The sequence below is a fragment of the Choloepus didactylus genome, chromosome 3 (assembly GCF_015220235.1).
Source record: "Choloepus didactylus isolate mChoDid1 chromosome 3, mChoDid1.pri, whole genome shotgun sequence".
Classification (NCBI taxonomy): Eukaryota; Metazoa; Chordata; class Mammalia; order Pilosa; family Megalonychidae; genus Choloepus; species Choloepus didactylus.
This window is the reverse complement of record NC_051309.1, coordinates 219,470,457-220,623,889: the sequence shown is the minus strand read 5'-3', so window position 1 is coordinate 220,623,889 and position 1,153,433 is coordinate 219,470,457. Positions and strand designations below refer to the sequence as shown.

General features: G+C 38.1%; 2 protein-coding genes, 1 long non-coding RNA gene, 1 other non-coding gene and 3 pseudogenes across 10 annotated transcripts; 3 read left to right on the top strand and 4 right to left on the bottom strand.

The window, feature by feature from the left end:
* Positions 1 to 112,774: 112,774 nt before the first annotated feature.
* On the bottom strand, positions 112,775 to 113,488 carry LOC119528997 (annotated as a pseudogene).
* Positions 113,489 to 186,255: 72,767 nt separating this feature from the next.
* On the top strand, positions 186,256 to 187,485 carry LOC119530652 (annotated as a pseudogene).
* Positions 187,486 to 242,710: 55,225 nt separating this feature from the next.
* Positions 242,711 to 779,501, bottom strand: UNC5D (unc-5 netrin receptor D). 7 transcript variants are annotated; one of them, XM_037831350.1, is made up of 17 exons: positions 779,157 to 779,501; positions 477,658 to 477,876; positions 463,444 to 463,587; positions 436,454 to 436,557; positions 352,357 to 352,537; positions 351,365 to 351,532; positions 349,439 to 349,603; positions 327,731 to 327,763; positions 312,226 to 312,411; positions 309,150 to 309,527; positions 304,654 to 304,738; positions 285,145 to 285,313; positions 283,333 to 283,560; positions 275,726 to 275,875; positions 268,875 to 269,039; positions 262,121 to 262,299; positions 242,711 to 248,795 (listed from the first exon to the last, which is right to left on the bottom strand). In XM_037831350.1, the coding sequence occupies exons 1-17, from the start codon at positions 779,257 to 779,259 to the stop codon at positions 248,591 to 248,593; spliced, it is 2,862 nt and encodes a 953-aa protein (XP_037687278.1). In that variant the 5' UTR covers positions 779,260 to 779,501; the 3' UTR covers positions 242,711 to 248,590. The 7 variants fall into 7 exon arrangements, with proteins under 7 accessions (XP_037687278.1, XP_037687281.1, XP_037687285.1 ...); XM_037831353.1 differs by having other exon boundaries at positions 312,265 to 312,411; XM_037831357.1 differs by lacking the exon at positions 779,157 to 779,501 and adding an exon at positions 522,989 to 523,070.
* Positions 290,710 to 349,958, top strand: LOC119530158. Its single transcript, XR_005216045.1, has 3 exons — positions 290,710 to 290,801; positions 327,993 to 328,086; positions 349,398 to 349,958. It is a non-coding gene; the product is annotated as an uncharacterized LOC119530158 (long non-coding RNA).
* Positions 384,950 to 385,056, top strand: LOC119530759. The gene has a single exon (XR_005216139.1). It is a non-coding gene; the product is annotated as a U6 spliceosomal RNA (small nuclear RNA).
* A 20,907-nt stretch (positions 779,502 to 800,408) lies between the features above and the next one.
* LOC119530651 (proteasome subunit alpha type-5-like) lies at positions 800,409 to 818,158 on the bottom strand. Its single transcript, XM_037831538.1, has 3 exons — positions 818,135 to 818,158; positions 817,865 to 817,962; positions 800,409 to 801,335 (listed from the first exon to the last, which is right to left on the bottom strand). The coding sequence occupies exons 1-3, from the start codon at positions 818,156 to 818,158 to the stop codon at positions 800,576 to 800,578; spliced, it is 882 nt and encodes a 293-aa protein (XP_037687466.1). The 3' UTR covers positions 800,409 to 800,575.
* Positions 818,159 to 857,778: 39,620 nt separating this feature from the next.
* LOC119530650 lies at positions 857,779 to 858,984 on the bottom strand (annotated as a pseudogene).
* Between the last annotated feature and the right edge of the window lie 294,449 nt (positions 858,985 to 1,153,433).

The window sequence follows — 1,153,433 nt, the reverse complement described above, 5'->3', positions numbered from 1 at the left end:
TTTTATACTCAACCTGCATCCTCTCCACCAATTCCCTAAACATGTATTTTTAAAAACAATCTGAGACTATAGAACAAGAGTATAGGTAATAAAAGCCATTCACATTATGTATCTTCTTTATCAAAAAGTATTTCTGGTATTGCAAATTTTATTTTTACATATTTACAATAATTATTTAGTCTTAGTTTCAAGGTTCAACACCAGCTTTTGTATTCTTTGTTTTTATTTGTCTCTAATTTATCCAGAAAACATATTTAAATATTTTCCCCACAGGAAAAAAAAACAGATTTAATAGTGTACTGTTGGGGGTGTATATGGCAAATCTCCCTCTTGCTTTCAGGTGAACTATGATTGACATCTTCTGATGCTCATGTTTGTCTGTGAAAAACCTTAGGTCAGCGTAATCTTTGCTCCTTTATATTTAAAATTCCCTCTGCATATATGCATGCAGAATTTTAATTTATCTTGCCCAGATGGAAGCTTGATTTGCTCGAAAACAGAGCTGTCCAACAGAGCTTTCTGTGATGGAAAAATGTCCTCTATCTGTGCTGTCTGGTAAAGTAGCTACAAGCCACATGTGGCTACTGAGCACTTGAAATGTGGCTACTGCAAACTAACTTTTATTCATGTTAATGAATTAGTTAATTAATTTTAACACCTGCATGTAGGTGGTGGCTAACCAAATTGGATCGCAAAGCTCTAGCATGTTCCAGGGTGGCAAGGAAGAAGCGGAGTTCTGTTCTATGTAATCTCTCCACTTGTTTTCATCTTCCCAATCAACTCTCCCTTGCTTCAAGAAATCGGATTTTCCTGACTAGAGTGTAGATCTGGAATGTTATTGCTTTTCACCACTTCTCCTTTCAGACATCTTCCAGCAGTCTTTGATCTGTTCTATCTTTTTCCACCACCAATGGAATTCCCACTTTGGTTTCACTTTTTATTCTCCTCCTTCCCAGCTGTCCCTTTCTCAGACCATACGATTGTACCTATGTTTCACCACCTTTTTTTTTTAATGGAAGGTTTGTAATTACCTTAAAATGAAATCATTGGGATTTGGGACCTTAAATATTGGAGAAAGAGGGTCTTCCTCCTTGTTCAATGGTTTCTTTTAGAGGGCTTCCTCACTCTTCTTCCTAACTTCATCCTTTGTGGAGAGGCTGAACTCTCAGACTGCTACCACTCACTTCCAGTCCTTGCCTACTCAGGTTTCTGGGTTCCTTGCTATGCCTGAGTGTCTCTCAACACCATCTTCCTGGTCTTGGCTACTTCAGCAGATATTGCCATTTCTCTAGCTCCATTTTTAGCTGCTTTTCTACTGCTGGTGCCTTTGCAGCCAAATCAGTAGATTTTCCCCCACAACACTCACACTGTTCTTTCCAGATAAAGGCAGCTCAGCAGGACTGGAAGGCACTAGGAATACAGGAATCAGGTGTACTCTGTAAGTCAGATTCCCTTCGCGTCTGGGACAGGGGTGGGACCCTGTACAGAAGTCTAAAATCATACATGCAGTAATAATCTCATGAATCCCATGACTGATTTTTCCAAATATGGTACTGCTCTTTGTAGGGGCCTCCGTGGCTGATTATTCCACATCTTGACAGCACCCATTACCAGGTGCTCCTCACAGATGCCACCGTCCAGCTCACGCTGCAACCGCTTTTTCCTGATGAGCCGTCCTGATATCGGTTGCATCATGAGGGGCACAGTACCTAATTTTGAAGCTGTCACCATGCCTGAAAGGTGGGAGTATCAAAGCTTTCTTCAGAGTCACAGGTCCTACAGGTCTGGGTTTAACAAAATCCCAATTTCCGTCTTGGACATAAAATGCTCTCCCCTACATTATACCTGAGCTTGATTAGCAACTCAAATTTGCCTGTATCCTCATGATCCTTTGAGGTTCAAGGCCCTGAGCAGGGACTCTAGGTTGTCACACTCCCCGGGACTAAACCCTTTCTGCTCCTCCGGCTTCCTGGTTCATGACGTCAATGCAGAGCTTCGTGAAGTTCCCTATGGCCTCCTGAACCAGTGATCCTTTCAGAGCCACCACGCAGCTTCCGCTGGGCAGGCGACCTGGGCCGGAAGTGCAGGGGTGGGGCACGCTCCACTGACGTCATCATGCCTGGCCGCGAACCCAGATGGTGGGGGTAGGACAAAGGAGAGGTATGCCAATTCCAGAAAGGTTCTCAACTTTGGGTCTCCTTCTCCTCCTCCTCTTCTTCATTATTTTTCAAGGTCTCCCCATTAGCAGAAGGTAAGGTAAGGCAAAGGAAGTGGATATGTGAATCTAACGATAATAACAGGTGAGTCTGGGAGTGCAAAAACTGGTGAGGAAGGGGAGTGGCAAGTTTTTTTTTTTTTTTTTTTTTATTTAAGTTCAACATTTTTACAAGGGTGTGTTTACCCATGCATCTCATTTTGTTCATTTTACTGTGTAGCCATTTGCATTTTAAAATTTGTCTCTCTTCAACTTGAGAAACTTTTCTTTGATTGTGCCTTTATTTTATTTCTTTGATTCCTTATATTCTGGTCTCTTCTTGTAAGATATCAATTATCTGCACCTTTAATCTCCAACCTATGTCTTCCATGTGTATTATATTCTTTCTTACTGTTTTCTTTTTCTCCACATTCTGGGAGAATGTCTTTATTATGTCATCTACAATTCAGTATAAACCAGTGTTGATTCTGCTCTTTGCTTCAATTAACGTTGATTTAATTATCCTATTGCATTTTTAGGTTCATTGTAGTCTTGCCTTATCTCTTTCTGTTCTCTTTTTATTTCTGCCTGTCTCTCAGCAAGCACCTTTTAAACTGCAGTTTGCTCTTTTATTTTTAGCCTGTTTTCATGAATTCTTGAGACTATAGAGCACATACTTTGTAAAATGTACTTCATTTCTAGTTATAAGTCATTTTCAGAAGTATGTTTTTCTCCTCCAGCTTAAATTCTTCTATTTATTGCCATTATGTTGCAGAATATTTTTATAGACCCTGTGCCAATTTGAATGTATTATGTCCCCCAGAAAAAGCCATATTCTTTGATGTAATCTTGTGTGGGCAGACACTATCAGTGTTGGTTAGATTGTAATTCTTTGAGTGTTTGCATGGAAATACGCCCCACCCAACTGTAGGTGATAACTCTGATTAGCTATTTCCATGGAGGCATGGCCCCACCCATTCAGGGTGGGCCTTGATCTGTGGAGCTATATAAATGAGCTGACAGGCACAGGGAACTCAGTGCAGCTGTGAGGGCCATTTTGAAGAGGAGCTACAGCCAAGAGGGACACTTTGAAGAAAGCATGGAGCTGCAGATGAGAGACAGTTTGAAGATGGTCACTGAAAGCAGAGTCTTGCTCCAGAGAAGCTAAGACAGGACAAACACCCCAAGAGCAACTAAGAGTGATATTTTTGAGGAACTGCAGCCTAGAGAGGAACATCCTAGGAGAAAGCCATTTTGAAACCAGAACTTTGGAGCAGATTCCAGCCACATGCCTTCCCAGCTGTTAGAGGTTTTCTGGACACCATTGGCCATCCTCCAGTGAAGGTACCTGATTGCTGATGTGTTACCTTGGATACTTTATGGCCTTAAGACTGTAACTGTGTAACCAAGTAAACCCCCTTTATAAAAATGACTTATAACTAGAAATGAAGTACATTTTATGAAGTATGTGCATTATAAAATTTGTGTTATAATGCAGAAAGTAAATTGTGAGCTATGCAACAGAGGGCAGAGGGGACTAATTTAGATGAGTTAGAGAAACCTTTTCTGTTTAAATTGAGAAGAACCAGAAACTAGTTTTGTGAAGTGGTGTAAGAATGACAGTTTATTTCCTAGGCAGAATGGCTAATGGAAGTGTCCAAGGTGGAATCAGGGTAATGGCTGGAGAGTAGTGGGAACGGAGCTGGAGTATGAGGTTTGGGGAGGTAGGTGCAGACAATAATGTGCAGCTTTCAAAGGTAAGGAATATGGAATATGTTTCAGTTTGCTAAAGCTGGCAGAATGCAGTACACCAGAAATGGACTGGCTTTTAACAATGGGGATTTGTTAACTTCCAAGTTTACAGTTCTAAGGCAATGGAAATGCCCAAATTAAGGCATCAACAGAACAATACCGTAAAGACAGGCTGCTGGCGATCCTTACCTCCTCTGCTCCTCTTCTGGTCCTTCTCTCCCAGTTTCATTGCCTTCATCTAGATTTTCTCTCTCAGCTTCTCTGGGGCTTTTTTCTGTGTCTTCTCTCTGTCTTTTATCCTCTTATAAAGGACTTCTGTAAGTGGATTAAGACCCACCTTGAATGGGGTGAGCCACATCTCAATTGAAACAACCTAATCAAAGGGTCCCACCCACAATAGGCCTACACCCACAGGAATGGATCAAAAGAACATGATCTTTTTCGTGGTACATACAGCTTCAAACCATCATGGATGTATTTTAGCTATTGTGAGAAGCCACTGAAGAAGTGTAAAATAAGGAGTAATATGACATTTATATTTCAAAACTATAACTCTGGAATTGGAAATGGATTGGGATATGCAGCAAGAGTAGAAATAGGAAGATCACTTAAGTTATTACAGTATCCACAACAGAAATGGACAGATTTCACATATATTTCAGAGGTAGAATCAGCAGGGCTTGCCACTAGTTTGAATGCAGTATAAAAAGTACAAGATAACAATCTGGGATGCTTTTAGGTTATTGCTTGAGCAACTGAGTGGATTTCAATATCTTTTACTGAGATGTGGAAGATTAGAAGAGGAACAAAAATACAGGGGAACAAGAAATCGAGAATTCAGGTTTAGACATGATGCTTTTGAGAAGTCTTTGAGTCCAGCATGTAATTGAACTTATGTGTCTGGAGTTCATTATGGACATATGGACTGCTAGAGATAAAATTTGGAGAGCCATGGGCAATAAAGACATATTAATGAAACATATCACCTAAGAAGAGAGGGTACAGATGTAAAGACAGCTCTCAGCAGCTTCAACATTTAGAAATTGTGTGGAAGAGAAAGAGCCAGCAGAGGAGACTAAAAGGAAGAAACCAATGAGATGTAAGGAAAACTAGCATATTATAGTGTAGTTATATGGAAACCAAGAGAAGAAAGTTTTTAGGAAGGAGGAAACAGTCATTTGTATTGAAGCTGCCGAAAGGTTGAGGAAAATGAGGCCATGTCTTTGGAATTTGTAAGTATGAAGGTTATTAGTGATCCTATAAGTGCCATTTTATTTGAATTGTGGGGGGTGGTGGAGGGTGAAAGGGAAGGGAAGAATGAGTGTCATTTAAAATTGATAAAATGAAGAGGGATAAAATAGGGAATGGCAGTTGAGAAAGCAGAGACAGCATTTACACATCATAGTTTCAAGAGCATTGGTTCTGAAGGGGTTAAAGAAAAGGGATAATAATTGGAGGAAGAGAGGAGATCCAAGGAGGTGGTGTTTTGTTTTGTTTATTTATTTATATATTCATTTGTTTTTAATGGGAGATTCTAGAGCATGTTCATCTACTGATCAGAGTGATTCAGTGGGGATAAAAGAGACTAATTTTGGCAGTCCAATGAGGGACTGTATGAACAAGTAATATCCTTGGGAAGTCAAGATGGGCTGGGATCCAGAACACCAACAAGGGATTGGATTTCGGTAATGGAAGGAGACCCTTAGCTGTTGTAACAGGGGGAAAAAAGAATGAATGCTAGTCAGTTTCTAGTTTTATTGGTCAATTCTAGATTTCAGCAAACCCTCCTTATCTGTTAGCAGTTCAACCATCGGAAGAGTGATCGTGTCCTAATTCTGCAGAAGTGAAATAACTGAGTCAATCAAAGATACTCACTAAACCCAGCAGATTTCTCCTTGTTACCTGATTAGCACATCTTGAGATTCTAGCTTTTCTAGCTGCTCTCTGGAGGTCAGAAGCCAGATATTGAATGACAGAGCAGTGGTTGTAGTAAAAGATAAGTTCTCTTCAGTGTTTGGAATAGCTCTGTCTGCATTTACCCACACTGGTATTGCCATTTTTATTTTAAAATGTCTAGAAGTAGAGGAGTCCACATACACAGACAAGGAGAGGGATGCAATACTTCTTTGAATACAGAACCCCTGCACCAAAATACTGAAGAACAAGACAATAGCATGTCTTGGAAGTCATCTTTGGTATGCTTTTTAAATGTTTTTTACATTATTTCAATTCTGTTCCTTGGGATTTTGAGCCATGACTGGTCAAGCTAGCTGACACTGACATATTCCTTTTCAGATACATTTGACAACCTGCAGCTCTCTAGAGAGCCAGCTTAGATATTATTTATGGACACTTTTGAATCTCAATCACACAGCAAGTGAGACATATGGAAGAAGAAAAACAATTAATGCTGTTAACTAACACCTCCTTTTTTCCATATTTCTGGGGCATGAAGTCAAGCTTTAAATGCACATATTAAGGGAAAAATGCCTGTATTAGGGAAGAAAGAACTGTATTATAGTTAAAGGAGAATTTCAAGAAACATCACACAGTAGAGGATTTTCTCTCCCCTGTATGAAGTGTCATTTTAGGTTTCCTCCACTTACATATGTCAATTTAATTATAAAACAGATTTGATAACTCAGAAACAATAATGGGGTGCTGGGTGAGTGTGAGAGTGTGTGTGTGTGTGTGTGTGTGTGTGTGTGTGTGTGTGTGTGTGTGAGTACTTGCATGTATAATTTTTAAATAGTCAGTGTACAGATTTTACACTCCAGAGATTAATCAAACTCTCAGGCTCAAGACCAAAAACTGCAAAGCACACACAGTGGTATGTCATGGTAACTTAGCAACCAGAGCTGAAGAGGTTAAGACACAAATTGCTATCATTTTCTTATATTTAGGATTTTCTACCTTATACTCCCCCTGCTCTTCCCACTCCCTCCCCACCCCCCACTATACATTCTAATTCCTCCAGGTGGCAGTTCACAGGATCACATCTTTTATATATTTTAATGATCTTGTTTATAACAATTTCTGTATGTGGAGAATAATAGGAATCACCTGCTGAGTACTGAATTTCAGAGCATCTGTGGATACTTCATTGATCAAGACTGTAAGTCTTTAGTTTATAAAATCAGTGTTACCAACTGGACTCATAATTTCCCATCAAATCATGAAACACACATAGGTCATGAGCAAGTCCTGTTAGTAAGTACAGAACCAGAGGGAAATAACCAGTTCCATAATAGATCTGTTCTGGTGCTGAATGGGCAGCCATCCCTGTCAGGATAGCAGGTGAGCAGCTACCCTTGAATAGGCACTGCCATAGAACCTTCATATGGTAGGTTAAGTCCTCTGGGTCAAGAAAATTCTGGTTATATTACAGTACAGTTAAAATACTGAGGCTTGAGCAAGGAGCAAAAATGAAGTATTTGAAAAAAGTAAGCATTATTAGGGTATTCAAAATGCTGACATATTTAACAGTTTCCATAATGCCTTTAATTAGTGAGAGGACAAAGGGAATTTCTTATCCCATTACTCTCAAACAATGGACTGTCATATGGAGCACTCTTTGTACCAGACTCTTGTAATAAGGAAAAGAGGCTTATTTGGGGTAGCATCAGACAAAGGTAAAGGGGACTCAATTTTCTATCCCCCCTTCTCCCATGCTGACCCTATGACAGATTGCCTGTAAGAGCCAAGTGTTTCCTTTCATATAGATGTGGCTAGTAGTGTATTCAAGATTAGTAAATCCCTCTTAGGTAGTAGTGTGATTGTGCTGGGTTTCTAGTAAGACATTAAAAAAAAAAGTCAAAATTTCAAGGCAGTGTGAGAACAACAAGTATGTGATGATGCCAGCCACAGTAGTCCTATCTTCTAACTAAGGCTCAGGACTCAGGGTTCCAGCCCTGCTCCTGGTCCATCCAGAATAATGCATGCTTCTCTGGACCATCTTCTCCAAGATTGTTAACACAAAAGCAGGATCTGGATATCCATTGACTTATTTACTCTTAAGACAATCAGGAACTTAATTACTGGTTCATTTGCTTTGCCTTAATTAAGAAGACACAAGTTGATACTAGAAATAAAAATATTTAGAGGCCTGGATTTACTGGAAATAACAAGGCAATTACTTAGGATTTTTGGCTTCCTATTGTTTTGTTAAGTCATAGTTCTTGCAGTTCATAAAGAGGATCCATTTAAAATATTTTCCTCATTTCTATGCAAGATGGTCTCAAAAAGGCAGGGAAGATAGGCAGATATACAGAAAAACAGAAGAAAATTGTGGGACTTCTTTCTTGTCCCTGACACTGATTTGTATTTTTCCTTTTATGGGACCTCAAAAGTTGCTGGCTGCAGATACCTTCCTGCTATTTCTGCTTGTATCTAAAATTCAATTATCATCATACCAGATTTTACTACCCTTACATGAAATGGGTTTGTTGTTTTTTCTATCATTGATGAGGCTATTTCACACCTTTTTTCTCTGTGATTATGTATTTGTTAATTTAGGAATTATTTATTGACCTCCTTTTGGGCAAGATTCTCCAGCCTCAGAGAAGGCTAAGACGTTTTCCTTACCCTCAAAGAAATCAAAATAGGAATACTATTGTATATGGAATTGTTTTCTTAATTTTCTCTACAGATTATTCATTGCTAGTATACAGAAACAAAATTGATTTCCCTGAGATCTGCTGCTTAAAGAACTCCATCCTTGATCTAAGAGCACACGGGTTGCCTTGTTGGTCACATGGATCTGTGATGCCCCAAATAGAGGTGTGCATATCTCCGTTTATGGAAGATGATCCACTGGAATGTAAGAAGAAAATATTAGAACTTTCTTTCATATTTTTATGCAGAGAAAGGGAAGAAATTATGTATCAACTCACATTAATGCACTTTTTCATTTTCTTCCAACTGCTAGGGGTTCATGTGTCACATAGCCTTTGAGGTTCCCAGAGGAAAGTGTAGGGGTTTTACCACACAGATGTCTTAACAGTGGCACCCTCATTTGCTTTTAGAGTGTTGCCAAATCTAGCAGATGACATTTTCCAAGTTAAGTAGATTTCAGTTGAACTGTCTAGTTTTAACTAAGCTAACCCACAAAAGTGTACATCTGGCTTAACATAATCGTGAATAAAATCACCACAGATGAAAGATGATAATAAAAATGCAAGTGCAAAAATTGATGGAAATGACAATCTACTATTCCTTCATAATCTCTGTGAGTTTTACATGGGAAAAACGATGGCAATATAATGAGCGCTTACAAGAAGTTACCAGATTTTTTAGAAATTTTCAAGACAGTCATTTGGAATATAGATTTATAAATACTATCAATAGATAGCATTTAGCTGTGCTGTGTAATAAAGTCTAGCTTAAGTGAATTTTGGTCCTTATGATATTAGCTAATTCCAGCATTATATGGGTATGACTTATTAATAAAAAATATATGCATTTATTAGCATGCATACTCAAAAAAAAAAATCAATTACATGGGTCCGAGATCAAAAAGTTTGGAGGATACAACTCTTAACCATCATGCTGTAGCTCCTTTCTGGTTTACTGACTGTTTCCAGTACATTGGCTCTGTCTGTCCCTCAAACCAGTATTGATCTGCTTTCCATCAAGTTCATGTCTCCCCCCTGACTACAGCAGATTATGTATCAAATCCTGAAGAAAACCTCTTGATTTAGTACAAAGAATCACTCAGTAGGGCCTCATAGAATACTCCCTCCTCCTAAATTTGAAATATACCTTTTCTCTATGAGGTTTCCCTATTTTTGCCTCAACAGGCTGTCGGCCATAGTTTTGGTCTTAATTGTGGCTGGATCGTTCTTTTTTTTCACAAATATTTATTGACCACCAGCTGCATATACCATGTACTGGATGAGGTGCGAGTCATATGATGTTGAGTAAAAAGTATTGTCTTTATTCTCTTTCAACGTGCAATTTAGTGAAGGAGTAACACAATATATAAAGGAACTAGCAAATAAAATAATTTAACATTGTTTTAAGCCAGGGCTTCTCAACCTATGCACTATTGGCATTTTGTGCTGGGGGCTCTGCTATGTGTTTTAGGATGTTTGGCAGTGTCATTGGCCTCTACTCACAAGATGGCAGTCGTACCTTCTCCCCTGCCCATTTGTGACATCCAAAAATGCCTTCAGCCATTGCCAAATGAACTGTGGGAAGGCAAAACTGCCGTTGATGAGACATGCTGCTTTAAGAGCTGAACAGGGAAAGTAACAGGTTTCCATGGTAGGGAGAAGGAGGAAGGGAGAGATTTGTATAGGCTTTCTGAGAATGCTACTTTGAGGAGGTTGTACATATGCTAACACCTGAAGAATGAGAAGCAGACACTCTCTTAAGTGGATGAGGCAGAGCTTTCTGGGTTGCAGGAATAGCATGTGCCCAGGTCCTGAGCATTGGGTTCCATGGACTGCAGACTGGTATAAAGCTGGGCTTGCTAGAGTACAGTGGTAAGGTATGAGGTTGGTGATACAGGCAAAGCCATGGTCACACAGGGCCTTGAAGACTGTGAGGTGAGTACACGGGGAAAATCCTAATCCTGCAGCTACTCTATGCTCATTGGGTGGGTTGTGCAGCTTTTATAGGAATGGTTAGAATTCTAGATGAGTTCATAGTTCTGATAATTGAAGAATTTTGCCTTTGGAGCCTGAGTTAGGGGACTAGTGAGATGCACACATGCACACAGAAGTAGGTATAAAATTTCTTTATTGGGGGGTAGGTTTTTGCAATAAAAGATTTGTTTTTGAAATATATAATTCTCAGTAAACAGAAATAAATAGTTTAGAATTAGGTATTGAGGTATTAAAGAATATTCAGGTGGTGTTGCTAGAAATGAATAGGTAGTGATGGGAGAAAATTTTGTTGTTATTTTACAAATTAGGAAATGTATTTGCCACTTTCTCTAAGAAAATAGTTGAGAAATTAAGCCACCATTCAAATTTGCATAATTAACTTTGCCCAACCCTAGATCTCTATATTTGCTCAAAGTGGCTCTGCAGCTTTAGCTTTTGGGGCTTCAGTTTATCATGCTATAAAATGTTAGGGTTTTTAAGGTCTAGTCCATATCTAAAATACTTTAATTCTCTGGTATATTTTGACCCCCTAAAGCAAATGTAATTTATTTTTTAGTGAAATATTGGCATAGCTATGTGGAATAAGTGAAAAATGTTCCCCATGGTCTGCCTTGTACGGCTCACCTAGATATGAGTCTGAGATAATACACAAAACCACAATATCTTCCATAATTCAGTTTCTTTATCAAAACCTAAGGTCAAACTGGTAGGTGTCTTTGGTCCAGCATCCAACCAAAGATATATCCAGCAACAATCTGCTGAAAAGAAATAAGAAACTTTCTCTGCTCCCAAACTTCCTTATGCCTGATTCTCATGAAAGCTATTTCTACAGGGGAAAACAATGTTTGTAAACAGAGATACAAGGAGCAACAGCTGCCTTTGTTCAAGTTCTCATTACATGTGACCTAATTTTTCAGTCCTCTGTTATGTCTGGACCCTTGTTTCCCACCCAGAGCCAAAGCAAACTGCTTTCAAGAGTCTCCATCTCTGTCTGTTTGCAAACTGTAGCCAGTGTGCCCATTTGGCAGACATCTGGCATGGGGACCATGGCACAGCTTCCTCATGGAGCCTCAGTCTGAGTCAGGGGCCAAGCTGCATTCTATCAGAACTCATCTGAAGATGCAGAGGTCAGTGTTGAGTAGGATAAATGGACTTGTTTCTGACACCAGGACTAAACAAAACATTTTGAGGACAATGGGTGGCCTAAGGCTGATACTGTTTTCTGGAAAAGAAGGGCAAAGGGTGCAGTACTCTATCCAGTGCCCTTGGAAAGACTTGCAAGGGGGAAGAGTGACTGTGTGTGTATGTGCTAGAGAGAGAAAGAATATGACTATGTAATTGATAACTGAATGTTATAGACTATTGCCATATCCTTCTGCAATAATTCTTCTACTCCAAATCTTTCTAAAAACTTCTCTAAAAGAGCTATGTTGGCAAGAAACAAGATGGAATTCCAGTTTAGTTTTGCTATTACTATCTGCTCTTTGTTGTAGTTTATCAAAGTTACTCCCTAATATTTTGGACAAAACCAGTGCTTTCAGAGCCAAATTAAAAATTTTGTACAAGGATGCTGCTATGCTCTGGAAAAGAAAATTGTTCAAATCTCCTGTGTGTTTGGGACAATTATGAATGCTGGAGGTGTTTAAACTTAATGTAAGGTCCTTGATAGTTTAAGCACACTAGTAAAATTACTACCTGAATCAGTTTCTTACTGCTGCATAACAGATGATCCTAAAACTTAGTGCATTTAAACAACATCCTTATATTTATTTAGTTCATGTTTCTCTAGGATGGGGATTGTTCTGGTTTGCCAAAGCTGCCATTATGCAAAATATCAGAAATGGGCTGGCTTTTACAAAGGGGGCTTATTAGGTTACAAATTTACAGTCATAAGGCCATAAAAGTGTCCAAACTAAGTCATCAACAAGAGGATACCTTCACTGAAGAAAGGCCGATGCCATCCAGAACACCTCTGTCAACTGGGAAGGCACGTGGCTGGTATCTGTTGGTCCTTTGCTCTGAAGTTCTGGTTTCAAAATGGCTTTCTTCGAAATGTCTCTGGGCTTCTGTCTCTTTTAGTTTCTCTCAGCAATTGTGCATCCTTGCTTGTTCTCCCAGGCTGTTTCTCTCTGTGTCTGGGGGTCCTCTCTTATTTTTACTGGGTCAAACTCTGGGCTTCATCTCTTAGCTTAGCATTTCCAAATGTCTTTTTGTCTGCGTCTCCAAGTGTCTTGGTCTGTGTCAGCCCCTGAGCTCTCTTAAGGACTCCAGTAAACTAATCAAGACTTTGGATGGGCGGGGTCACACCTCCATGGAAATGATCGAATCAAAAGGTCTCACCCACAGTTGGATGGGTCACATCGCCGTGGAAATAACCTAATCAAAAGGTCCCAACCAAAATAAGTCTCCTCCCACAAGATTGCATGAAAGAGCATAGTCTTTCCTGGGGTACATAACAGTTTCAAAACTGGCACAGGGATTTAGGCTTGTTTCAGCTGGTGGTTCTTCTGGCCTTGCCTGTGCTCCCTATGAGTCAAATGTGGTCATCCAAGCAGGTCTGCTCCTAGGGGTTTGTCTGGTTGTTGGATGGAGTGATGGTGGTGACTAGGCTGCATTTCTCTCTTCTGGAAGTCTAGCCAAGGCATTTCCACCTGTCATGAGAGTCCAAGAAAGCAGAATTGGTGCAATACCTATTAGCCCAAAGCAAGTCACAAGCCTTTTTACTACACTCTGAGGGTCTGATGGAAGAAGCTGCAAAGTTACACTGCAAAGGGTGTGTGCCAGTTTGAATGTATTGTGTCCCCCAAATGCCATTATCTTTGTGGTCTTGTGGGACAGACGTTTTGGTGCTGGTTAGATTTGCTTGGAATGTGCCCCACCCAGCTGTGGGTGGTGACTTTGGTGGGATACTCCCATGGAGGCGTGACCCCACCCATTCAGGGTGGGCCTTGATCAGTGGAGCCGTATAAATGAGCTGGCTCAAGGAGAGGAAATGGAGTGCAGCTGTGAGTGACGTTTTGAAGAGGAGCAAGCTTGCTAGAGAGGAACGTCCTGGGAGAAAGCCATTTTGAAACCAGAACTTTGGAGCAGACGCCAACCACGTGCCTTCCCAGCTAACAGAGGTTTTCCGGATGCCATTGGCCATCTTCCGGTGAAGGTACCCGATTGCTGATGTGTTACCTTGGACGTTTTGTGGCCTTAAGCTGTAACTGTGTAGCGAAATAAACCCCCGTTTTATAAAAGCCTATCCATCTCTGGTGTTTTGCATTCCGCAGCATTAGCAAACTAGAACAGGGTGTGAATACAAAGAGGAGCCGTTTTTGGAATCTACCTCACTAATCAATATACTATATGTTAGGTAATATATCGACACTAATTTTTCCACGAACCCCATAAGTTAAGTATCATTTTCCCATTTAGAGTTGAAGATACTGAGGCTTAGAGAGATTAAATAATTTTCCCAAGTTCATAAATAAGAAGTATACAAGCTCTTTGTTGGACCAGAATTTCTGTAACTTTAAAATCTTTAATATTTTTACTCTAATTTTATATATTTCCCTGTTTTCATAGTTATCAAATTCTGTTAAATTCTGATGAAAAATTCTTTTATCAAATTCTGGCATCTTTATTCCTTCATCTCTGTTCAAAATCTCATTTTTTATTGCCTGTTTGATTTATTCTAGTTTTTTCCAATTAAAGAAAATTTGAGAGTTGCTGAATTTGGACAAAATTAAAATGAAACATTTTAGTCTTCTTAAATAAATGTAAATAGTAATCTATACCATGAATATATTTCATATTGAAAATGTTTATTGTCTATTATACAATATTCACAAACATACTAGTGACTTGGGTGGATTGAGAGGAAGGGGTGAGGGAGTACAAAAGACAGGTCCATATAATTAGGAGGATCAGAGCAAAGAGATAGTGTTCTAGAATAGGTGTGTAATTTTAGAGGTTCCTTATATCTTGATCCTCCTCTGAGCAGACCTTCTGGGGTGAGTGCCTTGCACATAATATAGATGAAAGAACCCTGTTCTGGAAATTAAGACTAGTTGTACCTTAAATGACTAAATAGTTGTTTGTAGTGGGTATATCACTTCATTTCTCTAAACCTCAATTTCTTTGCCTATAAACTGAGGGTGCTAGAGTTGTAAGCAACCTTGTATATAAAATATTCCAACATACTGTGAGTCAGATTCACTGCACAGGACACCAGGAGAAGGGGCCTACAGGGTGGGAAATTCAACCAGCCCGTGGTGGTGGGCTCTCCCTGCTGGAGAGTTCGCTACCTTTTTCAAACTTTTCAGAGTCTGTGTTCAATAGAATATGAAAGATCTGTGTGCCCACCAAGAAGCGTGCCTTTTTACATTTTCATAAAGTCACCATAGGGCTAGTCTTGGTCCTGTCCTTATTGGTCTCTGCTCACCATCTCTAGTAAAATGGGAGTGAGACCTGAGCAAGTTTTATGCTCTCCCCTTGAACCGTGGAATAACACAATTATCATTTCCTTCTAATTGAGTACAAGCTCATGATGACAGCAGCAATGCCTCATCCTCATAAAAGCATCACCTAATGTTCCCTAATTATTAGTGACACTCTCCCCTATTATATCTGATGTCTGGGATTAACTTCCTCTTGCTTGGAAGTAACAAGCCAAGGGAAGGCAGGGGGCGTGGGGGGAGGATGTTTAGAGAAACATAGGTCAGACAAGTTTTGCTCTAGACTTCAGGAGAAGCACCTTTTGCCTTGGGTTACGTTTTTGTGCTTGCTTTCATTACCAGAGGAGTAACACCTTAGCATTCCAGTTGAAAGTATGAGCTTGATAGTAAGTCTGTGGAGCTTTCTTTTAGGCAGGGGCTTTAGATCAGCTAGGCAGAAAGAGTCCTCATGTCCAGCAGATGCCCAGCCAGGGACATCAGGATTGGGCTGCACAAGTGGTTGGAACCTGAGAATCAATATTTAATAAGAGGATCCACGTGTTGGCTTTGTGTGCTCTGCAGATCCTGCTCAGGAACCTGAGGCATAAGCAGACACCTAGAAGGTTCGCAGTGCCAGATTCTGATCAGTTCAGACCCAAGCAATAGAAATAAATGCTCAGAGAGCACTGCCTGAATAAAATATGTTTGGGTAAACTCTTCCCATGGCACTGATCCCTGCTAATAATGAACTTTGCCACCTCCTTGGGCTAAGGATTTCCATTATTTTAATTTGCTTTTACCATATCAAGTTACTCTTTTTCTAACAGAGATAATCTGTTAAAATACCAATACAGAGTTGGGGGGGGGTGGTGAGGGACATTGTAAGATGTTTAGCAACATCCCTGGCTTCTACCCACTAGATGCCAATGACACCCCTCCACCCTTCCACCCAGTAGTGATGACCAAAATTCTCTCCAGATATTATCAGATGTCCCCTGTGGGACAAGATTGCCCTGAGCAAGAACCAATGTCTAAAGCTAATCTTTACCACAACTCTGCAAGTTAACTTTTAATATTCCTGCTTCATAGAAGACACTGAGATTAAGAGAAGTTAAATGATTAGGCAAAGTCACACAGCCACTAAGTGACAGAGCAAGAACTTAAACCTTAGTTATTTTCCTATGACATTAAGTAACTCATTAATGGCTACCCTACGTATCTTCGCCTTCACCATTATCTCTGACCCTCTTAACCCTGTCTCTGAAATGTAGGGCTCAGAATAATCAGTAACTCACATGTGATGATGCTATTTTTTTAAGTCTCTTTGTGAAAGTCCAAACCATACCTTGATTGTACCTTTCCCAAACATTGACCTAAAGAATATTGCAAATTGTCAGTTTAACATTACACTAACATTAACCTTTAAAATGGTCATTAATAATCAAGAACTAGTCTGGAGTGTTATTTTTAGGCCCTGGCCCCTCACCCCACCCCCGCCCTTAGGAATTTTGCGATAGATCCACCGCCCCTCACCCTGCCCTGGGAACTCTGGGGGTCTGCAATAAGCCACCAACCACACCCTTAGGAATCCTGAATGTTAAAATTTTAAACTTTCCCTCTTCCAAGACCCCACTTTCAAACTGGTCAATGGATACTTGCCAGCTAACCCTTTTCCCCAAAGTAGCCACTGAGAAACTACATACCTAGACCTGCCAGCCTCCCCTTCCCTGGACAAAGAACCTTCCACCAATCATGCTTTATAAGCCCTGCTGTCCCTTGGTTCGGGGCTGTCACCACTTTCTTAGGCTTCAGCCCACCTGCACATGACTGGACAATAAAACTCCTTTTGATCGCATTTTTGTCTCTTCTCGACTGAAAAACCTAACTTGGAGAAAACACTTCAAGAACAATAAATTATAAATTTTATCTTAATCTAACCATCCATCCACTCCTAAAATCCATGATGCCCCAATTTTAAAGATGAAAAAGCCATCAGAGAAGATCAATTGGGATATCGCCTTTGACTACAAAAAGCATTAGGGACAAAGTTAAGACTTAAGTTCTGCCTTGTGAGAAATCATTTAAAAATGAAAAATTCTTGGATAACGCACCTCAGAAAATATAACAACTTCAGAATGATGTTCATTTTTTCTTGATAACCTATGTGTTCATCAAATGTTGCCTAAACTTCTACTAACCTGCAGAGAGGAAAAAAAATCTAAATGATTCTGTGCTGCTGTGTTCTGAGAGAGATCCCTTCCTAACTCCTGAGAGGTAATCTTTGCTTTCCCACCATGAAGCACAAGACTTGATTAACTTTATCTTAGCATGCCAATAAATGTTGTATTGGTCGTAAAAACAGTCATCTCTGGTATAAATCCAACCCCAGTATTTAATTCCTTGATCTTCCATGTCAGAGAGTCCCACAAGCAAGCTGCATGCTCCATGAAGTGTCTCCTTTTTATTAGCTCTAAATTTACTGTCTGATCACTTTGTAGCTCCTACACTCCTCATGCTATGAGACAACATAAAAAATAAAAAAAGGACTGTTCTGAGAACTTCATATTTTGGAACATCTTAATCTATCCTTCTCTGGCTATTCCCTCTGTCCCAACTCTTCCATATGGTAATGAATCTCCTGAGGAAGGTGTGATTTTTACTCAGAATTGAAGCAAATGAAAAAATCTTTATTTCAATTGAGAATGATACCAAGCTGAATCTGCTGGAATATTGTTTCTGCTTTATCCATTACTTTATTACAAACATAACTTACCTTAGAAGATTTCCCCATGGTTCATGTTACAATGTTTTAAGAATGAATTTTGGAGGTACATATTTTTAAAAAAATAATAATTCTACCTAGAGAATGCTAGTAGAGCCATTGTTTATTCATAAGGGGTATATTTTAAATAGTATGAGGAAGCTACCCGTCCTTATCCTTCTCCTTCTTGGAAAGAATTCTCCTTTTACTGTTTTGAAATTTTCATTTCCATTTTATCACACTGGCTTTTCAAAAAATTATAAATTTTCCAGGGAAAGTGGGACATACTGGCCATCCTTTCCTGGGAGTGTTTGCACCTGTGATTCTTAACCAGCACATGTCAGAATCATTCCTGAGTTTTTTCCAAATCATTCCCCACAATTCTTCTTCATGCAGAGATGCAGATACCTTCTGATATGCATGAATTACAGTGTTACTGTTACAAATGATAGTGCATTGTATCTCTCAGGTGTGTCAGGACTATAAAATTGAGAACTATTGGTCTGTGTATTAAGGAAAATGTATTTTGATGAGTGGGGGTTATTAGAAGATAGAATTTTAGATTTTTTTTTTCATGACTACCTTATCGTTTTCAGTATATAATCTTACACATGCTGTTCACTCATACTGAATTATTCTTTTCTGTTTTTCCTATTCAACTTGAAGTGCCTAGCTTAGTTATCTCCTCTCTGGGATGCCTACCCCAGGCTACCAGCAGGTTTAGTTGCACCTGCCTCTGTGCTCTCATAGCACCTTGAAATTACCTCTTGCTACCTGGGATGGTTAATTTCATGTGTTAACTTGGGTAAGTTATGGTGTCTGGTTATTTGGTCAAGCAAGCACTGGCCTGATTGTTACTGTGATAGTGTTTCCTAGTTAAATTCACATCATTAGCCAGTTGATTGCATCTACAGTTGTTTGCACCTCCAGTCATCAAAGGAGATTGCCCTCAGCAATGAGGGGAGTCTCCTCCTACCATCGAATTTCAGAAGTCAGAAAGAAGAATTTCTGCCTATGTTGAGCCAGCCTGCTGCTTCTCCTGAGGAATACAACTTCAATTTCATTTGAGTCTCCTGTTGGTAGCCTGCCCTACAGAATATAAACACATCAGGCTTCAGAATCACCCAAGTTTCCAGCTTGTGGCCTCCCCTACCAAATTTGGACTTGCCAGTCCACACAGCATGTGTGAGCCAATTCCTATAATCTTCCTTTCCTCCCATCTTTAAATATATATATATGTATGTATATATGTAAATAATATATATACATACTCCTATCAGTTCTGTTTCTCTGGAGAACCCTAATACCATACTTCTTACATAATTGTTTCAGTCTGTCTTTCCTTTCATTAGACCTTCAGGTCTTCACAGTTAGCAGCTTCACCTAATCATCTTTAAATCCCTACTACCAGGAAGCATGCCTGGCACATAGTGGGGGCTCCAAAAATGTCTACGAAAACATGCAAATAGGCACTCCAGGGAGAAGACAGGTGAAGTTTAATGGGCAGTGAGGAGCAGGTTGTGGGGAGAAGTGTGAGCAACTCAAAGAACCGGAGGGCCCTCAATATGGCTGAGGCAAGTGGCTCTAGGAAGAAGGCCAAATATAGCCTTACCTATGCCATAGATCTGTCTCTAGCCAGTTAGAAGAGACAGCAGACAGAGAAAGAGAAAAAAAAAAGTTTTACTTTAAATGTCAAGGACTGAATTAATTGCTTCTTTAACCTCCCAGTGTCCAGAAGGCTGTCCTTCCTAATTTTTGGTGAGAGAGTGAATGGTCAGATTATACCCTATCTGCAAATACTTGCTCTGGCCTCAACATGACAGACCAGAGGAGACGCCACTGGCAGTGGCTTAAAATAATAAAGATATTCTGAAAATTTGATGAAAGCTTCAGGGTAAATGTTATTTTAACATCCAAGGCTGCAAGAACACAACCAAATCCTTGAACTTATGAAAAAAAAAAAAATGAAAAGGATTTGAGAGTGTTGTTGTTTCTAATAACATAAACAGAATAATGTTGTCATTTAAATCAGTCGAAACTGAAACAGTCTGACAGACACCATAAAAAGCAGAGTCCCAAGAGCAGAGACTTTCTTTGCTTTGCACAGGGTGTCAGAGGAAAAAGGTGTTTCCTCCTTTAGTTTTAAAAAAGAAGTAAATGCCACAGTGAGCTGCAGAGCCCTATAGCAAGAAGAAAAAGACTAACATGTTTGAAACTTATTTGGCTTAGTAGATAATCTCTTGCCCAGGTGCCCAAGGTTAGTGACAATTAAAATGATCCTAGCCTATGGCTAAGACAAGGTAGTTCCTCCTAAAAATTTTTAAAAAATGCATGTGAACTTTCCCCCTCTGGTTTGCTAGCCTATTTGTTATCTGCGTACCCTACTTTCAATTTTTGAGTCCCAGAGCTCTCTAAAAGCCAGTGAAAAGGAAACACAAAGTTGGCCAAGTCACAGAGTAGAAGAAAGTCCTGTATAGAGAAAGCCCTGGGTAAAAGTACACACAACTACATGAGGCTAGAAACTGGAAAGCAGGTGACATCACACAGGGAGGAAAGTATGGTTTTAGAGGAATGCTGAGAACGTAGAAACTCAGGAGAGTGAGAGATGCTGTGAGCAGGATCCCTGGGGCTACATTTTTGTGTTCCCTGCACTTCCCTGGAAGAAAGTCGTATTTGGAGGTTGAAATGGCAAAGTGGACATTTCCTTCTCTCACAGACTGAGCTCCTGCCCACAAATCACAGAGCTAGAATTTGCTAGAATTTGTGTTAAATCATTATCATCAAACTTAATAGAGTAATGACAAACTCATGACATTGAGGTGTCCCTGTCAGCCTTCAAATTCTCAGATGTGGTCAAAGCTCATTTTGCTTCTCTGTTATCTGGCTGTTTCTTAAATCCTCTTGAGAGAAGCCGTGACTTTCAGAATGACTTGGTGGATGGTGAAATAAATAGAATTTATGGATATGTCTTTTCTTCTAGGGATGTTCCCCTATGCTGAGGAATTGAACAAAATCAGTCTTAACTTGTGCCTAGAAATGACTACAAGCAAAAATGGAGTCTCATGTTGAAAAGCACCCAAACATTGTGGCAAGCCTTATGATCTTTCCTGATTGTGGCCAAGACTGCCATGTGCTCACCAAAACTGGTTTCATTTTCCTCGTGGGCACAAGCTATATTTGCCAGCCTCTCTTGCTGTTAAGTGTGGCCATGCTACTGAGCTCTGGCCAACAGAATGTGTGTGGAAATGATGTGTGCCACTTCCAGGCCTACCCCATAAACACGAGCTTTCTCTTTCTTCATCTACTGGTTGAAGGAAGAAGACTTCATGGACATCACCTAGAGAAGGAAGCAACCACAAAATGTAAGGAAACCGAATCCCTGAATGGCCACTTAGAAGTCCTTTCCTTTATCACAAACATAAACTTTGGACTCTGCATGAGTGTGAAATTTTTATTTGTTAAGCCATTTGGATTTTGGAGTTTGTTAGAGCAGGTTGCATCACATACCCAACCAAGTAGGCTGAGTACTCTTATACAGGTTGAACCTCTTGGCTTCTGTTTTCTCATCTGTAAAATAAGCCTACTACCCGCCTTTCTCTTTAGCATAGTTTTGAGAACTATTAAATGAAAGCATTTGTGGTAGTTTGAAGTTGTATATATCCCAGAAAAGGTCATTTTCTTTTAATATATTCCTGTGGGTCTAGACCTATTGTAGGTGAGACCTTTTGATTAGGTTATTCCAATTGAGATGTGACCATCCCATTCAAGATGGGTCTTAATCCTCTTACTGGAATCCTTTACAAGAGGATAAAAAACAAACAGAAACTAAGAGAAGAAATTAAGGAAAACTCACAGAAAAGCCTCAGAGAAGCTGAGAGACAAGGACATACCCACCGCTGAGGGAAGAAGCCACTAAAGCAAGAAGCTACAAGCAACAAAACCCAGGAGAGAAGGACCAGCAGATGTCACCATGTGCCTGGTCATGTGACAGAGGAGTCCTGATTGCCAACAGCCTCTTCAGAGAAGGTTGATGCCTTAATTTGGACATTTTTCATGGCCTTAGAATTGTAAACTTTTAAGCTAATAAATCCCCATTGTTAAAAGGAGATATATACCCATTTCTGGTATATTGTATTTTGTCAGCCCTAGCAAACCAAAACACATAATAAATAGCCAGATTTTGAAGTGCACAAAGTACAAGTTGTGATTGCTTTGATACTTGAGGTACCCTGCCACAATCTCCTATTATCCCAAACTTTTGCTATTCCTGTGTGCCTCAGGCACAGCCCGGGCATCCTGTCTGTAATAGGAGTAACTGGTTCCCAAACCCAGCTAGGGGGTAGATATCCCTGCTGGGGATTTTTAGAGAGAGTGGTGACCCAATGGTGAATGAATTTATCAGATTTACTCCTGAGAGAAGGGTTTTGCTTTTGTTTTCAACTTTGTGTTTTGCAGAGAAGAAAAGAAAGCAGGAGATTACACCGGATGGCAAACAAGGGCACTAATGTTGACCAAGAAACACTTCTAAAACAGTTTTCCCAGGGATGAGAGTAGTCATCCCCTCTATTGAATTTGGGACTGCTGCTGGGGACTTTGGAATAGGCAGAGTGAATGCTCCAACTACTTATTCTTTTATTAAGAACAGGCATCCAAGAGAAACAAAAGCAGAGCCAGCCCCTGCAGTGAGAGGAATAAGTGGAAACCTATGTGGTTTGGATGAGGGAATGCTGATGAGTCTGCCTAAGCTTCTAATGTGTTTGTTAAGTTGGCACCAAAACATAGGAAATTATCTAATTATCTAATATGTGGGGTGTTGACTCCACAAGTCCCTTGTTGAAATGCATAGGTTGCCTTTGGGAGTTGTCATGCTCTACCTACAGACTACTAAGTCTGAAGGCTCTCAGAAGTTAGCTAGTTCATTTTTTTTTTTTTTTCCATTTTACCTAGGTGGCCCAAGAGGAGAGATGACTTGTGCAATGTCAGACAGCAGTTGGCGCCAGAATCCAGATCTCTTGAATTCCTTTCCAGAATTCTTTCCACCTCAGCACACTTTTCACCCCTATCCAGAATTAGTGATATTCTAAAAAGCAAGGATTCTTTATCCTTTGCCTTGAAGATGTTGCTTCTGTGCCTACAGATACTAATACATTGCCTATACTCTTGAACGTAACATATATCATTTTATATACTTTTTTTTTATGGGGGGTGGTGGTTAGAGTAGCAGTAAGACACAGGAGATGCCATATCTTCTCTCCCATGTTCAATAAATCTAAACGTTAGTGAACAAACTTTCCTTACATTGTATGAAAGCAATAAAACTCATTATGTTGTAGTAGTAACCACATAAAAAAAAAAATCAAGGTACAAACATCAGATTTATTTGAAAATAATTAAGTCTTTTCCATCACCATGGAGAAGGAGTTGGTATAGAGTGATGGTTTGGTAAACTTTAAGTTATACCATTGATGGGTAGATGCAGCACTCTTGAACATATAATGATCAAAAGACACAGTAAATCAACTTGCCTCTTGACTTTGGCTGCTGCATGCTAGCTGAAGTTCCAGAAATATGGCTACATCACCATAGATGCATTTCTGTAACAGAAGTGAGTATGTACCCTGAAGTTTGGCATGCACTCACCTGAGTGCCTTCCTTCCTTCCCAAACTTCCAAACATGCTCTACCAACCATTTTCCCCATCTCTGCTAATGCCAAACAGCAAAATTCCTCAAAAACAGTTAGTTTAGAATTGCCTTCAACTCTTCTCTTTATCTTACACTTCACATCTGGTTAATCAGCATATCTTGTCTGCTCTACCTTCAAAATATGTCCAAAATATGACTAGTTCTTATCATCTCTACCACAATCCAAACCACCATCATCTCTTGATTGGATTATTACTACTAGTTTCCTCATTGATCCTCAGGTTCTACTTTTGTCTTCGTTAGTCTATTATCCCCAGCTGGAATGATCTTGTTAGAACATGGGTCAGATCTCCTCGCTTCTTTCTGCCCAAACCCTCCAGTACCTTCCTATCTCTCTTGGAGCAAAAGCCAAAGTTCTTAAAATAGCCTGCAAAGCAACACACAGGATCTGGTCCCTCATGTCTCACTAACTTCATCTCCTCCTCCTCCACCCCTCCTCACTCAGCTCCTTTAACACTGGCCTTCTTACTTCTGTACAGTCTTGACAGTCAATCCTTTGTCTTCAGACATTGTGCCTTTGCCATTCTTTCCATCTGGTATACTTTCTCCCACCCATCTACTCTGTTGTCTTCTAAGTCACCTTCCCATTGAGGTCTTCTCTAAAGACTACATCTAAAATTGAAACCTTTCCTGCACTATCTGCCCCCTGAATTCCATATCTACCTTTTTATCACCACCTAACATGTTTTGTTAAGCACCTGTCAAGCCTCTCTAGAATGTAAGCTCCATGAGGGCAGGGATTTTTATCTATATTGTTTATGGTGGTATCACCAATACTTAGAATAGTACCTGGCCCAGAGTAAACAATAAATAGGTGTTGAATGAATGAATGAGAAATTAATGAGTAGTGGAAAGTTTAGTGGAACTTTGGGATTTTAGCAAGACCTTATTTTTCAGCTGCTCTTTAAGATCAGCTCTAGATAATAGGTTGCACACTAGCCATCTCCAAATTGAAAAGGTCAGCAGAACTGTTTTCTTTTGTAGCACATAATTGTTTTGTTGTTTCCTTTGAATTTCAATGGATGGAATTCACAGATGCTACCTTTTACCACTGAACCTGCCCTCATGTGTCTTATGTTTGGGTGATTTACACATTCACCTTACCTACCTGGCTGAAATTTGAAGGCATATGAGTTTAAGACCTTGTTAACAACACCTTAAAGATTGCTTTGCCTCTCATGTCTCATATTTTCCCCAAAATATTCCTCCTATTTTCCCATCTTAACAAATACAGATTTCTCTCTACATCAAAGGAAGTTGTGGGGAATTAATATTGACTGCTAGTTCTCCAGTGGTACACCATTTCCCCTTTCCCTTCCCTCAATATCTTGGGACCAATAGGAGGCATTAGCATTCTCCTGGTTCTCCTGTGGTGCTTTTAGAATTTATTTTTTCACTTTTGTTTAATCCTCCCTCCTTTGAAGTTAACTCATCCACTACAAGCCACAAGTAGCTTCCAAGTATACCTAGAAAGAATTTAAGTTCCTTATCATGGACAATAATGACCAAAAGAGCTGACCCACACTTCTTCTCTGACCTTGCTCCTGTCAGTCCCTGCCTTATTCATTACATTTCAGCTGGAATGGTCTTCTCCTTTCTCAGATACTTTAAACACTTTCCTGTCTTATGGAATTTTATACACATTTTATTTCTGCATAGAATGTTTCTCCCCAGATCTTAGTATGGCTGCCTCCTCTTGATTCAGCAGATGTCCTTAAAAAGTGTTCCCTGGGGATGGTGGCATAGAGAGGAGTCGAAGCTAGTTAGTCCCCCTGGACCAACAAATAAACAACCAGGTACAAGTAGCAAATAATCTGGAATAACTGGGGGGGGAGGGAACAAATGTGACTGTCCACACATCATACACCAACCTGGATTAGGAGGAATGCCTGAGATTGCAGTGTAAAATCTGTAAGTAAAAACTGTGGATCCAAGATGAGAGTCCCCTCCTCCCACAGCAGCCCAAACTGCAAAGCCTCACTGTGATAGAGAACAGCACCCTCTGAGCAAGCAAATATACCTCAGTCCAGCTCCAGCTGGGGTTTTAATTAACAAACGTGGACTGCTCAATACAATCTATGAATCCCCAAAAAGCAGACAGGGGATTTTGGTGACAAGTGACCTTGGAGAGCTGAAGGACCCCTCTGGGAGGGAAGGGAAACCCAGAGGACCAAGTGCTATCTCTGAACTGACAGGTGAAACTGAGGGTGGCTGCAGACTAGCCCTGAAGGAGGATTTCTGTCCCTTTTTTGGCTCAGTGGAGAAAGCCCCAGCTATTTTCAATTGCCAGTGCTCTGACCCAGACAAGGGTGGAGACAGCGGAGTCAGAGAGACTATTCAAATGCAAATGATATCTCACCAGGGGGCCTATCTTCCCTAAGAGGAAAGAGGTGGTGCCAAGCTCTACTACCCACCTTCCATTCAGAACCAGACCCCAGAGCCTGGAGGAAAACAGCCATGGGCCACACCTCCTTTCACTAGTGTGGAGGTACGGGCTAACAGGCACCACCTGCTGGGCAGAAAAGCACAATGACTTGAGGCCTCAAAGGGTGCATCAATGTTCTAAGACACCCTCAGGGAAACTGAATACTATTCCCTCCTTCCAAGACCTGAGCCCATTCTGGTCTGGGAAAACCTGATTGGGGTAGCCAAGGAAACCAGTTGCCTAGACAACAGAAAACTACAACCTACACTAAGAAAAATGAACTTATGGCCCAGTCACAGGAACAAACATACACTTCAACTGAGATATAGGAATTTAAACAGATAATGCTAAGTCAATTCAAAAAGTTTAGGGAAGATATGGCAAAAGAAGTGAAGCGTATGATGAAAACACTGAGTGTATATAGGGTAGAATCAAAAGCTTAAAAAAAAATTGGCAGAATCTGTGGAAATGAATGGCACAACACAAGAGATGAAAGACACAATGGAGACATACAACAGCAGATCTCAAGAGGCAGAAGAAAATACTTAGGAACTGGAAAACAAGATACCTGAAAGCCTACAGACAACAGATAGAGAAAAAAATGGAAAAATATGAGCAATGTCTCTGGGAAATGAATGACAACATGAAATGCAGGAATGTATATGTCATCGGTATCCCATAAGGAGAAGAGAAGGGAAGGGGGGCAGAAGCAATAATAGAGAAAATAATCAATGAAAATTCCCTGTCTCTCATGAAAGACATAAAATTATGGATCCAAGAAGTGCAGCATACCCCAAACAGAATAGATCTCTATAGGTCTATGCCAAGACACTTAATAATCAGATTATCAAACATCAAAGACGAAGAGAGAATCCTGAAAGCAGGAGGAGAAAAGCGATCCATCGCATACAAAGGAAGCTTGATAAGATTATGTGTGGATTTCTCGGTAGAAACCATGGAGGGAAGGAGGAGGTGCAGTGACATATTTAAGATACTGAAAGAGAAAAACCACCAACCAAGAATCCTATATCTAGCAAAACTGTCCTTCAAATACGAGGGAAAGCTGAAAATATTCTCTGACAAACAGACAATGACAGAGTTTGTGAACAAGATACCTGCTCTACAGGAAACACTAAAGGAGGCACTGTAGACAGAAAGGAAAAGATAGGAGTGAGAGGTTTGGAACACAATTTTGGGAGATAGTAGCACAGCAATGTAAGTACACTGAAAAAAGATGACTGTGAGTACAGTTGAAAGAGGAAGTTTAGGAACATATGGGACAGCAGAAGGAAAGAGGAAAGATAAAGACTGGGACTGTATAACTCAGAGAAACCTAGGGTGCTCAACTATTGTGATAAAAGATACAAATATCTTTTTACATGAGGTAGAACAAATGAATGTCAACATTGCAAGGTGCTAAAAATAGGGTGGAATTGGGGGTAAAATACAATCAATGCAAACTAGAGACTACAATTAACAGAAACATTGTATTATGCTTCCTTTAATATAACAAAGGCAATACACCAAAGCTAAATGTATATGCGGGGGCATAGGAGAGGGGCTTGGGGCTCTTGGCATTGGTTATGTCATCTGACTCTATTCTACTTCAGTTTAATGCTGTCTTTCCTACTGTTGCTTCCCAGCTGTCATGTTTTTTCTCTCTCTCTCTCTCTTTTTTCTTTTTCTTTGTCTCTCTACCTTCTTGACTCTTCCTCCTTCTTTGTGGAAGAAATGGAGATCTCCTTATATAAATAGTGAAGATGGTGGTGAATACATAAATATGTGTCTATGCAGGGAACCATCAATTGTGTACTGTTCTAGTTTGCTAATGCTGCCAGAATGCAAAACATGAGAGATGGATTGGCTTTTATAAAAGGGGGGTTATTTGGTTATACAGTTACAGTCTTAAGGCCATAAAGTGTCCAAGGTAACACATCAGTGATCAGGTACCTTCACTGGAGATGGCCAATGGTGTCCAGAAAAACATCTGTTAGCTGGGAAGGCACGTAGCTGGCGTCTGCTCCAAAGTTCTGGTTTTCAAATGGCTTTCTCCCAGGACATTCCTCTCTAGGCTGCAGTTCCTCAAAAATGTCACTCTTAGTTGCTCTTGGGGTGTTTGTCCTCTCTCAGCTTCTCTGGAGCAAAAGTGTGCTTTCAAAGGCTATCTCCAAAATGTCTCTGTAAACTGCAGCTTCTCTCTCAGCTCCTATGTGTTCTTCAAAGGGTCCCTCTTGGCTGTAGTAAGCTTGCTCCTTCTGTCTGAGCTTATATAGATTTCCAGTGAACTAATCAAGGCCCATGCTGAATGGGTGGGGCCACTCTTCCATGGAAATTATCTAATCAGAGTTATCACCTACAGTTGGGTGGGTCACATCTCCGTGGAAACACTCAAAGACTTACAATCTAATTAACACATAACATCTTCCCCCACAAGATTACTTCAAAGACCATGGTGTTTTGGGGGACATAATACATCGAAACCAGCACATGTGCTTAGGATGGAATGCATGGTGTGTGAACAAAATCGTCTTAAAAAAATGGGTTGATGAAGAAACTTTGAGGGCACTATATTGAGTGAAATAAGACAGACACATAAGGACAAATATTTCAGGGTCTCACTGATATGAACTAATTATAATATGTAAACTCATAGACATGAAATGTAAGTTACCAGAATATAGAACAAGGCTAAAGAATGGGGAGCAGCTGCTTATTATGAGCAGAATGTTCAACTAGGGTGAACTTAAAACATTTGGAAATGGGCAGAGGTGATGATAGCACATTTTGAGCATAACTAACAGTGCTGAATGGTGTGTGAATGTGGTGGAGAGTGTAAGCTCAGAGTCAAATATGTTGCCAGAAGGAAAGTTGGAGGTTAAAAGATGGGAAAGTATAAAACAGTGAATCTTGTGGTGGATAATGCCCATAATTAACTTTACAAATATTAGAAATCTCTCTCATGAGCTAGAACAAATGTATGACACTGTAACTAAAAGTTAATAATAGAGGGGCATATAGGAAAGAAATATACCTATTGCAAACTATATACTACAGTTAACAGCATTTTAGCATTCTTTCATCAATAGTTACAAACATAGTATACCAATACTATGAGTCAATAATAGAGGTGTGGGGTGGTTAGGGGTATGGGAGGATTTGAGTTTCCTTTTTTTTGTCTTTATTTCTTTTGTGGAGTAATGAATATGTTCTAAAAATTGAAAAAAAATAATTGTGGTGATGAATGCACAGCTGTATGATGGTACCGTGGACAACTGATTGTACACTTTGGATCTTTGGATACTTGTATGGCATATGAACAATCTCAATTTAAAAAAAAAAAAAAACTAAAGTGAAATGTGTTCCCTGGACATCTTTTCTATGTCCCTCAGCTAGTCACCCTTTATTCTATTACCTTGCTTTATTTTTATAGCTGTTATCATTCTCTTAAAATACATTGCTCATTTATTTACTTGTTTAATACTAAAATGTAAGCTCTCATTTACCTCCTATTCCAGTGCCTGAAGCATGGACAGGTACATGAGTAAATGCACTTTCTCCCTGTCCTCCTGCTCCTGTCTATCAACTTCCAGATCACTCATTGTTTTCCTAGTCCTCTGTGTGTTCCAGATCACACTAACTGCCTGTTTAATGCCCTACATACAATTCCTCAAGTCCGTCTCCTTAAATGAATTTCACCTTCACTCCACCTCAATGAGTCATTCTCAGAACAATACTTTAACATCATCTCAAACTTCTAAAATCGTCCTCCCATAGGCCACAATGACGTATCTTCCTAATACTGCCCTTTCTCAATTCCTACTGAATCCTTCTTTAAACTTCATATGGATGTAAAGACTGTGGTCTTGAAATTTTGCCCCCCAGTTTGGACCGTTCTTGGTCTTGGTCTGCATTCTGGTAGGTGTGGACCCATTGTAAATAGGATCTCTTCAGGGTGTCACTTCAGTTAAGGTGTGGCCCAATTGAAGCAGTTCGGGCTTTAATCCAGATTGCTGGAGTCCTTTATAAGCAAAGAGAAAGTCAGACAGTGAGAGGTCACAGAGAGACTGAAGGTCTCCAGAAGCTGGAGGTCAGTGGAACCTTGAAGAGAAAGAAGACACTGCCATATTCATTGCCATGTGATGGAAAAGCCAAGGACCAAGGTTCACCAGCAGCCAGCCACAGAATGCCATAGTCTTCTGGAACAAGCATCACCTTGCTGACACCTCAGTTTTGGGCTTCATCTTGACTCAAAATCTTCATGTTTAAGCCAAACCATTGTATAGTATTTGTTTTAGCAGCTGGGAAATTCAAACAAAGACTCTTGAGTCCTTTTTTTTTTGAATTCACTTTTCTCTTTCATCTACTCAGAGCTCATGACCAAACAGTTCAATGAAACTCTCCCAAGCATTTAAAAAATTTATTTGCACTGGACTTACAATGTCAATGTAATGGACTTAAAATAACAGTGTTCTTTTCTCTCATCCTATTCCAGGATAGAGAGCACAGCTGGAATCTCAGCTATGCTTAGTAATCCTTTAATTCACCCCTAATGAGCTCTGTCTCATTCTTCAAAACAGATTCTCTTCTTTGCTCTAGCCTCCAACTATATCCTTATCACCCTTATACTCAACATAAGAGCACATCTTTTATAATGAAAATAGATTTCATCATACATGCATTCTTTTAGTATCCCACCTCATTACTTTCAAGCTTATCCAAAGTATCCCATCCTTGTTTTCTTCCACCTATCTCAGAATGTGAAGTGTAAAATTTACTTTTTTTGTGTTCAATCCCTAGGCACTTTCCAGTAGGCATTTTGATTGAATAAATGAAGTAACAGTGAATGGACGTTGAAAGCTGTATTAGCATAAATTGGAATACTTTAATATTCTGAAAACTACCACATATGTGCTCAGACAGATCTGTGGTCTGGAATAGAACAAAGCTAAATACTAAATCCTTTTGACTTGGTAAAATTAGCATTTAGAGAACTTAGCCTCACTGTCACTCTAGGTCCTACATTTCTGCATGGTTTAACAATATTGCATTGGCTGTGGAGTCAGGAGACATAATTTCCAATCTTGACTTTCCTACTAGCTGTCACTGGCCCTCTAAACTTCAATAACCACACCTGAAAATGAGGGGGCTGACAATCTTTAACTTCCTTTCTGGCTCTGAAAGTCCATGATTCTTTTATTCCCTTGTCACTGTATCAAGTTGGCAACTAAAAATAAGGACTTCATTATAGAGCAAGTGAAACCAAGTGAAAGGAAAAATATCTAACGTGGGATTCTGGAAGGAGAGAGAGCACCCAAGATATACTGAGTTTACTTAATTGTTTCATCCAGGCCTGCTTGTAACAGGAGACATGAAACCTTGAGACCTAAACCTTTGTAATTATTTCATAAAGCAGCAGTAGAGAGAAGGATTCAAGTAGGGATGTACCTTGTACACCATGCAAAAGATCTTGTCCTATTTGTTTTGAAGGAAAGGGAAAACTCTGAAGAGTTTAAAGCAATGACTTAGATTTTCATTTTAGATTTTATAGATATAGTCCATGGTGAATACAGGGAGACCAATTAATTTCCCAGTGATTTTTAAATGGACTATATAATAGAGTTAATTATTGATTTTGAATGTGAAAGTTATTAAGTTTCTATGTAATCACGTTTTAGTTATGGTCAAGAAGGATGAGGGAAAGGAGTAAGAATGGGTTAAGTCATTGCTCCTATTTGTCTGAGAGTATTAATTGGTGTTTTCACCCACCACAGACACAAAAGATATGATTTTAATTATTACTTGCAAAACTCATTATATTTTACATTTCTTTTCTGTAACTTGGTTCCAGCCCTGATGCTTCATAGTAAGCCGAAGAGAAATATATGTATAGCTGTGCATATAGTATTACTGACAAGATCCACTGGGACCAAGAGGATACAAATAGACAAAACTATATTTTACCCCCTTCTCAAGCAAATTGTGTCTTTCTGTGTATTGCTGAGGCTGGGAAGTAAACTCAAATGACAATGTCAGCAAGAAAGTAGGTATTTCTGATAAGATATTATTTACATCATCTGTGTGTGTGTGTACAGTATACTGTGCATTCTTTATTCAAAAATACAAATGTATAGACTTTTAGTAAAATACCCTGCAAAATGTTAGGCACCATAGTAGGAAAAGAAGAAGGATGCATCGGAGTACCACCCTGACTGTTTATTGATTCAGAACATGTTGTTAGTGAGACCAAAGTGGTGTACTCCGTTTCCATCTGCGGTAGTCTCTTTTAGAGGGAGAAAATTTCTACTTCAGACACTTAGCTATCAGCACTGTCGTCTGTGTTTTCACAGGGAAGATTAGGCAAGAATGGTTGAGTACATACTATTCCCACAGGAAGCAGGGACACATCTTATGAACATAGCAGTGGCATCTTTATATAAAGTATAAGGACTTTTTTGCTTATGTGTCTACCTGCCATTTTATCAGTTGGTTTGTGCTATTACTGGTTCCTGAAATTGATGGATTCTTTATAAGCAGGGGCTAAGGGAAGTGAATTACACCACAGTTGAAAGAAAGATGGGCTTAGCAAATAGTTTTTGTTTTTTAATGATCCAGAGTCACTTTCAGTTGAATTTAGTCTGTATTTGCTTAGTAACCATGGGGTGCCTGGCATTCTGAAAATGACACAGCACCTTCCCTCACGATGCAAATGGTCAAATGTGGCTAGAGATGCAGCCAGGTAGTTTCATATACTGACAAAATATACTTAAGTAAGTATTACATAGGTCGAACACAACTTGGGTTAACTCTAGCTAAAAGTGGTGAAAATCAGAGCAGATGCAGGTTAACAACAACAACAAAAAAAGGCAATGTAGTTGCCCTTTAACTTCCCCCAGACTATCATTAAAAATGATGTAACATGGATTTTTCCATTGTTTACTTGCAGGAACTTCTGCATCACCATCCTCATCAAGTTTGTATAAACCATATAATTTTAAATGCATTTAAAATTACCCAATCCAGTCTCTTCAGTCCCATGGTATCTGAAATACTATATGAAAAGAAAAACAATTTCCAGTTTCTTCTTTTCCCTAACAAGCAGGAAAACATATTTTAATACCTGAATATTCAGTGGTAATGTGTGTAGTTTTGTAGCCCTGTTGTAAAGAATATTTTTCCTCTTTGTACAAAGACATAACAGATGCAATTAGAGGATATTATATTGTCATATGCATCAGAGGAATAGCGTCGGTATTAAATCTTCCACATGGCACTCAGGCACGAAGGCATCCAAAAAGGAAAATGGCATTCCTCAGAACCCCTTTTCACCTTTCAACCCCAGGGGGCCTCGTTATATCTGAGGAAAGGTATTTGCAAAAGTCAGTTGCAGAATGGGCTATAAATTGTCACGAAGAGTGGAGGGGAAGGAAGGAATTCTCATCATGTGTGTGAAGCCGCACCGTCTCAAGGACCAGGCAACGTGCTGCTTTTACATGCTTTGTTGATCCTCCATCTACCGAGAGTGTGGGAAGGGGAGCTGTGATAGATGAGACAGCCCGTTTAAGATCGCAGGCAATGGAAGGCGATGGCGGTGAATAATAATGACTAGAGAACAGTTAACACACCATCACTCGCACATCCTGATTACTGACAAGACACCAACAAATGACTCTTTGAGATCTGGAGGTACCAGAATCCATGATTTATTAGCAACTTGGAGCAGACTCTGTAGGGCCATCAACTGCCAATCTTCATTGTATTAATATTCTAGGTTTCATATTCATTGAGATGAAAAAGTAATGAAACTTCAAAACAGTGTAATCATATCACAGTATGTCTAAGCCTAACTTCTAAAGCAACACTGCACATTAGATAATGCTTTGTGTCATTCAACAAGACATGTTTTTTATGCTGCATTACACCAAAAAAAAAAAAAAAAAAAAAAAACCCAGGAAATAATAATGCCTATGAAATGAAACTTTTCAGAAGGATGTGTCTCAAAATCCTAAAATACATTCTTCTTACATAGGAATTTCCTCCCTATAAATGGGAAAAGAAACAGATTTGGAAGGAAGTTGACTAAGTGATTCCTAACTTTGAATTTGCACATATCCCAAAATGTATTTTTAAACTTACTAAGCACCTACTATATGCTATATATTTTTTAATGTTATTTATTCATTTAACTAATATCTGGTAAGTATCAGATATTGTTCAAAGAAATAATGATATTGCAATAAACAAGGCAGAAAAGCCTCCTTTCCTCATGGAATTCACCTTCTTTTTGTGGAAGGCAACAAATGAACAAGTAAAGAAATAAATTAATAAAGACAAATACAAATTGTGATAGGTACTATAAAGGAAGTAGAGAACACCAGACGTTTATTGAGCATCTGTCATACAAAACGATATACTATTTGTTTTCAGAACATAGAGAAGCATGAAAAAGTATAGTTCTTGCATTTGAGGAGCTTACAGATGTGTGGGAAAAACATCCTCAATCCTTTGGTTGCCTCTGATCTTTGTGTTGAGAAGTCAGGGCCCTTATCACAGAGGTAAACACACAAACACTCACACACCTGGCCCAGGAGTCAGAGAAGCTGAAGGAGCATGCATGGGAAAGTACAGTAATTGTAGGCCCAGCTGCTACTTCATGTCAACAAGGTGAGTTAGCAGATCAGCAATTGGTGTAAGCTACAAAAAAGCTGCTGCTTCCCTTCTACCTTCCAAATCTCCCAAGAATTTGCCTTGCTTCCACTATAATAGGAAACATACAATAAAGGTAATTCTGCAAAATGTAATTCAGCCCATCCAAATCGACACATCACAAAGCCATCACAGGCACTGTGCTGTTTGGGGAGACTATTATCAAGACTGGGACCTATTTTCCTTTGCATAACTGACAATTTTCATAGCAGATAGCTGGTTTAAAGGTAAAGGTATATACAGGTGTTAAGGGAACTAGAGGGGCTTTTCTCCCAGCCTGGGAGTGCAGAAAAGGATTTCTAGACTATGTTCAGTTTTAAATAACTTGTGTGGAATAAGGAGACAAAAAAAATGATAGGAGTGGAGTTGCAGACAAAGAGAGCATCAAACTAAAGACACAGAGGGTATAAAAATCAGCTTTCCTTGGATTATGCCAGAACAAATAATTTTAAAATCTTAACAGAAGTTGTTTTTGGTTGGTTTTGCTTTTTGTTCACTGTAATGCCCATTAGAGTTGGCTGCATCTCTCTTTTGCATCTTCTTCATTCCAAGACCCAGGCTGAAAATACAGTCCTCAGCCAAGACATACCTGACTCAAGGTGGTGGGAAGTTAGGGGAATAAATAGCCAAATGACATGACTCCTAAGCTGCTTGGGAAAATTACAGAATTCATTTTTTTTTCATATTTCATTGACCATATTTCCTTGTCACATGGTCAAGCCTGACTTCAATGAAAGAGAAAAGTATAATCCTCCTACAAGGAAGGACAACAAATTTTTCAAACAAAGAAAGTACCAGTGTCTTAGTCACAAATATTCACTTTGCTCCTTTATATACAATAAGTTCACATATTCTCCCTCTCTTCAAAAGAAACAACCCAAAAAGTCTCCTCCATGCTCAAAATCTAGGATCTCTTAGTAGTTGTTGTAGTTTGCTAATGCTGTCAGAATGCAAAACACCAGAGATGGATTGGCTTTTATAAAAAGGGGTTTATTTGGTTACACAGTTACAGTCTCAAGACCATAAAGCATCCAAGGCAACACATCAGCAATTGGGTACCTTCACTGGAGGATGGCCAATGGGGTCCGGAAATCCTCTGTTAGCTGGGAAGGCACGTGGCTGGTGTCTGCTCCAAAGTTCTGGTTTCAAAATTACTTTCTCCCAGGACATTCCTCTCTAGGCTGCAGTTCCTCAGAAATGTCACTCTTAGTTTCACTTGGGATGTTTGTCCTCTCTTAGCTTCTCTGGAGCAAGAGTCTGCTTTCAACGGCAATCTTCAAACTGTCTCTCATCTGCAGCTCTTGTGCTTTCTTCAAAGTGTCCCTCTTGGCCGTAGCTCCTCTTCAAAAGTTCACTCTCAGCTGCACTGCACTGAGTTCCTTCTGTTTGTCAGCCCATTTATATGGCTCCACTGATCAAGGCCCACCCTGAATGGATGGGGCCACACCTCCATGGAAATATCTCATGAGATTTATCACCTACAGTTGGGTGGGGCACATTTCCATGCAACTCTAATCAGCACCAAACGTCTGCCCCACAAGACTGCATCAAAGACTATGGCTTTTTCTGGGAGACATAATACATTCAAACTGGCACAGTAGTCCTTATTTCAGATCTGGATCAGAACTGGATCTTATTGATCCAGTTACCTGTGAACTAAAAAGCTAAATTATCTTTCCACTCATATCTAATATATAATAGTGTAACAGGGATAATAGAACTAAAACAAATCCTCCCATTTGGAAAGGAAGGAAAGGAGACACTCATCAGTCACTTGTCAATAGCAATCCAGGAAACTCACTGGGCAGATGTTGAAAAGTGGTCCCTATTGGGCAGAGAAAACAAATGTATATGCAGGGCATCTCTGAGGAGCTGGGGGGAGTTGCAGAGATGTTGGGCTTTGTCACCTGGATTGTTGTTGATGTTCTCACAAACATTGAGAACAGATGGTTTGATGTACTGAGCCCTCTATCATGGGACTTGCCCTTATGAGGCTCATTACTGCAAAGGAGAAGCTAAACTTGCTTATAATTGTGCCTAAGAGTCTCCCCCTGAGTACCTTTTTGTTGCTCAGATGTGGCCCTCTCTCTCTAGCTAAGCCAACTCAGTGGGTGAACTCGCTGCCTTCCCCCCTACATGGGACCTGACTCCCAGGGGTGTAAGTCTCCCTGGCAATGTGGGATATGGTTCCCAGGGATGAATCTGGACCTGGCATTGTGGGATTGAGAACATCTTCTTGACCAAAAGGGGGATTCGAAATGAAATGAAATACAGCTTTACTGGCTGAGAGATTTCAAATGGAGTTGAGAGGTCACTCTGGGGGACATTCTTACACACTGTATAGATAACACTTTTTGGGTTTTAATGTATTGGAATAGCTAGAAGTAAATACCTGAAACTACCAAACTCCAACCCAGTAGCCTTGACTCTTGAATATGAGTGTTTAAAACGCAGCTTACAAGGGGTGACAGTGTGATTGTGAAAACCCTGTGGATCACACTCCCTTTATCCAGTGTGTGGATGGATAGTAGAAAAATAGGGACAAAAACCAAATGAAAAATAGGGTGGGATGTGGGGGGGGATGATTTGGGTGTTCTTTTTTATTTTTATTTTTTATTCTTATTCTGATTCTTTCTGGTATAAGGAAAATGTTCAAAAATAGATTGGGGTGATGAATGCACAACTATATGATGATACTGTGAGCAGACTGTACACTGTGGATGATTGTATGGTATGTGAATATATCTCAATAAAATTTCATAATAATAATTTAAAAAAAAAAGATGGTCCCTAAGCTGGAGATCTGGAATGTTTCCTGATTGGGTCCCCGTTCTACAGCCTAGCAGTAGTTCTGAAGTCCAGCATTCTCTATGACCTTTGGCCCCACTCCTTGGAAGGCCCTTTCTCTCCCTTTTATCATCCTTGGCCACAGCAGAAGATGACACTGGCAGATGTGCCAGTCATAGAGGCTTAATAGCATTCTAAGCCTGCTTCATGTCTATAAAATCTTTGGTACTCAAAATTGATTGGGTTCTCCATATCTGTGATGATTAGATTGATGTGTCAACTTGGCCAGGTCATGGTGCCCAGGTGTCTGGTCAAGCAACCACTGGCCTAACCATTATTGCAAGGACATTTGTGGCTGGTTAATAAACTGGAAGGCTGGTTTATTAAATCATCAGTCAGTTGGCTATAGCTGAGACTGATTGCATCAATGAAGGGCATGTCTTCCACAAAGAGAGAATGCAATCAGTTGGATTTAATCCAATCAGTTGAAGACTTTTAAGTGAGACAGAGGACCTTCACTTCTTCAGCTGACCAGTGAAGCATTTCCTGAGGAGTTTGTTGAAGTTGCCAGTTCGTTTCCTGAGGAGTTCACCAAACATCTTCTTTGGAGTTGCCAGTCTGCTGCCTGCCCTATGAATTTGGACTAGTGCATACACACAGTTGCGTGAGACACTTTTATAAAATCTTTTATTTAGATATCTCTTGTTGATTCTGTTTCCCTTGAGAACCCTAACTAATACAATATCATTCAAGAAAATTCAACAAAAAGTTTGGTGGCCATGCCCTTGATTTGGGCTGCGCCATGAGAGTGAAATTCCACTGGCTTTTAGTATTATAAACCTTCTGGATTTTATATTTTACTAGTTGGGAATGACAATCAGTTGCATCTTCAAACTCAGCAAATCTCAGAACTTCTGGATGTTCTACATTCCTTTCAATTCTGAGAAGATAAACTGGTTCTTAAGAGCTCATCTTTTTCTTTCAGTATTTTGTCGAATTCAACTAATAGCAACCATGGTATCACAGCTTATTTCTGCCTCTTTATTTACTGAAAACCACAAGTGCATCAAGTACATTATCTACCTTCAGAGTTATCACACAGGTGTTGGTTTTACAAGCTGGAAGCTGGAAGACTATTGGCTAAACATGTTTCCTCAGTTTCACAAAACCCCACTATCTGACTCAGAAGCCAAAGCCACATAATTTAAGTTATTCTTTGGAAGTATCCAAATTTATATTAATAGCTTTCATTAGATTGTGCTACAATAACTTGACCACCACAAAATTTTAGTGGTTTACAACAAAAAAAAAATTTATTTCTCTCTCACATTAATCATCCATCATTAACTGGCTGTGGCTATATTCCACATCCTTGTTATTTTTAGCCCTGAACTGGAAGAGAAACCCCTATCTTGGACATGCCAGTGCCATGGCAGAGAAGGAAGGAGTAAATGGTTAAACAGTGCAATGAGTCTTAACAATTCCAGTGTGAAGTAGCAATTGTCCCTTTTACAGATGTTTTCTTGGTCAAAGAAAGTCACTTGAACAAGACTGACATAATGAAGTGGAGAGGTATTATCTTTCCACAGAGACAGGCCACAAATATTTTGAACCTACACTGCAGTTTCCCACCAAAGTGAAGTTCAAGGATGGGGTTCAGTAGCATGATAACAGGTCAGGAATAGCAGAGGTAAGGCGAGAGAATGAAAGAGAGAGACATTTATTCAGGAAGCCCTGTATACCATGCTAAAATCGTGTTCTTTTGTTTTAGAAACAAGCATTAATTGTTGATAGTCTTCACCAGTGACTTAGTGAGAATTTTTAGTTTATATGCAGTATGACAGCAATGGTAGGTACAAGGAGACCAGTTAGGACGTTATTCCCATGGTTCTGGTAGGAGTAGAAGATGGAGATATTTTGTGTTCTCTTTTAGTAGATAAAATATTCATAAGCAGAAGGAAAACATAAGAATGGAAAGAAGTTTTAATATATTAAAGAGAAAGGATAATTAGTGGTCTTAGGGGACATGGTAGGTGATCATTACAGTTAAGGATTCATTTTGTACATGGTGGAAGAAGCAGAAAGCTTCAACTTTCTGCATGAAATATGTTTCCTTAGATTAAAGGGTATGGGAGTTGGATAGGGGCCTTGAAAAGAATGCCAAAGACCTCAAATCTCTGAAGGGAGTGGTAGAAAGAATAAATAAATGTTAGGACTTTCAGGTAATTGGGAGCCTTCCCAACTATGAGTTTATAATGGTTTTAAAGGGCACGGTTGATAAATTTCCCCTTCAGTGCTAAGCAGCCTAAGGGAAGGAGGTTAGAAGTCAGGACATAAAATAAATACAAGGTTGGGGTCTCCAAGGAAAATACAGTGGAAATATTGGGGTTCAAGAAAATTGAGGATGTTGGTGATAACATGATTGAGCTGATAAACTCTATGGTCTAGGCTAGTGAGGGAGATTAGTGAGCCAAAAGTTAGTAAATAATGTGAGAGAAAACGGGGCAGTCATGGGGCCGGTAAGAGTAGACGTAGTTGGAGTGAGGACGCGAAGGACTTGATGGAGGAGAGGTTGAGGTGAGAAAGTGGGATATTTGCATTTAAGGTTCTGATTTGGTACAGCTCTGATTTCTGGCTAATGATGAAGATTAGAACTAGGGAAGTATACAGTTTGAGTCGTGCTCAGAGGAAGCTCTTTATTGTTGAATAAATGAAATAAATAGGAGGATAGTATGTTGGTGTAGTTGTAGAAATGGACATTGAAGTCAGTCTCAGTGATGTGAAGGGTAGAAATAATTTATATGGCTTCCTGGTGAGGGAAAAGCACAGCAAGGCAAGGCAGGAAAGAATAAGAAAGTTGTTTGAGCTTGTTGGTTCCTACTTGTTAGGCAACCCCCGATAAACCTCCCTTGAATGTGAGTGCAGCCTATAATTTGCTTCTGATCAATAGAATATGGCATAGGTGATGGGATATCATTCCATTATGTGCTGATATATAGTAAAGTGAAGGGATTTTGTAGATGTAGTGAAAATCTCTATAATCAGTTGACTTTAAGTTAACCCAAAGGGAGATTATCCTACCAAGTGGATAGGAGATTAATCCTACCATTAATCAAGGAGATTATCCTACCAAGTGGATAGGAGATTAATCCTACCATTAATCAAGGAGATTATCCTACCAAGTGGATAGGAGATTAATCCTACCATTAATCAAGGATTTAGAGGTCAGAGACAGAAGAATTCAGAGATGCTGGGCTTGAAGAAGCAAATAGCCTTGTTGCAAAATGCTAAAGAAGAGAGAGATGTAGCCTCTAGGAGCTGAAGGCCTCAGTCCTACAACCACAAGGAAATGAATTCTGCCAACCTCTCTGTAAGCTTGGAACAGAATCACAAGTTGCAGCTGAACCTGCATCCCAGCTGACTCCTTGATCACAGTCTTGTGAGATCCCGAGCAGGTGACCCAGCCAAGCCATGCCTGGAATCCTGAGTCAAGGACACTGTGAGATAAGGGTAAGTTGTTATGCAGCTGTAGAAAACTAGTAGACTACTTAAGAGACAAAAGTGTTTCCATAAACCTTGCATAACATTCTAGCTTAAAAGTTTTCAAATATTTCTTTTTGCCTTAAACTTTTGTTCACAGAGACAAATAGGAGATAATTTCTAAATTAAGACTGTAGATTAGAGCATGGGAAGCAAGCTGTGCAGTAGATGGATATAGAACAATGAGACGGATCTCACTCTTACTTCTCATCACTCCTACTCCTTTTTAGTCAACTTGTCTGCATGGAGCAGAAACAAAAGGAACAGGTGTGTCCAGTCAGAGAGGCTGGTTCTGCTGACAATCAACACCTCAGAAAGGAAGCTGGGATAGGAAGGGCACAAGAAGATACGGAGTTTGTGGAGAAAGCTGAGGCTGAGAACAAAAAAGAAGGTGCTAGGAAGGGAAGCAGAGAAAAGGGGAGGAGAGAATCAGCTCAGGGCTGCTTTTATAGGCAGGCATGATTTCATGATGGCTTCTGGCCTTTTCCCTCTTCCCTAAAATACTTCATTGTTCCAACCCATATGGGAGAGCTTACCTAGCTAACAGGTAATGACTGTCCAATTCTCTTCACATTCTGCCTTCTATCTCTGTGAAGTTATTAACAATAACATTCAGTCATTCTGGGACACCGAATAGGTTTGTCTAAAAGCATCATCTGTTCTTTTTATTCCATTGTATCTATAGGCTTCATTATAAATGAGCAGGAAATGGCTTAATATCTGTTGGCTACAACAAAAATTAATGGCCATGAGGGAAGAAAGCATTAACAGTTAAGTAGAAAGAAGTGTAAAAATGTTTACTATTATATGGATTCACATCACTTCTACTTACACAAAACACATTTAACATCTCGGTTTGTTCCAAAGTTTCACTTTAGAGTCAGAACGTAAACTTTATGAAATTGATAAGTGTTTCAGGCTGAATTATGTATAATCTTTTGGGATGGTTAAAGAGTCATTAAAGACACTACAGAGCAAATTAAAGTGTGCAATGGTTCAGTAAGGTATGGGGGATACAGTAGGAGTCTTTGATTCATTATTTATAGAATCACACTTGAGCTACCATCATAGAGTGATTTTTCAATAGTATGCATAAATTTTGACTCCTGTGGCTCAAGATTATGTGTGGAGGGAAGGCAGGATTGATTACCAATTCAAGATGGCAAACTTATCTTTATTGAACTCAAAATGCTCTGGTGACCCAATGAGAAAAATCAGGAATTAGGACAATAGTCAATAGTTTGTCGCCATTGTATGTGATTTGAGGGTTATTTGTGTTTTTAAGACACTACTTTTAAAACAAGTCAATTCATTCATTCATTTATTCATTCATTCAACAAATGTTATAGTGCACCCTTAATTCAGAGTGATCTTGATATATCTTTTATTCAAATAGATAAATTAATTCCTTCCTTTCCCCATTTATAAAAGCTATTTGACTAATTACACTGTATAATGGTCTTGTCAAAAGACCTTTACCTAGATAAGAATTCAATTATGTGTGGTAGGCAGAATTAATCATTAATAATTTTATAGCCTGTGTATCTACCTCCTTCGCAAGAGTTGTCAGAAAGGAAATTTAGCAGGCCAGCATGTTAAATGTACTTCTTTTGCAAGTCTGTGGTACATAAAATGAAGGAGGTTGATGTTCAGAAAGGTATGATTTGGACAAAGAGTACACATGAAGAATTTCAGATTATCATACTTTATAAATCAATATCAGATATTGTACACCCAACATATTAAGTAGAAAAACATAGTCCTCCAAGCAGGATTAGGAAAAAAAAAAAAAAAATCACCCCAGTTAATAAGCCCCTGATAAGGAAAAGGAATAAGTATCTGGGGAAACTGAATGAAGACTGCAATTAAGAGTAAAAAGTTAATTGTGGAAATGGCTCAGTTATTACAAGCCCTGCCTCTGAGACCAGCGATTTTCAAAGAACAATAAGGAAAAAAAATATGTCCTTCTCCATCTCTTTGGCATTTTTCCACCTTTGAAGAACTTTCATATCAGTAAGCACATCTTTGTTGTGCTCTAAATCATTTATCTCTTATAACATCTCCATGAGCTGCACAACTTCTCAGTCTCTTCTTATGGTTCTTTCCCTTCACAGGAAAATTATTTTAAAGAACTTCCTAGCTCCCATCTTCTTCAGAGTAAGAATGCCAATCCCTTTAGACTTTTCTAAGAACTATTATTTTTCCTACCCTTTAATCATCTTTCTTGATTTTCTCTCCGACTCCATCCAATTTCTTGACATCTCTTTTAATATACTGAAATTAAAATTTGGTACAATATTCTGTTAAGATATTGGCTAGTTTGAATAGCACCTATATTTCCGTGTCTTATTAAAACTTCAGAGTTAGTGAAGTGAGTCCATTTTCACATTCAAGGTCAATGTAACCTGACTCAGCCTTCCAAAAATCAGAATAATGCAAGTTAAAACAATGTATCTGTGCTCACTGACCAAAATAAGTTGCCATGGGTTCTTAGAGCGACTGTAGGTCTCTCTAGACATCACTGACATTGTTAGTTCATAGGCAAAGCACTTTAAGCTGTGTTTATTTATAGGCTCTCCATCATTGAAGTGACATGAGGCTCCCAAATGCTGCTCAAATCACTATATGATGAACTGCACATTAGATGATCTTATGGCACTTCTGATATTAACTCCCAAGAATCACATTAGACATGTGTATTGCCTTTCTCCAAACTGTGGATAAATCAAAGGATGGTTGTTTGATTTCACAGGATTTAGAGCTGATCTACAAATGGGATTTTGTTCCTTGTGGACATATTCAGCAGCTGGAATTTTTTCTGGCAAAGTAATTAAGCTGCAGAGGAATACAGCATTCATAGCCTAAAGGGGAAAAGAGATCCCAGTTAGAGAGGTCTTTTACATTTATTTTTACTTATCCCTAATGGGCATGTGTGTGCATTTCACATGGCCATATTAAAATATAAGTTTCTGTTCCTTTATGATGTTCTGACTGTGGAATTGCAAAGAATCCTTGATTTAAATATCATGCAAGTATTAAATGTTTTAATGTTTTAAAGGGGGATTACAGATGGGATTTGTATCCAAGCTGTTTTCCCCAAACAGGTTCTCAGCTGCAGTCCACTTAAGTGCAGTTAATTCATTAGAATAAGAAGAACTTGAGTTAAATACATTAGCGAGGAACTGTTCCTCTGTAATAAGGCTGACTCATGCTGGTAATTTCTTGCATAGTTATTATACAACATGTACTCTGGAGTCCTGGCAGAAGGAGAGGAAAACAATGAGAAATGCAACCTGTCTTCTAGTAACTGGATTTGAGAATGTTCTTTCATGGTATTGGCCTAATTTGAGCCTCCCAGTGTAAACACTGAGTAGACAGGTCACAGTAAGAGTAGGTTCAGCACATTTCTGTATTACTGGACCAACCTGGGAAGGCTGGAGGCCCAGAAAATTTAGGGATCAATATTAGAGGATGAGTATGTTTTCAAAAGCTCATGTCTTCAACTCTGGGCCTTGAAATTGCCCCTTTACAACAAAGCAAAGTCTTTGCAGAGCCAGTGACTACCAGCAGTCCCTTACTCTCTGAGCAAATGAATTAATTTGGCAGCTGCTATTCCTCTCCCCAGACCAGCCATATGCCCTAATTGCCTATTTCCTCCTTCCTGGTTTGGAATGAAATGCCTTCCTATTACTTCCCATATGAAATCCAAGCATTGTCAGCATCTGGTGGCCTCTAACAAATGTCCCATGTATCCTACTCACCCCCATCTCCACCTCCCCACCCCCAACATACCACACCTGTCATCCTAGGGAAGTGGACTCAAACCCTTTTGCCCCCTCTCCCATGCCCTATCTAGAGATTCAGAATTTCCAAGATCAGTCCTCCAAATCTCATCATTCCTTCTTAGGTATTATGCCCACAAAACTCAAACTTATAAAATGAGAACCAACAACCCCAGTATTGGTCCCTTTGTAAAACAAATCTCCATAATTTTTCCTTTAAAATCAGTGTTTTCCCTGCTTCCAGTTTTATAAGCCTCTTGAAATCTCTCCAGTAATCAATCAGCATACATTGTACTACACAGTGTTAATCTCTAATTTTACGGGAATCTTACCATTTCTCCTAAAATGTAACTTTAAGAAAGCACTTATGTAAGAGGTATTTAAGAATGGGAATCTAAACAACATAGGCACAATGAATTTAACCATGTTTTGAAAGAGGCAGCATACTACAGTGCAGCCGAGACAAACCATGACTCAGTTTCTTAATGCAATCTGGGGTTGCAAAGCACCCCGATCTACAAAAGCAGAATCTTTGGGGCTAAAACCAGGGAATCTGGTTTTAAGCTCTCAGTTAACTATTTTATTTGTTCTCTGTCTTCACCTTTTGGTGTCTAAGTTCCACAGGGACAGGGATTTTTGTCTGTTTTGTTCACTGCTGATTTGCAATGCCTAAATCAGTGGCTGCCACATATTAATGGCTCGGTATTTACTGGTTGAATGAATAAACTCTCATCTGAAACCAAGTTTGGATTTGGTTTGGTGAATGGAATTTTGGAGCCAGATAACACTGGATTTGAGTCTCAACTCTGACGATTCGCTATGTAACCTTGGACCAGTCAGGCATCTTTTTGAGCTTTAGTTTCCTTGCTTTTAAAATGGAGATAGTAAATTCTAAAATAAGTATTTTTTGATGAATGAAACAATCAGGTCAATGTCAGGATTGCAGTTATATGTTCAAAACAATGCCTAATTCAATAAATGATATTCATTGATAGTATTTGGACATGGAGACAGAGAAGGCTAGCAAGCCAGGGGCTCATTTCTATGAAGATCTAAGGAACCTCACGGGAAAACCAACTAGACACAAGGAGGCTAATGGCTGTCACTAAGATCTGAGATGCTCTGTTCATTCTTGTCATCTAAAAGAACCAAACTTTCAGGTTTTCTCTACTGATGGGAGTTTAGTGTAAAGCCACATGGGAAGTAAAAAAAAAAAAAAAAAAAAAGGATGGTGTTTTAGTTTCCTTGGCTGCTCAAGCAAATACCATGCAATGGGCTGGCTTAAACTGTGGGAATTTCTTAGCTCACAGTCCTGAGACCAGGAGAAAATCCAAATCAAGCATCATCAAGGCAGTGCCAGTGATCGTTGGTCATTGGCTACTCTGACATATGGCAATGCACTTGGTGGCCTTTCCTGGCCTCTCCCTTCTTTTCCAGGTTCCATTGATTCCTGCTTCTGGCTGCTCCCTCTGTGTTTTTCTCTCTACCTGTTTCAGATTCATTCTGTTTGTAAATGACTCCAGTAATAGGATTAAGACTCATGCTGGGCCACACCTTAACTGAAGTAACCTTATCAAAAGGTCCTACTTACAACAGGTTCACACCCACAGGACTGGACTAAGTTTAAGAACATTGTTTTTAGGGGGTAAGTATATAGCTTCAAACTGCTGCAGACGGAAAGCAGTCTATTAGTAGTGCAATAATGTCTTATAAAGAATTGGAGCTTACTTTTCCAACACCCCTTGGAATTCCAGTATTCCACAGAGCTTAATAATCCATCTGTCCCCTGACTCTTCTCTCTCTTCTCTGCCTTTACTCTGCAGTTGTAAAGTGCTTTTCTGAATTATCCACAGTTCCTTTTTGATTCTCTCTGAATCTGTGTTTTTCTTTGATACTCTATCATCTTTTTCTGTGTTCCAGAATTAACTGAGAAAATTATATCATTCTTAGAGACAATGTAGTCATGGTCCAATACAGACCATCCATAATAAATAGACTTTTCATGATGAGCTACCTCATAGACTTCTGGGCCATCTCTATGGGTAATTGTGTGTGTGTGTGTGTATGTGTGTGCATGTCTGAATGTCAACTCCTAGCATAATCCTTTTTGACCAGGGAGGCAAAGTCATATGGCCCTAAATTTTGGAATGTGAGTATAAGGTCACATTTGGTCATTTTGCCTGTGAGAATTAAGAGGTTGCCAATTTGCTCTTTTTGCTAGGAGACTGCATTAAAGAGGTATCCATAGAACTTTGAACACCTTTTGGTCATAGTTCCTATGGAGAAAGGACATTTTGTATCATTATAAATAACCATTAATGAAGATACTAAACTTTACCTACCTATGAAGAGATCACCTAGTAAGATAATTGAGACCACATCACTATACATTTATCAAGTTCTTAAACTTTAAAAAGCTATCCTTACCATCATAGTCACATTGTTGTACATACATGAAACTTGTGGGTAAGTTGGATTACTCAGGAGGAGGCAACATACAGATACCTGACCTGGGGCTGTGGTTGGTAGTCAGAGAGCAGACAGGATACTGAGTGCTTCCGGGCATGTCGCCTTTCAGATTCATTTCCAGCCTTGCCCTTCAGGAACAACGTGTGCCAGCCTCCTAGGGAAGAAGGGGCTGAAATCTAAAGCAGGCAAATAAAACAGTGACATTCTTAGAGGCCAGATTAGAAATGAAATATGCAAAAGAGGTTCTCTTCTATGACTTTAATGACAGACTGTGGCACAGGTGAGGAGGAAACAGAAACTTTCTTCTGCTCAGCTTGATGAGAATTGGCATGAGATAAGAGAGTTACTTTGACAGTAGCATATGGGGTGTGGCACAGAATGAGGCCTCCCAGGACCAGAAGAGGAAAGCCAGACAGAAGCATGGAGAGGAGTGTCATTCATGAACCCGGGCATTCTGCCCTCTATTCCTGGATCCCACACACCTACCACTAACCCCTTGAATCAGAAAGAATTGAAGGACTAGGAGTCGAGTGATATTGCTGGAGAGCAAATGCCCCTTGCACTGGTTATCTATCACCACATAACAATTTGCCCCCAAACTTTGTGGAATAAAACAGCACCTGTTATCCAACCATTTCTGTGGATAATGAAGTTGAGTGGTTCTAGTTCAGGGTCTCCCATAAGGTGACAATCAAAATGTTGTCTGGGGCTCCAGTCATCTGAAGTCATGACTGGAGCTGGAGGATCTGTTTCTGAGCACAGCCAGTGATCTGGGGCTGGGGGCCTCTGCCACTCCACCTGAGTATCCTCATGATATGGCAGTTGGATTTCCCAAGGGAAGTGATACAAGAGAGAGTAAAAGGAGGAGTCTGCAGTGCCTTCAATGGCCTCATCTCAGAAGTCACGGTCACTTCAACCACACTCTATTCATTAGAAACAAGTCACCAAGTCCAGCCCCTCTTCAAGGCAAGAGAATTAAGCTCTCTTTGCTGAAAAAAGAAGCACCAAAGAATTCACGGACATGTGTTAAAACAACACCAGTTTTTTGTTTGTTTGTTTGCTTGCTTGCTTGCTTGTTTTTCTGGCCACAATTTATTTATATTTCTCCCTGTGATGTTCTGGAGACCTTATGGACCCCAGAAAATTATGTTCTTAAAGTTAATCCATCCCTGTGGGTGTGAATCTATTGTAGGTGAGATTTTAGAATTAGATTACTCCAGTTGGGGCATGGTCCAGGATGGCTCTTAATCCTTTTACTGTAGTCCTTTATAAATGGATAAATGTGGAGAGAAGGACACAGTGAGAAAGCCACAGAAGCTGAGAGAGGAAGCCTTAAAAGCTGGAAGCTGCAAGAAAGGAAACCCGAAAAGAAGGGAGAAACCAGCAGTGCCACCATGTGCCTTGCCATATGACAGAGGAGTCCAGGATCACTGGCAGCCTGTCTTCAGGAAGAAGGTATCATCTTGATGATATCTTAGTTTGGATATTTTCACACCTCAGAACTGTAAGCTTGTAAACCAATAAATTCCCATTGTTAAAAGTCAGCCCATTTCTAGTATTTTGCATTTCAACAGCCTAGCAAACTAGAACACTCTCAGGTGCAAAATACATTTGTCCCCTTCTCCAAACCTCAATATAACATTAACTTGAAATCCAGGATGTAGTCATGTAGATGAGATCCAGGTGTGAAGAAGCAGTCAGATATAATTCCTTAAGCCCCTCAAGTATAGTTCTTCTTCATCTGAAGAACTGTAAACTGAAGAGGCAAGTTATTGCCCCCTTCCTATACTCTATGTTCATTGATGGAATAGGCACAAGATAACTGCTACAGACACTCTTGTTAAAAAATGACAAACATGGAAGACACACAGGAAACACTGCTCTATAGCAACTCTGAAATCCAATCAGGCACAGGTTGGCAGTTTCTTGATTGGGACTCAAGGTCTGGGAATACTCTCCAAGGCTCTTGGCCCAATCTTGCTTTTGCAAGAAGTGAGTCATCCTTCCTTTTCATGAAACATAGCATATATTTTAGCTGAGTGGTTTTCTGAGCCTGCTTCCTCTCTGTAGAATTTGGGGGTCCAAAGTCTGCTTTTCATCTAGGATTCTCCCTGTCCCTTTCAGTCCAAGCTGGCCATGTTTTTGCTGATGTAATTATTTTAAAAACTGTGTGGGTCTCCTGTGAATATTATTGAGGCCCACTTCATTAGACAAAATCTATACCTAGCGTTAAGCTCTTCTATATTTTTAGTTTCTGCTGATGGAAAATATCCTTAAGTTCCTTAAACATCTTGTTCAATCAGTAGGAGCTGTGAGACACACAGATGTTTTGGAGGCCTTTTTTATTTTCCCCTAACTGTATGGTATTCTGAGGCATCACCATTGACCTTCCTTAGGTCTTAATAAAGGATTTTATCGCCACACCCTCAGCTTTAATATTAGACCTGGAAGCACCCTTGATCTGATATTTTCCCATGAGCTGTTTCTTAATTTTAGCATTTTTTGCCATCTGGAGATACTGGGAATTTTTTAACCAGTAGCACTAGCTCCTTTTTGTTCAGCAGACCTTCTATAAGCTTCTCTCTCTCCTCTCACATTTTACTATAAGCAGCAAGAAGAAACCAAGCAATACCTTCAATATTCCATCTAGAAATCAACTTAGCAAGTTCACCCAGTTCATTAGGCACATTTGACATAGTTGATTACTATCTCCTTCTTTGACATCCAGGATATCATAACTTCCTAGTTTTCCTACTGCTTATAAGTAGGTGTTTCTTTCCAATAACATGTACCACAGTCTCTTCATTTTTCCAACCTCTAAAACATTGGCATGACCTGGAGTTCATGCTGTGAAATGCTTTGCTATCTACACTCAGTCCCTTTCTGACTTCAAGCAATCCTATGGCATTAATACAGTGTGGACTTGTAACTGCCAAATTTATATCTCCCTTGTGTAACTCTTCCCTCAACTCTACCAAACCACATCTCCATTTGAATATGTAATAGGTATCAACAAATATGAGCACTTGACCACAATCTTCCTCATTTCAGTTAGTGGTAATTCCATCCTTCCATTCCCTGCCCCCCTCCTCTCTCCCCTTCACTCTCCCCCCTTCCTCCTTTTTTCTCTCTCTTCTGTCCTCCCTCCCTCTCTTCCTCTCTCTCTCCCTCTCTCCGTACTTTTAATCTATCAACAAAATCTGTTAGCTCCACCTGCAAAATAAATTCAGAATTTGACCACTTTTCACCAACTCCCTAGCTTCCACCACGGTCCAAGTTACCATCTTCTCTCACCTGGATTATTGCAACAGCTTTCTAATTTTCCACTTATAGTCCTCTTCCACCATTGTACCCATTCTCAGCACATCATCCAGAATGATCCAGTTAACATGAACCAGTCCAAATGTCTCCTCCATTTTAAGTCTCAACACCTCCCCATCTCATTCAGAGGAAAACCCAAGTCCTTAAAATAGCCCATGTGGCCCTACACTCTCTGCACTTTGTCACTTCTCTGACCTCATCTACAGTTCTCCCCTTTGTTCATCCTGCTCCAACCATATTTCCCTGCTCAGTCTTGTAGCGTACCAGGTGTGACTGTGCCTCAGCTCCCGATTCTCCTGCCTGAATAAATCTCCATGTGATTTCCTCTCTTACTTTCTTCAGATCTCTGCTCAAATGTGAATGTTGACTCAAACGTTCTAAATGAGACCCACCCTAATTACCTTATTTAAAGTTGCTCTCCCAATAGTCCCAAATCACCTTTCTTGTTTTACTTTCCCCATAGCACTTACATCATTGCTTATTTTTAGAGAATGTAAACTATGAGGGAATTGGGTTTTTTAATGTTTAATTCACTGCTGTGTTGTTAGCACCTTGGACTGGTTTGGGCACATAGCCAGCACTCAGTAAATGTTTTGTGAATGAATAAATGAACCGTACACTGGTTTCTTCATCCTCATCTTCCAGGATTGCTCTTCTTTCTCTCCTCAGACTATCCAAAATCCTGAATTAACTCCACAGCCTGGCCAGTGGAGACTTGACTCTTCCAAGAGCCTTTTCCTCACTAATCCAGTCTTGTGATAATTTTCCTCACTTTGACTTTCTTCGGCTCTCATTGCCGCAGCCCAGGACACATTATTATATACTTGTTTGTGTACTCCATTTTTTCCCTCCATCTTGCTCATCTATTCATATTTTGCTCCCTTAAGTAGATCCTTGGAAAAACATATTCATTGCATTTTTCAAACCACTCCCTTGCCCTCTTGCAATTCTACAACATGCAATTTATAAACTCCTATTTCATAAGCAACTGTTAACCCACTAAAATGAACTTCCTAACCCCACACAGCTGTTGGAAGATGCTTTTAGGACAATACAATATTTTTGTAAAATGCATACAACCATTTTTGAATTGTACAGTAATAAGCTCTGGGAAAATCCAGCTGAGCTACACAAGCAACTCTGTTCTAATACTCACATAGTTATTATATTCTCTTTAGGAAATGAAATCCACTTTTCCACATGGACTGGAAATCCTAGATGTTAAAAAAAAAATTGTTAAAGCTCCAGTGAGATTTAGCTTCTTGCCGTTATACTCTAACTTATTTCAGCATTGTGTAAGGCATTATAAAACACTGTCATTTATATGCTCCTGAGCAAGTACATCTCAAAGTGTTTGCCAATTAGTTCATTTCTGAACCTGCTCCTGATATCCCCAAAGGTAAGTGAAAAAAATTTCCTTCATATGAAATAGCATAAGACAATATCAAAATCAGTTTTGTCAGCTAAATATTGTTATAAGAGCAGATCTAAATTTTCTGATATTTTGAAATATTAGAGAAGCTCATCAAATGATTATATAAAGAATTATGCACATAGATTTTTCCTTCTAAAACATTAACATAATCCTCTACTCTTTTTTTCTAAGTTAATCTCCTTATTTTATCATGATTCAGATTCTGCCAAGAAGGGATAGCTTGAAACTGTCTCAATCTTTATCTCCCGCCTCGCCTTTAAGACAAGGCATGCCCATTTTGGTTCCAGTCAACCTTAGGTTGTTAAGATACACAGGCACACAAAAATCCTAAATACTGTATCAGAACTGTTAGAGCTTGTGACTAACTCTTCTTGGGGCAAGCCAGTATTTTCAAAAGGAAAATAGCAGGTTTCTCAACTATGCCATGTGTTGAATTGCAATTGTCATTTAATGGCTCCTGCCTCTAGTCTAGAATTTGTTTTTCTAATTCTTAAATAAAAGCAACTGGATACTTCTTTTTTAATCACAAGAAAAACTCGTCAACCTGTATCTTTATGTTGAAACCTCTGCTTGCTTAATGTTTTAAACAATTTTGGAGAATATATGCAATAATATGACAAATAGTGAACCTGTACATCAATTTAAGCTTATTGTAAGTTCCTGACATTGTCTCACAGATATAATTGGGATCTGTTGCTGTTGTTTTGTTAGAGTCATTAGCGGAGCATCATCTTAATGGATAACTGTTAAGGCAGGAATGTATCATTGTAGCTATTATATACGCATCATATATGAATATGTTTATGATTTCAAAACTATGAGACCCTCAGAAGTTGTCTAGTCCATGAATTTATGACCTTTCTTTCACCCCAGCATACCTGAGAGATACAATATACATCATCAACAGAAACTCACTATGGCAGTATATTAAATTCCTATCACTGCTGTAACAAGATACCACAAACTTAATGGCGTAAAACAACACAAATCCATTATCTTATAATTCTGTATGTCAGATGTTAAGGCTTACAATGTACAAGCTTCCTATTTGGAGTGATGGAAAGGTTTTGGTAATGGATGGTGGTGATTATGTTAATTATGCTCACAAGATTGTGAACATAATTAACAGCACTGAAATATATATCTGAATGTGGTTAAAGGGTGAAATGTTAGACTGTATTTATGGTAAAAGAATAAAAATTAAAAAAAAAAAAAATCCATGCAGCTACACTACGCAGTGAACCCTGTGTTAAACCATGGACTCTAGTTAGTAGTACAATTATAAAAATGTGCTATCAGCAATTATAAGAAATGTTCCACACCGATGCAAAGTGTTAATAATAGGGTGATTTATGGGAATTCTGTATTTTACGCATAATTGTTCTGTAAACCCACAACTTTAATAAAGAAAAAAGAAGTCTGAAATGAGTCTTGAGGGGTCAGCCAGACCGGGTTCCTTCTGGAAGCCCTAGGGGAGAACCTGTCCCTTGCTTTTTCCAGCTTCTAGAAGCCATCAGCCTTCCTCGGCTTGTGCTCCCCTTCACTCTGACCTCCGCTTCCATCATCACATCTCTTTCTCTGAGTCTCACACTCCCGCCTCCTGCTTATGAGAAACCTTGTGATTACACTGGGCCCACCTGCATAGTCCAGGATAATCTCAGCTCAGTATTCTTAATTTAGCCACATTTGCAAAGTCCCTTTTGCCATGAAAAGGTAACAACCTCACAGGTTTCATGGATTAGGACTTGGACTTATTTGGGGGGTCGTTATTCTGCCACAGGTAGCAATTCTCAGGTAAGGGGGCAGAGTGTTGTAGCATGTGTTGTTTGAAAAAAAAGGCAATATCCTATTGCATTGAGGACCCCGGATTCTAGAGCCAGATGGTCTGACTTCAAATCCCAGTTTCACCACTCAGTAGCTGTCAAATCTTAAACAAATTGTGGAAACTCTGTGCCTCAGTTTTATAATCTGTAAAGCCAGGAATGGTAATATGAGTACCTACCTCCTATCATTGATTTAAAGATTTAATGAGAACATACTAGTAAAAGCACTTAGAACAGTTCCTGGCACTTAGTTAATGCTCAGTAAATTTTTACTATTGTGATATGCACCTGTTGTCTGAGAATGATTAATCTAATCCAAACTTCTCTTACAGATGGAAAAAGCAAATAGGTCTTTGAGAAGTTCAATTATTCACACAAAATAGTATGGTGGTATTAAATTAGAAAACTTGTCACATTGAGATTATTCCATATTATCAAACTGGCATCTGATAAATCTGTTTTCAGTGGGGTCAGAATTGAAAAAGTACCTGTTTTCTTATTACTAATAATTCTTAATTAACCTAGTGATGTTGTCGATAGCACACTTCATGCTCACTTTAGTAATGGGAATCCTGTAAACACATTTTTCATTCCTTCCTTAACTTTCTGTAGTTTGATAGGGCTATAATATGTCCTGTAAAGGGTAAGATATTTTGACAAAGTGACAAGAATTTGAGAACACCCAAAGGCCTAGCATTTCACAAGATGAATTTGTCCTTGGCTTTTTTATATCTTGATAATAGTGCATATTGCCATTCATATCTTTAGATGACCTTAAACCTCCATTCAAACTATGCTCAAAATTTACTTATATTTATAGATTTCATGTTCTCAAATCTATTGATTAGTTCTGCAATGCAATCAATCAATCAGTCAGCAATCAATCCACATACCAAACTTGCCATAAGAATATCCAAGTTAACAGACCATTCAAAATATTTAGTTTTAATTTCAATTATGTGGAAACTCTTGTTGGTTCTTGGTTTTGAAACATGCCTAAGAATCTTTCCAATCTAGGATTAGGATTCTGAGAAATGATATTATACCTTCGATGTTTATGATCCTTCCACCCCTAACTGGCCTGAAAGGAATTTTTTTCAAATCTGTTTTTCGTGATATGCTAAGCATAGAGTACAAAGAGAAAACTGTTTTATGTGCAGAATTACTAAGTCATGGACATGTTATTTTATCTTTCTGATAAAATAGAAATGTCCTACTAAAAGTTAAAGTCTCCCTTTCCCCCCTTAACTAACAAATTGAATAGAATCATGAAATTTGTGAGCTGGAAAAGAACGTAGAAATTATTTGGTCAAAAGCCTTCATTTTGTAGAGAACGAAGGTTATAGAGAAAAAAACTAAAACTGAGCAACTTAATTGTAGGCATCTGAAAAAATCCAGTCACAGGATATTTTCTGGCTCTAGGCCCAAAACATTTCATTTGATTGTGAATAAGATACATTTCATTCACTTTTTCAAAAGCTCTTTGCTCTCACCGCTCTGTTCTTCAGGAGGAGGAAACGTGTTAATCACCATACAGGCCTTGAAGCTTTTGCACCCTCTTTCTAAATGATTTTTGCTGTTGTTTTGCTGCCAGTCAAAGATGGCCTGTGCTCTTAACATATTTTCCATGACTGTTCTACAAGAAATGTTTATACTTTCCTCAATGTTGGTACTTATTTAGCTGTCAGCCTCAGTTTTGCATTCTCCTCCTTCTAATGCCTTTTTGAAAAAAACAGTTCTGAAAAAGAAAAGTGCAAGCCCTTCCTAGAGCCTGCAACCAACTCTACTGTATTTTAAACTGGGTGACCTTGATTAAGTAATTTAAACACTTTGGCTTTCCTCATCCGTAAAATGAGGACAACACATACGAAATGGGATTAATCTGTAATTATAAAATGAAGTGAGGCTGCATATATAACAATTAGTTGTCATTACTGTTATTTCTTATTGCAAATTAGAAATATTTCCTTTGGGATTGCAATGTCTTATGCTCCCTGTGAACCTGTCCCCGTCCAGTTCTCCCTACTTCACTGACTGCCCACATGCACATGTATTCTGCCCATCCTCTTGGAAATACATACTCCCAAGCTTTTCTGTCCCTCTCTTTATTTTTTAGGTCTCCTAAGTTTTGAGCTTATTCTCTCCTTATTATTTCTTTTTTAACACAGGCATGGCCAGACTTGCCTCACCCCACATGTATTCAACTTTGTTGGGTACCTGCTTGGTGCCAGGCGATGTCACATATGTCATGTCCTTTAATCCTCAAATAAACCTGTGAAGGAGATGCTATTATGTTTTATAGATGATGACCAAGGCTCACTGACATTAAGTGGCTTACCCAAGATAATTCAAATATAGGTGACAGGGCCAGAATTAGAGCCTAGTTTCCTCAGAGTCCTGAGGACAATTACTGCTTTGGGCTGAGGCTGTTGATCTGTCAGGACCAACACTTTTATCACCTTTGACCCTATTTCTAACAGTCATAGGATAACATCATTGTGCCTTCTGGAATAATCTAAAGTTTTTTCCCTAACCAACTAGTTCATATACCTCATTCTCACTTTAAGATGAGATCAGACAGATTATCATAGTTTGTCTATACCAGAAACAACTAAAATATAATATATCCAGGCCATGGAAAATTACATTAACTCATATGATGATTACAAACAGTGGGTGCTTCAGTTTGCTAAAGCTGCCACAATGCAATATACCAGAAATGGATTGGCTTTTACAATGGGAGTTTATTAACTTAAAGTTTACAGTTCTGAGGCCATGAAAATGTCCCAATTGAGGCATCAACAGGATGATACCTGGACTCTGAAGACAGGCCACTAGCATCCAAGACACCTCTGTCACATGCGAAGGCACAGGGGCAGCGTCTGCTGGTCCTTCTCTCCCAGGTTTCATTGCTTCCAGCTTGAAGCTATTGCACCCTCTTTCTAAATGATTTTTTCTGTTGTTTTGCTGCCAGCCAAAGATGGCCTCAGTGGCTTCCTTTCAGTTTCTCTGAGCTTTCTGGGCTTTTTCTATGTGTCCTTTATCCTGTTATAAAGGCCTCCAATCAAGGGATTAAGACTCACCTTGAATGGGCTGGCTCACATCTCAGTTGAAACAACCTAATCAAAGGGTTCCACCCACAATCAGTCTATACCCACAGGAATGGATTAAAAGAATATGGCCTTTTCTGGGGTACATATCAGCTTTAAACAACTGCACTCCACACTCTGGACCCCCCAAAAGACATGTTCTTTCCATATGCAAAATAAATTCATTCTATAACAATATCACAAAAGGCTTAAATCATTTCAGTAACAATATTAAGTACAAGGTCTCATAAGAATCTGTTACAGTCTTGGTCTGTCCTGGGGCAAAATTCCCCTCTGGCTGCAGACCTTGAAATTTAGAACAAGTTATCTGTTTCCAGTATGCAAAGGAGGGACAGTCATAGAGTGAACGTTTCCATTCTCACAGGGAGAAACTGGGAGGAAAACGGGTCACTGGACCCAAACCTTTCCGAAAACCTGTAGGGCATACTTCATTAGATTTTACAGTCTGAGAGTCATCTACAAAAAGAAATGTTATCCTCAGGGCTTGAGATAGTAGCAGCCCCACCCTTTCCAAGGGCTCACACAGCAGCCCTGCTTGCTCTAAACACTGGGATGAGGGCTCCAGCATCTCTAAGCATCAGGAAGAAGGCCATGCTCTCAGCCCCACCATCCTCAAGAAAGGGGGTGGCAGCCTAAATCTAGGCCCCACCCTTCTCAAGCATTTGGGTGGTGGCCAGGCTCTCCCCAGTCCCTGGGGAATGTGGTCCACCCTTCTCTGAAGCCTGGGATGGTAACACGCTTTCTAAACAACTAGGTGGAAGGCCTGCCCTCTGCAAGCTCCAGGGCAAACTCACTCTCTCCACATGGGTCCGCTCCCCTGGGCCAAGGCATCTTTGCTCCAGACCTTAGCTTCCATGGTTCTGCCTTTGAAGTCATTTTTTCCTTCAATCTGTCCCATTTAGTCCCTTTAGATTCCATTCATACAGATCTTGCAAAAAATACAACTTATGCCATCTGATAAGTGGATAAGATGGGAAAGAAAACAAAGATATTTGCTTCATGTACGTATACAAACATATGCATAACAAAACAAGGAGGAAATATTTATACCATTACAGTCCTCATTTCTGTCACTGGTCATGTGGTCATAGATCTTATTTATCACTACATGCCTCATGATTAAAGTCAATGGAAAACTCCAACAACCCAATCCGGGCTCTACCAATGGCTCAGAAAATTCAGGAATGAAGGTTTAGGTCACCCCACCAAGCAAAGAGCCACAGCCAGCTGAGGTGCTTGCTTAGAGCAAAGGGAACATGGACTGGGTAGTGGAAGAAGGCAGTGATAAAAATGAACTACGACCATGTGACCAGTCATGGAAACATATTATTGAAAGACACAGGGCTCCAGCCCTTGGACCTCTTCACTTTATAATGTCAGCCATTCTCCTGGGCACATCACCCAGTATCATGGCTATAAATGTAATCTACACACAGATAATTCCCCAATTGATATCTCTAGCCCCATTCTGGTTCCTGAACTTCAAACAGACATTTCCTATTACCTGCTCAACATCTTCATTTGGATTGTTTCTGGGTATCTCAAACTTAACAAGTCCTAACCCAAGCTCTTGATCTCCCCTAGCCCAAACCTACAATCCCACATACTGACCCCCTACCCACCCCAGATAATGGCACCCTCAATGAATTAGACCAAGAAATTGATTCTTTGACTCCTCTTTTTCTAACAGCCTACATCCCATCCAGAAGCAAATACTATTGGTGAAACCTCAAAATATATCTAGAATCCAAACACTTCTCACCTCCTCCCCTGCTGCCATACTGATCTTTGCACCATTAACAATTACTGATATTATTGCATTAGCCTCCTGATCTCCCTGCTTTGTCCTTAACCCGTTTCCATCTATTATCAACAAAGTCACCAACATTATCCTGTTAAAATGTCGGTTGGGTATTGTCACTCCTCTGCTTACAATACTCCAATGGTTTCATATCTCACTTAGAGTAAAATTAAAAGAACTGGCATGGCCTACAGGGTCCTATACTATCAACATCCTGCCCCGCCACTACCCCTAACTTCTCTCCCCCTACCCTCCTCCACATTCACTTCCTCCAGCCACATTGGCTTTCTTACTGTTCCTTAAACATGGCAGGCCTTCTCCCATCTGAGGGTCTCCACCCAGAATACTCCTCTCCCAGGTATCCATACAGCACACTCCTCACCTCTTATTTAGATCTTTGTAATTTTGCCGACTTCCGTAAGGCATTCCTAGGCAACCTTTATAAATTTGAAATCCTCACCCCCCAAAATTTGCTATCTCTTCTCTCATTGATTTTTCTCCATAGCACGTGTTGCCATCTAGCATATGATGCATGCTTAATATTTTTGCATATCAAGTTCTACTCCCTTGAGAATGTGTAAGCTCCGGTTGGGATGGGGATATTTGTTACTTTATTCACTTGTATTCCAGCAACTAGCATAGTGCCAGGTACATAATAGGTACCCATTATATTGTTGATTATTGATTATGGGACAACTTTTTACCATGATCTGTCAGGAGCCATATATTTTACAGATATCCATGTTCTGCTTTTTACTATTGAATATGATTTTATTCACTTATTCATTCAACATATGCTTTAAGTGCCTGCTGTGTGCTAAACACACTACAAGATGCCAGAGATACATTGGTGAGCAAAAAAGAGACAGTTTTGCATCGATGGAGCTAACAAGACACAGAGAGGGACAGACATTAATCAGATAACCTCATACAAACTATTGTTTAATTATGAACTGAGCTAAGTGCCTTGTAGGGAAGAAGATGGCTTTATAGAACACTTAAAAAAACTTGCAGACACTTGAGGGAGGCAAAATGTAAAGAAATGTCATTTGAGTTAAGATCAGAGAATGAATAATGAAGAAGACTTTAAGATGCAGGAAACAGTTCATGCAAAGGCCCCATAGTGGGAAGAGCACAGAAATAAAAGATGACCTGTGTAGCTCAAACAGAGCACAGACACCAAGAGAAAGAAGAGGGCGATAATAGGAAAGAGAGATCTGCAGGTGCCTTATAGGCCATTTTAAGGATTTGGTCTTTATCCTAAGAGCAATGGAGAAGCCATTGAAAGCATTTAAGCAGGGGAAGAGCTCATTAGATTTGTGTCTTAAGAAAGTCACTCTGTGATATGATAAAGGATTGAAGGAGATCCAGACTGGATACATGGAGACTGTTGCAAAAGTTAGTATTTCCATATGGGAATGCCTTCCCACATTTCTCCAGAAATTTGTGTTTCGAAATGCCCCCCAAAATCAGGCACAAACACAGGAAAACAGGAAAAAGCAACATAAACCTAATGCGAGAATGAAAGCTTAACAATTGACGTAGAGACTTGACAATTTGAAGGAAGAACTGACATCAGTTGAAGCCAGAGCAGGAAACACTGACATTCAGAGTTGAAGGTTAAGGTCTACTTTTCTAGGAACAGGGACAGGTGCACGTGGGAGAGAAGTAGTCACCATCTAATCAGTCAGCACTGCTTGTAGCTGTTGTCAAAATTCGAGTATGTTTCTGTGGCTTTGCCTTCTGCTCAGGGCGAACTGTTCTTGCAAAAAAGAATCTAGTAATATATTTATAGACATATTTTAGTCAGATCCTAAGTGTGGTGTTCTAAAAATAAGTTTTGGAAGTAAATACCTTAAATTGGCAATTTTGACAAGTGATTCTGAGTAGTATTATGAAGCCTGCTAGGGGATCCAAATGTTATGTTACTCAAATACTACCCAATAAATTGTTGTCTAACATTTTCCAGTATTTGAATATTCATTATTAACTACAATTCACTGTAAACACTATTACCAAGAAAATACAGAAAAGAAGAGGATGTTGTTATGGAATAAAACAGAAACTGATCTAAAATCTGAATTAGTAAAAGCAATATCAATTTTATGGCAAAACCAAAATCAGAGCAAGCAGACAGAATACATTCATCAATAAAAAAGAATATGAGCTTATATAAAGCAATAGGTATTCTACTACCTAACTTGAAAATGCTGCTGTATGTGCTCTCAAAAATTTGAACACCAGTGAACAATGTAAGAAATTTCCCTGCAGCTGCAATATTTGTCAAGAAACAGAGATCAAGACTATTAGGGTAATTAATTCTTTATGTGTTTTAGAATTTCATTTTAAGGATAACTTTTAAATATTAAAGATTTGTGGTTTTATATTTCAATTTTTAAATGATTTTTATTTGGAATTCATTTTGTATTAATGTTTCCTTTATTTAATGCCTTCTGTTACAAAATGTCTTTATCAGGCAGGGATCATTTTACATGTCATTGAAATATATTACCTTGTCACAATATGTTGCTTCACAATAATAATAAAGCATGCATTTATTATTAGATTTTTAGAGAAAACTTCTGAAACTTTTAGTATAATCCTGTCACATAAAAATTATACACTATTTATTATTATAGCTACTCATTATTAAATACATGTAAATAGTGTTAAAATATTAATACCCACCAAAAAACCACATGAATAAATTATTATAAAAATACAGAATGGCCTATGATTTGGGGATTTCCAAAGAATTCCCAGGAATTCTGATTTCCATTCCCAGATTCTGAATATTAACATCTGTCAGGAATTTGTAAACACAAGCAGGGGTGCAGGAAAGAGATAGTAGTATCTTAAACTATGGTGTAGCAATGGGGATGGAGAGAAGTACACAAATTCAAGAAATATCCTGGAAGTAAAACTCACAGAAGCTGTAGAGGAAACTGAACATAGAAAACGAGATAGAGAAGAGTGTCAAGAATAATTTCAGGGGTGACATCATCAATGTGGTGACGTAAACAGCTACTGAAAACTCCTCTCCGGAGAGTCAATGAGAAAAAGGACAATTCTGAATTGTTTGAAGCTCTGGAGGAGGATATAGACTGGAGAATGGCCCTGCAGATGCCAAATTGAGGAAAGAGAAGAAATATCAGGTAGGAATCTTCCATCCCAGACCAGCTTGTCCTCTCTCCTTCCCCTCACTCGGTCTCTGTGTGGGAAAGCCACAAAATCAACAGATGAGGACCTTCCCACCAGAGACACAGATTTTAAAATTTCTTACAGCAATGAGACATACCCCCCCCCCCCTCTTTGAAGACCCAGGGGACAGGGGGGGACACTTCAAGGCCCAAGTCAGTGAGGGACAAAGAGACTGAGAAAACGTGGACAGAGACTGTGTTTCCATCCCGGGGACTGAAAGCCCTTCCCCCACCTTTGAGGGAAGCAGCAGCCAGTGGCCTTTTCCTTGCCTTGGGGACGGCTGGAGTGCTGGCTCAGAAGAGGGAGTACTTTGCAACAGGTGGAGGCCCACATTGAACCAGATTTGGGCCAGCAAAGTGATGGCATAGGAATCCCACAGTATCAATTCACCTGTGTCCCTGCATGGGACATTTTTCCCAGGGGTGTACATCTCCATGGCAACAGGGGACATGACTCCTGGGGATGAACCTGGACCCAGCATCATGGGATTGAGAAGGCCTTCTGGACCATAAGGGGAAAGAGAAATGAAACAAAATAAGGTTTCAGTGGCTGAGAGATTTCAACTAGTGTCAAGAGGTCATTCTGGAGATTATTCTTAAGCATTATATAGATATCCCTTTTTAGTTTTTAATGTATTGGAATAGTTAGAGGGAAATATCTGAAACTGTTGAACTGTAACCCAGTAGCCTTGACTCTTGAAGACAATTGCATAACTATCTAGCTTACACTGTGTGACTGTGTGATTGTGAAAACCTTGTGGCTCCAACTTCCTTTATTCAGTTATGTAGACAGATGAGTAGAAAAATGGGGACAAAATTTAAATGAATAATAGGGAGGGATGAGGGGTATGGGATGTTTGTGTGTTCTTTTTTTACTTTGATTTTTATTCTTATTCTTTTTTGTGTGAGGTAATAAAAATGTTCAAAATTGTGATGAATGCACAACTATATAATGTCACTGTGAACAACTGATTGTACACTGTGGGTGATTGTATGGTTTGTGAATATATCTTAATAAAACAAATTAAAAAAAGAATAACTTAACAATTTCTGATTTTTGTGATGGTGGATGCTATTCATTAAGATAGAGAACATTACTAGATGACCAGAATATGAATCAGGATAGGCTGAACTGTGTTGCATAAACAAGCATCCCTCAAATAGAATCGATGTGGAAGAATAGTGGTTCAGAAAACTAAAGTGAATTAGTGACTGCTTGAAGCTGTGGTGTGGGTACAGGGGCAGTGAGAGTGGTGAATGCCTGCTAATGTGTAAGGAGTTTCTTTGGGGAGATATTAAAAATGTTCTGAAATTAGATTGTGGTGATGGTTTCACAACACTGTACTAAAAACCGCTGAACTAATTTATGGTATGTGAAATACAGTATCTTAATAAAGGTGTAAAAAATGGTGCTTTATTTCTTATTCACACTGCATGTCCACGTCATGTCTCTGTTCCATGGCTTACCCAATTAAATAATTAGGCTAATGGTGTTTCCACAGTTGGAAATGTTGTAGATTACATTGGAAGGGTAGGGAGGGAATGTGGCAAATTTAACAGAATCTCTTAAAGGCTCATACTTGGAAGTGCTGTATGTCACATCTGCTTATATCCCATTGACCAAAGTCATGTGCCCACACCAAACTTAAAGGGGCAGAGAAATACAATGTCACCAGAAAGAGGAGATTCAGAAACAGCTCTTGTGACTACAACCACTGGGCCTGTGTGGGTAGGGGATCAAGAGTTCAATTCCAGACATGTTGTGTTAGAGATGCTTTTGGAACATCCAAAGTAATGTGTTAAATAGGCAAGCCACTAACTGAGGCTAGGAATTCAGAGGAGAAGTATGGGCTGGTGATCCAAGTCAGGCGGTCACTGGGATATAGGGAAGTATTTCAAACCATGGGCACGGAAGAGATTGCAAAAGTAGACATCACCTATAGATGTTCTGTAAGATTCAGCATTTCACACACACACACACACACACACACACTCACATACATATACACACATCACATTCCACAATGACTTCTCATGAACCACCTGGAATTATAATTATTAAGAAAAATGGAGTGTGGGTCAGACTCTCTATGGTGTCTTGAAGGTGGCTGAAAAGCAATTGTCATATTTGAAAGGCCACCTGCTCAAAGAAAACCTCCTATCCCTGTATATAATATATGCTTTCTTTACCTTTCAAATTCCATAGTGCTTTGTTTAGTTCTCTTTTATAATATATCTCACACACTGCTCTATTTTTAAAGTATGTGCTTGTTTTATGCCTCCCAATAGTCCACACACCTCTTGAGTTGAGAGGTCTGTGTTTTCATCTTTTTTTTTTTGACTACCATAATACCTAAAACCTGGCTTGCTTTATAGAAGTGCAATTAAAGGAAAAAAAAAAAAAAAAAGATTTTGCATCAGCCCAAAGCTCATTTCCACAGATAAACTATAAGTTCTGTAAGGACAGAGGATGTGATATTTACTTCTTTGTATTTTCCTTCCCACCTAGCATAGTGATTCCACACAGTTGGCATTAAATAAATATATTGGTTTACATACTAATTCAGAGAAAAATTAAAACCATTGACATATTATTTTTAGAGATTATTGGCATTGCTTCTGAGTGATGATATATGTATGAAAACACCTGATGCATTCCCTTCATTTTTTTTTAACTTTAAAACTATATATTTTATTTATTTTTAATTGGTGTAAAATGTACATAAAAATCATTTTAACTATTTTTTTTCAATTTTTAGAACATTTACATTACTCCAGCAAAGAAATAAAGACAAAAGAGGAAACCCAAATCCTCCCTTACCCCTAACCACCCCCCCATTATTGATTCATTGTATTGCTATAGTACATTTGTTACTGTTGATGAAAAAATGTTAAAACACTACTAACTGTAGTATATAGTTTGCAATGGGTGTATTTTTTCCTATATGCCCCTCTAATATTAACTTCTAGTTATAGTGTCATATATTTGTTCTAGTTCATGAGAGAGATTTCTAATATTTGTACGGTTAATCACAGACATTGTCCACCACAAGATCCGCTATTCAATACACTCCCATCTTTTAACCTCCAACTTTCCTTCTGGTGACATACATGACTCTGAGCTTACCCTTTCCACCACCTTCACACACCATTCAGCATGTTAGTTATTCTCACAACGTGCTACCATCACCTCTGTCCATTTCCAAACGTTTAAGTTCACCCTAGTTGAACATTCTGCTCATAATAAGCAACCGCTCCCCACTCTTTAGCCTTGTTCTAAATCTTGGTAACTTATATTTCATGTCTATGAGTTTACATACTATAATTAGTTCATATCAGTGAGACCCTGCAATATTTGTCCTTATGTGTCTGTCTTATTTCACTTAATAAAGTGCCCTCAAAGTTTCTTCATCAACCCATGTTTTTAAGACAGTTTTGTTCATACACCATATATTCGGTCCTAAGTAAACAATTGATGGTTCCCTGTATAGCCACATATTTATGTATTCACCACCATCACCACTATCTATATAAGGACATCTCCATTTTTTCCACAAAGAAGGAGGAAGAGTCAAAGAAGTTAGAGAGATAAAAGGAAAAGAAAAAAAGGAAAAAGAAAAAAAATGACAGCTAGAAAGCAACAAAAGGAAAGATAGCATTAAGCTAAAGTAGAATAAAGAGTGAGACAACATCACCAATGCCAAGAGTCCAATACCCCTCTCTTATGCCCCCCCACCATATGCATTTAGCTGTGGTGTATTGCCTTTGTTACATTAAAGGATGCATAATACAATGTTTCTATTAATTATAGTCTCTAGTTTGCATTGATTGTATTTTCCTTCCAATCCCACCATATTTTTAACACCTTGCAATGCTGACATTCATTTGTTCTCCCTCATGCAAAAACATCTTTGTACTTTTTATCACAATCGTTGAGCACCTAGGTTTCACTAAGTTACACAGTCCCAGTTTTTATCTTTCCTCTTTCCTTCTGGTGTCCCACGTGCTCCTAACCTTCCTCTTTTAACCATACTCACAGTCATCTTTGTTCAGTGTACTTACATTGCTGTACTACTATCTCCCAAAATTGTGTTCTCAGCCTCTCACTGCTGTCTCTTCCTTTTTGTCAGTAGTGCTCCCTTTAGTGTTTCCTATAGAGCAGGTATCTTGTTCACAAACCCTGTCATTGTCTGTCAGATAATATTTTAAGCTCTCCCTCATATTTGAAGGACAGTTTTGCTGGATACAGGATTCTTGGTTGGTGGTTTTTCTCTTTCAGTATCTTAAATATATCACTCCACTTCCTTCTTGTCTACATGGTTTCTACTGAGAAATCCACACATAGTCTTATCAAGTTGCCTTTGTATGTGATGGATCACTTTTCTCTTGCTGCTTTCAGGATTCTCTCCTTGTCTTTGACATTTGATAATCTGATTATTAAATCTCTTGGCATAGGGCTATTCAGATCTATTCTGTTTGGGGAATACTGTGCTTCTTGGATCTGTAATTTTATGTCTTTCATAAGAGATGGGAAATTTTCATTCTTTCCTCTATTATTGCTTCTGCCCCTTTTCCCTTCTCTTCTCCTTCTGGGACACCCATGACACATACATTCCCATGTTTTGTTTTGTCCTTAAGTTCCTGGAGATGTTGCTCATATTTTTCCATTCTTTTCTCTACCTGTTCTTTTGTGCATAGGCTTTTAGGTGTCTTGTTCTCCAGTTCCTGAGTGTTTTCTTCTGCCTTTTGAGATCTGCTATTGTATGTCTCCATTGTGTCTTTCATCTCTTGTGTTTTTCCTTTCATTTCCATAGATTCTGTCAGTTGTTTTTTCAAACTTGTGATTTCTACCTGATGTACACCCAGTGTTTTCATTATACACTTCATCTCTTTTGCCGTATCTTCTATAAAGTTTTTGAATTGATTTAGCATTAGTTGTTTCAATTCCTATGTCTCAGTTGAAGTGAAAGTTTTAACTTTGACTGGGCAATAAGTTCATTTTTCTTAGTGTAGGTTGTAGTTTTCTATTGTCTAGGCATCTGGCTACTTTGGTTACCCCAATCAGGTTTTCCCAGACCAGAATGGCCTCAGATCTCAGAAGGAGGCAATATTCAGTATCAAGTTTCCCTGAGGGTGGCTTAGAAGATTGATACACCCTTTGAGGCCTCAAGCCACTGTGCTTTTCTACCCAGCAGGTGGTGCCTGTTAGCCTGTATCTCCAGACTGGTATAAGGAGATGTGGCCTTTGGCTGTTTTCCCCCAGGCTCTGGGGTCTGTTTCTGAATGGAAGGCGGGTAGTAGAGCTTGGCACCATCTCTCTCCTCTTAGGGAAGACACACCCCCTGGGGAGATATCATTTTTATTTGAGTAGTCTCTCTGAATCTGCTATCTCCACCCTTGTCTGGGTCAGAGAGCTGGGAACTGAAAATGGCTGAGGCTTTCTCCACTGAGCCAAAAAAGGGACAGAAAGCCCTCCTTCAGGGCCAGTCCAAGGCCACCCTCACTTTCACCCATTGGCCAGAGGTAGCACCTGGTCCTCTGGGCTCCCCCTCCCTCCCAGAGAGGTCCCCTGGCTCTACAGTGTCAGTTGTCACCAAAATCCTCTGCCTGCTTGTTGGGGATTCATAGCTTGTATTGAGCAGTCAACATTCGTTAATCAAAACGTCAGTTGGAGCTGGGCTGAGGTATATTTGCTTGTTTGGAGAGTGCTGCTCTCTATCACAGCAAGGCTTTGCAGTTTGGGCTGCCATGGGAGAAGGGGGCTCTCAGCTTGGTCTGCAGTTTTTACTTACAGATTTTATGCTGCAATCTTGGGCATTCCTCCCAATCCAGGTTGGTGTATGATGCGTGAACAGTCATGTTTGTCCCCAGCAGTTATTCCAGATTATTTACTAGTTGTTCCTGGTTGTTTATTAATTGTTCCAGGGGGACTAACTAGCTTCCACTCCTCTCTCTGCTGCCATCTTCTGCCTCTTCCCCTTCACTTTTTAACAATACTAGGTACGGACTAGTTCCCAAACAGATTCTAGCTCAGCATTTGCTGCTGAAGGAAAATAATTTCCAATTATCAACAATGTCTAAAGATTATTAGGCATACCACAAACTCACACAGGCATACATGGAACAGACAGATACACACAAATGCCATAGAGCCAAATCTTGGCAATGGATCCTTACAATGTATTAGAAAAACAGGGTTAACATTGACAATTTCAGATTCAAATGCCTTCATTTCATTCAGTAAAGGCATTTTAAGAAATGCTTTTCCTTGTTCTGCCTCCTTCTCCCAATCATCATCCCCTAGATTTCCACCATCTTCACAGAGATCTTGAGGGTAGCCAAAGTTAATCCCTGATAATTGATTATGTTTTCTTACTAGGAAGCAGTAATGAGAAATTTAGATTTGAAGTGAACATGAGCAAGAAATAAATCACTGAGCCTCAATTGCCTCATCTTTGAACATGGATATAATAATTCCTAAAGGTAGAGGTTATAAAGGAGGAGTCAAATAACCAAAGAAATATTTTTAAAAGAAATGGCTGTGACAGGCTGCTGCGACAAGATTCCCACAGAGTTGTATTGTTGTGACAATTATTACAAAGTCCTGCTTTCAGTCTCCAACTTGCTCAGCAATATGATTTATCAGCTTAAGGAAAATGACTCAGTCTTTCCCAGTGAGGCTTCACATTAGCCATGCACACAGAGAATGAGGCATAACTTTTGAAGAACTTGGCTTAATTTAAAATGAAAAATAAAACTACCAAGAGACTCTAGAGCTTTCTGGCCGACAGATTACGTTGCTGAAGGCAGGTTCCATGGGAAACTAGATTATTATTAGTAGGATACTCTGAAAATGCAGAACATTGAATTATCTGATTTAAGGAATTTGAGTGTCACATACTCAGATGGACTTATAACAAGCTTACATAAGCCTTAAGGACTGGCTACGTCAAAATATTGGACAGTTTCTTTCAAGGGTAATATCTTTGTGGCCAACAACAAAGGTGTCCTATATGATGCAGTGGCCAAATCCCACTATAAGTTCTTAATAAATTCAGTCTACTTGATTTTTTTTTTAAATTGCAATCAAGTCTTGCTACCTGGAAACATTTACGACTCTGAATGAGGATTTTGCCTACCTTCATTTTTATCTGTTCTATGCTGATTTAAAGATACTTCTCTGATGAATATCATATTTCCAAGTTCTGCACATGCTTGTGGGATTTAGAATGGTGGAGGGGGATGAAATCTAGATGGACAGAGAATTTCATTGACTTAGTATTGAGATTATATAAAATATATGAAAAGCACTACAGAAATATAAGTCAGGAATACTGTTGTTTTGGGGCATGTACTCTGGGACAAATAGGCATGTGTGTGTTTATGCATTTTTGTTTTGTTTCGTTTTTTATTTTTAGGGTTTTATTTTTAATTGACATACAACAAACTGTACATATATACAATATACAATATGATGTTTAGGCATATGTTTACATCCATGAAACTATCACCACAAACAAGATAATAAACTTTTTCATCACACTCCCCAACCAAATTTCCTAGTGCTCCTTTATAAACTCTCCCTCCTATGTTTTCTTCTAGAAAATTTTATAATTTGGGGTTGTATGTATAGGTTCTTGATTCTTTAATTTATTATATTTAATATAATAAATAAATATTTAATTTATAATTAATTTGTGGTCTAGTGAGAGGTATGGGTCAAAGATTGTTTTGTTTTGTTTTTGAATATGGATATCCAGTTGTTTTGACATCATATGTTAAAAAGACTCTCCTTTCTCCACTGAATTGCTTTTATACCTTGTTGAAAATAATTTATGCATGTACGTGTGGGTCTATTTCTGAATTCTCTATTCTGTTCCATTAATCTATGCATCTATCGTTATATCAATACCACCATGTTTACATTACTGTAGCATTAAAATAAGTATTGAAATAAAACAGTGTTAATCCTCCACTTTTGTTCTTCTTTCTCAGAGTTATTTTCCCAATTCTAAATCCTTTTCAGTTCCATATGAGTTTTAAAACCTAGATATTACTACTGTGATTGATTTCTATTTTAATGCTTTTTTTTTGGTCAGAGAGCATATGTTGTATGATCAATCATTTTAAATTTCTTGAGATATGTTTTATCTCCCAAAATACAGTCTGCCTTGATAAATGTTCATGTGTACTAGAAAATAGTGTTTTCTCCTGTGTAGAAAGTTCTATAAAGTTGTTTGATGGTGTTCAAATCTACATTATGTACTGATTATTTTGTCTACTATTTCTATAAGTTATCAAGAGAGGAGTATTAGAATCTCCTACTATAATTGTGAGTTTTTCTATTTCTTCTTGCAGTTGTATCAGTTTTTGCTCCATACATTTTTTTTTTAGCTCTGTTATTAGATGCATAATGTCCTCTTCATGAATTGACCCGCTTTATCATTATGAAATAGCATTCTTTGTCCCTGGTACTATTCTTTGCTCTGAAATCTACTTTGCCTGATATTAATAGAGCCACTCCAACTTTTAAAATAATAAAATATATTTTTCTATCTCTTTAAAGTTTTATTCACATACCGTACAATCCATGGCTCTCAGTATAATCTCAGTACAATCAGTGGCTCTCAGTATAATCACAGAATTGTGCATCTACCTTTATTTTTAACCTATTTACATCTTTTTTCATGAAGTACATTTCTTCTAGGCACCATGTAATTGACTCTCACATTTTTATCAAGTCTGACAATCTGTGTCTTATATTTTGATTATTTAGACCATTTATATTTACTGTGATTACCTACATGCATGAGTTTAAATCTATCATGTTTTATTTGATTTTTATTCATCCTATCAGTTCTTTGTTTATTTTTTCCACTTTTTTCTATTTTCTTTTGCATAAATTGGATTCTTTTTAATCTCAATAGTTAGCTTATTAACTCTAGCTTGTTGTTTTGTTATTTTAGTGATTGCTTTAGGGTTTATAATATACATCTTTGATGTTGCACAGTCTACCTTTAACTGATATTATAAAACTTCACCCACAGTATAAGAATTTTACAATTGCTTACTTTCATTTCTCACTTCCCAACTTTTACACTATTGTTGTCATACATTTTAATTTTACATAATTTATAAATCCCACATTATATTGTTATTAATTTTTTAAATGGTTTAAAGTCATCTTTAAAAATAATTAAATATTAATAACAATATTTTATATTTACCCATGTATTTATCATTTCCAATGTCCTTCATTCCTTTGTGTAAATCCCATATTTCCATCACCTTTCACTTTCCTTTTGCCTGGAGGATTTCCCTTAAAATATTAGGGAAATTTATTAGTTTATTGGTGATCAATCTTTTCAGGTTTTATATAACTAAAACATTTTTTTGTTCTGCCTTTGTTTTGAAAGAAAATTTTTCTGCGTATAGAATTCTATGTTAAAAGTTTCTTTATTTCTGTCTTTCTTTATTTCCCTTTCTTTCTTTCTCTCTCTCTCTCTCGACGTTAAGGAAGTTGCTTCACTGTCCTTTCCCTTGCATTGTTCCAATGATAAATCTGCAGTCATCCTTTTTTTATTCTTTAAATAATATCTTTTTTCACTAGCTTTTTTTTTAGTATTTTTCTCTTTATCACAGGTGTTGAGCTCTTTGTGTTCTGTCTTGGTGTAGTTTTATTTGTCTCGTGTGTGTGTCGTTCATTAAACTACTTGGATCTGTGATTCTACAATTTTCATTAAATTTGGAAAATTTTGGCCATTGCTTATTCAGTTATTTTTCTACTGCCCTCCCCCCACCTACCCTCTCCTTGGGGTTTTTCAATTGTACTTCAGGTTGTCTCACAACGCATTGGTGCTATGTTTACTATATTTTCTATTATTTTCTTGCTGTATGTTTAATTTTGAATAATTTCTGTTGTGTCTTCACATTTACTAATCTTTTCTTCTGCAATTTCTAATTTGCCTTCAATTCTATCCTGTGTATTTTTCATCACACACATTGAAGTTTTCATCTCTAGAAATTCAGTTTGGGTGTTTATTGTTAATCTTCCCTGGATCTACCTATTTGAACATGTAGAATATAATTAGAATAACTGTTTTAATGTTCTTTTCTCTAATTCTAATGTCTATTTCTCTTTTGGGTTGGTTTTGATTGTTTTATTTGTCTCCTTATACAGTTTATATTTTCCTTCTTCTTTGCGTACCTGGTAACATTTTATTGGAAACCAGACACCATGCATTTTAACATGTTACATGCTAGATGTTTGTGTATTCCTGTAGATATTCTCACACTTTACTCCAAAATATATTTAGTTTACATGGAATCAGTGTGATTCTTTCAATCTCACTTTTAAGATTTGTTAGGCTGGACCAGAGCAGCTGCATTATAGATTTAATTTTGTTCCATTATTGGGATCAGTTCCTTTTCTGTAGTCTCCTCAATGAATATGAGGTTTTCCTACCAGATTATGGGAGACAGTCACTATTTCCGGTTCTATATGAGTGCTGGGCACTGTTACTGCTAATCATTCCAGATGGAGGGATCATTCCCTAGACTTGAGTAGTTTTCTCACATACATACTTTTATTAGCAAGCTACCAAGTATTCAAGTGGAACCCTCTGCAGTTCCCTGGAATTATTTTTCTATGCATTTGTCTTTTCTTTCTGCCCTATCCTGTGAACTCTGGTCTTCCCAGATTCTGAGCTGTGTCTTCAACCTTGGGATACTTCCAGGCTCTTCCTGAAAAACCACCTCTTCCCACATGCACACCTAGTACCTCAGCCTGGAAATTCTCTCAAGAAAATAATCTGGGAAAAATGTAAGGTTCACCTCATTTGCTTCCTGTCTCTCAGACATCACTCGCATTTTTGCCTGATGTCCAGTGTCTCAAAAGCTATTTTTTTTCATATATTTTGTTCATCTTTTGATTGTTTCAAGTATACAGATTCTTGTTACTCCATCTTGGTTAGAAGCAGAAATCTTAGGCATCTGTTTTTTTTTTTTTTTTTTAGTATTGTGTATTTATTTTATTCTTTATAGCCAGAAAATGCAGTAAAAGAAGCTGAAGGTTTCCTTTACTGTGTACAGTTGCTGCAATTTTTGTCCATGGTTTGAACTTTTCTAGATCCCTGACTTTCTTAACCAGTATAGATAAGCCCTGGAGCTAATGTACATGCTGTTGTATATTAAGCCAACAATTTAGACAATACAGGCATTCTCTGTCAGTACATTTTGAAATTAATTAACTTAATTCACCATAAATATTTGATTACTACATTGCTTGAGTAAGATGGAGATGTCATTAATTCTGTAAAAAGATGCGTTCTTCTCTACTTTCTTGAACAAAGTATGCATTTGGAGAGAGTCTAGGAAAGATAACTAGGCTTTGGAGGTCACTGGCTTGTCCTTCCCTTGTCTCCTCTCCATCACAGAAGAGGAACCCTTTTGTCTGGCAGGAAGCCTGTGTGTGAACATATAGCGTTTGCATTTCTTCAGCCTCCGTCTGCAGAGATGCTGAAAAAAGAGCACATCAAGTGCCAAAGGACCATAAAGAGGACAAGCGCAGCCAGAGGCAATGAGTAGGCAGAACACATAGCAAACTGACCTTGACTTCAAGGGAACATGGCATTTGTGATCTCTGCTGTAGCTATAAATAGATCATGAACAATTTAAAAATGTTAGTGTCATTCATATTATTAATTTTCCATGTACCATGGGCCCCAGAGATAAAGCTAATTTATAGAAAATCAGATGTGGGTAGCAAACATGAAAAAGTTCCTTGATAGTTTCCTTCCTTCCTTTAATAATTACAGACAGGCTTTTCCTTGTTTTCTCCCAAAAAGAAGTCAATGTCACAACCATTTTAGAAGGTTCACACATGGTGCTCTGAATGGCTCTGATGGAGTTTAAAATATTTTTCATCACAGCTTAAGAAAAGCAGTCAGTTCTGAGAAGTATCTAAGTTGAAATTGCAACTCATTCTTTGAACTTTCCAGGAGGCAAAAAGAAAGCATTATTTTACCAAGCAAATTAATTTTAGGGCCTACCGAACGTATTAAGGCATTTATAGAACTTAAAATGTTACCAGAATTTGATGCTGACTGTTCTCCTGGAAGTTAGTTGTGATAAATATGAATCTATCCATTCTCTTTTGGAAAACATTCTTTGAGTAAATTCTATGTGTATAGTACTTTTTCATATAGTCTTTTAACTTTCAAAATAACCCTGCTATTATTATCCTTAATTCACAGATAAGGAAAGTGAAGGTTGGAAAAGATAAGCAAATATCCCAGTGTCATATAGCTAGACAGTGCCAGTATTAGGTTTTATTCTAGATCTGTCTAACTTCAAAGTTCTTGATCTCTCTGCTGTATCATACTGCCTCTGAGAAGAACATTGTCTTGTCTCAAATCAGATGTTTCATTACTTGACGTCTATTCTGTCATTTGGAACAGGCCTGGACATTTCATCCAACGTATGTGTTTTATACCAAATAATTACAGCTTTTCTTAATATGATTAATTGAAGTCCTTGTATTGTTCAGAAATCATCTTGACAGTGATTTTTTAAAGTTGGTTGGCTCTTTGTTATGTCTGTTGAAACTTATGAAAAAAAGATTTCCATGGCTTTGGTGACAGCTCATGATCCTGACACATGCAAGAAACAACTAAAATTTTAGTGCTGATATCCATAGAAAACTCAGCAATCTAGGAAGTAATGTCCTGCCCATGTGAGTGAGTCTATTTGAATAATACAAATTTGGGTACATGGGAGAAGGATATTTTCAACACTCTTAAAGATTAATAAAACATCAAATCTGGGTAAAGTAAGAAAAGCGAGATATCTTAATGTGGTATGAGTGTTTCATAAACTAAACAAAGTGTAACATATATATGCATATAAATCTATGTATACATAATGTAAAACTCTGTATTCTTCTCTAAAAGCAAACCAAATTATGTAGATGGAAAGAAAGTCTAAAAATCCACATTGAATTGAGACACTGCTTTTCACAAATGTATGAGCTTGGAAAAATCAACTCACCTGGTTGAATTATTTCATTTCAGTGAGGAAAATTAGGATCAGGGAGGTTAAATGGTCTCTTCTAACATTATAATTCTGGGCTTTTAAAGTAAAATAAAAATCTTTCAGCATATAAATCCAAGAAATCAATCTTGATGACATCACTTTTCAAGGGGTGTCAAAACAGGCCATTTAGTTAGAGAATCTATTCAGTTCCAGCATAAGGGCAATTTCTATTTGCTTATCAGTAATATGTAGAAGTTTCTTTACTCCACATTCTGTGGTCAAGTTATCTATTAAAGAGAATCTAAGCATCATAATCAGAAGACATGTTGCTCAGTAATAACAATACAGGAAACAAACAGGCTATCAACTATATATGACAGAATTAATAAAAAGTCACTGGACTTATTCTAAGTCATTGTAATATTCTGATACATTCCTGTAACAGTCCTTACTTTCCTGTATCCCTTCAAATACAGTGATTCATAATTTCCATGGCCAAGAAGGATTCATGGCAATTGTATAATCTTGGTTCTTAGGTAGAATATACACTATCTAAACATCATATATACAAATGGCAAACACATGTTGAAATGCTCTATCTTATCTTTGAAAATCTCTTTGCCAAACACTGGCTAATCTCTGCTCTCTACTCATCAACTAAGAAGGAGACTGGAAAAACAAGCAAACAAACCAAAAACTCCAACAAAAAGCCATTTAAAAACCAACAAGAAAATAAATCCCACAAGTAGTGTATTATTATGAAAAACAAGATAAAGTAAGTACAGCATTCAGGTTAGTTTTTCCAAGAACAGGCAAATCCCCTCCAGTCCTTGCTCATAAGCACCATTCTTTATTTCTGTTCAAGACTGTACTGAGTAACTGCTGCATGGGAGGTATTGTGCTCTGTTCAGGGAAAGAACTATGTTCCCAGGTCCTAAGGAACTTACCATGTAACTGGAGGGATAACAATTAACATATATTATAAACAAAACAGTATGTAATGGAGGAAAATGGCAAAAGGTATATCTGGTATATGATGTCTGTGCTGTTTTGGAGGTGTTATGTACCCCAGAAAAGGCCATGTTCTTTTAATCCATTCTTGTGGATACAGACCTAATGTAGGCAGGACATTTTGATTAGATTGTTTCAATTGAGATATGACTCAATCCACTCAAGATGGGTCTTAATCCTTTACTAGAGGATAAAACACAGAGACATTTGGAGAGAGCTTACAGAAACACTCCAGAGATGCTAGAAGAGAACCCATGGACAATCAGAGAGAAGGCCACTGGAATCAGAAGCTGAGAGCAGCGAAACTTGGGAGCAAAGGACCAGCAGACACCAGCCGTGTACCTGGCTATGTAACAGAGGAACTCAGATGCCAGCAGCCTCTCTTCAGAGAAGATATCCTCTTGATGCCTTAATTTGGACCTTTTTACAGACTTAGACTTGTAACTTAATAAATCCCCAGTGTTAAAAACCAACCCATTTTTGGTATATTGCATTCTGTCAGCTTTAGCGAACCAAAACAATGACTTTATGGACATGATAAAAACTTGAGCCACATGCATGCAATAATTTTTCAATAAATCAGTGGTTTGAGATTATAGCAGTACATTAGAAATACTTGTGGCACTTATTAAAAATATCAGTGTCTGGGCCAAAAACTTACAGTTTCTGATTCAATTAGACTGGGGTGGAGCCAAGGCACTAAGATTTTTAAAGACATCTGAGGTTATTTTTATATGCATTAAACATCCTATTGATCACTACCACACACCAGATGCTCTATATCCCAACACCTGGCAAAGTTGAATCAGATCTGATCCCTGCTTTAAAGGTAATCAAAATGTACTGGGGATGCTTGTGCAGTTGTTAGATATGAAATTCTTAGATATGAAACCAAAAGCATGAGCAACAAAAGAAAAAATAGATAATTTGACTTCATCAAGATTAAAAATTTCTGTGCATCAAAGGACTTTATCTAAAAGTGAAAAGACAACCTGCAGAATGGAAGGGAATATTTGGAGATCATATATCTGGTAATGTTATTGGAGCTCCATTCTTGTCAAGGAAGATGTTGCTGGAGTTCCATTCCAGGCTGACCATCTCATTGCAAGAAAGAATCCAAGGATGAGACAAGAAGATACAAGCAAGTAATAAAGTTTATTAACAAGTGAATACATGCTCAAGGGTTGAGTGAAGGCATGTTTAAGAGAGATATGAGCACCAGTTGTTTGGCACATGGATTTTTAACAGCTCAAACAAAAGGAGGTGGGATTTGAGATGCTGGTATATTGTAATTGGTTAGTAAGCATTCAAATTAAGTATTGCAAGTAGGCTATTATGATTGGTTGTCTATACATTCTTGATTGGTTAGTAAACATGTAAATGAAGGTTTATAGGTAAGTTATTGCAATAGGCTGAATAAACAATTCAAATTAAGGATTGTGAAAGGGTTATTGTGATTGGTCTGTGCTACGTGGTTGAATAATGTATCCTGCTTTATTCATCCTCCTTGGGTTTCAATAAGAGTTTTAAATCTAGACTATATGAACGAAGATAACTACTCAACAACATCAACAACAAAAAGACAAATAACACAAATTATGGGCAAAGGGCTTGAATAGACATTTGTCCAAAGAAGATATATAAATGACCAATAAACACGTGAAAAGGTGCTCAACATCACTAGCTATTAGGGAAATGCAAATCAAAACCACAATGGGATACCATTTAACACCCATTAGAATGGCTGTTATTTAAAAAACGGAAAAGCTCAAGTGGTGGAGAGGATGTGGAGAAATAGGAACACTCGTTCATTGCTGGTAGCAACATAAAATAGTGCAGCTGCTATGGAAACAGTTCGGTGGTTCCTCAGAAAGCTAAGTATAGAACTATCATATGACCCAACAATCCCACTACTTTTAAACTATTTGTAATGTACAATTCAGTGGCATTAATTACAGTTACAGTGTTGTCCTATCATCAAAACCATCTATTACTAAATCTTTTTCACCATCCCAAACAGAAACTCTGTACCCATTAAGCAATAATTCCCCATTCCCCTTCACTCCAGCCCCTGGTAACCTCTAATTTAATTTCAGCCTCTATGAATTTGCCCATTCTAGATATTTCATATAAGTGGAATCAATCACACAATATCTGTCCTTTTGTGTCTGGTTTATTTTGCTCAGCATAATGCTTTCAAGGTTCATCCATGTTCTAGCTAGTATCACAACTCCATTCCTTTTTAGGGCTGACTGACATTTCCTGGGTGTATATACAACATTTATCCTTCATCTGTTGACAGACCCTTGGGTTGTAGTCACCTTTTGCCTATTGTGAATAAAGATGCTATGCATATTGGTGTGTAAATATCTGTTTGCATCCTGTTTTTAATTTGGGGGGGTGGTATATATCTGGAAATGGATTTGCTAGGTTATATGATAATTCTGTTTCACTTTTTGAGGAACCGCTAGACTGTTTTCCACAGTCACACCATTTTACATTCCTGCCAGCAGTACACAAGGATTCCAAATTCTCCACATCCTTGCCAATACTTGTTATTTTCTGTTTTATTAACAATAGCCATCCTAGTGCATGTGAAGTGGTATGTTATTATGGGTTTTTTGTTTGTTTACTTGTGTTTTTTGTTTTGTTTTGTTTTGGTTTTGGTTTTATTAGAGAAGTTGTGAGTTTACAGAACAACTATGAATAAAACATAGGATTCCCATACCCCACCTCACACCTAACACGTTGTATTGGTATGGAACATTTGTTAAAATTGTTAATAGGACTAGTATATGTCACTGTGCTCATGAAATCTACTTAATGAGAATTCTTCCTGGTTTGTTTGGTTTTTTTTTTTTTTACACCTAAAATGTTAAAACACTTTTCTTTTAGTTTTATCTGTTTAGAAAAATCTAGCCTAGAAGTGCTTAAGAAAACAGAAACATATTAGAAAACAAACAAATTAGAACTATCCTTAATATCTCTCATTGATATTAAGGTGTAGGGTTAATACATATTATGGGATTTTCTTTTCAGAGTGATACAGATGTGGTAGACAGTATCAGTTCAAAAGAAATATGACACTGGAAAAACTATATTTCTGGAATAATAATGAAACCTTGGAAACATGCTTCCCTTTGGACTGTACTAACCAGAAAGTTGCATATTAGGAAAATGTGTCCCATGAGTTGTAGGGAGGGAATATTTCAAATGTCTATGTTATTAGGTGGAATATGAATTTGCCACTTTTCATAGGTCAAATAGTTGAGTACAATCAATTCCATATAATTTGACCTAATACTATAATTATTTACATATGCATTTTCTATAAGTTTTATTATTAAATATGGCAAATATATAAAAGGGGGAATATAATAATGAACACCCAGGTACCTACCACTTAGATATTTCAAATAATAACATAATATATTTGCTTTTGATAATTTTAAATAACTAGAAAAATACAGATGAAGCCCCTGTGTGCTCTCTCCCCAATTCCAACTTCATCTGGTAAGCTGTAGAAAATATTTTTGAAACATTTTAGTGCTTCCTAAATGGACAAAAGTTATTTTTTTCTATGAAAAAATCAACGTGTATTTTATTTTTTTGTTCATTGTGCCACTCAGTTTGTTCTCATCCGAAATATCTTCCAGAGGTTTATTTAATCAGATACAATTCAGAAAACTGAACAGCTTTTGAAAATTAAAAAAAAATAAGCTAATGATTGTACATAATTGTATCATCTTCTTATTTATATATGATGAATATATATGATGAAGAAAGGGATAAAACTACTCTTGAAAGGTTTTCAAAATTATATGATCTGATTGGGTATTTATACTGGTCCAAACCACTCCACTATCTTTTGGCAGAAAGTCTTGAAATCTTTGTGAAAGCAGAATGTTTAAAAATAGAATGAGAATGTTCCTTTTTAAATAAGATGATACAATTGATCTACACTCATTAGCCTGCTTTTTATTATTATTATTTTTTTTTTTTTCATTATAAGTAGAGTGTTTGTGTAGACTTTTCCCCCTTTTTCTCTCTCTTACCTGCTCAGGACTCAGTACATATTTGTGATTGTCTGTCCTTGGCAATGCCATGCCATTTGGGTCCCTTCCTAGAAGATCCACATTACTTGCTCAATGCAAATGGAAAAATTAGCCATGAACATTAAGGAAAAGCACTCACAGTTTTCTGAAAAAAGTTAAGCTGTTGTAATTTAGCTGATTATATCCAGAATAGAGCTATTCATATACATATGTCTGCAGGCTTATGCAAATTCAGATCCAGAATTATAGGTAGAATTTAAAAAATAAAAGTCTTCTTTACTGTAGGAAATATCTACCCCTAGGGAAGGAGTAGTTCAAATATTCTTTTCAGTCTCTAATTTTGATTAAAGTTCACATCATTGCCTTCTATCTGTGGGCAAGTATCCATTTCATTCTAAATTATTCTGGCAGCCTTCAAAATTTAGTGGAGGATAGCAAGTTTCTTCTGGAAATGAATGAAAAATTGAAGTTCCTAACGAGTGATATGCTAGTTGGAGTTTAAAAGTCTGCAAACTTTTATTTGGCATTGGAAGTCTACAAACTTCTGTGCCTTTTTCAAAGCTTTCCCTGCCAAGGAACCCCTATGCGTCAATTGTGATAAAAGAATGTCATAGGCCAGAAAGTAAGAGAATTGGATTTTTGATGCATAGATAGGCAAGGTAGAATATTTGATTACTTGTGTTTTAATATCCACTTTTTAACTAGATTTGGAGGGAAAAAAACAGTTATAGCTGCTTCTGATGCAAAAAAAAAAAAATTTATTCCCACTGAGATAATTTGAAAACTGCTGAACTAGTTATCGCCAAACTTCTCAATGTAATTTGTCTCCAGCATTGTAGCAAAAATGATTGCAGCCTTCACACCCTTAAGATTGCATAGGTGGGTGTGTTTACATGCATACAATTCTGATAGAGTTGTACACTGGTATAAGTAGAAAAGCTGTCATTTGGCAAGTCATTTTGTACACATTGAAACTTTATGATTGAGTGATATGCAATCTTTAGAATAAATGGTCATAAGTAAGGATCTCAGAATGAAGCGCTCCAAAATCTCAATTATGATCACCCTACTCTCCAAATGCCACCACCTTTTGTTTTTACTAGCTCATTCACTCTTGTTCACTGACCAAACAATTGTTGACCTTTTAGGAGCTATAACCCATTGATCCTATTACCTTTCATTCAATGTGCCCTGCTTTCCTTCCTTACCCATCTAAATTCCATGGTCTCTCATAGCTCTCTTGATCCTCTCTAGTTTCATCTTTCTGTTGTTGTGCACAGCCCTTTAGGACAGAGACATTCATTAGTACAGCTTCCATGACCATTGGTTGCTCTTAGCTCACAACCGAGTCCCTCCCCTGGAATTGCCCTCCACCAAAGGGAGCTAACCTGGCCCAATGTATCACCTCCTCCCCAGGGGCAGCTTATATCTAACGACTGTCAGTGTATGGGTACAAAAGCCCAGTCTTGATTAGGGACATCTCTGAGAGATTGTCCCAGCTTCTGATCTCCAAGTGGAATTACATAAAGCCTCTGCTCTGTTGCCGCTGCATTGCATTTTAACTTCTCCCTCTGCCCAATCCTGCTCTCCATACTCCCATGCAATTTTATTACTCAGATAGCTGCCAAATAAAATGCCTGAGTCTCAGAGCCTGTTTAGCAGAGAATGAGATTTAAAACAGTTTGTACCAGGAGTGGTCCTAGAGAGAAGTTTCTAAAGTTGTATTTTGGAATTGGATCACCTATCTGAAAGCTGGCAATGATGACAGCATCACTGGTGGGAGGCAAAGTTATGATATCTCCTCTGGTGTGGCAGGGATACAATTGTTAAAATTTTCCAAGTGGTAAACGGAGATGTTGTGTCTATGGAAGAGAACATACTAACAGGTACAGTATCTCAGGCATTTGAGAAATTCAGGAAAATGCTAATTATAAGAACTACAAATTAAAATAAAAAGAAGGTAATTTAGGTAAGTTTAAAGAAGGGACTATTGGCAAAAGTGTGAACAGGATTGAAGGAAACCAAAAAGGATGGTACAATGTGCTGGAGTCAGGAGCAGTGGAGAGTTGTTATTATCACTATATCTGAAGGAACAATCAAATACCAGAATGCAAAGAGAGCACTTATAGGACAAAGATGCCCAACATGTTTTATGGCCTTCGATAGAAGGATTCAGCCAATCAGAGGTGACCCATCACAAATGAGCCTCGAAGATAAATACTGAAGTATCAGTCACCTCTTGCCCTCTGTCTTCAGTAGATGCCTCCCATTGGCCAAACCCAACTAAAAGTCAGAGGACAAGGAAACCTCCTAATACGGTCCCTACCAGCCAGCCACCCAAACACTAAGCAGGTTAGGAAAGGATTAGAGGTGAACCTGGAGAGGCAAATGGAAAGTGTCCCATGCATCTGCTTTTACCCTCTCTCACTTAACAGTTTCTTATGCATTAAGAGAGAACAAGATTATTATTTTAAAATTAGCATACATTTGCTATAGAAGATATATTTTATTTGTGCTAGAAACTTTGTATCTGTAGCACACTTTTCCCATTGCCTAATTATCACTCATCTCTTCCCTTCTAAAATAAAAATATTCAATCCTTAGAATGTTTGGATTTTTCTTTCCTTTACGTTAAATCAGTACAGTTCAGATTGTTTTTCCTAAATAAAATACTAACCTTTAAAGGACTGTCTGAAAGCTACATTGTCTGGCTTGTTCTTTGTGGATGACTAGGAAGTAATAGCATTGAAATTTGCTAAAGGCGTCTTTGGAAATTTTTTGAAATGAGTCTTTTTTTTTTTTTTAAACAAATGGAAGCAAACTAAAATAAAAGGAACTGAAGCAAAAGCCCTGCAGAGGAAAGATAAAACTCAGCCTTGGCTAAAAATAGCACCCATAACTGCTGATCAGAGAGCAGCACATCTGGTAGAAAGAATGCATTTATCAGGTGACAATTTGTGAAAGTGCCTAAAGTATTTAGGACATATAATCATTTGAATGTGAAAATACCTCTACGAGTAGAAAATGGACAAAGGTTTAACATTACTCATAATGTTTAAGGTATAATGTAAATGGTTTTAGAATTTCTGTGCTGCTGGAATGGGACTTTCTAATTGTAAAAGAGGTTTCTGCTGTCTTCATAAGGCCTTACTTTAAAAAAAAAATTTTTTTTTTAAATTACCCAAAAAGAAAGGGTAATAGATGCCTCAACATGGGGATTAAAGGAGAAGAATCAGTCACTGGTGAGACTTCAGCCCAATTTTTCAGTCTCAAATGTGAGTTTTGTGGACCTAGGGGATGATGACCTAATACAGAATTGGGTAATGATTACTAGACAATTCTAGAGTGACTCTGGGGGCTTTTGAATTTGGTGGTGCTGCTTGTATGCCCTGATAGACTTGCATTTGCTATGGAAATGCTGGGATGATGGTTTTATTTTTCTTTTGATTTTTGTTGCTCTGCAAAGTCACTCTCTTTTATATACTGAGCTCTTACCCAAGAGAAATGAGGACATAGATCCACAAAATACTTGGATAAGAATGTTCACAAGAGCTTAATTCATAATTCCAAAATCTGCAGAAGACCCAGTGTCCATCAATAGGAGAATGGATAAGTAACTGTAGTATACTGATACAATAGAATATGACAACTCTACCATGTTGATGTTCTCCCTATACTACAGATTAAAATCCTTAAATTCAAACAAGTTATTATTCAGGATTATACCATGGGTACATGGAGGAAACATAAAATGAAACTATTTATCTAATTTGGTGCTTCCAGTCCTCCTTGCTCTGCAAGGAAGGCACAAACTATTAATGCAAACACCAATGTTGTTTCATTTCAACACTGTGAGATTGAAAGAATCCTTACACAACAGAGTACATACTTTATTAGTCCATCTGTATAGAGTTCCAGAACTGGGAAAGTTGCTCTGTACAGGAAAGATCAAAACAGTGATTGTCTGGGTATGAGAGTAATGAGTGCCTGAGAAATGAGGCAAGCACTTCCTGGGGTGATGGAGATGTCCTATATCTTGTGAGAAGGTTGTGATACAAAGGTTGATGCATTAGTTAAAACTTACCAAGTGGTACACTTACATGTGTGCATTTCATTTTAGATAAATTCTACCTAAAGTAAAAGAAACAAGTACTGACCTGTAGTTCATACTGAATGGGTAGCGTATTGTCACCTGCCACTCACTCAGAAATGCATCAAAGTGAAGGAATCCATGGATAGATATGTGAAAAGGCAAGAATAGTGAGATGTTAATTTTAGAATCCACATGGTGAATATATAGCTGTTCACTCTAAAATTCTGTACATTTAAAATTTTTCAAAATAAAGTCAAAGTTATGTCAGTACCAAAATCTTTTGGGAGCTCTGAAAACCCTTCCTCCCCTTCATTATACCACTCACACACTCCTCTCTCTCTCTCTCCAATAAACAAACCCATCAGTTACAACTTTAAGTAATTTTTATTTTATTTTATGTTTGTTATGGAGTTTGTGCCAGTTTGGATGGACATAATAATGTCCCCCAAATGCTTTGTTCTTTAATGCAATCTTGTGGGGGCAGATGTATTAGTGTTGATTAGGTTGGAACCTTTTGATTGTTTCCATGGAGATGTGACTAGTAACACCTTTGATTGGGATGTGACCAGTTGATGGGATTGTTTCCATGGAGGTGTGGCCCTGCCCATTCAGCTTGGGTCTTGATTTAATTACTGGAGCCTATAAAAGCTCAGAAACAGAAGGACTTTAGAGAAGCTGCAACTTAGAGAGAAATTTTGCAGACGGCCATTGAAAGCTGACATTTTGGAGAACACCGTTTTGAACACAACCTGGGAGCAAACAGATTGCAGCCATGTGCCTTCCCAGCTAACAGAGATTTTCTGGATGCCAATGGACTTTCTCCAGTGAAGGGACCATGGTGTTGATGCCTTACCTTGGACACTTTATGACCTTAAGACTGTACCTTTGTAACCAAATAAACCCCCTTTATAAAAGCCAATCCGTTTCTGGTGTTTTGCAAAACAGCAGCATTAGCAAACTGGAACAGTATTATTCATACTTGTTTCATATTTCTGATGGAGACAATTCAAATCATTGATACTATTTAGTATATTTCAAAGCATGAAATTTGGGATCAGCCAAACAATACAAGATTTAAATTTAAAATCCAGTCTTCCATTGGCTTATTAGTATGGGATTTTAGCCAAGTTACTTTGCTGGTCTTAGTTTCAAAATCTATAATCTTGATGATGATGGTGATGATGATGATGATGATGATGATGATGAAACTTTCTTTATAAAACCAATGTGGCAAATTGACATATTTTAAGGTACCTGTCCTGTCTATATCCTTGTTTAAGATGTTGAACCCTACTACATTGTCTTTGTTGTCCCAAGCAGACATGTATTGTACCACATGGCAGTTTACTGTGATGCCACCACCCTTTTCAACACACATAGCAGCACAACTGATTGGATAAGCTTTAGACCAGTAACAATGACTTGCCAGCGCCTTCTGGCTTATGAATTGGCTCAAAAAGATGTGCTAGAACCATACATAAATATATCTTTCAGGAATACAAACCAAGGATACAGAGAGCAAAGGCAGTTGATAATGGGTTCTGAGTATGAAAATCATGCAGAGATAAAAGAAGGGTGGAAGAATTATCCCCACTTGTGCCCTATTTATGATTAGTAAGTAAATAAAATTGAGGGAGAGAAGGAAAAGAAGGATGTAAATAGAGAGAAGCAGAAATTTGAGAGGTTGTGCATTCCTAAGATATGAATGAAAGAGCCTTGGTTTCTGATGAAGCCCACTTGTTCTTGGTTCTAATCTAACATATGCCTAAAATTCCCTGTTAAGTCTTTCCTGAACTCCCTTTTATTTGAATGAGGTTGAATGGATGTCTGTCAGTCAAGATGAACTAGAATATGCCACTAGTACACACACACACACACACACACACACACACACACACACACACATCTTAGTGGCTTATAATAACAAACTTTTCTAGTTCTCACTCATGCTACATGTCCATGTCAAGCTAGCTGAGGCTCTGTTCACAGTGTCTGAGGTTTGGGCTAAAGGAGGAGTTAATTTTGAAACATTATCAACCATCAGTCACATGCAAACCACCATGATCCAACTCCTGAAACTACACTGAAATCACACGTGTTATTTCTGCTCCAATTGGCGAAAGAAGTCACATGACCACACCTGAGTTCCACAGGTCAGGGATGTCTGCCCTCAGGGAGGGGCATGGAAAATAGGTGAATACTAAAACAATCTATCACAAGATCTCTGACTTTATTTTTCATATAAAAATAGCACTAAGTAAGAGACAATCTATAGAAAATGACTGATACTTAATAGGTAATGAATCAGTGACGTTCATCCTTGTGAAAGTCTTTGCCCATTGAAGGTCTATTTCAAAGTGTTAGAAAGTGTTTTTATTCATTCATTCTTCAATTATATGAATGCCTGCTATATGCCAAGCAGGGCACTAAGTGCCATAAATAAAATGAAGAACAAGATATACATGGATCCTGCACAAATGGAGCAGAGCAAATAACAGATAATATGACCAACAAACAGGCAATTACAGTGCCTATTATAATGCCTATGATAAGATAAGTAATGGGTGCCTGAAAACATGGGGGGGAGGAAATCTAATTTAGATCTGGTGCACGCAAAACGTTTCTTACAGGAAGTGACAACAGCTGAGTCAAATGAATGGGCAGGAATTAGCCAGCCAAAGGGCAAGAGGAAAAGAGAGAGTGTCCTTCATAAAGGGCTCAACAGAGTGTCAGACCTAAGGGTGAAGAGGTAATGAAACAATCAAGGAGCTTCAAGAAGGCAACAAAGATGGACAAGCCGTTGTAACTGTGCTGAGGGAGTTGAACTTTATCCTAAGGGCAGTGGGGAACCATTAAAGGGTTTTAAGTAGGAAGGAACTTTATCACATTTGTGTTTTAGAAAGAACACTAAGGATACAGTAAGTTTCTAGGGTCTACTTTTGTAGTAGTATATCCTACTCTGTAGTAGGTCTCCACTGGCTTACTGTTGAAGCCATGTATGTACTGTCAAATCTTCACTCCCTACACATACACTTGGCCTTATAAAAGAAAAATGAGTTGGACTCTTACTCCAACTACCCTATGTGTTTTCTCCATTTCTCATTATAACTTTCGTGTGTGACATGCAGTTACCCAGTATGATGTAGTGGGAGCAAAATTACTGAAATAGAAATCAGATAATCATGTTCAAGAACCAGCTTTGCCACACCCACAAAATGTGATTTGGGGCAAATCACTTAACTACTCTGAAAAATAGTGATAAGAGTCTAAGTTTATGGTTTTGAAAACTAAATCTATTTAACATGGGTACCATTATTGGTAGGTTTTGAAACTCATTGACCTATTATTAGTTAAAAAATAAATCTTTGAAGTAATTTTTTGTGTTTTGGAACAAACTAAATTAGCATGCAATATTTTACTTGTATCATGTGTGTAGATCTTTTCAATAATCTCTTTGGCAAATGAGATCCTAAAATAGTCCTCTTTAGATATTATTCAGATGTATTATTTGAAATTTTCCTTTACTTTATGGGTGAGAGTGAAACAAAAGTCCTTGGGAGACTTGGTTAGCCTAACCCAGGAGCCATTTCTGAATCCTGAACTTAGCTGATCTACACTCATTGTCCTTTTGTAGTTTGGGTTGGGCTTTTCAATTTGCATTTGAAATTCAAAATGTCAGGCCTGATATTCCTGCCGCATCCCTGAGAGCGTGACATGGCCTTTATAAGCTAAATGTTAAAACATAATTCGATGCCTGATAGTTGCAATTCTATTTTCCAATCCTTGGTGCTGTCAAAGAAGCTGTGAAGTATGCTGTCAAGTCAGGTTGGTCAACCTGCACAGAATGTAGCCTCCTTTCTGAATGCACAGCCACTGCCCTTATCTCTCAGCATATCAGCTATACCTAGGAATCATTTTCTTTCTCTTCTGTTAAGAAAATTTACCAGAGAAATCCATTTCGACAATCCAAAGAGCCACGCAGCACAGAAGTTGCTATAATTATTTATTTTTTTAATTTGCCTGTTGAACAATTCATTTCCCTTTTTGTATGAGGCTGTTGTTCAAGGGGAAACTGTCCTGCCACCAGTTAGATTCAGGCAATTGTCAGAGATGGCCTTCCACGGTCTGGAATGGCCTTTCTGGCTGGGAGCACTGACACAGTTACGGTGATCCAGGCTAAAGGCAGCTTAGAGATGTGGAGAACCAGATTTTTCAAAGGACTTTGAACAAGAGATGCCCATGTAGAAGCTAGAACCAAAACTACTGATCAGCTCAATCAATTGTCTCATGATAGGGATTATCAAAAAAGCCACCTCCTAAAGGGGCTGAATAAAGACTGCCAAAAATATTTTGACAACAGACTAAACAGCCTAGTGAAACAAAAAAACACAATGAAAGTTATGGATTCCCTTAAAGGGAATAGTGGAAAGTGGGGGGGAAAGTAGAATAAAGTAGAAAAAAAAAAAAGGAACAGGGTCCTAACATGACAATGAAGCTTAAATAAATGAGGACATTTATGAAAATGAAAATAAAATAATGAGGAATTTTCGTTTCTTTTAATGGAGGTATTTGTTGCAAAAAAAATTCTCCAACTAGAGAAAAACTAGAAAACTGGGCAATTTTATATATGAATCTGTATATGTTTGAAGGTATTGTGGTGTTAACATGACAACCAGAATCTGAAGGCTTGTGATTCTAGAGAGAAGACTATTGAGACAAGTTTTTCTCCCCTCAAGGCATTTGTCAAGTGTCCAGAACCAAAAGACAAAGAAGCTCCGGGGACAGCTATGGCTAAGAGGTGGGAAACTTAGGAGAACTTTTGGAAATGTCAAGAGAATAGGGTGACAAAAACACAGTTCAGGACCTACCAAGTTGGAGGAGCCCTAGTAAACCTCAGACTTCTAGTTTGGATTCAGAAGAGCTACAGCTTAGGGGAACGAACAACCAGAAATAGACCTGGTGTTGCCAAATTCTAAAACCCAAACTTGAAACAGTGCAGTCTCGGACACTAATTGCCTGCCCCCAAACAAAAGTAGATCTTTCCTGGAGAGTGACAACATGAGATAGAACCCCAAATATCTATTCAAGTTTTCATAATAATGTCTGAATTCAATAAAAATTATTAGGTATGGCAGGAGAAAATACCAAATGACTGAAAAAAAAATCATACAAGCAGATTCTTAGATGATCCAGATATATAGTACAAGGTACAAAATTACTATTCTTAATATGTTCAAGATAATAGAAGGTGAGGTAGAGAATTTCACCAGAAAACTGGAATTTATCAAAGGAAGCAAATGGAAATGAAGATCTGAAAAAGACTATAATTAAAATAAAGAACTAATAAAATAGATTAGACAGCAGAAATGAAGCGTGAACTCAAGATAGGACAAGAGAAGCACCTAGGAAAAAAGGAAAGAGGGTAAGAGACACAGGAAAAACCGTGATGTGTAACTGGAAAGGAAAGGACAGAGAACGGGAGAAAAGTAATGATTTTTTCAAAACTCATTTAAAAAAAAAAAAAAAATCAGGCCACAAAAATAAGAAGATCTCTCTACCCCAAACAGGTTAATTACAAAGAAAACCACACTTAGGTATATCAGAGTACAACTCCTGGGAACAAAAGACAAAAGGGAAACCTTATAAGTAACCAAAACAAACAAAACATATATCCTTTAAAAAAACAACAGTAAGATGGAAGACAGGAGGCAATGAAAAGGAGTATTTAAAAGGATGGAAGGGAAAATAACTGCCAACATAGAATTCTATATCTAGTGAAAATACACTTCCAGAATGAATCAAAATAAAAATGATACAAATAAGGCCAACTGATTCTTTTTTTTACCAGTAGATTTGCTCTAAAAGAACTATTAAAGAGAATAATTCAGGTCAAAGGAAAATGGTTCCACATGGAAGCATTGAAATGCAGTAAAAATGAACAACAACTGAAAGAGTAAATATGTGATTAAATCTTCATAAATACTGATTGCATGAAATAACAATTATGTCTTTGAGGGTAGAATGTAGGTGGAATGCAAAACATGGCAAAATTGCACAAATGGATAAGAAGAATCAAGTGTTCTTAATTCCTTTTGCTGTCCAGAAAGTGGTAAATACTCCAATACATACCAGATGCTAATAAGTCAGGAATTCATTAGTGATCTCTAGAATAAGACAATATGAAGAATAAGAAATGCATAACTAACAAAGTACTAGAATGGGGAAACTGAATAGTAAAAGAAATACTGATCTCTCCATAAAAAGAGTCAAGAAGGAGAGGGAAAGGAATAGAATAAGTGGGATAAAAAGATAATAAATAGTAGGTTGGTAGATTTAAAACCAAACATTATCAGTAATTATATTAAATGTAAATAGAATAACTATTCTAAATTAAAAAATAAGATTACCAGACCAGATTAAAAAATTCAATCATATGCTACTTACAGAAAGATTGTAACATTGACCAAAGGAAAACTAAAGAAGATCAATAGTATAAAAAATAGACTTTAAAGCAAAGAGCATTGCTAAAGGTAATGTAATTAATGATAAAAGTGGCAGTTCACCCAGATGATAAATTATTCATGAATATAGAATACAGTGAGATTAAGCTCCTGTCAAGCTGTCTCAAGACCTACTTGCAAAGTTATAATTTATTAAACATTTGTTTAATTTAACATTTATTAAACAGTTTATGACCTGTCTCTCTAATCATGTTATATATTTTCTAAGGGTAAAAATTCCATTTATTACTGTATAAGCATATAGGGAGGAGCACATAATAGGAACTTAATAAATATTTTTAAATTGAATAATGGATGGATGGATGTCTGGGCCACAGAGAAGCAGTATTTTGTTTGCATAAAAAAATAAGATTACACTGTTTCTGGACAGTGATTCCAGAACTTGCAGATTTTTAAGTCTAACAATAGAGTTTGGTAATGTTGTAAGGAAATACCCAGGTCATCTGAGTTACAAAAATGAAATAAGAGCTTTTAATAATTATAATTCCTTAATGAGTATGGCATGTGACAACGTTCTGATTGCTATAAACTAATTAAACTTGCCCCCTCACCCTCCATTTATCTCATTTGCTATTAGTGTTTTGTATTCACCTTATTAGGATCTTCATGGGAAGAGGGTTGTTGGAAGGCAAGTCTGGACACCCCTGGGCCCTTTAGCCAACTGTCATCGATTTCCCACAATTACCTCTAACAGTCACTTCAGCTAAACTTATCAGTTCTGCATGATTTTTCCCCCTGCCAGCTGCTCCATCTTATTTCTTATATTATTTAGATCCTAGGTACCTGGATGAAAAGGTGGCTAAACACAAATGGTGTATGAAACTATGATTCTCTTTCAATGGGAACCACAGTCCTCTAATTCAATCATTCCCTATTGTTTTATTGCAAATAATGTACCTTATTACCACTTCTTACTCTATTCCACTGACTGTCCATGTCTCTGAAACAAGTTGTTAAAAAGCAAGAAATCCAAAGATTCTGTAAGGAAATACATCCACATAATACTGTGGTCTCTAGAACATTTAAAATCTGTAAGCATCTGCTCGGTTTTAGTTTTTGCACAGAAGAGTACCTGCTTCATAGTCATAAATACACTGCACCTTCCTGCAGACCTATAATTGAGTTAATTTGGTTTCCTTAGCAACCACCACAATTAATTAGAATACTTGAGCATGGTAAGTTTATAGATGCAGAAAATATTTCATGTATAAATAGTGCAATCTGTTTATGCTCAAAGGAATTCTCCCCCTTAGTTGAGAAATGGGGTTACTTTTTTTTTTCTTTTTGTGTGGATGAATCATATTTTCTTCCCCATAAACTCTGTAAGTAATATTCAAAGATTAATGTTGACTGAACTCTTACAGCAAAATATGCCAGCACTGCTACTCTGAGTAATTTTTGGCCCGAGTCCTCAGCCGCTGCTCAGTGAGGCTCGATTGTGTCTACACTATATTTAGTGACAAAGCTATATTTACTATATTTAGTGATAAAAGCACCGACCCTGTGGCATCCTCTGAGTCCTACAGAAGTCCCTGTTCTTTTTGTAAATTCCTTTATGATACAAATAACCAGGTGTGAGAGCAGTTGTGTAGAAATTGTTTTTTGTGTGGATTAATCTTGCACAAAATCAAAATGAGCTCATCAGTTTGTTAAAAAATATCTTTCAGGCGATTAATATTTGTTTGACATTTGTAAAGGAGATACATGTGCTAATATTTATTGAATGTCTAATCTAAGAGTCAGTCGTTTTTTCCAGGGTTTCACATATGCTATTTCATTGAACCTTCCCAGTATTCCTATGATTTTGGTACTATGAAGCTCATTTTAGAGGTGTGCAAGCTGAGGCCTTGACTAGTTAAGCAAATGGCTCAGAGTCACTCACTAATACTAAATTTGGAGTTAGAATTTATGGAGACTTATCTATACTAAAAGCTTAGGCATTTTACACATCTGCTCCATTGTCACAGTTTTTCATCAGAAAAAGACATGGAAGATGGAATAGGAAACATTATAACTTTACATCAAAAGAGGGCCCCCTCAATCTCTTGGTGCACAGAATCCACCTTCCACTCTTCTTCTTACACAAATGAAATGGGGTGCACTTGTGATATGTCAAAAAAGTCTTTTGCTGAGCCACAGTTGGCCCCAAACTGACTTTCTTCAGCCATCTGTAACTGGATTTTAAGTTAGCTCTCAAGAAATAGTTTTCTACTTATGTAAGTCTTGTGCAACTAGGCTGTGGGGGTGCAAGGTAGAAGGAAAAGGTACTGAAGTGACACTATGGAGTTTTGTCACTAACTAGCTGTTTATTCTAGGGATGTACACTTGCTCAGTGCTAAAATAAATTATACAACATACTACCACTTAGAACGTTAGAGCTGGTAGAGGCTCTAAGAATTGCTCATAGAGATAACAATATGAACTCCTTCTACTTAGTCTATCTAGAAAATACCCTTGGGGTTGTCTCATTTTCTTCCAAAGGCTAGGTACAATGTTAAATGCAGAAATTCACCTTCCTCAGCTCTTGGTTAAGTTTATTATAGCCTTGGGAAACAATGGAGAGTCTTGGTTATTGTCTCAATAATTTACATATTGGAACTGGCACAAAGTTCCAATGGTTAATTAATAGTACTATCTCTGCTCATTTCCCTATTTTGCTTTCTCTCTTGTGTTTATAATTTTTTTCAGTTCATCATGTAAGAATATCTAGTAAAAAAGCTGGTCCAATATTATTAAATTCCAATATACATTGTCCTGAGACCTCCTGGAACTTAAGTGGGATTCAGAAAGTTTCCTAGTTTTACCAGAAATAGCCATTGAACATCATTTTATGTTTGCTAGTCTCAGTTGTAAACACACATTTCCTGCCTTCATAGTTTACACTTGAAAATGCATTCATAACACTTTAGAATCTAATTGAAGTGTCCCAACACTGTCAATATTTCATGTTCATGACATTAGATTACTTTTCCGATTTAGATGGATACTCAATTTTAGGGTTGCCATCTATACTGACTTTTGTTAAAAGCATATAAATATCTTGAAAGTTTTCCTCATTAAATATGACCTATTGACACCCAAAATGTGTACAATGCACAGAATATCTAACTTGTCTCTTTCCTCCCTCCCTCCTTTCTTTCTTTCATAACTTCATTCCTTTGTTCTTTCTTTTTGCTATGAAAAGGAACTGCTTCTCTTACCCTCTCCTTCCCGTATCTCAACTCCCCTAGTCTCACCCATTCCAGTTGGAATACAGCTAAACTGACACACTTTGAGCAGCAACTATAGCAACTCAGGTTCAGAGGCTGGAAAGCCTTCCTAATGTGATGTTGAAAACATTTCTGGGAAAGTGGACTTGTAGTTGGATATAAAGCATTTAATTAAATTTGTCTCTGAAGCCTATCACTTCAGCTTTGTATTGCTAGATTTCATGAGGGAAAATTAGAGAGCCCATACAATGGGAGAAAACAAAACAAAACACAGTTCTGAGGACTTGCAGTCATTTTATGGATTCAAAGACTATGAGTTTTCTGAAATCCCCAGAACCTAGCATAAGATTGGAAGATGCTAAGGGGTCCATAATGTTTGCTGAATTGAAAATATGACACTTTTAAATACACTGTGAAACTTAGAGTCAGATTTGAGGGCTTAAACAATTGAACCAATGTAACCAATTTATTTATGCCCAACTTTACGGGGCTTTGGTTTTTTTGTGACAAACTTGACACACATAAACCTAATTCTTTTGCTATTTGAAAGAATATGATCAAGTTCATATATTATTAAAATGGTGCTGAAAGAATGTTGTCAAGCAAGGACTTGCTGCCCAGTGCACACAGGAGTCAATTCTATGACATGAGAATTTTGAGAAAAGAAAGAGCTTTATTGCCAGGTCAACCAGCAAAGAGACGGGAGGCAAGGCTCAAATCTGTCTTCTAAATTTGAGGGCTAAGGTAGATTTTATTGGGGTAGGAGGTGTGTGTTGCTATGGGGACTATTGACTTAGCAAAGTTTTATTGGCTAGGCGTAGATTTGTCCATTCAGGTTAAGGCAGCCCCAGACTGGGATTTCCTTGTTGAATGACCTCTCACATTGGATTTGCTTCTGATGTCTCTTGATTTATGCAAGTCTGGTGCTGAGGGGGATGATTTTTTGTTCCCGGTGTCTGAGGGGTCATCTAGGAATTGCAGTCCATGTTTCTATGCATGCTCAGATTATATAACTTTCAGTTGGCTGCCTGTAAAACAAGCTCCCAAAGAAGAGTTACAGATGGGAAAAGTTACAAAAGATACAGAGAAGCAAAGTTGCTACTAACTGGTTCTGGGAGGTTTCATTCCCTCCTTGAGTTTTGATCATTCCCCAATCTTGGGAGATTTGGGACAATGACTCTGGTTACTTTATGCTGGTTAGGGGAGTGGGTCAGAGTTTGAGGAATGGAATTGTTTAGCTTGAAGTTAAAGTTATTTTCGAGTTCCTGGTTGTTGTTCCTGTAAGGGCTGGTATCTTTGGGTTTCTGGGTTTAGTTGACATAGGAACAATCCTGAGAACTTGAGTCTCTGAGAAATAAACTTAATTAGTAAATTAAAAATAATAGGTCCTAACAGAAGAGAAAGGAGAAGAATGATGAGGGGGCTTTTTAGTGCATATAGCCATGTTTTATTAGGAAGACAGATTTTTATGGATCCCCAGGGAGATTCTGCAGAAGGGTTGTTGATCCTATGTAGCCATGTGTTCTGTGTATAGATTTTCTGGACATTTTGTTCTATTTGACCTGAGTTATTAACCCATATACAACAGAATGTATTGGTTCCTGTGCGAACTCCTTCCTGCTCAGCAAGAAGATAATCTAAGGCCAAACGATTGTCCATGACCACATTGCCAATGAGTCTGTGGATTTTCAAGTGGCTGCAAAGCCTGTTGCAGTAGCATTCACTAGAGGCTGTAAGGTTTTCTAATGCAGCCTCATGATATGTAAGCCGTCCCTAAGGAGGTAATAGTCTAAGGGTGGGCCCAATGTCTGCAAATGTTATCCCAGGGTTCTTTTTTCTCTAGGATGGTTCATGGGCTTGTACATAGATATGTCAGATTTTAAATATCCTGGAGTACATTGGCCCCTCATCCAAACATTATTTAACTAATTGAACATTTTGACTTGGGTACTAAAGTTACCACTTTCAAATCCTTTAATGGGTAATTAGCTTTTGGTGTCTTCACAGATGAATACATAGGCTCTGGGGTGCTTCAAGTTCCCCAATTAGAAGAATTTTGCAAAATTTTAATTCATTGAGATATTTTTAAACTGTCCTGGTTCATGCTGGGGGTCACGACAGAGGGCTTATAAAGGGCCCATATGTAGGGGTGGTCTAACCTACAGCCCTTATGGAGTTGCGAGTTCTGATCCACATTGGAATTTTCACAGAACTTTTTCCACTTTCCCCATTTGTTTGGGTTCTCATATACTAGTCCCCAATTCCAGTCCACCTTGGGCCTCCAACATGTATAATGGGTGAAAGGAACTCCTCCGGTAATTTTGATTCCTTTTGTAAGGTCCTGGAAATTGCTGTATTATTCAGTAACCCATTTGCCATGTAGTTGCATGTTGTTCAGTTGCAGTTATCTGCTGGGGTTCGGGTTGGACCAGATTTGTCACCCAATAGGGGTTCAAAAGTCTGGGGTGGTTGAAGGGAGGAACTTAGATGTACATGACCACTGTTTGCCTCATAGTGGATTATAAAGTTGTATTTGAATGTGAGGTCAAGCAAGTGAAGGGGCCAAAGGTGATTAAGTGCCCTTTTATGGGTAAGAGGTCATAGGAAGGAAGTCTGGGTCATTTTCCCCGATACTCCAGTGATAACTGATTCTGTGAGAAAGAGGATCCTATCTTTGATTTAGAATGGAAAAGGTTGATCTGGTGTCTACCAAAAAATCAATGAGCTTTTTTCCCACCATCATAGTTACCCAGGGCTCCTCATGAGAGCTGCTGATGGGGCTGGTTAGGTTGTGAGGTACCCCTGGGCTCTGTTATTCCTGGTCACTTTCAGTAAGCTGAGACATTTGGCAAATGGGTTTGTGGAAGTGTTTTGATTCTCCGCCTCTTTTGGGTGATAGGGGCACTTTTGCTTCTAATGACCCTCCCATTTACAACAGGCACATTTCCATGGCTCTATTTGAGAGTAATTTATTTGATTGAGTTCCAGGGTCCCCAAGGATCTTACCCATGATTGCTTGTCCACAGCAGATGATGTCCTCCTTGCATCTGGTCAATTGGGGCCTAAAGCACTAGCCAGTAGAGCAGCTTGAGATCTCATATCTTGGTGCTTTTGTTTCTCCTGAGCCTGATCTCAGTTATTGTAGACCCTAAAGAAATCTCAGCCAGTTGATACATGGGCATACCTAGACCGCTTTCTAGCCTTTGTAATTTCTTTCTGATATAAGGAGTACTTTGACCAATAGAAGTCATATTGACTAGTCTCATATTGTCTGAGTGTTCTAGATCTGAATCAGAATATTTTCTGCATGCCTCAAGTACTCTCTCGAGAAAAATACACAGGTTTTCTTTTAGCCCTTGTACTTTGTGGATCTCTTTCAAACTCTTTGGCCTTGGAACTCTCTTCTGCCCCCCTGTTATGATATATATCCTTTGCTATTGCTTAACTTGTTCTGGTCCACAGCATCATTCGGGTCTCAGCCTGGTTCTGACCTTGGGACTGCTGGTGCCATTGGCATTCAGATTAGATTGTTGGGTTGCAATTCATGCAGCCTGTCGGCTTCCTGATGAGCCTTCTCTAAAATCATTCTGTGCTCCTTGGGCATGAGGAGGGTATTCATGAGGCTCTGAGTAGAAAGATGGAAGCAAAGAGATTCTCCATCCTTTTAGGGTCATCTTGATAAGAGTACATATTATTCTTCCAATTATACAGGTCAGAAGTGGAGATGGGAGAATGCAGATTTATAACCCCCCTGGGGTTGCTTTGATCATCTAGTCCTGCAGATGATCTGAGTGAAAATTGCCCTGTCTGTGTTTGAGTATTCCCCAGGCCAAATTAAGTACCCTGTCAGGTATGTGAAGGAGAGACTATATTTTCCTGTCTGAATGGTGGCCTCAGGAAGGTTAGCAGGGCTTCCCCCATTTCCAACATGTGGCAGGGGTGCCAAGGAAGATACCTAGTGGGGTCTGCTTAAGTCATTGTCCAGTTCAGAGTCTGGGAACACAGATTTATCAAAGGTTTAGCTGAGTCTGGTAACAGTGGATTCCTGGCTTTTCCTGAGTCCCTTCCTTCTGGATCCTAATTTTGTATTTGTTTTGCAAGTTCTTGTATTGATACAGAGACATAAAGAACTGAACATATGGGATCTCATCCCATTTCTCTTGCTTTTTTGCAAAACAAATCTAATTGCAGTATGCTGTTATAATTTATGGATCCATACTCTGCCCAGTGTTCCTTTGACTCTAATTTATATCGGGGCCAGGCTGTATTACAAAAGAAGACCATTCTTTTCTTTCTCATAGGTTCACAGCTAACTATAAACCAATTTTGTTGAAGATGTTCCAGAAGACTGCAGTCAGATAGACAATTAGCATTACCCACGGTGATAAGTCTGTTTGTGAGCAATAAAAAACCTTACACCCTAAGAGGTTCATTTCAGAGTTCTGGCCAGTGTGTTTTTTTTACAGTGTGCCTTTAACAGGATACTTGTTTTACCTAGGAGACAGCCAGTGCTTTAGATGTACAACCCACAAACAGGTATCCATAGTTGCATGGAAATTGTCTTAAGGGTGGCAGGCGACCTATTGTTAATTTTGCCTGTCTGTGCCCACCTTATCCATACACAGGAGACTTGCTCTTAAGAAGCCAAGGCTTCTCATCCAAAGGTGATAGGCAGTCCAGGAGCATTTAACTGCCCAACCCGTGCCCACTGATAGTGCATCTCCATTGCTCAAAGCCAGAGTAGAACCTTTATTCTAAACTACTGTTGAAACTTCCAATTGAGCACTACTTCTTAATTTAGTAACCTGGATCCCTGTGAGTACCTCCATGGCTACATTCTCCAATATTGTCTTTTGTTCTTAGGATTCAAACCCAACCAAAGATCTTGTCTAATTCTTAATAGTAGGACTCAAACCCCCAAAGATGGACTTTACCCAAAAGACTGGGACTCGAACCCACAATCCTATTGGGCAATTACTAGATAAAAGAGAATAGGTGCTCAGATGAGGTTACTTACCCAAGAGATGTCTGCTGCTGGGGCCATTCCTTTTCTCAGAATTAAATGTAGCACTGAAGGGTCTGAAGCTCTGGGTCAGGGCAGAGAAAACCCCAGTCATCAAGCCTCTAGACAAACTGGTCTGGGTGGCTACTCAGAGTGGATGAAGAGGGCCGCTGGGGCTGCAGTGCAAGGGGCAGATGGTCATGGGACCTGGAGTCCTTCGTGATTGCCAAGATTTGTTGCCATGCAAGGGCCCACTGCCTGATGTGCACAGAAGTCAATTCTATGACATGGGGATTTTGAAAAAAGAAAGAGCTTTGTTGTCAGGTGGACCAGCAAGAAGATGAGGCAAGGCTCAAATCTGTCTCCGCAATTTGAGGACTAAGGTAGATTTTATTGGAGTAGGAGGTGGGTGTTGCTATGGGGACAGTTGATTTAGTGAGGTTTGATTGGCTAGGCATAGATTTGTCCATATATACTAGGCAAGCTCCAGACTGGGTTTTCCTTGTTGAAGAACATCTCTCATTGGTTTGCTTCCAACAACTCTTGATTTACGCAACTTTGATTCCAAGGGGGTTGATTTTTGTTCTTGGTACCTTGGGGTTCATCTGAGGATGTCAGTCCACATTTCTATGCATGCTCAGATTTTATAACTTTCTGTTGGCTGCCTGTAAAACAAGCTCCAAAAGAAAAGTTACAGACAGGAAAAGTTACAGAAGTTACAGAAAAAAGTTGTTACTAACTTTTCCAAAACATGCTCACCGTACATGGCATCAACCTCAGAAGGTAAGGCTATCCCCATATCATAAGCTTCCACACTAACTCATTTCTTCAAAAAATTCAAAATGTATTTTCAAAACTGGCAAAAATAACAATGGCTAAAAGCTCTATAAAGAGTTCAATGAATCATTTATTACTTCCTTTGTCAAGATGCTAATGAAACATTTATTGTTTATTTTAACTATTAAATGAAGTCTTCTAATTCATTTAACCTAAACTTTGGTAAACATTGTCCCTCTTATCTATGAGCTTCACTTTCTCTTAGATATGATATCTCCCTTCGCCTTTGGTGTCTGTAGTTTAAACACCTCATCATTGACTCCTTTCACATGACAGCCCCAAACCTAAATTTTTTTGGACATTCCAGATTCTCCTACTAATTTTTCTCTATATCGTGAATCTATAGGCTTTGATTCCAGAGATGGGAATAAGTTTGTCCTAGGACTCAGGAAATTAATCCAACAGAGGTACTTATCGGCATACCTGAGTAATGCCCAAAAGGGAAAGGAAGGTTCCAGGTAGCCAAAAACTGGTGCTGATAGTAACTTCCTGTCTCCTGAGCAGTAGGATTCACCGTACAGCAGATCCTTCTTCATCATATGGGTGGTGGAATCATGGCTCTCAGTACAATACAAGTTCTCTTGGCACAAAGCCTCCAAATGCCTAATAGTGCATCTGTCCCCTTTGCTGAGCATCATTAGGTATTTTTTTCTGATGGTCTTCAAAGTAATAACTCACATGTGCACAAAGACCAAAAGACCAATCGTTTGGCTACAGGAACACATGACATGCACCCTTTTCTCCATTTTCTACTCTGGCTCCCACTTTCCACATCTCATGAAATCTTCTGCTCCCACTGCTGAGAGTGACTATCAACACAACTTCAATACATGAGCCAGGGTGCACTCTCCAAAAGTCTCAAAGCTGCCATTTCTCAGGGATCCAAAGCAGAGCCAGATACTGTGCAGACATGAGGAGGCCATCTTTCTTTCTATTCTGAGCCATATTTTGTCACCTGGGACCAAAAACAGCTTTGCTTAAGACTAGAGACCAACAGATTTTCTCAAAAATGGTTTTACAATTAATAGACTTCACCTCTTACCCATAGAGTTCCCAACTCAATATAATGGACCAGAAAGAAAACTGGAGTTTTGTGTCCAATTTCCTACTTATCTTTCAGTTTACATTACTAACCCTCTCCTAAAGGAGCATGATTTCCCCCAGATACCAATTTTCTCTCTCTCCTTTAGGGTCAGAATCATTAACACCACTACTTTAGCAAAGAGTCTTTGTATGGGGGAAATCTGCCATAAATAAGCCTTTTAGTTATACAGAGAAAAATTCAAACTTCCACATTTAAAGAAGCAGAAAACTCTCTTGTAGCTTTAAAACAACAAAATCATGAATTCAAGAAAAATATTAGAATCCAGAACACCTTGATATATGGAAAATTCTTTGAATGAAGCTGGATCCCCTACCCTGAGCAGTATCTACCTTTTGTGAAGAGGGACAGAGAGGAGCCAAGTCAAGACTGGCTGGACTCCAGCCACTCAAGGGAGCCGGTGGACAGCAAGCATCCAAGACAGAACCCAGGCACACAGACTAGATGACTCCTGGGGGGAGGGTGGGGAGAAGGAAGGACCACATGTGGGGAGGTTCAGCCCAGGCAACAGGTCAATCAGAGCCCATTGTAACAGGATTCCAGGCTTGGCACTTAGACTCACCCTTTGGGCTGGGCCAAGACTGCAGATTTCCAATCCTCCTCTCTGACAGCTGGTCCAACTGAGGCAGGCAAGCATTGACACTCCAGCTGTGTCATTTCTTCTTTGACATGTAGCAACCAGATTTCACATCAACACAGGTGAGAAAAAACCCTCTCCAACCCCAATAGGTTGGTTCAAAATAGCAGCATTTGCTTTTTGGGTTTGGGCACCATTCATGGTTCAATTGATCCCCTATTGGCCTGTAAATTCATGTTTTTATTCCAGGGTCATTAGCTCTATAACATCTCAAAGTGACCCACAGCTGAGGGTCTGATACTGTTTTCAAGAAGTTATAAAGTTTATATTAAGATTTAAATAATAGTAGTATTAAAGTAAAACTACCTTTTATTGAGTTCCTACTTTGTGCTGGTCAATGTTGGAAGCATTAGGTAAAGAGCATTGAGATCAAGCAGTTCACATAAATGCTCATGGGAAGGGGTTATTTCTTCTTCAGGACTCTTTCCATGAGCATCACCCATACCTGAAGTTAAGTTCTCACCTGTCATGTGAATCTGCACTCCTCAAGCCCCATGGATAATAGCTACCCTGTAAAATGCAATCCAGGTTACAAAGCTGTGCCAGTTTGAATATATATTGTCCCCCAGAAAAAGCCATGTTCTTTGATGCAATCTTGTGGGGCAGATGTTTTAGTGCTGATTAGATTGGAATCCTTTGAGTATTTCCATGGAGATGTGACACATCCAACTGTAGGTGATAACTCTGATGAGATAATTTCCATGGAGGCATGGCCCCATCCATTCAGTGAGGACCTTGATTACTGGAGTAGTATATAAGCTCAGACAGAAGGAGGACACTTGCTATAGCCAAGAGGGACACTTTGAAGAACACACTGGAACTGAGAGAGAAGCTTCACCTTACAGAGACATTTTGGAGACAGCCTTTGAAAAGCAGACTTTTGCTACTCTGGAGAAGCTAAGAGAGGACAAATGCCACAAGAGCAACTAATAGTGACATTTTTGAGGAGCTGAAGCCTAGAGAGGAATGTCCTGTGAGAAAGCCGTTTTGAAACCAGAGCTTGGAGCAGACACCAGCCATGTGCCTTCCCAGCTAACAGAAGTTTTCCAGATGCCATTGGCCATCCTCCAGTGAAGGTACCTGATTGTTGATGTGTTACCTTGGACACTTGTGGCCTTAAGACTGTAACTGTGTAACCATATATACCCCCTTTTATAAAAGCCAATCCATTTCTGGTGTTTTGCATTCCAGCAGCATTTGCAAACTAGAACAAAAGGCCTTAGACAAAAAGCATCTTTCTTGATACAACAACTCTCAGAAGTATATAAGACAACCTTTTTCTTTAATCCTTCTCCCTCATTTATTTTTTTTTTTAAAGAAGAGGGAACTGGCTGGACTTCCAGAAGATGGCAGCTAGGAGAGACAGGGCAAAAAAACACCTCCATGAAAAATACTAGATAAAAGCCAGAAGTGACCCAGAACATGAGTACCAGCGATGCACCAGCTGGACAAGGTCTGCTAAATCTTCAGGGACCGTGCACTTGGTGAAACTGGGAGTCTCTGTTCTGAAACAAGTGAGTAAGCCTACTGAATATCCAGTAACCATGCTGCGGTGTGGGGAAACCATGGGTTGGCGTTTGGAGGCAAACTAGTTATTTTTTAAAAAACCCAACAGTGGCTGTGGACATGGCAGTGAGAACCACACAGTGAAGCGCGGCAGGAATGGGCCGTGCCAGTGCCTCAATATCTGGCATGGAAGATAGCCTTTTGCACACCTGCTGCTAATTGTCTCAGAGCGAGGAAGGCAGAAGGGAACCAAAAGGGGAAAGTAACCATGCCCCTTACAGCCATCTTCCTGGTGGGCTGGGAATGCTCCTGCCCAGCACTGGCACCACAGCCCAGAGCCACACCAAAAAACCCAGTGTGACAGGAAGTGTTTCCAGCAACACACACATGCCACAATATTGGGCATGAACAATAGCTCTTCTTGCACCCACAGCTAATTTCCCTGGAGCTAGTAAGGCAGAGCTGTGTGAAAAGGGGGAAATTAACACACCCCATTCAGCCATCCTTACTGCAGGCTGGGAATGCCCCTACACAGCCGGTGGCCCAGAACTTCCCTTGTGGGACAGCGCTCACCTTTGACATAGCACAGCCTTCCCTCAGCAGAGGCCCTAGGAAGGCATGGCTTGGAAGCGGGACCCATGTGGAAATCCCAGGGACTATACGCCAATACCAAGGACTTGTGGGTCAGCGCCAGATACAATCTGTGGTGAGACTGAACTCTTGCAACAGCCTTAAATCTCCAGGAACACCTGGGAGATTTGATTATTAAAGCTGCCCTCCCTCCCTATCTGCTCAGACACACGCCCCACATTCAGGGCGGACAGCACCAACAGTACACCCAAACTTGGTGCACCAATTGGAACCCCACAAGAATCAGACTGCCACACACTACAAAGACAAAGTTGGGGAGAACTGGCTTGAGGGGAATAGGTGGCTCACGGACACCACCTGCTGGTTAGTTAGGGAAAGTGTATGCCACCAAGCTGTAGTTCTGACAAATTAGAATTTAGTCTTTGAATTGGCCTACATATCTTAAAAGAACCCTATCAAGTTAAGCAAATGCCAAGAGGCCAAAAATAACAGAAAATTTTAAAGCATATGAAAAAACCAGACTATATGGATAACCCAAACCCAAACACCCAAATCACAAGATCAGAGGAGACGCGGCACTTGGAGCAATTAATCAAAGACCTGAAGACAAACAATGAGAGCATGGCACAGGATATAAAGGACATGAAGAAGACCCTAGAAGAGCATAAAGAAGAAGTTGCAAAAGTAAATAAAATAACAGATGATCTTATGGAAATAAAATAAATTGTTAACCAAATTAAAAAGATTCTAGATACTCATAGTACAAGACTAGAGGAAGCTGAACAATGAATCAGTGACCTACAGGAGGACAAAATGGAAAATGAAAGAACAAAAGAAAGAATGGAGAAAAAATCAAAAAAATTGAAATGGACCTCAGGGGCATGAAAGATAAAATAAAACATCCAAATATAAGACTCATTGGTGTCCCAGAAGGAGAAGAGAAGGGTAAAGGTCTAGAAAGAGTATTCAAAGAAATTGTTGGGGAAAACTTCCCAAACCTTCTACACAATATAAATACACAAAGCATAAATGCCCAGTGAACTCCAAATAGAATAAATCCAAATAAACCCACCCCAAGACATATTCTGATCAGACTGTCAAATACTAAAGAGAAGGAGCAAGTTCTGAAAGCAGCAAGAGAAAAACAATTCACCACATACAAAGGAAACAACATAAGACTAAGTAGTGACTACTCAGTGGCCACCATGGAGGTGAGAAGGCTGTGGCATGACATATTTAAAATTATGAGAGAGAAAAATTTCCAACCAAGATTCTTTATCCAGCAAAGCTCTCCTTCAAATTTAAGGGAGAGCTTAAATTTTTCATAGACAAACAAATGCTAAGAGATTTTGCTAACAAAAGACCTCCCCTACTTGAGATACTAAAGGGAGCCCTACTGACAGAGAAACAAAAAAAGGAGAGAGAGATATGGAGAAAGGTTCAGTAATATATTGTTGGATTCAATTTGCTAATATTTTGTTGAGAATTTTAGCATCTATATTCATAAGAGATATTTGTTTGTAGTTTTCCTTTCTTGTAATATCTTTATCTGGTTTTATCATCAGTGTAATGCTGGAACTTGTGTAACTTCTCCCCTTCAGTCTCATCAAATATATAATTGGGTTTAAACAATAGGTGCCACCTCATTAGGTTATTATGCAGGTTAAACCACTGAATACATGTAAAGCACCTACGACAGAGCCTAGTACATAATAAGTACTAAACATATACTTTTTAAAGTATTGTTTTCTTGGAAGTAAATTCTACATGGTTACAGTTCAGTATTCAATTACCATGTTGTTAGATTTCACTTGTTAAATGTTTGTTTATGACTTTTTCTTTGGTGTTTGCAAAGTGATTTGCTTATCATCTTCTTTATATATCCTGTTCTTGTCCACCTTTGGTATCAGGGTTTGGCTAACTTCCAAAAATGAGGTGAATAGCCATCCATCTTTTTCTATGCTCAGGAAGTATTTACATAATATAGAAAATCATCTGGGCCTGGGACCTATTTTTATATTAGTTATATATTGCTGTGTAACAAATTACCCCCAAAACTTGATGGTTTAAAACAACAAACATTTATTACCTCATAATTTCTGTAGGTCAAGAAACTAAGCATGAGTCTCTCACAGGCTGCAATCAAGGTGTTGGCTGGGATTTCAGTCATCTTAGGGCTATCTAGGGGGAGGATACATTTCCAACCTCACTCACATGGCTGTTGGCAAGATGCAGTTTCCTGTGAGTTGTCTGACTGAAGACCTCAGTTCTTCATGGGCTGTTGGCCAGAGGCCCCCTCAGTTCCTTGACACATGGAACTCTCCCCAGGGCAGCTCACAACTTGGCAACTGGCTTCACTAAGGGAGAGAGTCACGTAGCAAAACAGGAGTGACTGTCTGTTTTGTAACCTAACCTTGAAAGTAATATCCCATCACCTTTGCTGCAGTCTATTGGCTAGAAGAAGTGAGTTGCTAGTCCAGCCACCCTCAAAGGGAGGAGATTACACAAGGGTGTGAATACCAGTAAGTGCTATTATGGGCCATTTTAGAGGCTGCCTGAAACAAATTTTAAAGGTAGATCTTTGACTACCTTCCACTTTGTTCTATGGCTATTGGTCCATACTAGTCCTATAACTTTTCTTACACAATTTTGATAATTTATCATTGCCTACCAAATAATTGTTTCTGTTTTGAAAATTTATTTGTTAAAAAATCTAATCTGGAGCTGAAGCTTATTCCTATCATTATTTATGTCTCCCCTCTCTTTTTCTTTATCAGAAAGAACATCTGTCTAATTTGTTGGTCATTGCAAAGAAGCAGTTTTTTGTGTATTGCTCAACTCTATTTTTTGTATTTTCTTTCAATGATTTCTGACTTTATTAATTACTTCCTTTTACTTTTATTTGAGCTTATTTTGTGTGCTTTCACCTAGATTCTTGAAAGCTTGGTTTCTTTGTTTTCAATTTTGATTTCTAATAAATGCATTTAAGGCCAAAAAAAAAAAAAAGAAAGAAGGCAATGAAGGACTGATACATGCAATGGCATGGATGAACTTTGATAACATTATGCTAAGTTAAAGAAGCCAGTCACAAAAGACCACATATTATATGATTCCACTTATAGAAATGTCCAGAATATACAAAGCTGGAGAGACAGAAAGTGGTTTAGTGATAACTTAGGGCTGGGGGGGTAGGGGGAGGAATGGGGTGATGGTGGTGGTTAAACGGTACAGGATTTCTTTTTGAGGTGATAGAATGTTGGAAAATTGTGGTGATTGCACATAACTGAATACACTAAAATCCACTGAGCTGTACATTTTAAATGGGTGAATAGTATGGATGTGAATTTTCTATTTCAATAAAGCTGTTAAAAAATAAATAAATAAAAGAAAAAAAATAAAGAAGAGGGAACTAAGACTTAAAGAGTGAGGTCATGTCACACAATAAGAGTGGAAGCTGTGACCAGAATCCATGCCTTTCCTTGCATGGTCCTCACCTCACTCTTCCTTGTTCCTTTCTCATGCTCCTGCCTTTTTAAGAGGGCATTCTTTAGTGGGTACCAAGCGGGAATGGATGGGGGCTTCCAATCATCCTGATAGGAATAGACAATTCCTTCTATTTCCTTTTTTTTTTTAATTTCCTTTTTAAACACAGTGTCTTTGAAGGTTCAAAATAAACCCTCTGTTCGCAGAGTTTTGTATTTTATGCCTTGTTTTGTTATCTCTTGCTCTGTGTAAGATAAGCAGCTGGCACTCAATATACATTTGCCAGTGAATTGATTGGCCAGCTGTAGAGATGCAGAAAGTTTGTGCAGATGGATCAGTTTTCTAGGGCACATCCTTGGAGGAGCTGCCTGGTTCCTGCTTGCCAGCTTTCTGTATTATTTTCTCCATTATTTGCCTTAAATTACTCAAGCACCCCTGCATCAGCTCCCATTTTTGGTTACTGTTGCTATATGTTTATTTATCATAGTTGTTATCAAAGCAAAGAGCAAAAATAAACTACCTAGTAAATACCTTCTGAATCTAACACAACCATTGATTCAGCAGTGCAGAAGCAGATGCTCATTTACTCTCTGAAAGCCTCTGAATACAAAGTTCAGGTATGCTATGGTAGAGGGATGAAGAAGAGTACAGGGATGGGGTGTCATGTTATGTCGTATTGGGCCCACATACCCATCACAGGTAATCAAGTAATTCCCACCCACCTGGCAACAGGACAGGTGCTGCTGCTTTCTCCATATCACTGCAGGTGCCTGGGATGATGGAGCCTAAAATGCACACACCCACAGCCACAGCAGGCTGTGACTCAGCAGCACTGCAGAGAGGAAAGAGGTAAATTGAAGCCTCCTCACACCTTTCCAGTGGGCCACTCTGGGTCATCTACACACCTTCAGACATAGCCCCAATGCCCCCACACCTATGTGAGTGAACATGCACACACACATGCACATACACACACATACACAATTGCATGAGCATATTCTTGATAGATATCTGCCAGCTTACTAAAAGGAGGGTATAGAGCGGTAAATTTCATGCCTACAATTCAATGGCTCTTCCTTCAACTTACACCATGAAAAGATGATTCAAAAGGCTTTTATAGTCTGCACAGGGATGGTTGGTGTAGGACAGGTGGCAGGAAGCAGGCCATTTCCAGCGACTAAACTCAGGCCTCAGAGCATCTGTCAGGAGGGAGAAAATTAAAACACAGCAACCGTCAAGATCAGTAGCCCAAACCAGTGAACAAAATAGTCATCTTCCTGCAATCACTTACAAAGAGGAAATCTTACATCACAGTTCCTTGGAGGTGCTTAATATGGTTGCATGTGAGATATTCTACAAATTGCTCTAGCTATTTAATATCACCTCACTGTAGATTGAGATGAATTCTTGACATTCATTAGTGTACACAGACTCATTTATCTTTGTCCCTTTCTTGCTTCAGGAACCAACCTTGCATTGCAAAAAAAAAAAGAAAAGAAAAGAAAAATGTACACAGAGCCCATAAAGACCTGCTGATAGAGTGATAGATCTTTTTTAAACACTGGGGCATTACAGGATTTTATGAAGCAGTAAAACTTTCTCCAGGCATGAGAAGTGCAGACTGACAAAGAACATTTTATCTATAAGCATTAAAATATAAGTGCTACATCAGACAAGCATAATAGAAGAGAAAAAAAACAATAATTTCAGGAAAGACAGCCAACTCCTCAAGCAAAAAGTGTCAGACTAGGAGGTACCTAATGAGCTTCAAAAAAACAGAGAAGGGCTAGCCTGCAAGGATCCTTAGTTTTCCAATCAGAGGGACATTTATTGCCCACCCTACCAGCCATCACATTGCAAAAAGCAGCAGAAAATAGTAGTAATTCCCAAAGAGCCTTTTCTGAAATAGTGAAGACACTAAGAAAATAGGATCCTATTTTCTCAACCCGTCCTACATCCTTTTCCCATTAGCAACTCTGTGTTTAGTTTTATTTTCCCATAAATATTTATTGAGCCCCTGCTATGTACAAAATATTAACATCCTGGAGAGGAGATGGAAGGTCCCTGCACTCATGGAACATATACTTTTTTTTTAATTTTTAAGTTTTTTAATTAGAGAAGCTGTGGGTTTACAGAACAATCATGCATAAAATACAAAAGCTTTCCCGTATACCACCCCACCACTAAACACCTTGCATTTGTGTGGAACATTTGTTACAATTGATGATAGCACTTTTTATAACTGTACTTTTTTAACAGTAGTTACCTTTGTTATAATTCATGAAAGATTATAAAAATCCTACTATTATCTATAATCCATAATGTCCATAAGGTGTATTTTTCCCATATACCACCTGTGCCAGCTTGGATGTATTATGGCCCCCAAAATGACATGTTCTTTAATGCAGTCTTGTGGAGGCAGACATGTTAGTGTTGATTACGATGGAATCATTGGATTAAGTTGTTTCCATGGAGATGTGACCCACCCAACTGTAGGTAATAGCTCTGATTGGATTATTTCCATGGAAGTGTGGCCTCACCCATTCAACATGGGTCTAGATTAAATCACTGGAGCCCTATAAGTGCTCAGATAGAAGGAGCTCAGTGCTGCAGCTTAGAGAGACATCTTAAAGATGGCCTTGGAAAGCAGACTTTTGCTGACACTTTGGGGATGCTAGCCCAGAGTTTGCTCTGGAGAAGCTGAGAGAGGACAAAATGCACCAAGAGCAACATTTTGAAGAATGCACGGGAGATGAAAGAGGAGCTGGAACACAACCTGGGATCAGCAGATACCAGCCACGTGCCTTCTGAGCTAACGGAGGTTTTCCAGATGCCACTGGCCTTCCTTTGGTGAAGGTATACTTGTGTTGAAGCCTTAATTTGGACACTTTTATGGCCTTAGAACTATAACTTTGTAATGAAATAAACCCCCTTATAAAAGCCAATCCATTTATAGTATTTTGCATAACTGCAGCATTAGCAAACCAGTGCACCATCCTATTATTAACACCTTATATTAGTGTCCTACGTTTATTATAATTCATGAAAGAATATTCTTGTACTATTGACTATTATCCATCATCTACAGTAGGATTCATTGTTGGACAGTTCTATGTTTTATCTTTTAATTTTTTTTCTAGTAATATATACATCCTAAAGTTTCCCCTTTTAACCATATTCACCTCTATTGTTCAGAGCTGTTGTTTACATTCACAATAACATGCTGCTATCACCGTCATCCATTTCTCAACCTTTACCGTCAACATAAATAGAAATTCTGTATAAGTTAAGTTCAACTCTCCATTCTCTAACCCCAATCTATCTCCCCATAACAGGTAATGTGGATTCTAAGTCTCTGAGTTTACTTATTATAATTAGTTCATATCAGGGAGATCATACAATATTTGTCCTTTTGTGCCTGGCTTATTTCACTCAACCTAATATCCTCAAGGTTCATCCATGTTATTGCATGCATCAGGACTCCATTCCTTTTTATGGTGAATAATGTTCCATTGAATGTATATGCCCCATTTTGTGTATACTTTTCATCAATTGTTGGGTACTTGTGTTGCTTCAATCTTTTGGCAATTGTGCATAATGCTACAGTGAACCTCAGTGGGTAATTATCTGTTCAGTTTCTGTTTTCTGTTCTTCTGGGTATTATTTCTGTGGAAGTAGCAGTATTTGCCAGATCAAATTGTAAGTCCATACTTAGCTTCCTGAGAAACTGCTAAACTGTCTTCCACAGTGATGACACCATATTACATTCCCATTAGCAATGAAGGAGTGTTCCTATTTCTCACAACCTCTGCAACATTTTTAGTTTTCTGCTTTTTAAATAGCGCCCATTCTAGTGGGTGTGAAATAATATCTCACTGTGGTTTTGATTTGCATTTTCCTAATATCTAGGGATGTTGAGCATCTTTTCATGAACTTTTTGCCCATTTGTATTTCCTCTTTGGAAAAATACCTATTCAAGTCTTTTGCCCATGTTTTAATTGGGCTATTTGTCTTTTTTATTGTTAGCTGAAAGATTCCTTTATATGTTCTGGATATGAAACCCTTTTTGGATATATGGTTTCCTAATATTTTCTCCCATTGAGTAGGTTGCCTTTTCACTTTTGTGAGAAAGTCTGATACAGATTTTCTTTTTTTTTTTTTTAATTTTGAGGAGGTCCCAGTTATTTTTTTTTTTTTTTTTCCTTTCTTTGCTTCTGCTTTGGGTGTAAAGTCTAAGAAACCATAGCCTACTACTAGATCTTGAAGATGCTCCTCTATGTTTCCTTCTAGTAGTTTTATAGTCCTGTTTCTTATATTTAGGCCTTTGATCCATTTTGAGTTAATTTTTATATGGTATGAGATAGGGGTCCTCTTTCATTTCTTTGCATACAGATATCCAGTTCTCTCAAAACCATTTTTTTGATAAATAATACTTTTATTTGACGTCCAGATTTCAATCTCACATGTATTTGCATAAAATTTTTTTTTCTAATGAGTAACTGTTCAGAATTACATGTTAGTTCCACTGATCCTCTTTTCATTTTCTATTTACAATCTAAACCTCACACTGTCCTTTCATAATCAAAGTTGTTAGCACCAAGAAGAAAACAGCTGCTCATCCCTGTCCTTACAGCAAAATAGGGACTGTGTGTACATAAAACATGTTGGGCAGGTTCATGTTTAAATCGCTGTTTGTATGTCAACATTTGGCATGTAATGAAAAGCGTCCCATTTTAAAAGAAACTTGAATATATTGAATGGGCCAGGTTGTTTACCTGGCTGTGTCAGTAACCAGGTGCATTATCTGCCTTATGACTGCAAAGTGCCGGAATTTACAATTTGAGTGTGGGAAGGCTCCTCAGATACATTAGTCCAACTCCTTCCCTTCCATTTTACAGATGAGGAAAGGGGTTCAGGGAACCTAGGTGAATGGCAGGACTAAGAGAAAACACAAGCTCTTGGCACTGGGCTCTTTATTACACTATGTTCCCTTATCCCCAAAGACTGTCAAACTGTATTTGAATAAAATTGTGCTATATGAGCCAAATTTTTTTCAGTCTGAGGAGCCAGAAAAAAAATATTTTTTTCTGCTTAAATGTCTTCTGCACAACTTTTTTATTCTAGGTTTTAATTAAGATGGGGGCAATTTTCATCTGTCATTCCATTAAAGTTTAGGACATTTACTTCAAGTTCAGTTTGGGGATTAATATATGAGCAGGATGGGCTTCAAGAATTATTTATCTTTCACATCATTTCTCTCTTCACCTAAAACTTACATAATTACCTGTTCTCAAATTTAATGTCTTGATTTATTTTGTAAAAGATAATACCAGATGCAGTAACAGGCCAGAGTGAAATAGTGTCGTTTTAACATCCCAATCTGGAAGGAATTTTTTTTCCAGGAAAAGATGATATAAATTTTATAGAGAAATACAATAGTAAAAGACATTCCAAAGTTGCCCTTATTGTTAAAAGCATTTAAGGACTATCAGCAGGGGCAAGTGATGTGCTAAACCCCAAGGAGTTTTATCAGCTTCAAAATTAAAAACCATTTTCTACGATAAAAGGAATGATTAATAACACAATAAAGAATAATCAGTCCTGGATCTTATAATGGAATGATTCACATGAGTTTCCAAATGAAAACAATAGAGCTTATTTACTTTCCTAACAAATAATGATTTTGCCTTACTCTAAAACTCAGATCTGTCATTTATAATGTGGCCTGGATTATCTGAACTAGTGGGCTTCCTGTGGAAGTGTAGATTCCCATAAACCAAGGTGAACTGATCTTACGGAGCAATAAAGTGTTGGCAATGAGGTCGGGTGGAGGCACACCTATGGATACCAATTGATGGATTAGTCTTTGGTGGCTGTGGGCCAAAGGAGCGGCTGATCAGTGTCCACAGTCAGTACCCCAGATCCATCGTAGGTATTAGAAGTACTGACCAGTATTCCAAAACCAAGCACATGATTGGTGAGGTTCCACTTTAGTCCTACTGTGGTAACCTGATTGCAAAGCTGTCCAACAGGTAAAAGGCCACACCAGTCACCTTCAGTTCCAGTGTTTACATGCAACTTGTGCTTTCCTGGTTGGAGTAGGTAGATGAGAGATTTCTCTTGGATTAATTATAATTGGCAAAGTAGCAGTATCAGTCACTTGAAACAGGGTGCTCAGAGATGCCATAATCTGGTCAAAATGTACACCAAGTCCTCCCAATGTCACAATCACATCAACCTGTAGGTCTTTTTCTTCTGTCTTCTTTTGGGGCACTTGGTAAAGACAGTGTGGTCTTGATCAGGAGTTGAAATCAGCTCACAATCCTTAATACTGTAGCACATGGGCCTAATAGAATCAAAATCTCCATTGATGAATTCAGGCAAAAAGCTTTCCCCCTCTCTTTTGGTGATATCGTATAAACAGTTGGCACCTCCATCAGCACAGGCTTTAAAAATAGCTTTGCTCCAAAGATGATGAAAACAGTCATCCAGAGGCTGGTTCAGAATAAAAAGTCAATACTTCAAATTCCCAGTGAGAAACAGGGGTTCCAACAGAGTAAAGACATGCTCCATATTGGAATATTGGCCTATAATGGCGGGTGGCACCACCAGCAAAAGGAGTGCCTGCTGTAGGAGCAAGGGCAGTTGACAGCTCAGCTCTCAGCTGAGGAGCCTCTGGACTCAACAGCATTTTTTGAAGACAGTATTCATTCCCAGTTGAGTTGACTTGACAGTTTTGTCAAAAATCAATTGGACATAGATATGAGAGTCTATTTCTCAACTCTCAGTTTGATTCCATTGGTCAAAATATCTCTCTTTATGCAAGTACCATGTCATTTTTTCTCTTTTTTTAATTCAATTTTATTGACATATATTTACATACCATACAGTCATCCAAAGTGTGAAGCATTTGTTCATAGTACCATCATATTGTTGTGCATTCATCACTACAAATAATTTATGAATATTTATGTTATTCCAAAAAAATAAAAATAAGAACAAAAATAAAAGTAAAAAGACCACCCAAAACATACAATCCACCTGATCCCCCCTATTATTCATTTAATTTTGTCCCCATTTTTCTATTCATCTGTCCATACACTAGATAAAGGGAAGTTGAGCCACAAGGTTTTCACAATCACAAGTCACACTGTGTAAGCTGTACAGTTATACAATCCTCTTCAAGAATCAAGGCTACTGGGTTGCAGTTCAACAGTTTCAGGTATTCCCTTCTAAATATTCCAATACACTAAAAACTGAAAAGGGATATCTATAAAACACATAAGAATAATCTCCAGAATGACCTCTCGACTCCATTTGAAATCTCTCAGCCACTGAAACTTTATTTTCATTTATTTGCCTCATTTTGGGCAAGAAGTCTTTCTCAATCCCATGATGCTGGGTCCAGGCTCATCCCCACAGTCATGTCCCACATTGCCAGGAAGATTTACACCCCTGGGGGTCATGTCCCACATAGGGTAGAGGGCAGTGAGTTTACTTGCAGAGTTGGCTTAGAGAAAGAGATCATATCTGAGCAAAAAAAACGAGGTCCTCTGGGGGTGACAAGTGGATAAACAAACTGTGATATATACATATGATGGATATTATGCAGCTGTAAGACAGAATAATGTCACAGAGCACATAACAATGTGGATGAAACTTGAGGATGTTATGTTGAGCAAAATTAGCCAGAAACAAAAGGACAAATACTGTATGGTCTCACTAATATGAACTAACATGAATGAGCAAACTTTGAGAGTTATTGCTGAAAAAACAGGTTATCAGGAAACTAAAAAAAAAAAAAAAATGAGTAGAGATTGGGCATTTGATGCTGAAGGAGTATAAAATGTTCAAAAGGATTGATAATATAGACCCAGAAATAGATAGCATAACACTGTGTGACGATAGCACAATATTGGAAGTACACTAAACAAAGATGACTGTGAGTACAATTGAAAGAGGGAGGCTAGGGCATGTATGACACCAGAAGGAAAGGTAGAAGATAAAGACTAGGACTCTATAACTTAGTGAAACCTACAGTGGTCAATGATGGTGATTAAATACACAAATACAAGAATGTTTTTACATGAGAGAGAACAAATGGATGTCAACTTTGCAAGGTGTTGAAAATGGTACAGTATTGGGGAAAAATACCATCAATGCAAGCTAGAGTCTATAGTTAACAGTAACCATTGTAATATGCTTCTGTTAATTGTAATAAAGACAATATACGAAAGCTAAATGTCTATAAGAGGGGATATAAAGGAGGGGTATGGGATTCTTTGTAGTGGTTTTGCTTTCTGACCATGCTGTTTTGAACACTGTAGCTTTGTAATATGCTTTAAAGTCAGGAAGTTAAGTCCTCCAACTTTGTTCTTTTTCAAGATACTTTTGACTATTTGGGCCCACTTACCCTTCCAAATAAATATGATACATGGCTTTTCCATTTCTGGAACTTAGGCTGTTGGAATTTTGATTGGGATTGTGTTGTATCTGTGAATCAATTTGGGTAGAATTCACATCTTAATGATATTTAGTCTTCCAATCCATGAGTGCAGAATGTCCTTCCATTTATTTAGGTTTTCTTTGATTTCTTTTAGCAATGTTTTGTAGCTTTCTGTGTAGAAAAGCTTTACATCCTTGTTTAAACTTATTTCTAGATATTTGATTTGTTTTCTTACTATTGTAAATGGAATTTTTTTCTTGATTTCCTCCTCAGATTGCTCATTACTAGTGTATAGAAACACTACTGATTTTTGCATGTTGATCTTTCCTGTCACATTGCTGAACTTGTTTATTAGCTCCAGAAGCTTTGTTGTAGATTTTCTGGACTTTCTATTTATAGGATCATGTCATCTGCAAATAGTGAAAGTTTTACTTCTTCCTTTCCAATTTAGATGCCTTTTACTTCTTTTTCTTGCCAAACTACCTTTTCTAGAACTCCTAGCATAATGCTGAATAATGTGGTGACAGTGGTCATCCTTGTCTTCTTCCAGATCTTAGAGGGAATGCCTTCAGTCTTTTGCCATTCAGTATGAATTTAGCTGTGGGTTTTTCCTATATGTCCTTTATATGATGAGGAAGTTTCTTTTTAACCCTATCCTTTGAAGTGTTTTTATCAAGAAAGGATGTTGGATTGTGTCAAATGCCTTTTCTGAATCAATCGAGATGAACATGTGGTTTCTGCCTTCGTTTTGTTAATGTGGTTTATTACATTAATTGATTTTCTTCATTTCATTATGATCAGAGAAAGTGATTTGTATAATTTCAAACTTTTTAAAGTTATTGAGACCTTTTTTGTGACCCAACATGTGGACTATCCTGGAGAATGATCCATGCACACTTGAGAAGAATGTATATCCTGCTGTTTTGGTGTGCAATGTTTGGTATATGTCTCTTAGGCTGAGTTCATGTTATTCAAGTTCTCTGTTTCCTTATGTTCTATCTACTGATGAGAGTGGTATACTGAAGTCTCCAAATACAACTGTAGAGGCCGCTATTTCCCCCTTCAGAGTTGCCTCATGTATTTTGTGACACCATGGTTAGGTGTACAAAAGCTTATGATTGTTATTTCTTTTGGTGGATTGCCCTATTTGTTAATATATAGTGTTCTTCTTTGTTTCTTTTAACTGCTTTTGCCTTAAAGTCTATTTTGTCTGATATTAGTATAGCTATTCCAGCTATTTTTTGGTTATTTCTATGGAATATCTTTTTCTAACTTTTCATTTTCAATCTATGTGTCTTTTGGTCTAATTTGGGTCTCTTGTAAACAGCATATAGTTGAGTCATACTTTTTTTTCTAATTAAATTCAGTTTTATTGAGATATATTCACATACCGTACAGTCATCCATGGTGTACAATCAACTGTTCACAGTACTATCATATAGTTGTGCATTCATCATCCCAATCTATTCTTGAACATTTTCCTTATACTAGAAAGAATCAGAATCAGAATAAGAAATAATCATAAAAGAGAACACCCAAGTCATTCCCCCCATCCCACCCTATTTTTCATTTAGTTTTTGTCACCATTTTTCTACTCATCCATCCATACACTGGATAAAGGGAGTGTGATCCACAAGGTTTTCACAATCACACTCTCCCCTTGTAAGGTACATTGTTATACAATCGTCTTCAAGGGTCAAGGCTACTGGGTTGCAGTTTGATAGTTTCAAGTATTTACTTCTAGCTATTCCAATAAGTAAAACCTAAAGAGGGTTATCTATATAGTGTGTAAGAATGACCACCAGATTGATCTCTCGACTCCATTTGAAATCTCTCAGCCACTGAAGCTTTACTTCATTTCATGTCATGTCCCGCTTTTGGTAAAGAAGATATTCTCAATCCCACGATTCTGGGTCCAGATTTATCCCCGGAAGTCATATCCTACATTGCCAGGGAGATTTATGCCTCTGGGAGTCAGGTCCCACATATGGGGGAGGGCAGTGAGGTCACCTGCTGAGGTGGCTCAGCTAGAGAGAGGGCCACATCTGAGCAACAAAGAGGCACTCAGAGGGAGAGTCTTAGGCACAATTATAAGCAGGTTTAGTCTCTCCTTTGCAGTAATGAGCTTCACAAGGGCAGGCCCAAAGGTAGAGGGCTCAGCATAACAAGCCATCAGTCCTCAACATTGTGAGAACACCAGAAACAATCCAGGTGGGGAAGTCTAACACTTCTGAATTTTCCCCCAGCTCCTCAGGGAAGCCCTGCATATATATGTTTATTCTCCACCCAAACTACTTTGGAATATGTTGCTGTTTCACTCTAACCTGTACAAATCTACCATATCTCACTTCCTATTCAAAGTTCAATGTAATTGTGGTGTTCAAACAAACTGACTGTAGAAGTTATATTATTTAGAAAATATAGATCCCACACCAAATAGACATCTCTTCCCTTGGTCTCACATGGAAGTTGAAGTTTTAACACAGTCAGTTTCAACCTTTACCCTTTGGCCCAATTTGCCGTAGTCTTAACCAGATCTGCCTCATTCATATCTCTGATTGAAGTCTGGTCTCTTTTTCAGCTTTTTTTTTTTTTTTTTAAGAGTTGCTATAGGCATTAATACTGACATTCATATCTGCCAAGCTCTAGCTCTGAGTTTCAGGTGTCACATAGATACCCAATGTTCCAGAGACCTATCAAATTATACACAAAGGGGTCAGCTTCACAGAGTTTGGAGATAGCCATTATAATTCAGGAATAGATTTGACTGTGGTAAGAGCTTACAATCTAGGGACCATTGCACTAATCATTTCCATTAGGCTGTGCTCTAAGATTCACTTCTGAGTTTACACATTGTAGTTAGTCCATATTGGTGAGGTATTATAGTGTTTGCCTTTGTTTCTGGTGTACTTCACTCAAAATGCTGTCTACAGGATCCATTCACCTCACTGGGTGTCTGACAGCTTCACTCCCTCTCACAGTTGCTCAGTATTCCATTGTATGCATACACCACAGTTCACCATTCTGTTTCTCAGTCGGTGTACCCTTAGCTCACCTCCACCCACTGCAAATCATGAATACTGCCTCCATGAACACCAGTGTGCAAATGTCCATTCTTGTCTCTGTTCTCAGATCTTCTGAGTACATACCCCATAATGCAGGACCTCATGGCCCCCACATACTTAGCTTCTTCTGGAACCACCACACTGACCTCCAGAAAGGCGACAGCATTCTGCCTCTTCACCAGTAGTAAATAGGTACATCCCTCTCTCTGTGTTTTCTCCAGGACTGTCACACCTATTTATATTTTTTCCTGCAATTTTATAGAGATAGATTCACATACCATACAATTATCCACAGTGTACAGTCAGTTGTTCATGGTAACATCATATAGGTGTACATTTATCACCACAGTCAGCACTTGAACATATTGATTACTATAAAAAAAAGGTGTGTTTTTTGGTGAATAATAAAAAAGATAATAAAAAGAAAAATACAATGTCATACAATACAATATAATAATAGGGACAAAAAATAACACCACTACCAAGAATTCCATATCCCTCCCTTATATCCCCCTCCCATACACATTTAGCTTTGGTATATTGCCTTTGTTACATTTAATGGAAACATATTACTATATTACTGTTGACCATAGACTCCAGTTTGCCTTGATTATGTTCTTTCTCAAATACCATCCCTTTTTCAACACTCTGCATGGTTGACATTCATTTGTTGTCCCACATGTGAAAACATTTATATTTGTACATTTAGTCACAGTCATTGCCCCTGAAGTTTTTGCCAAGTTTTACAGTCCCAGTCTTTACCATCTATCTTTACCTCTGGTGTCATACATTCCCCTATCCTACTTCTTCCAGCTTTACTCACAGACAACTTTGTTCAGTGAAATTACAATATTTGCTACATTCACACAGTATTATGCTATTTCTGGATCTATACAATCAATCCTGTGGAGCATTCTGTAGTCCTTCAGCATCAAATGCCCGATCTCTACCCTCTTTCTATCTCCTGATAGACTCTGTTATCAGCTTTTAACTCTCAAAGGTTACTCATTAATGTTAGTTCATGTTAGTGAGATCATACACTATTTGTCCTTTTGTTTCTGGCTAACTTCACTCAGCATAATGTCCTCAAGGTTCATCCATGTTATTATATGTTCCATGTCTTTGTTTTGTCTTACAGCTGCATAATATTCCATCATGTGTATATACCATAGTTTGTTTATCCATTCATCTGCTGATGGACATTTAGGCTGCTCCCATCTCTTGGCATTTGTGAATAATGCTGCAATAAACATCAGTTTGCAAATGTCCGTTTGTGTCTTAACTTTCAGTTCCTTTGCATATATACCTAGCAATGGCATAGCTGGGTCACATGGCAAATCTGTACTTAGCTTCCTGAGGAACCTCCACACTGTCTACCATAGTGGTTGCACCATTCTACATTCCCACCAACAATGAATAAGTGCCTCCTTCTCTACATTCTCTCCAGCACTTGTAATTTTCTGTTTTGGATAATGGATATTCTGGTAGGTGTGAGATGATATTTCATTGTAGTTTTACTTTGCATTTCCCTAATAGCCAGTGAAGTTGAGCATTTTTCATATGTTTTTGAGCCATTTGCATTTCTTCTTCAGAAAAGTGTCTGTCCATGTCTTTTGCCCGTTTTTTAACTGGATTGTTTGTCTTTCTGTTGTTGAGTTGTAGTTTCACTTTATGTATTCAGGATATTAAACCCTTATCTGATATGTGGTTTCCAAATATTGTCTCCCACTGTGTAGGCTGCCTTTTTACTTTTCTAATAAAGTCCTTTGATGTACAAAAGTGTTTGATTTTGAGGAGATCTCATTTGTCTATTTGTTCTTTGGTTGCTCGTGCTTTGGGTATAAGGTCTAGGAAACCACCTCCTATCACAAGATCTTTAAGATATTACCCTACATTTTATTCTAAGAGTTTTATGCTCTTAGTGCTTATGTTTAGGTATTTGATCCATTTGGAGTTACTTTTTGTATAAGGTGTGAGACAGGGGTCCTCTTTCATTCTTTTGGAAATGGATATCCAGTTCTCCAAACACCATTTATTGAAGAGGCTGCTCTATCCCAGTTGCTTTGGCTTGACTGCCTTATCAAAGATCAATTTTCTGTATATGTGAGAGTCTATTTCTGAACACTCAATTTGATTCCATTGGCTGGTGTCTCTGGCCTTACGCCAGTACCATGCTCTTTTGAGCACTGTAGCTTTGTAATATGCTTCTGAGTCAGGTAGTAGGAATCCTCCCACTTTGTTCCTCTTTCTCAAGATATTTTTGGCTATTCAGGGCACCTTGCCCTTCCAAACAAATTTGGTCATTGGTTTTTCAATTTCTGCAAGGTAAATTATTGGGATTTTAATTGGTATTGCATAGAATCTATAAATCAGTTTAGACATATTTGACATCTTAATTATATTTAGTCTTCCAATCCATGAACACGGTATGTTCTTCCATTTTTTTTAGGTCCTGTTAGATTTCTTTTAGCAGTTTCTTGTAGTTTTCTTTGTATAGGTCTTTTGTGGCCTTTGTTAAGTTTATTCCTAAATACTTGATGCTTTTGGTTGCTACTGTAAATGGAATTTTTTTCTTCCTCTTGTTGCACACTACTTGTGTATAAGAACACTACAGATTTTTGCATGTTGATCTTGTAACCTGCCACTTTGCTGTATTCATTGATTAGCTCTAATAGCTTTGCTGTAGATTTTTCTGGATTTTCTACATATAGAATCATGTCATCTGCAAAGAGTGAAAGTTTTACTTCTTCTTCTCCAATTTGGATGCCTTTTATTTCTTTCTTTGCCTAATTGCTCTAGCTAGAACTTCCAGCATAATGTTGAATAACAATGGTGACAGTGGGCATCCCTGTCTTGTTCCTGATCTTAGAGGGAAAGCTTTCAGTCACTCTCCATTGAGTACAATGTTAGCTGTGGGTTTTTCATATATTGTCTTTATCATATTGAGAAAGTTCCCTTCTATTCCTATCCTTTGAAGTGTTTTCCTCAAGAAAGGATGTTGAATTTTGTCAAATGCCTCTTCTGCATTGATCAAGATGATCATGTGGTTCTTTTGCTTTGATTTATTGATGCGGTGTATTACATTAATTGATTTTCTTGTGTTTAACCAGCCTTGCATACCTGGAATAAACCCTACTTGGTTGTGGTGTATAATTCTTTTAATGTGTTGTTGGATTGGATTTGCAAGTATTTTGCTGAGGATTTTTGCATCTATATTCATTAAAGAGATTGGTCTATATATTTTTTTTTTTGTAGTATCTTTGTCTGATTTTGTTATTAGGGTGATGTTGGCTTCATAGAATGAGTTGGGTAGCTTTTGCTCCAAGATCAATTTTTTTGAAGAGTTTGAGCAGGATTGGTATTAATTCTTTTTTGAATGCTTGGTAGAATTCACATATGAAGCCATCTGATGCTGGGCTTTTCTCTTTTAGGAGTTTTTTGATGACTGACTCAATTTCTTTACTTGTGATTGGTTTGTTGAGGTCATCTAATTCTTCTCAGGTCAATGTTGGTTGTTTATGCTTTTCTAGGAAATTGTCAATTTTGTGTAAGTTATCCAGTTTGTTAGCATATAGTTGCTCATAGTATCTTCTCATTATCTCCTTTATTTCTGCAGGATCAGTAGTTATGTTTCCTTTCCCATTTCTGATTGCAATAATTTGCATCCACTCTTTTTTTGTTTTTTTTTTAGCCTAGCTAGGGGGTCCATCAATTTTGTTGATTTTCTCAAAGAACCAGCTTCTGGTTTTGTTGATTTTCTCTATTGTTTTCCTCTTCTCAGTTTCATTTATTTCTGCTCTAATCTTTGTTATTTCTTTCCTTCTGTTTGCTTTGGGGTTAGTTTGCTGTTCTTTCTCTAGTTCCTCCAGATGGACAGTTAATTCCTCAATTTTAGCTCTCTCTTCTCTTTTAAAAAAGCATTTAGTGCAGTAAATTTTCCTCTCAGCACTGCCTTTGCTGTATCCCATAAGTTTTGATATGTTGTTTTCATTGTCATTTGCCTCAAGGTATTTACTAATTTCCCTTTTAATTTCTTCCCTTACCCACTGGTTTTCTAAGAGTGTGTTGTTCAGTCTCCATGTATTTGTGAGTTTTATAATCTTCTGCCTGTTATTTCTTTTCAACTTCATTCCATTATGATCCAAGATAGTGTTTTTTATATTATCAATAATTTTAAATTTGTTGAGACTTGCTTTGTGACCCAGCATGTGGTCTATCCTAGAGAATGTTCCATGAACACTTGAGAAAAATATGCTGCTGTTGTGGGGTGTAGTGTTCTATAAATGTCTGTCAAGTCTTGTTCATTTATCACACAATTCAACATCTCCATTTCCTTATTGATCCTCTGTCTAAATGCTCTAGCCATTGATGAGAATGGTGTATTGAAATCTCCAGCTCTTATTGTAGAGTTATCTACTTCTCCTTTCAGTGTTCTCAGTGTTTGTATCATGAATTTGGGGTACTCTGGCTTGCTGCATAAATATTTACGACTGTTATGTTTTCTTGATGAGTTGACCCTTTTATTAATATGTAGTATACTTCTTTGTCTCTTTTAATTGTTTTACTTTTGAAGTCTATTTTGACTGATATTAATATAACTACTCCCGCTTTTTTTCTGGTTACTGTTTGCATGAAATATCTTTTTCCAACCTTTCACTTTCAGCCTATTTTTGTCCTGGTGTCTAAAGTGAGTTCCTTGTAGACAGCACTCTGTGTCTTTTTATTGGGGAGTTTAATCCATTAACATTTAGTTTTGTTACTGAAGGGCAGTACTTTCTTCTACCATTTTGTCTTTCAAATTTTATATGTCATGTCTTATTTTTTCCTTTCTCTTTTCATCCTTCCTGATAATCTTCATTTCTACACTCTTCTCCAAACTTCTTTCTCCTGTCTTTTCCTATCAGACTGTAGTAATCCCTTTAGTATTTTTTTGTAGCACCAGTCTCTTATACACAAACTCTCTCATGTTTGTTTGTCTGAAAATATTTTAATCTCTCCCTCATTTTTGAAGGACAGTTTTGCTGGATATAGAATTCTTGGTTGGCAGTTCTTCTCTTTCAGTATCTTAAATATATCATACCACTGTCTTCTTGCCTCATGATTTCTGTGGAGAAATCTGTACATCATCTTATCAAGCTTTCCTTGTATGTGATGGATTGCTTTTCTCTTGCTGCTTTCAGAATTCTGTCTTTGTCTCAGATATTTGACAATCTGATCAATAGTGCCTTGGAGTACATCTATTGGGGTCTATTCTGCTTGAAGTGGGCTGTACTTCTTGAATCTCTAATTTTCTGTCTTTCATAAGAGTTGGGAAATTTTCAGTGAGTATTTCTTCTATTATTCTTTCTGCTCCTTTTCCCCTCTCTTCTCCCTCTGGGACACCCATAACATGTATATTTGTGCGTTTCAGGTTGTCACTCAGCTCCCTAAGATGCTGCTCATATTTTTCCAATCTTTTCACCATCTGTTCTTTTGTGTGTGTGAATTCAGATGTCTGGTCTTCCAATTCACTGATACTTTCTTCTACCTGTTAAAATCTACTATCCCTCCATTGTCTTTTTCATCTTCTCCATTATGCCCTTTGTTCCCATAAGTTCTGCCATTTATTTTTTCAGGTTTATGAATTCTTCCTTATGGTCATTCAGTGTCTTCCTTATATCCTTCATTTCTTTTTCTATGTCTTCCCTCAGTTTATTGACTTGATTTTTGAATTGATTTAGATTTGTTTGCATCTCTCCTATTAGTTCTTCCTTCAGTTCATTGAATTGATTTACCAATAATTGCTTCAACTCCTGTATCTCGGTTGAACTATTAGTTTGTTCCTTTGGCTGGTCCATATTTTCATGTTTCCCAGTATGGCTCATTATTTTGAGCTGTCTAGGCATCTGACTTTCTTGATTAGATTATTCTGGAGCTTGTTTTCTCACTTTTACCTAGGGCTTTCTTATTGGTTAGCTTTGTTCTCTAACCTCTGGTGTTTAGTTCAACTTATTCTATGCCTCTAAGTTAGGTTCTGTTTAGTTGATCAGAGTTTTTCATCTCTTTTTTTTCTGTTTCTTGCCCTGCCTCTATATAGGCTTTTTGTGTAAGGGTCTCCTCAGATATGGTCAACCCCAGTCAGGTTTTCCCAGCCCAGAGAGGTCCAGGTCTCAGGAGGAGGGTAGGGTTTCCTTGAGAATGAGGCCTTCCTGTTAGGCCTCTAGACTCAATGTTTTTCGTATGCTGTCTAGTAGGTGGTAACTGCCAGCCCACAGCTCTGCCTCTAGTGACCCTGACCCTGTTGGGAGCATGGCTGACTGAAGCTTGTTTCAGAATCCCAGCCCCTGGGGTCTGAGTTCCCAAAAGAATGGCTACCACTGGAGCTGGGCCACACCCCCCTTTTCTTGGGAAGTTATGGTGTATAGTGGATTTTCTCCACCACTAAACTTATTGCTTTGTCTCTCAGAGCTATCTTAGCTCTGCTGTTGCCTGGGCCCAAATTACAAGTCTTTGAGGCTTTCTGTAATGGGCTTCTTTGAATAATTATTTAAAGAAAAAGGAAAATATTTAAGTGGAAGGAAGGAAGGAAGGGAGGGAGGGAGGGAGGGAGAGAGGGCGGGCCCAGTATGGACTATTTACACCCCTTGCAGTTCTGATGGGCTATTGAAATGCTAAAAGATAACGAGTTGAGGTTCATTAAGGAACAATAGAGAAAGCAGAGAAACCAGCTTTTCAGACAAGGGCCCTGGATTTGCATATGTGCCTGATTCTGTTGGAGCCCAGCCCTTCTCTGTATTGTGTTCACCCCAACTCAACTCAGAAAAAGTCTCTGTTTTTATTTTTGTTTTGTTTTGCTGTTTTTGCTAGCCCTATTTCCTCTCCACCAGGCTGACTGCTCCCAGGTTCTCCAGTGTCTGGTTTCAGTTTGTCTATGGTTGGAGTTTTTGTTCAGCAGTCATCAGTGCTGCAACTGCAGTTCTCCCTCCTGGTTCCCAGCATGGATGGCCCCTCCTCCCTCAGGATTGTGCCTGGCAGGGAGGGGCGTGGGCCCCCTGGCCACAAGAACTTACAGATTTCACTGAGCTCAGCTGCTCCATGTGTTTGTGGGTGTTGTATGAAGTATGTCCAAACTTAAATTCCTCTGCGGTGTCAGGTTCATGCAGTTCCTGGCTTTCTACCAACTTCCCCAGAGGAGTAACTAGAACCCACACCTCACCACTCTGCCATCTTGCTCCACCCCCCTGGGTCATGTATTTTTATTCATTCTGTCAATCTGTGTCATTTGATGGGGAGTTCAATTCATTACTGTAAAGGCAGTACTTCAGCCCTATTGTCTGTTGGTTTTGTACGTCATATCTCTTGTTTTTTCTCTTTTTTTGGCTCTTTTAGTTACCCTTTCTCCTAATCTCTTCTTCACACTACTCCATCCACTCTCTCCTGTCTTTTACTTTCAACCTTTGGAGCTCCCTTTAGTAATTCTTGTAAGGTAGATCTCTTGTTGACAAACACTCTCAGTTTCTGTTTATTTGTAAATATTTTAATCTCTCCTTCATTTTTAAAGGTCACTTTTGCCAGATAATGAATGTTGGGCTGGCAGTCTTTCTCTTCTAATACCTTAAATATATTATACCACTCCCTTCTTGCTCCATGATTTCTGATGAGAAATCAGACTTGGTCTTATTGCAGACCATTTGTATATGATGTATTCCTTTTCTCTTGCTGCTTTCAGGATTCTCTTTATCTTTGACATCTGGCATTCTGATTAGTATGTGTCTTGGGGTAAGTCTATTAGGGTTGATTCTGTTTGGAATATTTTGCACTTCTAGGACATGCATATTTATGTCTTACATAAGAGTTTGGAAATTTTTAGCCATTATCTCCTCAAATATTTTTCTACTTGTTTTCCCTTCTCTTCTACTTGGACATTCTCAATGCATATGTTTGTGTACTTTGTGCTGTCACTGAAATCCCTGAGACACTGATTAGTTTTTTCTATTCTTTTTTCCATCTGCTTTCTGTCTATAAGATTTTGATTGTCCTGTCTTCTAGTTTCCTGATTCTTTCTTCCAACTGTTCAAATCTGCTCTTTTATGCCCCTAGTGTATTTTTGTCTCTCCTATTGTGTCTTTTATCCCCATAATTTCTGTTATTTTTCTGTTTATTCTTTCAAATTCTTCTTTATGCCCACAGTGCCTTCTTAATATCCTATAAATCTTTATCCATCTTTTCCTTCATCTCCTTGAATTGATTTAGGTTTATTTGAACTTCTTTGATTAGTTTTTCAAAATTCTGTTTCTCCTCTAAACTTTTAATTTGTTTCCTTGGCTGGGCCATATCTTTCTGTTTCTTAGGGTGGCTTTTAATCATTTGCTGATGTCTAGGCATCGCTTATCTTGATGTGTTTACTCTGAATGTCAGTTTCTCTGTCTTGCCTAGTGTTTTATTGTTGATTGCCTCTGTATTAAGGCTCTACTTTGATGCTTAGTCCACTGTATTCTAGACATTTAAAACATCCTCTGTTTAACTGATCAGATTTTTTTCAGCTCTTCTTTATCTGATTTCTGCCCTGGATATACAGTACAATTTTTGAGATTGCACTTCTTGTGCAATTGTTTCACCTACAAGAGAAAGCTTCCTTTCCTCAGTTCCTACTCTGGGAATCTTGACCAATTCTGTTTGCTTTTTGTGCAGAATTTTCTACCCAGCTCCAAGATTTGTTTAAATTCTCTCCCTTACTCAGTGCCCATTTTTCCTTGCACTTTTCAGTTCTGGGAACCTCTTGTCTTACAGCAATTCAATTTAGACACTCCCCTTTTTTTCTTCTCTCCCTGAGTCTTTTCTGCCTCCAATTTCTTACCCATTAGAGTATCCTGCCCCATCAAACCAGGTAGGGTCCATGCAGAAAAATGGGTTACTCCAGAAAAGCCTGTTTTGCATTTAAGTGGTCCAGCCAACAGAAATTGGATTGAGTGAGTGTACCGCTTTCTATCTGAAGCTTCTGCCCCCTCCAGGGAGGCCCCTTATGCTTGTGGCACTCCCAAGGCACTTTTGTTCAATCTTGGGTCTCTGCAGACTTGGGACCTGGTGCCTAGATATGTGTGGTGTTCTAGGATGCCCCTGCACATGGCTCTAAAGTCTGTGACTGTGGTGGGAGGGAGGGATCCTGGACTTCCTTGTTTTGTGTGACTGAATGAGGGGAGGTAGTGGCAGTGACATTCTGGGATGGCAGTTTCCTTCCTGGTATTTTTCTTTTTCTTCATTTGTGGAGTCCTTCTCCAGTCACTACCATCCCCCAGAGTTATAAGCTAGTGGGATTTGTCCTTTTATTCACTGAATCTCTTACAAGGTTTTCTCAGGGGATGTCTTACATCACCATGTTGATGACATCAACAGCATACATTTGTATAGGGGAAGAGGCCCTGTACTAATAACCAAACAAACTAAACAAGAAAATTTCAGATTGGCCATAATAGCTATGAAAGAAAGAAGGATGATACAATAGACTGACAAAAGGAATAAAGACAGAGAATATTTTAGATTATGTGATCTGAGAAGAAATATTTTAAGAAGTAACTATAATACATGCTTTACCTCATTACCTCATTCCCTAGTCTCATAAGATCCCATTTCTGGAAGGAATCTCCAAAGAGTCTCTGATTCATTCCACTTCTCTGTCTTTAGGCAGCATGGCTAATAAACAGTGCAATTAGAGAGATGTCTGCCCTATTTTAAAGGAATTGTGTTCCAAATACTATTCTTTTAACATTCTAGCATTCTAAATGCCTTTAGTCCTGACATTTCACTTTGATCCAGCTTCCTGCATTAATTTAAGCATTTATCTAACTTGAGCATCTTTTTCGACTTTTAGTAGAGAACCTAAGAACTATTATTATCTCAAGAGCAAGGCTTCCATTCTTCAGATAGATATGTTTTATTTCTTTATTTAACCTTTAAACATAGATTTTATTTCCCAAGCTTTGATTTTTCTAAATTGACCTCTTCTGGGACCTCTCAAATATTCTGTCTTACTATATAAAAGAACCCCATTTGGACAAAGTAAGCAAAAGTACTTCTTAATTCAAACTATGTACACAAGGCTCAGCCACCTAGAGATGGACTCAAATGACTGACACATCCAAAGAAACAGATCCTATCAAGACTGCCTTTACCAGAATTATTCCCTATTATTCATTTAATCTGTGTACCTCCCTTGTTATGACACAGACTTAGTTTGAGATGGGGAAGTGATTCATTAAAATTGTAGCTTTATCCTTTCACTTCACTGCTCAAAAATAGCCAAAGGCCACCCATAGCCTAAGGCACTGTGTTCCGAGCTCCAAGTAGCCATCAGTCTTTTCTTAATTACAGAGCTTACTTCAGGCTGTGTCCCCAGGTACACTTCTCTTTCTCTCACTCTCTATCAGCCTGTTTCTCTGTACCTTTCCTCTTCCACGTAGCCATTCCTGTTTGTTTCAGACCATATTGTTCTCCTTTTTTTTTCTGATTCACTATTGTAGTTATTATCCAAACTTCTTTTTTGGTACATTTCAGAAATAGCCACCTAAATTCTGTTATGTAACTGGAGATTACCCAGTGATCTTCCACCCAGAAGACCCACCAAACACACAAACACCGTACATTCAGAATTTAAGTACCTAGATACGAAATGCACTGAAATACAAGTTTGGGTTATTATCTAAATATTTAATTAGATGTATTATATTATGCATTATCTATTATATGTTGACATCATGTATTACATATTACTCTCCTCAACATAGTGCTTGTTAACAGTAAGTATTCATCAAATACTAATTGAATGACAAAGATCTTCAACATTTTACCTTATTTTGAGTCCTTTGTTGTGTTGGATTTAAGCAAATTGAGTACAAATGTATTTATAGATGAATTTTTCCTGCTTGAAATTATTTTCATATAAATCAATTTGTAAAGGTTAGACAAGCAAACTGCATTTGATTGCAGATTTATGGGGAAGGATATTACATAATATCTGCACTTCTGAAAAAAAATCTAGCTGATATGGCACCAGAGGAACAGCTTTGTCTGACTATAAAACCTGTTTGATAACCCATTTGATAAGTGGAAGGTATTTAAATGTCACTGAATTAAATACATAACTTTCACCTATCCTGGACTCTGGCTAGACATTTCAAGGTAGCTTTTCTTCTGATGAGACCAGTTTATGAGTCACAGGATTCCAAGTCTGCTTGACTGTGATATCTGCCCAAGGTGAATCCCTCCCCATCCCAAACAGAACACCCTTAATTATGCCAGTCCCAGGTGATAGAAAACAATGTGGCCATCCTCCAGAGTAAATTTTAATTTTTTCTAGCATTTTTGCAGATCCCCATATCATTTAGCCATTGTATTCATCATTCCATAGTCAAACACACCAGGGAATCCTAAATGGTGTGTAAAGTGAACATCTGTCCTCTGCAAGATGGACACATCTGCACCCATTAATTTTTCATCATTTCCCCAAATCAGGGGTCAGATGTTCACAATGTGCTAACGTCCTGGCAAACCTCTCCCAAGGATTTCATGCCTCTGAAGCAGAGATTGCAATTATTAGAAAATGGGGTCACTTAAGCCGGGAGTATATAGTTTTGGAGAGTCTCCCTCCTTCCCACCATTGGTAGGAAAAAAAACTATTTTAAAAGATTAAATCTTCAAAGAGGATGGAAAGCAGGAATCAACTGTGGCTTATTAAACATTGGATAATCATCTTTATTTCCTACATGCTTGTTTGGAATTAAATAAGCATGGTTTGCTTGCTTGAGAGCTCCCTCTTTTGTATTTTGTTCCTAAATGTAATGGCCCATAACATTGTCTTATTTTTCCTTCACTTTTTATCGGAACAGTTTCCAACCATTTTTTCTTTCATCCTTCTATGTATTTCTGTCGTCTGTACTTTATTTCACTTTTAACTTTTTTTATTCTAACAAAAGAAGGCAGTGATCTGGTTCTTCCTGACAACGTCTCTTAGTCCAAATGCTCAGGTTTTTTTTTGTTTATTTTTTTCTCTTTCTTTCTGTCATACTGGGTTGGGTACAATACAGGGAAACAATTTGCAGCAAGACAGATAATCATGGCTTATAACAATATGGTGGTCAGGGGTAAAAGTGTGTAATGAGTGATCAAACATTTGCTTTAAGGAGGGGAATCCTCATGCAAATATCTCTGTCATATTCTGTAGAAACAAGTCATTCTCAGAAACACTGCCTTGGTTAATTACCAACCTCACTGTGTGTTAAATATCTAAAAATAGATATTGAATGTCCTTCTTTGCAGAGAGTTGAAATCACAGCAAGAGGCCACAAGATAAAAGATTTTTTTTATAAACTTGGATGGCTTCCCAGGATTTTTTTGTTTTTCTTCCCTTTTTTTTTTTTTTTTTTTCTTTTTGCAGTTTTCCACTTCCAAAAATACAAGGTAGCTTCGCGATTTCCCAAGCTGTCACAAGTTTTGGAGAGAACATGTGGCATGTTCATTGCCCCTTAGGAAACAAGGCTATCTGTTTTCTTCCCTGCTCTGCAGTCTATGTAGGCATTTTGTTAACAGCAAGTTAGCTGTTCCAAATTCACAGTTCCTATCAACATATACCTAGTTATCAAGGGTAAGAAAATGCTTTTTTGTGAGCCTGGTTTTCTTGAAATTTCCCTTTTGTTAGAAACCACAGCCATTGCTGCTTCTGTGACTATATCCAACAACACTCCTTCCTTAAATAAAATTGTCTGACTCTATTCCAGGTTTTTCACAATGACTCTTAAACCACTTCCCAGCAGGCACTAGGAACCTCACCATAATTACCCAGTGTTCAGAGTTAGTGCAGGCCTTTTCTTTTATTGCAAAAAAAAAAAAAATTTATATATATAATAGTTTGGCATTCTGGCATCAACTGGAATATTTGAGTACTTACTTTCTGTACTCATCATCCATCAACCTCTAGAGACTTTCTGTTTGTTTCTGAGGCACTAACTTTGCTCCAAGTGTTATGGGTACAAAAGGAAAGATAATAGCAATGGCAGTTTACATATACATGGCACTCTGAATTTTACAAAACATGTTTAGAAATGCCCTGTTTTCTTTCCAACTATCCCCATAAAGCAAATGGATACAGTAACAATATATGTTGGGAGACAGGACTTTTATACATGTTCATTTTTTATTTTAATTGGGAAAGAAACCAATATATAGGTAAGGTTGTACCAGGCATTGTAGTATATTTTTATATATATTGTCTTATTTAATCCTTTCAATAACTTTGCAAGATAGATATCACTGCCCAAATCAGCCTCACAGAGATGAAGTTGTCCAAAGTCACATACATAAATCTAGCTCCAACACCCACAGTCCTTCCACAAAGTCCGACTATTATTTTAGACTAAAATCTTCTGCAAGCACAACCAAAGAAACTGCATTTCTGCTCAGTTCAGTGCCCCAAGTTATCAGAATTTCAGTGCCTCTCCTGTTTAGTGATATCAGAGACCTCAACAATGGAGAAGCCAGGTAGGATTTTATGGGCTGGGGGATTTGTTGGGTCCTTAGCCCAGGTTCTGATGCTCAGCGTCATTATATGACTGAGTGTAGATGAAATCCTGTGCTGATCCCTGTGCTCAGCTTCCTGATTTGTGGAAATAGGTTGAAGTTCCTAATTCACCCATGGCTCGGCCAGCTTGACTTAGAGAACAATTTAGGTATCTCACAGAAGACTGTTAGGTCCTGACCAATGTTTGATAACACACAACCCTGCACTTGAATCTTTCTTTTGTCTTCAGTCCCATAAGCACTAATTCCTAGAACGAGGCACTGTTGAATTTAGAAAGAAATTGGTTCTGTTCTGCCTGCTAATTTACCCAGAAAGGAATTGTATGGGCTACAAAGTGAGTTTAGCTCATCCTGATATAAAACAGTGCATAAATAAAAAGAGCTTCCTGATTGCCAGAAAATGGGCACTCACTAATACTGCTTATGGGAGTCTAAATAGTAAGGTTTATTTGAAGGGCAATTTACAATATTTGTCCTCTGGGAATGTAGTGGAAAAGTTCTGAAAGAATAATTTTTGAATAAGTCTTTTCATCACTTATTCAACACAGTGTTTTCATATCAAATTACAGAGTTTCTATTCTACTACTTTATTGAGGTATTATTTATGTACAATAAATAACATAGTGAAGTGTACAATTCCATGAGTTTTGGTTTATGTTTTCACCCATGAAACAATCAGAAAAATCAAGATACATAACATTTCCATCACCTCCAAAAGTTTCCTCATGCCCCTCTGGAATCTCTCTCTCCCTCCACCCTATCTTTAGGCAACCACCATCACTATGGGAGAGTTTATATCCTATAGGATTTTATATAAATGGAATAATACAGCACATATTATTTTGTCTTGGGATTCATTCACTCTGCACAATTATTTTGAGATTCATCCATGTTGTATGGATCACTAGTTATTTCCTTTTTTGTTGTGGAGTAGTATTGTGTTGTATGAATGTGACACATTTTCGATTATTTATTCATCCAGTGATTGACATTTGGGTCATTTTAAGCTTGGGGATATTTCAAATAAAGCTACTATGAATATTTGTGTATAAGTCTTTCTTTGGACAGATGTTTCATTTCCCTTGGGTAAATATCTAAGTAGTAGGTGGTAGGTATATGTTTAATTAATTAAGTGAAAATTTTAAAACCACCTAAATGAATAAATGATGTTATCTCCAAATGGAACATTATGTAATCATTTATAATTTAAAAATTATGATTCTGAGGAATAGTAATGCTATGAGAAAATGTTCATAATAAATTAAGTAAAAAAAACAGTGTCTAAAATAATATGTATGGTCTTTAGAAAAAAAAAAACTTGAAGCATGTACAATAATATCAACAATGGTTATCTTTTAAGGGTGATTTTCATTTCCTCTAGCTGCCTTTCCTTTCTAAATGTTCTGAGACAGAAATGTGTTTTTCAGAAAAAAATGCTGCAGTAAATACATACGTATTTTTAAGTCTTCTCAAAGGCACATCTACCCTCTGAAGGAAGTTTTCTAGCATGGGAGCTCTGAGGAGAGATGGAAGAATCGGAATAAATATTTAAAGGTAGTAGAAGGGTTGCTTTGCTTCTAGCCAAAGGGCAGATGACCAGAAGTTAATAGAAATATAAATAATAGTCTTTACCTTCTTTCTGGAGCAAAACTTAGAATGAATAAATAAACAAATTCTTAAATTTGTCTACCATTTTATTGTTGACAAAGTGTTTTTCACATCTATTAACTCTGGTTAATCCTTACAAAAATCCTGGTAAGTGGTTCCAAGGGAGTTTATTGCTAGAGTAAGTCTATAAATTGTGTGTTTAAAGTTGCTAGCAGATAAAGCTCCCTCTGCAAGTGTTTTTTTTCCCAAAAGAATAAACATTAAAAATCACTTTTCATAGTTTGCTTTGCACATTCCACATGTATGGGTGCTAGAGGAGAAAAGCCATCATGATGTATGCCAATGAACAGAATATTCTGAGATGACTTTGTGTTGCTATGAGAAATCATCGAGATTTAAGGAGGAATCTAGTTTCTGGGTCTCTCTCTGTCTATAAATTTAGGTACATTCCTAGATCCTTACATAAGAAGATGAAGAATGTTTTTCTTCATATACCTCCTCTTTGCCTTAAATCCATCATCTTTAACAGTCCCCATTTCTCAACAGGGTTTTGCTCAATGAAGAATGATTGATCCCAACTCTGAGACCTAAGTTGGGTAAGTCCAGCTCGTTGCCATGAAAGCTTGATGGCATTAGTAAATCCTGTAGTGAATGCTTTCTCAGGGGTCTGCTCTAACTTTATTCAGCAAGAGGCTTGCCTGTTAACTTTCCATTGGAAACTTGCAGACTAACTAGGGATATGGGACTCACACATGTGAGGCCACGTGTATTAATTAGGGTTCTCTGGGGAAACAGAATGAACAGGAGATATCTGTAAATACAGTATTTATAAAAGTGTCTCATGCTACTGTGGAGATGCAGAGTCCAAATTCTGTAGGGCAGGATGCATGAGTCCAAATTCTGTAGGGGAGGCCATGAGCTGGCTACTCCGATGACAATCTTCAATGAACTCCCCAGGAGAGGCTGGCTGGATGAAGAAGAAATGAAAATTCTCTCTTCTCCCTTAAAAGTCTTCAACTGATTAGATTAAATCCAACTGATTGTATTGTCCCATTGTGGAAGACACTCCCTTAGTTGATCATAGATGTAATCAGCCACAGATGCAATGAATTGACTGATGATTTAATAAACCAGCCTTCTGGTTTTTTAACGAGCCACAAAATGTCCTTGCAGTAATGATTAGGCTAGTGTTTGATTGACCAGAAAACTGGGCACCATCACCTAGCCAAGTTGGCACATGAACCTAACAATCACACCATACTAAAACAAAGCAAACTTAACCTATCTTCCTTCTTCTAAAATTTTTAACCTTTCATTATTTCCACCTTTATATCACATGTATTTTATAGTATTTGTTTTACTTATTTATTCTAACTTGTATTGTGATTTTATACAAATTTCTTCTAACCAAATTATAAGCTGTATCTTATTTCTCATTTTATTAATTGCTGGATCATTTGCAGAGTCTAGCACACTGCTTTGTACCTAGTAGGTGTTCAATATGTTAGTTGAATTGAATTTGTTTCATTGATTAACAGTCTGTCTCACAAACACTATCAGATTGATATACCTAACAAAATGTCTTCATCATGCTTTTTCTGCCACAAATATGTTCATGAGCTCCCTAATATCAGGGAATGTCAATCCCTTTAGTGCCAGTCCAAGGCAGATCATGGGCTTTCTTTATGCTCCAAATTGTCCCCAAAATTCCTATTCCTCCCACCCTACCTGCCAAGGTCTCAGTGTCAACAGGATCTTCAGTATGATCAATTCTATTTCTAGTACTGACATGTGACTATTCTGAGAAGTATCAAGAATAATGAAATTTTACTCTACTTGCAACCTAACAGGCTAGCCTGCCATAATTTCATGGATGCTTGTAGAAGGCACAAGACTCCTGTGACAGAGACAAAGAGTATTTATTTCTCATAGCACTGGTATGAGCCAGAGATTGATATAAGCCCTAGTTACCTGGGCCCAAATTCCAACATGATGACACAAAGAGGACCAGATGAAACCTTTACTTGCAGGAGGTTTCATTACAAGAGAGGAACCCCGAGCTTAGGGAACCTGAATATTTTATAGTGGGCAATAAGCATGCATACTTTTCTGCTCTGGAAGGCAAGAGTATTTCCATCATCCAAGGCTGTAATAAACCTTCCCTTTGCTTTGGGGGGAAACACTACTTCTGCCTTCTAAGGCAGATTGCCATGCAAATCTAGAACAAAAGGGCAGCTAGTCTCTTGCTTCACAAGTTGTGAAGCAAATGCAAGGGATTGATGGAGAATTGTCTCCCAAAAATATCCATCACTTATTTCTATATCATCTTGGCTTCTGGAAAATTTTTCAATGAGTATGCATTCTGTTAGCTACTCTGACTAATATGACCAACAGATTTGTCTCATACATCACTTAATAAAGGCTACTATCAACAGGACCCCATGCTGCCTGATGAGGCTATCATGAAGTGGTGACCTCAACCATGTCTTTCAGGATCTTAGATCCAGTCAGCTGAACAAACCCTAAGGAGCCATCAAAATGTCTACTTTAGAAAGCCAAGTGGGTTTCTCATCAAGTTGCTGTGTTGATTTTTCCACTTGATCAGAGGCATTAATTCAGGTACAGTAGGATATATTAACATTTGCACACACTCTGTGCCTTGACCCATAAGGAAGAAGGCAAGGGTAATTTTATCATCCAGAAAAACCCTTGCCAGTGAATGGGGGCTAAATTAAATGCCTTTTAGGTCCAAGTTGGTGTCATTGATAACTTCAGTTAATCTCTGGGTCAAATTTCACACCAATTTCTAATTGGATGACTCCCATCTTATGGGAAGCTGTCTGCAAGGTAAATATGAAGAACAAGTCAGTTATCCCTCCAGGAAGTTCCTCCAAGTATCCAAGGGTAATCTTACACTGGAGAGATCTTATAGGTATCTGAAAGCTACATGATCTACTGGTTGTGTTTCCTTAAACACCTGAAGGACTCTTATGATCTCTTGTAAGGTGCAAATTACCACATTTTGGGAGGGACACAAATTAATGAATGTGTGATTCTTCACAAGAAGTGAAGTGCTAAGTATGTACATGGGACCAGAACAGGAAATATTATATGCAGTTGTCAGGGCCTGCCAAATGGAGCCTACATCAGTCTGATGGGCAGAGATTAACTGCTTCCCATGTGGCTTCTCAGTTAGATGGTGAAGATTAGGTTTCCCAGTTCAGTTTGAATAACTGAGTCTAGTCCTTGTTTTTGAAGGGGCTTCTAAATGGTAGTCAGTCCAATTTGTCATGTTTGTCCAATCACCTGCTGGGTGGCATTCATATGTCCTATGGAGTGACTGAAAACAAGGAGGGGAAGACATCAGGAGGTTATGACAGGGAGATACAGAAGATGATGCCATTCCCCACTTTTCTGATAGAACTGTCAGTCAGTAAGATTAAGAGAAAAGGGCATCAAATCACAGTCAAAAGTGGCCAGTCAGGAATGGCAGACCCAGCACTCAGTTAATTTAAGGCACTTGGAACAGTTTTGGAAAACTGCAACAGTGTTTTCCTTTATGAGGATGGCTGCAGGGGGGGATCATTTATTTCCCTCCCTTCCTTCTATACCTCTCAGGGGCCGAGGTGGTCATTCTCCCTCTACTACCACAAAACATGGCTCATTCTTACATGCATCCAGAATTTTTATCCAGGAAAGTCATTGCCAGAGGTACATGATCAATTATAAATTTTATAATTCTTACTGAGACCCATTATGCACCCCCTCCTTCCCATCTCACAGCTGTGGCTTGTGGGGGCCTCTACGGATGGACTCTACAAGCAACTAGGGGGTTTGTTAAATTTATGGTCTTGGAGCATGTGATGTGTGTCAACTTGGCCAGGTGATGGTGCCCAGGTGTCTGGTCAAGCAAGTGCTGGCCTAACCATTACTACAAGGACATTTGTGGCTGGTTAATAAACCAGAAGGCTGGTTTATTAAATCATCAGTCAATTGACTGCACCTGTGACTGATTACATCAATGAAGGGCATGTCTTCTGCAATGAGAGAATTCAATCAGCTGGATTTAATCCAATCAGTTGAAGACTTCTAAGGGAGAAGAAGAGAGGGCCTTCATTTCTTCTTCTGCTAGCCAGTGAAGCATTTCCTGAGGAGCTCATTGAACACCTTCATCAGAGTTACCAGTTTGCTGCCTGCCCTACAGAATTTGGACTTATGCATCCCCACAGTTGCATGAGAAACTTTTATAAAATCCAATATTTACAAATATTTCTTGTTGATTCTGTTTCCCTAGAGAACCCTAATACAGAGCCTAAACCAGAATCCACATGGAACTGCCTGTGCCCCTTTGGGCTGGGCTGTCACTCAGGAGCAATGCCAACCAGGCTGGCCAGGGATTGCTGTTAGGGAAAAGAAAAAGGGCATCAGGTCCAAGAATGATCAAGGGGGATCTCCAAATTTTCAAATTAGGTCTATATACCACCACCACCCCACCCCTTTTTGTCCTAATCAACTAAAGAAGATGATTGCTTTCTGGAGAGGGCTACAATTACTTACCATACTGTTTTACTAAGGTGAGGGGTACAGGAATAGATCATGGAGATAGAGTAAGAATTTTTTTTTAATTAAATTCAGTTTTATTGAGATATATTCACATACTATGTATACAATCATCTATGGTGTACAATCAACTGTTCACAGCACCAACATACAATTATGCATTCATCACCCCAATCTATCTTTGAACACTTTCCTTACACCAGAAAGAATCAGAATAAGAATAAAAGATAAAAGTAAAAAAGAACACCCAAATCACCCCCCTCATCCCACCCTATTTTTCATTTAGTTTTTGTCCCCATTTTTCTACTCATCCATCCATACACTGGATAAAGGCAGTGCTATCCACAAGGTTTTCACAGTCACACTGTCACCCCTTGTAAGCTACATCGTGATACAATTGTCTTCAAGAGTCCAGACTACTGGGTTGAAGTTTGATAGTTTCAGGTATTTACTTTTAGCTGTTCCAGTACATTAAAACCTAAGAGGTGTTATCTATATAGTGCATAAGAGTGTCCATCAGAGTGACCTCTCAACTCCATTTGGAATCTCTCAGCCAGTGAAGCTTTATTTCGTTTCACCTTGCATCCCTCTTTTGGTCAAGAGGATGTTCTCAATCCCGTGATGTCAGGTCCAGATTCATCACTGGGAGTCATATCCTGCATTGCCAGGGAGATTTACATCCCTGGGTGTCAGGTCCCATGTAGGGGGTAGGGCAGTGAGATTACCTGCAAAGGTGGCTTAGCTAGAGAGGGCCACATCTGAGCAACAAAGAGGCACTCGGGGAGACTCTTAGGCACAATTATAAGCAGGTTTAGCCTCTTACTTGCAGTAACAAGCTTCATAAGGGCAAGGCCCAAGATAGAGGGCTTAGCACACGAAGCCATCAGTCCTCAATGTTTGTGAGAACATCAGCAACAATCCATTTTAGGAAGTCCAACACTTCTACATTTAGAAGTATTTTTGAGTTGATCTTCAAAGATGCCATTCCAAGTTCAACAATAGCAGATACCTGTGGAAGGCAAAGAACACAGGTATTTCGTTGAATATCTTTACTATCACCCCACTGTTGAGAGGCTGTTATAATAAAAGGTGCACCAGCACCACTGCACTACATTTTCAGTCTAAATATTATCTGGGAAGCTGAAATCAAGACATGATTAGTTTCAAAGACCACAGTGGTGTAGCTGGAGTCAGCTGACTGCAACCTGGAAAGCTGGGTAGCTGGCTGTAGCTGTGTGTACTTTGTCCCCTGTCCGTGATGGTGCCTGAATTGCTATGTTTGGTCTGAGATGCACCCAGGCTCTTCTGCAGAGATTTCTGTAGTGCAGACTCAATCTACAGCTTGACTACAGTTGGTCTTATCAGAGGACAAGCCCGTACCACAGGTATCTACATGAGTGACACAGATGGTTCAATCAGCAGTCCCAGAGTGTCTTTAATCTGCCCCAAGGTGTCTTCAGTCTACTGGTCTCTGGTTTTTCAAGGGGCAGATCAAAAAACAGGGTCATTGGCAACAGCTGAAGAATTAGTAAAGATGTAGCAAAGATCAAGAAGGGGGATATTGGCCAGAATTACAAGGGCAGCCTTGTGCTCTACCTACTCCGTGGAGCAATCACATGCATTTTCCATTTCATGTCACTTTAGTAAGGATGAACACAGCACTTTGATCACCATCCACCATCAGGTTTCAGCTCCTCCAAACCATCTGCTAACCAGACCTAGGCATGTAGGAAAATCTCTGAAATCAACAGCCCTATTGAGCCAGTGGCTTTGCTATGGTAGTGGACTGGGGGTTGAAGGTCCACCTGAAATGGAGAGCTACTATTTTTCTCATGTAAAAGTAAGATATTCCTGGGACCAGGCCCTCTACATAATTGAATATGCTGTTTCTAATGACAAGTGAGACTTATTGGGGCCCTCCCACATTGCTGGTCAGTGAATACAAGTTGTCAAATGCCAAAATAGAAATATTACATGACTTAATATCAAAACTTCCATGAATTATGAGTTCAGTTTTGAAAAAAAAGCCAATAGCAAGCTACTAACTGCTTTTCAAAAGACAGGTGATGAATCTAAAATCCCAACAGGCACTTCCAGGTGAAGTCTGCCTATCTGTGCACCAATTGGCAAACTTTGGAGGCAGAGACATTTGTAGTTCAAAGTGAAATATAGGGTTAACAGATCCCAAAGTTACAGGCCCTCTCTACATGCAGCTCTTCTAGATGAGGGTAATCCCCTCTGGCATATATAGAACAGAGAAATACAAGTATATTACACACCAATTCCTTTTATAGCTTCTCTGTAGCAGCAACAATATCACTACACTGAATCAATCTAAAGGGCTTGTATTAGACAGGGTTCTCAGTAGGGCAGGCCACAAGCTGGAGACACTGATAAATGTCATGCCAAAGTCTTTAGTCTGGATTCCCCAAGGAAGGCTGGCTGGCTGAAAATTCCAGCAAGAACCAATGTTGAAGTTGACTCCATATTTCTTTTCTGACCTTTGAATACCTCACTTCTGGCTTTTAAGACCTCCAACTGATTCCATAAAGAGACATTGCTGAGGCCAATCTCCTTTGTTGATCGTAGATGCAGTCAACTGATTATAGATGCAAATCCCATCTTGAAATACACTCACAGTAACAAGCAGGCCAGTGCATGACCAAACAACTGGACACCATAACCTGGACAAGTTGACATATGAAATAACTATCACAGAGCCCCAATCACAAGGTCACTTTTCCTTTCCCTTCCCACTACGTATCTTGCCTAAACCCTCCATAGAATGGGGTAGGATGGTGACTTGCTTCCTGAATCCAATGGAGCCATAAGAGTTTAAGTCCTTCCCCTCTCCAGAGTTTCCCAGCATATTCAGACAGGTGTGGATGGTTTTTGATCTTCTTTGGGGACAGGGAGACCTCATCCCCAATTCAAGTCATTTTTCTCCATAAAGAGTTGGAGACTGGAGAAGAGGTGGAGGGAGGGATCAGGCAGCAACAGTAGGAAGGCACGTGTTCTTACAGTTTTGAGCAACATAGGTGGCTGCTTGTGGTTCAGCCAAGCTTCCCATGTTTTTAGTCCACCCATGTCCCTTTATCAGGCAGCAAGATCATCATTACCAACATTCTCTATTTCAGCTTTGGGGACCCCTTGACTCAGCAGCTAGGGCCATACTGCTATCTAACAGGACGAAAGGGTTTTTATCTTTTGGTGGAACTTAGCTTGAATTGCAGAGTAGCAACTCTTTTTTTAAATTATAAATTGGATATAAAGATTTATTAAGCAATTTCATTATGTATGGCTACTGCATATTTTTTTCACTTTTTAAAGTGATGTAATTGTTGTCATTTTTAAAACAGCTTTCAGATATAGTTCACATACTACACAATCCACCCACATAAAGTGTGCAGTTCAATGGTTTTTAGTATATTCACAAAGTTGTGCAACCTTCACCTCTGCCAATTTCAGAACATTTTCATCACCCCAGAAAAAAGTCACTCATACACATTAGCAGTCACCCCCCCCACCCCACTCCTCCCAGCCCTTGGCAACCATTTACATATTTTCTCCTGGATTTGTTTTGTTGTTGTAGTTGTTGTTTTTGATATTTCATATATATGGAATCGTATAATGCGTGATCTTTTATGTCTGGCTTCTTTCACTTACCATAATGCTTTAGAGGTTCATCCATGTTTTTATTTGTAAATTTTTTTTGAGATGCAATTCACACAACATACAATTCACCATTTTAAAGTGTATAATTCAAGTGTTTTTAGTATATTCACAATGGTGTGCATTTATCACCACTATGTAATTCCAGAAAATTGTCATCACTGCATACAAGAAAACCTCATACCTGTGAGAAGTAACTCCTAATTCTCCCCTCAACCTACCATCTCCTGGCAAGGTTCTTCCATGTTTTACAATGCCTAAATATTTAGTTCTTTTTATGGACAGATAATATTCTGGTATATTGATATGGCACATAAAGTTTATCCATTTGATCTGGGACATCTGGGCTGTTTCAATTTTTTCTACTATGAATAATGTGTCTCTGTACACCTATGTACAAGATTTGTGTGGACATATGTTCCCATTTCTCTTGGGTGTACACCTAGGAATTGATAATGTGGTAACTCTATGTTTAACTTGTTGAGGAACTGCCAAACTGTTTTCCAAAGTGGTTTCAGCATTTTACATTCCCACCAAAAATGTATAAGGGTTCTGGTTTTTCCATACCCTTTCCAACATTTATCATCTGTCTTTTTCATTATAGCTATCTCAGTGAGTGTAAGTGTATCTCATTATTGTTTTAATTTGCATGTCTCTAGTGCCTAATGATGTTGACTATCTTTTCATGTGCTTATGGCCTCTTATATATCTTTCTTGGAGAAATGTCTATTCAAGTTCTTTGTTCATTTTTTAATTGGTTTGTCTTTTGGTTGTTGAGTTGTAAGTGTTCTTTATATATTCCAGATACTAGTTCCATATCAGATATTTGATTTCCAACTATTTTTTCCTTTCTGTTGGTTTTTCTTTTCACTAATTTGACAGTATACTTTGAAGCAAAAAAAAACAAAAAGAGGGTTATAATTTTATTGAAATACAATTTAGCCATTTTTTTCTTTTGTTGCTTATACTTTTGGTATCATATTTAAGAAACCTAACCCAAGATTACAAAGAATTACTCATATGTTTTCTCCAAAGAATTTTGTAGTTTTCTTTATCTTAAATTTATGCTTATGATCCATTTGGAGTTATTTTTTGTGTGTGGTGTGACATAGTGGTTCAAATTCAGGTTTTACATGTTGTTCCAGCACAATTTGCTGTAAAAACTATTCTTTCTCCCATTGAATTGTCTTGGCATCCTTGTCAAAAACCAATTGACCATAAGTCTTTGATGCTATTTCTGAATTCTCAATCATATTCCATTAATCCATAAGTCTATCTTATGTCACATTAGCACATTTTTTTAAGGAGTGCACCTTAATCCCAAGCATTTGCTGCTCATTGTCATGAAAATAACTCTTACATTTGTGCCATATTTTAACATAATACGTAAGGTAGTTTTCCATGACAATGGGGTTGATCGCAAGAAATTACCAACATTCAATTGGGACAGTTCCTTATTCTACAGTTGGACAGTTTAGCCATCATTGAAACCCTTCTGTGACAGTAAGAGCCCAAGTATCATTTACTGCCTTATCTATGGTTTTCCAGAGGAGTTTGTCTCTCTCAGGGAAATTTCCTCAAGTGGGCTAACCTCCCTTATAGCTGCCAGCTTCCACTGCAGAAAAACCCTGAGTCCTTTTACTGTCATCTCCAAATGGATCAAAATTTGCAGAATAGACTTTAGGAAAGGCTGAGTCATTCAACAGTCCAGATGTTTCCTTTCTTCTTCCATAAACACTACATGCTCTACACCAGCCCCCTAGTGAATCAGCCAAAGTTCTAACAATTTGCCTGGATTCTGACTAGAGTGATTGTGAATTTTCCCTCTTTCATGCTTGTATAGACGCACATCTCTATATTGCGAAGGGTCTGAAATTGTACTTGCAAACTAACAAGTTAGCTTGCTGCAGTAGCAGTTCATGGATGCTGGCTGAAGCCATGAAACTACTAAATCAGAGACAAAGGACATTTTATTAATCACAGCAATCACACCACTCTAGTTATCAGCATTTTTTCAAACTTTAAATCCCATAGAATGATATGAAGAAGGACAACACCACCTTCACGTGTGTAGAAGGTAGATCTTACCTTTGCTCTGGAGGGAAACACTATCTTTACCTTCTAATATGGTAAACAAACCTGCGTTTTGCTCTATCGTCCAAGGTATTAAAAGATAATATAAATGCAAAGCACTCTATATGTCACTTTGCAAGATGTGCAGAATTTGAGAGACCCATAAAGAATTGTCTCCCAACATGTAGCCACTTCCAAAGTTCAGACTCTTTTTTATTCTGCTGATGGAATCCTTCTCAAGCTCTTATTGTAAAAATATCAAAGATACCTCTCAACAGAATAGTAATAGAATGTGGAGCCAGGCATCCTACTTTGTTGTCCCTTTTAATTATAAGTTTCTCTAATAAAGCCTATTTAAGGCATCCCAGGTATTTGCCTTCACCCATTGTTACACACTTTCCTCCTGATTTTCCTGGTTAGATATGACCTCACTTCCCTCCTCCCTTTTGTATCCTTTCTTTTCCAAAGATCATCATTACTGACACCATCTCTTTCAGCTATTCCATCTATTTTAGAGAACTTAATGAAGACTTTTCAGATGATAACCCAACTTCTATTATCTTTCAGTTCCCAAACTCCTATGCTCCTATTTTCTTTACTGTACGTCTGAAACTTTTTGATAGATTACCTCAATTTTTAGTTGTTTTTATTGCCCTATTCAACTTTGTCTTGTTTATTAATTTCTCTTTGTTTCCCAGCCAGAAAACCAGACTATGAAGACAATAGGGGCAAGGTCTCAGTATTTTGTATTTCAATAGTGCTTGGCACAGGCTGGTGATATGGTAGGCATTCAGTAAGCCCATACTGGTTGGTAAATAATGTAAGCTCATTTTTGGTTAGGAAAGGAGAAAAACCTGTGAAGCAAAGCAAAGTCATCAAGTCAATGTGAGCTATATAAGCGGACATGTTCTTATGCACCAAAGACAAACAAATAAACCCATCTTGCCTGTTTCCATGCTTTGGCCTAACTCACCTTGTTCATACCTTTACCTTTCTGCAGGAGTGTCCAGATTCAGGTAGTGGGCTAGTGGGAAAAGCCAAGTCTTTGAAGTTAGCTGGCCCTGAGTTCAATTACCATCTCTACCACTTTATTGGCAAGCAGGTTATTAGAAGCAAATTGTATACCCTCTGGCCTTGTTTGCACATCTGTAAAACAGGTGATAGTAATAATGATCCCAGGAGATTGTTGTGAGGGTTACATGTTAAGCTGGCAGCAGAGCCCTGTGGTCAAGTACCGAGTTTGAATCTGTGACTTGGGGCAAGTTATTTAAGTTCTTCAGCTTCAGGCCTTCATCTGTTAAGAGAGGGATGTTGACAGTACTTACTTCAGAGAGTCGATGTGAAGATGAAATGGATTAACATGTAAAACCAGTTGGGACAGTGTCTGACACATCATAACACCTCAGTAAGTTTCAGTTTGACCATGATGAGGTATCTAAATCACAGTGCCTTGCAAATAATAGGTACTCATTAAATGGCAGCTGTTATTGCCTCGTTATTTAATAATTATTTATTAAAAGATCATTGTTGCTGGAGTCTTTAGGGAGCAAAAAATATTTCTTTCCCTTCTTCTCAGCAGTGGAAAGGATCTCACATCAGTGACCAGGAAACTGTGATTCTAATATCCACACGTCTTTAACCATGACCTTGGCCATGAACTCACTTCTCTGGGCCTCAGTTTATTTCAGCTGTAAAATGAAGTTTTTAGGAAATGATCCCAAAGGTTGATTGCAGCTGAAAATTTCTGTGGTCCCGGATAAGAGTACGTGTTTGCTGATTTTCACCTCATGGAATAGGCCTGGGTGAGCTCAGGGCTAGAACAATAGTTCTCAAAGTGCATCCCTGGGTCAGCAGCATCATCAGCATCAGCCTCACCTGGGAACTTGTTAGAAATGCAAATTTGGTGACTCCTCTCCTGACTTGTTGAGCCAAAACCTCAGGATGGGGCCCAACAGTCCATGTGTGAATAAGCCCTCCATAGATTATTCTGATGCACTCTAAAATTTGAGCAATACTGAGCTAGGAGAAGAAAAGAGAGGAAATGAGGAAGAGAATTTTAGAGTCCACCCATACTCTATCTGTGCAAACCAGGCTGTACATTGCAACCACCCAGGACAAAAGTCAAATGCCAATATCCTGGCTTCAGCTCCGAAAATTACCATAGATTTTGTCTGGGATGAGGTTCCAACATTAGCATTGTCTTTAAAAATCCTGAGGTGATTCCTATTGAGACTCACTGATCATTAAGCAACATTATTATGCAAATGAAAAAACAGACTCTGGGAAATTCAATGACATACCAAGGTCACAGAGCTAATTTGGATTCTAATCCAGGTGACTTAATATGTAAGCCAGTCTAAATCATGTTTATTTCACCATGAGCATTTTGTTAATCAACTTCTGCAATCACCCCCTCTTGAAAAAATCAGAGTGAAAATATCCCAAATAATTAATTAGTTGCCTAATATGTCTGCCCAAGGAACATCCAAATGTTTCCAGATCCGGAGGTTACTGAGGTTTTGCATGTTCAGTTTTTCAGTGGTTGTCCAAATGCCTCCTACACAACATAGAGTTCCAGTTTCCTAAGTAAACATGGATATGTGGGCTTGCTTGCAAATATTCTCAAACACCTCCATTATAAATTAGCATTTAACAGGATTATAGAAAAGTAAAATTGAAAAGAGCAATCATTCTGCTGGCAAATTTCCAAATAGGGTGTCTGGACTAGAAACATGATAGAATGTATGACCAGTGTTTCCTGGGCATCTAATAGGTATATAACTCATTGATGACTTCTGGAGTCACTTACCTAACCAGAGTAATTTTTTAAAGTAAACAGAAATAATAACTCTGAAATTAATTTACATTTGAAGAACTATAGCAATACATTTTTTATACGGTTAGCAAGTTAAATGAGTATAGCTTCTACCACACAAAACATGCTCATTGAAATGAACCAGAGCAGTGACCTTCAGATTGTGTCCTTAGAGGCATTTCATAAGTCTCACAAATGATTCAAATCTCATTTTTAAAAAAGTTGTTTTAAACTATTTTAAAACTTGAAATTAAAAGAAAATAGGCACACTTAAATTGTTTTTCTAAACAAGTAACACAATGAAAATAACAATTGCAATAACTTGAGCACTTACTGATCAGCTTTATAAGTAAATGTTATAAATTTGAATTTATACAATATTTGTAAGTATAAAATATTTATACTATTAAAATATGCTTTTATCCTTTAAATATTGGGGTTTGTGTAGCATTTATTACAAAATATGATGTTACGTCTGCACATTTTGAGAAAGATAAATAAGAGTTCTAAGAAGCACCAGCCCTCCAGGCCAACATCAAAATAAAATAGCCTCCTGGAAAGAAAATATATTTAGGAGGCTCAGGCATACTGATATCTATCTGGATGGATTATTAGATTAATTTTAGGTTTGTGTATGCACGTGTATCAGAGATTTAATAAAACATATTCAGGAATAGTTCTCAATTAGAATCAAAATCCTGTAGATAATTTTCTCTTTTCTTTTTCATAGGATCCTGAGTTGGTGATATTTTTTCCCCCTATAGTGGTGTATAAGTGAAGGGTCAGTTAAACTTGGTGAGGAAAAAAAGAAATGATCCCTTCATAAAATTTATTTTATCAGATGTAATCCATATCCAAGGATTGAAAAAAGAAATGTCATGAATCCATAATGGAGTAGTTATGAATATTTAAGAAATGCTCCTAGTCTCTTATTTATTGTATCAGAGATTTCCACAGATGATTCAGAGACATAGTCTCTGCCTAAATGAACCAAGATTTGCTTTAATATGACTAAATCCCATATCAGAGGTAAATTAAACACTGCTGATATCATCTCAGTTCTTGTGCTTACCTCCTGCTCTGCCAGGACCACATTATAAGGTCTGTAAATTTTACCTCCAGGTTTCCATAATGGTGCCAATGAAAAAGGATTTGCTAAAGGGGAATGGTCCCTGTTTCGGTTTGCTAATGCTGCCTTTTTGCAAAATACCAGAAATGGATTGGCTTTTATAAAAGGGGGTTTATTTGGTTACACAGTTACAGTCTGAAGGCATAAAGCGTCCAAGATAATGCATCAGCAATGGGTTAACTTCACTGGAGAATGGCCATTGGTATCCAGAAAACCTCTGTTAGCTGGGAAGGCACGTGGCTGGCTTCTGCTCTGGAATTCTGGTTTTCAAAATGACTTTCTCGCAGTATGCTCCTCCCTAGGCTTCAGCTCCTCAAAAATGTCACTCTTAGTTACTCTTGGGGCATTTGTCCTCTCTTAGCTTCTCCGTAGCAAGAGTATGCTTTCAAGGGCAGTCTCCAAAATGTCTCTGTAAGATGAAGCTCCTCTCTCAGGTCCCTGTGCATTCTTCAAAGTTTCCCTCTTGGCTGTAGCAAGCTCAGGCCTTCTGTCTGAGCTTATATAGTACTCTAGTAAACCAATCAAGGCCCACGCCGAATGGGCGGGGCCATGCCTCCATGGAAACTATCCAGTCAGAGTTATCACCCACAGTTGGGTGGGGCGCATCTCCATGGAAACAACCCAATCCAAACGTTCCAACCGAATAAACACCAATATGTCTGCCCCCACAAGACTGCATCAAAGAACATGACTTTTTCTGGGGGACACAATACATACAAATTGGCACAGTCCCTAGTAGAAAACCCCTTTCCAGTGCCCCTGTATTAGCTGTGAAAGATACTGGGCAAGAGAAATTATTCCAAAGAACAAAACTGGGGGTGGCTTTTCCTAGAAAGCAGGATATGGTACTAGGTGACAAAGGTAATAATGATAAGGGATATAAAGAAAATAAAATAGGATGATATGGTTAAAAATGAGATGTGTGGGGTTGTGCATTCCCCTTTCCTACATGGAGTTCTTATTGTCATGATCCTATTTTTCCATGCCGTTTAAATCGGGGCTATTAAAGGTGGTTACAATTTTTAGTTAGCCTGAATTTTGCAGAATCGTAAGGAATGCCTCTGGACCTGATTAAATTTGAAGATGAATGCAGTGTTTGGATATGGTTTTGGTTTTTCTCTTGTAGGTGAGATTAGAGTCTGTGCTTATATATATAAAGCAGTTTTGAAATTGTATATGTATGAAGGAGAGTATATAAATGTGTCTTCATGCTGTACATATGCACTGAACAACTTAGAGATACAATGTGGTAGACATAAATTGGGGTGGCAACTGGTTCCCAAAATTTCCACAATGGTGGTTGTTCCCATACCTCTTCCCTCTTCTCCTGATAACAGACCATACCCCCTGGCCATAATATTTAGTATAGCGATGGGTACATGGACAAAACCTATACATTAGGGATTCTTCTCCAGTATTTTTAAGGCAAGAACTGCTGTATTCTTTGGTCATAGAACCACAAAGATTCAAAGCTGCCATCTTTATAATTTACAATCTAGTTTTAGGAAAGTCACACTCGTTATTCCCTCTGGAATACTCTTTCCTTGATTTTTGCATGGCTGGCTGCTGCTTATCCTTTAGTTCCCAGATGAAATATCAACTCCTCAGAGAAGCCTGTTTTAATTTATGCAAATCACAAGCTGTCTGCCTCATCACCCAATACCACACTGTACCACTCTTTTCAATTACATCATCCTATTTTACTTTCTTTATCACCTTCATCATTATTATAAAATATGTAATTGTATCATTCTCAGCTTTTTCCTATGTAGGTCTGTTCCCTCCAACTCTGGGCTGTGATAAAACCTCCTGGCTCTCATGCTCATAACCACGACTGTGTCTCTAGTTACTATTTCAACATCAGCTTCTTTTTCTCCTGCCATTATTCCATAGATTAAGTTCCTAAAATAATTTGGTTGTCTGTACTTTTTTTCTGAGGCTAAGTCAGATGGAAGTAATCGGCTTGAGGGTAGTCTAACATCCTGAGGGCAGACACACACCCCTGTGTTATGGGGCTTGATTCCTTCCCCTGATTTCATTTACCCAAGTGGCTGGTTTTCCACCAGAAAAGTGCTTCTCAATATGTGCTCCCTGGCTGAGAAGCATCAGCATCGCCTGGGAACTTGTTAGAAATACAAATCTGCAGACCTACGAATCAGAAACTCCAGGAGTGTTTTAATAATCTGTGTTTTAATCTGTGTTTTAATAAGCCCTCTAGGATTCCAGATAGCTGAAGACAATATTGCTTCTCCTCTCCCAAAATTTCCTCCCGAAAAAAATAGAGAGTAATAAAAAGGGAAAGTTATATCTACCCAAAAATCATGCCCTTAGCATAAATTGAAGACAGAGAATGCCGAAAAAAACTATAAGTAAAATAGGAAAAATGACAAAACCTCATATACAACTTCTCAGGCCCTTGCCCTACCCCTGCTCCACAGTGAGGCTTTGTGGTAAAGACAGATGGAGAAAAACTGCTGGGGATACAGAAGAGGGAGTCAGTCGATCAAAAAAAAACACTTCCAGAAAGACTAAGTTTAGTCCAAGTCTAAAAACACTTTATTTGGATACAAATAAAAGTATCCAAGTAGATCAGAACACAGCCTGCAGGTAAGGAACTTAAAAGTATAGGTAAATTTGAAAGATCAGTCTTCAAATGCTTAGATTCTGAAGGAGAAAAAAACAGCAAAAAGCAGCATTTGAAGCAGTGAACAGATTAAACCTCATATCACGAAACACTTTTATCAGTAAGATGAGCATAAGAAACTAGGAAAAGATGCAATAAACCAAAAGAAAGCACAAAGAAGTAAAAATAAAGGAGAAATTAATGATGTAGAGAATAATATAACAGTAGACCTAATCAATAAATCAAAATCCTGGGATTTTTTAAATAAAATAATAAACAAACTACAACCTAATTGGAGAAAAAAAGAAGTAATCATAATTATGAAAAATAAGAAAGGAAATGAGGACACAATTACAATAATTTAAAAATAAAATCATAAACTACTACTTTACAGACAGCTACACAAATAAAATGTGAAAACCTAGATGAAATAGTTTCCTAGGAAAATACAGGTAACCAAAAATTAATCCTATTTGGAAAATACAGGTAACCAAAACTGAACACATTAGAATTTGGAGGAGTAACCAGACCAATTTCCATGAAAGAAATAGAGAATTGTATTAAGGAACTACTCACACACACACACACACACACACACACACACACTCACACAAAACCAAAAACAACAACAACAAAAAACAAACCAAAAAAAACCCACCAGGTATAGATTATTCACATTGGAATTCTATCAAGTCTTCAAGAAGTAGATACTTCTGGTGCACTATATATGGCTTAAGAATATTCAAACTGAAAGAATACACTCTAATTATTCTTATGAAGCAAGTATAATACTGATATATAAATCTGATCTAGACAGTACAAAAAAGATACAAACCAGTATCACTTGTGAACATGAATGTGAAACTGCTAAATAATGTATTAGCCAACAATAATGTAATGTATTCAACAGCATGACCCACTGAGATTTATTCCAGAAATTCAATATAGGTTTAGTATTAGGAAATTCATTTATATCATAATAAACATACCTAAAAACAATGATGATTATCTCCATAGATATTGAAAAGGCTTTAATAACATTTGACAACTAGGCATGATAAAAACAAAAGAAAATACTTAAGAATTACTTAAGTAATTACTTAAGAAAATAGTAAATGAAGGATACTTTCATGAGATGGTTGTATATATATCATCCTAAAGCCAGAATCTTACTTAATTAGGGGCATTTTCACTAGGATCAGAAACAAGTAAAGGATGTTCACTATCTCTGCTACCAATCAACTTTTTATTAGGGATATTGCCAGTACAATTGGACAAGAGTACAAATGACATAATGGGAGGGTAAAGAAGCAAATCTGTCTTTATTTGAATTTTGAGGAATAGTCTCTAAAGTACCTAGCCAGTACTTTTCAAAAGTGTCAAGGTCATGAAAAACAAAGAGAATGCCATAGATTCAAGGAGGCTAAGAAGAATAAGAATTAAAAGCTATATGAGATACTAGATTGGATCCTTGACCAGAGAGAAAAAAAGAGAAAACATTGGGAAAACTGGTGAAATTTGATTAAGTTTTGTAGATAAGTTAATATTACTGAACCTCTGAAAATTGTCTGGTTTTGGTCATTGCAACTTGATTAGGCGAAGCTGAGTGAAGAGTTTATGGGAACTCTGTGTAGTATTTTTTGCAACTTTTTGTATGTCTAAAATTATTTCAAAATTAAAAGCTAAAAAAAAGTGATTAGAACAACCCCTGATGCATGTTAATTATTGAGAATAACAGTCCCGACTCCTGCCAACCTTGTTATTTCCCCCAATAGAAGTAACATGCATTTGTCTATATTTCTCAGATGGCACTGTAAGTAGCAGTTGTTTGTCCCATTTTTCTTTTCTCTCCACACTGGATCTGTGAGTGGTCTTGCTCTGTAGAATCAAATTTTCACTCAGGTTGGCTTTCCCAAATTCTAGACTTTGGGTCAAGGATGAGAGTAAAATGTTAGAAAGACATTTTGACCAAAGATCTAGAGCCACATTTTGCATTGCCTTATTAATAATAAAGCTAAAATCTGCCTTTTTCCTGCTTCTTCTTATCCAGTGGTTTTGAACTTGGGAAGGGAAGCAAGGGTTACTTATTAACCTTCGTAAAACCCCAACACCTTAATCCAATCAGCTATAGCCAAGGAAAATGAGGTCACAGGGTCTTTCTAGGACTTTTCCTTCAGTGTAGACAGTGGGAAGGGCAGATTTCCTAAAATAATCCCTGAGCACAGACAGGAAGGTACACCTAGCAAACCTAACAAAGGATATTAAATTGTTATTTAAAATAGATTGGGGAATAGATCCAAAATCATTGAGAGATGTTTGTAAAATTTCATATGAAAAAAACATGATATAAAACTGTACACATCTTTTCCACTTTTATTTTTATCCTTATTATAATTTTTTGGAGTAATGAAAATGTTCAAAAATTGTGGTGATGCACACACAACTATATTATGGTACTATGAAGAATTGTGCACTTTGGATGATTGTATGGGATGTGAATATATTTCAATATAATTGACTTAAAGAAAAAAACTGTACACAAGTTCCAAGACAACTCAATGGAAAAAGAATAAAAAATGGGTACTGGAACAACTGGATATCTACATGGAAAAGGATGAATTTTTCTTAAACCATACACAAAATTTGACTCAAAGTAAATCATAGACTTACATGTAAAAACTAAAATTATGAACTCCTGGAAGAAAACACAAGACCTTGGGTTATATAAACCATCTTAGAAATGACACCAAAAACACAAACAAAAAAATGAAGATAATCACATATCATCAAAATTCAAATTTTGTACCTCAAAGTACACCATAAATAAATTAGAAGACAATCCACAGAATGGGAAAAAAAAAAAATATTTGTAAGTCATCTATCTAATAAGGAAACTTATCCAGAATATATTTTTTAAAATCTACAACTCAGTACTAAAAGGGTAAGTAACCCAATTAAAAAACTGGAAAAGGACCTGAATGGACATTTCTCCAAAGAAGATACACAAATGGTCAATACGCACATGAAATGATATTCAACATCATTAGTCATTACGGAACCACAAATCAAAACCACAGTGAGAGACCGCGTCACACCGTTTAGGATGACTATAACCAAAAAGACAGAAAATAACAAGTGGCCCTCATGCAAGGCACTTGTACATGAAAACAGTTTGGCAGCTTCCCAAAAAGTTAAGCATAGAGTTACCCTAAGACCCTGTAATTCCACTCATAGGTATTATATACCAAGAGAATTGAAAATATACATTCACACACATTCTTTTACACAAATGTTCATAGCAACATTATTCATAATAGTGAAAATGTGGAAATAACCCAGATTTCCATCAACTGACGAATGGATAAATATAATGTGATATATCCATACAATGGGATATTATTTCAGACCCTTCACAATATAGAGATGTGCAGTCCCTGTACACTCAGAATCAGCATCACCAGTGAACCTGCTACAAATGTCAATTCTCAAACTTTAAAACCCCATCCCTACTTAATCAGAAACTCGAGGAGTGGCATCCAGCAATCTGTGCTTTGGTAAGCCTTCCCGGTGACTCTGATGCATGCTAGAGTTTGAAAACTACTGATCAGTACTTTTTAAAGGCTTCTGGAGGAAAATCGTCAATCAGCCCTTGGGGAGCTCTTTCCAAATCATGTTTCCCCAAACTACATTCTTAAATGCCCCTAAGGACTTTCATATCTCCTCCGCCCTCCTACACACACATACACACATGATTTTTGAATTGCTGCCATAGTGAATCACTGTTATTCCTGTGTCCAAGGAGAGACAAACTGTTGAGAACCTCCATACCAACTGCCTCGATTTTCTTTCAACTCCAGAATGCTGTGTCCAGCAGAGTGGAAGGGGCCATCCCACTGAGCTGAAATAGCCAACAGTAGTAATTTCTGGTGGGGGCCAGAAGACATCTTTTGGGTTGGGAAGACATTTTAACATCCCTCAATTCACACCCACTTCTATTTGGAAATACCCCCTATTGGATATATTCCACTTTACCTTTCACTGTGGCCATTTCTTTTTCCACAATATTTTTCATTTTTTATATTTAACTCAAGACTTCTTCAAAAACTTCTGACTGACAGATTAAAAATGTTCCTACCTGCTACCTCCTTTCTCATCCAGCTCTCCTTCCTGGTGATTCTGGAAGGCCAAAATCTAGCTGCGATTTTGCGAGCAGTCGTGAGCCACTTAAAACTGGCTGGAGGGCTGTGTGCAGGGCATCAGGTGGGAGTTAATTCCTGAACATAACATTCAATTAAAACACATATGCACACATCTACACACCCACTGTGTACAAATGCACCTAAAGACACAAGGTGCTTAGAAGGCAAAAATTCCAAAACAAAGCCTTTTTGCCCGTATGATCGGATCTAAACTTGTTTATTCATTTGTTTGCTTCTTTGTTTTTAATCACTCTTCGCCTCTGAGAGGCCCCATTTATTTACCTTGTGCATTTTCTAATGCCTGGGACCCTTGGTAAAGGCTTGCCCAGAGAACTACACAGAAAAGGTTTGCAGGTTGAACGAGGATCTCAGGTGAAATAGTTTCTCTCACCTTCAGAAAACAGCAGAAATAAGCAGATGCAATTTGTTATACTAACATCATTGACGAGATTACCATGAGTGCTACAGGCAAACAGAGCCGCGGAAAGCTTACTTCATCTGCCAACTGTTCTATGTCTTAGGGGAATGTGTTGATTCACGGAATGACTGAACTAAGCCGTTTTGCAGAACATACGAATCTTGCCTCTGATCGCGGCTCTTAATGACTCTGTCACGAACTCTGTTCTCCATGTCAGACACAATCCGTAACATGATAACAGCACTGTTTCCTTCCCCCCATTTCTCTCCTTATTTTCCTAAAGGTAAGGAGAAAAATGCAGTCACTTGTCACTAATACTTGGCTTTTTCACCTAGTTTCTGCAACTCAACCTAGAATCGGTCGTGTAGGCTTTAAATAATTTATCATGCTCAGATAATTTTATTATAATGATGAGGTGGTGTTTGTTTATTTGTTCACTTCTGTCAGGCTCTGGAAGTGTGCCCATAATACGTACTAAATCATCTGGGAAAGGCAGTGGCATTCGTTCAAACACATTTGTTTTGTTCTCTGAACAAGGAATGAAATGTGAAGTAAGTTTGTATTTGAAGTCCTTTCACTGCCCTTAGTAGAGCGTCTTCTCTGTCTAGTGTCCCTGATGGAACTATTTGGGTGCCTCAACTTGATCCCAGTTCCTTGCTTGCTTCTGAAATGTTTTAACACCCCCTGTGGATATTTTTACATTCTCTCTGGCCCTAAAGCCCTATAGAACCAAAGGACTAAAAGAATAAGTATGGAACTACATGGGGGAATTTGAAGCCCTACCCTGTTCCCACAAATCAACCCATCAGCAATAAGTTGCTTTGAAAGACTGGCCTGTTCTTCTCTTCATTTGACTATTTAATTATCTGTCTGTCTTGAGAATTCTGGCCTGGTGTCCTGGAACATTGGTGGTTTTACAAGTTGCCAAGGAATATCACCCTGGATTTGGTGCCCTTCTCTTCATATTTGCTGTAGATTGTATCTACATTTTTCACTCCATACACAATCCCAACAGTAATGAAGATATTGAGATGGCTCTTTCCACTGGTGTGCTGGGTGATCATTGTGTAACTCAGTGTTGCAAATGAAACAACACTCTGGCTTCACATCTAAGCTCTGCAATATGTAAGCTGTATGATCTTAAACAAATCACTGAGCCTTTCTAAGCCTTAGTTTCTCCTTATCTGTAAGATACTGATGATAATATCAGCTCTCAGGTATTGCTGTAAGAATTAATTTGTATTATAAAATGTGCCATGCAGTGTATTCAATATATAACAGTTCTCTCCTTTTTTTCCTCCCCCAATTTTTATCATTAGTAAATATATTTAAAGCCAAGGGTATAAATAAATAACTGACCCTGCTGGAAATGTTTTAGAACCCATATTTTGCATTTGACACCACTGGTATGAATATCAAAATACACAGGCTACAGAGGTGATTAAGGTAATTAAGATCTCAGATAATTTTTAAAATCTCTGTAATCCAAAAATTGGACTCTTCCTTAGCATATTTATTCTCTGACATTTAACCAATCATGGGCTAAAGTGTTTTCCATGACTGATTCTCGAGGCCAGAACCTTTTCTCAGAGTATCTGCATGGCTATATTTATGTCCCATGTACAGCTAATCAAGGGAAATGTCACATTGAGGACACGAGTTCTTGTCAGAGCTAATGACCAACGACATTACCGCCTAACCCAACTTTGACATTTATTTAGTCGGATTAAGTGTAATACTGAAGACCAACTAAGAACTCTATCTGTCAGGCTACAAAACCTACTTATTTGGTTTTTCACATAGACTTGCATATTCCACTATAGTTTGTCCCACACTTACATTAGTGGGGTCACATGAAACTTAAAATTAAGGCACCACTTTTGGGAAGTGCTGTGATTGCAGAAACACCACTTCAGAGCCACCAGCTTCTTTAAAATCACAGAGAACAGTGTGGAAAAGGCCCCCCAGGATATCATCTCTAGCCTGTACCAACTAGCCTTCTCCTCTGTGGTTATTTGCCGCAAGAGAGAGAACTTGTTGATGTTCATGAATCCTGAAAAGCAAAAGAAGAAAAAAATCACAAAGCAATGAACACTGTTTACTTGATTCAGCTCCCATTTGTCAAGCTTTGAAAATGTCACCTCACATCCCAACAGTCAAGGTTTATTTTTTCCGATCCAATTTATAAGCCCAGCAGATTGATTTTCTCAGTGAATTATTATTTCTCTGAAATCAGCTTTTTTAAAAAATATAGCATACATAAAAGTTCAGGCTATTTGTGGCTAAAGCAGAACAGAGAACTATTGTCAGGTCTTCTGAGTAGACACTTGTGATGATCACACAAATGCTCCACCTGACATCTTCCTTCCGAAAGAAGTTGTATGCATGAGAGAACAGGTAGCATAAAATCATTCACCTAGAAGAAAAGCTTGGATTGTAATGAAAGCTACAACTTGTCTTGGAAAGGAAGGAAAGGAGGGAGGAAGACAGAGAGAGAAAAGAAAGGAAAGAGGGAAGGAAGGAAGGAAGGAAGGAAGGAAGGAAGGAAGGAAGGAAGGAAGGAAAAGGGATAGATAGCAGAAAGGAGGGAGGGAGGAAAGAAAAAAAGAGAAAATAATTTCTTTCTGGTTGTATTCCACTAGGTTTTTAGGTATCAGAACTGACAGCCCTGCACAACATTTAACTCAACCCTCTTCTAAAATTCTGAGCCTATGTTGATGAAATTAATGCTCTGTAATCAGTCCTTTGAATGTAGAGGGATTTCCAGTGCTGAGTTCAGCAGAACTATTAGGAAAGTTGGGGGGCTCTAAGCTATACTTACTGGCTTTTCTTTATTTAGTGGCTGAATGATAACAATTTTTCTTTTATTTCCAGAGCTGATGGATTATTCAAATTATAAATGCAGAAGTACAGTTTAGATTTTAACTAAATGCTAATGTTTTGTCTACAAGGTAATTCCAAAGGGGTAATGTTAATGGGCATTCCATTTCCTAATCTGATCAAGTGAGGACTCTTTGAATCTCTCTGGAGACCCAGTAACATTTTATACCTGCTTCATCATCATTCATCTATATTCATAGACACAGCTATAATTTTCCAGATACCAGACAGGGCCCTTTTGGTGCTGCAGAATAAACAGTCACAGTAAGGGCATTATGAAGAAGGAAGTTAAGTGTGGCCCTGGGGAGCTTCTGTTCCTGCCCACAGTCACCTGATCTGTGACTCCCCTCAGTTGTGCAGTGCCTTCCCTTGGCCCACTGTTACCCAGAGTCCTCCATCACTCCTGACTCATTCTGCTTCCCTTCTTCTCTATTCCCCAAACATCTTGCTACAATGCTAAAGTGATTGTAATAATCTAATTTGCATGCATGTGTTAATGGTTTTATAAGACTTTAATGTGTTCTCCCTCCCAGGCAACATGCTTACGTATTTGCATTTTTGCTTAAGCATCCATGGCTTTAATCTAAAGAAGAAACCTAACATTCTTAAGACAGAATTTGCTGATTTTAGTAGAGCCCAGGGATAACAGACGGTCTCATATCCAGGCTTTGCTCTTGCAGAAAGAGCAAATCCTCATTCCACTACTTCTTTCCTGAAATATGAGAAATCAATACCCAGCTTCTTAAAATGATTCTGCAATGGCGAGTCTTCCCTGAGTAGCAGAAGCATGCCATTCAGGTGACAGTCTCTGGATAGAGACATCAACCCCTGGTAGCACAACTGGCAGAAGTCTAGATGTATTTGTCACTCTGACAGCACTGTCATGCCACCATATCTGATGAAAGGTGCAGACAAGCCTGCCCAAACATGGAAAAGCAACTTCAGTGGTTATTGATTCCAGGTAAGGGGGATTCAGAGAAGTGTGTACTCACTGTGCCTTGAATCAAATATGGCAGGTACCCACCAGGTGCCTATCAAATATTGGTAAGGTTAAGAATAGATACATCTCCAGATGTCCCTTGGCCCTGCCCTGACCCTCCTCACTTTGCAAACTTCTTGGCACTACCCACTCTGACCCACTCTTAACAGTGTCACAAGTGTAGGCTCCATTTTAAAAATGATAGCTAAGAAATGTATCCTTCCTTGTCACACAGAGTAATGTCTTGCTGATTTAATTGTTTGTCACAGAAAGAAATAATCTGCAACTACTTGGGAAGCTATTCTTTTAAGTCCCCTAACTTCGGATGTCTAATATTTGGTGGGCAGGGTTTTGTACAGAGGCACCATTATGTCAAAATTTGTCACTTCTCAGGTAACTGTGGAACCATCTGGCACACAATAAACAGGCTTATGCATTAACTAAACCTAGCAGTTAGCAATTAATTTTATCCCTGAATAATGCAGTGGAAATGATAATCGATGGGACAAAAATGGACAGCATTGGAAGCAAGGCTGGAAAACTCTGCATGTCTACAAATGTAAAGGCTCCTATGGATTCTCTCAGATCAGAAATCAAATCAATGTCAGATTATCTTGTAGTTTATGGATCCTGTTTGGTTGCATAAATGGCAGCCCCACTGATCATAAATTCCACACAGTCTTCCCTTAATGACCTTAATGGGTTTCCATTATTTTACTGTGCTATCACTCAAAAAGAAGCCCATCTGGTATTCATAAATACGTGCAGAGGGGGGTGGACTCTGACAGTTACAAATGCAACCAGAGAATATCTTCAGTTCAGGTGGCATCAGGAGCTCCTCTGGTAAGCTTCTCTCAGTGAGTTTCCATGATTCCTTTGATAAATGTAAAACATTTAGTAAAATTAACCCAAATGCCTGATATTCAGGTTCTTTTACATGACAGATTATTATTTTAAAATAGGTTTACTTAAATTCAAATATTATGAAACAGATTTAAGTGACAAAAAACACATGTAAACTGCATATGCACCATAATCTCTGCTATCTAATGAAACTGCAGAGACCTGCTCTTGCTAATTTTGACTCTTCTGGTGTCAGTTTCCTCGACCCTATAATGAGAGGTCTCCTAGTTTGAGTTCCTCCAGAGAACACCCTTATCAAGGAATTGGGTACAGGTGGCTTTTTAGGGAAATGACCCCAGGAAGCACAGTGAAGAATGGAAGCGAGATAGAGAAAAGAAATAAGCTAATAGAGTGTTAGTAAATTAGTTAACCCTATGGAACTGGAGAGCAGTCCTGCTGAAACACCACTTCTCAGCATTGCCCACCAGGGTATTTGCGCAATTCCTTTCCCTTATTGCTTGCCAGTGCTCCTGGGAAACATTAGGTCTACCCCTTATGGACCAAGCGTGCTTCCATGGCCAGAGCACAGCTGCAGGCAGAATGCTGCAGGAAATCATCAGTGTGTGGAACTGCCTATAGAGTGGGCCTTCAGGACAGCACATGGGGATATAGGCAGGGTATAGACAGCATCTTCTAGAAAAGGTTGAATTAGCTGACCTCTAACACACCTTCAATCCCTGGAAGCATGTTTAGCAGACAGGGATGATGCTAAATGATCCTGTACTAATCTTTAGAAGTTTCTACCTAAGCTTTAGAAGACAGAAGCATGTAGGTGCTGGAAAGTTGGTAAATGCTGCTTGGGTTTGGGTTCTTCCAGAAGCAGACCCTAAGTCAAGTATTCAAGGTCAAGTTGTTTATTGGGGAGGTTATTCCAGGAAAAAACAGAGGGGTATGGGGAAGTGATTCAGATAAGGGAGAAATCCAATAAAGGATGTGTGATTAAGTGTGTTATCACAGTTGTAGACTAGCCCTCAATCCCACTGGAAAATTCTGGAAGATGGTGTGGGTTATGCCCAAGAGATACTCTGTCTGACAGTCAAGGGCATGGAGGTGTTTATCCTCCAAATCCAAGCAGCCGTTTGTTGAACATTGATTCCTGGGCATTAACTTCCCAGTATTTCTACCTAAGCCCTGGGTGAGAGCAGACGTGGCAGGCCCGAGAACATCCTGAGGCCAAGAGTTGCAGGTGCTTGGTTTGTATGTCAGCCAGCTTGCACAGAAATGGTGAGGACAAGGGGTTGAGTGCAGCACCATCAGCATCTGCTGCAGTCAGTTGATTAGTTAAGCCCTTATGGTATGAACCGGGGCACTTGAGGACCCTTTGATGTGTTGTGCACACATCCGGTAGCCTGGCACTTGAATCTAGGGAGACCGAGACCACTGTGGTGGAGCTCAGGTTAGGGGTAGAGGGACCCTGAACTCTTCAAAATCAACTCAAACCTACTGCCTCCATCAAGGCTTTTCATGAAGAAGCTTAGCTTCTTCCCCTTCACATTCTCCCCATTGCAGTGTGGTCTCTACCACCCATTCGGAACTTACTGTATCTTTTTTGGTTGTACATACAATTGTACTTGTCTTTCTAAGTATACAGTGAGTTTCTACAGAACAGTGCATCTGTCTTACTATTCTATCCATTCTCAGAAACCAGCACATAGCAACGTTTCATAAACACGTTGGTTTCAAAAAATTAAGTATAGAAAAAACTAAAAGGAAATATCCTTCCCCAAAATGGTATCTATAGCTGGTGGAATTGTTTTCTAGTTTTCTTTTTTTTTTTCCTTTTGCTTTCTTTAACTTTTTTTTTTTTTTTTAAGAAAAACAATATATGTGCTTGTAGAGAATTTGGAAAGTATAAGGAAATATATATAAAGTATCTACTTTCCTTACTATAGTAAAAGCAGGAGAACAGACTGCTTCTTAAAATGAAATTTATCCCCATAACCATGACTGAATCTATATAATATCAGAAGTTGCAACTTTCAGACCACTGAGTGATTGGTTAAGTGATACTTATTTTTATATGCCCACCTCAAATATCGATGCCATTTTTCAACAAAAAAAAGAACTGGTAAGACTGAACAGATGACATAAATAACCCATTCATATTAATTTCCAGTCTCTCAGAAGTCCTTCAGTTTGTTGTTTTTTGACCTCTCCAAATAATAAAGAACACCTCCAGGTACAAAGCTTGCCTGGTTTAATTTATAAACCTAAATACACTTTAATGTAGTGTTAGGCTTGATAATAAGCTTTTTTTTTTAACTATGTTGATCCTTCTTAATTTAAATATATCATTCGAAAAGCCAATTTAATTTCTCATGTTTTAAAGAAACCTAGGTTTCAATCAGCACATTATTAACAATTAATGGCAAGATTTAGGATAGGATATTCTAATTTTAATAAAAGACTTCACAAGAAAGGTCAGTGAACTCTATAAAATCAATCATTTATAAGCAGTCTTTGGTTTTCCCTGAAATATTTATGAATGATAAAATTATTTTGACAAGGCAAAGTTCAATATGGAGGCCATTTCTGACAACATGACAGAGTTTCATAAAAAATTCCTGGGTAAAATTAAAATAAGGCAAGACGTTAAACCAGAGGAAATGGGAAATTCCATTTTTAACTCTCCAAGAACAACAATTATCTGGTGTGAACATGCACATGATCATATATGCATCATGTTCTCAGGATCAGACCAAAACAGGCAGCCAAGAATAAAGCTGGAAATAAATATATAAGAAAATAAAACATCTTAGCAAGCAGATGTTTGGGTTTTCCTACAATGTAAGAATGACATTCAGTTAAAAAGCTGGTTACAGACATGAAGAATCAGGTTAACATTATTTTTTGCAATATAGAATTGCCTACTCCTCCCATGATGACCAAACTGATACAGCAGAAACTGACTACAAGATGTTATTCAATACGACTGCAGCAGAAATCATGATGGTTAAATTGAGAATATGCACATGATTGGCATGGTGAATTGGTGCAATTACCTTGGGGTTTGCTGGAAGAAAGACCTGCTTTCCAGCTCCTTTATATGACACATGTATAAAATTAGCCCATATATATAGCCTGGCAGCATTGCCAAACAAAAGGGTGTTCCTCTTTTTCTCAGTCTGGCTGCTTTGATGTTTATTTTTACCTAATTTCATATACATGAAAACAGGAATCCTGAAGGAAGCCCTTCACAAATGGGGTGAGCTCACAGTGTGATTAAAGGGCCCATACCTCCACAGGCCCCGTGGTACACCAAAACTACAGGGCAGTAGTGTGCAGCGGGAACTGCTTTCTATGGGGGACAGAATCAGGTATGGAGAAATGCATTAAGCAATCTTAACGGTAGGCAATTATTCTAGTTTGCTAATGCTGCCGGAATGCAAAACATCAGAAATGGACTGGCTTTCATAAAACAGGTTTTATTTGGTTACGCAGTTACAGTCTTGAGGACATAAAGCATCCATCAACAAAGGGTACCTTCACTGGAGAAAGGCCATTGGCATCCGGAAAACCTCTGTTAGCTGGGAAGGCATGTGGCTGGCGTCTGCTTGCTCCCAGGTTGTGTTTCAAAATGGCGCTCTCGAAAATGTCTGCATCAGCTTCAAACGGCCATCTTAAAAATATATGTCTCAGCTCCAGCTAGCTTTGAGCCTCTTCTGTCTGAGCTTATATAGTGCTCCAGTAAACTAAACAAGGCCCATGCTGAATGGGCAGGGCCACACCTCCATAGAAATTATCCAGAGTTATACTACAGTTGGGTGGGGTGCATCTCCATGGACACTGAACCAATAGCTTCCAACCCAATCCACACTAATACATCTGCCCCCACAAGAATGCATTAAAGAATATGACTTTTTCTGGCAGACATAAATATATAAAAACCGGCACAGCAATTTAAACAGCTTGGTTTACTCGCTTTCCATACTCTCCCATAATATAAACCATGTTATGCAATTTGGAGTAAGTTAAAACTTTATGGAAATAGTCTAATCTTGTTTAAATGTGCTTAACTTTGTTTAAACATCAGGATCCTTGAGTATGTGGAAGGTTAGGTGAAATAAAAATATTTTATGGATTTAATATATAGATTTGCCATGTAGGTAAACACATTAATTTAGATTAATTAGGCAGGAGTGAAATATCCAAAATATAAAAATTGTAACATTATTTTAAGCACATATATAATGCATTATATAATTAAACCATTTCTAAAGGGAGGCTGTGAAACAGTCTATTTGTAATATTAATGAAACTTTTATATTTTTAACATTAATCATATTCCAGCGACTGTTGTTCAAGTGGTTTCAGAATACATGAAAACAATTAATTTCCTTGAGATTTGGGGGACAATGCTTGGCCTGCTTGTATTAATAACCTGCTTAGGGAATCATTATTTCCTAAAGATGGTACAGAATTTCCAACTACTAGACCCTTCAAGTGGTCACAGATTTGAAATTAATTAAACTAATTCATTCCGTATCCAAGATGATCTGTTTCTGAAGGAACAGAGTCCAATTTTCATCAAGACAAGTACAAATATAAGAGTTAACTTTCTGAACCTGTGATAAATGGGTTTGGAAATTTGGGTGCCTGTAAAACCTATGGTGTTTCTGTGAACCTACAATGAGCTCCACCTACATTTATCCTCCTTCTCATCTCCAGCGCATCTAAGATTTCTCATTTTCAACCTCTATCCCATCAGTTTGGTCTCTTGTCTGTCCCATGAACAATACCCACCTCCTCCAAACCAGTCTGGATATTCCCCAAACACAGTTCTGATTGCTGTTTCCCTATTCAGAAATCTTCAATGGTCCCATGGCCTGAAATATAAAGTCCAAATTCTTGAAAGGAATGTTGACACAAACTGAATAATAAAGTTATATAGTTATATTAGTAATTAAAAAAAAAATTGCCCTTGGTTCCATGACTTTTCTGTGTCTTAATGTTCTCATCTGTTTGAAAGAGGATTCTGACATTACCTGAATTTCAAATTAATGGGGAACATCAATTACAGATATGGAAGTAAAAGTGCTCTGAAGTGTAAAATTCTAAACACACGGAGGTTCTCATTATAATTATTTCTGTTGGCTTCTTTGTTCAGCAAAGTTCTAAAAGAACCAGGTTTTTCAGGTTATCAAATATAATGTGAAGTGACATATACTTCCTTTCATTGGCCATTAATTTCTGTTCTGCCACGTAGGTAAATAAGCTAAAGTCAGACACACTTAGCCCCTTACTGTGAAAACCATTATTATTCTTTTGTGTAATCATTATGCTTACAGATTTTGTAATTCTTCCCTTGCATTTGACATTTTACTTGTTACTCTGTATCCAATTTTTGTGCAAATCAATTCAATTTAATCTGACATCAGCCTCTTGAAACAACAGTTCAAAACACCAGGATTCAAAGTCTCTCTCCCTCCCTCCTCTGTCTCTTCACTTGGTATTTCCAACATTCATATGCTCTCCTTGGAGATCATTACATAAAAGAAAGAATGCAAAAGGCCATAAGGAAACATCCCAAGATGCCTGTAAACCTAATTTTCTGGGTCTTTACTAAGAGTCACATCTATAAAATGTACTCTAACAATAACCCAGTTACCTATTATATTGCATTAAACTTAATCCTCTGTGGACTGTTCTATTAGACTGAACTCCAATTTGGTTAGGCATAGGAGATCCCAAGATATTAAAGTTGCCTAAAATGGATGGACATACATACATGCATATATGCACACACACACAAAATCTGGCTATTTGAAAATTTTGCAATGAGAATTCTGGTAAAGTTTTCTCAAGGTTTGAACTTAGTGGTTTTATCTGCTGCATTTACGTGGATTTTCTTGTGACTGATAGTTTCATTGTATTTTATGTTTTCCCATTCAAGAAGAAAAGATGGAATGGAAGGAAGAAGGAAAGAAGAAAGGAAAGAGAGAGAAAGGCAGGGAAGGTGGGAGGGAGGGAGGACAAGAAAAGACAAGGAGAAAGGTATGAAAGAAAATGGCCAATTAATAATAAAAATATTCAAAAGAGTGAATTTAGGGTAAAGAAAATATCCCTTTGAAGGATCACCTCTAAACCATCCTGTCCATCTCCCACAAAAGGGATGGCTTAAATAGTCTCATTTCATGGGTCCACTCCCACTCTGATTTTCAGTCCTACTGCAAAGAAGTACCCTCTCCACAGCTTAAAAATATAGTAATAATAACAGGAAAAATAAAATGTTGTTCACCCATGTATTTGTGAATTAGCATAAGCTCAGAGCAGAACATTCAGGTTTAAAATGTACTGAAAGGCATACATTTAACCTTTTATTCCTTCCATCCCCCATCCATGTACAGTTGTTTGATGGTAAGGCCAGAAACACCAACATGTGTGTAGATGCTCTAATATTCTCTTTCTGTTTAGTTTCTGTTGGCACTTTACATTGCATTAGAAAGTAATAGTAAAATATGAGTTTAAGAGCCTTGAGAGAGGACATGAAGTGTAATTTTCAAAAGAAGGAAGGAATTGGGATCTTCTTTACTGTTTTAAAAAGACCTGAGTGGGTGCATTAAAATATGTATGTATTAACTTCCAGGGAAATGGTGGAGTTAGGGGCTGCAGAGTTCACTCCTCCTCTAAAAATATTGGATGGGCAGAAACTGTCTGAAACAACTGTTCTGGGGTTATGGAGGCCACAGAAGAAAATGTGCAGCATCCAGAGAAGAGCAGGAGGAAGAGGCTGAGGCACCACAGTAAAAACCTCAGTGGCAACTGCTGGCACCCATCCCCTAGTTTCAAGGCTGGCCATCTGGGGTCCGGTTCCTAGCTGTCTCCTGCAGACAAGAGGACTTAGAAGGCCTCTTCCCCAAGAACGGGGTGGGGGCAGGGGCAAGGTGGACAACTGATCATGGCTCTTGGTTGGTGAGTTTAGATTGCTGGGTTGAGTCTCTTTCAACCTGCCCCAGACACAGATGGCTGCACCATTGTTTCAACCCTGCCTTCAATAGTTGGGGTAAAGACAGTGGAGAGTCAAAGAAGCATGGCCTACATAGGACTGTGGGGAAAAGTATGCTGAAAAGTGAATAGACCAGGAAGTGCATCTTCAGAGAGCTGTCAAAAAGGCTTTTTGGCATTTTTCCTGACCCTTTCCCGAGGGATCTTGAAATTGGTGTGTGCCCCTTTGTGGATCATTTTTGCCTGGGAAATACTGACTTTGAAAGCCCTCACCATGGTGGCCCTTCTCCCACACATTGCCCTCCAGGCAAAAGCAGCTAGAGGCATGAGAAGAGAGTAAACAAAAATAGAGAGGCAAAACAAACAGGAACAGAACAGATAAAGATTCCTGGGGAAGGAACAAAGGAAATGGAGCTTACCTTAGAGTTGAAACAATTACACAAAGAGTACAATCATAAAATTCTACCACATACCCAGGCAAGAAACAGATGAAGAAGATTAGAAAGAACCTGATCAGTCAAACATGGACAATTCTAAAGGTCTAAAGTAATTTGAATCAAGCCTCAAAGAACAGCCTCAACAAAAAGCAAATCAACAATAAAAGCCTAGACAAGAGAGAGAAGCTGAACTTTCAGAGTAAACTCATCAAGATTATCAGATGCATACACATTAGCAAAAAAATTAGAAGCCATACTGATAAACAGGAATATGGCCTAGTGAAAGGAACAGATCAAAACTTTGGAGAGGACAAGAATAAGGAAAAAATAATCAAAGATCTTAAAACAGGTCTCCTAAATCAATACAAAGAAATGAAGAAAAATATGGCTAAAGAGATAAAGGATATTAAGAAGACACTGGATGAGCATAAAGAAAAATTTGAAATGATGAATAGAAAACTAACAAAACTTATGGGAATAAAAGGCACAATAGAAGAGATTAAAAATACACTGGAGGCAAACAACAGCAGATTTGAACAGACAGAAGAAAGAATCAGTGAACTGGAAGAGAAGAAAGTTGAAATCTCACATACAGAAGAAGAGAGAGAGAGAAGAATGGGAAAAATTGAGCAAGGTCTCAGGGAATTGAATGATGGCACAAAACACAAAAACATATGCAGTATGGGTGTCCCAGAAGGAGAAGAGAAGAGAAAAGGGGCAGAAAGAATATTTTAGGAAATAATGGCCCCAAATTTCCCATTTCTTATGAAATACATAAATATTTATGTCCAAGTGGCAGAGCATATTCCAAATAGAATAAATGCAATTGGCTTCCTCTAAGACATATATTAATCGAATTTTCAAATGACAAGGATAAAGAGAGAATTCTGAAAGCAGCAAGAGAAAAGTGATTCATCACATACAAGGGGACAGTAATAAGATCAAGTACCAACTTCTCATCAGACACCATGGAGGTGAGAAGGCAGTGGAATGATATATTTAAGGTACTGAAAGAGAAAAAACTGCCACCCAAGGATTCTTTATCTGGCAAAACTGTCCTACAAAACTGATGGGGGGTTTTAAAATATTCACAAATAAGCAGAAACAGAGAGTGTGTCAATAATAAACATACCCTACAATAAATGCTAAAGGGAATTCTGCAGACCTAAAGGAAAGTGCAGGAGAGAGAGTCTTAGAGGAGAATGTAGAAATGAAGATTATCAGTAAGGGTAACTAAAAGGGTAAAAAGAGAGAAAAAATGAGATGTGAAATATAAAAAACCAAAGGATAAAATGTTTGAAGTAGGTACTGCCTCTATGGTAATAACACTGAATGTTAATGATTTCGACTCCCCAATCAAAAGACATAGACTGACAGAATGGATAAAAAAAGTAGTATCCATCTAAATGCTGTCTACAAGAGACTCACCCTATACCCAAGGGCATAAATAGGTTGAAGGTAAAAGGTTGGAAAAATTTATTGCATGCAAACAGTAACCAAAAACAAGCTAGGGTAGCTATACTAATATTAAACAAAATAGACTTTAAACCCAAGACTGTTATGAGACAAAGAAGGACACTATATATTAATAAGAGGGTCCATCCACCAAGAAGAGATAACAAACAGAAATATTCATGCATCCAATGAGGGAACCCAAAATATATAGAGCAAACACTGGCAAAACTGAAGGGAGAAAAAGACATCTACACAATAATAGTTAGTTCAATAAACCACTCTCATCAATAGAAAGAACTAGACAGAGGATCAATAAGAAAACAAAGAACATGAACAACATAATGAATGATCTAGAACTAAAAGACATATACAGAACATTGCACCCCCAAAAAAGAAGAACATACATTCTTCTCAAGTGCTCATGGATCATTCTCCGGAATAGAACATTTGCGGCATCACAAGGCTCAATAAATTTTACAAGATTGAAATTATACAGAGTACTTTCTTGGAACATAATGGAATGATCCTGGAAATCAATAACGAGAAGAACTGGAAAATTCACAAACATATGTAAGTTAAACAGCACACTCTTAAACAATCAATGGGTCAAAGAAGAAATTGCAAGAAAAATCAGTAAATATCTACTGAAAATGAAAATGAGAACATAACATAACAAAAATTTTGGGATGCAGTCAAAGCAGTGCTGAGAGGGAAATTTATATCTACAGTAAGAAAGAAGAAAGAGCTAAAATAAAGGCCTACTGGCACACCTTAGAAACTAGGTAAAAAAAAAAAAAAAAGCAAACTAATCCTAGAGCAAACAGAAGGAAAGAAATAACAAAGTTTAGAGCAGAAATAAATGAAGTTGAGAGTAGTGACAACAACAACAACAACAATGAAAACAATAGAGGATCAGTAAAACTGACAAACCCTTAACTAGACTGACAAAGAAAAAGAGAAAGAAGATGCAAATAAAATCAGATATGAAAGAGGGGACATTAGTACTGACCCCACAGTAATAAAAAGGATCATAAGAGGATACTCTGAACAAATGTATGCTAAAAAATTAGACAATTTTAATGAAATGGACAAATTCCTGAAAACATGTTAACAGCCTACACTGGCCCTAGGAGAAAAAGAATATGTCAGCAGATCAATCACAAGTAAAGAGATTGAATCAGTCATCAGAAACATCCCAATAAAGAAAAGCTCAGGCCCATATGGCTTCACAGGTGAATTCTAACAATCATTCCAAGAAGAATTAATGCCAATCCTGCCCAAACTCTTCCCAAATTTGAAGAACAGGGTATACTACCTAATTTATTCTATGAAGCCAAATCACCCTGATACCAAAGCCATATAGAGATTCTACAAGAAAAGAAAAATACAGAACAAGTCTTCTAATTAATATAAATGCAAAATTCCTCAACAAAATACTTGCAAATAGAATCCAGCAGCACATTAAAAGAATGATATACCATGATCAAGGGGGTTTTCTCCCAGGTGTACAAGGGTGGTACAGCATAGAAAATCAATTAAAGCAATACACTACATTAACAAATTGAAGGAGTAAAACCACATGATCTTCTTGATTGATACAGAAAGGGCATTTGACAAAATCCAACATCCTTTCTTGATAAAATGCTTTGAAAAATAGGAATAGAAGGAAACCTCCTCAACATGATAAAGGGCATATAGGAAAAACCATACCTAACATCATACTCAATGGGGAAAGACTAAAAGCTTTCTATCTAAGATCTGGAACAAGATCTATCACCACTATTATTTAATATTGTGCTGGAAGTTCTAGCTAGAGCAATTAGACAAGGGAAAAAGTAAAAGGCATCCACATTGGAAAGGAAGAAGTTTAACTTTCAGTATTTGCATATGACATGATACAATATGTAGAAAGTCCCCAAAAATCTTCAAGAAGGTCCCAGATCTAATAAATGTGTTCAGCAAAATGGTGGGATACAAGTCCACATGCAAAAATCACTAGTGTGCATGCTACTAGAATGAACGTTTGAAGATAAAACATGACTGTATACCACAGTAAATACTATTGTGGAAGATAGACTGTGGTTAGTAGTACAAATATAAGAATGTTCTTTCATGAATTATAATAAATGTACAACACTATTACAAGGGGTTAATAATAAGGTGGTGAGATCATTAGGTTTATGCGTCAACTTAGACAGGTGATGGTGCCCAGCTGTCTGGTCAAGCAAGCACTGGCCTAACTGTTGCTGCAAAGACATTTCATAGGCTTAAATCATCAGTTTGTTGATTGCATCTGTGGCTAATTACATCTGCAGACGGCTAAGAGGAGTATCTTCAATGGAAGGCTTTTAAGGGGGACGTGATAGCTTCAGCAGGCAGAAGAAAGAACTTTCTTCTCTACTTCAAAGCCAAGCAACTCTCCTGAGGAATTCATTGAAGACCCTCATCAGAGTGTTAGCTTGCAGCCTGCCCTATGGAATTTGGACTTGTGCATTCCCACAGTTGTGTGAGATACTTTTTTAAAATCTCATACTATTTACAGATATCTCCTGTTTATTCTGTTTCCCTAGAGAACGCTGACTAATACAGGTGGCATATGGGGGAAAATACACCTAAAGTAAATTACAGACTGCAGTTAGTAATATTTTAATATTCTTTCAGCAATTGTAACAAAGGAATCACACAAATGCAAAGTGTCAATAACAGGAGGCCCTATGGGAGTATTGTATTTTTCATGTGACTTTTCTGTAAATCTACAATATCTTTAATTACAAAAAAAAAATAATAATCTAAAAAAACACATGCTAAGTACAAGAAACCAGACACCCAAAGTATTAAGTGTTGTATGAGTACATTTGTATAAAATGTAAATATAAATAAATTTATAGAGATAGAATTAGATTAGTGGTTATGTAGGGCTGGGGGAGGATAGAGGGTTGGAGAGGCGACTGCTAAGGGGTATTGGGTTCTTCTTTATGGAGTAATGAAAGTGTTCTAAAATAGATTGTGATGATGAATGCACAAGTCTGTGATTATATTAAAAGCCACTGATTGTACACATTGGATGGACAGAATGGTATGTGAATATATCTCAATAATACTGCTTTTAAATATACATATATCATTAATTTTTTTGGTCTTTGCATTTGATGATACATTAAAAGGGAGACATAATTACAAATTATTAATAAGGAAAATATGTTTCTTTCCCTAAAAGATTATCAAAACTTACCCTCATTTATTGCTCACCTGAATGACACTATGAACAAAGGAAACTGAAATTAGTGAACAAAGCAAGAATAGTAAAAGCCCACAGAGTTGCATTATAAAACATAATGTACATCACAACAGGAACCCATTAATTTAGAAGAAAATTAGCAAGATTCTGTTAACAGAATAATGAATAGTTTCAAAGGTTTACCATACCAAAGAGCCCTAATTGTGTTTATTAATTTCCAACCAAACATTATTGCAGGAAAAATAAATGTGAGCAAAGCAATAATTTAATTCATATTCTCAGGATCCAGTAAAATGCTTGCTCTCCACTGCCTTTAAGAGCAACCTATCTTAATTACTGTGGAAAATCCAATGAACACAACAGCCTTTGAAGATGATGAGGGAACACACTGATTTGAAATATGGTCTTCAAGGGTTGTGTCGGGAGAGGTTGAGAAGAAGACATATGATCTTGTAGGTCAAGATAGTTACAGAGAAAACAATGAGGGAGTGAAATTGTAGAATTTTCACCATACAATACAGATTTAAATCTGGCATACCCCACGTAAGAACAAGAATCCAGATCCCTGAGAAGAACTGAAGTCATACAATTCAGTGGGGAAACAAAACCTGTCAAATTGGTAATTTAGGAATGTGTAGACTAAATATCCAGATCAGTGATGTTTTCTCAAACTGTTTTTTTTTTTTTGTTATTTTTGTTTTTTTTTTTGTTTTTGGCAATGCAAGAGTCAGTATTGATGTCTGTATTCCAGGGGAAGTAAGTTGCTCTGTTGCAATTTTTCACTTTTAATATTATTAGTTCAAATTTCTCTAGTGCCTTTTTATGCCATTAACTCAAAGTAGTTTTCAAACCACTAATGAATTATATTTCCTGACATTCCAGCAAGGCAGAAAGCATCCCATCCATTTTCATAGCAAAATGCTTCACTTCTAGCATCAGCAGCCATTAGAGAGTATCCACAATTAAATATATATATATAATCATTTCCTCACTTCATGTTTTATCTCTTGCTTCAAAGCAAAATCTGAAGCATTAAGAGGTTTAACAAGATCATCCAAAAAGGGAAGACCAGACCCCATTACTTTCATCTGACTCACATCTTGATTATCCAAAAGAAATTGATCCACCAGAGTTTCCAAAACTCTCAGTGGGGGGACCAAGAATAAAGGAGAAATGTCCTAACTCTGGTGTTGTATCACAGGGCATCTCCATTATTATTTTTTTTCAGTATTCATGAGCTTGAAACATAAAGCATCAAAGCAAATGAGTTAGGTGACAAAAGTTATTTCCCCAAACCGACTGAATCACTGACAACATCATCCATTATACTGAGCGAGAAAGTAATTGCCAAAGACAGCAGCGTTAATTTCAGGTCCATTTAAATTCCAAGCCACTTCTTTATCAAAAGCTATCCTGAGTGGGTCCTTTTGGGTTTATAAACAAACAGATGAGATGAAATGAGAGCCCCTGAATGAGTCCATTTGTTCCCACTTTAAACAATAGAGTATAAAAAATTCTACAATTTTCATTTCTGGGATTTTTGTTTTTCAAACTTTTCACCAGGGAAAAAGTATGACTTTTATCTGCTCTCTGCCTACTATACTGAACATATGTAAAATATAAAATAACTTTTTAAAGTTACCTAGAATTTACCTCCACCAATTACTGCATTTGGGACCTTAATAACAGATTTCCATCACTAGAAAACTAGACACTTTGTTCTTTTTCGAGCACATAGTCCTTTTTTCCCTCTATGCAAAAAGGAGTTGAAAGGTCCCTCATGACACAAATGACACAACTGGGGCTCCATGAACCTACACGTGGCAGAGTTCCACAGGCAAGAGTGGGGTGGGAGGAGGACTTTATATCGAACCCAGAGGTCACGATGTTTCTGCTTTGCGTGAAGTGGAACAGAAGAGAAAAGCTGGGCAAGAGGATTCAGTAAGGAAATGGAACAACCTGCTAGAGTCATCTGAGTCAGAACTTTGTCTAGTATTGTAGAACTTTGTTATAAAATCTCAAATTATCAGATATAGCCATAGTCAAATAGTAGTTCAAACAAATTCTGAGGTCAAGTATAAATCCTATAAAAATTACAGCTACATAACTGCTCCCTGCTTGTACACATAAAGAAGAGCTGATTATGCAGCCTGTCTGGATGTGTTTGGCAGTGTGTGGTTCCAAACATGCTAGAAAGCAGAATGAGGAGGGGAAAAATACATTTCCTAGGCTTCTACATAAACTCGTACTCTCCACTAACACCAGATAGTCTTCCATAGCCATAGTTCAAATATTCAGAATGCTGCAAAACAACAAAAACCCTAAATATATGTGCATTATAAACATTTTTAACATGATCATATCAGCTGAATTTAAAGCTATTGAAAAGCAGAGACAACCTATATTAATTTTTCTGAAGAGCTCATTATTTTTATTCATTGATGTAGTTCTACAATTCTACATTGAGATCCATGCCAATTTCCCTTGGAAATACAAAAACAATGGCTATTTTTCTTTCTACATGACAAATGGGCATCAATGAGATACATAAAAATTAAGTCCATGGCTAGAAAAGTCAGTGGAGAAAACAGCCAAGAATTAAGGGTGAAAGGAATCATGTGGACCTCGGAAACCTAAGAAGAAATTGGCTAAAATGTAAAGCAATGAAGTCACCATATTATTTGTGAAATCCACCCTTCAAAGAAAGTTCAGTCTCAAACCAAGCAAAATATGTTAGCATCCTAGAATAAAACATACCTTACATTTTTTATTCTTATACTGCCATCCCCTCCTTTTTATGTCAAGTGTTCTTTAACGCTGGAGTATACATACTTGTGATACTTTGCTCAAGACTTTGTGAGCACAAGTAACTGCTCTATTTCCGTTATCCTTCAGCTTAGAAAGATCTTCAGTTCCTCAGGTTCTTCTGCTGAGCCTATTGCCAGCCATGCCACAGTTGCCCACTCAATTGAGTGCTTCAGAAAGGCGGGCGCGATATCTTTCCTGTATCTTTATCTCCCTCGCAATGTGTTCTGAATCCAGTCTGGGATCAGGGACTAATGGTAAATGGCCACATTTGGTTGTGTTAAATTTACTTCTTGGATTTTTACATTAAACCAAGAAAAACTCTTTTCTTCTTTAGATATTTGACACAGTATAAAGCAGAAAGTAGCTCTGGAAAGTGTATGGATAAGATTCACCAATTGACAAAAACCAGTTCATTCCCCCATCAGGGATCTGGGTTCTGGTTTGATGTCAGAGTACCATGTCCAAAGACAGGCTTTGCTGTGGCCTCAGAGCATGGAAAAAGCTAAGAGATGGGCTAGAAACCAACCCAGAAGTCACAGGGGTACAAGAAGAAGATTCTGGGGCCCCTATAAAAGATATATAGATAGAGATAGCTACATATATGCATACAAATATATACATACCTTTATATGCATATGTGTGTGTGTGTATATATATGTGTGTGTGTGTGTATCTATGTATATGTATCTTTAAAAGCTCAGGAAAATTCCTTATTGACCTGACTTTTCCACTTCAGTGCATACCCCACTTCCTGAAGACAAGCTACTCAGCTTAACTATGATGAATTCCTTTTGTGCGTCTTCTTTACCTGGAAAAGCTTGGAAGGTGATGGAATAAAAACAGGATTTAGAGAAAGGGGAGAAAGGGCCTTACCAGTTGCTCCTTTGTTCTCCTTATTCTCTGCAGGTAAAAACAAGTTCCTTTCCCCTCAGGTCCCTAAATAAAGGAAGGAGTGGGGTTGTAGCAGTGGTCATGCTGAAGAGCTATTGCTTATGCAAGTAACAAAGAAGAGGAAATTTTATGATGCATTGATTGATTGATTGATTGGTGGCAGATGCTGAATTTTAAAATATTCTAGCTAAGTTTCTCTTTAACATGTTTTGGCCTATAGCTCAAAGAAAGAGAGGTCCTGAATGCCTGTAAGTTTTATTTAGAAACCATGGACCCAGATTTGAATTCTTGCTCTACCATCTACTACTACTTCATTGTGGTTCTTCTTATATGCAATTTTATTGAAATATATTCACATACCAAACAGTCATCCAAAGCGTACAATAATTGTTCACAGTATCATCATATAATTGTGCATTTATCACCACAATTTTTGAACATTTTCATTGCTCTGAATAAATGAAAATAAATATAAGAATAAAAATAAAAGTAAAAAAGAACACTCAAAATATACCATACCCTTCCTTCCTCCTCCCCTATTACTCATTTACTTTTTGTCCCCATTTTTCTACTCATTTGTCCATACACTGGGTAAAGGGAGTGTAAGCCATAAGATTTTCACAATCACATAGTCATACCATAAGCTATATAGTTATACAATCGTCTTCAAGAATCAAGGATATTGGATTGCAATTCAACAGTTTCAAATATTTCCTTCTAGCCAATAAACTAAAAACTAAAAAGGGATCTGTAAGTCACCCCCAGAATGACCTCTTGACTCCACTTGAAATCTCTAACTCACTGAAGTTTTGTTTCTGTGATCAAAGTTAAAAAATGGTAAAAACTAGCAATATCACTTCTTAACAACAGAAACTCACAACTTAAAAAGTGGTTTTGCAAAACAGAATAGCATTAAATATTCCAACTGCCACCCAAAGCAGTACTTCTGTTCTAATTAATATTCAGTGTTGTATGTATGTGCCTAATAATTCACAAAACATAAACATTCCTCATGCTTCTGCAAGCTCCTCATGCTACTGTCTCTCACTGTTTTACTATCAACCCTGCCACTCTCCTTCCACTTCTTCTATCCTACTTCTCATCTCTTCTAGGTTCATTCTGGAACCTTGTTTCTTACAATTTCTAATGTAGTTTATTCGCAGAACTGCTCAAGCGGTGACAAACCAAGTGGTCGATGACATACTGCTCCTCCAACAAACACACCCTTGCCAACCACTACCCCAAAGTGAAATATAGTGTGCTGGTTTGGATGTATTATGTCCCCCCAAATGCCATTATCTTTGATGCAGTCTTGTGTGGGCAGGAAACCAATTGGTGTTGATTGGGTTGGAGACTTTTGATTGGATGTTTCCATGGAGATGTGATCACTTGACTGTGGGCAAGATCTTTCATTGGATAATTTCCATGGAGGTGTGTCCCCACTCATTCAGCATGGGCCTTGATTAGCTTACTGGAGCACTATATAAGCTCAAACAGAAGGAGCGAACTTGCTACAGCCAAGAGGGACACTTTGAAGAATGCACAGGAGCTGAAAGAGGAACTGCAGTTTACAGAAACATTTTGGAGATGGCCTTCAAAAGCAGACTTTTGGAGGGAGAAGCTAAGAGAGGACAAATGCCCCAAGAGCAACTGAGAGTGACATTTTGGAGAGAAGCTGAAGCCTAGAGAGGAACCTCCTGGGAGAAAGCCATTTTGAAACCAAAACTCTGGAGCAGACACCAGCCACATGTCTTCCCAGCCAACAGAGGTTTTCTGGACACCATTGGTCATCCTCCAGTGAAGGTACCCGGTTGTTGATGCATTAGCTTGGACACTTTATGGCCTTAAGACTATAACTGTGTAACTAAATAAACCCCCTTTTATAAAAGCCAATCCATCTCTGGTGTTTTGCATCCTGGCAGCATTAGCAAACTAAAACACATAGGGACTACTCTACACCCCCACCAGCAGGAAGCAGATACAAAACAGATCTTCACCCTCAGCACCCCTAGAAAATAAAAGAAAAAGCCTGGACTGTTAGGCAAAACTCCCCACGACCAACACATACACAACACACCCTTAGAAGCTCTCTCACAACAGACGTGACTGTTTACATAAAACCCACTCTTAACTAATGCAACAATCTGAGCAAGGACAAAAACAAAAATTGTCCATAACATAATAACCTCCCTGACATCAACTCTTTATTTTACCCTGATGTCAACTCTTTATCCTATCCTGAGCAAACCAATCCCCTAACTCAACTCTTTTCTTCTCTATCTTACCCACCAACAATTATTCTCCAAACCCCCTTCCCAAAAAGCTATAAAACTGTGCTCCCACCTTAGTTCAGAGCTGTTGTCACTCTTAGGCTTCAGCCTGCCTGTGCATGGCTAGAATAGAACTTTCTCCAATTGAACTTTGATCTCTTCCATTCCTGGTCAAAGAAACCTAACAGTGATGTCTCTTGGTTCTGGTTTTAAAGGCTGTCTCAAAATGTCTCTGAGCATTTCTCCCTCAGCTCTCTGGGCTTTTACTGTTTTTTATTCTCTTCACAAAAGACTCCAGTAAAGAATTAAGACCCACCTTGAATGTGTTGGGTCACATTTCAATTGAAATAGCCTAACCAAAAGGTCCCACCCTGAAAAGGTCTGCTCCCAAAGAATGGACTAAAAGGAAATGGTCTTTTCTGGGGTACATAACAGATTCAAACCAGCACAACATCATCAGTTAAATTTACTCCTAGATATTTTATTTTTTTAGTTGCTATTTTAAATGCAATTTTTTTCTTGATTTTCTCCTCAGACTGCTCATTACCAGTGTATAGAAACACTGATTTTTTGCATGATTTTATATCCTGCCACTGTGATAAACTCATTTTAGCCCTAGAAACTTAGTTATAGATTTTTGGGGGGACTTTATATAGGATCATGCCATTGGTAAACAATGAAAGTTTTACTTCTTCCTTTCCAATTTTAATTCCTTTTATTTCTTTTTCTTTCCTAACTATTCTGGCTAGATCTTCCAACCCAATGTTGAATAACAGTGGTGACAGTAGACATCCTTGTCATGTCCCAGATCTTAGAGGGAAAGCTTTCAGTCTTTCACCATCAAGTACAATGTTAGCTGTGTGTTTTTCATATATGCCCTTTATCATGGTAAGGAAGTTTCTTTCTCTTCTTATTTTTTAAATTGTGTGAATCAAGAAAGTATGTGAATTTTCTCAAAAGCCTTTTCTACTTCAATGGAGATGAACATTTTTTGTTTGTTTGTTTGCTTTTTGTTTGTTTGTTTATTTGTTTTCCCCCCTTCAATTTGTTAATGTGGTATATTACATTGGTTTATTTTCTTATGCTGAACCAAACTTCCATACTTGGGATAAAACCCACTCGATCATGGTGTATAATTCTTTTAGTGTGCTGTTGGATTTAATTTGCAAGCATTTTGTTGAGGATTTTTACATCTATATTCATTAGAAAAAATGGTCTGTAATATTCTTTTCTGGTGGTATCCTTATCTGGCTTTAGTATTAGGGTAGTGTTGGCATGACAAAATGAGTTACGTATTGATTCCTCTTCTTTGATTTTTTTGGAAGAGTTTGAGCAGAATTGTTATTAATTCTTCTTGAAGTATTGGTAGAATTCAGCTGTGAAGCCATCTGGTCCTGGGCTTTCCTTATTTGGGAGGTTTTGATGAATGATTCATTCTATTTATCTGTGATTGTTCTGTTAATGTCTCCTATTTCTTTTAGAGTCAGTATAGGCTGTGTGTTTCTATGAATTTGTCCATTTCATCTAAGTTGTGTAATTTGTTGGCACACATTTGTTCATGGTATCCTCTTATGATCCTTTTTATTTCTGTGGAGTCATTTCTAATTTGAAACTCTGTCTGGATGTTCTAGCTATTAATGAGAATGTGTATTGAAGTCTCCGACTCTTATTGTAGAAACATCTATTTCTCCCTTCAGTTTTGCCAATGCTTGCCTCATGTATTTGGGGGCACCATACTTAAGTGCAAAAAAATTTATGATTATTACTTCTTCTTGGTGGATTGCCCCTTTTATTAAAACGTAGTGTTCTCTTTTGTCTCTTATAACAGCTTTATATTTAAAGTCTATTTTTTCTGATGTAATTGCAGCTACCCCAGCTCTTTTTTGGTTACTGTTTGCATGGAATATCCTTTCCAACCTCTCACTTTCAATCTACTTGTATCCTTGGGTCTAAGGTGAGTCTCTTATAAACAGCTTATAGAGGGTTCATACATTTTATTTATTTTGCCAATCTGTGTCTTTTGATTGGGGGAGTTTAATCCATTAATATTCAGTTTTATTATGTAAAGGCAGTGTCTACACAAAACATTTTGTCCTTTGGTTTTTATAATCCATATCTTTTATTATTTTTGTCTGTATTTTTACCCTTTTAGTTACCATTACTGATTTTCTTCATTTTTACTCTCTACCTCAAACCTATCTTTCCTGTCTTTTCCTCTCAGTCTGCAGAACTCCCTTTATATTTATTGTAGGGCTGATCTCTTGTTGAGAAATTCTCACACTTTCTGTTCATGCGTCATATTTTAAACTCTCCCTGAATTATTAAGGACAGTTTTGCCAGACAAAGAATTCTTGTCTGGCAGTTTTTCTCTTTCAGAGCCTTAAATATATCACACCACTGCTCTCTCACCTCCATGCTTTCTGATGAGAATTTGGCACTTAATCTTATTATTGTTCCATTGTATGTGATGAATTGTTTTTCTCTTGCTGCTTTCAGGGTTCTGTCTTTAACTTTGGCATTTGACATTCAGTTTAGTATGTGTCTCAAAATAAGTCTATTAGGTTTATTCTATTTGGAATATCTTGGAATTCTTGGACATGTATATTTATGTCCTTCAGAAGAGTTGGGAAATTTTCAGCCATTATTTTCTCAAATACTCTTTCTGCCCCTTTCCCCTTCTCTTCTTCTTCTGGGACACCCATGACACATATGTTTGTGCCATTTGTGCTGTCATTCAATTCCCTATGACCATGCTCATTTTTTCCTTTCTTTTCTCTACCCAGTCTTCTGTCTGTGATATTTTGATTGTCCTCTCTTCTAGTTTGCTGATTCTTTCTTCTGTCCATTAGAATCTGCTGTTTTATGCCTGTAGCATCTCTTAATCCCTTCTATTGTACCTTTCATTCTCATCATTTCTGTTATGTTTCTTTTCATACTTTCAAATTCTTACTTATTTTCACACAGTATCTTCCTAATATCCTTTATCTCTTTAGCCATATTTTCCTTCAGTTCCTTGTATTGATTTAGGAGATTTGTTTGAACTTCTTTGATTAATTCTTCCAACTTACATGTCTCCTTTGACGTTTTTATTTGTTCCTTTGATGGGCCTTGTCCACTTGTTTCTTAGTATGGCTTGTAATTTTTGTTGATGACTAGGCTTCTGCCTGTCTTGATGAGTGCGTTTTCTCTGGAGGTCAGTTTCTCTCTCTTGCATAGGTGTGTTTGTGTGTGTGTGTGTGTGTGTCAATTGAATGTTTATTAAGGCTCTTTTTTGATGCTTAGTCCACCTTATTCTACACTTTTAGGATAGCCTGTTTTTAACTGATCGGATTTTTTTTTCAGCTCTTCTTCATCCGATTCTTGCCCTGGATGTACGGTATAATTTTTTAGTTTGCACTATTTGTGCAATTGTTTCTCTCCCAGGAGTAAACTTCCTTTCTTCTGTTCCTTCTTTCATAATGTTGATATGTTCTGTTTTTTTTTTAATGCTTTTTTTTAATTTTTATTGAGATTGTTCATATACCATACAATTATCCAAAGATCCAAAGTGTACAGTCAATTGCTCCCAGTACCCTCATATGGCTGTGCATCCATCACCACACTTAATTTTTGTTCAATTGTTAGAACATTTTCATTACTCCAGACAAGAAACAGAGTGAAAGAAGAAAAAAAAAAAACAAGAAAGAAAGAAAAAAAGAAAAAGAAACTCAAATCCTCCCATATCCCTAACCAGCCTCCTCCATTGTTGACTCATAGTGTTGGTATAGTACATTTGTTACTATTTATGAAAGAACATTGAATTACTACTAACTGTAGTATATAGTTTGCAATAGGCATTTATTTTTTCCCCTATATGCCTCTGTATTATTAACTTCTAGTTGTATTGTCATACATTTGTTCTGGTTCATGGAAGAGTTGTCTAATATTTGTACAGTTAATCATGGACATTGCCCACCAGAGGATTCAGTTTTATACATTCCCATCTTTTGACCTCCAACTTTCCTTCTGGTGACATATATGACTCTGGCTTCCCCTTTCCACCTCATCACAAGCCATTCAGCACTGTTAGTTATTTTCACATCTTGCTACTGACACCTCTGTTCATTTCCAAACATTTAAGTTCATCCTAGTTGAACATTCTGCTCATACTAAGCAACCACTCCCCATTCTTTAGCCTCATTCTATATCTTGATACCTTATATTTCATGTCTATGAGTTTACATATTATAATTAGTTCCTATCAGTGAGACCCTGAAGTATTTGTCCTTATGTGTCTGGCTTATTTCACTCAGTATATTGCTGTCAAGGTTTCATCATCAACCCATTTTTTTTTAGATGGTTTTGTTCACATGCCATACATTCCACCTAAGTAAACAATCGATGGTCCCTTGTATAGTGACATATTTATGTGTTCACCACCCTCACCACTATCTATATAAGGGCATCTACATTTCTTCCACATGGCAGGAGGGAGAGTCAAAGAAGGTAGAGAGGCAAAAGAAAAAGAAAAAGAAAGAGGAAGAAAAAAATGACAGCTAGGAAGCAGCAAAAGGAAATATAATCTTAAAGTAGAATAAAGAGTCAGATAACACCACCAATGTCAGCTGTCTCACACCCCTCCCTTATACCCCCTCTTATCTGCATTTACCTTGGTATATTGCCTTTGTTATATTAAAGGAAACATAATACAATGATTCTGTTAATTACAGTCTCTAGTTTATGTTGACTGCATCCCTCCCCCAATGCCTCCCCATTTTTAACACCTTGCAAGGTTGACATTTGCTTGTTCTCCCTCATGAAAGAACATATTTGTATATTTTATCACAATTGTTGGACACTCTAGATTTCACTGAGTTGCACAGTTCCAGTCTTTATTGTTCCTCCTTTCTTCTGGTGTCTCACATGCTCCCAACCTTCCTCTCTCAACCATATTCACAGTTATCTTTGTTCCATGTACAAACCTTTCTGTGCTACCATCTCCCAAAATTGTGCTCCAAACCTCTCACTCCTGTCTTCTCTATCACTCTGTAGTGCTTCCTTTAGTACTTCCTGTAGGGTGCGTGTCTTGTTCACAAGGTCTCTCATTGTTCTGTTTGTTGGAAAATATTTTGAGCTCTCCCTCATATTTGAAGGACAGTTTTGCTGGATATAGGATTCTTGGTTGGTGGTTTTTCTCTTTCAGTATCTTAAATACATCACACCACTTCCTTCTTGCCTCCATGGTTTCTGCTGAGAGATCTGCACAAAGTCTTATTAAGCTTCCTTTGTATGTGATGGATCCATTTTCTCTTGCTGCTTCCGGTATTCTCTCTCTGTCTTTGACATTAGATAATCTGATTATTAAGTGTCTTGGCATAGGACTATTCAGATCTGTTCTGTTTGGGGTGTACAGCATACTTCTTGGATCTGTAATTTTATGTCTTTCATAAGAAATGGGAAATTTTCATTGATTATTTCCTCTATTATTGCTTCTGCCCCTTTTCCCTTCTCTTCTCCTTCTGGAACACCAATGATATGTACATTCTTGTATTTCATTTCATCCTTAAGTTCCCAAAACTGTTGCTCATATTTTTTGCCATATCTTCTCTAAAATTTTTGAATTGATTTAGCATTGGTTGTTTAAATTCCCATATCTCAGTTGAAGTGTAAGTTTGTTCCTTTGACTGGGCCATAACTTCGTTTTTCCTGGTGTAGGTTGTAGTTTTCTGTTGTCTAGGCATCTGACCTCCTAGGCCACCTGTGCTGGTTTGAATGTATTATATCCCCCAAACACCATTATCTTTGATGTAATCTTGTGTGGGCAGATGTCATCAGTGTTGATTAGATTGTAATTCTTTGAGTGTTTCTTTGGAATGCGCCCCACCCAACTGTGGGTGATGACTCTGATTGGATAATTTCCATGGAGGTGTTGTTCCGCCCATTCAGGTGGGTCTAAGTTGAGTCAGTGGAGCCATATAAATGAGCTGACAGACAGAGGGAACTCAGTGCAACTGAGAGTATTGTTTTGAAGAGGAGCTACAGCCAAGGGGGACACTTGGAAGAAAGCACAGGAGTTGCAGATGAGAGATAGTTTGAAGACGGCCGTTGAAAGCAGACTCTTGCTCCGGAGAAGCTGAGAGAGGACAAATATCCCAAGTGCAACTACAAGTGACATTTTTTATGAACTGCAGCCTAGAGAGGAACATCCTGGGAGAAAGCCATTTTGAAACCAGAACTTTGGAGCAGACGCCAGCCACGTGCCTTCGCAGCTAACAGAGGTTTTCTGGGCACCATTAGCCATCCTCCACTGAAGGTACCTGATTGCTGATGTGTTACCTTGCACACTTTATAGCCTTAAGACTGTAACTGTGTAACCAAATAAACCCCCTTTTATAAAAGCCAATCCATCTCTGGTGTTTTGCATTCTGGCAGCACTAGTAAACTAGAACACCACCCTAATCAGGTTTTCCCAGAGGAGAACAGGCTCAGGTCACAGAAGGGGGAACTATTCAGTGTCTGGTTTCCCTGAGAGTTTTTCTTAGAGGATTGACACACCCTGTGTTTTTCTGACCAGCAGGTGCACCTGTCAGCCTGTCATGGGCTGGTATAAGGGGGTGTGGCCCACAGCTCTCCTCCCCCAGGCTTTGGGTTCTGGTTCTGGTAAGGCAGGCAGTAGAGCGGGGCCCCTTCTCATTTCTCTTGGGGAGCTATGCCCCCTCCAGAGAGGTTATTTGTATATAAATAGATTCTTTGTTTCTCTGACTGCTGGTCAGAGTGCTGTGATTTTAAAATGGCTGAGGCTTTCTCTACTGTGAAGAGCTGTGAGCTGAAAACATCTGAGGCTTTCTCCACTGAGCTGCCCAGGTTGACAGAGAGAGAAAGGGACAGAAAGCTCCCAGATTCACCTTTCAGCTAGAGATAGCACCCAATCCTCTGGGCTCCCTGCCCTGAGACAGATATGTCCCCTGACCCTCCCAAGGTCAGTTGTCACCAAAAGCTTCTGTCTGCTTGTTGGGGATTCTCTGTCTGTATTGAGCAGTTAACATTAAAACCCCAGTTGGAGCTGGGCTGAGGCACACTTGCTTGTTTGGAGAGTGCTGCTCTCTAGCACTGCGAGGTTTCCGTGAGGGAGGGGCTCTTGGCTCTCGGCTCTCAGCACGGGTCTGCAGTTTTTACTTACAGATTTTATGCTGCGATCTCAGGCATTCCTCCCAATTCAGGTTGGTGGATGATAAGTGGACAGTCACGTTTGTCACCCTGCAGTTATTCCAGGTTATTTACTAGTTTTTTAGTCATTTATGAATTGTTCCAGGGAGACTAACTGTCTTCCACTCCTCTCTATGCCACCATCTTAGCTCCTCTCTGTTTTTTTTTGAATTGACTATATAGTTTTTTAACACTCCTCTCTTTGTCTCTAACTGCTTTCCCTTGAGAGCAAATAATGGGAGGAGGATCATCCCAGAGCGAACTTTCCCAAATTAGTATTTCCCAGTCAAAACAGGGCAGGTGCCCATGAAAGGGGTATAGATCGGTTTAAAAGTTCCCTGGGGAGGAGATCAAGAAGTACACCATACATTACTTTGATGGCTCCCGAAATCTGTTCTTTCTTGGCCTGCCCAGCAGAAAGTGCCCTTCAGGAAACTGTTCCCTGCAGTGCCAAGGAGGTCCTGTCCCTTTAAGTCTCCTCTTGGGGACAGGGTTGAAACAGAGGCTGCAACCACTTTTGTCCAAGATGGGTTGATACTGGACCTCAGACCCAGGACCCAGAGATCTGAATTAGCTAATCAAAAGCTGTGATCAGTGTCCACCTGTGCTCCCCGACTCTTCCTGGGGATGAGCTGCATTTCAGCAAACTGTTCCCTGCAGCCCTAAGAAGGCACTGTGACTTTAAGTATCCCCTGCTTCCCCCCTGTAGGGGACAGGGTTAAAACAGCAGCCTGTGTCTGGGGTGGGTTGAAACAGTAGCTTCCCTCAGAGCCAGAACCCAGAGATCCAAGTTTACTATTCAAAAGCCATGATCAGTGCTTAGTCATGCCCCCTCCCAGCCCGTTCTTGGGGAAGATGACTTTTAAGTCCCTTTCTGACAGGAGCAGCTAGCTAGGAGCTAGATCTCGAGGCACCCCACCACTAGAGTGTGTTTTGGGCACCAGCTGCCACAGCACAGAGGATGCTAAGCACAGTCTTCACCACGGTTTATTGGTCTCTTCTTCCCGCTCTTCCCTGGATGCTGTGCAGTGCTTTTCTGGCCTCTGGAGCCCCAAAACAGCTGTTTCCAACAGTTTCTGGCTGTTTACTAGATGCCCCGGAGGAAGGACTGAGTCCTGCAGCTCCCTACTCCACCGTCTTTCCTGGAGGTCCTGTGAATGAGATTTTTACATATAAAGGATTTTATACCATACATGGAATACAGTAAGTGCTAAATAAATGTTGACTTTTCTTTTTTTATAATTTCCTATGAATGGGATTTCCCACATTTTGGCCAATATTTACTTATAAACTCCACTAAGTAATTTAGAAAATATTTTTCTTCATCCTTTTTAGTATCTTATCTTAAAAATAAGCAGATTTAGGAAGTTTCCTGCTGTCCTCAGTGGTGCAGGTAAAACCAGTCTCTGTGGGTTTCCAGACTGCAGAGGAACTCCTGGAGATGAAACCCTCTGAACTCAGCAAAGAAGTTGGGATATCTAAAGAGGAAACCTTAGAAACTCTAAAGATTATATGAGGAGAGTGTCTCTTAAACATACCAAGACATGCTGGTACATATGAGTCAGGCAAGAAGTGTACAGCACTGTAACTTCCTGAGCAGGAGCATACCCAGGGCTTCATAATTACCTTCTGTTCAGCACTAGATAATATTCTTGGGGATGGAGTACCCTTAACCAAAACACCAGAAATCTGTGGTGCACCTGGTGTTGGAAGAACACAATTATGTATGCAATTGGTAGTAGATGTACAGATACCAGAATGTTTTGGAGGAGTGGCAGGTGAAGTCATTTTTATTGAAATGGAGGGAAGTTTTGTGGTTGAAAGAGTGGTAGACCTTGCTACTGTCTGCATTCAACACCTTCATCTTATAGCAGGAACACATGGGAGAGGAGCACCAAAAGTCTTTGGAAGACTTTACTCTCAAAAATTTTCTATCCCATATTTATTACTTTTGTTGTCATGATTACACAGAACTTTGGGCACTAGTTTATCTTCCTCCAGACTTCTTTTCAGAACACTCAAAGGTTCGATTAGTGGATGGTATTGCTTTTCCTTTTCATCATGACCTAGAGGACTTATCACTTGGTGCTTGGTTACTAAATGGCCTAGCCCAGCAAATGATCAGTCTTGCAAATAACCACAGATTAGCTGTAATTTTTACCAACCAGATGACAACAAAGTTTGATGGAACTCAGGTCTCACTGTTTCCTGCTTTAGGGGAGAGTTGGGGACATGCTGCTACAACATGGTTAATCTTTCACTGGGACTGAAAGCAGAGGTTGGCAACATTGTATAAATCACCAAGCCGGAAGGAAGCTAAGGTATTGTTTCACATCACATCTCAGGGACTTAGAGATGCTGTTCTTGCTACTGCATGTTCATTGCCAGTAGAAGCTTCCTTGAGTTCCCAAAAACAGTCATGAAAATCAAAAGAAGAACAGTAATCCAAAGACTAATTTCAAAATGTGCAAATGTATTGATGCTTTGGGATCGAGTGTGTATAACTCGTTACTTTAAAATATAAACACATACTATGGTATGAATGAAATCAGAAATACCCTGTGGTGAATGGGAAAAATAATTAAGGAATATGATTCTTTGAAAAAGTTCTTTTAAAGCACCGTTCTACAATTATATTTTGCTCTGTTTTCATTTTCTGTAACCTTCAGTAGCGATAAGTATTGTGCTTCACAAATATGGAAAGCTGATCTCATGTGCCAATCTGAATTTATCATTCAGAGTGTCCCCTCCCTTTCTTTGACAATTGCCTAGAAAATCTTTGGTTCTCTGTTTTAAATGTAACTTTGATAACTCTTAAAAATGCAGCTTTTAAGGAAGGAAGGAAGGAAGGAAGGAAAGAGAAAGAAAGGTACTGCAAAGGTAGCAAAATGTAAAATTGGTAGATGTGGATATCTTGGGGTGGGGGGGTGTTGGAGTTCTCTGTATGGGGTTTGTATTGTATTTGCAACTGTCCTGTATGTTTGAAATTATTTCAAAATAAAAATTTTAAAAAAAGCAGCTTTTATTGTTTTAAGGAAGAGGTACCACTGTGAGTCAATATATCGTTATATACTGGGGAAGATATAAATCTCAACTGACCAAACTGATTTTAGTATCCTCTGTCAGAAAATCTCAGCTATTTGTTTAATTTTCTGTTGTTTTATAATGTTAAAGAAAGGGCTTTGAAGGTATTATCTCACAGAGAAATTGTCTGGAACATAAATCTTCAAGAATAGGTTGATAAAGTCACAATTATTTATTTCTACATTTTTGAAACCTAATATGACCCATTTTAGAATTCTAGGTGTAATAATATTTTCCTTTGAATAACCTTGACCTTATTTGAAAAGATAACAAGTTTTCATTCTTGAGTGTTTTCAAAATCATTTAAAGATATTTCAACACCTGATTGTTCTTGGTTCTCTCAATTCATTAACAAAATTTCCTTTGATTCCCAATATTAAATAATTGAATATTTTATATACTGTGGCAACCACATTTTCCAGATTTTGGTGACAGGTGTTATTTCAAATTTATGAAATTTGTTCAACTTAACTATTCTGCAACTGATTACACAGAATAACCGTAGTTAACCAGGGCTTTGGAGTAAAAGGGTGCACTGCTAACAACTCATGTCAGGACAATGGGCATAACCCAGAATTGCCCAAGGCAGATCAGAGATATGGTCATGCTAAATATATAAGCCTAATTTCAAATGACTACTTCAATATAGGACAACTGATTGCAACCCTCTTACTTTTGAAGACGTTAACGCATGTGTTATTACACTGATACTGTCATTAAAAAATTACTTATCATTTCATACTCCATCTACCCCAATCACAAAATCAAGAGTTGTGAGGGGGTTGTCAATAATAAAAATCACCGTTACCAGGTGTCAGATAATGTAGAATCTCTTATTAAACATAATACTGTACTTTAGAAGAACTATAGGGCCCTGAATATCCAAAGCCAAGTACATTTCTTCTTGTTTCCCACTTTTTTTAAAATAAAATTTTATATCAAAGCCTTTTCAAAATTAAAAAAAGAAAAAGGCAAAAAGAAAGAGGGAATTAACTGGTCAGCAGAGGATTGAAGTCCAAACATTTTTTATTTCTTAACCAAGAACTCATTTTACAAAGACCCTTTAAAAAGATCTTCCTTTCCTTCATTTTTCCTTCCTTTCCTGTCTTCCCTTTCTTTTTCTTTCCTCCCTTCCTTCCTCCTTCCTTCCATCTTCTTTCCCTTCTTTATTTCTGATTCTCTTTTTTATGCAAAAGTCCTTTTATTCACTCCTAATTCTCTATTACCCTACAGTTCCTCCAGAATCTGTTGTCTCACATCAGAAACAAAAGAACAAAATCAAAGTCTCCACCAGGTTTTTAAAGTGAAATGTGACTATTAGTGTGTGCATATGTTTCTTGCTAAGGAGTGGAATTGCTGAGCCAAAGAGTAGATGTATCTTCAACTTTTCTAGTTATGCCAAACTTGTTCAAAGTGGCTTTAATACTGTTTACTCCTGCCAGCACCGTGTGAGAATTCTTGATTGAGGCCAACAATGATGGCTTTATTCAATTTGTTCATTTTTGCCAGTCTAGTGGATGTACAATGGTATCTGATCATTAAATTTGCATCACCCTGATTCTTAAGGTGTTTCAGCTCTCTTTTAAATATATACTGACTTTTGAATTTCCTCTTGTGTAAAGTGCTTATTTAAGTCCCATGGCCATTTTCTACAGCATAGTTCTATTTTTATTTTTGATACAAGCCTTTTGGCAGATACTTGTGTGGCAAAAATATTTTCCTATTCTATGGCTTGTCTTTCCATTTTCTTTATTGTGTCTTTTTTATGAATAGAAGTTTCTAATTTTAATGTCATCATTTTATTAACCATTTCCTTTATGGTTATTGTTTTTTACCTCTTTTAAAAGAAATTCTGCTCTATCCTGATTTAATCAGTTCAATTCTCCTCTCTTCTCTGTTTTCAAAGGAGATTGAATTTACCAGGTGCTTGAAAGCTGCTGATTCAGCCTTGATTCAACAATGCTAAACTATACTTTGGACAATACTTTCCCATTAAACGGAAACTACTTCAGTGACAGAAATAATATTTTATCCTTTTATTGGTACGATGGCATTGTAAAACATTCTCATTTCTTGTAGACCTATAGATTTGCTGGTTAAAGACAAAACTCTCCATACAAAATTGTCCGTAAAAGATATATTCCTCCTGATAGCTTGATTTTAGAGAAAATGCTACAGAAAATATTGGTTCTTCACAAGATGAAGTGCTTAAAAAAAAAAAAAAAAATGGAAATAGTAAGATCCTTAAAGTATCAGTAAGTGTGCTTTACTTTTATATAAGAAATGAGATTTTCCTCTTTGCTAATGAAGAAATTAAAAACAATTGCTACCATTTTAGCTCTAAAAAGATTTTTTTTTAAAGATAAGCTAGCAAAATCTATAGGAGATGGTTAAAATCTCATGATGTCTTTCAGCTTCTCTATCCCTGATCTAAGTCACTATGACTTTCAGTTTCAGTAAACACAGTCAAGACCTACTTCTCAAAAGACACGCTCCACTTATGCACCAAGGAGATGTTCCATGCCCCACGCGGAATCACGCCACCCTTATGACATGATTATTTAGCCCTGGGCTCAAAATGCCCATTCAGAAAGCCAAGGCTTATGGGCACAAATCAGGAAAATACAACCACAAATCACTCTCCCCAAAAAAAAAGGCTAACTAGTATTAGATTAGTTCATTTACAGAACTCATTGAAATTAGCAGCATGTTCTTAAATTGCTTCTTGATTGAGGACATTTGCCTCATTAATTCTAAATGACCTGAGAAGACTATTAAAGTCTCACAGAAGAAAAATGGACAAAAGGACAAGATGCGCAATACACTTCCTTAGGGGTGAACAGTAAATCCCAGAAAATATATACCCTAAGAGGAGAAATCCAAAACAAGGGAGTTTAACATTCACATTCACCCCAAGAAGTCATCCTTTTTTTTTTTTTTTTTTCCATTTATTTGTGCTTTAACTTTTCCAGCCAGAAAGAACTTTCTGAAACACAAATCCAGTTCAGATAATTCTCTCTTTCAGTGGCTCCCCTTTGACCTATGGATAAGGCCCCTGACGATATAGCTTCTTCTTTCCCTCTACCTTCCCTTTCAGTCTCTACCATAACAGACCCTTTTCTATTCACTCAGTTTGTCGTGCTCTGGCTCACCGAGGGGCTGTTCATATGCCTTCCCTCTGCTTCTTTAACCTCGGCTAATTTCCACTCGTCTTTCAGGACTTAACTCAAGTACCCCTTTCTTGGGAAGCCTTCTCTGTATCCACAAGACTGTCCTAAGTGCTCCTCTTCTGAGTTACCCTTTTCATAGTACTTATCACACTAACATTTGCCTGCCAATTTTTCTCTGTCACCCACTTAAATGTGAATTTTTATTTTTATTTTCATTTCTATCACAGTTGCTTGGGCCTTGGTAGGTGCCCAGTAATACTTCCGGAGTGAATCAACAAACGGATGAATGGATGAGCTCAATGCTTGTGAAGCATCTCCTCTGTGCAAAGCCAGGTTCCTGTGGAGGACATGTTAATGTCAGTATACTGGAAACTATCCTCTATGTGTTTTACTGGAGAAGAGTCAGAATACAAATGACTCAAGTATATAGCGCCAAAAGTTTCTAATAAGGAGAGTTCTCAGGAGGGCGCTATTATTTTCCTTGGGGGCATCATTCTGGTTTGGAGGGAGGTAAGCAACATGATACATTTCATTTGAATATCAGCAGATAATATGTAGGATTTGGATAAGAAAAGAGGGGTCGGGGAAGTGTATTCCAATTAAAGGGAAGGGACAATATGAGCAAAGTTCCAAAGAAAGAACATCATTCATTCATTTATTAATCACTCATCAAAACTTTATGGAATACCTCCCTACTATAGGTCAGACACTGTGATAGACATTATATATTCAGTAACGAATTAAATAAACTCATTCCTTGCTCCATAACACTTTTATTAAGAGGCAAGACAAACATTAAATGGATAATTTATAGTTATTATCTACTTATAATTGTAAAAGTAGTATAGGAAAGAGAAAAGTCATGCTTATCAGTAGAGTGGGATTGAGGAAGGGTATTTTTATAATGGGTGAAATGTAAGCATGTTTTAATCCTGATAGCAGGAACCTAGAAGATATGGAGAGCTTAAGGCAGGGATGAAAGAGCAAGTAAGCAATTAGGTAATGTCTCTTGAAAGGAGAAGAGGATGGTATCCAAAGAACACGAATGACCTCAGACAAAAAACCAGAGATGCAGGAGAAGACGGGTGCAAGTATAGGGTTTGGTGGTTGGGGAGTGGTAAGTTGAGGCAGCACCGATGGTTCTGTTTTCTCTGTGAAATCCGAGGCCAGATCATCTCCTGATGGCAAAAAAGAAGTTAGAGAAAAGGAATTCTGTCAGGGATTTGAACGAAGAGCATGGAAATGGGCATTTGTGGAAAGAAAAAAGCTGTTCAGTTGACTCAGGGTTTCAGTTGTGTGAAAACATTGGGAGTGAAGATCAGAGCTAAGTTGTGGTGGGCATTGGTTATAAAGCTCAGCACCCCTGCCCTTCAGCTTCTGGCTGCCTTATTGGGAAAGTGGGAGAAAGGAACATGTATCTAACTGCTATGTATTTTTTTTTTTTTTACTTGAATAGAGCAAACTTCTTTTTGGTTTTTCTAGGGGAGAGGAAAAGGTTTTTCCTTCTTTGCGCTGCTTCTGAACTGACAAAAGAACAAATCCTTGAAAGAAAGAAAATCACAGCATACCTCTTGCTGAAAAAATACACAGAACACCTCATACTCTCTGCATAGTGGTGGACAGAATTGGCCATTATCAATTACACCATCACAACAGAGAGCCGGAACAGAACTTAGAGACCTTTTCATTCGTTTTCTTCATATCACAGTTCACAGGAGTGCTGTTGGGAAGCAAAAACACACTGCACCGTGGATCATGAGTCCAGGGTTCTTCTATAAGATACTAGGAAGATCACTTAAATCTTCTCTTTTGCCGCTTGTACGAAGGAATGCTTTGATTTGTCCAATCCTTGAGTATTTTAGAATATAAATGTTGCTAATTCATTGCTTCCATCCCCTGACCAGCTCCAGTCAGTCATGTTTTAACCATGTTATGTAGAACAAAGAATTTTAGTTGGCCATCATATGGCAGCTCCTTAATCTTCCTAATCAATTTGGTTCCCGTCCCTTAATCTTATCAAGAGGTTGTATCTACTTTGATACATAACTAAGGACACCATCCAATACTGGAAATGTAAACATTTGAGGGAAAAGTAGGATATTTTTCTACTTTGATTCTAATCTTCTTCAGTGATGCCTAGGATTGTGATCATCTTTCAGTCTACAAAATAACTATAAGCTAGTATCTTCAGGAACCAATCAGTAATGTTTCCCAGGTATTCTCTTCTGGCTTATTCCCTGGTCATTATATGACATTTAGCTTGGGTAGTTTTCCCTGGGAACATTCCCTTGAACATGCCGACATTTAATAATATAGATAAATATCCCACCGTATCTTTAACCTGACTTTGAGAAATTATCTCAGCATCCTGGTCCTGGAATCCAAAGAAAGGAAGGAAAAGCACAGACATGGTCCCAGTCAGCATTTTGCTCCACTCCTGAGCTTTATCTAGATCCCAGCTTGCACTGACTTTGGAGACATCATGATACGTCTGCTTGCACATATACACACTCGGATCATCTCTAAGGATCCTACCAGCACAAAGAAATTCTCTAGATCAAAATCTGAGGGCACTTTCTGGGGACAGTTTGGATAAGGATGTCCCACCCCCACCTTTCTGCTTACCCCCCTCCAAGGTGTTACTCTCCCAATGGAATGGTCTTGAACGTTATTTTCTACTATCATACCTGGAGATCCTTTCATGTCAAACTATGTGGTGTCAATCCTAGAGGGGGCTGACGGTATGTACTCAGGTTGAGTTCTTAATTTAGTTCCAAATTTCAATTTCAGACAGCCTGAGGCTAGCCTCCCTAGTTACCAGTACTGTCATCATCCCACAGCCCTTTGTACCCCCTATAACTCTTGGCTACCTCATTACCCTTTGTGCATAACTCCGAGCATTGAGTAAATGAGTTTGAGAGAAAATGGAGCAAAGCAATATATAAGACAGCATGGAGGGGGTTCTCTACTCTGTCACCCCCAACTTGCTGACAAACCGGTCAGCCTAACGTGAGTGCCAAGTTAATTAGTGGGGATGCTCTTTATGGCTGCACAGTTTCCAGCACATCTTGAAAAAATTTCTCCCCCTGACACTGTGTTCCAAGGTTACTTTTTAATGAGCTGGTATGTGTGAAATATTAATCCTGACACATGAAAATGGAATTGCTGCTGACAGGGAAGCCCAGTGTGGTTTTTAAACTCTTATTTTATTATTTTTAACTCTTAGATTTAAATGCATATTATATCATATTGAGACATGCAGGATGCCAGCAGACTTCAAAAGTACAAATTCAAAATGGTCAGGCTGATTAAATGAGTTACATTTCATGTCATGGTTTCATCACAGCAGGATTCTATGCATCCATGGATTAAAAATCTAAAAATCCCTTCCTTTTTGAGAACAACATCCTCCTGCTGTCCCATAATTTCCATAATTTTCTTTGTAAAAAAAAAAAATGGGAATTCATATAAAATATCTGAGGGAATCCCATCTACAGCTGATATATTTTTTAATTTGCATGAATCAGGCATGTTATTTACCCAATCTGCAATTGTGAAAGACAGTTGAAAGGAAACACTGAAAAAAAAAAAAAAAGACTATAAAGAACTCTTCTGAATTAATTTATACAATCCAAACTTATGCGGATATTTCACTTACAAATACTTCTGGCTGTAAGTAACAGAATCCATGTCTAAGAGTGAAATAAACAATGTGTATGTATTTATTATCTCATTTAACTAGATGAGTTGTAGACACACTGGGCGGTCTCCAATGCCACTGGGGCCATTCTCATCCTTGAACTTCTGGCCTCCTGATTGCGAAATAGCTGCCAAATGTTTCCCATACTAAAGTTGAAGCAGGAAGGTGCAGTGGGAAGGGGTATGTTCCTAGCGAGGGTCTTTTTATTCACACACACACATGCACACTCATTGCTCCCTTTATGTCTCATTTGGGCAGAACTGGATCATAAGTCCACTGCTAGGACATTCACTGGCATAGAGGCTGGGTACAGGGACAGCATCTGCTGAGTTGTAGGGTCTCTCTACCTCAAAGAAAGGGGTCCATCAGCAGGGAAGGAGAGGAAGTAGCTGATGGGTAGGCAATTAATCATGTCTATTGCATGGAGCAATTGGATTGTTAGGGCGTTCTGTCTTCCATCGACAACCGGTTTGCTTCTAAGTACCTTCGCCCATTAGCTTCATCTCATGGTTAGGCCTAGAAGATCCTGGGGCCTTAGAAACAGGGGCCCCCTTCTCCAAATCCACTGCACTTTTGAGTGCTTAGTGTTCTGCATCAACTGTCTCCTCACAAAATCCAGGAGCATCCATTTCTGAGTTTTTTCATAAGCATTATTTCATTTTACCATTTAAAGAAAGAAATTGCAAATTAGGGAAGGCCTACTTGAAATTCTGGGTGGGGAGATGAAGAGGGAGCCAGCTGGCTTGCCTAGGGTTGCACAGCCATTCTGCTGCAGAGGAAAAGCTTACCCAGAGATCTTCTGATGCCTTTTTCTTTGCTACTACTGAACTGCTCTACCCGTGACCATTGCTACTGCAGCTACTACATCCACCACTGGAACTACTGCTGCCTGCTCTGACCACCATTCCTAGCACCTACATTGTCTCTATATAATCCTCTCCACCATGTCTTCTAAGATAGATATAACGAGCTTCATTTTTCAAGTGAAGACAATGAGGAACAGGAGTCACTTAATCAAGTTGACCAAAGTTATAATAAGTGTCAGCTGGGAGGTTAAAACTCAAGCCTGTGTCCTTCCAAATTTTACCCTCTTTCTAGCATACTGACTCTCGATCACTTGTTGTCCCAAGTGAAGGAAAAGGGTAACAGAGAGGAAAGGAGAATTAAAATGCTATTTTTTTTCTCATAGCATTAATGTGAATTCTCTAAAAAGCAACTAATCTAACCTACCTACCATCTTGAGGTTGGCAGACTGGGCATATGGTGATCTGGGAGAAAGAGCAAATGAAGTTTCCTTATAACTGATTGTCCTAACTGGAATATTTCTGAAAGTGGAAGAAGGCTCTATTAAATAGTATGTTGGAACAACAGGTATAAACAAGGATTGCCCTAGAAAAACTCAGACATAAGATTGCCTGAACTATAAACCACAAAAATAAAAGTTTACAGAAAACAAAACCTAGGGGGAACAAAATCAAGCAATGTCTAATGTGTGGTTCTAGCATCAATGTTCACTCTTTGTGCTCCAATTCTATCTCCAAGAAACTATTTTCACTATGCTCCATGTACAAAGTGCATCTTGTTGCTTTTATAAAGGGTAATTCTCCTTGTAAGATTTAAGTCAGGGGTGTTTGGGCTTTTTTGTTCCAGCAAATCTTGTTTATCTGCCTTCCCCATCTCCCCAGCCTCATTCTCTAAGCCAAGCTTTTAGGGAGGGAGGTTCCAGGAGAGCCACGCTATGAAAAGAGCTTGATCTGCTAAAAATGCAGGGACCAGTGCATCATGGTTCTGGAAGAGATTTTAAGGGTTTTGTTTGTGCTGGTTTTCCTTCATTGCCCTCTAGGGAAAATTCTTTGGGAGAAAAATTGGCACTTGAGCCTAACAGGTAGTGGGAAAATCTTTGTTCAACTTTATAGAGGATGCTGAACCATTTTGGGGCTTTAAGGAAATCCAGCTGGAAGGGAGAGAGCCAGGAGTCCCTGTCAGTAGGAAGCTAGAACTTTTTTTTTCCAACTCTCACTGATTTTCAAAATGAAGTGAAAGCTTTCCACCATCTGCTTCCAGGGAAAATGGGAATTGGGGAGAGGGAATGCTATCCCATTTTGTCTGACTTCTGGGAATGCTGGAGGAAATCACCTAGCTGGGGCCTAAGACAACTTCGAATTAGACTGTTCCTGATGGAGATTGTCTTGGGGAGAAGTGCATGCCCCAAAGGCAGAGTATGATTTGCCTGCCTGCTCATTTTCACCCTGGCCAAACCACAGTGGCATCTTCTATTCACACACTCTGACCCCAGAGTTGGGATGTGTTGATTGGAACGGTTCAAGTCATTCACTTATCCAGCGGGGATGGAAAAACAAATTTAGAGCTCTGACCAAGACTGCCTGATCCTCCATATGGTGCTTCCCTGCTACTCAGCTCCTGATGGATGAGAGAAGGTGGTTACAGGAAGCAGGAGGGCGATGCTTCATGTGCTCCAAATTAGGGATAATTCAGCTTATTAGCCTAATGAAGTCAAAAAGTTAATTTGTAGCTGCCAGCTGTTGAAAGGAAAGTTATAAAGCTCCACAGTCCTACACAGCACAGCTGGGAGAAGGCTGCAGCTACCTGGAGTGGAATATGCAGAGGACATTGAATAAACACTGTGAAGTGTCAGTTGAGAATAGCTTGGCAGTGGCCAGGTGGCCTCATGGAAGAAAAGATAATGGAACTAATGATGGTAGGTGGCCAGGTTTCCACTGGGGAGGGAAGGGAATGTTTCCTTGCCCTGGCATTGGCTCTAATCCCTGGCTTACAGCATGCTGTTGTTAGTTGGTGCCAGGCTTAGAGGCTCCTGTTATTACATGGATAACACAGTGAGTGTCAGTTCTTGGTTTCCAGATTTTCAGTTCCCTCATCCTCCCTCTCTTTTTCTTTTTTAATCTACCAACTAGACTCTTTAAAAATAAATAAATAAATAAAAGCTGGGTCATCCCCTGCATTGACTCTTTAAGGAAATATGCATTTTAAGATAAAAGCAACATTTCAGTTGTCATATGCAGAGAGAGCCATTCTCTCCTTACTTGACTTAGCTCCTATCCACATGTAAGGAGTACTGAGCATCAGAAGGGACTCTACCTTAAGGTAATTATCCACGTAATTTTGACCCTAGAGAAAAATAGAAGAGATCTAGGAAGGTAAGTGCATCATGCTTCAAAAAGTGTACAGGTTAAAAAAAAGAGAGAGAAGAAAAGAAAGCAAGAAAATTTGCTTTGTAGAGATTTATTTTGAATCCAGAGATAGAACTACTCCCCATTTAATAGATAACTGTAATGCTGCACATCTCATGCTGTATCGAGTTCCTTGTTGTATGTACATTGTTCTCGAGGGAGTGCCAAGTGCCTGGAAAGAAAAATAGGTCTGAATAAATATCTACTCAAGGAATTAAAACCTACTCTTTAGAGGGACGCCATCACCATCAACCCCAATTCTCATTTTTACTGTTGTCAGATATGGAAAGCTGTTGAACACTTCATTCACGAAAGTTTTTAATTTTAAATGCTTTCTCTACTCCTCTGCCTTGAACATTTCTCCTTAAGCATGTTGCACTGAGTTTGAATGCAAAATTTAACTGGTCGGCTATCTCTGGTTTGAGTTAGGGTCTTAAGCTTAGAAAAGAAAAATGCTTCTATTATATCAGGGTCTAGTCATATGCAAAAAAAAAAAATAGATTTTATCCCCTTGCTTGTTGGAAAGATATATGGTGTTGTGGTTGTAAAATTGGGTCTTAATATCTGGCTGGTGATTAAGTCTATAATTACCCACTCAGTGTAGTGATTCAGGAACTCGGTTAACAAACTGTTGAGGCTGTTTAGGCTTCGTCGCTGGGGCTAGAAGCACTAGCAGCTGCTCTGTTTGTAAAGGCAACTAAGAATTTGGTAACGTGGGGACTTGGCCCAGCACTTGTCCTGGATCAGTTCATTAAATCCTCACCACAACTGTGCAATGCAGATTTTCTCATGTGAGCAATGAGGATAATAATCATTTTGCTAATAAGGAAAATGAGGTTCAGAAAGGTTAAGCGAATTTCCCACATTTTCATAGCTTGTAAATTTGTGAAGCTATCATTTGAGCCCAGGACCATCTAGAATCTAAAACCCATTATATCTGTGTTTTCTTAAACCGGGGCATGGGACTCCTATGCATTTGGGCCAGTGAGGTCTCTAAGAGAATCGTCATCTTATAATCACATATTTTCATGTCATTTGAAAGTCTGAGTTTATATTTAAGAGCCTGTTACTTCTAAGTGATAACCAAATAATGACACAGGAACGTCACACACAATTGTTTTACTTTGATAAAAACAGAGAAAAGGAGTAAGAGATTGGAGCTGCCACATGGTCCAGAACCTTGCACAGTGGAAACTGCGAGCTGGTGAGGCCATGGGCAGGTGGGAGCTGGGGTCCTTCCCCCAGAGATCCCCATCTCGAGCCTAACAGCACAGGAAGAGGGAGGTAGTCAGAAAAAGGAAGCAAAGATATTTGCATTCCTAATGCTAGCAAAAAAAATGGACTGTTTAAAGCAGATTTCAATAATGCTGCAATGCTAAGGTTACAGTGCCTTTAACTGAATAATGATACAGAATGAAACTCCACTAAAATCTGCAATCATGAATTGATCGATGGCACTTTTGATTAAATATGTGGTCTGATTAACATGAACTAGCCAACAGTGCCTTAAAGATACTAATATATTTTCTAAAATTCAATTACAAATTAACATTTCCTGTGTTACTGAAGTAAAGAGAATAAAAGAGATTAAACATGGGCCCAAACTTGAGGTTCTATCTTTCAATCATTAAACCAAACATTATTAGTAAGTTACTTTAATCAAAATAGCATCATGCATCCTATTAAATAAATGTTATTAATTTGAAAGTTCTTGATTTGACAGTGTTGTTTTCATAGGTAATTTATATACTTGCTTTGGTTTTACATAAGAGCTATAAACATAGGAACTTACATTTAGTTATATATTAATATACATTGAGTAGCATTACAACAAAATAACAAAAATAAATGCTCTGAGTTTACAATAATTTTACTTTTGTTTTAAAATGGTCCCAAAATACTCAAGATAAACACACTGTTTCCTTTAGAAAAAAAAGTACAAATATTGAAATCTCAACTTGAGAACTAAGAAAACTGGAGAAAGCTTTGGGTAAAATATTTTATATAGCAGATCAATACCCTAGTTAGAGAAGCTGAATTTTTGTTATTTTTAATGAATCCCATGATAGAAACAGCACATGTTGAACAACCCATTTTATGCACATTATAAACGTAAGCACACAGGCGTAAAGAGATGCAAGGATGGCTATAAGAAAGCTGATGGTGCTATCTCAGGTGGTAAGAAGTCAACATTTCTTATTTTCTTTTTTGTATTTTATGTACCGTTCATTCAATTTTAAATAAATGTGTATTAAATAATCAGAAAAAAGTCGTTTTCATTGTGGAAGCCAAAATGTAAAATAAAAATAGAAACTATGTTATTTTCATAATTTTAAAATTGTATCAACATATAAACAATGCTTGGAAGGAGCATCAAGTATTGAAGTCCGTTTAATAGGATGAGGAGGTGAAAATTGTGTTTGAGTTTTAAAATTTTCCCTTCCTATTAATTTTTCTGTGCAAATTCAAAAACAAACACTTATTTCAAGAGCTAAGAAATGAAGAAAGGAGTGACAAAAGGAGGGAGGGAGGGAAGGAAGGAAAGATGGAAAAGATGAAGCACACGGCGTGTTCCAGCCCAGGGTTCCTAACTCTAAGCCCAGGGTGCTTTTTGCAAATATCTAATATTCATTCAATAAGTATTTATCAAGCACCTAAGCTATTTGGGTGTTAGCAACAGGCAATACACCAATTTAAAAATCAGACAAAAATCTCTGCCTTTATGGAGCTCACATTCTAGTAGGAAGAGAATAAGCAATAAATAAAAATCTTATAGCATGTTAGAATGTGGTGTTATATGAAATAAACTAGAGATGGGAAAGTGGGATTGGGAATGAGGAGGGGGGAGAATATAAAATTGTAAATGGGGTGGTCGTAGCATGCCTGGTAGACTTTTGGGCGGTGAGAGAGCAGGCCTTGTGGATATTTGGCAGGGATTTCTTGCAGGGAGAAAAGACTGTGCAAAGCCCTGAGACAGGAGCAGGCCTGGTGTGTTCCAGCCACAGTGAGGACGCTAATGATCCCAGAGTGGAATAAAGGGAGAACAGGACAAAATGAAGTGTGAGGGGTAATGGGGTCAGATTGTGGCGCCCCTCACTGGCCACTGGAAGAACTTCGGCTTTTAATCTGAGAGAAATACTAGCCACTGGAGTTTTTGAGCAGAGAAGTGGCATGACCTGTTATTACCAGTTTTAGCAGAATCATTCTAGCTGCTTTGCTAAAAATAGGTTAAGCACAAGTTAGGGTAGGTGCAGGGCAGCGGTGGAGACAAGGAGATGTGTTAAGAGGTCATTGCTATAGTCTAAGTTAGGATCCCACAGGAAACAGCTGGCTGGCTCAAGCTGGGTGACTTGAAAGCATTTTAATGAAAGGACGATTACAAAACCAAAGGCAGGATGTCGGGAAACTATAGGCATAGCGTTTCCTGTTACTACCCCTAGCATGCAGGGCTGAGGGAGAAAGTTGCTGCAGGAATCCAGAGGCGCAGCTGTGTGTGGAGTAGGCTGCCTGGAAGGAGCTGAGATCTTTGCTTGAGGGATGTGGAGGGATGTTGTGACCCTACAGACACTTTAGAAGGAAATCCCCTTGACTTCACTACTCTCTCTCCTGCTCATTTTCTGCTGATGTTCCCCACTGACCAAACCCAAGTGGAGTCCACAGGGCTGGGGAAATCCTTGGTGAAGTCCGAAGTTTGGCAAACCATGGCCCATGGGCCAGATCCCACCACTGCCTGCTGGCCCGTTTTTGTAACTAGGTTTTCCTTGGAATGCAGCCATGCTCATTTGCTTTCATTTTATCGATGGCTGCTTCTATCTCACAGTCGCAGAGTTGAGTATTTGTGACAGTGACTGTATGGACCACAAAGTCCAAAATATTAATCACCTGGCCCTCTACAGAAAAAAGCTTGCCCATCCCTGATATGATCCATGCCAGTTTGCCTCCAGGGCTCAGGTCAGGCAGAATGGGGATAGTGTACCAGGCGGGACAAACCAAGATGCCTAGCATAACAGGTATGAGGCTATGGTGGTTGGGGAGCATTTTGTGTCCCAGCAGATAGCTTTTCTTGGTAAGTGTTTCAGGTACAATCAAAACACATTGCACAGTCTGTTGTTTGGCGAATTTTATGAACAACAACTAGGACAAGTTGGTTGGCAGTGAAGGGAATTGTTAATAAGTGACTAGATTCTGGAATTCTTTAGAAGACAGAGCCCAAGGGGTTGCAAATGAGCTGGAGATGGAGTTTGAGAGAAAGAGAGGAGTTTAGGATGCCTCCCACAATTGGGCCTGAAGGATGGGCTTGCAGGATATAAAAGGATGGTGAAAGGGTGGACATAAGGAACTCAGTTCTGCATATAAGCTTTAGGCATCTGTTAGACATTCCAGAGAGGTCTAAGGGACAGTTCAATACACCAGTCTAGAGTTCAGGGGTTCCCCCTGATTTCCTACTTCTCCATGTAATCCTTATTAAGACTCACCCCCCATTCAGTTCACCAGAACTTAATTAAAATAATGTCTTCCAAAGGTCCTATTTACAGTGGGTTCACACCCACATAACATAGATTATGTACAGTCTATACTGGGATACCTAATCCAATCTACCACAAACAGTAAGAATTTTTTTGGTGGTCCCAATGATGCTGTGCCACCATCAATATAAATTTATATGATTGCTTATACTAGTCTAGCTAATCAATTTATATACAAGGTTTACAATATATAGCTAGTTAAATATTGTGGTTTGATTGTAATTCTGGAAGAGTTGGCCCTGGGTCCCTCCAGCCAGAGTGAATAAATTAAAGTCTAGTCTCACACAAGATTATAGAGTTTCTACAGGAAAACCCGATTGACTGATAGCCTCTCTGCCAGGAATGTAAATTACTGCATGTGTAGGGCTCCCGTCATGTTGCTTTGCACCAGTGTTCCCCAATAAGCATAGGCCTGTTGCAATAAAAGAAAGTCAGCCAAACTCTGGCACCTCCACTGCTAAGATATATGAAGACTTCCTCCTCCTGGTCATCAATTCACACTCAGCAAGCTTGTAAGACACTGTCCACAGCTCTCACTCCCAGAGTCTGGGTGGGAGAAAATGATTGTCATGTATTCACCTGTGCCCACCTTGCCAGCCTTATGGCATGGGGAGAAGTCAGCAAAACGACTCTGAGTCCAGCTGCTTGGGCTGGGGTTGAAAAATGTTGAATAATCAAATTGCCCGTTTCTGCGCAATTGCTCTAATTTATTATCCTAGGCATTCTGAATGCTAATGAATACTACCTATCATGCCGGTCCATGTCACTACTTCCTGATCTTATTACAATCTCTGCATTTCTTAGCCCAGTGATGACGCCTGGAGAGAGGGGAAGCTGTCTTCCAGATCTGGTGTGGTTCCCACACCATCCCTGTCACTGCTAACAGGGGAATGATTTAGGCAAAATGAGCAGTCTTGGAATGATATTTTATTCTCATGACAGGATTATATAACTTAGAGAAAGGCCATTAGTGAATACAAAGGAATAAGCAGGAGGGGGGAGCAGGTGAAAAATGGGCAAATAAATCTATGGATCTGACTCTGCATAATAAAATGCCCTTCACGTTCAGGTTTAATGAGCTGGTTATCTCGCCAAAAGGGAAGGGGGAAGCTGTAGCCCAAGCTTCCTAGTTTTTCTCAAGATGTAGCCAGTGACAGAGGGGAGTTCAGGCATATTCAGTATGCAGTGGGCTCCTGGTGCTTCTGAGTGCCCTGGGCATTTCAGCCAGAAAGCAGCCCTCCGATGGCCAAGTGTGTGACTGGGAAGGAAACCCAGGAGTTCATGTGTTGCAACCCTAACATGATACAAAGTTAATGAAATGTTAGTTGTTTAGACTTTTAATGTATCTCTCATTTTCTTGTGTGTCCTCTCCTCTTCATTGAAATGGAAATAATTCTATTTCTCTAGCATCATATGGCAGGGACTATTTGACAGAGAGGCCTAAAATCATATCCCCTCTGGGGGGAAGGGGAGGCAAACCAGAACCCTCCATCTCAATATTGTTATTTAAAGCTAACTATGAAACTCATACGACAGAAAACCTTGTCTGAGAGAGAGGATCTCTCCCAGTCTCCATTCAAGAATTACATTCATTTGGTTTCCTTTGGACACAATTAGTTGGGCAAAGAAAAATAATATATTTGATGTTTATATTTAGCTATTACCCTTTCTCAGATTTCTAGTTTTTAAGTTGTAGAGCAAACACGAGCTTTTCTTTTAGGTGAGGTGCGTATAAAAGCGGTGTGGTTTTTATTTTATGTGACATGTATGTAATATGTATATATATTTATGTGTGTATATATGCATGGGGTTTTCATTAGGGAGCTGATGTCCCCTAAGCTCACAGCTCATCATAGATTCTAAGTCAGATTCCTGTTGTTGTCAGACCCTGCAACCGAAGTATTGATAATCTCCACCTGCCAAATGGCTGGAGCACATTGTAGTGCTCCTGGTGTTCCCAAGAGAGATGTAAAAAGTGATGGCATTTCCTTTACATTTACTTTGGGGCCTAGACCACACCTCTGCCTTTCAGTGCTCGTCTGAGTCGATGCCACCTACATCTACTCAAACTACATGGGCCAATCTTCTTTTTTTTAAAGTGAAATTTTATTGAGATATATTCACCCACCATAAAATCCATCCAAAGTGTACAATCCATAGCTCACAGTGTCATCACAGAGTTGTGCACTCATCACCACAATCAATTTTAGAATGTTTTCATTACTCCAAAAAGAAAATTAAAAAAAATGAAAGTATAAAAGAAAACCCAAATCATCCTCCACCCCTTATATCTCTAATATTGACCCCTAGTTTAGGTGTGGTACACTTGTTACTGTTGATGAAAGAATATTAAGATATTACTGTTAGCTACAGTCCATAATTTGCAATAGGTACATTTTCCCCATATGTCACTCTTTTATTAACTCCTTGTAAAAGTGTCATATATTTGTTCTGGTCCATGAAAGAGGTTATTCATATTTTTAAATTTAATCACAATCATTGTCCACCACAAGATTCACTGTGTTATACATTCCCATATTTTAACCTCTAGCTTTCCTTCTGGTAGCATACACTAAACTATCCTTTTCAACCACACTCACATACAATTTAGCACTATTAATTATATGCACAATAATGTGCTACCATCAGTTCTACCCGTTTCCAAACATTTAAGTTCAACTTCGTTAAAAATTCTGCACATATTAAGCAACAGCTTCCCGTTCTCTAGTCTTATTCTATCTCCTAACAATCTACAATCTAGATTTTATGATGATGTATTTATATATTATAATTAGTTCATGTCCTAGTTTGCTAATGCTGCAGAATGCAAAACACCAGAGATGGATAGGCTTTTATAAAACGGGGGTTTATTTCACTACACAATTACAGTCTTAAGGCCACAAAGCATCCAAGGTAACACATCAGCAATCGGGTACCCTCACCGGAGGATGGCCAATGGCCTCCGGAAAACCTCTGTTAGCTAGGAAAGCAGCTGGCATCTGCTCCAAAGCTCCGGCCTCAAAACGGCTTTCTCCCAGGGCGTTCCTATCTAGCAAGCTTGCTCCTCTTCAAAACATCACTCCCAGCTACACTCTCTTTTCTCTCTTTGAGTCAGCTCATTTACATAGCTCCACCAATCAAGGCCCACCCCGAATGGGTGGGGCCACGCCTCCATGGGAACATCTCATCAAAATTATCTCCGACAGCTGGGTGGGGCACATTCCAAGCAAATCCAACCAGCACCCAAGGGTCTGCCCCACACAAGACCACAAAGATAATGGCATTTGGGGGTCACAATACATTCAAACCGGCACAGTTCATATTAGTGGAATCATGCAATATTTTTCCTTTTGTGTCTGACATTTCATTCAGTGTTATATCTCCAATGTTCATCCATGTTGTCATGTGCTTCAGGACCTCTTTCCTTCTTACTGCTGAGTAATATTCCATTGTATGTATATACTACATTTTATTTATACATTCAATGGTTGATGGACACTTGGGTTGTTTCCATCTTTTGGCAATTGTAAATAATGCCACTGTGAACACTGGTGTGCAAGGGCTGTTTGCATCCCTGCTTTCAGCTTTTCTGAGTATATAGCAAATAGTGGGATTGCCAGATTGTAAGCCAACTTTATGTATAGTTTTCTAAGGAAATGCCAAACTGTCTTCCACAGCAGCTATACCATTTTACATTCCTACCAGCAGTGAATAAGTGTTCCTATTTCTTCACATCCTCTCCAACACTTGCAGTTTCCTGTTTGTTTAGTTGCAACCATTCCAGTGGGTATGAAATGATATCTCATTGTGGTTTTGATTTGCATTTCCCTAATGGCTAGCCAAGATAAGCATCTTTTCATGTGCTTTTTTAGCCATTTGTATTTCCTCTTTGGAAAAGTGTCTATTTGTGTCTTTTGTTCATTTATAATTGGGTTGTTTCTCTTTTTATTATTGAGTCATAGGATGTCTATATATTCTAGATATCAAATCCTTATTAGATATCTGGTTTCCAAATATTTTCTAACATTGAGTTGACTGCCATTTCACCCTTTTGACAAATGCCTTTGATGCACTTAAGTATTCAGTTTTGAGGAGGTCCCATTTATCTATTTTTTCTTTCATTGTTTGTGCTTTGGGTGTTAGGTCTAAGAAACCACTTCCTATCACTAGGTCTTGAAGATGTTTCCCTATATTTTCTTCTAGGAGTTTTATGGTACTGGATGTTATGTTTAGGTTTTTGATCCACTTTGAGTTAATTTTTGTATAGGGTTTGAGATAAGGGTCCTCTTTCATTCTTTTAGATATGAATATCCAGTTATCCAAACACTATTTATTGAAGACACTGTTCTGTCCCAGTTGAGTGGATTTGGTAGCCTTGTCAAAAATCAATTGACCATATAGCACATTATTGTGAGAATAACTAAAGTGCTGAATGGTGTGTAAATGTGGTGGAAAGGGGAAGCTTAGAGTCACATGTCACCAGAAGGAAAGTTGGAAGTTAAAAGATGGGAATGTATAAAGCAGTGAATCTTGTGGTGGACAATATCCATGATTAACTGTACAAATATTAGAAATCCCTTTCATGAACTACAACAAATGTATGACACTATAACTAGAAGTTAACAATATAGGGGTATATAGGGAAAAATATACCTATTGCAAACTATGTACAACAGTTAGTAGTATTTTAACATTCTTTCATCAACAGTAACAAATATACCAAACCAATACTATGAGTCAATAATGGGGGGGGGGGGCTGGTTAGGAGTATGGGAGGAGTTGAATTTTCTTTTTTTGTCTTTATCTCTTTTGTGGAGTAATGAAAATGTTCTAAAAATTGAAAAAAAAAAACTAATTGTGGGGATGGATGCACAGCTGTGTGATGGTACCGTTGGCAATTGATTGTACATTTTGGATCTTTGGATAATTGTATGGTATGTGAACAATCTCAATAAAATTAAATTTAAAAAAATCAATTGACCATATATTTGAGGGTCTATATCTGAACTTGCAATTTGATTTCATTGATCAATATGTCAATTTTTGTGCCAATACCATGCTGTTTTGACCACTCTGTATTTATAATGTGCTTAAAGTCAGGAAGCATCAGTCCTCCCACTTCATTCTTCTCTTTCAAGATGTTTTTGGCTACTTGGGACCCATTCCCATCCAAATTAATTTGATAACTACCTTTTCCATTTCTACAGAGTAGGCTGTTGGAATTTTGATCATTATTGCATTGAATCTTTATATCAACTTGGGTAGAATTGACATCTTAATGACATTTAGCCTTCTGATCCATGAACACAGAATGTCTTTCCATTTACGTTGGTCTTCTTTGATTTCTTTTAGCAATGTTTTGTAGTTTTCTATGTACAGATCTTTTACACCCTTGGCTAAGTTTATTCCTAGATATTTGACTCTTTTAGTTGCTATTGTGAATGGAATTTTTTCTTGATTATGTCATCAGATAGCTCATTACTAGTTTATAGAAACATTACTGATTTTTGTTTGTTGATCTTGTATCCTGCCACTTTGCTGAATTCATTTATTAGCTCAAGGAACTTTGTCATAGTTTTTGGGGGGGGTTTCTAAATGTAGGATCATGTCATCTACAAATAGTGAGATTTTTACTTCTTCCTTTCCAGTTGGATGCCCTTTATTTCTTTTTCTGCCTAATTGCTCTAGCTAGAACTTCTAGCACAGTATTGAATAACAGTGGTGACAATGGGCATCCTTTCCTTGTTCCTTATCTTAGAGGGAACACTTTCATTCTTTCGCCATTGAGTATATTAGCTGTGGGTTTTTCATATACACTCTTTATCATGTTAAGGAAGTTTCCTTAAATTCCTACCTTTAGAAATATTTTTATCAAGAAACGATGCTGAACTTTTTCAAATGCATTTTCTGTGTCAATCAAGATGTTCATGTGGTTTTTCCCTTTTGATTTGTTAATGTAGTGTATTTCATCAAATTATTTTCTTGTGTTGAACCACCCTCGCATACCTGGGATAAAGTCCACTTGGTCATGGTGTTTAATTCTTTTAATGCACCATTATTTTGATTTGCAAGTATTTTGCTTAGGATTTTTACATCTATATTCATTACAGAGATTGGCCTGTAGTTTTCTTTTCTTGTAGTATCTTTATCAGGCTTTGGTATTTTGGTTACGTTGACTTCATAGGATGAGTTAAGAAGTGTTCCCTCTTCTTCAAATTTTTGGAAGAGTTTGAGCAAGAATTACATCTGTTCTTGAAATGTTTGATAAAATTCATCTGTGAAGTCATCTGGTCCTGGGCTTTTCTGTTTTGGGTAGTTTTTGAGGACTGATTTAATCTCTATACTTGTGATTAGTTTGTTGATGTCTTCTATTTCTTCTTGAGTTAGTGTAGCTTTTTTGTGTGTTTCTAAGAAATTTTCCATTTCATCTAAGTTGTCTAGTTTCTTTGTCTAGTTGTCTACTTTCTAATTGTTCGTGGTTTCCTCTCATGATCCCTTTTATTTCTTTGGGGTCTGTGGTAATGATCCCCCTCTCATTTCTGATTTTAATTAATTGTATATTCTCTCTTTTTGTCTTTTTCTGTATAGGTAAGGGTTTGCCGATTTCATTGATCTTTTAAAAGAATCAACTTTTGGTTTTATTGATTCTCTTTTTTGTTCTCCATTTCATTTATTTCCACTCTAATCTTTATTTCATTCCTTCTGCTTGCTTTGGGATTAGTTTGCTATTCTTTTTATATTTCGCTAGTTGTTCAGTTAGGTCTTTATATTTAGCTCATTCTTCTTTTTAATGTAGGTGTTTAGGGCTTTATACTTCTCTCTCATCATTGTCTTCACTGCATCCCATAAATTTTGGTATGCTATGTTCTCCTTTTCATTTGTCTTGAGATATTTGCTGATTTCTCTTGCAGTTTCTTCTTTGACACACTTATTATTTAAGAGAGCATTGTTTAAACTGCATATATTTGTGAAATTTCCAGTTCTCCAGTTGTTATTGTTTTCCAGCTTCCTTCCATTATGATCAATGTTACTACTATAAAAGCCATCTTACTTTGACTGTTTTATCTTTTGACTTTTATTTGTCAGATCTAATATTTTTCTCCCTTTTTATTCTTTTAGTTACCCTTAGTGATAATCATAATTTCTGTACTCCCCTCCAAATCTCTCTTTCACGTCTTTTGTGTTTGTTTTGTTTTTCAGCTAGCAGAAATCCCTTTAGCATTTTCTGCAGGGCTGGTCTCTTTCAACAAACTCTCTCAGCTTTTGTTTATGTGTGAATATTTTAAACTCTCTGTCACTTTTGAAGGACAGCTTTATTTGACAAAGAATTCTTGGCTGGCATTTTTTTTTCCTTTTTCAGTATCTTAAATATATTGTACCACTGCCTTCTTATCCCCATGGTGTTTGATGAGAAATCAATACTTAGCCTATCTGTCTTTCCCTGTACGTAGTGAGTCACCTTTCTCTTGCTGCTTTCAGGATCCTCTCCTCTTTGGCATTTGACAGTCTGATTAGTATGTGTCTTAGAGTAGATCTATTCTGATTTATTCTACTTGGAGTACATTGGCCTCCTTTGGTTTACATATTTATGTGTTTTATAAGGGTTGGGAAATTTTCAGCCATTATGTCCTCAAATATACTTCCTGGCCTTTTACTCTTCTCTTCTCCTTCTGGGACACTTACGTTGTGTATATTTATGGGCTTTATGTTGTCAATCATTTGCCTGAGACCCAGTTCAATTTTTTTCTCCATTTGTTCTTCTGTGTGTTTGAATTTGGTTGTTTTGTCCTCTAGTTCACTGATCCTTTCTTCTGCCTTTTCAAATCTGCTGTTGTGTGTATCTAGTATATTTTTAATTTCATCTATAGTATCTTTCACTTCCATAAGATCTGCTGTTTTACTATGCATTATTTCAAATTCTTCTTTGTGCTCTTCTAGTGTCTTTATCTTTGTAACCATCTCATTGAAATTATTTAGGAGATTTGCTTGAACATCTTTGATTAGATGTTCCAAATTCTGTGTCTCCTCCAACTTTTTAATACAATAATTTGGTGTGGCCATACCTTCTTGTTTCTTGATGTGCCTTGTGATATTTTTCTAGTTTCTGGGCATCTGATTATCTTCAAAAGATTATTTTGAAATTTGATTTCTCTCTCTTATCTAAGATTTTGTTGTTTCTTCGGTTCATGTTGAAGGTCTTTGGCATTTGGCTTGTCAGTATTTCCCAGCCAAACCAAGGCCAGATTCTCATGCAGGGTGTGCAGACCTGTTCCAAAGGGCCTTACAGGGAGAGGAATAGTAGGAAAGTATCTTGCCAGACTGCACTTTCCCAGTGTTCTCAGCAGATGGCGCTCTTCAGCAACCTATTTCCCACAGTCACATCTTTCCCAGACTGCACAGTCTACCAGGCAGAGTCCAGGCCAATCTGAAGCTGCCAGCCTCTGGTGTGGGTGGTGGGTACTGGGAGCAATGGTGGAGCTCCCTCACTCACTGCAGCTTCTGTGTTTGTAGAGATAATTGGGCCACAAATACCCTGGTTTCCTGCATGGAAACTGAGGATTCACCTTTGCCAGCCAATTGATAGATCAGGACTGTTCTGTGTCCCCCTCTTTTCCTGAATGGAGGGCCTCCCTGTCTATCCCAGACCACTGCAGCCAGCTGTGTAAAAACTCAGCTGACACAAAGCTACCAGCCTCAGGGGTGGGGAATGGGCCCTGGGAACCATGGTGGAGATCAGTCTCTTGCCACAGTCTCTCTGTTTGTGGAACTAGTGGAGCTGCTGACTCTTGGGCTTCTATGTGGAAAGGTTCTAGGCTGTAGGACTGTGAGGGTTAATTTAACTGGCTAACAGTTGACCAGGACTATGCCATATCTCACCAGGTGGGTGAGAACCCAGCTTATGCACAGCTGCCAGCCTTATGGGTAGAGGATGGGCAAGGTTGAGTTCACTCACCACAATTTCTCATAGTTTCTCCTGTTTTTTTTTTGTTTTTGTTTTTGTTTTTTTTTTTAATCCAGTTCATCTTTATATGTTGCAGTGGTCCTTCCCTGGTATCCAGAGACCCTGAACTGCTACTTTGGACAGTTTCTTCTGTTCTCTAGTTGTTTTTGGTGGAGGAGTGAGTTCTGCCTTTCCTTAGTCAACCATCTTCCCAGAAGTCTAACTGACTTTTATCATCCTCTTTTACCTTCCATCCCTCCACCCTCACACCCTTTACACAGCTTTTATGCTCAACTTTTCTGCTTCTTGGAATTCACCACTCCTCTCCAGATGTCTGATATGCATTCTTCTCTGGCTTTTAAGGAAACTTTCTCTTTTCTTGCATCATAGTTTTTATTGAGGGGACAAGAAACAGTTATGGGGTAGGGCATTTCTCAGCACAGGTGCTTGCCACCATTCCAAGGAATAGCAAACCTCTCCTCCCCAAGGAGCAGTCATCCTCAGGAGCTAAATTGGAATGCACTCAAACGTATCCTAACTATAATTAAAAATACCATTCCTTCCATCTGAGGCCGTATTCTTGGGCCAGGCATCTTCCTACTTTATGGTGATATTTTTTCCTTAAAACACTGTAGTCCTTCACTCAACTCTGGCTTCTATCAGGGTCTATCCAATTCCTCATACATATATGCAGTTCTCTGAATCCCAATAGTTTCCAGTGTTCATGTTCTTACATACCAGCTCCTGGGTCTTGGGAAAATCATAGAATGTGGCTATTCCTGTTCTAGGATAATAGTTAATAAGATGTTTTCTTTTCCCCACACTCTTACCTATCCTAGATTGAGTTGTACCCAGTCAGGAAGAGGAAGAGATAAAAGAGAATGAGAGTGAGCAAGTAAAAGTCTGGAACTGGCTAGTGGTGAGATTTGCTGATGTATCTGGACATTCACAAAATAATGTATTCAGTTCCAAGCTAAACAAGAGGAAATAGTATACCTGTTAGTCATGCTTATTCAAATGATTGTGCCCATCTCAGCCATGGAGATTTTACAATCTCAAATGTGTTAGACATTTAACCAAAAATTTTGACTAAGTGAAATCCTGGTTTTCTATTTTAAACATCACCTGCAGTTCAAACTTTGTCTTTTATGAAGCTGAAGATTCCTATGTGGATGCCAGAAAAGCAAAACCATTTTAGACTCTGCTTTCTTCATTCTACTCACTCACTACTGGAAACAACACTGACACAGAAGGAGAACAATGGGATGCAGTGTGAGTTCCTACTTAACAGGCCACACAAAAAGCCCATTATTCCATTTATTTAAACTCTGCTCTGGCTTTCGGTGTGTAGAGGCATGTTTGTGTGTGCATGTGTGTGTATGTGCATGTATGAGTCATCATTGCCATTCACCTGTGAAGAGAAATCTTTGGAGAGCACTAGGCTAATAATAGTGGCCTTTAAAAGCAAGACTCATGTTTTGTGCATTCCAGGAGATGCTGCCATAAATATTACTGCCTCAAACCTGACTAACATTCCCTCTTTTGCTTGGTGTTTCAACCAATGATAGAGCTTCACTGGGCAGAGTGAATCTGTGAAATAAGAGGAGCTAGCTTCTTCACCATTGCTATTTGCCTTCTTCTCGTCTTTTCCTTTAATCACCATCCATTAGTCATAAAATGGGATATGCAAGATCTGGTCACACTTCCATGTTAGTTGCTCAAAGTGTTCCTTTTGCCAAAAGTGAGGACATCTTCAGAGAAGGTCCTCATGAGAACGCAATAACTAATAGAAAGAAATGAAGTATTGAAAACAACATCAAAAATCTCAATAAAGACAATGGGGATAGACATTTAAAGGAGAATAGAAGGAGACATACTATGATTCCTCAAATTGCACTGTATTGTCAGTCACCTCCTTTGCCAACATGAAAATGTTTCATGGAACAAATGGAACTGATAGACTAACTGTGAGTTTGACCATATTGAGGAAAGGTTTTCTGTTTTAGCAAAGAGAGCTTGGAGATATATCTGTGAACATATGTTTTAAAACTAAACTTCACAAAGGGAAAAAAATGAGGCAATTGTTAACTGTAGAGAAAGCAAAAAGTGATACAAGAAGACAATGTACCTATACTGCCCCAATTGGCTCTGCTGTAAAAAGGGACTACTTATTTAAAAACATACTGGGGAGTGACATCATCAACATGGCAATGTAAGTCATCCCTTGGAAAAATGTTTCCTCAGAATCAACAAGTAAAAGGACAAATTCCACTTGTTTAGAACTCTGGAGGAAGATAGAGACTGGAGAAGAACTCCACAAATTCAGGATCAAAGAAAAAGAAAAATAATCTCCAAGACAGGTAGGAAATTTCTATCCTGGACCTATCAGTGCAGACCACTCCCCCTCACTTCATCCCACAGAGTTTGGGAGTTGCTTAGAGGCAGCATGGCCAGGGCACTTCTGCCGCAGATGCAGACTATAGGATCACTCAGAGCAGTGAGTTAGAACCTTACACATATCCAGGCACAGGGACCCAAGTCCACAGTGACCCAAGGCTGAGCACAAGACACTGAGGCAAGTTGTACACAAAAGGGCTCCCAGGAGAAAAAGGAAAAAAAAATAAAATAAAAAACGTAGACCACGGAAGAACTATTGGAAAGAGCTGTACATATTCAGTCCAGTTTCTGTTGGCTTTACAGACCACCTAAATGCAAAACAGACTTTTCTGGACTGGCCCACCTTTATGAATTGAACCCTTCTGTATCCCCAGGGCAGGATACCCTAATGAGGAAGAAACTGGAGGCAGAAGAGTTTCACAGAATTTAAAAAGTGGGGGAAAACTAACTGTTGTAAGACAGGACAGGTCCCAGAACTGGAAAGTATAAGGAAAAGGGGGCACTGAGTAAGGGAGAGAATTTAAATAAACCATAGGAGCTGGGGAGAAAATTCTGCACAAAAACAACCAGAACAGATCAAGATTCCTAGAGAAAGAAGAGGAGAAAGTAAACTTTCTCCTGGAGTTGAAACAATTGAACAAAAACTGCAGTCTTAAAAATTGTACTGCATATCTATGGTAAGAATCAGATGAAGAAGAGATGAGTAAATACAAATAATCATGAGCTACTGTAAAGGTTCAGAATAAATTGGAGCAAGCATCAGACAAGAGCTTAACACATAACCATTCAACAATGAAACCCTAGACAAGACGGAGAAATGGAGCTTCAGAGATAATCAGATGGCCAGATATCAGCAAAAAATTACAAGCCATCCTAAGCAACAGGAAGATATGACTCAGTCAAGGGAACAAATTCAAACTTCAAGGAGATGCAGAATTTGAAAACATCTGTTCAAAGAAGTCCAAACAAATCTCTTAAATGAATTCAAGAAGTTGAAGCAAAATATGGATATAGAGCTAAAGGATATTAAGAAAACAATATGTGAGCATAAATAAGAATTTGCAAGTATAAAATGAAACAAAACAGAAATTATGGGGATAAAAGGCACAATAATGGGGATTAAAAATACACTGGAAGCATACGACAGCAGATTTGAACAGGCGGAGGAAATAATCCACAAACTAGAAGACAGAACAATCAAAATCATAGAGTCAGAAGAACAGATAGAGCAAAGAATATAAAAAATTGAGCAATATCTCAGGGATTTCAGTGACAGCATAAGGTTCAAAAACGTATGTGCCATGGCTGTCCTGGAAGGAGAAGAGAAAGGAAAAGGGGCAGAAAGAATATTTGAGGAAATGGACAAAAATTTCCCAACTCTTACGATGGACATAAATATATATATACAAGAAGCATAATGTAATCTAAACAGAATAAATCCTAATAAATTCGTTGTGAGACACATACTAATCAGAATGTCAAATGCCAAAGATAAAGAAAGAATTCTGAAAGCTGCAGAAGTGATTCATAACATACAAGGGATCCTCAATAAGACTAAGTGCTGAGCTCTCATCAGAAACCATGGAGGTAAGAAGGCAGTGGTATGATACATTTAAGGTTCTGATAGAGAATGACTCCAAGCCAAATTTCTTTATCTGACAAAACTGTCCTTCAAGTATGAGGGAGAGTTTAAAATAGTCACAAACAAAAAGAAACTGAGAGAGTTATCAACAAGAGACCTGCCCTGCAAGAATTACTAAAGGAAGTTCTACAGACTGAAAGGATAAGACAGAAGAGAGTGGCTTGGAGTAGTGTGAATAAATGAAGACCATTGGTAAGTACAACTAAAGGATAAATGAAAAACACAGTTCTACTGTATCCTCAATAAATAGCACTACTCTTTAATTCCTGTGACAGAATAAAATTGAACAAGAAAAAGACATTTTTCTTGATAATGTACATACAAAATATAAAGAGGAAATATAGGACAAAAACAACATAAAGAGAGAAAACAGAGTGATATGGGAGCAGAAAATGTGTATGCTATCGAAGCTAAGTTGATATTCTTTCAAATTAGTAGGTTATAGAGATAGGGAGTATGATACAAACTCCTGTGTAATCACAAAGAAATGAGAAAGGGATCACTCAGATACATCACAAAAGATCAACTACACAGGAAAGGAAGTTGCAATAAAAGAGAGCCAAAAAAAAAGAAAAAGATGACGTATAAAAACCAAAGGACAAAATGGCTGAAGTAAGTGCTGACATTACAGTAATAACACTGAATATTGATGGATTAAACTCCCCGATCAAAAGATGTAGATTTGCAGAATGGGAAAAATACCATGATCCAACAATGTGTTGCTTACAAGAGACTCAGACACAAAGGCACAAATAGGTTGAAAGTTAAAGATTGGAAAAAGATACTCCATGCAAATAGTAAACAAACAAGAGCTAGGGTAGTTACACTAATATACTAATACTAATACAAAGAAGGATACTTTGTCTCTTATAAATTAATAAAAGAGGTAATACAACAAGAAGAAATAAGAATCATAAATATTTATGCACCTAACCACAGTGCTCCAAATACATAATGCAAACACCAGCAAAACTGAAGGGAGAAATAGACACCTCTAGACTAATGGTTGGAGACTTCAATATAATATTCTCATCATTAAATAAAACATCTAGAGAGAAGATCAATAAGAAAACAGAGAACTTGTATAATGTGACAAATGAACTAGACCTAACAACATGTATGGAATATTGCACCCCCAACCAGCATTCTTACCTGCACATGTCTTACCTGCACATGGATTGTTTTCCAGGAGAAACCACATATAGGGTCATAAAACGAGTCTCAATAAATTTTAAAAAAATGATTGAAATTATACAAAGCATCTTCTCTCATCATAATAGAATGAAGCTGGAAATCAGTAACAGGCAGAGAACTGGAAAATCCACAAATATATGGATATTAAATAATACGCTCTTACGTAATCAATGAGTCAAAGAAGAAATGACAAGGCAAATCAGTAAATATCTTGAAACAAATGAAAACGAGAAGGCAACATTTAAAAACTAATTGGATGCAGTGAAGGCAGTACTGAGAGGGAAATCTGTAGCCTTTAAAAGCTTACATTTAAAAAGAAAAAGATGTAAAATCAAAGACCTAACTGCACAGCTGGAAGAACTAAAGAAATCAGAAAAGTAAACCGAAAGCAAGCAGAATGAAAGAAATATCAAAGATTGGAGCAGAAACAAATTAAACTTGGAATAGAAAAATGCAATAGAGAGAATTACCAAAACCAAAAGTTGGTTTTTCCAAAAGATCAATAAAATTGGCAAATCCTTAGCTAGATAAAGGAGAAAAGAGAGAAGACTCATATAAAAAGACTCATATAAATAATATCAGAAATGAGAGAGGAAACATTCCTAATGACTCCACGGGTATAAAAAGGATCATAAGATGATATAACTGTAGGCAAACAAGACAACCAAGATGAAATGGACAAATTCCTAGAAACACATGAACATCCTACACTGACTCTGAAGAAACAGAATATCTCAACAGACCAATTATAGGAAAAGTGATTGAATCAGTCATCAAAAACCTCCCAAAAAGAGAAGCCAAGGACCAGATGGCTTCACAGGTGAATTCTACCAATCATTCCAAGAAAATTTAATACCATTCTTGCTGAAACTCTTCCAAGAAATTGAACAGGGGAGAACAGTGCCCAACTCATTCTTTGAGGCCAACATTTCCCTCATAAGAAAGCCAGATAAAGATACTACAAGAAAAGAAAATTAGACTAATTTCTCCTATGAATATGGATACAAAAATCCTCAATAAAATACTGGGAAATTGAATCCAACAGCACATTGAAAGAATTATACACCATGATCAAGATGGTTTTATCCAAGTCATGTAAGGGTGGTTCAACATAAGAAAATCATCTAATGTAATATGCCACATTAACAAAACAAAGGGGGGGAGCAGAAATCATCTCCATTGAGAATGAAAAGCCATTTGACAGAATCCAGCATCCTTTCTTGGCAAAGACACTTCAAAAAAGTAGGAATAGAGGAAAACTTCCTCAATATGATAAAGGGAATATATGAAAAACCCACAGCTAAAGTCATACTTAACAGTGAAAGACTGAACTCTTTCCCTTTAAGGTCTGGAACAAAACAAGGATGTCCACTGTCACCACTGTTACTCATCATTGTACTGGAAAATATACCAGAACAGTTAGGCAAGAAAAAGGATTAAAAATGCATCCAAATTGGAAAGCAAGACATAAACTTTCACTATTGGCAGATGATATAATCCTATGTATAGAAAGTCCAGAAAAATTTACAACAAAGCTACTAGCGCTAATAAACAAATTCAGCAAAATAGTGGGGTAGAAGTTGGTGGTAGTTTGGAGCTGTTATGTACTGCAGAAAAGACCATGTTCTTTTTCTCCACTCTTCTGGGTATAGACCTTTTGGGGGAAGGGGGCATTTTAATTAGGTTGTTTCAATGGAGATGTGACTCAGCCCATTCAAGGTGGGGCTTAATCCTTTATTGGAGTCCTTTATGAGAGGATAAAAGGCAGAGACATTTTAGTGGAGTCCTTTATGAGAGGATAAAAGGCAGAGACATTTAGAGAGAGCTTAGAGAAATGCCCCAGAGATGCCAAGAGAGAACCCACAGATGCTCAGAGAGAAGACCACTGGAATCAGAAGCTGAGTGCAGCAAAACCTGGGAGCAAAGGACCAGCAGACACCAGCTGTGTACCTGGCTATCTAACAGAGGAACTCGAATGCCAGCAGCCTCTCTTCAGAGATGACATCCTCTTGATGCCTTCATTTGGACATTTTCATGGCCTTAGAATTATAATTTGTAGCTTAATAAATCCCCATTGTTAAAAGCCAACCCGTTTCTGATATAGTGCATTCTGGCAGCTTTAGCAAACCTAAACAATGATTAACACACAAAAAACCATAGTGTTTATGTTCACTACTAATGAGCAAACTGAGGAGGAAATCAAGAAAAAATCCATTTATAACAGGAATTAAAAGAATCAAATATTTAGGAATAAATTTAACCAAGAATGTAAAGGGAGTAGATACAGAAACAACAAAACTTTGAGAAAAGAAATAAAAAATGATCTAAATAAATGGAAAGATATTCCATCCTCATGGATTAGAAGACTAAATATTGTTAAGATGTCCATTCTACCCAAATTGAGTTACAGATTAAATGCAATACCAATCAAAATTCCAACAGCCTACTTTGCAGAATTGGAAACACCAAACATTGTATAAATTTGAAAGGTAAGAGGCCTCAAATAGCCAAAAACATTTTGCAAAGGAAGAACAAAGTTGGAGGACTCATACTCCTGACATTAAAACTTATAACAAAGCTATAGTGGTCAAAACATTGTGGTACTGACAAGGATAGATATATAGAGAGACTGATGGAATCAAATTAAGAGTTCAGAAATAGACCCTCACATCTATGGCTAATTGATTTTTGACAAGGTTGCCAATCCACACAGTTTGGAAAGAATAGTCCCTTTAATAAATGATGCTGAAAAATCCAGTTGCAAAAGAATGAGGGGGTACTGCATTCTCACACCAGAATATAAGAATGATGACTATAAAACTCTTTGGTGGTTTGAAGCTTTATGTACCAAGGAAAGATCATGTTCAGAAAAGATCAGCTAATCCATTCCTGTGGGTGTAGACCTATTGTGGGTAGGACCTTTTGATTATGTTATTTCAGTTGAGGCATGACCCCTGTGAGTTTTAATCCTCTTACTGGAGTCCTTTATAAGAAGATAAAAGAGACAGAGAAAAGACTGAGAGAAGCTAAGAGATGAAATTCAGGGAAGTACACAGAGGAGGTAAAAGACAGAAAACTGAGAGAACCCGAGAGAGAAAGACACACAGAAGCTAAGAGAGAGAGTAACTAAAAGAGAGAAACAAGCAAAAGCTCAGAGAGGAATCCAGAAGCTGGAGATGATGGAACCCAAGAGAGACCAGCAGATGTCACCACGTGCCTTCCCATGTTACAGAGGTGTCACACATCACTAACAGCCTTGCTTCAGGAAGAAAGCCTTGCCTATTGATGTCTTGAGTGGGACATTTTTCGCAACATAAGAACTGCAAGCTTATAAGTTAGTAAATTCCCATTGGAAAAGCCAACCCATTTCTGGTATATTGCAATCCATTAGCTTTAGCAATCTAAAACAATCTCCTAGAAGAAAATGTGTGGAAGCATCTTCAGGATCTTGTGTTAGGCAATGGTTTCTTAGACCTTATACCTGAAGCATAAACAACAAAATAAAAAAAAAAAAAAGATAAATGGGATTTCATCAAATTAAAAAAACATTTGAGCCTCAAAGGACTTTGTCATGAAAGTGAAGACACTCTACTCAACTGGAGAAAATATTTGGAAGCCACATATTAAATAAGAGTTTAATATCTAGAATATGCAAAGAAACCCTACAACTCAACAATAAAAAGACAACCCAATTTAAAAATGGGCAAAAGACTTAAATGGGCATTTTTCCAAAGAGGATATACATATGACTAACAAGCATATAACAAGATGCTCAACATCGTTAGCTATTAAGGAAATGCAAATCAAAACCATAATAAGATACCATTTCACACCCACTAGAATGGCTACTATTAAAATAACATAAAATTACAAGTCTTGGAGAGGATGTAGAGAAACAGGAGCACTCATTGCTGGTGGGATTATAAAATGGTGCAGCCACTGTGGAAGACACTTTAGTGGTTCCTTATAAATCTAACTATAGAATTGCCATATTATCCAGCCATCCTGTTACTAGGTATTTACCCAAAAGAATTGAAAGCAGGGACTTGAACAGATATTTGCACACACATAATAATGCATAGCAGCATTATTCACAATTGCCAAAAGTTGGAAACATCCCAAGTGTCTATTAACTGATGAATGGTTAAACAAAATGTGGTATATACATACAACGGAATATTATTTAACCATAAAAAGGAACAAAGTCCTGAAACATACAATAATATCGATGAACCTTGAAGACATCATCTTGAATGAAATATGCCAGACACAAAAGTACAAATATTATATGATCTCAATGACATGAAGTAATTAGAATAAGCAACCTTATAGATTAATAATTTAGAATATACGTTACCAGTGTCTAGGTTGGTGGTAGGGAATGGTAATTGATCTTGATTACTACAGAATTTCTATTTAGCTTGATTTTAAAGTTTTGGAAATGGATGATGATGATGGTAGAACAATATTGTGAGTGTAATTAACAGCAAGGAATTATATATGTGAATGTGGTCAAAAGGGGAAGTTTTAGGCCTTATTTATGTTATTAGATTAAAAAGTAAAAGATAAAGAACTGTAGAACACAGTTCTAGTGTAAATGATGGACTATAGTTAATAGTAAAATTATGAAAATGTTCTTTCATGAATTACAACAAATATAGCACACTAATACAAAGTATTGATAAGAGGGTGGCATACAGGAAAAAATGTACCCTAATGTAAAGTATGGATTATAGTTAATAGTAGGGTTTTAATATTCCTATATCAGTTGTAACAAAGGTACTACATTAATGCCAAATGTTAACAATAGGAGGGTATATGGGAATGCTGTATTTTTTACATGATTTTTCTGTAACTCTACATGTTCTTTAATTTAAAAAAAATTAAAATCATTAAAAATAAAATAAAAATAAATCGTGATGGCAGCGGTAAATACAATATGTCACACAATAAAGCAAACTCGAAATTTCTAAGAATATATTTGGAGAATGGCAGAGATGGAAGAATTTATGTGAGAGTTTTAGTGTAAGAGTTTAATTAATCTCACCTTTCATCAAGGAAATTGAAAAATAAAACTAAACATTTAAAGAATGTCAATATTATATACAAAGGTAGAGGTAAATAGCAGAGGAAAATCACCAAAAGATTGAACGCTGCTACGTCTGCTCTGTCAGTTGGGTGAGGATCAGTGGTCAAGGAACTGCTATTCATCATTGTAAGTCTTATAGATCATTTATCTTCTTAAGTATGTCATGTATTACTTTGGGAAAAAAAAAAAAAAAAAAAAAAACTAAATTAAAAAGTTAAAAACAAAGCCCCTCCAGACAGGGAAAGCTGGGGTTTCTGAGCCCCTGTCCAGCCATGGAAAGGCCGAGTAGGAAGTTTCTACTGTTTAGGGTAGGCTCCCAGGCAAACTCTCTGTTGTGTTCATCATTTCCTGGTTCTTTTTATGACCACTTCTGAGCTCCTAGGTTCTCTAAAAGCTGGAGGAATTTTCCCTCTAACAGATTCCTTAGCATTAAGGACTCCATTGAGTCTCCAGGGGAGATGATGACAACCATATGTAGTGAGAATGCTCATCTAATAAACGTGGCATTGTCCCTGAAATTCACCACATTGGAGTGACTTCGCCAGGTGCCAGAGCTTCAGAAGAGGAAAGGAGCAGCTGAACATAGGCTGCTGTAGGTGCAATAAAGATAATTTAGTGTAGGTTCCAAGGGAAGGAATAGTGGCTAAGAGAGCAGGGTGAGGCATCTGTAGGCCTCTGTTCAAATGTTACAATAGATTTCTGCAAAATCCATGGCGATTTGGGTTTCTCACTCCAGCCTGAGTTTAAGATTGCTAAGCCAGTCAAAGCAGTAAGGCTTGACCCCCTCAAGAAACAAGGCTGGGAGCATTCTAATGGGCATTCTGATCTGTTCAATTTATTAAAACATTGCTATGGTTGTGTGCTGTCAGAGTTTTATTAAGTAGTATCCAAGCTGCTGAACCCAGGATATGGATTTAAATAACAGGTTAAACTTACCTCTGTGTTGCTCTGCCATGTGTCCTATTTCATCTGCATAGGCCTGCTGGACACCAGTAGAAGGTAGAAGGCTACCACTTAGAAGCGATGGAAAACCAAAACAGAACTTTCTCCTAAAGGATAGTCCAGAGAAAGACAGCAGCACGGTTGTTTTAATCAGTGACACCATTAGGATGTCATTCTGTTTTGCAATCCTTGGTTCCTGGCTTGATCCTCAGGCTAGCTCCCTCATGCTTGCAAGATAACTAACTGCTGCAGAGCCAGGAATCCAGACCCAACAGTGACCAATGGAATCAAAGGGAATGTTTTCCCTATGCGTCTCTTTAAGAATGAGGAGCCCTCTTCTAGAAGATGCCCTCATTATCATGGAGTCTAGAACTGGGTCAGATACCCACCATGAAATCAATCACTGGCAAAGAAATGGAAAAGCATGATTAACTTAGACTAATCAGGGTTTACCTCTGGGGCATGTAGGAGATGGAGGAAGAAAATCTAAACAAAATTGAGGCGCTGCCAGTAAGGAAGAACAGAACAGAGCCAGTTGGGTCATCAACCAAAAGTGTCTGTTGCCAAGCAAGTAGTTTTATAAGACGTATCCTTCATTGCCACTTCCTTTTTTTTTTTAATTTAAATCAGTGGAAGAATAGTGGAAGGATAAAGGAGTAATGCATAAAGACACATTTGGAACCTTATAATTGTGAGCATATCAGGATTTGATGTTTATGGGCCTAAACATGAAAGATGAACGCCAACACTTCCTCTTTTGGGCTAAGTGTTTATCAGGTGTGTTAGTTTTTACAAAAGGCATCTACTTTGTTGGTTATATGTCTGTTATCAGTACATACAGTTCAACAGAGTGCTGTGATTCTGACAATAACTAATGTTGGTTCACCAACTGCCTGAGGTATTCAAAGAACATGTGAACTACATATCTGTGATACATACCAGATGATCTCACTTCTTATAAACCATATACTTCATGATAGTCCTTTGCCAGAGGCCATGCTTCCTAAGGGCCAGGCCTGCCCAGTAAGGCTGTGCATTCACTTCCTAGTTTATGCAGGGCACAGCCAATGCAGCTTTGCCCAGCAGCCCCTGTGAAGACCATGCTTTAGAGACTCAAACATAGCCAAAGAGCACTAAGTTAAGGGCATGGCTGACAGCTACTCAATACCAGGTAGAATCTTGATCATAGGCTCAAGGTTGGGTAGCTTCAGTCTTGGGAGCTTAATATACATCCTGCTTCTTGGCTCCAAGTATTTGCTAGCTCTTGAACAAGTAATTTGATACTCTAATCCTCAGTTTTCTCATTTGTAAGATCAGAGGAAAAAAAAATTCCCATACTTACAGAGTTGTTGTGGTGATCAAATTCTATAATTAATGTAAAATTTGTATCATGATACCTAGAACATAATTATCATCTAATAAATGTTTACCATTTATTATATTATTTTTATCGCAGGGGCTTTCAAGACTGAGTGCATAGTGCATGCACATATTCAACATTCTGCCTGAAAAAAAGTATCAGAATCACTGCTGACCAACCAGGGGTCTTCATTTACGAATACACAGTGTGAATGGTTCTGCCTGGAGTTGGCCAACTCAATGGTCCTGCATAGGTGGATACCATCTGTCTTCACAAAGGCCGAGTGAGTGGTCTTCCCCTTACTTCTTATGCACGTATTTCTTGGGATGCCAACTGTCATTAACTTTTTCAAGGAGGCCTTGAAGTTCATTGCCCTAGTTTACCAGGCTGCTGTACCAAAGTACCAAGACTGGTTGGCTTATACAACAGAAGTGTATCATCTCACAGGTCTGGAGATTAGAAGTCCAAAATCAAGGTGATGGTGGGGCCATGCTTCCCCTTGAAGGGGGGTCCATTCTATGCCTCTCCCCTGGTGTCTGGTGGGTGGCTGGAGATCCATGGGTATTCCTTGGCTTCACACATAACTTGGTCTCTGCCTCCATCACATAAATCTGTCTGTCCCTGTCCTACTAACTGTGTCCCAATTTCCTCTGTTTATGAAGACACCAGTCATTTTGGATTAATCCAGTAATTTTGGATTAGTTAATTAGGGTGAGACCACCCTAATCCAATTTGGCCTCATCTCTAATAACATCTTCAAAGATCCTATTTACAAATAAGTGTACATTCGCAGGTCCTGTAGTTAGGGCTTGAACAGGGCTTTTGGGGGGAATGTAGCTCAGTTTACAATGCTCACTTAAAATAGATTACACACTCTTGTTAGAATGGGAAAGAGGGCCCCCGATAGAATTTTCTCCTGAGACTGCTAGCCCAGGAATAATTATGGATTTTAATTTCCCTAGGAAAAGCCTTGATGGACTGAATTGCCCTCAGATGTAGAAACCTTAGGTGGAGAAGAACCAAGAAAATCATCTCATGTAATATCGATATCAATAAAAAGAAAAAAATCTCCAGGTAACAAATACCCCACTTATCAAGAGGTCAGATTTCAGGCCACATCAACCATCTATAACAGAAGCGTAACATTTTTATGAGAAAAGAGGAATGCAAAGAAACTCTAAAAATAATACCTTGTGTAAGTAACTCTGTTTTAATAGGCCTGTAGGGTTGCCCCTTTCATTATATTATAATTCAAAAGTGACCTGAGCTGTGCAGGTTCCATGATGGTTTATAAATTTGGTTTATAAAAAACTAACATTTAACAAACAGGAATTAACTTCTGAGTATTTATTAAGTAGCTGTGTAAATCAAATATGAGTATGTTTTATCTGAGGGCTAAAACCCAATTACTGGGGTGGGCTGTCAGGGGCATTGTATCAAAAAGTGTTCTAAGTCCCAATATCAATGTTTTCATTGGTACCCAATGTAGAAAGTTGCTTTTTTTTTTTGCTAAATCTGATCTAATGATAACTCCTAGTTGAAGACAGAGACCAAGATATGATCAGTTGATAATGTCCTTACCCTAATCCAGGCAACAATTTGCTATTTTAACATATTTAATTACATATCTGATGAAAGAATGATGAGTTTCCTCATTTAGTTTTGACTTCCACCCTTTACAATAAATTTCAGTGGTCTGATTCGAGGCAAATTGATGGAAAGTACAAATCTCCACTGAATATTTCAATAATAACAGTTTTATCTTAATACCTCTCCTCCAAATGTTCCAGTATAATATAGGACTAGGAAACTAAATGCAGTGTTAAAAGGGGACAAGGATACCAAACATTGCTTTGAAGATTCAAACTAATGGAGTGCCTGGGTAATTAGTATGGACAGGAACTGAAAGAGTTGATGGAGTAAGAAAAGTGTTTACACTTTCATTCTTTACATTTGGTAGAGAAGATAGTAGGTAAGCTGTCAGGAGGGCCAGCTTCTAAGTCAAATGGAGGTAGGTCTGCACACTCCACAGGCTCATCCAGAGATACGGTTCATGTGAAATTCACTGATTAACTTATTCATTCAGTCTGCAAATATTTAAATAAATTTAATGTCCAGGAAATTGACACCTTTAGTGCTTCCTGTTAATGTTTTCAGTTATCTGCCACTGGGATTGAGTCATCATGAGTCCTGTCTCTAGCTCTAATCTCAATAACAAAACAAAACAATAATAATAATGGCAGTTAATATGGACCATTTACTGTGCCAGGCACTGGGCTAAGTGTTTCAAATACTATTAATCCAATCCAACTTCAATCTGCCTCATATCTCCGAGGTGGTAATGATGTCGATTTTACCATTAAATTCTGACTTTTTGAATAGGTGCTGATGTAGTATATTAGTTACATTTCCACTTTCATAGCACATTAATGTGTTAAGTCGACCCCCCAAAGCCCAAGTTAGATGACCATTACTATTCCCAACTTAACTATGAGAAACCTGAGGCACTGCAGGTTTCAGTTACTCCTAAGTTCCCAGAGCTGGGAAGTGCTCCAAGTCCATGTTTTTAAAGTAACACTCTAATTTTAGGGGCCTTAATGTCTGAATCCTCTTTTGAATGTTCTTTCTGTCTTCATGGTCTACTACACCAATGATGCTGGTCATGCCGTCAATGTATCTAAATGTCTTACTGTGGGAAAGGTGGTAGCCCTTCCACCCACAGGCTCATTTTTTATACATCAGCTTAATATTTACCATACTCAGGTTACTTTTTAATCCATTGTTATTCTTAAATCTGCGAAACAGTCCTCAGGCAAGGAGGGATTTTTGTAGTTCCCATTATGCCGATGGGGAATAGGTCGATTTTATAAGATTAACTGGTTGACAGGGGCATGGGTGTGACAGTAATAGTCATTTCTGTCTCTAGCCACAGAATCTTGCTTGGAACAAATGTGATCTTTCCATACAATAGAAGTATCAGGACAAAATTTTTCCCAATCTTAGCCCTAACTTCACTCCCGAAATGATGTTTCATTCTACATCATTAAAAACATAATTCTGTTAGAAAGCTCTGCCTATAAATCACAGGCATGCTGCTGTCTTTAAATTATATTTAAGGATCCACAAAGCAGGAGGAGGACAACCAGAGTATAATTTCTGTGTACTTCCCAGTTCCCATAATAATAGCAACGAATAACATTTAGTGAGCGTTTGCTATGTGTTACTCACTGTGTATACATTTTCTTATTCAGCCTGATAAACACAAAAATCCCAATGAGGTATGTACAATTATTTTCCCTGAGTTACAGAAAAGAAATATGACTCTTAGAAAGGTTAAACACCTTGCCCAAGTCATACCTCTAATAAGCTGGGGAGAATGGACTTCAGATCCAACTTTCTCTAATTCCAACACCCAGGATCTTGGGACAACAAGTTTCTAGTTCTCCCCATCCATTTCCATAACCAGCCTTTCCTCTAAAAATGGTATTTAGACTGAATAGACTGATAGTCTTTCTGAACTTAGTCTTGATCTCACTTAGTTGAGACACAGACATAGAATCACTGTGGAACACAAAATGTAAGGAAAACACAGGTTGGTGGTATTGATGACCGTCCAGCTCCAGCCCACTCTCCAGGATCTCAGCACTTCTGCATTTACATTGACTTTACCTGGCTCTGATCTACTCCTGTTAAGCCTTTCTACCATGAAGAGGGACCCACTCATGCCACTTCTTTCCAGCCCTCAGAAGAGATGTTTGAAGCCATTTTATTTTAACACTTGACTAATCCTTGCAAATATCGTATAAAAGTGGGTGTGAGACAACTTTGGGAATGTGATGACTATCACTGAATTATATGCTTGGGAGTGGTTGACATGTAAAATTTTAAGTCTTATGTAAATTACCACAACTTACATAAATTAAAAAAAAAAAAAGAAAATGAGAAAGACTAAAGAGATAATGACAATTAAATGTGATACAATACTGGATCCAGGACTGAATCTAATAATGGAGGAGAAAATGCCTAAAAGAATGTTATTGGGACAATTGAAAAAAATTGAAATATACTTGATATCAACATTAAATTTCTTGAACTTATAATTATATTTAATGCACTTAAATGAATATCCTTGTTCTTAGGAAATGTGCATGGAAGAATTAAGTGGTAGAGGAGCATCATGTGTGCAAACTACTCTCAAATGTTTAGAACATGATAGATATTTACGTATGTAGGTAAATAAGATGAAATAACTTGTGCCAAAAACTTAAAAATTGGTACATCTGGATATTTGGGTAAAGGGTACATTGAAATTCCCTGCATTATTTCTGTATTATTTTTGCAAATTTTATGTAAGTTTGAAACTATTTCAAAATAAAAAGTTAAAAAATATTATGAAAGAGGGCAGAAGACTTCTGAATGTGTATTTATAGACTAGTGTCAGATTAATAGAAATTAATCTTTATTTATTTTAGCTACAACCACAATTGTAACTACGTACAGCTGCTGTAAAAGAGTGGCATGCAGAATCAAAGAACAAGTTGATTGAAATGCTTAAGAGAAAGGCGTAACTCATTTTCTCGTGCCTCAGTTTATTGTACTTTGCAGATATTGTGTTTTTTACAAATTGAAGGTTTGTGGCAACACTGCCTTGAACAAGTCTATTGGCACCATGTTTTTTTCAACAGCATGGGTTCATTTCATGTCTCTATGTCACATTTTGGTAATGCTCTCAATGTTTAAAACTTTTTCATTATTAAATCTGTTACAGAGATCTGTGATCAGTGATCTTTGAGGTCACTATTGTAATTGTTTTCCAGTGTCAGGAACTGCACCCACATAACACAGCAAACTTAGTTGATAAATGAGTGTGCTCTGACTGCTCCAATGACCAGCCATTCCCCCATCTTGCTCTCTCTCTTTGGGCCTCTCTATTGCCTGGGACACAACAATATTGAAGTTAGGCCAGTTTAATAACCCTACAGTAGCCTCTAAGCATTCATGTAAAAGGAAGAGTCACATGTTTGTCAGTTTAAATCAAAAGCTAGAAATGATCAAGCTTAGTAAGGAAGGAATATTGAAAGCCAAGATAGGCTGAAAGCTAGGCTTCTTGCACCAAACAGTTAGCCAAGTTTTAAATGCAAAGGAAAAGTTTATGAAGGAAATTAAAAGTAAACACATGAATGATAAGAAAGTGAAACAGCCTTATTGCTAATATGAAGGAAGTTTTAGTTGTCTGGATAGAAGACCAAACCAGCCACAGCATTTCCTCAAACCAAAGCCTAATCCAGAGCAGGGCCCTTACAACAACTTAGTTAATAAAGCAGGGCACTGGGAAGTTGACACAGGCATGGCCTCCCAAAGGAAAAGCTAAAGGAAGGAAAGGGAAATACACTCACATTCTAGAGTAAATTGACAAAAAGAAAACATGATACACTCAACTCTGCCCACTTTCCCATCTGTACCACCCCCTGCCTAATGCACAATGTGATAAAGAATTGCTTCCAACTTGAGCTTCTAAACTACAAATAGTTCAATATTCTTTCTGCAACCAGCCCAAATTTCCATCCATTCCTCAAGGCCTTGCTCAAGACCACTTTCCCTGTGAATCCTCTTTGTCTCTAGCTCCGTTGCCTTGATCTCTGTACCATACAAGTTTGCCTTTAGTTTTGGATATCCTTTACTCATTGTAAGAGTTTCCAAATCCTCTCTTTAAATTTCATGTTTTCTAGTTATAGCTTCTCCAATAGTTTGAATGCTTCTTCATAAGCAGGGACCATATCTTATATTCCCTTTGTGTCTTTATTCCAGTTTGCTAATGCTGCTGTTTTGCAAAAAACCAGAAGTGGATTGGCTTTTATAAAAGGGGTTTATTTGGTTACAAAGTTACAGTCTTAAGGCTGTAAAGTGTCCAAGGTAAGGCATCAACACTAGGGTACCTTCACTGAAGGATGGCACATTGGCATCCAGAAAACCTCTGTTAGCTGGGAAGGCACATGGCTGGCGTCTGCTTGCTCCCAGGTTGCGTTTCAAAATGGTGTTTCCCAAAATGTTGCTCTTGGGGCATTTTGTCCTCCCTTAGCTGCAGCTCCTCTTCAAAATGTCACTCTCAGTTGCTCTCATGTCCCTCTGTTTGTGAGCTCTTTTTATAGGACTCCAGTGAACTAAGCAAGTCTCACCCTGAATGGGCGGAGCCACATTTCCGTGGAAACATTCAGTCAAGAGGTCACACTCTAATCAAAGGTGTCACTCACAGTTGGGTAGCTCACATCTCCATGGAAACACTTAATCAGAAGATTCCAACCTAACCCACACTAATACATCTGCCCCCACAAGACTGCATTAACGAATATGGCTTTTTCTGGGGGACATAATATATACAAACCAGCACAGTCTTCTAAAGATGTAATTCTGCTGAATGATCTACTTCCCTTCATAATTCCTGCCTCTTGATCACACTGTCCTGGACATTCACTTTCTGGGGCTTGAAAAACATTTTTTTTTTTTTTAATTATTAGAGAAATTTTAGAACAGAGAGATTTTTGACATCTGATGGGGTATAAGATAGTTTACATTTCTGGTTTACAGCTTTGTGTGACTTTAGGCAATTCCTCTTTCTTGCTGCTACTTCCTGCCTGACCTGTCTCGGCTCCCATGGCCTGAAGTAATGTTATGTCATTGATCTGGCTTGGATTGAATCTTCCATGTGTCAAAAAAAGGAATCTGCCCATTGTATACTTTTCAAGCAGGCTTAATTCACTAAACAATCCCTAAGTACACCATGTCAGTTGAGAATATTCTGACTTTAATTGCATCTGTAAAAGCATGCTTGGCAATGAAAGTAGTGGAAAAGCTGTGTTCAGCCTTAGAGCAAAGATGATCATGTAGTTAACCTTTGGCCATATGCTAGTTTCTGCTTCACTCAGTCAGGACTTTTATTGTATTGACATTTATGATTGTTGGAATTTCTTTTTTTTCTCTTCTTCTGCTAAAATGAGCAAACAGATGCTAGGGGCATTGTGCTTCAGTTAGGCTCTTATTCTTTCCCTTTACCATGAATTGCAGTCACCATAGAAATCTTTTTCATTTCATGAAAATGTCTCATTGTCTGTTCATGTACTAGTTTCTTTTTTTCCTTTCTTTATCAGAGTAAAATATAAATGTACATTTTAAAAAGGCAAATGGTACTTCTAAGCTTATGCTAAAAAATAGCTGTTTTCTTCTCCATCCTATTCACTCTTAATTCTTGCTCCCCTGTGGCAGCCACTTTCAACTTCTTAGCTGATTCTTTTATATTTACTTCTGTACTTCTAAAGAGCATTTTTATGCCACTCTTTCTGAAAATTTTTTTAGTTTTATATATTCCCTATTGAATTCCTACTAAGGCATAGGAGAAGTTCTCTTAAACACATAACAACACATTTATGTGCACGTACACAAACATATAAACACAGCATAGCCACTCATTCATAAATAACCTCTCAAAATACTCTCTTCTTCCAATGTAGCTTTGACCATTTTTTATCTGATCAATATTCTATGCTTATATTATTAAGACTATGAAAAATTAGTCACAGGTAAGCTGGGTAATATATCACAGTGGCATTTTCTTTCTTGCACAATGTCCAGATCTTCCTGAGGTCACGTATTACCACCTTTTAATTTGCTTACTTGTATCTGTAACAATCACACATTTATCTTCAAACTCCCTAAAAGATTTAAAGATGTCCTGTGAATATATTCAAACACATCAGGCATTTTATCTTGTGTATTTTCTTCCTGGAGATGCTGCTTCTAGATTCCTTTTGATTTCTTGCTCTCTAAATGTGAAACAAGCAGTTATCCTGGAACTACCCTTTAACATTATCTCAGGAATCACTTTCACTTCTCTTCTATGTTGGATCTATTTCCTGTTTTCCAGGTTTTTCTCTGCTAGTTTTCTCTCATATTCATGAGCATATCCTCCAGAAGTTCCCCAATACAAGACAGTTTTGAGACATTTCCTGTCTGAAAATATCTTTATTGTACCCTCCTACTTTAATGATAAGTTGGTTGAGTATAGAATTCCAGGTTGTAAATCATGTCCTTCAGAACAGAGAAGTATAAGGACTTACTTTCTCATGTCCCTTTGCTTTTTTACTTTGGAAAATTAGGAAATTCTCTCTATCGTAGGGGTTCTGCAATTTCAAAATAATATGTCTTGTTGTGGTTTTTTTTAATATGTCTTGTGGTTTTTATTCAGTAGGCCAGATATTTAATAGATCTCTTCAATTTTGTCATGTTTTGAGATTTGAAAATTTTCTGTATTCTTTTTGAAATTTCTTTTCTCTGTTTTCTCTATTTTATCTGGAGCTCTTATTATTTGAATACTAATCTCCAAGTCTGATTCTTTAATTTTCTTTTATTTTCTCACCCACTTTCATAACATTTATTCAACTTTCTTGGAGGTTTTCCCAACTATAAAGTTGAAACTACAAATATTTCTATGGAATTATTTTAAATTTCGATATATTTTTAGGTTACCAGAGCTGTTTTATGTTGACATTTTCTAGCGTCTTTTTCATGGTTTATAGATGCATTTCTTATCCCTTTAAGAGTATTAATTATAGATGCTTTTATGGCCCTTTTTCTTTTTAGATTTAGTTTAAATGCTCTTCTCCTTATATTGTCTTTTAGCCCTCAGTTCCTTTTACTCTTTTTTCTATTTTGGTTTCTTTGTTTTATCTTAGAGGCTTTCCTCACATGCCTGGTCATTATTGGCTGTCCATTCATGTTTAAAAATGAGGCACACACACAAAAACTATTCAAAGCTGTCTGAATAACAAAGCTTGTCATTTGGTGGGCTTCATGGTTGGGTAAGCAGGTTGGCCCTGCCTGTCACATGTGAAGGCCTCCAAATGTCAGTGTCCTGTGGTCTTTTCTCTTGGGCTTTTGGTTTCTTCACAGAGGAAGCCACCAGTTTCCAGCTTGAGTGATAGAAGCCTGGTTGCTCACATTGTAGGAGCCAAGCAGGATGGGAATATGTGTGGTGTCGTTGTTCAGTATAATGGCTGTCAATCCCACAGTCCTAAATATGGCCCATACTGCTGCCTGTAACGGTACCTGAACTTTTTATCTAAAACCAGTCTATTTCAATATCTCCAAGTGAACAACCTCTGTTTGGTGGGCACAGGGGAGCCCCCTGCTGTGATGAAGAAAAAGATCTGGGAATCTACCCACAACTTTGAAAGCCTTTCAGTCAATCCTGCTTGCTGACTGATCCTGAATCCCCACCTTCACTATTTGTTCACTGAATATCCCCACTCCTAGAATAGCACTTGCACACTAGATGCTCAATGAATATTTGTTGGACGAATGAATAGATAACTTTGTAAATAACCTTTTCATCTTATTTCTGAGTATTTTAAAATGTTTTATTGTAGTCTCATCCCTGATAGGGTCAGGGTTCAGCTTTCTCAGATATGCTACCTCGGTTACCACTCCTCCATCCAGATTAATTTCTTCTCACTGCCTTTTGATCCTTTCCTATTTTCTTGACTTTGTGGGTTTATGGTCTATTTATTCTCTGGCTATCATTTTTTTTTAGACATTGGAATGGGGGAGATTGAGATTAAACATGTATTTAATCTGCAACATATCTATAAGATTTTCTGCTTCAATTTTGTCATAATTATACATTTTTAAAAATGGAATATTTTAAGCATCAAAATAGCATAGATGCCTGGTGGTGGTAGTGGTGGTGTCTGACCTTATTATTATATTTTATTTTATTTTTATTTTTTCTTTTATCTTTTTTATTCTTTTAAAAAATTTTGGGGGTAACGAATATGTTCAGGTGCTGACTGTGGTGATGAATGTACAACTATAAAATTAAAAAAACATAAAAAATAAAAAAGAATCTATGCATCCACACATGCTTTGACAACAGTCTTATCATTTTAGCCACCTTCGTTTCAGATTCCTCTCCATCATATTTTTAAAGAACAAAAATATTCCAGATGCATAGTTAAGCTTGTTTAACATTCCCCAATTCCATCCTTTCCCCTCATTCCTCAGATGTAATTACTATACCTTCCTTAGGTATGTTTTATTCCTATCCATATTTATATCTTAATGTACATGTATGTACCCTAAATACTTTGTGGTTTTATTTTGCACATTTTGAAATCCTATATAAAGTGTCCTATCGCTCTGCAACTTTTTTCACTCTATATTGCGTTGTGGACATGTATCCACGTTGATGATTCATTTTCACAGCTCTAAGGCATTCCAGACACAGATTCTGTATCCTTTACTTTTCTCTGTTTTAGATTAGAAACTATCACAGAACACAAACCAGGCCCTCAAAGCTCATTACTTGCTACTGCTACAAAGAAGTGGCACGGTTTTACGAACCTGGATTCTAGTGTTAGGTAGCTCTAGATTCAAATCTAGAGTCTTTCATTCACTAGCTGTGTAATTTAGAACAAGTCATTTAACCTCTGTAGGACTTGGTATCATTATTATAATATTTATATACAAAGAATATAGACCTTGGGGTTGTGAAGATTAAATGAGATAAGTGTGTCGCCTTTCAGCATAGTATTTGGCAATAGTAAATAGTAAAAAAAATGGAGCTGTTATTGTCATATGAGATGATGACCAACTGTTCACTGACACAGAATCCTAGATCTGGCAGTTTGCTTATTTTAGGGAATTTGAATTGTTGTTAACAAAATCCTCTTAAGGCATGGTCTAGCCTCTGCCTGAATACCTTCAGGGACTGGCAGTTCTTAAAGAGAGCTCATTCCAGTTTTGGACAGCTCTGTGAAAATTATGCACTCTATTAAGGAAAAAAAAAGTCTCCCTTATATTTTGTACAATTGCTGCAAGCTCTACTACTTGAAACCATGCAGAACAAGACTAAGCCTTCTTCAATATGAAGGACATTCAAGTGTTTGAAGATAACTATCAAGTTCCCTGGAGTCTAATTATATTGAAAATGGAAAAAAAAAAATAGGAAAGAAAGAAGAGGAGGGGAATCGGTACGTCAGTGATGGATGAAGCCTCATATATTGAAACAAACAGGTGAAAACAGAGATGAATACCTTAGTACATCCCCTTCTACTAGCTCCTCCAAAATGAAAAGCTGTCAAGAAACTCCCTTTGAGGAAATCTTGCAAGCGCTGTTGATTTTTTGTCACTATCTTTGGGGATCCGTCTTGATGGTATTAACATAAATGCTACCAAATGGACTGGGAAATAATCTTTAAACTTATCTTATAAAAAGAGTCTTTATTGTAGTCTATTACACTTTAAGCCCAAATGGGTAATAATAGAAGGGGATGTTCTGGTTTTACAAGGCAATAATCTGGTTTCTGAGCAGTCAAAATTTATTCCTGTGAGGCAGACTGAGGAGTGGTTTATTCCCAAGAAGCTCTCTCTGAGAATCATACAACTGCTAACACTTTAGAGGCGTGATCAGTTTCGGAAAGAGTTTAGTTAACATAAATAGTTCTGCTTCCTACTTCCCTATCTGAGTTTCTGAACTCACTTTTACTCTGGATATTATGTTCAAAACATACACACTTATCATCATCAACTTTCAATTGAAACTTATTTCTTAAACTGCCTGCTTAGACAACAGCGTTAAGCTATGAAGTCTTCTGATTGAACACCAGAATCTTTTTCTGGACCACAGTAGACTCTCAACTTGCAGATTCTCCAATGAGATGTCATTGAATTTTACTGTGTTCTTTCAACAACTTGTTCCTCCTTGGGGGCTATAATTAGAGCAGAAGTCAGCAAACTATGAGGTCCAGCCTGCCACTTGGTACTAAGGATAGTTTTTACAGTTTTAAATGGTCGGAAAAATATTCTCAAGAATAATAATATGTGAAACATAAAAATTATATGAAAATCAAATTTCAGAGTCCATAAATAAAGTCTTATTGCAACACAGCCACACCCATTTTCTCCCCACGTTATCTGTGACTGCTTTCATGTTACAATGGCAGAGTTGAATAGTTTTAGCAGAGACACTGGGGAATGCAAAGCCTAATATATTTACTTTCTGGCCTTACTGAAACAGTCTGCCCACCCATGGACTAGAGGAGGCAGACCTGCAAAGTGGGAGAAACCAAGAATCTCAATCTGAAGGAAAAGAGAGAAAGATCTGAAAGAGGGCTTGGGAGGGAATGATTCATCAAAGAACTGAAAAAAAAAAAAGTGTTCACAAATACAGTTTGACACTATTTGCTTTTTAATGAAATCTATGAATCACAATTACAAGATGATTTTAATATTCCTTAAAAGGTCATCTCATATTTGGTCAACTCTGTGAAAATTATGCTTAAAACAAAGGAGGAAAAAGAAGGTCTCCCGGGTGTTTCTGTGCAGTTGGTCCTATTTCTATCACTTGGGGCCACGCAGAAGAAATCTAATCCCTCCTCTGTATGACAGATATTCACATCTTTGAAGACAAATATTAAATTCCCCTGGGTCTATTTATATTGAATATCGGGAAAAATAGAAAAGAAAGAAAAAGAGGGGTATTGTGGGCATGTCAGTGATGAAAGAAGATTCACATATTGAAAGACGTTTTACCCATCCTGGCCAGCCACTTTACAGTATCTATGAAAAACTATCCTCAGACAAGTTCAGCATTGGCAGATTTTTAGATTTAGACACAAGGGTGAAGATAGTAGAAGAGGCCAACAACTTCTGTGTTCCCTTAGTGGCTTCAGAAGGTGAGTTACTTATGTTGATGGCAAAGAAATAGAATGAGCTTGCAAGTTTGAAGGTAGCAGAGAGAAAAAGTAATCCACAGAAGAGACTTGGAGAGTTGAGAGTTGAGAGATGGATGATGCACAAATGAAAATCTTCCAACAGATTTCCAACTGTCTTTCAACACTAAGTATTACCATGAAAAAAATTGTCAAAAACTTGAACGCGGGCAAAAGAGTGTACTGAGTGTCTTTACAGTGCTGGGTTTTGTGTAGCTAACCCTTTATGGATGATCTAATTCCATGGGGGTGGGGGTGTTCCTTTGACTTCTATTGACTAGGCTACATTACAGCTCTGAAGGGGGTAGGGAGTAGAAGTTAAAGAAAACTGGATGAAAAAATGCTTTTCCATAACAATACAAGTGATATTTGTCCACATACAATGTACTTCCATTCTAAATTCCTTGGATTTTGACTCTCCAATGAGTTTATCCTTTACTTCTCCTTAGCCACTCAGTCTCATCAACATATTATCAACAGGGGTTCTCAACTGAGAACAATTTAGGACCCCAGGGGTCACTTGGTATGTCTGCAGACATTTTTGGTTGTGTGATGGCCCTCTTATAGGCCTTGTTGTCAATGATAAATAAACCACTTCATAAAATCAGGTTTAAGCATTTCACTTGCTGAGATGCTTAAAATAAACCTCTCCTCCCTTTATAACAAAGCTCCTCAAAAGAACTGGTTGTTCTGACTGTCCCCTTTTCCTCTCTTCCCATTTTTTCTTGAATCCACTTCAAACTGGCTCCCCTCCAACATTTTCAATCTAAATAGTCTTGTCATGATGACAAATGATGTCCACATTGTGAAATTCAAAGGCCAATTATTAATATTCATCTTACTTGAGCTATCATCAGCATTTGACACAAATGCTCATGCACTCTTCCTTGCCACACTTTCTTGACTTGCTTCCTGGGCATCCTTCTTACGCTTTTCCTTTTACCTCAGTAGCCATTCTTTCCAAGTGTCCTTTTCTGAATCCTTCACATCTCCTGCAGGTCTTAATGTTCAAGTGCCCCAGGGCTTGGTGCAGTCTCATGGTTTTAAATACCATTTATATATTGACAACTTCCACATATATACCCCTCCCCTGAACTCCAGATGGTTATATCCAACTGTGTATTCTAAATTTCTACTTGGATGTCTGACAGAGGTTTTGAACTGAACACATACAAAATAGAGGCCCTGGTCTCACCCCTCCCTGTAATCTGTACTTTCTACTGTATTTCCATCCCAGATGGTGCCACCTCCATACTTCTAGGTGCTCATACTGAAAATCTTGGAGGCATAATCAATTCTTCCCTTCCTATTACAACATCCATCCATTTCATCAGGAAATTCTGCCAGCTCTACTTTTGAATCCATAATTCAAATACCTCTCATCACCTCCACTGTAACCACTCTGAACCAAGCCACAATTATTTCTTCCCTAGATTATTGCAATAGCATTCTCCCTGCTTCATCCCTTCCCTTGACTACAGCATACTTTCAAAAGAGCCACCAAAGTGATCATTGCCACACTGTGCTCAAATTCTTTCAATATCTTCCCATTTCACAGAGAGTAAAAGTCAAAGTCTTGTAAGATCATATGTCATCTGCCCCCCTTTACCTTATCTCCACTACACTTTCACTTTTGCTCCAGCCACACCGACCTCTTCGTTGTTCCTTTTATATACATGGCATCACCATAATTCTCCTTCAGGTCTTCCTCAAATTCCCTTCCTCCAGGTGCCTTCTTGATTCACATTTTACCCCCTTCAGGTCTTTAGTCAAAATCACCTCAGTGAGACCTTGTATGACAACTGTACTTAAAAATACAGTCCTAATCACACCCACAGAAAACCCAATCCTCTTTCCACTTTTTACTTTTTGTCTCCACCCAAAAGAATGGATCTCTGTGAGAGTGGGAATATTAGTTGTTTTGTTCAATGCCATATTCCCATTGCCTAAAATGGTGTCTCTCCTATAGTAGACATTCAATAACTATTTTTGAATAAATAAACTCAACAGCTGGATAAAGAAATTAGACAATAGAATGCAGAATTGAATGGTGGGTTGTACCTCCTTGTTTGCCTAGATTTTAAAGATAAGAAATGGTAGTATGGGCCCATAAAAGCCCCAGAATGGAAGTGTTAACTCTTACCTCTTTCAGGTGATGATAACAAATACATAATTGACTTTTAGGGTTTTATACAATTTTTCACTTATGACATTGTCAAGAACACATGCATATTGATGATCTTTCTCAAGGGATTTAAAATTTTAGGGATATGATACTAGAAGAGACCACCTCTGCTTCCATGGGTATTTTAACCAAATTATTGAACTTAGCTCTCATAAAATAAAAGAACAAGTCATGGGTCATTTAAAAATTTTCTCTGTATTTCTATCAATTAATTTGGTCCGGAAGTATTAATTTCTGATTGTTCGTTTACCCATTGACAAAGTACAGTTCCAACTCTATTACAACAACTGCATAGCACTTCCTAGAATACAAAGCTTTTTTCATGCACAAGATTTCATTTGATCTCTGCTGTACTCAAATATGGGAGGTGCACAAGATATTCATGATGCTGATTTTATCAGTGCGGAAATTGAGACTCAAAAAGTTAAATGGTTTGTCTGGGATTCATCTGGTAGACATGAGGGCTAAAATTAGAACACCTGCCTTCTAATTCCTAGTCTGGGCTCTGTTTAACCATTTAACCACACAGCATTAATCCATGGCTGAAGACCCAACATTCACTCTTTGGAAAGGAAGGATACAGTGAACTTTGCTCTGGTCTTTTAGAGAGCAAGTTTACATGATGTAACTGCTTGTCAACATGCCTCCAGCTTTTTAAAGAAGTAGTCTTTATAAGGTTGAGCAGAATATTTACAACTCATTCCCATCAGAATTAAGGATGTATTTCTAATGATTTAAAGAGGAGCATGGTTAAATAAAGCATATACAGGCAAGAATTAAAATGCTAAAAAGTTTTCCCTGGGCTTCTCATAATTTAGAGATATGAATTCTGCAAAGTGGAAAGGAATGGATGGAAAGATGAGACGAAAGAAATAGAGGAAAATCTGGACTGAATTTAGGATAGAGGATTCATCTCTTATACATCTTTAGAAAAGTGAATCCTGAAATGTGAACTGTGAGATGTTACTACACAATCATGGGAAAAGAGTCATTTGGTGATAAACATTTGGAAAATGCTGCAAACAGCAGCCTTGTCTGGATAATTAAAAATGCACATTAGCATAAATTTTCCTTACTATCCCCTACTTTCCCCATTTATGCAACTGAGTAATAATAGAACTGACTTTATATATTTGGTAGGGGATTAAATTAGTGAATCCAGGTGAAGTGCCTGGCACACTGAAAGTATTCAAATTATTGACTATGTTCATAATGTTAAAACTTTTGAGAAGTATCCCCATTAAGAAACCTCTGTAAATGTGATTAACTCAGCTTTTCCCAAACGTGGTTAAACATAGGATATTCTGTGTATTAACATGGCAGAGAAGTGTGGGAAGTTCTGCTGTAGTAGTACAGAAGGTAAGGAGTGGATGCAAGAAAAGCCATAGGGAGTCTTTCCTAAATAAGATGCTATTAATATATTGATCAGCACCAGTCTTTCTGTTTGAATGTTCTTCCTCTACTTTCCTCTGACAAATTCTTACTCATCTATGGTAGAGAGATCAAAGCCCCTCCTTGTATCTAAACCATTTGCAATGTTATTTTGCAGCAGTTCCCATCAGGAAGTGAATTCCATTTCCCTGTATTTTAAACCTGGGCTGCTCTTATGAGTTACTTTGGCCATTAGATTTCACAGGAATGATGGTAATTCAAGACTAGGCTTCAAAAGCCTTTGCATACTAAGGAGAAGCTAAACCTGCTTGTAGTTGTGCCTGAGAGTCTCCCCGAGTGCCTCTTTGTTGGCCCTCTCTCTCTCTAGCTAAGCCAACTTGGCAGGTGAACTCACTGCCCTCCCCACTACGTGGGACCTGACTCCCAGGGGTATAAATCTCCCTGGCAACACACGATATGACTCCCAGGGATGAATCTGGACCCGACATTGAGAATATCTTCTTGACCTCAAGGGGGATGCAAAATGAAGCAAAATTAAGTTACAGTGGCTGAGAGATTTCAAATGGAGTTGAGAGGTCACTCTGGGCATTCTTACGCACAATACAAATAATGTTTTTTAGGTTTTAATGCATTGGAATAGCTAGAAGTAAACACCTGAAATTGTCAAACTGCAACCCTTGACTCTTGAAGACGATTGTGTAACAATGTAGCTTACAAGGAGTGACAGTGTGATTGTGAAAGCCTTGTAGATCACACTCCCTTTATCCAGTGTATGGATGGATGAGTAGAAAAATGGGGACAAAAACTAAATGAAAAATAGGGTGGGATGGGGGGGGAAGGTTTGGGTGTTCTTTTTTACTTTTATTTTTTATTCTTATTTTTGCTTTTTCTGGTATAAGGAAAATGTTCAAAAAATAGATTAGGGTGATGAATGCACAACTATATGATGGTTCTGTGAACAGCTGATTGTACACCACAGATGACTGCATGAGATGTAAATACGTCTCAATAAAAATGAATTAAAAAAATAAGAAAAGGCTTTGCATACTGCTCTCCCTCTGCCTTTAATATGAGAACATGCCCAGCTTACCCCCGGACACATGGAGCAGAGTTTAATGAGTCCTTTTGTGGAGCCAAGCCCCAGGTTGGTGAGGGAGCCTAGGCTGGCCCAGAAGTCTAGCTCCACCCCACCTTGAGCTGACGAAGATACATGGAAGCTCAGCTGAGATAAGCCAAGTCAGGCTCAGGTGATTAGGATCTTATGTTTCATTTTACTCCATAGCTTACCAAACATAATTTAATAAAATCAAATATCTTTCTGTGAAACAGTATTTTGTTTAAAAAAAAAAAAGAAAAGTAACAACAAAAAACTGCTTTGGAATCCTGGCTTAAACAAATGTTTGACTTCCTTTTATACTATAACCAGCTAGTTTAAATAATCAGACCCATTTTTGAGTAGATCATAGAGTTCAAACCGGTCTGACCCTCTCTAAGAAGTTATGATGAAATTCTTGAGCGCTTTCAGCATTTTCAAAAGCCATTTAAAACAGATTCATTCAGTCAAGATGTTTTTGAAATGTACAGCATTGTACTTATTTTCTTAAACAATTGTCATGGAGAGGCAGAAAATGTTCCATACCCTCTACAAAAATCACCCAAGCATTTTGAGTAATAAGCTGAATGCTGTCACTATTATGGTATGGCTCTGCTTATCTAAGGGTATATGAAAATATATCTTAAGGGAAGGTGAGTTTCCATGCATGTGAGCATGTGTGCTTTTTTGGGAGGAATGGGAATGTTAGGAGAACGTAATTTTGTATTTGTTTCTCGTAGCCTCAGAATGTCTCACTCATGACATCAGAGTGAGGAGTTAAGTTCAATATGTTAATATTTATTTGAAAAGTGTCCTTGTTGTAGCATCCCAGCTCCTGCTAGGATATGGAAGGAGGTGTGTAGAGTGGGACCTCATTTGGGATTTCAAAGTTCACTCATGGAGTGTCCTAAAATGTCAATAAAAGACTCTTTATTCATAAATAACAGATATGCATTAATTTACGCCTGTACATTTATCTTGAAAAGTCTGTAACCATCCAGTGTTTTTTGCAAACTCTACATAAAACATCCAAACTGTCCATTTTGTTCAATACAATATAACACAGATGTTTGGCAATACCAAATATATATGTATATATATTTATAGATATGTACATGTGCTGAAAAAGAAGCCAGTGCAGCCTTTTCTAAGAAGTCCATCCAAATATTTACTGTACAACATTCAGAATTTACATTGATAATACAAGGCACAAAAAGTGTGGTATGAAGCCAAGGCCATGCTTTATTCAAATTCTCTCCTCTGGCTTGCTCACTCCATCAGCTTCATGTCAAATTAAGTGTTCAGCCCTGCTTTTTTTTTTTTTTGGCTTTGAACACATCAAATAAAAGTTGAAAGTGGGATGGGTCTGAGATATGAATCACTTGAAAGAGCCTGCCCCCCAACACACCTTCCAAAAATAAACAGAAAAAAATGAAATCTGTTTTAAAATTATTTCATGCAGAAATGGAGGTAATCAATTACTCATAGTGTTTGAGTCTTGGTCAGGAGAATAAGTCAGTTTTCATCTAAACGCTTATTTTTGCAACATTTCTTGATCGAGCCTTACTGTGCCAATCAGATACGATTATGAAGAATGGGAAACTTTAATTAGGAGTCTTTGTTCCAATTTTTAAAAGAAGAAAATTGTTTTCCTGACTAGAAAATTCCCACAGACTGAGTTTTTCCCACCCTCATACAGAGAACTTTTGAAAGGGAGCAGCCTATGTAAGCTGGGACTAGTTTTGGGAAGTGTTTTTTAATGGAAATTTTTAGTCATACTCTGAAGAGACTTAGATTGACACCTCCTAGTAAAGCATGACTTCCCCTGAGCATCATTGGGGCTCATTAATAGAGAGATTTAGAATTATTAGAACTATTTCTGAAATTGTCATGGAAATGTTTCAGTAATGGGATCATAAGGCAACATATTCTTCCTACAAACTCCCCTCAAAAATCCTCTTTCCTTTTCATGATTTCAACAGAACCTCTGTTAAATCTTCACCCATTTCATCTGTCACATTTTAATGGAATTGTATAATTTGCCCAACTTGGGAACTTGTACATAAATAATGCCTGAAATAAGTGAAATATTTTTTAGGGTTAGCAAAATTTGAGGCAAAAGGCCAATTCCATTGTGGTGAAGCCTTTTGTGAGAGTTTTGGACACTTATTACCATTCATGCAAAGAACTGCATTTCCAAATTTCAAGAGATATTTTATAATTCAAAAGTATAACTTTTGGGGAAAAAAGGTGTACCCCCCACTGAATTCAAAATTAAGGGGTGAGGGAATAAGGATTTAAGCTCAGGCCTAAACATGAAGCTTACTGTCTTTTTTAATCTTTGGGTTCACATGGAGGGTGGGTTCTAGGACATGAAGAGTAATGTCACTCACTGTCTTAGGCCCACCTCGTGAGGATGTTCCAAATCCATGATCTTCACAGCAGAAAGAAAAAGCGATGAGTAGCTGCTTCAAAAACCACAATTATTCTATGTGAGTTAAATTTCCTACTTCAGATCACAGCACTACACACTAGTGACTAATGGGCCAGGTCTGATTTCCATCCCCTTTGATCTTTTGGGAAAAAGACAGCATACACATTGCCGTTTTAATTTGGTTAATGGCCCTGCATTGGGGATGTGAGGAGTTCAAAGTTGACACTGGCTCTCCTAGAATTGCTTTTGCAAAAACACCACATGCAGCCAATACAGCCAAACAGCTCTAGAACTGCAGCTTTTGAAAGACTTTGGAAAGTAAAAATGCAAAATATGCAACACATCTAAGATTAGTAACATTTTCACTGTTGTGACATTTGACAAAATACATTTTTGCTTGTAGTTCAGGAAAATTCTATGCAGACAGAACAGTGGAAACGGCAGAAACAGTGGCCATTCATCTTTTGGCTAAAGCATCAATTTTCAAATACAGCTCTATGGCAACTAACACCAATGGGCTAATAAAATTTTGTCACTATCTTTTAGGACAACATTTTGCTCTCCCATTTGTTGTAGATGTCGCCTCTCATCCAGCCAATGGGAGCTACTAAGGAGTCAGAACTTCACGATATTTCAGGAGGAAAAATAATTAAAATGGGCCACAGGATGGCTGGAGAGGCACAATTCTCAGCTCTTTCAGTTTCTCTGAACTTCTAAGAGCTGGAACATATATTTCTGGGAGAACATTTCAACACATCTAACAGCTGTATTTTTCAACACATTTAAAGTGGACAGAGGGACTAAGAGATTGAAGGGAAATGGCTAAAAGGGAGAACAAAAGCACACTGAAAAATTATGTAACCTTTTGAAATTCACAGGTAAATCTGCCGGAAGTTTGGCAGGTGGAGACTACTATCCAAAACCAAACGATTACATCATTTTAATATTCTACCTTTGCTTCTTAATCCACGTATTGAGAATTTCTGTCAAGGAAAATAGTTGCAATAGATCCAGAACCTTAAACCAAAGAGAACCCCTGTTATAGTGATTTGACTTAATATCCCCTCAAAGCCAACTGAAAGAAAAATATGCGGACTATGGAAAAGGATAACAGCTGCAGTTGGAGATTTTTTTTTTTTTTTTTTAAAGTTCTCCTCTTTAAGGAAAACTGTGTCAATTTCTTGCCATCTCTTAAAAAAAAGGCCAATAAAATTTTTGTGATGGTACATCTGAGTTTTATGTGACTTCCTGCACCGGTAAATGAAGTTTGCATTTAAATCCATAGAGCAAGCTTCCTTTCAACTTAAAGGATATAATGTAAACCAGTAAGACTGCACAAGCAATGTTGTAAAAACTATAAATTAACTTTATGATTCTGCAGTCTGGTGAAGCTGTGAAGTGCACCATTTTGGTGGCATAGATTTAAGTCATGTTTAAAGCATGACTATTAGACTTAAATGCCTATGAGGACTGAGAGATTTGGTGTTATGTGGGATATTTTATAAAACTTTTAAGTAGCTCACCAAGTACTAAAGGCCCCTTTAAAATTTTTGGTTCATTTCACACTAGGACAACAAGACTTTCAAAGTAAGGCCATAGACCGACAAGTAAATCTCTTTTGAAAAGGGCATTTGTGGTGGGCTAGTATCAAAACAGAACAAAGGGGTCACAGTGAGTAACCAGTTCATTGTGAATTAAACCCCTTGGTCCATAAGTATCACGAAAACGGGTTCTCTTTGGAATTCTACTGTAAATACTGCACAATCTTGACATACAACGGCCACATAATTTCATATGCTTCTGTACAAATCCTATGTATTATTCTAGCAGAAACAATGAATAGAGAAATATAAATAAGGAACAAAATGGACTGCAAGATGGATTTGAACCTTGGGCTGAAATCAGAGGTAAATCATGTTAAGTTGTTTCCTTTGTCCGTCTATATGATATGATGTCCAAGTGCATCTTGAAATCTTAGGCCCAAAAATATCCATGGGAAGAAATTCCATTCAGGGTGTAGCAATAATTTCATCTCATCTTAAAATAATCTAAATGGATTTTTGGGTAATTATTTAAAATTTTGGTCTGCTATAAAATATTTTAAAAATATATCAAAAATTGAAACACTACCTGTGTGGAATCAAAGAATGGATAAAACACTGATAAGGCCAATTAGTAGGAAGATCAAAAACAGGGTAAAATGTTTAAAAAAAAAAAAGCCCTCAAAGACGGATACTAACAAAGGATCAGTAATATGTTTTCTATAATTTATTACTCAATAGTTAATGCAGATTACTTTGTCATACCACCCATGCCAACCACCTTAGTTTGTTTAGGGTGATTGATCATCAACTTCTACCTCTTTCTCGCTCAGAAATTATATCAGGGTTGTCAAATGAATTAATTTTCATGTTTTCTTTCTTGTCCCCTAGAGGGAATAAACAAGTTGAGCATACTAGCAAAAGGGTCTATTCCTGATCTAGATATGTATTTTGAAAATATGCTTTACAGTTCTAAAAGGATTTGCTTGTTCTATACAATAAACCTTTGGTTCCTGAGAAAAGTCAAGATGTTTTTGAATTTCACATAGCAAAGCCTTCTATTACAGGGCACTGCATATACCACATATTAGTTAGAGAAAATGGCCAACACATTCAAGAGTTCTTCAATGTCTTATCCATAAATTCAACCTGTTTTTAGGTCTTTTTCACTTGGCTAGAGGTTTATAACATTTTTTTTACAAGGGATCTATGAAAATTTGTTTAAAAAATTTTGATCATAACCCCACTGCCAAGTATTCCCCACCTCTCCGACTTCCTGCTTCCCTTTATTTTATTCTAATGTAGCCAAGCTCTAAGTGGCTGATTAGCTGCCTTATGGTAATCTAGATCTTTGAGTCTGGCTGTCCTGACTGAGGACAGCTAGTTAGAACATCCACCAGAGGATGAGCAGGAGCAGATCTGTCCATCTTTAGTCTACCAAGACATCTTGTCAAAAACGATCTAATAGGACAAAATTCTGGAATAAAGATGAAAGTTGTGACTTATCTGTGGATTGCAATTCTCCATGATAGCAGTCCCTCCTATTAAAAAAAAATCATAAAACAATAGCCAAATTTTAATGGTTCTATAGAGAATGCGTATTGGTGAGGTTGCATAATCAGCGATGGAATGTTCACTGAGAAATGTATCCGGTTTTCTGAACATTCTGGTAGAGGAATTCCTCTGCTTTATTTTCTTGAATATCAGTTAGAGCAAATACTGTCTGCTCTTCTCTCAAGATATGTAAGGAGGGTGACCTGTAGCCCTGCTGAGAGATTCTGTGATTACGATAGTACCAAAAGGCTATAAAATGTCAGGAACCTGGATTTAAAGGTATATTAAAATCTCTCATCTCCTATGACAACAATTTTGGGGAACCAGATCAACACCACCTGCCTCCTAAAATTACAGCTTATTTGAAGCAAGTGACATCTACAGTTCCTATGTTTCCTTGGACCTGATTTGATCTCTTTTGTCTCTAATCCATGCAATAAGCTGTGTTATAACAGTGTTCTAAGCCATTTGAGGGGCTTAGCTGGGAATAGAGCTGGTCCTAATTGTTGAGTTAGAAGAAATACATTTCCATAATGAAAAGTCTAAATATGCTCCTGGAAACCTCTCCTTTATGTCATAATGGGCAAGGAGGGGAAGGAAATAATGGGGGGAGATCTGTCTCTAGGAGAAAATGATGAAGGTGGGGCACACTGCAAGAACTAGTTTGGGATCTGTCTTACTGCTTGATCTTGTATCCATTCAAAGGCTAGAACAGATAGGGAACTGGTGCTGGTGTGACATACTCAGATTCTAAGTTCTAAATGCTCTCATTTTCTCCTTGGCATTGTTGAAGTAGTACAAATGGGTTGGCAACCCTGATTCACTTCTAAAAGCCAGTTTTAGGATAATTCCCAACATCACAGATGCCAGGTGGTAGAAAATGCTAACAATCTGGTACCAGAATCAGCTGGTCCTTTGGGGCACATCATTAAAAACCTGTTTCAAAACATGCACTTACTCAATCTCTGTTTCCCAGGTTTTTTATAGCTAACCTTTCCCCACAGCTCCTTCTATCTAGATGTGCCCCTGTCTGTCATCCTTGCCACTTCAAATATAAGGAGCTTATCCATCGTTAGCCAAGGTGTGGATTTGGAGGGGACGGCGAGGCCCTCTAACACCTAAGGGAGCAAGTCCATTTCCCCCGTAACATGTTTACTTATATAAAACTCAGTTTCTTCAATCAGGGATTCTCACTGATTGTAAATGAAGGCTGAATTCCCCAAATGCCACTGGGCAGAAAGCTGCCACCTTCTTTCCCATGTAAAGCAAATGTCCCGAAGCTGGCCGTCGCGCTGCCTCATGAGAGAAAGTGGACTAGAGTCCGTTTTGTCTGCTGTAGCTGAAGTCGGCTTCATCGAGCTGGGGTTCCGTAATGTGTGAGAGTTTCGTGTGTGTCCTCCCAATCTCTTCAAGGGCACAGGCCAGGGAGTCAAGGTCACCGTCTTGCTGATGACGAGCTTCCCACAGGTTCAAAATGACAGCGGATGGGCTACTTTGTGTAGCAAAATAAGATAAATTCCTAGATAAAGTCAAATAAACAAACAAAAAGAACAAAAATAAAAGAAGAAATAAAAATCATCAGGAGGGAGTTAAAAATGAATTTTAATGGATATTATTGCAATAGAGGTAGAAAGCTATGCCGAGGCAGATCTGAGGCAGTTCAGTTTTTGTCTCAACATGCAACCGAAGTTGTACTTTGTGATGTAACCAATGACCATATCCTCCAAATCTTCATTTGGTTCTCATCTTCTTTAAGGTCACAGTGTGTGTGCATGTGTGTGTGTGTGAGAGAGAGAAGAGGGGGAGGGGGCCTGCACCCTCCTGAAAAGCTCTATTTCATTAGCTTACATGATGAAGTAACTTATTCCTATTTTTCCAAAATATCAACCCTCATCATCTCTCCCTTGGTAAATGTAAGGGATATCAAGGTTTTGTCTTTGATTTCTTGTTCTTCCTTTCCTTCCACAGTGGGCAAATATATTAGGTGGCGTGGTTTCTAACTCCAAGTTGACACTCTAAATCTGTACCTCCAACCTTAGAGGTAAATGGGAGCTAGTTACAGATTTCCAAATGACCGTGGCATTGCTCAAATTAGATGTCCCTCCACCACCTCAAACTCAGTGCATCCACAGTCGATATCTCCATGAATCCTAACTGGCTCCCCTTCTAACTCTAACAGGTATCCCAGTAATTTTACAACTATTCTTCTAATCTCTCACATAAGGACATATTTTTAACTCTTCCCTTTATGTTGTTTCTTCCTTTTTTGAAATACTCATCAGATTCACCCTATCCTCTCCATTCATAATACTTATATGTAATTTACAATCTTAACACTTTATAGCCTAACTGATAGCAAAATCCTTGGAGATCTTTATGCTCTCAACTCTCTAAGTTCCTCACACTCTACTTCCATAGTCAGAAGCTATCTACTAGATTGCTTTTCAATGTCTTCCTTGGCCTGATCTTAACCTAGCTAGGACAATACAGATATCTGTACTAAGTCTTCTTTAACCCTTTGAGCAATCTATTCTGACTTAGATAATAATATACTTCTTGCTTTCACTCAATTTATCCTTTCCTATCCTATAATAACCACTAGGAATGCCTACTTCCTCACATTACCTTCTGTTTCTCAATATCCTACACTCCTTCAATGCCTACTTTGATTTTCGTCTCCTCTTTGTTCAAAATAATTTGTCTTCTCTGACTGGTTTTTATGCTTCTGCTTAAACTTTCATTTGAGTAAAATGCTTATATATTTCATGCACGTGAACTCTGCCTTCCTGTAAGACTACAAACTCCAGGAGGGGAAGGATGATATATAAAAATTTCCTGAATCCACTAAAGTACTTATAATACTAGTCATATATGACATGTGTTTAGTCAATATCCACCAGCTGAGTGATTATTAAGAGCTTTTTTTCAGATGATATGGCATCTTCAGTGAAAAAAAAATGCTAACCTCAGACAAGTTTGCTATGATGAAACTTAGTTTTCATCATAGCAAAAAATATGAAAGCTTAAAGATCACTAGTTTTCACAGGCACTTTTACAGCAGGGATAGAAAATATCATTCTAGTAAAATTCAGATGAGCTGAAAAGATTTTTCCAGAGCCAACCAAGAATTGCCTATTTTGAGGATGGTACTACTTTCCATCATCAACCCAACATACAATCACGTAGTGGACTCATGTAGAGAAAAGCATTTGGAAAGAAAAGCAAGCTTATAAGGGAATGTTACCTTTTATAAGCAACACCTATACATGTACAAACACACACACACAGGTAACAATTATGAGTGAATGAACTGCTATTTTATTCATAGGCCTTAAGAGGCTGTTTAACCAGCGGTACTACATATACTTTCTCTTTACTAGAGAGAGAAAGAAGATCAGCTTTACAAATGTTCTTTCCAGTTTCTTTTTCTTTCTTCACTTCGTTCCTGTCTTCCTCCTTTTCTCCCTTCCTTCCTATTTTACCTTGGAATCAAATATGGTTTTCCACTTCTACACTAATAGAAGTGTTGTTGTAAACCTTGCTGAGTAGTTGAAGGAATCCTAGTTCCTCTTACTGAAGAACTTGGTTTTGAGTATTGCCATTTCTTCCTGGCCATGTGGAGATGTCTGCAGGGAAGCTGCTATATCTTGAGGTCTATGAATAAATTGGTACCCCCCAACCCACATCCAGGCAGACACAAACTGTAGGAATTGCTGGGAGACAGGCAAACTGGGAGGGCTCTGGTGATTCATGTGACAATCTCTTTTAATGTCCATTATTAAATTAATAACTAGGGATATATTTTATTTCTACCATGGGTAAATAATTTTTTCATGATCTCATTGTTGTTTCAAAAATAAAAATAGCAGCAGCGACCACAGTGGTAAAAGCAAGAGTAGCTTTCCCATAATTTCACTGAGGGTTTGTATTTTGCATTTGTCCTTGGACAGTGGACTAGTGTCCTGAGGGGTGACTGGAGTCCTTGTGATCCTCTAAGCCCAAAAGTCATACTTTATTCTATACTAGGAGTTGGCAAGCTATTTCTCCAAAGGGTCAGATAGTAAATATTTTTGGCTTTGTGGACTCTATCTGGCCTCTGTTGCAGCTACTAAATCTATCAACTGTAACAAGAAAGCAGCCATAGATAATTCATAAATGAACGAGTGTGGCTATGTTTCAATAAAACTTTATTTAGAGAGACACCAAAATGTCATACAGTTTCATGAGTCATGCAGTATTATTATTCCTTTGATTTTTTTTTTTTTTGATCATTTAAAAATGCAAAAGAACCTTCTTAGCACATGGGCTGTAGAAAGGAGGTGGTGTGCTAATCCCTGTTCTATATCATCTTTTTACACAAATTAAGTTCCCACAGCTAATGGCTACTTGAGAGAAAATTAGACTAAACTTTCTGCTTTGTGCTCCATCTGAAAGTAAGCCCCTAGAAGGCCAAAGTTGCTGAATCTCCAAGGGATATGTCCTTGCTTCAAGCACTCTGAGAGTTTTAGACTCGGTAAATGTTTGGGGTCTTTCACATTTCAGGGCATGGCAGGAAGACCTGGGCACAAAATGCAACAATACTACTGTAAGAGAGTCATAAAGAATATATGCTTTGAACGGTGTGATGAATCTTTGTCCCAAAATAAGAGTAAACATATCATGAATCCATGGGGTGTGGGAGGATGTCACAAGCTCTACCTGACTAGAGGAAGAGAGGCAGATCCAGAAAATGTCTCCTGCCAGTCACTCAGTTCCAAAAAGGCTGCCCATGTACTGATCTATAGAACAGACACCCAGGGCCCAAGGAAGCTAAGTGATCAAAAGAAGCAGAAATACAACCCTTACTTGGCACAGGTCTCTGAACAGATTGTAGTAAATGAAATGTGCTCCCCAAAGCAAGTTTTAGATTTATTCTTTGAGCTTACAGAAGCACACTCAGTGTAACACATACAAATCTCAAGTCTCATTTAATTGTAGGAGATACATATAGAATCAGATCAACCGTATTAAAAATGATACAACCAGCTATCTGATTATCAGGCATCCTATAACACTACATTTACCTGTTTCTATGCCTGAAAAATTAATATATAAAAGACCCTGAATTTGCTGTTCTTCAAAGATAAGTTACTTTTATGTGTATGTGTATACACATGAATTATGAGTTTTTGAAAATTGATATGTGATATATCTACTTGGTTCTCTCTATACCTCCCTTTTGAAATTGTTTGTGCCTGCTAATCTTATTAGTGATGCCCCTCCTACCTTCTTTTTTGAAGCAGGTTGCAGATCCCAATCTATGTGACCCACTTCTGTTCATAATAATGCTAGTGGATGTGGGCACCAGCAAGTAAATGCACACATAGGGAACATTTGTTAATACTACAAAACGGAAGTCACAGCAATATTTGATTTTAAGCAACTTCCTAGTATCTCTGTTTTTTTTTTTTTTTTTTTTAAATGAAACCAGAACATCAGTAAAAGCAATGGTGGGCACTGTAAAATAAAATTTTATTTTTAAATATCTCTTTGAAAGATGTTTAAAGAAGTGAATGCATATTAGGCATGCAAATCCTTCAAATCATTATGTTTTTAAATTCATTAAACTTCAGAGACTCTTCTCTCATAGCCTTCTCAAATTCTGATTGAGGAGGTAAGTCTGAAAAGTAAGATTTATTTTTTGATGGTGTCATGAAGATGTTGCCTACTCTGCAAATAAGATTATCTAATCTCTAAATCTATGAATTTACATTAGAATCATTCTCTATCCCCAGTGCAGGCTCATTGGCCTCAAGCCTCTGGAACACTCTCTAAAGAATGCAGATAAACAGACAGGTACAAGCAACTGAAATTTTTTGCTAAGACAATTGGGTAAATTTTATCCAAGGGAGTTTATTGACTAGTAATGGTTTACTAAATTTAATTGTGTTTTGTTGAGACTAAATGCTTTCTATGTACCTGAGTTCTGGGGGTGAGGAGGGAGCAGGTTTTATTACCATGATTAATTTCATCTTTATGAAACTTCTCCATCCCCATCCTCTGGACCCAATTAAAATGCCCTGCTTCATTTGGAAGCCAGGGCAGAATTGGGAACATTAGCAATTTCCCTAGAAAAACACAGGTCAATTTATAATGGAGCATGTGGGTCAAAAGCTGAATTTTATATAAGCTATCAGTTTTCAAAATATAACTCTAACTAATAATCATGCTAAAACTAACAACGGAACTTAGCTTAGACTTGAGGAGTTTTGGAAGTAGTTATTGTGCTGTTTTCTTTTGGGGGCACAAAGAGGAAGAAGGAACTGAGGCACCATGATAAAATTCTGCCACGTAGAGTTTTCATAACCTTTGCAATAGAGGGCTAATTTTACAAAGAAGAAAAGTAGCTCTAAGCCCATTTAAGTCTGAATTTAGAGACACCACCCATCCCTTAGTACTCTGAAAGCTTTTAGGTTTTGCAGAATTTCCACAGTATTCAAATGAAGATGTCTTTGTGGATAGTTAACATCTAAATCCTCCATCAGTTAAGAGAAATTAGATAACAGTAAAGGAGAGGAAGGCACACGTCTGAGGCTCTAAACCCAGGGGAAATGCACTAAAAAGCTATCAAGGACACACTGGACTGTCTCGAGCCTGCCTTGCTCAGCGTTCTTTCCTCAACACAGGGTTCTGTCAAACTGCAGGCGGCCTATAGAGACCTCCTTCGTTTTGAATTCCAGATAACAAAGATTTTATTTCAGTTACTGAGAACCACGCTTTCGGGGCTGCAATAAAACTAAAACAAGCCATGAGTTCTTCCTGTTACTGACTGTGAGACCCGCAGTCTAACATCCTTACCACAGAATATACTTCATAGAAGGCAGACGCCATGTTTCCATTCAGAACTTCGGGTGCTCACCCAATACTTTGCAAGTAAAAAGAAGCACCTATATACTTGTCACTATAACATTGTGGTGGCGATTTTATTCATTTATAGTCTAGAAACTGTTGCCATTTATATCTAACTCAATTTATTTTTTAACCTTAAAAAGCATGTTTTAAAAACATGTTCTTTCTGCAAAGTTCAGAATCATGGAAAGTGAAAACTAAGTTAAGTTGCCTATAATAAATTGGGAAATATCATTACAAGAGCAGTGCATAATCCTACTGCATAGTACCAAACAGGGAACTGGAACACAGTCATAATGAAAAAATATTAATATCCCTGCTATCATCCTAATTGTCTCATTTAATGAAAGCCTCTTATGTGACCAAAACCAACCCTCCATATGGTTCTTTAAATGCAAATAGAAGAGAAAAGTCATTTAAACTGAACAGAAGTAATTGGAGACACCATAAGCATTTCTATTCATCAAGATTTCATCCCAAAATTCAATCGCATTGGGTACTCAATGAACAGCACAGTAGCCTTCAGGTTAAAACAAGCTAGTGCTTCATTTTCTGAAGAATGAGCATGAAATGCATACCATAATATAAACCCTGCCTGTTGCCCCACTGTGTCTTCAAGTGAAAGAGAGCTGGCCAGAGAACTCAGAAGGAAAGTGTGCGGGCAATGAGAAACATCAAATCCTACTCTGCCTTGCCCCAGCAGTGGTGCACGAATTCTCTTAAGCCAATTAACTTGGTAATAAAATTCTCCTCTTACTTATCCTTGTGTCTATTTCACTATTTGGTTCTTAAAAGTGAATAGTAAGGATTCCTTCTTTGGAAGATGTATTGTAACCCTGGAGTCTTGAAGACTGCTGTGAGTTGACAAATGAACACAAGGCCAGTTACAGACCGTTTTCTAGTTTCAGTGTCATCCCTCACTGGACAAGCCTATGCCTGTTTCTCAAACTGGAAAATGAAAAGCAATGAAAACTACCAACTCGGATCTACTTTTATATGGATTGGGATGTATCATGGGAAAATGTCTCATTTAAATAAATCTTCCTCTTCAATCACCCATAGACGTTTCCAAGAATCCTGAATGTGAAGTGGAAAGAGTGCCATTTATTCCTCAAGACAAAAGACCACGTGCTAATCTGAATGAGGGAAGAATGAGAAATGTATACCTCTCACTTTGTAAAATATTTAGTTTGTATTTCAATAACACTTTACAAATGATCAAAAATAAATGGCCACTACCTTGGCAGGTGATCTCACTGCTCTCCCCCCATGTGGACCTTACTCTCTGGGGTGTAAATCTCCCTGGCAATGCAGGATATGACTCCTGGGGATGACTCTGGACCCGGCATCATGGGATTGAGAACATCTTCTTGACTAAAAGGGGAATGCGAAATGAAACAAAAAGTTTCAGTGGCTGAGAGATTCCAAATGGAGTCGAGAGATCACTCTGGTGGATGTACTATATAGATAAAACTTTTTAGGTTTCAGTGTATTGGAATAGCTAGAAGTAAATACCTGAAACTACCAAACTCCAACTCAGTAGCCTTGACTCTTGAAGACGATTGTATAACAATGTAGCTTACAAGGGGTGACAATGTGATTGTGAAAACCCTGTGGATCGCACTCCCTTTATCCAGTGTATGGATGGATAAGTAGAAAAATGGGGCCCAAAAGTAAATGAAAACTAGGGTGGGATGGGGGGGATGATTTAGATGTTCTTTTTTACTTTTATTTTTTATTCTTATTCTGATTCTATTTGGTGTAAGGAAAATGATCAAAAATAGACTGGCGTGATGAATACACACCTATATGATGGTACTGTGAACAGTTGATTGTACACCATGGATGACTGCAAGGTATGTGAATATATCTCAATAAAACAAAACAAAATAAATGGCCACTGAATGGATACTGTAGTAAAAGAGGTAAAATACTTTCTATAACCACTTTCTCTAATTATGAAAGCACTGCATTTGGATATACTGATGTTGTCAGCTTTTCCACTACTGTTTGAGACAGTATTTGTGAATGGGGATTATTTAGTCTCTAAAGGGGCTTTGGCATGTCCCTCTTTCCTGAAAACTACATGAGCTTAAAGGAGGGAAAGCTATTCCTTCCCACTTGTCTGACCCCTTCCTTGTAGGAATGCAATGCCCTTGTCACCATCTACCATCTCCTGCAGCTCACAGCCTGACTTTGCTTCTCTTGGCAGAAGATAGAACGCTTCTTTCCCCTATGGCCTTTAGGATGGACACCTGCCACTTGCAAGCCATATACAGCTTGTTCATGGCTAAACTTGTCCCAGAGCTGTTTTCAGCTTTATTTTAGCGGGCAGTTTCATGACTCATTGACTCCAGTGGAATCAAGCCCAAACGTCCTCCACTTTGCTGTGTGGGGTCCCTCTGGCTTCTGCTGTACGGGTTCTTCAAATTTCAAATAAGTCTTCTGGGCCAGAACTAGAAAATGCGATTTGGGATTTATCATATTTTGCCTCCAAGAGCCTATGTAATCCTATCCCCTATGTATTAATTCTCCTTAAAAGTGTCACAAAGGTGGTTCTTTGGAAATGACAGCCTCACATCCATTTTCATTATTTAAAGGTTAGGCTGTGTTTTCTAGGCTCCAGCCTGCAGGGCCCAGAATGCTTATTTTGGTGTAATCATAGCAAATCAGGAAACACAGGAATAAAAAAACGTAGTCTCAGCAGGCACCCAGGCACCGCTCTTAGTGTTCTCCTGTGAAGCAGGCATTCTGTATTCAGGATGTACTCATCATCTACTCTCTCTTTTCTCCTCCTTTCTTCCTTTACCCCCAAAGAAAACTGGCACTGGGGTTTTTTCACCTGTCGTGAATTTTCAACAGTTATTCAGAGAGAGATTAATTAGCTGCCTTGCCACTGTCCTCTGCCCTTCAAGGACATGTTTAAAAGATTTGGTGGAAAAAACAAGTTTTAATCCCATGGAGTTTTAAGGAATTTTGTGTGTTCACGATTTTTATACCATCACCCATTAACACTAATATCCGAAGTAAATGTGAACTATTTTTACTAGATGACAATAAGAAATATATTTCCCTGCAAGTGCTTACAAATTTTCAAACAAGTTTACCACGAGGGAGGGTCTTGGGCAAAACTGTTAGATGTCATTTATCTGCTACTTTCCTTCTTGGTATCCTTTCTTCCATTTGGCTGCATCTCATCTACCCTCCCTTCCGTATCTCATGGACTTTATCCAACATCTGTTCCCATGGCAACTTGGTCAAGCTGGCTGTGTTTTCTCAAGGGTTTCTGGAATGTGAAAATCATGAGGCTTTAAAGAAGAATTATCTAGTGGTGCAATTTCTGGTACTATGTGAGACCTGAGGGAGAAGGCAGGAATCTTCCAAAAGTCAGCCATCTAGCCTGTTTTCTTTTAAGATCAATGTTCAAATCCTCACTGACACTTGTTCAAATCAATTCTATTCATTAGGAGGCAAGTTTTTAGGGCCAAGGGTACTATTCTAGGAAACTGTTCATGTCATTCATTCAAGAAATATTTATTCAATTTCCCTTAGTAGATGTCACTATCTAGGTGCTATTTACCTGTAATTTAAAAAATAAAGAAGGACTGTATAAATATACCTGCTATGGAAATTTAGATATGGGGAAATACTTGTAGCTGAAGCAGTTAGTTTCTGATGTTATTCAATTTGTTTAGTCCTCAGCATTTATTGCTACCATTTAGCCTACTGTGCCAGTTTGAATGTATTATGTCCCCCAAACACCATTATCTTTGATGTAATCTTGTGTGGGCAGACCTATCAGTGTTAATTAGATTGAAATTCTTTGAGTGCTTCTGTGGAGATGTGCCCCACCCAGCTGTGGGTTATGACTCTGATTGGATAATTTCCATGGAGGTGTTGCTCCGCCCATTCAGGGTGGGTCTAAGTTGAGTCACTGGAGCCATATAAATGAGCTGACAGACAGAGGGAACTCAGTGCAGCTGTGAGTGACATTTTGAAGAGGAGCTACAGCCAAGAGGGACACTTTGAAGAAAGCACAGGAGTTGCAGATAAGAGACAGTTTGCAGATTGCCATTGAAAGCCGACTCTTGCTCTGGAGAAGCTAAGAGAGGACAAATACCCCAAGTGCAACTAAGAGTGACATTTTTGAGGAACTGCAGCCTAAAGAGGAACATCCTGGGAGAAAGCCATTTTGAAACCAGAACTTTGGAGCAGACGCCAGCCATGTGCCTTCCCAGCTAACAGAGGTTTTCCGGACGCCATTGGCCATCCTCCAGTGAAGGTACCCGATTGCTGATGTGTTACCTTGGACACTTTATGGCCTTAAGACTGTAACTGTGTAACCAAATAAACCCCCTTTTATAAAAGCCAATCCATCTCTGGTGTTTTGCATTCCAGCAGCATTAGCAAACTAGAACACCTACCTATTCCAGTTCTTTGTTTCTCAGCCTCACCCACCTACTTAGCACATGTGGCCAAAAGCATTGAAATAGAGTTACTACAGCTAAACATATAGAATCGATTTACAGTCTCACTTAGGAATGCAGTAAGTATGGAATCTGAGTAATAGTCAAAGTTTGTTTACAGAATCCATAATTTTAACTGTTATCTGTGACAGTCAATTCTATGCTCTGTAGCTTATTTAGAATCATCAATATGCCAGGGAAGTTGCAAGGTCATTTGTGTTGCCATCCTTATGGCACACACCATTCACATTTTTCACATTCTCATGGATTGCTAAGTTTTAAACTTTATATTCCCTGTCTTTTCTTTCCCATTCATGTCTTGGTGGAAGCTTGTTGGACAAAAAAAGAAAGATTATCATCAGTGACATTTGCATTTACTAAAAAGAGAGTAAGAGAACACTTTCACTGGCAATAAAATAAAAGCCAATGTTTCCCTCCATTCCCTTTGGAAACTAATTTTTGCATGATCTGAGGGCTCTTTCTTTACTAGCTTTTTAACACTTTTGGAAATTGAAAGGAGGGTAAGAGTCAGGGAAAAATGCTATCATGAGCTCAAGGTCGAGAATTCTCTGTGGAAAGACTTCACTGTGTGCTCAGGGAGCATCTTTCTGTTTTGATCCCAGAGTCAATGACATCTCAAGCTATGGAATAGCTGTCTTACCCAATAATGTCAGCATAGTGACAATTTTCAATTTCTATGTTTTCATACACATTTACAATTAGTTCCCCCACGATATTATTTTTAACCATAAGAGAGCAAAAACAGAGATTTGGATTATACAACAGGAAGTTGTATGGGATGCATCTGAAAATCCCCCTTAGACCTGTCACATATGTTTCTTTCCCTGAGTGGGGAGTCATATTTTTGTAAAGTAATGAAAACATAGGAGGAATTTAATGATTTTTGCTAATTTTATGAGAGTTGGCTAACATGGTGCAAGGTGGTTTTCATTGGCCTTTCTCTTACTGGTTCTCCAAATAGCTTGATGGCAATCTCTGCTGGAATGAGACCAACCTCCAAAAAAAGACCCTATGTTGGCCCACTCCTGAAGAGGCTAAGATGCTGAGCTGAATGAGGTTCCACAGCTCCACTTGTTACCCTGACTGAATCCATAACATCCTATAGAAGTGTCAGGGAATGGGGATAGACAAGTATAAATCAGAGGACAGCAAACTACAGACCCAAGGCCAAATCTGGAATGTTGCCTGTTTTCATAAATAAAGTTAACTGAAACACAGGCATGCCCATCTGTTTACGTATTTTCTATGGCTGCTTTCACCCTACAACAGCAGAGTTGAATAGTTATTGAGTCATTGTGACAGAAACTGTATGGCTTACACTATTTACTATCTGGTCCTTTACAGAAAAAGTTTGTGGACCTCTGGTTCAAATCATTCTCACTCTACAGCTAGGCCATTTTTGGAGAATAAAGCTAGAGAATAAAGAAGAAGGTAGGAAATTCCACTCACTGAAGTTAAATGTGCTAACTAAATAAGATTTAAATTTAGAGGAAAGTTACATGTATTCATGCTTTTCTAGTTTATGGCAAATGTCAAGTTTGGCAAGTAATGCTTATTGAGAATCTGCGATACTCTGGGGACTGTGTTAGAAATTTTTCATAAATTATGGCATTTGTATTACTTATGTCGAGCAAATTTAGGCTTTTCTGGAGATGTGGTTTTAGGGGAAAACAAACAAAAATAAAAACAAGCAAACAGGTGCACCAAGCACTCAAGTTTCGTGATACGGGAAATTGAAGGGGCATTCTGCTTCAGCAAAGTCATTTACTGGTCATAAGTGCCCAGACCCCAAAATTTATTGAACTTTGATTCTCAGTTCTAAATGCATTTTCACCTATCTGAGTCCACAAGCTGATGACTTTGGAGGCATTTTATTTTTCTTACATACACTGCAAACAGAGAATAAAATGGACAAAACAGGACTGTGCACACACTCACTCAGCAAATGAATGACAGCACCCAAGGGTGCAGAGAAAATCTGTGGCAATTTTTTTTTCTAAATGATGACTTAAAAATAATATACTTTTAGAGCTAGATGGATTGTAGAGTTAATATAGTTCAACTTCCTTGAATTGTATTTGAAGAAAAAGAAACAGGATTGTACATGATTTGTTTAGGCACATTGGTACTTTATAGCAAATCCGGGGCTGCCATACATGCGTGAGTCTCTGCTTCATGCTCTTTTTCACCAAAGGATGGTCTCTGGGTTAGTTTTTCATTTCTGTGCCAAACTTGACCCGAAAGTGAACTTGACTTAGTCATGGTGTTCACAGGTTTCAAAGGAGACAGCTTTTCCTTCATCAAAGTTGCTGGGAAATATTCCAACTAATTTATTTCCCATATATTCATACATTTTTGAAGCTTTAATTTTCAATATATGCCTTTTCAAGAATTTGCCTACTCTTTTGGGTCCTGCCTCTGCAAATTCAGTTTTCTCTTGCAGCAGTATCTCCTCTCTTGATTTTCCTCTCTGTGCCTGACTGTTTTCTACTGCCCCTTCATTCTTGAATTCTGGATCCCTTTTAAGACAGGGAGTGGCACTCTATTCTTTCTTGGCAGACATCTACCTCCCTTTCCATGAAGAAAGAGTCAAGTAGGAAGTCTGATAATGACAGAGCAAGCCAAAAACTAAGAAAAAAAGGCTTTGCCTCAAAAGAAAAAAAGCTAATACCAAAGGAAAAGGGAATAAATAAGTTATGGCAAAAACAGGGGAGGGGGTCAAGGGGTGGGAGAAAAGATTGTGTCTGTCAATGCCTTCTCCCTGCTAGCCACCCCTCAAGCTGAGCCCACAGCTGATGCCCTGGAGAGCCTCATCCCTGCTTTTTCTCAGAAAAAGTAGTAAAGCCCATTATGAAGCTCTCCATTCTACTCTCAACTCAAACATCAGCACAGCAAAGAGTACTGTCAGTTTGAGCAGCACACTAAGTTGCAGTGCCTTGGCACCCTTTTGCTTATTTAATGTCCTCTGGCTTCAGCTCTGAGGGTTATTATCATCAAACTTCTTTTTATTTTATATTCAGGAACTCACTTTTGCAGGTTGTATATGTTCCCATTATGGTTAAGGTACCTGATTTTGGGGGGGAGGGCAGGGTGGGTATTGTGCGAGAGAGATTTGCTTCTTTGATTCTGTACCACTGGCTTGAACGTATCTGTGGTCTGATTGCTCAAAAGTGCCAAGATGCACCGTGTGAGGCCCGATTTGGGTAGCCCAATTAGTGACCTTGGACATGGGACAAGGATCAAAGAGGGAATTTTCCATAACATCTCCAAAGGCAGAGTGGGGTGGCGGGAAATGCCACACACAGCGTTTCATTCCTGCTCTCCCACTTACTTAGCACAAACACACATGCAATATGGCCAGAGGAGTCCATAAAGGTATCAGGGCTCAGAAACCACATGGTTACAGGCTGCCCACTTAATTTCTTTTCCAAGGTCTCTTCATAAACTCCTTCAACGTTGTCCCAGTTACCTGTTGATGCTGTTTTTCTGCGCTAGCATCTGCCAGTCCTTGCCTTTGGCATTTGGGGTGTCAAATGTAGCACAAATCCGCTGTCGGATGGAGTAGGGGATTTTGAAGGCTTTGGGGCCAGTCTGTGCAGGGAAAGTGCTGTCCTCTTGTGCAAAGAAGGCGATGGTTTCTCTTTCACTCTGTAAACAAAATGAAGAAATCATGATCAGATCCAACTGAAAACATTACTGATCAACGCTTTTATAAAAGAAAAGAAATCCACAGAACGCATGCCTGTTGTGGTAGACTCTATAAAATATAACGACAAGTTCCCCTCTCTCCTAAAATACTAAAGAAATTTTCTAGGAGCCTAATAAATCTTGTGTTCCTGGAGATTAAAACAGTCTCTTCCACTCAGGGGAGTCAAAATCGCTTGCTTCCAATATCCCAAAGGCTGTCAGGTGAGAGCTGGCCTAGACTTTTTCTGTTTGGCTCTCAGGGATAGATCTAGAATCAGTAGGAAGATGTTACCAAATGACATATTTCAGTGAAGTATAAGGAATCACTCATCATAGCTGACCAGAGTTGCATGAGCTTGACCAAAGAAGCTGACTGGTAACCAGCTGGTCGGAAAGTTGTAAAGGAGAGCTACCTGTCTGCTGAACATCTTAAAGTAGTTGTTTTTTTCTCTAGTCCTAAAGTTGCATGATTCTTGGTATTTTTTCAGAATTAAATTACTGTGATAAAGTAGAGCCAGGAATAAGGCAGAGATAACATGCAGACTAGCCTGAGGAATGGTGTCTACCTGATTTGAATTTAGAGCTGTCAAGCGAGGTTGTGTTATTTCAGTACATCATAGCAATTAGATCATCAAACTCAACATGGAATCATGCAAAAAAAATGGTCAGACTGGAGTGGCTAAGGTTGTTGGTAAGTGTATGTAGACTAAGAGAACTTTAAGACCTTAAAAATATCACATTGAATCAGTCCTTTGACTTTGACATGTTATATGGGAAAAGGGATTGGGTGATGTGATTGAAGTGTCTAATCTGTTAACTTTAAATTAATCAAGGGAGATATTATCACGTTAGCCATTAAGAGACAGGAGGCATCTCTCCTGCTGGCCTGGGAGAGAGCAAACAGCCATGCTCTGAGCTGCTTATGGAGGAAGCCTTGGGGCCAGGACCTGAGGCAGCCTCTAGTTGCTGAAAGAAGCCCCTGGCTAGTAGCCAGCAAGAAAACAGGGACCTCTGTCCTAGAGCTGCAAGGAACTAAATTCTGTCAACAGCCTGAATAAGCTTGGAGAAGGATGCAGAGCTCCAGACCAGACAGCCCGGGCCAACACCTGGGTTTCAGCTTTGCAAGACCCTGAACAGAGAATCTAGTTATGCTGTTCCTGGGTTTCTGGCTGACAAATGCTGTGAGTTAATAGATGGGTGTTGTTTTAAGCTGCTAAATGTGCGATGACATGTTATGCAGCAATAGGAAACTAAACAAAGGGAAATCCAAGCATCAGACTTGATGTTGGGTGAGGGAACTAGTTAGGACTGTTTGAACCCCAAGATGCTATCATTCCCTCCAGGAACTAGAACCTTTGCCCTCCTTTGATCCATGACCTGATGTCTCTTCCAATTTCATGTCTTCCTAATACACAAATCTCAATCATTGTGGCCCTTCTCCGGCAGTGCCCCAGGTCCACACAGCTGTAAGCTAAAAGCCTTAGTGGGTCTCACAGAATCAGAAAAACCTTGCTCTGGAGTCTGAATCTTCCTATGGCTTAGTTTCCTTGGATGGTACATGACCTGTAGCAGCCTCAATTTCCCAGTCAGTCTTTTGGCATGGTTGTAGGCACCAGAAAGGTTACAGAAATTGGTAAAAGCCGCCCAGGTAGACTGTGACACAACTGAAACTAGAATTCTGATATGCAATTACCTAAACCAATACTGATTTCACTATGCTGCCCTGCTTCAAAACAAGTATAGAGAAACCCTCAGGGCAGAGGGGTTAAGGAAAATGCTCTCTGAGTGCCTTCAGGCTTCATGGAGGAAATATGTGAGTTGGCCTTGAAGGACAGGTAGCAGTGACTGAATAAAAATTGGGTGGATAGATGGTTATTCTACGCAGAGGGGACAATTCTGTACCAGTATGTTGGATAGTTATAAAATAAACCAACTCAGGCTTGCTACTGCATAAAACAGGTTACAAGCGGCATCATTTTTTATCATAGTTTGTAAAATTTCTCCTAGCCTCTAAAAATGCAAATCAGGTTAGAACTGCTTCCTCAAATAACTCCTGGCTCGAGAGTATGGTCAAGCCTAGGAGGGGTGAGGGGATTCTTTCCACAGTAATATGGCAGGTGTCTTTGTGAAATGCCACCAAAGTGAGTTAACCAGAGAAAAAGTGGCTTGCCAATGAAACTGGAAACACTGAATGTGTTCGTGCCAGAGGATCTCAGGAGACTAGTTGGCTCCTGAAAGCCCTCATGGCAGCTGTGAATTGTCCACCTAGCCTTGTCTTTCCTGCTGGCAGAAGAAAAAAACCACCTCGATGCAAGACACTTTCAGAAAAGGTGGGACAAAGTGATCTTATTTGAAGGTGAATAAAATATTATGTGAAACTGAGTCTAAAAATAAGTATTTTTTTCTATGTACTATACTTTAATAAATGGGCTCCCATTTCACTCATAAAATTTCTAAATTTAAATAATTGCTATGCATAAGAATGACACTTTATGTAACATTTATGATGCATTCTAAAAGACATCTGGGCCAAGCAATAAGAATCTTGTAGATACATCACATTTTTGGATTTTGGATTGTTTAAATTAAACTTGCAGAGGAACAGGAGATTTTCATGCTCTGCACATCCAAGATAAGCGGCTGCTACCTGGTTAGTTTAGAAGCTGTAAATCAATGAGAAACTCCAAGTATTCTGTCTATTTTGTAACAGACAGATTACAGCACGCCCCCCTCACCCCAACTTCCACTACTTTTGGAAGAAAGATAAGAGAATTGCTTGAAGGGAAAATTATAACATGTGAGATTCCCATTTAAGTAGCTTCTGCCGAAAAGGATTCTTGCATAATATTACATTAATAAGGAATGATGAAATAAATTACTTGAAAGAATTTCCCGTTCTTTTCAGAATTAACAAAATTGTTTTTCTCAGTCTCTATTTTTAGACAATTGATATTGCTATATAGAAGATCAACTGGTATTAATGATTGAGTAATTTAGTTGGGTCCAATTTAAGGCAACTCAACCTACTTCTAAGGATTGACATAATAATGGTCACTGTAAGAACAAGGATCGGTATATTACCTTGATTGCTGATATAATTTGTAAACGTGAGGGAGAGATGAATGATTGTATTTTATTTGGAAAACCATTTAGACAAGAGGCTTGAAGGGAAATGATAGATGTGATGCCAAACATAATTAATTGCCTTCAATCAGGATAGTAACTGTATTGATTTAAGAATTTACAATCAATATCATAATGTGTTAAAAATATGAAGACTTTATACTTCTCATGGTTCTACTGTTAAATTTGTGAACCACTGGCACTAATACAATCCATCAAATTAAGGATAGGCAGTGGGACTTCTGAGACTAAATGTGCAGGTGTGGGTGTGTTTGTGTGTGTGTGTGTGTTTTGGAAGAGATATAAACAAAACATAACAAAAAAAGAAACTTTTCAAAGATGTCTTTTGAAAGCTAAGTTTTAGTGCCATATTATTAATATTGTTGATTTTAATCAATGAAGCTGTTATTAACTTATTCAAGCCACCTAAAGGCAGTGACTTTCAGTCTAGTGGCCATGAAGTGTGAGGCACTTTAATATTTTAATTTAACTATTATTCCCAACTCATTGATTGATATTAAGCCACCTCTAGAAGGTATTCTGCCTTCTTCCCAGATAACAGAACTTTCTCAGAGCTTTCTGTATCCTCATTGTAGCTTGAACTATCAACCATGAAAACCAACCAAGTCATTTTTTGGGGAGAAGACGGTGATTTTATTCATCGGATTTCTCACCAGATGTATGGTTTTCCTAGGAGTCAGATAATCCTGGGGTTGGAAGGATCTTGAGTGATCATTCAATCAAGGCATCCATTTGTAGGCAGATCTACAGGTAGGAAATCTATTCTATTCTTGGAAATATATAGAATAATGTGTTCTAGTCTATCACACAAATGATTACCTCCAAAATCCTTCCGCAGTTTTGAAGAAAGAGCTTCCCAATTTTCACAGACCTTCATGTACTCAATGACAAAACTGTTGGTGCCACTGTACTGTTGGTCACTGGTAACTATATCCTCAAAGAGAAGACATTTCATGGGCAAGGCCTACAGTTAAGACTCTGATGAATTAAACTGCCTTAATTGGGATCCTGAGGCATTTTAGTAGGGACAGTCAAGACTTTGGTCTTGGAGTTAGGTATCTTGGTTTGAACTCTGGATCCCATCTGAGTAGCTCTAGGATCTTGGGTAAGAAGGTTGACTTCTTTGGGACTGCACTCTTATGTACAGTTGTGATAGTAATAATGCTGAATCCACAGAGCTGTGATAGCTAAAATACAAACGTGAACACATGTGGGATGGTACCTAAAATATAGTGGTTTTTAAAGGTTACTAGCATTCTTCTGATACAGAAAATGATAAAAAGTAGAATTGTTTAAGAAAAGCAGTTTATTACAAAGCAGTGGAGACACACTGTGCTTAATTTCTGCAGTTAACACTCAAAGCAATTAATAAAATGATCTTGACAGGATCAGAAGGGTTGACGAAGCTTCTAAAATGCAGTTGCCTAAGAATTGGTTGAATGTAGCCCAACATTGAATATCTAAATATTATTTCGATTCTTGTGTCCATTATCAAGAGATACTATGATGCCAGTTTCTTTGAGGTATTTCCAAGTGACTTTAAAACTGTGAAGTATTAGGAAAGGAATTGGAGAGTTAAGGCTAAGTCTTACTAAACTTCCCCTCATGCACTTCAAGAATTTATTTAAGCAAGGAGCAAAAGTACCAGGGTATACTAACTTTATCACATTCCTCTTTACATAAGTATCCTTTAATAGCAAGTAAGTTGCTCTCCAATATCTGGATACCAAAAAAAAAAAAAAAAAAAAAGGCTTTTTAAACCTAGAATTCTTCTGTTGACCTGTTAACAGACATTTAAGGGCCATTTGCATCAGAGACAAACAACCTTCTTTTCATGCTTGCTTCTGAATAACAGCTCTTCTTAGATTTTCCTTTTGTTTTTATTTTAAAACCTATCTACAACTTTTATTTTACTTTGAAATGTATTGTATTAAATATGCCATGGCTGTTCAAGAAAGAGGCTCTAAAAATACCCCGCTCTAGGCTTCAGAATCTACCTTCACTATCAAAACTACTTAAGCAAATAATGCTAATTGGCAAAATAATGAATGCAAATACTGTATAAACATGTCAGCTAAGACAGCCATCAATTTTGAGACACAATCCTATGCAAAGCCATCCACTCTTTAAAAAAACTATCTGGGGAATTAGCAATACCCATTTTGCATAAACAATGAATTCAAATGAGAACAGTGAGAAGAGATAATGCTATAAGGTTACAAGTTTGAGAACACATACTGAAACTGAGTTGTATGTATATGCATGTGTTAATCCTTCCACCAAGACTAACTTAACATGAAATATCTATCTATCCACCCATCTATCTGTACAGGTGAGCAATACACTGCGTTTTCCTGTATTCAGCAGGGATTATCTCAAAATTGCTAAACAAAAGCATGGTACCAGTCCACTGACTCTACCCCTCTGCTTCTGTCTCCCTCTACCCCCAAACAACCATTGAGAAGGGATTACCATTGTCTGCTCTATAAACGCAAGTCGAAAGTCATGAAGTCATTTGGTGATTTAGGGAAAATGAAAGCCATGTCAGAGATTAGGTGTTGTATTAGTCAGGGTTCTCTAGGGAAACAGAACCAACAGGAGACATCTGTAAATAGCATGAGATTTTATAAAGATGTCACATGAACCTAACCGCTGCAGGTGACTTTTTACAAAGTTCCTGAGTGCACTGTCCTATGGCTCCCCTTTTAACTCTGCCCTTCTATATAGCAGTGTGATCTTGGACAAGCCCCTTCCTATCCCTGCACTTCCATTTCTTTATGTTGGTAGAATGAGATTCATATCTACCCTGACCATCTTATACAGGTTTAAACCATTTCGGTTTAACGGAAATGTGGATGTATCGAACACTGAGCCTGAGGCTATGAGAAATTATAATATAGCAAGGAGCCAAGGACCTGAAGACCACAAAATACAAATGGGCAACTGCCTCCTGGAAAACTAGTCAGATCCAGCAGAAAAACAGACTGATGGTAACCTTGTGCCTGTTTCTGGGATGTAACAGCTGAATTCAGTCAATAAGGAACCTTAGCTGATAGTCAAGCCTACAATGGGCTATGGGGCTGTTTGTGGCTTATGTATAAAAGCCCTACGCAAGCTGTTTCCCTGAAGGTCCATCCACAGAGCCTCAGCTCTCTGATGGGTTGTTTTGCTGCCCAGCAGGAAGCTCAACTCAAGGCTCAGTTAGCCTCAGGAAAAGCTTTTAGTTTTCCTTATCAGTAAAGAGGATTAAAAGAATTTAATATGTGTGTGTGTGTGTGTTGTTGTTTGTAGCTCTTTTGGAACCTGTATGGCATAACTGAGATAGGTATAGTGTGGTCATTCTTACTGTCCTTTAGAAGCAGTTTCAAATGACCTGTGCACCAAGGACTCACCTCTAGGATTGATGTCTGCACTTGGAGGATCTGTTCATGGCCTTTGAGCTGCCGGATGCAGATTTTGCAGGACAGCTGGGTGGTGGTGGGCGTGTAGCGCTCCAAGGAGAAGGCACAGTGGAGGGGCTGCCGGTTACTGCACCACACGCGGGAGAACGGGACCTCCTGCAGGGGAGATGCGGGAGAGAAGAAAGGAGTGGGGGGCAGAGCCCAGCCGAGATGAGCAGAGAACGGGAGCGACTTAATAGCAATAATTACGATGACGGTGATCGCAGCAGAGATAATTGCCTAAGCAACTTTGGTGGAATTGTAGAAATAATGTCCCAGCGTATGCCAAGTAGCACAGAAGTAATTAATGTCAATTCCAATTGATAACATTTGCATTCCAAACCACACTGCAAGGGCTCAGATTTCACTTGGCGACACACACAACTGGGAAGAATACCATCAAAAATTAATCATCATTTTGTCCAGTAAAAAATATTTCTCCTGTAGAAGATTCCGACGGTCCGTCCTTCTTTCTAAAGCCTTGAGTAAGATGATATCTTCTCACTTAAATGAAAATTATGCTAAGGAACTGACTGACCAGAACTTATCACCATACTACAAACTCATGAAGAAAATTCATAAAATATTGCTAATATATGAAGCAAAACGATCTGTATTTACTGCAAAATCACATGCACATACGCATACCCCAGAGAGAGAAACAAACACACTAGGTGACCCCCAGAGGAGTCTTGTTTGCCAGCTTCTCATTCATTCAGTTCAACCATTCCATATTTATGTATATGGTACCTGCTAATGGCCAGATGCTGTACTAGGTGCTAGATGAACAATACAAAATTAGGTTCGGCCCCCACCTCAAGGTCATTACAGATAATTAACAAAAGTAATTTTTACTCAGTGGGGAAAAAAGGAATTATGAAATCTGCACAGATCACCCTTTTCCCAATACAAGCCAGTGCCTGCCACCACCGATTGGGCTGTGATCAGTGCTAAGAAGACAGTCACCAATTTACTACTACATGTAGTAAAAAGTCTCTCCTTCCTGTTCAAATCTGGCTGGGGCCCTTGGCAACAACCATGAATGCTCAGCCCCTAGTGATCCTCATCCTTATGTTTTTTCTCTTTTTCTCAGCTCATTAATTTGCTCCTTGATCTGTTGCTATAAATATAATTTTCTCAATGACTAAAACTGGAAGGTAGCAAAGGACATATCCAGGCTAAACGTTTGGTGCTCTGAAGTGTGACTAGTGATGAAGCCAACATGTGTTATACGACCAAGGGCCATGATTAAAATTCAGTCTATTTGCTTTGAGAAACTATGAGATATCCAGTTGTTCCCCAGCTCTAATTTTCACATTTATTTGCATGCATTGCTTCCTAATTTTCTTTATAGAAAGTCTTACAGATCCTGAGTTTGGATACTTCCCAGGGAGATCCAGCTAGAAGTGATGGGTTTTAGGTTGTTGCAGGCTTGCAGAGAGGAGAGCCGGGTTCAGAGGGAATGAGGACAATATAAAATATTCCCCCATAGCATGCATCTCAGGGACTTAATCCTGGACCAAAGGGAAGACAGTGGACCTTTGTCTCAGGAAGTAGAGAAAAGAACTCAGAGAAGGCCTGAATATGTGATGCTATGTAGCATTTCAATGACTTTATTCCTGTGCAAGACAGGGTGTGCTCGTTTTCAACGCTATCTCTGCCATTCTGGGTTCTCCCCTATGTGGCAGGGGCTGGAAGCCTAAAGACTACATTTCACAGACTCAATCACCAGCAGGTTCAAGTTTCAGTTCTGCCTACAAAAGGCACTCATGAAGGTGGAGGACAGGTGACAGCCATCACTACTCCTCTCACATCGGCAGTCCAGTCAAAGGCATTGGCAGACAGTACATGTGAGGTTCACAGGCACTTCTAAACATTCTTCTGAGAACCATCTGCTTCAGCTGTCACAGCTTCCTGAAATTCCTGAGCTTGCTGATTTCCCATTATCATTCAAGGCTTTCTCTGACTTGGCTCTCTCAGTGCCTCCAAAGATTTTGTTAATACATAAACCCCTTGATTAGATCTCTCCTGGTTGAAACATCTTGAGTGGTTTCAGTGATCTTGACCCAATCAAGGAAATTCTAGTGGATTTGAAGAAGTTCTCTTAAAAACTGATATGAAGTGGGTAACAAAGTTACCACTAGTGGTTTCCACAGAGAGGCTGTCATCTAGGGGAAATCCTGGGAGAAGCGCTAAGCTAATGGTCATCAAATAAGCTTTTGGGTGAAGCCCAATTGTTCATGCAACTAGCAAGACAGCACAGTTGCATTTTATGGTACCCCTATATACACAGTTTTCCTTAGAATCTCCTCTGTTTCCCTCCAACCAGAAGACACCAAATCAAAGGGCAGTTCTGATTGTTGGGGACTCCCAGCAAACTTTAGAGGAAGTAATTTTCTCTAAAATACTCAGGCATTCCTTTTCACTTGCACCAAGTTCGACAACCATAGTTAATTACTCATTGGTCTTCCTACCATCAATCTCTACTATACAGAACTATCAAAGGGGGTTGGAGATTGGAGCTGGAGAGAGAAACCAAGAGCAGTTGGTTGATATTCTTCAGAGCCTAGCATGATTGTTTCGCATTTACCTTTCATCATGGGCAGGCGACACTGAAGTGACTAGATCTCTTAGGAACTTCTGCTTTCATCACATAATTCCTTTACTCAGGGACAGAATGGCCCTGCTGCTTTCCACGTTAAACATAGCCCCCTGCCTGGCTTTCAATGGTTTCTATCATCTGTTGCTCTGTCCTCACTCTACATTCTTGTTTTTTTTTTTTTTTTTTTTTCTTTAAAGCCCTCAAGTGAACTCTCATCTCCAAACCAGTAAAATTTTGTAGAAAACGTTGCACCATCCCCTTCACTGCAAGTAACTATCATATAGGGCTCTGTAGTTAAAGAGTGCCTTTACCTAACTAAGCTTGAAGATTTTGTTTTCTACAACTGAATGTTGGGTCATTACACTGTAATGCAAGTTCTCGGACTTCAGAGCCAGAAAGAGCTGAGGTCAAGGTCCAACTCGTAAACACTGGATTTGAATCCAGTTAATGCTTACTTTCCTAAAAACATGGCACTGACCACTTATTTAAAAGCATTTTCTCTAGTATCTCTTGCTAAATTCTCCACATTTTTTCTGGAAATAACTGGAAGAATGGGAAGAGATTAATGCCCACTACTAAGATAATTTTTCTTTGCAGAAAGACATGAGATTCAGCACCAAATTCCTCTCTCTTCTCTTTCCAATCCACTACACACAATCAAACATTTTAAAAATGGGTTCTTAAGATAGTATCAAAGGAGTATTTTTCATTGTTGACTTGAGTAGCAGCTGCAATAGTGCTCAACAAAACATTTAAAAATAATAGAAATAAAAGCAATGCGATTAGTGTGTTTTCAGAGCAATCATCTTTGCTTTCATTTATTAAAAAAAAAAAAAAACAGAACAAAAGAAGATGCTCACTGAGCTGAGAGGATTTATGTAGAAACTAATATAGTAGGACAAAGTGTAGCAAAGTTATGGGTATTTAAAGAATTCCGGAAATGTTTTCATTTTGATTCCATTATAATTAGGTTCCTAGCAGATGGAGAGAATGTAAATCATATCCTAGCAGGAGACAGACACTGGGTCCTCCAAGAATCATAGCCTGCTAAAAGAGACAGCTGCTTTATCCTAGGATGGTGACAGTCTGACTTTATGCTTTGTTATATTTAAAAAAATAAATTAATATTTTATTGTATACTGTTTATTACAGCTTCTCCACCCTACAGTCAGCAAGGAATAAAGGGAAATGTGGTTAAGTAGCACTCACGCCAGTAACCTATTGAGAGCACAGATATATTCCTCTGAGAGGTTTGCTAACTCCAAGGAGGGGACAGTAGCATATTCCTAAATGTGAAAGGTAGACTCTTAAAGCCGGAGAAGAAAATAGGGAATAGTTAATTATTTAGGGAGAGGGGGTGGAGGGCTAGAATTGTAGGATTCCATTTTTCTTTGAATCAGTTAGTGGGTACTATTTTAACCAGATGTCCTAAGAAATCACATTGCATTTCCTGTCCTCTCATCCACCGTTATCTAGTTTTGTAAGCAATCAAGATTGCAGCATAGTATTCCACAAGTTGTCACACTCCAGAACCTCACCAACAGGCTTTAAGGTCCACTGGATCCTCCTGTGATGTAGGCTTTCATTACAAAACTTTGAATCCAAACTTGAAGTCGCACAACTCTAAAACATATCTCATATAATTTGTTAGAGGCTGTGAGGGAAAATATTCTACAGACTGGTTACCTCCCAGGCCTGCACCTTCCTGGGGAATTCCACATTTCCCAAAGGAAAACAGGAAGATTTCCTAGGAGGGTAGAGTTTGGGTATCAACTGGAATATATCAGTTCCCAGAATCCTTATTTGAAGTGAGAAAGGGACAGGAGAATGAGAAGACAAAGGGCACCAGAGGTCTTCTATGCAATGAGTTGGAAGGTTACATGGAGAATTACCAGGTGAAAGGGACATCGAAAAATGAAGCCAGGACCAGTGTGATTTTCTGTCTCCACAATGGTCTCTGAGAGAACAAGAAAAGGCTCAGTTAGTTCTCCATTATCCATGCTGAATGTGCCAGTACATTTATGTTCTACATGAGGGTCATACTGGGTGAAAACTACAACTCCCCAAAGAGCTTCTATCTAATACCCAAAGCAAACCCAACATGGCCACTAAGCCAAGCACTATATGCATTCACACAAATGGGGGCATTTCAGTGATGATAGAGGCAAGGGTTGGTGGTAGGAGTGGTGAAGAGGAAGGAGGCACTGAGCGGAAAGCTGTTTGTGGGTAAGAAAAATGCAGCGGAAATGAGAACTCAGTGGCAAGCCTCCTGGTGCAGAGAAAATTAAATTGTTTCTCAGCCTTCCGAGACTCTTGCAAATTATACTCAATGACAAAAGGCAAATATCTGTACATGTTGACAACCTCCATGCAATGCAACCCATCCAAGCAGTTAAGCTTGTTGGGTTTCCTTGTGAGCCAATGTCCTTTGGCTTTGACTGCCCCTGTTACACCCTCTGTGGTTGGCAAGTCCTTAGCCCTCCAAACCTTTTCCGCTCAGGGCTCTCTTTGGAATCCCTGATGTCGGAATTACCGTGTAAGTGCTTCTGCAAGGTAATGGTTCTTTCATCAGATTTTTTTTATCTCTAAGCAATAAACTTAATAGTTACTCTGGACTGAGTCACTCGCATTACATCCAGTGAAGTGAGGCCCTTATAACCTATAAAGATTAATACGGAGGAATTTGCATGACTATCAAGACTTTTTTAACAATACCCTTAAGTTCAATTTGGACTTGAAACTCTGAATAGTGCTTACTGGAAAACTCAGACACCTAGGTCTTGAAGATCATAAATACATTTATTCATAGAAAATTTCTCTCTGTAAGGAAATGTGCTGAATGTGCCAAAAAAAAAAAAAAAAAAAAAAAAATTATTCAAGGCCGTGAGAGATATTCTTACTCCTTGCTGCTCTGAATGCACTAAAATGGTACAGAGAGGGGCAATTCTCCAAGGTAATGAAAAGTCTGAAAGTGGAAATAGAAAAATGTAACCTTGCCCAACTTAGATATTCTAAAGTTTAGAAGTTGAAAGGGTTAATGGTTTACCTTCCTTCTAACTCTCTCGGTGCAGTCAAGGTTTACTCTTTGTAATTTGGCTGGTTCCCATTCTGACAGGCTGGTATACCTTGTGTATCATGTGTGTGTGTGTGAGAGAGTGAGTGAGTGTGTGTGTGTGTGAAATGAGTACTGCAAGGATGGAAAGTCTAAAAAAAGAAACAAACAAACAAAAAAAACACACCATAGGGCCCTGCACGTTATGCTGATGGGCAGAACAAAGAAGTTTGAAATCTTCCTGTGATTCCAGATCAATATACGTCCACCAGGAGCTTTTCCAGTTACAGAAACACCCTGTCCTTGAAGCACAGATGCTCCTAGTTTAAAAAAAACTCTGGTAGATTAACTTGCTGTTTAGAATGACAATACTTATCACTGGGAATTTTCATAGAATTCAGAGGCAGAGTCACAAGTTGAAAAGAAATCTCTTCATGCCAAGCAAGTAATGAGAACTTCCTAAAAATGATCCAAAGAAACTCTAAATCACCTAGCAATGTTTAAAAAAAAACAAAAAACAAAAACCAAAAACCTCCATAAGAAGTATGTAACCAGTAACAGATAAATTACCTTTATATATTTATAAAAGAGTTCTAAACAGGCATTCTGCTTTCTTTACTTCTCAATTTGTATTTTCTTTTTCCCATCTTGCCCAATTCATTGGGCAGCAAGCACTTCACATAGGAAGGATAAAATCTCTTATTTCCACCCGGCCATAGCTCTTCTATCACAAAATCATCCCTTTTAAAAAATTTCTCACTGACGTCCAGTTCATTTATTCCTGAATATCATTAAAGCAATGTCTCATACTGAACTGATTTTAATTAAAACACACACACACACACACCAAGAAACCAACCTTGTTCTAAGATGTTAATTTGCCATCTTAGACCTACATCGAGCAACAATTCAAACAGGAAAGAGGAGAAGCATCACGTTACCTGACTTACCAGCACCTTTTTCCCCACCTGGATTTGTGACAATATGTTTCATTCCTGTGCACAACCCAAACTGCTATATTTCTGTGACTGTTTTGAAATTAAATCCATACTTTTTGAGGAGGAAATCAAGAAGACCCTCACTAGTGGTTGTGACAAGTTTGCTGGTAAAAGCAAAACTGTTTCTGTTAGAAACCCATTTGGCCAGTACCTGGCATGCAGTGAATGGTTTAATTCTCCAGAGGAATGGGGGGATATCAAGGACAGAGATCTGAAGACTAAAGGTATTCCCTTTGAAATGCAGCAACTTTGGTTCTTCCAGGAGCTGTCCGCCTTGATGCCTTTCATCAGAAACCACCTCCTACAGGGGAAAGAAAAGCAAAAGGGAGCAATGGTGAAGCATCCAGTTTCTGATAACAGTTTCCATCTATGGATATATATGCTCCCTGCCATGTATCTCCCAGAAATGGACAAGCAGCCTAATGGACCCAATTGTTTTACATCTCCAAATCCTTGCAAAAGTCAGGACTAGGGACTAAAAACTGAGCATGGGTTTTCTCAGAAAGAAGTAATTGTTCTTTATTATTTCTGTTGCTCAGACATGTAAGCATCCTGTGCCTTTCTTTGAAGTGAAAAGATCTTCCCATCCCTAAGCAAATTGTAATATAGTTGAAGTTCCCCAACGGTGTGAATTTCCTTCAGCTATGATCACAATCAAAGGCGGTGTGGATATGTAACCTGACACATCGTCATATTTCACAGTAAAAGGAGACACACTCCCTTCCACTCTGGCTCGATTGTCCTTTGCTAACATAGGCATTACCCACTAGGTGTTCTTTTGGCCCAAAATAAATGTGACAGGGTGCATGCATCATGTTTATTTGTAGTAATGCTCATGAAAGTGATTATACCAAAAGGCCAAGAAAATGTAAGTTGTTTATCAGGTTGGTTTTAAGTCAGAAAACAGAAATCGAATATCTGCTGTAAACAGTCCAATACCCAAAGTCTTTCACTGAGAAGTCTTTATATCTAAGGCAAACATAATTCACAAACATAATTCACATACATTCCATTGAGTAAACCATTTGATTGGTTCCAAATTTGTGGTGTTCCAGACGATACTGGAGAGCTTCATAAAACTTATGATATGATAGAACAGATATGTATTCTATAAAATGTTAAACTACAGCAGTGAGACTTTTAGTGGTAAATCCATTTTTTAAATCACCATTAATTGACTTAAAATTTCCTTGCAGAGCTAGGATAAATAAGAAAACTGAAATCCTTTAATCATGTCCTATAATCTTCCCAGGTTCTAAAAAAAGACTGTAAGACAAAAGATAAACAGGTTTATAAATACAATAAAATTTAAGTTTCAAAAAGCAGCTTTGGAGGTTATCTAATCCAGCTCTTGGCTATATATAGAATTATATTAATAAAACATTTCTGACTAAGAAGAAGCTGCTCAGCTTTTACCCTTCATGTAACATAAACTGTTACTAGTGTCTTTTAGGATCAAATGATTCATTTCTAATATCATTTTCTCCAATTAGCGGGAACATTCCAACAGAACTTTCTGTGAGGATGGAAATGTCCTGTTTCTGCACCATCCAATATGGTACTACTAGCCACAATTTATTAAGGCTATTAAGCACTTGACCTGTGGCCAGACTGACTAAGGAATTTAATTTTTCATTGCAATTAAAATATAAATATCTGCCTGCAGCTAGCAATGACTATACCGAGGAGCACAGCTCTAGGTAATCCAGGACTCTGTGGCTCTAGGAGTTGGGCGAAATAATATGGTAGCCGGTGTCTGATGGGGGCTGCCAACAATGGAAAGAAAGTGGCAAGGTGGAGAGAAAAGAGAATTAAATTGGAATGCCTACTTGGGAAAGTCATTGGGCCTTTTGCAGACACTGTTCACTGGGTCCTTCTTTTGCTATTTAATGAGTACACTCCAGAGCTTTGATGCTTGACTAAGATGCTGAGTGTATAAAATGGAACAATCTCTGCCCCAGAGAGCTCACCATCAAGTGAGGAGATCAGAAAAGTAGATGTATGGTTATAAGATAGTGTACTAAGTTTTATAGGAGATGCATGTCTGGGAAGCAAAGGCAGGAGAGAGGGCACCTAATCCAGATGGAGAAGAGGCCAGGAAGGGAGGCAAGTAATGTTTAAAGTAAATATAGGGGTGGGCCAGGCAAAAAGGAGGGAAAGGACACTCCAGACACCACAAAGCGTGTGTATAAAGGCATAGCAGCCACACAGAGCTGGGATATAAAGTTAGGCTGGGAAGCCTGTGACTAGGGATGATGAAAATGCATGTCAGGGACCAAATCATGAACTCTTGACTTGCCATGCTAAGGACTTTGTATTTCACTTGAGAGTAATAGTCCTCAGGTTTGAGGGTGCATAAGAATCTCCTGCGGACTGCAGAAAATTCAGAGTTCTAATCTTAGAAACTGACGATGGAGTAAAGTTCTAATCACATTTCTACATGGTCTTGGGCAAGGTATTTATTTTCTTTTGGCCTAATACTTTGCCTGGGTTTATTCAAAGCCAGGCAAAACAATAGGAATAATTAATACATTAAACTCTTTCTGCAGTGATGGTGCATGGTTAGAAAAAGGTACAAATAAAGAAACGTCATGCTTGTTCAACCACATTAAAGATAGAGTCTAATAACATGTTGACTCTTCTAAGTATATTTGAATTAGGCTCTGTAAAGTATACGCCTTTCTTTAAATCTAACTTGCCCTTAATGTACAAAGTAAACTGAGATCAGGAGATTATGTGACTTTTTCAAAGTTATGTGGTTATTTATTTTAGAATCATGCTCTTTTAGAGTTTAGAAACTACACAGAATTGCTGCACTAGGATGAACTTAATGAAGTTTTACATCAAGTACCTTATTTACAGATGAGAACATGGAAATAGTCACAAAGCAACTGATTTGCCTAAAGCCACAGATAGTGGTAGAGACAAGAATTCAGCAGAACAACTTAATTTCAAAGGTTGGTGTTTTTTCTACCAGATTATCCTGCCTTTTCTGACACTAGGCTCACTTTTTTTTAAAAGATCATTTCAAGGTTATACTGCTATTAACTCTGCCCCAGAAATAATTTTTCATTGGTGCAAAATGTTTGTATAAGATGACATTTGTCAGTCTGTACTTGCCCCACAGTAATATGTACTGATTAAGTGGCCCCTGAAATGCAGAATGGAGAATAACAGGATATTTTTAAATGAATTTCTCCTTCTAATGATCGCAAAGCAAAAGGGTACCTTTACAAAATTTCTGCTCTAGGAACCCAAACTTAAATATAACCATGACTTATTTTTGCTTTTTCAGCTTGCTTACTTTAATCTGTGCATATTGAACCAACTGAAAATGATTAACAGCATCTCATCAACTTACAAAACATATTAAGCAATTAGTTATTCTGCAACAAAACAATTAACTATTGAAATGAAAAAGCACAATAATGAACTAATCATTGCATTTATATATTTGTAAAGGCACAAATGGCTTCAGGATTGAAGAAATCAGCTCATGAGAACAAGCTTTAAAAAAGGACATGCCTGAACACAGACTTCTCAGTCATATCTGTCCCCTATTGAATTATCTCAGGGGCTGGGCCTGGGCATCTGTATTTTTAATCACTCTTCAGATGATTTTATGCCCAGCTAGGTTTCTGCTGAGATAGTTCCGAATTACTCACATTGATACATCACCCCAAGATTGACGCCTGATTCTCACTTGATTTTTTCTTCTCTGCCTCCTATGAAAAAGGACATCCGGCTAAATCTCTAGTTCCATTGCCATACTGATATCTGAGTTAATTACAGGGTCTGGCCAGTTTCTGGTATGTAACACGGATCTAAAAGCTCTGGATGGTGGTTTTCCTAGTCTCGCTCTCCTTCATTTCACCTGGGGGCCACTAATCATCTAGTTCCAGAAGCTGTGGCCAGGAGAAACTTGTGCTTTGAGTCTCACTCAGCTCTTTACATTGATTTAATGAGACAGACAGCAGTATTCAGGTGTGCTTCAGGAATACTCAAGCAGGCAGGCTGAATTTACATATTTATGAGACAAAACTGTTTGAACTTAAATACACACACACACACACACACACACACACACACACACACACACACACGAATTATGTCGCTGTGGTGTTTTCCTTTAAATGCTTTACATGAACAATATTTCCCCAAGTTGCATTATTGATAAACACAAGAACTACATCTGGAGGAAATCCTTTGAAATTAGATTCTAAATCCACATTAAGGACTAAGAAAGGAGTGAGTACCGAGAGGTACTTAATAGGAGTGCCGGGAACCATGAAGAAAAACTAGTTGATTTTTTCTTTATTTTTTATTCCTTTCTAAGATAGGGCAAGTGCTTAATTCCTTGCTTTCCATATGCCAAGGTTTGTTTGAGCTCTGTGTGTGTGTGAGTGTGTGTGTATGTGCAAGCAATAAAACACAGTAACGAAAAACAAGGTCTTAAAATGTTACTGCTTTGAACATGTATCAGCATTTTTCAACCTTTGGTTTAAATTCATCAAAGGAGGTGATGTCAAACACACCGGCATGAAATGGCAGCTCTAATTATTACAAAAACATAGAAGCAGAAAGGACAAGAAGACATTCGGTCCTTCTCGTTCAGGTTTTTTTTTTTAAGCATATCTGAACTGATTTAATTTTCCAGAGAGACAGTTTTAGATGTACTTATCAGAACAAATCTCCAAGAATCTGAAATTAAATTAATTATGACTTAAGCAAGGTATGTGAAGTGCTGTTTTTGTCATTCAAAGAAACAGCTACTGTTATTCAGATTAAAAAAAAAAAAACCTGAGCAAATGAGAATAAAGGTGTTCTAGCTCTGTAGGAGGTACAGGGGAAGGAGGGCATGGCTGAAAACAATCTTTCTGTGTAATTACTGAAATTTCTCTAAAGGAGTATTTTTGATGGGGCCACTGTATTGCATGGGAAGATGCAGTTCTGAGGGGATAGGTCAAGTTGGGGTTGGAGACTGTCCCTCTTGCAAGGTCTCCCAGTGAGAGAGTGGGATGTAATTTCCCAGTGAGATATGAATGAAATGAAAGATGCAGGCTTCCTTCATGGTTAAGAGCACAGTTCTGCTTGGGCTCATATTCTTGATCATTTTTTTGAGATAAAGAAGATGCACCACAGTAAACAAAGCAGCTGTCAACCATGCTTGCATCTATTTCCAAGTCATTACAAACACCTCAGGATAGTGATAGTTGAGGTAATTCCAGGATAGACAATTTCTGCAGTAACGCTCCATGAAAAAAATGCATACTAATTTTGATTAAGAAGCCATGGTTCTATCAGAATTACAGAAAATGAGCTGCCACTATGTACTATAATTTCAGTACACACCACACAAATTGGGGGAGATAATACCAATCTGCAAAATCTATTAGAGGTTCAAAAAGTGATCTGTTGACCAGGCTTTCTTAAAGTAGAACTGTTTTAATGGGTTAGTAACTATATAAGTTTCCCTTATACCTAAATACCATACCTGGAGCCATGGAACAAATTCCCTTGTTGATTTGCTACATTAAGCTGGTCGAAATCAACCTGGGCAGCAAGTCCTGAACCCATCCACTGAGCAAGGTAAAAATCAATAAAGCAGGATCCTTTCAGAAGCAAAATCTAGAGGCTAATTCTGGGGAGTACCTAGTTGTTTCCTGAGCTAGGAGGTTTCCGTTCAGAAAACCTACAATTAGGTTTTAATCCAAGGATGGGACAGAGCAATTATTCAAGCAAGGCTGATGGTCTCTCAGAACCCCAGGGGGAAAGCATGGCCTTCACCACTCATGACAGCTGTCACATACATCCTGTCAACAACAAATACAACCAAATCCAAGCTTAAAATAATCAGCTTTATTTGACATCATAGGAGAAGGGAAAAACCTGTAGATTATGATGAAAGGGGACAAATGCATTTCCACTGAAAAACATTTCTTTATAGCAAACTTGAAGGGTTGTGCCAATTGAAGAACTATATCTAAATGATGAAATAAAGACATTTGGATTCATTTGGTGGGGGTGGATATCATCATATCATCTTCCTTGGTATTGACTAAGAAGGGTATATTACTACCAGGAATCGGATAGCTATTTGAAAAGTTATACTGAAGGTCTAAGTTTCATGACTTCCACTACTGTTCATTCTCAACTGCAAAAAGTTGAGCTGCCCTCTGATAACAATCAACAGGAATGACAACAGATTATCCAAAAGCCCCTGAGAATGAATTCTGTAGACAACTGGCTACCCTTCTGGCATATACGTCGGCAGTGCTTCTGTTGTTCAGAGAACATTCCAAACCGGATATGAGGAACCAGATACCAAAGAAGCTGTGGGAACCAGCCTCTGACAGTCAGTGTCATCGATGGTGGACTGCCCAGAAGAGCAGGACATGGGAAATCCTCTGCGGTCCTCTATGTTTGCTTCAGTGTACTAGGTCTTTAAAATTTGTTACTCACCATCCAACTTGAGTCATTCTGCATTTTGCAACTGCTTACTGGTGGTAGTGTCCTGAGCATGAACCTCTCTGTTTAGGTATCCCCTTTATACTTTTACTTCTTGAATGTGTGTTATGTATTCTCTCTTGGAGAACATCTTTGATCAGGGGTGGGGAGGGCAGAGAAGACCAGAAGTGGAAATCGTAGGATGGGGTTTAACTATTTCACTAAATTTCTTTACAAAATAGCACTCCTATTAAAGAAGCCTGTCTTTGGAACAGCCAAAGTTTACGTGCACCCTTCCTGATGATGTGTGCCACTCCCGAGGCAGGCAGGGCAGGGCTGAGTGCATAGGCTGGCTCCATGTCATCTTGACTGGCTCACGGTTGCGATTCAGATCACCATATCCTTTTGTTGGTAAACATGAGTTTTCCAGCTCAGTGTCTTAAAGCCTAGTTACCGAGGAAATGCACTGCATAATGGACTTAATGACCCAGGAGTGGAATAGCAGAGACCTGGAATGAGCTGTGTCGGGAGAGCTATGCTATTTATAGATGGGCAGCACTTACAGGCACCTCTGCATTAGCCTGGCAGCTATTAATAACTTCACACTCTTTGTGAGTAGCTAATTTAAAATGAATTTTACATGATTAGAAGTACCCAAAATGGAAAAGAACCTTGAACCATCTCTGCCCTCCTAGACCTGATAATTAATAGATGATATAATTATATCCAGGATATAATGTGAGTGCTTGGTGATAGGTGTGATTTATAATTATTGTCCCCTAATGCCACCTTCGGTTGATTCAAGCAATTTTCTCAGTGTCCCCTGCATATCAATAGTAACTCTTTTTGTTTCCATGGCCCATGCCCTTTTCCTTTCTTGACATGGTATTTGTTTCTTTTTTGCTCCGAAATCTTATCTATCCATCAAGATTTGCAAGGGGTCTTCTAAAACTCTTTTCTAATTCCTCTATCCTATTTGGGTCTTATTTGCTGAACTCATCTACTTATAGTTGGTTTCACAATTTAGCACATGAAGTTCTCTATATGTGTTTATTTAGCCGTTCTCTCTTTCTGAGGGTCAAGTACCTCATCGTCAACCCCCAACCCTCAGAACTTGGCACAGTGTTGGATACACAGTACCCCAGCCCTTGCTTCAAGAGGGGGATCCCAGTCAATCCAGTGGCTTGGGTTCATTTTCCAGAACCTCAGCCATACAATTCTCTCTTGCTACGGATCTTTAGGAATCCCCACGCTTTCAGGACACCAAACAAAGAATTAGAGAGAAAAAAAAAAACAAACAAAAAAGCTGACCTGAAAGGCACAAGGAGTATTGTCCACACAATAAACTCTCAAGTTGTAATCCAGGGAGTCACAGGACATGCAGCCAAACACCGCCACCTTGAGTTGCTTGACGGCACAGTCCGTGATTGGCTCCCCAGTGAGGGCGTAGGTTCCAAAGCTGTCAAGGAGCACGTGGCAGGCAAACGGGTCCAAGAGGCAGTAACAGGAAGTGGACTCATCCTCCACTGACATCACTTCCTGTTGGGGAAAGGTGATTACATAAGATGGGAGTTCACAATTACTTTGCAAGAAATACATCCATCCATACATCTGTCAAAATAACCACTTAAATCAGCAATTCAAGACATGGTTATACTCAGTGTGTTGGAATTCTGTTTAATACATTATAATTAACATCACTGAATATTCTATTTCTAGTTAATTTGCTCAATTTTGAGTTTAAAAATGTCTGGAACATCAACATCAATAAACACACTTTTCTTTCTTTTTTTAACAGAGGCCTTTTTCTGAAACTTCTTCCAGTATCCTTAAGGCAATGTTTATTTTCATTCAAACATTTTATACCCTTTCATTCTACCATTCACAGGGGACCATTAAATAAATGGTTCGGAAAATATGTACTATAATATATCACCCTCCCTGATAAGAACTTCAGTGTGTGTGACTGATTCAATAGAAAATATAACACCATCTGGATGTAAAAGATTGTGAGGAGGTGCTGAGTAGAAAAACTAAAGTGTAAGAATCAAGGCAAAGCAAAATATAATGGGAAGGAGACTAAAATATGGCCTCTTTATGAAACCCATGGAACTTCATGCCCCAGGAAATTTGCCTATGGTTGTACTAGGAACGAATAAATAGCAAGAATACATTCTGGAACAAAGAAAGTAGACTAGTTTTAAGACATAGCTGGGCAGGTAAATGTAATCCATTGTAGCAACTGGGAATTTTCTTCTCCTAAAGAAACACGGTTTTCCTTTTACTCTTTCTGCCTGAAGCACCTCCTGGGAGGCAAGAGCTCAAGGCTAGCTGGAACAGGTCATTGTGTTCCAACAAGATAATTCACCTGCTTTCATGCAAACTGACTTCAGATGGACATAAAAGGAATCCCTATCAGACAGAAAAATCAGAGCAGAGCTTTCACTTAAAATAGTAATGCAACTGCACTCTTTCTTTGCTGTGCCTCTCTCCTTCTTGTTAACCTCTTATTGTGTATGCTCATTTTCTTTTCTTGCCTCACTTTTGTTCTCATCTTGTACTATATCTCTTTTGCATGTTCTCATAGGCACAGAGAAACAGACATTCAGAATAATTTTCAATGCATTCATTAATTCACTAAACGTTTATTAAACACCCACTGTGTTTCTGAATACGTAATCCTAGGTGCGTTATAATCTACATGATGAAGAAAAAACAACAACAACACATAAAGTGATTTCTTTTCTGCTAACAGTCTGCCTGCCTGAGCCTCCTTCCTAACTCCATGGAAGGCCCAGATTAAAGAAAGGGATGTGGTCTTATTGGAAATGAGGGGAGTCGGCAAGACATGGCCATGAGTGGACCTGTCTGTGTGGGTAATTATAACGGCATTTTAAAAGCAAACCAAAAAGCTCTGGATTATCTCTTGCCTCTCTTTTCCATTGTCATGGAAAAGAAGTAATCGTTTCCTTGAGGATATTGTAAAACCCATGCCACCAACCCTCTGGAAAACAAAAGTGCTCAAAAACCTCACAGCTGATTCATTGTGTCAATAGGTCAAGTTAAATCTATCCCATAGGTGGAACCCAGGTCCCATTTATTAAAGGAAGACTAGGGTCTCACCTCCCACTTTCCCTGCTGCGTCCTCTTCTTTAAATGGATATTCCAGTGCTCAGAACTGACATCTGCACAGTGTGGTATGGTCAGTGCAAACGGCGTGGTGACAATCATGTCTGGTGGCCCACAGGTGACCTCAGGACTTAGGAGAACCTCAGCTCCGTCTGACAGGAGGCTTTTCAGTTGAGAGAAGGAGAAGAGGAAGAAGGATGTAAAGAGGTGGAATGAGAATTTAGGTACAGGCTAGGGTTTTTCTCAGGCTGAGCAAAATCCCTTCCCAAGGTCCCATTCTGGATGGCCCTGCACAGGCCATCTCGTCTGGACTTGGCTCTGGAAAGGCAGGAGGAATCCTGAACTGCTCCAGCAGACAGACTGAGCTCAAGCCAAGTTTTCAAATCTAGGATTTGGCAAACCAACCAACCAAATGACAAATGCTTCTTCAGCCATACAGGGCAGAACTGGGGAAAGCAAAGTTCTGGTTGGTGGGTCATCCACCAGCTGCTGAATCCATGCCCTTGTTGATAGCATATCGAAAACCAAAAGTCAAAAACTTCACAGAAATCACTGATTTGTTAATCTCGCCATCAGATTCCATCTTCCCAATAACACATTGTACAAGATTCTCAATGCCAGTAAGTGATAAAACAAATTATTATGGAATAAAACAGCACTTTCAACATACCTAGATTGAGGATGTCTATTCTGGTTTTGAAAACATTTGTTTTCTACCAATGGACAAATACATAGGTTATATAGTGACAGCACAGTAGACAGTTATAAAATGTGCATAATCAAATATATATATATATATTTCAACTCTTTCCTATTTTAGATCTAAATTTAAAATCATCCCACCCAAACCTCGTGATCAGATTTTTCTGTACTGCAAATTATTTGCAATGGGAATGCAGAATCATGAAACAGATAAGAGAAAATCAAACTTAGCCAAAGGAAAAATAATGCCACCTGTTTGAATGCCTCTCTCTTTCATTTTCTTGTCTTTTGTTTTTAATCTCTGTCCCCAAACAGTAAGGAGAGGTAGTTTATAAGATGACAATCAGTGAGAAGAACCCAGAAGTCTAGTCATTTTCTTCCAACTGCTTATGTGATTTTGGAGAAGCTATTTGATCTTTCTTTTGCTGCATTTTCATTTATAAGTGATATAACGATACAGAATATACTCAATAAAGCAATTTAGGACTTTGAGATGAACGATGCTACAGGTGAGCTTGGCTTAGTAATAATACCAAAGCTTTCATTCATGCTACCTAGAAAGGACATTTAAATATTTTATCCCTGAGCCAAGAAACAACCCCTTTGGCAGCATAAAGATGAAATTTAGTTTTAAATCATATCACTTTTTTTTCCATGATCTCACATAAGCAAACAGGTTTCCATGAGTGCATCTAACATGTTATTAATTTCTGAAATACTTTTGCTGACCTCTCTTACACTGTCTCAATTTAGTAATGGTCAATCAATATCATTATCTATAATTTGCTGCAGGAATAAACCCAAGGCATACAACTGAGCAGGGGCATCTAATGCCTATTGTATCCAAACAGACCTGAATGCTTTCACACCTTCTTCAACCGCTACCCCGAAGGCACCTGCGATGCCTTCAAAAAAATTCAACCTTGTCCACAGTTAACCTTAGTCCCAAGTTGACAACTCTTCCTATACAAGGAAAGCATAGGTTAAGCTGCAAACATGCACTTATTTGCCTTTAAGGAAAGCAAGCAGGAGAAGGGGGAATTGGATCAGTATATTAGCAGTAGCGAACGCTCTATGAAAGGCCTAGAACAATATACTCGAGGTTTGGAAAAAAACTGTGAAATGCAAATGTGCACTATAACCAGCACGAAGTGGCAGCCACATGTGCATGCCTGCCACTGGCCATTCGAGAGGGTTAAGTGCTTTCCATGTAATTGCTGTCTGCATTCATCACGGTCAGGAAGAGCAAGGATGCTTATGAGTGACCGATGACAAGCTCTCCTAAAAGAACAATTTAATTGCTTTCAGAGAATCCTCCCCTTTGCTGAACATATTGTTCAAACATATGGGAATCTGGGGAATTATTTAATGCCAAATGAACTGAAATTGGCTAATGAGATGAACTCGCACACTCATCGTGATGAGCCCGACTCCTTTTGGAATAACTTAAACAGCATTAGGAGTCAGAGGCAGTGTAGTCTGAGTAGTGGACAGAGCATGGAGTGGAAGCTTTGCATTAAGCAGCCATTGGGTGTTTCCATAAGACTGAAATAAGAAATCAAGATTAATATCGAATCCTCCTACCATGAAAATAGTGCAAGTGGGAGTAGGGTCTCCAATGAAGGATCAAAACTTAAATCTGTTTTCCCCCATGATTAACAATACTCTGCCCTTTCCTACCATCCTCTAACTGTGGAAATCAGGGAACTTTACAAATATTAATGGAGGCTCTTCACACACCTGTGGAGGCAGGTGTTACCAGCCTAAGTTTGCAGAGAAATCAGATTGTGGGGAGCAAAATAATCCTAAATTTCTGGCTCACCAGCTCTATGGCCAAACTGTACTTTGCTTCTCTGCCACCACTAGGAGATTTGTGGCCCAATTGTTGGCTTGTGTGACATCCCAAGGAAAGATGGCGGGGGTCGGGGGGGAGGTGGGGTTGTGTAGTACAAGTGTAGTGACGGCTACGGATTCAGAACAGTTGAGGGCAGAGGGCTGGGGAGAGAAGGCTTTAATTGGGCATGGGCTAAAACGAAGATCTGTAAAGAAAGCATAGATGGCATTTAAGTTTACCCGCATCATATAGTGCATGACAAAATAAGCATTCATGTCCCTGCTGGAAGGAAAAAAGGAAAGACAACACATTTTTCTAAAGTTGCTCTGAGCTAATAATAGTTGTGAACTAGTAACAGCAGTGATTTCAGGACCAAAACATGCACCATCTCAGAGCATCACTCACCCTAGTATGGTTTGGAGACTGAAAAGTCTGGTTGCATGGGAGTTTTGCAACTTATCCTTCTTTATTTTTTTGTAGTGCTCTCTGTCTCTCTTTACACACAGACACCTTGAATGCTGTACATAATATGGATGTGAAAATATCAATTATGTAAGAGCAAGGTCAGTGCAACCTGGTGGCTTGTTCAGCAACAGCATGGAGACATAATGATTCTGAATTCAAATTTCTGGTCACAGTGTGGCCGAGGGTTCTGGGGAAAACTCTGTGGGCTCTGCAGCTTTGACACCCCAGGTGATAGGGGAGGGTGCACATAAAGGCCATAGGAGCGTCACACCTGGTAAGACAGAAAGACCTACCTGGCTGACCCTGATCAGCTACCAGAAATAGAAACCAATATCATCTCCAGAGATCTGTGAAGTGGGCAGAATAACACCCTAATACTCTCACTTCTGTCCTCGCTGTGCTCTCCACGACATCGTCCCAGTGCCACCACCCTCGTCTGACCTTCTGTCGTGAAAATCTGACAGGGCAGCAGAGAGGCAGTTGATGGCCTTGGACCCAGATAGCTCTGGGTTTGAATCCTGCCTCCACTGTACCTGGCGTGGCTGGCAGTGATTCAAAATAGTACCTATTCTAGGATTATTTCAAGAGTTAGAAGTTGTTAAGCACAAAAGGCAGCTAATAGGTGACATATGTGAGATGGCTAATGTATCCAATAAATTGTCACTGTATCCATTATATGATCTGATAAAGTTTCCAGTGCCTTAGGAATGTGCACTCCAGATACTGAAGGTATCTCGGCGATACTGCTGGTCCCCTGCAGTCCATTTTTGCCTCCTACAGTCTGTCCTCAACCCAGCAGCCAGAGCAGTCCTACTAATCGTGCTAGCTGGTCCCCACCTCAAGGAGCTCCTGCTGCTCTGGAGTGGTCTGTGGTGCCTGGAAGAGTTTTCAACTCCGACATGCATGCGACTAGCTCCTCGTGCCCTTCAGGTCTTAGCTCACGTGACAACTAATAATGAGGTCTCCCTGCCCACATCCCCTTCCCAATAGCTGACCTTAGTTTTTTCCTCTGCAACCCTATCACCTTCTAATATGTGATACCATTTGCTTATTCAATTTGTTTATTTTTTGTCTCCCATCAAGTAGAATGTAAGCTCCATGAGGGCAGATATTTCTTTGTTTTGTTCATCATTTTATTCTCGGTATTTAATATATGCCAGTTTTAAGCACTACAAAATATTTGTTGAAAAGGACACTGGAGCTAGCTTGAAACAGTTCCCATTGATCTGATCAAATCTGGGACATTTTTAACATCAAAATAAATAAGGGTAGTAAAAAATTAGACTCTGTTGAATAACATACTTATGCTGATATAAAGGAATGAATGAATGGATGGGAAGGAAAAACTCCTTATAGTAGAAAGTTAACTAACAAACGTAGGAGGACTGATGGAATGAGAAAATGTTCATTTGGCATCCAACCATATTAATACTTCATTCTGTCAATAATCATCAATAAACGTGAATGTATTGGGTAAAAGTTTGAAGAGTAACAGGAGACTATCTACATCGTCTCAAAGTATCTTCCCACAAGGTACTTATTAATTACAAAGGATAGAATACTAGTTTATAGTGGAGAACCTGGCAGACACTACCTAAGTCAAGTTACCAAGTTCACATTGCCAGACTAAGTGGCAGAACATACCTCCTGGTATGAAACACTGAAAACAACTCAGCATCACTTCTTTGATATTCCTGCAAAAGGATATGGGCCAATTCTGATCACAAGGAAACACCACACAAAACTAAATTGAGAAACATTTTTAAAAATAACTGATTTGCATTCTTAAAAAATATCAATGTCATGAAACACAAGGAAAGACTCGCAAACTGTTTCAGATTAGAGGAGACTAAAGACAAATGAAAACTGAACGTAATCAATGGACTTGGATTTTCATTTGCTATAAGGACATTCCAATAAGGTCTGCGTAATAGATAACAGTATTGCATCCATGTTAATTTCTTTATTTTGATAATTGTGCTGTAGTTGTGAAAATTATTTGTAGTTTTTAGGATATACACACTGAAGTGTCTAGTGATGAAGAGGGATCTTGTCAGTGCCTTAAACACATGCACACACACAAACACACACACACGGTAGAGGGAAAGAGGGAATGTGGGAGGAAGAGAAAGAAGAGAGAAAATAGTAGCATATGTAGCAAAATGTCAATATTTGTGAATCTGGGTATTGGATATTTGGGAATTCTTTCCACTATTCTTGCAACTTTCCTTTAAGTTTGAAATTGAGTAAAAATTTAAAAAGAATAATTTCTGAATGAATGAAGATAGAAGGGCCAAGGAGACTTTTCCTAGAATTCTTGCAATGAAATCTACAGGGTCCCTGCTATTGTATAAACCATGTGGTGAAGGGTGATGGAGATGCTGCAGCTGGTGGTGGTGACAAGGTCCACAATTCTGCAGCACCTACCTGCACGCCAAGGTCAGCAGAAGGTCATGCTGAAGAAGGACAGCTACAAGGAGGCAAGTGCTAAGCGTGGCAGGTCTGGAGACAGTGCAAATTTTGCTTCTGCTTTCAATACTTCTTGACCTGGTGCTAGGCTTGTAAGTTGTCACTTTCTTCAAGCAAAACAACTGGCTCCAATTTCAAGATGAGGTTTTTGTTGTTGCTGTCGTCTGCCATGCTGCGTTTGGTAATTATCCTTCCCTCTTTTCCTCCTTATGGGCTATATTATAGATTAATGTAGGTTTGAGCACCTTTACCCAGAATATCACTCAGGAATCCAGGCAGGAGAGTAATGATAGTTTTACTATGTCAGACCCTGGGTCGATACATAATTAAATCATATTTTAATGGAATAGACATAAAAGGCTGATAGATGGAAGCTGTACTTAGTCTTAAAATCAGAGCTCAGAAAGGAAGGCAGCTCCAATCTCCTGCTGTTTTCTACCCAACAAGACACATAGTTTGAACTATCATTATTCTCTTTTTATTCTTTCATTAAACCCCTCATATTTTGACCTAGGTTACTAAAATTACTTTGGGTAAATATCAAGATATTTGGGTTTATTATTTCTATGGTTTTCTTTGGGCCATCTACCTGTCTCACTTTCAGATTCTGGCTAGAGATTTCAGATCAGCCCCAGGAAAATGTCATCATAGAATTTCCTGGAGAGATGGGGCACTTAAAGCCAGAGTGGTTCATTAGTTAACTCCAGTGCCATGACTAGATCTCCTGAGAATTTTAATTGCTGTATCGGCTATACCTGACGTAAGAAAATAGACTCCCAGAAAGGGAGACTAGGAAATGAGGATTAGAATGGAGGAAAAAGAGTGTAGTTGAGCAGAATCTTCCCTTTTTTAGTCTTTAAGTGGTTCTAAAACTATAAGGTGTTTCAGAAGTCCTACCAAATTATAAATTTGGTAGTTCTGGGATAGGGCCAAGGAACCTGCATTTTTACATGCATTTCTTATATGCAAGGTGGTCCTGGCACTAAAGTATGAGAAAATGTGTGTAGTTCTTGAGAAAATATCTAAAGCAACACCTCATGCACCAGGGGTTGGGACTTCGTTAAATTTAGGGTGGGTTTCCAAAATGGAATATTGATGCTAGTCAAGTTTAAATGCTCAATATTAAAGCCTTGGCTGAAGTCACTATGTTTGAAAATTCAATGGCACAGGGGCTGTGCCTACAACCCCTTTTCCTAGAATGTGTATTAATAAGCAAGAATGTCACGTTGGGGGTTGATCACCAGTAACTGGAAATAATAACTCACCAAGCCATTATATTCCATTAGTTGGGGCAGAGAAAGGAGCAGTTAGAACAGTGGATTACCAGTGGCAACAAGTGCATTTCACTGAGCATAGAAGCATATGTCTCTACTATGAAAGGTTTTCAAGATCTGTGTCACCCACGCAACATTATTCGAAATAGGATCATAGGAAAGGAGATGGCACAATGGGGGTTGGAGTGGGAGAGGAATCACATACACACTGGATGGCATATCAGAGTTAGCTGAAATTTGAGCAACACTGCATTGAGAGATTAAAATGTTTGCAAATGCTACATGGCTTTAGTTTGCACACACATTGATGGGGTGTTTACCAATTAATATGCTAAAGGAATCACATATCATGTGAAAATCCCCAGTTCCTAGATGCAGTTTAAGCCTCAGCTTTCATGCACTGTCTGGTTTGCACTTAGCTTGTTTTCTAGAAAAAATAAGATGATGGCTCAATGGAAGTGCTGTACAATGAGGGGTAAGGGGGAAGAATGGATCTATGCAAAATACTGCTGTGACATTTTATATCTACTAAGTTGTTTGCTTATTTACATTTTGAATGGGGAATACAGCCTTCTCTGGAGGAAATCTGAGTCCTGTTTCATTTAATTGTTTAATTTTAGGCTGGGGAAGGACCTACGAGTCATCAGGCTCAATATCTTCCTGTTTACATGTGGAAAAAGAGGGCTTGGCAAGGGGGTAGACTGATGTGGCCAAAGTCACATCTCTTGCAAAAGGCAGAGCTGGGCCTAGAACCTCCTGCCAGATTAGTGTTGATCGTAGTGGTGGGGTGGGATGGGGTTGGGTTTGGGGGCAACAACAGCTGTAAGAGATGCTCCCTGGGACATATTCTCCAAATGAAGGATTTTTAAGGTACAATGCTGGCATGAGAATTGCCAAGGTTATGTTCGTGGACACTGGAGAAAACTTTAGGAAAACAGGAGATGCATAGAGTAGTCAAAGCAGACACTTGTTTGTTAGTATCTTATTGCCATGGTAACCAATTACCACAGATTTACTGGCTTAAAATAACACACATTTATTATTTTAGAGTGCTGTAGGTCAGAAGTCTCACTGGGCTAAAATCAAAATGTCAGCAGGACTGTGTTCCTTTTGGAAGCTCTAGCAGAAAATCTCTCTCCTTGCCTTTTCTGGCTTCTAGGGACCACTGGCATTACTTGGCTTGTAGCCCCTTCCTCCATCTTCAAAGCCAGTGGCATAACATCTTTAAATCTTTCTCTCTGACTCTGACACTCTGCTTCCCTGTCGTAAAGGACTCTGACATTGGGTCACCCAGATATTCCAGGATAATTCTCTGTCCCCAGGCCCTTAGCCATAAACACATCTGCAAAGTTCCTTTTGCCATGGAAGGTAACATATTCCAAGGTTACAGGACATCTTTCGGAGAGAGTTATTCTGCCTCCTCCCAGGCTTTTTATGGCTTGTTCACATTGATATTAGTGATGAAAGACTCATCACTGGTATCTCCCAGACACCACACACTGTGCCCAAGATGCCTGTTTGCCTGCAAGCTATCTTTACTGCTTCAGCTTTTTTCCCCTCTGATTTCCAGAGGGAAGCTCCATATTTGCATACAACTTTATGGAATCCTAGGAAGTTGTTATGATTTATCTTAAAGATTATACCCAAGGGAGTCAAAAGGTTGATTGTCCATGTTCTCAAAAGCCTGTGTGGATTGTCTTAGAAAATAAAGAGGGCACACCATGTGGGCTGGTGTCTCCTCCAGGCATTTTTATTAGGCTATAACCAAGTGAAGTGGAAAGGATAATATATATTAAATACCTTAATAGGATGGGTTATTTCTACTTCCAGCATGGGCAATAAAAGAGATGACACATACAAATAAAAATAATTACAGTATGTGGTGTTTCTTTACAATGTGCAATCAAACTCATGAACCAATGACTTTCCCCTTATTGAAATAAGGTTCACCTTCCCTTCAAATATATTAACGACATTCACAAACCATTGTTATCTTGTCAATGGCATCTTTAATTAAAGACTTCCCTAGACCTCTCTAATCACGTTACATTGTGAGCTCACATGGGTTTCAAATGCACATTGATTCAAATGATGGCAATTTTATTCATTTATGCTTGTTTGTGGACCAAGGTAGTGTGGGGGCAGAGTAAGGTGGAAGGAAAAGTAAAGTACATCGAATGGGGAAATTCTTCTCTCCAAAAAGATAATAAAAGAAGATAATATATCTAAAGTGAGAGTTCTTTTATCCCCTCTTTTCTTTCTCCCTCTTTCTCCATTTTTTTTCTCTTCCTCACCTCACTTTTGGAGGAGAATGGTATTATATTCTAACCTAAATTGACTTTGTGAAGAAATTGCCATGATTTTACTGAAGAAAAGAGTACAATCTTCAGCTAAATGTGCATTAACCCTTCCAGGCCATTAAGACACCATTTGATAAATTGCCCCTTTTATTTTGCCGCATGGAACTGGTAGCCTGAGAGAATTAAAGCATTTCCCAAATGGTGGCAATTTACTCCCCTGGAACTAGGCGGAAAGAGTAAGCCCCTTCACTTGCTATTTAGGAAGCACCTTTTCTCAGCAGTTCCCTAGCACATTATAGAGGTTAATTAATGCCAGATTTCTTCAAAGGGATGGGTAAATGCCATCAATTCTATTCTTCTTGTAAATGCCTAAAATGGATTTGATGCAACAAACCAGATTCAAATACATGACCAATCATTGAACAGAAATGGTGACAGGACCGTTCACTCATTTCCATCCATTACTGTCCAGCCAGAAAAGTCTGGTGAAGTAGACAGGATCAATTGTTGAAGGTGGCACCAGGACACCTGCCCAGTCTAACTGGACATTTTGCTCCTAATCTAAACACCAGTCCACCTGGACTCCATTGTTCGGACTCATATGCTGTACCTTAAAGTATAAACCATAGTCTGTGGTGTAATAAGAAATAGAGGGAGACTCGAAGGATTTGATTCAGGGAGACCTTCATATCTTTCTCAAGCTCTTGATTTTAGAGGAACAGTTATGTTTGTTAGGACTGAATTAAACTTTCCTCTTAGTCTAGGGATGTGGTAAGCAGTAAAAACAGAAGGACATGGCATCACTGAGGCAGAATTAAAGGGAATTCCATGAGCTTTAGAGAACTACTGTTATTTATGTAATAAAAAATTAAGGATGGACTTAAAGAAATAATAATAATATCTAAAGTTAACATTTATATGGCACTTTACTGTTTGCACATCACTTCTTTTATATGAAGTTATTTGATTGCCTTTACCAAAATGCTGGAATGCAATCCATAATATACAAAATTTATGGATGATGTAACTGAGGCCCAGAGAAAATGAATGCCATACACCCTGTACGTGACAAGAAGGGCTGGACCCTAGGTCTTTCCAAAGGCTTGCATTCCTCCTCACTTTCTATAATTCTCTATTTCTCACGCAATTCTAATAGTTAAGTCTGCTCTGCTTCGCTGACGACTTATGTACCTTACTCACCGAGTTCAAGGATGGGCCAGTTCTGAGATGGGGAAGCAGAAACAAAGGGACGGCAGATTTCACCCTGCCTGAACCAGTTGAGAATATTCTATGCCCCAGGTCATGACACCTTACTAGTAAGCATGCAAGACTGCAGTCACATACTCTGGCCAAAAGCTGGGTTCTGGATTTTGAATCCACAGTTGTTTTGGTTCTTGGTTATAAATATTATTTTTGCCTTTTATTTATTTTTTGTCTGGTCCTTTTTTTCCCTTTCCTTTTCCTTGTAAGTCAAAGAGCTGTGTGCTTTCCCTGGAAAGAGAGCCAAAGTTGCTCCCAGAGCAACTCTTACCAGAAACTCTCAAGTGACCTTCAGGTGGCAAATCTGTCTCTACTAATTAATCACTGGTGCCCAAGCCAGAATTCTGGGAATTAGCTTCAACTCCTTCATCCCCTTTACCCCAAATGTACCCCTCTCTCTCTCTCTCTCTCTCTTTCTCTCTCTCTCTCTCTCTCCCTCTCTCTCTCTCTCTTTTTCTCAGACACACATGATCTTGCCATATTCCCCTCTAAGTTTCTCTCAAATCTCCTTGCTGACAGCAATATGGAGATTAGAAAATAGATTTACAACGTTCAAACTAGTAGAGACAAGGACACTCAAAAGTAGGGTGACTTTGATTTATTGTCTAAATCCAGGTACTTTTGAAGCTAAAAAGGGGGCAGTATTGATAATTGCACCAGGCTAAACAAGACATAGTGTCTCTCTATTCATAACAACAGTGCTTGTACAATGAGGACTTGAAGAGTGACAGTGGAGATGGAGCAGAAGATAATATATCTAAGAAGTATATATCACCATGTCTCCCAAATCATAAGCCTTATCAGTCCCTACCCACCAGATAACTTAACTTTCCTCCAGGTAGTAAACAAGACCTTACATCATCTAGTCCTTACTTAATATTTAGCCTCATGCCTTGTCACTCGTCCTTTTCGTTCTCGGTTCCACCAATATGATTTGCTTAGTTTCCCATATAAGTAATGCTACTTGGTAACTCCATGCCTTTGCACGTATTATCAGCTGTGCCTGGAATGCCTTGTACTCTGTCTTTCAGTTTATGTCTTGGCCTCTTTGCCCCACATTGCAGTGGTTCTTGGCAAACTTGCCATTTTCAGTCTCACTCACCCTCCATGGCCCCCAACCATGGCTGGGGATCATCTTCTCTACTTCCAGAGGATGTGAGGACCTGGAATTATGCAAGTGCTCTTAATCCCTCTCTCCTTGGCTTTACCACCATGCCCTCTCTTCGCAAAGAATTTTTTCTGTTCCCTGATAGGCATGGAGCAAGTCATCAAACTGATAAACAATGAGAAAATTAGGTATCAGTGTTCACATTCTGCCACTGACTCAAATTTTTGAGCAGTTCACTTAGGGCATCCTTTCTTTGGCTTTGGGTGGGGAGGGAATAGCCAAGTTTGATACTGACATTCCTCCGAAATGTGACTTCTCATTTTCTCTCTCCAAGTCCTGTTCTTATATCCATAGGGAGGAAGGCCATGGAGGATGTGAGTGTGTGAGGGAAGCAGTGCCCATTCTGATGAAGCAGTGCCTCAAAGCAGGTTCTGCAGGGAGGTGAAATGCTAGTCTTGTCCTCATAGCTGGCAAATCTCTGAAATTAGCATGTTGTGGTATTTAGTGCTTTTTTTTTTTTTTTTTTCCTAATCAAATCTGAGCTTTATTTGTCAATTCCAGGAAAATGGAGAAATTCCACTGGGCCCCAAACACCACCTTGCTACTTCTGTACAACTTCCCTCTTTCCCACTCTCCCCTTCACCCCCGCCAGCAATAAACTCTGTAAGCATAATGTATCATGTTGATCTTAATCCACAATACTTAATACATTTGGAACCTAATAAATGGTTATTAAGCTGAACTGAGCTCCTAATAATCAACTGTGAAAACTATTCCAGAGTACCAGAACTCTTTTCAACGAGAAGTTGTTGGTTTCCTGCTGAGATGTAGCATGGCTTTCAAATGAACCTAGTGGGTAAGCCCTCCAAGCTTGAGAAGGCAAACAGAGAATCAAGTCAACCCAAAGGTTTTAACCAGGCCTCTCTCCCCTGCAGCAAAGTCCAACATCTGACTAGTCACCTGGTGTCAGGGTAGAGCTCAAAGCAGGTGCTCTCATTTGGAGCTCAAGAGGCACATTTCTGACCAGGGACCCCTGAACCAATTGCAGTAGGCCTGGTGACAGGAACTTCTTAGCATCTGAGAAATCGGAGCCATCAAAGTGCCCAGGAAGAGTGTATACAGTTTCCCGTTTTACTGGGGATGAGAGGTTTGAGAATGGCCTCAAATATTCAGTTGGACATAAAGAATAGTTTACTATAAACAGATTCATTTCATATAAACTCCGTTTTTCTGAGTAGAATGGCCAGCTGATCAGTCTTTTAATCTCATTGACAAAAATGAACCCATATGTGTCTTCTTTTTACTCTTCTATGAGGTCCTCCCAAACAGTCTAAGGACATTTTTGAGTACTATGTCCTCCGTTAGGCATGACATGTAAGAGATATGTGGGTATGTGTCTTTAGACTTTCGTTATTTTTATTTGTGTTGTTCATGCTACTGTGAAAGAAAAGCCATGTAAAACCATTCCACAGTCATTACCTTTACCCTAAGCCCATTACAGGGAAAGAAATTCTATCCCCTCTTCTCCGTTTCCTAAAGCTAATCTTTTATGTCTTCATAGTCTTGTATTTGGTCTTATTTCATGCTTTGCTATTAAAATCAGTATACCATACAACTACCCTAAAAAAATATAATGTCTTCTAGCACCAACGTCTCCACCTTCCCAACGCTCACTCACTCCAACGTCCACACACGGGTCAGACCTTCTACAGCATTCTCTAGCAAAAAGAAAAAACAGGGTAGTTGAAATACCCATCTGTATTGAGCCCAAATTTGAAAATATGTGTCCTTTTGTAAATTCCTCAATAAGATTTCCTACAGCATTTCTGATTCTAGCCTAAGCATTTGGTCAGGAATATCCACATGGCAGTTTAATTGGAAAAAGAAATGAATGTTTGCTTTTGGTTTCATTTTATTGCTTCTCAGAGGAAAGCTCCATGTAATAATTTTCTGGTCCAGTTCTCTGCTATCCAACTAAGCAGTGAGGAGAAATACAAAGGGGAGAGCTGATGAGGAGGATGAGTGTGCTACGTCTATATCATTATCTTATTTTAATATATGTTGGAAGAGTGTTGGAAATGAGACAGTTGGTTTTTTTAATCCCCTTGTTTGAACATCTTAATTTATTTTAATAAAACACAATCAAAGCCTGTTAAAGTTGATAGTATGAAATTCATCCCTCACCCTGATGTTCCTGAGGAAATGGGAAAAAAAACAACCCCAAATCTTTCAAATTAAAGCTTCAGAACTGAGACAGCCTTTTTTTTTTTCCCCAATGATCACTGCTGGTTTCCTCCCTTCCAAATGGGCTTGTGATAAAGGAGGCTGGATCTAGCATTGAGCTAGCTGCCTAAATAATCTTGATCCAGGAAGGGCCCAAGAGCTTCTCCCAGCAAATACTCTGGGCAGCCCCCATTCATGCCATCACTCAACTTCCTGTTCCTGGATGTCTTTGTGTGTCCCCTATGTCATGAATGGGGAAGGATAAGAAACCTCACTCTTCCTTCTGTCTGTGTCTAGCAAGGCCAGGAATAGAGGAGGAAGGAAGCTGCTTAAAGGGATGTTCTGGTGTCAGAGTGACTTCAAAGCAGGAGAGAAATGTCTGGATTTAGCCACTCTCGAGGACTTTCCTCTCCCCCTTCCACCACCACTACTCCATTCAGGGCTACTGGAAAATGTGTCCTGGGGGCTGAAAATCATTGCATGATAGCGCTTATGCCTTTCTTTGTCTTACTAATTCCTACCCACCTTGTAAGACCAGCTCAAATGACATTTATAGGAATCACACTCCGTACTGCCTCTCTCTCTAAGTCTGCTCCTAGAATGGAGTAAGGGCCTTCCTCTATTTTTCCATTGTTTTCTGTGAAATCCCCTCCTGTAGAGGTGATCACATTGTATCATGAAATTATCATTTTCTTCCGAAATCTGGGCCCTCCCCATGCAGTTCATGGTCTATTTACATTTTTAGGTATAGCTCCTGTTTCTCATCAGCCTCTCCAGAGCACATCACACAAAACTTGAGAATAATATTGCTATTTATGCCTTAAGGCAGGGAATTTGATGTAGTCTAAAGAATACATTACTTGTTAGAACATCTTACTTTCATATCCAGCCCTTCCACTGCCTACCTGCAAAACCTAAGGCAAACCTGAGAAACTTGCAATCTCAAACCTGTGAAATCGGGAGTATTATATATTTATATTGTGATTATTATTAGTTACCACTCAGGATGGATGAAAAGATTCAAAGTTTTTAACTTATCAAATATAAATGTATCAATTAAGTTTTCTTTTTTATCATCTCTGAGACTGCTATATATCTGTACTGTTGTTTGTCATCAGTAAGTATGTGTGTCATCGTGGTTAGGTTATTGTGTCTACTTGTTAGTTCAAGCAAGCACTGGCTTTATTGTTACTGTGAATAAATTTTGTGGATTTAAATCATTGGTCAGTTGATCGTGTCTATGGCTGACTACATCTACAAATCAGCAAAAGAGATCACCTTCGGCAATGAGAGAAGTCTCATCCAATCAATTGAAGGCCTGAAAGGGAGAAGTGATGATCTGGGGAGTCAGAAAAAAGAATTTCTTTCTCTACTTAAGCCAGCCAGCTTCCCCTGGGGAATTCATTGAACCCTTCATGATATCATGGTAGTTCTCAACTTGCAGCCTGCCCTGAATTCAGACTCATCAATTCCCATGTTCACAAGAACCAATTCATATAATAAAACTCACAATGTTTACACACACACACACACACACACACACCATGTTGGTTCTGTTTCCTTGTAGAACCCTGACACATTGTATCTCATGTAATCCCACAGCATCCCTCATAAGGTAGTGTGCCGGTTTGGATATACTATGTCGTCTACAAGCATCATGATCTTTTAACCCAATCTTGATTGAGTGTTTCCATGGAGATATGACTCACCCAACTGTGGGTGATATCTTTGATTAAGTTATTTCCATGGAGGTGTGGACCCTGCCCACTCAGAGTAGCTCTTCATGGGTTCACTAGATTACTTAAGGGAACTCAAGAGCTGGCACAGATGCTTGCTGATGCTTAGAGACACTTGGAGAAGCAGACAGAAAGACTTTTGGAAATGCTAAGCTAAGAGATGAAGCCCAGAGTTTTCCCCAGAGAAGCTAAGAGAAGACCCCCAGATGCTTAGAGAGAAATGCCTTTGGAGAACAAGCAAGGATGCACAGGAGCTGCGAGACAGAAGCCCAGAGACATTTTGGAGAAGGACATTTTGAAACCAGAATCTGGAAGCAAAGGACCAGCAGATGCCAGCCATGTGTGTTTCCAGCTGACAGAGGTGTTCCAGACGCCATTGGCCTCTCTTCAGTGAAGGTATCCTCTTGTGGATGCCTTAGTTTGGACACTTTTATGACCTCAGACTATAAACTTGTAACCAAATAAAGCCCCTTTATAAAAGCCAACCCATTCCTGGTGTTTTGCATAATGGCAGCATTAGAAAACCAGAACAGGTAGGTACCTCCTCTTATTTTTCAGATGAGGAAACAAGGGCACAAAGAGTTTCGTTAACTTATCTAAAGTCACATGGACAGCAGTGAAGCTGAGACTTGGACCCACAGCCTCAAAGGTCTGAGCCCACACTCCTAATTGCCACTGAGGTCCTATGTTTCTGAATGTGGTGTCTACTAAGATTCAGCACTGGACTGAGACATGTTTCCAGTCTTTCTCCTCTCGGTTCTACAATATGTGAAATATAGCAATTTATCCACATTGGCCTCTAGAAAACACCCAGCAGGCACTCTGACCCTGCCTTGCCCAACTTTCGGTGGCCCTACCATGTTATTCTGGAGGTTACCTCCTCATAAGTACCAAGATTTGGAAGGCAACTTCAGAAACCTGTTCCCTTAAAGCCTCCTACCTCGAGGAAAGGTGGAATCATTTTGTATGTGAGCACTGGAACTGCAGTTAGATCCCTTGAGTTTAAATCCCAGCTTTGCCATTAAGTAACATGTCTTTGGGAGAGTGTCTTAGAGACTTGGATCCTTAGTTTTTCTGTTTCTTTTTTTGTTGGTACAAAATCCCCTTCCTCAAAACATTATTGTGAAATAATATGAGCCATATGCATGTGAACATACTCTGTAAATTATATCAATATAGAAGTGAATATTACTTTTCCAAGGAAGCAAACCCTTTTCATCTAACTATTTAATGCATATGTATGTACAAAAAGCCAACAGAGATGATTTCCTAAGCATTATGGTTACTAAAGGTTCAGACTGCCAGAGAATAAAGAAAAAAATTCATTAAGACGGTTATTCAAGTATGAAAATATAGATGGAGAAAAGGATGATGGAAAAAGAAAGTGATATTGTTTCACCGGATGGAAAGGACAGAGTGTCCTTTTCTGAGGCTTGCCAGGAACACAACTGGGCTCTCCAGGGACAGACAGGGTACATTCAGTCCAGACATTGAACAACCCACTTAAAGCTCACTAAAATCAAAGTACAACCATCTGAGACTATGTGAATATAGGGTGTTGTTTGGAGTCTTTATTCATTTCACACAGCGATGTCCTCAGGAATCTGGTACAGCACTTGGATCAATTCTATCAGTTACAGTTCTACGAAATCATCACTCTGCTAATAACCTCGGATGTATTAGCAGAGTGGGGCAGCAGAAATGGATCATCCATAGGAAAATGGAACAGACCTTCACTTAAATGCAGCAAAAGATGTTGTTTGGAAGACCCTACTATATTCTGTGTGTGTGGCAGTGATGGAGAAGCAGTAAATCCAACTTTCACACCTATGAGCTTAAAGGGAAGGAGCAATGCTGGCCCCAGAGGCAAAGATGAAAGAAACTGGGTGGAGCTGTTCCAGCTCTACAGACTTTAGGAAAATGGGCCTCATTTTTAGCACAAGTTCAGGATGACAGAACCTACAGAATAAAATGAAAATGGGTTTTCAAGTGACATTACAAAGAAAGGATGACACAGAATAGCTATATTAAGGGGCTTTTCCTGATTAATCACAGGATTAAAAACTGAGGAACTCAGATCCTGGCAGCCTCCAGGCAGGGGTGGAAAAAATTCACCCCAACTTAAAAGAACAAAGTAGGAGCAGTAGCAGAAAGGCATTTGCTATTTTTAGTGCTCTTCTTTTTGTTATTGGTTTGAAGCTACTCAAAAGGGAGTAAGGATTGCCAAAGTAGCTAAATAGAAACTGGTCATTTCCTTCGGAGATGAGAACATCTGGGAAGGTTTCAGCAGTATGAGAAAAGAGTACGTGCTTCCTACAATTTTGTTTTATTCTCAGTTTGATAGGAAAATGCACACTGCATAGATCTCAAGTCTGGATAAACTGCTTCTGTTTCCTTCCACCATCCTAAACAGTGGTAATGAACTCACACCTTAGACACAGAGGAACAAATTGAGTTGGTTAGCATGGGACACACAAAGCTAGAGATAATACAGGACCTGGCCAATTAGGCCAGACCTGTCTTTCAAAGTCTGTGGGCTTTGTTGAGTGCTTAGGTATTTCTTCTTGTTATTTTACAATTGTAGGATGTCCCAAATGATCATTCCTTTCTGCTATTTTGAGTCATTTTATTTAAGTCCTTGTAGGTTAGATGCCTTTTTGCACATTCTGGCTCAGACCTAAGGAAAAGAAGCTTCTAGTAAGAGACAGCGATTGACATAAACTGTATATGAGGAGCTTTTGAAAAGTGAAAGAGAGCTAGGTTGGGTCTCACATACTGAGGTGGAAGACACTGGAGATGGGTTTAAAAGAAGGAAGCTAAATGAAGAGTCACTGGCAATTGCAGTGAAGGGTGGTCAGGGGTGGGGGTGGTTTCCAGGTCGCCATGGCAAGGAAGGCTGACTGGCTTCTGCCTCGTGCTTGCTATTTGCAGGAAGATGTGCCTAAAAGCATATGCATAAGGGACCATGACCTCAGTTTCAAAAAGATGCAGTTTCTCCTGTAAATAAACCAAAGGGATAACAGAGGTGACTGTTTTGGGGTCTAACTGACTTATCTGGGATTTTGAGTAGACTCTTCAAACCTCTCTGAGTCATAATTTCTTCCTTTTGCCATATGGAGCTATTCAGACATCACCCTCTTTTCGGGTCCATCATGAGAACCTAGCTCTGTTGAACAAAGGAAATGACATGAGGGCCCAACATAACACACCCTACAAATCCTCCAAGAGCATCTCCAATAACTGAGTGGCAGAGCCTTCCCTTCCAGTCCTCTCAAACCCCATAGAGGGTAAAGTGAAAACCATGGGGCACCAACAAATTCTTTTATAGAAATAGCTATCAAAACCTGTTAAAACCATCTGTTCTCTGGCTGCTTCTCCTTCCAGTGTTTTTCCTTCACGTGTTCTTTGCTAACAACAACAAAAAAGTCCATTCTAAAATAACCAAGATGCTGTGACTAAAAATGCCAGAGGTATATATCCAGTTTATGAGAGAAACTGCTTTCTAAAGAGGAGTTAGGTTTATCTTATGTGGAGGAAGGCGACATTTCCACAAATATTATAGTTGTGCTAAGAAAATAACCAACTCCTTTCATTAAAAAAGTATGTGACAAGATTTGTATTTGTTCGTGTAATTGAATTTAATGCTGCTGCTATTTGTCAGACCCGAAAGCTATTGATGCTTAGACATATTTTTACATCGAGGGAAACTGCCTAAAAAATTGTCTCTCCATCCACTGCAGGTCTTTGGATGATTTTAAAGGGGTCATAGGTTAATCAACCTATGTGTTTACATAATGCCTATCACCAGAGGGTGCCCTCAGGAGTGATTTTATTTTTCTTTGTTTGAGGGGAAGACTATGTGAAACAGTCAACTCTTATGGAGGGCCCTGGCTATGGCTTGCCTAACAGTTCCCTGCTTTACACTGGTGTCTGTTCTTTAGATTCTAGTGGCCTAAAAAGTGTGGAGGTTTGCATGTTTTATTTTAGCTGATAATTATGAAAGTGGGTTTTCCTTCTACATAGTCAAGTAGCTTCCTAAGAGCTACTATGCCTCATATCTTAATAACAGAAGATTTTCTGCAGAGGTTCCAATCCATATTTAAGATGTTATTAACATCTTTCTCTCTCTCACCTGGGTTCCCCTTGGTTGATGGACATGTAAATCTCCCAAGAATTTTCCTCAGGGATGGCACCATGTGGTATGAGTAAACTCACCCCTAAAACAGAAAAAGCCAAGAGGTTAGTCAAAGCTTTTCCAGTTATCTTGAAGCACCTCAAAATATTACAGATGCTCACTACAAAGGAACTTCTCATAGTTATTTATGAAATCTCATTCCTTAGAAAGGTTATAAAGTCCAAAATAGTAAACAGAAAAGCATTGTTCTATAAAAGTGACATAAAGAGGGGCATTTGTGAGTATTCAGATAAGCATTTTTGCACACCTTTTCAGTGTTTTTAAATTCTTTTAAAAGACTGAGTGCTCAAAGACCAGGCACTATCAAAATAGCTGAGGATATACAAGTTATCAATGCATCAGTTAATCTGCTCCAAATTTTAAAAATGCATTTCTCTATCTTGTCTCTATCCATTCATTTCCTGAAAAGATACCTGGGATGACGGGTGAGCCATTTAACACTTTGCAAAAACCCGGATGAAAGAGTCTTACAAATTGTGCACCTGAGAGTAAATTTAGTGAGGTACTCAATGAAGCACTGCAATTTTTCAAGGAAACTGGAGGGAAAAAATAAAAATAAAAAAATCCAATAAGCTTAGGAACCTTATAAGTTGTTGTGCAGACAGTATTTGGTCCTAAATTTGGAAACAGAAACTAGAAAGGGCTAAAGATAGAGGTGACTTAACCATATTCGTGTCAATGTCAAATTGCAAAATCCAGTAACCTTTGTTCAGTAAAATCATACACTGCAGGGAAGGAAGGCACATCAAACCAAAGCCCACTGCATTTAAAGTAGCCCCTCTCTCATCTTGAATGCTGTGAAGTAAATATTTCACTCTGGGCAAGAGAGAAGATTCTAGAGAGGGCAGGGATTCTCTGTATGCAGTGTCTTGTTCATAAAAAGAAATGAAACAGGGACCCAGTAGGATCTTTACAAAATAAAATCTCAGAACATCCTCCTATTCTTTGAATAATGAAGCTCTCACCTTTTCTCCTTTCATTAGAGCTAATGTAATTGCACCAAAAGCTTCCAGGTTGCTGATGATAATTTAAATCTAGAGGTGGCAGGCTTTACCGATATCCTTCTGTGTGCCTGTTAGCTGCTGTAGAGTCAGAGAATTCAAGATGCATTGCAAAACAAGTTATTTGTGATTCACGTTTATGAGCATTATTCAGTAACATGCTAGTTATCGTCCGTATCTCTCACTAGCACTAAGAATCTGTGTACAGCTTTTGAGCAAGGAGATCCATTTAGATTCTGGACCTTACTATCAATTACAGGAGAACTGCAATTGCCATACTCAGGGGTCTTTAATCAGGCTCCTCCTTCCATTTCCTATTCTTCCTTAAATGTAGTTGCCAAATACAGTGGCCTCTATTCCATCCTTCCTTGCTTTTGAGCATAAGTTGTAACACACAGGGCATTCAGTGGGTTTGGATGACACCCTAAAGACATGTTATTGCATGGTGCCATAGCATTCTTCTTTGCTGTTTCTCTTTTAGTCTTAGTTTGCCATAGCATTCCTCTTTGCTGTTTCTCTTTCAGGCTACCATTAAGAAACAAGGCATTCATTCCCCATTGTTCAGAGACAGAAGCACAGGAGCCTATCATCAAGTAACATATTACATCAACAACATGAAGCCTATGACGTAGAATAGGCACTCAATAAACATACCATGAATATAAGAATAAATGAATAGGATTCAAAATTCTTAGTAAAAAGCCAGGCTCTGAAACATGCTTTCTTGTGTAGATCATCAAGACCTGATGGTCAACTCCCAGATCAAACTGGAATAGACATGTGTGTGGATATTTGAGAAAGAACTGTTTGTGATGTATATTACATTTCATTCTTTTCAAGTCAGCTTAATTCCTTATTGAATTAGACTGAAACATTATTCATAACATGTATTACCCATATATTATTCATATTTACTTCTCATATTATAATACTCTTAGATTCAGCCTGATTCTACAGGATCATTGGAGTTTTAAATTATCTTTCCTTCAGTCAGAAATTGTATTATTGTCCTTCAGACACGCCCTCCACCTCCCACCCAAACATGCAACCTGTATGTGGAGACTAAAGATAGTCAAACATAGAGGCAGAGATCTTGAAGGAAGGGTAGTGGTGGCAGGAAGTTATGTTTTATGAAGAATGAGAGGTACTATGGGAAAGTTTTATGCCTATGAGCCCCTAAAGAAGTACGCATTTTCAATATGTCACTCACCAGTTATCTCTGATTAAAGGAAAATACACTCTCTCCAAACTCCACCTGCTACCCTGACAGCCTTTTATTTGATATGACAACAGAACCACCTGTCTGAGTTTCCTGTTTCCTATTTAGCATAATAAGTGATTTCTGGAGTGTGGAGATCATCCCATCCTCTTTGAGAAATCATTGCCAGGCACCATGCAATAACATTGGATGGATGGCATTAGAACAATCATTTCCATGCCTTGCTTTTTTACACTTTAGCTCCCTAGGGCATCTTTTGCATTTATGGTCTGCAAGTAACACAGAATATGTTTCAATCCCACACTCTATTTTTCCTCAAACTCATTCCAAGTGAACAGTTTCAATCTTGTCCAGGGCTCTTTGTGAGGAGCTTTGAAAAATGCCCCTTTCACAATGATTTTGGGCATCACTGACAACCTATCAGAACCTTTAGCTTTCCGCCTGGATACTTCTGAAGTCAGAGGGGAGGAAAAGGAAAAATCTCTCTTTTGTCCTGACCTCATCTCCTCATTTTCTTTGATTAACATTAACCAAACATAGCCAATGACAATGAATCGGTTGATTCTGGCACTCCTACCACATGTATACACACACACGCACACACACACACACACACACACCCTGAAAAATGAGGATGGGAAGAGAGAGAGGACATGCTGGCTGAGTTATTCAACTGATAAGTACTCACAGCCTCCTAAATGTCAGGCACTGAGCTTGAAATTAGGGAAGAGAGAAATGTGCAATAACACAAAGTACAGCTTTATATAATAATTCTGTTTTGTGTATCCAATTCTATTTGAGAAGGCAGGGGCTGTGACTTTTACTTTTCTTTTTCCATAGCCCCTGGTCCCAGTATATGGATTTTCACAGAGAAGGTACTTGGTAAATATAGCTGGCTGACTCATTCTGCAAAATCTCCCACCTTCCTCTGCCAATTATCACAAGGGAGGCTTTCGACACACACAGATACTCATACACGTTTAAATCAAGAACCTTACTGTGTCTAAAACACTGGCCAAGAAAGATTTATAGGACCAGATGGTTAAAAAAACAAAATCATTATTAGGGCTATATTTGGAGTGCCATTTGCCTGAAATGGAGTTTTTTTAAGGAAGCAGTTGGTCTAGGAGAGCAAGACAATATTCACCGGAAAACAATTTCTGTTTCAAATCACCAAGCTTACAGAGGGCTCAGTTAGTTGAAGAGTAACATCAGACTAGCCCTATTACAGATTTCATTTTATAAGATGAGATGTTTGATTTGGACAGGTTGGTTAGCATCACCCTAGAGAGCAATCTGCCACAGACTATGACCCCAATGGCTCTGCATTGATGCTACCTGTTGTTTAATAACACCCGAAAATCCAGCAGACTCTTTTTGCTCTCAGCAGTCACTACAGCAGTGACTCAGCTCTTTACCTAATTCTCGTTGCTCAGAAATCAGAGCTCGACCCCCTCTGCCATCCAGTTAGGTCTTAGACAGCAACTTTGAAGACAAATCCATTGAAAAAAGGTCATTTCAAAAGTGATTTGGCCTGCACATCTTAAGTATCCTCCCAAAACATACAAAAAATCACCTCTCGTCTGACCAAAAGGAGGGAAAAAATACTCGAGAATTAACTGTGCTTATTGACATTGCCCTGGAACTGAAGTTTGAATTCAAAACAGCAAGCAGCAACAGCACAATGATCTCTCATCATTACCCACTTTGAAGTGGCATTATGGGAAAATCTGTGGAGACTGACCAAGTTTATTAGGTCAGCTTCTGATGAAATTGGACTCTGAGTGTCATTTCACTAAATTATCTACCAGTGCATAAACGGTGCTTGTGTATAAACATTGTAGTTGTCAGTCCTGACCGTGGTCTATGTTAACGAATGTTTTCAGTGCTTCTTTATCATGTTCTAGGGGATTCATTTTAAATAGATTTAAACTCTAGGGACTACCCAAACCTTTTGAACAAATATGGCTATCAATTCTAACAGGGCATCAAATGGAGTGTTCAGTCCATGCTGAGATGGAGAATGCAAAAGCTGATCTCAGCATCGCTTCTGGTTTGCTGTGTCAACCAAGTAGATTGATGGAGCACCGTGTTTGCTGTAGCTCTGATGAGGGAAAGGCCACCAGCATTGCATGAATCTGATGGGACGTAACTGTGCAAGAATAAAATGTTTGCACGAGTGTGAAATACACAAACACACACTTACCACCCACCTGTATTTGGCATCACTAAGCGCCCCCCTAAATGGCCAAAGACACCAGTTGTCCTCAGTTCTGTCCTTGTGGGGAGTGATGATAGATTTTGGATGTAGGGTGTTTTATTTCTGGGATGTATTGTACTAAAGCCACGGTTGTTTCCGTGGGGAAATGTCCCGGAATGATTCTTGCCGTGGTACTCGGCTCTCTCAGACACTCCCAAGGAAACCATGAAGGAGCTCTGGACTTTGACTTTGATATCTGACAAAGGGTTGAAGAGTGAAGACTCTGTCATGAGTTCCTTGTCCAGAGGGTCCTGGAGACAGATGGGTCCGCTGTACGTGCGGCTCACTGTCAGGTCTGGTTGCATGGAGGAATTCAGGAGCAGGGAGTTACCTGGAAAAAGAAAAATGATCTGTCACTCAGAAACTAAAAGGCACCTCCATTACCGCTTACATCTAGTCACTGCACAACAAACTCTAAGGTTGTTAGTTGCTTGCATCTGAGTGAGCTCTTCTAGTTTACCCTTCAGTAACTAGGGCAGGTATAATCGGCTGTTCCTTAGGGTCTGAGATCCAAGGATCAGGATCCCTGCTTTTCACAGTGAATTCTCTAAGTGCCCCTGATCAAAATCATCATGTTTTCCAGATTTCCTCCCATGCTCTCATTTCAAAACAAGTATTTCTGGCATTCTGTCAGGCAACTAACTCAGGTACTACTGTTCATGTGATTTTTTTGTTTTAACTGGCAAAGAGAAGAGCATAAAAGAAAAAAATAGCACACACAAAAAAGAAAGATGTTTTGCAATCCTGTTTGGAGCAAAAATAACATCTGTTCATTTTAAATGGCAAGAGATGATGGGACATGATGACGAGGCACTGTTGTTTAAAACCTGAGCCATATCGGCTCCAGCTCATGGCACGAGGGAATGTGAGTGGTTGCTAGGGCTGGGGGAGGACATGGTGTGTCCTCAGATCAGAAGGGCCAGGGGACCCCACAGATTGCTCCATGTCCGAGTGGCCAGTATGCACTAATAATGCATATGTCACTCCGAGAGGGGAAAGACACCCCACCGAGGGATGCTGAGGGACTCAGATTCCACGTGGGGAACAGCTCAGAATGGCTTCCTTTCTCTCTCAAAACAAATGAAACAGGAAGATTTGCAAAAACATGAGAAATTGGACTTTGCCATCTGTTGGGGCTCACCAATTTTTTAAAGCCAAACATTAAAAAGAAATGTTGTGATAATTTCTTGGGATGAAGCAATCTCATTTATTAGTAAATAACCAAATAACCCTCAGTCCCAAACCTCCCACCCATATCAGTCCATCAATGTGACATCGCAAATTGAAGCCCAAACTGTATTAAACAATTTTCCTTTGGGCCTGATAAAAAAAAAAAATGTTCAAAATATGATAATTTTGGAAATGTTGCAATTCTAGGCCACACTGTATTTCATCAGCCTCTATTGTTTTTCATTTTCATAATCTGTAGCAATGCCAGCAGGAAATCTATAACCTTGACTTTTCCCACCTCTTGTTCTGATGTGCTAAGAATCCAGAATCAGACGATGAGGCTCAAAATGAGATGAAATAACATGGCAGATCTAAAGGCTCCTTGATGGTGCATTTTTTCCTGCTGGAGGCTACCGTGCCAAGGCAGGTCAAATTGAGCGGCCGTGCTTTTTAATAGAACGGCACTGAGTTCTACAGTTCTACAGCCCTGCTCTTGTTTAAGGTCTTGTCAGGCAAGGAGTGGGTTTGATGAACCATCCCCCATCCTAAAAGAGTTTTTGGCACAGGGGCTTCCACTGAGACCTGAAAACTCACAGCCTAGAATCTCCTGGCTATTTTATCTCAAGCCCTCACTGTCTGAAATTTAATTTTTGGCTACTCTTAAAAGACTCTCCTACCATCTCTTGTACTACAACATTTTGTCTGTTTTCAAGTCTTCTAGTCTAAGATATTGATGTCTTATTATTTCATGGAAATATATTTCTAGTTTCCTATGTAGCATCAAATCAGTTCTTTGCTGGATTTATTCCTAATTAAATCATAATGCTAAATTATAGACCCAAATATATGTGATGTATCCCTATCTGCAGGTGAGTAGAAACTTGACGATTAGATTCCCATAGCTGGTGAGGTGTAAAACCCTGTGTTCCTTCCAGCCATCTCCCAATTTGTTTTTCTAGCACGCTTGAGATACCACTTCTGGGCTTTGTCTCTACTCAGTCACTACTGAGCAGTAAGACTTCTGCTTGTCTTTGCTACAGGCACCGCTGACGCACAATGGATAGAAATAAAGGTGATGACACTGATGACGAGGGTCAAAGTGGAAAAGTTTATCCTCTGAAGTGAGATGGTTTCATTTTTTTTCTAAATGCAGGCTGCGTGTGTCTCATCCCCACATTGCAACCAAGAATAGATTTGGTTCATAGAAGAGGATTAAATGACTCTGTTTCGAAAATGAGTATTACTATTGTTTGACATGATAGATTTCCTTTCCCTCATAACAAAAGATTGCTTGGACCTGCCAACAGCTGAGAGTCAATTTAGGGCTGGGAATTACATTTTTTCCCTAGCTAACTGACTGATCATATATCCTCTAAAGTCCTTTGACTTATTTAAAACAGGAGTCACAAAAAGAACCCCACCTAATAAATAGTATGGTGACTATACTTGGGAGGTTGTGAGGTAGTAGGTGTCCTCCAGTCTTGCATAATCAGTATTTAGTTTAATTAAATTAAATATTCACATTTAAGGTGGACTTCTTAAAAGAGAAAGCTGTATCACCTGAGATAAAATGGCTAGCGATGTCACCCGCACGTCAAAGGTGAAATGCCCCATATCTAAGCTGGAAATGCTTCTTTACAATGTTCCTAATGGTGAATTGAGTTCCATTAGTCCTTGCAGTACTTGTGGACTTCAACAGACCACTTCTTGGAGGCTGGGTCTCCCATGAGGTGAGGACAATTTGGCAGCAGCTCCCAGGACCACGAGCTACCTTCACACAGGGTCAGGGAGAGTGCTGGCCCTGTGTGAGCGTAGTCGAGGGTCCTGGGGACGGGCTGTGGTGGGGTCTAGCTGCTGACCTTGATGGACTGTTTTGAAGTGGAAGGTCTGGAAGCCACCTGTCAAAGCAGAAGAGTCGATGACGTCCACGCCATAGTCACTCTGGCTCCGTCTGTAAAAGGTGACGCCGATGACGAGGACAGCCACCGCCACGACCGCAGCACCCAAACCCGAGTACAGAGCAATGTCGCTGGCACTGTCAATGCCTGAAAGAAAGAAGAGAAATCCTAAGTGACCATTGGGGGCACAACATCAAAGAGCCACCCTGGCATACTGAAGGAAAGGCTACTGGATTTGGGGAATTTCAGAGAAAATGGCATATGTGGTTAACTACAAGTTGTACTCCCTTTTGCTCAATAATCACATTTCTAAGATGCTTTGAATATATCAAAGGGATGCCAGTCAAATATCTTAATTGCTTTAAGATAACTTACCATTTACTAGATTCTTGAAGGGAATCAATTTTGCAAAGAAAATATTTCTAGTTAAAAAAAAAAGACAGCTCCTTAATTTACCTATTTTAGGAAGTCCCTTTTATGTGCAAAGTACTTAGTTTACTTTTATTTGAGGGGGACATGAGACCCACACACAACGACAAGAGATGGGTGAGCAGCCCTGCTTATATATGGCCTGGGCACATGCATTTGCAGAGAGCAGTCTAGGGCGAGAAGATAACAGATGGTCTATGAGTTAAGGGACTGCAGACCAGAGCTCACAAAAGTGAAGTTTAGCATTGGCATGGACCATTCTGTTTGAGAGAACATGGACAACCTCAGTTTAGGGTTTCCAGTCATCAGGAGAGCATTTTTATTGTAAAATAGGCAGAACCACGGTGCAGGGTTCTGTTATCTCTAGAGCAAATGTCTTCTAGCAGCAGTTCAATGCTAGACTCTAATACTTCTTTGCGGAAGAGCACTGGACTCTGGGGGGTACATGCTGTTTCTCCCATACCTCTCCTACTCCATCCTATTGAATGCATGGGCAAAGCAAAAATAAAAGCGTTAGTTTGAATAGAGAATTTGGGTGTCTCCCCATTCCCCAAGACATGCTGTAGCTGCTTTCCAGCTCTTCTTCTACATGGACATTGGGCATGTTTCTTTCATTCCTGATGCGGATTCACAATGGCTAAGGCAATGCAGAATAAGAGATTTCTCCGAGACCACATAATCCTAAAACAGGTGTAATCTTGGAAGTGTGGGGAAATAGAAGGTGGCAAGTGCTAAACTACATAATTAGTCCTCTTACAGATTATGTGGTCAGTACACTTAATAGGTCCCAACGTAATTACTATGTCATCCTGTGTTGGGCTTAGGGGATAAAATAAACCCATCATATTTTTCCTTGTAATTGCACGGCACTTACTATGCATTCACTGCACCCTAATACGGTACTTATGATATCAAATGAGGAATACTAACCACGCAAGTAAAGTGAATTTATTTTCAACAAAGTTAGTGGACTGTAAAATAAGGTGCTACTGAATTAAAGAGTGAACAAGGAGATCAAGCAGAACCAGTTCAGTAATAGGGCAGTAAACACATAAAAGTAATTTGCAAGGGAGAACGCAGCCATCAAAAAGAACAGTATCTCAGAGGTCTTAGGCTTATCAGACACTTTTAACAACCAGGACAGCCTGTTGGATATTGGGAAATGCTGTGATTAGACTTTAGTTCCAGCTTCCTGATGGTGCAAACACAAGCGGAACAGGGATGAAGGCATATTTCACAGGCCCCTAGAAACATGGGTGTGGAACTGATGCCAACCTCAGGGTTTCAGGGTTCCAATGTCTTCCCAGGTCACGGGGGGGAGGGTAGGGGATGAGGAGCCCCCACCCACCATCTGCTCTATTCATCCCAAGTTAAGCTCCTTGGATAGAAGAATTACACCCAAAGCAGCGGGAGGACGGAGAACACGTCAGATGCACCATGCCGAGGTTCCACGAGCATCAAGGACACTTTGGATGGAAACCAATTAGCTTTTTTTGTTTCCTTTCCCTGCAGTTCCTTGGGCACCACGGACTGATGACATTCTCACCTCCAAAAGATGCATCTGGGGAGAACACACCTGCTCAGCAACTGCACACATACAGAGAAACAGCCTGACGGTTTACTGAAAGCAGCTGCTCTGTTGCTGAGTTGGCAGAGAAGAGACAAAGACATCCTCAGCTTCCCGTGTACTAAAATAGGAAGGACCAGCAGCCAAGAGGACGACCGGGGCGCAGTGCCTCTGCTGAAAATGAACATCACTGGACATGATCACCCTGAGACAAAAACCTACTGAGCAGCAGGGACACGCTGTCTTTGCTTCTCTGGATTCCCAAATTGTCCTTTATGTTCCCAGGTAACCAGAATTCTGATTCTCCCTCCAGATGCCAACACTGCCTCCTTGTTCCTTCAGACTGAGGTATAAAGGTTTCGTATGGCTCAATGGGTTTCCCCTTCCAGGAATATCTGCAGAATCTATTTGACCTTAGCCAAGGGAATGACATACTAAATTACAGAATTTTTGAAAATGAGTAAAGGGACTTTGGGGAGTGGAGGAAGGCTGAAGGAAGACCAGAAAGAACTAGATGGAGAGCAGTGACTCCTTCGAAGGCTCACCCCGATACTTCGGGGGGTGGGGCAGTCTGATGAAAAGTGAGGAGTGGGTGGAGAGAGATTCCTATAGAAAGCTAATCAAAGCTGTCTTTATTTTATAGGAACAATCTGCCCTGGGAATTAAAAGATTCAGGATATAATAATTTCATTAATTCCAAAAACATTTGTTAAGGGCCACACATGTGATTGGAATGAGGATGCATGGCTGAATTAACCGAGGATATAACATATCCTTTTTCATTTCCTGCCTAAAAGTAGTGAGAGTCAAGTCAGTGATGAGATTCTGGAATTCCAGGGGCAGGTGCAGAGGTTTGCACAAGTACTCAAAGCCACGTGTTTATGTCTCAAGAGACTTAATCAGATATCCTTACCTAGAGCTCAAACTCTTCTAAAGTTGGATCACTGTGCTTCTTTCTTCTTTCTGTTCTTTAGTTTTTTCTTTTGGTTTCTGTCTTCTCTCCTTTATCTACCTGTGTTTACTTTGCCTCTCTTTCTTTCTCCCTTCATTCCTTCCTTCCTTCATTTCTTTCTCTCTCTCTCTCTCTCTCTTTCCTTCTTTCTTTCTTTCTTTCTTTCTTTCTCCTCTGCTCTGGCCTTTTCTAAACTTTCTTTTGAAGGAGCTAGTGTTGGTTTTCCCTTTGAGTGTATCTGTGTGTTTAGGAAAGCTGTAGTGTACTCTCTCTCTGTGTCTGGCCCCAGGACTACCTGAGGTTGAGTTCTGCATTTCCCAGCACAGTTTCAAGGGAGAAGGAACAAAGTTGCATGTAGTGTGTGTGAGCACATGTGCAATAGGAGGGGCACTGCAAAGCCAGTGCATACATGTGTGTGGGCATCCGTGAACACAAACACACACTCAACTCTTATCAAAAGAACTCTGCAAGCTACCATAGCTCCTTCCCAGGAGAGTCACTCTAGCAAGATGACCACATGCACAGTCACCTCCCAGGGCCTGGCAGCTTTCTCTATCTCCATTCTCATGCTAATAATGCCCCTTTGCTACATTGCCAAACACCACAAATTCAGTTTTAGCTAATTTACTTGCTAAGTGGACGCCCTGTGTATTGGCCATTGTAATACCACCCCCTCACCAGGTATCCAGCCCTTTCCATGTCTACCCATCTATGGTGCCAGCCCAAGCCCCCTGCCCTCCCCCCCACCAAGAAAGTGACTCTGCCCTGAGCCACCCAGCCAAGCCTGCCAACCTTACATCTCCTGAACTCCTATATCACTTACGGTCTTTAAAACTCCACTTGGAATAGTACCTTTTATTGTTAATTATCTGAGTGCCAGTGAGTTGGTGTGTTCTCCCTAACTGCTTTAAGCTCTTCAAAACCGTAATCTCTCTATCACGTCCTGCAGAAATGTGCAAAATCATTGGGCACAACTATTTATTGATTATTTGCCTGACCTCAAACTGTGAAAAGAGAAATATCAAAGGACCCACAGTCTCAGGTTGATTTTAAAATACTTGCTGCAGGGATGCTCTTTCTGTTAACATTCATATATATATATATTGTTTTTTTTCTAACTTATCCACTTTCTTACATACACATAGTGTTGCTGGTTTGTCAGCTGAAAGCGATTTTGAGCAAAAACGTTGATACCCCACTGAGCAAGAGGTTCTGCTTTCTTGTGGACGCAGGGTACTTCCCTCTAACTTTGTTTTATAAACAGTTCTGCCTGTAAATGTGTTACTGCTGTCCTTTCCATTTTCCTCATCCCTCTTTTCCTCTAACTAAAAGCCTCAACAGCATTAGGCAAAGCTGGGAAGGACTCAACGAGGGGGAGAAAAGATTGTTGCATATAATCTACAGTTTAAAACACACACACATGCAGAAAATTGAGAAATCTCTTGTACTGAATATTAGTCAGAATGGATAGGAGAAATGTGCTCATTGCAGAGAGGGGGGTGGAACTTCTGCAGAGAGTCTGCAAATAAAGCAAATAAAGAGATCTGCAAATAAATAAACCAGGGCCCTCTAGAGGAAATGTTTCTAGGTTCATTTGACCTGGAGATAAGAGCTGTAAACTGACTTTGTGGTGATCTTTAATGCAGAAAGGGTTGTTGTAAGAAGGGATTGGGCCCCAGTAGGTATTCAATGGCTGTTCATTTATGATGAAGCTAGTAACCAACACTTTCTCCTCTCTAACAAGGACATGGTCTTTTAATATAGCAATTGGGACTCTGGATAGATATTAAAATGACCTTTTCTACAATGAGGGTTGTTAAAAACCGGACAGTATTTCGGAGGGAGATGGTGAAATCTACTTTCAAGAAAGTCTCTAAAAAACGGCATGACTTTACAATAGTCTGTGGTTATTTTATTTGATTTTATTGGTCAAAACTGGTGAGTAGGACTCAATGACCTTTCAAAGCCACTTCGAACTTCATTTGGAGGAAGTTCTAGGAACAGGTATTAATGGCTTTGATGGCTTTATGAATTATAATTACTGCTAGTCATTTAGAGCAACCGATATCCCCAAAGGCCTAAACAGAAGGGCTGTTTACCTGGTTTTCCTTTCTGTCTTTACCTGCCCCTCACCACTTAAAGACATATTAATGCCACTTATTAAAGGAAAATTAACTCCATTCCCGTGTTGTGAGCTTAACTGTGTATCAGATTAGACTCTACCTTACAGCTTTAGAATATGGTACCCAGAATAAACAAAATGGCATGGCAAGTGCCTTTCAAAACAGAAGACATTCTGTTTTATTTCTTATTAGATGTCACAGAATGACCACTGCTCCCATTTTAAGTGGGGGTAAGGGGGACTTGAATGGGTGTATATGAGAGACTGTGAATTCCTAAGGAATACACATGATAAATATTCACAAAGTGAGGCTTTGAGAGGCAACACAAACAGAAGACTCAATAGCCAGCTATCGCACTGGACTCCATGGTAGGTCAAGCAACAGCCATCCAATCAACCATCTCAGCACAAGCAGTGCTGCTGATACACAATGTCCAGGTCAAAATATGTCATTGCATGCTGAAGTATGATAAAATAGGATACAATATAGTTATTGTTGGAGTTGTTTAGACTTGTTCTCCCCAAGAAGAAAAACTTGTTTTGTTTAATTCAACCCTTCAGAATAGCTTTTAAATGGTCCACCATGGTCAGCAATTTCAATTAATCTGCCTGGCTTGGAATCTCACATCCCATTCTCCAATCTCATCTCTGCCTCTCTAATTTCCCACCCTGGGAAACTTCATCATTGTTTTTGTGGTGGTGGTTGTTTTATTGTTATAATTAATGACAATAGCAAACTCTTAAATGGCACCTACTGTATACCAGGCACTGTTCTGGTATACTGTACATTTACTAACTCATTTTAATCCTTCCATAACCCTATGACAGTTTCCCCATGGAGCTGTGCAAACTGAGGCAGAGAAATTACTTACCTGGCCCCAGGTCTCATGATTGGTAAGTGGAACATTTAGGATTCAATCCCAGGTGGTCTGGCTCCAGAATCTATGTTTTTGGCCACTCCTTCTCCAGCCTGTTAACCTCCCGCCCTCCCAATATCCTGCTTGAGTGCCTTTTATAGGAGGAACCCTAACTGAGACGTTTAGATGTGATCTTGTCCTCATCCTCCAACAAAATCTTTAAGGAATATTTCTCATTTTAAATATGTCTCATTTTATAGACAATAACATATAAAGTTTAGTTAAGATAGAAACTTACTCAGAGCTTTGTGTTAGAAAAGGGCAGAGCCAGATTTGAACACACATCTGTTTTCATTCCCAACCCACTTAACCATCACACTGTGTTACTTTCCTCTCCTCTCTGCTCTCTCTGTGCCCGTACCTAGGGTAACTCGCCCTGCTGGAGGAAGTCACAGAGGATATGGGCCAATATCGTCAAAAGACTGATACCCGCCACCTCACCTGGGCCTTCCTTGCAGCTCAGTGATTTTTATATTCATTTCCTGGGGCCAAATAATATTTGGCATCACAATGGCTACCCTCAACTCCGCTCACTTCCTTCAAGACCCCAACTTCTCATCTGCCCCTCTTTGTTATGGAAAAAAAAAAAAATTGGAGGCCATCCTATATGAACTCTCTCCTGAGAGATGAAGGAGAGGGCCCCTCACACATTTTTCCTTCTCCCCTAAAGAGCTGCTCCTCTTCTGTGTCAGGCCAGCTCTGCTTCAGCCCTCTCCCGCCTCAGCAGGGACCTGCCTGGCCTCATTCACTATTCCCTTTTGGTCTTGAATCTTCAAACTCTTTCTCCACACCTGAGCATGGCACTCTGCCTGAAAACATAGTCTATTCTCTCTAATCTTCTCTCCCCAAAGCCTTCCCTCAGCTTAGTCTCTGATAAACTTCTCAAAGATGCACTCTTCTCCATGTCTACGAATGCTTTGCTCTTTGTTGAAAAGAACGTTAAACATTTTTTTAACATTAAACATTTCCTAATACATGTGCCATAATTCCTGTAACCAGTTAAAACCTTTCCTGGTTGAAATTTTAAGAAAGAATAAATAGAAGGAATACTTGTATATGTTTAGAAAATGTCTTATAAAACATGAAAGTTACAAGATGAAGAGAAAGCTTTCCCCTCAACTACCCTTTCTCCAAAAGTAAACACTCTTAATGCTAACTTGAGATTCCTTTCAGAAAAAAAAAAACTAAATGTCCTTTATACTTTTTTTTCCCTTTTCTTTTTGTACACTAAATGCTCAATACTATATTTTCTTTTCTGCAATTTGCTTTTTTTTTTTTAACTTACGATATCTTGTACACCTTTCCTTATCAGAACATACAGGCCTATTTCATTTCTTTTTACATGCACCTAGCCCATCACAAGGCTATATGATAATGCATTTAACTAAGTCTCCTATTGCTAGATCTTGGTTGCTTCCTTAGCCCTTTAAGGTCTATCTCTTGCCCAAATCACTGCTACTTCCTCAAGGACATTTGAAACCACTCTATCAGCACCACTGTTCTTTGTCTTATTCTTTACCACTGCTCTGCAGCAGTAGACAAGTACAGCCAAGTCTCCTTCTAGAAAAACCTGTCCTTTAAATTGGATTCACCTACCTGTCCCTAGTTCTATATATAGGATTTAAAGTCAAGTTCTTGGTCAAAATTCATCTTCTGGTTTATGGATTCATCATTCTTATCTTGTCAAATATTTTCTTTTCCTTAATTCCCTTTATCCGGGATGGATATCTCTAGTATCCAGGCCTGAGATGAGAGTCATCTTTGATTTTTTCTATCATCCACAGGACTTACTGATTTTATCTCCAGTGTCTCTCACATTTCAGTTTCTAAGAGCACACAGCCCAGTTGGCACCCACCTCGTACAGTCCCCCTCTTTCCTGGCACATATGCCCCCAGGCTCTGATCACTCTACACCACATTACAAGCAGATTCATCTTACAAAACACAGTTTTGGCACTGCCACTTGCAATACCTTTCAAAGACTCTGTAGTAGTTATGGAGTGTACTCAAGGTACTTATTTTACTGCTCAAGATGGTTTATGCTCTGGCCCCACCCCTTATTTCAACTCCTTTCACCCACTTCTTATCTATATGGATCCTATAGTCTGGCCAAATGTGATCACTCACGTGTTTTTTTAGTAGATTTTGTACTTCTGCAGACTTTTTTTTTTTTGCTCATATTTTTGTTTTTCCTAAGAGACTCTCCATTATATCTGCTTCAATTCTAACCATTTTTCCATGGCTGGCAATAGGAGTCATCTATTTAATAAAATATGTCTTGATAGTACACATCTGGACATGTTTTTTTTCCTCCTTTTAACAAGGTTGCCATATTTAGCAAATGAAAATAAAAGTCCTACCCAGTTAAATGTGAATTTCAGATAAACAATGAATATTTTAGTATAAGTATGCTCCATACTTGGAACATTTGGGACATACTTACACTAAAAATTTATTCCTTATCAGAAATTCAAATTCAACTGGACATTCTGTATTTTATCTGACAGTTCTATCTTTGAAATGCCAAAGACAGGTTTGTCCATCTGACAAGGAAGACAGAATAGAAAATAGTCTAAAAGGGCAGGATTTGAACTCCAGGCCTTGAGTAAACTGCTTTAATTTTCTATTCTGATAATTGAGCATATAAGCTCTCTAAACTCTGAATACGCTAACAGGTATAGGGCTGTGCTAGTTTGGATGTATTATGTCCCCCAAAGCGAAGCGCCATGTTCTTTGATGTAATCTTGTGGGGGCAGACATTATTAGCGTTGATTAGATTGTAAGTCTTTGAGTGTTTCCATGGAGATGAGGCCCACCCAACAGTAGGTGATAACTGATTAGATAATTTCCATGGAGGTATGGCCCCGCCCATTCAGCATGGGCCTTGATTAGTTTACTGGAGCACTATATAAGCTCAGACAGAAGGAGTGAGCTTGCCACAGCCATGAGGGACACTTTGACGAATGCACAGGAGCTGAGAGAGTAGCTGCAGATGAGGGACAGTTTGAAGATGGTCATTGAAAGCAGACTCTTGCTCCGGAGAAGCTAAGAGAGGACAAACACCCCAAGAGCAAATAAGAGTGACATTTTTGAGGAACTGCAGCCTAGAGACGAGCATCCTGGGAGAAAGCCATTTTGAAACCAGAACTCTGGAGCAGACGCCAGCCACATGCCTTCCCAGCTAACAGAGGTTTTCCGGACACCATTGGCCACCCTCCAGTGAAGGTACCCGATTGTTGATGCATTACCTTGAATATTTTATGGCCTTAAGATTGTAACTGTGTAACCAAATAAACCCCCTTTATAAAAACCAATCCATTTCTGGTGTTTTGCATCCCAGCAGCATTAGCAAACTAGAACAAGGGGTATGGCCTGTGAATCCATATTTTTTACAAGTACTCTGGGTTATTCTGATGCAAAAACATATTGACCTATCATCTATTTTCTGTGCTGTGTTTTGACATATTTGAACAAAATTCCATCAAGTCTATTAAGGGCAGAGTCAGTGACAGCATGACGATGATATCAAAATTAGACAATAAAAAAACTGAAAGCAAAAGAACACTACAAATGTTGTACATAGGTATGGGTTGAACTGACTCATAGTAGGAATGATTCAGAAGGACAAAGCAAGTCATGTAATTTGTGGAAAGTGCTGTATTTATGTAATTGAAAATAATCAGCAGGAAATGGGGTAAATGAGTGACACAATAAGGAAAAAATGTGTTTTAGGATGTGGCTAGAGGATCAGAATCAAGGCCATTACCCTAATGCCATTATCCAACAGCCCAGAAGTCTGTTGAGAATTAACAGGTTTTTGCCAAAGCCACAGTCTAAGGTCCTATTCAAGTCTACACAGCCTGAAAGAGAATGTCCAATAGACAGTGCAGACCTTATATCTTTCAAGGAGTTCCCTAACTTTGTGACGATGATAAAGGATAGGGATAGCCAGGCTCAAATGATTCCACTATGGATGAAGCCAGTGTCATTTGGGAAAAGATACAGAAAGAAATGCAAATTAGTGAGAAGAGGCCACATCCAGTTCTCAGACCTCAAGGACACAGTCAGACCATTCTGTGGGGGACATGATTTCAGAAGCATCCATTTTGGGCTTTAACTGAGTGCCTGTCACCGAGTGGGTGATTATTGATTGTTTCCTCACCTCTTTTCTCAAATCACTTTCCACTGTCTATCTTGTATTGAAGTTGTGTGGAAGAAATTATTTTCCCTTCACATCTCACTGGGCCAACTCTAGGGCTTTGTATAGATGAGTTGTGCAATAAGTATCTACTGGGTGAATGAGTACAAATGAATATATGGAAGCAAAATCCTTAATTGCCTCCTTGAAAATAAAAGACCCAGAGCAGAGTTCGTAGGAATACATAAAACCTTAATTCAACAAATATTTACTGGACATTTTTATACATACCATGAACAGTGATAAATGCTAAAGGTATAGTGATAAATAAGACTACACAAGGTACACAAGATAGCAGGGACTGTGTCTATCAGGTGGAGAATCCACACCAGGATACAGGCAACGAAAATATAGTGTAGAGATGGGGGAAGAGTTGGATATTAGGGCAAATTACAGGGACAATTAACCCAGACTTGGGGGAGGGGGTGAGGAGGAGACGTTTGAAAGCCTTACTGAAGACATGGCATCTAAGCTGAAATCTCAAGGAAGAATAAATTAAAATGGTTAAGGATGAGTTGGAGAGAACGAGTTTTTAGGTGGAAGTAACAGAATGTATAAGGCACCATAAGCCAAAATGGGAATGGGATATTCACAGAACTATGACACCTGTTTGGCTAAAGAATATAGCAACTGGTGGGAGGGCAGAAACAATTAAGCTGATATAGAGAAGCTGATATGATTAAGTAAAATAAGCTGGAAACAGATTATTTACATACCAAGGGTTTTGCCCTTCATCTTAAGAACAATAGTGACCTATTGAAGAGGTATATATAGGAAGGAGCTATGAAAAGAATTACATTTTAGAAAGATCAAATAAAATGATGTAGGGCAAGATTAGATACAGGGAGGCAAGTGTTGAAATCCTTCAGGGCTCAATCCTCAGATCTCTTCTCTTCTCTAAAGGCACTCATTATCTGGTGATCTCATTCAACTCAATGGTTTTAAATATCATTTGGACACTGACAAGACTGAAATTTATGTCACCAGTCAGGCCACCCTCATGACCTCCAGACTCATATATTCAACTTTCTACTGAACCTCTCCATTTAGACGATTAATAGGCATCTCAAACTTAGCATTTATTACACTAAACTCCTGATTCACCCTCTAGATTTACTCTACCAAGTATTCTCCACATCAGAAATCACAATCTTCTCCTTCTAGGTGCATAGCCAAATTTCGGAGTCATCCATAACACTTTAATTTATCTCTAACTTTATATCCAATCCATCAGCAAATCCTTTGGACTCTGCCTTCAAATGCTTTAAAATGACACTCAGGAAGTGACCCATTTTTGCCATTTTCTTTGCTATCAGCGTGGCTCAAGCCACAATCCTCTTGAACCTAGATTACTGCAATAGCCTCCTAACAGGTTTCCATGCTTCCTGCTCTGGCTTCCTGTAAGTTTATATTCAACACAGCAGTTAGAATTTATCCTTGAAATTAAAAAGTCATGTTCCTCTGTGTAAGAACCCTTAATGGATTCCCAGCTCACTCAGAGAAAAGGTCAAAGTCCTCACAGTGGCCCATAACACACTTCAGGGTTTGCTCCTGCTCCAGTACTTCCCTGACCCTATCTTTTAGCATGCTTATCTTTACCACTCTGTTCCAGCCATCCTTTGGCCCTCTTGCTGTTTCACAAACACTCCAAGCCAGTTCCTACCTCATAACTTTTACATCCTGCTGTTCCCTCTGGCTGGAGAGCTCTTCCCCCAGATACCCAGAGTGTCTGTTTTCTTGCTTTGCTTCAGGTATCTTCTCAAACATAATTTTATTACAAAGACCTTCTCTGAACACCTTACCCAAAAGACTACACTCTCTCCAACCCTGCCTAAGGCCCCCTTACCCTTCTTTTTTATTTCCCTCCAGAGCTCTTATCACTATCTCTAAGGCAATTACATTCTGTATTTTCTGTTTTGGTTGTTTATTTGTATCACCCCCCCCCCCCCACGCACTTAAATTGTGAGCTTCATAGAAGTAAGAACTTTATCGGTTTTGCTCACTGCTCGTTCTCTGCCACCTAGAACATCTCCTAGCCCAGGGTAGGTTCTTGATTCAGCTGCTGAATCAATGGAAGGGTGGGCTTGGGTCGAGTGGAAATGGGGAGAAGCTGATGAACTTGAGATCTATTTAAGTGGTATAATAGTCATATTTTGATGATTTACGGGTATTGAGCAGAAGGGAGATGAAAGAGATCGAGGGGTCAGGGAGGCTGTCCAGGTTTCTGATCTAGTTGACTGAGATGATGGTGTATTATTCACTAAAATAGAGAACATGGGAAGAGGCCTGATTGGGGACAGGGAGGGAGAAGGATAAATTCCATTTTGAAGAAGTTGAGATTAAGTTTATTGGGAGATATTCAAGTACAGAAGTACTAGAAGTAGCTGTCCTACAGAGTTATTACTTGGATTCATGTTTAGCACTCATCTCTGTGAGGTACAAAACAACTATGTGGAGGAGAGATGGACAGAGAATGAATGGCACTGAGTTATTTTGTAGGGAGAAGCTAAATCCTTTTCATTCCTAAGGTGAATTTGCTGAACTAGCCACACCTCGGGAGCTCACAGACTTTCAGAAAGCCACATTCCCCACTCTTGCAAAGAGTCTCATCGTCTGAATGCAACCATTTTTTAGTCTGACACTGAGGGTGCGTGTTTGCCATTCAGAACCTACGATATTTTACTGAACCTCCTGACATTGTTACACAACATTTATTGAAAGCACATTTGATGGTAATGAAGTTTCTATTAACTATGATTAAATCTCATAAAGCACCTGAAGATAATTTAAGATGTGCAGAAGCAGAAAATGAAACATTCGGTTTAGTACATTAGGAAATGTAATTGATTAAATTATCTCATTTACAATAAGTGCTTTCGTGAGCTATGCAGTGCACATATTTTCCCCAGTTTGTCATTATGATTTGCCAACGGATATCTTAAGACTTCACTTTCTTTTTACACTTCCCTGCGACTCAAAACTAGCTCCTCTGCCCCTCCTGCTCGTGGAGGGCTACGTGTGAGGTTCTGAGTGATGTTTTCTATCCATCAGGCTGCGTGTAGGATCATGTGCACCGCTATATATAGGAACAGGTTGTTTCTCAATTATCTTCATAATTGACTTTGATTTTGCATCCGCGACGATTCATGTCGTCTTAAACTAAGCCCCTCTCTCACTGAACAACCACGGCCTGAATTTGTATAATGCGCTCCTAACCATGCAGCTTGCAGAACCCCGATTGGATTCCTCTGGGAGCCTTTTGCAATCACGTTGATTCTGTTAAGGTTTTATTTTTAGGACATCACAAATTAAAGCAGTTTAAGCAATTTAGTTGCAGTATCCAGCAATTAAGCCTGGTGCTCAGGAGTGAGAACCCCAAGCAAGAACTAATTCAGCCATCCCCAAGGACTAGAGATAGCTACTGTGGGGTTTATTGCTGGAAGTACAGATGTAACCAAATTAGAATGGCACAGAACTCACAAACTAAGCATGAAATTAATTTTAAAAACACACACATACATTTCTGAATAATTTTCCCAATGGCCACCACAGGGATATCCCTGTTCCTGCATGTACCACATACAGTAACCAGCAGATAGAATGTGCTCAATGGCCAGGAGGAAGCAGACAGCTCACCAACTCTAGCTGTCACCCCGAGGTGACACAGGCACAGGCCAAATATTCAGGGACCTTGCTTTCTCTCCCCTCCACATGCACATCCACGTACGCACAGACACACACACATACATACCCAGGTCTCCCCACTCCCAATCTTCCTACAGGGTCCAAATCAAACATGCATTCTATCAGAGGACCGCCAAGTACCAGTGGCTCCTTTATGGGCAGCAGACAGCAGGAAATGAAGTTAAGAAGGTTTGTTCCTTTTCTTTCACTAAGTCCTCACACTCTGGAAGTAATAGCATCCTTGTATCTACAGCCTGCCTGAAGAAACATAAGCAAGGGTGAACAGACTGGCTTTACCAGATCTTTCCCTCATCTCTCCTGACCCCTCTGCCAAGGCACCTGTTTACTATCTGTTCTTTCAAAGGAGCTGTATAAAAGAACTGTTAACTCTCCTGAGCCATTTGAATTTTATTAAGCTAGGACTTAAAATATTACAAGTCATTCATTTTATACTAGAATGAGAGATCTTGGGCAGGAGCATCTTCCGCAAGCTTTATAAAACAAACCAACCCTGCAGCTGTTTAACACTCCTATTGCTAAGAGCTGTATGGTGGCGTCTTTATATCTTGGGGTTTCCAGAAGATGCTTCATGTATTTCTGGGTGCATGAGGATTGCCTGGGAAAAATATTAGCCTGTAGATTCCCAAATGCTCTCTCTGTATCAGGGATTCTAAATTCATGGGTTCTGTTCTGGGGTGGAGCATATTTTACAAGTCCCCACCGCACCCCAAGATTCAGGTGCATGTGGTCTGTGAACCATCTTTTGAGAAACAGTTTTTCTGACATTAGTTCTCAACCTGGGCTGCACATGGAAGTCACCTGAGGAGTTTTTTAAAAACGGAGATTCCTGTGTGCTAAGTTCCCCAAATTCTGATTTAGCTGATCCAGGGTACAGCTGGGGAATTGGGATTTCTAGAAAGGCCTCAGGTTTGATTCTAAAATGCAGCCAAGGCTGAGAGCCAGAGGGTCGAGTGTCAAATTACCACAGAATTAGGCTGTGAGCCTTTCTCCAAATCTAAGGATATATCCATGGAGATTATGCAAAGGCCTCTACAGGATGTAGATCTGTATATCGGGAGCTCCAGCCAGCAACAACACAGACATTTTCAGTTCATAGTTGCTTCACGGTGGAATACTGGGTCCTAATCTACCCAGTTGCCATGGATTCCATGGGAGGTAAGATTCCCCACCTGTATTCTCAGCCCCCTCACACCTCCGACCCAAACCCCATCCCACATGCAGAGGGTCACAGTCAGGTTTTTGCCAAAGGCTGCTCTCCTGAAATTGTGCACTGACAAATATTTATTACTTTTAATGCTATAAATCTTCTCAGAAATAAGAATCTGGATGTTTGCAGGGAAATGGACTTTGAGGCAGAAAGAATCAAGAGGAGAGATTTACTCTGAGGGAGGAGAGAGGAGTGTGCATTTCTTTTCAATTTAAACCCTCTGAAATGTGATTGAACTCACAGGAGAAGAAGCCCAGAAAGGCCTGGCACTTTCATAGGAGCTCAGCTCTGTTCGGCTCCTAAACAAATACAGCAGTAAAGCAGCAAATATGAGAATAAATTATATCCACAAGAGGAAAAATAACTTACTTTGGGGTTTTATTTCATGAAGAGGTTTTTTATCTAAAAGAAAGAAAGAGAAAAGAAAGTTGCATTTAATAAATTTACATGGAGCAGATATATTTCCTATATTATTTTAGGTCTATCTCTAGAAATGAAACATTTCTTTCCATTTTTGCAGACAAGATGGATTATGTTGTCCACATTTTTTTTCCACTCTAATTTTTATATTTTTCCCTTTCCAAATATTCTTCTAGGATGATTGCCTCATTCCTTTTTTATTTTCCCCCAGGTTTACTGGAGTTTCTCTCTGTTGCATTTACTTGATTCTTTATCAGCTTGATAAGAGCAGTGAACTTTCAGCCTGTCCCTTTTTGTACACTCAGGTAAGGGATGCCATTTCACTCTATATGATGATAGAAAAATGAACCAGTGAATAAATATTTAAAAGGAATCCTGCCATGGTTTGCGATAATCATGGCCTGGATAAATAGTTCCAGACTCTGCCTGCTTAACCATTCTTGTTGGTTTGGGGGTGGTATTTTGAGCCTGCTGGTGCTTTGATTTTAAGAAATCACTCTATTTTGTTTCACATCTCCATTATCTGTTAAAATCTGTACCGTCTCTCTCGATGGAAAAGGTGTCATTTGATAATCATGGTGTTTAGCAGCACACAGATCCAAAGAGGTAGGTAAAGAGGAAAGACTTCCAGCTTTATAGTTAAGCCAGACCCCAGGAGGTAGAGCTCAGGTGAGATACTGTTTGAACTCTGTCCACACCCCTCTCCTTCTTTACCTCCATTCACCAAGAAATCCCACTTTGCAAATCACTTTGCGACTTGGCACCTATCGCTAATTTTCCATGTTATACTGCAGTCACTCTCCTAGGACAACACAACCACACCCCCATGCAGAATCCTGTCAAGACCACAGCTCAGACACCCCAAGAGTCCCGAGGCTTTGCATGGTGGCTCATCCATCTCATTAGTCCCTTGCAACTGGTGATGTTCCAAGTCAGTCACAGAATCACCTTGAAAGGTCAGCTGTGGCCATCCCCTTCCTCTGTTTGCCTGAAGGCAAGCCAAGTGGGGAGAGACTCTGTCATTTTGGATTATGCTTTAAACTGAATCAAATCTAGCACAGTACACATTTGAGAACTTCTTAAATATTATCTGACTGACTGCACTGTAACCCTCCCCAGGCAGACAGACACAGCTAAATTCAGAGTCCCCCATGGAGTATCTCTTACCTTAACCTACTCCTGCCTTTAGTACTGACTTTGACAGAAATCCTTCGCAATACACAAATGGACTGTGCCTTCAACATGGGTCTAGAATATTTTGCTTTCTGATTTGTTGTGGAAGTAGCCTTTAAGAGTCGGGTGGAAATCACACTCTTGCAAATGGGCCACTTTTTTTTTTTTTTAATCTAAAGGGAAGTTAGCTGGTACAGTGTAATTTTTAGCAAATTTTATGAAAAATTCTCAGAAAACTTAAGAACTCATTCCAGCTGACATGACCATATTCAGATTTCTACAAAGTCAGGTATGTTAAAACAGAGAAGACTTGCATTCTCTTTAATGTCCAGATTCATGGCCATTAGTTTTCCTGAGAGCAGGTGGCACCTCCCGAAGTCCAGATGCTCATGCACTCAAGAATTAGAATAAAATGACTGTTGGCTTTGACCTGACTTCAGTTTCTGCTTATTGCATGGTATCTGAAAGCATCTGACATAGCACAGCGATGCCGGAGGCCACAGCTAAGATGTGGGAAAGGGATGCACGTAGGAAAGTGATGCATTGCTAAGAGCTACACAAGGAGACATGTGGAACATCTGTTTAGAACTCTGGCTGAGCTTAACAGGGATGAAGATTATGCCAGGTAGCAAAATGAAACTGCATTAAAAACAGGTGAGATATAGAACAACTATCCAGAAAAATAAATCGAATACAGCCTGGCTGTGAAGAAAATGGGGTGGTAGGGTTCTACTGGGGAGATCTCTCAGGGAGGAAAAAAGAGTGAGTGGGGTTGAAAAGCCCAGGGATAAAATCCCAAGAACATGGGATCTTCCCTCCTTCCTTCCTTTCTTCCTTCCTCCCTCCCTTCCTCTATTCTTCCCTTCTTTTCTTTTAAACATAATTTTATTGAGATATAGTCACATACCATACAATCCTTCCAAAGTGTACAATCAATGGTTCACAGAATCATCACATATTTGTGTATTCATCACCATAATCATTTTTAGAACATTTGCATTACTCCAAAAAAGAAATAAAAAGAAAAAAGACCCCAAACATCCCATACCCCTTACCCTTCCCTCTTATTGATCACTAGTATCACACTGTACCCAATTTTAAGACTTGCAATAGAGGTAGGTTAACTAAGACAGTGTAGTATTATCAAAGACAAATATATCGATCAGTGGAAGAGAACAAAACATCCAGAAGTAGATCCATACAAAATGGGAAATTGACTTTTTTTCTTTTGCTGTATAGTTACATGCTCATTATCAAAGACCAAGGCTCAGAACTGGATTTAAGTCTTGAATTGTGTGGCTTCAGTATTCTCAAGCGTAAAATGGGACTACTAATATCCTCACGTCTAGGTACTGATAAATGCAAAGTGACCAAGACAGGGCTAGTATGTTTGGCGTCCAGAAATGGTAACTAATGAAATAATATAATTTCAACATGCTACAGCCAGAATCAGATCATCCCTCATTGGAGACAAGTTACGATCCCAAATCAGAAATCCTAGGGACTCCTCAGGAGTACCTGAATGGAGGTTGGGAAACTGTGTCTAGTCCTGGCTGTGCCATATGAGACAAGTCAAGATTTGTTTCCTGTTAGGTGAAAAGAAGGGTAGACCCTGCTGGCTGTCCAGATTTAGCACCCTGTAAATCTGTGGAATAACAACCAAAGACATTCCCACACATCATTTGAAATGATCCCCTAAAGCCGTGTAAAAACTACTAAGGATTATGCCCTACCATGGGATACCATACGTAAGCCCAGGGTATCTTGCATGTCTGTGGGTGTCCTCTTATGGAAAAGGCAGGGAGCTTCTGGTGCCCACGTGATCTTTAATGGCAACATCAGCATTCTGCTGGGTTCTGCTGGATTTTGTGGGACACCAGTACCTTGAAAGCAAGCTGCTGCCATAGAGCATTTTTCTATGCACCCCCATGGCTACCCACAGATGGCACCATATTTTGCAAGAAAACCCTGCAAACCCCCACCCTCCCATTTCATGCTCTTTTACTCTGTTTGCATAATCATTGTCTCAAAAGGCTCAGGGCCACATGTCCACTTGGCCTTGGTCTACCAAGTTCTCTATGCTTTAGTTTTACCTCTCTCCAAAGGCTGTGTTCAAAAGATCCCTTAGTAAATTAATCCATTAGGGCTGTGGTTCTCGATGCTGGCTGCACATTAGAATGACCCAGGGAGCTTTAAACAAACACCCATGACTGGGCCCAACTTCGAGAGATCCTGATTAATTGGGTTTGTGTTTTTGTGATTCCTGAGGGAGATTACTTCCTGGCAACATCTGTGGGGCCTTTCTGAGGTCAACTTCAGTTAGTCTCGGCCTCTTAAAGAGGCCTTGGGCTAGCTATACTATATAGATGGGCCCAGAAGGGACCCTCCTATATCTTGAGCCGGGGGCAACCGAGCTGTAGTTTGGGAGAATCACAACAATTTTCCTAGAGTCTAATTCGTGCCTTGAGAGATACTGTCTGAGTTAAATGGGAATTGATGATAAGTAATTACAACTCATTCTTATAATCATTCTCTGAATTTATAAGTTAAAGATGCAAAAGTTTTTTTAATTAATGTAATGTTAATAGTGTTTTAAATTGTCATACTTTCTTCGAAAATAATTATTTGTTATTTGCACAGCTATTCCACAGTTATTCTATCCAAAATAAAAAAATACAAATACAGACAAGTGTTTTGAAAAAAAATCGATTCCACCACCAAGAGGAAATCACTGTTACTGTGAAGGAATATACATACATAAAGTCTAAGCTTTTTTTTCTATGATAAGATAAGATTCTATATACTTACATGCTTATACATATATACTAGCACAAAACCACATGGAATTGTCAATAATTGATCATTTTTACCTACAGAAATGTGGAATTTCTTTTAAATATTGTTCTATAATCTGCTTTTCTTGTTTCATACTGAGAAGCAAATATTGGTTTGTGTCCAAGTGTGTGTATGGGAAGGTTAGATATCTTTGTGTTAGAAGAAAGAGATGTAGAGAGATAGATAGACAGACAAAATAATCTACATTTTTATTTTTGGTGATGATTCATTTCTTTTCTACTCTTCTTTAATTCTGGCTTTCTTTGTTATCTGCAATGCTCCAAAACCATTTCCATGGTTTCCATTGTTCTCAGGAGCTGTTCATAGCTGTACCCCTACCCACCCACCTACCCCACACCCACACCCAGCCTTATCCTTTCTCTACCAGGGAAAAAATGTGGCCAGCTGCTTGCAGCCCACACCCTGGGAGCGGGAGAGTGGGCCCCAGCAAAGGCAGCACATGTGGACGGGTAAGTTCAATCTCTGACCCACAGAGTGGGGCAGGGGAGCTACTCCTCAAAAGCTTCGGGTTTCATTTGAAATCTGCTCCCGTCGGTTTTGAATACTGCACAGATACGTTTGATTCTGGGGTCTGTTGTTTTTGAGATCCATGCATATGCATTAGATGTAGACCAAATATCCACCAGGACAGAAAGCCAGGGGACGAGACTCTTCTCAAGCAGCACCATGACAGCAAATGTTTATCCTTCTTTTATTTCCAAACCAATTCTCTCGCACATTTTCATCTCTAAAGACTACTTTTATTTCCCTCTTCCCAAATTATATGCTTTTAAACCCTCTTCTACTCAAGAAAGATGTCTTTTATCTTCCACTTTCCTTGAAACCTTAAATTATTGAAGAGTTGATTCTGAAGTCTAAGGAACAGTCTTCTTTTCTGTTCATTCTTCAGCTATCTTCCTGTTCAATGGGATATCTCTCCAGCATCATCAATCAAGACTCTCCCATGATTCCACATGGCCTCCAAGTCAGCCCAACTGCTCTGCCTACCTTTGTAGCCTTCTGTTAACTGGTCCCACCACGCCAATCTGACCTGGTTCCTGCTGTACCCCAACAGAAACCCAATCAATGCTCTAGTCAGATGAGCCTATTCATTACCCAGGCTGGTCTCGTTGGTTTGCCCATGTGCTGCCTCTCCTTGGGAGGCCCTTTTACCTCCAAACCACCAATACAAAAATTTCCTGCCTTCACAGCACAGCTCAGTTTTGGCTTCCTTCACAAAATCTTTCATCATTATTCTGTTCACATGGGATTTCTCTCTTTTTGAGACAATTTATCTTACTTAGAGTCACCAAAATACAATGTGGATTTTTTTGCAAAAATTATTTCATAAGTGTTAATTTGATTTATTTTATACTTTTTTAATTGCTTTCAGTCCTAATTTAAATGATTGGTTCATGAATAATTGGCACTGCTACCAGAGAATCAGAGCAAGAAAAATGGGGGGAAATGAAATTAAAAGTTATTTGCTTGATTATTTGCTAACTGATAGGACAAAAAGAAATGGAAGTTATTGATTATCAGTATGTTTCATTTATTCATGCTTTCCCTTTCCCCCATTATGAGAAATAATTAAGAGCTGATGTTACACCCTCTGAATGCTAGCCAAGGCTGCAGGAAATCCCAGGCCTTGGCAGATCTTCCTTGTATTAGCACTGGAGGATAATTAGATAAACACCAGGCCGGCTTTGCATCGGCAACATCACTGTGCTTGATATATGTCAGGCAGACACTGAAGATGAGAAGTGGGGTTCTATTTTCTGCTGGATGTTAAAATGGAAAGTTCATTCAGGCAACAGAACATGTAGAACCACAACCACTTGCTCTTGTCTGCACCTAAAACTCTTCCAATATCAAAAACTCTGAAAAATCGAAACATCATAAAGTATAGCCCATCTCTACTTTTCACTGTTCTTAAAATTTTCTCCTTGTATTTTTTCTTCCCAGTATATATTTTAAGATCCCGTTCAGAAATTACTCTTGAGAGAACATATTTATCCCATCTTTTTTTTCTGGGTTAGTTCAATTTTTGCTTGTTCACCACCTCCCACCCATCCCACTTCCCAGCCTGTACAGACTTCACAAGATCTATTACCCTCTTTTAAAATGTGATCTGAGTGAGTCTGTGGGGGATAAGTACAGAGAATATGAAGTTTTTAGAGATTCCTCTCAGGGTTCTCCAGTTGGTAATATCTGTTATAGAAATCACTGGTTTCCCCCAAGATATCTGAGTAACTAGTGAAATTCTAGGGCTGGATGGAAAAACACCCACCTGAATAAAAATTCATAAGGTCTAAGATGTACATTAGTAAATTAAAAACAGCTCTATTGACATCTGCCACTTACAAAGTGCTTTGGATCCCATCACATTAATTAGGTGAAGACAGAAGGGTACCACACCAGATGGCCAGTTGATGTCACTTCTGATGACAATGACCTTCCAGAATTCCCACTTAGCCAAAGAACATGGTTACTGTGCATTCAGGAAATACGGTCTGCCCCACCCCACCTCCCTTTTTTTTTTTTTTCAAATTTGGGGTCACTCTATAGGGAATGCCCTTTGCATTTCCAAATTCACTCAAATCTGTCCACCATGACCATGTTCGCATGGGACATTTGCATAGTTTATTTTTGAGCTAAATCATAGAAATTTACAGATTTTATACCATCGTTTTTATTATGCTATTCTATCCATTCCCACTGATTCTGCATGTGTCCGTGTTTCTGTCATGAGTATAGAGACTAAAAAACGATGGAGCCAGGGCAAACATTTTCACTCACATGTCTACAAAAGCTTTCTTAACAGAAATTGGCCTCAAAGTAATAAGTGCAGTGTTTCCAACTCTGCACCAAGGAAAGATGCATATGAAAATTCCTTTTCTATCCTATTATTTTTTTGTTTTGAGTCTCTCCTTTCCATCACCCAAAAGAAATATTCAAAACTGAACAGAAATGTCCAGAGTCTATAATTCAAGCTTAAGGAATCAATTATTGGTTAATGATTGGAGAAGAATGCTAGAGAGACCTTATTTGATGATTTAGTCCTTATGTGATACTGGAAACCTATTTTGATGGGGGAGGGCAGGGAATTACTTTTGTTTCGTATCTAAAATCTGCCTCCCTCACTCTGAGTAATAATTGCTCCAACGGTTAATTTTAAGTACAAGTGGATTAGAATAAATTTCTTCTCAAAACTGTTTAAAGGACTGACATGATTTTTCATACGTATTTCACATATATATATTTGATTTAAGGTATAAAATTATAATGAGTTCAAGTCTTAAAGCTGGGATGAAACTTAGAGGTCATCTTGTCCAACCTCCTTATTTTGGAAATATGGACCCAAGGTACAGGATTGTGGGAGATTTGCCCAAAGTCATGTGCTAGTTAGTAAAACATCTGAACTAGGGCCTAGGACTCCTGATTCCTAGTTCAGATCTCTTTTCAGTACCCCATGATCGCTCTCCGAATGATCATGGCAATTTTGCATTCCACTGAACAGGTGCTTTGCCCTGTACCAAACACATATATGCAAGGCCAAGTCTTATAATACTGAACTTAATTGGAGAAAGGGGAAGGCCTAGGTGAATGGAGCGCATGATAACGTCTACTGATGATGCTAATACCATCTTCATTTATGTATCACCTTTCTCAACGGCCTTGAAGAGACATGTATTTAATTTGTAATTTAAGGAGAAAAGTTAGAATCAAAACAAAAAGGTTTCCTCTATCTCTATTAATTCACCTTGTTCAGCATACTCCAGAGGCCACTGGATTCTTTACAGGAGTAGATTGCTCAGTTTTAAATCACTTCTCTGATTGGGTTCTTGCCATTTCTTTTATAGCCAGACCACTTCATGATCTCAGATATTAAATCTCTCTCTGATACAGACTAATATTTCTTACCCAGGGTTTTGTACTGTTGAATCCTGATTAAATACACTCCATATGTAGACTTTGGGATTCACAGAACTGATGAAATGGAAGATTGTTTGTTTTCTCTGACTGGATACCTTGAATTTTGAAAGCTTCCAGATTAGGGGGGATGCTTTGGATGTCAACTAGTTACTGACAGCTAAAACTATTAACCATTTTTAAAAAAAGAAAAGGGAAATACCAGCCATGTAACACATTTCATTGTTCCAGAATGGTTGGCAACAGAAAAGTAATCCTGGGATCTGCAGGTTGCTATAGGAATTATTCTATCACAAAGTGAATGTGTGTGTGTTTTTTTTTTCCTTCCAATGAGGAAGGAATTCTGAATTTATGCTAACAAATTAGGATCTGCTTTATAAAAAATATTTTCTCTCAAGGTTGTTAGGACATGTAAATTTCACAACATGAGGGAGATGTGTTTATCCCATTTTCAGTAGTGTGAGGCCTGATTTTCTCACTTGTGGGTCATCCTGGCCCCCTGATTTTCTTCTTTCCCTCTCTTGGGCTTTCCCTTTGAGTTATTTTTAACTACTTGTAAGAATCATAGAATTTTAGAACTGGATGGGACCTTAGAGATCCCCTGGTCTCTCTTTTCCTCAGGACCAAATCCCAGTTGTTGGTCCAAGGAAGGTTGGAAAATTGAGAGCTGTCCATTCAGCTACTTATCAGAAGTTCTAGGTATGGATATTGACACGCTTATTTGATGGAAGTTTAAAAATCCTTGTGAGTTTTTAGGATCCTACTAAACCCTATTTTCCTACAAGTGGCAGTATGTCTCAAATTATTGCTCAGAATTGGTTTGTATAAAGAACATAATTTGTGTCTATTGTAGACTTTAACAAGTACAATTTAATTCATTAGAAACACTGTTAATCAGATGTATTAGGAAATGTATTACAAAAGATCAAAAGTTTCATGCTGTCAATATTTTTAAGAACATGGAACACATACTTAAATTGAACACATAGACACACACACACAGATATGTACACCAATTATTATTCACACAAATGTAATGCTTACTATTGATGCTAAGTGCTTTATATGGATTAGCCCATTTCTTCTTTAAAAGGAACTCTTCATAATAGATACTATTACAATTTTTATTTTATATGGAGAGAACACTTAGGCTTAAAGAAATTAAGAGACTTGTTCAAGTTGTCCCTGCTCATAGCATTGCAATCACAATCAGAATTCAAGCTCAAGCAACTGAGTTGGACTCCAGAGCCTCTGACCCCAGCTCTCTGATTCTTAAACTTGTCCTTTATCTATAGGCTGAGGTGATTCAAGTCCAGTGTTAAATCCATTCATTTATCCTAATTCTCGGTTCATGCCCACCTCCAATCTTTCAAAAACCATATAGACTTCTAACTGGTTTCAACTCAGAATCACAGAGGACCTCAAAAGCTGTTCAGGCTTTGCTCTGAAAGCCACATCTACTCAAGCTCATCCTGGAATGGCATCATGGAAACTCCACTTCTGTGCCTTTGAACTTCCCCTAGTTCTGAGCAGCTGTGTTCCCTGTGCTTCCTGGGATATCCGCTACAAAATCTTTCTCTTTTCTTTATAATGGATTTGCGTCCCTATCCAGTTCTTCGGCTAAAATTTCAACTTCCTTAAATAATGATTTTAAGCTTTCTAATGGGTGTCTCTCTCCAGTTTATATCATCACAGGGACTTGTTCTTATTTTTTGTTTCATTTATGTGGGGTTTGTTTTATTTTATTTTGCTTTTGCCTTTTTCCTTTTTCTGTAAGTAATGTGATCTGAAAGTACATGTATTCTACTCGCCAGCTGCCCAAATTTAGTTTTGGAGTTCTTCCTATTTACGGTGGAGGTGCTTTATTTCAAATCCTCTCATAAAATGAACAAAGTTAAGATCGGCCTGAAATAAACAACCTTCCAGAGATTATGTTTCTGAAGCACAAAACGGCACTTACAGTCCAGTTCTGCAAAAGAATGTAAGCATAGTGGGAAAAGCATATATTGAAATATGTTGGGGTGGCAGGAAAAGGTGGATAGTAGGAAAGGAAGAGAGAGAATGGGAGATTAATTGCCTTGATTTCTTTTACCTGAGAATGCAATTATTATCAAGGTTAGTCTGTCTTGACTGTGTGGGTATAGCACAGGTCCACAAGGAAATAAAGAGAAGACGGTGTCTTTTGCATTACAAAAGGCATGTTAAGAGTTTCAGAGCTAGTTGATGAAAAAGGTCACAGATTTTAATGGCTTATAAAATATACATCAATCATGAACAAATGGATGAAGGCCAGTTCTCATTGGGAAAGGGGATTATGTTGAAAAAACAATCAGATGACTTTATCTTTTTTCTACAAAGCATACAACCAAAAAGTCTTTAGTGAATGGTTAAGAATGGGAGAAGCCTTATGGGAATTTGTTGTATGTGGTTTATTCTTTTTACTCTTTTACACTCAGTTCCACTAAGGTATTGCTCTCATGTGCAAGTCGTCTTGTCACGAGACACAAAACTGGCAGCTTTAGTTCTGTAGCACTAAAAAAGACATATGAGTATTAATGTATCTCTGCTTTGTTTTCATTTTTAATTAAAGCACAGTGGAAACTTTAGTCCTGAGCCACTCTATTCTGTCTCACTAAAGCTTGTTACTCACTGATCTTCTTATTGGGTCCTATAATGGAAAAATGTTTATTGGAGCATGGGGGAGAGATTGTTGCTAAGCCGCTAATGATACCATAAGCGTCCAAATCTACATCTTTGTTACTTCTGTGGTTCTACAATATTATACTATCTACACATTTGCTATGCAGACTACACGAAGGCAACTCCCTGAATTAATCCATGGCTTTTTATGCAGAAAGGCAGCTAGTGAGTATATCTAAGAAAAATATTTAGGTAAAAAAAGAGTACTTACTATGTATTACAAATGGAACGGAGATGAGTTTTTAATATTAAAACCACTTGAGAGAATTAGCAAGCAGAAGGAAACTTCCTGACCACATGAGAATGCACTGTGACATATTATCTGGCTGATGTCATTTTCTTTCTTTCTTTCTTTCTTTCTTTCTTTCTTTCTTTCTTTCTTTCTTTCTTTCTTTCTTTTTCTTTCCTTTTTTTTCGGCTTTATAAAGTTTAACTATGATTAAGCAATTGAGCAGTGTCAATGGTTCTGAAATATGAACTCATCCAATACAAAGTTTAAGAATGAGTCAAGTAGGATTCACGACTCTTTGCTTTAGCAAAGAAACTATGGGTCTTGTTTTGGTAAAAGGACACCCATCCATTATAATTCTATAAATACAGTAGGCACTCTGCAAACCACTCACAAAAGAATAAATTAGTTGTTTCAGAGGCACGGAGCTATTTCCAGGTTAAAAACTCTCTTATTCAGTGTCCTAGGAAATACAGGAAAGGAACCCAGGTAATTACCATAATGGATAAAAATGATACTTAGAATGGTCCAAGAGAAAATGCTTAACAAGGCAGCCATTACTTTGATGTAATTACAGGCTCACCTTTTCCAGTACTTCCTTAGGTCATATAAGTGGAACATTCAATAGTCAGTGTGGTTAGATTATTAGATTCAGCTTGGAGATCTTCTTTTGCACCTGCTATAGTATAGCTCTCTTAGTTCTTGGTACAGTTTCCAAACTGTCAATTCAAACTTTTCCATCAGTGTGCCCAACAGAAATGAAAACAAATCACCTTTTAACTGATATTTCAGTGTTTTGAACTGTCAATGTTGAACTGACCTATTTATATTCTGGCAAGAAGGATAGAGTAGCTATCAGGTAGCTCAGATCTTGAAAATTTCCTCTTTCAGGCTCCACTGGCATTTCTCTGGCTTCATTCTCACCACACCTCTGAGCACTAACCCCCGGTAAAGCAGATCTATTTGATTTTCTCAAGCCAAAGCCTTGGTCTCATATCTGCTGGAATAGAGAGGGAAGGAGCTGTTTTTCCTCTTCTTCGGTATCAAACTAAACAGCCCTCCATTTTGATCATTGTGTTCCTATCAATAAGGCTATTTTCCTCTGGCTGAAATTCTCAGAGCATAGTAGTAGCTGTGATCAGCAGGTAGGAAGGACAATGGTCAGAAAACTGCCTGATTCTGTTGTCCCAACTCAGACAGTTGTCTGACTGTCCTGTTTCTTGACAATTGCATCACATAATTATTTTTTCTTTCCTCTAGGAAAGCCATGTTCTAGCCTATAAGCATTGGATGTTTAGTTTATGCTTGCAGTTTGCATCCTTGGACTAAGTCCTATTGGCAAAAATCCCCTAACCTTACTCTCACCATTCTTGGGGCATTTATTTTCTTGTTGAGACCATTTAGGTGTGGCCATCTGTGATAGCATAACACTAAGGTTCTGTGCTCCAGTCACAAATGACCAAGCAGCAATCACACCAAAATATTAATGTAATCGTTCAGAGCTGGCAGCTCCATCTCTCAGAGGAATGCAGCCCTCCGGAAATCCAGATGCCTTGTTGAGAGCTAAATAAAATCAAAGCATTATAGGTCATGCAGAGCCAAGCAATGTTGTTGTTCACCCTCCAAAAGAAGTTGGGGACTGAGAAATAGCTTTAGGGCCAAGTTTGGCATAAAGGGGAAAAAAAATAGGATGAAGGAAATTCCCAAATTGTAACATGACCTAGATCCACCCACAAAGCTACTGTTCCATAAAGCTGTTGCCAAATGCTATTTTAATCAAACCCAGCCTTCACTGGAGCTTGAGTCTCAGAGCACAGCTAGTTGCACCAACAGGGCTCTGACAAAGGAACAGCCAGAAGCAGAGTGAGGAGAGGATCGTGACTGTTTCCAGCATCATTTCACTAGATGGCTGTTCATTGCTTCCTGCAGAGGTAGTGAAATATTATTCCTTCTGTTGACATTGGTAGCCACTCTACTAAAAAAGGCAGAATACATCCTTGTGTTGGACTCTAGTAAACATGCCTCTTTCTCATTGATAGGCACATATATCTCACTCATCTGTGACTTCACAGGCTTTCCCCTCACTCCCTCAACTTTAGGGCTTAGGCACTGTAGCCCCAAAGTGTCTATAATCATGTTCGACAGACACCCTAATATGCATACTATGGAAGCAAAGGATGCTAGAAGAAACATGCTTTAGTAAAAAAGAGAATGGATAGATTGAAAAAAAAAATGCTTATATGGCATTCTCTACTCAGGGGAGGATACTGAGAACTTACCTCCAATGCTGAACATACTGCAAAGCCTCTTTGTCTTTCTAGCTATTCTATTGCAACTACAGGAAAATAGAAACAGAATGCTCACGAATATCTGTTGTTAAAACCAATCATAGCCAAGGTCCATGGAAAGGGTTCATTCAATAAACTAATGAAATGCTTAAAGCAATTACCTGCATTATGGCCATGAGTGGCTCAGGAAAGAACTACACTGTTTTTGCATGTATCTTAGATTTTAGAATTGGGATCCAGGCTTGCCAGTGCACCCTCAGTGCTGACAACAACTTTCAGCACTAAACAGAACTCTTATACAAATGACAAAAGATTGTATGTTGCAAGTACAAATAAATAATATTTGTGCACTTGTAACAATTCTTTCTTACATTAGGGGCTACCCATTGTCTGTCTTCAATCAGTAGCTCTTACAATGTCTCATTCTGATGGTTGAAGCTTGATAGTCATAGAATTTCGCCTAGAGCTAGTCCAATTGGTGGTTGATAGGGAAGATTATTACTGTGATTATCTAAAATTCAACCACAGTTCTTTAGAAGACATATGAGATTCATAGTCTTAACTGTATCAGTTTAAAGCAGGGCCACATGTAAAAATAACCATGTATGTTTCAGAAAAATCTGATAGTGGTCAAGGGTGATCAGAAATACATTTCCTTAAAACTCTTGCTTCTGAGTTTGTGTTCAGTTTCCTCACATTTAGGAAGAGGGAAGGAATCTTCAAGAAGGCAAATGGGTGGAATATATTTATTGGAAAGCATGGCTCTATCATCTCTGAGGCTGATGTCTGCTGAGATGGCTGTCTGCTGTTATAACCCCTTGCATTGAATTGGACACACCCATGGTTCTCAGTTCTCTTACTATCAAATAAAGGCACTATGGGTTATTTGTAAGTGCTGGTTTCATTTTATTAACCATTTGATAATAGATTTGTTTTGACACTAGAATAGTTAGCTTGTTTGCATATGCTTACTTTCAAGGATACCCAGTCATTTAGATGCAGAAAAGTAAATCCAACTTGCATATTTCCTCCATGCTGTCATCTGCCCAAGTAAAAAGCAATACGTTTTCTTGAAAACATCACAAACTAATGAGCTATGTGATTTTTGCTGCATATTTTCCAAGGACTTTTCCAAGAAGTCAACCTAGTTCTAGAGAATTTGAATGTCTTGAATCTCATGTTTTTAAGGACTCAAGCAAAATCAGTACACCTTAGCTCATCAAAGAGGACGAGTAGAGAAAGGTTTAATATTAACGGAGAACATATATGTGTCATGAAATGTTCAAATATGTTTTTTTAATCATTTAGACTTAGCGATAACCAAAAACATAGATTCTTCTTATTAGAGCAGTTGTAGGTTTACAGAAACATCATGCAGTAAGTAAAGAGTTCCCATATACTCCCCTCACATGCAGTTTTCACTATTAATATTTTGCATTGGCAAGCTACCTTTGTTACAATTCATGAAACAGTATTATTTTAATTCTGTTAGCTTTAGCCTACTGTTTACATTAGGATTTACTCTGTGTGTTATGCATTTCTATGGTTTTTCTGAGTGTTGGGGGTAAGATATACAACTTAAATTTTCTTCTTTATCCATTTTCAAATATATAATTAAGTGGTGTTAATTACATACCTAAAGGTATATCTCCATCCCCATTACGCATTACTAATACTTTTCGGAAACATCACCACAAACAGACTCTCCATACCAATTAAATATTAACCCCCCATTCCCTTCCCCAAATTGGCTACTAGTAACTTGTATGCTAGATTTCTTTTACTTCACGAATATGAATATGCATATTCTGCTTATTTCATATAAGTGAGATCATATGGTATTTGTCCCTTTGTGTCTGGCTTATTTCAGTCAATATGATGTCTTCAAGGTTCATCCATGTTGTAGCATGTATAAGGACTTCAGTCATTTTATGGCCGAAAAATATTCCACTGTGTGTATATACCACATTTTGTTTATGCATTCATCTGTTGATGGATGTCTATGTTGCTTCCATTTTTTGGCAATTGCTGCTATGAACATTGGTGTACAAATGTCTGAGTCCCAGGTATCAGTTCTTTGGGGAATATACCCAGAAGTAGGATTTCTGGGTCATATTGTAATTCTATACTCAACTTTCTGAAGAACCACCAAATTATTTTCCATAGTGGCTGTTCAATTTTACATTCCCACCAAGAATATATGTGTTCCTATTTCTCCACAGCCTGTTCAACAATTTTTTTTTTTTTTAGCAGTAGCCATTCTAGTGGGTGTGAAATAGTATCTCATTGTGGTTCTGATTTTCATTTCCTTAATGGCTAATGATGCTAGCAACTTTTTATGTGTTTATTGCCATTTGTATTTCTTCTTTGGAGAAATGTCTATTCAGGTTTTTTTCCCATTTTTAAATTTGGCCATATGTCTTGTTGTCTTTATATATTCTGGATATTAAACCCTTATCATATATATGGTTTACAAGTATTTTCTCCCATTCAATGGGTTGTCTTTTTACTTTTTTGACATAGAATTTTCATGCACAAAAGATTTTAATTTTGATGAAGTCCAATTTATCTATTTTTTTTTCCTTTTGTTGCTTTTATATTTGGTGTAAAGTCGAAGAAACCCCTGTATAACACAAGGACCTGTAGATGTTTCCCTGTTTTCTTCTAGGAGTTTTATAGCTTTAGTTCTTCTATTTAGGTCTTTTAATCCTCTTTTGAGTTAGTTTTTGTTTATGGTGTAAGGTAGGGGTCCACCTTCATTATTTTGCATATGGCTATCTGGTTGTCCTAGCACCATTTGTTGAGACTATTTTTTCCCTGCTGAGTGGACTTGGCATCTTTGTCAAAGATGAGTTGACCTAAGGCGTATTTATTTCTGAAATCTCAATTTGATTCTATTGATATATAGCTGTGTCCTAGTGCCAATACTATGCTGTTCTGATTACTGAAGATTTGTAATAAGTTTTAAAATCAGGAAGTGTGAGTTTTCCAACTTTGTTTTCCAAGATGGTTTTCACTGTTTGGGGCTGCTTACCCTTCCATATGAATTTGATGATTGGTTTTTCCACTTCTGTGAAGAAGTCTATTGGAATTTTGAGTAGGTTTGCATTAAATGTGCTTTATTGCTTTGGGTAGAATTGACATCTTAACAATATTTAGTCTTCCAATCCATGAACATGGAATGTGCTCCCATTTATTTACGTCTTTTTAAATTTCTTTTAGCAATGTTTTGAGTTTTCTATGTACAAGTCCTTTACATCCTTGATTAGATTTATTCCTAGATACTTGATTCTTTAGTTGCTGTTTTAAATACATTTTTTTCCTCGTTATTTGCTCTTCAGGTTGTACGCTATTATTGTATATAAACACTACTGATTTTTGCATGTTGATCTTGTACGTTGCCACTTTGCTGAATTATTGTGTTAGCTCTGGTAGCTTTGCTGTGTATTTTGAAATATTTTCTATGTATAGTATTATATCCTCTGCAAATAGAAAGAATGTTACTTCCTCCTTTCCTATATGAAAGCCTCATTTCTTTTTCTTAATCCAATTGCTGTGGCTACAACTTCCAGTACAATGTTGAATAATAGTGACAGTGGGCTTCCCTGTCTTGTTCCTGATATTATGGGTAACAATTTCAGTCTTTTACCATTGAGTATGATGCTAGCTGTGGGTTTTTCATATTGCCTTTTATCATGTTATGAATATTTCCTTCTATTCCTAGTTTCTAAGTGTTTTTATTCAGGAAGGATTGCTGAATTTTGGCAAATGACTTCTCCATCAGTTGAGATAATCATGTTTTTCAGTCCTTCATTCTATTAATGTGTTTTAGTACATTGTTTGATGTTCTTATGTTGAGCCACCCTTGCATAACTAGGATAAATCCCATTTGATCATGGTGTATAATTCCTTTAAATGTACTATTGGGGTTGGTTTGCTAGTATTTTGTTGAGAATTTTTGCATCTATATTCATGAGGGCTATTGGTCCGTAGTTTTCTTTTCTTGTGATATCTATCTGGCTTTTGTATTAGGGTGTTGTTGGATTCATAGAATGATTTGGGAAGTGTTTCCTCCTCTTCATTGTCTCAAAGAGTTTGAACAGGATCAGTGCTAATTCTTTGAAAGTTTGGTCCCGAGCTTTTCCTTGTTGGGAGATCTTTGATTACTTATTCAATCTCTTTACTTCTTATTGATCTGTTGAGAAATTCTATTGCTTCTAGACTCAGTGTAGGTAGTTTTTATTCTTCAAAGAATTTGTCCATTCCATCTAGGCTATCTAATTTGTTCCCATGCAGTTGTTCATAGTCTCCTCATGATCCTTTTTAATTCTTTGGGGTCAGTAGTAATGTTTCGTCTTTCATTCCTGAGTTTAGTTATTTGCATCTTCTCTTCCTTTTTGTCAGGCTAGCCAATGGTTTGCCGATGTTATTGATCTTTTGAAAGAACCATCTTTTGGTTTTATTAATTCTCTCTATGGATTTTTAAATTTGTATTTCATTTATTTCTGCTCTAATATTTATTTCTTTCCTTCTACTCACTTTGGGTCTAGTTTGCTGTTCTTTTTCTAGTTCCTCCAGGTATGTGGGTATTTTTCTGTGCTTTTTCTTCTTTTTTAATATAAGCATTTAGGATACAGATCTCCCCCTGAACACTACCTTTGCCACGTCCTGTAAGTTTTGATATGTTATGTTCACCTTTTCATTTGTTTCTCAAGATACTTTTCACTTCCCTGTGATTTCTTCTTTGACTCATTATTGTTTAAGAATGTGTTATTTAACGTCCATGTATCTGTGGATTTTCTACTTTTCCCTCTGTTACTGATTTCTAGCTTCATCCCATTGTGTTAGGAGAAGATGCTTTGTATTATTTAAATATTTTTAAATTCATTGAGACTTGTTTTGTGCCCTAGCATGTGGTCTATCCTGGAGAATAATTCATGTACACTTGAGAATAATGTGTAGTTTGCTGTTTGAGGGTGCAGTGTCCTCTATATTGCTGTTAGGTCCTGTTTATTTACTGCATTGTTCAAGTTCTCCATTTCCATATTGATCTTCTGGTACATGTTCTATCCATTGATGAAGTGGTATATTAGTCTCCACCAATTAATGCAGAGGTGTCTATTTCTCCCTTTAGTTATGCCAGTGGGTGCCTTATGTATTTTGGAGCACTGTGGTTAGGTGTATAAATGTTTATGATTGTTATTTCTTCTTCATGTATTGAAACTTTTATTAATATAGTGTCCTTCTTTGTCTTTGTAACAGTTTTTGATTTAAAGTCTATTTTGTTGGATATTAGTATAGCTACTCTAGCTCTTTTTTGATTACTATTTGCATGGATTATCTTTCTCCATACTTTCACTTTCAACCTTCTTGTGTCTTTAGGTCTAAGGTGAGTCTCTTTTAAACAACACAGAGTTGGATTGTGCTTTTTTTCATTGGGCCAATCAGGCTTTTGATTGGGGAGTTTAATGCAGTTACTGACAAGGCAAGACCTACTTCAGCCGTCTTGTCTTTAATTTCTTATTTCATAAATTTTATTTCCCTGATTTCCTTTATTTCAATCTTGTTTTGCATAAAGTTTTTTCTTTTGTGATGTAACTGACTGATCCCTTTCTCATTTCCATTTCTGTATTTATTTTAAGTATTTTCTTTATGGTTATCCTGGAGTTTGTAGAAACAACGTAGTCTATAACCTACTAACTTGAAAAGATATCAGCTAAACTTCAATATCATCTGAAGTTTTTCCTCCTATACCCCTCCATTTCCTTTCGTTATGTTGTTTTTGCCACACATTACCTCTTTATATTTTGCATGCCCATTACAAGGAAATATGATTATTTCTTATTTGTTTGTATTCTAAATCTTTTAGGAAACAAAGAGTAGAGTTATATAATGAGGATTCAATGCTATTAAGGTTTGCATTTACCTATGTAATTATTTCTTCATACTGCTCCAAGCTACTCTCTCCTGTCCTTTCCTTTCAGGCTGAAGAACTACCTTTAGCATTTCATTTGGTGAAATAACTCCCTTAGTCTTAGTTTATCCATGAATGTCATAAACTATTCCTCATTTTTGAAGGACAATTTTGCTAGATAAATAATTTTTGTCTGGCAGTTTTTATCTTTCAGTACCTTAAGAATGTCATACTACTGCCTTCAGCATTCTATGGTTTCTCATGAGAAATTGGAACTTAGTGTTATAGATGATCTCTTGTATGTGAAGAATTGCTTTACTCTTACTGGTTTCAGAATTCTCTTTTTATCTTCGGCATTTGACATTTTCATTAGCCTGTGTCTTAGAGTGTATTTATTAAGGTTTATTCTGTCTGGAATCTGTTGAGCTTCTTGAACATGTATGTTTATGTCTTTCCTATGAGTTGGGGAATTTTCTGCCAATCATTCCAGAAATATTTTTTCTGTCCCCTTTTCCTTCTTTTCTCCTTCTATAAGTCCCATAATGCATATGATGTTGATATGCTTCATGTTGTTTCATAGGTTCCTTAGGCTCTGCTCCCTTTTTAAAAATTCTTTTCTCTATCTGCTCTTCTGACTGATTTTCAATATCTTGTATTCTAGTTCTTGATTCTTTCTTTTGCCTGTTCAAATCTGCTGTTGAATGCCTCTAGTGTATTTTTAATCTCCATTATTGTTTTTCATCCCTCTAAGTTCTGTTACGTTCCTTTTAAACTCTCTAGTTTTTCTTTTTGTTCATACATTGTCTTCTTAATATCCTTTAGCTCTATCCCCATATTTAGTTTATTTCTATCCTTATTGTACTTTAGTTCCTTGAATTCATTTAGGAGATTTGATTGAACATCTCTGGTTAATTTTTATAATATCTGTGTTTCCTGTGAAGGTTTAAATTTTTGCCTTGAATGAGCCATTTCTTCCTCTTTCCTTGTATGGTTTGTGATCTTTAGTTGATGTCTGAGTATTTGATTATTTTGATATGCTAACTCCAGAAGTCAGTGTCTTCTTCCTGTTTAGGGTTTTATCAGAGATTGGCTTGTTCCAGTTTATACCGATCCTTTAGAACAGCCCATATTTACCAGTTCAGATTTTCTTAAGTCTTTCTGTTTCTGCCTTTTACAATGGGTGTGTGTAGCAACTATTATATGTAAATGCTTCCCCTCCATGAGAGGATTTCCTTTCCTCTGTTCCTCCTCTGGAAATCCTGGGATATTCTCTTTGTTTTCATGTAAATTTAATCCCTTCCCTGGCAGCTATGATTTCCTTTTCTGCTCTCCCATGCTCAGGGTGATCTTTTTCTACCCTGCCTTATGATGATTCAGTTTTCTCCTTTTCTGGGTGGTTTTTCTGTTTCCAGTGATTTCCACATTAAGAGGTCCCCACCCCATGGAACCTGACCACTTTTCAGAAACACTCAATTTTATCTTTTCATGCACTGTCATTAGGGACCGAGCTGGGAGGGTGCACAGCTTACCAATAGTTCTGCCTTGGGTCACTTTTGTTTCTGAATGATTGCTTTGTATGTGCATATTCCCTGACCAGCAGGGCCCCACACTGGGTCTGTGTCTCTGTGGTCTGGACAAGCAACTCTTGTTCCTTTTGTTTTAGTATTGTTGGTTATTGTCTTTATTTCATTTGACAGCACTTGTGTAGTCTTTAATCCAGTCTCTATCATCTTTTAGACTTCCATGTGAGTGAAATCTGCCCTTTTATTTACCTGTCTTTAAGGGGAAATATTCCCAGGGAAGTCTTAAGCCACTATTTTGATGACCTCACTCTAAACTATATTCTATTTCTGGTATTTGCACTCAGAGAAGTTAAGCAGTTAAGTAACTCACCAGTGGTTACAAAGCTAATAAGGGATGGCACCAAATTAAAACCTATCTCTATTTGACTCTATTTAATACTTCGTTCTTTCTAACCCAGGAAGACAGTGGCTTGGAGATGGTAGCAGTATAAACTGAGGAATAAAGAGAAGGCTTGGGGTTTTGAAATCAACACTCTATTTCATATTCTTTCAGACAAATCTGAGAAAAAGACACCCACTTCCTCAGGTGTCATTTTTTTTCCCCATTTGTAAGATAATAGTCACAACATGCGTGCCATGCCACGCAACTATTGTCTTTGAGGATTTATTAAATACTTTAGAGTGCTGTAAAACTATTTGCAGAGAAATATAAGTATAGAATGATCTGTATCAGAATTTTACCAAATTTAAATATGGTGGATCCTCAAAGGAATAGTGAGAGTTGCTGAGCTAAACACCCTAAAACATTTGTTAAATTATTTCCCTTATAATGCCATCTGATTAGATTAATAAGTATACACATTTATGGAACTCACAGTGATAAAATATTTTAAATTGCCATTTCTACTAAATATGCATCTGTCTATTTTTCCATACCTTATTTCCTTTTTGTTCTTGGCAATCTGACTTTATATTATTTGACCAAATTAATAATCTGATGAGTTTTGTTTTGTTTTTTTAGACTACAGACAAACACTGAAGATGTTAAACAGAAGGTGTTACCTAGAATGCAGAGACCATCTGTGCAGTTTTCGGATTCCTGGCTTATACCCTCACAGAATTTGCCCCCGTTTCTTGGGGGAGGTGCAGTGCACTCTCGGATCCTCAGATGCTCACACTCCGGACTGCAGACTGACCATCCACTCCACACTTCCCAGCTGCCATCCACTTCGAAGAGAAACAACAGAAACCACCATTAGGATGAACCAGGCAGCTCTCAGTTCACTCACCCCAGGACTGCTGCTGTTCTTGGAGCTAGATTTTAAAGAAATCACCACCACAACAAAAACACAATGATATGTCAATTTATCTTCTCTCCATGGTTTCTTTCCTAAAGAGGTATCCTAACAAAAACATTGATATAATTCCTTTGCTATTTCAGGGTGAGGCCAATTGCTGAATTTACGCAAGTAACCAATGCCCTTGGGTTGGTTAATAAAGTCATTGTCCATTCTTCCCCAGTCTTTTGTGCACAACTGTATCTTAGATGGACAGATACTACACACAGTAACCGCTGGTAATCAGCCGCTTCCTTGTGGGTTAATAGCTTAGAATAGAGAGTAGTATGAACTATCTTTATGCCCTAGAAGCCCCTAAACAATAAAAAGTTAAACCCAAATATATTGATAGTATTAAACTAAAACAGGTCGGTCAAACCCCAGGACACCAGGACTTACATAAATAGAATTTCTGGGGACATGGATTCCTGGTATATACAGAAATGCATACACTGAATTTATTTCCAGTAAAAATCAACCCTAGACTTGAGATTATGGCAAGTGTTTGCAGCAATTGTACAATTACCTCCTAGGAATAGTCCAGCCATGCTTATGAGGGTTAAGGTATTGTAATTTTTAATCTAAAGCATTTAGTAAAGAATAGACTAATAAAAAAAGTATTGAACTTGCAGTTAAATATCTGAGCCCTTATCTTGATTCTGCCAGCTTACTGACTGAGCAAGCCTGGGAAATTCATATAGCCTCACTTTACCATTTCTGACAACTGGGGATAATAAAACTCACAACACACAGTTTAATGATGTTACAAGTATAAAAGTATCTTGCACAGTACCTGGCACATAGTAAGCACTCAATAAATATTTGTTGAATATGAATATAAAATTAAATTCCAAGAACATGGCACTGGTGAGAGCCTTTGAGTGAAACTAAATTTCAAATTTTAAAGAAATAAGGCTCTAGTCCAGTGTCCTTGTAGTTAACATTCTGTAGTGCATGTGAGACCTAGGATCAATTGATTTCTCAGTGGGAGAATATACTTTACTTAAATAAAGTCATCTTCCATCTCATCTATTTCTAATCATATAAATTGGGTTAGAGCCACTAAGAAATCAGCAAAGTACCTTATAAAAGCAATCTTTTGTACATGAAGTATTTTTCTATTCAGAAAGGAAGACAAGCATGGAATACATATAAAATACAGACTGTTGTGATGATGTACAATCTTTGCCAATTGTGATGTAACAAAATACAAAGCTACAACTGATAAAGTATCTGTGATAGGCAAATATTTGCAACCTGCTATTCTATGCTTGCAGAAAATTCACCTAATCCCTCTTAGCTATTAAGCAACTGCACTCCACAAAATGGGAGAAGCCAAGGAGAGAAGGGGATGGCTTAGCCCAATCAAATACTGGTAGTATAAAAATACGTCAAAGCATTTGGCTTACTGTTGGTGAGTATCCAGTGTCAATTGAACATTAAAAAAATCATGCCCCAAAACATTCCACAGAGTTCTTTCACTCATTCTTTTGCCATTACAATGAGCTCCCCATTAGCACCTTGGATAAAGGTGTCATTCTAAAAATTTGGGAGAGGGTAACTCTGGAAAGGAAGCTTATATTGACTGCTTCACACCAGCTTAAAAGTGTCGGTGGATCAGAAGGGAAAATGGAATCTTCAGATATCTCACCAGGACAAAGAGAAGTGCAGGTTATTTTCTGCACTGACATTCCCTCACAAAAGGCTCCACCATTGAGAGGAGCTGGGTTGGTGCAGGTCCGGGAGCGTTTCTGCCATCCTCTACCACAGCGAACATTGCAGGCTGACCACTCTGTCCAGGAAGACCAGCCTCCATTCACTGAGAGAGAAAAGTGGGGAGAGGAGAAAAAAAAGGAGAGAGGTTTTTACTGATTGCCTACTATGTGCAAGCCACTGTGCCAAGTGTTGTGAGTCGGGCAGCTGGCGGTCAAGAGACTGTGCAGATGCAACTTGCTCGTCTTACTCCATCTCTGACCTTCAGCCTCCTCATCTGTAATACGAGGGCGTCACAAAATTTGCTTGGCCAGGAAATTATTGAAAATACAAAAAACTCATCAAAATATCTCTAAAGCACTTGAAAATCCACAGCATAAAAAAGGAAAGTTCAGCATTTGAATTTCTATCACTGGAAGTGCTTCAAAAATGGTAGAAGGGGATGCCTTCATTTAATAGCTAGGAACGTCTATACAATGCCTGAGATATTCAGTAAACAGTCATGTTTGTTTTGGGTGGATTTCATCTGCTCGGAAAAGAAATGACTGACCGCATCTCTGGGGAGAAGAGTGGATGTTGGGTTGGAGAGGAATTGGAAAGCAGTAGTTGCCCACCTCAATTCCTTTTGAATATAAACACAATGGTAGAAAACAAACAACTTTTTATTATTTTGGAAGGAGAGATACTGGAAATGTCACGCACGGATACCGTGTGAAGTCCCATTTTGGGTGAAATGGCAAACACATTATTTGCAATAGAAAGGATGTTTTCTCACCTGCCAAAGAGGGGAGGCAGGACAGAGTGCTGCACTGGAGGGCCTCCCAGGTCCTTTTGGCTCTGAACATTGAAAGTTTTAATAAAAGACAGAATCCCTCCACTTCTCTGCTCCCCACCCACCCCATCCACTCCTGGCCTTTGGGCTGATCTTACCGTAAACCACCACCGTGGCTGACAAGCTCCTCCTCTTGGCCACGATGTTAGCTGCCATGCAAGTGTAATTCCCCGAGTCTGAGAGCCGAGCCTGCCTGATGATGAGGTTGTGATCAGCCCTGGTGTCGATGTTCTCATCTTGTTCAGAGTCAATGGGCTCCTCATTCTTCAGCCATTCCACCTGGAAGAAGAAAGGAAATGTTTGTTTAACAAAGCATTAAAAATTAAGGAATCTTTTCTGGAACTGGAGATGGAATATTCTGTTTGGTAGGAGAGAGATGTGCCCAAAACATGGAGCGATGGGCATGAATTGCTTTTCCTCATTTTCAGGTCCCATTCCTTTTGTTTAATAAATTTGGTCTATTCAGGAAACAAATACTCAAACTAGTAAAGTGGAAGCATGAAAAGAACACCAATCTCCCACTGACTTTTACCACTTTCTAAAAATGCATTGGAAGAGAGAAAAAGAAGTGACTGCAATTAGGCCATTTCATTTTATTACAACTCTGATGATGATGTTTCAATAATTGGTCCAAAATGGAGCTCAGAAAATCAACAAATTTAAGCAGAACCTATACTTTGGGATAAGAGGATATTATATTATCAGGCAAGATAACTTCAGTATGCTTGCATGGAAACAAGGTTTATTAAAGGCGTGAGAATATATAAAAACTAAAGTAACACAGACAAAAAACTTAAATTTAAATTAAATTAAAGCTTGGTGCTCTCTAGTTTTGGAGAGCGTATGTTCATTTGGTGATCATTCATGTTACTTCTTCAGTGATCCAACAGACATTTTGTATGATGATCCAACCTTATAATGCAAAGTATGGGTTAGATACTCTGACTCATTTAAAGCCCATACTTCCTTCCTCAAGAGCTCTGACCACAAACTATTCCCATCTCAGATTCATTTTCTCCCAGTTTGCTCTTGGAGAATCTATTTTCTTCTTTCTGGTTCCACTCTAATTCCATCTATGATGGTCTGGTGTTTTATGGACCCCAGTAAAGCCATGTTCTTGAGTTAATCCATTCTTGTTGGGGCAGACCCGTTGTGGGCAGGATCTTTTGATTAGGTTATTTCAACTGAGATGTGACCCACCTCATTCAAGATAGGCCTTAATCCTCGTATTGAAGTCCTTTATAAGAAGATAGAAGCCACAGAAAAGCTAAGATATGAAATTCAGAGAAGCTCACAGAGGAAAGCTCCAGAGAAGCTAAGAGGGATGTGCTGGTTTGGAGCTATTATATACCCCAGAAAAGCCACGTTCTTTTAATCTATTCTTGTGGGAGCAGAACTATTGTAGGTGGGAACTTTTGATTGGGTTGCTACCATGGAGATGTGACCCAGCCCATTCAAGGTGGGTCTTAATCCCCTTGCTGGAGTCCTCTATGGGAGGATAAAAGGGCAGATGAAACTTAGAGAGTACAGAGAGACATTTTGGAGACAGCCATTGAAACCAGAATCAGGAGAAACACTAAGAGATGAAATCCAAGATTTTGCCCTGGAGAAGCTAAGAAAGGACCCAAGGCACTTAGAGAGAAAATGCCTCAGGAGAAGCAAGAAGGACACACCATTGAAACCAGAGCCCAGGAGAGAAGGACCAGCAGACATCACCATGTACCTTCCTATGTGATACAGGAACCCCGGATGCCAGCAGCCTTTCCTCAAGGAAGGTAACCCCTTGCTGATGCCTTAGTTTTGCCATTTTCATGGCCTCAGAATTGTAATTTGTAACTTAATAAATCCCCATTGTTAAAAGGCAACCCATTCCCAGTATATTACATTCTGGCAGCTTCAGCAAACCGAAACAACAGGACCCATAGAAAACAGGAGGAAGTCACAGACAGAGAAGCCGGAAGTTGAAGCAATGAAACCCAGGAGAGAAGGACTAGCAGATGTCACCATGTGCCTTCCCATGTGACAAAGGAGCCCAAGATTACTGGTATCTGGTCTTCAGAGAAGGTATCATCCTTTTGATGCCTTCATTGGGACATTTTCATGGCCTTAGAACTGTAAATTTGTAAACTAATAAATCCCCATTGTTAAAAGCCAGTCCATTTCTGGTATATTGCATTTCATCAGTTTTAGCAAACTAAAATACCATCCCTGGCCAAACTGCTCTTTCCTTGAATACCTGAGGAAGACTTCTCAGGTATTCTACTTCATGATGTGAACCAGTTTCTCTCTGAAACAACCTCTTTCTTTCCATGTTTGTCCCCTGCTTATACTTCTAAGCAACATCTCCATTCTTTAGGGCCATCTTGGCAGTACTAGACATATCTCTTGTTTGACAATAACTATTTAGTTGTAGTCAATAGCATGTGTAAAACACAGTAATTTAAGAAACACATAAAATTGTAATTTAACACAGAAAGCAACAGCAGTGACTACACCAAGGAGACATCAAACAGAAGCATATGCATTGGGGCATTTCCTTATAGTCCGCCTGCCACTGGCATAGACAATTGAAAGCTGGTTTTAGAATAAGATGCCTCATCTCATTTGGGATTTAAATCTAAAGAATTCTAATTTATCACCAATAAACAGGTGGCATCTGTTGCTTAATACTTTGGTTTAATCACAATTTGCTGATAAAGGATTTACTTATCAGAAGAAAACCTATAATGATCCATAAGTATTCACCCCAACTATCAGCTCATTATTGAGAGTTGAGAGTACTAAAAATTATCACCGTACAAAATTTACCCCAGAAGAGGTCAACCTGAGGCAATAAAATGATACCACACAGCTGGAAGAAGAGATCTGGGAACTACTTTAAGACATAAAGTAGGCTACAGAAGTACAGTGAGGTAGGGCCATTAAATAAAGATGCAAACCCACCACTATTTCCAGGAGTCCTGAAGGCATCTTCATGTTACAGCCTGGATTTGTAAGTACTAACAAAGACCCAGACTCCAAAAACACTCCTCTAGTTAACAAGACAGGTCAATGGAACCAATTTAAAACACATCTGACTGCCGGTCTGTGAAACAGTGTTCCCCATTTCCCACTAAAGTTGCATATTTCAGTCATTCATTGATTCATGACAAATACTCAAACGTTTATTGAATGTCAGAGTTTGTATGAAGAGCTGGGAAAAGCAAGTGAACAAAAGTAACATGGCCCCTGTTCTTTCATGGCTCTTACACTTAAAATATGAGTAAGACAGAAAATAAACAAGTAAATCACATCTCTAGCAAAGTGGAAGAGCCGGGGGTAACACTGTTACCAACATTTGGGATGAAACACTCTGAAACAAATAGAATTCAGTTTTTAAAATTATCCTCACTGCTACATCCTTGGAAAGAACCCATTTTTCCGCTCCAGGTCTGGAGAGCTTTATTCCACTCCCCAGTTTCCTCTGGGTAGGGAATTCAGAGTGCAAACTGCCTGGTTTCCGTTTCCTGATTGGTAGCTCCCTAGTCTTGCTATTTGAAGCAATTAGAAAGCTGTCTTCTTTTTGCAAAGGTTCCCCAAATAAGTTGATCAGGAAGCAGGGAAGGTCTGGCACTGGTACATAAGTAAATCATTTGTAGTGAGTTGTTAGCCAAAAAAAGCCCTTGGGGCAGTGCTGCTGGAAATCTAAGGAAAACGAGTCCCAGCAACCTGGAAATCAAAGGAAACGTCCTTAAATGCATCTTGGCACACAAATAAATTAAAACCACATTCACCAACTAGAGCTTTGCCTTCACATTGAACACTTAAATAAAAATAAATTATAAGCAAAAATAAATGGCTAAAAATCTATGGAAAATATTTGACACAAATCTGATAGATAAAAGGTTAATAATATGAATAATATAAATAATACTACAAATAAGTCAAACTCTCATATAAGTTGATGATAAAAATCCAACCAAGTAAATACAGCATACAGATGCATTTATAATTCATTGAAAAGATAAATATTTTGCAATTAAACATCTGAAAAAACATCTAACACCAGTAACAAAAAAAGTTGAACAACATAAGATTTTCCCTACTATATAACAAAAATTAAAATTACACATGCATACACGCACACACAATTTTTGTTTTTCCTGAGTGTGCAGAGCATGGGCATTTCAATTATTTCTGCTCTACCATTATCACTTTTCTGGTGCTTTTTTAACAGCCTCTAAACTAATTTCTCTTCTGCTTCCATTCTTGCTTCTACAAGTTGATTCTCCACAAAGCAATCCGATCATGTCACTCTCTAGCTTGAAATCCTTCGTGGTCTTGAATCCCAGTTAGCACAAAATCCCAAGACCTTGACTGAGGCTAACCAAGTCCTTCCGTAGTCTGGCCGCCAATCAGTTCTCCACCTCAGATCCTCCAACTAAGCCACTGATCACTCTACTCCAGCCACACTGAACTCCTTCCTGTCCCCAGAAAGTCCAAAGCCAGTTCCAACCTCAAAGCCTTCATACTTGCTGGTTTCTTTGCCTGGAAGTTCTCTGCCATGGGCTCAATTCCATTTTTGCATTCAGATCTCAAGGAGGGAAAATAGCAAACTCCCTTCACTTCCCCCACCCTGCTTTAATTTTCTTCATAATACTTATCTCCATCTGATAGTCTTAAAAAATGATAATGCCTTTTTTTGTAATTATGATCCTAAGAATTTACCAAAGGAAAGATTAGAGGAACAAACAAGGATTTAATCACAATAAATTATTTTGGGTAGCATACACCCACACCTACAACTACACACATACACAAAGCATGCCAAAGTACATGCCAAATAATGGAGCTTTGTTTAAATAAACTGTGACTCAACAATATGACTTAGTATAATGTAGTTATGAAGAGTCATTATTTCAACTAGCGGAAATGCAGAAAACATTGAACATGTGAGTCAAAATACAAAGTTGTATATTTAGTGTTAATATAAATGTTAAACCAAAAAAGTCCCAAATACATATATGCTTAAAAAACGACTGGAAGAAAATACATATTTTAAGAGAATACTAGGGGTGACAATTCTTCTCTTTCTGCTAGTTAATTGTGGCACATTCAAGGAAATGTTTTATTAATCTGGAAAAATTACTTTGGGTTAAAAAATCTTTTTCTTATCATGTAGAACAGTGATTTCAAATTTATATTAAAGCATAGCATGCTTCTTCAATTCAAAGCTTATCTGAAAGGCCAAAATGAAAAAGTGCTAAACAAGGGGAGGTTTTTTGACTGTTGCAGATGTGAGGGACACTAAACTGTATCCAGGGTCAGTTTTTGGATAGCTTCAGTGGGGAGCATTTCCATCCTTGAATCATGTGAATCATGCCCCAGAGAGATGTCCAGTGCACAACCTGTGCAACCAGGTGATGTGGTCCTGCTATAAAGTCTGTACTACAGACATACACCATGATGTTCTATTGCTGGGTCTTCCCAAATCATAGTCTAAAAAACATCAACATAGCATAAATGAAATGTCATAGGCTGTATATGGGTGTGTGTGTGTGTGTGTGTGTGTTCTGGTATCTTTAGTGTTTATGGTGTCATGACTGAAGTCTATCAATCCAATTATGGTTGTAAACAATCAGTACATTAGTAGACTTCTTAACTGTGGGGCTATTTTTTTTTTTTGTAACCTAATAGTTTATCCATTTAATGGGTGATGGGATCTTAATGAGGAAATCAGTTTGGTATTTTCTGGTCTTATAAAAGTGACAAATTGCACTTGGATTTATGCATTTGTCACTTAGAGAAGTTTTAAAGCATTTTTGATGAGCTAAGAGCTCCTAATGTAGAGAAGTTTAATAAATAAGATAAGAAAAAGCATTCTCTACACCAGCAATTGCAAACTCAAATGTTCCTGGGGACCAGGGAGGTAACATAAATTAGTGAAGTGGTGCTGGGTGCAAGACACAGAAGGGCATTGCTTGAATATTAAAGACAAGGGATTGTTCTTTATTTCCATGATGAAATGAGCTCATTCTCATTTTTCTTTAAAATGTAGCACTTTGTCTCCTTTTCTTTTTCCACTTCAGATAAAGACATGGGTGTAGAGAAATATTTGCCTATTAAAGAGAAATAATTATAGTGCAATGAAAAATGACAATGAACTAATTTTTCCTTAAAAATGTCTTTTGCTTTTAATTTATCATGGTGGTCTTCAAATTTATATTTAGCCATGGATGATTTAGCCTGAGAATCAGGTAGTCTGGGGAAGTGATGGTGATCATGGCAAAAAGTATACCATACAACCTGTGCAAATATGCAGCCACTTTTCAAGTTCAGACTATTCTGACCAAAACAAGCCCAGTGTTGTCAGACCTTCCATTTTTCATGAGAAGCTAGCAACATGTATTTTATGTAATATGTCTTGATTTGCACATGATGGCTCAAATATTACAAAATATATTGTGACGGTCAAATGAAAACATATCCATGAACTAGATGTAGATTTGCCCCCTTTTCTCTGCAGAAAGTAGGAACAACAGCTTTTTGACCCCTATTGAATCACAAAATAGAGATCAATGCCCTTCACCAGTTAATTCTTCTTTGTTAAATCTGCTTTTCCCATCATCCCAGATGGTTATAGTTCATACGTGTTCTTGTCACTATCAAGTCTTTTTGTGGAAATAACTTGGACCTTTATATAATGTCCAGCAAGTACCATAAGGAATTGCATGTATGCTGGGTTCAGAAAGTATTTTAGAGGAGGTGGCCACACTGAGGAGCCCTAATTATGCTGTTAGCAAAAGCAATACAAATTTTTAAATTAGCATTATAGGATCAATACATTGATTACCTCGAGGCTAGCAGACATTTGTATCGCTGATCCAAATATCTCAGACCAACAGATCATCTCTTTGACCAAGAGGCTTAACATTCCTGAGGTTGTTGGAGACATTCCCCCCACAGAGAAATACTTCTTCACCCTATTCCTCCCTATTTGGTTTAGATGGATGATCCCAGTTAGGAACTTGTGAAGAGGCTAGTTACTTAGAGTTAATGAGCTTATAGATCTGCCCAATGTCAGCATTCATTAGCACAGTGTTTATACAGATGGTCTGCAATTTGTAGATTTTTCCAGTATTTAAACAAATCTGGAAAATCAGACCATCAAAGACAATTATATCTCATGCCAGATAGCAGGCTCCTGATCAGTTACTCTGGATAGCTGGGGACAGAAGGTTTATAAATCAAAAAGCCTATGGATTTCTCACCAACAGGCAGCATGGTATAATCAGATGGGGCACCTCCTTTTGAACAGTGATGGATAGGTGTTTTGTGGGAGAATATCTTACCTGAGACCTAGGTTATGTCTGAATATGTTGGCATGAGTCAAAACATTTCACTCATTCTGACCTTTCATCAAAGACCTCAATATATGTATATAAAGAAATCTTACATTTAAATATCCATTTTCATCAGAATTTGCCAGAATTCTCATGCTCCCATTCTTGTTCTTAATGTTCCAAGAGAATAAAAAAGCAAATGATATTAGTCACTCTTTGTAAATGAAGAAACTGTCCACAAAGAGGGAAAAAAGTCGCTGTAATTAGTCAACTTTCCTCCCATGCAGAAACCCAAGCCTCCTGTCCTTTGAGTTCTAGACAGTCCCAACCTGGAAAGACTCCCTTCATCGCATACAAAAGATGCCAGTGAGGACCCTTCATTGTTATCTACCAATGCTCCTATCTCCTAATTGCAGTGCTAGCTCTTGGGATTTGCTAGACTCAATATAAAATGGAGTTGCTCATATGTATTATAGATGGAATCTCAGTTTTATGACTTTCGAAGCTTCTTTATTCATCTAGTCATTGTCTATGATCATATTCTTTCTTTCCTTCTAGTTTGCAAGTCTCTTAAGAACATGAACAATATTTTAACTATTCTTACACCTTGCATAGAATCTGCAAGTGTCTGGTAGCACCTGTTGAATAAATTTTCTAGCCCAAATTGTTGTCCATGCAAATCTAGGGAATGATGTGATATACATACACATACATGATAAAACTTGTAACTGTATTTAAAGGGTAGGGTTAAGGAAGCTGGATATTATTCTTTGTTTTAGTTCATGGGGTTGAGCATAGATCTAGAAGAAAGACATTTCTAATGTAATGGTTCTTAAATATATTTTGGGAGCCACTAATGGTCCATAATGGGTACATATGATTTTGTGTTAAATGTCCTGTATTCTTTCATGGTATGAGCTACATAAGAGTAATGAATGCCCACCCCTCCCCCCGCCCCCACTAGCAGCAAGGATGGTTTGAAGGAACAGCCTTGTCTATTGGGACAGTTTCCTTCAAGAGGAGCTCTGGGCAGGTGGGATAGGACTACACTAGGGTGTGTGACAAGCAGAGTCAGAAGAAATCCTGGAAGACTACAGCAGTTCCCAATGTGGTTACTCCCCACTTAAGGTCTTGAGCTTTTTGTGAAGTTACCATCCTATAGTATGACAACCGTGATTGGAGATCTACGAGAGAACAGAGAAAAGGCTGAGGTCTGCCTTCTAGCTGGTGAGTGGTTAACCTGACTTGGTACACAAGGATACAGGAATGGGGACAGAATGCACCAGGAAACAGTAAAGATGGGGTTCCATAGGAACCCTGCAGATAGCTGAGCTTTCACTACTAGGATGTTGGTGTGACCAATACATGTCTCATTCAGTTTCAGTTGCATCAGGAGTTTTGAGCAAATGGGTATTTCCCAGCCTAATAACAAGAAGATCAAATATTTCTTGAGTGCTTACTATGTGCTAAGTACACTTATCAGCACTATATATATGTAAATTAGTTTGATCCTTGCAATATGTCTGTGAAGTAGATACCATTTTTATCACCCCCAGTTTACAGAGAAAGACAGAGATGTTCACCAACTTGTCCAAAGTCATAGGTCAATGGAATATATAGTTAATGGCAGCCAGACTTGGAATTCAAGCTGAGTTCAAATTTTGTTCTTTGTGACCATGCTCAGTCATCTAAGTCATTCACCAGATTTGGCTAGAATGAACATAGGCTATTTACAAAATTATTTCAAAATATAGAGGTCTTTCTCCATTGAAGATAATTTTGAAAATGTACTACAGGCTTTTATGTTCATTCCTAAGGAAGAATTGCAAATCTTTTCTTGACAGTGGTAATGTTGTTAGAATGAGTGAATTGTCTCCCAAGTGGATGACTATAGGACAGCTCTCATTTGAATGTACACATTTTATTTATATCAAAATAAATGTCAGTACTTTCAGAAAGTGACCGGATTGATTTCTGACCTCAAAAATTACTCAATATTTGTCCACGTATAGCTCATGAAAAATTACACAGCCCTCTCAAAGTTATCTGATGTTTAATTTTGCTTATTGCTAATGAGTAGAAATGACCAGAGCAAGGAGTCCATGAGATCCTGCATTGATGATACAGCCTGCAGTCTCAAAATATTTAATAAGACCAATTTTGTTTGCATAATCAGTCTGCTGGGTGAGTTATGGGAAACTTTTGCTTTGCTGAAGGAAGGGAAAGCTCTTGCTGACTCTTTACCTGTCTTGGGCATGAACGTGATTCTGCAGACAAAACAGCCATCTAATGACCATGTGAAAAGACAAAGAGGACTGAAGAATTAGTGTCCACTGTCCCTATACACTCACAAGTGTGTGATACAGATAGCATCCATCTCCTGCCTGCAAGGAGTGACGTTGCCCCTGCCCTCCTCCTCAGACATTCCTTCCCATAACACCTTGGAAACATGCTGAGCTTTGGCTGCTGTAACCTCGAGCACAGTCCACCCAAACACATCTTGTTTTAAGAAAAGAGCACATACAAAGATGTTTTCCCAACACTTGCATGCAAGCCCCTGACACTTAGCCCCTTTGTTCCTCAACCATATACAACCTGAAAAGTGGTTGCCATAGCCGTGGGCATACTCAAGTGAACTTCTTGCCATCTGGCTGTCCATTGTGAGGTAGGTGCAGCTCTCTGTAAGTTCCTCTAATAAATGCTTTTGGACTGATCACCTTGGTGCTTAGTGCCTTGTTCTCTGGAACTGCATCCAACCCCACTGCAGGGAGCTTTGGGGCAGTCCTGACTGGGTCTTCCCCTACTTCTGTCAGGGGTGTCCTATGGATGGTTCAGTGGGGCACCCACAGCAATTGAATGCATCCCTATCCAATAATTACCTCATCTGATCTTCCCCACAGCCTTTAGTAGGCACAGAAGGTCTTATTCTTCCCATTTTACAGATTAAATGATTTGTCTAATGCCCTATGCTTGGGAAATGGTAGAAAAAGAACTAGAACCTTTCAAATAATTTTCTACCACAAGACCTTAGCCATTTTCTTATTACTATGAAGTGCTACTCCTTGACATTTTCCCAAATTGTGACTTGGCGTTCTAGAATAAGTCTTAACTGGGACTTAACCACAGCACAGGGCGACACCCCTCCACCCATAACGGAGCATCATTTCTTCTAATGATAATTGAGACCATTACCTGCTTTGTCATGCTAAGGTTACGTCATCTGCCCTCTCCTCTCTCTGTGATAATATTTCCTTCAAGTTATTTATAACAGTACTATTATGTTTCCCCTTTTGTCTCACTTTTATTTCCATAGTGTACAGATTGATTTTAAAGCCACCTACACTGCAGCTCCTTCAATTTAGCTCCACTTATCTGATTATGCATCACAAAAGAAGCAGAAATTCAGCTTAATTGTAAAACCACAGCAGCAGAACCAGGCAAATGACAGAAACCTAATGATCATGGATGGCATCACAATCACCGACGTTCAATCAAATGAGAGACATGAGTAGCTCTATAGAAGCCTGAATTCTGATTGTGGAACTTTAGGTTCTGACACCGTATGCCTCTTGTCAGATGAATGTTGCCCTTTAACTTCTCAGTTCAGTTACAAAATCCAGGTGCTGCCTCATGGTATTTTTTTAATTCATTTTGATCTCTGGGAAAGTGAACACGCTGATCCATTATTTACTGAAACGTAACTTTGTCAGGATGGGAGAATGAAACATGTTTACATTCATGCAAAGCATTTAATAGAATGGTGATCAGAGGAAAAGAACATTAAACAGATGAAACATAAATAAAAGAACGGGAAGAGATATGCAGGTGAAAGATGATTTGTAAGGGGTGGCATGTGGGGCCACTTGCTTTTCAGCTGTGCTTTCAAATAGTATAGTATCTCACTCTTTTCTAATTCTACTTTTGCTTATTCCCATCTGCTAGGGGAAAAATAATTCTGCTTTTGAATCTCTGATGATGCACTGTACAGGAAATGTTTCCAAAGCTTGACATCCTGGGGAGTGCACTAAAACATAGCACAATGTGCTGTTTCTTTCTAAGGGACAATTTTAGGGTGTGTGTGTAAAGGGGTAGTTTTCTAACAAGATTATAAAGAGTTGGCTGTCAGAGAACTTAAAACTGTTTCTGTATTCATACCCCCCACCCCAAATCTCTGGTAGGTAAATAAGGTTTTAAGGTGAGAGGTATTAATTAACATTTCCCTTGTTCTGTTCTTTGCTACCACGTAACATATACTTAAGTGCTGAGAAACTATCCATTTTAGTAAGGATTAAAACATTAAAGATTCTAAATGTTCATAACTTAAACTGGTTTAAAACTCTAATATCTGGGTTACATACAATTAGATGAAGATACACGTACATATTCCATTTGAGAAATCAAGTGTGTTCAGAATAAAAATGCCTCCATTAGCCATAGGAAAAGGCTAATCATGTAATGATCTTCAAAGGAAACGCAGGGACAGATATGGATTAGCTCAGCTTCCAGATACTGGGTGGCTAAGAATGAATTTGAATAATCATAAATTTGCTCCAATTACAGAAGGCAATTATCAGAGACCAGCTTCTAGCATTATCAAAATGAAATCAGCCAAGTGCATCTACATCCCAGGTAGATACCATTGGGTTAATGGTGCTTTAAAAAAAAAAAAGACTTCATTTTTCTTTCTTTCATCCTGTTGATTACTGTATGATTCACAGCAAGTTTCCTTTCAGCTGATAGATTCAAAGCCACCATGAAAGAAGAAAAAATACACACCATAAGGAATAAAAATCAGGCTTAATATAATAACGCAAGTGTAAAAATAACCAAATTCAAACTGCAAAGTCTTGTATGGGTAATTTTTCTAGATAAGTGGTATAGACGGTGTTTTAAAATTTTAGACAGGAATTCACATCACCTCTTATGTTGTCTCCAAAACACTGACTAGTAATAAATTAAATAAAACTGATCAAGCCTGTCATTACCTGCCCTAAACAAAAGTCCTTTGTGTAGATCCATAATGCTGTTTTGCAAAGGAACCCTATTGCTATTCGTTTCATCTGCATTTTGCCTGTTTTCAGAAACCTGTTGCCTTGTTAACCGTCGTCAGCCTGGAAAGCACAAGATAGCCAAACATTTTGTAAAGGAGGCAAATTTTACAGCTGAAGGGGCAATTCAGTTTAATTAGTTAAGATCATACATATATATCAGGAAGTACCCAGCAGTTAAGGAAACAAACATTAAAGAGACACTCAAGATATTAATTTCATCACAGAATAATAAGAAATACAAAAATTTATTTCTATTGTCAATAAATGGGATACATTTTGCCATCGCAAAGGATGGTGTGCCCAAGGCAGTCGGAGTAAGGAAAGGGGTTGGGGAGAAGAGGGACGTGAACCTAACATTGAACTTACACTGAGGGTTTGCTACACGCCACGAACTCTATTCCAGTGTCTTTCACATCTCAGCCCACTTGGCAAGGTGGACGTCGTAACTAGATTTTTACAGTGAAAACAAAACAAAACACAACCAAAAACTTAACATCAGAAAATTCAAGCATTCAAACATGCTCAAAATTCTGCCATCTTAAAATGAACAACTAAACAAACAAAACATCCCTCTCTCCCCCTTCATAGTCATTTCTCTTGAATTCTTTACCAACTATTCCCTCCTCATCATCACATTTCAATCTGGCTTCCACCCCATCAATTCACTGAAACTGCTCTTGCTAAGGTCATGGATGATCTCCAAGTTGTCACAGTCTGAGTTGATTCTTCATTCTTACTTCACTGACTTTTGGCCATAGTGGTGACCACGGTTTTTTAAATACTCCCGTTGGATTTTAAAATACCACATGTTTTCTCCTCCCACCGCCCTGGCCACTTTTTCTCTGTCTCTTTTGCTGGGTTCTCCTTCTCTGTTCAAACATTAAGTGCTGTATTTCCCCATGGGTCAGGGCTGGGCTCTTTGCCACTCCTTACCACACACAATCTCCCCATAGGATCTCAACCAGATTCATGTGTCATTTATGATCACACATTGGACATTCTCAAAGGGTTATATCAGCTCACTGACCCTCCTGAGCCACAGCCTCTTACGGTCAATTGCTTACTCAGCATCACCTTTCGTATGCTTCAAAGGTATTTCAAACCCAACATGTTGAATTGCATTTTAATTTTTTTTTCTTTTCCTTGCAGAAATAAGAATGAGAGAGACAACCACTGTATCTGTTGGACATTGAAATATTTGAGCTTTATCATCTGAGGAATGGGGGATTCATTGAAAGAATTTGGGGGTGATGGCAAAAAAAGTTCACATTGGAATGATCACCCTTGTTATATGCTAGAGTATATATGGGATGGGATGTGTGGGGCAGGCAAATCTAGCATCAGAGAGATCGCTAGGGGACTGTGGTGATAATTCAGGGGAGAGGCTGTGGTGACTTGAACTGGAAGTATTACGGTGAGTAAACTACCTTGAGGAAAATTTAGGGAAAAAACAAGAATGAACAAAAATTTGTGACTGACTTGATGTAGGACCAAAGAAGAGGGGCACCAAAATTTTGTATCCATATTCCTGACTTTGATAAGTGACATAGGGAACGTTAGAGGAAAAGGTCAGTTATGGATTATGTTCTGGCAAGTACTGACTGAATATCAGCTTGGTCCCTAATATGCAAAGAGTACCCTGAAATCAATAGGAAAAAAGGAAAAACAAACAACAAAACATCCCAACAGACAATTGGCTAAGAACTTGAATAGTTAATTCAGAGATATATATAGTTAAGTTTAAGATGCACTTGAGGCATTGAAATAAATATTTCTCTCTTGAACTCTACGTAGTCAACTACTTTTGGGGAATATTTATTCTAGAATCTTCAGCATAGATTGTAACCTTGGCTATAGAAATATATGAAATCATGCAGAAAGAGTGAGATGAAAAAAGGTGTTTAGGACATAACCCTGAAGAAGCACAGCATTTTAAGGTTTGGAAAGGGAAGAGGAAGCTGCAGAAAAAAGTTGCTGATCATGACATAAGAGAGAAAATAGAAGTACGTATGTCATGGAAAGCAAGACAGAAAAGCATTTTAAGTACTGAAAAACCAGTATAGGTAAAGTTCCAGGCTCCATTTCAGCTTAATCCTTCTACAGTAAGTTAATTAAAATTAGTTTAAATGATTCCATTCTTGCTTTTGTTTTTAACGCAAACCATCATCATCATCGACTCTACTTTCCTCTTCTGTTCCCATTTCTCAACAGCTGCTAAAACTTTCCCAAAGTCCAGTGGCCACTTGAAAACCAAAGTGGTATCTCTATCTCCTTTCTCACACCAAAACATATCCCAGGCACATAATATATTGAAAACATAATAAATGAAGCCATTAAATTACTGATAAGAAATAGCATGGATGAATATTTTTGTATCTTAGAGTGGGGAAGAGTTTCCTGGTAGATATGAAAGCCAAATGACAAAAAGATTGACTATTAAAATTTAAAAGTTCAATACAGCTAAAAGATGCCACAAACAAGGCTAAATATAAAAAAATTAAAATGTTTCCAACATATGACAAAGTGTTATTATACCTAAATCAGGGGAGATATTAAATATATTTTGCAATTGTATAGCATGAGAACCAGCAGTCAGAGCAGAAACCCATCCAATAAAGATGGATGCCAGGCTATAGGCTGTAGCAGTATGTACTAACTCAATATCAGCCCAGATCTTAATATACAAAGAACCCTCTAAAGTCAATAGGAAACGAATGTTGAAACTGAAAAGTGGACCAGGTACTTGAATAGACAATTTAGAGGAAAAGCATAGAAATGGGGAACTAACATATGTCAAGTTGCTCAACCTCACCAATGAAAATGAAAATGAGATATTACTTTTAACCTATCATCATGGCAAATATTGAAAGTATTATAACTACCTAGTACTGGCAAAGGTGTAAGTAAATAGATGTTTGCACTCACTTTTTGTGATAATCTAAATTAGTGCATCCCTTTTGTAGGACAATCTTGTAATTTTTACCAGAATTGAAAATGTTGATATAATTTAATGTAAAGTTCCACTGGTTCCAGTGGAATAATAATCAGTAAAAACTCAGAGATGTGCGTTAAGATGTTAGTCACAATCTTGTTTATAATATGGAAGGAATTGGAAACAACCTAAATGCTCAGTAATAGATTAGATCAATCATGGCAAGTGGATTTTTGCATATCTGCACACATTGTAGCCCATGGTTAATGAGTCATTGTGTCAAAACTAAAGCCTCTGAATCCATGCAGGGAAATTTGAATTAAATTACCTTGCTTTTACATGTCACACTTACTTCAGTTGACCATACAATTTCATTAACAAAATTGAGTTTTCCATTTCTGTTTTTATTTATTAAATAACACACATAGTTTCATGGGTTACAAACATTCCAAGAGGAACCAAAAAAGAAGTGACTTTTCATATCCAACATTTTCTCGTTTGGGGAGGGTGTTTACGTTTCTTATTTTAATCAACCTGGTCAATTAAATTGGATGGTTTCCTATTTGTTTCTATCCAGTTTATCCTTCTCTTCTTTGCATTTTGGTTTTTATGAACTTGCTCAAAGCTGCTTTTTGGGCTTCACAACACTACAGGGAATGTTTAAAAAATAAACTAAATTGCCTTCATGACTTTTTTTTTAACTTGCTGAAATGAGATTTTTCAAGAGCCTCCAATCCACAACCCCCTCCTTCCTTCTTAATTTAAAATTTGATACTAAAATGAGCTTACAATATTCCATTAATATCACTAGGGGAGACACTTATTTCCTATGCAATGTACAATTCTCTTCCCTTTCTTCCCTGTTATGTGACTTTACACCTGCCTGTATAAAAAGCATTCATCAATTCATTGCCTTAATCCATTTGTCCATATCACCTCTTATGTCAAGGGCACATTTTGACAAGAAAACTAAATAAAATCACCATTCAGCTCTCAGTCCATCACAAACTGTTGTGTGGAAGAGGGTGAGGTTATAGATGTGTTGCCGGGAACTTGAATAGTCAATTCCCAATGATTCATTCAAGAAAGGAAAGCAATGATCAAAACTGTCAAAACCAGAAATATGTAACTACCTTTGGAATTAAATATTTGATTACTTGATTTGGAAAAACAAGTGCACATAAGGATATGTTAAACAGGTATATATTTCATGAGGAATTTACTGAAAATAGGGTTAAAAAATCCAGTAGTACACTAGAGCATAAAGGCATGCATTGTAGTTTCCCCATAGATGGAGGATTTACATAATTTATCTATAGCTGGGGCTGTGGAGTTCTCCTATACTTCATCTATAAAATGAAGAAAGTGAACTTATTCTCTTCTCTACCTCATAGAGGTCTTAGGAGTTTGAAAATGCAAGTGTGGATGAACGGATTTTTGTAAAAGTGTAAAGTGATAAAATAATGTAATGTAGCAGATTCCAAGAACACATGGTCTTGTGTGGCTTTACTCAGGGCACAAATTCAAGACTTGGAGGAAATGAGGAGACCAGAACAACAGCAGCACATTGCAATAGGTTCTACAGGCCACTCAACAAACCAGAACTCAACCGTGAAAGCACTGTGGAGCCATCAAATAATTTTTTTTTTCAGTTTGCCATTTTAACCATTTTTTAGTGTGCCATTTAGTGGCACTGATTACATTTAAATGTTGTGCACTCATCACCACTATCCACTATCAAGACTTTTCCATCACCCTAAATAGAAATTCTTTCTTCATTATACAATAACTCTCCATTCTCCCCCACCTCAGGCTCCTGTCAAGCTCTAATCTACTCACTGTCTTGCTGAATTTGATTACTGTAGATATTTCCTATAAGTGGAATCATGTAATATTTGTCCTTTTGCATCTGGCTTGTTTCAATTAGTATAATGTCTTCAAGGTTCATTCATGTTGTAGCATGTATCCAAACTTCATTACTTTTCATGGCTTAGTCATATTCTATCGTACGTATATACCACATTTGTTTATCCATTTATCGGTCGATGGCCACTTGGGTTGCCTTCCACCTTTTGGCAACTGTGAATAATGCTGCTATGAACTTCCATGTGCAGTTATCTCTTTGAGTCCCTGTTTTCAAATGTTGGGGGGTGTACACCTAGAATTAGGACTGCCAGGTCACATGGTAATTCTATGCTTAAATTTTTGAGGAACCGCCAAACTGCTTGCCATAGAGGCTGTGCCATTCATTGCAAAATTTTAACCAAAGGAGTAACCAAAGAATTTTTGATTAAGAAAAATCATTCTGGCAGCAATGTGGAAGGTGACAGGTGGCAGGAGATACTAGAAAGGCCAGATAGGGAGCCATTACTCCATTAAGAGAAAGAAATGATGAAGGCATAGAAAAAGGCAGTGCACTAAAGATGAAGACAATATATGATGAGTAGAAACTATAAAGTAGTGATAATTGAAAATGAGGGAAAGGGAGAGTGTAGGAACTTGATGACATGTGCACAACTCAAAATTTCCTCTCTTAGGCAACTGAAGCAATGTGGTACTCCTTGACTAAAATAAGGGGACCAGATTTTCACAGTCAAGTATCTTTTCTATGTGTGTCATCTTTGAGATGCTGTGGGACACTTTCAAGATCTGACCACTGACTAAGGCAACTACACCCAACAGAGCTCACGGCTGACATGCAAGGAACGGGCAGCAAACCATGTTTCCGGTTTTGGAATACCGTACATTTTACACCAGGATTTGTACAGTAGTAATCGATGAAAACAATGCTTGTTTGTAGGCTTCCAATTGATAGTGATAGATTTATAGGTCCAACCACAAAATAACTTCATAGTTCTTGAGTTAAGATGAAGCTACTCTGCCCTTTAAATACATCTGACTTTTAATTATGGTCAATAATGCAGTGCACAAACATCAGAAGTAACACATCCAGAATGTCAGGACTCCTTGAAGACAGCAATCAATTGTATTCTGGATGCAAGATAAAATTATAACCCATTTGATACAAAAAATGTCAACATTTGGCTGGTGCTCATAACCTATTTTCTTATAGAATGTTCTTTTTTGTTAATAAACTAGGTTTTGATAAAAAAAAAATCAGTAGAAGATGTTTTACCATCTCTTTATTTTCAAAACTGTTCTTTCCCAACAATATTTCACCTATATTTTCTAACGTAAGTAGGGCACATCAAAATAAACAACCACCCAACAACAATTCTTTTAATGATTTTCCAAAGTAGATAGTATGTGGGATGGAAAGGACAGTGTATTTGAGAATAGTAATGATCACATTTTCCCCCCGTTTTGAAAATATATTTTGCCTCTCTGTCTTTCTCTCTCTCTCCCACATGTACACATACTCATTCTAACTACCACACACCATTCTTAACAGCACCACTTGCACCACCAGAGTGTGCAGGGCAGACTTACAGACACTAATTACTGACATATATTTTTAGTTTGTCATCAATATTTATGTTACCTTTAGTCCAAAAGGCTCAACCCATAAGGTGTGCCAGAGCTCCCTTGCAATCCAGGATATCAAGCTGTCTAGTGTCCATGACCAGAGGAAAATGTGAGCTGACTGGAGCTATCTTTTGAATGCAATGAACTGGAGTAAGGACAGGAAGGTTGCTTGACCAGGAGGTGCTAAAAAGACCAGGCACTCATTTTCTACTAGGCTCTGGACCACATAAGGACTAAGAATGTGCCAGCTGCTTTTCCTCAGCTCCGGACAATGTATCTGGCCGTAGCAATAACCGCTTCAGTCCATTCACCCATTGGTGCATCTGTACACACTAGATGTTAATAAGTAAAGCCCCTTCACAATGCCCGAGAGGAAATGCATTGTAAAAGCCTCCCCTAGCCAAAGCAGATGGACCATTTATGACTTTTCTTTCTTAGAGCTATTCATTTGTAGCCTGGATTTGCTTGTATAAAAATGTTATCGGGGGTGGGACGAATTATGTAGGGAGGACTTGGTGTCACCTGCTCTGGGCTCTGCCTCCTCCCCTCTCCCCAGGACCCTGGAGTTATTTGACCCTTTCTCTTTCATTGCAAGCATTTTGCTTTAAACCAAGACTCAACACTTAGAAGCTCTTCTCTTTATTTCCACAGACTCAAATCACAGACTGAATGTAATTGTTCACTTTCTCATCCACACATCTGCCGTCCCTATCACTTAGCAGTAAGGCAATATCACCAGAGGGTATCATCTGCTTTATGAACTACTGCAACTTCAATAAAGCACAGGGCATGACTTTACTATACCAGTCTTGTCTGTAATTCTAACTGCAGATGGGGTGGCCAGACCGCATCTTATTACAGAACCAGATTTCACTTATGTCAGTCTGAACTACAGTGGGCAGTATTTTAAAGCTTTGGTTTTGTTCCCTTCTGGCTTTGCTAAATGCAAGAAGTACAAAGAAGTGTGCTTCCTAAGCAGTTCATAGAGAGAAAGGATGGAATTGAAAAACGTTTATGAGAGTAATCAGTCCTGGCAGCAGAAAATGTGTTTTGCAACCCATTGTCCTTTTTTCCTATGAGAAGATAATGTTGGTAGAAGGATGCCAGCTCCTTAGCCACAGAGTCTAGAGAGGCAGGAGGGTAGTACCACGGCACAGGAAATGAATGAAATGTACTCAGTCGGTGTGCCAGTTTGAATGTATTGTGTCCCCCAAATGCCATTATCTTTGTGGTCTTGTGTGGGGCAGACGTTTTTGGTGCTGGTTAGATTTGCTTGGAGTGTGCCCCACCCAGCTGTGGGAGATAATTTTGATGAGATGTTCCCATGGAGGTGTGGCCCCATCCATTCGGGGTGGGCCTTGATTGGTGGAGCTATATAAATGAGCTGACTCAAAGAGAGAGAAGTGAGTGCAGCTGGGAGTGATGTTTTGAAGAGAAGCAAGCTTGCTAGAAAGGAACGTCCTGGGAGAAAGCCGTTTTGAGGCCGGAGCTTTGGAGCAGATGCCAGCTGCCTTCCCAGCTAACAGAGGTTTTCCGGACGCCATTGGCCATCCTCCAGTGAAGGTACCCGATTGCTGAGGTGTTACCTAGGATGCTTTGTGGCCTTAAGACTGTAACTGTGTAATGAAATAAACCCCCATTTTATGAAAGCCTATCCATCTCTGGTGTTTTGCATTCTGCAGCATTAGCAAACTAGGACAGATTTTGGTACCGAGAGTGGGGTGCTTTTGCTGCTGAGTTTGCAAATACCAAACATGTTGGAACGGCTTTTTAAATGGATAAGGGGAAGTTTCTGGAAGAGTTGTGAGGAGCTTGATAGAGAAGGCCAAAACTGCTTTAAAGAGACTGTTTGTGGAAATATGGACTCTAAAGATACTTCTGATGAGGACTTGAGCAGAAATGATGAATGTGTTGTTGTAAACTGGAAGAAAGGTGATCCTTGTTTTAAAGTGGCACAGAATTTGGCAAAATTGAGTCCTGGTGTCAGATGGAAGGAAGAATCTGGAAGCAACAACCTGGAATACTTAGCTGAGGAGATCTCCAGACTACGTGTGGAGGACATATGCTGGCTTCTCCTTGCAGCTTATAGTAAAATGCGAGCAGAGAGAGATAAACTTAGAACTGAACTCTTGGGTTCAAAGAAACCAGAAGTTGATGGCTTGGAAAATTACAGGCTTCCAGGGGGTGGAATCCCAGAAGCTACAGCCCAACGTGAGGATGGAACCAAACATGGAAGCCAGCCGCCATTTCAGTACAAGCCAAGATTGGAAAAGGAGTTAAGCAGAAAGGATTTGTGGAAAGTCCTATTGTCTGATGGCTTTGACCCTTGCGTGCTTCATGCAAAGCCAACAGAATTTTTGCGAGATCTTTATAGACAGAGCCATTGCTGGTCTGGACTGGAGGAGACAGACAAGGAAAAAATTAAAGGAAAAATCTCTTCAAAGACAGAGCTATGGAGGTTGAGGTCTGGAGTCAGGAGGTCTTGGGCTGGGAGAGCAGAGCAGCCCACATGCATGGAAAGGGTGAGTTTGCCCTGGAGGTCGAGGGCGGGCTTTCAGCCTCGATGCTCTGGAAGAGTTTTGCCACCTCAGGTCCCAAAGAGGGTGGAGCACATTTCCAGGGAATTGAGGAGAGCCTGGCTGCCACCCCACTGTTCTGAAGGGGTTGAGCATGTGCCCCGGAGATGGAAGGGAATCCGGGAGCTGCCCCGAGGTTTGAGGAGGGTGGAGCCGAGAAGGTGGTCTCCCCAATGTGTGGGTATGTTGGAGCACTCACCCAAGCGTTTGGAGAGGAACGGGCTGCCGAAAAGGCCCTTGGGAAGGGTTAGGCTCCCGCTCTCTCAAGCCCCAAGGATGCAACATTGTTCTGTAAATGACTCTTGGACTTTGAAATCTAATGGAGTTTGTCCTGCGGGTTTTAAGAACTGTTTTGCTCCCGTTAACCCTGTTTTCCTTACTGTTTCTCCTTATGGCAATGGAAATGTTTATCCTATGAATGTCTCTCCTTTGTATATTGGAAGCACATAACTTGTTCTAGGTTCACAGATCCACAGCTAAAGGAAAATTATGCCTTAGGACTGACCACGTCTAAATTGATTTTGATGGGATTTTGTACTTAATTTTTGTTACTGAAATAAGTTTTTGTGATGTTGTGATGAAATGAATGTATTTTGTATTTGGAAAGATAATGTCATTTTGGGTTCCAGGGGGTGGAATGTGCCAGTTTGAATGTATTGTGTCCCCCAAATGCCATTATCTTTGTGGTCTTGTGTGGGGCAGACGTTTTTGGTACTGGTTAGATTTGCTTGGAGTGTGCCCCACCCAGCTGTGGGAGATAATTTTGATGAGATGTTCCCATGGAGGTGTGGCCCCACCCATTCGGGGTGGGCCTTGATTGGTGGAGCTATATAAATGAGCTGACTCAAAGAGAGAGAAGTGAGTGCAGCTGGGAGTGATGTTTTGAAGAGAAGCAAGCTTGCTAGAAAGGAACGTCCTGGGAGAAAGCCGTTTTGAGGCCGGAGCTTTGGAGCAGACGCCAGCTGCCTTCCTAGCTAGCAGAGGTTTTCCGGACGCCATTGGCCATCCTCTGGTGAAGGTACCCGATTGCTGATGTGTTACCTTGGATGCTTTGTGGCCTTAAGACTGTAACTGTGTAGTGAAATAAACCCCCGTTTTATGAAAGCCTATCCATCTCTGGTGTTTTGCATTCTGCAGCATTAGCAAACTAGGACAGTCGGAATAAGTCTCAGATTCCATTGATAGGGTTCACTAAGAAGTCCCAGAAAAGAAGCCCATAGAGTGAGAAAATGATAACATAATGAAATAGATACACTTGTTTGATTATTTGTTTCTTAATTGAGATGTACTTTACCTATAACCGAGGTTGGTTATAGGACACTGGTAAAGTGTGGTAACACAGGGACAGATAACTGGATATAAGTTCCACTCAGGGCTGGCAGGGTGGCTGTGCATAGCTAATAGATTGGCCCAGGACACCTCAGATTTCCTGATCTACAGAGGATTGTTCTAGAATCTTAGGCATGAATCAACCTAGAAAAAGGGGGTATGCAACCAGAGCATTAGGTTTGCAGAAATATAAGGGAAGCAAGGAAAGCTAATCATTGCAGATCGTAAATGTTAAATTAAATTAACAGATTTCTCTTCTTCCACAAACTCATTCCTTCAAATTCTTCCAATACAGGACCCATTTCCCAGCCCTTCCTACCCATAAATCTCCCTCAAGAATGCCAACCTCAAATAAACCGGAAACAAGAAAGGGGTGAGAACTTAATTGCCTCATCCAAAGCTTGAATTCAAGGTTACCTCAAGTTTTGTCTATTTGAAGCAAAGGTGGCCTCATTATTTCAACCATTACAAATGAGCAGTATGCCTGTATCTTTCAAACAAGCTTCTCTCTACATCAGTGCATCTCACAAACAATTGCTTGAAGCAACTCAGTGTGTATAACACTATATCCTACAGTATTTAACCTGAAAGAAAGTTCCAGAGGAACTTACAAGTTTTCTTACTGTGCATATTTACCTAGGACACGCAGCATGTGGGCAGAGCTCTTAAATATTCACCTTAGGCCTGGAGATTTGAGGGACAGGGAGAAGAGTGGCTTGCTATAAGCTCATTTCATGAAATAAGAGAAATCAGAACCCAGCCAGCATCCAGCCTTAGGTGGCTGGTTGTTGTCAGCCACAATTTGCAGTAAAGAGATAGCCCCATGGGAAGAGAATCCATCTCTTCCCATACCCCCTCCCTGGTTTTCTGGTCCCATGGCGTTATTTTATCTTGATAGATTACTATACGTATGCAACTCTGCTCCCCACTGGCTCCCTCTTCTCCCGTTTTCCCCGTTTTACAGCATCAACTAACTCCCCGCAGAATCAGTGATGAAGAGGTGTCTTTGGTTTTGCATACATTACTAGCATCAAAACTAAATGCTGGGTGATAAACAATCCCAGAGAGCACGGAATGTACTCCAGGAGAAAATGATCTTTAATGGAGTTGCTCTTAAAAATATCTGCATGTGGCCACGCTAAATACCGTGAAGTCTCGGTTACAGATCACTGACCTCAGACACATTAGTATTAAAAAAGAAAGCTGCCGTGGAGCAACCTAATGAGGATGTAGAAACATACTAAAAGAAAACCATATTCATCGAAGTTACTTCCTTTCGGTGCAGTCAGCTCTAGGCAAAACCATAATATAGATGAACTCTTATCTTCTAGATTCGTTGTTTCACCCTTTCTCGTCCTTGTCCCCATGCTCCTTAATTATTCCATTTCTCAAATGTGCTGCCCACAGAGCTAGAATCTGAAAATAATTATTTGGCGAGTAGATACATGACATATCCTTCAGATGGTTGCATTTTAAGTGGAGCAAAACCTTAATCTCCAATAGTGGAATTTCAGGGAATTATGGGAAAATGAAGGCTAGGTAAAGCAGATGGAAGTTTCGGGAAACAAAATCTTTAAATCACACCCCATAAATGATTTTCTTCAATAGTAGCAGCTCTTTCCCTCAGGGCTGACTGCTACTCTCACTCTGTTTTTTTTCTTTTCCATTCCAAGAAAGGGGAGGAGGATTGATGCACATAGTTCAGGTATATCAAGCTTTTCAAATGTTGGCCCTGTAAAAATCCAGTTACCACTGATGCCTGTGGCAATATTCTCTCTACTACTCCAGCACTGACATCAAGCAATGTGGGAGGTGTCAGTTAGAGGCCAGGCATGTTGAACATGCCACTTGCTGCTGGGGAAATGCCTATTTAAATTACTGTCACCTTCAAGATGGAACACGAGCTCAAGCCACTGGGCACACGTGTGTATTGTATGTACGTATGTGCACACATATGCAAATGCATTGGCTTCCACAGAAGTTACCTGGAAGATTCAAGTTCAAGAATAAACAGAGGAACATGAATGAATTGCTGCTGGGAAGTCAGCAGTTACCATGAAAGGTAACATAGGCAATTAGTCTAAACAAACCTCCACAATACCCACCACACATCACTTGGTTTGCTAGTTCCATCTTGTTCAAGTTTGCTTCTGTGATTATATTGTTATGTCATCCAAATAAAAAAAGACATAAATCTTCATTCCACAGAATTGATCACAAACCTATGAGAAGGAGGAGGTCACTTTACCTGCTGCATTGTCTAAACAAATCCATTGAGGGATCTTGTGTTGTTTAATCATGGTGCTGTCATTTGGTTTGGGGAAGCATATTTTCCCTTCATTAGATTTAATACATAATCTCATTAAAGAAATCTGACACTCTGCACTGACTCTCAACTCATAAATCAACCTCTACACTATTCCTGAGGCCCAAGGAAGGGAAACACATGCTATGAAGTAGGCTAAAAATGCATAGCCTAAACATTTTAGTCATTCAGATTATGCTACCATGCTATTCAAATTCTTGTTCTCATTGTCGATTTATCCTAGTCCCATTATCACATGGACTACCATTTGTTTTGTGCAATCATTCATGGATTCACTCATGGATCTTTTCAAAAGGTCACTTCCAAATGTTTCCCAATTAATAACATTAGTTATTCTTTTTTACAACATCATGCAACATCTGGGTACTCTCAGACCACTAGCATATCTATTTATAGAACATCTACAACATATCCTCTATTTTGTCAGGGGTGGAAAAAGACAAGAAGACCCAGAAGATGCTACAATTCAGGTGGAGAGAAAAGACCATAATTTTAATCAAACTAAGGAGGTTTTCAGTGTTGGTATGTACATGCTGACATATCCATGATGTGCAGATATACTGGGGGAAAAAACTATTTGCTGACATAATATAATTCTACCTAAAATAAATAGAAATATTTGAAATTAATTTCTTATACAGACAAAATGAAGCTGCTTTTCCATTTTGTAAAACTTTGACCCATATTATTATTGAGACCATATAATATATATTTCAGCTCCAAATAGGAACAAAATCAACCAAAGATGTGATTTCTAGTAAGGATTAAAAAATATATTAAAAAACACATTTGTTAACTTACAAGTAATATTTTGATTTCTTCCTGTGTAAAACATATAATCATTATGTCTGATGGTAACAAGTTACACATTTCTCTAACTACCCAACTTTTCCAAGATTCATTGAAATTTTCATTTTTTCTTAAGAAGTTATAATAGTGTCTCTGGTCAGCCAAATAATTATTTAAAGGTTAAAATATCCCCCCTCTTTTGATCTCAAATTTAGTAGAAGTTCTGAAACTATGAAAATACCATGAAATAATCATATTTTCAAGCAAAACGTTGGTAAATGTTTAAGAATTATAATTTATAACTGGAACTTAGCCCTTTGGGACTCTTCAACATGGGAGCCATAAATCTCAATTCTGCTTTCTTTTGGATACAGAGATTACTGTAGGGACACTACTGTACTTAAGAATCTGACCAGTCCCAAAGTGCAAACAACGAACCAACAAACCACCTCAATAACAAACACCCCTGCAGTTTCAGACTTTCAGCCAGGTTTTCATGTAGACAGAAGGTAGCCTTTAAGAATCAACTGGCTCTATTATTCAAAAAAAAAAAAAATTATAAGAACTACTGAAAGCAGTTCTAGGCTACTGAATATTTGTTTTGAGGTGTGTGTGTGTGTGTGTATGTGTGTATATATATAAGTGTATATTATTCAAAAGATTCTAGAAGACAGGAATAATGAGAAGGTATATCTGCAGTTAACTCTTCTACAGAGATTGACAAACTAGAGTGCCAAATTCCTCCCTGAGCTGTCCTCCTAAAGCTTCCCTGAATAATTTTGAATTTGCGAAATGTACATACTTTGCAGATATTTATGGTTCAGCTCCAGACCACCACAATAAAGCAGAAATCACAATATAGTCATATGAATTTTTTGGTTTCCTAGTGCATATAAAAGTTATGTTTACAGTAAACTCTAGTCTATTAAGTGTATAATAGCATGATATCTAAAATAACAATGTATATACCCATTTTTATACTGAAAAAATGCTAACCATCATCTGAGCCTTCAGTGAGTAATGTTTCTGCTGGTGGAGGGTCTTGCCTCAATGCTGATGGCTGCTGACTGCTCAGGGTGGTGGCTTCTGAAGATTGGGGTGGCAGTGGCAATTTCTTAAAGTAAGACAACAGTGAAGTTAGCCACATCAATTGAATCTTCTTTTCATGAAAGATTTCTTTATAGCACGCAATGCTGTTTGATAACATTTTGCCCACAGTAGAACTTCTTCCACAAATTGGAATCAATCCTCTCAAACCCTGTTGCTGCCTTACCAACTAAATTGATTTAAGAGTCTTAATCTTTTGTTGTTATTTCAACAATGTTCACAGTATCTTCAACAGGAGTAGATTCCATCTCAAGAAACCACTTTCTTTGCTCATCCATAAGAAGCAACTCATTATCCACCTTATTTATTTCTTAAATGATAAGAATTGAAAGTCAAAATCACTCCTTGATCCACGGGCTGCAGAATGGATGTTGTGTTAGCAGGCATGAATATATCATTAGTCTTGTCATAAATCTCCATCAGAGCTCATTGCCAATAAGCAGTAATATTTTGAAGGGAATCTTCTTTTTCTGAGTAGCAGGTCTCAACAATGGGCTGCAAATATTCAGTAAACCATGCTGCAAAGAGATGCGCTGTCATCCAGGCTGTGTTGTTCCATTTACCGACCACAGCATGAGTAGATTTAGCATAATGCTTAAGGGCCCTAGGATTTTTGGAACAGTATATGAGCATTGGATTAAAATTAAATTCGCCAGCTGCCTTAGCTCCCAATAAAAGGGTCAACCTGTCCTTTGAAACCTTGAAGCTAGGCATTGACTTCTCCTCTCAAGTTATAAAAGTCCTAGAAGTCATCTTCAAACATCAATCTGTTTTGTCTGCCTTGAAAATCTGTTGTTTAGTGTAGCTGCCTTCATCATTTATCCTACCTAGATCTTGGATAGATCTGGATAACTTGCTGCAATTTCTACATCAGCACTTGCTGCTTCACTTTACAGTTTTATGTTATAAAGATGGCATATCTCCTTAAACCTCATGAAACAACCTCTGTTAACTTTGAACTTTTCTCCTACGTCTTCTTCACCCCTTTCAGCCATCATAGAATTAAAAGAGTTAGGGCTTTGCTGGCTCAGGCTTTGACTTGAAGATATGTTGTGGCTGTTTTGATCTTCTATCCACACCACTCAAACTTTCACCATATCTACAATAAGGCTGTTCTGCTTTTTTATCATTCGTTTGTTCACTGGAGAAGCACTAGTCATTTTCTTCAGGAATTTTTCCTCTACATGCATGCACAACTTGGCTAACTGTTTGGTACAAGAGACCTAGCTTTCAGCCTATCTTGGCATTTGATGTGGCTTCCACAGCAAGCTTAATCCTTTCTAGCTTTTGATTTAAAAGTGAAAGATTGTGACTCTTCCTTCCACTTGAACTCTTAGAGGCCACTGTAGAGTTATTAATTGGCCTAAATTCAATATTGCTGTTTCTCAGGGTATAGGGAGGCCCAAGGAGGGGGAGAGAGGGAGGGGTATGGCCTATCAGTAAAGCAGTCAGAACACACACAACATTTTTTGAGTTCACCGTCTTATATGAGTATGGTTCATGGCACCCCCGAAACAATTACAATAGTAATAGATCACCATAACAGATATAATAATTTGCAATATTGTGAGAATTACCAAAACATGACGCAGAGACAGAAAGTGAGCACATGCTGTTGGAAAAATGGCACTGATAGACTTGCTCAACCCAGGATTGCCAAAAATCTTAGATTTGTAAATATTGCAATATCTGTGAAGCTCAATAAAATGAGGTATACCTGTACTGCAATGGGTTCTATGTCCCTGGGATTGCAGGAGTAAGGGGAAGGAGACAGAATGTGGATTGACAAAACCCTGTGGTGAGGGGCGAAGCTCCCCACAGAGGTTCAAGTTGTAGGTTGTGAAGGTTCAAAGGAAGTGACTCAGTCTATGATCTGGTCTGAGGACAGGGAGGATGGAGAACAAGGAAAGATAGGAAGTAGGTTGAGTTCAAGAGCAGAGATCCTGTGGAGTGTTTAAATCTTTATGATTTGCCCTCGAATGATGGGAAAATTCATATTTAACTTACAGGATTCACTTTTTTGCTTTCTATACTAGAATTTACTTTTTGCTAATCTTCATCTTCTCAGTACCCCTGACATAGCATTGTGTGGTTATACTCGGAAGAGTAAAGCTTGGAGAAAATGGAATGAAGTGTGTCTGGCTAAGCACACACCTCTTACATTATGGTGAACTGCGATGCAGCAGATTCAGAGGGAGCCAGGAACAGAGCAAGCAATGATCTGTGCTGAAGGAAGGGATGGTGAGAAGGAGACCATGACACCCCTAAATCAGCTGAGAGGTAGTTGACTCAGGAGTGAATGTGAAGCACATTCTGTTTTTCCCAAATAAAGAAGGAAAAGGTGACCTTTGAATGCGAGGGTGGTGTTTGGATCACAAATTTGAAAACTGAAGCAGAAAAAACATCTTCTTTCTGCTGAACAAAGAAGGATTTAATATCAGGAGTATCTAAATTGAGTGCTATTCTCATGCAAAATCAGATAACATTTTACGTAAATATATGACTGAAGTTTGGCCCAGCTTTACATTACTCAAATGTGGAATATAAAGTTGCATCCAACAAAACTGAAGGATTTCTAGACAGAAGCCTGCACATGGTAATTGTTTATTATAATTGAGTGATTCACACCTTTCCCTCTTTTGCTTGTACCCTCCATCTGCATGGCATATCCTCCTCGTGATTTGCCTCTATCAGACTGTGTTACCTTCATACTCGAAATTTCTAGAGCATTTACTGTTGGTACCCCAAATCTGGGACTTAGTGTCTTCTACCTTATATTATTAATTACTTTTTCATTAATGTGTTCTGTTGCCTCAACTAAATTGGGCACCCTTTTAAAAGCAGTGAAATTTATCTCTGAGGATTCCTGATACTTAGCTATGTTTGCTCACAATAATGCTTATTATGAAATGCCTATTATTAAAATGATGATAATATTTCTTATTCTTATGAATAAATGCAGACATGAATGATGCCACCCTGATAGAGAAGCTGAAATACAAAAGAAGTTAGAGCAATAGTTAAAAAGACCATTATTTCGATGTATGACTCCTTAGATATCAATTAAATATCCTAAAGAAATGCGTATTCACCCAGTGTCACTGAATGAGAAGACAAATTACATGAATACTTACCATATAACCAGAAGCTTTTTTACCTCTATAAGAGAATATGGCAATATTTTTGGCTAATATCCAGGTGATAATTGGCTAAAACCAGATAATAAGAGAAACTTAATTATAGAGAGAATGACAGCTTGAGTATTTCAGGTTATTTGTGAAACGATTTGATAATCCAATGAATCCTAAAAAATTTCCTGTATGAAGCAGGTTGGATGCAAGTTCTGCAATACTATTGTCATTTTTCATATTAGGATGAAGAAAAACTGAGTGGTTGAATTTTATAAGCAAGTGTGTCATATATGGTCACTCATTTCTGTTGCATTTCTAGACCATTTAGTACTTTATCTTCCACCTTAGAAAGCAGATCTTGTATATCATGTTTACCACCCTTGAGTCATAACATTTTAGAAGAAGAAGGGAATTAAGAGTCCAACTAGCCATCTAGCTCAATTCCCTTGCTTTTGAGCTGAGAAAATAGGGCAAGAGGAGTGAAGCAAGTTACTTGAGACCACACAACTGATCAGTAATTTCTGACCTAATATATTTCTTTAAGTTATGGAAAAAATATGCCATGTTCTTTCCCCTGCACCTCCCACCCCACCCCAAGAAAAAGATCACTAGGAATGCTGTCCTGGAACTATGGCAGAGTAGATGTGCATGGAAACTCTTCCTGATACAGAATAACTAAAAATGCTAGGCAGCATGTGAAATACAAATTAATGGTAAAGTGAGACAATTAGAGGTCACACATCTGCAGAAAGTTTGATTCCTGGGTAAGTGGGTACAGGAGCAGCTATTTCCCACTGCCACGCCTTCCAGTCTCCCATACGGAGAGGATGAACACAGGACGGGAGACAAGCCTGAGGCCCCAGTAGAGAGCTGAGGTCAGCAGCCCAGGCATAAAGCAGATTCCATCAAAGGGCATTCACTCACAGGGAATGAGCTAGAAAATAACACAATCCACAGAAAACTTGCCATTTCATGGAGTTGACATTAAATGGAGTAGGGAAATCAAAATGTCTCTCTTGAGAGTTCCTCACCCAAGTCCACTTTCAAAACAATGAGGCCAGTCGAGAGATCACTCTAGTGGGCACCGTTATGCACTATATAGATAATCCTTTTTAGGTTTTCATGTACTGGAATAGCTAGAAGTAAATACCTGAAACTATCAAATTGCAACCCAGTAGTCTCGACTCTTGAAGACGATTGTATAACAGTGTATCTTACAAGGGTGACAGTGTGATTGTGAAAACCCTGTGGATCACAGTCCCTTTATCCAGTGTATGGATGGATGAGCAGAAAAATAGGGACAAAAACTAAATGAAAAATAGGGTGAGATGCGGGGGATGATTTGGGTGTGTTCTTTTTTACTTTTTTTTTATTCTTATTTTCACTTTTTCTGGTACAAGAAAAATGTTCAAAAATTGACTGTGGTGATGAATGCATAACTATATGATGGTACTGTAAATAATTGATTGTACACTTTGGATGACTGTATGGTATGTGAATATATCTCAATAAAATTGAATTAAAAAAATAATAATGAGGCCAGAATTTGCATGGTTTAAAAAAATCTCAGAGAAAAATTAAAAGTGGTATCAAATGAGCAGTATCCCTATGTACCTAGCAAAAACAATTACAAATCCTCTCTAGAGAAACACTCTCTAAGAATAGGCCTCACTAAACCTACTTATAATTGTGCCTAAGAGTCACCCTAGAGAACCTCTTTGTTGCTCAGATGTAGTCTCTCTCTAAGCCCACTTGGCAGATGAACTCACAGCCACCTCCCTCCAACCCCCCCACGTGGGACCTGACTCCCAGGGGTGTAAATCTCCCTGGCAATGTGGGATATGACTCCCAGGTATGAGCCTGGACCCAACATTGTGGGACTGAGAAAGCCTTCCTGACCAAAAGTAGGATGAGAAATTAAACCAAATAAAGCTTCAGTGGCTTAGAGATCTCAAATAGAGTCAAGGTCATTCTGGAGGTTGTTCTTATGCTTTATGTAAATAACTCTTTTTAGTTTTTAGTGTATTGGAATAAATAGCAACCCAATAGCCTTGATTCTTGAAGATGACTGTGTAACTATATAGCATATATGGTGTGACTGTGTGATTGTGAAAAACTTGTGGCTCACACCCCTTTATTCTGTGTAAGGACAGATAAGTAGAAAAAAGAGGGACAAAAAGTAAATGAATAATTGGGGTGGGAAGGAGTATGAGAGTTTTTCATGTTCTTTTTTACTTTTTTTTTTATTATTTTTTGGAGTAATGAAAATGTTCAAAAAATTCATTGTGGTGATGAATGCACAACTATATGATGATACTGTGAACAACTGATTGTACACTTTGGATGATTGTATGGTATGTAACTATAGCTCAATAAAATTGCATTTTAAAAAAAGAATTGGCCTCAAAAAATTCCTGCAGATAAATTTCAATGAACACGAGCTGACTATCCAAAATATCATTATGTATTTAACTCAAGAGGACACATGAGTGAGCGGGCAGAAACAGCAAAGTGTTAGATTTGCAAAAACTTATGATATTGTAATTACCAAATATAAAATATAAAATAGTCTTAATATATTTAAATAAAAGAATACATAAAAATGTAACACATGAAAAGGAGACTCTTAAAATTGACCAGGAGTGCTCGCTTCGGCAGCACATATACTAAAATTGGAACAATACAGAGAAGATTAGCATGACCCCTGTGCAAGGATGACGAGCAAATTCGTGAAGCATTCCATATTTAAAAAGAAAAAAAATTGACCAGGAAAGTATGAATTAGATCCAGATCAAACATATTAGATAAAATTGAAGAGAAAGTTTGTGAAATGAAACATAAATATGAAGAAATTAGACCCAATTTAGCACTGAGATTAAATATATATATGTGCAAGTGGTTAAAGGACTTGGGAAAATTGTGCAGGAAAGTCTAATAAAGTACGGTCCAAGTGTGTTCCAGAGGCCAATAGAATCAGATTTAGCATATGATCAATCCACAACCTAGACCTACCATATAGTAAGAACCTCTGCTTTAACAAGTCTTCCACAAGGTTTTTATGTAGGCTAACATTTGAGAAGCACTGGTCAAAAATATTTTTAATATGAATTCTACCACAGAATATAGAGAATCCTAGAGAAGCAACATTGAAAAAATAATAATTAGGAATTTATTAAAATTAACAAAAGATACCAGTCCTCAGACTCAAGAAGTTTACTGAATCTCAAGTTGGATTTACAAAAGAAATCCTCACTTATAGTGAAACTGAAGAATACCAAAGACAATGATAAAATCTTAGGAAACAGCCAGAAAAGAAATTCAGGTTCAGAGTTCCCAAAAATGCAGCTGTGAAGCAAGCCTAGAAAGAAATGAATCTATATAAAAGCAGGTGAGGAGGCGGGGCAAGATGGCAGACTGGTGAGCTGTATGTTTTAGTTACTCCTCCAGGAAAGTAGGTAAAAAGCCAGGAACTGCGTGGACTGGACACCACAGAGCAATCTGTCTTTGGGCATACTTCATACAACACTCATGAAAACGTGGAACTGCTGAGATCAGCGAAATCTGTAAGTTTTTGCGGCCAGGGGACCCGCGCCCCTCCCTGCCAGGCTCAGTCCCGGGGGAGGAGGGGCTGTCAGCTCCAGGAAGGAGAAGGGAGAATTGCAGTGGCTGCTCTTATCGAAAACTCATTCTACTGATTCAAACTCCAACCATAGATAGACTGAGACCAGACACCAGAGACTCTGAGAGCAGCCAGCCCAGCATAGAGGAGACAGGCATAGAAAAAAAACAACACGAAAAACTCCAAAATAAAAGCAGAGGATTTTTGGAGTTCTGGTGAACACAGAGAGGGGAAGGGCGGAGATCAGGCCTTGAGGCGCATATGCAAATCCCGAAGCAAAGCTGATCTCTCTGCCCTGTGCACCTTTCCTTAATGGCCCTGGTTGCTTTGTCTATTAGCATTTCAATAACCCATTAGATCTCTGAGGAGGGCCGTTTTGTTTTTTTTTTTTTTTTTTTTTTTAAATCCTTTTTGCTTTTTCTAAAACAATTACTCTAAGAAGCTCAATACAGAAAGCTTCAAAGAATTGAAATTTGGGCACGTCAAGTCAAGAGCAGAACTAAGAGAGCTCTGAGACAAAAGGCAATAATCCAGTGGCTGAGAAAATTCACTAAACAACACAACTTCCCAAGAAAAGGGGGGTGTCCGCTCACAGCCACCATCCTGGTGGACAGGAAACACTCCTGCCCATCGCCAGCCCCATAGCCCAGAGCTGCCCCAGACAACCCAGTGTGACGGAAGTGCTTCAAATAACAGGCACACACCACAAAACTGGGCGTGGACATTAGCCTTCCCTGCAACCTCAGCTGAATGTCCCAGAGCTGGGAAGGGGGAGCAGTGTGAATTAACAGAGCCCCATTCAGCCATCATTTGAGCAGACTGGGAGCCTCCCAACACAGCCCAGCAGCCCAGAACTGCCCTGGGGGGACGGCACTCACCTGTGACATAGCACAGTCATCCCTCAACAGAGGACCCGGGGTGCACAGCCTGGAAGAGGGGCCCACTTGCAAGTCTCAGGAGCCATACGCCAATACCAAAGACTTGTGGGTCAGTGGCAGAGACAAACTGTGGCAGGACTGAACTGAAGGATTAGACTATTGCAGTAGCTTTAAAACTCTAGGATCATCAGGGAGATTTGATTGTTAGGGCCACCCCCCCTCCCCGACTGCCCAGAAACACGCCCCACATACAGGGCAGGCAACGCCAACTACACACGCAAGCTTGGTACACCAATTGGGCCCCACAAGACTCACTCCCCCACTCACCAAAAAGGCTAAGCAGGGGAGATCTGGCTTGTGGAGAACAGGTGGCTCGTGGACGCCACCTGCTGGTTAGTTAGAGAAAGTGTACTCCACGAAGCTGTAGATCTGATAAATTAGAGATAAGGACTTCAACTGGTCTACAAACCCTAAAAGAACCCTATCAAGTTCAGCAAATGCCACGAGGCCAAAAACAACAGAAAATTATAAAGCATATGAAAAAACCAGATGATATGGATAACCCAAGCCCAAGCACCCAAATCAAAAGACCAGAAGAGACACACCTAGAGCAGCTACTCAAAGAACTAAAGATGAACAATGAGACCATAGTACGGGATATGAAGGAAATCAAGAAGACCCTAGAAGAGCATAAAGAAGACATTGCAAGACTAAATAAAAAAATGGATGATCTTATGGAAATTAAAGAAACTGTTGACCAAATTAAAAAGATTCTGGACACTCATAGTACAAGACTAGAGGAAGTTGAACAACGAATCAGTGACCTGGAAGATGACAGAATGGAAAATGAAAGCATAAAAGAAAGAATGGGGAAAAAAATTGAAAAACTCGAAATGGACCTCAGGGATATGATAGATAATATGAAACGTCCGAATATAAGACTCATTGGTGTCCCAGAAGGGGAAGAAAAGGGTAAAGGTCTAGGAAGAGTATTCAAAGACATTGTTGGGGAAAACTTCCCAAATCTTCTAAACAACATAAATACACAAATCATAAATGCTCAGCGAACTCCAAATAGAATAAATCCAAAAAAACCCACTCCGAGACATATACTGATCACACTGTCAAACATAGAAGAGAAGGAGCAAGTTCTGAAAGCAGCAAGAGAAAAGCAATTCACCACATACAAAGGAAACAGCATAAGACTAAGTAGTGACTACTCAGCAGCCACCATGGAGGCGAGAAGGCAGTGGCACGATATATTTAAAATTCTGAGTGAGAGGAATTTCCAGCCAAGAATACTTTATCCAGCAAAGCTCTCCTTCAAATTTGAGGGAGAGCTTAAATTTTTCACAGACAAAGAAATGCTGAGAGAATTTGCTAACAAGAGACCTGCCCTACTGGAGATACTAAAGGGAGCCCTACAGACAGAGAAACAAAGACAGGACAGAGAGACTTGGAGAAAGGTTCAGTACTAAAGAGATTCGGTATGGGTACAATAAAGGTTATTAATAGAGAGAGGGAAAAATATGGCAAACATAATCCAAAGGATAAGATGGCCGATTCAAGAAATGCCTTCACGGTTTTAACGTTGAATGTAAATGGATTAAACTCCCCAATTAAAAGATATAGATTCGCAGAATGGATCAAAAAAAATGAACCATCAATATGTTGCATACAAGAGACTCATCTTAGACACAGGGACACAAAGAAACTGAAAGTGAAAGGATGGAAAAAAATATTTCATGCAAGCTACAGCCAAAAGAAAGCAGGTGTAGCAATATTAATCTCAGATAAAATAGACTTCAAATGCAGGGATGTTTTGAGAGACAAAGAAGGCCACTACATACTAATAAAAGGGGCAATTCAGCAAGAAGAAATAACAATCGTAAATGTCTATGCACCCAATAAAGGTGCCACAAAATACATGAGAGAAACATTGGCAAAACTAAAGGAAGCAATTGATGTTTCCACAATAATTGTGGGAGACTTCAACACATCACTCTCTCCTATAGATAGATCAACCAGACAGAAGACCGATAAGGAAATTGAAAACCTAAACAATCTGATAAATGAATTAGATTTAACAGACATATACAGGACATTACATCCCAAATCACCAGGATACACATACTTTTCTAGTGCTCACGGAACTTTCTCCAGAATAGATCATATGCTGGGACATAAAACAAGCCTCAATAAATTTAAAAAGATTGAAATTATTCAAAGCACATTCTCTGACCACAATGGAATACAATTAGAAGTCAATAACCATCAGAGACTTAGAAAATTCACAAATACCTGGAGGTTAAACAACACACTCCTAAACAATCAGTGGGTTAAAGAAGAAATAGCAAGAGAAATTGCTAAATATATAGAGACGAATGAAAATGAGAACACAACATACCAAAACCTATGGGATGCAGCAAAAGCAGTGCTAAGGGGGAAATTTATAGCACTAAACGCATATATTAAAAAGGAAGAAAGAGCCAAAATCAAAGAATTAATGGATCAACTGAAGAAGCTAGAAAATGAACAGCAAACCAATCCTAAACCAAGTAGAAGAAAAGAAATAACAAGGATTAAAGCAGAAATAAATGACATAGAGAACAAAAAAACAATAGAAAGGATAAATATCACCAAAAGTTGGTTCTTTGAGAAGATCAACAAGATTGACAAGCCCCTAGCTAGACTGACAAAATCAAAAAGAGAGAAGACCCATATAAACAAAATAATGAATGAAAAAGGTGACATAACTGCAGATCCTGAAGAAATTAAAAAAATTATAAGAGGATATTATGAACAACTGTATGGCAACAAACTGGATAATGTAGAAGAAATGGACAATTTCCTGGAAACATATGAACCACCTAGACTGACCAGAGAAGAAATAGAAGACCTCAACCAACCCATCACAAGCAAAGAGATCCAATCAGTCATCAAAAATCTTCCCACAAATAAATGCCCAGGGCCAGATGGCTTCACAGGGGAATTCTACCAAACTTTCCAGAAAGAACTGACACCAATCTTACTCAAACTCTTTCAAAACATTGAAAAAAATGGAACACTACCTAACTCATTTTATGAAGCTAACATCAATCTAATACCAAAACCAGGCAAAGATGCTACAAAAAAGGAAAACTACCGGCCAATCTCCCTAATGAATATAGATGCAAAAATCCTCAACAAAATACTTGCAAATCGAATCCAAAGACACATTAAAAAAATCATACACCATGACCAAGTGGGGTTCATTCCAGGCATGCAAGGATGGTTCAACATAAGAAAAACAATCAATGTATTACAACACATTAAAAACTCAAAAGGGAAAAATCAATTGATCATCTCAATAGATGCTGAAAAAGCATTTGACAAAATCCAACATCCCTTTTTGATAAAAACACTTCAAAAGGTAGGAATTGAAGGAAACTTCCTCAACATGATAAAGAGCATATATGAAAAACCCACAGCCAGCATAGTACTCAATGGTGAGAGACGGAAAGCCTTCCCTCTAAGATCAGGAACAAGACAAGGATGCCCGCTGTCACCACTGTTATTCAACATTGTGCTGGAAGTGCTAGCCAGGGCAATCCGGCAAGACAAAGAAATAAAAGGCATCCAAATTGGAAAAGAAGAAGTAAAACTGTCATTGTTTGCAGATGATATGATCTTATATCTAGAAAACCCTGAGAAATCAACGATACACCTACTAGAGCTAATAAACAAATTTAGCAAAGTAGCGGGATACAAGATTAATGCACATAAGTCAGTAATGTTTCTATATGCTAGAAATGAACAAACTGAAGAGACACTCAAGAAAAAGATACCATTTTCAATAGCAACGAAAAAAATCAAGTACCTAGGAATAAACTTAACCAAAGATGTAAAAGACCTATACAAAGAAAACTACATAACTCTACTAAAAGAAATAGAAGGGGACCTTAAAAGATGAAAAAATAATCCATGTTCATGGATAGGAAGGCTAAATGTCATTAAGATGTCAATTCTACCCAAACTCATCTACAGATTCAATGCAATCCCAATCAAAATTCCAACAACCTACTTTGCAGACTTGGAAAAGCTAGTTATCAAATTTATTTGGAAAGGGAAGATGCCTCGAATTGCTAAAGACACTCTAAAAAAGAAAAACGAAGTGGGAGGACTTACACTCCCTGACTTTGAAGCTTATTATAAAGCCACAGTTGCCAAAACAGCATGGTACTGGCACAAAGATAGACATATAGATCAATGGAATCGAATTGAGAATTCAGAGATAGACCCTCAGATCTATGGCCGACTGATCTTTGATAAGGCCCCCAAAGGCACCGAACTGAGCCATAATGGTCTTTTCAACAGATGGGGCTGGGAGAGTTGGATATCCATATCCAAAAGAATGAAAGAGGACCCCTACCTCACCCCCTACACAAAAATTAACTCAAAATGGACCAAAGATCTCAATATAAAAGAAAGTACCATAAAACTCCTAGAAGATAATGTAGGAAAACATCTTCAAGACCTTGTATTAGGAGGCCACTTCCTAGACTTTACACCCAAAGCACAAGCAACAAAAGAGAAAATAGATAAATGGGAACTCCTCAAGCTTAGAAGTTTCTGCACCTCAAAGGAATTTCTCAAAAAGGTAAAGAGGCAGCCAACTCAATGGGAAAAAATTTTTGGAAACCATGTATCTGACAAAAGACTGATATCTTGCATATACAAAGAAATCCTACAACTCAATGACAATAGTACAGACAGCCCAATTATAAAATGGGCAAAAGATATGAAAAGACAGTTCTCTGAAGAGGAAATACAAATGGCCAAGAAACACATGAAAAAATGTTCAGCTTCACTAGCTATTAGAGAGATGCAAATTAAGACCACAATGAGATACCATCTAACACCGGTTAGAATGGCTGCCATTAAACAAACAGGAAACTACAAATGCTGGAGGGGATGTGGAGAAATTGGAACTCTTATTCATTGTTGGTGGGACTGTATAATGGTTCAGCCACTCTGGAAGTCAGTCTGGCAGTTCCTTAGAAAACTAGATATAGAGCTACCATTCGATCCGGTGATTGCACTTCTCGGTATATACCCGGAAGATCGGAAAGCAGTGACACGAACAGATATCTGCACGCCAATGTTCATAGCAGCATTATTCACAATTGCCAAGAGATGGAAACAACCCAAATGTCCTTCAACAGATGAGTGGATAAATAAAATGTGGTATATACACACGATGGAATACTACGCGGCAGTAAGAAGGAACGATCTGGTGAAACATATGACAACATGGATGAACCTTGAAGACATAATGCTGAGCGAAATAAGCCAGGCACAAAAAGAGAAATATTATATGCTACCACTAATGTGAACTTTGAAAAATGTAAAACAAATGGTTTATAATGTAGAATGTAGGGGAACTAGCAGTAGAGAGCAATTAAGGAAGGGGGAACAATAATCCAAGAAGAACAGATAAGCTATTTAACGTTCTGGGGATGCCCAGAAATGACTATGGTCTGTTTATTTCTGATGGATGTAGTAGGAACAAGTTCACTGAAATGTTGCTATATTATGTAACTTTCTTGGGGTAAAGTAGGAACATGTTGGAAGTTAAGCAGTTATCTTAGGTTAGTTGTCTTTTTCTTACTCCCTTGCTATGGTCTCTTTGAAATGTTCTTTTACTGTATGTTTGTTTTCTTTTTAACTTTTTTTTTCATACAGTTGATTTGAAAAAAGAAGGGAAAGTTAAAAAAAAAAAAAAAAAGAAAAAAGACAAACAAGGAAAAAAAAAAAAAAAAAGATGTAGTGCCCCCTTGAGGAGCCTGTGGAGAATGCAGGGGTATTCGCCTACCCCACCTCCATGGTTGCTAACATGACCACAGACATAGGGGACTGGTGGTTTGATGGGTTGAGCCCTCTACCATAAGTTTTACCCTTGGGAAGACGGTTGCTGCAAAGGAGAGGCTAGGCCTCCCTGTATTTGTGCCTAAGAGTCTCCTCCTGAATGCCTCTTTGTTGCTCAGATGTGGCCCTCTCTCTCTGGCTAAGCCAACTTGAAAGGTGAAATCACTGCCCTCCCCCCTACGTGGGATCAGACACCCAGGGAAGTGAATCTCCCTGGCAACGTGGAATATGACTCCCGGGGAGGAATGTAGACCCGGCATCGTGGGATGGAGAACATCTTCTTGACCAAAAGGGGGATGTGAAAGGAAATGAAATAAGCTTCAGTGGCAGAGAGATTCCAAAACGAGCCGAGAGATCACTCTGGTGGGCACTCTTACGCACACTTTAGACAACCTTTTTTAGGTTCTAAAGAATTGGGGTAGCTGGTGGTGGATACCTGAAACTATCAAACTACAACCCAGAACCCATGAATCTCGAAGACAGTTGTATAAAAATGTAGCTTATGAGGGGTGACAGTGGGATTGGGAATGCCATAAGGACCAAACTCCACTTTGTCTAGTTTATGGATGGATGTGTAGAAAAGTAGGGGAAGCAAACAAACAGACAAAGGTACCTAGTGTTCTTTTTTACTTCAATTGCTCTTTTTCACTCTAATTATTATTCTTGTTATTTTTGTGTGTGTGCTAATGAAGGTGTCAGGGATTGATTTAGGTGATGAATGTACAACTATGTAATGGTACTGTAAACAATCGAAAGTACAATTTGTTTTGTATGACTGCGTGGTATGTGAATATATCTCAATAAAATGATGATTAAAAAAAAATAAGAAAAAAAATAAAAAGGAGAGAGAATAAAAAAAAAAAAAAAAAAAAAAAGAAGGTGAGAGGACAATGATAAATATTTATACAAGATGATAAAAATCCAGTGTACAATAATGCCTAATGTTTGAACATATAAAAAGATTTTCATCCCTAGAAAAAAGTTTAGATGTTGAATTAGTGATAGCCATATAGCAAACTAAGAAAAGTGAAAAAAAAAAATCTAATGACTCTCCAGGGAAAACAAAGTATTGCATTGTAAAAGTAATTATGCTACACTCTGACCATCTGTGAAATGCTTTTATAAAGTCATGCCAACATAAATATGATAATGATCTAACAAAAAGTATAACATACTGGGAAGATGGGGGACTGGGTATTATGCATGGATAGAGTAAAAGTCATGCCCCTGAGGCACAAGGAATATCAGTTTTTACCTTGTTATCAAACCTACTGAACTAGTTGACTCTTTAAATACAAGCATGAATAACTATAATAAACTATCAGATCATCTTCACTGGCAAAAATTGGAAAAGTCTAAAAATATCCAGTGTTGCTGATTATGTACGACAACAGGGATCAGTCAGTGATGATAAGAGTTTGCTTTGCTATAACAACTTTGGAAAATGATGTGTATTGCATTGTAAAGTTGGATGTGCACAAATTGTACTATCCAGTTTTTCCCTATGTGTGCACCCTAGAGAAACTCCTGCACATCTGCATCAGGACATGTGGATAAGGATGTCAATAGCAGCACACTGTTTTTACAGACCTAAAGCCTGAAAACAATACTAAGGTCTTAAGCAGGAGAATGACTACATCAAATAGTGGAACAGTATACATGAGCATGAATGAACTAGAATAAATACATCAACTTAGGTGAATCTCAAACATTTAAACTTGCACAATAAGCAAGACACAAGTACCATTTTACATAAAGTTCCAAACAAGACAAAACCAAGTAAGTTATATTGTTTTGGGATATATCCTATATGGTAAAACAGAAAAATATATTACAGAGAAATAAAGGAATGACTAGAACAAATTTCAAACTAGAGTTATCTTCTAGTGGGGATGGAGGTTCTACACGAGGAGAGGGTCAAACGCAAAGATATACTTCTTAAACTGTTTGTTGAGTTCACAGGTACTCAATTTTTTATTCATTTTTACACTGAAAATTTAAGTTATATATACTCTTTTGTATTTCCTATTTTACAAGAAAATAAAGCATAATAAAGCATTAACAAAGAAAGAAAGCATAATAAAGCAAAATAAAGCATAATAAAGCTCATGCCAAATATCCAGAATTTGATTTCTCAAAGTGTCTGAACTCACCCTTTATTAACTATGTACCTAGCTGTGTTCTCTTGAACCTGTTCATTCTTTCACTCCCTATCCATTTATTTGCTACATTCTCTCTTTCACCTTTCTACCTTTTTGTGGTGACTTTTCTAACGTCAACTCTTCCAGCTACGTCTTTCTTCTTCTTTGACTCGCTGTGTTCACACAAAACCTGCCTGGCTTGGCCTGGCCTTTAGGACCTCCTTATCACATATACTGTTTCCAAGGAAAGCTTGCTACCTGGTTTGACCCATCTTATTTATGGATCTCAGAAAATAGATGCCACATGGCTGCATGTCTTTACTCCCCACCCAGGGTAGTTTACTCTACCCAACTCGGACTCTGCTGTGTCAGCAGTATAAAGGGGATCACTATCCCTGATAGATAAGGCAACATCTCCTGCGAGCAGAGCCAGCCATGTATCCAAAGAGCCAAACGCCTGTCAGGCTTTAGAAAACCAAGACCTTGAAGGGGTTTAAGAGGGCTGATTAAACAATGCCTAATTCTTGGAAAGAATTATCTCATTCTCATTGCAAATCAACACAATCTGCAAAGATGCTCCTGAGTACTGCCAATGCTAATTCTAGCTCTGGCTTCTCCACTGCCACTGCTGGCCCAGCACTGCATCCCAAGGACAGCCTTCTTCAGTGCCCTCACCTTGTAATCCAGGGCAGTGATCATTAAAGAAGAGTAAAACACTCCTGCTCAGAACAATCTGTCATATCAGAAACGGCTTCAGGCTTAATGGAGGCTCCTGACACCCACAGCAAGTTAATATGACCTCAGAGAGGAGGAGATGAATATAGGCTGCGGCCCATAAGGTCCATATCCAGTCAATGATGAACTGAGGCCAGAGTCTCAAACATCAACCACTCTCCATTCTAAATTCACAGTGCTATAGAAGTATTTCTTGGATATGGGCTTAGCTGATGCTTTTCTTCATCTCCGCATAATAGCTCCCCTATTTTATTTTCAGAAATCTACTAATTCCAGAAACATTCTTATCCAAAATTTCTAAAAATCTGATTTACAAATGTGCTCATGGAAATGAAACAAGATTCCTTTCATTTTTTTCTTTCTCTAGAACATAATCTCAAACACAAGCTGACTCTTCACATGTGACAAAAATGCAGTGTCACCTCTTTCTGATTATTTTTGTTCACGGCATTGCATTGCCTCACTAGGTCCTATACAGTTGCTTGCACTTTGAAAGCATGCCTATACCAGTATCACGTATTTCAGATTTTAATCTCTTGGCTGTAGGGGAAATATTACCTTGACCAATAGACTTCCTTAGCAGAATATCAGGTCAAATATAATGAATCCTCTTTCTCAACGATATGAGTTTTCATTATCAGCTCCCAAGTTGAATATCGCCAAGAGTTTAGCTCTCGTTCTCTACAACTTCTCTCACCGTTGATTTTATAACGAGCTGGGGAATCTCTAATTTTTTTGAGGATTCAAGCCTCTGCGGACACTGTGGGGGCAGGTACTCTTGTCCCATTTGCTAACAGTATTCAAAAATAATACGATGAATGCTGCTGCAAAGTATAGGGTTCAGTTTCTAGATTCAAGCCACATCATTATATGGTGATTTAGGACTTCAAAGAGGAAACGGAATGGGTAATGGAAGTCCACATTCTGTAAAGATGAGCTATTGGCTTTTTTCTTTTTTCCTGTTTTAATTGGAACGCCCACTCCTTCTCTCCTTCCTGCAGATGCTGCACTATGAGTCACCGTTTGCATAAAATGCTCCAGATTGTGCAGGAGGTATATGTGGTACACGTTTAAGTGATGCACGGCACAAGGATCAGCTAACTAGAATTATTTTCTAATAGGAAAAAATAGCTAACCTGGCTGTTGCTGGAACTTTGGATCCCTTGACTATAGTTCATGGGAATGAGAAAGAAAATGATCTGAGTTGTCCCTGGAATACTACTTTATCTTGCTAACTCAGGAAGTGATGTTGTAGAGAAACACTCATGCTTGCTTTTTACACTGCTTATCGAAGCAGATTTCTCTAATCTAGATCAAACATAAAAAGAAGTTCACGACCGTTGTCTATATTTCTTTCTAGTCTGTCTTCATTTATAATTAACCAGGAAGTGCCTATACACTGCCAACAGATAAACCATGCAAAAGGACAATTATAGTTAAGAATATGGGTGATTGTATTTTTGTAAAACCTACTAAGAGAGCATTTGTCTATACAGCACTCATTTCAAAGATCAGAATCTGAACAATAATCATAGAAAACTAATGCTATAAACCAGGAAACTTTGCCTTGCATAACTCTTATCCCATAACATGAACATTAATCATTAAAAACAATGAATAAAATATAGGAACAAACAGTGATTCTTATATTACTTTAGGGTTCCTAAAGGCATCATGTACATGTTTGAATGTACACAAACACATGAGTGTGTGTTCTCTCTCTCTTTTACACACACAGAGGAGTTCAAAACCAGAATTTTTAATGATAACAAAGCACCTTGATAAATGTATCATGACATGAAGAAATAAAAAAATAGTTTTCCATTGCTGTACTGTTTGGTCCTTATTCTTGATTATAGCAGCAACTTGAATGTGCTTACATGTGTAAAAGCAACAGAGTTTAGGGGTGATTATGTTCCATTATAGCTAACCAGGAAGGCTAAGCTATAACACATTTTCTCTTAATAAACAGTTGCTTTCAACGAATACATTCTGGGGGTTTGTTTGTACAATGCAGGTGAAGTCAGACTGATGGAAGCATCATTAACTACTGCTAATGAATCATCCTCTCTTTGCACGGGGAATAAGTGTTTGAACTCAATGCTGTATCAGTGTTTGAAGAAACACAATTGTTGGTTAACAAATGCATTACATTTAGGTGGTATGGCTGGATGAATACTAACTACAAGCAAACACTGGATCTGTTATGCTAGAAAAATACAGTGCATCAGTGGCAACATTCCATTTTCACCTGTGCAAATACACATTTATATTGTTATGTTAAATATATATGACAAGTCAGAGTTATTCTTTTAAAATTAATACTGCTCTTCTCCACTAACACATTTATTGTAAAAAATATGGGAAATAAAAAATGAATAATCACCCTCAATGATCCCATCCTTCAACATTAACTACTGTTATAATTTCGGTGTCTATACTGTCTGTCTTTTATTGTAGATAACACAGAGTCACTTATATGTACTCACACACCCGTATTTGGAGCTGAGGAAGAGTTATGTGTATATACAGAAGTATTCGTCTTTAAAAACTATAATACTGTCATTTGATTTTCCCTCCCATGGCATGCTGACAAATATCAACCATGGCATAGCTGCCCGTGTGATTCTACAATCCTCGGCTTCTCAGTGACTGGCTTGAAGCAGATCAGTGATAATGAAGTCTCAACTGAAGCTGACATCAGGGGGAAACAGAGAGAGTTGGTGGTGAGCTGATTTTAACAGGCATATGATCACCTCTCAATGATCTTTACTCCACAGGCTTTCTTGATTTAAACTGCTTCTGAAATCTCACCACATTTGTACAGCATGTTTTAACCCTGTAGAAGAAATTGTAGTATGTTCCCTTTGGATTCCTTCATGTGTACCTAGGTAACTCCTGTGTCTCCATTTCTTCTACTCCCTAGTAATCTGCAAGTTTAAGGCATATATTTTCTGTCTTCCTCACACATAGTGAGTGCTCAGAAAGTGGTAAATTTGCTAAAGTGCGTTCCAATGCCTTCATTAAATAAAAACTTAGGCCAGGCTGCTGTTTTGGGCTCCCCCCAAAACCAAATAAGGGCTCTGTCACCCAGCTGGAGGAAATTCCTCTACGCTTCTAGCTCAGGGAAGTTTGTATAAAGGATCCTAAGATGCGTGAAAGAGACGCTTATATGAAGAGCAAAATCAGATCTGTGCAGCAAGAAGAGATTGCAATGCATGTGTGTATACCTTCAAAATTCTGAGGACTCCTTCTCAGGATGTTATAAATAACTAGAGTGATGGAGGCAGTGGGGCTGTTGAATCAGGACAAACTTCTTGGTCCCACATTGACAGATTCGAGATATTAATTGCACTAATGAGAAACAGGGCTTCCTTTAATGGCTCAAAGCACAGCCATAGGCGAGGTTGTACTTGTCCCATAAAAATGGAGAATTCCCACTCCCTAATTCCTGGTTATCATCTCAATCCCTTCCTCCAACTCTTACTAAAAAAGGATCAAGAGTTTTAAAAAAACAAAACAAAACAAAAAACCCAGACTCCATAAAAGTCTCAATTTGAACCCAGCATAGTTAGATGTTGACTTGTTTGTTAGGAATTACAAATGCTATGTTTGGGATTGAATCCTATTCACAAAAGGCATGTTCAGGTCCTAAAGCCTTGCCCTGTGTGTATGAACCCATTTGTAAATAGAACATTTGAAAATGGTAATAATTAAGTAGTAGCCACACTTGATTAGGGTGGGCCTTAATCCAATAGGGCTGAAGTCCTCATAAGCAAAGAAAATTGGACATGGGGAGAATTGCCACAGGAAATAGCCAGAAGCTGGCAGCCAACAGGATCTGGAAGAGAAGAGAGGGGATGCCATCATGTGCCTTGTCAGTGACAGAAAACTCAAGGACCAAGGATTGTGGGCAGCCAGCCCCAGAAGGGCACAGTCTTCGGGGAAAAAGTATGACCCTGCTGACACTTTAATTCTGGACTTCTCCTAGCCTCAAAATCATGAGTTAATAAATTCCCATGGTTTAAGCCAATCCATTGGGTTGTATTTGTTTTAGCAGCTAGGAAGCTAAACAGTCCAAAATACAGAGTAATTTATAATTCTGTGGAGGGAAACATTTGGTATGTGCATAATGAAATTGTGGGCAGGGGTGATGAGCAGCTGGTTCAAGTTATGAGAAACAGAGCCACGGCCCAACACCTCTGTTCCAGTTGGCTAATGCTGCTGGAATGCAAAACACCAGAAATGGATTGGCTTTTATAAAAGGAGGTTTATTTGGCTACACAGTTACAGTCTTAAGGCCATAGAATGTCCAAGGTAACATCAACAATCGGGTACCTTCACTGGAGGATGGCCAATGGCATCCGGAAAACCTCTGTTAGCTGGGAAGGCATGTGGCTGTCATCTGCTCCAAGTTCTGGTTTCAAAATGGCTTTCTCCCAGGACACTCCTCTCCAGGCCGCAGCTCCTCTTTAAAACGTCACTCTCAGTTGCTCCTAGGGCATTTGTCCTCTTTTAGCTTCTCCAAAGCAAAAGTCTGCTTTCAAAGGCCATCTCCAAAATGTCTCTGTAAGCTTCAGCTCCTGTCTCAGCTCCTGTGTGTTCTTCAAAGTGTCCCTCTTGGCTGGAGCAAGCTTGTTCCTTCTGTCTGAGCTTATATAGTGCTCCAGTAAATAATCAAGGCCAATGCTGAACGGGCTGGGCCACACCTCCATGGAAATTACCCAATGAAACATCTTGCCCACAGTTGAGTGATCACATCTCCACGGAAACATCCAAGCAAAAGTCTCCAACCCAATCAACACCAATACATTTCCTGCCCACACAAGACTGCATCAAAGATAATGGCATTTTGGGGGACATAATACATCCAAACCAGCATATTCCACCCCCTGAACCCCAAAATAACATGATATTTCCATATACAAAATACATTCATCCCATCACAATATCACAAAAACTTAAACCATTTCAGTAACGATAGTTAACTACAAGATTCCACTAAATCAGTTACAGGCATGGTTTGTCCTAAGGCATAATTCCCCTCTAGCTGTGGACCTGTGAAACTTAGAACAAGTTATGTACTTCCAATATACAAAGGAGGGACAGTCATAAAGTAAACATTCCCACTGCCATAAGGAGAAACTGAAAGGAAAACAGGGTTAACAGGACCAAAACAGTTTCTAAAACCCACAGGGCAAACTCCATTAGATTTCAAAGTCTGAGAGTCATTTACAGAATGATGTTGCATCCTTGGGGCTTGAGAGAGCAGTAATCTAACCCTTCCTAAGGGCCTTTGTGGCAGCCCTTTCCTCTCCAAATGCAAGGGTGAGTGCTACAAGATATCCACACACTGGGAGACCACCTTCTTGGCTGCACCCTCCTCAAACATTGGGGCAGCTCCCGGATTCCCTTCCATCTCTGGGGCACACACTTATGATGGTTAGGTTCATGTGTCAACTTGGCCAGGTGATAGTACCCAGCTGTCTGGTCAAGCAAGCACTGGCCTAACAATTGCTGTGAGGACTTTTGTGGCTGGTTAATAAACCAACAGGCTGGGTTATTAAATCATCAGTCAATTGACTGCAGCTGTGATGGATGACTCACCTAAGGGTGTGTCTTCCACAAGGAGAGAATGCAATTGACTGGATTTAATCCAATTAATCAGTTGAAGACTTATAAGTGAGACAGATAGAGGACCTTCACTTCTTTGGCTGCCCAGCGAAGCGTTTCCTGAGGAGTTCGTCGAAGTTGCTGGTTCATTTCCTGAGGAGTTCATTGGACATCTTCCTTGGAGTTGACAGTTTGCTGACTTCCCTACAGAATTTGGACTCGTGCATACCCACGGTTGCATGAGTCACTTTTATAAATTTTATAGTCATAGATACCTCTTATTGATTCTGTTTCCCTAGATAACCCTAACTAATACACATACTCAACCCCTTCAGAACAGTGGGGTGGTGGCCAGGCTCTCCGCAGTACCCTGGGAATGTGCTCCACCCTCCCTGAGGCCTGAGGTGGCAACACCTTTCCTGAACATCGAGGTAGAAGGCCCACCCTCGACCGCTGGGGCTAACTCACCCTTTCCATGTATGTAGGCCACTCCACTCTCCCAGCCCAAGACCTCTTGACTCCAGACCTCAACCTTCATTGCTGTGTCTTTGAAGAAATTTCTCCTTCAACTTGTTCCTTGTCTGTCTCCTCCAGTCCAGACTGTCAGCAGCTCCATCTATAAAGATCTCACAAAAATTCTGTTGGTTTCACATGAAGCACACAGGGTTCAAAGCCATCAGACAATAGGACATTCCACAAATCCTTTCTGGATAACTCCGTCTCCAATCCTGGCTTGTACTGAAATGGCGGCTGGGTTCCATGTTTGGTTAAATCCTCACGTGGGGCTAAAGCCTCTGGGGTTCCATTCCCTGGAAGCCCGGAATTTTCAAAATGATCAGTTTCTGGTTTCTTTGAACTCAAGAGGTCGGTTCTAAATTTCTCTCTCTCCATTTGCATTTTACTACAAGCTGCAAGGAGACGCCATGCCATATCCACAACTTTTAGTTTTGAAATCTCATCAGCCAAACATCGCAGCTCATCGTTCTCAAATTCTTCCTTCCATCCAACACCAGAACTCAATTTTGCCAAATTCTCTGCCACTTTAAAACAAGGTTTGTCTTTCTTCCAGTTGGCAATGACACATTCATCATTTCTGCTCAAGGCCTCATCAGAAGTATCTTTACAGTCCTTATTTCCACAGTCTCTTCAAAGCAGTCTAGGCCTTTTCCATCAAGCTCCTCACAGTTCTTCCACAATAATCCCCTTATCCATTTAAAAAGCCACTCCAACATGTTTGGTATTTGCAAACTCAGCAGCACCAGCACCCCACTCCTGGTACCAAAATCTGTTTTAGTTTGCTAATGCTGCCAGAATGCAAAATGCCAGAAACGGATTGGCTTTTATAAAAGGGGGTCTATTTGGTTATGCAGTTAAAGTCTTAAGGCCATAAAGTGTCCAAGGTAACATATCAACAATCGGGTACCTTCACTGGAGAATGGCCAATGGTATCGGAAAACCTCTGTTAGTTGGGAACGTATGTGGATGGTGTCTGCTCCAAGTTCTAGTTTCAAAATGGCTTTTTCTCAGGACATTCCTCTCTAGGCTGCAGCTCCTCTTCAAAATGTCACTCTCAGTTGCTCTTGGGGTGTTTGTCCTTTCTTAGCTTCTCCGGAGCAAAAGTCTGCTTTCGAAGGCCATCTCCAAAATGTTTCTGTAAGCTTCAGCTCCTGTCTCAGCTCCTGTGCTTTCTTCAAAGTGTCCTTGGCTGTAGCAAGCTCGCTCATTCTGTCATAGCTTATATAGCGTTCCAGTAGACTAATCAAGGCCCATGCTGAATGGGCGGGGCCATGCCTCCATGGAAATTATCCAATGAAAGATCTTGCCCACAGTTGAATGATCACATCTCCAATATGTTTCCTGCCCACACAAGACTGCATCAAAGACACTGGCTGTTTTGGGGGGCATAATACATCCAAACCAGCACAACCTCCAACAGCATTATCATTCTCTACTCATTATCCTGTAGGTGTTATGGGGAAAACAACTGGATGCATTCAATGTTGGGTCTGAAGAATATCAGTGGTTTGTTCTCTACTCATATTTCAGTTTTGCTGATACAATTTAATGAAAATGGTAAAATAAACTCTCCAGATTTCATTCTCTGTTCCATTTTCCTTCCTGAACTCCTAGAATTCCAAACCATTTTAGACATTTAGAAGCCACTAAATGATTTTGGAATCTTGTAAGGATCTATCTGCTTTTAAATCAGAGATGGACTGCAGGGAGAAGGAGAGTCAGGAGGTGAAGAGAGAATTAGGGCAGGGGTTCCCAGCTGAGGGAGATTCTCACTACCCCCACCCCAAGTCAATGTTTGGAGACATTCTGAGTTGTCACAACTAAAGGGATGCCAGTAGCAACTACTGGATTGAGGTCATGGAGTCTGCTAAACATCCTACCATGCACATGACAGTCTCCCTCAACAGAGGATTATCTGTCCCAAAATGTCAATAGTGCTGAGTTTGAGAAAACTTGAGTTAGAGAGACTAATAACTCCCACTTTCTCCTATCGAAGAATTCACAAGATGATCAGAAGTTCCTGTGTCCCTTTCCTCAATGATGTCTACATAGCATTTTCTAAGCCTGAGAGATTTGACCACTTGGTAGGAGTTAATACTATTTGACAAAAGATACATATTTTACCAGATTTGGAGTGGGGCAGGGAGAAGGGGAACACAATTCCTTGTAAAAAAAACACAAGTACTTTGTAATTATGCAAAATGTATCTACTGTGTACTTAGTGCATCATTAAAATGTCTTATAGGTGCTTAATGTCTCATTAAAATTAAATCTGTATTTGCAAAAAACAAAAAAAAAACAAAAAAAAACAGTACTTTCAAGGAATCTTTGGAGTATGTACTAATTAAATTTAGCAAATGCCTAAAGATTAGCCAGGCACCCAGCTAAGAAAGCAATCTGTTGATATGCCTCTTGTCCCGATGGACTGGATGAGTAGACTGAACTGATTTGGATTTCACAGGGTCCATAAAAGCACTGTTAGCCATTGCTACTTGGTATCAGGTAAAGTATAAACCCATTTGTTAGAAATCCTTGCAGAATCTGAGTGTAAATGTAGATGCAACTCTCATTTGTCCAGTGCAAGACTTGGGTAAAAAGAAGAGACAAAAATCTCTGATATATATATATTGTCTTGTGTTGTTGCTATTACTTTGGTGATGACAGGCCTGTAAAACTCAGGAATGTGATATAAAATGTACTACAGTAAAATATGGCCAGAGAGAGAAGGCACACTAGAAGAAAGATCTCTTTATCCCAGGATCTGGGTTCTAGCCACTGCTTTCATGAACACCAAGGTCCCACAGATAACGTGGTTCCTCAACAGCTATAAAATGAGGTTGCAGGCAGCAGACTTCCTGATGATTCTTATTATACTGCATTAAGATTTGCCATTTCTGTAGATTGGCAAGATAAAAGTAAATTCTAGGAGTAGGGTCAGAGCCTTGCCCACAGGAAGGAGTTATCCCTGATGTCAATGAGCCAAGAGAGAGTTACAGGTCGTAGACTGGAAATGGAAAACGAATGCAATGGGCTTTACAGAGAAAGCCCAGCTCCTTGTCGTTCACAGTAGGTCTTAGGGTGTTGGAGAGAATTTTCAGAGTTGTAAATGGTGATTAAATGAGATGGAGCCTCCATAAGCATCCAGGCAAAGATCTGGAGAGAGAAGGTCACTATGAAATCCTGCCAGCCATTTACACTTCAATACACAAGTCTTAGAGGCAGTGCTCAGAATTGGGATACGGGAGTCTTGCATTTGTGATAAATATGTTGTTTTTAAGGTCTATCTACTTACAGAACCTGAGCTCCCATTTTCCCAAGACACCTTGAAATAGCAGTGTTTAGTGTTTTTGCAAACTGAGCAGAGCCCAAGAATTTGAGCTCCAGCTTCTCCTTTCCATTCTTTCTATCCAGGACATGATACAGAAAGAGTTATTCTAACTGTCATGAAATATTATAAACTGTAGGATGTGACTCAGTCTTTAAGGAAGGTTAACAATACTTTTAAAACAAACGCTCTTTGTGATATCCCTGAGGGAAAGATAATTATGCCCCTATAGGCCACCAATTTAAGCAGTTGGCAAAGATCTGATTAGGACTCCATGCCAATGCCCTCTGACTTCTCAAAAACTGAAGATTCTTTTTGTTGCTGCTGTTTATTTTTTGGCAGTAAAGTGTGTCATTCAGCCCCAGAGCTGCTGGCCAGAAACTGAAAAGAGACTCCATGGCTAGAAGCTTTTGGCAGCGATAAAATATGTCTCAATAAGTTCTTTGCCTTCAATCAATGAGTAGATGAATAAGAACACGAGAAAAATCTTGTTCATTAGTCACATTCACATAAATACAACTTCCTGAAGTGTATGATTCTTGTCTCTTCGAGAAACCTTCCAAACCTAGCCTATATTTCGTAAATGTCTATATTAAACAACTTATAGATTTAAGCTTTGATTGAGCAAAAATCTAATCCAATTCCATATCTGAAAAAGGCCATGTTTTATAAGTGGAGAGGAACTAAGAGAAAGCACATACTCTAAGGGGTTAAAGTTACATTTCAGAGAATTATTAGAGATGAGAGAGAGAGAAAAGGGGAGGGAGGGAGAGAGAAAGAGGGAGAGAGAGAGGGAGAAGTGGATAGAGTTAGATTCAAAGGACTAAGAAAAGAAAACTAACAGGAAAAATTATTTTTCTAAAAAAATTATTCCAAGGAAAAGATTCCTTTTCTTAATTTGGTGGTTTTGGGCATATTTTTAAATATATAATTCATTAAATAAGAACTGTTAAACAGATGAGACTCCAAGGGACATGTAAGTTAAGATCCCAACTGTGAAAACATCTCTGAGCTTTCAGGAATTTTTAGATTTTGGAAGAAATGATTATTTGGAATCAAAGCAGAATTTATTCAACCTTAAGTGCAATATCTTTCTAGATTATCTTTCCCAAGGCAGGTCTGTGAGTGTGGGAGATTCTAAGATTCTTAACACTGGATCTTCCTGCTCTGCTAGGGCAGAGAATCAGGAACACAACAAACAGGCATGATCTATCACACTGTATGTTGCTCTGCACATGGGGACTACAAAGCAGGGTCAGCAAGTCTCATGGCTCAAAAACCAGATCTTGAATAATATCAGAGGGTAAGTGTCCATTAAAAGCATCCGTATTACCAGGCAATAATGAAGAAGCCCGCTCCTGGGAAATCAGAGCGCACCATATTTTTATCTTGGATTTAAACCTGTGAAAAATTCCAATTAGCACCAAGGGATTCCAATGCCTACAGAGTAGGCTGGTTTCTCTGGTTACGATATTATCACCGTGTGCTCATTTCCTCATCGGGACTTAATATACAGGTGCTGCCGAATCCTCGACCACCTTCACACCAAGCAGAGAGGGCTCTGAATATATGAACTCTAATCCCATCTCTTAAGTCTATCCCTAAAAGGAGCTCATTATCACTGGCTCTCTCTCAACTTTACAGGTGGATTATAATGATAAAAGGGCTACTCTACAAGTGCTTTGGGGATTTTAGATGAAAGGTGAAATAGGACCACATAGAAACTGATTTATTCTGTGTCTTCAGAAAGCTTTGCTTTCATATGACACCTAAATAAGGTCATTAATATTTTTGATCAGTTTGATAATTGAACCTAAGTTGAGCTAGAGTATCTTTGTGCTCCGGTCATGAAGAAAAGGCATGATTAAAAAAAAAAAATAAGACCAAAGGGGTAAATTCTTTCAGAGTACAGATCTGTTTGTGAACTTGACATAGAAACAAGGAGTCTTTCCCCTTAGTAATAACTTGAGGAAACTCCTGAATGTACCTCCACTTGGAATAGCGATGAATTGTACTCTGTGCATAGTCATAATCATATTGCCATTCAATATTCTATTTTTCAAACACGTCTTCCTTATGTGTGGAACTAGAGAGGGTTGTATTCGAATTTCTCTTTGGGAAGGAAGAATGAGCGTAGGAAAAGATCTCCAACAGATGAGAGGCTTGGTCCCACAGGGGCACAAAAAGTGAAAGTGGCTTTTGGTTTGCCCACTTTCAGAGTAAACACTCAGGAATATTGTTGGGGTTATTTTGAATGTTACTGGAGTTACTCGCATCTGTGGAGCTACCAGGAATGCAGCCAGATTCTCTGAAGTATTGGGATGGCAAGATACGAGAACAGGAGAAATGGGCATGCTGTCAGAGGCTTCTAGAGATATCCCCACACCTACCAGGCACTGTCCTTGGCAGGTGGGTTTCCTCACCTGGAATGTGAGGGCCAGGGAAGGATCCTATCTCTTCACCTGGGAGGCAGTCTGCATGCAGGTAAGTTCTCATACTCTTTAACACATCAGTGATTCTAATCAGGGTCATTTTGCCCTGTGTGGGAAATTTGACAAAGTTTGGAGACATTTTTGATTGGGGTGGGGAAGGTTCTATCAGTATAGAGTAGGTAGAAGCCAGGGATAGTGTTAAACAGCCTACATTGCACAAGACAGCCCTGCATGACAAATAATTATCTGGCCCCAAATGCCACTGTTGCTGAGAGTGAGAAAACTTGACCTACATTAAAGGAATGCATCCCTTTTACTCTCTTAATTTCAGGTCATTCACCATCTTTGTGAGATACACACAGTTGCTAAAAATTATTATTGGTTGGACACTGCTTGCTTTTTTTTTCCCCCTTTCTCCTCTATGACACTGATTTACACAAATGGGAGTAGAACAAATCAATGGCTCCTGCATAATCCTGCAAGGCAAGTGTAATATAGAATTAGGCAATAGGTAATCAGGTATCTAAATGATTAGGGGAAATATAATCACTATGTACTTCTGCTTACTCACGGATGTCCTCCTCTACCACATCTCAGCCAAAAAATAATATCTCCCAAGATTTCTACTTTCTTCTTCCTAAGTACAGTTTCCTCCATTCCCTCCCATGTATTTTTTCTTGTTTTATTCCTGAGACGGATAAATTGAATGTCTTCTCCTCAGGACCCCTCAGTGAGTCTGAGAGAGAAGGCTGAAAACATACTCTTCTTCTATGGGCTTGATGAGGAGGAAAAAAATACAAACATAACTCTTTGCCTTCCTTCTCTCCATATGATTTTTGATCTTCAATTTCTACATACATAACAATCTTATTGTATATGCGTCTTTTATTGTTAGCCAGCTCAAATACTTTTGTGAAAGTAGGCAGGGTATAAATTAGAAATAAATAAATGCCATGCGGAAAAACCCTTTACTACATGAACCAAGTGCTATTTATAGCAGGTCTCACACAGCCTTCATCAATGACCTGCCACCAGTCGGCATTGTTAAAATGATTTCTTACAACTAAGGAGCATTATCATGTTTTCCAAGCAGGCAAGGCTATGAGTTATTATAACTTCTGCTCAACTTCTTATTAAGAGCCAGACTGCCTGAGAGTCAGGTGTGGGTTTCAGTAGTAGGTAAGTAGATCTTCACTGAGCATCAGGAAAAGAGCAAGAGTGATGCTTGCGGGTTAAGATAAAATGCACATCCCTTTCAAAGTCAAAAGGTTTTGTCTATCGATGTGTGGGGTGACAGCAAATGTCAACAAAGTTATCACTGTGCCACAAAGGAGACACTCTGCTGCAAGTGCTCAAATGCAAGTGCTCAAGCTGAGATACTTGCAACTGATACAGGGCAGGGTGAGGCAGGAGAGAGAAGAGAATGGGGGGTACATTCTCCCTAAATGACAATGCGCATTATGGTGCCAGTGAAAAAAATTGTGGACTCTTTCTCAGTCAATTATATGTGCATGCATGTTACAGCAGCAATATCCACAATAGCCAACAGGTAGAAACAGACAAATGACCATCAACAAAAGAATGGATAAACAAAATGTTGTATATCCATATGGTGGAATATTATTCAGTCATAAAAAGTAGTAAGGTGTTGATCCATGCTATGACAGGGATGAACCTCTAAAATATTATGCTAAGTGAAAAAAGTCAGACAAAAAAGGTCATGTATTGTATGATTCCCTGATATGAAATATCCAGAATGGATAAATCCATGGAGACAGTACACAGATTGGTACTTGCCTTGCCAGGAGCTGTGGGGAGGGAGAGATGGGGAGAAACTGCTTAATAGGTGAGGGATTTTATTTTAGAGCTATGGGAGTGTTTTGGAACCAGTAGAAGTGGTGGTTGCACAGCATTGTAAATGTATTAAATGCCACTGGATTGTTTCCGTTAAACTGGTTAATTTTATATTATGTGAATTCCACCTCAATAAATTACTTTAAAAAATAGTGGACTCTTCCAGAAGTCAGCTTCTGTTTTGTGCAACTTTAGAGAAAAATGCATAGGGAGAAAAACAACCATAAGAGTTGTAGCCTTATTTACCTTACAAATTCACAAAAGCACTTCAAAATCAACATGTACCATCATCTCATCTGTTTTTTTCCCTGCACAGGGAAAAAACCTTTCAAAATGACGTAACTTGTCTCTACATACCCTGCAACTCAGTATATGTCTTCCAAATGCTCTTAATTCTATCAAACAGATCCAATTAGGTTGCTGGAGGCCCAAGAAACAAATTCACATAATTCTAACCGGAGCTATTTACTTGGAAGCCAGAGGACCTTGAGACGCAAATCTTTCCCATTTTAACACTCCCATTAGCAGATATATGTATTACTAATGTCGTTCCTTTGCTACTCCTTTGTGTACTGCCATATTTAGCTTACAATTTAATCCAGAAGTAAAGGCATACTAGAGTTCTGGTTCTTGAGAAAATGAGTGCCATATTCACTCGCCTTAATTCAATGGAATTCTATGGAGTTCGGAAAAAAATACTTAAGAGCTCAATGCAAATAAAATGGCTAATATCTTCATCTCATGAGTCTTCAAAGCATTTTCCAAATAATCCCTATTTTCAAAGTCAAAAAAAAAAAAAAAAACCTAGGGAGCTAGACATTATTATTCTCTAGGCTGAGATTCAGAAACCTTAAGATCTCACAGGGCAGTAACTGGTAGACTGAAAATCAAATGCCAGTCTTTTGACTACAAATGTTATGCTCATCTCTGTAAACTTTAATGGATGATTGGTTTGGACCAACTACCTCACTTTGAGTTGGTGCCTTGCCCTGATTTGACTTTTCACATTACCCTCCTTAACCCTACATTCTTTGACCTATGTCATGCCCATGCCATGCCTAGTCCAGGCTCTGTGACACCATCTCTGAGCTCTGAGCCTCCGTGTGACTGGAGAGTCATATCGAACCCTGGAACCTGCAAGGCTAGCCATTGACCAGGTATTTAAGAGGCTGAACATGGGAGCCAAACAGAAATTTCTCAGGGCACAAAAAGAGGTTAATACAATTGTTTGATATTGGACTGGAAGGTGGAAGTGGGTCTAGCCCCTGCTCCAATCAGTCTTCTCTATGTCTCAGCTACTGATGCCAGTTTCTTTGGAGCCCCTACAATTATTGGTTGAGGCTAATGAAATGTCTTTTCGCAAGTCAGAAAACGATGGGACATAAGAGAACACTTACAAGGGAGAATTCAGCTTTTTAACTGGTAGCAAGTTAACAGGCATGTGAAGATACACTCTTGACTTACCAGAACATTGTGGGGCTGCAATCCCTACTTGGTCATGCCGAGTTGTATCCCATGGGGAGCAGAGAACATCGAAGCTTCCCGCAACACTGCAGGCAGCAGAGTCCCAGGCTCTCCCACCAGTGGTGTCTGTGCACTACTGGAAGGGAGGCAGAGAGCCTTCCAGAGAGAAGCTCAAGTACACCAATTTCAACAGACCTACCAGGGAGTCACACTATTAGAAGGGCAAGTTGGTGCTTGAGAACCAGCTTCTCTACCATGAGGAGGGAGCTGCTTATTAAAGCTGGAGCCCAATCAAAGGAGATGAGGGTGTACGGGGAAACTGTTTATAGACATGGGAAGTCAGGGGATGGTTTTGGTCTGGGGAATGGGCTCCAAAGAAACTGGCATCAGTAGCTGAGACACAAAGAAGACTGATTTGAGCAGGGGCTAGACCCCATACACTGTCATGGTAGAGGAGTGAGTTGACTTAGACTTTTCCCCTTGTCTGAGCCCCTTTGGCCGTAAAGTGGTAATAAATGGGCAGAGCTCAATGCCCCTATAAGCCTGGGTACACAAGAGCAAACTCAAGGTGTGCCCATGAGCTGAAGATATGCCCTGTCCTACAGGACATGACCAAGGAAAGAGGGGACAGCCCTGACTTCAGGGGTGTGACCTGCAGAGAATCCTGTGTCACCTCTTATCTCTGGATGCAGCAGGCCCCTGCTGTGTGAACTTTCTCTTACTCCCTCAGGTAAGAAGGGTCTTGTACAACCAGTTGAATTTGAGGTCAAATGACACAGGCTTCACGAGTCCCAGGCCCTTCCTAACCGCTGTGGCCATCTGGATGCTGCTAAATCGGGGACTTAATATTAAGCCTAATCCCATCGAAGACATAGAAGAGATTTCTATGTTATCATGTAATACAAGAAAAAAAGAAAAAAGTGGCTGGCCTTTCAGTTCCAGGTTACAGAAGGGATTAATGCCATAATAAAGAGATGTGTTTTCCAAATACTGCAGGATCTCCTCGCTTACTACTTGACAAGGACACACGAGTGAAAATAGGAAAAATGCAAACTTTTCTACCCAGAATGAATTCAGATTCAGTGACAGCAGGGTTACAAATCTGCCACTGGTTTCATCTCACATATGCAGATATCAGAGTAAACAGTGCAGTTATAGCTAGTTTTGGGTCTTAAGGGCGAAGAGGCTCTGATTGCTCTGTGGGATGACAGCAGATTTCTGTGTTTGAGCCTGGGAAGATTGGCGAAGTTTGTACAATGAGCATGACGGATGGTGAGCGGAGCCTGCTGCATGCAGAGTGAAATGCCTATAAGGACCCTGGTTAAAAATCCATCTTGTCATTTGGGTATTGGTAAAAATGAAGCAACAGGACTTGTTTCTCTGGCTATTATAAAAATCACATTATATAAGGAAATAAGTGCATCAAAGCCATGTTAAAACAGGCTCTGAAAAAAAAGCAATAGAGATGGAATGCAGATTCCAAAGCTCCAGAACTATCCACAATCCCTGTACAAAATCAAATAATGTCAGGCCTAAAAACTAACATGGTCCATGCTCTCATACTACAGCTGAAGAGACTGAGTCCCAGGGAGACAAAATATATTGCACTGGAGATAGAAGCAGAATCAGAATAAGTTCCTTACTCACCTACTCTGTTCAAACTATTTGCTGTAGGAGTGAACATCTTAAACACTTTTCTGCTTCAATAGACTCTAATTTTAGTCTGTGCATATGTCTTTGTAGTGACAAGGACAAATGAGGCTTGACACCTCATGATCTCAGGGAAAAGGTCAACAACTTCCTAATAATGGAAGGTGGGGCGGTGTACAATGCATGGTGCCATTGAAAGTAAATTAAACTGAGGCCAAAAGTACATTAAACAGTGGTCAGCCGTGTGACTTTGGGTAAAGCATGAGGTCTCTCTGGATCTCATATTAACCTTCTATAAAATGGGCTCAAATGATTGCTAAGGACCCTTCTAGCTCAAACATTCTGTACTTCCACAAAACATCCTGCATTCCCACAGACCCACCATTGACAGAATTTACTTTCATTCACAAATGGTGATCTCTGTGCACAGACATTAATGTTCTGCCTTGACTCTTTGGGTCCCAAATTATGCTCTTGGAAGAATCCTGGTTTTAATTAGGGCTGAAATGTGGCAACATCATGGCAGATTTTTCCCCCTGTTAAATCATTCTGGATCTGAATTAATCACAAAAGCTTTGGCTGAACCAGATGTGGAAGACTTAACTAGCCAATATTTTTCCCCTAGGAATCACTAGACAAGAGAGGGGAATTTAATCAGATGATACAGTATAAAAATTCCAGAGAACTTCCTGGGAAATAATCTAAGACAAGAATTTCCAGTGTGGTCCCTAGAGAGAGCCAGGCTGTCTGTTGTCAAACAGGTTCCACTATAATACTCGAGGCTTGGTATCACATAGAAATTAAAGGGGGCACTGTTGCTGCTTGGGTGCCAATAAGACGTTAGCTTGGCCTTTTTCTTCTACCCCAGATACAACCAGCCTGAGAACCTCAGTCAATATCAGAGAAGCATTGCACTGTCGAAGAAGTAAGCCTCATTTCCTGAGATCGGAGCAGCTCAGAATTTACATACATGCCCACTAATCCCTGATGTTATACTGATCATACTAAGCAATTTCAAGCAGGGGAAAAAAGTTGTAGTTCAATGGATAAAAGACTGTTTATAAATATGGTCCAAGTTGCTGAAATATAATCTTCACCAACTAATCCCCCATCATAAAATTTTCTATAAAAAGTAGATAAAGTTCAGTGTATAAAGCCCAAAACCTATCTGTTGTCATGGCAGCACTTTATTGAACATATGTCATTGGATTAGTCAACTTCAGTCCCGAAAACCAAAGAGCAACATAAAGCCTCTTCCACACGTAAATATCCTTAAAATAATTATTTTTTCAAGGTAAAATAAGAAAGAGGTTGCCAGGCAAGATAGGACTCTAAACAAATGACTCAATTTAAAAAAAAAAAAAAAAAGAAGAAGAAGAAAATGACAAATCAGGGAAAACAAAATTCTTCTAGTCACCACAAAACTACAATACAACTATGGGTCTAGAACCATAGAATTTCTTCATTTATAACAACCTCAACACTTTCATGACTGGGGGTAATTTAAGAATGTAATAAATAGAATACACATTGAACAGAGAGGTTATGTCCGTGTTAGAATTTGTACTAATTTTTGTCAACTGGAAGTATACTTCTTTTTAGTTATAGGGAAACTGAGCTATCTTAAATGTAGTAAAATGTCTGTGTTTAAATAGCTTTCTACTACTTTGAACTTAAAACCCAAAACACTGCTGCCATCCTGTAGCAAGAAAAGGGTTTTCTACTGAGACACTACTTGGAGTTTGGAAGAAAAAAATCGAAAATGAGAAAGGCAAGGGGTTGGGCATATGCATACACATTTATTTGAAACTGTACCACAATTCCCTTCCTGTCCCCTTCACCAAAAGTAGCATGGGAATATCCACACAAAGGAAAGAGCACTAGGCCTCTGACGCACTTATCCTTCTGAGATTGACTTCCTCATCTTTATAATGAAGGAGTCGAACAAGTCTAGATAATTACGATGATTCTGTCCAGATCTGACCATCTCTAATTCCATGGGATACACAGATATTTTCCTTAAGGGGGACACACTTTGGGAAATCTCTCATTATTATTATATGATCAAGAGTAAATTTCAGACCATGACATTGAGTTAAGCCAACTCCTTGTGCTCCCAGACAACCTTGTTCATTACCCCCTTCATAAACCTACCTTGTTTTTGAACTTACAAAATCTATCACTCTAGGGATATGTGGCGCCTAATCATGTCAATATCTAAACCATTTCTGAAAACAGAAAAATTCAGAGTATTTTTTAGAAGACAACTGTTTGTAGAGTTGCAAAATTTCTAAGTTTCAATACAAGGAAAAGGAAAGAAAGAAAATCGATAGAAAAGACTAAATCAACACATATTTCTTTGATTCTAAAAAATGCATGTACTCTTTTCACATTAACATCTATAAAATCAGGATATGTTTTACCACTAATAACACCTTCAAAATAAAAAGCATCTCTTTTTTTGGGGGGGTGGTACATAAAATAGTCGTTCTTCTTACATTTGATGTCATCTTAAAGACTATGACATATGGTAACATACTTTCACCTGCAGATCAGTGCACACCTTGCTTCCAAAAAAAAAAAAAAAAAACCCAAAACAACAGACAGTAGTAGATACAAAAGGAGAGTAGATGATTTGGTTTTTATGTTTGTTCGATTTTGTTTTAAATAAAGCACTTTCAACTGGAGAATGGCATGTAGAATAGTTTGCAATGATGAATATTTAAAAATCATGAGTTATTTTTCCCAGAAACGAAAGGGCTGAATTTGGTGAGTAAAGATGGCTGTGTTCTCAGGCAGAAGACAGCTCACATACTATAAATTGTTCACCAAGGCGTAAGACTGCATGGCAGCAATGAAGGGGATGGTGACTAATTAATACAATAAAGATACCCTGAGTATGCTAGGAGCTTGCAGCACTCCCTGCTCCTTTCTCACTGCAAGATGATGAATCAAACAAATTAAGGCAGAGGTTACTAGAATAATTAAGCCACATGAGTATGTCTGAACATTACTGTTCAAAACTCATAACTCTACCTTCAAGTTCACTGGGTTTTACTCTATGGAACCTATGGAAAACATTTTTTTTTCATTTGTTCCTACTTCAGTTGAAAAAATGCCTGCAAAAGTTTTATTCCCATCTGTAGTCAATTCAGAAAGATCAACGAGATGGTTGTTTGACCAGTTCTTAGGTAGGTGTTCTGGTTTGCTAATGCTGCCATTGTGCAAAATACCAGAAATGGATTGCCTTTTATAAAGGGGATTTATTTGGTTACATATTTATAGTCTGAAGGCCATGAAAATGTCCAAATTAAGGCATCGACATGAGTATACCTTCAACATAGGAAGGCCAATGGTGCCCGGAAAACTTCTGTTAGCTGGGAAGGAACATGGCAGGTGTCTGCCGACCCTGGGTTGTGTTCCAGCTCCTCTCTCAGCTCCTGTGTATTCTTCAAAATGTTGCTCTTGGGGCATTTTGTCCTCTCTTAGCTTTTCCAGAGCAAACTGTCAGCAAAACTCTGCTTTCAATGGCCATCTCCAAAATATCTCTCTTGGCTGTAGCAAAAAATGTCACTCTCATCTGCTCTGAGCTCCTTCTGTCTGTGGATTCTTTTGTATGACTTCAGTGATTTCATAAAGACCCATCCTAAATGGGTGGAGTAACACCTCCATGGAAATTATCTAATCAAAGGTCTCACCCACAGTTGCATGAGTCACATCACCGTGGAAACAATCAAAGAATTCCAACCTAATCAACAGGAGTACATCTGCCCTCAGAAGATTTCATTAAAGAACATGGCATTTTGGGGGACAAAATACATCCAAACTGGCACAGTGGGTGTTGAGCAGTAGATGGGAGTGGATGATCCATTTCTATGGATGTATAGTTGTATGTACTGAGTTATAAGTACTGATGGTTAACCAGAGTGCTAGTTAGAGAAACATCACCTCTTAGAAGCAATAGCTACCTTACAGAAGGTACCTGACAGAAGAATCAGAGACTGTCCACAGATTTTACTAAGAACTGAATCTATCTCCAGTTCTACCAAATCAGTGAAAACACAAGCAATTGCAAACCAGCAAGACAGTTTTATACATAGATTCAGACCCTACCTGAATGGGTATACAGGTTTGCCTGGTAGCATTATCCAGAAAATGTCTGAAGTCATACAAAGAAAATATGAAGCATCTCTTCTGCTAGAGCACTGAGGATACCTGGATGATACATATCTTTAGCCTGCACTCTAGGCGAAGTAATAGCAACATAGCAAATGGAAACTGTACCTTGCTAGCTCTGCTTTAATCATTTTCAAGCACTCATCTCTTTCAGATGGCTTTCAGCCCAAATGAGCTGAAGGCTACGTGTGCCCGGCTATAAAAGCAACACCTTACAGAATCTAATTAATAATTTTTATTCATTTCTAGCCCAGGAGCATGGTTTCCATGGTTTACCAAGCTCCATAATCATATATAGACATATCAGGGAGTTAAATTCCAAGGAGAGGCTACATTTAATCTTCTGATTATAATTACAATTTGAAACTAAGTCCTAAATGAAATACAGACACATATATTTATGATGTCTAAGATATCATTATTGTTATTTTAGCATTTGTTAGATAATCTAACAGGCTTAAGAGTGCTGTAATGACTATAAATTGAGACTTCCTTACACATTGAGATTCCTTCTCTCTCTCTCTTTTTTAATGTGAGCAGCCCAAGGGAGAAAAATCCAGGTGGCATTTTGCAGACCCAGTGGAACAAGGGGTCAGTTGCCTCTTATGGTATATGGTTCCCATTAGTGATAATGAGAATGCTACGCATACAACAAAAGGAAAAAGGGACCCCTTTGGTTTGGTTCTAAACCAAAGCTGAAAGACAGCTCTGCAATCTGCCAAGGAACAATTTAATTAAACTCCTATTTATTGCTACTCACTCCAGTTTCATGGATTTCAGAGAGCAGCAGCAGCTCCCGTGTCTGCTTATTACAAAACCAGCCCTGCTTACTTTCAACAGGGTTTTTAGATCAATAATCATTGAGACATATATTGCACTGACTTGAGAACTGAAGCCAGTATGTCTTAAATGAAAAATGAAACACACTTATTGTATTTGTAACTAATGTTCCCTAAAAGTAAAGCAAATATTGATATTCCTGGCACACATAAAAACCAAGATCTAAAACTAAGTGTGTAAAATGCACACTGCATGCATTTAATAATCATACTCCATTTTCAATAACGGGAAACAAGGTACAATGACTGCTATAATTCAGCAGCCTCTTTTTTTTTTTGCTCAGCAAGCACCACATTGTTTTATTACAATATAGCAATCCCACCACATTATATTTTACAGTATGTGTACAAGAACCATAAATATACCAGCCCATCTAAAATACACAGCAACGACTCTCCCAACTTTAGAGATACTTGCAACTTTGCATTTTATGTGAATTTCACATTTTGTTGATGTGTTTGCAATGAAATCAGTACTGCCCAGAAGAGAAATTATTTTACATTTCCATTAAAAGCTACAGTAGTAAATAAACCATCAGGGTTTATGTAGATATCCACCAGAACATCGAGGGGAGCCCATTAACGTGTCAAACCCTGTGTTAAAAGTTTGATGAAAGAGTACCTATAAGGCACATTTCTAATTTTTTTTCAACTGGTAGAGTTTTAAAGACATTTTATAATACTGTACCAACCTCTGCAGAACACTCAAAGATCGACTGAAGTTTATGTCTGTCAGTAAAGCAGCTGTACAGCTAGCTCATTGCAACCAAATGCCGTCAGGGCCGAAAATGAAACGGTGATATTGAAAACGAAATAAAAGGCGGCTACCAGAGACTACCTCAGTTCATAGACTGCTGCATTAAAACACACACACACACACACACACACACACTCAAAATAAGCAAGTAGAAGATTACAACAATTAAGGGAGAATAAATAATAATTAACATCCCATAATTGGAAAGGCCTTATTTCACAGAATAAATTAGCAAGGAGGTTTATGTAGTCAAAAGCTTCTGTGGAATGTGACTCAATACAGCTGGCAGACTGTGAAGTGGGAAGAACCTTGGCAATTTGTTAATTTAAAGAGAGACTGAATGGCTTGGGGATGCCCCATTTAAGTTTTCCCATGAAAAATGGGGTTGCCATTAAATGAATAGGAATAAAGGATTGCATTTGTATCCCACAAGACTATGTGCCAAGCAGTGCATCAGCCAAGCTTACACACTTCATTTCATTCAAGTCTTAGAACAATCCAGTGAGGTGGGCATTGCCATTGCTTTCATTTTTTAAAATGAGAAAATAATCTTAGAGGGAGTCACGTGCCCAAGATCCCACAGACAATTGTCAGAGGTAGGATTTGAATTCCTGCCTGTTGACGCCAAAGCTCAGGTCTTTTGTGCATGAATGTACAAGTGAAATATGCTTTACCAAAGGTAATCTTGAAAATTAGAACAATGCGTAGGAATTGATTAAAGACCAAAGAGATCTTCAATTGCTGCTTTCACTATAGAAGCCAAATAGCAGTTGTTATTTCTACTCTATTCTGCTAGTGTTACAAGAGTGAAGATAATTGGTCCTTAAAATTGATGCTATGTATCATTCATTCACAAAATGCCCCATCAATGGTGATTTTTTTAGTTTCCTAGAGAAATGAGAAAAGTGAGAATATAATGAATTTGTAATAAAGCTAAATTTATTTAAATTTCTAATTCCAAGATTATATGTGGCTGTTAAATGCCCTTTTCTAAATGAAATAATGGTTATAGGAAATGGCTGTTATTACAGCTTAATGTCCTTCCTTGGGAAAAAAAAAAAACAAGTTGGCAACACTAGGCCAGTCACTTCTTTTAGGGAAGGAGGAAAGAGTAGTTTTACTGGTCTGAGAATCCAGAAGTCTGGGAACCATTCACTGCCTTGAAGAAGAGATGCCAAGCAGTGGCACAAACTCACTTCTGTGCAGTTGGAATAAATAAATAGACACACCAAAGAAGAGGACGCTGAGAAAAGAAGAAGGGAGAATAACAATTTTGGCAAAAACTCAGGCATAAGGGAATAATGAAGTCATCACAAAAAATAATAAAAATAAAATAAAATGTACACCTTGGGTGTTCACAGCACATTCCCCATTCCTGAGCCCAAAGTAATAGAGAATTTACTCAGCCAAAGCAAGTAATAAGAGGAACAAACAAACATAAAAATGACTCAGAGCTTGACACACTGGATGTATTGACCAAGCGCTTCCCAGCTTATGGCTTGTGGTCTGTTTGACAGCTGCTATGGAGAACACCACGATGACTATCACAGATCAGACAGCGAGAAGAAATTACCATTCAAGAGGTGTGGGGAGTGTGATAATTTATCCTTTTTGCTGACTCTATCACTTGGCGGTAGGATCCATCAGTCATATTGATTCCGGATCTTCCACCTCGACTGGTACAGAGCACTTCCAATGACAAAATCAAGTTGTTCGCATCTTTCATTGTTTTACTTTGAAAGTAAATGGATTTGTCTCTGAGAAAACGTGACTTCAACATTTGCTACATCTCTAAACGAGTGTTTGGGAAGAGCACATTCACCCTGACTGGAATGTGATACACCTTCACAGGTGAAGGAAGGCAGGGATTAAGTTGGACCAAATCATTTTAGGAAGAAAAGACAATGGATGCAAACCTCACCATAAGCTCATTTAGACAACATATTACAAAGTGAGCAGAACACACAGGCAGAACTATTTCTTCAAACATGCCAATGGAATTCTATAGACATGTAGTCAAATAGAGGTAAAGTGTGAATGGAGTTTATTTTCTACCTAATACTGCTACAAATAACAACAAGCAATTATTGTTTACTATGTGCTAGGAACTAACAGGTGATAAGGATGTTATCTCATTTAAATTAATCGTTATAGCATCCTTATGAGGGCTTATGACCAATTTTGCAGATGAGAACACTGAAGTTCATTCAGAAGGGTTACATAACTACCCTACACTCTCATAGCTAATGAAAGGAGCTGGGATTGAACCTCACCTGCCTGATTTAGGAATCTAAGAGTCACACTCTTAAATGATATGCATATAAAACCTCCCTTGGTTCAAAAATAGATTGGGGTGATGAATGCACAACTATAAGATGGTACTGTGAACAGTTGATTGTACACCATGGATGATTGTATGGTATGTGAATATATCTCAATAAAGCTGAATCTATTAAAAAAAAAAAAAACAAAAAAAAAAACTTCCCTTGGATTTTAAGGGGCCGCCAAGGGACTATCTTTCCCAGCCTCTTGCCTTTCTAGTAGAAAAGGTGATGACCCCAGAGGGATTTTAACTTTCCCAGTTGGTGAGGTTGAGGAAGTTGCTCTGGAACACAGGTCTCCTGCCTCCAGGGGTTCCGGCCTTGAACATGTCATATTATCTCTACTAAGTGGCAACTGAGGCTCCTCTCAAGGAATATGCTGTAGCACCGCTGTATACCATTTGGTGTTCTGATGGTTCATTGTTCAGCAGATCCTCTACCTTCAGTGATGTCACCTGCAGGTTACTGTAGCCTGATGCAACTCACCAAGTGGTGCATTCTTGACACACCATTTAAGGCCAGGAATTCAGTCTATAGTTGTGCGATGTGCCTTTTTCATGCAAATCCGATTGGGCCATCCAGGCAGGAGCAGCAGCATATAAACAAGGACTCCTCTGCTGCAGCTGGCAGGATGTGTCCCATGGTTAGGAGAATACAACATACACCTCTTGACTCATCATGTTACTCATACTGATTTCTTCAGCTACAATCACTCTCGAATGTTCTCTTCTTATTCAGATCCATCTCTTCCTAAACAGCCCACGTCATGCCCACCCAATCCATGAAACTCCTTGATTAATCAGCAAAATCTAACATAATCTCTTTGATTTTAACTCCTTGCCTACTCTTTTTTTTAAGCGCTCCATCTGAATGGAACACTATGGCAAGCCAGGCACTCGACTTAGGTCTGACAGTAAGAGAGGAACACGGCATGATATTCCCTGCCAACAATGTGATCCCAGACTAGGGGAAAGCTATTATCAACTGTCTGTTGATTCTGGGCTCAATTCAATGAACAAGTAATGAGCACCTGCTCTCTGCCAGCCACTGTATATGGCCCCATATATAGCATCTTAAAGAGATTATAAACACTCCTAGGAAAAAGACTCTACCTCAGGGATTCTCAACCAGGGGTGACATTTGGGAACGTCTAGAGACACTTTTGGTTGTCTCAGTTTTGGGGGCTGGTGACACTAGCATTTCATGAGTAGAAGCTAGGGATGCTGAACATCCTACAGTGCACAGGACAGGCCCCCACAAGAAAGAACTACCCAGCCCAAAATGTCAATAGTGTTGAAGTTGAGAATGCCTACATACTCTGTCTAATGCTTCTTTAAGTAAAAGTGAGTTTGAAGTGTTGACTGACTAGGGACAGAAAGGGGAAGGGGACTATATTTGATGAATAAACTATCTTCCATTTCCTCCATGGTATATAGTTGCTTTTGGAAGCCAGGGAACTCAGGGAAGAAAGCTCAGTAATAAGAGCATGATTAGGCCCACGTACAGAGTGAATTAGAGCCACATTTCAGACTTTAAAGCAGGCAAATGAAAGGAATAATGGTCCCAGCATTTTAAATGCAGGAGAAAAGGTAAGCCATAATAGCACAAGGGAGTCTTGATTGAATAAGCTCAATGGAACAAATGTATACGAGGTAAAAGCAGATGCAAACGGTAATTGAGACAATGGAGCAAAGGTACTGTGGGGGGGGGGAGTCACTTCCCACAATGAGTGGCAGAGGCAATCCGAGTGAAGACAAAATCCTTCCAGACTGCAGAACCAAAGGACCTTGAATATGTACATTACCTGGATGAAAAGATCCTGGCTCACTGAGAAAAATAATGACAACATTCCACTGGCTTTTGTCTGCCCTGAACCCAGGCTTCAGTGAAATACCCTAACAATGTGGGATGGCTGGAAGAGCTGGAGCTTCACACATCCCTCTAATGGGGTCAAAGTCACTGGTAATTAGAAGGATCTCAGCACATTTTAAGGACAATGTGGAGTAAGTAAAGGAAACCTTCAAAAGCTTTGTCAAATAGTCCTGGAAGTCCATGCTGAATACAGAGGTGAAGGGGTGGTGTGATGAGGGGGAATCTAATGATATACAGCTCTTTGACCCTCTCTTCAGTTGCTACTTTTTCCTGAGTCGGGGATAAGGGGTACGGCCATTGGATGAGTGAACGGAGTTGTGGCCAGGCAGGTGCATTAAGTCTGGTTCTGGGCCATGGTGCCATAGGTCAGGAACATGAGGCAGCTGCACTGTCTCTGAACAGCATCCTGGGATGGTGCAGCAGAAAATTCCAGAGAGCATGGAGACACAGGCTTGCTACTTGGCAGGCCCATGGAGGGGGTCAGTGGTCACAGCACATGGCAGGATGCTATTGGTGCAGGCTTCTGCTGTGGGCTTCACAATTCTCATTCATGAGACTTATTTTATGCAAGTTTGAAATTATTTAAAAATAAATAGTTTTTTAAACATTAAAAAAAAGTGGGAAAAAATGTGGAAATATTAAACTTTCCCACCTAGGGAATTCCTGATATTCTCGCAAGCATTGGATACTATGAATTTAATAGACCAAGCCCTCAGTCTTGGGGCTTGCCCTTATGAAACTTATTCTTGCAAAGGAGAAGTTAAGCCTACTTAAAATGGTGCTTAAAAAGAGTCACCCCCAGGGAACCTCTTTTGTTGCTCAGATGTGGCCTCTTTCTAAGCTGACTCTGCAGGTAAACTCATTGCCCTCCCCGCTACGTGGGACATGACTCCCAGGGATGTAACTCTCCCTGGTAATGTGGGACATGATTCCTGGGGATGAGCTTGACCCTGGCGTCATGGGATTGAAAAAGACTTCCTGACCAAAAGGGGGATGAGAAATGAAACAAAATATAGTTTCAGTGGCTGTGAGAGATTTCAAATAGAATCAACAGTTCATTTTGGAGGTTATTTTTATGCATTACATAGATATTCCTTTTAAGTTTTTAGTATATTGGAATAACTAGAAGGAAATACCTGAAACTGTTGAACTGTAATCTAGTAGCTTTGATTCTTGAAGATGACTGTGTAACTATATAGCTTTAACAGTGTGAACCATGTGATTGTGAAAACCTTGTGAATGACACTCCCTTTATCCATGAATGAAGAGATGAGTAAGAAAGTAAAGACAGAAACTAAAAAAATAATGGGAGAGATAGGGAGTATGGGATGTTTTAGGTGTTATTTTTTATTTTGATTTATTTATTTACTTTTGGAGTAATGAAAATATTCCAAAAATGATTGTGGTGATGAATGCACAACTGTATGATGATACCATGAACCACTGATTGTACACTCTGGATGATTATTTGGTATGTGAACATATCTTGGTAACATTGCATTAAAAAAGAAGTTAGTTTTATCACTGGTAAAGAGACATGCACACATATTTAAAACTTCCTACAGGTCTCTCAGCTGCAATCTAACTCTTGGGTCCTTGAACTAAAAAGACAATATGGACATTGGAAAACAAAACAAAACATAAAACTAACAAAAATCTAAACAAGCCTGACATGTCACTTATCTGTTTCATATTCTTCAGTGACTCCCCACAAATTGTAAGCCAGAAATCTGTTTCTCAGGATGGCAGACAAGGCTTTTTGGCACCTGGCTCCTGTCTGCCTCCTATAGTCTCAACTCCAATGATTCTCCCCCTTATCCTTGAGCTGAATCAAAACAAAACTAACTGTATTTCCTGCCCCAATGACATTTCTTTTCTGCATGTTTTTAACCATGCTGACCTTGCTCCCTGAGCTGATCTGTGTAGCTTTCCACCACAATGATCTCTTATTCATCCTTTAAAAAACCTGTTTAGGAATTATATTCTGTGAAGCTTTGGTTCACTACTCATGGAATTAACCATGTTCCCTTCTATTTATTGTTGCTGTTATATATTGCACACTGTGTTTTATATGTTTATTTATACGTGATTTCATTCAGATGCCTGAGCTTGTCAGGAAAATGGGCCACGTCCCATTCATTGATGTATCTCTAGAAGCAAAGAAGCTGTTTATTAAATGAATGGAAATCGGTAGTAAGAGATTAAAGCCGCATTAGACAGACTGCCCACGAATCGTCTCTGAACCAAATCCTTAGACAGAAAGCTTTTATACTAGGCACAACAAAGTTGACCCAGCACTGATGGGGTGACAGTGATATACAATAGAAAGGTGTTTGACGTTGGTTTCAAATACACCACTGTTGGAATCTCTACTTCCTCACTTACCAACTGTGTGACATATAAATAACAAGAGACAGTGTAGGGTTTTGTCAAGAGTTTGGTCTTTGAAATCAGAGAGAACTGGGTCAATGTACTGTCTGAACCACTTCAGGGAACTCACTTAACCTCAGCCTCAGTTTCCACATCTATAAATTGAAAACGATAACTCTACCTAATGCAATTGAGAGGATAAAAAAGGATGACATATGTCAAGTGCTTAACAGAGTCTAGCATGTGGTCCTTAATATATGGTTATTAAAATGATGATCATCAAGAGGATTCTAGCATCTTGGCAGATCAAAATATTGGATGAAATGACATATAACCAAAAATCCAGCACTTGTCAGCTCCCATCTCGCTTTGAAGTCTTTTCTCCCCATTGGCTTTGTTTTCAGTTTTCCTTGTCTTTGTCCATCTCTGAAATTATCCCTCGATGGCACCAATTCATGTTCCCTATTATTTGAATGACAATTAAAAATGAGAATGTGAGTTATCAGAAGGAGACAGACTTTTCCAAGGAAATGCACAGTGTTCATTACCACCTAATACTCGACTCCTTCTAAACATGCCCAGATATATAACTAACACATTTCAAGCAGTCCGTAGATTGCAATGTTGAGATTAAAGACATTCAACTGACTACCCATGTCCTTAAATAACTGCCACACCAGAGTGGCTGCTCTTTCCAAATTATGGCGGTAATAAACAGACATGATCTTTTGTCTCCCTGTAGTGGCAAGTGTAACCTTACTAGCACTGCCACTGGTGTTGCCTCTGAAAGGGAATCTCCAAATGATACAGTTTGAGCCAGCACATGAATTGTTAATCTGATACCTTCTGTGCACAGAAATCAAGGTTTAAGCTGTCACTTTTAAATAGCAGAGGCCAGTGCTGGCAGTCCAGCAAAGACGAAGTATATTGTGCACAATTAATAAATACACCTACAGGGAGAATCTGTTGGGAGGACTGACAGCCAGATCTGTAAGCCAATACTAAATCAACAATTAAAAGAACAGTTCCAATTCAGCTAAGCCAGAGCCAAAAGTGACTAAGTTATATTTAAATAAAAATTCACCCCAGCAGGGGATTATCAGCTGTTCAGCTCTGAAGGCTAGATTTTCTTTTTTTTTTTCTTAGTTTGTTTTGGGGGGGCAGGGGGTGGAGCAAGCTTAACTGATCTAACCAAGTGAATCTGAGTTGTGTGGGGACTGGAGCCTTGCAGCTGCTAAAGCAAGGAGCATGTGTGGATAATCTGTGGGGTGGAAGCTACAGCAACTTAACAAAAACCAAAGCTCTGGGAGTTTCGATGTCACTCTTTTGCTCAATGTACTTACAATGCTGAATCTAAGGTACTCCATGGCAAGATCACAGCCCTGTAAGTTATTACAAAGAAGAGGAGCTTGAGAGCTGTGCAGCACAAAGGAAGAGGCCACCTAGGATTCTTTCGGCAGGCAAATATTCAGTAACTGAAGCTAAATTGCAATAAGATCAGCTGGGTGTTCCTCAGTAGTAACTGTAGGCATGTGCTTATTCTGCAGATCTCTAAACTACCCCGTGAAGGAGAAATGGGCACGCTCTATTTTACCAGCAAAATAGAAAAACTGTGCAATGTGCTACTCCATCGTCTACCTTCCCACAGTTAACAAATGCAAAAGGCATTACAGGAGGTGCTATTTCCTCCCAAGCAGAGGATAAATAGAGGAATTAGGATTTGGGGATGATGGCAAAGGTTTATTAGGAAAAGTTATTGTAGTTGGGGGTGAGGTGGTATTTGGTTGGTTATTTCTGCTTTAATAAGTTCTGTTTAAAAAACAAAAGCAGTCTATGCTTGCTAAGTGAATCAGGCTGGAGTGCAGCGGGTTTCATAGAAACATTAAATCGGTGCTGTCTCAGCGGGAATGGGATGGAGTTCCTGATTCATGCCCATGGAGCATTACTGCTGAATTACAGAACTGCAGCTCTTTTTGTGGAGGCCTCCCAGACTGCCTTTACTTCTGCATAATTCAAGATATAAAGACCGTTTATTGCCGCTAAATTGTGTAAGAAGGCAAAAGACAGAGAAGTAGCTCTGTGCCTTCATTATGTTAATTGAGAAATCATGCACTTCCTTTTCTTGTATTTTCTTCTGTTAATCAATTGATTGAGTGACTGATTGCTGGTCTGATTTTTCCTTCAAGCCACCTTCCCTCTTGCTCCATTTTCTTCTCCTGACTTGAGAAATGTTAAGCATAACATGCAAATTTTATTTTATTTTAAAAAGTGCTACAATGGTACAGGATAAAGCTTGTAATTTTGTGACAGGAAAAAAAAATGGGAGAGGAGAGAGAATGGATAGAGATATTTTGCCTATAGTGTTTCACTGTCCCATCAAAGTCTACTCAGAGTCGTCATTGGCACTGAGCAACTTGGCCAAGCCATCTCTAGAATTTGAAACAATGCAGATTCTCATGCCACAAAATTAGGGTGTTAAATTGTAATTTGGAGAGCAGTAAGACTCAGACCTGGAATCACAGAAATGAGCAAAAAAGTGGAGGAAAGTCAGTGGACTTGTGTATGTTCACAGACACATTCATATACGGCCTTATCTTACCTTAATACTCTCAGTTATATATGTGTGAATTAAAATGCTGAATTTGTTAAGGATTGGCTAGTTATCTGACTCAGCTCGTGCTTAGCATGCAACGCCCAACACATAAAGAAGCTTCACAGTGGAGGGTTGAAGAGAATAAGCTCTTAAGTCAGACTGTCTGGGTTCAAATATTGGCTCAATCCCTCAGTAACTATGCCCCTGGTTGGGCTGCTTCACCTCTCTGTGCCTCAGTTTACATATTTTTAAAACTGGTATATTATTAGTACATATTAGGAGGGTTAAGTGAACAATGCCTGGGTGAAAGCACACAAAAAATGTTTACTATATAGTGATTTCTTATATATATATATATATGTATATATATATATACACACATTTCTATAAAAGAGACTGCAATATATCCCTACCTACAAATGGTAGCTCTAAGGATAAAATGAGTCAATATATGTGAAAATCTTTGTAAATTTCAAAGTGATATACAATTATTATGTGACCATAATAAAAAGCAGTTGTGTAAATAGTCACCCACTGAGTCATGTTTACTTCTCAGATATCTACCATGCTCCCGGGAGAATCTGTTATCTGCTGAGGGGTTGGGAACAGATAATAAGAAGTATAATTTGCATATCTTTGCTGAATGGGACTGCCTGGTGAAAAAATTAGACACAGGCATGAAAAAAGTTAAATACAGAAGTAGAAAGGAAAAAAAGAAAACAAAATATGTCGAAAGCAATTTGCTAAAAATTTTTTAGACGGCACAAGAAATTGCTGGCCTTACCTGAATAGTCTAGCTATCAGTTAATTAGGTATTTCTAAGAAAGAGTGGTGAGTGTGAGCTGGGATGGCCAGGGAAGAATTCAGAGACTGGTGGAGTTATAGCAGATCCTCCAACACAGACAGAGGAGGCCAGAACATTCCACACAAGGAGAAGTGAGCACACAGAGGAAGGAGTCTAAAAAGTACAGGCACAGAGTGTTTGGAAAGAAAGAAGGCTGATAGTGTGGAGCTGACCCAGGCAAAGGGCAGAGGAAAAGGGAAGAGAAAGCAATGGCAAGCAACAACAATGACCTTTGTATTCTCATGTTGGGCCTCTCTACCCTTGCCTTTGAAGAATGCAATTCTAACTTCCACGCTTTATGCCCTCTAGGAATACAGACCAAGGAGGAGAAGAAAAATAAAAACAAGTCAAGGCTCCCAGGGGTGTAAATCTCCCTGGCAACATAGGATATGACTCCCGGGGGGGATGAATCTGGACCCAGCATCGTAGGATTGAAAGGAAATGAAATAAAGCCTCATTGGCTGAGAGATTTCAAATGGAGTCGAGAGGTCACTCTCGTGGACATTTTTATGCACTATATAGATAACACTTTTTAGGTTTTAATGTAATGGAGTAGCTAGAGGTAAATACCTGAAACTACCAAACTGCAACCCAGTAGCCTTGACTCTTGAAGACGATTGTATAACAATGTAGCTTACAAGGGATGACAATGTGATTGTGAAAACCTTGTGGATCACACTCCCTTTATCCATTGTATGGATGGATGAGTAGAAAAATGGGGACAAAACTAAATGAAAAATAGGGTGGGATGGGGGGGTGATTTGGGTGATCTTTTTTACTTTTATTTTTTATTCTGATTCTGATTCTTTGTGGTGTAAGGAAAATGTTCGAAAATAGATTGGGGTGATGAATGCACAACTATATGATGGTACTGTGAACAGCTGATTGTACACCATGGATTACTGTATGGTATATGAATATATCTCAATAAAATTGAACTTAAAGAGGAAAAAAAAAAAAAATACAAGTCAAGGGCTTTAGATGTCTTCCATCCTTTCTTCAGCAGTACAGAAACAGAGCTTTCCAGCCAAGGATATGGCAAAAGTCAGCACATTAATAGGTTTTATTTAAGGATCCCTATTAATAATGAGGGTTTTCGGGCTGTCGACATCCACTTTTTAAATAACTTACATTAACCTCATTTTCCCATCTGTTTTATGATAACAAATTTTTTGCAGGAATGTTTTCAGAGTAGTAATTTACTGGCACTTAATTACTAGTATTTAACCAATTCAACGTTCTCTTTTCTTTAGAGTCCATTAGGTTTCTACTGCAATATTATACATTCTAATCAAATGTGGCTTTCTGCAAAGGTCCTTATTGTCAGTCTCCTCAATGCAAAGTTCATCTGGACTATTAGACATTCTCTCTGCTTTGGCTGCACCAAATTAGAGAAATTATTTATTACCTGAGGCCCATTGCTTTAGAATTTTGGCACCTCACTTAACATTTCTCTAGTGAATTACTAAGAACCTTATTTTTCAAATGAAATCCTCACTTCACAGTCTGTTTGACTGAGGTTAAATACAGTAGTCTAGTGGTTCTCATATTAAATAGTCCAATGTCATGAGATTCTCTTCCAGGTTTTATGCCAATGAGCACACTCAAAACAAATGAACCTTTCATTAAGAATAGCCCCACAAGGGAGAAGGGCAAAAGGCTTCTGACTTGAAAACTCTCTGGCACCAATCTGGGCAGAATTATTAAAACCATGGGCAAGCTGTAGATAGAAGGCAGACTCTACTGTTTATACATTGGGAATAATTAGAAATATGAAAGGGAACTTAGGGAATTTCTAGTCCCCCCCTCTTTATCTTAGAGATGAAGACAGAAAGTGTAACATACCACAAATAGGCTTTAGCTCATTGTGATTTGCTTTGTTCCAATGGGCACTTTCAGATATTTGTCAAAGGCGTCCTTAAAATAGCAAGGCCTGGCATATGTACTGTGATGGTCAGGGTTCTTCCCTGAAAAGAACAAAAGCTGCTCTGACTAGTTTATGAAGACGAGCACTTTATTAAAGAATATTAGTAGTGTCCAGAGCCTCCCAAAGGGTGAAGAAGCCAGGCTAGACTGCTGTGCAGTCAAGAACAATGTCCAACCACAGTGCAGGGATGGCTCTAGCAAAATGCCATGGTGGCAGCCACTGGACAACACCACAGTTCAAAAGCCACTGCACAGCTCGCAAGAAGGAGACCCATTATTCCAGCTGCATCTCAAGCACCATCCCATCCAGAGCAGGACTTCCACACAAACAGCACCCCAAATTGCTCACATCTCAATCCCATCTGGAGCAAGGACACCAGACTGGTGGGATCTAACCACAAAGAAGGCTAGGAAAGTCAGTGAGACTCATAAGAAAATTACCCAAACATCACAAAACAGGACAAATGTCTCCAAGCCCACAAAGCGTAATAGGGTTAACTTAAAAATTATTGATTAGCACTTAGAAGTGACACAATCCTCCCCAACCCCCCAATAATTTTGCTTCCAACATTTCGATGGATCTGACATACTTTACCAAGCAGAACATATATTCCTGAACTTTCACTTGTTATACAAGCATGACAACCTAGTGATCAGTCAATGACAAAACTGATTTGGTGCTATGCAGAAAGAAGGAAACCTTCTCCTTACCCATGCTGCATTGGCTAAGGCCCTTGACCTTCTTGGAATTTCTAATTGCAGCACATTCTTGACTCCTTGGTGAGTTAAAAACAAGAATAGTGCCCGGTAGGCAGTAGCTCAAGGCTAGAATGTGTCAGTGACTTGGCTTTGGGTTTTAGCTCTCAAAGACATGGAATTATTTTGAGCAGGCTGTTTACCTCGATGTGAGCAGAATTAGCCTAAGACACTAAGCCTTTATGGCAAGCTTTATTGTCCAAGGCAAATATAACCTGTTAAGATTTACAGGCTTTATTAACAGCAATAACCATTTTACAGCCAACATCAGTAAATCAGGGTTTATTGAGAACTCTACAATTTTAATCTGTGGAAAACCATTAAAATGTCGGATTTTCATTGGACATAATTTCTAACTTTTATGAAAGATAGATTTTCTATTTAATTGGGGAGTATAAAAAAGTGCAGTGTGGGATAATGAATTGTTTGGAAAAGAGCAAATCGGTTTTAGCTAAACAAGTGTCAAACATTAAAATTGCTGTCTTTAGTTAGAACTGCCCCAAGGTTAAAGCTAAAAGTAACTGGAGTGACAAGGATGTTCTAATACCCCCAGATATATGTTCTTCATGGAGCTTGGAAGAGCCTGAATTATTATCATCCATCCACGCTTCAGGTATTTGGAGAAAAGTATACGTGACCTATAATTTCATCCAAACCAGTGTCTGGTGAGAATCTTCAAGATCACATAATATTTTTCAAAAGGGGTTTTTAGTAGCAATCCCATTCATAAAACTCTCCAATGGTGGTAAATAATGTGAACAAAATATTTGTAGGCACCAGCCGCTGTCAAGAGTCATTTATTTCCCCTGTGTGGTAGATTATGAGAGAGGGAGGTAGGGCACTTTTGGTGAGTATCTTGGTATTCTGATGAGCTTGAAGGCAAGGCACAGGATGGCAGAGGCAGAGCTGATGGGCAGCTCCCCCTTCATAGGGCTGAGAGCTAGTTAGATAATTCAAGAAGGAGTTTTGGGTTTTATCTGGTCCCCCAACCATAATGGGTCCCCCCATCCTTCCATGAGAATTAAAGATTCATGACGATTTTGAAAAGAAGAGGAAGAAGAATAAAAAATACCATAGTCTCTACCATTTATTTAGTATTAGAAACTGAGCCAGATGTTTTGCATAATCTTATTTTCTTCTTCACCTTAGGGCAATCCTACAAGTTCCCCTTTTCAAATGAGGACCCTGAGGTTCAGGGTGGCTGGTGAATTGCCATAGGTCATAGGGTAAGGAGAGCTAATCAGGGTTTGAACCTGGGTCTGTTGGACTTCACAGTTTTACTTTTTCCCATTGTGCTACACTGACAACCTTTCTACTATTTTCATATCCACTAATGTCGAGTTGGAGAAACATCCCTGTGTCTGTGTGATACAGACAGCAGTATGCACCTAAAGTAAAGCTGGGATGTGTTTTGACATTAAGATTTGTCAGGGCCAAATGTTGGAAAAATCATAATGGGAATAAAGATTACCCTTGGACTTCTCACTTCCCTTATCATATATCCCATTTTCTTCTCCTCCATGGCCTCCTCCCTGTAACTTTAAGTATCTAATACCTTCATAACTCCTGCAAATCACCCAACCCAGGCTTCTTTCCCTTGGGAGGGCAGAGGCACCCAAGATGTCTTGCCCAATTCCTTGATCCCTTAGGATCCCAAAGCCTCCACTCTCTCTGCACTCTGTTCTCAGTTCAGTCACCAGATCACCTACCTCAAACGAAAGGACACAGAACGTACAGCAGCTTTAGGGTTAGAATATTTGCTAGAAGGACAGGGGTTTAATCCAGAAAAACTATGCCTCTAAGGGTAGAGTTCCACGCAGCATAGCAGCATAGCACACAGATATGTGATCATGGAAAAGGGACTCCCATGCTTCAAAAAGGCTCAGGGCAACTAACTAAAGCCAAGGTCTCACTAAGAACAAACAAACAAAAGCCCTTGGAGAAAGGAAAGACTGAGCTATCAAGACAGACTGGCATAGATATGAGTCTCTGCTCTTGATGCTTTCTAGCTTTCTGAGAACCTGGTGAGTTGTGATAAGATGGACATGATAACACCTATAGCCTTTTGCACCTCATTAAATTGAATTAAATAATGTATGAGAAAACCATTTAACCCAGCACCTGAGACCTGGGGGCATTCCATATATGGGAGTACTTTCTATTCTTATACATACTGCTTTCTCCAGTCATATGGATGAATTATTTCTCAGGAAAGTTCTATCTTTCAGAGGGAATACAATAACACAACTTGTGAAAATAAGTTTTGGGCATGACTTAAGAGACTCCCATTCCACTCTTATTCCACTGTGGAACAAATCCATGTAGAACACCCAGGTCCTCCTCTGGTGATGATTCCATGGACTCCACAGGAGGTGGGCAAGAAGTGCACCAAGTGGTCAGGTGTAGAGGGTATAAAGTGGCTCACACAGGGAAGTTAAACTCTGGCCAATGATATTTAACAGGGATGATTGTCTCACTCGTCAATTCCCAAGTGTAGTTCCCAGTTCCTGCCATAATGAAGAACCATGAGCTGTCAGATGCTCTCATCACCATGTGAGTTTAAGAAACACAATGAGGTCTCCTTAGTCATCTGAGGACCACACAGCAAATGGTGGCAGACATCTCCACACTGCTGGAGACGCCAACTGTGCAAAGGTGTGAAGATTTTCCCTTTCCTTCCCCACCTTTGTTCTTCTCTCCCTCAGCTTTGTTCTCTAATTCCTCCTTCCCTTCAATAAAAACACAGATGGTAGCAGTGATAACTACTGGGTGAGCCATTACTGAAAGTAAGGTACCTGTAAACACTGATGTAGAAATACTGATAATATCCACCTCACAAAGAAGTGGAATCCCAAATAATTAAAGAATTTGGAACCAGAGAAGTTCTCCTACATTAAGGTGATGCTGTAAATATTTGTTGGGGTCCCATAATTCCCTGTTTAACCCATAATGTAGTGGAAAGGTTCTCCTTCTAGGATGTAAAATGTAGAAAACAAAGATTTTTCCCCTTCCCACTTGACTTAGAATTTCTGTTTTAAACCATCCTCCAGCCCCAGCTGTACCTTAGAATGGATTGCTACTTAATTTCAACTGGCCTGGCTCTGAAATTTCTTTCATAATGAAATATACACGATTAAAATAAAAGAGTGAGAAGGTGTCAAAAGGAAAGTGAGAAGTGACTACCTACCCACAGTGTAGACATTTGGGAAGAAGGTAGATGCCCATTGTATTTTTTTTAAACTGACATTGGTTTGTGCTTCTACAGAAGTTTTTTCACATCCTATTCCACTCCTTACAGCTAGCCATACCTGAAAGGGGCCATCAGGCACAAATAAAGAAAGAAAATGGATTGCACTAATAGGTAGAACTCATGTGCCTTCAAGATTAGGGTATCAGGGCCTAGGACATGGAGAGGGATGCCAAGAGCTGCTTCCAGGCCTCAACTATGATCAACCTTTCCCATGCTGTTAAACAGAGAGGGAAGCTGCTGATTTCCTAGGGCTTAGCCCTTTCTTCTATAGCAATCACCTCAACCAACAGGACTGAAGGGCCTCAGAGTCTGTGTAAGTCAAAGATCCCCCACATTCTCTAAGAGGAATCTTTACTCTGTAGGTAGGTGTGTGTGTGCACGTGTTTGCCTAAACACACATGCACACATTTATAGACCAAGGTATAGTTTTCATTTTGGCCATTACCTTACCACACTGTACATCCTTTATCCTTCTCTTCAGTTCCCTCCTTTTTATTTATATCTTCATAAAGGAGGTAGAGAATGTCTTGCTAGGACCCAGCACCGGGAGTAAAGCAAAATTCTTATGGATTTCACACTTTTTTGGGGGGGTTGGTCTTGGCATTGCTTCAAACATTCATCAATATAGTGAAAAAAAAAAAACTAGTTTTCTTTCATATCCAACAAATACTTATTGAGCACTTGTGATGCGAGAAACACTGTTTTCTATTCTAGGAACACAGTAAGGAGAAAAATGAACAAAAATTTCCCTCATGGTGTTTAAATTCCAGTGGGATAGACAGACAACAGGCAAGATAAATACCATGTGTTCATGATAAGAGCTAAGGAGAACATGTAATGGAGAAACAGGACTTGGGAAGTATAGGTGTGGGGTTTGGAATTGACAGGTGCAACAGAACCCTCACTGAGCAGGTGACAGCTGAGTAAGCCCTGAAGGAAGGGAACAGGTGATGTAATAGTTGGGAAGAATGTTCCAGCAGAGGGACCATCACAGTCAGAGGCCCCTGGGAAAGAGCAAGGCTGGCAGGGCTGATTGGAGTTGGGTGCAGAGTGGCAGAAGATGAGGTCACAGGTAACAGCAGACCAGATTACGTTAGTCCTAATAAGAATTACAGGAACACAGACTTTCACCCAGAGTGCCTGGGGAGCTTTTTAGGATTTTGAACAGACATAGACTTTAAATCATGTCATATTGTGCATGGAGTATTCACTTTAATTTTCCAGTCTGTTTACTTCATTTCTATGAACCATCTGAGCTTTGCATGGTGTCCACCTAGCGCGCTTTCTCTCTAAATATGCAAGTGTGTTTTTATTTTTTTCATCCCCTTTATTTTCTAGCCTTCTTTGTCTTTCCAATTACAAAATCCCACAGAAATTTTAGCTCAAGTGAGAGGCAAAGAAAGGTTCCTGGTTTTTTGTAACTCTACATATCAGTGAATAAGCAATTTATCCAAGGACAGTTACTAGCTTCCCATAGAACTACAACTGGTCTACCTACTGCCAAACTTATAAATAAATAATTACATTAGCATGCTTCTAAGCTTGCCTTGTAGTTCTTGTTTTTCCCCAGATACTACCTAAATAACTATATTGCTAGTCTATCAGAAGATCTTTTAATAGTGACTAAAAGATTTAAGGAAGTCTTGCCTAGTACAGTAGTGCACAATTAGTGACAATTATATTCTAATGGTATGGTAGAAATTCTAGAAAACATGTAAGCCTGCAAGAAGCAAAAAGCATGGTGACTCTACATCCCAGATATATCACTGTGAAGGAAGTATAACAAATCAGAGGCCTGTGGTTTCATCACTTTTTTATATACCTAATACCAGCACAATGAAGAAAACAGGGAAGATGCTCCATGAAAGTTTGCTAAATGAATAAATGGAGAATGCATGAGTACAAATGCGAGTGAAACTCAGAACCAGGGGCTCCCCTCCTTTCCTGGGCACACAAAGTCTTCTTTCCCATTTCACTTTGCCTGATACTGCAGAAGTTCAGGTGTGATCATAAGCTCTGCCCAAGGGGACCAAGGAAATGGGGCATGGCATCTGCAAATTCTGAGGTCACCAAAAGCTAGAACTCAGACCAAATTCTACCCAGCCTTGCCGAACAAGAGCTTTGCATCAGCAAGAAAGTACAAGGGGACAATTGGCCTTTGCTAACTTATTTCCTTGACAATTTCTTCATCATCTTTTGGAGGTGGGTCCAGACAGCAAGGACACCTGACCCGGGCTCTTTTGCCTTCTTGTGTGCCATGCAGGGCACCAGCCTGCCTCCTCCTGGTTGGTCCAAGAGTCTGTCTTACCTCGGCCGCGGGGACGCCCTCCGGGGGTCGGCAATGCAGGACAATCATGCCTTCTATAGGAACCTCCCTTCCTTGTGGATCTTGTTCAAAGTTTTTCCGTAAATCTGCAAAGAAGTGTGAGAGATATGATACTGGGTCGAGAGCCAGGACTAGTCACATTTGCCCCAAATACAAGAAAACAGTGAGGTGAACATGCCACAAGCCAGGGACATGCAAAAAAATTTACTTGTTTCAGGAGTTCCAGAGTAAGAGAATCATTTTTCCAAAATATCCAGAAACACATATGAAGCAAGTCTTAAGAAAATTGTTCCTGATGCTCTGTATTTATATGAAGGATAAAAGAATTACTGGGGGAGTAGGGAAAATAAAACACACTCATCATTTCACAAGTCTTTACCAGCATTATCTGTTCCGCATCCGACGAAATTACCTTCCACAGTTACTAGGCAGTTGAGATGCAGGTGATTTTTTTTTTTAATTAACTAAAAAATGCATTATTAATTTAATCTCTGCCATTCTTTTAACCCTCTAGGGGGGGCTAGGAGATGGTAATAGAGTGAGATTATCTATTAGTCTTTTTATTTGTAACCAGGGAGAAGGAGCAACATTCAATCAGCACAAAATCTATAACCTAACTAACCAAACATATAGTTAAAAATACACCACCCTCCAGTCAAACAGCAGTGGTGAGTATTTGTACAGGGTCTTCATGGAAGGCTCCAGGTACTCTGCAAACAAGCTGCACAATTAACCTTTTACACATGAAAGAGTGAAGCTTGGCGAGGTTAATTGACTTTCCATTGGCTACAGAGAGCATCAACACCAGTGACGGGGAAAAACCCACTAAGTCTCCTGACGCCCTCTCTAGGACTGCTAACTAGCAAAACCTTTTCATGGAAAAGGACACACACAGACTGCCTGAAACAGCTTCATCTGCATTGCTTTCCACTTGAGCAAATGCTTCATTAAAAAAAAGGTGGGGAGTTGGCTTTTGCTTCTTTTGAGGAATCATAACAATACTTTGATAATTTTAAAGCACAAAGATAATTCTTGCAGTGACTTGAAAGTATGGGATAGGAGAGCAAAGACAGGTTGTTTACAAGTCTTCCTGAAAGTAAAAGATTTTGCCCTCCCTCTCTGACAATGTATTTTTCTTCAAATTGAGTATCTCAAATTATGGGCTGTGGATTTATTGATTTAATTTTCTTCAGTGCTTACAATTACATGAAATATGTTCCCTGTAAGGAGCAGAGCTCCAGAATCAGTTATATCTTTATAAATTGTATAAATACATTAAACTGGCTTTTAGCAAGTCAAAAACACTCAATGAATAACATGTACAGTAATCCAAGTTTTCACTTCCTTCTGAATTTTACTTGTTATGTTTTCCCTCCCAGAGGCAACCAATGTCTTTTGCCAATAGTGCTATATATTCGGAGGTCTTCCTTAGAATATTTGAGGCAGAAGATCTTAAAAGGATTTGCACTATAGACAGGTGATACGATCCATGTTCTCATTTTCTCACCTGTTTATCAAGTTGCAAGGCAAGCTACCTTCTACTTGAGAGCCACAAATTGTTAGAGCCCTTATGATCTGGAACTTCTTATTCCACATGTGATGAAGGCCATGCAACTGATAAAGAAACTGTAAGTGGACCCCAGAAGAGAAATCTCACATCTCCTGCACTATCTGACCACAAATTCTCTGCCATCACCTAAAGAATCTTCAAGTCAAAAATCCCTCCTCCATAGACTTCTTTATTCACCAGTACTATATCAAAATTAGATCACCCTAGAAAAAAAGTGACCAAAACAAGGGAAATCCATTTGTATTGGAAAGGGTTGCATTTCTGTGTCTTATTCTGTTAAGTTTGCTTGTCCTTTTTTTTTTTTTTTTTCCTTAATTGGCTTTGTGTTCCAAAGGAAGTCTCATTCAGCGCTGATAGGTGATGACCGTAGTTTGGAAAACACCAAATAATTTGTATTCCACCAGATGAAGCGATGAAGACCAATGGTGGAAACTTCTATTTTACCTTCCTCTTCTATTTCTTTCCTTTGTTCAATGGAAATGAAAAAGCTAACAAATGCATAGTTCACCGTTACCGTGACAATCCATAATTACATTCATCGAGAAAAGCAACTTAATTGAAGTCATTTTCCCTCCCTGTTCCTAGCCTCTCAATGAAATAGATAATTGAACATGTATATAAAAGGAAAACAAAACAGGTATTGACACCAGGACCTATGGAAGAGTGTTATTTATAAACAGGAGACTCTGAGAAATTTCTAGCAGCTCCCACACAGGCAAGATCAGATTAAAGGAAATCCCAACCTAATCTGATGCCTTTCCCAACAAACCTTTAAAGTCAGTGGAAGAATCCCAACAAGAAGCACTTTAACACTCCCCAGTGTGGACATACAAAGACCAAAGAGAGCTAGGGTATCAGGGAGCCAAAGGGTCACCATATATCTGGTTCCAGTAGGGATACTGGACAGCAGACCAGACACCAAAGATGACACCAACTTTAAGCACACATAGTCCTAAGACCTGGCCAGGGAAAGGACAGGGACACTGGCATTTCTGACTCTTAAGGAGGGTCACGTGCCAAGCAACTTCCAGCTGGCTACCTGTTCCAGTTTGCTAATGCTGCTGGAATGCAAAACACCAGAAATGGACTGGCTTTTCTAAAGGGGATTTATTTGGTTACACAGTTACAGTCTTAAGGCTATAAAGTGTCCATCAACAAAGGCTCCCTTCACTGTAGAGAGGCCATTGGCATCCGGAAAACCTCTGTTAGCTGGGAAAGCACGTGGCTGGTGTCCGCTTGCTCCCAAGTTGCATTTCAAAGTAGTATTCTCCAAAATGTCTACATCAGCTTCCAATGGCCATCTTCAAAATGTCTGTCTCAGCTACAGCTCCTCTCTCAGCTCCTGTGCGATCTTTAAAGTGTCCTTCTTGGCTGTAGCAAGCTTGTTCCTTCTGTCTGAGCTTATATAGTGCTCCAGTAAACTAATCAAGGCCCATGCTGAATGGGCGGAGTCACACCTCCATGGAAATCTTCAGTCAGAGTTATCACCTACAGTTGGGTGGGTCACATCTCCATGGAAACACTCAATCAAAGAATTACAATCTAACCAACACTAATATGTCTGCTCACACAAGATTGCATCAAAGATAATGACGTTTTCGGGGACATAATACATTCAAACTGGCACACTACTGAATATACCCAGACATATGAAAATAAACTCTGACACAGAGGTAAAGGCTTTCAGCTCTACCTGTGACTCTTGCCATTGGTTCCCCAACCTAATTAGCCTCTGAATTGGCAATCTAAATACTTTTATCATCTATGTTACTTCCTAGGCTTGACAGATTCACACACAAACCTATGCAACTTCTACTAGTAGGGAAAACATCCTCAGCCCTATAAAAATGATACAACAAAAGAAGGAGACAAATTGCAGAACTCAAATGTCTTCCACTAAAAAGACAAGAAATGAGGCATTTTTAGATAATTTCTAACTAAGTTCTTAAAAGTCAAAAGGAACTAGCAACTGAGAATCTAGAATAGGGAGTTATAAATAAAAAAAAAATACTGAATTTGGAATACATAAATACCAGGGAAAGAGTAAGCAGTATATTGAATATTGCAAAATATTGAACCAGTGACACAGAGGATAAGAATATCAGTCAGGATCCAGGAAGGAAAACAGATAGTGGGATGGTTGTTTTAACAGAAAGTATTAATACAAGGAATTGGAAGACTAAAAAGCAAAAGGGGGAGCTGCTGGAAGCAGATCCTGCCCCTAGGGATGGAGAACAAGGGAAGAGGTTAGGGTTACTAGAACTGAGGCTTAGCAGGGCTCTGTGGAGTTGGAAACCAAACCCCTTAGGAGAGGACACCAGGCAGTTACAGGAGTGACCCAGAGGACCTGCTCTGGAGAGCGGGTATGTGAAGGCCAGGTGCTGGGATCTCTGGGATTCATAAGGAAACTGGATCTGCAAGTATTTGAAAAAGTCAGCTGAGAAGAACAATCAACTACCACTTCCAGTTGAAGAAACTCTGCTGGACTGATGCTGGCATGGACAGAAAATAAAGAGAAAGAAGATTTCTTTTTCCCTCTTCTCCCCACCTGGTCTCCCCTGGCACCGTCTACTGATGGAACCTCACATGGAGGAAGCAGCTGCCAAAGAAGCCTGAGGTCCAGCTTCAAGAATTACAGACAGGTTGATTTGAATCTGGGAGACATTAGCTTGGTAACCAGTACAACCCAGCTTAAGAAATTTCCTCTTGTATTGCAACATCTGACACAGGGAAGGTACTTAAGAAATATATGCTAAATATATGGGCTAAGATGAAATTGACAAAATAATAAAGAGTTTGCCAGAAAGGGATAAAAAAAAATGAAAATAAATAATGTGGAGATAGTCCAAAAAATATAATATGAAATATAATAGGCATTTTAGAAGTGGGCAAGCTGAAAGAAGACAGTAACCAATTTAATAATGATAATAGTGGCTCTCTGAACTGAGAAATTAACTAATGGAAAATGGCTCAAAGCAATGAATTAAGTATTTGGAAATTGTGGTTTAAAGAAAAAAACTTGCAGTGAGCAGCGAAACCACTTAAAATGTTTAAACCTAAATACTTTCTTTAATACAGCCCAAAATACTCATACAGTTATCAAAAAATTCTGGAAGGAGAAATGCATATTATATCATAAACATGTGTAATAAATAAGGGTCTAGATTTAAACTATTGGATCATATATGTTCCACAACTCCACTTGGTGGTACTACATGCTGGTAAAGAAGGCTAAGGCTGGAGCCTTAGTATCTGTCTGAATTCTGGGTGTGCCACTAGCTAGCACCTTGGCTCAAATAAGTGTCTTAATCTGTAAACTAAGGATAGTAAGTCCTATTTCACATAGTTTTTGTAAGAGTATATGAATACAAATGAATATATAGTGCTTTTAAGAACACCAATTGCATAACATGGCTTTAAAAAGGCCACAGAGTATTGCTAAATTCTATCATAAATCCATGTGATTAAAACAAGGTGGCTTTGTCATAAATCAGACATACAAATTAATAAACAAGAACATTTTTCAAAGACTCACAAATAAATAAAAGTTGTTTTATGATAAAATTGACATATGAATTAAGGAGGAAAAGGCATTAGGGTAAGTGGTTGCCCTTTTGGAGAAAAAAATAAAATAAAACTAGATCTGTGTCTGACTTTATAACAACATATAATTCATATTAATAAAAAGATTTTTACATTAAACATCAGAAATAATAAAAGAAAATATTTACTGGAGCTTAGGATGGGGAAGGCCTTTCTAAATAAAAACCTGAAGGAAGAACCTTAAGGAAATGATTGGTAGGTGTTTTATTAAAAATTAAAAATTAAAAATTATTTTTATTTAAAACATCATAAGCAAAATCATATGCAGAGAGCTAACAGATTTAATATATAAATGACCCAAAATGAGAAAGATAAATATACCAAAAAAAAAATGGAGAAGGAACATGAAGACAGAATTTACAAGAGACATATGTGGCTAATGATATTTAAAGGGCCTAAGATAACTAGTTATCAAAGAAATGCCAATTTCAAAAGCACCAATATGTGTCTTTTTCCTTCCAAATAGATTTAGTTTTGCTTGTTTGTTTTGAATAATTCCCAGTGTCGGAAAGAATACGGAGCTCTAGATACCTTTAAACATTGCTAGAAGAAGTGAGAATGGGTGCACATGAAGAACAAGCATCTTTATGTATCAAAATTAATGTTCATTTCTATGTCAATCAACTGATTAATGGATGAATAACATGAGTTATATCATTCATTGCAGTATTATTTGGCAATAAAATGGAATGAAGTACTGATAGCATGCTGCAACGTGGATGAAACTTGAAAACATTCTGGTAAGTGAAAGAAGCCAGATACAAGAGAACACATACTGTGTAACTCCATGTATATGAAACGTCCAGAACAGACAAATCCATGAAGCAGAAAGTAGATTAGTTGTTGTCGAGGGCTGCAGTGGATGAGTGACAAAAACGGGAGTAAGTGCTAATGGGAACACTTTTTTTTTTTTGATACGATGAAAATGTCCCCAAACTGAGTATAGCGAAGGTTACACAACTCTATGAATACACTAAAACATACTAAATTGTACATTTTAAATAGGTGAATTGTATGGTCTGTGAATTATATCTTGATGAAGCTGTTATTAAAAAGAGTTCATTTATATGATTCAACTAATTCCACTTCTAAAGTTCTATAAGAGAAGTATTAGAGAGCTACATAGAAAAAGAATATGCTGAATGATTTGCTCAAAGCTTTATTTATAATGCTGAACAACTGGTAACAACCTGAATATTTAATTATAGAGGAATGGTTAATATTTTCATTGCATTTATATAATGAAATACTATCCAGTCATCAAAGATCATGAGCTCAAAGGATACTTAAGATTGCAGGTAAATGTTTCTAATAACTCCTAAACAAATAAATAAGAGAGTATTTGAATGATCTCTATTTTTTATGTGTATGAACCATTCTCCCCTAAATGCAGTTAATTGCATTGTTTAAAAATGTATGTACTCACAAACAAAAGTGGGTATGCCTGCATTAAAAAATTGTTTTGGTAGGTAGCCCTTCTTTTAATTTCTGAAAATCTAAATCCTTTAGGTTTTCAGTAGAAGTGCAGTCGCCTCCTTCATTCACACACTGTGGACCAGCCAAAGGGGTAAATTACTCAACACGACCTAGGCCCCTCCCACAGCAGCTGCTCTAACGGAGGATCGACAATAGCCATGTGATTCGGGAGCACAGGATGTGTGATGAGTTAGAGAAGTAGAAAGTTCCACACGCATGTGTCACCGTATTACCTATATTAATCTAGTGATTCTAGGAAATTTCTCAGAGAAAGCTACATCTAAGCTGAGGCAGCCTACATAATATATTACACCTCACTTAAAATTTTACTGGCTTAAATTGATCATTGTTGCATGTATAGGCTCTCTTTTTTCTTTCTTGCAAGTCTCTGCAAAACCCTTGTGTAGATACTGGTCTTTTCATAAGTTATTACATTACATAAGGACACTCTTATTAGACTTGGTCTTCTATCTATATATATTGAAAGAGTGGAGCATAACTAGATTGCCACACTGTGATCTCACTTATCAACATGATCACATGGTCCAGGGGAAGAAGGAAAATAAGATTTGTCACATTATTTTGTATAAGAGAATGGAATTGTATACATATACATAAAGACACATTTAAAATTTGATTTAAAAATATAAAACCTGGTATCTTAAAATAGCAACTGGTGTGGGATTATTATATGTTATAGGAAAAAGCCTTAAGAAATCTCTCATTTCAAAAAATTGCCAGTGGGTGATTATGGGTATGTTAATTACCTTTTTCATGTGTTTTTGCAGTTTATAAAATTTCTATGCCAAACATGGATTACTTTTATAACCAGAAAAGATAATATTTTTTCCTATGAGTTGTCAAGATTCTCTATACTAGACTGAACGGAATCAGAAGTCATGGGGAGAAGTACATTTTGTTTCATTTTATTGTACCAAGTTTCACTCCTACAATGTCTATTAAAAAAAGAAGCAAGTCAGACATATTCTTAGAGTTTTAGTGTACTCTCAAACATTCTTCTTTAACTTGATTTTAGGCCTGGGCATCTTTACACAGGAGGGCAAAGCTTCTCATGAGTTTTGTTTATCTACATACCTCTGACACCTGGAAGGACAGAGAGTAGCCACTTTATAAATATTTCTTGAAGGAATGAATGAATCTGAGTTTCCATTTCAACTTATCTAAATAATTATTATGAACTAATATTTAACTAAGTTCCCAAACTTAAGATGGCTAGGAAATGCAAAGACATGAATAGATAAATATATTGATAAATAGATAAAATAACATACTTATTCATTCCCTTCCTCAGTTGTGTGTGTGTGTGTGTGTGTGTGTGTGTGTGTGTGTGTGTGTGTGTGTGTAGGAATGATAATAACAAGCACCAGCACTGACCAATTCAGAGTATTTCTCTACCTACTTCTGTTCCTTTTTCACCCTGTCGCCCTGTTCCGCTCTGCAGCAGAATGTCAATAAAGCCCAAAGTGACTGGAAACAAAGAGAGCAGAAGGGAAGAAGAGGGAGAGGTGATGCAGCCAGGTACTTGGCAAACCTGTAAATCATATAATCAGCAGCAGAATCATCCAGAGTCAGCAGAACCTGCCAATAAGTAGTACATCTGGGGTGGGTCATGGGAAGCCGCAGCCTCCCCTTCCCCTGCCCATGCCCTGTTTGGCCTTTTTCTCATTTTCCTTTCATGCTACTATGTTAGAAAGTCATTGTAGCACAAGAAAATCAATAAAAATTCAATTCCAAATAATAGTTCTTTGCAGCTCAGCAACACCAGGGAGTTATCAGCTCATTCAGTGTTCTGGCAGTTAGTGCAATGAAATAAAAATAATTTACTCATTCAAAACAAATCAGCCAGTGAAAAATCATAGTCATTTTTTGGATAGTCACAGTCATAGTCATTTGTTAAGATTGCAGGAGGATGGTACAATGTCCCATTAGTTGTCCAACTACACTAGTATTCAAATCTGCATTGAATCTTCCCCACCCATATTCTTCCAAAGGAACAACAAACCACATTTGTCATAGGTGAAAGGAATTTGTAGCTTAGCCAAATACAGATCATTTGTTATAATAAAAGGGCTGGTTCAAATGCAGAACAGACGCACACCAGCAAAACGGAAGTCAAGGCTTGGTGCCTCCATTTGGTTTGCCTCAATTCCCTGCCCTGGATGGCGATGGTCATAGAAACCAGCTACTGACTCCAATTTCTAAGGGAAACACATAAAAGGCTTCTGGTCAGGTCAGTTCTTTCCCTGTTGTGATAGTCTCCTTTATTTTACACATCATCTATGCTTCTCTTGCCATCTCTGCCTTGTTTATATCCATGGATTCTGCACATTCCTTGATCCACTTATTTGTATTGATGCCAGGCTGTCCCATCCTTCACTTCATGTTTTTGCTTTGGATCTTCTAGTTCTGATTTCAGCTTTGTCTCCTTGAGTGACAACTGGCACTAAAGCCTGATTCTAAAGGTGGATTCCATTTTGTTTCCTAATATTCTTGAATATTACAGCCATAACTCTTTCTGAGCCAATCTTGCAGTAATAGTGAAGAAAGGCAAACTTGGGTCAAAGCAGAATGGCCACGGTGCTCTCAGTGGTCCTGCTCCTTGGTGCCATGTAATAGCCAGGCTCTGCTTATTGGGACAGCAAGGCCTTTGGATGATGTCAGCAGTCCCAGAATGCAGAGGCTCCTCAAGGTTGGGGTTTCCAGGGTCACAGAAAATCTTTGGGGCTTCTTGAGATCTCATGTGCTCTACTGCAGCTCCTCTGCTCGTAAGTTGATGCTGTGGTAAATCTTTTTTTTTTTTTTTTTAATAATTTGTATTGTGTATCATTATCTCTTTGACAATAAGTAGCATAGTTTTCCAGGCATCAGTGGTGTCACATAGGCAGTAGCTAAGTTTGTGCCAACAATAGGAGGGACACATTATAGTGTGTAGAGACAGCTGCAGTTTTCCAAAATGCTTTGAGAACTAATTGAACCTGTTCCCTATTGAGCTATGCCCAACTCAATACATTCCATTGTGTTTGGACTCTTCTGTTTACAAGAACAAAACAAAAATCATTCAGATTCCACCAAGAGATTGAGGGTTTATTGAAAATTAGGAAGACAAAAATCTTAATTAATAAGCACAGGACTGATTGGAAACAAACACAGACCACAAGACCAGGTTTGAAATAAAGAATAAGAATCACAATAAAACTGGGTCTTAAGTAGACTGTGATGTTGCTGCACAAGAGGATAGAGAGTTCTAATTTAATTCTATCAACTGGATTTATTTTATAGTCCTCTTAGCACAGAAGTTGCTTTTGCCACTCCTGCCACTCCTAACTAACAGCTTTTCCCTCTTCTCTGTCCTTATGGCCTCTTCTTAGCCATTGTTTGCTCTTAATCATGGCTTGTGATGTCTCACGGCCAATGCTGCTTCTTTCTCTTTTTTTGTCACCTTCTGTTGTCACTACTAAGGCTACTTGTTTTTCAAGATCAGTTCATACTCAGAAAAGTGAGAATCAACAAGTACATAATCACTCTTGAGTGAATCTCTTAAACTGGGTCAACTCCTATGCAGCTAACTTGCTACTGAGTGGCTGCCTTTGGACCATGTGCATATTCTTGGTCCAACGGCCATGACAGTGGGCACAGGTGGAGGGCACCATGGCTATCTATGCTCCTTTGACAAGGGTCTATGACTGGGATCTCATGAAGGACGTCTAAGGTTCACTTCATCCCATAGTTCCATAAAAGAAACTTTCTGCATATTGACTGTATTGATTTTCTGTGTCAATATTTCAAGGAGAGCTGAATTTTGACTTGAATAGCAGATCTCTACAATCTTTAATGGGAAGAGTTATTAGGAGAAAATACAGAAAATTCTCTGCCCCTTGTTTTTAAGGCATGAAATAAAAATTAAAAAAAAAAAAGCTCATCATTCACATTTTGTGTCTTTACATCATGTTCCACCCAAACTATGGTGACAAAATACCTCCAGGTTCCAGGTACTGGACGTTTAAGAGGAACTATTTCTCTACATGTTATGCTAATTCAAAACTGAGTCCCAGGTGAATGCACAAAAGCCACTCAACCATAGTGCTTTTGTTGGGGTACTTAAAAAAAAAAAAGTGTACTCCAGGAATCACTGAATATTTTAGGTTGTTCCTTTCCCATGAGGTATATCAAGAGGTTATGCTTTCTACTGCCAGGATTTGCTATTTATGATGTTGCTTTAATGCCAAATCTCCTGAAACAGTACTGGAGATCATTGTAGTTCAGCATCCTGATGAACACTCAAATGTAAAACGAACACCGTGGTGAAGCTAAAGTTTTAAGAACAATATAATTATGAAGACTCATCCCTGACTTTCCACAGTGCCCTCTTAGCCCTCCACAGGGAATTAGAAGGATATAGACTAGCAATGAGTTTTAAAAGAAATAACCTGAAAATAACCTTAAGCTTTCAATACTCTCCACCCTATTATAATTCAGTACCTGTACTGCAGAGGGATGGAAGGTGGGGGGAAGAGCCAAAATGTAAAAGTCAACCTAGCAGCAAGAAGAAATATACCTTTTTTTAACTGCATTGTTATTTTGTTATTTTCCCTTCACCCCGGGTCTCCCTGCAGATCAGAAAGGTCAATCAAGACAAAAGTTGGCCAGTATTGTTGGTATGTAAACATTGGATTATGCCCCCAAATATCCAGCACCCCTATATTCTGCTTGGCCCCTTACAGCTGCTGAGTGGTGGGAAGGTAAACTTCTTTACACTGAACCAATGTTTCCAGAACAGGTAGGATTTAAGATACTACTTTACCCAGAAAATGTTCACTTTTGAGTAGAAAAACCCATCTTATATTAAATCTCATTAAGTGCCCTAGCAAAATATGTGAGCAGAACGAGAGGTGACAAGAAGGCGCCAACAACTTGGAAATAGGAGAATGTGTTCTAGGTCCAAAAATGGCAAAAGGTGGGGAGAACTTAAGATGGCAGCTAGGAGAGACAGGGCAAAAAAATACCTCCATGAAAAATCTAGATAAAAGCCAGAAAGTGATGCAGAACACCAGTTCCAATGATGCACCAGCTGGACAAGTTCTGCTAAAACCACAGGGACTGTGCACTTGGTGAAACTGGGAATCTGTGTTCTGAAACGAGTGAGTGAGCCTACTGAAAGTCCAGCGGCCATGCTGCAGTGTGGGGAAACTGTGGGTTAGCGTTTGGAGGTGGACTGGTTCTTTTTTAAAAAACCCAAAAGCAGCTGCAGATATGGCAGCGAGAACCACACAGTGAAGCGCGGCAGGAATGGGCTGTGTGAACACCTCAATATCTGGCATGGAAGATAGCCTTTCACACACCCGCTGCTAATTGTCTTGGAGTGAGGAAGGCAGAGGTTAGCCAAAAGCGGAAAAAAAAAACACACCCCTTGCAGCCATCTTCCTGGTGGGCTGGGAATGCTTCTGCCCAGCGCAGGCGCCACAGCCCAGAGCCACACTGAAAAACCAGTGTCACAGGAAGTGTTTCCAGAAACACACACACACGCCACAATATTGGGCGTGGACAATAGCCTTTTGCACACCCACAGCTAATTGTCCCAGAGCTGTGAAGGCAGAGCTGTGCAAAAAGGGGGAAATTAACACCCCCATTCAGCCATCCTTACAGCAGGCTGGGAATGCACTTACACGACCCAGCGGCCCAGAAGTTTCCTTGAGGGATGGTGTGCACTTGTGATGTAGCACAACCTTCCCTCAACAGAGGCCATAGAAGGGCAAAGCTTGGAAGAGGGACCCACTCAGAAATCCCAGGGACCATACACCAGTACCAAGGACTTGTGGGTCAGTGGCAGAGACAATCTGTGGTGAGACTGAAATGAAGGTTTAGACTCTTTCAACAGCCTTAAATGTCCAGGAACACCTGGGAGGTTTGATTATTAAAGCTGCCCTCACTCCCTACCCTGCCCTCCCTGCCCTGCCACTCAGACACATGCCCCACATTCAGGATACACAGCACCAACAACACACCCAAACTTGGTGCACCAATTGGACCCCACAAGAATCAGACCCCCACACATGACAAAGACAAAGTTGGGGAGAAATGACTTGAGGGGAATAGGTGACTTGTAGACGCCGTCTGCTGGTTAGAGAAAGTGTACGCCACCAAGTTGTAGATCTGACAAATTATAGATAAGTCTGTGAATAGTCCTACATATACTAAAAGAACCCTATCAAGTAAAGCAAATGCCGAGAGGCCAAAAACAACAGAAAATTTTAAAGCATATGAAAAAAACAGGCAATATGGATAACCCAAACCCAAACACCCAAATCAAAATATCAGAGGAGACACAGTATTGGAGCAATTAATCAAAGAACTAAAGAGAAACAATGAGAGCATGGCACAGGATATAAAGGACATAAGAAGAGCATGGCACAGGATATAAAGGATATGAAGAAGACCCTGGAAGAGCATAAAGAAGAAATTGGAAGAGTAAATAAAAAAAAATAGATGATCTTATGGAAGTAAAAGAAACTGTTAACCAAATTAAAAAGATTATGGATACTCATAGTACAAGACTAGAGGAAGCTGAACAATGAGTCACCAACCTCGAGGACCACAGAGTGGAAAGTGAAAGAACAAAAGAAAGAATGGAGAAAAAATTGAAAAAATCGAAAAGGACCTCAGGGATATGACAGATAAAATAAAACATCAAAATTTAAGACTCATTGGTGTCCCAGAAGGGGAAGAGAAGGGTAAAGGTCTAGAAAGAGTATTCAAAGAATTGTTGGGGAAAACTTCCAAAACCTTCTACACAATATAAATACACAAAGCATAAATGCCCAGCGAACTCCAAATAGAAAAAATCCAAATAAACACACTCCAAGACATAGTCTGATCAGACTGACAAATACTGTAGAGGAGGAGCAAGTTCTAAAAGCAGCCAGAGAAAAGCAATTCACCATATACAAAGGAAATAACATAAGACTAAGTAGTGACTACTCAGCAGCCACCATGGAGGCGAGAAGGCAGTGGCATGACATATTTAAAATTCTGAGAGAGAAAAATTTCCAACCAAGAATACTTTATCCAGCAAACCTCTCCTTCCAGTTTGAGGGAGAGCTTAAATTTTTCACAGACCAACAAATGCTGAGAGATTTTGCTAATAAAAGACCTTCCCTACTTCAGATACTAAAGGGAGCCCTATCTACAGAGAAACAAAGAAAGGAGAGAGAGGTATAGAGAGAGGTTCAGTACTAAAGACTTTGAATATTGGTCCATTAAAGGACAATAAGAAAGAGAGGGGAAAAAATATATATCTGACAACCGTAAACCAAAGGATAGGATGGCTGATTCAAGAAATGCCTTCACAGTAATAATGTTGAATGTAAATGGATCAAACTCCCCAATTAAAAGATATAGATTGGCAGAATGGATCAAAAAATAGGAACTATCAATACATTGCATGCAAGAGACTCATTGTAGACACAGGGACACAAAGAAATTGAAAGTGAAAGGATGGAAAAAAATATTTCATGCAACCTACAGCCAAAAGAAAGCAGGAGTAGCAATATTAATCTCAGATAAAATAGACTTTAAATGCAAGGATGTTAGGAGAGACAAAGAAGGCCACTACATACTAATAAAAGGGGCAATTCAACAAGAAGAAATAGCAATCATAAATGTTTATGCACCCAATCATGGTGCCACAAAATACATGAGACAAACACTGGCAAAACTAAAGGAAGCAATGGATGGTTCCACAATAATTGTGGGAGACTTCAACACATCACTCTCTCCTATAGATAGATCAACCAGACAGAAGACCAATAAGGAAATTGAAAACCTAAACAAGCTGATAAATGAATTGAATTTAACAGACATATATAGAACATTACATCCCAAATCACTAGGATACACATTCTTCTCTAGTGATCACGAAACTTTCTTCAGAATAGACCATATGCTGGAACATAAAACAAGCCTCAATAAATTTAAAAAAACTGAAATTATTCAAAGTACATTCTCTGACCACAACGGAATACAGTTAGAAGTCAATAACCATCAGAGACTTAGAAAATTCATAAACACCTGAAGGTTAAAAATGATGGGGAGATGAAAACATTCCTGGATAATCAAAAACTGAGGGACTTCATCACCAGCAGATCAGTCCTATTAGAAATGCTAAAGGGTGCAGGTTGAAAGGAAGGGACACTAAACAATTGACTGAAACTACATGAAGAAATAAAGATTTCCAGTAAAGATCACATGGTAAATATAAATACCAATACTACTATATTTTTGATTTGTAACTCCACAATTTACTTCCTACAGGATCTAAAATACATAAAGTGTAGTGATAAATCAGTGGTTCTGGACTCACTATAAAATATGTAATTTTTGACAAGAACTACATAAAGGTGGGAGAATGGAGGAGTATAGGAACATAGTTTATGTGTCCTATTGAAGTTAAGTTGGTATCAAAGAAAACAAGACTGTTATAGATTTAGGATGTTAAATTTAAGCCCCATGGTAAACACAAAGAAAGTATCAGAGAATATGACCATAGAGATGAAAAGTAGAGTATGGCTTACGAGAAGTGGGGGAAGGGGCAATGGGGAGTTAATAAGAAATGAGTGTAGGGTTTTTGTTTGGGGTGAAGGGAAATTTCTAGTAATGGATGGTGGGAAGGTGATAGCATTGCAACATTGTGAATGTGATTAATCCCACTAAATGGAATGCTAGGAAGGGGTTGGAATGGAAAGATTTATGCTGTATATGCTTCCACAAATGAAAAAAAAAGTCTAAATAGATAATAACAATTAAATGCCATAGATGATCCTGGAGGAGATCAAACAATAGAGGAGAAAAGGCTTAAAAGGACACAACTGGGACATAAGAAAAAAATGAAATATAGAATGTAAGCTTTATATCAATGTTAGATCTCTTGAACTTCTTAACTACACTTAATGTGATTACATAAATGAATATTCTTGTGCATAGGAAATGTATATGTGAATCATATTGTTTGTTTAAGGATGTGTGAAACTTGCTCTCATATGTTCAGAAGACAGCAATACATGATGGATAATAGACAGGGAGGGAGGGAAAGAAAGAAATGGTAAAGTGACAAAATATTAAAGTTGGTAGATCTGGGTATCGGTGGAGGGGGGTTGGGGTATGCTGGAGTTTTGTGTGTGGGGTTTGTATTGTTTTTGCAACTGTCCTGTAAGTTTGAATTTATTTCAAAATAAAAAGTAAAAAAAAAAAAAAAAAATGGCAAAAGGTGAACAGGAACAATCACGGTGAATGTGAGGAAGGAAAGGAGTCACCATGGCTTTGGCTCTAGCTCTTCTCTTTTCAGTCAAATTTTTGGAAAGAGTTGTCTATATCATCTCATATTTCTCATCTATTTATTCCTAGATCCACTACCATCTCATATTACCCTCTCGAATTCCACTGTAATGCCCAAGTCAGTGGAGGTTTCTATGTTCTCCGAATAAACTGACAGGTCTCACTTCTTATCTTAACCTTTTGACCACATTGACACTGTTGAACTTATTCCTTCATAAAAACCTCTACTTCTTCTTGGACATCCCAGTACCTCTTCAACTTTTTGTTCTCAGTCTCCTTCTCAGGCTCCTTCTCCTCCGTCTGCCAGTTAACCATTCACAGGCTTTCATTCATGGTCTGCTGCTCTTTCCAAACCAGCAATTTCGGAGATGAGTGGTGGGGTAGTGGGTGTATAGCATGCAAAATCATCTCAGGTTTCTGATTAAAAAAAAAAAAATCTGCTCCTTCTATCTTACTGATTGGCATCCACACTCCAAACTGCCACCAGCTTGCCAAAGACTCTCATTTCTGTATGTTTGATCCTGCTCTCACATCTTTGGGCTTCAGACTTATAAGTGCAATTGCATGCAGAAAATGGTCCATTGAATATTCCACACAATGTGACAAAAAACTGAAATCAATATGTGACTTTCCTAACTAGATTCTTCTACACTATTCTTAATCTCACTTAATGGAATTGGCATCAACTTGATCACTTGAGCCAAAAATATAGAAAACCCCAAACCTAGAGGAGCCTGTAAACTTCTCCCTTACTTTCTCTCAACCCCCACATCTAAGTAGCCACAAACTTGTTAATTATATCTCCCTGGGTCCTCGAATTTGCCCCTTCCTCTTTAACCCATACTACCCTGCAGAAGTTCAAGTCTCATCAGCAGTCTCATCGATTGGAGCAAAGTCTCCTTGCCTTGAATCTTGTGTACCTTACGTCTCTCTGGATGTGGTGGATGGATGGGTGGGTGTTTCTGAAAGTATGACAACATCACTGCCCCCTGCTTTAGACCCGTCAATGGCTCCATAGTGCACCCCAGAAGAACCTAAACTCTTCCCAGAGAATCCAAACACCTTTCATAATCTGATCCATCTACTTCTCCATGGTAGCCACATCTCCTGCCACCTTATAATTTATCCATTAGTAGTACTGTTTCACTTGTTTTCCCAATGGGCCATACTGATTGTTCTTTCTGTGTTTTTACACAAGCTCTTTCCTTAACCTTCAGTGTGTGTCTTTTAAATTGTTAACCCTCCTTCTTCCTCAGGAATTAAGTCAGATATCAACTCAGGAGGTATAGCTAAGATCCCGAGTTTCAGCAAATTTCCTCCACTTAGTGTTCCCAGAATATATTCTGCTTATCACTAACCACACTCCATTTAAAATACTTGTTTATAAGTTTATATCCCTCATTACAATGCATACTCTTATGTAGCAAGGATGGTATTTTATTATTGTGCTGCCAAAACCATGCTAGATAATCATTCATGGATGGCTGCCTGCCATACCTTAGTTACTCTGTCACTTAGCAAATTTCTAGGATGCACCGCCTGGTCCTTATCTAGTTGTGTATTCTAAGAAAATATCACCAGACTCAAAGATTCATCAAAAATTAACAAAGATACAATTTTTTTCTTTATTACTTATCAGCTATTTGTATTATTTGTAGTAAAGTGTGCTTTTTCCTAAGTGCGAAACATGAGAGATGAATTGAGGTACAATCTGTATCCTTCTCCCTGATAAACTTCCATTGAGGTTTTTATAGAAATAACCATTTCCGGGGGAATTTAAGGCAAATTTCACCACAAAATGGCAAATTGAATTAATCTATGATTTCCTAAAATGGTGGTGGCCATAATTCTGTAAAGTCTTCTTGGAAAAATAATACTGGGTAATAAATAGTAATGAGGCATATTATTTGGGGAAATTTTCTTTTTCACAATCCATAGTAGCATATCTCAGGAAGTGATGTGCTTCTGCCTTAGTAGTTTCCCTTATTTAAGGTTCGTGCCCTCAACTGGGAAGGTGTTAAGCAAAATAGCACAGTTTATATCAATTCCATATAAATCACTCTATTCACTTCATAGAATCACAGTCACTTATAGTTCTGTGTTTCTCACACTTTTCTTAAGCACCCCTAGCAGCAGGAAAAAATAAATCCATATTCCCAAGGCATCTGGGGTGGAGCCCAAAACAGCTGTGGCATTCAGGAAGTGACTTTGAAGTTTCAAGTGGCATCTTTAACATCCATGCACATTTTGCATTCCACTCATTCTGTATGCATGTTTATTTTTACTTACCCAACAGGGGATATAATTGATGCTTCAGAAAGATGGGCCTTATCTATCTTTTGGCTTCTCATACACCTAGACTACTGCAGCAGTGTTCAACATGCAGAGAGCATTCTGAGAAATGTATGTAGCCAATAAGACCTATTATATAAAATGTTCCTCAATTTAGGTTTGCCCAATGTTTTACCACGATTAAATTTAGATAATGTATTTCTGGAAAGCATATATGGAAGAGATGTAGTCTACTCATTGCATGATATCAGGAGACACAAACTGTTGATTTGCCCCATTACTGGTGGTGTTAACCCAGATCACTTGAGTGAGGTGGTGTCTGCCAGGTTTTTACATTGAAAAGGTGATGGTTGCCCCTTTCTAATTAACACGCTTATTGTGGAGAGATACTTGAGACTATATAAACATCATGTTATTATTGAGATAACCACCCACTAATTTTAGCCTCCATGTTGATACCTGGCTGAATGAATTAATATTATGATGGTTGCCAAATGGTGATTTTCTATATTAACTTCTGCATTTATTGGTTTATTATACTGTAAGGAAGAGGTATATCCTTTCTATTATCCATGTATTCATTTATTTTGTAAAATACCAGTGTGACTTCATGGATTCTTACTTAATGAGCTACAATCCTTTACTGTCATTTATTTTGATGCCAAATTGTCCCAGATTTGGTCAGTGGGAGCCCTTGTAGGTGGCTTCCGTGTCCTTTTCACATGTTCAAATTGAGGGACATTATATAAAATAACTGTCTTTTACTCTTCAAACCACAATGTCACGAATGTCATGAAGTCTGAGGAATTATTCAGATTAAAAAAGACTAACAAGAACTATAGATTAGGAAATAGTACTGGATCAGGGTTAACTTCTTGTTATTTGTACTATGGCTACATCAAAGAATGTCCTTGTGGAAAAAAATGCACACAGAGGCACTTCAACTGCTACAGAGTGAGGCTTCTGTTATCAGTCCACTCTGGGTGGTTCAATCATTCATTTTTTTCCACAAAGATCTATGGAGGACTTCTGGGAAGATGACAGAATAGGAGAGGTGGAGCAAACTTCTCCTCAGTGAAAAAATTAGAGAAAAGGCTGAAAACACCTGGGACAGCAGTTCCAGGGTATGAGCAGCCAGAGGAGGACCGCTACAATATAGAGTGGGGACTTGGATAAAAAAGCAGAGAAATTACCTCTGAAAGGACGGGTGAGTTTATTCAACCAGACTGCTGCTGGGGGCTGGCAGTTGTGAGCTGGCCACCGAGAAGGGGAGGGCACAGTTCTCCACTCCCGTGCACCCATCTCAGCAATTAGCAGGAAGATAATCCTTCTCAGCCCCACAGCCAAGAGCCCCCATGAGGAAACTTGGGAAACAGCAGACCTGCGTTGACAGTGCACAGAAAACCTGGTACATTTACTCTTCCACCATGGAAGCCTGTGATGTGCACAGGCGGGAGGCAGGGATAAGTGAGAGAGCCACATGAAGTACCAGGAGCCCCTCCAACACCCAAGAGGCGCGTGGGAGCACAGGAGGCAGGGACCAGGGCACATACAGGCTGAAGGGTGAGACAAGCAACCTGACAGCCCAAAAGTGATCCACTTGGAGGCCAGGAACCACCAGAGCCACTGTGCCATAAGGCAGACTCCCGCTGAACTGCTCAGGGCCCACCCTATACCCCCAGGGCTGGCAGCCCCCAGTGCCCACCTAGTTTGAACCCCACCCAGAGCTCAGCTGCAGTTAGGTTGAGAAGCTGGCTTGAGGGTAAGAGGTGGCTCAAGAGCACCATCCGCTGAGAAGACAGGGAAAGTGCACTCTAGCAAGCTGTGGATCTGTGAAATTCTATAAAAGTGAACAAAATATAAATATAAAAGTGTGCATTTCACAAAAACATTTATCAAGCTAAGCAAATGCCCCAAAGTCAACATAAAATCACAAAGCACACAAAGACCAAAGAAGATATGGACAAGCCAAATGACCAAATAAATTAGCAGAGGAGACACAGAACTTGGAGCAATTTAATCAAAGAAGAACATACAAATCTCCAAAACAACTTCAGTGGGTTGGCTAAAGACATAAAGGACATAAAGAAGACTCTAGAAGACTCTAACAGAGAATTTCAAAGAGCAAATAACAAAAACATATCTTTTAGAAATAAAAGATATGGTAAAGGAAATGAAAATATACTAGAGACACACAACAGCAGATTTGAAGAGTAAGAAGAGCAAATAAGTAGACTAAAGGACAGTGCAATTGAATGGAATACACAAAAGAACAAATGGTGAAAAATTCAAAAAATTCTTTGAAATTTACTAACTACTTGTTAAATTATACATTCTAAGTTATCATTTTTCTCTCTATATATTATATTTCATAATAAAAAATATTTTAAAAATGCACACAGATGTATTTAAGGGAAAGGGGGCATCATGACTGCAATTTAATATCAATTAATTCAGAAAATAATATAATTGTGTCAATATAAATACGTGTATAGATCGACTCAGAGAGAGAGAGAGAATGCTAAAGTAAACACTGCAATATGTTAACATTTGATGTTTCTCAGTAAAGGGAATTATTTTTACTACCATTGGCACTTTTTGGAAAGTCTGAAATTATGTTAAAAACATAATCATGTCACCTAATGCTATAATTCCTTCTACAGTATCTGTCCCAGCATGCAACCCTTGCTTGTCTGTGTATAGCTTTCAAGGAGTTAAGGCCACAAGAGGAATATTTCATCACTGGCCATTTCAGGATGTTAGCTCAATGCCAAATCTTCCCCCTTAAAGTTTTCATCCTGCGATGCTACCTCTGGCTGTGGTACAAAACAGAATAATCCTGTCCCCAATTCTGCATGGAGACAGTTTGAATATGTCTCCAGCTTTTCTAGGCCCACAACTCCCTTTCTATATAATCATTATATTTGTGAAGTGATTTCTTGAATCACCGCTATTACTGCCACTCGGGCTGGCTTCATGGACGTGTGGCCTCTGAGGTTGCACAGGGCCCTGCTCTACTACTGACATCTTGACATTCTTGACAACTTTTTAACAAGGACTCTACATTTCCATTTTTCCCTGGGTCCCACAAATTATGTACTCAGTCCTACTGCCATGAGCCTACGTGGTGCCTTTGTGTAAGTGGGACACACCTGAGGGCAAGACGTGGCTAGAAGACGGCACCTGTGAGCCAAGAAAAAGCAGATCCTTCCTTCAGGTGGAAGCAATCACATTCCAGGGTGCCCAAGTTCAGATTGCATGCCGTCCACAAATCTACCTGGAGGCCCAGACTCCGATCCTTCAGTATTTCTCCACAAATTAATATCGGTCTAAAGGAAAGTATTGACCTCTGGCAGAGTAGTATCACACTGTCCCTTGGTTTTGGCCTCATCCTTCTGTGGGCAGGGGAAGGAGACTTTAAAGCTTTTGGAAATTTATACCAAGTGTTAAGAATTGATATTAATATTGTTTTCCGTAACCTAGGAGTATATTCCGTGCTCTGAACAGGGAGGAAGGGAGTCACGCAGGTAGAGTTGGTAGCCTAGGGTACTTTCAAAGGACATGCAATATTGACCATCACAGAGCCAAGAGGCTATAATGATTCATCTACTTCCAGTTCCCTTTAGACCTCTTCCTCATTGCCGTACAGGTTATTAGGGGCAGAGTACAGGCTAGGGATGACAAAGATGCTCCTCATGTGTCCTTGTGAGCTATGGATTCTCTAAGAAGCCAGACCCTACAGAGGCTCCATGACACACAGCCAATAAATACCTTTCACGGAGGCATGACCAGCATTTTAGGGCTGCTTTTCAGTTCAAACAAACATTTATGGTGTACTGGTGATGTGCACAGCTCTGTACTAGACTGACAATGAGGGTAAAAGCAGGTTGAGTCTTAAAGCAGGTTACAACTGAACAGGGGAAGTAAGTCTACAAGTCACTTCAAAATAACTATGATCCAGAACATATTATGGCAAGTATCATGGAAGAGGTATAAAGAAGTGCTATGAGAACTCAAGATTGGGGCATTTAGATTTCATGGAATTTAGAAGCTGGGGATGTTAGAGAGAATCCTTCCAATGGCTTTGGTTTGCATGTGAGGCTGTCGAGGTTAAGAAGTGTTAAGGGATTGGCTAAACCAGGTTTTGAGAAGGAGATAGTATGTAAGATGGGCCTTGGGAATAGGAGTTAGGTAGAAACATGTAAGAGGGGGAGATGGGGGCTGGGAATATGCTCCAGGAAGGATAATAAGGAACACAATAGGCAAATAAGGAGGGGAAAGCGAGTCCCATGTCCCAGAATCTAAGCCACCCCACACAGGTGTAACACAGTGCACTTCTAAGCAGGTAAATGGAGATGAGACTGGAAACATAGGTTAAGGCTAAATTTGAACATCAGGCATATATATAAAACAACTTTTTTTTTCAGGCAGGAGGGTGCCATTGAATGTTTCTGAGCAGTGTTTACCTAGAAGTATTACTCAAAACCAAAAGGTAAAGATTCATAATTGGGGTTTGATTGGTTGTCTCTCTTCCCAAACTTTCAAAAAAGACAACACCCTCAAAAAAGCAAAATGAAAATAATTTTATTTTTATTACAGCCCTGTGAAAGGTGAGGCATTTCATAGCTCTTTAAATGACACTCTCCTCCAAGCTCTTCTGTCTTGGCATGATTCCATAGACATTCTAGGGGTGTCTTAAATAAGCTGCATATTTGAATTATATTCAGGATTTATTGTATTTCATAGATTTTCTTAAAAATCAACAAAAACAGTGGTTGCCTGCTGTATTTTATTCAAGTGGCAAACTTGGTATGTTACTATAACAGGCAACTGTTTCCTTCTTTCTCCCGAACCCTCAGTCCTATATCGGAGTAAGGTCCAAGTGTCAGCAGAGATTTGGCCAACTAAGGGTTAATGGTCCAGACACACCATTTTGTAAGCAGATGAGGAAGAGGGAGAAAAACAGGGAAGAAAAGCAAGGGCTAAGCAGCCAAATGTTCACACGTGAAAATAAACAACTACGAATAATTGAATATTTCCAGTTTTGACAACCATCCAGCAGCAGAAGGAACAGATGCCACAGCGTGCCCGTCTACCTCCAGCTCGAATGAACGATACAAACGAGAGGGACTGTGGGAGTCGTTCCCTGGAGATGGACCTCAGCCAGCTGTGTGTGTGTGTGCGGGGGTGTGGGTTGGCTTATTTATTTATTTTTCCCTTTCTAAAATCACTTTTGGAAATGGGCCTCAGCTTTTTCCAGCCCCAGGCAAGTTGGATGGGCAACCAGTATCTCCCAGACACAGTGTGGAATTATTAAGGCAAAAAAAAAAAAAAAACAAAAAAACAAAACAGTTTAAGCTGATAGGGTACTCTGGCTCCTAAGGCAAATCTCATAGTGTTTGTTTGGCTACTAAGGCAGAAATGTGTCATGACAGATATATATCATGGAAGGAAATGTCATGGACCATCAGGGAGGATGTGATTTACTTGTAGACAGAATAGGAAAGCAATCACTGGTTTCCTCAAGTAAACAGTCAAGCACACAAGGTTTTCTTTTCTTTGTTTGATGGTTCTCGAACTCACAACACATGTCTTGGCAAGAGCACACAGGTCGGAATGAATGGACATAATATCTGGTTCCATGTCCACCATCAGCTGTGGGACCACCGGGCAAGTTTTCCGAACATCATTTTCCGAGTCATTCAATGAAGACGTTGGAGGATGAGTTAAATCAACATTTCCCAACTACAGGTTCAGAAAGGTATTCTAAGGTCCTGTTACTCAAAGTGTGGTCCACAGACTGGTAGCATCAGCGCCACCCAAGAGCCCATTAGAAAACCAGATTCTCACAATGTGGCTCAGACTTTCTGAATCATTTTAACAAAATCATTTTAACAGAATTCTATGTATTTTAAACGGATCGCCATTTGATTCTGTTTGCATGTTAAAGTTTGTGAAACATTGTTCCTGGGCAAGATTCTCAGAGTTGCCTGATCATAGAGTCACATGGATAACTTGTTAAAAACAGAGCTTCCTTGGACCGTCCTCTCGTGTCTGATCCCACAGGTTGGGGGTGGGAACCAGGAATCTGTATATTTAACTCTTGTCCCAGGTAGATTTATTTCAATGGATATATGAGCTGTTTCCATCTAAAACTGAATAATCTCTAAGTGGATATCATCCTTGCATGATTCGTGAGGTGTTCTAAAGAGATAAGCTAAGTATCACATCCAGACAATCCAGTCAATAAATCTCCAGCTGATTGTCCCATTTGCCGTAGAGGTTTTGACTTCTGCAGCTTCAAAAACTGCTAAACTCATAATGGATTGTTGGTTAAATGGAGAGAGCATAGGGAACTGTGATACTGAACTACAACAATTTAAGGAAAAATATAAAAATGATAACAAATTTGCAAAGTTCCCTTCAGACGATTGTCATCAGATTCATAAGCTACATTCATCTATCAAAGTCCTTATTTGGCATATTAGGAGGTCTCTAGTACTTCAAAAACCAATCTTAAAAAGAAGAAACATACTGACAATCTATCCAATTTGGTTTTTCATTTATTGGGAATAAAGACTATCCTCATGTGCAATGTGTTATTTGCTGGGAAGTGCTTGCAAATAGCAGCCAGAAATCTTATTACAAAATTTATACAAAAAAATGAAAATTAATTTTTAAGCAGATTCTTTTGCTTACAAACAAATCAAGAGAATTCCAAGCAGGTCCTAAAGGTAGTTGTTTTTCCTACTTTTTATGCCAATACACATACTTAAATTTCAATTTACATTTTAATGTACACTGGTCCCCAAGTCAAATGCAATATTTAATGACAAATCATGCCTAGACTTGCATAAATAATTTTAAACAAATTAAATACTGCTGCTTGCTACATGGAAAGAAATTTGAAATATGCATAAATATTATTAGAGAGTACATTAAGTGAACTGCATAATATAGGATTTAATGATATCCTGACGCATTTTTTTTTCTTAAATATCACATCTGTATCATATGTAGGAATGACAAAATAATTTTTCTAATACCCTAAGAGATTTGTGAGATTGTTACCAGAACATGTTTCATGACTCAAAAATAGCGGGAAATGATGAAATAGAAAGTGCTTTTCAATTTTTAACATTTTTTGATGCTGTGATGTCTTGGAGAGTTGGGTACCTAGGGCTGATCTAGAATGGAGGAGGTGGGGGTGGTGGGAGGGGGACAGATCAAAAGATGCTTTATAATCGCTCAGAGAATAGATCATGCAGGCCTAGAGAAGTAAAGGAAGAAGAGAAAGGGGATAAGTGAGGATGAGAAGAAAAAGATTGAGGCCCGCCCTATTGAAATCCCTTGCACTGTTTTGCCTCACCTTTTCTTGAGAGCACAGAAGCTGTGTGCTTTGGCTTGTGCAGGGTCAAATGCCCAGGATGGCCTGACCAAGGCCATGCAGGGAGCACAAGACCTGTATTCCTTAAGGGAGGGTACATCCAAACACATTCCCTATCTTGGCTGACCTGTTACTTTAAAGGCAAAACATGTCACCCATGGAGAGCACAGCTGACGAGGTGACCTCTTCTCCCTGGCCCATTACAGTCCAGGCCTCCAGGAGAGGGCCTCCCAGAGCACCAGAACAGTGAAAGTAAAATGCATATTTTAAGAGGAAGGTTTCATTTACCAAAAAACATGCATGTTTCTGCAAATAGCAATTCACTCCTATTTTTAATCCCCAAACCACAGACATCTGCTAAGGAGAATTCCTTGAGTCCTCCAGTAAATCCCTCTTTTCCCGTATTCTTTATGGCTCTCTCAAAAGGAAGCATTTGGTTAAAACAACAATAACCATCCTGCCCTCCATATCCCAATTTCTTTCTGGGGGGGCTTTTACACTCTTGGGTACACAAAGAAGGTTGTATGAGGCTCCATGGGCATAGGTTGATGGGGGTGGGAAGGATGAAAAAGTTGTAAAGGAGAAGAGAATTTTTGTATTTATAAATCTTTTTGAGTTTATAAAAGAAAAACAGATTCTGAAATATCATAAAGAAATCTTGGACTCTCCTGTAAAGCAATTTCCCTTCCTCACCCCCTCCCTCCCTCCCTTTCTCCTTCCCTCCCTCCCTCCCTCCCTCCATCCCTTCCAATCTTTCTCACTTTCAAGTACCTATTTTTTCAGTCCTATTTGGGTCAAACAAATGCAGTTTTAAAACCCATTTCTATGTTTTAAGTAAGATTCATAGGGAAGAGTTTTAACAGTAGGCTATAAAAACCTCTTAATGTCTCTGATGTCTTATTTTTTCAGATTTGCTGAAAGTACAGTAAACAGACATTGCTCAGCTCTGCTCATTGTGCCCCATGACCTCTGTCACTGACGGTGAACAGCCAAATGCATTTGCATGGGGTTCTTTCTCCCAGGAACAGTTTTCCTGGCATTGTTGAGACACCTGCGCTCCAAACATCTAGGCAGAAGCTCTTAGCCAAACTGGTTTGCTGATTGGACTCCAGAGGAAATTATCAGGCATTTAAAATACAATTTTAAAAGAGTAAATTTAGTAGAGGTCCAGACTACTTTAATAGTCTCTTGCTGTCAACTAATTTATATTTTACAGAAGCATCTTGCATTCCTAAGCCTCCCCTGAGGCTCTGTTTAACTCTTGCCTGGGACCCTACAGGACAAGGAGGTACTTACAGGCTATGCGTACAGAGGCCTTTCTGCTCTTGGAGGTGCCCAGGTGGCTCCAGGCCACACACTGGCACCAGTAGTCCTCCGGGCCATGGAAGTCCTCCACCTGTTGCCTGGTAACGTTGATGAACACTTCCCGGACCTTCAAACCTGTCCGGGGAAGACAGAGATGAGTCAGCGGAGGCTGGGGTCTCTCAAACAGAACATTAAGGTTAGACAAACCTTTTCTTTTTAATTAAACCATTCTGTTTAATCAAGGCAAGGTTTTAATTACCTTGACAATAATACATTACTTCTAATTAAATTTCAACAGCTGAGTAGGCTGGAACCCACAAGTGTAAAATATTACCAACCATTGTGGCTACAATATAATATAGTCGTTTCCAAAGAACCTCAACTGGGTGGTTTTTTCTTTGTCTGTCTTTGTGTAAAATCTACTGTGAGGACAATGCAGTAGCAAAGCCCATTGGTATCACACAAACAAGTCTGGGATTCTAGAAGCTAAAGAGGCCTTCATGGATCACCCCTCAAAACACAGTTCCATATTGTGCCCAATGCCCCCACCCCGGGCATGGCTGTGGGAGAGGATCCCCCAATACTGTGGCTTAGAAAAAAGAAGGGCCAGTGAACACGTGTGGGGTGGGATGAGCTGAGAATCCAAGGAAGGGCCAAGGAGTCAGCTTCCAATGCTCGGGGGAACAGAGAAAATGGGATTGGAAGGGAAGGGTGGGCAAATAGGCAGCAGACAAGTTGAAGTCAACTGGTCTGAGAAAGCTCTGGGAAGATAACCCAGCAACCCTGACACAATTGTTTGCAAAGATAAGGACAAAGGAGGCTTTTGCAGAAAGAGGAGCTGGGCTGCATCTGTGGACTGGGACACAGCTATTAAGACTTTGCTTGACCATGTGATTTTTTTTTTATTATTATTGCCTTGTATTTGCTTTCTAAAAATAAGAAAATTCACTCAATGCTTGCACTAGGGAGTGTAGCTTCTTCCATACCTCCAAGAACTATCTGCCTTTCTTTGGGAAGAATAGTCACCTCCACTAGTCACCATAGCTAAATCATCAGCAAACAGGGCAGCAGCTGTTTCAGCCAGCCGCCTCCATCAGCAAACATTCACGGAGGTTGTGCCTTGCTCTAGGACACGAGAGGTAGTGTGAAAGGAAAAGGCAATACTTACTGAATTCCACTAGGTATCTAGCATTATGAAAGCTCTTAATTTGTTTGCTCATTATGTTTCCATAACACACCAAAGCAGTAGGTACTACCATATCCCCACTTTGCAGATTAGAGACACTAAGTCATTTGTTTACCTAGTTAATAAATGGAGGACCCAGGGTTCGAAGTTGGTTCTGCCTCTCACCAAAGCCAGTTCTGCGTTTAGATACTTCTCAACAATTCAATTCTGCCCCCTTACTTTAAATGTTTTTATTAATTATGGAAATTGAACAACATGACACATTTAAAGAATAACTAGGTGCATGACTATGCTATTTCCTTTAAATAGAAAAGGAATTCAGAGAACAGAAGCTTCAATACAATCTAAAGGAGGCAGGAACTGTTGGAGGAGGAGATGGAAGATGATTATACCATGGAGGTGGTGGGATTTAAAGAACAAGAACGGAGGTGTAGCACTACTTAGGCTGCGGAAACCATCCCTTCTACCTAATCAGTAACAAGTTACTTACAGTGTGTGATGAGAGAGAGGTATGGCCACATAAATCACTGTGTATAATTTGAGTTTTACTTTCTACATTTGTAGGAGGTACCTACGTCCTAAAAATCATCTTGAGGACAACTGATTGAAAGTTCATGTTTTTTTTTTTCCTTAAATTCAGTTTTATTGAAATACATTCACACACCATACAATCATCCATGATATACAATCCACTGTCCACAGTATGATAACATAGTTATGCGTTCATCACCACAATCTATCTCTGAACATTTTCCTTACATCAGGAAGAACCAGAACAAGAATAAAAAATAAAAGTGAAAAAAGAACACCCGAATCATCCCCCCATCCCACCCCATTTGTCCTTTAGTTTTTATCCCCATTTTTCTACTTATCCATACACTAGATAAAGGGGGTGTGATCCACAAGGTCTTCACAATCACACTGTCACCCCTTGTAATCTACATTATTATATAATCATCTTCAGGAGTCCAGACTGCTGGGTTGGAGTTTGGTAGTTTCAGGTATTTACTTCTAGCTATTCCAATACATTAAAACCTAAGAGGTGTTATCTATATAGTGCATAAGAATGTCCACCAGAGTGACCCCTCGACTCCATTTGGAATCTCTCAGCCACTGAAACTATTTCATCTCATTTTGCATCCCCCTTTTGGTCAAGAAGATACTCTCAGTCCCACGATGCCGGGTCCACATTCATCCCCGGGAGTCATACTCTGCGTTGCCAGGGAGATCCACAACCCTGGGAGTCGGGTCCCACGTAGGGGGGAGGGCAGCGAGTTCACCTGTCGAGATGGCTCAGTTAGAGAGAGAGAGGGCCACATCTGAGCAACAAAGAGGTACTCAGGGGGAGACTCTTAGGCACAATTATATGCAAGTTTAGCCTCTCCTTTGCAGTAACAAGCTTCATAAGGGCAAGTCCCATGATCGAGGGCTCAGAAGTTCATGTTTTTTTGCAAACAGTTAGTGGAAATTGTAAAACTGTTCCTTTTTTTCTCTCTCAGAGATGCAATAGGAGTCTTGAAAGGCATTCCCTATATCTTACAGGAGAAAAGTAGTCTTGGAGGCATTTTTGTTGTTGTTTTTTGCTGCTTTATGTTTCTTTCTTTTTTTAACTTTGCACTTAAATAAAAGAAGTATGAGTAGAGGGAAGAGGATAAGTAGAAGAAAGCGTTGGCAGGAAAAGAGAATAGAGGAGAATATTACAGAAAGGAAGAATAGAATGGGGGAAAAAGGTTTGTTAGAAAAGAAAGCAGATGTGCAGGACTGGAATAGAAGGACATACTGGAAATTAGAAAAAAAGGCTGAATAGGCAAAAATAAGAGCTCAGCTGTGGAAAGGAGGGCTGTTTTATATTTCCCTCTTTGATCTGTGGCAAACATTAGATGACATACTTTGAAAAGAAAAAGGGGAGAGTTAGAACCCCAAATCAATGCATCCAGATAGGAGGCAGAGCAATTTACACATGCTAGAGATTCCTTGTTGCAGGACAAGGAGGGCAATGGAGACAGAATGGGACCCTATGAGATAAACTTGAAAGATCAGAAATGTGTTTAAACTAATGGGGAACACTTTCATTTTTGTTGCCATCTTATAAAAATTTCTAAGCTATCAATTATCCTCTAGGTTGCAAATGAAGACAGGCACCATTTCAAAATAGTTCAGGATTATCAGGTTTATAAAGCAGAGCTTTTCCACACTCAAACTTCCAATCTTGGCTTTGATTTAATGTAGGCAACCCTTTAAAGTATTGTGCAAATTATAACCATTAACCTTTGTTATGGAGCAGAGTCTTACAGAATATAAGTTGGACAGACAGTGGACAATGTGCTTTTGAAAAGCACAAACAGTAGACCCAGATCCCCTTCCATAAGAGTAATAAGTGATCTTACACCATTCTTGTGTGGAAGTTTGCACCTCCCTCATTCAGGATAGCCACAATGGGGTGGAAAATGTTGAAGTCACAATTTCAACTTTACAATTGCTCAACATGTGGCTTAATTATGAGTCCTTTGCTGGGGGTACTCATGGGACTGGAAAAGCAAAGTGAATATAAAAACCAACTGCCTAGAGACAGTACATTTTCCCTATAGATAGCATCAGGGTGGCAGGCTTCTCTAAAAGGTCAAAGGGACATCACCATCCTCCCAAAAGTATATCATTTCCCTGTATATTGCATTCTTTTTCTAAATGCGAAATCTTTGGTCTTGATGAACAATCTGCCTGAGGAGACCCTTGGAAAGTCGTGATGAATATTTTATATCTACTAATATTTCTCAGCCACAATAAGAAATACTCTACTGATAAAATTAAAAAAAAATAATATAATACCTTCTTTCTGAAATCTTCACTGGAAGACGCATATCACATATATATATCATATATTACATACATATATCTACATGTGAGAAATATCCACAGAAAACATCTTTATTTGAGGAGCTCCCTGCCCCCATCTCCTCCAAGACGTTCATTCAATTGTGTTGTAGAAATAACCGCCTACTTGTCATCTCTGGAGATGGTAGCTAACTTGTTCCTGGGAAATGGTACAGGGGAGCCAAAATTCCAGACAAATGAAAGATGGCATCTTATAAAGAAGAGTAGCATTGTACCTGATAACTTGTATAATTCTAATATGCATGGAAAAGTCCAACCCTTTAAAGCATTGTGCAAATTATAACCATCGGCCTTTGTTATGGAGTAGAGTCTTACAGAATATAAAAATATGACTATGGTACTGATATGCTAATAAGCTTTCTATGCTGTTGGATGGTTTAGTTGTAGATAGACTCATGTTGGCAGCAGATGAATAATTGCTCTGCATGTACTAACATAACGGAGCAGCTCAGAACTTCATCATTTGTCAGCTTTATTTGTTTAAATGAGAAAAATGCTGACAGCGGTTATTGTTGTAATCCCCTTATTTATCAGATAGAAAACACTAGTTACTCTTAGCAGGTCTAATCCTTTTGGGATACTACAAGTTAGAGAATTTTCAAACTAATTGAAGGTATCTTCTTCACTGTTCAAAGAAGATAAATGTAAAAATGAAGAGAAAAGAAATGGAGAGGGAAAAAGTGTTCAAATAATTTATTTCTGGATCAACTTTTAATAAAAGGGATATAGTTTTAGTATAAGATCATGACTGGTTCTGTAGAAAATGAAGAATTCTGGAGTAGTATTTAACATTCAGCATTCACAGCAACTCCAGCCCAGGGCCTACTAGCAGCTGTCCCCAAGCTTTTTATCTACAGCTCATTATCACACTTGCACAAAGCCCAGCAGCAGTGCCCTGCTGAGGACATTTTTGCCAACCACTTCTCAAATACACCAGATGATGGGTACTTGGGGAGGCATTTGAAACAGTTCTCCAATGCTCACCTCCCCTCACAGCTTTATATTCTTCAATCATCTGGAAGTTCTCTGTAGTAGGATGCTTGGCTTATCAAACTGAATAAGATTCAAGAAGGGAGGTGAGGAGCCCTCTTCCCTCTTAAGATGGTTTTCTTATCCTAAACCACATGGAAACAGTAAGAGACCTAGTAGACTAGGTCTTGGTGAATTGTTTTCTCATCTCAGTTTCCTTGGGCCATAAACACCATGTGTTTCACCCACATTGTAACATTTCATGCTTGTTTGGTGCACTAACCAAGATAATGAATATACAGCTTTCCATAGACAAAGCTCCAAAGAACGATTCCAATGCAATTCCACAGGTAGCGTGGGGCCTTGCTCAATTCTCTGTGAGAGAAAACCATTTAAATTCCCCATGAAAAGCAACAGTCTCTTGTATCCTCTCCCTAAGTATCTCAGCCCTCTCCTGCTTACATGTGGCTCAGATAGCCCCTCCTTACTCCACTGTATCCTGAGCAGACAGAAAACAGCCTATTCAGCTGAAATGAGTCAGTTTGCCACTTATACAAGGGACTGTTTTTCATGTGTCTCTTAGTAGTCCAGGATTTAGGTACTAGAAAACATGCTTGAACCATTAGAGAAGTTACCCCATATTTTAAAAAATATATTATAATTACTATAACATTTTATATGCCTCTACTTTTATTAATGTCACCACATGCATTATCTTATTTAATCTTAACCACACCATATTATGATGATTTCTGCTTCTATTATTCGAATTTTGCACAGGTCCCATGCCTAGGAAGAAGATTAAGGATGTTATAAGGTTTGTGACACAGATTTATTGAAAAAAAATATATTGAGTGTTTCATAGGTACATACCACTATGTTGGTGCAAGAATACTGTGCAAAAGAGATGTTCAAGACCCCCACCCTTAAGGGGTTTACAGGCTAGAGGGGGCAGTGCTGACCTGCCCCAACAATGCAATGTGAAAATTGCTATGGTCTGAAAAGCCCAGACTGCAACAAGACCTCCCAAGAAGAGCTTCTGATTTCCCCATGAGGTAAGGAAAATCTTCAGGGGTAGGTGTCATTCTACCTGAGCCTTTGAAGTCTCTGTCCTCATCTAATATTTAGCTTGATCTCAAGAGCAAGGCTCTGAGGCCCTGGTAAGGGCAATGAATCAGAAACATATTTGAAGTTTCAGAACTCTGAGATTTTGGAAGAATTGACAAAAAACTGTGGGTCCATTTCTTGCAGAAGCTTAGATGTTTTCAGGCCAACATGCTACCCAAAATAATAAATTAAATATAGGTAATTAAAAGGTGGGACCATATTTCATTTTTACTGGCAGATGATTAACTAGGGCTACATGTCTTTTGCCACTTTATCTAGCAACAAGATTAAATTGTATTTTGATTTAAAAAATGACAGGGCATTGTACACCATGTCTAATGAATCCTCTTTAGTTTCCCCTGGTAATAACCACTCCATGCATTCCTCAGAAGCACCATACATTGAATCTTAAGTAAGGAAACTAAGAATACACCCTAGCTCCCCAGTTTCTTCTCCACAGACATTAGAATTAATCAGCAAAGAGATGTCTGTTAGAGGAAAGCAAATTAACTTGATACTGTTGTCTGATAATGGAAAGAGGGGAAACTTAAGAGGCAGAAGTGGACAAAGTAGGGTTATTTAGAAGACAGCACCCTGTGAACAACTCACTTACATGTCATACTCAGAGCTGCATGGGAAACACGGCCAGGACTCTCAATCCTGCTGCCCCAAGTGATGTCTTCCCATTTCTGCAGTGTCTGAATTCACCTCCGAATATTGGATCATGACCCGAGGTTAGGGCATGTATCGTACAACCTGAATCTCCCACAGTGCTGCCACCGGCTCCAAGAATATCACAAATGAAATGCAAACTGAATGCATCTCACACAAGTAAAAAAACAATACATGTTCTGAATGACAAATATTAACCTGTTAATAACATTGGCCCATTTATCCTTTTTGAATTGTAAAAGTCCATAATTAAGTATTTGGTTTTGGAAGCATAATCACCAGTCGCATGTCTCATTCAAAAACATAATAAAAGCAGCAATTTTATATTTATCATTTTAAGTAGGCTAAATTTGATTGAGTACTTGCTATACGCTAGGCCCTGGGATAAGCATGTCATTTGTTTCGGTTCAATAATCCTCAAAATGGTACTATGTGGTAGATGAAATTATTACCAGCATTTTGCACATGGGAAATGGGTTAAAGGAAGGGAAGTGATGTGTCTACCCAAAAGAGTTGGTAAATAAGAGCCAAATTTCAAAAAAGGCACCATCTGACACCAATACCCAAAGCTCTTAACAGTAGGTTATCTACATTAAAAACAAATCTTCATGATTTCCATTTCAAATAAACAAACATACTTCTGAACATTGTATGAACAGAAAAGACTGAAAAAACCTCCAAAGACATCAGTCAAGAATTTGGGATTTGAGACAAAAATTTCTGATCAATACCAGGAATTATTATTAAACTGAAGTGTTTTGCTATTAGCTATCACTGGTAATGATGGAATGAGAGCAAATGGTCTCCAAACTTCTGTAGGAAGGATTAAGTAGGCACAAGAGATAAGGTTCTTCATATTCTGCCACAGATTATGGAGGGAATTCATAAAATCTTCTGCCAAAACTTTTAAGAATATGTCACTCCTATATCTTTTTCTCCTATACAAGAAACAAAGTGCTGAACAAGATGAGCTCTGGGGTGTGGGGAAGTAACGCTGCTGTAAAAGTGAGTTTTAAACTCACAAATTGTCAATGGAAAACTGGAGAGACGGATCGTTTCTGTGTTACTTGGTTTAAAATACATCTTTCCCAAAGGTACCTTGGTGATTTCTGAATCATTGAAGGTAACTTCAAATTAATGAATTTCTGGAAGATACTACTCAAATCCCCATCACCAAAATAGCAAAGTTCTTAGATGTCAACTTTAAAGATTTAATAAATATTTATTTCTACTCATCTCCCTTTCCTCAACATAATCCATTAACCTTTTATCCCCAGAGAGTGACTCCAGTTGTTTAAAAAGGAAATCACACACAATGAAATCCCTAAAATGACATTCTTTGAAAAGAAAAATATTAGTTTACCAGAGTTGAGACTTTTCCCGTAACATGTTGGAATGCGCATTATTTTTCTCATTAGAGTTCAGTATCTCATAGGTAGAATAAGATTAGAGGCATAGAGGGTTGTTAAGGGATCACCTGTCTTTATTGAACATTAAAGAAGTGGTTTCATTTATTGATAACTCAAGCTTCCCACAGGCAATATTATCTGGATTGCCAAGATGTGTTTGGCTTGCTTGTTGTTTGTTGTTGTTTTGTGCCTGCATGGTGTTTGCCTGCCTGTTGTACTGAAGCTCTTAATATCTGTGTTACTGAAAAGCCCACACTTCTCTCAGGGACATGATTCCTGGGTTGGGATTACCCTCAGCTCTTTAGCTTCCAGATGTTAACAGTAGAGAATACAAGGAAGAAGTCCCATATTTCCAAATGAAATGAGGCAGAACAAATGAAAGAAGATCTCTTGGCTTGTGCAGAGCACTGAAAGTGTACATTACTAAGAGGTATAGCCATGTCTGTGCAGATGCAGTAACTCACGTCAAATAAATTGTACTGTTTGCAGGAAAGAACTCTCGCTTTGGGTTTTCCAAGCTAGATTGCATGGAAACACACAATCCTTTTTCTCATTTGAACTGTTAGATGACGGGGCCAAATTACCAGAAAGACCAAAGGCAGTTTGCAGCCTTTAACTACTGAAAAGATTCACTGCTTCCAGTTTGAACATACAAAAGATTCTGTGTCACTCCACGCACTCTCAGAGCCCAAGCACTTCCCACTACTTCTGTGAAGAAAGACAACCTGTAAGTGAAAAGAATGTAAACATCCTCTTGGATTTCAGAAAGGGAGAATATGTTGTCCACAGATGAATAAGGTGTTATGTCCAAAGGGGTTTAGAATTGCAGGGCAATTCTCTCTGGTCAAATGTGGTCCTACTCTCCTTGTCCTCTCAGTGTCATCCACTCCTTCTGGAATGGAAGGAGTTATTTTACAGACCCAATCAAAACCCATTATGTCTGTAAAGCCCTTTCTCCTGCTTTGCCCCAAAGAAACCTAGGGAAATAACGCATCTATTTTTTTATACCTGAAGCCACTTTATTTCCAACTTTAATTGCACTTATGTATTGGTTTTGCATATAATATCATCACTCATCTTGTTCCAGTTTCCACTATTCCACTATTAATACAGAGTTTACGAAACATAATTGCAATGCGCAGTAGACAGTGATTTTTATTAACGTCATAGAAGAAAACTGTTTAGAGAGAGGCATTTCTTTCCTATGGATTCAATCAAAATACTTGGAAGAAAAGGTTGTGCTTATTAAATCCTTTTCAAACAAGTAACTGCTGAAATTTGAATTCTTTAACAATAGTATTTTTGGAAAAAAAAATGGCATATAATCTCTTCAAGATTTTGTCATTTATGAATTTTTGTTCTGCCCAGTTACTTTGAAATATGTGACTATTATCGGCTTTTTGTTTTTTGGTTTTTTAAGGAAGTAGAGATGAGACTTTTACATGGAGGCAGAGAATGCAATCAACAAAATATGAAGTTACCTTTCAATGCCCGGGGAATTACAAGGGGAAGCAATAACAGAATGTTGTGAAATTACAAGAAGGTGCAGTGTTATATTGGTCTCCTATACTTATCAGGAGCACTTTAAATGGGAACAGATACAGGATTTGCTAGCAGTGGTATAAAAATGACTGATCATTTTCCAATGTTCTTCCTATCTTTCATTTGGAGCAGTTTACCCAATGGGATTCTGCTATTTTGAGTTCATTATCAGGCAAAATCTAGGGCAGATTCATCTATGGAAATGATTTACAGCCCCACTGAGCCACTGGTATTTGAGTATTTTCCAGTTAGACTAATTAAGCACAAGATACAGAAAACTTCCATACCCCACCATTGTTTTGTGGCTATTTCTCATATGGTAGATACTGTTCATTTTGTGCCCTCTTCCAGATTTTAAAATCTTCCTTTGATTTTTCTCATGCCAACATGGGCAAGATGGCGATTGTCCTTAACTCCATCTCTCTCAACACCAGCTCCATCCATCTTCTAGAAATCCTAGGTCCCATCCTTGTGAGCACAGAATCAGAAACTTGACTGACACAAAGATTTGATTTGTCTTCTTCTTTTCCCTTCGTTATGCAAAACCCTTCTTTCAAAAGGAAAACAACACCTGCCATCCAGGAAATCTCTTTTATCTTTTGTTGTCATTCATGTGTTGTACCAGACATGACATAGGGAAAGCCCTTACAGAGACGGCAAAAAAAAGTCAGGAATATAGAAATTCCAATGGACTATGTGCCGGATTATACACTTGTGAAAGTCAAGCACTGAACAGATTCATGACGGAAAATGATGAGCTGTGTGCTGAAACTCATCTATATGTCAGAAAGAAAATGTGTCAATATTTTGATTGAGACAGAAAGCAAAGGAATCTGTAGATAAGGAAATATGCCCTAACTGGAAGTTAAGTTTTCTGGGTTCTAGAAACAGCCATGCCAATGTGCTGGTTTGAATCCATTATGAACGCTATCTTGTGGGGAGCAGACCAATTGTAGGTGGGATCTTTTGATTAGGTTGTTTCCATGGAGATGTGACCCACCCAACTGTGGGTAAGACATTTTGGTCAGATTATTTCCATGGAGATATTACCCTGCCCCATCCAAGTGAGTCTTGATTAGTTTACTGGAGTACTCTTAAGAGGTCAGAACTGACACAGACACAGACACTTGAAGATGCAGATGCAAAGACGTCTGGAGATGCTAAAGTAAGAGATGAAGCGCAGAGTTCACCCCAGAGAAGCTAAGAGAGGACCCCTAGACACTTACAGAGAAATGACCTGGGAGAGCAAGCAAGGATGCACAGGAGCTGAGAGAGAGAAGCTAAGAGAGACAAAAGCCCAGAGGCATTTTGGAGAAAGCCGTTTTGAAATCAGAACTGGGAGCAAAGAACCAGTAGATGCCAGTTATGTGCCTTCCCAGCTGACAGAGGTGTTCTGGACGCCACTGGCTATTCTTCAGTGAAGATATCATCATATTGATGTCTTACTTTGGACACTTTTATGGCCTTAGAATTGTAAATTTGTAACGTGATAAATCTCCTTTATTATAAAAGCCAATCCATTCCTGGTACTTTTCATAACAACAGTTTTAGCATACCAGAACAGCCAAGAACTAGTTAGTTATACTTCTTGGATCTTAAAATTTTTAATTTGTAAAATAAGGGATTAGATTATCACTAAGATCTCTTGCACCTCTCGTGTTCACATTCAAGATTCCAAGCATGTTTTTATTCTCAAGAACCACATCGCTTAAACACAGGCATACATTTCTTCCTCCTACTAGTTCCAATCTGGAAAGTAAAGGAAAATGTGACAGGGTTTCAGGTGTTTCCCTACTATTGGGGATTGAATCATGTCCCCCCAAAAGACAAGTTCAGGTCCCAACCCCTGGTCCTCTGGGTGTGGACCCACTGTAAATAGGGTCTCTTGCAGCTGTTACCTCCATTCAGGTGTGGCTTAACGGAATCAGTTCGTACTTTAATCTAGATTACCGGAGTTCTTTATAAACAGAACAAAATTCAGCTATATATAGAGAATCGTGGGGAGCAGCCAGAAGCCGGAAGTTAGTGTAACCCCGGAGGAGAAAGGAAAACATGCTTCCATGTGCATTGCCATGTGACAGAAAAGCCAGGACCCTCAAAGATTGCTGGCCAGTCTGAAGATCGTGAACCCATAAATTCCTGTTGTCAGGCCACCCAATTTTATGGTACTGTATTTGTTTTAGCAGCAAAGACACCTACATTTTGAATTTATGCATTTATACTAAATCTCAAATTATTTCAGAACAGTATGATGTTTGGCACTGTTTTTGGATATAGTGTTTAGTTCTTTGCTCTCTTCTTCACTGATTCATAGGCAGATACAGAGTATCACCCGAAAACCGTTTTGAAGTAATTTGCTTTGGAACACAGTGCACTCTGCTTACCTTGCTGGCTGTGTTCCTTTTCCTTATTCCTAAAGAATTCTGTCACCAGATCCCTTTCCTTCTCATATTACCCATTCTCGACAACTTACCCATCCCTATCATCCACTTCATTTTTTACTGATGGTTACCAAGCCTACTTTTCTCTATCTGAATTCTATAAAATTCCATACCTAGATCTCTTTGTTATGTCCCATAAGCACTTCAAATTCAACTTTCCAAAAAGTGGCCTCAGATTTTTCTCCTTGCTGGAGTAACTATTTATATCAATTGCATTATCAAATTCTCAATTAATTTCTCAATTAAGATCTCAATTACTTTTTATGCCATCTTCTTCTCAATTAATTCAATCAGTTATTAAGTACTGTTTATGGAAATGCTCCCTAAGTCAAGCATCTAGTCTTATTTCTGTGGCCACCACTATAGACTCATACCTCATTGTCTCTGAACTGGATCACTCAGCAGTCTCCTAACTTCCCCAGGCTGCCTTCTCCTTACTATTCCATACACTTATACCAGGCTCATCCTTCCAAGCAGAATTCCAGCCATTGCACTCCCATACCTCAATGGTCCCCATCAATCCCCAAATATCCACAAAATTAAGTAAAGAAATTCTCATTCTGCCGTTTGAGGCCTTCCAGCTCTCTGCTGCTACTCTCCGATATTAATTTTATATTTCAACCAAATCAAACTTCTCGCTGAACACTGACTAAGCTTTCTCTCATTTGCTAATGTTGTGTTTGTGCCACTGATACTTCTCTCTCCCTTCCTATGAGTCAGTGCTAGGTCCAAGAAAACAGTGTCTGTATCTTACCCATCTTTGAATACACTGAAAGGCTTAGCCTAGTGTGATTCAACTCATTGTGTATAGATATTGTGTCTTAAGCCAGTTGACTTGAAACTTGCTAATTATACTGAGAATTTCTGATTTATTCAGAGTCTCATTCATATCTAGTCAGTTGACAGAGCCGGGACTGGAAACTGGGTCTGCTGACTGCCAGCCCAGAGTTCTGCCCACTGCATCGCAATCTCTATTTGTTTTAACTTCCTTGAATATTTCTGAGACCTGATCAAAGGAATAGGGAGGGAGGGCACATTCTACCCATCTTCTGAGGGGACATAAAATCAATTATCTAGGATCAGAATGAGGCTAAATTAGCAGGTGGTCCAGAGATTCCAGAGACTCCAAACTATGAAAGAATATACTGTTTCTGTTGCACACTCAAATATAAAAAGCCATAAATTTTGAAGGTTTTGAGACAAATAACCTTGCTTTGTGATTCAGCACAAGCCTTGGTTTCCTTATTTATAAGAAAAGAAAAGAAAACAGTAATAACACTACCTACCCCAGAGGGCTGTTGTAAAGATTGACTGAGATAATGCTTGCCAAATGCTTACATGAGGCTTGGTACATAGTAAGTGCTCAAAAGACTTTGGCTGGAATGATCATTATCATCATCATCACCACTTGTCATCCAAACACTGCTGTAGCTAATGAAATAAAGAAGGCCCTGAAACTCTTTCATAATGGAAGAAATACTGTTAAAATTTGGTAATCTAATTTGGGCACTGTCATTAAACAGTAATCCAGAGACCCTAAAGAGGACTCAGAAGCCACCAACGTGGAAAATAAAATGCAAGAGAATAACATCTAGGGGGATAGATTAAAGAAGCTGAAATTCTTCTGCTTAAAAAGGATTTTAGTGAAAGACTTAGTATTTGTTTTCAAATATATTTAGAATGCAGAAAATGAAAACAGTGACTGCCTGGTTTTATTTGCAATAAGGATATTAACTACTATAGAAGACTAAGTGTTAAAGTTATGTAGAGGAAGAAAAAAATGTTCCCATACTATATGGGAAAAGACCACTAAAGGAGCTATGGAGTCATTTAAAGCTAAGTTTGTGTCTTATGTCTGGGATAATGTAAATATGACATCATTCAGATAAGGCGATGGCGAATGGCTTCCATGGTCTTTCCCAGCCATACAGCAAGGTGAGTTTCTAAGGAGCCACCATGGCTGCTTCTGATTGTTTTACCCTCTTACCTGAACTCTCATCCAGACTCTCTTCAGAGACATGCTCATTTTGATGGACCCACTCTCCATTGCACTTGAAGAATATCTGCATGGCAGGCCTTGCTTTGCACCTCAGGGCAATAGGGTTGCTCTTGATGATGTAAGCATCATCTGGCTCCTCTATGAAATGAGGCAGTGTCCCAGGAGCTGATGGGATGGATTCAGGAAGGACTTCACCATTGTTGTTCCCTGCAGAATGGAAGAAGACATCAGAACACAGCACGTAAGTCAGGATGCAAAGCACAACCACATCAGTTCTAAGAATCTGTGTTGGAAAAGCTTTCTTCATCATATTACAGCATGCTTCTAAGACCTGTGTTGATAAACTATCTTCTAGAAGCTGGACTAGCATAAACTGCTACCTCTAGCTTGCCATCCTTCAGTGTTATTGAATAAGTGAAAATAATAAATTGCTCTCCCCTGAAACTGCACTTTGGAACCTGAGTGTCTTTGCTAAACCACCAGAAATAAATATCTGTGGGGTGAGGGACTGAATTTCAAGATTCAGTCTGGCTTGTGCTAACCTAAGAGGGTTCAATGAAGTCCCTAAGCTGCCTCCAAACTTTGAAAAAATGGGTGGGAATAGATTTTGTTCTCCCACAAAGGTTTGTGCATAATGGCAATGTTAGCGGAGAGTACTCAGTTATAGATTGTCCAAAAAATTCAAACTTTCCTTTGTCTATGAAACTGTGATGATTGCCTGGTATTCCACCTTGGATAGGATTTCCATCAACTTACTACCTGCTTCTAAAATGAGTGTAAGTTCATTCTGCTTGTCTTTGGCCATGGCTCTCCGCCAGTGACCCTGGACACTCCTACCCCTGTATACCATGAATCATACTATCAAGACTGAGAACTAAAGCAAGTCACTAAAATAACCATGAGCGTGTAGTTTTAGACCTATAATTACATCTGCGCAAAGGAAGAAATAGACATGAATCTCCCCTAACTATAGGGAACTGATAAGCAGAGAGAAATAACTTTTAAGGAGTAAAACTGTGGTCAACACTTTGCCTCCTTATCTAGGATCAGAATGAAATAAAGAAGACTTAAAGCCCAGGAAACAACCACAATCTCACGGGCAGGACGGTGTGACTGCCGAGCAACGTGGAGGTGAACGAGAAGACAACTGTCTTGTCTTGGAAAAGTCCCATTGGGACCAAACCAGTCTTTAGGACAAAGTTGGGGAAAAGGGGTTAATGAAATCACCGAAAGAAGAACAATCTCATCATATCTAACCCCCTAGAGAAAGCCTTGGTGAAACCTATGACCTGCCCTTTCTGTATGCCACCAGTGCGGTTCTGAACCAATATTTCTCACACTCAAGTCAACAACCCAATCAGTAAGCGTTGTCAAAGTTAACCATAATTCATAAGATTACAGGTCATTTTCTGTTTTAAGAACCTTTAGGGGCCTTTTTATATATGAAAAAAAAAATGGGGAGGGTGAGCTAGGACTTCAAGAAATACAACTGCCTTTTGTGTAGGGAAAAAATTAAAAGGAAAAGAAAAACCACTGAGTACGAAAAAGACTCTTTGCCACGGAGAACATGTAAGCACTGTTCCCTACTGCAATGAATTAAGCATAACAATAGCTTGATTCTTGCAAGCTAGATTTTTTCCCTTGAAATATATCAACCTAAGAAAGAAAAAAAAAAGCTTTACATAACAAAGAGTTTAAGATACTACAAGTCTTAAAATGCATTTGTAATGGAAAAACTCAAGTGTAGGTAATTGGCAGTACCCAAAAATCGCCATAAAGTAAATATTAGAAATAGTAAGAAAACAAACAGTTTCTGTTGTAAAAGTACAATGAAATCACTCAGAAAATAAAATGTGTACAGAATATAAGTTAGAGGGGGTTTCAAGATAGATCTCAGTTTGGCTTTTTTTCTTAACGTTCTCAATTATATTTACAATGGACTTCATAAAATGTATCATATATTAATTCATTTTGTTGCTGACTGTTTTTGCCAATTTCCATCTTCAATAAATACCAAGTCCCTGCAGGCTTTCATAAATCCATGCATTAGAGGAAATGACAAAGGTATTAAAAGATTTTATGTGGACATCAAAAGCTCATGCTCCCTCCCATCAGGGGCTTGAGTTCTGTCCAAAGCAATTCATTGTTGCATAAAAGGGTCACCTGATAAAAGACTATATAGTCAACCATTTGGTGGTAGCCAACCCTTCCGTGAACAGTCCCATTTGAATGATACATTTTTGTTCAATTAGTAACAATACATGACCTTCTTGAAGGAACTATAAGAAACAGAGGCAGGAGGGAGAGGTTATAAATAATGATCTCTGAGTAAATAGTGAAACTGCATTTATCCAACCTAAAGAAAATGCCAAATGAACAAATAAAGGTCTTCAATCATTAGATAAATCAAGTTTTAACTCTCCAACACACAAACTACAGAGAGATCTAAAAGCAATTGGGTTACTCTGCTGCCATTTTAATAAATGCCCTATAGATAAAATGACAGAATCGGTCCTGAGCCGACACATAGCACAGGAGAGAGGCACAGAAAAGTCTGAGGATAAGTGTGCTTGCTATATCAAAGACCTCCGTTAAGAATCAATCAGAGGAGGGGAAAAAACAAACAAACAAACAAACAAACAAAAAACCAGACTATAACACTTTCTTAACTATTTCTGCAGCAGTGTCAAAATCATGTTTGCATATGGAAAGGACTACAATCCGTGTAAACAAGGCAAAAATGAAAACGACTGATCCATTAGAGAGACTGTAGGTATAGATTTACGTATGTATTACTGATTATTTGCATCTTTCCAACAAACAAGTGAGACGGTTGCAAAGTTGCAAGCAGGACTATGATATGCTGTTGTCCTTTTGTTGCTTTGTATAATGATGTGTTGGCAGGGCGTTGACTTACCACCACCTACCCACCCTCACCTGCCCCGTCCCCATCCCCAACCCCCTCTTTCTACTCTGGCTCTAATTCCTGATGCAGAGCTGCCCAGCCCCAGGATGGCTTCCCACAGCAGGGAGGCGCTGATTCCTCACCCCGGCAGGCTGTCACCCCCTGGGGTGCCCACCTCATGGAGTCCCTTTGTCCTAGCCCCACGTGGATGCCTAACGTGCTGGGTTCCATCTAATGGCGTTGGGCTGAACTGTTCAAGAATTTCTCAAAGGATTCTTCAAAGAAAGGAAAGGGAAGGGGAAGGATGAGGGGAGCAGGGATGGGAGAAAGATAAAGAACTGAAGTAAGTGGGAACTTTTAAGGAGCTTAGAAGTTGCCTGTTCTTTGGGGTTGGGTGGGAGGAGTGTATTTTAATAAATGGTTTTATGGAAGGTTGTGTGGATCCTTTTTTTTTTTTTTTTTTGCCTTTGCTTCAAGGTAAAAATACTTATAATCTCAACAAATGCACACATTTTATAACTGAGAGAAAAAAATTAAGACCTGATGTGATAAGAGCAGTCAATAGTCTGACCCAGCCATCTGTTTGCTTCCAGACCACATTTACAGTAAAGATTGGTTTACTTTCTTGCAGGTAGAGATGGTCACATGACACTGATCTGGTCAATGAGTCATGAGCAGAAGTTTCTGAGAAAGCATTTATTTTCCTGATAAATGGAGTAGGTGTGGCTAGTACTATTCCTTCCGGATTTTGTTCCTACCCTAAACTCCTCCGTAATACCTGAACCTAGGAAAAATCGTGAGAAATCACAAACGAACATGAAAATCATTAAGAGACTGAAGTAAAAGGAGCCATCCAATTCCAGATAATGTGAGACGATTAAAAATAATAAGTACTCTTATTTTTTGAAGTTACTGATAGTCAGATTTTTCTGTTATCTCTGGCCAAAAACACTCCTCATCAATATGGTTGGATCTTCCTTCTTAAACAAAGCCAGCACTCCAAGCTTATTTAATTAAACCCAATTTTGCATGCTGCCAAGAAAAGAAGTTTGGTAAACTAAAAAAAGTGGAAAGTATGTTGACCAAAAATGAAAATAAGAGCTGGCATTTATTAAGTCATAATGGGTTATGGTATTAAGTGTTCCACATGGATTAAGTCATTGAGTTTTCAAAACTCTCTGACGTAGGTACCAAAAGCATCCCATTTTGCATTTCAGGAAATGCTTCAGTAATGTGTCTTGCCTCAGGCTATACAGTAAAGCTAGTAAACATAGACTTAGAATTTGAACACAGGTCTCTGACACCAAGAGCATGTTCTGAACCGTCTTAGAATTCCATTTTAGTCCAGACAAACAGCCCCTTTGGAATCTGGGACTGTCATTTAGTGAATGCCTGCCTTATTGCAAGAATGCATAAAACCAAAAGATGATATAAAGCAACACAATATTTGGGTGGCGCCAATATGATTTTTATCTTAAAGATCACTCAGCTATCCTGTAAGCCAGCCGGCAATTCCAGGTCAGGATGGCTGTATTATGGACTCATTCCAGAGAAGTTCTTGAGAAAACATTTTTTGAGAGAAGAGGAAGTCTCAATCGAGTATGTCCAACTGACAAGGTGTCCTCAAGAAATTCAGATACACAATAAGTCAAAAAATGAGCATTGTTTGAGGTTCATAAATGCAACAAAGAGAAGGACTTCTGAATGTTTCATTTGGAAATATGTTCCTCTCTTTTTAAATAAGAATATTTGAAACTAAATTCGAATTAAAACTCAAGGTGTACAATAGGAGGCAGTGAACCTCAGCAAGAAAAAACGGACTGAGGACCCAGCCATTGTCATTAAGTTTTAACTGTACAAAACCACCAATATTGACCATTTGGATCTGGTTAATTTGTAACTGAATTGGGCACACTGGAGGCCAAGGTCACTCCACATTGGGAATTCACAAAACCCTGGACCACCAGCAAAGGATGCTGGAAATCATGAGGATAGAGTGTAAGTGAGGTTGAGCTTAATAAAAATCTTTTTTATTAAGATTTATTCACACACCATATAATCATCCAAAGTATACAACCAATTGTTCACATTACCATCATACAGTTGTGCATTCATCACCCTGATCTACTTTTTGAACATTATCCTTGTAACAGAAAAAATGAAAATAAGAATAAAAAATAGTAATCAGAAAAAGAACACCCAAATCGTCCCTCCCTCCCACCCTGTTTTTCCTTTAGTTTTTGTCCCCATTTTTCTGCTCGTCCATCCATACACTAGATAAAGGGAGTGTGATCCACAAGGCTTTCACAATCACATTGTCACCCCTTGTACTCTACATTGTTATACAATTGTCTTCCAGCTTCAAAGCTACTGGGTTGTAGTTTGATAGTTTCAGGTATTTGCTTCTAGCTATTCCAATACATTAAAACCTAAAAAGTTATCTATATGGTGTGTAAGAATGCCCACCAGAGTGACCTCTCGACTCCATTTGGAATCTCTCAGCCAGTGAAACTTTATTTCATTTCCCTTCACATCCCCCTTTTGGTCAAGAAGATGTTCTCCATCCCACGATGCCGCGTCTACATTCCTCCCCGGGAGTCGTATTGCACGTTGCCAGGGAGATTTACTCCCCTGGGTGTCAGATCCCATGTAGGGGGGAGGGCAGTGATTTCACCTGCCAAGTTGGCTTAGCTATAGAGAGAGGGCCACATCTGAGCAACAAAGAGGCATTTGGGAGGAGACTCAGGCATGATTATAAGCAGGTGCAGCCTCTCCTTTGCGGTAACGAGCTTCTTAAAGGCAAGTCTCGTGATAGAGGGTTCAGCACATCAAACTGTCAGTCCTCAATGAGGTTTTGAGAAATTTTAAATTATTTTCATACAATTTTTTTTATCCTGAAAGGATAGTATTTTAAAATATATTTCCTTTTTTCCCACTTCCATCTCCAAAATACACTTGGCCTTTTGACGATATTGTTAATTGTTCAAAGTGCAACCAATGACCCTGTCATAGAGCCAAAACTAAATCTGACAAAATGAAAGTACTTTAGATTAGAATCAGATAACCTGACCTAAAATCTTGGTGGTTAACTCTGTGATCTTGGGGAGTATCTTAACTCAGAGTTTCCATTTTTCTCATCCATAACAATTGGGGTTAAAATTTATTAGTCAGTGTTCTGTGATGTTAAAATGAGATAATATATGTTAAAAAAAATTAAATGCCAGTGCTGCCACCACCACCATTTTCATTACCACCATCATCATTGCTTGAATAAAGAACAGTATAAAAAGGGAAGAAAATTATAATTACTATCCCTAACATATTCATCCCCAAACTTATATTATTTGTATTGCATTTTGTGATTACTGTTATTACCATCTCAGAGCCCTTATGGAATGAATTGTTGCTAACAATGTTTCTAAACTATGTGCTACCCCTATGTATGTTGGTAAAATTCTATTAGGTTGAAAGGAAGAGATGTTTATTTAGTGGAATGTCGATACTTTCTGTAGCATGCTATGTAATTTAGCCTGTACAGTTAGTTTATTCAAACACCAACATTATTTGGAACCTTGAATAGGGAGTGAGATCCAGTTTATTTGTACAGGTTAGTGTGAAGCCCCAATATATCACAGAGTAATTGGGCAGAGAATAGAGTCTCCTCCAGAGAACCTCTTTTGTTGCTCAGATGTGGCTTCTCTCTCTCTAACCCAACTCTGCAGGTGAACTCACTGCCCTCCCCCCTACTTGACTTCCAGGAGTGTAAATCTCCCTGGCAATGTAGGATATGATTCTTGGGGATGAGCCTGGCCCTGGCATCATGATATTGAGAAAGCCTTCTTGACCAAAAGGGGGAAGCAAAATGAAACAAAATAAAGTTGCAGGGGCTAAGAGATTTCAAACATTGTCAAGAGATCATTCTGGAGGTTATTCTTATGTGTTATATAGATATCCCTTTTTAGATTTTAGTTTATTAGAAAAGCTAGAAGGAAATACCTGAAACTGTTAAACTGCAATCCAGTTGATTCTTGAAGACAATTCTATAACTATATAGCTTCCACAGTGTGACCACGTGATTGTGAAAACCTTGTGGCTCACACTCCCTTTATCCAGTGTATGGACAGAAGGGTAGAAAAATGGGGACAAAAATTAAATGAATAATAGGGGGAATGGGGGGATGGGATGTTTTGGGTGCTGTTTTACTTTTATTTTTATTTTTATTTATTTGTTTTTTTTTTTTTGGAGTAATGAAAATCTAAATTGATTGTGGTGATGAATGCACAACTATATGATGGTACTGTGAACAACTGATTGTACACTGTGGATGACTATATGGTATGTGACTATATCTCAAATTGCAGAAAAAAAATTTTAAAAATTAAAAAAAATCTATTGGGTCAAAATTTTTGAAAACATGCTGTGAAGTACTTATTTATTCAATAAACAAATAGCGAAAGGTTACATCATACACCAGGCACTTGGGTGTCTTGCAAAGTCGTGTGAGACTACACAATGAAATTCCTGTTGGCCAGATCCCAAACCCATTGGCTTTAAAAGGCTAGTAGTTATTAAATGAAAGAGATTCTATAATATTCCAGAGCACCTCTCTCTGCAATATTTAAATGAAGTTAGGCACCTCAGAAAGAGCTCTTAAATTACACTCATTGTCTGTAAGCATATTGGTCCACGGCAATATGCACATCAGAATAGAAAGCCAGACCAGGAAACCAAGTTATATAATTTCAAAGACAACACAATAGAGCTGGGTTCTCTGCTTTTGTTTTGTCTCCATATGGTTACTTAATTAGATAGGGGATGCACTATACCCATTTAATGAAGAACAACAGCCAGAATTTTGCATACCAAATATTTGATGCAATTTATGAAACACAGACTCTTTCTCTCAGCCCCAATAAAAGTTTTGTGTTTTTTTTTAAACTCAGAAACTATTCTGCCTTCTTCACAACCCCTAATAAAAATGGAAATGTTTTATATCACCGCATTTGCCTAGTGCACCTCACCTGTGTCACTCCCACAAATTGTCAACCTAAGATACTATTCCACTGAGCAGATCTTAAATTCCACAGCATGAAAGATGGTGTTCTAGTTTGCTAATGCTGCTGGAATGCAAAACATCAGAAATGGACTGGCTTTTATAAAGGGGGTTTATTTGGTTACACAGTTTCAGTCTTAAGGCCATAAAATGTCCAAGGTAACGCATCAACAATCAGGTACCTTCACTGGAAGACGGCCAATTGTGTCCGGAAAGCTTGTTATCTGGGAAGGCACATGGCTGGCGTCTGTTCCAAATTCTGGTTTCAAAATGGCTTTCTCCCGGGACATTCCTCTCTAGGCCACAGCTCCTCTTCAAAATGTCACTCTCAGTTGCTCTTGGGGCATTTGTCCCCTCTTAGCTTCTCCCGAGCAAGAGTCTGCTTTCAACGGTCGTCTTCAAACTGTCTCTCATCTGAAGCTCCTCCCTCAGCTTCTGTGTGTTCTTCAGAGTGCCCCTCCTGGCTGTAGCAAGCTTGCTCCTTCTGTCTGAGCTCATACAGTGCACCAGTAAACCAATCAAGGCCCATGCTGAATGGGCGGGGCCACACCTCCATGGAAATTATCCAATCAGAGTTATCACCCACAGTTGGGTGGGGCGCATTTCCATGGAAACAACCTAATCCAAACATCCCAACTTAATCCCCACTAATTTGTCTGCCCCACAAAATTATACCAAAGATAATGGTGTTTGGGGGGATATAATAAATTCAAACTGGCACAGATGGTAAATAATACTTACAGCACAAACAAATCTGAAGAGCCATTCTTAGTCCCTGAAACAAGGAACTTCAGAGTTCAGAAGTGCTTAGAAAAGCACAACCATTATTCCACAAATCATCACAATGTACCTCAATGTATTCATTTTTTTAAAAATGATATTTGCAGGCATGCTTACTAAGTTCATACAGTGTTCTAGGTACTGGGGATGTAAGTATGACTAAGGTGCAGCTACTTTCCTCAAGGAGCTCACAGACTACAAACAGGCAAATAATTACAGAACAATGGCACGCAGGCTAATAGAGAATATAGAAAGCATCACTGGAGCACAGAGGGGAGCCCAACTTTCCTTGGGAGGGGGTTTATGGCCAGCATCACAGGAAAGATAACATTTCAGCAGTTTGGATGTATGAAATGACCAGGTAGACAAATGGGAGAGGGCATTCCAGCTGAGGGCATGGGGAGGGCGTTAGAGGCAGGAAGGTGGTGGGGCATGACAAGGAATTGTGCTCCAGCTGAAATACAATGCGGAATCGAATGGAAGTTGAAAAGGTAGGTAGAGCTAAACATCATCCTCATTAGAATACCTATTTTTAAATAGCTTGCTATTTGTAATAAACCTTTGGCCATATTTAGCTCCAACATTTCTCATTTCTATAGGCCTCGCACTACGAACTCTGAGAGACATACACACAGAGTAAATACCAAATTATAGCACGGCCCCTAAGGCCAGTTTAAAGTGAAATCCATGAACATTCTTGAATGAGAGAGAAATCATGTTTATTCTAAGACATGGTTCAGAGTTTTCCTTTCAGCCAGCCCAGCACAGGTGACATATCTTCCCAGGTGGTCACAAGAAGTTTTTTCTTTAGGTTTGATTTGCTTTTTTAAACTGAAACGACAGTTTTCGCCCTTACTTAAGTCATCTCCAAAATTGGCCTGTAAAGTTGGGTCTAAGCCAGAGATCTTGCTCTGGATCTGACAACTGGTATGGCCTTGTCTCTTAGTAAAAACAAGCAGTCAACAATAAGACAGCATGAGGCCTAATACCATAACAGTTTCTCTGCAGGGAATTTCAAGTAAGATGTCAAAATTTTAGTCCAGTGGTTATCTCTGGGTGAGGGGATGGCTGGTGATTTAAATTTTCATTAAATTTTTTGCTTTTCCTGTATTTAAATTTTTTTTACTAAATTTAAGCACTTTTATAATCAGAAAAAATATATATGAACAATTTTCTGTTCCAGTGGAGGAACAAAAGGGTCTGTACACTTATTACAATTTCATTTAGATTTTACTTTATGGCATCTAACTTCTAGTATATTGAAATCCATGAATTAGGGAAAAACCAAATAATAATGTTGTTAGCAAAAACTAGAAAATAATTAAATTCAAAGATTTATAGAAATTCTTCATTTTAAAATGTAAAAAACAAATGTAACATTTTGCTGGGAACAGTGGATAAGGTAGAGTTTATCAGTTGTTTCCCAATTTTGTTCTCCAACAATAGATGCGTTTGTGTATGAATGTGCAACACCGGCTAGTCTTAAAATTCATCTGAAAACCCAGTGGGATTTGGGAAAGGTTTTGCTTTCCAAGTGTTATCGCTTTTCATTTGTAACTGACAGTTTTCAAGAATGAGGCCATTCATAGTTATGGAAAAATGGTTGTTTAAATGCAATGTTGAATGACAGAAAACCAAACAATCAAACACCATCCTCGTATTTTTCATTCTTGGAAAATAACCTTTCAGGAAGAGCCTGGTGTTTTATGTTCTGCACCCTAATACAGCAGGGACTTTCAATCTTTTCGTGACAAAAAAAGAAGCAACAAAAGGAGGGAAAAAAACATAAGGAACAAACAGTAAGTTCCCTTTGAAATAAATACACTTTTATTAGATACAAGGTCACATTTTAAAAACTTAGAGTGTGACGAGTTTAGCCATATATATCAAAATTTAAATATGGGCTAAGTTGACCAGAACATGATTTGATACAATTTTTCACATGTGATCTGATACAGGTGAAATAGAGTGGTGGTCACTTTAGATGAAATCTGACCCAGTTCTGTTATCTGAGGAGTCACCCAGGACTTCAAAGGTTAAGCAACTCGTTAAAGATTTCTAAGGAGTAGACTGGGTTAAAACATGTATTGATGTCTAGAACATTACTTTACACCACTTCTGTTTTTGTGGAAAAGAAAACATTAAAGTTCACAACTAAATTTCACAGTATTGTCTACTGAGAAATTTTACCCAGAAAACAATCTTGTAAAATCTCTTTTAAGATGACCTTCTACTTGCAAACATTCTTGGAAAATCAAATAAAACTAAAAGTATAGTCTTTAACATTTTATGATATATTTTCTACTACAAATTATGGGATATTATAAAAACTAAATTGCTAACCATTGTCACCAAATTCCCAAAGACTAATATTAGTCTTTCGTTCTGTTTTTCTTTTACAGATTTAACAGTTAAGCTTTCTGTGCACTAGATCCATGTACTTTTGTATTACTAACTTTTCAGAAAACTAATTCTTAATGATTGCAACAGAGTAGGTGTCAGTGTTAGCCATTCCCTTACTATATAACATTGACTCCCATATTATAGCTTTATATTCATATTATAATTCTCCAGTTACCATCTATATCCTGAATCTCTATCTTCAGCCAGTTGTCTCTCTGGAACATACATTGAATTGTGCGTTAAATTGCCCCTAGATACATTCACCTAAATGTGCCAAAGACTGCCACAAAGTTCATATGCCTAAAACAAAACTGACTCTCTTACTCCTCAAATCTATTCTTTGGCCTAGACACCCTAAATCAACAAATGGCCCCCGAAGTTCCTTCCGTTCCCCAAGCTGGAACCCAGGCATCACCTCCTTTTCTTTGCTCAGCCCCCACGCTGATGGTCAGTAAGCCCTACTGATTCTGTTTCCCAAATACCTTTCAAGTTCATTCCCTACCCTGGTGTTCACTGCTCTAAATACCTACAATTGTTCCTAAATCAACCCCTGCCCACATTCTTGCCCCCCTCGAATCCATTCTTTACATTGCAAGCAGAGGGAGCTGGCCAAGATGCAAATTAGACCATGCTATTCTTTCTTAGGATCCGTCAATCCTTTGGATAACGTGACTTCCAAGGCCTTTATGAACTGGTTCTTTATTACCAGCATGCTATAGGCGCTATCTCTCAAGTCTTCCAGGGATTCAAGTGCTTTCTTCACCTGAGGCCTTCACACACATTTTTCCTTCTGCACGTAATAGTATTTTTCTCTTCTGCTTGTTGCCCATTCTTATCCTTTAGCTTCATCTTAGTTGACACTGTTTCTGTGAAGACCTCCCTCACCCCCAAATTCTGAGCTACATTCCCCTTTTTTATCCTTCCATAATATTTTGTAGTACCATATAATTCTTCATGAATAAATGCACTTTCTTGTAGATAGTAAGCTCCTTGAAAACAGAGAATATAGGAATCTGTTCATTATTTTTATTCCCAGTGAGTTAACAGCTCTAAGCCTCAATACATCTGTTGGATAAATACATGCACACACGCGCACACACACACACACGGGAAGCTGTGATAAAATTCCTTGCTCATTACCTTTGCAATAAATATGTATCAAGTGCCTGAGGTATACTTCCAAGTTTATTTTCAAAAGGACTATGCAAACTCACACAGCCCCCAGCATTATATGAGTTTACCCATTTTCTTCATCCTTATCAGTATTAAACATTACTTTTTATACATATATACATATATTTGTTAGCTAATGGGTAAAAAGAATATTACTTGTTTAACACACTCTCCCTGATTACTAGCAAAGTTGAATATTAAAACTTGTTTAATAAACTAGTTTCATTTACATCTTTACAATTGCTTATTCATTTTAATTTCATTTTCAGTTTTAAGAAGGCTATAACTGTATAATATCTAAATATAAGTGAAACAAAACTTGAATGAATAGGTTCTATTGTTTTAGCATGATGTACTTAAATGATATCATTAATGCCTTGTTATTTTTGTTATTTCTTCCAATAGAAATTGGAAGAAAATTCATCACCACATTTAAAAAAATAATTTGGGGTTACAGTTGTCAGGAGATCAATTTCACTATTCTAAACACAAGAGAACTTTGACCAGAACAGTTAGCCCTAGATAAACAGGTCTTCTACAAGAAGGAAACTATGCCTTTAAAAAAAAAAAAATCAATATTTTATGAGGAAGATTCATAAAGAAAGGCAAAGGAACAGGATTTGCTTTCCATTTCTTAATGAGATGACCTCCTTTGCACAACAAAGTCTTTTTCTGGAAATCACCTAAAATGTTGATATGAGGATAAAGTTTTTTGATGCTCGTGAAATCCTTTAATTCTTTTGTTATTTTTCCTAATACACAGATTTAGTTGAGTCTGCTAGGATGTGGTATTTAGTAAAGACTGACAATGCACCACATGGCACTACTGTCCAGCAATGGAAGCTACATCCTGGTTTGATTTGACATTTATCCGATTGGGATGTGGAACCTGTACAACAGAGGGGCTTAATTTCCTTATCCTCCTGAGATAAGATACTAGACACCATCAGAAACAGATTTATACCAAGATGCATTTGAAGCACAAAGCATCAGGATGTAATTGTGGGCTTTGGAGTTATACAGAGAGAGATTCAAATCCAGGCTCTCTTACTAATGAGTTGTGTGATCTTGGGCAAGATATCTAACCAACCGCAGTCTCCATTTTCTTCCACATGGAAAGAGAAAAATATAGTATTTTAAGGCTATTCAAGTAAATGAATACTAAGTAACTAGGATATTATATGACATATAGTAGGCATTTGATATATAACTGAAATTATTATTCATATATTATTAATTATTAAAGGGAAATTAAGGGATATTTAGACATTTAAACATAAAGGTGGGTTTGCATCCTGTAGATTACTTTGTTTGTTTGTTTGTGAGAGAGAACTTGCTAGGAAAAGAAAACAGTCTACTCAACAGCACTTCAGGAAATGTCTGAAAATTTTACATACTTTTTCCTTGTAAGACAATATCTAATACCGCAACCCAGATACCAAGTCTGAGGACCAGGATGTTCTTAGAGGATTAAAAAAGCACTCACCTTTTCTATAATGAGCAAAGAGCTTTATGTATATCATTTGAAGACCTGCAGTTGTACCTCAAGAATTTGGCATTTGTGTTATGGAGTTTAAAAAAAAAAAAGAAAAGCAAGAGTTAAAAAAAAAAAAAAAACCTACATACCTTAGAGGCTTAATATACCTGATCAACCTAATTGCAAGAGGGTGATGCCTGGGATGCATACCAGCAAGAAGAATGGGAGAAAAAGGACATTCTAAAAGAGTAAGTTTAATTGCATTATGTGATTTAATTATTTAGCTATCTCAGCACCCTACCTCCATGTACAAAAATGAGGAGGAATCAGATATTCATGTGCATATTGCTAGGCCAGAAAACACATTCCAGTTTGCTATTTATCGTCAATATGCTGCTCGCTTGCAGGTATCTATAGCTTATAGCAAGCACTTAATTTTGCTGGCACCCAGGGTCTGGGTCAGGAGAATGGTAATGGCCCGTGTTACCACTGAACAGGTTTTGAAATTAAAAGAAACAACCAACACTAGTTGTTACTTTGGGGAAGGATATTAAACCATCAGTCAAATGGGTCAATGTGCCAGAGGAGGAATGAAACATTCCCTAAAATTTAGAGGTGCTTTCCAGAGAAAATACATGAGAAGGCCAGAGAACATGGAAAATTTTCTGGTTTGGTAGGTGGGATAGGAAGAAAAAAGGTAAGACTGGACGATGATAGAACTGTACTATGATTTTTTTTTTCCTTCTGTCCCTCAGAGAATATTTTCAGTAGAAAAGTGAGCATCAAAACAAGTTTAACTACAGTGCCATTCTGGTCAAACACAGTTTCTCTTGACATTCCAAATATTAAATCAGAAAACAGTGACAATGCAAAATCCCAGAAAGGAAATATTTTCTGTTATCATTTTTTATAAATGGGATCATACACTTTTCAGATATGGTTTTACCTAAACAAGTCAATTTCTACTACTAACAATGCTCTTTAAATAAATCTAGAATCATCAACCCAAGGTTTTCTCAAACAGGAGGCCCATGAAGGTACACTCACAGTTACCGTCACATTATGGTTAAGATTCAGCATCATAACTGAAAATTTAAAATAACATACATTTAGCATCTATATGTTAAGGCAGAATAATAATGCACAACACTGAAAGTGAATGTTAAGACAGTCTCATAAATTGACAGTAGGACCAGCGTAATGACACAATGATGCTTGAGTAAACTGATGAGAATGACATTACAAGTAGCTCATTGGCGAAAGACACAGATGTATACATGTGACATTCCCATTTCATCCCTATGATACAACTTCTAGGATGGAAAATTGAGAAAGCAAACTGAGGCTTAGGAATGATTTTTTTCACTGCATGAGTTCTAATATATTGACTACAGTAATATCCAGTTGATTCCAGAAGTCACAGCAAAATTGATCAGGAGTTGTTCAACTTTTAAGAAGGAGGCTAGAGTTCAGTGGTTATTATTACATACAAGGAATTCAAATCAAAATAATACTTTTTTTTTCACCTGCTATATTTGATGCTACTGACAAGATGAAGTAATAGCTCTGGGATGTCTTTGAGGTAAAAGAATAAGGGAAGAGCCCAAAAGTATCAATTTGGAACAAAGAAAAAAGTAACCAAGGAGCCTACAACCGATTACTACTCAAAATGTCAGAATGCAACTTACAAAGTGCATTGTTTGCCAGGGCTGCTATGACAAATACCACATGCTGATTGGCTTAAGCAATAGAAATTTATTGTCTCATGGTTTTAGAGGCTAGAAGTCCAAAATCAAGATCTTAACAGGTCATGTTTTCTCCTGGCATCTGTAGTGTTCTGGTGCTGGCTTGTCATGATCCACGGAGCTCCTTGGCTTGCATCTCTGCCACCATCACATGGTGATCTGCTCCATTCTCTGGCTTCTTCTGAATTCTGGCTTCTACTGGTCCCTGGCTTCTTCCAACTGACTGAATTTCCTCTCTTTATAAGGCCTCCAGTCATCCAGGCTAAGCCCTACCCTGATTCACTTTAGATCTCCCAACCTTAACTGATGATAACATCTTCAAAGGTCATATTCACAAATGAGTTCAGACACACAGGAATGTGTGTTAAGACCTGAACATGTCATTTGTAGGGTCCATGATTCAATATTCAACATAAGGCTTTTGCTTCATAATTTTTTTCCAGGTGCTTCTCCATTAAAGAATGGAACCAATAATAAAATGTGGTGAAAGCAGAAGTGAAGGTGCACAAAGTCTTGACCCATGATGGATACAAATCACCATTTGCTCATTTTTTATTTCATCAGCCAGGGTCTGGGAGAAGGCCTGGGTGCCCACCCACATGGCTGAAGCAGAAGGAGCCAAGGAGGTACTGGAAGGTAGGATATATTAATGTGTAATGCATAGGGGAGCAAACTGGGCATTTCCCACACATTTTTGTGTGTTAATTTTAGGGTACATAGAGAAAACCAGTATGTATGAGATAAGTTTGTATTCCTCCTGGTGAATCCTTTTTTCTAGAATGCTGGAAAGTAGAAAGGTTTTCTTCATATGAGAAAAAAATTAATCCTTCACCTCTCTATTTTTAAAGTTCTTAGAAATAATTCTGTAGAAATTCAAATGTTAACATTATTTAAAAAAAAAATCTCTTGTCTTCCATTTTATCCTTCATCTGCAATTCCCATCCCCACCCTGGACAAAACAAGCATAACAACCACAACAATGCAGGCCTAACAGTCAAACAGTCTAGGAGTGTAGGCTTTCATTTATTGAATACTTCTGAGGCTGTGTCCAGGTGAGATTGATGAGGCGAGACCCTGCTCTTATTATAACTCCAGTGTCCAAGGACTCCAGAAGCCACTTTCTGAAGAATGTGCTGTTCTTCCGATGACTGCAGGGAACAACACAGACTTCCAAGATAAATGTCGACTCTGGGTTTGGTTGAAGGTCTGGGCCTGTCGCAAATGCAGATTACTAGTTTTCTATTACAAGGTGGAAAACACTAGACTTCAGCTAGATTAATTTTACATCAAAGCAATGTTCCCAATTGACCATGACAGACTTGAAGTTAAAACTGCTAGAACAGAATTACATGTTTCTCCTTTTATTCATGGGGAGCTATTTCACTGCTGGCCCACTGTCACACTGCAGTGATTCACAGAAAAATGTAATGCTTAATGAGCCAAATATGAAGATAATTATGCTGGTTATATTTGGGATACACGCAAAATAACAGACCATATTTGTAGACTCTTTACAACACTCCAGGGCAGAGAGAAAAGAAGATTTTCCTTTTTAATAGCTGAACTGGATTGTTCTCTGACTAAATTCCTTTGAAGTAACACATTGCTTTTCTGCCCAATTAAAATAAAAGAGTTGGAGGCAAAAGAGTTCATTTCTAAGTTCAGAGGATCCAAATGGAATAATAAGCTGCTGTGAAACTCCAACTACAGTTTATCCATGTGACCCTCAAAGTGAATAGTCGGGTGTCATTTATTGAAAATTGTCTATCGATAACAATAGTATCTCCTCAAACTTGATTCTTTATTGTGAATGAATGTTCCAGAAAAGTCAGCCCAACAGTGTCATTTAATTCTGAGTAAAAATAGGTAGTAAATTGCAAACCATTAGAAGAAAGAAGTATGTCTAGACCCATTTAGTATACTTCATTATGTCAAGCTGGTAGCTATAAAAGGTAATCATTAATTGGTAAATACTGTTAATCAATTAACAGTCAATCAAAGGAGGATGCAAGTCAAAATTATGTTGGGCTTTGAAATAATGATTAAGAAAGTATTTTAGATGGACATTTAGAATGCCTTCTGGAAATGGCAGAAAGGAACAGTGGTTCAAATCTACTTTTGGAATCACTGTAAGTAAAAGCTAGAAGCTACTGAAGGGATCGTCCAATTGAACTCTTTTCAAACAGGAAAACTGCCAATCGATATTAGGGGAACGAGAGTTGACATTAGGAGACTAGAAACACATTTCTTAATAGATTTCTCTCCACCGGATAATACCGTGATCCAGCGGAAAAACCTGACATTTAAACCCAAAGTTGCTTCAAACTCTTTCTTCCCTTCTAAATGAAACTTCTGCTTTGCATAAACAGCTTTCGGGGTAAAAATATCCCACAGCATTTCAGGAATTGGTTTGAAATCACAAAGCTCATTGTAATCACCTTCGCTAGCTCATGGAGTTCTCTGAGGGCTCCACTGATCAGCAAAAGGGCAAGTGCAGCATCTATCTTTGAGGGAATTTAGATTTGGCTCCACATGAGAGCTCATCAAAGACTAGGAGAATTGAGTTTGGATCCGATTACTGCCAAGTGGGTGCACAATTGATGAGCAAAGTGATTCCTAGAATCAGCTCTTAGACATCCAAGAATGACACCAGTTATCTAAAGCATTGACACAGAATTCATGCCAAAAGTCTCTCAGCAAAATTAATTGTTTTAAATGTTAATTTTAAAATTAGCAGATATTATATGAGGATTGCAGGACTAGTAGGGGGTGTTGTGTGTGCTATCTGGGAGGGGGGCATGGTGTCATGAATTCTAAGCTTTGGGATTTGTTCCTTAAGGATCTGAAGTTTAATATCTGAGGGAAGTGAATGAAGCCTGATAGCTGATATCTGCTCTAATTTTTTTTTTTTTTTAACATGTTGATTAAGGCTGGGTTATACAGAAGTTGTTCATTAAGGGGGTGATGAGACCCAATTTAGATAAGCAGCTGATTAAAATACCATGCAACTTCTCTAGATTTAAGAAGTTGGCATAAAAAGACAGAAGGAAGACATAAAAGAGGTCAGGAGGGACACTTCAAATGGAAGAATAATCTTGTAACCCAGGGATGCTTCTGTGTTAAGATTCAAAATAAATTTCAATTGGAATAGTCAACAATCAAACCACCAAATCATGGGGATTAGGATCAACTGCTCCTAATCTCAAAAAGAAGTTTGCGGGGGCAGACACTAGAACACTGAGCATTTTCTTAGCTCCACGTCCCCCCGCCTTAAGTAATAGGTCTACTGATTGTCATTTGTACCATTTCTCTTCTGCAAAATATCAACTAGTCCTAGAACATGATTTCCACCCCCCCCAAAAAAAGTAAAAGCAAACAAAACATCCCATCTTACTTATATAAAGTCATTGTTGGATAACAGGGTTTATTTAATGTCCCGACAGCTGGAAGGCATTTATATTTCAGGAAAACATGATTAAATTGGATATTGAATCTTCATTTTTCATAAAAATAATTTGGCCAATTCACCCTGTAATTTTGTCATTCTCTCTCACTTCTTGCCCTCATTTATTTCCTCCTCTGCCTACTCCTTCTGAAAGAAGGCTGGGGTGGGGGGAGACATTTTTTGGGGGGAAAATGCATTCCCTCCGTTTTCTAATACAAAGCAATTCAGATTTGCAAATCTCAAATCTCATTAATGTCTGGCTAAAACAAGGGACCATCTCCACCTGATCTTAGCCTTTGTCCCTCCCTACCAGTCTCTCCAAAGGCAGAAGAAGAATATAAAGAGATACTGTCTCACTAATATAGAGTATTCTATAGTCTTTAAAATAAAGATAGAGAAGGCTGCATTCAGACTCTTTATTATAAAGAATTTTATGCATATAAAATTTTTACTAATAAACATTTGATTAAAAAGATAGGTAATTTGTACATTAGAAATGAAGCATGACACATAAAGGAACCCACCACTCAACCTAAGAAAATAGGACTTCCCAAACATCGTTGCTGTTTGCTATGTAATGATCCTAATATAAGCCTCTTTCTGTAACTCACTGATAATCTACTCTATGCTGGAATATCTTTTCTTTCTTTTTCTTTTTCTTTTTTTTATCATCCCTTCTAGCATGCTTATGCTTTTATCATAGAAGTTTACAACCCTAGAGAATATATTGTTTAGTTGATTGTTTTTGAACTTGATAAAAATGTAGGAGAGTATATGCATTCTTCTGATTTTTTTTATGAAAAACACCTTTATTGAGACATAATTCACACACCATAAAATTCACACATTTAAAGGATGCAATTCAGTGACTTTTTATATTCACACAATTGTGCAACCATTACTGCAATTTAAGTTTAGAACATTTTTATCACTCCAAGAAAGAAATCCTGCACTCATTAGCAGTCAACTCTCCCTTAGCTCCTGTACCCAGACCCTAGTAACCATTAATTATTCTCTCTATATATGTATTTCCCTATTAGTACATTTCATATAAATGGGATCATATGATATGCAACCTTTTGTGACTAGTTTCTCTTAATTAGCATATTTCCAAGATTCATCCATGTAGTAGCATGCCTTCCATTGCTTCATTTCTTTTTATTGTCAAATAATATTCTATTGTATAGATATACGTAACATTTTATTTATGCTTTACATCAGTTGATGGATATTGGGGTTGCTTCTACTTTTTGACAATTGCAAATTATGATTCTACGAACACTTGTGAACAAGTTTTTGCATGGACATATGGTTTCATTTGTCTTGGGTATAATGGTGGGTCATATGGTAACTCCATGTTTAACTTTTGGAGTACTGTCAAACTGTTTGCCAAAGAGGCTGCACCATTTTACATTCCCAACAGAAAAGTCTGAGGGTACCAATTTCTCCACATCCCCCCTCAACAATTGTTATTAACTGTCTTTTTGATTATAGCCATCCTAGTGGGTGTGAAGTGGTATCTCATTGTGGCTTTTTTGCATTTTCTAATAACTAATGCTGTTGAGCATCTTTTCATATGCCGGATGGCCATTTGCAACTTCTGATAGCTTTTTGTACCCAATATTCTTTTGAAAATTCACCTTTTCCAATGTCATTGGTATTGGAATTCCAATGAATTCCAATTCGTGGGTGGAATTCATGCATTTTCATTGTTAGGTAGTATTTCATTACATGGCTGTATCATGATTTTCTTATCCATCCTCCTGTCAAAAGATATGTAGGTTGTTAGGTCAAATATTATAATGAGTCTTCTATAAAACAATATATAATCACCCTCTATTTTCAACTAAATAAATGTCTAAATAGAAAAAAATACATTTTTATAACATATCAAAAGGCATAAATGATCGCCTTAGTAGACCACATAACTCTAAGCCAGCCAAGCAGTATTCTATGTGGGGTGTGTGTGCGTGTGTGTGTGTGTGTGTGTGTGTGATAAATGCATGACAACTACTAAGCAGAAGAGACACAATATATATTTCCTGAATAAGCGTACAGAAATATGTGTGTGTTACAGAATACATATGGAAAAATCATAGATTAAAAATGTCAAGTAATCCTATCAACCTTGATCAGGCCATTATGGAGTCATAGTTTCCAGTTTCCACTCCCCCGAACTAAACAAGGATGCGTAAATATGAAAGAGCCTTGATTAGTACCATACAACTGATTCGGGGGGAAAGAAACCCTACGATCAAGTCCAGATAAACTGGACTTATTCTGCCTAAAGGGAAAAAATAACTTTAAATAATCATTTCAGAATAGGGTTGCTTTAGGAGTTCAGGTAAGTAGCTGTTGTTCCTTACCTCTGGAGAAAGCAAGAGGGAACGGGGTTTCAATTATACAAGTAGGATTTTTGATCAAACATTGTGAAAAACTTCCCACCTCCAGTGTACTGAGACACTAAAATATGGAACCAAAGAGATCTGTGGACTCCTGCTCTGGGATTTTTCCAAGGGTGGAGTAGAGATAAATTATCTTAACTTAAATTAAGCCCTGTTCATAGGCAGAGAGGTGGACTGAATTAATGACATCCAATTCCTTGGACCATTTCTTTCTTTGCAGTTCATGTTTTAAAGGATTCCTCCTACCAAACATTATTCAAATAATAATTATTATCCCCCAATGCTTTTTAATAATTAGATACATGCAGAAATTCTGTCCAGGACATGAGCCCAAGAAAGCATGCACAAAGATGTTATAGATGTTTTCTAGAGAAAATTAAAAATAAACATGCCCACTAATAGTAGAATTAAGAAATCAAACAGGGCATATTCAGAGAATAGAATATTGTACAGCAGTACGAAGGGATGATGGAGCTATCCCAATCTCAAAAATGTACGTTACACAAAGAAAAGCATGTTGCAGAAGGATATAATTTGTATGATTCCAAGTTTTTATAAATCATAGTAATAAGTGAATGAAATATATATTACTTAGTACATATATATGTTAAAATATAGAAATAAAATGGAAAGATATTAAATTACTTAGAGGAGTTGCTTTGGGGAAGATGGAGAAAGGAAAGAAAGTGGGAAGAGGCATGGAAGGAAAAAAAAGGCACCTAATGTTATCCATACTTTTCATTTCTCTTATTAAAAATACATCAAGCAGCTTTGGAAAATAATGCCACTTAATAATTTATAATAACAACCATCTATAATCCTCAAGATTAAAGATTGGTACACACGTGTTCTTTTTTCTGTATTATATTCTTACAGACAGTAAATAATCAGAATCTCTGATTAACCTATCATTATCAATATAATACTATTCAATTTCAAAAGTTCCAGTCAAAATTGAAGAAACACATTGTGAGTAACTTGCACATTTTCCATTATGCTCTTTGAAATACTGAAAATATTGCAAATGTCCTGATTGCTCTGAAGACACATGGTGTCCCAGGACCTGAGGTTAAAATCAAAAGAAAAACAGTCTTTCACTTAAATCTCTCCCAGCTCTAGAAAAGCACAATTGTGCATACTAACAAGCAAATGACACCCTCCCAAATGGATCCATTTCCCAATCACTGATCCCCAACCTTTAAACATGAAGCAAGAATAAAGCAAAAATATTGCAGGTTTTCATTTGCACCCCAACTTAAGGCTTGTTTTATTATAGAACTGCTATCCCAACCAGCAAGAACTGATTGGTACCTTGTTCCCACTCTTTTCTATCCATACATTGGTTCTCAGATTATTTGAACAAGAATACATGTCATTCTAGACACTGGCTAAATTTTCCAGCTACTTTGGTCAGGGAAGCCAAAGTGAAGCACAGTTCTGGAGATGGGACAATAGAGGGGAGATCATGGAGAGGAAGGCAAAACAAGGGGACGAAATCTATCAACCATACCGCTTTGCCCCAATCAAGATGGCAGAATGAAAAGCTTCAGGGCTCCATCCCCCCAACAAAAGCTTAGAACAACAAGCAAGAACAGGCAGAAACATCTTTCTCAAAGCTCCAGAAAACAGTTAAAAGGACTGCAATGATAAGGCAAGCACTGAATCAAGAAAAAGGATATTTAGAAGTGGTAGGATCTCCTGTTGCTCTCAGTGGCCTCTCCTCCACCCCTCACCAAGCTCTGCTAGGAGCCAATGATGACCTCAGTATAGACTCATGGTTCCAGTTCCAGAGGGAACAGGATAACCCTTGTGTACATCCTGGGAGCATGGATGTGTAGCCCAATCTGTCTGGTGTTGGCCCAGTGGGACAGGGTGTCCCAGAACTGTCCTGTGTGTAGAAAGCAGCAACAGAGTTCTCCTTCAGAACCTTGTGAGAGAGCAGTCGAATAGCTGCCTGGGGCAAGGGATTAGTAGCTGTAAGACTGATGGTGCAGTGACTGGGACCATGGGGGAACTATTTCCTGAGGAATAGAGGAAATTAAAGGGAGAAATTCTTAGGGCTAAATGCATACACACCCAAGACAAGCCTCATGCACAGAAAGGACCAGAGAGTGTCCACACATTGGCCTGAAGCTATTCTCTAAACTCTTTGTATAGATAAACTCCAAAGGAAAGCACTGGCATAGGTCAATCTCTAAAGATTTGGAAGGTGTTCTTTTATTCTTTGTGGTGGTTGTTGTTGTTAGCTCTTGGCATTCAAGGAAAGCTCTGTCGTAACATTAGCTAGATATAAGTTTAAGGAACAGCTGTTTCAGAGTCTAAATTCAAGTGATAACATATTATAATAGCAAAATGACCAGGTTTCAACAAAAGATGACAGAATATTTAAAGAAAGAGGAAGTGATGGCCCAAGCAAAGGAGAAGATTAATTTATTAGAAATCATGAATGAGGAGGATCAGACCTGGGACATTTCAGAGAAAGACTTTAAAACATGGTCCTAAAAATGCTCGATGAGTTAAAGGAAAACATGGACAATGAACTGAAGAAAACAGTAAAACAATAGATAAATACAAAGAGAATGTAAAGAGTTGGAAATTATGAAAAGGAAACAAAACAGAGCTGAACACCTCATTAAAAGAAATTAAAAATTCCCTAGAGTGGTTCAACAGCTGATTAGAGCTGGCAGAAGAAAGAGTCAGTGAACTTGAAGATCAGATAGTTGAAGTCATTCAGTCTGAGGAATATGAGGAAGAAATGAAAAAACATGAACAGAGCCTGAGGGACCTGTGGGATACCATCAGTTATACCAATATATGCATTTTGGGAATCCCAGAGGGAGAAGAAAGAGAGAAAGGAACTGGAGAGAATATTCAAAGAAATAATGGTTGAAAACCTTACAAATATAACAAAAGAAATGAATATATGCATCCAAGATGCTCAACAGACTTCAAAACAGTATAAACCCAAACATACCCATGTCATGTCATATTGTAATCAAACTGAAGAATGCCAAAGGTAAAGAGAGAATTGTGAAAGCTACAAGAGAAAAGCAACATATCACATACAAGGGAGCCTCAATAAGATTAAGTGCCAATTTCTCACTGGAAACCATGAAAGCAAGAAGGCAGTGGGAGGAAATATTTAAAGTGCTGAAAGCAGAAAGTTGCCAACTAAGAATTCTATATCTGGAAAAGCTGTCTTTCAAAAATGAGAGTGAGATTAAGACATTCCCAGATAAACACAAGCTGAGGAACTTTATTACCACTAGACTAACCCTACAAGAAATGCTAAAGGGTGTTCTGCAGGTTGAAAGGGGGACATGAGAGAACTGTCTGCAGCCACTTAAAGAAATAATGATTTTCAGTAAAGAAAATGACATGGGTAAATATAAATGCAAATACCATTGTATTTTTGGTTTGCGACTCCACTTTTTACTTTCTACAGGATCTGAAAGGCAAATGCATAAAATGTAATGATAAATCAATGGCTTCTTACTCCTATGGTATAAATAAGTAGTCTATGACAAGAACCACATAAAGGTAGAGGGATGGAGGGGTATGGGAACATAGGGTGTTACTGAAGCTAAGCTGGTATCAAAGGGAACAAGATTGGTTGATTTTTGGGTGTTAATTTATGCCCTATGGTAACCACAAAAAAAATATCAGAGAAGAGGTAAAATCATAGAGACAGGAAGTAGAGTTCAGGTTACCAGGGTGTGGCGGGCAGGATAATGGGAAGTTAAAGCAAAATGATTGTAGGGTTTCTGCTTGGGTGAAGGGAAAATTCTAGTGATGGATGGTGGCGAGGGCACTGCAACACTGTGAATGTGGTTGATTCCATGGAATGGTGTGCTTGGGCGGGACTGGGATGGGAATATTTACATTGCATGTTTCCACAAGTCCAAAAAAAAAAAGAAAGAGAAACTAAAGAGATAATGACAATTAAATACAATACATAATAACAGATGGGATCTAAGAATGGAGAAAAAGCTCAAAAGGACATTATTGGAACAGAATGAAAAATAGAATATAAGAATGCAAGTTTTATAGTAATGTTAAATTTCTTGAACTTGATAGCTGCACTTAGGTGATTATGTAAATGAATATCCTTGTTCGCAGGAAATGCACATGGAAGTAATACGTGTTCAAGCAGTATCTGTGCAACCTGTTCTCAAACATTCAGGCAGTTAGCTAGATAAATAAATGGAGAGGGAGGGGGAGACTGGTTCAGCAAAGGTGGCAAATTATTAAAAGTGGTAGATCTGGGCATCTCAGAGAGGGTGGGGTATGCTAGAATTTCTGTATGGGGTGTGTCTTGTTTTTGTAACTACCCTGTAAGTTTGAAATTATTTCAAAATAAAAAGTTATGAAAAAATCTATCAAGTACAAAAACACCAGATAACATCAAAAACTGAAATCAATGTTGTTTCTATTTGGACTAAAATAATCTTGTGGGCACAGAAGAGTGAGTGCAGATCTCTCAAGAGCATTAAAGAGGATGACATCCTGGCCACAAACAAGAAATTTCTCTGGTATCATCTATTTCCTCTGAAAATTCAGGCCAATTTTGCCTTTTGCTTTATGATATATCTAGTCAATAACAACACAGAAAAATGGCCACATATTTTCAAGTACAATTAACAGTCCATAAAGATGTGGCAGGTTTGACCTGGGATTCTTCATATATTTGCACATTGCTGTCTGCCTAAGACACTGAGCTCTTTTTAGGAAGTGCGGAATGAGTGTACAAGGGTATGTTCAGGGCCTCTACCTGGATAGAGGAGGGAAAGAAGGAGCCCAGAGGCTGAGCCTGCAGGGGAAGGTTCAGGTAGGTTCATCTTGGAGAAGCAGCATAGAAAGTTAGGAGGAAAGTTGAGGGATTTCCCATCAGCGTTCCTAGTCTATGTCTTGGTCCCATCCAGTGTGAATGTTGTTTAGCTTCCAACAGTTGATGAACTGATGTAGCAAAGATTATGATTGACACAGTGGCTTCTAGTAGACTCTTGCAGCCCCCAACGCACTGTAGTGGCTCTGCTACTGGAGGACCATCGGCAAACGATAAGCCAGGTAACACTTACAGATGGTACAGAGAGCAAATACGCAGTGCTAAACATAGTGGATTTTCAGAAGCAGAATTGGCATTTCCGTTTGGAGTCAGGCTGCCATCCCTTCCACATTAACAGCCATGAGATAGTGTTCTTCATGACAGAATCTGTCTCATTCCAGATTTGTTTACAACTGATGGGAATAAAAAACATGACATGAAAATTTCCCTAAAGGATGTCTATGAAGTGGTCCGTAAGTCCAGAAACTAAGGCATTATTTCTAGCTGCATGTTTCATGGAAGGCTTTTGGCAGGGAATATAATTCGAGTTGGGCCAGTGAAGGGTAAGGCAAAATTTAAATTTGATACATAAGTAGGATGGGGAACAGCATGACCCAAAGTATGGGAATTGTGATAATTGCAAGGAATATGTAGTAGACAGCAACAGTTCAGTCTGACTGATTGGAGGGTAAATGGGAGAGTGGGATACAAGACAGAAAAGCCAAGTTAGGGTCTCATTGTCCAGGGACACTAATGCTGGCCCCAAAAATGTAGACCTTCCTCTGAGGCAACTGAAGATTCCTGATATGGCACAGTAAGATCTATGCTTCAGAAAAATGCTTCTGCCAGAAGCAATTTTATTATTACTTACGATGTCCATAAAGCATCAGAAAAAAACAAGGGAAAAACAGTTTTATATTTATTCTGACAGTTTAAAAGGTTGCTGCCATTATGCATAGATGTTTGAAATCTGTTCTTTGTTGATTGGACTGACTGTGCTAGCTCTACTATATACCTAACAAACTCCAGAGGAATAAAAAACTCAGTGGAGACAGTAAACGACTTGAACCTGGAATCAAATGACAATTTCATCTATACCCATGCACCAGCACTTCTTTTTTGGCTCCATTTGCCAGGAGGATGAACAAAAATAATTTCAGGTAATTAATTCTGCAGATCTTTGTCAAGGCCATAAGGGTTTTGCTGAACACAAGAATACAGTTACAACATAAAGGATGAAAAATGTCATTTTTCATGCTGTGTGTGCATATATGTGTGCGTGATTGAAGCTTGTCTTTCAGAAATTGCCCTAGCTACCAGAAATACAGCTGTAGCTTCATTGACACTTTAGCAAGTTGGGCTCTGATATTAGGGTAGTAGTTTCATTAGACCCTCTTACTTCCAAAGGATCCACAGTATAAACTTTCAGAGCCAGCAACATAATCCTTCTCATCAAATATTTGGGCGACAGGTGGAAAATTGTTCTGCCAGCTGAAGAAGAAAAAATCCATTCCTTCTGGCAATTTTCTGCAATGAAAACCCCAGAAATGAATGTGCAATAACTTGTGGAAATAAATTTCAAATATTATCACACAAGAGCAGTGTGCTCAAAATCTCTAACTGTAAACTAACTCCTGCTTATCTGAATTTTAAAATGTTGATTTCTCTTTGTGTTTGAATTGTCACGAAAGAAACAAAAAAATATTTTCAGACATAAAAACCCAGAGAAACGCTACATTCAAACAAAGTAAAGCAATGCTGAAAGCTTTACTTGGATAGTTACATCTTTCAGGTCAGGTTACAATGACCATAAGACAATTTTCTACCATTACCTCATTCCCGGACACCATAAGATTATGCCGTTAGATCAAAATGCTGTATACAAGCCAGCCTGTAAATGTGCATTGGGCTTTTTTTTCTTCGTGATCGGTCACAGTGATGTCCATCTGCTCTCTGATGCAAAGATGGCTCACTCTTGCAATCCTGATAATGGTTCTTTAAAAGGTTTCTCTCAACAGCCCTCATCTGCATACTCCATAACAGTGTAAGGGTCTGGCAGATGGGTACATGACGGCATGAATTGGCTAGAAGAGTTTGCAGCAACTTAGTGATAGAGTACTGCTCGCCAGCAATCTGAGTCTGCCGTCTCATGCGTGTTCTCAACCGTTCTTTCCTGCATGACTTCCACATGCCAGGGAGTTCCTGTGGTTGCTGAGAGGTATAAGGTATCCAGTAGAGGGACATGCAGGGACTAAGTATTCAGCTATTGAAACATCATATTGGATAACTTAATTAAATCTATTTCCTTTCAGGTGGAGGATTTTTTTCCCCTCCTTTCACCTGCAGTTTTCTTCTGTGGCTTTACGTTTATAATAACACCAAATTAATTCTGATTTACTTGGTGGAAATTTACAAAACCTATTGCTGAGGTACGTCTTTGCAATAGTTTAAAAATGTTAGGCAAATAAATGATGTAAATGAAATCACCAGTTTAATGCATTATCCAGTTTTAAAAAGCAAACTCTTCATGAATTCCAAAAGAACCTATGTAACAGGTAAACAACCATTATGCCTATGCTATTCATTTATTAGACAATTATTTCTTTGGTGCATTCTCTGTGTCAAGCAGTGTGTAGGAGATGGGAATATTCAGAGAACAATATTCAGAAAACAAAATCCCTGCCCCTCAAGTAGCTGCCATTCTTGGGGACAGATAGAAAATATATACATTTTTTTAAGTAAAATATGTAACATGTTAGAGGGTAATAAGTATAGAGGAAAATAAGGCAGAAAGACGGATAAGCAGTTTTAGGTAAGAGGGAAATTGCCTGTATAATAGTGTGGTTAAAAAGGGCCAAGCAGTATATCCCAAATAATTGGAAACAGGGACTTGAAAAGATATTTGCACACCAATGTTCATAGGATTATTGACAATAGTCCTCATCATTGTGAGTAGGAAACTAAAATAATTTATTTTTCCAGTGTTGTTTTTCAAGCAAGCATCCATCAACAGATACATGGATAAACAAAAAGTGGTATTGATGGTACACTTTGGATGGATTACATGGTGTGTGAGTCTCTCTCAAAAAAATTGCATTTAAAAGTACTGAATTTGAACAGTATTCATAACACGTTAGAAACAGAGTACCAAGGGAGATGTTTTCAGACAATGAGAAAGTAGCATTTTCCCCAGTTGAGATACTCCTCGCCTACTGACTCTTCTTGGGAATTGGCACGTTCTCCCTCCTCTTCTTGCCTCCCAGGGGAAGGGGACTGATGACCTGATACAGTGGGAAATTATTCAGCCATAAAAAGGTAGGCAGGCTGATACATGTTACAACACAGATGGAAGATGTCACGTTGAACAAAATAAGCCAGACACAAAAGGACAAATGGTGTTTGATTACACTTATATGGAATACCTAGAATATCCAAATTCATCGAGATCAATTATGGGTTACAGGGGTGGAGGAAGGGAGTTCCTGCTTAATGGGTACAGAGTATCCATCTGGGGTGATGGAAAAGTTTGGACACCAGATGCATGTGATGGAAGCACCACGCGGCAAATATAATATCCCTGAACTGCACACATAAAAGTGGTTAAAATGGGCAATTGCGTTGTACATCAGATACCAAAATAAAATTAAAAAAATAAAAAGGAGGGCCAAGGGAGTTAAAGGACAAAGGTGGTGAGGAACAAGTCATACGAGTATTTAGGGAGGGACATTTCAAGCCCAAGAGAGAGAAGGGTGAAGGCCCTGGGTCAGGAGTGTGCCCGCCATGCCTGAGGATGCCCAGGAAGCTAGAAAGTGTGGAATTGAATGCTTATGGGGTGGGGAGATGGGGACGCACAGAGAGGAGGAGGAGAGGAGAATAAAAGGAAGAGGAGGAGGAATTGCACATGTACAGCTTTGCGGACCACTGGACATTGAGTCTCAGTGAGACGATGAACCGTGGCAGCTCTAGACAGACGGGTATGCTCTCACCTCCTTCCCATCTGCTCAGACATCACCTCTCCATGGAGGCCACCCTGATCACCCAGTTCAGTGCCACAACCTGTGCTGTGAGTCCCCCTCCACTCCTCATTCTTCATATCCTGATCTACCTTATTTTCATAGCAATTTTCACCTAACTTTCTAGCGCTTTTACTCATTTATAATGCATACATACATTATTCCCTATCTCCCTACTGGAGTGTTGGTGTACAGAGCAGAGCTTTGCTTGGGTTTGCTCACTGATGACTCCTGGCACCCTGGGTCTCTGGTACTTCCTACGTGCTCAAACCAGAACTTTGGAGCTGACACCAGCCACGTGCCTCCCCAGCTAACAGAGGTTTTCAGATGCCATCGGCCATGCTCCAGTGAAGGTACCCGATTGCTGATGTGTTACCTTGGACACTTTATGGCCTTAGGACTGTAACTGTGTAACCAAATAAACCCCTTTTATAAAAGCCAATCCATTTCTGGTGTTTTGCATGCCGGCAGCATTAGCAAACCAGAACAGATTTTATCGAGGTTTTACATCAGATTTTTAAAATGCTAAGAACCATTTCAAAACAGCTGTAGGAAGCATCTATATTTAGAATGAAAAAGGGGAATTTTGGAGAAGTGAGTCCTGAAAATGCAGTTATCCCTTCCACATCGTGGGAGTTAGGGTCAGGGCACCCCCACAATCTGGAAAATCCATGTAGATCAGTTTTTTTTTCAGGGTTTCAAGAAACTCCTTAACTGCGTCTTGATGGGCAGACACTGCCTCTCCCATTACTTTTACATTGCAAGGCTACAGCTTTTTTTTTTAATTTTCAAACCAGCCTTTGCTGGCCTGAAAATCCGGAGGGGGACCCTTCACCTTCATTTTTCTTTAGAGAATCACGTCAGGACTAGCATTTTCTTGTTTGATGTCAGGGTCTACTAGAATGCCGCTTTTATAAAATCCTGCAAATTTCTAGCCTTTGTGTGTTGTCTACAGGCCTTTGTGTGTCTTCTGTGACTTCCACAAAACTCCCCCAAAATTACCATTGAATTTCTTATGCCAATCTGCAATGTATCGGATGGGGAAAGTCACAATGTGGAAGGGATAACTGTAAAGAGTGGCTCTTTATCACCCATGTTTGAGAGGCAGGAAAGGAGAAGCGGGGAATGAGGCTGAAAGTCCTCACCCTGAGTGAGCCACCCTGAGAAGGAAACAAAAACAAATTACTTACTTCTGATTCCCTTCAAGATTCAACCCCCTCCAAAGTTCAAGAAATTGCACTTAGTCGGCATATAAAATTCCTACTTCAGAAATTCCAAGGGAAGAAGTGTAACTTAAATTCTCCTTAGTAAATATAATTAGTTTTTTTTCATAATAGTGAGACTGTCCAGGAACCAAAGAGAATGCAACCAAATAATGACGTAAATAAGGAGATGACTTCAGGCCTGAATATTCTTTTTATGTATAAGAGGTGGCAAGATAGACCTTTTCTCGTTAATTGTTTCTATGTAAGCACATGTCTTTGGTAATGTTCCTTGAAATATGTGGTAAATTGAGGTATAGCGCCACACAGACAAATCTAAAATCTTGCCTAAAATTCAATAATTTAATAGACATATACATTTTTATAACAAAACTGCCATGATTTATACCCCGCTAATTAGAAATCATGATACCTTAGATTAGGCTGATAGAACTCTGAACTGTCAATTAAAAGGAAAATCATCAAGTAAATTGAAAATGTAACAAGACTGAGTGGGGAAGAGAGGGCTGTTGAAGCTAAAGACCCCAGTGTTTCAAAGACCTCAAAAGCCTCTGTTCTTACTGGAGTCTAACGATCTCCAGAACACAATTTTAGTTGCGTGAGTATTGCAATGGGAAAAGAATCAAACACCTCTCTCTCTTTTTTTTTTTTTCATTTAAACTTTAGAGTTTTAATTTGTTTTACCACATTAAGACCTCTTTATTTGCTATGCTGAGAGATTGGCATGTTTTGGTTGGTGTGTATTCTGGTTAGAATCACAGAATTGCAACAGTTGGAACAAAATTTAAATATAGCCTGATTTCAACACCCTGTACATTTTTGAGTCCCTGCTAACATATTGCCCAGACTTTGCTGGACTATCTCTGATAGTGAGATACTCACTGATTCTCAGGACGGTCCCTTCCAGTAGCCAGTTGCCCAAAAGGGTCTTACGTTAACTAAATCAGCTTTGGAGTGCCTTGGGTTCAGATCCCTCTTGCTACCACTTACTTGTGTGAGACCCTTCCTAATTTACTTAACCCCTCTGAATCTGTTTTCTTAAATCTAAAATGGAGATAAATGAAGAACTTCCTTCCTAGGGTGGTTGTGAAGGCTAAGACAAACCAAATAAAGTGTTTATCTTAGTATTTATTACACAGGTAACTATTATTGTTTTTATAACTACTGTTACTATTTACAGGCTACTAAGGCATGGCCAGAAATCATGTTCATTGTACTGACCCAAGTCTTTATTTCAGCATTTTCTTGACATCTCAGGGTTTTGCAGAACTACATGGTGCTAGGTGGTGAAAGAAGAGCTGCTTTTGTATCCACCCTAAAGTATAATCTAGACATCACTTTTGAAAGGGAAAGTCCTTGAAAGCTGGATTTTACTAAGAGTTGTAAATTCTCTTATGCATGAGAGAAGATTAAAAAAAATGATTAATTACAGGCTTATTAGTTGGATTCCAGTTAATGGAGGCTTTACTATGTAATTGGCCTTTCCCTCAATTAGCCCAAATTAGTAAATTTTACTGTGCATTTGTTTCTGTCAAGAGTGAATTAATAATTTAGGTGTGACATTAAATAAATTCCAGACTGATTTATATGTGTCATCTTCAGTAACATCAATTTTCCTAAGCCCTTGGCAGTGGCAAGAGTGTGGAGCAGACAGGGTGATCAAAAGGAACTTTTGCTCTAACTGTATGAAACACCAAGAAAAAAAAACTGTGAGAAATTAACTCCTTAGAAAAAAGAGGAGGTTGATTCTAACTGATAGGCTATGATTCTGTCTTGTCTTCCCAAGCTGAGATGCTGAGCAAATCTGATAGTCTGTAATGAACCCCTCATGGATCCTGGGCTTAATGGTGGGGATTTGGTGGGGAATCCCATTTTTTTTGTGTTCTGGTCAAACTCACGGGACAGAGAAGGCAAATGGTCTTGTGTCACAACCTGAACAATAAAGCCTTATTTCCCCTAAAAAAAATCACAGTCAGCATGTGATCCCTGGTCACAGGTATGAAAACATGAATTCACTCAAATGGTGATGCCTATTTCAATATAGGAAATGAGGAAAAAGGATGGGGTGGGGGATTAACTAGTGCAGGGGAAGAATCCAAGGGAAGAAGTACAGATGTGATATATCTGTATGTCTAAGATCTCCAAGAACCAAGTTTGCGCTGATTAAAATAGATAGAATGATAGATAGATAGATAGATATAGATAGAGTGCCAGTTTGAATGTATTATGTCTGCCAAAATGCAATTATCTTTGATGTAATCTTGTGTGGGCAGACGTATCAGTGTTGATTAGATTGTAATTCTTTGAGTGTTTCCATGGAGATGTGCCCCACCCAACTGTGGGTGATGACTCTGATTGGATAATTTCCACAGAGGTGTAACCTCATCCATTCAGGGTGGGTTTAAATTAAATCACTGGAGCCATATAAATGAGCTGACAAACAGAAGGAACCCAGGGCAGCTGTGAGTGACATTCTGAAGAGCAACTTTGAGTGACATTTTAGAGAGAAGTTGAAGCCTGGAGAGGAACGTCCTGGGAGAAAGCCATTTTGAAACCAGAACTCTGGAGCAGACACCAGCCACGTGCCTTCCCAGCTAACAGAGGTTTTCCAGACACCATTGGCCATCCTCCAGTGAAGGTACCTGATTGTTGATGTGTTACCTTGGACACTATGGCCTTAAGACTGTAACTTTATAACCAAATAAATCCCCTTTATAAAAGCCAATCCATTTCTGGTGTTTTGCATTCCAGCAGCATTAGCAAACTAGAATAGAAAGATAGATAGACAGACAGATAGATAGATGATAGATATTGTCTCCCCCAAACAAGGCAGAAAAGATAAAATCTTTACTGGGCCTAGTATATTCAGCCCCGTGGTCCCTTCCTGAGGACAGAATCCTAATCATTTATACTCTATCCTGGGCCTCCCTTCCTACTTGTCAGCCTGGTGTATCACCCCACTTTCATGAAGGGCTGAGCCCAGGCCATTTGCCTTTATCCACACTATCTTGAAGCAATGATGCCTGTATTTTCCTTCATTAATTTCTCTCGTGATTGATGCACAGAAGATGAAGAATTTCAGCCTGTGATTCTGATATCCCCTCCTACCTGTGCTCCTGCCCCACCATTCACTATTTCCCTATGTTTACATAACTTTTGAGCAAAGACCTATATCCTGTGATAGAACAGAAAACAGTGGGGAAAGGGCATCCTTGGTAGCCAGACATACATGGATGTGCACAAGGTAAGTTCCTTAGCTTCCTGAGCCTCCACATCTACCAAGATGGAGTGGTGCAAGCATCACAGAAAACAGCTAACTCATTTTGCATTTTCATTAGCTATTACCTAGCATTATTATTAAATTCAAACTATTATTCTTTTAAATTTTGAACATATGCACACTAAACCCAAACTTAGGCATGCACACTGCTAAATTCCATTTTCTGAAGATGCCAGAATTCTGCCAAATGCTTCCAGTTCATTTCTAGACTGCAAATGAAGTTCTACATCTTTATTTTGCAATGTTTTCCCCTCTCAGCGCTGCCGAAGCTTATCAAAAGTGTGTGTAATTAAAGGGGCTTAGTGCTTAGCTGGCGCTCAGAGAGGCACAGCCCCTGCCCTGGAGCCACCTGCCAATCTATCAGAATTTGTTTTCTGCCATTCTGACATTGCTCTCACTGAAATCCTCTTTTCAAGGAGGAAGCTGGAGGAGATGTGAAACCAGTTCCTACTTCCTAGCATTACTTTAAAAAAATGTGCAATTTGTCTTTTTGGAATGTTCACTCTTGACTTACCTGTTTAGTAATCACAAGAGGAGCCTCCAAGGTGGTAGGTTGGTGCAAGCTCTCCCTTCTCTGAAGAGTCTTTCTCATTAGAAAACTCCTGGTGCTCTCTGATAAAGTCAACATGTCGTGCCCTCAGCAGATCAGGATAATTAAAAAAAAAAAAAAACTGAAATGATCTAGACCTAGGTCAAACTTTCAAGGTTTCTTCCCAGCTGCATCTGAAATCACCATTAACTTTAAACAGAACAAACAAAAGGTCCTCCACAATCACTGTACTGGGAACACACCTAAGCCCAAACAGTGATGAAAGAGAGTATCAGGGTGCCAGGAAGTTCCCAATGGAATTTTAGAACTTCCCAAGCCCCTCCAGCATGTATGAACTCATTCACAACAACCCCAGGGAGTTACCATGTAACAACCCCAAGGAGTTAGCATTTCTAACCCCATTCTATGGAGGAGGTAAATTTAAATGTCTATTTTGCCATCTTAGGACAAGTGAGTGACAGAGTGAAGGCCTCTGAGTTCAGGTCCAGGGCTTTTCCGTTTGACCGCAGCCCTTGAACCTACTCGGCTCCAACCACACAAGGCTTCTCTCTACGATCATTTTCTTCTCGGCTCCTCTTTTGTCAATAACCGAGACATATGACAAGCCTCACCCCGCCAACTGCCAGACTATGTTTGTCATTGTCCTTCAGCACCTTCACCTTGAAGCCACTCTTAATTACACAGACTCAAGGACAAACTGCCTCTGATGGCATCAGTAAGTGCAGTATTTCACCCACCGAGAGGGTCTGTCCAGAGTGACCGATGAGTAAGGAAGCACTGATGGAGATGTGCCCAACAGGCTCACCCCTAAGAAAACACCTTCACAGGGATGAACTGATCTGACAAACATGACTGAAAAGCCAGGGCATTCAATAAATCAACGAAAGCAATATGGTCAACTACGTCCACCTGGAAGTCGACAACCCCTTCCCAAAGCCCTCATCCACTCCAACCACAGTCCTTGATGGCCACGGCCACTAGCCCGTGCTGGACAGCAGCTGTCCTGTCCTGAACCCTTCCTGATATATGAATTCATATTCATAGCCCATGCCATGATATAGTGTTCTCGGATTCCTAAATAGACATGTGGTCTACTCAAAGCAAACAGGTCTATGAGTCATGTTGTAAGGTACAGACTTTTTAAATGATGAGCTTTAGAGTCACGAACACTGCAGTTCAAAAACTGGGTCATCATTTTCCAACTGTGTAACTTCAGGCAACTTTAATTTCCTGAACCTCGGATTCCTTGTCTCTGACACTGAATGGTTCTACCTACACCGCTAATGGATACTATTGTTGGCTAACTTGTTCCTCCTTTTGAAGAAAACCCCTATCTAGTACTCCTTTACAGGGACTTGCAATTCCTTATGTCAATCAGGACAATTTAAATTCCATTTTCCTTACCAATGATAGGCATAGGAAGGAATTTTAGCCATTGCGTTGTGGACAACAGTATGCTGGGGGACTTTGGGACTTAAAAAGATGTACCTAAGAAAAGAGGGCCCTCTTTTCTTCTGCTGGACACTGTTGTGTCTGAATGTGACCGATGGATCCACTGCAGCTCTCTTGCCACCATGAGCAGAGACAGCCTGAGAGTACAAATTCAACACACAGGACCACACAGTAAAAAGATGTATAAAGATCGAAAGTACCTAGGTTTCTGATATCTTCATTGATCTGCTAAATTAATAACCTATGTTACAGCAAATAACAAATACCCTTATCATTTAGGCCATCTGAGTCAGGGCATTTTTTCCTACCACTTTAAGCTAAAGCACATTAATTTAAAATATTGACAATAGCTAACGTTTTTTGAGAAATTTCTCCATGGCAAGTGTCACTCTAAATATTTCAGTATATGAACTTATTATTTTTGGAATCCTTATATCATTCTCAAGTAATTCTACCCAAATCATCCTGAACACAGAAAGTTTTTGTTCTGTCTCCTAATAAGTCCAACACTCTGATAGCTTTTCTTCTTTGGCTGCACGTAAGTGTCTGTCCTAGCTGTTCTTCCAGATGCAAAGGGAAAAGCTGAGTGGAGACAGGAGATGATGGATTCTGTTTTCCTATGAGGGAAGAAGTGCTGTCATAGATCCATCATCACCTGATAAGGGGCCATATATGTATGTTTAGCAGTTCCCCAGATGATTCTCTTGCACACTAAAATCTGGGAATCTCTATCAAAACATCCAGAACAAATATAGGAACCAGGAACGTAGATCTGAGTGGCACCTGAGCACCTTCATTGGGCATTTAAGACTGGGGTCAAGTTACATTCCCCCTCCCCTCCTCCTGTGTTCTATTACAACCAAGGCACCACATCTCACTTCATCACCTTTCCACCTGTCACAACTAGGTCATGAGCTCCATAGTTTTATAGGGACTCCCATACTTCTTGATATCCCCAAAGTGCCTTGAAAACCAAGAGCTAGCACTCATATAGCGTGACATGCTCGGCAATGCCTAGTACTTATATCAGCTCTCAACCAGCCTCTCGATGCTATGGGGCTGTTATTTTTCCATATTACAGAGGTCAAAACAGAAAGGGTCAACACCTTGCCCAAGATCATGTACCTCATCATGGCTGATCCAACATTTGTCTCCCTCTAGGATCAGTGCTCTTTGACAAGAGTTGTAAGACCCGAACTAAGTGAGGGTTTATGAAGTTATTGCTTCACTGTTGCGGGATGTTCCTAGAATACATGATACTCCTTCCCTATAAATGTTTTCTCTTACCTCCCCCTGCCTAGAATACTCTCACATCTGTGTTATCTTCCTACCTCTGTGGTAGACTGAATCACACCTCCACAAAGGTATGCTCAAGTCTTAACCCCGACTGTGGGTGTGAATGTGTTTGTGAAAGGGATGTCTGAAGATGGCATTAGTTAAAGTGAGGCCAAACAGAATACGGCTGGAGTACTTGTAAGCAAATTAAATTTGGACATGAAAGCAGAAGCCACAGTGGAAGACAGACAGACACACATCCCCATGTGACAGACACAGAGAATGACTGCCAACTAACTACCACCAAAACATTACAGATATGATGAGAACATGGTCTACCAAAACCTTGATTTTGGACTTGCAGCCTCCAAATTGCAAGCCACAAATTCCTCTTGTTTAAGCTAACCAATTTCTGGTATTTTGTGGTAGAAGCCCTGGCAGACTAAGACAACCCCTTATCCTTCCTTCAGGGTCCATGGCTGACTGAGGTCAGCCAAACCTGGCAACCATTTCACGTGTTAAAGGCATGGGATGTAAGATTTCTTACCCTATAGGTTCATTTTGTGAAGATTAAATCACATATATCAAACGCCAATAGGCACTGTACTGGGCACTTAGCTAGTACGCAATAACAAGTTGCTATTTTTAATTTTCTTTTCATTGTCCCATGGTGGTCTTTCTTTAGACCTTAAGATAACACCAGACACAAGAAGATGTTTTGATACCCACTCGTTGCTGATGGTGATTCAGAGGGTGTTACAGCAGGAGCGGGAGTGGGAATTTACATACCAATTCCTTTTCTATTAACGAAACTTCCAGCACAGATTTTCAAGCATTCTAATTAACAAAAACTCATGATACTCATTATTCTTAATGTCTCCAAAGGAAAACGCAGAATATAATGAATGGAGAGAGTGAACTATACAAAGCCCTAAGTGTAGGGTTCAAATTCAATCTCGGACATTTGCCAAGTACATGCTCTTGGGCAACTCAATTTACCCAGGTGTAGGTTTTGGTGCTGCTACACCTGACTGGGTTGTGACTTTGCCATGTTATTTATTAGTTGTGTGATCTTGGGCAATGCTTCAAATCACCAGGGATGTTGTTAAAATGCAGGTTCTGATTTAGTTGTTCCAGGGAGAGGCGTGTGATTTTGACGATTCAATTTCAAAGTAATGCCAATGCTTGTGGCCTATGGACAACATTTTGAATAACAAGGAGCTTCAGCACAATTTCCTTGTCTGTTAAAAAAATTAAAAAGGAAAATAGCAGTATCTATATCTCAGTGGCTTTTTTTTTTTGAGGATTAAATGAGATAATATATATAAAGCACTTAGTACAATGTCTTAGAAAGCGCTAGGTGCCTCTGCAATACCATACGTAAAAGAAGGTTAGTTGTAAACTTCAGGAGGAGCTGCAGCTCAAGAAGCTTTCATTTCATCCAGGACACCCAGTGGTAAGGGCAGCCCTGAAATTTGAAACTGCTCACACACGTGTGAAAATCCTCAAAATAGTACCTATTCTTTAAATAAGGATTTTGCCCTTGTAGAAAGGATAAACTATAGGGACAGCTCTCATCTCTAAATTCACCCCACCCTCACCCAGGATAGTTTATCCAATCACCTGTGTGTTCTGGTTAAGGACATTTAACCCTTTAGACACTGCAGAAATTAAGAAGGGGTAACTTCCATAAAATGTGCTTATAATTGGGTGTGGGAGATTAACACATTTGTCTCTACCAATGAGTATAAATAGGCTCGTAAAACACTAGTAGTCGTACTCTCTTGCCAGCTCAAAACAATGTGTCATCCCATTGCAGTCTCTTTTGAATTTTAATATATACACACACAGAAATTAAATTTTAATACATATGTACACACACACAAAATGCTCAAATTTAAATATTAAGTGAAATGTAAGTGATCTCAAATAATCTCTCCTACATTTACTTAATGGTGATGTTAAAAAAGGAAACCGCATTCAATAAACCAGTTCCTAAAAAATACACACAGTTTTACTTGTTAATACATCCAATAAAGCATATCAAGAAAATATTTGCTTGTAAGTAAAACAGCCTTGCAGGAGAGGTCTGAGAAGCCCATGGGAAGGCTGGACTCATCAAAAACAGTCTAATGATGGTGAGATTGGAGTCATATTATACAAATCCTTTTTCTGAATCCCGAATGATAAGAGACATGATTTTTTCAACTTTTGTTTCTTCCGCCCAACCTTCTTTCTTCTTTCTTTCTTTTTTTTTTTAAAAAATGCAAACTCCTCAGAACTAGGGAGGGTCCCTGCATATTTGTTTTGCAACATCTGCCCTTCTGCCCTTGCACAGAGAGACTTCAAACACCAAGACAGACTCAGTTGAGCTGGGGCATTCCCCGAAAAAGGAACTTATTTCTATCTCCCTCACAGCAAGCCACATTCTCCTTTCAGCTTCAGCCCATTGTGATCTGCATTTGAAAGCTCCCTCTAACCCCACTTCTTTAAAGATCCCAAGTACAGAAGCCTAAATGTAAGCAGCCCTTAGCACAAAAGCAACACCTAGGGGACAAACGCTTAGCAGGCAAGCCAGTGAGGGTACTATTTGCTTGTAAACTTGGTCAGGCCACACCTGGAAGGGATGGAGTTCTTAGGAGAATTTATTTCTGACACTAAGCCTCTCTATAGAGATGGGCTTATTTCAACTGCCTCAATAATCACATTTCGTAAACTGTGCTAACTTTTCCACCAAGCAGTTTCATGTCTGCCTGCCTGTCTTTGTCAGTTAGACTCATATCGAGAACCTACTAAATGTCAGGTGCTTTGCAAGATGCAGGTGAACAAATCACACCTGTTTCCTGACATCTTCAAGCCCATGGAAGGGCACCCAGAGGGTTACTCAGAGGACTTCTGCTACTCTAAATGCATAAAGAAATATTTCATGCTGCTTTTTAATTTCCCATTTATTTTATAATTTTAGCAAACAGCTTTCTGAATCACTATCAAAGGGATATTTTCCTACTAACCTTTTTTTTTTTTTTTAAAACTCATTTACCCACTCTATACCCCCAAAATAGACCGTTGTCAGGTGAATTCACAATGAACTGGCCTGACCATTTTCTTTAATTCCTTCATTTATGCATGCATTCAGTCATTCACCAAGCATAGTATTCAGCAGTTTGGTGTGCAAGGCTTTGGGCTAGTTATCCCTCAAGACGCTCATAGTCTAGTGAGGAAGGTTATAACACAATGGAATATAATTAAGGTTTGCACAAACTGCTAGAGGGATTCAGGAAAGAGAGGCAAGGAAAGAGATGCCAAGTTTGGCTACAAGAGAGGGAGATATTTCAGTTATTGGTTCCTACAAATAAGTAGGTGTTCCAATAATCACAACTTGACTAGGAACTGTTGGGGGGGGGAGGAGTGATGGAATGGAAGCATTTAATATCTTAATGTTGTCTATAACAGAGGTTAAGACAAATCTCCTTGAAAATTAAATAGTACTGGCTTAAAGCAATTAAAAAAAAGCAAGGTGATGGTGTTCATTAGTTTTTGTTATTGCTTAATGCTGTCTTCAGTTTGAGTGGTGCAAGATAATGTTTACCCATTTTCAATTTGATATTTTCACTTGCACAAAATCCAATTAGCATATCAGATGCTTTGCATTTCTAGCACAAATATTAATGAAACATTGGGGTGGGGGGACAAGAAAATGAGATGTTGCATCTGCATGATTCACGGATATGTCTCAATATTCATGCAAAGCACCAACTAATGAGCAACAGCTGAAAAGCAATATAGGGTAATAACTATTACATATTATTAATGCCCTGCTTGGCAGTGAAGACAGGTCTTTTACTTGCTGCTTATAAACAGCTTATATTGCCCCCACAATTTCCTCCCAAGCTACTCTTCTCAATAGCTTTTCAACACTAAAACCAAAACTTTCAAAGAGAAATGAAATGGGCTCCACAAAAAAATGCTTCCTCTGGCTAAATGATACCAGAATAGATACAATTATAATACATTTACAGTGTTTGTTTAAAAGTCTTCACCCCAGAGAACAAAGTTTTCCCCACAACTGAACTTGATGAAATCCCTGAATCATACTTGGTTTGTTTGGTGGGGCAATTTCTGTCATATGGTCAGCTAAGTTAGGATAAATCAAAGAGATAAACTTCCATGCGGGAGAACTAAGGGGTGGCATGGCTAACACTCAATCATCCACAAAGGAAGACTGCAATCAAGTTTCCTCCCAAGTGCAATTACTGACTTCATGTAGGTGCTTATCAGGACGTGGGTCTGAATTGTTTGCTAATGCATGCACCTGCAAACAGGCAAAAGGACAGTAATAAATGAAACAGAATTCTGGCTTGATCATAATTGCACCTATGGTGTGGTGCTTATTCTTAGCTAGGGAAGCATTTCATTTACTGAAGCTATTGCTCTGAACCAATCCCCAAGATCTTCCCCCAACTTGATTTGCAGATCAATTGTCATGATTAAAGTTAAGGGATTCAAAGGAGCTGCTGATTCAAATGTTAGCTGTTTTTACTGCAGTGCTATTCACATCCTGCTTTAGACAAAGTAGGTTGAGTTCCTGTTTCCAGGCAAGCAAGCTTCAAAAAATTGGTGAATGTTTGGAAGCAACTCTTGGGGAAAGAAGAACATAGGAGTGAAAGGAATGAAAATATATAAGGTAAGTTGTGACAAATGAAAGTGTTGTCAACTGTAATGGGATGCACCCATTTCCTTCAGTATTCACAAATTTCATGCTAATGAAACTATGGGTTGGCTATCCTATCTAATGACTGAACTCAGCCAACCTCCTTTAAAGGATCAGGCCAACATATCAGTGCCAATGTGTCAACAGGTTGCAAACACAAGTCCTATCATCAAACATAAATCTACGTACATACCCACCCCCCCATCCCTTCATTTACCTTCTCAGTATCTGGGAATTCCTCCAAGTACACCCTGCATCCTATTCTTCCCACTTTTCCAAGGAGCTCACACCTATCACATTTGCCTTTTCTGTCCTGTATACAGTTCTCCAGTTTCCCTGTACTTATCCTTCTGGCCAAAATTTAGCTATGTTAAAATCTCTACCATATTTTTCATGAAAGCATTCAAATCTACGTCCCACTCCATTTTCTTTCTTCTCCTTCACGCAAGGGTGCCCTGCTCTCGTAATGCCTCTCTCTCTTACCACACATTCTTTAATCGACTCCAATCTAGAATCACTCAACCAGCAGAGCTCTCACCAATGTCACCAATGGCTTCCATAACACAAACTTCAGTGGAAGTTTTCAGCCCACAATTCAATTGACATATCTGCATCATTTAACATATTTAACAACTCCTCTTTCTTGGAATATTCTCTTCTCTTTGCTCCTGCTTTCCTCTTATCCTAGCAAACACTTCTTCTCTGTTTCCTTCAAATCCATCCTTTATTCAACCATTAAAATGTTGGGAGATCTCCAAAGCCCCATCCTAGACCACACTCAGAGCTCCAATTGCCATTGCCAAATTAGACATTTCCTTTGGATATCTAAAAAGCACCTCACACTCAACATGCTCAAAACCTAACTCATAATCTCCCATTCCTGTCTGCCAACACTCTCTCTCAAAGAGGAGAAAGCAATTGGAAATACACAGTAGAAAAAAATACAAAACCTATGTTTCTAAGGCTCTTCTTGGGACTTTTAAAATGAAAAGCTTAAAAAAAAAAGTAAGAGAATACATTTAAAATGGGGCAAGGGAAATCCATTTTTACAAAACAGAAATAAAATACTTGAAAGATGAAGAATTAAAATCACAAAAATAACTGACAAATTTTAATGTTATGGATGGGGACAAAATTCTCATCTGTCAAAATTATTCTGAAGAATTGCACTTGAATGCATATCCCAAATAACTGACTCACAAATTATGCAAGGCACAGCTTTACAAATTAGAATTCTGCCAGAGTATACTAATGGTTTGAATAGCAAATAGTTGAATGGGGAGTCCTGCTTTCCATCATGGTCACTCTCTGTAATTCTTAGGAAATCAATTCTTTCTGTAGATTATTGATTTTCCATCTGTAAAATGAATATAATAATACTTGACTTTCTCATAGGATATTTTGAAAACTAACAAAAATATTGTAGAATAAGCAAAGGTTCTGGGAGTTCTAGGAAAGACATACTATCACAATATCACACTCCTGTCATTAGGGTAAACAATCCTAGTCCATCAATAAATGTTTATTAAAATGCAAAATATTGTTAATTAGAGAATAATAGCATGTTCAATAAACTGTTTCTTTTTTTAAGAAACATTTTGAACTAAATGCTCAGGAATTGTACTAAGGAAATGCCAAAGTTTAAGGAACAACACAATTTTATATTTAACTTTTAATGATACTAAGCGATAATAATCTCACAAAGAAGATACCTTGTATATTTATTTATAGTTCTGGAAAAAGAAAACCAGCCAAAGGGAAACTGTATATATGTAGAAAATATAAGGGAGACAGAAAAAACAAGAATGGTCATTCAGAGAACTTGACTCATCAGTGGGCTCTCACTTTATCAAAGATATCAAACTACTAATTAAAGGTTACTTAGTATATCCAAATGATAGTTATTTGAAAACAAAATAACTAGAAGCCAAAATAACTTCAAAGTATTTTCAACTGTTCCCTTTGCTTAAGAGAAACATTCATCTATCACTTTTAATAACTTTCTCCCTCATATATTCTAGTAAAACTTAGAAATGCAGGATCTTTTGTTCACAGAAATTTGGGCATAGTTTAATTTTCAAAGAAAGAAAACATAGAGTATCCAATAAACCCATTATAAGTATTCAACAAAACAAACTTAGCATGGAAAAACTCAATAACATTCTGTTTATTTTTCTTTCATATTTGTAGTAACAATAATGCTATTTGGTTTAATGCCACTTGTGAGTTTGCATTTGCTGTTTATCTGTTTGTCTTTTTTTTTGTTTTGTGAGCCACACAACCTAAAATCACCTTTAAATTTTTCTCCAACTGGAAAAACAGATTTATAAATTATAAACACAGAACCCAAAACAGAAGATGTTACTGAGTTTTAAAGCAATTGGCTTTCAGACCCACTTTGACACAGCATTTCATAACACACACAACCCAGACACTTCCTCACAGTAAGATGGATAGCAAGCTTCCTGTTTTCAAGACCAAAAACAGATGCCTAACTACAAAGCAAATTGATTTTTGTCACAGGCTTCACTGAAGCAAATCTTAATTGTTAATTAAATTAAAGTGTGGGATAAGAACAAATGTTCAGTTTCAACATGCACTCACAACAGCTTCAGGGCACAGGGATGGACTCCGAGTTCTCAACTAGTGATGGACAACTCTAGCTTCTTGTTGAAGGGTAAAAATGCTGGTAGTGAACTTCCTATCTCCCTCCTCTGCCCTATAACAGAAGCGGCACACTCCACTGACAAAGTGTGGGGTGTGTGTGGGTGTGTGTGTGCATGCTTATCTGACCTACATCTTGTCATGATTAGAATAACAAGAAAACAAACAAAAGAAGAGAAAAATAAATACCCTAGCTCTGAGGGAAGACGTACTAGCATGGTTATGTTTCATTTGAAATATGTTTCATTTCATTCTTTGCTTAAGGAAATAATGGCAATTATATACAGACTCATGTTTAGGCCCTAGGAAAGGAGCAAAAAAGAGAGAGAGAGAGAAAATAGTGCAGCAGTCAGGAAACAATGACAGATAAAGTAAATTAGGTAATGAAATATTTGAGACTATTTAATAAACATGTATCAACTACTTGCTTCACGTAATTCCATCTACAAAAGGGAGTGTGTTAGAAATTGTAAAAAGTGTAATGTGTAGATCAAACAAACATGAACCATAAGCAGATAGCTGCCTTGCATATTAGCAGGTGCCGGTCTGTCTACAAGGGAATGAGGACTGAAGATACATATAACAAAGGAAGTCACTGAAGCCTAACAGAGTGCCCGGGGGGTTCAGTAATATTTAACAGATCACTTGTACCTCTGCCAGGGGGTAAGATCCCCCTCTGCAGACGTGCTGGTGAAACTAAGATAAGGAAGTCTTGTGATCGTCCTGAGGAATTAGCCATTCCTTGAGATGTGTAGCAAAGCACTTCTGTTCCTGGACAATCCGCCATAAATACCAGCCCAGGTCTCAGAGAAGGTTGGAGGTCTCACCCAGGAGGGGACGCTCTGCCTGGGACCGTGTGCCAACTGGGACACTGATAGGCTGGAGACTGGGACTTCCCCAGCCCATAGTATCAGATGTGGGGGCTTCCCCTGGTTTGTTGAGTTTTTCTTTTCCTTTCCTTTGTCTGCTGGACAGACCACTTTACTTTAAACTGTCGCATCATTAATGATAAATGTTTGTAGTCTTGTAATTCAATAAATTTTCTTCTGTAAAGTTACACTATTACAGTTTGTGTCTCTTCCTTCCTCCCACAATTCACCTCACACAACAGGGAGTTGACCGAGACTCTTGTCATCTTAGAGGGTTACAAGGGTGATAAGAAGGCAATGAGTAAAAAAAAAAAAAAAGGCTAAGGAAATAGAGATCCAATTAATAAATATTCCTACAAAAGCTAATGGCAGAATTGCACATGGACAGGTATGATAGATGGTCAGTTTCTGGCAAATAGAGATCTGAGTGTAGAATAAATAAGGAAACACAGTTTAAAACACTAGACTTATAAGGCAGGCTAGGTAAAAAGAAAATCAAGCCAAAGACACGTCATGTCACAAAGTACCACGTTGTCAATTCCTAAAGACCAATCCTGGAAGCTGCAAAAGTAGTAAGTATTTCAAGTGGTAGATCTCATCCCGCAAGGAAACATTTTCTCAAGTTTTTACTTTCTAGAGTATATTCTAAATATGCTATCTTATTAGCCACCAAGAACACGAAAGCTCGGCTTCCTTATTTTATGGAAATGAATATATAAAAACTTTGGTTTTCAAAAATTAGTCAAAATTGAAGGAAAACATGATACAAGGATCTAGAATTGGAGTTTCTTTGAATAATGGTGTCTCTTGTATAAGTCAAGTAGATAATCTAATTTATCAAACACAGGCCTATTATTTAAACTCAAGTCTATCTTGTTAATCATCATGTCAGTAGCAAAATCTCCCTGAATCAGTTTAAAGTATGTATTGAAAAAATACATATGGTAAATAAAAATACATGAAATAAGTTCTCTAAGTGAACTTTCAGAAAGCTGTGGAGATCATGAAGAACTACCTTTTGGAAAGAGATCCTTGCTTGATGATACCTATCACAGAAGTACTTTACCTGAAGTTCATTCAGCCTCTTCAACTATCTGTAAACAAGCAAATGGCAAGCTTTCGTAATTGTTACGCAGTCTGTACCCCTGGTTCTGGGCTGTAGCCATCTTTGGCTTCACCCCACCTGCGCACAGCCAGACAATAAAGCTCCATTGATGGAGTTTTTGTCTCTTCCTTCCCGATCGGAAAACCTAAAAGTAATCTTCTAATCAGGATGATGCTAATGCTGCAAAATTCATGCCTTCAAAATCAGGCCTATAGTCACAGCCTAGCTGTACTTAATTTGCGAGCAATAGTAACTGCTCCATTGTGTAAGCATAGGATGATTTTTTTAAATGCAAGTAAGGAACAATGAGTGGGTGAAAAGGAAGGAGAAGAAAGCTAAAAAGGGTTAAGGACGCTTTGATTATCAAAAAAGAAAAACAAAAAGCAAAAAAACAGTGCTCAGTGCTCACTTTAACAACTCCCGAGGGACCCTCTTTATTAAATTCCCTAGGGCAATGATGTTCATAATGAAGACTCTGAATCACCAAAAATATTCAATGCATGTCCACTCTATCTGATATATAAGCTGAAGTATTACACAAAGCACTTGAAACATTTCGCTCCAATATCATTGACTATTTGTTTCAGTTTGGGTTCTTAAAGGATACCTTGGTATCTGAAAATTTTTCTTCCACGAGTCTCCAAAATCCTTAACAAAACAAAACAAATATTTAACATCTTTATACTCACATTTCCAGTGGCTGCCAAAAGAGATTAAGTCAAATTGCTAAACAAGGAAATCTCTGGTCATAAATAACAACCAATTCACAATTTTAAGAATAAAACAGACTATAGTAATTATGCCATGTTTAAATGATACCAATCCACTGTATTATATTTAAGTGAAGTCAAGGTTTGTAAATATCAAACACCGTTCTTTCTACTAAGCAATGTTAATTAACTCTAGAAATTAAAAAATCATATTCACAAATACACATAAAAACAATAAAGCTGAATGTAATTGTAACTGAGAATACATCTTCAATGGTTCTGTCTAGTATCACGTCTCACAAATTTAGAGTAGGTAGAATAACCTATGCTGCAAAGTTTACTTTACAGTTGCAATGACATAAAAATCATGTTTCTGGAAATGGACATCACCAATTCAGCTGACTCTGGTAAATGAACAGTTCAAAAGAAACAACTGGAAACTTTTGCCAAGTATCATCTCAATTCCAAAAGGCATATTCATTGGGCAAAATGCCATGAGGTTCCAAAGTGTCTAATGATCTTTGCCTTCTAAGAGGTAGAGTAGGTAGATGAAATTGCTTAGACTTCAAAAATAGCAAAAATCACCCACTAAATCTTCGTTACAACGTTGTGACCAGTGGTTGGATGATAAGGCCTGGGATTGTGCCACTGTCCAGTACAAGAACCTTATCAAGGGTCTCAAAATTCAGTCCAATCTCATGAGCAGTTAGTTTTATGACCTGGGGACAGTTACTTCATATCTCTGAGCCTGGGTTTTCTTAACTGCTCAATTGAAGGAGGAGGGGAGGCCTTAGAAAGTAAGGTCCTTTAATCCCTAAAATGCTAATGCCCCAGGTAGCCTCTCCCACTATTTCAGGTAATCATCATTGAGTTGAAAATGGGAAATGTGTGATACTTCCAAATGGGCAATAATGATATTTAATTCACTGAAGTGGCTACTTACTTTGCATTTTTCCCAGCTTTAGAGATGGACATAACCACATTTATTTACCCAATTTCCTCGTGACAAATCACAGACATTCTGACCACCACTAACTTTAATCTCATGGCTCAAACCAGTCAGGGATGAGGATCAAAATACAATCAAGTCATCGTAAGAGTAATTTTTTTATTATACTTTGACTCCAAGAGTTTTTTTTTTAGATTCAAATCCTCATAAATTTCCCATGAAGCAGGAAAGATGAAAGATCATTTTCACATATATCAGAAGGAGAAGCTCAGGCTGAGATTTAAAATGTCTTTCTTTGGGTCCTACTTTGAATCGACTTTGGTACTCAGACCAAACTTTGTTTGGCTCAGTGTTATAACTCTATGAGTTTAGTGTTGGTTCCCATTAGATAGCAAGTGCTGGATGAATCACTACTGTAGAGGGAATTTAGCCATTCGTACACAAAACAGGAATTAGATCGTGCCTCCCAGAGCCTGGCAAATGGCTTTTATACCTACTCATGCTAATTAGGAAATTACTGAAAATATTTCCCATATTTAAAACAGCAGCACTCCTCATTGATATGCCACTCTCTCCTTATATGGCAGCCCTGCTATGAATCAAAGCTGAATAATAATCCATTACTGTCAAAGGTAAATTACTGCCTAGAAAAAAATAAAAGCGGTATGACATTTAAAGCATTGAGAAATAGTCAGTTAGTCCCCCTGTGCAATTCCCACACTGCAAAAAAGCCACGGTGACCTCGGTTCCATGGAGAAGCCACTCTACAAGATGCCCTGTGCAAATGACACCGGAGACATCAAGGCAAACAATGGGGACCGGGATGGGGTTGATCTCCAGCTTGATGTCCTCTCCTGTGTCTAGCATGGTTTTATATTGGCTATTTCATATTGGTTCTCATCATAACAACTCTGGGGCTCTGATCATCTCCATTTTATAGACCAGAAAACCAAACCTCAGCAAAAGTTTACACTTGTGCTTAGGATCTCATTGGTAGCAGAAGGAGAAACCAAGACTGACAATCAAAGTCTGTCAGACTTCAAAGCCCATGTTATTCTCACTCTCCATGCTGTTCCTGTGATTTGGGAGACAGAAGGTATTTTGGTGGACAGTTCCAAGAGGCAGCAGGGTAAGTGGGATAACACACTGGGTAATAATCTGAGCTCTGGTATATAAAATTACATAAAGCCTTCTAGTTCCCACTTGGCACCACCAGAAAGCGTAGTAGTAATTACCTACTTAATAGTGTTCAATCCGTAGAGCTACTTCTCACATCATGTCATAATGTATAGCACATAGTAAGGATGTGATAAGCCAGAAGATAAAGTCCTGCATTTTTTTTTTCCCTCTCACTCTAAAGTCTGAAAACATTAAAACATCTAGGATAAATATATACAAATCATGTTTTCCATCCTTCAGTAAAGGTATACTGAAGGTATTCCAGAAACAAATATTGGGATGTAGGAGCCACTATTATTGTTATGTTCATCACCAAAAGGGCAAACTTGAAGCCAAATTGTTAAGTGGGTGGGCTCCATCCTTAGTGGCCTCGCCACTACCCATCTTCCCACCCACACTGCTTTCTGTGCATTTTGCTTCTCAGAGTTTGTCTCTCTTGAGCTTATTTCTTATTTCTCCTGTCATGGAGGGAAGTAACCCAGTGATATTATATAAAATATTATTTTGGTAATTTAGAGCATTACTATCACATCTTTGCCTCGGTAAGAAATAAAACAATTTTATTTGAAGCAAATATATTTATTGGGGTCGTTAAGAGATTGAAAACTGGAGACAGACCACCTGGCTCTGCTAGCTGGCAGGTAAGCAAGTTGTGTCACCTCTGCCAGCCTAAGCTTCTTCCATTGAAGATGGTGATAATAAAATAATATCAGCCCCAAAGGACTGTTACAGGAATGAAATGAGGGATGGAAAGTGCTTGGCCTGGTGACAGGCACACAGTGTGTCCCTGATACATTTTAGCTCTTGTTGGAATAAGCTCATGGCAATTAAGCCATAGAGAGACTTTGAGAGCACTGGGATGACCTTTTGCCCAAATCGCACCACACTGGCGCTACCTATCCAGAGACTGGCCAAACACGGAGGACATGTGTATCTGCAAAAGAATCTATCCAAGGATACTGCCATAGATTCTGAGGTAGGATACAGTACTGCCCTGCTTTCTCATAGAAGCATTCCATTAAATTAGTTCTATCTGGCTCCATCTGTCAATAAGAGCACAAAAAATCTCTACTCCTGACTTAGTCTTTCAATAAATATTTACTGAACACTCACTGTGTTCAGGCACTGGGCTAGGTGCTTTGGGGAAACACCACTGAACAAGACAGACATGGTCCCTGATATCACAAAATGTAGGTTCTAGTGTGGGAGAACAACCAAAAGAAGAGTAGATAAACAAAAAGAAAATGATTTGTTGATGATAAATTATGTAAAGGGAGCAAACAAACAGAAAGATGCAAACAAGGTAGAGAATGGCAGGAAGACCCATTTTGATACCAGGGCTCAGGAATGCCTCAAAATAAAGTGACATTCCATTGAAATCTGAAAGACAGAGGAAGAGAGAGTTATGCAGAGTCCAGAGAAGAATATTCCAAACAGACCAAAGGACATTTGCTATGATCCTTAGGCAGGAGGGAGAGAGGTGTGTTCAAGGAACTAACAGAGAGTACTCTTGGACTGATAAGCAAAGAGTAAAATTACTCAACAACCAGCCAGATGAGTAGTAGGAGTCGAATCATGCAGGGCCTCGAAAGATGTGGTATGCATTCCACTGCAAGTTCAGTGGGAAGCCTTCACAGCACCTAAGCAGGGGAGTGATGTGTTCCAGTTTCCCTTTGAAGAAGTCTGCTTTTCTGTGATGTGAAGAGTGACCTTCCACAGTGCCAGCATGAGAGCTGGGAAACCAGTTAGGAAGCTGCTGCAGTCACAGGAAGTTGAGATGGTGCCTACAAGAAAGGTTTGGTAGTGGGATGGAGAAAATAAAGGGACTGCAGATATCTTTTGGAAGATAAGTGATGCAACTTACTGATAGATTGGGGCAGAGTACAGAAAAGGGAGAAAATAAGAATAACTCTTGAGATTCTGGCTGGAGTAACTGGCCAGCCTCAGTGGCAGCCTATTCAGAGAGCTCAGCTAACACCAGGCTGTGGATTTTTTGGGGGGTTCTGACAAAAATACAATAGAGAAGTTCTTTGGGGTTGCAGTTGTTGTTTTCCTTCATTTTTTTTCTTTCATTTTTCCCCCCTTAATAGGCATCTGACAGGGAGCTTGACACTGATGTCTTGGTGATTGATGATAACCATGCTTATTTCATACAAGTGGAGGTAAAGGAACTTAGCTTTCCCTCAAGGGTCATTTTCTAGATATGATTATATTGTAAATTGGAGCCAGGTCTCTGGAGGCAGCAATCATGATTGGCCAGTTCACAAGTCCCTCCTACGTCACCGCATAAGGATATAGTATAATTTCCTGCCTAGAATTACTACCCCAGCAGCCCCTGACTTAACCATTCTCTGTACTTCTGATGTCAGAAAAGCAGTCTAACTGAATGCCTAAAGGGGAAAAAAAAATTCAGATGTTTCATCCATTCTTGTGAATCATCCTAAGTTAACGTAACTGCTGCTTCTGTGATAATATATGCCACTGATTCAACCACTGCTTCTGTGAGTGGTTTTTTGAACCACTATCTCCTAGGCCCTGTGGATACTGGGGGAGGGTAAAGAAACACTTCCCCTCCCCCTCTCTTTCAGGCCTCCACACGTATCTGTCACCCTAAACGAAAGGAGATACGCGTTTGCGTTGTTCTGTTAACAAGGAATCCAGCACTGACGGAAGGAGCATCTAGACATTCGGGGGGTGAAATATATTCAGACACTCTGTTTTCAGGCATCAGCTTCCACCTTTCAAGTCAAATTCCCCCAATGAATTCTACCCTGGTGAGAGACCCAACCTTAACTGTGGCAGCAGTGGCTGAAATATAGAGACTAGAATTGACCTGTCACATGGACACCTTCTGCATTGATTGGGGAGGTACAAAGCTTTAACATGCTGAGCACTTAATGCCAGAAAACTTAGCAGGGAGACACATTCATCTAACACTGCCACCACCATTGTACAGTAGTAGGAGGTGGCTGTGTGATCTCACTCTCACTTTCAGAAAGGAAGACTCTTTCAGGACTAATTTGTTCACAGTGGAGGACTTTCTGTATCACCTTGTGCCATCAATGCACAAATCTGACATTTACAGGCCCGCCTACCAAGATTCAAAAACCTCAATGACCAACACATGATTCTCTTAATTCATGTGAGATTGAATACAGCACCATTAAAAACCTGGAAATATCTCTTAAATCACCCACTGAAATAAGCACTTTTTTGTGTGCTTATCATTTGTCTTCATTTTTAGATTTATTTGTTAATATTCACATTTGTGATATCGCCTAAGTTCCATGAGGTCAGTATCCGCATCTGTTTTACTCATTATTATTTTTCTAGCACCTAGTTTTGAATCTAGAACAAAGTACTTAAAAAACTACTGGTCAAATTAATGAATTTTTCTTTGTTAGGCCTCATTTAGACAAGTGTTTCCATTCTATAGTCCGTATTTAAGAGGAATTTTGGTATGTCCAATACAGGCTGGTCATGTTGGCAAAGGGACTAGAGAGTTTGTTATATTAGCAAAAGAGTAAGTCAATGAATCTAGAAATGGTCAAATCCCATTGTTTAGAAAAACCTTTTAGATGTCTTCTTAAGATATACCTAACATCATGCGTAAAGGGATAAAAGGCTAATCATAAGGGCCTTAACACTGGTTATCTTGGAAAGTGGAAGGGATTGAAGTGGAGATATTTTAAAACAAAACACAACCCAAAAAAAAAACCAAAAGACAAAAAATTCACATGTTATAATGTTAAATGAAAATGTAGAGCATACGAGTCTATCCAGAATCATTGCAAAATCCAATTATTAAATATGCATATGGTCAATAGTTGAAGGTAACATTTTTAAAATGAAATAATTGTGATGATGGGATAGTGAGCAATGTTAGTCTTAAATATCTGTTGTTTTAACTTTTTTCAATAATATCACACTTTTTATAAGACTAATTTCTTGATTTTTACCTGAATTCAGGGGTTGACAAGGATGTATAGTCAGTGAAGAGTTTAGCATATTTATCCTAGAGTTTAATGCTATGCAATACAGAAAAAAAAAATACATCATTTACTGTTAAGCCTGTGGGGGTTGGAGAGCTGGCACCAATCTAAGGTAGAAGGTTGCTTGTTTTGTTATGTTTTTTTTTTTTTTAATGTTTGTTTGTGGTTGTTTTCCATTTGTCTAATACACACTGCCTCAGCTCTGATAAGAACAACCATAATTTCACCCCTCTGCCTCTGCTCCATCGGATGGGCCATGGGCATTTTATTCAATGTTAAAGATCAATCTCCTAGGTACGATATCTTTGCCTGATAAAATATGTGCAGAGCTTTACACGCTTATAAGCAAATAAATTCACTTGGCTTCAGCAAAGATTATTTCAACCATGGAATCAGACGCCTTGCTGCAAAGATCCTTTGCAAGAATCTATTAACTTCTGAGGTTCTCAGTTAGTCCACAGATTACAGATGTTTAGATACAGTTCCATATGTCCACCTGGCACCTCTATACTTGGAAGTCTAATCGTCGTTTTAAACGACACATATCCAAAACTGAGCCCCTAAGACCCCACACCATTCAAACCTGCTCTCGGAGCTCTGCCCTCACTCAAGTAACTTTATTCTTCTAGGTAGCCAGACCAAGGTGTCTGGATTCATCCCTGACCCACTCCCTTTTTCAAACCAATTTGTCAAGAAATCCTGTTGGCCTTCTCTTCCGAATATACCCAAATTCCACTGCAACTGCCCTGATTCAAGTAATGATATTTTGCTTGATAAGTAAGTATAAGAACCTCATAATTAATCTCACTACTTTGCCTCTTAGGCTCCAGCAATTGTCCTGAATACAGCAGCCAGAAGAATGTTTTTAAAAGATAATTCAGATCATTCATTCTTTGCTGAACCCCTCAAATTTACTCCCCGTTTCCCCCCTACTTGTCCCCCTAGTGCCTGTGTATTCTACAACCCATGGGCATCTCCCATTGCAGAGCTTTTAATTCTGCTTGGACTCTGACTCCAGATTTCTACCTGACTGACTCCTGCCTTTGTTTCAAAAGATATCTTCTCAGTAAGAACCACTCCAACCCCTCCATATAAATGGCAACCCTCCTGATTTCCTTTATCTTGCTCTATCTTTTCCCATAGCACTTATCACCTTCAGACCTTCTCTATAATTGACTTGATAGGAAGTTTATTGTATATTTTCTGCCCCATCCCTTCTAGAATGTCAGCCCCATGGGAACTGAGAGCTGCACCTGTCTATTCACTGATGTATCCCAGGAAGCTAGAACACATCCTCACCTACATTAGGCACTAAAAAAATATACTGTTTTGATTTACATAACAGCCAGGACTGAACAATGAAAAATAGTTTGTCTTTCTCTTTCCCTGTCAGAAAACCTCTTCAGGACTCCTCAGGAACCCCACCAAAGAAAAAGGATCAAATCACTATAATGCTAAAACAAAATAATCCTTGAAATCCAGAGTGAGTTCTTAATCTCATTGACAACTCTCCTAACAAAACAAGGCCTTTCTTCTTCTAGTTATTCCAAATGTTTCAGGGTTGATTACTTTTTTTGTTGTTGCTGTTCGGTTTTATTTTACTTAGTGGAGTTTTCATTTATTTTTAAGTGACAATAGTGTGCATTGCAGTTTACAACTTTACTGTTCTCATTCTTTAGAAGAATAATGCTATGATAATATGACCATATACTACCAAGGGCAAATACAGGGAAATGTATTATCTATAAGGACTATGCATCGAATATTCTAGACCTAAATCACTAATCTATTAACTGGGATACAACACAATAAAATACTGAGGTCTGAAAGTATCCTGAATATATTTTAACATTTCACTGAAAATGCAGAAGGAGAATGCACCTAATTTTTAGAGATCACAATTGGAAACATATGATGGAAGTTTGTTAGCTAATAATCCAGTCCAGAAGGTAGAATGATGGACTCACCACACTTTAACCCGTATTTTAGTAATAGAGATCCCAGAAGTGGTAAGACTGACACTTTTGCCCCAGTAACCATATATGGAGAACACCAATCACTGATTCCTGAGTTCTTTGCATTTCTTCGCTAATATATTATTAGCGAAGAAATAGGATTGGAGCTTCCCAAAGTCTGACAAATAATTTATTAGAAATTCCAGGTGACTTTTGGTCTCAGGTTGGAAGCAAAGCAGGCTTCCTGGCTCTGTGTGTGTTCACCATAGGGCAGGAATGATGTTCTCCAAAGCCTCAAGGAGCAATTGTTAGACACAGAACATGCAGCAGTCTAGTACTGATGATGTTTCTATAAACTACATTCATGTGTCTGAACGCAAGACAAATAAAACCTAAGTCATTCTAAAAAGACATCATGCTGTCTGAAGCATTGCCCTTTATTCTCACTCAGAAAATTTCCTAAAACCCTCCTTTGCAATGTCTCATTTGAAATATAATTTAAATAAACTAAATAGCTAAGACTGAGGAGCTGCAGCATAATTCAGCCAACAGAGCCTTAAATTCCTAATGATCTAATTAAAATCAGGGTAAAGAATGTTGTACTTGACTTTTTGCTTCCTCGGATACCTCACACTTGATCAAAAAGCACAGAATCTTTAATATTATTAACACATTTCAGTACCATCAGTTTCAGATCTGATATTCAAAAGCATTTAAAGAAAAACCCAAATTAGGGCTCAGAACTCAATGTTGATTTCTCCTATCAAAGATAGGTATACTGTAGGTAAAGCTTGGTCTTATGCTTGCAATTTGGTTCCCTCAGGATCAAATAACTTGAGCACCAGGCAGTGAGGTCTGGGGGAACACAGGATTTTGAAATAAAAGTCTTAGAAAGAACAGATATTGAAAGCTAAGTTTGCTTATATAATTTCATTCAACATATTAAATACAGTGGCATATTTTTTTTTAATGACAAATCACTTTTTGTAGAAGCTGCTTAAGGAAACAGTTTTATTAAGTGTTCCTCTAACTGATGGACAATTGATATTAAGTTAAAGGCTGTGTCATCACCAACTGGAAGAGCCAAGTTGATATTCTCATTATTTAAACCAAAGCCACTGTGTTGGCTTTTTCACAGGTGCCCACTTAATTTTTTTTTTTTTTTTTTTTTTTTTTTTAAAATTGTGAAAGAAGCTAGATGAAAATTCAAAGAAAAAGTGAAGAGGGAAACCCATCCAGGTTTATTAGTCTGGATTTTCATCCAATTTTATGATAGAAATACTGAAAGTTGACCAAATGTATGTCAATACCTAATGGCAATGAATAACTGGCAATGTATGAATTATGAACCTACATATACTGATCTGTTTGTGAACATAAAGCCTTCTACCTATCTTCATTGGTGATGTTATCTCCCTGACATGGAATTCAAAATTCCTTGTGAATATTGACCAATGACCAGGCTCAAAGATTATCTTCCTATTACACCACTAGTTTTTGGCAATAAATATATAAATAGAGACTCAATAAAAACAGTAATTGCTTTGCCTGTTATGATCACCAGCAAGCATTCAAGACATAAAGTTAGGTGTTTTTACAAGTTGCACTGTGTATCCAGATATCACCACTGAGTGTTAATAAATGGGTATCTATTAAAAGACTCAGAATAATAAAGCAATACCAAGTTATTAGGTAATGAGACCCTGGGTGTAATTTTTTTATTTTTTTTTTTAACATTTTAATGTTCTTTCCTTTCCATGTTTCTTAACAACCATACACAACTGTTTTGAGCACCAAAGAGCCTGTTCATAGAAACTTCAAATATTCTGCACACACTTAAATCCAAGAAAAATTATTTCTGGTATAAGAAATAAAACCATTAGCAGTTGTATCCTTCAATAAGGATCATAAAAATTATTCTGTGAAGAAAGTGAAAAGAGGCCAATTTTCAATGATTTGACACAGACTTTTACATGTAAAAGTAACTATGGAGGTAAATTATGCAGGTAAATACCAAAATGATGTAATGGATGAGAAAGAGAACACTAAAAAAAAAAAAAAATAAGACTAGTAAGAAGATAAAATATCACAGGTCTCAGGCTTACAGAAGCAACACATACAAGAGGAATAATTATGGAAAAATGAAAGAAAATTTTTTAAACTAATCAAAGACTGAGGGTGAAAGAAAAGGGCTCCATACTAAGGTATGAACACATTAAAATTAGGCCCTGGAATAATTTGAAGTTTCAGTGAAATGAATCACAAAAGCAGGCAAATGTTTTTTGAAGTATAAAGAAAATTACCCAAGAAGATTAGAAGAAGTGTCTTTTCAAGTGCAACACAGCAGATAAACCAGGTGGACCCACAGGAGGGTAGCCTGGGAAATGCAAGACACATTGCTAAACATTCAAATGAATGCCTTGCTATAATGATCACAGAAAGAATGAGATTCAGACACAGGATATAGGGGCCTAATTCCAGGAGCAGGGAAAAAAAAAAAAAAAAAAAAAAAAAGAAGAAGAACAAAAGAAAGGAGAAGACGACCAGAAATCAATATTAATGTAGGAATGGGTGATCAAAGCATCACAACTGAACGTCCAGACCCTGGGCTGTGAAGCTTGAAAAAATGAAAAGATACATATGCATGAGCCTCCATTTATTTTTCCAGCCTGAGCTCTGAGGGGAAAAATAAACAGGAAAGAAATGCTGTAGATGGAGCTGCCTTAATTTTCAGGAGAGGTCTGAATTTCACTAGAGGCTAATCTAGGTGAGTGACCTTGCAGAAGGGCAGGAGATAACCAAGAGAAGGGAATTCGGCTTGGAAATTAAAGATCAGAAGATGCTTGTCAGTGGCAAAGTTGAGGGCAGACACCTACTGCCTTGACCCAGTGTCGTCAGGTTCAGAGTTTAAGGTCAGAGAGTATTTGTGGTCTATGCCATGGGAGATACATAATTTCTTTCTCCTGATCTGTCCTCATTTTCAACAACACAAAACACTTTCCTGGGGAAACACCAAGACGGAAGATGAGATAATCAGAGATCCATCCCATTTCAGAGTTAGAAGTAAACATAGCTCCAGATGTGGTGGGATGCCTTTATAGACAGAAGAATAAACAGAGATGTGAAGTAGCTGGCTGATTTTCACAGCAAAGCCAGGACCAGAACGAGGTCTCCAGGCTTCTAGGCTGCTATGTTGCCTGCTACAGTATGCTCATGAAGGACCATGGCCCAGCTCGGTGGTTCCCAATCTTTTGTTTGCAGTGGAGTCGTTTGGAGGCCTGTTAACAGGTGAATCCGGTGGCACTGGCCTTAACCCAACAATAAGAGACAGTCAGCATTCCCCAGCCAACGAAAGGAGTGCCTCGAACTCTCCCACAGCACCACCACCTTAAATCCAAACCAAGAGGCATTAACTGAGCTCTTTCTGCATGCAAGATGCTGGCAGGTGAGGAAGAGTAAATGATGACAAAACACGGTCCTCCAAGATCTTTCAGTCTAGTAACTGGCTACTTATTTCAGTCTAAACACTGAGTGGGTATTTCAGCATTAGTTGAAAATGATGATGCTGGAATGTGCCAACTGGTTCTTAAAATTTGAAGAACATTTTAATAGATGTTCAGTAGCAGAAAGAAATGATACCTCTCTATATATAATGTGGGCTACAAAGTCCCAGCAGATGCCCAGAATTCAAACAAGAAAGAGTGATTATGGTCACAAGTAAATGTCAATAGCCTGTAATCTACACTGTGATTTGTTGCAACTAAAACAAAACCAGACCAACTTGGCATCACCTCCTCGATGAAACAAAATGCACAACAATCTGAAGATTTTCCGGACAAATGGTTCTGGAAGAAGGTAGTCCAAATCTGCTTCCCTCCCCCTTCTCAAACCACGCATCGTTTCAGGCCCACAAAAAACAGCCAGTGCTATGGCTGAGCTCCCTTACAGAATGTCTGGGAAAGGTCTGGTAAAAGCTAAAAGCACAAGGTAAGCCTGAGTGCTTTAGAAAGCTGGAAGCCGTTCACGCCAAGGACAGAAGCACAGGGAAGCCAAAGTCCGAGTCTGGGAACAGAGCCAGCACAGGCCCTGTGGTGGCTGCTTTTAAGTCACCTTTTGCAGGTGACCGTGTCAGCCAAAAGAGGTCAGCACGTGGAGAGAAATAGACGCACAAAAGATCCAGCTTCGGCCGTTATTCTTCTCAATGTCCCACTGAGGTGTCCTCATTTTGATTTTCACTAATAGCACCAAATCTTCAGTCCTGAAGAAAGCTCCTTCTTGCTTATTTTTTGTTCAGGTGTAGGTAAGATGAAAGCAAGGAAGACCCAACCAACACCTAACTAGCCAACCAAACACTCTTCCCCTTGATTCTCCTGGATATTTTTTCCTATTCCCCCCAAAATGCTAAAAGCCCAGATTAAGCATCCCAGACTTCTCTGAAGAGGAACACTGAATTTAGTCTCTGTTTTCTCTCCCCAAGATTAGTCCCGTGTACCAGTGAACTCTGGGGTGGAAGATGACAGTGATTAATAGTACAAATATAAAAATGTTCTCTCATGAACTAGAACAAATGTATGTTACTACTACTACAGGGAGTTAGTAACAGAGTGGTATATGGTGAAAAATGCACCAGCTGCAGACTATGGACTATAGTTAACAGTAATATTTTAAATATTCTTTCATCAACAATAACAAATGAACCACACCAATTATAGTGGGGATTAAGTGGTATGGGATGTTTTGGTCTTTTAATGAAAATACCCTAAAATTGATTGTGGTGATGAATGCAAAACTGTGTGATGATACTGTGAACCACTGGTTGTATACTTTGGATGACTGTATAGTATGTGAATATATTGCGATAAAACTGCTTGAAAAGTTTAGCCCCCTGCAACTTAAGTGATTCACATAATAAATGATGGTCACCTACTCAGGCTCAGATGATCAACTCCACCCACACTTTTATGGGTTCACTGGTGAGCCTCCTTTCCACCACTGCAGGTGTTCACTAAGCCTTATGAAAGGATAAAGTCAGGGTAATGTATTTTAGCTACTGCAACAAGCAAAGGAATCTCAGTGGCCTAACAGAATGAAGAGTTATGTGTTATTGCTTGTGCACATCCAGGACTCAGGGACCCATAACCCTCTCATCTTATGATGTCACCATCTCTACATGTGGCCCAAGTTTGCTGAAGCAGGGAAACAGAGAGAGGAGGTATCGTGGGGGCTTTTAACATGTGCCTCTGCCACACTTCTGTCCACTGGCCAGAGCCAGTCCCATGGCTCCTAACTGCAGTTAGAAAAATTAAAAAATAAAAGTAAAAATAGGGATGCTCATGGCACATTTAATGCACAAAATCTGTCACTGTAGCAATGATTACTTACAGATGATAATAATTATACATATATCATAGCTGGAAGGATCTTTTTCCCATATTCCCATTGTCCACCCCTAAACAGTTATCATCCTTGTTTGGAGGCCTAGAGAACATTTTCTTTTGGTGTTCTAACAAGGCAACTGAATCTGCAGAAAGCCATTAAAGAAATCAAACAAAACAAAATAGTGTCAAACAAAAAACAGCATCATTCTTTCTCCTTTACACATATTAAGGATCATAAAGTAGACACGATTAAGAATGAAATGTGGTAAATAATCAAGAAAGGGGTATAGAGAATAAAGGGGGAAGAAAGCACAATACTCTAATGAGCACATCACAGGGCCCTGTATCTGAATATAAACATCCTATAAGTACAAGTACACATGCATATACACACACCAAAAGTAGCCAAAAATATCGTTATTATAATATCAGTTACGTGCACATATGACAGGTTCTTACTTAGCGCCTTAAAGCACATGGAATCTAATCCTTTTTCCTGGTGGTTTCTACCTTCCACCATTCGGTGCTTTCAGTTGAGAATGCTGACTTAAAAAGAAGGTGAAAGATTTGATGTGTAACACATCATCCTTAGAGTCACAGGTGGCTCTTGGGCCTGCACAGGGAATTTGTTCAATTTAAAGGAAAAAAATTGGCTTCCTAAGATGCATCATTCAATTCTGGGTGGGAAAATGTAAGTGTCTGCAGGAATTGCTCATCCATCCAACCATTCAACAAATATTTATTGTAATAATTATAATTACTGTAATATTTATAGTGTCAGGAATTATTCTGAATATCAGTGATAGAGAGGTGAAGACAACTTACAAAAATCCCTGTCCTCATGAAACTTACCTTCTAGAATAAATCTGGACTTGTTAATTTGTATATACTTTTCTAGTTGGCTGTTTTCATCATATTGTTTTTTCTCTGCCCTCCCCAGATGACCTCCATAGACTGTTTCCAGATACTAAAATAAGATTGACCTTCTCTCATTCCTCTCACATTGTCAACTGAGGTTGACACCTTACTTATAATCGAGGTCAGCAGCTCACTCTTGTTCAGAAGTTCTGTCATCTACTGTCAGTTCAATCACATTTAAAGAAATACTACGTTCTACAACTGGCAGCTTGAATATTATTTTCACATTCTGTTCCACTGGGGTCACTACTCGGTCAGCCCAGTAACACCACAACTCTAGTCTACCTTCATGATTTGCTTTGTTTATTCCCACACCAGTGCCACTGAACCTTTGAGAAAAGTAGGCTTCCAACACTACACCTTTATGTCTTCCATCCCAATATCTTCATTTCCATCTTTCATTCTTTCCCTCTACTCATAATGCTAGGGAAAGCAAGACAGGTATCATGGACAGGTCCAGAGGGACAAGAAACCTGGCTTCTGTACTCATCTTGGCAACTAAATATTCCTGTGACTTTAAGCAAGTCATTTCTCCTTTTTGTGCTTCCAGAGGATTCTCTATTCAGACTCTTCTTACCAAAGAGTTTTTTCTCTTTCATTTACCAAGCAGTTTTATGACCATAGAGAGGACAAGCCCTGTTTTTATTTTTATTTCCCAGAATGGTCTGCATTTACATAACTATACTATCATTCTTGTCAGATTGTAACTTAGTTTCCATTCAAAAAGAAAGATTACAGTTTATCTGACTGCTAACTAGGGCATTTTGCATTAGACTCAAAGTCTCACTTTTCTCAAAATCTTTCTAAGTAGTTCCTTTTCTAGCTTCCTCTCATGTCACCATCATCTCAGGGCAAAACTGAGTGATTTCCTGCTCATTCTGCTAACCAACTCATGACTCCAGGACTCACTCATATTCTTCATGTGGGCTACTCATCCAAGCCTCTCCCTCTTTCTAATGCAGTTTCTAAAACACCACTGCTCATTCCTTCCTTGGCATAATTCCCATGAGCCCTCCTCTAGCCCCTTCCCCCAATACATCCACTCTGCTTCAACAGGAAGCTTTTGCTGACCAAGGAAACAAGGAAATCTCCTTGCCTAAATTCACAAACCTCAAGATTCCTTTTGCTTTCTTCTAATAGAGATTTGAGCCCTAGTTTCTGCAATAGTGGAAAATTTCATTTAAACACTATGCACTGGAGGTCTGTCTTAATATCTCTTTTCACTTAATTTTTGTTGATTTCACTCCTAAAAGACAGGGCATAAGAAGATCCAACTGAGCTTCCTATCCAGTACTGAATAACAAAGAAAAAGCAGAAGTGTTTGTTGGTTTTGTTTTGTTTTAATTTATATAGCTATTACATGTTTTGGCAGTAATTCACAATAAAGCATCAATATATTTCATTGCAGTGGCAGCTTCCTCTTTTAATAACTCAATGGATCTTTAAATACTCCCCAAACATCACATTCTACAATAGCCATCAGGCAAAAGATGTCTCTACCAGAGTGTGTTTGCTTAATTCATTACGAAAAGCATAAAAATGTGGCTGTGGTCTATTGCATCACAATAACATTGCTGGATCCCTGAGTGTTAATTAAGTCTTAACCATGAAGGAGGAAAAGGACAAGCATATATACTACACCAAGAAAATGATGTTATAGGGTGGAATGTGTTCAAGAAAAATCCAGGTGCCTTCACAGCTTTTCTGTTGGTATTAATTGCTGTGAGGGCCACTGGGAGACTCAAATTAACCCACTAACAATTATTTAATGATTTTCCAATATTATATATGTTGGTTTGTGAGGCTTTGTAATTCATTTTAATTATAAGAGCTTTCACAGAATGTTCTAGCTAAAATATGACACACTTGATACAGTTCTTTCGAGTTGCAGGGATGGGGAGGGTAAGGAGGTGATTTGCCTAATTCCCCTATTCCCTATTCCTCGTGAAAACTCTTAATCAAACTTTTTACAACATAAAACACATTTATGTGTGAAATCTGCTGTAATGGGTACTGGGGCCCTAAAAACAATGTCAGATCAGGATTTTAGTGGCTAAAAATTATCTGTCACATCTAGATGCAGGGAAAGGTCATAAAATATTCTTTCTCAAGCACCAGCTCAGTACCGGAGTAAGGGGTTGGGAAGATAGCTGGTATCTAGGGAATGAGCTCCATGGAACTAGAAACAGAAAATCCAGGTTCAAGTGCTGGAAGCCTTAACAGCTTGTCAGCTTGTCAAGATTGGCCTTTAAACGTCTTTGGGTCAGTTTTGGTAGTTACAAAATAGAACCCTAACCTCAAACTGCTCTTACAAGGACTGAGAGAGATAACTTATGTGAAAGTGAGTTTTAATGACACACTCAATATGAAAGCAAGATCTTGGTGGTGGTGGTAGTGGTTGGTATCCTCACCCAATGCTGCTAAGTTATGCTTTACTAGCCAATGTCAAACCAACCCTACATGAATTCTTTGAATTAAATATAAATGTATATGTCTTTCTTCCCCAGTGAGACAATAATCTCCTTAATGGCAGAATTCATGATCAATTTTTCACAGGCCAATGTAACCTAGTCAGAAGAAAACATGTTCAATAAATGTTTGTTATTTAATGAATAAGTTATGTTATGCCATGGCTACAAAGGCTGTGGCACTTCCTACCCATTGTATGTAGACCTACATTAGTACACATCTTAATTAACTGTAATTGTTTGCATGTATGTTTTCTCTCTCAACCAGCAGCTGTATTTATTTACTTTTTTATCCTGAACTCTTGGATGAATGTTTTCTCATGTTTCTATTTAATATTCTGCTGGAAAATCAAATCCAAAGGAAATCAACTGAACAAAGAAAAGAAAGGAGAGGACATCGCCATGTGATGCAAGACAGGGTTACAAGCTAAGGAGCCACAAGGATTGCCAACGGCCAACACCAGAAGTTACAGACACAGGGCAGAAGGAAAGGAATAGCCCTGCTGACATCTTGAATTTGGACTTCCTTTAGCCTCAAGACCTCCATACTGTGTGTGGGCTGCAGTCACCTGAAGGTTTGATGGGGACTGGGGGATCTTCTTCCAAGCTGATTTTGTCATATGGCTGTTGGTAAAAGACCTCAATTTCTAGCCACATGGAACTTGGCTCAACTAGCTAAGTCATCCCCAAATACTTGATCCATAAATACCTTGAGATAATAACTGTTTGTTATTTTAGATGCTTAAAAAAAATCAAACTCAAAAAGTTCTGAGACCAGGGATATGTTCAGCACAATGTTTACAATATCCTTCATCAATGATACCCAGAAGACAAGAGTGGCTTAGCAATTATGCAATAGTGCATCATACACCCAAAGGCACAAAAGCAGAGTGAGTTCCAAGAGACTTTCCTTCATTCCCAGACCTCAAGAAAATGCCTCTGCCATATACCTAAATCTCCACTATCATATTTTGAGGTTTCTATCTCTCTTAAGGTGCAAAAGCTGTGATGGATGTCAGGCACAAGTGTAATAGTGGGGTCAGGAGATCTGATTTTGAGCTAGAAACCTCATAACGATCATTCAGGTCTCCTTGGGAAAACACAATATAGTTTCCTTCAAACACCCTTCTTTGGTCAAATGGAAATATTATGCAGATTCATCACATCTACCCTTCTGGCTTCTCTGTGAGATAAGTGTGTAGCTAGTGCTATCAAATTCCTGGAAAGGTAGGGACATTAAGGCATAAAAATGATATTCGGTAGGTATTCCAAAGCAAAGCTATGTATTAAATCAGGGCTGCACAGTTCCTCTCCCCCAAAGCATCCCTTTCCCCAAAAAATGTAGGCACTCAATATGCTGATCTGAGCTGTTCCAACAAAAGGTGACAATGTTTTTGATCATCTGTGTGTTCCTTAGCTTTGGTTCTTAAGATACTATTTACTTATTGAGTACTCCCCACATGACAGATACTAGGCTAAGTGCTTTCTGTGCATTATTCCATTTCGTTTAACCTGCAAGACAATGCTATTAGGCAAGCGTTGTTCCATTTTAAAGGTGAAGAAAATGAGCCTCAGAGAGGCTGAATGAATTGCCTGTTTAAGTAAAATATATTTGGCTCCACATTTTTAACCCATCAGTATGTGTCCTCTTGATAATTAGAAACTTTTACCTATGCTGGTGTGATAAATGGATGTTGTTCATAAAACTTGCTTTCTCTTTTATCAGAATCATCTAATTGCTCCTGTCACATCACAGGAACATTTTTAACTTGCTGAGGAAGATGCAATAGATTATTTCTATCATCAGCTACCACCCTCCCCAACTCCCACTTCCCACACGACATGAATATTTTCTTTAATTTCTCTCTGCACAGGCTTCTCTGACCACTTTTTTCCCACTCTTAACTCCAATTACCAAGGGTTCTCCCATTTACCTAGCACACCCCCACTCTCTCTTTTCTTTTAATCCACCTGTTAATGCAACATGCTGAAGAGAAAGATCCTAATTAAAAAGTTATCCACACTGTTCCATGGAAAAAAACACCTTCTTTGCTGGGAAGTGTATTACATGACATCATGTGTTGCTATTCAGGAATGACAGCAAAATGTGACTCCAATATCTTTGTAAGGTTAAAAGTGAAAATTGCTGTCATTGGCCAAGTGATAAGTCAGTTAATGCCGGAGACCATTCTGGGTTGTGACATAAATTTAAACAACGGAGAATCTTGACCTCCATGCTCTCACATAAATACAATCCCTCAAGGAGGCAGAGACCACAGACAGCCTGGGATCACACTTGGGCAAAGGATGGAACTGCCTTCAATATCCACTTCTCCTTCATGATAGGGAAAAAAAGAGAGTGCTGAAATCCAGCTTCCACCACAATGAGTTATTTTACCCACTATGAAGGATGACTTTGGCTCCTGAAGAGTGCCACCAAAACAGGAAGTACTGACTGGCAAAAAGAGCTAGTGCTCTTTGTCTCTGCGACTTGTCTAAAGCACTTTTCCCTCTCCATTTATCGGAGCATTTGTTTTCACACGTTCTCAATTATTATTCTTCCCTTGAATATTGGGTAAGCCCTATACCACTGGCAAGTTTCCAGGTTAAGTTGATTTCATCAGATATTGCATGCTGAGTGCTATTTTGATTCTGATGTTGAGGGAGTTATATGACTAAACTAAACTGCTGGTGAATGCTTAATAATAATTTAAACTTGGGTTGTTATCATCAAGGAATAAATTAGCACATTTCTGGATTTCTTTTAAAGAAACTTTACAAAGAATTCTTAAAGTGTATGTGTTTATGTGTTTTTGACACCATGAAAGAATTTTGGATTTGGGTAGGAAAATATACAAAGGTCACCCAATACCATTTCCCACCCAACCTTTCACTCAAAGGTGATCATTCAGACTGTCGGTGAAAGCCTTGGTTTATCAGAAGCAATGTTCAATATTGCACAGCTCTTGTTGTAAGATAAGGCTTTCTGATATTGAATAACCTCCACCACCCCCCACCCAACCTCTGCCTATAGCTTTTAATTTTGCCCAATAATGCCACACCAAATGAGATGATTGTCTTCCTTCTTTAGCTGAAAGTTCTTTAAATATTTGGAGATAGTTACTGGTAGTTGATTCAAACAAGCCTGAATTTTTTGCATGTCATAGTTTCATTATGGCTGGATGCTTTCAGATATAAAATAAAGGCCCTGGATTACTCTGAAAATTAGAACTACAACACCTAAGGGGATACATCCGTTAATCTCATATATTTCAGCTGAATTCAAATTATCTTCCACCCTGCCTGCATAGCTTAACTACTGTTTTCAAACTGTCATTTCACCCACTTTGAAACCAACGCATTGCGTCCACATACCTCCCACAATTCCGCTTCTCATCTTCCCAGAACACATATCTTCATGAAGAATCTGGCATTGGGAAGACAAGAACCAGTAGTTTCTGCTGAGTTCTCAAGAATGGGTACTAGAAATTGAAAACTAGGCATTGATTGCTTAACGTACAGACAATTGGCACTTGAGATAGGGCATTTTTTTAAAGAAGGCATCTTAAAGAAGGATTGGTGAGAGCATAAGAATCTCTGAAATTAAACATTCAAAGCCAGTCAGAGGAAGCTTTGGAAGACGCCATAAATGCCTTCACATGATAATTTCACAGTCATGTATGTTCTCATAACCAGGAATTTCATCCCTTGTCAGAGTCTCCAGAAGAGAGCATCCTTGATTTTAATTTTTATTCCGATATAAAAAGTGAAATTAAATTGCAGCCAGCTAGATAATTTTCCCATTTTCTCCTGACTCCTTTCTAAAGGGAAAGTATTTTAAAGTACTTTATAATACAACCATGCTCAATGAAACACAATCCATCATTGGCCTATTTTGCACTTGTGAGGGTGCAGTTATGTTGATTACAAAAGTCCTATGAGGCAAAGATATATATTTTTATTTTATTATATGTGTATACTAACCTTTATTTTAAAATGGTCAAAGAAATGTTCATTACATAAAATATGGAAAAAGTCTTAATTTATGATTGCGAATACAAGATTGTTGGAATCCTTTTTCTCATTTTCAATGGAAAATAATTAGACTTCCATTGTTGAAAGGGGTGGAAGAGAAATGGTATGGTATAGCATGGAAATCACTTTTTAGAGGAAATATCTCCATCTTGTGGGCATTCAGGACTCTTATGGTTAGCACCATTTCCAATATGTTGCATTTTTACAATTTGAATCAAAAAGCATCAGCTTGAATACAAAACTTTTATCTTAGAAACTTTGAGGGGATTCAAAGGTAAATAATAAAAGGATCCTGTGTTCTGGGCACTCACAATCCAAGGTTAGACATATTCACACGTAGTCACACATAGCTATCTACTAAAACATAGAAAGTACTGATGCAGGGCACAAAATGTGGTAGGGAGTGGGAGGGATGTATTTGACTTCAAGGATGTAGGACAGCAGACCTTGAAGTCTTTATCAGACTTCAGAAAATGGGCAAGAAGGAGCAGCTTATTTCCAACATTATGAGCAGCTTGAGTGAAAGTAGGAATGTGGGTGTATTAGCTTTCTACTTCTGCTGCAACAAATTACCACTGACTTGGAGGCTTAATATGCACACTTATTCTCTTACAATTCTGTAGTTTAGAAGTCTGATATGGAGTATCATTGGGCTAAAATCAGTATCTGCAGGACTGCATTCCTTTCTGGAGGCTCTAGAAGAAAATCTGTTTCCTTGCCTTTTCCAGGTTCTAGAAGCTACCCACATTCCTTGGTCCATAGCCCCATTCCTTCCCAGTCAAAGCCAGCAAGAGGGGGTAGAGTCCTTCTCACATTGCACCACACTGATCGTCTGCCATAGTCCCATTTCCCTCCAACTCCTTTCTGTCTTTCGCTTCTGCCTTTAAGGACCTTTGGAATTATACTGGGTCCACCTGAAAAATCCAGGTTACCCTCCCTAGTTTAAGGTCAGCTGACTGGCAACCTTAATTCCATCTGCAACTTAATTCCCCTCAGCTATTTAACATAACATAACATATTTACAGGTTCTGGGGATTAGAACATGGCCATCTTTGGGAGGGCCATTATTCTGCCTACAACAGTTGGATAGAAACAAAGTAAAAGACTGGTGAGTCGGTTGAGTTTCATATAAAGAAGCACAAGACACATAACAGGAGATACAACTGGAGATGAGAGAACTGAGTCTCCTTACAGGCTTTGGAATATGGAGAAATATTATATGATCCTGAAATGATTACTATACCTCTGGCAGCAGTACGGAAGATGGTTTGGAGGAGGCAGTTACTGGAGATAGGGAGATCAAGTAGAAGACCATTAGAGATTCGAGGTTGTTACTGATGAGTTTCTGAACTCTCATCATGAGAGTGTGAGGGCAAAGAGAGGTGTACAAAACACCATAAAGGAAGAATAGACAAGATTTTTGCCACTACCAGGATTCTGCAGGGGGAATGGAGGATTCTAAGTTCACTCAAATTTGAAATATAAGAAAAATATTATGCCATTAAAGTGTGGGAACACAATGGATATTATACAACTGAAAGGTCTATGACTTGAGATATGATCAAGGATAAGACAAAGGTAGGTTTACCTGAAGTGGTAGTAGTCAATAAGATCAGCCATGAAGACTATATGAAATATGAAAATAAACAGTCAAGGATTACCAAAAGAAAAGAAAATTACAGACCAGTATCTTTTATGGATATAGATTCAAAAATCCTCAACAAAATACTAACAAACTTAATCCATGGGCACATTCAAATAATTATACATCATGATCAAGTGAGATTTATCCAAGTTATGCAAGAGCAGTCCAACTTAATAAAATCAATTAATGTCATATACCACATTTGCAGAATGAAGGAAGAAAAAAAAGACATTATCATCTCAACTGATGCAGAAAAAGCATTTGACAAAATCTGGCACCACTTTTGATAAAAACACTTAGAAAGTAAATCTCTCAACATGATTAAGGTCATGTATGAAAAACCCACAGCTAACATCATACTCAATGGTGAAAGACTGACAGCTTTCCCTCTGAGATTAGGAACAAGACAAGGATGCCCACTGTCAGACACTACTACTCAACATTGTACTGGAAGTTCCAGCTACAGCAATTAGGCAAAAGGAAAAGACACTCAAATTGGAAAGGAAGAAGATAAACTTTCCCTTTTTATTGAAGATGACATGATCCTATATAGAGATGATCCTGAAACATCCACAACAAAGTTCCTAGAGCTAGTAAATGGATTAAGCAAAGTGGTGAAGTACAAGATCAACAACCAAAAATCAGTAGTGTTTCTATGCACTAGTAATGAATAATCAGAACAAGGAATCGACAAAAAATTCCATTACAACAGCAACTAAAAGAATCACATATCTAGGACCAAATCTAACCAAAGATACAGAATACTTGCAAACAGAAAACTACAAACCACTGCTAAAAGAAATAAAATTAGACCTAAATAAATGGAAGGACATTCCATGTTCATGGATTGGAAGACTAAATATTGTTAAGCTGTCAATTCAACCCAAAATGATTTACAGATCCAACATGATCCCAACCAAAATTTCAAAAACCTTCTTTGCAGAAACAGAAAAGCCAATCATCAACATATGGAAAGGTAAGGGGCCCTGAATAGCCAAAGCCATCCTGAAAAGGAAGGATGAAGTTGGGGTACTCTCACTCCCTGATTTTATAACTTATTACAAATCTACAGTAATCAAAACAGCCTGGTACTAGTGAAAGGACAGATATACAGACCAATGGAATCAAATTGAGAGTTCAGAAATAAACCCTCACATCTACGCAAATTGATTTTTTTTATCATTATAAATCATGAACCTTGAAGACATCATTCCAAGTGAAATAAGTCAGACACAAAAGGACATATATAGTGTGATCTCAATGATATGAAACAATTAGAATAAGCAAACTCATATAGTCAGAATCTATAACATAGGCTACCAGGGTAGATGTAGGGAATGGGGAGTTAATTCTTAAAATATAGAGTTTCTTTTTGGGATGATGGAAAAGTTTTGGTAATGGATGGTGGTGATAGTAGCACAAGATTGGGAATGTAATTAACAGCACTGGTTAAAAGAGGAAATTTTAGGTTGCATATATGATACTAGAATAAAATTTTTAAAAAATATCCATGGAACTACACAGCAGAAACAGTGAATCCTAAATGAAACCATGACCTATAGTTAATAGTACTATTATAAAAATGTGCTTTCATCAATTTTAACAAATATACTACATCAATGCAAGGTGTTAATAATAGGGTGGTATTTGGGTATTTGGGAACCCTATATTTTATGCATGATGTTTCTGTAAACCCTAATAAAAGAAAAAAAAAGAGTCAGGGATTGACGTTCAGAGATTTACTCTATTTAAAAGGCAGGAAAAGGGGGAAAAAAAAGAGGGAAAAAGCCTAAGAGAGAATCAATGAACACAAGGCACAATTGAGCTAAAATAAATAAATAAATAAATAAGTGAAAAATGAAAGCTGAAGAAATGCTAAGCATGGTGAAAAAGGAGCCCTACAAACCAGCAAATGACCAATAACTTGGGCTCCCCAGTGTTGAAGCTTTACCAAGTTTCTTTTTTAGGTGAAAGTACTAACACATTTCATAAATAGGATAAAACTAGGTTTAAAGCTTCTGGCATGGGAATCATTAGTCAACTATTCTCCAATTAATCAGTACAAGATTAGCAATCTGTGAGTGACTGTGGGCAAGTTGTCACCAAATCATAATAGCCAACTTTTACTGGGCATTTTCTACACGCAAGTCACTGTGTTATGGACTTTATATTTAATTTAATACAATAAACAAAGATTTATTGAGCATTTACCATATCCAGGAGCTATTTTAGGTACTGGGGGTATACCAATGACCAGACAGACAGAAGTAGTTGCCTTTAAGGTGTCTAGATTAAATACAGTAGAATGGAAACAACAATCCTGTAAGGCAAGTCTTACTATGATCATTTTATAGATGAGTTAACTGAAGTAGGAGTGATTGCACATTTAGGCTCTATCGACTATTTGCCCAAGGTCACATAGCTGCAAGAGGTGTACTGGGAGGCAAAGCCACTTAATCTGGCTTCTGCATCCTCAGCCTAATCACTGCACGTACTGCCTCTCATGATATAATCAGGCCCCTGTTTGAAAAAGCACTGGATTCACTTTTTAAATATTTTTTCAAGCTTTATTGACTTCCCAGATTTCTATATGTACTCATATTTGCCTTTCTCTCTTAAATATATATATGTATGTATATATACATACATACATACATATATATATATATATATATATATTAAGCTTGATAAGTCTAGCAGTAGAAGCAAGCACATCCTGGGACTCAGAGAGCAGCAGTATAGAGGAACAGGTATGCTATGTGGTAGAAATGGGACGTCCCTTCAGTATGAGGAATTTTACCCAGGCAAGGCCATGACAGACATGCACATCCAATTGGAAACCCTTTCAATATCTCCCTATACAAATCATAGTCTTGGCTGTACCAAGTACACATCTAATGTCTACTTGATCCAAAGAGGTACTGGAAATATTGTCAGGGGATGAAGTTCCAGAGGGGAAGACATTCCATATCTTAAGAAAATGCAATAAATGAAAAATAAGCCCGTGTTAGCTACATCCCTAGAGATGGTCACAACCGTGTGAGGAGAGACCAACAAATTAAGTTCTCATGTTACTTAAGCCTGGAGATGGGGCTATGAGACCAACCCCCTTTTTAAGTTCTGGAGTCCCAACTTTTTTGCAACTATCAATAGGGCAGTATGTTTGGTAAGAATCATGCTTGTTCTAGCCTATTCTTCTGGGTCAAAAACTCACCTATGCTAGGATAGGGACCTCATCTTCCTTATTATGACATTTTCTATCCCTTACCCAGTTAAAGTGTCATTTAATCCCAGGGAAATTTAGAATTACATACAGAAATAATGAAGTAAATTAGTCACAGTATATTACTATGTTTTTTTTTGTTAAATTTAAAAATATTCTGCATATAATTGGTGCTTTAAATACATCATTTTATTGTTTAAGAAAATCTGACATGGTAGAGTATCTAAGACATCATTTATGATTCATGCTTAAAATTATGCACAAGTGAGTATTTTAAATTTAGAATTTTAAGTTGATAGGGGCAAACAATTTTTTCAAAGTTTGTAAAATGTATTATAACATGCTGAAAAATTAATATCCACCATATTTATAACTTTAATTATGAGATTTACAAGCATTATTTAAGTTCGTGGGTGTTTATTTCTTAGTCACACAACTGAAGTACTTAAAAAAGGAAATTGAATATATTAAATTTGTAAGTGCAGTTTAAAATATTTAAGCAATTTAATTAAGTAGGTTGTAAAAAGAAACCCTTTTAAAGTGACTGCTAAAGTTGCTAGATTTAGTAAAGGAATAATTAGATTTGTAAATTGAATTTGAAGTCTTAAGAAATAGCTGAGTTTTTGAATTTGCAATTCTAATACATGAATATTAATATTCAAAACCAAAGTAGCCCTTACATAATCTTTCCTAAGCACTGAAGCCACAGTTAAGGACACCTGAAAGCTCACACCAATATCATGCAACTACCAAAGTGGTTCCCACTCATCTGTTATGAAACACTTGGATTACAGAACCTCTAAAATCCCTTTCAGATTCTTCTAAAACATCTGCAGGTCTAAGTCCAGCCTTCTGGAAAGAGTTTGTTAGTTTATTCATTTTCCCATCATATTTACAGTCTTCTACAAAGGGCAGTCAGGTCTAATCACAATTCTTACCACAAAGCTATGGTTGTGACCATAAGCAAATTGTTTCCCACATACTGTTACCTGCCCTCTCCCCCGAGAAGCAGGCTCCCCAACACCTGCTCACTGAGGTGCCTGGAGAACTAATGAAGCAGTGTTTATAAACTGTATCTCAGCAAGATGTGCTTGTAGCAATTTCCTGTTCTACGATGCTAAAAGCTATGCGTGAACAATGTTCAAAGGGTGGGATGGATGCACCACTTCTCCAGCTGGAGTGGAATTGCTATTATTACATGTAACCATCCATTGATGGTCTTGTAAATTGGATTTTTTTCAGCTCCTCCAGGTGATGAATGGGCTCTCCACCACTGCACACAGCTCTGCTTTGCTTCTGTTTATGGAACTTTTCCAGTTGCAAATCTGAGCATTCCTCTTTTGATAAGAGCATAGAAGCAGGAGATTCTGAATGTAAGCAGAATCAGGAATTAAGAGGCCCCAGCTCCTCTACAGAAATAATGGAAGTATGGAATCTGTCAACAAATAACCTTCCTTAGATGTCCATTCTCTATCCAACTCACCCCTCACTGCTCCTGTCAAAGATGATAACACACTATAATTGTCTACTAACTACCTAGGCAACTGACTCCCCATGTCTACGATACTGTAGCCTGCATTTAGGAGTCTGTTCTCAGGATCACATCTCATGTTCAAAACACATGTCACATACATAAAGCCCAAGCAGAACAGTGAGAAAATAAAAAGATAAAAAATCTGCTCATGAGCTGATAAGGAAAATCATTCTGGTCATATTTAAACATATCTGATTTGCTTTCCAAACAAATAGACCACCAAATGGACGAAGTTAGAAAAATAGAGTGAGTCACTATTGCTGATGGAGAGGACACGTGGGTCTTCTAAATATGATGAAATAAAGGGCAGGGTGATCCAAATTCGCCAAAAGGCATACGCACAGAAGAGAGCAAGAAAAAAGCCAGGAAGAAAAAGGTAAGGAAAACTCTCCAATATGTAAGAAAAGGCTTTAGGCTGCTTGCAAACCTTTAAAAAATTCTGTCCCTCACTCTGAACAAAGGGGAGAAAATCATGCAGGTGTGATAAATAAAGCATACTTCCAAAAATCAATGAATAAAAATTAATTGGCATTGTGGTTTAGCACTGTAGTAATTGCATTCCCTTGGTATAAACCTTACCTACCCAGGAGATTTTGAGTAATTTGATGAAGCCATGTGTATTTCAGGGGTTTTGTGGTCCTGGAATCATTCTGACTTAAAAAATTTAGACTTTGCATTTCATGTTGCAGCATTTGGAATATTTCCTGGTGTGGAGTTTGTTTGAAGCTACATTTCCATGAGGAATATTGAGTTCCATGTTGGCGTCTCTTACATTGTCAAGAACATCTTCCTGGGGAGATTATAGCCTCTTCTGGGGAGAGCAAGCCTCAGTAATGTTTAGAAAAGGGAACTGCTTCCCTCTGCCACTCAGTAAACAAGGGAGCCCTTACTCACTGTCTCACTGCCCAATTAAGAGTCTTAACTTTTCTGGGAGTACATGAAATTTGATAATCCAAGTTTTCCAATCAAATATTTGTGGATGGAAAGGAGAGCTTTTCTTTCCTTTACATTCCTCTCATGCTTCCAAATCATTTAGGAACTGGCTTTCTTGCTCAGATGGGCTGGCTGACACCCGCTGGTTGCTCCTGCCGCTTCCACGGTTGAAGAATTATGGAGCTGAATCCCAGAAGATTCCAATTTAGTTGCACTTGTCTAAAAGGCTACACAGACCTAAAAATACCTAGTGAGGAATGTTCATGCAAATGTTTGTCAGTTATAGAAGGGTTGTCCAATGGCATAAAAGCAGGCTAAAAATATATGCAACATGCTAGAAATCTATACAGAAGGCTCATTAGTGCAACAGGTCCAGGTTTGAAATAAGATGCTTTCCCGTTTGACGGTTAGCCCCCTCCCCTATAACTAAGCCCCATAAGCCCCATTTAATAAAAGCGAGAAAGATAACATTTCCTTCACCTAATCGGATGACTAATGCATTGGTGATGGTGACAGGTTTGTAAAGACCATGCTAGAGATTGTGGTGGCTATACATCTTCTTAATTCTTCCCTGTCTAATACATGCCATGACCTTCAGCTTTGTGATTTGAACATTTGGCCTCAAATGTCAAAAGGTTTGTGCAGTCAGCCCAACAAATTCAGTTATGTGTGATTGGATTCAGCACAAATTTCAGAACTAATGTGTGTTCAACAAGCAGTTATACTTCAATAACATTCCAGCATGAAAGAAAAATGGGGCCAAGAATTTAAAAATTTAAATGTCATTAGCCTGCTTTTCCTTCTTATTGGCAAAACTATCATTTCTGGTTAGAAGCTTAGGATTGCTGCTTGGAATTCTCCAGCCACACCTAGTTAAGATGCCCTCAATGAATGAATGCAACAGGCTTTCTTCTGCACTAAGGAACTACATGGTGTCATCCATCGAGAACCACGTCTATTTGTGAAATCAGATGGATCTGTTATCCTCCCTCTCCTCTACACTCTGCAAAACAGCTAGGAGAAAGGAGCTATTAATACATTAGTCAATGACTTCAAATGAAATAACCTACTAGCTCATGGATCTTCTAAAATGTTTTTTCCCACACATGTATGGGATACAGGCAAAAGAAAAAAGAAAAAAGAAAAAAAAAAGAGGCACAGAAAACAACAAAAAGAAAAAAAACAAGGAGAGAAAAATGGTCTTATACTTAGATAATAACAAGGTTACTTTTTGGATAAAAATAAGAAATCACAGGAAAACCCAATAAAATCTAAAGCATGAATATGGTACCTTGGCCTAAAACAGCTACATATATTGTTTTTTTTGTTGTTGTTTTTTTTTTGGAGCATCTCTCTGACCTGGATGGGTACCAACCATTTCCCATATGGGCTCTGCTTTTGGTGCACCTGTTTTCATCCATCTGGAAGCAACTTGTTATTTAAGATAGACATCTTGGTTTCCTTAGTGGCGTAAGTGAGGGCTTTCCATGACAGCCTTGTCCTCTTATTTATTTTCCTTTAGATGCTTTAATTAAAGATTCTATATTGGAGCGAGGAGGGATTGAGTCGCTTGGCCAACAGGTAGTGTTGGTGGCCTCAGGAAATGGCAGCACTATTCCTACCACCAGTCATGGTGGGCCCTCAGCAGCAAGCAACTGACAGGGTCAATAACCACCATTAGCAGCCCTCCTTTGTGTAGCATATCCTGGCGATCATTCATGCTAAATTACAGAACTCGCTGCTTGGCTCATTACAAGGCAGGGTAAGGTACCGTTAGGCATTTCTGTGCCAGAAAACTCCGTATGAGGGGAGTTTCCTGGTCTGTACAATGAGGAGTGCTCTCCAAGGTCCTGCCCTAGCATTCAGTTCTGTACAAGTGGAGGCTCTGTAGGAGCCACACTACTGTGTCTGTACCGCAGTTAAAAACGTTCTTTGGCGACCGCTGCAAGGATCAACTGCAGGCCGGCTATAGAGTTTATCAGCTAATAAAGCTGCCCAGTGTCTTTACAAGCTGTTCGATGCTTTACTACCAATTTCAAAAGGTCTTCAGAAAAATTGCTTGGCAACCTTTCATGAGATTCTTGGATCATTTGGGATTGTGTAGAAATTCCAAGGACACAGTGCTATTTTAATAAACTTCTTCATTCAAAAATAAGCTTCATACGATTTTATAACAATGTAGATTACAAGGGGTGACCGTGTGATTGTGAAAACCTCGTGGATTGCACTCCCTTTAGCCAGTGTATGGATGGATGAGTGGAAAAATGGGGACAAAAACTAAATGAAAAACAGGGTGGGAAGAGGGGGATGATTTGGGTGTTCTTTTTTATTTTTATTTTTTATTATTATTTTTTCTTATTCTAATTCTTTCTGGTGTTCAAAAATAAATTGGGGTGATGAATGAACAACTATATGATGGCACTATGAACAGTTGATTGTACACCATGGATGACTGTATGGCACGTGAACATATCTCAATAAAACTGAATTTAAAAAAATGATTAAAAAAGCTTGATGATTGTGAATGTAATTAATACTGCTGAACTGTGTACTTGAATGTGGTTAAAATAGGGAATTTTGAGTTGTATATTTGTTATTACAATAAAAAGTTTGTGTGTGTGTGTGTGTGTGTGTTTTAAAGCAGCCCTTAGTGTGTGAACACTGAGCAAAGCACTAGGAATAAGAGAATAAATAAGACTCGGTCAGTGTCTTCAAACAGATTCTTCCATTGGTTCCCTAAGGGACTCAGGGGCTGAGTACCCTGGAAACATATAAAATTGTCCTGAGACATATCCCTTTCCCATGGATTCGGGGCATTAAAGCAACATTCCTATCGTTCTCCAACTTTGCGACTTAGAACCGGGCTCCATATCTCTCCATGCTTGAAAGGAAGGGCATTATTTCACCCAATTTAAATGACTCATTCAAAGTGGGAACACTAGGTCATATCACATTAGAAATGACAAGTTATGTGTACCTCTCAGAACTGTAAAGTCAGACTCAGAATTATCTTGGGAATAATAAATGGTGTGATTAAGAACCAATGGTAGCTGTCAAAATTTAGACCATGGCCATTGGCATTTTGTTGAGATGGAGAAGGGAAGAGGAGAAAGGAACTACGGGGTTAAACTTTGACGTTTACCAGTCTTTAAACTGGGAGGTCTGTGCAACGTGAGGCTTGGAGAAAACTTTGAAATGTCATAAGGCCAAAAATCTTTCCAGTTATGTCTGGAATCAGGAACGTCAACTAATTAATTTGTTTAATCTTAAGCAAATAAAATAGAGAGAAACAGAAAAGGAAGTATTAAGTCTCTATTGCCCGCCAAGCACTTTACAAGCTCTCTGATTTAACATTCAAAACGACCCTAATTAGAAGTAGATATCATTATCCCTTTTTAACAGAGGAAGAAATAGAGACTCAGTCAGAAAAAAATAAGGAATTTGCTCAAGGACAAACATTAATAACTTTCCAAGCCAAGAACCCAAAGACTTGTCTAAATTCATTAAAAGTAAAGTAGGTAGAAGAGTTTCATGTATTGCATAGATTATAGCTGCTGAGAAAGTTAAAAGAGAGATCCTGTGATCATCTCTCCTTCTCTCTCCTCAAAGAGTGGTCCGATATCCACCCCATAATCATGTTTCACATTCTTTCACTAACAAGCCAGAGAACATCGATAAGGAGTGCAGGGTTAAGGCCCAAATTTCTAAGAAATGAAGCAAGGTGCTATTGGATTTCACAACTCCTGTCTTTGAACAAATATTCTGACATATAAGGTCAACTACATCAATGACTCTTTCTCCCACAGCCCATTTTGTGGTCAGGATGGTCCTGCCTCACCTAGCACATTTTTTTTTTTTTAAGCAGAGTGATGCTGTGACAAGCCACACTTTGAAATAAAAGCTTTCGGGGGAGCATTACTCCTCCATTCTTATAGTGCTTCAAGGGTGCAATGCCAAATGTTAGAGGTTATGATCTGCAACTGAATGCTAAACCACTTGGGAGCTAATTTCACCCAAATCAATATAACTGTTGTGACTTGTGTCCTAGATGGGTGGTAACCAAAATGTGACCCCTTGACCAACAGCATTAGTAACAGCCCAGAAACTCGTTAGAAATGCAAATTCTTGGCTACACCTAAGGAATCAGAAATTCTGGGGGCAGCACCCAGCAATCTGTTTTAACAAGGTGATTTTAATATACACTGAACTATGCTAAGTAATGTTCCATTGAAAATCCCTTCCAGATACACAGAATCAGAAATATGCTTGCCTCTTTTGATGACTGGATTCTCTTTCTTAAAAAAAAAATCTGAATTATGCTAGAAGTATATGCTCTGCCTGGCTCTTCTGTGTATTTGTTTCACAACTCACATCCTGTTCTTTTCATATGATATAGAATATCCATTTCAAGTTAACAAATTTAATTGTATTAAGTAAAATAAAATGGCCATCTGCATTGGGCATTGCTGAGAGGGACCCTTTCTGACAAAAGATTTTCCAGAAGACAAAAACTGTTGACCTATGGCTTTCCGAGAAAATAGTACACACCCTGGGGAGTGAGTTGCTACAAGGGTGCATACTGGGAACACAGGGTCAGGGCAGAACAGAAACTTTCAGCAAATGAGTCCAGAAAGTGCAAACAATCTTCTTGCCACTTACAGAAAACAGAGAGTCCAAAAGTGCAGGGGACGTGCCATCACAGCTGGTCTGCAAGGGTGGCCAAAAACTGCTCAGGTCATTGTTGAAAGATGGCAGCCCAGTACACCCCATTTCATGCTGGAGAAGAGAAGCCAAGCTATACTGTTTTAGTGTGGTTTTGATCCAACTGGAGTGCGGAGGGCCCTGCCACTGAGACTTCCTGTTCTGATAAGCTAGTTCCTGACCAGGCCTTTAGGTTAGATTTAACATCTCCCCCAGGTTGTGGAAAAGCACACAATAGAAAGGGAGGTGGTGGCAGCTGAAGCCTGAAGATAGCTGCTTAGTGTGGCTTCCTAATTCCCCCAGAGAAGGAGGAAGGGGTAGATGAGTGCTTGGTGCTTACCACTTAACAGGCGTCCGTGATTTCTCTAACATACCCTACAGAATTGCAGCTAAGCAATACCTGGTAACTAAAACATTTCAGTCCATAGAGATAACTTATTGTACCATACTAATCAATTCTCCACTCTAAGACCTCCCTATGTAAAATGAACATGTAACATCAGCCAATCAGAGCATTTCCTCTCTTCCTTCCAAGTTTGCCATATATAAGCTTCTCCTCTCCCCTCCCTCAGTGAAGCTCTTTCAGTTTGGTGCTGGTTGATTTGTGAATCATATTTTGCCCAAATAAATTTTAACAAAATGTTTAAATGCTTCAGTTTATCTTTGACACTTCAGATGAATATTATGGTTAACAAGGTCAAATGATTATTAATACTTTATAAAATATTGTTATTTAATATCTGAAAGTAGGTAAATGTAAGTGGATAGATGATTGATTCACAAAGAGAAAGAGGAAGGGAGGGAGGGAAGGAAGAAGGAAGGAAGGAGGGAAGGAAGAAGGAAGGAAGGAAGAAAGGAAGGAAGAAGGGAAGGAAGGAAGGAAGGGAAGGAAGGAAGAGAGGAGGGAAGGGAGGGAAGGAAGAAGGAAGGAAGGAAGGAAGGAAGGAGGGAAGGAAGGAAAGGAGGAGGGAGGGAAGGAAGGGAGGGAAGGAAGAAGGAAGGAGGGAGGGAAGGAAGGAGAAAAGGAAGGAAGGAAGGAAGGAAGGGAGGGAAGGAAGAAGGAAGGCAGAGGGAGGAGTATGGAAATAGATATCATGGAACTGTCTAAATATCCACATAGCAATTTTCACTGGAGCAAATCTCAAGTCTCTATAGACCCTAAAAATTTGCCTCTACTACATTGCCAACTACTTGAGAGGAAGTAAGCTTTTTCATGAAAGTGCTCATGAATATTTGTTGGATGAAAGAATGAAATCCATGATGAGGTATTTTTCACTTGAGACCCAGATGTATAAATGAGCTCCAGTGACGTTTTCCCAAGAGTCAGAAAAGGGAAGCTGCTAAATGGCAAACTACACTTCTCCGGAAACTCCTGAATCTCTGAGTTAGGTAAACGGAATGCTTCTACCCACTGGTTCTCTTCTCCTGGTGTGTTCCTGTGTGTGGCCTCTTTAGAGAGCCAGGACCACCCAGCAGTCATGCCTACAAGTTATCTTTCCCTTTCCACTTCTATTCTACTCCATCTAGCATGAAGAAACTGAGGCAAAAGAAAGTCTGTCGGGTTGACAAATGATAAAGTATATGATAGGTCATAAGCCCAGGACTCCAAGATCCAAGTTTACCATGCAATTATATGAGCTATTCAATTAAAAGAAAACAGGTCCAGGATTACCGTTTTTCTAATAAGCCTTCATCTACCTCCCCAATTCTGTATTTCTCTGCCATTAGGAAAAATAGGAAAAAAAAAAAAAAAAAAGGGAAAGAAACAGAAAGAAAAAGACAGCTTAGGAAAAAACCAAAGCCATCCCCTCCTTCTGAGTGTGGGCAGGGAGTTAATTTTACACTCCAGCTCCGAGGAATGTCCTGGCAGGCAGGCAGGGTGGGTGGCTGGCAGATGTCTTACTCTGCCTTTTAGAAACACACTTTAGAAAGTGGAGTCCTGAATATGCTACCCCCTTGAGATGCAAAGCAGCAAGGAGGGAACACAGACAAAAAAAGAACTAGGCCAAACACCAATTAGGAGAAGAAATTAACTGAGAAAATGCCAGAGGACTTACTTCATCATCTCTTTTTCCTGTTCCCCTGATACAAATGTTAACACTAAATGTTAAAGAAACAGAATTATTATCATATTCGATTTGCTCTTCTCTTAACTGTTTTTAGGACTTGGTAGCCAAAGTGGGCCAGTTTATGCCTTAAATTGTACTCATTTAGATTGCTGAGGCCAAGGATTGCCATGAGTTTGAACTTTCATATGCAGTGCCACAGACTTTCCAGTTAACTCTGCCTTACATTATCCTGTTTAGCACACCCCGCTTTCAAGTCTCTCAAAACAAAAATCACAAATCACCATTTTGATGGGAATGAATGCCACTGGCAAAGATGAACACAGAACTTTGGGATACTGGGATGACAATTAACTGATCTCAGTTCTAGAAAATGCTATTGGAAATATGGACAGAGACTCATATGAAAATGCATCTTCACCCTATGTCGCTCATTGAGGTCAATAATTAAATAGATTCCCTCACTTCTCAATGAAGACATAGGTATTCAAAAAAGGGGTTGTGGGTATTCTGATTTTGCATATGTGTGAGAGCCAGAAGTCTGCAGGACAAATGTGTTGGTTAATTTTCCACTATCACACACTAAACAGCTTTTTTGGACTCTAGACATCAATTTGTTCCAATAGTAAAGGCCCTGGTGGTAAAAAGATATGAAAATATTCAAAGTAAACTAATGCCTCCTGAAACGCTGGGATCAGAATACTAATGCCTCCATCTGAAGAGGCCGTAAGTCTGTAAGTCTGTTATCTTTCCATTAGAAATCTTTCACGTAAGTCCATTTGAACAATAAATACCTGCAGCTCATGTACCAGGAGTCAGTACTATCCATTTATTTTTCTATGTAATAATCTTCTATGTCTGCATGTCTTATGCAAATTCATCAGCAGCCCTGTATTTTATACATATCATATATATTTTATATATATCATAAGGAATTCAAAGACAGCTACAACCTTGTCTCTTATTAGCTAACTTTGGGTGGTAACCAGGATGGCAACCTATGTGATTAGGAGTTTGATAGAAGTTCGTTCGTGATGAAAATCAGAATTTTCCCTTTTATGCACACGCACACACAAGCTCATCGAATCCTAAGTAATTTAGTTAACAAGTTTGTATGGTGTGTTTGCGACTCAAAATATCGATTCACATACTAATCAATCCAATATTTATTAAGTGGTTACTGTGTGCTCACACTGAGCATTGGGGATTGGATAGTCACTGCCCTGTCCATAAAGAGCTTACCATATAGAGAGAAGTAATTCATGTAACTCTTGAATTAAACATACACCCTAAATTACAGCTCATTGCATGGGGGTTCGGGTGGAGGAGGTGGGTTCACAGGAAGTGTTAGGGGCAGCACAAAAAAGGATCTACTTTAGGAGGCTCCCAGAAGGAAGAGGCTTTCCCACCAAGGGAACTTCACATCTCTTCTCCCAGTATCAGTGTCCAGAACAATGAATTTGGGCAGAGAACTCAGCTACCAGAAAGACCAAAGTCACATAGGCCTCAAGTGATGGAGTAGAGACTTTGAGTGATAAGCAAAGACTAACCATTATCTCCATTCAGTAACAGGAGTAAAAAGGTAGCACAGCAGGACCCAGACACTTTGGGACACAAAGTGAAGAAAGAAAGACAACCCAGGATGCTGTTTAAGAGTGTGAAGGGATTAAAACTCCAGGGCAAGTCTACTTGGGCTGGAATCTTCACTCAACCACCTACTTGCTATGTGACCCTGGGCAAGTTACCTAACCTCTCTGTGCTTCTGTTTCTTCCTTCATAAAATGGAGATAATAATAGTGCCTACCACATTGGAGTGTTTTGAGAACTAAATGTCATAATATGTATTAAGACCTAAAAAACAGTGCCTGGCACAGAGTGTTTTGTAAGTATTGCAAGTAAACTGTTCATTTAGTCACCTAGGTTATAAATGTTAGTACTAGTTTCTAATTGAGGAAAACACAAATTGCCTGCAGAAACTACTGTAGTTAAATCTTCATTTGCTTGTAAATATATTTTATAATCAATATATCAATTTCCTCATAGACATCGAGTGTTATTATTTTATCATCAGACAATGTCAAAAAGCATCTTTTGCCTTCCTAAAGTTCTGAGCTTAAGAACCAGTTGAGATATTAGTATAAATAGACATCAATATTAAGAATAGAAAAGATAGAAGATTCTGGTCCCCAGAATATGGTAACCCAGGTGAGCACATGGTTGTCTGTCTTAATGAGGATTATTTTCTATACTGGTAGTCGACATAATTAACCTACTCTGCACAAGACACAGGACCCATAAACTAATAGTCATAAGAAGTGACAAAGATGGGATTTTAGTGAGTCAGTAAAGTGTGCATTTCACCGAGCCAGATTCACTCAGCGCTTAACTACAAGATTTCTTACAGAGTGCTAAACACATTACATGTGCATTTATTGCCTTCAAGGAGCTTAAAATTGGGCTGAGGCATCATGCCTAGTATGATATAAGCTGAACAAAAAAGTGTCACAAAATAGCTCTAGAGTAACACAAATTAATGTCCAGACTCGTGTATTTCTTAAGAAATGGATCCATATGGGTCAGAATGGTCTAAAAAGGCTTTGTGGGGGACAAAGATGACTGGGAACTGACTTTTGAAAGGCAGGGATGCATAGGATAATTGCAAAGGAAGACAGGACATGCTAGACAGATCAACAATGTAAGCAAAAGGCAAAACAAAGACCGAGAAGTGTGACACATAGTGATGAATGCTAGAGGTCAGCTTAGTTACAAGGAAGAGATGTCCTTGATTGCACTACAAAGTATTACACAGCTAATATGTGCAAACAGTAGGTCAGGTGCCAGAGGTGGTGGGCTAGAAGTGAGGTCATGGTGATAAATTATACACAATCCTTAATCTCATGGAGCTTTCCATACAATAAGGTACAAAACAACAAGCAAAATTACTAGTATATGATGTATAATGAGTTACATCATATAAGAGAAATTCCAGTTGCCGAACACTTAATATATAGGCTCCATGAGGGCAGGAACCAAGTCTGTTTTGCTTGCCATTTTGGCAAAGAAAGTACTCAATAAATATCTGTTTAATGAATGAACCCCAAAAAGATATGACATATTCTAAATAGATGTGGGAAGGCAGGTCAATAGGGTTGAAGGGGAGTTAGGGAGTCAGGAATTCTTCACAAATAAGCTGACATCTTCATTGAGCCATAGACAGTGGATAGGATGTTAAGAACAAAAAAGAGTGGAGAAGACATGTGCCAGCAGAAAGGTCCAATGATGAGGGAAAAAAGGAGAAAAAGAAAACACAGTGAAATGCAGTGTTTTCCAGGCATGGTGGGAAGTAGTTTGACTTTGCTGGTGCTAACTTGGAAAGAAGAAAACCTTGAGGCTCAATACTAGCACATTCACTAATCACTGGGCAGGTTTGTTAGAACCTCAGTCCTAGCCCCACATGTAGATATTCTGCAGAGGAAGGAGGGAGTTTGGCTGAGAATTTGAATTTCTTGTAGCTCCCAGGTGCTGCTATTGCTGCCTGGTCCCATGGCACACTTCAAATAGCCCTGATCTGAAGAGCATGAACTTGAACAAAAAGTCCGGGACAAGTCATGACTATATAGCAAAGTAAACAGGGCTGCAGGGAAAAATACTATTGATTAGAAGAACATTATTTGAGGCATCATTTTTAAATCACTCTCCCCAAAATCATCAAGACCATCATCATAATCAAAACAATTAGAATAATTCCTCATTTAAATCTTTTCCTTAAGACAGTCTTAAAAACACTCCCTAATACAATAACTAACAGATTGGAGCCCCCAAACTTCACTGATCAAAAAGCACATGAAACAACTTTCAGGCTGAAATCTTTAGGGGTGGGAGTAGCACAGGTATGGGGGAAGAGTCTGAACAGAACTTCTCCTTAGCAATTTTTTTTTTATTCTAGGCCATCCAGTTCATTAAAGGGGATTAATTTCAAATTGATCACAAAGCATGTTACTGAAGATAAAATGTTCTTCAATGGGCAAAGCAGGGTGGTGGTGACAGAGATTTTGGAGAATGCTAGAAAAGCAAAACTGAGAAGACTGATTGCTCTGGTTTGCTAATGCTGTCCTTATGCAAAATACCAGAAATGTATTGGCTTTTATGAAGTGGATTTATTATGTTACAAATTTACAGTTCTAAAGCCATAGTAGTGTCCAAACTAAGGCATCAACAAGAGGATACCTTCACTGAAGAATGGCCAATGGCTTCCAGAACACTTCTGTCAGCTGGGAAGGCATGTGGCTGGTGTCTGCTGGTCTTTTGCTCCAAGGTTCTAGTTTCAAAATGGCTTTCTCCAAAATGTCTCCGGGCTTCTGTCTCTCTCTGCTTCTCTCAGCTCTCTGCTTGGTTCTCCTGAGGCATTTCTCTCTAAGTGTCTGGGGGGTCCTCTCTTAGCTTCTCCGGGGCTAACTCTGGGCTTCATCTCTTAGCTTAGCACCTCCAAACATCCTTCTGTCTGCATCTCCAAATGTCTGAGTTTGTGTAAGCTCTTAGCTTCTCCCAGGGGCAGAGGCTGGATTACATATCTTAGCTTCTCTCAAAATTTTCTCCCTCAGCACACTGAACTTCTCCTCTCTGTGAGCTCTCTTACAGGACTCCAGTGACCTGGAGGGTGTGGTCACATCTCCATGGAAACACTCAATCAAAGGGATTCAATCAAGGTTTTAAAGCTTGGACTCTCTCTGCAGTGCTCTCCTACACCAATCTTTTGTGTAGCTAAAAGAGAATGTTGTAATCAGAACCTCTGGGTTGGTTGTTGCAGCCTTCTTACAAACAACTAGTGATTCATTTACTTAGCTCCTCTGCACATCATATTCTTCATATGTAAAGTGGGATTTCATAAATCAATAATCAATTAGTAGATATGTAATAGAACCAGTGATACGAATTGAGCAGATATTTACATCCACTAAACACACAGCTCTTCTACTTCCTTGCTGTGTAACCTTAGGCAATCTTCTCCACCTCCATGCCATGAAAAATAGGAGTATCTACATAGTAGAGTTTTTAAAGGAATTAAATAAACTATTACAGAGAGAATACTTAGAACAGCCTGGCACAAAGGAATCAGACAATAATGCCCATTGTTAGCTCTGCAGATGATGGTGATGATGGTGATGATGGTAATGATGATGATGACAACCACAAAGATGCTGCTGGTAATGATATTCTCTGTGCTAAGGTTTTGATACTAGCCCCCAAACCTCAGAATGTCTGTTTAAAGATTAAAGGGAGGCATGTTTGTGAAAGCATAAACTAAACAGGTACACAGATATTAGTTCCCAATATTCCACAGGGTGAGGCTCACAGGAGATTGGGATTCTGCCAGAGGAGTAATGTTTTGGCCGAAATGGACTTCCCACTGTCATTATCTTGGGCAAGAAGCCATTAGATATGGGAGCAAACAGGGTTTTCTCTGTGAGGCAAACAGTATTTAGACCCATTGCAGTTAGTACCCCACCTCAGAATTCACAAAGTTAGAGAATGGGGTCAATAAATAGAATTTCTTATTAAAAGGACAAGAAATTCCTGAGATTCAGTGAGCTCTAATAAAACTCATGTTATTGCATTATGTGAATGCAAGCAAATTATAGAATTGTAAGCATAATAGTTTTACCAATTAGATTTCATTTTATGAATTTCTGTAGTTTGCAAATTTTATAAACTATTATTAAATAAATGTTGCACAAGTATTAAGGCTTTTTTTTTAAAGAGAAGTAAAAAAGAAATGAGAGACGAAATCAGTGAAAGAGGATAAGAGAGATCGCATAATGTAGCACAGTGGTTCTCAAACTTTAAGGAGCATGAAAATTACCCAGAGGGCTTGTTGCTGGGCCCACCCAGACAGTTTCCAATTCAGCATGTTTCCAGCTGATGTCCTGGGGGACCCCACTCAAACTACAGGGAGCTAGATAAGATCATGGACCCATGAGCCAGACTGTCTAGGGTTACATTCCTGCTCTAACACTTTCCATTCTGGATCCTGACCTTGGACAAGTTACTCAGTTTTCTTCTCTATGAAATGAAGATAATGAGAGTGCACGATAGCACCTACCACGTAGGATTATCATGAGATTCAAACGAATTAATATTTGCAAAGTACTCAGAAGGGAGCATATGACAGAAAAAAGTATATGCATTATTTTAGCAAGGAGAGGCAAGTCCAGCTTCATTCATAATTCAGTAAAGATGTCAGATAAAAGTTTTAAGATTTCTAGCACATTTTGTAACTTGCTTATATTTGTTCATTTCTTAACTCCTTTAAAACTCTTTTGTAATTACATGCAGTAAAGTCCTTTAGAACCCTCAAAAGGACAACTTATTGACTGAAGGACAGTGAGTGGATGTGATGGAAGTACTGAGGGCTGGCTTCAGGGATAAGGAGCTGCTGAGTTAGTTACCCTCTGAAGCAAACAAAAGGAATGTGCAAGGGGTGACGTATATACCACTCGTTAGGGTAAGATATTTTGCATTTAAATGATAAAATTTGACTCTAGGATGAAAATATCATGGCCCAAAGCTAGAGAGAGTTTGTAATTTATCTCTTCTTCAAACTCAGACACGTTGTGAAAGGAGGAGCTATTCATAATTGCAGTGGGTCAAGGGAATACAAGACTGCTCTATCCAAACCCCTTTTTCCTTTTTTCTTCACATCAAAATAACTTAACAAAAATACCTTATTCTTTTCCTATAACCAACAAGAATAATTCTTATGAGGTTTGTATTTATGGGCACAAGGGAACTGAAAGAACACAGAATTAGGCATCAGAGTCCTGGGTTCAGAGCAGAAGAGGCCAGAAATTTCCATTCTGTATTCACATATTTTCTAAATTTTGCTGCCATTGATCTTCCTGAGGGTAGGCTTGCTTAAGATAATTTGATTTCAGAAGATGAATGAATTTGAGAAAAGTATGCATGTGTTTGTGCATGTGTGTGTGGAGGGAGTGTATGCAATCATAAATATGCATGCACACTCATACACACACATACACACATATACACACACTCCTTCCATATAATACTTGACAGGGTTATCAGTGAGGCCCTGCCATACAGACCTAAAATCAACCACAGCAACAACAGCAAACTAGTGCAATCAACCGATTGCTTTCTGGGAGGTAAACAGGCTCTAAATATTTACAATAAGCTCAGATTGCATGTGCTTCCAAACTGAAGTTAGCCAAATCCCCCAAAGAGCTTATCACTTGGTTCACTAAGAAGACCCAGTAGAATGTGCAAAGGGTATAAAATCAAGTATAAATAGCCAAGTCCTGAAGCCCATCCATGCTTCAGTGGTGCAGAAAGGTGAATGGGAAAGCCAATGTTCTTCTAATGGTGACCACAAACAAAGATTTGTCTGGAGGATGAATATTCAGAGATGGAAAGCCAAGAGTGGGGACATCTTTTTCCTATATGTGAATAAAAAGGTGTCCTTACTTTATGGCAAACATCAGTCCTCAACGGAATAATGTAGGAAAGCACCAGTTCATTAAAAAATGTCTCATACTTGTAACCACTATTTGTTAAGAAGAGAATTCTTTCTAGTCTAAAGATATCACTAACAGCAAGCAAAAATATGAAGCAGAAATAATGAAGTGCCCTCCTTCTGGACTAGAACTAAGTATTCACCAGATTTCCAATGGAAATCATCATCTATCTTTTGAAAATCACCAAAAAAACTAAAACCACCAATGTCATTTACCCCAAGTGCTATTAAATCCTTCCATGTGTGCTTTTCTGTAACACAGCCATCATTTCAAAGGACCATGGTGACGCCGGAGAAGGGGCACGAGAAGGATTTGTTTATTTAGTTACTGTTCTTTTGAGTAGCTATTCTATAGCCAGACACTTTTTTTTTTTTTTTTTTTTGGTCCTGAACTTTTAGTGTTTTCTATAACCTGAAAGAGTTACTTGACTATTTTGATTTTCAGCTGGGATAGGACTTTAAGCATCATTAAGAAAGGGCTGGGGTCTTTGACACAGTACTTATTTTCCATCTATTTACTTTACAAATAAGGAGAAAAACCCTACAACATGCTCACATGGGGAACCAACTTGGAGGAAATAGTATTTTGTTCTGAGAAAGAAATAAACATATGCCATACTTAATATATTATTATCCATTTTTTTTCTTCAGAATACAATTCTGCATATATATTGAATGACTTCACCAAATGCCAAAACTTTTCGTTCATGTAAATCTTGGTGAGATAGGAAGTGTGAACTATGAAAGAACTAATTTTTTCCTCTACATTTGGCTCTATCTTAAGTTGAGACTTGTAACCAAAGGGTATCACTTCCAAGCAACATGGCCAAAAAGTACTGAGAGACTCTTTTGTTGATATGGGAAATCCTTGAACTTAATTTTGCCATTTTTTTATGTAACCTATTTTTCCATGAGCAGCTCCAATTCTGCCATATTACCAGAGAAAAAAACACAAGTCTGGTGAGGAGAACAACATATTAACTACTGTCTTCCTCTCTAGGCAGAGAGAGTTGGTTTGCACTGGGTTGTAAAATTCTGAATGATTATTTTTTGTCCTCCTTATTCAAATTTATGCCTGAAGAACAAATTTAGAAAAAAATGGATGTGGCAGCCTCTGGACTGAACAGAACAGGCCTGCGGACCTTGGTGCACAGCAGTCTGCATGATCTAGGCAGCTAACATTTAACCTATCATCTTTGTAAGCCAGTAAAGGGAAAAGGGAAAATTAACCTTAAAATGTAACTTTAAAACATGAAACAGGAAGTAAGCAGAAAGTGAGAAACTCTTGATCTCAGAAAAGAGCAAAATGTAAATGTAAAGTCTTGCACCCAGATTTGAATAAGCATCCATCTGTGGTCCCCAGACCTCTCGCTGTCAAATGTTATTCTAGTCTACCTGCTTCCTGGCTCCCCAATGTTAACACCCTTGTGGTTATCTATAGATAACTCCCCATCCCCCAGTCAAGACTCTTCCCCTGTGCTTACACCCTTAGGAATGTCTTTGTCTCAAACCCTGTAACTGGCTTGCCATCCTCTTTAAGTGTGAGGTCAACTTCCCTGCAAATGTGATGCCTGCCTGGCCTAAGAGAGTCGTCATGATCTCCTCGCAACTTCTCACCCTGTTAGTAAGTCCTGAATAAAAGTTCACGTATCAGAAAATGCCCGGTGTCTTCTTTGGCCTCTGGATTGGCAAATCCCTCATGGGCCGCGACAATGGACGATGTCTCAAACTGTAGGACCTTAAGCCATATCTGCTGCATCAAGAAAATCAGAACAAGCCTCTTCTGTTCAACATTGTGCTCTGATTTTATTCTCCCATCTCATCTTGCTTTTCTCATTTATTCCAGTTCTAGTCACACCAACTTCTGGGCCAGGTTTCCCCTGCAACAGTGATTCATCAATATGTTGAGATTATGACTCCTGCTGAATCATCCAAGCTCCTGCCCTAGATCCTGTATCTCATTGGTAAACCAAGTGACCAGACTCTCCCAACACTCCAAACTCTGTCCCCCAAGGCAGCACAGAAGGCACATATTTTACAGGTGCTCAGAATATCCTTCTTATTTAGGATTGCATCTTTCTTAGTAAAGTCAACAGGGTCTCTTGGGTTCTAACACTCTGTATAGAATAAGCTTCAGGGTGCATGAGGTGGTAGAAGGAATAGACATACATATGGAGACCAAAATCCTAGGACCAGTTCTCTCCTCTCCCTATTCTTAGTTGTAAGTGTAGAGACAATCTGCTTAACTTCCCTGAGCCTAAGGGTCCTCTCATCTATAAAATGGTGTAAAGTGTCTAATTCACCTTAAAAACTTCAGCATGGTGGTGGTGGCAGCAGCAGCAGTGGCAGCGTTTCCATGTGCATCTATGCATGAATATGTGAGAAACAGTTTTCTTATTGTTATTATTGTTTACTGACCGTGTTGTATGACTGCACGCTTTCTTGCTAGTAAATGTTTGTACATGTAGCAAGATTTGGTACAAAATACACTTTTATATACGGCAGCAAGGTTGTGGGGTAAGAAGCATGGAACCCTCACCTCCCTCTAACTGTAGATTACTGCTATCAAGCACAAAACAACCAAAAAAAGAAAAAGCTAATAATTATAAATAGCCACATTTGGACATTTGGTTAAAACAATTTGCTCCACTCTGGTGATGAATGCACAACTATATGATGATAGTGTGAACAACTGATTGTACACTTTTGATGATTGTATGGTTACATGACTATATCTCAATAAAACTGCAAAGGTAAAAAACAATTTGCAACATATGGGAGGAGAAATAAATTTTAAAAAGTAACTTTATATTTTACAAGGACATATGCAGGATTTTGTGAGAACCAACAGTTGATATTGTGTGCCTGGTACACAGAAGCTACAAAAATGAGCTTATTGTACTTATGTAAATCAAACAGGTTCTGGCATTAGAATTTTATTGGTACATGGCTAGGTCCCTCCATAAAGAGTTTGAAGAATTTCTGCCTCTTCTTAGTTGCTCCAATTCTTCATTTATGTGAGTGATTCATGATCAGACATGGAACTCGGTTGCATATGGCCCTCTCTGTCTTCTCTCACCAATAGGATCTGGTAGAGACACTTCAATCAGTATCGTCTCATTAACTTACTCCATATCCCCGCTGGCTCAAAGGGCACTCTATTTTATTCTTCAGTATAATTATACCAAAATCAAAGAGTTCCCAGTCTATAGGTACCATTCTGAAAGGTGATGAGCCATGTCTAACATTCTCAGTTTCTGAACTAACTCCCTGACCTACGTCTGCTCTAGTATATTCTGATGTTCACAATTCAAAGTACCACCAGGGGTAAAAAAAAAAAAAAAAAGATTGAAGTATTTTGCCCCCTGAGTGTCTCTGCTTCCTGGCTACATTACAGTGAAGAGTAATTACCATAATTAACAATAATCATCAATCCAGCCTTAAAGAGTTTCAGGTCAAGGTCTGCTGTTGTAGGAAAATCTAATGCTTGTGGCACACATTGGTGGATCACTCAAGCAACAGGAGATTGAATGGCCTCGAGACCTGCAATCTAACATCAATCAAAGTCTTAGAAAACATCTACAATACAGACTCTTACTAAACATTCCTTAAGGGACCAGGTTTTTTCTGGTCCCAGCCCTCATCTCTGAACATTTACAGTCTAGTCAGGGAGATAAGATCACCATGTATGGATCACCCAACAATGGATGTGAAAACACATGAATCAAGAACAATCTTAGGAAGACAAAAATAGCACTCATTAATCAATAAACATAAACAAATTAACTTGTGACAAATGTTTTATGTGGCAGTTGTTTGGGAAAGATAAAAACTGGCAATGGCAACTAACATTTGCATAGGACTTCCTCGTGCATTAATATTCCATGTCTTTAATAAGGGCAAGAATAGCAGAGGAAGGCTTTGTCAAGAAGGTGAGATTAAAATGGCTTCTAAGTTAGATGTGGGGCGAGTTGAAAAAAGGACTAAAGACGTCAAGAGGTCACTAACGGATGCAGGCACTGATTTTTTTGCTTGGTTGGATACAAGCTCAGAGTTTCAAAAACATTACAGCAGATACCATGCAAAAAATTAAAATTCACTCCCGCCCCACCCCCAAGGCAGATTTCGAGGAAAGCTGCAACTAGTGGATGTATTTTCCAAGAGACATGAGCTGACTGACTTTGGAAGAATGCACTCAGTAGCAGTGATTTGTGTTCCAGTGACATGCTCCAATGGTGCACTGGGGACTTTACAACGAGACTATCAACTCACATTCAGAGGGCTTTTAGGATCTCAGGGAAGTCCAGCTGGTAAAGCTTAGTTTCTTACCTCTGAAGAAACATTTCTGCAAAACAAAAGGACGCAGTTAGCTCGAACCACCAGGGGCCTATTGCTACTACTTGACAATATGGGTCACCAGAGTGAACAAGCTGAACTTGTGGATACCTGTGGTCAGAAAACAGTGAGGACTGGTGAGGAGGATGGGGAAAATAAAACACCGAATATGAAAAAACCTGCTTTGTGCAATTGGATATATCCTCTCACAGCTAAAAATAATTTCCCTGCCTCCTTTAGTTTATCTTTATAAGTGAGTTATGCCAGCCTGAGAGTTTATACTTTCATTCAGTAAGGAATTTAGTTAAGGTTTGGATTTTTTTCTTAAGAACAAGAAAGAATCCTGGGGAAAAAAAAAACTTCACATTCCTACAACATGGCTCTCTTCCTGGGAATCACAGGGAGACAGGATACACTTTTATCTACTCGCTCCTTTCTGCAGGCAGAGAAAATGAAGCCTGGGAAATTAGGGAGTCGCTTTCCCTGGTCTGAAGAGAGACTTCAACATTCATTATATCACAGAAACAAAGTTCTAAACCAGACGTTTGTTCTTAAACTTGCCCAAGTAGTTACACACTCGCAATTTGTTGACTTGGAAAGAATCCCATGAAATATTGATACTGCTTGTTCACTTGATTTGTCGTCTGTTGCCACTCGCTGGCAGACAAGCAGGAGTAAACACCAAAGGGTGAAAACAGCAATCTAAGAGAAATCGTTGATTGAGAGTATTTTGACTGAATTTGGGTTCCGTAGCAATTAAGAAAAGGCTACTCCCATGTTATATTCTTAAGACTCAGACACTGGATCTGCTTGCAGAATGCAGCTATTGTCCTGGGAGACGATAATTACATTTATTTGGGGGTTACTGGTCACCGGTCCTGTTTTAACTACTTTCCAAATCTTTACAGCAATTTGATAGTTAGGTTATCATTAGCCACATGGTAAGATTTGGAAGTAGGGGCTCAGATAGTTTAAATAACTTGCCCAAGGTCACTCGGCTTGGCAAAATCAATATGTGAAGCAGAGCTAATTTATCAGGCTGCACTTCTACCCCTGCATTCCTTTCTCCCAGAATAGAGGTCATTCTAGCCCTACTTCCAGGCTTAGACTTGCTGTCACTACGGCAGGACCTGATCTCAGAAATACATGACATTTGACAATAACCTTATGCCCTACTTCTGGTAAGGGGGATCCTGATAAATGTTCCCTGATCTTGGCTAAGCTGATAGCCCAAATTCTCTAGCTCTGGGTCCTGCCTTGCATGTTCTTAGTCATTAACTAGAGTTTTACTTTCAGCTCCCACCTTCTATCTGTAGTCTTGCTATCTGCTGCAGACTTGGCCAAAGCAAATTATTTGAATGCCAGAATCAACACAAATGGTTGACTTGTACTAATGGTGGTTGGCTTGTCCTATGTTACATTTTCTCAGATAGACAGATAGACAGACAGACAGATAGATACAGATAGACAGATAGATGATAGCGTATGTGAATAAAAAGGCATATATAGTTTTCTACATACAAAAAAACCCCATATCTCTGCCTAGCACAGACCTGGTTTTCATCTTTGCATAATTATTAACAATGTCCATTTTCATTCTTGAAACAGTCTCAGAATGAATAAAAAATTTTAAGGTTATGGTAGTTATGCACTATTGAGGCACTGTAAAAATAAACTGTATTATTCGTCTTTTAATTTTCACATGACTTTGAAAATGTGGCTAACATTATTCCCATTATACAAATGAATTAAATAAAAATAAGAGAGGATAAAATGCTGGATTCAAAGTTGCATGATGACTAAATAGAGGGAAAATTCAAAGGCTGGTCAGCCTGGACTCCAACCTCATGCAGACTTCTTATTTTATCCTATTGCTTTCAAGCATGGTTTTCCTAATAGCCTCTACAACATCTGCTTGTCTGTCTTTTCAACAATCAATGTATTTTTCGTCTCTTCCAAAAGGGATATAAGATGGTTTACAATTATATATGAAATGTACTAAGACAACATAAATCTGAAGAAATAAAATTAAAAATACTGACAAAATAAGAATTAAAATGGACCCAGATATAACAGTAAAATCAAATTATTTACCACACAATCAAATATTCTTGCTTCACATGAGAGAAAGCCATCAAGTAGTCATCAGAAAAAAAAATCAACTGCTTAGAAGAAACAACTATTCCTTATCCTAAGTCCAGAAAGCAGCAAAGCATTTCTCCTTAAGGATAATTAAAAAAAGGGATATTGTGTAATCTAATAACAAAGAACACTGTTACAGTAGACCTGACAACTTTTGATAGGTCTCTTTTCTGTAGCATCCTTTGATACTGGCTGATGGCACCACTCCAAAGCATAATTCAAAAGAGGGAGAGAAACAGGAAGATGGAGGGGTGGGGAGAAGCCTGGAGAGAATGATATTGCAGGAAGCCAGTAAAATGCCACTCATGTATATGAATGTTGGGTGGGGGTTAAACCTGAGGTAAATATTAACAAATTTAATAGTTTAGAGTATTTAATGGGTATTCACCAAGCAACCATTTATGGATTGTGTTTCATTCAGCTCAACATAGATTAATACTGAGAACTCACTTTCTAATGCCAGTAAAGAAATTTGCCATATAGAGCAAAAGGATTTTTTTTCTCAATACATCTTTGTCTTACAGGTATACCAGATGTACCACATACTCATCCCATGTTGGAGAGGAAATTTAATACCCTGTCAAACCAAGAAGTAAACAATATGGGCAAAATATGATGGTTTTCAGGAAAACACCTAAGATTCATGCCTTATATTTAGACTTTTATAATGAGAATGGTACATGTAATAACCATCCTGAGAATACAAGGACATATTTTATCACCTCAGAACAACCAAATATGAGAAACAAGATTTTTTAAAAATAATGTGCCATTATAGGAAATTACAGGAATAACTGAACAACATTCAAATATTGCTATTAAACATGCATTTAAAATAGTTTCTACACATGTTCTTTTTTCCCAGTATAGAATCACACACCAATTAGAAAGGAATATTTCATGAAAAAAGGCTCTAGCCTTTTTTTTTTTAACTGAAAAATAGTGGGGATGCAAATCTGACACTAAGTCATCACTTTAAAGTTGTAGTCCCTCAAGAGTTTGAGAGTTATGGGAAATCTTTGCCTCCCCATTTACGGATCACATTCTGATTCCCTCCCATTAGGACTGAATGTGGAGTTTGGGGCTACTATTTATGGAGATGTTTAATCTCAGTACTAATGACTTCAGATGAGTTCATGAGTCAACTCAGTTGAATGCCAGTTAAAAACACCAGCTGTCTTCTCAGCCTCTGGTTTGTGGTGCCCTCAAAAGTAGTTTTCGCATGAAGAAAAGGCTATTCAGAGATTCCTTTAGCTTCTATAATAATATTCCATTTTTTAAAAAAAATATAAGCCCCAAAACCCAGTTCTGCCTTAAATTTGCGTATACTAATGAACCTTATTTATTGTATTTATAAATCTAATAAACTTAAAAACTAATTTTTAAAGGGGCTTTGATAATGTTTGTTTTTTTATTGCAAATTTAGTTAAACATCTTCAAACATCTGAACTGTATTTATACATTTAATATTTGGAGGTACTTCAATAGCCTTCTTAATAATGTTAGATTAATTAAATAGCTGTTAGAATCAAATATATATATATATAAAATAAAGTGAAGAAATATAAAATTTGTAAATGAAATACTCCCATAATGTTTACAATCTTAGTAAGATTCAACTTAAAAATCACAATTCTAACTTTATTACTTAAATTACAAATTGGAGTCACAGGCTCATCTATTTTTCTTGGTTAAAATATTCTTAATTTGTAAGTATATAAAATAAGAAGTTTTTACAAATCCCTTAACGCAAATATTAATACAATGGAATTAATGCCCTCTTTATTTCATATTAAAACTTTCCAACAGTTTTAAAAATGCTTATTCCAAAGGAACTAATTATTTATGGCCCTATAGTGTAATTTTCCAGTGTAATTTTGGGGTTTATTTCTGAGTGTTTTTCAGCTCAAAAAATGACGAGAGATCCAAGCTAAGAGATTGACTGCATTCTTGACGATTACTCTGAGGAAAAACTAACGCTATTTATAGTGGCCATGTCAATGATTCTGAAACTCAAATGAGGTAGATTCCAAAACCTGAGACACAAGTGTTACAGTGCATAACCCCCTACACCCCCCCTCCCAACACACTGTACCTTGGGTACGTCTTTTGATGGGATTTTACCCTTCTTTTTGACTCGTAGCCTCCCCTCTGTTATTCCTAAAGCAAAATGCAATCCCTAATATCTGCAATAGTGACTGGAGTACATTTAACCATTTATAAATATTCTTGAATTAATCTATTTATAGTGCTTGAGATATGCAAAACAAAATTAAACATCCACCGTATCGGTGGTCATATATAAAGTACAAATAAAATGATTTGAAGAGACCTCTCATAACCAACAAAAGAGGATTTTTTAATCCCAAATCTTTGAATGCCTACAGGCAAATAATAATCTGTAGTCTTTCCAGTTTTAAAGGCCATTAGCAATTTTTTCAAAGTTTAGTGCAAACTAATGTAAAAAGATTTGTGAAATGCACAGATAGAGATGCAGCCTGAAAAACAAAACAAAACTCACACACACCCCCCACACACACACACACCTTGCACAATAACACACCAGGGATGCTGAAATTCCATCCTTTCCTGAGTAAGTGGTAGCACCATTGTTCTGAGTCTGTCATTTGCTGAAAAAGTCTTACTCAAAACATAAATTGCAGGTTGTTTTTGTACTGGAATGTGATCTAAAGAAGAACTTTTGTCAAAGTGTTCAGGTACCTTCCTAGCTTTTGAATTTTGGTGTATCATTAAAAATACACGTTAATGTCTCCTAATGAATGGTATGTGAGCCACTTTTAATTTAAATTGTGCAACTGTTTCAGATAATCACTACAGATTTAGAGCAAGTATAAATAGGCTAGGAGGAAGGGGAGGAGAAGTTGAAGAGGAGGAAGAAGATAAAACATTCATTTAACTTATTTCTAAGAAACAATGTTTTTTTAATTTTATAATTACTTTATTTATCAAATAAAAAATTCCAAACAAAACATAGCAAAGCAATGGGAAAAACAAATATCCTCAAATGACTTCATTCTTAACAACAAAATTCTTAACAAAAAAGCTAATATTGTGCAAAATAGTTGAAAGCAAATGTTCTATGTTTCCAGGTTAGAAGGTGAAAATAGATTACTTCTGTGGTTAGAGAGTTATTAAATAAAATCAAAATAATTTAATTTCCAATACACCCTCTTCCAAAAAGGAAAACTTATTTTTATTTTGGAGAGTCTATAAGGCAATTGATTCATTTTTGAACCACTGATTCTCATTAATGGAACCTGGCACATTTTCACTAAAATTTAATACCAAATTTAATTCCATGCTTTAGTTTTGTGGATGAGGTAATACATGAACTTGACTAAATTTAATTTACTGTCATTTCTAGTCTAAGGTTTCATAGACTTTTTCAGGCTTTTTCATGAAGCTTAAATTCTTTGTTTACCAAATCAAGTAATAGATTTTAGTGTTTTACCTGAAGACTTATCATCACCAGGAGGCATAAAAGTATATATTGATAAAGACATGGTTTAATTGGTAAAATTTAATAACATTAATTAGAATATAATGTGATTATTAGTGAAAATGTTTCTCCTCATTGTCATTAAGCTAAGAATTATTTTACATTATAATATCTTAAAATGGTATGTTCCTTATTCTTATGGCCTTTTCATACTGATGGTTTGTAAACCAATTAAAATATAAGAATTAAATTAAATATAAATGTACTGTTCAATAATATTCTATTAATTCCTGTTCATTTTCAACTATTTTAAAAGTAGCCTTCACAAAAGAATTGAGTAACATTTTATGATTCTGCTTTTGTTGGGGGGATTGATGGAAATTAGTCCATTTAAACTTGCATAAATTTCTATTTCTTTCCTTAGGAGCTTATTAGTGAATTTTTATTCTTATCTGTCATTCTAAGCATAAACAAAGGAAGAAATTTTAGAAACTCCAGATAGAGAATGTCTTACATAATTTGTGACTCAGTATTACACCCTAACAAATGGACCAAGGATCCATGTATTTGGGAATAAAAGGAGAGATTTCCAGTTATCTGTGATATTGATGAGGTGGGTAGATCCTACCTTGGGTCTCCACCAATTCATTAAATTATCTATCCTACAATTTGATTACTGTTCTTGGTAGAGAAATTTGGCATAGCAACAGGAATTTATCATTCAAGTCTCCATGCAAAGATGATAGTTAATGAAGACAAATGCTGGCTTCTAGACTGAGTCTTGGCAATCAGGTAAATTTTCAATCCAATTACATAAGGATTTATGTGCCTAATTTGTGCCAGCACTATTAATTGTAAAGGAAATGATAAAGTATAAGATATGGACACTGACTTCCAGAAGTCACACAAATAATTGGAGGAATACTATTTTTGTTTGATTGTGTCTTTAGCTGCAAACTCACTATTTATCTGTGTAACCAAATGAGTCATTTTTTATTAGGGTTTCAAGAAATTAATTGTTCCTGGTGCTAGACAAAGCTGCGTTGGTCCTGAAAGCAATTTCAGATCAAAAATACTCAAGTAGGACAGCTTACTATTTGGCAAAGTGAACTGAAAAACTGGAATCCTTTACTCTCAAACAAATATGAAAAATACACATGTGATTTCAATGCAAGTAAGATAAGAGATGGTTTGTTATTTAACTGACACATGACCCCTTTTCGCAAGCCTTTTCACCATCAAATACTTCCCCCCTGCTTTTCCACCAGAGAACAGACAGCAACATTAATTTCATAGCATTATACACTGTCCCCAGTATGCTCTAACAGTTAAAATATTCCGTATAATGGAAATACTAACAGTACAATGAGACTGTGCTTTGTTCAGCACCGTAGACAGTACCACAGAACCAGAAGGGGAAGTGTTTCATAAAATAAGAAAATGAAATTTAGATATCACCCAGCTGAGCACTTCTAAAGATTTTCTCATTTATAAAACCTTGTCACAATAACACATTATGTCATGAAAGTGCCTAATGATATTTTAAATGCTGTATGTGGATAAACATTTAAACCTTATAATAACTCTATGATGTAAGTAGCATTACTCTCCCTACTTTATAGGTAAACAGAGGTTAAATAAATTGGCCAGCATCACTCAGCCAGTACAGAGCTGACTCAGGATTTGGAGCCAGACACTGTGACTTGAGAACGCATTTCTTAATCATTCTTCAAAGATAAGATAACAAGAAAGTTCACAGAAATCAGTATGTTTTTAAGTATCATGGCATCCATTTTACTTTAATATTCTATATAATGTTAATCGTAACTCACATAGAAAATTGGCTATTTTCCATCAATTATTAAGTGGCTCCTGTTGTTTATTTATTTCAAAATCATTTATTTTTTTTTCTATTATTATTTGAGATGAAGCACAATTTACAATTTTTTAAAATTAAATTATTATATCATATTAGGTTTGGAAACCAAGCATACAGTAACAAAATGCAGATTGAAATTTAACTATGTGATATGGTACCAAAAATAGTACAAAATTGTTTTCATTATCTAATGTTTAGAATTCTTGCACTTTGTTCTTAAAAAATATCATGTGGTGTATATTCACAAGCTCGTGTTAGTTATATCTCTAAGTGATGGCATAAGAGATGTTTTACAGTGTTATTTTCAAGCTCTTTTACACAAATAAGCTACCAAATTTGCAGTCTTTATACACCCCAATGAAAATCCAAACCGAATATAAAATTTACTCTATTTTTCTCTCTAGTATTTTTTTTTTTTTTAAGTTCTAGAAACATTTTTTATTTCACTCACATAATGGGCCTTGAAAATATGGCAAGGATCATTCTGAGATAAATTTATAGAGCTATGATTGTAGTGTGTAACAAATACCTTATTCTAAGCATATTATGGATTTAAATCAAGTAATAAATGATTAAGCATAAAATTCGTTATAAAATCATGTACTAGTGAAACCACCATTGCAGGTGGTGATGTTCAGCTGAGTGATAAACTGAGCGTGACAGGAATCTTGAGCATCTTCAAATGAATTTCACTCATCATCATGGACTACTACCTTTCTACACTTATGGCCTCTCCTTTAAAGGGAAATATTTAAATAATTATTTTATTGATTGATTTTTGAATATACAAATTGAAGCAGATGCCAACAGAGATTCCTGATTTATCTTTTTAACTAGCAGTTTACAAACAATTGAGTAGCAAATAATTATTTACCCTAAACCTTCCATTGTGTCTATAGGAATAAGGATACCTAAAGTGGTTAAGTGACCGGTCCAAAATCACAGGGTGGTTAATGATGATAATACATATTCTCAAAATTTTTCATATCATACACTCACTACAATATTCAATATTCCATAAGAGCACAATCATTGTTAAAAAATAGAATTTAATATTTTTCGCCAAAGTACTGCTTCCATCATCTGTCATTCTGCTAATGTTGCAATTGGACGCTAATCTTAAATCTGTTGAGGAAAAAAGAAAGAGCCAAAAAGTCTAAAGAAGCATTAAGGATATGGTGAGGAAATACTGCTGTTTGCCAAACGCCAAAATACCAAGTCTTGAAATCTTGAAAGGTAGCTTTAGGGGAAATTAAAACAAAATATTAAATTCTAATGTGACAAAACACTACCACATAAACAAAACCCAAGATCCTTTTGGCTGTTAGGAGCTGTGGCAAGGGCAGTTATGGACCACAAAAGGGACACTAAGAAATTTTTGGAGTTGATGGAATGTCCTGTATCTTAATTGTGATGGTGCCAAAACTCAGCAAAGAGTACACTTTAATGAATGTAGATCACTATATGTAAATTACTACAACGATGTTGATGAAGGGGTAAAAATTATCATTTTACACCTTGTAGAGTAAGTTGATGAAACTCATATCCCCAAGTATTTTTAGACTGGAAGTCTAAATACTAAATAATAATAATAATAATAAGTATAATAAATTCAAGAATGATTTTTATTTAAGAAGTTAGGGATACTCTGGCATCATCTAAAATTTTGAAATTGATATTATAAATAATAAATGGAGCTGAATGAATCTAACTCTGTCTCCACTGCCAGAGAAAACAGTGATGCTCTGATAAGTCACTGAATATTCATATGGATAGAACAGGTTACATAAAGAAAAATGTAATTAATAGATTACTTCATAATCTCATTTCACTGCTAGCTCAAATGAAAAACATATAATTCAAAATTTGCTCAACACTGACTGACTTCTAAAAGGTAGTACCCCTTTCCCCTTCCCTTTCTCAGTTCTGCGTTATCAAAAAAGAAGGGATACAAAGAACGAAATTGCTGCTTCTGAACAAAAAAGACACAGTCTATATTCATGCTGAAAATAATCTATGATGTGTGTTTCATACAATGTAAATGAAGCATAAAATAGCCAACAGATTTCACTTTCATTGCCACCATATTTTCCATTTAACCAGCAAACTGGGGCAAAAGCTTTTAAGAGACGGATTTATTCCAGCATAGCAACATCTCCCATTTTCTCAATAACTAATTCATTAGTATGTTAGATTTCTTTGTAAGTTGACTACTTTATTTCCAGCAATTATTTGCTGTTTATATGAAGGTGTTAAACCCTTTGCCAGAAATGTGAAAATGGTCAGGGGAGCAGCCACTATCCCCACAGAGATGGCTGGTTTTTGTTTCTGTTACCATTACTCATCTTTCTCTTTGTTCCTACTTTATGTATATATTGGCACCAGGTAAGCTATTTTAGAAAACCCTGATGGATAAGCACTTGCTGTTTAAGAGTTCAATACTAAATTGGTAATTATTCTCAGATATTCATTATGATATATGGATTCCAATGAGATTTATAGGGTGGTGTGTATGTGTGCACACCAGTTGTGCACACCATTAGGGTCCCTATGTTGCACAAAGCTAACAGTTTTGCACACCAGTAGGGTCTCTATGTTGTACAAGAGACAGTATCCTAATAAGGGGTAGAAGAGAACCAGGAAGGTGCACAAGGTTAACTGGGAAGGCAGAAGTCGAAGAAGTCACTTGAATGCCTTGGGATTCTGGGCAATCCATCCTCAGTTCAACCATCGATTGAACTGTTCATTCATCAATTTGCAGTATTAAGCTTCCACAAAAGTTCTAGTTTGAAAACAAAAATGCTGCTGAAAAGTGTTTGTACACTACCACTCTATGATACCCTCACCAGATGCAATGCAACACTGAGTTTTCGGTGCATAAACTCTGTTTCCCTAATGCAAAGGGGCATGAAGTTTTCACTAGCAGGAAGGGAACAATATATCCCAGAAGCTTGTAACTCATGAATGAGCATTCCAGAGAACACCTTAGTGTTCTGATACTGGAAATTATCAGTGAGGGAAAAACTGGCAAAGAGAATCAAGGATAAGTTCCTCCAGCTTGGTCGGTGTACAAGATAGGGCAGAGATTAAAAAAAGACTCTATTGCCAGCATGGAAGAATGATCTGAACTAAAATAGTCTGTGATAAACAATATCTCTCTACTTTACCCACATTTCATATCACTGAATCTAATATTCCTATTTAGTCTTCAAAGAACATTGTAAATCCTTTTGTCTCTTAGGGCTAGTGTTGGACAAAGATATACAGCTCTGTTTGGCATCCATCCTGCTTTAAAACACATGGGAACTTCTTTCATGATAAAAGCAGTTCACTAAGTAGAATTTCATAGAGCAGCAGTTTGAAAAGCCATGGGCTTGTCATTCTACATTCCCATATGAAAGGGTGCTGCCCACAGTAGTCAGAAGTGGGTTGGTGAGGGTCAGTGCTCACCTGTGCACATACATGAGTATACATGTGCCTGTGTGCACACCTACATGTGTGTGTGTGAACATTCACTGGAAGAAGAAGAGAAAGAAAGGGCTTAGGTAAGCAGAAGTGAAAACTGGCATCAAACATCGAGCACGTCAGTATCTATTTATTAGGTGATTTCACCCAGCAGGTTTGACAGAATAATTTAAAAAAATAATGAAAGATATAAAAAAACTGAATTCTACACCTGTATCCACTTTGAGGTGGATATCCTCCAAGTCTACCAAGCGTTGTTTTGCCAATGCAAGAGGAATAAATCAAGAAGATGTATTTCACCTTAGTGGAGCCCAAGCATTGGCAATAGAATCAACTCATTCATCATCTTCCATCCGTGAGAAATTTTAGTAATAGCAACAGAATTAGGAGTCAATAAATGTGTTTAAATAATCCTTGGCTTTTACATGCTGTTGCTTTTAATTTGGTAAGTAAATGTTTTCCACTGGGCATGCAAGTTGGAGCCCAGACAATGGGCTGGATTGAGTGTTTGTTAGCGCTGCAAAGCTGAATGCATCTTACAGGTCTAGCTGGCTATAATGCTCCTGGAACATTCAGCCTAAATCTCCTTACTGTTTAATCTCACACATTAAAAAGGGGCATGTGGGGGCAAAAACTCTGATGTTAAAAACATAACCATTTTAATAGTTTTAAGTCTGCTAACTGTACCGAGAGATATGTGGCTTCAAGTTAAGAAATACCAGTATAAAGATGCCTTCATGAGACAAGTGCAAGTTATTTCACAAAAAACAATAATAAATTATCCTCAAGCAACTATCTTAATATAGTATTGGAAAGAAATAATTTGGCACTAAGGCAAGATATCCACTTTCCTCTGACCTGATCACCTAAGTATGCAGAAGGTGGATTGTATGATTTGTTATGAAAATCATAAATGCTTGTGGTTATTTGGAGGAGAAAAGAGAGCCTTTCTTACTTTATCTCTCCTCCCATCTTTTATTAATCTGTGCTGGTCAGATTATATTTAGAGCATCACAGTTCGTGCACTCAAAGGAGAGTAAGGACTTAAACTTAGAAGCCATAGTCTTTGAGGAAACAGGTGAAAGAGCACAGAATTATTCAGGTCTAAAGAAGAAAAGCCACAAGGAATATAATAGGAGGTCAGAGGAGGTCGTAACTGAGGGTCTTATTTTCAGATATTTGAAGGGTTGTCATGTTTAGTTGTTCTTTGTGGCTCCAAATGGTAGACGTTAGAGGGAAAAAATATTTTGGTTCAATTAAAGGGAAAAAAATTCTTCTGGGAGGTTGAGCAGTGTAATCCTGAAACTGATGACCAATAGACAGTGGTGAAATTCTTATCACTGGTGGTGGTAAAAAATAAACTGAAGGTTAAATGCCAGAATATTAAAAAGGAGATTCAAGAATCTTATTAGGAATTCAACTAGGTGGTTTTTAGTTTTCTTTCAATCCTGAGAGTGTTAGAAAAGGGGTCATTGTTCCTTAACCAAAAAGTAAACTTCACAAACTCAAAACCTGCCAAGGTAGTTCCTCAAAGTGCAGAGCAGTGGCATAGGTGGTAGGAAAGAAATCCAGTGGACTCAGAGCAGCAGTATACAGAGAAAGTCAATTGGTTGGGAGGAAGGAAAATCAGAGCTCTTGAGAAACATATTGTCCTTGAGCAAGTCCATTTGACCTTCTAAAATACAGCTTTGTTTGAATTTCTGTAAACACTTACTTAACTTACGAAGATGCCGCGGTGCTTCCTATAATCCTAAAGTGACACGGTATATTGAGCACAGCAGTGTTTTCACCTGGGGGTCACAGAGGGTGGAGACATCAACATTTACCACATTTTGTGGCTGGATAAACAGAAGCACCAAGAAGATAAAAGGATAGCAAAGAGAATAATGCATTTAGCCAACGGCTGAAATGGAACCATCCCAGATTTCCGCCTTTGTACTGTTTCCACACAGGCAGTTAACAAATAACAGGTATTTGAGTGAGACAAAAAACAAAGAGTGAGGGCAACTCTTGTACTTGACAGCTTCCCTAACAGCCCCATTTTCTAGAAGAAGGACACTTTTAACTCTGTATTTGACTACTCATACTCTGACAAATATCCTCACTACTGTTCCAAACTATGGGTTTGTCAAAGAGAACAAATGAGGTGTCCTTAGAACTCACATTGTTTAAGCTTTGGTTTGCTAGCGTGCAGTCCTTACCTGTATAAAGGACAAGTTTGTTATAGTGCAGAGTTACTTCCTAAAAAGTAGAGCAGTTTAAATCGGAGAAGCGACAATCAGCAAAGGTCTCCGGATTTCTGTTCTTTTTCCTATTTTCCAGGGCTAAGCCCACCCTAGGGAGGCTAAAAATGGGGTCACTCAGAATCATCTAGAAAACTTTATTAACACAAATGCTCCTCCCAGACTTATTGAGTCAAAACCTCTAGACACGGGGTCTATCTAGCAAACCATAATGTTTAAAGCTCTGCAGATGACTCTGTGGCTCACACAAGAATAACAGGGATTGCAGCTCATTTCTTTTTTTTTTTAAATGCAATTTTATTGAGATATATTCACATAATGTACAATCCTTCAAAGTGTAGCTCATTTCTAGACTGATACTCTGGATCTGCCTTGTCAAATAGGGTTACTGATACTTGGAACGTGGCTGATCCAAACTAAAATATGCTATAGGTTACCAAGGTACACACTGGATTCCCAAGATTTATCCTAAAAAGAGAAGGCAAACATTGATCATATGCTGAAATGGCAATATTTAGATCTATTGTTTTAATACATTCTTTTAATAAATTTCACTTGTGCTTTTGTTTTAACATGGCAACTAGAAAATTTTAAATTACATATGTGGCTCACACTCAAGGCTCTGATTATATTTCTATTGGACAGTGCTGCTTTAAAGGTATAAAAGTAACCCAGTAGTAGCTTGGACACCACTTTAATAACTCTGATTTTGTATTAATTACCTTCTTCCATTTCTATACTTTCATATTTCCAAAGTGTATGTTTTCCCATAACTGTCCCTATTTATCTCATCACTCACATAAAACTTCAGCAGAAGGAAATCAAGCTCATTAGAGCTTAATGCTATTCATTAACCTCTCCCAGTGTATAAATCCTTTACTGTTATCTTGGGACTCAACTTGCTTATTCCAATTTCATTTTAAACCCTTTGGTTTCACTGCAAGTCAACAGTAATCACCCTTCATACTTCTGTAAAATGATGCTACCTTACCTTTCCATTCTTCAGGATATATTTTTTTCCCAATGACTTCTCTTTAAAACATGGTACCTATTAAAAAGGATAGTCATAATGACAAATCAACAGTCAAGCATTACTCGACGAAAGCGAATTAGATCAAGTATTTGCCACCTTGCATATTTATTATACCTAATCATTGAAAATGTCAGTGACTTTCCATGTCCAGGTGTCTATTAATCAATTGAGGGAAGACAAAAAAATATGGTTATATGGTTTTTAAGTTAAAGAAAGTTTCCTTAGGGAAAAAGACTACTGCTCATGTGTGTAAGAGACGATTTACTATAATCTGGAGTAGGAACGTCCTTCTAGACAGGAAGGGAGAAGAAATGTCAAGAGTGAAAGTCAGGAACTGCTGTAAGCAAAGCATCTGTAAGGCAGGGCATGGCAAGCCTGGCTCCTTCGAGAAGATGCTCAAAGACACACGTGGTGATAAGGGCTTATGGTGTGTGTGTGTGGGGGGGGTCTGTAAACCCTGAGGGGGACCCTGCTTGATACATTCACCTATTATGCACCTCTCACCATTAGATCTTGAAGCACTATTCTCCCTTCAAATGGGATCATGATTATCTCACACTACATGCAGTAATTAACCACCTGGGAAGTTACAACTACAAAAGCAAAGGGATCACTTTCCCTTGGCAGGGGGTTGGTACTGGAGTTTGAAGTAACAAAAACCTGGATCCCAGCACTGCTCTTCAGAGGGTAAGTATATAAACTGAGGCAAGTCACGAAAATATTCAGAGCTTTGTTTCTCATCTGTGGGGACACTTACTTGAGAAGTCTCCAGTAAGACATATGCAAAAATACTTGCCAATTTAATTTATTGTGATCATAGCCTGGTAGACTAGAAGGAGCATGGACTTTGGAGACAGACTATTCAATGAACATGTATCGATCCCAGTTTCCAAATGTGTATAAGTGAGAAAACAACATATACCACATATGGTTGATATAAAAAAGTAAGTGTGATTCCAGTTTGCTAATGCTGCTGTTATGCAAAATACCAGAAACGGATTGGCTTTTGTAAGGGGGATTTATTAGGTTACAAAGTCACAGTTCTAGGGCCATAGTATAGTCCAGACTAAGGCATCAACAAGAGGATACCGTCACTGAAGAATGGCCAATGGCTTCCAGAACACTTCTGTCACCTGGGAAGGCAAGTGGCTTGAACCTGCTGGTCCTTTGCTCCCAGGTTGTGTTTCAAAATGGCTTTCTCCAAAATGTCTCTGGGCTTGTCTCTCTTAGCTTCTCCAGCAAACTCTGGGCTAGCATCTCCAAATGTCTCCAAGTATCTGCTTTCAATGGCCATCTCCAAAATGTCTCCATCAGCTGCTCTTGTGACGTTTTGTCCTCTTTTAGCTCCTATGCGTCCTTAGCTTAGCAACTCCAAACATCCTTCTTTACACAAGTCCAAGATCTCTAAGCATCTCTAAGCATCAGCAAGCACCTGGGTCTCCTGGCTTAGCATATCCCAGGGCATTTTCATCTCTTCTCTCTGTATGAACTCTCTTTAAAGGACTCCAGTAAACTAATCTAGACCTACCCTGAATGGGAGGGATGGAAACATTCAATCAAGAGGTCACACCCTAATCAAAAAGACTAATAACTCTGCCCCAAGAAGACTGGATTAAAACATGGCTTTTGGGGGGACATAATATACCTAAACTAGCACAGCACACAATAAATGATAGGGCATGTCTCCTGATTATTATTATTCAAACAATGTCAAACCACATCTCAGTTTTCATGCACTCAAAATCAGCATTGGTTTTGGTCCAATAAGAAAAAAAATAACTCTCTGTGTATATAGCTATTGACATTCACAAGGAAATAGAACGTTAGCATTCACAGGAAGACATCATCATTGGCCATTTTCTGTTGTGAAAGCCATTCTCCTGCTCATTTGTGCTGGAATCTAATGAATGGTCTTCTACCAGGAGCAGTAACGAAGTTTCTAGACCTTCACTGACAAGAGATGGATACTGTTTCTTGAGAGGACAGTCCAACCCTCTCTAGAGCCAGGAGTGTTTCAAACATAGTCTGCTCAGCAAAACAGAGTAACTGAGAGAAACACAGTTCTCTTCAACGTCTTCCTCAGCATCACCCATTTTTTATTAGCAAATTCTTCTGTTTTGTGGTTTCCTTAGAGTCCCATTAACAATAGTCCAACTGCTGTCATTTCTGTGCAACATAAGCTCACAGGCAAAGGGCCATATTGTGCCATATTGTGATCTGCCACAAATGGCAGCAACTTAGAGAGCATAAGGGGTGGGTCTCTCTCTACTTGAAATAGCTACAACTCCTAGTGCTTGTCTATGCAGTACCACATACAAACAGTCACTTCAGATCAAAAATGGCCAAAAAGTAATTTTTAATAAATGTTTCCTTAATGGACATGAAAAAAGCAGAAGGTATCCAAGTTGAGTTTTTATCTTTGCCTTGAAAGATATCAATGAAACTTTATTTATTCAGAAAGGGGATCTTCCCTTTGTTGACAGTTAGATAAGCTTTGTTTGGGTTTTCTTTTCCACTATTTTTTAAAGGTAAATGATGATACTGGGAAAAGATTAGACTAGTCAAGGGTAAACTAAACCTGAAAGGGGCAATGTTATTTGGGCTTACTATTTTGTGTGTGTGTGTGTGTGTGTGTGTGTGTGTGTTTTCTTTTCAGAAATGGGGTGTGTGTGTATGAATATTATGTACATATGTATATATCTATGTATATATGCATGTATACTTATAGATATGGTTAGAAGTATATACATGCAACCCATATGTCTATAAAAATACATGCTCTTAGTGATAAAGAAAACAATGTAAACAATACTGAAGTTTATGAACTATGATACCAATTTGTATGCAATGCTGGAGCCAAAAAATGAATGAGTAAATGGCAAACACTTTCCATTATAAAAATATAATTTAAGAGTCTCTTAAAAAAATGAAACACCCTTACGCCCTCAATCTCTTCAGTAGGGATTTGATATGTCTTTGTCAATAACATAAGTGCTTTCATTCCTAGATAGTGCTTATCCCCAAATACGTTAACTCAGACTAACAATTCTCATCTCCACTCATCCATACAGTTATTAGGTCAAGTCTTGGGGCAGATGCTACAGCTGACTCCAGGCAGAGTTGGCAGAACTGGAGCAAGTCTGCTCTCCAAGTAGAGAGGGTGGAGGAGATGGCTCCCCACCCATGGCATTTCAGGTGTACCAGTAAGCTGGGTTTGCTCCCCAAATGCCAGAGCTCCCTCCCCTATTCTGAGTGTGCTTCTGAGAGAAGAAAACCACTGAAGCACATTCAGATTAAGATCAATCACATCCTTTGTGAAGCATTGACTCTGATGCATAGTGGAGGAGGAAGAACTCTGGGGCAGAGTCCCTAGAAGGCGAGGGGGAGAGGGAGGTGACGGGAGAGGGAAGCAACAAAGAGAAGAAAAAGGGGACACTTTGTGTCTTCCTCATTTAGCCTAAGGCCACACTTTCAAAAAAGGTAGCAGGGACCAACTACAACTTAAGTCAAAGATTCTGGTAATATCAGAACAAAGTAGACACACATCACTTCTGACCTGTATCCTACTTGACTTGTCAGACACTTTACATAATAGCAATTTTTATAGATCTCCCAGGTCTTTAGATACTGAGGTATGAGAGTAACATACACACTCCCTTCCAATGTACTGGAACAATAATCTCTCCTGAAAACCTTAAAATGCCATTAATGTCATTTAATCAATATGTCATTGGTATGATTTTCCCCCTCACTTACATCCTAAACGTAGGCTATTAAGGGAGAAAGGGAAAGACAAGAGGCACAACTGGCTCCCTAAGGGGAAACAGGTGTCTTCACAAATGCATCTGCTAGTCTATTCTTGAATTGTGGCTTCCACAGGCTCCAGACAAATTGTATCCAAATTAATGGAGATAATGGGCACTTCATCCTGGGTTCCACTTTCGTACCTTTTTTCAAGATACGTCATAAGGCAGCTTCTATAGTCCCACACTGGCAACTCCCACTATAAACAGCCAAAAAAGCATCAGTGGAGGGGAAATGAAAAGGAAAACACTGTTAGTTGAGTCTAATGAGAAGTTTCCTAGGAAGTAAGAGCTTGTCCCTCAATTTCTAATGAAGAGTGTGCGTAAGAGCTATTCTCCAAACGTGTGAACGCTAATATATGTGTGTACATATATGCGTGTGTGTGTGTATATATATATTTTTTTTTCAAACTGTGCAGCTTTTACCAAGAGTTCTTTAATCTTATTAAAAAGAAATGAAAGGGAAAGGAAGGGGGGGGGGAGAGAAAGGGGAAGGGAAGGGAAAGGAAAAGAAAAGGAAAAGTAATCACTCAAATGATTCTTCATTAGCTAGCCACAAAGATGAAAAAGATTCTTCCCCTTGGGAAGTCCAGTCAGCTGTTTAATTGGCATGACTTGTGTTGCTAGAGCATTCTCACTAAACAGAAATTCACATGTGATTTGTATCATACTTTAAGGAAGCGATACCACTTAAGTGCAGTGGCTTAGATGTAGGTGCTAAAGAGCCAGTTTGTTGTGACACCAAAGACTGTGTTTACAGAACCTAGGGAACCAAGTAGAGCTGTGAATTCTTCTACTAATAAGTGATTCTTGAAGGTTTCTGGCTGCTTCTGCTGCACACCCTAACAGACTTTGGAAGTTTCAATGCTTAGCAGAAGCAGTGACTGTGCTACAGGCTCTCCAGCTGTCTGCACACATAATGAAACACTCATGTATTATACCCACACTACCACCTCATCCTCCCAGTGCTCAATACACTTCACTGACTCAACAGTGAGGGTTCCAAGAATTTGTGCTGAACAATTTTTAAAAAACTGTGGAAACAGAGGGAAGAGTTGGATGTGCCAGAGTGTGCAGGAGAGGATAAGCCTGTTGCACCATGTTATATGCGTAGCATGATACTATTTACGAGAGATGGAATGGCAAGAGGGGAATGGCTTTCCCCTTTTGTTGTGGTTGTTGTTGTTGTTGTTGTTGTTGTTGTTGTTGTTGTTGTTTGCTATCAGGAACCCAGATCAGACCCTGAATGGCATGGCATTGTGACATATATTTTGAAGACCGGAAATCAAAATGTTAAATCCCAATTCAGTGGCGACCCTTCTTTATTCAATCAGCCAGTAACAGGAGCTTATGTCATATGGAAAAGATTGGCTGCAATGAGGGTTTTAAAATCATCGTTAATGTACATTTGGATTAACAACAATATGCCCCAAATTCCTTCATATGTCAAGTGTGAAGCAAGCTTCTGGCACCCGCAGATGGAACTAAAATGAAATGAAATGCTGGCAAGCAATTCTATAGATCCGGAAGGGAACAGGTTGAGACTGATAACAGTGTTCCCTAGAGGCTGTGAAATTGCTGTTAGCAAACCAAAGGATGCAGGGGTTGCCCTAATAAGGTGCTGAGACTATTTTTGAACACTACAGACATCAGCCCTGGGTAGTAAGAGGCAAAAAAGAACAGGGCAGACAGTTAAAGGAAAGTTACATAGAAGCAATATTTAAAACCAATTAGTTCCAAGGTAGTTCTACCCTGTATTTCCATTTCCAAGACTCAGCACTCACCAACTCTGCAGCTGGATCAGGTTCTAGAAAGAGGATAGCACATGTCTTCCAATGAGAAAGGAATGCACTCACCTGATTGAAACTAGCTCACCTAAGCTGCCCTGTGCACTGGAGTTGAAAATGAGCATAGTTAAAATCCAGAAACCAGAGTCAGAAGAAGTCCCATTATCTTCACTCCACCGATTCAGTGTGTGACACAACTACTGTGCCTTAGATGCTCTCACATCTGTGAATCTGGGATAATGATTCTTTTGTTGGTTTGATTAAAAATATGGAAGCAGAACTATGACATGCCCAGCGTATCTCTTTGACAATCACTTTTAAAACAATGAGACAATTTCCACGTCATCGGGGAAATTTGAGAACTGAAAGGTAAATACATGCCATAATAAATAAGCACATGAAAAGTCATTAACATATTTAAAGGTGATAACTTATTTGTGTAACATCCATGTCATTAAAAAAAATGTAGATGTTTGACTTAGTTAAGCAAAATGAAAACAGAGTGCTGTACCAGCTGATTCATTCCATGTTGTATTGGTTTTCTGTACTTTTTCAAATGGGTCTGCTGGAGAAAATAAATCATTTGTACAGCTCACTCCTTAGCCACAACAATCCTACTTAAAATGAATCTCCAAACCCAATACAAGTTCCCGATCTCATCTTTCCCATTGAATCTGATGTGAAAATCAGTTAGAAAATCCTTCCTCAACAAAGAAGTCTGAATGTGAACTCCAAATTGTAGATCCCACATCCAAAAGGTTCATTTTAAAGACTGTCCAAAAAGCAAAATACCATTTCAGTGATGACTGAGTTTGCTGTCAAATAACGGATATTAAAAATTATACAATTATCTGCATATATTTATCTGCTGTCCTTCAGATGTAAGTTTGTCTCCAACTGTGGCAAAACTGTATGTGGCATGTTATCATTAATAAATCAAGGTATTGCACAATTTCTTCTCTCCCAGTTGGAAAATCTCAACAGTTACTTCTGACTTCATCCTTATTATGAGAAAGGAAATGCCATAAGCTCAAACACACTAAAACACAACAAAGGAAAAGACACTCGGGTCACTTGTATTTTCACCACACATTCATCCAATTAGATAATTCTAGGGTCACTTTCAACTTCATTTCTTATGATTCACCAACCATTTTTGATATTTACATTGCCCAGGGCTTTGCAAGTCAAGTCATTTATGAAACACTGATTAAAACATACTGCAGATTTAAGTGTATTCTCAGTCATTTTTTTTTTCCCAGATTAAAGGAGTTCACTTCTATTTTTAGTTTGCAAGCGATTTTAACATGAATGAGTGAATTTTATGAAAAACTTTTCTTGCATCTGTTGAGGTGATCATGTTTTTCTCTTCATTCAGATTACATGGGATTTATATTAATGGAATTTCATATTTATCTTGCATTTCTAGTTTAAACTCAGCTCAGCCATGATGTACTTTTAAAAAATCTGATATTGAAGTTGACTTGCTGATATTCTGTTTAGGATATGTCCATCTATATTATTAGTGAGATTAATTGATCTATAGTTTGCCATTCTAAATGTTCTGGTTTGCTTTTGGTATTAAAGTTATACCAATCATATAAAATTAATTGTAGAGCATTCTTTCTTTTTCTAAACTCTGGAAAGTCTACATAAAATTAGAATTACCCATTCTCTGATTCTCTGCCAGAAAAGTCCTGTAAAATCATCTCTGTCTATCTTTTCTGGGGGGGCAAGGGGTTGGTAAATTCTTCAAAAACAATTAGTAAAAAACAAAATTGGTGCTGTACAATGTACAATATAACCTGACTTACTGTCTTTTGCAAAGCTAACTGCTTCTCTTTACATTTTTCCCTGTATTTCCTTTCTGAGCCTAAAATCTCATTCCCCTTTTCTAGTTTCAGTGATTGATCTAGCAATGTAGCTGGCAGGTGTGATCTCTAGACCAAGCCTGTCCCCCATTGGTCATCCCTGGCCCTTACTGATACCTGGGAATCTTTCATCCTAGCATCTTGTAGCAGAAATAACAGAAGTTTGCTTTGCTTAGTAAACCTTAGTTTGCAAAGTACATTCCCAGAAGAAATCTGTACAATCCTAGAAGAAACCAAGTCTTTTGGATACAAATTCAGTCATCTTTCTACTCTGTTGCAATTCATTTTCATGATCCATAAAATAATTCCAAATTTTATGTAGCTTACATGATTGAGGACAGATAAATAGGGAGAATGAAGAGAGGTTATCATGGCTTTAGTGTGTACTTTTGATAACAGTTGTGATATCTTCTGAAAAACTTAATGTCAAAAACAGGATAACTAAAAGTGGACATAAGAATTAGAGAAGTAGTGGAAAAAGTTGATCATTGGAAATTCAAAATTAGCTACCTGGATAATTTCCTCCTAGCAAATCAGGGCACACTACATGTGTGTGTGCATAAAATTAGAATTCAATGCATTTGAAAAAGGAGCCAGATGGAAAACATTCAGGAAAGAAAGGGTGGCTGCTTAGGGAGATGGGGACAAACTAAGCGGCGAGGATGCAGGAGAGAGAAGGAGACTTTCTCATCCCCATGTAACCTTGAGTAGATTTTTAGTAATATTTGATAAGCAACTATTACTTATTTAATCCATAAATAAATACAACTAAAAAAATAATGAAGAATCCAGATGAATTACATTGTGGAAGAAAATTCAGTTTTCAATCCAGACTGCACATCAGAGTAACCTATTCACATCGAGTCATTTGACAGTCTCTTTAGGAAAACAAAAACAAAAACAAAAACAAAACACTAATTTAGATCCTGAGGTTTTTCAGACCATGCACACAATTATGTTGACATCAGTTACAGATTTAGAAACAATAACAAACTATAAAACTATTGGAGGGGTGAGAGGAAGATGGCAGCTTAGAGAGGAGTGGAAGCTAGTTTGTCCCCCTGGAACAACTAATAAACAACCAGGAGCAACTAGTAAATAATCTGGAATAACTGCGGGGGTACAAACATGACACTAACCTGAATTGGGAGGAATGCCCAAGATCACAGCATAAAATCTGTAAGTAAAAACTATGGATCCAAGCTGGGAGCCTCCTCCCTCCACAGCCCGAACTGCAAAGCCTCGTGGTGCTAGAGAGCAGCACTCTCCAAGCAAGTGAATATAGCTCAGCTGAGCACCAACTGAGGTTTTAATTAGTAAACATGGACTGCTCAATACAAGCTATGGATCCCCAACAAGCTGACAGAGGCTTTGGGTGACGATCGACCTTGGAGATCCAGAGGGTGGCCACAGACTGGCCCTGAAGGGGGCTTTCTGTCCTTTTTTCGGCTCAGTGGAGAAAGCCTCAGCCATTTTCAGTTCCCAGCACTCTGACCCAGACAAGGGTGGAGCTAGCACAGGCAGAGACTACTCAAATGTAAATGACCTCTCCATAGGGGGTGTATTTTCCCTAAGATGAAGAAGGTGGTGCCAAGCAATACTACCCACTTTCCATTCAGAACCAGACCTCAGAGCCTGGGGGAAAACAGCCATGGATCACACCTCCTTACACCAGTCTCAAGCTACAGGCTGACAGGCGCCACCTGCTGGGTGGAAAAGCACAGTGACCTGAAGCCTCACAGGGTGTACCAATCTTTTAAGACACGCTCAGGGAAACTGATATTATGCCCTCCTTCCAAGACCTGAGCCCGTTCTGGTCTGGGAAAACCTGATTGGGGTAACCGAGGAAACCAGATGCCTAGACAACAGAAAACTACAACCCACACTAATAAAAACAAAGTAATGGCGCAGACAAAGGAACAAACTTACACTTCAACTGAGATATAGGAATTTAAACAACTAATACTAAACAATTCAAAAAGTTTAGGGAAGATATGCCAAAAGAGATGAAGCATATAATGAAAACACTGAGGGTACATAAAGTAGAAATTGAAAGTTCAGAAAAAAAACTGGCAGAATCTATGGAAATAAAAGGCACAACACAAGAGATGAAAGACACAATGGAAACATACAACAGCAGATCTCAAGAGGCAGAAGTAAACACTTAGGAAATGGAAAACAAGGCACCTGAAAGCCTACACACAAAAGAAGAGATAGAGAAAAGAATGGAAAAATATGAGCAACGTCTCTGGGAACTTAAGGACAAAACAAAATGCATGTGCATGTCATTGGTGTCCCAGAAGGAGAAGAGAAGGGAAAAGGGGCAGAAGCAATAATAGAGGAAATAATCAATGAAAATTTCCCATCTCTTATGAAAGACATAAAATTACAGATCCAAGAAGTGCAGTGTACCCCAAACAGAATAGATCCAAATAGGCCTATGCCAAGACACTTAATAATCAGATTATCAAACGTCAAAGATGAGATAATCCTGAAAGCCGCAAGAGAAAAGCGATCTATAACATACAAAGGAAGCTTGATAAGACTATGTGTGGATTTCTCAATAGAAGCCACGGCGGCAAGAAGGAAGTGGTATGATATATTTAAGATACTGAAAGAGAAAAATCACCAACCAAGAATCCTATATCTGGCAAAACTGTCCTTCAGATATGAGGGAGAGCTTAAAATATTCTCTGACAGACAATCACAGAGTTGGTGAACAAGATACCTGCTCTACAAGAAATACTAAAGGAAGCACTGCAGACAGAAAGGAAAAGACAGGAGTGAGAGGTTTTGAAAACAAATTTGGGAGATAGCAGCACAGCAACGTAAGTACACTGAACAAAGATGACTGTGAGCATGGTTGAAAGAGGAAGGATAGGACCATGTGGGACACCAGAATGAAAGATGAAATAAAGACTGGGACTGTATAACTCAGTGAAACCTAGGGTGCTCAATGATTGTAATAAAAGGTATACATATGTTTTTACATGAGGTAGAACAAATGAATGTCAACCTTGCAAGGTGTTAAAAATAGAGTGGGAATGGGGGAAAATGCAATCAATGCAAACTAGAGACCGTAATTAACAGAAAAAAATATATTGGAAGAAAATCTATAATGGTTTTTTTTTGTAATAATCTTGAATGAGGCAAAATTTTCTAAGCCTAATTTCCAGGATTGTTTTGTTTTGCTTTGCTATGAAATACAGCTGTTTATGTCTTCCTCCTCCCCAAGCAAAATTCTTATCTAAGAAGAGTTCTAAGCATTTGTGCCTTAAGGAAGGTCACTGGATAATTTTATTTGCACTTCTAGTTAAATTCCAGTAGATACTATGACATTTATTAGAAAATGGTTTCTACTAAATGAAAATAGAAATGAGTCTTCCTATTTGGGATCCACTGCATATTCCCAAGTTCATTACTGCGGTTGAGGAATTGACCAAGATTATTATGATTTGGAAAAGCAATACTTTAAGAGTTGAAGGAAAACAGTGGGAATAAATGACAAACCATTTTGTCGGACAAGAAAATGTCTTCCAACGTCAGCTCAGTCAGAGCAAGGTTTGCGTCAGTCCATGGTAAAATGTGACAAACAAATCAAAATATTACTTTTCAAGAAGCTCAATTTCCTCTGAAATTTTCCTCATTTTTTCATCTGAAGCTATGTGTTTTTTAATGTTTGGTTTTGTAAATATTTTTTATAAAAATGAAATTACCTTGATAGCAGATCATAGTCTTTGGTTTTTACTCTTATGTTTAACTTGTAAATAAGGCATTGGAAAACTTGTATCAGACTACAACCAGGCAAGGAGAAATTTTTTCTTTTAAAAAGTGAGACAAATTAAGGCTATAAGAAGAGTATATCAGAGGTTAAAAAAAAAACAAAAAAAACAAAAGAAAGCTGAAGCTTGAGAATAGATGCAGATGAGAGAGAGACTTTGTGTTCAACTTCCTGACCACAAAGTATTCACCATAAACTTTAAACTTCAATAACTAGAGTCCTGCACTAAGGGAGGACAACACCAAAGAGGACCCAAAGATGGCATTAGAAGAACCCAAATATGGCTGCCTTTGGGTTACTTATAATTACGATTTCACCAGAGCATCTTGGATCTTTTTTTTTTTTTTTTTTTGGATTTCAATGGTACATGATCTTGACCTTGATCTACACACGTTCAGGTGAGATTAGTAGACCTGGGGAGAAATCAAAGAGGTGGGATCAAGTAATGCTACAACAAGTGGCTCTCAACACTAGCTATATTTTAAAAGGACCTGGGGAACTTTAAAAACAAAGGAATAGCCCACTTATAATTGGGTTCCATTCCAATCACCAATCTGAGAAAGGCTCTAGGACCTAGGCAATTTTAAAAGCTCTTGAGATGATTCTAATGTGCAGCCACTGTCAAGACCCACTAACGTGGTCTCCGTACTCTAGAGAAGGCTGTACTACAGAATATTTGTAGAAAAAATAAAAAATAAAAAGCCCTCTCTGCTACCAATTTAGGAGATGGATTGAAGTAGTGCCTCTTTCCTCCACTTCTTGTGATTTCTTAGGCTAGCTTCACTCACTCCTTTCACAAGGTATTTGTAAAGATCATAATCATTCTTTAAGTTGAATGGATGATTGGAGGAATTTGGCTTTGCACACTATTACAAGTTCCCTGGGTAGAGAGGGCCTTTCATCAAGATCGATTTATCTATTTTTACATTTTTTCAAAGGGCAATCATCATCATCATCACTATCATCCTTCTTGTCCTCATCAGCCCATTTAATGAGTGCCTGTCAGCAGGGACAAAGTGTTAGTTGCTATTTTTACATTTTAGAATGGTGTAGAAAAGGGCTTTTGGTAGCATTGGGTTTCTGGCTGTATTTTTAATGAGTTTAAGAAGGGGGAGAACAAACAGCTGAATGGCTGTTTTGTTTAGTTTTGTTTTCCCAAAGTCTGTTAGAACTCTACAGATGTCCATCTCCAATTTGCTGTAGACTGCAAAGAAGTGGGGGAGGCTAATTAGGATAACCTGAGAGGGTTAGCTTCAGAAATCTAAGAAGCAGGCAAGGAACACAGCTAATGTAGATTATTTTTACATTGATTACATGGGGTTATTCATGGTTGCCCCTGGAAGCAAACAGACCGGTACTGGCAAACTTTGTATGCAGCTCTAGCATTATTCCACTCTATGCTGCATTCGCAGCTGCTCAGTGTAAACAAGAAACTACCTTGACAGTGAAATTCAATAGAACCAGGTCATTTTATATGCTGAAAAGGAATTCAGTGAGATCCCACTGTTGTTATGAAGCTCTCTGTAGTCTGCATACCTGCCTTTCTCAAAGGAGTTTTCTGCAGTCCTCAGTGGAATCCGTTTGGTTCACATTCTAGATGACTAGTCTTGGGAGATGGAACAAACACTAACTAGTTGTGCATGATAGATAAGACAGGAGACTACCAGCACAGTTTCCCATACCTGATAACAAACATTCTACTCAGTAGGAAAGGATCACTAGAAAAATGAACAGAATGGCAAATCTACCATTGTCTCATCCCATGTGACAACTTTCTAAAAGACTCAGGATGCTTTAGTCACGTATGCTGGTTTATTTTTTAAACCTTCTACTCCTAAAAGGCAGACACCATAGCGGTAATATTGCAGAACATAAAACCAAAGCAGGGTAAGGTTAAGTGCTCTGCCTGAGCTCTTAAGGACCTGCTGGTAGTTGGGAATAGAATTCCAATCTTTCTGATTGTGGATCTGTGTTTTTTTTCCTGTCATTGCCAACAAAAAGCAAGGAGCCCAGGCAGCATTGTAAAAAGTGAGCATTAGCCCAAGTGAATATATCTAAAGTCTCTGTCAAATAATTTGTTTTTACTGAATGCCATAGTGCTTATATTTTTAGCATAAGATCAGACCAGAAGAGCAAATAGCACCAATCTCAGTAGAACATTTTATCCCCATTAGTGTCAGCGTGGACAATTTAAGTATATATCTAATTGGTGCCCACTGGAGTGCTCTAAAAATAGGGTAGCAGGAGCTCAGGGAACCCACCAGCCAAAACTGCATTGAAGATATACTTGAAATATTTATAGTGAAGTAGATGTAAACTAGAAAACCAGAGGTGGCTAGTCACCAATAAAGGAAGAGAGTGATATAAAACACAAAGGGAAAACAAGGAGGTAAGTAACAGCAGACACAAAATGGTTTTTGATAAAGGACGTTCTGCTGGTTGTGGGAGACCACTTCCTTCCTTTACTTTAATATTTACTTTACACAGATTAAGGCAACATATAATCTTTCATTTTGAGCAGAATCATTCAAAAACAGGTAAGAATTGCATTCATTCCATCAAGCAACACCTCCTGAACACCTTTTATTACAATGCACCAAGGACCACCTTATGCACTGAGAATATTCATCGTAAACATCCCCTCCTGGAGATTACATTCTAGAGGGGGGAGAGAGAAAGAAAACAAATAAATATGGATGCAAAGCCAATGCTAATCATGAGCTATGAAGAAGATCAAGTTGGCTAAGGGACCCAAGAGTGGAAAGTGGAAGGGCTGTATGTACAGCTAAAGTGGCCAGGGTGGGCTTCGCTAAAGTGGTAACATTAGGGTTGAGATCTAAATGAGACCTAAAATTTATCTTCACCCACTCACCCAGTTAATGAAAAATCTGATCAGTCTCTGTTATGGGTACTGAATGTACAATAGTCAGCAATCTGTCCAAAGTCCCTGCTCCATAACAAACATTTAGGTGGTGGAGAAAGATACTACTACTATTCTGAAATGAAGAACCATATTTGTAATATGTATATGAGACTCATACATGATTTGCAAAGACAAAAAAATCCTAATTTATGCATTTAAGGAAATACAAATGCAATAATTTTAAGCAGTATGATTTGCAGACCTCAGGGTAGTCTTTCATCTATTCCACTGTCAGGAAACACTTTTCTTCCAAAGCAAATACAAAAGAACAAAGAATCAAACCGTTGAAGCCATGAAGCACTACACGTCACTGGGTCCCAGCTGGAAATGCACTTTCCTGTATCTATACCCAAACTAACCTGCCACCTTGTTTCCAGTGGCCTGTCTATCATATCTGTCAGTAGTCTCCATCTCAATTATGAGAATAGCACAAAATAATAAAATACTGATAGTGGAAATTTAGCTACCAATAAGGGTTTCTTTTTATGGGGGAGGGGTCTCTAAGTAATATCGAAACTAGGCTAAAGTCCAGTCACAGTTCTCACTGTAGCATACAGAGGAAATAAAAACACAGTTCCCATAGAAACATATAATCCAGCTTGAGGAAAATCTGAAAAGGCAGTCATGTGGACATTCGTCCTAAGAATCAGAAGATGGATACTCTATTTCTGCTTCTGCACCAATTTCCTGTACAACCTTGTTAAGTTACAGAATCTCTTTGAGGCTCAGTTTTCTCATCTTTGAAGTAATGATGTGAGGACTTCAACTATCTCTGCAGAGTCCAGGTTTTCCTGAACAATATGCTGTTATCTGTTTTGATTCGGTAATATTTCATTTGAAAACATGTGCCCTGATGAAAACACAGTTTGATAATCACTAGAAAAGTGAAGCCATTTTCTACTCCACAACAGCAAGATTCCTGCAAGGAACCAAGAACTACCTCTCAGACTCGGGGCTGTGAGAGGACAGGAGGGGGTGAGGGAGAACTTTTCTGAAAAAACAAACTCTGTACCCTGCCTTACCAAATCACTTGCTAAGTTTTCCTTGTCAAAGAAGAAACAGGCCCTTCCATGGTTCTGCCAGAGAACTGCATTGTGGCAACTAAATTCAGTAACCATTGCAGTAAGTGCCCTTAAAGCCTTCTTTATCTTTTATTGTTATGAAAAGAAATATGTAGTTTATTTCACCTGTGATGGTTTCTCTTGCTGAAAGTATATTAGGAGAAAAAAAAATCAATAGTTTATTTGCTATGCGATTGCTTTATCCAATAAATATTTATTGAGTACTTACTATATACCAGGCACTAGTTGCTGTTGGGAGTTACTAGATTTTCTCAAGTTAGACAGTATTCCCCAATGTTCTCTAAATGTCCAATTAAATATAAATATGAGACCCAAAGAAATGGAGAATTAGCATGTTTATGAAATGGAAGACAATGTTGATAAGAGACCATTTCTCCCCAATTTTATATGAGATTCCACTCACTCCCAATCAAAAGCTCAGCAAGTGTTTTCACAGATACTGACAAGCTACTATAAAATGTCTATGGAAAGGCAAAGGAAATAAATAACCAACAATTTTGAAGAACAACAACCAAGTTGGAAGAGGCCCACTACCCAATTTCAAGACAATATAAAATGACAGTAATCAAGAGAATGTGGTATTTATTGGTGAAAAGATAGACATATAGATCAATGGAACACAAAGAAAACCAAGAAACAGAACCACACAAATTCAGTCAACTGATTTTTGACAAAGCTACAAAAGTTATTCGATGGAGAATGGAAAGTTTTTTGTTTGTTTTAACAAATGGTACTGAAACAACTGGATATCCTCTATAAAATAAATAAATAAACCTATATATATGTCTCATATTTTATAAAAATAACTTAAAATGAATTATAAAAGTACATGTAAAACACAAAAGTGTAATATTTCTAGGAGAAAACCTGGGCCACATTCTGATGCAGACTTTATAATGTTGAGTTTAGATACAACACTGAAATCAAGATCATAAAATAAAAAATTGTAAATTGGGCTTTACCAAAATTAAGAACAGCCTCTGCAAAAGACACTGTTTAAGAGAATGAAAAGACAAGCAATAGACTTAGAGAAATGTTTTCAAATCACATTTCCAATAAAGGAATTTTATTTGGAATTATAAAGAACTCTCAAAACTCAACAATAAGAAAACAAACAACCCAATTTAAAAATGGGCAAAATATTTGAACAGACACATCAACAAGGATGATATACATATGTCAAATAAACATATGAAAAGATGGTCAACATCATGGGTCATTAGGAAGGTATAAATTAAAACCACAATATGATACCAGTGTCTATCTATTCAAAAGGCTAAAATTAATACAAACTAAAACTTCAGTGATAATAATAAAATCCACAGCAATACCAAGGATGTGGAGGAGCAGAACGCCCCATACACTGCTAGTGTGAATGTGAAATGGAAAATGATATAGCCACTTTGGAAAACAGTTTGGACAATTCTTATATGGTTGAACATATGACTCAGCATTCCCATGCCTAGATATATACTCAAGAGAAATGAAAAGTTACAGCCACACAAAACCCTACGCTTGAAATTTAAAGCTGCTTTATCCACAATTGCTCCAAACTTGAAACAACTCACAGGTCTTTCAACTGGTGGATAGATAAACAAACGGTGTTACATCCACACAATGGATTGCTACTAAACAATTTAAAGTAATTTACTGTTGACATGCGTCAACATGGATAAAACGCAAAGACTTGTGCTAAGTGAAAGAAGCTAGACTTAAAAGTCTATATACTGTGTGATTCTAGTAATACGATGTTCTGCAAAATGCAGAACTATAGGAACAAAGAAAAGATAACTTGTTATTAGTAGTTAAGAGTGGAAGGAGTTTCAGTACAAAGTAATAGTGTGAGGGAGATTTTTGAGGGATGGCTTTCTCTCACTGCATTTGTCAAAATTCATATAAGTATTCACTTTATGTTTACATTTAAAATATATTGCAAGAAAACTAAATATATGTGCATATGTCATAAAATTTAGACATATCTAACTCCAGACAGAAAGACATATATCTTACCTCTATCTTTATCTCTATTTATCTACGTTTCTAAATGTGTGACTACATTGTGAGATTTTTCTGAAACTCTAAATGGCTGAATATGAGTGTTAAATCTGGTGATGCTGAAGTGTTCAACAGTTATTCACACACTTCAGTTTAACACAGGAAACATTCATTATGGCTTCCTTTTCCCCTACCTGTTAAATAACACATTTTAGCCACACTCTGACAGCTGTGTAAATGAGCAGCTAAACATTTGCAGAAAGAAATACCACTGAGGCTAACTGTCCAGATTTGACTCCCCGTGTAATTGTGGTTTAAAGCAATGTGAAAAAATCACACACACAAGAAGGTGGTTTCTCTAATGGACTTTTACCCACCCAAATCACATTCTGTCCTTTTATGTCCCGAGGATGTGAATTCAGACTCTATCATTATTAAAATAAGGATGTTTATTCCTGGATTGTCATCTCTACACCATTATTTTAAGCAAAAAAAGAAACATTTTAGGAGCACAAGCAATTATAAAGAGGGAAAGAGAATGAAATCACCCTTTAATGTTTTAACTGCTGACTGAACTTAAATAGATCATTGAAATCAAATCATTACATTTGAACATGTTGAAAATAGATCCTGTTGGCTTCTTTTCAAATATTATTTTCTAAGTATTTTCATAAAAAGTACCTGTTGGAAAATGATGTGAATGATCACACACACTCCTGGGCATAGAGCAGATTCTAAGTAATCTAAAAGTAGAGAAATAATTAGTTTTGTCTCCCATTCTGAAACCTGTTTTTATATAGTGTGGCCTTTGAGAATTTTCTAAGAAAGTGATCAAATCCCATGGCATCCATCATGCATGAGTGCATGTGTGTGTGTGTGTTTGTCTAAAGGTATATTACTGAACAATTAAAAATGGTTTTTGCCAAAAAAAATTATTGTGAAGTAGTTTTTTACTTGTACCAATATACCATACTGTGCCGGTCTGGATGTATTATGTTCCCCAAAATACCATGTTCTTTGATGCAATCTTGTGGGGGCAGACTTATTAGTGTTGATTAAGTTGGAATCTTTGGATTGTTTCCATGGAGATGTGACCCACCCAACTGTGGGTAATAACTTTGGTTAGATTATTTCCATGGAGGTGTGGCCCTGCCCATTCAGTGTGGGTCTTAATTAAATCACTGGAGTCCTATAAGAGCACACAGACAGAAAAAGCTTGCTGCTACAGCCAAGAGAGACAGTTTGAAGACAGCTGCTGAAATCAGACTTTTGCTGAGACTTTGGAGATGCTAGCCCAGAGTTTGCTCTGAGAAGCTAAGGGAGGACCAAATGCCCCAAGAGCAACATTTTGAAGAATGCACAGGAGCTGGAAGTGGAGTTGGAACACAACCTGGGATCAGCAGATACCAGCCACGTGCCTTTCCAGCTAACAGAGGTTTTCCGGATGCCATCAGCCTTCCTTCAGTGAAGGTATACTCATGTTGATACCTTAATTTAGACATTTTCTTGACCTTCACACTGTAAATCTGTAACCAAATAAACCCCCTTTATAAAAGCCAATCCTTTCTGGTATTTTGTATAATGGCAGCATTAGCAAACCGGAACATATATATACTTGTAGTAACATATATATATATGACATACATACACATACACATATGTATATATTTGGTAATTCTTCTGGATGTGCAAGTCCATGCTGTAATGAAAATAATACTGGAATATAAGATTAATAGTTTAAGAGACTACAATCTTAACTCTGCCACTAACTAGCTATGGTGCCTTGGACCTTTAACCTTTATTTTCCTAAATTTTGAAAGTCATTTAAAGTTCTACAATTTGATGGAGTCCTGAGGAGACCCTTAAAAGGAGCCTAAGTGTTTTCCGTTTACTTCCTCCACCTGGTCACTCTCGTGCCTCACTCAGTGTCAGACTGTCTTTGGGAAATGCAATCTGTAAAGCTGAAGCTGGTGGTGTCTTTTGCTTCAAAACTTCTTTAGATCTCATCACTCTACACAAATCCTTCATGACCAGCCCAAAATGAATGGGATAAAGTACAGTCTTGTACGATTGAGGTAGCTAAATTTTATCATGGTGTGAGAAAATTGGCAATATTTGCTACCACCACCAAAGAAACATGGTAAAACCATAGAAAAATTCATGCTCATCAACAATAACTTTCAGGAAATGGTCTCCTTGATAAGTAATATTACTCATAATTCCTAAAAATATGTGCCATTTATCAATACCTAAATATGCAAAAGAATTAACCATTAAGATTGACCAGTTATTGTCATCCTTTGGTCTGGCATTTGACATACATCACTGGAGAAGTTACACTTACTGATTTTTTCAAAGAAATAAAGGATATGATCATGCTCTGAAGGATTAAAGTTCGTAACCCCCAGTGTATCCTTTTTGAGGCATTACTTTACCATCAAGCCTGAAATATGATAAAATGGAAGATGTGAAAGAAAAGAACCTCACTACCAAACCAAATTATATGTACTCATTAATTAATCTAAATAATACTATATTAATGTATTTAGAATGTTCAGGCAGCATTTAATTTTGTATTTCCCTTCTTTTCTGTCCACAAATGTGCAAAGTTATAATACAGCTAAAACTATGAGTTACATATGTCAGGAGTCTAAACTCAGGGAATTATATTCATACAGATATTATTTTTACATACTCCAGTTCAGTGCACCATAGGGGAGCATATAATCATGTGTAATAATATTTTCCTTCAGGAAAGAAGTGTTAAAGGCTGGTCAGAGCTGTAAACTAGAAATGAAGATGAAAATTAGAAAATGATTTCACTGTGATAATGTGATTTCAGTCGTGAATGGAGAATGTCAACTCCTGGCAACAGTTTAACATTTGAAGAACCTTCACTGCCAAATGAATACCCACCTTTATGGAAATAAAAAATGTGGAGTGGGAGAAGTGTTTTACACTTCTTTCATCTATTAGTGGACATTTAAAAATATTTCCAATTATCATCAAATAAATACTGCCCTTGATAGGTCAACCTCCTAGGTTTTTTAAAGCCAATGGGTCAAATTTGGCACAAGACAATGTGTGAAGTGCAGGCTCAGCTGGAATTCACAAGCATTTCTGCTATTTTGCCTATTGGATTGATAGAATTTCAGAACAATGCAGTCTATTAATTAGAGTATAGGATTCATTTTCATCAGGAGGCAATATTCTTTAACCTTGTACTTCTCAATTTTTATTATACACACCACCACTCACCACCCCCACATCCAACATCTATTGCTTCTCCTTTCTTATCCTCTGGGTGAAAATAGCTACAAGCACTTGAGCTGGGATTGCTGCTGGTGATGAAAATGAGATTCCTGGTAAGGAGGCTCTGAACTCTTTGTTTCAACAGCCAGGCCAGATGGCTCTCTGTTCACACACTGTTTTATAAAATGCTTTATGTTTTCATAAATAGTTTCATATATATATGCATATAATATTAAGAAACATAATGAGGTAGCTACTAAAATCCCATTTTGTAGAAGAAGATACAGAGGCTGCAAGAGTCCAAATTGCAAAGTCTCTTTAGCTGTTATAATATAGACCAGTGCTTTTCAAACTTGAATGTACATAAGAATCACCTAAGAAATCTTGTTAAAACACAGATTGTGGTTCAGTCACATTCTGGAACAGAATCTGAGAATCAGCATTTCTAATAATCTCCCAGTTTTCATCCCAGGTTGCATATTGAGTAGCAAAAGTACAGACAATATTTGAACCCAAGTCTTCTTCCAAATCCAAAAGCCAGCTTCCTTTATAACTAGTTTCTACCCCTTCTCAAGTCAGGAGGGTCGTGTGCAGCTCCTATATATACAAAACTCAATCATGTACTGCTTGCTTGGCCTCTCTCCAAACCATTAAGAGATCTATTCCTCCAGAAATCTCTAACCATGCTACACAAACCCTCTCCCTCTACCACATGCATCCCCAGATACTCTCGTCTTTTCAAAGAGACCTACAAAAATTTACTAATTACCAGAATGACTGTTTTCTGTTTTCAGTACAAAAGAGGCTATAGGGACTTTGTGTCCCATAACAGGCTATCTTGGGTCCCTGGGGGAATGGCCGCTAGAGAAGGGAACACCATCTGTGCGACCTCGGCAAGCAGAACAAGTAAAGGCAGCACATGTCAACACCCACGCTGTCATCTCACCAGAAGCAAACCCGAGAGCTGGCGTGAGATGGGACTTGGTGGGAGGAATGGAGAAAATGTCAGAGGCGAGGCGGGCAGAGGAGAAGATGGTCAGGAGAAGTGTGTCCGGGTGGCAGGGAGCAACTATCTGGATTTAGCTTGATCTAATCAGTCACAGGCCAGCTGAAGTAGGTGGTGATGGTTCTCCTTTCTGATATGATCATCCCCAATCAGCAGCAGAATTTTCTCATTGTAGATGAACTCAAGGCACTGAGGTTATTTCCATTTTCTTCTATTTCAGATACCTCTTAAGACTGTATTTCCAATGCCTAGAACAGTGTCTTACACAATAGATGCAACATGATGGACCTTGGACTGATGAGCAGGTCTGCAGCTCTACAGAGGAGCAGGCAGCACCAGAAGACTGTTAACACACAGGAACTCACTGAGAAGGTGCCCTGAACACAGCTTTCATAAATGTGACATAGGGGCATGGCATTCCCGGCCAAGGAGCTTCAGAAAAAGATGAGCACATTATAAATGGCTTATGCTTTCACTTCAGTGATTTACCTAGTGTCATGCAATCGCCCAGCCTGATTAATAAATACAGGGACAGGGAGCAGAAACAGCAAGCTCTAGCAAATGTTAGCTCATGTATTCTCTGACTCCCTGAACTCAATAATGCCTGTCTTGCAATGACCTGGCAGGATCTGGCCATGGCAGTGGAAGGAAAGAGCAGGTAATGATACAAAATGCATGTTTATGCAGGTGTGGCTTTCCAACATTGAGGCAGTGCTGGGCATGTGTGCTAGAATATTGGAATCTTGGGGGGTTACAGATATGGGGAAGCCCTAAGTGAATGAGGTGCAGGATGATATGACTTGAAAGGCATCAAGCTGTCCCAAATACCTTAAGGGTATAATTTCTAGCCTCTCGCTATTCTTTTGGGGTTAACAGGGAAGAATGGGTAAGGATAAAAAGGAAGGTCAGAAGAGTAAGGAGCAGTGAGAAAGACCAAGTTCCTAAAATCTCCTCAATTTGGAGGTGATAAGAAGCCACAATCAGACAACTGAACTGGTTATCAAGTTGGCGGAGCCCGAGGAAACCCATCTCCTACTGTGTCATGAGAATAAAGATTTTGTATAGATTTCCATTTCTGACTTAGATGGATAGGGGATAGTGACAGACAAATCATATAAAGATTTAGTTTTCCGTGAGCCACTCAACATAGCATACATAGACCAAACCCTTGGCAGGTTAGGTTTTTACATTCAGAAGTGGACCTTTCATTGACCCACCTGGAGTAAAAACAACGGAGCAGGAAAGCAATCATACGCAGACTGACCACAGAGTGCACAGCTATGCACGTGAGCAGAAACTTTCCATCTTAAATCCATGATATACAAGGCAAAATTAGGATAAGCACTTCTCCAGTTTTACTGAGTACATTCCAGCAGTTGAAAGTAAGCAAAAAGGATGTCAGTATTTGCACAGGATAATGCAGGCTTTTGATGGCTTCTTCTGGAGGATTCTGAAAGTGACTTTAAGGTATATTCTTGTTCAAAGCAATATTCTAGAAGAACCATACACGAGACTTGTTTGCTCTTTAGTTCTGGAAGATGAACCCCGGTGATCTTCGCCTATGGAGGAATTCAGTAAGAGACTTCTTCATTCAAGGTCAATGTGCTATGTGCCTTTCAATTTTTGGTAAAGAGAGGAATGAAGCTGGATAACCAGTGTTGTTCACCTCCCCAGCCCCCTGCATTATTTTTCTTTATTTAGAAAACATTTGATATTAGGAGGCGTGAATAGGTGACATGCAAAGAGAAATGAAGTGTCTCATCTCAGAATCACCTCACTTACTCATCTAACATTTCTCTCTCTGCTTCTTTCCCTTTTTAAATCTTATTTTTAGCAGCATCTGTTTCATATTTCATGGTCAAGTGACTCTGTTCCCTTTGAAAGAATGAGGATCTTGCTTTCTTTTATAACAGGGGAATCACTGGTTTGGGTTGGCATTCCTAGGAATATGTAATCCTGTGCTCATTTCTGTAATTTTACAGATTATAAATATAAGTCATCTTACTGGTTCCAAGGTATCTGCAAGGCTGGCTGTCTCCTGGAGACTTTCAGTGCTAATGAGTAGGCAGTATATATATCAGAACCTTAGTACTATCCTCCACTGCACATTTGCACACAACCTGCACGCGTGCACACACACACACACACACACACACACACACACATATACACATAGGAGTCAAGGAAATGAAAAAACAATTCTGAAGCAAAGACAACTGTGGCAAACACATTTTCTCTAATCCCACTTCTCCCACTTTTCTCCAATAGTGGAGCTGAACTGGGAGGAGCTGTAAATGACTGCAATTATAGGCAATCTTGGGTGTGTTTGTGTTTTGGGGGGTGGTGGTGGTGATAGTGGTGGAATATCTACAAAATATTGTTAAAATTTATTTCTTCCCATGAGCTGGTCTAGAAACTTTGCATCCATGACTCAGATAATGCGTTTGGGTTGATTAAAAACCAACATACCTTACTAGCTTCTTTGTTTCACAAATGACCCAAAATAAAACAAGCTACCTAGTGACGGTAGGGTTTGCTTTTTTAACGTATAAGGAAAGAAAAGGCACATGAGGGAGAAACTGTCCTTGGCTAATAAAATTATGTCTCAATTATTAAGTATTGCTGTTAAGTATGATTCAGGATAATGAATAGTTTGATTGCTAATCTCATTGGTATTTTTAATCTCAGGGGTAAAATTACCATTCTACCTACAGATTTCTGATATTGGCTCAATAATAGATCACTGGAATGTGCATGCAAACACACATGCACACACACACACACACACACACACACACACACACCTGAAAGGTAAATTCATTAAAAATGCATTTGAGGGGGCCATATACTTGGTGAAACTGGGAGTCGGCATTCTGAAACGAGTGAGTAAGCTGGCTGGAAGACCCGCAGCCACGCGGCGGTGTGGGGAAGCCAGGGTTCAGCGTATGGAGACCAGCTGGCTGTTTTTAAAAAAAAAAAAGGAGTGGCTCCAGTAATAATTGTGGGAACCACACAGTAAAACACAGCAAGAGGGAGCTGGGCTGGCCTCTTGCTGTCTGGCCGGGAAGAAAGCCTGCAGCAGATACCCTTGGGTTCGGGGGAATGGAGGGGAGAGCCGGAAGCAGAAAGAAACCCCGCGGCTAGCAGCTGGCCCCCCAGAGGGCTGGATAAACTCCTGCCCGGGGCCGTGCCCATGGCCCAGAGCCCCGCCAGTTGTCCCGGGGCTGGGAAGGAGGAATGGTGCGAGGAGGAGGGGGCTGAGACGCCCCGCTCAGCCGTTTTTGCTTCGGGCTGGGAGTGCACCGCATGGCCCAGCGGCCCGGGGCTTCCCTTGTGGGACGGCGCGCACAGATGACGTAGCACAGCATTCCCTCGGCTGAGCTCCTGGAGGAGCGCGGCTGGGAGGGAGGATCCGCACGGAGAACCCAGGGACGCTAAGCCAAGTCCGGTGGTTTATGGATCAGTGAGAGAGAGTGGCTGGGGCTGAACTGAAATGAAGGCTTAGACTCTTGCGGCAGCCTTGAATCTCCGGGATCCTGGGGGATTTGATCATTAGAACTGCCCTTCCTCCCTGGCCACCCGTACACACGCCTCACATTCAGGGCAGACAGCTCCAGCAGCACACCCAGACTGAGTTCTCCAACTGAACCCTGAAGAATCATTCCCCCACACAAAGCGGAAAAAAGGTTGAGAACTGACTAGAGGGATATAGATGACTCACAGATGCCATCTGCTGGTTAGTTAGAGAAAGTGTACGTCACCAAACTGTGTTCCTGAAAAATTAGATCGATACGCCTTTTTCTTTACAACTTGAAAGAGCCCTATCAAGCAAAACAAATGCCAAGAGGCCAAAAACAACAGAAAATCTTAATGCATATGATAAAACCAGAAGATATGGAGAATCCCAACTCCAAACACACAAACCAAAATATCGGAAGATACAGTATACCTCACAAAGTGAATCAAAGATCTACAATCGAGGAACAAAAACATGGCAAAGGATTTAAAGGACATCAAGAAAACCATGGCCCAGGATATAAGCTACATAAAGAAGACCCTAGAAGAGCATAAAGAAGACATAGCAAGAGTAAATTAAAAAAATAGAAGATCTTATGGCAATAAAAGAAACTGTTGTCCAAATTAAAAAGACTCTGGATATTCACAATACAAGACTAGAGGAAGCCAAACAACATCTCAGTGTCCTAAAAGCCCACAGAACAGAAAATGAAAGAACAAAAGAAAGAATGGAAAAAAAAAATCAAAAAAATCAAAATGGATCTCAGGGAAACAATAGAGAAAATAAAACGTCCAAACTTAAGACTCATTGGTGTCCCAGAAGGGGAAGAGAAGGGCAAAGGTCTAGAAAGAGTATCCAAAGAAATTGTTGGGGAAAACTTCCCCAATCTTCTACACAATATAAATACACAAAGCATAAATGTCCAGCGAACTCCAAATAGAATAAATCCAAATAAACCCACTCCAAGACATATTCTGATCAGACTGTCAAATACTGAAGAGAAGGAGCAAGTTCTGAAAGCAGCAAGAGAAAAGCAATTCACCACATACAAAGGAAACAACATAAGATTAAGTAGTGACTACTCAGCAGCAACCATGGAGGCGAGAAGGCAGTGGCATGACATATTTAAAATTCTGAGAGAGAAAAATTTCCAACCAAGAATACTTTATCCAGCAAAACTCTCCTTCAAATTTGACGGAGAGCTTAAATTTTTCACAGACAAACAAATGCTGAGAGACTTTGCCGATGAAAGACCTGCCCTACTTCAGATTCTGAGGGGAGCCCTGCTGGAGGAGAGACAGGGAAAGGAGAAAGAGATATGGAGAATTTTAACAGACATATATAGTACCTTACATCCCAAATCACCAGGACACTCACTTTTCTCTAGTGATCACAGATCTTTCTCCAGAAGGGACCATAAGCTGGGACATAAAACAAGCCTCAAGAAATTTAAAAAAAAACATTGAATATACTCAAAGCACATTCTCCAACCACAATGGAATACAAATAGAAGTCAATAATGTTTGAACTGTAATTCCACTAGTTACTTCCTACATGATATAAAATACACAAACTCTAAGGACAAATCAGTGGTTTTGAACTCAGTGTAAAATATGTAATTTTAGACAACTATATAAAGGTGGGGGAATGAAGGAGTATAGGAACATAGTTTATGTGTCCTATTGAAGTGAAGGTGGTATCAAAGACAAACAAGATTGACATGGATTTAAGAGGTTAATTTTAAGCCGCACAGTAAACACAAAGAAATTATCAGAGAATATAACCATAGAGACGAAAAGTAGAGTCTGGGTTAAGAGAAATGGGGGAAGGGGCAATGGGGAGTTAAGAAATGAGTGTAGGGTTGCTGTTTGAGGTGAAGGGAAATTTCTAGTAATGGATGGTGGGAAAGAGCATTACAACATTCTAAATGTGATTAATCCCACTAATGAAAGGCTAGGGAGGGAGTGGAATGGGAATATTTAGGCTGTATATATGTTTCCACAATTGAAAAAAAAAAGTCAGTCTAACTAGATGACAATTGAATACGAAGGATGAACTTGGATGGGACAGGAGGATAGAGGATAGGTGGCTCAAAGGGACACAGTTGAGACATAAGGAAGAGGAAATATAGAATGTAAGCTTTTCATCATTGTTGAATCTATTGTACTTCTTAGCTGCGCTTAATGGGATTGCATGAAAGAACGTTCTTGTTCATGCGAAGTGTATACGTGAATTATGGTGAATGCTCAAGGCTGTGTGCAGCTAACTCTCATATGTTCAGATGACAGAGCAATAGATGATGGATGATAGGGAGGGAGGGAGGGAGAGAAAGAAATAGCAATGTGACAGCAAGTTAAAGTTGGTGGATTGAGCTACCAGGGGAGGGGGGGTCAGGGTATGATGGAATTCTGTGTATGGGGCTAGTATTGTTTTTGCAACTGTTCATATAACTTTGAATTTATTTCAAAATAAAAAAAATGCATTTGAATACGTTAATGCATTTCCCTAATGAATCAGAATGTGTATTTGTTGGCAAGAAACAGAATCCCAACTAAAAGTGGCTTGAACTACAAGGACATGTATTACTTCACATGGCAAAAGTTCTGGTAGCAGCTACTTTCAAGCTTGGTGCAATGGCTCAATGATGTCATTAAAGTCCCAGCTTTTTCCGTCTTTCTCGTAGGCTATAATGAGGATTAGATTTTCACGGCATCACATCTGCATTAATCTTATCAAACGCAGGGAAAAAAGGAAGTTTCTCTTTTCACACGTGCTTTCATCATGAGGGCAACATTTCCAGAAGTCCTCAAGCTAACTACACTCCGACTCTACTGTTTAACTTCCGCTTACTGTCATAGCCTATTTCTTGACTGCTGGGGCTTCATTAAAAGCTGGTATCACATCTCCCAGCTTCTATAACACAGGGCAGCTAAACTGGCAAGGGGAACTCACTGCGTATGCAATCAGATCTGCCCACACCCAGTTTTCACAATTAACATTTAAAGAGTTGTACTGAATTAAGATCAGTGAAAAGTCTTTATTCTGTAATTAAACAGTCTCAATTTCAATTCTTAATTTTTCTTATCCCTTAAAGAGACACAAATCTTAAGTATACTAACATTGACATATATATATAGCTAACTTTGTGGTGCCCAGATGTAGAAATCAGCTTATAAACAAGTTTCCAAAGAGAGTGGAAATGCATGGCTTGAAAACAGATATGAAAACACTTGATTGTGAATTGAATCTAGAACAAAATCAAAGTTATTGCTCTTTGGAGAATAGGGTGGTATCAGAACACCTGGGTGACAGCAGATGAGGCAAATTTTAAATCCACCCAAAACCTGTAGACCTATTTGACTTGTTTAAACTTCTGATAACATAGGGCCTTGTCTGAATTACCACTCAAGGGCTGGGAAATGTCCCAAGTCTCTTCACAGCATTTAGAGCATACTGCCTTGCTTCTAGAAATCTATTTTGTTTTTGACCACTTCCAAGAAGTCAGAACAAATCCACACCTACAAGGGTGAAATGAATTAATTGAAATATAAAGAACTGGTTTTTATTGAACAGAATTCTTGCTTGAAAAATTATAGAATGAAATGAGATTTTGGAGAGTGCTCACTTTATTTAAAATGCATCCAAATTGCTAGCAAAACAATATGCCTGAGATTTTGCGGGGGTGAAACATTCCACCACTAAATTTTTAACACATAAATAAATTAATTACTTACATATTCAGTAAGTCAGCAACTGAAAGATAAACCAAGGAATTTATTTAAGAGCTTCCTAAATGAAACTTCAGTAAGGAAAAAAAAAAAAAAAAGGAAATGGAATGAAGAAGAGACAAATATAAAGAAGTATCTGTTCGGAAGTACTGCTGTTATCTAACTATGAATTTAAGGAATATTTGTAAAATGTCTACCGGCACTATTGGGTGTTGGCTATATAGACCTTGAACTTGTGAAACTTAACAGCATAGTGGGAGAAAAAGAAGATAAATAACCACATAAATTAGTATGTAATTAATGATTGTGAGATGAGTACTATGAAGGAAACTGACACCGTGTTTCAGAGAGAGACGGTGATCCAATTTAGAAGGAGGGGCTCAAGAAAGGCCTCTTCAAGAAAAAGACCAATTAGTAGAATAGTCATATTTCCCACCTGTTGACCTGGGATAATTATAAATTATGATCCCTTTTATTTTAACTTGTGTCCTGGGTTTGCATGATAAATTGTATGGGCACCTGATCTATATATAAAGTAAGACCTGAAGAATTAATAGGAGTTAATCTAACAATGAAAAAGAGAGACTAGTGTTCCTAGTGCATGAATTAGCTTGTGAAAGGGCCTGGAAGTAGCTTAGTGAATTTGAAGAAATGAGAGAAAACAAGTGCAGCTGCAAAGTAAGTGAGAAAGTGGTTCTAGACAGGGTTGAAGCTAATGCAATATTTTGGACTTTGGAGTTCATCTTCAAAGCAATGTGAAGTCATGGAAGAATTCTAAGTAAGGGAGTAGCATTTAATATGAAGTTTTAAGAAAAATTCTCGGGCTGCTTTGAGGAGTGTGGATTAGAGGCAAACCAATTTGGAGGCTGCTACAGCAACCCAGGCTAGGGCTGAGTGTGGCTTGAACTAGGAAGTAGCCATGGAGAGAGAAAGCAGATGGACTTGGGATATAGTTTAGATGTAAAATAAACAGAGTTTGGTGGAGGATCATATATTGGGGTGAGGGATCAGGAAGGAAAAGCAACTGAAAAGCACCAAGTGCTCAGGACTATGTTAGGCATTATCAGAATTTTCAAGAAGTGTCTGCCTTATATGAAGTTACATCTCTGGTATATGAACTGAGAAGGCTGTAAATTAATCTATAATTGTGCCCCAAAGAATTACCATAGCAGGCCTGACTGCCATGCTTATAAGGTAGGCCCCTTGAAGCTTGGGTTTTGGGAACATTTCCACCACTCCTAGAATTGATCAGAGAGGCTCAATGTTCGTACAAACACTATGGTTTATGCTGAATGCCTGCTTTCCTTACGTGAGTCTGGAATTTTGGTAAGTGCTAGGCAGACTGGGCCTATGTGACCATCTACAAGGTGTCTAATAAGCTTCCTGGCTGGCAACATCTTGCACCTGTTGTCACAATTAGTTACTGTGGAATTAAATGCATCCTACGTGACTCCGTTGGGAGAGAACTCTTGGGAGCCTGCACTTGCTTTTTTCTGGTCTTTGCCCCATGTATTTTCCCCTTTGCTGATTTTGCTCTGTATCACTTTGCCGTAATAAATCTTAATTTTTTTTTTTCTGTGATAAATCTTAACTATGAGTATGACTAGATTCTGAGACCTGTGAGTCCTCCAAGAGTATCATCAAACTGGGGTGATGGTCTTTGGGATCTCAACCCAATATTCACATGCCAAAACATGGGTTTCAGAAATAAAATGTAATAAGAGATCAAAGAAGGGAGAATGGACAATACAGGTTAACTACCTCAGAGATATGATTTCTTCAGGGGCAACTTATTCTAACAAAGACTAAATGCTAAATGCTCTCCACATTAATGTTTACATCACTTGTGCTCTGGGTTTGGCCTTTCCATCCCCAGGGAGTTGAAATTAGCACACCAAGAAAAGAAATTACTGGTAAAAATATTTTCTTGACATTCAGCTTAAATCCTCTAGTGTTCCAGGGCCCTGACTCTTCACCGCTGACGAATCAAGTTTGAATTCCACATCTGTGGGCCACGGAGAAAAACACTTGGGGATTGTGACAGAAGAGGGAGAATGGGACTTGCTGATGTCTGAGGAAAAAAAGGTCAGAGGCTGAAGAAGTACTTAGGAATATTTTGCTTTATTATCTTGAATCCTATTAAAAAACATTGTTAGCCATTGTCTCCTTCAAGATGGACAGGAGCCAGAAATAGACATAGAGATGTAAATTTAGGGCTGATTTGGGTGATGACATGTTGATTATTCATGCCCTTTCTCCTTTACTACAACTGCAGAACTGGAAAATGATTTACTCTCTAGATTAACGAAATCTAAAAATAAGTTATCCAGAGTACACCTTCTTTAAATACAAAATAATAATTGTAGCAAAACAGGCAAAAGAAAATCCATATTTTTGGATTATTCACTGTTCAGTGTTAGGATAAACACTGACCTCACACCACAATAACCTGACTAGCTTCCTTTCTTTTTATATGATGTTGAAAAGACTTTCCTGTCATATCTACAAATATCTCATTTGAGTAAGTCCTCGATTTCTGATAGCCACGTCTTTAAGGAAAAACAACTTTTACCCCTTCTTCATTTTTATGATCAAATAGCATTCTTAATTGTCCAAATATTCAAGTTACAGTGACAGATTTTAGTAGAAAGCAATAAAAATGGAAAAGGTCCTTGTTTTATAAGATTGTAACACTTGAAAACACCACTGCTTTGAAGGAAAGTCTCCCTTCCAAATTAACCCACTAGTAATGTCCCACTAGTTCTACAAAGAAAGGAGACTAGTTCTATCATTCTCATTTTTACAAACAGAAATATCTAGAGCATTTTAAAGGGAAAACAAATATTTTCCCAAGAAAGCTGAGGGAGTTTGAGGTATTTCCATTGCTAATCCACTTACTCATCCAACAAGTAAGTGTCAGGCACTCTCCTAGGTTCTGAGGATACAGAAAAAAAAAAGTATGAAACTCAATTTACATTACCTTTGATTTACAGAAAGACTTACCTCAAGTCTTTCTCAGGTCTAATGCAACCTAACAATTATAATGACAAGATTTCTTGCACTAAGAGGAATAATATCTCTCCATATTTAAGTAGAAACTCTTCTCCTGTTTCCTCAATGTTCATACTGTCTGGAAGACGTAGAAGCAAGCATTAGTTTCCCCCATATTTCTTTGTAGTGGTATTTCATTGTGATATATGTTTTTGTTTTTCCTTCAAACCAATGTATTGAGGTATACTTTATCTACTATAAATTCACCAGTCTCCTGATTTTTTATGTCTTTTTTTTTTTAAACGCTAAAAGTTATGTGCTGGTCCTAAGAAATTTCAGATGATCCAGATGTGTAGAAAGGAGGAAACAGAAGCCCCTCCACTAATCCAACATTATTGTTAATATTTTTATATATCCTTACACTTTCTTTTTCTCAAAATAAATATAGATAGGTAGTTTGTATATTATTTGAAATAAAATGTACATACAGAAACAGGCATATATCACCTCTGTAACCAGTTCCCAAATCAAGAAACAAATATATACCATATGGGACTCCATGTTTCTGCAACGTTCCATGTCAGTATACATTCAAAGGGCATTGCTTCCATAAATTTTCAATTTTTCACCCTTTAAAGAATCATATGACAAGCATTCTTGTACAAATAATTTCCGTCTGTTGTGGAAGAACAACTACTATGATACAAACCATATTGGGCCTGTGACAGAGTGGTCAAGTGGTTTGCTTAAAATATATGTCATGTAAACTCCTGAGAACAGAAAGAGAGAGAGAAGGAAAACAAAAGACAGTGAGTGAGTGAGGAGAGCAACAGAGAAGGAAGAGGAGAAGGAGGCAGAAAGAAGACAGGTTGATAAGGAAGGAAAGCAGGAGAGAAAGAAAAGAAATTCCTACGCCAGGTATATTACCATTCCTTTTTTTTTTTCTTTTAGCCAAACAAAAGTTTAAAACTGAGATCATCTTGGTTTAACTGCTGCAGAGGGTTATTCTACCCTAGTCCAAACTACTCCAAAAAATTGCCTCTTCTGGCAGATACAAAGCAAGTGCTTTCTCCTTTCCTTAAAACATACCTCACAAAAGAGCCACAAAATAGTAATGAGGTGGTTTGTGGCTTAGTGAACGTATCTTCCATGGCTGAAAGACATTATGGAAATGAAAGGGGGGGAAGGAAAGAGCCCCTCCTTAATCACAGGTCCTTCTCATTTGCAGCAACTAAAGTTGGGCGCTTGGTTCTGTGTACCTCACTGGTACTTTCCAAGACATCCAAAGGCTGAACTGGGGGTGTCTCCAATTTGGTGAGTACTATTTGTAGTATGGCTGAAAGAGGGGAGGATTCCTAATTTATGTAAAACATTACTAAGAATGATCTATATGACAGCGTGATACAAAAAGCTAAATGCAAGTCATTTCTCACTGAATATAATTGGAAATAGTACTGTGTCAAGGGAGACATTAGATTACAGAGGATAAAAAGCAGGAATAGGTGTTCAGCTATTTTGTTATATTTGCATAATCATCTCAAGTCAGTTCCACATGTCCTCTTGGGGCTAACCAGCATACAGTGAATAGAATAGTAGTTTCCTAGAGAATCACCATGGAAATTTTTTTTTTTAAAGAACAAAGTTTATGAATGTTATCAAATAAATCCCATAGAGATACATTCTTGTTTTTAAAAGAAGCTCTACAATTCTTGCTTTATATGAGCATAAGTAAATGCTGACAGACTAATAAATACTAAAGCATTGCATGCATCCTGAAGTCATTCACCTCCCATGAGGTAGACAGCCTCCTTTCCCCAACGGTGTCATTACCCTAACTCCTGGAACCTGTAAAAATGCCAGCTAACATGGCAAAATGGACTTTGCAAATGTAATTAAGCTGAGGAGCATTAGGTGGGAAGGATATCTTGGATTATCCAGGTGGACATGATGTAACCACAAGGCTCCTTAAAATTGGAAAGGGAAAACATAAGCACAGAAGAGTAGCCAGAGGAATACAACTTTGGTGGCTTTGAAGATGGAGGGAGGGGGACATTAGCCAAGGAATGTGAGCAACCTCTAGAAACTAGAGGGGCAAGGATTCTCCACTCGAGTCTCTGGAAAGGAAAGTAGCCTGTCAACATACCTTGATATTAGCTTAGTGAGACCCATGTCAGACGTCTGAACCACAAAACCATAAGATAAATGTGCGTTGTTTTAACTTACTAGGATTATGGTAATTTCCTACTATAGGGAACTAATACATCCCATTTCTCCGTCATTGAGTTTGAGAACTGAAACCATCGTACTCTCCAGTCTCTCTGCTAAACAATACTGGGACTGGGAAAAAAAGGAAATATTTGTGTTGTGGTTTTTTGTCTGTAGTAGATAAAACTGTGAACCAAATAAAATAGATTACTTACCAGCAAGACTAACAGATAGCTCACCAATACCTGCATCCAGATCTTCATCTCACTCTGCCCAGTACAACAAAGATTGTATGCTACAAACTGCCCAACCCTAACCAGCTCCTCAGTGTGCAAGACCTGCCTCCAAATCACCTACCTGAGACTTTTTACCTTATAAATACTCCCCCAGAAATTCATTCTTTTGAAAGGCTACCAAAACTGCTCAATTTGGTATTCCCCTTACTGCATCAGGTCTAATAAACTTAGCTTTGCTTGATCAATAGGATATCCTATTTTGGAGGAGGTCATACACAACATAATGCATTTCTTCCATTAACACACCTGAAAAATTCTTTATGTAGCTGTGGACCAAGAGTGTACTTGAAATTCCTACTAAGCTGAGAGAGGAAATGTACCAGTGGAATTGTGGAAATGAAAGTGTAGAATGAATAAATGCCACATCATCTTTTTTATTTGTTTGGTTATTTTTTTTAATTACACACCCAAATTTTAGCTGTATTTTTGCTTGTGATGTGGGGATAAGACCGTATCCGACAAATAATTTGCTTGGCTTATGCTGTACACAACTGGAGAATTGAATCTTAAGCTGGGGAATGATGATGGTGAATGAGAATTCTGAGACCCTGCCTAGGAGAAGTAGATGGGATGGCATTTTCCCCCACGTCATAATTTTGCATTTTGCAACATTAAGGCTGAACAAATGTCTAACCTGGAAAAAGATGCAATCCAGTTTCTTCCAGTATCATTATCGACTGTGTGAGGCCTGCTCATTTATGCCCTTCTCCCAAATTTTATTCCCTCCAGTATATGCCAGCTTACCAGTCACAGATGGATGACGGGGATGCAAGTCTCAACTTTACACAAAACAGAAAGCTTTACAAAAAGCCTTAAAACATTGGGTCACTGCCTCTGAAAGGGAACAGCTTTCCTACAGGTGGAATCTAGCTTTTGTTTTGTTTTGTTTTGTTTTGTTTTGTTTTGTTTTGTTTTAGCTCTCTCAGACCAATAGGCAGAGGAGATAGGTGCATCCATTTAACCAGTTCCATGACAATGGAGAAGAGTTATGATCCATTATATCCGAATTACATCTGTCCATCAGAACTGGATTTTCACCAGTGAACATTAGCATTGAATCCATAAAGAGGAATTAATGAGATATTTGAAAATGCAATACATGCATCAGTACATTTAGAGAGACTTTGCTAAAACTAAAGTAAAGGCAGAGCATTATCAATGAACAGAAAAAAAGTATTTCTATTGGATGTGTTTATGTTTTTTTTGCTTTTTTAAAAAAAGATTTTATGATATTTCATTTATACTCTATCCCTAAAAGATTTGGCTTCTCTTGGAATTTCTCGCTACAGATTTTTTTTTTTTCTTATACTGTAATCACTATAGAGAGGGCCCCTTAAAAGGGTCCCATAAGAAAGAAGCATGGACATTATTGACAATATTAACAATGATAATAATGGAGTAATGACTATTTATTGAGGACCTACTATGTGCTCAGGGCTTAGCACACTTATTTAAGTTAATTCCCTTAACTGGAAGCACAGCAGGTAGGTAACTTCTTTTAACAGGCAATGATTATTATGACTATGTAGATATAGCTATTTCTGGATAACCACATACAAATTCGGTCTCATTCCCTTTATTTTCTAATTGTTCTATATATTAGCCCACAAGACTGACTTTTTTACCAGTCAGAACATTAACTTCTAGCATTCCATTAAGCAGGTGAACCATGATTGCAAAATCCATTCTACACTGCAAAGGAGTTTTCAGCCTTTCTAGTATATGTTTAATCATGTAGAAAAAGAAAGGGCAAGTAATTAAGTCAGTCATAATATTCTTTTCTGTTTCCTTTAAAACAGGAAGGGGAGAAAGGTGAGTCTTTTTTGCAGGTTAAACAGTGGGCATCAGGAGTCTTATAATTAAACATTTTTTTCCAAAGTGCAAATCATGATCTAGTTATTTGCCACTGCAGCATCTCCATCACCTCTAACTTCCTAGAAATGCAGAGTCCTAGGCCCCACACCAATTTAACAAGATGCTCAGGTGATTTGCATACACAGTAAATCTGAGCACACTGACCTCGTTTCCTTTTACAACTTGAAAAGGCTCCATAAGTTACAGAAATAAAGACTAATGCAAGAATTCTTAAAGCTGGCTGTCCATTTAACACCTGAGCAAGACTAGATGTCAATCTCCAGAGATGGATTCTGGGCTTGCATAGTTTTTAAAAAATTCCACAGGTGTTACTGATGCATAGTCAGTGTTGAAAACCACAGATAAAAGCGTTAAAGATTCTTGTTTCCAAACATTTGAGGAGGAAGTTTACGCGCATATACTCCGAACATTTCTCAGTCCATTGTCATCTCTGAAGTTCACGGAAGAAATATAAAAAAGCAAACACAATGAGCTTTGAGTGGATTCAGTAAGAGGAGCTTCTCCATTCACTCCAAGAGACTCATGAATCTGTTGAACAAATTCCTGACTCATTTATGCTAAGCTGGGAAACCCGAGCTTTCAACATAAGAGATGCATTTTTTCATCTCTAGATGTTGGCTCCCTTATCCATGGTCAAATTTTACCTCAAAGGACAGTTCAAATACATCCTGGACACATCAGCCCTAATACAATAGTCAGATAAATAAACAAGAAATTACAGCTACTTAGGAAAATAATATGCTTGACTCTCCATAAGATGGACTTTTACAAACTATCTCCACAGCACCAACCATAGTGACTGCACATAGAAAGGATGTTTTAACTTAATTGAATTGAACAAAAAATACGTCTGTAGATGGGTGTTAGTACTAACCTCACGAAAAATCTATGAAGTAACTCAGTGCTCTTGCCCATGATCTATTTGAATTTATAGCCCTTTTTATTTAAGCTATTAATGCAAAATGGTAGAATACTCTGATCTGAAACCTTGAAGGTGTGTAAACAAAGAAATGTGCCACCTTTGTATCTACATGCTGAACATGCCCAAGGATGGCAGACTGAAAACTCAGTGCTGGGCAGCCCAGATAATAGGGATCAGTTTTATGAGATCTGGATTAGCATCCATTTTCAAAACTCCTTTTTAAAATAAAAAGCTGATTCCTGTATAGGACTCAAGGAAATTCTTCTTCAGTGTTAGTCCTTTCTTGTGTGTGTTGCTCTTTTGGAAATCTGATATATTTCTCTGCTTAATGTCTCAGCCCATCAAAGCCTGCTTTTAAAAAAGAACCAGATAGCATTCATTTGTACTATTATCATACTAAACATACAGCTCAACTCCTCCTAAATTATTTTTATTGTTACTCATAATTAAAATAACAGGTAACTCATATTGCATGCTTTCCATGTCCCAGACACTTTCTCTAAACACATGTACTCATAAAATGTATTGAGATGGATGATACAATGAATGCTGCCATCAGCCCTGCTCTGCAGAAACAAAACAAAAAACTAAAGACCAAGGAGGTTAAGGGACCTGTCCAGGATCTGGGATGCAAACACTGGTGGTTGTGCCAGGGTCCTCACTGTGAATCTCAACTCTGTATATGTCTCTGCTGCCTTTCATTTATTTACAGAAAGTGTTTATTCCATGATAAAGAATGTTCAAGCATTAGCAAACAGAGAAAAGAAGCATTTTTGAACGAGAAAAGAAAGTCCTTTGGAGACTTGGTAAAGAAGTGCTTACCTGAGAAATACTGCATGTTACCACTTATGTAAATAAGTGAAAAATGTAAAATAAATGGCTTATATTGTAGAATGTAGGGGACCTAGCGATTGACAGCAAGTAGTGAAGGCGGAACGATAATCTAATAAAAACAGGTAAGTTATGAAGGGTAAACTTAATGTTCTGGGAATGCTAAGGAGCAACTATGGTTTGTTAATTACTGGGAGGTATGGTAGGAACAAGTTCGCAGAAATGTAGTTATTTTAGGTTATTTGTTTTTTCCTATTCCTTTGTTTTGATTTTGTTTGAAAAGTTGTTTTTTTATTGTTTGAATTTTAATTTTTTGAGAAAGTTTAAAAAAAACAATGAAAGAGTGTGACAAAAAAGTAAATGAAAAATGGGGGAAGGAGGGGAATGAAATGTTTGGGATTTTTTTTTTTATTCTAATTTTTATTTTATTTTTTGGAGTAATGAAAATGTTCAAAGACTGATTATGGTGATCAACACACAACTATGAACAACTGATTGTACATTTTGAAGGACTGTGTTATGTGAATATATCTCAATAAAATTGCATTAAAAAAAATAGAAGTGCTTATCTATGGACACTGCTGGATCAGGGGGTCCCACACTTCAGCCAGAATCAGACTGACCCAAAGATCTGCATTTCCAGTAAAGAACCTGATGCTGCCACCACTACCCCAGGGGGAAAATTCTTTCTCACCATCAACCTGCAAATCTTAATAATCAAAATTTCATTACTATATGAACACAAGTCACTTCTCATTTTTGATCTTCAACATTCCACTCATCATTGGCTTTCTAAAGAAAAGGCTGAGTAAAAAATAATAATTATAGATAGTAATAATTAATAATAATTAACAATAAATTAAAAATAAGCCCTTCTTGTATCATTTTCTACACGAATTTTCAAAGAAAAGGTAAACTCAAATTGTTCCTATCCCCCACTCACAGATTTAGCCATTTCTTATGTTTAAATTTAATGTGGAAAGCTTCCTGCTTGCCACTTTTGATAACAAATAACCCAGGAGACTCTTCAGTGCCATTTCTTCAATTATATTTTCTTTACTGCTCAGACAAGATAAATGGGGGGAATCCAAACAATTTTTCATGGGTCAGAGGCTCAATACACCTGGTACAGCCTTGGTTTGGTTAACAATATAAAATTACAACCTAGACATTTTTTTTTCCCACTTCAGGCTTTTAGTCGATTTCCCTTTCACAGCATTAAGTCTTCTTTTACAAAAAGAAAATTAATAGAAGAAATCGCTAAATCTTCCAGTTATAAAACAAGGAGGTACCTTTGTTAAAAAGTCAAGCAATTGATTTATAGGCTCTCAGGGCTGAGTGATTTCCTTATATAAATTGTGGTGTGTGTGTGTGTGTGTGTGTGTGTGTGTGTGTGTGTCCCCCTCTATATTAGGATATTCTACATTTATTTACATGTACTCATAAAACCTATTGAGATGAATGATTACGATGAACACTGCCATCACCCCTATCCTGCAGATAAAGAAACTAAAGATCCAAGAGGTTAAGGGACTTGCCCAGGGTTGCATTGCTACAAGTTTATAGTACACCTAAATATACATGTACTATATTTAGATATACTATATTAAGATAGTCTATGTTTCTGCTCTTAACTAACAATGTTAATAATTCCTTTAAATTTGAGCACACGATATTCTGGCAGAGTTGGGGTTAAATGGTTCTAAAATCAGTGACAGCTGACTTCATTATACTGATTCAACATGGAAATTTTTACTGAAAAAATAGAACTGAGGAGAAGGAAGTAAAAAAAAAAAGAAAGATGAAATTAGGTATGAGTGTTGATATTTCAAATGGAGAATATTCTCCTTTCTAATTATGAGTGCTTCCAGCAGTTGTTCAGTGCTACAGAATGTACCTGAGAACAAAACCAATAAAGTAAACAAACCAATTACAGACAATATCAGATCAGGGTCAACAGTGAAACTGAGGCAATCTACTTCAACCAAATATAAAATGCTGGCTGAACATGGCCAGAGATGTCAGAAATGATTGGGAAACATAATAAAAACTTTATGCTAGGAAGAAGACAACCCCTTCCTTTATATTAGCTAAATGTGTGCATAAATCTGAAGAACATATCTACTGTCATCTTTGTTAAGAAGAGTTAGGCACAGGGACATGAATACAGAGCAACTGGTATGACCCTATCTAATAGAGTAGCCTTCCCCCATTGAAAGGCTGGTGGCCTGTAGGTTACAGGTTGTGTAAGAACCTTAAGGAGAAGCTACAATAGTTTGTGTGCAGAATGACAGCCTGAATAAATCAAAAGAAATTCAGCACCAGGGCAGATCAATACCTTATCACTTGCATCATTTAAAAGTGGACTGAACAAAGAACTAGAGTATCAACTGGAAGGAACAATCCACACGTTGCATCGAGAAAGAAGCAGTGGATGATATTGTACAGATCTTCCCATTTTAATTTCTGTGATTTCACAGCACTAGCAAAACCAACAGAATTTCCCTAAGGAAGCTTTGTGCTGATAACCATGACTTCACAGTACATTCCCAGAATACCACTGTCCGCACGTTTTTAACACATGGCAAGGAGGATCTAGACTTTGTTCACCAAAGAAGTGGCTCTCCCAAAGGACTCCTAAGTAACCTATGGGTCTTAAACGCAGATCCCCAAATTAAGTCCCTGCCTTCTAGAGTGCCTAGACGCTCCCACAGAGCTGCCAGACTGTTGTAAACTCACAGGCCTAAAAATGTAAACCTTCAGTCAAATCAAAATCCAGAGCTACATGCACGATAGATCGATAAACCTCCCTTTTTTGAGAGCCAACATCTTCACTCAGCCATTCAAGTCAAAAAATGAGAAAGAAAGAAACTAAAACTTTTACCTGCTAATTAATTAGCACAATGTATAAATGTGGGTCAGTTGCTCACCTCGTTCTCTTTGTCCTAGTTTGGGTTTGTGCAACTGCTACCATCTGTAACTTTGATTAAAGGGGTCTGCGTTTCATTAGACAGCCAAAAGTGCTTCGGGGAACAAGTAGACTCATTCAAAAGTAAAGTTACACCAAGTAAATGGGGATTAACCACAGAAGGCTCTTTTAGAAGGTTAACTCTGTCACCGAGGACTTGAAAGATACAAACTACTTCCAAGTTAAATGAGGAAGATGGAGAGAGAAATTGGGAAGTAGGGCAAGGCAGGTTTCAAAGTGCATATGTGAGTGCACCCACATTTACAGGACATGTAACATGCTAAATCAAGTATTTAGTGAGCCCCTCTTCTATGTGCACAACCGGCTCTAAATACTGTGGGAAATGAAGTTAATGTATCAATACACTAACAATTTTCTAAGACTGCATTATTCTAAATACTGCTTTTTACTGCTATCGCACACATGTGTGTAACAGACTTAGCTTTATTTTTAAAATTAAGGACATGGCAACTACAAAACAAGATCTTAAAATAAAAGCTTAACTTGTGTCTGCAACTTATTTTAAAGCCCATTCTGTCCAGCCTCATTTTCTACCACTTCTTCCTATGCCCAATCACACAACACACTCATGCATGCCAGCTTGCTTTTGCTCATGTCAGCCGACATGTATTTTACCTGCTTACTTATCTTTCAAGGCCCTGTTGAAAGATCTCTTCCCCTGGAAACCTCTCCAGTAACATCAGTCAGTTTTCCCTCTATGAACTTAAAGTAATGGGCATATGAGAATTTAATTATAATAGCACTACTCCCTTTGGCTTGTAATTTTCATTCCTTCCATGTGGCCATGAGATCCTCAAGGGCACACTCTAATTACCATAATTGTAAACAGATTTCCATAGCCCTTAACTAGGATATTTAACTGGAACACTTATCTGTGACAGAGCACTGCAAAAAATGGCACAGATTAGTGAAAGAAATGCTGGCCTTGAAATAAGAAGACATGAATTCTAACCCAGACTCTGCCTTTACCGATGCCAAGCTGTGGGACAAACTGTTCAGTGGCATTGGGATAAAGTTTCCTTGTCTATAAAATTAGGATGAAAACAAACCACCCTGTTAGTGAATTGTTTAAATGTGATCACTGGTACGAAAGTGTTCTTTAAGCTGGAAAGAGCTGTCAAATAACCACTAAATGTGTATTCTTCTCTTGTGCCTCTCAATATGGAGTATTTGAGGCAAGATTCCATCTAACGTGAAGTTTAATGAGCCCGTGCAGTCTTGTAGCACAGAATTCCTGGAACCTTCAGTCAAAAGTAGATGATGACAGTATTAACAAAATATCAGTAACATCTATAGACTAGAGAAGTAATTATGATCAAGGATATAAAAGTGAGACACACTTTCAGAAAAGCAACAAAGGAATAGCTACATTCTGGGGGCACGCACAGCTTCACCAAACACCCAGGCTCCATAAACAAGCAACGTTTAAGCTGGCAGGTGTTAGTGCCCTTCCTGAGATGTGACAGCAGGAGCCGAATCCAGACACAGTCACTATAAATCTACAAAGCAACAACCTCCTTTGTAATTCTTATTCATCTTCTGGATTTTATCATCAATGAAATATTAAAGCTCAGTCTTAAGACAATACAAAAGACAAAGTACTTTAGACAGTAAACTTTAGGTGAATGAAAAACTGTATTTTTAAAATAAATAATATATCTTTAAAATCCCAAATCAGCAAAAGGAAGCATTCCAATTTTTTAAATCAAAAAATAAGAAGCATCTCTGTTCACAACTGCATAAGCCAAGGACCTTGAACAAGTTCAGTTTTCTCTTAAAGAAAGTGACTTGCAGCAATTCTGAAAATCTCTCCAATGTTCTTTTCTTTCCTGTTTAAGAACATCACAGACTCCTAAAGGAGGATAAGAAATACAGTTGTCTGGCTTGAGTTACATATCAAAAAATGTCATCAACCGCTGTAGGGGAAAACACAGAACCTTAAACGCCAGGCTTTTAGATGCCTTTCAATTCACCTTGACAAATTTTATCTTAGTCTGTGCAGAACTGCGAAGAACTCCTCAAGGTTATTTGTTATTGCTCTGTGCTAGTTCTGTTGCATCAAGATTTTCAGTCACAGGTTACTCAAAAGTGCATTTGCTCTGAAATAATCCATAATTGCAAAGTTATTTTAAAAACTCAAAAGGCAAAAGAATTCTTTCAAAATGCTGCACCATTCATTTTTGATATTACATCCAACCTTCAAGTAGATTATCCTGGCAAATGATGCTAGACTACATACACTCACTTTTTAAGTTACTGAAGACATAATTTGAACTGAAAACTCAGGCACAAAACAAAAGCTAGAGAAATCTGTGACAAGAAAGCATAATGAAGAAAGGAAGCACTGGGGGTCTGTTACATCAGGCCTAGACAAGTGCACAGAGCACAGGGCAACTCTATGCTTTGTGACGAAAGCTTCCTGCTAGAATCAGAGGAGCAAGACTTCAATATTTCATGTTACCATTGTGCCTTGGCAGAGCTAAAACTTTGATAAGTCTTATCTAAACTAATGGTGTCATTTCAGACTGAGGAAAAAAAGAACTGCACGAGATTAAGCATTCTAATGACTACTTAATGAAACTTAAAATGAAATAGATCATTTTCTCTTGAATTAAAGTACTCACTCTACATAATAATACTTTTTAAAAAAACATAATAAAGGCCCACAGCTGAGTTCTGTGGAAGGTTTGGTAGCAGAACCGGTGATTATGTTAGTATCTCACTAAAGCTGAATCACTGAGTAAGGGACTTGTGTGATGCATTAGCTGGAAGAGATCTGTTAACTTAGCTAACACTGCTGGCCCAGCTTCTCTCCACTGTGAAAGTCCGTGGTTATAAATCACCTAGGATTCAGGGCCCTGGAACAAGCAGAGGTAAAAAGAACAAGATAAATTATTTGAGCTCTAAAGGCAAAATTTAAGTGTCACTCGCTCAATAAAATCTCTCATGCTCACCCTGGCCAACTTACACAGATCTCCTTTAAATTTCTAGGAGTTTTCTCTTCCACTCATTTGGTCCATTTAAGAAGCTGATCTTTAAGGTTGTTTATCACACCAATTTCACTGCCTTATATTCTTAACTAGATCAATAACTCTTCCTGGCAGGATTCAGATACACAAATACACACACACACACACACACACACACACACACACACATATCTTTGGATCCATCCACAGAGCTAACATGAGACCTTTCTACTACTCGTTATTTGGTTAATATTTGTTGGTTGATTAGAACTTAACAGCCAGAGCCTAGAGCAAGAGGAGGGGGAGCAGGGTCCTGGGGAGTGTAACATTAGACAAATCGCTTTATCTTCAGGGCTTCTTTATTTCGCTCTACAGAGGCCATAATAATTTCTGAAAGTTTAAGGTAAGGACTGTGATTCCAATACACAGAAAGTATCAGTTTGAGCACAATGCACACCAATTAATTCCTATTAATTGCCATCATGCTATAATTCTCAGTGCATTTCCTTCCTAATCGTATGCGATCCAACAACTTCCTTCTTCATCTAATGTGTAATTTACAGGAAATTTGCTGATTCCTCTGCTTTAAAATATGAGCTCCAAAGAAACCTAAATTTCAACTTTTTAATCTGGAAGCCAGAATCTTAAGGAACTGCAATTATAATAAAAATGCACTACCAATATTAATAAAAATCACAGCCAAGGAGCCCACAAATGATATTCCTCCTGAAAATATTTCAACACATGCCTAAATAAAAAATTATGCCTTAGGAATCAACAGCATTCTTTCAAACATAGCACAAAGTTCAAGAGCCCCATATTATAATGTATTCACATATAAAAATATACATTTCCATAGATGTTTGTGTGTACATGTAAAATGTATATGTATATAAACGAATATGGAAATGGCAGGTTTACATGTAAAAGTGTACATTGTTCAGGCTACAGAAAAGGAAATCTAACTTCAACACTCTCTTTGTCTCCCCTCACACAAGTCTTTGCGTAAATGTGAGCTATAGTTTTTGCTTTCTCCATTTTAAGTCACTGAATTTCCTAGCCTTGGGTCTCAGATAGAGACTAAGGCATCAGGGAGTCACAGGAGACTTAAAAGATATATGAAATTAGAAGTGTATGATCACAGCCAAGCATTCAGCAGATTGATCTGGCAGTGGGGTTCTGGGGCAGGATACCCCAAGGAAGTCAGGAAAACCAGCTGGGAATGCTATGCGATTGTTCTGGAGAAGGCTCATGCAGACATAACTGTCAGGTATCGAGAGAATGGAAGGGAAAGAATAGAAAACAAGAGATCTAGAGATGGTAGAATAAACCAAGCTTAAGAACCAATAGGATGGAAAGAAGAAAGTTGAAAATGACGCTAAGACAGATAACTCAGGGGACGAGGGGCATTTGGTATAGTGCCGTTTACACAGAGAGAGGAAAAAAGGAAGGCAGACACTTTCATGGAGTTGGTGAGAGAGAAGATGAAATGTAACTGACCAAGTTGGAAAAGGTCCTGGCAAATGGTAAGGAAGTGAGGAGCCCTTGGTGACCAGCTCTGTCACCTTGCCAGGTCACAAAATCTCTCTAGGTTTCAGGTGTCACCTGCCAAATGAGGAGATGGAAATAGATGACTTTTATTCTTTTTTCGGCCCAAGAGACTCTGACTTTAATGTTATCACTCCTATTGCCCCCAGTCAGCAATATAGGAAATCGAAAGAAGCAGCTATTCTTCTTGGCATGGAAGTTAGCTCTAAAAATAAGACTAGAGAATTTCCTTCCGTCCTCCTTTCTAAGAGTCTCTCAATAATCAAGGACATCTGCTGGATCTCCTCCACACCTGCAACCTGACACATCTAGGGACTTGACCTTTGTCTCTTTAGTGGTGTAGATGATGCACAACAAGAAAGCAAGTTGACTGGGACCACCGTACGAATTCCCCAGCTCACTATTACAGCTCCAGACCTCACGTGTGCCACTCCTCACCCTTACTCCCATAGCACCCTGTCACCACCCCTGCACCTTTAGCAGCTCTCTCTACAGCTTCTACTAGCCAAAGTAGTGGAACGAGTTCAAAACCAAGGGGCTGACGCTGTAGGCCCCATGTCCTGGGTGGCCATGTTGTTGTCCAGTAGGGGCAAGAACCAGACACCAGGCCAGGAGCAGGCAGGGACAGCCCCAACCACAGAAGCTGCGAACTGCAGTCTCCACTTCTAGCAGGAAACATTGGAACGTGGCAAATCTACAAGGTAGGGAAGGGACCCAGATACAGGGCAGACTGGAGGGTGGGATGGCTGGCCACCAACCTGGGCTTGTGGTTCAGTCTTAGAGAAGAAAACCCAGGCCTGGGGCAGAGGGGGTGGCAGAAAGAGAACGTGGGCAAATAGCACACTCAGGACCTGGCTATTGATGTCAAACGACAGGGGCCTCTGCTTCAAATGTGGCATTAAGAGTCCTTCCCGGTTTGAGAGAGGAACTGGAAGGCTTGCTGTGCCAGGAGCTCAGGAAGGAGACCAGAGAGACCAGGAAAAGAGCTTAGGGCAGCAAGAGAATTGGAGAGCTGAGTTAAAGGTGAGTCAAGAGGTAGAAGTTCCTGTTTTGGCAGCAAGTGACTCTCAAGAGGGTATCTGAATCTGAAAAGAGATGTAGTTAAGGACCACATGTGCATATAATACTGGAAAGGACTGTCCCAAGACATCTCAGGAAAAGAGATACGGGATAGAATCAGGAAGTTAACATGAGTATTTTCTAAGTAGAGTTTTAAAAAACACAAAAGGTTTGGGGGATACAGATGGACACATGGTAAGTGATCTGAGAGCAGGAGCCAGAAGTGATTGATCACCTCCTAAACACTGGGAAGCAAATATCAGACAAGGAGTTACGGGGAAGGAGAGTACAAACAAAGGCAGGAAAAGCCCTGGATGACTCCACAATGTAAGGGAATAAAGGATGACCCTTATAAAAAGGAAAACAGAAATAAAATGTGTATAATAGGTATGGACAGCTTCCCTCGGGGGGAAAACTAACGACAAGTTCAAAGCAAATGGGCAGACTCAAAATAAGTTCACATAAAAAAGGGCCTTTTGACCCTGAGATTCAGACATGTCTTTGGCCAGAAGAAAAGTACAATTACAATCTCCCATTATTTATCTATGCTAAGTTTTTAGTTAACAAGTTTTCTATTTTTTTTTTTTTTCAATTGCTTCCACAGAACACAAGGTGTGTAAAGGTGAGTGCATTGTATTATTGCCACTTAAACTTCAGAGCAATCCAGGGTCTGGACTTAGACTGATGCTCCTTCTCTTACATGACACATTTATGCCAATGATTTTTAAACATTTGTGAGTCACGTCACCTAAGGACCTAGTTATACACACATTAAACACACAAAAGCATGTTGCATCAATTGTTTCATAGTCTCCTTTCATATAGTCTCCTGCCATACCTTAAACTCAGTCTCAAGGGTACCAAAAATGGGAAATTCCCCACATCTGCAACATTTTTCCCTGTCTTCATTTGCTGCCACCTAGCTCTGTTCTTGGTGACAAAATTCCCTTGCTAGAATGTTCAAATGTAGGGAATGATCCATCGCTTGTCTCAGGATTCTATGGAATTTTATGAGCTAATTAACTCCATACGTCCAGGAGTTCCATCCTTGTTTCTCTTTTAGATTAATTTTTTATTTCTTTTTAAATTAAATGACATTTTTTAGCATATATGCACAGACTTTAATTACACATTCTGAGTTTATCAATGTCTTCATTCATCTTTGTCATGTACATACATATTTTAAGCATTATATAATAGTCAGGAAATCACTTTTGCTCAAGAATATTCAGTTGAAATCAAAGTTATTTTCTGATTGTCCCAAATCCTTGTAATTATGTTTAGAACTGCATAAAAGAAATTGACTAAAGGATCGACAGTGATGTAGTATTAATGGGAAAATAGCCACATTTTACTCTTTGTATTATGCCATGATTTTGTCAAGATAAATAAAAACATATTGAATTTTTCAGCCAAAAAAAAAAAAAAAACACATCAAAAAAAGAGGGGTCCTTTGCTAAATCCTTCAGGAAAGTGACCCAAGATGTCACAAGGATTCAGTACTACCGGCATATGCAAATGTATTCCCTTGTCTCACCTGGAGACTCCTCTAATATATATCATCACTTTTCTAAGGAAACACCGGTGAGCCAGGGTAACAAGCACAGATGAATCAAAGGAACTCAAGCTGTCCCTGCAGTTCTCTATCAGTGTACTAGCATGTTCCCAGGCGGCTCAGCAGGAAGCTGGGGTCAGCAGACAGGAAGTCGATGTGAGAGCTTTCCCACTGTGCCGCAATTACAGAAACACTCTGCTTTAATAACCCCAAATCCAGAACCTGCAGAGAGACGCCACTCCCTCTTTGCCCTTGTGTGCTGCCTGCTGTGCTCTGCAGGTTACTGTGCTCAGTGGGAGCTAGTTCAGAAGCTCCTGGAAGATTTAAAACACAGATGGGGCACCTGTGCTGCCACAGCACAGGACAAGAGTCAGTCCAAACCTGAGCCAGTACAGGGTCCAGCGACAGGGGCTCTCGTCATTATAAAGCTGACAGTACCACCGTACCCCAGATCTGTTGGGTTGTCTAAAAATGGCTCAGTGATGGATGTCTGCAATGATTGCTATATATGAACAACAAGTATTTGCTGGGCAACAAGGCACTAAGCAGAGAAATTTCTGAGAACAAAAAAAAAGATACGCCACACGGCGCTTTTATGGAAAACCTCAAATTCAACTGAGAAGATAACCCTTACCCACATATTATAAAATATAGAATGAGAGCTAAGCCACAAACAAATGGCACACCAATTTTAATAAAGGCAAAGAGAAAAGAGAACAAGAAGTATGAGACTAGAGGAGATGGTCAAGGATGGTTTTTTGAGAAAGTTATGACTTTGGCTGACAAGAGGATGGCAATGGGGGAATTTGGAGGGACTGTCCTTGGCTGGGGGAAAACTATGAGCATGAGTGCAGAGAATGAGGGTGGCTAGCTTCCCCAGAAGGAGAGCAATTGGATATTGCAGAAGTAGAATCTCTGAATAGATTCCATTCTCTAGGTATGAGGAGCCACTGAAAGTTCTCGAGTTGGGGGGTGACTTACACACAGCACCAAGGGAGTTGTGGGCTTTTCGGATATGTCCTCCCACATATTTTCAATAGCTCTCTCTTGATTAATAGCATGAAGTCACAAAATTGCATCTGCTCCCCTTTGCCCCCAAAATAGCCATGCTTACTCACAAACACACAGCTTGAGCTATTTAGTCCAGGGCTCTTTGCAACCAAGCCAGCCAGCCACCAACACCTGGGTTTGGCTCATTCACCATTGTGTTATATGTCCTGTGCAGTTTGTTTGTTTTGCCCTACATAGGACCTCTCGTAGCCAGCAACATTTTCTTCTCGAAATACCAAATTCTGTAGGAATTCTCTCTGCTGCATCTCACTGGTACTGATATGCTTACTAATACAAAGACAAACAGCAAGGCAGATATGATTGCTCTAAATGAAAGGCCCCCCCAAAAAGGTGATACTCAGGGTGCTCTGCTTACACTTTAAAATAGCTCCATAAAACATATTTTAATTCATTTTTATAACTTCAGTGTTACTCAAGACAGAAAGTGGTAAGATTTTTTGTGATTAAAAAAATTCACACTCTAAGAATTCCCCCAGGACAATGAAATTTTAGGCTGTATTTAGTACAACCCAACTTCTGGAAACTTCTCAAGTTTCTTGTGAGATGCAGAAGGTGGGAGAGTATAAAAAAGTTGTTCTACCTGGAATTTTCATATTGAAAGAGAATTTATAATGATCAGCATTTGGGATTCCAAATCCTGCTCTGGGCTTCTACTCTAAAGGCATTAAAAATGTAATTCCTCTTTTCAAAAATGCAGTTGAACTCATGAGACAAATTCAATTGCCCAGCAATTCCTCCAGAGCTTTAGGAACTGCAGCCTCCATGAAATTCAGCTGCATCAATACTTTGGAAAGGAGACAAAAATTCTCAACGACCTCTATTTATTCTATTGTTTCTCTAAAATGTTTGTGGTTTCTAACAAACGGAATTCCCACTGTTAAAAGTAAATATAGATTGTAAAGCCAACAACATGAATCTTATTTGTTCCTACTGTTATTGCATGAGGATTGGTTTGCTCTCCTTGAAGTGCAGCTCATGTTTATTTTTGTGTGTTGGTTGTCTTCTCTAGTAGATGAAAGTTCCCTTGAGGGAGGAGGTTTTCTCAGTCATCTCTGATTTCTTTACATGGGCTTTATCATGCACATTCTCCTTTTCCTCTTTCTTCCCCCACACCCAGCAAGTGGGGCGATTACCAAGGTGTGGAACTTGGGAGGGCAAACTTCGGTGATTCATACTGATTATCTTGGTTCCTTTAACAAAGTATTGGCAACAGACACTTTTAACTTGAATACCATGTGGTTCCTTGATGGACAGGTCATACACAGAGAAAGAACTCCCAGAACTTCTTTGTCCATACCTTTCAATGTGGGCAAGATGGCATGAACCCATATGTAAATATTTTTTTTTTCCATTTTTGGCAGCAGTGAACATATTTTACCCTACATGTAGTCATTAATTTCAGCTGCTCATCACAGTCTCTAATAATTTGGAGGGAAGCCTTAGCTGATGTCCTCCTGTATACCTGTGCTGGTTAGTATTCTTTGTCAACCAGGCTAGGCTAGAGTACAGTTACTTAATCAAACACTAACCCAGTTGTTGCTTGGAAGGTATTTTGTAGATAAGGCTAGCATCTACAATCAGTTGACTTTAAGTAAAGGCAATTACCCTGGACAACATGAATGGACTTCCATCCAATGAGCTGAAGGTCTTAGGAGCAAAAACTAAGGTTTCCCAGTGAAGAAGAAAGTGTGCCTCAAGAGTACAACCTCAGCTCCTGTCTGGGTTCATGGCCTGCTGTCCTGCTCTAGAAATTTTGGACTGAAAGGCTGTAACATCTCTTGCCTGAGTTTCCAGTCACTGGCCTGCCCTCCAGATTTTAGACTTGCCAGCTCCACAATTCAGTGAGTTAATTTTTAAAAATAAATTTATTGATATATACACATATATATGTATATGCATACATATGCATATATATGGGTATATATGTTTGTACACATACACACACACTCACACATACCCTATTGGTTCTTTTCTGGAGAACCCTGACTGATACAACATTGCACAGGATAAAAAAAAAAATTACTAAGAAGATAAATACTATATAAAAGGTTGTAAAAAGAACGTTTAGATCTTTATAATAAAACAAATTTTCTCACTCTACTTAGAAGCTTCATTTATGTATGAGAATTTGATCTGCTAATTAAAACTAGTCTTACCTCCTCATTAAGGCAAAACTTCAAAGAATTTCTGGCAAAACTGTGATCATTTAATTCTCAATGCATTACAAAGCAATAAAATGTGTTTCATTTAAAAATTCTATCATCCAGAATTGTCACCATTTCTGCTTCCCTCTCAAAGAGTCTGAATCAGTGAAAATCCTGGATGCAGGTTTGAGATCTCTGTGATTAACTGTAAATGAAATGGGAGTTCGGTGGGTCCTTTTGAGCCGGTAACAAATAAAACACTTGGGGGCCCACTGATGCTTGAGACAGGGCGTGAATGAAGGTGGGAAGAAGTGGAGTGTGAGGAGGTTGCTAATTCCTAATCACCTCTGTGGTGGTTTGAAGCTGTTATGTACCCCAGAAAAGCCTATGTTCTTTTAATTCACCCCTGTGGGTGTAGACCTATTGTGGGTGGGACCTTTGGGTTAGGTTATTTAAATTGAGATGTGACCCAGCCCACTCAAGGTGGGCCTTGATCGTTTTGCTGGAGTCCTTTATAAGAGACAAAGCCAAGAGAAGCTCACAGAGAAAAGTCACGGAGAAGCTACGAGAGGACCCACAAAAGCTCAGAGGGGAAGCCACTGGAACCAGGAGCTGAAAGCAATGAAACATGGGAGAGAAGGACCAGCAGACACCAGACATGTGCCTTCCCCTGTGACAGAGGTGTCCCAGATGCCAGCAGCCTGTCTTCAGAATCCAAGTATCATCATGTTGATGCCTTGAGTTGGACATTTCCAAGGACTTAGAACTGTAAATTGTAAGTTAATAGATCCCCATTGCAAAAGTCAACCCATTTCTGGTATATTGCATGCTGGCAGCTTTAGCAAACTGAAACAACCTCCTTTAGGCCTGGGTCTCTTTATGGGCCTAACTCAAGTCTACCATAGTTCTTCCTTTATAAGCAAAAGTTTTGTGCATTCTGAAAGCTGAACATGGCCTGCTTGTAACTCCTTAGGAAAGCGTTTTCATAGTAACTTTTCATCCTCAATAAAAATGTGTGAATACCTTTAAAAAAAAAGTCTTTGCTAACATTTCTTTCCTCTACCTTCTTTTCATCGGTGCAACTTTAAGCACCTAACATCACATCATCATCTCTGGACGCTTGGCTGGGAACACCAGGCAAACTCTATTTAAAACACATACTTTCTGTCATCATTTAAGTGAATTACACCTTGCGCTAAAAAGCAAAGGAATAGTTTCTGGTAAATACAGGGTAAAGCTGCAGTGATAACTTCTCCAACAGAAATGTAATAGATTAATATATATTTAGGATACAAATATACCTACTTGTATGTCTCCAAAAACAGAATTTCTCTTCAAAGTTCATAATATTTTTGGAAGCAAATCAGCCATATATACAATTGCCTTTAAAATCCATGTAATTCACTCATTTACTTATCCCATGCCATAAGACAAAATAAATACCAAAACATTTTGGAAAATAAAGCACACAGAAGACCAGAAGATCATTTTGATCTTTGGAACCCTGGTGCTCAAATGAGGTAAGGAAATGTCTGTACTGCTACATTCATCAACATTATTTTTTTCCCCTATACTGATAACAAAAAAGTGAAAAATGGGTTTTGCCTCCTGAATCTCCATTTAACTCTGTAGTTTAAACATTCCAGCAGTACACAATTGCAGATAGTTGACTCTGGTTTCTCCTCTCATTCCCCTATCCCTCTTCCAGGAGTAGCTATCCTAACTGCATTGCTGATATGTTCTCAAGACAAGGTAAATTCAAAGTAACAACCTCATCTGCCTTATCAGGGGGCTCCTTGGTTGCATGAATTGTCAGCTTTATTGCACCAGAGATAGTAATTAAACCTTTACCAGCTCATGCATATGCCCCAGTGCAAGCAGAACAAGCCTGCTGCCTCATATTATGTGATGCTTATTAACTAGAAAATAAAAGCCGTGTTAAAAGACTTTGCCTGACAGGAGAAAAGAAGGATAAATAAATCCATGCTTTATTGCCACATGTATTTTTTAAAGAAATGCCTATTGTACTGCGGAGTAGGTAACTTTTCCCAGTATGTTTGAAATCATTCAGTGTAGCACCATATGGTGTGGTAATGTCACTGAACAGTGGGGCACAAATAACTCACAATTCATTTCGCTTTGTACCCTCATTTGTCTAAAAAGCAAAACAATTCTGAGATGCAACAGTGCCGCTTGACATCCTTCAGAATCAGGATGGGCTGAGCATAAGTGAAGTTATTCTTTTTTAACAGATGAGGCCACTGAAGAAATGCAAGAGGAAGGAATATCCTTCTGGACAGGATGTCTGGGTAAGCCAATGTGTGAGGGAACTGAGATTTCAGCTCACATGCCACACAAAATAAGGCAAATCATTGGTCCCTGAACCAAAGGAATCTTTGGAACTAACTAGGAGTGGGCAAAGAGACCATTCAGTTAAGGGAAATATGAGTGGATTGGGTGAATTAAAATATTGTCAGTTTGTTCCATTATTAAACTGGGTGCTATTCTTTAATGATGATGGTAGAGAAACCTACATGCTTCTCTGTAAAACTGAAAATGTCCAACATTGATCTAGTATCAAGGAGTCAAAAAGGGCTGATGAGTTAAATCAAGTAACACAACTTAGCATGCCATTATCAAATGGTCAGTGGTGGTGGAAAGGGGGATGTGGAGAACAGAAGGAAAAACTAGACTCAAAGCAGAGGTTGAGATAAAAGGTCCAAAAAATAGATGGTATTAGTTCATGACTGCTCCGTAGCCAATCCAATTAGCCAACCATCCATCCTTGCTGGTTCTGCTCCAAAGGGCCATTAACCCCCCAGGTCTTAGGTAGAGGAAGGAGTTTAGAGCTACCTTTATCTCTAAACATCTACTCTCTAATGGGGCACTCTAAAGAATCACTGACCAGGATACACAAGAGAGGCAAATAAAACTAACACCAAACAAACAAGCAAACAAACAAACATCTAAGATCCAGAATGTAAAAAGGATCTATGAGAAAAGACCAAGGCTAGAGAATATAAGAATTGTGGTATTTATGACCTGGGCCAACTTTTTTTTTTTTTTTTTCTTCGCAGTACAAGTCTTCTGAAATGATGATAGCTGTTCATGCATAATAAATCACCACTTGGTTATGTTCCTTCTAAACCACTACTTGGTCCACGCCCCTATACCAAACCAGGGAAAACAGACTTTCAGTCAGTGCTATTCTCTCCCTCACCAGCTGTTCACTAAGACAAAGTCCTGAATTTCAGCCACAACCCTCGATGAGCTTTGCATGTCTTTAACAAACTGTATTTTTAAAAATGGCAATGTCAACCCAATATGTTCCAAAATATAGAACATCATCAAATGCAAGGGATTTTGCTGTTTACTAAGTTTGGGCCTGGAAGAAGGAACACTGCTTCACATGTCTGTCTCTCCCACATTAATGTGACTTAGGTGTTACCACCACAATTAAGACATTGCAATCCAATGGCAAAGCAGCCTGAGGCATAAATCAGGAAAAAACCTTACTTGCTACGTTCTCCATCTTTACTAAGACTCTTTTTTTATTGAAAATAAATTTTGTAGATATGTTTTAACAAGTACATTCTAGGTAGTTCTTTAGAAATTATGGATGTGTTTCTTCAGATGTGATTCAATCACATCTTCATCTTTGTGACTTCATTTATTCAGCCTATCCCCATGAAGAATGGAAACCTTGATTATGCCACAAACATAATTTATTATATTGTTTGAAAACTATTGTCGCACTTGGCTCTTTACCAGCAAACAGAATGAGTTCAATACCCACAGCATGGCTTTCAGGCATGCTTCATTTCCATGGCTAAAAGTTACTTTCATTGCTCAGTTCTTTTTGTTTTTTTCTTTCTTTCTTCAGCTTGCAAGAAAGAAAGAAGAGGCTGACAGACTGTTAAAAATATACAACATTCTAAACGACACAAACATAAGAGAACCATAAAAATCTTGGGGAAACCATAGTGTGGTTTTTTTTCTACAATGATGGTTTTAATTTTAAACCCTCAATATTCATATGAAATCTTCTAGACAAATTACATTGAAAAGGCTTCATACATCTAGAAAGAATATGACAGAATACTTAGTTAAATATTATATTAAAGATTCATTGTAAATTAAATATTAAAAAGTATTCAACAGATCCAAGTGTGGTTGAATTCCATCTGTTACTATAAACTACATTTTTTCTTTATCTTAGCACTGCCATATGCCATGGCACAAACCCCAAGATTTTTTATAATTTTCTATTTGAAAACCCTCCTTGGAAATGAATAGCCATTGTTAATATACGGCAATTATTCTGCTCTACAGATTATCACAGACACATAATTTACTAGGTTCAAGTTTGGAAGTCTGGAGATGTCATTTAATTAGACAAAGCCTTCCCTGCAAAAGTGCGGTGACTTCTTAGGGATTCTAGGAAGAAGTCCACCAACAAATTAGCCTCTAAATTATTTTTGAAAAAGAAGAAAAGAAGAAAGTGAAACATAGTTGTATTACTCCCAAGAGTGGGTGTGAAAAATTATAGGAAACAAAGAGAATCAGAAGGCAGAGCAAAAAGACAGAAAATTAAAACCCAGAAAATAAGTGGGTGGGTTTCATTCTCCAGTCCTTATACCATTAACAATCTGATTATTGAAGATACAGGGAAAGCAGGGCAGAGAAAGAGCTAATGAAATCCTTATTAAACGAGAGCTCAGGAGAGGGAGATTGCTGATTAGAGTCTGTTCTGTGAGAAAATAAAGAAGATAAAAATATAGAGAAAATCTAGAGTTGTCTATACACCACCCAAAGCAACCATCATATCTGTTTCTGGGGAAGATGTTTACAAGCATAAAAAGCAAACCAGAAGAGGAAAGAAAAGCTTCACAGGACACATCTATGGATGGACACAGCCAGTCAGACAAACTCACAGTACTCCTGGACCAAACCAAGAGGAGGAAAATGTTGAGATGGGATTTATAGGTGTAACATGGATTAAGATCTTCTCTGCCAAAGGACAAGAGCATATTCTCAACCCCTCTTCATAAATATCCCCCATTAGTGTCTCCCACTCACTGTAAATGTACTACCACTGAAGTGCATATATAATTGAATTCTATTTTAAAGTCACTAAATTTTGACTATTTAAAGGAATATCATTCCAACTATTACCTTAAATAAATTACATATATGGGGAACTTAATATATTTTGCATTCGATAATGATATGGGTGTTATATCAGAGAATGTCTTTGTTTTCAAGAGGGGAGACAGGCTCACGTACTAGGAAAGAAGTGCAACGATGCTGGCTACATTCTTTAAAATAGCTTAATTTAAAAAATCAGTGTGTGTATGAGAGACAGAGAGAAAGACAGAGAGCATCAGAGACAGGACATTTTGCAAAATATTAGTAATTGTTGAATCTGGGTGAAGCACTCTAACAGAAATAATTCATTGTTCTATTCATTCAACTTCTCTGTAGGTTTGACATTTTTCAAAATAAAAATGGGTGGGGGGATACCAAATTAATCAAAATAGTGTTTCTAATCCAAATGACACTATTACCAGGATTGACGTCTGCTTATTTCTTTTGCAAAGCACTTGAAATATGTCCCTTAGTGGACACAGTTTGATCTGTTTTGTTGCAGCATGAGCTCTTCCTCATCATTAAACCAATTAGAACAAAAGTAGGGTTTATACCTGTGTGCTCAGGCATACATTATACGGAACCTACTTGATAGCAAATTAAAAATAGAGGAAAGCATAGAGAAGTAGAAAGAGACAGGAAAGAAACAAATGAGGCAGAGAGAAAGGAAGGAGCAAAGGGCATTGTAAGTGACTCATATAATGGCAACCTTTTTGTTCTGTCCCACACCATGTGACAGAATGATGAACTGGTTGGGTTCCTGGGTAGGACGAGCTAAGGAGACCAAGTTAAGCGTTAGACACAAACTTCAAGGCTAATGCAGCCCAAAGTACTGTCATTATACATATGCCCTTCTTGCTTATTCCATTTTATGTATATATCTCTGATGCATGTCATGTTGTGTGTTTTAATCCTTGATTTTACTATTTTTATAGTTGCTACTATATTCTATTACAGAATAAGCAGAACTGAAATATTTTAGAATTTACATGATTGGGGTGTATATGTTCAATAGTTCCATCAAGTTCTCAAAAAAAATAAAATTATTTTTCCCCCTCTGGTAAATGGAAGGGGCACATGCCTGCATCCAGCACTGCCATGCTGGCCTCTAAGATGATGTTTTAATAAAGATTTAATTTATAATTATTAAATATATTTAATATTCAATTAATATTTATTTATAAACAAATAATATTTAATATTTAAGTTCATGCTTTAATCTAAGGAGGGTTTTGCTATGTGACAAAATGCACTATGTCTGAAATATGCCTTTTACACAAGCCCACACACACACGTACACACACAAATTAAGACGAGAAATGCGGAAAATAAAAACAAAGTTTAATGGCCAATGGAATTGTGAAAGGGCATGAAAGCAGGGCGAGAAAATGAAGAAAGTCACAAGTCAGCAATCATTATCCCTCTCTCCATTGGTAGATAGGTAACAACAGACAGACAGAAGATTGATAGTGATAGAAAGAGATAGACAGACAGTGAGGAGCACTTGTAGAAGATGCTTGGTTACAGAGAGAAAGAAAAAAGTGCTCCATGATCATTTTGGAAATGCTGGATCCTCTATCCTCTGGGAGATGCACAATGTACATGACAGGCCCTGAGAAGTTCTGCAGTGGACAAGCTGACTGGTACCATTTTAAGTCAAGAGATCTGTAGCCTTTGTTATTTTTGCTAACTAAATTATAACCATTACAGGCATGTCAGAGAGCTACACATTTCAAATTATTTTATTAATCTTATCCCACTTGGAGTTGTACCAAAAAAAGATTGCACTAGGGTGATGATCTCTATTATGACATGAGCTAAGAAAACAATTTCCATTAATCTTAAGTGATTAGGCTTTTTATCAAGCTGTCTACAATGCGACAAAGTAGAATGTGTAATATATCTCAAATGATGGTAATCACACTTTAATAATCCTGCTTTCTTTTATTAACTGTTTTTTCAATACATTTCCAATTAGATCCATAGCCTCTAAATTACTCAGGGGAAGAAGGACTCAAGTCTCACATCATCTAGCATCCTAGATCACCCCTGCTTCTACTGACTGCCATTACACTGGCAAATTCATACACTTATCAAGTATGTTGTAGGTGGTAAATATTGCTCTCCATGAATATAGATGTATTTGACTGTCATAGGCTTTGCACTCAAAGAACTTAAAAGTATGATAAGCAGACAATTATATAAGCAAATACAGTTAAGTTGCAGTTGGCTGGATGCACTGTTACAAAGAAATAAAAAACAGGAAAATCTCACCCATTCTCAAGGAGGAAAAGTTCACCTGAAAAATTATATCTAAGCTGAGACCTGAAAGTTGGGTAAACAGTAAACAGAATAAGGGTGTTTGTGGGGAGATGGGTGCAGGGAGGTTGTCCAGGCAAAGGAAAGTACATGTGTAAAAGCCTGACGCAAGAGAGAGATGGGCACAGGGGAAAATGGAAGGAGTACATTGGCATCTTCACCACAGGAAGGGCAAGGAAGAAGGAAAAGAAGAGTGAGGAAAAAACACAAATTTGTGTGCCCTCAGATATTCTGAGATACGTGGGTTTAAAAAACAAAGTGCATATTTGCAGAGGCCCCCTGAAGAACTGGGAGAAAATGCAGAAGAGTTGGACTTCCTCACCTGGACTGATGCTGATGTTGTCACAGACATTAAGGACTGGCAGTTTGATGTGCTGAGCCCTCTATCATGGGATCTGCCCTTATGAAGCTTGTTACTGCAAGGGAGAGGCTAGATTTGCATACAGTTGTTGTGCCTAGGAGTCTCCTCCTGAATGCCTCTTTGTTGCTCAGATATGGCCCTCTCTCTAGCTAAGCCAACTTGGCAGGTGAAATCACTGCCCTCCCACCTACATGGGATCTGACACCCAGGGGAATAAATCTCCCTGGCAACGCAGGATATGACTCCCAGGGATGAATCTGGACCCAGCTTCATGGAATTGAGAATATCTTCTTGACCAAAAGGGGATGTGAAATGTAACAAAATAAAGTTTCAGTGGCTGAGAGACTTCAAATGGAGCCAAGAGGTCACTCTGGTGGACATTCTTATGCACTATATAGATAACACCTCTTAGGTTTTAATGTGTTGGAACAGCTAGAAGTAAATACCTGAAACTATCAAACTTCAACCCAGTAGTCTGGACTCTTGAAGATGACTGTATCACGATGTAGCTTACAAGGGGTGACAGTGTGATTGTGAAAACCTTGTGGATAGCACTCCCTTTATCTAGTTTATGGATGGATGAGTAGAAAAATGGGGACAAAAACTGAATGAAAAATAAGGTGGGATGGGGGGGATGAATTGGGTGTTCTTTTTTACTTTTATTTTTTATTCTGATTCTGATTCTTTCGGAGGTAAGGAAAATGTTCAGAAATAGATTGGAGTGATGAATGCACAACTATATGATGGTACTGTGAACAGCTGATTGTACACCATGGATGATTGTATGGTATGTGAATATATTTCAATAAAACTGAATTTAATTAAAAAAACAAGCAAACAAAGTTCAACAGGTTAATAAAAATGGGATTTAATCCCAGGAACACCTACCTTTTGGCCAAGCATTCTAGGGGATCACCTCTTCTTTCTTCTCTCCTCCCCACTTAACCCAAGTTCAAGACATTTTTGGGGTAGTTAGCAGGGTAGGAAATAACTCTTAGAAAGTTTTGCCTTGGCTTATTGTGGCTAGAGAGTTAATTCTTATGTTTAAGTCTGGCTTGTTCTTCTGCTTTCTTCCTCCAAAAAAAACAAAAAAAAAAAACAAGGAATCCTCTTTTATTGCCTGATTCAGATAAAATATAGATGAAAACTTTTATTTTATGTTTGAAGTCAGAGCTTCTGCACTGCTAGTCACTCATTAAATCTTCATTTCTTCCCAGAAGGGTATACCCAAAGCACTGGCACAACATGGATCTAGCTGGCCTCTAAAATGGATAGAGGTCTATACTAAGCACGAGGATTCTAGTTCCTTTTGGTGATCCCCATCCTGGTTTTCCCATGTGCCTGATGCCTACAGAAATTATTCCTGTCTTTGACCAACAAAGTTCACAGTCTCTTCCTCTACCCTCACTAGAAATAAGTGGTAGCATGTAACCTCTCACATTCTGCATTTATTTCATTTTTTTTTTTTTTTTGTCATAAAGCCTGCAAGATAAAAAGATAAACCTCCATTGAGAGAATTTTGGGAAGAAAGTGGTAGGCAAAGATGTGTGGAGACACATACTATAGTCTTCCAGCTGGGACCTTCCTTTAAAACTATTCCTTATGTATTTTCCCCTTAACAAAATACCTGAAATTAACTCTATATCAATTACTAGAAAGCTTCATTCTTTGTTCCAGCTGCCTAGAACTCCACTGTTTGGATGTACAATAGTTTATTCAACCATCTCCTAGATGTAGGTTATTTCTGATATTTTGCAGTTGCAGACAATGCTGCAATGAAAATTTCTACACATATGCATTTCCTAATCCTGGAGATGTTAGAGAGAAGAGTCTATAGGAAATATCTGCAAAATTAAATGTAGGAAGGATAATATACACTAATGAGATTGGTTATACCAAAGAGGTAAGTGGGAACAGCATGGAAGGAATAAGCAAAGGGGATCTGGGTAAAGGAGAGGGGGGTGGCATTTCTCCGAGTGTAACTTTTTATGTATTATGTGCAATATACAATAATTAAATAATTCCAATAAATAAGGGTTGGGTAATGGCACACAGACATTAACAATGAACTGATCTGTATTACAATGAATAACATAACCACTCAGAAGTAAGGGAGGGGGTTATCCAAGTAATCTTGGAAAATGGCCTGGTGACTGTACAATCTAAGGTATAAAGACAAAAGAATTTTACCCAAATAGTGGTAGGTTTGTTTTTACAAGGTGTACCAGTTTGTATGTATTATGTCCCCCAGAAAAAGGCATGTTCTTTGATGAAATCTTGTGTGGGCAGATGTATTAGTGTTGATTAGATTGTAATTCTTTGATTGAATGTTTCCATGGAGAGTGATCACTCAACTGTGGGTGATGACTCTGGATAATTTCCACGGAGGTGTGACCCTGTCCATTCAGCGTGGGCCTTGATTAGTTCACTGGAGCACTATAAAAGCTCAGACAGAAGGAGCGAGCTTGCTGCAGCCAAGAGGGACACTCTGAAGAATGCACAGGAACTGTGAGAGAAGCTGCAGATAATAGACAGTTTGAAGACAGCTGCTGAAAGCAGACTTTTGCTACGGAAAAGATAAGAGAGGACAAATGCCCCAAGAGCAACTGAGAGTGACATTTTGAAAAGCAGCTGGTGCCTAGAGAGGAGTGTCCTCGGAGAAAGCCATTTTGAAACCAGAACTTGGAGCAGACCCCAGCCACGCACCTTCCCAGCTAACAGAGGTTTTCCGGACGCCATTGGCCATCCTCCAGTGAAGGTACCTGATTGTTGATGTGTTACCTTGGACATTTTATGGCCTTAAGACTGTAACTGTGTAGCCAAATAACCCCCCTTTTATAAAAGCCAATACATTTCTGGTGTTTTGCATTCCGGCAGCATTAGCAAACTGGAACACAGGAGTATGGGTTACAAATATCAAACGACCTTGACGGGAAAATGTCAAAAGGATACAACAGCCACCACCCCCACCACCCAACAATCAAATCCAGGATAGTCGGAGAAGCCAAGTAAATACAGGCAATAATGGAATTAACCCAAATACTAATAATCCATGAACCCATATTAATATAAAAAAAAGTAAGGAAGAACAGAAAGCACTTCCATGCAGGAGAATTCCAATGTAGACAGAATGATGAAACAAAAAAGTCACCATTTAGCAAGCACCACAGTATTACTTATTTCAGGGATGAATCAATTGATGCTAATATTAAAACAGCGTATTTGCATAGTTTCAAAGTATCTCACCACAAGAAGTTTACAAAGGGAAAAATATTAAGTTTTATATTACAAATGGGACAAGGATAATTTTACATTGGAGAAACCTGGCAGCTAACACTTTTACTAAATGAGCAATGTAACACCATCAGTAATAGGACAAATTGACATAATTTGCCTTCTGAAATTCATTTAAAAAGGACACATCATCTCTGTATGATTCTATCCAAAAATGCACAGTGTAAATTAACCATTAAAATTATCTGAAAAATTCAAATTGAAGCCTCAAAAACAGCTGGCCAACATGCTTCAAAAATTTGAAGGTCACAAAAAGTAAAAACAGACTGAGAAAGTGTTCACAATTAAAGGAGACTAAGAAGATACGAGGAATACATGCAACATGTGATCCAGGTTTGGCATTCTGGACCAGAGAAAAGAGAACAATTGGCAAATCTCAAATAAGGTCTGTGGATTTCAAGGGTTGGCAAATGAAGTCCCACTGGCCACCTGTTTTCATAATTTAAGTTTTTGGAAGCATAGCCACACCCATTTGTCTAAGGATCATCTATGGCTGCCTTTCCCTTAAAAGACGGGGTTGGGTATGAGTCACAAAGCCAAAAATATTTACTCTCTGGTGTGTAAATATTAAACTGACCCATAATTATATGACCTTTGAATCAGAAAATCACTGTATATTACCAATGTTAATTTTATGATTTGGATAATTGCACTCGGGTTACTTAAAATGCTAGTGCATTGGGAATTGGAGGGATGGGTTTATAGGAATTCTGATTTAAGCAACTGTTTTGTAAGTCTGAAAATATTTCAAAATGAAAACAAAACAAAACAAAATATACACCTGAGAGCCTAATTATTTCCATTGTCAGAGTAATAATTTGTAAGGTGGATTAGATCCATCCTTGGCTTGATACATTGAAGTTTGACTCTCCCTTTCCTCTGGTGAGGGAAAGCTACCCTCATAGAGGGCTAAAAAAGCAAATAGCAAAATCTATGCACCAGGCCAGAAAGTGCTCTTAGCCAGAAGGCACTTTAAGTTTACCATTTATTCTATATCAGGCTCTGGGCTAAGTGCTTTACACCTATTTTCTTGTAAAGGGAGTGAATTTGCAAAAGAAAGAGAATCCATTTACTTACAGATTTCTAATTCCATAAAAATACTTTTTACTTAATAGTAAAAAAGAAAAAAAACAAGCAAGCAAGGGCTACAGAGGAACAGTATCAGATAGCTGACACAAGTGTGAAATGCAACTTGTGAAAGCGTTATTCTTAGCAAAATGCCTACATGCCCAACATCCCAATTATGTTCATGGAGGTTTACCATCTCTATTTTATTATAGACAATGTCTGAATAAAGGAACTCTCACCACTCCTGGTGATACAGGAAAATACCACAGTCCATCAAATCTACGATCAATTGATTTGAAGATGCACCATTATTTTATGTACCACTAAAAGTCTTGGCCAATTTTAATTATAAGATGTCATCAATTATAAATGCATCCACATTCAAAAAATGTTAAAATGCAAAACTATGTAGCTCTGAATGAAATACAATATATAACATATTGCAAATGATCCATCTATATTTTTACAAGTACCTTTTACATATTCAGGTTGCTTTACCTAGAATGATGCCCCAGGCCTGATTTAACAAGCTAAAAAATAACAGAAGCATACAGCCAGTTAAAATTGCTGCTAAAAGTCACACGACTGGGAGTGCTGGTCAAGATGGGAAAATTTCAGTTCTGATGATCGAAAGAAAATCCTCTCATGATGGAAACACAAACTGCTCCTCCCAGGTTCTGTTAGCCACAAGCTAATTGCTTCCTGATGCATCTTGCATTTCTTTTCCTGCTCCGCTAGTGGTGTCAATGACAGTCAATCCAGCCCCACCCCAAAAGAAATCTGTCCATCAGTGAACGGTTTCCAAGTGTTCCATGAAGACTCTGGGGTAGGTGGCTAATTTTTAGTGAGTTTTGTCCTGAACATTTATCACCCTGTGGAGATCATGCAGTCTGATAACTTCAGGCCAAACTGCATGGTTTATTTAATTATTTATCTATTGTCCATGTTAACATCAAGGGCAACCAGGAGATGTCATAGTTAGGTCTGAGCTATCACCCAGTCCAGACTAGGAAAGAGAAACAGAGGGAGTGGGAATATTTGCATAAGGAAAGGAGGTAAGGAAGACTGGAGTAGAACTGGAACCAGTACCCAGGCCTCCTAACTCCTAGTCCAGTACTTTTTCCATTTCATCTTACCGAGAATGGAGCCTGGTTTAATTTTTGCAACTACCTTGAAACTCCCCCATCACTCACAGACCGTTATCACAATCCTGGCAGGCGTGCTTGCTTTCAGACATTTTGGCATGCATTAAGTTTATTTTCCTTTTTAAAAGATGAGCCCAAATGTGCTTTTGATGTTTGAGGGTATACATTAAAAAAAAAAAAAAATCTCTTTAAAAGCAACTTGTATAAAAATAAAGCTTTCTAAAGCAGCAGCAATTTTGCAATAGTGTTCCATCACAATTCTCCCAGCTGGAAAGACCAAGCAGAAAACACAGTAGAAGTTTTAAACTACACACTGTCAGTAGTTGTAGCTTGAGTTTTTTTAAAAAAATTATATTGCCAATTACATATCAGTTCTTAGAATATATAGTCATATGAATATAGCCACAGTTTAAACCCAACACCATGCCTGTAAAGTCTCCCATGTTCCTGAAATATGTACTCAGAGCAGATATTAATAGATTTAATCCAGAGATGCACATGCTTGACTTATCATACAGTAGCAGTTCAAATTCAGGCACATGGAATGGAGAAAATAATTTTCTCTCCTAGGAATGACTGGTAACCCATAGACAGTACATTAAATAAAATGGATTACAGAATTCTGGAACACACTCAGCATTTCCAAGAATATGCTGAGCAGCACATGAAGCCAATCAACAGCTCAACAAAGCCTGATACCAGAGACCACATCTTCCATAACTCTGATTTAATGAAGTTCACAAAAGCCACTTTAAAGAAAGGATTTAACAAAATTCGGAATACAGAGATTCTCTAATTAAAACACTGCCTAGAGAAGTGAAAGCTTCCGATGCAAATTATAGGGATTCAACAAGTTACAACCGTCTGGAAGGGCTATTCACATTTGTACATCAGAGAAGAGGAGACAGCACAGATGTGGGGCCACTGCGAGATAATCACAGCTTCTGACCCAAACTGGATAAATGTGCTACAGACAGAGCCTTCGAGGGCAGGGCAAAGACTGCTGATGGCACAGTGACGTGGAAAAAGGAAAAAAAAAGAAGTAGAAGAAGGAAATCCCCTAGAACCAACCAGAATTCAAGTGCATTAGTATTTGAGTTACACACTAATTAGAATAATTTCAAGTAATTCAGAAACAACTGGAAACAGATCAGAGTCAGCTGATGTTCAGAAACTCTCCATTAACCCTCACTTCCAAGCTTCTATGGTATAATGATAATTGAGATGCATAATTTTCAGATCCTGTAACACTTTCCGATCATCATGAAAGGATGGAATTCAGAAATACACCCACTTAATGAATATGATGTAGCATATACCTTGAATAAATTACTGTATGGGGTGATGATGGGCTGGAAAATACAAGGGTCATAATTTAGACATGAAAAGAAAAGAGAGACCCCATGACAGTGTACTGTACTTTTTGGACTAGGTAATCCATGAATGGTATAAATTTATCTGTATTAATCAGGATATTCAATTAATCAGAATACCACTTGTGGAATACCACAGTGTTCCTATGTGTGAGTGTCATGCAACCCACAATCCCCTCACACCCAGGAGACTTTAATAATGATAAGGCATGCTCAAAGACTTGTATCCTAAAGATGTGAGCAGGTCTTCTCAGCACGTGAGTTGGCAGCCATATAGAAAGAAGTTGGTAGTTCTGTAAAGAATTCCCGGTTGTCCATGTAAAGGAAGGAAAAGAAACTGCAGGATCATAGAAGTGTTCAGATCTCTGCTAAGTGTTAAAGAAGGAATGCAAAACAACATAGGAACATGAATTAGAGCTACCACGAGGGAAATGGAGGGTGAAACAGGAACGCATACAAGTGGAACCAAAGGCTGTCTTGATGGATCTGGGTTGGCCTCTTGAAGGAACTATCCCCCAAGCCTAGACCTAAGAGGTGGTAAGCGCTGGTGAGATGAAAAGTGAAGGGAAAAGTGATCCAGACAGAGGGATCATCATGGGCAAAGGCCTGAGGCTAAGCATAAGAAAACATATTAGGGACCTCAAGTGAGAAGGGGAAGTAGGTCAAAGATAAGGCTACAGGAAAGCAGGGGCAAATCATTCAGGGGCCTCAAGGGTACTGACTTTATTTTGGTGGCAACAGAGCCGTTAAGGATCTTCAGGCAGGGAAGTCACATTGTTAGATTTTCATTTTAGGGTGCTCACTTTAGCTGCAAGGTGAAGACAAGATCATTAAGAGGGGAATCGTTTAGGAGAGTTTGGATGAACAAGAGAAGAGAGCACAGGATCCAAAACAGAGATAGTAGTAACAGGGACAGAAAAAATAAAAAGCGGATAGGTTCAAAACAGTTTAAAGAGACAGAGTAATTGTTTGATCACCACCCATTCACACAGTTAATGTACTGAGCACTGGCTCTATTCCTGAGGTTGTGCCTGATGCTGGGAAAACAACTGAACAAGTTGCAAAGCATGTTCTTACGACGGATTGAGCAGTGAGACAGCTGAGGAGCTGGAGATAAATCCCAGTGTCTGGCTTGTTAATGGTGGCTTTGCATGACAAGGTTCTCAGAGCCTATGCCAACCTGCTGTAACGTACTAAGTTGTAACATACCAAGGAATCTATTTTCAATAATGTTCTTATGAAAAAAAGAACAAGCAAAGTTTCAGATTATATGGTGGTAGAATTAAGAGGAAGGACAAAGGATGTACCCAATATTCACACAATTTCCTCTTGGGCAAAGATAAAGGAGACTGAGTTGCTTGGAATTGCTTCAAAAGTGTGGGTTAATTGCTGACAAGGTAGGAAAGAGTACTTCAGGTTTGATTTTAATTTCACACACTTTCCAATATAGTCCTTGTACAACTTCCTCAAAAGGGCTTATGGTGCATTATAAATAGCCACAAATCCTTTGATACTCTTCCCATTGAGAGGCTGGGTCTATGTTCTCTCCCCTTGAATCTGAGCCAGCTCTGCAACTGTGTTGACCAATGGAATATGGCAGAAGTGCCGCTGTGCTTGTTTCCAGGTCCAGCGCTAAAGAGACTGAGCAGATTTCACTTGCCATCTCTTGGAGAACTTGCTCTCAGAAACCAGCTGCCATGGAAAAAGTGTGACTTTGCTATACCACCATCATGCTGTGAGAAACCCAAGCCATGTGGAAAGGCCCTGTAGGACAATATGCCAGGGGGAGAGAGAAAGAGGTCACAAAAACCGAGGTGCCACACATGAGAGTGAAAATGCAACTTTGGAAGTGGATCCTCCTTACCTAGCTGTCCCAACCGTGGACCCAAAACAAAGCACCCAGCTACAACTTTCCCAACAGCAGACCACAAAACCATGAGCTACAGTAAATGGTTGTTTTAAACCACTAAGCTTTGAGGCAATGTGTTATGCAGCAAAGGATAATCAGGATGGAATTATAAGTGAACTAAGGAAACAAGGGCACATCTTTTAGAGCCCTAAGTAAAACATTTCTTCTCCAGACTCAAAACAACCTCACATCAGTGAGGGTATATTAGCAGCAAAATGAAAGAGACCCAGGTCAACGTTGGTACTGCTACATAGACTAGGCAAAATAAAATAAAAGATGCATAATAAAAGAGGTAAGCTCAGTTACCTTGAAAACACATGCATATGAAATAACTCAAGTTGCACTGGAGTCACTTCCTCTCTGTTAACATCTTGTAAGATGTTAATTTTAAGTACTTATTAACAAAGATGTCATAAACTCATAAAAATTCTCACAATGAAATTTTCCAGTGACAGGCTGTCACTCACATATTTGAGCATTGTGCCTGGTCTATTTGCTTAATACATATGAGAAAAGAATATGGCAAGGAGAGGGGAAGGCATAGGAATACAGAAACATAGAAATACAAAACGAAAAAGAAATGACCCACTTACTTTATCTTATTTGCAACACTAATAACACATGTAACATCAGATTAAGACTTTAATAAAAGGAAAAAATAGTCGTATGCTGTGATTCCAATAAATTTTCTTTCTGTTCAATTCAACCTTGCAAGTAATTACTGAACATAATTTAAAGAAATTAGAACTTCGGCTATGATAGAAATTCCAAAATTTATTTTCCCAGATTGCATTGGTTTTTTGAAGTTGCTTATGGGGATTCCTGCCATGACAATTTTTCTTTTAATGTAGTTGAATGGATCCAACTTTTCTTTAAAGTTTTCTACATTTAGGGACATTGTTGTGAAGTTTATTTGATTTATTTTAATGTATCCACCATCCTGCTCCACAAAAAGCAAAAAGATTTAACTCAAATGTCACTACTAAAATACCAACATTGAAGAAATCTTCATAGGACAAAAATGTCTTTTAAGACTATCATAAATGAACCATTTATTTACAGCAACATTTGAATCAACAGAATTATTATGCAATAAAAATAAACCAGTGGAGACAATTTGTTGATTATCACTAGGCAAAAGAATTTCTTTTACAATTTTTATATTGATAGTTTTTTTTTCTTTATTTTAAAATCATATATGCAATAAATAATTGTTATGAAAAGCCTGAAAAAAGAAATAAGTACAAAACAAATCAAGTGAAAATCATCCGAATTCCTTCACCCAGAATCACAACTAATACTTATGTGTATATCTTTCCTATTTTGTTTCAATGGACAAATATGTGTATTTTTTTTAAAAAAATTGAACTTGATTGTTTCATTTGACAATAGGAGAACATCTTATCGCATCATTAACTTTAATGGTTAAATAATGGTTATATAATACTCTATGTTTACTTATTTGTTAAATTCTGTAATATTGGATATTTAGGTTGCTATTTTTAGTTTTTACAAATATTAAAAATACTTTCATGTGCCTTTATTTAAATACGTATTTGTGTACATTTTTTTCTCAAAGCAACTTTTGAAAATTGGACCATATGAGTCACTCTTAAAGGATTTTGATACTTAGTGATAAACTGCCCTCAAGAATAATTGTCCAGTATCAGTTTATCAGTGTATACATTACTCATTTCCTATAGCCATCCTAATACCAGCACTGATTATTATTAGACTTTTCATGCTTTGTTCATCTTAAATCGGAAAAAAATGGCACTTCAAAATTTAACTTGCATTTTTAATTATTATCTTTAACTTAAAAAATAAAATGAAAGCCTTATCATTTACAATTCTACCTGTTTCTCATGTTAGGTATTGACTTAATGGCTGTCTACAAGGGAGCTTTAAAAAATTACTAATTTTCTTACAGGCCAATTTTCCTTATGAATACAGATGCAAAAATCCTTAATGAACTATTACCAAGTCAAATCCAACAGTATATTAAAAAAGATTATACACCAAGATCAAGTGAGATTTATTCCAGGAATGTAGAGTTGGTTCAACATATGGAAATCAATCAACATAATACTCATAAACAGAACATAGGGATAAAAAACATGATTATCACTATGGAAGCAGAAAAGGCATTTGACAAAATCCAGCACCCTTTCTTAATAAAAACATCCAGAAAACTAAAAATAGAAGGAAATTTTCTCAACAAGATAAATGTCATTTAATAAAAACATACAGCTAACATCATACTCAATGATGAAAGACTGAGTGCTTTCTCCCAAAGATCAGGAACAAGACAAGGATGAATGCTTTCACCACTGCTAGTCAATATTTTACTAAAAATTCTAGCCAAAGCAATTAAGCAGGGAAAACAAAGACTATGAATACAGATTCAAAAGGAAGAAGTAAAACTGTTTCTATTTGCAGACAACACAATCTTAATCATAGAAAATCCAAAGGAATCTACAAGAAAAACTACTAGAGCTAATAAATGAATTCTGAAAAGTGGCAGGATACAAGATGAGTGCACAAAAATCAATTACGTCTCTAATACCAGCAATGTACATTCTGAAGAGGAATTAAGAAAACAATTCCATTTTTAATAGCATGAAAAAGAATAAAATATCCAGAAATAAATTTAACTGAGGATGGGAAAGACTTGTACACTGAAAATTACAAAATGCTGCTGAAAGAAATTAAAGAAAATCTAAATAAATGTCAAGATATCCGATATCCAATATCCATGGTTTGGAAGACTTAATATTTTTAAGATATGAATGCCACATGTGATAATTAATTTCATGTGTCAACTGGGCTAGGTTATGATGTCCAGTTGTTTGGTCAAGCAAGAACTGACCTGACTGTTACTGTGAGGTTGTTTCATGGATTTAAATCATTAGTCAGTTGATTGCATCTATGGCTGATTACATCTACAATCAACAAAGGAGCTTGCCTTCAGCAATGAGAGAAATCTCCTCATCCAATCAATTGGACAACTTAAAGGGAGAACTGAGGATTCCAGCAGTCAGAAGTAAGAATATCTTTCTCTATTTCAGCCAGCCAGTTTCTCCTGGAGAATTTGTTATCACCTTCAATGGAGTTCCCAAATTGTGGCTTCCCCTGAGGAATTCAACATCATGATTAAGTTCCCAACTTGTGTCCTGTCTTACGGAATTAGGACTTGCCAGTCCCCCCATGGTTGTGTAAGCCAATTCCTATAATAAATCTCTTAATATTTAGAAATATATGTATGTATGTATGTGTGCATGTGTATATATGTATATATAATACACAGATACATACATATACACATACACATGCAAATTTACATAAACATATACATATACATATACATACACACAAACACACACACACACACATACACATACACAGACATAATTGGTTCTGTTTTTTTCCGGAGAAGCTTGACTTGTACACTACTCAAAGCCATTTACAGATTCAACACAATCCCTATCAAATTTATAGCAGTCTGTTTTGTAGAAAAAGAAAAGTCAATCCTCAAATTCATATTGAATTGCAAGGAGTCCTGAATAGCCAAAACAATTTTGAAATAGAAGAAGAAAGTTGGAAGACTCACGATTCCCCAAATCAAAACTTACTACAAAGTTACAGTAATCCAAACAGTGTGGTACTAGCTTAATGATAGTCAAATGGGCCAATGGAATAGAATTGAAGTGCAGAAATAGACCCATACTCTATGGACAGTTGATTTTCGACAAGGGTCCAAGTCCACTCAATAGGGAAAGGAGTCTCTTTAACAAAATGGTACAAAGAATACAAATGGTGCTGTATATCCAAATGAAAAGAATGAAGTTGGAACCCTACCTCATACAATATAAAAAATTAACTCAAAATGCATTAGGGATCTAAATGTAAGAGTTAATCCATATAATCTTTAGAAGATAATATAGGGGTATATCTTCATGACCTGGGATCCAGTAATGAAATCTTAGCTATGTCACCAGAAGCATGAGCAACCAAGGAAATAATATGTGAATTTGATTTCATCAAAGTTAAAAATTTTTGTGTGTGGAAAATAGGGCATTGTCATGAAAGTGTAAAAACAAACTACAGAATGGGAGAAAATAGTTGCAAGCCATGTATCAGGATAAGGGCTTAATATCTAGAATAGAAAACAATCATTCACAATGTAACAACAAAAAGAAAAACAATCCAATTAAAAATTGGGCAAAAGATTTGAACAGATTTTTTTTTTCCAGAGAGCAAATAGAAATGGCCAATAAGCATTTGAAAAAAATGATCAACATTATTAGCCATTAGGGAAACGCAAATCAAAACCACAATGAGAGTCTACTTTATACCCACAGGGACAGCTAGTCTGTTGAAAAAAAAAAAAAAAAAAAAGAAAGAAAAGAAAGGAATGAAAAGGTGTTGGAGAGGATGCAGAGAAATTAGAATACTAACGCATCATTGTTGGGAGTGTAAACAGTGCAGCCACTTTGGAAAACAATATGGAAGTTCTTCCAAAAGTCAAACATAGAATTACCACATGAACAAGTAATTCCACACCTAGCTATATAGCCAAAGAAAGTGAAAATAGAATTTCACTCAGATACTTTCACACCAATGTTCATAGCATCACTTATTCACAATAGCCAAAAGATAGAAACAACACACACCCATCAACAAATGAATGGATATATAAAACGTTGTACATACACATAATAGACTACCATTTGGTCTTAAGAAGGAATGACACCATGAGACATGCTTAAAAACAATGCTTAAGTCTTAAGCCTTGTTAGATAAGCAAGGCACATAAGGACAGATATTATAAGATGTCACTTATATGAGATATCTAGAAAGCAAAATGGCAGAGACAAAGAGTAGATTAGAGGTTACTAGGAGATGGCAGGAGGAAGGAGGAGGAGTTTTGCTTGGTGGGTACAGAGTATTTGTAAGTAAAATTAATTTAAAAATTAGTAATTGCCACCTTTTTTAGGTGGTTGTTATATAATGCTATGACATTTTCCTTTCTAGAAAACAGTAATTCCCAATCTTTATGTGGAAAAACAATCTTTGGTTCTGTAATCTTCAGGAATACCAGGGGTGGGAAGGTATTGACTAATTTAGAGGCAAGGAAGCTGCTACACTGATAGTGCCACTTCCCATCATATTTGAGGCAAAATATTTGCACTGGCATGGTTCAACCTGCTGGCCTTTATAAAATGCAATACAAATGCAAAGATATCATTCATATCCTGAGATCAGTTACTTTAAATAACACTGTGAGGAATGTTATAGAAATCCCTGTAGAAAGTCATCTCCAAGTTTTAAAAGCTTAAAGTATTTAAAAGGTTCATGAGACATGGGAAGGGACTAGGTGGGTAGAATTATAAAAAGAAAAGAGATTTTGAATGGTCCCTTGGAAAAATTTGAGTCTCAGTGCTTGGGAAGTGGGGTCTCTGTTACAAGTACTTGCACACATGTGCATCCCTGCAGCTCATTTTCAGCTATCAAAGGCTTAAATATAATTGTGCTAGTGTTTTCAACCTGACTGCTTATAAAGTTTAAGCATGCACACACACACACACACACACACACACACACACACACACACACACACCTGCTACAAATCTCACTTCCATAAAGTCTTAGAGGGAAGGATAATGGGTAGGAAATTCTTCCATATCTAAATAACGATTCCAAAATTAACCATTTGGAAAAAAGAAAATATATTTTAGAGTCAACTTTAATGCTGAAGTAATTTTTGAAATCAAAAGAGAGGGCCTGAAGGAGTTTATTTCTTCAGTATTCTCTAAACTTATTGTTTAGTTTTGAATTTAATATTCATGGGATTTATTCGTTCATTAAACAAATACTTATTGAGGGTCAACTATGTGCAAGACACTTTTATAGTTATTTAAGATACAATAATGTGTAAAATAAAATACCTGCCCTCAGGGAGCTGACGTTTTAGTAAGGGCATCAAACTCTCTTTTGTACTTTTTCACTAAACATGAGTGCTTGAGATCCAGCACAACTGATGTGAGGAAATAAAATTCATTCATTTTAACTGCTATATAGAACCCCATTTTATGACTACACTACAATTTACTTATCCATCCTACAGTTGATGGGTATTTGCATAATTTCCAAGCATTCTTCCTTTACCTATAATTCTAGTGTAAACATTCTTATACATACATCTTAACACACAATTGCAAATTATTATAAGGCAGTGAGTTCTCATGGCCCACAGAATTCTGGGGAATCCTTAGACTCTTACAGGAGGTCCAGGAAGTAAAAAGTATTTCACTAATAATCCTAAAATGCTATTTGCTTTTTCACTCTGTTGCCATTTCACTGATGGTGTAAAATCAATGGTGGGTAAAACTGCCAGCACCTTAGCATAAATGAAAGCAATGGCAACAAACCGTACTAGTACTCATTGTACCTTTTACTGCACAAATTTGCAATAGGAAAAAAAAGCCAGTTTAATTTTCTTTATGAAGCAGTAAAAAATATTAATTTTATTAGATCTCCACCATTGAGCACACATCTTTTTAATACTGAAAATTATGCATAAATCCCTTCTGTTGAACACTGAAGTACAATGGTAGCCTTATGGTAAAGCACGTGTGTGATTAGTTGTCAGCTAAACTAGATGTTATTTTTTATTTCTCATGGAACACCGTATTTAATTGAAAGAATGATGGTAAAAAATTATGATTATTCCAAGTTGGGTATTTAGCAGACATTTTCTTGAAAATAAACAGGGAGCCTATCATTCCAAGGAAAACAACTGACAAGTATTGATTGTCAATGCTAAAATTTGTGCTTTCACTATAAAATAAGAGTTTTGGAAAACTTTTGCCTGTCACTGCAAATATTACAGCTTCCCAATACTCAAAGACTTTTCAGATGAAATGAGTAGTAATATTAATGAACAAAATTTTATATTGTATTATGAAATGTGTCAACATTTTGAAGATCCACATAACTCACTGAACTCATTGGTTTCCCATTGACCTTTGCATGATGTTACAAAATTATGCATGGGAAAAGATCCATTCAAAATGCAAGCTAATAACAGAAGAGAAGCAGAATGGAAAAGTTTTGTTTTGTTTTGTTTTTTTCGGTATGATTTCAGATTATAAATTGCAAATAAACTTTAAGAAACTGCCACTTGTCAAGTTTTGATGTACAGATGTATACATCTGTGCGGGGCCAGATTTTCCTCATACACTTCAACCGAAACAACACACATCACAACCGACTGAATGCTGAATGCAGAATGAATGCCACATGTTCCAGCTGTTTTCTATTATGCCAGACATTAAAGAGATTTGCAAAAACTGTAAAATAATGTCATACTTTTCAGTAAATTTTTGCTTTGGAAAACACAGCTATTTTTCTTATAAAGGTTATTTCTGTTAACATGTAATGGGTTTATTTTTGTTATTTCTAAATGTAATAAATAAGTCCTTTAAAATTGTCTAAAATTTAATTTCTAATACTAGTAAGTATCAACAGATATAGTCTATTATAATCAAAAATTGGGGGTCCTCAATAATTTTTAACACCCCAAAGTGTCCTGAGACAAAACTAGTTGAGAACCTCCGTACTAAAGTATATTTCTAGTGTGGAAGTGCTGGGTTTTAGGATAGATACATCTTCAACTTTATTAGATAATAGAAAATGTTTTTCAATTTTACTCCTTGCTATAGGGTGTAAGCATAACTCTTTTCCATACCCTTACCAGTTTGGAATTATCGAAACTTGCACTGTTTGTCATTCTGATCACAAAGAAACGATATTTCATTGCAGCTTTAAAGTGTCTTTTCTGATGTCCATATGATAGCAACTCAGAGTAGTCACTGATTTTCACAGACTGATCTAATGCTCATTTAGCATTTCTACATCACTGATTACTAGAACTACAGAAGCATTTTTTTTTTTTTTTTACTTTAGTAATGTTCGGTATTTCTATCTTATCCTGAACTGCCTAACAGACTTTCTAAATATTGAACATGCTTCTTTACCAACTGTGCCAGACAAAATTTCAGACACCTCTTCACCTTTGCCACTGGCCTCTATTTCATGCACTCACAACTTATTCATTCCACGATGTATTTTTAAGTGAAAAAGAGCAAATTACAGGCTAATGTACATAGAATGATTGTATTTTGGTAAAACAACAACGATAAAGACATAGGAATTTAAATATATTGTAATATATTTGTATGAACAAGAAGAAACATATAAGGGTAGCCAAGCTGTCAATATTGGTTAATTCAGGAGAGGAGAGTGGACTAAGGTCAGGAGAGAAAACATGATTTTAACTTTGTACATCTTTATATTGAACTGTTTTACTTGATAAAACAAAGAGGTGTTCTGTAATTTGATGAATTCCAAATAAAGAAAAATAAACTATAACCAAATATGTGTCCTGCAGACTTGGTTCCCAATCACAGGTTATTCTCAGCTTTCCTTGTGCTAGATCTTCATTAGACTTTAGGAAACTACCCTGGTTTCTTTATGTGACTTCTTCAGTTATGTGGCATACATTCCTATTGAATTCCACAGAGTTCAACAGTTACAATCATCATAATATCACAAATTAGGAAGATGAATTAGTCATGGTTCTCTAGGAAACAGAACCAACAGGAGATATCTGCAAATACTAGATTTATAAAAGTGTCTCATGGTACTATGGGGATGCATGAGTCCAAATTCCATAGGGCAGGCAGTGAGCTGACAACTCCAGTGAATGTCTTCCACGAACTCCCAAGGAGAGGCTGGCTAGCTGAAGAAGAAGTAAAAGAACTCTTCTCCCTTAAAAGTCTTTAACTGATTGGATAAATCCAGCTGATTGGATTCTCTCATTGCAGAAGGCACTCTCTTAGTTGACTGTGGATGTTATCAGCCACAGATGCCATCAATTGACTGATGACTTAATAAACCAGCCTTCTAGTTTATTAATAAGCCAGAAACGTCCTTGCAGCAATGGTTAGGCCAGTGCTTGCTTGACCAGACACCTGGGTACCATCACCTGGCCAAGGTGACACATGAACCCAACCATCACAGAAGGCAGTTGTAAAATGCAGGGAACACCGATTTGGGAGAAAGAGCTCTTTCTTTCCTTATTACCTGTAACTATATCAAAGCTCATAGGAGTAAGCTTGACCAGGAGGGATGTGTTGAGGTTTGATCATACATAACAGCACTCAGAGATACTCCAAATAAATCTTAAAGAAATCAGGTCACCAGTTGGTCAGAGAACAAACTCTTAAGTATACTGTGGGGAAAGAGAGACCAATTTTGAAGATTCTAACAAAAACTTTTCTTCTCTCTTCCGAAGAGAACTGTCCCCTTATCGCAGATGCCATGAAAGAGATTGTTTAAGTGATTTTTTGGATTAAATTGATAGAGATTAAAGATTACTGGTGAGTGCCATGTTTCCATCACACATAAAAGCACCATCCTTCTCAGAAAAATGTCAAAGAAATCTGGGTTACAACGCCTCTAAAAGAGAATGGCTAAATGGTTCACCCTAGAAAAACCTCTGCGTATGTAGATTATCATGTTGTAAGCTACCAGAGGAGCCACTCAAAGGGGCTGCCTCTGTTTTGGCTCTTTGCCACAAAGAACCTAATTCTGCTCCAAATGAACCAATTATTTCAAGTTGTCAACTGCTGTGATCTGTTGGCCACACTCACATTTCAAGACTAAAAGGCCATTTTCCAAAGTATTAAGTTGCTCCTCGCCATCCTTTTCGTGGTGACAAGCATCCCTCTCTTACATTTTCTTACTTTTAGTGCAACTTCTGTCAAGGTTCAATCAAGGGAAACTAAAGAATAATAGTTATTTTGACTTAAGGTATAAATTCTCTTGGCTGCATTTATGGATTGCGTTACTTTGAAGAGGTCCAATGTGGTTTTACAGAAACAAACACAAAAAGAGAAAATCATTATGGTGAATGCCAACATCTGACATTCATAATCATTGCAAGAAATAAAAATACATGTATATTAAGGAGTAATGAAGGCTGACTTCCCTGTGATAAAGGTCATGTTAATTGTAATTCTAATATAGAGATGAATAATTGGAATAATGATACTCTGCAACCTACAGTCAAAGTGAGCAATTGATTCCATTGTATACTCCAGACCATAATTCCAATTTTTCTATCTAAATTTCAGTTTTATCTAATAATGTGCATTTTTAGCTTACACATTCTTGCTTATATGGAGATACATATATACACACATCTCTCTTTCTATCTCTATTAGTAGGACTAGTTTTATTTCAGGTTTTTACATTTTTTCTGCACTTACATTATCTATTGAAAATTCTTCTCTTTTCTGTGATCCCTCCATTTTCTTCTAACAATTGGTCTGCTCCAACAATAATCTGTGTATTATTTGTGTCGCCATATGTGTAAAAGAGTAAAAGAAATAGCACACACGTTTAAAGATGGAAATATACCTTGGAATCCCATGCATCACCAACGATTCATGTTGATGCTTAAAACATATTAATGAAAAAAAGTTTACAGACGTAATGAGTTTTCATTACTTTCTACATATACACATACATTTACATGTATACATATATATTTTAGTCATTATCATTTAAACAGTCTCTAATCCGATATGCAATTCAACACAAAGAAAAGGACTGTTTCAATGTAGTTCCTCTGTCAGCTGCTACTAGGTTAAGTAATTATACTATCATGGATTCAACTGACAGATTTTGCTGATCTTACCCCAAGCTAGAATTCATTCCCCTTTTTCCCCAGGGGAATATACAGAATACAAACAAAGCATCAGGTAAAGCAAAAGCTTTTGAACTGGGGATTTTTTTTCTCTTTTAAGAATTTCAACATGATAAAAATGACTTGATTAAGAACAACAATCATCTGCAGACCCCTTCCCCATAATGTTCACACCCCTTTCAATAAGAACAAGTTAGAGTGCTCACTGCCTAGACAGCCCTGAAGAATGAGAGGAAGGGGCAGCAATAGACGAGATAGGATTTAACAAAGGATTAAGAATACTGAAACTTTATATAAAAATATATATATTTTAGATGCTAGGGTATTAGAATAGCTAGAAGGAAATGGTGGAACTGTAACCTATAATATTTTTTGAAATTTGCTCTATAGCTATTTGTTGAATTTGGAAGTTAGCTCCTTTCTGTATATATCCTATATTTCACAATAAGGAAAGAACTGAAACTGTGGAACTGTAACTCCTAACATTTTTTGAAATTACCTATATAATTGCTTTTTGAGCTGTATTTTGAAAGTTAACACCTTTCTGTATATATTATATATTTTACAATAATGGAAATAACTGAAATTGTGTAACTGCAACCCATGACATTCTTGGAATTTTGCTCTCCAACTACTTATTAAATCATATTTTGAAAGTTATCACTGTTATGTATATATGTTAAAGTTCATAATAAAAAATGCATTAAAAAATGACTTGGGTTCCTCCACAGGAAGTAGGTAGCATGACCTGAGCATCCAGGATAGACTACATGTAGACGCTGAAGACCACCAGAAATTAAATGCACAATCTTTATCTTTCATCTAGTTGGTGACATTCCTCACAAAGAAATGATTCTGCTTTTTAAAATTAATTTTTCTCATCAGGTCTAGACTAGAATCATAAATTCCCCATCCCTACCACTGGACATTATCTATTTTATTAGGCACTTTCATGCATGATTTTTTATTCCGTGTTTGAGTAAAAGAAATATGTGTTTTATATTCTCTAAATTTTCATGAGCACACAGAACAATTAAATTTAAAATTTATAGCAAAGTCCCTAAAATACAAGTTGGCATATTGTGTTTCTGAGCACACAACTCCATTTACTCTTTTTCCTTTGTGTTAAACTGTCAGAGATGAAGAAAATTACTTTCCTGAATAAAATAAATCTCTTTCTTTAAATTAAAATGAAGGTGAAATCAGAAAGAATTTACTAACAACGAGATCTGTTATTCAAATATACTCGAAGTACAGTACAGCAGAATTTTTATTTCTCTAAATGCCCCATATGACAAAACCAGACAGGAGGAAACATCTGTTTCCAGGTTCCCTGGGAAAGGTTTGGGTGTTTCTGCAGGCGTTTTTCTCTCATGCTTCTGCTATTTGTGTTAACTTATTTTCTCTTCAGATGCAAGCAATAGGAGATGTAAAAAATTCTTGAAGAAGCTTATTAAATGAAGATGCAATGTGGGTCAGGGACAAGAATAGTAAACAGCACTAGCTATAATCAACTATAATTAGATTACAGGCATTCTTTTCCAGGCACACATGGTAAAAGTCTGTGACTCAGCAAATACAAAAGTTAATATATAGTTTAAACTTTGTCATATTTGAAACATTAAATATAATAGAGTTGCATTGTATAATCCTCTTGGCATTGACTACTGTGAACCCATTACCCAGTAGGCTAGAAACATGGAGATTACCAGTATACTGTTTTTCTCTACAAGCACACAAACCCACTTATGTAAATATTAATATATACCTATGGTATTAAACACTAAGCTAACAAGAAAATCATGTCACGTTTATTAAACTCGTGCTTCTGAAATAAATTTTGTGCCTGTTAATGATAGTATATTTCAGTCTAAATGACAACATCCCACCCCTTCCACATAGCATTTCTATGCTCTTCAAAGAAAAAAATATAAATGGTTTGAAGCATCAAAGTACCAGATAACCACTCAGAGAAGCAAAGAAATTCAGTTTAGTAAACCTCTTTATGAGACTGTAGTGGTTGAAGATGAAATTGAAAATAGGGAAGTATAGATTGCTTTGATTTAGAAAATTGTTGCCATTAAACAGTTTACAAAGAGCCTACTGTTTCTGCATCATTATCCCCAATGTGTCAAAGTCAGCATTTTCACAATATTTAAAGCACTCCCAACTTCCTCATAAATATCATTTATAATCCTGCACAGCCATTCAGCATATCAAGGAATATCATTTATAGCCTTCTATGATTACACAGTATGATTACGTATGCCAATGTATGTGAACCTGAAATGAAGATATAGGGGAAAACACAGCTCTCTCTAAGCAGAGTCAAGGAGATCATATAATTTCACTGCAAAGTTTAACCTCAGACTCTAGGCCATGGCGTTGCTTGGCAAGTGGAGAAGAGCCCAGAAGTTCAGCTGGCCTGTGTATGCAGCCACTCAATTGGGTCTGAGCAGCTGTGCATGCACCAACATTGCTATTTATTTTTTTTATGTGCTGTGTGTTAGAAGAAGCCTTTTTTGCTTATAAGAAAATAGAACCCAACCTAGAACTGTCTTTTCCTATCTCTTCCCCTATTCAAATCCCAACAGAGCCGTTTCGAGTGACTGCTTCCCCCAGAAGCAGCTGCTCCAGCTGACACAGATCACAGCCTTCTCTGAAATTCTCTAGCATTTGTGGGAAACACTAGTTTTGATAGGTAATCTTATATAACCTTCAGATGAGTCCCTCATGAAATTCTTGTACAGGTTAATAACTAAGCCAGGAGAATGATGAAGGCAGCCCTTAAGTGGAATTTGAAATTCATTTACGTTCCGAACAGTAATGCTAGAGACTTGTAGAAAGTGCCTTTTTATCTTTGAGGCTCTGAAAAACAAATGATGGCAACCAGGCATGCGATGACAGTGTAAGTGCCATGGCTGGAAGAACCGAAGTCTGTGAAAGGTAAGAAGGAACCGCTTAGCAAAGATTTTTAATTGCCATTAAATGATAATTCTTTAAGTAGTAAATATAAACAATTCATGTGTTAAAAAGCAAATTCCAAACTGGGAAATATTTTCCAGATAGGTAACTTTTTTATTCTATTAAACACTCTTTAAAACATCAAGAAAATTCTAATATTGCAATGAAAAAAATAAGCTACAGATAGGTATGTAACATACAAAGAAAATGTTTAATATTAACAATCAAAGAAATCAAATAGTTTAAAACATATTCTGTATCTGTATATTAATAATTTGCCTATCAGACTGACGAAGATTAAAATAGAATGAGGATATTTTGTGTTTTTGAGGGCCTGGGATAATTTCCATACCCACATTGCTGGAAGATAATTTGGCAAAATACATCAAAGGGTATGAAAATTATGTTCTCCAACCTAGGAAAATTCCACTTCTAAGAATTATCCTAAGGAAATGATTGAGTTAGGACATAAATATGTATGTAGAGCAACTTACAGCAGGAAAAAAAAACAAACATGGAAATACCATACATATCCAGTAATAGGAGATTAGGTAAATAAATTAGAGTATTTAATTGAATCTATGAATCCAATAGTAGTGATGACTGTAGATGCATAATTATTAACAAGAAAAGGGTAAAATGCATTCCTAAGTGAAAAACATCACAGAAAAATAAGGCATGCCTAAATATCATGTGACAGAAAAAACATCAGTAAATGATGAATGTCTTAGATTTCCCCTCCTCCACTTGGTAATGGAGACTTGGGATGTGGCCATACCATCTCTTTCTCTCCCCAACCTTCTAAGGAGGGATCAAGCTTTTCATTTTCTTTTAGATGTCTAATATAATGTAAAGTCAGGAAGAAAACAGGAAGGGCATGAAGGATTAAATATACCACTCAGGTACTGGGTGGATTTCTTTAATGGCAGGTGTTGAGGAAAGCAATTGTGTAAAAGATGTGTAGGAGCCACACCAAAATATGATGAGTGTGGACAGGTGATTAAAAAAAAAGAATACGTTGGAGGTGTATCGACACGAGTCACATAGTTAACCTTTAAATATTTAAAAAAACAAAAGTCAAAGAATTGTGCTATTCTGAATCTCCTTTCTGCTGATGGATGGTTTATTTTGAACACGGTACTTCTCCGTAGCTAAGAACCTCGAGGATGATGGAATGGCTTGGAGGGATGGATATTGATGGATGATTGTACCCCCACATCTACCTCTGGATGCTAATGTCTTAACCATTTAGTTTTTTGGTTACCTGAATTTTCCAATACTGATGTAGCAAATATCCATTGCTTATAAAATGTGAAATATACTTTACAAAGAGTTATTGAAATCTTACATTGTTATATAGAGGCCTTTCAGGTGTTCTTTTTATTTTCTCAGGGGTGCTTAAGTTTCAGTAGGACAGATAGTCTTACACAAATACTCTCCACCTCACCTCCATGCACACACACAGATGCAATCCTGAAATGAGGACATAAGTCAAAGTTGTTAATTTGGAAGGTATTGTCAGGTAAAACTGGGAAAAGAGTGGACAATAATGGTGACTAAAAGCTTGTTGTTACCAAAGAAAGCTGGAAAGGGAAGGAAACCCATACAGTGTATGGATGTGGGCAGGTCATCTCACTGTAACTAAGAAATTAAGAATTAACAAATAATTAGGATCACTGAATCATTCAATAGATGCCTTCTTCTTACTTCCTAGTATACTGTAAAATAGCCAAAAGAAACACATGAAATTACTGAAACTCACTGAACTGTAACCCAGATATCTTGATCACTGAAAATGTTTGTATAACTATATAACTTTTATCTTGTGATTATAAAAACCTCATGATTGGCCTTTCTTGTATACCCTTATCCTGCTTTTTTTTTTCGTTCAATTTTAGAGTCTTATGATCACAAAGACAACCCCCTAATGTTTACTAATGAAGTTAACCCAGAACTAATGCACCTCAATTCCTAAACTATCTCACTAGACAAAGCTGGATCTAACCAAAATTGGCCTGCCTGGCATGCACAGTAGCTCAAATATTAACCTGTAAGTGTCCTATACCTCATTATAATAAAAATCACACCTGTCATCATGTTAAGGCCATCACTTTCTTACATACCCTCTGTGACCAGGCATGTAATCATCTGTGCATGCTCAATAATTAGATCATCTCTAAATACTTCATCCTGAGCCATTGTGCTCATTATCCTAAAACCTGCCCACCTTTTGATACTATAAAACTATCAGAGTTACTGCAGCTTGGGGAGACAGATTTTAGGCAGACAGACCATTGGTTCTTCTTGCTTTGCATAGTAATAAACTCTTCCTTTGAAACCCCAAGGCCATAGATTGACTGTTACATGACTGGGCGGAGAACCCTGCTTTTGATGGGTATCACCACTGGATCACTGGGCTCAACCCTGCAGGGAGCCTCTGGGAGATGCTGTCTAACACTCTTAGATGTTCTGAGACTGTCCCTCTCTTGGAGTACTTACCCACAAATTCCTTTTCACTAACATTCCTGACACTTCAGGCATAGCCTTCCCTCAGGTCCAGCATGGTCAACCAGAGGAAGCCCAAATGAGCAGGGCACGAAGCAGTAATCTTACTTAATTCTTTGTAGAGAATGAAGATTCTGCCACATGATGATAATGCCATGCGTTATTCTAGAAGTCCTCTCCTTTGCTATAAGCCTTCTCCACCCATACATAGTAGGCACTCAAACTGAACAAGAAATGTTGTAAGATAGTAACACTAATCTCACTCCATTGACAGTCCTATCTCTAGCACCCTTTGAATAGAAATCCTTGGAGAACCACCTGACATAGAACAGTTGTCCATTGTACTTGGTCTTAATCTGTGCTCTCCTCCAGGATGTTTGGATTTTTGTTGGGGAACTTCATGAGATCCAAGAAAAAGAACTCATTTGATGGAAATATAAGCCCACGGTCCATGCAATTTAAAGCATGACTTCCTCTTCTTTCTATTGTACAGATTTGAGTCAGGAAAGAGAAAAAGTGTGGGCTTGACAGATTGGCTGAAAAAACAGGATGTTTTCCTCACTGAAAACAAGAGTTTGTATGTCAAAACTCCAGCAGTGATTCTCCAAGTGTGGTTCCCAAACCAGGAACACCAGTATCACCTGGCAGCTTGTCAGAACCACAAATTCTTGGGCCTCACCTCAGATCTAATGAATCAAGAATTCTGGAGTTGGGGCCAGAATCTGGGTTCTAACAAGACCTCCAGGTGACTCTGATGCATGCTAAAATTTGGGAACCGCTACTCATGAAACTGGTTTCAAATTATAGCTTGTATAAATTGCAGCTAGAGGTACTTGTTTAAAAAGCTTCTGTGCTTTCATAGTTAAAGACAGTGTCATGATGTATGCAACTTAACTTGAAAGAGTTGAACAACAATAAAAACAAAATCTGTTTTTATATATATACATAAATATAAAGGAAACTTGGCAAATATTGACACTTGAAGAATCTAGATGGAGGGTGTAGCAGTTTAAAACTGTTATGGACCACAGAAGAGCCAGGATCCTTTAATCCAATCTTTTAGGGTGGAACCTTTTGATTGAGAGTTTCCATGGAGATGTGGCCCGCCCAACAGTAGGTGAGATATTTGATTAAATTATTTTCCTGCAGGTGTGGCCCCACCCGTTCAAGGTGGGTCTTGATTAGTTTGCTGGAATTCCTTAAGAGAGCTCAGAGAGAAAAGAAGCTCAGAGTACCTGAGAGAGATATTTTGGAAAGAAGCTAAGATACGTAATCCAGAGCTTGCCCCCTGGAGAAATTTAGAGATGACACAGACGCTGACACTTGAAAACACTTGGAGGAGCAGACAGAAAGATGTTTGGAGATCCTAAGCTAAGAGACAAAGCCCAGACTCTGCCCCAGAGAAGCTAAGAGAGGACCCCCAGATGCTTAGAGAGAAACGCCCTGGGAGAACAAGCAAGCATGCACGGGTGCTGAGAGAAAAAAGCTAAGAGAGACAGAAGCCCAGCAACATTCTGGAGAAAGCCATTTTGAAACCAGAATCCGGGAGCAAAGGAAGAGCAGACACCAGCCACATGCCTTCTCAGCTGACAGAGGTGTTCCGGATGCCATTGGCCTTCCTTCAGTGAAGGTATCCTTTTGTTGATGCCTGAGTTTGGACACTTATGCCTTAGAACTTTAAATTTGTAACCTAATAAATCCCCTTTATAAAAGCCAATCCATTTCTGGTATTTTGCATAAAGGCAGCTTTAGCAAACTGGAACAGAGGGTATATTAGCATTCCCTGAAATGTTCAGCTAATATCTTATGTTCGAATATTTTCATAATTTTAAAAAGATAACAGTAAAATGAAACTCTGAGACTAAACCCCCAGAGAACACGTTACAATAGGTCTGTGCCAGGAAAGTGGGTTTTTATCAAGTATCCTGGGTTAACCTTACGTCAATTTAATATACACTGCTCTAGATAACTTCAGTGTTTCTCAGTAAATGATGACGTGACAGAGCAGACATCTACCTCAAAAGGTATCAGCAACTTCTTCTTAGATTTGTCAGACCAAACCTGTGGAGGATTTTCCAGAGTTCTCTCTCTTTGCCCGCTGCTGGGGAAGTCAGGGACACACCTAGCACCCATCTGCCATTCCTTGCCTATACCCCTTCCTTTTCTATAGGGTGCAGATATTTTGATTTGTTTCTACTACACAGCCCAGGGGAGATGCTAGGTCTAATGGAAATGTCTGACTGCTTTTTAAACCTGGAAACTCAGAGCAAGCAATCCCAGCTGTTTATCAGAGCGGGAACTCTCAGTAGCAGCCCTCCTCACCACCCCACCACCCCCACCATGGGCTGTATTGATAAATACTCAACAATCAAACAGCATAGGGTCTCTCCTCTCAAACCCAAATTGTTGCACGCAGAGCTGCCATCCACCAACCCTGACCCAAGTAGTTGGCTTCCCTAGGAGACTGGCACGATGGGATCACTTCACCTGCTCTTTCGGACCCTTTATGCTGCATACGTAATAAAGCGGTCATCTGCCGAACATTTCTGTTGTGCCTAAGCCTGTTGTGTTCCCACGACACACGATTCTGCAACTCACTCCACACCCACACATCCATCATCTGCAGATAGTGGGTTCCCAATAACTCACCAGTCAATTCCTGTTTTCCTGAGCATATCATAGAGGATCATATCCAACACCTTTCAAAACAGAACATAACATGGCAAGCAATTTTATAAACTCATTATGTGGTTACTCAATAGAGGATCAAGCTCCACGCAATGAATAAGAATGAGCATCAATGGGGCCAGAGCATTTTCCTATTTCTTTCTGCTTGTCCACAAGGCATGATATGATCTACATGGGATTCTGAGGTCACTGGGAAAGGTCAGAACTCATAGACCTGGCTCATTGAATTTTATATTATTTACAAGATTCCTATCTGTGAGCTCCACTGGACCCTAAAATTCCATGAAGAACTTTGTTCAGATAGCAAATAACCTGGGGGAGAAATCCGTTCAATGCATCAATGGCAAGTTAAGTTTTTTCGGAGTGTTACAGGACAGACAGCAAAAAAACCTTGAAGAGAAGGTAAAAAAGAAAAACCTACATTCTACAATATCACTACAATGAAGTATGCCATTTATGTTACTAAGAAATTGCAATATTTAACATGTTGCCCTATTCTCCCCCAATATAAAAAATGTAAAAATAAAAGCAAAACAGAAAAAATCATAGTTATTGCATAAGCCATCTGTACAACATCCTTTTCTTATTTCTTATTCTTTTTTTTTGTTTGTTTGTTTCAGAAAGCTGAGCTAACTGTTTTTCTCATTAAAAAAAAATATTGGCCAGCTGCTGCTAATATGCTAGGCATGTTTCACTACCAATTCCATTCATACAAAATATTTTCCAAGTCTCTGGCCACATTCTAACAAGATGTTTTACTATTAGTTATTTCTCTTATCAAAGATGTTCTGCCTAATTTACATGATTATTAAGCATCTTGAGTTTCTTCTGAGTACTCGAGTAAAGACTATATCAAGATGACACACCAAAAACGTTTTGAAGCAGAGAAAAGGAAGAGGAAGAAGCAAAAATTCAATGTTTATTAGCAGGCTCAATGACCACTTGCATCAACTTTAAGTGTTTCCCCTCTAAAAACAAAAGCTCCTGTTTACCTCCAGTTCTGGTTGAGGTTTTATTGACGTTTTTCAGCAAGTATCTGGCTGGTTAGGGACTGGAAGTGTGGCAGGTCAAGTCAATTAAAATCCATGCAACACACAACTCCATTCAAAGAAAATTGCTGTTTATGTAAGCCCTGCTTTTTTTTTTTTTTTTTTTTTTTTTTTTTTAAGGTGGGGGATAGATGTCTCAAATTAAGCATAGTTTTAAGACCATTTATGAAAGTCACTTCTAGATTATAGTGGAAAAATCCATTGCAATATGATTAATATGGTAGAAACGTCAGGAATTTTGCTATGAATGGTATAGCTCCTGACAATTGAATGATTTCCTTGTGATTTAGTTGTGCTGACACAGAATACAGTAGATGAATATTACAGATAACTGCTATTACAGTGGTCATAAGCCAGGGTATGTGCCCAGGTTCTGAAAGCCACCATTTTTAGGCTAAGGAAGGTTACATTTGAAAAGCCAGTCCATTCTTCTGAAAACATCTTTTACTTTCAGGTAGGTTGTGCTCAAAAGAATAAAGTTTTGGCCAAAATACACCTAACAGTAGACTGGTAATTTTGGGCCCCTTAACTTGATGGTTGGTAATAAATTGACCAACCCTATGTCCCCTTCTTTGGCTATTACGTAAATCCCTCCCATCCAGCACCCAGTGCAGAGTTCTATTTGTCTTCCACTCTCTGCACATAGGTAAAGACATATTCAGTGTCTTCTCCCAATTGAACATCCCAAACGACCAAATACATTGCAAAGACAGGAGCAGTGAATTCTGAACTTTAGTACCAGAGGCAAAGAATAGACAAACTCTGTGAGTTGCACACATAGGATTCCAAATCATCCCATAGACTTTGACCATACAGAGGCACTCACTTTATTTAAACCAATCTGTTTCCTTATTGGTTTCATCCACACTTATAATGTTATAACTCCCCTATGAACTCTCAAGCACATCAAGCTACTGGCCATTTTGCAAGTAAAGCAACCGGTTATTAAACAAAAAACCACAAGTAAAATCTACTCTAGGCACTTTTGTTCTATTCGTCAGCTGCAAAACAACCTCTGGTCCACACACAACCATTTGCTATACCTCTGTTATCTGCCACTCAACCATTTACGGTAATTTTCTGGGATTCTATATCAGGTATCTGGCACCAAAGCATTCCCAAGAATATTTCTATTGAGAAACATGTATTCCTGCAATCAGACAGGGAAGTATTCTATCAGATTCTAGTAAGGTGATTTTGTCTCTTTTGGTGAGGATGGGAGCCAGAAAGGCTTTACTTGAATGTTCTCTTACTGCCTGGTCCCTGTCATCCAGTCTAGATATATTGTTCCACTCTGACACCCCTCTGTGCTCCAGCAGCACATAACTAACTACCCCAGCTCCCACGCTTCCATACCTCTGCACACACTGTGCCTTCTTGCCGGAATTCCCTTGCACCCCTTGAGGCACTGGAAAACTCCTAGTCATCCTTCAAATCCCATATCAAGTATCATTTTCTCTATGAAGGCCCCACCGTGAGCACAGCTAATAAAGAGGGGAGGAAACAAAGGGTATCCCCGTATTCTGTCTGTTACCAGAAGCACCATAGTGAGTGCAGCCTCCTAATGTTAAAAGTGGTCATATTATTTGCTTATTTCTCTTCCCTCTCCCCTATTGTATTACTCCTCTGGGAGGGATAAGAAAATAAGTGTTTTATTTTCTTTGTACTCATGGATCTAGAACAATATTCAGCACATAGCTGACTCTCAAAAATTGGGAGGGGGGATAGAAGGAAGAAGGAAGAAAGAAAGGAATGAAGGAACACAGAAAGAAAGAAGGAAGGAAAGGAGGGAGGGATGGAGGGAGGGAGGGAACTACAAAACTTTGTAGTTCAAAGGCAGAGTTAGAGCCTGATGGCAGCACACTTTTCACTACATCAAACTATTAGATGCATATATTTTCTCTTTCCTATGTGCTTCTTCTTTTGTCTTCCAAATGAGTTATCAGAAAGATATTTGACACATGTAAGCATGGTACAGAAATAACTAACCCTTATAGGATGATATTTAGTATATTGCCTTAAAAGAGTAAACGAAGCAGCCCCAAGATACATACAGCTTTGTAACAGTGGAGCCTGGGGTGGGAGTACTGTCTGGTAGCTTTCATGGGCCTGAGTCTATGAAGGGAGGAATGAGCTTTCGGGTGTAAGTAGGACAGAGTGGGTTTAACAAGGCAGGACCGTGCAGGTACCGGGAGAAAATGGACCAGGCAGAATGAGTCAGAATCCAGTGGCTGGAGGTCAGCCAGCTGGGGTAAAAGCTGTGAAGAACGAAGATGTGTCTAAAAGGTGAATCGGGGGGAATGCAGCATTGGAGCTGGGGACAGAAGCTGTCCTCCTCCAGACCCTCTTCTCTACCTCCCTGGCCCAATGCCAACCCTGCAGCAGGCCTTTAGAAATCTGGTCTCTAATGAAAATCCCTTTGGTTACTGGAGGATCTAAATATGAGTTCCATACTGTTCTAGTTTGCTAATGCTGCCAGAATGCAAAACACCAGAAATGGATTGGCTTTTATAAAGGGGGTTTATTTGGTTACACAGTTACAGCCTTGAGGCCATAAAGTGTCCAAGGTAAGGCATCAACAATCGGGTACCTTCACTAAAGGATGCCAATGGTGTCCGGAAAACCTCTGTTAGCTGGGAAGGCATGTAGCTGTCATCTGCTTGCTCCCAGGTTGCGTTTCAAAATGGCCTTCTCCAAAATGTCTGCATCAGCTTCCAATGGCCGTCTTCAAAATGTCTGTCTCAGCTCCAGCAATGAGCTCCTTATGTCTGAGCTCAAGTAATCTAATCAAGGACCACCCTGAATGGGCAGGGCCACACCTCCATGGAAATTATCTAATCAGACTTATCACCTACAGTTGGGTGGGTCACATCTCCATGGAAACACTCAAAGGATTCGAATCTATTTAACACTAACACATCTGCCCCCACAAGATTGCATTAAAGAACATGGCTTTTTCTGGGGGACATAATAGATACAAACCAGCACACATACGTGCTGTCCTTTGGCTCAGATGACCTGGTTCTTGAATCTATTCTAGAGAATCAAGCATTGTTTTCAGCAACTCATCTCGCTGGCCTCTCCTGTTTTATAAACACACACAAACACACACACACACACACACACACACATACACACACACATACATACTCGCACTGCAGAGAGACCAAAATAGATTAAAATGAACATTATTGATTATACAACTGAATTTAATCTGTCACATCTGCCAATTATTATTGACAGCTGCTCATTATAAAATACAGGGAAGAAGGAACCAAACAATACCAAATTTGACAGTTTGAACAAATTTCCCTTTAGGAAGACTGTCATTTGGTATCCTACCATGTGAGTATATGTTCTAGTGAAATGCCTTACTTCTAAAAGAGAAGTGATTACCTTTATGTTAAATTATCATTTAAGTCCCCAGAAATTAGATAGAAAAAATACATAGACAGTCAAAAAGAACAAGGGATGGAAGTTGGGAGATTTCAACTTAAGTTTCCTTTTATAACTACTAAGTAGCCCCTGATTATGAATACTTTAAATACAATCTTTTGGATTTTGCAAACATTTTAGAGCAATAAAAAAGTAAAAGGCAAATTAAATTTTTACTGGATGCCAATCAACTGGAACTAGAGAAGTGAAATAATATCCCTGAAAAAACCTTTAATAATTTACAATTTTATTTTAACCAATCAAATGTACGCTTTGTTTTGTATGATTGCATGGTATGTGAATATATCTCAATAAAAATGAATTAAAAAAAAAAAGCAGAGACCTGCAGTGCTCAACCCAATCTCAGGCTCCAATTATCCTTAACTCTTTGTTTGCTGAATGAATTCCTGAATAAAGTACATCAACTCCCACTAAAAAATAATAATAATAATAATAATTTACAATTTTGGCACTAATAACTAAAAATATGATTACCACTTTGGAAATGTTGAAATTAAACCAACAATTGACTTTCTTGGCTAACTAATTTGTTCATTTCATTTTTGTGTTTCTTTTTTCTTTTTTCCAAAACTGGAAAGATAATAGGGTCTTTACATATTTTCATAGAATGAGACTTTCATAGTTTTCCCAACAAAGATGATCAGTTGTTCAGTTGAGAGAAAAGCAGCTTACTGAAGGGAACAAAATTCAATGTATGCTTTGCACCACAGTGAAATGCTAAGAACTGTCCATGATTTGGGACATATTCTCTTAACCCAGCAGGAAAAGCTGATTGCTTTCATGGTGAATTGAAGCTGAAGCCAATACATGGGCACCTTCCTGGCAGATCCAATTAACTGGCTAAATGCATAAATAAAACTCCAGTAATGATCCCAAACATCAATCTCTCCATCAGAATGGAAAGAAAGCATTCTCTTTAAAGGAAAGCCCTAAATAAAGCACTGCCTCTGAATAACCCTCAAAGGAAAATAATCCATTTTTAATTGAAAATATTAGCAACAACCTTGGAAACTCTTATGAACAATAACCTCCTGCACTCTCCTTAGTGGTGATAGGGAGTGGCGTATAAATTTATTAAATACAATGATGTCTCTTCAAATGCCTATCTGAAAGAGACAAGATTAAGATCACTGAGCAGTCAAAGTCTGTGATGTATTATATCAGAATTTATTACCATTACAGTAGTTCTAAATCATTACTCTCTTTTGATGGGGTCAGCATTTTGAATATTACTTGGGGAACAGTAGATCTACATACAAATACATAAATATAAAAAATGCAAATGACAGATCTGACAAAACCATTTGGGGGTGGGAGCATTGGACAGCAATTGCTTGCTGGCATCTGTTCACCCAGCTGTTAGTTAAAAAGACAGAAAGCAGGTGTCAATTTAGGTGCAGCATTATAGTTAATTCATGTAGGGCAGAGCTGGGAAGAAAAGAGATCCAAAACAGTAGAACTAAAAGTAAGATAGAAAAATCACTGTTTCTAGAATCTTGTGGACATTATGCTTGAAAATTCACATTCTCGGGAGAGATCGCTTTCTTCTAGTATTATTCTAAAAGTCCACATCCTCCCTGTGTCCAGACAACTTCAAGAAGACATGGTATGGCAGGTGGCAGCTCAGCTCTCTCTCCCTCTCAACACCCAGCCGTTTTTTAAAAAATTCATACCAAAAATGTAGTAGCATTGACTCGGGAACCCACTAAAGACTCATACATAAATGCATTAAATACTACAGCTCTCCTTAAACCTGCATAAAACTCTCCATGGGCATAATTTACACGGATTTCCACTCAATTGTTTAGATTTTTAGGGAGTGACAACATGCTTAAGGAAAGTATCTTGTCATATAATGTGTCAGAGAAAAATAAAATTTTTGAGCTGGTGGCCCATTCTTCTAAGTTGTAGAGAAGTGCAGTGATGTCCCTAAAGCCACACAGCTAATACAGAAAGAGGATTTAGTTTTCAATCTAGAGATCATTCCTTAATTACTACACACCAACGAAAGAAGCAGCTTCAAAGTTTCATTTTCTTTATCGTACCTCTGCTTTCATTGACTCTCCATAAAATAAATGGGTATTTATCATTAACTCTTACTGTGTTGATTACATATTCAGAGCATTTTAAAAGAGGAATAGAAATCTTTTAGAAATTGAAATCTATAACATCAATCTATCATTTCAAAGGTTAATTGCCTATAACCTATGTAGTTCATTAGCTAATAACTATGCACATGACTTGTGCTACAAGTAAATATGTCTTTTAAATACAGAATAGTTATTAGACCCATTATTATAAAGTGTGGTGGAATAATCATTTTTCATATAAATGGATTTTTCTGATACATAAAGCTTAGCAATAATCATTTTCCACATAAATGGATTTTTTCCAATAAGTAAAGCTTAACAATTTCAACCCTGAAATTTTCTAAAGTTTGACAATTATTAAACTTAAAAAAAAATAACTTCAGTTATGATTTTGAATCCTTACTATGCACCAGGCACAGTAAGTGCTTCACGTTAATGATCTTGTTTAATCCTTCTAACGAACTTGTGCCTTAAGTATTATCTAACAGAAGTGACTGACTCAATGTCATAAACTAGTAGATGGTACAGCAGAGATTCAAATCCAGGAGGCAACATACATGTAGCATACAACCCAGCCATTCCATCCTGGGTAATTTTCCAGGAGAAATGAAACCATGATTACATAAAAACTTGCAGGTAAATGTCTGCAGCACAGTCATTTGTAATAGCCCCAAAGTGGAAACAATCCAAATATCCATCAATGGATGAATGGATAAACAGTGCCACATATACATACAATGGAACACTATGGAATAGGAACAAACTATTGATACATAAACAACATAGGTAAAACTCAAAACAATTAGAGTGAATGAATTTAGACAAAAGAGAGCTCATATGGTATGGATCCATTTATATAAATTTCTAGAGCATGCAAACGAAACTAGTGACACAAAGCAGATCTAGAGTTGCCTAGAAGGGAAGTCCAGGGCAGGGAGGGATGGATTCAAAAGAAGTAAGAGGGAACTTTTGTGGGTGATGGATATGTTCATTATCTTAATTGTGATGATGGTTTCATAGGCATCTACATGGAAAAAAATTCATCAAAGTGGGCACTTTAAATATGTGCAGTCATTATACATCAATTATACGTAAATAAAAAATTTAGGCAGCAAATCCTCCACTTGCGCCTTTAACCACCAAACAATACAGCTTTGGATATTTTAAAAAGTTCTTCTTAGAAAAAGAAGCATATTAACTTTAATTCAATTTTACTTCAGTGCAACATCACTTATCGTACTCTGTAAGATCTAAAAGGCTAATTGCTGCCTGGTTTTAGTTAGTAATTTTATTACCTCCTTGAAAATGAAATCATTAGGGGCAATTTGGGTTTGGATCATTTGGCTCCTACACTAAACAGCCCCCAAATACTGAAATGTTTTCATTGAGGCTGATTCTTTCTTTTCCCAACTGTCTCTGATCACTATGGGTACTTTTGCTTCTCTAGATGGGGCTGCTTTGGGTTTTCTTCTAGCCTTTTCATCTATTTTCTTCACTGTCTGTTATTCCAATTCCTTGGGTTGTTAAGTTATATAAAAATAACAAGCATATACTACATACAAAAATTTGTTAAAATTATCAAAAAGGTTCATGCCCCAAAAAATGTCAAAAAGTTAGCTATAATCTTGAAAAAAAAAGCAAAATCAAAAAACCATTCACACTAAGTAGTCACTCTTTATTCTCTCTTTCCCCAGCTCCTGAAACAACAAATCTGTTTTCTATGTCCATGGGTTTGTCTATACTAGATATTTCATATAAATGGTCTCATACAATAAATAAAATTGGTTAAAAGGTTCATTGCCAAAGGAGGAGGAACTGTTGCCCCTTCCGTACAGAATAAAATGCTATCATAGTCATTTTTTAAATTCAGTTTTATCGAGATATATTCACACACCATACCAGCATCCACAGTGTACAATCAATTGTTCACAGTACCATAGTGATTTGTATTGACTTTGACAGTTCCTTCTCTCTGAGTACTTAGGGCTCTCCCTAACAAAGTTTCCAAGATCTTCAAAAATTTACAGTATTAATTTAACATTATTAAATATCATACTAAAGCACCCTGTGTTTTAAACTTCACTTTGTAGGAACAAATTTACCCAGACATCATGTTTAAAACAAATATTTCAGCATATTAAAATTAAAGAAGTAGGGTGGGCACTTTAAGAAAAATCAACTAACAAACCCAAAGTTAGATAGGATTTTGAAGGAGCCCATACAGACAAGGTGTTTAAAACCCCCTTGTCACCCGGCATTGTGGATTGAGAATATCTTCTTGACCAAAAGGGGGATGCAAAATGAAATGAAATAAAGTTTCAGTGGCTGAGAGATTTCAAATGGAGTCGAGAGGTCACTCTGGTGGACATTCTTATGCACTATACAGATAACACCTCTTAGGTTTTAATGTATTGGAATAGCTAGAAGTAAATATCTGAAACTACCAAACTCCAACCCAATAGTCTGGACTCCTGAAGACGATTGTATAACAACGTAGATTACAAGGGGTGACAGTGTGATTGTGAAAACCTTGTGGATCGCACTCAGTGTATGGATAGATGAGTAGAAAAATGGGGACAGAAACTAAATAAAAAATAGGGTGGGATGAGGGGGATGATTTGGGTGTTCCTTTTTACTTTTATTTTTTATTCTTATTCTGATTCTTTCTGATGTAAGGAAAATGTTGAAAAATAGATTGGGGTGATGAATGCATAACTATATGATGGTACTGTGAACAGTTGATTGCACACCATGGATGACTGTATGGTATGTGAATATATTTCAATAAAACTGAATTTAATTTAAAAAATTAAATCAAATCTCCAGTTCCTCAAAAGAAAAAAAAACGAACCCTTGTCTTTTGCTTCATGGGAAACCCACCTCTGGTCTCAGGCCAACTTGTTCATAGTTTACAGGCATCAGGAACCAGGGACAGGCTCTGCCCCTCAACTGGGCTGGAAAATTCCACAGTATTTGATTAGAACTGTATCCTCACCCCACACTGAAGAGTGATCAAGACTTGGAGCTCTGAGATGTGTCCATATCTGCTCAGTTAATGCTGGCATGGACCAGTGACTTCCCTTCTTGATCCCCTGTAGCCCAGCCACCCAGGCCTCAAACTGGAGCCCATCTCTTCCTCAACAAGAGTTCAGATGAACTCTTTGCATTTTGAACTATCTTTCACATTATGAAAGAATCAGAAAAAGCATCTGCTTGCTATGGCTGCTGCTACTGTCGCAAGTCTACCCACCGGAACCTGGGAAAATGTGTATTTGAGAATATTACATCAAGAACTTTGAAAGTGAGCTTTTAACAAACATATTCTGCTGTGTTACAGAAAAGTAAAAGTCTCCCAAATGTACCCAACTTGAACCCACTAACTTAAAGCAAAGCCAATAACTATCTAAAATTATGATTTTTAATAATGGTAGACAATGTACCCACAACATCATACAATGTCCTTATTTTAGCATGCTTAGGCCTGACTCAGAAAACTTATGGTTTTATCCCTCCACAGACAGTCTTGCCAAGTCATTATGGAAGGCTGATCATATATGAGAAGAAGAATGTGTTACCTTCAGGCAACAGAGGAAACAACTTGCAAGCAAAACAGTAATAATGACTATCAAACACTGAATGCATGCTCTATGCTAGGAACCATGCTTCACGTGTCTTATTGTCATCTCTCCCAAGTTGTGGACAAAGGAAAGCATTTCCCTTTTTTCCAGCGAGGCTCATCTGTCCCACAGTAGTGACAGAGGCAGGATGTAAGCTGGACTCCAAAGCCCAGTCTTATTTTAGTGTAGCACACTGTTTTCACTGTGTTGAGTTCCTCTTCATTATCAGTCTTCAAGCAAGCAACTGGTTTACAATGAAAAAGGAACATTAAAAAAGATTGTGTGAGTTAGGCCAGACCTCAAAGGCTGGTCCAGGTTCAAAGACTGGCAGGTCTAAAAGCAAAAAGTCTTCAGCTGCTTTCCCTCTGCCTAATCACTGAATCAGCAGACAAGCTTTGCAAAAGATGTGTGAGAGTGATATGCAGTTAAGACAAGTGGACCCTGTTCTTGTCTCCTCCCTCTGTCTTCAGGGGCCTTCTTGAAGCTTCAAGATCATTGCTGCTTGGTGAAATTAGCAGTATGCCACATTTTAGGATCAAAGGAACTCGCACTTACTACCCAAACCACTGAGGCTGGGAAGAAGCAATGTCAGTGCTTAAGAGGACGATAAACTGTCAGAGAAGCAAGAGAGTTTATGGGATCACTGGGCTTAAAGCAAGCCCCAGTTGCTTCCCCAATGTAATTGACTTGTGCCATCAAACTGTTTCAAATATCCATATAGGTAGATGAATCAATCCTTTCTCCCCCTCGGTTTCTCTCTCATTTTCCTCCATTCCAGCTGCCTCCTCTTTTCTCAGTCTCTTCTCTTTCTCAATTTCTCTGCCTTTATTTCTGCCTCTCCCAATATTCCCCTTTGGAGAACAATTACTCAAAAGTAAAGCATGACTAAAATTATCTTAACTAAGCAAACAACAAACCAACCAACCTGTCAACAGCCGCCCTAGACAACTCTGGAAAGCACTTAAAAGAAGGGAAATGAGGCTGTATTACAATTTTGGTTTCCCCAGGGCAAGATGCTTTCCCGTGCAAAACTGCACTTCACTTACACAATCATTTTTAAACCCACTTATCACTTTATCCACATTTCATATAATACAGTGAGAGAATACACTTGAAAGCCAAAGCTTCTACGCATTAAGGAGGCCTGTCATGGTTCATATCGAGTTCAATTTTATAGGTTTTTATTGCCGCCCCCAGCTACGCCACTCTATGGTAATCAAAGTCAGGCCTGTTAATATCATCTTATGTATATTTCAGATTTCCAAACTCAGGGTTAGAAGCCTAAATGTATTTTGTTTCTCAAACATTCTGAAAAATGATAGAGGCCTGGCAAAAAAAGTATCTAGATTGGATCTAAATGGAATTATACCACGATGGCTGAACCGAAGATCAACTGGAATAATGCAATAGCTATTTGCCCAATAACTGTGGTGCATCAGCTAGCAGTTTTGAATTATTTTTCCAGTCACCACTTCTGGTTTTATTCCCCAGAGATCAAAAGAGAACCTAGAGCTCATTTAACCCCTTCCCTCCTCATTTTACAGATGAAGAAAATACAATTCAGAGAGGCTGCGTGTAGTACCAGATCACAAAACTAAAAGCACACAGACGTAATTCAAACCTTTGTCTTCTAATTATAAGTCTAGAGTTTGTTTCAATAGAATACAGTCTTACTCTGTTATTTTTCAACTCAAAAAGTATTTATTAAGCAGTGATTAAGAGACATTAGATGGTGAAAATACAGTTAAGTTAAGGACTTGGGATCTGGAGTCCGAGGAACTAAGAGTTTGAATTCCAGCTTCACAACTTACTCTCTCTGTGACTTTGGACAAATTCTTACTACCTGTGAAATTTCAGACAAATCACTAAATTTCCAAATATTACTTAGTTTCCTCATTTGTAAATGTGAACAATCACTATACCTACCTCACAGGGTCTGCATGAGAATTGGCTTACATGAAATAATGCAAGGGAAGTACTCACCACAGGGCTTTGAATGTATGAAGAGTTCACTAAATGTTAGCTATCATCACCATCATCATTATTACAAGTTGAATAAAACACTGCCTATCCTTGCTCAAGTGCTATCAGATCCCCATCTAGAGACAAGCAGAGAAACAACTAATAATAATGGAGATAATTAAACACAATAATAGAGGCATGTGCAAAGGACTAAGGGGCTTGGAAGAGAGTGAATCCATCCATTCTGGTTAAGGTGAAGCTTCCCTGGGCAAACAGCAAACCAGGCAGGTCCCTGGTTATAGAGGAAGAGGAAGACAAAGACAAAGTCGCAGACAAAGACTAAGAGGAAGAGAAAGAAGGAGGAGGAGGAGGAAATTTTAAATTAATCTGTTTAAAATATATTTAAATATTTAATATTTTAAAATTTCTTCCTTATTATTTTTCTGTTTCTGTTTGTAGCAAAACTGTTCATGGTCTTACCCATGGAAAGAAGTACACAGGAGGAAATAAATGGGCAAAAATAAAATAATCAGTGAGATTTTAGCCAGGAACTGAAGTTACTAACCACATTAGGGATTTTTCCAGGGCTTATCTTTGTTCTAGCCCCATTTGAATTCCAATCTAATGTATTGCTTTCAGGATAGTGGTCTAATTTTTCTATCCTTTGTTTTCAGGTATAAGGTAGCCCAATAAAAACTAGAAAATTCTGAAATATTCTCTACCTATACTATTTTTATATACTGAATGATGCCTATTCTTTTTTTTTTTTAATTTTATCATAAATATGTAATTGTTTTACATGACAGAAAAAAAGGAAGAAACTCTGGAGATTATAGCATGGTAGGGATTAAAAAAAGGCCTTGTCAGTGGACAATTTCAAATTCAAATTCTTGCTCTGACTTTGAGCAAGTTATTTCACTTCTCTGAGCACAAAAGAGAAATAATTATATCTATTTTATGGGTACCCATTGCCTATGATGATTAGAGGATGCAATACACGAAGGAGATTAAGCAGAGTACTAACCCTTAGCAGACAATAAATGATAACTATTTGCAATATGATTAAAGAAGAAAGCAGCAATTAAACTCTGACACTCTGTCCACTAGTATGGCAAATACTTTACTCTCAACCAATATGGTAGAATCAGAAACGCCAATCTAATATTTGATGTGTTAACAGAAGAAAAGACAGGGAAATTCAGTCAGGTTCCAATGAAATTGATATAAAAACAACTCGAACCAAAAACACAAAGAAAGCATTTCACATATCATTGAGTAACACGAAAAAGTTTGCTTTAGCTGAGAAAGGAAATTCTAACTATCTTAGGAATTGTCTTCACTGTACTCCAATGCAGAATCAGAAAGGGAAATACCTGTACTTGATGATAACCATTAATATGAATAAGAACCAACAGCTACCAAGTGCCTCGTTACAAAATAAATTTAGGTACATAACAAGTCACCAATAAGGAAAAATTTTAAGATGTAATTTTATACAGATAAAGCTAGGCATAATTTTTATTTATAGCAATATATATCCTATTTTTACAGGTATTGTAATAAGAACCAGAATATGAATAATATCAAGTAACTCCCAGAAGTCTACATTCTTCCTAAATTCTTTGCAAACTAAAGGAAGAAAGATAAATGCATCTCCCTGTCCAAACCCTTCTAAACATCCAACCCTCTGAATGGCCCTTGAAACCCATGTGTCTTGACTTCCCCACTGAGTCATCCAGTGCACACATCTCTGCTTCCATAGCTCGGCTTAGATCACACATTCATTCAGCATCACTCTCCTTCCTGTGGATCCTTTATGCCAGTCCAAATCTGTGTAGCTCTCTTGAGAAGCCATAGGATGAGTATTTTAGAATTTTGTACCATAGATAATATACTTCCGTCCTGCATGTTTGCTGAATGATTTGATATCAGCATTTCTAAGTAGCAGATTGGAGGAGACTGGGCAGTGTGGATTGGTGGGAAAAGTTCAGCACTTGTATTTAAAAGTACTAGTTTGAATTGTAGCTGTGCACTCTTGGTCAAAACATACCCTCCCGTGGGCTTCAGCACTTATAATTACTAAACATCAGCGGTTTTGGTAAATAAATTAAAAATGCATTTGAAATCTCAAAGCATCAGGCCAAACACATAGTACGTGCCATTCAGGGTTACTGCATCTGAATCAGTTTTAGCAAACCAGCATTGGCATGATGTTTCTCATCTCTTTACTTTCAAAAAGTATCCTTAAAGTGACATGCTTTCATTGAACAAAGATTCATTGAGAACCCATCACATTTCAAGTACAGTTCTAGAAGCTAGGGATATGGCAGTAAACAAGCAGAAAAAGAAAACAAACAAACAAAAAGAAAAACACAAAACTCCAGATCTGGTGAACTTTACATTCCAATGGAAGGAGACAATGAACAAAACAAAAAAAAATCAAAATATGTAATAAGTTCATAGTGATATATGGTATCGAGAAAAAAAAATCAGGAAAGTGCAGATGAGTATGGGGAAGTTGCGGGATTTTAAATAGCAGCCTCACCAAGAAGGTGACCTGGAGGAAAGGCATGTAGAAGATGAATGTTCTAGTTGGCTAAAGCTGCCGAGCTGCCGAAATGCAAAACACCAGAAATGGATTGGCTTCTATAAAAGGGGCTTTATTTGGTTACACAGTTACAGTCTTAAGGCCATAAAGTGTCCAAGGTAACATCAACAATCAGGTACCTTCACTGGAGGATGGCCAATGGGGTCCTGAAAACCTCTGTTAGCTGGGAAGGCACGTGGCTAGTGTCTGCTCCAGAGTTCTCCTTTCAAAATGGCTTTCTCCCAGGACATTCCTCTCTAGGCTTCAGCTTCTCTCTAAAATGTCACTCTCAGTTGATCTTGGGGCATCTGTCCCCTCTTAGCTTCTCTGGATCAAAAGTCTGCTTTCAAAGACCGTCTCCAAAATGTCTCTGTAAATTGCAGTTCCTCTCTCAGCTCCTGTGCATTCTTCAAAGTGTCCCTCTTGGCTATAGCAAGCTTGCTCCTTCTGTCTGAGCTTTTATAGTGCTCCAGTAAACTAATCAAGGCCCATGCTGAATGGGTGGGGCCACACCTCCGTGGAAATTATCTAATCAGAGTTATCACCCACAGTTGGGTGGGTCACATCTCCATGGAAACACTCAATCAAAGAATTACAATCTAATCAACACTAATACTAAGATTGCATTAAAGATAATGGCATTTTGGGGAGACATAATACATCCAAACCAGCACAGTGAGGGAGAGAGCTTTGCAAGTATCTCGGGGAAGAAAGTTCTGGTGAGAGCGAAAAGGGAGGGTAAAGGCCCTGAGCTAAAAGCGTCTGGTCTGTTTGAGAGGCAGCAAGGAGTGCAACGCTGCTGGACTCAGAGAGGGAGGGGAATAGGGGATGAGGGTCCAGATCATCCGGGAATTTGCTTCTCCTCCAAATGAGGCGGGAAGGCACTGGAGAGTTTAGCACAGGGAGCACATGTCACCCGGCTTCCATTTCATGAAATCACTCTGCTGCTGTGTTGAAAACATCCCGAAGGCAGAGCAAGGGCAGAAGCAGCAAAGCCCCAGTCCAGAAGCCACTGCAGTGACCACTGGGAAAGAGGACGGTGGCTTGGAGCAAGGTCGCAGAGGAGGTGATGAGAACGGCCCAAATGCAATCTCATTTGAAAGCAGAGCTGATGGACTTTACAGACAGGTCGGATGTGAGGTATGAAAAAACAAGAAGAGTTCAAGAAAACTATATTGTTTTTAGCCAGAGATACTGGAATGAAGGATTTTGTATTAACTAATACAGAAAAGATGGAGATAGGAAAAAACCAGTTTGGGGGGGGGATGCTCTGTTTTAGGTAGGTTCACAAAAAGATAGGAAAAAAGGCTTCTCTCTACAAAATAAAGACATGGAGAACAAGATGACTTTATGAGTAAATGTACTCTCCAAGTCACTCATGCGACTCTCAGACCAAAAAAAATGAAAAGAAAAAGGTACTAATGCAGGAGAATGGGTTTTAGAGCAGGCACTTGGGGCAAGGAGATGTGAGAGAGACAAAGACATACTGAGAGAGTAATGAAAGTATGTGTAATTGGGGAAGAAACAAAAATAGAATACTTCCAAAATGCATTATGAAAGAACCAGTTCAACTCATCGGCAATATGCTGAACGATTCCCCTCTGGCTTAGGAGAGTAAATGCAGCTTCAGATACAGACTGACTGCTTTGGAAGAAGGAGCTCACCCATTGGGCCAATCTAACATTATTAAGTTTATATGAGGTGTCTGAGCTGATGTATTAAAATTTTCACTCAAACCCAAGTCTTAATCTGCCTTGGGACTGCGATGTTACATAAGGAGACCTGATACCAACTAAAGCTTCTAAGACGGGAGACCTATAGACACATTCTTGAAGTATAATTTGGATAATAATTATATTGGGAAGGAAAACAAAAGGATTTGAACAAACGTCATGACTGGAGCTTTTTCACAACACATAAACTGAGTCTAGGTTATGTAAATAAAAAGTTTTGCAAGAAGCTAATGTTTAGACTGGACAACAAAGGCACAAATAGAAACAAAAATGATTTCATTAATTTCCCTTTAGAGGATAGAAGTGCTCACTTTCTAAACCGAATCTGTGATTAAAAAGATTTAACCCAAAACTATCTGTGACTTTTCAAATGGTTTATCTACACACCACTAATAGAGCATTAGGCTAAAAAAAAATCAATCTTTCTTTAAAGATCATTTCTAAGATATCTTTTCTTATAGACTTTTAAATTCCTTTACAAACACACACACATTTGAAACAAGGGTTCCATCAACTAAGTTTGGAGGGGAGGGGAAGCACCCAAATCTTTGGTGTTATTCTAATCAAAAGAAAGACACCACTCAGGCATTTAAATAGCAGAACTATATTTAAAGGCTTTCTTTACCACAATTTCCCACTCACATAGACCAAAAATAAATAAATGAACCCAGCAACTATCCTGTATCAAAGATCTTCTTATCCTAATCCTCTGTGAATTATTTCTCAACAAGGTGTGCTAAGGGCTGTCACCTCAAACGTCCAATTCTGTGGGTTCACACTCCTGATAAATGACTCTTGCAACATTGTACTTGTGAAATCAACTGACCAGCTGGGAGTGTAGACCTTTAACGCAGGCTGTCACCTTCAATTCATCACTGTGGATGGGAAGAATCATAGCCCCAACTGCAGACCAAGGCAGGCTGGGAAAGAGCAGTAGCAGCCAACTAAGCAGTTTAGGGATCAACTTCCCAAGCTCCCCCTACAACAGAATACAGATAAGCATCCTGTTCAAAGAGAACATTTGCAAAGAAAATGCAGAGGAGGGAGTTCAAATATTTGCTCTGGCAGAGGGGCCCTGCCAAGCCTCCCGTGTGGTCACAGAAGGCTGGACTAAGAGGGATGTCTTAGTCCAGACTATGCACCATTTTGCAAAAGTTGGGAATTCTCTGTGGGAATGTCGGGAATTTGGGGTGAACTGACACCAGTTGTATGCACAGTTCATTGACAGGAGATAAATTAGCAAATACACAATGTGGGAAGCCCAGAAGCAGAGGAAGCATTCCAGAGCAAAGAGAACTGCTGCTATCATTTAATCCATGTGAAAATTAGCTGATAGGATGTATGTAGTTTCAACTGAGTGAACTGTATGCTCATCATTGAAATATCCTCTGGGAAGCACGGATTAAAAAATATCATTATGGCTATATGTTGCAATACTCAATAGGCATTCACCTTTCTGCCAAGGCACTTGGGTATATGAACACTTGGTTCTTTGCCCTTCTTAGAAATACACATCTGACCAATTCCATTAATTCAAATCCTCCCAACCCCCCAAAAGATCATCCCAGCTGCAGCCCATGTTCTTTACAACTCAATCACATGTGAATCTTCAAAGGAATTGAAGATGATGCTACTTCTGGGACTTACCCTTCCCTTTATTTCTGAGCCAAACACATTCATACATTTGCCACCATCCAGGGGCTCTGTGCTGCACACCACGGTGCAGTTGCTATTGCATGGGAGTTCCTCCTCTGCAGAACTTCCCAGCAGAATCAGTGTCCTCATGGTGCTGATACCTCATATGTTATTTCTTTTTCATCTGAAACCCTGCTCTTCAGGTTTCTGTGGCTCTCCTGCTTCTCACTGTCAACTGAACCTTGGCCCATATCTTGCCTTTTTAAATCTCTCTTTTGGTTTCTGACCATCTACCTTGACCTGGATCTTTCCGTGCCTGCATTCATTTTGTGTGTCTACACAGTGATGTGCAATCTGGGCTCCTGATGTGTGTCTACACTGTGATGTCCAATCTGGGTTTACTCATAAACTCAGGGAGACACACACTCCTAGGGCTGAAAGGATCCCTGAGAGACGTCTAGGTTAAAAACCCTCCAAATTCAAATCACAGCTGCAACTACCACAGTCTGGTCAAGGGGACATCCTGCTTAGGCCTGGAAACTTCATGATGAGATGCTCCCTTACTCATTCTATAGTAAGAGAATTCAATATTCATTATATTAAATCTCAATTGCCCTTAAAGCTTTTATCCATTGGTTCCATTTCTAATCCTTCAGGGCAGAAGTGCAGAACAAAGAATATGGACTTCAAAGATTAAAAGAGCCAAGTTAGGCTCATGCTAACATCATGGTACTTGCTGGAGAGCCTTATACCTAATATCAAGCCTCTTCAAACCTCCTTTTCTTCAATTACGTACTGAGGAACCAGGATATGATTTTTGGGGGTGAAGATTATCTGTGATACTTGAGTATCAAATACAGGGTCTAGAACATGGAGGGAGTATGGAGTAAATGCTCTTTTCTTTTCCATGTGCCCCTTCTCCACATGAGAGCCACTTTCTCAGATGTGTGAGGGTCTACCATGGCTTCCTTAAGCAGTCTCTTCTCTTTCTCCATTTCCTTTAATCATTTCTCATGCAACTTGATTTCAAATGCCTCAGTGCTGCTGGCGATTCTCCTTTGAACATATTCTAGTTGTTTCTATTTGTAAACATGGTACCCAGACCTGAAGGCAATGCCCAGAGTGTGTTCTACCCAGGGTACACTGCAACTATCACTTCTCTTGACACTGACGCTGTATTTCTAATACTGCAGTCAAGATCACATCACCGATGCCTGATCACTCAACACAGACTCCCACGCAATCCTCACTCTACTCTATTCATAGGTTTCTCAGTCTCAGATTTTCCACCTGGGCACTTGCACCTATCTACCATTTATGATCCTCTTAAATTTTCATTGCTGCTCTGGGAATTCTCAACCAAGAAGTCATTTCAAGGAAGCTTATTCCAGGTAAGCCCTTACTTTTAGGATAATCACCAGGAAACAATGTATGTTTGTTTCTTTCTTTATTCATCCCCAATCTCAACCTCCTAATATATGTACTTTTTAAGTCTGTTTTGAAAATTAGCTGGTTGACCATTAACTCCACAACCCCAAATTCTTTGTTCTTCCATCTCTATCCCCTTTACCAATGACTTCTTTGTCATTCCCCTACTGGACTCCATTAAGCTACTTTAGCTCAGTTTCCTAGGGTCTCCCATCTCTTAGGCCATTATCAGTGTCAGTATTTCATTAGCTGGGAATGACCCACTTCATTTGGAGCTTTCAGTCTCTCCAAGGTTTAGCTCTACTTTGAGAAACACGACAACTTCCGATTTAATTATACCTGATAAAGACGTGATGACTCTAAGTATCATTCGACACAATGCCTGGAATACACTAAACAATATTAATCGTTCCCACCCCTTTTCTTTTTCATGTCTGTGCCAGGAAAAAAAAGCTGAGCATAGTCCTTAGAGAAATAAGCCTGCTTTACAAACACTGTCCTAGGATGGGTGTGGGATGTCTTCTGCCGCATAAGAGAATGAATTAGCATTCATTTTATGTAACAAACAAGTTGCTAATTTGATAGAAGCATCCAAGTAAAGTTGCAGCTTGCCTCATCATCTAATATTCATTTTCATTTAGCAGCATGGTCATCTCATACTGCATATTAGTTTTGAAATTCTAATTGATTATGTGTCTTTGCTCAGTAACAACCAACCACCAAGTGTAATCATTAAGACGGCACTAAATTGGACGAAGCTACCTATGAGAAGTGCACATAAAAAGTTGTTCAATAAAACAAGTAATAATCACAATAAAGCTAATATTTGGGCAGCACTTTAGAACTTACAAAAAGCTTCTGAATCCCTACATAATCATTTAAAGTCTTTAAAACAGCAGGGAAACAAAAGATGACTCTGAAGACAATCAACTTGATCAGAACAAGTTAAATTGCATATGATATTGGGAAAGTATTTTTAATATTCCTGTTTTTATCTCCAAGTGTCCTGCATGGTACTTGGCACACAGTAAATACTCAATAAATACCTATTTAATGAATAGATGATGGAGTGATTCATCATTATTCTGATGTTTACCTAGGACCTGTACAATACATGGCATGTTCTCAAGAACTCTGAACAGGTAATTTTCCTTACAGAAAAGGACAACTGTGCCCACTTGTGAGCACCATGAGGGTGATGATTCAGCTATCAATCACTTTAGTATAAGTGGGCAAACACAGAGGTTAATGGGGTAAATTCTGGAGATGTACTGCTTGGGTGCATATTAAGATCTGACACTTGGTAGTACTTTGGGCAAATGACTCAACTTTCTGTAATTAAATTCACCCATTGCTAAAACAGAGATCACAACAATACCAGCCTCATACGGTTGTTCTAAGGATAAATGGATTAATATATGTAATCCACAAACTGTAAATGCATATATGTGTTTGGAGTTACTAGTAGTAATATTTCCAGTGCCAAGTACAAATGCTTGGCACAAATAGCTGCTAAAATGATATATGTTGAATAAATGAATGAACCATCAGACTTGTTTCTACTTGGAAGAAATGTATATTGCTCATATTTTAGATTCTCTATAATTATTCCAAAATGGTAAAGGGCAAACTGGAAGTTGGGCTGACAGGTAATTTTGAAACTTATTAAAGATGATACATTGTATTTCCTTAGAAGTCAAGTAACTCTGGAAAGGTTGTTTCAAGAAGACACAGTAAAAGCTTTAATAAAGCCACCAGTTAGGTAGCCCTCTCTTTTTCAGAGAGCATATATTGGTCTGTTGAGGCAAAGCCTCAACCTGATTATTTTCCCAAAATGCTCCCAGGTCTCACAATGACAAAAAAAAAGGCTCTTCTAATTAAGTAATTCGTGTGAAAAACGAAAAAAGGAACAGAACACAATAAATGACAAGTTTTTTTTTTTTAATGTCAAAAATGGATAAGATGTAATGAGTTAATATCTACCTTCTTTGTTTTAGAAGTTCCCCTTTAAGACTAGATAATGTATGACTCTATTCTGATAAATGTGAAGGTCATATTAGTCTTACTATTTAAACTGCATTGCCATAGCCAAAATGTCAGGGCTAAAATTTAAAAAAAAAGACTAAAGATATATCATCAAGAAATACAACTTGCTTAATGGAAGACTTGCTGCTATAACTAGATATTAAAAGAACTGTGTGATTCGTCTCTTTAAACCTGTCAATCCAACCTCTTCGGAGAGTAGTAAACTCATCAAATCATTATAACCATTTAGAAAGATCATTTAAGAAATCCTAGGTACTGAGCCAAAACCTTGTGCCATGATTAGGAAAAATTAGAAGCATTAAGTTACCTATAAATAGGAAATCAACATATTAACCTTTACTTTATTTAAAGAGTCAGACACAACATGCATTGCAAATGAGGGGCATTGGCATACACTTATTCCCTAGTCATATCATTATTAAGTCCTCCAGAGAAGGCAGGGTCGGAGAGGGGATTAAAGCACACTGTCTCATTTAATCCCCTGGGGGAATCCAAAGATGTATTATGCAAAAAGCAACAGATTGACACAGGGAGTGTGAGACCACGGGTCAAAGGATATACCCAAAGCAGATGCTAATCCCAAGAAGCTAAGAAGGTGAGTATGTAAAATGAAGACTGACACATGTTTTGTCTTAGTCATTTTTGTTAAAAGAACAAAAAAGAAAAAGAGGATATTTTCTTATTTGTTCTCAAGTCCTTAAATATCTGGAATTTACCAGGCCTGAGAAATGGGTGGGTATGCTCACTTTAAGAGAAAAGAGAAATACTTGACCAAGTAAATAAATATCCCTCATCAGTAAAGGCTAACTGCTAACACCAGAAAGTGCTTCCATAATGATATCATATCATTCACTTCTTTCATAGTAACTATTAAAAATATTGATCCCCCACAACTAATTCTAGACTATGTAGGTAATAATAAAAACTAACATCTACAATGTTCAAGGCATTAGGTTGAACATTTCAGATATATGATCGTTATTTATTCCAGACAACAAACCTCTGAAACAGCATGGTGGTTTCTGGTTTCCTGCCTGCAAAATGGAGATATTATTACTCACCAAGTGATTCAAAAGTCTTTCTTAAAATTTGCATCACAAGCTTTGTTAACTAGCAGAAGGAATGGAGAAATGACTGGGGATCAAGACAGAAAGCCAAGAAGCAAATACTCACCACTTGTTTACAGGGAGCCAGGAACCCCAACTTTAAGTAAGACTCTGGCCCTGATCTGCCCATATAGGAAGCTGACCTGTTATCAACTAATGATTCAATCTGCTACAGGATTAAACTCTCAAGCTCAATGCTTGGAAGAATCCTGTCTTCCTTGAGCTTACAAGAAGAGGTGATACGGTAATTTTAGCTTGCTTGCTAGCAAATGTTTGAATATTTGACAGAATTTGGGTTATCACTATAACCCAACTCCTAAAAGCAAGCTGTGGGTAGGAGATTTTGTAGTCCCCACCTCTTGCCAGTTCCTAGTGACTACTGAGGAAACAACTTGACGATTGTAATTGTCAATTGGTCACTATATAAAAGTTTCAGTCACATCTGAAGCTAATGGCCAAAATATAGCCCTGTTCCTTATTTACTTCTTCAATACATACATTGAAATCACTTTTCCTCATTGAAGTCCAGTGCTTCTCTTAGCTAACCACCATTTTAAAAAAGGAAATGGCAGAAGTTCACTGCAAGCAGGTGATAAGTCGAGTGGGCGTCACTAAAATACACATTTCAGAGAGACAAGAACCTCTTATGTCATAGGGAAGCAAGCAGTCCTTTTCAGGAATTCCGATTACTCAACCTTCATCCAAGTACACACTGTATCAAGGGTTCAGCCAGCCTCACATGCAGCCATTAAAGGTTTTTGGTTGCTGCTCACGCAACAAAAAAAACAAAATGTGGTCCATCACTAACAAGTAGAGGAGCAAATTAAAACCGCAGACTGAAAACTATAACCAGTCAGCAGTGTCAAGGCCAGTGTGGGGTGGAAAATGGTATGCTCAGGTTTCCATTAAAGAGATGTGCAGTTGGCCTTGAGGGTGTATTTTAATAGGAAGATATAATGTGGTTATACACCTCACATGGGTTGGGGGGACTCAGATTTTATCACCAGCCTTGTGTGACTGGGCTCAGAGATGCCTTGTCAGCTTTAATGTGCCTCTCAGACAGCATATGGTTGTGAAATTCCACCATGGGGGATCATAGAAGCCTTTATTTTTCTAAAGACCTGGGGAAAGAATACATGACTGTTGTTTGGAGAAGGCTGGGGAGGTCTGTCCCTAAGATTCTACGCACTCAGGCAGATTTTCTGTTATATGATACTCCCAAGTATAAATTCTTGTCTATTATACAGATACATGCTCAGGCACATTCTGAATGGATATAGTACTGCTTATTTCAGAAACCCACATATTTGCAGATTTCAGTATCCAAAGGTCTCTGGTGAAAATCTGTACTTTTACTGAGAATGTGCCATACTTTGACTTTGGATAAGGAATTCTTATCCAATGGGAAGTTACTTTTCTCCATTCTTAAATGTCATCAAACTATAGTTCTCTGGAAGAAGAGAAAATAAACTCATAATTCCAGAACACCTACTATGTGGGAGTCACACTGATATGCATTTAATGGAAACAATGGCGTTTTGATCCTAAAACAACCCTAAAAGCCAGATAGCATTAAAATGCTGTAGATGACAAAATGGATTCAGACACCGAGACAGCTGCCCCAGCTCACAAGAGTTGGTAAGAAGTGGGGCCTGCTTCACGTCCAGCTGTGTCTGACTTCCAAGTTTATCCCTTTTTTATTTGTATCTTTAGGATGTTAGTTTAATCATTTTATAGAGCGGATGAATGAGAACTAGTACTTATGGAGCTTTACTGAGCACCAACAGAATAACTGCTCTTTACCTATTAGCACATCCAATCTGCTGTCAAAGCATTCTGACATGTAAGAAGAATTTGTACTCCAATCCCAGTAAGGCTAGAGGAAGCACATGGAAATTACAGTGAGGTAATTAGGTCTCTCCCAAGAACCTGGAAGTAAAAGAAATTGGGTTGTCTTATGAGAGATAAATAGCAAAATTAGAGTAGAGAGATGTAAAGTCTCCTTTCTGAGAGACATCTCCTATGCCCAACAAGACTTGAAAAGAGTCTTGTACATCTCATAAGGGGAAAGAAGTGTTACCCAGAAGAAACATTAGTCATACTAGAGGTATAAGTAAAGAGAGTCACTAGAACAAACTTTGGAAGTGCCTGTTCTCATATGAACTGGAAGGTGTGTTATACACTCCTAAGAACTAAGCAGCCTTGTTCCAGCAGAAGGCAGAGCCCTAGTGTGAAAACAGCCATAATAGGCAATATTAGCCTGGAATCATTAAATATTTGACAATTATCCACAACTTCCCTCAACCTAACTCCAAGCTCAACAAGATGCTTGGCTTCCAACGTCAGTGGAGGCAGGAGAGAGTACAAGTCATAGGTTGGTAGGAAGTTGACTTTGCCTGATGGTTATAAGTCTCACTGCAAATTGATGGGCATTCTGATTCTAACTCAATTTCTTTCAATTTCAGTCTGTGTGTTTCAGCATCCTTAGCAAGCATATCTTAATATACTGTTATGATTTAATTTTTGGGCTGGTAAGCCACAAATTAAACCTTTGACCATAATATATTTACCAAGATATTGTCATAATAGCCTTTGCAGCCAGCGTAGTCAGCTGGTTATTAGCTGGTGACCAGAACTACCCAAATTACCCTCTTTCAAACATCTACAAAACCCATTTGACAATTCAGGAAGAGGTGCTATCTATTAGCAAATAGACAGAGACTTTGTTTTTGTTGTTTTATTTCAGTTGTAATAGGCATGTCAGTCCTCTTATGGCACATACTATTGGGGGATAAATTCACGATAACTCTTATGGGCCACTGAAATAGCAAATGATGATAGAGGATTTATTGGGTTGGAACTAGAATAATGGATGATTTCCCTAAGTCTGCTGCTAAGAAGTTACAGAATCTTGCAAAAGTCATTTAAATGTTCTGAGCCTCAATTTGTTTATCCATTGCAATGGAGACGTTCAAATATATGCCGCCTAAGGTTCTTCCAGCTCTAACATTCTCTCACTTAAGTTGAGATGTTCGCTAATTCTCTAAAAGTCAGAACATTTATTTTACACTGAGATGACTACATCTGTTTTCAAACACTGGCTCTCTGGCTGCCATGGAGGTTCTCAGTGATTAAATGAAAGTCCCCTGATTGCCCCTCATACTGTCAACGCAACTAACAGAGTATTTCCTGAAAATCCAAAGTAAGATAAGCAACAACGGAAACTGCTCTCCACAGTCTCTGAATTATCTGAATCCTTTTTACCCATCATACTGAAATGCAGTCTTGATAAAACTTTAACCTAAATAATTATACTCTCAATTAAACCTGTTATCATAATTTATTTAGGCTCACATGAATAATCCCAGAAATCCAGAGGTCGAGAATCACTAAATTAACTAAGACAAACTCTCCTTTCGTTCTTGAATAGTTAGGGCAATGGATCTGATTTTCTTAAGCTGCTAAGTTAGTATTTTGTAAAAATACATTTTCACATCTTGTGAATTAATTTGGCAGATGGACAATCACAAAGAAATTGTGTGTTCACCAAATAAGTACCATCTATACATTTTCTTAGATGGTACACATTTCACTTATAGACACAGAATGAGGACTGGCATTTTTACAAGACCAATTAGCAAATGTATTCATTAAAGTCACTTTCACACCTCCATTGTCAATTTCAGTCTTTTATTTCTACCAACTAAAATTTTCTTCCTTAATGAGTCATTATTACTAACAAATGATGAGGTGATTGTACTTCTCCCCATGTTATCAACTCACAATTCTAGCCTTTCCTAAGACCAACTAATGCCCAGTCAACATTGTCACATTTATATGAAAGTTTTTAACATGGTATTTACTTAATTGAAAAAAAAATAAAACCAAAAACTATATAGCTCTTCCCACTCCCACTACCTTCCATCAGGTTTCCATCAACAACCTATTAGAGTGAGGTACTGACTAGTTAGTTGGTCGACCCATTTCCAATCTTGCCCCTATAATTCACTCTCTCTTATGCAGAGGGATTGGACTGTCTGAGCTGTAAAGCTGATCAAATCAGTCTTCTGATCATCCTTCTTCAATGGCTCTCCAATGCCCTTAGGATTAAGTCCCCACTCCTTACAATAGCACACTAAATCCTTCATGGTCCCTACCTAAGAGTCTCCTCCTTAGGAGCCAGCAGGGCACAGTGGGTAAGAATCAGATTCCAGAGTCAGATTACCCGGTTGCAAAACCCTAAGCCTGCCATTTACTATCTGCATGACCTTGAACAATTTAAACAGTCTCTCTGTACCTCAGAGGTAACTGGGGTTGACAATGAAAGCACCAATCCCACTGGAATTTTTTTAAGTTGCAGTAGATTACAAAATTGACCACACATATTTCCACTCCTCTCAAAAGGTGGAGGCATTTCTCCAATCCTGCCATCTGAGTTGACTGTGTGACTTGCTTTGGCCAATGGGACACTAGTAGGGCCTTAGGAAGTGTTTGACCATTGACTGGGATTTGCCCTGTTGCTATCTTTGAATTTTTTTTTTTTTCACTGAGTATATCATGTTTATTGTTTATAATTTACAAGGAAAATGATGGGCTGGGATTGAAAGACAATAAACCAATCATTACATTTAGACCTGGGCTTTTGAAAGCTCACATTCCATTTTAACAGGTCATACGTATTTAACACCTTATATATAAATCCAGATCACAAATAATCTTGAATAGTTAGCAGTTTAGAGATAAACAATTAACACAAAAGAAAGCCCACACATTTCTTTGAATTTTTTGACTGTCATGTGAACAAGCCTGAGTTTATCCACTGAATATCAGAAACAAACAGCACCATCATCTGCATTGCCCCAGCTGAAAGCAAAATATGCTAGACATATGAGTGAGGGCATCCTAGATCATCCAGCCAAGATGAACAGTCAGACAAATGGGCAAATCCAGCCAGGATCATCCCAGCCTGGCCCAGATTAGCAGAATAAACCAGCTGACCCCTAGACTCATGAGCAACAGTAAATGATTATTAAGTCACTAAGTCATGGGATTGTCTGTTATGCAGCAAAAGCTGACTGATACAACATTGTTATATATATATATATATATATATATATATATATATATATATATATATATATATGTTTATGTATATGTATGTATACGGGTGTGTATCTGTATGTGTGTGTGTGTATATGTATATATTACTTTGAAAAAATGACAAGCACATATGTGTATAAACTGATACCATTATAATTCAGTGGTCTCTACCTCACAGTCTGTTCTTACTTGGGCTAATGGTACTAACAATTCTGTAAAAGATCATGTGCTCACATCCCTAGGTCTTACCATGGTTTATCAACCTAGAATGCTATTGTCCTCACCCTTTCCTGGCCAATTCCTACTGTTGTTAGCTTAACTACATCCTCTTTGGGGGACTATTTCCTTTGGTGTTAAATGTGCTTCTGTGAATTCTCAAGAACACTATGCTTACTCATTATAACATTTTCATACTTTACTGCTGTTGTCTATTTACTTGTCACCCAGGCTATTTTACAGCATGCTATTTTACTTTTTTCAAAAATAGGGGCTATATCACTATTGGGAATTAGTTCCTGTTTTACTTTAGACTCTTCTTTCACATGTGCTGCCATCAACCTTATCTTAACAACCAGAGTTAACCCATTATTTATGTTTCAAGGTTCAAAACATTTTAAAATAAATTTCTGTTAAGACCAGACCACCTCACAATTGTGACATTTTAAAATTAATAACTTTGAATATACTCCTATTAAATATTACCACAGTTGTGTCAATCCATTGTCCCTACTAATTGTGTATTTTTTTTTTGGTGGGGGAGGGACCTTAGATCTGTCACCAACAATAGTTGCCCCTCCAAAATATGTGTCACCCACACAATGTTTTCCAGGTCCCCATGGAAACCACTGATCCAAATTTTGAATGGAAGTGGGCAAGTTCACTGCACTTTCTTAGACCGAGAGAACTCCTACTAGAACAGCCATTTTTGGGGTATTCTTTCTATGAAACCAGTAATTCTACTTGATCAAGTTCCATTTCTTCCTTTTGATCAAAATATGGCATGAAAGACTCTATATATTTTGCAGAAATCCAGGTAAGGCATCTCCTTTTCTAACAACCCAGTAATTCTTTCTAAAAATAAGATTAGGCTAGTTTGAAGTGGCTTACTCTTAATTAACGCATTATGATGGTTAGTGACCACTGCATTTTTAACCTGAGTGCTGAATGCCATCTGCTTAGTAATTCTGACTAGAATTTTTCAAAGGAACAACTATAACAATCTATTATTTTCAAAATCCAAATGCTCCATCAGTTGATAAAATTAGAACAACACTTCCAATTTCCCAACACTGTTCTCGTGCTCAATGAAGCATCAAAAATTTAAAGTACTCAATTTCAACACATCAGTTCATATTAACAGAGGTTATAACAATAATGGCTACATTTACTGAGCTCTTACCATGTGTTAGGCACTACGCTAAGCTTACTGGGTATTTAAACTCATTCAATCTTTAAAACAATCCAGTGAGGGTTGTTCTATTATTATGTCCATGCAACAAATAAAGAACCTGGGATATCAAAAGGCCATAACTTGCTGAAGTTACATAGCTCCTAAGTGGTAGAGCCAGGATTTGTACCTGGGAAATCCTAACTCATATCCACCCTGTTAACTACAGTGAGGGTAAGAAAACACAACAACGCAAATAATTCTCATCTCTGATGACTGGTGTAATCAATCAGGCTTCCCACCTACATTTTCCCATTTAGAGGAAATCTCAGTGTAAGATCAGCAAAAGGGTCTGACCAACTCTGGCTTGAAAGGTTGTTGCTTTTCCTTTCTGCAAGTAATCACAAAACTTCCATGTGGAATGAGATAATTATAGTAATTTTCTATCACTTGGGACATGGTTCTATTTCATTTCATGGAAGAGAAAATCTGATGAGCAGTCTACAATATGCTCAAATGCTTTCTGTACTGCACTTCAGCAGAGTCAAATACCGGATCACAGGAACAAAGCATTATTGTGCTCAGTGATGAAGGAAAGATTTCCATGAACTATATCCCTCTAGGTAAACATCTGAATGGGTGCATCATATTTGCAATTTACATAAGCGTGAGCTCCTTGTATTTAAAGAAAAGCAAGGTCCATATTAAAGACACATCATGGGTGAATTCTAATAAAATAAATGTGCACTAATACCTATTCTAGTGTTTAATATTGTACTCTCTTTAAGTAGAAATTCCCATTGAATTTGAAACGATTATTCTTATCAAACAACCTGTTGAATTATTTTAATTTGGTTAAACCAGCTCATCGACAGAACTGTCTTGCCAGCTAATGCAAAACTGTTAAATAACTGTATATAGACACAGCCTAGGTAAGCTACTGGCAAGAGAGAGAGATGGAGAGGGAGTTAGAGAGGGGTGGCTGATTTTACAATTTACGTTACAAAGCAAAAAGCGCTAATAAATGTTAGACAACAGTGGCAATTTAGGGAGACTTTATATCTGTAGAATACTGTCTTCTGTTGAAACATTCAGTGCCAGGAAAAAAAAAAAAAGAGGGAAAAATCAACCCAAATTCAACACTTCCTTTGATTTCATTAGATCTGTACTATGATCTGATGGCCCTCATGATAAAGCTGGTGTCACTGGAGTCCCTAAGCATTCAGAGATGCTAATCAGTTGTTATGTAGCCTATTGAAGATGTCAAAATTCATTTTACAATATTAACCAGTGTGACAAACCCATCCTCATTCCCTTCAAAAGATCCTTGTAACCAATTTCCACACCTAATAATTCTTAGTCACACAGATGGGGTCAGGCTACCAGCCAGTCTTCCCAAACTTGAAACATAGTGTGAGCGCCAAGGAAGACATTTACTGATTCACAGGATGTTAAACTTTAAAGGCATCAAACAAAAGTGATGCTTCCTTATCTCAGCAGACAATGCATTCTGGACATAGATTCAAATGTTTCGCTTGCCTAACAGTAATTTCTGACATTTTCAAATGGTAGTGAAGGCTACAGCAGCAAACGCACAATTACATATTTGACAATTATGTCATCCCGGTTAAACGTTTTGGGCATAACTCTAAGCTGTGTCAGGTCCCGCCGCGAGAGGTGTTTTCGGAAGCTGGGTGATGACAGCAAGGCATCACAATGATTTATGGTGCTTTTGACAGCATTCAATTAAATTGTTCTTAATTAATTGAAAAACAATGTTAGTTTGGGAAACATGACTTTACCTCCAAGGGGGAAATACTGATTTGAATGGAGTATGCCACTAGCATAAATGGCCAGAATTAAAAAAGAGAGATGATTATAAGTTGAAGGATCTTTTTCCATTACTCTAAAGACAGACAGAAATATATTACGGAATATATAGAATATATATGGGATTAATATATTATGTAAATATATTAAGCCAGTGTGTAGTCAAGGATTGTTGACACAAGGATTGCTGCTACGACAGATTAAAACATATCCCACTAATTCTAATATAAATTTATCTTCCTTGCAAAAGTAGCTTTGACCCATTTTTCATCTCCAGGGCTCCCCATCTTAACTCATTCCTCCACCCACCTCCTCAAATTACTTGCCTTGTACGTTGGTGCTGAGGATGTGACTTAATTTATTTTAAACTCTGAACTAACCGGTTTAATCATTTTAATATTGTCAACTAAACTAAGAGCTCCAGCACCACACCTGACATACATATTTGCTGAATGAAATAAAGGATCTCCAACCTAATGTGCACTGAGTGCCTGCCCTGTGGCGAGCTGTGCTCTAAGAGCTTTACATGCGTTATCTCACTTGTCCTCACAACAGCCTATAAGGAAGGCAATATGATTATCCCTATTTTAGAGATGAGTAAACAAAGTTTCTCTGTGGCCAAGTAACTTGCCCAACCAAGATCATACAAAACCCAGACCTGTCTAGCATTTCAGCCCAAACTTTTGGCTTTTATTACATTATGTACACCCCACTGATCACATCACTCTTCTCTACAAACAGCTACCCATCATCCACAGTCCTAACTCCTTGGTACAGCATCCAAGATTTTTTTCTAATCTCCATTTCAGCTTCATGACTCACTATTCCCCTATACACATACTCACCTCTACCACTTCTAACTAACTGAAAACACATACACCTCTTATGCCACATGCCCTGTCTCAATTCCCCCAACTCATCCCTCCTTTTACAAGATCCTATTGAGCTGTGCAGAACTGTTTAAAATATAACCTCCTCCAGGGGACTTTCCCCATTGGGTCCCATGACTACTTTGCTCTCTTGGCTTTCATAGACTCTTGCTCCTTATCCCATATCATTTGCCACATTAAAATGCACAAGTCTTTAGCCTAGTTATCCCACTAAATTGTGTTTCTTAACAGCTATAACTCTGTCTTACTCTTACTTTTTAATCCATGGTTCTTTGTTTCATACACAATAGACAATTGAAAATATTTATTGAATTAAATTAGAAATAAATCTATGACTTACTTCATATATAGCAAAAGCCAAACATCTATGCAAAAATATAGTAACAGTATGAGATCATTAATAAGGTTTCTTCTTTCCTTTTCTCCTTTCCTCCTTTCATCCTATACTCCCTCTCTTTCCAAATTATTATTAACACCTACCTGAAGAATGTTATTCTAAGTGCTGTACACATAATGTGTTCTGCCCTACAAAGCTCTGTATATTGTAAATTATTGAAGTCCTAAAAATTTAAAGTAATTTTTGCATAACTCCCCCTCTGTCCCTCATCTTCCACTTATTTATTGGGAGATTTTTAAAAAGATATAAAAATAAACAGAATTTCACAACCACATTAGACTATATGCTAAAACAAAAAAGAAATAAGTATTAACTTCTATGGCACTGTGATTTTTCTAAAGAACACATTCTGAAATCTGAAAGAATATTTGAATAAAGTGCCTAACTATAAAAGTTGTAAGAATGGAGGCAAGAAATGAAGAGACTTGAATAGCACCAAAATTATAGAAATGCTTCCATCTATTTCATTTAAAGATATTAAATACTGTAAATCAGAATTGCTCAGTGAAAACAATGACTAAAAGTTAAAACTAATCAGAATTCAAAATCAACACACTAGGTTGATGATTCGCAAAATGGGTCTTGATTATCTGCAGGAGAGCCACCTGGAATACTTGTTTAACATGCAATTTCTTGGGCCTCACCCCAGAAGTACTGAATAGCAATCTGGGTGGCGGGGCAGGAAGAGGGCCTTGAAATCTGCATCTTAAACAAGCTCCCTAGGAGAGGCTTACGTGTTTTTTAAAGTTCAAGAACTAACAGACCAAGTTACGTGACTAAAATAAATACCTTGTATTGACAAAAATGTAAGAGAAATAGAAATTCTGGTATTTCATTCCAGAGCAAATCAGTTTTGAAAGCCATTAATAATCATCATCCACAATTTACCCTTCAGATTAATATTTATTTTTGGTATTCTAGGTTTGTTTCCAAGGGGACTCACACAAAACCACTACTCATATTGACCAATAAAAGTCATTTTTCAAGATCATTTCAGTTAACATAGTCCAAGAGCCACCAATACTAATGTCCCAAAGAAACTGCCTTGAGCCATAAGGAAAAGAATGGTCATGCTGTGATTTGGCATTGCCTCTGAGCAGACGAGTGATGCCGCAACCAAACCATCTAGTGGTCTGCCTGACTCCTCTGTACCTCAGTGTCGCATCTGTAAGGAGAGTGTGCAGGGCTAGAAATGGCTGCAATTCTCATGACTTCGGGTAGCAGAGCCATTTATATGGATCCACAGGTTGAAAGCAAGATAGTCTTTGCTCATCGGCAACATCATTGCTTAGCAATACTGAAAACTGTGGGGTCCTTTCACAAGCATGTGTTGAGGGACCCAGAATTGTTCACGGTTGAGGAGGGAGAGCCAGCTACAGCAGGGATCAGCTCTCAATCCATATTTTTTAAGGAATGCAATCTTTCTGGAAGGCACCAGGTATAAGGCAAATGGTTAAGCAGAAACTGCTGTCTTCCTAAGGCTACCTCCAGTGTTCCTTGGGAATGTCTTCTATCCAACCTGGCTCTCTCCATCTTAACCTGCCCCTTCAAATGCAGGTTTCATATCCTTTCAGTTTTATAGAATAATAACTCTCCCTGTTAAAGGCAAAAACATCCATGGCAGGGAATAATCATGATTGATTCAAAAATCATGGTTATGTTTGTAATTCTAGTAAGAACATTACCCATGCGTTCACTGAAGTCAAATCTATCCGTTCTCAGGAATTGTCATTTTGTATTTGTAAATATTGATTGAGCTTTGGTTCCTGCTACCAGACGGCAGACCTGAGAATTTCTAATATAGCTGAAGAGGTTCAAGCAGATTATCTTTCATTGACAGGCCCTGGAGACCACAGCGAAGACCAAAGTTTTTATTTCAAAAATAAGTAATTAGAGTTGACAGCAGAAGTATAAATAGGGCCCCAATGAATAAATTTGTTAATTGGACTTCCCTGTGGTAGTTGTTAGTCCAAGACTGTTTGGTCATAAAATATGTTCACCTGTCTATAATTTCACTCTAACAACGTCCTTGAACTCATGTCACAAAATGGAGTCCCAGTTGAGAATACAACATTATATTAACCAGTAAGAATTTGGTTATGTCTAGTCAATGGATGGCTCTGTTAATTGCTTGCTGACAGAACTCTGTTTTGACAGAGATCCATGTAAGACAAAGATCACAGGATAAAATAAAAGCTGCCCTCTCTCTAAACTACATAAATGTACATATATAGTTATCTGGAAAAACCTTAAAGTAGGTAAGTCAATTGCTTACATTGCAAATGTCTTCCTTTGAGTAAGAAATACATAAGGCATAATCATAGGGGTATGAAAAATCAGCCTCTATTAGCAAATGAGAAGTGGATTATCACAGGCCCCAGCAGTTACACCCTCAATATCTCAACATAAGTCAATAATCAGGGCTTGCGATTTCATACATTCCAAATGAAAACTGCAGGAACCTCCCACCCCAGCCTCAAGTCTTTCTACTGCAATCAATGCTGTGCTTCTGACATTGAATCAATATTAATTGTAAAGTCCCAGCATGGCATTTCCATATGCATGTGTAGGAAGGCAAGGTCAATTTTTATCCTAGAGCATTCTCTCCTCACCTACCCCAAAGACTACAAACTGGAAATGCAAGGTTAATTAAACCAGGTACACTGTAAAAGATGATGCATTGCCTTTTCTTTCTATTTCAAACTCTATCACCATCTAAATCTAAGGCAATTTAAACAATTTTACACTAATGGGGGCTTTCCTTTCCCCTACCCATCCCTCCTTCTACTCTCTTACATCCTCTCACTTAAACATTAAAGAATAACTTAGGTCTTCTGATTGTCCCATTCCTAATTAGTACCAGTCAAATGGCAGGGTCACACTACTTTATTGAAAACTGAGAGTAACTGCTGTTTAGATGAATGAAGCTTCCTACCCCTTGGGAAAGGACAAAATCTACATTAGGAAGCCTCAGCAGATGAAAGAAAAGAAGGAAGAGAGGCAGTCTTCTGGTTTGCTAATGCTGTTGTTTTGCAAAATACCAGCAATGGATTGGCTTTTATAAAGGGGTTTAATTGGTTACAAAGTTACAGTCTTATGGCCATAAAGTGTCCAAGGTAATACATCAACAATCAGGTACCTTCACTGGAGGGTGGCCAATGGTGTACAGAAAACCTCTGTTAGCTGGGAAGGCACATGGCTGGTGTCTGCTTGCTCCCAGGTTGCATTTCAAAATGGCATTCTCCAAAATGTTGCTCTTGGGGCATTTTGTCCTCTCTTAGCTGCAGCTCCTCTTCAAAATGTCACTCTCAGTTGCTCTGAGGTCCCTCTTTTTGTGAGCTCTTTCTATAGGACTCCAGAGAACTAATCAAGACCCACCCTGAATGGGTGCGGCCACATTTCCATGGAAAGAGTCAATCAAGAGGTCACACCCTAATCAAAGGTGTCACTCACAGCTGGGTGGATCACATCTCCATGGAAACCCTCAATCAGAAGGTTCCAACCTCATCAACACTAATACATCTGCCCCTACAAGATTGCATTAAAGAATATTGCTTTTTCTGGGGGACATAATATACACAAACCAGCACAAGCAGGAAGAGAGGGAGTGAGGAAGGAAAGGAGCAAAAAACTAAAACTACCTTTAGACCCTAAGTCTTCTAAATATTAATCTCACGCCCAACCTCCCCAGCCCTCTCCCATGCACCCCAGCCCTTAGGCCACCCAGACACCTGAGAGGCTCCTAACTGAGGCAGTTGCTCCTCTCCCTCCTCCTCCCTCCCAGTCCTGAAAAAGTTTGCTGCTGCTGGTTCTTCAGAGTTGAGTTCTACTCTCTTCCCCCTGCTATAGCAGCCCAGAAGAAAGTCATCTTTGTCAGTTGAGCATTGCCTGGTGCAGATTTTTTCTTTGACATCAGTTAGAAGTAATGAGACACCACAAAGTACATTATTTCTCTCAAAATAAGCCTGGTGCTTGAATTCTGAGTTATCATATGGGATAGACTTACATTTTTAGTTTGCCAACTGTGAATACATTTCTACTAATGAAATATGAGATTTGCCAAATTGTCTTTCAACATCAAATCTCAAATGACAAGCTAAAAAAAAAAAAAAAAAGTCAGAACAAATCTGATCCACCAATGACGTTTCAAATACCTAGTTAAACAATTTTAAACTATTCAAAATATAAAGAACAATTTAGACTTGTAAACCTCTCTATGCAACCCCAAAGTGTATTCCCATTTAAAGCAGATATTTGGTGTAAAAACCCTCAATGTCAAATTTTCATAGATAATACATTATGACGATGTTTCTGCCATCTTCTTCCAATTCCCCTATATAAATCTAAAGTAACCAACTCCCACAGGTAGTTCATAATAGTCACCAAGCTGGAGAGTAAACTAGGGTTACTAAAATTTCACTAAGGTTTTTCAAACCTAAATACTTAAGACAGCTCATTCAAAATAATCTCTTAGAGTCAATATTTTTCATGGGATTAAGTTAAAATCACAGAAAAAAATATTATTAGGTCTCACTTATAACATCATTCTCTTTAAAAAATGACTAAAATTATGCTTGTGGAATTACATTTTAAACCTGAAAACAGAATTGGTAACTTTGAGAAAATGAGAAAAAATTCACTTGTTATTTTTAAGGAAATACTTAAGCAATCTGATACATGATATTCCACTCAACAATAAAAGAAAAAAATACACAAAAATAACAAAAAAGACTGTCACCCATTCCCAAATTCCTAATCATATATTTCTTTCATCTAACTTGCATCATTTATTTACCTCTCTGTGTAGTTTAAACTAACTCTCTGTTATTCTTTTCTCATTTCAGGTGAAAAACAAAATGCTTAATACTTTTTATATTGAAGTGTTGTTTACTTATTTAAAGCCTAGCAAATGGACCAATATATCTTACAGAAAAGAACACTGTATCTAATGTATTCCTGCATGTTAAGGGAAAAAATGTATCATTATCGACTGTTCAATAAATCTATAAATTGAGAAATAGTGGCAAGAGAAATTTTCCCAATGTCACGATATCCTAAGGGCTCACTCACAATTCTGAGACATTTCACTAAAAACTCAGGCTCCCTGCAAAGGGCTGATTTCATTGGTCTCTGGGTTGGAAGGGAAAGGACTTTTGTTGTTCTGTTTCTACCCCTCTCTCTCATAGCAGCGACTCTCTTGGGTTGAAGGGACATAGAAGAGGCCATAAGCCACTGGGAACTTACCAGCTCCCAAGGAAGCCCATGCTATCTTTAGGTAATTTTGACAATGAGCCTTTCTTCCTTATACTCAATTAAAATTGCTCTTCTTGTCTGTCTTAGTTTCCTGGCTGCCAAAACAAACACCAGGCAATATGTTGGCTTAAACAATATTAATTTATTGGCTCATGGTTCTGAAGTTAAATGAAGTGAAAAATCAAGGGGTCAGCAAGTAGATGCTTCCTCCCTAAAGACTGTGGTGCTCTGTGGCTGGCTGCTGGCGATCCATGGTTGTAGGCTTTTCTGTCACACAGCAATGCACTGGCGATGTCTTCTTTTTCCTCCCAGTTCCAGCTCCTTCCCGTGGCTTTTTCTCTGTGTGTCTGTTTATAGAAGACTCCTATAATCAGTATTATTAAAGTCCCGCCTGATTCGGTTGGGCCACACCATAACTGAAGTCACATCTTCAGGAGACCCTGATTACAATGGGTCCACACCCACCAGAATGAGAACCAAAACCAAGAACACATCCAAACTGGGGTACCCAATTCAATCCACCACATTGTCACTTCCAATTGATACCCACTAGGATTCATACGGAACAAATCTAACCCCTTTTCCATATATGTCTTCAAATATTTGATGCCGGCTATCACGACTTGCTTATACCTTAAATAAAACGGAAAGGCCGAAATTATTCCCATCTCAAGAAGATGACCTTCAGGGCAAAGCTGGACGATCATGGGAAAAAATCAATGGCACTGCTTCAATTCTTCAGCCTAAAATAATATAATACATTTCTGTGGCTTTCAAACTAATATAAATGAATATAATAACTTTCTTTTGTTCATGGCCGATTACATTATATTACAACAGCACGACTTCCAGGGCTAGCATGCAAAAGTAATTTATTTTTCTCCCACATCTGTAACTATTTGGGAGAACAGCTAAGTCTTCATAATTATGTTGCAGACACAGTAAATAGAGCAAACCAATAGGTCACACTGTGACTATAGTTCAGGGAGAGAACAATTATTTTATCCCATATAATTTGCATCCAACATTTCATATAGGAAACTGAAGAGAAAAATGTAACACAGGCTTACATTACTAAGCCTTTTAATATTCATTCTTTTCTTAATGTTTAATGGCTTTTCTATCTGAAATAGGAACACACACACATACACACATACACACACACACGGTGTAAATGACATGCCTGAACAATTTTCATTAAAAAGTCATTTCCTTTTAGGTTGTGATTCATTTTACTTTGTCTGACATATATTAAGTTATTATGAAATTAACTAAAATTGCCGGCATGTCATTCGATTTCTCTTCTTCTCTTTGCCTTCTGTACAACAACAATTATCTGCCATCTAAAGAGTGATCAAAGTCAAGAAACAGGGTTTTCTGCTTTCATCAACAGATACTGTCCAGCACATTCTTTTTTTTTTAAGTAGGAGAAACCTTCTATCAAAAACACAATTCACTACCAAACAGGAGTCTTCTCTGGGGACCGCATCTGTAACAGAGAGGGCGCTATTAAGAAATGAAACCAGTGTGTTGGAGAATTTTTTAGTATCATTTTAATAGCAAAAAACAAGAAACATCAAAATGATTCTCAAGTAAAGCCGAAGGAACAAAACCCAAGTCCAGGGCAAGTTTTTCTGCCAATCAAAGGATTTTGTCTAGACTTCCCTTGTCTTAGAAGCCAAATCTCCTCGTGGGGACATCAATACAAGTCCCTTGAGAAGCACAGTCTAATAGCCTTTGTTTTTAAACATGAAAGAGCCCCAAAATGTACAAAACAAAATTAAAAGCACGATGACAAGGACAAATAACTCAGGCAGCTAATGAAGTACAGCTAAAGAACCCTGGTAGAAAAGACAGAGGAAGCCTCCAGAGGAAAGTGGTTTTAGCTGACCATCTGCATTTTTATTCCCATTTCATTGTGGTAATAACTAAGATTAACTAAGAAAAACATTAACATTTTTGCCGGTGAAGTATGCTTGCCTGATGCTCTCTGAAGGCCTGCTTCCTATATACTTAGAAACAAGCTGCCTCAAACTGGACAATCGATTTCAGACATTAGGGCTTAGCAGCTTAAGCACAATTATTTCAAAGCAGGGGTGAGAGTGCATTCAAATAGGTAAATTTACTACCCCACAACTTCTGCTAAACAACAGAATTTTTATGCTAGAAGGTAGAGATAACATGTGACCTTTTGAGTCCTGTGAACTCAAAGATTTAAATATTAGTCCCAGTAGTTCTGGGCTCTGAGGCCTTGGGCAATCAATTTTAATTCTCTAAACTTGCATTGTCCAATAATATAGCTATTAGCCCAGTTTGCCTATTGAGCACTCGACATGTGGTTACTGTGACTGAGGAACTGAATTTTTAATTTTAATTAATGAAAACATAAATTTCAGAGTGTATCCTCCATTCAGTTTTGGAAAAGTTTTAAGCATGTTTGGTATAAGTTGAAGTGAAGAAATTTTGGAAAATTTGAGTCAAATAGTATACATAACTAAAATTCATTTTTCATGTTCTTTTTACCTTTTCTTATGGTGGCTGCAAGGAACCTTAAAATTACAATTGTTGCTCTTGTTATATTTTATTGGACAATGCTACTCAAATCCCAAGACACCTTATCTATAAAATGGGAGTACTGATATCTGCACTGTAGGATTCTGTAAAGATTAAAATGCACATATATAAACATATTCCCCAGTATTTGCCATACTACCCAACAAACGGTGATTTTTATTATTACTATACAATTCAGAGGGTGGCTTACACATCTTGAGCAATATTTAATACCTGAACATCCTAATAAACTATCTTTACTTCCAAAGCCCCATTTGCCTTTTTTCTTTAATAACTTGATATACACTGAAATACTTATTTTCACTTCCTAAGATCCTCATGAATCCTTAATAAAAGTGTTATCCAAAGAAGTAAAGGAATAAAAATATTATCTTATCCTCCAACCTGCCTTCAGCTAGCATTCCTCCAAAATCCTGGCTCTTTGCATCCTACCATGTGCACATTCCTGTGTGGTCACACAAACCCAGAGCTACCACTACTCTACCCGGCCATGGAAGGAAGGTTCTTCGTTTTTTTTTTTGCAATTTTATTGAGATACAATCACATAATAATACAATCATTCAAAGTGTACAATCAGTGTTACACAGTATAGTCATATAGTTGTGCATTCATCACCACAATCAAACTTTGAACATTTTCATTACTCCAAAACATAAAATACAAATTAAAATAAAAAAGTTCATCACCACAATCAAACTTTGAACATTTTCATTACTCCAAAACATAAAATACAAATTAAAATAAAAAAGAACAACCAAAACATCCCATTTCCTCCTCCTCTCATTGTTCATTTTTTTTAAATACAGTTTAATTGATGACCCTACAGTCATCCACACTATACAGTCATTCACAGCACCATCATACAGTTGTGCATACATTCCCAGAATCAATTTTTGAACTTTTCCTTACTCCAAAATAAAAATAAAAGCAAAAAAGAACACCTAAATCTTTCCATCCCTCCATCCCACCCTATTCTTCATCTAATTTTTGTCCCCATTTTCCCACTCTTATGTCCATATACTGGATAAAGGGAGTGTGAGCCACAAGGTTTTCACAGTCACACAGTCACACTATGCAACCTACATAATTATACAGTCGTCTTCAAGAATCAAGGTCACTGGGTTGCAGTTTGACAGATTCAAGTATTTCCCTCTAGCCATTACAACACACTAAAGACTAAAAGGTGAGATCTATATAGCACATGAGAATACCCTCCAGAGTGACCTCTCGACTCCATTTGAAATCTCTCACCCACTGGAACCTAATTTTGTTTCATCTCTCTTCCCCCTTTTGGTCAAGAAGATCCTCTCAATCCCATACTGCTGGGTCCAGGCTCATTCCCAGGAGTCATTTCCCACACTGCCATGGAGATCTACACCCCTGGGAGTCACGTCCCACATAGGGGGGAGGTCAGTGAGTTTACCCACCCAGTGGGCTTAGAGACAGAAGGCCAATCTGAGCAACAGAGGTTCTCTGGGGGTGACTCCTACGCACAATTATAAGTGGGCTTAGCCTCCCCCTTGGAGCAACTAGCCTCACAGGGGAAAGCCCCCTGATCGAGGGCTCAGAGCAGCTTTTGAAAATCTTTGCCTGATGTTGCAAAGCATCTGAGGAAAAGAAAGTGTGTACAAAGCCCTGCCATTCTTTCATTTGGCAATGAGGTCATTTTGTTGCATCACATTTCAGTTGAATTCGGTTTAGCTTTCCCCTTTTATAATGCAGGAAACATCCAGAATCCTAAGAAAAGGAAATAGCAAAGAGATTGAATTTCTCCCCTGAAAGGATTTTTCAGATTTGGCTCTCAGCCCATGCCCATTTGGAGATTCAGAGCTTCTCTCATTCCTTGAAACACACTAGCACCACTGAGTAGCTCAATGTTAAATAAATATTTCAAATAGAAGCTTAAGCTGTTGAATTCATCCAAAGTGGATTCACAAGAGTCAAATTCTACCCTTTCTCCTTCCCCTTAACCCCACTATCTCTTATCCCATTTAATCAGGCACAAAATTCTCTGTCTCTCAAACCCATGGCTTTCTAGCTATTGCTGACTTCAATTCATCTCCCAGACTCCACATCTTTTTTTTTTAACATTTTATTTTGAAATCATTTTAAGACTAATATTATATCAAGAATTCCTGCATGTCCTTCACCCATTGTCTGCTGCTTGTATCTTACATATCCACTGGTATAATTACGAAAACCAGGAAATTAACATGGGAACAGTACTAATTACTAAACTCTAGACCTTCTTAGAATTTTGCCGGTTTCCCCTGGAAGTCCTTTTTCTGGTCTAGAATCCAAACCAGGATCCCTCCTTGCATTGGGTTGTCAAGTCTCTGTCTCCTCCAATCTATGACAATTCCTCAGCTTTACAGTTTTTCATGACCTTGACACCTTTTGGGGAAAAAAAAAAACAAAAAAAAAAAAACAGTTTTGTAGAATATCCATGAATTTGGGTTTGTCTGATATTTTCTCAAGATTAGACTCTAGGTTTTGCAGTTTGGGCCAGAATACCTCAAAAGCGATGTTGGGCCCTTTTGGAGCATCTTTTTTGGGGATACATATATGATGCTGTATGTCTTATTACTGCAGATGTGAACCTTGAGCACTTATTTACAGAGCTGTCTGCAGGGTTTCAACACTAAAATTCCTCCTTTTTCCTTCTTTACTTAAATACTTGGGAGGAGATACTTTGAGACTTTGCAAATATCCTGTTTCTGCTGAAATTTTCACGCACTAATTTTAGCATAACATGGTGCCTCATGTCTGCAGTTATTACTGTGTGGTTTGCCTCATGGGGAATTTCTATTTCCCTCATTCTTTCTTCATTTCTTAACTGGAATTCTCTGAGGACAAGTTGTCCCTTCTGCCCCATTTAACTTATTTTTTCAAGCATTTATTTACAACTTCATGACTATTTATCTATGCTGTTATGTTACAATATTGTCATTATTTATTTATTTATTTGCTCAAATTGTTTCTGCTTTGGCAACCAGGAGTTCTTTCAGTTTGGCTCCCATGTCCCTTTGACATGCATCCTTTGTCAAACATGTCCTTTAATTTTTGGCACTACAAGAGGTTCCAGGCTCATCTTATATTCTCCCTGCTCCAGTCCTGGAATCCGCCATTTCTCCAAGAAGGTCTGGTTGCTTTTATGGAAGTATGGTATTTAGAACACACAATCTGGGTGCTTGGTGTACTCGTGGCTACAGGGGTGCCAATACCTATTTGTCTTATCTCTGTCCTCTCAATGGACAGAGGTAAGAAATACTGTATGCATACACTCATCTGTATCACTTCCATATGTATCTAGCTTTGTATATATTAAAAACCATGAGTTCATATGGAAACCTCCAATTCCAATCCATTATCGAACGATTCATTCTTCAATAGTGAGAGAACCAATACAATATTTACAACATATTTAACAATTTGCTCAATCCTAGAAAACTCAAAGTGGTTTCACAATTGCTAATCCGTATACTGTGAGAAACAATATACTAACTAGAGTACGGTATAGGTATACAGTTCTTTTCATCTTTAGTCTTACTGTATCCTGTCAAAATACTATTTTCCAAAGTTATTTAGATTAGTTCTTTTTTTTTCAGTGGGTATTTAAGTCTTTTATAATACAGTTAGGGTCTTTTATACCTATTTATTTTCTCTTCTAGGAATCCTGATTGGATTTAATTATTATTTTTTGATGTATGAAACATCTGATATATGAAATAGAACTAGGCACATAATCAGAAAAAGTGTTGATCCCATCTCATCTCTACTACCCCATTTCCATCACCCACTATTTTCCACCCTTCTTCATCTAGACCCTGGTTATTAACTCCATTAGCTTCTGATTTATCCTTCCTGTATTCCTTTTCCACAAATGAACAGATACATGCATATTATTATACAGACTTTTTTTTTCTTAAATAAAGGATAGCATATAAGACACTCTTTTGTATTTTGCCTTTCTACTTCACAGTATATCCTGGAAATCAATCCATAGCAATCAGTTCATAGAAATCTTCCCTCCCCCTTTTTTTTTTTATTTTTACAGCTGCATAGAACTCCAACATGTGAATGTACCATAGTACATCCAACCATTCTTCTAACTATGGACTCTTAGGTTATTTCTAGTATTTTGCAGTTGCATACAGTGGTGCAAAAAATAATACTGTGTACATGTATTTGTATATTGTTGGAGGAGGAACTTCGGCGTGGGTTCCTAGTAAGTGGGTTAAAAAGTTAAGTGCCTATGTAGTTTTGTTACATATTGCCAACTCCAACCCCTCACACAAAGGTCTTACTGGTTTGCTTGCTCACTCACAATGTGTGAGAGTGCCAGGCTCCATATATGTTTTACTTTTATTCTAACACATCTTCCACAAATCACAGAAATGGAAGGAAGGAAGCAAAGAAGGGAGAAAGGGAGGGAGGGAGGGAGGAAGGGAGGGAGACAAAAGGCAGGCAGACAGGCTGGCCAGCCAAGATGTGCGAACACATAACTCTCCGGCTTAAAAAAGTAATTGATAACTCCTCACTGCCTGTGGAATAAAGGTCTCAAGTCTTTGACGGTTCATAGAAGGCTCTCTCCAAAGCCAGCCTCACCTTCAACAACTTTTTCCTAACACTCATTCTAGCAGGGGACTTATCATTCCTCAAACATTTCATGATCAGTTCATAATTTTATATATTTGCTCACACTCTCCTCACTACTTATAATTCTGTGCCACCATCCCATCACCACTTACCTGATGCACCTTATTCTCATTGACCTTTTAAAGCTTCAATGTCAAACCTGCTTCTGCAGTACAGATTTACATTGTCCATATACTTTAGTGCTACAGAAGTTCTTTATCCACACCTGTTTGACTACACTGAGCCCACTGTGCTATTGTTGGCTCGAGGCATATCTGGCTCCTTTGCACAACTGTTGAGACAGCAAGGACATTATCTTACTCAACTTTAAAGCTCAGGATTGCAGATGCACAAGTTTCCCAATGGATAAAAGGGATGAACAAAACATGAAAACAACATTGTCCTTCCTTGAAAAGCTTGCTTTTCTTTCTCTCATTTCTTCTACTCAAATGGTTTCATTACTATTCAACTTCCACTTCTCTTGTCAAACACATATTAAAAGAGCAGATGCCAATACTTACACTCAGTACTGCCAAATATATGTTCTTCCAACACTCTTCCTCCTGACATGACTTGGATGTTTGCTCTATTTTCTTTGTTTTATTTTCTTAGCATATTCTGCAATCCATGTTTCTACTGAACGCATATGATTCAGTCCTACTCTATATATACCTACTTTAGTAGCATACCTTCTCTCTTCCACACAATATCCAAATAATCTACAATAACATAAAAATATTAAATGTTTAAATAATCAGTCTTCATTCTGACAAAGAGTTATGGAACAGGATAATCTACTGAGATGTTACTTTCCATTTTGCTTTTGTACCACAGAAGCCCTCTTCCCCCAATACACACACTCAAGAGAGCAACTAAACCATTGAATTAAGAGAAATGGACATTCTGTTTCCCCAGGTGAAAACACACAATTGTTATGTTTTTAAAAGCAAAGAGCCCATGGAACCAATCTTAGGGGTGAATTAGGTAGGGAGTGACTAAGGGTGGGAGAAGGCGGGAGAGGCACAACTAAGTGTTAGGTTAAGTGGCCATCCTCCTGCCTTCTGCTACCCCTACCTCCTTTTCTATGGTGTGCCATTCCACAATATGGGGGGTTGTTAAATCTAATGAAAAGGTCCAATCAACCTTAAACCTGCAAAGCAGCAACAAGTAGCCCCTGATGCTTATCAGAATAGGAATTTTCAGTGGTAGGGCCCCCACCCCTGAGGTGGATAAAAACCATGCTCAAACAGCATAGACTGGTCTCTCTTCTCTGATGCAAAGAGGGCCATGCAGAGCTACCATCTACCAAACATGATATAGAGCAATTTTCAACCACCATGGGAGGCTGCCAGTGATGGGACTTTTTGTGCTGTGCTCTTTTGGACTTTTTGCGCTGTGCAAGTGACAAGGAGACTATTTGCTTTCTGGATTCTTTATACTGTGCGATATTAAAGGGATCATCTGCTGAAAGGTTCTGTTGGCCCTGAACCTGTGTTCCCATGACACTCTGTTGTAGCAACTTGCTCCATACTAGGGAGAAATGGTTGGCTTCTCTAAGACAAAAAGGAGCCAGGGATGTTGGGGTATAGCTCTAGGAACAGAGTCCTGGATCCTGCTTGCAGGCAGAGCCCAGTTTGGGAAGGGGAGGAAGGAAAATGGCTATAGACTGACGGGGAAAGCTGGCTCCCAAGAGCTGCACTGGCCAGAGCAGCAGAAGCCCACGGCTGAGGACTTGTGTGAGGTGGTTTTGTGGGCAGCACCACAGAACTGGCCAGAAAGAACATCAGTGCCGATTGTGAAGCTAAAGGCACAGTCCCCACTGACTGAAGATCACGACTCCATCCTCTATTCCAGACACCAAAGGAGCCCCCAATATTTGAAATGACCAAATGGTAGGCATGGGGCCCCACCAAAGCTGACTAAGTCTGGGGTTTGGACTCTTTATGACCTGAAGAGTGTAGATGCTGAGCCCTATTTAACATGCTAAAATTAACAATAATAGCAACAACAATATGACATCTTACACCAGAATATGGGAAAGCAAAAGTTATAGCTGTTGCAATTAGAAGCTATTAAACACCAAAGCAACAAGAAGTTTATAAATGCACCCTCGAAATAAGTCTTCTGAAGTAGTTAAGAAGGGCGTTCAGATTAGGGGAAGTGACAGACAGGCTAGGATTTTAGTCCTAGTGGGAGAAGAGACCTACTGGAGTGAATTCTAGATTCTCAGGCTTTTCAACTTCCCTCCATGGCCTCAGACAACCTATTCAGAGAAATAATCTGCTACAGGGATGTGACTCCATCATTTAAATCCATCTATCTTCTGCTGATCAAATCACTGAAAAGGAAGATCTACGTAATCAGACCTTCATTTCAGAGGCACCTCCACCCTGCCACCCAAATGTCTTCTGATTTCTAGATGCCTATAATTTAGTTTAAAAATAGGATGGCTGGTTGAGGCTACAATTCACAATAAATTCTTCTTTAAAAATTAGTCTGACAGTCAAGGTATTTGTGTGACTTGTCAAGAGAATGCTACCTGACTAGATAGAAAAGGAAAGTGAGCTGTATAAAACATTTAAATGTTGAGAAAGCCTCAGAAAAAATGGTTGAGAAAAGTGGTTAGGGACACAAGTCACTACTTTGCCCAGGGTCGATTCTGTTACTATCAACTGAATGGAGACAAACCTAAACTGCCCACTGGTGTCCGATGTCTAGAGAACAGGTATCTGTTTCTCCCATGTCTTATGGATTTTTGCATGTGTTTTTAACTGAATTTTATATATAAAAGCTCCAATTCTAAGGGGGCCATTAATATCAACATTATTGATACTGACCATAAAAAACGGGCATGTCATTATTTGCTGAATATCTTTAGAATATATGATAAAATATTGGATCTATTTTATGCAATGTGATCTATAAGGGAGTGGGCAGATACATTTATTTCTGACACTGCAATATAGTCAACTAATTTTTCCAATTACTTTATACCCATCTTTGAAAGCTTTGACCAATATCCAACATTGCAATGCTACAATAATTAGACCAGAAATTTTTCACTAGAAATGAATTAACTGAAGTTCTGAATTTGCAGCATGCACTAATCCCGGTTTTTAAAATCCCTAATGGACTTTGTAGCAATGCAATTTGGCAAAATGAATAAAATCCAAACATAATAGATACAGGTAATTAGAGATGCAGAACAAATTCTTCTTAAATGCCCTGAATGCAATTCAGACACTTCTTCAGTTTCTTGTTAAGAAAAGGGAAACTGCTGAAGGGAGGAAATCCAAGAAATCAGGGAAAGAATGAGGAACAATCTAACTGTATCAGTCACAAAGGGATTTGGGGTTTGAGAACTGTTAAAACTCCTTCTAGCTATTTGACTTTCCAAAATCTCCCAAGAAAATGGCCAACTTACAATTAATGAATCTCTCCATTTAGAAATAGTCTAACTTCAGTTAGGTTATTGGAAGCCAAAATTGGATCAGACAACTGATGGTTAGGAGCTGAGAGAAAACCAACTTTAGGGAAATTGTGTCCTTTTTGATACGGCTGCACAAATCTCTTTTCCTAACTCATTTTGAGGAAGTACATACTTCTCCTCAGTACAGGAGGAATGAGTTTGGTTTACCTCAAAAATAAGTATCTGGTCATATTTCAAATTGAACCTCATCTTTAGAGAAATATGCACTCTGAGCTATATCTATATCTAGTTAATGAAAGTTCAGCATCACAATATGTAGACTGGTTATGAAGGTACGGAAATTAGAATCAAGGAATATCTGAGGGCAAACAGCATTAAAGGTCCCATGAGCCACCATCCACCTCAATTTAAATATAAATAAATAGAGCCCAGGAAATGACGCAAGTATCTAATATCCAACCATTATGTATTGCTAAAGTCTGGTCCAGAAACAAATCTTCAGTTTCCCAGCTCAATGCTTTTTCCCACTGCAAAATCAAGTCTGTTTTCCCACAAACAGTTCCAGAGGTCCTTGGGCATGCTGAATCACCATCGCAAATATTCCTTAGATAACTAAGGATGTCACAGAAATAGGTGGGGACATTTCATTTATGGTGTTTAATCTTAGAATGGTTGGTTGGTTGACTTGTACAACAATCAAGAAGTGATTTCAAATGACTTCACTCTATTTGCTCTCAGCTTATGAATGGTAATTCCGAGCAGCTCGGTTTTCACTTGGGGAACTGGGCATTGCTTTGGGCGTTTCATTCTAAAGTCCTCTCCCCAAGAGTGGCCACAAGTAGCTGGTCTTTGGTTATCTCATCCAAATGCTTTGACACACATTCTCAACACACTTTCTGCAGTCGTGTGTGTCGATTACATTTGACAGACAGAGTGAAATGCAGCCCTATTTCTGATGATAATGCCTTTTAACAGTTGTCAAGACAGATTTAACAGAAGGCTGCAGAAATTTGTAACTCACAAAGAGCTTTTATAAACCAACTTTATATAAAACTTTGGGGTCCCATGCATAGTTATTATTTTTAATTTATTACTTTGAATTTTTTTCCTTATGAATGATATACTCAATAAATAGTGACAGTTACATTTTTAATGTTATTTTTAAAATTTATAATGTCACACAAAAGTCATCAACTGTATAATCATGAGACTTTCACCACTGTAGCCCCAACCTGTAGCCAGACAGAAGAGAACTACTTCACAATGTGAAAGCCTGATTGTCAGAATCATGGAGGAGGAAAAGGCCTTTGGGTTCCCCAAGACCAGTTTTTGATGGGGTAAAACCAACTTTTTCAGGTAAAACACTTTTCCTGGGTCTTCCTGAGAGAGTGTCCTCAATAAGAAGTTACTTTGATGCAGTGCTGTGTGCTAGATCAAAAGAACTAATTGTTTATTCCAGAGCCCTGAATAAATGCAATTGATCCCTTGACTTGATTTTCTTTTCCTTTATCTCCTGTAATAGGAAGGTGCATGCTATCTAGAAAGCTCACTCAGATTCATCTACAAGACAATTTTAATTTTACTTACAGATTATAGAACCCTATAAGAAATCGAACTTATCCAAAGCTTCATCTAATGCTCATTACTACTTCTAAACAAAACTATAGCCAAACGCTTGGAATAATGATTATATTTCCCCATGCTGTAAAATATCCCAGATTGAATGTCACAGTCCTCCTAGGGTGACCCAGGGAAAGATATTTCGTGTGATGAAAAGTCAGCTTTGCTCCACGGAGGGTGGGCTGGGGGATCCACAGTCTTGCCCCCATCCCCAAGTCTGACAGTGAGGCTCTCTGCATCATCGAGCAGTTACACATCTCTCAGCTACAGTCTGAGGTTTGAAAGACACAGAGGTGAAAGTCTTATGATTATACAGTTAATAACTATTGTATGGCAGTATAAACTTTAAAAATACATCAAAAGCATGAACGTGGCAATTTAGTCAGTGTATCACTTAGGTGTTAAGATCGATCTCAAAGGCAACTAGGATGAGTCTACCTTAAAATCAGTGATTAGAAAGGTATCAAGTAGGAAAATTCACTCTACATCAAAGGATGTAAATTTATTCAATTAACTTTACCCTAAAGTATACAACTAGAACAAGAGAGATTTTATTAATGAAGATTGAAAATATTTATAAATGATTTTTTTTTAGATTTTTCCTATACCTAAATCAGAAAAATAGACTTGATTTACCCACCAGGGATAACTGATACAGATATCTGTGAAATTGGATGAAGTACTATCTCTACAACTCATTGTATTAAACTTGGGACTTAGATGGATGGGACTAGTCATGGTGAAAGAAGGTGATATTTTTGCCACATCCTTGTGCAAATGAATAAAACCTGTCACCAAAAGCATTCACTTTTTTTAAATAGTTAAAAGAGTTTTGTAACCTAAAATTTTTAAAGAAATAAACATGTGCTGTTAGTTTAGTAAAAGCAATCTATGCTCCCTATGTATCCATAATTGTTTTATCTGTATAATTTCTAAACTAAGACTACTTCATCCCAAAGTACATACAAGCATAATGCAGCTGGATTCTATTTTGAATAGTAAGAAATCCACCCTTATGTTTGTATACTGGGGGTGGGGGAAAGACAGCCAGAAAGGCCCCAGGCAACACATTGGGTAAAATTAAAAAAAAAAAAAAAAAAAAAAAGGATAATATGGACAAATTTTCTCAAACTAAAAGTTATTCTCCAGGCTAGGTCAATAAAGATAGTAGTGTAAGATGCCCCAGGGTACCACTCTCACCATGGAATGTTTAAGCAAATAGCAAAAACTGGCAGAGCCATATTCTGCAAAATTATGGGGGGAAAAAAACCGAAAAGGGCTACAATAACTGAGCGAAGTAACTGGATGAAGAAAACCCAGCTTTAAAAAAGGTAGAAGTGGCTCGTAGCACACTTGATGGCCCCCAACTGGTGCTATGTGGAGCCAGCCTACACTTTCATTGTAGATCCATGGCCCTGGTCCAAATGGAGCAGAGTAACACCTATGCACATAGTGGGGTGACTATATGTCAGTGCTAAAATACAGGGTGTAAGAATGAAAGACTGAACCAGGAACCTCCATTCTGCAGTGAAGAAGCAGCTTGCAGACAGATAAACAATGTAAGAAATAATTAATCAAAGTAGCCTGGGACAAAGGATTGCCTGCTGTAAGTCATAAGTCATACAATAGAGCACCTGGGAAAGGGGAGAAACTCCATTTCATAGAGAGTAGAAAGGGCATTTCAATTCCCATTAGGGAATTTCTGGATTAGGTAATTGCTAAGGCCACAAGCAGACATGTCCCCAGGAAAGGACACAAGCTCAGATGTGGCTCAGACCTTGCACTTCACATTCACTTCTGGCTGATCTTCTTCATATAAGTCTTAAACTCTGAAGGAGAGCACCAGCCAAGACAGTGTCAATTTGTAAAGATTGTGAAAGGTGTTTTATCTTCTGGTTTGTTTCTTTTTGTTAACTCCTGGCACTCAAGTAAATTTCTGTCATTTCACCAGCTGGATATAAACTTAAGGAGGAGACATTTCAGGGGGTAAATCCCAGAGTTAACACTTTAAAATATTAAAATGTACAGTGTGCTACCAAAGATTACGAGACAAACAATGAAACAGAAAATCATGGCCCATCCAAAGGAATAAGACAGAAATCCAGAAGCCATATAAGAGAAGGCCAGACTTTAGAAAACCAGACCAAGACTCTGAAAAAATAATTTTAAATATGCACAAGGAGATAAACAGGAACACAGACAAAGAACAACAGGATATCAGGAAAATGGTAAATAAACAATACCAGAACATCAATATAGACAAAGAAATTATTAAAAGGAACCCAAGTGAATTACTGAAGTTGAAGATCACAGAAACCAAAATGAAAAATTCCCTAGAGGGTTTCAAAAGGAGATGGAACTGATAGGAAAAAAAAGAGTAAATGTGTATGAAAACAAGACAATTGAAATGATTCAGGCTGAGGAGCTTAAAGAAAAAAGACAAAACGAGAGAACAGAAAATAAGAGATCAGTGGGACATCATCAAGCACACCAGTGTACACATCATGGGTGCCACAGAAGGAGAAAAAAGAGTGAAAGAGGCAGAAGGAATGTTCAAAGAAATAATGGCAGAAAATTACACAAATTTAAGAAAAGATATGAATATGCACATTCCAGAAGCCCAAGGAACCCAAAATAGGAAAAATTCAAAGAAAACCACACCATGACACAGTCAAACTGTAGAATGCCAAGGACACGGAGAGATTTCAGAAAGATGTAGGAGAAAAGCAACATGTTATGTACAAGTGACTCCCAATAAAATTAAAGGCTGATTTCTCACCAGAGACCATGGAAGCAAGAAGGCAACAAGACAAAATATTTAAAGTGTTGAAAGAAAACAACATACAACCAAGAATTTTATATTTGGTGAAACTGTTTTTCAAAAATGAGGGAGAGATTAAGACTGTTTTGGTTTGCTAAAGCTGCCAGAATGCAATATACCAGAAATGGGATGACTTTTTCAATGACGATTTATTAGGTTGCAAATTTACATTTTTAAGGCCATGAAAATGTCCAAATTAAGACATCAAGAGATAGATACCTTCTCTGAGGAAAGGCTATTGGCATCCGAGGTTCCCCTGTCACATGGAAAGGCACATGGCGACATCTGCTGGTCCTTCTTTCCTGGTTCTGCTTCCAATGGCTGTCTCCAAATGTCTCTCTTAGCTTCTCTGAGCTCTTTCCACAGAGCTCTCTCCACAGAGGACTCCAGCAAGGGGATTAGGACCCACCTTGAATGGGCGGGACCACATCTCCATGGAAACAACCCAGTCAAAAGGTCCCACTTACAATAGGTCTGCCCCCACGAGACTGGATTAAAAGAACCTGGTTTTTCTGGGGTACATAACAGATTCAAATCAACACACAGACATTCTCAGATAAACAAAACCTGAGGGAGCTAGTCAGCACTAGACATCCCTACAGGCAATGATAAAGAGAGTCCTTCAGACTGAAAGGAAAGGGCACTAGGCAGTGGACTGAAGCTACATATAGAAATATAGACATTCAGTAAAGATAAACATGTGAACTTATAAGTATCAGTACTAATGTATTGTATTGTCAGGTATGTAACACCACTTTTTACTTCTTAAAGGTTTTCAAAGGCAAATGCATAAAAAGTAATGATAATTCTGTGGATTTGGACTTAAAACATATGAAGATATTATCTGTAACAAGTAAAACAAAAATGTGGAGGGATGGAGACATGTGGGAACAGAGTGTGTACATACTATTGAAGTTAATTTGGTATCAAAGCAAACATGATGGTCATAGATTCAAACTTAATCCCCAAGGTAACTAAAATAAAATATATAGATAAAGAAATGAGAAGGCACTCAAAATGGTACTACATAAAAATCAAATAAATATGGAAGTAGGCATTAACTGAAAACTTGAGGGACAAAAAAATTTAGATTACAATGTCCCAAGAAATTGCAGGAAGATGGCAGAGTAGGAAGCACAGGAATCATTCCCTCCACCAGAACAACTAATAAACAGGCAGGAGCCATATGAATCAAATATTTCAAAACTCTGGAGTCCAGTAGAGCATTGTGCAGCATCCAGGGAAGAGCAGGAGGAAGAAGCTGGTAAAATACCATAAACACAAGTAAACTGTTCTCTCCATGCTGCAGCTGCTGTTGCCCAGTACCCATTCTCATGGCAGGCAGCAGAGTGGTCTGGACAGCTTGCTGGTGGCAGAAAGAGACATAAGAATCCAGGGTCTGGGGTAGGCATGTGCTGATTGCTAATCACAGCTTCTGGTTAGCTACTTTGGATTGCTGAGTGCCTGGCTCTGAGGGCAGACATGGTTCCAAGCCTGCTAGGCAAAGGCGGTGGATGAAACTTAAAGATGGTACACTTCCACAGAGCTGCAGAGGACAGGTGAAGGGCTCCATTGGCTGGGCAGGTCTAAAAAACATAGCTTTCAGGAGTCATGGAAGAAGCTCCTGGTGACCTTCTGGTCCCCTCTCTTATCCCATCTCCAAGGGAGTATGGAGTCAGCTGGCACTCCTTTTGAGGGTCTCTGGCCTTATTCCAGCTGGGAAAGACTGACTTGGGAAACTCTTCTCTGGTTGTGCCTCCACTCCTAAAATTTGAACTCTAGGCATAAGCAGCTTGAGAAATTGAAAGCAGTTGTGATAGTTAGGTACATGGGTAAAATTGACCAAGTGATAAGGTCCACTTGCTTGGTCAAGCAAGCACTGGCCTAATTGTTACCAGAAGGATATTTTGTGGACTTAAAGCATCAGTAAGTTGATTGCATCTGTGGTTGATTACATCTACAATGAACCAAGGAGATTTCCTTCAACAATGAGAGGTCTCTCACCCAATTAGCTGAAGGCTTTAAAGGAGAAATGATGATTTCAGCAATCAGAAGAGAGAATTTCCATCTCTACTTCAGCCAGCCAGCTTCTCCTGGAGAAATCATCAAAAATCTTCATCAGAGTTCCCATCTTACAGCCATGTAAGCTATGGAATTTGGACTTGCCCATCCCCAAATTTGCTTGTGACAGTTCTTATAAAGATCTCATAATATTTACAGATATCTCCTGCCAGTTTCCTTTCGCTAAAAAAACCTGACCAAACAATTGGACCATATGGCCTGGGACAAAGGCTTATCTGCTTTAAATCTGGCAGTGGAACACCTGGGAGAAAGAGAAGATATTTTTCCTCAAAAGAAGAGGGGGTGCTCAAACTACTATAAAAAGGGGAACTCTTAAGCCCATAGCAAAACAAGCCAAGGACAAGACAGAGGCCCTCTCTTTCACTCTATGAAGACTGAGAGAGGTGAAATGGCTGCAGAAAAGAAGTTTGAAGCTAGCAAAGGTTGGTTCATTAGGTTTAAGGAGAGAAGCCATCTCTGTAACATACAATTACAAGGTAAAGCAGCAAAAGCTGATATAGAAGCTGCAGAGAGTTATTCGGAAGATCTAGCTAAGAAAATTGATGAAGACAGCTACACTAAACTATATTTTCATTGTAGAAGAAAAAGACTTCTACTGGAAGGAGATGCCACCCTAGGACTTTCATAGCTCAAGAGGAAAAGTCAATGCCTGGCTTCAAACCTTCAAAGGACAGGTTGACCCTCCTGTTAGGGGCTAATGCAGCTGGTGACTTTAAGTTCAAGCCAGTGCTCATTTGTCATTCCAAAAATCCCAGGGCCCTTAAGAATTATGCTGAATCTACTGTGCCTATGCTCTAAAAATGGAACAATGATGCCTGGATGATCACACATCTTTTTACACCATGGTTATTAAATATGTTAAGACCACTGTTGAAATCTACCACTCAGAAAAAAAAAAAAAAGATTCCTTTCAAAATATTACTGCTCATTGACAATGCAGCAGGTCACCCAAGAGCTCTCCAATGGAGGTGAACAAAAGACTAAAGTTGTTTGCATGCTACTAACCCAACATCCATTCTGCAGCCTCTGGATCAAGGGATGATTTCAACTTTCAAGTCTTATTATTAAAGAAATATTTTGTAAGGCTATAACTGCCATAGATAGTGATTCCTCTGATATATCTGGATGAAGTTCATCGAAAAAACCTTCTGGAAAGGATTCACCATTCTCGATGCCAGTAAGAACATTTGTGATCCATGGGAGGAGGTCAAAATTTCCACATTAACAGGAGTTGGAAAGAAGTTGACTCCAGTCCACATGGATGAGTGTGAGAGGTTCTAGACTTCATTAGAGGAAGTAACTGCAGATGTGTTGGAAGTAGCAAGATAACTAGAATTAGAAGTAGAGCCTGAAGATGTGACTGAATTGCTTACAATCTCATGACAAAACCTGAACAGACAGATGAGCAAAGAAAGTGGTTTCTTGCAATGGAATATACTCCTGGTGAAGATATTGTGAACATTGTTGAAATGACAACAAAGGATTGAGAATATTACATCAACTTAGTTGATAAAGCAGCATCAGTGTTTGTGAGGATCGACACCAATTTTGAAAGAAGTTCCACTGTCATTAAATGCTATCAAACAGCATTAGCATAGATGCCACAGAGAAATCTATCAAAAAAGGAAGAGTCAATCAATGTTTTCATTGTTTTCTTATTTTAAGAAATTGCTGAAGCCACCCTAACCTTCAGCAACCACCACCTTGATCAGTCAGCAGCCATCAACATTGAGTCAAGACCCTCCACCTGCAAATACATTATGAGGTAATGGAGGCTCGGATATTGGCTAGCGCTTTTTAGCAATAAAATATTTGTAATTAAGGTCTGTAAATTGCATTTTTAAATATAATGGTATTTCACACTTAACAGGCTACAGTAAAGCTAAACATAACTTTATATGCACTGGGAAACCAAAAAATTAATGTGACTTGCTTTATTACAATATTTGCTTTATTGTGGTGATCTGGAACCAAACCAGCAATATCTCAAAAGTATGTCTATAAATACTGTTAAGATGTCAGTTCTACCCAAGGCAACTTACATATTCAATGCAATCCCAATAAAAAGTCTGTCAACCTTCTTTGCAGAACTAGAAAAGCCAATCATCAAATTTATATGGAAGGGAAAGTGGCCCCGAATAGCCAAAGACATCTTGAAAAAGAAGAATAGAGTTGATGGTGTCACACTTTCCAATTTTAAAGCTTATTACAAAGCTGAACTAATCAAAATAACATAGTACTGGTACTGGCACAAGGACGGACATATAGATCAATGGAATTAGACTGAGAGCTGAAAAGAACCCTCATCTTTATGGTCAACAAATCTTGGACAAGGGGGCAAAGACCACTCAACTGGGAAGAAATCATTTAATTTCATAAACCACATTAACAGAATGAACAAAATAAATCCACTGACCATCTGTGATGGTTAGATCCATGTGTCAACTGGCCAGGTGATGGTACCCAGGTGGTCAAGGAAGTACTTAACTGCAAGGACATTTGTGGCTAGTTAATAACAGAAAATAACAAGTGTTGGAGATGATGTGGAGAAATAGGAACACTTGTTCATTGTTGGTAGGAAAGTAAAACAGTGCATCCACTGTGGTGCTTTCTCATTAAGTTAAATATAGAATTACCATATGACCCAGCTATCCTGCTTCTACATATATGCCCAAAATTTGAAAGCAGGGTCTTGAACAGATATTTGCACACTGATGTTCATAGTGGCATTATTCACAATTGCCAAAAGATGGAAGCAACCCAAGAGTCCATTCATAAATGAATGGATATAAAAAAGGTGGTTTTACACATACAATAGAATATTATTCAGTCATAAAAAGGAATAAAGTCCTGATACATGCAACAACATAGATGAACCTTGAAGACAAAATGTTCACTGAAGTAAGTCAGGCATGTAAGGATGAGTATTATATGACCTCACTGATATGTAATTATCAGAATAAGCAAATTCATAGAGTCAGAATCTAGAGTTCAGGTTAGCAGGGATTGGAGTTGGGGTAAGGAATGGTGGGTTAATGTTTTATTGGTACAAAAGCTCTGTTTGGATTGATGAAAAGTGTTGGTATTGGATGGTGTTGATGACTTTGTGACTGTGACTAATACCACTGAATTATATATTTGAATGTAGTTAAAAGGATAAACTTTAGGTTGTATATATGTAACTATGAAAAAATTTTTTAAAATTAGGACTGTACAATACAGTAAACACCAATGTAAATTATGGAGCATGGTTAATAACATAATTATAATTACATTCTCTCATCAGTTGTAACAAGGTACTACACTAATGCAAATTCTTAACAGGTGGCATATAGGAGAACTCTATTTTCTGCATGATTTTTCTGTATACATACAACTTCTCTAATTACAAAAAGCTATTCTCCTTGTGCATAATGACGAAGTTTTGCCTTTGATTTGTTAAATTAAAACTATCTCTAAAAATGTTTTTACTAAAATATTTTGAACTTATATATAGAAATTCAATATGTAAATCTATTTTTTGTATTTTGAAAACTTACAAATTTTATCCACCCAATGTCTTACTCAAACTTTTCTTAACTACAGACTTTCCTATTTTTTTGTGAAAAACATTTTCTTATTCTCCATTACTGTCTATTTTTTGCCTACCATTGGCAACCTCAAGAGTGAAAACCTACCCAGATAGCCTCCTAAGAGTATTAAATTATCAAATAAATATTATTTGTATAGACTATAAGTCAGCCAGTATTATTAGTTCTAATCAACTGAGAATTCATAAAACAATGAGAGTGTATGTGAAGGCTGAAAGTCTATCAAGATAAACATACTTATATTTATACATAGTAACAGATTTACCAAAAGCAAAGAGGGAATCTTTAATAAAGTCCCTCACTCTAAATTTTTAAGAAATTCATGATTAGTATATCTAGAAATTTACATTAATATGTTTTAAATTAGCTGTCTTTGTGGTATCTGATGCATATTAATGCCCCAGAATTGGGCAAGAAGGAAATATATTCCTTTTTCCTGATCTATTAGAGAAGCAAAATGAATTCCCTACAGAAGTAACATGCAGTGAAGTTGTTCAAAAGGGCTGATAGTGAGAGAGCCCCTGGCTTGCTATCCCATGGTCTTGGATGCTGTGTTATTCAGCATTCAGAGAATGGTCACTGTTTCATGAGACATTTTCAAAAGACACAAACTGTGGCTAGTTTTTTTCTACTCATATTAAGCTAACTTCTTTTTTTAATCCTTTTGTTTTCTTGTTGGATCAAATTCCTGCCTCTGGAAATTGCTGAGTCTTTATCCTGCTTAAATTGATTCTCATTGATGGACAAAATACAATTATTTTAGAATCTATAAAACTAACTGAGGAGGCGGGGCAAGATGGCAGACTGGTGAGCTGTATCTTTTAGTTACTCCTCCAGGAAAGTAGGTAAAAAGCCAGGAACTGCGTGGACTGGACACCACAGAGCAATCTGTCTTTGGGCATACTTCATACAACACTCATGAAAACGTGGAACTGCTGAGATCACCGAAATCTGTAAGTTTTTGCGGCCAGGGGACCCGCGCCCCTCCCTGCCAGGCTCAGTCCCGGGGGAGGAGGGGCTGTCAGCTCCAGGAAGGAGAAGGGAGAATTGCAGTGGCTGCTCTCATCGGAAACTCATTCTACTGATTCAAACTCCAACCATAGATAGACTGAGGCCAGACACCAGAGACTCTGAGAGCAGCCAGCCCAGCAGAGAGGAGACGGGCATAGAAGGAAAACAACACGAGAAGCTCCAAAGTAAAAGCAGAGGATTTTTGGAGTTCTGGTGAACACAGAAAGGGGAAGGGCGGAGATCAGGCCTTGAGGCGCATATGCAAATCCCGAAGCAAGGCTGATCTCTCTGCCCAGGGCACCTTTCCTTAATGGCCCTGGTTGCTTTGTCTATTAGCATTTCAATAACCCATTAGATCTCTGAGGAGGGCCGTTTTTTTTTTTTGTTGTTTTTTTTTTTTTTTTTTTTTTTTAAATCCTTTTTGCTTTTTCTAAAACAATTACTCTAAGAAGCTCAATACAGAAAGCTTCAAAGAATTGAAATTTGGGCACGTCAAGTCAAGAGCAGAAATAAGAGAGCTCTGAGACAAAAGGCAATAATCCAGTGGCTGAGAAAATTCACTAAACAACACAACTTCCCAAGAAAAGGGGGGTGTCCGCTCACAGCCACCATCCTGGTGGACAGGAAACACTCCTGCCCATCGCCAGCCCCATAGCCCAGAGCTGCCCCAGACAACCCAGTGTGACGGAAGTGCTTCAAATAACAGGCACACACCACAAAACTGGGCGTGGACATTAGCCTTCCCTGCAACCTCAGCTGAATGTCCCAGAGCTGGGAAGGGGGAGCAGTGTGAATTAACAGAGCCCCATTCAGCCATCATTTGAGCAGACTGGGAGCCTCCCAACACAGCCCAGCAGCCCAGAACTGCCCTGGGGGGACGGCACTCACCTGTGACATAGCACAGTCATCCCTCAACAGAGGACCCGGGGTGCACAGCCTGGAAGAGAGGCCCACTTGCAAGTCTCAGGAGCCATACGCCAATACCAAAGACTTGTGGGTCAGTGGCAGAGACAAACTGTGGCAGGACTGAACTGAAGGATTAGACTATTGCAGTAGCTTTAAAACTCTAGGATCATCAGGGAGATTTGATTGTTAGGGCCACCCCCCCTCCCCGACTGCCCAGAAACACGCCCCACATACAGGGCAGGCAACACCAACTACACACGCAAGCTTGGGACACCAATTGGGCCCCACAAGACTCACTCCCCCACTCACCAAAAAGGCTAAGCAGGGGAGATCTGGCTTGTGGAGAACAGGTGGCTCGTGGACGCCACCTGCTGGTTAGTTAGAGAAAGTGTACTCCACGAAGCTGTAGATCTGATAAATTAGAGATAAGGACTTCAACTGGTCTACAAACCCTAAAAGAACCCTATCAAGGACAGCAAATGCCACGAGGCCAAAAACAACAGAAAATTATAAAGCATATGAGAAAACCAGACGATATGGATAACCCAAGCCCAAGCACCCAAATCAAAAGACCAGAAGAGACACACCTAGAGCAGCTACTCAAAGAACTAAAGATGAACAATGAGACCCTAGTACGGGATATGAAGGAAATCAAGAAGACCCTAGAAGAGCATAAAGAAGACATTGCAAGACTAAATAAAAAAATGGATGATCTTATGGAAATTAAAGAAACTGTTGACCAAATTAAAAAGATTCTGGACACTCATAGTACAAGACTAGAGGAAGTTGAACAACGAATCAGTGACCTGGAAGATGACAGAATGGAAAATGAAAGCATAAAAGAAAGAATGGGGAAAAAAATTGAAAAACTCGAAATGGACCTCAGGGATATGATAGATAATATGAAGCGTCCGAATATAAGACTCATTGGTGTCCCAGAAGGGGAAGAAAAGGGTAAAGGTCTAGGAAGAGTATTCAAAGAAATTGTTGGGGAAAACTTCCCAAATCTTCTAAACAACATAAATACACAAATCATAAATGCTCAGCGAACTCCAAATAGAATAAATCCAAAAAAACCCACTCCGAGACATATACTGATCACACTGTCAAACATAGAAGAGAAGGAGCAAGTTCTGAAAGCAGCAAGAGAAAAGCAATTCACCACATACAAAGGAAACAGCATAAGACTAAGTAGTGACTACTCAGCAGCCACCATGGAGGCGAGAAGGCAATGGCACGATATATTTAAAATTCTGAGAGAGAGGAATTTCCAGCCAAGAATACTTTATCCAGCAAAGCTCTCCTTCAAATTTGAGGGAGAGCTTAAATTTTTCACAGACAAAGAAATGCTGAGAGAATTTGCTAACAAGAGACCTGCCCTACTGGAGATACTAAAGGGAGCCCTACAGACAGAGAAACAAAGACAGGACAGAGAGACTTGGAGAAAGGTTCAGTACTAAAGAGATTCGGTATGGGTACAATAAAGGATATTAATAGAGAGAGGGAAAAATATGGCAAACATAATCCAAAGGATAAGATGGCCGATTCAAGAAATGCCTTCACGGTTTTAACGTTGAATGTAAATGGATTAAACTCCCCAATTAAAAGATATAGATTCGCAGAATGGATCAAAAAAAATGAACCATCAATATGTTGCATACAAGAGACTCATCTTAGACACAGGGACACAAAGAAATTGAAAGTGAAAGGATGGAAAAAAATATTTCATGCAAGCTACAGCCAAAAGAAAGCAGGTGTAGCAATATTAATCTCAGATAAAATAGACTTCAAATGCAGGGATGTTTTGAGAGACAAAGAAGGCCACTACATACTAATAAAAGGGGCAATTCAGCAAGAAGAAATAACAATCGTAAATGTCTATGCACCCAATCAAGGTGCCACAAAATACATGAGAGAAACATTGGCAAAACTAAAGGAAGCAATTGATGTTTCCACAATAATTGTGGGAGACTTCAACACATCACTCTCTCCTATAGATAGATCAACCAGACAGAAGACCAATAAGGAAATTGAAAACCTAAACAATCTGATAAATGAATTAGATTTAACAGACATCTACAGGACATTACATCCCAAATCACCAGGATACACATACTTTTCTAGTGCTCACGGAACTTTCTCCAGAATAGATCATATGCTGGGACATAAAACAAGCCTCAATAAATTTAAAAAGATTGAAATCATTCAAAGCACATTCTCTGACCACAATGGAATACAATTAGAAGTCAATAACCATCAGAGACTTAGAAAATTCACAAATACCTGGAGGTTAAACAACACACTCCTAAACAATCAGTGGGTTAAAGAAGAAATAGCAAGAGAAATTGCTAAATATATAGAGACGAATGAAAATGAGAACACAACATACCAAAACCTATGGGATGCAGCAAAAGCAGTGCTAAGGGGGAAATTTATAGCACTAAACGCATATATTAAAAAGGAAGAAAGAGCCAAAATCAAAGAACTAATGGATCAACTGAAGAAGCTAGAAAATGAACAGCAAACCAATCCTAAACCAAGTAGAAGAAAAGAAATAACAAGGATTAAAGCAGAAATAAATGACATAGAGAACAAAAAAACAATAGAAAGGATAAATATCACCAAAAGTTGGTTCTTTGAGAAGGTCAACAAGATTGACAAGCCCCTAGCTAGACTGACAAAATCAAAAAGAGAGAAGACCCATATAAACAAAATAATGAATGAAAAAGGTGACATAACTGCAGATCCTGAAGAAATTAAAAAAATTATAAGAGGATATTATGAACAACTGTATGGCAACAAACTGGATAATGTAGAAGAAATGGACAATTTCCTGGAAACATATGAACAACCTAGACTGACCAGAGAAGAAATAGAAGACCTCAACCAACCCATCACAAGCAAAGAGATCCAATCAGTCATCAAAAATCTTCCCACAAATAAATGCCCAGGGCCAGATGGCTTCACAGGGGAATTCTACCAAACTTTCCAGAAAGAACTGACACCAATCTTACTCAAACTCTTTCAAAACATTGAAAAAAATGGAACACTACCTAACTCATTTTATGAAGCTAACATCAATCTAATACCAAAACCAGGCAAAGATGCTACAAAAAAGGAAAACTACCGGCCAATCTCCCTAATGAATATAGATGCAAAAATCCTCAACAAAATACTTGCAAATCGAATCCAAAGACACATTAAAAAAATCATACACCATGACCAAGTGGGGTTCATTCCAGGCATGCAAGGATGGTTCAACATCAGAAAAACAATCAATGTATTACAACACATTAAAAACTCGAAAGGGAAAAATCAATTGATCATCTCAATAGATGCTGAAAAAGCATTTGACAAAATCCAACATCCCTTTTTGATAAAAACACTTCAAAAGGTAGGAATTGAAGGAAACTTCCTCAACATGATAAAGAGCATATATGAAAAACCCACAGCCAGCATAGTACTCAATGGTGAGAGACTGAAAGCCTTCCCTCTAAGATCAGGAACAAGACAAGGATGCCCGCTGTCACCACTGTTATTCAACATTGTGCTGGAAGTGCTAGCCAGGGCAATCCGGCAAGACAAAGAAATAAAAGGCATCCAAATTGGAAAAGAAGAAGTAAAACTGTCATTGTTTGCAGATGATATGATCTTATATCTAGAAAACCCTGAGAAATCAACGATACACCTACTAGAGCTAATAAACAAATTTAGCAAAGTAGCGGGATACAAGATTAATGCACATAAGTCAGTAATGTTTCTATATGCTAGAAATGAACAAACTGAAGAGACACTCAAGAAAAAGATACCATTTTCAATAGCAACTAAAAAAATCAAGTACCTAGGAATCAACTTAACCAAAGATGTAAAAGACTTATACAAAGAAAACTACATAACTCTACTAAAAGAAATAGAAGGGGACCTTAAAAGATGGAAAAATATTCCATGTTCATGGATAGGAAGGCTAAATGTCATTAAGATGTCAATTCTACCCAAACTCATCTACAGATTCAATGCAATCCCAATCAAAATTCCAACAACCTACTTTGCAGACTTGGAAAAGCTAGTTATCAAATTTATTTGGAAAGGGAAGATGCCTCGAATTGCTAAAGACACTCTAAAAAAGAAAAACGAAGTGGGAGGACTTACATTCCCTGACTTTGAAGCTTATTATAAAGCCACAGTTGCCAAGACAGCATGGTACTGGCACAAAGATAGACATATAGATCAATGGAATCGAATTGAGAATTCAGAGATAGACCCTCAGATCTATGGCCGACTGATCTTTGATAAGGCCCCCAAAGTCACCGAACTGAGCCATAATGGTCTTTTCAACAAATGGGGCTGGGAGAGTTGGATATCCATATCCAAAAGAATGAAAGAGGACCCCTACCTCACCCCCTACACAAAAATTAACTCAAAATGGACCAAAGATCTCAATATAAAAGAAAGTACCATAAAACTCCTAGAAGATAATGTAGGAAAACATCTTCAAGACCTTGTATTAGGAGGCCACTTCCTAGACTTTACACCCAAAGCACAAGCAACAAAAGAGAAAATAGATAAATGGGAACTCCTCAAGCTTAGAAGTTTCTGCACCTCAAAGGAATTTCTCAAAAAGGTAAAGAGGCAGCCAACTCAATGGGAAAAAATTTTTGGAAACCATGTATCTGACAAAAGACTGATATCTTGCATATACAAAGAAATCCTACAACTCAATGACAATAGTACAGACAGCCCAATTATAAAATGGGCAAAAGATATGAAAAGACAGTTCTCTGAAGAGGAAATACAAATGACCAAGAAACACATGAAAAAATGTTCAGCTTCACTAGCTATTAGAGAGATGCAAATTAAGACCACAATGAGATACCATCTAACACCGGTTAGAATGGCTGCCATTAAACAAACAGGAAACTACAAATGCTGGAGGGGATGTGGAGAAATTGGAACTCTTATTCATTGTTGGTGGGACTGTATAATGGTTCAGCCACTCTGGAAGTCAGTCTGGCAGTTCCTTAGAAAACTAGATATAGAGCTACCATTCGATCCAGCGATTGCACTCCTCGGTATATACCCGGAAGATCGGAAAGCAGTGACACGAACAGATATCTGCACGCCAATGTTCATAGCAGCATTATTCACAATTGCCAAGAGATGGAAACAACCCAAATGTCCTTCAACAGATGAGTGGATAAATAAAATGTGGTATATACACACGATGGAATACTACGCGGCAGTAAGAAGGAACGATCTGGTGAAACATATGACAACATGGATGAACCTTGAAGACATAATGCTGAGCGAAATAAGCCAGGCACAAAAAGAGAAATATTATATGCTACCACTAATGTGAACTTTGAAAAATGTAAAACAAATGGTTTATAATGTAGAATGTAGGGGAACTAGCAGTAGAGAGCAATTAAGGAAGGGGGAACAATAATCCAGGAAGAACAGATAAGCTATTTAACGTTCTGGGGATGCCCAGAAATGACTATGGTCTGTTAATTTCTGATGGTTGTAGTAGGAACAAGTTCACTGAAATGTTGCTATATTATGTAACTTTCTTGGGGTAAAGTAGGAACATGTTGGAAGTTAAGCAGTTATCTTAGGTTAGTTGTCTTTTTCTTACTCCCTTGCTATGGTCTCTTTGAAATGCTCTTTTATTGTATGTTTGTTTTCTTTTTAACTTTTTTTTTTCATACAGGTGATTTGAAAAAAGAAGGGAAAGTTAAAAAAAAAAAAAAAAAAAAAAAAATAAAAAAAAAGGGAAAAAAAAAAAAAAAAAGATGTGGTGCCCCCTTGAGGAGCCTGTGGAGAATGCAGGGGTGTTCGCCTACCCCACCTCCATGGTTGCTAGCATGGCCACAGACATAGGGGACTGGTGGTTTGATGGGTTGAGCCCTCTACCATAAGTTTTACCCTTGGGAAGATGGTTGCTGCAAAGGAGAGGCTAGGCCTCCCTGTATTTGTGCCTAAGAGTCTCCTCCTGAATGCCTCTTTGTTGCTCAGATGTGGCCCTCTCTCTCTGGCTAAGCCAACTTGAAAGGTGAAATCACTGCCCTCCCCCCTACGTGGGATCAGACACCCAGGGAAGTGAATCTCCCTGGCAACGTGGAATATGACTCCCAGGGAGGAATGTAGACCTGGCACCGTGGGACGGAGAACATCTTCTTGACCAAAAGGGGGATGTGAAAGGAAATGAAATAAGCTTCAGTGGCAGAGAGATTCCAAAAGGAGCCGAGAGGTCACTCTGGTGGGCACTCTTATGCACACTTTAGACAACCCTTTTTAGGTTCTAAAGAATTGGGGTAGCTGGTGGTGGATACCTGAAACTATCAAACTACAACCCAGAACCCATGAATCTCGAAGACAGTTGTATAAAAATGTAGCTTATGAGGGGTGACAATGGGATTGGGAAAGCCATAAGGACCAAACACCACTTTGTCTAGTTTATGGATGGATGTGTAGAAAAGTAGGGGAGGGAAACAGACAGACAAAGGTACCCAGTGTTCTTTTTTACTTCAATTGCTCTTTTTCACTCTAATTATTATTCTTGTTATTTTTGTGTGTGTGCTAATGAAGGTGTCAGGGATTGATTTAGGTGATGAATGTACAACTATGTAATGGTACTGTAAACAATCGAAAGTACAATTTGTTTTGTATGACTGCGTGGTATGTGAATATATCTCAATAAAATGATGATTTAAAAAAAAAAAAAAATAAAAGTTTGCAATAAAAAAAAAAAAAAAAAACAAAAAACTGAGTAGATGCGAATGGAGAAATCATTAAATGTGGATATTCAAGAAGTGATATAAAAGCAACTCATGAAACAAAGAATGTAAAAGTGAGAAGGTTCTCTAGATTTGGGATCATATCATAACACCATTCACCAAAGTAAATGAAGGTCAGGAATGTAGAGAATAATGTTCACTAAGAAAGGTCAAAGACATGGTAGGATTTATTTCCTGCGAAAAGGAAGATGCAGACCACAGGGGGCAGTGGAAAGGGGGTGTCCTAAACACCAGGTAAAAGGCAAGCCCACAGGGGAGCATCCTACAGAAGTCTTCTTCATGGCCCATAGGGTGTCTTCAGGGAAGGTGTGAAGCAATGTTAGAGGCTCAGAAAGAAGAACTGGGCAAAAAGAATTAGAGGGAAAGAGTTGTAACTGCTCACCAGTGTAAAAACCATTCACACTGAGAGACCTTAAATAATTGTTGCCCCTCCTGTACCCTCACGCACCTAGAGATGGTCATGGAAATATCTCCCTTCCGTATCAGGAGTTAGAAGGAAGATTTGAAAAAAGGGTTTCAGTAGAGAGAGGGCTTGTCCATGGGGAGAAGGAGATACAGAAAGGTGATCAGAGGACAGAGATCTGAGGTATATATAGTTGAGGTGATGAAGAGCTGAGCTGGTTAGGGGAGTAGAAAGAAAAGGCTCTGTGCCCAGAGTAACAGGTAAAAAGAGGCAAGCTGAGAGGCATAATGAGTTGGGAGTCAGGCACCCATGTGTTTTAAGTAAATATCATTTGGAACGTACCTGTTAAGCAATGGGGGAAGACCCTTCCAATGATGGAAGTGCACTTCAATGCAATCTTTCAGGTAAGAGAAAACTAGGGCTAAACATGTAGCAATGAGAGTGAAAAGAAAGGGTAGTATTAAATTAGAATTTGCCAGTTTATAAAGGTATTAGTTTATTAGAAGAGCTATCGAGAAGCTTTACAAGTATTGCCAAACCTAGATGAACTCCATTCCAGTTGATGTTGGGTAAAGAGAGTCAACAAATGGAGGATGCTGTTTTAGTGTCCCAGGCTGCTCAAGCAGATACCCTGAAACGGGGTGGATTTAAACAATGGAAATTCATTAGCTTAAGTTTGAGACCATGAGAATGTCCAAATCAAGGCATCATCAAGGCCATGCTTTCTTCCTGAAGACTGGCTGCCAGTGATCCTCGGCTCCTCTGCCACATGGCAAGGCACATGGCAATGTCTACTGGTTTCTCTCTTCTCTTCCAGGTTCCGCTGATTTTAGCTTCTTGTTCCCTTGGCTTTCTCTCTTTGCGTTCATCCCATTTGTAAAGGGCTCCAGTAAGAGGATTAAGACCCATCCCGAATGAGGCGAGTCAAACCTTAACTGACATAGCCTCATGGAAAGATCCTACTTACAATGGGTTTATACCCACAGGGATGGATTAACTTTAAGAACATGCTTTTCTGGGGTACATTCAGCTTCAAAACACCACAGTTGTGTTCCCCATTACTCCTTCCAGCATCCTCCCACTAATGATCCTCACCCACCAACAGAGAGAGAGAGAGAGAGAGAGAGAGAGAGAGAGAGAGAGAGAGAGAAAACAGAGAGAGAAGATTCAACAGATCAAAGCAAATGCAGGAAAAAAAATATTAGGACACTCAACCCTGGATCTACTTCATAACATGGGACAAAATGGATTCTAACACTCAAATGATTAAATACCAGGATTTCATTACTATTTTCTCAAAAAGATCCTCTAACACAGGTCTTTTGCAGCATGGAGAAATTATAGATCAACTTCTATAAAGGAAATGTAGCTTTTCTGTATACATATTAATATGTTTGGGTATTTAATTAAACAATTGAAAACACTACATTCAATTTCTCCTATAACCATATGCAGAATCCTGATTTTTTTCTTGATTATAGAAAGTTGAGTTTATAGATTCCATCTTGTTTCTGTTTTAGCTCAAATTTGCTCTGGCTAATTGGAAGCCGGGGATCTTCTGCCAGTGGGAGAGCCAACGGCAACTGTAGACTGTGCCTGCCTCTATTCCTGTGTCTTTCAAAAGCAAAGCAAGGTCAGTTTGGATTCGTTCCTCATCAAAGCATGTATATATGTGTGTGGGGTTGTGGGGGTGAAGGTGGACAGAAAGAGTTACCACCATCAATTGAGGTTACTGCAGTAGGAGTTCTGGTATTAACTGGCCACGGGTTTGATTCCTCTGTAATTTACACTTGGGATCTGTGCCCATTAATCATCACTGTGCCCTACAAAAAAAATACAATGCTGACAAGTTTACCCTTCATTGCAAAGGGTCAGTCAGTTTGGGAGCAATTTGCCCCTCATATAACATTTATATTATTTGTACATTCCCTGAATATTTTACAAGCTCATCTATATCTCAGAAACGGCTGGTTTAATTCCCCAACCTCATCTCTCCCCACCGTAAATACAAACACACCAGGTTATACGAGGGCACTTGAGGGAAGTCCAATATATTCCTTCCAAGTTGGTTTTATTTATCTTCCTCTTTTGGAAACACCTGGGGGATGATGCCTTGAGTCAACGCTGCAAGCATCAGACACTAGTTACGAAATGACTGAGTACACAAGGCACTGAGTCCACAAAGCATTGTTAGAGTTCAGGATCTTTTCCCTGGCTTCCTCAGCATATCTCAACAGACTGAGAGATTCCCTTAGGGTTCTGCAGCCTCCTGGGCTGCTCCTCATAGCAAGGAGTCCAGGACAGGGCAGAAATTAGATTTCTTCAATGACATAAATCATGGTTCTTTCTTAGGACTGGATAATCACTTGTTACTGGTGAAAATAACTGTAAACCCTACCCCCCAATAAAAGGTACTGCACAACACTTAGTATTGTGCACAACAGTTAGAAGATTTTTCTAAAAAGGATATTTGGTACTCTTGGTAATATGAAGTCTTGAACAACTACAATTCCATCTTCTAATTCAGACCCAAAATTGCTGTTGTTTTTTTTTTTTTAATAAGGAAAAATCCACTCATCTTTTCACACCAGAAACTTCAAGGACTTTTTGCTACATATAATGCCGATGAGATCAGATTGAGCAAAACACAGCCTGATGATGGCATTTTAAATGGGAAGGATATATGTCTCTGCAAAGGTTGTGGAAACGGTCCTGGAAAACTAATTCTGCTAACACCAGTTAGGTAACCGGTGAGGGCTGGTGATGAGTGTGAGCCAAGGGCAGTCCAAGGCACAGGTAACTTCCCTAGTGCACCTGGGGAGCCTCAGGAGTGGAAGGCACTCTGAGCAGGGACTTGACATCAGAACTCACTTCTGGATTAAACCAGGCTTGCACTGGGAATGAAGAATGGAGCACAGTGCTGGTTGGCTGCTAATTAGAAGAACCATACTTAACAAAGGAAGGAGGTGCTAGTCCAGCTAACTTCTGAATACCACACTAAATATGGAAAGAAACTGTTTGGCAAATAGGTCAAGCTACTTAGGTACTTCCTCTCATTCTGGTTACTCATGCCCAAGCTGCTGAGTGTCTAAAATTTTCCCTTTTTTCTTTAAAGACTGAGAAATGTGAAGAGCATTCAATACCATCTCTCAGAGAACACATGGCAATGGCCAATCTTTGAAAAGTACAGACCTCCCTCATACAACATAAGCAATATTTTGAGGAAGCAGAGTGATGGTCTTTCTCAGAAAAAGTTACAATAAGAAATGAGAGAACATATTTTAAAGTATTATCTTACTAGTACCCAAAAGGACACTGCATCTGTGAAATTAGGCCGTGGAAGGAAGCAATCCAAGACCAGGGGAAACAAAAGCCCAGCTTATATAACTAAAAGACTACAACGAAAGCAGTAAGCAGCAGTCAGGAGTTTGTAAAAAATCAAATCTACAAGGTAGGAAAAAAAGCTTGAGAAATATGTCTCAAATCTCAGAGGGAGAGGAGGTGAAAAAATGGAGACTAAAAAGAAAAGCTAAATGACAACAAAGTCAGCCTATATGCATTATAGGAACACTAGGAAGAGAACAGAAGAGGCACAGGAAAATAATTATCAATAAAAAGTCATTGAAAACTCTCCTAAACTGAGTAAAAGTTCTGCAAATATACAATCTATTCACCATTCCTTAAAAGACCGTTCTAAACACATAGTCTCCCAATGGACAAACCAACAGTTTCATTGATAATTTATTAATTTAGAGTGATAAATAACTATCCCAAGGACTATACCATGAGGAATTCATCTGACTTCTCCCTCTTTACAGTCCCACAGGAGAAACTAAATCATAACTAAGAAGATTTCTAAATGAGTATGGAATCAAAACAAGTGGTAAGAATTGAATAAATCAAAAGTTCAATGGTATCAGCGTAAGATAGCTGCATGCAGCCATCTCAAATTATGTATAACCATACTAATGGCTCAAAGATGCGTAAATCCATTGGCAAATTCTCTCTCTAGCCATAACAGTGCTTACACTGGCCACGTTGGGCTCCTTGACATCACTGCGTGTATCAGAGTCTGAACGAACACTGATAGGTTATTTATCAACTATGTTAATTCAATCAATCAAATCATGCTGAGCCAGAAACAATCCCACACACCTAAGCTTTGATCAATTATATGTCAATATTCAATTTACCACTCAGAGAGAAAACTTATTGCCATTATGACCACACTTGTGGGGTAAATCGGTATGACCCTCTATATTAACAACTTATTCCGATAATCTGTAAAAAAAATACATTGAGAGATGATTAAACAGATGTGAACAGAAACCTTGAGAACCTGCCAATAAAAAACACACATTTCATTTTCAATCCACATACATATATCATTAACAAAAAACTGATCATATATTAAAGCACAAAGGAAAACTGAATATATAATTTCAAACCACAACCCATCCTCCAAAAAACAAGAATTAGAACATGCCCATATCCCATTTCTCTGGCCAGAAGCACCCAATCCTTTAGAAATGTTTAAATACTCTGTTTCCAAAACAGACTTAGTGCAAGGCAAGATAAATCAAAACTACAGATGAGAATTATTTAGAAAAAGGAAATATCTGTACATAAACATGCGTGCATGTGCTGTGTTTGGGAATAGAAACTGCAGTTAGGAGGAGATCAATAGCACTTCACAGACACTATCTACTTTAACCTGGATTCCTGGGAGACATTTGTAACCTTGAACACTTCACCGATGACCAGACAGCACTGTGATAGCCTCAGGACTACACAAAGAGGAAACGGTCGGCGAGGCTGAGCTGAGATTCCCCAGGTCAGATCGGAAAACCCACGTTTCCTGCCCAAACACCACCCAGCCTCCAGAAGAAGTAAAAATGAATTAAATAACCCTGATTTCAAGAAGCTAAAATGTGAAGAAAGAAAAACCATACCTAAGAAAATGGATACCAATTTTCAATTGCATTGCCCCGGAGAAAGGAAAAACAGGTCACCTTCCTCTGTAGGAAAGACACATTTCGCCCAAGTAATGTGTCATAAAAATATTGATTAGTATTTTTGCAGCTATTTTTTCAACACACTTTGCCTGAAATTAGGACACACTAAAACTGAGAGATGGTGACTAATCTGTTGTGAACTTTGGATCCAAAATATTAGATGTTTTCTGCCATGGCTTTTGTGACGAGGGGTGATAGGAAAGCCAAAAAAATAGGAAAAGGATGAAGAGAAATGGGAAATGGGTTGTTAAAAAGCAGAGCAAAGTTAGGGACAGCAGGGGAAGGGGAGGGAATGCAGATTTCTTTTCTTTTTTTATTGTATTGTAATCAAATATAGATTTTTAGAATAGAGAAAACGTAAAAATATTTTAAACAGGATATTAAGTCATTTTTCCTATTAAAACTTCCTCCAGCAGTGGTCACCTATGATTAAAATATGCTTTCAAAGTTTCAGATACAAATAGACAAACTTTTTTTTTTAACATTCATTTTATTGAGATATATTCACATACCACGCAGTCATACAAAACAAATCGTACATTCGATTGTTTACAGTACCATTACATAGTTGTACATTCATCACCTAAATCAATCCCTGACACCTTCATTAGCACACACTCAAAAATAACAAGAATAATAATTAGAGTGAAAAAGAGCAATTGAAGTAAAAAAGAACACTGGGTGCCTTTGTCTGTTTGTTTGTTTGTTTCCTTCCCCCATTTTTCTACTCATCCATCCATAAACTAGACAAAGGGGAGTGTGGCTCATATTTTATACAATTGTCTTCAAGATTCATGAGCTCTGGTTGTAGTTTGATAGTTTCAGGTATCTACCACCAGCTACCCCAATTCATTAGAACCTAAAAAGGGTTGAATAGACAAACTTTAAAGTGGTTAAAGAGCTGGCTAGACCATCTGTCTTGGGGGACAAATAAAGTAATGAATTAATGTTGTTATCCAAATCTACTACCAAAGGACAAAATGTAGAATACTGCAGAGTAGTGAGATTCAGACATTCTCTTCCAAACTGATGAACACACTTAAGAATCCATTTGTCATTTTCTCCTCCGAGATGGATGCAAGCATGCGTGTACACACAACATATGCCCATGCACACAACTGCACTCACACACTTTGAAAACTAGAGGTGCTGAACCTCATCCAGTATTTGCCGGGTAAACAGGTTACAAATTCAATCCACCTAGGCAATCGTTTTCCCTCTTTTTGAGACAGTTTAGTTTCTTAGATTGTGAATGTGGCTGCAATGGACCTATGCACAAGGTTTGTAAGACAAATCCTTCTCTAGAGATTTGTTAAATCATCTGAAGAAACCATTCTACTCTTGGCTTTTCACCCTGGCAGTTCTTTTGCATTGTGGCTAAAAACTCGCATCCATACCATTAGGGGAGGAAGCCCGTATATTACAGAAGACTTAGAAAAGATTTTACTCTTTAAATGCCATCTGGTAACCAGCAAGCTCTTTTGAACTTTACAGAGACAAGATTTGGAATTCTCAAAGGTTAAAATGAGCTCTATTCAAACCATAATTATGCTTGGTCAGTTGAAGTAGACAAATGAGCACCTATCCCTGAGAAAGTTTTAAAAAAATACTACTTTAGTGGAATGATAATATAAAAATTCCATAAAAGGCATAAAGCTGACATTAAGAAGCCTATGAAAAAATGAAATTCTTTGGATTGTTGTCCTGCATTTTCTTCAGTATTATAAATGAAATATATAAGGGAGGCTATTAAGCTTATACATAGCAAACTTTTCCAGCCACTGTGGCCACTTAAGTTTTCTGACCCAAGCACATATTGGAAAATGAACTGGATTCACGTAAACTACTGCATACCCATCAGTCACGTGCCAATGGTTTTCAAATATGACCAACCTGGAGTAGTTATGAAATGAAAGCAAAACAAATCCTTCACTGAAATTAAATTGGGTATGTTTTTTGCTGGGTTTCAGCTATTATAGTACTCTGACCTCCCTGGGGAAAACATTTCTGAAATTAACCTTTTGGGGTGCTTTCCAAACATACAAGAAACCATTTAACACTGAGATTCACAGAAGAATACAGGGGGACTCACATTCAGGGAAGTTCCATTACTTAAGTAAAAAAAAAGGGTGGGGGGGGGAACTATTATGAGATTTTCCACCCCAACAAGATCCTATGCAAGATCCAAAGTGCAAAGAAGGGATAGGGAAATTTAGTGCTTAAGTCACATTGTCTGATTCCATCATGAAACACCTATGCTTCCTTGCAATTGTGTGTGTTTGTGTGTGTGTGCATGTGTGTGTTTAACAGGATGAAAAGCAACAGGTTTATCATAGGATACAGGTATTCACTCACTTCCATAATTGTTTTAATTGGTTCTGGTTGCTTAATGTATAAAGTGGTGTTTTGTTCTGTTTTGTATCCCCAGACTGTTAAAACACCTGTCTGGCAGGGCTGGTGAGGTACTCAATATTTAGCACTATAATGAATGCTATGGCAGAAAGAAGCATTTATTCCCCCAGCTGCTGGGAGTATTGGTGGCTGAGACCTTTCAGCTGAGTCATCCTCTCCCCAAACTTGCCGTAGCCCAGAGGTCCCAAAACATTATGCAGAGGTCCCTAAACATTATGCATGTCCCTTCCTGCCCATTGGGGACTACACAACTTCTCAAACCTTGAGAAACTGGATGCAGCCACCTTCCTTTCTGCTTCTACCTTTATTGCCACATGGTATCTGCTTTTTTATCAGAGCAGCTGCTGAAAACTCAGTTTTGAAAGGAAAATAGCGATGGAATATTGAAACTGTGAACTATCTCGAGCTAGTAGTTGTTCAGAGTCCTGCAGCAGCCCCTCTCCACATCAAGCCAGTTACTGTTGGAGACGACAGTGGGGCAAAGGGTGTCTTTAAAAGACCAGCCACTTGTCTCAATTTGGGACACCTCTGAGTGGCCACTCAACTTGCAAAGCTCAGCTGAGGCTTCTGCTGCCACTGCATTGCCATTCAACTTCTCCCTCCACCCATTCCTGCTTCTCTCATTTCCCCTCAGTGCAAACCCAAGTACACACTCCAATGAACATCCCAGATGCTGAGAGTCCATAAAACAGGGAATCCAACCTATGACAATCGCTGTGAATGAAAATGAAAAAAAATAAAGCTTTGCATTCTCCAGCTAGTCAACTGACAATATGTTTTAAGTAATACTTATTTTTTAAACATCATTTTGCAGTTTTCTTTGGGGCTGCATAAACACTCAGCAATTCAACCTCACTTTTTTCATGAAAATCCAATATTTTCAAAAAAAAGAGCATAGCATTAACTCTGCTCCACAGCTGCTCTGTTCTCCCAGAGTTTTATTTCAGTGACGGGTAGGTTGGCCATCTGGTACACCTAAACAATGCTATACCACACATGCAGCTAAAAAGAGCATCTATGCACATCGTCTTTGCCTATTTGTATCTACTGTGATGACCTAAAGACATTTAAATCCTATCCATCTTATCCCAGTGCCTACAGCAGTGTGTAGGAATTATGGGCACTTGATATAACATTTGCTGACTAAAAGAATCTCTGAAATCCAGGATGATTATTCAACTGCAATGTAAGTATGGAATAGAATTCATTAATCTCTCCTAACATATCAGTTGCAAGTGTCATGGAATGTATTTTAAAATACAGCTTGCTCAAACAGATGTGTTCTGCTAATCAGCAAAGACAGGCGGCCATCCTCAGGAATACAGTAATACATATATAATGCACCATAGGGGCACATTTCAATGTTAAAAGTTAAAGAAATAAATAGTGATTTTTTTATTGCAGCCACGAGTACAGTGCCGTAAGTTAGCAACTCAAAGAAATGACTGCCTATAAATTTACTGTATGCTATGAGCCACTATTTTAAATGGCCATGAAGCAGGTGTCTGCTAGAGACTTGTACAAAGCTAAGAGGTTCATAAAAATATAAATGAACACTGAAGCTCTGACTTGGATCTTATAATTTAATATCTGACAGGACACAAGGTTTTACTTTTAATTTGAAGAATATACTAACCCCCACACACCACTACTATAAAGATAATAACACACAGTCTATCACTTTGGCATAATAACTCATTAAAACAGCCTGTTGTATTCTTCTTATTGCTGTTGTTATTAAGGCTACTAGTAAGAAAATGGCAAAAGCCAGCTGAACAAGGCTTAAAATTAACTCAATATAACTGGAACCAAGGTTTTCTTATGAAGCTCCTCTCCTGAGAAAGGGTGTGGAGAATAATTCCTTTCAAAGGTGGACGGTCATTTGTTGAATTAAATTAAACCAGTGACTGGCATGTAGTGGATGCAACAGAATCTAGCCCCAGAGTCTGCAAACAACAGCTACAACCATATGCAATCATATATCTAAAGCCTGAGAAATAGACTACTTGCCACAGAATGAGTTTACCTGGGCACACCTAAGCCTGAAGGAAGTGATGCTTAAAACCCAACAGGAAAAGTATGGGAGGAAAATCAAGAGCACCTCCTGAGGAAGACTTACTGGGCTAAATCCCAATTCCAGGGCTGGTGGAAAGAGAAGTTCAAATCTCAGGTGGCCTCAGTTTCATTTCTTGCACCCCCACCTTCAAGTTTGGTGTTTTTTTTTTTAATCCAGAGAAGAAAACATTCAGAGTGTAACAGTGACATAGAAGATCTCTTGTTATCCTACTCCAAGACTTAAAAATCCTATCCTGTAGAGACAAAGATTCCTTAAACTTGGTAGGTGGGAAGTGCAATGGACGCTGCACTGACCACGGTGATTTTATATAGCATAGAGGATACCCATCTGTTCATCGGCGTCGTGGTCACTGACCTGAGTTTGAATCTCCTCATCTACCTGTGCGACCTTGGGCTCTTGGACTGAAAAGGAGTCTTTTGGAAGAGAGAGGGCGTGCCCCAGATAAGCAGAGAGAAAAAAGCAGGTGCTCAGGGCCACTTCAGGTGAGACTAGGGGGTACATGGACAGGACAGTGGGTGATCAGCCCACTCTGGCCTGGGGCCAGACTGTGAAGAGCCCCAGATGTTGTCCCATGAGCTTGTGCTTCATCCTCTAGATGGTTGGTCATTAAACTTTGTCACTGCATACTTCTCTCTGTTACAATTATCTTTAATGTACCTCCATATACAAACATTTATTTACTTATAAAATACACACAGTGATATTTTACTAATGTGTTATCTGCTGTGGGACCTTGCCAAAGCTATTTCCCTATGCCTCATTTTCTTCATCCATAAAATAGGGATAATAGTACCTCTTCTACCTAGGGATGTTATGAGGATTAAACAAGTTAATATATGCAATATGTTTAGAGCCTACAATCTAGTAAATAAAAGTGAGCTTCTATTATTATATTGTAGAATATATCCCAAAAGAGAATGGTTTAAATAATGAGAAAATACGAAACACATACTTCAAAAACATGTCTCATTTTATGAAGAGCACAGAAGCCTTTGATATCACTAAAATAATAATTAAACATTTTAACAAGAGAGATGTGATTGATTTGCTTCAATATTTTTGATCATCTTGGTTTACTTGGTGATTCAGGAAACCCAGAGCTTATTAAGATGGTTTTCAGTGTATAGTTTGTTTGCAGGAATATTTATGAACCATCTGCCCATTTAATGCAGATTAGTTAAGACTAGCATATAACTTAGCAAGCAGTCCACTGCAACCCCTCTGGGTAGTTCAACCACCTCTTTGTCAGGATTTTTCATGTATAACAGGATGGCCCCTTATGGCCCCTGCTTTTGTTGAATGGGCACCAAGGCAATTTTTATGTTATGTATTAGTAAAGCTTCATTCGTGTTATTATTATTCAGATAAAAAGTTAGATATTTGATGAAGCTTAGTGTACACATATGAATAACCATTATGTTGTAATATCTCTCTTTTTATAGGCTTGAAACAGTTCACAAAAAAATTTTGCTCCTGTACTCCAATACATCATCTTGAATACCCCACTTTGAAGGCACTGTGGAGGAATTCTAGCATTCTCTTTGTTTGCACTCATAACATTTGCAGTGCCAGAGCAAAGAGACCAATTGATAAGCTATGGCTTGTGCTGAAAATTTGGTCTTTATATTCTCTGGCTAGGTATAAAAGAGTCCATGTTTTCATCCTCCAAAATGGCACCATTATCTTGTAAATCAGGTAATCTTGTTTCATTATGGTTTTTCCTGAGCCAAATAAATAGTGACCTCCTTAAAGCTTAGTTTAAAAAAAATAAAAAAAAAAAGCTATTTATCTGGGAAATGTATTAAAATGAATACAAATACTAATTGTATCAAAAAACATGTGAGCCTTATTTTCCAACAATTTCATGGCAATTTTATATCATTAGACTTTGCATCCAGTTCAGCAGTTGTTGATAATATTACTCACTCTCATTTGTCAAATGAGAAAGCCACTGTTCACAGGCTAAGACGTTTGCCTACAGCCAATCAGCGGGCAAATGAGGAGGAACTGAAGAACTGAAAAAAATCAACTGTGTAATTCTAATTCCTAAGGTCACTTGTTCAGTCTGTAGTCTTACCCCTACTCTGCCACTATCACGGCTTACTATCCAAATGCTCTTTCAAAGTCTAAACTCATAATAAACTCATAAAAGCTAGACATGTGGAACATCATTCCCACTAGAGTGTAGAAAAAGGCACATTATTAATTAAAGACAAAAATAATGTATTAACTGTCTATTATGTGCTACAAGCAGATGAATAAAACATAACCCCTTAAAATTTCTCCAAACTGACAGAAACAGACAATCTATTAATGATGATCTAATAAAATAAAGATTGTATTTCAAGTATAGGATTCAGAAGAGGAAGATTCATTCCATCCAGTGAAATTATTATCAGAATTTATAGTGGTGCTTACCTTTGGGAGTCCATCAGCCTGATAGAGGAGCCAAGCAAAGATGGGTCTCGAAGAAAAGCACATGCAAAGGGACAGCGCTGTGAGGAGCTGGTAAAATATTTTTTGTGGCTGGCTTGTAAAGCAGATAGTGGTGAGGGATGAAACTGGAATAGTCGATGGAGACCAAATTACATTACCAAGGAGTTTGCACTTTATCTTAAAGTCAATAGGGAACTGCTTTCGGTTTTAAGGGAATAATAAAATAAGATGCGGGTTTTAGAAACACATCTCTGGTACTGAGGATGAATTGTGCTATGGAACGTGGGAAGATCACCAAATCCTGCTCTAGTTCCTAGTATTATAGGATTCCACTTTGAATTTATGAAGTGATTGTTTCTCTGAGTTTATATATCACTTTGAAAAACTGCACAATTGTTCTATGCATCTTGCTGAGGAATGAAGTTTCCAGAAGAAGAAACCTCATTATGAGGGGGACGGACATTTGGGGGATAAAGGAGCTGGGATCCCAGCATTTCTAATCCCCAATCCCAGAGACTAGCTCACTCCAGCTTTCCAACGAAGCCCTTCTTAATTCCTTCAAAACAATCTCAGGCTCCTCTGTTTTGGTGAAGGTCTTTTTCCTACTAAATAAAATGCTGTAAATTAAACTGTGCTTGGACAGACTTCGTTAAAGCTGGTAGGGCTTTGCACAATAGTCAAGCAAGCTTTTAAACCTTTTCAAATTGAACCTAATACAAAAGGCCAAATATTTGAGAAGCCAGGGTTGTCTACTGGGCAAACATTTACACAATCTTTAAAACATTCAATGTTTATTCAGCAGACCATAATTGTTGTTTCCAACACATTAGTCAATGTAAATACGTGTTAATTGAAAACAGGAAGAGAAATGACTCTGGAAGAGAAGAAGCTCTTATTGTGGCAACTGTTTTGGTTTTTAATTCCCTAAAGTTTAATATACTATGACTGAAAAACTTACAAATAAAAAAAAGGGGGGTTATTATAATTTTCTCTCAGCTGCACCAGAAGCCAAGTAGCCCCACTATTCATATTAAAATGTAGGGTGCAGGCAAATAAATGTAATATGGCCCCACGGTCCAGAATTTTCCCTGGCATCATGAAGGAAATTTAGCAAGTTTCCAACACTGTACATTGAAGGTATTATTTGTACAAGTCAATACAGAAAGATCAGGAAATACAGAGAACAACAAACCCATTTTTATATTTTGCCAACACTGGCTTTATTTAATGTCATCAGATATTTTCTTGCTAGAAATAGACTTGGATTCAAAGATTGAAAAAGGTAGCTAAGGACCTTAATTATAAACAGCCTCCTCCCCAAACCTGCTGGCACAATGGAACTTGGAAACATTTCTTTTTATAAAGCTCTAGAAAACAATAACATAGAACACGTAAGATTGTCCTTATCAGAGTTAAGAAAATATGTCTGAGCCGGGTTTTTCACTCGACATTAACAGTAGGATTCCATATTCTGAACCAGTAGCAAGCCTCCATTAAACAGACACATGCACACACACAGAAAACAAATGAATCATTTTTAAACTGGGCTGTGTTTCCCTTAAAAGGAAAAGTGCAAAGACGAGGCAAACTGAAGTCCCGCCATTGAGGAATGGCTCTGACTTGCTCTAGCATAATAAACTGCTGTTTACCTTTTGGATTCTATTTATGCCACATGCACATTGTTCATCATTATTAAATGATCCTTTTTTATCTTTCTATGACAGTTACTTATTTTAACAGGTGACAGTTTGCCTTCATAAGCAGCAAAACACTGGTTTATTAGTATGCTTGTGTGGCATAAAATAGAGTTCATTTTTTACTGAAATAACTGGAGGAAAGAAACATCAATTGTGCAAGGTTCTGAAAAGCTCAATGGGTATGGAAGGTACTGGCAATAAATTAAGATAGGTTTGCCTTATTTATGAGTCTTAGGTATTCCTTCATGGTGGCTACTGTGCATGAATTTTAAGTGGCCCTTTGATGGGCAAGTCCACGTGAAGCAGCATCATAAACTCTCACATAGTTTCACAATTAATCGCTTCTCTACAGTAAACTCAACGAACAGCATAACACTACTACTTGGAAGATTCTCTCAGACAACAGCAGTGCAGGCAATCTTAAAAAGACGAGTTTACGATACCACCGAGTCACTGAAATGGCCAAGTATTTTTCTTTACTGGCTTTAGACTCCAGCAAATTCCATCTCAATTCATTCCGGACACAGCCAGCAGTGTCTTGGGTGTCTTCTTGGGACAAAGCTCTGGGGTAATTCACTCCACCTTCTGATTAGTGCTGTACCCACAAGAAGGCATCATGTCTGGCCAGCGGCATTTAAGAACCACCATGGCTGTCACAAAGTCCATGGGCCTTAGTTCAAGAGTGTACTTAATAAGGAACAAAAATAAATAAAACCTTTCCTGCAGATCATAGCTGGCACTTTGGGGAGTAGGCAAAGAGCCCATCTAACGTAGGATGCCATCATCTAGGACTGCCAATGAAGCCCGACTTAGTAGATCATTTCTATAGCGGCTCGTAGCAAGCATCTCAGTGTTTAAAATATGGCCCCTACGAATGATGGACTGTTCCAGAGGTGTCTGCAGTGAGGCAGGTGCAGTGCAGGCTTGAGATAATGGGCTTGGCTGGGAGCTCGGTTATTTCTCACCTGACAGGTGAACCGCTCTCTCTACATTTTCGAGGAGACGTAACTACACCTGTCACTTCAAAGGTAAAATTCAATCAGGAATGACACTGCCGAGTTCCTGATGGTTATGATTTCATTCTCCGGGGCCACTGGTTTGGCAAATCAATGCCCAAGGAGGGAGCAGTGCTTTTCTTAATTAAAATCTTGAGGGAATATTTGTATCCATGCATGGGCTTGAGAGAAAATGATCAGGATTGTTTCTTTCCCACAGAAAGTTTAAAAAGGAAACTAAAAATGCCAGCAAGAGAGAAGCTGTTTTGCTTTCTGAATATGCACCTCCCTCTGCCCTCTCACCCTCCCTACCTTTTCACTAACGTCCACACACAAGGGACTGGAGGATATGTCTCATACATGTTTTCATTACAGCACTTAAAAAAAAAAAAGATCAGTCAGCTTTTTGCAGTCTTCTCTCTCGCTAAAGTTGCTTCTGCCCTTTGAAAATATGAAAGCCCTTGAGTGATTTTATATTTTCAAAGGGTAAAAGTGCTAAAGAGCACTCCTCTATTTCAGAGAGGAGGAAAAAAAAGTAAATCAGTCTGCCTAAAGTGTTCACTTGGAAAAGGTAAAAATGAACTACCAACGTGATGGGGAGCAGTTCCTGCATCTAGAGTAATACAGATAGCACTCCGGAGTCCTTGGCTGGAAAACAAAACAGCCCAGGTTCAAACCTGTGTGGCATCTGTCTCTAATGGAACAAAGTCCTCCAAACTACAGCCACGTGCAGGAACGTCTAGCTGCTATGAAAGTCAACTCTGGACGATATTGCAAAGGGGGTAATATGTGTGTCCACTTCCCACACACCCTCCCATCTTTACCTGCACTCAGCCACTGACTGCAGCCACCAGCTCTCCTTGCTCCAAAGCCTTTTCCTGGCTGTGTGAATTATTTTTCCTACCAGAAATCCAATCTTTTCTTCAGTGTTCTGCCTCTTCACACTCCACCGTCAAGAACTACTTTAGGAAAAAGATTCAATTTCAGAACGTAAGACCTCAGAACCAACCATGGACATTTTTTGTTTTTCCTTTCTCCATGGAATCTCGGATTTTAGCTTCCCTTTGATGGACATCCCCGGCCTAGGCAAACAGGACAAGGACATTCCTTGGGGCCAGGGGCTTACCCTCCGTTGTGCTGCCCTGAATGCCTGGTTCCCCAACCTTCCTGGCATAATTCAAACTTAAAATTCATCGCTCTGTTTGGTTATCAATTTTTCCATGTAAACTCCCATTTCCAAGCTGTGCTGTCTGTCTCTCTACACTTCCCAGAAGGCACCGGAAATTCTGGCTTCTCCTCTCTACATGCTAAGGTCTCTGGTGGCCGTTACACTAGTTTTTATATCTAGATTCCAGCTTCTAGCAAAGTGACTCAAATACAGAAGTAGCAGCAGTAGTAATGTATCATATTTTATGTATTTTATGTATTTTAGTACATATCATATAAAATATGTACTAGAATTGTTTCCAGTACTTTGCACATATTAATTTACTTAAACTTCCCAACACCCCATTTTACAAATGAGGAGACTGAAACACAGAGAGGTTAAATAATTTTCCACTGGCCACACAGCTAATAAGTGCTAGACCCTGAATTCAAGCTCAAATAGTCTAATTCCAGAGACTGTGAGCTTTAGCACCACTCTCCACTACCTCTTTTAATAAAATGCATAACAATAAGTGTATTCACATGTTTTTTGGATGAATTAAAACAAATTTTCAATCCATCACTTACAATCTGTATGACCTGGGAAATGTTAATTAATGGCTTCTAATTTTATTTTCTTCAAGCTTCTCAGTTCTTCCTTAGGAGAAATTACAAAAAAAAAAAAAAAAAAAAAAAAATAGGGTCTGCAGTCTGGAAAGCATGAAGCAGGAGTGTGTCTAACACACACAAATTCCCCTTTTCTACTCCCCACTGACGGGGTTAATACTCTTAGTGTGTACCAGGCAATCAAAGCCCAGTTAGAAAGGTAGTTACTAATTTTACCTCGGGTGATCATATGCCCATAATTCCTACAACCCATCATTATCAGTTTGTATATCAGCGCCTGCACAATCTTTGCCCAAAGCAAGGTCACGTCATCCATGGCAATGGCTCCATGGAAGGGGCTGACTATTGCCATCTTAAGTCTAGTACTCTGCTTGTAGGGGAACATGGATGAGGCCCCAAGAGCCCACCCCTGAGGGGCCAGTCACCACCCAGCATAAGCCCAGGCCCTGAGCCAGACCCAGTCATTGTGAACTGATGGGGAAAATAGGACCTGCGTTCAAGGACATCCAGACATTAGGAAAAATCATAATGTATAAGCACCTTAAGCCAGAGAAAACAACCCAAGGTAGAGCATCAAAAAGATGGGTTTCCATACATATTTGCTTAAGGACCTCGCTATCATACTGGTGACTAACAAATGGCTGGGAAAGCTACTCTGGAAAACTAACCATAGCTGGCTATATAGATTCTATATATATATCCAAAATATCCTGGACATCTATGTCCATCTCTTTCATTAAAAAGTTGGGAGGCACCACAATGTTATACTAGGAAAGAATATGTATGTCAAAGCTAGACTAACTGGTATTCAAATCCCTCCTCTTACACTTATTGGATGATGAACTTAGGGAAGCAAATTTGAGTTTTAGTTTCTTTATCTGTGAAACAGAAAATATTACATACTTTATGGGTTTATTGTAGGAATTAACGCATATATATGTAAAAGCATCCCAGCACAATGAGTGGCCCATAGTAGATTCCTTTTATCACATATACTTATCAGGACAGGGCTCAGTTAACATGCAAATATTTATTGTAGTTGTAACTCTTCATCTAATCATCTGTTAATTTTTTCCTTGAATTATTAAAATGTGCCCCCAAAAAACAAGTATTTAAAGATTCAGAAAACATCCAGCTGCTGTCCTTAAGGTGCTTATCAGTAAACATAAACAGACACTCACCTCACCATATAGACGACAACAAGCCACAAAACCAGACTATATGTAATACCACTCCAGATACATGCACACATAGGGAAAAGACTTGTATAGATTAGGAATTGTATAAGTCTTCAATCTGGGGACGGTTTGTCTCAGAGGGATGATGGTGGTAGAAGGATGGATGAGTTGAAACCTTCAGATTAGGTCATAGCCTTGCTAAAAGATTATGGTCTTTAGATTTTTATTTCCTACATCTTAATTATTTCAGACGCATTTTGTTAATAAACCAGTTTGAGAAGAAGGCAGGAGGCAGACTCAGCAAAGACTGAGTGCTCTAATCTTAATTAACTTGACCTATGAAAATTTCACATAATTGTTTGTTTCCATCCAAGTACAGAAAAAACCTGCAAAATATAATTTAAGTATATGTAATGATGTCATTGTTCTTGGCAAACTGGAGACATGTTTTACCTCAACTGAGACAACCTCCATACACAAAGTAAAGAACAATAAATATTCTAAGCAAATGTATCCCAATTTTCCTGTGTCTACAATAGTCAGAAGATCTCCCTTTTTAGGTGAGATCTGATTCATTCTGTTGCTGAAACAAAACTCATACATGGTAACAAATCAGGAATAGGGAATCCATTGTATAAGTTTTCTTTAAGGCTTAAAAAAAATCAGTTCTGAATAGTAGAATAATAATCCACTCATTTACCCTCCTCATCCCGAGAGATAAAAAGTGATTTAAATTTGCATCTTTCGTTTGGTTAGATCATTTACTATAAAACACAACCTGTAACTTTACTAAAGAGCTTGCCACCCATGGTCCTGGGGCACTAGAACAAGCATGTCCATTAGCTCTGGCCATCTGTTGAAAAATAACAACTGTGTGGTATTTTCACATCATGCAAAACACTGAAAGTGGAGAGCAGAACATATAAGATACTTAGCACCTGCTACCAAGAAGCGAACATTCTGAGAAGATAAGAACAGAAAGACCAAAGTATTCAGTTGAGTACCTGGGTAATTAACTTTTCATCTTCCCAAAAGGTGGAGAACATGGAAGGGCCAGAAACAACCTGAAGACCAATGGTGTCTCCAAGAGGGATATGGCTTATAAGTAGAGAAGAGAGACCCAGCCCCTAAGGGTTAGCCCTGCTACCTCACCCACAGCTTCCTGATATCCTCCTGACTGGAAGTTCAGAGCAGTGAACCAGCCAGGTGAAGTAGATACTGAGAGACCACTTTCGTGATTCACATCAAAGCACCCCCATGCTACCCTTTGAGAATGCTCATTCCAATACTGTTAGCAACTCAGGTTATTTTTCCAGGGCCCTCCCTGGGGCCAAAGGGTTATCTGTGGCTGATGTCTTCTTTTTTCCATTCCTTTTCCTATAGGTGCCCATTGTTTTGAACTTGAACCCAAATAGCTTAAGCTCTCTTCTTATTACACAAATTCCCAATGATGTAACCTCATTCAATCAGAATTCCACCATGCTTTTCTCTTAGCAAAATTTCTATGACTTAGGACTTTGTGTACTTAGACCAAGTTCTTTAGCTACTGTGCTGACAGCTAATATTGTGCAGGTGTATTAGCATTCCCACAGGTTTTGTATTTTATAGAGCTCAACGATTTAACTCAAAGTAATGCACACCTAAATAGTGGAATGACAGAGATATTTATAAGCTCATTTGACAGGTTTTGGTTCCATGCTTGTTTGGCTTTTGCTTTTAGAACATCTTGGAACCCGATACTAGATGTTGAGGAAAATTGATACTGCCCTCAGTGGGTGACAGTCAAGAGTAAGAGAGATCTATAAAAAGAACTAAAATGTTGTCTGCTCAGTGTAGCAACAGAATTAATGTCAAGATATGGAAATACAGCATTCCACAAGAAGAAAGTAATCACTAGGGAAGGGGAAGTTTAATGGAAGGTGGTAGATGGAAACAGTTCTGTTGAACAAGGAGTATGAACAAAGGCACAGAGATGAGAGTCAGCATTATGTGCTTGAAAAATGCCAAGTGTTTGTATCACCATTGTCAACACCATTGTCGATAAGGCATTCAACTCGTTTTGGGGTCTTGGCCCTGCCCATATATGTGTCTTCTCCATTTTCCACCAACTAGCTAGTTCATACTTTTGATCAGTGTCTAATAGTCCATTTGTTTGCACATGGAATAGAAAATGGAGAGCTGTTCCAGAAGGGGCCCAAGAAAAAAAGTCAGGAACACATCAAACTGTGTGATCCTAGGCATGGTATTTACACCCCACAAATCTCAGTGTCCTCATGCGTAACATGATCATGGGTGGGCAAATATAATGAGATTGGCTGGGAGGCCCCTTCAATACCAAACCCCTTTAGATTGACAAGGATTTATCAAATACTTATTTTAGTAAAAAGGCACTATATTCTGTTGGGGTATATCAGGGTTGAACAAGGGGCAATCCTTATTTTAAAAAGTTTACAATATAATAGTGAGCAAAAAGGAAACAGAGATACCTAAGTAGAGATACCTAAAACAACAGCACAAGTCTAAAATGTACAAAACACCAAGACAAAGACAGGAAATTGTTGGACAGTTTGAGGTACGACAAGAAGCCCAGTCAGTATAGGGGCCATAGGAAATAAGACTAGAAAGGATGGCTGGAACTATGTTTTGAAGAACCTTTAATGCCAGCCTAAAACATGCCCATGCATTTATGAAACCTTCATAAATTACAAAGGTGACATCATTGCAAGTCATGAGGGAAGGGGAGGGCTACTCAATAAATGGTTCAGGGACAATCAGTTATTCACATGAAAGAATGAAATTAAACCTCTAACTCAAACTGCATGCAGAAAAAAAATAATCTATTCCAGATGGATTAAACACATAAATATGAAAGAACAAAGGGTAAGATTTTAGATGAAAATAGAGAATAACTTTAATGAGATTTAGGAAGGATTTCCTAAGTACAACACAAAAGAACTGAACATAAAAAGATTGATAAAATAGATTGCATTAACATTAAAAATTTTACTTCATGAGAAGATACCATAAATAATTCCAGTTCATTAGATGATATATAAAGTAAGTTTTAAAAAATATGTAAGCCTTGAACTGGGAGAAGAAATTCAAATGGCACATAATACCTTAAGGCTTAGTAAAAAGAAAATATATTTTTTAATATACTATAATTTGATGGAGTCAAATAATAGAAAAATGAGCAATGGACTTGAGCAGATATTTCATGGAAGAAATATAAATGGCAATGAAATAAATGAAAAGATGTTTAACTTCACTAGTAATCAGGAATATGAAAATTAAAATCCATATTATGCTAATCATAGTCTACCCACTAAATTAGTAGAAGTCTCTAAGCCTGAAAATATCAAGCATTGCCTCCTTGTGAAGCAATGGGAACTCACGTAGAGCTGAAAAAATCATTTGGCTTTACCTTGGAAAATGTAACAAGTTCATAAGACAGGTCCTAGAAATCTGCTCCTATATATATGAGAGACGCTTGAAAAGGAGTATCATTTGGTATGTAGCATTTATCATAATATAAAAAAAAATTTGAAAACAATCCAAATTATACTGACAGTAAAAAGAATAAGTAAATGATGGTATAATCACCCAAAGAAATACCGTACTTCAGGGAAGTGAATCAACATGGCAATAACACAAATGAATCAGAAACACAATATTGGGTGGAAAAAAAATGCCTGAAGAATATATAAAGCATAATATAACTTAAACATATCTAAAAAAGAATCAAAAGCAAACTAGGTTTAGGGGTACATATATATTTCTTTAAATAATTTTTTTTAAAAGGGAATGATAATTTCCATGTGAGACCAAGGGAAGAGATGTCTATTTGGTGCAGGATCCATATTTTCTAAACAGTATAACTCTACAGTTAGTTTGTTCAAATACCACAATTACATGGAACTTTGAATAGGAAGTGAGATACGGTAGGTTGGTATAGGTTAGAGTGAAATAGCAACACATCCCAAAGTAATCTGGGCAGAGAATAAAAATATATTTGCAGCCCCCCTGAGGAGCTGGGGGAAGATGTGGAAGTGTTGGACCTCCTCACCTGGACTGATGCTGATGTTGTCACAGACATTGAGGACTGGCGATTTGATGTGCTGAGCCCTCTATCATGGGACTTGCCCTTATGAAGCTTGTTGCTGAAAGGAGAGGCTAACCCTGCTTATAATTGTGCCTAAGAGTCTCCCCCTGAGTAGCTCTTTGTTGCTCAGATGTGGCCCTCTCTCTCTCTAGCTAAGCCAACTCAGCAGGTGATCTCACTGCCCTCCCCCCTACGTGGGACCCGACTCCCAGGGGTGTAAATCTCCCTGGCAACACAGGATATGACTCCCGGGGATGAATCTGGACCCGGCATCGTGGGATTGAGAATATCTTCTTGACCAAAAGGGGGATGTGAAATGAAATGAAATAAAGTTTCAGTGGCCAAGAGATTTCAAATGGAGTCGAGAGGTCACTCTGGTGGACATTCTTATGCACTATATAGATAACACCTTTTAGGTTTTAATGTATTGGAATAGCTAGAAGTAAATATTGAAACTATCAAACTCCAACCCAGTAGACTTGACTCTTGAAGACAATTGTATAACAATGTAGCTTACAAGGGGTGATAGTGTGATTGTGAAAACCTTGTGGATCGTACTCCCATACACTCTTGTGTATGGATGGATGAGTAGAAAAAGGGGGACAAAAACTAAATGACAAATAGGGTGGGATGGGGGGGATAATTGGGTGTTCTTTTCTACTTTTATTTTTTATTCTTATTCTGATTCTTTCTGATGTAAGAAAAATGTTCAAAAATAGATTGGGATGATAAATGCACAAATATATGATGGTACTGTGAACAGTTGATTGTACACCATGCATGATTGTATGGTATGCGAGTATATTTCAATAAAACTGAATTTAATTGAAAAAAAGCAGGGGGGATGATAAGCACAAAATTCGAGAGCAATTAGATCTAAAGGAAAGCTGGGGAATGGGTTAAAGGAGAAACTCATAGCTGAGTCAAAGGTATTGATGATAATGCGGTATTTTTAAAATCTGTTAAGTTCACAGATATTCATTCAATTTTTATACTTCAAACAACTATTTTTATTCATATACAATTAATAAATCACAAAATGTTTTACATGGCTTCTATGTGATTTAGCAAACAACTAAGGAACAAACAGCCATTAGGAACATGACAGTAACATCAGAAAAGCTTGCATTAGGAAGAATTCCTATACAGTGTTTCCTAAGGGAGCAAAGTCCCGCTAGTTCACTGGACTACAGCTTTTAGTCAACTGGTGATGACTGTGGCCACACCCTACACCCCAAGAGGAACCACACTCCCTACCTCCTTTGAAGACCAAGACCAGCACAAAACTATTCATCCATTCATAAATATGACCACATATTCTTTACACCCTAAGTCCAGGAGACATTGGGCGGCAGCTCAAGGGAAACAAGGGCTCTCCATCTGGAGGCCCTGGGTTCCTTTCCAGAAGACAACTGTGTGTACCATCGCTAACCCTGTGCTCATAAGGTCTCTCCTATCATCTCCTCCCTTCTGCTAATACCCCAGCTCTTCTAGGCCAGCAAGAAAAGGCCACCTCCCAAAGCGGTGCCAGCAGTGGATTTTACTTGCACAAGTCATTTGAGGTCCAACGTAGAAAGACTCATGGGCCCGTCAATTTCAGGGCTTATACCTCTGCTATGACAGAGATTTTTCAAATACTCTCATCTCAAACGTGACTGCATTTACACACAATCCATTCACCCGTTAACTCACTGGCTCTCAAGCTTGGGTTTTCAAACTTGAGAATCACTGGAGGAACTTAAAAAATAATTATAATGGTGGGTCTTCATCCCTGAGATTCTGATTTAATTGCTCTGAGATGAGAGGCCCTGGCATCAGCTGAAGGGCAATGTCAGAAATGATCTGTTCTTCATCAGAATTTAAATTACACACATATGTGATTCCAGGAACAAGGGTTATATTAAACATTTGGTGCTCACCTTTCAATCTAATGAGTTTAATAAGGCAGTTTAAACATACTTTAGAGTTTTTTTTGAGCTTAAAAAAAAAAAAAGGTAATACTCACACACATTCAGAGCACCTGTCTATGATTTTTCTCACCTAACTCTGGGTGACAACACTACAGATGTTTGCCTTTCTGTGAGTGTGGAAAAATGGCTTTGGATGGTGATAGGGATTTGTAAGTTTTAAAACCTGACCACCATTTCCAGGTGCAAGATCCTTCTCTGATAATTGCTAAAAATAACCAAAACCTGACTGTTTGGGCACCTAATCTCCAAGAATCAGAAGTTTTCAACACCCCACGTGTCCAACACTTTCCCAGCAAGGTGGCTTTGACATGCATAGTAATCATGATAGAAACATCAGTTTAGAAGCTCTAGCTAACCACAGGGATTGCTTTTTGCAAGTTATTGTGGCCATGAGATTTCAGAATTCATTCTAAAATAAAGAACAGTAGGCGTCCACGAGAAGAAGCAACTGAAGCTTTTGAAAGTATATACAGTCACTCTCCTTGGGTGCAGATTACGGCCTTGTTGCCAAGATCAAAAGCGTTCTTCAAAGCAGCACCAGTGGAGTTGCACATTTAAAACGTGCTCCCCCTAGCGTCCTCTGCATGACCAGTGCATCCATTTGAGTAACAACTCATTCAACAGGCCCAGCTGGCCATTCAACCTTCATTCAAACACACTCTTACAAAAAGCCAGATTTAAATGTGGGGGGTGGGGGTGGTGGGGGGAGGAGATGGATAGGGAAATTGGGAAGTAATGACATATCCTAATAAGTTAGGGGCTGTGTGGCAAAATCGATTCTAAAATTATTTACTTTTGGTAAAGTATAAGATTCCTTATTAGCCTCGCTGCACTAACACCACATAATATGGGTGGAAACAAATATAGTCTTTCCTATTAATAGAATTTCTAATACTTATATTTAGAAGGTATTAATATCTACAGTTGGATTCAGGCTGAACAAATTTATAACCGAGGATGCAAAATTTAAATAATTGGAGCAAAAGCTTAAGACTCACCCTAAATTACACCCAAACACACACATACACCCACACACCCAAAATGCATAAAGCAAACTTCTTCTACAATGTTCATTAGCTCTGCTACACTGAACCGACTTGAGCCCATAAAATCACAGCCCAGTATTCTGTGATTAAGAACAGAGCCAAGAAAGAAAAATCTATATTTCAAAGATATTTAGAAAAATATAAATATTTTAAATAAAAGGAAAACATCCTTCAACAAAAGGGTAAAATGATCAATAGTCTTTAGTCTTCTGATATCATTCTTTTGAATTTCTTTGTGCCTGTACTGATTACTTTTTTTATCTACTTTTTTTTATTTTATTTTGAAATAAATTCAAAATTACATGAACAGTTGCAAAAACAATACTAACCCCATACAAAGAATTCCATCATACCCTGACCCCCCAACCCCGATAGCTCAATCCACCAACCTTAACATGCTGTCACATTGCTATTTCTCTCCCTCCCTATCATCCATCATCTATTGCTCTGTCTTCTGAACATATGAGAGCAAGCTGCACACATCCTTGAACATACACTATAATTCACGTACAAACTTCCCATGAACAAGAACATTCTTTTATGCAATCCCATTAAGCGCAGCTAAGAAGTACAACAGGTTCAACAATGATACAAAGCTTACATTCTATATTTCCTTTTCCTTATGTCTCAACTGTGCCCCTTTGAGCCACCTGTCCTCTATCCTCTAATTCCATCCAAGTTCATCCTTGGCATTCAATCATCTATTTAGATTGTCTTTTTTTTTGTTTTAGTTGTGGGAACATATATGCAGCCTAAATCTTCCCATTCCACCCCCTCCCTAGCCTTCCATTAGTGGGATTAATCACCTTTAGAATGTTGTAATGCTCTTTCCCACCATCCATTACTAGAAATTTCCCTTCACCTCAAACAGCAATTCCACCCTCATTTCTTAACTCTGCATTGCACCGTCCCCCATTTCTCTTAACCCAAACTCTATAATTCATCTCTATGGTTACATTCTCTGATAGTTTGTGTTTGCTGTGGGGGTTAAAATTAACCTCTTAAATCCATAACAATCTTGTTTTTCTTTGATACCACCTCCACTTCAATAGGACACATAAACTATGTTCCTATACTTCTCCATTCCCCTACCTTTATATAGTTTCCAAAATTACATATTTTACATTGAGTTCAAAACCACTGATTTGTCATTAAGGTTTGTGTAATTTATATCATGTAGGAAGTAAATAGCAGAGTTACAGTTCAAAAATTACTGACTTCTATTTGTATTCCATTGTGGTCGGAGAATGTGCTTTGAGTATATTCAATTTTTTTTTAATTTCTTGAGGTTTGTTTTATGTCCCAGCTTATGGTCCCTTCTGGAGAAAGATCCGTGATCACTAGAGAAAAATGAGTGTCCTGGTGCTTTGGGATGTAAGGTACTATTTATTTCTGTTAAAATTCTCTATAACTCTTTCTTCTTTCTGTTGTTTCTCTGTTGGTAGGGTTCCCTTTAGAATCTGAACTAGGGCAGGTCTTTCATCAGCAAAGTCTCTCAGCATTTCTTTGTTTGTGAAAAATTTAAGCTCTCCCTCAAACTTGAAGGAGAGTTTTGCTGGATGAAATATTCTTGGTCGGAAATTTTTCTCTCTCAGAATTTTAAATATGTCATGCCACTGTCTTCTCGCCTCCATGGTGGCCACTGAGTAGTCACAACTTAGTCTTATGTTGTTTCCTTTGTATGTGGTGAATTGCTTTTCTCTTGCTGCTTTCAGAACTTGCTCCTTCTCTTCAGTATTTGACAGTCTGATCAGAATATGTCTTGGAGTGCGTTTATTTGGATATATTCTATTTGGAGTTCGCTGGGCATTTATGCTTTGTATATTTATATCGTGTAGAAGGTTGGGGAAGTTTTCCCTAACAATTTCTTTGGATACTCTTTCTAGACCTTTACCCTTCTCTTTCCCTTCTGGGACACCAATGAGTCTTAAGTTTGGACATTTTATTTTCTCTATTGTTTCCCTGAGATCCATTTCAATTTTTTTTATTTTTTTCTCCATTCTTTCTTTTGTTCTTTCATTTTCTGTTCTGTGGACTTCTAGGACACTGAGATACTGTTAAGCTTCCTCTAGTCTTGTATTGTGAATATCCAGAGTCTTTTTAATTTGGCCAACAGTTTCTTTTATTTCCATAGGATCTTCTATTTTTTTTTTTTTTTTTTAGCCTTGCAATGTCTTCTTTATGCTCTTCTAGGGTCTTCTTTACGTAGCTTATATTCTGGGCCATGGTCTTCTTGATGTCCTTTAAATCCTTTGCCATGCTTTCGTTCCTCGATTGTATTTCTTTGATTAATTCTGCGAGGAACTTTGTTTCTTCTGATAACTTGATTTGTGTGTTTGGAGTTGGATTCTCCATATCGTCTGGTTTTATCACATGCATTGAGATATTCTGTTGTTTTTGGCCTCTTGGCATTTGCTCTGCTGGACAGGGTTCTTTTAATTTGTAAAAAAAAACTATCTAATTTTTCAGAAACACTGCTTGGTGACATACACTTTCTCTAACTAACCAGCAGATGGCATCTGTGAGTCAACTATACCTCTCAAGTCAGTTCTCCACCTTGTCCCCGCGTTATGTGGGGAAACGATTCTTGTGGAGTCCAGCCGGAGAACTCAGCCTGGGTGTGTTGCTGGAACTGTCCGCCCTGAATGTGGGGCGCTTGTACGGGTGGTCAGGGAGAAGGGACAGCCTCAATATTCAAATCCCCCCGGTTCCCGGAGATTCAAGGCCACCGCAAGAGTCCAACCCTTCATTTCATTTCAGCCCCAGCCCCTCTCTCTCAATGTCCCACAAACCACCAGACTTGGCATAGTGTCCCTGGGATCTCCAAGCGGGTCCCCCCATCCAGCTGCGCTCCTCCAGGACCTCTGCTGAGGTAATGCTGTGCTACGTCATCAGCGTGCGCCGTCCCTCAAGGGAAGCCCTGGGCCGCCGGGCCATGCCGGAGCGCTTTCAGCCTTATGCAAAAATGGCCGAACGGGGCGTCTCCACACCCACCTCCTCGCACTGTTCCTCCTTCTCAGCTCCAGGACAACTGGCGGGGCTCTGGGCTGTGGGCACGGCCCCAGGCAGGAGTTTATCCAGCCCTCCCAGGAGTGAGCTGCTAGCCACGGGGTTTCTTTCAGCTTCTGGCTCCCCCCTCCATTCCCCCAGCCCCAGGGATATCTGCAGTGGGCTATCTTCCAGGCCAGACACCGAGAGGCCGGCCCAGCCCCCTCTTGCTGTGTTTTACTGTGTTTCCCACGATCACACCTGCAGCCGATCGCACCTGCAGCCGCTCCTGGGTTTTCCCTTTTTTTTTTTTTTTATTAAAAGAGCCCGTTGGTCTCCAGACGCCAAACCCTGGCTTCCCCAGATCGCCACGCGGCTGTGGGACTTCCAGCCAGCTTACTCACTCATTTCAGAATGCAGACTCTCAGGTTTCACCAAGCATACAGCCCCTGGGAACTAGTAGATCTCATTCAGCTGGCACATCGCTGTACCCAGTATTCTGGGTCACTCTCTGGTCCTTATCTAGTGTTTTCCACGGAGGTGTTCCTTAGCCCTGTCTCATCTAGCTGCCATCTTGGTTTCTTCTGATTACTTTTTGTTATTATAAACCTGAAGAGGAAAAGAGCCAAGAACGACATTGGGCAACTCAAGATTTAGATACATGGGCAAGTACTGACATAAATAACCTCTAAAAGCAAAGCAGTCATGCTTTGTTTCTCTAGACCTTGGCTGTCCATGTACAGATTTGAGGTATGGCATAGACATTTTAGGGTCCCTTTCAGTGACACAATTTTATGATTTTTCTTTACAAATGGGAAGTGGAAGTATGTAGACAATAATGCTCAAATCAGAGTTTATCAATTGTTAAATAAAATGGCACTTAAATGCTTTATATCTTCTGCTATTAGACAACACCATTCCGTACGTACAGAAAAAGCTTTATATCCCATAACTCAAACAAAGGCAATTACTGAAAACAAGGACCAAATGGCTCCCTGATCCTTTCAATCTCTTAACAAAATGTGAGTGAGGCATTGATTTGAGATAAACTGGAAGGCTGTATGCTGTATCCTGTGACTCTTGTTTGAGGCAAGGTGTTTTAGTGAAACAATTAGAGAAGATTGGAAATGTAGAAATTTAACTATTGAAAAAGTAAAAATCAATCTAGCAACCCTGGGCCCATCACCCAATCAGGCCACAATGAGCTGAAGATGAGGGATTCCTAACTCCTTCAGCTGTTTTCCCTTTTCCCTGCTTCTGTTAAGAACAGCTGATATAAGAAAATCAAAATATAAAATAAAATTTCATTTATCATTGGTACATTCTTGGAAATGCTTAAGTCAAGGCTAACGAGTGTCATTCCTGAAATCCCACATACAACATCCTACCTGATTATTTGTCCTGCAAACTCTGCTTCCAGGGTATTATTCCTTTATTTAAGGTTTTGAGACATTTAAAATGCCAACAAAATTCTTCTGGAAATGATAAAAATACTGAGAATAAATGGTAGTGCAAACAAAGAGCAGTGCAAACAAAGAATGTTAATACAAGACGGAGCTTCAAACAATTAAAGAAAAACAAAGAGTGAAAAAAGACACACGTTGAAGTACACACACTTCTTGAGCTTTCCAGCCGTCACGTTGCTTAAATTGGAAGCAATTTTGACAAGGCAGAGAAAGAAAGCAAGAGGTTACTAAGGGTTAGGGGTTAAGTGGGAGACAATGGACAGAGAAATAAGAATTAAGAAGGTAACTTTCAAGTTGAAATTGTGTCTGCATCTCCTGTTTAAGTATTATTAATGTCATTTAAATTAATGGTGTGGGATTTTAATGATGTAAGTTTCATACAATGATGATCAATGGCATCCTTCTAATATATAATACACACACACGATATCCCTGCATTACAGCACTTATCACCTTGACAAATTATTAATAATTGACTGTATGAGTGCCTTCTCTGCTGGAGGATGTGATATGTAGAACTGAGATCAAGTCTTTTTCACATTGATAACCCAGAGTGTGATGTGCATCTCAAGCAAACCTCTAAAGTTTGGAAAACATCAGATGGATTTTTTTGCTCTAAGGTGGAAAAAAAAAAAAAAAAAAAGGTAATGGCAAGTCTATTCATTAATTCTACTTCTTTAAAGTAAAACCCCCAAACAATTTCATACCATCCACAGACCTCACACTGACAAAACCTGTGAACCTCCTGATTGCTTTTTTTAGGGGAAATAACCTGGGAAATTTCCAGATGGAAGCTCTGAGAAGTTGTCCTTCTGTCCCAAGACTGAGAGAAATACAAGAGGCCCCTATTCAGATGACAGAGAAATACACTTTTCCCAGCTCCCTTCTAAAGGCTTACAATGTACTTACATTTCTCTGGCAAAGAATTTTCTTTTGTGGTCTGTATGTTGTTGTTGTTGTTGTGTGTGTGTGTATATATGTGTGTGTGTATGTGCGTTTCCTATCTCTTAAAAAATAAGCTAGATGATTCTTAAAGACATAATGATGAAAATGATTAGAAGTCCAAATGCACTGTGCTGCAAACTACTTTCAAATCCAAATTAAAAGACTTTAATCTTGGATTACAACTGCACCCAGAAAGAAAAAATAAAGCACATCTACTCAGAATTAATAACACAGACAAGGCATTTAGAAAGATATGCAGATTGAGGAGCTAGTATTATATTTCTAAAAAGTTTTTGGGGTCACCAATGGCATCTTTAAAAATACAACATCAGAATAACTCATATGTGACTTCATTATTTTCATGAACTACTTCAATCCCCATGATTTTACAGAAAATGCTATTGCTTAGTAAGTTCCTCGGAATATTTTACATATTACTTATTCCATACCTCAGTATGCTATTTTTAATATATTCACAATTTTAGTTTTCTCCAATGACTCCTGACACATTTTCTGCAGCCTCTTTTCCCAGATGAGGCCATTTCTATTTATTGCCAGGAGAAATATCACCAAACAGACCAAGAAGGCCAGACAGGTTTATCCAAAATTTTATTAACTTATCCCTCTTTCTCTGTCTGAGCAGAAATGTTGCATCACCCCTACTTAAGTGTAATTAACCTACTTCATAATAAAATAGAATTACACAGTAATGTAGTCAAAAAGGCCTGGAAAAACATCCAATAACTTGGCATCTTGTCATAGTCTATCACTATCTGTCTGGCCTTGGATAGAAAAACCTCTAAACCTTAATGTCATCACCTGTTCAATAAAGATACAAAGAGATGGAAATTGTGAAAGTACCTTAAAATTTTCATGTTCTGTGCAAGTGAATTATGATTCAAAACAGCTACCCATAATAGTGTTGAATCTCACATGCAATCATCTTTCTAGAGTAGTCTATCCAGGTATATAGGTTTTTATACTCTGTTAAGAAAAAAAAAGTATAAAACTCTCTTACAGTTATTTAATTCTTCTCTGGGAACTAAATTTTCCTGAGGATTTTAACACACTGTCAAGTAAATTTTAGAAATTTTAGCCTAAACATTATTTGTACCTTAACATAATATAGTTACACAGTTAGAAAGTTCAGCTTCTGCTGCCTGACAACCACTACCAGGTGCAGGAGAAGTGACAGGGAGCAAGACGGGCCCAACGCTGGAGATCACTGTCCTCCAGCAATGGGTGATACACCCAAAAGCAATCTCCCACACCATGTAGCCTCAGCAACGACCCAACCGCAGGGAAAGCATCTGTACTTCATATGGACATTGCATTGCTTTTCTGTTTTCGTGCATGTGCATGTTTTCTTTCTTTACCAACCATTTTCATTCTACTGCTTGGTTAACTACATACGGCTTCATTCTCTCATTATCCTGAATTCAGGATCATTTTTAAGTGTAGCTCAAGCCAAGAGAATACAAAAAAGTGAAAGAGCACTCAGAGGATTAGGAAAACCTCTTATTTTACAAAATTCTGACTTTGGACAAGTTGTTCATCTTCTGGAAGATTCAGTTTTCTCTTTATTACTCTTAAGAGATGAACTAGAGGTACAGAAGTAAAACCCTAAATACTTCAAAATAAAATGCCAAACTTCTAAAATATTAACTGGAGGAGATACTGAATCCATCTTTACAAATGCTTAAGTCAACCACTGAATACCGATTTGTTTTCTATGTGCCTATACGTCTGCCTATTCTTCCACTGGAATGTCTGAAATGGTCTTACGTTGAATTCCACTTCATACTAGCTTGCAAGTGAAAAAAAATATTAAAAATCCAAAACATGAATTACTATCAGCTGTGTTACTCAAAGTATGTTCCAGGGACTGGTAGTATTGACATCATCTGGGGGTTTGTCAGAAATGCAGATTCTCAGACTCCTCCCCTGATTTTCTGGATCAGAATCTGCATTTGAACAAAATCTGCAGTGATTCAAATGCACTTTAATGATTGAAAAGCACTGATTTGTGAGTTTCAAGTCTCACCAGCTTCCATACCCCAGGATCATTTGGTTTTCCTCCTCCCCTAGTAGGACTTAATAAATTAAAATAAATATAACTATTAAATAACTACTGCTGCTAGCAGAAGCTACCAATGACTTTGAAACAACCATAAACAACATGCCATCAATTTATTTAGAGGCAAATCTTCTCACCTGATATTTAGTAAATAAATTCACTTATCAAAATCTGTGGAATTACATAGAACATGGTTATTCCAGTGGTAGCTGAGTCTTTGAGGTTGTCAGGAAGACATCTTCACTTTACATACCTGCTTTCTCTGCCTGTCTGCCAATTACCTGTCTTTTAGAAAGCCTGCAATGTCATTTTCCCTTTAACTACCTGATTGAAAAATTACACATTGAATTAGGTAACAACAAAGCTTTCGTAACGTCCATCCTTACTCAAAGTCCACATTGCTGCAATAATAATATTTTTCCATGACTCCTCCTGTCCTTGCAATTCAAGGTGGGAGTAGTGGAAGACAACATGCTAGGGTCTCTCTCTTTCTGGGAATGAAGGCTCTTTTGCCCTTTATGACCCAGAAACTGGGGTCAGAAAGTGCAAGTGTACATTACGTAAGGTGCCCTTGACTTCCCTTGGAAAGCAGCTTTGAGTGTTTCAGTCTCCGTATTTGTGAAAGAAAATCTCAGAAGGCATTGGTCATATAGGAAGAAGGCAAGCCTCCCTCCCCTTACTCTTGTCCCATTAGAAACAATATTAGGAAATATTTTATGTCGCGTAATGGTCTAACATAATCTGAGAAACATAATACATGACTATTGCTACTACGTTAGCCTTAGAAACACAAGCCTAATGCTTCTGTCGCTGAAATGGAGGTCAGTGAAGTGGGGCAGGGGGTGGGGGCGGGCACCAAGTATTTGCTAAACCCAGTACTGCACACATACCCACTTTCAAAAGAAACATAGTTTGCAGTGGATCTAATGCAGTCCAAACCGGGCACTTTTAACATCCACCCAATTCTGAAAATTATCTACACGCAGTATGTGTATGCACACAATAAAGCCATACGATGCAATGTGGCACAAACAATTAAAAGTTCTTTTCAAAGTGGAAATGCAAAATAGAGTGAATATCTATTTTCTATAAATGAATCTAGCCATCTGCCTCACAAGAGCAGTGGCAGAAGCACCCAAAACAGCAGAAACAGCAGCCTCTGGTGTTAACAATCTATTCTCAAATCTCATGCTCCACATTTCCCTAGCAAACAAGGCTAAAAATACAAGACATGCAACAAATAGTCCCTTGGGATCTGCCATTCCATGGATGGCATATTCAATCAGAATAACATTTTCTGTTGAAATACAAAATTGGGATAAAAAAAAAAAAAGCAAGCTATCATATTAGAAACTTGTGTTCAGAATTTTAAATGTGAATCCAATCCCAAAGAATATTAGGCTGAATGGTGAGAGGGTGGTTGTTTTCATACAACATAAATCTGTTAGATTTATCTGAATATATTCATAGATTTATTTAAGCTACTCTAAATTCCTCTACAACTCTAACAGTTAAATAGATATCATTTTAGTACTTTTGTCACTAAAATCTAAGGGTCAGTTTAATTTTAGAAGAGTCTAGAAAATGTCTTTGCTGTGAGCTCTGGAATCAGATTGCATAGGTTCCAATGCAGGCTCTACCATTTACTAAATCTGTGGCCTCGGGCAAGGTATTTAATCCCTTTATGCCCCCTTTTTCTATCTCAAAATTGGAAATGAAAATAGGACTTACCTCCTAGAGTTATTTTAAGGATTATATGAATTAATATGTGCACAGCATTCAGAATAATGAATGGTACACCCTAAATACAATGACTGCTATTATTCCATGTTCAAACAAGTTTCGGAGAATACCTTCTCTTAAGGAGCAGGCATAATATAAACAGAGTGGCAGCAATTCCAGGGAAGTTCTCAGGTCAACAGGGGCCACTTAAGTATCTTTACATATAGTACGTGGCTTTGCATGACAGAAGTATAGTTCCCATTGGTTATTGTGCCACGCTCTGAGTTCGTAAAGGCATCAGATAAGGAGGAAGGAAGAGAAGACAATGACCGTAGTGATCAAAAGTGGTGTTGACTAGAGTAAGGGACAATTGTCATTGGTGGCCCAAGGTGTGATCTACGAAGAAGGCACATCTGGGCTTTCTGTGAACATGTGTGCTGTCAATTAAGAGGACAGCCCCCCCCCCCAACACCACCAACACCTTCCTTAAGAGGATATGATGGGGAAAATCCTTGTACACCTGTCTCTGGGATTAGCTTTCAATGCATGTAATCTGGGTCTCCAGCCAAGATATTAAAAAAAGGAGAGGGGGAGACCCAGAGAGGGGTATCAAATATTCACTAACTCTTAAACAAAAACAAACAAACAAACAATGCTGGCAAGGTTTAATGTTGGGTACTATGTTTGGTAGGAGGGGGACAATAAAATAACAGTTTACAAGTCATAGCATGAGGTGATAAGGACATTAGTAGAAAGTAAACAGAAAAGTGCTTCTCTACTTAATAAGAGAGCATGGTCTGTGACTACCTACCCAAGAGAGGAAAGCTCAGTGGGATTCCACAGGTTTCCCAACCGTACGTGGTACCACTTGAAGAACCATGCACCTACAGATGAATCATTCAAAGAGTAATGAAGTATGTAAGAAGGCATTCTGGATGGCAGGACAAAAAAGGGCGGCAAGAGCTGTCATTATAAGGCAAGGTCAGAACGATGAATCTACCTTCTTAAAAACTCTTAAGAGATCTTTCGAGCAGAACATTATTGCCAGGTAGGAAGAGTAGGTTCCACCGGGCTGCTCAAGCCAAAAGCACAACCCATGAGTAAGAAAAGCCAAGCAAGAAACTGGGAGAAGGGTATTTTTTTTCTCATAGCCCTTTGAAGGCACAAATTTTTAAGAAAAAGGAACAGGATGAAGAAAGGAGAGGGCGGGGCAAGTAACATCCATTAAGGAGGAAATGAGTATAGAATTTAACCCTGTAAGAGCTAGAAAAATAAGTGGATTTAAGAATGTATAAACCATACGACCCCATTATGCCTATAAAATAAATGCACACTTCTCTTGCCATTAATGTATTACTAAAGTCATTGTGGGGAAGATTTAATTATCTGGGAAGTTTTTTAAATCCAGAAATTGTGTGAAAGCGCAGCCCATCTAAGCTTCTCTCCCCCTGCTTCCAATGACTAGGACATCTTATGTACAGTTATCTAATAGAGGAATCACAACATATCAACAGCAGTAGTCTTTTTTTTTAAAAGAACAAAAACCAATCCGAATGACAACATGATGTGGATTCAATTAGCACTTGGCGGGTCATAAATAACTTTTAAACAACCTCCTTTCAAGTTGGAAAGTGTTATTATATACAGTAATTATGGCCCCAAAGTACCTTCCTCAAGGTGTGCTGACAGGCAGGATTACATACCTGAAGAGGTAAGGCTGGCCGACAAAGGCAGGAAACAGAACCTTGCTCCTTGGGTCAATAATAGTGTCTGCAGGCAACTCCTTGCCCTAAGTGTCTTCCTCTTTGGGTATATTCAAAGCCAATCATCTGAAACCTCCTACCAATTTTCAGAGGCTTTTATAACAAGTATGGAGGGGAAAAAAAGGAGGAAAAAAGGAGTTGGAAGCAGATACATGAGAAATATTGCAAAAAAAAAAAAAATACTACTGAAATGTTAAATATCCTTATACCACATCAAAGCAAATGCATAATAATCTATACGTTTTGTTGGTTAGAGGAGGTAGGATATCTTGGTTCAAATCAACATAAAAAGGCTTGTAGGACAAAAACTGATTCACTTGGGTAAATAAGAACAGCCCAGAACCAACCCTGGACAGGACGGTGAGGTTACCCAGCACACAGGCCACACCAGGGCACCTCATCACATTTGTGATAAATGGGGAACTTCCGGGGATGCAAGTCCTTAAGTAATATTGAAACATTCTTTGTTCCAAAAACTCCAATGGTGCCCTTTTCCTGGATGCATTGGCGTCACAGGTTTCAAAGCCTGCTTAATGCTCATTTCTTGAGGAATCTCTGAAGACACTAAGAATAAATGGGCAACGTGCCCCATAAAGTAAAATCTTACAAGGGAAATAGTCAGATTTATTGCTCCATTCCATGTGTCTTGAACATGACTATGATCTGTGCAAGACATTTGTTGTAAATAAGCCTGCCGAGTGTACAGTGTGTTTTCCAGGAGACCTTTAAAGAACAGCTTGCAGACAAGAGGTGCTAGCCTTAGTTTCACAGTCAGTGAAACTCCACTCCAAGAGGTTTTGGCATGTCCCCACCTCTTGTTTAGAGCTGGCTTCAAGACTTCACCAACCAAATTCCAAGGGGTTGGTACCCAGTATTCGTCACTATTAGATATTCAGCACCAAACAGTATTCAGAAACTCACACATTCAGATCAACATTAAGAAAAGCCTCACTTTTCCCACATAACAGTGTTTGAAAAACTAAGAGCTGACTCGCAGGCATTCTCATAGTAAATTAAATGGCTGAAGCCTGTGCTTCCAGCAAAGAATAGAACTATGCTTCACCATAACTCAGTGTGTGCAATCACTAAAGACTCATTTTCAAATCTTTCCTGCTTTTTAAAAAGCCTGCTTCATCTAACCAAAAAAAAAAACTTCTCAGGAAATGAAATGCACATAGTCACAGAGCAGGATCATAAACAGAAAGCCCCTACCACCTTTCTTTTCTTTTCTTTTTTTCTTTCTTTTTTTTTTTTTTAATTCTTCATTCCAGGCAGCACGACTGCTTTTAACACACCATTAGCTTTTATAAAAATGAGATTATACTGGTTCTTTTGTGAACGTCCTCCACCCTTTCCACCCTTGCCTTTTCCCGGCCACTCAAGACTACTACTCAGAATACGTTCAGGAAAGCGAGCAGAGCAGAAGGTGAGGCGGTCTGCTCAGTTCCACCTCTCGCCAGACAAGTGTTTGGTAAATCATTTGATGCCATTACATATTCTAAGCCTAATGGACTGCATACAGGGAAGGAGCAAGGGAGAGAAGGGCGGGAAGGAGAAGCTTCCGGATTATTTCAAAGGTAAAGCCACAGTACCCAAGCTAGGTCTGAAATTTCCTCTTAGCATCGTCAAAACAAGTCCCTGGGATTTATCTTTAAATTGATGCTCCCCGTCCTCACCCAAGGTGGAAGTGAAACCAGGTGCAAAATTTCACTCGGCTGGAGTCCAGAGGATTCAGGGAAATGGGGTCTATGCTTCCAGTCGAAAGAAGCAGAGGTTTGTCTTCTGCTCAGTGGGGCCCCCAGCTCAAGGCTGGAGAAGGTGCCGGGTAGGAGAACCTGCCGAGTGAGGCGCCTCGGGCCAACTGCTTATCCCGGCTCGGCACTGCGGGCGCAGTTAAACCAGGAGAGTGCAAACAGCTCCCCGAGCTCCCGCACACTCGAGGCCTCCGCGAAGGCAAGGCAAGTGCTAGCTAGAATCCCGGGTTAGAGTCGCCTGAAGGGTGCCAGGCTTGGCGCAGAGAGGACCCCAGAGTGGTCGCTGCTCCCCAAAGGTAAAAGTCGCCTTCCCTAACTAAACCCGCCCACTCCCCACAATCCCTGGCCCTACCTGGCCTCACTCCCCAGGAGCTCTCGGACAGCCCGCTGAGCGCCCACCCATGCACGATCACGCCTTGGGAAGAAGTGGAGAGGGCAGGGAAGAGAGAGATTGGAGTGAAGCGGGGACTACTCCAGTCTGCAGCAATTGGGGAGGGATTGGAACACGAAGCAGGCGATGCAAAATAAAGGGCAAGGGCCCCCAGGCACTGCAACCTGTAGGATTGCGGCAGATAGCAAACTTGGGGTGGGAGTCTGTTGTCCCCTCGGAAACCCTCCGCCTAACTCCCACCCGGTTAGGCTCGGCGCGGAAAGGTGCAGGGGCGCAACTCGAAACCCAACGCCATTGGGTGCGGGTCCCGCTCCGTTCTGCGGGGCGCGCCCCGGCCCTCGCCCCGTCGCCCGCTGTGCCTAGCGCTTACCTCGAGCAGCCGCAGCCCCAGCCGCCCAGAAGCACAACCCCAGCCAAGGGAGCCACCGGCGCGCCCCGCCACCGCCTCCGCCTGCAGCGGCCGCTCTCTCCATACTCCTCGCCCCACTCCAGAGTATGGCTCCTCTTCCACGCCCACGACCAGGCAGGGACCGAGACGAGCGGGTCCCGGGGGGGTCTTCTGCAAGTGACTCCGCTGCACGGCCGCTCCCTAAAGCAGCGGGATTGGGCGCTCCGAGCCGCCGCTGGATGGACACCCGGACCAAGCGCGTGTCCTCATAGCCCCCAAACGAGGAGCGACCGCTGCCGCCACCGCCGCTGCCAGAGTCGCCGGGGGTCCCCACCGCGGAGCTCACTTCCCTCACGCCGCTGTCAGGCGACCGACTAGAGAGCCGAGGAGCGAGTCCGCATCGCTAATGAGACCCCCGCTGCCGCCCCTTCTCCTCCCCTCGGAGCGGCAGCCAATGAGCCGGGCCGGGGCGGGGCGGTGGGGACGACCCGGGCCGCGCGGGCCCGCAGGCAGGGAGGCGCAGGTGAGCCTGGCGGCGGCTTTCCAGCTCCCCAGGTTTCTCCACGCTCTGCAAATACCCGCGGCTTGGGGAAAGAGGCAGCGGGGCCCGGAGCTGGGCTGGGAGAGACGAGTGCACGCCTCAGGATATGAGCGAAGCTGGCGGCCCTCTTGGAGACGAACGCAGCGCAGAGAGATGCGGACATCTCGGCAGCCTAACTGGGAGTCTGCTGCTTCCAAGAAACCGTCGTGGTTGTGCACATCAACTTTGAGCCCTTTCAGAGTCCTGACTCTCCTACTTCCTTTTTTTTAACATCAGATGAGAAATCACACCTGAAAAACTCAAAGGAAAAAATAAATAGAACACTTAAAATAAATGCCAAATGGGGACAAAATAACACTGGAGCTAATTTCTTATTGCAACTATACTAAATATGCATGCATATAAATGAAGATGTGGAGAAATTGCCATCGTGGGTGTTTTCAGGGGTATGTGATCCATGTTTATTTTTCCTTCCCTTTCCCTGTTCTCTTCTGTTGTCTTGATGATTCCAGAATCCCCAACCCTTTCAGAGAGCTCCCTTATTTCTGTGGACCACGGTTTTTTGTTTGTTTGTTTGTTTTAATCTGGGTCCTGGGGGTTGCCTTTCCCATAACTTTCAAGGAGAAGAGCCATGTGCTGGTGTTTTCTGCCTTTTTAACAAGAAGCAGAGAAGACTTTTTCATTTGGTTTTAATAGACTGTCAGATTTTTATTCAACTGCTTTTGAAACTACCTTACAGTGGCCTCTATTCTCCCTTCTGCAGAAGGAGAAATTTAAGGAATTGCCTGAGGCCACACCGTTTCTGAGCCAAGAGCACACCGGGTTGGTTGGCTCTGAGCCCAATGCTCTGTGGTTAGGTCACTGCATTCTCTGTCTAGAGCTCGGGTCCCTGAAATGGTGCCAGCACTCAGCCCATCAGAATGTATCTTCCCTTTTGCCTCCTTGACCCCAACAGAAACTGAAGTCTTGGTTTGAAAGAAAGACAACCTTCCCAACAATTCTCCACTGGCCACGTTCAATATCGATAGGAATACATTTAAAAAATCGGTCTCCCTTGCCAAAGTGCTACCTGGTCCCAAACACCTTTCTCAGGAGAATAAACAGTTTAAGGTTAGGTTATTGTTCTGAATGAGGTAATTGCACTAATAGGCTTTGTTCTGAAGAAAAAAGAGGATGATGGGGGAAAGATTGATTCCTTGATAAGCAATATGCCATCCCTCTTCTGTGTGCCACTGAGACAGGTGAATGTTGGTGGAAAGAGCCAATTGTTTCCCGAATCTTCTTGTGGCTCAATAAAATGTCCGGGTCCTGGTCAAGTAAACCAAGCTCTGGGGAATGGATGCTTCAAAGCAAAGACTGATGTGGGGCTGGCTAGGGACTTGCCTGAAAATCTCTTTAGAATCTTGGTAAATGAGGGTTTTGTCCTTTTCCTCTGAGAAGGTGAATTGAGAATTAATCTACCAAATATGCTTTACCTGTCTTCTGGAAAATAGTCATTCATCCTCTGACTTTCCTTATTCTGCAAGACTACATGGCAGTGCTATAGCAAATGAATATTTTCTAAAAAGAAAAAGAATGATGGGCTACTTCCCAAGGGAGTAATTAAGTAATACTGCTGTCCCCAGAAGGGGACAAAAGTGAAAATAGATTTGTTTTGAAAAGGGATCTAGAAAATAGGTGAGCTAATTTTGGGTTAATAATTCAAGTAAAAAATGAAGAAGGAGGGAAACTAATAACCTTTGAGTGCATGCCATATTTCCAGAAAGGATATTTCATATATATATATTCTTATTTAAGCAGAACTAAACTCTGCAAGGTAGGTACCTTTATCCCTATTTGACAAAAGAGGAAACTCGTGCTTTGTGGTAGAAGTGAGTGGCCCAAAGTCGTATAAGTAAGTGGCTGAACATAAGAATGATACATAGATTGGTGCAAATCTAAATCCAAGATGAAGGCTGAGAATTGTCCCCTCGATCAGGTTTTCCAGAAATAGACATTCCACCTCATCCTTTTCAGTACTGTTTAGCTACTTGGTCTAGGAAAGTGGGATCTTCAGTATTACCTCATGTACTATATACCATTTTTAATCATATTCCATATATAAATACACTTTGTATTAGTCTAATTCCAACTCTTTAAAAACATCTATGATTTGGATCACTCAAACACATCTTATTTAATATAAAAGTGTCCATTTGGATAAAGAAATTAAGAGTAGTAGCTACCCAGCATCATTGTCTGTGGCCAAGGAGCAACAGTGTAAAATAGTAGAAGAACTGATCTGAGAATCAGAACACCAAAAGAGCTAGGTCCTGACACTGCCAAGGATGGGCTGTGTGGCCTTTGGCAAGACAACATGTTCACATCTGTAAAATAAATGTCTGACTAAATGTTTTCTAAGATCAATCCTATTTAAGATCCATTGTCTTCAACTCTAGCATTTTATGATCTTGAATAATCAATCCAACCAAACTGGGCATTAGGCCACCTCTTCCAGCATTGGCACAATTATATTACAAATTTGTTGTGTTCTAGAGAGATTATTTTGGATTACACCTAACTGTAAGTATTAGCTATAAACAGATAAAATTAATACAATGAATGGACCTGGTAAAGTGTTTATCTCTGTCCTTTGTCATTTGAATTAGCTATGGATTTTTTTCTAACACTTTATCAGAAAGGTAAAGAGGTAGAAAGATGACCATTGCCTTTTGGTCATCTCTAACCCAGCTAGTTCTAAGAAACAGAAAATGTTTGAGTTGATCAAAACTTGGAGGAGGAGAGAGAGATTGAGCATGGAGAGATAGGTACTTCCAATATACTTGTTGTCTTTTAAAAAATGGTTTAATATAATTCCTTAAGAAGAGTTCGGTATTTGTCTGGAAGCAATTAGTTAACCAACCTGGTTGGAGTAAGTGGTGAAACTCCAAAGGAAGTTAAAGAAGGCAGAACTATTCTACATGAGGAAGGGAAAGAATTTGTTTTTCTAGAAATAGAGGGGCCAAGGAGTAGGTAGAAAGCCAGGCTTTCTAAGGGGTGGCCTTTCTCCTTGGAGTTCCAAGTCATCATTAATGCCAGAGAGTCGAGTGAATTCTTTATGAAAACTGATGAAGGGGTTGGATTTTCATTCTAGATTATTACAGACCAAACAGACACTCAGAAGAGAAAGAAAGGAGCTTAGACATGGTAGCTCTCAGAAAGTATGTAGAAAACCTTGACTAACCTAAATCATAGAACTGGGTTCTTTGAGGAACAGGAAGGGCCTCAGCTGAAATCTGAACAAAAGCAAGGTGGCAGAAATCAGGGAGATCAAGGCCCTTGGAGATAGAATGCAGTTCTAGAAGAAAGGATGTGGGTACGGGCATAGGAACGTTGAAGTAAAACTTGAGTGGAAGAAGAGCTGAAAATACTATGGCAATAAATTGATGCATCGTAATATTACCTGAACTTCTGGATTGAACAGGCAGTTTCAGATATAAGGGCTGTAAGACTCTTTATCTCTTAATGTTTCTAGGGGCCTTTTAAATTGCACACAATTCCTTTCATGGGTTTTGGGACATATAAAGGCAAAGTTCCCATCTTTGGAATGCTAACATTATAGACCTCCTCTCCCCTGAACCTGACAAGTAGTGCTGAAAGCTCACTAACAATCTCTTTCTAGCTCTGCCACTGCCGGATGTTTCTTATAAAAGCCTCTGTCACTATTAATCATACAATTATGATGATTAACAGGGAAAGACCAAAAATCAACTGGACAAAAGGGCAACAGCTGGCAACATCAATTGTTGAACCTGGCAATACAATTAAATGAGATAGTCTACAAGTGCTATTTCCATTGGGAAAACTCTATGACAGTCATTTCTCCAGGAAGGTCTAGTTCAGTCAGAGCAGCACATATCAGAAATGCATGCACCTTACAGAGAGCACTCTGAATTTTAGTCACCGCTGCGTTCTCACCTTCCAGCTCATGATTCATGAACCCCTGGAAGCAGGGGAAAACAGAATGTTAAAAGCTGTGTAGCTGTGGGTGCTTTATATGTGATGTTCTATCTCTGTACAATAATCCAGGTTAACAACCTTCCCTGTTAAAGGCAATAGGGGATAGTTTGTTAAGTAAACTCTGTCACACACAGAAAATTAGAGAAGTCTATTTTAGATATTGGGCTACGAAGCAGCAATACAGTGCAAAGATCCAATACATTTGTTTAAAAAGGACAGCAGGGCACCAAGGTAAGACTCTAACTAAACAGACTTTTCCTGACACCGCAAGTGTGCCTTCCCCATTTTGTACCATGGGAATTCTTCCTACAGTCAGGCTTCGTGGAGTTTCAGCTGTGGCTGCTGACACAGATGAATGAAAGAACTTAAAAATAATAACAAGAAACCCAATTCTTTGGCAGTAAAATTAATGCATTAATGCTTTAAAAAATAATAAGCTGTGATGAGAAAAAAATGAGATGTGTTGGCTCATAAAAGATGCAGCCTCTTAAGACAGCATAACATGCAACCCCTGAATTACCTGACCTTGGCATTTGGCATCAGAAATGTGATAATCTGCACATCCCAGGACTTGGCTTGCTTTGCATCAGCCGGGAATACCCTACTATGTTTCCACATTGAGAGAACATCCTATGGCTCTTACTCTGGATGGAAGACACTGCTAGATTCTGGGGGGGGTATATATTGGTGACAGGTTTTTACTGTCCAGGTTTGCCTCCATTTATTCCTTCCTCACCCCACGTTAGGTCATCATTCGTTCATTCTTTCATGTGTTCCTTATTATTTACTCTGGTAAGACCTTTGGCTGGTGGTGAATAGAGAGGACAAGCAAAGGAACATCCAAAGATAAAGTGAGTTTACAGTCCTTGAAGGGTTCAAAGTCTTGTGACTGTCATGTAGCCTCTACTAGAACATACAGATAAACCCCACAGCTATCTCTAAAGGCTGAAAGACTAAGGAGGTGATTGTCCTGCAGAGAAAGGCACTCATATTCCAACTTCCCCATAACTTTGACAGCCTTATGAGATCCTGGGGCATTTAAAATCCCTGGAACTGGAAACTCAGCAAATTATTGAGGAAATATGGTTAGCTACATGGGCAGCATTTCCAATATGCAGACATAGCAAGGGCCAGCAAATATATTTTGATATTAAAGCTACCATTAATACTCCTGAACAAAAGCCAAGTAATGGATGAATGCAGTCAGGAGAGAATTTGCCTGTCAAAGTCAGAGACTAAAAGAAGGGAATATATTGCCTGTTTGGAGTACCAGAACCAGGAGAAAAAAAGAGGCATCTGGCCTCTGGACAAAATGCTTCAAATAGAATGGTGGTATACCAATTTAGGAAGTTGGCTGTACAATCATGAGAGTCTGTCGAAGAGCCTTTAACTAAAAAAAAAGCCGTTTAAAAAAAAAGATGCCATCAAGAAGAAATCACTAAAGCAAAGAATGGCTTCTGTAAAAGGAAAAAGAAAAGGTAAGTGATACAAGTTTCCACATATATTCCTTCCTTTTTAGTTTCTTCCTTCTTTTTCTTTTTTCTTCTCTTCCCTTCACTTCCCTCCTGGAATAAGATATTATAAATGAAACCTTGTGTGGCAAATTGAATTAGGTAATTTAGAAACAAACATGTTCTTAATCTTAATCTATTCTCGTGGTTGTGAACCCCTTGTAAATAGGACCTTGTGATGATGTCATTTTTAGTTAAGCTGTGGCCAACTGAATCAGGATGGGTCTTAATCCCATTACTGGAGGCCTCAAAGAGAAGTTAAAAGGGGAAAAGTCTCAGGGAGGAGCAGGAAACCAGAAGTCAACAGAACTTGGAAGAGAAAGAAGACATCACCATGTATGTGATGGGAAAGTCGAGGAACCCAAGGATTGCCAGTCTGCCAGAACACTGCTGTCGCTGGGAGGTAACAGGCCTCCTAGCCTCTGAAACCCTGAGCCAATAGATTCCTGCTGTCAAGCCAACCCACTGGTGGTATTTGTCATAGCAGCCTGGGAAACTAAGGTACCTCATGACTGAGAAGGATGAAACTCTAATAAATCTTTTAGAACAGGACTTTAGTAACTGTCACATGACTCCAAATAAAGGTGTGCAAAGAGAAGCTGCTAGCTTAAGAAACAGAGTATACCTGTTTCCTTTGCTCCATCTTTATAGTTAAAAAAAATAATGATGAATTTATGATTTCTTACATCTTAAGGCTTAGGCAGTATATTTAAAAGCATTCATTAGTCAATGGCTGCCATGCTTTTTGAAGGAGAAGAGATCTGCTTTACATATTAAGTAGAATTTTACTGGAAATAATATTTAATTATTTATTATTAAATAATAATATTTAAATGCAATTTAATTGGACCACATATTCCATGCATGTTGTCAGGTTTAGGGATGACTTCATCCCAATTCAAGGACCAACTTCCCTAGAGATGGAGAACCTCGTTCTCGAGTAGATGACAGAGATTATTAGAAGGCCACAATCACCATTTGTGCTTTAGTAAGGAACTAATCCAAAAAGAAAATAAAGGGAGAACTCATTTTGATTCCCCTGCACTATTGACAATACACTTTTCTTCTGAAAAGGGGAAGCAAATTATGTATATTATTTATATGTGTGTGTGTGTGTGTATTTGAGAAGCACATTCAGCTTTCTCTGATTGGTTCTGAGTTGAAAGTGGGAGCAAAAATGAAGGAAGCTAGGAGTTATTGACCAGGTTCTGAAATTCAGGGCCAATAGCTGCAATTTTGGCTCCATGGACACATTGATACATACATTGTAGTTTCGCTTCCTGCGCTGATTGCTGCAGAGGTCATGGGTCAGCATTCTCTTGTCACTTATGGTCTGGCCATTGTCCTCTAGAATATCCAGTCTCTCACCAAAGAAAATATACAAATGATCAACAAACATAGGAAAATGTATTCAACATTATTAGTCATTAGGGAAATACACTTTACAACCACAGTGAAGTCCTACATATTTTTTAGAATGGCTAAAAAATACAAGAATGACAATATCACCTGTTGTTGAGGAACTGGAACATTGAGTGTACAGTTACTTTAGAAAACAGTTTGGCAGTTTTCTCAAAAGTTTAGCACATACTTACCATACGACCTGGCAATTCCATTGCAGGGTCTCTAGCCATGAGAAATGCGCACATAAAGTGAGTGTTCATTACAGGATTATTCATAGTAATCAAAACTTGCAACAAGCTAAATATCTTTCAGCTAGTGAAAGCATCCACAATATTGCTAAATCCAAACAATGGAATACTATGTAGAAATAAAAAGCAATGGATTAGTACCACTCTCAAAAAACATGGACAAACCTCAAAACCATCACACTAACTGAAAGAATTCAGACAGAAAAGCCAGATTTTGTATATTTCCATTACTTTGACGTTTCTAGAAAAGACAAAACTGGAGAGCAGTGTGGCCTTGGGACTGGGGGTGGAAGTGAGGATTGTCTATAAACTTGCCTGTAGTCATGTGTTGAGGTTGTGGAAATCTTCTAGCACTGGATTGTGATGAAATTTATATGCTCTATAAATTTTCTGAAACATCATTGAGTTGTATACTTAGAATAAGTGAATACTTTTGTATGTAAATAATAAACTAAAAAGGACTAAATGGAATTTGAAATTAAATTTAGTAAATTTAAGCTCAATAGTTTAAACAGTAATAGTGATTTCCTTTACTTCGGAGTCCATATCTTTAACTGTTATTCTTTATCTGTATTCATTTTATTCCTTTCTGAATTTTCCATATTTTATACCTTGAATAAAGTTTCCCTTTTTGATCTTCAACAAAGATGCATAAATAATTATGAGCGAATCCCTTTATTCTCGTTTTACCAGACAACTCAATTAGTCTGGGCTGTCATGACTTTGCTCCATATAATTCCATGCTTTTGCCCATAGTTTCTTCCTGCTCTGTCCTAAAAATTACTGGTCAGACAAATTTTTCTAGAGCTCCATTGTGATCTTTACCGTCTTGCTTTTTGAGTCTCAGAATATGCAATGTCTTCTTGCTAATATTATCCAGTGAAAATAACTTCAAGTTGGGATTTTAATAAAATCAGCAATGCCTCTGGTTCTTAAAGATTAATGATAGGTCACAATAACAAGCAGTATAAATATTTATTACATTACAGCTGTAAAATCCTATGAATTTGTAAATTTGAATAATAAAAACATCTTCTCTTCCCTCAAAAGGTGTCTTTCCCACGGGTTAAACACATTGTGGTGAAATTTTTTTTTTTTTTTTAATCTTTAATACAACAACTGGTACATTGTTCACAAGCCTTCAGAAGCAACTGCATCTTTCCTGACATGGCAAGGAAGTGCTTCATGCTTTGATGTAGCCAATTATCTATGAATTTTAAAAGTACAAATATTCACAGGACATATCACAAACTGAAGTTTACCGGCAAGTCCCAAGCTGCAAAAATCTTGAACTGTGGAAGCCACCTCCCCTTAAGCAAAACATAATATGTCTCATGCATATTTTATACCTTGACTAAAACTCATTTGCAAAAATGGATTTTATTTCTTTATATATTTAAGTAAATAATTCTATTGGCCCAAAGAAAAGAAGAAGAAAACAAGGCTGTACCAATGACTAAACTATCCCAGCCAGTGGTTTCAGTGTATTTCTATCAGAAATAAAACAACACCCTGATTCCGTTGCTATTTTTTTTTTGCAGGCAGGGCTTATATTTGCCTGTGAAATCATAAAGTGGCCCTAATGTGAGTACAAATATGATGGTAATATTGATTATTTTGATGATAATATTGATTATTTTGATAATGATTATAATCATAAAGAAATATATGGTGTTAGGGAAATTTCTGAATATTGGTAATTGCAGAACAAATGAATTTAGGATACCAAAACTAAAATTTGCTTGGCTTTACAAAAGCCATGTTATTTATAAGCATTTTCATTAAGTGCATACTAACTAGAGTGTGAAAAAAATAATTGTACTAACTTTGACGGAAACAACTTGGAATTCAATTTAAGTCATGGCTACCAGGATCATCTGCATTTTATTTTTGTCACTTCTAATCAAAAGTCTTATCTCACCCTGGTTGATTCAGAATTCATTCTCAGCGGTTCAACCTGAATTTATTTGTCTGCTCTGTAATATCAAGCCCACATAAAACTGATAAATGATAATGGCCAATTATTGTAATAAAACAATAGGAATAGCTAGATGAGTAACCCCATCCTTTTCTTCAGAGATTATGATTTTGGGGGTGTATGATTGAGAGTTCTGATGTTTAGACCAGTTGGATAGGCAGCAGTGATCATTTTGAAGGAATGGAATGGAAAGTTCAGGAGGATCTTGAGGGCTATGTCCAACATATAACGTAATAAATAGCCATTCTTCATTCTAGGGTGTTTCCTCTATATAACCAGGGCTGGTAAAGAGAATCATCCTCTACCCTGGATATTTCACAACATGTGAAAACACAGCAGCAAATCCTTTATTCCATAGATTTCCTTGCTTTGCTGTTGACTCATTAAAATTTCTGGTGTTATGAAAATACCACATAATCTCTATATAAAAAGATTTGTAGACATCCAGAGTCTCATCACACACAATTGAACTATTTTCTTTTTAAAGACTTCTTTTACCAGATAATCTTTAAGAATACATATTGATTCCTTTGTGATACAATGTTAGGGTATGATATTTTCCAACTTTTTACCTAAATTTCTAGGTGGCACTGGGGATTCCTTTTAAGCTGAGTTTAATCGCACTCATTACTGTATACAAAATTATGTTGGCATCAGTTAGATCCACTAAAGTAAAATATGATTAAGTTTGTACTAAAGCACTATCTAATGAAACTGTATTGTGCTTACTTTTATTTCAACAATGAACGTAACTGAATATGCGTTCTTGTTTATGTTGGGTCAGTGTGCTCAGCCCCTCCCAACTTAAAGTAGCTAAATTTCACATTGCCTGAGTATTCTGTCAAAGAATGAATACCATCATGCATTATGGCTTCTAACTTGGCCCCAGCCTTTCCAACATACCAACATTGCTGTTGATTCACTGAAGACAAATGCATTTGAAAATTTAATCAATCGTTTTTTATTTTCTTGTAAACACAAGGCACGCAGTGTCCCTGTCGTCTAGGAGTTCCTATGAAAACTATGTGACAAATAAGATGTACTCACAAAAATAAATATAAACAAGATGGAATTTCAAATACTGAGAAACAAGTCAGAGCAAAGCCACCAGTAAGAAGAAATTAAATGGATTTTATTATGTATGTGTATTGTTGTGAGAGAATTCTGTTTCTTGAGAAGTGTGAACTGCAAATCACAAATAAGAAAGGGAACTGTGGTTGGGGGTGATTGTGAAATTGACCTGCTCATTTCAGATCTTCGGTTGCCATGCTGAGGATAAGGAAAAACAAGCAATCATTTATTGATAGATTAGAAGAGGGTTTTAAGATTGTACTAGAAAAACACCTCTGGTATAGGGTGCGTATAGTTTGAGGGAAAGCACAACATGGCATGGGAAAGAATGCTAAAATACATCTTCCATTTTAAAGTAATTCAGTTGTTTTTATCTGTAGAGTAAATATGAGATTCCTTGAGTATACGACATCTGCTTGGTGGTGTTTTTTCTCCATGAATGTAGTTATTTAATTACCAGCATGTAATTAAATGATGCAAAGCATTCCAAGGTGCTCAGTTACAGAATTAAACAATCCAATAAAAATGCAAGCTGACTGATTGACTATATGAAAGTCATGATCTGTAGGTATATATTATACACATGCATAGATATATATGCACATATAAACACATATATAAAGAGATAGACACATATAAATATATTATAAATACACTCACAAATATATACAGAGAAAGAGAAATGAGAGAGAGAATGAAAATGGCATTGCTGCGTATTTCCGAGCATTTCTTTTCCTTGTCCATTCCTTCTCTATTCTGGAGTAGCTGTTTTAGCTGTATACGGCCTAGTATTGGCGTTTCCTGGAAGAAACTCATCAGTTGCCCATACAGGTGAGCAAAATTTCTGCCTTCGGGGGTTGGATTGTTATCTTTAAAACCGAATTGTCTACTCTTTTGTTTTCTTTATGGAGCAGTAATTTCCCATGAGTAACATGGGTTTTGATTTTTGCATTGGCAATTCAATCTTTTCTCTTTTTGTTGGAAAACTACAAAGAACGCATCTGTGACAAGCCTCCCATTGGAGGCGCCTTAGCCAACTCTTGCAGCGAATGACCTCTGTTCTCCCTCATTTCCCTTCCACCTGTGCTCTTTGTGTGTTTGGTGGGTACATGATTCCTTTTCAGTGTCCCTACTTACCTAGAAAGCATTACTGATCACCTACATGACATTCTCAAATGCGTACCTTGTGTATTGTTATTTTTGCAATGACCTATTTATTTAGCCTATTTATGTTAATTTAATTTTTACTGCAAAGTGTATCTAGTTACAATTGTACTTGCTTAAAGCACATCAGATTTATTTTGGGCACCCCTGGTTATCATAAAACTGGAAAAGGACAAGTTGTACTGTATCCTTCCAAGGGATGGATGATTTGCAGTAGTCTTGTCATTAAAGGGTGAATAATTTGGTTGAAGTAAAATGTTAAATTTTAGGTGAATTAAAAAATAATTCTATGCCATCGTGTCTTCTCTGTGGACAGCAAATTGTTGAATTTGTATGTGTTAATTGTATAATGCAATCCTCTTTGTGGAACCTAAAATCCTCTTTTTAGTTTTATATTTTACAAACTGCCAGATTGTACAACTTTTATGTGTATTTTTAAAGCTTAATGATGTGTAGGTCATTATCTAGGTTAAACAGCATGTTTTTGTGCCTCCCGTACAATTTTATAATCTTGCTGATTGATGATGGCATCTTATATTGAGCAAATAAATGTAGTTTTAGTTTTAGATTTGAAAAAAAACCCAAAAAAAACCACAAAGGTCAGCTTTGCTTTATTCAAGTGGCATCTTGAGTTAGGACATAAAAGTCACAAGAGATACAAAAATGTTAACACTAAGCCAAACCATTGTTTAGCCCTAACTTTCTGCATTGGCACCAACTGATACTTTGGGTTTATTTCCCATCATGATCACATGAACTGATCCTTCAAAATTTGTGAATACACTTAACCTGCATAAATTCCCTTTATTCTCCATTTTGCATCTGTTTTCCTTTAATGTTTTATGTCAATCCATTTTTCTAACATAGGGTGTAGAGGTTATAAGTGGCATGTCTAGGTATGCAAAATTTCAAGCACATATTTACACCATAAACATTTTAAAACACCAAATAAGACATGACAGTAAAGCTTTGACAGGAGCAGCCTATAGAAACAATTCATGAGTGTGCACGGCTCTCTGGTGAACAGTCACAATCGCTGGTGCAAAACCTGTCAAAATGAAAAATGATCCATGTGCAGTGAAGAGTTGAACTGCGTTGAGTGGTTGTATTGCTGCTAATAAGTTCTGCCTTTTTGCTATGGTGGATTTTTTCTCCATGGCTGTGTCTCTACTGATATGGGAGTGACAGGGCCTTGCTTGAATTGTTAACAGGTCTCACTCAATGCTTTGGTTACAGGTTATTCCCATAGAAAATCTCTCCCATATATCTGGGTGGTGTCATGGTGAAGAACCTCAAATACCATGACAATTATACTTATTCCAGTGTGTGGCAGAGATAGATGGAACCTGATGACAACAGGCACTGAGACATTTTCAAACACCAAACTTAATTTTCAAGCACCAACTCACACTATTCATACTTTACTTTCTAAACAATTGCATAAAAGACAAGGAATTAAACCAGGCATAATCTGAAACACTAAAACCCCAAAAGGCACAATCTTAAAGAACAAAGGATGTGGTAACTTGAGGGTAATATTATTTAAAGAAATCTTAGCTGCAAGCATAAGATCAAGATTCTTATTTGAATAAATAAATAAAAGTAGATGTCAGCAAGGGCTGAAACATGAGTGAAACCACAAGGACAGAGTTTAGGATTGGGTAATCCAAAGAAAAATCATGAAATAAATGAGAACTTCTTTCAGCAAATTCTAGATCATCTCTTAAGGTAAGGTTCAGTGTGATGAATCACGACTTCAGGAGATATGTCGGGTATTCTTTTTCATGCTGTAGAAAAAGGAGAAAGAATAATTCTGTGAATCATTGCAACCAGCTAAGAAGCGAATCGACACATTCAATCTCACCAGAAAGGATTTTGTTTTTTGTTGTTGTTGTTGTCTGTTTGTTAAGTTAAAACCTAAAATACAACTTGATATGTGAGGATCCATTTGCACCTATATGCTGGTAAAAAATCAGTTGAAGTTACTATGGGGAAAAATAGCTTTCAAGAGTATATATTATTATGTTGTACCATCAAGCACTTGCCACCAAACCTTTGTCTGTAATTTAAAAGACTTTATTCTCGGTTACACTTGATGATCTAAACAGCATCAGAGGCTATACTTAACATGTTCATGTTTCTGTGATTTTTTTTTTTTTTGCTTCTATAAAGAGTCAAGATTTTTTTTTTCTGAAAATCCTACATGACAAAGAACTGTTCGTTTTGTAACCCCTACAGGACGAGGTACTCTTTAACCTTGCTGACCCTAAAGTGCAAGTCCTTTTCCAGCTAGCTTATTCTTATGTCATCTACTTCTCATTGATAATGAAGCATTTGCCATGTCACACACACACTGCACACTTGTTTCCTTGCCCCCCCACTTTTGCCTGATCAAGCTGTATCATATACAACTTCTGCTAACTATTGGAAAGCAGGAAGTCTCATTTCAGACTGAAATAAAAGCAATAAAAGTAAGGTTTCTGTTGTTGCTCTACTTTGGTGGTATTTATTTCGAGATCCTTCTTCAGTTCTGAGATGCTGTTTCTGTTTTGCATATAGAATTTCATGCTAGATGAATACCTACATGTTTAAACCGAGAAATACAGCATGAGAGGAACAAGAGAATTTTAGTTCAGTTATTCCCTTTAACTGAATCCACAGGTGGGAGAAGCCTGGGGAGATTCTGATTATTTAAGTATATTTTTCAGCCCATTTATATATTTCAGTTGATTGATGGTGCAGATAGGCCCACTTTGGTTTTGGGTGCTTAATATCTCTACTATCTAGGAGTGAAAATTTGGCTCATGTTGCTTTGGGTGATGCAAGAAGCAGGATTATTTGAAAATGAGCCTGGGAGCTTCCTCCTGGTGGAATGGACAATGTGCTAGTTGGGACAGGGTGGGGCAGGGAGTCTCCCAGCTGGAGGGGTTGCACCCAAGTTCAGTTTCCTATGATAGTCACAGCTTCCTTCTTTGAGCCGAGGGGTTCTGCAGCTCACCAAGGATTCTCAGTTCTGGGCTGCAGGCATGTCTTACACAGCTGGGTTTGTGGAGCAAAATCATACAAGCTATGCCTATTATTATATAAAAATAATAGGAGTGCATAACATGAGGACTTACTCTGGAATCAGAGAATGCTTTCCTAAAGAAGTGGGAATTGGTTTTGCAAAGGTTCTGAGGAGAGAAAGAGGTTGACAAGAATGTGAAAAAGAAACAATCAACACAAAAACTGTTTTTAGGGCATATTGAGCCAAGTTGGAAAGAGCTGAAGCTTGAGAGGCAAACATGGCCCACAAGTTACAGGGATTTTTAGGATGTGTTAAAAATTTTAGTCTTTATCCTTAGACCAACAGGCTACATTTGAAGGGTTTTTGAACAAGGAAAAAACATGATTGATCACACTATTCTTCACATTATTCTCTAAACTCTATAGTTATTATTATATAAAAAATTCTCTGTTGCTTGAAATACATAGTCAAATTTCAAAACTTTAAAAAAATTTATACAGTGAAAAATCTCCCTTCCTTCCAGTCCTCCCGACACCTAGAGCCCTTTTCTTGTCATCCTTCTAGAGAAATCTTTAAGTATGGACTTCATTTTATAAAATTTTGTATTATGAAAAATAACAAACATATATAAAAGTAGAGATGACAATATAATGAACCTCCATGTACCCTTCACGTAACTTCAATGATTATCACATCTGGGCCAATCTTGTACCACCATAACTCCACCCACTTTCCCAGCAAACCCCTCATAAATTATTTGAAACAAATCCTGACATCCTATAATTTTATCTGTAAATACTTTAGAATGCACCTTTAAAGTCAAGGTGATCCTTTATAGACATAATATTAATACCATAGTCACACTACAGAATTTTTTTTTTTAATTTGTAATTATCATGAAATTCCCGGTGTCTTAGCGTGGGTTCTCTGTGAAAGCAGACCCTAAGGAAAGGATCTGGGTCCCAATATAAAGTACTTTAGGAGGTGATCCCAGGAAGCAGAGATGAGCAAAAGTAGGAGGAAATGAGCAGGAGGAAAGAGCGTGAGTTAACTAATGGGCTAGGGAGGGAAATTGCTTTGAGGCAGGTGGAATTCAATCCCACTGGAGACACTCAGCACCACTGTAGGGGCCTGTATTAAAACTGTCCCAAATTGAGCATCCAGGAAACTGGGCACATATCCTCTGACTATTGTATCACAAGGGTTGAGAGCTAACTCACTGGCACTTCTGACCTGTTCCCAGAGCCAGAAAATGCTCTCAAACAGAAAGACTCTAGCAGGTCCAAGAGCTTTTTGACTCTGATTTCTGGGATGGGCTGAGGAAAGGTTCATGGGGCACAGTCAGCATCGGCTACACCACTCACTTTTCACATTTTCTGCATTCTTACTGTTTGTTAAATTGGTATCCAAACAAGGACACAGAATTGTGATCGGTTAATATGTCTAAGTGTCTTTTCATTTACAGGTTCACCCTCCATTTCCCTTTTATTTTGTCTTTGTTATTGTGGCATACAATCCAGTCATCTTTCCTATAGAGTTTCCCACAGACTGTAGATTGCAGAGTTTATCTTCATGATGATGTTTAACGTGTTCTGTTGTCCTCTGTATTTCACGTACATTGGTAGTTATCATATTCAAGTTTGATTTTTTTCCAGACTACTTTTAGTTGGTGATGAGTTCTTCCAAAAGGGGGCACATAATTTCCAATTTCCCCTCTATTTGTGGTAGTTGTAACTGAAAATCACTAAATAGATATATTAATGCATTAGAAATTACAAAAGTGTGATATTCTATTCCCATCAATCCTTCTTCAGTTGTTAATGTAAATACGTCTATGAAAAGAAACTCATCTTCCTTAACTATTTGGTTGCCCTGAGGTAAATTTCTTAAAGGATAAATGCTTGATCACTTTTTATTATCTATGAGTTTTCAAAATAAATGCATTGGTCCTAGTATTTTCCAAAGGTGATCCCTGACTTTTTGTGTCATTAACCCAGGGATTTAAATAGAGTTAAGAATTTTCAATCCACTGCAGTTATTATTTTTACTGATGCTCAAATTATCTCATTTATGGTCAGGGAGCATCTGTTCAATTGGCTCCTAAGTTTTTTGACAAGGCCCCAGTCATCTCAGGCAGCTTCCTTGCTTTCTACTCTAGAAATACTCCCCGTTTCCTTTACTCCTCACACACTATCCCTGACACCTTCTCCCTGATTATTGAATAACATCTAAGGAATAATTTCTAGCCTGTTAACAGCTGCTTCTTTAAAGAACCTTGGTTTTTTCAATTAGAAATAGCCTGTCTAGACCGCAAGTAGGTATTAGGGAGGTTATCCTCCAAATGGTCACTTGTTATTTTTAGGCTTTTTTAGCAGACAGAGCTAGACAATATAAATTTTTAAAAGATAACATACATTATGAATTTATACTGATACTTCCAATTAAAACTCAGGGCCACTGAGCTTTATGTAGCATCATTGATCTTACATCAGTATCTACTTTATCCCATGCCCAATATCTTAGTTCTCAATGACTTCAATGTAATTACTATTTGCCTTACGTCACATTATATACACAAACAGCTTCATAATAAAAGTATGGCATCACCACTGATGATATGATTACTGAAAACAGCTTTTTTTTTTTGCAGTTTGTTTCTGTTAGAATCTATCTCACTATGGATTTGCAGCCAAGCTCCTTGAAATATTTCCTCTTTGAGTGGAAACATCCAGGTTACACATTTATGGTTATTTATTTCATTTTTTATTTGTAGGGATCATTTTAAAATTTAATTGTCTTTTATAATTATATCATATATTTACATGGTTTCAAACTCTAATTTGTAAAACAAGGTATATTTTAAAAAGTTTGGCATGCACCTTTATTCCCTTTACCTTACTCTTATCTACCAATGTAAGTAAATATACTATAAAATATATGTGTATATATATATATGCAAACATGTGTGTGAATGTATAGACATAATTATTTGCATTCTTCACTCTTAGCTAAATGATAGCAAACCATAAATACTTTTTTGAGAATAGTCTTTAATTGACATTGGGACAAAACATTTAAGAGGACAACTTGTCATGCCAGAAGCTGCCATAGGGTGAGAGCAGTGAGTGTATGGATGCTAGGCAAATAGTAAAAACAAAACTGAAGTTCATCACACACTGTAGTAAATATTTGTGTTGTTTTGTGGCTTTTCCTAATGAAATTCTTAATTGCTGTTTACTTGCCCTTCTTTGTTTGGGGCTGGCTTTACCAGATGCAAATGGTTCTTTGATTTGCCTGAGCTAAAGATTACCCTTTTGATTTCTGATAGAATTTCATGTAGGTTATTAAAACAGGCTGCAAAATTTCCGCTTGCCCACACATCCCTTAAGTTACATGCACAATGCATGCAAGAACTTTGATTTCCAATGTATCAGCAATTTAGAAACACAGTTTGCTCTTTTGTTATTTTCAATTTAATGTACTATTTTTGCATTTGACAGCATCAGTAATAAACAAGTTAGACTAGTCAATTTCTATGGATTATAGTTCAATTGCAGTCAGTTTTCTTTTGCCAGCCTTCTGAAATTATCATAATGAGGTAAGAGCAGGTACCAAAGGAAAACAAAGGCTATTTTCCAGGTAATATGTTGTTTTTATTTTTAAAACACATTGTCTTTCAATCCTTTCATGGAAATTAGTGCTCCTTTAACATCTCAAACGAAATACAATTTCAGGTTCTTTATCACACTAAATCAGGAAAATGGAGTTGGCATTAACCAGAGGAAGCAAGCACATACCAATGAACTTTACTTCTTGATTCGACAATGACTATTTTCAAAACTGGTGGGTGTGTGGGTGGCTTGGTTATGCTTGAAAGACGAGACGGGGGGTTCAGGGGTTTCCATGAGTGGGAGCTACCTGGCGTGCAATTCGAGGTGTTGTATGGCAATGGGTGACTTGCAGCACTGAATTGAAGCATGGGCACTTGTGAAGCACTGGGTAAAAACGTACCTTAATAAATGCATAAACCTTTTATTCCTTTTATTTAAATAACAGAATCTAAAAGAAATATTCCTACTAAAATCTTCTGTCAAAAATCAAAATCATTCCATTTAACATCATTTTAAGAAAATCAAATATACCAAAATTTTAAACAACAGGAACAAATAAATAAAAGATGAATATCGCTTCCTAAAAAAAAAAAATCATTTCTAGTTTCCTTTAAATAGCAAGCTGCCCTACCATTCTAAACATTAAGTAGATTCACCAACATTTGATTTAACTACAAAATTATATGCAGCTGTTAAGTACAAGTAGGTGTATTAATGATGTTAATTTTTATAGCTTTGTCTACATGAGATCATTGATGGCCTTGGGAAATCAACTGCATATTTTTACGTAGTATGTAGCAAATGGGGAGGAAGTGGATAAAGCTGATGAAACTGACTCCAGCTTCTACTCTTTTAAGATATCTGAGTGTTTGTGAAAAAGAAGTGGGATGGATGTGTAAGCAGGTGAAGAATCAAGGGACCGTTTTCTGATGAAATTTTTGTAACAGGAATATAATTGATTTTATTTTTAAAGTAATTTTTGCTTCTTTTGAATGATAAAAATATAGTTTCACAGGTAATATATTAATTTTTGTCAAAAAGTCAACTCAAGATGAAATTGGAAAGTCTCTCCCTCAGCTAGTCTCACATTTATCCTCTTCCTTTCCTGTTGGCCTCCAACGGGCAACCACTTGTCCAGAATCAGTTTCTTATACACTGTTCCTGAGCTTTTCTTTGCAAATATAAGCAAATGTGAATGTATATCATCCACTATGTTTACTGTTAGCTCTTTAAAAAATTGTGTATCCCTTGATATTTAAAAATGTTTGTATTTTCAGGTGATTATCATGAAAATTATGTCTAGTATATCTATTAGCTTCCTATGAGGAGAATCATAAAATTAATTACATTTTCTTGTGTTCTTCTTCTATCTTCCTCTTCCTCCTTTATACTCTCCAAATTTACTCAATGGTATTTTTCCTTAATGTTTACCATTGTACTCTCAAATATGCTTATATTTCTACTACTTGATGTGCCAGCTTTAAACACTTCATTTTTTTAACTTTTTATTTTGAAATAAATTCAAACTTACAGGACAGTTGCAAAAATAATACGAACCCCATGCACAGAACTCCAGTCTACCCCAAACCCCCTCCACCGATACCAGATCTACCAACTTTAATGTTTTGTCACTTTACCATTTCTTTCTTTCCCTCCCCCCCTCCCTCCCTCCCTATCTATCATCCATCATGTATTGCTCTGTCTTCTGGACATATGAGAGCTAGCTGCACACATCCTTGAACAAACAATATAATTCACATATACATTTCCTATGAGCAAGAATATTCATTTATGTAATCACATTAAATGTAGTTAGGAAGTTCAAGAAATTTAACATTGATATAAAGCTTGCATTCTATATTTCATTTTTTTTCTTATGTTCCAATTGTGTCCTTTTGAGCCGTTTCTCCTCTATTCTTAGATCTCATCCAGGATCATCTATGGCATTTAATGTCATTATCTATTTAGACTGTCTTTTTTTCAATTGCGGAAACATATATACAGCATAAATCTTCCCATTCTAACCCCTCCCAAGCATTCCATTTAGTGGGACTAATCACATTCACAATGTTGCAATGCCATCACCTTCTCGCCATCCGTTACTAGAAACTTCCCTTCACCCCAAACAGAAACCCTACACTCATTTCTTATTAACTCCCCATTGCCCCTTCCCCCACTTCTCGTAACCCATACTCTACTTTTCATCTCTATGATCATATTCTCTGATAATTTCTTTGTGTTTACTGTGGGGCTTAAATTTAACATCCTAAATCTATAACAATCTTGTTTTCTTTGATACCAACTTAACGTCAATAGGACACATAAACTATGTTCCTATACTCCTCCATTCCCCCACTTTTATGTAGCTCTTGTCAAAAATTACATGTTTTACATTGAGTCAAAAACCACTGATTTATCACTACACTTTATGTATTTTAGATCCTGTAGGAAGTAAATAGTGGAGTTACAAATCAAAAATACAGAAGTATTGGTATTTGTATTTACCATGTGATCTTTACTGGAAGTCTTTATTTCTTAATGTGGTTTCAGTCAATTGTTTAGTGTCCCTTCCTTTCAGCCTGCTCAACTCCTTTTAGCATTTCTTATAGGACTGATCTACTGGTGATGAAGTCCCTCAGCTTTTGATTATGCAGGAATGTTTTCATCTCCCCCTCATTTTTTTTTTTTTTTTTTTTTTTTTTTTTATTTTTAAATTCTTTTTATTTAAGAGTTGCCTTTATGTACAGATATCATTTTAAAAAATGCACATACACTGGAGATTTTCTAAGAAAAAGGAGCTGGAAATAAAACTTAAGGGCAATTGCGAAAACTGAAATTGTCCCAGAAGTTCTGAAGATCATGCTTCTTTAAATGTCCTTGATAACCTCTTCAAGTTCTTCCTTTGTGAACATGTGGAAATTCTGGCCAGGCTGCACTGTGGCTAGCTCTATGTTAGTTGCGTTCAGTTTCTCCTCCATTACTTGTTTGAGAATGATGAGTGAAGATTTGATGGCTTCTTTCAGGGTCATAGACTTGTGGTAAACTTCTTGCAAGGAACTCTGGGCACCCTCTGAAGCAGAGCCAATTGCTCGAGCATCACACTGTACAAAGGTCCCAGATGGGTCCATATGGAATAGCTGGGGTCCTTTCTCATCAACTCCTCCAAATAACAGCGCTACTCCAAAGGGACGAGACATGGCACCTGGATCTGCATCTTCTTCTCCAAACTGTAGAGCCAGATTGGACACAGCCTGGGTCACACTCTCCACTGTCATTGTTTCATTGTACGTGAACCAATGGTTCTGTGTCTCCACTCTGGCTTTATCAATTAAAGTCTTAGCATCAGCAATTAGCCCACTCATGGCACAACCTATGTGAGCATCAATCTCTACGATTTTCTCAATGCTGCTGGGCTCCATAAGTGGGGAGGTAATTCTCTTCTCCACAGCTAGGCACACACCCTCAGATGTCTGGATCCCAATGGCTGTAGAACCAAGCTTGATAGCCTCAATGGCATATTCCACTTGAAATAATCTTCCTTCAGGAGAAAAAGTATTCACGCCCCTCCTATTGGTTGATCGTAGTTCCCGCCGAGGTGATAGGGCCAACTTGCTTCCCCTCCAGGCCCTAGTTGGTCCAGAGAGGGCGTAACAAGGGTCCCCCTCATTTTTAACCTCCAGGTGTTTGTGAATTTTCTAAGTCTCTGATGGTTATTGACTTCTAATTGTATTCCATTGTGGTCAGAGAATGTGCCCAGCATATGGTCAATTCTGGAGAATGTTCTGTGATCACTAGAGAAGAATGTGTATCCTGGTGATTTAGTATGTAATGTTCTATACATGTCTGTTAAATCCAATTCATTTATCAGATTGTATAGGTTATCAGTTTCCTTATTTGTCTTCTGTCTGGTTGATCTATCTATAGGAGAGAGTGATGTGTTGAAGTCTCCCACAATTATTGTGGAACCATCCATTGCTTCCTTTAGTTTTGCCAGTGTTTGTCTCATGTATTTTAAACACAGTCTTTTGACTCTCACCTACTAAAGATGAGGCATCAGCAAGTCTATTTTATTTTCACCTTTCTCCCACACTTCATTTCTTTGGTTGTGTTATTTATATGTTAAGAGGCCATCTCATATTTACAGACTATACCTTTATCCCCACATTTGCTTAAGTTTTTGTTGTAGTAAATATATCCATTGCTCTCAACCAATCTTTGGGTAAATTTTCCCCAGCCATTTCTGGGAAATATTTTTGAAGGAAATATTCCCTGGGTTTCTCCATCTTCAACTATCTGCCTGTAGTTTTTATATATGATTTTTGTATTTTATATGCTCCAAGGATAGCTTAGCTAGATATAAAATCCTTGGCTGGCAGTCTTTTACTTTTAGTAGGTATTAGATTGTTGCTCCACTGTTTCTATATTGATTATTACGGTAGGAAGAGAAGTCTGGTTGGTGCCAGCCTGATTTTGTATATATAACATATATGTGCATGTGTATATATATATATACACACACATACATATATATGCACACACACATATATATGTATATATGTGGATTTAGGGGAAATATTAGTACCTTAGAAGTGACTTTTATTTTTTTATCACATATCTGGAGTATTCTTTTACTATCTTTAATGAGTTGACTTTATGACTCTTTAATGAAATTTCCTTTTTAGTTGGTTTTTCCTGAGCAAAATGTAGAATCAAAGCCTCCTTATTTTCAGAAAAGCTTCCTGAATTGCCTTTTAGAACTTTTTTTTCCATTATTTTTGCTTTATGTTTTTAAGAAATCCAAGTATGACTACATTGTCTACCCTTTCCTTGTCCTCTATATCTCTTCTAATTCTTTCTTTCTGTTTTCTTTCTTTTTTCTCTTATCTCTGTCTACTTTGTTCCTCCTTGTGTTTACTGATAGCCTCAGTAACTGTTCTCCTTGTCCTCTTTCAGATTATCTGCTTTTCTCTAATCCTTTTTCTTCTCTTCTTTCCTGGAATTTATCAGCTCATGTTTCACTTCTTTACTGTGCTGCCATTTCCCCCCTGAGTTCTTGTTTCTCTGCTTTCTGACATTCCCTTTCACACTGATTGCCTCATAACTCATTATATTTTGCTAAATATTCAGCTACAACTTTGCAATATTTTCCTGGTGACTGTTCTGTTGGAAAGTTTTACTGCCTTTTTTTTTTTCTTTACACATTTTAAAAAGTATTTTTAAGAATTCTGTGTCACTATTGTTTTATGACTCAAGGCTAAATGAGTTGGCTTTCTCTGGACATGCTATTTGCAGGAGGTTTCTGTAGTGGGTGGGACTAGAGATGTGGGGGGCTAGGAAAAGACTTTATAACTCAAGAGTTCTATCTTCTGCTGCCAGAGAAATAGACTGTTTATTCCGACTATGACACTTCTCTATGCTTCTCTACATAGATAGAACTCCTCCTTTTCCCAAAATTAACTTGGTCCAGGAGGGTTTCTGCCATCACCTCTGGACTCACGTTAGCTGGTTCCATGGGCCCTATTTCCTGGGTATTTCACAAAATGCTTTCCCACATCAGCCCCTGCTTCTCCAGTCTCCCCTGGCACTTTCCTTGCTGTCTGTCTTCACTGAGACTTCAGGTAATCCCAGCCCTGCACTCAAGAGCTCCATTTCAGCTTTTGTGCCTTAAGATATCCTCTTCATCATAAGAAGTGTATTTTGCCAGTGTTTTCTGTGATTGTCCACCCTAAGATCACACCACCTCATTCACTGAACTCTTGAGGCCAAATTCCATGCCACCACCCTGACAGCTCTGCCCCTATCCCAGCAGGTTTTCTGGTTTCTTGTTTTAGCATAAATGGAGTGTGTGTGCTGCTTTGTGTGCACTTACTTTTTTTTTTTTTTTTCCATTTCCTCATTTCTCCTTATGGTTTCTAAGAGGAAAAGGGGAGATTCTGATTTAAGTTCTTGCCATTACATACTAGGATGTTTCTTATTTGTTAATTTTTAACTAATTTTTTTTAAAATGAGGGGATCCAAGTGCAGTCAAAAGTAGAATGGAAAAACTCATCAGAAATCAGAAATATAAAGAAGCAAGTTTCTGAGGAATGCAAGAGGCTAAACTCTCAATAATAAACACAGAGACAGCCTGTCTTCTGGGATGGAAGGGAACTAAGATTAGGGCAACAACCAGGGGCATACTGAGATGATAGGAAGCACTTGCTGTCAGATGAAAAGGAAATGGGATTAAGAATTAATGTTAGATGAGCTGGGACTTTCCAACAAGTTAAAGACAATGTCCCTCCCTGTGAGTGAAGGAGATGGAAATGATCCTGGGCATTCAAACATTGCAGAAAAAGATTTGGAATTAACAACTGAAAATATGAAAGGTTTTCTAATTGAAGTTGAGTAAATGATTTAGGAGATGACAGAAAACAAATTTTCATGACTTTTCTCCTCTTGCAAAACAGCTGGGAAGAGGAAAGAATAGGATGAAAGAATCAAGGTTAAGAATTGGTAAAGCAGAATGGCAGACATTCAGAGAGCAGTCAGAGATTCTACAGGGCACAAGAAGGCAGTGTTGAAATGGTAACCACGAGGTCTGCAACTGTTTTAGAACTTCAGCTTCAACCTAAAATGCTTGCCCCTCAATGACAGATTATTGACAATTTTGATCTGCAAAATAATTACAAAGAAGGCTTGATAAAATGTAATTGACAAATTAATTTGCATTGGAATTTATCAGAGCTATAAGCATTCCTTTAAATATTATCTAAAGCCTAAAATTCTGCATAATAACTTATTATGCACAATATCCAATTCATTACTTAGTAGGTGTTTTCATTTATCTCAATTTGAAAGTCGTCACAGGTATATAAAACTCAGTTATGTGCATATGTCACACACACATGTGTTTATATCAGAAGTTTCTGAGTAGTTTTGTTTTCATTCACAGAAATAGCCAAACTTTCATTCAGTAATACCGATCCCTTGTAAACTGTGATGAGGTCCTTAGAGTTTTGGTCCTGAAAGATTCCAAATCAGACTGTACAGAACGAAGCCAACATATGTCAAAATCATAAACCAAGTGTGTGAGTGAATAGGCAAACTTTTCTAAAATGAAGCTGTGTAGATATTCAAAAACTGACCAAATTCCATCAAGAAATTTCTGACCAAAGCAGAGAATATTCAGAGGTGCTGTATTTCATTAGGTACTAACTAGAATTCTGGTTAAAAGTACATAATTAAATTCAAGCTCTTGAATCATCGGATTCAGTTATTTGAAGGAGAGGCACAAATCCTTATAATACTTTACTTGTTCTGTAACTGAGAGAAATCATTCCCTTGACTTAATTGTGTCATGAGCCAAGTTCAAGGGAAGAAACCCTAGTCATTCAGTACTTGTTCTCTTCTAATTTTAAGTAACTGACATATAAAAAGCAAGAATTCAAATTCATCTTTGCCCAAATGAGTGTCACTTCAATGGCAAATTTTCATAACACAAGGGTATGTATCTTCTCTTATTGACTTACTAGCATATAAAAATGTTTACAAAAAGTGCCAGCCTCTGGTTCTTAAGGCACAGGTTTATAATAACTATTTGACACATGGTGGACATAAGAGCATAGAAAGAAGATAGTAATGCTGATTCCTGCCTCTTGCTTGTCTTTGCTGTTGTTTTAAGAATGCAGGTTAAAAATATTGTAGATCATAACTTTTTCCCATTCTTTAAAAGTTAATATTTATGTAAGTACTTATTGTTGAAAGTTGTCTAGACTTTTAGAGGTGAAGAGGGAAATGTGGCCATAGTGACAGGGTTAAAAAGAAATCAGTAATATTCTTGCTTAAAAAAACAAAGGAAATCAAATCAACAGAGTCATTTCTGCCTCTCAGAGAGGCAATTTAGCAGCGTGACTATATGGAAAATTTTGGGGTTAGGGTAAAATATTTCAGTCTCAAACATTACAGGAAAGTTACCCAAGGTGGCCTTTAAAATATCTTATACACTGTTTTGCACAGCACTGCACAGCTTAAAATAGGGGTTGTTAAATACAAAAAACTACAGAGCCTCTATAGGAGAAAGGAGGATGGAGAGATTGTATTTAACACATAAAATGCAGAGAAAGAAATAATCTGGGAGAATTTAGGAAATAATTCTTTATGGACCCACTTTCTTTCCTCTCTATCAGTTGAAATTGCTGTTACACTTACGGCCCATAATAAATATTCGTTCAATAAACAAATGCCTTAAAGTCACTATTAATGACCACTACCATTAATATGACAATGTAAGGAAGGAAAATGAAGAAAGAAAACAGAAGAAAGCTGTGACAAGGAAGATATTAGATCAATGAATCATCTGAACATAGTTATTGCAAGTATAGGCTTTGTATTTTGGACACAGCTAGACTCAAATCCCAATTCTACCACCTTTTGTTGTCTGTCACTAGGTGAGTCATTAAAACTCTCAGCCTCAATTTCCTCAGCTATGTAAATGGGAATAAGAATAGAATTTAATTCCTAGAGCTGTTATGAGGATTAAATGCTGTAAGCCATGCTTGACAATTAGCATAATATTGACAAATAGTAAAGACAAAATAAATATTAGCTGTCACCATTACTGTGCTATTCGGAAAATATTATGGTTGTATAAACTGTTTTGTGTGGTGCAAATCACCTCAAACCTCATTACTTGAAAATAAATTAAACCCTGGTTTCTTTTGATTTCTTTCTAAGCCAGGGAATGTGAATTTAGCAAAATAAAAATAATAAAAAAATTAGTTGCTAAGTGAATTTGCATGCCCTATGTCAGGAAAAAGTTTGTGAAAGATCTACACCCCCTACCCACTTACTTACCATAAAACAACCCTGAGAAGGTTTGTTGGGCAAGAAACATCTATGTGGATGTGTGGAAGGAGGCTCATCATGGTTCTCATGAAGATGGACCATTGAACTTATAAGAGAATCTCTTGAAATGTTAGTCATCACTGAGATCACATGTCAGGAGACACCCAGTGAGAAGAGAAAAGGAAAAATGTCTTCTTTTCCTTAGTCAACTGAAGGGCAGAAAAAGTGGGGTGGATATGAAAGGAGAAGCTTAAGTCCAGTTGCTTCCATCTGCTGCTTCTGATTATGGTTGTTCTTTTTACAATCAAGTATTACTTACTTAGAGTCCCCTGAGCATAGACTCTCAATTACCAGCCTGTGAAAACTGGGAATAGAAATGTAAATTCAGTGGGAAAGAAATGCAAGCCTCCAGTTGTCCTGTCAATCCTAGATACTGGTTTATTGATGCTGACATAAGTCAGTGGGATGTGAGGAGCTCCATCCTATGGAAATTACATGCCTACTGGATGCATGCCACTAACCAAACATGAGATTTCCTTTGGTGGGACTTCAACCATTTAAGATTGCCAATTTCATCCAGGCAAAATGCCTCTAAGCCATTGAGTAATATAAAAAATGCACAGCCTTTGATATGTTGGTGCAAAAAGAGACTCAATTTTTCTATCTCATTACACCCCTCTAGTTGCAGAATGGTGCAGGAGAAGCATGCAGGGGTTAAGCCAGACAGGCCTGAGTTCAAATCCCAAGATTGTAATCTACAAGCTCTGCAACCTTGGGAAAGGTACATAATCCCTTTATATTTGTTTCTTCCTTTGTAAAATTGGGATTGGACCTCTCTGTTTTAGGATGCTATGAAGGTTACCTGAGAAAGTGTTTGTAAAACACTTGGCCAAGAGTAGGCAATCATGTATTCATTGGTTTATTTTTCCATTGAAAAACACCTTGCCCATGTCTATGATGGCAGTAAGTTTAGAGAGATACTTCCACCTGCTACTTGTGATTCTGGTTGTTCTTATGGTAATCAAAAGCTATAAGTCCCTATTATAATCAAATGGCCCATGCATTCATGAAGCTCATGCATTATGGGTGGGAGAAATGTTGATTCATTGCATTATTCCTGAGCATATTATGAATGGGCATCAGGTGGTGGGTAGACTCCTAGAAATTGCATGCAACATTTTATATGTATGAGAAATTTTCTGTGGAAAGGACCAGAACTTTCATGAATCTCTAGGTTTCATCAGTAACCCTACCATTTTGTCCTTAATTTATGAAAAGTCTTGACATTTTTCCATTGCCCAAAGAATCTGTTCTTACTGAAAGCAAATTGGGAATAGACTCTGTGCCAAGGCAATGGTGTAAATGTCATGTTTATCATTTCTCTGGGGTCTCCATTCATTCAGTGACAAGTTCACCTGCCATGGGCTTCCAGAAGAACATCTTCCCTACCCCTATGATGAGATGCCCTCTTTACTTCTCCACACCTCATCACAATGTCCTCACTTCATCTCACTTTTTATCTGCTCTAAGGCAAATCTCATCTCTAGCTCTGGATGCTCACCTCCTCTAGAGTGGAGCCCTGATGAGTCAATGAAATTTTGCTCTTACAGATATTTACCACCTCTCAAATACTCCCATCCTTTTAGGGATGAGGGTAAAAAGGAACAGGGGGAGTGAAATGGAAAAGAATCCCATGTACTCACATATATGAAAATGTTTAGTAAAATACAAAGTGAGATATGAATTATCACCATTGGTAATGCTTACTGAGAGCTTAATGCATTATAGGCACTGCATTAAGCATCATTTGTGGATTAGCTAATTTAATTGTTACTGGAGTTCTTTGTGATAGGAAAATTATTATTCTCATTTTAGAGACAAGAAACAGAGGTTTAAAGAGGATAAGCAATTTGAGGGGTTGGAGGGGCTCAGCTGAAAACAGACAGATACGTCGTACAGAGCTCAATTTCTTAACAGACAACAAAACTACTGGCTAAGTTGACCAGGCTGCTGTGACAACCTCCACACAATAGTTGGCTTAGTAACATGAATGCATTGGCTCACAGTTGTAAAGCGAGAAGTGCAAAATCAAGGTGTCAGCAAGGACATGTTTTCTTTTCAAAGTCTGTAGCATTCTGCTGCTGGCTTGCTGCGATCCTCAGGGTTCTTTCTCTTGCATCTCTGCTTCCCTTTATGCAGCCATCTCTCTCCTTGTATCCACTCTTCTGGTTTCTGCTGAGTTCTAGCTTCCCACTGTGGCTTGCTCTGACTGTGTCCAGATGCCTTCTGCTTACAAAGGACTCTAGAGATACAGATTAAGGTTCATCCAGATTCATTGGCCCACAACTTAACTAAAAATAACGTCTTTAAAAGGGCCTATTTACACATGAGTTCACACCTACAGGAACATGAATTAAGATTAAGAACATGTCTTCCTTTGGGAGACATAATTCAACCTACTATAATATAGCTACATACTTACCTAACTGTCTGTTATTACATTCAGGCCTATAGAACACTAGCCTCTAAGCTCTGGAATCCATTTATATTTATATACACCAATTAATATGTTTTACATATACACACATATACACATAGAGAAGATATCTATGTATCTGTATACCTATCTCTATATATCTATATCTATCTATCTATATAGATAGATAGATAGGTAGATATAGATATAGATATATATCAGACCAGACATCTTATTATGGAATTGGGTTCATGCTTGCTAACTGTTTTAAGTATAGCAAACAGGAAGTTTCAATGCAAAACTTTCTAGCTGGTTTCCTGATTCACAAGTGCACATGGATGTTTTACCATTATCCAATCTGTTTTGCAGAATGATGAGAACTTGAGGAAAAACCTGAGATTGTTGAACTAGCAGCAGTAACTAAGTACAACCCAAATATACAAACACCCAGCAACTAGCAGCAAGATGTTGGCATATCACTTCCATTGCACATTGTGTTCTCCTTGACTGAAGAAATTTCACTTGGCTTTGACTTGCTCATGGCTTTGGAGAGATCAGTCATGGAGATTTTATTTCCTCTTAGCTAACCAGACTGTAAGAACTCATGAAGGAAAAAGGACTTAGGTTTGGTCTGACCTGTATCAGATTCTGAAGGGTTTGGGAACTTTCCTACTTCTGTCATTAAGTTGCTTCCTTCGGCCTAGTAATGGATTGCAACATAGCAGTGTCTTCATTCTATGAGACAATAAAAACCACATTGCATTCTTATAAATCACCATCCCAGGAACACTGTATTCTCCTGGTCACTATGAGGCTGAACTATTCAAGACTCATGCAGCAAATATAACAAAGAACAGGCCAGTCACCCTTCTGCTTGTTGGAACTTCCCCCAGAGGTTAAAAAGTCCTTTTTGGTAGGAAGCAACATATTAATCTCCCAGTCAAAGAGTAAAATGTGGATGTCACTTAATCTGGATTATACAAGGTATAGCAAATACTCTGGCTAATGAAGTGGAATTAAGTATAAGAAAAATAATTTGAAGCAGATTATCAGTTCTTTCTCTGTGCTAGCATCACACCTACAGAGAACAGGGGCAGGGTTGCTGGCTAATATCAGTGGACTTCCCTAATGTTAACAGCTTATGCAAGATATCCTCCTTATTAACTAAAAAAGGAGGAGCTCTGTCAGTTTTACAGCAGCTCAAAGGAACATCAGAACTTGTCTTCATGATGATAAGGGTGTCAGATGTCCCTAACTGGGTACTGTTTGTGGGTGAAGGGGGTGTTATTACTGTCATTATTTTTTTCTTATCAAGTGCTTATTACAAACTAGGTGCCATAAGGGATGGTTAATTCATTCCAGGCTTGGCATGGACTGAACTGAATGGGGATTCTCCCCAGGGCAACTCAAGCCAGCAAACAGCTTTGATGCATTCCAAGCTGACAATGTGATTTTCAGCTGTTCTCTGTGATGCCTCGGAGCCACTTCAAATCTCTGTCATATGCCAACCCAGTAGGGACAAGCTGACTTTTTTCTCTTTATTTCTTCCTTTGGGAAGCTCGGAATTCAATCCCCCTGGAACATTTTCTGAGAATTCAAGTCTATGTTGGCATGAGAGGAAGGACAAAGAGATACGGAGCTGGCATTCCCACTAGCTCCCTGAATTCAATGGAGCATCTGGCCCTACAATGTTAGAAACTTAAAATTTTGGGCATAAGATAATAAATAACATTTATTGAACACTTGTGTTACAAGCATTGTTGTAAGTGCTTTACAGATGCTTATCTCATTTAACCAACGGTCCTATATAGAAGGTATTATCATAATCTGCATTACCCATATGAGGAACAGTGGATTTAAATAGACCATCCCGAGTCACAGAGCTCGTAACATGCAGAGATGGGTTTTGAAGTCAGGCATTCTGGCTAGCTCCAGAGTCCACCAGACAATTTGTTGTTTCTCTAGGCTTCAAACATTTTGTAAGCTAGGTTTCTCTTGCTGAATTTAAAGGACCTCAATTTCTTAAGAAGTTTTCAATTAAATAATGAATTCTTCTCATGCCCCTTGCAATAAATTTCTTATTGTGATGCGAGAAATACCAGATCTGGCCTTATTATGGAGCTATTGCTCATATTCTTTATAAAAGCAATTCTATTTCTCCACAGACATTGCTATCTGTATTTGAGAGTCTTATTGCAGCATGTTGCTGACAAGTAATGCACTATTGCCATCTATTGTAATGGAGAGTAAGTTGATTTACTGCACAGGATAGTGAGCTAATAGGAAGCATTCAGTATGCAGTTGGAAACTGCAATTCATTGTTCTCTGTTCAGGAGTATCTATCTCTCAGTAGCTCAGGGCAACCCAAATGCTTTGTCTCATGGACAATATTTGACCTGAAGAAACAAAAGCCTCACCTAGTCAAGGGTCACAAATCCAATTCACTGATCATGAGTCTAAGGGAGATGATGCAATTCTTTGATTCTTTTTTTTTTTTTTTTCTCTTTAAACAAAGGGAAGAATTAGTGCCACCTTCTGCAATTGTGGCATTTTTCAGAAGATCCAATTCTAATAGCATCAGAGCACAGGACTGGGGCTGAGCTGTCCACTTCAGAGTGTGACAGTGGAGATGTTCTCCTGTCCTTTCATATTGACACCATCTCCCATTCTCCAAAAAGATACAAATTCACCAATTGTGGAGGACCATCTACTACATCCCAATGCCTTCCTGCCTTCCAAGCTGATCAAAAAACCTGAGGGGGCCCTTCTACACATTTCCTGGTGGACTTGAGTAAATTTGGGATCTTCTGATCATTGTTAAGATTTTTCACAGGACCAGCCAGCATCCCAGCTTCCTCCTTTCTGAGTTGCCATGGAGCAGGCCAGCGTGTGCACAGATCACTGGAGAGAACTGTGAGGTGGCCAGAATCACCATCCATTCAGCCTGCAGCTGTTTCAACTCTGCCGGGCACTTGTGAGCAAGTCTCAAATAGCATCAGCTCTTCCAGGATGTTAATCTGGATTCTTTCCATTTAGGCTTTAACTTCTTTGGCTTGCTCTCTTTGTTCCCTGTGCCAAGATAGCACACCTCTTTAGTTTGGTGTCACTTCATTCTATCTGCTTTCCTGGATGTGGTGCTTCTCTGGTGGTAAATAAGTACCTCTCACCCCAGCCCTGAGAGACCTGTGAAACATCTCTGGTGGCATAAGTGTCCACTTCTTTCTTCTTGGCTCATGAATTCCTACTCTCTGTAAGGAAGAGAATCTAGATTTAGTTATTTGTTAAGACCTCTCATTTGTGTTTTCTGTAGCAGTTTTGAATTTTAGAAAGTTAAAAATGCAGTTATGCTTCTGTCAGGCATCACGGAGGTAATCTGAACAAGATCCCGGTACAAACAAGACTTCCTAAGGGATGCAGAAGACACTGCTGCCTCCAGAAAGTCCACCTCCTTTGTTTGCCTCACCAGCGTTCTTGTCTCCAACCCTATTCTTCAGCTGAGTTCAACAAATATTCCTAAGCTCAAACTATAAGTCAGTCACTGAATGAGGCACTGAGGTCCAAAGATGAATAAGAAATGATCCTTATTCCTAATAAGCTTATGGAGCCCAATAGGTGATTTCATTGACATGATGGAAATGTGCACAGGGTAGAATGAAGGTTTGCAGAGTTCCCTGAAGGAGACAATACCTTAGCTGAAACTTGAAACTAAATGGGAGTAAGGGAAGAATGACAGAAAGAAGAACATGATCGAGCTACAGAGCAGGACTTCGGTGTGAACTGCACTGCAAGAGTGTGATATTATTGAAATATCAAGTATACAGCAGGAGACATTCAAAAGGTATTTAATTGCAATGTGGACAAGTGCTAACTTAGCAACCGAGAAGGATCTGGCTGTCTTGCCTTCATGCCTACTTCCAGTGGCTAGAGTCTAGGTCCCTGACAGTGCCACTGAATTACTCTTTTTACCAAGCCAAAGGACTCAACAGTGTCACAGAAATCTTAGGAAGCATTAGACTCAGGAATGGAAAGCATCATGAGAAAAAAAAAATATATATATATATATGGACATCACTGGTAATGTAGCCTTTACCCAGGCAACTTTACTCCCTGCATCTCTAGCAAATGATGTCAGTTCTAGCTTTAGAAAAATTCAAGAGTGCTGTGAGACTCCAGCTTGCAAACTGGTCACATGATTTCACTGCTTAATTTGTCATGGGCCCACTTTACTTGATTTGGGTAATTTAACTAGCATGAAGATGAATCTGCCACATGTCCCACATGAGCATGCATCATTTCTCTCCCTCTCTTTGGTTTCTGTACTCCCTGGAACAGTCTCTCCCTGGAGCTGTCGCCAGGGATGGGGGTGCAGTTGGAAGTAAGAGCAACACAAGCTCAAGGCTCCAAACTTGGTAGTAACACATTCAGCACATATAGAGCTTCAAATACGTTTCAGGCATGCTCATAAGGCCCATGTCTTTTTGTCTGCAACCAGAAGAGAAAATCCTCAGTCCTTTTAGCATTGTGATCATCATTCTTCCCATAAAGTAAAGTATAGCTGCCTTTTCTAATGAAACAGCCCTCTCCTCCTTTCATCAACTGATAATTGGATCCTCTTTTAGGCTTACATAACACCAGTCATAAAAGGCAAGACAGTCAAAAGAAAATCAGCAAAAATATCTAGATGACCAAATTATTATCCAAGCCACTTAAAGACAGCTTTATCCAAGATGTCTTTCACAGATCTGGGATTTTAATTCCTATGCATAAAAAAATACCCATAGAATTCTGAGGTAAACAACAATTTCTGATAAATTAAAGATTAAAATTTATTCCTGGCTGAATTTTCTCCAGTTTGTGCACGAAACTTTGTAGCATTTAGATCACTTATCCTCTCCTAAGAAGGCTCCGCTGGAACACTAGTTCATGAGGAATTTTCCCTCTGCTGTACACCTATAGACTTGTTGTCTGTACTTTAATTTGGCTATTAGCCACGCTGGATTTATGACATCCCTTGTATTGTTTACTGTACAGTTATTTCTCTCTAGTGTGGCCATTTAACTCACCATGGCTTTATGAGAGGTGGTTGAACGTAAGAGAAAGGACACAGATTTTGGTGACAGCACAACTTGTATTGGAATTTTGGATTGCCTACTTAACAGCTATGCAAACTGGTGCAAATACATTACCGTTCTGAGCCTTGGTTTCCTTAACTTTAAGATAGGAATAATGGTACCCAATTTTCAAGGTTATTATGAGAATTAAATAAAATAGATTCATAGTGTCTGGCATTGGAATAGATGCTCGTGAAACTATTCCTGTTATTTTGTTTAATCACTTAAAAAGGATTTTAAGCTCTTGGTGCACTTGCTGTGGAAGAAGCCAGCAGCCATGTCAGAAGTGCAACTTCCCTGAGACTGCAATGCTTTGAGGACGCCCATGTGGAGATGTTGCATGGAGAGGAAGAGTGAGAGAGTGAAAGGGAGATACATAAGCAGTCCCCAGCTGTCCCAGCCATCGCAGCCCAGGAATTGCACATGGGTGTAAAAGTCTCCCAGCAACACTCCTAGCCAGCCTCTGGCTGCAACCGCTTAAGACCCCAAGTGAAACCACCCAGAGAGGCACAGTCAACTCCTACCAACACGAGGGGTAATAATGAATTGTTTTAAGCTGCAGAAAATGATTATTATCATTTTCTTTAAACAAAAGCTATTTATTGCTTTTTTAAAAAAAAAATTCCCAAGATCTAGCCCCCTACCTTATGCAATCACTCTTTACTGTCTTATTTCACTTTTATACCTTTATTAAGCTAAATTATCTATGTACCATATCAATGAAACTCTGTAATAATAGATAGATTTCAAAGCACTTGATTTTCTCACCATGCATTTTCAGAAAGGAGTTCTCTTTTTCTGACATCTGTATGTGTATAATCATATATGTAAAAAGTAACGATTATTCATTGAGAGCTTATGGTATATCAAAACTATGCCTAATACATCTAGAAATCATAAGAACAAAATTATGAGAAAAATCTCAAAAATATGTAACTTGCGAGTGGGAGTTTAGTTGTTTTTGTACTTCTCTTTGTCACAAAGAGAAATCTGTGTTTATTTGAAGAGGAGAGTGAAAATTCTCACAGAAACTTGCTCTTGGCAGTAATTGCATTGACATGTTATATTTAGTTTTGAGTTTCCAGGTACTAAGGCAAAAAAAAGGACAGATTATATTGACTTCATAGCCTGAAAAAAATGCATTTCAGTTATTCAGGGGAGACAAACAGTTTCTGGCATTATATTCTTGGCAAAACAACCTAACACAGATCCTTTTATAGGGTTCCTGAGTAATAATGGATGATTTCTTCAAAAGCAATTTTGCTAAAAGATGCACAGATTTTCTTCATAAGGATCTTTCTTATAGTGACTCTAAATAAAAATAAGAATGTAATGTTGAATTATAATTCAGCAAAAGTATTTTTCCTTTAGCTGCTGTAAAACTGGAAAAGACAAAAAGAGTGGTGAGGGCTGTCGAGCTGCTTTTCTGGAGAAGGAGAATTAATCCTATTCAGTCCATGTGGTAAGGTCAAAATAGAGTTAAACACCGAGATGATGAAATAGATAGAAACTGACAAAAGGTGAATAAGAGATAAACCAGAGGTAAGCCAAGGAACCATCAACAGGGATCAGTAATGCAAAAACCAGGTTGAACAGAAGGGAGAAAGAGGTACAAGCAGCAGACTCCAAATGCCACCGGGTGCACAAAAGCTCCAAGCTAGAGAAAGTTCTATAGGCCTGGGCTAGTTTTCATGGTGCCTTAACCTATTCATTAGGGGATTTATATATAGGCATGTGCCCTGGCACCTGATAAATCCATGGGAGGCTAAAGAAATGCAACTTATATTTTCTGTTCTCTTCCCCAGCAAACTTGAAAAAGCCTGTAAGTAGAATGATTCGCATGCAGCTTATACTGTCCTTGGCAGATTCCAATCATTCTGAGTTTCCTTTTGACATGAGTTGAATAAGGGATAATCTAGATTAAGCTCTGACCAGAACCTGGAGTTCAGATCGCACTCAATAAGGCAATATCCACTTGCTTCATATACTAGTTATCTAGATAGCAAAGGTAACTTCTGATGATGTTTTGAAGTCTTCTCTATATAAAAGATCATCATACTTACTCTCAGAGATGATCTCAACCATAACAGAAAATTCTAACTCACATTTATTAAGTGCTTACTCTCTGCTGGGTCTTGTTCTAAGCACACATCTCATTGAATATTTTCAGCGATGATTATGCTGTATGTGTGATTTGTATCATCATTTACCAACAGGGAAACTGAAGTTTGGAAAGGTTAAGGTCTCAAAGTTTGTAAGGAGCAGCTTTCAACCTTCCTGGAGGGTTTATATGATCCTTTGCCTGTATGTATGAATATTTATATATATATCATATTCCTTATGGGATTTTTATATAGGTATGTGCTAAATTCCCAGTTGTCATGTTGAACAGTAACATTAGCGACAGAGTTTATAGATCCTTAATGAAACTCAACCCCACAAAAACTAAGTTGTTATGCATTTTATGTAAATAAGGAGCCTGCAAATGTTTTCTGTAAAGGATCAGACGGTAACTCTTTTAGGCTCAATGGGAAGATTGTTTCTGTCGCAACTGCCCAAGTGCCATTGTTCATGAAAGCAGCCATAGACAATAAGTAAACAAACGAGAGTGGCTGTGTTCCAATAAAGCTTTGTTTACCAAAAAAAGAAAAAAAAGAAAAAAAAAAGAAACAAAACAGGTGGCAGGGCAGGATTTGGCCCTTGAAGCTAGTTTGCCAACCCCTGCTATAGATGTATGCAGTATATACACAAAAGCACAAATACACTTTATAACTTAACAAAAGATATATGCAATACATAACTACTTCCTCTTTACTTTTTATATAATTTGTTTCTAACACTGACATGATATTCAGCTTGTCATTGTAACAGTCTTCTAATACTTATTATCTATGAAAATATTACAATAAAAATAAACAAATGTGCATTCTGTTAAATGCTCCAGATTGATGGCTATATAAATTTTATTGAATATGATTCCTAAGTTATCTCCTCCATAGACAAAATTTTAGTTCACACTGTCAATATACTGAGTTGGATATTTTAGGCTGAAATGCAGAGATTATATTTATATAATGATTTGTAGGTGGAAGATGATTCTTTGCCTTTTGATCTATGCATATTTGTAGATGTCTTATACAAAGATAGAGTTAAGGCTTAAAAAAAACATTTCTTGCTCTTGTTACTAACATAAAAATGATTTCTTTTCCCAATAGGAAAAAGAAGAATTTTCATCATTCATGGTGTACTTTTAAAATTCCATTAAGCTCAGGTAATTAAAAGGCCAGATTCATATTTCTTTTTATTAAGTTTCTGCTTTCACTGCCATTTTATTATTTTGGCATTTTTAAAAGATTCAGATGATGCTTAAAGAATGGTAAAGCTCTCTATTTTTCTTGGAATTTTCAAAAAATACACTTGGTTTTTAAAGAATATTTTAAATGAACTGATTTCCACTAATGCTCAAAAAAGTTTTCTTACAGTGCTAATATTAAATACTGAAGCTCAAACTATACAAATGCAATGTTTTTGAGTTATTTCTTGGAAAAGCAAGCAAATAGAGTTCCCAGCTTCAGAATTTCCTGTCATCTGCTATTTCTCACCCACCCATTTGGTGATCTTGGGAGGCAGAACAGTGCAACAGAGAGAAGACAGGCTCGGTAGAAACTTAGCTTGGATTGGAATCCCTGCTCTCCTCTTATCTGTGCACGAGTTACACAACCCTATGCTCCCAGTTTCCTTACCTGTAAGTTGCGATCACGGATGCCTGTGATATGCTTACTATGAGGAAGGAAGAAAATACACAGCACACAGTGGGACGCAGTGCATACCTCTTCTCTTGCTATAAAGAGAGAATGCTTTACTGATTCAGAAAATCACTTTTCAGTTTTAGGGTAAACACCATTCTTTAAGAATAAAAGTGCTGGTGAAGAGAAATTTCCCGAGGAAAGAAAGCAAAGAGGAAAATGATGAGAGGGTGCACACGATGAAAGAATCCTTTAAGGACAAATTACCTTTTGGCGAGTGAGAACATCCATTCTTTTGACTTTTGTGAATCCTTTAGCTATAGCCCAAGATAGAACTAAAGGTTAAAGAAGGTAATTACTGATTCTTTAAAGGGTAATTGTAAATGAGCTGTGATAATGGAATTATCACATCTCAATGCTTGATACTACTTTTTTTATAAGCAAAGAAAATGATTTCCTTAAGGAATACTCAAAAGTGTTCGAGAGAGACTTGGACATAATGTTTAGAGAGAGCTAGATGACAATGTCTGCTTGAACACAGAATATCGCTTGTATTTGCTGAAACACGAAGGAAGAGAAAATGGAAGGAGTGTGTATAAGTAAAAGAAAAATCGTTTTATTTAAAAAGTTGGACAATAACATGCTCAGTTTCACAGGGGGAGGTTTCAAGAACATCAACAGATGTTTGCAACAGAGGTTTGCAGCAGAAATTGAAGACAAAGCAGGGAAGTTTTCATCTGCAGAGTTCTTAATTCGCAAGCAAACCAAGGCTTTGTAAATTGATTTTTGCGTTTCTCATCTGAGGTGTGGAAGAAGCTGTGGTATTGTTTTCCTATTAAACTTTTTTTTTTTGTTTTGATTTGTTTTTTCTTTAGAGGGAATAAAATTCTTTATCTTTAACAGATTTCAACTATGAAATCTTCCTGTGCCAGTCAGTAATTTCTTGAAAAAAAAAAAGTTTGGAGGATCCAGCAATGTCACACTATCCCTATCTGCCTGGCGCAATTATTTTCCTCGGCGATTTCTCATCCTGTGTATCTGTTTATCAATGTCAGGCTGTCTTGTCAGGACACCCTGTAACAAGTTTAGCTCGGGAAATGACTGTGGGCGCCAACTCAACACCCGTCAATACTCATGTGCCTTCTCCCTCGGAGCCTGAAATCAAGCTCCATGCTGATCGTCCTGGCTGTTCTTGCAGGAAAAGCCTTGGCCGAGTTTCCAGTGCCTGCTGGAGGCAGCCGGCCCCCTCTGCAACTTCCCCACAGAGTGCACCCTCTTATTGATCATGTGCTGAAAGTGAAACGATTTCTGCATTTGGAAAGGTGAGTGCGTGCACTCAGGAGATGGAGAAAGAGCATGCTGTCCTGTGGAGATGAGAAAGAATTTTTGCTCCTCCTTGGCACCGTGCATAAGAAAGGGAACTGGGTCTCCGTTTCCTTGGGGAATCAGTTCCAGTGAGTATTGGGTGTGGGTGTGAACCAGGGAGCATGGGAGAGCTAAGAGAATTCACGTAGGCAAATTCGACAACTGAGCAATGAAAGGAAAAATCAGGACTAAGGAGCCGTCCTTTTCCCTTTAGAAAATAAGGTGTCTGCAGATGAAAACCTCTTCCATCGACTGGACTTTGTTTGAATCTCCGCAGTGACACTGAGGTCTGAAGGGGCTTCAGGTAACTCTGGAAAGACGAGGGAACCCCTTCAGAAGAGGGACCTGATGCCAGGCAAGCCCTCGGAGGATTTGGGTCGTAGTCCTTGGGTACAGTGACCTGGGCTTGCCTTTGACCTCTGGGACTTTCTGACTGGCAGCCCTCTTTGGCACTAAATCCACATTCTTACATGCTATTAGTTTCTGCATGGATTGAAATGATTTTTTTCCTGCTGGATCAAATGACACTGTGAGCCCAAGGTTTTTAACCTTAATACACTGCATTTTCAGCTTAATTAAGTTCATATACTAGGAAATGTTGTGGTCTGCCAAGCTCCACAGTAAGACTCTCCTGCCAGGCAGTAGCTAAATCCTCAGTGCTCTCTTGGCTAGGCATAATTAATTTTAAGGACAAAAGTGTAATTATCAAAAATTGTCCATGTTTCATCACTTTGGGGTGACAAAGTAAACCCTCACTTTCCAGGGTTACTTCATCTAGAGTTTAGCATGGAATTTGATGAAGACACCTTCCTGGCTTGCCTCAAGTTCTAGAAAGTTATTTTTTGTTCCCCAGGAGTTTTGTTACTAGCAGAGATTCTGATTTGAGCAGCAGTGAATTACTAGGGGAAAGAGGTTTTTTGAGCACATTTTTACACATTTCATTACCAGTAGTGGAGCAAAGTGTCTGTATGTGTGTGTTTGTGTGTATGTGTGTGTGTGTGTGTGTGTGTGTAAGGACCAAAGGCAATGAGGAGGGTCAATGTGTGTTTGCATTTGGATGAAGGGATTGATATTTGGAAACACTTTGTCAGTAGCACTTAATGATTTTCAATGGAACAAAGATGGTGAAGGGAATTAGCTTCCGGTCTTCATCTGCAGTTCCTATCATTACTCTAACCTCCACTAAGTAGCATGCTAGCCCACTAGAGGCTCAGCTTTGCATATCTCTCATAAAATTTGAAGTGGAAAAGATGTTGCACACTAAAAAGCTCTACGGAGGGCTCTTGAGTGCCACTGGAAGCATTTTCGACGGGGCTAGAAGGGAATGTGAAAATGCGCAATGCCAAGGTCACTCCAGGCAGTTTCCTTAACCAAAATAAATGTTAAATCATATGGAAACAACTAGTAATGCTTCTAGTAAATATTTTTCAAATCCAGAACATACAAAGATAACAAGAACCCTTTGGATGGGAGCCAGAGTGTCAGGAGAAAGAGCCAATATCTGAGGCAGTGAATGTGAGGTTATTGGAAGGGTCTTTGGCAGACAATTGTAGAAAACCATAGTGATCCAGGTGGGCCCAAATCAGTTATCAGTTTTCTAACCCATTAATAAGGGTTCAGTCAGATCCAATGACCCCAACTTCTCCATCCAACCTTCCTCTGAGATAATGACTTAAATTCGCATTTTATCAACCACTGGCACCAGTAATGGATTCACTGATATGGGGGTAAGTACCCCAAACCAAATAGAAATAAACCTAAAATTTTCCTGGTTATACAAGTTGATGAGATAATGTGTGGATCACAGTAAGGGTCTTACCCTTTTACCTAGGAATAACGGTAAATACATTTTCATTTAGAAAAATAAATAATGCAAGTACTTAAATCAACTACAGGTGCCTACACTGAAATACCGTTGTTTATACAACAAAAGAACCCTGCCAAAGGTGTAGCTGCTGTGGAAAAGAGTTTGGTGGTTCCTCAAATAGTTGAACATAGAATTACCACGTGATCCTGCAATTCCAATCTAAGGTATATACCAAAAAGTATTGAAAACAGGGACTTGAACAGATACTTCTATGCCAATGTTTATAGCAGCACTAGCTATAATAGCAACAGATGGAAGCAACTGAGTGTCAACAGACGAATGGATAAACTAAATGTGATGTGTATGTACAACATAACATTATTCAGCTATAAAAAGGGATGAAGTTCTGATACTTACTACGACATGGATGAACCTGGAAAATATTATGCTAAGTGAAATAAGCCAGACATAAAATGACAACTATTGTGTGATTACACTTATATAAAATATCTAGAGTAAGCAAATTCATAGTCAGCAAATAGATTAGAGGTTACCAGGGGCTCAGGGAGAAGGAATAAGGAGTTATTGCTTAACAGGTACAGAATTTTGGTTTGGGGTGACGAAAATATTTTGGTAATGGATGATGGTGATGATAGCATGATATTGAATATGTAATTAATATGCATTTAAAATCTCAAATTTTGTGATCAAATGTAAATAAATAAATGAAAAAGGGTTGCAAAGGAGCCCTGCTAGCTGTGCCTCCTTTTATTGTCCACCCCAAGATTTAGTTGGACTGGTTCACTCTAAGTTCTTTTAACCCAGCTTGTGCCCTTCTGCTGCTTTAGTTCTGTTCAGGTTGCAACTTTCCCTTGTTCTCTAGATCTCCAAATACCAACCATCCTTCAACATCCAAATTCTAATCTGCTACCTTTTTGATGCTCTCCATGTTCACAACTGTATCCTCTGCCAGTTTTGGTTTTCACCACCCCTTTGGCAAATATTATTAATCAACTTTTCTTTTTAAAATTATTTAATATTTATATAAAAGTTATAAACATAGTTAAGAGAATTCCTGTACTCCCTTCACCCAGCTTTTGCGAACGTTAGCATCTTCTATAATCATGGTAGACTTATCAAAACTAAGAAATTAATGATGATACAATACCATTCACTAAACTACAGACTTCATTGGGATTTCTCTAGTTTTTCCATTAATGATTGTTTCCTGTTGCAGGATCCAATCTGGGATACCTCAGTGCATTTAGTCCTCATGGCTCTTTAATCTCCTCCAATCCGTGACAGTTTATCAGTCTGTGCGCATGTGTGTGTGTGTGTGTGTGTGTGTGTGAGAGAGAGAGAGAGAGAGAGAGAGAGAGAGAGAGAGAGAGAGTATTATTTAGGGTTCTCTAGGGAAACAGAAGCAATGAGAGATATCTATAAATATAAGATTTATAAAAGTATCTCACGCAACTGTGGGTATGCACAAGTCCAAATTGCCAGGCAGCAAACTGGCAGCTCCAATGAAGATGTTCGATGAACTCCTCAGGCAACGAACTGGCAAATTCGATGAACTCCTCAGGAAACACTTCTCTGGTCAGCCAGAGAAGAAGTGAAGGTCCTCTATCTGTCTCCCTTGAAAGTCTTCAACTGAATGGATTAAATCCAGCTGACTGCATTCTTTCTTTGTGGAAGACACGCCCTTCGTTGAGTCATCAGTCACTGCTGCAGCCAATTGACTGATGATTTAATAAACCAGACTGTTGGTTTATTATCCAGCCACAAACATCCCTGCAGCAATGGTTAGGCCAGTGCTTGCTTGACCAGACAGCTGGGTACCATCACCTGGCCAAGTTGACACATGAACCTACCGTCACAGAGAGAGACCTTGACACTTTTGAGTAATAGTACTGGGCAAGCATTCTGTAGAATATCCCTCAGTTTGGGTTTGTCTGATATTTTCTCATATTTAGATGGAGGTTATAGATTTGGGGGAAGCAAACTAGAGAGAGGAAGTGTTTTTCTCATCACATGATTCAGAGGATCCAGAATGTCAACATGACATCATTTTATTAAGATAGTGCCTCCCAGGTTTCTCCACTAAGTTATTACTTTTTTCCTTTTTCATACTCTGTTAATTAGAAGTGAGTCACTAGGCCCAGCCCGCAACCCAGGGCAGGTGTACCTCCTGCAAGGAGGAATATCAATCAATTTGTAGGCCTATGTTAAAAACTACCACAGGAATTTTAAGTGTTATGTGAGAGATACTTTGAGGCTATACAAATATCCTATTTCTCCTTAATATTTTGCTCACTAATTTTAGCATCTATTGGTGGATCTTGCAAGAAGCAATTATTACTCTGGTGGTCAAATGGTAATATTTTACTTCCATCATTCTTTCTCTCTATGTATTATTTGGAATTTTTCTATAAGGAATATTTGGCAATTTCCCCATTTATTGTTACTCAATCACTGATTTACAACAACATGTCAAGGATATTTATTGTTTTTGCATTATAATTCAGTACTCTGTTTTGTCCCAGCATTGTTCATCAGGAACTCTTGTGTACTTTTCACATGCCCCTACTTTTTGGAGCATTTGTTTGATTGCTGGCATTATAAGAAGCTCCAGGATCATCTTGTATATTCCTGACTCCAATCTAAGAATAAGCCATTTTTTTTTCCAAGAAGCCCTGGTTCCTGTCATTGGAGAACGGCATTTAGAAACCAAGATCTGGGTGCTAGTTATGCTTGTTGTTACTGACCTGTCACTGCTTTTAGGCCCACTCAGTATACAGAAATAGGAAATATATCTGAACATGTGTACACACATAGCTATATTTATTTATATTTACCTATATGTATGTAAGTATAGATACATATCTATATGCATGTATTATATATACATATCTATATGTATGTATTAGATATACATATCTATATGCATATATTCTGTATACATATACACAGAAGATAATACTGACATTTCCTACATTAATCTACCTCCCACTTGATTATTTGTAAGTTCTTTCTCTGACAATGAGACACTTGGCTCCCATTATTTACAGTTTATTTATTTATTTGTTAAACTCTACTATATGTGTAAAGTAGATTCAGATTTGCTAACCTGTACCCCTGAGAAGCAAACTTACCAACTACAGTACATTATTGATACACAGTATTTTTTTTGCCTTTAGCCTTACATTTTCCAGACAAAACATTGCTTTGCAGACTTCCTTGAGGCAACTCATTTTTGCCCCAATCCCTTCAGTGAGGATTTCTCACACCTTATAATATACTTAGATTTATTTATTAGAGACTGCATTCCAACTGGGATCCACAACTGTTTTTTGTTTATTTGTTTTTTTGCTTGCTTGCTTGCTTTAATTGGCATATGTTCTAGTTTGCTAATGCTGAGGAATGCAAAACACCAGAGATGGATTGGCCTTTATAAAAAGGGGGGTTATTTGGCTACACAGTTACAGTCTTAAGGCCATAAAGTGTCCAAGGTAACACATCAGTAATCGGGTACCTTCATTGGAGGATGGTCAATGGCGTCCGGAAAACCTCTGTTAGCTGGGAAGGCACGTGGCTGGAGTCTGCTCCAAAGTTCTGGTTTCAAAATGGCTTTCTCCCAGGACGTTCCTCTCTAGCAAGCTTGCTCCTCTTCAAAACGTCACTCACAGCTGCACTGAGTTCCTTCTCTTTGAGTCAGCTCATTTATATGGCTCCACTGATCGAGGCCCACCCTGAATGGGTGGGGCCATGCCTCCATGGGAACATCTCATCAGAGTCATCACCCACAGCTAGGTGGGGCACATTCCAAGCAAATCTAATCAGCACTAAAACGTCTGCCCCACAAGACTACATCAAAGATAATGGCATTTGGGGGACACAATACATTCAAACTGGCACCGCATATAATAAAGCTCACTATTTGTAGTGCATAGTTCTGTGGATTTTGACAAATGCATACAGTGATGTATACACATTTGCAGCACCATACAGAACAGTTCTATCATCCTGTAAATTTCCTGTGTACGCCTTTGTAGATAACCATTTCCCCTCCTCAGTGTCTGGCAGATACTTATCTGTTTTCTACCCCTACAATTTTGCCTTCTAAAGAATGTCACATAAATGGACTGTAAGTAGCCTTTTGGGATAGGCTTCTTTCACTTAGCAACATGCATTTAAAGTTTATCAACAGTTCCTTTTCATTGCTGCACAGTATTCTGTCATATAGATGTATCATAATTCTCTTATGTATTCACCTGTTGAAGGGCATTCTGGTTGTTTCCAGTATTTGGCAATTACGATTAAAGCTGCTGTAAAAATTTATGCATGGATTTTTTTATGAAGGTAAGTTTTCAGTTCACTTGAGTTAAAGACCTGAAGTAAGATTGCTGGGTTGTAGGGCAAGTATTTGTTCAAATTTATAAGGAACTGGAAAACTGGTTTCAAAAATGGTTGTACTATTTTGCCTTCCCATAAACAATCAATAAGTGAGAAGTAACCTTTTTGAGAATTAAATTTTATTTGCCATTTTGATGATTTTAAGTGTAAAATTCAGTGACATTAATTACTTTTTCACTGTTGTGCTACTACCACCACCATCCATTACCAAAACTTTTCATCACCCCTAAAAGAAACTCTGTATCCATTAAGCAATAACTTCCCATTCCTTCTTCCCTTCAGACCCTGCTAATCCCTAATCTGATTTATATCCATGAATTTGTTTACTCTAGATATTACATATAAATATAATTGCACAATACTTTCACTTTTGCTTAGAACAACTTCTTCAAGGTTAATCCATGTTGTCGCATGTCATTCTTTTTAACAGCTGAATATTATTCCATTGTATGTATACACAATGTTTTCTTTATCTGTTCATCTGTGGTAGACATTTGGGTTGTTTCTTTCTTTTAGCTGTTGTGAATAATGCTGTTATGGTGTACTAGTATCTGAGTCCTTGCTTTCATTTCTTTTGGGTATATACCTATGATTGAAATTGCTGGGTCATGTGGTAATTCTCTGCTTAATTTTTTGAGGAGACCTCAAAGTACTATTCAAAAAGACTGCCCCATTTTATATTCCCACCAACAATGCACCAGGGTTGCAATTTCTCCACATCCTTGCTGATGCTTGTTATTTTCTAATTTTAAAAAACAATTATAGCCATCCTAGTGGATGTGAAGTGGTATCTCATTGCACTTTTGATTTGCATTTCCCTAACAGCTAATGTTGTTGAGCATCATTTCATGTGCTTATTGGCTATTTATATATCTTCTTTGGAGAAGCGTCTATTCGAGTCCTTTGTCCAATCTTAAATTAGGTTGTTTGTCTTTTATGGTTGACTTGTACAAGCTCATAAACTTGCTGGGTATTAAATCCTTATCAGATGAGTGATTTGCTGCCATTTGCTCCCATACTGTAGATTTTGCTTTCACTTTCTTGACAATTCCTTTGGTGCACAAAAGTTTAAAATTTTGATGAAGTCCAATTTATCTGTTTTTCCTATTGTTTTATATGTAATTAACGTCTTATATAATTTCAACCTGTAACAACAGAAAGTGAGGAATAGTGTTTGTTTGTTTATTAATCACAATTGCTTATTGAGTCCTGACCATATATTAGTTACTACTCTATTTTTTTTTGTTGTGGTTTTTTTTTTTATAATGATTGTGTTCAACTGGGGTAGAGAGACAAAAAAATGTGCATACAAATTAATAAGATAATTTTAGAGACTGATGACTGCTATTAAGAATATTGTTCTGTGATTGGGATGAAGCACTTCAAAGAATTACAGATTTCATAACTTTACTACTTTAAATTTTCATTTGATCCACCAACTAAGCACTTAATGAAAATTCATGAGACCAGTGAATGTATCATTGGTTCTCTGAAATGATGCTTGGCAAGTGTGCTGTTTAAAGCAAATTCAGTAGCTATAATCACTGGATCTCTGGTTCTAATATCTCTTATGCAGATCAAGTGACCCAGACTCTGGGAGTTGGACTTAGCATCTGTCTTTTAAAACATCTAATGTGGAGAATGAAGAGTGGGGGAGCAGAGGAGGAGGGCAGAGAAAGGAAGACCAGAACTTGAGAGAATTCCTGGATGACCGTCAAAGGTCAATGCTGCAAGGACTGAAAGATGACTTAAAATTGCTTGTCCCTTCAAGAAACAATACTTCAACTAGACTGCAATATTCCTTGTCTTTAGCAATGGAAGATACAATAATATTACTTTTAAAAGAGAGCTGTGAATTACTTTAAAAGACATCATTTGGAGAGACACAGTATTGTGCATGGAAACAGGGTTGGGTTCAATATTTAGCTGTAGGAGGCTAAGGAATTGATTTTCACAATATTGTATTTATGGTCTAATAATTTTCCATTGGGTTGGGGTCATAGGCTTGGAGCCTGTTTCCCTGATACCATCACATTTTTCTTATGTAAACATGCATTATTTATCTAACAGAAAGAGGCAGACTTCCTGCAACTAGATATCTTAAAATATTAATCATGGAACCTTGGCTGATGGAATACCTTAGGAAGACCAGAAACCTATGTAGTGCCCAGCAAATTGAACTGCATGTGTTAGAGAGGCTGAGCTTGGCAAGGGAAAAATAAGCTCCTCTGATGACTGGCATGCAAGTAGAGTGGAGAACAATTGAGATCTGATAGCTTTAATGTAGACCCATGATATCTGCTCAGCACTCTGATTGTCACTGTCCCAGCCAGTCCTTGCAAGCTGAGGAAACTAACACTGGCCTGTTCTCAATCACGTAAAAGTATATGGCTGGCTTCTGGAGACAGTTCAGTTTAGTAGCTTCTTGAGGGAAGGAACAGTTTGGAGAAGTTATGCTGCCAAGACTGGGGTGTCATTGGAAACTGATTCCTAGCCAGAATTGTGAGCAAAAAGAAATGCTCAAGGCTTATTTTGGAAGGCTTGGAGTAATTTTTCTAAAGCAAAAGTCCAGCAATGCCTTGCAACTTGGTGACAGTTTGCACAGAACCATATCACTAGCCCCATGGGTATCACAATTTTAGAAACCTGAGGCTGCTCTATCACTCACTGGCTAATAACCTTCAGAAAGGGGGACAGAGAGGAAGACACATAGGCAGGACATGGCTATTGGCTTCATTTAGCGATCACTTCCTCACATCTTCTGTCTAGCCGAACAACAAATCATCTCAGGTGGATCAGTGATTGCCAAATTTGTCGTTCTTTTAAAACTCACGTTTTGCAAATTATTTTGATAGAATGACCACATTTTCCCCGTCAAGATATGGACAGACATATAATGACTAAACATGGACTGATTCTGTAGAAAAGGTATTTATATATATATATCTATATATAATCTCCAGTTTTGATTTTCTCCCTTCTGTCAGCTGGAGACATGACTAAAGTAACAGCATCTGTTCTTGGTCGCATCATTAGATGGTATTGCAGGCAAAACCAAGGAGGACAGTGCCATGTAAGAGCAGGAAGAGGGAAAAAACTGAAATCTTCTTCCTCATAGATTAAAACAGACAATAACAGCAATGTTCTAACAACAGAGCTGGCTGAGAGAATTGCTATTTAGTGAATATTTTAAAAATATTACAATGAGTTAAGCTGTAGTTTACCTTGGAGAGAATCCTAGAATGATTAAAGAAAAGTCTTGATTTATTAAAGAAAATGTTTAAGTTCAGATCCTGTGTAAATAGCCTATTTTAATTTGTGGATGAATCAGCTGCTTGGTAAATAAATACCACTTTTTGGTGATAGAATTGAGGCTGGTCCCTCTGATATTTGTCAGGTGGCTGTGCATACAAGTCTCGGTGGCTGGCGGTTTAGCACAGTTCTGGAGGCACTAGATACATGTATTGTTCTGCTTTGCAGCAGAGCCACCTATCGGCAACAAGGGGCAGGAGATGGACCAAAGCAAATTGTTTGGCTTCAAGGGAGATTTTAGTAAGTTTGTCTGTACTGTACCTCGCTGCTAGGGAACAAAAGAGGACAAGGCCATGGAACTGTCATTTTGAACCTGACACTGCATGTACCCCAAACTAGCCGAGGGAGGGTCTGTCATTGTGTGTTAGTTTAATGATGGCTGGAGGATTTAACTACGTTATACTCAGAAGGACGGTGAGAGGATTTGCAGATGAAATCGAGAGAAATGCTGTCTGAGGGTTTCAAGCTGCTTGCTATTAGCAAATATCAATGAATATTTTCATCCTTTGGAAACCCTGTCAGTAGCCTTCTCCTTTTTCCATCTGTCAGGGGGCTGCGAGAAAGGAAGTCTGGAGCTCCTTGCATGTAATAAGCTTTGAATGTTCAGTTAAGGAATTCTATTCTGCAAGCAGGCTTTCTGGCTTAGGGATTTCAGAGGCCTTGATGAGCAGGTTGAATATTGACATTCCAAAGCATAAAACTGTCCACCCATCCTGTCTTAGGCAACATGATGGCAGGTAGATAGATGGTTTCCTTAGTGGAAGCTTAGGAAGGCATTTTGGCAGTGTTGGCATTGGAATGGAGCTCTTTTTCAGAAAATTCAGAAAAGCATCAAATACCAGTGTTTTCTGAACTTTGCATTCCAATGTAATAGGAGTAACTTGAATTTTTTTTTTTTTTTTTTGTACTGGGGGAGAAGAGAAAGAAGGGTATCTGGCAACACTGGTGTTTTAATTTCTTTATGGATAGTTCTAATTTCTGTCCTCTCTTCTGATTGTCCACATCCTCATTTTTACCCAAAAATACAAAATGAGGGGAAGAAAGACAGCCAGGTCATTTTGGTGTTCCAAGTTAATGGTAAGAAGCAGAGAGACCATTTATTCTTCCCTTTTACTTGCCTCTCACACCCCAAGTTGTGGGCAGGTTTATTGCCACCATATAAGCAGAATTCCCACAATCAAACTTTGAATTATTATTTGAATAATAGATCAGACTGCTAATTTCTGAGGGAGAGTTTATGGTGAAAGCATTTAAGATTTAGCAAGGAGATAAGATGCATGCCTGCGGGACACTGATTACGTGCTTCGACTTGGCGGGCCTGGGCCAGGGGATCGGCCACCCCTGGGGAGGGTAGTGGGTACGGGTGAACAGCGCCCTTCACAGCCCCCCGGGCCTGGGAAAGTGAGGCCGGAGGCAGGCCCCATTTCCTCACCCAAAATACCACTGTTAGGAGAGGCTTGCCGGAGGGAACCGCCTTTTCCCCACCCCCTTATCTTGCCCCTGACACTCCCCGTTGCCAGAGCAACTCCCCCACCGTCAGTGCGCACGCGCAGTTACCAGAACAACTCTCGCCCCTTGTCTATCAACCTCCGCGCCCTCTCCGAACCAATCCAAGCCTTTGACCTCTACAGCTACCCCGCCCTCTAATCGCCCAATATAAGCTTGTGTTCTCCCCTAATAAAGCTCTCTTGGCTTCTTCACCCTCAAAGAACCGTGTCCTGCCTGTTCCTTCTCGCCGCCCTCCACACCTTGCACGCCTCCGCCGGGGACCGGGCCCAGTCCCCCGCCTCGCCCTCGCCTCCGGGAAAGAGCCCCCGCCGCCGGTACCCTCCGAGCAACGCCGAGAGCCGAGGGTTCAGCAACCAGCCGCCCCCCCCCCCAGATAAATCAACTGCGACCGCACATGCCTATCAAAATTAAACAGCACAAGAATAAATAATAGTGGTAGGTAACGATGTATGGTATTAAATAAGGCAGCTGGTGATGTATTTGCATGTCAGTGGTGCCCCAGTGTGTTCTATAAGTTTATCAGAAGGAGGGGACACTGATGGTCTGTGATAGCAAAGGAGAGCTCTTCAGGCTTTGGAAGATAGATTCAATCTAAATAACTATATGGCACTATTACTACCCTTTCCTAATGCTTTAAATATATGCTCCAGAGTTATCTTACTTTGATCTCTTACGCATTTTCTAGAGTAAGTGGTTTCATTCATCTCAAATCCAAGGAAAGGCTAAAATACATCAGAAAATGTAAAATAAAGGTAGAAGACAGCTTTGAACTCTAACCTCTTCAAAGGGTTGAGTTAGATGAACAACTATATATACATAATTATTAATGAGTTGTAATACACAGTGAGACCATTGGACATTAAGTATTTAAGTTTTTTGAACACAGAGACTATACCATGAGCTATTTTTTGTAAGTACCAGTGCATAATAAAGTGTTTGACACATGAAATACGTTTGATGTTGCATTTGTACATTCATTCATTTCCTCAATCATTTGCCAAATCTTTATTTTGTGCCTCCTTTAAGTATATGTCATGGCCTAAAGAGCTAGGAAATAAACATTGAAGCCAAATTAATGCATGACTTCAAGGATCTCCCAAAACATTGGGGGGGAGGAAAGAAGTATATTCAGACCCAAGGTTAACACAAGTTAACGTAATAGTTATATACATAAAAGGTAGAGGAATAAATTCTGACCTTGGAATTAGAGAAAGTATGATAGAGGATGTAACTTGAGGCCTGGAAGAATTAGTAGAATTTTGATTGCTGAGAACATAGTAAAAAGATTTACAATTCTTTAAATTTTATTTTTTGCTAATTCCTAAACCAAATGAGGACTGCAAAGGTGTGATAAGTTCTGGTCCATGGAGTCACTCAGGGACCCAGGCTCTTGCATTGTGTGGCGTCACAACCTGGTTAGATCATGAATTCCTACACTGGAACCTCTGCATCTGCAGAACAGGCGAGATAAGAGAGAAAGGCAAAATGGAATGTCCCACAAGCCTTTAGGGCCAGGTCCAGAGGGGAGTATACATCACTTTCACCCATATTCCATTAGACAGAATTCAGTTATGTGACCCATGTAACTTCAAACAAATGGGAAATGCAGCCCAGTAGTATTGCATTAATACAGAGATCATGGAGGCTGGTGAACAATTAGCCAATGTTTTCTACAATGAGCAGTAGATGGTAATTCCATTAACCAGGTAAGAAAGTTAAAAAACAAGTTGGTTGGGAAGCAAACAAAACAAGTTCAGCATGTCGAATTAGTGTTGCTTTCATAAGTCCATGCTGGTTGAAATATTGTGCAGGTGGAGTTGCTGATGTGGGAAACATTAGTTTAAAGATTGTAGTGAAACCAAGGTGGTGATTGAGAGAAGGAAGAGAAGACCACGAGTTAAACAGCATTGTAAGGACTGATAGAGGAGGAACAAACAAAAGAGATTGAGAAAAAGCCATTAGACATGTGGGAAGAAAATCTGGAGAGAAGAAAGTCAAAGGTTCAAAAGCAGACTACCCCATCAAGGAGGAGGAGTTCTAAAGTGTCAAATACTACAGGAGAGAGGCTGGAGAAAAGAAAAGTGGAGAAAGAGGATTGGTGAAGATAGAAGCATTTTCTGAGAGTGATAAGTGCAGAAAAAGTAAAGGGGCACGAGAATGGGGAAAGAAGGGAATCAATTAGCAATGAATACCAACATTGGCAAAGAGGGTTTGTTGTTGGATTGTTAATTCTAAAAATGTGAAGTAAGCAATCAACTTGAATTTGGATGATCTGATTTATAGTTCAATGCTGCCCAGACTGGAAGCCTTTAGCTAGCCATTTGATCTCACTTAGTTACCCAACATGTGAAATGAAGCAATTGGACTCAGTGTCCTCCAAATCCCTTCCCTCTTTACAAATTTGAGTAATTTTATTCGTTAAGGCAATGCAGAGTAATAATGAAGAAATGAACTCTGCCTTAGTTCCCTTCTGACTATGCAAATTTGATCGAATTGTTAAAATTCTCTAGTCTTCATTTCTTTATCTATAAAATCCTCCTAGGTTTTTGTCAAGTTTTAAAAAGTTATTGATTATAAAATTTTGCCATGTGCATACTAAATCACCTCTAAATATGAGTGTGCCACTGAGCCAGTTGGAGGCAGTTGGGTGACTGGGTTATATGTGCACAAAGAATGAATTCAGAGAAAGTTCTTGGTATGAAACTTTGGAAAAAGAAAAATCAATTTGGAGTATCTAGGAATTGCCTGATTCTTACTGCTTACTAAAGAGAACATGCCTGGGTTTAAAACATGAGAAGAAATTTGTGTATTCATTCAACAAACATTCATGTAATACTTGTCTCATGTCAGTCTCTGTTCTTGGTGCACAGACGGAAGGAGGAGGAGATGAATAGGGAAATTTATGAATCTCCTATTTATTCTGCATACATGCCTAACTCATATCTATTTTGTGTCCTAAATGGCCTTAAAACAATGGATAAAAGTCTTGTTTTCTAAATGAGTGTGTGAATATTTAGTGGCAGAAGGCTTACTAAAATATAGAGGGGAAATAAAACAAGGGAAAAGAGTTTTGTTCCCTTTGTCTGAAGCCTGAAGGAGACACCCTGAAAAAGACAAGGACTAAGCACTTGAAACCTCCAATTTTAGGTGCCCCTGGCAATTTTTCAGGAAAAAAAGGCACTTTTATTTATTTGAGTAACAGAATTGTTTTCTCTCCTAATTCAAGGAGAAAAATACCCTTGAAAAAGTATATGTACCAGAAGCAAAAAAAAGATAAATCAACCTCCTTGCTATGGTAGAATTAGTTGGCTGCAGACTGTTTTATGGGCTGTTTCACTACCACTTTAATTAACTTCAAACAAGGAATACATTCTAGCTTTGCTCTCTTTTTCAAGCACGTGAGGCTGTATTCCATATGTGTGATGATTATAACATTGAATTCTACCCTTTGGGAAATCAACCTGACATTGTTCCAAATTGCCCATTGAGCATACAAGTCCTTCAAGTACTTTAAATTATGAAGGGCAGTGAGAAGAGTCTCCTTCCATGCCCGATTGGCTGATACCTTGTTCTTTTAAGCCAATAGCTTTGAAAAGTTCAATTAGAAGCACTAATGTCAGGGTAGGGGATGAGGGCTGAGCAGATTGGAAAAAATGTACGTAGGACTAGAAATACAGTATTCTAGCTATATTCAGCATTTCTGAAGTTATTACAGATTTTCAGAAGGACTTCAAAAAATAGTTAGAGTGTTTGTGACATTTTTAGGGGGATTTGTTTTTTCTTTGCTTTTTATAAGTGTGTAAAGTCTATTCCCTAATTTTCTTTGCAATATACCTACATTCCTGTGGTATCTGTTGTGCTGGTTTGAATGTATTATGTCCCCCAGAAAAAGCCATATTCTTTGATGCAATCTTGTGGGGCAGACATATTGGTGGGCATTAAGTTGGAACATTTGGATTAGGTTATTTGCATGGAGATGCACCCCACCCAACTGTAGGTTATAACTCTGATGAGATATTTCCGTGGAGGCGTGGCCCCACCCATTCAGGGTGGGCCTTGATCAGCAGAGCCATATAAATGAGCTGACTAACAGAAGGAACTCAGCGCAGCTGCAGCTGTGAGTGACGTTTTGAAGAGGAGATACAGCCAAGGGGGACACTTTGAAGAAAGCACAGGAGTTGCAGATGAGAGACAGCTTGAAGACAGCTGTTGAAAGCAGTCTCTTGCTCCGGAGAAGCTGAGAGAGGACAAATATCCTAAGTGCAACTAAGAGTGAGATTTTTGAGGAACTGCAGCCTAGAGAGGAACGTCCTGGGAGAAAGCCATTTTGAAACCAGAACTTTGGGGCAGATGCCAGCCACATGCCTTCCCAGCTAACAGAGGTTTTCCGGACACCATTGGCCATCCTCCAGTGAAGGTACCCGATTGCTGATGAGTTACCTTGGACACTTTATGGCCTTAAGACTGTAACTGTGTAACCAAATAAACCCCCTTTATAAAAGCCAGTCCATTTCTGGTGTTTTGCATTCTGGCAGCATTAGCAAACTAGAACATCTGTATAGTTTCTATTTATTAAACACTTGTTACATGCCAGGCAATCTGCTTAGTGCTCTATATATATTACTCTTGTAATCTTCACAATCACTCCCATTAAATGGATGAAAAAAATGAGGCTACTAAGTGATAAAGCTGCTATTTGAGCACAAACTCATGCATGTCATGCCAGCATGCTTCACAATTACGAAGCTATATAGTTTACTGGTGACCGTATGTTAGGATATTAAAAGAAAAGGCAAAAAAAGGGGTTTAATATTGAATCTAACTGAGACTAAGGATGGGCTGCATCTTGAGTCAACAGTTAGCTGAGCTTGTCTTTTGGGAATTTCCTTAGGATCTGTCCAGAACTGCTCCTTCTAACAATTTAAGGAGGTTAGAAAAATGATTATTTCTATTAGAAACTTGCTTGAAGAATTCTTAAACTGTTGGTAGAGAATAGGAAACAGATTTGAAGTGGAAGCATTTCATATTCTTTCTCAGCTGTGAGATGGATCAGAAGACTCCTACAGTTCCTTTCTCCTTTATGATCATCTGAGTCTACGGTCAACCTTTGAAAAGGAGAAAGACCGACATGTCCAGTTGGGTTTGGCTGTGGCTGGAAACTTACTCAGCTGGAAAAGGAATGGATTTCTCTCTGGGTGCTTCACCTGAAAAGCCAGCTTCTCCTACCCTGGAACACTGTGTCATTGGTACAATGCAGTGGAACCATGAGAAGCTCAGAAATGCTAACAGCCTGCCAGTTCCCTGCTGCAAATTAAGATTCCTCTATCCCTCCTGAAGGCAAGAAAGCTTTAATCAATTTTCATTGTGATTTTCTAAGGTGAAACCCAGATACAAAGAGCTCAACGCTGTGTGTGGCTTCAGAAAAGGTCAGTAATTGCCCTGCCTGCCCAGCAGCACATGAATTGTTTTGGCTCTTGGTGTTTTCAGTGGTTGTTTGTGAAGATAAATTCTTGACTGTCCCTTCATTCTCCATGGATACAAGAGACAAACAATTTCCATATGACCAGGCAAATCTACAGATTTCCATAGCTGCTGCATCTGACAATATCCTCCCCTCCTGAATTAGGATCCAGCATCTTGGATTTGAGAGTGTGGTGAGAGTGTGTGTTTGTGTGAGCGTGTGTGTGTGTGCATGCGTGAGTGCGTCTGCATGTCTATGTTATTCTGAGGGGATTTGTGTTACAGCGGAAGTAGAAATGGCATCTTGTTAGGGTCTAATCTTCCCTTACCTTTCACTGTCAATTTAGTAAGACCCCTCCTATAATTTGGAGAAAAAGGAAAAAGTCCTCTGTCTTGAGATTTGGAGACCAATGCTAGAATTCTGTCCTCCCCATTACATGTGTATCCCCTGGGCAATAACTTGACTATTCCGAGCCTTAGTTCCCTTGGTTTTGAAATTAATGTTGTAATGATTACCCTAAAGGTTTGTTGTGAGTATGAAAATGAGATGATGTAAAGGAAAAGAACCTTGTGACATGAAGGGCATTGTGCAGCTCTTGTATATTAGCAGCACTGTCTTCACATACACATAACCAGTCCTTCTTCTCCCTGGCCTTGGCCAGTTTACCTGCAAAGAGATTCAGACACAGGAAGCAGGCAAGGAAAGGGGTGCAGGGGTGTGAGTCAAGCCCATCTGTTAACTGCTGCTAAAACTGCCAGAGCTCATAGATGAGCAAATATTCTTTCACTTTTCCCATAACCTGAAGGCTAATCCTTGGCATTCCACATTACTGTTTTCCTTTTAGACCCCTAAGACTAAATGTTTTGTGACTTATTATATCTTCTAATGATCCTTTGAGTTTATTTCAAAATAGAACTAATATTAGATATTATAAATGGATTGAGGTGTAAGGGCAGATTGCAAGAATTAAAATTTACTTCTGAACTCATACAGTAGAGGGATAATTCTGGATTTGACATCAATTGGAGGCATACTTAGGCATAAGGATAAATCAAACATTGCAACCTTCCTTCCTGCCCCGCCTTCCCTTCTTTCCATCCTCTCTTCGTTCTTCCCTCCCTCTTTCTATTCCGTTCTCCATTCCTTCCTTTCTTCCTTCCTTCTTTTATTTTTAATTCGATGAGAATAAGGCTGAGTTCTTTTCTTTGGAGCAGTTTTGTTTCTTCATGGTCAGCTGAAGAGCTTCTGGTTGTGAATCACTCACTGAAGATCTGGTATTTCTGCTAGTAGGTACATTGTATATTGACATTTTACTGAGACAAACCAAATTTTAATAAGAGATTGAGTTATAAAATAGGTGAAGAACTTTGGTTTATAAGTAGCTTACTTTTTATGTGGGTTGCAGATGTGTCACTGAAAGGGAGTCAAAATATGCCCCCTTAAAACAAGACTGGAATAGATGTCAGAAAATGACTCACACATGAATCCAAAGAAGAATGCAGATTTTCTGCATGCACTCCAGTCTACCAGAATACAAATCGGAAGAGACTCATATATTCTTGCTTTTTTAGAATTTTTATTGCTCCTCTTTCAGTACAGAGAAAAATCCCTTGCATAAGTGCATACTTCTCCATTATCCCATAACTAGCAGGGAAATAGTCTTCTTTATTCTGTGACCAAAGCAAACATCTGGTTGATTAACAGATGTTAATGCCAGAATAGCTTTGGTTTGATCAATGATGTAATCAATCATGAAAGTTATAATTTTAGCAAGGTGTAGCCTGTTCCAATAAATAAAGATGGAACATGTCTGATGTTCCAGATTTTCAGAAAAAATTCTCTAAAATCAGTATTTGCAGAACATCTGCATGCATATAATTTTAGATGTGATTTTTAACATGTCCATATGGCAATTACCTTATGTAAAAATGATACGCTGGGAAAAAAAGGTGAAAATTTATTTTTCCCTTCTAGTTTGGGGAATGGGGATATGAGAGTAGTTTAATTTTATGCATTAAATAGATCATAGAGAAAATATAGGCTAAAAAACTGACTGAGATTCTATTAATGTATTTAGGAAGTAAAATTGTTTAATGGATAGTTTATGTTTTATACATTGAAATATGGTTTACTTGAGAGTGAGATTTAGTTTTACTTCATCTGATTAGGTAAAGTGAACAAGAACAAAACACAGCAACAACAAAAATTAAACAGAAACACAAGTAAAATGAAAGTAAAGCTCATTCTTCTACATTACAGCACTGTGAAGTTAAGTGAGAAACAAAGAATGGATACAATCTAAAAGCAAAGAAATAATGCAACCCATCATAAATATGGCAAGGAAGGTGAAAGAATGAAGAAAAAAAATCCAAATGTTCTATGGAAGACTTTTACAAAGTGAATTTGAAGAAAAGATGAATTACTTGCCTACAAGTTGTTGCTAAAATGGCAGAAACAGAGGCTAAGGAACAAGATCATGATTTTCAGAAAATTCTGTATTTAGGAGAGCTGATTACTTTCCATCCCCAACAGAAATATGGGGCCTCTCACATAAAGGGCTGCATTCAAACATTAATTAGTAACATGGATAACCACGCAAAATCATAATTCCCTTCATCAAAATGCCCAAATGTATGTGACCACCAGAACTTTGGAAAACAAATAATTGATTACTGGTTCCTAGTTGTTTTACTGACCTCAGATGTGTATCTTAATTCAAACCAGTTTTATATGTAGACACAATCAGAAATACAAACTGGAACCTCTTTAATAATACTTCTAGCCCAAATAGATTGAATGTTAGTTTCTGTGGGTCTCACCTACTTAAAGTCTTTTAAGAAGCACAATAACATGTGGGAAGGTATGCTTATTTTTCCTCTTTATGTGTAAGTGATTGAAGCTCAGGGAGATTAAAACCTGTCCCCAGGTAACATGGCCACTAAGTTATAAAAATTATGATTAAAACACAACCATACTTTTAACTACTATACAGTTAATCACTACAATGAATACTTAGAATTTTGTGTTAAACTATGTTTCAAAAGTGAATATATACCATCTGATACATTTAAATTTTTTAAATAGATGTGCTGAGAATGAATCTGAGGGTGGAAAATTAGGTGAGGCAGGCTAGAATAGGGAACTTTGGGCAGGCAGAAATAGGGGCACTAGGCTAGGATTACAAATGAACCAATCCTGAACCACCCTTGATGGACCAATCAAGATAGCCTGGAATGCAAGCACCAATCAAAATAGCTTTCACTTGAACCAATCACAAGTCACTCTTAGCTGGTCCCTCATTTGACCATAGTGCAGTCCCTTATTTGCATTTAAATCAGCCAATCCTAAAACACCAACTATCTAAGCCCTCCCCTTCTAACCAATAAAAGGCCAAGCCCAAACTCACTGGGGGTGACTCTCTCTTGAGTTCGTCAGTGCTTGTGTTGTTTTGTGTGTATTATCCTAAGCTGTAACACTATTTCAGCTATAACTCTGCTTGAGCTGTAGCCCACTGGGAGCAGTCTCTTTGCTGGGAGGCTCTAGCCTGAAGGCGCCCTCTGCAACATCTCAAATAAAGCCTTATTGTCACCTTGCTGTGACAATATTGTCATCTTGGTCTGTGCCGTCTGTGAATTCCTCCTCCGGGGGGACCCAGAACCTGGAGTAAGACTCCACTCTGGTAGGAACCAGGCCTCATCCAGTGAGCCAGTAACAATGGTAAGAAACACCTTACATCCCTTGAATGAACAATTCACTTCTCCCTTACCTCTAAGCATCAAGTGAACATACTGTGGCATAACACTACCCCTTTTTCCTACTTCTGTTATGTTGAAAACAAATATTTTGAGCATAGATCTTAAAGCCTAGCACTGTAAATATTTTGTTAAAAAAACAATTTTCCACATGGCAACCAATGGATGTGTTCTCCATAACCATTCTGAAAAAGATACTTAATAACCTGTACTAGCAGACAGGAACTTTTTAACTTAACACTTTTAATTTGGAAAGTGTTATGTCCAGTTTTTCTTTTTTAAGTTCAAAAATAGCAAACATTTTCCTTTTTAGAATCGCCAAGTCTTAAAATAACCAACTCAAGTTCATGGATACCAAATATAGTTCGTTCTAAGAGGGGAATGGGAAATATTAACAAATTTTAACTTTCCTTTGTGTTATTCTGAAACTTTTTTTCTTAGTGGTATTGAATAACATGGAAACATTTCTTCTAAGCATTTTGTTTGTTTGTTTGTTTATTTATTTATTTATTTATTTATGAGACACTGACCTCTTGAACCTAAATGAAAGAGCCAGAAAATGAAAATCAAAACTTATTTATTTTAAATATAGAAAATTGGACATCTTTTATTTTGGGTGGCTGGAGAGAAAGTTGCTACTCAAAGTAGAAGAGGACGGAGCTTCTTTCTGTGCTCTAGTGATACATTGTATGCCAGCTTTGAAGTCTGGGTGTGGTACTGCCAACTGTGGAAGATCACTTTCTAGAAACAGAACCTGGAAGAGGTCCAGGATGGATGAGCCATCTTCGGAACATCCTTCTAGAATGATGTGTGTTATCACGAGGAATGAGGGTGGAACGCGTCACGCTAGGGCTTGTGGTGTTTTAGAAAGTTAACATTCAACCTGCAATCCTTTAATATTTTTATGTGACTTCTAAAAAGCTGCATTTCTGTGGAGCTGCAGGGCTTTTGAAAATGAATTCAGCTGACATTTTGAATTGGGATGTATCAAGATGGATGGTAGATTCCTATTCAGCACATCACATGACTGGCATCAATTCAGTGTGTCAGCTAAAGAGTTTAAGGAGAGGGAAAACTCAGTTAAAGAAATTTCATCTCTGTAACACTAGGTTTTGAGAATCTGTGGTTATTAAAACAAATTTATATTGTGAATGATCATAGAAGCTTTAAAGGCTGTAAATATGGTGATATTTCAGTTTAAATTTGGATGTCAATACCATCAGTGTCTTGGGTTTTGGAAAGGCACTCTGGAGTTTAAAGAAAAAAAGCAGGGAAGCATGCATGGAGGGCTATGGATGTCAGGGGAAAGTGAGGATTGTCCGTAATTTAAGAAAAGAATTTTCTGGTTATTATTAACTGGAGAAACAAAGCTGCAACAATTTTTTATGGCAGATAACTTTTCTCAAGCACTACAGAAGCTACAATTTTATGTATGTTACTAATATTTAAGAAATATTTAAATGAAAGAATAAATACATTTCTTTGACTAATCAATATTTATTTATTACCCACATATGTACTAGACACTATTCTACGTACCTGGAGTACAATCAATAAACAAAGCAGGCTATCTTGGAGGGGGAGATAAAAAGCAAGCCATAAATATAATACACAAGTAAATCGTGTAGTGAGTTGGAAAGTGACTAATGCTATGGAATGAGGAAACTTTCAGCACAATTGCAGAGATTGGGAATGCCTGGGTGGGATTAAGGAAAGGCTGGTTGCTCAGGTAGATCTCGCTGAGAAGGTGGCATTCGAGAGAGGACTTGAAATGGGTCAGAAAGGGGAGTAGGGTGAGAAGGTGAAAGCAGTGGGAGCCAGAGTAGAAAGGGGCTTCAAGGTCGCTGCAGTGAATGTGGCTCTTACTCCGAGTGAAATAGGGGAGTCATTGGAGGTTTTGAGAAGGGAAGTCAAATAATCTGATTTATGGTCTAAAAGAATGAATTTGGCCACTCTGTCGAGAATAGACTATAGGTGTTTGGGAAGCAGAGAGACTTAGGAGGTGACTGCTGCAAACCTGGAGGGAGATGATAGGGATTCAGACCAGAATGAGAAAGCAGAGGAGGTGAGAAGTTGGTTGAATACTGGATATATTTTGAAGGTAGGACCAATCATATTTTTTGACAGCCTCCATAGATATGGGGTGTAAGTGAAAAAGGGAGTCAAGGATTACTCAAAATTTTCGGTTTGGGCAACCAAAAAGATGGAATTACCATCAATTGAGATGGGGAAGACTGAAGGAGGAGTGGTTTAGTGGAAAGGAGCAGGAATTCAGTTATGGACTGCTCAGTTTGAGAAATCTTGTAAATATCCCAGAGAGGTGCTGAGTGGGCATTTGGCTGTATGGGCTGGGATTTAGAACAGATTTCTGAGCTCAGAGTTGGCACCATGGAGATGAAATATAATTTCAGTCATATGCAATTGACAATGCTTGACCATTTTTGACCTACAATAGCTTCAATTTCATGTTATTCAACCTAATAAAATGCTTTGGAATTAGAGGAAATTACCAAAGTTTAGAGTATAGATAGAAAAGAGCAACAAGGATGGGAATTTGAAATGGACCTACCTTAAAAGGTTGGAGAAAAGATGAGGAGGAACCAGCAAAGGAGATAAATATGGGATGTTCAGTGAGGAAGAAAGAAACAGCTGTTCTGGAAGCCAAGAAAAAAATGTATCAATGCAGAGGATGTGATCTTTAAGACAGATGCCAGTGATAGATTCTATAAGATGAGAATTAGTCATTAAATTTATCAATATACAAGTCATTGGTGACCTTGACATGATCTTTTCTTGATGGAATTACAGGGATTAAAGCATAAATAGAGTAGCTTAAGACAGAATGGTTGGGAGGAGAATTGGAGATCACACTTTTAAAAAAAACTTTGTCATAAGGAAAAGTACACAAAAAAGTTTGGTGAAAGAGGACTTGAAGTCAACACAATATTTTTTTGATATGGCGAAATGCATGTTTGTGGATTGAAATGATCCAACAGAGAGGAGAAATTCTGTGATGCTGGAACGATAAGGGACAATTGCTAAAGCAATGTTCTTGGATTGGCAAGAGGAATTGACTTTAGTGTACAATTAAAAGAACTGGTCTTACAAAGCAGCACATGCAGTTTAACTACAGTAACTAAATAGAAGACAGACGCTATGGTCAATAGTTTGGAAATTGTAATGATAGGAGCACATGGGTGTCCTCGTCTAATTGTTTCTGTTTTGTAATGAAAAATAAAGCAGTTGAGCATGAGAAGGAAAGGGAAGGTGTATTGGAGATTGTAAAGAATGTATGGAATGGTCACCTAGGTGATTCCAAGATTGAATGGCCTAGGGAAGTGCAGAAAGACTGCCTTTTGAGGATGGTGGTCATGAATTTAAAGTGAGGATACCCACCATGGTGTCTGCTTTTCTCCAGCCATGTGCTGCAGCATGTGGGCATATGGTAGTAGGAGGGAATTGCATTTAATCCAGGTTAAGGTTTTCAGGTGGATAGGATGAATGAAGAGAAGAGCAACTGAGTGAAGTGTATCCATAAAAGAATAATTATTAATATAATGGAAATGTAGGATCTAAGCTGTGTAAGGAAAAGAGTGAGGATGTACAGAAGGGCAAGGAGAAAGTGAAAAGGTGGAAGGATCAATGGATCTAAGGGCATTCAGAGCTGGGGTACTAAAAGCAGTAAGCTGAAGTTGGCGATCAGAGAGTGGGATGTTTAAGATTGAGAATATGGAGGAGATGTAATTATGAAGCCTAGGATATGACTATGAGAGTGAGTGGCTGAGGTAGTGGTGAAGATAAGGTTATGGATGAGAGAAGGTCAAGTGGCAAAGAGGCCACATATTGGAAATATCATCAGTGTAGATACTGAAATAATCAGGAGTTAATCCAGGAATAAGCTTATTTCATTCTTGGACAAGACAATTGAATATTTTAAGGATGGCAGTGTACTTTGCAGGTTAAAATGCAAATGCATTGAAAATCCCAAAAGGTCTTTTTTGGAATTTGAAAGCATAAATAAGAAATCTTCTGTGAAAATGAAATGGCTATGAGTCACACAAAATTTTTGAAATTAAAAGTACTAAGAGAGATTTACACTACTAGATATTGAAATATACTATCATTTACTATAACAACAAAAGAACAATAAAAGGAAATAATGTGGTAATGTTTGCAATTTAACAGAGATATCAATTTAACAGAATAAATAACTTAGTACTAGATAAGGGTATATTGGATTTACTGTATGATAAAAGTGGCATCACACATAAATATGCTGAGAAAGGTTTATTTAATAACTGAATCTAAGATAAATTGTTAACCGTTTGGAAGAAAATTAGACTCCATAACTATATCAAAATGAAATTAAAAAAAGAATTACTTGGAAAAAACAAACCATAAAAAAGTAGAAGGTAATCCAAGAGAATTATATTTTGTATCTTAATATAGGAAAGGGACTTTTTCAGCAATAGGATTGACATTTTAAAAAGGTTACTCTGGCTACTGTGTGAAGAATGATTCAGAAGCCTACGATGGAATCAGAGATATAATTTGGTGGGCTATTGCAATGTGCAGGTGAGAAATGAGGGTGCCGTGCACGAAGGTAGCTGTTCCTGATGCAGAGAAAAATGCACAGATTCAAGATGTGAATCAGAAAATTATACCCCAAGCTCCAATTATCAATCTCATCCAAAATTACTTTCCTAAGATTGTGAAAACCACTCATAAAATTAGTTTGAATTTTTCCTCTATATTTTAGTTTTTCTTTATTTGTGTTATGTTATGTAATGTGCCTTATCTCCACCACCTCATCAATTATAGACTCACAGGAAGTTGCAAGAAGAGTACAGTCCCTTGCATTCTTCAACCATCTCCTCCTTACCCCGTTAACCTCTTTCATAGCTGTTGTAAAAGCAGAAAGTCTAGTTCACTAGACTAGAAATGTTAATGGGAGTTCACCAGTTTTATGTGCACGTAGTGTGTGTCTGAGTGTGTGTGCTTATAGTTCTAGGCAGTTTACCACTGGTATAGATTCGCATAACCACAATTACCAGCAAGACAGAACTGTTCCATAGCCACAAAGAATCCCCTCGGGCTATTCCTTTATAGTCAGTCCCCACCTCCAATCCCTATCTCCTGGCAACCGCTAATCTGTTCTCTATACTTTAGTCATCTTGAAAGTGCTATGTAAGTGGACTCATATACTATGCAACCTTTGCAAATTGGCTTTTTATACTCAGCAAACTGCCCTTGAGATTGGTTTGTCTATTCCCCACCCCCAAGAATCAGCTCCTGGATTTATTGATTAACTATCAACTTTATGCTTTCTAATTTTAATAATTAATATTTGTGTTTTTAATTTTGAGACTGTGATCTTTTCTCTAAGAACTGTTTTTAGTCACATCCTATTTGACTTGTTGTGCAATATATCATTATTTCTGGATATGCAACAATCTCCATTTTTATTTTCTTCTGTCACACAAGAATGTTTTAAAGGGTAAGTGAGAGGGTTTTCTGTTTCATGGATCTCTTCTTAAAACACCATTTTATTGCAATGTGCTCAGAGAATATACTTGGTACTTCTTTTATTCTGGATCTTATATTGATGTTTTCTTTACAGCTTAATATATATTAAAATTTTGTGAAGGTTTCATGAACACTCAAAAGGAAGATACATTCTCTACTTTAATAACAGTTCAATTTGTATCCACTATATATCTACTTATTAATTATTTGTTATTTGGTGCTTTTATGTCTTTTTAATTTAACTTTATTTTCCAATTCATCTGTCATGGATAGAGGTAAGGAAAGAAGTCTTTTTCTGCCAATGTTTCTGTCTGTTTTACTTTGCTTTACTGTCTTCTAGCTTTAGCTATTTCTTTGGAGAACTCTCAGGCCATTTTCCATTTTACTCTTTCATAGCTCGTTACATCTTTTGACTGGCTATCTTAAGGATAATTCCTTCATTTTTGATGTCTATTAACTTTACTAGGATGGGTTTCAAGGTTGACCATTTTGTAAATGCTTCCCTAGGTATATCCTGCCCTTTATTCTGAATATTTGGATCTTCTTTTATTTCTAGAATATTTCTTAAATTATAATTTTAAATATTGGTATGTTTCAGGATTTTGGTATTCTTTGGAACATTCCATTTTATTTACATTGCATTGCATCAAGACTCCCACTCAGTGTTTTTTGGAAATCACTCTAAGTTAAATGGTATATGACTACTTTATTCTTTTTGGTAGAAGCACATTATTTATTCCATGACATGTATATATCATAACTTACTCAGCCATTCCTTTATCCAATGACTTGACTTTATTTTCTCTTTACTATCTTTTTTAAAAGTCAGATTTATTTAAGTACACCTTATGTACACTAAAATTCACCCTTTTTGCTATACAATTCTATGAATTTTGACAAATGCATAGTAGTGTAATCACCATCATGAACAAGATATGGGACATTTCCATACTCCAAAAAGTTATCTTACTTTCCATTTGTAGTCAGTCCTCTGCACCTACTCTCAGGTCATCTGTTTTCCTCCTGATAGTTTTACCTTTTATAGGATGCATATAAATGGAGTAACACATCATGTAGCCTTTTGAATCTGGTTTATTTCACTTTCCACAATGCATTTGATATTGATTCATGGTGTTGCATGTATTAGGACTTCATTCCTTTTAATAGCTGTGTTGTATTTCATTATATGGATATACTGTAGTTGTATATCTATGTACAAGTTGATGAAAATTTGGGTTGATTCCAGTTTTGGCAGCTATGAATAAAGCTTCTATGAGCATTCAGGCTGCGGTTTTTGCGTGAACATATGTTTTCATTTCTCTTGAGTAAATAATGAGGAGAGAGATTGTGAGGTGATATGTTAAGGATGTATTTAACCTTATAAGAATTCACCAGATTGTTTTCCAAAGTGGCCAAACCATTTTACAAACCTGGTAGCGCAGTATGAAAGTTCTTGTATCTCTCTATACTTGCCAGCATTTGGTATTGTCAGCTTTAATTAAAAAAATTTAACCATTCTAATAAGCATGCAATGAAAGCTCATTATACTTTTAATTTGCATTTCTCTAATAACTAATGGTGTTGACCATCTTTTCATGTGCTCATTTCATATCTTCATGTCTTCTTTGGTGAAGTATCTGTTCAAAGCATTTCCCATTTTAAAAATTAGGTTATTTGTTCTCTAGTAATTGAACTGTGAAAATTCCTTATATATTGGTGGGATATGGATTGGGATTGCATTGAATCAATGGATAATTTTGCAGGTAATTACAGGACCTAAATATTGAGTCTTCTAACCAATGAAAATGGCATACCTCCCCATTTCTACTGGTCTTTGATTTCACTCATTAGAATTTTGTATCATTCAGCGTACATTTGTTACATTCAGTCTTAATTATTTCAAGCTTTTTGGTGCCATTTTACATGGCACTGGTTTAGTAAGTTTGAATTCCCTATTGTTTACTGCTAGTATTTAAAAATAAAATTCATATTTGTGTATTGACTTTATATTCAACTCCCTTGCTATACTTACTTATTAGTTCTAACAGCTTTTAAAAATAGTTTCTTTAGCTTTTTCCTACATAGAAATTCATGCTTTCTGTGAATAGAAACATTTTATATCTCTCCTTCCCAAATGTGTGCCTCTTTTCCTTTTCTTATATCACCAGCCAATATCAACATCCAATACGAAGCTGACTAGGAGTGATAAGAGAGACATCTATATCTTCTTCCAAATCTTAGAAAGTATTGTCTTTCATTGTTAATTATGATGTACTGCTGAATGTTAAATTTATAACTGAAAATAATGTGATTCTGTTATTTCTTAGTGTTTTCACATATGTGTATTAGGTCAGTGTGTTTACACATGTGTATTAGGTCAGATTGGTTGTTTTTTTTTCAGGTTTTCTATATACTAACTGATATTCCGGTTTTTTTGCCATGAATTGAGAGAAGAATGTTGAAGTTTCCAACTATAATTGTGGATTTGTCTATTTCTTCTTTCAGTCCTATCAGTATTTGTCTCATGTATTTCAAAGTGCTTTATGTTGTCCATACATACCTAGTATTGTTAGGTATTTTTAGAGAATTGTCTCCATTTACCAATTGACCCCTTGATCATTATAATATAAAAAATATTACAATATATTCTTGGGTTAATTAGTCCATTTCTTCCTGCTAGTATTTTTTGCTCTGAAATCTACTTTGTCTGAAATTAATAGACTCTTCAGATTTTTTTATTAGTGCTTGCATATATTGCTGTCATACTTTAGTTTTAGTCTGTCTATATCCTTTTATTCAAAGTGGGTTTCTAGTAGACAGCATATGATTAGATATTTCTTTTCTAACCAATATAACAATCTCTGTCTTTTAATTCTGGAATTTAGACCATTTACTTTAATGCAATCATTTATATGGAAAGATTCGCATAGACCATCTTGCTAGTCATTTTCTATTTGTTTCATTATTCTTTCTTCCATTTTAGTCCCTTGTCTATCTGATATTGGCTTGCAAGTATTTGGTGTTTCCATTTTATCTTTACCATTACCTTATTAGTAATTCATTAAAAAAGATGTATATAATCATTCTTCTAGAGTTTACAATATATTTCTTTGATTTATCAGAGACTACCTTGAGATAGTATTATCACTTTTCATGTGGAGTTTGAGAAACTTACAACAATGTACTTCCAATTTTCCCTTCCATCCTTGTGATATTTATCACACATTTAGCTTTTATATGTATCATAAACCTGAGGATATACTGTTATTATTTTTAGGCAATTAACTTTTATAACAAAGAAAAATAAGGAAAACATTAAAAGACTTTTACGTTTACCTTTATTATTGCCATTTTTCTGTAGATCCACATTTCTGTTCAGTATCGTATTCTTCTGATTGAACTACTTCAGTAATTATTTCTTAGAGCACACATCTGCTGGTCATGAATTATTTCAGTTTTTGGTGAATAGCCCTTTATTTTTCAAAGATACTTTTATAGCATATAGAATTCTGGATTGACAGGTCTCCCCTCACCCATTTTTAAATTTATTCAATACTTTAAAGGTATTTATCTATTGTTTCTTGGCTTCCACAGTTCTGATGAGCAGTCTAATGTAATTTTTATCTTTGTTTCTCTGTATGTAATGTATACATATTTTTCTCTTACAGTCTTCAAGTTTTGTTTTGTTTTTTTTTAATCTTTAGATGTCAATAGTACAAGTATGATACTTCTATGTGGACTTTTTAAACAATTTATTCTTCTTGCAGTTTTCTAACTTCCTTCAATCTGTGTTTTCTTATTTTTCATCTTTTTTTTTGGAAAATGCTCAGTCTTATCTTTTCAAATATTTCATCTGCCACATTCCTTTTGGGTGTCAATTATATTCATATTTGAATGTTTGTTATTAACCAACTCTTTTCGGATGCTCTGTCCTGTTTTCTACTTCCTATTCCTTTTCTATTTCCATTCCTATTTCATCTTTATTTTTTATGTTTCATAATTTTTATTTGCCTATCTTACGATTTAATGGTTCTTCTCTCAAATGTATGGGTCTACTGATGAGTTCATCAAAGGAATTCTTTATCTCTGGAAACATTTTCTTTAACTAATAGTGTTTCCATTTGGTCTCTTTAAAAAAAATAGTTTTCCTCTCTCTGCTGAAATTCTTCTGTTTAGAGATGTTTTACAGCTTTTTAACTGGATATTTTATAAGTAAACTGTAGCTCTTTGAAGTCAGAGTGTGAGAGAGTGTCAACTTCTCTTATCTCTCTGGCAAGTTCTGTTGTTTGCTCTTTCTCTTAACAATGCTTGTATTGTTTTGCTTTTTGGTGCATCTTGTAATATTTTATTAAACATTAGAGACTGAGTTAAATAAGTTTGCACCTAAAAATGGGCACATCTCATCTTCTTCAAGTCATTGGTATGTATAGTTTAGTCAATCTACTCAGGAGTTTGGGTTTGTTTTTTCTGTGGCTACCTTCAGTTTAACAGAGACTGAAAAAATTCCTCTAGTATTCTACCAAACATTTAAGAATGAGTTAATATGAATTCTCAAATATCTATTTCCATTCCTATTTCATAAAATAGAAGAGGAGAGAATACTTCCCAACTGATTCTATTAGGCCAAAACCAGATGAGATATCACAAGAAAAAAAAACTATAGACAAATATCTCTTATGAGTATAGGTACAAAAATGCCCAACAAAATATTAGCAAGCTGAATCAAGCAACATATAAAAATGAGCAGACACCATGACCAAGTGGGATTTATTGCAAGAAGAACATTTGTTTTAACATCTGAAAATCAATTAAGCTAATTCATCATATAAATGGAATAAAAAACTAAAACCACATGATGATCTCAATAGATGTAGAAAAATCACTTAACATAATCAAACACCCTTTCATGATAAAGAAACTGAACAACCTAAGAGCAGGAGGGAATTCCTTAAGCTGATAAAAGGCATCTACCAAAAAAAAAATCACAGCTAACCTTATACTCAAAGCAACTCAATGGTTGCTTTAACTCTAAGATCTGGAACTAGACAAAGATGTCCAAGCTCATAAGTTCTATTCAACATTGTATTCAAGGTTCTAGACAGGGCAATTATGCCAGAAAACTAATTAAAAGGCATCCAAGTTGGAATGGAAGAATTAAAATTATCTCTAGTCACAGACGACATGATCTTGCATCTAGAAAATCCTAAATAACCCTCTAAAAATATGTTGAACTAATAAATGAGTTCAACAAGTTTGCAGAATAAAAGATCAATTTACAAAAAATTATTGTGTTTCTGTATACTTGCAATGAAAACTCTGAAAATGAAGTTAAGAAAATAATTCCCTGTATAGCAGAAATAAAAATGAATAAATTACTTGGGAATAAATTAAACAAAAAAGTGAAAAACGTATACTCTGAAAGCTATAAAACATTGTTGAAAGACATTTAAAAAGGTCTAAATAAATGGAAAGACATTTCATGTTCATGGATCAAGGACAATATTGTTAAGATAGCAATACTCCTCAAATTGTTCTAAAGATTTAGTAAAAGTCTTACCCAAACTGCAGTTGGCTTCTTAGCTATTGAAAGGCTGATCTTAAACTTCATATGAATACTCAAGGAACCCAGAAGAACCAAAGCAATTTTGATCAAATTTGGAGAGCTCAATCTTTCTAATTTCAACATTTGCTACAAAGGTATAGTAATCATGATGGTATAGTACTGGCATAAGAATAAAGATAAAGATTGATAAAATAAAATTAATAATCCAAAAATAAATTCTTACAATTATGGACTATTGATTTTCTATGTGGGTATGAAGACAATTCAATGGGGAAAAATTAGTCTTCTCAAGATATGGTGCTGGGACCAGCAGACATCCATATGCAAATGAACAAATTTGAGCACCCTACCTTAGACACAAGAACTTAAAATTTAATCATGTCCCCCAGAAGGGACATTTTACAAATCTTAATCCATGTTCCTGTGGCTGTGAACCCATTGTAAATAGTTTCTCTGAATACATCAAGGTGAGGCAAAGTGTGGGCTTATTTGTGGACAGAACTTTGACATCCTATTTAGGTGTGGCAACTGAATCAGGATGGGCCTTAGTCCACATTACTGAAGGCCTTAAAAAGAGGACTCAAAAGCCACAGAAGCCAGAAAGAGGAGGATCTAGCCATGTTACAAGAGGCAGAGGGACAAGCCAAGGAACTCCAAGGATTGAGGGCAGCCAGGACCAGATTGCTACACTGTGGGACAAAGCAAGCCTTGACATTATCTTGATTTTGGATGACTTCTAGCCTCAAAACTCTGAACCAATAAATTCCTGTCATTAAGCCAACACATTGCATGGTATTTGAAATAGCAGTCTGGCAAACTAAGATATAGATCAAAGACCTAAATATCAGAGCTAAAACTATAAAACTCCTAGATTTGACAACAGCTTTTTAGAAATGACACCAAAGGCATGGGCAACATCAACAACAAAAACAGGTAAATTGGACTTCATTAAAATGAAAAACATTTGCACTTCAAAGGATACTCGCCACAAGTAAAATGTCCACATACACAATGGAAGAAAATATTTGCAAATCCTATATCTTATATTGGACTGGAATATAGAATACATAAAAATTCTTACAACTTAATAATAAAAAGACAAATAACTCAATTGAAAAATGGATAAAGGATCTTAACAGACATTTCTCCAAAGATGACACGTAAATGACCAGTAAACATATGAAAAGATGTTCAACATCACTGGTAATTAGGGAAATACAAATTAAAACCACAATGAAATACCACTTCTTACCCATTAGAATGACTATAATTAAAAGAGGTAAGAAGTGTTAGTAAGGCTGTGGATAAATCAGAACCTTGTACACTACTAGTGTGAAAGTAAAATGGTACAGCCAAGTTGGAGTCTGGTAGATCCTCTACATATTAAATGTAGTATTACCACTGAGAGAAATTCTACTCTTAGAAAGTACACCCAAAATAAGTGAAAAAATATTTCCACACATAAACTTGAATACAAATGTTTATAACAGAATTATTCATAACAGCCAAAAGGTAGAAACAGCCCAAATGTCTACCAGCTGATATACTGATAAACAAAATGTGGTATATTAGTCAGACATAAGTAATAAGTACTGATACTGCAATATAGATGAACCTTGAAAATACTGGTCTAGGTGAAAAAAGCCGGGAGTAAAAGACTCGTACTATATGATTCCATTTACATGAAATGTCTAGAATAGGCAAATCTATAGAAAAAGAAAATAGTGGTTGTGTAGATCTGGGAAGGATGGGGGGATTGGCGGGGATACCTAAAATATTGGGGTTTCTATTTGGGGTGATGAAAATGTTCTAAAATTGATGCTGGTGATGGTTACACAATGCTGTGAATATACTCAAACCCATTAAATTTTATAGCTTAAATTGGCTAATTGTTTGGTAAGTGAGTTATGTCTCAATAAAACTTCACAAAAAAATTCCTCTGGTGTTAAACTGCTGTTGCTTCCTGTTTAGGGAGAATCTAGGAAAGGGTTTTTCCAAGTCCTTGTGCTCCACCTCACCTCCTAGCCTTCCCTGCATGCACAGAGCGCATCCCTCTCCACGCTCTTTGCCCACTGGTAGATTATTCTTCCTTATTCCTTGGTGCATTGCCAGGCTGGTGGTGATGGTCTCTGTCCCTTTTGAGGTCAGCCCTGAGCGCCTGGGCTTCAGAGGCGATACTTTCTCAGCCTTTTTGTCTCTCCTCTCCATGGAAGCCAACGTCTTCTGTTTAACCATGGTGAGCCTTATATGGAAGAGATTTTGTAGCTCATTAGTGGTAGGTAACCTCTCATTGTATTGATACAGATCTAGGTCCCCTGCTTTCTCCACTTCCACCAGCAGTAGGGGATTTTGTTTTTATCTTGTATCCTCTTACCAGCTACCAGGGGTCCTTACATGTTCCCTGCAGTTAATGGCATTTGTTATTCCTCTTGAGCAGCTTAAGGCTTTTGTTTCAAATGAGGTAAAAGTCTGAAGGGGATGAGGAAGGGGCAAAGCGGTGAGGCTTTGTGCCTTCTCCACAGTGGCAGCTAATGCCCTCCTGCATGTCTGCATTAAAAAGCTGGCAGGGCTTGTCCCTCTGTCTCCCTACCCTGGCCCTGATACTTCCTGTAAGCTCCTCATAACCTTCCATGGACAAGAGCTTGCAAGTGTAAGCAGTCATTTCTTGCATCTGTGGTTTTCATATGTTCTGTACTGCTATGCTATGCTACCCACAGCTTTCAGCAATTGATTACAAAATTGTGGCAGATTTCTTCTTACTTGCTGGTGTGGTGACCAGCTCCTCTTCTTCCTGTACTAAGCCAGTCTGCTTGTCTGGGCTCTCTGCGGAGCGCCCCTTCCATCTTTGCTTATTCAGGCTACTCTGATGGAGTCAAGAAAAAAGTTATGATTTTTTAGCCTACCCAGGTGTTTCTCATTGTTAGCGTGGGAGCAATGGTCTTTCAAGCTTTCTAATATCTAGTGGAAGAGAAACTCCTCTCTCCCTTATTTTGCCACTACTAATAACTCTGCAGTAGGCACTGAGGATTTGTCAAGGAGAAATCTACCAAGAGCAGGAATCTGGTGTTAAATGGAATGTGTATTTTTAATTTTAATGACTGTTGCCAAATTTATTTCCACATACTTCAACGACATTAACGATTTATATTTCCATCTCATATCTCCATCAGAGATGGTTTTTTAAAATTGTTCGTCTTAGTGGTATAAAGTTATATTTTTATGGTTACTTTCAATTGAAATTTCCTAACTACTAGTAATGTTGGCATTCGAATTTTCTATTCTATGAGCTGTCTTTCTTATTTTTGCTGGTTTTTCTATAGGGTCGTTTGTATTGTTCTTGCAATAGTGTAGACCCTGTTTGTATATTACAAATATAAACACTTAATTTGTCATCTACATTATATATTTTTTCAAGAGCAAAAGATTATTTTGCCTATTATTATTAGATTAAGATTATTTTGCCTATTATTATTTTTGCCTATTATTTTTATATTCTTGATGTATAAAAGTTTACACTTTAGCATATTCAAATATTTATTTCTTAATAGGTTTGGGTTTCTTGTCTTGATTACAAATGTCTCCTTATCCTTTGGTTTTAAATATTTTATCTCCTAGATTTTCTGATAAGGGTTTTGTTTCAATTAAAAAATTTTATGTGGATAATCCATTTGGGCTTATACTTGGTGTGGATAATCCATTTCGGCTTATACTTGGTGTGAAAACAGGGTGTGTACGTGATGTGAAAATGGAATGTGATTTATTTTCTGCTAGATGTATAGCTGTTGTCCATGCAACTGTTATTAAATAAATTATTTTTCCCATTGAATTCAAACACACCTTTTTCAAATATTAAATTATTACATTTCCTGGAATCTATTTTTGATGCTCTATTTGGTTCCAATAATCTGTATGTCTATTTCTAGGCAATATCACAGGTTATAAAACAATGGCTTTTCAGTACCATCTGCCATCTGGTGAGAAAAATTACTACTGATTTTTTCTCTTAAGTTTTAAGCATTTATTATTTAATATAAACTAAGATAATTTTCTGCAATGTCAAATCAGGCAGTTTTAATTTTCTTGTTATATTATACTTTAATGTATTTTCCACAATGAGCATGAACTTGTTACTTATAATTAGAAAAAGACACATGGTATTTTATAAAAAAGAGTAAGTGGGAGAAGATTGAGGCTGCGGTCCCTTGAGTCTCCTCTGGGCTTTGCAGAAGAAGATTAGATGATCATGTAGAAGGACACCAGCTTTGAGGCACATGAGGAGAGAAAGATAGGTGGCCCTTGCTTCTGAAAGTTGTAAGAGCACAAAGCTGTGCACCCTAAATGGCAGATTATATCAGAGATAAACATCCCCAGGAACATTTTTGCAACATGTAATGGGAAATGCATTTAATAATTGTTTTGTTTCAAAAAAGGATTCCATGAACTCTGGTTTGATACTGCAGCTTGACTAGTGAACCTAGGTTCTTGGTTCCCAAGTTATATTTCCAGGAGCACCAGTATTCCTCTTTAAGCCTAAAGGTGTTCTTTGATAAAGTAGGAGTGGGGAATGAAGCTTATTTGTGTAAAGCTTGGAAAATCCTGGAGATAGATGACATACAGCTTTAATTCAGAATTTCTCGAATTTAACTTAACATGGAATCTTTTTTCCGAGACGCATCTTTAATTTTTAATGGAACTCACAGAATATATTTTAGAAGATGTTTGGAGAGAAAGAGCAAGAGAGAAAGAGATTGCCTGGTTAAATGAGCTCCCCAGGCAACTAAGAAGGGCAGTTGATGACACTGGAGGTAAACTATGTTGATTTAAATTTTTTTAGAATTACTTCTGGCCAGAGTAGAATTTTTTTTTTAATCTGAGATATATCAAGACCATGTAAATTTTTGATAGATTCATATATTTGCTCATAGATTACACCTTGATTCTGGAAAGAAGGAGAAAACCTTTATAGTGGAATAGTTAAAATTCTCAATTCCCTTTCTAATAATGTCCTGATTAAGTCACCATTCATTTTTATTTCTGTCTTGCATATTCTTTTCCTTTGAGCCTGACAGTTGGTGTTTGGATCGCTTAAAAACAAATTTCTTCCATGCTTATCCTTCTTGTCAAGTCTAATTTTTCTTTGGAAAGTGCTCAGCATTATCTGAAAAAGAAAATACTCTATGTGTCTCATTTTCTGGAGGCAATTACTAGTAAATTATCTGTGCCTTCAGCAGGGGTAGAAGTACACATCAAGATAGAAAACCTATAACTACTTGGTTTCACCTTAGATAATATTACCATTACCGCACACACTCACACACACATACATGTTTCATATATGTGTGAGAGAGCCAGCTATTCTGAGGAAATCGAATACAACTGTTTAATACTGTCATTAAAAGTGTGTATAAGTTATGTTTACAAAATACATATCCCACACATATATGTAGACTGATCAGTCAGCATTTATTCTAGTTTAAATTCCTTGGAGCTAAGACATGGTGGGTGTTACATGAAACAGCTGTGAGGTGTGGTAAATCTCACTGGGTGTGGAGGCTTGAAACTGGTATTTGCTGAGTATTGGTCTGTGATTGTCCCATCAAAACATTCCTTTCCATTGAGGTTCTTTCTTTGTGCCATGCTTTGGAAACTGGATGAATCGGAAAATGTTATTGTTTTTGGATATTTGAATTCAGATGGAATGGGGAGCCAGCTAGTGACCAGAGGCTACTATAGCATGGAGGAAATAGCACCGAAGTTCCTCAGGCCTGACCACCTTCTGCTGGAGCAGATGGCAGGTGGAAGCAATGTCCGGGAAATTTTAAGAAAGCCAAAGTGAAAACGGTTCCTTGAAGAGAGAATAAGAATAGCATGGGGCATTCTCTCCACCTCTCATGTCAGTGCATGATGTGTTCTACTTTTTATCATGCCTGTCATTATCTAGAACATTCTTGAATGCAAACTTTCTAAGACCAACTGTTTTAATCCTCAGGTCTCAACTTAAATATCACTTCCTCAGACGACTCTCCTAGGTTGGTTTATCCTGTTCTTTTCCACTACTCTAAAAAAAAAATCTAGAGCAGCATTATGCAATTACTGCATATTTTTATTAGTTTAATTACTTATTTATTTATTCTCTCTCTGTGCTACTACACTACAAAATCCACAAAGGCTTAGACTATATGTAATCCTTTCCTCTGTATACTCAGTTTGGTTTCTGACTAAGTATGTTTTATGAATAAATAACTCTAACATCCATCTTCACATCGTCTTAAAATCAATAATAACATAGTTATATGGTAAAACATGTCACATGTGGGCATTAAATAAATAGTACTGCAAAATGAGAAATTTTAAAAAGTTACTTCCAGGTAGCTATAAAAATATACATAGCCTCTAAAAATGCTAAAATAACATGCACATGTATTTATAATTACATTCATTCAAGCCAGAAGACCAAAAAGAGAATACACCTGCTGTTTTGGGGGTGGAGGTAGTCAGTAATATAATGTTGATAAATGATGAAGTACAACTTAATTTTATATTTTTTATTCTTCCTTCTCTTTTGTGGACATTGCTCTATGAATTAAAAATATTGTAATAGAAACATAGGAGAAGAGAAATCCCAATTTTTAAAACAGACTGAGAGGATACCAAGCTGCTCCACAAATACTGTTATTTTGGCTATAAGATATTTTATTTCAGGGAATATAAAGACTTTAAAAAAAGGAAGCCAGAGAACTTCTCCTTTTGGGGAGTTGGAGTGGACCTATATTTCCTTATTCCTCCTGCTAAATACAACTAAAAATCTTGGACATTATATATAAAAAGCAAACCCAAGAAGACCTTGATACTTGGAGAGAAGAAGGCAGACTGGCTATGTATCTTGAGCCAAGGAACAACAGAGTGGCAAGTTCTCTGGATTTTCTTTTTGCCTTGTATTTTCCAGCATCCCAGAAGTTGGTCACCTGGAAATGCCAATGGGCACAGACAACAACAACAACAACAAGATCTCAACAAAAATGTGCTCTCTTATGACAAAGGACCAGAAAAGGAGCAGCCAAGCAAGGCAGAACATTTTTAGCTCTACTCCAGCCAAATACCACAGGAAAGTCTATAGCTCTGACATTACCCAGGCCAGCAATAGCTGAGTGGGGAGTCCAAGCTTCCATCATCTCCAGGTTTTAAGGAGGCACCTCCAACCCCTCATGAGGGCTGACTTTGGCTTCAGGCACTGTGGACCACGATGGCGTTGAATTCATCCCTGCTGTCACTGTCACTGCTGTTGCTGCCGGGGCCAGATTTGTTGTCCTTGTCTTCAGGAGGCTCTGTGTGCGTGGAGAGGCAGGAGAGTACGGGGTTGGGCTGGCATGAGGCACTGCCCAGTGGGCTGCAGCTACTGTACACATGGGCAGCAGGGTCTGCAACCCCTCTCAGGAGAAGTTTGAGCACGTCAGCAGCTTGGGCCACCACCACTAAGTACAGGAGGGCTCTGGCCACACGTGGGCTCTGGTTTGTTGAGGTCAACTCCCACCTCCTGGAGCAGCCGGATCATGACAGTATCTTTGTGGATGACAGCCACACATAGTGGGGTGTGGCTCTGGTAGATTTCATCCTCCAGCTGTAGCATCCAGTCCTCCTCGCTCCCTTCCTCTTCTTTTTCCCTTCCAGCTCCACTCCCCTACTGGGTATCCAAGGGCACCTTGTGAAGAGTTAGGACTTTTTCCACCACTCAGGAGGAAAAAGATTACATGGGAAGAAGTAACATTCTAATTTTCCCCTATAGACATGACATCATTTCTTTCTTGATGCTTTCAAGAATTTTTCTTTGTCTTTTGTTCTCTGAAGTTTAATTTTGATGTTTCTTGGCCAGGGTATTTCTTAGTTTATCCCATCTGGGATTTACTCAGCTTCTTGAGAATGCAGGTTTATGTCTATTGCCAAATTTGTAAAGTTTTCAGTCATTTTTTCTTTGAGGTGTTTTTCAGCCAGGTCCTCTTTCTCATACTCTTTCGGGACTCCAATGACATGGATATTAAATCTTTTGTCTCACATATCCCTCAGGCTCTATTTATGTTTTTAGTTAATTTTCTCTCTGCAGTTCAGATTTGGTCATTTGTATTGCTCTATCTTCCAGTTCACTGAGTCTTTCTTCTGTCCCTTGCATTCTGCAATTGAGCTCTTTCAGTTTTATTTTGGTTGTTGTATTTTTAAGTTTGAAAATTTCCATTTGGTTCTTCTTTGTATCTTCTATTTTTTTGCTAAGACTTTATAATTCTTCATTAAAGTTTCCTATTTTTCATTTGTTTCCAGCATTTTCTGTAATTGCTCACTGAAACATTTCATGATAGTGGCTTTAAAATATTTGTCAGATAATTTTACCATCTTTGTCATCTTGGTGTTGATCCTCATTGTCTTTTTTTTTTTTTTTTAATCTTCATTTTATTGAGATATATTCACATACCATGCAGTCATACAAAACAAATCATACATTTGATTGTTCACAGTACCATTACATAGTTGTACATTCATCACCTAAATCAATCCCTGACACCTTCATTAGCACACACACAAAAATAACAAGAATAATAATTAAAGTGAAAAAGAGCAATTGAAGTAAAAAAGAACACTGGGTACCTTTGTCTGTTTGTTTGTTTGTTTCCTTCCCCTATTTTTCTACTCATCCATCCATAAACTAGACAAAGTGGAGTGTGGTCCTTATGGCTTTCCCAATCCCATTGTCACCCCTCATAAGCTACATTTTTATACAACTGTCTTCGAGATTCATGGGTTCTGGGTTGTAGTTTGATAGTTTTAGGTATCCACCACCAACTACCCCAATTCTTTAGAACCTAAAAAGGGTTGTCTAAATTGTGCGTAAGAGTGCCCATCAGAGTGACCTCTCGGCTCCTTTTGGAATCTCTCTGCCACTGAAGCTTATTTCATTTCCTTTCACATCCCCCTTTTGGTCAAGAAGATGTTCTGTGTCCCACGATGTCAGGTCTACATTCCTCCCCGGGAGTCATATTCCACGTTGCCAGGGAGAGTCACTCCCCTGGGTGTCTGATCCCACGTAGGGGGGAGGGCAGTGATTTCACCTTTCAAGTTGGCTTAGCTAGAGAGAGAGGGCCACATCTGAGCAACAAAGAGGCATTCAGGAGGAGGCTCTTAGGCACAATTATAGGGAGGCCTAGACTCTCCTTTGACCATTGAATTTTTTTTTTTTATCTTCATTTTATTGAGATATATTCACATACCACGCAGTCATACAAAACAAATCGTACTTTCGATTGTTTACAGTACCATTACATAGTGGTACATTCATCACCCAAATCAATCCCTGGCACCTTCATTAGCACACACACAAGAATAACAAGAATAATAATTAGAGTGAAAAAGAGCAATTGAAGTAAAAAAGAACACTGGGTACCTTTGTCTGTTTGTTTCCTTCCCCTATTTTTCTACTCATCCATCCATAAACTAGACAAAGTGGAGTGCAGTCCTTATGGCTTTCCCAATCCCATTGTCACCCCTCATAAGCTACATTTTTATACAACTGTCTTCGAGATTCATGGGTTCTGGGTTGTAGTTTGATAGTTTCAGGTATCCACCACCAGCTACCCCAATTCTTTAGAACCTAAAAAGGGTTGTCTAAAGTGTGCGTAAGAGTGCCCACCAGAGTGACCTCTCGGCTCCTTTTGGAATCTCTCTGCCACTGAAGCTTATTTCATTTCTTTTCACATCCCCCTTTTGGTCAAGAAGATGTTCTCCATCCCACGATGCCAGGTCTACATTCCTCCCCGGGAGTCGTATTCCACGTTGCCAGGGAGATTCACTCCCCTGGGTGTCTGATCCCACGTAGGGGGGAGGGCAGTGATTTCACCTTTCAAGTTGGCTTAGCTAGAGAGACAGGGCCACATCTGAGCAACAAAGAGGCATTCGGGAGGAGGCTCTTAGGCACAACCACAGGGAGGCCTAGCCTCTCCTTTGCAGCAACCGTCTTCCCAAGGGTAAAACCTGTGGTAGAGGGCTCAACCCATCAAACCACCAGTCCCCTATGTCTGTGGTCATGTTAGCAACCATGGAGGTGGGGTAGGCGAATACCCCTGCATTCTCCACAGGCTCCTCAAGGGGGCACTACATCTTTTTTTTTTTCCTTGTTTTTCTTTTCTTTTTTTTTTTTTTTTTAACTTTCCCTTCTTTTTTAAATAAACTGTATGAAAAAAACAGTTAAAAAGAAAACAAACATACAATAAAAGAACATTTCAAAGAGACCATAACAAGGGAGTAAGAAAAAGACAACTAACCTAAGATAACTGCTTAACTTCCAACATGTACCTACTTTACCCCAAGAAAGTTACCCAATATAGCAACATTTCTGTGAACTTGCTCCTACTATATCCATCAGAAATTAACAGACCATAGTCATTCCTGGGCATCCTCAGAATGTTAAATAGCTTATCTGTTCTTCTTGGATTATTGTTCCCCCTTCCTTAATTGCTCTCTATTGCTAGTTCCCCTACATTCTACATTATAAACCATTTGTTTTACATTTTTCAAAGTTCACATTAGTGGTAGCATATAATATTTCTCTTTTTGTGCCTGGCTTATTTCGCTCAGCATTATGTCTTCAAGGTTCATCCATGTTGTCATATGTTTCACGAGATCGTTCCTTCTTACTGCCGCGTAGTATTCCATCGTGTGTATATACCACATTTTATTTATCCACTCATCTGTTGAAGGACATTTGGGTTGTTTCCATCTCTTGGCAATTGTGAATAATGCTGCTATGAACATTGGCGTGCAGATATCTGTTCGTGTCACTGCTTTCAGATCTTCCGGGTATATACTGAGAAGTGCAATCGCTGGATCGAATGGTAACTCTATATCTAGTTTTCTAAGGAACTGCCAGACTGACTTCCAGAGTGGCTGAACCATTATACAGTCCCACCAACAATGAATAAGAGTTCCAATTTCTCCACATCCCCTCCAGCATTTGTAGTTTCCTGTTTGTTTAATGGCAGCCATTCTAACCGGTGTTAGATGGTATCTCATTGTGGTCTTAATTTGCATCTCTCTAATAGCTAGTGAAGCTGAACATTTTTTCATGTGTTTCTTGGCCATTTGTATTTCCTCTTCAGAGAACTGTCTTTTCATATCTTTTGCCCATTTTATAATTGGGCCGTCTGTACTATTGTCATTGAGTTGTAGGATTTCTTTATATATGCAAGATATCAGTCTTTTGTCAGATACATGGTTTCCAAAAATTTTTTCCCATTGAGTTGGCTGCCTCTTTACCTTTTTGAGAAATTCCTTTGAGGTGCAGAAACTTCTAAGCTTGAGGACTTCCCATTTATCTATTTTCTCTTTTGTTGCTTGTGCTTTGGGTGTAAAGTCTAGGAAGTGGCCACCTAATACAAGGTCTTGAAGATGTTTTCCTACATTATCTTCTAGGAGTTTTATGGTACTTTCTTTTATATTGAGATCTTTGGTCCATTTTGAGTTAATTTTTGTGTAGGGTGTGAGGTAGGGGTCCTCTTTCATTCTTTTGGATATGGATATCCAACTCTCCCAGCCCCATTTGCTGAAAAGACCATTATGACTCAGTTCAGTGACTTTGGGGGCCTTATCAAAGATCAGTCGGCCATAGATCTGAGGGTCTATCTCTGAATTCTCAATTCGATTCCATTGATCTATATGTCTATCTTTGTGCCAGTACCATGCTGTTTTGGCAACTGTGGCTTTATAATAAGCTTCAAAGTCAGGGAGTGTAAGTCCTCCCACTTCGTTTTTCTTTTTTAGTGTGTCTTTAGCAATTCAAGGCATCTTCCCTTTCCAAATAAATTTGATAACTAGCTTTTCCAAGTCTGCAAAGTAGGTTGTTGGAATTTTGATTGGGATTGCATTGAATCTGTAGATGAGTTTGGGTAGAATTGACATCTTAATGACATTTAGTCTTCCTATCCATGAACATGGAATATTTTTCCATCTTTTAAGGTCCCCTTCTATTTCTTTTAGTAGAGTTATGTAGTTTTCTTTGTATAGGTCTTTTACATCTTTGGTTAAGTTGATTCCTAGGTACTTGATTTTTTTAGTTGCTATTGAAAATGGTATCTTTTTCTTGAGTGTCTCTTCCGTTTGTTCATTTCTAGCATATAGAAACATTACTGACTTATGTGCATTAACCTTGTATCCCGCTACTTTGTTAAATTTGTTTATTAGCTCTAGTAGCTGTATCGTCGATTTCTCAGGGTTTTCTAGATATAAGATCATATCATCTGCAAACAATGACAGTTTTACTTCTTCTTTTCCAATTTGGATGCCTTTTATTTCTTTGTCTTGCCGGATTGCCCTGGCTAGCTCTTCCAGCACAATGTTGAATAACAGTGGTGACAGCGGGCATCCTTGTCTTGTTCCTGATCTTAGAGGGAAGGCTTTCAGTCTCTCACCATTGAGTACTATGCTGGCTGTGGGTTTTTCATATATGCTCTTTATCATGTTGAGGAAGTTTCCTTCAATTCCTACCTTTTGAAGTGTTTTTATCAAAAAGGGATGTTGGATTTTGTCAAATGCTTTTTCAGCATCTATTGAGATGATGAATTGATTTTTCCCTTTTGACTTATTAATGTGTTGTAATACATTGATTGTTTTTCTTATGTTGAACCATCCTTGCATGCCTGGAATAAACCCCACTTGGTCATGGTGTATGATTTTTTTAATGTGTCTTTGGATTCGATTTGCAAGTATTTTGTTGAGGATTTTTGCATCTATATTCATTAGGGAGATTGGCCGGTAGTTTTCCTTTTTTGTAGCATCTTTGCCTGGTTTTGGTATTAGATTGATGTTAGCTTCATAGAATGAGTTAGGTAGTGTTCCATTTTCTTCAGTGTTTTGAAAGAGTTTGAGTAAGATTGGTGTCAGTTCTTTCTGGAAAGTTTGGTAGAATTCCCCTGTGAAGCCATCTGGCCCTGGGCATTTATTTGTGGGAAGATTTTTGATGACTGATTGGATCTCTTTGCTTGTGATGGGTTGGTTGAGGTCTTCTATTTCTTCTCTGGTCAGTCTAGGTTGTTCATATGTTTCCAGGAAATTGTCCATTTCCTCTACATTATCCAGTTTGTTGCCATACAGTTGTTCATAGTATCCTCTTATAATTTTTTTAATTTCTTCAGGATCTGCAGTTATGTCACCTTTTTCATTCATTATTTTGTTTATATGGGTCTTCTCTCTTTTTGATTTTGTCAGTCTAGCTAGGGGCTTGTCAATCTTGTTGATCTTCTCAAAGAACCAACTTTTGGTGATATTTATCCTCTCTATTGTTTTTTTGTTCTCTATGTCATTTATTTCTGCTTTAATCCTTGTTATTTCTTTTCTTGTGCTTGGTTTAGGATTGGTTTGCTGTTCATTTTCTAGCTTCTTCAGTTGATCCATTAGTTCTTTGATTTTGGCTCTTTCTTCCTTTTTAATATATGCGTTTAGTGCTAAAAATTTCCCCCTTAGCACTGCTTTTGCTACATCCCATAGGTTTTGGTATGTTGTGTTCTCATTTTCATTCATCTCTATATATTTAGCAATTTCTCTTGCTATTTCTTCTTTAACCCACTGATTGTTTAGGAGTGTGTTGTTTAACCTCCAGGTATTTGTGAATTTTCTAAGTCTCTGATGGTTATTGACTTCTAGTTGTATTCCATTGTGGTCAGAGAATGTGCTTTGAATAATTTCAATCTTTTTAAATTTATTGAGGCTTGTTTTATGTCCCAGCATATGATCTATTCTGGAGAAAGTTCCATGAGCACTAGAAAAGTATGTGTATCCTGGTGATTTGGGATGTAATGTCCTGTATATGTCTGTTAAATCTAATTCATTTATCAGATTGTTTAGGTTTTCAATTTCCTTATTGGTCTTCTGTCTGGTTGATCTATCTGTAGGAGAGAGTGATGTGTTGAAGTCTCCCACAATTATTGTGGAAACATCAATTGCTTCCTTTAGTTTTGCTAGTGTTTCTCTCATGTATTTTGTGGCACCTTGATTGGGTGCATAGACATTTACGATTGTTATTTCTTCTTGCTGAATTGCCCCTTTTATTAGTTTGTAGTGGCCTTCTTTGTCTCTCAAAACATCCCTGCATTTGAAGTCTATTTTATCTGAGATTAATATTGCTACACCTGCTTTCTTTTGGCTGTAGCTTGCATGAAATATTTTTTTCCATCCTTTCACTTTCAGTTTCTTTGTGTCCCTGTGTCTAAGATGAGTCTCTTGTATGCAACATATTGATGGTTCATTTTTTTTGATCCATTCTGCGAATCTATATCTTTTAATTGGGGAGTTTAATCCATTTACATTCAACGTTATAAGCGTGAAGGCATTTCTTGAATCGGCCATCTTATCCTTTGGTTTATGTTTGCCATATTTTTCCCTCTCTCTATTAATATCCTTTATTGCACCCATACCGAATCTCTTTAGTACTGAACCTTTCTCCAAGTCTCTCTGTCCTGTCTTTGTTTCTCTGTCTGTAGGGCTCCCTTTAGTATCTCCAGTAGGGCAGGTCTCTTGTTAGCAAATTCTCTCAGCATTTGTTTGTCTGTGAAAAATTTAAGCTCTCCCTCAAATTTGAAGGGGAGCTTTGCTGGATAAAGTATTCTTGGCTGGAAATTTTTCTCACTCAGAATTTTAAATATATCGTGCCACTGCCTTCTTGCCTCCATGGTGGCTGCTGAGTAGTCACTACTTAGTCTTATGCTGTTTCCTTTGTATGTGGTGAATTGCTTTTCTCTTGCTGCTTTCAGAACTTGCTCCTTCTCTTCCGTGTTTGACACTGTGATCAGTATATGTCTCGGAGTGAGTTTATTTGGATTTATTCTATTTGGGGTTCGCTGAGCATTTATGATTTGTGTATTTATGTTGTTTAGAAGATTTGGGAAGTTTTCCCCAACAATTTCTTTGAATACTCTTCCTAGACCTTTACCCTTTTCTTCCCCTTCTGGGACACCAATGAGTCTTATATTTGGACGTTTCATATTATCTATCATATCCCTGAGGTCCATTTCGATTTTTTCAATTTTTTTCCCCATTCTTTCTTTTATGCTTTCATTTTCCATTCTGTCATCTTCGAGGTCACTGATTCGTTGTTCAACTTCCTCTAGTCTTGTACTATGAGTGTCCAGAATCTTTTTAATTTGGTCAGCAGTTTCTTTAATTTCCATAAGATCATCCATTTTTTTATTTAGTCTTGCAATGTCTTCTTTATGCTCTTCTAGGGTCTTCTTGATTTCCTTTGTCTCCCATACTATGGTCTCATTGTTCATCTTTAGTTCTTTGAGTAGCTGCTCTAGGTGCTGTGTCTCTTCTGGTCTTTTGATTTGGGTGCTTGGGCTTGGGTTATCCATATCGTCTGGTTTTTTCATATGCTTCATAATTTTCTGTTGTTTTTGGCCTCGTGGCATTTGCTGAACTTGATAGGGTTCTTTTAGGATTTGTAGACCAACTGAAGTCCTTATCTCTAATTTATCAGATCTACAGCTTCGTGGAGTACACTTTCTCTAACTAACCAGCAGGTGGCGTCCACGAGCCACCTGTTCTCCACAAGCCAGTTCTCCCCTGCTTAGCCTTTTTGGTGAGTGGGGGAGTGAGTCTTGTGGGGTCCAATTGGTGTACCAAGCTTGCGTGTGTAGTTGGTGTTGCCTGCCCTGTATATGGGGCGTGTTTCTGGGCAGTCAGGGAGGGCGGGGGTGGCTCTAACAATCAAATCTCCCTGGTGATCCTAGAGTTTTAAGGCTGCTGCAGTAGTCTAATCCTTCAGTTCAGTCCTGCCACAGTTTGTCTCTGCCACTGACCCACAAGTCCTTGGTATTGGCGTATGGCTCCTGAGACTTGCAAGAGGGTCCCTCTTCCAGGCTGTGCACCCCCTGGTCCTCTGTTGAGGGATGACTGTGCTATGTCACAGGTGAGTGCCGTCCCCCCAGGGCAGTTCTGGGCTGCTGGGCTGTGTAGGGAGGCTCCCAGTCTGCTGAAATGATGGCTGAATGGGGCTTTGTTAATTCACACTGCTCTACCTTCCCAACTCTGGGACAATCAGCTGAGGTTGCAGGGAAGGCTAATGTCCATGCCCAGTTTTGTGGTGTGTGCCTGTTATTTGAAGCACTTCCGTCACACTGGGTTGTCTGGGGCAGCTCTGGGCTATGGGGCTGGCGATGGGCAGGAGTGTTTCCTGTCCACCAGGATGGTGTCTGTGAGCAGACACCCCCCTTTTCTTGGGAAGTTGTGGTGTTTAGTGAATTTTCTCAGCCACTGGATTATTGCGTTTTGTCTCAGAGCTCTCCTAGTTCTGCTCTTGACTTGACCTGCCCAAATTGCAGGTCTTTGAAGCTTTCTGTATTGGGCTTCTTAGAGTAATTGTTTTAGAAAAAGAAAAAAGGATTAAAAAAAAAAAAAAAAAAAGGGCCCTCCTCAGAGATCTAATGGGTTATTGAAATGCTAAGAGACAAAGCAACCAGGGCCATTAAGGAAAGGTCCACAGGGCAGAGAGATCAGCTTTTCTTCAGGATTTGCATATGCGCCTCAGGGCCTGAGCTCAGGCCTGGGCTCTGCCCTTCCCCCTTCTATGTTCACCAGAACTCCAAAAATCCTCCGCTTTTATTTTGGAGTTTTTCGTGTTGTTTTTTTTCTATGCCTGTCTCCTCTCTGCTGGGCTGGCTGCTCTCAGATTCTCTGGTGTCTGGTCTCCGTCTATCTATGGTTGGAGTTTGGATCAGCAGAATGAGTTTCCGATAAGGGCTGCCACTGCAGTTCTCCCTTCTCCTTCCCAGAGCTGACAGCCCCTCCTCCCACGGGACTGAGCCTGGCAGGGAGGGGCGTGGGTCCCCTGGCCACAAAAACTTACAGATTTCACTGATCTCAGCAGTTCCATGTTTTCATGAGTGTTGTATGAAGTATGCCCAAAGTCAGATTGCTCTGTGATGTCCAGTCCATGCAGTTCCTGGCTTTCTACCTACTTTCCTGGAGGAGTAACTAAAACATACAGCTCACCAGTCTGCCATCTTGTCCCGCCCTGGCCTTCATTGTCTTTTTATTCCGCCTAACGTCCTTCTGGTTTTTGGAATGATGGGCGACTTTCCATTTAAACCTGGACATTTTCATATTATGTCGTGAGACTCTGATTCTTATTGAAACCTTCTGCTTTCACTTGTTTTGTTTGACACTGCTACGGCGGGGGGAGAGGGGAGCTGGCTCATGACTTCCTGGTGAGGATAAAATTCCATGTTTACCACTCATCCTCCACTGACACCTGAAGGTGAGGAGGAGTCTTTGTGGACAATGGTGAAAACCCCAACTCTCCACTAGGTCCCTTCTGACCCCATCCTAGCAAGACAGGACTGGGGTAACTTGCTACCACTGGGTGGTGATTGAAATTCAGGATCCCCTTGTGGTCTTCTCCGACACTCCATGGGAGGACATTGTGACAGGCTAGGATGGATGAAAATCCCAGCTCGCACTTTAAAAACACCCTGGAGGCAGTGTTAGAACGCTTGCTTACAGTGCCATGAGGATGGAAATCTAAGCTCTCCTCTTGGCCTTTTCTAACATGGGTGAGGGTGTGTCCACAGAATTTTTTTTGCATGTGATGCTTTGCAGGAGTAAACTGATTATTGTCTAAAAGTTTTCTGTCTTATTAGGCTGCCTCTTTCCTGGTCTTCTGACTAGCAAGAGTAGCCTTTTTTTTTTTTTTTTTCTGCATTCATTGGTGTTTCCAGGTCACTAGTTTCTTCATCTGCAACACTGGGATGTATGATGCCAAAACAAAATCCTAGGAGCTCACTGCTGTGTCATTCCTGATGGTCTGAAGTTCCTAGACTGTGTGCCTTTTTCTCTCCACCTTTCAGAGTCTTCTTATGTTTGTTTGATATATAATGCCCTGGAATTTTAGTTGTATTTAGTAGGTGGTATAGGAGAAAGTACAACTGTTCCACCTTCCCAGAAGCAAATGTTCGTATGCTGATTTTAATTTATCTAGATTTATTTCTCCCATCTTATTTGGTGCTTTCTATTTGATCTGCTTTATGGATGTTGTTTCTCTTTGTTCTGTCTTTTAGAATTTGTTTTCTTTTCCTACCCATCACCACTGATTTAGCATTTTATACTCCCTTTCTATTATTTTAGTGATTACATTTACATTTTTAAAATGCATACTTGACTTATCAGATTCAATAATTAATGTATACTTCTCACTCCTCTAGAAAGATACTAAGATCTTAGAGGCCTTTAATTCCAATGGCCCCCCTCTCACTTATACTAGATTGTACCTTTATGTGTTTTATAATTGTGGTTCATGAACTGATGTATTGTTGGGATTTTCTGGAGGATTTCCAGGTGGTTTCAGCTGAAGAGGTGTCACTGTAGGGAGATTTCAGGCTTTATACTCAGCTCCCCAGAGATATCAAGGGTCAAAGACTATTTTTTAAATTAGTTTGAGAGTGGCTGTTCTTGAATCATTCAGGTATAATAAATTTAAATCTATATTGCATATGTTACCAATTCTTAGTGGAGATGTTTTCCCAGCGTAAAAGCCAAGCTGAAGGAAAAATAAACAAACAATGGAAAACTCCAAACAAACAAATAAACAAAACACTTCTTTGACTTTTCCTGTTCTGGTATCTAGACTGTTTTCTAGTCTATCCATTCACTAAGTGAATAGATCTATGGTAGTCTTGATTTTCAACGGCAATCTCAGTTTCACCTCTCTACCTTGAAACGACCAAGCCTTGCTTCTTGCCCTTTCATTCATATTAATATGCTAGCACTTGACCAACTCCAGAATCTGACATATCCTCAAGTTGCTTATGGTAGTGAGTCATCTGTTGATGGAGGTATTCAAGTATCTGTAAAGTATGAATCTAGTTAGAATATGTGATTCTTCAGAATCCAACTAAGTTTATCTGAGCTGTTAGAAACGAGCATTATACTTTAAAAACACTCACCCGGTTGTGGAGGAGAAAAAAGTTTATTCACGATCTTGCAAGAATGGACACACAGCCAGACACATGGCAGGCTTGCCAGAAAAAAAACATGGCGATAGTTACATCCTAAGCCTAATACGCAGGTCCCTCCCCTGTTTCCCCATTGGCTGGGTACTCCAGAGATTACAGCCTATCCGAGAGAGCTAACTAGCCCGCCTTTGAGATTTTGAATTGTACAGCCTATCAGAGAGTTAATTAGTTTAAATTTCCTGCCAAGAGTTCCCGCCTTTGATTCAAATACCCCATATCCCTTTACATTCCAGTAACCCTGGTTATTTTCCCCATATAAGGAGCTGGCACTGATTTTGGCTTATGTCATGGCTTTCTTTTTCTCCTTCCCTTTACCACGGAGCCTGTTTAAGCCAGTTCTGCCATCGTTTTCCCTATTCCAGGTTGCCTTCATTTGAAAGCTAAACTTAACCCTTTCTTAAATGAGCCTGCTTAAATATTATCTAACATTTCATTTCAGTTGTGTCTTTTATATTATAGCATGATCTTATGATCATTGAGTATAAAATTCTTCATAAACTTACAAAAGGGACAGTGAGAAAACACTGCATGCCAAAGAAGAAACGGAATTTGGGGGAAATCACATCTCTTTCTTGGAGATTATTATAAGCAAGGATTTTTGAGTCTTGGCCCAAATGAGTGACCCTGTTCTTTTAGAGATGATGATAAAATAGATGTTCTGTTCCTATCATTGATGACTCAATAAATAAAATCCTAAGACACTTTTCAAAAGTACTGTGTGATATCCAGGATGTAATAGGCCACTGTGCTTCCTAGTGATGTGTGGAAAATTTGATAAAATGCATCAAATATTCTGTAGATAAAAAGTGCCATGTACCATAAATGTTGAGTGATGATCATATTCTTGCAGAATGGCCACGGGACCAAACACACTACTGTTACTTGGAAAAAGCTGCTTCCTCCTTCCACACAATAACACTGCTGTCTCTTTATAAACGATGTTGAGTTGTCTCATATAAATCTGGCTCTCATGAATTTAGAAATTGCCTAGATTCAGTGGATTCCCCAGGATCATTTAGTCACCTTCCTGCTTCTACCCTCTTTGTCAAGCCATGCCAGGAAGATATCCCATATCTTCCTATGGGTACCATTTACCATGTTAGACAATTTAATCTTCTGTTCACCTTTGTATTTACACATAGTGGCAGACTGTTTTCACTGGAAGAACAGTAAGAACACAAAATATGAAATGGAATAGAACAGCCAACACTTTTATTTTATATTTGTCAGCACATTTCATTTGTTAAAGGGCCATTTACTTTGTCCATATGAAGTAAGAAGGGTTATAAAAGTAGGCGATAATTTGATTTATCCGCAGTGGATTATGCCAATGTATGTAAATGCTTTTCTGTTCTGCTTAATAATGTAAGCAATTGGCCATACTGGGTGACTCATCAGGCCTTTTTTTTACATTCAGAAAAGGAAGCATTAGTAAAATTGTTGTAAGCAATGATTCAGCTGGCACAGCTGGATCACCTTCAAAAACCCTATTCTTGGGCACATTTGTTTAGTAGGAGGGTGTTGTGATCTGGTACCTAATCTACTTCTTTTCTCCTTGAGTATGGAGACACACAGAAACCTTAATTTCCCTTAGAAAGACTCTTTGTTATGCTGGGTGAAGTGTGGCTCAGAGAAGATGCTACAGGTGTTCACCACTAATGGTAGCAATACCTAATTGCCTTAAGAAAATCCAGAAGGAAGGACAATCCCATTAAAAATAAAGTTCATGTAATAAAATGTGATTCACAAGCCTAGCAAACCTGCAACAACTATGAAGTATTTCTATATTCATATCACTTTGATCATAGATCTTCAGCACACAGGAGCAGGTGTCCTATAAAAATATCAGTTCTGGATATTAATTTAAATGCATTTCCCTCTCTTGATGCTCACTGACTCACTTCGGTTTATTACTCCAGTTGGAGGTATTCCAAGAAGACAGCAAACATCCACTTTCTTTAAAGCCTGATCTTTTGGATCTGAATGCATCTCTAAACAGAGAGCATTGTTAGGCCAGCTGGCACATGTTTATATTCCATTCATAGTCCCTAAAGTGAAGAACATTAAATATTTTGGAGGAATACATCAGAGGCTATGTTATTTTTTTTCTGCTGCCTCATCTCAAAATAGTTCCAAGTGTTGGCAAGTCCAGAGTAGAGAATCTAAAGTGTGTTCAGTTCACTCTCACCTCCAGAAAATACTGAATCACATTTGCAGATTTTACATTTCTATTTTTGGGGAAACTTATATAGAAAAACATTTTAATGTTATGTTTGAACATAACCAAATAGCAACATGTCATTTAACATTTGTTCATAAAAACAATCTTTATTATACATTTTGGATCAAAAAATTGTGCAGATTCTCTTTTATTCAGGACAAGAGCTTTTCAGAGCTCAGAGCGAATGAACAAAATCAGTTTCCTTATACATTGAAACTAGACCATATTTCACATTCCTCTTTTCCAATCTCTTTTGGGCTCTGAACAAATGTGTAATTATGTAGAAGAGACAAAAGATAAATGAGAAAAATATTTGCAAGAGGTGAGTTGAAAAGAACTAAAGCAAAAGAGGAAGGACGGGGAAGAGGATGAGACAAAGAAGGATAATATTTTTTAAATCAAAAAAGGGAAGTATCACATCATTCTCCATTGCATAATCCCCACACATGCTCAAACTCTCAGAAATGAGGAAGACATGGAAGTGAAGGTACCAAGTTCAGTTCCCTTTTGCTATATGTCCTATGTAATCATCTTAATTTTTATAATTAAAATTTAATAGAAAACAGAGTTCATGCATTTCTGAAGAGAATCATTTCTCTGGAAGTTCATGCTAATGGTATCCAAATGTTGAACAGAAGATTCCTAGCAACAAAAACCTGAGTAAATTTTTAGCCTTTTAGGTAAAACTTTTTTTTTTTTTTTTCCTGGTCAAAATATCTTCTAATGGAATACTGCTATCTATCACTACTTTAACTACGTATTACACTTTAGGTTACGATGAAAGAGTAACTTTGTTATAAAAATGGAAAGCCTTGTAATGAAGATTCTCACTTTCTGGTGGGTACAGAGATTGTATTTTCAAGTTAGCAGTAGAATACAAATTATAAGTGAACAGAAATTTTTTTTTTCAATGGAGGAATGGAGAATAGGTTACTTTTAAACAGAGACAATAAATAAAAGAAAGTTTGTTCAGTAGCCAAATACTTATTTTGAGAAGATAATTCTATTCAATTTCAGGACACACAGTAAACCACTGATGTTTTAGTTCCCCCATCCCAACTCCCACTGATGTTTTGATATGAGGGAACTATTTCCATTTTGACTATTCAGGATCTTGGTGGATCTTCTGAATTGCACAGAAAGTAGTTACAGGATAAAGAAGGATAGGCTAGAGATCATTACGTTTTATTTGCAATAATACTTTTTCAGTGCTCTGGAATAAACATATCTGAGAAAGTTAAAGCCTGATAGCTCAGTCTTAATTGGTCCATCTGCTTCATTTATAAAAATGAGGGAACTGAGGCCCAGAAAAGGTGAAAGGGGATGTATTCAAAGTCACAAAATCAGTTAGTATCAAGAATGGTCTCATAAGTTCCTGAGGTTTGCAGCACCACAACTCGATACTGAGGAGGTAAGTGCAACAGACTACAGAAGATCTGCAAAAGAAGGGACCAAAAAGAAGATGCAGTCCCAGGACTTTAGGCTGCTTGAATGCAAGAACTCAATAGAAGCCCATCCATGAGGGACATTGTAATCAGACAAGATGAGCAGAAAAAGCCTGTGGCCCAAGATCCAAAATTGGTGTCTAGGAGTTGTGGACCAGTCAATATGCTTGGATACATGTGAGAAATTATTGTTCACTGTCAAAGAGGTGTGAACAGCAGGTCTCCGACTCAGGTCTACTTTTCAAGGTGATATTCTAGTGGTAAAGTCTGATGGGAACGAGCAACAATCCTGGCTCTAAAGTAACTGTATTCTTGGAGGGAAATAGTCAGCTCTGGAGATAGTTAACAGAACAGAGGCCTGACATCCAAAACCAGAGAAAACTTGGTCTTGGCTTCAAGAACCAAGCAGAAGCCTTATTATTAAAGTTAGTCCTTATGGTCAGACTAGTTCTAGTAGTCAGATAGATGAGTGAGTTAACTGAGTTACTTGACTCCATGTTTGCTAAATTCCCTTCACTGAGGACCACATTGGTTTCATCCAGAACCCACATAGGACTGCCCTTGCATGAGCATCAAATGGCTCTAATTATTACAGACAAGAAACTAATGTGGCTGGGATCCCACTCCTTAATTGTGGGTTGAAAATAGGGATTTCCTTCTAAAGAGTACAGTATTGTAAAGAAGGAAAAGAGTAATTTTACAGGTGAAAAACCAGGCAAATACTACCTCAGTCAGGTGATGAATAGCAACATCAATGTTGATGTCATGTTGATAGCATGTAACCTTGACATGGTGTGATGAAAATAGCAATGTACCTCTGTATTCTTCCTCTCCAAAACACATACCTCATTTTAAAAAGAACAGACAGATATCAATTGAGTTAAATTCTGCAAAATACCAGATGACTGGTACTCCTCAAAACCATAAAACTCATCGACAGCAAGGAAAATCAGTCCCAACCAAGGGGGGACTAAAGAGACATAACAATGAAATGTAACATGATATCTTGTATGGGATCCTGGAACAGAAAAATGATACTAAGAAAAAACTGAGGGGATAAAAATAAAGTATGATAAAAACTAACTGGCATTCAACCAAGATGGCAGCAAAAGACACTCAAAGATGCTGTTTCTGCACATAATCTTTGAACAGCTAGCAAAAGTTGGCAGAGCCATCTTTCTCAACACCCCAGAAAAAAATCAAAAGGACTTCAGTAACTTAGTGAGTACAAAATCAAGAAAAAGCAGATTTGAAAAGGATAAGAAATATTCATGGCTTACTCACTAAATAGAATATTTAAAAGGAAACAAACAGAAATGGTGAAGTTGAAGACCAATGAAATGAAAAATTCCATAGAGGGTTTCAACAGCAGATTAGGGGTTGCAGAAGAAAGAACTGGTGAACTGAAAGACAAGAGAATAGAAATGATCATGGCTGAGAAGCATTAAAAAAAAAGAAAAAAGTGCTCAAGAGACCTGTGGGATACCATCAAGCATATTCACTATGGGAGTCACAGAAGAAGAAAGAAAGGGGCAGAAGGAATATTCAAAGAAATAATGGCATAAAGTTTCCCAAATTTAAGGAAAAATATGATTATGTACATTCAAGGGTCCCAATGAACTCAAAATAGAGTAAATACAAATGGAATCAGGACCTCACACAGTGGAGTCAAATTTTGAATGACAAAGACAAAGAGTGAGCTCTGAAAGTCTCAAGAGAAAAACAATGTGTTATGTACAAGGGAGCCCCAATAAGATAAATTACCAATTTTTCAACAGAAACCATGGAGGTAAGAAGACAGTGAGATAAAATACTTAAAGAGCTGAAAGAAAAAAAAAAATGCCAGCCAAGAATTTTACATTCAGCGAGACTGCCTCTCAAAAAAGGAGGGAAAAATTAATATATTCCCAGATAAACAAAAGCTGGGGGAGTTCATCACTACTGGACCTGCCCTACAAGCAATGGTAAAGGGAGGTCTTCAGACTGAAAGGAAAGGACACTAAACAATGAAGGGCTTTAAAAAATAAAAACCTCCAGTAAATAACAAAATGAGTAGTTACAAAAGCTACTATTGTATTTTTGGTATGTAACAGTACTTTATACCTCTTACAGGTTATAAAATGCAAATGCATGAAAATAATGATATATGTATGGCTTGTACATACAGTATATAAATATAATCTGTAACTAATACAACAAAAAGGTGAGGGGACAGACGGGTGTAGGATCAGTCTTGTGTAGACTATCGAAGTTAATTTGGTATCAAACATGATTGTTATAGATTTAAGATGTCAAATTTAAGCCCCATGGTAACCACAAATAACATATCTTAGAAATACACACAGAAAGAAATGAGAAGGGGTTCAAAATAGAACAGTAGAAAATCAAATAAATATGAAAGTAGGCATTAAGGGAAGAGTTGAGTGACAAAAAGGCAAGAGGCTTACAAAGACATTTTGCAAGTAGAAAAATGATGGAAGAATGTCCTTCATTATCAGTAGTTAATTTAAATTTAAATGGATTGAACTCTCCAGTCAAAAGGCAGAGATTGGCAGAAAGGATAGAGAAAGTATGACTAACTATACACCTTAGAAGAGTATTACCTTAAATTAAACACTATAAGTCGGTTGAAAGTGAAAGGATGGAAAAAATATATACCATTTGAATAGTAACAATAAGAGAACTTGGGTTGCATAGTAATATCAAATAAATAGGCATTAAGTAAAAAGATCTTACAAGGGACAACAAATGTAACTATATACTGATAAAGGGGTCAATTCAATATGAAGAAAAAATGATTATAAATATATGCATCTAATTGCAGATCTCCAAAATATATGGCACAAATATTGGCAGATTTGAAGGGAGAAGGAAATGTAGTAGGAACTACAATGCACTGGTTTCAATAATGGATAGGCTATCTAGACAGAAAATCAATAAAGAATAGATGAATTGAATGATACCATAAACCAACTAGATCTAACTGACAAATACAGAATATTTCAGCCAACAACAGCAAATTCTTCTCTAATGTGCATGGGTCATTTTCCAGGATAGACCTACATTAGTCACAAAACAAGGTTTCAATAAATAGAAACATATTGAAATTACATAATGTATCTTCTCCTACCACAATAGAATAAAGCTAGAAATAAATAACAGAACGAAAATTGGAAAATTCAGAAATATGTGGAAATTAACACATTCTTTAAAAACAAATTTATCAAAAAAGTGTTCACAAGGGAAATTTGAAAATATCTTGAAGTGAATGAAAATGAAACACAGCATACCAAAATGTATGGGCTATAGCAAAAGCAGTGATGAGAGGTAAATTTGTACCGCTAAAAGCTTACATTAGAAAAATAAGAAAGATCTCAAATCATTTACCTAGCCTCACAAGTATAGGATCTAGGAAAACAAGAGCAAACCAATCCTGAAGTGAGCTGAGGAAGAAACTAACCAAATTGTAGTAGAAATGAATAAAATAGGAATAGAGAAATAATAGAGTCAATGAAAACAAAAGCTAGTTCTTTGCAAAGATCAATAAAATGACAAACCTATAGTGAAACTGACACATGGAGAGAGAATGGTGAGAGAGAGAGAGAACAAATGACTAAAATGAGAAATGAAAAGGGAGACATTACTACCAACCCCACAGAAATAAAAATGATTATTTAAGATACTATGAACAACTGTACACCAACAAATTAGATAACCTAGATGAAATGGACAAATTCCTAGAAACACTGAAACTGCTTACATTTCAAAAATAAATAGAAAATTGCAACTGACCAGTAACAAGTAAAGAGATTGAATCACTAATCAAAACCCACCTAACATAGAAAAGCCCAGGACCAGATAGATGGTTTCACAGTTGAACATTACCACATTTTCAAAAATTAACATGAATCCTGCTAAAACTGTTGCCAAAATTTGCAGGATAGGAAAAAATTCATAACCCATACAATGAGGCCAGTATCCACCTAATACCAAAACTGATAAAGATACCACAAGAATAGAAAATTACAGACAGTTATTCCTCATGAATATAGATGCAAAAATCTGCAACAAAATACTAGCAAACCAAATCCAACAGTATATTAAAAGAATTATACGCCATAATCAAGTGGGATTTATCCCAGATATGTAAGGGTGCTTGAGCCTAAGAAGATCAGTAAATGTCATACACCACATTAGCAGAACCAGGGAAAAACACACATTATCATTTCAATATGTGCAGAAAAGACATTTGACAAAATCTAGCACTGCTTCTTAATAAAAACACCTAGAAAACCAGAAATAGAAGGGCATATATGAAAAACTCACTACTAGCATCATCTTCAATGGAAAAAGACAAGAATTCACATTGTCACCACTGTTACTCAACATTGTACTGGAAAACTACCTGAGCAATTAGGCAAGAAAAATAAATCAAAGGCATCCAAATCAGAAAGGAAATTAAACATTCCTTATTTACAGATGACATGACCCTATCTATAGAAAATCCTGAAAAATCCACAACAAGGTTACCAAAGCTATTAAATGAATTCACCAAAGTGGTGAAAGAAATGGAAATGTCCTCATAGAGATTGTGGTGGTGCATGCATAGTTATATGATTATACTAGGAACCATTGAATATTTATTTAGGATGAAATGTTTAAAAAATAAATACAAGGATACAAGTACTGGAGGAAATTTGGAGAGAGGGTTGAACCTATTCACTGCTGGTGGGGAAGTAGAATTGTGCAGCCCTTCTGGAGGGCAATGTGTTTCCACAAGAAGCTAAGTATGGAGTTGCCACATGGTTCTGAAAGCCCATTATTGGGTATATACTTGGAAGAACTGAGAGCAGGGACATTAATGGACATAGGCACACTGATATTTATGGCAGCAGCATTCATGATTTGCAATGGATGGAGGTGGCCTAAGGGTACATTGACTGATAAATGGAATGGTGAACTATGGTGTGTACATACAATAGAATATTGACTGGCTGCAAGAAGAAATGAAGGTGTGAGGTATGCAAGTAGGTAAATGGACCTTGAGGACAGCATGTTCAGTGAAATAAGCAATAAATGAAAAACAGACATAATGCCTCACTTATTTGGACTAACTATAATATGCAAACTCTGAGAATTGTATCTAAGAGTACAGGTTATCAGGGGAAGGCTTATGGTAAATGTTCCTAGATTGTAAGGTCTTACAGCAGTTACATCCATTCATGAGTTGCAACAATTATTGCTAGATTCTGAGATGCTGTGATCTTTGCATATGACCTAGTCAGTCCCTGGAACTTTGGGTATCTGTGTGACATCTGAAACTTCAATTAGAAATGTGAATGAAATGGACATGGTTAGGACTAAGGTAAATCAGAGTAAAGGGTAAAGGATTTTATTGACTATGTTTTAGAAGTTCAACTTCTGTGTGAGACCAAAGAAAGAGATGTTTATTTGGTGGAAAATCTACATATAATTTAACTAGTATGGTCTATTTATTCAAATACCATAATTACATGGAACCTTGAATAGGGAGTGAGATCTGGTTTGTTGGTACAAATTATTGTGAAGCCCCCACACATCCCAGGGTAATTTGGGCAGAGGATAAAAGGTAAAAATGTGGAAATATTAAATTTACCCATGGAGGAATTCCTTATATTCTCAGAAGCATTGGGGACTACAAATTTGGTAGGCCAAGCCCTTGACCTTGGGGCTTGCCCTTATGAAGCTTGTTACTGAAAAGGGGAGTCTAGGCATACTTATAAATGTGCCTAAGACTCACCCCCAAAGAACCTCTTTTGTTGCTCAGATGTGGCCTCTCTTTGTAAGCCAAGTTAGCAGGTGGACTCACTACCCTCCCCCCATGTGGGACATGACTCACATGGGTGGAAATCTCCCTGGCATCCTGGGTCATGACTCTCAGGGGTGAGTCTGGACCCAGCATCATGGGATTGAGAAAGACTTCTTGACCAAAACGGGGAAGAGAAATTTAAAAAAGTAAAGTTTCAGTGGTTGAGAGATTTCAAATGGGGTCAAGAGGTCATTCTGGAGGTTATTCTTAAGCATTATACAGATATCCCTTTTGATTTTTAGTGTATTAGAATAGCTGGAAGGAAATACCTGACATTGTTGAACTTCAATCCAGTAGCCTTGATTCTTGAAGATGAGTATATAACTATATAGCTGATGCAGTGTGATCATGTGATTGTGAAAACCTCGTAGCTCACACTCCCTTTATACAGTATATGGACAAGTGAATAGAAAAACGGGGGCAAAATTTAAATGAAAAATAGGGGGGATGGTGGGGATGGGATGTTTTGTTTGTTGTTTTTTACTTTTATTTTAATTTTTATTCCTATTTTTATTTTTATTACATTTTTCAGAATAATGAAAATGTTCAAAAATTGATTGTGGTGATGAATGCACAACTATATGATGATACTGTGAACAACTGATTGTACACTTTGGATGATTGTATGGTATGATGATCAAAGAAAAAATTATATGGAAGAGGAAGGGCCTTGTGTAGTCACAACCCTCTTGAAAAAGAAGAATGAAGTTGGAAGTCTCACACTTCCTGATTTTAAAACTTATTACTAAGCTACAGTAATCAAAACAGAATGGTACTGGCTAATGGACAGGCTAATAGGCCAATGGAATAAAATTGAGAGTTCAGAAATAAACCCTTACATCTATGGCAAATTTATTTTTCACAAGGGCACCAAGTCCACTCAGTTGGGGAAATAATACTTTTTTTCAATAAATGGTGCTGAGAGAACTGGATATCCACACACACACAAAAGAGGATGACTATGGACCCCTAACTCACACCATATATGAAAATTAAATAAAAATGCATCAAAGATCTAAATATAATACCCACAGCTATAAAACTCATAGAAGAAAACAAGGGAAGCATCTTCAGGGCCTTGTGTCAGGCAATGGTTTCTTAGACTTTATACCAAAATCATGAGCAATAATAGAAAAAATAGATAAATAGGAGCATCAAATTAAAAAAACAACACCACTTCTTTTTGCTGCAAAGTACTTTATCATAAAAGTACAAAGATAGCCTATGGAATGAGAGAAATATTTGAAAATCACATATCTGATGATGGCTTAATATCTAGAATATATAAAAGAATACTACAACAGAAAGACAACCCATTAAAAAATGGGCATAACTTGAATACACATCTTTGAGGGGATATTTGTTCATAGAAGATACACAAATGGCTAATAAGCAAATTAAAAGATGCTGATCATCATAAGCCATTAGAAAAATGAAAATCAAAACAGTGAGGTATCATTTCACACCCACTATTGTGAAACACTTGTTGATTGCGGGAATATAAAACAGTATAGCTCCTGTAGAAGACAGTTTGGCAGTGCCTTAGGAAGTTATGTATAGAATGATCCAGCAATTCCAACTTCTAGGTATATACACAGTAGAAATGAAGTCAAGGATTCAAACCAATATTTTCACACCAATATTCATAGAGGCATTATTCTCAAATGCCAAAATGTAGAAGCAACCAAAGTGCCATCAATGTAAAAACAGATAAACAAAATGTGACATATACATACATGGGAATATTATTCAGCTATTCAAAGTTCTGATGCATGCAACAACATGGAGGAACCTTGAAGACATTATATTGAGTGAAATAAGTAAGACACAAAAGGACAAATATAGTATGATTTCATGGATGTGATGTAATTAGAATTAGTGAATTCATAGACTCATAAACAAGAGTACAGGTTACCAGAAACTAGGGTGGGAGTATGTAATGGGGGCTATGATGGATTGGAATATGTACCCTAGAAATACATGTTTGTAATATTAATCCTTTCTGATGGATGTGAAACTATCATAAAAGGACCATTTTATGATGTTAATTTTAGTTAAGCTGTGACCAACTGAATTAATTAGGTTTTATTCTAGATTACTGGTATCCATTGTCAACAGAACAAAATTCATACATAGAGAGAATCCACAGGAAAATCCAGAAACTGGAAATCAACAGTACCCAGAAAAGAAAGAAGAGACTTCATGTGCATTGTCATGTGATGGGAAAAGACAAGGACCAGAGATAACCAGTCAGCCAAAATTTACCAACCCCTAGGAAGAAGCAAGCCTTTAGTCTCCAAAATCATGAGTCAATGTATTCCTGTTGGCAAGCCAACCCATTCCATGGTATTTGTTTTACCTGCCAGGCAAATAATGCCGGGAGTTAATGCTTAATTGGTGCAGAAATTCTGTTTGGAATGATAAAAATGTTTTGGTAATGGATGGTGGCAGTAGTAGCACAATATTGTGAATGTAATTAACACCACTGAGTTACATATTTGAATGTGGCTTAAAGGGGGGATTTTAGGCGGTATATATATATATATCTACAATAAAAGTAAAAAAAAACACATAAGACTGTACAATACAATGAGACTTATCATAGACAATGGACTGCTGTTAATAGTATAATTATAAAAATGTTCTTTCATGAGTTGTAACAAATGTACCACACTAATCAAGGTGTTAATAATAGGGTGATATATGGAAACTGTGTTTTATGCATGATTTTTTTGTAAACCTACATCTTCTCTAATAAAAACACATAAAAATAACATAGGTCTGTGCTGCACAAACAGTGAACCCCAGTATAAACTTTGGATTATAGTTAGTAGTATAGTTATAATAACATTGTTTCATCAATTGTAACAAAAGTAACATGCTAATGGAAATTGTTAACAATAGGGAAAACTATGTGGGAGTTGATACATGGGAACTCTCTTTTCTGCATGATTTTTCTTTAGCCTACAACTTTTCTAATAAATAAGAACAAAGTATGGACTTTCAATAATAATAGCATTCAATATTGGCTTATTAATTGTGACAAATGTACCTCACTAATGTAAGGTGTTAATAATAGGGGAAACTGAATATAGGGTATATGGGAACCTTCAATACTATTTTCAATTTTTTCTGTAAAAAACTATTACAATTTTTTTCCCAAAAATAATAGGATGATATCATGGCTCTCAATTGACTTATTTTCATGATAAATTCCCAAATATCAGGTGTCTGGTCTCCAAGATAGAAGTTCTCAGTAGCCCATGCACTATTACCTACCACTCTGTTTTCACTCCAGATGTCCAAAAGTGTCTGGATACAGGAGATAAGTGGTGAGTGACAATGAAAGAAAATGGTAGAGTTTGCTCCTATGAAACAGCACGATGAGAAGATTTTATGTTTGCCCTGATCATTAAAATGTTACTGCATTTTTCCAATTCAACATCTATATATATCCATCAGTGTCAATTGTATTTTGTGTCTGGGCTTAGAATGGCGAAGTGTACAATCCTATTCAAAGGGAGGTGGAGTTAGGTAGGAAAAAAGGTTAACCAAAAGGTAATAGAGATACCATATTTTTCCTTAAAAGAGGAAAGAGTGTGCTGCCCCAGTCAAGATGATGGATGAGATGTTCAAGGGCTCTATCTCCACACAGAAGCTTTGAACAACCAGCAAGAACTGACAGAAACATCTTTCTCAAAATACCAGAAAACATAAAATTGCACCATTAGGCCAAGAAGTGAATCAAGAAACAAGGCAACTTAGAAGTGGTAGAGTCTCTCAGCACCCTTGCTAGCCTCTTCCCCATCCCTTACTGGCTTGTTGCAGACTGGCCCTTGCCCAGTGTGTGTCCCTGGTCCCAATTCCAGAGGGAGCAGAGTAAACATTGTCCACCATTGGAGCATGTTTGTCTGTGCCATCTTCTTATGGCAACATGAAGACTGAAGCATACATTCCTTACGGGTCACCATCCAGAAACTTGCCCTGCATGTAGAGGCAGCTCACAGAGTTCTTCTACACAACACTGTAGAAGAAAGTCAATCACACCTTCACAGGCTAAGTCTTTCTGGCTGTTGGGATATACAGTGTATGCTGGGACTGTGAACAAACATTGTTCCTAGGGAAGTGGGGCATCTGGATCTGTATAAATGAGAGGATTCCTGGGGCCAAGCTTGCATGCTTAGGGAAAGATGCATGTCTAGAAAAGACTGGTAAGACTCTGTGCATTTTCTCAAGGTATTCTCTAAACATGTGGTATGACCTAACTGTCAAGGAGACAGTTGCACAGACCATCTGCAAAGACAGGTAAGGTGTGTTGTTTTTCATCATCTTTCTCCTCCTCTTCTTCCTTCTCCCTCTCCTCTCCCCTTCTTCTTCTTTTTCTTTTTCTTTTTCTTCTTGCCTCTGTTGGCATTCAAAGCAATGTCTTCCATAATGGGTAGCTAGATACAAAAGGAACAGACATTCCATATTCTAAACCCCAGCATATACAATAAAATTCAAAATTACAAAATGTACCAAAGAAACAGGAAGCAATGGCACACACAAGGAGAAGACTAAAGTGTTTGGAATCATAAACAGGATCAACTAGGGATATACTGGGACAAGTCTTTAAAATAGGGTCCTAAATATGAACAAAGACTAAAAGATATTAAAAATGATGGAGGAACACAAAGAGACATCAATATTGAGGTAAGATTATAACAAGAATTAAATAGTTCTGTGAAGACTGTAGTTACATAATAAAAAATTCCCTAAAGAAGTTCAGTGGGAGATTGGAGCTGGCAGAAGAATCAGTGAACTTGAAGATTAGATCATTGAAATCATTTGGTCTGAGTTGAAGAAAGAAAGATTGAATATATAAAAGAATCTTAGAACTTATGGGATACCATAAGGCATACCAGTATATGTATTGTGGGAGTCCCTGAGGAAATAAAAGCAAGAAAGGGGCAGAGAGAATATTCAAGAAAGATTGGCAGAAGGCTTCCCAAAGTTAGGCAAAGACATGGAGATATATATAATTATATAATATATAATATAATATATATTATGGAGCTCAATGAACTCCAAACAGGATAATCCCAAACAGAATGCTCTGTGACATGTTATAATCAAACTGACAAAAACCAAAGATAAAGAAAGAGTTCTGAAAGCTGCAAGAGAAAGCCACATATCTCTTACAGGGAACCTCAATAAGATTAAGTGCTGACTTCTCATCAAAAATCAAGGAGACAAGAAAGCAATTTAATATCTCTTTAAAGGGCTCAAAGGAAAAAAAAACGCCAACATGAATTGTATAATCAGCAAATCTTTCAAGAGTGATGTTCTCTAATAACAGAAGCTGAGGGAGTTCTTCGCCACCCCTAGAAGAAATGCCAAGGGAGATCTTCATTTTGAAAAAGAACACCAGACAATAGATGAAAGCCACATGAAAAATAAATCTATGGTAAAGTTAACCCTTTACATGGGTAAATGTAAATGTCAATATTGTTTGTATTTTTGGTTTGTAACACCACTTTTTACCTCCTACAGGATCTAAAAGGCAAATGCATAAAAGTAATGGTAAACCAATGCTTTTGTACTCATAATGTATAGCTATATACAATGGTAGCTCAGGTGCATAGGAGCATAGTTTATGTATGCTATTAAGTTATATTACTATCACACTAAATACTATTTCCATAGACTCAGAATATTAAATTTAAGCCCATGGTAACCAAAAAGAAATAAAGAATAAAATTCACAGAGAACAAAAGTAGAGTAAAGGGGATGACATCATCAACATGGCAATATAAGATATCCCCTGAAAAAACCTCCCCAGAGGTTTTGTAAATAAAAGGACAAATCTCACTTGTTTAGAACTCTGGAGGATGGCAGTAGCTGGAGAAGACTCATAAAATAATATCAAATTGAAGAAAAAATTAAAATATCAGGTAGGAAACTCCCATTGCAGATGACCTGCTCCTCTTCACTCCCCTTCACTTGTCCCATGCAGCTTGGGAGTTTCTCAGAGGGCAACTTCCCCTCCATGGAAGAAACTGGAGGCAGAAAATCTCACAGGGGAAAAGAAGGAGAGAAGATGGTGCAAATGGACTGCTGTAAGACAGGAAGTCCCAGAAGTGAAAAGTGTAAGGAAAATGGGCACTGAGTGGGGGAAAGAATTTAAACAACTCAATGGATCTGGGGAGAAAATTCTGCACAAAATCAAGCAGAATAGATCAAGATTCCTGGAGAAGGAACAGAGGAAAGGAAGCTTTCTCCTGGAGGTGAAACAATTACTCAAAAGTGCAATTTAAAAATTGCACCACTATTCAGGTAAGAATCTGATGAAGAGCTGAGAAAATCTGATCAGTTAAAGTTGGGCTATTCTAACATACAGAATAAGTTGGACCAAGCATCAAAGAATAGCCTTAACACAAAGCCAATCAACAATAAAACCCTAGACAAGAGGGGAAACTGGCTTTCAGAGTTAACTCATTAAGATAATCAGAAGCCTAGATATCAACAAAAAAAATTGCAAGCCATATGAATAAACAGAATATATGCTCAGTCAAGGGACCATTTTAAAACTTTAGAGGAGACACAGAATGTGGAATAACTAATCAAGAAGGTCAAAAAAATCTCCTAAATCAATTCAATGAAGGAAAAATTTATGAAGAGAAAAGGTTGTTAAGAAGACAATATGAGAACATAAGAGACTTTGAAATTATAAAATGAATAATAGAAATTATGGGGATAAATCACAGTAATGAGATTAAAAATAAACCAGAGGAACAAAGCAGACTTGAACAGGCAGAAGAAAGATCAGTGAACTAGAAATAGGACAATGGGAATCATACAATCAGAGGAAAAGATAGAGAAAATAATTGAAAAAATTGAGCAATGTTTCAGGGACTTGAGTTACAGCATTAAACACACAAACATATGCATTATGGGTGTCCCAGAAGAAGAGAAGGGAAAAGGAGCATAAACAATATTTGAGGAAATAATGGCCACAAATTTCTCAACTCTTATGAAAGAAATAAATATACATTCCTGACAAGCACAAAATACTCCAAACAGAATAAATCTAAATGGTCCTACTCAGAGAACATATTAATCAGAATATCAAATGCCAAAGATAAAGAGAGAATTGTGAAAGCAGTGAGAGAAAGGTGATTCATCACATACAAGGGATCCTCAAAAGACTAAGTGCCAATTTCTCATCAGGAACCATGGCAGTGAGAAGGTAGTGATATGATATTTTTAAAATACTGAAATAGAAAAACTGCCAGCCAAAATTTCCTTATATCTGGCAAAACTGTACTTTAAAAATGAGGGGCAGTTTATAATATTTACAGATACAGAGAAATTGAGATAGCTGAACAAAAGACTTGTCCTACAAGAATTACTAAAGGAAGCTCTGCAGGATGAAAGTAAAAGACAGCAGAAAGCAGTGTGAAGAAATGAAGATCACCAATAAGGGTAAATGCAATACTATTGTATCCTAAATATACTCTACTATTTAATTCCTGTAAATTTCAGAATACAATTGAATAAGAAAATGGAGTATTTCCTGCTAATCACCAGGCAAAGTATAAAGTGGTAAAATGGGATGAAAACAACATAAAGAGGGGGACAGTGGGTAGAGGAGCAGAGAATGTATATGTTTTTCAAGCTAATTTGTCCTATTTTCAAATTAGTTGATTATAGCTGTGTAATATAAACCCCAGGGTATCCATGAAGAAAGTGTTTTAGAAATATACAGAAACAGAAATGAGAAAGGAATCCTTCAGTTATATCACAGAAGATGAATTATACAGAAAAGGAGCTTGCAATAAAGGAAAAGAGAGACAAAAATAGAGATATGACATATAAAACTAGAGGGCAAAATGGCTGAAATAAGTACTGATTTTACAGTAAAACACTGAATGTTAGTGGATTAAACTCTTCAATCAAGAAATATATTGGCAGAATGGGTAAAAAAAGCATGATCCAACTATATATTGTTTATAAGAGGTTCACCCAAGACCCAAGAAACAACATTGAAAGTGAAATGTTGGAATAAGATTTTCAATTCCAATAGTAACCAAAAAATGAGCTGGGGTAGCCATACTAATAAAGAGACAAAGAGGGTCACTACATATTAATAAAAGGGGCAATCCACCAAGAAAAATAATAATCATAAATATTTATACACCTAATCATAGTGTCCTTAATATACATTAAGCAAACATTGGTAAAACTGAAGGGAGAAATACATTTCTGCACAGGAATAGTTGGAGATGTCAATGCACCACTCTCATCAATAGAAAGAACATATAGACAGAAGATCTATAAAGAAACAGAGCCCCTGAATAATGTGATAAACAAACCAGACCTACAGAGATATACAGAACATTTCACTCCCATACAGCAGGATATAGTTTCTTTCTCAAGTGCACTGGATCATTGTCCAGGATAGACCACATGGTGGGTCACAAAACAAGTCTCAATAAATTTAGGAAATTGAAATCATACAAAGCATTTTCTCTGACCATAATGGAATGAAGTTGGAAATCAATAGCCAGCAGATAACTGGAAAATCCATAAATATACGGAAGTCAAATAACACTATCTTAAACAATCAGTGGGTCAAAGAAGAAATTGCAAAGGAGATCAGTATATATCTTGAGATGAATGAAAACAACACGACATATTCAAACTAATGAGATACAGTGAAAGAAATGCTGAGAAGGAAATTTATAACCTAAACATGCATTAAAAAAGAAGAAATCTAAAAGAAAAAAAAGACGTAACTGCTCACATGGTGGAACTAGGAAAAGAACAGCAAACTAACTCCAAAGCAAGCAGAAAGGCGGAAATATATGAAATTGAGAATAATAATAATAAAAAAACAGAGAAAATTAACAAAACCAAAAGTTCATTCTTTGAAAAGATCAATTAAATTGACAAACTATTAGCTAGACTGACAAAGTAAAAACAGGGAGGATGCAAATTAAAAAATCAGAAATGAGAGGGAGGACACTAATACTAACCACATATAAACAAAAATGATCATAAGAGGATACTATGAACAACTGTATGTAAATAATTTAGACAACCTAGAAGAAATGGACAAATTCATTGAAACATATGAACTACTCTGACTCTAGAAGAAATAGAAGACCAAAACAGACCAACTGCAAATAAAGAGATTGAATCAGTCATCAAAAACCTCCCAATAAAAAAATGCCCAAGACCAGAAGGCTTCATGGTGAATTCTAACCAATCATTCCAACAAGAATTAATAACAACCCTATTGAAACTCTTCCAAAAAATTGAAGTGGAGGGAACACTACCTAACTCATTCTATGAGGCCAAAATCTCCTTAGTACCAAAACCATACAAAGATACTGTAAGAAAAGAAAATTACAGGCTAATTTCTTTTACAAATATAGATGCAAAGTCTTCAACAAAATACTGGAAAATCAAATTCAACAGTACAATAAAAGAATTACACACCATGATCCAGTGGGTTTCATTTCAGTTATGTAACGGTGGTTCACCACAAGAAAATCAATTAATGTAATATACCACATTAACAAAATGGAGGGAAAAAATACGTGATCATTCCATTGAGGCAGAAAAGGCATTTGACAAAATCAGGCATCCATTCTTGATAAAAACCCTTAGAAAAGTAGGAATCAAAGGAAACTCCTCAATATGATAAAGGGCATGCATGAAAAATCCACAGCTGATATCAGACTCAATGGTGAAAGAGTGAAATCTTTCCCTCTTAGATCTGAAACAAGACATGGAAACCCACTGTCACCAATATTATTCAATAGTATACTGAAAATTCTAGCCAGAGAGGTTAGGCAGGGAAAGTAAATAAAAGGCATCCAAATTGGAAAGGAAAAAGTGAAACTTTCACTATTTGCAGATTATGTGATCTTATATTTAGAAAGCGCTATAAAATATACAAATCTACTAGAGTTAATAAATGAATTAGCAAAGTGGTGGTGTATAAGAGCAACACACAAAAATCAGTAGTATTTCTATTCACTAGAAATGAAAAATCCGAAGAGGAAAGCAAGAAAAAATTACATTTACAATGGTGAACGAAACAACCAGATATTTAGGAATAAATTTAACCAAGAATATAAAGGACTTGTCCACAAACTACAAAACATTATGAAAAGTAATAAAGGAAGACCTAAATAAATGGAAGGAACTCTGTGTTAATGGATTGGAAGACTTAATACTATGATGATTTCAATGCTACCAAAAATGACTTATAGGTTCAACACAATCCCATTAAAAATTCCAACAACTTACTTTGCAGAAATGGAAAAGCTAATGAACAAATTTATTTGAAGGGTAATGGGCCTTCAACAGCCAGAAACAGCTTGAAAAAGAAGAACAAAGTTTGAGGACTCACACTTACTGACTTTAGTGCATATTACAAGGCTACAATGATTGAAACAGCATGGTACTGGCATAAAGATAGCTACATTGACCAATGGAATGGAATTAAGAGTTCAATTAATATTTGGCAAGTCTGCCATGTTCACTCAACTGGGAAAAGTATTCTCTTGAACAAATGGTGCTGGGAGAATTGGATATCCATATGCAAAAGAATGAAAGAGGACCCCTATCTCACACCATATACAAAAAGTAACTCAAAATTCTGGGAGTTAAATTCAAGAGCATATGTTATTAGGTGATAGAAAGAGGGAAGAGACTGGGCAATTGATGCTTAAGGCGTATAGAATGTTTAATAAGGTTGATTGTAAATGTTCAGAAATGGATAGCAAAATACTGTGTGATGGTAGCACAATACTGTAAATGTCATTTACAAAGGGGAGTGTGATTTTGATTGAAAGAGGAAAGTTACAGTCATGTATGTCACCAGAAGGAAAGCTAGAGGATAAAAACTGGGACTGTATTATTTAGCAAAACCCAGAGTAGACAACAAAGGGGGTTAATTGTAGAAATATAAAAAAGTTTCCTACATGAACTAGAACAAATGTATGCCACTATTACAAGGTGTTAATAATAGGATGGTATATGTGAAAAATACAATTAATGCAAACTGAGGTCTATAGATAAAAATAACATTGTAATATTCTTTCATTAATTGTAATGAAGACACTATACCAAAGCTAAATGTCAATAATAGGGGGATATAAGGGATATGGGATTATTTTGGGGGGGGTGAGAAAGAAATGAAAATGTTCTCATATTGACTGTGGTGTTGAGTGCATAACTATTTGATTATACCAAAAGCCATTGATTGTATACTTGGGATGGACTGTATGGTATTTGAATGAAACCATTCAAAGAAAAAAGTAACTCAAAAAGAATCAAATACCTCAGTATGAGAATCAGGACTAGACAACTCCTGGAAGAATACACAGGGAAGCATCTTTAGGATCTTAGGTTAGGCAATGTTTTCTTAGTCTTTAGGCCCAAAACTAAGCAATGAAAGGGGAAAAAAATAGATAAATGGGACCTCATGAAAATTAAAAACTTTGGAGTCTTAAAGAACTTTGTCATGTAGGTGAAAATGCAACCTACTCAATGGAAGAAAATATTTGTAAACCACATATCTGATAAAGGTTTAGTATACAGAATGTATAAAGAAATCCTATGACTCAACAATAAAAAGACAGAGTACCCAATTTAAAAATGGGCAAAAGATTTGAATAGACATTTTTTTCCAAAGAGGATATACAAATGGCTAAGAAGCACATGAAAAGATCTTCAACATTGCTAGGTATTAGGGAAATTTAAATCAAAACCATGAGATATCATTTTGCATCCACTATAATGGCTACTACTTAAAAAAAAAAACAGAATATTACAAGTACTGGAGAGGCTATAGAGAAATAGAAACACTCATTCACCGCTGGTGGGAATGTAAAATGGTGCAGTCACTATGGAAGACAGTTTAGCAGTTCCTCAGGAAGCTATGCATAGAATTATTATACAGCCTGACAATTCTGCTGCTAGATATATACACAGAAGAATTGAAAGCCAGAGACTTGAACAGATATTGTCACACTGATGTTCATAGCAGCATTACTCACAATTGCTAAAAGATGGAAGCAGCCCAAGTGTCCATCAACCGATGAATAGATAAATAAAATGTGGTTTTTACATACAATTCAGGCATAAAAAGGAATGAATTCCTGGTACATGTGATAACATGGATTAACCTATGCTAAGTGAAATAAGCCACACAAAAGGATATGCACTAATTATAAATAAGCAAACTTAAAGAGTTAGAATATAGAATGTAGATTACCAGGGGATAGACTGGGTTTAGAACATAGGGAGTAGATGCTTAATTTGTACAGTTTTTGAATGCTAAAGTTTGGAAATATATGATGGTGATTTTAGCACATTATTGTGAGTATAATAACTATACTGAATTATGTAGGTGAATGTGATTAAAAGTGAAACCTTAGTTCATATATGTCACTAGAATAAAATCAAATGATAAAATATAGGACTGTACAACACAGTGAACACTACTGTAGCACAAGTTTAAGAATGTTCTTTCATGAATCAGAATAAATGACACTAATACAAAGTGCTAATAATAGGATGTTATATGGGAAAATACATCTAATATAGACTATGGATGATAGCTAATAGTACTATTTTAATAATCTTTCATCACTTGTAATGGAAGTAACTACTGTTAAAATAATGGTACAATTACAAAAAGAAGTGTTACCATAAATTGTAACAAATGTTCCACACCAATGTAAAGTATTAGTGATGAGGCGGTATATGGGAATTTTGAATTTTATGCATGATTGTTCTATAAACCCAAAATCTCTCTAATAAAACAAATTAAAACATTGTTGATGCCTTACCTCAGACATTTATGGCCTTAAGACTGTAACTGTGTAACCAAATAAACCCCTTTATAAAAGCTGATCTGTTTCTGGTGTTTTGCATTCTGGCAGCATTAGCAAACTAGAACAGATTTTGGTACCAGAGAAGTGGAGTGATTTTGCAGCTGAGTTTGCAAATACCAAACATGTTGGAGTGGCTTTTTAAATGGATGGGGGAAGATTCTGGAAGAATTGTGAGGAGCTTGATAGAAAAGGCCTAAACTGCTTTGAAGAGACTGTTTGTGGAAATATGGACTCTAGAGATACTTCTGACGAGGCCTTGAACAGAAATGATGAATGTGTTGTGAACTGGAGGAAAGGTGATCCTTGTTTTAAAATGGCAGAGAATTTGGCAAAATTGAGTCTTGATGTCAGATGAAAGAAAGAATTTGAAAGTGACAACCTGGAATACTTAGCTGAGGAGAACTCCAGACTATGTGTGGAGGATGTACCCTGGCTTCTCCTTGCAGCTTATAGTAAAATGTGAGTGGAGAGAGATAAACTTAGAACTGAAATCTTGGGTTCAAAGAAACCAGAAGCTCAATAGCTTGGAAAATTACAGGCTTCCAGGGGGTGGAATCCCAGAAGCTACAGCCCAACATGAGTATGTAACCAAACATGGAACCCAGCTACCATTTCAATACAAGCCAAGATTGGAAAAGGAGTTATGCAGAAAGGATTTGTGGAAAGTCCTATTGCCTGATGGCTTTGAACCCTGTATGCTTCATGCGAAGCTAACAGAATCTCTGCGAGATCTTTATCAATGGAGCCACTGCCGGTCTGGACTGGAGGAGACAGACAAGGAACAAATTGAAGAAAAGATTTCTTCAAAGGTAGAGCCATGGAATTTGAGGTTTGGAGTCAAGAAGTCTCAGGCTGGGAGAGTGGAGTGGCCCACACTCATGGAAAGGGTGAGTTTGCCCTGGAGGTTTCCGCCTCAATGCTCAGAAAATGTTCTGCCATCCCAAGCCCCCAAAAAGAGGGTGGAGCACATTCCCAGGGAATTGGGGAGATCCTGGCTGCCACCACACTGTTCTGAAGGGGTGAGCGTGTGCCCTGGAGATGGAAGGGAATCTGGGTGCTACCCTGATGTTGAGGAGGTTGGAGCCAAGAAGGTGGTCTCCCCAATGTGTGGATATGTTGGAACACTCACCAGAGTGTTTGGAGAGGAAAGGGCTGCTGAAAAAGCCCTCAGGAAGGGTTAGACTCCCACTCTCTCAAGCCCCAAGGATGCAATGTTGTTCTGTAAATGACTCTCAGACTTTGAAATCTAATGGAGTTTGTCCTGCAGGTTTTAGGAACAGTTTTGGTCCTGTGAACCCTGTTTTCCTTTCCATTTCTCCTTATGGCAATGGGGATGTTTATTCTATGAATGTCCCTCCTTTGTATATTGGAAGCACATAACTTGTTCTAAGTTTACAGGTCCACAGTCAGAGGGGAATTTTGCTTTTGGACAGACCACACCTGTAACAGATTTAATGGGATCTTGTACTTAACTATTGTTACTGAAATGATTTAAATTTTTGTGATATTGTGATGGGATGAATGTATTCTGTATTTGGAAAGAACATGTTTTTCTGGGGTCCAGGAGGTGGAATGTGCTGGTTTGAATGTATTATGTCCCCCAGAAACAGCCAGATTCTTTGATGTAATCTTGTGTGGGCAGATGTATCAGTGTTGATTAGATTGTAATTCTTTGAGTGTTTCTGTGGAGATGAGCCCCACCCAACTGTGGATGATGACTCTGATTGGATAATTTCCATGGAGGTGTTACCCCACCCATTCAGGGTGGGTCTAAATTAAATCACTGAAGCCATATAAATGAGCTGACAAACAGAAGGAACTCAGTGCAGCTGAGAGTGACATTTTGAAGAGGAGCTACAGCCAAGAGGGACACTTTGAAGAACCCACAGAAACTACAGATGGGAGTTTGAAGATGGCTGTTGAAAGCTGACTCTTGCTGCAGAGAAGCTAAGAGAGGACAAATGCCCCAAGAGCAACTGAGAGTGAGATTTTGAAGAGGAGCTGTGGCCTAGAGAGGAATGTCCTGGGAAAAAGCTACTTTGAAACCAGAACTTGGAGCAGATGCCAGCCATGTGCCTTCCCAGCTAACAGAGGTTTTCCAGATGCCATTGGCCATCCTCCAGTGAAGGTCCCCAATTATTGATGCCTTACCTTGGACACTTTATGACCTTAAGACTGTAACTGTGTAACCAAATAACCCCCTTTTATAAAAGCTGATCCATTTCTGGTGTTTTGCATTCTGGCAGCATTAGCAAACTAGAACAAATGTTAAATTAAATTTTATTTTCATTTAACCAATATAGAAAAAAACAAGCTGCTCAGAATGAATTGTTGAAGATTAAACAAATGTTTCGTCTCCATAAGAGACATTAATTTTTGAGAGTCCTCTAAAGATGAAATAAAAGATTATTTTTAAAAAAAGTCGAGTGCAATTTACCAGTGATGGGATTCAGGGGAAATTCAGAGTTCATGCATAATGGATACAGGTTTTCAGTTTGGAGTGATGGGAAAGTGCTGGTATTCATTGGTGCTGAGGGTAGTGCAACATTGTGGATGTGATTTATCCCACTAAATGATCTGCATTGGAGTGTTTGAGGTGAAAATGTTTTGAGTTATATGTTTCCCCATTTAAAAAAAAGAGCAAATAAAACAATGATGATGTTGCAGCCCAAGAGGGCCATGCCAGTCCAGAGGCCAAAGAAGACCACGAGCATTTTCTGATACATGAACTTTTATTCAGGGCATACTTACAGGGTGAGAAGTCGTGGAGAGATCATGACGGCTCTCTCAGGCCAGGCATGCATCGCATTCACAGGGAAGACGACCGAGCAATGCAAAAAGGGCGGAAAGCCTTTTATAAGGGTTTAAGACAAAGGCCTTCCTAAGGGTGGGGGAGCATAGATGCAGGAATAGGTCATTCTGACCTGGGGGATGGTGCAGGAAGGACTAGAATAACACTTGAACAATTACATTTTGCTCTTTTTATGAGACTAAGAGTCTCTCATTTCCTGCCTGCTTGCACAAAGTTACATGTTAAGTTCAATTTACCCTTTTTTTCCTTTACTGGCTTAGAAAGACAATAGGTTAAACATTTAGCTGCCTAGGTCATGCAGACTGCTGTGCACCAAAGATCTCAGGCCTGTTTTGCTCAGGCCATGGGTTGCAACAGATGATAAAATGCAATATGTGATCCTGGACAAGATCTAATAGTGGAGGAAAATGGCTCAAAAGTACATTTCTGGGACATATAAAAAATTGGACTATAGACTAAGACTTATATCAAAGTTAAATTTCTTGAACTTGATAACTGCAACTAAGGTGGTTACATATGTGAAATGCCTTGTTCTTAGGAAATATACATGTAAGTATTGTTCAAGGGGCATGATGTATGCAATCTACTCTCAAACATTCAGAAGATAGATAGATAGATAGATAATAGACAGACAGGCTGATTGATAGGGCAAATGTGGCAAAATATTAAAATTGGTGGGTCTGGACATTTGGGGGGTGGAATGTAGGAGTTCTCTGTATGGAGCTTATGTTTTTTTTTTTTAATATGCATTTTATTGAGATATATTCATATACCACGCAGTCATACAAAACAAATCATACATTCGATTGTTCACAGTACCATTACATAGTTGTATATTCATCACCAAAATCAATCCCCGACACCCTCATTACCACACACACAAAAATAACCAGAATAATAATTAAAGTGAAAAAGAGCAACTCTAGTAAAAAAGAACACTGGGCACCCTTGTCTATTTGTGTGTTTGTTTCCTTCCCCCACCTTTCCACTCATCCATCCATAAACTAGACAAAGGGGAGTGTGATCTCCATGGCCCCCCAATCCCACTATCCCCCCTCATAAGCCACATTTTTATACAACTGTCTTCAAGATTCATGGGTTCTGGGTTATAGTTTGATAGTTTCAGGTATCCACCACCAGCTACCCCAATTCATTAGAACCTAAAAAGGGTTGTGTATATTGTGCATAAGAGTGCCCACCAGAGTGACCTCTCGGCTCCTTTTGGAATCTCTCTGCCACTGAAGCTTATTTCATTTCCTTTCACATCCCCTTTTTGGTCAAGAAGATGTTCTCCATCCCACGATGCTGGGTCTACATTCCTCCCCGGGAGTCATATTCCACGTTGCCAGGGAGATTCACTCCCCTGGGTGTCCGATCCCACGTAGTGGGGAGGGAAGTGATTTCACCTTTCAAGTTGGCTTAGCTAGAGAGAGAGGGCCACATCTGAGCAACAAAGAGGCATTCAGGAGGAGGCTCTTAGGCACAATTATAGGGAGGCCTAGCCTCCCCTTTGCAGCAACCGACTTCCTGAGGGCAAATCCCGTGGTAGAGGGCTCAACCCATCAAACCACCAGTCCCCTATGTCTGTGGTCATGTTAGCAACCATGGAGGTGGGGTAGGCGAATACCCCTGCATTCTCCACAGGCTCCTCAAGGGGGCTCTGCATATTTTTTTCCTTGTTTATTTTTTATTTTTTTTAAACTTTTTTTTCCTAAATCAACTGTATGCAAAATTAAAAAATTAAAAAAAATTAAAAAATACAATAAAAGAACATTTCGAAGAGACCATAACAAGGGAGTAAGAAAAAGACAACTAACCTAAGATAACTGCTTAACTTCCAACTTGTTCCTACTTTACCCCAAGAAAGTTACCTAATATAGCAACATTTCTGTGAACTTGCTCCTACTATATCCATCAGAAATTAACAGACCATAGTCATTCCTGGGCATCCCCAGAACGTTAAATAGCTTATCTGTTCTTCTTGGATTATTGTTCCCCCTTCCTTAATTGCTTTCTGTCACTAGTTCCCCTACATTCTACATTATAAACCATTTCTTTTACATTTTTCAGTTCACATTAGTGGTATCATATAATATTTCTCTTTTTGTGCCTGGCTTATTTCACTCAGCATTATGTCTTCAAGGTTCATCCATGTTGTCATATGTTTCACGACATTGTTCCCTCTTACTGCCATGTAGTATTCCATCGTGTGTATATACCACATTTTATTTATCCACTCATCTGTTGAAGAATGTTTGGGTTGTTTCCATCTCTTGGCAATTGTGAATAATGCTGCTATGAACATTGGCATGCAGATATCTGTTCATGTCACTGCTTTCCGATCTTCCGGGTATATACTGAGAAGTGCAATCGCTGGATCGAAGGGTATCTCTATATCTAGTTTTCTAAGGAACTGCCAGACTGACTTCCAGAGGGGCTGAACCATTATACAGTCCTACCAACAATGAATGAGAGTTCCAATTTCTCCACATCCCCTCCAGCATTTGTAGTTTCCTGTTTGTTTAATGGCAGCCATTCTAATTGGTGTGAGATGGTATCTCATTGTGGTCTTAATTTGCATCTCTCTAATAGCTAGTGAAGCTGAACATTTTTTCATGTGTTTCTTGGCCATTTGTATTTCCTCTTCAGAGAACTGTCTTTTCATATCTTTTGCCCATTTTATAATTGGGCTGTCTGTACTATTGTCATTGAGTTGTAGGATTTCCTTATATATGCAAGATATCAGTCTTTTGTCAGATACATGGTTTCCAAAAATTTTTTCCCATTGAGTTGGCTGCCTCTTTACCTTTTTGAGAAATTCCTTTGAGGTACAGAAACTTCTAAGCTTGAGGAGTTCCCATTTATCTATTTTTTCTTTTGTTGCTTGTGCTTTGGGTGTAAAGTCTAGGAAGTGGCTGCCTAATAAAAGGTCTTGAAGATGTTTTCCTACATTATCTTCTAGGAGTTTTATGGTACTTTCTTTTATGTTGAGATCTTTGGTCCATTTTGAGTTAATTTTTGTGTAGGGGGTGAGGTAGGGGTCCTCTTTCATTCTTTTGGATATGGATATCCAACTCTCCCAGCCCCATTTGTTGAAAAGACCATTATGACCCTGTTCAGTGACTTTGGGGGCCTTATCAAAGATCAGTCGGCCATAGATCTGGGGTCTATCTCCGAATTCTCAATTCGATTCCATTGAACTATATGTCTATCTTTGTGCCAGTACCATGCTGATTTGACAACTGTGGCTTTATAATAAGCTTCAAAGTCAGGGAGTGTAAGTCTTCCCACTTCGTTTTTCTTTTTTAGAGTGTCTTTAGCAATTTGAGGCATCTTCCCTTTCCAAATATATTTAATAACTAGCTTTTCCAAGTCTGCAAAGTAGGCTGTTGGAATTTTGATTGGGATGGCATTGAATCTGTAGATGAGTTTGGGTAGAATTGACATCTTGATGACATTTAGCCTTCCTATCCATGAACATGGAATATTTTTCCATCTTTTAAGGTCCCCTTCTATTTCTTTTAGTAGAGTTATGTAGTTTTCTTTGTATAGGTCTTTTACATCTTTGGTTAAGTTTATTCCTAGGTACATGGTTTTTTTTAGTTGCTATTGAAAATGGTATCTTTTTCTTGAGTGTCTCTTCAGTTTGTTCATTTCTAGCATATAGAAACATTACTGACTTACGTGCATTAATCTTGTATCCCACTATTTGCTAAATTTGTTTATTAGCTCTAGTAGCTGTGTTGTCGATTTCTCGGGGTTTTCCAGATATAAGATCATACCATCTGCAAACAATGACAGTTTTACTTCTTCCTTTCCAATCTGGATGCCTTTTATTTCTTTGTCTTGCCGGATTGCCCTGGCTAGCACTTCCAGCACAATGTTGAATAACAGTGGTGATAGCGGGCATCCTTGTCTTGTTCCTCATCTTAGAGGGAAGGCTTTCAGTCTCTCACCATTGAGTACTATGCTGGCTGTGGGTTTTTCATATATGCTCTTTATCATATTGAGGAAGTTTCCTTCAATTCCTACCTTTTGAAGTGTTTTTATCAGAAAGGGTTGTTGGATTTTGTTGAATGCTTTTTCAGCATCTATTGAGATGATCATTTGATTTTTCCCTTTTGATTTGTTAATTTTTTGTAATACATTGATTGATTTTCTTATGTTGAACCATCCTTGCATGCCTGGAATGACCCCTACGTGGTCATGGTGTATGATTTTTTTTAATGTGTCTTTGGATTTGATTTGAAAGTATTTTGTTGAGGACTTTTGCATCTGTATTCATTAGGGAGATTGGCCAGTAGTTTTCCGTTTTTGTAGCATCTTTGCCTGGTTTTGGTATCAGATTGATGTTAGCTTCATAAAATGAGTTAGGTAGTGTTCCATTTTCTTCAATGTTTTGAAAGAGTTTAAGTAAGATTGGTGTCAGTTCTTTCTGGAAAGTTTGGTAGAATTCCCCTGTGAAGCCATCTGGCCCTGGGCATTTATCTGTGGGAAGCTTTTTGATGACTGATTGGATCTCTTTGCCTGTGATTGGTTGGTTGAGGTCTTCTGTTTCTTCTCTAGTCAGTCTAGGTTGTTCATATGTTTCCAGGAAATTGTCCATTTCCTCTACATTATCCAGTTTGTTGCCGTACAGTTGTTCATAGTATCCTCTTATAATTTTTTAAATTTCCTCAGGAGCTGCAGTAATGTTACCTTTCCCATTCATTATTTTGTTTATATGGGTCTTCTCTCTTTTTGATTTTGTCAGTCTAGCTAGGGGCTTGTCAATCTTGTTGATCTTCTCAAAGAACCAACTTTTGGTATTATTTATCCTCTCTATTTTTTTTTGTTCTTTATGTCTTTTATTTCTGCTTTAATCCTTGTTATTTCTTTTCTTCTACTTGGTTTAGGATTGGTTTGCTGCTCATTTTCTAGCTTCTTCAGTTGATCCATTAGTTCTTTGGTTTTGGCTGTTTCTTCCTTTTTAATATATGCATTTAGTGCTATAAATTTCCCCCTCAGTACCGCTTTTGCTGCATCCCATAGGTTTTGGTATGTTGTGTTCTCATTTTCGTTCATCTCTTTATATTTAGCAATTTCTCTTGCTATTTATTCTTTAACCCACTGATTATTTAGGAGTGTGTTGTTTAACCTCCAGGTATTTGTGAATTTTCTAAGTCTCTGATAGTTATTGACTTCTAATTGTATTCCATTGTGGTCAGAGAATGTGATTTGAATAATTTCAATCTTTTTAAATTTATTGAGGCTTGTTTTATGTCCCAGCATATGATCTATTCTGGAGAAAGTTCCGTGAGCACTAGAAAAGTATGTGTATCCTGGTGATTTGGGATGTAATGTTCTATATATGTCTGTTAAATCCTATTCATTTATCAGATTGTTTAGGTTTTCATTTTCCTTATTGGTCTTCTGTCTGGTTGATCTATCTATAGGAGAGAGTGATGTGTTGAAGTCTCCCACAATTATTGTGGAAACATCAATTACTTCCTTTAGTTTTGCCAGTGTTTCTCTCATGTATTTTGTGGCACCTTGATTAGGTACATAAAGATTTATGACTGTTACTTCTTCTTGTTGAATTGCCCCTTTTATTAGTATGTAGTGACCTTCTTTGTCTCTCAAAACATCCCTGTATTTAAAGTCTATTTTATCTGAGATAATATTGCTACACCTGCTTTCTTTTGGCTGTAGGTTGCATGAAATATTTTTTTCCATCCTTTCACTTTCAATTTCTTTGTGTCCCTGTGTCTAAGATGAGTCTCTTGTATGCAGCATATTGGTGGTTCATTTTTTTTGATCCATTCTGCAAATCTATATGTTTTAGTTGGGGAGTTTAATCCATTTACATTCAATGTTATAACTGTGAATGCATTTCTTGAATCAGCCATCTTATCCTTTGGTTTATGTTTGTCATATATATTTTTCCGTCTCTCTATTAATATCCTTTATTGTACCCATACCGAATCTCTTTAGTACTGAACCTTTCTCCATGTCTCTCTCTCCTTTCTTTGTTTCTCTGTCTGTAGGGCTCTCTTTAGTATCGAGCTTATGTTATTTTTACAAATGTCCTAGAAGTTTGAAATTATTTCAAAATGAATGTTTTAGAAAAAGAAATAAACAAAGAAAAGAAATAAGAGAAGAAACAAAAAGAAGAGAAAACAACAGAGAATACAGTGAGCTACTTTACCTATTGGCAATGCCCAGGAAAAGTGAAAGAGTTAGTGCCTCAACAAAGGGAAGGGTGACTCAGAGGCATTATGTAATCCTCTTCTTGGTTGAGAGAGTGCCATGATTATTGGTCAACTCTGAGATCACCCTCATAGGCTTACTGACCACACCTGATGGAAAAGAGAGACTGCCTGGAAAACTGAGATGAGCTGCACATGTTATGACTGTGGAAAAAGGGGTTTGCCAATAGAGGTATATCATAAGAACAAATTCTTATGAGCTGGCAACGTTTGAGTTGGTGCTTTGGGGAATGTAAAAGCTGGTCAAGTGGAGGAAAAAGAGATGAAAGTTCCAGGTAAAAGGGAAAACAGCATTATTAGAAATTATGCATTTGGAGAGAAGTAGATGCACTTCCCTGGCCCTCACTTTCCTTGTTGTCGAATGAGGCAATTAGACACATGGTCTCTAAATTCCTAATACATTTTAATACTCCAAGATTCTGCTTCTTTCTTTCTTTCTTTCTTTTTTTTTTTTGGCTTCTGTTCACAAATTCCCATATTTGGTCAAGAGAAAAAGTCCAATTGCATGAAGTAGCCCACTATTCTGCAGAAATAATATAATTAAACTATAGTATGGGCAATTTACTGTCAGGCTGATCTGGTCTGAGCTGTGAGCCTTTGAAAGACTTTAAAAATCAAGCTACTTGAAGGCTAAAACTTGTCTTTACAAGAGGAGATTTCATCCTTGAGCACATTTGGTTTTGTCATAGGCATGAAAACAACAGGAGCAGTGTTCCCACAGAGTTGTAAAATGGTTAAGTGTTGGACATGATGTATTACTGGGGAATGTCAACCAAGATAGACGAAGCTCCTGCCCTTAGATTAAGGCTCATTGTTGGCCATCAAAAAAATAGCACTGACATTCACTCACATCTCTACACTCAAAGGTGAAGGAGCACTTTAGGCAACGAGAAGGCAACTTGCAGGTACTTATTTGAAGAAATTGCTCCCATAGGTCATAAAGGGTATGTTCTGTAAATGTTGGCCAAACAGTTCATCATTTCAAAAGCCAAACACATTTCCCCTTTTGATTTATTTTAGATTCCAAAGGAAAGGAGCACATGGGAGCTGTTGGTTAATGAGGAGGAGAGAAAATGTGTTAATTCACAGAGGCTGTCAGGGATTGAAAGCTTAACTAAATACAAAGTCCACATTTTAAAAGAGGACTTTTTCACTTCACTGGGGTAGTTTTTAGTTTCTATATGGTTGCATTCCCCTAAATGTGCATGTTAGAGTTTTATTTAGTGGACTGTGTAAACAGGGTTTTTATTAAATTGTTTGGGAAAACAGAAGTGTTTTCTTTGTAAGTGAATTGTGCATATTGTAATAGTCCCCCTCATCCATTTTACCATGAATTATTTATAAAATACCAATTTTGTATTTTATTTTTTTGCATTGTTCTATTTTTTTGTATGTACTGCAAAGTGCAAATTCTGCTCTCAAATAAAGTATGGGTGATAAGGAAGAAATGCAGCCACATGATTTACAGTTGTTTCTCAATTGATTAAATCATTACAGGTTATTTCTCAGAACTTAGACCATGTCATCCTCAAAAGTGGAACTTCAGGAGACTTGATAGTGACAACAAAAAAGTCTATCAAAATGCATTGATATGCCTTGCAAATTTTGGTAAAGAAGGGCAGCGACTCTTAAGAGAGACTAGTCTCTGGAATTTCTAGGTCATAAACAGATAGGAATGAGCAGGGCTACTGTTCTGATGTTGCCTCCCCTCCCTGCATGTGTGTGTGTGTGTGTGTGTGTGTGTGTGTGTGTATTCTAGACCTAAGTACTTATGTACCTGAGCAATCACAATCATTTTTCCCTACAGGGTCACTTAGAAACTTCCTAGGAATTTGCTCTTATAGTTACTTAGTTAAACTCCAATTTCCTAGGAACTTGTCCTTGGGTCTCTCTCACCAAACTTCTTCCAAATGAGGCTGGCTTCTATTGTCGGTACAGCCCATGTATGCAGATGGAATGCACCGTGGACCAATGGCACAATCTCCTGTTGCTCCATCCTTTGGTTCTCCTGCTGTTTCCTGTGACTAAGATCAAGTTGGAATGAAGCAGAGCCCAGGCCAGGGTTGCTCCTAAGCAGCAGTCCCTGCAAATCTGATGATGGTTGGAGAGTGTCTCCCACAGTGTTGTACTTGGAGCACCTGCCCAGGTATCAGCTGAGGAGTTCTTCAAAAGTTAGATTCCAGAATTACTGGGGGGCGGGGAGGGGAACCCAGGAATTTGCATCAGTTTTTTTTTTTTTTTTATCTCTCCAGGTGATTCTCATGCTCACTAATGTTTGGGATTCAGTAACCTAGATCAACAACTGAAGAATCTAACAGACAAGGAGATTGTAGATTATGAAACTGTTGGGTGTAATATATCTGCCCCACCCCTCATGAAATTGACAGACAGTCTTCCAAAATTCCCATTAAAAATGCCAAGCTTGAAGAACAGCAACTATTATGGGTTCAAAGGCTCTTAACATGGATCGTGGCACTCAGGAAATTACCAAAGCAGAGTACAAGGTATAAGGACCCCTGGAGCTGGATCTCTAAGGCACAAAGGGTGCCTTAGCTTATATATATATATTAGGTGTGTAGACATTGTTGCACAAGTAACTTGTCCATAATTCCAGTCTCCAAATGCTTAAAAAGCATGTCAGCATGTTGACTTCACTGTTAAAAGAAAAACAAATCAAAATTCTTAGTAACCCCCTTCTGTGAACATTTGGTATAAATGTATTCATTAACATTAACCTGGATATCCAATTTTACATTCATCTGTTAATTGTAAAATATTCTCAATATCTGCAAAAACTTTGACTTACCTACATGGCACTTCAAGACCTAAGTACCTATGTACCTGAGCAGTCACAATCATTTTTCCCTACAGGGTCAGTAATTTGTTTCTTGAGACCTAGAATGGAGGAAATTTTGTTTTCTTTATAAGACGTGATGACCTCGAAGCACTACCAAGGCTCAACACTTTGCTACTGAGCATTTGTCACGACTTCATATAACGATTTATTCAAGATGATTTTTTTTCTGCTTCCTTATTTCTTTTGGCCCTTTAAATCTGATCATTTTTATTTTGCTTCTTATACAGCACAAGGTATTAAACACCAGCATGTACTATGAGTCATGCTAACCGTTTCCCATGAAAGAACAGGGTATGACTGAGGTAACAAAAGGTGCTTTGTTTAATGCAGTGGATAAAAATCAGCCACACTTCACAACATATCAGATGTTTCTTGTCAAGGGGGAGGAAATAAGAAGCACGACTTGTGGCAGTATCTTTACAGAAATCTGTTCAGGCAACATAATGCTTAGTCTTTTGACAGTTCTGGTAATGAAGTTCTAGAGACTAATTCAATTGTTGGAGTCAGCTGATTACAACATTATTTATCTATCTATCTATCTATCTATCTATCTATCTATCTATCTAGTCTTTGCCATGTATTATGTCACTCACAGTTTATTAACAATAGGAAGGGTATATAGTTCAAAGTATCCATCTAAATCTATTATCTTTCAGGGAAAATAAAAGGTTCCTGAACCCAGCCAATTAAGAAATAATTCATGTGTGTTAAGTTGGTACCTTAATTTATAAATTTTGGCTTAAGGGGCCAAAAGGCAAATTTCACTTCTCTTACAGCCACCATGCATAAAACCTTCCATATGCCACTCCACACCATTGCTTCAAGCAAGAATTTCAGCAAACTTCTCAGGCAATCCATGGAGAATTCTTAGCTCTGTACAGTCATCCCTGGCATTGCCAGACCTTGATACACTCTCATATTCTCAATCTTTCCCAAGACTTCTTACTCTGTGTGTTCTCCACTCAGGAACTTCTCACACCTACAATTTTCTGCTTTCAAGTTTATTGCAACAGATCCGAAGAGAGAGACAGCAATCACATTAGCTTTCTTGGGCATTAGATCACAGCAGATAAAGTCAGATTACAACTTTGAATCCTGGCTCTGCCACCTACCACTCTGATTTTTGCAGGTTGTTTAACTTTTCTGTGCCTTGATCTCCTTATTTGATAGTTGGGGATAATATTAGTGTCTATCTTAGGCAATTGTGAGAATTAAAAACACTTAGAATAGTGTCAGAAATACTAAGTGCTCAAAATTGTTGCCTGCTATTTTAACTATTATTACCGACACAAATATTTAGTGTCTCCATCAGGGATCATTTAGCTATAAAGGGGCATAAAGCCTTGGAAACTACCGTAAGCAAAACAAACCGATAGGAAATTGGAAACAAAAACATATTCTGCATTAAAAAACAAAAGTCAAAGCAATATCTTATGGAACCAAGAGATGGAAGGGTGGCTATTTTTCAGGGGATTCCTAAGCCTCAACTTGGAAGGCCCTCAGGAGTTCTTTCTTTCTTAGGAGTTTCATAGACCCTTGTCTTGTTCCAATCAGATGGGGACAAGGGTCCATACTCATGGGTCCCACTTTTCCCCTCAATAATAATTGTGGGGACATACTATATAAGAAAGGGCCTGGAGAAGACATATAGACTGATTATTGAGCCTGCCATTATGAAGGATGCTGGAAAAATTCCCATTGTGATTCTACAGGCTACTGATGTGTCTCCACCTCTCCACAGATATAGTGCAAAGAAAGTGAAAAAAGAGGCCAGTGATAGGATGCATCTTCAGAAAAATCCAAAACATGGATCCAAACAGCCTATTTGCAGCCTTACTAATTTGTACAAAATTTATGTGTATGTTACTTATATTCTACTCTGGCTCCCTTTTTGAAATGGCACTGCCAGGAGCATTTTCTTTAATATAGCATCTGAGCAATAGGCTGGATAAAAATTATATCCTTATAAGAGTATATATCTCTAAATTAGTGTAATATATAATTTAATATGATAGATTTCCATATTGGATAAGATTCTACATGTGTAGATGACCTGAAATAAAAGAAAAAATCAGAACAAACCAAAAAAAAGATAAACAGAAAAAATTACCTAACTCCACAAACAGAAAAGCCCCCCAGAATTTGAAAATGTTCTACAGAGAATTAAATCCATGGACAAATGGGATTTAGAGTCCATGAATCTTACATAATCTTGTTTACAACCATTAAAAAACAACTGATTCCCCTTCATTTAAACTAAGACATGATCACTGGTACATTATCATAAACATTTTAATAACACATTAATATAAGAATCCCTAGGAAATTGAATTATCACCACTGATTGTAAGCACTTATAGTAGGAAAAAATGGAATTTAAATGTTACTTTTTCAGCTGTCCTCTCTTATCCACTGTCTTCTCATCAGAAGACATAGGAGGGTTGCACTTTCCCATGCTCTGCAATTCAGCAGAGCCAGAGGACTTGTTTGGTTTATATAATACGAGCAGAACACTGTGCGTCCCTTTCTTGTAAGACATTTGTTTTCAGTGCTTGACTTTCTTGCCCACCCAGAGATCCTGATTGCACATGTTGATGTATGGAAAATCCATGAGGTCAGAGTGGCCTTGAATGCTGAGCTTTCCCGTGGAAGACAGCTGCCCTGGAATTCTCTTAGTCTCACTGAGGACTTTGTGTGAACAAGTAACTTTCATTGGGTATACCATGTGATTTGGGGCTATCTGTTACTATAGTAGAACCTTGAGATAGACCTTATTGGCTACACATTTCAGTACTAAACAGAATTCTGAACCCTTGGAGTTTGGGGAGACTCCTGCTACTATGGATGTTTGTGGGGAAACATGAAAGAAAATAGGAAAGATGAAGAGATTAATAGTAGAGTTTTACATCTTCTTTCATGGCTTGAGGAATAATAGAGCACAACTTCCTCATTTAATCATAAATGACTTAGAGGCCCAGAATGAGGAACTGACTTGATGAGTTCAAACATTTTGTTGGAGGCAGTCTGTCATTTTTTTAACATACTATTCCACAGGGAAAGAGTATGATAAATAAAGGGAAAATTGAAAGCCAGAAAGAAAACCCCATATCTGTTTGACATTTTAGTTAAACTAAGATTTGTTAAAAAAATGCATGGAAATGTGAGAATTATGATTTAAAATGTAAAGGTTCACCCTCTTATTCTACTTCAAAAAGAAGTGAGGTTCTCCTTTCTAGTATTTCTAGCACTGGTTGCAGATTGAATTTATGCTACCACTAATAGGTACAAAGAGATTCAGGCTCTCTGCCCTTTTGTGTCACTTATGTGATAATTAATAGTAAAAAGAAAGAAGCAAATAATGATTAAAAATGAAGAAAAGAAAACTAGCTAATAAGATGGAACTAAAATATGAGTCTTTTGGATTGACAGTTGATTACAGGCAATATGGTTAAAAGACATTAATTCTATTCCCAAGCTGTGGAACTTTGGACAAGTTATTTAACTTCGCTAGATTCAGTTTCCTTGCTGTAAGAATTGAGTTCTAAATTTCTTTCTCACTACACTTTTTACCTTTCTTTTCTCCACCCATCTTTCATGATTTATTTGAGTTTTCAATACTAAAGTCTTATCTGTAAGTAGTAACATTAAAATGTAATGAATTTAGCAAAGAAGAGTTGAGTAGAGCTAAGCTATCCAATTCTTGAACATCCTTAGCATGCAGCCTCCTGCATAGTTTCCATCCTCTTCCTTCATGCCAACTATCAGGACTTACTCTTTCCGGAGCCACTCCTTTCTCTGTAGTCTGAACTCTCACTGTTTTTCAAGTTAGATTCTTCTGCATTAGGTGCTTTCCCCATTTTCCCTCTCTTCTGCTAGCTTTTGTTTTTTATTGTGTTCTATGGAAACTTTGGGTACTTTAAACAAGAAAATCTTGCTATGATTTGGAACTTTTCCATTAGTGCTCCTTCTATCTCTTTGATTTAATTGAAAATTGGCTTTTCCTAAGGGCATCACTTTTCCTGATTCCTAAGAGCTTCTTTAGTTCCTCTCCTTGACAACCTTCAAAGCAACTTGATGGAGTCAGACTTTTGTTTTAACCTCTCATGCTACAGCTGCTTCTTGATTATGATTTTACTCAATAGTCTGTTTACCTCTGAGGCCTATGCCTTTTGTTTTTAGCATCCTTTAGAGGATCAACTGCATTCATCATGTTCATCTGTCAGTATCCACAGCATTTCCCAAACTTTCTCCATGACAATAGTCTCCAGCTTACAATTTCCCTCTACTCTGTTTTCTATCCTTATCTTGACCTTTACATTCCTTCCATTTCAGCCACATAAGTAATATAAACATACAGTAGGCATCATTATCATTCAGTTTTGGGATCTCTGAAATGTCCTTTTTTTTTTTTTTCCTGACTGTCATCTCTTTATCAGGCCCTTTTATCAATACCTAATTCTTGCTAATGGGCTTTTCATCTACATCAAAACCTTTAATCCCTGAAAATCTCACAGTTCATGTAGTCCACCAATTATGTCTCAATCAGTTTACCATCCTACAAAGTCTAGAATGCATAGTCAGACAATTTGGTGACACTCTCATTAGCATCTTAGAATCCTGCCAATCCCAACCTTTGCTGAGTCTGCTTTATAGACCCTTATCCTTAATTAACATAACCCCATCAAATACTGTTTCTATTTCTCCTGCTAGGCTATCAGCAGCAGCCAAAGAAAATCCCCAAACTGAACTAATTGGGTCCACTGCAATTTCATGATAAGCAAACACATATAGATCTTCCCTGCTACTCAGCTGTCCTTTGATTTGTCTATTTATTTATCTGTGGATGTAAGAAATGATCCCCCACAGGGATTCTTCCAAATTATTTTTCTCCTGAGGTCTCCACCCCTACACATGACATCTAAAGGTCCTAATTGCACCTATTATACTGAAAGAACTGGAAACTTCTGACTTGGGTTTCTCTACTTCTTCAACATCTCAGAATATATCAGTGCTCTTCCTGTCCTCTCTGCTAATTCTTGTATCACATAAAATCAATCCTTTATCTTGGCTGCTGTTTTCTTCTGTGTACCTGCTCATAACCCCTTCTCCTTCTTTAGGACCAGTTCTCATGGATTAACTTCCTTCAGCATTTTCAAAATCTCCGTATCTACAATTTATTTTCTTTCAATTAGCCATCACATATTTTCATACTCTAGAGAAACTATTTTTTCTTGACCATTGTCTTTCTAGAATGACAGTTATCTCTTTCTATGTTTACGGTTGAGTAAAATTATACTCTCTTTTGCCTCTGCTTGGCATTCAAGCTCTGGATCCAAGAAATTCACACTGACTTTGAATGCCTTCCCTGAATTTCTGGTAAGTCAAGGACAACAGTTAAATATGAAAATGAATCATAATGATTTGTGGTGCTAATATTTAACTGGAGTTTTAATAGTCTGTGTTGGCTCATGTGAAAAGATTTATGGAACATTTACTACAAGAGTGTTAGGGTTATTAAAAAAGCATGAATGGGCAGTAGTAGAGATTAACTAAAGGAATAAACACCAAATGGGGAGAACTTAAGATGGTGGCTAGGTGAGACAGGGCAAAAAAACACCTCTGTGAAAAATGCTAGATAAAAGCCAGAAAGTGACCCAGAACACCAGTTCCAGCGATGCACCAGCCAGACAAGGTCTGCTAAATCTACAGGGACTGTGCATTTGGTGAAACTGGGAGTCTGCATTCTGAAACGAGTGAGTAAGCCAGCTGAAAGTCCAGCGGCTGCTCTGCAGTGTGGGGAAACTGTGGATTGGCATTTGGAGATGGACTAGGTCTTAAAAAAAAAAAAAAAGAAACCTGGGAGCAGCTGTGGATATGGCAGCGAGAGCTGCGCAGTGAAGAGCGGCAGGAGTGAGCCTTGCAAACGCCTCAGTATCTGGCGTGGAAGATAGCCCTTACCACACACGCTACTAATTGTCTTGGAGCCAGGAGGGCAGAGGGGAGCCAAAAGGAGAAAGAAACCACGCCTCTTGCAGCCATCTTCCTGGTGGGCTGGAGATGCTCCTGCCCAGGGCCAGAGCCACAGCCCAGAGCCACGCCAAGGCTCCCAGTGTTATGGGGAGTGTTTCCTGCAACACATGCACACGCCACAATATCGGCCGTGGACAGTGGCCTTTAGTGCACCCACAGCTAATTGTCCCAGAGCTGGGAAGGTGGAGCTGTGTGAAAAGGGGGAAATTAGCATGTCCCATTCAGCCATCTTTACAGCAGGCTGGGAACACCCCTGCACAACCCTGCGGCCCAGGGCTTCCCTGGAGGGCCGGCACACACTTGTGATGTGGCACAGCCTTCCCTCAGCAGAGGTCCTGGAAGAGCATAGCTGAGAAGGAGGACCCACTTGGAAATCCCAGGGACCCTACATCAATACCAAGGATTTGTGGATCAGTGGCAAAGACAATCTGTGGCGAGACGGAAATGAAGGTTTAGACTCTTGCAATAGCCATAAATCTCCAGGAACACCTGGGAGGTTTGACTATTAAAGCTGCCCTGCCTCCCTAACTGTTCAGACAAATGCCCCACATTCAGGGTGGACAGCACCAACAACACATCCAAACTTGGTGCACAAATTGAACCCCACAAGAATCAGACCCCCACACACCACAAAGACAAGTTGGGGAGAAATGACTTGAGGGGAATAGGTGACTTGCGGATTCCATCTGCTGGTTAGTTAGAGAAAGTGTACACCACCAAGCTGTAGACCTGACAAACTAGAGACTGGGGTTTTTCATATCTTGAAAGAACCCTGTCAAGTAAAGCAAATGCCAAGAGGCCAAAAGCAACAGAAAATTTTAAAGCATATGATAAAACCAGATGATATGGAGAACCCAAACCCAAACACCCAAATCAAAAGATCAGAAGAGACACAGTACTTGGAGCAATTAATCAAAGAACTAAAGACAAACAATGAGAGCATGTCACAGGATATAAAGAACATGAAGAAGACTCTAGAGGAGCATAAAGAAGAATGTGCAAGAGTAAATAAAAAAATATATGATCTTATGGAAATAAAAGAAACTGCTGACCAAATTAAAAAGATTCTGGATACTCATAGTACAAGACTAGAGGAAGCTGAACAATGACTCAGTATCCTCGAGGACCACAGAATGGAAAATGAAAGAACAAAAGAAATAATGTGGAAAAAATTGAAAAAATCAGAATGGATCTCAGGGATACGATAGATAAAATAAAATGTCCAAACTTAAGACTCATTGGTGTACCAGAAGGGGAAGAGAAGGGTAAAGGTCTAGAAAGAGTATTCAAAGAAATTGTTGGGGAAAACTTCCCAAACCTTCTACACAATATAAATACACAAAACATAAATGCCCAGCAAACTCCAAATAGAATAAATCCAAATAAATCCACTCCAAGACATATTTTGATCAGACTGTCAAATACTGAAGAGAAGGAGCAAGTTCTGAAAGCAGCAAGAGAAAGCAATTCACCACATACAAAGGAAACAACATAAGACTAAGTAGTGACTACTCAGTGGCCACCATGGAGGTGAGAAGGCAGTGGCATGACATATTTAAAATTCTGAGAGGGAAAAATTTCCAACCAAGAATACTTTATCCAGCAAAACTCTCCTTCAAATTTGAGGGAGAGCTTAAATTTTTCACAGGCAAACAAATGCTGAGAGATTTTGCTAATAAAAGACCTGCCCTACTTCATATACCAAAGGGAGCCCTACTGACAGAAACAAATAAAGGAGAGAGAGATAGGGAGAAACTTAACAGATATATATAGAACATTACATCCCAAATCATCAGGAAACACATTCTTCTCTAGTGATCATGGATCTCTCTCCAGAATAAACCATATGCTGGGACATAAAACAAGCCTCAATAAATTTTAAAAAACTGAATTTATTCAAAGTACATTCTCTGACCACAATGGAATGCAATTAGAAGTCCATAACCATCGAGAGACTTAGAAAATTCACAAATACCTGGAGGTTAAAAATGAGGGGGAGATAAAAACATTCCCAGATAATCGAAAGCTGAGGGAATTCATCACCAGTAGATCAGTCCTATAAGAAATGCTAAAGGGAATTGTGTAGGCTGAAAGGAAGGGACACTAAACAATTGATTGAAACCACATGAAGAAATAACGATTTCCAGTAAAGATCACATGGTAAATATAAATACCAATGCTACTGTATTTTTGATTTGTAACTCCACTATTTACTTCCTACAGGATCTAAAATACATGAAGTATAATGATAAATCAATGTTTTTGGACTCAATGTAAAATATGTAATTTTTGATAAGAACTACATAAAGGTGGGAGAATGGAGGAGTATAGGAACATAGTTTATGTGTCCTATTGAAGTTAAATTGGTATCAAAGAAAAACAAGGTTATTATAGATTTAAGATGTTAAATTTAAGCCCCATGGTAAACAAAAAGAAAGTATCAGAGAATATGACCATAGAGATGAAAAATAGAGTATGGGTTACAAGAAGTGGGGGAAGGGGCAATGGGGTGTTAAGAAATGAGTGTAGGGTCTCTGTTTGGGGTGAAGGGAAATTTCTAGTAATGGATGGTGGGAAGTTGATGGCATTGCAACATTGTGAATGTGATTAATCCCACTAATGGAATGCTAGGGATGGGTTAGAAGGGGAAGATTTAGGCTGTATATGTTTCCACAATTGAAAAAAAATGTCTAACTAGATAATGACAATTAAATGCCAATGATGATCCTGGATTGGATCTGAAGATGGAGGAGCAGAGGCTTAAAGGGACATAGTTGGGACATAAGAAAAAAAAAGGAAATATAGAATGTAAGCTTTGTATCAATGTTGAATTTCTTGAACTTCTTAGCTGCGCTTAATGGGATTGCATAAAGAATGTTCTTATTCATGGGAAATGTATATGTGAATTATATTGTTTGTTCAAGGATGTGTGCAGCTTGCTCTCATATGTTCAGAAGACAGAGCAATAGATGATGGATGATAGGGAGGGAGTGAGGGAGGGAGGGAAAGAAAGAAATGGTGGTGTGACAGGATGTTAAAGTTGGTGGATTGGGGTATCGGGGGAGGTGGGTCAGGGTATGCTGCAGTTCTGTGTATGGGGTTTGTATTGTTTTGCAACTGTTCCTGTAAGTTTGAATTTATTTCAAAATAAAATTAAATGCACACACACACACACACACACACACACACACACACAATGGATCACCAACCTTCCAAGCCACAGTGTCCAAACTTTTGGAAACCACATGCACTGTGGATCAATACCCAAGGGATTCCAATTTGGTCTCTGATGTGGTAGCAAGAATTTCTGGTAACAGAGTTTGGCCTCAGTAGGTGATGCCTGGAACCAAATAATACTAATTAGGCACCTATCCAGGATTAGCAGAAGTCTGTTTTTCAGTCTCCCAATTTAGGTTATGAGCTTGTTGAGCTCAAGGTCCATGTGTTTCCTAACTTTCTATTTTCATGAACTGGTGAAATTTCTGTCAATATTTATCCTTGTAGTCTGTTGATTTAACAGAGTTCAAGTCACAGAGTAGGTGTTTAGTCAATATTAGCTGAAGTGAATTGGGATATAACCAGATAATCAAGAACATCAGAACTTACAACTAGATGAACTGATTGCAGTTCGTTGGTGGGAAGTTAGAACTCTGTGAGTTCACAAGTGCTCAAAGCCGACACCAAGTATAATGCAGAAAGATGCATTTCAGACTCACTGCTCCTTGTTTGTGGGATGGGATCTCCCAGTACACTTCTGTGCATGGTCATTAGGCTGAGGCCTGGGGAAGACAAGAGGGTGATCCTCATTCCCATTTGGGAAACTTCTTTTTCCCCCAAAGACTAAACTCTTTCATTCCTGGATTCATAGCACACTCCACATTCAACTGAAGGAGCTTGGATTTCTTTACAATAGGTCTTTGTAATTTACAAGTTTAACTCTTAGCATGGTCTATATGATTCATCTCCATGTTCTATAGATTTATCTGGAAACCCATGATTTTCAGAAAATGAATTTCCAGAAGGCAGCAGAAGTTTCAGCATTGGCTCTGTAGAAGCTGAAACAAGTGTCTCACGGAGGTCTTGTTGTGATGGGTGACTCCTAATATATAGCAGTAAAGTGCTGGTCCCAAGCAAAAGGAGCCTGCTTCTGAAATTACGTGATCAATGCTAGAAGAAATGCTTCCTACTTTATCAACATAGCAAAATGCTTGGGTCCTCCCCCAAACACAGTGCTGAACTGGGTTCTGGTGAGCAGTGAGTATGACTTGATAGACGGAGTATGGCCTGTCTTATTTCTAGATATACAGTTGGCTTTCCTGTTCCACTGACCCAATGCAACACTGAACACGGGAATTGGACTTTGGGGAGGCTCAGGAAGAGAAAGGTGAGGCAAGGTGGGTGGTTTCGTAAACAGCAGATTTCTATTTTCTCAACATTGTATGCAAATGGCTATTACGTTTTCCTGTTTGAAGAGGACATTTGACCTTCAATACTTTTTTAGTTTTATTGATATATAATAGACATTTGACAAACAGACTGCATTTAACGCGTACAATTTGATGAGTTTTGACCTATGCATTCACATTACAATCAAGATAATGAGCATATCCATTGCATTATTGAACTCAAAATGTTCTTATGCCTCTTTGCAACCCCTTCCTCTTTCTCCCTTTTCCACCCCTGGTGATAGTCATCTGCTTTCTGTAACTAGAGTTTAGTTTTCTTTTTTAAGAATTTTATATAATGGAACCAAATAGTATGAATTCTTTGTTATCCAACTGCTTTCAATCAGTATAATTGTTGTGATGGCTTGAAGCTGTATGTACCCCAGAAATTCTCTTGCTCTTAAAGCTAATCCATTTCTGTGGGTGTAAACCTTTTGTAAGTGGAAACTTTTGATTACTTTCTTTCAGTTTAGGCATGCCCAGGTGGGTCTTAATCCTCTTACTGGATTCCTTTATAAGAGATGAAATACAGAGAAGCTAAAAGAGAAAAACTTAGTGAGACAGAAAACAGGGAAAGGACACAGAAGCTAAGAGAAAGAAGAGAAGTTGAGAGAGAAGCTGCCAAAAGCTGAAAGCAACAAAACCTGGGAGAAAAGGACCAACAGATGCCGGCCAATTGCCTTGCCATTTGACAGAGGAATCCCAGATCGCTGGTTGCCAGACTTTGAGGAGAAAACATCGCCTGTTGCTGCCTCGATTTGGACATATTCTGACCTCAGAACTGTAAACTTGTTAAGTTAATAAATCCCCATTGTAAAAGCCAACCCATTTCTAGTATATTACATTTGTCAGCTTTTGCAAACTAGAGCAGTTATTCACATTTTGTGCATCAATACTTTGTCCCTTTTTATTGCTAACTAACATTCTACTGTGTTATAAATTGTTTATCCATTCACATATTGATGGACATTTGATTGTTTCCAATTTTTTTCTGCTATTACAATAAAATTTTTACAGACATTAAAGTACAAATCTTTGTTTGAACATATACGTTCTTTTGGGAAAATATCTAGGAGTGGGAATACCAGGGTTTCATAGATGTCATGTATAACTTTTTAACTTTTTAAAGAAACTGTTGAACGCTTTTTCCAAAGTGGTTGTACCATTTTACATTCTCAACAGCAATTATTGAGACTTTCAATTGCTCCACATTCTCACCAACATTGACAAGGTCATTCTTTTCAGTTTTAGTCATTCTAGTGTGTATGTAGTAGTATTTCATTGTGATAAAAAATCCCTATTTTTCTAATGACTGATGATACTGAGCATTTTTTTAAATCATATTTTTTATTGTAGAATACAACATATATACATAGAAGTGATAACTTTTCAAGTGCAATTTAATAAGCAGTTAGAGAACAAATTTTGACAAATGTTATGGGTTGCAGTTCCACAGTTTCAGTTATTTCCTTATTGTGAAATATATATACAAAAAGGGGATAACTTTCAAATTACAATTTAACAAGTAGCTATAGAACAAATTTCAGAGGGTGCCATGGGTTACAGTTCCACCATTTCAATTCTTTCCTTCGAGCTATTCTAATAATACACTAGCAACTAAGAAGAAGAAAATTATATAGAGATACAGTGTTCATAATCCTTTGTTAAATTCCATCCTGTTTGTTGCTACCCCTTGCTCTAGTTTAATCACTTTCTCAATCTTCAGGGATGTCTAGGTAGTGACCACTCTAACCTGTTCATGTTGAAAAGGGGTGTTGACTTTATGTGAAAAGGAGACACATCTGGTTGACGTTCTTGAGGAAGCTATTGCCTCTGGATTTTGGGAGTCTCAGATAGGGATCTGGGTATTCTTTAGGGTTTGGGGGACTACTGTTGACTTGGGCTTATCATACTGTGCTCATTTGGCATATTGAGGTGAAGCTTGCATAGGTGTAACCTCCAGGACAGCCTCTTGACTCTGTTTGAATTCTCTGAGCCAAGAAGCCTTATTTTGTTGGCTTTGTTTCCCTCCTCCTTGTCAAAAAGGCAGTTTTAATCCCTTGATGCCAGGGTCAGGCTCATTCCTGGAATCCATGTCCCCACATTGCTCTGGACACTCACTCACCTGGGGCATCCTGTACCATGCTGGGGGAGGGTGATGAATTTATTTGCAGAGTTAGGCTTTGAGAGAGAAAGTCTACATTTGAGCAACGGAAGAGGTTTTAAAGTTTCACTTATTAAGCTTATAATTCAGAAACTTAAATCCTTCAGAGCATCTTTTAATGTACTTATTTAGCATTCATTTATCTCCTTTGGTGAATTGTCTATTCACATTTTTGCCCATTATTTTTTTGTCTTTTTTTTTTGTCTTCTTAACATTGAGATTTCAGTTTCCTTTATACATTCTAGATTCTAGTCCTTTCTCAGCTATATGTTTTGTAAATATTTTCTCCACATTTGTGATTTGCCTTTCATTTTTGTACCAGTGCCTTTTGAAGAGAAAAAGGTTTTAATTTTGATGAAGTCCAAATTATGGATTTTTCCTTTTATAGTTCATGACTTTCGTCCTATTTAAAAAATTCATTACTAAGATTTTCTTCTATGCCTTCTTTTAGAAGCTTCATGTTTTTAACTGCTACAATTAAGTCTATGGTCAATTTTTAAATTTTTGTATGCATTGTAAGGTAAGGGTTGAGGTTCATTTACTTTGCATATGACAAACCAATTGTTCCACCCCCATTGTTGAAACTGCATCTTCAATAAATTGCCTTCATCCCCTAATTGAAGATCAACTGACCATGAGTGTGGGTTCCCTTCTGGATGCTTTATTTGGTTCCATCCATCTATCTGTCCACCTTGAAGCCACTTACTAAAATTTTACAGTAATTCTAGAGTCAGATAGTGTAAGACTTCCAACTTCTTCTTTTTCAAAGTTTTTTTTAATGGTCATTCTTATATTCTAGAGTGTAAATGAACACAAAGAATGTCTAAAATTGATACTATTTTTTTAACATTTTCTAGGAAAGTACCAAGAAGGTAATAATTCCCGCAAATGCCTGTGATCCTGGAATTGTTTCTTCTGATGCATTAATTCTGAGGCCAAAAGTTCCCCTTGCTTCATAAAATAAGGATCCTGCTCTTAAAGACCAAAAGTGTAAGCCTCTGAAGCAGTGTTTCACAAGGTCTGGTCAGGTGATCCAAAACTTCTTATAACAAACCATCACACATAGAACATATGGTAATGTATGTAATCCTCATACACTTATCATTTAATTAAAATACTGCAGTAAGCTTTCTTAAATTTATAAATTGCTTTGCCATTGTAAAATTTTTGCATAAATTATTGCATATTTATTGCATTCCTCCCAGGTATTGTGATGTAGTACCTTATATACGTTATAGGATAAAATTTGTCACCTTTAGAAATAAGGATATTGCAAAACATATAGAAAAATATTTATATATATATTATTAGTATTTTATGTTAATATAAATTAGTGTAAAATTAAAATTAATGCCATCTAGATATAAGTAATAATTACAATAGATAGTAAATACTATAGGAATTCAAAGAAAGGAGCCATAAGGATTTGTGTGACCGAAGTAGCCATGGAAGGCTTCCTGGAGTAAGAAGGACTTGGATTTATCTTAAAGGAAAAAATAAGATGATGATTGTTAGAAAGCAAGAAAAGGACTGTTTAGGAAGAGACAGTCGTGTGAACAAAGGCATGGGGATGAAAATGTGAAAAGTCTGTGTTGAGATAGTGAAAGAAGTGCTCTCTGTAGGAAAGCAATTGATTAGAAAAATAATCAGGAATGATGCTGGAATTGTAAGTTGGGGTGGGTTGGCAAGTACCCTGAATGCTCTCTCATCTAAACATATCGCTTTTTGTTACTGGTTTCAGGATGACGCTCACATCCATTCTCCAGACTAGGACTCTCTCCTGAATTACAGAGATAAAATATATTCAACTGCCTGTTAGGTGTCAATACCTGAGGGACCCTGCAAATAATTCAAAATAAACATGTGCAAATCTGAACACTATCCCTCAAGCTTACTCTTCCTCCTGTATTTTCAACTTTACAAAAGGTATATAAACAAATTCTGAAGCCCAAATCAGAAAAAATGGAGCCCTTCTCATCTCCTTTTTATCTTCGTACAGTATAACTCAATTCTGTTCTCTATCACCTTTGCCATTGCCTCCACAAAGAGTTTTATCATATATTTTTGGAACTCTTGGGATGATCTCCTACTTAGTCTCTTTGATTCTAGGCTTAGCAGCACTTGCCTATCAGAATAAACGATCAATCACATAATTTTCTTCACAAAATTCTTCTTCAGTACCTTCCCCTTAGTGGTATAATCTTTTAACATGGTCTGTGCCCAACCTACATTTTTTTGGCCTCTTTTGTTGCAACTCCCATATGAACCCCGCACTGCTACCATTCCAACAAACGCATTTCTTTCATAGGTCATTTTCTTCTATGCCACGGCAAATTTGCTCTTGCTGTTCTCTCTAATGGGATGCCTCCCCTACCATTCATTTTTCATATCAAACTTAAGCTTCAGACCTCTGTGCTGTTTTTGCTGGCTTCTCCACATAGGTTATTTCTTCTGAACCTCGTTGCACTTGGTGCAGGCCTTTGCTTGTTTATATGCCCCAGGAAGAATCTGTGAGCCATTTAGGAAAAGATTCATATTTCATTTCATTTTTCAATTCCCTGCCCCTAATCCAAAAACTAACCCAGAGGTGGTCCTAAGTACATATATTTTTCAATGGCTAACTCCAATGAATAATAAAGACAAAGTCTTAGGAGTACAAATTTGGAGGTGATGCATATGAACAGAGTGGCTGGGGTGGTGGGTGATGCTGGGGAGACTGATATCAGAGGAACTTCTGAGAGTAGAGGGGATGATAGGAAGCATCTGTTCTTTTGACCTTGGACTTAATCTAGATAGCATTTTTTACCTCACCTCACTATACGTCCAATAATTTTGAGTCATTTCTACTCTATTTATCCAATCATCCATTCTAGTTTTTCTCAGTCTATTAAAAGTTCAAGGCAGAGAATAGGGTGGCAAAAATCTTAGGTATGAAATCCCTATTATGAAGATAACCAGGACAGCAAATTTAAGTGCCTCATTGTCAAATAAAAATTACATAATTTTGGAGGGCTAACTTCTGCTTCAATAGTAAGAAACTATTTGGGAAACCATAGTGGCAGCCTTATTTGCCTCCCAAAAGAAAAGCCATGGTGGAGGTAAGGCACATGATAAACTGCCTGAGGAACTCTATTAGTATATTTTTGGGAGAAGTAATTGACCATTGTCAGGATTGACATTTTAAACACATTTTCTCTTCATTCACTTATATTCTTTAAACTCAGCCTGGTGCTCATTGAATTGGAACACTGTACTGTCTAACCTTGCTACTTTACTGAAGTTCACCTGATGGTTAAATATTTTCAATGCCTTTAAAATTTTTTAAAAAGTGTAATTAAATGGAATGCTTAGCCCTTGACACAATTAACATATACTTTGCTTTTAAAAATGGAGATAGTCCAAGGTACTAAATATAGCTGCTGTAATAGAACAAGATAACAAAAGCAAGAAGCAAAAGCTCAAAGAGGTGATGTTAGTGGTGGGGGAAAGAGATGTAAAGTTTTTATGCCAATTGTATTTTATTTTTTGGTCTTTATTTAAGACCAACAGCATTGGCATTTTCTACAAAAAGTAATGCAAAAATGTCTTCAGAGTTTTGGGGGGCAAAAGAAAGTCAACCAAGGACAACAAAACCAACAGCAGCACTTGGTGAAGGCTGATGAGAAATAGATATGTCAAATAAGTAAAGCAACAGGGAAGTCATGATTAGCACCACAGGGATATTGAAAACTCCAATTGTGACAGAGAGCTTTCTTCATTCATGGGTTCACTGCCCACTATAAAATATGTTTTTGCAACTAACCAATCCATCAATCATAAATCTACTCACAGTGCTAGGTATTATGAAAAACCATAAATCAGGCATAAGATAGCACTTCCCTACTAAGAGCTTATGATTTTAAGAAGCCAAGCCACATTGGCATTTGCTCTAAAGACAGAGTAAAAATATCCAACTTCTTTTGGCTCTCCAGGCAGTATGCTGTAAAGAATCAATGTAGAAGAATTAACCAAAGTGGTGGGATCTTCTGTTCAGAGGCTTGGCTGGAATAAATTAGGCAAGTTATTCCTGGTTGGTTGCCTGAGATAAAAGAGATTTAGACATTATTCTTTAATATGTACTCAGTTTCTGTTTGGGATTCTGTTTGGGGTGAAAAGTTTTGGAAATAGATGGTGATCATGGTTGCAAAATATTGGGAATTTAATTAATGCCATTAATGAACTGTACACATAAGCCAGGCACAAAAGTGCAAATATTGTACAACCTCACTGATTTGAAATAATTAGAATGAACAAACTTGTGGAGTAAGGATCTAGAATACAGATTACTAAGGAAATGGGGTGGGGGTAGGGAATGAGGAGTTAATGCTTAAATTGTACAGAGTTTCTTTGTGGCTTGATCATAAAGTTTTGGTAGTGGGTAGTAGTTATGGTAGTCCAACATTGTGAATGTAATTAACAGCACTAAATTATATATTCGAATGTGGTTAAGAGGGGAAATTTTAGGTTGTATACATGTTAGTAGAATAAATTTTTCAAAGAATAGAACTGTACAACACAAACCATGAACCCTATTGTAAATGATGGATTATAGTTAGTGGCTCAATTATTAAAATATCCTTTAATGAATTGTAATAAATGTACCACACTAACACAAGGTGTTAATAATAGGTTGATATAGGAGAACTCTGTATTTTATGTATGATTTTTCTGTAAATCTGCAACTCTTCTAATTAAAAATTAATGGTTAAAATAGCAAGGATCATAAGCACCCAAGGACCTAGGGGAAAAGACTGTAATCAGTGTTATATATATTTAACCACCCTAAAAGAAAAAAAAATAAAAGGAAAAAATAAAGCTTCCTAAAAACACCTTGTACTGTCTTAGTTTCACCTCAGTTGCTATGACAAGTAGCAAACAATAACACCCTTTACTTAGAATGCATTGTCTCATGGTTTCAGAGGTTGAAAGGCTTGCTTCCTCTAGGGGTTGGTAGTGTTCTTGGTAGGCTGGAAATTCTTGGGTTCCTTGGCTTTCCTGTCCCCTGGTGGTGTCCTCTCCTTTCTCTTGCAGTTTCCATTGACTTCCAGCTTCTGGCTCCTCCCAATGACTTTCTCTTTAGAAGATCCCCAGTATTGATTCAGTTGGCCACATCAGAACTAAAACTAATATCATCAAAAGGTCTATTTATAATGGGTTCACACCCACAGGAACAAGATTAAGATTAAGAGTATGTTTCTTTCTGGGGTACATAATTCAACTCACAAGAGAATCAGAGAAGTGGGAAGCAGTGGGCCAAACTTTTCCCCTTGGAGCTCCTCTGTGACACTGTCACCTGTTAATAATCACAATATTGCAAAAATAATAATGTAATTGTTATGACCTGATTCACTAGCTAGTTTCAAATAAAGGTACATTTAAAAAATTTTTTTCAAACTAAAACTGAATGGAATCTTCACCTGTCAATTTGGCAGAACTTTCTGTGAAACCAGGGAGGCTCACTCGATCCAATACATCATGAAAAGAGACTAGAGAGCATGAGTCCACTAGAGGGCTGCTTCAACTGCTGCTGCTTCTACTCCTGCCACTCAATACAATACTGGTTCAACAAGTCTAAAGTTACCTTGTTCACTGATATGATAGCATTATTTCTGGTACAAACACTTGCAAAATCTCCAGGGATTTTTCAATGGTGAAGAGCCATCCCCTAATTGATGTCCTATAGTTAACCTTTTTGTCCAAAGTGTATTCTTTAAATTTGATTGGCTTTCTTTGGGCTACATAAAAAGATTTGATTACAGTCTTTTCCCCTAGGTCCTTGGGTGCTTATGATCCTTGCATTTATATAACAACAGTCCAAGGTGATTTATGGAATCATACCAGACCACATTAAATGACAACTTGTCTTAAAAATAGGAATATAGTGTCCAAACTCTGGGTCACTCCACCAAAATGTATTGAATGCATACTATGTAGTATCCTTGATCTGGACCATATTATCTCATCTAATATGTGTGCCCATTCTATAGACAGCGGCCATGAGAGTGTTAAAATAACTTTCCAAATAGGGCTGTAATTCCTAATTACATCTCTCTTCCCCCAAACAGTATGCTCTTTCTTCCATGTCAGAGTTCAAGATGAAAGTGCACAGAAAACAGTTGCATCTTTGCCCTAGTGTACAGATCAGTGAAAAGACTATTTCCAAATATGAATAGTCACAGACCTGGACTGCTAAAATATTTTCTAAAAGGCAACACTTTTTAAAAAATAAAATAGAGCATATTTTGGATATAAATGCATAACTTGATTCAGAGAATAACATGACACTCATACCCCAACACACATATATTTTAAAAAAACCAACAATATATATGGATATAGTCAAGCCCTAAAAATGTATTCATTTAGTAAACAATAATCATCCACTGCGTGCCAGATACAAAGTGCTATGAATATAAAGACATGATCTTTGTTCTCAGCAAACAGTTCAGTGGCAAAACTGTGTCTCTGATCCATCTTAGCAAACAGAGAAACTGTCAACCTGAGATAATCAGAAAACCAGTTTGCTTGGCAGATACTCCCCCACATGCTATAGACTTTATTGTAATTACTAAAGGACTAGAAATTGTAGCATCTTCCTGGGAAATAGTCTTTAACATCTCTTCTCTCTTAAACTCAGTCATCTTATTTATCTGTTAACCCATTTTTTGCTTGCAATTTTATTGAGATATATTCACATCCCATACAATCATCCAAAGTGTACAATCAATTTTCATAGTATCATCACATAGTTGTGCATTCATCACCACATTCAATTTTTAAACATTTTCATTACTCCAAAAATAATAAAAATAAAAATAAAAGTAAAAGGAACACTCAAAACAACCCATTCTCCCATCCCTCCCATCATTCATTTACTCTTTTGTCCTCATTTTTCTAGTCATCTGTCCATACACTGAATAAATGGAATGTGAACCACAAGGTTTTTACAATCACATGGTCACACTGTATAAGCTATATACTCATACACTCATCTTCAAGAAACAAGGCTACTGGGTTGCAGTTCAACAGTTTTGGTATTTCCTTCTAACTATTTTAATATGCTAAAAACTGAAAAGGGATGTCCATATAATACATGAGAATAACCTCCATAATGACCTCTTGACTCCATTTGAAATCTCAGCCCCTGAAACTTTACTTTGTTTCATTTATCTTCCCCCTTATTTACTAATTCTTTTAGAACAAATTAATCAGAATGAAATTCCCTTAAGGGATGGCCACCTCATCCACCCTCCCAGGTGCTTACTTCCTGGATTTAGAGCTCCAAACATCTCTACAAAGATAACACTACAGTAATACAATAATTGACCCTCACCCCACCTCATGAATAATTTTCATTTTAATGCACATTCCTACTCATAAGCACACATGCTGGCATTCTCTTAACTCCACATCCCTTCTAGCTATCATTTCTCTACTCCAGTTTATAAGAAAACTTGTTGAAAGAGGTTTATGCACATTATCTCTGTTTGGTTCTTTCCATTTCTTCTTAGATCCAGTCCAATTTTGGATTTTGCTCCTAATACTCTACTGACATTGCACTTATCAAGGTCACCCATTCCTCCTTATTGCTGTATCTCATGACCAGTCTCAGTTATCTTATGTGATGTGATGGGTATTTAACATAATTAATCACCCCTTTCTCGTGGAAATGCTTTCTTAACTTGATGTCTAGGGTATCACACTGTTCTCCTTCACTGCTACTCCTTCTCAGTCTCTTCATCCAGTTGCTTCTCATCTCTTTCCCTTCTAGGTGATCTAGGACAGTCTCTGGGCTGCAGTTCTTTTATATCTACTTTTTTCTTTTAGTGACTTTATGCAGTAACCTGGCCTTAAATATCATCTGTATGCTATGTCGCCTAAATTTCTATGTCAAAACTGTTCCTCTCTTCTAAATTCCAGGCTTGTAGATCTAACTTCCTGACTCCATTATAGATGTCTTCTCCATTTGGGGATAGGCAATTCAAACTTAACCTGCCCAAAGCAGAGTGCATGATCTCCTCTACACGTACTCCATAAACAACCCCTTGGCTAATGTCAACTACATAAATCAAGTTGCTTAGGGAAATCTGCTAAAAAAATCCTGTTGGCTCTACTACAAGTATATTCAGAATCCCTCTTTATCACAGCCATCAATACAAATACTCCGTCCAAGCAGCCGTTTTGTCTTCCCTAGATTATTGCCATATCTTCATAAATTGCCACCCGTTTGCTATCTTTGCCGAACCAGAATCTATTTCCAACATTGCAACCAGAGAGGTCTTTTTAAAATACAAGTCAGATCATGTCACATGTCTGCTTCACATTTTTTCATGGCTTCAATCCAAATCAAAGCAAAGGTGAAAGAACTTTCAATGGCCTAGAAAGTCAGACAGCATTTGGCATGGTTAGTATTTGAGCATGGGCATTTCGACTTTAGAGCCCATGCTCTGAAGCACCACACTAACAGTCGACACGGTTCTCCCTTCCTACCAGGAACTCCTCTTGGGTTTACCTTTGCCTGTGCCACATTCCATTCCATGTCATAGAATATTTGTGAACAAATATTCCTTATTTCTCCTATCTGTCTTAGGTTTTCCAGGTTATTACAAATATCACACAATAGGTTGGCTTGAACAACAGGAATTTATTATCTGATGGTTTCAAAGACTAAAAGGCTTGCTTCCTCCTGGGGTTGGTGGCTTTCTGGTTGGCCAGTAATCCTTCAGTTCCTTCCCTTTCTTTTCACATGCTGATGTCTTCACCTTTCTCTTCTGGGTTCCCACTGACCTCCAGCTGCTGATTCTTCCCCATGCTTTTCTCTCTCTGTCTGAATTTCTTCTGCTTTCTACAGGACTCCAGTAATCTGGATTAAGGCCTAACCTCACTGAGTTGGGCTATACCTTAATTAAAATAGCATCTTCAAGAGACCCTATTTACAATGAGTTCACATCTACAGAAATGTGGAACAAGACCAAGAACATGTCTAAGTTCAGGCACACAATTCAATCTACCACACTATCTCAGTCATCTCTGAACACATCTTAGCATCCAGAGCAGGAACTTGCACATGGAAGGAGCTAATTAAATGTTGGATTACGAAATGTAAAGAACAATAGCAGGAGAGTTTGATCATTGAAATTAAAATAGCCATTTTTCATTATTTTGGTTTGGTTCTAGAAAAGCAGGGGAGTTGTCCAATTTCCATCCTCTTCCTTTCAAGTCACCCTTAGAATCCATCGTATGCTGTGAGTGAGAGACAATATTTTCTCAGAATGATGTCAAGTTTATTTTCTTCCAAACATTGTTTAGTGTACAGATTTCAGCATCATTCTCAATAATAGAAAGGATTGACGTCAACTAAGCCATGATTATGCAAATTAAGTTCTTCATAATTAATTAATTTATGGCAAAGCACTCTTCTAGGTTTGTGAGATATAAAAATATGGTATAAAAAACTTGTCTTTAAGTTAACATGAAGAACAATTACAATTTCAATAAGATGGTTATCTACTTCTAAAACACAAACTTTCTTTAAATATCATTAATCAGGAAAACCAAAGTTCTATAAATATTTTGAATTGAAAATACAGAATCATCATACTTTCTTTGATAATTTCCTCATTATGATTACACAATAGTTATATATATATATATATTTTTCTGTCCTGGGCAGCTTTAAATTTATAGCTCTTAAAAACTGCTAAAAGGACAGAACTAAAATTTTAATGGGCATTTCAGCTAAGTCTTTTTGAATTTTGTATTAGATTTCCTTTTAGCCTTGGGTAAAGCCATAAAAAAAATTGCCTCCTTAAAAATGTAATCATCACACAGGATTCTTCCTAAAGTCAGCATCAAGTAGAATAAAATATATTTTATTAATGATACAATTCACAAAATTGCCAGCCCTGCTACTCTTTGCCTTCCAAGGATACCTCCTCCTCCTGTCACATGTACACTAGTTACTGGTGTTTGTTCTGTGTAATCTAACCTTCTGATTGCCTTGAATGCTTCATGGACTAGATGAAGCATTGACATTTGTTGGGAAAATGGATCAGTGAAATATCTGTGTTGAGTCAGAGCCCAAGGAAGGCTTCGTTTTGGTTAAGGAGTTAGAATCAGGAAAGGATGTAAGTGCTTTGTTGGTTTGTTTGTTTTCACTTCTAAAGTGACGCTTGCAAACAAAAGGAGTCTGTTTTCAAAGATCCAGTCAGGCCTGGGAATCTGAGCCATTTTCAAGGTTCAGTGGTCCTGTTTCTACTTATTGACCTATTTCTTTTTCAGAATGCAGCCTTCTTCCTTTTTATCCCAATAGAATTTTGAGTAGCCATACCAAATTATAATCAATCTCTTCCCCTCCTGCCTGAATCATGTTGATTTGTCTCTGTCTCAAAATCAAATAAGATTCTTCCTCAAATATGTCTAAAGAAAGGAGGTGCATCTCCTGGTAGATTAATCCTAAATCCTAACATTAGAATTTCACCCCTACAAAGACTCCCAGCAAGGTATTGTGGGCTTTGAGAAAGACAAATAGCAGAAAAATATTAATGGTTTGTGTTTATCATTGTATAAGCAATAAAATTTGACTGCAGTATTTTACCCTGGGATTCATTTACCAATGAACATTTATTGAACCCTTATTAGATGTTAAAAATTTGATTAGGCTTTGTGACTGAGCCAACACCCCACCTCCTCCTCCTCCAAAAATAAAAAGCCCAATATGGTTTTCTTATGCTGTTCATAGCCTCATAAAAATCTGGTAAACAATAACATCCTAATTGACAAATAGAATGTAAAAAAAACCTAAAGCAATGTTCGATTATCTAACCTTGAGGTTTGGAATACAAAATATAAAGAAGAGGCAATCCCTCTAATAGCAATTTTCTAATAACTAACATGGACTTTTTTCCACTGGAATGAAGCCAAGGTCAGAATGATATCCAGCAAAAGCATTTGATTTATTAAATGTATCTACTTACTTCATCCCCAGTGACATCAGGTGTCTACTTCAGAGGCTGTAAGCCAGTGATAAAGTAAGCTCTTGCTTCTGAGGTGTCTTAGAGGGGAGGGATAATCTGACCCCATTTTGATAGTCTTGATAGATAGAAGCTTTATGCATGTATGTGTGCAGGGCAGGGGCGTGGCTGCTAAGGTGCAAATAAAGCATTAAGCCAAAACCACACACTGGAGCTTTTGTGATTATCATTACTTCATCCTATTCAGGATCTGACCTGCAGACCAAACTCTGCACATAGCCAAACCATATGATATTCAGAAGGAGCTTTTAACAAGCATCACATCTGCTGTAGGATATATACTTCCCAAGAGTAGAATACATATCATGGGAACACTCTACCCTTGATACTGAAGTGGGAACATAGGGGCTGATTAGTGTCACTTTCAACTGTTCCTTTATTCTAATTACCTCAATAAAGTGGATTTTTTTTTCTTTCCTTTTTAGTTTCAGTGTCAGATGTTAAGAGTACTTAATTGGGCTGAATCATGTATTTGTGTGCAAAAAGAATTAAACAGGTTGTTTGCAAATTACTCTAACTAGCCAAGATACCATTATACAGTATTTCATTAGAAAAGACAACAATTAAATATATGTCATGAAGTAAAACAAAAGTAGAGAAAGTGTGATCTTTCTGCCCTACTACATTTTAGATTCTAAAAGTATCTTTAAATAAATTGCTTAATATCCAGTGGCTAAACATGTGCATTCAGTAAGACTTTGTCAAATAAATTAATTCACAGAATGGAGGAAAATATGAAAAAAATGAACAGAAGAGAGGATATTGTATCATGATTGTGTTTTAATATTTGTGGAGATATTTGATTAACATGCAAAATACCTATGTGTTAATAAAAATTAGAGAGAATAGAATTATCTATACTTTATAAACTTGCCTATTTTATGGTGATACTCAATTGCAGTTAAAGTGATGTTCAGTTACACTTATGCCTTTTATTTTGTTGATTTATTATCCTAATTATTCTCCTAATAAATTAGTCAGTGATAAAATAAAGGTACGGTTTCAAAGTTGTGTGGAAGGAGGCTGCAAGTTGTCATTATGAATTGTTTTCTGTAGAGATGAAGAGAAACTTGGTGGTAGGATATCTAATGTGGATAGTGGGAAACTTCTAGAAAGACCTTCACCCAGTTCCAATTTCAGGAATGGTGAGTAGTTTATAAACATTATTTACTCTGGGATATATATACCTACACATGATTGTGTCTTTGTATATGTAACTTGATGGCACTGGGGAGTAACCAAAAACAAGTCAGCTGAGTTGGAATGGAGTCAACCCTTGGAAGAAGTGAACCACTGTGGTAAGATCTACATTCACATGATTCCTAACCTGAGGGTACTGCTCATTCTTTACAGTGCATAATAAATGAACTCAAGCAGAAAACGTCAGTATTATAGTCTTGTGGTATGAGAGGACTGAGTTCAGAGTTGCCAGAGCGACTGTAAATTTGGAGGGACAGGATTCTGGAGAAAATGGAGCTAGAGAAAAGTGAGTCCCCCAAATTGTATCTACTCTCCTCAAATATTTGCCTACCCATGAGCTGGGAAAACATGTATGAAACTCCAAAGAGGCCATCTAAAAGAACAGATTGAAGGCTGAAAAGAGGTATCAGCTGGTGCCTTCTGCATGAGAGACTGAATTTGGAGTTTGAATCCTACCAAGTCAGGGGTGCTTGGTAAAAATCTCATTGTTTCCACTGAACTCAATCAAGATCATTTCTCAAGAGTAAACACTACATCCCAGAGCTAAGGATTTACATAAGATTAAAGGCAAAATTGAAATAGATGCCCCACCCAAACTGTAAACCAAGCTGCCAAAAGTGAGTAATCGATCAGTAATGTCAGTGCCTACTAGAATGAGAATTACTGCTCTTCCAAGGAAGATAATTGAATTCAGAGTTTCTGCAGTGTATCATCAACAGTCATGAATTCAATGAACATATTGGACATAGTAAGAAACTGGAGTAGTTAAATTATAATCAAGAGAAAAAGTAGGCAATAGAAAATGACTCTGAGGTGACTTAGACATTGGAATCAGTATACAAGTATTTAAAAGCACTTATTATAATTGTACTATAGGATTAAAAGAATAAATTCTTGTAATGAAAGAATAGGAGTATGTCCACTGAAAAATGAATACTATAAACAAGAACCAAATGAGTATTTTAAAACTGAAAACTACAGATCTGAAATAAATAGTATTTCACTGTATGGACTGAACAGACTACAGAAGAGAGAAGAGAGAATAAGGGAACTTCAAAACTGATTGATGTAGAATTACCCAACATTTAAAAGATAAAGAATAAAAATGAAGATATTCAGAAAGGTATGAGGCAATACCACGTGAATACAAAAATGTATTCAGAATTCTAGAAGGGGAGAAAAAAGACATTAGGAAAAGAATATATGAAGAAATAATAGCTAAAAACTTTCCAAAGAGATGAACAACATGATTTTTTAGATTGAAGAATTATAGTGAACTCCAAGTAGCAGATCTACAAAGAAAACCTCAACTAGTTACAACATAGTAAAATTGCTGAGGACCAAAGAAAAAGGCAAAAAATCTTGAAAAGAATCAGAGAAAAATGACATTATAAGAAGGTCAACAATGATACAAATTATAGCTGACTCTTCCTAAAAAGCAATGGAATTCTGAATGTATTTGAACAGCTTCTTTAAAGGTCTGAAAGAAAAAAATAATGAAACCTGTCAATTCAGAATTCTATATCTTGAAAGCATATTAGTCAAGGTGGGAGGTAAAATAAAGACTTTCAGATAAATAATGACTAAGAGACTTCTTCCTCAGCTGATTGGCATTAAAAGAAGTGTAAAGGCAATTCCTCTGATGAAGGAAAATGATTCTAGATAGAAACTTGGACCTTCTGGAAGGAATGAAAAATATGAGCAATGATAAATAGGCATGTAAATATAAGAGATTATTTTCTTTCTTAATTACATTAAAGTTTAAATGGATATTTAAAGCAAAATGTATAGTTTTATTTGGGGGTTTATAATATATGTATATGAATTACACATGAAAATTATAGCATAAAACATAGAGTGTAATTAGAGGGTTCTTTCATTTTATGTGAAGTAGTGTAATAATAGCTGTAAGTAGACTGAGAAAAGTTAATGGATTGAGCTGAAATCCTTAGAGGAATAACTGAAAATGTAATATAAAAACCAATTGAAAAAACAGAATTCAAAAATACATTGAATTAACCCACAAAAGGCAAGAAATAGTAACAGAGGAACAAAAAATGGGAAAAATAAAAAACAAATAGAAAATGGTAGATGTATAGCCAAGCATATTAATAATTACACTGAATGGAGATGGACTAAATATTCCAATTAATGGAAGATATTGTTAAAGTTTATAAAAATCATGACTGAACTGTAGTCTACAAGAGACATACTTTAAATATGAAGAAAGAGAGAGGTTAAAAATTAAAGAATGAAGAAATATACCATGCTGGCAATAAGCATAGGAAAGCTGGAATAGCTATATTAATATCAGATAAGAAGAGGTTGGAAAAGAAAGAAAGCCAGAGTGGCTATATTAATATCAGATAAAGCATACTTCAAGACAAAGGGTACTACAAGAGATAAAAATGGACATTTCATAATGATAAATATGTAAATACTTCAGGAAGATACAACAATCATAAATATGTATATGCTTAATATCAGCGCTTGGAAATACATGCTGCGAATATTGACTGAACTAAAAGGAGATATGGAAAAATCAATAAATTTAGCTGAAAATTTTAACACCCCTCTCTCAGTAATTGTTAGAGCAACTCAGCAAAGAATCAGTGAAGATATAAATGCTTTGAACAACACAATCAACCACCTTGAACTAATTACAGTTTATGGAAAAATATACACAAATACTGCAGAATATGTAGTCCATTCAAGTGTACTAGGTATGCTTACTGAGAAAGAACATATTCCGGGCCATAAAACAAGTTTTGATATGGCAAAAAGGCTTGAATATTTCAATATGGCTGAAAGATTGAACTTTTGCAGACTATGTCCTCTTACCACAATGGAATTAAATTATTAATAAATAACAATGAAATATCTATTGAAAACTCCAAACAATCCATGAGTCAAAGAATAAATCACAGGGAATACTAGAAATTATTTTTACTAAATGATAAGGAAAAAAATAGATCAAAATGAATGGGATGAAGCTTAGAGGAAAGTTTCTAATATTAAATGATTATATTTGAAAAAAAAAGTCTAATATAAATGACCTATCACTCTTCAAGAAGTTAGAAGAGCAAAGTGAACACAAAATAAGTAAAAACAGGGAAATAATAAAGATTAAAGCAGAAAGCAATGAAATAGGAAAAAAAAAAAAAAACACAAATTGAGAAAACTTGCAAAGCCAAAAGCTGTTTCTATGAAAGTTTTAACAGAATTGATATATCCCTAGATACACTGATTGAGAGAGAGAGAGAAAAAGAGAGAGAGAGAGAATCTATGAATTACAAATATTCTATCAACAGTGAAATATAGGGTATCAGAACAGATTTGAAGATATTAAAAGGTACTAAGGGAATATTGTGGACAATTTAATTCCACTAAAATTGACAAACCAGATGAAATGGATGAATTCCTTGAAATATAAAACTTACCAAAACTGTTACAAGATAAAACAGAAAATCTGAAGACTCATATATCTTTTAAAAGAATTCAATTACTTATTACAAATCACTCCACAAAGAAAGTTCCAGGCTCAGACTGTTTCAGTGATGAATTTTATCAGACATTTAAGAAAGAAATATCACCTATCATACACAAGTACTTGGGGAAAATAGAGAAAACAATTACAAAGTTTTCTTATTAAGCCAGAAATATACTAATATCAAATATAATATACAAAGATACTTCAAAAATATGTTACATGCAAATACCTTGCATGAATATAGGCACCAAAATTTCCAAAAGCTTTGCAAACTGAATCCACCAATATATAAAATGATAATGCATCATGAGCAAATGGGATATATTCTAGGAAAGCAAAGTTGGCTTAACATTCAAAGACAATCAATGTAATTCAACATATTAACAGAATAAAGAAGAAAAGTCATATGATATCTTCTTCATTATCTTTATCTTCAAATAATTTGGCACAATCCAACACTCATTCCAGCAAAAACACTCAGCAAACTGTGTAAAGGAAGCTTCCTGTTTTGAAAAAGGATATCTACAAAACCCCACAACTAACATCATACTTCAGGATAAAACATTGAGAACATTGTCCTGGCAGTTTTGAGTCAATGCAATAAGGCAAAATAGGGGGAAAAAGGCATATTGTTTGGAAAGGAAGAAGTATATATATTTTTTATTCTCAGATGACATGATCATCTGTACGGAAAAATCCAAAAAAATATCTTCAAAACTACTAGAACTAAGTGAATTTATTAAAGTGAGGAAATAAAATATAAATATGCAAAAATCACTTCTGTTTCCATATAATAGCATCGCACTATTGGAAACCAAATTTTAAAAAAATAACATTTAAAATAGCATAAAAACATAAAATACTTATATATAAATTTAACAAGTGAGGTCCAAAATTCCTACACTGAAAGCTGCAAAACATTGCTAAATGAAATTAAACAGATTCAAGTAAATGGAGAGATGTAGATATTCATGGATGGAAAGACTTCATCTTTCTCAGATGCCAATTCTGGCCAGCTCATCTATAAATTCAGTGCTGCACTGTTTAATGTTATTTAGTCCACCGTCTTCCTGACTTACTGAACATCCAAGCCCACTTCACTTGAAACAAATATTGACAATCTCCCAGCACTTTAGTTTGAGAAATGCATCACTATGAAAATCAAAATCACTGATACAAGATATTTTCCTAAGAAGAGTTCCCAAATAGGACAAAAACAGAATTGGCCAGTCTGGACAATCTGAAAAACGAGAACCATGGGGCAGAATGAGGTCACAAACGAGGAAGTTGTAGAACAAAAAACAGAAAAACTGAATTCTGAAGATGAACTTGCCAGCTTCAAATATTCGCTAAATTTTAGACGTGGATTTTACTGTTTTCTTTTTTCCTTTGTTTATTTCCAGACCTCTGTGACTTGAGGGGAAATTGTATCTGTCGTCTAAGAATTCTGTAGTTTCTATGAGATTTTAAATCCTAGGGGGGCAGAGGTCATGCCTATTTTATTTATCTGTTTATTACCTGGCATCAGGCACAGTAACTGAAAGATAGACGTTTAACTGATTTCTTTCTACATTCATCTCCTCCTCGGGTATATAATGGGCGTTTATTATGTGTCAGGTGCTTTTTAAGGTACTGAAGGTACAGCAATGAGCAAAGCAAAGTCCCAGCTTTCCTAGAGCTTAAAACAAACATCTGTCAAAGGAAAGGAAGAGTGGAAGGAAAAATAATTGCTAATAACGCTGCTAAAAAACATTTACATTTTGAATTTTTTTCCCTACTCATTATTTCATCAGTGTCTCATAACAACGCTGCACTGTATTCAGTGTCGAGTAATATCATCTCTATTTTCCAGATAAGGAAACTGAAAATCAGAGCGCGAGTTGCCAAGAGCTCCAAATGCTGAAGCAAGGTCACGCATCTAGGTCTCCAGGGAGGAAATCTCACTTCCAATCTTCTTCCTTTAACATAGGCTATAGGAAAAAGGATGAAAATAGACAAGCCCCATAACTTAGGATTTCTTAAGCCTGCCACCAGGCACAGAAAAAATGGCGGCTTCTCCAGGCGTAGGAAAAACGGGTCCTTTCAGCACTTGCTTATTGCTGTGCAGCAGCAGCAGCTGTGGCTGCTACGGCGATGGCGCCTTGTTAAAAGCATGGCTGCTTTGACAGAAGTTTTCACGTGTTGCCACAGAGGATCAGATATTCATCCTGCACTGTTATTTATTTATGATATATTAGACATTGCCCTCCACAGCACAAATGTGCAAAAAGCATCTTCCCCTTCCCCAGGGAAGGCCAAGGCTGATGAGTCAATAATTAAAAACAGCCTCAACAGCTGACACTTGTGCCTCCCTGAAAAGCTGCAAAAGGGCACGGCAAATGAAGAAAGGGTCTTATGAAGTCAAACCAAACTTTGCACATACAGGAGGAGTTGTGTGCAGAGGAGGCAGGAAAAGGCTGAGGGCTGATGGTGGGCTTAGTGTAAGTCAGGAATGCAGAGATTCAATGAAAGGGCAAGTCTGATGTGTCGTCGTAGAAGCACAGAAGTGCTGGGAGCTGAGCCCGTCAGAGTGTAAGGCATGTAGTTTCAAGCTCCACAGCTTAAGAAGTTTCTGATGATCCACCTATAAATGACAAAGAAAAGAAGCAGGAAAATACAATATTTAACTTAAGAAGTGAGTCCGGGCAGAAGCAAAGCAAGTCTACCGTAGACTATTGATAGTAGCTAAGGAGTTCATGGTTAGGGCTGTTAAACAGCGGCAGGTTACAGGGGTTGCCCTATTAATTCCCCCGAAAGAATGATTTGATTATTATCAATGTGGGTTTGTATTTCTACAGACCTGATTATTGGAGTAGAGGCTGTGAAGAGTAGGGCTTTGGAAGGCTCTTTCAAAGCCTTAGAATCTCTCTCTCATTCTTGCAAATACCAAAGAGGTGAAGGAACTGTTCTGGCTTGAGCACCTGCCAAGTGCGATCCCATGTTGGTTCCATTTCCAGAGCCCTCCAGATGCTGCCAAGAGGTGCCAAGTCAGTTTTAAAATATCCTTATATGAAACTTTTGTCTTCTTTCCTCTAGTCACTGAGAAATGCTCTTCTAAAGTAGCATTTTCATAGTTTCTTTAGGTCTATTTTTCCTTTGTAAGGCTTCATGAGTGTTTTATGCCTGAAATTATTTTTAGCATTCTTTTAGACAAAGAACAGAAAAAAGCTAAAGTTCATAAAAGGTTTCAATAAAGTAACAAATGAAACAGGAAGGATTTGAAATATTGTTTTCCTTGTAGCACTGTCCTTAAACATTTTCCAACTATAATGTGCAGGAGAGGAGGCCACAAGGGGGAGGATAAAAAAAAAAAAAAAAAGCTAAATATAAAGGTGCCAGTTAGGTACTCAAGTTAGGCAAGAGGAACTCCTTGGAGAAACACCTGCCTTAATAGTTCCCAGATTCAATCCTAATAGCTTATTGGCTACAGGGTGGAAAGAGTGATGAGAGTATAGCATTTGACATCAGAGAACAGATAAAAGCAAAGAAGAACTAAGAATAAATGTTGAAAATGACTTAAAAATCCATATTGTTATTTTCAGTTAGGTCGAAGTGAAATGTGTATTGATGCTTGTTTTTAATGTAATTCATATTTTGAGTTTGAAACTATGGTGAGGAAGAAAGATTCCAAAAGCCTGAAGATATGCAAATGACACCTCTACTTTAGAAAGAGAATACGAGATATAGTTCAGTCAATAATAGACTATTGAACAATGAAAGAATAAGTTGATAATTAAAAAACAAACAAAAAACAAAACAGCTGTATTGAGATATCATTCACAAACTACACAACTCACCCATTTAAGGTATAAAATTCATCGAGTTGTGCGTCCATCACCACAATCAATTTTAGAACATTTTCATTACTCTGAAAACAAGCACCCCAATACACCCTTAGTTGCCATCCTCCCATCCCCCAACCCCTCACTCCTAGGCAACTACTAATCTACTCTCTTCTTATGCAGATCTGTCTATTCTAGACATTTCATATAGATGCAGTTTAAGCTGTTTCTTAATGATCATTTCATTTCCCAAAGAACAATTCTTGCCCAACATACTGACATCCTTAAAGTACTATGATCTTCTTTTAAAATGTGATGCATAAGACATATTAAATATCAAGACTATCACTTTCTTGAAAAAAAAATGAAATACTCCAGCCAACCAAAAAAATTAATCAATGTAAGAAATTAAAAAAAAAAAAGGCAACTTTTCCTATAAAATATTTGATATAATTAACAAGACTAGTTAGTTATACACAGGGTTGATGATCATTGAATTGTTTATAAAACATAGCTAAGATTTAAAATCCTATTCTTTAAAGAAGATAGATAATGCAAAATGCATATTATTCATAAAATCTCTATGTAAACCTCCCGGTTGCAACAACAAAACCAATAATGGAGGGCAATGGAGAGGGAAACAAAAGTTAAAATATTTCTTATTTTAACACAGGGAAGAGTTAGTAGACACTATTTCCATCCTTACCAAAGATAATTAGAGAAAAATAAAGGTTCAACATGCTTTGTACAACTTAAATACTTTAAAATGAATAAGTGAAAATATGGCCTAATTTAGACAGAGAAAAAGTAAAAGAAAATTGCTACATTTAGAAATGATAGAAAAATGGAGACCTTAGGGAAGTGTAAAGAGATGTTTTTCTCCCCTTCCCAGGCCAACGTGAAGTTCACGTAGTTGATGCCTTATTTGAAACTTCACTTCCGTCCACAGGGTCACCAACGCTAGGCCGAGAGTTCATCTCACGATTGAGATAAATTCCTTTAAACCACACTCCCACCGCACTCCCATCTTCTGAATTATTAGCGTTCATCACACAAATATTTGTTAACTGCCTTCCTAAGAGGACAGAGAATATTTCTGTCCTGCTCATAGATACATTGTACACAATAGATATTGTGTAAATAGGTGTTGAATGAATAAATGGATGAATACTTGATTTTAAAAACAGAATGAGCCAGCAAGATTTTAGAAGAACAAATGTATCAATCTATCCATTACACGGAATACATAAAAATCTATTGGAAGTCATGTCTTCAGTGAATATTTGGTGGCATGCACAATGCTCATGATGAAATATTAAATGAAATAATCTAATATCTCATGTTAGTACTAATAATACACAATGATAGAGACTGCGAGAGAGAGAGAGAGAGAGAGAGAGAGAGAGGGAGAGAGATATTGGAAAGAACCCTAGTTAATACTGATTATTCATGGGAATAGAAATATAGAAACATTTCTATATATAGAAAATAGAGTAAGTGTTTCTTACATAATTTTCATTCCCATATTTAAAAAAAAAAAACTTCTTTTAGAATATTGGAAGGGATTTATTCTGTTTTGTTTGTCTTAGAAGTTATCTTTATATTTACTATTTATGGTGTCCTTAATCCCCTCTTTTACTTATTTTATCTTTCAATTTTTAGTTTGCATTAAGTAATATCTTTTGACTTCCTTCCAATAATCAGTGAGCTTGTTCTATTTTTCTCATTCTGACTCCCTCTTCTTCCCATTTTTTAGAATTGAATTTTGTTTGAGATCATATTTACGTACTATTTTTCCACCCTTTTCCTCCTCCTTGTTTTAGCTTTGCATCTATGATTAAATATGTTGTATGCTCACCTTCAGTCCTTTTGCTAAAAGGTCACATTATCACTTGTTTAGATGTAGCTAGTAGTTCCCTCCAGAAGGAGCCGAGAACTTTCTGAGTCCTTTCATTTGCAAACTTAGTATCTATGGCTTTGACTATTGAATGGGGGCTTAGTTGGGTACAATGTTCTCAACATTCTTGGGTCACACTTTCTACCCCTGAATTTCTTAAAAAAGCTGGTCCACTATTACACTGTTTTGTTATGTTGATTTTGAAGGGTCAGATCTGATCTTTTCTTCCTTTAGTGTTTTAGTGTATAAATCCTGGGAATTTTCGTTTAATCTTTAGATTGCAATCTCTTTACAAGGGTATGTCATGCAGTTCAGCAACCCAGACCAATTACTCCCAGGACCCTGGAGATGCAAATGCAGGATTTTTTGTTTTTTGTTTTTAATTACTTTATTTATCAAATAAATTTAAATGCAGGTCTTTTATTTCAACGAAGTTTTCTTTGGTTATATATTTTTTTCCGACTCAACTTTACTAAGGGATAATTCACGTGCAATAAGATGGAGCCATTTTAAGGGAGATTTTGATGACCTTTGATAAACTACACACTCTGAAACCCTGATAACCACCACCACAACCAAGACACAGGATTTTTCCTAATCCCCAGAAGTTCCTTTGTGCCCCATTTCAGTCACTATATATCCCCCACACACTTGCATTTACCACCCCGTCCCCAGGCTCCAGGCAACCACTGATGTGATTTTTATCACTATAGATTGGATTTGGCTTTTCCAGAATTTCATTGTGTAGGATACGTGGAGCAAATCTGATTAGGCAGCCACCTTTACTGTAGGCCCAGCTGACATTCTCCATATTTGTGTGTGCTTTTGGATTTTCTACAATAAGCACTGATACATTTTATAAGAAAATTAATAAAGTATTGTTTTTAAAATTCAGCAAGACTCTTGTTAAATTATCTAAAATTATTGTGACTCTGTGAATAAAATAAAAAAAAAATCTTTCATGAGAGTGAGGTATATTTAAAGCCTTTTAAATAATCACACATAAAATATATGGATCTTCAGAACCATATTGTGCCGGTTTGAATGTATTGTGTCCCCCAAATGCCATTATCATTGTGGTCTTGTGGGACAGACGTTTTGGTGCTGGTTAGATTTGCTTGGAATGTGCCCCACCCAGCTGTGGGTGGTGACTTCGGTGGGATACTCCCATGGAGGTGTGACCCCACCCATTCAGGGTGGGCCTTGATCAGTGGAGCCGTATAAAACATGCTGACTCAAAGAGACCGGAAGGAGTACAGCTGTGAGTGACGTTTTGAAGAGGTGCAAGCTTGCTAGAGAGGAACGTCCTGGGAGAAAGCCATTTTGAAACCAGAACTTTGGAGCAGATGCCAACCACGTGCCATCCCAGCTAACAGAGGTTTTCCGGACACCATTTGCCATCCTCCAGTGAAGGTACCTGATTACTGATGTGTTACCTTGGACACTTTATGGCCTTAAGACTGTAACTGTATAGCCAAATAAACCCCCTTTTCATAAAAGCCAATCTATCTCTGGTGTTTTGCATTCCGCAGCATTAGCAAACTAGAACACATATCAATTATGAAAGAAGTCTAAGGTTGTAGATCATAGGGTTCAGTGACTGGTCCTCTTGTATCTGATGTTTTAATCAATAACTTGGATAAGGTTTTAAAAGTTGTTTTTTTTTTTTTAGATTTTTAGATGACAAAACTTTCAAAAGCTAATTGTTTTGATTATGAAAATAAGATTCAAAGAGAATCTTTAGAGGATGGAAAAATGAATCAAAACCTACCAAACCAATTTTGCAACATGCATGTCAATTATTTTAGGTAAAAGGAAAAAGAGAAACCGAATTTCATGGATTTAAGATTTAATGAACCTGGCTTTCAGGAATTCGTGTGAAAAAAGACATGTTTGTGTAAGAAGTTGTACATATATGACATCTAAGATCTTTTTCAACTTAGTTTTTGACTAGATCTTTTAAACTAGTTTTTCGAATTAGTTAAGTCTATGATACAGTATTTACATAAAACAGGGCATAAAATGAAAATATATATGTGTGTGTGTGTTTATATATATATATATATATATATATATATATATATATGTATGTATTTATCCTCTGGTAGGAGTCCTTACTTTCCTCCTGTCTTCCTTCCTTTCACAGGCAGCTATGGTCACCTTTGTTAGAGACATTGAGAAAGTCAATCATAAAATCAGTGAGAAAGAACTTTTTAGTTTAAATTCAACCTGGAATTTGCTGTATATTACAGAGTTCTTCATGTGATAAAATGCTAGCCCTTCCCTTCAGGAAAAAAACATATCAGAACTCTCAGGGGAGGCAGAATAGGTTAGTATAGACCTGGTTAAAAGAGGAGATTTCTTCTTCCTTGTAGAAGGGATTTTCAGTGATTTTCTTGAGGCTGCAAGAGCCTCCCAAAATTCTAAAACTTACCAACAAACCAGAATTATAGCAATAAAGTTGTTGAGAACTTGCTGCTTATCTGCTACTTTAGTAAGCAGGAAAAATTGAAAATGTTTTGTAACTTGCTGTCTAAACCTGGAGCATCTGAGATTTTACCCTACTTTCAAGCTAATAAATCACCCGCCACAGTTTCATGCATCTTGGCAGAAGACACACACCACTGAGGTCAGAGACAGGGAGCAGTTAATTACCTACAGAACTAGCAGTAACCAGAGAATCAGCTTTTCCTTGCACTGGATCTCCAAACCTCAGTTCCCACAGGCTGATGTGAAGATGGCCAGGTGATACCCGCAAATTCGATGGGTTGTATTAAAAGAAAGAAGTCTTGAGCTTGGAGAATCTGAATCTTTCATACCAGGCACTAAACAAACCTTCCCTTTTCTCTGGAGGGAGATATACAAATGTTCTTTATAAAGACAGCTCAGATCAAAAGTAGTTAGTGCCTTTCCTGTCAAGACATGCAGAAACACAAAAACTCGTGCTGTGTTGTCTGTCAACATTGGAATATTTTAGTTGATGTAATTCAGCTACTATTCCATTGAAGATCAGAGGTAACAGTGACCCAAAATGACAAAGAAAGACCAAAAAAAAAAATACTCTGGACCAATAAATATATTACCTTTACCCTCACTTGACTGGAACTGTTACTAACTTCTAGAAAACAGGGAATAGGCATTATAACCAGGACCGTGTTAGATATTAATCTAAGTATTGCTGTTCTCTATCTCTATCTTTTCTTCTATCTCTTTCTCATTTCCAGGCACACAAATTCTAATAAAAGTTATCTTGTCATGGACATTAAGGTATTTCCAATTAAACCTTTTGTCACTGTTCTGGTTTGTCAAAGCTGCCGTTATGCAAACTACCAGAAATGGATTGTCTTTTATAGAGGGGGTTTATTTGATTACAAAGTTACAGTCTTAAGGCCTTAAAGTGTCCAAGGTAAGGCATCAACAACAGGGTACCCTCACTGAAGGATGGTCATCGGCGTCCGGAAAACCTCTGTTAGGTTGGAAGCCATGTGGCTGGTGTCTGCTTACTCCCATGTTGTGTTTCAAAATGGCAGTCTCCAAAATGTTGCTCTTGGGGCTTTGTGTCCTCTCTTAGCTGCAGCTCTCTCCAAAATGTCACTCTTAGCTGCTCTGAGTTCCTTCTGTTTATCAGTTCTTCTATATGGCTCCAGTGATTTCATTCAGACCCATCCTGAATGGGTGGGGTAACACCTCCATGGAAATTACCCAATCAGAGGTCACATCTCCGTGTAAACATTCAATCAATAGGTTCCAATCTAATCAACACTAATACGTCTGTCCCCACAAGATTGCATCAAAGAACATGGTGTTTTGAGGGACATAATACATCCAAACCGGCACAGTTGCCTTTCAATCCCAAACTTCCAAAGTTCTCCATGTACTGCTACAGATAGCTATCTCAACTAGCAGGATCCGAGCCAACAGTTGCAATCATGATGCTTATGTCCAAAACGGGTAGACTTGTTATGAAAGGTATGATTTTTAAACATTGATGAACAAAAGGATCACTTAAAAATTATATTTTTAAAAAGTGAGGATTCTGGGCACCACATAATAGAATTCTGTTTTAGTAGTTCTAGGGGAGATTCCATAAACTTGCTTGCAAAATAAACACCTGAGGTGGTTTCATGTAGCTCTGTTTGAATAACTTGAGAACCAGTGCAATGGAGAGCATTGCCTTATCAGGTCCCAGTGGGCTGCATATTTCAAAAGTACATTTAAATGTGAATAAAATATGAATGAAAGTGCATTGCTGCACTATTACAGGAAAATAGTTTTCAATAGTAATAGGCTAGGTCTGTATGCATGAGTGTTCCGGTTTGCCAAAGCTGCCATTTTGCAAAATACCAGAAATGGATTGGCTTTTATAAAGGGGGTTTATTTGGTTATAAATTTACAGTCCTAAGCCATAAAGTGTCCAACCTAAGGCATCAACAAGAAGATACCTTCACTGAAGAATGGCCGATGGCATCTGGAGCACTTTTGTTAGCTGGGAAGGCATGTGGCTGGGTCTGCTTTTCCTGGGTTGCATTTCAAAATGGCTTTCTCCAAAATGTCTCTGGGCTTGTCTCTCTTAGCCTCTTCAGCTCCTGTGTACCTAACCATCTGGGGGTCCTCTCTTAGTTTCTCTGGAGCAAACTGTGGGTTAGCATTTCTTAGCTTAGTATCTCCAAACATCCCTCTGTCTGCATCTCCAAGCATCAGCTTTCAACAGCCTTCTCTGAAATGTCTCTCAGCTGCAGCACTGAGCTCCTTCTGTCTGTGTGCTCTTATAGGACTCCTGTGATTTAATTAAGACCCACCCTGAATGGGCGAGATCCACATCTCCATGGAGATAATTTAATCAAGTTCCAGCCCACAGTTGATTGAGTCACACCTCCATGGAAACAAAAGATTAATGTCTGCCCTCACAATATTGCATTAAGGGATATGGTTTTTTTGGGGGGGCATAATATATTCAAACCAGCACAAGGGGGTTTATTAGTTCACTAATTTATAGTTCTAAGGCCATAAAAGTGTCCAAGATAAGGCATCAACAAGAGGATACCTTCACTGAGGAAAGCAAATGGTGTCTGGAACACCTGTCAGCTGGGAAGGCATGTGGCTGGTGTCTCCTGGTGCTCTTCTGGTCCTTTGCTCCTGGGTTGTATTGTTTTTAGCTTCCATTCCAGTAGCCTTCTCTTTAAGCATCTGTGAGTTCTTATTTAGCTTCTCTGGGGCAAACTCTGGGCTTCATGTCTTAGCTTAGCAACTCTAAACATCTGATATCAACAGCTCTCTTCAAAACGTCTCTGGGAGTTTTCTCTCCAAACATCTCTCTGAGTTCTCTTCAAAATGTCTCTGCCTTTTGTCCTCTCATAGAGGAAGCCAGTAAACTAATTGAGACTCACCTTGAATGGGTGGGATCACACCTCCATGGAAATAATATAATCAAAAGGTCCCACCCACAATAAGTCTGCACCCACAGGATTGGATTAAAAGAACATGGCTTAACTCAGCAGGTGATCTCTCTGCCCTCCCCACTACATGGGACCTGACTCCCAGGGGTGTAAATCTCCCTGTCAACATGGGATATGACTCCCGGGAATGAATCTGGACCCAGCATTGTGAGATTGAGAACATCTTCTTGACCAAAAGGGGGATGTGAAATGAAACAAAATAAAATTTCAGTGGCTGAGAGATTTCAAATGGAGTTGAGAGGTCACTCTGGTGGACATTCTTATGCACCATGTAGATAACCCTTTTTAGCTTTTAATGTATTGGAATAGCTAGAAGTAAATACCTGAAACTATCAAACTCCAACCCAGTAGTGTGGAATCTTGAAGACATATGTATAACAATGCAGCTTACAAGGGGTGACAGTGTGATTGTGAAAGCCTTGAGAATCACACTCCCTTTATCCAGTGTGTGGATGGATGAGTAGAAAAATGGGGACAAAAAACTAAAGGAAAAATAGGGTGGGAGTGGGGGTAAGATGTAGGTGATCTTTTTTTTACTCCTATTTTTTTTATTCTTATTTTCACTTTTTCTGGTACAAGGAAAATGTTCAAAAACTAGATCAGGGTGATGAATGAACAACTATATGATGGTAATGTGAACAATTGGTTGCATACTTTGGATGATTGTATGGTGTGTGAATATATGTTAATAATAATTAAAAAAGAACATGGCTTTTGTTGGGGTACATGATAGATTTAAAACAGCACAAGTGTATACATTATTCTGTGGATCTTGAGGGAGAGATAAGAGAGAGAAGTAGAAAGGGAGTCAGAAGGCTTCGGGTTAGAAGAAATAACTAAGTCCTTGTTTGCTGTTGATGGAGGGTGTGTACAGTTGAGTTCACTATAATTAGATGCATAGTTACGGACATAAGTGCCTCTGACATAGGTAATGTTTAATTTCATATCTGAAATTGTCACTGGGAAGATAGACTAAATTTTACTCTACCTCTTTATCAACATTTACTTTGCAAAGTCATGGTCTGGTTTGTACAAATTGCAATCAAACTTGTGGTACAAGTCAGCCCTTGATTTTGCAGATCAGTGATGAGATGAAAGTGGTGGTGTGGATCACTCCCCTTCCACCTGAAGAGCTCACTGCCCTTTAACCAGAGAATTCCAGTGATGCAAATGATCATTTGTTGGCAACACTTCAATGTGATGTGCTGTGGCTCCCAGGTCTGCAGTCCTGGTAATCAGCAACATCAACAACAACAAAACATTTTAGGCAAGGAGGTAATGTTCTCCCTTTTACATACAGTAGATTTTTCACAACAAATGCTTTAGTATTTACTACTAAATTGGAGTAATTACTAAAATTTGATTCTGTTGCACAGGAAGAAATAGAATTGAAAAAGGTACATGAAAATTTTATTGCATTTTCTCCTTGTAGTTATTCTTTATTTGAATGTGAAATAATTAGGACAGTGGGATTCCAATTTTACATGAAGGGGACCAGTTATGCTTACCATATAGGTAGCTACTTATAAAAACAATTATTTTACTTACATTTTCTTTTTTCCCAACTTTTTATTGTAAAAAGCTTCAAACAAAGAGAAGCATAGAAATGTACAGTGCACATCCACAATGTAGGCTCTACAATTAACTTTTGCTATATTTGCTTTATCACATAACTGTCTATCTATCCACCCCATTGTTCATCCACAAATCCATCTTAATTTTTGATGGATTTTAAAGGAGGTTGCAGACAGTGAACTAATATTAAACTCTATACAATGATATACATATGTAGTGTTTAGGCACCTCTAAATACTTGAGCATGCATACAATTAACTAGGGTTTAACATTTACTTATAGTTTTTTAAGTTAAAATTTTCTTATAATAATATGCACAAATCTTTAGTGCACAACTCCATCAGTTTGACAACTGCATACATTTGTGAAACCTGAATTCTGGTGAGATATAAAACATTTCCATTACCCTGGAAGATTTATTCATACCCCTTCCTAGTTAATACTCACCTGTATGCTCCCAAAGGCAACCACTCTTTTGATTTTTCCACTATAGATTTGTTCTGCCTGTTCTAGAACTTTATATAAATGGAAGCACATCTTTTGTCCTCTTTTATGTAAGGCTTCTTTCATTCAGTTTAATATTTTTGAGATTAATCTCTATGGTTTTGTGTATCAGCACTTTTTAAGAATGTTATAACTATACCACAGTTTATCTATTCTCCTATTGGTGGGCATCTAGAAGGTTTCCAGATTTGTCTAGTACGAATAAAACTGCTGCAAGCATTTTTTGTACATGTCTTTTGTGGATGAGTGCTTTAATTTTTCTTGGCTAAATACCTATGAATGGAATTACTAGATTTTATTTACTTTTAATAGGTTATGCAAACATATGACAAAATAAATTCAACAGGTACAAAGTATGTTCCATGAAAAATAAGCATCTATCCCACCCTGAGCTTCACTGGTGCCTCAGGGTACCCCTCAGAGATGACTTTAGCAGATAATTTTATATATTTAGAAGGAAACTCAATGCATACTTAAAAAAAACCAACAAAATGGCAAAATACACATTTTTCTCCACTACCTTGACCTCACTTACAGGGTATAATTTTAGAATATATACTTTCTTGTCATTTGTCTCCATTTAGAATAGGGAAATAAAAACTTTATAACTTAAAATAGACATTGGTTCAGCACAGCATGTTTCTAATACTTGTTCCTCACTGACTTTAACTGAAATTTTTCCTGCAATTTTATTGAGATATAGTCACATATCATACAATCATCCAAAACATACAGTTGTTCACAGAATCATCATATAGTCATGCATTCATCACCATAATCAATTTTTGAACTTTTTCATTCCTCCAAATAAATAAATGAATAAATAAAATAATAAAAATAAAAAGTAAAATAGAAATCCAAGCCCCCCATCCCCACCCCCATTATTCATTTACTTTTTTGTCCCTATTTTTTCTACTCATGCTGTCTGTACACTGGATAAAGGGAGTGTGAGCCACAAGGTTTTCACAATCACACAGTCACACTGTATAAGTTGTATAGTTATATAGTCATTATCAAGAATCAAATCTACTGTGTTGCAGTTCAACAGCTTCAGGTATTTCCTTCTAGCTATTCTAATACATTAAAAACTAAAAAAGGATATCTATATAATGCATAAGAATAACCTCCAGAATGACCTCTCAAATTCATTTGAAATCTCTCAGCCACTGAAACTTTATTTCATTTCATTTCTCTTCCCCTTTTTGGTCAAGAAGATTTTCTCAATCTCATGATGCTGGGTCCAGGCTCATCCCAGGGAGTTGTGTCCCATGTTGCCAGGGAGACCTATACCCCTGGGAGTCATGTCCGATGTAGGGAGTAAGGCATCTAGTCCACCTGCCAAGTTGGCTTAGAAAGAGGGGCCACAACTGAGCAACAAAAGAGGGTCTCTGGGCACAATTTAAGTAGGCTTAGCCTCTCCTTAGCAGTTATGAGCTTCATAAGGGCAAGCCCCAAGATCAAAGGCTTGGCCTACTACGTTGATAGTCCCCAATGCCCTCACTGCTTTTTGTACACATGAAAAATGTTTGATGAGATCCCATGGGATCTCAGGTGTCTTACATATGTTACTTAAATTAATTCATGCAATAAACACTGAATTAACAATTGATTTAAGAAATACTTAGGGTCTATTACTTGCCATTCATTCTTCTAGGCACTAGGATATAGTAGCAATAAAGAGAGTCAAAAATCACTGTTTTCTTATTAAACTTCCTCACCCAGGGAATTCCTGATATTCCCATAAGCTTTAGGGACTCCCAATTTAATAAGTCAAGCCCTCAATCTTGGGGCTTTCCCTTATGAAACTTATTCTTGCAAAGGAGTATGTAAGCCTACTTATAATTATGCCTGAGTCACCCCCAGAGAACTTCTTTTGTTGGTCAGATGTGGCCTCTTTCTCTAAGCCAACACTGCAAACAACCTAACTGTCCTCCCACCTCCGTGGGACATGATTCTTAGGGGTGTAAGTCTCCCTGGCAATGAGGTATTACTGGGTCACTGAACGAGGCCTGACTCCTTCCAGAGTGGAGTCTTATTCCAAGTTTGGGGTCCTGATGAGAAGGAATTCACAGGACAGGCCACTGGCAAGGTGACAGCAAGGCTTTATTTGAGGTGTTACAGAGGGCACCGTCAGGTTGGAGACTCTGAGCAAAGAGACTGCTCCCAATGGACTACAGCTCAGGCAGAGTTACAGCCTAGGCAGTGTTACAGCTCAGGCAGTGTTACAGCTCAGGATAGTACAGGTGGAAGAAAGTCAGCATGGGCGAACTCAAAAGAGACTGGCATGCCCAGTGAGTTCAGTCTTGACTACTTATTGGTTAGAGGGAAGGATCAGAAACTTGGTGTTTTAGGATTGGCTGATTTTTATGCAAATAAGGACTGCACTGTGGTCGAATGGGGGACCAGCTAAGAGCAACTTATAATTGGTTTAATTGAAGGCCATTTTGATTGGTGCTTGCATTCCAGGCTATCTTGATTGGTCCATCAAGGGTGGTTCAGGATTGGCTCATTTGCAATCCTAGTCCCATGCTCCCCTTTCTGCCAGCCTAAGGTTCCTTATTCTAGCCTGCCTCGGAGGGACAGGAGATGAGCCTGGCCTTGGCATCATGGGATTGAGAATACCGTCTTGATCAAAAGGGGGAAAATAAATGTAACAAAGTAAAGTTTCAGTGGCTGAGAGACCTCAGATAGAGTTGAGAGGTCAATCTGGAGGTTATTCTTATGCATTATATAGATATTGCTTTTTAGTTTCTAGTGTATTAGAATAGCTAGAAGGAAATACTTGAATCTGTGTACTTGAATACTGTTAATCTAGTAGACTTGATTCTTGATGATAATTGTACAACTATATAGCTTTTATCTTGTGACCACGTGATAGTGAAAACCCAGTGACTGACTTTCCCTTTAACCAGTGTATGGGCAGAGGAGTAATAAAATAATGACAAGAAAATGTATAAATAATGGGGGGGGGGGGTAGGGGATATGGGATGGTCTGGATATTCTTTTTTATTTCTTTTATTAAAATTTTTTTCTTTATTTTGGAATAATTAAATGGCTCAAAATTTGTGGTGATGAATGCACAACTATATGATGATACTATGTGCCACTTTTTGTATACTTTGGATGGATTATATGGTATGTGAGTATATCTCAATAAAATTGCATTTAAAAAATTATTGTTTTCTTTTTTAATGGGAGGACATAAATACTAAGCATATTATGTAAGTATTTCATATACTGTGGTAGAATGGGATAAATACTACGGAGGAAAATAAAGCAAGGTAAAAAATTTTGGATTTTTGGATAAGGATGAGTTATTGTTTGGAAAAGATGATATTTGAGCTAGATTTAAAGGAGATGAAGGATTGAGCTCTGTAGATATCTGGAGAAAGAGAGTTCCAGCAAGAGGGAAGAGCCAGTGCAAAAGCACTGAGATAGGAATATGCCTGGCATTTCGTAGGAACAGTGAAGAGGCAGGTATCGTTGGAGGTTACTTTCTGACTTAGTAGACTGAATGTATTACTCATCTCAGGGAGTGAGGGGGAGAACAATGAAAGATGCTGTTAAGAAAAAAAAGAAGGTCCAGAGAAGGGAATTTTAGGTCCTTGTAGTCCTTTGGTTTCCCTTATGATGGAAATAGGTATCATTGGAGAGTTTTGTGTAGAGAAGTGACATGATCTGTTTTGTGTTTCCAAATTTCATTCTTGATATCATGATGGAAATGGACCAGGGCAAGATTGGAATGCAGGAAACAAGTTAGAAGACTATTACAATGAGACTGGGGAAAGAAGTTGATAATTTGATTGTAAGTATTTGAAGTGGTAAGAAGTGATTCAGTAGAACCAACATAATTATTAACAGGTTAGTAGTGTGCTGAGAGTGAAAGAGAGCAGGAAAAGGATAACTCCAATTTTTGCTTTTTGTTTTTGCCTCAGGATCTGAAATGATAGCTTGTCTTCTAAAGAGATGGAGAAGAATGTGTGGTTCAGGTATATATAAGAAAATAAGTCATTCACTTTTTGATGGGACAAATTTGAACTGCATATTAGACACCCCAGTAGAGAAATCAAATACTCAGCTGAATATTTGAGTCTGGCAGGGAGGAGATCTCAGCTAGATGTAGAAATTAGTGAGTCACTCATGCAGAAGTGATGCTTAAAGACAGGAAGACTGGGTGAACTCACTATTGGGAATGGGTAAAGTAGAGAAGAAAATAGGTGCAACGATTGAGACTTTGGGCACTCCAATTTCAAGAGGCTGATAAGAAGAGAAGGAATAAACAAAGTATAGAGACAAGGAGCAGCTAGTGATGAAGGAGGAACATTATGAGTGTGTTGTGTCTTGGAAACCAAGTGAAGTGTTTACAGAAGGAGTGATCAACTATGTCAAGTGTTGCTTATGGTGAATGATGAGTACTGCCAGTTGCCTAATAGATTGAGTAGTGTGGAGATGCCCATTGGTCTTGAATGTTTTAGTGGAGGGTGGAGGTGTAATCCCAATTATTGTAGTATAAAAGTAAGTACATGAGTTCTGTGTGTGACTAGGATGCATAAAGCTGGAAGTGTATCACTTCCATCCGGATAAATTACAAAACTGTAAATTTTCTTGAACCCATTAGTAAGCTGATATCGTAGGACAATCAATTAGCCTAAAGCACCTTCAGGATAGAAAAATGGCAGATCACGGGAGAAAGAAGCACTAATTGTCATACAAATGGGTAAAAAGACATCAGATAAAATTGTAATGAGTAGTGAAAAGTTTAGTGTCTGAGTTGAGCTTGACAGTAGAGATTCCCCAGGAACCCGAGACACTTATTTGCAGGCTCCTTTACATGGACCTCTCCTGATGCTCATGAGAAAGATTAGAGGCAGAGCAGAACACCAGACGCTCTCCCATAGTGGTGTAGGCATTCAGGAGTGGTTTGATTTCCACCAGAGAGCAGGCATGAAATATCACATATTTCACCAACCCCCTTAACTCATAAGGAGAAAAGCTTTAAACTGCTGGGGAAAGGGCGGTGAATCATATTGTTTCTGGAGAAAGAACAGGAGAAAAACCTCACCTCCTGGAAGTAAAACATGAAAGATTCTGGGTCAAAGATCCTATACAATATTATTAGAGCTCTCCCACCACTCAGGGAGAGACAGGAAACTCTTCTGCACAAGATCAACCACAAATGCAAGGCAAAGTTGGGCTGTTGTGGGAAGGAGAAGTAGGAATGCTGAGAAATCCCTGCATCCAAGGCCCAGTAATAAAGGGCTTGCCTAAAATACAATGGACAAAAATTTCAGAGAACCTATACTTCCTCCACTCCAAACATAGGAAACATTGAGTGACAATCAAAAACCATTTGTCACTGTGGAGGGAGAGTCTCCCTGTCACCCAGGTATGAAGCAAAGGCCAAAATATTGGGGCTCAGCAGGAACACTGAGTAAAAGCTGCTCAGTATTCCAGGTCAGATTCTAAACACAGGGTAATGACAGCCAACACTGTCCCCCAGTAGAAGAATCTGAAGCTGCTGGGTACACTTAAGGTAACCATTGGCAACAACAAAACACAAACCCTGTTCAACTCCTGACTAGACTGACTCAACTCCCTTCTCCAACAGACTGATAACTCAGAGGTGTCTCTGGATTTGGAATTATAAGTTATAAAAAGAGATTTTCATGTATATTTTTCCCTTTCTGACAGCATGCCCTATGCATTTCAGACTTGCTTAACCAGCCCCACAATTTTATAAGCCAATTCCTTTTAATAAATCAAAGAATTTATATAATCTTTGAAACCTACATTTACATTTTCTACTGGTTATGCTCCTCTGACTGAACCTCAACTGAAAACGTGATCAAGGCAATCGATTATGGAAAAAACTGCTTTTTTCAACAGTTAGTGCTGGAGTAATTGGACATACAAATGCAAAGGAATTACCCAACTCATGCCAAACATTACAACAAAAATAAACGCTGAATAGATCTTTGCTTTAAATGTGAAACTTAATGTTGTACAATTTCTAGAAGAAAACAGAGAAGAACATTTTGTTACCTTGGTTTAGGGAAAGATTTCTTAAATGGAAAAGGAACAATCATGAATCATAAAAGGAAAAAATCAGTAAATTGGACTTCATCAAAATTAAAAACTGCCTTTGAAAAGACACTGTTAAAGATATGAAAACACAAGTCACAGACTGAGAGAAAGTATTTGCAAAACCCGTATCTGCTTAAGGGATATTATCTTAAATACATAAAGAACTCTCACAACTCAATGATAATAAACAAACAACCCCCAAATAAATGGGCAAATGATTTCAATAGACACTTTGCCAAAGAAGATAACTGAAAGTGAAATAAGCACATGAAAAGATGCTTAACATTATTAATCATTTAGGAAATACGTATTTAAACTGCAATGTGATACCACTCTTCAATTCTTTAAATAGTTAATTAAACACCTGGCAATATCAAATACTTCTGAGGAAGTAGAGAAACTGGAACTCTTAAAATTGTTGTTGGGTGTGCAAAATGGTACAGCAACTAGGAAAGCAATTTGGCAATTTCTTATAAAGTTAATCAAATACTTACATACTACTCATCAATCCCATACCAAATAAAAAATATAAAAACTTATGTTCACACAAATACTTGTACATGAAAGCATATAGAAACTTTATCCATAATAACACCAAATTGGAATTAACCCAAATATCTATTGTGATTGGAAAATGATCTGGTGGTACATTCATATGGGAGAATACTATAATACCATACTATATTACTTATCAATCTCAAGTGCCTTATCTTAAGTGATGGAAACCTGACTTAAAAGGTTACATACTGCTTATGTTCAGTTATACACATTCTGACAAAAGGCAAAATTTAAAGCAGTTCACTAAGAGTATTCAAAAGCTACAAAATCCCATTCCCCACCCACCCTGAGAAACTTTGAACAGCAAGCTGAAACTATCAGAAAAAAATTTCTCAGAACCCTGGAAAACAGTTAAATGTTTACAGAAAATAAGAAAATGCTAAACCAAGGAAAAGCCAGCTTACAAATGGTAGAAAAACCTTGTAGCACTTTCACTAACTCTTTTCTTATGCCCCCAGGCTAGTCCCTTTTTTAAAATGGTTAAAATGGCAACTTTTATGCTATATATTTTTTGCTACAATGAAATTAAAAACAAAAAAATAAAGGGCAATGAAAAGTTTGGTGGTGTTCTGGGACTAGTAATAGGTGAGGGGTTTAACAACAAAAGCGCTACATAGGGGCTTTTTGAAATAACATCAATGTTCTATATCAGTGGTCATTACACAACTATGTATTTGTTCACATTCATAGAAACATATACCTAAAAGGAGGAAATTTTTATGTAACTCAATTATAGCTCAATAAATCTGACTTTTTAAAAAAGAAGAGATAATGGGAGAAGAAAAACTGAAAACAAGAAATATAGACAATTTTTAAAGGAAAATTACTATATTAAGAATTAGGACAAGGGGATGACAATTGATGTGGAAATGAGAAAAAGAAGGTTGTTTGGTTAAGTGGGGGAAGTTACAGCATGTTTGAATGCTGATGGGAAAGATGCAGTAGAGAGGATGATGCAGTTCAAAGAGAAGATTTCCTGGAAAGAACTTTTGAGTAGGTGAGGGAGTGGTGGTTGGATTTATTACAAGCTGGGAGAGATGGCCTTGCTAGTAGCAAAAATGTTTCTCTCTAGTAAACCTAATAATAACTTCTGTAGTGTTATACTAATAGCTAACATTGATGTAGCACTTAGTGTGTGCCATGCATTTTTTTTCAAAGACCTTCCTATACAGTGGTTCGTTTTAACCTTACCACAATCCTATGAGATAGTTACAATTCCTATGCTTTTCCTACAAATGAAGAGACTGAGACACAGATATTTTAAGTAGCTTGCTCAAAATCATGCCATTAGATAGTCTGGCTCCAGAGTCTGTACACTTCCAAGATAAGCATTTACAATTTCAATCAGGAAATTGAGTGAGGTAGGCTCACGAACTTGCCCAGGTTCTACAGCCCTATTAAGTGTGGAGCTGTGCATATTGAATCCTAGACAAGGCTCTTTCCAGGGCCCTACGTTGCCAAACATCTGAGAACAGCCCTAACACAGGTCTAATGCAAGCTTAGTATACCTCCTCCATAGACTGTACTTTTGTTGGTGCAACACTGAAACCAGAAAGCCTGAGTGTGTACTCTAGCTCTGTCCCTTCCTAGCTGTGTGCTTGATCTCTGTGTGCTTCCATTTCCTTATCTGAAAAATGAGTCATAACACCAAACCCCTGTAGTTGTTGTGAAGATTAAATGATTTACAATAGTGTTCTGCACACACTAAGCAATCTGTGTGTGGGTTAATATTTTTCATTTTTATACCACACATTTCCAATGATCATAATTAATTATCTCATTTTTTTCACTTCTATACCACATGTTTCCAATGATCATAATTAATTATGTCATTCATGAAAAGTATTTTCAGCAACTCCTTATTGAAAGCTTAGTAGTTATAGTGGGATACAAACATCAATAAATGTTGCTATATATGAGCATGTATGCATATATTTATATATGTATGTACATACGTAAACTGAGCCATTTGAAAAGGACATTTTGAATCACCAACTCCAACTTCTCCTCTTCCCTCCTTTAATGAACACTCAGTGCCTCATAGCCAGGATTGTACCTCCTACATTGCTTAATACAGAGCCCAGCCTATGGGAGGTATTTAATAAATGCTGGTTTAGTGAAGAGATTTGATGAGAGCATACGTAGCTGCCACATAAGGCAGTATGGTCCATTAGCTGCAGAAGGCACTGCCTGTGATGTGCTTCACATCCCAGCTGAGCTTTGGACCACGGCCATCCCTAAATCACTGCCAAGGCTAAGCCTATCTGGACGTCAGAGATGCTGAAGCTAGTATGGAAATGTCAGGCAGGGAGGGAGCCACTCATTATTTCCAGTAAACTGCACAGATACAGGGTGCGAATGATGCATCATGAGTAACTAAAGACCTTTCTGTTATTGACTGTTCACCAGCAACTGCTTGTCATCTGGCTCTGACAAGAGAATATAGTTTTCCAGAGTGGAATAATTTTCCTAGGTAAATGTGCCTTGTGCCCTATTCCACTTCAATGGAACTGACATATTTGGTTTTGGATGCTTTCCATGTGAAGATTTATCATTTAATTATAACTAAGAACCCTGACTAAATCCCAGCTGCTTGGGGAAATTACTTACCCGAAATGCAGGATTCTCAATAAAAGACCAGGAGCTTATTTCTGATCCATTGACTCAAGATTTTGATTCTCTAAAAGTGACAAATGTTTCAGACTCCAAGAAAGAGAGAAGTCCTAATTATGAGGTGCATAATATATTCCAAACTAGAGACACACAAACATGAGTTGCTCTGAAAGGCATTCTAATAGTTTGGGAAGAGATCAGGTGTGTTAATTCCTCACTCCAGGTGCTTAGCTTATGTAGCACTACCTCTGTCAGTTGTGACTTACAGCATCCTGAAAAAAGTGTCTCTCAGTGCCATGTGGGTAAGCACACCACTTAATTATTCTGTTTATGGTGAGAGGAAACATGAAGAATGTGGCTTCTGGGCTTTTCATCTTTTGCTCATACAACCTCAAAACAATATTAAAGAGACAGAACTTCCAGGCAGCCTATTTCATTAAGGAAATTAAATCAGTAGTACAGAGAGGTTTTGGGCCAACACCAGCTGTTACCTTAAGGTCTGGGTTCAAAGTACTGGGGAGAGTTCTGTGTAAGGAAGCATTCAGTACAGTTTTGCAAAGCAGATTTTAGAGCAGTGGTTCTCAAGCCTGGATATATATTAGAATTTTGGGGGGAGCTGTTTTAAAAAATACCAAACTCTTGCTTCCCCCCTTAGAGATTCTGGTTTAATTGGTGTGGGAAACACTCCATCATTAGTATTTTTGAAACGCTCCCTCACATATGTAAATTGTTGAGAATCACTGCCCAGTGTAACATTCTCCAGCTAGTAAATATTGAGCCATCAGCAAGGGAATTTTGGATATTAGAACATCCCTGGTGAAAACTGAGTCTCCTTGGTTCCACTTCCAACTGGACATGACTGTTTTAATTCCAGTTTCTGCAGGTGATCCTGAACTTTGGGCTCTCGCAATAGCTTTCCTTCCTTTTTCCCTTGAGCCAGGAGGAAGTACTGGCCTATAGGTGCTAAATCTCTGGCCTTCTTCATCTTTCCTGTTGATGTTTCAGCTCTTCCATTACCTCTTTAGATTACTGTGTCAGTTTGAATGTATTATGTCCCCCCAAACGCCGTTATCTTTGATGTAATCTTGTGTGGGCAGACTTTTCAGTGATAATTAGATTGTAATTCTTTGAGTGTTTCCATGGAGATGCACCCCACCCAACTGTGGGTGATGACTCTGATTGGATAATTTCCATGGAGGTGTTGGCCCACCCATTGGGTGGGTCTGAATTAAATTACTGGAGCACTATATAAGATCAGACAGAAGGAGCAAGCTGCTACAGCCAAGAGGGACACTTTGAAGAATGCACTGGAACTGAGAGGGGCTTCAGCTTATAGAGACATTCTGGAGACAGCCTTTGAAAGCAGACTTTTGCTCCGAAGAAGCTAAGAGAGGAGAAACGCCCCAAGAGCAACTAAGAGTGACATTTTTGAGGAACTGCATCCTAGAGAGGAACGTCCTGGGAGAAAGCCATTTTGAAACCAGAACTCTGGAGCAGATGCCAGCCACGTGCCTTCCCAGCTAACAGAGGTTTTCTGGACACCATTGGCCATCCTCCAGTGAAGGTACCTGATTGTTGATGACTTACCTTGGACACTTTATGGCCTTAAGACTGTAACTGTGTAACCAAATAACCCCCCTTTTATAAAAGCCGATCTATTTCTGGTGTTTCACATTCTGGCAGCATTAGCAAACTAGAACAATTACCTTTCTTTTAAATGCATGGACAAACTATTGTTTTACTGGTTGGACTCTGATGGATGTATCTCCATTTTTAGAAAATTCCTTCATCAGATACCATATTCCTCTCAAGCTATGGACATATGTCTCTGTTCCCCTTAAAATGTGCAATACTTGTTTCTACTTCTGCTTATATTTTTGCCTTAATCTTTCCTGGTCAGACTTTGTAATTCAGCCAAGTTGTTTTTCTCTTAAAATCCAAGTGAGATATAATGGATAATTCCCATTCATTATCTTAGTTGAGCTCCCAGCAGCTTTCGATATTGGTAATTATTCTCTCTTTCTTGAAAGGTTTTTATCACTTGGTTTATGGGACAACACAGTGTCACTGTTGGTCACCTCTATCTTATCCTCTTTTTCAGAACCACCCTCTCCTCCCCTCCTGAGCTCTAAATGTGAATGCATCAAAGAACTCAGTCCTTGATTCTACTGGAGATGCCACCTGAGTCAGAAAGGGACAGGGAGAAACATCCCAGCCTCTCATTCTTCTTCTCTTACAGTTTCCCTTCATTGTCTCCCATTGGCAAGCCCAGCAAGAGATATCTAATCCGGAAGCCTGGGGAATGCAGCCAGCAGGGGCCAAATACTGCAGAGCAAGGGAAGATCAAGGAATAGATAGGATAGCAGACAACATGGGACATGTTACTATGCATTTGTTTGCTTATGGGAATGATCAGCATAAAGGAACACATTGATGATGCAGAAGAAAGAGAATAAAGGAGGAAAGTGGCTTGGTAGGAAGTAAAGTTATCAGCCTCACTCACAAACCTGCTCTTCCCCATCTTGGTAAAGGGCACTACTGGTATGTCATGAATAGGCCCCAAATCAAAGAGTTCCTTTTCCTCACAATCCACATGCATCTTATCCACTAACAAATCCTGTGGCCTAAATCTAACCACTTCTCACTGTCTTCTTGTTAGGGTTAGCTACTTCATCAATTGCCAGATTATCCTGGGTGTTTCTTAAAAAGGTCTCCCTGCTGTCTTTGTATTACCCTGCAATAAGTTGGCCACATAGAAACTGGGTGTCTTCTTTTTAAAATGTAGCAGATCTTCATACTCTCTGGCTCAAAACCCTTAGCCTCAGGCCTACAGTTTGTGGCCAACTATATGAACAAAGAAATAAATGGAGCCTTGGTCATTACGCAATGTAGAGCCACTGCACAGAAAATGAACAAACACTTTCATTGTTGTGTTCTACAGAGCTCTACAAGACTGATCTTGCTGGCCCCTGTGATCTCGTCTCCTACCACCCCCTCCCTGGCTCACAACTCAGCCTCACTGCTGTTTTTCTCTTTTCTTGAACATGCCAAGGTTATTTAAATCTCAGGGGATTTGCATTTGCAGCTCCTTTGCCCAGATGTTCTTCACCTGCACCTGTGCATGTCTTGCCCTGCATTTTATTGGGCTCTTTTCTCAGAAATTACCTCTTCTCGCAGCCTCCCATGACCACTGTGTAAAAGACTATCCTCATTCTGAAGTTATTTTTCTTTAATCTTGGGTTGCTTACTTTTTTATAGCATTTATTTACCTGAAATTATCTTACATAGTTATGGTTTATTATCTGTTTTTTTTCCCTCTAAAACATGAGCACTTTTTTCTTCTTTTGATCTCTGCTGTAAGCCAATAATTGAACAGTGCCTCATTCGCAATAGGTACTTAATAAATTTTGGATACATGAAAGAAAGCAGAAAAAAAATGAATGAATGAGGAGAAAGAAAGGAAGAAAGAAAGAAAAAAATTAGAAAAAAAGAAAGGTAGAAATTTGCTCTTGCCAGAATGAAAGTACCCCTTGGATAAACGCTCACGGCTCTGCCCAGAAGGTTATTTCCTAATACTGTATAAATTTCAGAGTGTCAGTGTCCTGTTGAATTCCATGCAGAAATCAGAATAATGACTTTCTACCAAGCCGCATACCCCACATGGGCCTGGAAGCAGTAGTTCATTTGTTCAGCATTCTCCCTGTTCCTCCAAATGACTTCCCAAGACACCAGCCCTAATCCACACCCAGATCCTCACTTGGTGTCTCATAAAATTTGTTCACCCTTTTGTCGCCTTTACTCAAACCATAGAGATTTGAACTCAGTCCAAGGACCAGGCAGAAAAGAGGCCTGCTGCCATCACCCTGATCTCTGCTAACTGCACTTCTTGTGCAGGGAAGAATCTCCGAGGCATACTGGTGTCAGTGGAGGAGAGCCTGGCTGTCACAGAGAAGAGCTGTGTTGTCTAAGAATACAGCTTCTGATCCCCCCCAGAGCCAGCCAACTTATTCTGTAACATTTAAATAGGCCAACACATCCTGAAGCATTTAAATATATCTTAAGAAGTAAAGATCTTACAAAAACAGGTTATGTTGAAGTGTTTAAGACTAAATGATACAATGTCTGAGGTTTGCTTTAATATAACCCTGTGTAGATAGGGAGTAGGGAGTGGGGGAAAAGAGATGAATGATGATTGGCAAACAATTGCAAATTTTGAATCCCAGGGATGTATGTGAAAATCCATTATAATCTTTTCTACACTTTCTGTTGTAATTTTTCCATACTTAGTTTTTTTTTTTTAAAGAAAGAGATGGGCATAAGGAAGAAAAAAGTATGGGTTTAGCATCAGCAGAATACTAACCACCTTGCAGTTCTGTTTGTTATTCAGAGTTCTCTGGTGTTACATTTCTAACGAAAACCCCAAGCAAATACATGGACTCCAATTCGAAGACTAAACCCTCTTTCTGCTTTGACAAGTGATTCTCCCCCAGGAGACAAGTTCTCATTTCTAAATCAAATGGCATTAAAGGGCACCCGATCCACCTTTCTTGTTGCCCCCTTCAAGACTAAGCTTCTAAATGTATCCAGACTCTTTCTGAGAAGAAAGTTTATCTGGTGCTGAAACAGTGTCTCTGAGTGAGTGTGGCAGGCAGGATTGGCTGCTAAAGTCCTCTCACAGAGTGTTACTTTTCTGTCTCGCCTTCTGATGCCAAATGCTTCAAGCAGAGGTCGGTTTGCAGCAGCTGCTGCCCTCTGGGGTTCTCGTGGGACTTTTCACAAGCAGAGGAACAGGGTTCATTCTCATCATTTTGGTCCTAGATTTCAGTGGCTGATGCTTACATGAAACTGAGAGAAAAAAATGTCTTTTTCTTAGGTGTAATGTATCAGCCCTCTTGGTCTTTTTTTCAATACTGTTTTCTAAGTAGCATGTGCTCAACTATCTGCCTATTAGGCTATTAGAGTTGTCCAAAATGATTCTTCTTTCACCCAGACTCTACCTACCATTCCTAATCAATTTATAGGTAAAATATTCATGCAGCTGGGCTAAGCCATTTTTTTGGCTTTCTTATCAGAAAGTTTGTTGTTTTTTACTGGAATGTCTTCTGGTCCAGACAATTTTTAAAGACTCTTTTTTAAAATGTCCTTCATTTCTTGTTATTTTTCTGACCATCAACAAGGGAGAACATTGCAATCAATACTTATATTTTTTGGAGTCCAGAGTCGACACTCTTGAAATAGCCCTGTTAATCAACAGCAAACTTTGTGCTGTAGGTTATTTTTCACTAAGTCTTCCTGCTCATAGGCAGAATGATGACATGTGTAAACCATGGGGAAACCTTTTGACAGAAGAACCAAGGACTCAGGCTTCAGCAAGCTAATTACTCTGCTCTGAAACAGGCTCAGTCAGCCCGAGGCAAAGTTGTGAAATAGTTGGCATCTGTCTGCTTTGGTGCATCACCTAGATTTTCTCTCCCTCCTGCTCCTCATTCTTGCTTTTTATTATCTATTTCTCTGCCATGTGTCCAGTATTTCTATGCTCCTCCAATTTCTCCATGCAGAAGAGTTAAGTTATTCTAAGGTATTATGGATTCTAATTGTATTTTCTAAATTCTCACAGGAGAATTTGAGAGAGAAAGTAGTAACTGACCAAAGGAATGGATGGCAGAATTTCTGGATAAGGGTAGATTTTTCCTTTTGGAGACCTTTACCAGAATCATGCAGACCTGGTTTCTGGTCCTTGCTCTGGCAATGATTTGCTTGGTGATTGGGGAGAATTGAATTTTGAATTGTCCATTCTGGAGCCCGGGTTCATTTGTATAAAACCTAAGTGTTGGGCTGGGGCTGTAGTGTCCCAGTGCCTGACATCACCAGCACTCAGTAAGTGTACCTCCAAAAGTGTGTTAAATGAATGAAGGGGAGCTACTTCCAGCTTTACCATTCTATGATACTGAGTTATATTATATGAGCCACTCTCTGTTTATGCGTCTGTCTAGGCCTCCTACCAGCCACTCAACCAATGTGCATGCAAATTCCATTCATTCCTTTATACAGTATATAGATAGATAAGTAGAAAAATGGGGACAAAAATTAAATGAAAAATAGGGTGGTATGGGGGGATAGAATGTTATAGATATTCTTTTTTACTTTTATTTTTATGTTTTGGGAGTAAAGAAAATTTTCAAAAATTGATTCTGCTGTTGAATGCATAACTATATGATGGTACTGTGAATAATTGTACACTGTGGATGATTATAGGGTATGTGAATATATCTCAATAAAACTGTATGAAAAAATAACTGAGAAAAATTTCACTCAATTGGTTGGAAGATTACAGGAGATGAGGACACTTCTTCAAGTGTTTCCAACTCTTATATAATATAGAGAAATTGCAAAACAGCTTGCAACAGAAAGGGTAAGTTATGCTCCAGACTGAAACTCTGTGTGTGGCTTGTATAGAGGGCAGGACATACCCAGGAAAATTGATAGAGTGGAATTACAGATTAAGTGTCCAGGGTGATAGTTATAAGGAGAGGTCATATCTATAGCCATTGTATCTATTAAACATGTATTTAAAGGTTCAGGCCCTTCAATGAGATCAGAGGGTTTTTCTATGAGGTATATCTTAGGAGAGTTTCCATTTTCTAGACTATTATAGGAAATATATCAATGACACTTTCTATGGATTTTCAGGTCAGTGGGAATCATACCTGCTAGAGTAATTCTTTTGCATATATAGTGTATTCATATTTATTCATTCATTTATGCAATCTATAAGTTTTTATTTGAAGATTAACTGAGTACAAAATAATGTGGGAGTTACTGGGACTATAATGATGATTACAGTACAATCCTTGTTACTGAAAGTCTCATGGAATAGTTGGAAAGATGGACAAGCAAGCAAAATAACATCAATGATTAAGTAGGAAGGAAGGAAGAGAAAGTTCCTAAGGCTTACAAGACAAAGGAAAAAAGGGTAAGGAGTGACTTGATTGAAGAGGTCATTTGAGCAAAGTGAAAGATGCTTCTAAATACATAGAGTTGGTCAAGAGCAACCTCCAACAACTGAGTTGTTTATTCTATTTGGAGCACAATGTAAATGTTAGAGAATGTCAGGGGATAAGCCCTGAAGATGTTGTCAAGACATGGTTTGGGAATTGACTGAAGAGTTTACGTTTTATATTTTAAGCATTAGGGAGCTGTGGTGTCCTTTGACAGAAAAGGTCAGTTAATCTTTGCCAGCCTGTAAATCTCAAAGCCACAGGGTCATAGTTACAGGAAAACAGTACCCAGTGATAGACATACTCTTGGGCCTGAAAAGTTGCCTTGGTCTAATCACTTCTATTTTTTTATGTGTGAATTAATCAACAAATTTTAATTGCTGTGTATCTTGAAACTTAGAATTATACTGAGAGAAGATTGGCATGTAAAGGATATTTACAAGACATAGCCAATTGCCTTAAAGTACTTAGGATCATTTCAAGAAGCCAAGATGGAGTACAAAGAGAACAGAGAGGAAAATTATAATATAAAAGTAGGAGCTAAATGGTATGACACCTACTGTAACACTAAGTCCTTAGCTTTGAGAGAACACTGAGATTTAGGGTAGTAGGGCCAAGAAAATATATGTCTCCAGCTTAACTTCGAAAAATGAATGAACTTTACTGAAGTGGGGAGCATAAACCACGTCATTGTGGGAGATTAGCAGAAATAAAAACTTGAAAGTGGAATTTAACATTTGTTGATAAGATTATTTGCTTTGTTTTCAATTAACCAAAGTCCATAATTTATCTAAAGTTTCTTAGTCTTTTTCTAATAGCCTTTTTCTGTCCCATGACCCCACCCAAGATACCGCATTACATTTAATCACTGTGTGTCCTTGGCTGTGACAGTTCCTCAGCCTTTCCTAGGTTTTGAAGACCTTGGCCGTTTTGAGGAGTACTGGTGAGATATTTTATAGAATTTCCCTCAAGTGGGATTTGTCTGAAGTTTTTCTCATGATTAGACTGCATTATGTGTTTTTGGGAGGAAGACCACAAAGGTAGAGTGCCATTTTCATCACATAATATCAAGGGTAGATAAAAGCCATATAACTTATCACTGTTAATCTTGATTAGCTGGCTGAGGTAGTATATGTCAGGTTTTTCCACTGTGAAGTTTCTCCTTTTCTCCTCCTTTACATACTGTACTCTTTAGAAGGAAATCATTATGTGCAGCCCAATACATTATATTCTAAATCCCTGGAGACAGAGTATCTACATAAATTTTTCAGAATTTTTCTGTTCCATTTATTATATTTGCAATCATTTATTTATACCAGTATGTACTCCTGTACTTACGGGTATTTATTTCATTCTTTGGGTTATACTTTAATAACTCTCTCTCTCCCTCTCTCTCTCTCTCTATATATATATATATGTGTGTGTGTGTGTGTGTGTGTGTGTATGTGTGTGTGTGTGTGTATCTATATTACAGCTTTGGCCATTGGGACCTCTTATAAGTAGGCTACTGTGTCACTTTGACATATCCCCATCATTTTGTTTTTTTGTTTTTGACAATTCCTTACTTCATGGTACTTCAAGGTGATCCAGGCTCATCTTATATATTTCTTGCCCAGTTCTAGATTCAGTCATTTCTCAAAAGTGCCTTGGTTACATTTTTGGAGAATGGTATTAGAAACCAAGATCTGGGCACTAGATGTGCTCATTGCTACCGATGTGTCCTTGTCCTAGGCCCTCTCAACTGACAGCAAGTAAATATATGTGCATATGCTAACTCATGTATATACACATATCTAGAAATAGTTTTATATGTAACCATCTTTATCTAAATTAAGCTAAATGTGAGTTCATACAGTGGTCTCCAACTCTTATCCATTAATATATGGATCATTCTAGCCTCCTCCCCTTGCTTATCTGTAAATCCCCAATCAAACAGTAAGATACCTGGTTCCCAACACTAGGTATCCACCTATTTAATTGTTTAATTATAGTATAAAAGTATCGAAGTTTCAGATTATTAACCCATATCCCCACATGATACAGCTTTATCAACTGGAATGCAGTTCTTATTTCTTATATACGGTTTCTTTTGCCTTTATTTGTACAGATTCCACTCACTTCCATAGTTACCTACATAAGCAACTTTCCTTCCCACCCCTTACAATAGGGCAGTTTTATACATTTGTAATGCAGTTAGATTGTTTTGTCACACACTGCATTCTATCTTGTCATTCCCTTGATTCTCTATATGACTTTTTAAAAATATAGCAAGGTTGACTATGCTGTAGGTTCTGTGGGTTTTGATAAATTCATAGTGCCACAAATTCATCATTATTGTGCCATACAGAACAGCTTCACCACCCTAAAAATCCACCTGTGCTAAACAACACTCCTACCCCTCTCCTGGAACCTGGAACCACTGAAATTTTTGTTGTCTTTGTCTCCTTTATGTTGCTGTCTTTTCCAGAATGCTACATAACTGGAATCATGCCTTATGTAGTCTTTTGAAACTTGCTTCTTTCATTGAGCAGTATGCATTTAAGATTCACCCATGTATTCCTGTGGCTTGATAGCTCATTTCTGTTTACTGCTGAATGATATTCTGTTAGATATATGTACCACTCTTTGTTTATCCATTCATCTACTAAAGCACATCTTGAGTGCCGAAAGTCTTTTTGGCGATTAAGAATAAAGCTTATATAAATATCCAAGAGTAGGTTTGTTTCTATTAGAAAAGTTGTGGGTTTATAGACCAGTAATGCATCAAATAGAGAATTCCCATATAACACCTTATTATTTAAACTTGCATTGACATGGTACATTTGTTACAATTGATGAAAACATATTTTTATAATTGTACTATTAACTATACTCCCATACAGTGCAGTTCAGTTTCATGGATTTTAAAATTTTTTTCTATTAACATATATATAACCTAACATTTCCCTTTGATTAACATTCATATGTATACTTCAGTGCTGTTATGTTCATAATGTATTACCATCACTGCCATGCATTTCCAAAACATTTCCATCATTCCAGATAGGAATCCTAAACATTTTAAGCTTGAACTTCCCATTCTCTATTTCTATCCCATCCCCTGGAAACCTATATTCTAGATTCTGATTCTATGAGTTTGCTTATGCTAATTGTTTCAAATCATATAAGATTTCTATTGGTCATATAAGATTTGTTCTTTCATGCCTGGCTTATCTGATTCACCGTGATGTCTTCAAGGATCATCCATGTTGTTGCATAGATTGTTACAGCATTCCTTTTTATGGCTGAATAATATTCCATCGTATGTTTGTACTACATTGTGTTTATCCATTCATTTGTTGATGGACACTTGGGTTGCCTCCATCTTTTGGCAATTGTGAATAATGCTGCTATGAATATTGGTGTACGAATATCAGTTCAAGACCATGCTTTCAATCCTTTTGGGTATATATCAAGTAGTGGAATTGTCACTATTCTTAGCTTTCTGAGGAACTGCCAAACTGTATTCCACAGTGACAGCACCATTTTACATTGCCACCAGCAATGAATGAGTGTTCCTATTTCTCTTCATCCTTTCCAACACTTGTTATTTTCTGTTTTTATAATAGCAACCATTTGAAAGGGTGTGAATTGGTATCTCCTTGTATTTTTGATTTGCATTTCCCTGATGAGTAATGATGCTGAGCATCTTTTCATGTGCTTTTTGTGTCATTTGTACATCTTCTTTGGTCTTTTGCCCATCTTTAAATTTTGTTGTTTGTCTTTTGTTAAGTTGAAGGATTTCTTTATATATTCGGAATATTAAACTTTTATTGGATTTGTAGTTTTCAAATATTTTCTCTCATTTTGTAGCCTGTTGCTTTACTTTCATGATAAAGTCCTTTGAGGCACAAAATTTTTTTAATTTTCCGGAGGTCCCATGTATCTATTTTTGTTTTTGTTGTTGCTTGTGCTTTGGGTGTAAAGTCTAGGAAACCATTGCCTACCTCAAAGTCTTGAAAATGCTTCCCTGTATTTTCTTTTAGGACTTTGATAGCTCTGGCTCTTATATCTAGGTCCTTGATCCATTTTGAGTTGATTTTTGTGGAAGTGCGAGCTAGGGATCTTCTTTCTTTCTCTTATTGACTTTCCCTTGTACGTGATGGATTGCTTTTCTCTTGCTGCTTTCAGAATCCTCTCTTTGTCTTTGACATTGGACAATCTGACCAGTAAGTGTCTTGGAGTAGGTCTATTGGGATCTATTCTATTTGGGGTACGTTGTACTTCTTGAATCTCTAATTTTCTGTCTTTTAATAGAGTTGGGAAATTTTCAGTGACTATGTCTTCTATTACTCTTTCTGCCCCTTTTCCCCTCTTTTCTCCTTCTGGGATACCCATAACACGTATATTTGTGCGTTTCATGTTGTCACTCAGCTCCCTAAGACCCTGCTCATATTTTTCCATTTTTTTCACCATCTGTTCTTTTGTGTGTATGAATTCGAGTGACCTGTCTTCCAGTTCACTGATCCTTTCTTCTGCCTGTTCAAATCTACTGTTGTGTCCCTCCATTGTGTTTTTCATCTCCTCCATTGTGGCCTTCATTCCCATGAGTTCTGCCATTTGTTTTTTTAAGTTTATGAATTCTTCTTTATGGTCAGCCAGTGTCTTCTTTATATCCTTCAGCTCTTTTGCTATATCTTCCTTCATTTCATCAAATTTATTTAGCATTAGTTGCCTCCACTCCTGTGTCTCAGCTGAGCTATTAGTTTGTTCCTTTGGCTGGTCCATGTTTTCGTGTTTCGTGGTATGGCTTGTTATCTTAAGTTGTCTAGGCATCTGATTTTCTTGATTAGTTTAGTTTGGAGCTTGTTTTCTGTCTTTTACCTAGTGGTTTTCTTGTTGGTTGGCTTTGTTCTCTGGCCTCTGCTATTCAGTTCAACTTATTCTAGACCTCTAACTTAGGTTCTATTTAGTTGATCAGAATTTTTCCCCTCTTGTTTTTTCTGTTTCTTGCTCTGCCTCTATGTAACCTTTTTGTGAGTGGGTCTCCTCAGATGTGGTCGACCCTAGTCAGATTTTCCCAGTCTAGTGAGGCCCAGGTCTCATTGGGAGGGTATGGAGTTTTCCTGAGAATGAGACCCTCCTATGAGGCCTTTAGAATTGGTGCTTTTCCTCTCCTGTCCAGCAGGTGGCGCTGGCCAGCCCGCAGCTCCCCCACCAGTGTAAGGAGGTATGGAGCCTTTAGTTCTCCTGGTGACTCTGATCCTGTCAGGGGCGTGGCTGACTGAAGGTGGAATCTGAATTCCAGCCCCTGGGGTCTGAATTCCCAGAAGGAGGACTGCCAGTTGAGCTGGACCTCCCTCCACTCTCCCAATCCTCAGAACTCCAGTTGTCTCTCAGGGGCACTATTCCCTTCTCCCCTCTCCTCTTTGGGGCCTCTCCAGGTAGATTCCTTGGTCAGCCTGAGTTGCCAATTAAAGATGGGGGTGGAGGCCTTCAGTAGTGAATACGGAACTCAAAGACACTGTGGGTACTCTGTCTCCCCCCAAGCCCAGCCTCGTCTCTCAACCTGGGCTTTCCGGTAGAAAATAACCACATATATTACTTTTAGATTAAAAAAAAAAAAAAATAGAAAAGAAATCAAGAAAAAGAAAAAGAAAAAAGAAAAAAAAAAAGAGTCTCTTTTAAAAGTTTTTCCCCAGCCTGGAAGTTTTGTCAGTGTCAGAATAGAGCATTTAAAGATATGCTTTGGGCTATTGTCTGATAATTACTCTCCAGCTGCTTCAGTTCCACCCCTGCCGGGGGCTATTGAAATGCAAAAAGATAAGGGATCAGTGAGAAGCCAGAAGGGACAAAATGTAAGGAAAAAAAAAATGGCTTTTTTGGAGTCTGGGAATGGGTGCCCGCTTTTACGTGCCCCTACTTCTTGGAGCCCAGCCCTTCTTTAGCACCCCAGCTCCCAAAGTTAGTTAATTAATTTGTTAATTAATTCTGCAGTTGAGGCTGGGTTGAGCCTCCCTTCTTGCCCTCAGCAGATTGCTGTTTTTTGGTTCTTTTTTCCCCCCCTTTCAGGGAGCCGGCAGCAAGACAGTCTGTGAGGTCTGTGTGGGGAGGGGCGCCAGACCCCTGGTCCGGGAAACTTACAATGTTCGCTGTGATCTCAGCTTTTCCTCCGATTCCAAACTTGTGTCCAATGTGTGACTGGTTACTGGAGACCCCGAAAACACTGTTTCATATAGTTCTTGGGTAATTGCCAGCTGTTCTAGGGGAGAGACGAAATTCTGCTCCTCACCACTCCGCCATCTTGCCCCGCCTCCTTCTTTCTTTCTCTTACCAGTGGAGATCCAGTTTTCCTAGAACTGGTATTTGAAGAGTCTAAACTTTCCTAATTGAGTGGTCTTTGCCCCCTTGGCAAAAAAGCATTTGACCATAAATGTAAGGGTTGTTTTCTGGGCTGTCAATTCAATTGCATTGATCTATATGTCTGCCTTTGTGCCAAACCATGCTATTTTGAGGCAAATAAATTATATCAGAGATGAGAGAGGGCATTACTACTAAAACAAAAATGATAATAAGAGTATGCTATGGAAAACTGTATGCCAACTAATTAGAAAACCTAGATGAAATCCGACACATTCGTAAAAACATGCAAACAACCTACACTGACTCTAAAAGAAAGAGAAAATCGCAGCAGACCAATTACAAGTACAGAGATTGAATCAGTCATCAAAAACCTCCCAACCAAGAAAAGACCAGGATCAGTCTGAAATTCTTCCCTCTATGGTCTGGAACAAAGCAAAGATGCTTACTCTCACCATTGTTATTTAACATTGTACTGGAAGTTCTATCCAGAGCAGTTAGGGAAGAAAAAGAAATAAAAGGCATACAAATTGGAAAGGATGAAATGAAACTTTCACTTTTGCAGATGACAGGATCCTGTATATAGAAATTCCCAAAAAATCTACAATGAGGTAATGAGCACTAATAAACTAATTCAGCAATGTGGTAAGGTAGAAAATCAATATGCAAATTGATATAGAAAAGTTTTCTATATACTAGCAATGAGTAATCTGAGGAGGAAATAGAGAAAAACAATTCTATTTGCTACAAAAACTAAAAGAATCAAATATCTAGGAATAAAGTTAAACAAGGATGTAAAGGACTTATACATGAAAAAATAAAAACTTTCCTAAAAATATCAATGAAAATATAAATAAATGGAAGGACATTTTATGCTTATGGACTGGAGGATTAAATATTGTTAAGATGTCAATTCTTCCCAAAATGATTTACAGTTTCAGTGCAATCCCAATCAAAGTTCTAACAGCCTACTTTGCAGAAATAGAAAAGCCAATTATGAAATTTATTTAGCAGGATAAGGGGCCCCGAATAAACAATAACCATCTCAAAAATGAACAACAAAGTTAAAGGACCCACATTTCCTGACTTTAAAACTTATTACAAAGCTATAGTGATCAAAACAGCACGGTGCAGGCACAAGGATAGCTATGCAGACAAATAGAATCAAACTGAGAGTTCAGAAATAGATCCTCACATCTAGGCAAACTGATTTTTGATAATGCTGCCAAGACCTCTGAACTGGGAAAGAATAATCTCTTCAATAAATGGTGCTTGGAGAGCTGGACATTTACATGCAAAAGAATGAAAATGACCTCTATCTCATCCCATATGCAAAAATTAACTCAAAATGGATCAAACACCTAAATATAAGAATCAGGCCTGTGAAAATCCTAGAAGAAAATGTAGGGAAGCATCTTCAGGATCTTGTGTTAAGCAATGGTTTCTTAGACTTTACCCAAAAACACAAACAACAAAAGAAAAAAATAGATAAATGGGACTTCATAAAAATTAAATCTTTCTTGCCTCAAAGGACTTTACCATAAAAGTGAACAACCTTTTCAATGGGAGAAAATATTTGGAAATCACCTATTCAACAAAGGTTTAATATCCAGAATATTTAAAAAAAATCCTTCAAATCAACAATAAAAAGACAAATGGCCCTATTAAAAAGTAGTCAAAAGACTTGGGTGTAATTAACACCATTGAATTAAATATGTGAATGTGATTAAAAGGGGGAAATTTCAGGTTGTATATATGTTGCTAGAATAAAAATTAAAATATAAAACACAACACAGTGAACCTTATTGTAAACAACAGACTATGGTTAATAGTGCAATTATAAAAATGTTCCTTCATGAATTATAACAAATGTACCACACTAATGCAAAGTATTATAATGGGTGCTATATGGAAAAAAATGCACCGTAATGCAAACTATGGACTATATTTAATAGTAAAATTATAACATTCTTTGATCAATTGTAAGAAAGGCACCACATTAATGTAAAGTGTTAATATAAGGGTAGTACATGAGAACACTGTATTTTTTTACGTGATTTTTCCGTAAACCTAAAACTTCTCTAATTAAAAAAAATTAAAAAGTTAACTCTGGGATTTATTCACTGAGATAGATGATTCTTAATTTTGTAACTAGCTTGTGATTAGACAGAGATTTCTTGAGTGCCAGTCCTCCTAGCAGGAGGATCTTCACAAGGCAAATGCAGAGTACAGGGTCCTCCCTGTCTTTTCTATTCCTGTGTCTTGTCCTGGCCTTGTGCTTGTTAATTGTTTTTGGAGTGCCCTGTTATACAGAAGTTTGAATGCTCCCTCTATCTTCCAGGAGACAGAACCCCCTCTCCCAGGTGTTTAAAGCAGGCATGCCTTTGCCCCAGTTTATCTGCCTCTGTAGTTTCTTAACACTCTTTTCACTGTCATAAGATGCTTTCACCTAGAGGGCAAATTCAGAGAGAGGGGCAAGCCAGAGAAGAGTTTCCCATCATTCTTTCCAAACCAAACAGGGCTAGGGAAACACAAAGAGGAAGCAGACTGGCTCCAAACTGCCCTCAGGAGGGGATCTGGAAGGGAATCAGGAACTTCTTCCATGGATCTCCAAATCTGGGCTTTCTTGACCCACCCAGAAAAGGCAGCCCTTCAATTAACTATCCTCCACAGTCCTGAGGAAGCAGTCGAATCTTGAGTCTCATCAGCTAACTTTGTCTGGCTCTCAGAACCTGGCCCCCAGTGATCAGAAGTCACTAATCAAAAGCCATGATCAGCAAACAGCGCACTCACCCCGGTCTTGGGAAGAGAATTTTTAAGTCCCTTTCAGTATCGGCGAGCTAGTCAGGGGTGTAGACCATGGTGGCCCGCTGTAAGAATGGAGGATGGGTGCTGGGAACTGCTGCGCAGTAAGAACAGTCCACTCTTTACCACAATTCACCGGCCTCTTCCTCCCAATCATCCCTGGATGCCATACCATGTTCTCCTGGACTCTGGAGTTTGGAAAACAGTTGTTTCAGACAGTTCCTGCCTGTTTAATAGTTGTTCTGGTGGAAGGACTGAATCCTGGAACTTTCTATTCTGCTATCTTCCCACAATCCCCCTCAAGTGCAGATTTTGGTATGGATGTAAGTTTTCAAATCAGTTGTATAATACCAAGAGGCGTGATTTCTGGATCATATGGTAAGACTACGCTTAGTTTTGTAAGAAACCACCAAACTGTCTTCCAAAGTGTCTGTATCATTTTGCATCCTTACCAGTAATGAGCAAGTTACTACTGCTTCATATCCTCACCAGCTATTGGTATTGTCCATTTTTTTTTTTTTAATTTTAGCCATTCTAATATATTTGTGGTGGTATCTCGTTGTTTTCATTTGCAATTCCCTAACAATAAATGATATTAAGCATAATATTCATATGTTTTTTTGCTATCTGTTTATCTTCTTAAGTGTCCAGATCTTTCCCCCCACTTTTTAATTCAGCTGTTTCTTTTCTCATTTCTGAGTTTTAAGGGTTTCTTTTATATCTTGGATACAAATCCTTTATCAGTTAAGTGTTTGCAAAGATTTTCTCCTGTTTTTGCCTTGTCTTTTCATTTTCTTAATAGTGTCCTTTACAGAGTAAGAGTTTTAATTGTAATAAATCATGCTTTGGGTATTGTATCTAAAAACTCATCATTTTAGATACAAGGCCACCTAACTTTTCTCCTTTGTTTTCTTTTAGGAGTTTTATAGTACTGCATTTTACATTCATTCCAGGATCCATTTTGAGTTAATTTTCATGGAAAATGTAAAGTCTGTGTCTAGTTTCTTTTCTTTTCTTTCTTTTTTTTTTTTTTTTCTGCACGTGGACATCAAATTTTTCCAGCACGATTTGTTGAAAAGACTATTATTTCTCCTTTGAATTGTTTTTGCTGCTTTCTCAAAGATCAGCTGACTATATTATGTAAATCTATTTCTGACATCTCTATTTTTTTTCTATTGGTCTATGTATCTATTCATTTTCCAATACCACAATGTTGAATATTGAAGCTTCATAGTAAGTCTTAAAGTTGCATAGTGTATGTCCTCCAAATTTGGTCTTATTCTTCAGTACTGCACTGGGTATTTTAGGTCTTCCACCTTTCTAAACAAACTTTAAATTTTGTTGATAACCACAGAATCAATTGAAAGTATTTAGACTGGGATTGCATTGAATTTTATAGATCGATTTGGGAAGAACTGACATCTGTCAATACTGAGCCTTACAATCTGTGAACACAGAATCTCTCTATTTATATTCAGATCTTTGATTTTTTCGTTAGTTTTGTACTTTTCCACGTATAATTCCTGGGCCTATTTTGTTATATTTATACCTAAACATTTCATCTTTGCAGTGCTGATGTAAATGATATTTGTCTTTTCTTTGACATGCTAATTCTTCTTGATTTATATATTAGCCTTGTTTCCTACAACTTTATTCATTTATTTGTGTAGCCTTCTATATTCATTTATTAGTTCCAGGAGTATTTCTGTCTATTCTTTGGAATGTTCTATATAGACAAACCTGTCATTTGGAAGCAATGACAAATTTTTTTTCTTCCTTCAAAAAATATACACCTTTAAAACCATTTTCTTGTCCAATTGAATTAGCTAGGCTTTCCAGTATTATGCTGAATAGCAGTAATGAGAAAAGACACCTTTGCCTTGTTACAGATACTAGGGGTAAAGTATCCCATTTCTCACCATTGAATATGATATTAGTTGTAGGTTTTTGTTGAAGAATTCCCTTTTATTCCCTGTTTGCTGAGAGTTTTTATTGTGAATGGGTGTTGAATTTTGCCAAATGCTTTTTTGGGCGTTTATGGATATGATCATTTGATTTTTCTTCTTCAGCCTCTTGATATGGTGAATTGCATTGATTGACTTTCATATGTTGAGCCTATCCTGCATACCTGGAATATACCCCACTTACTTGTGGTATACAATTCTCCTTATACATTGTTGGATTCAATTTACAAATATTTGGTTGATTAATTTTGCAATCTATGTTCATGAGCAATGTCTGTCTGTAGTTTTCTTTTCTGAAAATGTCTTCTGGTTTCATTAGAGTAATGCTGGTCTCATATAATGAAGTAGAAAGTATTCCCTTATTCCTATTTTTCTGGAAGATATTTTAGAGAATCAATATCATTTTTTTTCCCTTAAATGTTGGTGGAATTCACCAGTGAAACCATATGGATTTGGAGCTTTCTTTTTTGGAAAGTTTTTAATTATTGATTCAATTTCTTTAATAGATTTCTGTTAAGATTATCTCTTTCTCCTTGTGTGAGTTTTGGTAGGTTGTATCTGTCAAGGAACTGGATTATTTCATCTAAGTATCCAGATATGTGGGCATAGAGATGTTCAAACTACTCTTTTTCCGTGCTTTTAATGCTGAAGGGATCTTTTTTCTGATATTGTTAATTTGTGCCTTCTCACTTTTTTCTTGGTTAGTCTTGCTAAAGTTCTATCAGTTTGATTGACCTTTTCAAAAATCAGCATTTGGTTTCATTGATTTTTCTCTTTGTTTTCCTATTTTCAATTTTATTGACTTCTGCTCTGATTTTTAATATTTTTTTTTCTGCCTGCTTTAAGGCTAAATTACTTTTCTTTCTAGTTTCCTAATGTGGAAACTTAAGTGATTGATTTTATAAATTTTTTCTTTGCTAATATATGCATCTAATGTTACAAATTTCCCTCTAAGCAGTGTTTTCACTGCAATCACCAAATGGTGAAAAATTGTATTTTCATTTTCATTTAGTTCAAAAATTTTCAAATTTCTCTTGAGATGTCTACTTTGATTCATGTGTTACTTAGAAGTATGTTGTTTAATTTCCAAATATTTGGAGTTTTACAGCTTTCTTTCTGTTTACTGATTTCTATTTCAATTCAATTGTTGTCTGAGAATAAATTTTGTAAGCTCTCTATTCTTTTTATATTTGTTAATTTAAAATTAATTAAAATATTAATTAAATGCTCAGAATTTGGTCTATCTTGGTGAATGTTCCATGTGAGCTTGAGAAGAATGTGTATTATGTTTTTTTTGGGCAGAGGTGTCAATAAATGTCACTTAAATCAAGTAGATTGATAGTGCTGCTTGTGTTATACAGTCCGGCTTTTTGTTTTTAATTTTTATTCTAGCAACATATAAACAACCTAGAATGTCCTCTTTAACTACATTCAAATATATATTTCAGTGCTGTTAATTATATTCATGATGTTGTGCTATCACCACCATCCATTATCAAATATTTCATTCCACTCTCCTCTTTTTTTTTTTTCGTGATTTCTGATAATAAATCTGCTGTAATTCCTATCCTGGTTCCCCTACAGATAAGGTGTTTCTCATCCATACCCCCAGTTTCAATGAAAGATTTCTTTTCTTTTTGGTTTTCTGCAGCTTGAATGTGATGTGCCTAGACATAGACTTTTTGGTATTTATCCTGCTTGTTGTACTCTCTGATTCCCAGATTTATGGTTTGGTGCCTGTCATTAATTTTGGAAAATTCTTGGTTATTATGACTTCAAATATTTCTTCTGCTCCATTCTCTCTTTTCTCTAATGCTATTTCATTGTTTGTATGTTACACTATTTGAAATTGTTCTACAGTTCTTGCATGCTCTGTTGTTTGTAGTTTTTTGTTTGTTTGCTTGTTTTCATTTTGCTTTGTTTTGTTTTTTGTTTTCATTTCTTTGCATTTAACTTTGGGAAATTTTTATTTGCCTATCTTCAAGCTCACAAATTACTTCCTTGACCATGTCCAGTCTTTTTATAAGTCCATCAAAAACATTCTTGATTTCCTGTTAGAGTTTTTTTTGACTTTTCACATTCCCTTTTGATTCTTAGAATTTTCATCTCTCTGGTTACCTTGATCATCTATTCTTACAGGATGTCTACTTTTTCTATTACAGTCCTTAACATATTAATAATAGCTATTTTAAATTTTGCATAATTGCAACTTATGTATCATATTTGAATCTGGTTTGAATGCTTTCTTTTAATATTATGTTTATTTTGCCTTTGTCATGCTTTATAATTTTTTGTTGTTGTTGAAAGCAGGACATGTCATATTAGGTAATAAGAATTAAGGTGAATAGGCCCCAGGTGTGAGAATTTAAGTTAATGTGACTCAGAGTTGAGCTATGTTTAATGTTTGCTCTAGTGTTAGGGGCCACAGACTTCAAATTCCTCTAAGGTTCTGTTTTTGTTTCCTATGTTGACTTTGGACTTTCCTAAATGCTCCTCCTCAGAGATCATCTGCATCTTGTGGCTGCTTCATCTTTAATCCTCTGTTATTATACCGGGATTCTGTTGGTGTGGTAGTAAGCTGGGGGAGAGGAGAGGCATTCTACAGTCTATCATTATGTCTCAGATCAGGTCTCTGTCTTTTAGTGGGTCTGTGTTTCTGGGCTGTGATCTTCACAAGCTGTTTCTCACTTCAGGTGAGATGGGAAAGCTAGAGTGGAATGGAGTGGCAGCAGTGCCCTTCCCCATGTAGAATAAAACTCTAGTAAAGTCTTTTCCCCTGGAGCATGTATAGGCTTTTATTATGGAGAATGCTCTAGCTGTATTTTACAACGATTCACCCTGCCAGAGAATCTTTCTTGGATTTTCACCATGTGAAAGTGGCAGAGTTCTTAGAGATAAAACCCACAAATGAGTAGGAGCCCTCCAAGACTGCAGCTCCAAGGAATTTCTCAGTCTCATGCTGGTCTACATTCAGCCTCCGCAATTCATTAAAATTACCATTTAACTGTTCCTACCATTTATGGCTCCAGTGACCTCTGTTCCCATTAAAACATCTCGATGGCTACTCTATTGATTTACCTCTCTCTCCTGATTTCAGGCTTGTAGTTTGTCCTGTAACCTCAGTTCTCTGATAGGTCAAAAAACAACATTGATTTTCAGTTTGTTGAGGTTCTTCTTGAGAAAATGGGAATGACAGCTTCCAACACTCTTTACATGTTGGAGCTGAAACAAAAGTCAATCATTTGCTTTTATCTCTAATTCAGGAGCCCAGAACCTTTAGGTCCTGGTCCGTATGCCATGTATCATGTATTTCATGTGTTTTGTAAGCTTCAGTCATCTATAGAACCAGACAAACACTTACTTCAAGAGTAAAGATGGGAAAACTCAATTGGATTGAAAAGATACTGAATAAAAACAGGACAGATTATGTGACATCCTTCCCTTATGCAAGACACTTTTATTAAAAAAAATTTTTAAGACATAATTTTCTGGATGGAGCTGTTGGGAACATATAATCATCTATCCCAGTTATTAAATACCTATTATATCCCAAGATATATGGTAGGTTCTGGGGCTATGAAGGTAGATAAGATGGATGAGCTTGTTGCCTGTATTTGCTTAAAGTTTAGAGAAGGGTACACAATTACAGTGTACTTAATGGTATGATTTAGAGGAGACTCTTCCAGACCAAATGAAAATTATAAGTAAGACTTGGAACGAAGTGAGAGCAAGAACTGAAAAGAAACAACTACTTTCAGGATGTTTGTTCATAGAATATGTTCCAGCTTGAGTCACAGTAGGAGATAAATGGCATATTCAAAAGGTATAATTGAAGATAATTTAAGAAAGGAATTGTTCTTGAAGATCTTGGCATGGTTAATGGAAACCATCAGGAGTTGATGAAGCAGTTACCATTCCACCTGAAGGGGCACAGGGAGGGGAAGGAGAAGTGACCCTTAGTTGAGGAATGCACCCTCTAGAAATCCCTGGTGAAAAGATCCAGGGGATACATCTTCTCCTGCCCTACAATGTCCTATAGTTGCCTATCGTTGTCTGAACACAAACAGAAGCAAGGGAGTTCAATGCACTCCATAGAACTTAGCTTTCCTGAACATAAGGCAGAGTAGAGAAGGATGGAGGATGAAACTTGGGGTAGGTGGAGTGAGGTGGGGTGGCAACTTAATGTTATCTGACACAGTCTCTTCATCTTGCCCCTCAGCATTCATTCCTGTTTCTTTATCTAGATAAAAATTTGTGCCCCTCACAGAGGGGGCGAAGTCCATCAACTGTCATATAATCACGGAGTGGTGTAAATTTAGTCATATTTCCATATGAAGCTCAAAAAATTAGACTTCATGAATGCTTTCAGTATTATTTTTAAAAGAGCAAGGGGTGAGGGACTGAAAAAAATTAGTTAACATAAAATATAGATGCAATAATACCCACTTTGCTGCTCAGAAAGCCCAAGTTGAAAATTGAAACTTTTTTTTTCTGTCACTAATTTCATGAACCATATACATTCTGTCAGTACTTCTTTTGGATGGGGTTCTATACCAGATGAGGTGAAGCAAACCATAATCTTCACAGCAACTGGGTCCTTGGTTATCCTGATTTTATAAGATTGCCTCAGTTTTCTATGGACTAGTATGATGGGTTAAGAGGCTTCCCAGTGAATCTCCTGGTTTCAGTGAAGATCCCAGTTTGCTTATGTGCCAGTTTGGATGTATTATGTCCCCGAAAATGACATTATCTTTGATGCAATCTTGTGTGGGCAGATGTATCAGTGTTGATTAGATTGTAATTCTTTGCACCCCACTCAACTGTGGGTGATAACTCTGATTGGATAATTTCCATGGAGGTGTGGTCCCACTCATTCAGCACTATATAAGCTCAGACAGAAGGAGCAAGCTTGCTACAGCCAAGAGGGACACTTTGAAGAACCCACAGGAGCTGAGAGAGAAGTTACAGCTTACAGAGACATTTTGGAGATGGCCTTTGAAAGCAGACTCTTGCTCCAGAGAAGCTAAGAGAGGACAACCACCCCAAGAGCAACTGAGAGTGACATTTTGGAGAGAAGCTGAAGCCTAGAGAGGAACATCTTGGGAGAAAGTCATTTTGAAACCAGAACTCTGGAACAGATGCCAGCCATGTGTCTTCCCAGCTAACAGAGGTTTTCTGGAGGCCAATGACCATCCTCCAGTGAAGGTACCCAATTGTTGATGTGTTACCTTAGACCCTTTATAGCCTTGAGACTGTAACTGTGTAACCAAATAAACCCCCTTTTATAAAAGCCAATCCATTTCTGGTATTTTGCATTCCAGCATCATTAGCAAACCAGAATAGATTTTGGTACCAGAGAAGTGGGGTGCTGCTGAGAGTCCAAACACCAAACATGTTGGAACAGCTTTTTAAATAGATAATGGGAAGATTCTGGGAGAATTTTGAAAAGTGTGATAGAAAAGGCCTAAACAGTTTTGAAGAGACTGTGGAAATATGGACTCTAAAGATACTTTTGATGAGCCCTTGAACAGAAATGATGAATGTGTTCTTGCAAACTGGAAGAAAGGTGATCCTTGTTTTAAAGTGTCAGAGAATTTGGCAAAATTGAGTCCTGGTGTCAGATGGAAGGAAGAATTTGAGAGCGATGAGCTGGGATACTTGGCTGATGAGATTTTGAAACTAAAAGTTGTGGATATAGCATGGCTTCTCCTTGTAGCTTATAGTAAAATGCAAGTGGAGAGAGATAAACTTAGAACTGAACTCTTGGGTTCAAAGAAACCAGAAACTGATGGTTTAGAAAATTCTGGGCTCCCAGGGGGTGGAATCCCAGAAGCTATAGCCCAATCTGAGGATTTAACAAAACACAGAACCCAGCCACCATTTCAATACAAGCCAGGATTGGAGATGGAGTTATCCAGAAAGGATCTGTGGGAAGTCCTATTGTCTGATGGCTTTGATGCTTTGTGCTTCATGTGAAGCCAACAGAATTTCTGCGAGATCTTTATAGGTGGAGCCACTGCTGGTCTGGACTGGAGGAGACAGACAAGGAACAAATTGAAAGAAAAATTTCTTCAAAGACAGAACCATGGAGGTTGAGGTCTGGAATCCAGAGGTCTTGGGCTGGGAGAGCAGAGAGGCTCACATGCATGGAAAGGGTGAGTTTGCCCTGGAGATTGAGGGTGGGCCTTCCACCTCCATGTTCAGGAACAGTGCTTTCACCCCAGGCCTCAGGGAAGGTGGAGCACATTCCCAGGGGATTGGGGAGAGCCTGGCTGCCACCACACTGTTCTGAAGGGGTTGAGCGTGTGCCCTGGAAATGGAAGAGAATCTGGGTGCTTCCCTGATGTTTGAGGAGGGTGGGGCTGAGAAGGTGGTCTCCCCAATGTATGGATATGTTGGAGAACTCACCCCAGTGTTTGGAGAGAAAAGGGCTGCTGCAAAAGCCCTTAGGAAGAGTTAGACTCCCACTCTCTCAACCCCCAAGGGTAAAATGTCACTCTGTAAATGACTCTCAGACTTTGAAATATAATGAAATTTGCCCTGTGGGTTTTAGGAACTGTTTTGGTCCTGTTAACCCTGTTTTCCTTTCAATTTCTCCTTATGGGAATGGAAATGTTTATCCTATGACTGTCCCTCCTTTGTATATTGGAAGTACATAACTTGTTCTAAGTTTCACAGGTCCACAGCTGAAGGAGAATTATGCCTTAGGACAGACCATGCCTGTAACTGATTCTGATGGGATCTTGTACTTCAGTAACTATTGTTACTGAAATGATTTAAGTTTTTGTGGTATTGTGATGGGATGACTGTATTTGTATATGGAAAGATAATGTCAATTTGGGGTCCAGGGGGTGGAATGTGCCACTTTTAATGCATTATGTCCCCCCAAAATGCCATTATCTTTGATGCAGTCTTGTGTGGGCAGATTTATTAATGTTGATTAGATTGTAATTTTTTGAGTGTTTCCATGGAGATGCGACTCACCCAACTGTGGGTGATAACTCTATTAGATAATTTCCATGGAGGTGTGGCCCTGCCCTTTCAGCATGGGCCTTGATTAGTTTACTAGAGCATTATATAACCCCAGACAGAAGGAGTGAGCTTGCTACAGCCAAGAGGGACACTTTGAAGAACCCACAGGAGCTGAGAGAGAAGCTGCAGCTTACAGAGACATTTTGCCTTTGAATGCAGACTCTTGCTCCGGAGAAGCTAAGAGAGGACAAATGCCCCAAGAGCAACTAAGAGTGATGTTTTTGAGGAACTGCAGCTTAGACAGGAATGTCCTAGGAGAAAGCCATTTTGAAATCAGAACTCTGGAGCAGACACCAGCCACATGCCTTCCCAGCTAACAGAGGTTTTCTGGACACCATTGGCCATCCTCCAGTGAAGGTACCTGACTGTTGATGCATTACCTTGGACATTTTGTGGCCTTAAGACTGTAACTGTGTAACCAAATAAACCCACTTCTATAAAAGCCAATCCATTTCTGATGTTTTGCATTCCAGCAGCATTAGCAAACCAGAACAGCTTAATCTTCTGTTAGTAATCTCGATGAATCATTCCAGTCCTTAAAGTGATTGCCTTTTATGTCTGTTGGTTACCAATAGCCAGGAAATAGCTTCAGCTTTCACTTTACAGAAACATGACTGGATTCCAGAGGAAGAATTTCTTTCTTGCTCACTAGGACCTCCAAATCAACTGCACCTAAGCTGGTGGGGAAGGTAATAAAAAATTAAATAAGTATTTGGCAGATGTGATGGTGAAAGGGACCCTTCCATCTGCACCTGTTGATTCCAGGACCAGTACTCTGGCTATGGATAGCGTAACAATATATTGTATACCAATTTAGGTCATATGCTAAATCTTATTCCTGTTCCATTAGGAATAGATTGCTGCCTATTACATGACAGAAATAGATTGTATGCATTTCTATGCTACAAGGTTTATGGCTACTTTTTGTAGGTGACAATACTCTATTAGGCATTAGTGTTGACTTCTGCTATTGGCAGTTTGAACACTCAGCAGTGGCCATAGTGTGCTCAGCCTTGGGAAAGTGAAATCCATTTTGTTGAGTCCAAGATTAACTTCCATCTCTGTCACCCTGGTCACTTTTTAAATGGTGCATTGAGCAAAAACTGGGATGGCATGGAAGAGAGGCTGACATGTGGCAATGGGTCATTTTGTCCACCTCCTCTGAAACTGATACCTTCTGGTGGGCATTTATCTGAGATGTAAATATCTTCACATTCTCTGACCATTCTAAAACTAAGAAACCCACCGACATACTTATCCCCAAGTCTTTGTATCATCAATCTTTCAATCTTGTCCCAAGTTCTTGACCACTGAAACCATTCTACCAGCCATTAATCAATGCCTATGTATACCTTAGACCATTTCTTCTTCAATGAAAAGGGACAACTAGAGTGTCTTGCTCAAAGCTCATACTGAGAGGGTTTCCTTTCACCATTGTATTTATAGCAAACCTTAAATTATAAGGCAGTAATGCAGCAACAGTCCACTTCCAGCTGTGGCCAGCATCCTTCTCATAGCTGTCCATCAACCAGGCCCCTCTATTAGCTGGTAATACATGTGGGTTGAAGCAGAGGTAACAAGGAATAGAAACGGGTACCATCTGCTCATGCAATTTATTAATAACTTTTGGATTTTCTTTTCTATTTAGCAATTGAGAACTGTTGCACCATCTGATTTTATGATTCAATGTCCCCCGAGATTTGAAGAACAGTTTGAGCTGCAGAGTCATTGGGTATCCCATGGTCAGATGTTCAATCTCTTCCAGGGCCCAGAAGTAAGTCAAGACTTGCATTTCACATGAGAAGATATATCTGCAGGAGCAAGTGTTACCTTTTTCCAAGAGCCTAGAGAGTTTGCCAGAGGCTCCGTGAGTCACCTTTTCATCCCATGGATAACTTCCAAAGCCATTGGGTCTACCAGGTCATAAGAGGCAAGTGGCAGAAAAATTTGCACTGCATCCTGATCCTGCTGCAAAGTCTCCTCTTACTTCCTCCCCTATCAAAAACTGGTGGAATTTTAGGTTACCCATGAAGATTAGGCAGAACAGTACATCCATATGGCATATATCTCCCAAAATCCAAAGAGATGCACTAAGTAGTGTGTCTATTTGTAGTGGACCAGTAATACAAGGTGCAGAAACTTGCCTCCTACTCTATAAAGGGTGTTTGACATGTCCCCTACCAGTGGACCACTAGAAAGTTCACCAGTACGGCACGTCCTGCACTTTCTGTGGACTTGAGTTTCTTCTTCTGGCATGTGTGTGTCTTACTTAGGCATATAAGGCACTGGGAACAAATAACAAGGTCCAATTAGGAAGACTGTCATCAAGAAATGAACCAGTGTGCTCTCCAATGGGATATTAAGATTTTTGAGGTTCTCCAGACAATGAACTTGAGACTTCACACAACCTGAACTTTCTCTGCCTCTTAAAGGCAAACTGGTTTTGATGATCTTTGTTGACATGGACTGAAAATAAAGCCTTTGATCAGTTAATATCTGCATGTCTAGTGCCAGGGGCTGTTTTGACTTGTGCTAGGAGGTGCAACTTCTGGAACCGCAGCCAAGCTGGGCATCACCATCTGATAAGATGACAATAAACAGTGACTCTCCAAGACTTATCTTGGTTTTATACTAGGCAGAAAGTGAATTAAATCACACACTGCTGTGTCTTTGAAGCCCTTGATGGTGATATCATCTGCAATATACCCAAGGATGGGATTTATTTTTTGGTTTGTTATCCTGAAGGGTGAGGGTGGGACAGTTCTAATAGCCTGTACTTCATTGGTAAGAGAACCAATATGAGAGTCTGCCAGTTAATAAGTATTTATATTTCCTTTGGTACATCTATCTTATCTCCACCCCATGTGGTAAGAGTAGGGGATAGTAGGATGGAGATCAGTTCTAAGGTTTCTTGATTCATCCAAAGGAAGTAGATGCCCAGGACTGCATATAATATGGTTCAACAAGCTTGTTAGTTCTTATCTAAGTTTTAAGCTCAAACTGCCTTTCCTGATGATATTAACGTACTTTGAAGTAAAAAGGAAAAAAAAGAAGACAACAGAAAGGAAAAGATTGCTTCTGAGATTAAGGTCCAAAAGAATGATATATAACCATTGAAGTATTAGACAAATAGGCCACATTGTTTGGAGAAAATTCTTAATGTTGTAGCTGGGAAAGAAAAATGAAGTATGAAGCATAAATACAATACATTTACTTGCAGTGGAGATTTCCGTGGGTGACTTTTTGCTTGTTTGTATTTCCAGCAAAGCTAGAAGTATTGTTCTTGTCTCACATAATGCCTCTTTCTGAAATTTGTAATGGAAGAGATGTTGTATTTTTCTTTGGTATGGAATAAAATGGTTCATCTCACAATCAGCAAGAAACAAGAGAGTCTTGGTTAAAGCATGGGCAGACATTCTCGTTTTATACACCATTAAAAAGAGTCAAGCCTGCCTCTGGAGGGTGATTTGGAGGAGGGTATTATTTCCTCATCTGATGATCTTGTTCTGCTGCCCCAATACAAATCTGGGAAATGCTTCCAAAGTTGTTTCATCAGAATTTGCTATGTACAGTGTTCTCTAAAAGTCTGTGATATGCTCAATAAAAACTACTAGCTATATCCCTTTTTCTTTAAAAAAAATTGCCTTCATGGACATAAAATTTTCCCCAATAACAGGGTTTTAAGTTCTCTAAGGATATGAACATATTTTATTTTCATTATGTTTATTCTGTTCTACCCTATGTGATAGGAGCTCTTGATAAGTCAATAAATGATTGTGTTTTCTAGGAAAACAAAGATGGGATGATTATTTGTTAACATTCTCTCTAATCTCAATATAATGGCATGTCATTGGTTCATTCTTTGAGCCTTAATACAGAACATTTCCACACTCCCAAAACATAGATTATGAATTTGCCTGTTGGATTGAAGGCTATTCATTTATTCATAAAATTTATTTGGTGCCTAATATGTGTGGATACAGTAAAAAATATAGAAATATTGATATCTTCCCACATGAAACTTTGGAAAAATGGAAAGAGGTAAAATGTTACAGAAAAAATAATTAAATACAATTGGGGCATGTGCTTCACAGGAGAATCCCTTAAAAGAACTTATCACACAGGGACCTGACCTAGTCAGGGGTGTCAGAGAAGGCTTTCCTGATGACACTACTTTAAATAGAATCTAGAAGTATGAGTAAGATTAGTTAAGTAAACGATGTGTGTGTCACACACATATACACACACGCCAGTGAGTATGTATAGGGATGCAAGCATTTGTTGGGGTGTAACTTTATATGAAAAGGATGTGAAAGAACAGTAATGAGATATAGATTAAAGAAACCTAAAAAATGGCTTGGGGTAGTAGAAATACAGAGCAAAAGAGAGAAAGCATTGGAAATGAGAACAGAAATATCATACAAGGCCTAGAAGGGCAACTTAAGGATTTTGGATTGGATAGGAATATTAAAGCAATGGGAAGACATTCAAGCATACTAAGCATGATCAGATTTATGTTTTGAAAAGATCACACTGGCCTCTATGAAAATGCACTGTGTTTTCTAGGGGAATAGAAAATCATTAACAGAGCAACTAAAATGAATCCACAGAAGGTAGAGATCCAGGCTGAATGGAAGGGTTCTGAGTGAATGCCAGGGTTTTAAATGTGACTGAAGTAGCAGGGTATATGTGAACTCTGTATTTTCTGCATGATTTTTCTGTAAACCTACAACTTCTCTAATAATAATAAAAAACAAACAAACAAACAAACAAACAAAAAATTTAAGTGTGAGTCAAGGGTGAGGGAAGGAGTGGGATTAAGAGGTAGATGGGTGGTGGGGAATAGGCAGAACTAAGTGTACAAATATAAGGATCTACAGAGACAGGGAAACAGGTCAAGATAGATAAGACATGTCAAGCATTTAGGCATTTTACCTAGTCTTAAAATCATTATGCATTTTAAAATTAACTTCTCTGTTCATTCTTTCAATTACTAATTATTGAACATGCTCCATTGTTCTCATTTGCTAATGCTGCTGGCATGCAAAACACCAGAAATGGATTGGCTTTTATAAAAGGGGGTTTATTTAGTACACAGTTACAGTCTTAAGGCCATAAAGTATCCAAGGTAACACATCAGCAATTGGGTACCTCCACTGGAGGATGGCCAATGGTGTCCGGAAAACCTCTGTTAGCTGGGAAGGCACGTGGCTGGCATCTGCTCCAAAGTTCTGGTTTCAAAATGGCTTTCTCCCAGAACGTTTCTCTCTAGGCTGCAGTTCCTCAAAAATGTCACTCTTAGTCGCACTTGGGGCATTTGTCCTCTCTTAACTTCTCTGGAGCAAGAGTCTGCTTTCAATGGCCATCTTCAAACTGTGTCTCATCTGCAGCTCCTGTGCTTTCTTCAAAATGTCCCTCTTGGCTGTAGCTCCTCTTCAAAAGGTCACTCTCAGCTGCACTGAGTTCCTTCTGTTTGTCAGCTCATTTACATGGCTCCAGTAATTTAATTCAGATTCACCCTGAATGGGCAGGCCAACACCTCCATGGAAATTATCCAATCAGAGTCATCACCCACAATTGGGTGGGGCATATCTCCATGGAAACACTCAAAGAATTACAAGCTAATTAACACTGATAGGTCTGCCCACACAAGATTACATCAAAGATAATGGCATTCGGGGGGACATAACACATTCAAACTGGCACATCCATGTTCAAAAACTGTGGGGCCCTAAGGACAATATATATCCTAAATAGTATATGAATATGTATAAAGTCTCAATATCCATCCTGTATCAGCTTGGATCTGGTCAGGACAATGGAGCCATTCTAAATATCCTGGAATAAAAACACAGGAGTTAGGATTTTCACATCCTGGGAAATGGAGCTCAGGAAGGCTGAAGTTGGAATGTTGAGGAAAGAGTCACTGAAAACTTCAGCCCCAAGCTCAAAGGTTGGTGGTTCTCAAAAGTGCTCTGGTAAACCACTTCAAATAGTAAGTCCCTGGTAAAGATCCCACCATTTTACCATCTACTGCTGTAAAGAGATAGCTAAAAAAGTCTGTGAAGCCACTGCATTTGCTAACAGCAACGTCCAAAGAATAATGGCCTCTCCTCCCTTCTAACTTCCAAGTGTTATGCAAGTTACTTTTCTAGACAAACTCTAACCCAGAACCTCATGGGGGAGGAGAATCTTGGAAATGTTGCCCCTGGTAAGCACCCTGCAATGCAGAGGAGCTCTTAGAATTTGGGTGTGTTAGTCCAGGTCTTCCAAGAATAAGATTCTAAATGGAGTTAAACATGCCAAGTTTTTATTAGGCGGCGTGCCTGCAACAGAAAATGGAGAGGGAGCTAGGGAAGGCTGGGAGAGCCTCCAGAAGGTGATGCTATTTTGATCATTAGTGAAGGAAGAGGGGAGGGAGTTTGGGTGGAAGTGACTTAGACTGCCTTGAGGTCTAAAGAAGGTTTGCCAAGGTGTCAGGGAGTCCTCAAGCCACGATTGGCCATCAGAGGAGACTCAGGTTCCCAGAATGAGGCCTGTCTTACATCCCTGCCATGCTCAGTCACTGGCTGGAAGCAGCTCATAAGAAACATGATCTCAGTGCAAATGTGGCAATGGATTTGGAGGCACACAGCAGGAGCCCTGGCTCCAGTAAGCTCCCTGCAATTGGAGGTCTAGGAAAGGCATTCTCATGGGGGATTAGTGGAGGGTTGACTCCTAAAAAGTCAGCATAATCCACCATTTTGGCAATTTAGCATCTATACCACCCCTTAAACCTGCATTTAACTTCAGACTAAAGACCAGAACAATGTCTGTCTAACATGATGCAGCTCTCCTAACAACAACCCAACATATCCTCACTTTCTCACAGACATGAAGACACCAAGTCTCATACGGCACTTTATCTGTCCTGGGTGATGTTTATCATTCTTCTAGTGTGGTTACAATCCTTTTGATATTCTTCAGCTTACTAAATTATAAGGCTAACCATTATGGACATACTTTATTTGAGACAGAATGTAAATTGGAGAAGGGATAAAAAACAGTATTACACACACACACACACACACACACATACATTCATATATAGTTTATACATATTAAAGCAATGAAAAATGTGCATAAATAATCACACTTTTAGTTTGTAACCAGTCATGAAGCCTGAAGTGCAATTTGTAGCTTCCTCCACTGCCAATTTCATTTTCTCTTTGCCCTCAGCCAGCACCCCAGCTGGTTATGGTTCTTTGCCAGGTGGTTTTGTGCTTTTAGTGGTTTTGCTTGTTTTGCATTATTGTAGCTTCTTACTGAATTTTACTATGGGGCAGCATAGGAGTACTAAGGAGGTGCCTGAGAAAATCCCTTGGGTTTCAGGTACTCTTTTATGCCCCCATTGAGAAATAGTGACTTTATTTCTCCTTGATAATCAGAATTGGTTCCCCAGTCAATACAGAAACTCCTTCTTTGACACTTTCATGAGGAACTGAAAGTGGCCAGGTCTCAATGGCCAAGAAAACCCTTTACATGTTACCTGGAAGTGTCCCTTTTCTTTGTGAACTAAGGCCTCTAAACAAACAGAATATTAAGTTTTAGGATGGGAAGTGAAAACTTACAGTGTGTCATTAGATGTCATAATGAGAAGAGCCCTTCCCATTTCCACCAATGGCTTTCCAGACTTGCACATCTTAGCTATGGGCTAGCTCAAAGCACATACCAGAAATGAAGGACATCATCCTAGCCCTGCAAAGTATTGTAATACAGGTGCTGCCTACTGAGTATTCAAAAGCACATTTTACTTTTCTAATCAGATCACCTCTGCAAATGATCCCCTGTACTCATTTTCTTGGTTAGTAGTCCTTGAGTATGCCTCATGTTCAAGACCATCTGTTAGGGGTTGTAGACCCTAAATACCTTAACAATCATGGAGATGCATAAGATGCATTTCCCTCCTTTAAGAATTTTGCAGGAATCAGTCACCTCAACTGTTACTGGTAATTAAGAAGATAAAAGTACTTTAATAGAGATATAGGCAACATGCTATAGTGATTGAGAGGGGACAAATCACTTCCAGTATGGAGGTCAGAAAAGGCTTGATAGAGGAGACATGTGGAGGAGAAGGGGTTATTTTAGGCAGGAGGAGCAAGAGCTAAGGCAAAACACAGCAATGTCAGGGACTCAGCTATGTCTGACTTGGCTGGAGATAAAACAAGCATAAGAAACAGGTGGAAAAAGAAGTTTGAAATGTGAATGATTATGAGATCTTTGCAGGAACTGAAATGACAGACTAAGGACTTCTCAGGGCAATGGGAAGCATAGGATTTGTTTTTTTTTTTAATGTTTGCTTGTTTTCTTCCAAAACTAGTTGCAAGTTGTTTACAGCAGAAGAAATATCAGAACTTAAGCCCTATTTCCACTGCTTAGTTGTGAGATCTCGGACAAGAATATATCTCTCTGAGCTTCAGTTTAATTATCGGTAAATGTGAATGGTAATAAATCCCTTGCAAGATTAAGGGAATGAAGTGCCCACTAGAGTATCAAGTCTTTTAATAAATAAATATGCCCCGAGCTCCTCACTACGTGCTATGAACTGAACTAGGTACTGACTCATGATGGTGATGAAGACACAACTGAACACTGTACATGGGAGGCATCATGTAAGGTTAAAACCTGAGACCCAGCCTGCACCAGTTGCCACATATGCTTTTGTGAGTTGCAGTTTGAGACAAGGACACCAAGCACTAGGACACCACTGGGCATGGGGGTGTAGAGCAATGGTGTTTCTTCCTCATACATTTTATAGGACCACATCCTAGTCTGTTTGCTTCTCTTTTTATCTCCTCATCCTTTAAGGTGGAAAATTACTTGATTACAGTGTGTTGCACATCACAGGGGAAAAGAACTATATATATGCATGCAATCTCATTAATTTAAATATCAGATAAAAATGTTCATTGTTTAAATATTTTAGAATTTTAAGAAGATTTTATACCAGAACCCATTTTACAAAGAAAAAACTGGAATTGTAACAGGTCAAATAACTTGCCAATGCTTAGAGCTGCTGAGTGGCAAAACTGAGTTCCAAAGCTTGAGCGCTCAGTCACACACTCTTGCTTTGCGTTAGTCAAAACTACAGGGCATAATATTTCAGAGGATGTGTCTTGCCCCAGTGGTCCTCCAAATATCCCCACCAAGTTTCTCCACTCTAGCCTTTAAATTTCCATCAAAATGAATTAATATGAGTGGCATCCTAGTTGAGACTTGTTGCAGTTGACTTGCCTTCGATGAGTTGAAATAATCTTTCTCCATTTGACCCACGCTTTGCATCAAATTATATTTCTATCTCTTGTAGTATTGAAATTAAAAATACATATATGGAGAAAAATCTACCTATCTACATTTTCTCAGCAGCAAAATTCCTCTTCTTCCCCAGTTTCATGCTCTTTCGGTACCTCTGTACCCAGCACAAGATGGGGCCTGTTTATTTGTATATGGACCCTGGGAAGGACTTCTTGGGAGGAGTGTGTGCTTGGTGAACTGCAGCATATGTATTATTTCTCCCTGAACAGAGTGCAAACTTGGGGTCAGATTGAATGGCTGGAACCATTAGAAGGGACTTCAAAGCCTGTGTGGGGAAAAGAGGCATGCCATGTAAGGCTCATGATGATCTAAATGAGGGCAAGAGTCAAAAGCTAAGGCCATGCCGAGGCAGCCAGCCACAATCTGGGTTATGTCTTCAGCATCTTAATGCTAGCAAACACTGATCTAGCATTTACCATGAGCCAGGCACTATAAATAATTATCGATATACTAACTTATTTAATCCTCACAACAGCTCTATAAGAGACACTATTATTGGCTTCATTTTACTTACGGAGAAACCAAGGCAAAGAGAGATTAAGTGACTTGTCTGAGGTGACACAGTTAGCTTGTGGCAGAGCTAGAATTTGAACACAGGCTGACTCATTTTAGAGATGAGGCTCTTTACCACTACAATGTACCTGCATGATTTCTGAATTCTCATTTTTCCCCACATTACTTTATTTTTCTTCCATTTCTAAAAATCATAATCAAGATATCTATTGAGGTGTCCGTTTTGTTTCCTGAAAACTGAACTCTCTTCCAGCAAGATATGAGCACTTGATAGCCTCTTTCTACCATGGGATTCTGACTTCTGGAACATAGTTGATTTCACCAGGGATTGGAACTTGACCTAGGTAGGTCCAAAAAGATACCCAGAGCTGAGAGCTGAAGGCTGAGCCATGTGGCAGAAGAACGCTGGGGAAGATGTGGTGTGTGGCCTCCTGCTGTCAAGATCCCCAGGGTTCTCTGGTTCCCACCTTTTGGAGTCCTGGATATTAATAATGTTCATAGATTTTGTGCAGCAGCAAAGAATCTTTATAATAAATTTCCTTTATGGTTTAATGAGTTTGAGATGGCCTCTGTTAGCTGCAACCAAAGGTCTTAACTAAGTTCCTGTGCTTCCCATTCACACTCTTTTGCACACAGGCTGTCTGTCGATCAGTTCTCAAATAATAAATCATAATTATTTATTATTCCTCCCTCAGCAAAGGGAAGTCATACTCAAACACACATCCACTAAAGGAACTCTAGATATATTTCACTTTTTCCTATCAATGTTATTTCTTCTTATTTTATAGCTAGAAATTTCCTTTCAGTATTTCAAAGAATATTTATTTTCATGAAACATTAATATACAATTGAATCTAAATCTTATAACCAACCCTGAATTCAGAAGCCACCATTTCTCAATCAAACTGAAATAATACTTACTACCTTGAGGTATTACTGAACCAAACCATTCCAAAACCTGGTGAACTCACTGTAAAGTGGAGGTTACTATACAACCCCAGTTGTGAGTAGAGACTCTTAGCAAGAGTAGCAATAGTTCTGAAACAAAGCTAAGCAGGAAATATAATTTTCCCTTATACTATTTTGTTTTGGAATGTTTTTATGTCACAAAAACATGTTTGATCTAAAAAGTGAAACTGTAAAAATATTTTAATTCTATTTAAAAATTAAACCAACCAGTTTTTCAATTAATACATATGTTTTAAAGACCACTTAGGTGTCTAGAGTGTTGCTAGGCTAATTTGGTATTTCTAATTCTTTGGATTTCAATTAACTTTCCAATTCATCTTTGCCTCATACTAAAATTAACCAAGATCAGTTCTGTGGGCGTCTGCTTTAAATTATATCCCAATTGCTCAAGAGGAGGCAATTCCTGATGAGAGGGGATTTGAGCAATCACTACCTTTTCTTCTTAGGTTCATTCTTTTGTCTATCTGCCCCATTTTGGTGCTTTACCTAAATTTCTAATTTCAAAATATTTCTTATCCTAAAACCACTGAACCCCATCACCAAGAGGCCTGCCAGACCCAGCTGCCTCATCTTAGTTTGTGTCAAGCAGAGGTAGCCAGACAGGTAATATATATGACACAAATGGCCCCGTGTTGGCATTTTAAACTTATAGGAATGTGTTCACTTCCACAAAGATATATGCTTTCTCCCATTTTTCTTGATGCATGTGATTCTCTTAGTCTTTTGTTTTCCTACTGTGGCAAAGACATGGGTACAGAGAAATATTTCTCCAGCTCAATATATACAACAGCGCAATTACAATGACAAATGACAACTAACACTTGGCCTTGATGTTGGGGAGATAGCTGGGAGTCTGCACACAAGCTGGAGAGTGCAGGCCTGGCCTAGAAAGGGAAGTTGCTATTCAACTTTTGACAATTGTTGAAACATGGGACTATAGAACAAGGGAATGCCAAATCTTTTTACTTTTTGAAAAAGAAGCCAAGGTTCTGGATTTTTATATGAACTCTCTTAATATTTAAATATTGCTTTATACTGTTGGAAAAACTACTCTTTAGATAAAATATGTCTGAGGACTGAATTCGGTCTCAGGGTAGTCTACAGCCTCTAGGCTAAAATGACTTTCAATACTATTTAATCCCATCACCCATTATTCAAAACTTTCAGCAGGGCCTAATGCATTTGTTCAGTCAACAATGATTATTGAATGCCTATTGTGTGCTTAGGAAATAGCAATGAAGAATGCAAGTGCCTGCTGTAATGAAGCTTGCGTTCTGGTGGGAAGAGTCAATGTAAAAAAATAAATATACAATAAATGACAGGGACTATGAAGTGATGATAAGGGTTATAAAGAAAATAAAGCCAGCCAAGGAGAAAAAGAGTGCTTTGTGGGGGAGGCCTTAAGGTAAGGGGACACTGGAGCGGAGACCTGAAAGAAGTGAGGAAGTCAGACTTGCTGACTTTTCAAGGAATAAGATTCCAGGCACTGAGTACTGAAAGTGCAGAGGCTCTGAGGAAGATGCTCACTTAGCATATTTGAAGACCAGCAAGTAGGCCAGTGAGGCTGGAGCACAGTAAGGGAGGGCAGAGAGGGAAGGCTTGCAGGGTTTGGAATTTTTTCCAGCAAATAGCAAGCCATTGGAGGGATTTGGGCCTGGAAGTCATATCTGATTTACATTTGGATAGGATTACTCTGAGAATAGTCAGTAAGGAGGGAATTTCTATTTAGAGTGCTCTGGGAGTAGTTGAGGCTGAATGTTGGTAGCGTCCATGTGTGAATACAGCTGAAAATGGCTCTGCAACTTACCTCTTTTCCCCAACCTCTACAGCTAAGATGCAGGCTCCCTATGCGACGGGACCAATCTCTCACTTATCGGCACACCATGAATGTCCCCAAGCACCTGTGTCCTTTTTTACCCTCTAGAATCTTCCAGCCTCCACAGCTTTGGAACTGCACTCCCACTGCTCTGCTAGGCTGTCAGTGGGTTTAGCTCTTAGCTTGAAAGGCTCTTCTCTTCCTGAGGTCACCTACCGCAGGAAACTGCCTTGTATTAATCTCCTGACATTCCTCTTATCCCTGGATTCTGGAATCCCCATCTGAAACACCAGCTGGTCTCCCAGGCCTCCTTGTTCTCGGAGAGATTTGAGGGAAGACACTGTGCCACGGATGATGTTTATCTCTTGCCATCTTTTATCCAGTGTCAGAAACTAGGCAATTGTGTCTCTTACCTTCTCAATTACTGCACCACCTGCTGAATAGCTTTCCTGTTTCCTCTCTAAAAGACATTTTTATTTCTTTCATGTCCGTATTTTATTAAGGGCATAAGCTCTGGAGACAGTCTACTAGGGTTCAATGATGGTTTTGCCACTTCAGTTCACAGACCCTTAGACAAGTAACTCAGCCTCTCTTAGTTTCCACCTGTGTTAAATAAGGATAATAAAACTAACCTTGCAGGATTTTTGTGGATTTTAAATAAGTTAATGCAAGTAAGGTACATAGAAAAGTGCTTGTCACATGGTAATCTTTTAATCAATGTTTGCTATTGTTATTATTACTACCTTTTATTTTCCTTTACATAATTTACATGCTTCAAAAATTGTTGACGTTTTCGATGTATATAAAATTTGTATACATACTGCTCAATATATCAGCATTTTAAATGGAAAAGAATAGTGTCGGTAGCCTACAAAGATTTAAATACTTGCTGAGTGATATGATCACTTTAGCAAAATGTCATTTGAATTGAGTGACTTTTTTCCAGGAGAGAAAGAGAAAGATCCTAATTTAAAGGAATTGAAGCTGTTCTATTTCATAAGATTCTGCCAGAAATATGCATAGCTCAGGAATTTTAAGTGGAAAGAGGCAAATCACATAAATCTTCCTTTAGTATATTCATATCCAAACCATGTTAGACAATTAGGTCCCTCATGAGGTATGAAAGAAAAGGATGTGGGGGACAGGGTGGGAAGGCGGTTTTCTTTTTCTTTTGTCTTCCAAAAAATCAAACCAAATCAAACAAACACAAAACAGACCCAAGAGATCAGATTTAATCTCTTAATGGAGAAAGGTGTGGAGAAAGGGAACAAAGGAATGGAAGAGAGAAAGCCAGAAAGATGAAGAATAGCTTGAATCATTTAAAAACCTCATATTGGTATATAATTGGTATTTATTTTTTATTTCCTTGCTTAAAGAATTCAATGGGTGGCAATCTAACACAAAACAGAATGGTAAGAGACCGTGTTTGCTCTTTAAAGGATTCAACCAAGGGCTGTTTAAAGGCAGCTCCTTTATTACATTGAAAAGGGAGCTCAAGTTGCAGGAAAATCAGTTTGCAAGCAGCTTTTCAAAAATCCTCCTTTAATTATTCATTAATTTGCTTATGTGATTGTCTTTCTATTGATGATAACAAGAGCCTCTGGAAGCCCTGTTATACCCCGAATCCTTCAAATTTCTGAATGAGAAATGGCAAAGGTGGAGGGAAATAGATGATTCCAGGATTTGAAGAGAATTTGAAAAAGAGGAGACTCCCCAAAAGCACATCAGTCCTAGATGAAAGGTTCATCCTGTTTGATTTACAGCATAGACCAGTCTAGACATTCATTTCAGGATCTTTTAATTGTGGCAGGGCATGACAGACAGAGTCTCTGTTCAAAGTTTGCCTTCCTCTGATGCCCGTTACCTGGACATATACATTCCCTCCTTTAGCTATAGCCAGGGTTGTACATATGTAAATGAAAATAATTTAAGCCTACAGATGGATTAACATCTTCAAAGGCTTAATGCTCTTTAGGAGGTGGTTCAGTTTTTCTGTCATTCTTTTATAAATCTGCTGCCTCCAATTGCAGAAGGTAGTTATTTGGCTTAACCACCAGCCTGGTGTGGTACATCTTCCTCTGATTTGAATACCTTCCATCTCTGCATGCCTTCCTGTTAAATATTTATTATCAAACAATGTTGGAAATCAAGAGAGTTTTGCATCGAACTAAGACACAAATGTCCCATGCTGAGCCCCTCCCCTAAGTAAATCTTGAGATACTGTCCTTGCAACACCTGAGCAAAGAACAACAAAAAGTTCTTATTAGCCAGACTGTTTCCAATGACACTATACATACATTTAATTACCAGTAAGGAGCAAACAGTATTATGAGCCTTTCTCTTTCCTTTTTCAGCTTTTAGGTGATATGTCATTAATCTGTTCTCCAGAGCAGGGTAAAAGAAGATGTTACACTTATTAAAACTAACCACAATAATTAATAAGTTATTATTTACTTGATCGGTTCATTTTAGTTTCACTTTTGGTTGGTTGAAATTGGTAGTAAATGACAAAAATATATTTGCTGTTTAAAAGTGTTCGATCAAGTAGTCTTTTATCTCAGTTATACTGGAAAAAAGTTTATGACTTCTAACATTGACATTCATTTGCATGGGTTCACCACTGTTAACCCAGTTTCTCACCGAAAAGGCATGGGTTTGAGCACTGTTTCAAGGAGGAATATAGGTTTATTCCAAAGTTGACCTCTCTATTTTTCTGGAATTCTGTTAACAGATCAGCAGGTACCAAACTTAAATTTGTATCTTTCCATCCTAAAAAGAATTCTAGGTAAGACCAGGGGATAAATGCATATAGAGCAGAGTCATTTGAGACACAATGCCTTTTGTGTCCAAAAAGTTATAACTTCCTCTAAATTTTGCATGATCTCATTTTGCTCTTGAGAAAAATAATCTTGTCAAATAATAGTAACTCAGGTTCTTTATAGCCAACTCAGAATTCAAATTCCCTATCAGGGTTGCTTCTCTTTACACCCCCTCCTACCATGGGAGCTGGGTGCAGGGAAAGCTGTGGGGAGAGTGGTGTCTGGTCTCTTGAGCATACATGGTCCTCTCTGACATTTTCCGAGGTAATGCCCATCCTGCTGAGTCTGTGCATCCCGTGGTGCTCTTTGCTGATATCTCCAGAGAGGGGGTGGTCCCTTTGGGTCACTTGTTAGCACCTGCTGTTTGGTCCAGGCTCATACATCGGTGAAACATTCTCTGGTTTCAAAATCTCATAATATGATGCCTCTAATCTTAATACCAAGCCTGTATAATGGGGTCAATAGCAGGATGGGTTTTATTGAAGAAAATGAAGAAGGTGATCAAAAAAAAATTTTGGTTTATCTATCTTAGTTGTATGTAAATTCAGACCTGCTTCACATGGAGACCCATTCTATATAGTGTCTTTATATTTAAATATAGGGCTCATTATTATTTTGAGATTGAATACAGGAAAGATGGCAAAGATCATTTTTCTGTCAGCCAATTCAATATTTATATGAGGAAGAAATTGACAAAATGTGATAAACAAGAATTATTAAGCCACATTTTCCTCCTGCAGATGAAAACCATGTTTCAATGTGTGATGGTTAATTTCATGTGTCAGCTTGGCTATGTGACGGTATCTAGTTGTTGGGTCAAGCAAGCACCAGCCTGATTTTTACTGTAAGGATATTTAATAGATGGATTAGCCTCTATAGTCAGTTGGTTGCATCTATAGCTGATTTTATCTACAATCAACAAAGGAGATTGCTCTTAGCAAAGAGGGTAGTCTCCTTGTCCAATCACTTACAGGTCTTAAAGCAAAATGGAGGGAAGAAGAATTTCAGCTTCTTGTTCAGCCAGCCGGTTTCTCCTGGGGACTACTTCACCTCTTTTGATGTTTCCAGTTTGTGATCTGCCCTACAAACACAGACTTGCCAATCCCCACAGTCAAGTGAGCCAATGCCTATAATACATTTTTACTGTATATAGCCTATTAGTTCCTTTTCACTGGAGAACCCTGACTAAAACACAATACAAGAAAGAAGGCATCTGAAGTGACTTTGCCGCCAACTATTCCTGCAGAAGTTAACTTCTTAGAGTAGTAATCCAGGGTAGCATTTCTTTCTGCAGCCTCTAAGCTAGTTACTCTGTAATACTTGGATTATTGCACATGGCAGTTATTCAATTTAAGCATTTATTTTAATTAGCACTATCAGTGCCTATTACAGTGCTTGCCACATACAGGCACCAAATAGTATTTGTTAAATGAACGAAAGATTAATGAGTGAATAGTCATGCAATGCCACCGCTGTGTGAAGGAGAAGATGCCAGTAGGAAGCTATGACGTTAGCTTTTTAAATATAGACAGAAAAATAAAAGGCAAGAGAAGGAAAGGGGAGGGGAGGTCAGGGCAGAAATGAATCAGGAATCTACGACAGGAGCTAAAGGAGGGACTTTTCAGATTTTTCGATGACATTCACGGATTACTTATTCTTAGAAGTCTTTGACTCTATGAAAATGTCATGAGGTTTTTTCTATTACCTGTAATGTTTTGCAATCTTTGTTTTGTTGTTCTTGTTAACTTTTCCCTTTCATGCCTTGCTGCTTCTTTCAAGAGCTCAAAAACAAGGGAAATCAAGTCAGCATATTAAAGAACTGTAGAATCGCGGGAAATTGACATTGAAGAGTAAATGACAGTCATTGTCTGTTCCTTCCGTTGCTTTTCCAGCTTCCAACACACTGGTCCATGAACAAGAGAGGGGGCTTCTTTCAAACCCAGATGGGCTCCGAAATCCACATTAGTCCATGGTTGTAAAATGCACCCTTTCAAAGGTAAACACAAGGCCAAAGAAACACTCTATTTTTGATATTAAAGTCTGGAAAAGTCCAGAAGAAGGGGAAATTATCTAATGATGGGACAGAAAGAAATAATACTCTTTTTGCTGGCCTCAGTATTTACAGACTACCATGGCCCTGAGGCTGGGGCAACTCCTTGTAGGCTGAAAGGTGATTTCTTGACTCATAGCTCTCAGCAACCCTTCCTCGCCAGTTCACTGCTCAGAAAGCACCTGCACTAAATATTTTTATGCCAAGGCCATGAAAATTCAGGGAGTGCAGCCGCCCTCAAAATTTCTCATTTCGTTCCTGCCATGGCAAGGTCACTGGGTGGCTGCACAAATGGGCTGTGCGATAGATTGCATATGGCAGGGCAAGCAGAACTCGGGAAAGGGATTATATTGAAATGGCACTGACACCTTTATAGAGACTTTCTCTTTGCTAAGGCAATTCCACATGGGGACTCCAGCACAGGTCGAGCAATGGGCTTCTAAGCAAAAATTCTGAAAGACTGCTCTCACCCATCCTGGGTACTACCTACTGTTTTATGAAGGATAACATGTTTTTTTGTTTTGTTTTGTTTTGTTTTTGTTTTTGTTTTTGTTTTTTGATTTGTTTTATTTTGTTTTTTGCTTAGCTTCAGAAGACCTAAGCTCATGTTTAGTGGCCTTTCTACATAGTATGATGTTATCTGAATTCATATTTTCAGCTCTCTAAGGCTCCAATGTCTAAGATAGTTTCCCTTATTTTAATGAAAAAAAAAAAAAAACTTCTGATTTTGAAATAATTTCAAGGTTACAGATGGTTGCAAAAATAAAACAAAATTCGTGTAGAGAACTCCAACATACATACCTCCCAAAGACCCAGATCCAACAATTTTTAGGATTTGCCATCCTTGCCATACCATTTTACCTCTTTTTACTTTTCTTTCTTTCTATCTATCTATCATCTCTCTAGTATTCCGAACATTTGAGAGCAGGTTACACGTCATAATCCTGCTTCGTGTACATTTCCTACTATTAGGATACTCATTTATGTAATCACCTTAAGTGCAGTTATCAAGTTATAGAAACTTAACATTGATTTAAAGTTTATGTTCTATATTTGATTTTTCCCTTATGTTCCAATAATATCCTTTTGAGACTTCTCTCCTCCATTCTTAGATCCCATATGGAATCATGTATTGCATTTAATTGTCATTATCTCTTTAGTTTTTCTTTCTTTTTTAAATTTTGGAAACATACCTACAAAATAAATCTTTCCATCCCCACCCTTCCCAAGTACACTATTTAGTGGAGTCAATCTCATTCAAAATGTTGCAGGACACTTACCATCAACCATGACAAGAACTTTCCCTTCACCCTAAACAGAAACCCTACACTAATTTTACACTCACTGACTCCCTACTGCCCTGCCACCCACTTCCCCTGGTAACCTGCACTCTACTTTCTGTATCTATATGTTTATATATACTCAGATATTTTCTTTGTGTTTACCATGGGGTTTAAATTTAATATACTAAATCTGTAACAAACTCGTTTGTTTTGATACCAACTTAATTTCAATAGCCTAGTTCCTATACCTCTCCAACCCCCACCTTTATGTAGTTCTTGTTACAAACTACATATTTATACATTATGAGTCCAAAACCATTGATTTATCATTATATATTATGCATTTTCCGTTTAGATCCTGTAGGAATTAAAAAGTGGGGTTACAAATCAAAAGAAAAATAATACGTGTATTTATATTTACCCTTGTCATTATCTTTACCAAAGATGTGCATTTCTTCATGTGTCAATTGTCTATTGTCCTTTTCTCTCAGCCAGTGATCTCCTTTTAGCATTTCTTGTAGGGCTGATCTGTGTGGTGATGAACTCCCTCAGCTTTTGTTTATCTGGGAATGTCTTATTGTGAGAAACAAGCACTATTCCTAAAAGGAATAAATGCTCACCCGATTGTGGAGAAGAAACGAATTTATTCACGGTCTTGCAAGAACGGGCACCCAACCAAAATGTGGGGGTTGGCACACAGAACAATAGACCCAGCAGTATTTATTCCCTACACCTAACTGCAAGTCCCTCCCCTGTTTCTCCATTGGCTGGATACTTCAGAGGTTACATTCTATTCTACAAGCCTAACTAGCCCGCACAAATTTGAAACATGCAGCCCACCCAAATTGGAAACATTTGAAAAAAAGTCTCCTGTGCAAACTTGGAACATTTGAAACAAGTCTCCACCCCTCTTTCCTTTGTTCTTGAGCTGCAGAGCCAGTCTGAGGTAGTTTGGTAACAACTGATGAAGCTGTTTAAGGAAACTCTACCCGGAGTCTCCACCTTGCAAGGGCAGTAGATAGTGGGCAGATAAGCAGGGGGACTGACTGTGGATTACAGTTTGTCTTTTTAACCTTCTACCAATTCCTTAACTGCCCCACCCTGTGTGAAAGCTAAACTTAATCTAATTCTCACATTATCCCCCCCACCCCCACCTTTTTTTTTGAAAGATAGTTTTGTGAGACATAGAACTCTTGGTTGGCAAGTTTTTGCTTTCAGCCCTTTAAATATGTCTTCTCATTGCCTTCTTGCATCCGTGGTTTCAGATGAGAAAACAGCACTTACTCTTAGGGAGGCTTCCTCGATGTGACATGTTGCTTCCCTTTTGCAGCTGTCAGAATTCTCTCCATAGCTTTGTCATTAAACAGTTTGACCAAGCAGAGCATGCTACAGTTTTATTTGTGTTTATCCTGTTTGGAGTTCATTGGACATCTTGGATGCATGTATTCATGTCTTTCATTAAATCTGTTTTTAGCTATTATTTCTTTGAAAATATTTCTTTGAATATTTTCTCTGCCTCTTTCTTTCTTCTCCTTCTGGGAACCTCACAATGTGATTATTGGTGTGCTTGAGGGCGCCCACAGTTTCCTCAGGCCCTGTTTATTTTTCTTCATTCTTTCTTCTTTTGTTACCTTAAACTATATGATTTCAATTGCCTTATCTTCAATTTCTCTGATTCTTTCTTCTGTCAGTTCCATTCTGCTGTTGAAACCCTTTAGGAGATTTTTCATGTCTGTTACTGTGTTCTTTAGCTATTTGGTTCCTTTTCATAATATCCATCTCTATTAATATTCTCTTTGTGTTCATCTGTCATTTTCCTGATTTCCTTTAGTTCTTCATCCATGTTTTCCTTTAGCTTTTTGAGAATACTTAAAACAGTGTTTTTTAAAGTCTATGTCTAAAATGTCCCAGGTCTGATCCTCCTTATAGATGATTTCTACTGCTTTACTCTTCTCCTTTGCTTGGGCCATGGTTTCCTATTTATTTGTATGCTGTATAATCTTTTGTTGAAACATGGATATTTTGATACTGATAATGTGTTATCACTGGAATTTAGACTTCTAGGAGTCTGTTCCTCAAGGTTTTATACAGCTAGTATTATGATAGCGCTTTTCTTAAATGTCAGGGACTAACAAAAATAAATAAATAAATAAATAAATAAATAAATAAATAAAACAAGAGGAAAAAAGAAAACAATTTTCCCAGTCTTTGCAGGTTGACTTCTGTAAGTGCTCTCCTTCAGAGCTTATCCATAATCTGTAAGTTCTGAAAGAGAACACTCACTATAATGATATTGTAATAAGTTTATAGAATAGCTCCATGCCAAAGCATAGGAATCTTCCTGATCCCTTCTGTACAAGCATCTTGTATTTGGCATGCACGTGTGAATTCCCCCATTTACACGGTTCTGAATGTTCCCTCTTCCCTAGAAAATAGTTTCTTCATGGTCCTGAGCACTGCATTGTATATTCTGTAGCCAACAGTCCCTTGCTCCAGACATCTCTTTGACTCCTCTCCCAAAGTGCTCTGTACAAATGTTCTGTGAGCCACCTTCTACATGAGGGCAAATTCTGGGACGAGTTCCTCAGGTCACCCCAGACAGATTGGTCCAGATGTACCTGTGCCCAGTGTGTGCACAGGGTTACTCTGCTCTCTCTGAAACTGGGACCATGGATCTGTATTGGGAGCACAGGTCAGCTCTACACCAAGCCAGTGTGGGAAGGGCCAGCCAGGGCACCAGGAGATCCTACCAGTTTTGAGTAGCCTTTTTCTTGATTCGGTGCTCACCCTGTTACTAGAGTCCTTTAACTGTTTTCTAGAGATTTGAAAAAGATGTTTTTGCCAGTTCTTGCTGGTTGTTCAAATCTTCTGTGTGGGGACAGAGCTCTGAAGCTTCTCACTCTGACATCTTGATCAGGGTGGGTGAACTTGCTTCCTTTTGAAGGTACAAATCACCCCTGCCCAACTCACAAAGTTGTTATAAAGGTCAAAGAGAAATAATGTCAAAATGTGAACTAACATATACAAATACTAATTGTTCCAAACCATAGTTCCAAACTAACACAATAGACATATGTATGTATGAAATATTGACTTTATATATATCATTTTTTTTTCCTAGAATTTTCCAGTTGCCAAACTGGCTGATTCTTGTGTCAACTTGGAGTTCAACTGTTAGTTTATATAAATGAGACCCAGTCCCTTCCATCAAAGTTTCTTCACTGAATGGTTCTCTACACATTTATCTCGTGATAGCAACTGTTATTTCAAAGAGCAGATTCTGCTGGAGGAAGAGGAGGGCCACAACTAACATTTTGCAGCTAATTTTGCTCCTGGTCAACTTCCAGAGGATTTTTCCATCTTATTTCTCTGATATCCAAGCTTTCTATTTTCATTTTATATTAAAAACATTTTTTTCTCCTAATGTTCTTTAGATTTTTTTTCATTTAAAACATTATATTTGAAGTTCCTCATTTTTATTCTTAATCTTTAATCCATTTTTCTTTTACATATTTAACCTATTATCTCATGGGCTTTACCTTTTCATCTTAATTTTTCTTTTTTTTTTCATTTTCTCTACTTTTATATGTTTAACCTTTCATCCCTTTGGCTTCTTGCTCTTTATCTTTTATTTTAAATCTCATCTATTTTATCTCATTATTTTTAACTTTTAACCTTTTAATTTTATTGAAGTTTGAATTTTAATTTTTAACTTTTACTTGATTCTTTCTTTTTATTTCATCTCACGTTTTACTCCTAATGTTTTAGTTTCGATTTACATTTAACTGTCTACCATGCAGTGATTATTTTAAAAAGGTAGAAAATCGAAGTCCTTTTCCTCTAATATTTACCCTCCTTTTCAATCTGCTTTTAGGTCACTGGCAGGGAGGGTGGCTGGATGTGAGGCTACACAACCACAAAGAAAAAGCCCTCTGAGCTTTTCATTAAGGCTCCTGTGGAGGCATTACCATCAGAATTAGGCTCGTTTGCTCAAACAGTTCACTGAAGAAAATCAAGGCATCTAGAGACTGAGCCTTCATTTTTTGCATTGGAACATTTGGTTTACTGCAATGCTGTTTCCTGCCTTTGCATTCCACTAATGCTTATCCAAGCTTTTATGTAGTTATAATCCTTGAAAATAAAATATTATTTGGATGACTTACCAGTAAAACACAAACCCAGACTCTAACTCCAAAGTCTTCACCATTTCCAGTTACAAACTCCTCCCTGTATAAGATGAACAGAGGTAGTCAGGTACAGAGCTAAGTAATCTGCAAGGAATAGCTGGTTTCGTGTGGGCTAAGAGGCATAGCAAGTTTTATTTACTTTAATCCAGAAGACCCCCTAATATGTGCTACTCAATGATTGCAGTTCCTTCTCTGGGTTGTGACTGGTTGAGATCTAAATGTAGAGATTTATATGTTGGCTTTTCTAATGAATCCAATAACTTTGTGTCCAAGAGACTAGATTTTATAACAGCCATCATTTTGATTTCCGAATTTTAGAATTTATTATCTCTTTGGTTATCATGGCATGAAATAAATCAAATCTCGGTCAACCTTAAGAATCCTACCATTAAATTTCCTATATCAATGAACTAAAATTCAGGGTAGTACTTACAGATCTTATGTTTAGGTCAGATGTCTGGGATAGAGAAATAATTTGGGGGCCCAATAAGCCATAAGACCAGATGAGATTACCTAATAAAAAGTTTGGGTAGGGAAGAGAACCAGCCCTAGTTCTGAGCACAGGTATGTCCAAAGTGTGAAGGTTAGGATGATAAGGAAGGCTCAGCAAAGGAGACGTAGAGGAATGGCCAGCGAGGTAGGTAGAAAACCAAGATAATGAGTGACCTGAGGGTCAAGAAAAGAAATTACTGCAAAGAATGAGTAACTCTCAAAAGCTGTTAATAATTCAAGTAAGCTGATTATTTAGTATTGACCTCTATATTTCACAATGTGGAAAGATTTTTGTCCTTGACAAAGCTACTTTGGTGGAACGGTGGAGTTAAAAGCCTGGATTGGAGTTGGTTCAAGAGAGATTTGGGGGAGAACTGGGAAAATGTGGATATTTGCTAAGAGAGGAAGACATTTGCTAAAACAGAAAAATTGATTGGTGACTAGAAGGAAGTATAGGTCAGAAAGTATAGGTCAGAAAGGAATGTTATAAAAATCAGAGATTTTCATTATGTTTTTAAGATGATTGAAGTTATTTGGAATAGAAGGAAAGCTTGATAATGCAAGAAACAAAGGTGTCAGCTGCTGGGGAGACAACCTTAAGTGGTTACTAAGGGATGGAATCTAATGTGTACGTAGAGGAGTTAGCCATAGGTAATATACGTTTTCTTGTAGGGTGGCAGGAAACTATGTGCAGTAGTCAGGGTTTTCTAGGGAAACAGAATCAATAGGAGATATCTATAAATGGTATGAGATTTTATAAAGGTGTCTCACACAACTGTGGGGATGTATAAGTACAAATTCCATAGGGCAGGCTATGAGCTGGAAACTCCAATGAAGGTCTTTGATCAATTCCCCAGGAGAGGCTGGCTGGTTAAAGTGGAGATGAGAGTTCTCTCTTCTGTTAGCCTACCACTGATTAGATTAAACATCTCTCACTGCAGGAGACACTCCCCTCGACCACTGCAGATGTAATTAGCCACAGATGCAATCAACATACTAATGATTTAAGTCCATGAAATATCTTTGCAGCAACAGATAGGCCAGTGCTTGCTTGACCAGACAGCTGGACACCAACACCTGGACAAGGTGACATGAACCTAACCACCACAGCCCACCCCTTGTCAACTTGGCCACTATACACATCACCTTAAACCATGCTTAATCTTTAAATAAAAAACAATAACAGATGTATTTTTTTGCCTAATAACAGTCAACTGTCCTGCATATAACCAGAAATGCATTATATCTCTCAGGCAAAGCTGTTCTGATTTGCTAAAGCTGCCAGAATGCAACATACCAGAAATGGGGTGACTTTTTCAATGGGGATTTATTAGGTTGCAAATTTACAGGTGTAAGGCCATGTTCAAATTAAGGCATCAAGAGGTACATATTTTCTCCGAGGATGGCATCTGGGGTCCCTCTGTCACATGGGAAGGCACGTGGTGTTGTCTGCTGGCCCTTCTCCTGGGTTCTGGTCTCAAAATGGCTGTCTCAGTTTCTGTGGGTCCTTCTTGCTTTCTTAGCTTCTCTCTCCTCCCTCCAAACTGTCTCTGCTTTTTATCCTCTCATAGAGGACTCCACGAGGCATTAAGACCCACCCTGAATGGGCGGGGTCACATCTCCATGGAAACAACCTAATCAAAAGGTCCCACCTAAATAGGTCTGCCCCTACAAGATTGGATTAAAAGAACACAGGCTTTTCTGGGGTACACAGCAGATGCAAACCAGCAGACTATGGCTCCAATAATTTTGTATAACAAACACCAGCACATTTCAGTGACTTATATCAGAAACTTTATGTAGCTGTGCAGGTGTGTTGGAGGTAAGTCGATCTAGGGTTGAGTGGGAAAGGCTGGACAGTTCTATTACAAGCAGCAGCAGATGGGACAGCTTGTCTCTGTGAATTTGGCTTGGATCTAAGCCATATGTTTCCTGTTCAGCCCAGGATCTTGATGATATTGATGCACAAGACAGCCAGGGAAAAAATGTGAGGCCATGGGAGACTGAAACTTGGAACTGGCCCAGTCATGTTTGCATCTTTCTCCTGGACAAAGCAAGTCACAATGTCAAACTGAATGTCTGAGGATGGGGAAATACACTCCACTTTTTTGATGAGAGGGACAGTCAAGTATGTTAACAAAGAGAGGAGCTACAGGGAGGTTTGAAGAATGCATCAATACAGTCTGCCATATATAGTAACACTAGGGAGGGCAGTGCATGCAAAAGCAAACAGAGATAAGTGGATAGAGGCAGATGCTATTTTCTTATTGCTTCTATTTCCTGAGGAGAAACAAGAATAAAAGTCATGAGCCAAGACTGAGGATCTCTGAAATGCCTGTAGAAAGAAGAGCAGGTATAAATTGTCCCAGGAAGTGGGAAAATTCATGAACTAGAAATATAGTAGAATTGCCAGTCTGTACAACAAGTATATGGATTTAAAGTGAGACCAGTTGGCAGAGATATGTGTTTCCTTCTAGGCTCATTCAGCTATGTGGGTGCTAGCACTGATTAGGTTGATAGTTGCATTCAGCAAAGTTTGGGATTTTGTTGAGTAGAACAAAGTGAGACACTAGGGAGTTAAGGGTATATGCATTATAATATTAGAGTATGGAATTTAAGCTGAGAAAGGAAAGAATGACAGCATTAAGGATATGAATTGCTGTGAAAATTTAATGGTTTCAATGGATTGCAGGTTGAGGTGCTAGATGGAGCGAGCTTGAAAGATAGAACATGGAAATTGGAAAGTAGCATGCTTGAAACTGAGGATATGGAGGGAATATAGATACTGGTAAAGTCAAGATACAAAGTATGACTAGCAGAGATAGTGGCTGAAGTAGGGTGAAGGGCAAGGTCACTAGAAGTATCAAGAGGCTGAGAAGTTTAAATTTGGAAGGATCAAATTTAATGTTACTGAACTCACCAGAAATTATCATGGGACTAGTGTTTGATAGCATGAGAGTGAACCAGGAGCCACAACATCAAGGAATGGGAGGACATGATCTGGGCATCTGTAGGTGAGTACAATAATGAGTAGTGGAGAGAAGTAGGGTATTGGCATGGGCTTTAAAGCTAAAGGAGAGCTTTCCAGGGGAGGAAGGGACTGTGGTCTGAGGAGAGTGTGAAGAGTGAGGAGTACACAGCTCAGCATCCAAACCCAGGGCTATGAAGTATGTGAGACAAAGCAATCTCTGGTGGAAAGGGTTGCAGTGGAAGCAGTGCTATCTTCCCTGAGCCACATGGAGCAAAATGAAACTGGAATACTTAGAGGTGACACTGAAAATAAATGTAGCTGGTGATGGCTCCCGAGTTTCAGAGGGCAGAATAGAAAGGTGTCAGGGTCTGAGAGAGGGCAGGGTATGGATTTGGATTGGGGGATATTTGGAGGCCAGAATCTAGGGGACAAGGGATAAACTGGGAATCTTGAACTTCTGACGGTGATTGATGTGGACAGGGTTACAGGGCCTGAAGGGACTTGTCTATGGTCTGATCCTTAGAGTGTGATGGTGAAGCTGGGAGTGTAACTGGGAAGGGGATGGGACTTTACCAGGAACACAGAGAGCTTTGGGGACCTGCCTTCTCTCTTCTCTCCTATGATGGCGTGAGGCCAAGGGAAGGACAGTGACAATGGGAGTGGATTCTTTTCTTTCATCTTTCACCCTGAGAAGGAATCTCATGGAGTGGAGAACACCCCTCAGTTGTAACCTGGTATACTGCCTGAGAAAGGAAAGAATGATGGCATTAAGGATGTGAATTGCTGTGAAAATTTAATGGTTTCAATGGATTGCAGGTTGAGGTGCTAGATGGAGCGAACTTGAAAGATAGAATGTGGAAACTGGAAATTTCAAAGTTTTTTAATAAAATAAGAATATACTTACAAAATATTTTGTTGAAAATGTAGGATATACAAGTATGTATATATATATATATATATAAATATATATACACATATTTATGACATATAGAAACAAGAAAGCATATATAATCCAAAATTTGTTCTGAAAATTGATGTACCTCAAAATCAACTGGGGAATTTATAAAAATCACAGATGCCCTGGTCCCACCTCAGACCTATTGAAGCAGCATCTCATTATCTATGAAATAAAAATATGTTCAATTAGAGTAGGAAAAAAGTTATTGATTTTCAAAGTAACACTTTTTATATTTAGGAAAATGCAATAGATGCAATTTGTAAATGTAAAAAATCTCCTTCCGGTCCTTGCACTCATCAGTTAGATGTGAAATGTTAGGGGAAAGAGAAGGGTTGGATGTATTGGAGAATTTCAAATCCAGCGGTGATCTGTGGTTATCTGAGGGCCTTTATTTCTGCCTTGGAAAAGTGTATGAACAGACAGTTCACTAAAGAATGTATACCAAGAACCAAAAAGCATAGTGTTCTAGTTTGCTAATGCTACCAGAATGCAAAACACCAGAAATGGATTGGTTTTTATAAAAGGGGGTTTATTTGGTTACATAGTTATAGTCTTAAGGCCATAAAGTGTCCAAGGTAACACATCAACAATCGAGTACCTTCACAGGAGGATGGCCATTTGCCTCCAGAAAACCTCTTTTAGCTGGGAAGGCACGTGGCTGGCAACTGCTCCAGAGTTCTGGTTTCGAAATGGCTTTCTCCCAGGACGTTCCTCTCTAGGCTTCAGCTTCTCTTCAAAATGTCACTCTCAGTTGCTCTTGGGGCATTTGTCCTCTCTTAGCTTCTCTGGAGCAAAAGTCTGCTTTCAAAGGCCATCTCCAAAATGTCTCTGTAAACTGCAGCTCCTCTCTCAGCTCCTGTGCATTCTTCGAAGTGTCCCTCTTGGCTGTGGCAAGCTTGCTCCTTCTGTCTGAGCTTATACAGTGCTCCACTGACCTACTCAAGGCCCATGCTGAATGGGTGGGGCCGCACCTCCATGGAAACCATCCAATGAAAGATCTCGCCCACAGTTGAGTGATCACATCTCCGTGAAACATCCAATGAAAAGTCTCCAACCTGATCAACACTAATATGTTTCCTGCCCACACAAGACTTCATCAAAGATAGTGGTGTTTTGGGGGACATAATACATCCAAACCAGCACTCATAGAAAATAATGTTTAATTTCTCTATACTTAACTACATGTAACTAATAGTACAAGGAGATAACTGTTTTCAGCTGTCAAATTAGAAATGATAAAAATAATTATAACATTTAAAACTGGCAGAGTGGAGTTCGAAGAGCAATTTTATAAATGCTGGTACAAACTATTACAACTCTTCTGGAAAATAATTTAGCAATATACTCTAAACCCTTAAGTATGCACATTTTTTGATCCAATAATATTGCTTCTAGTAATCTATCTGAAGAAATTTATCAGAATGTAGGAAAGGATTTATATACAGAAATGTTGCCTGTTACCTAATTTATTATAGTGACATTAGAACAAACGTATATTAAAAGAGAGAAATATTTCAAACTTTGTTACATTCCTATGATGGGAAACTATGAGGCTGTGGAAAACATGCTTTCAAAGTTTTTTTAATAAAATAAGAATATACTTACAAAATATTTCGTTAAAAATGTAGGATATACAAGTATGCATATATATATATAAATATATATCATATTTATGACATACAGAAACAAGAAAGCATAAATAATCCAAAATTTGTTCTGAAAATTGATGTACCTCAAAATCAACTGGGGAATTTATAAAAATCACAGATGTCCTGGTCCCACCTCAGACCTATTGAAGCAGCATCTCATTATCTATGAAATAAGAATATGGACAATTAGAGTAGGAAAAAAGTTATTCATTTTCAAAGTAACACTTACTTTTTATATTTAAGAAAATGCAATAAATACAATTTGTAAAAGTAAAAAATTTCCTTCCGGTCCTTGAGGACAAGGCTTCTCCTGCAACTTACGATCATCAGATTCCTGTTTCTCTAAAATCAGAACTGTCCTTAGAGTACTTCAGTAAGCTGGAGACTCTTGCTCAAGACAAAAAGCCAGGTTTAACAAGTATCAGTAGGTAACAAAATAAAACAAAATAGGCTAACATTGCAAAATATGAAGAGATACTCTATGGATTTTATTCTACCTGAATTTTACTATAAATTTCCCAAAACCAAAATTTCAGATGTAAGAAGTCTAAGTGGAAAAATGGAAGGTCATGGTTGGCCCACTGGTCCAGGAAAGGAGGGATGTGAATTTACAGATCCCAGAAGATCCAGAGGAGATGGCTCTCCCAAACTCCACAAAGGCAGATCATTTGCCTGGGCCCTCATAAAGCCCAAGGCACTTTCTGCCTGGGTGTTGGTAATGCTTCTTTATTAATGTAATTGGAAGAAAATGCAACAAACTATAAAAAGTGGGGCTGATTACTTGCCATGATGTGTCTAACTACCACTTTTCATCGTTGGTGGGTAGACATCCTCACCAATGTATCTACCTTCAACAACTCCGTGAACATGGTCTGGTTTGCAGACACCTACTGTGGAATCTATCAAATCTCTTAAAAGACAGCCAAACTTTACTCCTCCTGAATACCTGCTGTTAGCTCCTTAAATGCCTCATATAAAATATTTGCCAATTCTCTTATTGATCATTAGGTTGTTCATTGTTTTGCCAGTATTGTACACAAGGAAGATACAGGCTTGATGTATAGCTCTAGAGCTGTTAACCCCAATTAATGATACAATTTATCACTTTAGGTAGGAAGAATGCAAGGTTATGGCTGTTACTGACCTTTCCAATTTCTTTGACTCTGTGCACATGAATTGGTTACAAGCCAAGCTGTTGGTGGAGTTCAATATAACCTCTGGTTACTAAGTTATGATTGTTTATATAAAACTTCACCCTATACTAGAGGAGATATATCAGGTAGCAATTTGATTTTTCAGTCATTCAAATGGAGATGTGTTTTGCACCTCCATTCCTTAACTTTTTCCTTAATAACTTGATATCGTCTTGGATAAAATGGATATATGGCCTCCTGCCACAGAGAACAAAAAGATGAGGTCTTCGCTTACATGCAGGTTAATAGATTTTTTGTGAGGAAGGACTGATCTAATAGACAAATGACACCTCTGTCAACTGCCAAAATAACAGCTGCAAAACAGCTATTCCAAAACCAATTTAAGGTTTCTTCTATGAGCCCCAATATTTAGGCAAGTTGAAACCAATAATTGTATTTACTGTGATAATTCACTCGGCTAGCTGGGCTTATATTTTCAACCAACTTACCTTGTAGAGTGCAACATGAAGTCATATGGCTCAGCATAAAGGAACCATTCAGGAGCAGCTTACACAATTTGAAGGAACCTCTTTTTAAAGAAGAATACAAAATTAGATGTGAATGTCTACATAGATGAGAACAAAATCACAACAAATTACAACTCAAAAGAAATGCCAAAAAAAGAAACAAAAACAAGTACTACAAACTTTCATGTATTATGTTCCCTTCCTAGAGTTTCAGAGAGGCCCTTAGAAGTCAGGAGTCCTGACCCTGAAACCTCATTAGCTTCCTGATAAATCCACCTCTGGGTTCTTGAGAGTTTGATGGGGGAAAAAAAAAAAAAATGATGTGCATAGTTTGTATTTATCTGCTTTAAATATTTTTCAGACCAAAATGATTGTAGCTATAAGATTAGGAGCCAAGCGGACAGCTTGTTTGATGCTTTGGGCTGTGACAGCTGAAAGCAACTTCTTAAGGAGAATTTTGGCCTCTTCTGGGTTCAGTTAAGCTGTCCCTTTGCAGAGAGTGGAAGTAGGCTTAAGTGCAGAGATGAGTCTTTTCCAGATTCTCAACTTTTATGAAAGTATGTCAGCCCAAAGCTTACCTTAGCCAGCAGTTGAGAGATGAGGCTTCACACATAACTGCTCTCCAGACACTTGTCAGGAAGTGCATGGCCTTAAGCTCCCAGCTCTTAACACTTATCCAAAGCTCAGTTGGTGGAAGCAAGGTTTATTGCTCCCTCTCAGGAGGAGAAGCATTCAATCCAATTCTCTAGAAATAAGATTTATATTTTTAGGGCACAGAATGAGTTCCTAATCATGGGGATGCAAATGTCATTGAGGCTATCAGGAGCCATTATTTATTTGTCTTTATGGTCCATCTGTGCGATGACAACTCACTCGGCCACTTTTTTCAAGTCTTCTGAAGTCATGAAATGATTTCGGGAAGAGATTTTTTTCAGACATTTTTATTCTTATTTTTATCAGACTCAATATACTCCCTTGTTGGGGGTTGAATCATATCCCTCTTAATGTGTTCAAGTCCTGATCTCCAACCCTGTGGGGATGAACCCATTTGTAAATAGTATCTTTGATTATGTCAAGGGGATGGGGTGTGGATGTGAACCATTCTTGAAGAGGATCTTTGAAGAAACTATTTAGATGAGGTCAAATTGAATCAGGGCGGGCCTTAATCCAATAAGACTGGAGTCCTTTTAAGGAGAGGAACTCTAGACAGACATGCAGATGGCTGAACAGGAGAAGGAGAAGCCAGAGCCAGAAGAAAGCAGAGGACTCAGATCCCCACATGATGGAGGTAGAGATGCAAGCCAAGGAACCTGGAGGATTGTGGCAAGCCAGCCTCAGCATGCTGCAGAATCCAGGAGAAAGTATGGCCTGTCAGGACCTTGATTTTGGACTTCTAGCCTCTAAAACATGAGACAATACTTTCCTGTTGTTCAAGCCAACTTGTTTGTTACATCACAGAGTTGGCAAACCAAGACATTCCCCCATAGCCTAAAGACTTCTAAATTCTACCTTCCTCATACTGGGGTCAGATTAACCTCCATAAATTTGTGAAACGATCACACCACTCACATCTTTAGAAACCTTCAATCACTCCCTTTGTATACAGAATAAAGTAAAATTTCCTGGCTTGGGTTTTGAAGTCTACTTTACCCTTTATGTATTCTTTGATCCGGGCAACTGTGAATCTTCCCAACTTTGCCTGGCAGTTTTGCTCATAGTTTATCTTCTTCACTCTTCTACTTTGACTGGAATGTTCTCATCCTCCATTTCTGTGTAGTGATCCCTCAAGGCACAACTAAACCTACACATTCTCCATGGGACTATTCTTGATCTTCCAAGGCAGAATTAATCCTTTTCTTTCCTGTTCTTCCATTGATGTTTTTTGTGTGAATATCTCTACTATATAATCGTTACAGTTTCCTTGTAATATACTTGTGTCTGTTTCTTTCTTCTCCATGTCTGTGTGTGTGTGAGTGGCTCTGTAAACCGCCATAACACTCAGCAGATTTTCCCACATGGAGTCAGCACACATGTTATAAGAGGAAAGTATCTTGCCAAATGATTTTGGATAAAACAGCTTCTCTCTCCCAACCTTGAATGTTGAGAGACTTTGTGATACTACAGCAAGACTTTAGACTTTTAGAATCAATTAGCCCTGGAACAAATCCAGACTATGCTACTATTCATGAGCTGGGAGATCCTGAGAAAATACATTAACCTCTGCAAGCCTCAGTTTAATCATTTGCAAAATGGGTAGAATGATATTTATCTGCAGAGATTCTCACACAGATTAAAGACAGTGCTAGTAAAATACACACTATGTTTCACTAATGTAATTGTTTTATCATTTTTCGCTCCCTAATATTATGCCTTTATCTGGAGGATTGTGAGATTCTGCATAACTGGGGGCATTGTATCTGCATCTACTCTACACTGAACCCTGGGGGAAATGTGTGGCATTTACTTGCCCTCACTCTCCGTGCCTGAGTCAAGACTTTCCTTTTTAATACTGCCCCCCTCAAAAGAACTTAAACAGTTCTCAAGATAACTGAAAGACAATGTTAGGCTGACAGGCTATGAATTCAATTCTAGTAGGCAAAAAAATGGAAGGAAGTTTAGCAAAGACAAGGCTCTGGAGCTCTGAAGAATTTTATTCTGCCAACATGAATGGCCATATGTGAAATTCCTTAGCTTCCCTTGTAGGGGCCAGATATCTATAGCTACTGTCATTCTCCTTCCCGAGTTTTTAGAATTTCATTTCCTTATAGCTGGTATTTTACCAGTCTTATGGGCTGAGGACTAGATGAGGAGTGAGTGATCAGGAAGTAAGATCCTCAGTCTTGTTTCCTCATATCTTATAAAGGTCAGTGACTATATTCTCCGTATTCAGATAAATTTCAATTGTGTACATTAAATAAATAAATGAATCAACCCTTTTGGGAAAGATTTGGCTGATGAAAAGTAATACAAAACAAAAAGTTGTGTGTGTGTTTGTGTGTGCTTGTGTGTATTTAAACAGATTCAAGATTATGACATTTCAAAGTGCCTCAAAATAATGACTTTGTTATTGCCAATCAAGGGAATGTACATGGGAATGGGGAAAATAATTTGTGCTTGTTCCTCAGTTGGAGAGAGCAAGGTTTTTTGGTTTTTATTTTAAATTTTTTATCCCTCCATGGCTGAAAAACTGTATAAGATTATAAAATCTATCATATGATCTTTCCTTGTTTTTTTTTTTTGTTTGTTTTTTTTTTTTTAATCTTAGTAACATATTCCTACTAACCCACCCAGGAAATAGGCTTCTGTGAAATGATTTATCTGGAAATGATATGTTCCTGGTATAGAAATCAACCAGTGCCATTCCCAAGTGGGTTATCTAAGGAACTTTTCTCATCCAATTCTTGACATCCTATGGTTCTGTAATCTGCTAATTTATCTAACCATACTATTATTTGCTTCCCCCCCCCCCCCCCACACACACACAGGCACAGTCATTCATCCTTCTCTTCACAGTATGGTCTTTACAGTCCTACCTTCACATTTGATAGAGAAAATTATACAGAAAAATGAGAAGTTCAACAGATGACATGCCCAGGCATGTCCTTAAATCTGAAGAATTGTCTTATGCTTAGAACCAATATTCATCTGTGTGATGTGTTTTGGCCTAGAGGGTTATATTTATCTTTGATATGCAGTTCAATACATAAAACTTCTCTTTACTCGAGCAGGAGTGGCTCTTCTAAATATACACTCTCATTATCTTGATGGTTAAATACAGCCATCCAAAGCAGAGTCTCTTAATAAATACATCAGAGTTGTCCCTATAAAAATGTCTACTTGATCCAATAAATAAATAAATAATACTTATGAAGTCTTCCTAGAAATTTTCTAGATGCCATCATCCTTTTCTTTTTTTCCTCTCTTTCTCCTTATACCTAAACATCAAGAATCAGCATCTTTCCCTACAGAAATACCCTCCCTAGTTAGTTCACTGATTCAGCTCCAGAGGGAGTGACCAAGTCACGCATTCCCGTCAGGTTTTTGTCTACATCTAGGTGTAACCTAAGGAAGGACAAACACCTCTTTATTTCCAATCCTAGATATAAATTAACACCTCTACACAATTTAGCCAATCCCAAAACTGTCTCAACAAAAAGATATGTTTTTGTCACTTTCTAAAACAGATAAGACTTGTATCAAGGTTGTCGGGGAAGGCACTGCAATTTTTCAATTTAAACAGCTGCTCATATCAGTGACATCTTGGTTAAACAAATTCCCAGTGAAACACAAGATAAGGCAAATCTATTTTTATATTAAATGGAAAAATTGCTGCTATTTTATAGTAGGGAAAAAGAGGAAGTTGAGACCATTTGGTGTAATTTGATAATTACCCATTAACAAGCACAATTAATAAACTCTCCAGGCAATTACCTTGACACAAATATTTGCTCAGGCCCACATTCATTATGTTGATGAGAGAAGACAAAGAGATCTCAGCATCCTCAGCCTGTGCAGGGCTGCTGTCATGTTGTTTTGCTCACACCCAAGGTGTTCTATCTGTGTGTGCTTGGGTGTATGGATTAGATTCACAGAATAGAAAGAGACAAAGAAGTGAAAACAACCTAAGGAGAGTGAAGTAATTTGTTTTCCTTCCCCAGTTGCAGCTTAAATGGAAACAGCATTCCCCTTGAATAGGTCTTTGACCACATTTGAGGTATCAGACATAGTGTTTTAAAACAAACAAACAAACAAAAAATAGCTAGCTTAAGAATGAGTAAAAATTGAACTTGTATCTTAGTGTTGGCCTAATTTGTTCTGTACTCTTGACCAAGTCATAAAAAACGAGAGAGTTAGGATGGGGGAGGATGGCATGATTTTTAAAGTTGCTTATGGCTCAGAAGATGCATGTCTAAAGAATGGACCTCTCCAAACCGTATCTCAAGACATCTGAAGCTATTCAAATAATAAAGTAGAACGTGAACCTCCATTTGAAGCAATTTATTTGTAATGCCATCACAATGTGCCACAGACGTCATTTGCAGGACAAAAATACTGAATCGCCGCGTTCTGGACCTTCACGGCAGCAGCATGACTGAGTAGATGCAGGACATAGTTGTAGATGCAAAAATACAGGAAACTCATTGATTTCCAAACAAAAGCTTTGATACCAATCCAAATAAAAATGTCAAATGAAAAGAATTTCAGGCTCCTTGCTGAATTCAGAGACAAAGCACTGAAATGAGGTCATGAGGCAGGCATGACTGGACCCAGACTCTTTATCGGAAGCCTCTGTCCTCAAGCCTCCTGTAATTAAGGGGCCTTCAGCCTGGCTGTTTGCCTTCCCTGGAATCTCTCCAGTTTAATTATCTCTTTCTTGAAGTAGTTTCACACATAGCAGTCCAAGTGTGACCTCACCAGATTGTATAAACATTTTTTTTTTCCCTGTTTTATGACCAATACTCCTGACTAGTCTAAGTATTGTATTGGTTTTTCAGCTTCAGAAGTACATTCAACCAGAGGCATCTGGAAATAATACAAAATGATGCCTAGTTGTAATAATAAGTTGGATTTGATTTCTGGAAAAATATTATTATCTAGGAATAATATTTGCTAATGTGGTATAAGGCAATGTTTTTTGAATGGATAATTGGGGCTTATTTGTGTGTGTGTGTGTGTGTGTGTGTATTACATTACATATATATGACCAGGAAACAAAGCAAGAAGAAAAAGAAAGTGAGGAATATGAGTAAAAGAGGAAATAGAAAGTCCATCTCACAATCTGGCTAAATATTGTTTATTTATTCATATATACATATATACATAAATGTTCAAAAATATATTACACATACTTACAGGATTACAATGTGAAATGTATTTCTTACTCAGGGTTTGAATGCCTCTGTCAAAGGGGATGAGAAATGGTATTAAAAGAAGAAAAAATATTGACATTCAGAAGTTAGCAAGGCATGCTCTTTGGATGTCAGAACTGTACAGGTAGAAAACCATGTGGGAAGGAAGTAGCCACATCCATTCTAAACCAGGACCATTGCCTGATCATGGTGGGAGTGTCGTGAGGCTGTCCCACGCCAGTGCCTGGTCGCCTCTGTCCCGAGCACATGGCACTGTGCAGCCAGCAGGGTGAGCTCCCTGTGGGCCTCTGAGCACGGAAGACTGAATGCATTCAACTTCACACTTGTAAAATCAAACACAGAAGACCGGCAGCCCAGAGCTCTTATCTACTGCCAGAAATTACAGTTAAATATTTTCACTGGTTGTTTCTCTCCTTATACATCTGCCCACTTGCACCCACCTGCCTCCTTTAAAAAAGAAATAACTGAATAAGAAACAAATAAAGCCCCAACATGATAGTGATGCCTTGACAGATGCATTTATTTGGCTTCTGGGAATGGGTTGGCTCTGAGAACAGAACACTCACTGAACATTTCCTATGGAACAGTCGGCAGTAGCAGAGGACACAGAAAATACTTAACTCAGAGATGGAATATTATACTGGCATTGAAAGGGCGCTGAGGTCTAATACCTGAATTGCAGTCTGGACACACAGCTCATCAGTTGTTTCTCTTTGGGCAATTTAAATTAAATTTGACAGTGGAATACAAACAGCCCTTCCAATGACTCTTTTTATATGCTATTGTACCTCTCTATGCTGGACTAGGGGTGTGTGTATAAAGAAAAGGAAACACGCAAGAAAGTGATGCATCTCCCAGGATTCTCAGTTCTCCTTTTCAAATGATAGAATGAACTTAAAGCACCTCTAGTTTCATTCAGCATTGACGTTCTACAGTTTCATTCTTCGAAATTATTCTCCGATTTTCTTTGTTGTATTTTGCAATTTTCCTTTCTGAGAAAACTTTGGTCCATTAGAGAAGAGACCTGGCTCATGCAGGAAACTTTGGAAGATGGCTTCTTTCTTTTCTGCCTAAATATCCTTGGTACTTGTTTCTTAAATACTGAAGACCCAGTTGTCTTTACAGATTCCGGGTTTTGGATCCTGGTACGCTATCTCGGAACTCATATCCTGGGACATATTAGATTCAAAAATAAATATTTTCTGTTGCTATCATGACATGAGGGGTTTTCAATTTTCAGGGATGCACAGTTCAGAGGAGGGGATTTCTGAGAAAGTTCCTCTCTCCTTCCTCTTAATAACTCCATAGGGATGGACATTCTTTGAAGGTTATATTTTCAGGGAGAGTGGTACATTCCAGGATTCATCAGAGTGTACTCTGGTATCTGCCTTACCAGGAGTAGCTCAGATCTACCTAACAGCTCTTTACCTCCGTAAAGTAAAGGAAACATTTTTAGTATAAACTTTTTATAGAAAGTAGGTTGAGATTAGATGCCTTGGGTTTGTGGAATACAATTGGATCTGTGAGCTAGGAGCTCTGGGTCTTGGCACATCAATGGTGGGTGAGGAGGTGGTTGGAAGGGACAGCCCACTCTGCAGGGAGAAGTATTTTATCTTTGAAAATACTGGGATACAGTGATAATAAGAAGCAGAAGAATTTTAATTAGTTTTAGAATTGTTTTTAATTTCTCTCTAGACAATAAACTCCCTCCTTATTGTCTGCACCTGGAGCAGAGGGCAGGCCACATCCATTGTCCCATCCTTCCCATGTCACTGGCTTGGGTTTTAGTCTTTTGCCATGCCTGAATTTAATCTTGGGCAAGCCAATGCCTATCTGAATCTGTTTCCTCACTTAAAAAATGTAGAAACTCACAGGTTTAATATTCTTTGATTTATAAAGCTAAGTATATACAATCTAAGCTGGAAACTTGGACATTATATGAATTTCTGTAACAGAGGCAACTGTGTACTCTAATGTCATTCTTTTTCACCTCTGAGGTCTCTACATTATAGCACAAGTATTAAACGTTTGGTGAAAAATGTTAGATAAGAGGAAACATGCAATTTTGCTTCTAATCATCTACCAATTCTTCAAAATCCACAGGCTTTTGAAATAGGGCCAACAGGAGGCTATTTTCAAATCAGATAATTCTGTTAACCAAGAAAATGTCTTCTTGGCTCTCAATAAACTATGAACTCCTGAAACTTCTAAGAGTCATTCCATGCTTAAGAGGTGAAAAACATCTTTCCTAAATTGCATTAAAAAACATGTGGATAAAAGTGTATATAATATTTATTAAGGGGCGTATCCTCTTTTCTTTCATTACCTCTTCCAGTTCATGCCACCCTGAATTTAGAATACAGAAGAGTTGTTAAATTACATTTAATAATAGAGCGGCGTTTATAGATATTAATTAATATCCGCAGATGTTAAAGAGAGTTCTTGCTGAGTATGAATATGGAGAGAGAAAGAGTTCTAACTGCCATGTAATTAAGCTGAACCTGCAGAAACAATGGAGGTTGCGATTACTTTTTGATTAACCACATTATACTTACGTGTGATGTGGAAGAATTTAATTACTCTATAACGCCTATTATGTTAATCCAAGTTGCTCTCACGTTGGGTTGGTCTCTGCTCCCAGAAGAGCTCTGGAGCAGCCTGAATCACATTATTTGGGAGCATTTTGTTTGCCACGTTGTGCAAGTTGAGAGCTGATGCTGATAGGTCTGAACGTGCCTTTATCACAAGGCGGCCAGCAGATCAAGTCTGTTTCCCTGCCCTGCATTAGAGAATAACTCAAAACTTCAAGGAAGATGGAAAAAGAGAGATATGATTATTTTGATTATTTTTTTCTTGATGTGGCATGTCTTGGACATATCATATTTTGATAATCAGATCTTGCTCAGTTAGAGAAAAAGTTGGAAAGGAGAAACCAATAGTGTCTTCCTCAAAGTTGGTCAATAAGGAAGGTAGTGTTATACACCATCCTCTGAGGGTACATTTGTCTTTCATAATCACTTATTTGGTTGAATTCATATTTTTTAAATTAAACTGAAATGACTACATGCTGCCCAATATGTGTAACCACTTACTTGTTTGAACTCACGTTTTAAAAATTAAGCTGAAATGAGTGCATGCTGGTCAATACACATTTTTTAATTTCATCAACAATGAGAACATTTTAGTCGTTTTCTTTTCTGGTGCTGACCTAAGCTTTCACCGATGTTTGCATGGAATTCTCAGGAAGTTGAAGATCATATTTAAAGTAAAAAAGTGAGAGATCTTCCTGTTATTACTATGATCAGGTCCCTTGATTAATCAGTATTCCGTGATGGACCTAAACCTTCCCTTATCTGATTATAAGCATTTGAAAACTCGTCCCATGGATGCAAGCTATGTGTATTTTTTTGGTAGTTGTTGGTAGGATGAATGCTTATGAAAAACAAATTATGAGGTAATGTTGATCTTGGTTATTATTTGCTTCCAGGGAGAAAAATGGTCAGTTATTTATCTGCCCAAATTTTCTAGTGAGGAAGGTATAGTTACTTTACCCTCAGACAAGCAGACCATAAAGAGAAGCATTACTAATCACCACTCAGAAGCCAACTTCCCACCTTGTTATGGTAAGACAACTTGCTATCTAACTGACTCTCTGTCCTTACTCTCTCTTCTCAAAGTTGGAGTAATTTATGCTCACACTAGTCTTCAAGATCTAGATATAAATGATTTGAGGAGCCCTGGTTAAAGATTGATGTGACTCAGTTCAGTATCAAGTGAAACACTTTTAATTTTATTCTTTTCTTTTTGCTTAAGTACCAGGTCTCCTAATATGGACTTAAGACCAAATCTTGATCTTAAAACTCTAATTCCTGTAACTGTGTATTAGTTAGGGTTCTCAAGGGGAACAGAACCAACAGGAGATATCTGTAAATATGAGATTTTATAAAAATGTCTCACACAACTGTGGGGATGCTCGAGTCCAAATTCTGTAGGGCAGAATGCATGAGTCCAAATTCCATAGGACAGACAGCAAACTGGCAACTCCAATGAAGATCTTCAATGAACTTCCCAGGACAGGCTGGCTGGCAAAAGAAGTGTAAGTTCTCTCTTTTCTCCCTTAAAAGTCTTCAACTGATTGTACTACATCCAGCTGATTGTATTCTCTCATTGCAGAAGACATGCCCTTCGTTGATGTAATCAGCCACAGATGCAGTTGATGGTTTAATAACCAGCCTTCTGGTTTATTAAACAGCCACAAATGTCCTTGCAGTAATGGTTAGGCCAGTGTTTGCCTGACCAGACACCTGGGCACCAGACACCTGGCAAAGTGGACACTTGAACCTAACCATCACAAACTGGATCTCCATTTTCTGAGCTCCCAAATGGCTAACTTGCCAAGTACTCAAGGTACTCAAGTATCTTTAATATTCAGATAATGGAAGTCAGTCACCCAAGGATCCATTCTTTTAAGTCATGGAGCTGGATCACATCCACAGCTGTTTGACTTCTGAACCTTAACTCTTAGTTACAAAGCTCTGATAACCTTGAGACTTCTCTGTTTTGACCATGTCTCTTAAGCTCAGAATTTTGTGACTTTCATTTGTTTGCCTTTTTGAAAGTCTTCTTAGAAGCACATATTCTGAAATAAAAGCCATCAAACTTCAGAGATTGAAAATGAACACACTTCTAACATTTTTGATGCAGTAGTAAAAATATCATGTACTTTACTGAACTGACTGAGCCACTGATTATCTGTGGGGCATTGTTCAAGTTACTTAACTTCTCTGTTCCTCTATTTCTTCATCTTAAAAGTAGAATGACATTCCTGCAAAATTAGGATGTTCTGAAATTCTAGGAAACTAATGCATGTGCCATTGCTGTTTGCATAGGAAAATGCAGAAACTATAATACCACGCTGCTGGTTTTAAAACTTAGCTGGACTACTCATTAGTTTGTCACCTTGGAAAGGTTTTTTGTGCCTCCAGTTTTCTCATATGTTAATGGTGACAATAATTGGATCTCCCTTACAGGGCCATTGAGAGGATTAAATAAATTATTATATGTAAACTACTTAGCATGTGGGCACATAGAAAGTGTTAAGTTCTCTCTCTTATCCCTTAAAAGTCTTCAACTGATTGTACTAAATCCAGCTGATTGTATTCTCTCATTGCAGAAGACATGCTCTTCATTGATGTAATCAGCCACAGATGCAGTTGTTGATTTAATAACCAGCCTCTGAAATCCATGCTATTTCAGAGTCTGCGCATAGTAGGCACAGAGAATTATCATTATTTGGAGACCATAACAATGCCTGCTATGTAATGAAGAATTCAATAACTGGTACTTAGCCACCCCTGTGCCCTTCCTGAATAGATGTATTCCAGTGATAATTAGGGCTTTGTTGGCTCCCAAGTGATGACAAGGTCATTACAATCCCCACAAAGGCTCACAGATAAAATGACCAAAGAAATCTCTTTGAACCAGGAGAGTTCTTGTATGTGGCATGTGTGGTCCTAAATGATGAGAGTTGAAGTAAGCATATTTTCATTCTTCTATTCTTCTCAGAAGGTAATTGAGAAAAATGTTCTAACTGGTCACTTCTGTGCTATCCCAAAGAATGTTGGATCCTGAGCTCATTTCAAATTAAAAGGGATTTGCTCCAGAATCAACTATAGATGAGACCCATGCAATGTGTCTTTCTGTTGCAAGTGCAGGGGAACTGGATCCCTGGCAGACAAGGGGACCTCATCCCAGGTCAGATATGGTTAAAAGCTAAAGAACTGATGTTGTCTGGAACGCATTACACTGCCTTCCCCGCTTGACATTTGCAGGAAGAAAGTAGCTACAATGTATTATTGGTCTATGAATAACCACTCTATTTTTCATTCTTAAAAAGGCCATTTAAAATGTTGGTGGCCTCCTGGAGGACAATAATATTAAAGAAAAATGCATTTCACAATTGGAATTGTTTTAAAACTTATGCAGTCCAACCTCTCCATTTTTGTTCACATAAAGAAATGGAGGCTCAGAAAGCTGAACTAACCTGACTTGTATCACACCATTTATGTTTCCTTACTCTAATGCCAGTACTCTTTCCAATGCTCTTGACTGAAATATCACCTGATTCACCAGCTCTGTTGAATCAGCTGAACACTTCCTGGGGAAGCAGAAAGAATAGTCATGGTCCACAGTGATTCCAGCCCCAAAACCTTGTGGGAACACTGCCCACATGCATTTTTTAATGAATAATGGACCTCAGATGTAAATAAGCACAATCATTTTCTTAAGACTCTGAAAAGTTCATTGGGTTTATGATAGCTGTTTTTCTTGCCAGAACCCTCAGGGATAAAGTGTTGGGTTGGTCTCTGGCTCTGGTGCCATAGCCCAGGTTAATCGTTAGATGCATTGATCCCTTCTCCTTTGAATGTATTGCTCCCTCCTCTGTTTCTACACCAAGATTTGCAGCAGCAGAAGCTGCCCTACTTCAAAGGTAGGGTTTGAAACAGAAATTAGTATATCTAAGTGTGCCCACTATATTTCTAAATGGAAACTCTTTCTAAAAATAAACCAAAGAAGTCAGCCCTAGGCTATTAAATTATGACACAATTAATAATTCATTTTTATTAATACAGATAATTCCTCTGGGTCATTTAAAATGTATATGGCACTGCAGTAATTGTCAAGCTGAAATAAATTTGTTTCCTGAAGTCAGTCTTACTATTTATCTAAGAAACTGGAAAGATGTAGGCAACCTGACACACTGTGGAGGTAAAAGAAAAACACAATGTTTTCAGATAAAAAAAGACAAATCCCAACAATAAATAAATCCATGATGGCCCTCAAAAATTGAAAGAATACAGGAAAACTTCAAATCTACAAATAAGATAGGACATTATAGGTCTGGCATTTTCCCACTCTTGTGATAGTTACACCTGAGTTTTCTAAACTATGGGAAGTTCATCTGGGTAGCAAAATCTCTTGTCCTACTTTATAATTAAGAAAAGTTTGCTAACTTTATTGACAGCAGACCCAAGCTCATTTTGGGCAAAAAAGGAATTTCAATTTCAAGTATGGTGCTAAATAAATCCCAAGAGATGTAGACAAATAAAGTAAAATTTCTAAAGTGATGTAGGTAAAATATATTTCTGACCTGGGTGAGGATTCTATAAGTGGTTCTAACTTATTACCTATGTGTTTGAACCACATGGACTCAAGTTTGACCTGGACTTCAAAACACTGGCCTGCCCTCAGTATTTTCTCCATTCCTGAGAATCTAAAAATGCCTCAGTAGTTCAGGATGCCTCTATTCCACGCAAGTGGGTTAAGACCACAAATTTCCATATATCCCTTGGTAAGTTTCTGCATAATGCAATGCAAATGATGGGACTCCAACTACTTGAAGCATAGGCATATTTCCTTCCATTTTAATTTAAGCTTCTTTCTCTGTTTTTCTCAGGAAATATAATAGAACTTCCACACAAGGGACAAGAGGATTGTATTGAGACCCTTAATAGATGAAAAATGATTGAAACTTGATTTTTATGGCAGCTGAGGTCCAAATTTTGGACGCCTTCTTAACCCACATATATATATTTAAAACACAGCCCATGCAACTTTTCCTTTAGGTTCTACATTCAAAATACTTTAAGAAAATCACTGCCTCAGCATTCCACTGCTTCCACCTTCATGCAAGGATCCATCACCTGGTTCCTGGATTTCAGTTGCTTTGATTTCTGCCCTAATTGATTTCTCTGCTTTCACCCATATGCCCTTACAGCCTATTCTCAGCAGAGCAATCAGAGGGATCCTTCAAAGCATAAACCATATCATAATTCTCCAATAGCTTCACAGGTAGCAAATTGGCCTTCACTACCATACTGATCTCATTTCTCCTTTACCCTCATATTTGCTTCCTCTCTCTGGTTTAATTTGAAATATGTCAAGCATACCTCCAACTCTAGACCTCTGGATTCATTGCTGGGGACTTTTTTCTTCAGATACCCATATAGCAAAGTTCCTCAGTTACTTAAATCTTTGCTCAGATGTCCTGCTAAGACAGGAGAGGCCTTTGTTAAACAATCTTAACAGAATGGCATACTTCTCCACTGCCCACATACTACATCAATTTTGTTGATAACATCTATCACCACTTGAGTTATTTTTACGACTGACTGATGGATTGATTGATTGATAGATTGATTGACCCATTGTTTTGCGCATCAAGAATGTAATCTTCCCTGAGAGCAAGGGAAGCTTTATGGTCTGCATAGTAGGAAATGAAATAGATTAAGACTAGTACAAACATAATTGAATTTTGAAAAAAAAATATAATTAACTGCAATTTCAGTGTGGCAGGGTTGGGGACTTCTTTCCAAATTAATAGCAAGACCAATTTTGTCATTTATATAATTCTCTGGGGAAACATTATTTGTGTGCAATCAAAATTATTGAGTGGAATTCATGATTTAAAGAGACAAATCATGACAGAAAAAAACTTGTTAGCTATAGTCAATTGGCTCATTACAAAGTCATAGTTGCTGTCTTTATACATTTAATATTACTAATACTTTTAACATTTCTTGAGCACTCAACCGTATGTCAAGTACTCTTAAGAGCTTTACATGTAATGCTTACTTAATCATTAAGCAACCTTATAATACAGATACGAATATCTCCATCTTATAGATGAAGCTAAGATTTAGAAATGTTAAACAGTTTTCACAATGTCACACATTTAGCAATTGATTGACCCTGGGTTCAAATCCAGATGTTTCTAAACCCCAAAGCCCAGCTTGATAAGCTATGGTCAGATATATGGCCAGAGAGTGCATCCTATTTTCTCATTAAAATATTTGCAAATTAAGTAAAAAAAAAAAAAAAAAAATCTAGTGTATTCTACTCTTCATATAGGAATGAAAAAGAGATAAATATGTTTGAGTTGCTGATTTGTGTAAAAGAGTGCAGGAAGTTGAACAAGAAGTTAATGAGAGCTCTAAAGTGGATGGGTGGGAAAGGAGGGGATATGGTAACAGCGTAGAAGGGATAAGGAGGGTGTAACACTTCTTTAAATAGAACTTTTTGTACAGCTCTGGTAAAGTTTCACATACCCCACAAATAATTGATAAAAGCAACCATGATCTAGGAAAACTTGAATGGAATTTAAGCAGTAGCAAAAGACCCTGACTGCATTATGCCTGCATGAAATAACTATGGTGAAGGGACAAGGGAGAAAAGGAATGGCCTAAATAACTTTAAAAAGCAAGACTTTGACTATATGCTGTAAGAATAACCATTAAAGGAACTTACACTGATATGGTACTCTTGTTAGTAAATTTGGCTTTCAGTGGGGTATGGCTAGTAATTCTGAAATTAGCTTCTGAGTATACTAGGATTGATGAAATATGAATAGAAGTATTGTAGATAAGGAGGGCCAGAATTCTCACTGTTGAAGAAAGAAGCTACAGATAAAAAAGTGGGTAACACTAGAATGAACTCTGTGGAATTGGATTAGAAACAGAGGTATCAGTTTGAACTCATGTATTTTTAAAAATGTACCTACCAATGGATAAATAATGATGTGTTTACGTGTATTAAGTATACTTGCACACATATATTCCTTAGCTCTGTCTACAAAGAAGACTTAGAAGCATGGACACCCCATTAGCATTGAACACATCTAGTTCCCAGATATTGGTTTCTAAATAAAACTCTCCAATAAAGGAACTGGGACTCCTTGGTGAAATGGTTGCTTTTAGGGCTGAGGCGGGAAACATAAGGATGATCCTGGAACATCTTGTGGTTCCAAGAAGAAAGTACATGCTTAACATATGATAGAGGCATGTCCATAGGACACAGGAGCCAACTAAAGGAGCTCTCAGTGGCTAATCTCAGATAATCTGAAAAACAAAGTAAATGATGATACTAGTGAATCACAACCCATAGAATAAAATAAATACCCATGAATCCATCTGAATGAATGAATGAATGAATGATTAAATTATGGTGGAAGAGAGAGCTCCTCATTACAGAATAATTTCAAGTAAGCAATACAAAAGGAATGATAGAAATTAAAAATCATCATAAGACAACCATTAGGGGAAAAATTGTTACAGAAAAGATCCACTGATAGACGCTAAAATCAGTGGGCAAATTATGATGAAAAAAATCTACATTTGCATAATTTCAAAGTACTTTCCCACCAGATCCTTGTTAATTAAAAAGGACAAAACTGTAACTAGAAAGTGAAGATACCTTGCAGATTGTCACCTAAACCAAATGATCGAAATTAACCTCCTCCATAATAAGACGTATCAACACCATGTGCTCCCTTTTATGGCTCTGTAAGAAGGCACATCATCACTTTTGTGGGATTCTTTCCACAAATTCATAACCTCCATCTAATTCCGAGAAAGTACTAATCAAACTCAAAGTGAGGAACACTGAATGAAATAACTGACTGCATTCTTCAAATGTGTTAAGTTCATGAAAGAAAAAGTCTGAGTAACTGACACAAATTGGAGAATATGAATACATGGCAATTAAATGCAAAACAAGATACTGGATTGGATCCAGGACCATAAAATGGATATTAGTTGAAAAGTTTGTCAGGTTGGAATAAAGTCTGTAACTCCATTAATAGTATCATATCAATGTTAATTTTCTGGTTTCTATCCTTGTACTATGGTCATGTACAATGTTAGCATTCAGGTTTCAATCATTGTACTATGGTTAATGAAGGGTATATGGAAACTCTGTGTTCTACTTTTGCAATTTTTCTCTAAGTCTAAAATGTTTCAAAACTAAAGTTTAAAAGATATTTTAAAAATTCCAAATAATTCTAAGAGGGCAAGATGAGAGAGGGCAAACAATTGATATGAAATGCATTCATCCCCAGGAGAAGAGAAGACAACTTAGGCCACACATTCTACTGCACACCAGCTAGATTCATTAGAACAGCCAGTGCATCTATTGGTGGAGATTTTCTATAGAGGAAGGGAGAGAGCAAGAAGGAAGAAGAGAAAAAAAGGGAGGCAAGGACTAGTTCTGTGTAAGACGATATGATAGAAGAATGCATATCTCTGGATGAATACTTATGGAATAGCCTTGCTGGAGTAGTGCCCACAATTTGATTTGCACATAAATCATACAGTTAGTGACACATAGGACTACATGTGGTATGTGTGTGTGTATGTTTGTGTGCATGTGCATGTGTGTAAGGCATGCAAACATCTTGATTTCTGATCAGAGTCTCCAGATTTTCATATTACCACTGGAAAGAAGAAAGAAAAGTGAGTATTTTTTTGTAGCAGAAGCATTAACTCATACTTGCTGAGTTTCAGTTATATTAAACCTGACAAAACTCCATGAAACCGATAAGAAAGACATTTAAATGCATGGAATTGACAGGCCTGCTCTTTCCACTCCTATAAATAATAATGTATAGCCACATTCTCCAGCCAATTCCACTTCCTAAGTACCTTGTTTGGCATTTTACTACAGTGAATGGAACCCTCCCAGCATGATTAGCTTTCCATGATTTTCTCCTGGGAATGGGTAAGGCAACTGCCAATTCCAACTCACCATAATAGAGGGAAAAAGTAAAGGAACAAAAGGAGGGGGGTAAAACAAAGTAAATCTTTGCAGTAAATTTGAGAGGTTTTGTTAGCAAATGTAAAAGGTGAAACAAATATTAAGGCTCTTGCTTACATCAGTGAACCAGACACTTGTGCATGCATGCTCTCCATCCAAACCACACCAGAGGCCACAGTGAATCAACAGCAGTGTGGAGGAGAAGAAAAATAGCACTGATTTCCATATTTCTTCTTTGTGATTCATGATATGTAAACTGTGGATCTGGATACATTTGAGTTTTAGTTGTTCATTTGGCCAGCTCATCCTTATTTGGTGATACATTTTCCGGGACTTTTGCTCATTAGTTTTTCCTGCAGTTTCCCAGCCATGACTGCCCACAACTCCAGCAGAAGATGGGTCTGAGGGCCCTCAGAGAAATCCAGCCTATAGCTCTGGGAAAGGTCTGGTGTTGAGAATACTACAACTCCTGTTCAAGAAGCAATTGGGGCATGATGTAGGCATTTAACTTATTCATGATGTCCCTGTCCCTAGTGACCAGACAAAATCAATAGCTGACCATCAAGCTTTGGACTGAAGCAAACACCTAATGTCATTCACAGCTGAAGCCATGGAGCACATGGGGACTGTACAAGTCTACTGCTTTGTCTAGATCATCAACAATTGATCTTTGGTGCTGCTGCTGTCTGCAGCTTCAAAGTTATAGGAGAGCATTAGGCAAAAATAACGAAATAGTGGCACTTTGCGGAATTATGTACCTATGAGTTATATTGGCAAAGGGTTGTTGGATACGTGGGCATAAAAAAATTGAGAAAACTCTCTAAGCCTGATGAGAGAACTTTCAGTTAATTAACAGATACAGATAACCATAAGGAGAGAGGAAAAGGAAGTGTAAAACCTTAGCAGATCATCCTTTGATAAGGATTTGGATTTAGTTTCAAGTAGTCAGTTGTACTCTGAAAATTAAAGTAGCACCCTTAAGTGATGCCGTAGACCTAGAATTGACTTTGACCTGCTTGTCAAGTCTCATAAATCTTTAACTGGCCGATTTTTATTCTCCACAAATCATTAGGTACCAAAGGAAAGAGAAAGACAAAGAGTCAAGGAGCAGAGGAGCCTTAAGTATAGAAATAAAATGAGGATAGGGAGGGGGTTCACTGCAGAGTGTTTCCATCATCTTGGATGGTTGCTCTAGTTCACTAAAGCTGCTGAAATGCAACATACCAGAAATGGGCTGGCTTTTAGCAATGGGGATTTATTAGCATATAAGCTTACAGTTCTGAGGCCATGAACATGTTCAAATCAAGGCATCATCAGGTGATACCTGGACTCCTCCATCAGATGGTAAGTCACATGGCATATGCTGATCTCTCCCTTCTCCTCCAGGTTTCATTGCTTCCAGCTTCTGGCTTTCATGGCTTCCTCTTTGTTTCTGTGGCTTTCTCCCTCAGCTTCTGTGTGTGTCCTTCTCTCTCGGCTTCTATATCTGTCTCTCTGTCCTTCATCCTTTTATAAAGGACTCCAGTAAGAGGATTAAGACCTACCTGGGGCTGCCTCAACTGAAATAACCTAATCAGAAGTCCTAGCCACAATAGGTCTACACCCACAGGAATGAATTAGTTTTATTATTATTAATATTATTATTCAGCAAACATTTATTTTAAATTTTTTCCTGTTATAAAAGAAAAACATATTCATTTTATAAAATAAAGATTATAAAGATAATATTGGTATTTGCCTCATTGATTTGTTGTGAGAATTAATTGTGTGGGCCTGAACATAATGCTGTGTTATGTCATAAAGGAGCAATAAATATTAGCTATTGATAATATCAGACATTCAGACTGATATAGCAGAAAGTCCAAGAGATAGAGAAATCTAGCTAGCAAGGAAGGAGTTGCTGAAATGAGTGTCATATGGTTCAGATTAGGAACCTGGAGGAAGGGTTGAATTATGTTAGAGCTTGGTTTAACATCTTTAATTTGGAGTGAAGAGAAGGGTAGATGAAAGAGATCTTTGGACCTGGAAACTGATAACAGAAAGCCTGACTTTTTTGATATTTTATCTTTATTTTTTTCCTATTCCTTTTCAGTGCAGAAAACAATTATATTAAATAAGGCAAGAAAAAGAAATACAAGGTGTAATGATTAAAGAGGAAGAAATACAAATGTCATTTTTCACAGATGACCTAGTTGTACCCTTAAAAAATTCAAAACAATTTACATGTCATTAGAATTAATAAGTGAATTTGACAGTCATTATAAAAATTAATGTATTTTCAAATACTGGCAACTATTATAAAATGAAATGTAAAATAATACTGTTTATAATAACACACTTTGACATTGCAACTATTCCTGCATACATATGTTCACCAAAAGACATATACAAGAATGTTCATAGCAGTTTTGCTTGTTTTTTTCATGCCACAAGAAATGGAAAAAAAATGAGCTGTAGCTACATGCAACAAGATGGATGAATCTCACAAACATAATGTTTTGAGAAAGCAGACATACACAAAAGAATAGATAATGCATGATTTCATTTGTATAGCACACAGAACCAGGCAAAAGTAATGGTGTTAGAAACTGGGATAGTGGTTACTTTGGGGGAGGAGGTTGATAGTGACTTTGGCAGTGGGTGTTTCTTCAATACTGGTAATGTCCTAATTTTATGTGGAAGATGGTCACATGGGCAGGTTCACTTGAAATAATTGGACTGTATGGTTATGATATATGTATTCATTTTTTTCCAAAGGGGTCTAATTTTTTAAATGTACTTTTCAATTTGGTTTGCTAATGTTTTGTTGAGGTTTTTGTATTTATATTCTTAAGGAATATTGATCTCTTTTTAAAATTCCATTTTATTGAGATATAGTCACATACACTACAATCATCCATAGTGTGCAATCAGTTGTTCACAGTACCATTATACACTTGTGCATTCATCACCAAAATCAATTTTTTAACATTTTCATTACTCCAAAAAATAAATAAATAAAAATAAATAAATAAAATAAATAAATAAGTAAATAAATAAAAACAATAAAAACAATAAAAATACAAGTAAAGAAGAAAATCCAAAATATCCCGTCTCCCATACCCCCTTTTATTCATTTACTTTTTGTTCCAGAATGGATTAGTTTTAGAGAACATGATCTTCTGTGGTCCATAAAGCCTCCAAACCATCACAGTTATCAAGCCCAAGAGATAGTATGAATACAGAACGTAGAGTGATGCCTAAAGCAGACACCCCCTTTTTCAAGCAATTGATCTCTAAACAGTTTTGGCACAACCACACTACAATTTGATATGTTCTACCTCCTCCATTTCCATCCTTGTCTTATCCTGCTAAGCTCTCATCTGTTCTATACTTCCCTCAAAACAGGATGAACACTTGGATCTTTCCACATTTCCCTCCAGCCTAGCATTCTAATCTACTGCCTGAAACCTCCCTTCTGAAATGGCACTTGCTTTTAGTAGCAGACCCATCAGTTCTGCCCCGTTTTTACATTCTGTCTTCTCTTCAACTATCCTCCCAAGCAGCCTGGACTAAGGAATCCTGACATCTGGACTTGTCTCATCCTCCCACCCCACCACCCTGCCCCAGACTCTTAAGGCTTGTGATGGTTAGGTTCATGTGTCAACTTGGCCAAGTGATGGTGTCCAGGTGTCTGGTCAAGCAAGCACTGGCCCAACCATCACTGGAAGGACATTTGTGGCTGGTTAATAAACCACAAGGCTGGTGTATTAAATCATCAGTCAATTGACTGCATCTGTGACTGATCACATCAATGAAGGGCATGAGAGAATCCAATCAGCTGAATTTAATCCAATCAGTTAAAGACTTTTAAGGCAGAAGAGAGAGAACTTTTACTTCCTCAGCCAGCCAGCCTCTCCTGGGGAGTTCATCAAAGACCTTCACTGGAGTTGCCAGTTTGTTGCCTGCCCCACAAAATTTGGACTCATGCTTCCCTCCCTACAGAATTTGGACTCGTGCATACCCACAGTTGCATGAGACACTTTTATAAAATCTCATATTTACAGATATCACCTGTTGGTTCTGTTTCCCTAGAGAACCCTGACTAATACAAGGCCTGAGTGCAAAAGCTTGGAATGGTAGAAATGTGAAAATAGTCTTTAAGCCCATGCATTCTGACTCTGTGCTAGAAATATCTATGTGGCCTTAGGCAAGCCACTTAACCTTTCATAATTTCAAATTTTTTCACCCATAAAATAGATTCCCAATATTCTCATATCACAGGGCTATCTACAGGATGAATGTGGAAGTATGTTGCAATCTGTAAAGATTATGTCAACCTAGTTCACAGCAGAAGTATTGTCAAATATTAATGGCCACTAAGCCTTTTCCTTCCATTTTTCCATGGGATAACTTGTTTTTAGGGCACCAACATTCACCAATGGCACCCACCAGAGCTGCAGAAGTCTCAGTGATCTCTGAGGGGGCAGTGGGTGGGAGGGACAGCAGCCTTCCCCTCAGGAGCAGAGGTCTGATTGCCAGGGCTGTGGTATGGTTTTATGAGGTTTCATGAAACTTAAGCAGAAATAGCTCCCCTTCCTTCACAAGAAAGCAGGAGACGACATGGGACAAGCCAGAAATGAGGGTATGTATATGTCTAAGTTCCTAAGAGGGAGCCAAAGCCAGACATTAGAGAGACCAGCTCCAGATGACAAATTAGGATCATAGGGAAGACAGAGGGAAGGGATTCAAAGTCACAGGGTGCCCCGCTGGTGGGAGGAATCACTGAAGTGGGCTTTCCAAGGCTATGGCTGTGAAGCTTGGTAGATGTTGGCAATTTTCCTTCAAGGCATTTGGGTATGCGATGAGTACGGGGTTTGAACGTGTCTAAGGACACAGTCAGGACAGTCATCAGGTGGAGAAAATAGAGCCATATAACTAAGAGGGCCTGATTGGTAGTTGGGGGACTTACAAATGATGGTGGCAAATGTCACGGAGCCTTTGATGAACACAAAGTTGAAAATTTGGTCAGCACCATCATTATTTCATACACTTTCCCATAATGTACATAACTATGTAGTAATCACTGTTTTTTGTGCAATGCAATCTTGTTAAATGGATATCATTTTATTCAAAACAGCATGAATCTGAAGTAGCTATTTCTCCCTAGTTGACTTAAATGTCTTATTGCTCTTAAATAAAATATTAGAGAATATATACTTAGAGTCTTTTTTTTTCATAGCTCCCTTAATACAGAATTAACAAGGTGTTACTCAATTATTTAGAGTTTTCTGGTAAAGTGTTCATAAAGCTTTCACAAAGATAATGGGAAATGTGACCATAATTCTCACTTGACATGGAAAAACTCAAATTCTGGAAGTTTGAGTATCTTTGTCAACTGGCATGGTCAGTGTTCTGTAACATGGAAGTAACTGCAGTGGGGTAGGGCTTGAGTTGAAGTTAACTGTGATGAATGAGTGGGCTGAGGTGCAGGTTATTGGGAAAGGACGGTAATGCAGCCAGCAGGTAGCATTCAAATGGTACAGTGCCAAACGAAATAGGTTTGGAGAAACCAGTGGCTTCAGAGAAGAAGAGCAGAGTATCCTGAGAGGGAAAAGGGAATGCAGCTGTGGGGAGTTCAGAAATAAGCCGCAGAGAGCACAGTGGGATTTTGCAATGGTTGTTTGGGCTTGCATTTTCAGTGTCTGCCACATAAAAGCTGTGGGACTTTATGGAAAGCATTTCTGAGCCCTGGTTCCTTCATTTGTAAAATAGGGTGCCAATACAAAATTCATGCTACATTGCTGAAGTGTAAGTTCCAGGCAAATCAAATGCAAAGATGCTGATAATTTATCTCATAGTATTATTGTGAGGCTGGGGCAGAGTGTGAATAGAAATAAGTTAATTGTAGTATTTAAAAATTTTTATCCTCAAAGAGAAAATTAAAATTTAGGGTTAAATTCAGTAGTCAAAATATATTTAAAAACTTATGAGGGGAATTCTTTTTCTCTATGTATGTATGTATATGTTTTTATATATTTCAGTTGAGATAATATGGTGTCTATTAAACAGCAATAGAATTACTTTTTTATTCTTTTCATTTAACAGCATTTTCTAATATTCTTAAAGATCTAAATTATAAATAAGGCAAAATGGATATTATTGACTTAACCTTAAACTGATTCACTGACAACTTTTTAAAGAGAAATATTTTAAAGGCATTTTTTGGCAAGCCCTTACTACTAGCCTCTAGTATTTTTGTTACCGTAGCCAAGGATATAATAAAATGTTGAAAAAAGATAAAGAAAGCAAAAGACAATATGGCACTGAAAAAAAATGTATATGAAGGATAAAAACAACAAAATTCCTTATTATTTAATTAAGATTATAGAAAAGTATTAAGATATTAAGGATTTGAAGTATATTATTGGGCATTGTGGTCTAGAATACCCGTGTACATTAAAACAAACAAACAAACAAACAAAATGTTAAGTAAAAATAATCTAATCCTATAACTCAATGCAGAGTTGAAGAAAGCTGACAACCAACTTTTTCAGCACTAAAATAAGGGCAGCAGCTCTGTGAAACCCATTATCAGCCCCCGTTAGCATAACTAATTCTGAATTGTCCCATGAAATGTACATCTAGCAAGAGATTGGATAAACACAGTCTGAACAGCATGTGAAGCACTTGTTACTTTGAAGTCTGCTCCAAATAAAGAATTTCCTTACAAATGAGTATTTGATCTAAGTTGGCATGTCCCCTTCACTTTTTGCTTCAGAAATACCATCACTTCTATATTTCAGGTGATTGACACTAGAGTGCATTAAAGATATGAGTTAGCACCATGCTTTGGTGGACCTGTCTCTTGGCCAAGGAGATTAGTAGTACACATATTAAGGCTGGTTCAGTTTTCTATTGGTACATAGCAACCACCCCAAAAGAAAAACAGCATTCATTTTTCTTCTAAATTTGTAATTTGGGCAAGGTGCATGGTGCTGACTCATATCTGCCTCATGGTGTCTGGGGCCTCAGGTAGAATGACTCAATTGCTAGAAGCTAGAAGAGCTAACGATTGGCCAGGAATCTCTCTCTTTTCAAGTCTCGGTCTTTCCCTATGGTCTTTAACCTATGAGCAACACACATTAATTTCCTGTGGTCTCTTGAGCACAATGGCCCCAGGCTAGTCAGACATCTTACATGGCAGCTCAGGGCTCTAAGAGACCAGGGCAGAAGCTGCCAGGCTTCCTAACTTCCAAAGGCCCAGAATATAATTTCTGTTGCATTCTATTTGTCAAACTAGTAACTAAGGCCGGCCGAGCTCTAGGGGAAGAGGAGTTAGACTCCACCTCTCACTGGGAGGAGTACCAAAGTATGTGTGGCATCTTTAATGAACCACAAACGCAAATATGAAAAAGCATTTATCTGGAAGAACTATTGTCAAGAATGAATGGAGAGGAGTGTGAGACTGAATCTGAGGATTTATCTTTATTTCTTGACTAAGTTAATTTAAAGGGGAGAAAAAGGAAAATTTGATTTACAGTAGCATTTTCTCCAGTTTGATTTGTAATGCTTTTGACTGTACTTCAGCTAACTCTTTCTCAGTTTCTAAAAACACAAAATCTGTGGCTCACTAGTTAACCCATTCAAGGAATTTCCCCCTATTGTATTGCATTTTTCTTCTTAAAAAATAAGCAAGTTATAACTTATAAAAATGTTAGAATTATTAGATATTTTAATTTTTAGAGCGCTAAGTCTTCGTTCTATTTTTCCCCTTCAGTAATTTTTACAAAATTATGCAGGCATTGGTCCTGATTTGAACTGATTCACTAATTGTTTTCATTCATCCATCTATTCGTAAACCATTCATTGAACTCTTATTATTTACTCAAACTCGAACATTCTTCTAGGTACTGAGAGAACAGAGAGATGCAGCTTCTACTCACAAGTAGAACCAGTAACAAGAAAATAATACAGGACCATTTTACTATTAAACAGATGTATGTGTTTCTTTCTCTTTAGTACCCATTCCTCTCCCTAGTTGGAAATACTTCCCCACTTTGTGTCGTTTGTTGTAGGCAGTGCTTGCCAGATACTTGGTCTGTCTTCACCCCAGCTTCCATGACTTAGCCATCTGAACTGAGCTGAGACAATGAGATTCTTGAACCTGAGACTTTGACTCTTAAGCAAGTGGTGAAAAGCCATTATACATGGCTTTGGTACTAGCAGTGCACAACGAAGATGCTTGGAATGCCATCAGTAACATGCAACTTCAGTGGCAGGAGGAATGCCCTGATCAGGTGGCCTTGCTATAATGCTATGGTTATCCTTCCTACTTTCTAAGACCTGGAAACTGTTGACTGCTATTGAGTTTCCAAGCCAATCCTTAGGCTTAGGAAGTCCTCTATGAACCCTTTAACTTTCCCAGAAATTTCCTTTCCTTTCTCTTGAAATAGCCAGAGTTGGTTTCTTTTATTTGTAAGCAAAGGCATACTAACTGAACCAAGAAGTGCAAGAACACAAGAAAAACCCAATTCTGGCTCAGTTCAACAATGAAGAGCTGACATTGTATTCATTTATAATTTTCATAAAACACATTTTTTGTTTTGTTTTATTTTGATTTTATTTTGCCTCATTGGTTCAGATCAGGAATCTTATTTTAAAATGGTTACTGATTCCAAACACAACTGAGTCCATCTAATAAAGGAAAATATTTTTACAGACTCCTGAAAAGGAGTTCATTTTATGGAAAACCTTGATCTTTTTGCTATAGCAGTATTTTAATTGCCAAGCAGATCATCATCTTAAGTAAAAGTGTTGGCCATCCTCTCTGTCTATCTTCAGAACTTGTACATTTTCTAAAAAATTTTTTTTCTTAAGAACAAACTAATGGGGATTGAGTTATAAAGATAGAGGCAAAAAAGTACCTTATCATATTGACCAAAATAGGGGATCTTGAGCATTGTTTTGCTTTACAGAATCAAAGCCTGCATCGGCTATGCTATGTATCTCAGGCATGTATCTAGGGAATGACGTAGAGCACAGAGCGCTAATGAATGAAAGTCAGTGATGTTCATTGTTATCCATATAAAACAACACTGGCTAAGATAATTTAAATGTTCAGATAGTCCAGCTAAAGCTATCCAATTTCTATCTTTAAAAAAGTGATTTGTAACCAAATCATTGGCTTGAGGTATTATTTAAATTAGGTATTGCCATGTATTTAATTACAAAGTGCAAATCTAACTTTACATTATATTTCTACCTGCTGATTTTAACTACAATTTTATATAGGCACAGAATGAATTAGTCCAAAGCGCAAAGATTGTGAACCAATGAATATGATAAAATAAGTAGCATGTATTATTCATTAATTTGGTTACCAATAGAGCCATGTTAAAGCAAGAGTAGGATATTTCTCTATGACACACCATATGTCTTTTGAGGAATAAAATTATAATAATTTTTTTTTGTTTATTTTATTTCTTGATCCAGGTTCTCATTACATGATATATTCACTTTGTAAAATTTTATTGAATTGTACATTTAAAATTTGTTTGATTTCATGTTTAATATAAGTTAATAACATTTTAATAAAATATCATATAAAACAAGCTTGTATATTATATGCTCTTTAGTAAAATAACAAAATTGTAAAATGGTTTTCTTTTATCTTTAGTAAATAATTAAAATATAAAACAAGCTTATTTATTTATTTTTGTTTTAGTAGACTTTTATTGAGTGCAATATCAAGCAGTATAGTGCAGAGAGGATTGTGGGAAGATGGTGGATGAAGGAGCTCCAGGACTCAGTCCTTCCAACAAAAACACTGTTAAATAGGCAGAACTGTCTGAAACAATTATTTTGAAACTACAGAGACCAGAAGAACACTGTACAGCATCCAGGGAAGAGAGGGAGGGAGAGGCTGATAAATTAAAGAAGAGTAAATTGATCTCTGTCCATTGTGGCTATTGTTGCCCCTCCCCCACTCTCAAGGCCAGCCGTTCTGGGGTTTGGTTCCTGGCTGGCTTGCTGGTGACAGAGTGGGATGTGAAAATCCTCTTTCCCATGAATAGGGAAGGGCACAGCCCATCACAGCTCTTGATTAGTGAATTTGAATCAATGGGCCCTGGTTCTGAAGGCAGCAATTGTTTCAATGCTCCCAGGATGGGGACAGTGGTGGTGAAGATTTAGACTCTGCACTACCTCAGGAATACAGAGGACAGGTAGTTGAAGGGCTGCATTTGCTGGGAAGGCCAGGAAAGCTCAGCTTTGGGGAGCTATCAGAAAAGCTCTTAAGGCCTTCCTGACATCCTTCCCAGGGCAATTTGGAGCTGGTCTTTGCCTTCTTCTTGGATCCCTGGCCCTGTTTTGGCTGGGAAAGACTGACTTGGGAAAGTCCTCTCTGGTATGCCAATCTTCCCAGAATTTTCCCTCCAGGCAAAAGCAGCTTGTGACAGCAAAAGTAATGTAAAAAATAAAACTATAGAGGTAGACAGTTTGGAAAAAATGTCTGCTGGCTTCAAACACCCAGGATAGGGAGGTCTGTCCCCTGGGAAATAGAAAAGACAACCAAATTCCTAAAATCAGGGGAACTCCAAAACAACTAACAAGCAGAAGCTCAGGACAAGGCAAAGCCCCAGAAAGACAGGGAAAGCCCTGAACACTCTATTCACCTTGGGCAGACCTACTGATAGGAGGGCTGAAGCTCAGGAAAATCTGTCTTGTCAGCAGCTGGTTACAAAACCAAGAAACAGAAATATCAGGGAACAATCCCAGAGACAACATTTTAAAAATATTAAAATATACAGTGTACAAAAAAAGAGTACAGGACAAACAAAGAAACAGGAAATGATTGCCCATCCAAAAGAGGAGGATAAAAATACAGAAAACACCAATGAAGATGAGAATGTGGATGTACCAAACAAAATCTTTTTTAAAAAATGGCCTTAAAAGTGTTCAAGGAGATGAAGTAAAATATAGAGAAGAAATTAAAGTTTATCAGGAAAACAATTGATAAACAATATGAGAGTCTTAGTAAAAAGACAGAGGTTTTAAAAAGGAACCAAACAGTACTACTGAAGTTGAAGTCCACAATAACTAAAAATAAAAATTCCCAGGAGGGTTTCAAGAGCAGATTGGAGCTGACAGAAGAAAGAATCAGTGAACTTGAAGACAAGGCAAATGAAATGAGTCAAGCTTAGTAACAGAAAGAAAAAAGAAATATTAAAAGTGAAAATAGCCTAAGACATCACTACAGTACCAATAAGCTCATGAATAAATGCATTATGGGAGTCCCAGTAAGAGAAGAAAGAAAGGGGTGGAAGGAATATTAGAAGAAATAATGCAAAGAACTTCCCAAACTTTTCAGTAAAGCAAAACAACAACAACAACAACAACAAAAACCCAGGAAAAAACCCATGAATATATACATCCAAGAAGCTCAGAGAACACCAAACAGGAAGAATATAAAGAAAAATATACCCATCATATACTGATTACACCATCAAACATAAAGGACAAGGAGAGAGTTCTGAAATCTGCAAGAGAAAAAGCAATGTGTTAGGAACAAGGGAATCCAAGTAAGACTGAGTGCCAATTTTTCATTGGAAACCATGGAGGCAAGAAGGCAATGGGTTGATACTTAAAGTGCTGAAAGAAAACAACTTCCAACCAAGAATTTTACGTCTGGCAATACATTCTGTCAAAAATGAGTGAAGGAATTCCCAGTTAAGATGGAGGAGTAGGGAGCTCCAACAATCACTTCATTCTACAGAGCAGATATTAAATAACCAGGAACTGTCTGTAACAATTGTATGGAGGTTCTAGAGATCAGAAGAACACTGTACATCATCCAGGGAAGAGTGGAAGTAAGAGATTGATAAGTTTTGTTGAAGAACTGCAAGTAAAACTCTCCACATAGCAGAGGCTGGCACTCTCCCCCACACTCATAGCAGGCCACTCTGGGATCCAGTCCCTAACCGGAAATAAAAGTCATTTTCCCCAAGAACAGGGTGGGGAACATGGTTGAGCACCAATTGTGGCCTTTGCTTAGCAAATTTCGAATGCTGGGTCCCAGCTCTGTGCTAGGGTTTCAAACCACCCTGGCCAAAAGCAGCTGGCAACCTCTGTTTTAACCACATGTGACAGGGCCATGTCACTGGGGACTTAAAGGCACAGTACCACATTAAGACTGTGGGGAACAGTTATCTGAAGAGTGCCCTGCCCTTCTGGGCAGATCAGGAAAGCACAGAGTCAGGGAGCTATCAAAGAGAAGTTTGATGTCTCCTCCCCATGGCACTTTGAAACCGATCTATGCCCCCTTCATGTGTCCTTGGCTCTGTTTTGACTGGGAAATACTGACCCAGAGAGTCCTTTCTGAGGTGATCTTTCCTGTGGAATTTGCTCTCCAAGCAAAAGCTGTTAGAAACAATGAAATCAAAACAAATAGGATGGATCAAGATTCCTACAAAAGGAAGAGGGGAAAGGAAGCTTTCTCCAGGGGTGAAACAATTGCAAAAATAGTGCAATCTCAAAAATTGTGCTGTACATCCAGGGCAAGAATCAGACGAATAAGAGCTGAAGAACTCTGATCAGTTAAACAAAAGCTCACAAGCTATTCTAAAAGTTTATAATAAGTTGAATCAAGTGTTAAAGAAGTGCCTTAATACAAAGCCTATCAACAAAAAAATCCTAGGCAAGAGAAAGAAACTGACTTCCAGAATAACCTCATCAAGATAATTAGATGTGTAGACATCAGCAAAAAATTACAAGCCATATTAAGAAACAGGAAGACATGGCCCTGTCAAAGGAACAAAATAAAACTTCAAGGAGACACAGAATTTGGATCAACTACTCAAAGATGTTCAAATGAACCTCCTAATCAATTCAAGGAGATGGCTAAAGAGATAAAGGATATTAAGAAGACACTGTGTTGGGAGAAGTAAGAGCAGGGACGTGAATGGACATCTGCACACTGGTGTTTATGATGGTACTATTCACAGTTGACAATGGATAGAGGTGGCCTATGGGTTCATTGACTGATGAATAGAATGGTGAACTGTGGTGTATACATACAATGGAATATTGAGTGCCTACTGGAAGGAATGAAGTTGTGAAGTATGCAACTAGGTGAAAGGACCTTGAGGACAGTGTGTTGAGTGAAATAAACCAGATATGAAAAGACAGACATTATAATGTCTCACTAATATGAACTAACTATAACGTGCAAACTGTGAGAATTGAGTATGAGAGCATAGGTAATCAGGGGAAGACTTACTGTAAATGTTCCTAGACTGTAAGCTCTTACAGCAGTTACATCTATTCCTGAATAGTAATGGTTATTTCTAAATTCTGAGATGCTGAGTTCTTTGTGATAATCTGGTTGGTTCCTGGAATTTCTGAGACTCAGCAGCTATGACTGTCAGCATTACCCCATATAGTGACTATTAAAGAGACTGAAAAAAAGAGATCAGACTTCAATTAGAGATTTGAATGAAAAGGAATTTGTTAGGACTAAGGTAAATCAGACTAAAGGGTAAAGGATGATATCGATGGTGTTTCAAAACTTCAACTTCTGTGTGAGACCAAAGGAAGAGATGTTTATTTAGTATATGCAAAATCTATATTTTGTGTAGCACACTATATCATTTAACTTGTATGGTCAAGTTTATTCAAGCACCATAATTACATGGAACTTTGACTAGGAAATGAGATCTGGTTGGTTTGTACAGATTAGCATGAAGTCCCGATACATCCCAGAGTAATCTGGGCAAAGAATAAAAATGTATTCACAAAGCCTCCTTGAGGGACTGGAGGAAAACATGGAAATATTAAACTTCCCCCATGGGGAATTCCTTATATTCTCACCAGCATTGGGGACCACCAATTTAGAAGGCTGAGCCCTCGATCTTGGGGCTTGCTCTTATGAAACTTGTTACTGCAAAGGGAAAGCTAAGCCTACTTAAAAGTGTGCCTAAGAGTGACCCCAAGAGAACATCTGTTTTGTCTCTCTCTAAGCCAATTCTGCACATAAACGCACTGCCCTCCCCTATGTGGGACATGACTCCCAGGGTTGTAAATCTCCCTAACAATGTGAGACTTGACTCCCAGGGATGAGCCTGGTCCTGGCATCATGGAATGAGAAAGTCTTCTTAACCAAAAGGGGGAAGAGAAATGAAACAAAATAAAATTTCAGTGGCTGAGAGATTTCAAATGGAGATGAGATGTCACTCTGAAGGTTTTTCTTATGTCTTATATAAATACCCCCTTTGTAGTTTTTAGTGTATTGGAATAGCCAGAAGGAAATACCTGACATTGTTGAACTGTAACCCAGTAGCCTTGATTCTTGAAGGTGACTGTATAACTATATAGCTTGCAAACTGTGACTGTCTGATTGTGAAAACCATGTGGCTCACACTCCCTTTATCCAGTGTATGGACAGATGAGTAGAAAAATGGGGACAAAAATAAATGAATAATAGGAGGTATGGGTGTATGGGATATTTTGGGTGTTCTTTTTTACTTTTACTTTTATTTTTTGGGGGAGTGATTAAAATGTTCAAAAATTGGTTGTGGTGATGTAAGCACAACTATCTGATGGTACTATGAACAACTGATTGCACACTTTGGATAATTGTATGGTATGTGAGTATATCTCAGTAAAATGTGAGTATACCTCAGACACTGTGCAAGTACAAAGAAGAATTTGAAAACATAAGCAGGAACATATCAGAAATAATGGGAATGAGAAACACAATAGAAGAGATTAACAATACACTAGAGGCAAACAACCGCAGATTAGAACAGGAGGAAAAAAGAATCAGTGAGCTAGAAGACAGAACAGTTGAAATCTTACAGACAGAAGAACAATTGAACAGAGTCTCAGGGATTTGAATTAGAGCATAAAACACATAAAAATACACATCATGGGTGTCCCAGAAGGAGAAGAGAAGTGAAAAAGTGCAGAAAAAATATTTGAGGAAATAATGGCTAAATATTTCCCAACTATTATGAAGGACATAATACGCATGTTCAAGAAGTACAACATACGCCACACAGTATAAATCCTAATATGCATATTCTGAGACACATACTAACCAGAATAACAAATGCCAAAAATAATGAGAGAATCCTGAAAGCAGCAAGAAAAAAGGAATTCATCACATAAAAGGGAAATGCAATAAGGTTAAATGCAGATTTCTCATCAGAAACCTAGGAGGGGAGAGGGTAGTGGTATGATATATTTAAGGAACTGAAAGGGAAAATTTGCCAGCCAAGAATTATTCTTCATCTGGCAAAGTTGTCCTTCAAAAATGAGGCAGAGTTTAAAATATTTACAGATAAACAGAAACTGAGAGAGTTCATTGACAAAAGACCTGCCAAACAAGAAATACTAAAGGGAGTTCTGCAGGCTGAAAGCAAAAGACAGGAGAGAGAAATTTGGAGGAGAGCAAAGAAATGAAGATTATCATTAAGGGTAACAAAAAGGTAGCAAGAGAGACAAAATAAGTTTTGACACATAAAAGCTAAAGAATACAATGGATGAAGTAAATAAATCTTATATAGTAATATGATTGAATATTAATGGATTAAACTCCCCAATCAAAACACCTAGATAGGCAGATTGGAAAAAAAAAAAAAAGTATGTTACTTCAATATGCTGTGTAGCACAATACAGGACACTCACCTTAAACCCAAGGACACAAATTGGCTGAAAGTGAAAGGTTGTGAAAAGATATTCCATGCAAACAGTAACCAAAAAGAGTTGGGGTACCTATACTAATATCAGACAAAATACATTTTAAATGCCAAACTGTTATAAGAGACAAATAAGGGCACTAAATAATAATAAAAGAGGAAACCCACCAAAAAGAAATAACAATAGTAAATATTTTGGTGCCCCAAAATACATGAAGCAAACACTGTCAACACTTTACAATAAGTCCAACTAATACTTGGAGATTTCAATATGCTACTCTCCTCAATAGATAGAAAATCTAGACAGAGGAACAATACAGAAAGAGAGAACTTGAATAATATGACAAATGAACTAGACATAACAGACAAATACAGAACATTGCACCTGAACACAGCAGGATTTAAAAGCTTCTCAAGTGTTTGTGGATCATTCTCTATGATAGACCACATGTTGGGTCTGCTCTGGCTTGCTAATGCTGCCATTTTGCAAAATACCAGAAATGGACTGGTTTTATAAAGGGGATATATTGGATTACAAATTAATAGTTCTAAGGTTATAAAAGTGTCCAAACTAAAGCATCAACATTAGGATACCCACACTGAAGAACAGCCAGGGCATCTAGAACACTTCTGTCAGCTGGGAAGGCATGTGATTGGTGTCTGCTGGTCCTTTGCTACTGGATTGTATTTCAAAATGGCTTTCTCCAAAATGTCTCTGAGCATCTGTCTTAGCTCCCCTGTCTCTCAGCTCCTGTGCATCCTTGCTTCTTGCTCCCAAGGCATTTCTCTCTAAACACCTGGGGGTCCTCTCTTAGCTTCTCTGGGACAAACTCTGTGCTTCACCTCTTAGGTTAGCAAACCTCCTTCTGTCCACATCTCCAAGCATCTCTAAGCATCAGCAGCTGTGCCTGTGTCAGCTCTTGAGCTCTCTTAAATACTCCAGTGCAACAATCAAGACCCACCCTGAATGGGTGGGGTCCACAACTCCTTGGAAATAACCCCATCAAAAGTCTGACCCACAGTTGGGTGAATCACATCTCCATGGAACACTCAATTAAAATGTTCTACCCAACAAGATTGGGTTAAAAGATCATGACAATTCTGGGGTCCATAACAGTTTCAAACCAGCGCAGGTTCACAAAACAAGTCTCAATAAATTTAAAATGATTGGAATTATACAAAGAACTCTCTATAACCAGAATGAAATGGAGCTGAAAATCCATAGCAGATAGAAAACCAGAATAACACAATTAAACAATTAGTTTGTCAAATAAGAAATTGCAAGAGAAATCAGTAAATATCTGGACACAAATGAAAACAAGAACAAAACATAAAACTTATGGGATGCAGTGAAGACAGTGCTGAGAGGGAAATTTATAGCACTAAATGTTTATGTTAAAAAAGGTGAAAGAGTTAAAATCAAATACCTAACTGCACACCTGGAAGAACTAGGAAAAAAACAGCAAACTAATCCCAAAGCAACCATATGGAGAGAAAAAATAAGATTAGACAGAAATATATGAAATTGAGAATTAAAAAAAAAAAAACAAAAACAAAAGAGAGAATCAACAAAACCGAAAGTTGGTTCTTTAAGATCAATAAAATTGATAAACTGTTAACTAGATTGACAAAGAAAAAAAGAGTAAATACAAATAAATAAAATCAGAAATGAGAGGGGGGACATTACTACTGACCCCACAGAAATAAAAAAGTTCATAAGAGGATACTATCAACAACTGCATGCCAATAAATTAGAAACCTTAGATGAAGTAGACAAATTCCTAGAAATCCATGAACAACTTTTACTGACTCTTGAAGATACAGAAGACCTCTACATTCCAATTACAAAAACAGATAATGAATTAATCATCAAAACCTCTCAACAGAGAAAAGTCCAGGACCAGGTGGCTGCAGAGGTGAATTATACCAATCATTCCAAGAAAATTAATACCAATCCTGCTCAAACTCCTCCAAAAATTTGAAGTAGATGGAACACTACCTAACTTATTCTGTGATGCCACCATCACCCTAATACAAAAGCAGATAAAGATACTAGAAGAAAAGAAAATTACAGACCAATTTGTCTAATGAATATAAATGCAAAATCCTCAACAAAATACTTGCAATTTGAATCCAACAGCACATTAAAATAATTATACACCATGGTCAAGTGAATTTTATCCCAGGTTTGGAAGGGTGATTCGACACAACAAAATCAACTAATGTAATACCCAGCTTTAACAAACTGAAGGGGAAAAAACACATGATCGTTTTGATTGACACAGAAAAGGCATTTGACAAAATCCAACATCATTTCTTTGTAAAAATACTTCAAAAGATAGGAATAAAAGAAAACTTCCTCAAAACGATAAAGGGTGTATATGAAAAACCCACAGGTAACATTGTACTCAATGGTGAATGACTGAACACTTTTACTCTAAGATCTGGAACAAGACAAGGGTGCCCAGTGTCACCACTGTTATTCAACATTGTGCTAGAAGTTCTAGCCAGAGTAGTTAGACAAGAAAAAGAAATAAAAGGCATCCAAATTGGAAAGCAAGAAGTAAAATCTTCAGTTTGCAGATGACATGATCCTATATATTGAAAATCCTGAGAAATCTACAACAAAGCACCTAGAGGTAATAAAAGAGTTCAGTATAAGTGAATGTTCAATACACAGAAATCAATTTCTATACACTAGCAATAAGCAATATGAGGAGAAAATCAGGAAAAAAATTCTATTTACAGTAACAACTAAAAGAATCAAATACCTAGGAATAAATTTAACCAACGATATAAAGGATCTTACACAGAAAACTATAAAACATTGCTAAAAGAAATCAAAGAACACCTAAATAAATAGAAGGACATTTTGTGTTCATGAATTGTAAGAACTAAATATCACTTAGATGTCAATTTTATCCAAATTTATTTGCAGATTCAACACAATCCTGATCAAAATTCCAACAGTCAACTTTTCAGAAATGGAAAATCCAATTACCAAATTTATTTGCAATGGTAAGGGGCCTCCAACAGCTAAAAACATCTTGAAAAAGAATAAAGAAGTTGGAGGACTCACACTTTCTGACTTTAAGGCATATTACAAAGCTACCATGGTCAAAACAGCATGATATGGCATAAAGATAGATACACTGACTAATGGAATTGAACTGAGAGTTCAGAACTATACCCTCAAATCTATCTTTGTTCAATGGATTTTTGACAGGTCTGTCAAGTCCACACAACTGGGACAGAATAGTCTTTTCAACAAATGGTGCTGGGAAAACTGGATCTCCATTTGAAAAAAAAGAAGATCTCTACCTCATACCGTATACAAAAATCAACTGAAATTGTAAGAAGACTTAAATATAAGAGCTAGAACTACCTAGAAGAAAACGTAGGGAAGCATCTCTTCAGGACCCGTGTTAGGCAATGATTTGTTAGATTTTACACCCAAACAAAGGCAACAAACAGAAAAATAGACAAACGTGACCTCATCAAAATAAAAAAAAAAAATACTTTTTGTGCCCCAAAAGACTTTATCATGAAAGCAAAATGACAACTTACCCAATGGGAGAAAATATTTGGAAGTCACAAATCCGTAAAGGTACAATATTCAGAATATATAAAGAAATCCTTCCACTTAACAACTAAAGACAAACAACCTAATTTAAAAATGGACCAAAGTCTTGAATAGACATTTCTTCATAGAAGATATCCACAGGACCAGAGTGCACATGGAAGATATTCAAAATCATTAGCCATCAGGGAAATGCAAATCCAAACCACAGTGAGATGCCACTTCATATCTGTTTGAATGGCTGCTATTAAAAAAGCAGGAAATAACAAGTGTCGGAGAGGATGCGGAGATATAGGAACTAATTCACTGATGGCAGTAATATAATATGGTACAGTCACTGTGGAAGACAATTTGACAGTTATTCATAAAGTTAAGTATAGAATTACCATATGATCCATCAATCCCAGAATCAGGTACATACCCAAAATAATTGAAAGCAGAGTCTTGAACAGATATTATCACACTGATGTTCATAGTGGCATTAATCACAATTGTCAAAAGATGGAAGCAACCCAAGTGTCCATCAACTGATGAGTGGATAAATAAAATGCAGTATAATCATACAATGGAATATTATTCAGCCCTAAAAAGGAATGAAGTCCTGATACATGTGACAACATGGGTGAAACTTGAAGACCTCATGTTGAGTGGAATAAGCTAGAAATGAAAGGTCACATATTGCATGATCTCACTGATTTGAAACAATTAGAATAAGTAAACTCCTGGGGTCAGAATCTAGACTATAGATTACCAGCTGACGAAGTGGGGATAGTGAATGGGAAGTTAAGGCTTAAAATTTACAAGGTTCTTATTTGGAATGATGGAAATGTTTTGGTAATGGATGGTGGTAATGGTAGCACAACATTGTGAACACAATCAACAGCATTGAGATATATATTTGAATATGATTAAAGGGGGAAATATTAGATTGTTTAAAGGGTAACAGAATAATATTTTTAAACAATCCATGGAACTAACGCTACACATGAACCCTAAGTTAAACTGATGACTTTACAATTATGAAAATGTGGGATCATCAACTGTAACAAATGTTCCACCCAAATGCAAAGTGTTGGTAGTGGGGTAGAGTGTGGCAATCATGATTTTATACATGATTGTTTTATACATGACTTCTGTAATAAAGAAAGAAAAGCTAAAAACAGTATAGTGCAGAAGTCGTCATAAGTATACAGGTCAATGAATTTCTCCAAAGTGAACAAATCCATATAAGTCTAGATCAATAAGCAAAATATTCCCAGCACCCCTGAAGCCCTCCTTGTGACCCCCCCAAAGTCATCTACTATCCCGACTTCTAGCTCCTCAAGTTGCCTGTTTTTTTAAAATGTATATGTATAATTATAGTATATGTGTTATTTTTATCTGGTTTCCTTAGAGTAGTGATAGTCATCCATTTTCTTACAATTAACAGTCAATGTTCTTTTTTCATTGTTATGTAGCATTCTTTTATATGAATACACTGTTATCTATTTATCCATCCTCCTGTTTGTTTCCATCCATTTGGTTTATTTCCAAATGGTGCTTCTATGAATGTTCTTGTATGTTTACATATCTGTTGGGTACATAACTGGGTATGGAACTCAGTCATAAGATTCAAAAGTATACAAATTGAAAAATAAAAAAATTGAGAGGTTATTTAGGAGTGGAAAAGAATTATTAAGCAATTACAAGATTCAAAATGATCTCCCCAGAGAAAAGACTTCCTCAAATGTGCAGCTCAAACACATTGGCAAATATCTACAGCAGCTTCTGTTAGTTTCACCACTTAGCCTTGCAGGGATATTTATATTCCTACCTGTGCAAGATTGTCTCTATTTAAAAAGGCTCTGAAGTGGCTCCTATGTTACCGAGGCAAATTAAAAATGAAATCCAGGTAGAATTGACAGGCTGTTTCCTCTAACGCCGAACATCTCTAATTATATTACAATACTTTTAGATGCCTTAACACAAAATTGTCTGCCTGCCTTTTGAGAACTGAAGCCCGAGTGAAGTTTCCCCAAAGTGTTTCTCTTGATGTGTCTAGGGAAGCTTCAACATTACACATCAAGGCAGGAAACAATTGTAGACTTTGTACTACATAATTCACTGCTGTCTAACTTCTGTTTTCTATGTTTGGTAATATGGATGATTTCACGATTCTGATTCCAGACCTGAATCTCTGTGCATTACCATTTACGTCGTTGCCACCACTAAAGGCTTCATCTTTGCAATTACCCAGCGTAGGATGGAAGGTTCTCATTTATCAGTCACAAGCTGGGAAAAACCTGAGACCTACAGAGGCACAGTGGTGAAGGACGTTGGGCACCGAAGCAGGAAGGTAATTTGCGGAGCTCCAACAACTTGTGTTAACAAGAACTTCTCTGATTGGCATGAGAAAAATTAGCATCAGCTGTCCCCAGCCTGCTTGCAGGAAGTCCACTAGTACCTTTGGTGTTACGGTGTTAGCAGGAGCTGAAAATTTCTCCAAACTGGTTTGCCATACTCTTTTCATACAAGCACCCTGTGTTTCATATCCTGGAAGGAGAGGAATACAAATAAGGCAGTAATAAATGAACAGAACTGTCTCAGACAGGAATGTATTTCCAAAAGTGTCTGTGGGGAGTCTGTGGGGATGTCATAGCTACTGCCTAATTTGCTTGGCTTTCTATAATCATTTCCATTTATCGGCAATCTAGTTAAAAGCTGCTCGCTAGTTTATCCATTTCTACATGGGGATCCATTATAAGAAAGCACTTCTCTTTGCAAAGTAAGATCCATTCTTCCCTATTCCCCAAAGATTAAATTATTTTCTAGACAAGTGTGTTCTTTCATCTTCACATCTCTCTCATTCTGTGCAATTCTGGCATTCATTCATGTAGTTTCCATTAAGGTCTCCCCCCTTTCCTAAAGGCTTTGCACCCCCAGGATTGTCTTGGATTGGACCAATTATCTTCACGACTTGCCTTTCTGTTCATACCGTAAACAACTAGTGAAAAAAATTGGAGACATTTTTACTTTCAAACTAAACTTCATTTTCCAGTTTTTTTTTTTTTGGTGTGTGTATTTATTGGGGGAGATCTAATGATAGGCTTTGGGTGTCAATACACTAGTGCTATTAAGTTTAAATTTAAGTCAATTAAAATAAAATAAAATTTAAAAATTAGTCAGTCACAATAGCTACATTTCTAATGGTCAATAGCCACACGTAACTAGTGGCTACCTATTGGACAGTGCAGATTGTAGAACATTTCCATCATCACAGAAAGCTCTACTGGTTAACACTCCTTTTTTAGAGAGTCAAGTCCTTGTGAGCAAATGCTTTCTCTTAGGCATCCTTATTGACTAACGCATGGTAGGAAACTTGTGAAAGAACAAACCTACCTTTGCAAAAGTTCATCTGATATATGTGTGGACAGAGGAATCTAATTGATATCTTGGCAATGGTGAATTGCACCTCATTGGGATTTTTCGGTAGGGAAATAGTCCACCTATTGAGTTTGTTATGGACTGAATTGCTTCTCCCACAATGACGTGTTTAAGTTTTAACCCCCAGTCCTGTGGATGTGAACCCATCTGTAAACAGGATCGTTGAAGATGTGATCAGTAAAGGTGAAGCCAAACCAAATCAGGGTTGGCCTTAATCCAATGACTGGATTCCTTATAAGCAAGGAAATTTGGGCACAGTCAGCAATAGGAGACAGAAACAGGCAGACGGCCATGTGACAGGGGCAGAGATGGAATTAAGGACTACTGGCAAGCTGCCACCAGAATGCTACAAACTTCAGAGAAAGCAGGCTTCTGCTGAAACCTTGATGAACTTCTAGCTTCCAAAATTGTGAAACAATTAATTCCTACTGTTTAAGCCAACCTGTTTGTTTTAGTTTCCTAGGCTGCTAAATGTGACTACCAGGAAATGGTCCAGCTTGAACAATGGTAATTTTTTAGCTTACAGTATGATGCCAAGAAAATGTCCAAATCGAGCCATCATGAAGGCGATGCTTTCTTCCCAAAGACCAACTGCTGGCAATCCGTGACTCCTCTGTCACATGGCAAGGCACGGGGCAGCATCTGCTCTTCTCTCCCTTCTATTCTACATTTTGTTGATTTAACCTTCTTGCTTCCATGGCTTTCTCTGGATCTCCCCCCTGCCCCCGCCATAATAGGAAAAAGTCCCATCATGAATGAGGTGGGTCAGACCTTAACTGAAATGGCCTCATACTTACAATGGCTTTGCACCCACAGGAATGGATTGCATATAAGAACATGCTTTTCCAGGGTACATGCAGCTTCAAACCACCACACAATCTGTGGTATTTGTTATAGCAGCTCTGGCAAACCAAGACTGAGGTTCTTGTAAAATTATATATAATTGGCAATACATGTCAATATCTAATTTAAATACTTCAAGCCAATGAAATAAGAAATGCCATCAGGAAACACACAATTAATTGCCAAGTGAATCACAATTATTATACGAGAAATCTGAAGAATGAGTGAGTGTGTGGATGGTTGATCAGTGAAAACTTTTACTGAGGAACCAAAATGCTGCCCATCCTTTTGGTGTGACTGGTGAAACAAACACCTTCTGACTGTGGTGAGGCCTGTGAGGGTGATCTGTTCACAACATCATCAGTCTTCCCTTCCATCACTAAGCAAGATTTCAGAAATTGGCTGGCTAGGCAGGAGCCCTTCCCTGCTTCCCATGTAATTCCCAGAATTGAATGCCCCACTGGAAAGGATCTTTATCCCTGATGGAGCAACTCTGCCCTCTTCAAAACTCTTCCCTATTATTAACACCTTCCATTTGTGTGGCACATTTGTTACAATTGATGAAAGCACATTTTTATGAGAGTTTTGCTCCCCTGTCGAATGAATGAATCCTTCACCACTTTTGCTCCAGGCTCTCAGACTATCTCTACACATGGAGCCTACAACTGCTTCCCAAGAGTCCCACCCTGCAGACATAGGGGGGCTGCCCACATTGCAGACATAAGGGGGCTGCCCACATTCATGCATGATTTAATTACCTCAGGCAAAGGAAGGAGGGAGGATTAAGAGCTGATTAAAGAGCTCATAGAAAATAGATATCGTTAGGAGAATAATCCTCTGGAAACCCAAGGCCACACAGGACAAATCCTGCTGGAAGATTGCACTCTGGCCATCCTGGCTGCTCCTGCAAAACTTACAGCAAGAGGTCACACCAGGAAAGCAGCACAAGAAGAGGGGGCTTCATATGGAGGCAACTGAAAGGTTAGAGAGAAATGTAAATTTTTTTCCAAAAATAAAATTGAGAAGCAATTGTTCCCTGCCATTTAATGAAGAAAGAAAGTAGAAAGTGCTTATGAACGTGACTTATATAACACATTGTTTACAGAATTTCCATATACTTCCCTATTATTAAGACCTTCCATTTGTGTGGAACATTTGTCACAATTGATGAAAGCACATTTTTATGACTGCACTATTAACTACAGTCCATGGTTTAACTTAGGGTTCAAAATATTTGAAACAACTCCAGGGGGCAAGTGAGCATGCCAGTTGCTGGGAAGGAGAGAACTTGTCATTTGAGAAAACTCTCCCTTTCATAGACTTGATCACAATCCTCAAAGCATTAACTGCCCAGGAACTTTTCCTGCTATATTGAGTTGTCAAAACTCAGGAGAAAGCAGAAAGCAAAGGAGGACATAACTCCAATCAGTTTTGCAAGATTCCTGGCAGCTAGGTTTTTACTGCATGATGCCACAGCTCAAACTCAATCAGCTTCCATTAAACAGGGCAGGATCTTGATGAGCTTGTAACCTTATAAATAGTTCTCTGGAGAGATGTGTTGTAGTTATTTGAATATAATTCATCCAGGAAACATTGTCCCATCTCTAAGTTCACAAATCTCTTTTGTGGAACCCTCCCTCTAAACTATATTAATTGTATGGAAAATCCAGTGTTCTTTGAGAGTAAAATAATAATAAAAATAGTAAAAATAGATATGATTTTCTGAGTGTCAGGCATTTTTCATAGCTTTCTCTTTGAGGCATTCTGGTAGTTAAGAGGATGTATTCCCATTTCGAATATGAAGGAGATTGGAATTCTAAGATGTTAGTACAATTTCCAAATTACACAACTGATAAATTAAATAGCCATGCTCAAATTTAGGTCTCTTGCTTGAAAATAGTGACTCCTTCCACTATACAATGTGATTCTCTTATCGTCTGTCCTGAGAGCAAAGTTCATACACAGACATGAAGCTCAAGAAGGAATCGTTCAGGCTGTTATGGGAGAAGATTGGTTTAATGGTTTGATAGCTTTTGAGCATCTGACGCCTGCTTGACACTAAATGTCCTATAGAGAATTGGAATACTTAATTTCTGATCTCACAGAAAGAACAAATTCTCTTCTGTCAAGTGCAACCTGCAAGCTATTGTGACATTCTGAAAACCTGGCATGGGCAGTCTCACCTGCCCCCTAGAACTATCTCAAATATTTACAGAAATTTATAAACTGGGGTAAGACCACCCCATCCTTTCTGCATAGTGTCTGCTAACCGGATTCCAACCTTAAAATTTGAATAAGTTACCTGTCAGGGTAGCTGCTTCCTGTGTTGCTAAATAAGGATGAACTAATGAAATGTCACCTAGGAAAAAAAACACAATGTTGTATCATAAACACTTCTGCTTTCCTTCTCCATTAAATGGTGGGGAGCAATTGCTTCCCTTTTGTTCTTTTTGGAAAACATCTGTTTCTCTCTAATCCTTGAGTTGCCTCCACGTGAAACACCTCCCCCTGGACCGACTTTCCGGTGTGGCCTCTTGCTGTCATTTACTCAGGAGTGGTGCTGACTGAGGATGCGTCTTCTCTGCAGTCCACAGAACATGAAGTGGAGGGCAATACAAGAGACAGTGCCCATGGGGAGCACCAAAAATAAAAGATCAGGCAGGGTGACCAGCTGCCTCGACCCCAGGGGCAAGAAAGAGAGAATTTGGTATTAAGCAACATCACCGAAAAGGCTTCATTGGTGGAAATTGTAGGACCTTCTGTAAGACAGTTTTCATACTTCTCTAAATAATTCTTCATTTTCTTTGATGGCTGGATATAGACTCGATGAGAGTGGGCAGTAGAGTGGGAGTAGATCTGGGTTTGGAACTTGTGGGGAAGAATCTACAAGGCTGCGAAGACAAGTTAACAGGAGGCGAGATTCCATTTCTAATTGAAAACTAAAATGACTGTAGGCATTGCCTGGGTATAGAATTCAAGAATAAAATAATAATGATAAAAAAATAATATTGTTAATAATTCCTAAGAACTTCAACAACATTGATTTATTATATTCCAGGAAGCATATTGCAATTTAAAATTCTGAAGCCAGTTTATTTCTTATCAAGTAAATAAATGAAAATTTCACAGCATTAGTTTATTGACTGTATTCTCTTTGTTCTTTCTGTTTTGTACTCTAGGGTCTCCTTTTAAAGAAGTGTTAATTAACAGCTAATTATCTGTATCGTGTACAAGATGACATTCATTTTGATTGGCCAGGCATCTCTTGTGATTGTCTGGCACCATTACCATACAGTTTGTTAAATATTGTGAATATCTTCCCTGTCTTAGTGGGTTATTGGATTGTTCAACATGAATACTCCATATCTCTTAACATTTCTTTAGTCTCAGAATTTTATTCCTTTTACTCTTCTTTTGGCAATCGGAAAGAATATCTTGGCTTGATATTTCTGCATACTAATTTATATTTACATATTTAAATTAATATAAACTGTGAACATTCTGCTCTTCAGCTCTATTTATTTTATAGTTACAACCATAATTTAAGAAATTTAATTTCTAAGAACTTCAATTATATCTTTCACATTTCCTCCCTTCCTATTTTCTTTCCTTCCTTCCTGCTTTCCTTCTCATTTCTCATTTCTCATTCCTTCTCTCTCTCCTTTTATTGTTACATTATCTCATTATATCTAAGAATTAGAATTGTGCTGCGCTTATGTTTATTTTCTGCTTCTTATGTTAACTCTGTTCTTATGTAGTTCTTGTTTGTTGATTTCTATATCCGATTTTCTGAATACTTTTCCTTCAACTTTTTGTGAGTGAAGTTTTTTTGGGGGGGGGGTAGGGGGGTTGCTGTATTGGATCTGGAAACTATTTCCTCAGCTTTGGTGGAAATCCCTGTTTCCTGGCAGTGACAAGGATTCCCGTTGTGTGGCCTTTGCTCCTGGCACAGGAGGGGCAGAGTGAGGAGGTGGTGTGTGGCCAGGCAGCTGATCTCTGTGCAGGACTGAGAAACCCCATTGCCCTTTGAGCACAAGTAGTTAATGCAAGTGTTTAAAGCTGGTGGGGTTTCAATATAATAAGGGAATGTTGGTTACTGTGGAGCACAGGAAAGTGTACCATGTCTATATCCTTTCAACTAAAAAAAAATCCATTTAAACACTTTTTGGCTAAATGAAACAAGTCTTTTTCCTTGATACATTTTGATCCTCCCTTAACTTTAGCATTAATGAATCCTGCTTTGTGGTATGCACGGAGCTTGTCTCCAGGGTGTAGAATTTCCCTATCCCTTTTGGCAGCACAAATTCATCTAGGACACGGTCCTCCTTCCAGAGCCCTACTGGTGTCTCCTGGATCAGAATTCCTAATTATTTTGTGAAAAGGGAACTTGACTTGCAGCTTTCACCTGAAGGCAAATTCTGGTGCCTGCTTATGTGAAAATGAGTGCCTGACACATTTTTTCAATAGCAGTTATTAATTACTGCCTGGCTATGACAAATTTCATTATTATTTAGCACCTTTTCATTTCCTTTCTAGCCCCACCTATAGGATTATAGTTAGCTGCCCCACTGATGTTGGACTTGGCCATGTGCCTTATTTGGCCATTGAAATGACATGCACCACATTTGCACAAAGACTTTTTAAGCAAATTTGTGCAGTTTGCTTAACTTCTTTTTCTCCTACATTCTAGAATGAGAAGAGTGTGCTCCAGGTAGCTGTTGCTATTTTAGCCTGGATTCTGGAAAACAACCATACATAGACTTGAACCCCACCTAGAACAGAGTCACTGCGGATCTGTGAGCATGAAGTAAATATTGGTTGCTGTAAGGCATTGAGATCTAGGGACTATTTGTTACTGCAGCAAAGTTAACTAATATAGAAATTGGTACCAGGAATTGTCTGATATTTTTAAAAAAAAAAAAAAACTGAGGAAGGAAACTGTTATAGAATGTCAAAGAAGGCTAGATAAAGACAACCTATGCTACACAGTGACAGTTGATTAACTGCCTCCTGCAATATATTGAAGGTAGTCAAAATATCTGATAACCTGATGCCTTTGGTTGAAAAGAGGATATTGGTAGTTGAGTTGATTGTTACTGTCTGTGTTTCAAAAGGTTTTACAAGAAAAAGATTGGGTCAACAACAACAACAAAAAGGAGGTTTTGCCTTGTTTAAATTAGGAGTGAAAGGAAAAGGAGAAATTCCATAAATGTTGGCATTTATTGGGTTTAATGATACATGGTCTTTCCTTGTCAAATAGTCAGAGATGAAACTGAGAGTGACTTTGAGGCTAGGAAGCCCTAACTAATGAAATTGACATTGTCTTGATCTCAGGGAAAAGACCAACAATGGCATGATTGTCACACCTTTAAGTCTCCTGATTGGCTTAATCTGACCCAAAACTATCCTTTTAGCTTGTCACAATGAGTCTTACCGTAGATACTAAGTGCATGTTTCCACAGAAGGCCAGAAAGCTGAAAATCATGAACTCAGACTCACAAAGAATCACTAATGAGAGTTTTGGCATATGGAGTTGATGGAATAAAACAGATAAACACAAAAGACAAACAAACAACAACAACAACAACAAACTACAGAGATTTTGAAAAATGCATTGTCAACGTGGACTAAAAGACACTCTAACTCTTAGAGACATACAACGGACCTTGGGTCCCCAACTTTAGACAGGTAGAAAGTAGGCTGGGAATGCTGCTCAGCCATACAGGAGGGAATATTTTCCACTACTGTTATCAGATGTGTCCAAGGATAAAAGAGAAATAGGAAGAAACTTCTGAGGGCAGAATCAAGACCACTAGAGGAGAATGGACTAGGAGTTATGCCAAGCAAACAAAACTGGGGTGTAATCATTCTCCACCTCTGGGTGAGGGGACCTTATATGATTGTCCAGTTGGCTTTCAGAATTGCTAAGGATCACAGATGACCATATGCCTCCCACTCTGACCCTTCTGAATGTGAGTGTTGCAGTTTTCCTGTTTCTGTTCCAGCATTGTCTTTTGGGTGTTATAAGTGCCAAAAACTTGTCTTAGTTCAGGGTCTCTGGTCCTGATAAAGGGGTTACCCTGAGATGCTGGACTTTGAACATGAAATTATGTTTTAATGGGAATTTTGGGATTTCTTCATTGAAAATATGATGAAGGTATATTGTGGTATATTTGTGACTGAAAGGGAAATCTGTTTTAGATTTCTGTTATTCTAATATTCACAGAGTTCTCCCCCTGCCCTCTCTGTATTGGAGTATACTTCCGGTCCCACTGTCTTTGGCTTGGTCATGTGACTGAAAAATGGACAGTGTCCTAGTTCCAAGTATAGGCTTTGGAGGCCTCACTTGCTTCCACTCACCACATTGGGTTCCAGCCTCTGACAATGGGAACAGAACACCCTGGATCGGATTTGCTTCTTTCACCTGAATTCTGGAATGAGAAAACATTTGGATAGGATGTGAACCCAAGCTACACTCTAAGCAAAACTTCCATAGTCAACCTTAAGATCCAAGAGCAATAAATTAATGTTCATTGTTGCAAGCCAACAAAATTTTAGATGTGATATCGTCACAGAAAAAGCAGATTAATACACTGGCCTACTACGGTATAGTCCCCTAATTATACTGGATCCCACTGACTGAGATGCTATTATAAGATTCTGGCAGGAAGACTTGCTTTGTTTTAAAGAGTTTTCTGCCCATTTCTATATGTGCGTTTAAGTTCCTCTGTTCTGTTAGATTTCATTCAATAGAACATTTTTATATCTTTCAGAAATCAGTTGCTTATATTTTTATTTATTCTGTCTTTTCAATGGAATTTTAAGTTGAAGAAATGAACTTGCAAATTTAGTTAGTCATCTTGAATAGGCCTGGCTCATGAGATTCTCTTTAACCCCACTGCAGTTATAAATGTGTGCCCATAAGGAAGGTTTGCTAAATAAGCAGGATATGTGCTATTTGTATGAAGGTTTTGAATCCCTGGAACAATGGTATTTTAGTTTGGGGGCAGGGGCAGTCAAAGATACATGAAAGAATGCACATGTCTTTCAAGAGCTTCATGGATCAATGCACCTATTTAATATATCTGCAATAATCCATCACACCAAGCAATGATTTCCTGATCCCGATGCTCTAAAATTAATATGATTTGATAAACTGAAGAAAGCAAAGGGTTCTTACCAAGCACCGCAGGTATTCTCAACTGAGTCCTTATGTTTCCATTTTAAACTGATGAAACAATTTGAGATATAAAAGAAGATTTTTCACAACATGACCCTGTACAAACTGAGGGAAAAATATTATGCTAGGAAAGGTAGGAATCAGATTAGTCCTCAAGGGAACACTATGGCTTTTAGGAATATATTTGCTAGGTAGCTTAAAACTTCATGTCATTAAGAACTCTCATAGTACACTGCTATGTCCCAGATCTCTTGCAACTGAGACATTCTACTCCAAATTGTAGATGTTCATGTATTTCTGAAAGTTATTTTCCAATTAGACAACTGCCCTCAGCGATTTTCTCTAAGTATATAGTTTGGAGTTAATAAAATCACAAGCTTGAGGGGGACTTACCCAAATTTGTCCAGCACCCTCCAGTTCTGGTGCTCCCTTCTTACCTCCCATTCCATACTGTTAGGCTGGGATCAAGTAGTAAAGCATGCTCTCAGCTTGGCATGTTTTGAGAAAAATTATGATATATTCCCTGGACATGCACCCACAGATCTTGAATTATCATCTCATACTCCCAGAAAATCCCTATTAAAATGTTATCTAGGCATTAGAAACTCTGGTGTCATCACAATAAAAAAGGATGTGAATCAGAAAATTCCAAATCTTTTACCTGCTAAGAGATGACCTCCTTTAAAATATCTAAATAAAATATCTCAGTCCAATATTTGTATATAAATATAGAAATACATATTTATACATTTTTATATATGTAATTACTATGGGTATATAGTGGGGTCAGCCTATGTAGAAAGTGCTTCACCTTTGTCATTTGATTCTAAGCATGACTCTTTCTTCTTGTCTCCCCAGCACATCTTGTCTCCTGCTGTTCACCACTTCTACTTTACCAATTTCCCTAAGCATCTCAAAGGTATATTAGGTTCTCTGGCCTAAAATTTGTTTGTCACTTCTCCCTATGGGACACATTTAACTGATAATGATAATAACCTCACCTTGGGTTCTAGTCTGCTACTATTTCTATTAGCTCCTCTCTCTCCCTGGAGAATCTTCACCTTTTCATTCCATCTGTCATCTCACATCTCCCAAATTCATGATACTCTCCTATGCGGAATCACTTTGTCCTCTTTCTTTTGACCACCCTTAGTAATCTGAAGAGGCTCCTTACATCTCATAGAGGTGACTAAGAACCAAAAAAGGGGTCTCAAACTCTGAAATGTTTGCTATCCATTAACATAGAGTGCAGAAGCACAGCAGTCATTTTGTTTTCTACTTAGAATTATTTTCTTCCTGAATCTTAGCACAGGATGGGCAGCACCTGTACCAGCTGTGTAACTAGCTGTACTGCTCTAACTATGGTAACCATCCTTCAAGTTGGCCTGATGTTCTTCACTTCCTGAGAGTCACACCAATGTGTGGTCCCCTCCCAAATTTTGCCAGTATTGGTCTGTGTGATCAGTACACCGTGGTGGAAGTTATGATACATCACTTCTGAGATTATAATACAAAGGACACTGAAGCTTCCATCTCTGTTTCTCTCTAGGACTCTCTGTGTCTCTTTCTTCATTGTTCTGGGGAAAGTCATAGAATTATCCTTCCTATTGAGAGGCTTGTGTGGTGAGGAACAGAGGACTTTTGCTAACAGCTTTTGCTAACATGTGAGAGACCTTGGAAGTGAATGTCCAGCCCCAGTTATTTCTTCAGGAACTAAAGTCCTGGTTGACAACTTTGCTACAACTTCATGAAAGACCCTGAACCAGAATCACCAACTAAGCCACTCCCAGATCCCTGAGCCTCCCAAAAGTTGTGTGAGGTAATAAATGTTTGTTGTTTTAACTTGCTATATTTTGGGCTTCTTGGTTATGCAGCGATAGATAACTAATATAAGAACCAAGTCATAAAACATTTCTGTGTCTACTTTCCTAAAATAATATAAATCATATTTTTGCCTACCTCATTGTGTAGTGAAGAATTAACCTAACTCAAAGGGAGATCTTGTCTTTGCCCTTGGTTACTGGGTGGTGATCTCTAGGCCACCAAAAAGTCCTGCCTGATAGGAATGTCTTTGTTTGCCTGAGGACCTTAGACACTGGATCATTTAACAATATGATTAATGTCAGGGACTTTGAGCAATACAGTGTCAGTTCCAACATCTACAGGAAATTATGGTTAGAGGTATTAGCCTGACTTCCAGGAGGAACTGGAGACTATAGGTCAGCTATGCAGACAGTACGTGACCCTCAGTAAAAACTCTGGACACAGAGGCTGAAGCAAGTGTCCCTACTTGGCAATATTCTGTGCATATTTTCATACAGCATGGCTCAGACAAATAAAGGTTGTCTGTGACTCTGTAGGGACAGGATGACTGGAAATTCCATTTTTGGATTCCTCCTGGACTCTGTCCTATGTGTTTATTCCATTGGCTGAATTAAAGCTGCATCCTTTCTGAGCAATAAATGATAGCCTCAAGTATAAGAGCTTTCAGTGAGTTCTGTCAGTCCTTCTAGTACATTATCAAATTTGAGGATAGGTTTGGGGATGCCTCCAAACTTGCAGATGGTGTCAAAGTGAAGGCACTGTTGTGATTAATATTCTCTCTGGACTTCAGTCAGCTAAACTCTTTATACTCATAGAGATAGTCTATCAATGAAACAGTAATAATGAGCATTGGGAATACTTGATCTTTCAGAAAGAAAAATATTTAAATATAAATGTATATTATCATCCCTTATGGAAATCATTTATAAATGCTGTTTTTAAATTACCATATTTGAAAATATCTTAACTACTCTGTGTGTGGGGGGAGGAGGGCACAGAGAAACATTGATTTTTTTTCTTTTTTTTTTTTAGCCAACCAACAGAAATAGTATACATTTATCAATGCAATTATCTTTTATTTTCTTCCATGGGGAAACACAAAATTTTTCTTTTGTCTAAAATGTCTTTCTAATCATAATTGAATTCTAAATCATATTTATTCTATTTATTCCTCTGCAGTATTGTATCACTAATGTACTACACATGCCATAATCTTTTTGACCTCTAGAAAACTAGTCCCGAAAGGAAACATCAACATCAAGAGTTAGGACTACATACTTCTACTGCCAGATTCTTCAAGACAATGCCAAATAAGTTTTTATTTATTTTTTGGCTCAATTGCATTAAATATTTCTAGAATTTAAGCACACTCTCTTGAAAGTCGGTTGGAAAGCATTTGACCAATAGATAGATGTTGAGCAGCTGAGTGATAATTTTTCATGAAGCATAACTTGTTCATTTAACCTTTTCTGAATGAATATTATATAATCTACTTGAAGATATTTGGCAATTTCTACTGCTTGTAGATGCATGGCATATGACAGCCAATCATTTTGCATGTGCCTCAATGACAAGTAATGCATATCTTCACATACTCATAGGTGTGTTTCCCTTTTTATGTAGATTTTTATAACATGAATGTATAGCATGAGATCCCTTTCTCTGCTCTTCTGCATAAAAATGACGTTTCCGTTTAATGCAACATCATTATACAATCTTTCTGAATACATTTTAGATAAATTTAGAAACCCAAATGTAAAACTCAATAACTCACCCTTCCTCAATCAAGATGGTGGAGTAAGACAATTCAGGGCTCTGTCCCCCAAGAGAAACTTTGAACAATAATCACCAAGAATTCCCAGAAACATCTTTCTCAAAGCTCCAAAAAAAAAAAAAAAAAAAGCAAAAAACCGTTGAAGGACTGCAGAAACATGGCAAGCACCAAATTAAGAAAAGGTTACTTAAAAGTGGGAGGATCACATGGTGCCCTGGCTGGTCCATCCCTCACTGGCTTGTTTCAAAGCCAGCCCATGCTCTCATTGTGGATCCCTGGCCCTGCTTCTGGAGCAAGGAGAGCACGTACTAGGAGCATGCATGTCTGGCCCAATCTCTCTGGTAGTGGCTTAAGGAACTCACTGCACCAGAAGTTGCTATGTGTATAGAAGGTGGCTCACAGAGTACTCCTACAAAATGCTGTGGGGCAGCTATTAAATTGTACTGCCTGAGGCAAGGGATTTCCAGCAGTATGACAAATAGTATAGTATGCAGAACTGTGAGGACATTGTTCCATAGGATAGTGGAGATATTTGGAACTGTGTAAATGGGGCAATTCCTAGCATCACAAGTACATACATAAGACAAAAAACATGCACAAAAATGATCAATGAGTCCCCTTATGCTTTGGCCTGTAGCTATTATCTAAACTCATCATGTGGATAAATCCTGAAGAAGAGCGCCTGGACAGCTCAATCTGTAAAGACAGGAAAGGTGTTTCCTTTTATCCTTCTTTTGTTAGCTCCTGACAATCAAGGAAATCTCTATCATACTACTATCTGGATAAAACTCTAAGGAACAGATAACCCAGATTCTAAATTTCAGTGATAACACCTTAAAATAACAGAATGTGCAAGTTTTAACAGAAGGTTACAAAACATAAGGAAACAGGAAGTGATGGCACAGGCTAAGGATAATATTAAAACACCAGCAAGCATCAATGAGGAGGGCCAGACTTCAGAAATACCAGATGAAGACTTTTAAAAAATGATTCTAAATAGGCACAAAAAAGCTAAAAGAAAACAAGGACAAAGAAATAAGGAAAATAATAGATGAACTAAAAGAGAATATCATATATAGAGAGAAATTATGAAGAGGAATGGGTCAGAGCAGAGGACTATGGTAACAGAAATTTAAAATTCCCTAGAGGGGTTCAACAGCAGATTGAAGCTGGCAGAAGAAAGAATCAGAAAACTTGAAGACAACATGATAGAAATCATCAAGTCTGAGGAACAGAGAGAAAAAAAAAGAAAGAAAAAGAGGAAACAGAACCTGAAGAATATGTGAGAAAGCATCAAGCATACCAATATATGCACTGTGGGATTCCCAGAAGAAGTAACAGACAAAGGGACAAAGAGAATATTCAAAAAAATAATGGCTGCTAACTCCCCAATTTGACAGTAAAAAAATTAAATATACATATCCAAGATGCTCAATGAACTCCAAATAGGATAAACTGAATGGACTTAAGTAGCAGCATGTAATAATCAAAAGGTTGAATGCCAAAGATACAGAGAAAACTCTGAAAGCCACTCTGAAGCAATATACACATAAAAGGGAAACTTAATAAGTTTGAGTGCCAATTTTTCAAAGGAAGAAATGGAATGAAATGGATGGAAGCAAGAAGCAATGTTAGGACATACGTAAAGTGTTAAAGACATATGTAAAAAAATGCCAGATAAGATTTTATATCCACCAAAATTGTCTTTCAAAAATGAGGAAGAGACTGATATTCTCAATCTCTTCCTCATTTTTTATAGACATTCGCAGATAAAATCTGAGGGAGTTCATCACCACTAGACTAATCCTAAAAGAAATGATAAAGGGAAATCTGCGGGTTGAAAACTAATAGAGAAGTAGAGTATATGTTGCCAAGGATGGAGAGCAGGGGAGATATGAATTAATGCATAATGGCTATAGAGTTTCTGTTTGGAGATTAGGAAAGTTTTAGTAATGGAAGGTGGTGAGGTTATCAGAATATTGTAAATGTGATTAATTTCATTGAATGGGACACTTGGGAATGACTGAAATGAGAAAACTTATATGCTGTATCTGTTCTCACAATTAAAAAAAAAAATCCCTGATCAGCCAAGATGGCAGCATCAGATGCTCCAGGGAGCTGTTACCCTACAGAATCTCTGAAGAACTAGCAAAAATGGCAGATCTATCTTCCTCAGAACTTTGGAAAACAGTAAAAGTGTTGCAGTAACTGAGTGAGTGCTAAATCAAAAAATGCAGCTTAAAAATGGTAGGAAAAGCTTGTAGCACTCTTGCTTGCCCTGCCCCTACTCCCTATTTACAGCAATGTAGAGACAGCCTACTCCCCAATGGCAGATCCCTTGTCACATTCCACAGGGAGCAGTCAAACCACCATGTGCATGTATGTCTGTGCCATCTATCAGGTGACAGGCTGAAAGACTGAACCAGGAAGCTTGACTCTGTCTTGCCATCCCAGAACTTGCTCTGCAGGCAAAAGCAGCTTGCAGACAAGTAAAGCAGTATAAGAGACAATTAAATCAAAGCAGTCTGTAGCAGAGGATTAAATACTTTAAATCGCACAATGGAGTACCTGAGAATGAGGGGGAAATATATTTCATACAGAATAGAGGGGGCATTTGAATTCGTGTAAACAGGGGAATTTCTAAAGCCATGAGCAAGTACAAACCCAGGACAAGATACAAGCTCAGAACAGATGGAGAGGAAACCACTTCACATTCACCTTGGGCTGGTCTTGATGGGAGGCCACAACTCTGTAGGAGAGCACCCACTAATGCTGAGCCAAAGTGCAAAGACTATGAAAGGTATTTTTGCTTTACTTTTGGATGTTGTTGTTGTGAGCTCCTGGCACTCAAGGAAATTTCTGTCATATCAGTGGCTGGATATAAACTTAAGGAACATAGAGCTCAGGGAACTAAATGACAGAGTTAACACTTTAAAAATATTAAAATGTATGGTGTGCAACAAAACATTACAAGACAAACAAAGAAAGAGGATGTAATAGCCTATCCAAAAATACAAGATAAAAATCCAGAAACAATCAACAAAGAAGACCAGAGTTTGGAAGAAGATTTTAAAAATAATCTTCAAAATGCTCAAGGAGATAAAGGAAAGCACAGACTAAAAAACCAAAGGATATCAGGAAAACAAGGAATGAAGAATATGAAAATCTCAATAACAAGATAGAAATTTTAAAAGGAGCCAAACAGAAATCCTGGAGGTGAAAACCACAATCCTGAAATGAGAAAACCCTAGGAGGGTTTCAAGAGCAGAATGTTGCTAGCAGAAGAAAACATCCATAAACTCAAAAACAAGACAATTTAAATGTTTCAGGGCTCATGGAGAAAGAAAAAAAAAAAAAAAGAAGAAAAGTGAAGAGAACCTAAGAGACATGTGGGACATCATGGAGTTTACCAATATGTGCATTATGGAGACCCAGAGAGAAAAAAAAAAAAAAAGATAAAAGGTCAGAAAGAATATTCAAAGATATCACAGCAGAAAACTTCCAAAATTTAAAAAAAGAAACCGATATGCACATTCAAGAAGCCCAACAAACCCCAAACAGGATAAGCTCAAGGAGAGCCAAGTCCAGACACATAGTAGTCAAACTGCTGAAGTATAAGGACAAGGAGAGAGTTGAAAGCTGCAAGATAAAAATAATTTGCTATGTGCAAGGGAGTTCTAGTAAGACCAAATGCCAGTTTCTCATCAGAAATCATGGAGGTGAAGAGGCAATAGGATGAAGTATTTAAAGTATTTAAAGGAAAAAATTGCCAGTCAAGAATTTATATTCAGTGAGACTCTATTTCAAAAATGAGGGCAAGATTAGGTGATTCCCTGATAAACAAAAGTTGAGGAAGATCATTACCAGTAGACCTGCCCAACAAGCAATGCTAAAGGAAGTTCTTCAGATTGAAGGAGAAGGACACTAGATAGAGTATTGATGTGGCATAAAGAAATAAATACCTCAGGTAAAGTTAACTATACAGATAATTACAAATGCCAATATTATGGTATTGTATTTTTGTATATATCTCCATTTTTTTATGTCTTACATATTCTAAAATGCAAATGCATAAAAAGTAATGGTAAGTCTATGGTTTTGAACATACAATGTAAAAAATTGCAACGAGTACAATAAGAAAGTGGGGGGTTGGTAGGGTATAGGAAAATGTATGTGTATGCCATTGAAATTAAGTTGATATCAAATCAAATGTGATTGTTATAGATTTAGAATATTAAATTGAAACCCAAACGTAACAAAAAAGGAAATATGAAAAATAGGTAAATAAGAAGGGACTCAATGTGGAACAATATAAAAAGGTCAAAGAAATATGAAAGTGGGCAATAATGCTAGAATTGAGTAGCCAAAAAAATATAATGCTTACAAATACCAAAGTGAAAAATGGCAGAAGCAAGTTCTGCTTCATAAGTAGTGACTTTAAATATAAATGGGTTAAACTCTCCAGACGAAAGGCAGAGATCGGCAGAATGGGTAAAAAAGAATGATCCAACTATATGCTGGCTTCAAGAGACTCACTTTAAATTGAAGACACAAATAATTTCAAGGAGAAAAGATGGAAAAAATATAACATGCAAAAGTAACCAAAAGAGATTTGGTTACTAATATCAGATAAAATAGGCTTTAAGTCAAAACTGCTATGTGGGACAGAGAATGTCACTATATACTTATAAACATGTCAATGAAACAGAAGACATACAAATATAAATATATATGCAGCTAACAACAGGCCCCCAAAATGAAGCAAATGTTGTTAGATTTGAAGAGAGAAATAGACAATTGCACATTAAAGTAGGATACTTCAGTATAATACTTTCAGTAACGTATAGAAAATCTAGACAGGTGATTAGTAAGGAAATAGAAGTTTTGCATGATAATATGAAACAACTAGACCTAAAAGAGATATATGGAACATTTCACCAAACAGCAGCCAAGTACACATTTTTCTTTATTCCATAGAGGTCATTGTCCAGATTAGACATTTTAGGTCCAAAAGAAGTCTCAATAAATCCACAACAAAGATATCAGAGCTGATAATTGAATTCATCAAAGTGATGGGCACCAGATCAAATGCAATAATCAGCAATGTTTCTGTACACTAATAATGAACAACGTGCAGTAGAAACCATAAAAAAATTTAAATAACAATTAAAAGAGTCAAATATCTAGGAATTATTTAACTAAGGATGTAAATGATTTGTACATTGAAAACTAAAAATATTGCTAAAACAAATCAAAGAAGACCATCATAAATGGAATGGCATTCTGTGTTCATGCATTATAGAAATAAATTCTTTTAAGATGTCAGTTCTACCCAGAGAAATGTACAGATATAACACAATCCCATTCCCAATTCCAACACCTTTCTTGGCAGAAATGGAAAAGACAAACAGTAAATTTATATGCATGGGTGAGGGGCTCCATATAGCCAAAATTATTTTGAAAAAACTTAAGTTGGAGGACTCACACTTAACAATTTTAAAACTTATTACACAGCCACAGTAGACAAAACTGCATGGTACTGGCACAGGACAGATATATAGATCAATTTAATCAAATTGAGAGCTCAGAAATCAACCCTCATGTTTATGGCCAATTGACATTTTACAAAGTGGCAAAGATGACTCAATTGGAAAAGAATAGTCTGTGCAACAAATGTTGCTTGGGAAGTTGGATTTCCATATGCAAAAGAATGAAGGTGGACCCTACCTCACACAATACACAAAAATTAACTCAAAATGGAACAAATATCAAAATACCATAACCAAAACTTTAAAATTCCTAGAAGAAAACATAGGGAAACATCCTTAGGACCTTGTGTTAGACAATGGTTTCTTAGACTTTACACCAAAAGCTTGAACAACAACAACAAAAAATAGATACATGAGACTTCCTCAAAATTAAATACATTTGTGTATAAAAGGACTTTATCATGAAAGTAAAAAGATAATGTACAGAATGGGAGAAAATATGTGGATACCACCTATCTGATAAGGGTTTAATATACAGAATATAATACAAATTCCTACAACTCAACAATAAAAAGGCAAACAACCCAATAAAAAATGGATAAAAGATCTGAATTGACATATCTCCAAAGAAAATATACATATAGCCAATAAGCAAAAGAAAGATATACATCATTAACCATTATGGAAATGTAAGTCAAAACCATGAGATAACATTTCACACACATTTGAATGGCTACTATTAAAAAATGGAAAATAACAAGTAATGTAGTGCATGTGGAGAAATAGGAACACTTTTTCATTGTTGGTGGAATGTAAAACGGTGTAGCCGTTATAGAAAATAATTCTAGAAAGTAATTATAGAATTACCCTATGATCCAGCAATGCTACTTCAATGTATATACCCAAAAGAATTGAAAGCAGGGACTTGAACAGATACTTGTACACCTATGTCCATAGCAGCGTTATTCACAATGGCCAAAAGATGAAAGCAACCCAAGTGTCCATCAACTGGCATGAATGGATAAACAAAATGTGGTATATTCCTACTATGGAACATTATTCAACCACACAATATAAGGAAGTTTTGATATGTGTGAGAACATAGATGAACATTGAGGACAACATATTGCATGAAATAACTGTAAACAAAATGGCAAATATTGTATAATCTCACTGATATGAAATAATTAGAATAATCAAGTTCATTGAGTCAGAAACTACAATACAGATTACCAGGGGCTGGGGTGGGTGTAGGGAATGGGAAATTAATGCTTAATTGGCACATAGCTTCTGTCTGGGTGATAGAAATGTTGTTATAGTAGATTGGGGTGACGGTAATATATCTTTGTGAATGTACTTAGCATAACTAAATTATATATATATGAATGTGGTTAAAATGGGAAATTTTAGGTTGTATATATGTTACTAGAATAAAAATTTTATAAACAACAACTGCATAAGACTGGACCTCACAAACAATTAACTCAATATAAACTACTGACTACAGTTAATGTTATAATAACATTTTCCATCAATTGTAACAAAACTATTGCACTGGTACAAAGTGTTAATAAAATGGAAAATTGCATGTGTGAGGGTGGCATATGGGAACCATGTATTTTCTGCATGATTTTTAAATCAGCACATTATCCTGGATAGGATCCAGCAAAGGAGTAGAAACGGCTCAAAGGGACATTGTTGGACATATGAAAAAATTGGAATATATACTGCAACTTCTATGACAATGTTAAATTTCTTGAACCTGATAAATGCAAATAAGTGGTTATGCAAGTGACTATCCTTGTTTTTAAAACATGTACATGACAGTATTAAGTGCTCAAGGGGCATCATGTATACAATCTACATACAGTGTTCTGAAAATGAATTTATGATAGATGATAGATAGATAGACAGAAGATAGATAGAGTGATATGGCTAATGTGGCAAAATTTTGAGATTGACAGATCTGAGTATCTGGAGTTCTCTGTATGGGGTTTGGATTATTTTTGTAATTGTCCTGTAAGTTTGAAGGCATTTCAAAATAAATATTAAAAAAAAAAAACTGTTGGAAAAAAACCTCCACAAAACAATGTAAAATAGAAACAACTTAACACTTTGGTCCTATTAATGCAAATATTACAATAATGTAATGATGAAGTGAATACATATTTTCTGTGCATCTCTAAATATACAAATAAACAAACTCAGTATTATCTGATGTATCACCTTTTACTGGTGGGCTATCAAGTTTATTTTGACAGATTTTAAGAAACCCTGATGTAAAGAATGTTACACTTTGAATGAAATGTTGTAAGTTGAGAGTAGTTTATTGCTTGGTGTTCTAGTTTGCTAATACTGCTGGAATGCAAAACACTAGAAATGGACTGGCTTTTATAAAGGGGGTTTATTTGGTTACACAGTTAGTCTTAAGGCCATGAAGTGTCCAAGGTAACACATCAGCAATTGGGTACCTTCACTGGAGGATGGCCAGTGGTGTCCGGAAAACCTCTGTTAGCTGGGAAGGCACGCTGCTGGCATCTGCTCCAAAGTTCTGGTTTCAAAATGGCTTTCTCCCAGGACGCTCCTCTCTAGGCTGCAGTTCCTCAAAAATGTCACTCTTAGTTGCACTTGGGGTATTCGTCCTTCTTAGCTTCTCTGGAGCAAAGTCTGCTTTCAACAGCCATCTTCAAACTGTCTCTCATCTGCAGCTCCTGTGCTCTCTTCAAAGTTTCCCTCTTGACTGTAGCTCCTCTTCAAAAGCTCACTCTCAGCTGCGCTCAGTTCCTTCTGTTATGTCAGCTCATTTATATGGCTCCACTGATCAACTGAGACCCACCCTGAATGGGCGGAGCAACACCACCATGGAAATTATCCAATCAGAGTCATCACCCACAGCTGGGTGGGGCACATTCCAAAGAAACACTCAAAGAATTATAATCTAATCAACACTGATAACATCTGCCCAAACAAGGTTACATCAAAGAATATGGCTTTTTCTGGGGGACATAATACATTCAGACCAGCACACTTGTCTACTGTGGGGGGGAAGACTTTTCATATATTGGTTTATGGAGCTTGCCAACATCCCTGCAGGGTTCTTGATGAGGAGCGGATGCTCATACAGGTTAAGACTGTTGCTCAGCACAGACCATATAGAGGTCCAAGTCAGGATTTAATTCCCACCATTATTTTTCCCTCCTTCAAATATTGTGCTCATTCTACCATATACCACTGCCTCTCAAAACATATTATTAATTTGATTTTACTGTAGTCTTTAGTCTGTTGCTACCAAACAATATCAGTTTGAGAGAAATATTTGTTTGTTTTTAGCCTCAGAAATGGAAAAGGATCTAGGACTTGTGCATGCTGTCTTGGTAATCATTCTGCTACAAAGCTCATGTATATATGTGCTAGCCTCTCCTGCTACAACTTCACAACTTTTTGTTTAAAAGCTGCTCTAACTTTGATTTCAGAGAACAGTGCAAATAATAATAATAATAATAAGTCAAAGTGATTCCCAATAGGGAAATCGGAGATTTTTCTAGAAAATAATTTATTTTACTATAATATCTCAAAAGAGTGAAGTGTCCAGCATGCAAATTTCTAATGCCAAATGTTTCCTTTGAACATCTTAGAGATGAGCTGTTATTGTGCCTGAAAAAAAGTTTGTGTGTGTGAATGAGGGAGTGCTAGATGTATGTGCATTTCTCCATAGAAACACATGTGTAATAAAAAAATAATTTCATTACCTTGATTCCCAGGATATCTCTCCAGTCACTTAAATAAAATAATTTTTAATTAAAGGGAATTTCTACAGAGGGATTGCATGATTCAAGTAAGGACAAAATTCCACAGAGAAAGCTTAGCAATTCAGGGTAATATGTCAGATATAGTTTTGGAAACTATTGATCCAACCAGCTAGCTGCTGCTTCCTTCAAATTTCTGGTCAACCCACAATCATTAAGATAATTATTGACCTACTTAATATATTTTAATCTGCCCCTCCATAGAAAATAAGGTGGAGTGAATACAACTCTTTTGGAAGGTAATTAAAATTATCAAATGCATACCAGATGCAATGAAGGCTCTTTCATAATTTTGATGTTTAGTATGAAGTTTTATGGTGATCTCTCCTCGTTATCAGATTGAAACATTGATTTGATCCTACATCAGAAATGCTCACTACTGTATTATTTACCCCAAAGGAGGAAAATGAACTAAAAGCAAAATAATTTTGTGTATAAAATTTTATTTATAAAATTATGTTGATAGAATATTACCACTGCTTAGATAAAATGTAGACTGGACTATAATGTATTAGAATCTATAGAAATAAACTTGTAAAGATTCCTTTCCAGTTGAGAAAACTGAGGCTCAGACAGCCTAAGTAATTTGCCAATTAACTATTTATATTTCTTAAAGTTGAACTCACTCTGTTTCCTGTTGACACTTACTCCTCTGGTGATTTCATATAGTTTCAATGCTGTAAATACCATATATATGCTATTGGTGCCCAGATGTATATTTCCAGCTGATATTTCTTTCCTGAATTCCTAACTCATGTCCACCTGCCTATGGTGTTTTCTCTTTGATATCTACTAGGTATCTAAAATCACATCTAATACAGAGTTCCACCAAAGCCTGTTCCTCTCTGTCTTTCCCATTTCAGTGACTAGGAATTGATTCTTCTAGTTCCTTGAGTTAAAAACCTTGGAGTCACCCTAGATTTTCTCTTTCTCTCTCACTTACACATACATACACACACTCTCTCCAAATTGAACATGTCAGCAAATATTTTCACCTCTACTTCCAGAATGTTACTTGTGAAAATATCATATATGTAATTTCAGTAGCCTCCCAATATTTCTCCCTACTTTCACCTTTGCTCTTCAAATGTCTATTTTCAACACAGTAGCCTGAGTGATTGTGATCAAACCTAGGTCATCGTATGTCTCACCTCTAATCCAAATCCTTCAAAGGCATCCCTGTCTACTCACAGTAAAAACCAAAGATTTAAACAGGGTATAGGATTTGTACCCATCTCTTCAGAGTTCTCCTCCCCATGCCTCTTTCTTTGCTAACCTCTTCAACTGACTCCTACTATTTACATTTTTATTCATTCTGCTCTTTCCTGTCTTCTTTGCAGCAAGTTCCTCAAATGTGCCAAGCAGGTTCCCCATTACATACATTTCCTGCATCCCAGAGCATGCTTCTCTCAAATAATCATGTGGCTAGCTCCTTACTATTTCAAATCAATGTTTTCTCAGTGACAGCTTCTCTAACCACTCTCTTAAAAACTGCAATCCCAGCTTCCAACTTTCCTATCCTTTCTTCCTGCTTCATTTGCTTCTCTAATTAGAGTATAAGCTCCACAAAGGCAAGGATTGTGTCTATTTTGTTCAATCATGTATTCATAATATATAGGGCTTCTTATGGCTCATAATCTGTATTTCATAAATAATGATAAGTGAATGAATTAAGGAACACTTTCAGTAATTTCTAGTAGTCAGTGAGCACCTTAAAGCCTTGAGACTCTGAGCAAGTTTCTGTCATTCATCATACATATTTGTAAAATCATAAGCCAAAAGGGATATTGTTTTCGTACCTGAATTTATTATTAGTTTATCAGTGTGTGTATGTATGTGTAAGTGAGAGAGAAAGAGAAAATCTAGGGTGACTCCAAGGTTTTTAACTCAAGGAACTAGAAGAATCAATTCCTAGTCACTGAAATGGGAATGACAGAGAGGAACAGGCTTTGGTGGAGACTAAGAGCCAGCATCTAGAATTTTTAAAAAAATATTTTAAGGCTGTGGTTTCATGTAAATGGATTTTCTATTCCAAAAGTACGCAGGCCCACCTCAGGAGCTAAGGCCAGTCAGGGCCATAAGTTTTTGGTTTTGTTTTTGTTTTTGTTTTTACATTCTATCTCAGAAAGGAAACTATCAGCAATTGTCTTACCTGATGGCTGCAGCTTAAGGTAGTGTTGTAGATGGTGGGGGTGAGACGGTGGGCATTTGACTGTCCGGTTTGCACTCTGAATTAGAGATCACAGGATATTTAACAATCTTTAACTCCAATAAAGGGCAGTTACAGATATCTGTTTAACATTTGCCTTTTAAGATCACTCAAACCTTAACCCACAATTTAACCATTAATTCTGGTGACTTTTAGTGCATCATGTCAAAGCTCCTATGCAATTAACTCTATTTATAAAGTTAGGAATTTAAGTAGCTGTGAATAAGTGGTGAGGTTTCTTACATAAGGAGAATGTTCTCTGTTTCTCTGAACCTGTCATAGGACTGGAGACTCAGTACCCAATAAATGATCACTAATTTGATTGAAAGCCAGCCAAATTAAAGAGTGTGAATATTTATATAAGAACACAATGTAAATGCTTTGTATATATGAACACAAGGTAAAATGCTTCATTAATTTTTATCAGTTTGGTGCAACTCTGCATCAGTGCTGTCTGTGTTTCAGCATAAACTCCTGACAGGCAGGACTTTGTTGAACTTTTCTCTGAACAGGATAGGTGCAAGAGGATGCTTAATAAATGCCATTAGAAAATGATTGCCTGTGTTTAATATTTATTGAGCACCTATAGGGACTTAGAGACCCTGGTCCAGGATGAAAGCTTTAAAGAAGCCTGTACCTAATTAACAGGAACATGGCTCATGCTCCCAAGGAGCTTATCTTCTAAAGCGGACAACACTGATGTGGGTGCACAAAGAAAATTAATTTTTTTAGCTAAGTGTAGAAAACAACCACCACCTTTATGAAATTGCAGGATTTAACTTCTCCCGTATACTTGTTTTCTTTGTGAGGGCCTTATGTTAAATGTCTGGCAAAGAATGAAATTAGAGATGCCTGGAAAAAGGACAAGGGATGAAGCAATGAAGAAAAAAAGGATGATAACAGATGGCCTGGTGGCAGACTGTATGGCTTGAGGGAAGGAGCAGTTGGTGGAGAAATAGAATTTATTTGAGTGGTTTGCAATGCTTGCTATATTTTTCAGTAATTATAATGCACCATCATCATCATGATTAATTAATATTTAAGTTTGAGTTGCAAAGGAGACAGAATAGTGATGAATCATACACCAATTTCTTTTCATTTAGTCATGCCAAAATCAGAGCTCTGAGAGAGGGCAGGACTGTCATATACTTAAAATATATCACAGTTACTAGGAATGGCTCCACAATGCATCCAAATTTATGACCAAACTATTTGGTTATTTCATGAGAGCTGAGTTTTCAATTTAAAAATCAAGAGAAGAATTTTAGTCCCTAATTCACAAGTTCTGATAGTTGTCTTTTGCATCATTAATCAGGATTTGATCCTTGTGTGATAATTTCATTACCAGTTTCCTGATTTAGGATTACAGTGGATTAGGGAGACTAAGAGCCAGCATCTAAAAGAAAAGTTGGAATTAAAAGTTAGGAGCAAGACAGATGTTGATCCCAGAAATCACAGGGAAACCAAGGGCAGAGAATAATATTTCAAAGCAAAGGAAAACATCAGGACAGAGATGTGAGAACCCAAAAATGACAAAAACCCAAGACATGTTCCTGTTCTCTTTCTACAGCACTACAAACTAAAGAGTGTATTTCTGGGCAGTCAGTCTCAGACTAAAATTATTAAAGACTTTGTGATGAAACTAATTCATACCTACACACGCACACACACACGCACAGACAAACACATGCGCACACACACACACACACAAACACACAAGCACATAGCGAACACACCCATCCCACCCCCTAACCCCCATGCACACATGCACAGTCTCACAATGAGTTAATTAAAGAGAAATAGAACTGAGTAAGGTTGTGGAATGATGAATGCTTTTACTATGTTCTTGACTTCTTTGTTGCTTTTAACTGTTCCCTACTTTTAATCTCTCTTTGTAGTCAAATTTTAATGTATTTCAATGCCTCTCTCAAAATCTACTTAATATAATTTCTTATCTGACTCATCCAAACAGCTCTCCTTTCTCTGATCTTTCTTGATTTTGTTTAGATGAAGCCTTAAAAGAAAGTTATTATATCCTGTTGTGCATTATTATTATTATTATAATATATGTATATATATTTTTTCCATTGGTCTTTAGTAGAATAGAAGCTTCTTTGTGGCAGGATTTTTTCATGACTGCATATTCTGAAATGCTTAGTACAGGTTGCTTCTAGCTAGCAAGCAATAAAATTTTGACATTTGTAAATGCAAAGAAAAAGGCCTGGCTTTAAATACATTCCTGGAAGACTGCTTTTTACCTCCATCCTATGTCAAAACTTTGTCCTGCTTTATTCATTTGAAAATATTCTTCTTAGTTGCTCATTGTAGTTAAAACCCTCAGCTAATACCAATCATCTACAGAATAGGACTAACAGGAGTTTTTTGATAAAGTATGAACAGGGAGACAAAAATATATTCTTCTCTATACATTTTAAAACAAATATTTTATTGTAGAAATTCTCAACTTTGCTGTTTTGGAAAGAAAGCATTCACATAATGAAGACAGACATATAATTTCACTTGAATTTCGTGTGCATCCTAGAAGTCTCCTTCAAATCCACATTTCTTTTCCCTGAGATAAAACTACATTTGCATTTTTGTCCTGATTGTTAAGCTTCATTTCAGGCAATATTGCTTACCTGAGCTTCGATTATCTCAAAATATTTATTAAGCTTTTAATTTGGGCTAAGCAGGGATACAGAAATGAACATGCCATAAATCATATTCCCCTAAAGCTTGCTAATGTAGTAGGAAGCTTAATTCTCCTTGAGAAAAAGATACGTATCATAAAAGTTGCAGGAGAGGAGGAAGTGGGGGTGGTGGTGGAGGCATTTCACTTTACCTAACGGATGGGTAAAATTTTACATAGAGAGTAGGGGAGAGAGCAGCTCATGGAGGTAATTGTAATTATCATAGGAAATAGGCCATCTCATTCCTCTCCAAGGCAGTAAGACACTGAGAAGTGTCTAGAAGGATGCCAGCTTTCCAAAAATGTATCCAGTACCTTTATTATATATAAGGTGGATTGTATCCCATTCTTTCATGGTCTTTCACTCTCCTGAAAAGTAGCGACATTTTAAGAGTTTCTAAACCTGTGAGTGCAGAGTAATTGGAGGGAAAAAATGCAAGGTAAATCCATTGAGGTGGGATGATATTTCTGCCACTAAACTTCCCAGGCTTTTCAGCCTTTGAGAGCTAAAGATGTAAAGATTATGTATATTTGTGTGTATATATGTGTGTGTGTGTGTGTGTATGTATGCAAGTATGTCTATTTCTTGGGGAAGGGGCAGCAATTGTTCAGAGGAGTCAGGAGGAAAAAAACAGTCTGTTTTGCCTTAGGGAGGTCCCTGCTCTGCAGTTAATAGCATGTGGCTGGTACTTGAGATTGAGGGTTTGGGGAGTTAACCAGTGTGCACTAAAGCTTATAGGAAAGGTTCCCTTGAGGAATTAGACATTTTAGTGGGACAATGAAATTTCATTGACTGGAAAGGGCTAAACAAAAACTTTTACCAAAGGACCTGGGAGGTAGAAAGAGTACTGAGAAAAGTGTGTTTCAGAGGAAGTTATTCTACAATGCAACACTTCCTCTAGTTTATTTAAGCTTGCTATCTTCTGCCCTGGTCTGTACAAGTACCTTTGCTTCTGGAGGGCCCTACCCTTCCTTTCTGGTTCTCTAAGGCTGTTGGCATCTGGTGTCAGAGCTCTGGGTATGTCCCCAGCTCCTCAGGGCTTCTAGCTGCCAGCATATCTTCCCTGGTGAAATGGTGTCCCTCTTCGAGAGACAGTGTCTCTCTGTGTTCCAAGGTGAGAACTAGAAAACCTGGTAAATAATTCCAGGATGATGGACTAACTGAGAGAGCTAGAAAGTATCCATGGGAACTTTACTCTTTTCTCAGAGAAGTAAACCTTTTGAAGAGCATCTCTAGCAGTGCATTGTTCATATCAGGTAATAATGATGATGATTACACCAGTGATGGTGATAATAAAAATAATCGCAATAATAATAGAAAACTCCTATAGCATGTGCCAGGCATTGTTTTATGTGCTTTACATAAATTAGGTCAGAAGACCCATGAGGAAGAAATGATGTACAAGGAGAAATCTCACAATGCTACCTACTTTTAGGCATTGACTGCCTAGAAGCTCAAAAACCCATTTCCTCTTCCTGAGCACAGAGGAAGATTACATTTCCTGGAATTCTCGAAAATCGGTGGGAGTTTTCTGGCCAATGGAAAATGGGTGAAAGGCTTTCACATTACTCCCTGGCTGGGTCATAAAATATCCCAGCAAATTTTCAACACTCTTTCCCTTTGGATGATCAGATGCAGAGACTCTGAAGACTTCAGGAAAATCTTAAGGCATTTTTTTACAAGGTTCTAAGAGTGAATTAAAGCCTACAGAAAATAATTTGCCTGACCATTTCCTCACTCCTCCCCAGAATGGTGCATTGTAGCATTCTAGCTGCATAGGAGAGAAGTTAATGCATTACATTAACTGGATGCCTTAGTCATTAGGCCTTGATTTTTTCCTGGAAACCTGAGAGGGTCAGCCCCAGGTGACACAGATGAGATAACAAAATAAAAGGAGCCAGAATCCCTGAGTTCAGACTTGTCTGAGAATTGCCAGGGATCTCCATATTTGTTTTCTCACCAGGGAAAAATGAATTATTTTTCTGTATACTCACCAAGACTTGGAAGTTTTAATGTTATTACAGAATAATCTAACCAACTCTGGATAGGCCAGTCTCTCAACCAGCTATTTCAGGAGCTTCTTTGCCCCATTTTCTTTAATGACTGGCCACACTAGAATTTGTCTGCTGTGAAGTAAAACATTTATATAGCATTCCTGTTCCATTTGTTTCCTTAGCATATTACAACATGCTTTCTTTGTCACTGTCTTCTTCAGGTTTGTCATATCAGTAACAGGATGACTCTGTCTGGCTTGAGGGATTAGGCATCTACCCAGATAATAATAGGAATTTTTTTTTGCAAGAAATGGATGACATGCTGAAGGGAAAAAGCTAAATACCTAAAAAGGAAAATGTAAAGAACAGTATTTGTATTCCTTGAAGATAATTAATGGTTTAGGAAGTACATATTGTCCAAGAGACCCATGAAAATTTTTCAGTGTTTTAATGTTTATGAAGGATAGCATAAATTTGTTATGACTCTGACTCACAGATTAGGTTAAAGCTTAGTTCTGAAAAGAAGTGAGGACTTGCAGTTGACCAAGAGGCAGCATAAGATGCTACAAGGTGCTGTTCCACCACAGAACCGTTGAACAAGTAGCAAAAACTGGCATGCTCATTTCCTCAGAACTCTGGAAAATAGTTAATGAGTTGCAGTAACTGAAAAATTCTGAATCAAGAAAACACATCTTTAAAGAGCAGTAGGAAAAGCTCGTGGTGCCCTTGCTGGCCCATCCCACAGCCCCTCCCCAGCACAGTGTGGAGCCAGCCTGCACTCTCATTGTGGGTCCCTGGCCCTTTTCCAGAGGGAGAGAAAAACCACCATGCACATACCGCAGTGTCTTTATGCTAGTGCTAATCTATCAGGTGGCAGCCTGAAAGACTGAACCAGTCAAAGTAGCTAGGGCCAAAACATTACCTGCTTTATGTCACACAATAGAGCAAAAGGAAGGAAAAAAATCTATTTTTATAGAAAGTAGACAGAGCATTCGAAATGTTGTAAATGGGGAATTCATAAGGCCAAGAGTGAGCAAAAGCTCAGAATAAGATGCAGGCTCAGAAAATATGGTGAGGACACTGCACTTTATATTCACCTTGGGCTGATCTTCTTGACAGGAGGTCAAAACTCTGAAGAGAGAGCCAGCCAATGCAGAGTCAATTTGCAAAGATGGTGAAAGGTGGATTTTTTGTTTTTGGTTTCACTTTGGGTTGTTTGCCTTTGTTAGCTCCTGGCAATCAAGGAAATCTTTGTCATATCACTAGTTGGATATAAGCAGAAGGAACAGAGAGCTCAGGGACTAAATGCCAGAGTTAACACTTTAAAATAAAATATTATAATGTGCAGTGGGCAAAAATGATTACAAGACAAACAAAGAAACAGGAAATCATGGCTTATCTGAAGGTACAAGATGCAAATCTAGAAACCATTGGCAAAGAAGGCCAGATTTGGACATCATGAAGAGATTTTTTAAAAATCATCCTCAATATGCTCAAAGAGATAAAGGAAAATACAGATAAAAATATTAAATGGTATCAGGAAAACAATGCCTGAAAAATGTGAGAATATAAATAGACAAATTGACTATTTAAAAAGTAACCAAACAGAATTACTGGAATTGAAAATCAAAATAGTGGCAATAAAAAATTCCCTATAAGATGTCAACAGCAGATAAGAGCTGGCAGAAGAAATCATCTGTGAACTCAAAAACAAGGCAATTGAAATGATTCAGGTCAAGGAGAAGACAGAGATAAAAAAGAATGAAGAAAAGTGAACAGAGCGTAAGAGACCTGTGTGATACCAAATCATACTATTATATACATTATAGGAATCTCAGAAGGAGAAGAGAGAGGCAGAAAGAATATTCAAGGAAATGATGAAAGACAACTTCCCAAATTTAATGAAAGAAATGAACATGCATATTCAAAAAAAATGAATATGCATATTCAAAAGCCCAACACACGCTGAACAGGATAAACTTGAAGAAAACCACACTCAGACGCTTAGTAATCAAACTATCAAATGCCAAGGACAAGTAGAGAGTCCTAGAGCTGCAAGAGAAAAGGGCCCAGGCCTCCTCACAGCTGGCCTGACTGCGCTTCCTTTCACAGCACTAAACTTCCACCAGCCCTGCAGAGGCTCAGCTGGAGGGGGCCCTTGCAGGAGGTAGGTGGGGCAAGGAGCCTGCTTTCCTAGAGGCCTGAGCCACAACCATCCCCACATCCATCACAGTGTCTTCCCCCATTCCTATCCAGGTGGAACCCAAGCTCCTTCCCTCCCCAGCTACTTCCGGGCCCCATGCACTCTAGGAAGATCCTAACTCCTCAGCACCTGTTGTACCAGAAGACCAAGTCCAAGTGGGGAGTGGGAAGGACAAGAATGCACAAGAGGACAGAGCCTGGGATCTTTATTGGATTGAGATGGGGAGGCTTGTCACAGGCTCAGTTGTAGGCCATGACTTGGTTGATCCAGGTGCTGAACTTGCTAACCCGAATGTACATGTCTGATGCATACATGTTGCAGCTGGAGGTGCCCCAGGAGACAATAGCAATGAGGACCCACATGTCCCCTTCTGGTAGACAAGGGGGCCTCCACCTCCAGAGTCAACCTGAGAGGGCAGGAAGGGGAGAAATCAGCATGGGGTGGTGTATCTCAGGACTCTGCAAAAAAAAAGCGGGGGGGGGGGAAAGCAATGTTTTGTGTATAGCAATGTCCTGTGTAAAGGGATCCCCAATGAGATTAAGTGCCAATTTCTCATCAGAAACCATGGAAGCAAGTAGGCAGTAGGACATATTATTTAAAGCGCTGAAAGATAGCAATTGCCAAATAATACTTTTATACCAGTGAGACAGTCTTTACAAAATGAGAGAGATTAAGACATCCCCATGTAAATAAACCTGAGGGAGTTTATCACCAATAGATCTGCCCTGCAAGAAAGGAAGGCTACAGGCAGTTCTTCAGATTAAAAGAAAAAGATAAAATAGGATGGGATGAGGGGAATGATTTGGGTGTTCTTTTTTATTTTTATTTTTTATTCTTATTCTGATTCTTTCTGGTGTAAGGAAAATGTTGAAAAATAGATTGGAGTGATGAATGCACAACTATATGATCGTACTGTGAATAGTTGATTGTACACCATGGATGATTGTATGGTATGTGAATATATCTCAATAAAATTGAAAAAAAAACTTAATTCCAAGGGGAAAAAAAAAAGAAAAAGAAAAAGAAGCTCAATAGTGGATGGAAGCAGGATAAAGAAATAAACACCTCTTTTAAAGGTAAATATATTGTAGCTATAAATACCAAAACTATTGTACTTTTTGGCAAGCAACTCCAATTTTTACTTATATGTTTCAAAAGGCAAATTCATAACAAAGTAATGAATATATAATTTTCGACATAAATGTATAAGAATAAAATTGGTAACAAGTCCAACAAAAAGGTGGGGGTTAGAGGATTGTAGGAAAGTATATGCGTATGCCACTGAAGATATATTGGTATCAAATCAAACATGATTATTGTATATTTAGGATTTTTAACTCAAGTCCCATGGGAACCACAAAGAAAATATCTGAAAAATATATACAGAAGGAAATGAGAAGGGATTCAATATGGTACACTACAAAAAATCAAATATATATGAACGTAGGCATTAATGGAAGACTTGAAGAACAAAAAGGACTTGCAAAGACTAAATAACAAAATGGCACAGTAAAGACCTGTATTATCTATATTATTTAAGTGTAAATTGATTGAACTGTCCAGTAAAAAGGCAAAGACTGGCAGAATGGATAAAAAGCATTACCCTAGACCACTTTTAGTTTGGAGCTACCCAATTTGCAAATTGTTTGATCCCTAAATAAGCTTTAACAACAACAACAACAAAAATTGAATTACTCAACTATATGCTAGCTACAAGAAACTCAGCTTAAAATCAAAGACAGAAGTGTGTTGAAAGTGAAAGGATGGAAAGAAATATATCATGCAAATAATAACAAAAGAGAGCTGGGGTTGCTATACTAATATTGGGAAAAAAAACAGACTTCAAGTCAGAAACTCTTACAAGGGACAAAGAAAGTCACTATATATTGATCAATTGAGCAATTCAACAAGAACACATAATAATTATAAATGTGCATATAGGCAGGGGCCCAAAATATATGAAGCAAATCCTGCCTGTTTAAGGAGAAATAGATGATTTTACATAAAGAGCAGAAAATTTCAGTACACACCTTTTTATAATGGATAGAACATCGAGACAATAAGGAAATAGAAGGATAGAAGGATGGAAGGAAATAGATGGATAGAACATCCAGATAATAAGGAAATAGAAGATGTAAGCAGTATTACAAACCAGATAGACCTAACTGTCATATGTAGAAAATGTCACCAAACAGCAGCAGAATATGCATTCTTCTCTAGTGCTCATTGATCATTGTCCAGGGTAGACCATATATTAGGTCACAAAACAAGTTTCAACAAACTTGAAAATAATTAAATAATTCAGTGTATCTTTTCTGACCACAATGGAATGAAGCTAGCAGTTAATAACAAAGGGAGACCTAGGAAACTCACAAATATGAGGAAATTAAACAATGTCCTCTTAATCATCCAAGGTGTCAAAAAAGAAATCACAAGGGAAAATAGGCAATAACTTGAGTCAAAATTTACCAAAATTATGGGATGCAGCAAAGGCAGTACTGGGAGGAAAATTTATAGCTCTAATTGCTTACATTAAAATAGAAGACATATTTCAAAACAGAGATTTAACCTCACACCTGGAAGATCTAGAAAAATGGGAGCAAACCATATCCAAAGAAAGCAGAATGAAGGAAAGAACAAAGATTAGAGCAGAAGTAAATGAAATAGACAATAAAAAACAATAGAGAGAATCAATGAAGCCAAAAGCTGATTCTTTGAAAAAGTCAATAAAACTAATACATCTTTAGCTAGACTGATGAAGAGAAAGAGAGAAGCACATGAAGTGATGCTCAATATATTAGCTATCATGGAAATGCAAATCAGAACCACAAGGAGATACCATTTTAACCCACTGGAATGGCTACTATTAAAAAATGGAAATTAACAAGTGTTGGAGAGGATGTGGAGAAATAGGAACACACATTCATTGTCAATGGGGATGTAAAATGGCGTGTCCCTATGGAAAATAGTTTGGCAGTTCCTCTGAAAGTTAAGTATAGAATTACCATACGGCCCTGCAAACCCATTTATATGTATATACCCAAAAGCATTGAAGCAGGTGCTTGTACAGAAATTTGCACACTGATATTCATAGCAACATTTTTCACAATGGGCAAAAGATGGAAGCAGCTCAAGTATTTATCAACAGATGCATAGATAAACAAAATGGGGTAGATGCATACTATGAAACATCATTCTGTCATAAAAAGTAAAGAAGTTCTGATCTACATGACAACATGGATGAACCCTGAAGACAATGTATTGAGTGAAATAAGCCAGACACAAAAGGATAAATATTTTATAATTTCACTGACATAAAACAAGAAGAATAACAAATTCATAGAGTCAGAAACTAGAATGTAGTTTACTAGGTTACTAGGAGCCAGTTTCTTGGTAGGGAATGAGGAATTAATGCTTAATGGATACAGAGTTTCTGTTTGGGGTGATGAAAATTTTGGTATGGACTGTAGTGATGGTAGCACAGCATTGTAATGCAGTTAACATGACTGTATTATATATTTGAATGTGGATAAAGTGTAAACTTTATGTTGAATATACATTAGCTGAATAAAATTTCAAAACAAAACATAGGACTGTACAACACAAACCTTGAAACCCAGTGTAAACTGTCCCATAGTTAATAGTTCAATTATAATAATACTATTCCATCAATTGTACCAAAGTTACCATCTGCTGCAAAGTGTTAATAATGGGGAAAACTATGTATGTGGGGGAGGTGTAGATGGGAACTCTGTATTTTCTGCATGATTTTTCTGTAAATTTATAACTTTTCCAATAAATTTTTTTAATTATTAAAAAAAGAGGTGAATTTTATGGTTTGAATCCAGTGTGCATGTGAAGATGGGGAGGGATGTAGACGGCTGTATATTTTAGGGTCAGGGCCTGCTTAGCCCTGCAGGTCACTTAGTGTTATTATCAGAAACAACTGAGAGTAGGGGATGGGTCAAAACATGTTAATTTTCAGAAGCTGATTAGCATTCCTTTCTTCTCTAGGAGGGAATTTAGGCTAAAGATCCCTAAAGTTTCTTGTAAGTTTGAAACTGTGATAGTAAGAAACAGAAACAATATTGACAATGGTTATGCAGGCTCTTATATGGGATCTTACCGAGTGGACTGACTCATGTAATGGTTAGTGAAAGTCTAGGTATTCTGCTTTCATTGCCTGCCTTCACTTAGCTTGCAGGGTCTGGGGTTGGGATGGGGAGTTGGAACAGTGCATGCTAAACTGGAAATATGAACTTTTGCCTCATTTGCCTCAACTAAACAAATAAACAATACAGTACTTGAGCAGTACACTTTTATATTCTTTTTTTTTTTTACCTCCTTGCCATCCCTACCCAGTAATACCTAGTTAAGTAGTTAAGTGTTCAGCATTTAAATAGGTCCTGAGATTGACTTATTAATCTACATATGTGACAAACTACATGCTGTCATTAAGCATGACTCATACTTATGAATTGTTTGAAAAATAGTGACTAACTGTGTTTTTGAGGAATCACATGAAACTTATTTTTGGTGTCCTCTGATTTAAAGATGTTTATACAAAACTTAATTATGAAGAGAGTCTTTACTGTGTGGGCAATCATGCACTATTTAAAGCCTCCAAGATATAATGACAAGAACATTAAATTTGCAACATGGATATTAAGATATTGTCATTTGTATTAAAGCAAAATGGTAAACACTTTTGAGTTTAACTCTTTCCCTCTAAATTTCTCCTACTTCATTTGAATAAGCCATCACATGGAATGTCTGTCTGTAATTTATTTCTTTTACTACTGGATCTACTACGGTAGTGTATCAAAACTTCAGACCCATGTAGAGCCCAAATAGTGTTATTTATGCCTATATATTTACTATGAATAATATTTGTCAAAATCCATGTGAATTTTCAGTCACAAGCATTTAGTGGATACCTCCTATTTATCAGGAAATGTGCCAAGCACTTTTGGCAGTGAGAAAAGCAGGAGACAAAAGGAAACTTATATTAAGATAAGAAATCAACTGGACCAAAGATTCTCAGTTCTTAAAGAGAGAGAAGCTTAATAAAATTTGTTTTATATGTTAAATGCACCAGAACATTCAGCAACTTTCTCTGTGGCATGAAATAAATCCTAATCTCAGATTTTAAGGGTTCCTACATTTGTTAACTTTCTGAATCAAAGAAGGTAATGATTATCTCAGATGACTCAGTGTATTCATTAGGGTTCTCTAGGGAAACAGAATCAACAAGAGATATCTATAAATACAAGATTTATAAAAGTGTCTCACGAACTGCGGGTATGCATGAGTCCAAATTCTGTAGGGCAGGCAGAGACTGGCAACTCCAATGAAGATGTTCAATGAACTCCAGGCAGCAAACTGGCAACTCTCATGAATGTGTTTGATGAACTCCTCAGGCAACGACTGGCAACTTCCATGAACTCCTCAGGAAATGCTTTGCTGGTCAGCTGAAGAAGTGAAGGTCCTCTATCTGTCTCACTTTAAAGTCTTCAATGATTGGATTAAATCCAGCCAACTGCATTCTCTCATTGTGGAAAACATGCCCTTCGCTGATGTCATCAGTCACAACTGCAGCCAATTGACTGATGATTTAATAAACCAGCCTGTTGGTTTATTAACCAGCCACAAACGTCCTTGCAGCAACAGTTAGGCCAGTGCTTGCTTGACCAGACACTTGGGTATCATTACCTGGCCAAGTAGACACATGAACCTAAACATCACATTCAGGAACACAGGCCGGGTAGTCTGTAGCATCATGGTTGACCTTGATTCAGAACAATCAACTTCTCCCTAATTCCATTGGCACAATGTGTCTTTCCTCAGTCAGCCACTGAGTCTAGAGCAGAGCTACTCAAAGTGTGGGTGGATGTGGGACATTGATGGATCACAGTGGGTTAAGTAAAGAAAGTGAGAGAAACATTTACAAATTTTCTAGCAATTTGACAGCATAATTTTATGTTTGTTGAATCAGAAAAATTAAAAAATTGGAGACTATATTTTTGATATCCTTTTAATTTTATTTTTCTTCCAACTTATTATTATTTTCTTTTACAAAAGTATTTGCCCACAACATAGTATAAATTAAAACAAAGCAAAAAAGTTTTTGGTCAGAGATAGTCTGAGAAGAATTGGCATGGACTATTATTGTATTGGATTTAACAAAATTCCAATGGCTACAAATGCCAACTCCATCATTTTCTAGCTGTGGGATCCTGGGCAAATTAATTAACTTCTCTTTGTTTCACTTTCATCATTTTCATTATGGGGATAAGTGGAATTGTTATGAGGATATAAAGCATTTAGCAGAGTGCCTAGCGTCACAGGATAATATCTCTGCTGAGGAATCTGAAAAAGAGGACTCTGATTCTTCTCTATGTAAAGATCAGCTAGCTGAGGAGCCTTGCTGCTGTCATATACCACCTGATGTTTTCTTTTTGGATAGTGAAGAACAAGTTATTCCTTCTGAAATGGAAGCATATTTAACAGAATTTTTACCACAAAACACCCAAGTACAATTTCCAAATGATAGAAAGTGGAAAGGCCTTACTGAATATCTGAGACAGATGATTCATATCCTTGGAGTCTTATATTAGAAGATCATACAAAGGGAGAGGTGAAACAGGCCCAAGCAGAAAAGGAGGGAGTGAGAAACATTATATAATGGCTAAACTAATTATAGAATGAAATAAGAAAGCTATGCTAATAAGTTAGATATAAGTAATAGTAATCTCTCTTCTAATTTTTAGTTTTGGTATAAGTAAAGTTGTGTTACATTACCCCTAAAAAAGTCATGGTTTAATTAATAGAAATATTTTCAGTAAAGTTTTGCAAACATTCAAGGTTAAGTCTGAATCTCTAATAATGCTGTAATTGCCCTCCTTTGTTTTTCTCTCACCCGTGGTTCACCACTATCCATCACCCATGGTTCAAACAGAAAAAGAGAATATGATTTAATTGAGTGCATCTGAAATCAAAGGCTCTATAAATACTCTGCTACTTAAACTGGAAGGATCTTCTGATCTCATATCCCGCTTGTGTCTGGAAGGGGCAGAAGTCCCTAGGCTTGTTAATGTATCAATATATTTTTATATTGTAGACTTGTTCCTTTAACTTTATGTGTTCCTTTAGTAAATACGTGTTGAAGTTGAATTCTTATCTTTTAAACTATTGTCTGCTCCTATACTCTTATTTGAGTGGGAAGTTGCTTGAATGAAGCCCAAACCCATTGAATCATGACCTGATAAGGTTCAGGCCTTTTCTAATGGGTATCACGGGTTTGAGGTGTAAAAAGACAAACCTGTGACACAAGCACTTGGTAAGTGCTCTATTGTCCTTGGATATCAGGGCACAGCCCTAGCTGGCAGCAGAGGTGAGGTAAGAAGGCAGGAGGATAGAATCTATGAAGTGGGTTCTGGAAGCTCACTGGTGCTTGCAGTGATCCTCTTCAGAAATAGCCTTCTTGATATGCTAGAAGAGTCTAATCCTTCAGAAATTATTTTTAAGTGTTTAATGTTTTTATTATCACCTGTCTTATATCAGCTTGACGATGGATGGTAGCAAGGCTGTCTGCAAGCTAAGTAATGACAAAGGAATGCATGCAAAGAGATATTTACATATTTCTAACTCTTCTCCGTTTAATTCACCTCCTTCCTGCTGGTTCAGAGATAGAAGTGTAAAATCATGTCTAGTCCCTCCTTTGGCAGATGTGTTTGGTCCTTTCATACTCTTTTTATTTTTGCTCAATCTAACAGATGTATCTCTATCTATCATAACCTAGCTCTATAATGAGTGCATTTGGGTTTGATTCCTTATGCCCCATCCCCCACCCTGGATTTTTTTTTTCAAGACCAATTATGTCCTCATTCACCAATGTACTTTTTAAACACGAAGCATATTCAAACAAAGACTGAAATCAGATGCAATTCAGAGAAAGATGTGAAGGTGAGGAACAGGACGCTCCTCTTTAATTGGTTATTAGTGAAGATTCTGGGTTTCCAGAATGTTTATGTTTTTGAGTGATAGGTTTGGGTCTTAGTTCCTCTTCTATCTTTATGATTTGGGACAAGTCACTTAAATCTGAGCCTCAGTTTTCTCATTGCTAAAAGGATGACAATCTGATAAGCGACAATAATCACCACTTAATGAGAGAAGCTCATAATTTAAAGTGTACCCGTGTGTATTATATGTGATATTTACATTTTATATAAATTTTAATTCAAACAATATCTTAGGAAGGCAGGTATGATCACCTCCAATTTACAAATAGACAGTAGATGAGTTTAAAGAAGTTCAATAATTTGTTTTAGGTAAGGAGCAGAGCTGGGACTTGAACTGAGTTCACCAACTGAAAACCTGTGTGTTTTTTTTGTTTGTTTTTTGTTTGTTTTTTTGTTTGTTTTTACTGTACCTCTCAAAGTAGTTAACAGAAGTGTGTTTTTGTAAAATCAAGTTTTTAATAAATATCAGGCATCCTCATCATCCATTCCTAATTAAAGCTCCAACACTTCCAATGACAGGGCAGAAGTATAGTTTTCATAGTCCACTCACAATCAGGTCCAATAATTTTACTAACCAAGAGGAGACAACGTTAAGCTGTTGTATCCCATGGCAGCCAAAATAGTCTGCCATTCTTTGTCTTTGATACCAATTGCTTTTCTTAGAGGCAGCATCGTTGGTGAATCAGTTGCTAAAGTAGGTCTGTCTTTTTGAGGCTTGCTTTTGCTTGAACTCCATGGGCTCATTTGATAAAGAGGCAGACACCAAGCAATGCTTAATCTCTTGCTCCATGAACTATGCTTGGCAGTTGGCTCACAAACTGACTGCCCCTCAAGGGAAGGAGGGAAAGTGACAATAAAGAGAGAGTTATGGACTGTGAAACCTTGCCCAACAGGCTATCTTCTTTCCTAGAATTAGCTAGGAAAGCAAAAATGGATGTCATAAGAGGGCAAGTGTCTGGCATTGCAGACCTCATTGGGCTCTCCCATTGGTAAGACTCCTTAATGGCTGAGCTTGGAAAACTACACAACAGCTGTGCCCAGAGATAGCATGCACTGAGTACGATCAGGGTAATGTATTCTTCATTGCTTAACCAATAGAAGAGAAGAGTTGGGCAAAGCATCAGGCTTTCATCTCAGGCAGAGGAAGACAGGAGGATGCCAGACAGCTATAAAATGGCAGTCCCTTCTCTCCAGACATAACTGAGTTGTTTAGCCCAGGGAAAATAGACAAGAGAAAAAACATGCATCAGCTCCCATGCTAAAACATTTTTTAAAAAATAAGGCCTTTCAGCAAGCTTCACAGAAATCATGAGAAAACCATGCAAGTTATTTATGGTATTGTGATATAAAAGTGAGAAAGTCTAATCCCATCCCAGATCTGCTACTCAATTTTTGTGTGATGTCAGGGTGGTCATTATGCTGACTGGTGCCTCAGTTTCTTCTTCAATAAATCAGGGGTACCTACTCTATCATCATCAGATACATTTTTTCTTTTTTTTTTAAGAATCAAGTAGGATAATGGATCTGAAAGTTTTAAGATGTAACTATATATGCCTATATTCATATCAAATATGCAATGATGAGGTATACTCAGCCTCTGATTGTATAAAATAGGACACAGAGGAGGAAATATGAGAAAATCCCTATGCGTATGGTGTTGAGATTTTAAAATGAGTTCTTATGTTCACATTTTTCTAACCACTTCTAAAGCCTTCTTACATTTTTTTTTTTTTTTTGGTTTGATATTTACCTGCTCAGCTTCTCTTCTTTTAAAAAGTGCTAATTACAGGCAATGCTTTCCACACAATAAGACACATTCTCAACTTGCCTTTTAGAATTAAGTGCTTTCCTTGAGAAAATGGCTATTTGGCATGACTATTAAAAAATGCAGAAAAATCCCAGATTCTGTTTTGTGTTTGCCTCATCTGCCAGTGGAGGGATAATAAAGAAAAAATGCAAGAGTCAGTTTTGGCACATACATACATATCTCCATGGAAATGAAAATTCTTGCATATACACGCCCTGGGTGTAAACAGGCATGAAGGGTTTACCTTGGTTTCTTCCCCACTCTCAGTTCAGAACAACTAGCTTTCATACCTACTTGGTCTTCATGCAACCTAAACTTGGTTTTGGGTTTGGATGTCCTTGTCCTCTACAAAGATACTTGACCGAAGGACATCATGTAAACATTTTCACCACATTCTTGTAGTGAGTATTTTTTCCAAAAGGAAATAACATTGAAGGGCCACATTTACTTGACCTTATAAATTCTTATGCATTAGTTACAACATTGGTCTCCCTTAGTCACATTTGTCCTTCTAGGTTCCCTAGGAGAGGAGGTCAGCCATCCCACCATATTCCAGCCTTTGTCCTACACTGGATTTCCAGGTAAATCTCAGCACATCAACATTACAAAGAATAAAATTACTGTGTGCATGTGTGTGTATGTGTGCATGTGTGTGTGCATACATAAGCAGGTCATATGTGGAGAATTTCGTCTATGTGAAGGATTTTGTTATATTTAAATTCATGCTTCTTTTTTATGTGCATGTAAAGGTTACTGTCTGTTGTTTGTTTTCCTTCATTCTTGGTCATTAATCCTTTTCTTGCCTAGTTTGCTGTGTTTTTCCATCTAAGACATGCAACAAGATCGATGGCTTCAAACCTCCAACTTTGGCTTTCTTTCTTTTCCAAGTTAGAATTGGGTTGGGGTCAATTTTGGGTCAGAATGATATTAGGTTAGACTTTCCAGATTGTTTTTAGATCCATATATCAAGAACATACTATAATTGAGATGGCTTTCTTTGGCTGCCCTCTCAAACCAGTTGGCCTTTAAAGATTTTTTTTTCCAGTTGTGGTTTCCACTTTGTACTCTGTCTATACAGTTTATGTTGAAAATGCTATAGGAAATCATTTCTTAAAACCTTAAAGTGCTACACACACTTCAGTTACTTTAATTCCTTTTCCAGTCCAGATAACACAGTGCTCCAAGGGATATGGAGGTGATTAGGGAGTCTTGTGTTGGAAAGAATAGTGTACTGGGAGTCAAAACACTCTTCAGCTCTGAATTCTTCTCCTAGAGCTGTGTAATTTCAGGTAAAGCCTTGAACCACTCTGATAATCTCGTTACTGCCTACCTCATAGGATTTAAGGAACAAATGATATAGGATTTGGAGAATTAATTTGTAAGCTGTTTATTAATAAAAAAATATTATACTTTTGTTCATTTTCTAATTATATGGTGCTTAAGTTTTGATCCCAGCTCTCCCACTTTTCATTTTCACATCAAATCAAAATTAGCATCTCTTACATCCTTGGCGTTTGTGAGTAAATATACATACTGAAACCTCTAAGCATATCTGCTTTATTTTTTCTTCAATGTATTATTGTATGTGAAAATGTATGATGTAATTTCATTGGAAGTTATTATTAAAATAAGGGTGGACCTAGTAATAGGAGGTAGCTTCTCAGAACTTACACCCAAGCAACAAAAGAAAGAGTAGATAAATGGGAACTCCTCAAAATCAAAAGCTTCTGTGCCTCAAAAAACTTTGTCAAAAAAGATGAAGAAGCAGCCAACTCAATGGGAGAAAATATTTGGAAACCATATATCTGATAAGAGACTGATATCCTGCATATATAAAGAAATCCTACAATTTAACAACAATAGTTCAAACAGCCCAATTATAAAATGGGCAAAAGATATGAAAAGGTATTTTTTCAACGAGGAAATACAAATGGCTAAAATACACATGACAAACTGTTCATCTTCACTAGCTATTAGGGAAATGCAAATCAAAACTACAATGAGATACCATCTCACACCAATAAGAATGGCAGCCATTAAAGATATAGGAAATAATAAATGCTGGAGAGGATGTGGAGAAATTGGAACCCTTATTCATTGCTGCTGGGAATGTATAATGGTACAGCCACTGTAGAAGACAGTTTGGTGGTTTCTCAGAAAACTAGATATTGAATTACCCTACAATCCAGCAATTCTACTGCTAAGTATATACCCAGAAGATCTGAAAGCAGTGACACAAACAGATATTTGCACATCGATGTTCAAAGTGGCATTGTTCACAATTGCCAAGAGGTGGAAACAACCGAAGTGTCCTTCGATAGATGAGTGGAGAAATAAAATGTGGTATATGCATAGGATGGAATGCTATGCAGCAGTAAGAAGGAACAAGGTCCTGAAACATCTGGCAGCATGGATGAAACTTGAAGATATAATTCTGAGTGAAATAAGTGACACAAAAGGAGAGACGTGGTATGTTACCACTTCTATGAACTCTTTGAACAATGTAAAATCAATGTTTTCTAATGTAGAATATTGGGGACCTAGTGATAGACAGAAGCTAGTGAGAGGGGATGATACGTTAATGATGGTGAATTCAAAGGTGTGGGAATGGATGGGGTGATGATTGTCTGTTAATGTGATTATAAGTATCAGAGCCGTGTTGAAGGTGAACAGGAATGAAAGGAGTTGTTTAAAGGCATGTTTCCCACAGATCAGCACCACAAATACAGATAGCTGTTTGCATGATATAGTTCTAAATTTTTTCAAATTAATTAATTAAAAACGGTAAGAAAAAAAAATAAGGCTGGGAAGTTTCATGGCGGGGACACCCATGGCATCTGCATTCCATATGGGCAGCCAGCCTCTGTCACCTAAGGCCCTTTCATGGTGATAAACTGGATCCCACAGAAAGGCTCTAAGTCTTTCCAGGACAGACAAGGTACCCAAAGTTTTGCAGGGTAAGATATGTGAAGCAGAGCTGCTAAACTGTAAATATTCTAGTACAGAAACAGTAAGCCTGGGAAGTGATTTAATCATAGACAACATTTATAAAAAGAAAGGACGATTTAACTGAAAGAATGATGGAGAATCAGGGGTTCTGAGTTCTTGTCCTTTCTCTACCAGGAAACAGCTGTGAGACTTTGGTTACATCTTTCAGCTCAGATTCAGAATCTTTACACATGAATTGTGATGGTTGTACTACAAGACCCCTAAGAACCTCTCCAGTCCTAATCTTTCTGGTTCTGCTCCCCCACTCAATCCACTAGCTCCCAGGATAGTCACTCTGCTATACCAGTGTGGCAGCAACGGACAGCAACAGCAATCCAGAAAAATGTAACACCATCTTCTTTTTTATCTCCCATATTTCAAATCCAAGCTAAGGTTATATGGGATATGAAAGAAGATGGCTACAATGGAACATGTTATAATAGATTCACTCCATCATTCAAAACAAAATACACAATGCCTACCCTCACAAAGCTTTTTCTGTTGCCACCTTTTAAAGATGTTATTTTAGTTCTGGTCCAGGCATCTGTTTTCTTCGACATAAGTTAGATTGTGTTAATAATAAAAATACAACTATTAAGATAGATACAAACAACCTCCATTTATTAGGTGTTTATTATTATACTCTGCATCTTACATATTCATTGCACTGAAACAGCACAACCCTACCCCATGTTAGATGAGGGCCCTGATGTTCAATAACCTGATCAAATTACACAGATGGTAAACAGGAAAATGGGGGGGTAGATCTCCTTTCTGGATGGCTATTTTGAGGGATTTTTTCCAGTGATCTAAATACATCACATAACTCACCGTCACATGAAAGCCTATCTAGCAACCTTTTATTCTTGACCCATTGTTCATCTTTAGGACAGTCACAATTTCTTCTCTTTAGAGTTTCTATCTATGAAATACCAATACTAAATTTCATGTATACCTTACGTGAGCATTGTGACAGTGATTGAGGTAGCATGTGACAAAGCAATCAGACTTTCATCACAGATATTGCCCAATTTTCTTTATTATAATATTGTGCACCTTTGACTTGATTCCTAACGGATTTCCAATTTTCTCTTACTAGTTATTTTTGACTTTGAAGGTCAATAACTGAAAAGAGACTTAAAATTTTGTGTGCAAGGGATGTTCATCAATTTTCAATTCTTGATGATGACAAAATAAACTAATGTAATAAAGAACACAAACTAATAATCAGGCCCTGTAGAGGGATCCCGTGTTATTCTTGTTCATTGGCTGAAGTTAAGGCATCTCCTTAAGAGATAAGCAGCTTCTAAGTAAATAGTGAAAGGAATCACCCTAGAAAAGAAGTTATTTACACAATAAAAGGAAACAAAAAACAAACTATTCAATGTTACGTTTAATCATTTAAATCCACCTCAGTGTACTTCTGGGCCCTGTGTCTAGAATGTTCTATTTCTCTCTATTCACAGAGACTCCTCCACTTGTCTTTAAAAATTCTCTTAAAATCATCTTGATCATGAAAATATTTTAGCTTCAAATGGATTGATTTCTTGATCACTTTACAAGGAGGTGTTAAATATCATTTGCTTTTTTGATTTTTTTTTACAAAAGAATAAGTGCCCTAAGATTTGTTTTGGATTATAATGTAAAACGAGACTTGATTTTAGACTATATGCTGGCTGGAGACACATGATGAGTATCCATTTGATCTTCTATGTGTAGTTTTCATTTCTGCAGCCACTGCAGCTGGAGATGTGCTTTCAAGCATGTAGATGTGTCCATTACCCCCTTAACCTTTACTTCCAGGCCTATTGGCTTAATCACTGGAAACAACCTATCAAGTCCCTTCTTTTCTTTATAGCAGTGCTTTGCCACCCTGGCTGTGCCATGGAATCCCTAAAGAACTTTAAAAATCATCAATGTCAGGGGTTCATGCTATACCAATTTATTTATTTATATATTTATTTATTTTTAATTACTAAGGTTGTAGGTTTACAGAAAGGTAATATACAAAATAGTGTTCCCATATACCTCCCATATTGATACTCAGCATTAGTGTGGTATCTTTGTTACAGTTGCTGAAAGAATATTAAAATATTATTGCTAATCATAATCCATACTTTACATTAAGTGTATTTTCCCATATACAGCCCTATTATTAACATCTTGTAATAGTGATGAACATTTTTTATAATTCATGAACGAACTTTCTTATGTTTGTACCATTAACCACAGTCCATCGTCCACAACAGGATTCACTGTAGTATGCAGTCCCATGTTTTATCTTCTAACTTCCCTTCTAGTAACATACACGACCCAAAATTTCCCCTTTCAACCTCAATATTGTGAATATAATTAATGGCATTGAATTCTGTGGGTGAATGTGGCATCAGTGTTTTCACAAAGCTCCTTAAGTGGGTTTACTGTGCAGCCGGGTTTGAGCACCACTGTTTACTATGGCGAGAGGGGTAACACATGTTGCCACTGTCAGTTATAATCTCTTCTCTCTCCTGGAGCCTTCTCTTAGTAATGGTTTCCATTCTTGTGAATTCTATAATTCCACTCTTGCTCTCTGCCACTGGGTCTGTTTCTGTCCACCGATCCTGAAGCTGATTTGGAGATATGTTGGTGTTATTCCAGGGGTCATGCCCAATGCCATCCTAGTTATTGATGTCATTTCTCTTCAACAACCACCATGACAGAGTGGAGAAGGAATCTGCCCCTCAGTATTACGATAACTTACAGACCAAAGAATGGGTTCCTCTCAAATCATTCCCCATAAAGCAGTTCAGTGAATGTGCCCGTAACAAGATACACTTCAACTTTATTTTCTGTTGAAGTGAGTGAGTCTCTTAAATAACATACTTTCCAAGAGTTAAAAGGATGCTACTACCTGTACATGTCCCTGTTCATTGTTTAAGTCCTAGCATTGGTGCCTTACCACAGTATACTTTAGCTCTCTCTCCCATTGGGTTTATCTGGCCTTCATCCAATGAAAACCTCCAGGAATTAATCCTGAAAATGCCAAATTCCAGAGGAATAACTCTTTCTCCACTTTCCTCAGGATCCTTGAGATATATGTTTTGTGTTCATATGAATCAAGGCCTTAAAGAATAGTTGCTAGAATTTCACAACTTCAGTAAATGTTTGATGGATTAATGGAGAAATGAAAGAACAGTGCTCATTATAATAAGGTAATCCTCAAGTGAAAACCTCAAATATTGTTCATCATGATGTTCTTAGTGGTCATTTTGGGGTTTCTGAAGAATAGGAACACAATTTCATATCCCCTTTTCTCTCTTTCCAAGATCACCAAATACTAAATCCTTATCACACAAAGAAGGAAGATGCTACTCCAGGGCCTTCAGAAAGAAGCAGTCCTTGCTTGCTGATTCACGAGGGACAGGATGGCATGCTTGCCCCGAGACCCTATTTGCGGCAACGACTGGTTGTAATAATCAATGCTGCTGTCATCTGTAAGCAACAAATTAGGCATCAATGCCATGGCTCAATGAACAGAAGCAGATATTCACCCTCAACTGTATAAATCCATTTAGCTGTAATATCTGGCTGTCTCAGCTATAGTTAAGTCCCTGACAAGTTAAAAGGATGCCTTATGCTGACAGGTTTACCTGTTCCTCCTTGGGGAGATGATAAGATGGGGGCAGGTGTGAGAGGTAAGGACTGGGAGGAGGGTAATGGGGTTTCATTTGCAAGCTGTTTACTAAAAAAAATTAATGCCTGAACACGCTCTGCTGAGTGGCATTATTTTCCATATGTGTTCAGCATCTGGCCATTCCCCACTTCTGTACACTCCAGCCTTTCCCACGCACCACTCTTGTTGTCTGACTTAGATGGGAAGTAACCGTCTTCCTTCCCTAAGACCTGTTCAAATCGGTAATGCAAAGAGCAGCCAGGCTAGTCTGCCGGCCATTCATTCCTTATGAATCATCTGAGAATTTTTTTAGTTTGACAATTGCACCTCAGATGTTTTAATATTGGTTTTGAAAGAAGAAAGTGGGGAACTTCCATTTCTTTACAGCTCCTTGTAATTTCAACTTGCTCTTTACTTATATATGAAGTCGACTTGGGTGGAAAGGTTAGAGGCAGATGAATTTCTAGTTTCAGAGCCCAGGAAAGGCCAATAAAATGTGCAATAATATTAATGCTAAGGTTTCACGGAGCTAAGAGTATGTTTTATATTCATGAGTGACACTCCTTGAAAATGGTGACAAGGACCTCGTATTTTCTAAGGATATTTTGCTTTGATTTTCCGATCATCTAACCACCTCAGTTAAAAATTTCCGAGACCTGTTAAAAAAAAAGATCCCATCATGATTTAAAAGATTCCTTAATATTTTCAGCTCCAATGAGCAAAGTATAAGAATTTTTTTTATCCTTTTTTAGCCATTGGAGAAGAATTGTCAACTGCTCCAGCTGCAAATATTTTCCTGTCTTCCTTTGTATGAACTCTGCTCTCCTTAATTTTTAATTAAGAATCAGTTTGCTTTTTATTGACTGCTATGCGCAATTGAAAGTTTAGATTGGAAACTCCGTAAGACATGATCTGGGATTAGATATATCTGTTGTTACAGGTGTGAACAAAACATTATATGAATATAGTTACTTATTTAAATTCTAAGATTGGTGGTGATGATGAGATGAAGCTTTGATTTCCCCTACTTTTCTCCCTATTGAACCAGGGTCAGATAAGAAAGGAGTCAGGGAGGAAGAGAAGGAAGGAAACTGAGAGAAGATAGGATATCTTTTTCAACAAGAGTTTTGGGATTTGAAGCACTATCGGTTTTATCTTATGTCTTCCCTAAAACTTCTGTTCCATCCTATTCTGGAAGTTTATATTCTATTCAGTACAAGCAATTGCACTTATCACTGCACTACAAAGTATAAAAATAATAGCATGTTTTTATGGAGATTCATACTTTTCAAAGTACTCTCATTTTCATTATATCATTTTATCTTAACAACCCTTGAATCATAATTATTCTATAGTTAGAAGGCCCTCCTGTATCATTAACTCTAAAATAGTCCCACAAATTATGATCTAATTTCTGATTTTGGAGAATTCACAATACCATAAGACAATTCTGTTTAAAAAAACTTTTTTTCTTTATAATGAAAAAGTGGCATTTTTTTCATTTTTGAATGTTTAGAAATAACAGGATAAATCATAAAATGAAAATCACTGTTAAACCCACCCAACAAGAATTAACTGCTATTAATATTGTGGTATGTTCTCATACTGTTTTTATATGTGATAAGTGGGAATGAATTATTACTGTAATAGCCAACACACATGCATCTGTATTTGGTGTTCCTGTAGGTAAAATCTGAGTCCTAGGCAACAAGGCATCAAGAAGAGGTGGGGACTGGGAATGGGAGAAGGTAGGGGGACGATGAAGCAAGAGAAGTGGTAGATGCTACAGTGCACTGCAAGATAACTCCTCCCTGCAACCCCTTTATTTCCATTAAACTCAATCAAAACTCATAAATTGCTAGGTGTGAGTGGATACTTTAATGGAAACTGTTAAAAAGATGGCACTGTTTTACCTCTAGGGAAGGGGCCTGAAAATGATATCACCTGTAGATTTAGGTGCTGAATCAGGGATTCTTAAGCCTTTTGGAATGAGCAGAAATTATGGGCATGGTTTTGCATTTCTATAAATCATGACTGCAGGGTGGAAATCAAGCTTAGCTAGCTCTCTAAGAGGGAGGGTGCTCCTGGATGACCTTGAGTTGCATAAGCAAATATAATATGAAATATTATAAATGCTCTTGATCTTACATTTTGAGTTGTGTCTTTTGGTTAGGCACAATAATATTTATTTTTAATTTACATGCTCTTTAGAAATATGACTTTAAAATGCACATTGTTTTTGGCATATGTAATATTTATATATGCATACATACATATATCAATGATATATGGTTAATTTCCCAATTTTACCATTTCAAACAATGTCATGAACATGTATATCCAATTTAAGGGGTGTATCCAATTATTTCTTGGAATATATTTCTAGATATGAAATATTTGGTTCAATTATTGTGTTTTTAATGTTTTTGATATTATATTGACAAGTTTCTAAAAAAGCTGTACCAAATGATCAACAATTCCATCATCAATTTATGTGCCTACTCATTTTACAAGTTAAATTGTATCCATCTATCCAGGCTGTTGAAATATTTTTGAATTTTAATTTTGCTCTACATTTCAGTAGCAGACCTACTGTGTTTGGTGAATCAAAACAAGCATACCATGTATCTCTTTCAAGACAATGATGAAAAAGTTGAATGAGCTAAAGCATGGTCAGAGCCACATTCAATCCTGAGAATACTCAGTCATCAGTTATTGCCTCAGCTATATTTGTACTATATTTTTGCAATCTTCATAATCTATTATAATTATTTATTACTATTTGCATTGACCTTTCCATACTGTGATCTACTTATTGACTTGTATATCCCCTCCACCACCAAACATAGTGCAATAATACAAATTTGAACAACATTCTGGGGGTGAAATTATTTATTCTACCAATGGAAACAGACACAGGTGTCATAGGAAATTCATAGAGGAGGTGAATTCTAATGTTGGCTTTGACAGATCAATAGAAGTTTCCTGTAAAAGAATAGGACTAAAGAGAATACAAAGGACAGGGAACAACATCTTTAGAAAAGCACAGAGATATGAAATAGTACGGTACGTAAGAAACACATAAGAAATGGCTAGGTATAACTAAAGCGTAGAGTTGGGGAATAGAGAAGGATCTGAAAAGGGAAAACCTACAGCCTCCTTGATATCCTAAGAACAGAGGATGACTTAACTTTTGTTAGTCTTAAGGCATCTCAGTTAATTTACATTGCTTCAGGCACAAAAGTAAGAGACTCAATTCTAACTTCCAATAGTAATTAACTAAATAGTTGAGAATGAGGAGAGATGGAAGCAAGCGTCAGCTCTCTATATATAGTCTGCTTCTTATCTAGGCTTTGTAATCACTCCATTAGTTTACAGGCATTATGTTTTCTTTCTGTTTGTATAGAATACTCTTCAGGCCTTTCCAGGTGATGAGATGCAATGAAGAAAGTGGAATTAATGCCCCTACTCCAGCTCCTCCATTTATTTTAGATGTGCTAGCTCCTGGCTCCCTGTATCTCCTTTCTTCTCTTGAATAATGGTTGCCTACTTACCTCTTCCAGCTGCCTCCACCACTGGACAGGGTGCATTCCAAGGATGCTATTTGAAGGAAAAGAGATTGAGGATACTGGGCTATCTCAAAAGGAGGATCCAAGGATCCAAATCAGAATCCAAGGACAGACAGATGTATCAGATCCTATCTACACAGGGCTGGTGGGGTTAGCTAGAGGCATAGGATGCTGGAAGTCAGGACTGGGTCAAACAGGGATGTAGATAGTTTCAGGTGTCTCTATGCACTCTTAGGAATGGGCATTTCACTGGGATTCAGATCAGTTCAAGCAGTCCTCCATTCATAAGCTGAGACAAAAGGGCCCACCCAGATCCATGTGGGGCATTAAAAACTGGCAAGAACCAGGTGGAAAGGAATGAACAGGAAGAAATTTAGTCCCTCACCCAATTGATCTGCAATTTACTGCAAGTTTCTAGTCTCAGTTAGGGTAAAAATAATGGAATGATCTGCCACTGTAACTTCAGTGAGAGATCAACTTAGATGTAGTGGAGTCAAGTAAAGATTAGGGACTGACCACAGCATTTTGGGTTTCATGTAGGTGTCTTGAGATAGAACCTTAGAGCTATGGACTCTCCCACTCATGAGAAGGACTCTCCTGATTTCTGTCCAGGCTAAGTAACCAAGAGTTTTGGAGACTGGGTAAAACCAAGTTAGCCATGAGGTAATTTGGGTTCCTTGGGGGCTGATATCCATTAGCTCTGGGACAAGGGTAGGTCGGGTTCCTTGAAGAAGCTCTGCTCCTTACTACTGTGAATTCTGTTGTGACAGCAGCTGATGTGAAACATTGCCAAACGTTGTACCAAGAGACCTTTCAATGGGTCATAAAAATTCTATAAAAACATGAAAATTGCTGCCATAAAAAAAGAATTATAACAAAATAAGTATCCTCTTAAATTCAGAAGCTAAGAAAAACTGAAGAATGAAAACTGTTCCACATATTTCAAGGAGTTGAGAAAACAGCACCCCACACTTATTTACACAAACACACACTATTTCCATTTATAATTTACTTTAGAAACATGCTCAGCCTTATGCCATTAAGCATATGGTCACTTGACTTTCCTTGGAATTCATTCTCCACCTTTGTTGGCCAAATTGAAGAATGTGAATTTCCTGTCTATACTTGGAAAATTCCCACAAAACTCCATTTCATGGAAGTGGGTATTTTATGACTCTAGTGCATGGGAGACATGAAGATATGTTAAAAGCCTAGTTCAGAAAAAAGTCACTGACTTGCAATTTATACAAAAAGCTTATTTTGAAACATTCTTCATTAATAAACTAGGATCAAAATTCTTTCCTTACAACTATACCTTTGTTTTAATTTCTAGTTATTTTGTTTCACCAATAAATTTTCTGGATATCCTTTAACCACTGGTAATTTGGGTTAAAGTATACAGAGAAAATTCATTTTCCATAAGCCTTTTATTCAGATGTGGCTGTATTGTAAGTACCATGCATACCTCTGTTACAAAATTCCAAACATGCTAAGCAGTAGTCATAAACGCATTAAATAACACCATCCCAAACACTAAAAACCTCTGTCTGCCAGCTGGGTGAGGCCCTTCTATGTGTCATTTTGATGAAATGCGTTCCCTTTTCTCCTGTTATTAGATGCAAAGTATTTGAAAAGATGCTAGATTGAATTGAAATCTGATTACATCTAGGTTTGGGTTTTTTGAGATATTGTCTATTTTCCTAAGACACACTGTTCTTTTTTCTTTTTAATCTCGCAAATATGTACACACAATCACACCACTTCATTTCTCTCTCTTGTTCTCCACGTTCATGGGTTATATGGGATTCCTGATTCTTATTTTAAAATGTAATCAAGATGTAGAGAAGAAGTAGTAATTCATGGATTCCAGCTGAGAGAAAGCAAGAAATAAAGAAAGGAAGGAAAAGGAAGGGAAGGAAAGGAATTGGAGAAAAGAAAGAAAAAGAAAAAATGTTTAGCCCTTGGTATAATCATAGCTTAATGGCATGTTGCACATTGATTAAAGTCCATGTATACTCATTTTTTTATTTTTAAAATTCTTAGCCTGTGGGTCATTTAAGAACATCTCTACGGTCATAGACTCTTTCTCTTATTGTTTGTTTCCCTATTCAAGCACCTTTCCTAGGGGAAAGCAAAACCAATAGACACCCATTTAATGACTTCTACTTTATGACTGGAAAGACAAAGAAAATGTGGCGGTTCAGCAGGGGTGACACAAGAATGTGTGCACTCCAGCCACAGGGCACTACACATTTAATTTCTTGTGACTTCACTTTGAAAAGTCACATCTGTTTTGCATATTACATCACGATCAAATTATGAGCATATGAGGATATTTTTCCTTAACATACTCTCCAAAACAGTCAAATCGTATCTATTCATTTATTTGAAATCTCAGTTCCTCCACTGAGCAGACAAGGATGAAACAAGAGAGTTGCATCTTAGCCAGTGCAGGGATGGCCCCATTTTGCAGTGGGCTGTGGTTTGAACAGGGCAAAGCTATAAAGTGTATCATATAAGGAAATGGAATAGCTGGCACAGCTAGCACCAAGACAAAGCCTAGAAAGAAGAATTACCCTGGTTAATTGGGTCCAGTGCAGATCTGGTCTCAGAACTTCTACCTTGTCCAAGCCCCAGTTAATTGGATCCAATGAGAAACATTCTTCTACTCAAATTTGCAGGGAACATATGTGTGAATTAAAGTGCCAAGGATTTATTTACAATTGGGATAGTACTTTCTAGCCTGCAGTATTCATGATTTCCAGCCAAGATATTATGATTCCTAATATCATAAGTATGGGAAGCCAAATCAGCAATTAGAAATTTGATTGTGAGGTTAGATTCAGAGCAAGGTGTGGTGAATAATGTTTAGAGTTCATTTGTTCAGATGTGGGATGCCTGATGAATCATCTATAAACCCCACAAGAGACATGGCTCTGAAGGGACTGGATTTATAGCCACTAAAATCATGTTTCTACCCAACACATTTAATGGAACACAACTTTCTCTGAGATCCTTGGCTCTCACCGCCCCCCACCCTGCCTTTTCTATTTTCATGTTAATCATCCTGTTTCAGTTTACAATCTTTCTTTAAAAAAGTTCCTTCTTTCTATGCTATAATCACATACCTGTGCTACCTCCTAGAGATACCCAGTGATGAAGTTCAAGTTCATCTTATTGGAGAGTTGAGTGTCCCAAAACACAGAGGTCACACATTTACAGAGAATCTCTTGATTTACTTCTATAGATGGTTGATCTCTTCTACCAACTTTGAAATGTATAACATGAAATTTCAGAAAGTAACTTCTTTTTTTTTCTCATCACTTCTTTTCTTTTTTTCTTTTCTTTTCTTTTCTTTTTTTTTCCTTTTCTTTCTGCCTTTCCTTTTCTCTTCAGTTCTTTTTTCTGTCTTTATTGAAGTACTTGGAAGCACATCTCTGCTGCAACCATGCCCTGCTTACACAGTGTCTACCTAGTAAATTCTTTTACTATTGATGGCACAATCCCCTCTCTTCCCCATACAACCAACTGGATTGAATGGTCGTCAAGTTCTACACATTCCTTATGCCCCGAATTCCAGTATTTCATTTTTATCTTTATGGTTCCCACCTCATTTCTCCTTATGTCCTTATGCTGGAAAATTTTAATGGCCTTGTATAGGATTTCCCTGTATGCAATCTGTCTTCTGTGCCTCTTGTACTTGGCCAACAACTCTGTATATTAACATTAAATCAGTTAATATCCAATTGACTTCACCCAGCTATTAAGCCCTTTCAAACTTTGACTGTTCCACATTTTTTGTTTTGCAGTCCAGACTCCTCAACTTGACCTCTAAAATCTGTACACAACCTATTTATTGAACATCATCTACCATAACTCTCTAATAAAAATAGACCTCTGTTCTCTCAGTCCTCCATCATATCATCTTGTTTTCCATTTTACCCTTTCCTGATAATACAGGCTTCACTTTATTCTTTTTTTTTTTTTTTTTTTTTTCACTAGTCCTACCCAATGTTGAATCCTAGATGAAGTCTCACCTTTAGTATCCTGATTCTCTGATATCTTATGTCATATTCTGGGCACTCTTTCCTTTTCCAAACTTTTATTATGAATCTCTGTTCCTATTTTAGTTTTGCAGCTGCTAAAACAAATACAATGCAATAGGTTGGCTTAACAACAAGAATTTATTGGCTACCTCTTTCAGAGGCTAGAAGGCTCGCTCCCACCTGGGGTCAGTGTCTTGTGACTGGCTGCCAATCTTTGGGTTTCCTTGGCTTTTCTGTCACATAGAAATGTGTACCGTGGGGTCTTCTTTCTCTTCTAGGTTCCACTGACTTTCAGCTTCTGGTTACTCCCTGTGGCTTCTCTTTCTGTGTCCAATTTCCTTTGTTTATGAGGACTTCGGCCACATTGGATTAAAGCCTGACCTTCAGTTTGGACACACCTTAACTGATAACATCTTCAAAGGTCCTATTTAAAAATAGGTTCAGGACCAGGGGTTGGGACCTGAGCCTGCCTTTTGTAGGGGACATGATTCAATCCCCAACAGCTCCCTAAACCAGCATACAATCCCTAGGTGATTTGCAAACTAGTTAATTTACACCAGGTTAGTATGGCCATAGCATGGCCACAAATCCACTTTATTGATAACTGATTCCAAATAGACTTTTAAAATCTCTCTCCAGCGTGCTTTAGCTACCATTGAATGTCCCATCTGATTAGATATCAGAAGACAAGAAACTGCTTTGTCATATTATATCATGTTATATTCACTTAAGAGTTTACTAGTAATTTGTGGTGACAAGAATAATGAGAAGGACCTTTAACTGTCTGAAAAAAAAAAGCAATTTAGAAAATGGCAAGAATTTCTTTTTCTCACTATTTTCTGAGAGTTAGTTAGATAAAGGGTCACTTGGTATTTCTGAAATCACAACTGCATTGAGCATTAAACTGTAACTTGTGCTGACTCCTCCCACTTGACCCAGTACTTGTTTTCATATAACACATCTCTCCTTTCTCAGGAGTTCTCTAGTTGGACCTTCCCAAGAGCACTGCTGTTTGGGCCCAGACCAAGTGCTTCAGGTTCTTCTCTCCACTCTCCTCCCCCAGCTATAGTCTGAGTTTTGGCTACTAGAGAAGAGAAGAGCTCACTATTTCTGAATTTCTATAAATGGATGCACAGGTACTTCTTGCATTCCTCATATATGGGGGATTTCTGATGCATAAAAATGGAAACTAGACATTGTGAATTGAAATTTGTTGCAGTGGAGAAATGAATGGGTTTTAAAAGCACTCAGAAGGATTTCAGATCTCAGCTACACACCAAACTATGCAGCCTTGGACAAGTTGTTAAGATTATCTTGCATGACCTCACAGGTAGCACAGGAGCAAGAGAACTGACTAAATGATGTATTATGAGGTAAGTATACTGGGATGGTTGAGGTTGCAGCTCCGGAAACAGCCAGCCCAGGTTTGAATCATGATTCTACAACCAACTAGACTTCTGCCTAAATTCCTCATCCCTAACATGCCAAAAAGCAACAGTACCTATGTCACTGGGTGGTTGTGAGGAATGAATGTCTTAATGTACTTCAGATGCTTAAAATAGTACCTGCCATATGGTAACAGGGTAAGTGCTAAACAAGGGTCAGATTTTGTATTGAGAGGACTAAAATGAATTAAAATATGTTGTCTACCACAGTGTCAGGGAAACTGAATGCTTTGTAAACAGTACCCTCTCCAACCCGCACTGCCACATGAACACTCTTTCTTCCCACTCCTCTTATTGTCACAGTGTGGAAATTTGCAAATCCAGGGTTCCATTTCCTGTAATGAACTGCCACACTCCCTGTCTTGCCTCTTTCCTGTTCTCAAATTTGGAGTCTCCTCACTCCTACTTGGAATCTTGGACCCCAAGCCACACACCACAGGGGTTCCAGCTTTTTAGGAACTTGAAACTGATGCAATATTGGGAGCCTTCTTTGAGAAAAAGACCCCAAAATTACTAATACAAAAATGAGTACAGAAATGAGTATTCATGGGGAGAAAGCTATTGAAATAAAATTGAAAAAAACAGCACAATCATTAGAAAATTCAGAAAAATAGCATAATATTTTATGAATTAACCACTTGACACCTCTGAACTACCTTTTATCCTACAAGCTTTAGTTACGTGCTCTTGGAAAGACCCTTTTCCTGATAATATTTTAATATTATGTTCTATGGAAAAATGTATAAATGAATTGAATGTGATTGATTAAACTTGGTTTGTTTTAATTGTCGGTAGTTTCAGCTTCACAACTCATTATGGATAAAGTCATATAAAATTTTAGAAATGTTGTCAACTTTGGGGAATGTTATATATATATACTGTGTTATATATATATTCTGTGTAGTTTGGAAGATTTTTCCAAAAACTGACTTCTGGGTTTGTACATTTCATATTTTAATTTCTCCTCCATTGCCTACATACTTTGGTTCCAGGCACATGAGGCACCTTCACACTGCTAAACTACCTCTTGTCCTGTAACTTTGTGCCATGGTTCCTGCCGAGTTGACAAGTAAGTGGTAGGAATAGTCCTGGGGAATATTCCTACACTGCAATGAGTGCCAATAGTTTGCTTATATATGGAAATTACTGTGAATCACATATATATCCCACTAAACCCTAGCTAAACGTATTCCAAAATTAAATTCCTCTTAGGTGGATCCCAAAATGCCCATGACCATTCTTAGGCCAACTTATACAGAGGGAGTGTGATGAATGTATAGCTGAAGGAGAAATACAGAGTGGTCTTTACCAATTGCTGGTAAAATATCATTTTTTGAAATTTGGCAAAAACCATATGAGCATAGAACACATTGCTAAGACCTCTTTCAGAGCCCTCAAAAGAAGGATCCTGTGCAATCAAGGGTGCCTGAAAGTAAGCCTCATTAGCCTCACTTTAGAACTCCTCTACCTGAAGTTAGTGATTCCTGTAGTCCTGTGTAATCTAAAAAGCCGAGTCCTGATTCACCACTTTGGACAACCAGGATTAATTCTCTTCCCTGGGTGTGACATAATTTTTCCCCACTTCCCCAACATTTTTCACCCCTCTTCTCTCTTTTTTTTACAAACTCTCCCTTTTCACTGCCTCCTTTCCTTTAAAACTAAAAACAGGTTCAAGGACCCCCATTACAAAACCAGTCTTAAAAGCATACCTCCCTATCATTGCCTTACTTCACAATCAAGATACCATCTTATCACTACAGTTCTTAAAAGGGAAGTCTACAACTATTGTCCACACTGCCTTACTTTCATTGTTGCCTTGACCTATTGAATCCTGCCTTCTTCCTCTGCAATCTCCCCAAAATACGTGTGGTCGTGGTCACCAATAACTTCCTTGTTGTTAACTTTGAATGTTTTTTTCTTCCTTCATCTATAAGACTTCAACTTAGCATTTTGATTGCTGGTGAAATCTGGATTTTTGAAACCTTGTAGTTATAATATACAGAATCTATTTGGCTAGATATATATGCACGGTCCATAGAAAAGTTGATGCTAGCGCATGACACATTCAAATGGACTGTATGAAGTTTCTGGATCCTGGCTCATCCCAGTCTGGCTTATTCTGCTGCCTGGATACCTCTGAGTGCTTGTTGTGACATTTCTCTCATCAAGAGACTGTAAATAACATTTTCAGACCACATATGGGGCACTGTGAGAACTCGTGGTCATTAAGAGTGTGAAGTGAAAGTCACAAGTGGAGTACCAAACATCAGATATAAATCAAAATTAACAAATGTGACTTGAGTTCTCAGGAGGCAAAACACTTTGAATCTTAAATAATATGGCTGGCAGGAATCACATTGAAAAATGCATTTATCCCCAAATATGTGCACAGATGAAATGCAAAGAAGTAAGCTGTCAAGATCGACAAGGAGAAAGAAATGTGTTGCTTGGCCCTTGGAACAAGTTAATTTAGCATTATAAACCATTGGTGTTTCCTTCTTAAATGAATCCATGTGGAAAATCCAGATGGCCAAATACCCAGCTCATGAATGTGACAACCAAAGAGGGTGGCTCCAAGGCTTGAGTCTCATCAAGGCATGTTACTTATATACTGCTGAACAATTCCATCATTTATATTTAGGAAAGAAACATTTAAATTATTCTTTAAAAAAAACAAAATTAGGTCATGCTGCCTTTTCCAATGGGACTCAGGGAGTTAGGTGAGGGAGCAGTGCTGGGGGAAGTTAGATAGTTTAACAATTAATTAAAAATTACCAAGTGTTCTGGGTTGAATTGTGTTCCACAAAAAGACATGTCAAAACCCCAACCCCCAGTCTTATGAATGTGACCTTGTTTGGAAATTGGGTCTTTGAAGATGTTGTTGGTTAAGGGGAAGCTAAACTGGATTAACATGTGTCCTAATCCAATATGACAGTTGTCCTTTTAGGAACAAGAGAGTTGGACACAGACAGACACAGGGGAGAATGCCGTGTGATGACTGAGGCAGAGACTGAAGCCCAAGGATTGCTGGCAAACTACTGAAAACTAGGAGGATTCTCCCCTACAGATTTTGTACTTCTAGCATTTAGAACCGTTAGGTAATACATGTCTGTTGTTTGAAGCCATCCAGTTTGTGGCATTTTGTTACGGCAGCCCCAACACACTAAGACAAGCCTATTTGGATAAGTCACTGTAGTCAGGTTGTGTGCAGCTCATCACAAGCTTAACTTTTATTATTCAGTCAAGTCTTCTATCAACTTTCAAATTTACTACCTATGCACTGAGCTATGTCACAGAGGTATTGATGAAAACCATGTGAATTCACTTTAACAGGTGTGGTGGTGAATTTTGTGTGTCAAATTGGCTAGACAGTGGTGCCCAGTTGTTTGGTCAAACACTAGTCTAGATGTTGCTGTGTAGATATTTCATATATGTAATGAACATCTACGATTGATTGACTTTAAGATTTCCCTCAAAAATGTGGGTGGGCTTCATCCAATCAATTAACAACCTTAAGAGCAAAAACTAAGGGTTCCAGAAGAAAGAAAAAATTCTGCTTCAAGACTCTACCCTCTACTGCTCTCTGAATTTCCAGCCTGCTGGCCTCTCCTACAGATTTCAGACTCAAGATTTCAACATCAGCTCTTACTACAGAATTCCTATTTACCAGCTGCCACTATTTATTTAAATAAATACCTTTGGATATCTTTGTACATCTGGAGATCCCTGACTAAGACCTCAAGCATCAACTATGTGCCAGAAACTCGCTGCTAGATCCTACAGCTACAAAAACTTAGCTCTTTGATCCAAATTCCCCAACTTAGTGTATTAGAAAAGCCAGAAAGGTGGAAACCATTGTGGACTATTCCTTCTCCTTTAGCTTCTTTCCTACCATCCACTAAATTAGCAAGCAGTATTGACGTTGCCTTTTGAAAATGTTTTCCACATGCTCCCTTATCCTTACACACCTGGCCACTTCCAACGTCAGACTTTCATTACCCCTTAAGTAGGCTATTGCAATGGCTTCTTCTAATTTGTCCTTCTCGCCACTTTCAGAGAGTGCTTTCTGACTTGAAAATTGGTTTATATTGGTCTACTGCTTAAAATTTCATAATGCCTATCTATAGTCCAAGTGATAATATTTACATTTCTTTGCATAGACTAAAGACCTTTCTACTGGTCTTATCTCAGTTTTCACCATTATGTTGCAGACAGTACAGTCTTTCTGGCGTACTCTCTAGTTCTCCAAATATGCTATGTGTTCTCATAACTTCATTCCTTTGCACCTCCACTTCCTCTGGAAGAATGCATTCATCTTGTCTGCTTGGAATCGGCTATTCTTTCTCAAAGTTCACCTGCAGTTTTGCTTTAAGTCTTTACTGACTACCGAACAAACCTAGGTATTCCTTACTTCATTATTTCCGTGCTCCTTACACTTACTTCCACTTTATACCTGCCATTCTTTCCCTGCATAAAAATAGAACTCCCTTAGTGCAGGAACCATATCTGTGTCTTCAGACTTGTAATACCTAACACATTAGCTAGCACCTAGTAGTCATGCATTGACTATGTACCAAAATGCAATGAAAAAAGATGTGAAATAGGGCAGGAGGGAGAACCAATTGACAGGTGTATCATCAAGTTGGCAATGACAGCTGATTGCCTGTGGTTTGGGATTGTCTTCCGAGAGGCCAAATGAACTGCTTCATCTTAGCTCACTCCATGTGGAAGAGTGTATCATGTATCTATTGCTTTCATCTCCCATTGGACAAAGGTCTTGTCCAGGGAATATTAACTCTCCTTCACTTACAAGTAGGGCAGAAATAGGTGTTGAACAGGTTGTATGTCATTTAATGGCTGGAAAGCAATAAAAAATACCTAGGGGGCAGGTGGTGAAAGATTATGTAGAACAGACAAGAAGCCAGAAGTTTCAGATTATGGCCAGAGCAAAACAAATGGCCAAGGAGCCAGAATAAAGCTGTGGCCGAGAGCATTTGAGGTACTGCACAAGAGTTATCTGATACCATGCATCCCTTGAAGCACTCTACTCCACTTTTGCTCTCTCATTATATGTGGCTCCCATTCTAAAATATTGGTTTCCATTTTTAAGAGAAAAGCATCATCCTCATATTTCCTCCAAAGAAGAGCAGTGCAGTTTTAAATAGTCAGCCTTAATACAAGCTGTACTCCCTATAGTTGCAGCTGGTCTTGAGCATGTAGTTGATTTTAATCATCTGTATTTTACACCATTCAAACAAGATTGACCTCACCTTCGCCAGCATTTAATATTTTGGTGGGTAGCTTGCCAGGTAAGTCAACCAGATCAACATCCCTGTGTGTCTCACAGCTTGTTGCCTTATTTTCATTGAATCATGTTTGCAATTATTTTCTATTGCTGGCACTGGGCAAGAAAACACGAGGCACTTCAATAAATCCTGAGTCCAGATGTATTTTGCATTTCCCACATTGATTAGCAGCACAAAGCACGTGGGGTAAAACAAGTGGCCAAGGGCATCAGAATTGATGCATAAGAGGTGTTCGGTACATAGGGATTCACATTTTAGATGGAAAGATAGACTTGAAAACATATTATAATTGTTATACACATCACATTCAAATACACAGAGATGATGTTCTTGCTTTGTACTGTTCCAATATATGTGAATTTTAGTAACCATTACTCAAAGTTGACTTAAATAGCACTGGTCTCCAACAACGTGATTTAAATCTTAGTTTTCATGATATATTAACTGTGAGTAATTGCATATAAAGCACAAATTTTGCTCCTAGATCTTCTGTCTATAAATCAACATAAATAGATGCACATCAAGATCAATGCACATCACTTCTTTTAACGTCTGTTAATGACTGGTCACTTTGCATCTGTTATTCGGTTCAGACACAGTGAAAAAGTGTGCAGTTTCTCTCCCAGTTATAAACCCATGTGACGTTTCATAAACATGGATAATCAAAAGAGAGAATTGGCTAACAAAGATGAGAGTTCAGGAAAGAACTGAAAAGTCATGACACTCAGTGAAATTTGAGCTGAACATAAAAGGAGTTTTGGAAGAAAAGCTGACCATTGGTATGTTGACACTGTTGCTATTTGAGAGACTCTAGATGTGCAGCAGAAGGAGCTCAATAAAGGCAAAAATACTAACCTAAATGAGGAAAAATGTTGTCGCAATAAGGATGGTGATATCCCAAGGAAAGTAGAGTAACTAATGTAGGCATAAACTTCATATTAAAGAACTTCTTGTCAATTATGTGGTATTGAAAGTGCAAAGGATAAAATGTTGGAAGTGTATCCATCCTTAGAAAAAACTATAACAATTTTTCCAAGGCAGAGAAAGATGTTCTTTTTGAATTCTAAGTGATATGATGAGAAGAAGAAGGCAAGCACTGTTCAAACTATTCAATACAGTTTTTTTTTTTTCTGAATAATAAAATGCTTTAATTCTTGGTGTTTCTAATGTTTTAACTACAGTGTAATATATAAACACCCATTTTACTTTTAAAAAATTCAGGGTTCTCTAGAGATACAGAATTGTCAGGATATATATGTGTGTGTATGTGTGTGTGTGTATGTGTACAATGTAAATATTATGAGTTTTTTTTAATAGGAAATGGCTCATGTGACTTTGCGGATATGCAAGTCCAAATTCTGTAGGGAAAATCACAAGCTGGGAACTCCAACGGAGGTTTTCATGAATTCCCAGGAGAAGCTGGCTGGCTGAAGTTGAGAAAGAAATTCTTCCTTCTCTTCCTGGTTATCTTGATTTTAGCTTCTGACTACTTCTTCTGTGGCTTTCTTTCTATATGGCTGAATTTTATTCTCCTTATAAAGGATTCCAGTAATAGCATTAAGATGCATCCTGATTAAGGTGCATCATACCTTATCTGAAGAAACCTCATCAAAATGCCCTACTTACAATGGATTTACATCCACAGGAATGGATGTTTTTCTGGAGTATGTACAGCTTCAAACCACCCAATAGAATGATAGTAAAAGAGTTTTTAGGGCTTTTGAAAAGTTTTAAAGTTTGCAGAACAATCATTATTTTTCCAACTGATCATTCAGATCACTTCTTGTGTTTTTTTCTTGCATGGTGATATCCCGAGAGGGAGAGAGAGGGAGAAGGTGAGAGTAAGAAAGATGGGTATTGAAGAAAGAGTAGTTGTTCACCAGGCATAAAAGTGATGGGGAGGGTTGTAATGGTCATTACAGATGACTGAGACAGCACCTGCTGTGTCCTGATGTACAATGGAGTATGGCAGGGTAGGGGAACGAAAAGAAAGTTGATACAACAAATGCTCAAATGTGCACAAGTAAAAGAGCAGCAGGAGATAAAACTGAAAAAGTTTATCTTTTCAGTTTTCTGGTGCCAGGTCTAATAGGAATTTCTCTGCTTGGCTAAGGATTTTGATAAATCTTTTAGGGGATGGGAGACTTTGAAGGGTTTTCAGCAGATGAGTGATATAAGCCAACTTTTATTTTAGGCTAATCATTCTGAGAAGCTGAGTGGGGACTTGCAGGTTGGAGGCGAGAATATCAGATAGTGATTAGATACCTGATGCAGTATCCCAGGTTAGAAATGACAAGAGTGAACCAGATACAAATGCATATGCAATCCCTTCACTTCACCCTTCATCATCACTAAAGATCGATTGTTTTCTCAAAATCCAGTTCTCCTGATGTGTTTCAGTAGTCTAACATTTAAACAGATTGAACACATTCTGGTGGACAGTTATAGCCTCACTGCAGTCTACCAAATAAGCTACAGAGACCCACACAAATGCAAACACAGCTATCCCTGCTGCTAGGCTAGAGGCCAGCTACTTTCTCACTAAGACAATCAAAGATTTTTTCCCTTTTTCCTTTCTGCATGGATGCTTTGCTGAAGGTAGCTTTGTTTTCCCTAGCCTGATTAGGGAGTGCTTGTTCAGGCAAGATGCTTCATTAGCAAATGGAACTCTCTTGCTCCTTTCAAGCTGTCTCTACGTTTTCATTTACTGGGAAATGCTAATGAACTCAACATAGGACTTAATAGTTTTCCTTGGGGACAGAGCTAGTTAGAAAATTGCCAAGTAAATATAGGAGAGTGAAGATGAAGCAATGCCAGATTCAACTCTTAATAATGACATCACATGTTGCCTAGGTAGTCAAAGCAGAGAATCACCAAAGTGGACTTTGTCATCCCCATCAACATTTTTAAGGGCTAGCAATGATCTAGGAACAAACTATGCTATACCCTTTTACATGCAAAATGATTGAAAAATGAAACATACTGCAAATATTTTCTTTACATTAGAGAGTTTGGTCTCCTAAATGTCATTATGTAAACTTTTTATTTTCTTTTTTGAGCATCAGCATTATGCTTCTTGAATTGTGTTACCAACCCCCCCGTCACAATTGTAAAACTTATTTCAATTATGTTATTTAGCCTTCCTGGATCTGAGTTTTATTCCATAGGAAGGGAAAGAGGACTATTGTAAGTGCCATCGTTATTTTATAATCCTAGCTACATCATTTTCTCCAAGGATATCCGACAGCCTTTAACCAATATTTATGTTTCCTCCGTATTGACATTTTATCAGTTCTGTTCTTGGATGAGATTCTGTTCCTTTCCAGAGAATATGTCCTGAATTTTTTTCTCTGTGAAGACACTCCCTATTGTAGTAGATGGCAGTTTGTGATTTCACCACACACTCGTCAGCTATCCTTGTTCCTCCTAATGATGGCATCGACATCAGCAATGAATATCAATGATAACAGTGTCTGTTTTCAGGCTCCTTCCTGGGCTGATGCACCTCACCTCCTTGAATGGCAGTCAGTAGAGCTTGTTCACCAAGATAATATTGTTCCAATGCCACTGAAGCAAACCTTTCACTCTTTGACCCATTACTTCCCGGACCTTGTTCACACTGAAACCCAAACACCCAGCGTGTGTTTACTCATCTTTAGAAGTTACGAAAATACATGAGAAGCTACAAATAAGATTTCAGAGCTCTTTTTGGATGAAGGAAAGAAATACTCACTCTACCAATAGAATATCAGTGTTTTAAAATTCCAATATTTGTCTTTTTAGTCAGATGCTGCAGAACACAGAATGGTAGTTTTCTATGAATATCCAAAGTGATAGTGCAGAAAATATTTGAAGTACAGATCAGATATTTACATGTTCAAATATAAGAAAATTTTATGGTCATTAAATTAAAGTCTTGAACCATTGAGGAGAGGACTTTAAGTGAGCTCTCTGAACTGCTGTATCAGTTGGAAGTCATTACACTCTTTTGATGATTAGTGACTGCATTAAGCAGGTGCTTATCACAATATGATTATGTTAAGAATGATATGAGAAATAACAGGTGGTAGCATGACATCCAAGTAGGAAAGGCAATTACTGCTTTTGCAGTCTCAAGAAACAGTGTGACATGGTAACTGGACAACAGCCACAGTAAAGGAAAAGAGTTGTCAGAAACACCAATTCAAGATTGACAGTGAGTCAAAATGTCATAGATATTATAAGGTTTTTGGAAAGCAGCTATAGTTTCTAATCAAATGGCAGTCTACATACTTTGAAAGACTATTTTCCTGCATTAGCATGTATACAAACATAATTTATGCTTTCCATTTTATAAACATGTTTCCTTGTGAAGTGTGTGTGTGTGTGTGTCCTCCTCATAGTAAGGCTTGACACAGCTTTCATTTTTTTTATGCCTAACACTATAATCTGATTAACTGATATCTTGCTAATCGTAACTGTTAATTGGCATTTCAGAATATCTATAGAAACATTACAGTTTAATGATACTGTAGTGCAACTTAATAAATAGAATGGATTTTGAAGTTATTTCTTGGAACCCAAAGACCAATGATTACTTGATAAATGCAATGGTAGCTTAACCAGAATATCCCATTCTCCACAATACCAGAAAACAGTTAATATTTTTACATTATTTATACGTTTGTTTAAGTTCACTGACATGTGCCTTTTCTTCTAAATTAGTTTATAAGCCTCTCAAGGGCAGAACATTTTTTAAAACTTTATTTCTATGTCTAGTTATGGTCCTTAAATATGGACTAAGGGCTTATCTCAAATGATGAATTTAACATAGATCCCCTCTATTCAGTTTTAGTTAAAATTCAACTAAGCTGTACCCTGAGGGTCACAGACAATAGAAAGCCAACAAGCAGGTCTACCCAGAAGTGGAGTGGTCAGATGGCTGCTCCATGTACTTGGTAAGGAATTATCTATCAACCCTGAGCTTGAATAAGTAATTAAAGGTATAACTTTGTTAAAAACGGTTCAGATATGTTCCAATTTTTTAAGTGTTTAGAGAAGAAAACAATTCCTGGTCCCTAAACAGAAACATAAAATAAAACAGAACAACAACATAATGATTTCAGATGTTTAAAGTATAGCGAAGAAAATTCTGAAATGTCTCCCAGGTCTCCTTAGGCTATAGGTCACCCTTCTGGTCTAGTATGGATGGTACAAACCATGCATTAATTATCATAGGAATTTGTTTCAGGAAATTTTACCATAAAAATGTGTGTGCCTATCTTTCCTTTGAATATGGGATTTAATGAGATATTCTTAACACATTTCTAAGCAAATACAGCAGCCAGGGTAGAAGCCAATGTGACAGTTCGAGACATCCTTAGAAACTAACTAATCCAAGTGATTTTAGCCTTCTTGCCACTAAAGTTCTGCTCTACTCAAAGTCTTTGCTATCTACTCTGTGGAAGAGATGATAGTAGTTATGGGCCATTGGGACAAGTGGTGCAAGACAGGGAGCAAAAACACATGCCCAAGATCAGCCACAAGACACCATCTTCACTAGAAGTTCATCCATCTCCACACAAAGGAAAAAAAATGCATAGTTTCTTGGTTATAAAATTAACGAAGGTACAATCCATAGCTGCACAATAATTTCTTGCTTAAAATGACTATATCTCTCCCTTTAATTTATCAATACCTAAAGGACGGCTTTATTTTGTCTCTGTAACTCTGCTCAGAATCAGAGTCTTAATTACAAGTCTCACGCTTCTTGGGGCCAGAGGAATACTTAAAGCACTGAATTTCCAGGAGTGAATACTTTCCTGAAGGAAAGGTAGAAAGAAGTGTTTCTGGAGAAAGACAAGATAATTATCACCCTGTCCTCAGACATGCATGCACACGCATGCACACGTCCACCCACACACCTACAAACACATAGTTTTTCCTTTCATATGCTTCACGCCTTTCCTTGACATGAAGGGAGACAAATTTTCTGGCTGCCACCAATGAGAAATAATTTAAGAAACCCTTTTACTTGGCTCACAATCCATCAATATCTGAGAAATACTCTGTAAAATGCTAGGAAATGGTTTCTAGATTTCATGATGCTAGTTTGTTGGGGGGGCTCCCTCTTCCTTACCTTGTTTCTATGACCAGTTACTTCTGTGTGTGCGTGAGACTAGGCAGATATCTACCTGTATCCTGTGATCTGAGGATTGCTGATGGAGCCCTCACCAAAAATATGTTTTCATATGCCTATTATAGTGAACAAACTAAAAAATCTGCACCTGTGTGCTGGATTGAATCTATTATGTCCCACATAAAAGCCATGTTGTTTTAATCCAATCTTGTTGGTACAGACTTATTATGGGTGGGATTTTTTGGTTAGGTTGCTTCCATGGAGATGTGACCGGCCCAGCTGTGGGTGAGAACTTTGATTAGATTATTTCCATGGAGGTGTGACCCTGCCCACTCAAGGTGGGTCTTTATTAGATTACTGGAGTCCTTAAGAGGTCAAGAGCCAACACAGATGCTGATGCTTGGACATGCAGGCAGAAAGATGTTTGGAGATGCTAAGCTAAGAGATGAAGCCCAGAGTCTGCTCCAGAGAAGTTAAGAGAGGACTCCCTCCCCCCACAGACACTTAGAGAGAAACACCCTGGGAGAACAAGCAAGGATGCACAGGAACTGAGAGGAAAAAAAGCTAAAAGAAACAGAAGTCCAGAGACATTTTGGAGAAAGCCATTTGGAAACCAGAACCTGGGAGCAGAGGATAAGCAGATGCCAGCCACATGCCTTCCTAGCTAACAGAGCTTTTTCAGATGCCATCACCCATTCTTCAGTGAAGTTATCCTCTTGTCAATGACTTAGTTTGGACATTTTTAAGGCCTTGGAACTGTAAATGTGTAACCTAATAAACCCCATTTATAAAAGCCAATCCATTTTTAGTATTTTGCATAATGGCAGCATTAGCAAACTAGAACAACCAGGGTCACTTGGTAAGAATTACGACTTGGAAAATCATAGCTTATTAGAGTCAGAAATCACTGAAGAGACCTTCTGGCTAATTCCCTTCATTGTACAAATAAGAATCTGAGGCTCAGAAATAAGGTGATTAATTCCACATTACTTTCCCGTTATGTCATTATTACCTTCTGTCTGCAAGGAAAGAGTGAAGATCTTGGTTGTGGCTTCATGAGGATTCTAGGATCTCCAAATAGGATGACCCTCCTCCTCTCCCATAATTCAAAATAAAAACTATGCATTATCCTCCTCGCTAAAGGAAGTCATTATTTTGTATACCTGCATTGTCTTAGTTTGCCAGGCTGCCATGACAAATACCACACAGTGACTTGGCTTCAACAACAGGAATTTAATGTCTCACCATTTCAGAGGCTAAGTGACTTGCTTCCTCCCAGGTTCAGAAGCATTCTGGTGTTGGCTTGCCATGATCCTTGGGGCTCCTTGGCTTACACCTCTGCCTCACGTCACTTGGAAACATCCTCTCCTTTTTTGGATTCTCTGACCTCCTGGTTCTCTTTAAGAGGCCTCCAGCAATCCAGATTGAGTTCCACTTTCATTCAGTTGGGCCACATCTTAATTGCAAATAATAACTCCAAGAGGTACGACTTACAACGGGCTTTCACCCACAGGAATGCACATTAAGATTAAGCGCATGTCTATGTTGGGATACATAATTACATCTACCACTTATATACATATAGGATGATAGACAGATGATAGATATAAATAGATGGATGTGAATGAATCCATGATACATGGTACACAGATGATATATGCAAAATATACATTATAATGTATACCTGATATGAACATACCCTACTAAATATTAATAACTGTGCATCTACATTTTTCTTTTTAATGACTTCACAACCTCCATGGACGTGATTTATTTAGCCAAAACTGTTATTTAACATAGGCTGTATCTGCTTTTTTTGTTTTGTGTGTGTGTTTTTTTTCTCTGCTACATATGACATTCTGGTAAATTTCCAAGATGTTTTATCTTAACATGACATCTTTAATTCTTTTAACATTTCGATACAGCAGAGTAGAACCCAAATATTTGCCCTTAGAGGAAAAGCTGTTCTCAAAGATCTCTCCTTACTTCAATGCACACCATTCGCTCAGTAACATAATGGCAGGCCATTGCTTCCTTTTGTCCCTCTGTGCCAAGCTTGCATTGTTAATTTCTGAGCTTCTAGTTTTGAACAATGTGAAGGGGAGGTTGTTGAAGAGGAAAGGGACAGCAGGGGAGAGAAAAGGGACAGGAAGACAAAATAGAGGAGAGCCAACCACCAAAGAAACAACCCTTCCTTCCATCAGTTCTGAAATCAAAGCAACCCCAGTAATTACAGGGAAAAGAAAGAGACATATCAAAGCATAGAAGATTGCAGGAGGAACAGCCAATCAGAGCAATTGCGATGACAGCAGCTATCACCACAAGACAGATACCATTTTTCCTGGGAGGGGAAAATGAGAGGGAGAGAGAGCTGTACTGATTGTTGGAGATTTTCCTTGTGGCCTGTGTTGATTTCATCCCCTACCTTTGAGAAGGTTAAGCCCCCTTTATTGCTCAACTGAGCCATTGGCTCCAGGGTAACATTTAAACAGCTTACATTGTGCCACACAAGCAAAGGCGAATTTATCATTTTTTTTCCCAGCCATGCTATTCTCAGGAAGCATTTGCTTTTTTAATTGCTCAGCTAGGGTTCATTGGACACAATTGAATGGCTACCTTATTAGAGGGCACAGGCTGGGGACAGCAGGAGCCAGCTGTCACAGGTCTCCTGCACTTTGAGAGGGCTTCTCTTGCCTGGTTCTCCCCTGTTGGGGTGAATGGAACACAATCATTCGCTAATGGTACCCTGACTAGAGAGGAGGACAGGGGATTTCTTTGACCAAACAACCAGCCAGCAGCAGAAAAGAGCCTGCCAAGACTTTCTCTCTCACAACCAGATGTTAACTGAAAAGCTCAAGTTTCGGGGATTTCATTAAATGTGAGAATCACACCTTCTTCTCATCACCTGCAAAGGAGGCAGCCTCCCTAAGGGATAAAGGCAGCTCCACTTGCTGAATGCTTCTCTCCTGGCTGCCTGTTGACATCTTTGAATGGTACCTATGCTCTGAAAAGGGTTCTTGATTCCACTCTTGAGAGGCCTCAGGATAGAGAAAGCATTCACAGGGAAGGGAGAAAACATTTTCTATGAACATTTGCCGCAGTCATACCTCCAGCAACTGAAGTTCACCAGCTTAAAATACAATCATCTTGCAAGGCAAATAGCTGTTCCAGTTTGATTTTCAAGGCAGTTTTCAAAATGTTACAGGTGGAAAGTTTTTTGCAAGCACACCCACAAATTTTCACTTGTACCTCTTACCTTTGCTAAAGCAAATCTCTTGTAATTATCAGTAATTTTTCCTACTCTTTATATCACAAAGTGATAGGATTTTTAAGTTGGTGAGACTGAATACTTTGGAGTAGCCTTGCTTTCCTGGGGTTTATATATATATATGTGTGTGATAGAAATAATTCATTTAAACTATAACCTTATATGATTTAAGATTTTATCTTAAATACTTAGATCAAAAATATATGTAAAAGTCAGTCTCCCAATGTCCCCAAATTGTCTTTATCTATAGCCACTGTTCCAACCAACAAAACCCCTCTATCTCCCAGTCCTGACTCTACATGCCCCAGTTCTCGCAGTGAAGTATATGATTGTAATAACCAGCCCTGTATAAAATGTGTCATTTAAGCATATTTTGTCTTTCAGTCAATTATTTTCATCTCTATCCAGCAACTCTTCATGGCCATCCAAAAGGTGGTGAAAACTGGTATGAGGGTTAAACTGGTGGCAGCACTGCTTGTCTACAAGTGGGATGAGTGTTGGCATTTAAAGACAGCATAGCATCTCATTGCTGCAAATGTTTAGTGAAACGTTGTCCATAGAGCACCTAAATGGGACACATTTGTCCATGCTTCTCTTAGGCAGCTTTCTTGTAACACCTTAAGAAATTAAATGAGAAAAGGGAAATTTCTGTTTCAAAAACTAGACCTCTCTTTTTACCTGAGAGGTTCCTTTATTTACTTTGTTGGTGTTTTTTAAAAATTCTGTAATTTAGGAGAGGGTGGGTGATTAATTTCCAAAATGGGCTTCAGAGACCTACCTTCCACATAGCTCCCTTACTCACAGCCCTTTGGTTTTGTTGACAAAATTTAAGAGCCCTCATAAAACCAAAAGTATTGATAACCCTTCAATGTACCTAGAAGCTGTGTTCACTTCAATCCCATACCAAATTTGTTTTTTGTTTTTTTTTTTTTTTTAATTTCTGTACTATACTCAGGACCAGTGGCATAATTTTCACAGCCTAATGTGAAGTGACAGTACAGGGCCCATTGTTCAAAATAATGAAGAATTTCAAGACAGTGACAGTAGGTTATTCAACCAAGTGCAAGTCCTTATAAGCAGGGACCCTGTGTGACCACACAGGTAACACATGCATCACCCTGGCCCTGAACATGTAATCTGCTTTTTTCTGTCCCCTCTATTCAAATGCGCAATTTATTTTCATAAAAGTGGGAAGGGATTTTTAAAAACAGATTACATAAAACTGACATAACTTAAAAGTGCAATATCTTGTTACTCTATTAACTTGCCATAGGCTTAATTCAGTAAATGAGCTCTCTTTGCTTTCACTCCTTTTTCGCTAGCCAAGGCATTCTCTAACAAAAAGTTTTGGAGCTGGTGGTTTACCTTGCTAGTTGGCCCTACTTATACCCCTAAGCTGAAAATGAGTTGCATATTTCTACTCTCTAGAAAAACGATACCTTTTCTTCTCTGTCAATAAGTTCACCCCCTTCCAATTTTAGTTTGATACTCTTGATTTTAAACACTCTTTCCCTTTTTCAGTTTTCTTTAACTTTCTGTCTAAAAGAGTGCTTCTCAACCTTTTCTTTTTCCCCCCGCCCCCAAGGAGTGTTTTTAGACAAGTTTTTCTTATTTGAAAATAAGACTCCCTCCCCTGACATATTGTTACTACAGATAAGCTGTCTGTCCAACTATGTACTATATGTCTGTATCTCTCTATGTGTATTATAAAAGAGTAACTTTTTTTCACCCCACAAGAATCAATTTTTGTTCCTTTGGGGTGATATTGCCCTGTTGAGAATGCATTATCTAAGGAAATATGTCTCAGAATCTTTTGAAACTCCACCCACACTTTGTTTCTTTCTCAGAAAAATAACAGAAACCCTGAAGCATTGGATTTCACATCTCCAAACATCTTGGCTGAGCTCATACTTCCATAACACGAACTGGGAAATGAGTCTACAAAGATTTCTGCTCTACCACAAGGATGCAATGTGGATCTAGCTGCATTTTAATTACAAGTTCATTTTTTTGACTTCTGAGGTCAATTCTATTCAAAACTTCCATATGAAGGGGACGCTTTTAGGGACGGGCATTGACAGAATGGTTCACGTTATTCCCTGCAATCTTGAAAGGGCAAGTTCTAGAAAGGCAGGCTTCCTTCCAGCTTGTCAACTTCAAGAGAAACGACTGACATTCTCTGGACATATAGGGGCATGTCAAACAGGCAGATTTCCATACAGAATGTGTTTTTCTCAATGAATAGGACAAAGAATGCTACTGAAGCAGCTCTTTCCTGGATCACAGCAACATTGTCCACTGTGCTGGAAGAGTTGGAAGGAAAGTTACCTGGGAGGGAAGAAAAAGGGCACAGATAAAGGATTCCACTTCCCCTGGCCAAAGTCTCCGGCAATAAATGGTCTTAAAGTAATTGTAAAACTCTAATGCAAAGTACCACTTTTGCAAATAATAAGACAAAAATTTCTCGGATCTTTTTCAATTATATCATTTCATTGGTTGGTAAATTCTCTCTTCTAATGAGTGAAGACAGGGAAGAAGATTTCAGTAACCATGAAGTATTCTCTTCCATATAGCAATGAGGTAGTTATGGAATGAAGTTTAGCTCAGCTTGAAATGGATAGCATAATTTAAAGCAACTTACACTCTTGGAATTACATTGCTTGGACCACATTGTAATTATATTGCTAAAGCAGGACAGTTAAAAAAAATAAAGATCAGTGAAATCATCAAACCCCATTTCATCTTGGAATTACATTGCTTGGACCACATTGTAATTATATTGCTAAAGCAGGACAGTTAAAAAAAATAAAGATCAGTGAAATCATCAAACCCCATTTCATCTTGTAATATCAGCCTTTTTAACATCTAAACAACTGAAATAAAAGGAGAGGCAGGTTTCCTTTTTCCCACTGAGGGAAAAGTAATACAACAAGCACTGAACTATCCCAATGTTAAGGGTATGAGAGGAACAGAAAACAGTCTATCAAGAACATACGCTAACTAGACAGAAAATCAGAAGACATAATAGTTTTTGATATAGAACCCATGACAGTCACTGCTTATTCTTGCCTTTATGTCTTCATTCCACAAGTAGTCCTTGAGCACCTATTATATGCAAATAATTATGTTAGATGTTCCATGAGATTGGATTTAAGTTATAGCAGATTTTTCTTCTCATCCTGCTTTCTGTGGAATTTATATATGTTTACAAGGTTTTATTACCTTTTTCACAATTAACGTCTCCCTCAATCTTTCCACCTCATACCCTCTACATACACACTTCTAAGTCTCTTTTATAATTAGCAGCAAATTGCTGTGAATAAGGCATATCCAGGGACATATATAATCACTAACCTTCCACAGTTCTATAAAATATTCAGCAGTTTGGTATTATTTCACCTAGTTATAGTAATCTAAGTTTGGAGTGAGAAAGGAAGCAGGGAAGATGAAGCTGAAACTTTTAACTGAGAAACATGTCTTTCTAAAAGAGACCTAGGTGCTCTAGTTCATAATTTTGTATTGGTGTAAGATCTATGATCTGTTTCCCCATCTCAGGGTACAAGTAAGGACCCTTTTATCTTTTCCAATTAATTACATAAATCACATCTCCTGTTATTATTATTAACAGAATATTCAGTGCCTGCCTCTTGATGACTTCCACCATTATCCAATTATTCATGAACCTCCATGTGTGTGACGGTTAGGTTTATGTGTCATCTCAGCCAGGTGATGATGTCCAGGGGTCTGGTCAAGCAAGCACTGGCCTAACCATTACTGTAAGGACATTTGTGGCAGGTTAATAAACCAGAAGGCTGGTTTATTAAATCATCAGTCAATTAACTGCACCTGTGACTGATTACGTCAACAAAGGGGATGCCTTCTGCCATGAGAGAATTCAATCAGCTGTATTTAATCCAATCAGTTGGAGACTTTTAAGGGAGAAAGAGAGAGAGGACCTTCATCTCTTCTTCGGCTAGCCAGCAAAGTGTTTCCTGAGGAGTTCATCGAACACTTTCATCGGAGTTGCCAGTTTGCTGCCTGCCCTATGGAAGTTGGACTTGTGCATCCCCACAGTTGCATGAGACACTTCTATAAAATCTCGTATTTGCAGATACCTCTTGCTGGTTCTGTTTCCCTGGAGAAACCTAACCAATACAATGGATTTCCTCAGACTACAGGACAATATTCCTAATTCTGAGTGTGACTTAGAGAATGGGAGTTGGATTGGCTCTAGGAAACCCTAGTTTGGGGCCTTCATTGACCATCCTAATTGAAATCTGAAATTATCTACACCACGCAACTTAATGTCTATCTCAGTGGCTGGCAAAACATGATTTGTGGGACAAGTCATATGACCCAATAGCTAAGAAAGATTTTCACATTTTTAAAGTGTTGTAAACAAAAGCAAAACAAAACAAACACAGAGAAAACTATGTTACAGAGTTCTAAAGTGGTCCTCAAAGCCTAAAATAATTGCTATCTGACCCTTTACAGAAAAAAGTTTGTCATCCACTGGGCTACAATAACATGAGTCTATTATTCCATTATTACTATTAGCATAACTTTGCCAATCAAAAAGGAATCTCTTGCCCAGGAAAATCAATGTTGTGAGAAAGTTTATTGTTCATTACAGGAACTTCCAGAGAGATCCATCAACCCTTTAATAGAAAGTATCAACAGGCAATTTACATCCCCAAACTCCTTGAACCTTTTGCTTCAAAATCCTCCCCTGGCCATGCCCACCAATCCTAAACTATTACATCATGACCTTTACCTTAACTTAATCAACCTTCCCCCCTTATTTAAAGGTCTCTCTTAAACCAAATCCAGACCTTCACTGTAATAAAGTCCAACACTATCAGATTCTGTTGAAGTCATGGTCTGCCTTAATGTGGTAAAAAAAAAAAAAAAAAAAAAAACTCAGCTTTTTCTTAACAAAATGTTTTCAGGAGCCAGCATTCTCTAGCCTCTCTTCACACAGCTATTCTGATTTATTTCCTTCATTGTAGAGATCCTATCTTAAGATGTCTTATTTCTTTATTTAGTTATTTTATATCTCTTTTACTAGAATTTAAGCTCCTTCAGGGCAATGACCATGTGTGTTTCTTTGCTTGTATATTCCCAGAGCCCGCAAGAGATACTACTACATAGTAGATGCTCAATCATAATTTATTAAATGAATGTTGAATTGCCTTGGATGGGACCATAAGATGTCACTAATAAAAAGATGTATCATCCAACTTTTCAACATCCTTGTCCACTGCTGTGATGATTCATTACTCAGATCCCTGCACAAACTGCAGTGGTACCTCACTCATTACGTCTTCCATGTAGCAACTATTTTTTATTTTCTATTCACATTCTCAGCTAATGCTGAGCAGGATTCTTCTGTCAGGGTTGCTGGGTCCAGGGGATTTCCCAACCTTATCCAGATAGCCAAATCAGAACCAACCATCTTGGTTAAAACTTTGGGTCCTCATGAAAACTTGGGTTATCGGGCCCGTTTCCCAGTTCTGTCTTGCTGAGTCTCCTTTGGTGCTGTTTGAAGTCCTTTCCTGCCAGCAGACTTCAGTGGGGACAATCTCAGTGTATAGAGGTCTCTTGCAGCATTAAATTTCAAAGGGAAAAGGTCAGAGTCTCCATCCTCTTTTCCCTTGGATAATACACAACTTCACTGGAGACCAGTTTTGCATATCCAGGTATATTTAGAAAAGAAAATTTCCAGGTCACAAAAGGTCCTCCAGAGTAGTTGGTGACTACTAAACTGACATTTGCATAACTAAAAGAGATCACTCAAGGAATACTCTTTGAACAAAGATTTACTCTCAAGTAAATCTAGAATTTAAGCTCCTTCAGGGCAATGAACATGTGTGTTTCTTTGCTTGTATATCTGGGTCCCTCTAAGCCCAAGTGGCAGACCCTGTGATGCCTGGAGCATCTAGAACCCTCTTCAGGATTGGAGAATTTCCAGGCAGACAGTCCTCAGGGTTCAGCCCCCTTTGGGGTTTGCTGCTGCAGAAGAAAGAAACTCTATACCCTCATTGGGGGACTGCCCACATTAATGACTGATCTATGTGGGAATAAAAAGCACTGGCCCTCTCACATCAACTCGGAGCACATCTGGCATTTCATCTCCATCTTCAGAACTTTCTGTAGGGTTGACTGTAGCTTCCATGGTTACGACATTGTGGCTCAAATACTCCTTTAGCCCAATCCTATTTCCTATTCCTTCCCCCATGACTTAATCCTGAGAGCTCCCAAATAAACCTCCTGCATGGGAACACAATGTGAGATAGCCTAATAATGGCTGCTTCTGTAATTGTTGAAAAAACCACCCCGTAATAATGGGAAACAATCTGTGATAATTTACTATACTTTCTTTTGAAATAAAGATACAAACCTAAAGTTTCAGTAGTAGGACTAAGCAATGGCTAAGCTTCTGGAGGAATAGAATTAAAAAAAAAAATACAGGTTAACAAATGGAAATGAGGGAATGGTTCATCTGACTACAGAGTGGATGACATTAAGAGGGAAATATATCAAGAGGCAGGTAGATTGCACCAGATTTTGCATGCAGTGCAAATGTTAATTCACACTTGCATTTTGCTTTATAATTTCTAAAGAATTTTTATATACATTTACTTATTTTTCATGTCTCAAAATATCCAGGCAAGTGGGGGGAGTAATAAAATATCAGATTCATAAGAATCAATGAAAGTCCTGTATGTCACCCTTTCTCCCCAATGTGGGAATAAGCTTTAGAGGCCTCAACTGTACAATGGGGGAAAATAACAGCATGTGTCATAGGCATTCTGTGAGAATATAGTGAAATGCTATTTATAAAATATATAGCACAGTGACCAAATGTGTTACATGTCTGATAGATGGCTTCTATCATCATCATTATCATCATCATCACATCACCACCCCTCTAGCCCTCTTCATAACATGCTGCCCCAAAGGCAGAAGAGAGAACTTTGTAGTTCACTATTAATTTTCATACCTTACTAATATTGGAAGTAACACCCCAGAAAGGTAAATGCTTTACCCAAGACAAATGGGATAATACGTGCCAGAGGTAAGATGAAAACCCTGGTTTTCTGAATCCTGTCCAGAGCCTGTTCCAAGAATATTCAAAATGCTTTGGAATTATGGAATAAGCCTCAGAGAATCTGACTTTTTCCACTTGATAGATACCAAACTCTGAGAAGCTGTAAGAAGGGATATGATCTCAGTTAGAATATATAGCAAGATCTGTAAGAAATTTTTGTTCCTTGGGTACTCAATTCACCCTATCCTACAGCAGGGTGAAAATACATTGCAGGCATTATACATTCAACCTGGATTTGATGTGCTGGGGTGATTCAGCCATGAGATCAGTTAGGTCTGCAGTAGAAACATAAAGTTCTGAATATGAGTTAATATCCATTATTGACTCAACATCCTCAAATCCCTCTCTGTTCACACATGTCTAGCCACCTCTCCTCTCTCTTGTAGTTCTTATTAAACAAAAATGACATATTCAATTTGTTTCTGCTGTCCTTAATACCCTAAAGATACTGCTCAGTTGTTTATTTTTATTTACTTACATATTTACTTTTTGGTTTTTAAAACTGAGGTTAATTGAGAAGATTTATACAGGCTTGAGAGGAGCTTTGGGTATTGGGAAGTGATTAGCTTCCAAGATCCTTTAGTCCTGTCACTTTATCCACTCTACTTTATCACCACAGTATCTCTAGTGAAATAAAGTGTCTGCAAAGAGTTTCTCTTATACCTTCTCTCTCAACACTGCATGAGCACAAACAAACATGCCAATTGGCATGTCCTTGATGCTTTGCCATCAGTTTTCCCAAATTTTAAATATTAGCTTAGCAGATAAAACTTTGAAGAGGAGACTACTTATGGCAAAATAGAAGAGTTATTGAGCTGCCTTCTAACTTTCTATCTGTTAAGAAATGAAAGTGACAATGACAAAAACATAAACCATAAAACCTCAGGCACCCAATTAATTTTCTGAATTAGAACACTGGTAAAGGCTGAGTTTTACAAGATTCTCAACTGTGGCCCTGCCTAGTGGTTGCAAAAAAGGTTGGCCTCAGTGGAACCATGTGCACACTTGCTTGGCATACCTGCAACTCAAATTTCTCTTCTCACTTTATATAGATAAAGATATCAGAGTAGGTAGGATTGAAGAAAAAAATATAGAGAAACTCCCTACCCAGTTGTAGCACTAAGGAAGACTCAAATGGAATGATTGAGCCTAAAATAAGAAAGATATTGGAAATTGTTCCATTCATTTTTCTTCTCTTCATATAGCATTTCTGGAAAATTAAAACTAGCTTATAAGGGAAATTTACTTATTCCTGGTTAAGTGGTTCGCCTAAGTTCTCTCAGTGTTAATAACTAAAAAAAAAAAAAAAAAAGAAACAAAAACAAAAACAGGAATTTTAACCAAAGAGCACATCACGAAGATCTATTTGATGACCTTCAGCATTTCTGAATAATATTGTTTTTTCTTGATGATAACAACTTCTCTTCCACATTAATTTCTCTTCCTTTCCCTCTCCCCAGTCCCGAGGTACTGAGAGCTCTTGGTAATCTTCTCATGAGCAGGTCTTAAAATTTTAGAGTTTCTGACAAAACCAATAACAATAACAACAACAAAAGTCAAATAGTTATGTTCAAATTTTGTAGAAAAATTAAACATTTATTCCATATGGCCAAGGAACTTCATGTAATGTTTAGACCCAGAATCAATTTTGGTGACAAACTGTAAGAACCTCTAAGGCAAGTATCTAAAATGGAAGTGTTGGAAAAATCCTTGTAACAAAATTACCACAGGAAAAGGGAGCCAACCTGTTAAAAGACAATTTCCTTTCTTCTTAGATCTTGACTCAGAGCTAGAAATACTCCTTTGCTGACGTTAAGGACAGTTTTGAAACTTCTTTTGAAAAGAGGTCACCTGCTTGACATAAATTTAGATTCTATCAAGAGCTAGAACCAGAGTAATTTAATTTGTCTTTTGTTTGATTTTTCCCAAACAAAATTTTATTATGAAAAATTTGTTTTAATAGAGAAAAATTGAAAGGATGGTAACATGTGCACTCATGTGCTCACTGTGTAGATTTTACAATTAACATTTTGTTCTACTTTCCTAGTCTAAAACTATTCATCATTGCATCTCTCTAACTGTCTTGTTTTGTTGATGCCTTTCATAATAAGTTGTCAAATTAAATACTTCTACCACTTCAAACTTTAGCACACATCTTATTAGGTTACTTGTTTTTGTTTCCTTTTGTGATTTGATTGCAAGAAAACTTTGTAAAGATTCTAGGTATAATAAGTAAATTCATAAAAGGATTCTCTATTCCTGACTTTCACAGTGATGCAATTTACTGTTGCCTAGGTACTGTTGTATTTTAATATTTACATCATAATTTATAGTTTCAAATCACATCACATTTCATAAAGCCCATCAATCACCTACACATTAGAAAAGTGGGAAATTGTTTTTGAAGTAACTGTTTAGAATGGAATTAAATTAACAACTAAAGTTTCTGACTTTTTCCATTATTCCTAACTCCAGAAATAAATTCTTTCTGCTTTTCTGTTTTAAATTCTTCACCCGATGATCACCATAGCTCTAAATAATGTGTTGGAACTCAATGTCTGGGTGCATCAACTGGCCCACACTCTTCCCCTGTGGGACAAAAAGTTTACCTTCCATTTCCCCTCACTTGCCCTATTTTTAAAAATATTTTTTACTTTTACTTTTTAATTTTTATTAAAATTATAAATAATATTCCTGGGATCCTGTTTCTTTAGAAAGTGTTTCTTAGCACCAAACTTGTCTATGTTGGCAAGGGCTGCTATAACAAATACCACAAATGTTAGCTTAAACAAAAAAAAACAGTTATGACCTCACAGTTTTGGAGGTTAGGATTCCAAAATCATGATCTTGGCAGGCCATGCTTTCTCTCAGAGTCTGTTGGGTTCTGGCACCGATTCACCACAATCCTCGGAGTTCCCCAACTACGTCTCTGCCTCCATCAGATTGTGATCTGTCTTCTTGGTCTCTTCTTGTGGCTTTCTCTTACTGTCTGCTTCTAAATTTTCTCTGCCCTATAACAACTCTGGTTGTTTGGATTAAGGCTCAACTTGGCTCAATTTGGCTTCATCTAAATTTGTTCTTTGAAAACCCTATTCACAAATGAGTCTACACATTAACTAATTACAGCATTTTCAAAAATTTTATTTAAAAATGGGTTCACACCCAGAGAAACATAGATTGAGACTTGAACGTTTCTTTATGGGGGCATAATTCAATCTCCAACACCACTTTACATCATATGAGAAAATCAGTGCCTGTAAAACCACCCTGGGCCTCTCCTCACCATTTTGCAATGGCTAGAGACCAAGTATAATTCTATAGACTTGGATATTCAACTGATATTGTCTCAAGATTAAACAAGGTGAATCTATCATGTCAAGGAAAATAATTTATTGCTAATGACAAAAATTCAAATTTCAATTGAAAATTAAAATTTTGAAAAACTTGTATCAACAGCCACAGCTTCACAGCTTCTACGTACTTATAGAATTTTCTGATCAAATCAATGGTCATATTAACAAATGAGATTTTTGTTATTGTACAATTAGATGTGTCAACATTTGGAAGATCTACATAATTCTCTAAGCCAGTATTTTCTAAATAATCCATTTGCGTGTTACAAAATCATGGCTTAGGTAAAAATCCCTTCATATTGCAAGATAGACTAACAGATTCTATTGTGATGAAGTGTGAAAAGTTCATTGAAATGGTTTTATATTCCAAATTGCGACAAAACTTTAAGAAATTACCAATTTTGTATTTTGGTGTGGCATCAAAGAAGATTCTTCACAATAATCTAAAAAGGCTGTTAAATTACTCCTCCATTTTCCAATTACATGTCTGCAAGTGGCCAGATTTTCTTCATATACTTAAACAAAACAACATGTTTAAACAGGTTGAATACAGAAGAAAATATGAGAATCCACCTGCCTTCAATTAAATCAGACAAAAAAAGAGATTTGAAAAAATATAAAACAATGTCACTTTTCACTATTTTTTGAAAATATATTAGTTTTCATAAATATACCATTTATGTTAATATTGAGTGGAATTATGGTTATTTTAATGGGAATTACTAATATTTCAAATATTACTGTTTTAATTTCTAATATGATAAATATAGATAATTATAACTATAACCTCAATAAACAAAAGCTCTTAGGCATCTTCAATAATTCTTTACATTTATCCCATTGGCTCTCTGTCTTCCAGAAATGGGTCAAAATCTCTTGTCTGACAATGATTTTCCTACTATTCTCAGTGCTCTTAGGTTTTACTCCCTTGTAATGCTTCTTAATTATATAAGTATTATTATTACTATCAGCATCCTCATCATTATTTTTTCAGGAGTGTTTGGGATGAAATGGGTGGTTAACCACATGGCCAATTTGCCATTTGAAATCAAAATCCTATCCCCATTAAAAAAAAAAATGTGATGTCCAAAATACTACTCTTCACATGAAATGCCTAATGTGGGGAGTGGTTTTGTCTGAACGTATGGTAGGATTCATTGCAATGTATATATTATACATACTTATAATGTACATACTTGAAATAGATATTTAAAGACCTATATATATGCTTTAATATAACTTATATTTGTGTTTAGAGTTTAAGTGTGAAAAACAGTATGGTATAGTAGGAAAGATACAGAAATCAGAAATCTTGTAAGGTTACTGATTAGCTGTGTGTGTCTGAGTTACAGGCTTTATTTTATGTAATTCAGCTCCCCCTTTTAAAACAGACTATGCAGGTTATGTGCAAGGGTATTTTGATTTGCAGTTTCCTATGGTGCTTTGTGTCACTTCATAATTAATAATTAATAAAAAAGTATCCATCATCTATTATACAAGGGCCTTCTTTGCACTCTGAAGAATGCAAAGACATAAAATATAATCCTGTGCACTCAAGAAATTTATAATTTGTTTGAATATGTAGACAATGCAAACTCAAAATAGAATGGTAAAAATTAGTAATAAGTTTTTTTTGTTTGTTTTTTTTTACTTTTCTTTCCCCTTCCTCCGTCCCTTCCGCTCTTCCTTCCTTCCCTTCTTCTGAGAGGGAGAGGAAGATGAGAAAAAAGAAAGGGCAAAGAACAGAATGAGAGAAAAATAGTGGAATGGAGTGGGTCTGAAAGTTATGTGGCATCCAAGTGCCCCTGTGTTGAGGTAAATGAAGTATATTTTAAGAGTGAGGACGCTGAAGGGTCAGTGTGAAGTTATCCATATGATGCCTTGTAAACCCCATGTGCATCTCTCTCTCCTCCTTCCTTACATAGCAGCCCCCCAAATGCCACCCCCAGAAGCCTGCAGTAAAAAGTAAAACAGTAGACTTGTAAACATTTTGTGTGTGTTTTGTTTTGTCAAAAATGTGCCAGCAGTTAATGAGAGCACACACAGATGCTTCAACAGGCTAAGTAGCTTAATCTTCAATTAACATTCTCCTCTGTGCCTGAGCAGCGCAATGCAAAAGTTCATTATTGGCCAAAATGAAATGAAAAGGGAAAGATAAAAATTGGTTGCTGGAAACCTCAGCACATACCGCTGTAGCTGAAGTAAGTATGCGGTTAACTGCAGCAGGTGACTTGGGCTACAGTTACCTGCTCCTGTTTGGACCTGCCCCTCTGAGTGATAAAGCACTCTTTGTGACACATGTGAATTTGCCCTTAATGCAGCCCCAGCCAAGCTATTAAATATCACACTGCCTTGGCTGCAATTTGCTCCGTTTTGTGGTCCCCTTCTCTGTGGAACTCCACCCACTCCCACATTCTTTCCCCTGCTCCTGGAACCAATTTCAGATCTGTAGCAAAAGGTAACAATCATTTTTATGAAAACACAGGCAGGACTAGAAAGTTGGATTTAGTTTCCCCAGAAATTCACTTAGAACTTTCAAAAGGAAGAAGAAAGTAAAAAATTTACTGCAAAACCCAATTGGAGCTTCCGATCCACTGAGCCATTTAAAACAGGGACTGTCAGTTTTGATCTTACTTATATGACCATGATCTTTTTATTGGGAAGGAGGAAGGCAGGGGTTTCTCTAGCATTTCAGAATTGTGAAGCTCTAATCTTGTTTGATTTCTAAACTGTGCACCTCCTCTTTTGAAATGTGTGCTGTTTTCATTTAGATGAATTTAAATTCATTTTAAAGAACACTTGTTGGTGGAAAAAATAGTGAAATGTCTAAGAGCACTAGAGTCATACAAGATGTTAAACACTGACTCTTCCACTTACTGGTTGAATGGTATTGAATAAATTATTTAGTTTATTTATACCTCAGTTGTCCTCATCAATGAAATGGGCATAATAATGTGCATCACTCATAAGTTATCTATATGGCTAAATGAAATGATCGAGGGAACATCCCCAGTCCAGAGCCTCTAATATGTAGCAAGGTCTCTATCAGTGTTAAAAGTAATAATGGGAGATAATTGGGAGAATGGGGAATCACTGATTTAAAGAATATTGTATTCCAGAAGCTCATATTAGGAGAGAGGGATAGTTGGTATATTTCATCAATGAAATAGTTGATAGATTTCATTACAGTTTTCTCATATATTGATTTTTCAAACTGTTCATGCTTTAATTTCTTAGTCCTTGCCAAAATTTAATTTGGTTAAACAAACAAATAAAACTATGATTCATTTCTAAGATTATCATTTTCAGATATCATTTTTATTTTTGGCTGTTTTTTCCTGGATTCCATATAAAAATATTATTATTTATTATTTACTATTTTATTTTATTCTGTAGCTGTGATGTAGGCTTTAAACCAAAGATATATCATGAGCAGTAAATGACTACTATAAATGTTCATAAATTAAAATCATGTTTATCTGACGCTTATCATCTATAATAATTTTTCCATTTGATTGAGAGGTCACTCACTAAGTTATTAAAATCAGTATCATAGACATGGATTGTCTTATCAAGGGGCCTCTCTTGGTCAATATTACTTAATGAGTTAAGTGTTTTGAAAGGCTCAGGAAACCAAAGCACCGAAGTAATTAAATTTTACAATATAATGGCCAATATGACTCTATATATAGCTGTTGCCTCCAGGATACAAGCTTTACAGATAACCACTGCCTACCAGTAGGGTAAGTATCTTTCCAACATTTCCGCTTTCTCACAAACACTCTGACACATAGTAGGTGTACAATAAAATTGAATTTAAAAATACACAATATTTCAATTCCCTTTTTACAAGCATGGCCGTTGTTGAATATTAAATATTTGAGTAAAAGGAGACTATTTTCATTAGACTAAAGAATAAAGTTTCTTGCCTACTCTGAAAATTGTGAGGGTTTTGAATTGAAAAGGAGGTGGTTTGAGAGATAGTACATCTGGATTACTGAATTAATGCAAAAGTGAAGGATTAAAGTAAAAGCTCAAAGAACATATTTCTTCCTTCAACAGAAAATAATTTAAGAGAATCAAGGATAAGTAACAGATTTTTCTTGATTGAAATATGAGAAACACGAAAAAAATAAGAAAAAAAGAAAAATACTATCGCCTATGTTTTTGCTCATGTTTGAACATGCTATTCTTCAAATTTTCCTGTTTTCATCCATCCAGCCATTCATCCATCCTTCCTTCCTTCCTTCCTTCCTTCCTCCCATCCAGTTATCTATTCAATCAAAAATGTTTGCTGACTTCTTACTATGGGTAATCACTAAGTAGGCTCTACCCAGCTTCTCAAAGGGCTTCCAGTCTGGTATGGCAATGGAGATGAGATGGGAACAGGCATGAATTAACTAAGGCCACGTGAATGCAAGAAACAGAGGGAGATGCTTTGAAGGAAAGGAATCTGACTAGCCTACAGGCCAGGGACATTTTGTCTTAGGAAGTAATGACTGACTAGAGGTCCGAGTGATTAAGAGTTTATTCGACAGCATAGAGAGGAAGAGTACGTGGTCAGAGGGAACTGTATTGTCAAATTCCTGTTGCAGGAGTGAACATGGGAAATTTGAAGAGCAGCAGGAGGGTAGTGTGTCAGGAGCCCAGGGAATGAGGCATAGGATATTTGGAATATGGCTTTAGAGGGACCTGGAGCTCAAACACACAGTCCTTCAGGGACCATCTGCTTTCTTTATCCTTAGGGCAATGGAAAACACTAAGTGGCTTTAAGAGAGGATGATGCTGGGAGAACATGAACAGATTTGTATTTTGATATAATCAATTTAGCTTCTGTCTGGGGAATGAATTCTAGTGGACTTGAGGAGACCCAATAATTAGCTACTATAGGGCTCCAGGCAAGGGAGGACTGCAGCTTACTCTAAGCTAGTGGCCATAAAAGATGGAAAGAAGAGAAAGACTTTGAAGGGTAATTATAGGAAAGAGACTTTGACAGGCCTTGGCAATGAGTGAAGCATGTTGGAAAAGGAAACGGGGGAGTCAAGGCTGACCAGTCTTGTGGCTTACATAACCAAGTGAATGATGACACCATTCTAGTGAGATGGGAAGTACTGAAGGAGAACCAGGTTTTTCCCCCTGCACATGGGCAGAGAATCATGAAATCAGTTTTGGTTATGCTATGTTTGAGGTGTATTTGAGGTATCCAGTAGAGGTACTGGGAAAGTAGTTACAATACATGGATCTGAGGCTCAGAAGAGAGGCCTTAGCAGATCATTAGCCTATTGATAACACTTAAAGGCATGCTGTAGGATAAAATTCACAAGGGAAATTATAGAGTGAAAGGAGTGTGAGATTTTGAACCTTAAGGAAACAAAATACTTAATGCCTATGTAGAAGAGACAGAACTTTCAAAAGAACCACAGAGCGGCGAGAAGAGGGTTACAAGATGGAAGGAGTAGTCAAATCTGTCAATTGAAGCTGAGAAATCAAGTAACATGGATTTCAACAAGAACTACTTGTAATAGTTTTTTCAATGCACTGCTTAACAAAACATTGGAATTTTGTCTGAGTGAATGAATAGGATGGAGATAGTGAGATTAAAAGTTTGGCAATGAAATAGAGGAGACCCTCTTGGGGAGAGTTGAGGTTAAGGGATAGTTTTCATTTATATGGGAAATACTTCAGCATGTTCAATGACGGGGAAGATTGGAGTTGAGGAAACAAATATACAGAAGAAAGAAGAGATGATTATTATTTACAATGTTTAAGAAGTGGTGAGCAGCAGGATCCAATGAACAAGTGAGTAAATTGGCTTTAGGTGAGAGGACAAATAGTGCCTCCATTTTATCAGAGAGCAGGAGGATAGAATAGGTACAGATGCAGGCAAATATATGAGTATATTTGTCATTAGGAAGGTGGAGGCTATTTGCTTGTTTTTTCTCTTGCTTTGGTACAATAGGAAACAATTATCAATTGATGATGAGGAGAGAAGAGACAGTTTGGAAGTTTAAAGACATTGAGGAAGGTGCAAAATTGTTGTTGCAGAAAGTAGAGACTGAGATAAGCAGAGATATGTCAAGGGCCCATTTGAAGCTGGTGATCATATGCTCACATGGAACCAATTTGCCTTGTTGCACCAAGCAGTGCTTGGCTATTAGGGAGACGTTGTGGAGTAAGTACATAGTGAAGGTCTTTGTTTGGCATTTGTCTGAAAGGAACAGTGAAAGGCAGTGGAACAAATGATATTGGCCAAACAGACCATACAACCTAAGCTGGATGATGGGGGAAAGTGGAAAAATGTAGAAATGAAAGTTTGGGAGAACATAAAGAGTTTATGTACAAGAAAGCTGCATGAATTGAAAGACTTGTAGCAGGAGTAGGTGAAAAACCAAGGTGGAAGCAGGGAAGTGGTAGTTATGCTTTGATATTTTTGAATTTTGAATTTTTGACAGAGAACAGTTTCAGGTCAAGCTTCTACGGGGCTAGATGGCAAAGGTGGAGTGGAAGAAAAAGTCATTGGAGATAAGATGACAAAAGACAGCTAGCTCAGGATAAGGAGTGATGTTGGTGTCATCCTGATGATTTCAGAGCTTGGGTAGAGAGGAGTACTGTAGGAAAGTGGCAAAATCTTTAATAAATGCACAGAGTAACTTGTAGGGTGGTATACAAAAGTGGAGGGTAGGGTGGCCTTTTCCAAGAGAACAAACTCTGAGCTATTAGAATGCTCAAGATAGTGAGATAGTTATGCATATTAACCCTCTGCTGCAATAAATGTGACAAATGCTCAAGTGATTACCATGGTTATCATAACGCAAAAGCAGAAGCTAACTCTATTTCAAAGGTGGGTCCAAAGAGAACCTCCAAAGCGATGTGAAAGTCTGGCTTTCAGTACTAATTTGAGCCATTGCTATGGACATAATTGATTATGATTAAAATGCCGAGTCTTGTAACTTTTCAAAGTAAGCATTTATTACCTCCAAACAAATGTTCTTTCTTTTGCTCTCTTCTATGTCCTAAAAGACGATATCCCTCATCAAATTGCACAATTCTCAATGGTTTCAAAGCCTTAGCTTTTCCACAGTCACTGTATCTTTTTCCATATCACCAAGTAAGATAGCAAATTCCCAGTATATTCAAATCCATTAGATGATTGTTTAGAGAACAGCTGAGGGTGTTGTTCCAGGCATGCAGTCAGAGGAAAAACTCTTTCTTCATAATTTAATAATGCTCACATGCAAGTTATTTTTAATACCTTGTCTTCATTGGATGAACGTGGTTAATGAGGGAATGCTTTGTTTGCTGCAGTCTTCCTGCCATAATTATGGTTTCTGGCAAGAAATTTATTTAGTCGCTGAGTTATTTCTGAGTATTACAATCTTCTTTACTCACTCTTAATATGGAAAGTGCTTTAAAAACCTTGCAACCATCAAAGTAAAAGATGAAGCACAGTGCCTCATTCTCTAGCATTGCCACAGGGCTCAATAATCTATAGATCATGTAATAATTTCATTTAGCAGCACAATAAAAGTCAAATTAGTTTCCATGAGACAGTTATGTATGGTAATCTGGATTACTGTGGCCTCCTACTGACTGTATTAGCATTGTAATGTTATTTCTGCTTCTGGGATTCTGGTGGAATTTTTTCTTTCAGTTTATATTTATTGAATCATTATGAAAACTGAGATCATAAAGTCTTAAGGAAATGCATTTATACAAAAAATTAATGTGCAGTGATAATGATCTAAACTTCCAATATGGCACTTTTCTTCCTGGTAAAGTAGTTATTTTAACTGCTGAGTTTTCTGTTGAAAATGTGCCTCGATGAGTTTGCAGCTGAAACTAATAGCTAACGACTGTGTCTTTACCAGTTAGGGCCAGCACTTGCCAGAGGCTTTCAAAGCAGTATATCAACTCAAGTTTGAATTCATGAAAAACTTCAGTAGTAGGAAACGTGTTTACCTGTGGGGAATTTATATGGTTGCTAAAAGACAAGGCGTATTCAGTGCAAATCCCAAACAAATTCCAGAAAGTTTTTCTGTAGAAATTGACAAACTTAATATTTAGATGAAAATGCAAAAAGACCTAGAATAATGGGAGCAATTTTTCAAATGAAGAATAAAGCTAGAGGTCTTATTCTACTTTAACTTCAAGCCTTATCATAAAGCTGCAGTAAATAATCAAGGCAGTTTGGTACTGGTGAAAAGGTAAACATGCAAATCTATAGTGCAATAGAGCATCCAGAAATATACCCACTTATATATGATCAATATATTTTCGACAAAGTACAAAGGCAATTCAGAGGGGTAAAGGAAAATCTTTTCAACGAGTGGTGCTGGATGAACTGAATATTCATAAATTAATTAAAAAAATGAACATCAACCTTTGCCCAACACCATACATAGAGATTAATTTGAAATGGATTACAGATGAAAATGTAAAACCTATTAAACTACAAGAGAAAACAGAGAAATCTTTGTGACATTTGGGTAGACAAAGGTTTCTTAGATACTAACACAAAACTCATGAGCCATTAAGGAAATATGTGACATTTTGGAGTTCATCAAAATTAAAAGTGTTTGCTCATTGAAAGACAATACTATAATAAAAACAGAATTCAAGTCATAGACTGGGAGCAATTATTTACAGCTCGTACATCAGATAAAGAATGTGTATATATAAAGAACTCTTGCAATTTAATAATGAGACAAAAACACAACTTAAAAATGGGCAAAAGATTTGAACAAATACTTAACCAAAGAATATATACAAATGGATAACAAACACTATGAAAAGTTGCTCAGCATCATTAGTTATCAAGAAAATGCAAATTAAACAGGATACAACTACTTCACACCCATCAGAAGGACTAAAATTTAAAAGCACTGAACATATCAACTGTTAGCAAGTATGTGATGCAACTGGAATGCTCATTCACTGCTGGTGGAAATGTTAAATGCTGTAACCACTTTGGAAAACATTTTGGCAGATTTTCCAAAAGCTAAATATATACCTACCATATGACCCAGACATTCCACTTTTTAGTATTTATCAAAGATAAATGAAAGCACATGGTCACACACACACAAAAAGGGTTTGTACGGAAATGCTCATAGCAGCTTTATTTGCAGCCAAAAATTGGAATGGATGAACCAAATGTGGTGTATTCATACCATGAAATTCCACTCAGAAATAAAAAAAGAACAAATTATGGATGCACAAAAGAAAGTGGATGAATCTCAAAAATTATGCTGAGTAAATGAAGACAGTCAAAAAAGACTATTTGCTGCATTATTCCAATTATAAAAAAATCTTATGAATGTAAACTGATTCATAGTGACTAAAAGCAAATCGTTTATGCAAGCTCCAGCTAGATATCCCAAATGGCCACAGTATGCTATGGCCTTACCAATAGTAGTCCCAAAATACCTAGGTCCGTACCTGAGATTCTATAAAAGATTCACTCACTAAGTTTTATCTCTCAGAAACATAAATCCACCAGAGGATTCCCATCCTAGATACCCTTGAAGATCGAGAAAGTGATTAAAGAGGAGTGGGTAGCAACAGACAAGATAGGATTTAACAAAGGATTATGAATACTGAAACTTTATATAAATATATGTATATATGATAGTGGGGTATTAGAATAGCTAGAAGGAAATACCTGAAAACAGTGGAACTATAACCTATAACATTCTTTAGATTTTGCTCTATAGCTATTCATTTTATTCTGCCTTGAAAGTTAGCACCTTTCTGTATATATCCTATATTTCACAATAAGGAAAGAACCGAAACTGTGGATCTGTAACCCATAACATTTTTTGAAATTGCCTATATAACTGCTTGTTCAGCTATACTTTGAAAGTTAACACCTTTCTGTATATGTTATGTTTTACAATATTGGAAATAGCTGAAGTTGTGGAACTGTGACCCATGATATTCTTTGAAATTTGCTAACTACTTGTTAAATTGTGCTTTGAAAGTTATCAATGTTATGTGTATACATTAAAGTTCCCCCAAAAAAATGTGCTGAAAAAAAGCAGATGAGTGATTACCTGGAAACAGTGATGAGGAAGGGCTGGGTTACACATGAAATGAGGAAACTTTTGGGGGTTATAAAAATGTTTGTAATCTTGTTTGGGGATGGATTCATGGGTGCATACATATGCCAAACCCATTATATTGTATGCTTCTAATAAATACATTCTACTTTATTGTATATCTATTAAACCTCAATAAAGTTGCAAAGCCAGAGAGAAAGAACTGGAGAGGGAGAGAAAAAGAGAGAGAAAGAGAGAGTAGGATTTTGGTACAACTTAAAATGACTGAGAAAGTTTCATTCAAAATGGCCATAGTAGTGGATGGGTAAACATTGGAAGACATGGCAAAGGGTCACTCCCATTTTTTATTATGGGAGGTTTGGGGGATTTCTTACTTTATCTGAGCCACAATTTTCTCAGCAATAAAATGGAGTACAACAAAGAATCCCCTCATAGTGTTGTTGTGAGATTACAACATATGATTTCTGTAAAATGCTGGACATATAAGGAGTGATGAATAAGTTCTGCCTCTTCTTTCTTTCTTTTCTTTTTGAGAGTCGTTAGGCAATGATCTACAACTCTCTGATGACTGGCCTTTTAATAGCACAGGATAAAGAAAGAACCTAGTGAAAGTTGGAAGATCATGCAGCACATAAAATTTTATGAAATAAAAAATATTTTATACACTAAGAACAAGTAGGACCCTAACCCAATGTTTCTCAATATATATTTTTTTCATTTTCATCCCTCTAAGGATTCTTTATAGGCATTTTTTTTTTTTCCACCTAATCATGCATCTATCCCCATCCCCAAGGAAAGCTACAAACCTTTGGGATATCTAAGATTTTTCACACACTAAAAATAAATTGTATTCTTTGGGGTGATACTGCCCCACCACCATCTTAAAAATGCTTGCCCTAAACTAATTCTAAAGGATTATATTTCTCATAAGTGATTTAGTTGACAAGCAAAATATGCAAACATTTGGTGGTAATATAATTTGTCATGCAACCCAGGACCCCTTGTGAGAGAGGGGGGTTGCTGTTAGTAATTACACAGGGACAGCAGATATAAACTCAGGCTGTCTCAAGCAAGCTAGAACTTATGGTCATCCTATGTAAACATAATCTGTTAACAATGTAGTCAACATATGGTTATTAGAACATAGTCCCTCTTTTTCCTGCTAGCTATCTCACATTTATAATTTGAAAACTGAAATGCAGTTTTTGGTATGTGAGACTAATATGTCATGGATGTTTCATTATGGGTTTCTAGATTCTCAACATCACTTTGTTCTCTGGCCAGAAATTCAAATGCTGTTTTTAACCAAAGACATTTTGACTTGTCGTAATCAACGAGTGTAGGTGTTCTGTACTATGCTGTTGGATCAATATTTGCAGTAATATTTAGAGGTATTAAATCAACTCTTTGCTTTAAAGTTGGTAATTAAATGGAAATAATTAAATATTTATCCTGTCTTTTTCATCAGGAACTAAATTTCAGGAAACTCAAATAAGTTGAGGGAGGATTCTACTTTAAAGAGGAATGGCTAATCCATGTAGAAAGGATGGCAGAACTAGGAAGTCACCATTTTTCAATCACTAATGGAGTTTTTGATTTGGGAAAAGATTATCATTTTGTATTTAAAACATTAGGTGAATTTACAATTGTCAGGGAACAAAACAATACCAAATTAATGCAGTGTTAATAATAGGGAAAACTGCGTGTGTGGAGGGGATATATGGGAACTCTATTTTCTGCATGATTTTTCTGTAAACCTACAACTTTTTAAATAAATTAATTTTGAAAAAAAGTAACAATAAGGTGAACAAATGTAAAAGTACAATAGAGGGATCTGATTGGCATCACCTTAGTGGTCAAAATTTGCATCGCTAATGGTGAGGCATCTAGTTACTCTGTGATGCCGTGTCATGTAGGTATAAAATATCACCTCTAATATATTCTAGTTATAAATGCTTAATTTTAATACATTAAGACTTTAGCGCTAATTTCCAATTTATGCAAAGTACAGATGACAGAGAAATAACAAAAATGACACTACGTGGAAATAGACAAATACAGAAAGTAGGATATTCTGCAGAATAACAGGCTTTGTTTTTATAACAAGTAAGTTCCATAAAAATAGTCTTCAAGGCAAAGAAAAAAAATGGATGGATGAATAACCAAATGTGATGCATGGTCCTGGATTAGATTCTGGTTTGAATAATCAGTTGCAAAAACATTTTTGAAAGAATTTGGAGTGGATAGAGCCTATGTTAAGGGATTATTAAATTATGTTCAGTGTGACCAGGTTATTTGAGGCTCTGTGGGAAAATTTGTTTATTGTTTAAAGGTATATACTGAAGTAGTTTCTTTTTGTTTGTTCTAAGGATTCTGGTTATCTAGCATCTACTTGAACACACAAGGAGGGATAGAAGAGAACACTGTCTCTATTGAACTCTTAAATGGCATCAGTAATTTTGCACACCTTTTCAGACCTGGTGATGCTGTAAGGATCTTATTCAAAGTCTTCTAGATTTGCTTTAGAAAGCAAATCACTATAGATCACACATTATCTTGATCCAAGTTGTACACTCTGCCCTCTCCTTCAAAAGGTCACAAGTTCATTGGCCTTCCCTTAGCTCCATGTGTTTTATCAACCCTTATGAAGCAAGCCTCTAAGTATAGTACACTGGAAAACCCATCATTATGTGTGCATTTTCAGAGTACTTGGCCATATTACTCAATCTTTTATATGTGCTCTTCCTGTAGAACATAAGGAATATATAAACAATTTGACGGTGAAGCATAACCTGGTGTATCCTACAAGACAAATAAGAAAAGGATTCTCTCTTCATAGGATTAATCACCAGTTTCTCAATGTTTCCAAAGCACTGTAGCTCGTATATTTTGTCAGGTCCCTTCATCTGGCAATATAGTTAGCTGTTTACCAACCTTTTAAACTGCCCTTCCTTTTCAAGACTGACATAATTTATGGTGGTCCAGGAATGGCTGAAGAGGTCAACAGTCAACAGAGCATTTCACCTTAAAAAATCAGTTCTATAGAGCTTTAGTATCAGCTACTATAGATTCATATTCAGCTAAAGTTTGGTTAGTTTTATGTTGCTAAATACCAGACCATTCTCTCTGTCTGCTCAGCTGTTGCCTAGAAGCTCCTTTATGCCAGACTGCTCATCTCCATGCTTCAGTACATCCTTAAAGTGTTTTTTCCCCTTTCTAGCTTGCAGTTACCTCACTTCAGTTCACCAGACAGCACCGTCTCAGTATCCTGTTATCTTAGCGCTGTGGTGTGTGCCCAACTCAGCAAAGTTATGCAGCAAAGAACATCATTTAAGGACTGTAAGATTGGATTCTGCAGCAGGAACCCACTGAGAATGATCTTTTGGGGGCATTTTTCATGAGTCACAGAGGGAAATAAAGAAAATAAGTAAAATATGCCTGTATTTGCTGGCCAAGATATTGTTCGTGGTAGAAATGGAAGAATATAGAAAGTGATAAGGAAAGTAAAAGAATAAAGTAACTAAGGAAAAGAGAAAGGAAGGAATGGAAGGAGGGAAGGAGGAAAAGAGAAATGGGGAAAGAGGGAAGAAGGAACAAATTTATAGAAAGAAACTTGACTTTATTCCTTATTTATGACCCTACCTTTTTGGAAGATTTTCACTCCCAGAAAGAAAACAAAAGAAAAAGCAATGCTTATGCATCATTCTGAGAAGCTTGTAATTTATCTACTTTAAGTTCTTCTTAGGATTCATCCAGTCCAGTATAACTATACATTAAATATTTCTTTTATTCAAAATATATAGAGATAACACAAATTGATAAGAAATAAATATTGAAATCACACCATGAAATTAATAGAATATTGTTTACTAAACATTTAATTTAAATGTGTATAGAGAAAAAAAAGCAAATGCAAACTATGTATAGTTTGCAATGCTATTGTCAAATCTCACCAACTAAGAAAATGGTGGAATCTATAGTCAGAGACGTTTGAAACAAATTACCTTTGCTTAGTGCACTCTAGACTTTATTTGGCTTCCATGCCATTTGTTAATTTTCTTCTCTGTTCTTGACCTTTGCCCAAATGGTTATTTTCATGGTTGGGGCTTTTTTTAAAAAAAGCACAGAATTCTCAGTCTCTCTTCCTGCAATTGCAAAATTATCTGAATATCAATATAGATATTCGTTGGCAATTGGAAATTCATAGCCCTGTTTGTCTTTCTTCTGATTTGTGATTATGCTAGAGTTCTGCTTCTCTCAATGCCTCACTACAAAATGACTGTTGCAGCTGCCGGTTACCCTTGATGACAACTCTCTCTGCTCTGCTCTGCTCTGTGACATGATGGTTGAAGAGATAATATAATCTTCCCTGTCTTTTTGTAGGAAGAAAAAAAATTTTAAACTTGAGTGATAAGTGAAAAGCTCTAGCCCATTAGGCAGGCGGAAGTCAATGAATGACTTGGTACAACTTTCCCAGTTTTATTATATATTGATTCCATTCCTTCCTCTTTAACTGTCCCTCTTCACTTTGAGCAAGCTGCTCTTGTTGCCACCAGTGGTTCTGCCACTTAGAATTCTCAAGCCCCAGGGAGTGGGCCAGATTGTCATGGGAAAACAGTAATTTCATGTATGAGGCAAGAAACTAAGCGCAAGTCTATTGGTCTTCAAGGGGAATGTCAGTTACCCAGAAGCCATTTTCATAAAATGTGCCATTAATTACCATTAATGAAAATTAACCATGGTTCCTGGGGATTTTGAGAAATCTGGGCAGCAATTTCTCGGAATAAAGAAGCTATTATCTGTGGTTACTCCTCCAAATGACTCAAATCCTATGTTTCCTACTTAAAAATTAAAAATGCATCCTCAATCATGGTGCTTTCCTGAAATAATGTGCTAAAATAGGGCTAAGAAAGTATAACGTGCACATTACAGAAGAAAAAAGAATTCTAGATAACTAGAAGATCAGGTTTCTAATATTTCTGTCTGATTATCCAGAATTCTTAAAGATAAATACATTTGATAGGAAAGCATTTTATTCCCAGAGGGGTCATTTGAGATCTCAAAACTGAACTGTAGTTCTAACCCACAGGTGAATATTAATATCATCTAGTATCTAAAAAATACACATCACTGGGAATCCATTCCAGAGATTCCATTTCAATAGGTCCAGAGTTGAATGCAGGAATGTGTATATTGTAGAAGTTGCACAGGTCATTCTGATGCACACACTTCATTGATTGCCTAAGGATATACTGCTTATTAGCAATAAAATATGCACCAGAAACCAGGTTTTCTACATGCCAGTAATATTTCTATTATGCCATCTAAGGAAAAAAAAATGTGAACATATTTGTTGCTCCTGTAACTGTCAAAATCTGAGGATGAGGCACTAAGTCAAGGGAAAAGGCCCAAGCAGGTGGTGAGATAATTTGAGAGTGAAAGGATCTAATTGGTGCAATCCATGATCAATGGCAAAGAAAGTGTATCTACGAAGAATGGGCTAGTGGTGGGGATTGCATCATGTCCCCCACAAAAGACATGCTCAAATCTTAATCCACATTCCTATGGGAATGAGTCCATTTGCAAATAGGACCTTTTGAAAATGTTATTATTAATTAATGGATGGCAAAACTGTATCAGAGTGGGTCTTAACCAGTATTCCTAGAGGTCTTTTAAAGAGAGATTTGGGTGCACTCAGAGAAGCCAGAAGATATAGGAGCCAGAAATCAGAGAAAGCCAGAAGAGGAGACCAAGGACACTGTCATGTGATGGAGGAAGAGATACAAGTCAAGGAACCCCAAGGATTGTAGCAAGACATTTCCAGAATGCTACAGATTCTGAGAGAAAACATGGCATTGCCAGAATCTTGATTTGGGACTTCTGGCCTCTAAAACCATGAGCCAATAAATTCTTGTTGTTTAAGTCAACCTGTTGGGTGGTATTTGTCATAGCAGCTCTGGCAAACTAAGGCAGGTGGTAAGCATCTCAAATTGCACCAAAGATCAGAGTAACTGAAATAGAGGGAGAATTCTGGAGAGTGTCGAAGCCACAAATGTAGTCAGAGACCTACTTAGAACAATGAGCACATGACAAATGGTAGAACAATATCTAGGGAGAGTAGGCCCCAGGCACAAACCAAAGCAACCCAATGATATAGAATTGAGCATCAAAGAGTACAGAAAATCATTATGTGCAAGCAATGACATTATGGTAAAATTCCATAGGGTGGACATTATTGCTCCACCTGTCCTTGGTACATGCTTGCTGCCTGGGCATGGCGTTCCCCCACCCTCACCCCCATATTCTTTGAGGGGAGTGGTCCAACTTCTGAAACCCATTTGAGAGACTTATGGAAGACCATTTCATTACACTAAATTTTCACATATCAATCATCAATTCAAACTCTTTCTACTTTGAATAACATGATACAACTTACCAATTGTAAAAGGGATTGCTTGGAACACATGAAGAAACTAATGTGTTAGCCCATCATACGGGAAAGCATAAAATAAGATTTTATAGTAGATGGTTCTAGAATTAGGTCTTTAACTTGGACACAGGGCAATGTTAAGAAGAATTGGCAAATTTTACTAATAGCAGAAAATAATTTACAAAAGCCCTGGAAATCAGCCATCAGAGGGAAAGGAAATGAGAGTTAGAGCAATGTCAGAGAGTTGAACTGAAACAAACTGCAAAATCAAGCCTACTATATTCATATATGGTAACCTGATAGATCAATTACTTATTTTCCTGAATTAAAATTCCTTCATAGACACAAAAATCATGGAATGAAGCATTCTGAATCAGGACTGAATCTGTGAACTTGTTTACAAAAATTGTCTAATTAGAACACAACTAGGTTAAAGAGTTTCTGATTTCATTTTGTTCTAATCCTTACTAGGTACAGAATCAAAGAGAGCTAAAGCAGTTGTACCAAATTCAATTCAATATAAAATTAAATGCATATCTACTATATGCCAATCACTTTGCAAGACATTGAAGAAAATGGATAAATAAAATGCTCTTCATGATATGAGGAGCTCATGGTTTGGAAAAAGAGAGAATAATAAACAATTAACTATGGCGTAATGTGAAAACTGGCATAACAGAAGCTTGTGGAAATAATAGTGCTTTGGGAATCATTAAATGTTGTCTAGGGGAGAGAAGGGAGGTGACAGAGGAGTCCACCAGGAGAAAGTGGTACTGGAGGATGAAGGAGTTTCTCCAGTGGAGCACAGGTTGAAAGAAAGAGAGGGACATTTCTGGCAGAGGAACTAACACCTGTGGAAAGCACGGAGGGTGTGGTAAGTTCCTGGTATACTGGGCAGGCTGGTGTAGCTATAGGGTGGCATAAATGGGGATGAAAAGGTGCCTGTGGCCAGGTTTCAGTGTTTCTCAACCCTGAGTCTGGGCCTGGGGGCAGACTATGGCTCAGGTAGGGTGTGGAGCTGAAAGATTTTGATTTGCCTTCAGTCTCTCCAGTTCAGTAACAGTGTGATCTTTGGCAAGTTACCTCATTTGTGCCTCAGTGTTCTCATCTGTAAGTTGGGAGTGATAAAAACAATTCCAACCTCATGGTATGGTTTTAAGGATCAAATGAAATAATGCAAATAAAGAACTTGAAAGACAAGGTAAAATGATGGTTAATAGCGTAGATTCTGGAGTCAAATGGAAAGACTGGGACAGAATCTACCTGGCACCACCCACAGAACCTAAAGGAAGTTACTTAACTTCTCTGTACTTGTGCATGCCAATGAGAGTACAACTTAAAAATATGTATTTATAAATGGATAGATTGATTGATTGACTTTGGAAACAAAAGGGTCAATGTTCTATACATGTGTGTGTGTATGTGCATGTGTTTCTTTTTGAAAACATGCCTTTGGACTACTTCAAAAAGGAGAGGCTTTCCAGCTTTCTGAGACAGGCATTTGTGGCATTTGCTTTCCAGATACTCTGACTTCAAGCCCTTCCATCCTTTTGCGTGTAATTACTACAATCAAGCAGGACCCAAAATCTCTTTAAATGCAGGAACTAGCAGGACTCCTGACTCTGAACATTAAAAATGCATTTAGTTTAAGAGGCTGTTTGGCTTTGCAAATGATTACAGATAGCTGAAGTCCTGGTGTGCAAGGGTGGGGGAGATGGCAGTGGGAGGGAGTAAGCCCAGAATGCTACCTATAAAAAAAAAATAATAACTGACATTATAAGCAATTTATTAATTTTTTGTTAAAAAATTTATTCATTATTTGTTAAAAAGCACTTTCAAAATTATGTATTTTAATCCTTGAAAAGCAATCATAGCTGTGATTTTTCTGGTTGTGTGTTTTTTTTGTTTTTTTGTTTTTTTCCATTTGAGAAGAGGGAGTTTCAGATATGTTACCTGATTTGCTCAGAATTTCTAGCTAAGAAAATGTTGGAAACTCTTTGGTCTCCATATTCTCCCTTACACATCCTAAAACATCTTACTGCATGCAAAGTGTGGGTCTAAGATTGCTATTATTGGTGCTTGTGGGCAAAATTCTAGCTCATCATGCAAGATTTAGGGATGGGTCCCTTGAAACAGAAATAAAGTAAACTGAAATGCCTCACGCACCTTCCTGGTCACAAAATTCATTTAAACGGTTAACTCTGATTCTGCTTTAGGGATGTTCTTATAGAATCATCTTTCTGTTGATGTGTGCATCTCCCCTGAAAATGTGTTAACAAATTGTTCACTTCTCAAAATTGAGGAAAGAAAGGCAAGCCACAGACTCACGTAAATGAAATTGAACAGTAACAAACAGTATCACATTCTTCTTCCATTTCATCAGCATGCAGTATCTTGGGTAGGTGGGATTGGGGAGCTGCATTATGCTCTCAGACACGGAGCACTACACTACCATAACATTCTTAAGTTCTCTTCCATCAGGGCATGGATCCTTAAGTTAGCTTTGACTTTCTCAATTCCATGGCAAGTCCCATTTCAGTGTCTGATATATAAAATTCTCTGTCTTCTTAAAAAATTAATTAAACTGGAAGATGCAGAGCAGATATATTTGAGTTCTCCAGATAAACAGAACAGGTGGGGGACAGAGATAGATAGATAAATAGATAGACAGATACAGATATACTTATGTAGGTATATAAATATACATAGATACATATACATATATATAGATAAATGCATATATGCATATACATATATACACACATATACAGAGAGAGAGAGAGACAGAGAGAGATATTAAGATTCATTGTAGGAATTTACTCACGTGACGGTAGGGATTGGCAAATCAGAATTATGTAGGGCAGGCCTCAAGTTGAGAACTCTGTTGAAGCTTATGATGAATTTCTCAGGAGAAGCTTAACTGAGGTAGAGAGAGGAATTTTTCTTCATGACTGCTGAAATCATCGGTTTTCCTTTTAAGATCTTCAGCTGATTGGATGACTCTTCTCTCTTTGCTGAAGATAATCTCCTTTGTTTATTGTATGTAATAAGCTGTAGATGCAATCAACTGACTAATCATTTAAATCCATGAAATACCCTCACAGTAACAATCAGACCAGCGCTTCCTTGACCAAACAACAGGAGACCCTAACCTAGCAAAGTTTACCTATAAACTTAACCATCGCAACAATCTGGCAGGTATTTGAGGCATGTGTATGTGCTGGGAAATGGCCAGGAGATGTGGAATTGTGTGCTTAAACTACTTTACAAGTTTAGACTATACCTCTTCCCTTCATTTCCAGGAACAAAAGCACAGAAACAGGGCTGAGAGAAGCCAGAAATTTGGTGGGGTGGGTGGGAGGTAAAGAATGGTAGAGAAGAAAAGAGGGAAGTCATTCCTATTTTCTTAAATTTTCTACCTTAAATTCTGACTGCATTACAAGCATCCTTGTATAGTCATGTGTTAGTCCATGTGTTCCCAAGTCCTTATACAAGCTTTCTTTTGATATGCAAATGAGATAGCCATAGAGGACCACAAACCCAGGATCTCCTTTCCCCTAGGATATCCAGGTATTATTGGGCCTCATGTACCCTTTACCCACCTTTTCCTCTCATCTCCTGTTTCTGATGTCTTCTGGCTCAATTTTGACTTGCTTCCTGGAACTAGCCCTTTAGTCCTTCTCTAAGCCACACTTTGGGCACAGAGACTGTTTCCTTAACTTTAAAAATGCCATTCACATAAGGCAGTTGGATGTAGCAGTCTTCTTAATGAAGATCAAGAGTAACGTGTGGGATCTCATTCCATCATAGATCAGCCCACAACTTAGAATTGAATATTAGGCCACTTCTTATAAATCTTCAGGTGCCCTCAGCACCACGTCATGGCTGCCTCCTACCATTATGTATCTGGTCCCCTGATGGCTGAGTTTCAGGTCTTTTCTCCGCACCCATGGTCCTGCCCACCCAGTTTTTCCAGGCTGCACTGAGAAACTCTGAATTTTTTTCTTATTTTATTATGCATAACAATTTGGCTTTCTCTTTGTTTCATTCCCTATTTCCCCTTTGTCTCACTCCTTTATTCCTTCTGTCTATTCATAGAAATCTGAAACAAAATGGCTTATCAAGTTTTTGGTATCCAAAAAGCAGCCCTTTCCCTAAGCCATGAACAAATAAACAAAAAAATCCTGTGTTGTAATCTTAGTTGGGATAAAGTTCAGCAAAGATCCATTCATACCCTATTTGTGAGTTGGCAATATGTTTGAGAATGGTATCCATTAAGATTTCTTGAGCAAAGCCTAAGAATAAAATATTGCCTGTTTTTGTTTTTCTTGGACAACATAAATCAGAAAGCATTAAAATCTACAAATAAAACCTGTTAAAAATGTACTTCACCCTTGTTCTAAGAACCAAAGTTGCAAAAGAACTTCTGAACTTTGTGTATTTCAAAAGCTTGCATCAAATGTCAACTTGTCAGCCAATTAAAGATTTTCTGAGTTAGATGTAAGAAAGGACATGAAAAAGAAGTGTAGCTTTACTTACTGTGAGCATACAAGGAAATACATGAACAAGAAGAAAAGCAGAACCAAGTGAATAATTGGCTTTGAGAGCCCATTCAGTGGGGAGCAACTACCTGTGAACCGTGCTGAGAACTCCCAATCTGGACAAAGATGGATCTCAACAAATTATTTGAAAAGGTTGAGTAAATAGGGAACACTGATCCAGGGATGTCAGGTGTTACAGATGTTGACTAAGCAGATGGAGAATAGTATTTCATATTTTGAAAATTACCCAGAATTCACCCTGCCCATCTACTCATCCCTGAGAGAGTCCTCCCTCCTGGCTCATGTTCGTTCCAGAAGACTTTGTTTAGTCAGAAGAGCAATTTGTCTCAAATACACTTCACAAAACCAAGGAATCTTGCTATTCTGAGCATGAATGCCCCTGTAACCTAATATTTCTATTGAATTTATAGGCGGATATTATGAATACATGTTGGGTAGTCGGGCAAATGGCTGGGTGAAGGGTCCTTCCAACTATTGATCTTTGAACAATAAAGAGTAAGCGGTGCCACTGGAAATTTGATTTTCATGTGATGGAAATGTGGTGAATCATCGATTATAGCTATACCCTTGTGTTTCAGGGATATTTATAAAGCTGTGGGGCTAAATCAAATCAGACTTGGAGAATGTAGGAAAAATATTTGCAGAAAGCATCAGAGGGATGTCAAAAATATGACTTGAAAGAGCTATGTTTAGGGCCTTTCTAGAATAAAGCTGCACAGACCATAAAGACGTTTAAAACCTCTGTGAGTGTGCTTGCTTTAATTTAATTCCTAGAAATTGAATGCAAAATAAATAATTTTAGTAATGCAATATATAACAAGGGTACAAAATAGCTTATGTG

What these genes read in the sequence shown, in the direction of transcription:
- UNC5D (XM_037831350.1), bottom strand. Translation starts at nt 779,259, where the DNA reads ATGGAGAGAGCGGCCGCTGCAGGCGGAGGCGGTGGCGGGGCGCGCCGG. An exon ending in CTTAGTGATGCCAAATACAG is followed by an intron (nt 304,739 to 309,149) that starts GTGGGTGGTAAG and finishes TTTCTGTTTTAG; the next exon opens with GGGTGAGTTTACTCATACCA. An exon ending in CAGAAAAACAGCATCAACAG is followed by an intron (nt 248,796 to 262,120) that starts GTAACTGGGACA and finishes GACTTTATCTAG; the next exon opens with GAATTTATCTTATTTTGCTA.
- LOC119530651 (XM_037831538.1), bottom strand. Translation starts at nt 818,158, where the DNA reads ATGGATGTTCTCACTCGCCAAAAG. An exon ending in ATGTTCTCACTCGCCAAAAG is followed by an intron (nt 817,963 to 818,134) that starts GTAATTTGTCCT and finishes CTCTCTTTATAG; the next exon opens with CAAGAGAAGAGGTATGCACT. An exon ending in TCCGTGATCGCAACTTACAG is followed by an intron (nt 801,336 to 817,864) that starts GTAAGGAAACTG and finishes TGGACCAACTAG; the next exon opens with GGCCTGGAGGGGAAGCAAGT.